The sequence below is a fragment of the Schistocerca piceifrons genome, chromosome 6 (assembly GCF_021461385.2).
Source record: "Schistocerca piceifrons isolate TAMUIC-IGC-003096 chromosome 6, iqSchPice1.1, whole genome shotgun sequence".
In the NCBI taxonomy this organism is placed as follows: domain Eukaryota; kingdom Metazoa; phylum Arthropoda; class Insecta; order Orthoptera; family Acrididae; genus Schistocerca; species Schistocerca piceifrons.
In genome coordinates this window covers 85,973,356-87,126,788 of record NC_060143.1, presented here as the reverse complement: position 1 = coordinate 87,126,788, position 1,153,433 = coordinate 85,973,356, and the positions used below count along the sequence as shown (strand labels likewise).

The window sequence follows — 1,153,433 nt, the reverse complement described above, 5'->3', positions numbered from 1 at the left end:
ACAAATAGATTATTACACTGTCTCTGAATCGGTGCAGTGGAGGCGGAAGACACAAAATCAGCGCGTTTAGCGCGTGTTCGCTGCTTACGACAACTCGTGGGTTGGGCGGGTGGAACGACAACTCCCGCTTCACTTGCAGTCTGTACATTACTGTTTACAGCGTTTGACTTACGCTTGGGGCGCATAGCAGAGGGCTGGGTGGGTGGCTTATTGCGAACAAGTTTATTACCCACACGAACCGTGGAAGAGTCTTTAAACGCGACCTTCTGGGCGGGCTGGCTTTGAAGAACATGAATATCCATGGGCTGGGCAGCACTAGAATTGTTCTTGCGTTTACGCAAACAAACAGTCTGGATGTGTCCTTTCCTTTGACAAAAGTGACAAACCGCGTTTCTTAACGGGCAACGTTCACGAGGATGAGCCAGAACACACTTAGGGCAAGACTTAACTCTATCATTTTGCACACGCGGCTGACGAATGTGTTTAACATGACGCGGCCGGATAGTGTTTACAGTCTGACTCTGCCGGTGGGGCCGCGGGCGTGACGTAACTTGCTTAGCACAGGCAATTTGAGAAATACATGGCTGATCTAACTCACACTCAGCATAGTCAAAAGTATCTTGGGCTTCAATGATGTTCATCACAGTCTCTAATGACGGGTCAGGCAACTTTAAGATAACAGCACGAATACGAGAATCTGCAATGTTTTGGGTAATAGCGTCTCGTAACATGGCATCACTGTAGGAAGCTCCACACACACAATTAAATCGGCACTGACGGGTGAGGCCCCGTAAATCTGTTAACCACTGTTTATTAGATTGATGTGGCAGTTTCTTTAATCTGAAGAACCTGAATCTGGCTGCTGCCACATGAACTCGCGACTCGAGATACTCAGCAAGCTTGTTAACAACAACGTCATAGTCTAAAGCTTCTGGCTGGGATTCCGGGAACAACTTACAAAGTAGTCGATAGATTTCCACGCCTGCAGTGGAAATTAAATAAAGCTGCCGCTCAGTACCTGTGATTTTGTAGACTGTCATGTGCGCCTGCAACTGCGCGAAATATTCTCGCCATTCTTCTCTGGATTCATCAAAAGCCCGGAACGGTGGTGCTGCCTGTGCTTGTTCCTTTTGTGTTGGAGGATTAGCCGCTTGTTTGGCGATTGCTTCCACCAGATTTTGTATTTGCTGACTCTGTAACAAGATCAACTGTTGTAATTCGGCAGACATAGTGAACACAAATTAAACCAGCCCCCAAAAGTTTATCGCTATAATTAGTATAACAAGAACAAGTTGAACCAGCCCTGCACACGAGTTCGGAAGACCTCGTCGCCAGTTTTGTGGCGGTGTTCGTAGCGACAAACACTTGGCTGTAGAAATGGCTTACGAAGTCACCGCCACACTTTTAATAGCGGGCCGATCGGTCCGCTGGAACAGTAAACAGAAAGATGAAACCCCAAACACTCTGATTAAATAAAAGTCGGTACTTATCTTTATTGATGAAGATACAGAAACACAATAGTGAACTCGGTGTCTACAGAAATCTGTCTAGTTCGAGTCGGAGCGGCTAGGTCAGCGTCGGCTGACGACAAACAACAACTCTGCCGCGATGAACACACAACTGACTAGCAAAAGGTCTCTTTAATTCTCCTGTAGGCAGTATCTATCTTACTCTTAGTGATATGTGCCTATACATCCTTACATTTGTCCTCTAGCCATCCCTGCTTAGCCATTTTGCACTTCCTGTCGATCTCATTTTTGAGACGTTTGTATTCCTTTTTGCCTGCTTCATTTACTGCATTTTTGTATTTTGTCCTTTCATCAATTAAATTCAATATTTCTTCTGTTACCCAAGGAATTCTACTAGCCCTCGTCTTTTTACCTACTTGATCCTCTGCTGCATTCACTATTTCATACCTTAAAGCTACCCATTCTTCTTCTACTGTATTTCTTTCCCCCATTCTTGTCAATCGTTCCTTAATGCTCTCCCTGAGGCTCTCTACAACCTCTGGTTCTTTCAGTTTATCAACGTCCCATCTCCTCAATTTCCCACCTTTTTGCAATTTCTTCAGTTTTAATCTACAGATTGTAACCAATAGATTGTGGTCAGAGTCCACATCGGCCCCTGGAAATGTCTCACAATTTAAAACCTGGTTCCTAAATCTCTGTCGTACCATTATATAATCTATCTGATACCTTCCAGTATCTCCAGGCTTCTTCCATGTATACAACTTTCTTTTATGATTCTTGAACCAGGTGTTAGCTATGATTAAGTTACGTTCTGTGCAAAATTCTACCCGGTGGCTTCCTCTTTCATTCCTTACTCCCATTCCATTTTCACCTACTACGTTTCCTTCCCTTCCTTTTCCTACTGTCGAGTTCAAGTCACCCATGACTATTAAATTTTCGTCTCCCTTCACTATCTGAATACTTTCTTTTATCTCATTATACATTTCATCAATCTCTTCGTCATCTGCGGAGCTAGTTGGCATATGAACTTGTACTATAGTGGTAGATGTGGGCTTTGCATCTATCTTGGCTAGAATAATGCGTTCACTGTGCTGTTTGTAGTAGCTTACCCGTATTCTTATTTTCCTATTCATTATTAAATGTTCTCCTGCATTAACCCTATTTGATTTTGTATTTATAACCCTGTATTCACCTGACCAGAAGTCGTGTTCCTCCTGCCACCGAACTTCACTAATTCCAACTGTATCTAACTTTAACCTATCCATTTCCCTTTTTAAATTTTCTAATCTACCTGCCCGATTAAGGGATCTGACATCCCACACTCCAATCCGTAGAACGCCAGTTTTCTTTCTCCCGATAACAGCGTCCTCTTGAGTAGTCCCCGCCCGGAGATCCGAATGGGGGACTATTTCACCTCCGGAATATTTCACCCAAGGGGACGCCATCATCATTTATCCATACAGTAATGCTGCATGCCCTCGGGAAAAAGTTAACCCCGTAGTTTCCCCTTGCTTTCAGCCGTATTTATTCATTTATCTGACATGATAGTTGCAATAGTGCCCAAAATTTGATGTAACATTAATCATTTATCTAACATGTTACACCAATATTTTGGGCGCTATTGCAACTGATTAACAACCAGGAAAGTGCGTCCAATCTCTTCTTCGTCTATGAACTGTTCGAAAGGCAGCTGAATGAAAAATAAAGTAGCATAATATTTTCCAAAAACCTCTTTCCAACTTGAACATGCATCTAACATCGCACAGAGGCTACACAGGGTGGTTCGTTGATCGTGACCAGGCCAAATAGCTCACGAAATAAGCGTCAAACGAAAAAACTACAAGGAACGAAACTCGTCTACCTTGAAGGGGGAAACCAGATGGCGCAATGGTTGGCCCGCTAGAAGACGCTGCCATAGGTCAAACGGATATCAACTGCGTTTTTTTTCAAATAGGAACCCCCGTTATTATTACATATTCGTGTAGTACGTAAAGAAATATGAATGTTTTAGTTCGACCACTTTCTTTGCTTTGTGATGGATGGCGCTGTAATAGTCACAAACATATGGCTCAGAATTTTAGACGAACAGTTGGTAAGAGGTAGGTTTTTCTAAATTAAAATACAGAAGGTAGGTACGTTTGAATATTTTGTTTCGCTTTTTCCAATGTAGTACATGTACCTTTGTGAAATTATCATTTCTGAGAACGCATGCTGATACTGTGGGATTAGCTGTAAATACCACATTAATTCAATAAATGCTCAAAATGATGTCCGTCAACCTCAATGCATTTGGCAATAAGTGTAACGACATTCCTATCAACAGCGAGTGGTTCGCCTTCCGTAATGTTCGCACATGCATTGACAATGCGCTGACGCATGTTGTCAGGCGTTGTCGGTGCATCACGATAGCAAATATCCTTCAACTTTCCCCACAGAAAGATATCCGGGGGCGTCAGACACAGTGAACGTGCGGGCCATGGTATAGTGCTTAGACGACCAATCCACCTCTCATGAAATATGCTATCCAATACGGCTTCAACCGCACGCGAGCTATGTGCCGGACATCCATCATGTTGGAAGTACGTAGCCATTCTGTCATGCAGTGAAACATCTTGTAGTAACATTGGTAGAACATTACGTAGGGAATCAACATACATTGCACAATTTAGATTGCCATCGATAAAATGGAGGCCAATTATCCTTCCTCCCATAATGCCGCACCGTACATTAACCAGCCAAGGTCGCTATGTTCCACTTGTCGCAGCCATCGTCGGTTTTCCGTTGCCCAATAGTGCATATTATGCCGGTTTACTTTAACGTTGTTGGTGAATGACGCTTCGTCGCTAAATAGAACGCGTGCAATAAATTTGTCATTGTCCCGTTATTTCTCTTGTGCCCAGTGGCAGAACTGTACACGACGTTCAGAGTCGTTGCCACGCAAATTCCTGGTGCATAGAAATATGGTACGGGTGCAATCGATGATGATGTAGCATTCTCAACAGCGACGTTTTTGAGACTCCCGATTCTCGCGCAGTTTGTCTGCTACTGATGTGCGGATTAGCCGCGACAGCAGCTAAAAGACCTACTTGGGCATCAACATTTGTTGCAAGTCGTGGTTGACGTTTCACATGTGGCTGAACACTTCCTGTTTCCTTAAATAACGTAACTATCCGGCGAACGGTCATGACACTTGGGTGATGTCGTCCAGGACACCGAGCAGCATAAATAGCACACGCCCGTTGGGCATTTTGATCACAATAGCCATAGATCAACACGATATCGACCTTTTCCTAAATTAGTAAACGGTCCATTTTAACACGGGTAATGTATCACGAAGCAAATACCGTCCGCACTGGCGGAATGTTACGTGATACCACGTCCTTATACACTTGTCACTATTACAGCGTCATCTAAGACAAAGCGAAAAAAAGTAGTCCAACTAAAACATTCATATTTCTTTACGTACTACACGAATGTGTAATAAAAATGGGAGTTCCTCTCTAAAAAAAAACGCGGTTGATATCCGTTTGACGTATGGCAGCGCCATCTAGCAGGCCAACTTTGTGGCGGCGTTCGTAGCGACAAACAATTCGCTGTAGAAACGGCTTACCCAAACACTCTGATTAAATAAAAGTCGGTACTTATCTTTATTAATGAAGATACAGAAACACAGTAGTGAACTCCGTGTCTACAGGATTCTGTCTAGTTCGAGTCGGAGCGGCTAGGTCAGCGTCGGCTGACGACAAACAACAACTCTGCTGCGATGAACACACAACTGACTAGCAAGTACACAATTCGGTGGCGAGTATACAACTGAGCGGCGAATACAGAACTGTCCTAGCGCTCGCGACTCCAGCGCTTAAGAAGCCAGAAGCCAGCGGTGGCGCGCGCAGACTTGCGGCGATTTCCTGTCTCGCTGGCGCTGCTTATGCGGACGGCGTCCGGACTTTCATGCTGTCAACCTTTTGGCAGCGGGCTCGGGTGGCATTACTGGCTAGGATATAACACCAACCATAGCGCCATCTGGTTTCCCCCATCAAGCTGGATGAGTTTCGTTCTTTGTAGTTTTTTCGTTTGACGCTTATTTAATGAGGTATTTGGCCCGGTCACGATCAATGTACCACCCTGTTTAAGGTCTTTAATATAACAGCTCATGTTTCTAGTTACCTTTTTTAAATTATTTTATGTCAGTTTTAGGATAACGCTGCACCCTTGCCGAATCTTATTTTTTTATACAGAAAACTGGTAGAGTGCAGTTTTGATCTACTAAGCATCAGTGTGATGATTAAGGTCAGCTGTCATTGAGTTACTGCAGGAGGATTCTAACTGACTTGGATTGAATTTCTCTTCGGTATGATGAATAGCAACTTCCTCTATAAGTCGAAAAACGGAAGTTAATGCAGATGAGTAGAAAAAGTGTAGTGTAATATTCTAAAACGGTGCAAGTGGTGTGCTGTTTGACACAGTCATGTCGATTAAGCGCGTAGGCACAACGCTGCAAAGTGAAATGACATCGATCGAAGACGTAAGGTTGGTAGTAGGAAAGGCAAATATTCGGATTCAGTTTACTGTGAGAATTTTACGAAAGGAGACCGTTATAGAACACTGGTGCGACTCAATCTTGAGTACTGCTCGCGTGTTTTGGATCCCGAACAGGTCGGATCACAGGAAAACATCGAAGCGATTCAGAGGCGGGCTTCCAGAGTTGTTACAGGTAGGTTCGATCGACACGCGACTACGGAGGTGCTCCATTACTGAAATGGAAGACCCTGGAGGGACGATGTTCTTTTTGAGAAACACTATTGAGAAAATTTAGAGAACTGTCATTTTCAGCTGACTACAGTACGATTCTACTGCCGCTACCATACATTTCGCCTAAGGATCGCGAGGACAAGATAAGAGAATATAGGATTCATACGGAGACATACAGACATTCGTTCTCACTCGCTCCCTTTGGGACAAGAAAGGGAATAAATGTTAGTGGTACAAAGTGCCCTCCGCTGTGCACCGCATAATGGTTTGCGGAGTATGCATCTTGACGTAGACGTAGTTGTAGATGTAGGAGGTTTAAAGTTATTCAAGCAACAATGATCCCGCAAAGAACCTCCGCTGATCCCCACAGGCGATGAACTCAGTATGGGTAGGGACTCAATGGACGTCACCCACAAGCTCTCCCAGAATGAAATAGTCGGAGAGCATTAGCACAAAGACATGAGTAATACATTTACATCTACATTTATACTCCGCAAGCCACCCAACGGTGTGTGCGGCGTAGGGCACTTTACGTGCCACTGTCATTACCTCCCTTTCCCGTTCCAGTCGCGTGTGGTTCGCGGGAAGAACGACTCCCGGAAAGCGTCCGTGCGCGCTCGAATCTCTCTAATTTTACATTCGTGATCTCCTCGGGAGCTATAAGTAGGGGGAAGCAATATATTCGATACTTCATCCAGAAACGCACCCTCTCGAAACCTGGACAGCAAGCTACACCACGATGCAGAGCGCCTCTCTTGCAGAGTCTACCACTTGAGGTTGCTAAACATCTCCGTAACGCTATCACGCTTACCAAATAACCCTGTGACGAAACGCGCCGCTCTTCTTTGGATCTTCTCTATCTCCCCCGTCAACCCGACGTGGTACGGATCTCACAATGATGAGCAATACTCAAGTATAGGTCGAACGAGTGTTTTGTAAGCCACCTCCTTTGTTGATGGACTACATTTTCTAAGGACTCTCCCAATGAATCTCAACCTGGTAACCGCCTTGCCAACAATTAATTTTATGTGATCATTCCACTTCAAATCGCTCCGCACGCATACTCCCAGATATTTTACAGAGTAACTGCTACCAGTGTTAGTTCCGCTATCATATAATCATACAATAAAGGATCCTTCTTTCTATGTATTCGCAATACATTACATTTGTCTATGTTAAAGGTCAGTTGCCACTCCCTGCACCAAGTGCTTATCTGCTGCAGATCTTCCTGCATTTCGCTGCAATTTTCTAATGCTGCAACTTCTCTGTATACTACAGCATCATCCGCGAAAAGCCGCGTGGCAGTTCCAACACTATCTTCTAGGTTATTTATATATATCGTGAAAAGCAGTGGTCCCATAACACTCCCCTGTGGCACGCCAGAGGTTACTTTAACGTCTGTAGACGTCTCTCCATTGAGAACAACATGCTGTGTTGTGTTTGTTAAAAACTCTTCAATCCAGCCACACAGCTGGTCTGATATTCCGTAGGCTCTTACTTTGTTCATCAGGCGACAGTGCGGAACTGTATCGAACGCCTTCCGGAAGTCAAGGAAAATAGCAGCCACCTGGAAGCCTGTATCTAATATTTTCTGGGTCTCATGAACAAATAAAGTGAGTTAGGTTTCACACGATCGCTGTTTCCTCTGCTCTGCTGGCTTCAGATGGAAACGGGCATTTTGTATTGCAACCACTGTTCAGCTCTAGAAAGATATTTTTTCTTGTTTTGTACATAACAGACTTTGATTCACATTCCCTTAACTGGTTTTACGTAATTAGTATCATATAATGCGTGTGATAAATGCTACACAGAGTGTTCCGAAATTCCCATTAAAAACTTATAGGACTTCTAGAGGGAGTGAGTACGTAACATTCTGAACAGGATCCCATGTCCAAAAACGTACTGTTTACTTTCTGTGACGGTTTCAATTCATATGTTTAATTCCTACACTTCTGCTTGAGCAGTTGACTTAGTCATGATACAATACAGTTATTAGTTAACAATTTGAGAAGATACACACCAATTTAACACTTACAAACATTTCTGTGGGTTAACACTTAAATGCCGCGCAGGATTATCCGAGCGGTCTTAGGCGTTGCAGTCATGGAGTGTGCGGCTGGTCCCGGCGGAGGTTCGAGTCCTCCCTCGGGCATGGGTGTGTGTGTTTGTCCTTAGGATAATTTAGGTTAAGTAGTGTGTAAGGTTAGGGAATCATGACCTTAGCAGCTAACTCCCATAAGATTTCACACACACAACACTTAAATATCACTTGTTTACATTATTCCAAGCTAAAAAGATCCCAACGTAGTGTACGTACAGAACAGTACTGATGGACTGCAACACTGGTTCGATGTGGCGGACATCAGCGTTGTTACAAACATTGTACGTAAGAAGTATGTCCTGGTTCACGCTTTTCATCCCACCTGGGAGCTCTTCAATTCCTAGTGCGGCGGCCAGAACTCCCGCCAGCAAATTTTCCTTTGTCTGTACAGGAGTCTAGTAAATTAAACTTTACATACGAAGTTAAGTGACATCATCTTACCGTCTGACGTAGTACACGTCCTCCTGCCTATCCTACTGCATACAAGGGGAAGCAACTCTGAGACTTTTCTATTTCCCTCAGCAGACTTGGACGCGTTACTCATCTGAACTGAAAACAAGGGTTCCTATTCAAAACACAAGGTGTATGAAAAAGAATCACCCGATCTGGCACGTCTAAGCCAGTAATGTGGTCCGGTGCGACCGATCCATCGTTCATTAATCCTTTGATATAAAAGTTCCCGCACTTCCAGCAGATGCCAGTGTGGCGGTGTCCCATCTTGTTCGTAAATGAAGTCGTTCGAATCAGTCTCCAACTGTGGGAAAAGAAAGTTCTCAGGCATATCGAGATATGTGCTTCCTGTTACAGCGTTTTCGGGAAAGAAAAATGGACCATATATTTTATCCCGTGAAACTGGACAACACACATTAAATTTTGGAGGCCCCCACTCATGTTGTACCACTCCATATGGTTGTTCTGTACCCCATATTCTCAAATTATGACGGTTCAGCTTTCCATTTAAGTAGGATGTTGCCTCGTCACTCAACACTAAGCGCGGCAGAAAACTGACATCCTCCATCTTACCAAGAACGAAATTACAGAACACACAATTAATAAAATATTCCCGGCTATTATACCGTGGTCGGAGTGATTTCATTATAAAACCCGACGTTTCGTCACAATCTGCGGAAGATATTTTCAAGGGGGATCGTAGGTTTTTTTTAATGTTCGATTCACACTCTGGCTTGCTACTGACTACAGCAAAATTCCGCTTCCGCGAGCTTGCGCGCAGTGGCGTGTCGTCACATGTTTTGAACACACGAGTGCAACTGGCCGTTGTCGACTGCCATCATCCGCTGTTACTATCATAACACGGTGGAAGACTGGTAAGCATCTTCATCAGCACTGCAATCCAAATTTCATTCAATTTCACGCCCTCCTCCTTCCTATTAAAATTCCTGCGGTGTTTCACACTCTCTATCGCCTCTCTGTAGAGCCTTTCGTGGTATCAGTTTGCGGTCAAAATGATGTGGTGGTCTCCTGGCTGTCCAGCATGTTCCGCAACAGCTGATCTGTCGATCTCCTGCCATTGCGCTTGTGCTCCTCGAGTCGTTTCCCGACAGTTTTCTTTGGAGCACCTACCTGCCCCTCCCCATAACTGCACGTAATCATTCTAGCTTTTTCCAGCGGTTGACGAGCATCCTTGGCCGATCTTAGGTGATCTTGTATCTCCCGTGTTGGTGCGCAAATTACCGCGATTTTCCGCTTCCTCAAGATTTTTCGTATGCGGCCATTCACGTTCTTAATGAATGGCAAAAAAACTTTTGATTTCACCGGCGCTTGAGCATCACTATGATTTCTATGAGGTGGTCCTTACGCTCTTTTCACCTTAGCGCACGAATAACCACTCTTGAACAACGTGTCGAGATGTGTGTGAACGGGTTCAGCCCGAAAATTCAGTTTACCACGGAGGAGGATGCAGGCAGAAGAATAAATTTTATTGATGTACTAGTTTTCAAGGAAGAAGATGGCAGCTTGACTCACACAGTTTACCGGAAACCCACGCACACAGACCGTTACCTACACCGGGATTCGAACCACCAACCAGAGCAAAAGCGAGGCGTCATAAGAACGTCGGCGGATAGACCGGCTGTGAACCAGAGCTACTTGACGCAGAATTAAAACATCTCCTCCGCAGAAGGGGGTGGAACGGCGGGTTTTAAAGAGAAATCCCTTCGAACGCGGCATAATAGCCTGAAATATTTTATTAATTGTGACAATTCCGGCCGTGAAAGTTTACATTTTACACTTACAGAACTCCACACATTTTTGTTCGTCACCTTCACGAAGAGCTTGCACTAGCTGAATTTTGTACGGTTTCGTGTGTAAACGTCAACGCAACACACACCAGACGGAAATCGGGTGCCTGTTGAGCTGTCGTGTTGCACTGCGAACGATCCACATCATGCCTAGCACGAAAGTCATTCTGAACAGTTACCACTGACCCTCACTGCACGTAACGTAGAGCACAAAATGTTTTCTGTTGTCCCGATTCTATATTACTAGAGATGAGATGGATGCACACTACTGCTACTTAGCGGGGACCGTGTAAAACTCTTTGTTTGCTCTTTCCAACAGTATGTTGTCCACACACATATCTCAAATAACGTAATATTTATGATTTTTTTTAAAAATCCCATGATTCTTTTTGATACACTCAGTATTATGCGCTCACTCTCCTATACAAATCCTAGAAGTTTGTAATGGGAATTACCAAACACCCTGTCACACTGCATGTATGAGTAGCATAACTGATAGTAATTAATGTTAATGCCAGAGTAACTCTTTTCTTACATTAAATCGTTCGTTTATATTTTTTTACAGCTTCTATGTTTAATAAATATGGATCACATTTGTTGCAAATGTTTTTCAATTATTTTCAAACAAGCTATTGAGGCGTCTTTGTGTAGGATAATAAATCCAGTTCAAATCATATAACATAGGGAAACTGTTGTATTATAACAGATATTATTTTCATAAACATAAAAATATTAAACATAATTTCTAGCAGAATAATAGGGCCAAGCGATACAAGTTCGATTTCGTGTCCCGTTTATAAAGTGTTGTACGTCTTTGCCTCTGCTTGGACATCCACTTCTGCTACACCAGGGTGTTCACAATTTGACAACAGCTTTCCCAAAGTTCTCGCCTCGCAGCATACCGATGAAGGCTTTGGGAGTGTTGACGAAGCCGTCGGTCACCGTCTCCCTGTACTTGAGTTTCCCCTCCCTCACCCACTGCGTCAGTGGGCTGATCCCCTCATCCCAGCGGTCGTGCCACCGGCTATAGGAGCAGCCCTCAATGCGGAGTTGATTGGCAAGAAACGTGAAGGGCAGAGTCACCAACTTTTGGGACTCAAGCTCGTTGTACTGGGAGATGCCGCCGATAACGGTGATGCGACCGCGGTAGCGCATGTGACTCATGACCTTGGTGCTCATGTCGCCCGCCACGTTGTCGAAGTACACGTCGACGCCATCTGGGGCAGCCTGCTTCAGGGCGGTGGACACGTCAGTCGTTTTGTAGTTAAACACGTGATGGAAGCCCAGGTCGTCTTTCAACCATTTCACCTGGGAATAAGAGATTTATATCATAGCAGTACAAGATGCTAGTTGAAACTGTTTTCTAAGTTACTTACTTATCCCAGACTTATATTAGCTGTGAAAAACAGTGAATTCTGTTTTATAAGTTACAGAGCGCAGCAACCAATCGTCCTTTTTTTTCAAGGTTTTATTTGACAATTCCGGATTTCGGCTAGTGCCTAGCCATTATCAATGCTAAAACGTACAAGAAGTATGTGGTCAGGCGATACTAAAAAATGTTACAACTCACGGCATAACCTATATGCCTTTTACATTAGGTTACATACGACTATTTTCTAATCTCGATGCATGTCAATTCTCTGTTGTTCGGTCGCAGGTCACAGTTCTTTTAATGCTACTGTATAAAGAAGATAGGCTGTGTGGAGAACACATCGATACATAATATATAACATTTAGAGGAAACCCCACAACAGACTACACGACCTGAAACTCCTGTCCTGCCAGACGTGGGGCCTGCATCCTTCCACCACCATTCACACCTACAAATCCTTGATCAGCCCCATCCTTTGTAGTGCCAGCATTTCTTGGATTTCGGCCCCTTCCAGATTCCGTAACGCCCTCCAAATCCCCGAGCGCCATGCACTCCACCTCGCCTTCCGTATTCACCTTCCATCCCTCATGCGCATCATCTACGACCTCATCCCCTTCCCCCACCTTCTCCTTTTCCTTGAACATAGCCACACCTTGTATATTGCCCACCGACCCGATGTCCCCACCCCCTGGTGTCATCCTTCCTCTCCACCCGCAACCCGTTGCTGCACTTTTACTGTTGTGTCCACCCTCTTTCCATCTCCACACCCTCCCCCTCCTTCCCCAACGCAACTTCTAGCACATATCCGTCCTGGATGATGAACTTCGCCCTGACATCTATCCCTCCTACCAACTCTATCCGCACCTTCCTTCTGCCTCCTCCTCAGGGCTCCCTCTCCCTCCCTTCACTTGAGCGGCTGTCCCCTTCCTACACCCCCTCCCTCTCCCTCTCCCATGCTCCCCTTCAGGATCTCTGCACTCCCTCCTGCCTTGTCTTCCGTCTTCATCACCTGCCTCACCTCTCTTGTCTCTTGGGACAGCCAGCACTGGAACGTCTCTTCCGCCACCGTCCTAAGGCAATCCGAGCAAAGGAGAGTCTCGAGTCACCTGGAGGGCATTAAGGTCCTCAACCAGGGATGGAGTAGGGGATCTTCCCGGCTACTACAACGGCCGAGATTACTACTTGATCTGGCTGCTTACAAGTAGTATTGTACCCTGGACCACCTTTCTAAAATTAAATTTACTGAGATTTTAGACCGCCATTCAGATTTTATTACTGTTTACACGGATGGGTCAAAACAGGGGGATTTTATGGGCTTCTCTGCTGTGTTTCTGGCCGAGTGGTTCGAGGAGCTACAGTCTGGGACCGCGCGATCGCTACGGTCCCAATTTCGAATCCTGCCTCGGGCATGGATGTGTGTGATGTCCTTAGGTTAGTTAGGTTTAAGTACTTCTAAGTTCTAGGGGACTGATGACCGTAGAAGTTAAGTCCCATAGTGCTCAGAGCCATTTGAACCATTTTTGCTGTGTTTCCCGATACTTTCCGTAGGATAGGGCTCCCAGAGCAGTTCTCAGTTTACTATGCAGAACTGTTTGCCATTCTGAAAGCATTAGAGCATATGCGACGACATCATGGCAAGAAATTCATCATCTGCTCAGATTCCCAAAGTGCTCTACATGCTCTTGAACACATGTACTCAGTAGATCGGATGGTGCAAGAAGTGCAGGACGCACACCTGCTCTTGCAAAAGCAGGGTAAGGATGTAATTTTCTGCTGGGTTCCAGGGCACATAGGGATTCCTGGAAACGAACTTGCAGACGCGGCTGCCAAGGATGCTTGCTCCGTCCCACCTCCTGCTCGTTGTTCGGCCCCCCTGCAGGCAATAACATCATTCGTGTCTTGGAAGGTCATGCGTTGGTGGGAGGCTCAGTGGCTGGAAGTGAGGGATAATAAGTTGCGAGCAGTGAAGGATTCTGTCCGACCGTGGCTTACCTCATTCTGACAACGGCGAGCTGAGGAAGTAGCCCTTACACAGCTTCGAATAGGACATTGTCCATTGACCCATGGTTTTCTGTTACCTCGTGAGGAGTCACCAACGTGTCAGACATGTGGGACACAGCTGTCGATACGACATATTTTAACTGAGTGTGTTTTATATGAGGATTTTAGGGAGGATTTAAGTTTCCCACCAGACCTGCCCTCTCTTTTAACTAATAATGAGGCGAGTGTGGCTAGAGTTTTACGTTTTTGTGTGATGTCTGGACTTCTTCCCAAAATATTGGGATTGAGATCTTAATGTGGTGTAAAGTGGTTTGGTCACCCATTATTTGTAAGTGGTCACCCAGCCACAGTTAATTATTTTTACCTGTTTTGTACTGGTATTTTATTTTTAGTTTTATCTACCTGTTTTGATGTGCTGTGTCCAATCTTGAAATTGATACTTGTTTAACAGATCTTGGCTGCACTCGTCAACATTTGCTTTGGGAATGGGCGCTCATAACCTCGTTGTTGTGCGCCCTAAATCACTAATCATCATCATCATCATCATACACCTCCTGCCCCCTATTTCTTTCATTCTAACCCCTCCCCTGCTGCACCTTGCTCTCCCCTCTTTTTCCATCACCTCAGGCCTCTGCCTTGTCAGGTCCCCCCTGGCAGGTTTTATTCTTTGTTGTATGTGCTTCATCTCTTAAAATGGATTTGAGGTGTCTTAGTTCTGGAGTGTTTTAATGCTGTGGCCAACTTTTAACCTGTGTGTGGGTGACTTCAGTGTCTTTTACATGCTCTACGAATCGCCAACTGTGTTTTTTAACTTTTTGTAGACTTTTTTTAACTGTCCCCACATCACTGTATCCGTATCAGTGTATATTTTCCCTCCATTGTCTCCCCTTAGTCTCTTTTTATGTACCACTTTTTACCGCCTTTATATGTATAATTTTCTCCTTTTATTAGCTGTCATGTCATTCAGCTGAAGAGCGGCGGATTGTGCCGCTGCCAGCCCTCCCCTGCCCATGTGGGGCAGGGGAATTGAATGAAAATAAATGAAAAAAGGAACTACTTCGTTACCCCTGGGACAAGCCACCCCTGGATCCAATCTTATACTGTTTCCTAGCACCAAGTTTTTAAACAATTCCCAGAACAGTGCATTTTTCATAACAGCTTGATCATTAATGAGGTTGCCACTGACATTCTTGGATGACAAAAGATCTCCAGCTCTTCTAGGAGGTCGAGGGACCTGACCTTCTGGCATTTATGCAGCAACCTCACATTAGATGTCGAACTCAGCACATTATGAGTCGTCATAAGTAAACGAGCAGCCATTCAACATTTCTGTGTGACATCTTTTCTGCCCAATGTGATGTGGTCCCCAAACCTAATTTCCAGTCTCCTTCCTGATTGGCCAACATAACAGACCCTGCAGTCGCTAGGAAACAGTATAAGGTTTGACCCAGGGGGAATGAAGTAGCTCCTTTTTTTTCTTCCTTTATTGAATTTAGATTCCCCATCTGGGGGCAGGCTGACAGAAACTTAATGCGCCGCTCTACAGTCGATAGAAGAGTAAAAAAACATAATGAGAAGATGACAAACAATATGTAAGGCCAATAAAACAGTGACTTTGTTAAAAACAGTAAAATGGCGAAAAGTTGCGGAAGTTGAAATAGAAAAAAGATGGGGTTGACGATTATAATGAAGATACACAGCAAGTACACAGTCACTATAAAAAAAACATAGCGACAGTATGGTTTCAGTTCGTAACACTTTAAAAAGGGGGTACACAACACTAAACAGTCAAACACTGCACCATAGATTAGAGATGTACACACCACAGCCTAAAGCAGATGGAGGGGGGGGGGGGAAAGAGAGAGAGAGAGAGAACCCGGACAGAAGAGGAGAAAAAGGGTGGGGAAAGCAAAAAGGTGGGGAGCCGTCGGAGAGGACACAGAAAAAGGGGGGTAACAGAGTGGACGTGAGAAAAGGAGTGGGGAAGATAGTGTAGGGTAAACAAAAAGGATTCAGGGGGGGGGGAGAGAATGGAGTGGGAAGGTGGAGAGAAAACGGGATGGAGGAGGGGGATGGAGCCTGAGAAAAGAACAGAGGGAGGGAGGAGAAGGTGAATATCAGGGTTGATAGGAGGGATAAATGGAGGGAGGGAGGGTATCATCCGGGAGGGGGAGTTGATGGAAGCCACCTCAGGAATGGAGATGAAGGGTGTAAAGGTGGAGGGTAGGAGTGAAGGCACCTCGGTGGGCAACGTTGGAGACAAGAGGAGCAACCAAGGGATGAGGAGGACCAAGTCGATGGGAGGTCTAGAGGATGTGGATATGTTGTAGGGAAAAGGAGCAGGTGGGGGAAAGGAATAGGGTCATAGAGGATCTGCATGGGGGACAGACAGTGAGGCAGGGTGCATGGCAATCGAGGATCTGGAGGGACTTAAAGAATGTGGGAGAGGGGGGCAGATATCCAGGCAGGACTAGCATAACAGAGGATGGGATGGATTACGGATTTGTAGGTGTGGAATATGGTAGAGGAGTTCAACCCCTATGTCCAGCCAGGGAGGAGTTTAAGAAGACAGAGGCAGTTGTTGGCTTTGGATTGGATAGGGTGGAGATGAGGGATCCAGTTTGGGTGACTGTCAATGGTGAGTCCGAGGTAGCTGAAGGTGTGGGAAAGGCAGACAGGACGGGTGCAGATGGCAAGGGAAACATCAAGGAGCCAGAAGGAACGAGTGGTACGACCTATGATGATTGATTTTGAGGAGTCACTGGTTACACCATGTGGCAAAGTAGCTCCTGCTGTCTTGCCAATATGTAGCAGCCATTAGCATAATGTTGTAAGAGTATGACGGTTGTAACAATGAACCTACAGAGATCTCTCCATGGTACGTCAGTTTAGATGCATGTACATTGTCATAACAGCAATTCAGTGTATTGGTTTTATTGTACTTATAATCTGTTTGAAATGACACAGAGACTAGTACTCTCTACATCTTTAACGGAATGCCAAGTCACGCCAACCATCCGTCTTGCTGACACTTAGTGCCATCTACGAACTATTCAGTAAATAAGAGTAACAACATACCTGTCATGATGTTAAAATAAAGAGAAAAATAATACAAAGATAAAATCATTTAAATCAGATCAATTGTAGCATGTGCCTCCTTGTGTCTTGTAAATAAATTTAAAAAAAAGGTTTTACCCCTCTTGCGTTACATATGTGTTTAAAGAAGAAAACGACTGACTCCTAAGGACTGAACTTGGAAATTTTCATATATTTTCTATGTTTAATGCCAAATGTGGAACAAAGTCGGACTGCAATGTAAAGAATTTTACTTATTTTTTTAAATGTAATTGCCATGCAAATTTGAAGCTTTTTTACTTTCCTTTAAATGTTATATATTACGTAGTTGATATAGAGGGTGCCATGCAATCAATCGATGTGTTCTCCACACAGTCTACCTTCTTTATACAGTAGTATTCAAAGAACTGTGACCTGCGCCCGAAGAACAGAGAACTGACGTGCATCGAGACTAGAAAATAGTGGTATGTAATCTAATGTAAAAGCCATGTAGGTTATGCCACGAGTTGTAACATTTTCTAGTATCGCCTGGACATGCACTTCTTGTACTTTTTAGCATTATAATGACTAGGAACGAGCCGAAATCTGGATTTGCCAAATAAAACCTGAAAAAAAGAAAGAAAAAAGACGACTGATTGCTGTGGTCTATAATTTGTATATCGTATCACAGTCGCTGAGTGTGCCCACTTTCCTAATGGAAGGTAACCTAATGAATTCTGTTCTTCGCGCAAAAAACACTTCCTTATAGAACGATAGTTACAGCATATAAATTACCTGCAGCAAAATGCTATTGTTGGATCTCAAAAAACGCAAATATTGCCCTCTGAGGGTAAAGTGGGGAACCTAGAACCTCAATCCTCATTCAATCTTCCTCATAAAAAATTTTGGCATGCCGAAATATTCACACCCTTTTAACAAAGAACATTATAATTCCTTGTTTCCAGTCTCGCTTTGTAGATATCTTTATACTCAGCATCTCCATCTCACGGCCATTGTCTGTATATTTCGCTTTCCCATTGACTCCGTTTTCTCCTACTGATTTACAATATATCCCCCTACCGTTGTCTCCACTTACACTGTCTCCTTTTGTCTTTCTTTCTCACTGTCATCGTCTCCACCATTCCTCAGCAACTCTGGGGACCCAATCTAGTTTTTTGCCTATAAACACTAGTTAAATATTTCGGTCTAAAATATACCCTCCGCTATACCTACTTGTAAAAAGTTCCCCGATCTGGGAGAGTGCAGACATTGCAACCCACCAAGTCTATGTAAGGTCTCCACTCATTCATATTATTAATTCCCACGGCTTCTGTCTCCTACCATGTCTCTTTCTCTTTTATTGTCACTGTTTTTCTTCTGCCCATCAATATCTCCTCTCTCTCCTTTCCTCTCCTACTCCTACTGTCTTCGTCCATCTCTCTTCCTCTTTCAATGCTACTTTCTCTCTCCCACCATCAGTGTCTCCTCTCTCTTTCTCTCTTCCTGTCACTGTCACCTCTCTCTTCTCCTGCCACCATCTTTATGCTATTCTCTTTCAGCACAAAGAAAGTGAGAACATGTTCCCATGTGAAAATTTGCGATGAGGAAAGCAGAATGAGGACTGACTCAGATGGTTCCCCACTTTTCTTTGAGAGCCTTTAACAGAGGAACATACTCACCTTTTTTGTTCTCCGAGAGCAGTAGTTTTCCTCTGTTTCCCTACTTTTGCTTGCTAAGGTAGTGTGTGCTACTTACAAAAAACAAATTATACAGAGCAGTACAGTTTTGACAGTTTATTTACACCTTTGGACATATTTATCCACATTGACACACATATCAACAACAAATAAGTAACTTTAAAATAAGGTTAACACACAATCGTTTGCTTTTCATTTTTTCTGGATGTTTTGGTCATCGATAGCAAGTTAGCGAAAACGCTTGACTTATGATTTGTATCTTAAAAGAGTAAAAAATTTATTAGAAATATATTGCTAAATTTGCAGCCATTTCCGTTTTACATAATTTTTGGCAATAATTTTAAGTTCTTTTCGAGTATTTTAAGACCCTTCTTACGCAACTTTTTGACTCTACACTCCCAATTTGGGCATACAGTTTTATTCGTGAAAAAATGCTAACTAAAAACATAGTTTGGCTACCTCAGAACCGTTGCGATGACTCTAGAACCCTTGCCATGTGTTCACTATGTCACTTAAAACTACACTCACGCTCAGACCGTGTATTAAGTGGATGTTTAAAGTGTACAGGTGTGGTAAATTTGAATATCTGAAGTTCGGTAAAGGATAATATACCGAAAAATTTCGAGTTTCCATGTTGCCTGAGAATATCATCTTAAGATAACATGGTAAGAATTTCGACTAAATTATAGAAGTGTCCACCTGCACAATTGGTAATCTTACACCCAAAATTCATAGTTTTTCAGGGGTTTTTCAAGAACTGTACATGAACAAATGGTGCTTTTATAAGCCACACCTAGACGACGCCAGCCTGGACTGGAGGAAGTATATGAATGATACTTAAATTTTGACCATTTATTTAGGTTCTTTACATTATACCCCATCTTCCTATATGTGTGCAAACACTCGCTAGGCCAAGGGCTATCAAAAACTCTTGATTCCTTATCTCTGTGATCAATAGAAACCGAGAAATGACCCCTAAGAAATCTGATTTTCGCTTCTAGTTTTTGGTACACACTGTTACCATGCACTGTCGTGCACGGAGCGATAAAGTGAAACCTTATTTTTGTATTGCTCTGTAAGAGTTTGGTAGAAAAATTTCAAACTTAAGGTTGAAAAACAAAACGTGATATTTGTTGAAATATGCCCGTAAAAATATGCATTTTGTTCGTTTTTCAATCTTAAAACAGAAATTTATTTTAAAATTTGTAATATTGATTTGAAATGTGATTATTTGGCATATTTTTGGTTTTCCCCACTCTACACCCAGCTCTATGTCTAGGAATGGTAGATGTGTCACATGTGAGCCAAGTTTGGTTGAAATTAGTTCTAGCGTTCGAGAGTTGTGTTTTACATGCCATCTCTATCTGTCACAAACCCTAACGGTGGGGGTTAAAGGTAGTCAGATATGACAACAATTAGCATAGCCAAGCCCCACCTAGAAAGCTGTGGATTCGATGGTAATATAGTTTGTTTACGACTCAGGAGTCACCTGTCATTTCAAAGATTCTTACTGAAACGATTCACACCATTAGAATAACCTCTGAGAATTTGAATTACGTATTGACTGGGAAGGTTCTCCAGTCCTATAAAATAAAATCTTCAACACCATCGGTGTGTCAGTATGATGCAATCAGACGTTGGTTGTCATGTAGGTTTGTTCATTGTCTTCTCTGAACAGTGACGTTCGCCACTTACCACATACTTCTGTCCCTGCCTACAGATAAGGCTCATAAGTCTGTAAGACGTCGACCAAGTGCCCAAACGCACCTAGTTTTTATTTTTTGCACCCCATTGCTCACACATTTGAGATTAGCATTCCTTCTTGTTTCGTATTTCTGCAGCTCGTTGTAGTCAGTAACAAGAAGTTGAGCAGCGAAATCTGCACAAAGAAGTAATGGTGGCGGTTTCCGATTATTTTAATTTCAAGATTTTAAACATGGCTGAAACAGCAACTGTTGAAATTCTTCACGATAAAGGGTGACAGCCAAAACAGTTGCAGGATAAAAATTTTTATTAAAATTCTTGACCAAGGTTACGGTATATATAAATATACCTTCATCAGAAGAAAAAAAAATCTAAAATTGCATCATGCAATGGAGATTAATAAAACAATTGTGCCAAAGGCGTCGTCAAAATTTAAGACACCAGACTGGTGCTAAACTGTTCGTATTGACCCTGTGCCTATAGTCATGTTGTACAAATGGAGATGATGTCTTAATTTTTGACGACGCCTTTGGCACAATTGTTTTATTAATCTGCATTGCATGATGTAAATTTAGATTTTTTTCTTCTGATGAAGGTATATTTACATATACCGAAACCTTGGTCAAGAATTTTAATAAAAAATTTTATCCTGCAACTGTTTTGGCTGTCTTCCTTTATCGTGAAGATTATTTTAATATTTGTCACTTTCGATTTTAAATTCGTCTGGCTGCAGTTTTCACATATGTTGGAAAGGAAAGCGCAACCCACACACATTGTACTGTCAACAACGCCCACACTAACTATCACCAAATGTTGCACTGCCCAACTACTCCCTGACTCTTGTCCGCTTATACACTGTATGTTCCTCAACTGTCCAATCCCCCAGAGACATCCTTGCCGGCTCTCGACTTCCTGGGGGTGGGGAGTGTGATGGATGCTTACAGTAGGAAGTTTTACCCACCCTAATGAACACATCTGTTTGTAGGCAGGTTGAACAAAATATAACTACATACCTTAGATTCAGATCCGGCGAAGCCGATGACAGTACACCCCTTGATGAGCGCTATCTGCCCCACTATGCTGCCCACAGCTCCTGCAGCGCCGCTGACCACGACCACCTCTCCAGCCTTGAGCTGGCAGACCTCCAGCAGTGGGAAGTAGGCACTGATTCCAGGCATACCCAGCACTCCCAGGGACAGGGATAACGGCAAGTCCCCCAGGTCTGGCACCAGCATGGGGGGCGACATGACATCAGGGGGCGGAACGTCAGGCCCAACATCAGCCACTGTGCGGTCGCGCCACCCCCAGTAGGCCACCACATGCCGCCCCACTGGGAAACCTGCAGCCCGGCTCTCCACGATCCGTGCCACCTGTGGGCAGACAGTGTTACGCCACCACAGTCTTACTCTAACACAAAGCAAAAACACAAACGGCGCCACAAAAGTGCAGTACATCAGGACCCACTTCAGCCACTGTGTGACACTGCCATGCTAATTTCTCACTCTTGGCAAGGGAACTTATAACAAAAGGAGCTATATTTACAATTCCTACGACTTTTGATCGCAAACTTAAGAAACAACTTGCTTGAAGGTTCTCCCAAATTGTAATTCCTTCCATCCTGTAATGCCTTCAATGGGAAACATGCCATGTACTACCACAAATTCATGGTCAAGTGTTTCCCAAAGGATCCTGGTCTCACTGTCCCTGTTTCCCTAACCCATATACCAAAACTCGCAACAGTAATTATTATCACAGTCCTACAGGTGATGACATAATAAAATTCACTGTTATAGCCATTCATGCAGCCACTGAAAGTCCCCACACATTCCTTAGTCATCGATCAGGACATCCATACCTTCTATTTGAAAGAAAACCTAGCTTAACTGTATGTATTTTACCGCGATATAAGAGCCACGTATTCACTGTTTATTAACTTAAGTTTAAGCTTAAGTTTAAGCTCCATCTTTGCTAATATCAACTGGTGCAACAATTATGCAATATACTTTCCTCTAACTTGTACTCCCAGGCACCAAGTAAATCCAACTCACTACCAGATAATCCATCCTCTTATCCCATTGCCGGCTGGAGTGGCCGTGCGGTTCTAGGCGCTACAGTCTTGAACCGAGTGACCGCTACATTCGCAGGTTCGAATCCCGCCTCGGGCATGGATGTGTGTGATGTCCTTAAGTTAGTTAGGTTTAATTAGTTGTAAGTTCTAGGCGACTGATGACCTCAGAAGTTAAGTTGCATAATGCTGAGAGCCATTTGAACCATTTTTTCTTATCCTTTTACAACTATAAACACACTGGAAATGAACACCCTGCAGTATGAGATGGAATTGGCGATGGTTATCCCAAGAAACCACTTCATTTGGCCACAACAATTGTTTCACCAACATGCCCAGTAAGTTACCCTAATTTTGTATTATCACGCCTTCACTGGAATTTAAGCCACAAAATATATCCATTTTTAAGCTTGAGGAGACAGGTGCAATCTTCCTCGCTAATACAGTTTATTATGAAACAGTTAATGGCTTATTAGACCATCATATGATAACAACCGCTTTTCTGCCCTAAATAAGAAACTATTCTACCATGAGGTGAGAAAATAATTGGTTAATAAAGTATAATATTCATACATACAACTGCCTATCCTAAGTAGACCAGTCCTACTTCAAAAAGAATCATTGATACTGACCTCAATATCCTTAGCTTCTCGTAAATAGCCCCAGTTTATTACTTTCCTCACAGGTGACCTCATTTTTCTCTGCCATACCTACAAGAAAAGTAACTCCACCTCTGATATGATAAAAGCATCCCAAAAACTCCTTGGATGTATACATGCACTTGCCTCGTATCCAGCTGGAACTGATTGTGACCCACCCTCTCTATCAATCCGCACACAAACTACGCACCAAAATACCCAATGCCCCAACGCCTCCCAACCTAATCCAATAATTATAGCTGTCACAACTGCAATGGCTACTGGAAGCATAACCACACCTAGGTCGCCCAAAGGGAAGACATTGTGTCAATTTCTGAGATCCTGAAGACATAATCAGCGTTAAGAAAGGAAAAGCACACAGCAACCAGTCGCAGTCTCTTTAGTTTTTATTACTCTTGCATATCTAGATTTCGGATATAAATAACTATCTTCGGTGCATTTGAGTTACAATCCCAGAAACTCGTGGCAGTACCTGTCGCCATATGATCTTCTTGGTGCGTAGGCTGAACGAAACTGAAGCTTCAGTTTTCTCTACGATTGTTCAGTGTTAGCATCATTCGATAGACGCGTTCTTCCCAAGCCTTGATCAGTGCGCCTGGAGTAATTGTCGCAATAACTGCTTCAGTCCTATTTCTTATGTTAGGCATGTCAGCTGGTAGCGAAGGCACGTACACGTGATCCTTTATCAACCATCAAAGGTAAAAATGCCATGGAGTCAGATCGGGTAAACATGGAGACCATGCGAAACAAGATATGTCATCTGGCCCCTTGCGACCAGTTCAGCAGCCAGGTACAACATAGTTTAACCAATCACATACTGTGGTATGCCTGTGGGACAGTATACCACCTTACTGCCAAATAAAGTTCTGGGGTTTATCTTCGTCCCATTGAGGAAAGAGCCGTAGTTCTAGCACGTCAAGATAAAGAAACAGCAAATACGCATGATTGACCCAAAAAAATCCCATAAAGTTTCTGTCAGGACATGGCACAAAAGACATTCAATTTATGGGAGTTGCAACTGTACCATCTCGTGCAGATTTGCTGTTCCCCGGTTGTGCACATCATGTGTGTTCGCACGTCCACTTAGGTGAAAAGTCGATTCGGCAATGAAGATATCAAGATCCAGAAAATTTTCATAGTCATGGAGCAATACATATTTTACTAGATTGACTGGTAAACCGTAGACTGCATCCTTGAGAGACTGCAGCAACTGGAAACAATAGCGACGTGGCTAAGTGTTTCCTTAAAAGTCTCCACACAGACGTGAACTACCAGTTTACGAAGAGGCTTCCGGACTAATTTCTGGGAGATAGGCGTGAAAGTCGGTCATTTGTTCAACACGTTTTTCAGTCACTTTTAGTCCCCCATACTTTTTCCTTTGGAAAGACAACCGGTGTCTTCAAAATGAACACATGGATGTTATCATCGCTTGGAGGATTACAATGGAACTCAACACGGAATGCATGTTGCGCTGTAATAACAGATACACTCCGTGGAAACTAAAACACGAAAAGCCGTCTACTAGTCATCATCTTTGCTACTAGCGCTTTCTAACGGAAGACACGGGAAATAGTGTTTGGGCATATGTGGATATACAAATAAATCTATCTGAGTTGCTCTTACATTTGATGCATTACTTATAATTGTAAGTTGAATGAAATAAATGCTTTAGAGCATTAAACCTACGACGATCATTTTGAAATACGGTACTCCGTATTTTTGTTACTTCTCCTATCGTAAAGTAAAGGATACCGTGAGGCATCCTGGCAGCTGTCAGACATTGCCTTACAGGAGAAACGTAAATGACGGAAAAGTAACGTAAAAAAGACATGAATATTACAGGCTATTTGTTCCCTAAGCATTACAATATAATGTTTTTTCGGAAATTCTGTATACGCTATTCAAGGAATTAATTAGAAATTTATAAGTACAGTCGTAGCGAACATACCAGGTGCTACCTACTCGACAGTCAATAGCGATCGACCAAATGAACGATCAGTTCGTGTCTTGGAGAAATGTAAGAATATGCAGTGTAATGCTGACAATATAATTCGTCTTGCAATAGAAACTGGAGAGTAGAAGCCTGCTTTTTTGCGTTTGTAGGTTTAGAAGAAGCGTATAACAATGTTGATTTGAACGCTGTCACTGGAAGCTTGAAGTTTGAAGGGGTGAAATACAGTGACTGAAGGGTCACTTACAACTTGTATCGAAATCAGCTGCAATTATAACATTCGAAGAATGTAAACGAGACACAGTAATTCAGCAAGAGAGAGACACAGCATCATAGTCTATCCCTCGTCACATTTAATCAGTACATTGATCAAGAAATAAATGATATTAAGGATAAGTTTGAAAAGCGAATTAAAGTTCCAGAAGCCAATGTAATAACACTAAGGTTTGCTAACGACATTGTAATTCTCTCAGAAACTCAAAGGACTTGTAGGTCACTTGAATTGAATGGATATTATCTTCAAAATGGGTTGCAATTGAATATCAAGACAAATAAAACAAGGGTGATGGAGTATCGTGGAATTATATCAGATGATACTGAGGGAATTATATCATGAAATGAGATGCTAAAGGTAATGCTCACGCTGTTATGCATTAGTGTGACTACAGCAACGATAAATTGAATGTTCATACAGATCACACATATTATCTTACTTGTATTTCTATAATTGGTTAAGAAACATAGCAGAAAGAGTGGGACATGATCATTTCTAATAGTATAATAGTCTCTGCGTATAACTGCACAATGCAGACCGCTTAAACAGGGGACCCATGGTGTGCTGAGCAAATGATTCTCACACAGGTCTCTTGTGGCACCCAGTGCTAACAAACTGGTAGCGTTTCGAAAGGCAACAAACAGACAAGTGCTGAACGGCGATCATCTATTGGTGTGGAAGCCTAGAGGCGTCAATAAGTTAAAACGCAATGCGGTAGCAGTACCTGGCGTCACTTTCCGTATCTTCCAGTTTCCGCATGAAACTTTGGTAACGTCAGTGAGGTGACGTCACTGTGGTTGCATATGGATGCCAATACTGAGACAAAGGTTACCCGTCTGCGTCAGATTAGGAAAGGAAGCAAAGCAGAGATACTTTACCTGGGCCCCGATCATGGTGTCTCCCACTTTCTGTCCGTATTTCTCCCCGCTTCCTAGAATCCTCTGGAAGGGATCGACGCTGAAGTAGACAGCCTCGGTCAGGATCTGTCCATCCTTGAGGGGTGGCAGGTCCTCCTCCTCGATGCGAAAGTCCTCAGGTCGAGGCTCTCCCTTGAAATATCGAACGAGTACGATTTTGCGTGCCTTCACCATGGTCGCTGACGTTGATCTGGCGACTCGTACGTGCCCGCTTTTGTAATATTAGCGCCGAGGGCTTATCGAGTTGGTACCGCCATCTCTCTTATCTCTCACCGACAAGGATAGTGCCGTGTGTAAGCGATATTGAGCGTTACTTGGATTTTTTTCATCATAAAATCTCCGGACACTAACAGTTGTTGTTATCAGTGTCTCTGCGGATAACTTCACTTTTACTGCCGTTTCATTCCGATAACGCAAAACTCATTATGCCCAGTGTATTTTTGAACGTCAGGTAAGACAACTTAGTATTAAGAGCTAAGATTGTACTCTTAAGCTGTTATTTTGATTGTTTCGTGCCTATAGAAAATGAAAATGGGATTTGTCTTTCAGATGTGCAGTTGATCTACCTGGGTTTTGATTCTAATGGTGTGCCCGTTCACGTATCTCCTTCCGTTTAATAAACAGCCAGCACCAATCCTACAAGCACCGACACTCAAATGGGAACGTAGAAAGAACAGCTTCACAAGTAGAAGTTGGAGGATTTTAGCATGTTTAAGCAACAAAAGATTAGTAATCTGCTCGTGCATCGATATATATGTGGTCCTAACCAAAAGAATAAGCCACCGAAAGTTGGAATCAAGGTATTGAATTTTTAGCAGCGACGATTCCGAATTAGTACCTCCATTAACTCACTCAGACGACTATCGTAATGTGAAAGGATGCTACCCGAAAAATTTGCAAGGAAAATGAGTCGAGGAATTTAATAGCCAACAATTGATAGACATAGAAGAAGTTCAAAGAAGGGCAGCTCATTTTGTATTATCGAGAAATAGTGAAGGGACTGCCACGTATATAATACGCGAATTAGGGTGTGACTCATGCAAACAAAGGCGTTTTTCATTGAGCCAGGATGATCTTACGAAATTTCAATCATCAACTTCGTCGTCAGAGTGTCAAAATTTGTTCCCGCGCTTGCTATTCGGGATTAGAACGGTAGAGAAATGACTTGAAGTTGGTTCTACGAACCCTCTGCCAGACACTTAATTGTGAACTGCACAATAATCGTGTGTATGTAAATGCGGAATAGTTAAGATGCTCTTCCTGCTTGAGTTGTGCTTCGACTATTGCTGAGGGAAAGTTATTCGTTGTTCTTGTATCAATAAATGACTTTGATTCAAGTTTCTTTAATTCAAGTTTGTTCGAAATAAATATCCGTCTTTTTTATTGTCTCTAAGTTTCAGCATACAAGAACACAAACTGCAATAGCACTGTTGCAATATTGAATGCACGCCCATCTGTTACGACTGAATCCCAACTTCTGGTCACCCCTTGGTAACGCGTACAGTACAGGAGTTAAGGGGACAATACGTTAGTTAAAAGAGCACCTGTTAGTCCAAGATGGAAACTGACAGCAAATCTTTGGTTCGGTAGTGCGACACATGCCAGAGGAATGAAACTCACATGGATATTGTTGGACAACTTCACCATAGGACTGTTGTAAACACTGCCACTCTGGCCAAAAGTTCTCCCAATGCATGTGCTACACTTAAGAGTGTAGCCAAAACATTCTTTCATGATGGATCGCGCAATGTGCCGTACGACCTCGTGTAATCACATATCAAGGCCGAAATTTCGAAGTGCTCGGAACCCCCCCCCCCCCCCCCCCCCCCGCCCCCGAGAATACTCGAAATTGTGACGTGTGCTAACTATCCTCCAGCAAATATGCTCTTACAGCGAATACATCCTAAGCTGAAGGTGTCTTTCAGATTGAATGCCTCAGAGCACTGGACGGAGACTCACGGATCTTCATGTCTGAATTGTAAAACGTCCACAGAGACGACCAGAATGCTAGAACCATAGAGATGGTCTATACACAATATTTATGTCTGCCAGGAGGATTCTTTTAATACTGCTCCCAGTAACGACTGTAAAGTGTCTTTGTACAACAGCTAAGTGCTCAAATTTGCAGGTTTCGACCGACAGTACCCAAAGAAGATGACAGGTGTTGAAACACGTATGTTGTGTGGCGGCAATGGCGAGGCATTGCAGAGTCTCTGACCAGAGAGCTATTTGTCGTTCCTAGTCTGCGCTTGACCGCGCGAGAGTGCAGTTCTGTTGCAGTCGAGTTAGAGACAGTTCAGTTCCGAGTTAGCAGTTGGAGAGTAGTACCGCGTGCGAGATGACGTAGTGGCGGTCGAGTTGTGAGAGAGTTCAGTTGCGGGTTAGCAGTTGTGTGTGAGCAGTCGGCGGGCGTCGACATGGCATTCTGGTCAAGATTCAGGACGAGGTATATTATTTTTAAATAAGGTAATGAAGCAGCATTGCGCTTAGCTAATGATGTAAATTAACTGTAACTAATTTGTCCAAGAATCGCCCCAATAATAATTTTGTTTTCAAAGCAATTTTTTAACAAAGAATCCTTTAATGAAAGAAATATTTCCCTTGCAATTCCTTAAAGAAAAGTTTCCCTTAAATTCAAAATTTTTGCAATGAATTTCCTCCAAGCTATGGCGAAAAATAAGAGCAGATGCAGTTTTACTAAGGTAAGAATTACAGTTTAATTAGTGAACAGGGCCTAAGATCGACATTTCGGTCTATTTGTGTTTTCATTGTCACTGAGATTTTATTATCACTGAATTGACTTTCATTTTTTGGGGAACTGACTTTGCAACATTTTGTATGTCTTTCATTATTTTTGTGGGGAGCTCACATTTGGGTCAGATTGCGATTCTTACATTTAATTGTCATTATCAATAGATTTCATTGCGGGAAGGTTACACTTGGCTCTCATTTATTATTTTTTTATTTAAATATTTCTGTGGGGACGATATTGCTTCGTGGCTCCATTTATATTTAACTTTGTCATACAGAATTTTCGGTGGGGAGGTTACAGTGTTCATATATATTTAAGAGCTGAGACCAAGTGAGCATATCAGAGTGATTCCTGATGTAAACAAGAAGTCATTGCACCCAACATACGACGGCACTTTGAAGTCGTCCCATGCTGTGAAAGCACATCTGACATTGACATGCACGAGTTCCCTACTATGATCCCTGTCTATAGGCCAAAATGATGCTTAACTGCAGGGGAACCGCATAACTACGAGACTGACAACAACTAACTGGACAGGCCGCCTGCTCCTGACATCTTCAACAGCAGCGTCCAGGAGGGTTACAGCGGTCCACTGGAAACACGATGTGGACATCACGTTCGTATTAACCCTTGAATAAAACTGAGACTTCAAGGGCAATCGTGTTATTAGGTTGACAGACTTTCTTATATCTCAAGGCTCTCGGATTGTCGAATTTCACGTCACAATGATTTTCCCAGTAGTGTTACTCATGGTGAAAAAATTCTCTTCGCTGATGACAGCAATATTATAGTCACTGAGAAAACAAGAGAACTCCTTGCCGAGAAAGCAAATGAAACTCTCAACGAAGCAATAAAGTGACATTGAACATAAGGGAAACTAATGCCATGAAGTTCAGTTAGAAGAGGAAAAATGACAATGTTAAATTAAATGTAGATGGCTTCTTTATAGACTGTGTAACAAATGCAAAATTTTTAGGAATGAATGTTGATTCTCAGTTGAAGTGGTGTGAACACTCAAAGGTACTTTCAAACAGAATGTCATCAACATGTTATACCCTTTGAATCCTATCATCAGTGTGCAAACATGCAGTGTCTTTTAGTTACATATTATTCATATGTACACTCAATTCTTAACTGTGGCATTCTTTTTTGGGGAATAAACGCACAAAATATGAACTCGGTTTTCAAACTGCAGAAAAGAGCCATAAGAATAATAACCAAAAATACTACTCGAGCTCATTGTAAAGATCTGTTCAAAACACTGGGGATTTTAACGCCCCATGTCAATAAATTTACCAGTCGTGTGTACACATGAAAAATAACATTGGTAATTACTGCACAAACAGCTCTGTGCATGACCATGCAACAAGAGATAGACGCAACTGATATTTACCAAGAAAAAGTAAACATAAAACAGAAAACAGCATTGTCTACCAAGGAATAAAACTGTACAATCAGTTACCAAAAGAGATTAAAGAAATTGCAAAAATACACTTTTTTAAAAAGGCAGCTAAAATTACCTGTTATGCAATACATTTTATACATTGAAGGATTACTTAGATAAAACAGAGTAAAGGATATGATAAAAAATACTATACACATAAATAATAATAATAATGATTATAAAAATCCAACATTCCACATAACACCTTCGCTTTATGTCTTTTTTCGTTCTTTTTCCCTTTCTAGCCATACTTACCCCCAAGCTCATTATAGAGGGAAGCTGACTCAGTTTTTCAGGATAGCAAATGGGAAGTTGCGGTACAGAAAATGGCCCAGAGATCACCAGCGTGTGTGTGCGCGTGTGCGTGTGCGTGCTTGTGTGTGCATGTGCGTGTGCGTAGTGAGTGAAGTGCTATGAAACAATGTGTGTAGGTGAATTATAGTGAGGTATGAGTGAACAGTGTGGCATTAAGTTATTTAATAAGTTATTTGTAAAAAAAGTTTTGTATACCAGGAGTAGATCTAATGATTGTCTAACTAGAAGTCTGTAAATCTGTGTGTATAAGAATTAACTTACTTTAAATTGATCTAAACTTGTAAATATTTAGACATGTCTTATATCCTGGTAAATAGACATCTACAGATGAATATAGCTACTACTGCAACTAAATGAAATGTATTAGCACTAGTGTTGTAAGCTTAAAAATATTTATATACTTGCATATCTGTGGACAGTACAATTGAAATTAATCACTAGCTACCAGTTATGCTAAGTCAAGGCGTTCTTTTGTATCTTACTACAATTCCCTCTTTTCGTCAAAGTACATTACATTGCTTTCAAACATTTTAGAATTATTTTCAATGAAATTTTTAAATCATATGTGTGCTGGACTGTAAATCCAATTCAAATTACATAACAAGGATAGATCTTAACTTCAAAATTGGTGTGAGTGATGAAGTGGAATTGACTGTAATAGACCTTCCTTATTTCGCTGTGTGCCTCTGTTGCGATTAGGGTAGTTGGAATCAGGAACAGTTTCTAAAATTTTCTATATTCATTAGCTTCAATCTCACCTGACCAATTACACCCACGACAGAGTCGGAATGCAGTTGATTCCATAAAACTAAAGTACGGAAGTTATCCATACATATTATAAAAATGGGTGTATGTACATACCTGTGAATGTACGTGTGTATATGTGATTCACATCTTCTCTAGGTCACTTGGTAACTTCAACAATGTTCTTAGTAGCTTTGGGTATGGGAGTTGGTTGATTTTGGAGGAGAAGACCAAACAAAGCCGGGGAGGGGGGGCATACGAGGAGCGAATTCAAAGATTTTATTCATCCATTTATTCAGAACAATATCATTTAGTGGCTTGCACCAAACTTTCACGTAACTTCAAACTTCAACTCGGTCGGCCACTACGGGGTCTATCGTCTAAACAACCTGTGGCTTCGAACTTCGAAATCATTCTCACCACAGCTGCATTTGTCAACGCACCTTTACCCACTCGAATCCCCTTCCTATGGTGATAGGATCGTAACGCTGAACAAGCACATTCCCCATTCTGATAATACCTTTTTAGGTAACGTCAACATGCTGTGACTGCTGGCGCATCTGATCCTCTCTCTCTTTTTTTTTTTTTTCTTTATTGTTATTTTCATACCTGTACAATCAGGTAGGCTGTCAGCGGCATGCTATGCCGCTCTTCACGCATAGAGTGGACAATGATATAACACAGCATGGAGAGCCATAATAAACATAGTGACGGGCAAAAACTAGTGGTCACAGAAATACAAAAAACACGGAGCCGTTCACACTCGACGATAACGACACTGAAAACATGTTGACTCGGCGCACATAACACTGATGAATCCGACGGCACAAGTGAACGTAGGAGCGTGACGGCGGACACTAGAAACACAAAACGACGGCACACACACGCGAAACTGATGGCTATGATCTCTGGCGCGCGAATGTCCACAGATCGTGTACAAAGCCGGGAACCTGCCAAGAGGGGAAGAAGGGAGAGTGGGAGGGAGGGGGGTGAGCAAGGATGCCAATGGCGGAGAAGACGAAAGTAAAAGATGGAGGAAGGGCTGGAGGGGAAGCCCGGGGGAGGAGTGGGGAGAAAGGGAGGAGGGAGGGAAGGAGGGAGAGAAGGGAGGGAGGGCGCCCAAAGGAACAAACACAGGAAGAGGGAAGGAGGATCAAAGTTGGTAGGAGAGGTAGATGGAGGGGAGGAGGACATCATCAGGGAGGGGGAGATCCTCTCTCTCATTACAGCCCCTTTTATACACGATTGTCATGTGCTGTCACTGACGTTTCGCTGTCCAGCGCCATCTGTCGGATATTTTGTGGACTTTGTTTCGTTTCTAATTAAACCCCAAGTCATTCCAAGCATGTGTGTCAATTTTTTCCTCTCTATCGGCATTATTCCGTGGTTTATTAAATTTTCAAATTTATGCTGACTTTTTGATGACCCAGTACATAAATTATTCAGATTTGTAGTTCTGTACAGTAAATAAATATATAAGTGCACACTTTATGCTTTCCATCGTTTTTGTGACGTCATTGTGTACATTACGTGGGTCTGTCCACGCAATGCTTCAAACTGTCATTTGTACTCACGTGATTGATGTGAAAAGGTTTCTGACCTGGTTATAGCTTCACGATGAGAATTAACTTACTTCGCATGCGGTATGGTAGATGGAGCTAGACGCATGGAACTTTGCATTTCGGAATTCGTTTGGGAATTCAATATTCCGAGATCCAAAGTGTCGTGACTATACCCAGACTGCGAATTTTCAAGCATTACTCTCACCACGTACAACTTAGTGGTCGACAGCCTTTACTTAACGACCGAGAGCCGCAGCGTTTGTATCAAGTTGTTATTGCTAACAGACAAGCAACACTGCGTGAAACTGGTAAGAGGTGATGGCAGTGTTAGAGCGTCGCGCAGACCACCAAAGCGATGGACCCAAGTTGTCAACAACACATTGTGGTAGCTGGTGGTGGCTCCTTAATGGTGTGGGCTGTCTATGAGGAATCAACGTAGTCCTCTGATCGAACTGAATCCCTCATTGACTCGAAATGGCTATGTTCGGTTGCGCGGAGACCATTTGCAGCTATTCATGGACTTCATAGGCAAACAACGATGGATTTTTTTCTGGTTGACAATGCGACAAGTGGCTGGGCCGCAATCGTCCGCTATTGGTTTGCAGAATATTCTGTACAATTCGAATGAATGCTTTGGCCACCCAGATAACGCGACGTGGATTTCATCGAAAATTTATGGGACGTAATCGTGAGATCAGTTCGCGCACAAAAAATCCTGCATCGGCAACCCTTTCGCAATTATCGATGGCTATAGACACAGCGTGGCTCAATATTGCTGCAGCGGATTTCGAAAGCTTGTTCAGTCCATTCCACGTCAAGTAGCTGCTGTCTGCTGGGCAAATGGAGCCCCGATACGATATTAAGAGGTATCCCATGACTTTAGTCACCTCAGTGTATATGTTTGAATATGTGTGAAGTACGTTACATATATGTGACATGTCGATATGTGAGCAAAGCAATGGGTAAAATGCTACTTGTAAATCCCTGAATCGACTTCAACCAAACTTGATATACGTACTATTTACCAAGTGGAAAACCTAACAAGAAGTGTGGGCGACCCAGGATGTACATTGTTTTTCTCAACACACCTCCAAAGCCAAGACAAGTCAACATAACGCACATATGAAGAATGTTGTGAGGTACAGTAAATTTCACTGCAATTGACTTTTTGCTTCAGGTATAATTAAGGACAAAGTATATAGTGCTGTAAAGAACTACACAAGGTTCTACAGTTGACAGTATATCATGGGAAGGAATTGGACTTTTATACCATTTAAAACATTTGTGTTACACACAGGCTGAATAAGTTTGATAATATATGTATATAGTCATACAATAAGTCTTGACAACTACAGAGATTTTTAAGATAAAAGTACTTCCAGTCTCCAGTCTCCCAGACATTCAGGCTTGAAACAATAGGGTAATCGTAAAACATAATAACAAAGAGGCTAATCGTTATAGATATAATAACAAATAAATGATACGAAATCAAGCATGACGTATTTTGCAAAAATTGCACTGTAGCAGCCACATTACAATTAAAACTCCAGAGAGTGCTATAAAATAAATGTAAACGGCTGAATTAGACCAGAGTTATACTTACAGAGGATACAGTCGGAAAAACAGTCTTGACACAGTGCTCGTAGATAGATTTTCTGCAGTACATAGCCTCATGGTGTCAAAGTGTGTTTCACTTTTGGCAGACGAAAGTCAGAGAAATATTCAAATTTTGGAAGAAAATGGCATGCATGAAAAAAGAATTGCCTAGAGAAAGAAACGCCACAAATCCGATGACACAAAATGTTTAATGGCATTACACATCAGGATACAATCACATTTTCTATTGTACTGAATGACCACCTTTCAAATACTAATGCCATCGCGTAAAAATGAACTTGGGATGTGATCAGGCCTTGGTGGTTGTTGATCATCATCATAGTCTCAACGCTCATTGACCACAAAAATACGGTACTAACCTCCACGTAAAATGTGGTAATAGATATTTGATTCAGACTTTGTAGAATTGGATCTGCAGGTTCGATCTATATAGAACACGATGCTTAAAATACGTCACTCTGCCCTCAAACAATGTGTGCACAACTTTGATACATCTACCTGAAAGTGTAACTCATTAAATAAAATCAATATGGTAATGACAAAGGTTCCTACAATCACTATAGATACCATTAATTATGGATAATATTATTATTATTCGATAAATCAGGTACGTCACAGAGCTAACAACATGTAGAACCTAATACGTCGAGATCTGAAATATATGACAGTAGCGAGAAAAGGAAGACTGAGCTTCCCAGTACATGGTTTTTCTCAAAAAGAATTAATGCAGTAGGGAGGTTACAGTACATAACACTTTATACTGAATGTAGCTGCTCATCCAAACATCATCATATATGAACAAACAAGTCGCGTCTTTACCTGTGATTACTCACACTTTAGGTACTTGGGCTATGCTCGGCTGTGTTCAGGAAGAATTGCTCTATGTAGTCACAGGGTTGAGCCACACATATCTGCTTCTATGCCTCATAGCCAGTTCGCTGCAATTAATAACCTGTAGCTAAGATTATGCACTAAATTAGTCTATGCATGGCTGGATTTGCGAGTCGACGAATTATACAGAAGTACCCCAATAAAAGATAAATAAATAATTTAATGACAAGGGCTCTACTCTAACTTCTATAACTGATCTAGACAACAGAGAACTATGTTGAATAATATTTATTCAAGAAAGGACGTCTCAAGCAAACAGAGAGTGGTCCTACCATATCAAGTGCAATACAGACAGAAATGCTCTTCTAAAATGCAGTAAAGTTACGCTGAGAGAGTTACAAGAAGGGTAGCAAAACTTCAGACTAAATAGTCTTTAAATGTACATGAAAACTATGTCCATTTCGTAATAACGATACACGAAATAATCACTAGTTCAAAAGAGTTCAGTGTTCAACATGATGATTCACAAATTAAGCCACATTATTCAAAGAACAGTAATCGTCTGTGGAGCACACTCACATGTCTCAAAACATAAAGTCCCTTCAGAAGTTTAAATATGGTTGTGGCCATTCACCGTGCAAACTGAATGACCAATTCCATAAGAAACCACATTAAATCACAGGCAGGTCTTCCAAAACGAATAATCAAGTGCCATGACTCGCTCCCTTGAGCTCCTGACTCTAGAAGTCCCAGACTCCATTTGACATCCGTACTGTCCCACTTTTGTCTGTTTTCCGATTGGCTGAAGGCCTCTCCCACTAAAAATATGTCGGCCTTAAGCTTTATGCACATGATTTGATTCAACTTGACCATTTCCTAGACGAAAGTAATATATTATAACAATGAAATGTTATAAATATTTAGTCACACTCAGATCATGCACACTATTTACAAATAAAGGTTTGATCATAAATGAAGGAGCTACTATTTATGTGCAAGTGCCTCCCATAAAATATGGCTGAATTGTCATTAAATTTTATTTAAAGAATTATTTATGTCTTCTTGAAACAAGTGTCTTCTGGTTCTCTTTTCAATTGTGGTGTCCATTAACACATGTGACTGACCACGTTTAAATTAGAACTGTTTTTGTTAGTGTATGATAATAGACAGATGGCTTTTTAGGGATGATAACTATAGTGCAATGGTATTATCTGAGATATCGTTTGTTAAAATATCATGAAGTGGTTAAAAGTTATCAGTTCAGAGTTTCATTGTGAAGATGTTTAATCAGTGTGAATATTAACCTGTGTAGTTTTAAAGGCAATGGAATATTGTTGCGTCATTGGATGCATCTGATTTTTCTTAGATGGCAGTTGTATTTAGATTTGCAATAATATTTGACTGTACGTTATTGTCGAAGTTGGGAGCGCTGCAACTTAGCTGTATTTAAGATTTTCTGATGTTCCGCCATTTCTTGGAGCACTGCCTGTCCTAAGCGACCGACCTTCGCCAAAGCACCTGTAGTGGGATTAACCAACCACAACCAGCCCTCAGTGACACATCTGGCTCGCCTGCAGCGGCTGCGGCGGCCCTCCCCCACAACTGTGATGCACTCTCGGCCCTGGGGCCGCGCAGCTTTGCAAATAGATTCACCTTCAGTTCTAGGTGGCCCACTAGCTCGCATACATAGGCGTAACCTTGCATACATCCACTTAATTTGGCGCAGTAGCTTGCTAACTTGGCACATTAAGCCACACCAGATTCGACATGCAACATAAGAAATACATACATAATATCGCAAATCTAATGTCCTACATAAATTTCAGAACAGCAGAATAGGTATCTTTGTGGTAGTGTATGGAACAACTTGTACCTCCTAGGATATGTCATATTATCAGCTTTAATTTTCTAAATGTAAGGCAAATTATAAAATAGTGGCATATTAATTAAATCACAAAATAAACACACAAATTTACGTAAATATTAGGGTCAGCTCGTTCTTTACAATTTTTTTCACTTTTGCGCTAATTTGATAGCACCTTTTGCTCTGAGCGTTACATCATAGCATTTGCTTTCCAGAGACACAGCACACAATCGATATTCTGGCGCCGAAGTTCAGAGCGTTTGCAGTCCAGCCACCTATTCAGAAATTTATGTCCCCTTTGGCCACAGCTCCCTGCGGGTCTGCGGGTTATAACAGGCGCGAGGTATTACTGCCTGTTGTGAGAGGCGCCTAAAGGGAGTCCCACACCTTTCGGCCATTATGTGATGGTCCCCTGTAGAGTCTGACCTCTATTTTTCACCAAACAGGCGAGCCAAATGATGGTAACTTAATAATACAATAATAAAATGAAATACAAGAGGCAGTGACAGACGGGGCTCCAGAAATCTAACTCTGAGGAGGTCACACCAAAGCACTTTCACGAGCAAACAGTAAGGCAGCCAAGAGTTGCATTCAGGTCACAAGATGGTAACTCGGACTAGTGTCAGTCTAACGAGCGGGTAATGATAATGTTGGTGCGGCTATCTGACGTCCAACAAAACAAATGCAAGATGTAAAATTACGCCAAAGCCGGAACCGGTAGTCTGGGCTCCATCCGCTGAATACTGTGCTTAAAGCACCCGGAACAAATAGGAATGACTCCCACTAAGGTAGAAGAACGCCACCCAACCTACAACCAATAAGCTGTCAAACTTACACATCTCACTGGACAGCAGTGGCAAGGTGTGGAAATGCACACTACCGTTACATACAATAACCCCCAGGGTAGGTAACTGAGGCGTTAGCGACCACTGGTTGAACTCAACACTGTAAGAAGCTGAAAACAGTAAATAGTAATTAGAAGCTCAGGAAGGCTAGTCAGATCTGCCTTCCCCACGCACTCCACTTTCTGCTTTTCGCCTCGGCAACACTACAAGCAGCAACATGAATCCAAGTCACTGTAGAATCGCGAGATTTCACAATGGTGGAGGTTTCTCTACGCGAATTGGAATGCACTCGACTTAAACAGGCAGGATCCAGTTTCGACGAGGTCGTGCACCCTCGTGACCACTGGCTTTCGATCCAGCATCCCCGTACACCGCCAGCGGTCCTGGCGTGTTGTCGCTCTTCGTGGACCTCGCTGCTCCTGCGTCCCCAACTGAACTCCACACTCACACCACATGGAAGAAGGATGAGGTCGCCCCGAAGATAGGGCAGCAGAACTACATATCGATAAGCGCCGCTGCTGCCACTAGCGGACAGGCAATGCTTACGAAACCGAGTGGCGCCAGTGAACACGAGAAGAAGACAAGCAATTCAATCATGCCAACTAAACGATACGGTCTGGCAGAAACCTACACGCAGCACCAGCGTGAGCTGGCGCATGGCTGAGCCTTCCCCTCTCAAGGAGAAACCTCAGGGGGGTGGGTGTTGGGAGACCCAACTAGCGGCCTAACCAAATTTAATTTGGTTAGTATGGACCCTGTATTGCTTACTAGTACAGTTATGCTTAACCAGAAGATTAATTGGGCTTAAAATTCGCATAATCGTACACGGACCCAGATAATGGGGTGTAAATTTACCAAGGTTGCCAACACGCACCTCCCTCGCAGGAAAATTACGGATATACACCTAATCTCCCCGCTTACTCCTGAAGGCTCGCTGATTATGGCTATAACGATCAGCTTGTTTGTTGTGTGGCCTGAGAATATTGCGCCTGGCACGATTCCAGTTTTCCTTGACGACCTGAGGGGTGATCTCCGCAGGAATTAGGTCTTGAGTCCCCCATAAGTCCGAAAGGGGGGAATTAACAGGATAAGCCAACACCAAGGTAACCAGAGTAGCCTTCAAAGCCCCATGGCTGGTGGGTATTGAAGGCAAAACTAAGCCAACGGAGACTAGAATTTCACTTACTGAGGGACTTCTGATCAAAGATAATCAGTCCCGATTTAAGGTTATAATTGACCCTTTCCGCAAAGGAACCCTGCGGATAATGTGGAGTGGTAGTTACATGGTTAACACTGCTTTGAAAACAGAAGGCCTTGAAGCGAGCCGAAAGAAAGGCCGCTGCATTATCACTAACGATTTACTTTGGAGGTCCAAACACACTAAATACGTTAAATGCGCGTGGTGGTGGCAGCAGTCACATTACGACTGGGAAGGAGCCAGGTAAACCTCTAAAACGCGGCAATAATAACTAATACATACCGATGGCCTCTTTTGGTGCGAGGTAAGGGCCCCACACACTCGATATAGAGTTTGTCCATAGGGTAAGATTCACGATCAGAACTGAGAAACCCCTGTTGAAGAGAGTTTCTCAGTTTGGCCACACGAAACAACTGACACCAAGAAACCATTTCTCTGATGTCTCGGTTAATAGACGGCCAAGTCACATTGCTCCTTAATCTTCTGCAAGGTCCTATAGGTTCCTAAATGCCCCCCAGTCAACGAGTTATGAAAATAATGGAAAACTGGGCATATTAGGGTGCTTGGTAGATAGATCTTAAGCTCCTTGGTACTTCCCACCCTTTTACATAAAATGCCCTTGCTGATAATGTATACATTCAAATGTTCACCCGCTGAAACCTGTTTCTTAAACGGCCCCCAAATGGGGTTCTGATCTTGGTGATCGGCAATGTCACTAAACGAATGTGGAATATCACCTAAGACGACACAACTAACATTGCGTTTCGCAGCTTCTGGGGCGCCCTCACTAGATGGTCGTTCAGGAAATATACGCCTAACGACGTCCGCCAACGCATTCTCGGTGCCTTTAATGTGCTTAACCTCGAACTGAAACGCTGAAATGCGTACTGCCCACCTGGCGATACGGCCAGTTTTACGCGGCCTGGCTAGCACCCAGCTTAAGGCTTGATTGTCGGTCTCCAGCTGAAATACCCTATGTTCGAGGTAAAACTGGTACTTATAGAACACGAATAAGACGATCAATGTCTCACATAATATTTAAGCTCAGTGCTGGTTAACCAACAAGACGCGTATGGTAATGGCTCCCTTTGACCTTCGAACTCCTGGAGGAGGACTGAAGAATTTCCCACATTCGATGCGTCAGTTTGGACAGTAAATTTCTTATTGAAATCAGACACTCCAAGAACGGGAGGGTTGGCTATGGCCACCTTAATATGCTCAAACGCGGCCTCTTGAGCAGGTCTCCACTCAAAACGCATCCCTTTTCGGCGCAGTTCATTTAGAGGAGCCGCCAACTGAACAAAATTAGGAACCAAACGCCTAAAATAATTTGCCATCCCTATGAACTTGTCAATCCCTTGCTTACCACTGGGCGGCGGAAGGTCTCTCAAAGGCCTTAGTCCACTCCTGATCGATGCGAATACTCTCGCTTGATACTAGGTGACCTAAGAAGGAAAGCTGCTGCCTGACTAATATCATCTTATGGGGTTTAACAGTTAAACCGGTCCCTTGAAACCTAGCAATACTTTTCTGGATATGCTCCAAATGCTATTGAAACGAACGACTGTAGATTACCAGATCATCTGGGTAATTGTAAACGCAGACTAATTTTAAGTCTCCAAGAATATTACCCAGAAAACGAGTAAGGACGGCTGCGCCAGTAGCCAAACCAAAGGGGTCCCTATTAAATTCAAACAGACTCCGATCAGTACAAAATGCTGTAACGTATTTAAATTCTTCGGCTAAGGGAATCTGATAATAGGCTTGATTCAGGTTGAACACAGTAAAGCAATTAGCTCTGGCAAACCAAGTAAAGGAGCTATGAAGATCAGGTAAAGGAACCGATTCAAGGACGACCTTCTTATTTAAGTGATGGCAGTCTACAACAGGTCGAAAGTCCCGCCTCTGATTCTTAGGAATGAGGAATATAGAGGAGGCATAAGCGGATTTAGAAGGCCTAATAAATCCCTGCTCAAGCGTTTTGGAGATCATTTCCTTTAGTATCTTGATCTTAGGCGGTGAGAGGGGATTTGAGGGCTGCCTGGTGGGAATATGGTCAGACAGACGACTATGGTAGTCAAGAACATTAGTAACCCCCAGTCTATCACAGACAAGCTCTGGGAACCTCTCGAACAAACAGCCTAGTTCAGAGGCCTGCTGGGAAGAAAGAAGGGTGAGATCAAACCCACTAACCTTAGCATCAACAGCCAACATTCCCACACCACGATGCACCTTTCGTTTAGCACACTCAGAGAACCCAAATTTCTGACCAGAAGCAAACTTAAAGAAAAAGGTGTACCCTGACTAATCCAAGACAAGACCAGTTTTAACGATGAAATCACTTCCCAAAGTAAAATCGACCAGCAGCTCCTTAACCAAGGACAAAGACAAGGGCCACGAGAAATCACTAACTGAGATACTGCCTTGGACCCAACCATGCAGAGGCAACACCTGCTCATTGGCAACCTGACATCTCTGCACCGAAGAAGGGACCAGCTTAAGCCGCGCGGGATTAGCCGAGCGGTCTAACGCGCTGCAGTCATGGACTGTGCGGCTGGTCCCGACGGAGGTTCGAGTCATCCCTCGGGCATGGGTGTGTGTGTGTTTGTCCTTAATATAATTTAGGTTAAGTAGTGTGTAAGCTTAGGGACTGATGACCTTAGCAGTTAAGTCTCATAAGATTTCACACACCTTTAAACATTTTAAACCAGTTTAAGTCTCACAAGATGGCAAAATTCAAGAAACCATTCCAAGCTGAATAATGAAAGGAGCTACCAGAATCCACAAGGGCACTAACAGGTTTACCACCTACACGAGAACAAATATAAGGCAGTGAGGATGGTGACTGAGCAGCGACGCGGGCACACCAGGGTTTAAAACCTCGATCCTGGTGCCGCTGCACAGCCGGGCGTCATTTATTGATTCTGAGTGCCCGCAGCTGAGCGCAAGTCCAAACTAAATGGCCTATTCGACAGCACCTAAAACAACGCCTCGATTCCGCTTTAGCAGACTCAGCGGATGTAATCCGGAGTTCCCCTCAATAACGCCCACGGGCTGAACCTTAGCTTCACGATATCCAACGTCCAAGAGCGCCAACGCGGATATCGCTACAATGGCGGCACGAAGTTCTTCCCTAGTAGAGGGACGACCACAAAAAAGAAAGTGTGACGTATCTGCCGCTCGCATTCCCCTCAGGACAATTGAAACTAAATCCCGCTATGGCAAATGAACTAAGAAAGCCTAGCAGGCTGTCTTAACTCTTTCCACGTATTGATGTAACTCCTCTTTATCTTGCTGCATCTGCCAAATATAGCGACATTCGGGTTGTTTGCGAACTCCCGTGGTCAGTCTTTCGCTAATCACAAGTTCCATCAACTACTGCAAGGACAACCCTACTGCCATGGCCCTGGATACCAGGGTTCTCAATTCGCCTCTAGTTAAAGGATACAATAGAGACAAAACTACTTGATGGGAAACACGAAATGCATCAGCGTGTTGCTCAAAGAAAACTAGCAACCATAACAACCTTCCAATTTGCTTGAGTCGGTCTATAAGTAACTCTGTGATGTCTCGAAACAGATGCAACAGGGAATTAGGTAACTTAGCAAATGTCCGGTCTAGCCCCTCGGACGACAAAAGGGCGTTATTCTCAGACTCGCAAATGCACCGCCCGGAAGGTAACAAATCCTGCTCCCTGGTTCTCTTCCCATCAAGCACTAAACATGTGACCTTAAACTGCAGTTCATTAACCAAGGACCCCAATTCGGTAGTTGATTCCTTGTCACAATCCTCTAATTTTAATGCCCTTAAGTCAGATACGCGGTTGGTTAAATGTACCAGCTGCGCCCGCACCCTGTCTGACTGCCACTACGTTTAGTCCCTTATAAATAGCCAATATTGTCCGCAAGACTCCTAACAGCTTTAAACAAAGCTCAATCGCTGTCTTTGTTTCACCCACAACATCCGGCGTGGTATCAACTGGCTGAAGAATGGTAGCATGCAAGTGGGCTACTAAGTCCAGAACACTGCCCTCAACAGGCTGGCGTATTATCGCCAGCTCATACATGAGATGTTCCTTCCTGAATAGGCCGATCCTGGGGCACTGCCTGACCGCCATTACAGAGTTCTTCCCCTAAAACAGAACCAAACAACAAAGACAGAACCGTACAACAGTAACAAGGCTTAAGCAATGAAACCAATAGTAACTGAAATGGTGACATTACAATCGTAACCACGCTCATCTGCCAGTGAAAGCTGGTAGTTAAGGATGGCAGGATTGAGTTACGATTGTGGACGGGGCACGAATCAACTACTATTGCTTTGTTTTGCCATTTAACTCATTTATTTTAGCAAATAATTTTTGAAAACAAACCAATGAGGTCGCAATCAGACTTTTAAGGCACGTAACCACAATCACGGCTGAAGGCCTTTAACTCCCAAAATGGCAGTTATTAAAAATTAAACATACATAAAATACAGCAAATAATTTTAGAAAACAAGCCAATGTGGTCGCAATCAGAATTTTATAGCAAGTAACCAGTATCACAGCTGACGCCTTTTTAACGCAGAACGCCAAACAGGTGAGACAAATGATGGTTACTTAATAATATAATAATGAAATATGAACTCCGCCATTGCCGGTCCCAAGCCCGGATCCTCATCTTACAAGTGATGAGGGAGGAGGAGGGGGAGGAGTAACAACTTCGTAAAAAAAACCTGGGTCCATCTGGATGGTAGCACCCTGTGAGGGCCCCTGCCTAGGGTTACAGGTGAAAACCGGTCAATGGTCTCATAGGCGGATGAGGAATTTTTAACTCCCAACGGCTGAGAGAGCGGAGGAACCAAAAATCTATAACTGCAAGCGTCTGTACCCAGATTGGGCGGCTTGTGGGCAGCGTCTGTTCCTCATGTTAGAGACGGCTGTTTCAAGAAACCTAACGCTAACAACGTTAGTTGTATTCCTGGTAGGTTACGCAAGTAATCTCCCCAACTTTGAAGAATTTCAACAGTTACAATATTAACGCATGATGGAAATGTCTTTCAATAACGAAACTACCCCAGGTGGCCAATCCACTGTCGGCAACGACGCAAGCAGACCCAAAGATTCTGGGGAGTCTGCAACACCATGCAAATCCAACAAGATTAAACCCAGAAAAATCTTCAACATAGCAACTCTCAACATAAACTCCCTTCTCAAAGTGGGAAAACTTAAGCACCTTACAGACCAGTTACACACGGAAGACATACAAATTGTGGCGCTACAAGAAACACATTGGAATCAAACAAATTCAGAATATTTAAAGGAAAACCTGGAAAAATTGTAATGAAGAAATGCCCTCAGCTTGGCACAGCTTTTGCTGTAAACACAAAAATTCTGAACTCTCTCGAACATTTTTGGTCAACATCATCGAGAATATCTTTCCTCACTTTTGGATGTGCAAATAAAAAATACACATTAATCAATGTTCACGCTCCCACAAATGACAAAAATAATGCTAAAAATAGGGAAGAAACAGATGAATTCTGGGAAAACCTTAAGGATCATATATCAGAAATCCCAGAAAACAATGCAAAAATACTTCTAGGAGATTTTAACGCTCAGATTGGAAAAGAAAAGAAATTCCGCGATATTGTCGGCAACTTTCCCGCACACAAACGAACCAACAAAAATGGATAAAGGTTAATTATGCTCTGTAAGCAGTTTAAACTCAAGCTAATGTCAACACGTTTTAAACATCTTCCCAGAAAACAAAAAACCTGGGTATCTCCGATAAAGAGTATCGGAGAATTTCAAATAGATCACGTTGCCATCTCCTTCAAACGTGAAAAAGAAATATTGAACACACGTATACGAAAATCTCTAAACCTCGATTCCGATCACTATCTCACGAAAATAAAAACTAAACTGATCCCACAAAACAAACAGAAAAGCAGAAACGGTGAATATAAAAACAGAAATAAAATAAATTTTGATCTTACAACCCTGAGAAATTACAACCTTAAGTCCAACTCTAACCTCAAGGATTTTCAGAAAAAACTAAAGACATTCTCCCCTTCACAAAACCTCCAAGAATTTCAGAACAACTTGATTGAGGCAACAGAAACAACCTTTCCAAAAAAGAGCAAACCGAGACACCCGTGGTGGGACAGCAACTGTAATGAAGTTCTGCATGAAAGATTTAAAGCCTGGAAAAAGTGGAACTCACATAAAACTGAAAACAACTTTTATGAATTTAAGCAAGCCAGAAAGAATGCCTCGAAAACTATTCGCAACACCAAGAGACAATATGAAAAACAACAACTGGACTCAATCGAAGAGAATTTCAAGAAATGCAACACGGCAGCTTGGTACAAAACATTCAACCAGAAACTCCGAGGATACCAGTCCCCTTGCCTAAACCTTATGAGAAATAATAAGACTCTCGCCACCAACAATACTGAAAACTGTGAAATCCTGGCTGAATATTTTGAGACACTCCTAAACTGCCAAACACCCATCCAGACTCTCACTTTTACGCAACCAGAAACATTACCAACACATTCAACACTTCCGACACGAGAGGAAATCACAAACATAATCAAAAATCTCAAAAACAGGAAAGCATGTGGAGAAGACAATTACAGCAGAAATGCTCAAGCTTGGAGGAGAAACATCAGTAGAAGCACTACACAAAGAACTTGAACAAGTATGGGAAACCAAGAAAATTCCAAGTCACTGGAAAACTGCCCTAATTCACCCTTTGTTTAAAAAAGGTGACAAAAGGGATGTTAACAACTATCGTGGAATATCGCTTCTCCCAGTCCCATACAAAATTCTATCAAAAGCGCTGCTCATTCGTGTATCACCAATTATAGAGGGAAAACTTGGAGAATATCAAGCTGGCTTCAGACCAGGAAGATCCTGCGCCGAACAAATTTTTAACCTCAAAACAACAATGAACTATTTATCTACAAGGAGCAAGAAATATTTCATAACATTCATTGATTTCAAAAAAGCTTATGACTCAATCGATAGGGACACACTCATCAAAACGCTTCGAGAATATGAAATAGATGAAACAACAATCACCATAATCAAAGAAACATTAACAAATACAACATCAAAAGTAAAATTCCAAGGAGAAATTTCACGGCATTTCGAGGTCAAAACCGGCGTCAGACAAGGAGATGAGCTGTCCCCGGTACTTTTCAACTGTGTTCTGGATAAAGTCATAGCAGAATGGAGAAAACTCACGCAAAAACATGGAGTTGAGAAAGTCCAAATTGGAGGGAAGTGCTACAAAGCCATTGAAACCAACTGTTTTGCCTTCGCTGACGATCTCGCCTGTTTAGCTTACACACAAAAATACACAATAAAACAAATAGAATTGCTTAAAGAAACTGCTGAAAAAGCAGGCTTGCAAATTTCATTTGAAAAGACAGAAATCATTACAAATATCAAAAATCCACCAAAGAAAATAACTACGAAATACGGGAAAATACAGGTATCTAAACATTTTAAATATCTTGGTGAACTAATTCAGCCTGTGGCAAAAGGTCATCCAGCCTGCAGGGCTAGAATACAAAAACTAGAGACAGCAACTCACTGCTGCAGACAAATGTATTCAAAAAAATGTATATCCAAAAACATTAAACTCAGACACTACCAGACTGTCATACCACAGATACTATATGCATCAGAAACACTGGCAAATTTTACATACGCAGAACAGATAGAAAATCGTGAAAGAAGAATTGTGAGGACAATTCTTGGACACAGGAAAATAACAGATGATCAAGGCAAGCCTGTATACGGACTAAAAAGCAACAAAGAAGTGTATACGAAGTGCAGCAAAATTACAGGCGAAATTAGAAAAAGAAGATGCTCCTTTTATGCTCACATCATGAGGATGAACCCGAATAGGCTTACAAAACAAATATTTTTGTACATCGCAAATCTAAAAAATAAAAATTTATGGTTTATCAACACAGAAAGAGATCTAAAAGAAATGGACATAGATCAGGAAACAATATTTAACAGAAACCTTTTTAGAAAAAAACTGAATTCATTCACGGGTTTCGGTGTGAAAATTAAGAAGACTTGTGGAACTAAATGGTCTGAAGAGAGAAAAGCCGCCTTCAGCGCAAGAATGAAAGAAGTGTGGACTGAGAGAAAGAAGACTTCCCAGAAGCGCAAGAAATAACTGTTTTCACGGTCTTTAACGGCCAAATTTGTATAATAATAATAATAATAATAATAATAATAATAATAATAATGAAATAAAATACAAGGGGCAGTGACAGACGGGGCTTCAGGAAACGAACTCTGAGTAGGCCACACCAAAGCGGTTTCACGAGCAAAGAGTAAGGCAGCCAAGAGTCACATTCAGATCACAGGGTGGTAACTCGGACTAGCGTCAGTCTAACGAGCGACTAATGATAATCTTGGTGAAGCTACCTGACATCCAACAAAACAAATGCAAGATGTAAAATTACCCTAAAGCTGGAAACGGCAGTGTCGGCTTCGCCTACAGAATACTGTGTTCAGGGCGCCCGGAACAAAAAGGAATGACTCCCACTAAGGTAGAAGAACGCAACCCAACCTACAATCAAGAAGATGTCAAACTCACACGCCTCACTGGACAGCAGAGGCAAGGCGAGGAAATGAACACTGCCGTTCCATACAATAACCCCCAGGGTAGGTAACTGGGCCGTTAGCGGCCACAATAGAGACAAATACCGCTGGTTGAACTTAACAATGTAAGAATCTGAAAACAGTAAATAGTAATTAGATCAGGAAGACTAATCAGTTCTGCCTTCCCCAAGCACTCCACTTGCTGCTATTCCCCTCGGCAACATTACGAGCAACAACACGAACCCAAGTCACTGGAGAACCGCGAGATTTCACAATGGTGGAGGTTTCTCTACGCGAATTGGAATTCACTCAACTTAAACATGCAGGATCCGGTTTGGACGAGATCGTGCATCCTCGTGACCACAGCCCTTCGACGCAGCAGTCGATACACACCGCCAGCGCACGAGGCATGTGATCGCTCTTCGTGGACCTCGCTGCTCCTGCATCCCCAACTGAACTCCACAGTCACAACGCACGGAAGAAGGACGAGGTTGCCCCAAAGATAATGCAGCAGAACTACTTATCGATAAGTGCCGCTGCTGCTACTATCAGACAGGCAACGCTTACGGAACTGAGTGGCGCCAGTGAACACGAGAAGAAGACAAACAACGCAACCATGCGAACTAAGGGATACGGTCTGGTAGAAACCTACACACGGCACCAACGTGAGCCAGAGCACAGCTCAGTAAGCTTAGGGACTGATGACCTCAGCAATTTGGTTCCATAATTCCTTACCACAAATATCCGAATATCCCGTCTCTATGCCCATTGACGCATAGCCAGATAGGTTTTTAACAGGACAGATTGGGTACCTTCACCTCTGCTGTCACTGTCTCCCTCACATGGTGCCATCGATGTTGTGACTGAGCAGGTCACTACAACGATAATTTCTACGGCGGAAAACGCGATGCCTCGTTCTCTAGCGTGCCCACTGAGAAAGCCGCCAGGCGTCACTGAAACAATTAAAGAGCATTGGCGAGCTCTACAGCAACGTAAGTGGCACCCTTCCCTAGAGCACCTAATAGCCTTTAGAGCTCTCCATGCCTTCGTTCACCTGCTTATGAAATGGCGGAAAGAGGAGTGTTGGGAGAGGTACATGTCGACCATTAGGTGCCATACGTCACCTTCCAAAGTCTGGATGAAGATTAGACGTCATTTTGGGCACCAGACCCCAACAGGTGTCCCTGGCGTTAACATCAGTGACGTGCTCTCTACCGAAGTAAATGCGATTTCCGAGCACTTTGCTGAGCATTATGCTCGAGCCTCTGCGTCGGTGAGCTACCTCCCCCCCGCCCCCCTCCAGCCTTTCGCGCTCTCAAACGGCGGATAGAAGGGAAAGTTCTCTCGCTAACTACCCGCCACAGTGAACCCAATAACGCCCCATTTACAGTGTAGGAGATCCTCAGCACCCTCGCACATTGCCCCAAGACAGCTCCTGGCCGGATCGGATCCACCGTCAGATGATTAAACATCTCTCGTCTGACTATAAGTGATATCTCCTCGTCATCTTCAACCGGATCTGGTGTTATGAGGTCTTTCCATCGCAATGGCGGGAGGGCATCATCAAATGTTCAAATGTGTGTGAAATCTTATGGGGCTTAACTGCTAAGGTCATCAGTCCCTAAGCTTACACACTACTTAAACTAAATTATCCCAAGGACAAACACACACACCCATGCCCGAGGGAGGACTCGAACCTCCGCCAGGACCAGCCACACAGTCCATGACTGCAGCGACTCAGACTGCTCGGCTAATCGCGGTTGGCAGGGCAACATCATTCTGGTTCTAAGACCCGGTAAAAATCCGTTTGATGTGGTTAGCTATCGGCCCATCATCCTCACCAACGTTCTCTGTAAGCTTCTGGAATCTATGGTGTGTTGCCAGTTGGGCTGGGCCCTGGGGTCATATGGCCTACTGGCTCAATGTCTGGGTAGGTTCCACCAGGGTCGCTCTTCCACTGATAATCTTTTGCCCCTCGAGTCTGCCACCTGAGCAGCCTTTTCCAGACACCATCACCTGGTTGCCATCTTTTTTGACTTACGCAAAGCTTACAACACGACATGGCGACATGACATCCTTGCTACATAATGAGTGACGTGCCCGAGGCCTTCTCCCGATTTTTATCCAAAACTTACAGTCGCTCCCTACTTTCCATGTCCAAGTTGGTGCCTGCCATAGTTCCCCCATATTCAAGAAAATGGTGTTCCGCAGGGCTCCACATGGATCTCACGATCTCTGTATGTGGATGACTTCTGCATATCATATTGCTCCTCCAGTATTGGTGTTGCTGAGCAGCGCCTATAAGGAGCCATTCACAAGGCGCAGTCATTGGCTCTAGCCCACATCTTCCAGTTTTCAGCCGCGAAGTCGTGTGTCATGCACTTCTGTCGGCATTGTACCGTTCATCCGGAACCTGAACTTTATCCTATTGATGATCCACTCACTATAGTGGAGATGTATCGATTTAAGAATCGATTCTGATTTCGACCCCCAATTGACTTGGGTACCACGCCTTCGTCAGCTTAAGTGGGAGTGCTGGCAGCACCTCAATGCCCTCCGCTGCCTGAGCAACACCAACGTGGGTGCAGATCGCTCTATGCTGCTGCAGCTCTACAGAGCCCTTGTTCAATCCCGGCTTGACTATGGGAGTCTGGTTTACGGTTTGGCGGCACCCTCAGCGTTACATTTTCTCTACCCATTGGGCCACTGTGGCGTTCGCCTAGCTACAGGAGCTTTTAGAACGAGTCCGGTGACCAGCGTCCTGCTGGAGGCCAGAGTCCTTCCATTGCAGATCTGACGTGCACAACTGCTCACCAGTTATGTTGCACACATTTGTAGTTTTCCTGTTCATCCGAATTACAGTCTCCTTTTCCTACTCGCGGCAGTCATCTCCCGTATCGGCAACTGAGGTCAGGGCTCACGATTGCGGTTCACATGCGATCCATTCTCTCCGAACTGGAGTCCTTCCCTTTACCACCTCTACTTGAGATCCGTTCATGTACACCTCCATGGTGTACACCTCAGCCAAAGCTTCATCTGGACCTTTTGCATGGCCCTAAGGACTCTATTAAACTCACCACTCTCTGCTGCCACTTCCTCTCGATTCTTGACGTGTTCTGGTGCTCTGAAGTTGTTTACACCAACAGTTCGGTGACTGATGGTAATGTTGGCTTCGCCTATGCCCATAAAGGCGATATTGAACAGCATTCCTTGCTTGCTGGCTGCAGTGTATTCATTGCAGAGCTTGTGGCCATATTTCGTGCACTTCAGCACATCTGTTCCTGTTCTGATTAGTCGTTTCTTCTCTGTACTTACACCATGAGCAGCTTAGAGGCTATCGAACAGTGCGAACAGTGCTACCCTCGCCATCCTTTGGCAGTGAACATCCAGGAGTCCTTCTATGACCCGGAACAGTCCAGTCATTCAGTGGCTTTTTGTGGACTGCAGGACACATCGGAATCCTGGGCAACGAACTTGCGGACGGGCTAGCCAAACAGGCTATGAGGAAACCACTCCTGGAGATGGGCATCTCTGAAACTGACCTGCATTCTGTCTTACCTCACAAGGTTTTTCAGATTTGGGGATGGAGTGGCTTAACAGTACTCACAATAAACTGTGTGTCATTAAGGAGACTTTGAATGTGTGGAAGTCTTCACTGTGGGCTTCTCACAGGGAATCAGATGTCCATGTGAGCTCCGCATTGGCCATATGTGGCTCGCAATTGGTTACCTCCTCCATCGCGAGGACCCACCCCAGTATCTCTGTGGCTCCCAAATGACAGCTGTCCACATCTAGCTGGACTGCCCACTTTTAGCCACTCTGCGGCGGACATTTAACTTTCCCAACACCCTACCTTCGGTGTTGGGCGACAATGCCTCGACAGCAGCTTTAGTTTTACCTTTTATTCGTGAGGGTGGATTTTATCATTTGATCTGAGATTTAGCACATACCCTTTACCCCATTTACTCCTCTGTGTCCCCCACCCTAGGGCTTTTAGGGTGGAGTTTTTAATGTGCTGCAGAGTGGCTGGTTTCTCCTTTTTTATTCTCATGGTCAGCCAGCCATGATAATCTGCTTTCTGGTTTTTGATCTCTTCTCCCTGTTTCTCGTGTCTCTCTGTGGTTTTCTTTTCCAGTTTTGTCCTTTATAGTTTTTATTGTCCTTCTGTCGTTCTTCTTGTTCTTCCTTCCTCCTGTTATTGTGCCATACATCTTCTTTGTTTTCTTCTTTCCCTTGGATAATTGTTCTACTGGGAACAAGGGACCGATGACTTCACAGTTTGGTCCCTCCCCCCACCCCCTTTAAACCAACCAGTCCTTTGGCCACATATTGCTCCGAACATGCACCAATCCACAGTCACCATCACTGCTGAACGACCACAGTTGTAGTAATACGACTGTGGTGTTGTTATTAGTAATCATGTGACTTCCAAAAATTCCCATACATCAAGCACTGAATCCACTCCCCAATGGAATCGATACATTAACCAACGGGATAAAAAGCAAAAACTAATTTATATCATATTCCAAACACTTGATTCAGCTCGATATATCTCGTACTTTGCCCATATTCCCACTAGAAAGCATGTCTTTCGTTCTGTCAAATTTGTTCAATAGCATAAATCAACTAACATATTATCATTTCTCTAAAATTTTACCACATCTCATTAGGAACCTTAGAACTAATTCTACCCCGCACAGAAAACGTCAATTCAATTTTCCTTTTAATTCAGCAGCTGACTGCATTCTAAATCCATCAATATCCCACATGCATAATAAAACCCTTAATTCTAAAATTATTTCTCTTAACATATTACAATGCCGGCCCTGAAATTTAACATGGTATTTGACGACCCCATGCACCACATTTTGTGCGAATAACAATTGAAAAAAAACATGCATATATCATACGAGGAACCCAAAAAGTACAACAAAAAACACGTTTAAATAACCCTTGAAATTCCAGTGCCTCCCAAAGCCTGTGTACAATATAAATCATATATCTGTCTCGTCCAACTAATTACCGTCTGCCGACCTCTGTGCAACAAGAGTTGTGTGGCAAATGTTTATTCCCTTCTTAATCTCAATTACACGTCCATATCTTATTACATACATCTTAAATTCGCCATGTTTACCCCTTACACAAGTAATGCCACTCCCAAAATTCTTTCATACTGCACTTGAAATTACGCTTACATACATACTTATATTTATATACACCAAGTTCACAAGGTGCAACTCTTCTCATCGTTGCCTCTGACAACATCTGCCTCACCAGTATGAGCCTCTTCTCAATCTCACTTGGTTTGCGTTTTCCATCTTCTTAGATATGAGCCTTCTTTCCTTGCTCACCTGCTATGTTTACCGATTAAATTTGAGACTTCTATTGGCACACAACTGTTGGATAGAGAAAACACACTTCATTTATTCATCAACATCGATCGGTTCACTTATAGACTGCGCATTTTTAATGTCACCCCTCTCTAAACACTGTTCTTGCAGAAAGAAGATCTTTTCCAATGTCCTTTCCTTTTTCTGGCATATGTATGGTACACATTATAATTTCAGAACAACCATCCATCTCACTATCCATTGTTAAATCCTCCTAATATGCCTCCATTTTGTCATTAGGATTGGAATTGCTCTCAAAATCCGTAGTTTCATCATCCTCGTAAGCATCAAATATACCGTTCCCTTCCTCCAAATTAACGACATCAGCAGCTGCAACATTCTCGCATCTAATGACACAACTTAAAACTTTCTCTCTCTTAAACATATTCTCCTTTGTTTCTGCTAAATCAATGCAAACTTTATCACAGTTAAATCCTTTAATATCCACCAATAACACATAAGATTCTTTACTTAGAACATTTATTGCATTCGTCGCTGTGGAAATCACCACCAATAATTTCGTCAACCTCCACCGATACACCATATAAATTGCCTATACTAGTTCGTTCCACATTAGATCTTTCATTACACATGGTTCCTGGCAAACTCGGATCTTCCCTCTCTCCTTTACGGTTTCCCTACTCTCAGACTTCTGCGACTCTTTGGATTCTGATCTACCATCTAGCAAATTACTTTCAAATTCATCCTTCCACATCCAGTCATAATTAATGCTTTCATCAAGAGCTGCCGGTTCATTTCCATCAATAGAACAAAATGCAAAAATTCCTTCCTCCGAGATATCTAAATCAGTATCTCCAACCTTCGCTACTTCAACCCCTGAAACATCACCTTTACATCCTTTAACAATAGATCACACCCTTCCGCCGATACATAAAAAATTCATCAGCAGCTGACGAGGCTATTGCTGTGCCACCTTCACAAATACCGTCATATATTTCCGTCGATATAGCACGAAATTCATCTCCAGCTGACATGACTACAGCTTCACTGTCTTCACAGATAGCTTCACGTACTTACCCGATACAAAATCATCTATGTTACTTTCACCTACATTGCTATAAGTGATGCTCCTGACTAGTGCCTTATTAGAATTCGTCATACATTCTTCGTCCACCAAATTCAGATACACCTATGCATCTCTTCTGATAACAAACTTTTCCAGCCAACAACCATTACTTCTATGATTCATTTCTCTTTCACAAAATAATTTTTTCAGCCCATACCCTCATTATCGAATCTCTCAACACCTTTTTCCATATTTTTTGAGCCCTCTTTATTGTTTACTGCTGAAAATTATTCCCCATTTTATTTTTATTTATTATAACCGATATCTGCAACATCTGTGGCTTATTTGCCGAATTTTCGACATTCCAGAAGTTTTAAAATACCATGTCCTATTCAATGCTGGTTCATTTTGCCACCTCCTGACCTGAGATGTGGCGGTCTCTAATTTCCAGACCTCGTGTTCTGGCAATGTATTTCGTGAGGCTCGTGAACCTGTAATCTTCGTTTCTGGGTTTGATTCCCATTTTGAGAATTCCGATTTCCATTTATTTTTTGAAAATTATTATTACAGTTCCAGTGATAATTTTTTGGTTATTTTTATGATTATTATAGATATTAATATTGTTCCCATTCTGGTACCTATTTCCCAGTCTACTGTTTCAATTACGTGACCTGCCCAAGTTTCTCAATCAAACATGTTGTTGTTGTTGTGGTCTTCAGTCTTGAGACTGGTTTGATGCAGCTCTCCATTCTACTCTATCATGTGCAAGCTTCTTCATCTCCCAGTACCTACTGTAACCTACATCCTTCTGAATCTGTTTAGTGCATTCATCTCTTGGTCTCCCTCTACGATTTTGCTGGCCGGTATGACCGAGCGGTTCTAAGCGCTTCAGTCTGGAACCGCGCGACCGCTACGGTTGCAGGTGCAAATCCTACCTGGGGCTTGAATGTGTGTGATGTCCTTAGGTTAGTTAGGTTTAAGTAGTTCTAAGTTCTAGGGGACTGATGACCTCAGATGTTAAGTCCCATAGTGTTCAGAACCATTTGAACCATTTTCTACGACTTTTACCCTCCATGCTGCCCTCCAATACTAAATTCGTGGTCCCTTGATGCCTCAGAATATGCCCCACCAACCGATCCCTTCTCCTGTAAATAGAGTTTGTCGGATTGTGGACAAGTAGTCGTTTCCTGAGGGTCATAATCCTCATAACATGCCAATCGGATGATTTGTATGCATCAACTTAGCCAGTTCAAACAAAAGTTCCATATTAATCCATTTCCGTTTTTGAAATTTAGAACGTTTAGAAACTCATTCTGAAATCTCATTTATTTGACTCTGCACCGGAAGTTTTTCAAAGAACAACTCTCATCACTTCATAGACAGTAAATGAATCACTCATACATTTTCTCATGATTGTGCATTGCCCTCAAGATGTCTTTTAGCGAACTTAATTTCTCCCTCTGCCAACATTCCTCTCACAAATCCGTGTGTACATGCAGCAAGATAATCTATTGGATGGTATTTTACATCACTTTGTCATTCATGAATTAATACATGGAACATATATCACAGCAGTAACTTGATTTACTGCAAAAGAGTTTATTTCTTCCCTTGTGTCTTTAAACTGCTGTTCATGCTGCACAGCTAATTTAACTAACACAGACTCAAAATGTTCTCCATTCTTCAGCAACTCTTTCTCACACTCTACCACTCTACCTGACAAAATGTTAACAAATCACGTTCTCAAGTGCATTTAGCCTCAGCGCAAAATTCTTAACTTAGCACCAAGCTCGTCCTGTATGTTTTCAACCCTCTCCCTGAAATCGTTTACTACTGTATGGTTCTGGACTTAATCACGCCAGTCTCCTCTGAAATCTTGGCCACGTCTGCCCTTATACCTTCTAATTTTAAATCAGTCATCCCTTATCAAATCTAATTTTTTCCTACCTTATATTTTACACTTTTGCTGCACTTGTCTCTCTATTTTCAACTTTCGAAACTAGCTCTTTTTTCATACAACGTAGCTCTGAGCTCTAAGCGCTCATACTAGAATGCATTACTCCTATAGTAGCAAATATTTATGAATTGTGATATATTGTCCGAAAGCCTGGTTCCCCTTCCTGATTCAGGACTGCGTGCCCCATCAGTAAGTTTCATTTTGGCACTCACACATTCAGACTTACGACTAATTGGTCCACTAATACTATGTGAACTACTCAGACTGGGGGTTTACTCATTTATTGTAGCTTCCATGACTGACAATGACCATATGGGTTCACACATTTTTACGGATATCTTTTAATTTCAATTCGTTCTACATAAGGTTCATCAAGTAAGTCCTATTCTATAGCTTAATGAGTCCAATCTGCTATCATTCCCTCTACTAACCCTTTACTCTTGTCCAGAGGTTTTTTCTCCTCCCCTGTGAATAATGTTCTTGGGGTATTCGTTTGTTCTTACCTATTTCTTTTAATTCATCCACCTTAATTTTTATTATCTTACCTGAGGTTTCTTCCTCCTACCTTCATCGAATTCCTCTGCAGTTCCTTCTTTCTCCTCGTCACTTGAAAATACTACTTGTATGCCTTCCTCCTCCTCCTGCTCTTCTTCTTCTTCATCATCTGTTTCGCCCTGAACATTTTCTACACTTTGGGTGTTTTTCTTTACTAAAAATGTTTGTATTTCACCTAGTGTATGTTCTATTAACTCTTCTTCCTCATGTGTTTCTAAGAGAACTTCAACCTTTTTGTGTTCCTGATTTATTATTTGGAATATTTCACTATTTATGATGTTCGAGTTTGCCTCTGTAACACTTTCCTTTACTTCTTCTACCTCTTTTCCCCATAATATTTCATGCAGTTGTTCTTTCCTGTGTACTGCCTCATCTAACTTTTCGTTAATTTCCTGTTCTCTATTGACTTCTATTATTTCTTCTTCATTACTCACAATAGTACTACCGCTGTTGCTATTATCACTGTCACTAGTTATTTGCTCATCTTCTTCGCTATTTAATTTATAAGTACTTTCTTCAATAACTTGAATGTTTACTTGACACCTATCTCTCATTTTCTCCTCTCTGTTTCTTATATCCTCACCATTTTGTACTGCATATTCTATGACTTCCCCTCCTAACCTACATAGCTCCTTTGACCAGTGATCATAATTTTCATTTTCGTCAAAACTGCTCGTTCTTTCTCTACCTGCCTCTCCATTCACTTTATAACTTTTTTTATTGGAAATAACTACCTCCTCTTATGGTGCACTTGATTTTTCAATCACCTTAACATTTTATTCCGGGCATTGTTCATCATCTACATCAACCTGATACCTGATTCTCCACTTCTTGTACCGGCTCAACTCTTTTTCCCTGATTTCTATTGGTAATATTTGTACTCATTTTAACTTAGAATCCCATTCCTTTTTACCCCACTGCTTGATGTATTTTTCACACCATGCATAATTCATGGTATCTCTGTCCTTCATGCCTTCTTTATTATTTTGTTTTTGCTGGTTTACATTGCATCTAGATTAAGGCCGCTCCCTGTCACACACTTCAGCTTGGCCCTTCACTGTTGCGGCCCTTCATTTTCTGATTCACTATTTTGGTAATGAGGTCTGGCATGGTTACTACCTCTGTTGCCTTGACCTCTTCCCTCCTCTTCCTCTCATCACTCTAACATTAGAATTTCCTTCATTATTATTATTATTATTGTTATAATTTTGGTTGCAATAAATTCTGTTATTATTTCTGTTTTGGTTTTGGAATCGGCTTTCATTCGCCCTATTCCAAATATTCATTTCTCCTAATTGTCTCAAAAATGTAGTTCGGTTACAGTCGCCTAACCTCACATACCCTTTAACACTCCATGGTAACTTACAGTGCAACACATGTAACAGATGTTCTTCAGTCACAAAACCTTTAACATGTTCCACCTTCCTACATGGATCCTCACATTAGGTCTGCATACTTCGATTTTGATTACATCGATAAGATGGTGCATTTAAAAAATCTTGGTATACTTTACTTTGTTTGCTCTATGACCAAAACTCTTCCTCAAATTTCGTCAAAAACTGGTCCAACGTCATACAATTTTTACTTGCTTTGACGGCCCAATTCCTAATGTCGCCTACTAATTTGGTTTTCACTATTAAAATTCTATTTTTTTCAAGCATTTCTTTGGGGATCAATCTCTCACAGGCGTTAATAAACGTCATGGGTGGATGCTGCCTTTTGGTTCAAATTTGTCCAACTTGGCTCCTATTTGATTTCCGCATCCTCCTCCTAGTGATAAACGGTTTGTAACCCTTTCACACTCTACAGAACTTCAGTACATTCAACAATACTGACTGTGGACATCTATAACTCCTCTATTTCTCTCACATTAAACTCTGTGGCTCTACATTTCACCTGCTCTTCTATCGCTTCAGTATTGTCTTTTCAAATTTGATCTACTTTTTTTTACTAATGGTTTCATGGCCTTGAGCAAGCTTCTCTACCTTCTTGCCAATTTCTATAATTTCACCTTCGTAAGTAGTTATTGTGTCTTTCACAGTTGATACTTTACTTTCTACTTTGTGAGTTTTGTTCAGAATACATCTACAGATGTTTTATTTTCTTCATTAATTCTCTTCACCAGTGCTTGGTGTAATGTAAAGTTCTGTTTATTTACTTGTTCTTCAATTTCTTTGATTCATTTATCCAACTTCCTACGTTTGGTTTACTAACTACGGGCCCTGCATCACCTGTCTCTGTGGCCTTCTCCGAAAATTCGAACCACCCTGAGTATAGCGCACCTTCTTTCTGCTTGTCGACCATCTGAATTTACTGTATTAGTTAATATGCGATTATTTCTACTTCCGATCTACTGAAGTTTGTGGACACTAATTTCCTCAAATTAACATCCTGTCCGCATGGTCGCCATGTGTAGCGGTCGTTGCATTCCCCAGTTTTAATATAAGCTTTTCATCGTAGCACAATATATTTACACTTCATTGCAGCTTAACATGAGTTCTTTTGTTGGTCTTTGTTACAAGGTGCGGTTTCACACTTTTCGATCGCAACACGTTGCTGGTAGTGTCTTATTTGAATGAGCTTGGCCAAAATAGTGCACTTAATACACTTCTTCTTAGTAGTTGTGGCGCCATACCAAAGGGTGGATTCCAATTGTGGTCATACACAGTTGCACTAGTCATTTCATTATTGTGCAACAACACACTTTGCCCATAAATGCTCTTCCTCTCATTCTGCAACTTTGTAATATGTATCTTCCACGTAACCTCTCCATAAGACGTCGATTTTGGGGCTGTAATTTTAAACCATTAAAAACTTTTAGTGCACTTCTTAATTAGTCTTGGCCTGCTCCTGTACGATACGTCCACTGCCTTGCTACCTCACAGTTCGACTGGGCATTGTCCTTTCTCCCCATGGCCAGCTTGGCTGTTCTGTTTTGTTTAGCTGGGTGACTTCCCACCTCTTCTAAAATTAAATGGTACTTTTACTTATATCCTATTTACATTCATACATGCTTTTTCCATTAGTACATCTTTTTTTACTCATTGAATTATTATCTATATTCCTTAAACACTATTGAATATTTACTAGGGGAGTACGGATAGTATAGTGAGGCTTGCAATACCATTCATCTTTTGGCCACTAGGTGGCTCTCCTTGCCTGTTTCTAGTCATTTCTGCCATCTTGTGCAGCTCCTTTACTCTAATACTACTGCTCTCAGCACTTGGAGAATCTTGTAGCGTCACATACAGAAACAAGAAGACGAAATAGAACTAAAAATATCTTTTGAAAAACACGTTTCATGACAAACAACAGTGATGCCCCTTCAAATCTTAGAATTCATAACAACACAATATTAAAACAAATTGTTTCAAATGCCTTGGAGAATGGATAACAAACAACACAAAAGAAAGGAAGCTATAGAAAATAGAGTACATGAAATGGAAACGAAATTTGAAATGACAAAACACATAAAACAAAGAGAGACGTTGTCACAGAACACCAACGTAAGACACTGTGAAACAGTGGTGAAGCCTGAAACACTGTATTCAACAGAAACACTTGTACTAACAAAATCTGATGCTATTAATAACCTGGAAGAAGTTGGAAGAAGAATTCCAAGGAATCTACTGGGATCTAGAGGTAGCAGTAGTACTGAATACAACTAAGATAAAAAAGGTTGCTCTGTTAAAAAAAAAAAGGGGAAACTGATTTGATGAGGAAAAGAAAACAACATTTTCATGGTGACATACAACAGTTGGTACTAACAGAGGAGCCAAGCAGACCTTCGACTTACTAAACAGCTACAAATCCAAACCCTGATGGATCACCGAAATTGACAAAGATAAGAAAAACACTGGAATTAGTGTGTACATGATAGCTAACAGAAGAGAAACAACACAAAGGCAGGATTTCAGGGAAGAAAGAAGTCTGGAAAAAGGGGAAAGGAACGACACTTTCCACGGATGAAGGAAGTCTGGGACCAGCGAAAATTAAACACAAAGAAGCAAATCCAAAGTTTACTTATCGTACACTACAGAAGGGTTATTCGAATAAATAAACAAATATTAAATTGCAAAAATAGTATAGTCTTCATAACAAACGATAAAAGTACCAGGTAAAGACGTATTTACTTTACGTTTTATTATCAGGTGTTGCGAATCATGAGGTTACACAACGGACATATATTTCACCTCAAATTTTCAATGTTCAATTTTAAGAATTTTAATTATGCTAATTATTGAGTACTCAGAGGCTGTGACATTAAAATCGCTGCTACTACATTCCACGTAGTTATAATATTGGAACGAACTTGATTTGTCATGAACTGTCGCATGTTACAGCTCCAATGCTCGGGAAGAATTTTATGTTTGTTAACTGCATTACTTACACACTCGCACACCCACGTGAAGTGAATAACATCAGTTTCCAAAATTGTTGGCTGTGTTTTCACGAAAATTGGCAAAGAGGAATCAACGAAGGTGACAATTAGTGAATTGATAGCAAAGCAACACTCACTAGTTGATGAGTTACAGGAAAGGGTTTCGGTATTTGAGGCGAGGCTACAGACTAAGCCACAGGACAAACGGGTTGAAATTAAAACTGTATGTTAATAGAGGCTGAAAAAGCCGCCAGATAAGCCGGATTTAGGATCAAAGCCGGATGGTTTTTTTCTGGAATGACCTGGATATAGACGAGGATTTATTGTGGGAAAATAAAGAAATAGTCGAGGACAAGTGTAGAGAGGTAGTAGTGTCTCAGACACACTTTTCTATCACGCTTTTGTGCAAAGCCATTTCCTTTTTCTGCTACGAGTTAGATGACTCTCTCATCAGCACATCATCTACTACTACTGTCTGTCATCGCTTATAACTGAGTGGGTATATCGCGGAACGTCTGATATGGACTCGAGACAGAATGCGTTGCAAAAATTAATGAATTATGTAGTTGGCTGTTGTGTGATGGAGTAGTAAATAGCGCTTGCATACGACGTTGCCTAGCCGAACGACTTTCAAAGTTCATTGTGTTTATCGCGAGGATACATCGTTGGCTGTTAATACGCACATTTCTACGATCACAGTCATGGTATTTGTACAGAAAGTAAAACCTAATTCAGAGGTAATGTCGTACCTCGATTCGTAAAGTGGTTATAGTTTTTAACATGGATACTTCGGTGAGCCTGTAGAACGAAGAGCGCTTGTGAGAGTAACATGCATTAGTTGTTGGGGTCGGGATTTTTTCCTTAACATGTGCTCCATTACGTCTATGATACGGTGCTATAACTCGCAGGAAGAACGTTAGAGACATACAGATCTATAGTTGATTTTCGGTCAGTGTTATTATTTGATGTATGCATCCAGTCGTGTGACGAGGGCCTCCCGTCAGGTAGACCGTTCGCCTGTTGCAAGTCTTTCGATTTGGTGTCACTTCGGCGACTTGCGTGTCGAAGGGGAAGAAATCATGATGATTAGGACAACACAAGACCCAGTCCCAGTGTGGCGAAAATCTTCGACCCATCTACACATCTACATCTACATCTACATGACTACTCTGCAATTCACTTTTAAGTGCTTGGCAGAGGGTTCATCGAACCACAATCATACTATCTCTCTACCATGCCACTCCCGAGCAGCGCGCGGGAAAAACGAACACCTAAACCTTTCTGTTCGAGCTCTGATTTCTCTTATTTTATTTTGATGATCATTCCTACCTATGTAGGTTGGGCTCAACAAAATATGTTCGCATTCGGAAGAGAAAGTTGGTGACTGAAATTTCGTAAATAGATCTCGCCGCGACGAAAAATGTCTTTGCTTTAATGACTCCCATCCCAACTCGAGTATCATATCTGACACACTCTCTCCCCTATTACGTGGTAATACAAAACGAGCTGCCATTTTTTGCACCCTTTCGATGTCCTCCGTCAGTCCCACCTGGTAAGGATCCCACACAGCGCAGCAATATTCTAACAGAGGACGAACGAGTGTAGCGTAAGCTGTCTCTTTAGTGGACTTGTTGCATCTTCTAAGTGTCCTGCCAATGAAACGCAACCTTTGACTCGCCTTCCCCACAATATTATCTATGTGGTCTTTCCAACTGAAGTTGTTCGTAATTTTAACACCCAGGTACTTAGTTGAATTGACAGCCTTGAGAATTGTACTATTTATCGAGTAATCGAATTCCAACGGATTTCTTTTGGAACTCATGTGGATCACCTCACACTTTTCGTTATTTAGCGTCAACTGCCACCTGCCACACCATACAGCAATCTTTTCTAAATCGCTTTGCAACTGATACTGGTCTTCAGATGACCTTACTAGACGGTAAATTACAGCATCATCTGCGAACAACCTAAGAGAAGTGCTCAGTTTGTCACCCAGGTCATTTATATAGATCAGGAACAGCGGAGATCCCAGGACGCTTCCCTGGGGAACACCTTATATCACTTCAGTTTTACTCGTTGATTTGCCGTCTATTACTACGAACTGCGACCTTCCTGACAGGAAATCACGAATCCAGTCGCACAACTGAGACGATACCCCATAGGCCCGCATCTTGATTAGAAGTCGCTTGTGAGGAACGGTGTCAAAAGCTTTCCGGAAATCTAGAAATACGGAATCAACTTGAGATCCCCTGTCGATAGCAGCCATTACTTCGTGCGAATAAAGAGCTAGCTGCGTTGCACAAAAACGATGTTTTCTGAAACCATGCTGATTACGTATCAATACATCGTTCCCTTCGAGGTGATTCATAATGTTTGAATACAATATATGCTCCAAAACCTTACTGCAAACCAACGTCAATGATATGGGTCTGTAGGTCGATGGATTACTCCTAATACCCTTCTTAAACACTGGTGCGACCTGCGCAATTTTCCAATCTGTAGGTACAGATCTATCGGTGAGCGAGCGGTTGTATATGATTGCTATGTAGTGAGCTATTGTATCAGCGTAATCTCAAAGGAACCTAATCCGTATACAATCTGGACCTGAAGACTTGCCCGTATCAAGCGATTTGAGTTGTTTCGCAACCCCTAAGGTATCTACTTCTAAGAAACTCATGCTAGCAGCTGTTCGTGTTTCAAATTCTGGAATATTCCATTCGTCTTCCCTGGTGAAGGAATTTCGGAAAACTGCGTTCAATAACTCCGCTTTAGCGGCACAGTCGTCGGCACTGCGCAGCGAAGGGATTGACTGCGTTTTGCCGCTTGTGCACTTTACATACAACCAGAATTTCTTCGGATTTTCTACCAAATTTCGAGACAATGTTTCGTTGTGGAAACTATTAAAGGCATCTCGCATTGAGGTCCGTGCCAAATTTCGCGTGTCTGTAAATTTTAGCCAATCTTCGGGATTTCGCGTTCGTCTGAACTTCGCATGCTTTTTCCGTTGCCTCTGCAACAGCGTTCGGACCTGTTTTGTGTACCACGGGGGATCAGATCCATCTCTTACCAATTTATGAGGTATGAATCTTTCAATTGCTGTTGCTACCATATCTTTGAATTTGAGCCACATAGTCAGTTCGGAAGGAATGGAGATTGTCTCTTAGGAAGGCTTCTAGTGACACTTTATCACCTTTTTTAAATAAAATTATTTTGCGTTTGTTTCTGGTGAATTTGGAAGAAACGGTATTGAGCCTAGCTACAACGACCTTGTGATCACTAATCATACCCGGGCCCTTAGGATTGACATTCCATCACGCTGACCACTCAGCTACTGGGGGCGGACATGCATCCAGTTATTGACGAGGTAATATTATAATTAGTATTAGTGCTGGGTGTGTGATATGTTCGCATTTGAGCATCAGCTTTATTAAGTATATGTGTTTGTGTGAAGGAAATGTCTATGTGCTGTTGTAGGGAGGGTGTGGATTTTACTTGGAGTAATGTGATAGCGAAGGGAAGAGTACGTCTATTCGTAAGGAAGCTACAGGTATTTCCAGAGCCACAGCAGTCAACAGAGTGTATTAACAATACTCGGTCATTGCCGAATACCGTTCAGTTGAGAGCACTATCGTAATGTTTAATTGTAAGTAAAATATATATGAGAGTGGTTTCCCGAAATAATTCCATGTATGCAAAGTCAGTGGTGGTAATGATTCACGTTTCCTGTTAACAGCACCATCCATGCGAATGCAGAGAACTGTTGGATTGTAGGAATGTATATGAATTAACTTTGCCCTTGTCTAGACAACCAGATAGTGAACTAAGGCTTTGTATGTGATGGGCAGCTGTTGCGATCAAGTGGAACTTGGAGAAGATAGTATGATTGAGGTGGAGTGTTATTTACTCGCATGTAAATGGTTCGGTTAACTGTTTGTGCACATTTCGGATCTTTATTTAGTTGAGGAAAGTTCGAATATTGTGTATGGAAGATACGTTTGCCTGTTCTCTAGACATGGGACAGACTTAGTTGGCTTGTAAAATATATATATGATTTGGAGAATGATAGATCAGCGAGATCGACATTCGCGGTTGGAAATATGACTTTTCAAATGTTTGTTTCTAGTTACTCAGTGGTCTAGAGGACGCTCCACATAGATAAAGTTTCGTTTTTGTAGAGGAATTATTTTTAGTCTACTGGGTGTTACAAAAAGGTACGGCCAAACTTTCAGGAAACATTCCTCACACACAAATAAAGAAAAGATGTTGGAGTGCGGACCCAGTGGAGAACACATGTGCTTAAAATTGCTTAAATAGTAAAGGTAGGTCCTTTTTTCCCATCATTTTCTTTGCTTAGTAGATAATCATGTTGGAATTTGAACTTTCCGCCATTTTTCTGGGGGAATTGGATGTGGCACTTTCCCACCAAAATTGAGACTTGTGCCAAAATCTGCCATCTTTGGATTGACGTCATCGCCGCCATCTTTCATGAGGTTATCGACGCCATCTTGGATATTGCTACTTTGTGGTGGTACTTGCTTAGCCCCAATACTAAAGACTACAGAGGCAAAACATGCAGCAAATGGCAATATGGTGGAGCTGAACGTCGAAATTACGGCAGAAGTGAAAGTACTCTGCCTCTAAACGATACTGCTCAGCAAACGTCTGCAGTTGGAGGTTCGTTTGTGACGTTACATTAGAAACTGGAGACTATGACAGAAACTAATTACCACCATTTAGCGCAAGGTTTGGACACATGGATGAAAGTGAATTTTGATAAAGTTGCCAAAAAATTAAGAACAACATTACATGAACTATATAAAGAACAATCAATTGGCTTATAAACAACACTTGATCAAGTCGCAAAGGAACATCTGAACAGATCAACACAAATTTCCTGGGAATACGTTCCGAAACAACAGCATTACAAGACATGTATTGAGGTATATGAACGTTAAACGATTTCCCTGGATTTCCTTGTTACACGCGTATATTAAAAATTCAGTGTAGATCGTTTTGTTTTCATCTCGTAATTTGTTTCCGGCATCTTTCGTTAATGAAAGTGGTCGTGATTTATAAGTACCCTTGATTTATAAGGTCTTGATTTCTCACACTGTTCGTTATGGATGAGTCAGTTGTTTTTACAGGTTGTTCCAGTTGCTTTCCCTTTGACCAGTATACATTCATTACTATTCCGTAATTGCCATGGACAATGGTCAATATTTGTTTGCAATCAGTATCACTTCAATGCTCGATAATCTTACAGCCTCACAAATTACTAATATGCACTTTACATTTTTTATAGAAATAACGAATCTACTAAAGCACGGGATACAACCCATTGACTTTGGCCAATGATGTCATAGATTGCTCATAGATATCAATGTCTTTACTTTCCAGCATCCGAACCTTCGACCGTAGCAGTCCCGCAGTTCCAGACTACAGTGCCTAGAACCGCACGGCCACCGCGGCCAGCTGACTTCTTCGTTTTCGTTAGCATTAGTATCATATTCTTCACTTGAACTGTATAAGTCAACTGAAGTACGGGATACAAATTTTACAGGTGTTGTTTTTTCACTTACCTGATGGAAATCCACTTTTTCTCTGATGATGCTGCTGAGTCTCTAGTTGAATGTAAGCTCACATGGGGCATATCCTGTCCATTCGTTCCACAAGTTGTTGATGATGTTTTCAAACTGTCGAATATGACCTGCCCAAGCAGAGTGTTTCATACACATTAAGTCTTGCACAGTCTATTAATCTCCTTCATAACCGTTTCACTTGTGTTACCTTTTGGACAATAAGTAGAAATATTTGTGTTTTATCTTGTGAATTGCCATAAAGTGTTCAAACCTCTTTGAAACAAATTGTGGACCATTGTCAGACAGAAATGATTTTGGTACCCTTACATTGCAAAAGTAATCAGATGTCAGCTTCTCAATTATAGTGCTAGTATTTATCGTCTTAATTGGATAAAGTCTTACATATTTTGAGAAGGTGTCCAAAACAATGAAAATACATTTACCACCTCCTGTAGATGTGGACAATGCTCCTAGAAGGTCCACTGCTAGAAGATCTTTAGGTTTGCTAGGAAGGACAGAATGCATTAAGCCTTTTGATGATACACCAGTTGTCTTTACTCCCTGGCATTTATCACACCCTTCTGATCTCTTTAACCTTTCTCCACAAGTTGTTAAATATTACTGGCTTCTGTATCTTAGCTACTATTTTACTGGTCCAATAATGTCGATAACTCTCATGCAAGTAGTCAATAAATTTATCAACATGTTGGTCAGGAAAGCATAACTTTCAGTCCTGATCATTCAAATTTTTCCCCTTAAACAACAACCCTTTATGTATCGTATAGTACTGTTTTACCTTTGGCGTGTTGACTGAATCTTAATACAGCTTAAACAACCTTAAATTAGGATCCTCATTCTGTTCCCTTCTCATCTGCTTGCAAATTTTCCTAATAAGCTTCTCATACTTCATTCCCTGTAAATAAAACAGCCTTACTTGTTCTTCACAGTTCTCACTACTGTCAGAATCCTTCTTCCCTTCTGACATCCTAGATAATGCATCAGCCACAGTGTTATCTTTTCCTTTTATATACCTTACCTCCAAATCAAATTGTTCCAAATACAAAGCCCACCTAGTTAACGTGGTGTGTTTCAGTCTGCACTTCTGGAGGTAACTCAAAGCCTTACGATTTGTATACACTATGGTCTTGTATCCAAGCAAATAGTACTCAAAGTTTTGAAATCCAAAACTAATTGCCAAATCCTCTAATTCTGAAATGTAATAGTTAGTTTTATGTGGCTTTAATGTTGTACTAGCAAAATCAATAGTTTTGTGTTCAACCCCCATCTCAGTAGGTACCAATTGCAAAATTTCTACCTCCAAACCACAGAAACTCGCATCAGTACTCACACAGAAAGGCAGTGAAGAATTTGGATGTCCTAACGTCTTATTATTTACTAATTCTTTTTTAAAACTCTGAAGTGACTTTAGATTGACCTGTCCAATTCCACACAACATTCTTTTTGAACAAAGTACCAAGGCAAGGACAGATAAATGATTGGTCTGATACGAACTTCTGGTAGAAGACAAACAAACCCAACTTAGCTTAAAGATCCTTCTTGTTCCTTGGGGGTGGGAAATCTGCAATAGCAGCAAGCTTTTCTGTATCAGGCTGCATACAATCCTCGCAAACCCTGTGACCCAAAAATGAAATTTCCTTCTTTACAAATTCAGATTTACTTAATTTTAGTTTAATGTTTCCTCTATACATAGCTCTCAGTACTTCATTCAGAACCTTACAGTGCTTGAATCATTCTGCACTTATTACAAGGATATCATCTACATACACTGTGATTACCTTGGTTAATAATAGCACCTTATCAATAGCTCTGATAAACACACACACAGACAAGTTCAGACCCAACGGCACAACACAGTATTGGTAACACTTAGCTTCATGTCAAAATGCTGTACATGGCCTAGATTCTTTGGCGAAACTAATGTTCCAATCGCCACAAGTCACATCAAAATACATCAGAAATTTTGCAAAATTTCATCTATGTTGCTGGGTCTGTCACTCTCCCCTATTAAAATTTCATTCAACTTCCTGGCATCCAGAACCAACCTGACACCACTGTGCTTCTTCTTTACAACCACAAGTGGGTTATTAAACCTGCTGGTTGACATTTCAGTAATCCCACATGAGACCATCTTCTGAATTTCTTTCCTCACTCTGTCGTTTTTTGAAAATGTAATCATATAAGGTTTCTTAAAAAATGATTCATGATCCTTAATCTTCAATTCGCACTCAAAATCTTTTACCAAACCTGGCCTGTCTGAAAATGCCTTACACTTGTTCAGGAGAATACCTTTTAATTCCTCCCCTTGATTATGTGTAATACCTGCAACATACTCAATTATCTTTATTACTTTCAACCTTACACTCTCCTCCCCTTCTTCCTCAGTACCTGCTCAGTGGTCAAAACCCTTAATGGCAAATCTATTTCAGTTTGCACACATTCGAGCATACCTCCCAAAAATGATACTTTGTACCTACTTCTGTTGCACTTAAAACCAAACTTACCACTAGTAAATCAAAATGTACACAACATTTCCACAAGAAATTAGTCCCAAATATTACATCAATGCTGAGACTTTCAATTACCAAGAAATTGCACTCCAACAGCTGTCCTGCCAATTCCACAGTTAATAGTACCTCTTGTTTCACAGTCTTTGATAGCTTGCCAGTAGCACCAATAATTTTTATTCTGGAAACATGCATCACTACTACACCCCCTGTGTTCTTAATAGATTCAAAAAAAGTCTGTTAAATGTCATTCAAATCACTACCACTATGCAGTAAACACTTGACATGTGTACCTTGTGCACTTGCTGTTATTACAGGGTGCTACGCTTCCTTTTTACTTACCATGTGATTTTCTTCATATAACAAATCCTCATTAATACTTTCCCTGGAAAAACTATCATCTTGTTTACCAAATTGATTATCAGACACAATCAAATGACAGATAGGACGGTCTTCTTTCTCATTACCACTCTCATAATCCAATTCTTCACTAGGCCTGATATTATCCTCATTTACTCTTTCTTTACTTACGACATGGCCTTCATTATAAATTGTAAATTCAGATACCTCATCCTCATCACTACTCAATTTGACACTGCTATCATCATTACCACTACTATCAGAATCAGACCCATTGTCACTATCACTGTCCTCAAATATTTTGTTAGTTAGTTGATCCTTGTTTCCAGTATTAGACCACAAAGCAAAACATCTGAATTCCTTATGTTCTCTTAAAACTTTAATATCCATTTTGACACTTTGGACATCCTGAGCAACAGCAGCACACTCTGTTTCATGACATAATTTTACTATAGTAACTTCCTCCTCTCTTTTTACAGGATAACCACTGCTACACACACCATTATCCTACATCTCACTACATTTGGAAATTACACCTGTCATACTACTATTACTTACATCCCCCTTACCTGTTACTACAGCACATTTATATACACATAGCTCTTCACAATGTACGAGCTGTAGTACGAGCCAAAACTGGAGCATTACCTAGTTTAAATGGTTTGATCCAGAATTAAAGTCATCTCTTCCATTTCTTTTACTTCAATTTCTCCTACCATTTCTGTGCCCATTCTGGCTATCCTCTATCCAACCATTCCTTGAATTTTGAATTTATATTGTTATTAGTTCTGTTCATCGTATTTACCTGAAATTGTCTCCCTGATTGATTATTGTCATCAAAATTCCTCTGACGATCTTCCAATGTGGGCTTCACTTTACCAACATAATTAAAGAAATTACTAATATTACCCCTATGGCCAAATACAAGCAATTCTCTAACTTTCTGGTCCAACTTAGTTTCTAAACCTATAATTATTGATTCACTACCTAGCTCTTTGTCCAAATATTACAGTTTGTTTATTCAAAACTGACAGAAACCTTTCACAGTTCCCTTCCTAGAGTCAAATCTCTCTCCACGCCAAAATTCATTCAAAATTCTCTGTTGCTTCTCTTTGGACCAATATTTATCTAAAAATGCTTTCTCAAAACTTTGACAGGAAGTACAAGTATCAGTTACCTGAGCTGCCCATCCATAAGCCTCTACTTTCAAAAGAACCTCCTACAAATTACATTTTCTCTTTTCATTCCATGTTTCTGGCAAATCATTAAACTCTCTAATGAAATCCAATGGATGCACCTCCCTATATGGTTCAAAATTATTAAATTCCTTACAACTAACAAATGAAGGACTGTTTGGGACACTACATACTGTATGCTTTAGATTTTGTGCCTCTTTCATCCTTTATTTCAACAACTTTTGAATCTACATTTTTATTTACTTTTTCCAGTTTTTCCCTATCACAACCGTACACTTGGTTTCTACTTCCATTTAAAAATCAATTTTAATCTGATCGATTTGGTTCTCAAGTTCAACCCTGTTTTCAGCACAAAATTTCCTGATAGCTTTGACTTCATTCTTAGACTGTTTTTGGAAGCCTCCACCTAAATACTATAGTCATCACAAAGCTTCTTTCTCTCTTGTACACATTTACTACTCATTAATGTTAATTTCTCATTAGTATTCTTATCTATTTTCTGTATCTTTTCATCACAATTTTTCCCTACTGCCTCAACCTTCTTATTTAATTCTGAAGGCTAGAGTTAACTATCTTGATTTCCTTTCTAATTTCTATCTTCAGTTCAACTTTTAGGGTAGTCATGTCAGTTTTAATACTACCGATTTCCGCTTTCATACTACTGACGTTTTCTTTCATACTATTTTCCACTCTACTAACGTCTTCTTTCATACACCTACTACTCACAATTTGCCTTAACATCGCCTCTAGTCTTCCATCTGCCATAAACTGTTGGCCTTGCTGATTTTTGGTACTAGATTCCTCCTCCTTAACCTTAATGATTTCATCCATTTGAGAACTGTTTTCGCCCATTTCGGTCACATAATCACACAATGTAGAAGACACTTTTATCATTTCATCTACAATAGGAATTTCGTCCCCATAATTCAAAGTTACATTCATGACAGATTGATAAGCACTATCGTCTACTGAACTGGGCCCCTGTTGCTCCTTGTCTCTCATCACATTGTCTTGAGTAAAAATTTCTCGGTGTACATGCCGCGTCAAATCAGGATAAATCTCCGAGCTTTCGACCACTACCTCCATGGTCGTCGTCAGGGCTAAAACTGACTGTCGTGAACTAGCGAGGTTCCCACTTTTATATGCAAAGGACGGCTTCTTATTGGCTGGAATACGTCAGCGATATGGCGCGTAGCGAAGTGGTGCCCTCTACTTCCATAGATGTAGTTGCTATCTCGCGTTGCTTGCAGCGCCATCCCTTAAATCAGGAGGTAAAGTGCGAGAAGTTTTTCTCAGCGATTTTTCTTTATCCAGTGCACTCTTCCAAGTGTTGCTAAGTGCATAGCCGTTGTCTCTATTAAAGTTATTATCGCTAAGCCTAATTTCGACTGCTTCCCGGATCACAGAGTCCCAGTAATTCGATGTGTGGGCTATTACTCTGGTTTCTTCAAATAAAATCTTATGCTTGTTAAGCAGGCTATGTTCAGCCACCGCTGATTTTTCCAAATACCTGTATTTCAGGTGACGTTGGTGCTCGATGCAGCGGTCGGCAACGGTTCTTACAGACTGGCCCACGTAATTCTTGCCGCATTCGCAAGGAATAGTATAAATTCCCGGCACTCTTAAGCCGAGACTATCTTTGACTGGTCTCAACATTTCCTTAATTTTCCTAGGTGGTCGGAAAACTGGTTTTATTCCTTGCCTCTTCAGGACTCTGGCTATCTTGCTCGTTGTAGCACCGCAAAAAGGAAGCCGCGCTAAGTGTTGGTCCTCTTCTTGTATGTGGCCGGCATCGTGTCTTACTTTCTTGGACAATACTGATTTAATTTCACCGGCAGAATAACCATTTCTCTTGAAAACAGTCGTCAAATGGTTGATCTCGGGATCGAGGTGGTCCTTGTCGGAAATAGTCCTGGCTCTGTGTACTAAAGTATTCAGCATAGCTCTCTTCTGAGACGGATGATGGAAGCTATGGCTATGCAGATATAAGTCTGTATGGGTTGGCTTCCTGTACACAGAATGGCCCAGTCGTCCATCCGGCTTTCGCTCTACCAACACATCTAAAAAAGGTAACTTCCCTTCCTTCTCTACCTCCAATGTAAATTTTATGTTTGGATGTACACCATTCAGATGTTCGACGAACTGCTGCAGCGTGTCGCTGCCGTGTGGCCAGATTAAAAAAGTATCGTCGACGTATCTGTAGAAGCATGATGGGCGGAGGTGTGCACTGCTCAGGGCTCGTTCTTCAAAGTCCTCCATGAAAAAATTCGCTATTGCTGGTGACAGTGGCGAACCCATGGCTGTTCCATCCGTCATTTCATAATAATTTCCACTGTATAAAAAATAAGTGGTCGTCAAGGTCTGCCGGAACAACTTCAAAATTTCTGAGGAGAAATGAGCAGACAATAATTGTAATGTGTCATCCACAGGTACTTTGGTGAACAGAGAAACCACGTCGAGGCTGACCATGATATCACTTGGGCCTATCTTCATCTGTTTTATGATATCAACAAACATTTTTGAATTTTTAATATGATGTGGGCAGTGACCAACTATAGGCGCCAACAGTTTAGTTAAGTGCTTTGCAAGCTTGTGCGTAGGAGAGCCAATAGCGCTAACAATCGGTCTCAACGGGACGTTCTCCTTATGAACCTTTGGCAAACCGTACAGTCTTGGTGGCCTAGGTGCTCTCGGCCGTAAGTTCTTCACCAGTTCATCGGAGAGGCCAGAGTTTTTTAGTAGCTCCCGTGTCTTCCTGCTGAGCGCCGATGTGGGATCCCGTCTGAGAACCCGGTATGTGCTGTCCTCCAGTAATAATCCAACTTTCTTATGGTAATCTGTAGCATTGAGGATTACCGTGGCGTTCCCCTTGTCCGCAGGTAAAACAACTAGATCTTCATCCTTCTGCAACAATTTCAGTCCTTGTCTCTCCTCTCTGCTGATGTTTGACTTAGGCGGCTTGGATGTCGCTAAATATTCAAAAATGTTTGTTGATATCATAAAACAGATGAAGATAGGCCCCAAGTGATATCATGGTCAGCCTCGACGTGGTTTCTCTGTTCACCAAAGTACCTGTGGATGACACATTACAATTGTTGTCTGCTCATTTCTCCTCAGAAATTTTGAAGTTGTTCCGGCAGACCTTGACGACCACTTATTTTTTATACAGTGGAAATTATTATGAAATGACGGATGGAACAGCCATGGGTTCGCCACTGTCACCAGCAATAGCGAATTTTTTCATGGAGGACTTTGAAGAACGAGCCCTGAGCAGTGCACACCTCCGCCCATCATGCTTCTACAGATACGTCGACGATACTTTTTTAATCTGGCCACACGGCAGCGACACGCTGCAGCAGTTCGTCGAACATCTGAATGGTGTACATCCAAACATAAAATTTACATTGGAGGTAGAGAAGGAAGGGAAGTTACCTTTTTTAGATGTGTTGGTAGAGCGAAAGCCGGATGGACGACTGGGCCATTCTGTGTACAGGAAGCCAACCCATACAGACTTATATCTGCATAGCCATAGCTTCCATCATCCGTCTCAGAAGAGAGCTATGCTGAATACTTTAGTACACAGAGCCAGGACTATTTCCGACAAGGACCACCTCGATCCCGAGATCAACCATTTGACGACTGTTTTCAAGAGGAATGGTTATTCTGCCGGTGAAATTAAATCAGTATTGTCCAAGAAAGTAAGACACGATGTCGGCCACATACAAGAAGAGGACCAACACTTAGCGCGGCTTCCTTTTTGCGGTGCTACAACGAGCAAGATAGCCAGAGTCCTGAAGAGGCAAGGAATAAAACCAGTTTTCCGACCACCTAGGAAAATTAAGGAAATGTTGAGACCAGTCAAAGATAGTCTCGGCTTAAGAGTGCCGGGAATTTATACTATTCCTTGCGAATGCGGCAAGAATTACGTGGGCCAGTCTGTAAGAACCGTTGCCGACCGCTGCATCGAGCACCAACGTCACCTGAAATACAGGTATTTGGAAAAATCAGCGGTGGCTGAACATAGCCTGCTTAACAAGCATAAGATTTTATTTGAAGAAACCAGAGTAATAGACCACACATCGAATTACTGGGACTCTGTGATCCGGGAAGCAGTCGAAATTAGGCTTAGCGATAATAACTTTAATAGAGACAACGGCTATGCACTTAGCAACACTTGGAAGAGTGCACTGGATAAAGAAAAATCGCTGAGAAAAACTTCTCGCACTTTACCTCCTGATTTAAGGGATGGCGCTGCAAGCAACGCGGGATAGCAACTACATCTATGGAAGTAGAGGGCACCACTTCGCTACGCGCCATATCGCTGACGTATTCCAGCCAATAAGAAGCCGTCCTTTGCATATAAAAGTGGGAACCTCGATAGTTCACGACAGTCAGTTTTAGCCCTGACGACGACCATGGAGGTAGTGGTCGAAAGCTCGGAGATTTATCCTGATTTGACGCGGCATGTACACCGAGAAATTTTTACTCAGGAAATACGTCGCGAAAGACTTCGTAGCCATCACATTGTCTTGATCATTAAGGCAATTCTTTGTGTATCACCTAATACAAAACAGCTTTCACTACGAATTTACCTTAATTTTTAATCACTCATCTGCTGTGGTTGTCATCTCAACTCGTCATCTGTTGCAAGTTGTAATTCTCTCGGCGATGCGTCTTATTTATCTTCGTCAGCTGTGTCCACCTGCGTGCTGCTTGGCTAGCCCTGTTCTCAATATCTGCTTCCATAGAAGCCACTCACTGATTGGCTGCTGTTCTACTGTGGCCATGAAATCCCAGTGCTGATTTTCTGTAACATGTCTTCCATTTAAAACTGTACTGTAAACAACACGAGTTCACACTTCACAGTCAAAGTCCGTGAGTTATAGTTTATTGTGCCCACACACGGTAGTCCTCACGTTGGGGCAACAAATGTGATGGTCTTGCCTTCTTTATATCTTTGTTTGTTGTACTCGGTGTCGACGTACTGCGTTGTGATACTGGTTGAAAAATGGGGTGTAGAAGTACAATACTGACTACTTTAAATAAAGTGGCCGATAGGTACACAGTTGTGTTTCACAGTAGTTTACTTTCACTGTTCACAATCCCGCAATAATACACAGTTACATATGACCAGTAGAGTTTTCTTGTAACTTTCCATAAGCCTCATTAATAGTTTGTAGGCAAAACTTCCACATACTGTTACAATAGTTTACTATTGAACATCTACAAGCAGTAAAAACGTAACCAAAAAGTTGAAAGTTTTTGAAGAATAGAAAGTTATGTATGCAGTCATTGTCATTGCTTTAACACAAAGCCTAGTTGTGTAACTCTTATTACACAGTAAAGTTGAAGCATTGTTGTTGTTCTAATGAACACAGGTTCCTTGTCTGAAACTCGTCTGTAGACTGACTGTCTTGGGACCAAAAATTTGGTCCTTATATATCCTCACAATTCTAGGTGCTGAAACTACTCACAGTTCAAAGTTTAATTTACAGAAATTTCCATTAAAACGTAACTCATTAAATTAAGTGAGTACATCAAGAAATTGGTTCTTTTTAACAGTTTCGTCCACTACAAGAGTTAAACCGAATTATTTGTTTAAATCATGAAATTAACATATATACTTACACAAACAATACTTTTGACAAAACTGTCAATTACTTTGGAATTAATTAAGGGCTGTCTTTGTTAACATGTTTTTAAATAGTCAAATAGATCGTTTAGGACTACTGTTAGTCATTCCTCCAAATGTTTAAATTAATACAGAATTTATATTTGTTTATCCATCAACAATCGACTTAAAGTTACGAAACAATTACTGATTTCACCCTATAACAAAAGATACTAACTAGGAATAGTCGAAATAAATTAGAAAATCAATTATATACATAAAACTAAGCACAAAATTAGATTTGTTGTTATAATATTTAAAACTGGGGCCAACCTTTCTCTTATATGGAAATGCAGATTATAATCATGTATGTGTAATTAGTCAAATATGAGAAAATGAAGGTTAAAGAGGCAGATTGCAGAACAGGAGAGGAAGTTAAAATATCCAATCTTTCTTCGTCATGTACTCCCATCTGAAGAAGACGGTGTGCGCACACTATGGCAGCTACTACGTAGTAATCGCATCCTGGTGTGCAGTACAATTAACGACGATATCCTGCGGAAAATGCAGCTGTCTTGCTAGTCTGCGGATTCACGGAAAATGCTCAAATTTCGCGCCGGTGACCTTGAGGCAGTTGCTCAGAATGCTGACCGAAAAGTCGAAATGAGCATGTAACTATTTCCACCAAGACAGAGAGAGAGTCGCCTGAAAGCATTGTGAACTGACTGAACTATATAAGCTCTTTGCGCAACTACAAACACGGCGCTTCGCCACTGCGTCGTAACGGCGACGCTGTTCCAGCAGAAATAAGCATTCGCATGTCAGGAAGAGTATGTGATTACATCACAGAAAATTTGCAACTGAAACCTGGCAGTGTCGACCACCCCGTAGCATGGAAAACGACGCTGGAAATCATTAGCTACAGTTGCTGATTTGAAATGAAAATCCGTCGACTGTTCATAACAGATCGTTCTGCCTAGTTGCAATTGCTATTTTATATAGGTGCTCAGATCGTTGTTTACCCTTCTTCTCGTCTTCCAAAGTGGATACCGACAGCACCGATGCTGCTAATGTATCTTCCGTCGAGACCAACGATTACGTCACCTAGCACCTCAACTTCAATCTTAGGTGCCAACTTTTATGGGGTTCATTGTGCCCGACGTGCTATAGTGGATTGTTGGCGCAGATTTCTTATCATTTTACGGCCTCCTAGAGGCCTGCTTGCTTCTACAACACCGTTTTCTATTCATGAACATCAACGCCATTCCAACCACGTTGGCATCAAAGTGACTGCCGATGATTCGCCATCGTGTTTTACTGATATACATATCCATTGCACCAAAGACGCTATTTGCACTACATTCAAACTGTACGAATCTCTGTGAATGCCATTCAGACTGTGTAGTGCCACCAAAACTTTCCAAAACTTCAATTATGAAATAACTAGAGCCCTTGAGTCCTATCACGTACACATTGATGGCTGCTTGTAATGCCGTCCAGCGAGATTGATCATGTAGCCCACCTACAGCATCTATTTACTAGAGTCTGGTGAGTAGACTACTTGAGCACAGCTTAGTGATTAAGGGGCTCTGGAAAGGTTCAAAATCATGAAGTGTTCAATTTTTACTGTTTGAATTTTAAAAATCTACACACTTTCCCCTTTCAATTGATATACAGTTTATTCAGTTGAGAAGACTGCAACTACTTTTAAAATATTTTTGAAATATTTTCTGCATAGGCGTGACCCACTGCGGTGCTGTTAAACTGCTGTCAAATGTTGTACTCATGAAACTACATGCTCATCATGAACATTTTAGTGATGTGAGAAAAAATAAGTGTCCCAAAATAAGTGTTATGGCTAATCTGTGATAGATGTATATCGCTCGCTCGATTATCGTGTGTTTCACGTTTATTTATTATTTTGTAATGCTGAAAATATTCGTAGTCTTTGTTTTATTGAAGGACAATCATGTGTAAACGTAAAGTGACTCGTCGTCCTCTGGAGGCTTTAAAGAAAAGGAGAAATGTTGGGAAGCCAAAGGTAGGTGTTATTACCGTAAACAATAAAGACGATACTCATGTGTGAGAACCTAATCTTGCTAATGCACCTGCCCATTGCAATGAAAGTGAGAAAGAAAGTACTTCGCAGAGAAAGCTTTGTTCAATTAGTGAAGAGTATAAATGTTTTTTGTGCGAATCGAATGTGAATGAAATATTTGAAATGTCAATTCTCAACCGAATTTTTACAAACTGTGTATGATGTATTCAGTGTAGTGAAGTCGATCAGGAATTCTCTCTAAAAGAATCACGTCGGAGTTGCCATTGAAATGGAACTGAAGTGTGATAAGTGTTCATACAACGCCCCCTTTTGGAACAGTGTTGCAGTAATTCCACATGAAGAAATTGGTAGCAGAATCTATGAACGCAACATTAGATTTGTTTATGCCTTGCGTACAATAGGTAAGGGTGCTACTGCACGTGCAGTTTCTGTGGCACGATGAATCTTCAAAATCCCCCAACCATGTTTACGAACTATAATGGGATTCATAGGATCTAAAGTAGAAGATGTCTGTATAGAATCTATGAAGAAAGCTATAGGAGAGGCAGTAATAGAAAACAGTGGTAATAGAGGCTTGATTGCAGCATTCGATGGTACCTGGCATAAATCGGGACACTCATCTCTTCATGGCGTAGTATCTACCACCAGTATGTATACAGGGAACGTATTAGATGTAGCAGTAATATCTAAATATTGTAGGTGTCCACGAAAAAATAAAGGTACAGGTGACAATAGCTGCACAGCTAACTATAGTGACAGTAGTGGAGGAATTGAAGTGGTTGGCGTTCCTAGTTTATGTTGACGCTCTGTTGCGTGTGATAAAATGCGAGATGTGAATTACCTTGGTGGGGTGATTCTTAAGATTTGAAACATATTCAAGAACTGGCGCCCTATGGTGACGTTGTAGTGCAGAAATATGGGTGTACTGAACATTTACTGAAACTTATGGGGTCCAGACTTCGGCAGCTGAGAGCTTGGTACAAAAAACAAAAATTGAGTAATGGTAAAGCGTTGGATGGGAAGAGAAGGTTACCTGACAGTGTAATTGACAAAATGCAGAACTATATGGAGTGACTATTAGGCAAAACACACACAGTATCTATGAAATGAAGAAAGCTTTTTGGGCTCGCTTTTCATACTTTTTCAACCGATGAAAGTCTCCATCATTACCTGTGCCCCAACAGTTGGTGTAAGTAGAACAACGGATTGCCACCTGGTAAAGTGTACATTCGTATACATAGTCTGCCTGATGCAGTAATGGAAATAATGAAACCTATTTCCAGAGACTTAGCAGCACCTGAACTGTAGGAAAAGTGTGTTCATTTCCAGAGACATAGCAGCACCTGAACTGTTGAAAAAGAGTGTACATGGAAAAGCTCAAAACCCTTATGAAAGTGCAAATAGTGTTATATGGTCAAGAATCCCCAAAACTGTGTTTGTTGGAATAGAAACACATCACTTTGGTGTGTATGATGCCATTGCTACTTTCAATGATGGCAACGTTGTAAAGTGCAAAGTATTTCGGAATATGTGAATGATAGGTTTCAACATGGTATGAACAATGCTTCGTTAGACAAGGAACGTCTTCGGACTGCTGACAGGGCTGTAAATAGCCTAGAACTACAAGCCGGAGTAAACAGGAAGAGGACAAAGAGGAAGTTGGAGGAAGAGTTTGCAGAAGATGAAGATAATCCATCCTGTGGATCGAAATGCAATAAAAAGGTAATCCACGCATTGTCGCTTGATTCCCAAAGGCTTTAATTTTTCATACAAATTACATGTTCTCTCAGGATCTACCAAACCAATTGGCTTCAAATTTTCAGGAAATGTGACATAGTCCCTTCTGCGTAACTTAACACAACCTTTGTCCGAAGACCTGTATATTGTTGAATTTGTAAACAAAAATGGCACAAAAAAGTAGTGAATTTTCATTACAATAGAAAAAATTAATATCAAACAACTGAATTCAAATTCTTAAAAATCCCTGCGTTAAGTTGTAGTCAATAACCGCTAGAAATTTAAACTTCCTAACTCAAATACTTTATGAGAAAACATGTAATTTACAAGCTCAATTTTAATATTGGCAAGATAGGATTTCTCGGAGCCTGTTGATCCGTCAAAATACATCTTTTAAGCACTGAACGTAAATATTTTTTGGATACTTCATCAATGCACAATAATCCTTCCACTCAACACCGAATGGACGATCGTTCCATAGCTCACATCAACACGTAAATGAAGCTGTTTTCTGGGTTTGATGCATTGTTATCGACATTTTGTGCAGAATCATGGATTATTGGCAATGTCTGTGAACAAAATCCTAAAAGTTAGGCCAAACCAGAGGACACAATGCAATGGACTGATGGAAAGGAATCGTTAACTCATCCTCTGTGCCTCTTGCAGTTGTGGTGGATCCATCATCAACTGACATTGGAACTATCTTACAAAAAAGTCCAGAACATAACTAGCAGCCTCTAGCTTTCTTGAGTAAAACATTATCAACGTCTCAAGAAAATTGACCAATGTATGGTCGTGAGCTGAGCATAGCCTATGGTTGAATCAAAAATTTTGGAACGGGCTTGTAGGAAGAAATTTCACCATTTTCACAGACAACGAGCTACTCGTATTCGCCTTCTGTCAAAAACCAGACAATCGATAACCACTCCATCTGTGGCATTTGGACTTCTTAGGTAATTTTATTACGGATGTGCGACATCTTGACGGCGAGCAGAACAGACCAGAATATGCACTGTTTGACGCAAACGGCATTGCGAAGGAACGTGGATTCACAGCCCTCTCCAAAGCCCAGGAAGCAGACAAGAAACTCGAGACGTTCCTCTAAACATCGACGGACTATTTAGATGCCATATTGGAAAGGAGCAGTATACTGGAACGTATTAGCATCACATTCGCAACGTTACAGGTCCGCTCGATATTTTCGCCTCTATCGAGCTAAAGCTTTTTCGCTCAGATGCCGTACCAAAGAGCATGACACAATATTCGATGTTGACAACAAAGGCTCTTCTGTCACGATATCCGCCATAGACTTAAACCAGCCTTTGGCTCAACTGAGACTCAAGGCGGTTCAGATAAGCAGCGAACATTGAGATGCAACCTTAGTGTGACTCTGCGACACCGGATGCACCTACTCTTCCACCATCACAGCCTGGGTCCTCGAGTGAATGTTCAGTTACCACACGTATTGTGCGTAGCATATGATTCAGCCCGCCAAATGTGTTTGTGAGCGTGGTGGAGGAGGGGGGGGGTAGCGAGAGGAATGTGGAATTTTTGATGTTTTATCTGGACTTCGCACAAACGAAGGCGTTCTTGGCAGTCTACAGAAGGCGATGTAGTTAGCTACGCTGCGCTTACATCCTTGGTTTGGTGTGACACAGTTAAACACTTTCTACATACTATTCCATTTTACATACGCAGTGGTCCGAGAAGTATGTGTCACGTGGCCCGTAGGCTTAAGTACTTAGGCCATGTGCGATTTTATTTTTGCATTTACGAAGCGCCCATTTTCTTCCTCCACTTTTTGTTATGATGTAACGCAGCATACACAATTAGTCACAGCACATACTCTAAATTCCGAAATTTGGAAGATTTTCCTCATTGTTAAAATGGATGCACATTTTCCGAGCAAGCGTACTCGTAAGTAACACTCCTCGCGATCTAACTCGTATTCCCTAGTGGACTCTGAGTGCCATCATATCGCTACGTTCGGTAGCTCTAGGTAAGTCTGGTGGATTTAATACGCAGAGAAAATACTTGTGGGGTACATACGATGTGACAGAAGAAATAAGTAGGATACAGAGGTTCTAGTAACGCGCCAGAGTTGTTAAAGACTTGCAGTCGTAAATTCCAGGAGAGATAGCATTCCTTCGCAGTTTCTGAAGTTATTGGAGGTAAGTGGAAACCAAAGAGGGTGGGATGTTCGAAACGCTATACATTACATCCACGCAGTCTCGACGATGAAAGGAGAGATAAATGCTATGACTTTTAATGGAATTAGTGTCATAGTGCTATATATAAAATTTTAATTATGAGTTAGTATTTTGTATTAAATGTAAACATTCATTGTGAAGATGTTAACAAGGAACACCAAAAAAATTAATTTGTTGTATCTAATACCTGAGATGAATTCGGAACTGAGAAAGAGACAGTTGAAGCTAGACAGGTAACTAGATAGACGGAAGATGTGTTAAATAGAAACTGCAGCGATGTTGTCGTCTTTTAAAGACTAGGTTGTTTTGGAAATCAGCCTTATTCAAACAGATTAGTTTATTTTTTTATTTACCCAGACATGTTTCGACACCAAAGTGTCATCTTTCGTGGGTCAAATTTTTATTTCTTTAAAGTACAAAATCACATTTGTAATAATTTAACTGCTCTAGGTCTAAGAAATACAATACTTGCAATTTGCTTCATTTGGTTTAGACATCTACCTTAAAATTACATCGCCAACTGAACTGTATTATTACATCTTAAAATTACATCGCTAACTGAACTGGTGAGTGTCTAAACCAAACGAAGCATATTGCAAACATTGTATTTCTTAGGCCTACAGCAGTTAAATTATTACAAATATGATATTGTACTTTACAGAAATAAAAATTTGGCCCTCAGGAGATGACACATTGGTGTCGAAACAAGTCTGGGTAAATATAAAAATAAACTAATTGTGTTTGAATAAGGCTGATTTCCAAAACAAACCAATTTTTAAATGGCAAACACGGAAGAACGAAAAGAGGAGCTTGAAACGTAGTAAAATGAGTACGGCTATACGATAAACAAAGCATCGTATCCTTACATGTGGAACGTGGGAGGCTTTTAGTGTGACTGCATTTGATTGTGATCTATTAACTGACCATGATAATCATAAATTTTTTACTGGAGTTTGTAATTGTAGAACAGTTGAAACTTTTTCAATATGGAATACATGAAAGAGGCACGGCGCAGTGTGTTTTTGCAGTGGAGTTCAGTGCTGAGTTACGAAGGCAAGCTTTATGTAAATCCGTATAAGACGAATGAAAGATAATTACTCTTGACTACGAGGAAGAAGTAGTGAGACTGCCAGTTTTTGTAAAAATGTTTTAATGGCGTGGTTGCGTAATCGACAAGTTTTTTGTGAAATAAATGCGCAGATACCGATTACAATGTTTCAATGTCTGCAAACGAACAGAAACTTCAATATCTGAGTAATTCCATACTCAGAGTAAATTTACGTCCACGTCCCAGAATGTGTTTCTGTCAAGTTGTTCCTTTTTTTCCAGTTCCCAGAACAGCGAATTTCATTGTCTGTAGGAATTATGGACACAGGATATAAACTGAAATAATAATAGTATTGTTCACCTGTTAGAATTGAAGGTGTCGAATAACGGTGTTGGAAAGAGCACCGACGGTCACACATAATCATTACCACAACCCAGTAAGGAAGGCGTTTGCCAGAGAAGGCAATTCTACCATTATCTAAACAAAACTGTCGCACGAATGGTATACAAAAATAATGAACAGAGGCTTAGGTGACCAAACAGAATTGCTATCAATGTTACAAGAGTTTGGGGAAGGCTTGCAACAAACAATAACGTAAATTAGAATAACAATTTGATGCATAAAACCATTCAATGATAGACTGAACACTGAAACATATTCAAGCACTGTTCCGATCAATATAACACTGTTTCTCACATCTGCGGTTACATGACTGATTTATTTAATGGTAACGACAGAGAAAATAAACTGGCATTGCCTGAAAAATTGAAATACAGGCATAACGTATACAATTTGCGAGATAGAATTTTTGAGGTGCTTCGTATTTACTGAACTCAACGGATATGTCAAGCAGGGCCTTATTAAGAACCTGTAGACATCTAGACTGAACCAATAATGCTGGCTCCAGCAAGCTTAATTTTGCGACGAATAATTCGCAATGAAGAGTTTCGGTGCAAATTTGTATTTGAAAGCTAATAATGCAGCATTTAAGATTTATTTTTGAATGTAAGAAATTTTAATGTAAAATTGTATGCTTTAATGGATCGATGTGTTTAAAATGTAAAATAAGTGAGATATTTAAATCGATTTGTTAAGATTTCTATGAGAAACCATTTTTTAGCGGAACAAACAACCGAGATTAATGTCCATACAAAAAACAATATTTGAGGTTTAATAACTGAAACATTAAGCATCTTCTAGTAGACGAAAACATATTTTTATTTCAAATGAAACAATATGGATCCAGAGACCTTTCGAAGTATCAAACTTGTATGAAGTACATATGCAGACTGTGACGTTCATATTTAACAAGTATTTGTTTATGTAACTTTTTAACCACCTACTTTAGTTCACAATGGTCGCGTGATCTCATGAGACAGTAAGCTGTCTGTCAGGAGCTATCGATCCTAAGACATGTTGTACGTTTCCCATGATGTCTCGTTAACGAAACATATCATCTGAAAATCGTTCTCCCCAGCTGCAAGAGTTCAAAAATACACCACTGGCGATAGTAAGTACAAATTCAAACGGTCCCCATTTGCATGAAACGAGGTATGCAGGAAACAAGCTTTTTCGAAATTGAACTAATTTCAGATTCAAAATACCATCAACCATTCTTTGAAAAGTCACAGCGCTTTTTCTGATTCGGCACGTTTTTGATCTGGCACTAATGGTATTCTTTTACAACGGAACGCTGGGTTTGACAGGTAACTGTGATTTAATTCATATCGCCTGACATCTGAAAAACACTGCCGAATCCTCCGCTACGAGTGAACCTACAAAACAATATTAAAACTTTTTTTTTAAATTTCATATTGTTGTGGCGGGTTCTACAGCCCTGATAACCTGTCCGCAAATGTAACTTTAGTCTCAAAAACGATTATTCCATATTATAGCAAAAATGATGTCGAATACAACTATATGTGCAGTCTGTAAATCGTTTTTCTGAACTCCTTGAACTCGAGATAACGCATGTAAGGCATGTTGTCAGTGCGGGCACAGTTGCGTCCTATATAAAAAAACACAGTACACATCAACACTGGACAGAATACAAGAGATATTAGGCCTACACTATCCCGAGAAATTAGCTGTAGCGGAACATTATTTAGAAAATAAGCACAGGAAACTATTCGATGTAGCTTGTAACAAGACGGATAAAAGTTTGGGATAGAGAAATAAAATAAGCAGTTTTGATTAGAAAGCAAGAAAACAATCTCAATATACGACATCAGAAAGTTCTGTGCAGTTTAATGAGTCCTGGTCACTGCAGGACTGCAAAGGGTGTAGCGGAGGTGGTATAAAGCACTGCCGTGCACTGCGGCCTTACTCCATCAGTAGCCCCCCACCCCCCCACCCCCTATATATAGGGCACTGCCTGTATTAGAATTTTATACTTAACATCTACGTCACACATCTGTATCCACAGAGCTTTTCTGTCATTACTCAAAGTACTGAGTGGAACTGTCAGCACTTAGTATTATAGATCTAGTACCATAACTAGTGTAGTCTCTGCGAGATTACCACTCTTAATGCGATGGTTATCGTTTTAACAATCGGCCAGTTGAAAGTGTTGCAAACAAACATTCAACACTATATTTATCGTTCATATGCATATACTTTTTACAAGCGTGGGAATTACATATTTTTATTGAAAGTCCCCTTTTAGCTACGCTGTGCGTCTTTTAGTTCACCACTTTTACGGAAGTGGAAGACGAAAATATCAGTTTGTCAGTAAGCATTTAGTTTCAGACTGTTCCTCAAAAATACGTTCGGTATGTTTCTTTAAGTTGTTGTGGGAAATGGCATCTGATGTTATCAATCATATAACAATAAGCGTTTGAGTTTTATAACGTATGCTAAGGCCGTCGGATTTAATCCAGTACAGTTACTGATTCTGAAACAGTATCAAGATATTAAGCAGAATGTATTAGGAAACGCTAAAAATACTTGAGTATACTGTTATAGTGAATCAAATAACATTAGGAATGAACTATGTAATCTGTGTTATATAATACAGCGAGTGTTTCTATCCGCTGAAGTGTCGCTGTGTGAGCGCCATGCATCTCATGCAGTTTCCAAGACGCTTGAAGACTTACATCGTCAACACCATACGGCTATACGATAAACAAAGCATCGTCTCCTTACATGTGGAACGTGGGAGGCTTTTAGTGCGACTGCATTTGATTGTGATTTGTTGACTGACCATGATAATCATAAATTAGTCATCATAGGGGGATGGATCAAACATGTAGGTACCATTACGCGTTAAAATGGAAGGTAGATACGGTTAGTATATGTTTCTCTGGTGGAAAAATCTCACATCCAGTGCTAGGGGAGCCGGAAAAACCCACGAAAATGTTACTTCTGCAAGAAAGTAATGAATCGAGGCATTTTTAAATATAATGAAAAAATAATGCATGCATTTAGATTCGACATGCAGCAAAGTAATAGAAACACATTGTGTACCTACATACCAACACTACATATTAGTAGTTTTGGTAGTTTTGCAATGAGTGAAAGTGAGGAAGTATGCTAGTTCAAAACTGTCTTTTTCCACGCCTCGGATATTATTCCTACAGCCTGTTATACTGATGATGACTATGTGGTGTAACTGAAGCCAATTCTGTGCTAAATTTTACCTTGAATCGTAAAAGTAAATAAAAAATCTGGCATTTTTACTTTTGCATTCACACCAAATGAAGTCGTCTGAAACCAGGTGTTATATTTTATATTATATTCAAAAACGCCTCAGTTCATTGCATTCATACAGAAGTAGAGTCTATAAGGATACATGAGAGACTTGCGGGAAAGAGAGTACAGCATTTTGGGACTGGGAGTCCCTCATTCAGGGAAGTTCGACTGCCGAGGGCAAGTATGTACTATATTCGACACCACATTGGCTGACTTGCGCGTTGGAGATGAGGATGAGATGATGAGGACAACACAACACCCAGTCCCTGAGCGGAGAAAATCTGCTGTCCAAGCCGGGAATCAAACCCGGCCCCTTGGCTTGGCATTCTGCTGTGCTGACCACTCAGCTAACGGGGATGGACAGTGAAATTTTGTCTCCAGAGCACAACTACTTCTTCCTTCCACTTCAACTCATAACAATGCCTACTTTTTGAGTCAATCTCCCTAAGATAACTAACCGATGATTAACATAGTCAGCTTATGGAACAAAGTGAAATGCAGCCTCACTAGAAGTCTTGTCGCAATAACTGATCCCGTCATTCTGAATTTTAAAGCTTCTTCGACTCTATAATGCAAGAGATGTGACGCTCAGTGTCAAATATGCAATGGGATTTTACTGTTATACAATCTCTGTAGCTCTCTGTCTCTCTAAGATCTGGCAGATCTGAGACTGCTCCAAGGTGTGTTTTGTCTGAGTAACTAAAGCAGCTCAAGTTCTCTTTGACCTATTAAGGCATCTGGATTTTGATGGACCTTACAGGAACATTATCCATACCGACAGTATGATGCAGTATGAGATTCTCAGAAAATAATAATTATATTATAGCAAGAAAAGGCAATTGCAGTTAATCTCATGTACCCGAAAACTAACAAAACAATGTCTACAAGTATACAGACAGTGGCATGAAACAAACAAGTTAAAGCAAAACGCATTTTGCAGACGAACGGAGCAGGTGGCTAATGATATCATAAAACTCCCATTAACAAGAGAACGGCGAGCATCAGCGCAGTAAGGGATAAGGCCAGAACAATACATTTTTTTTTTTTTTTTTTTTTTTGCGTAAATAAGGCCGGGACCGAGGGTAAGTGGCTGCACGTCATTAACAGGGCTGAGCCGCCACCCAGAAAGAAAAATAAAAACGTTTATTCCCCTGTAGCGAGACAATGATTGGCTGAAGCGTTATTTGGCGACACAGAAGCACCACAGTGGGGAGATCCCCATTACGTGAAAGCATTTTCAGACCTAACGTTTAGACTCTCTCTCTCTCTCTCTCTCTCTCTCTCTCTCTCTCTCTCTCTCTGTCGCGGTGGACTGCACAAGTGTGTGGAAATAAGGAATGCATTGAGAGTTTTGCTGTCTGTGAAGTGAGGACGATACACTTGACATAGCATAGTTAAATATTCCTGCAAGAATTTTTTAGGGCAAAGAAATCATGCAATTTGCGCAACCCATATAGAGTGTGCAATAGCCAGTATTTCGACTAGGGAAACATTAACTTTCTGCAGAATGCAGGAAAGTTGCGAGGGAGTGAATTCAGTCAAGGCCGGATTAGGGAATAAGCGTTTCATATCCAGCACGGAAAGAAGGCTGTTGCAGATACCACTTGGTAAAGTATTATTTCGCATGAGGCCACAGTTAATGTTGAGTCTAGATTTTGCTCACGCCAACTTGCATATGCTTTGACCATAGAATATCAAAAGCTAGGATACTAAACTATCCTCACATTGAGTACTTGAGAGTTTTTTCATTGTTTCAAAAAGTAAATTTATTTTCCATCAACTCAGTGCATTGACCAACTACGATTACATTTAAATACGTTGGTGAGTATTTTTAATATTCATTCTTTCCTGTGATAAAAAATTTCCACGTGTAGAGATAACGATTTTAATAATCGTCATTTCAATATGTCCAAGAATTAAATATTGTGACTGATTATCAAAAGTAATTGAACATGATTGTTGTTCATCACTTGACCCCTGAAAGCAACAGTTGATAAATAATATATAGAATAAAAAAGGGAATAGCTGTTTTGTCTTTCTAGAATAGAGCCCAAACTTTTACTTTTATTAATTCATTCACTCTAGGTACATGAGAGCAGCATTTCTAATGATTTTGGTTACGATCTGCACTTGATATTAGCTGCCTTATAAGGCCACGGTCATACTTATTTAGAATGTCTGTTTGACACCCTGGGCTTGAGAAGACAGTTCGGAGGTTTTGCCCATTTGCGCACTAAGTGATAAGTTAAATTTGCATACTTTAGTACACTCACTGTGTTGATACAAAGGTTGGATGTACGACAAACTGATACCATTGCTGTGAATTTTCAAGTATCTTGGAAACTATAATGCAAGACACGTGACACTCAGCATCAAATATGCGATGGGCTTTAACTGTTATACAATCTCTGTAGCTCTCTATCTCTCTAAGGTCTGGCGGATCTGAAACTGCTCTGAGGTTTGTTGTGTCTCAGTAACAAACACAGCTCGAGTTCTCTTTGATCTATGCACTAAATCACACTTACATTTTCGAGGCATATCATAATAATTTTAATTATGACTCTCAGGCCTCCCATCGGATTCTGTATTTGTAGCTCCACAAAAACTCTCCAGCTGCGCCACGTGGTGCAGCAACTCTTGTATTGCAAACTGCCCGCACTGTCATGGAATAATGTGTTAATACTGGAGTCATCAACCATCGTGCCAGCGACATCTGTATCTCACTCACGTTTACCACAGTTAAAAATACTTATAATACTCAAAAAGATAACACAATTTCGAAAATAGCCTGTGCCTTTACTCGGGGTTCAAGCTATCTCCATACCAAATTTCATACAGAGCAGTTCAGTGGGTTAATACTGAAAGTGTAACAAACAGAGTTACTTTTGTACGTAGGATATTAGTATGGATAGCTCATAAAATTACCGATTTACTTACTCACCATCACTCATAATAATAAAACTACTGATATTCGAGGAAAACAGCAGGTAACAGCTAGTCTGTAATATTTGCTACAGGATTCGCACTAACTATTTCACCATTAAAGTGCATTCTTTTGAAAGTGCAATGGCAAGAATAGGTGCATGTTCTGTGGGATCTGGATATTTCATTTAGAGCAAATTTCTTTCTCATTCGCCATGGGTTCTTCAAAAGCGGCTGCAGAAACCAAGCAACAGACTAAGCGTATAAATAACATTTGCCACAGAAATTTCTTTTGTCGCACCTCATAAGGTCACATTATCTGTAGGACTGATGACGCTTTAGATGTTTCAGTTGCACTGAACTTCGAAGATGAAAAGGTGTGACAAAAAAGAATAGAGTTTACACCACAGCGCTGTTCTACAAATTTTTATACCGTAAGTAAGTACTTTTCCAACCAGTTGATTCACTTTGTATCGATTTTGTCTCAGCAGTGGAAGCTTGATGCAGTTCGTCACTGACAATGCAACTCTGTTTACACGAAGTTTTTTTTATTTTAGCAATTTTTTATAGCAGCAATAAATTTTTGCCACTTAGTGCATCAAATTACGCCTCAGCCACGATATTCAAGGCGCATGCAACGTTTATTCTGCTACTTTAACTGTCGGGTCTAGGCCTGACACTCTCTCTAGTCCACCTTTCAGCTAGCAATGATGTGATTCTCTTCCTGTTCCTTTTTTCCTCGAAATTCACTTCTGATTATGACCCCTGTGAATGGCTAGGACTTCACAAACCAACCTGAACGCGTTCATTTGTTTTTTGGACAACATGATTGTGGAGATGACGCAGCGATTAGTATGATTAATCAATTATTCAAAAACAGTCTCAATCGCATTTATTATTATTATACCGCCAACCTGTTCAACCCAACGTAGGGGTCATCTTCTGGGCGTTTACACTATGAAATTATAGATATTAATCAGAAAGACTCCATTATAGAACAGCTAAAATTACGCAAATTTAAAATATGTTACCCATTGGTTGATGCTTGTGGTGTCACTCCTGTCTACATAATGTCAGGAACTATGCAAGACTAACCCTTCGTATGGGCTTAAATAGCGTGCTGAGATCACGTGAATGGACAGCAGTACCCCCAGCGCGATCAACGGCAATTATTACTGTTTATTATATGTAATTACTAGTCACCATGATTTAATATAAATTTAAGTGACAGTAAATAACAGAAAACGGAACCATTCCATTTAAAAAGAGTTACAATTATAGTGTTAATTATAAAATAATAACAAATGTTCTGTAGTCAACTCGTAAAATTCGTAAAAATATATTACATTATGTGCCATAATACAAAGTAAAACAATTTGTGACACACAAAAACAGATGTCATCTTGTATTATAATATACCTATTCGTACATTTACGTAGAAAACATTTGAGTCAATTTACTAAAACGGCTAATATGGAAGGACTACAAAGCCCTCTTCTCCTTGTGGTGAGGACGCCGTTGCCATGGATTATAAAGCGTGTACCAGGCGTCCTCTAGTCTGCGTAGCGAGGACGCCGATGTCATGGTAGCAGCTGGTGTGTTCATATGGTGTTATCTTTGCCCTGGCGACGGCGTTCATTGCCCTGGCCACGGCGTTCGTTGCCGTGGTAGCGGTATGTCATGGCTCTTCATCCACAGAGAAGGTGTCACTTATTTGAGGTTATGGAAATATTAGCAATCAAGGATAACCCAAAAAATCTAAAGATAGGATAAAAGTTTACAACACGTTTGTAGTACCCATTAAAGGAATTAAAGTATTAAAATAATAAAAGAATAAGTAGCATCATTGTGTACAAATAATATTTTCGAATAGTTTGAAAATTTTTTTATCATGACTCTCTATTTGTTCATTCAGCATCGCTGCCTGATTCTGTTTATTATGTATAAAAATTTCCAGGCTCTCTAGAATATCCATCATAGGTTCTTTTTGGGTTACATGCAGTCCCTTCAGAGTTTCCCTTATATTGATTTCTGCATGTTTTTCCGTATCTAAATGCTGTCCGTAGAGTGATTTATTACATGCTGTTCCAGTAGTATGTTCTTTAAATTTGGTATTAAAATTTCTCCCTGTTTGCCCAATGTAAATTTTGCTACAATCTTACAAGTCAATTTATAAATTCATGATTTAGCAAGCATCTTGCTTTTAACATCTCCTACGCTATGCCTAAGACTATTAGCTATGGTATTTGTAGAGAAAGCAATCATAACATCCGATTTCTTGAACAGTTTGTTTATCTTATCTGATATAGTCCCCATAGACAGTATCTTCGTAAAAGTTCTCTTTTCAGGTAGTTTTCGCCTGTCTGGTGTGTATTTTCTGTTGTATCGTCTCTATTATATTTGTTATATCCATTAGATATCGCAATTTGCTTTAATATGTTACTCTCCTTCCATCTCTGTTCCGGTATTAGTGCTATTCTATTCAATAATTGAGTTCAATGAAAAATTGAGTTCATTTGTATTCCAAACGTGGAAAAATCATCTGGATTGCTCTTCAAATTTTATTCTAATTTGTCTTTAGCTAATTCATCAAGGATGTCTCTAAAACTCACCAACTTTTACCATTGTTCCTCCTTCTCCATACCATCTTCTTCCAAATTATATGTCATATCAAGCAAATACTTGTAGCCGTACATTCCTGAAAGTTCCAACTCTAGGTCTCTTGTTATTGACTAGTTATTGGGCCTCCTTGATGACTGCTACGTCCACTGAGTCTAGGGCATATATGAAACGTATGATTTTATCAAAGTTTTCACACAAGAAACCTGCGCATCCATACCTTGAAATGACAGGAAACTATGAATGGTAATCCTGCCATTTCCTGATACAACACTTTACCAGACTCTTATTCAGGGCACCAATGAAACCATTTACCTTGCAGTAATCCTTCCTGATACTTTTGCAAACACAGCGAATATCACGTGCAATATGTGTAATACGATTGAGGTTGGGTACATGCCTTTCAGTTGCTGGAAAGCTAAAAGCATGCAATGTTCTTGATCATTCACCACAAGCATGACTTTTTCGTACTGTATTCCCCTATCCGCAGGTTCATGCATGAGTTGTTGACCAATAGCCTTATCGTGGGAGCATTTGTCTTTTCGAGTTGGTACATTTTAAGAAGCATAGGTTTTATCTGTTCGCCAGATAATGGAATAACCGACACATTCAAAAAGTATTTTTGTAACTCATCAGTAGTTTTATCTGAAACGAATCCAACTTCCTGTTTGCTGGCCACCTCTTTTATTTCCTCTAAAGCGTTCTCATGAATTAACTGCATGTAACTTTTTCTCAGAGTGCTCTCATCCAGTTGTAAGGTTGCTACAATTTTGCACTCTACAAGCACTCATCTACATACTTTGCCATGATTTACAACCGGAGTTAGGTATCATTTGATAGGTTGTACATCGTATATATGAATATTTAAAGAAGACTGACATTGTCACGTCCACCTTGTAAATAGTTGTTAATGCTTATTGCATGAAATGTGGTGAGGTGTCTTTATTATCAAATTGGTGTAATGAATGATTGCCTGTACCAGCAGAGGTTGGAACGCCAGAGGAAATGAAGTGGCAGGCACAACTCAAGCCCTGGGTGGAAAGCCACACAGATGTGATGGTCCTGCTTGACACAGAAAGTTGCCAAGACAGATGGTCAGGGCACCTGAGCACTGAAGCACAATACAGCAGCGGCCGGCCGGTGTTGTAGCGGCGCCGGAAGGATAACTCGATAATACATCAGGAACTCTGAAATTCTTGGAGGAACGAGCAGGGAGGAAAGAGGAAGCGTTACCTTGGAAATCATGCAGGCTCGGCTATTTTCAAGGATATTTACTCTGAGGAGCGTACCATTGCATGTATTAATTAATGGGGATAAGTATTTCCTCACAGACTTTCCACGCTGGACGACAAAATACTAAAATATGGTTGGTTGGCATTCGGAAGAATCTGTAGAGAGGGAGAATAATCCGTGGTTTCGAGAATATGTTTCGCTTCCTGCAGTTATGAGGGATGGGAGCCGAGCTTTGCTCGGAAGCCAGCAGTGGAGAGAAAGTAGGCTTCCATCTTGAGCACTTGAGCACTCGGTATCTGCTTTTGTTGGTACAGACGGATTGCTGTCTTTGCTCTCAGGAAAAGTTTATAGTTGGAACAGTTAGGCGATCTTACCAGATTTTGGACTTCACCTCCAGGTAGCGAGTTGTTGTTGAGTATGCAGTGTTCAGTGATTGAGAGCACTTCTTCTGCCTATACTGATGTTAAAACGTTATCTGAACTTTGTCCTTGTGGCTGAGAATTTGCGTTTCTTGTCTGTAGAACACAGAGAGGAGAAAACAATATTAGATTATAGTAGTCAGAGGACCGTCTACTGCCATCATAGTGTTTGAATGAGGGCTTTTTTTTATAGTTTGTGGCTGGAGATCTTCCATCGTCACAGAGATGTACGAGAACCATCACTCTGACACACCGGACGCAGTACATACGGTGACATCGCTAATTGCTTCCGCTTATCAGTGCTATAAAGCTAAATAGCTGTGATCACGTAAATTTTATTTTCACTGAGGTTGCACACCACTGTAGATCATCTTTGAAAGTAGTGTCTTCTAGTGTTGGGTATGTAGGTGATGTCAGTCATCTCTCATTATTTATATCAGATAGCGTAGCCATAAAAAGGGGCAGATTTAGGCAATTGATCAATCATATTAGTTAGGAAATCCATTTGCTTCTCTTTATGTCCGTTGGAAATTGATATACAAACATTTGTAATATATAAAGGGGTTTTAATACACAATAAATCTATAAGCAGGTACAGCGTTTATCTTTTGTAGTTACTAGTTCCCTTAATTACTCATTTATGTTGATGTTGTAATTTATATGGTAAAGAGCAAGAAGGAGGAGATAACATCACCATTAAGAGATCCTAAGATCTACTTCAGGGTGTAGTGAGACAGGGTCAAATCTTCATTTTCGTGTTCAGTATTTCCGTTGCGCACATTCATTTTACACCTCCCTGGAGTAGCATCTCAGACAGTTTTGAACTTAGCATGTACTTCTCAAGAAATTATTTGAATGTAGGATTGTAATCGTCATCGCCTGGAATTCGTGATTGGATTAATGTAAGTGGTGGCGCGTGAGTATACATTCTGGGTATTGACAAATTTTTAGATTCAGATAGATTTGAGAGTGCTGACTTAATAGCATCTGATGTATAACAGTTATGCTTATCAACAACATTATAGAACTACAACGACTGCCAATAATAATAACAGTAATAAAAATAATATGCAAAACATATATGACAAAAGAAAGAATTGTTTTTGTGAAACTTTGTTGTTTTTTACATAACTAAGTACAGTTTAGGGCAATAATGAAATAATGTGTAAGCTTTTGCAACTCCCCATTTCGCATATCTACGTTAAGTGGGAGTTATGTGATTTTTCATTTTCTCTGGCAAATGTACAAACTCCCTAACAGGTATATTAGTTCGCGAATTTACTTCCAGGCTGGAAATAAGTTATTCTTGCGCTGCACCCACACAACAACTTGGGCAAACTGCACGTGTCCTTGTTAAATATTCGCTTGTAGTCATGCTTATTTGATTTCGTCACTCTCTCAATTAAAGTATTTGTTCTCGGAGGCTCTAGTTCCTTTGCGGCTAGCTTCTGCTGGTAATATACTATTCTGTTCCCCGAGTTAGAGTTTCACTCAGCAGTGGGGTGTACACTGATATGAAATTTCTTGGCAGACTAAAACTGTTTGCCAGACCAAAACTCGAACTGGGGACCTTTGCCTTCCGTGGGCAAGGGATCTACTGCCTGAGCTACCCATCTGCAACTCACGCCCTGTCCTCTAAGCTTTGCTTTTCTGTTAGCATTTAAAAAGACACAAGCTGTTTCCCACACTGTGAACAAATGACTCCAAACACAAAGTGTCATTTTTGGATAGGATTGAATTTAAGTAGTAATGGTTATCGACATGGAATCGACATGGTAACTATAATACGAATAGGCACTGAGATCCATAAGGGCCTAAAGGACGCAACTGCCTATCCTACATTGAAGTGAATATCGGAGAAACCAGTGATAAAGATTTTCGTGAATTGTAATATATACAACATAGGCCTACAGCAGAGATAAATCTATTCACCATTAGATCAACATATTTCAGAAGCATGAATAAATGCTACTATCTCACAGTGATGTGCTTTAGACCTGTATGATTCTCAGCTCCTCAAATGGGTTGCAGTTTGATAAATTTCAAAACTTAATATACTATAACCGATTCACAAAACCCACAAAATAGTTTTACTGTCAGTACAACTTTAACATATTCGGACATCAGATCAAATTTTACAACGATATGTAGTGAGTGAATTAGAGTATCTGTGGAGTGTGCTATCATCTAGCAGGATTTATGCTGAGCGAATGAGAATAAACGTCATTTATGGCCACTCTATCCACCTCACTCCTACCCTCAAATTCCTTGGCCTCACCCTCGACTGCCACCTCTACTGGGCTCCCCATATCCTTACAATCCGACACAAAGCCCACAACTGACTCCGCCTCCTGAAACTCTTTTACAGTTGGACATAAGGACTGCATCCTTCCACAATCTTTCACACCTACAAATCCTTGATCTACTCCATCCTTTATTATGCCAGCATCACTTGGATTTCAGCCACTCCCATGTTCTATAAAGCCTTCCAAATCCTAGAACGCCATACACTCTGCCTCACCTTCCATTTCCGCCTTCCATCCCCCACATGCACCCTCTACAACTTCTTGCCCTTCCCTACCTTCTCGTTTTCCTTGAACACATCTGCATCCTGTATACTGTCCACTGACTCTATTTCCCCCCACCCCCTGGTGTCCCCGTTCCTCTCCACCCCCAGCCCATTGCTGTGCCTTTACCACTGTGTCCTGTCCTGCCTCCATCTCCGAACCCTCCACCTCCTTTCCCAATGCAACTTCCCACACCTACTCCTCCTGGATGATGAACATCGCCCAGACATCTACCCCTCCTACCAACTCTAACCTCACCTTCCTCCTCCCTCCTCCTCAGGGCTTCCTCTCCTTCCTTCCCTTGAGTGGCTTTACCCCTCCTAGACCCCCTCCCTCTCCCATGCTCGACATCAGTGTCTCTGCACTTCCTCCTGCCTTGTCTGGCCTCTTCATGTCCCGCCCTGCCCATCTCCTGGCTGTTGGTGTGCCCCTTGTCCCCCCATTTTCTCTTCCTCCCACCCCAATTCTTCCCCCCTCTTTTTCCTCCTCTCCAACCTCCAGTCCCTTGGCAGGTCTCTACCAGTGGTTTTTATTCTTTGTGAGTGTTCCATCATTTCCAGTGGTTTTGTTTTTTAAGTATCTTGCTCTGTGTGATTTTTGTACTGTGACCGACTTTTAACTTGTGTTTAACTCCTGTGCTTTTAGGTGCACAACGAATTGCCAGCTGTGTTCTTTTAACTTCATGTCGACATTTTAACTATTCCCTCTTTGCATATCCCTGTACTAGTGTATATCTTAAATCCCATCGTCTCCATATGCTGTTCTTTTTATGTCATCCTTTTGTCACCCCTTCTCTGTAAGCATTCCCCTTTCATGTATGTTCTAAAACCGTTTGGCTAAAGAGCGGTGGACTGTGCCACTGCCACCAGCCCTCGCCATTACAGTAAAGAAAAGAAGAATAAACAACTGCTGCAGTGTGCTATCGTCTGGTGACACTAAAGTAAATTTCTAGTTGAGTGGCAAGGGCTAGCTGTGCACATAATTAAACATACACATTGTTTATCAAATCCGTATGTTTTTGCCCCCCCCCCCCCCAAAGGCAATTACATTGCTTGAGTCACGCATATGCAAGAGCTCCTTAAAATGTGCACAACTGAGGATGCGTTCACGACCCTGATGTCAAGTTTCACGGCGTCTAGAGGAGCAGTAGCGCAGTAGATCCGAGTGCCTTATTTTTTCAGATTGTAGTATCTATGTTATGTTTAACAGCATTCAAAGAAAAATAACCACTAAAGTCGCAAGGTGCCGAAAGTTGGGTGTTCACATGCTGTTGTGCTCTAGCACAGCAGCCGCCACTGAATGACATGACAAGATCCGCACTAAACTCATTCAATGGCCGTTACTTTTCAGATCCTGAAGCAAAGCCGCGTATCAGAGTAGTTTGATTGGGTTAAGACTGCGAAGTTCAGTGTTCTTTAAATGTTGGTTGTTTCGGATCTGCCGATTTATTCTGTTTCTTTGATGCTTCTTAGTGATTGCAATATTTACTTCGCGAACAGTACATAGCAGAATGATAGCATCAATTTCGATAAACAGAGTATTGAATTCTTCTGAAAGTGCATACAACTTCTCCTTGTTAATCTTCAGCATTATTCTGTTGTGAAAAATCCGTTCTAGTAAAACGCTAACAAGGCCAAGAAGTCAGTATACAATCAATAGATAGGCAACCTTAAATTCATGCCAGCAAGAACTGAATTTAAGTTTGAATTGCTGCAGCATCATTGTTTAATGTTTGTTTGATTTGACAGCTGCCTGTTGACTATTCTTACTGAGGTTCGTTATTATTTCTGTGGATGGCCATTGTTGCTGGCATTATGAATAATTGCTGGTGCATTTTATAAATAATATTTAAATATTTATTGATCTTTGTTGATTTCTGACGAAACATAATCTTAAAATCATGTCCAAGAACAGAAAAAAAATCTATCTTGTTCATTAAAAATCTAGAAGAAAATGGGGAGGAACGGCGCTTAAACATGTTGGAGAAGGGAAAAGATTCAATATATGGTAATCACACAAAAAGATGCAATAAACTTTGCTTCTTTTGCTTCATTTCATGTCCCCGAAGTCATGTATTGCCTGTCTGTGTAAAAACGGCTGCACTTTTTAAAAGGTGCTGCACCTTAAAATCCTTTCTTTGCTCATGATATAGATTTAAAAACAAGTAAAATATTATTATACGCACATAATAGTCTGTAATTGTAAGTAATCAGTTTACTGAGACAGCCAGCAATCTTTTAAAACATTAAAATATTAAAATTCCAAGTAACAGTATATATTACAATTAATTAATAAAAACTATACTGAAGTAATTGTTCTTTAGTGGTGTCAGCGTACAGAATGAATCCCCGCAGCAGTGGCACAGAAGCAGTGGAACGGAAGCGGTGCACCTAAGAAAAGGTCGTGTGGATTTGTCTGTCATTTAAGCAATTGGGCTGTGTATAATGTCATAGACATAGCTTTCTTCACCTGATTTACAGCAGTTGCCCGCATAAGGTAACTTCCAATAGTTCATACAGATTAAAGTACCGTACATTGTAATAAGACATGGCGGAGCAGTGAAGTAAAATTCTGAGTAGTGTCAGTATAATTATTTCAAGCGGATGAACACTAGAAATAAATACATAGACAGTCTTTCGTTTCTTCCAAAGTATAGCATTCCTGACAGGCAGCACTGCCTAGCTCATAGCCGAATTAGCTCTGGGTAGCTGCGCCTGATATGTCTCAAGCTCAAGGACATTGCCTTCTGGGTGCCAGAGTTTAGCGACAGCGTGATCTCCGCTGGAAAGAACTGCACTCTGGGCCAGGTTTTGGTGTAGTACAGACACTTATTTGCCATTTCATCACGCTTTATTACTTACTTCACTGATGTGATTACAAGCTGTTGGCTTTAAACCGTGTCATCGTGAGTGTTTCGCCAACGTTACTTGCAGAATTATTTTAGAATCATATTTCTCACAGCGTAATTTATCATGTAACATTTTGTTTAAGTACTAATGGACAATGGTATTCCTTTGTGTTAGATTTGGAAGCAATGGCTCATGGAGGTAAAGATATCCAGTTGTGCCTCTCATATTCGTGAGCCCTGATGGAAATCAGACCTTCTCTCTGATAAACGTTCACAGGTAGTGTTGACCATGAAACATTTTTGCTTCTGTGCTACAGTTATGAATTTGTCGTTTTTGTGTATCGTTTGTCGGCTGCCTGTCACGTTTCCCAACTACTTTAACATTTAATTGACTTTACAAGAAGTTTCAGAATTTGTCTTTTCACTATATTAAAATTGCATTTTTGTGAACATCAAACAATGTTGCTTCACTTATTCACGACCAGTACTGGTTTCTTCGTGCCTCTTTGTCTCATTGAACGGATCTTTTGCTACAAGTAACGCACTGGCTTTATACTGACACGCACCAGGTTTTATCCTTGCAATATTTTCAAATCTCTTATATGTAATGCTGTTGCACTTCGTCACTGAATACAGTTCCACTGGAAGCCAGAGCTCACATCAGTCGTCTACGTAATTTTTTCGGTAATTGTTAGAGTCTAAAAATTTATTTTCTTGTATATTTAGGTTCAGTTCGTACAAACTGCAAAGACATTGCAACTGAAAGAGTCTTCATCTATAAAATGAGAGTCACTACATGAAACATTCATTTTCTATGCAGAAATCCACGCTAAGTTAAATGTGTCAGTTTCCTTCAAAAGCACACATATAAAAGCCACATTGCGCTTGTGAAAGTTCAATGATCTGTCGATAAAGCATTCCAAGTAAGATGGAATTGTCACAGGGTTACATCTAAAAATGGCCAAAAATCAGTTTCAAAGTTGTTCCCAAATTTCTATTGAGGACTATCGTAATGTTTAAAAGACAGAAGTTAGCTTTCAAATTGCTACCACTGAAGCAGATATATCTGAGTCTTGTGTTCTCCGTCAAGACCAACACGGCTTCCGAATCATTTCTGAAGAAGAACATGAGATTCACTTTCTGCTATTTCAGTTCCTGTCGCCAAAACATATTCCGGTATCCACATGAATGAAAGCCAGGCATGGGTCAGTGCCTTCGCTAACTGAATGTGGCGATAAAGAGCATGAAAGATGCCACCTGTTAAATAGAGGAAGACGAGGGGGTGACTGGCAGTGACCCCACGTTGAGGAGTACGCACATCATGGCTACTAGGCGGCCCCAAATCGAGCATTATATAGCAGCAACTTGGCGTCTGTGATGTTCCAGCAATTTGTACGCCATCTCCACCCCCGCAGTGGACGAACATTTGAGTACAGCCCCAGAGGAAAGTTGCTAGCAGAACAGCTTCTCGGGCTGTAGGTACGACGTTGTTGCCATCACAATGAGGACTGCGCCACACTGCCACTCTACGCCACATCACATCTCGCCAACCATTATGTTAAGTATTTATTCTTGCAGTTGCTTAACATATCTTTAAGAAAACAGCTGGCAGCGGCATGTAAAACAAACTAATGAGAATAGCGTTCTGCAGTTGAAGTGTGAGAAAACTAACTCTCAGACTAACGAAAAAGAAACGCAGAAAGTGTAGGTGTTGAATCATTTGGTCATACTACAGAATAGACTATTATTGTTGGCGAGGAAAAGAAACGAAAAATTAATAAGCGTTGTGTAGTACAGCTGTCAACTATATAGCATAGAATTGAAGCAGCCATCGCTAGTTGACCCTTCACTTGCCTAAAAAATCGGAGATGGTTGAGGTGGAAAACTGAAAAAGTCAAGTTGGCGGTGACAGATATTTTAAAAGTGCAAGATTGGGATAGCAGGAAATTTAAAAATCTACGATGACAGTGGCAGGAAATTTAAAAATCCAGCCGGCCGCGGTGGCCGTGCGGTTCTAGGCGCTGCAGTCCGGAACCGCGGGACTGCTACGGTCGCAGATTCGAATCCTGCCTCGGGCATGGATGTGTGTGATGTCCTTAGGTTAGTTAGGTTTAAGTAGGTCTAAGTTCTAGGGGACTGATGACCTAAGATGTTAAGTCCCATAGTGCTCATAGCCATCTGAACCATTTTTTTTAAAATCCAACATGGCAGTGGCAGGAAATTTAAACCGTGGAAGACGGTGTTGGCAGGAAATTAAAAAAAAGTCCAAGTTAGGGTAACTAGCGAAGCTGTGCTAGTGGCAATTATGGTACCATATTCAAAAGTATTAGAATTATCCGTATTAATCAAAATATTTCGTGTCAAATACTGTATTTATTAACTCACATATGCAAGAAACAAAGCTTAAAAAAAGTATTCCCAGTATTTACAATATTTTAAAAATTCACTAAAAATTGATTGTGGCAAATACTATACTGTTGAACGAGTAAATTTCATTTCATACTGCCTCATCAGTAAACTTCATCTCTCTCTCTCTCTGTTTTATACTCTACATCAATAAATTTCATCTCTCTCTCTGTCTATCTCCTCTCTCTCTGCCACTCACCCCCGCCCCCCCTTTCCCTCTCTGTCTATCTGTATATCTCTCTTTGTATTATACTTCAATAAAAATGTTTACGTAACATTTTATTTCTGTCCTTGTCGCTGGTTACTTGAATGAGGCTCATTAATATTATACGCTACGGAGGGGAATGGGGGAAAAACAAAACGAAAAATTCTACGTACAAATTTTATTATATAAGTCCAAACAAAGTTAGATTTTACATTTTCATACATACACTAAAATCGATGACAAGCCACACTTACTGTTTTTACATTTTCAGATGGTAGTGACTCCAAGGTAAGGGAATCACATCAATTACATTTTTCACACATACATTAAAGTCACAAATCACACCACATTTTACAGGTAGTAAGGACCTCACGCTAAAGTATTCACACAATGCCTGTTGGGTTGGGGGTTGTTTAGGGAGGAGACCAAACAGCGAGGTCATCGGTCTCATCGGATTAGGGAAGGACGGTGAAGGAAGTCGGCCGTGCCCTTTCAAAGGAACCATCCCGGCATACGCCTGGAGCGATTTAGGGAAATCACGGAAAACCTAAATCAGGATGGCCAGACGCGGGATTGAACCGTCGTCCTCCCGAATGCGAGTCCAGTGTGCGAACCACTGCGCCACCTCGCTCGGTGTATTCACACATTTCGCGTCATTTACATTGTGCGCATATCAACATCAGTTGCAAAACGCACTATGCACGTCAGCAGGTGCTACAACTCGTGAGCAGGACTTTCAGCCACTGATTTCATAGTAAATAGGCTTACATATTAGGGCGAATAAATCAGATCAAATCAATGACGTACGTGGAATAAAATAACCTTCTCCAGCAAAATTAGCAACGATCACAGAAACTTCAGTTATGAGAAACTCAGTTCGAACTCTTGCCACATAACATTATCAGCGCCACGTACAGAGGGAAACAAGTTGGTTCAGCATCACTAAACCTCTAAAAATACGCTTTTGTGTGACATCACCAAACCTCTAAAAATATGCTTTTGTGTGGGGTATCTAATGAGGTTTAGAAAATTGAATAGAAATCTGCCTGACAAAACTTAGCAAGCTGCACTGGATTAAAGTCATCTACGGAAGGTATATCACGTGTGGCCTAAGGGAGAGCAACACGGCCGTGACCGTTGTGTTTTACATTAATAACTAACAGGAAACTATTGATTGCAATATGAGGACTTTAACAGACGAAACAGTTAACTTGCTATTTCTGCAGTCAGATCTACTTTGATTTTGCGGTATAGAGCTGGGACATCAAGCAAAATATAATTATATCAGTGAACATAAACATTTACTTGTGAGAAGGGACTTTTCTTTTAATAGAGTTCCCAGTTTATGCTCTGATGGATTCTGGAAATTCTTTGAACCACACTGAGCAGATAATATGCGGACTATGGTGTGCTAATTTTCATAAGGGCTCTTTGCCTGAAATTACAATGGTTCTTTCGTGTGCTATAGTTGTGTTTCATAGCATTCTGGTATGTCATCCTGATGTGTGTATATATTCTTCATTCATATTAACTCCGCTTGTATGAAGAGAGAATGTTTGGGCTCAACACTCAGCGTTACTGTTAAGTCGAAAATTACGAGCCCTGCCCACTATGAGATGGAATGCCTCCCAATGGGTTTGCGGACACGTTACACGGCGTGGAAAGTATGTTAGCGGATTAGGGAAGAATGTGGAATTATTGTAGCAACAAATGGGGAAATCCACGGACATAAGTGATTTTAATAAATGCCGGATTGTTATGGACCGGCGAGTGATGGAACGGTCATCTCGTAAACGATAAGGTTGGTCAGCTGTTCGCCTACTACTGTCGTGAGCGTCTCTGGAAAGTGATTGAAGGGCGGTCGAAGCAACCACTTGTTACAGAATACGGAGTTCATAGGCTTGCTCACAGTGTAAAGCAGGAATGCCGCGATTTGTGGCAGATCTCGCGACAGAGTACAGTGCTGCCGCAGACTCAGAGGTTTCTGAGCACACTCTTCAATGCACATTCTTGAACTTGAGACTCAGCAGAAAACCACTCATACGAGTTCTTAGTTGAACCAACAATACTGTCGGTTACGATTGTGCTGGGCACGGAATTATCGAGATTGAAATATGGATCAATGGAAAATTGTCGCCCTGATGGATGAATCACGTTTCTTGATGCAAGAGGTCGATAGTCTTTTCTGTATACGCCGTCATCCAAGTGATCAGCTTCTCGAAATGTGCACTGTGCTATGTACTCAGGCCGGTGGGGGCAGGCAGTATTAAGTTATGGGGGACATTCACTTAGGCTTTAGTGGAACTGTGGTAGAAGTCAGAGACACCATGACAACTCTGGACTACTTTAACATTACTGCATGCCACCTACACCCCTTCATGATGATATCTTCCCCAACGTCGTGGCATCTTTCAGCAGGATAACTGTCTGTGATAGAAGACCCGCTACACTTGCTTGAGAAACACGATAGCCACCAATTTTTCCTGATATGAGCATGGTGGAACACATCTGCGGCGCCAAAGGGCGCCAGCTCCACATCCACAGTCAATCGGTTCGTAATTGATGGAAATTTTGTGACCTGTTCGTAACCATCCGGTACGATATATCTCCAAAAACTCTCTATGGGCTTGTCAAATCCGTGCCAGGCAGAATCGCTGAAATGTTGCGGTCTAAAGGTGGACCAGCGCAATTAAGTTGATGGTCTCCGTGTTTTGCCTATCTATTCTAACACTGATGTTCTGATCCAGTGTACATGGGCAGCACAAACCCACAGTCCACTCCATAACATGAGCCATTTGAAAATTTTTTGGTGCTTCACATTTGATGTTTGTTCTTTGGGCCGGTGAAGTATCGAAGTGTTCTGGCAGATGGCAGAGCCGTAGTACAGCGTTAAAATAGTGTCTACATACGACTCACGTTACAAACAGCGCGCTGTTTTGAATTCTTCTGTGCAGAAAAAGAAACCGTGGTGAACATCCACAAACGTTTGTGTGCCGTGTATGGCGATGCTGCTGTTGACAGGAGTACAGTTGGGCGACGGGTAAAGAAAGTTACAGCCTCAGGAAATGCAGAAACAGAGCTCCATGCATGATCAGCCACGCTCGGGACGTCCTGTCACAGCCACTGCTCCGGACATGCTGAATCGTGCGAATACCATTATTCGTGCCGACCGCCGTATCACAATTCGACAATTGGCTCTACAGTTTTCGGTCAGCGTTGGAAGTGCGTCTGAAATGATCGAGACTCTCAGATATTCACAGAGGTGCTCACGATGGTTTCCACGAATGCCCGCAGCGGACCACAAGATTCAAAGAAAGGTCATTTCGTCTGAATTGTTAGAGTGTTTTGAGACAGACGGAGAGGCTTTTCTGTCACGGATCGTTGCGGGGGACGAAAGCTGGGTGCATCGCTTTGGGCTGGAAACAAAAAGGCAGTCCATGCAGTGGCATCATCCTCATTCACCACAAAATAATAAATTCAAGACAACTCCCTCTGCCGGAAAAGTCGCGGTGGCGGCCTACTGGTACTGTAATGGCGTCATTCTCGTGGATGTGATGCCAAGAGGCTCAACCATCAGTTCAAAGGCATACGTGAAGACTCTGAGTAAACTCAAGAGCCCGTTCCGACGTGTTCGATGGGACAAGAATCTAGCAGAAATCTTGCTTGAACACAATAATGCAATCCCAAACACAAGTCTGAGAACCTAGGAACACATCGACAAATTGAGTTGGGCATCACTGCCTCATCCACTCTACAGCCCAGACCTGGCACTCTCGGACTTCCATCTCTTGGGACCGCTTAAAGATTCTCTACGAGGAACACGCTTTTAAGACGACAAGAGTGCCAGTCATGCGGTGAAAACATGGCTACGCCTGCAGGACAAGAGCTTTTACCAGCACGGAATACATTTTCTTCCACAATATCGGCGTACAGCCATAGAACGTAGAAAAAGAGGACATGGACAATACATGTTGATGTATATTGTCGCCAAACTCTGACTATTAACAATAAATATGTTCTGAGAAAAAAATGTGGGGCACTACTTATTGAACGACCCTCGTATTTCATCTTGTTTCCAAAATATCCTTTAATTCACAATTCCGTAAATACTTTGACATAAATAGACATGTCGTACATTGTTTGTAATGACTGGTAATGGCAAGGTACTTGTTCTGATGTATTAGATTTATCGTTTGTATTATATTACTGGTTTCGTATTTAGTCAAAACGTATGACATACCTTTCAAATTTTTTCACATGTTTTCAGTTAAATTAATGAGGCATTTACACGTTGACAAATAAACTTTATTCAAATCACATACGATAGGAAACTGATAGTACAATTATTACTATTTCTCTAAAACTGCAAATGATGATGTTTCGAAATTAAAGTATTAGAGACGTAACTTCTAGCGGAATAGTTGAGCTAAATCGTGCACTTTACATTTTATGTTTTCTTTATTTAAAGTTCAAGGAAACTGTCTCTGTATTTGCTCTGGTATCCTCATCTACTGCAAGAGCATTTTCACAATTTGACAACAGCTTTCCCAAAATTTTCACCTCGCAGCATACCGATGAAGGCTTTTGGAGCGTTGTGGAAGCCGTCGGTCACCGTCTCCCTGTACTTGAGTTTCCCCTCTCTGACCCACTGCGTCAGCTGGCTGATGCCCTCGTCCCACCGGTCGTGCCATCGCGAATAACCGCAACCCTCAAGCCGCAGCTGATTGGCTAAAAATGAAAACGGCAGAGTGACCAGGTTTTGGATCTCTGATTCGTTGTACTGGGAGATGCCGCCAATAAGAGCGATGCGACCACGGTAGCGCATGTTGCTGATGATCTTAGTGCTCATGTCTCCTCCCACGTTGTCGAAGTACACGTCGACGCCGTCTGGGACAGCCTGCTTGAGGGCGGTGGACACGTCTGTCGTCTTGTAGTTAAAAGCGTGTTGAAAGCCCAGGTCGTCTTTCAGCCATTTCACCTGAGAACAAGAGACTTAAGTCACATCAAAACCAGATACTGGATCGACTTATTTGCTCGGTTATTTAGTGTAAAGAATGAATTCTGTCTATAGTGTAAAAAAGGTCTGGATATTTCAATAAACGCATTAATCCGTTTCACTTCCAAGGAAACGCTAGTCGCAAAACTAGAAGAACATTCGATAGTTTCCGTGTTTTTTTTTTTTTTTTTTTTTTTTTTTTTTTTTTTTTTGTGGCTGACCAACATATTTGATTGTTGTTTCATTCGAGTTGTGAAGTAGTAAAAGCTTTTATTGTCCACAGTAATAAATAGGTAGACATAGCACCTGGATTCTTTCTGACACAAACAAAGGTAAGACAAAAATACGTTCTAGAGTTTTGTTTCGGTAAGTATTCAACAGATATGGCACCGCCCGATCAAAAAGCTTTCTCATCGTTTTCAAGTGAACCATGTCATGCTCTTTCCCTGATGTGTCTATGGCATCTGCAGTATCGTACGAATTTAATCACAGATTATCCGGTGATACGTTTTGCACTTTCGCGATTTTTTCTCCTGTTGTTACACTTTCAGGATGTTCTTCACTTAATCTGAAGTGTGTTAATATTTGGATTCAGCTGCACTTATTTTAGCAGTTAACAGTGTAGCCCTTCATTTGTGTGACGCACCGTTTGAAGTAGCTGACTGAATTGAGTGACTGGAGACAGTAACTTGCCTCCAGAGCATGACTCCATTTTCCACCAGGGGTGAGAGTGCAGATTTTAGGACACCCCAGTGGATCAGCCCATAATTCCTCATCATTCGATAGGGTGGGCAGAGTTTTGTGATGGCAGAATATACCCGAATACGTAAGAGACGCTCTCATAAGGCACCTAACTTACCGCCGATATGTCGAAGAGCTGAGGAAGAAAAGCAACGCAAAGACAACACCAGCTCTATAAAAAATCAGAGGAAAGACAGTCTAGATGGCAATGGTTATTTTATTAAAATGACCGGTTTTGGCATAATCTTAGGCCATCTTCAGACAGCACCATCAGCTGAAGTTGATGATGTCTAGAACAGCCAGTAGACCTCAATTGGTGAGCAGTTTCAGCGACTAAGGTCTACTGGCTGTTCTAGACATCATCAACTTCAGCTGATGGTGCTGTCTGAAGATGGCCTAAGATTAAGCCGAAACCGGTAATTTTAATAAAATATCCATCGCGATCTAGACTTTTTTTACTGATTTTATACAATTAATAAGCTCTTTTGTTTCCCAAAAATGTTACCAAAAATTTTGAACACCAGCTCTGCCGGCTACTAAGACTCATATCAACACTACGATAGTACCTTTGATTTGTTCTGTACAAAATGCTGGTGCATCTAGTTTTGTTAATACGATCGGAGAAATGCTGCCGATACGTGCACTGATCGCAATAGTCGCAGCAAAATCGATCTCTCAGTTGCGCACTGCACATATCCCAGGATTCCTGACGGCTAAACTGCGTTAGTGTATTGAATCATATTATTATTTTTTTCTTTTCTTTTACTATACATGAGCTAAATGTAAACTAAATGAGCGATAAACCTAAGACACCGCCAAAAATAAATTAACGAGTTGTTTTGTGGCAAGGATAATGTTTGATACATCGTTAAATATCTGTATGAAACAAAGAAGAAGCTCTAATTTATTAATTTATGTATATTCACCCTTTTGATTCGGGGAGTGGTAGCGTACGCACGTACGCTTGGATCTGTTGTACCAGCATTGTTAATTATGTGTTTTTTTAACCGTTCATGAAAAGTATTATGAAAAGTTATTAGAAAAGGAATATTTATTCGCACGGTTGTAAGTTCAACTCCTATCTATTCATCATTTCACTTGCCGCCGAAATCCTGCATAAAGAAGTTCTTTGGAGACCAGAATAAATGGCGCCGTATCCGAAGGAGCTTTCCTGCATCGACATTATCACACTCAAGACTAAACACGCTAGAACTAATGTGAAGGTAATGACTCAGACTTGATAGACACCTATTGAACTTGGTTTACTTTTACTAAAAATATTGTTCTTCGTGTGTTTAAGAACTTATAGACAGATCGACAGTTTCAATGGTTGTAGTGATTATTCGGGATCGCACACTACTGGAAGCAGCAGTACGTAATACAAATTATGTTTATTGACCTTGAATGTAATGATATTCAAGGTCTTTTGATATTGGTATCAGTTAAAGTTCACCCAATATTGTGCACAGATTCATAAATTACCTTCAAAATGTTCTCAACTATTCTTTCTAACCTATTTTTCCAATTATTCAAGCAATTATTAATGCATTTCTAGAGACCTATTCATTACGTAACCTAGATACCTAACCCACAGGTATATACGAGTATCCGCAACCCAGACATTAAGGTGCTGCTCCAAAGTACCTTGCCCACAAGTATATATCCGCAACTCAGGCATTAAAGTGCTATTCCAAAATGCCCAAAAATGACTACACTGTAATACTGCTCGTTACAGAATACTAATGTAACTTTGTAGTATGTGTCAAATCAATGCTAGAGAATACAGAAAAACAGCCGTTCGTACGAGAACGTCTACACAGATAACTAAGAGAACTAACCTTTCATAGAAGAGCGGGAATCGAGCATGCGTGGCAAGAGAACTGCATGTATCAGACCTTCCTAATTCAGCAGTCAAATGTAGATGGTAGCTTGTTTCGCTCTCGAAAATTAGTGTGAAAACATCACTTCAACCAGAAAGAACACCAGACACAAATTTCAATTACACTTTTACCAGAAAGAATATGATGGTCAACTGTGGTCCTGAAAAGGACCAAGATGATGTTTCTGGTGTGAAAGGACCAGCCGCCAGAGAAACCTGACGCACAGGGTACTCCCGATTGCAAGTCTTATCTTGGTCGGAAATCATTGCAATCTTCGTGGAGGCTCCTTTCATGTACCCCTTTCATGTACCCCAACATCTCTTCAACATCTATACCAACGACCAGCCATTGACCCCAGGCACAAGGAGATTCTTATATGCAGATGACCTAGCCCTTGCTACGCAGAGCTCATGCTTTGAAAGAGTGGAAAGAAACCTGTCAAGCTACTACAATCGGAACCAAGTCAGACCAAACGCTTCGAAGACACAAGTGTGTGCCTTTCATTTAAGGAACAGGGAATCTAATCGTGAGCTACATATTGCATGGTCAGGTATCCAACTCCAGCATCATCACGCACCTAATTACTTGGGAGTCACTCTCGATAGAATTCTGACATTCAAAACTCACTGCAAGAACATCAAAATGAAAATCTCCGCTCGAAACAACCTAATTCGCAAACTAGCGGGGACACAGTGGGGATAACATCCAAAAACTATTCGCTGTTCCGCAATGACACTGTGCTTTTCTGCTGCTGAATATGCTTATCCAGTTTGGTACAGGTCATTTCATGCCAGACGAGTAGACATTGCTCTCAACGAAACCTGCAGGTTGATCACAGGTTGCTTAAGACCTACCCCAACTGATAAGCTCTAGTGCCTGGCTGGAATAGCACCACCATGGATACGCAGAACAGTGGCTGCCAACAAGGAGAGACCACCTGGACACAACGAGAGCTGGCTGGTGTGGAAATCTTTAAACAGATTACGATCAGGGGTTGGACGATCCAGAGACAACCTGAAGAGATGGGGCTTCATAACAGAAGATACGTCCTGTGCTTGTGGATAAGAACAAACCACAAGCCACATGCTCCGGTGCCTTTTGTGCCCTACATCCTGCACGAAGATTAATCTCCTGCAAGCCACTCCAAGCGCCTTGGAGGTTGCAAAGTACTGGGCACATGTAATATAAATACAATGTGTGTATATGTATGTACATATTTATTGATGTGTATGGATAGTGTAAATTTGTATGTTTCTAATTCGAGAATAAAACCAGAAAGAATCTTTGTTAATCTATTGAAAAGACAATTGCAGGACTATCTGTGTGTCGCAATGAGAAGTGTTACCTTCTCTATTGAACACGCACATTTTAAGTTGAAAGAAAGTTGCTGCATACCTTGGCGTCAGATCCGGCGAAGCCGATGACAGTGCATCCCTTGATGAGCGCTATCTGCCCCACTATGCTGCCCACAGCGCCCGCAGCGCCACTGACCACGACCACCTCTCCCGCCTTGGGCTTGAGGACATCCAGCAGCGGGAAGTAGCCGCTGATTCCAGGCATACCGAGCACTCCCAAGGACAGGGATACTGGCAGATCCCCCAGCTCTGGAGCCAGCATGGGCGGCGACATGTGGATGGGGAACTCTGCGTTGGGCCCCACGTCAGCCACGGTGCGGTCGCGCCATCCCCAGTAGCCCACCACGTGGCGACCCACCGGGAAACCAGCAGCCCGGCTCTCCACAATGCGCGCCACCTGTGGATGGGCTTGTGTGTTACACTACCACATTGCTACACTGATTCGAAACAGTTGTATCAGTAACAATTTATTTGACTACTCTTGGAAATATACACTACTGGCCATTAAAATTGGTACACCACGAAGATGACGTGCTACTGACGCAAAATTTAACAGACAGGAAGAAGATGCTGTGATATGCAGGTGATTAGCTTTTCAGAGCATTCACACAAGGTTGGTGCCGGTGGCGACACCTACAACGTGCTGACATGAGGAAAGTTGCCAACCGATTTCTCATACACAAACAGCAGTTGACCGGCGTTGTCTGGTGAAACGTTGTTGTCATTACTCGTGCAAGGAGGAGAATTGCGTACCATCACGTTTCCGACTTTGATGAAGGTCGGATTGTAGCCTATCGCGATTGCGGTTTATCGCATCGCGACATTGCTGCTCGCGTTGGTTGAGATCCAATGACTGTTAGCAGAACATGGAATCAGTGGGTTCAGGAGGGTAATACGGAACGCCAGGCTGGCTTCCAACGGCCTCGTATCACTAGCAGTCGAGATGACATGCATCTTATCCGCATGGCTGTAACGTATCGTGCAGCCACGTCTCGATCCCTGAGTCAACACATGGGGAAGTTTGCAAGACAACAACCATCTGCACGAACAGCTCGACGACGTTTGCAGCAGCATGGACTATCAGCTCGGAGACCATGTCTGCGGTTACCCTTGACGCTGCATCACAGGCAGGAGCGCCTGCAATCGTGTACTCAACGACGAACCTGGGTGCAGGAATGGCAAAACGTCATTTTGTCGGATGAATCCAGTTTCTGTTTACAGCATCATGATGGTCGCATCCGTGTTTGGCGACATCGCGGTGAAAGCACATCGTCATCGCCATACTGGCGTATCACCTGGCGTGATGGTATGGGGTGCCAATGGTTAGACGTCTCGGTCACCTCTTGTTCGCATTGACGGCCCTTTGAACAGTGGACGTTACATTTCAGATGTCTTACGACCCGTGGCTCTACCCTTCATTCGATCCCTGCGAAAGCCTACATTTCAGCAGGATAATGCACGACCGCATGTTGCAGGTCCCGTATGGGCATTTCTGGATACAGAAAATGTTCGACTGCTACCCTGGCCAGCACATTCTCCAGATCTCTCACCAATTGATAACATCTGGTCAATAGTGGCCGAGCAACTGGCTCGTCACAATACGCCAGCCACTACTCTTGATGAACTGTGGTATCTTGTTGAAGCTGCATGGGCAGCTATACCTGTACACGCCATCCGAGCTCTGTTTGACTCAATGCCCAGGCGTATCAAGGCCATTATTACGGCCAGACGTGGTTGTTATGGGTACTGATTGTTCAGGATGTATGCACCCAAATTGCGTGAAAATGTAATCACATGTCAGTTCTAGTATAATATATTTGTCCAATGAATACCCGTTTATCATCTGCATCTTTGCTTGGTGTAGCAATTTTAATGGCCAGTAGTGTACAAGGAAATTACTCCACTCAGCACCTCTACTGTAACACCTGCCACTTGAATTGTGTGAGCATATCCATGACATTCCTTTTCTTGATATGTGACTCTTTCGCGAAATGTGCTCTAGCTACAATTTCAAAGACTTTTAATCATAAACATAAGAGACCATATCCACAAATATTGGTCGAACCTTAAATCTCCTCCAACTTGTATCATGAGGCACATTTTAATTTTTTTCTGCAAATTTACAAACAAATCACCATAAAAAATCCAACATTCTCTGTCTTCTCTATGCCCAGTTCTGACACCAGATGACATAATCAGATTCATTACCAAACTCTACATACAGTTTTTTATTTTTCCTCAGGCTTTATACCCTTATCCAGGGAAACATAAATCGTTCTATATCAAATAATACTAGATAATCAGGCCAGATTTTATCTCAACTCTGGAGTCACATACTCACATATCAGAAACACTTTGTAACTGTCTCGGTCCGGCACACGGTTATAATCTGCCACGCAGTCTCATATCAGCGAACAGTCCGCTGCAGAGTGAAAATCTCATTCTGCAAACACTTTGTAGCTCTTTATCAACTTTAGTTTAGGTTACCCACTTCCCTACCCAACTTCCCATAGCGCAAATGAGGCGAAAAAAGTCCAGTGTACTTTACTGCATCTTATGCTACCCTGAAATAACTAATTCCTGATCACCGCTGTCTGCATTCATAAAATCACCCATGGATTGATTTCAAACAGAATCCTCCTTGAAACTTGCTGTAGCAGTCAGCTGGTTCCCCTGTAATCTTCAACATAGTGACAACGGTCAACCAGCGGCCAGAAATCGCTTTGGTGATGGACATCTGGTAAAATTTTTTGATTGGTTTGAGTGAGTTAAATTCACATGTTATATCATAAGAATACCATATATTCGCAGCGTTTATTTGTGCTTAGGTTAGTACACACAGCACTTAGGAAGCATTACTTTCTGTACACAGGTTTATATGTTACGAAAACATGGGTAGTCATAAAAATTCTCAGTGATGAACCATCAGTGTTATGTTAAATGTATAACGGTCTCAACTGTCACATTGTTCAACTTTGGTTGTTCTGACCAGTTTAAAAAATTTTCTTATCAGTGCATAGTGTAGGTCCAAATATTAGACAATGCCATACTTTGATTTCTTAGACGGAATTATCTGACGCTCACTCAGCGGATGGAAACCAACGTAAATCTGAGGCAGAATAAGTTTTGATGATATGCTGTTCAATATGAAACACCTGTCTCGTTCACCGCGATTTGCTGCTAATTTATTTCCTGGATCATCAATCCTTATTGTTAAGAGGAGACAGTCTTGAACGACGAACCTCTTATATACAATACAGTGGTAAAAAACTGAAAAAGAAATTTAGGACGTTCTCCTTCTATGTGATTATGATCGAGTGAATTTGGTTTTAAAAGCTACAGTAAGGATAGCAGTGTTTCTTGTAACAAAATGATGTGGACTGTTTTTCAGACAGACCAGAGGTTGTACGATCGATCTGAGGTGCTGGGGGAAAATTTTTACTTGTGGATGCTCCACTTCCTAGGTTAAGAAAGCCACTCTCTACGCAAACTTTCAAAAAGAACGGAAGGAGTTATGTTGTGTGCAAAAACTGGTGGTGAAGAATTTTCCTGAACCTTGCAGAACTAATTCTGGGCAGGTAACAATTTTAAGGACTAACGTGTAAATGCTCGTGTGCAAGATTAAATGGATATCTCGAAAATTACGGCCCTAGGCTTAGTTCTTAAAGTGGGGAATTTGCAAAAGAAATATCGCACTCTGGCTAACGCTCTCTGACTGGAGTAATATGGTGGAGATGATTTTGAGCTGATTGCATCTTCCACGATATAAATTAGAAGTCTACAACGTAATGTGTAGGGGTCGAACAGAAACAGTGATGAAAATCAGTATTCAGATTTCTTCATAGACAAATTTATGAGATCAGCATAGTAATGAATAATCAAACCCTGTGAAAATTGCCTCTATCCAAATTTATACACTGAAGAGCCAAAGAAACTATTACACCTACCTGCTTCCGTGTAGGGCCCCGGCAAGCACGCCGAAGTGCTACGACACGACGTAGCATGGACTCGAAAAATGTGTGAAGTAGTACTAGAGATAACTGATTCTATGAATCCTACAGGGCGTCTATAAATACATAAGACTACGAGAGGATAGAAACTCTTCTGAACAACACGTTGCAAGGCATCCCAGATACGCTGAAAAATGTTCATTTCTGGGGAGTTTGGTGGCCAGCGGAAGTGTTTAAACTCAGAAGAGTGTTCCTGGAGCCACTCTGTAGTCATTATGGACGTGTGGGATATCACATTATCCTGAAGGAATTGCCCAAGTCCGTCGGAATGCACAATGGACATGAATGGATGCAGGTGATCAGACAGGATGCTTACGATAGTGTCATCTGTCAGAGAAGTATGCAGATGTATCAGGAGTCCCATATCACTTCAATTGCACACGCCCCACACCATTACAGAGCCTCCACCAGCTTGAATAGTCCCCTGCTGACATGCAGGGTCCATGTATTCATGAGGTTTTCTCCATATCCTTACACGTCCATCCGCTCGATACAATTTGAAGCGAGACACATCCGACCAGACAACAGGTTTCCAGTCATCAACAGTCCAGCTTCGGTGTTGACGGGCCCATGTGAGACGTAAAGCTTGGTGTCCTATAGTTATCAAGGGTTCACGAGTGGGAGCTTGGCTCCGAAAGCCCATATCGATGATGTTTCGTTGAATGGTTCGCACGCTGACACTTGTTGATGGTCCAGCACTGAAATCTGCAGCAGTTTGGGGAAGGGTTGCACATCTGTAACGAAGAACGATTATCTTCAGTCGTCGTTGGTCCCGCTGTTGCAGGATGTTTTTCCGGCCACAGCGACGTCGGAAATTTCATGTTTCACCGGATTCCTGCTATTCAATGTGCACTCGTGAAATGGTCGTGCGGGAAAAAAATCACTTCATCGTTACTTCGGAGATTCTGTGTCCCATCGCTCGTGCGCCGACTATAGCACCACGTTCAAACTCATTTAAATCTTGATAACCTGCCATTGCAGTAGCAGTAACTGATCTGACAACTGCACCAGACACTTGTTGCTTATGTAGGCGTTGCCGAAAGCGGCATCTTATTCTGCCTGTTAACATATCTCTGTATTTGAATACGGATGCCTGTACCGGTTTCTTTGGGGCTTCAATGTATAATGATTAAATGGAAGGCAGCGACACACCCCTATCAGTTAATACTTCGTGCCATCGTAAGAATTTACTCCCTCCCAACGTTCATTGATAAGTGGCAACTATTAGATCACAAAATGTTTGATGAGAACTGTTATTGGAAGTTGGTGATTAAAAATCCAGAAGACCGCACATTTTTTAAGCTCACATATTCATTACCACTGCAAAGAAGATGAGACAGGCGAGGGACCTGGATCTCTTGTTGGAGCTGCCAATTACACTAACTCTACATAAGGCTGCAATGTGCCGAGCTGAGCAATGGAGACGTGCAGACGTCTTTTGGGGTGCTGTCACCAACGGAAAAATTACGAAGCTCGGCGATCCAGCTAATAGGATCCGCTCCAACACAGAATCCCTAGAAAACTAGCGCTTTTCCCAGCCTCCAATGAAATATAAAATCCTTCCCTACTACCAAAAAGTATTCATTTCAACGCTGCGATCAGACGACACTCTTCCTTACACCAACTGCAAGTTCTCCCGCCAATGTCCATAGCCTCATAAGCAGTTTGGAGAAATTCAGAAACGACCGGTATGAGGCTAGAGCTGGTATCCAGTGTCCTGCGCTCTCTGAAAGCGGCAGATACTATTCTTTTATCCTTCAAAATAAGTCAGAAAAAAGATAAAATGTTCTTGGTTGTTTGGCCGCGTCATATTTCGTTCTAAAGTAATTGACGTTTCGACCCCTCTGCTGGGATCATCTTCAGGATGTCCGATAATCGACGTTTCGACTTCTCTGCTGGGATCTAGAGTAGTGTTCTAGCAGTAGTGGACATCAGAACATCCTGAAGAAGATTCCAGCGGAGGGGTCGAAACGTCGATTATTTTAGAAGGAAATATGACGCGGCCTAACAACCCAGAAGGTTTTATCTTTAGTGACATAACTCAGAAAAACATGGAAAAGTCGCCCCTGACTACTACAAGAGGTGCCGCATCTCCCAGCAATCATTGTGCGAGGGCAATGCTTGCCACTTCCTGTTGGTTCGTGCTGATCTCACTTCCAAGAATCTTACGCCACCCAGACTGCGGCCTCGTACACCTGCCACCGATCTGCTCCTCCTAAGCATTTCCTGTCGCTCCGTCTCGTAGCCTCAGCACTTTTGCACATACCCCAGGCACTCATAAATCATTAAAATAGTCTCTGAGATAAAAGGAAAGAGCTATAATTGCACACGGTACCTACTGCCAGACACCACGTTTTATGATATCAATAACATTTTTCATACCGCATTTCCCCGTTGTCAGGCTCGTAAAGATAAATACACTGACGGAAAAACATCGCAACACCTAGAAAGACTTGTCACATAAACCAATGTTGATAGACGTTTTTCTACATCTGAAAGATTATATGTATCCAAATTTCGCACCAGTCGCATAAGAGCGGCTCTAGTAGAGCCACTATGACGATACAAATTAAATGCATACTGTAAGACAGAGATTTAGGAACCAGATTTTAAATTGTAAGACATTTCCAGGAGCAGATGTGGACTCTGACCACAGTCTATTGGTTATGAACTGTAGATTAAAACTGAAGTAAAGGCAAAAAGGTGGGAATTTAAGGAGATGGGACTTGGATAAACTGAAAGAACCAGAGGTTGTACAGAGTTACAGTGAGAGCATAAGGGAACAATTGACAGGAATGGGGAAAGAAATACAGTAGAAGAAGAATGAGTAGCTTTGAGGAATGAAATAGTGAAGGCAGCGGAGGATCAAGTAGGTAAAAAGATGAGGGCTAGTAGAAATCCTTGGGTAACAGAAGAGATACTGAATTTAATTGATGAAAGGAGAAAATACAAAAATGCAGTAAGTGAAGCAGGTAAAAAGGAATACAAACGTCTCAAAAATGAGAGCGACAGGAAGTGAAAAATGGCTATGCAGGGATGGCTAGAGGGCAAATGTAAGGATGTAGAGGCTTATCTCACGAGGGGTAAGATAGATACCGCCTACAGGAAAATTAAAGAGACCTTTGGAGAAAAGAGAAGTACTTGCATGAATATCAAGAGCTCAGATGGAAACCCAGTTCTAAGCAAAGAAGGGAGAGCAGAAAGGTGGAAGGAGTATATAAAGGGTCTATACAAGGGCGAGGTTCTTGAGGACAATATCATGGGCATGGAATGGGATGAAGATGATGTTGAAATGGGAGATACGATACTGTGTGAAGAGTTTGACAGTCGAAACAAGGCCCCGGGAAAAGACAACATTCCATTAGAACTACTGACAGCCTTGGGAGAGCCATCCTGACAAAACTCTACCATCTGGTGAGCAAGATGTATGAGACAGGCGAAATTCCCTCAGACTTCAAGAACAACATAATAATTCCAATCCCAAATAAATCAAGTGTTGACAGACGTGTAAATTACCGAACTATCAGTTTAATAAGTCACAGCTGCAAAATACTAACGCGAATTCTTTACAAACGAATGGAAGAACTGGTAGAAGCCGACCTCGGGGAAGATCAGTTTGGATTCCGTAGAAATGTTGTAACACGTGAGGCAATACTGACCCCACCACTTATCTTAGAAGAAAGATTAAGGAAAGGCAAACCTACTTTTCTAGCATTTGTAGACTTAGAGAAAGCTTTTGACAATGTTGACTTGAATATTCTCTTTCAAATTCTGAAGGTGGCAGGGGTAAAATACAGGGAGCGAAAGGCTATTTACAGTTTGTACAGAAACCAGATGGCAGTTATAAGAGTCGAGGGACATGAAAGGGAAGCAGTGGTTGGGAATGGATTGAGACAGGGTTGTAGCCTATCCCCGATGCTATTCAATCTGTATATTGAGCAAGCAATAAAGGAAACAAAAGAAAAGTTCAGAGTAGGTATTAAAATCCATGGAGAAGAACTAAAAACTTTGACGTTCGCCGATGACATTGTAATTCTGTCAGAGACAGCAAAAGACTTGGAAGAGCAGTTGAACGGAATGGACAGTGTCTTGAAAGGAGGGTATAAGATGAACATCAACAAAAGCAAAACGAGGTTAATGGAATGTAGTCGAATTAAGTCGGGTGATGCTGAGGGAATTAGATTAGGAAATGAGACACTTAAAGTAGTAAAGGAGTTTTGCTATTTGGGGAGCAAAATAACTGATGATGGTCGAAGGAGAGAGGATATAAAATGTAGACTGGCAATGGCAAAGAAAGCGTTTCTGAAGAAGAGAAATTTGTTAACATCGAGTATAGATTTAAGTGTCAGGAAGTCGTTTCTGAAAGTATTTGTATGGAGTGTAGCCATGTATGGAAGTGAAACATGGACAACAAATAGTTTAGACAAGAAGAGAATAAAAGCTTTCGAAATGTGGTGCTACAGAAGAATGCTGAAGATTAGATGGGTAGATCACATAACTAATGAGGAGGTATTGAATAGAATTGGGGAGAAGAGGAGTTTGTGGCACAACTTGACCAGAAGAAGGGATCGTTTGGTAGGACATGTTCTGAGGCATCAAGGGATCACCAATTTAGTACTGGAGGGTAGCCTGGAGGGTAAAAATCGTAGAGGGAGACCGACAGATGAATACACTAAGGAAAGGATGGAGGCTGCAGTAGGTACTGGGAGATGAAGAAGCTTCCACAGGATAGAGTAGCATGGAGAGCTGCATCAAACCAGTCTCAGGACTGAAGACCACAACAACAACAATTGTAATGGGCGTGAGCGTTGTTACCTCTTACACTGATGTTACTCAAGAATGCGTTTAAGGTGACAAAGACCACTTTATCAACACCTCACTGACTTTTAACGAGCTCGTGTAACAGGTTATGGTAAGCAGGATGTCCCTTCTGTGATATTGCAGAAAGACTTGACAGCAATGCAGTCACTGTACATGATTGCTGGAAGCTGTGGTCACGAGTAGGTGCGGTCGCAAGAAGACCGGGCTCTGGATGGACACGAAGCCCTACCGAGAGGGACGAACATCGTGTTCGGCATACGGCAACTTACTGTATCTGCAGCAGCAGTCTGAGCAGCAGTTGGCACCACAGTGACACAACGAACCGTTACAAATCGGTTACTTCAAGGCAACTTCGAGCCAGACGCCCAGTTGTGTGGGTCTCAATTACCTCAAACCACAACCACTTGCGACTTCAGTGGTGTCGACCTCACTGGAGGACAGGGCGGAGGTGTGTTGCGTTTCCTGATGAAAGCTGGTTTTCCCTCGGTGCCAGTGATGGCAGTGTGGTGGTTATAAGTAGCCCAGTTGAGGGTGTGCAACCAATCTGTCTGCGAGCTAGACATACTGGATATACACCTAGAGTTGTGGTCTGGTGTGCGATTTCGTATGATAGGCGGAACACCGTCATTGCTATCCCACGCACCTTGACTGCAAATTTGTACGTCAGTCTGGTGATTCGACCCGTTGCGCTGCCATTCATGAACAGTGCTCCAGTAGGTGTTTTCCAACGGGATAACGGTCGCCCATATACTGCTGTCGTAATCCAACATATTCTGCAGAGTGTCGATATATTTTCTTTGTTCGAGCACCAGATCCGTCGCCAAGAGGGCATATATGGGACATCATCGGATGAGAACTCCAGCGTCATCCAAACCACCTCTGTATTGATAGACAGAGTGCAACAGGTGTGGAACTCCATCCCAAAAACTGACATCTGTTATCTGTACAACACAACGCATGCACGTTTGCATGCCTGCATTCAACTTACTGACGGTCACACCGGTTTTCAATGCACCAGCATTTCGCGTTTGCCATGGCTTATTTCGCGCTTTTAACCTGCAATTTTGCAATGTTCATCACTTAATTAAGTATACTACCTAGACAAATCTACTTCTGGAGTTTCATTACTCTACATTAATTATATTCTGGTGTTGCTATGAGTTTTCTGCCAGTACGTATTGTAATTGTTAATGCATCCGGCGCGCAAAATACTTGCCGCGTTTCATTCTGACCAAACAAACAGCTAAGTCAAATGCGAAACTAGACATCATTAGATTTCACAGACTTCTCAGAGATGATGGATCAGATTTCCTTATACAGCAAGGACGAAGAGTAGTTCATCTGAGAAGATTAATGAACACCTTGTGACAAAAAAATGAAACTAGAATGAAACATCTGAAACACAAATTTATCCAACTTAGCCAGTTACAAATGCAACACATACGTCAAGACAGAGTGCTTCTGAGCTAGATTCGTCATCAACATTGCAACGTTGCAGACGTTTTGTGTTTGAGTAAAGTTACGAAATTTTTTGACGCTGAGGCCATCTTTGAACTGGAACTCGTAGAAGATTCCAACTTGGTAATTAAGTTTCAAGAACTCAAACTTGTAGTATGATGTTAATTTCATAGTGGAGTCATTACTGCTGAATACAGTGTGAATTGTCCTAATATTCTTGTACTGTGATGGTAGACTAAATATCGATGCGTTTTCGTTTTGGAGAAGGAACTGAATTACTCTTTGGTGTCTTATAACAGCGATATCACAAGGATATCCTTCTGAGAACCCACTAAATAAACATTCAAGGCTGTCGGGTCAGCACTACTGTATTTCATGTCTCTCGCCACATGGACGTCAAGTTAGGGTCAGAAAGTGCCACTGCATATATTAACAAAAGTTCTCTGGCTTAAATGTACTTTTCAAGGACTGTTAGTACTGTTTAAAGCAGCAGGAAGAATGACGGGCGTATGATCAAAGCATATTATTGGTTTTATAGCCGCCCTTTTAATAGCAGAAAATTGGTTTCTATAATACGAATTGTTCATAAAATAGTAGTGTGTTGAATTCACACAGTGGACGTTGCATATGGAAACGAAAAGTGCCTGCAAGGAAGAGAGACCCCTACAAATAATAGTAAACGATAAGTTTACGATTGAAACAACCACATTACAAAGAAGGCAAAGGGAGCAACGAGACCTTTATTAATGCCTTAATAATATATTAAATTTATTTTTGTTTTTAACGAGTATAGCCAGCGCGGTACCGGTAAAAACACAGATCCCAGCTGTTAATGTCAGAAATGAGTATCATTTACGGACAATTATACACAGATGGATGGTGCAATCACCAGTGTAATCACCAGGCAGCAGTAGGAAGACGTTCATCGATGGTTGAGGAAAGCTAGTGCCTTCACAGAGTCAAACGACTGTGGATAATTTGTATATTAGGAAAAGATGGAGCCACTACAAAAATGCCACCAGAATTTGCGTATCTCCTCATGAAAAGTTAGGCAACGGCCTTGCCGCAGGGGTTACGCCGGTTCCCGTGAGATCACCAAAGTTAAGCGCTGTCGGGCGTGGTCGGCACTTGGATGGGTGACCATCCAGGCCGCGATGCGCTGTTGCCATTTTTCGGGGTGCACTCAGCCTCGTGATGCCAATTGAGGAACTACTCGACCGAATGGTAGCGGCTCCGGTCAAATAAAACCGGGAGAGCGGTGTGCTGACCACACGCCCCACGTATCCGCATTCTCAACTGAGTATGAGACGGCGGTCGGATGGTCCCGATGCACCACTTGTGGCCTGAAGACGGAACTCTCTCTCTCTCTCTCTCTCTCTCTCTCTCTCTCTCTCTCTCTCTCTCTCTGCTCTCATGAAAAGTTAGTGACGTCATTAAGTGGCGTCACCGTGGTTGCATGTGGATGCAGTTCACCTCACTGGGTCAGCTTAGGTTCGAAAGCAAATCAGAAATACTTCACCTGGGCTGCTACCATGGTGTCTCCCACTTTGTGCGTTGCCCTGTGCCCCCTCTGGAAGGGGTCGACGCTGAAGTAAACAGCCTCGGCCAGGATCTGTCCATCCTTGACAGGCGGCAGGTCCTCCTCCTCGATTCGGAAGTCCTCAGGTCGAGGCTCTCCCTGGAAGTGTCTGGCGAGTACGATTTTGCGTGCCTTCACCATGGTCGCCGATGTTGATCTGGTGGCTCAAACGCAGCCGCTCTTATAGCACTACCGCCGAGGGCTTATCGAGTTGTTATCGGTATCTGTGTGGCGTATGTCTCTCTGATAAACAGAGTCTCATGTGCCTCATGACTAAGCAATACGGGGCATTACTGGCAAATCTACATCATAAAATCGTTGCACCGTAGTAGAGTTGTTATCAGTGTCTATGTAGTTAACTTCACTTTTACTGTCCTGTACATTCTGATAAACTAACACTTATTGTGTCCAGTCGATAGTTGAACGTCAAGTAAGACAACTTCAGATTATGAGAAATACTACTGAACTGTTAAGCTCTTATTTTGATGAGTTCTTGTCTGTAGAAAAAGAAAATGGGATTAGTTCAACAACTGTTCAATTGATTTACCTGAGTTTTGATGACAAATGAGTGTCCTTTCTCTTGTCTCCTTTCGTTTTCTAAACTTCTTTCATCACCGTCAAAGGACTTAAAAGGCCAGCACCAATCCTGTCCGGATTCCCGGGTTCGATTCCCGGCGGGGTCAGGGGCTTTCTCTGCCTCGTGATGACTGGGTGTTGTGTGCTGTCCTTAGGTTAGTTAGGTTTAAGTAGTTCTAAGTTCTAGGGGACTGATGACCATAGATGTTAAGTCCCATAGTGCTCAAAGCCATTTGAACCAACCAATCCTGCAAGCACCGACTCTCAAGCGGAAGAGTAGATAGAGAGAGAGCGATATGGAACACCTCCACAAGTAGAAGTTGGAGTCTGCTCGTACATCAACTGACAGTGCTAATCAAAACAAGAAACTACCAAATATCAAGGTGTTAAGTTCCTCAAACAGCGACTGTTCCGAAGAAGTACCTTCATCATTGAAGTAACTACCTTAATATAAATGGACGCTACCTAACAGATTTGTCAAGATAACTGCTTGAGCGGTTGATGGGAAATGTTGATTATGATGATCTTCTTGCTTCACTTGTACACTCTAAGACAAAAAACGACACACCATGAAGGAATTGTCCGAACGTGACGGAAATCCGTAGGTGTGATGTATGTGCACAGACAAACAAAAGATTACAGTTTCAGAAAAATGACCGGTATCTCTGTGGCTTATGTTACTCAGACAAGGAGAGTGTCGTGTGCCACATGACTAAAAAATATACAGAACATTACTAGCATATTTTGCACCTTAGAATAGTTGGACCGTAGTAGATTTGTTACCAATGTCTCTGAGATTAACGTCACTTTTACTGTAATGTACATTCCGATAAAGTAGCACTGTAACACTATATTATTTAACGTCAAGTAACACAATTTCGCATTAACAGATAAAATTGTACTCTTCAGCTCTTATTTTGATTATTTTGATTGATTCATGTGTGTAGAACAAGAAAACTGGATTTGTCCGTCAGAATCTCAGAAGATTTGACTGGGGTTTGATTATAATGGTGAGCCGTTTCTCCTGTCTTCTTCCGTTTCCTAAATTGCTTTCATTTTCATCCAAGGACTTAAAATCAGTACCAAACCTGCAAGCACCAACTCTCAATTGAGAAGGTAGAAAAAGAGCAACATGGAATAGCTTCACAAATAGAATTTGGAAGATTTTAGTGTTTGTAAGAGACAAAAAATTAATACTTTTCTTGTGAAGTGACAAATAATGCTACTTAAAAAAATAAATCACCAAAAGTTGGAATCGAGTTATTTAGTTCCTGAAGCATCGATGATTTCAAGTAAGTACCTGAATTGCTGTTCTTTTTATGTCATCCTTTTGTCACCCCTTCTCTGTAAGCATTCCCCTTTCATGTATGTTCTAAAACCGTTTGGCTGAAGAGCGGTGGACTGTGCCACTGCCACCAGCCCTCGCCATTACAGTAAAGAAAAGAAGAATAAACAACTGCTGCAGTGTGCTATCGTCTGGTGACACTGAAGTAAATTTCTAGTTGAGTGGCAAGGGCTAGCTGTGCACATAATTAAACATGCACATTGTTTATCAAATCCGTATGTTTTTGCCCCCCCCCCCCCCCCCAAAGGCAATTACATTGCTTGAGTCACGCATATGCAAGAGCTCCTTAAAATGTGCAAAACTGAGGATGCGTTCACGACCCTGATGTCAAGTTTCATGGAGTCTAGAGGAGCAGTAGCGCAGTAGATCCGAGTGCCTTATTTTTTGAGAATGTAGTATCTATGTTATGTTGAACAGCATTCAAAGAAAAATAACCACTAAAGTCGCAAGGTGCCGAAAGTTGGGTGTTCACATGCTCTTGTGCTCTAGCACAGCAGCCGCCACTGAATGACATGACAAGATCCGCACTAAACTCATTCAATGGCCGTTACTTTTCAGATCCTGAAGCAAAGCCGCGTATCAGAGTAGTTTGATTGGGTTAAGACTGCGAAGTTCAGTGTTCTTTAAATGTTTGTTGTTACGAATCTGCCAATTTATTCTGTTTCTTTGATGCTTCTTATTGATTGCAATATTTACTTCGCGAACAGTACATAGTAGAATGATAGCCTCAATTTCGATAAACAGAGTATTGAATTCTTCTGAAAGTGCATTCAACTTCTCCTTGTTAATCTTCAGCATTATTCTGTTGTGAAAAATCCGTTCTAGTAAAACGCTAACAGGGCCAACAAGTCAGTATACAATCAATAGATAGGCAACCTTAAATTCATGCCAGCACGAACTGAATTTAAGTTTGAATTGCTGCAGCATCATTGTTTAATGTTTGTTTGATTTGACAGCTGCCTGTTGACTATTCTTACTGAGGTTCGTTATTGTTTCTGTGGATGGCCATTGTTGCTGGCATTATGAATAATTGCTGGTGCATTTTATAAATAATATTTAAATATTTATTGATCTTTGTTGATTTCTGACGAAACATAACCTTAAAATCATGTCCAAGAACAGAAAAAAAATCTATCTTCTTCATTAAAAATCTAGAAGAAAATGGGGAGGAACGGCGCTTAAACATGTTGCAGAAGGGAAAAGATTCAATATATGGTAATCACACGAAAAGATGCAATAAACTTTGCTTCTTTTGCTTCATTTCATGTCCCCAAAGTCATGTATTGCCTGTCTGTGTAAAAATGGCTACACTTTTTAAAAGGTGCTGCACCTTAAAATCCTTTCTTTGCTCATGATATAGATTTAAAAACAAGTAAAATATTATTATACGCACATAATTGTAAGTAATCAGTTTACTGAGACAGCCAGCAATCTTTTAAAACATTAAAATATTAAAATTCCAAGTAACAGTATGTATTACAATTAATTAATAAAAACTATACTGAAGTAATTGTTCTTTAGTGGTGTCAGCGTACAGAATGAATCCCCGCAGCAGTGACACAGAAGCAGTGGAACGGAAGCGGTGCACCTAAGAAAAGGTCGTGTGGATTTGTCTGTCATTTAAGCAATTGGACTGCGTATAATGTCATAGATATAGCTTTCTTCACCTGATTTACAGCAGTTGCCCGCATAAGGTAACTTCCAATAGTTCATACAGATTAAAGTACCGTACATTGTAATAAGACATGGCGGAGCAGTGAAGTAAAATTCTGAGTAGTGCCAGTATAATTATTTCAAGCAGATGAACACTAGAAATAAATACATAGACAGTCTTTCGTTTCTTCCAAAGTATAGCATTCCTGACAGGCAGCACTGCCTAGCTCATAGCCGAATTAGCTCTGGGTAGCTGCGCCTGATATGTCTCAAGCTCAAGGACATTGCCTTCTGGGTGCCAGAGTTTAGCGCGAATTTCAGTTAGCGACAGCGTGATCTCTGCTGGAAAGAACTGCACTCTGGGCCAGGTTTTGGTGTGGTACAGACACTGATTTGCCATTTCATCACGCTTTATTACTTACTTCACTGATGTGATTACAAGCTGTTGGCTTTAAACCGTGTCATCGTGAGTGTTTCGCCAATGTTACTTGCAGAATTATTTTAGAATCATATTTCTCACAGCGTAATTTATCATGTAACATTTTGTTTAAGTACTAATGGACAATGGTATTCCTTTGTGTTAGATTTGGAAGCAATGGCTCATGGAGGTAAAGATATCCAGTTGTGCCTCTCATATTCGTGAGCCCTGATGGAAATCAGACCTTCTCTCTGATAAACGTTCACAGGTAGTGTTGACCATGAAACATTTTTGCTACTGTGCTACAATTATGAATTTGTCGTTTTTGTGTATCGTTTGTCGGCTGCCTGTCACGTTTCCCAACTACTTTAACATTTAATTGACTTTACAAGAAGTTTCAGAATTTGTCTTTTCACTATAATAAAATTGCATTTTTGTGAACATCAAACAATGTTGCTTCACTTATTCACGACCAGTACTGGTTTCTTCGTGCCTCTTTGTCTCATTGAACGGATCTTTTGCTACAAGTAACGCACTGGTTTTACACTGACACGCACTAGGTTTTATCCTTGCAATATTTTCAAATCTCTTGTATGTATTGATGTTGCACTTCGTCACTGAATGCAGTTCCACTTGAAGCCACAGCTCACATCAGTCGTCTACGTAATTTTTTCGGTAATTGTTAGAGTCTAAAAATTTATTTTCTTGTATATTTAGGTTCAGATCGTACAAACTGCAAAGACATTGCAACTGCAAGAGTCTTCATCTATAAAATGAGAGTCACTACATGAAACATTCATTTTCTATGCAGAAATCCACGCTAAGTTAAATGTGTCAGTTTCCTTCAAAAGCACACATATAAAAGCCACATTGCGCTTGTGAAAGTTCAATGATCTGTCGATAAAGCATTCCAAGTAAGATAGAATTATCACAGGGTTACACCTAAAAATGGCATAAAATCAGTTTCAAAGTTGTTCCCAAATTTCTATTGAGGACTATCGTAATGTTTAAAAGACAGAAGTTAGCTTTCTAATTGCTACCACTGAAGCAAATATATCTGTGACTTGTGTTCTCTGTCAAGACCAACACGGCTTCCGAATCATTTCTGAAGAAGAACATGAGATTCACTTTCTGCTGTTGCAGTTCCTGTCGCCGAAACATATCATTCCGATATCCACATGAATGAAAGCCAGGCATGGGTCAGTGCCTTCGCTAACTGAATATGGCGATAAAGAGCGTGAAAGATGCCTCCTGTTAAATAGAGGAAGACGAGGGGGTGACCGGCAGTGACCCCACGTTGAGGAGTACGCACATCATGGCTACGTTTCCTGGCAGGCTACTAGGCGGCCACAAATTGAGCATCATGTAACAGCAACTTGGCGTCTGTGATGTTCCAGCAATTTGTACGCCGTCTCCACCCCTGCAGTGGACGAACATTTGAGTACAGCCCCAGAGGAAATTTGCTAGCAGAACAACTTCTCGGGCTGTAGGTACGACTTTGTTGCCATCACAATGAGGACTGCGCCACACTGCCACTCTACGCCACATCACATCACGCCAACCATTATGTTAAGTATTTATTCTTGCAGTTGCTTAATATATCTTTAAGAATACAGCCGGCAGCGGCATGTAAAACAAACTAATGAGAATAGCGTTCTGCGGTTGAAGTGTAAGAAAACTAACTCACAGACTAACGAAAAAGAAACGCAGAAAGTGTAGGTATTGAATCATTTGGTCATACTACAGAATAGACTATTATTTTTGGCGAGGGAAAGAAACTAAAAATTAATAAGCATTGTGTAGTACATCTGTCAACTATATAGCATACAATTGAAGCAGCCATCGCTAGTTGACCCTTCACTTGCCTAAAAAAATCCGAGATGGCTGAGGTGGAAAACTGAAAAAGTCAAGATGGCGGTGACAGATATTTTAAAAGTGCAAGATTGGGGTAGCAGGAAATTTAAAAATCTACGATGACAGTGGCAGGAAATTTAAAAATCCAGCCGGCCGCGGTGGCCGGCGGGTCCAGGCGCTGCAGTCCGGAACCGCGGGACTGCTACGATCGCAGGTTCGAATCCTGCCTCGGGCATGAATGTGTGTGATGTCCTTAGGTTAGTTAGGTTTAAATAGGTCTAAGTTCTAGGGTACCGATGACCTAAGATGTTAAGTCCCATAGAGCTCATAGCCATCTGAACCATTTTTTTTTTAAAAAAATCCAACATGGCAGTGGCAGGAAATTTAAACCGTGGAAGACGGTGTTGGCAGGAAATTAAAAAAAAAAGTCCAAATTAGGGTAACTAGCCAAGCTGTGCTAGTGGCTATTATGGTACCATACTCAAAAGTATTAGAATTATCTGGATTAATCAAAATTTTTCGTGTCAAATACTGTATTTATTAACTCACATATGCAAGAAACAAAGCTTAAAAAAGTACTCCCAGTATTACAATATTTTTCAAAATTCACTAAAAATTGATTGTGGCAAATACTATACCGTTGAACGAGTAAATTTCATTTCGTACTCCCTCATCAGTAAACTTCATCTCTCCCTCTCTCTGTTTTATACTCTACATCAATAAATTTCATTTCTCTCTTTGTCTCTCTCTTCTCTCTCTGCCACTCACCCCCCCCCCTTCCCGCTCTATCTATCTGTATATCTCTCCCTGTATTACATTTCAATAAAAACGCTTACGTAACATTTTATTTCTGTCCTTGTCGCTGGTTACTTGAATGAGGCTCATTAATATTATGCGCTACGGAGGGGAATGGGGGAAAAACAAAACGAAAAATTCTACGTACAAATTTTATTATATAAGTCCAAACAAAGTTAGATTTTACATTTTCATACATACACTAAAATCGATGACAAGCCACACTTACTGTTTTTACATTTTCAGATGGTAGTGACTCCAAGGTAAGGGAATCACATCAATTACATTTTTCACACATACATTAAAGTCACAAATCACACCACATTTTACAGGTAGTAAGGACCTCACGCTAAAGTATTCACACAATGCCTGTTGGGTTGGGGGTTGTTTAGGGAGGAGACCAAACAGCGAGGTCATCGGTCTCATCGGATTAGGGAAGGACGGTGAAGGAAGTCGGCCGTGCCCTTTCAAAGGAACCATCCCGGCATACGCCTGGAGCGATTTAGGGAAATCACGGAAAACCTAAATCAGGATGGCCAGACGCGGGATTGAACCGTCGTCCTCCCGAATGCGAGTCCAGTGTGCGAACCACTGCGCCACCTCGCTCGGTGTATTCACACATTTCGCGTCATTTACATTGTGCGCATATTAACATCAGTTGCAAAACGCACTATGCACGTCAGCAGGTGCTACAACTCGTGAGCAGGACTTTCAGCCACTGATTTCATAGTAAATAGGCTTACATATTAGGGCGAATAAATCAGATCAAATCAATGACGTACGTGGAATAAAATAACCTTCTCCAGCAAAATTAGCAACGATCACAGAAACTTCAGTTATGAGAAACTCAGTTCGAACTCTTGCCACATAACACTATCAGCGCCACGTACAGAGGGAAACAAGTTGGTTCAGCATCACTAAACCTCTAAAAATACGCTTTTGTGTGACATCACCAAACCTCTAAAAATATGCTTTTGTGTGGGGTATCTAATGAGGTTTAGAAAATTGAATAGAAATCTGCCTGACAAAACTTAGCAAGCTGCACTGGATTAAAGTCATCTACGGAAGGTATATCATGTGTGGCCTAAGGGAGAGCAACACGGCCGTGACCGTTGTGTTTTACATTAATAACTAACAGGAAACTATTGATTGCAATATGAGGACTTTAACAGACGAAACAGTTAACTTGCTATTTCTGCAGTCAGATCTACTTTGATTTTGCGGTATAGAGCTGGGACATCAAGCAAAATATAATTATATCAGTGAACATAAACATTTACTTGTGAGAAGGGACTTTTCTTTTAATAGAGTGCCCAGTTTATGCTCTGATGGATTCTGGAAATTCTTTGAACCACACTGAGCAGATAATATGCGGACTATGGTGTGCTAATTTTCATAAGGGCTCTTTGCCTGAAATTACAATGGTTCTTTCGTGTGCTATAGTTGTGTTTCATAGCATTCTGGTATGTCATCCTGATGTGTGTATATATTCTTCATTCATATTAACTCCGCTTGTATGAAGAGAGAATGTTTGGGCTCAACACTCAGCGTTACTGTTAAGTCGAAAATTACGAGCCCTGCCCACTATGAGATGGAATGCCTCCCAATGGGTTTGCGGACACGTTACACGGCGTGGAAAGTATGTTAGCGGATTAGGGAAGAATGTGGAATTATTGTAGCAACAAATGGGGAAATCCACGGACATAAGTGATTTTAATAAATGCCGGATTGTTATGGACCGGCGAGTGATGGAACGGTCATCTCGTAAACGATAAGGTTGGTCAGCTGTTCGCCTACTACTGTCGTGAGCGTCTCTGGAAAGTGATTGAAGGGCGGTCGAAGCAACCACTTGTTACAGAATACGGAGTTCATAGGCTTGCTCACAGTGTAAAGCAGGAATGCCGCGATTTGTGGCAGATCTCGCGACAGAGTACAGTGCTGCCGCAGACTCAGAGGTTTCTGAGCACACTCTTCAATGCACATTCTTGAACTTGAGACTCAGCAGAAAACCACTCATACGAGTTCTTAGTTGAACCAACAATACTGTCGGTTACGATTGTGCTGGGCACGGAATTATCGAGATTGAAATATGGATCAATGGAAAATTGTCGCCCTGATGGATGAATCACGTTTCTTGATGCAAGAGGTCGATAGTCTTTTCTGTATACGCCGTCATCCAAGTGATCAGCTTCTCGAAATGTGCACTGTGCTATGTACTCAGGCCGGTGGGGGCAGGCAGTATTAAGTTATGGGGGACATTCACTTAGGCTTTAGTGGAACTGTGGTAGAAGTCAGAGACACCATGACAACTCTGGACTACTTTAACATTACTGCATGCCACCTACACCCCTTCATGATGATATCTTCCCCAACGTCGTGGCATCTTTCAGCAGGATAACTGTCTGTGATAGAAGACCCGCTACACTTGCTTGAGAAACACGATAGCCACCAATTTTTCCTGATATGAGCATGGTGGAACACATCTGCGGCGCCAAAGGGCGCCAGCTCCACATCCACAGTCAATCGGTTCGTAATTGATGGAAATTTTGTGACCTGTTCGTATCCATCCGGTACGATATATCTCCAAAAACTCTCTATGGGCTTGTCAAATCCGTGCCAGGCAGAATCGCTGAAATGTTGCGGTCTAAAGGTGGACCAGCGCTATTAAGTTGATGGTCTCCGTGTTTTGCCTATCTATTCTAACACTGATGTTCTGATCCAGTGTACATGGGCAGCACAAACCCACAGTCCACTCCATAACATGAGCCATTTGAAAATTTTTTGGTGCTTCACATTTGATGTTTGTTCTTTGGGCCGGTGAAGTATCGAAGTGTTCTGGCAGATGGCAGAGCCGTAGTACAGCGTTAAAATAGTGTCTACATACGACTCACGTTACAAACAGCGCGCTGTTTTGAATTCTTCTGTGCAGAAAAAGAAACCGTGGTGAACATCCACAAACGTTTGTGTGCCGTGTATGGCGATGCTGCTGTTGACAGGAGTACAGTTGGGCGACGGGTAAAGAAAGTTACAGCCTCAGGAAATGCAGAAACAGAGCTCCATGCATGATCAGCCACGCTCGGGACGTCCTGTCACAGCCACTGCTCCGGACATGCTGAATCGTGCGAATACCATTATTCGTGCCGACCGCCGTATCACAATTCGACAATTGGCTCTACAGTTTTCGGTCAGCGTTGGAAGTGCGTCTGAAATGATCGAGACTCTCAGATATTCACAGAGGTGCTCACGATGGTTTCCACGAATGCCCGCAGCGGACCACAAGATTCAAAGAAAGGTCATTTCGTCTGAATTGTTAGAGTGTTTTGAGACAGACGGAGAGGCTTTTCTGTCACGGATCGTTGCGGGGGACGAAAGCTGGGTGCATCGCTTTGGGCTGGAAACAAAAAGGCAGTCCATGCAGTGGCATCATCCTCATTCACCACAAAATAATAAATTCAAGACAACTCCCTCTGCCGGAAAAGTCGCGGTGGCGGCCTACTGGTACTGTAATGGCGTCATTCTCGTGGATGTGATGCCAAGAGGCTCAACCATCAGTTCAAAGGCATACGTGAAGACTCTGAGTAAACTCAAGAGCCCGTTCCGACGTGTTCGATGGGACAAGAATCTAGCAGAAATCTTGCTTGAACACAATAATGCAATCCCAAACACAAGTCTGAGAACCTAGGAACACATCGACAAATTGAGTTGGGCATCACTGCCTCATCCACTCTACAGCCCAGACCTGGCACTCTCGGACTTCCATCTCTTGGGACCGCTTAAAGATTCTCTACGAGGAACACGCTTTTAAGACGACAAGAGTGCCAGTCATGCGGTGAAAACATGGCTACGCCTGCAGGACAAGAGCTTTTACCAGCACGGAATACATTTTCTTCCACAATATCGGCGTACAGCCATAGAACGTAGAAAAAGAGGACATGGACAATACATGTTGATGTATATTGTCGCCAAACTCTGACTATTAACAATAAATATGTTCTGAGAAAAAAATGTGGGGCACTACTTATTGAACGACCCTCGTATTTCATCTTGTTTCCAAAATAGCCTTTAATTCACAATTCCGTAAATACTTTGACATAAATAGACATGTCGTACATTGTTTGTAATGACTGGTAACGGCAAGGTACTTGTTCTGATGTATTAGATTTATCGTTTGTATTATATTACTGGTTTCGTATTTAGTCAAAACGTATGACATACCTTTCAAATTTTTTCACATGTTTTCAGTTAAATTAATGAGGCATTTACACGTTGACAAATAAACTTTATTCAAATCACATACGATAGGAAACTGATAGTACAATTATTACTATTTCTCTAAAACTGCAAATGATGATGTTTCGAAATTAAAGTATTAGAGACGTAACTTCTAGCGGAATAGTTGAGCTAAATCGTGCACTTTACATTTTATGTTTTCTTTATTTAAAGTTCAAGGAAACTGTCTCTGTATTTGCTCTGGTATCCTCATCTACTACAAGAGCATTTTCACAATTTGACAACAGCTTTCCCAAAATTTTCACCTCGCAGCATACCGATGAAGGCTTTTGGAGCGTTGTGGAAGCCGTCGGTCACCGTCTCCCTGTACTTGAGTTTCCCCTCTCTGACCCACTGCGTCAGCTGGCTGATGCCCTCGTCCCACCGGTCGTGCCATCGCGAATAACCGCAACCCTCAAGCCGCAGCTGATTGGCTAAAAATGAAAACGGCAGAGTGACCAGGTTTTGGATCTCTGATTCGTTGTACTGGGAGATGCCGCCAATAAGAGCGATGCGACCACGGTAGCGCATGTTGCTGATGATCTTAGTGCTCATGTCTCCTCCCACGTTGTCGAAGTACACGTCGACGCCGTCTGGGGCAGCCTGCTTGAGGGCGGTGGACACGTCTGTCGTCTTGTAGTTAAAAGCGTGTTGAAAGCCCAGGTCGTCTTTCAGCCATTTCACCTGAGAACAAGAGACTTAAGTCACATCAAAACCAGATACTGGATCGACTTATTTGCTCGGTTATTTAGTGTAAAGAATGAATTCTGTCTATAGTGTAAAAAAGGTCTGGATATTTCAATAAACGCATTAATCCGTTTCACTTCCAAGGAAACGCTAGTCGCAAAACTAGAAGAACATTCGATAGTTTCCGTGTTTTTTTTTTTTTTTTTTTTTTTTTTTTTTTTTTTTTTTTTTTGTGGCTGACCAACATATTTGATTGTTGTTTCATTCGAGTTGTGAAGTAGTAAAAGCTTTTATTGTCCACAGTAATAAATAGGTAGACATAGCACCTGGATTCTTTCTGACACAAACAAAGGTAAGACAAAAATACGTTCTAGAGTTTTGTTTCGGTAAGTATTCAACAGATATGGCACCGCCCGATCAAAAAGCTTTCTCATCGTTTTCAAGTGAACCATGTCATGCTCTTTCCCTGATGTGTCTATGGCATCTGCAGTATCGTACGAATTTAATCACAGATTATCCGGTGATACGTTTTGCACTTTCGCGATTTTTTCTCCTGTTGTTACACTTTCAGGATGTTCTTCACTTAATCTGAAGTGTGTTAATATTTGGATTCAGCTGCACTTATTTTAGCAGTTAACAGTGTAGCCCTTCATTTGTGTGACGCACCGTTTGAAGTAGCTGACTGAATTGAGTGACTGGAGACAGTAACTTGCCTCCAGAGCATGACTCCATTTTCCACCAGGGGTGAGAGTGCAGATTTTAGGACACCTCAGTGGATCAGCCCATAATTCCTCATCATTCGATAGGGTGGGCAGAGTTTTGTGATGGCAGAATATACCCGAATACGTAAGAGACGCTCTCATAAGGCACCTAACTTACCGCCGATATGTCGAAGAGCTGAGGAAGAAAAGCAATGCAAAGACAACACCAGCTCTATAAAAAATCAGAGGAAAGACAGTCTAGATGGCAATGGTTATTTTATTAAAATGACCGGTTTTGGCATAATCTTAGGCCATCTTCAGACAGCACCATCAGCTGAAGTTGATGATGTCTAGAACAGCCAGTAGACCTCAATTGGTGAGCAGTTTCAGCGACTAAGGTCTACTGGCTGTTCTAGACATCATCAACTTCAGCTGATGGTGCTGTCTGAAGATGGCCTAAGATTAAGCCGAAACCGGTAATTTTAATAAAATATCCATCGCGATCTAGACTTTTTTTACTGATTTTATACAATTAATAAGCTCTTTTGTTTCCCAAAAATGGTACCAAAAATTTTGAACACCAGCTCTGCCGGCTACTAAGACTCATATCAACACTACGATAGTACCTTTGATTTGTTCTGTACAAAATGCTGGTGCATCTAGTTTTGTTAATACGATCGGAGAAATGCTGCCGATACGTGCACTGATCGCAATAGTCGCAGCAAAATCGATCTCTCAGTTGCGCACTGCACATATCCCAGGATTCCTGACGGCTAAACTGCGTTAGTGTATTGAATCATATTATTATTTTTTTCTTTTCTTTTACTATACATGAGCTAAATGTAAACTAAATGAGCGATAAACCTAAGACACCGCCAAAAATAAATTAACGAGTTGTTTTGTGGCAAGGATAATGTTTGATACATCGTTAAATATCTGTATGAAACAAAGAAGAAGCTCTAATTTATTAATTTATGGATATTCACCCTTTTGATTCGGGGAGTGGTAGCGTACGCACGTACGCTTGGATCTGTCGTACCAGCATTGTTAATTATGTGTTTTTTTAACCGTTCATTAAAAGTATTATGAACTGTTATTAGAAAAGGAATATTTATTCGCACGGTTGTAAGTTCAACTCCTATCTATTCATCATTTCACTTGCCGCCGAAATCCTGCATAAAGAAGTTCTTTGGAGACCAGAATAAATGGCGCCGTATCCGAAGGAGCTTTCCTGCATCGACATTATCACACTCAAGACTAAACACGCTAGAACTAATGTGAAGGTAATGACTCAGACTTGATAGACACCTATTGAACTTGGTTTACTTTTACTAAAAATATTGTTCTTCGTGTGTTTAAGAACTTATAGACAGATCGACAGTTTCAATGGTTGTAGTGATTATTCGGGATCGCACACTACTGGAAGCAGCAGTACGTAATACAAATTATGTTTATTGACCTTGAATGTAATGATATTCAAGGTCTTTTGATATTGGTATCAGTTAAAGTTCACCCAATATTGTGCACAGATTCATAAATTACCTTCAAAATGTTCTCAACTATTCTTTCTAACCTATTTTTCCAATTATTCAAGCAATTATTAATGCATTTCTACAGACCTATTCATTACGTAACCTAGATACCTAACCCACAGGTATATACGAGTATCCGCAACCCAGACATTAAGGTGCTGCTCCAAAGTACCTTGCCCACAAGTATATATCCGCAACTCAGGCATTAAAGTGCTATTCCAAAATGCCCAAAAATGACTACACTGTAATACTGCTCGTTACAGAATACTAATGTAACTTTGTAGTATGTGTCAAATCAATGCTAGAGAATACAGAAAAACAGCCGTTCGTACGAGAACGTCTACACAGATAACTAAGAGAACTAACCTTTCATAGAAGAGCGGGAATCGAGCATGCGTGGCAAGAGAACTGCGTGTATCAGACCTTCCTAATTCAGCAGTCAAATGTAGATGGTAGCTCGTTTCGCTCTCGAAAATTAGTGTGAAAACATCACTTCAACCAGAAAGAACACCAGACACAAATTTCAATTACACTTTTACCAGAAAGAATATGATGGTCAACTGTGGTCCTGAAAAGGACCAAGATGATGTTTCTGGTGTGAAAGGACCAGCCGCCAGAGAAACCTGACGCACAGGGTACTCCCGATTGCAAGTCTTATCTTGGTCGGAAATCATTGCAATCTTCGTGGAGGCTCCTTTCATGTACCCTTTTCATGTACCCCAACATCTCTTCAACATCTATACCAACGACCAGCCATTGACCCCAGGCACAAGGAGATTCTTATATGCAGATGACCTAGCCCTTGCTACGCAGAGCTCATGCTTTGAAAGAGTGGAAAGAAACCTGTCAAGCTACTACAATCGGAACCAAGTCAGACCAAACGCTTCGAAGACACAAGTGTGTGCCTTTCATTTAAGGAACAGGGAATCTAATCGTGAGCTACATATTGCATGGTCAGGTATCCAACTCCAGCATCATCACGCACCTAATTACTTGGGAGTCACTCTCGATAGAATTCTGACATTCAAAACTCACTGCAAGAACATCAAAATGAAAATCTCCGCTCGAAACAACCTAATTCGCAAACTAGCGGGGACACAGTGGGGATAACATCCAAAAACTATTCGCTGTTCCGCAATGACACTGTGCTTTTCTGCTGCTGAATATGCTTATCCAGTTTGGTACAGGTCATTTCATGCCAGACGAGTAGACATTGCTCTCAACGAAACCTGCAGGTTGATCACAGGTTGCTTAAGACCTACCCCAACTGATAAGCTCTAGTGCCTGGCTGGAATAGCGCCACCATGGATACGCAGAACAGTGGCTGCCAACAAGGAGAGACCACCTGGACACAACGAGAGCTGGCTGGTGTGGAAATCTTTAAACAGATTACGATCAGGGGTTGGACGATCCAGAGACAACCTGAAGAGATGGGGCTTCATAACAGAAGATACGTCCTGTGCTTGTGGATAAGAACAAACCACAAGCCACATGCTCCGGTGCCTTTTGTGCCCTACATCCTGCACGAAGATTAATCTCCTGCAAGCCACTCCAAGCGCCTTGGAGGATGCAAAGTACTGGGCACATGTAATATAAATACAATGTGTGTATATGTATGTACATATTTATTGATGTGTATGGATAGTGTAAATTTGTATGTTTCTAATTCGAGAATAAAACCAGAAAGAATCTTTGTTAATCTATTGAAAAGACAATTGCAGGACTATCTGTGTGTCGCAATGAGAAGTGTTACCTTCTCTATTGAACACGCACATTTTAAGTTGAAAGAAAGTTGCTGCATACCTTGGCGTCAGATCCGGCGAAGCCGATGACAGTGCATCCCTTGATGAGCGCTATCTGCCCCACTATGCTGCCCACAGCGCCCGCAGCGCCACTGACCACGACCACCTCTCCCGCCTTGGGCTTGAGGACATCCAGCAGCGGGAAGTAGCCGCTGATTCCAGGCATACCGAGCACTCCCAAGGACAGGGATACTGGCAGATCCCCCAGCTCTGGAGCCAGCATGGGCGGCGACATGTGGATGGGGAACTCTGCGTTGGGCCCCACGTCAGCCACGGTGCGGTCGCGCCATCCCCAGTAGCCCACCACGTGGCGACCCACCGGGAAACCAGCAGCCCGGCTCTCCACAATGCGCGCCACCTGTGGATGGGCTTGTGTGTTACACTACCACATTGCTACACTGACTCGAAACAGTTGTATCAGTAACAATTTATTTGACTACTCTTGGAAATATACACTACTGGCCATTAAAATTGGTACACCACGAAGATGACGTGCTACTGACGCAAAATTTAACAGACAGGAAGAAGATGCTGTGATATGCAGGTGATTAGCTTTTCAGAGCATTCACACATGGTTGGTGCCGGTGGCGACACCTACAACGTGCTGACATGAGGAAAGTTGCCAACCGATTTCTCATACACAAACAGCAGTTGACCGGCGTTGTCTGGTGAAACGTTGTTGTCATTACTCGTGTAAGGAGGAGAATTGCGTACCATCACGTTTCCGACTTTGATGAATGTCGGATTGTAGCCTATCGCGATTGCGGTTTATCGTATCGCGACATTGCTGCTCGCGTTGGTCGAGATCCAATGACTGTTAGCAGAACATGGAATCAGTGGGTTCAGGAGGGTAATACGGAACGCCAGGCTGGCTTCCAACGGCCTCGTATCACTAGCAGTCGAGATGACATGCATCTTATCCGCATGGCTGTAACGTATCGTGCAGCCACGTCTCGATCCCTGAGTCAACACATGGGGAAGTTTGCAAGACAACAACCATCTGCACGAACAGCTCGACGACGTTTGCAGCAGCATGGACTATCAGCTCGGAGACCATGTCTGCGGTTACCCTTGACGCTGCATCACAGGCAGGAGCGCCTGCAATTGTGTACTCAACGACGAACCTGGGTGCAGGAATGGCAAAACGTCATTTTGTCGGATGAATCCAGTTTCTGTTTACAGCATCATGATGGTCGCATCCGTGTTTGGCGACATCGCGGTGAAAGCACATCGTCACCGCCATACTGGCGTATCACCTGGCGTGATGGTATGGGGTGCCAATGGTTAGACGTCTCGGTCACCACTTGTTCGCATTGACGGCCCTTTGAACAGTGGACGTTACATTTCAGATGTCTTACGACCCGTGGCTCTACCCTTCATTCGATCCCTGCGAAAGCCTACATTTCAGCAGGATAATGCACGACCGCATGTTGCAGGTCCCGTATGGGCATTTCTGGATACAGAAAATGTTCGACTGCTACCCTGGCCAGCACATTCTCCAGATCTCTCACCAATTGATAACATCTGGTCAATAGTGGCCGAGCAACTGGCTCGTCACAATACGCCAGCCACTACTCTTGATGAACTGTGGTATCTTGTTGAAGCTGCATGGGCAGCTATACCTGTACACGCCATCCGAGCTCTGTTTGACTCAATGCCCAGGCGTATCAAGGCCATTATTACGGCCAGACGTGGTTGTTATGGGTACTGATTGTTCAGGATGTATGCACCCAAATTGCGTGAAAATGTAATCACATGTCAGTTCTAGTATAATATATTTGTCCAATGAATACCCGTTTATCATCTGCATCTTTGCTTGGTGTAGCAATTTTAATGGCCAGTAGTGTACAAGGAAATTACTCCACTCAGCACCTCTACTGTAACACCTGCCACTTGAATTGTGTGAGCATATCCATGACATTCCTTTTCTTGATATGTGACTCTTTCGCGAAATGTGCTCTAGCTACAATTTCAAAGACTTTTAATCATAAACATAAGAGACCATATCCACAAATATTGGTCGAACCTTAAATCTCCTCCAACTTGTATCATGAGGCACATTTTAATTTTTTTCTGCAAATTTACAAACAAATCACCATAAAAAATCCAACATTCTCTGTCTTCTCTATCCCCAGTTCTGACACCAGATGACATAATCAGATTCATTACCAAACTCTACATACAGTTTTTTATTTTTCCTCAGGCTTTATACCCTTATCCAGGGAAACATAAATCGTTCTATATCAAATAATACTAGATAATCAGGCCAGATTTTATCTCAACTCTGGAGTCACATACTCACACATCAGAAACACTTTGTAACTGTCTCGGTCCGGCACACGGTTATAATCTGCCACGCAGTCTCATATCAGCGAACAGTCCGCTGCAGAGTGAAAATCTCATTCTGCAAACACTTTGTAGCTCTTTATCAACTTTAGTTTAGGTTACCCACTTCCCTACCCAACTTCCCATAGCGCAAATGAGGCGAAAAAAGTCCAGTGTACTTTACTGCATCTTATGCTACCTAGAAATAACTAATTCCTGATCACCGCTGTCTGCATTCATAAAATCACCCATGGATTGATTTCAAACAGAATCCTCCTTGAAACTTGCTGTAGCAGTCAGCTGGTTCCCCTGTAATCTTCAACATAGTGACAACGGTCAACCAGCGACCAGAAATCGCTTTGGTGATGGACATCTGGTAAAATTTTTTGATTGGTTTGAGTGAGTTAAATTCACATGTTATATCATAAGAATACCATATATTCGCAGCGTTTATTTGTGCTTAGGTTAGTACACACAGCACTTAGGAAGCATTACTTTCTGTACACAGGTTTATATGTTACGAAAACATGGGTAGTCATAAAAATTCTCAGTGATGAACCATCAGTGTTATGTTAAATGTATAACGGTCTCAACTGTCACATTGTTCAACTTTGGTTGTTCTGACCAGTTTAAAAAATTTTCTTATCAGTGCATAGTGTAGGTCTAAATATTAGACAATGCCATACTTTGATTTCTTAGACGGAATTATCTGACGCTCACTCAGCGGATGGAAACCAACGTAAATCTGAGGCAGAATAAGTTTTGATGATATGCTGTTCAATATGAAACACCTGTCTCGTTCACCGCGATTTGCTGCTAATTTATTTCCTGGATCATCAATCCTTATTGTTAAGAGGAGACAGTCTTGAACGACGAACCTCTTATATATAATACAGTGGTAAAAAACTGAAAAAGAAATTTAGGACGTTCTCCTTCTATGTGATTATGATCGAGTGAATTTGGTTTTAAAAGCTACAGTAAGGATAGCAGTGTTTCTTGTAACAAAATGATGTGGACTGTTTTTCAGACAGACCAGAGGTTGTACGATCGATCTGAGGTGCTGGGGGAAAATTTTTACTTGTGGATGCTCCACTTCCTAGGTTAAGAAAGCCACTCTCTACGCAAACTTTCAAAAAGAACGGAAGGAGTTATGTTGTGTGCAAAAACTGGTGGTGAAGAATTTTCCTGAACCTTCCAGAACTAATTCTGGGCAGGTAACAATTTTAAGGACTAACGTGTAAATGCTCGTGTGCAAGATTAAATGGATATCTCGAAAATTACGGCCCTAGGCTTAGTTCTTAAAGTGGGGAATTTGCAAAAGAAATATCGCACTCTGGCTAACGCTCTCTGACTGGAGTAATATGGTGGAGATGATTTTGAGCTGATTGCATCTTCCACGATATAAATTAGAAGTCTACAACGTAATGTGTAGGGGTCGAACAGAAACAGTGATGAAAATCAGTATTCAGATTTCTTCATAGACAAATTTATGAGATCAGCATAGTAATGAATAATCAAACCCTGTGAAAATTGCCTCTATCCAAATTTATACACTGAAGAGCCAAAGAAACTATTACACCTACCTGCTTCCGTGTAGGGCCCCGGCAAGCACGCCGAAGTGCTACGACACGACGTAGCATGGACTCGAAAAATGTGTGAAGTAGTACTAGAGATAACTGATTCTATGAATCCTACAGGGCGTCTATAAATACATAAGACTACGAGAGGATAGAAACTCTTCTGAACAACACGTTGCAAGGCATCCCAGATACGCTGAAAAATGTTCATTTCTGGGGAGTTTGGTGGCCAGCGGAAGTGTTTAAACTCAGAAGAGTGTTCCTGGAGCCACTCTGTAGTCATTATGGACGTGTGGGATATCACATTATCCTGAAGGAATTGCCCAAGTCCGTCGGAATGCACAATGGACATGAATGGATGCAGGTGATCAGACAGGATGCTTACGATAGTGTCATCTGTCAGAGAAGTATGCAGATGTATCAGGAGTCCCATATCACTTCAATTGCACACGCCCCACACCATTACAGAGCCTCCACCAGCTTGAATAGTCCCCTGCTGACATGCAGGGTCCATGTATTCATGAGGTTTTCTCCATATCCTTACACGTCCATCCGCTCGATACAATTTGAAGCGAGACACATCCGACCAGACAACAGGTTTCCAGTCATCAACAGTCCAGCTTCGGTGTTGACGGGCCCATGTGAGACGTAAAGCTTGGTGTCCTATAGTTATCAAGGGTTCACGAGTGGGAACTTGGCTCCGAAAGCCCATATCGATGATGTTTCGTTGAATGGTTCGCACGCTGACACTTGTTGATGGTCCAGCACTGAAATCTGCAGCAGTTTGGGGAAGGGTTGCACATCTGTAACGAAGAACGATTATCTTCAGTCGTCGTTGGTCCCGCTGTTGCAGGATGTTTTTCCGGCCACAGCGACGTCGGAAATTTCATGTTTCACCGGATTCCTGCTATTCAATGTGCACTCGTGAAATGGTCGTGCGGGAAAAAAATCACTTCATCGTTACTTCGGAGATTCTGTGTCCCATCGCTCGTGCGCCGACTATAGCACCACGTTCAAACTCATTTAAATCTTGATAACCTGCCATTGCAGTAGCAGTAACTGATCTGACAACTGCACCAGACACTTGTTGCTTATGTAGGCGTTGCCGAAAGCGGCATCTTATTCTGCCTGTTTACATATCTCTGTATTTGAATATGGATGCCTATACCGGTTTCTTTGGGGCTTCAATGTATAATGATTAAATGGAAGGCAGCGACACACCCCTATCAGTTAATACTTCGTGCCATCGTAAGAATTTACTCCCTCCCAACGTTCATTGATAAGTGGCAACTATTAGATCACAAAATGTTTGATGAGAACTGTTATTGGAAGTTGGTGATTAAAAATCCAGAAGACCGCACATTTTTTAAGCTCACATATTCATTACCACTGCAAAGAAGATGAGACAGGCGAGGGACCTGGATCTCTTGTTGGAGCTGCCAATTACACTAACTCTACATAAGGCTGCAATGTGCCGAGCTGAGCAATGGAGACGTGCAGACGTCTTTTGGGGTGCTGTCACCAACGGAAAAATTACGAAGCTCGGCGATCCAGCTAATAGGATCCGCTCCAACACAGAATCCCTAGAAAACTAGCGCTTTTCCCAGCCTCCAATGAAATATAAAATCCTTCCCTACTACCAAAAAGTATTCATTTCAACGCTGCGATCAGACGACACTCTTCCTTACACCAACTGCAAGTTCTCCCGCCAATGTCCATAGCCTCATAAGCAGTTTGGAGAAATTCAGAAACGACCGGTATGAGGCTAGAGCTGGTATCCAGTGTCCTGCGCTCTCTGAAAGCGGCAGATACTATTCTTTTATCCTTCAAAATAAGTCAGAAAAAAGATAAAATGTTCTTGGTTGTTTGGCCGCGTCATATTTCGTTCTAAAGTAATTGACGTTTCGACCCCTCTGCTGGGATCATCTTCAGGATGTCCGATAATCGACGTTTCGACTCCTCTGCTGGGATCTAGAGTAGTGTTCTAGCAGTAGTGGACGTCAGAACATCCTGAAGAAGATTCCAGCGGAGGGGTCGAAACGTCGATTATTTTAGAAGGAAATATGACGCGGCCTAACAACCCAGAAGGTTTTATCTTTAGTGACATAACTCAGAAAAACATGGAAAAGTCGCCCCTGACTACTACAAGAGGTGCCGCATCTCCCAGCAATCATTGTGCGAGGGCATTGCTTGCCACTTCCTGTTGGTTCGTGCTGATCTCACTTCCAAGAATCTTACGCCACCCAGACTGCGGCCTCGTACACCTGCCACCGATCTGCTCCTCCTAAGCATTTCCTGTCGCTCCGTCTCGTAGCCTCAGCACTTTTGCACATACCCCAGACACTCATAAATCATTAAAATAGTCTCTGAGATAAAAGGAAAGAGCTATAATTGCACACGGTACCTACTGCCAGACACCACGTTTTATGATATCAATAACATTTTTCATACCGCATTTCCCCGTTGTCAGGCTCATAAAGATAAATACACTGACGGAAAAACATCGCAACACCTAGAAAGACTTGTCACATAAACCAATGTTGATAGACGTTTTTCTACATCTGAAAGATTATATGTATCCAAATTTCGCACCAGTCGCATAAGAGCGGCTCTAGTAGAGCCACTATGACGATACAAATAAAATGCATACTGTAAGACAGAGATTTAGGAACCAGATTTTAAATTGTAAGACATTTCCAGGAGCAGATGTGGACTCTGACCACAGTCTATTGGTTATGAACTGTAGATTAAAACTGAAGTAAAGGCAAAAAGGTGGGAATTTAAGGAGATGGGACTTGGATAAACTGAAAGAACCAGAGGTTGTACAGAGTTACAGTGAGAGCATAAGGGAACAATTGACAGGAATGGGGGAAAGAAATACAGTAGAAGAAGAATGAGTAGCTTTGAGGAATGAAATAGTGAAGGCAGCGGAGGATCAAGTAGGTAAAAAGATGAGGGCTAGTAGAAATCCTTGGGTAACAGAAGAGATACTGAATTTAATTGATGAAAGGAGAAAATACAAAAATGCAGTAAGTGAAGCAGGTAAAAAGGAATACAAACGTCTCAAAAATGAGAGCGACAGGAAGTGCAAAATGGCTAAGCAGGGATGGCTAGAGGACAAATGTAAGGATGTAGAGGCTTATCTCACGAGGGGTAAGATAGATACCGCCTACAGGAAAATTAAAGAGACCTTTGGAGAAAAGAGAAGTACTTGCATGAATATCAAGAGCTCAGATGGAAACCCAGTTCTAAGCAAAGAAGGGAGAGCAGAAAGGTGGAAGGAGTATATAGAGGGTCTATACAAGGGCGAGGTTCTTGAGGACAATATCATGGGCATGGAATGGGATGAAGATGATGTTGAAATGGGAGATACGATACTGTGTGAAGAGTTTGACAGTCGAAACAAGGCCCCGGGAAAAGACAACATTCCATTAGAACTACTGACAGCCTTGGGAGAGCCATCCTGACAAAACTCTACCATCTGGTGAGCAAGATGTATGAGACAGGCGAAATTCCCTCAGACTTCAAGAACAACATAATAATTCCAATCCCAAATAAAGCAAGTGTTGACAGACGTGTAAATTACCGAACTATCAGTTTAATAAGTCACAGCTGCAAAATACTAACGCGAATTCTTTACAAACGAATGGAAGAACTGGTAGAAGCCGACCTCGGGGAAGATCAGTTTGGATTCCGTAGAAATGTTGTAACACGTGAGGCAATACTGACCCCACCACTTATCTTAGAAGAAAGATTAAGGAAAGGCAAACCTACTTTTCTAGCATTTGTAGACTTAGAGAAAGCTTTTGACAATGTTGACTTGAATATTCTCTTTCAAATTCTGAAGGTGGCAGGGGTAAAATACAGGGAGCGAAAGGCTATTTACAGTTTGTACAGAAACCAGATGGCAGTTATAAGAGTCGAGGGACATGAAAGGGAAGCAGTGGTTGGGAATGGATTGAGACAGGGTTGTAGCCTATCCCCGATGCTATTCAATCTGTATATTGAGCAAGCAATAAAGGAAACAAAAGAAAAGTTCAGAGTAGGTATTAAAATCCATGGAGAAGAACTAAAAACTTTGACGTTCGCCGATGACATTGTAATTCTGTCAGAGACAGCAAAAGACTTGGAAGAGCAGTTGAACGGAATGGACAGTGTCTTGAAAGGAGGGTATAAGATGAACATCAACAAAAGCAAAACGAGGTTAATGGAATGTAGTCGAATTAAGTCGGGTGATGCTGAGGGAATTAGATTAGGAAATGAGACACTTAAAGTAGTAAAGGAGTTTTGCTATTTGGGGAGCAAAATAACTGATGATGGTCGAAGGAGAGAGGATATAAAATGTAGACTGGCAATGGCAAGGAAAGCGTTTCTGAAGAAGGGAAATTTGTTAACATCGAGTATAGATTTAAGTGTCAGGAAGTCGTTTCTGAAAGTATTTGTATGGAGTGTAGCCATGTATGGAAGTGAAACATGGACGACAAATAGTTTAGACAAGAAGAGAATAGAAGCTTTCGAAATGTGGTGCTACAGAAGAATGCTGAAGATTAGATGGGTAGATCACATAACTAATGAGGAGGTATTGAATAGAATTGGGGAGAAGAGGAGTTTGTGGCACAACTTGACCAGAAGAAGGGATCGTTTGGTAGGACATGTTCTGAGGCATCAAGGGATCACCAATTTAGTACTGGAGGGTAGCCTGGAGGGTAAAAATCGTAGAGGGAGACCGACAGATGAATACACTAAGGAAAGGATGGAGGCTGCAGTAGGTACTGGGAGATGAAGAAGCTTCCACAGGATAGAGTAGCATGGAGAGCTGCATCAAACCAGTCTCAGGACTGAAGACCACAACAACAACAATTGTAATGGGCGTGAGCGTTGTTACCTCTTACACTGATGTTACTCAAGAATGCGTTTAAGGTGACAAAGACCACTTTATCAACACCTCACTGACTTTTAACGAGCTCGTGTAACAGGTTATGGTAAGCAGGATGTCCCTTCTGTGATATTGCAGAAAGACTTGACAGCAATGCAGTCACTGTACATGATTGCTGGAAGCTGTGGTCACGAGTAGGTGCGGTCGCAAGAAGACCGGGCTCTGGATGGACACGAAGCCCTACCGAGAGGGACGAACATCGTGTTCGGCATACGGCAACTTACTGTATCTGCAGCAGCAGTCTGAGCAGCAGTTGGCACCACAGTGACACAACGAACCGTTACAAATCGGTTACTTCAAGGCAACTTCGAGCCACACGCCCTGTTGTGTGGGTCTCAATTACCTCAAACCACAACCACTTGCGACTTCAGTGGTGTCGACCTCACTGGAGGACAGGGCGGAGGTGTGTTGCGTTTCCTGATGAAAGCTGGTTTTCCCTCGGTGCCAGTGATGGCAGTGTGGTGGTTATAAGTAGCCCAGTTGAGGGTGTGCAACCAATCTGTCTGCGAGCTAGACATACTGGATATACACCTAGAGTTGTGGTCTGGTGTGCGATTTCGTATGATAGGCGGAACACCGTCATTGCTATCCCACGCACCTTGATTGCAAATTTGTACGTCAGTCTGGTGATTCGACCCGTTGCGCTGCCATTCATGAACAGTGCTCCAGTAGGTGTTTTCCAACGGGATAACGGTCGCCCATATACTGCTGTCGTAATCCAACATATTCTGCAGAGTGTCGATATATTTTCTTTGTTCGAGCACCAGATCCGTCGCCAAGAGGGCATATATGGGACATCATCGGATGAGAACTCCAGCGTCATCCAAACCACCTCTGTATTGATAGACAGAGTGCAACAGGTGTGGAACTCCATCCCAAAAACTGACATCTGTTATCTGTACAACACAACGCATGCACGTTTGCATGCCTGCATTCAACTTACTGACGGTCACACCGGTTTTCAATGCACCAGCATTTCGCGTTTGCCATGGCTTATTTCGCGCTTTTAACCTGCAATTTTGCAATGTTCATCACTTAATTAAGTATACTACCTAGACAAATCTACTTCTGGAGTTTCATTACTCTACATTAATTATATTCTGATGTTGCTATGAGTTTTCTGCCAGTACGTATTGTAATTGTTAATGCATCCGGCGCGCAAAATACTTGCCGCGTTTCATTCTGACCAAACAAACAGCTAAGTCAAATGCGAAACTAGACATCATTAGATTTCACAGACTTCTCAGAGATGATGGATCAGATTTCCTTATACAGCAAGGACGAAGAGTAGTTCATCTGAGAAGATTAATGAACACCTTGTGACAAAAAAATGAAACTAGAATGAAACATCTGAAACACAAATTTATCCAACTTAGCCAGTTACAAATGCAACACATACGTCAAGACAGAGTGCTTCTGAGCTAGATTCGTCATCAACATTGCAACGTTGCAGACGTTTTGTGTTTGAGTAAAGTTACGAAATTTTTTGACGCTGAGGCCATCTTTGAACTGGAACTCGTAGAAGATTCCAACTTGGTAATTAAGTTTCAAGAACTCAAACTTGTAGTATGATGTTAATTTCATAGTGGAGTCATTACTGCTGAATACAGTGTGAATTGTCCTAATATTCTTGTACTGTGATGGTAGACTAAATATCGATGCGTTTTCGTTTTGGAGAAGGAACTGAATTACTCTTTGGTGTCTTATAACAGCGATATCACAAGGATATCCTTCTGAGAACCCACTAAATAAACATTCAAGGCTGTCGGGTCAGCACTACTGTATTTCATGTCTCTCGCCACATGGACGTCAAGTTAGGGTCAGAAAGTGCCACTGCATATATTAACAAAAGTTCTCTGGCTTAAATGTACTTTTCAAGGACTGTTAGTACTGTTTAAAGCAGCAGGAAGAATGACGGGCGTATGATCAAAGCATATTATTGGTTTTATAGCCGCCCTTTTAATAGCAGAAAATTGGTTTCTATAATACGAATTGTTCATAAAATAGTAGTGTGTTGAATTCACACAGTGGACGTTGCATATGGAAACGAAAAGTGCCTGCAAGGAAGAGAGACCCCTACAAATACTAGTAAACGATAAGTTTACGATTGAAACAACCACATTACAAAGAAGGCAAAGGGAGCAACGAGACCTTTATTAATGCCTTAATAATATATTAAATTTATTTTTGTTTTTAACGAGTATAGCCAGCGCGGTACCGGTAAAAACACAGATCCCAGCTGTTAATGTCAGAAATGAGTATCATTTACGGACAATTATACACAGATGGATGGTGCAATCACCAGTGTAATCACCAGGCAGCAGTAGGAAGTCGTTCATCGATGGTTGAGGAAAGCTAGTGCCTTCACAGAGTCAAACGACTGTGGATAATTTGTATATTAGGAAAAGATGGAGCCACTACAAAAATGCCACCAGAATTTGCGTATCTCCTCATGAAAAGTTAGGCAACGGCCTTGCCGCAGGGGTTACGCCGGTTCCCGTGAGATCACCGAAGTTAAGCGCTGTCGGGCGTGGTCGGCACTTGGATGGGTGACCATCCAGGCCGCGATGCGCTGTTGCCATTTTTCGGGGTGCACTCAGCCTCGTGATGCCAATTGAGGAACTACTCGACCGAATGGTAGCGGCTCCGGTCAAATAAAACCGGGAGAGCGGTGTGCTGACCACACGCCCCACGTATCCGCATTCTCAACTGAGTATGAGACGGCGGTCGGATGGTCCCGATGCACCACTTGTGGCCTGAAGACGGAACTCTCTCTCTCTCTCTCTCTCTCTCTCTCTCTCTCTCTCTCTCTCTCTGCTCTCATGAAAAGTTGGTGACGTCATTAAGTGGCGTCACCGTGGTTGCATGTGGATGCAGTTCACCTCACTGGGTCAGCTTAGGTTCGAAAGCAAATCAGAAATACTTCACCTGGGCTGCTACCATGGTGTCTCCCACTTTGTGCGTTGCCCTGTGCCCCCTCTGGAAGGGGTCGACGCTGAAGTAAACAGCCTCGGCCAGGATCTGTCCATCCTTGACAGGCGGCAGGTCCTCCTCCTCGATTCGGAAGTCCTCAGGTCGAGGCTCTCCCTGGAAGTGTCTGGCGAGTACGATTTTGCGTGCCTTCACCATGGTCGCCGATGTTGATCTGGTGGCTCAAACGCAGCCGCTCTTATAGCACTACCGCCGAGGGCTTATCGAGTTGTTATCGGTATCTGTGTGGCGTATGTCTCTTTGATAAACAGAGTCTCATGTGCCTCATGACTAAGCAATACGGGGCATTACTGGCAAATCTACATCATAAAATCGTTGCACCGTAGTAGAGTTGTTATCAGTGTCTATGTAGTTAACTTCACTTTTACTGTCCTGTACATTCTGATAAACTAACACTTATTGTGTCCAGTCGATAGTTGAACGTCAAGTAAGACAACTTCAGATTATGAGAAATACTACTGAACTGTTAAGCTCTTATTTTGATGAGTTCTTGTCTGTAGAAAAAGAAAATGGGATTAGTTCAACAACTGTTCAATTGATTTACCTGAGTTTTGATGATAAATGAGTGTCCTTTCTCTTGTCTCCTTTCGTTTTCTAAACTTCTTTCATCACCGTCAAAGGACTTAAAAGGCCAGCACCAATCCTGTCCGGATTCCCGGGTTCGATTCCCGGCGGGGTCAGGGGCTTTCTCTGCCTCGTGATGACTGGGTGTTGTGTGCTGTCCTTAGGTTAGTTAGGTTTAAGTAGTTCTAAGTTCTAGGGGACTGATGACCATAGATGTTAAGTCCCATAGTGCTCAAAGCCATTTGAACCAACCAATCCTGCAAGCACCGACTCTCAAGCGGAAGAGTAGATAGAGAGAGAGCGATATGGAACACCTCCACAAGTAGAAGTTGGAGTCTGCTCGTACATCAACTGACAGTGCTAATCAAAACAAGAAACTACCAAATATCAAGGTGTTAAGTTCCTCAAACAGCGACTGTTCTGAAGAAGTACCTTCATCATTGAAGTAACTACCTTAATATAAATGGACGCTACCTAACAGATTTGTCAAGATAACTGCTTGAGCGGTTGATGGGAAATGTTGATTATGATGATCTTCTTGCTTCACTTGTACACTCTAAGACAAAAAACGACACACCATGAAGGAATTGTCCGAACGTGACGGAAATCCGTAGGTGTGATGTATGTGCACAGACAAACAAAAGATTACAGTTTCAGAAAAATGACCGGTATCTCTGTGGCTTATGTTACTCAGACAAGGAGAGTGTCGTGTGCCACATGACTAAAAAATATACAGAACATTACTAGCATATTTTGCACCTTAGAATAGTTGGACCGTAGTAGATTTGTTACCAATGTCTCTGAGATTAACGTCACTTTTACTGTAATGTACATTCCGATAAAGTAGCACTGTAACACTATATTATTTAACGTCAAGTAACACAATTTCGCATTAACAGATAAAATTGTACTCTTCAGCTCTTATTTTGATTATTTTGATTGATTCATGTGTGTAGAACAAGAAAACTGGATTTGTCCGTCAGAATCTCAGAAGATTTGACTGGGGTTTGATTATAATGGTGAGCCGTTTCTCCTGTCTTCTTCCGTTTCCTAAATTGCTTTCATTTTCATCCAAGGACTTAAAATCAGTACCAAACCTGCAAGCACCAACTCTCAATTGGGAAGGTAGAAAAAGAGCAACATGGAATAGCTTCACAAATAGAATTTGGAAGATTTTAGTGTTTGTAAGAGACAAAAAATTAATACTTTTCTTGTGAAGTGACAAATAATGCTACTTAAAAAAATAAATCACCAAAAGTTGGAATCGAGTTATTTAGTTCCTGAAGCATCGATGATTTCAAGTAAGTACCTGAATTGCTGTTCTTTTTACGTCATCCTTTTGTCACCCCTTCTCTGTAAGCATTCCCCTTTCATGTATGTTCTAAAACCGTTTGGCTGAAGAGCGGTGGACTGTGCCACTGCCACCAGCCCTCGCCATTACAGTAAAGAAAAGAAGAATAAACAACTGCTGCAGTGTGCTATCGTCTGGTGACACTGAAGTAAATTTCTAGTTGAGTGGCAAGGGCTAGCTGTGCACATAATTAAACATGCACATTGTTTATCAAATCCGTATGTTTTTGCCCCCCCCCCCCCCCCCAAAGGCAATTACATTGCTTGAGTCACGCATATGCAAGAGCTCCTTAAAATGTGCAAAACTGAGGATGCGTTCACGACCCTGATGTCAAGTTTCATGGAGTCTAGAGGAGCAGTAGCGCAGTAGATCCGAGTGCCTTATTTTTTGAGAATGTAGTATCTATGTTATGTTGAACAGCATTCAAAGAAAAATAACCACTAGAGTCGCAAGGTGCCGAAAGTTGGGTGTTCACATGCTCTTGTGCTCTAGCACAGCAGCCGCCACTGAATGACATGACAAGATCCGCACTAAACTCATTCAACGGCCGTTACTTTTCAGATCCTGAAGCAAAGCCGCGTATCAGAGTAGTTTGATTGGGTTAAGACTGCGAAGTTCAGTGTTCCTTAAATGTTTGTTGTTTCGAATCTGCCGATTTATTCTGTTTCTTTGATGCTTCTTATTGATTGCAATATTTACTTCGTGAACAGTACATAGTAGAATGATAGCCTCAATTTCGATAAACAGAGTATTGAATTCTTCTGAAAGTGCATTCAACTTCTCCTTGATAATCTTCAGCATTATTCTGTTGTGAAAAATCCGTTCTAGTAAAACGCTAACAGGGCCAACAAGTCAGTATACAATCAATAGATAGGCAACCTTAAATTCATGCCAGCACGAACTGAATTTAAGTTTGAATTGCTGCAGCATCATTGTTTAATGTTTGTTTGATTTGACAGCTGCCTGTTGACTATTCTTACTGAGGTTCGTTATTGTTTCTGTGGATGGCCATTGTTGCTGGCATTATGAATAATTGCTGGTGCATTTTATAAATAATATTTAAATATTTATTGATCTTTGTTGATTTCTGACGAAACATAACCTTAAAATCATGTCCAAGAACAGAAAAAAAATCTATCTTCTTCATTAAAAATCTAGAAGAAAATGGGGAGGAACGGCGCTTAAACATGTTGCAGAAGGGAAAAGATTCAATATATGGTAATCACACGAAAAGATGCAATAAACTTTGCTTCTTTTGCTTCATTTCATGTCCCCAAAGTCATGTATTGCCTGTCTGTGTAAAAATGGCTACACTTTTTAAAAGGTGCTGCACCTTAAAATCCTTTCTTTGCTCATGATATAGATTTAAAAACAAGTAAAATATTATTATACGCACATAATCGACGATATAGTGTCTGTAATTGTAAGTAATCAGTTTACTGAGACAGCCAGCAATCTTTTAAAACATTAAAATATTAAAATTCCAAGTAACAGTATGTATTACAATTAATTAATAAAAACTATACTGAAGTAATTGTTCTTTAGTGGTGTCAGCGTACAGAATGAATCCCCGCAGCAGTGACACAGAAGCAGTGGAACGGAAGCGGTGCACCTAAGAAAAGGTCGTGTGGATTTGTCTGTCATTTAAGCAATTGGACTGCGTATAATGTCATAGATATAGCTTTCTTCACCTGATTTACAGCAGTTGCCCGCATAAGGTAACTTCCAATAGTTCATACAGATTAAAGTACCGTACATTGTAATAAGACATGGCGGAGCAGTGAAGTAAAATTCTGAGTAGTGCCAGTATAATTATTTCAAGCAGATGAACACTAGAAATAAATACATAGACAGTCTTTCGTTTCTTCCAAAGTATAGCATTCCTGACAGGCAGCACTGCCTAGCTCATAGCCGAATTAGCTCTGGGTAGCTGCGCCTGATATGTCTCAAGCTCAAGGACATTGCCTTCTGGGTGCCAGAGTTTAGCGCGAATTTCAGTTAGCGACAGCGTGATCTCTGCTGGAAAGAACTGCACTCTGGGCCAGGTTTTGGTGTGGTACAGACACTGATTTGCCATTTCATCACGCTTTATTACTTACTTCACTGATGTGATTACAAGCTGTTGGCTTTAAACCGTGTCATCGTGAGTGTTTCGCCAATGTTACTTGCAGAATTATTTTAGAATCATATTTCTCACAGCGTAATTTATCATGTAACATTTTGTTTAAGTACTAATGGACAATGGTATTCCTTTGTGTTAGATTTGGAAGCAATGGCTCATGGAGGTAAAGATATCCAGTTGTGCCTCTCATATTCGTGAGCCCTGATGGAAATCAGACCTTCTCTCTGATAAACGTTCACAGGTAGTGTTGACCATGAAACATTTTTGCTACTGTGCTACAATTATGAATTTGTCGTTTTTGTGTATCGTTTGTCGGCTGCCTGTCACGTTTCCCAACTACTTTAACATTTAATTGACTTTACAAGAAGTTTCAGAATTTGTCTTTTCACTATATTAAAATTGCATTTTTGTGAACATCAAACAATGTTGCTTCACTTATTCACGACCAGTACTGGTTTCTTCGTGCCTCTTTGTCTCATTGAACGGATCTTTTGCTACAAGTAACGCACTGGTTTTACACTGACACGCACTAGGTTTTATCCTTGCAATATTTTCAAATCTCTTGTATGTATTGATGTTGCACTTCGTCACTGAATGCAGTTCCACTTGAAGCCACAGCTCACATCAGTCGTCTACGTAATTTTTTCGGTAATTGTTAGAGTCTAAAAATTTATTTTCTTGTATATTTAGGTTCAGATCGTACAAACTGCAAAGACATTGCAACTGCAAGAGTCTTCATCTATAAAATGAGAGTCACTACATGAAACATTCATTTTCTATGCAGAAATCCACGCTAAGTTAAATGTGTCAGTTTCCTTCAAAAGCACACATATAAAAGCCACATTGCGCTTGTGAAAGTTCAATGATCTGTCGATAAAGCATTCCAAGTAAGATAGAATTATCACAGGGTTACACCTAAAAATGGCATAAAATCAGTTTCAAAGTTGTTCCCAAATTTCTATTGAGGACTATCGTAATGTTTAAAAGACAGAAGTTAGCTTTCTAATTGCTACCACTGAAGCAAATATATCTGTGACTTGTGTTCTCTGTCAAGACCAACACGGCTTCCGAATCATTTCTGAAGAAGAACATGAGATTCACTTTCTGCTGTTGCAGTTCCTGTCGCCGAAACATATCATTCCGATATCCACATGAATGAAAGCCAGGCATGGGTCAGTGCCTTCGCTAACTGAATATGGCGATAAAGAGCGTGAAAGATGCCACCTGTTAAATAGAGGAAGACGAGGGGGTGACCGGCAGTGACCCCACGTTGAGGAGTACGCACATCATGGCTACGTTTCCTGGCAGGCTACTAGGCGGCCACAAATTGAGCATCATGTAACAGCAACTTGGCGTCTGTGATGTTCCAGCAATTTGTACGCCGTCTCCACCCCTGCAGTGGACGAACATTTGAGTACAGCCCCAGAGGAAATTTGCTAGCAGAACAACTTCTCGGGCTGTAGGTACGACTTTGTTGCCATCACAATGAGGACTGCGCCACACTGCCACTCTACGCCACATCACATCACGCCAACCATTATGTTAAGTATTTATTCTTGCAGTTGCTTAATATATCTTTAAGAAAACAGCTGGCAGCGGCATGTAAAACAAACTAATGAGAATAGCGTTCTGCGGTTGAAGTGTAAGAAAACTAACTCTCAGACTAACGAAAAAGAAACGCAGAAAGTGTAGGTATTGAATCATTTGGTCATACTACAGAATAGACTATTATTTTTGGCGAGGGAAAGAAACTAAAAATTAATAAGCATTGTGTAGTACATCTGTCAACTATATAGCATACAATTGAAGCAGCCATCGCTAGTTGACCCTTCACTTGCCTAAAAAAATCCGAGATGGTTGAGGTGGAAAACTGAAAAAGTCAAGATGGCGGTGACAGATATTTTAAAAGTGCAAGATTGGGGTAGCAGGAAATTTAAAAATCTACGATGACAGTGGCAGGAAATTTAAAAATCCAGCCGGCCGCGGTGGCCGGCGGGTCCAGGCGCTGCAGTCCGGAACCGCGGGACTGCTACGATCGCAGGTTCGAATCCTGCCTCGGGCATGAATGTGTGTGATGTCCTTAGGTTAGTTAGGTTTAAGTAGGTCTAAGTTCTAGGGTACCGATGACCTAAGATGTTAAGTCCCATAGAGCTCATAGCCATCTGAACCATTTTTTTTAAAAAAAATCCAACATGGCAGTGGCAGGAAATTTAAACCGTGGATGACGGTGTTGGCAGGAAATTAAAAAAAAAAGTCCAAGTTAGGGTAACTAGCCAAGCTGTGCTAGTGGCTATTATGGTACCATACTCAAAAGTATTAGAATTATCTGGATTAATCAAAATTTTTTGTGTCAAATACTGTATTTATTAACTCACATATGCAAGAAACAAAGCTTAAAAAAGTACTCCCAGTAATACAATATTTTTCAAAATTCACTAAAAATTGATTGTGGCAAATACTATACCGTTGAACGAGTAAATTTCATTTCGTACTCCCTCATCAGTAAACTTCATCTCTCCCTCTCTCTGTTTTATACTCTACATCAATAAATTTCATTTCTCTCTTTGTCTCTCTCTTCTCTCTCTGCCACTCACCCCCCCCCCCCTTCCCGCTCTATCTATCTGTATATCTCTCCCTGTATTACATTTCAATAAAAACGCTTACGTAACATTTTATTTCTGTCCTTGTCGCTGGTTACTTGAATGAGGCTCATTAATATTATACGCTACGGAGGGGAATGGGGGAAAAACAAAACGAAAAATTCTACGTGCAAATTTTATTATAAAAGTCCAAAAAAAGTTAGATTTTACATTTTCATACATACACTAAAATCGATGACAAGCCACACTTACTGTTTTTACATTTTCAGATGGTAGTGACTCCAAGGTAAGGGAATCACATCAATTACATTTTTCACACATACATTAAAGTCAAAAATCACACCACATTTTACAGGTAGTAAGGACCTCACGCTAAAGTATTCACACAATGCCTGTTGGGTTGGGGGTTGTTTAGGGAGGAGACCAAACAGCGAGGTCATCGGTCTCATCGGATTAGGGAAGGACGGTGAAGGAAGTCGGCCGTGCCCTTTCAAAGGAACCATCCCGGCATACGCCTGGAGCGATTTAGGGAAATCACGGAAAACCTAAATCAGGATGGCCAGACGCGGGATTGAACCGTCGTCCTCCCGAATGCGAGTCCAGTGTGCTAACCACTGCGCCACCTCGCTCGGTGTATTCACACATTTCGCGTCATTTACATTGTGCGCATATCAACATCAGTTGCAAAACGCACTATGCACGTCAGCAGGTGCTACAACTCGTGAGCAGGACTTTCAGCCACTGATTTCATAGTAAATAGGCTTACATATTAGGGCGAATAAATCAGATCAAATCAATGACGTACGTGGAATAAAATAACCTTCTCCAGCAAAATTAGCAACGATCACAGAAACTTCAGTTATGAGAAACTCAGTTCGAACTCTTGCCACATAACATTATCAGCGCCACGTACAGAGGGAAACAAGTTGGTTCAGCATCACTAAACCTTTAAAATACGCTTTTGTGTGACATCACCAAACCTCTAAAAATATGCTTTTGTGTGTGGTATCTAATGAGGTTTAGAAAATTGAATAGAAATCTGCCTGACAAAACTTAGCAAGCTGCACTGGATTAAAGTCATCTACGGAAGGTATATCATGTGTGGCCTAAGGGAGAGCAACACGGCCGTGACCGTTGTGTTTTACATTAATAACTAACAGGAAACTGTTGATTGCAATATGAGGACTTTAACAGACGAAACAGTTAACTTGCTATTTCTGCAGTCAGATCTACTTTGATTTTGCGGTATAGAGCTGGGACATCAAGCAAAATATAATTATATCAGTGAACATAAACATTTACTTGTGAGAAGGGACTTTTCTTTTAATAGAGTTCCCAGTTTATGCTCTGATGGATTCTGGAAATTCTTTGAACCACACTGAGCAGATAATATGCGGACTATGGTGTGCTAATTTTCATAAGGGCTCTTTGCCTGAAATTACAATGGTTCTTTCGTGTGCTATAGTTGTGTTTCATAGCATTCTGGTATGTCATCCTGATGTGTGTATATATTCTTCATTCATATTAACTCCGCTTGTATGAAGAGAGAATGTTTGGGCTCAACACTCAGCGTTACTGTTAAGTCGAAAATTACGAGCCCTGCCCACTATGAGATGGAATGCCTCCCAATGGGTTTGCGGACACGTTACACGGCGTGGAAAGTATGTTAGCGGATTAGGGAAGAATGTGGAATTATTGTAGCAACAAATGGGGAAATCCACGGACATAAGTGATTTTAATAAATGCCGGATTGTTATGGACCGGCGAGTGATGGAACGGTCATCTCGTAAACGATAAGGTTGGTCAGCTGTTCGCCTACTACTGTCGTGAGCGTCTCTGGAAAGTGATTGAAGGGCGGTCGAAGCAACCACTTGTTACAGAATACGGAGTTCATAGGCTTGCTCACAGTGTAAAGCAGGAATGCCGCGATTTGTGGCAGATCTCGCGACAGAGTACAGTGCTGCCGCAGACTCAGAGGTTCCTGAGCACACTCTTCAATGCACATTCTTGAACTTGAGACTCAGCAGAAAACCACTCATACGAGTTCTTAGTTGAACCAACAATACTGTCGGTTACGATTGTGCTGGGCACGGAATTATCGAGATTGAAATATGGATCAATGGAAAATTGTCGCCCTGATGGATGAATCACGTTTCTTGATACAAGAGGTCGATAGTCTTTTCTGTATACGCCGTCATCCAAGTGATCAGCTTCTCGAAATGTGCACTGTGCTATGTACTCAGGCCGGTGGGGGCAGGCAGTATTAAGTTATGGGGGACATTCACTTAGGCTTTAGTGGAACTGTGGTAGAAGTCAGAGACACCATGACAACTCTGGACTACTTTAACATTACTGCATGCCACCTACACCCCTTCATGATGATATCTTCCCCAACGTCGTGGCATCTTTCAGCAGGATAACTGTCTGTGATAGAAGACCCGCTACACTTGCTTGAGAAACACGATAGCCACCAATTTTTCCTGATATGAGCATGGTGGAACACATCTGCGGCGCCAAAGGGCGCCAGCTCCACATCCACAGTCAATCGGTTCGTAATTGATGGAAATTTTGTGACCTGTTCGTATCCATCCGGTACGATATATCTCCAAAAACTCTCTATGGGCTTGTCAAATCCGTGCCACGCAGAATCGCTGAAATGTTGCGGTCTAAAGGTGGACCAGCGCTATTAAGTTGATGGTCTCCGTGTTTTGCCTATCTATTCTAACACTGATGTTCTGATCCAGTGTACATGGGCAGCACAAACCCACAGTCCACTCCATAACATGAGCCATTTGAAAATTTTTTGGTGCTTCACATTTGATGTTTGTTCTTTGGGCCGGTGAAGTATCGAAGTGTTCTGGCAGATGGCAGAGCCGTAGTACAGCGTTAAAATAGTGTCTACATACGACTCACGTTACAAACAGCGTGCTGTTTTGAATTCTTCTGTGCAGAAAAAGAAACCGTGGTGAACATCCACAAACGTTTGTGTGCCGTGTATGGCGATGCTGCTGTTGACAGGAGTACAGTTGGGCGACGGGTAAAGAAAGTTACAGCCTCAGGAAATGCAGAAACAGAGCTCCATGCATGATCAGCCACGCTCGGGACGTCCTGTCACAGCCACTGCTCCGGACATGCTGAATCGTGCGAATACCATTATTCGTGCCGACCGCCGTATCACAATTCGACAATTGGCTCTACAGTTTTCGGTCAGCGTTGGAAGTGCGTCTGAAATGATCGAGACTCTCAGATATTCACAGAGGTGCTCACGATGGTTTCCACGAATGCCCGCAGCGGACCACAAGATTCAAAGAAAGGTCATTTCGTCTGAATTGTTAGAGTGTTTTGAGACAGACGGAGAGGCTTTTCTGTCACGGATCGTTGCGGGGGACGAAAGCTGGGTGCATCGCTTTGGGCTGGAAACAAAAAGGCAGTCCATGCAGTGGCATCATCCTCATTCACCACAAAATAATAAATTCAAGACAACTCCCTCTGCCGGAAAAGTCGCGGTGGCGGCCTACTGGTACTGTAATGGCGTCATTCTCGTGGATGTGATGCCAAGAGGCTCAACCATCAGTTCAAAGGCATACGTGAAGACTCTGAGTAAACTCAAGAGCCCGTTCCGACGTGTTCGATGGGACAAGAATCTAGCAGAAATCTTGCTTGAACACAATAATGCAATCCCAAACACAAGTCTGAGAACCTAGGAACACATCGACAAATTGAGTTGGGCATCACTGCCTCATCCACTCTACAGCCCAGACCTGGCACTCTCGGACTTCCATCTCTTGGGACCGCTTAAAGATTCTCTACGAGGAACACGCTTTTAAGACGACAAGAGTGCCAGTCATGCGGTGAAAACATGGCTACGCCTGCAGGACAAGAGCTTTTACCAGCACGGAATACATTTTCTTCCACAATATCGGCGTACAGCCATAGAACGTAGAAAAAGAGGACATGGACAATACATGTTGATGTATATTGTCGCCAAACTCTGACTATTAACAATAAATATGTTCTGAGAAAAAAATGTGGGGCACTACTTATTGAACGACCCTCGTATTTCATCTTGTTTCCAAAATAGCCTTTAATTCACAATTCCGTAAACACTTTGACATAAATAGACATGTCGTACATTGTTTGTAATGACTGGTAATGGCAAGGTACTTGTTCTGATGTATTAGATTTATCGTTTGTATTATATTACTGGTTTCGTATTTAGTCAAAACGTATGACATACCTTTCAAATTTTTTCACATGTTTTCAGTTAAATTAATGAGGCATTTACACGTTGACAAATAAACTTTATTCAAATCACATACGATAGGAAACTGATAGTACAATTATTACTATTTCTCTAAAACTGCAAATGATGATGTTTCGAAATTAAAGTATTAGAGACGTAACTTCTAGCGGAATAGTTGAGCTAAATCGTGCACTTTACATTTTATGTTTTCTTTATTTAAAGTTCAAGGAAACTGTCTCTGTATTTGCTCTGGTATCCTCATCTACTACAAGAGCATTTTCACAATTTGACAACAGCTTTCCCAAAATTTTCACCTCGCAGCATACCGATGAAGGCTTTTGGAGCGTTGTGGAAGCCGTCGGTCACCGTCTCCCTGTACTTGAGTTTCCCCTCTCTGACCCACTGCGTCAGCTGGCTGATGCCCTCGTCCCACCGGTCGTGCCATCGCGAATAAGCGCAACCCTCAAGCCGCAGCTGATTGGCTAAAAATGAAAACGGCAGAGTGACCAGGTTTTGGATCTCTGATTCGTTGTACTGGGAGATGCCGCCAATAAGAGCGATGCGACCACGGTAGCGCATGTTGCTGATGATCTTAGTGCTCATGTCTCCTCCCACGTTGTCGAAGTACACGTCGACGCCGTCTGGGGCAGCCTGCTTGAGGGCGGTGGACACGTCTGTCGTCTTGTAGTTAAAAGCGTGTTGAAAGCCCAGGTCGTCTTTCAGCCATTTCACCTGAGAACAAGAGACTTAAGTCACATCAAAACCAGATACTGGATCGACTTATTTGCTCGGTTATTTAGTGTAAAGAATGAATTCTGTCTATAGTGTAAAAAAGGTCTGGATATTTCAATAAACGCATTAATCCGTTTCACTTCCAAGGAAACGCTAGTCGCAAAACTAGAAGAACATTCGATAGTTTCCGTGTTTTTTTTTTTTGTTTTTTTTTTTTTTTTTTTGTGGCTGACCAACATATTTGATTGTTGTTTCATTCGAGTTGTGAAGTAGTAAATGCTTTTATTGTCCACAGTAATAAATAGGTAGACATAGCACCTGGATTCTTTCTGACACAAACAAAGGTAAGACAAAAATACGTTCTAGAGTTTTGTTTCGGTAAGTATTCAACAGATATGGCACCGCCCGATCAAAAAGCTTTCTCATCGTTTTCAAGTGAACCATGTCATGCTCTTTCCCTGATGTGTCTATGGCATCTGCAGTATCGTACGAATTTAATCACAGATTATCCGGTGATACGTTTTGCACTTTCGCGATTTTTTCTCCTGTTGTTACACTTTCAGGATGTTCTTCACTTAATCTGAAGTGTGTTAATATTTGGATTCAGCTGCACTTATTTTAGCAGTTAACAGTGTAGCCCTTCATTTGTGTGACGCACCGTTTGAAGTAGCTGACTGAATTGAGTGACTGGAGACAGTAACTTGCCTCCAGAGCATGACTCCATTTTCCACCAGGGGTGAGAGTGCAGATTTTAGGACACCCCAGTGGATCAGCCCATAATTCCTCATCATTCGATAGGGTGGGCAGAGTTTTGTGATGGCAGAATATACCCGAATACGTAAGAGACGCTCTCATAAGGCACCTAACTTACCGCCGATATGTCGAAGAGCTGAGGAAGAAAAGCAATGCAAAGACAACACCAGCTCTATAAAAAATCAGAGGAAAGACAGTCTAGATGGCAATGGTTATTTTATTAAAATGACCGGTTTTGGCATAATCTTAGGCCATCTTCAGACAGCACCATCAGCTGAAGTTGATGATGTCTAGAACAGCCAGTAGACCTCAATTGGTGAGCAGTTTCAGCGACTAAGGTCTACTGGCTGTTCTAGACATCATCAACTTCAGCTGATGGTGCTGTCTGAAGATGGCCTAAGATTAAGCCGAAACCGGTAATTTTAATAAAATATCCATCGCGATCTAGACTTTTTTTACTGATTTTATACAATTAATAAGCTCTTTTGTTTCCCAAAAATGGTACCAAAAATTTTGAACACCAGCTCTGCCGGCTACTAAGACTCATATCAACACTACGATAGTACCTTTGATTTGTTCTGTACAAAATGCTGGTGCATCTAGTTTTGTTAATACGATCGGAGAAATGCTGCCGATACGTGCACTGATCGCAATAGTCGCAGCAAAATCGATCTCTCAGTTGCGCACTGCACAGATCCCAGGATTCCTGACGGCTAAACTGCGTTAGTGTATTGAATCATATTATTATTTTTTTCTTTTCTTTTACTATACATGAGCTAAATGTAAACTAAATGAGCGATAAACCTAAGACACCGCCAAAAATAAATTAACGAGTTGTTTTGTGGCAAGGATAATGTTTGATACATCGTTAAATATCTGTATGAAACAAAGAAGAAGCTCTAATTTATTAATTTATGGATATTCACCCTTTTGATTCGGGGAGTGGTAGCGTACGCACGTACGCTTGGATCTGTCGTACCAGCATTGTTAATTATGTGTTTTTTTAACCGTTCATTAAAAGTATTATGAAAAGTTATTAGAAAAGGAATATTTATTCGCACGGTTGTAAGTTCAACTCCTATCTATTCATCATTTCACTTGCCGCCGAAATCCTGCATAAAGAAGTTCTTTGGAGACCAGAATAAATGACGCCGTATCCGAAGGAGCTTTCCTGCATCGACATTATCACACTCAAGACTAAACACGCTAGAACTAATGTGAAGGTAATGACTCAGACTTGATAGACACCTATTGAACTTGGTTTACTTTTACTAAAAATATTGTTCTTCGTGTGTTTAAGAACTTATAGACAGATCGACAGTTTCAATGGTTGTAGTGATTATTCGGGATCGCACACTACTGGAAGCAGCAGTACGTAATACAAATTATGTTTATTGACCTTGAATGTAATGATATTCAAGGTCTTTTGATATTGGTATCAGTTAAAGTTCACCCAATATTGTGCACAGATTCATAAATTACCTTCAAAATGTTCTCAACTATTCTTTCTAACCTATTTTTCCAATTATTCAAGCAATTATTAATGCATTTCTACAGACCTATTCATTACGTAACCTAGATACCTAACCCACAGGTATATACGAGTATCCGCAACCCAGACATTAAGGTGCTGCTCCAAAGTACTTTGCCCACAAGTATATATCCGCAACTCAGGCATTAAAGTGCTATTCCAAAATGCCCAAAAATGACTACACTGTAATACTGCTCGTTACAGAATACTAATGTAACTTTGTAGTATGTGTCAAATCAATGCTAGAGAATACAGAAAAACAGCCGTTCGTACGAGAACGTCTACACAGATAACTAAGAGAACTAACCTTTCATAGAAGAGCGGGAATCGAGCATGCGTGGCAAGAGAACTGCATGTATCAGACCTTCCTAATTCAGCAGTCAAATGTAGATGGTAGCTTGTTTCGCTCTCGAAAATTAGTGTGAAAACATCACTTCAACCAGAAAGAACACCAGACACAAATTTCAATTACACTTTTACCAGAAAGAATATGATGGTCAACTGTGGTCCTGAAAAGGACCAAGATGATGTTTCTGGTGTGAAAGGACCAGCCGCCAGAGAAACCTGACGCACAGGGTACTCCCGATTGCAAGTCTTATCTTGGTCGGAAATCATTGCAATCTTCGTGGAGGCTCCTTTCATGTACCCTTTTCATGTACCCCAACATCTCTTCAACATCTATACCAACGACCAGCCATTGACCCCAGGCACAAGGAGATTCTTATATGCAGATGACCTAGCCCTTGCTACGCAGAGCTCATGCTTTGAAAGAGTGGAAAGAAACCTGTCAAGCTACTACAATCGGAACCAAGTCAGACCAAACGCTTCGAAGACACAAGTGTGTGCCTTTCATTTAAGGAACAGGGAATCTAATCGTGAGCTACATATTGCATGGTCAGGTATCCAACTCCAGCATCATCACGCACCTAATTACTTGGGAGTCACTCTCGATAGAATTCTGACATTCAAAACTCACTGCAAGAACATCAAAATGAAAATCTCCGCTCGAAACAACTTAATTCGCAAACTAGCGGGGACACAGTGGGGATAACATCCAAAAACTATTCGCTGTTCTGCAATGACACTGTGCTTTTCTGCTGCTGAATATGCTTATCCAGTTTGGTACAGGTCATTTCATGCCAGACGACTAGACATTGCTCTCAACGAAACCTGCAGGTTGATCACAGGTTGCTTAAGACCTACCCCAACTGATAAGCTCTAGTGCCTGGCTGGAATAGCGCCACCATGGATACGCAGAACAGTGGCTGCCAACAAGGAGAGACCACCTGGACACAACGAGATCTGGCTGGTGTGGAAATGTTTAAACAGATTACGATCAGGGGTTGGACGATCCAGAGACAACCTGAAGAGATGGGGCTTCATAACAGAAGATACGTCCTGTGCTTGTGGACAAGAACAAACCACAAGCCACATGCTCCGGTGCCTTTTGTGCCCTACATCCTGCACGAAGATTGATCTCCTGCAAGCCACTCCAAGCGCCTTGGAGGTTGCAAAGTACTGGGCACATGTGATATAAATACAATGTGTGTATATGTATGTACATATTTATTGATGTGTATGGATAGTGGAAATTTTTATGTTTCTAATTCGAGAATGAAACCAGAAAGAATCTTTGTTAATCTATTGAAAAGACAATTGGAGGACTATCTGTGTGTTGTAATGAGAAATGTTATCTTCTCTATATAACACGCACATTTTGGTTAAAATGGTTCAAATGGCTCTGAGCACTATGGGACTCAACATCTTAGGTCATAAGTCCCCTAGAACTTACAACTACTTAAACCTAACTAACCTAAGGGCATCACACACACCCATGCCCGAGGCAGGATTCGAACCTGCGACCGTAGCAGTCCCGCGGTTCCGGACTGCAGCGCCAGAACCGCTAGACCACCGCGGCCGGCTCACACACATTTTAAGTTGAAAGAATGTTGATGCATACCTTGGCGTCAGATCCGGCGAAGCCGATGACAGTGCAGCCCTTGATGAGCGCTATCTGCCCCACTATGCTGCCCACAGCGCCCGCAGCGCCACTGACCACGACCACCTCTCCCGCCTTGGGCTTGAGGACATCCAGCAGCGGGAAGTAGCCGCTGATTCCAGGCATACCGAGCACTCCCAAGGACAGGGATACTGGCAGATCCCCCAGCTCTGGAGCCAGCATGGGCGGCGACATGTGGATGGGGAACTCTGCGTTAGGCCCCACGTCGGCCACGGTGCGGTCGCGCCATCCCCAGTAGCCCACCACGTGGCGACCCACCGGGAAACCAGCAGCCCGGCTCTCCACAATGCGCGCCACCTGTGGATAGGCTTGTGTGTTACACTACCACATTGCTACACTGACTCGAGACAGTTGTATCAGTAACAATTTATTTGGCTACTCTTGGAAATATACACTACTTGCCATTAAAATTGGTACACCACGAAGATGACATGCTACAGACGCGAAATTTAACCGACAGGAAGGAAATGCTGTGATATGCAGGTGATTAGCTTTTCAGAGCATTCATACAAGGTTGGCGCCGGTGGCGACACCTACAACTTGCTGCCATGAGGAAAGTTGCCAACCGATTTCTCATACACAAACAGCAATTGACTGGCGTTATCTGGTGAATCGTTGTTGTTATTACTCGTGTAGGGAGGAGAATTGCGTACCAACACGTTTCCGACTTTAATAAAGGTCGGATTGTAGCCTATCGCGATTGCAGTTTATCGTATCGCGACATTGCTGCTCGCGTTGGTCGAGATCCAATGGAATCAGTGGGTTCAGGAGGGTAATACGGAACGCCAGGCTGGCTTCCAACGGCCTCGTATCACTAGCAGTCGAGATGACATGCATCTTATCCGCATGGCTGGAACGTATCGTGCAGCCACGTCTCGATCCCTGAGTCAACACATGGGGACGTTTGCAAGACAACAACCATCTACACGAACAGTTCGACGACGTTTGCAGCAGCATGGACTATCAGCTCGGAGACCATGGCTGCGGTTACCCTACACGCTGCATAACAGGCAGGAGCGCCTGCAATCGTGTACTCAACGACGAACCTGGGTGCAGGAATGGCAAAACGTCATTTTGTAGGATGAATCCAGTTTCTGTTTACAGCATCATGATGGTCGCATCCGTGTTTGGCGACATCGCGGTGAAAGCACATCGTCACCGCCATACTGGCGTATCACCTGGCGTGATGGTATGGGGTGCCAATGGTTAGACGTCTCGGTCCTAATATTCTTGTACTGTGATGGTAGACTAAATATCGATGCGTTTTCGTTTTGGAGAAGGAACTGAATTACTCTTTGGTGTCTTATAACAGCGATATCACAAGGATATCCTTCTGAGAACCCACTAAATAAACATTCAAGGCTGTCGGGTCAGCACTACTGTATTTCATGTCTCTCGCCACATGGACGTCAAGTTAGGGTCAGAAAGTGCCACTGCGTATATTAACAAAAGTTCTCTGGCTTAAATGTACTTTTCAAGGACTGTTAGTACTGTTTAAAGCAGCAGGAAGAATGACGGGCGTATGATCAAAGCAAATTATTGGTTTGTAGCCGCCCTTTTAATAGCAGAAAATTGGTTTCTATAATACGAATTGTTCATAAAATAGTAGTGTGTTGAATTCACACAGTGGACGTTGCATATGGAAACGAAAAGTGCCTGCAAGGAAGAGAGACCCGTACAAATACTAGTAAACGATAAGTTTACGATTGAAACAACCACATTACAAAGAAGGCAGAGGGAGCAACGAGACCTTTATTAATGCCTTAATAATATATTAAATTTATTTTTGTTTTTAACGAGTATAGCCAGCGCGGTACCGGTAAAAACACAGTCCCAGCTGTTAATGTCAGAAATGAGTATCATTTACGGACAATTATACACAGATGGATGGTGCAATCACCAGTGTAATCACAAGGCAGCAGTAGGAAGGCGTTCATCGATGGTTGAGGAAAGCTAGTGCCTTCACAGAGTCAAACGACTGTGGATAATTTGTATATTAGGAAAAGATGGAGCCACTACAAAAATGCCACCAGAATTTGCGTATCTCCTCATGAAAAGTTAGGCAACGGCCTTGCCGCAGGGGTTACACCGGTTCCCGCGAGATCACCGAAGTTAAGCGCTGTCGGGCGTGGCCGGCACTTAGATGGGTGAGCATCCAGGCCGCCATGCGCTGTTGCCATTTTTCGGGGTGCACTCAGCCTAGTGATGTCAATTGAGGAGCTAATCGACCGAATGGTAGCGGCTCCGGTCAAATAAAACCGGGAGAGCGGTGTGCTGACCACACGCCCCAAGTATCCGCATTCTCAACTGAGGATGAGACGGCGGTCGGATGGTACCGATGGACCACTTGTGGCCTGAAGACGGAACTCTCTCTCTCTCTCTCTCTCTCTCTCTCTTATGAAAAGTTGGTGACGTCATTAAGTGGCGTCACCGTGGTTGCATGTGGATGCAGTTCACCTCACTGGGTCAGCTTAGGTTCGAAAGCAAATCAGAAATACTTCACCTGGGCTGCTACCATGGTGTCTCCCACTTTGTGCGTTGCCCTGTGCGCCCTCTGGAAGGGGTCGATGCTGAAGTAAACAGCCTCGGCCAGGATCTGTCCATCCTTGACAGGCGGCAGGTCCTCCTCCTCGACTCGGAAGTCCTCAGGTCGAGGCTCTCCCTGGAAGTGTCTGGCGAGTACGATTTTGCGTGCCTTCACCATGGTCGCCGATGTTGATCTGGTGGCTCGTACACAGCCGCTCTTATAGCACTACCGCCGAGGGCTCATCGAGTTGTTATCGGTATCTCTGTGGCGTAGGTCTCTCTGATAAACAGAGTCTCATTTGCCTCATGACTAAGCAATACGGGGCATTACTGGCAAATCTACATCATAAAATAGTTGCACCGTAGTAGAGTTGTTATCAGTGTCTATGTAGTTAACTTCACTTTTACTGTCCTGTACATTCTGATAAACTAACACTTATTGTGTCTAGTCGATAGTTGAACGTCAAGAAAATGGGATTAGTCCAACAACTGTTCAATTGATTTACCTGAGTTTTGATGATAAACGAGTGTCCTTTCTCGTGTCTCCTTTCGTTTTCTAAACTTCTTTCATCACCGTCAAAGGACTTAAAAGGTCAGCACCAGTCCTGCAAGCACTGACACTCAAGCGGAAGAGTAGATAGAGAGAGAGCAATATGGAACACCTCCACAAGTAGAAGTTGGAAGATTTTAGTGACTGTAAGAGACAAAAAGTCATCAGTCTGCTCGTACATCAACTGACAGTGCTAATCAAAACAAGAAACTACCAAATGTCAAGGTGTTAAGTTCCTCAAACAGCGACTATTCCGAAGAAGTACCTTCATCACTGAAGTAACTACCTTAATATAAAAGGACGCTACCTAACAGATTTGTCAAGATAACTGCTTGAGCGGTTGATGGGAAATGTTGATTGTGATGATCTTCTTGCTTCACTTGTACACTCTAAGACAAAAAACGACACACCACGAAGGAATTGTCCGAACATGACGGAAATCCGTAAGTGTGATGTATGTGCACAGACAAACAAAAGATTACAGTTTCAGAAAAATGACCGGTATCTCTAGGGCTTATGTCATTCAGACAAGGAGAGTGTCGTGTGCCACATGACTAAAAAATATACAGAACAATACTAGCATATTTTGCACCATAGAATAGCTGGACCGTAGTAGATTTGTTACCAATGTCTCTTGAGATTAACGTCACTTTTACTGTAATGTACATCTCTTCTTTTTGTATCAATAAATGACTTTGGTTCGCGTTTCTGCAATTACTTCGTTTGATATAAATATTTGACATTTGTACTGTCGCTAACTTCTAGCATAAAAAATCACAAATTGCAACTTTGATTCCCCAGCATTGAATGTATGCCCATTTGTTACGATCCAGTCCCACCATAAGGCCATCTCTTCATAATCTGGCCTATTCATGAGTCAAAGGGACAACATGTACAGTCAAAAGAGCACTGTTTGTCCAAGCGGAAAATGCGACGCATGCCAAAGGCATAAAGTTAGACCTGCACATGGGTATTGTTGGACCATAGGAAGGTTGTACAGACTGTTTCAAGGTAGTCAGGCGCTGTTTAGTCTGGCCAAAACCACTCCTGGTGAAGGTATGTGACTTACGTCCGTTACCAATATATTCTTTCCTGGATTGATTGTAGATATAAACATACATCAACGTCGACAATTTGAAGTGCTCTGAATCCTGCTGAGAATACCCAAATTTAGGATACCTGCTTACCAACTTTCAGCAAATGTACTTATACACTTCCATCCTTTTCTCAGTTTGGATGTCTCAGAGAACTGGATGGAGACACCGATTTTCCTCTTTGGAATGCAAAACACCATCATAGATGACAAGAATGCAACAACCACAGAGACGACCTGTGCACAAAATGTACCCCTACGAGGAGAATTTTTTTAATACCACTCTCAATAACGATTCTGAAGTATCTGTCTTTGTACGACAGGTCCGTCCACAAATCTGCTGGTTTAGACCTACAGAACCCAAAAACATGAAACCGACCATATTTCTTTCAAGAGCTGCGATCAAGTAAGCACATCTATGTGTCTCATAGTGGAAACATGAAGTCATTGAAACCAATGCACGACAGCCATTCGAAGTCATCACACACAGAAGAAATTTGATATTGACATGCACAAGTTGCCCACCACTATCTCAAACCATACGTTAAATCGATTCTTTAGTCTAGTGAAACCGCATAACTAGGAGCAGTGTCGGGTCGGCTGACAGTGATCCAGTGGTAACACGATGCGGACATCTTTTCCATTTTAACCTTGAATAAAACTGAAATTTTTGGGGTGGTAGTGTCGCTTAGTTTACAGGCTTTTGCTTGCATAAAGCCTCTGTGATTATCGAACTTCTTCAGTAATAAATGAAATATGTTAGTGCTAGTTAATAGTATTTGTATACTGGAATATCTGTGAACATTATAAGTGTAGTTAACGTCTACGTGCCTGTTAAGTTACATCAAAGCGTTTGTTTGTAACTCACTACAGTTCCTTCCTCAAAGTGCATTATGTTGCTTTCAAATGTTATGCAGTCTTTTTCAATGAAATTTTTAAATCATCTTGGTGTTGGTGTTTAAATCGAATCCACATCACGTTATAAGGGAACATGTTGATTTCAAATCTGGTGTGTGTGCCGAAATGTCAGTGAATCTGACAGACCCTTCCAATTTCGCCTTGAGGCTATTTTCGGATTAGAATAAGCGGAATCAGGATCTGATTCAATACATTTTTATATTCAGTGTTTAATCACACATGTGATTAATTAAACCACTACAGTAATGGAAGAAATTTGATTGCATGAGGCCGGCCGCGGTGGTCTAGCGGTTCTAGGCGCGCAGCCCGGAACCGCGCGGCTGCTACGGTCGCAGGTTCGAATCCTGGATGTGTGTGATGTCCTTAGGTTAGTTAGGTTTAAGTAGTTCTAAGTTCTAGGGGACTGATGACCACAGATGTTAAGTCCCATAGTGCTCACAGCCATTTGAACCATTTTTTTTATTGCATAAGACTAAAACACGATATTTTATAATATTTGTGGTGTTCTATTCTTATCCGCTGCCAGTGGAGGGAGGTACATAAATATGGTTCAAATGGCTCTGAGCACTATGGGACTTAACATCTGGGGTCATCAGTCCCCAAGAACTTAGAACTACTTAAACCTAACCAATCTAAGGACATCACACACATCCATGCCCGAGGCAGGATTCGAACCTGCGACCGTAGCGGTCGCGCGGTTCCTGACTGAAGCGCCTAGAACCGATTGGCCACCGCGGCCAGCGGAGGTACATAAAAATCGGTTACTCCATAATTGTAGTTATCGTAGTTGCAGAGTTATTTAGAATCTATTGTCTTTTATAATACCAGTCGTTTAGGAATGGAAACTGACAATCGCATGTGACATATACATTGCAAACTACAGGCAAAGTCATAAGTAGTTCTAAAAAGTTATCAGTATTAAATGAAAAAAAACCTGTAAAACATTTCACGAGTTTGGAATCATGTACATAAGGAAGTTTTAAAGAACCTTCACATCCCTGTTTCAGCTGAATGGGCGATTATACCACCCAGAGACTATAGAGCCAGTGAATTTAAACGAATTAAACTATTGAGCAAACGAATGTGAGGTAGCGTTAGAACTTAAGATGTGCGCAGCTGTCTCCATAGCGAATGGAGGAACTCGGCTTCTTAAGCGTTTACGTACTGTACACTTTTTCGTACTGATACCAAATTTAATTTAGTGGGTTAGTCATGACTGGAGTAGCTGTTAATATCTGAGGAAAAACTATTTAAATACGTGAAATAATCTAGATGTTACCGCTAGCTTTTATAAAGAAACTAGCGGAGTACCCAGTGTTGCCCAGGTGTATATTTATTTCAATCTACTATTAGTCCGGCTCTTCCTCCCCTTCTCGCTCTCCATCTCCTACTCTCTCCTCTCTATCCATCTTCTCCTCTCCCCCTCTCTCTGTCCACCTCCTCCTCTTTTCTTTCTCTCTTCACCTCCTCCTCTTCTCTCTATCTGTTCATCTCCTTCTCTTCCCTTTCTCTGTCCATTTTCTCCTCTCTCTCACTGTCCTTCTTCTCCTCTTTCCTTTCTCTGTCTATCTCGTCCTCTTCCCTTTCTCTGTTCCTTTCCTTCTCTTGTTTTGCTGACCATTTACTTCTCCAGCTCTCTCTACTTCCCCTCCCCCCCCCCATCTGTGTTCATTTCCTCCTTTCCGTTTCTGTCTGTCCATCTCGTCCTACCCTCCTCTCTCTTCACGTTGTCATCCCTACCCCAAAAGGAAGTTGCTGTTTATTACCCCCACAGTAATTCATTCGAGACAGTAAGAAATATATGTACCAAGTTTGGTTGAAAACGATCTAGCAATTAGGAAGGGCATTTTACACATGTTTTGCGCACTCCATGCATATGTCTAGTGTTGTAGAAAACAGTGTAAAAAGTGACATTATAAAATATAAACAAACAGGATGAGAGGTGTCGCTTACCGTCATTGTAAGTACTACAGATACTCTGTAGATACAGGGACTAACCTGGGCAAGTGCCATCCCACAAAAAAAGCACAAACACAGATTCAAGCGTAGCAGCCTCCACCGAAGAAGATCCCATGACCGACGAGCTGTCCTCTGCGCTGGGAACACAACTTTAGAAGATCTCTACACATCTCTCCAGCTGCCAGATCTGACTTCCAACACGACAACGTATAATTTTATTCATGGCAGCCCTTGTGAGGAACGTGTATTTAAAGAAGAGGCTACTATCCATCAACGAGAACTGTGAACCAGGTGAGATGTGAAAATCATAGTGAGAACAATGAACTGCAATGATTATCATAAAACGCCTGAATCAATAGTGTATGAACTGTGAACAAGATAAAAAGCGATACAGTGTGACCTGTGAAATTATATCCCGTTTGAACGTTTATAAGTTTCTTTGAACTGTTAGGCAACAAAATCGATAAATGCCATAATTGATCCGTGTCGCGTAGTTGAAAGTGAAAACTCGAAAACATAAATCAAAGTGTCAAGTTATAAGTGTGTGTCCGGTCCAAATGGATTACGCTTTATTTCACCGCTATGAGAAACAACGTTTCAGAGAGCAGTTGGCAGAGCATCGTACAGCAAGCGAGGCGGACTTGGAAGCAACACCTGTCACCTCCACCAGCTGCAGTCCAGAGTCACCAGAGTCAGAGAGCGGCGAACGACAGGGATAGCCTCTTTGGTCGACTACTGCAGCCGAAGACACCCAACACAACAAAGACAATGCGGTGAGCAGCAACATTGCACCGGTGAAGAAGATAGCGTGTACGCAAATAACTTTACAACTAGCGAGAGGAAGCTGGTATAAACAACTATAGGAATTTTTAAGAACATTCTTCAACTGTTTTTTAATCATTTTCTTACTAACAAAATGTCGGGACAAAGTGAAATGTGGTACAATCTTAGAAGTAGAGAGACAGTGCAGCCTCAGGGTAATGAAATTGAAGAGGCAAGCCAATTACTGGGGATGCCAGATGAAATAGTAACATAAGTAAAGAGGAGAGTGTACAAAATCGAATGGATGATAGCTATTTACCAGCATCATCTCATGTAGAAACTGAAGTATTTCAAGAAAACACAATTTCAGATATTAGCAATAGTTAAATTATGGAGGTGGATTCTGATGTAGATAACATGAATGTTGATAATAAGTTAAATAAGGTGAATGGTGATGTCAGAGGTAATGACTCTGATACTACCATTGCTAAGGAATTAACAAATAGAACAAGTAGGTTAAGATATAGGAACAGCATCAGCTGATACATTGCCTGCACAATATAATAATGAAAGTGTGGTTGAAATGTTAATGGAGTTAGTATCTGGGCAAAATGAAAGAATAAAGGATTGAAATGAATTAAAGAAAGGGCAAAAATTACTTGCTGATAAAATAGAAGCAACAAATGAGGAGACAGCAAAAATTAATGGTAAGCTTAAACATTTTGAGACCTGTGATTCCAATGAAACTAGAATAGAGGATCGTGAAAAAAGAATTGAGCTTAAGAGTAAAGGGATCAAAAATTAGATAAGTGTAAGCAAGAGATTAATCATAAGATTGATGATGAAGTAGCGAAAATAAATGATCTCATGCGAGCTCAAAATACTTTTATATCGTCAGTTAGGTATGAAGTCATTAAATTAAGTAATGATGAGTGTAAAATAAACAAAACTTGCAAAGGTACCCTTGAAAGGCAAAACGAACAGCTTGTAGACTTAAAGGACGAAAATACAGTCTTTAGCTGTAAAGTATCACGAATAGAATCTGTTTGTAATGGTAATACAAATACGATTCAGAGTCGTTTGAGAGAAACTGAACAGAAGATAAAGGCATACCCAACTAAATGAGATGAATAAAAACATACGTAATGTGGAAGTTGCGTTAAAACAGAAACTCGAAACGTGGATTGAAAGGAAAAAACGTGGATTTAAAGGGAAAAACGTGGATTAGTGAAGTAGTCAGTAATACCAATGCTTACAAATTTCATTACTTTTCTAGCAAAGGTAGTATACATCCTGTTGCTTTCATTCGTCAGTTTGAGGACATCATATCTGACAACATGACAGATTTGCAGAAAATCGAATTTCTAGCCAGTAGTTTTGAAGGGGATGCAATATCATGGGGAACAGGAGCCAGTGATACATGTAAAACAAACCAAGAATTTATTAAAGCATTCTTAAATCAGTACTGGTCCAAAAGTACACAAAACAGTATAAAAACAGAAATATTTTGAAGCTAGGAGCTTTGAAAACAGTGGCTGCGACAATTATAAGTTCTTTCAGGCCTTCTGGGAAAAGAACTGGTATTTAACTGATTCTTTACGTGAATCTGACTTAATAGAAATGATAGTTCGTTAATTTTCCAGTGTGTGTGCAGGAGAAACTAACTCATATCAACACGAGTGAGGTTAACAACCTCCTGTGTATATTAGAACAGCTGGACATGCTTTCAGGCAGCAAGAAAGTGCCTGGCGTAAAAACAGGTGGTGTACTGTCCGCCGCATCCACCGTGACTCATACAGGAATAGCATATCGAGATACCTCAGGGGGCAATAACACTCTTTGCATTGCCAGGTAGCTGATGGCTACCAGGTACCCGAGTTAACTAACAGTTTACTTCCTTTTTCTTCACGCTGTTAGTTCTTCCCTCTTCAGCATTCTGAACTAAAATCTAACCATCCTTCTTCTCTATTTAAAAAAAGACAAAAAGTGATCAATTTAAATAAAAGACGTAACTGAATAGTTAAGCAGCCGATCATAGACTACACTTATGTATCACAAAAGATGACAATCAGCATAAAATTTGCGAAACAAGTACAGAACCTAGGCTACAAGACTTAAAATCATCATCCATACAGGCAGCAGAACACCCTACAAACTGCAAACAGAAATTTTTTATACTTGTTACGAAACACACAGAAATTACATATGCATGTATACAGAGGAAACAATCTTTTATCTTTCTTTATTTAGCTAGCTTGCAGCTGATGCAGAGGAAGAGAACAGCGCCAAACCAAGTAAGTGGACACAATTAGAAAAAAACATTGTTCAATGGTCCTGAGACGATTAGATTAAACTTTATTAGCAATAACTGACATATGGTCTGCGAGTGATTACAAGCAGAGATGAGATTTCCGCTGCAATACATATATTTTTAGGCTAGGATGAGTCCAGCCACAGTTAAAACGATGATGAAAGAGTTTTGGATCGGCCATAGAACCCGACCACTCGTACATAAATGATAATGAAAGAGTTTTGGAAGGACCACTACTCGTATATGGTGATAGGGAATAGGAAAGTAACAGGCGACGTGAGAGTCGGCCACACATTTACGGATTAGTAGGCGAGGTATTTCCGCCGAAGCATTATTATTAATTTATCACGACGTAGAAATGTTACCCACACACGTAATGAACACAAAGCAAGAATCTCACATAGGACTAAGACAATAATAAATACTGAGATACAAATGCGTAAAGCACATGGCAGATGTTTGTTATGTTCATAGTGTTTACATGTTTGAGCAGCAAAGTCAATAATAAGCTATAAATGAACTAAATCAACAGGATTTGTTTCGCTATTTTTCTCTGTTATCACGATCTAGGGAACCTTCTGTTCTCTCAAAAGACCTGTGAATCTTGTTTGAATGCCTAGTTAAGTTATTGAATGAAATGAAAATAAAACCAGAAGTACAAAATTAGAGCTATGCTCTCATCATTACCATTTTTCAGTATGTAGACGTAAGATAGCGATTCATCGAGCGTCTTTATTAACTTGAATCAAAGTAAGTACTGACTGGGATGAGTCACACCTGATGCGTAACAGCAAAATATTAACAGGTGGTGCGAGAGTGCACTGACCGATGAGTCAAGGATAGGAACACCAGCCACACGAGGAGAAAATTCAAATGAAAGCCCTGTAGTAACCATAGCAGTAACAAATTCTTTCTAAATTATTATTGTACGAGGGTTGTTTGGAAAGTAACGAAGGATCGGTAGCGAAATGGAAACCACAGTGAAAATCTTTTTTTTTTTTTTTTTTTTTTTTTTTTTTTTTTTTTTTTTTTTTTTTTTTTTTTTTTTGGCACAGTTAGCTACACCTTTCAGGTACTTCTCTACATAGTTGCCGCTCCGACTTAGATATTCGTCAGAGCGTTATACCAATTTCCAACACCATCGTCATAGCACGTAGCCTGCACCCATGTGTTGTCTTCGTATACAACGTTTCTTGTGAACGGAGATGATACTCAGGACCAGCCAATTAGGGTTGTGTTGTGGGTGATCGAATACTTCCCATCGAAAAGGCCGCAGGAGCGTCTTCACTGTCCCTGCAAAGTGTGGCTGAGAATTGCCACGTAGAAGGCAATGCAACATTGTGTAAATTGTACAACTATGTAACATCTGTGTATGAATTTTATGTAGGGACACTTATAAGCTGATATAATTTAGAGTATTTATGAATTATGTGGTAGTAAACAATATATATGAAAGGCCTAGTGCTGGTATAAGTAAGAAAAAAAAAGAAGTGAGTCTGATTAGGTAAAAGTGGACGGCATTGCGCCGTTTTTTGTGGAAAAAAGAGCAAAACGTGAGTGTTATGAGGTACAAGTGCATGGTACTGCATTGAGATTAGATGGAAAACGTGTGTTGTTTAAAAACGGATGGCATTGCATCGACAATATATATTGTTTAGTTCCAATCGTATATAAACATCAATAAGTGTAGTGTGTGTTTATGAGGAGATTTAATGGCTCAGGTGCCAATGTTTGCTGTTGAATAACAAGACTGCAGAAAACTTAAAGGACAGCTATGTGCTGAAAATCATAAATGATATTTTGTAGTAAGAAGATCATGATGTAATTTGTGCTTAGTTTAGGTTTTTTGATAGAATTAAGATGAGAAAGTATATGTTTAGCATCAATTAGTCTATGGTTTTGGTTAACTGGGATGATATTTTAGGACCATCAATTTTCTAGTTTTTTTTTATAGAATTTCCATGAATGCGAGAGTAAGGGAACTACTGAGAGATTGGAAACTTCAATTTTTGTTTAAATATGGGGCAAAATTTCCTCATTCCCAAACTTGTTAGTTGTCTTCGAGAACACGCCAATTTTGGAAATAAAAGCAGGCAGGGGATCAGTGATATTTCTGGCTGTGGTCGCCAGTATTTTATCTTTCTAGAAGCTCACCTTGATGCAGCTTGGTACACGTGAAGTAGCATATGGTGCAAAAGTGGAGTGAGGTACAAGCAGCAGATGGTACAGTATGTACCATTCCCGTGAGAGATTCCACCAATTGTACTGAACTTGCTTCTGATTGGTCGGCACAATCGGGTGATAGGCGCCAAAACGCCTAACTTTTCTTATTAATTATTTATATACTTTTTATTGCATTTAACCCAGTTTTGAGTATGACAATCTGTCATGCTTACCCTACGAGTCTACCGTTTCAGTTTATTAAATTTCACTAGTTTTGAGAAGTATAAGAGTAATAATATTACAGCCGAAGTGCTTCGGACACCTTTGGGTCGTTTTGGCGAGTCTGGGAGACGAAGTTCTTCGGCTGCGCTAGTCACTAGGTTTTTAGGTGTTCTTGAGAGCCGTACGTGTATCTCTGTTTCGGATGGACATGTCGTATTCTATATCGGAAGTTGTCAGAAAAGTTACCGTTCTATTAAGAAAGTTATGTCGAGTGTTGTAGAAGACAGAGTAATAAGTGATATTTTAAAATATAAAGCAACAGGATACATTAATGAGAGGTGTCGCCTACCAACATTGTCAGTACTACAGATCTTGCCCACTGTAGATACAGAGACTAACCTGGGCAAGTGGCATCCAACAGAAAAAGCACAAACTCAGATTCAAGTTCGAGATGACAGTATACCAGCCTCCATCGAAGAAGATCCCACGACAGAGGAGCCATCTTCTGCACTGGGGACACAATTTTAGTAGGCGACAGGTTGGTGGAAAGAATGGTTAGGGACTCTTATTCAGTCTCTACAGATCTCTCCAGCTTCCAGATCTGGCTTCCAACAGGTCAACGTATAATTTTGTAACGTATTTAATATCACAGCTTCTATTATTCAATGGTACTGACTGTCTCAGTAACAAGTTCACACCCAAAAGCAGCCAGAAGATATATTTAGCTCGACTGGATATTTTAAGTGTCCTAAACAGTCACTGACCCAGGACTACTTGCGAGTTAACACATTTAGTCGTTCAGTAGGCTTCTTGCAAAGAAGTGCTGGCCATAATGTGTCGTAAAGTGTAAGAGGCACGCCACTCAGAATTTATATACGATATGAAAGGTTCAGACGGATCTGCATGTCTTTTAACTTGTTCACCAAGTTAACTGAATTAAGGGTACCATGACTAGGTTTTAACTTGGTTTTGATCTTTATCAGGTCATTTACCTCTCTGGATAGTTTGTAACATGGGAATGAGAGTGAAGACACCGTAGTAGGGATTGGGATACTGGGATATCGTCTTTACAGAGTTTAGGCGGGCCACAAAATCTGGGAGTTATAGGATCCGTGTTAGTGAGGAAGTAGGTAAAATATTGTGGTATTATACTTTTACACAGTTTCCTAACAGTTATAATTTTATCATTATACGATTGTATTGGTCTTTCTGTATCTGTTAGCAGTTGGTGGCATTGAGGAAGTCTCCCACTTTGTTAACATAGTCACATACGTTCATTAAGACAATAGCATTTCGTTTACCTGATCGGATGCTATAACATCAGTGTCAATCATTTTCATCTTGAAATTGTTTAATACTTATTATTCTTTAGCTGGTGGGGCACTAGAAACAGGTTAAATGTTTCCATTTCGTCGGCTACCTAGAACGTGCATTACGTGAGGATATCTCCACGAAATATCTAGTGGTCCATCTCATTTTTCTTCTCTGGAGATGGAGATACTCTGTACGTGCACAAGATTAATATCTTTGATGCAACGAAATTTCACTGCGCCACGTACTTATCTTCCCACCCGACAATGGCTAACAGCCGAAAACCGGTTGTGTATTAAGTAATAAATGTTGTAGAACATTACACCAGTGTTGTGTGTGTTTCATTTATAACGCGCAGTTTACGTGCTTTTCAACGTCAAATATGAAATGGAACGACGAAACCGTTAATCTTCTTACACCTCACTAACTGTTCTTCATGTAAATCATTTTGTGTAGAATAACTGGAATTTAGTGAAGTAGGGACAGTGAAACGACGGAAATGGTGACGTCAGCTTTTTGTTTGTTTAGCAGCGTAATCTGACCTGTAGCAGTATCTACAGGACACCTGTGGGAGTGTGAATGGTACCCTTATCTGTGCTGCGTCACAGTGACTGTCATGCGTGGCCGACAAGGAACGTACGGTCAGCTCGTGTGCAACCACCCATATTTGGGAATCATTTTTCTCTTACACAATGACCTGCAACAAGGTTTCCGTACAACAGTTCACATCTGACGTACAGCACGGCAAGAAAGTCATTTCATACTATCAAAATCAGAAAGCAGAGCATTACACAATTTTGAAATATATTTTGTCCTTATATATCGTCATTGTTTTATTTACTTTTACGCAGAAAGTACTTTCCTTGCTCGGTAATACGCCAGCTATTTTCCTGATGTACATTAATGCTTTGCATTCAGCTGCCTAAAACTATTTCGTTTGTTGTTTGACGAGCGTAAAAATTGGTTTTGCGCAAGATTTTACAATATGGACAACCATCAGCTGTATAATAGAATCACGACAACCTAATCAACCGCGACAGTGGCTACCATCTCAGCACAGCCTGGGAGCCTGCAATCAGGAAAATCAGAGAAGAACGTTCCGTTCCACCAAGGGCCGCGGACGGTGCAGACAGAGACGGACGCCGGGACTCGAACCCCGCGCACGCGTCCTCCCCACCACCGGGCGATCCAGGCGCATCGGGAGATTCCGCGGGCGTGTGATTGGCCGGCCGCGGGAAGCGGAGAGAGGTCCAGCAGAGATATAAGCCCCCGAGGACGTGGCAAGAGTAATCAGGTCCCTCCCTACAAAAAAGGCGCCAGGGCACGACTGTGTCACAAACCAGTTAGTCAAAAAACTCCCACCCACAGCGATCACACACCTCGCGAACGTCCTCAACGAGATTACTCGTTCCCGTGTTTTCCCAGCTTGCTGGAAACATGCGGAAGTGGTCGCGATACACAAACCAGGGAAAGACCCTCTATTCCCGCACCACTACAGGCCGATTAGCCTCTTGCCAACACTCAGCAAGATCTATGAGCGCCTCCTGCTAAGACCCATACAAGAACATATTACCAGAGAGCAAATTCTGCCAGATTTCCAATTTGGGTTCCGGCACACAACAGGTCATGAGAATGGTTGAAGCAGCCACAGAGGGCTTCAACCACAGAGGCTACTGCGGGATAGTGCTACTAGACGTAGCCAAAGCCTTTGATTCAGTATAGCATAGAGGGCTACTCTACAAGTTGTACACACAAGGGTTTCCCGGGAGCATAGTTCAGCTCATTAAGAGCTATCTCACGAATAGGACTTTCTCCGTCAAAGTAGAAACTGCCACCTCCACCAGAAGGTGTATTCGTGCCGGGGTGCCACAGGGATCGGTCCTGGGGCCCGTATTGTACAGTTTGTACACTGCGGACACTCCAATGGCCCCCCTGGTGCGCACTGCACAGTACGCCGACGATACAGCCTTCTACACGAGAAATGCGAACAAGGACCTGGTCATCCGTAGGCTACAAAAGGTTTTAGATGACACAGAAACTTGGGCACGTCGCTGGCGCATCACGATCAACTCCGAGAAGACGCAGGCAATGCTGATTACCCGCAGGCTCGGAAGGCGCGACCCTCCTCAACGTCCCCCCCTCCACCTCCACCTAAATGGAATCCAACTCCCCTGGCGCAGAACCGCCAAGTACCTTGGCGTAACCTTGGACTCTCGTCTTACGTGGAAACCCCACATAGACGAGGTCCACAGGAAGGCCTGCGCCAGAATGTCCATCCTATACCCTATCCTGAACACAAACAGCTCCCTTCCCTGCCCAGTAGCAGTAAATGTTTACCAGGCCCTGATCCGGCCAGTAATGGAGTATGCGTGCCCTGTCTGGGGATACGCAGCAAAGCAGCACCTGGACAAACTCCAGAGGCTGCAGAACCGCGCCCTCAGAAGGGCACTGCACCTACCTCTTGGATTCCCCACAGACGACTTGCACGCCGCAGCCGAAATCCCACTCCTGAGAGAGCGTTTCCAGGATCTGGCAAGGGCCTTCTATGAGGGTTCTTCCAGATCCGGAAACGCGCTCATCCACTCCCTAGGTCGGTATGACATGTCCCGCGATAAGCATAAGCGCCCTATGACGATCTTCGACGATTAAGTCGAAGAGAAAATCCCAAAACCCAACCCCTAATCCAGTTCCTTCCCATATAACACCAATCTTTTCGCCTACCTCAGGCAAGTACTAGACTCACTCACAACAAACATCACAAGTCACAGACACCAAAAAACTATAGAAGAATCACACACACACGTTCACAGGGGAGTAAAAGCCGAAAGGCTACAAACTCCCCCACACACACTTCCCCAAAGAGGGGAAAGTAACAGATGTGGGCAGCAGCGATATCCCGACTGACTCAGTATGGCATAGAGGGCAACGCTACAAGTTGTACACGCAAGGGTTCCCCGGGAGTATAGTTATGCTGATCAAAAGCTATCTCACGATTAGAACTTTCTCCGTCAAAGTAGAAACTGCCACCTCCACCAAAAGGCGTATTCGTGCTGGGGTGCCACAGGGATTGGTCCTGGGGACCGTTTTGTACAGTCTGCACACTGCGGACACTCCAACGGCCCCCTTGGTACACACTACGCAGTACGCAGACGACACAGCCTTCTACACGAGAAATGCGAACAAGGACCTGGTCATCCATAGGCTACAAAGGGTTAGATGACACAGAAACTTGGGCCCGTCGCTGGTGTATCACCATCAACTCTGAAAAGACACAGGCTATGCTGATTACCCTCCGGCTCGGAAGGCGCGAACCTCCTCAACGTCACCTCCTCCATCTTCACCTAAATGGAACCCAACTCCCCTGGCGCAGAACCGCCAAGTACCTTGGCGCAACCTTGGACTCTCATCTTATGTGGAAACCCCACATAGACGAGGTTCACAAGCAGGTCTGCGCCAGAATGTCAATCCTATACCCAATCCTGAACTCAACCAGCTCCCATCCCTGCCCAGTAGCAGTAAACGTGTACCAGGCCCTGATCCGGCAAGTCATGGAATATGCGTGCCCTGTCTGGCAATACGCGGCAAAGCAGCACCTGGACAAACTCCAGAGGCTGCAGAACCGCGCCCTCAGGAGGGCATTGCATTTACCTCTTGGATTCCCCACAGATGATCTGCACGCCGCAGCCGAAATCCCACTCCTGAGAGAGCGTTTCCAAGATCTGGCAAGGGCCTTCTATGAAGGTTCTTCCAGATCAGGAAACGCCCTCATTCACTGCCTAGGTCTGTATGACATGTGCGCGACAAGTACAAGCGTCCCATGACGATCTTCGACGATTAAGTCGAAGAGAATATCCCAATACCCAATCCCTTAATCCTGTTCCTTCCTATATAACACTAATCATCTCGCCAGCCTCAGGCAAGTACCAGACACAAACAGAAGAATCATCACATTTCACAGACTCCAAAAAACTACAGAAATAATCACACACACACCTACACAGGGGAGTAAAAGCCGAAAGGCTACAAACTCCCCCTCACACTTCCCCAACGAGGGGAAAGTAAAAGATGAGAGCAGCAGCGATATCCCGACACTTCACCTGAAGATGATGGAGACGCATTCCATCGAAACGTTGCTACGAGACGACGATGCTACTCGGCTGACAATCTGTGAAAACTTCATATATGAAACTCGCCGAGAAAGCCTGCACTCGCATATGACAATGATAGTTTGTGCTGGACAGGGATTTGAACTCGAATTTTCCGCTTGTCGTGATATATCGCAATATTCCGGTCCGCCACAAATTTTCATACTTGTCATTCCATTGTATAGTTGATGGTTGTACATATTCACATCTGCGTATACATTTCTCGTATTTCATAACGGCTGTAGTTGTGCTCGCGACCGCTACGGGCATGAATGTGTGTGATGTCCTTAGGTTAGTTAGGTTTAAGTAGTTCTAAGTTCTAGGGGACTGATGACCTCAGCGGTTAAGTCCCATAGTGCTCAGAGCCATTTGAACCATTTGTAGTTGCGCAGCGCCTGTACCTTCGGACATGCATGGGTGTCCTAAGGAACATTCAATAATATTTCTGAGTAACACAGGCTCTGAAATATCGTATTCACAATGAAAGTTCGATAAACTGTACAAATCTTTAAGTTGCAACGTGACACTCAGCTATGGTTTAGGTAAGTGTGTGGCACTCTACAACACATTTTTTTCTGTACATTTACACAAGAGTAGAAGGCTGTTAGTGACAAACTACGGCTCTAAACATGACGGTCAGTTAATCCGGACTTTAACTTCTACGCTTACAGGGGTTGGAGAAAATTATGGAAACATTGTAAGAAATCCATGCTGAACATAAAAGCAGATTCCAGCCAAACTTTCAGGTTGCGCTGTTGTATTTGACCACGACCGGCATATACCAAGTGTACCGGTATGAAATGAGCGTTTTTTTGTGAAAATGAAACACTAATTTTGAATTGAAAAGTAAAAACATTTTATTCGAAGTACTGACCATTGCTTTCTATACATTTTGACACCTTTCTGGCAATTTGTGGACACCACGCCAATAGAAATGTTAGTCTTTTGAAGCAAACCAATCAGACACGCAATTTTCGACTTCTTTGTAGGAATCGAAGTGTTCCTCATCCAATGCGTGTCCAATTGATGAAAACAAATGGTAGTCGGAAGGGGCCAAGTCTGATGAATACGGCGGGTGGTGTAGCAGCTCCCTGCCAAGCGTTTTGATTGTATCCTGAATCAGTTTTGCTTTGTGTGTAGGTGCATTGTGGTGTAAAAAAATTACTTTGCCATGTCTTCTGGCCAATTCTGGTCTTTTTTCGATCAATGCATAGTTAAAATTGATCATTTGTTGTCTGCAGCGATTAGTATTCACAGTTTCACCGGGTTTTAGAAGCTCATGATACACCACACCTTTCTGATCCCCCCACCAAACACAGAACATTGTTTTCTTGCCGAATCGATCTGGTTTTGCAGTCGATGTTGATGGTTGTCCCGGATTAACCCATGATTTTTCCCGTTTAGGATTCTTAAAATAAATCCATTTTTCATCGCCAGTAACAATTCGATGCAAAATTGATTTTCTTTCATGTCTTTGAAGCAAAATTTGACAAATGGTTTTTCGGTTTTCCACCTGTCTTAGTACCGTGTTAGTGCCGAGGTTTATATGACCATTTGAACTTATCAGGTGCATTCCATGGTACATTGCTTGTTCCCCGAAAGAGACGCTCTGTTCCAAGACGAAGGGCTTTTGTTGACAGAGCTCGCATCGTCCAGGACTTGTTTTGTGAGCACCGGGATGAACTGTCCCCTCTCCCCTTCTTACCACAGTTACCCGATCGCAGTATTACGAGGCCTGTTTTTTAAGTAAGTACCGTTTTGAAATTTTAAAAAGACTTGGTAAGATATCTCAATAATTTTATTTTCACATGAAAGCCTGTACCTTAATCTACTTTTCTACATAATTTCCGTCAATATTAAGCCACTTGTCATAACATTGTACCAGTTTTTGAATACCCTCCTCGTAGAAGTCTGCCGCCTGACTTGTAAACCACTGCATCACCACTGTTTTTACTTCGTCATCGTCTTGAAGACGCTGACCGCCTAGGTGTTTCTTCAAGTGCAGGAACAGATGGTAGTCACTGGGCCCAAGATCGGGGCTGTACAGAGGATGATCTAGAGTTTCCCATCGAAAAGATGTGATGAGATCTTTCGTCCGATTCGCCACATGCGGACGGGCATTGTCGTGCAGCAAAACGATGCCCTTGCTCAACTTGCACGTCTTTTGTTCTGAATTGAACGACGCAGATTGTGCAATGTCTTACAGTAAGCTGCTGCATTGATTGTCTCATTACGAGGCAGAAATTCCACAAGCAATACTCCTTTACTGTCCCAAAAATTGTGCATATGATTTTCTGGGCAGAAATTGTTTGCTTAAACTTCACCTTTCTGGGTGAATCTGAATGACGCCATTCCATGGACTGTTTCCTTGATTCTCGTGTGATGTAGGCCACCCATATTTCATCGCCCATAACAATTTGGTTTAAGAAATCATCACCGTCGTTGTGGTACTGCTCAAGGAAAGTCAATGCACTGTCTAAACGTTTGGTTTTGTGCACATCCGTCAACATTTTCGGTACCCAACGTGTGCACAATTTTCGGTAATTCAAGTTCTCGGTCACAATGCCATACAAAACACTATGAGAGACATTAGAAAATTTATCCCGCAAGGAGGATATCGAAAAAGCGTCTGTTTTCTCTCACCTTATTGTCCACTTCCTGCACCAAACTTTCGTTAACTATCAAAGGACGTCCACTCCGTTGGGCATGATGTACATTTCTGCGGCCATCTTTAAATGCCCTCACCCACTTTCGTACCATTCCATCACTCATAATGTTTACTCCTTAAACTGCACAGATGTCAAGATGAATATCGATCGCTTTTAGGCCTTTAGCACTAAGAAATCTTATAACAGGCCGTACTTCACAGTCGGCAGGACTCACGATTATCGGAGGCATCTTAAACACTCAGTACCCAACGTAAACAAGGAAGAATCAGACTGTAATGGCGTCAGTGCGCAGACAACAGATGTAGGTACCCAGTGCGCATGCGCAGAACGCCGACCGCAGCACTGCGGCCGCGGTGTGGCAAAACGGCACTTACTTAAAAAACACGCCTCGTATTTAGCATTAGTGGTCTAATTTGGGGCGAAGGCCGCTTGATCCCTATCCACCTCTATCTTCGCTCCCTTGCCATTGCCATTATTTAGCATGCAGAATGATACACAACTTCCATGGAAACCATAGAGGACCTACATGTATGAATTCCGAGACGAATGGAAGCTGTTTTGAATTCCACCGGTTTTCACATACCGTTTTAGGCTTGGTAATGTGTATGTGATGTTTCATATTTTTCACCGTCCACTTAACCAATGTATTGGGGTACTACAAAATTTGGTGTAGCGTGAAAATAAGTGGAAACAGAGTCATCCATTTCTGTCTCGTTACTTGTGCGTATTTTAACACTGAACTGTGTAGGTAAAGTTTAGTTAGCCTAAATATGATGTCTACAAATTCATGTTCTTGAAAAATTCGGCATAATCTTGCGCCGTAATTGTTCAGCTCATGCTTCTCAAAAGTGGATTTGTGAGAGTAATAAATATTCGTCACAATTTTATGAATGCTATACAGATATCCTTTGACAAAGTGAAGATGTATGCGGCTGGAGTATGGAGAACGAGTAAACTGCTATTCTAAATTTGGGAGGCAACTAACCTCATCAGGATAAAACCAGTCTCTACTTTTCCGAATATCCTGAAAGTTATTCACGTCAACGATAATCATATGTAAGAAGCTTTAATATAACTCGCAACATGAGTGTGCCAAATGTCCAACATACACGAGATCAAAACATTGTTCAAGCTTTTCACACACGCGAACCTAGGTTTGAGAATATGTGTCACCCGGCAGTTCCTAGAAGAAAACCAAATCCTCTGTTGAGAGGATATTGAATTAAGCGTACAGTTGGTATAAGGGTAATTAATTAGTAGCGCAGATAAATCTGTAAACAGAGCTATAGTAGAACAGTGACTGTCGCAGTCTCGAACGCGATTGTTGCGTATGCAAAACGAACAGTTCACTCGTGACATTTGCACTTAGCGGTACGCGGCTTTAAACCGCCGCATTTTTGACTGACATGCTAGAACGAGTAATGTAAGTTAATATAAAAACAACAGTTTATTTAAGAGAAGAAATGATAAATTAAATTCAGTTTCGACGACATTGGGGAGGAAAGGCAATTTATTATTTCCTATTGAATAAAATTGACCTGCTCTTACATTGAAATAGTCTCTCATTTGTGTGTTTCTATGTTTTTCTATAAAATCATAGATGCGTAGTAGGAAAAAAGAAAAACAGGTCTAAACAGAACAGGTTTTGTTACCTGCTTAGTCTGAAATACTATAAGAACAATAAATGAAAAGCACCCATTTGCTTTTGTTCTACAATATCACTTTTATTTTTGTTAACCGATTTTCGGCTTACAAGGCCATCTTCAGACATTTACTGAGTATTGTTACCAAAGAAGTTAAAATATTTGCAAACAACATTGGAAGAGAAGTAACACATCTAGACTGATGCAGAAACATACAGTAAGTAACATCTTTGACAGAGTGGTGGTAATGCAATGAGAAAGTAAAAAATTGAACAGTAAATAAATAAAAATGGAGTAGACAGGAAAAACTTTAACACAAAATAAGAACAGCATGCCTACATAACAGGTTTTATTAATAAACGAAACTAATAAAATAAAATAAAATTAGTATTTGACAAGGTTACATCAGGAGGTATAAAACATGGAAAGTGATACAAAAACCAATTAAAAGAGGAAACAGTTATCGTTCTAGCTACAGGATACATAACGAACTTACGCAATATCAATAAGAAAAACACAAATAAATAAATGCAGGAAAATAGAGGTGTTTGAGGTAACATACAGTGAATGCAATCTTTGCGAGTGTGGTGGTACTTCATTTTAACACTAACACTATATTCAAAACAGTGGCTATGTAACAGATTGCATTATAAATGAACAAAATAAAATATGAACAACATTTGATAAGACAACTACAGTAATACAAGTACCAGTTAAAAGAAAGCCTTAACTATTGAAACTATAGTCTATATGGAATACATAGACAACTTCGATAAAATAAAAGGACGTAATGAATACAGGAAAATGGGAATACGTAGGAACAGATAGTGCAGGAAGTAACTAATAACAGAGATGATTATATAAAGTTTAGGAGAGGGGAAGTGCTGAGCTGTGTCTGATCATTTAGGATTAGACCTGGAATGTGAGCAAGATGTTTGTTGATTTCCAGGGCTTCCAGCAGGTTGAGTTTATAGCCTTTGTTTGCTAAGTGAAGTACTGACTGGTAGTTGTGACCCTCACTCAGTACATGCTCAGCAAATGCAGAGTCAGAATTCTGCAATCTCTAGCTGCATTCATGTTCAGCCAGCCTAGTTACTATGTCTCTGCCTGACTGACCGATGTAAAATTTGTCACAATCACAACATGTGATTTTGTATACACCACTCTTGGCTAATAACCGGATCTTATCTTCGCTATTAAAAGCACACTGGGCTGTGGTGTTCTTAACATATTAGGAAAGCCTATATTTGCAGGCTTTCAGTGCTTGGGCAACAATCTGTGATACCTCACCTAGAAATAGTAGTGGATACCATTTCTTGCAGACAGTGGATGGGGAAGCAGGTGGGCATAGAGGAGGGGTATAATTTTCCGTTTTTGCTTCCTGTGCAGCATGTGGTGAATAAGAACTGGGCTGTAGCCATTGGCTGTGGCAATAAATTTTTTGTATCTAACTCTGCTTTAAAATCATCTCTGGACCTGGGAACAGGTATGAAACTCTGTGCCACTGAGTGGAAAGCTGCATGTTTAATGGGTTATTGGGTGTTATGAGCAAGAAGGTATTACTGTGACTTTAGTTATAGTTTTTCTATAAATTTTGAAATAAGATGTGTGTGAGCTGATGTCAGTGATGAGATCTAAGAAGTTTATGGGTTTGTGGCTAATCTCCATTGTGAACTGAATATTTTTATGTTGACTGTTTAGATTTTTAAAAAATGTGTTGAGCTGTTTTGTAGTACCAGTCCACATACACAGGACATCATCTACATATCTAAATCAGTATTTGATATTTGCGCTCAAAGGTTATGTTTTTAGAAAATTTTGTTCAATATGGTCCATAAATATTTCAGCAAGCAGTGGATTAAGAGGGGAACCCACAGCAAAGCCATCTAATTGTTTATAAAGAGTCCCTTGGAACTGGAAATAGTTCTGTGCCAAGCATGTCTGTGTGGCCAGTCTCAAGTCATTCAGTTCCACAGGATTGACATTAGACTTTTGCATCAGCTCTGTCAGAATATCAATGAATTCGAGTACTGGTATGTTGGAAAACAAACTGCAGACTTCAAAGGATACTAATTTATCACTGTGTGAGAGATATATACCCTTTAACTTATTTACTAGGTCCACGGAGTTTGAAATACCATGTTTCAGTTTGAATGTAGTCTTTCTCTTAATTAGGACATCCAGTTTACTAGCTAATTTGTAAGATGGAGCAGTGAATGATGATACAACTGACGAATAGGAACATCTTGTTTATGCAGTTTAGGAAGCCCATACATTCTAGGAGGCACTGGGTTCATATTAGTTAACAGTTTTACTTCAAACTCAGAGAATACGCTTTTTGCAGGAATTGATTGCATATTTAACATCCTCTTTGAACAATTTTGTAGGGTGTTTAGGAAGGACTTGGAAGCATGTGGTATTCAGGGAATCATTGACTTTATCCACATAATCACATTTGTTCAAAAGTACAATACTGTTGGCTTTATCAGATTTTGTGGCAATGACATCTTGGTGCTGTAATTTCTGTTTTAAGGACTTGAGGGTGCGAAAGTCAATAGACCGTGGAATGTTACACACGAATTTGGTTTCATTCTTTAGTGCATTTTGAAGTGGTGTCTTTCGTTAGAGCATATTCAATATCTACTTTCATAACATGCCGTTGTTTTTCTGATGGTTGGGTGGGGAGGAGCATATTTAAAACCTTTCTCAAGCACTTTCTGTTCATTTGCAGACAGAACCAAGATCGACAGGTTAATTACGAGTTGAGAAAACTTTTGTTTACAATTTGAGGTTAGAGGTGCACTCACTTTCCCAATTGTAGATAATTTCCTGTTCTGCCGCAAAAATATGTCGTCAACAAGATCACTTACACTTTGACGAACATCTCGATCGAACTCGCGACGGTGTAACTTCGATGTGATTGCCATATGTACCACTTTTAGACATGTACATACATTGCCACGAACGTGATACCAGTTCTTCATTTCCTCCTTTATCCAAGTGTATCTTGCGACGTCAGTGGCTTTATTTGCAGCGGCAAATGTTCCTCTTGACTTCATGGAGACGTATTTTGGCGTAATTTTGGGTTGCAAACACTGTTTGTTAAACCAAATTTGTTGTGTAAATGTCTGAAGATGGCCTTGTAAGCCGAAAACCGGTTAACAAAAATAAAAGTAAAGCAAACTAGTACTGTTTACTTATTGTAATGTTGTTCTACCAAGAACCGACGGAAGATTCTGTTAACTACAAGAACATATTGTACACACCTCCTAAATAATTTTTTTCTCTATCGAATATATAATTCCATTCGCTGATATGTTTCACATTTAGAGCATAACGTCTAACATTGCCATAGCTGCAGTCCAAACAAATACAGTAATTCTAGCCAACAAGTAGGGCGTCGAGTTAGTACTTGTTTGGGGGTGCACAATAAATTGGACTGAATGCGGAGACTTGCATTATACCGAAGAAATAATAGGTAACGAGACGTATTTGCCAAAGGGAATCATTAAATGTAAATAAAAACGACACGAAGAAGTCCGTTCCCAAAACGTACGCCAAAACATCGGCGACAGAGGCATTAAAACTGATAAAATCTATTAATAAATGTTCTCAATGTCCACTTGCTCAGAAGGATAAAGGCATCTTTTTACGGTAATGCTTATCTTGAAGTGCTATGTCGTTCTTTATGTGACTTTGTCATATCTTTTGCAAATAAGTCACAATTTTGAATTTTATCTGTTTGTTGATACTGTAGCAGCTATTTATTTCCACACGACAGTTAACGTCAGTTTGCCTATATACCAAAATTCTTTTCATTTTACATATACATTTAGTCGATAATGGCATGATAGTAAGGTACAGCACTAATTAAAAGAAAGAAGAAAACACTAAACTTCCAAATACTTGCTGCATTTCTGAGATTCCCAGCTGGTTGAAATTTTATTATGTCTTACGATAAGTTTGACTTGTATATGTACTATAAATACTATAGGATCCAGAAACTGCAACACACGTTCTTGTTAACACAGGCTCCTAAGTCTATCCTAGGCTCAGACATGGAAGCGTTTGAATAGATTTTACGCTTACTGCACCCGATGTCAGAGCATAGGTAGATAAGCAAGAAAGGGGTTACATAAGGCTCTACAGTAACACACAATCTATATGACTATACTTATTGTGATACAGTGAAAAGATTTTATCCCCAACATACGTCGTGTGTCTCCTAAAACTCCTGAGGTGCATTTTATCTGGTGTTTCAACAGGTATTTGCAATTTTGTTTTTGCATTTTGTAACTGGAGTCAGTCCATTCAAATTGTGCTCATCACGTCTTTCAAGCAACGTCCAGTGTCGCCGTGAAGCGTCAGTTTGTTTCCCATCATAAACAAAATGATTTTTAAGCCCCAATTTCATGGGCCCATCCTATAGAACAGTCCAAGATTAGGCTATTGCAGTATTTATTTTATCGATATGTTTTAACAGGGACAGTAAAACCCGACGCATACCGTACTGACTGGCACCGCCTAGCATGCACAGCACTACAGAGCTACTGCTGGATTGCCGTTTATTGTTGGTGTTTTGCTGTTAGTGTTAATAATGGCTCTGAGCACTATGGGACTTAACAGCTGCGGTCATCAGTCCCCTAGAACTGAGAACTACTTAAACCTAACTAACCTAAGGACATGACACACATCCATGCCCGAGGCAGGATTCGAACCTGCGACCGTAGCAGTCGCGCGGTTCCGGACTGCGCGCCTAGAACCGCTTAGTGTTAATACATATGGATAAAACGAATATGAGACTAGACTGATTTGGGAGCGCTCTACCAAATGCGAACGAAAAATTTAGGTACAAAGGTAATTTTGATTGTAATGGGAAACCAACGGACGCTTTCTGCAGCCACCGGACGTCGCATGAAAGTCGTGACGAGCAGTAATTGCTTGGGTTGACTCCAGCCACAGGATGTAACAACGAAATTGCAGACAGCTGCTGAAACACGAGAGAAAATTACTCTTAGAAGAGCTACTAGTTGATGACTCATTACATTAAAATATTTCATGGTTCTTCAAAAGGCGAATCATGACAGTTGAATTTTGGTTTTCGAAACTAATTTACGGAGAACAAATACGACGTTTTACTAAAGATTTCGAGGAACGACCTTGAACTATTCTCATTCCCATGATTTCCTATTCGCAGTCAGATTAGTACAACAACAATGCAAACGAATGTTACAGCCCACATGACATGACAAAATTTTTCTTCGTTGTAAGACATTACAGGCCTACCAAATTGTACGCTTGGTATTCTCTAGAGTCAGACTTTCGTTTCAGACTCATCGTAGTGGCGCATTCCACAAGAGTATAAGTCTGTATTTACTCTAAATGTTTTAGAGCGTCATGAATTCGTGGTGTCAGGAGCATGTTTACATTTTCGAGAATCTCATGAAGCAGACTTTACGAGAAATACATCGAGAAGGTCTGACACACGACACACTGCCCAGACCGATCGTTTATCTTTTTTTTTAATGAACTTATACCATCGTCTTTCGAACTAACCTAGTGAAATCTACATTGTAAACTAGAAACGGCTTTACACTTGATATGGTTTCATGTGTCTTGACGTTTAATACGGAGGGCAAGACCAATTACATGGACACCTCACTACCGTTATCTCATGCATCTTGATTTTACTTATTTATTTATTTTTCGTTTTTGCATATCAAAATCCTGACGTCCCCGCCGAAGGTACACTTCCCACCAGGATGACTGGCAGCGTTTGATAAGGTTCGTGGGATAAACGTTTTATTGGTACGGTGCGACAGAATTTTCTATGAAGGTATTATGCCTGTGCTGAGTCTGGTACTCCCCATTTTGGACTCTCTCTGTATGGACAAAAATGTTGAGTAGATAGTATATTATCTTTGCTGAACTTAGGATGTGAGTGCATTGAGTGTTCTTGTTGTTCCTGATATTCCAAAGTTTTTAATGGCCCAGGATTACTTCCAAAACCATAAGATCCCATAGTAAAGTTTTTGTGTTTCGATACCTCTATCATATCCTCCAATTTGTGTACAGCTTTTGAACCACGCTGCATATCAGTATGTCGCATTATTCGTTATTTCATCACCGAAAACCAAGTCTCTGATTCCGACCCAACTTATTATGCACGCTGAGACAAGTGTTGACTGACCTTCGTATTTTATGGTTCGAATTCACATACATATTTGAGCTAGAACCCAGGATGTGATTGTTGCCAAGTTAAAATTTTAAGGAAAATCAGCGAACTGAATTATATCTTCCACATAGAAAACAAATATTATTTCCATTAAGACCTGTATAAGCTATGTTCTTATAGTATTTCTTAATTACTGCATAACAAAACCTAATGTTCCTCGGTTTCTGTTCGTCGCCTTAGAGTCTATGATTTTAAATACAAGTATTATGTCGTTGTTGTTGTCTTCAGTCCGAAGACTGCTTTGATGCAGCTCTCCATACTACTCTACGCTGTGCTAGCCTCTTCATCTCCGAACAACTACAGCGACCTATCTCCTTCTGAACCTGCTTACTCTATTCATCTCTTAGTCTCCCTCTACAACCAGTACCCTATACACTTCCCTCCAATACTAAATGGTGAACTCCTGATGTCTCGGAATCTTTCCTATCACCCGATCCCTTCTTTTAGTCAAGACACAAATTAGTTAGACACAAATTTCCTGTCTCCCAAATTCTATACGTGACTCTTCATTAGTAACGTTGTGTACCCATCTAATCTTCAGCATTCTTCTGTAGCACCAAATTTCAAAAGCTTCTATTTTCTTCTTGCCTAAACTGTTTATCATCCATATATCACTTCCATACATAGCTACACTCCAGACAAATACCTTCAGAACTTACGTCTATATTCGATGTTATCCAGAGAAATCCTTCAGAACGAGAAATCATGCATGGGGTTCTTCAAGCTTCAATTTTAAGTCATTTAATGTTCCTCATATATATAAACGAAATCCCATCTAGTATACAACAAGCATAATTACTTCTTTTTGCAGATGAAACTAACACTGTGATCAATCCAAGCATGCATACAGAAACAGACGAAATTGTAAACAAAGTTCTTAAAAGTATCATTCACTGGTTTTCTGCGAATGACTCACCCTCAACTTAAAATATACCTGACATATTCAGTTCTGCACATGTAAAGGCACTATGTCAACGATAAGTGTAACACGTGATGAGGAAACAATAAACAGGGTGGGCATTTAAAAATTCTTGGGGGTCATATTGATGAGAAATTAAACTGTAAAACAACTCATTTTGGAACGCCTAAAACTTCTTATTTCAGCCACATTTGCGCTTAGAATCATTGAAAATCTTGGGAAGAGGTAAATCAGTAAGCCGACACATTTTGCATTTTTTTTTTCAAAACTGTCATGTGGAATAACGTTCTGGGTAACTCATTTTTAAGAACGGAAGTTTTCATTGTGCAAAAAATACTGTGAGAATAATATGTTGTGCTCACCCATGATCATAATGTAGACATCTATTTAAGGAGTTGGGCATTATGACTATTGCTTCACAGTACGTTTATTCCCTCAATATGAAGTTTGTTGTAAATAATCCACTACAGTTCAAGAGGAACAATGAGGTATTTAATTACAATGCCAGAAGGAAAAATGACGTTCATTACTCCACTTTAAGGTTGTCTTCAGCAGAAAAAAGGATGCACAATGCTGCAACACATATCTTTAATCAACCACTGATATGAAATCTCTGACAAACAGCAAAGTAAATTTTGATAACGAACTGGGAAAGATTTCTACTTGACGAGTCCTTCTATGCTGTAGAAGACTTTCTATTATTGTGATGTGTAAAAGGTGGTGGGTAGAAATTACTAACTCACATTTCCTTTTTGTAAAAAAATTAGAAATGATCAGAATGTAACCGTCTCTACAAATTAATTTGCGATGTGAATTGCACTCGTTCCACATCATTACGATCTGTCGTGCCAAATGATCCATGGAACATGTTGCTAATTAACTAACTCTTTTTTTGTATGGCATGTGCATAGATTTACATGCGGCAAGTGGGTTTCTGCATAGCATTCAAAGACTCTGATAAATATTTCTTACCATCACAAATTAAGTTTTGATGAGCATAAACTGGACAATTACACAACAAGATTATTCTGGGTTTTTCGACAGGTCTCCACGACATGTAATTGGTTGGCTCTGGATTGTAAACCTATAGACAACATATTCAAGATAACTAAATCTTACTTGTACAGCATGTGCTGAAATGCGCACAGCCAGCAATGTGAAAAGAGATTATGTTTTTTCCAGTTATTTTCAAGTAACACCAAATCTTTTACTTGCCTCTGTACATCGAGCTGCATTGATAACTGTATTGGGAGAAGAAGTTAAAGCCCAAATTAAGTGATAGAAACTGAAACCAACGTGTAATAAGGAAGTTAAAAAAAAGAGGCAGTTTTACAGCAGGAAAGCCTTCGACTGTCACGTTTAAAGCCGTAGTTTGCCGCTAATAGTCTTCAGATCTTGAGTAAGCATATCAAGAAATACGTTGCAGAGTGCCACCCACTTATTTGAACTTTAGTTGAATTTTGCAGCTTAGAAATACGTGAAGCACAAAATCGATTTTTACAGTTACAGGCAACTGAGCTCGATCTATTAATCTATGTTAGGAAAAGAGTTGGCTTACTACCAAAGAAGAGAAGGGAGACATTTGTGAAGTGTGTAAGTTCTGTTTCTTGACTTTCTCACTGTTAAGTGACTTTCCTACCATGTTATACATCAGTTGAGTTTTATTGACACGGTGTTGTGGATCACTGTGTAACGGGAAAGTAGTTTCCTAATATGGATGGCTGCACACGCGTCGGCGGCGCGTCCCACGTCGTTCACGCGTGATAATCACAGTTTCACAGTGACGGGGCACCAGATAACGGCACCATTAAGGTTCCCACAGATATTCTCCACATACCGCAAGAGGCCAGATTACGCTGCAGAAACAAACAAACCGATGACGTCAACCTTCCCATCGCTTTTCTGTCCGTGCTTCACTGAACTAAAGTTCTTTTACGCAGAATAATTTACATGCAGAACAAATAATCAGATGCAAGAAAATTAATTGGTCGCATGTTACATTTATTAGGAGAAGATTTTGCTATTTAAGGTTGAAAATCAAATATAGTGCATGTTGTTCCACTACCTTTGTTTTTATAGTGAACAAGTTTTCGGCTCGTTAGCCATCAGCAAATGACAACAAAGTTATGTCAAAAATGGTTCAAATGGCTCTGAGCACTATGGGACTTAACATCTATGGTCATCAGTCCCCTAGAACTTAGAACTACTTAAACCTAACTAACCTAAGGACAGCACACAACACCCAGTCATCACGAGGCAGAGAAAATCCCTGACCCCGCCGGGAATCGAACCCGGGAACCCGGGCGCGGGAAGCGAGAACGCTACCGCACGACAACGAGCTGCGGACTACGTATCACAAATGTTGCAACAGTTAGCAGCTTACAAGAGGAGGGTATACATTGATTTTCATCAAGTTTTGCAAGGACGTTCTATATTGAAAATAAAAAGAAACGTGCTTCGGCTTTTAGCTGGAGACTCACTAGTGTAAAAAAAATCAAAAACATCTGAAAGTAGTCTAAAAAAATTCTAAAAGCAAACATTTTTATGCAGTGTGATGTGGGGTCGAAAGTTAACAATGTTCGACGTACTAACGTTTTTGTTTTTTCATACTGTAGCTTGGGTACCTGTCTTTCAGTGTGGCCAACGTAGCGAGGTCGGCAGACGAACTGTGTCCGCTTCCGGAACGTAGTGCTTATTGTCATTTAGAGGGCATGGGTTCGAGTCTCGGCTGGGTCGGAAATTTTCTCCTATCGGGATCGGGGCGTTTTGTTTGTCCTCATCATCATGTAGCCTACACGTTAGCTCAGCGCTTTCTGTAAATGGGCAGGCTGCCCCCTGTAAAGAAAAACTAAGTGAAGTGTTCAACTATCATCTTGAAGGGGTGTCATGTGAATACCACCCAGAGCAAACGCCGACGACAATGACGAACAAAGTGAAGAAAAGAAAAGAAGAAAAGTAGTCAAACAGACTAACAAAATGCTCGTCCATGTTCGACTGTCTGTCGTGGCTTTTTTTTTCTTTCAAATTGTTTTCGGCGTATTTCATAAAATTCTGAAATGGGAATACCTTTACTTCGTTTTCTTGAAGTAAAGCATTGAGAGGTGTCATCAAAAATCTAATAAGTATGTATAATGTATGGGCAGTTATTTTCATCATGCCACATGATGCGCTAGATAGGACTTTCGTAGCTGATGATGTTCAACCAACCTGCACCGTGAAAGTCATACTACCGAAATGTACCTCTCTTTGTCAACCATGTCATGTTTACTTTTTCTGGCAGGTAAAGAATTTCATCGCATGACTTCCAGTACGTGCGACATCACAACAGTCTTTCAAGCTTTGCTTTTATACTTGTACGTCTGGTATTCGTCCAGACTGATACCTGATGGCTCTGTTTTTAACAACATGAACTAGATACGTTTTCCAAGAACAAGAGAACGGATCAATGTGGCGAGATTTATTTCATGTGTTGCGCACGATGCGAAAATATTTATGTTTCGCGTATTTCTCTAATAAGTTTCACCCTACTGATTGAGAGAACGCTAACGAATAGAATATCACTTAGGATTACACAATAATGGTCTTTAGGCGTGTTTTTTTGCCATGAATCACGATGAAAATAAAAATTCAATACATGATAATACATACTTATTTCAGCATTAATTACACCTCCCGACGTTTTCGTTGAAAAAAGGCAAAAAGTATTCCGACTACCAGAATATTATCAGATAGACTGAAAAAAATCGAATGAAACAATGCCACGGCTAAGATTCGAACACAGACCAGCGGTGTGTAGTCTGATGATTTGACTGTGTGAGTGCCGACCTCGCTCTGCTAAACATAATGAATGACGGGTGGCCAAGACAACTCGAACGTTATTAACTTCGGATCCCATATCATATTAATATAAAATGTTCGTTCTTAGACGATCTTTCGACATATAGCTTCGTAAATGGAATTTTCCTTCGTCAACTTTGACGTCGATTTTCTTCAAAAACTAGGGAGTGTCTAGTAAAAAGCTGGAACACGTGTCTCTTTATTTTCAATATGGAACATCTTTGAAAAACTTGATCAAAATCGGTTACGCACATGTGAGTCCCTCACCTTCCTTATCGTGGTACAACTGTATGGGAAAGAGGATGAGATTGCATAAAACAGTAAAATAAATAGTTGTCATTGTATGAAATACACAATTAAATACACATTGCACAAGAGCTCTAAATGCTAGTAGATAATGACACTGAATTATTATTGTGTTTTTGAACTAGGAAGATGTAGATTTTATACGCTATGTAGAATGATGGTAACCTAATGACAATCTAAGTATATAAGACTTCTAAATTACTGTTTACAGAACGAATGCTACGAAAACAGTGGAGAATGGACACACATAGCATGAAAATTTACACGCTATATGGATCTAGGATAAGTAGTGCAGAAATTACAGCAGAGGAAAAAGGGCAGGGGGCAAAGATCGTGTGTTGGAATTGAGATACCAAAAACAAATTTTGTAGCTTTATTCAACTAAGAGAAGACAAAACTTTAACAGGTCACCCCTAGAACGGTTGAGTCTCAACCTCGAGTGAACAAACAGGTCAAAAGACTTCCAGTAATTACAAAAATGTCTTGTAACAGAAACAAATGAAAACGCCAAGAACTGTACATTCAAGCGCCACAACAGTTGTGTAATACCACGTATAAACAAATAGTTTATGAAAATTACAAATAAATGGCACATTTTTGGAAATAAATAACAATAACTCCCGTTTAGGGAGAACATGTCTTCTTCCAGGTTTAAATCGCTTGCTCATTGTTGGCTGTTATTTTTAGCATACTTATTGCCACTTTTCGCTGTTTTATCACTATTTTCAAAGAGAGTTATCGGAAACCTAGTGTTTACTAACACCTTTTTTCTACCTTGGTCCTACAATTCCGGTTTTCAAGACTGGAGTTTATAACGTTGATGATTTTGTTTTTATGTTCGTTTGTCAGTGTTATAAGGAACGTTTCTGTGTCCATAGCTTCGTCCCTACTGTTAGAGAAGTAGTCAGAATTTAAAGCTATAGATTTATTTAGCTGTCGAGCGTAAACTTGTTTAACTAACCGAATCTAGTAACGAGTGAAGTGCGTGTGGTCACAGCTCGGACGTTGCGCTGTTACCAATGAACAGCTGCCTGTTAGTTGACAACAATATGTATTATTGCATCTGGGAGTGAGGGGGCTTCGGTCTGTTTATCGTCAGCTTTTAATGTGATATTTCACGAGGACACACTGAAAAACTTGATAGTATATGGACGACTGTCTTGAAATCATTCAGATGCGATGCGTTTTCTCTAATCACAACTGTACTTATTTTCTGGAAAGTCATCGTGCGTTTCTGTCGACGGCGATGTGAGAAAAAGTGCAACAATATCATGGTTACGTAGTTAACACGTTTACGTGGAAAGTAAAGAGATTCTGTCTTTATTGTCTCTAAGGATGACTTCCGCAGTAGCGGATGAAATGTTAAGTGCTTAATTTCTATAAAACCTGTGTTCATGCGGATGTATTCGCACTGGCGGTATCATTGCATCGATTTACATCTCAAATCGTCTTTTCTAGGAGCACAACAATAATTTTCTTTTTTAAGACCACAAAATAATTTTCTCTTTGGTATAATTTTTTGTCGATATCGTCTTCGTTGCATCTTACGCAGAACAACATCTTTCACCCTTGGCTTACGTACACGCATTTAGAGTGACACAAGCTTTATATTTCTCATGTATTATACTATCAGCTACACACGTTATACATAAGCGACAATCGACTTTGGACATTTCGCAGAACTTGTAATTTGAAATAGTTGGTTCTGTGCGGTTTCATTATCGCCTTTACGTGGAATCCGATTTCTTTGCTTTCGCAATTTTTGCTACAATAAAGACCGGAGTACACAATTAGTCACAATACACACTCGGAATTCAGCAGTTTGAAAGCTTTCCCAGATCTCATTTAATTTTATTCTGTGGTGTAGCGTATACGTTATGAGCACTCGGCGCCATTTTAAACGTACATATCCCCATGAACTTAGAATGCCACCTTGACCGTCATTCAGTAGCTCTACATACGTCTGGTAGATTTAATAGGCAAAAAGAATACCTGTGGGCCTACTGGAGGTGACAAAAGAAATTTCTATGACTTTGGAGGGATTAGTGGTTCAAATATTACATCCAGTATGGCACGGCTTTTATAGACTTGGATTCAAATAAGCCGGAAGAATTAGATAATATTTCTCCATAATTTCTAAAATTTTTACAGTAAGGGGCAATCGAATGTGCAGAATGTTTGATACGGGGGATATGTTATCCACACAATATCGAAGACGGCAGAAGTAGATCTTGCTAGGTCTCTTACAAGTAAATTTTCTGTGTGTGAATACTTATTTAAATTATTGTACTTGTGAGCATGTGCTTTGTAGGAAATCTAAAACTTGCTTCTTAAAACCATAATGAGGCACACACGAAAGCTCTTAAATCCGATATCTGAGGTGAATGAGGAAGTGAGTGAGAGAGAGAGAGAGAGAGAGAGAGAGAGAGACGAAGTCAGAGAGAGAGAGAGAGAGAGAGAGAGAGAGAGAGAGAGAGAGGAGACGGAGAGGGAGAGAGAGAGAGAGAGACTGGATTTAGTTCTTCACAAGGAGCTGTCATGACGTCGAAAACCTGAAGCCGACCTCCGCTATCTTAGTTGCCCCAAAACATTACCCTCAGATGTTTCGATTCTTTTGAGACATGAAACTTCGTTTATCATAAATGCTAGCTTGTGTCGTTTATGGGTATACTACTTGTTCTGATCATAGTCTAAAATGTAAAGCAATTACATATCACTCAGTATATTTAACTAGGTCCTTTGTTTGAAAGTGTTTCGTCGTATGTATGAAGTACAGATTTTCCAGAACAAAGAAAATCAATATTGAATGAGGTCCTGGCAGAAAATATTCTGGGAAAAGGATATGAATCAAATAGCCTGCTGTTAAAAAGATACAATAACGTAGTGTGAAAACCAGTTGTGAAACTACATGGTCTTAATTAAATCTTTATTAAAATGTCTGTAAAACATTTGTTTAAGAAACATGTACATTTTACATAGCTACGGACAACATTACTAAAAATGAGTTTCATGTTTGTTCAAGCAAAATATCCACTTTACAGGTAGGTATTTAGACCTTTCCTTTATTCACAGTGCGGTCTTTTTCACTAACTGATACATGAGCTGTTAGTTTTAGTGCTCATTAACACCATCAGAACAGCCCACTGGTGACATTTATTGAATCGTACATTACTGAAATCATCATCATCATAATTTGCGGCGCTCAGTGCTGAGCGTCGAGACCCTATTAACCAAGCGTCTCCATCCCAGACGGTTGCCAGCTTCTCTTAGTGCCTACTGAAGAGGTGGAAAGGAGATCTTCTTTATTTGATCAATCCATCTGCTCGCTGTTCTTCCTCTTGGTCTCGTGCCCTTGATCTTTCCTTGCAAGATTATTTTCTCACAATATGGCCAAAGAACTGCAGAATTTTTTCGGTGATTCGAAAAGAAAGGCGTCTGGAGATATAGAGTTGTTCAATAATGGACACATTTGTTCTTCTTTCCGTCCATTTTATGAGTAGCATCCTACGCGTGCAACAAAGCTCAAACGCATCAATGTGCTGTTTGTCTCTGGCCTTGAGTGTCCATGTTTCACAACCATAAAAGAAGACAGAAAACACGAGTGTTTCAACTAGCCGGATCTCCGTGCTATCTGTTATTGCTCTGCTCTACCAGATCTTGGTGAGTTTCTCCATAACCACTCGCCCTAACGTGCTTCGTCTTCTTATCTCATCTTCACAACTTCCCGTGCTGGAGATGGTTGAGACATGACAGATGAAGGAATGCACGACTTTCAGTTTCTTTAATCGACCTGTGAGCTGTATCTGTTCTTCTCGATCAATTATCATGAGTTTGGACTTGCTGAGGTTTTGTCTAATTCATATGCTAGACTAATGTCCTTTATTCTTGCTACTAGCTCAGCAAGTTTATCCTCGCTGTTGGCTAAAAGCACAGTGTCATCAGCAAAACGGGGGTTCTTGATAGTTCTCCCACCAATTGAGATACCTTTAGTCCAACAATCAAGAGCTTTCCTAATGATATGTTCTGCATAGATGTTATACAGTTGTGGGGATAGGACACAACCCTGTCTCATACTTTTTGATACTCTGAAGGAATCAGACGTGCCAGAACTTGTTTTTACAACTGCGAAGTGGTTATTGTACAGACTTTTGATCAATGTTGTCAAGTGGGGTGGGACACTGAACTCTGCAAGCACCTGGCACAACTTTTCCCAGATAATACTGTCAAAGGCTTTCCTATAGTCAAGGAAGCAGATGAAAACAGGAAAACTGAACTCTCAGGATTATTCTATTCTTTGTCTTATGTTGAGGATCGCGAGTTCTTTTTCCTTCAACAAAACCTGCTTGTTCTGTGGATATATGAGGCTGAATGTACGGATTCAGACGTTGGTTCAAGATTTAGAGTAAAATTTTACTTGCGTGAGATATGAGAGCAATAGTTCGATAGCTAGAGCAGTTCCTGATAAAGTCTTTCTTGTGTAAGGGGATGAAGAGACACTTTGACCGTCATCCGGCCGCTCCCCAGTTTCCAAAATTCTCTTACACAATGAATGCAGCACATCAGTACCTTCCTATCCCATTTCTTTGATCATTTCTCCAGATATGCCGTCTACACCAGGGGCCTTATAATTCTTCAAATGTTGAATCGCATTCTCTATTTCACTGCGTAAAATTATGGGTTCCAAAGTAAGTTGTTCAGCTGCTTGATTGTCCGTACTGTTGTTAATGCTAGAGTACAGCTTTTCACAGTACTGTTTCCACCTCGCAACAACGTCTTCCTTGTCTCCGATAGGGTTACCCTTCTCGTCATCTACCACTCACGTACGAGGATTAAATTCACCGGTGCTACTGCTGATTTTCTTGAAGAGATCACGTACCTGGTTGCGCTTATGATACTGTTGTATTTCATTACAGATACCATTAATGAAATGTGCTTTGTCCTTTCTACAATTCCATTATATTGCTCTGTACAGGTTCTTGTATCTGTCTTGATCCTGAGTAATGTGGATAGCAATTTTCTTCAGGTGACTTCTCTCTTGAATTAATTGTAGTGTGCACTGCGATATCCAGGAATGTTTTGCACTCTGCAATTGTTCTGATGTCAGAAGTGACGAGGAAACAACATTCTTCATTCGGCCTCACATTTGTGATACTTGTGCTTCCTTATCAAAACTGATCTTGTGAAATTTTAGTCTTAAAAGTTCAACAAATTTGCGAATATATTCCTTGTTTGTAAGTCTTAGCTGTCTTTCTTCGCTCTTCTTGGTAGATCTAAGCTTAGTGTACATTTTCATGGATAGCAGAATGTGTTCACTACCGCAGTCAGCTCCAGGAAAGATTTTACAATCTAAGACTGAAGTCTTCCAACGTCTTCCCACTAGGATGAAGTCAATTTGGTTTCTAAATCTGTCACCAGGTGACATCCAAGTGTGCAGTCATCTTGGGTGACGTAGGAACGTTGTATTTCTGCTGTACATGTCGTTACTAACACAGACGTCCAGTAAGTTCCTGACTCGTTCATTTCTCTCACCAAGACCATAAAGTCCAACGACGGATCGCAAGTGCGAGTCTTGGGTAGTATCTCCAACTTTAGCATTAAAGTCCCCTTCAATTATTGTTTGCACGGGGAAGCATTCAATTTGATAGAGATGATCTTGTCATTAGTGGGTTCGTAGCCTACAACACAGTTGGTTAAATTTCTAGGAACAACTATCGCAACACCGTTCTTACTGTGATCATTACTGCCTGAAAAGTACACAATGCTCCTTCCTCTCCAGTGAGTCTCACTAAGCCCAAGGATATCCGGGCCATGCAGGTCCATTTCTCTTTCTACTATGGCAAGTTTTCCTGTCTGAATTAGCCCACGCATATTCCATGTTGCAATTTTTCTTACAGTGTGCAGGGTTAATTTGCACTGTGATGTTGGTCTAGTGACTTCTCTCAATCCTGTCCCACCTCCCTCCCCCCCCCCCCCCCACCCCCCGGAGATCCGACTGGAGGAATTGAAACTCCTGATAATTTAGAACTGAGCAAAGCCATGGGGTTCTCATGGAAAAAGCATCAGTGGTAGTTTCCCTTTGGTTTCCACTGACCTCCAATTCCTGTCTGCTCACCGACTCAGTTTCGCGCTGGAGTTGTTTACCCAACCTTCCTCTTGAGTTGCTCGGCTTAAAAGGAGCACCACGTATAAGTAGGAAGGTGGAGAATTGAGTTGACAGAGGCTAACAGAACTCTCTTGCTGAGTTTTTGTAATCTTGAATCACCCCCATTGATTTTCCAGAGTCTCGAGATGTTCGCAGAGACTCCCCCAGGTCATCTCCTGGGCCCATTGCTGAAATGTGCTTTGAAAAACGTATTTGTTGTTTTTCACTATTATTGGACACTTGCTGAATTTCAGTTTGTAGGCAAGATTTTAAAGTGAGAAGATTTGTAAACCACAATGACACAGACGCGCTGAAAGTTTAATAAAACAAGGACTGAAACCTGCATGGAAGTATATCTCCACGCTGTTCTGTTGCTTTCAGAATTCAAGAATCTTTCACCTTTTTCAGATCCACAAGTAGTCACAGCATGTCTTGCTTATTTCTCTCCTCATCGCACACAATTATTTACTATTTAAAACAACTGTCGCGTGCAAACTACAGAAATGACGGCCAAAACCCAGTCGTAAACAATAGTCTGTTAGTGTGTTGGGGCATCCAAAACGCCAGCGCCGGCTTCCAAACAACGTATGGCATAGGTTTGCAACGCCATCTCTCCTTCTATTTACCTCCATGGTCCTTCATTTCGTCTTCTTTAGAAAGAAAAAAAACAGCTATTTCTATTTTAACTGTGAACACATATTCTGGCATACAAACTGAAAAGCAGCAATTGAATGCTGTGTATCGACAGGTAAAAATGCCGCCACGGATTGTTGTTTTGCACTCGTAAGAATCGTGTTTTCTGCTACAACTTCTCTCTGCACTGTTTAATTAGAGCTCTGTACACGGCGATGGACATACTGTACAATTAACAGCTATGCTGCAGAGTGTCGCAAACGCATTTGAACAGTAGCTGAAGTGTAGCTTGCAACTTACAGATGTGTGCCGTGCGTGTTTGAAATCATTATCGAGCACCAAACAAATTATATGTGCACCTTAAATAATTAACTAAACAGTTTTTGAAAATTAAGTACAAACCATTGATGTATATCAGGAGAGGTAGTGGTGTATTCCCGAAGAAGAGAACGAATTCGTATGTTAAAGTGAGTGAAGTAGCGTGAAATTTTGTAAGATAGATAGATTGAATTTCTAAAATATGTAACCTTGTGTTTCCTGATAATGGCCCAGTCAAATAGCTGAAGTGTTTTTCTCAGTGGTTCCATGTGTATTTTGGGGTGCTGATTCCGAATTTCATGATTTCTATCCTGTAGGAGGTCGGCAGCACAACGAAAAACGCAAAAAACTCAAAATTATAGCATTTTTTCGCTTATATCGCGAAAGCTTGTGTTTTTTGAAGATGACAATTCCACACAAAATTGAAGTAGACAAAATTTTCTACAAAAATCATTATAAATGTTTTGTTTCCTGACTAGCGGTATCGACGCTGAAATGCGCTGAATAGCAGCGAATTTTTGGCCCTTCGGCGGTACCGGCGCTAGAATACGCTGAATAGCAGCGAATTTTTGTCCCTTCTGCGGAAACGTCAAAAACACCCGCTCCCACCCTCTACAACTCGAGAAATACAACTGTTGGCAACTAGTCCCCTACACCACGTGAAAGGAAATATCCTATAACAGACGTCTGTAACACTCACTTTTCTCCTAAGGGGGAAGGGTGCAAAGCGAAAATTACTAAAAAGGACTTCTATGGCGTGCAGCGAAATGATATGTCCATATCTCGTCGGAGATATACTTTCGGTGTATTATGCTTAAAAACTTTTGTTTTGAATGATTTGATGGGAAAGCATGCTTGATGAAACCGATAACAAGTTATGCTAACAACATATTAGATAGATGACACTGAAGAGAAAGGTCAGTATAAAATCTATGTGTATCATGAAATGAGTAAATGTCGAGCCCAAGGTTGGTTCATTACTTCCAATACACTCACCTTCTAGAAAATAAATAAGGCACTTAGTGAAACAATATGGATACAAAAGGCATGTAAGTTGTATAATGAACCATCGATTTATCAGGAATTCATGTAACGTACGCATTATTTTTACTCGCTTCCTTTTGATGTGGCCCAGGACACCAGAAGGTCCAGTTGAAGGGTCTTGGACAACGGAAGGTCCAGGCAAAGTGTTAATAGCTGTGGAAGATCCAGGCCGAACAGTTAGTTATTGCTGTTCTTCAGCTTAAAAAATTGTAACCGAATGATTGATGTTACGATAGAGAAATATGATTAGTAAAGATGTCTTAATGGTGCAAAATATTACATGAGTACATTACGCGGATATAGACTCGCAACCGCACATAGCGTATTCGATGTGCGTGTATTTGACAACACACTTCTACACAGAACCTCCTGGATGGTTATGGAACTGAGTAGCGGTACCTGTCTCTGAATTGAGGAAATGTATATTGGGGGAAGAAGTTTGGAGGTGCGTCATTAGGATCAGGTCAACATCTTCATCCACAATTGCGAGATACACTACTGGCCATTAAAATTGCTACACCAAGAAGAAATGCAGATGATAAACGGGTATTCATTGGACAAATATATTATACTAGAACTGACATGTAATTACATTTTCACGCAATTTGGGTGCATAGATCTTGAGAAATCATTACCCAGAACAACCACCTCTGGCCGTTATAACGGCCTTGATACGCCTGGGCATTGAGTTAACCAGAGATAGGATGGCGTGTACAGGTACTGTTGCCCATGCAGCTTCAACACGATACCACAGTCCATCAAGAGTAATGACTGGCGAATTGTGACAAGCCAGTTAGTCGGCCACCATTTACCAGACGTTTTCTACTGGTGAGAGTTCTGGAGAATGTACTGGCCATGGCAGCAGTCGAACATTTTCTGTATCCAGAAAGGCCCGTACAGGACCTGCAACATGCGGTCGTGCATTATCCTGCTGAAATGTAGGCCTTCGCAGGGATCGAATGAAGGATAGAGCCACGGGTCGTAACACATCTGAAACGTAACGTCCACTGTTCAAAGTGCTGTCAATACGAACAAGAGGTGACTGAGACGTGTAACCAATGGTACGCCATACCATCACGCCGTGTGATACGCCAGTATCGCGATGACGAATACACGCTTCCAGTGTGCGTTCACCGCGATGTCGCCAATCAAGGATGCGACCATGATGATGCTGTAAACAGAACCTGGATTCATCCGACAAAATGACGTTTTGCTATTCGTGCACCCATGTTCGTCGTTGAGTACACCATCGCAGGCGTTCCTGTCTGTGATGCAGAGTCAAGGGCAACCGCAGCCATGGTCTCCGAGTTGATAGTCCATACTGCTGCAAACGTCGTCGAACTGTTCGTGCAGATGGTTGTTGTCTTGCAAACGTCTCCATTTGTTGACTCAGGCATCGAGACGTGGCTGCACGATCTGCTACACCCACGCGGCTATGATGCCTGTCATCTCGACTGCTAGTGAGACGAGGCCGTTGGGATCCAGCACGGCGTTCCCTATTGCCCTCATGAACCCACCGATTCCATATTCTGCTATCCGTCATTGGATCTCGACCAACGCGAGCAGCACTGTCGCGATACGATAAACCGCAATCGCGATAGGCTACAATCCGACCTGTATCAAAGTCGAAAACGTGATGGTACGCGTTTATCCTCCTTACACGATGCATCACATCAACGTTTCACCAGGCAACGCGAGACAACTGCTGTTTGTGTATGAGAAATCGGTTGGCAACTTTCCTCATGTCAGCACGCTGTAGGTGTCGCCACCGGCGCCAACCTTATGTGAATGCTCTGAAAAGCTAATCATTTGCATATCACAGCATCTTCTTCCTGTCGGTTAAATTTCGCGTCTGTAGCACGTCATCTTCGTGGTGTAGCAATTTTAATGGCCAGTAGTGTACTTGGGTGCCGAAGAAAGAGATTCTGCCGTCCGCACTATCAGTGTGCCTGCATCATCAGCTGCCTGCTTGGAGCCGCTTTTACTTTCACTGCATTTCCTTGATTTCGTATTCGATAGAAAACTTGCTTTTGAAACTGTTGGTGAGTGACGGTGCTGCCGTTTGTCCGAGCTCTTCAAGCACTCCATGGACTTGGCAGTCTTCTGTCCGTTCCGAGTACCCGTCGAATTCAGTTTTTCGCATTTTGATTGTATTTACTTCGTATATAATGATTATATGAGTGGCAAATTTGTACGAGGTTATGACCATTCGACTATACGAAGCAGCCCAACAAAAAAGCATCGTCAATCGAATATACTGTCCTACTTGTATCCAGGGCAGCGGAGGTGGAAATTGACAAAAAATTGGTTGGCTTCCAAAATCACATGGGAACTCCTGTCTCCCAAGAGGCATCTTCAGCTTATATCTTACAAATACAGAACCGAAGTCGGTGTAGGCAAGCACGAATGCTCTGCACTTAGCTTGTGCCAGCAGTGGGAAGTGTTGTGCTCCAACATCGACGAGAGTTTTAATACAGAACACAAAGATGACATGGCCATTGCAGTATCACTTGTCAAGCAGCTGAAGTGACAGAAGGTATTATCACGTAGTATTTAGCAGCACTAAGGATGTTTACTAATCAGTTTCCTCTATCGTAGCATTAATTATTCAGTTAGCTGGCCGAAGTGGCCGTGCGGTTAAAGGCGTTGCAGTCTGGAACCGCAAGACCGCTACGGTTGCAGGTTCGAATCCTGCCTCGGGCATGGATGTTTGTGATGTCCTTAGGTTAGTTAGGTTTAACTAGTTCTAAGTTCTAGGGGACTAATGACCTCAGCAGTTGAGTCCCATAGTGCTCAGAGCCAATTATTCAGTTACAGGTTTTTCAGCTGAAGAAGAGCAGTAACTCATTGTTCAGCCCGTACCTTACACAGATGGTGACGCTTTGCCTGGACCTTCCATTGCCCAAGACCCTTCAACTGAACCTTCTACTGAGGCCACTGAACCTTCTACTGCCCAATAAACATCATGTGGCCCACCAACATTAAACGGGAAAGAGTAAAAATAATGCGCACATGATATCACTTCTTTATACATCGGTGGTTCATTATATAGCGTATATGTCTTTTGTAACCGTATTCTGTCATGAAATGCCTTCTTTCTTTTCCAAATATACAGTCTACTCGAAGTGATGACTCAATCTTGGGAACGCCATTTATTCATTTCATGATACATATACATAACTACAAAGAGATTTCATACTGCTCTTGCTGTTAAGTGTCATGTACCTAATACGATATAAACGTAACTTGTTATCGGCTTCATTATACAGGTTTTCCCATCAGATCGCTCAAAACAACCTTTATTAAGTATAATGCACTGAAAGCATATCGACAATTAGATATGTACGGTTCAAGTGGGAGGGGTCATTTTTCCGCATGGTACAGCAGACCTTTTTAGTAAATTTCGCCTTGCTCCCTTCCCCAAAGTAGAAAACTGAATGTTACCGATGTCTGGAAATTTCCTTTCACAACAAGGCTATTTCTTGAGTTGTAGTGGATAGGGTTGGACGTTTTTCACGTTTCCGCAGGACCAAAAATTCGCTGCTATTCAGAGCACTCTAGCGCCAATAGTGCTCGTCAGGAAACGAAAGAATACTAATAATTTTTGTAGGAAATTTTGACTGCTTTAAGTTGTGTGGAATTGTCATCTTCAGAAAACGCACAGCTTTTGAGATATAATCGGAGAACCGAAAAAAAGTGCGATAATGTTGGGGTTTTTGCGTTTTTCGTTGAGCTGCCGACCTCCTACAAGGCAGAAATCACGAAATTCGGTATCAGCACCCTCAAAAAACGTATAGAACCATGAAGAAAAAATATTTCTGCAATTTGTTTCGCAAATGGCTGTTTTGAGCACCAGTTGGCTGTGCTATAAAACCAGGTGAGAATTGGATTACGGAAAACGTGCTGTAGGCTACCGTGCAATCGAAAAGTGCTTTCCAAATGTGGATCGCTGCACACAGGTCGCCTACGTGTCCACGGGTGAGAATCACAGTGACGGGGCAACAGATAACTTCATCACTTAGATGTTCTGTAGATACCGCGAGAGGCCAGATTACGCTGCAGAAAGAAACAAACCGGTGATGTCAGCATTACCGACGGTTTTGTTATCTGTGGTTCACTGATTTCGTGGTCTTCTGTAGAACAACATTTACACAAAGCACAATTCATGCGTTTTAACGTAAGACGAGAAATGGATTCGTTCCTCACCACATGGAAAAAGGGTTTTTATTTAAGGCTCAAAAAAAAAAAAAACAACTCCATTTTGATCCTCACACAGTCGTTTTTATTTTGAATTGGTTTTTCGCGTATTAGGTTATCATCAGGTGACAACTGTCTAGCATTCACAAGAGATACGTACTAGTGCAAAGATGTATGTAATCAACATAGAAAGGCTGACCATATGTACAGCGAAAGAGAGAAAAAACTATAGAGAGACGACACAGGCGACGACAGGGGAACAAATTGAACATTTCTGCGCCATGTTTTGTGTTGTCAGGACAGACGGGCGTGGTGCAGGATAGTAGATTAGATTAGATTAGTACTTGTTCCATAGGTCATGAGTATGACACTTCGTAATGATGTGGAACGTGTCAGGTTAATAAAAGGTGTCTTACAAGATATTACATTACACAAAATATTACATGACAGTTAATATTTTTAAATTTTTTTTTTGGCGGGGGTGGGTGGGAGTGGGGGGGGGGGGCTTGGGGAAATTACCCACTTACTATATCCAAAAATTCATCTAATGAGTAGAAGGAGTTGCCATTCAGAAATTCTTTTAATTTCCTTTTAAATGCTATATGGCTATCTGTCAGACTTTTAATGCTATTAGGTAAGTGACAAAAGACTTTTGTGGTAGCATTATTTACCCCCTTCTGAGCCAAAGTTAGATTTAAGCCTGAGTATTGAAGATCATCCTTTCTCCTACTGTTGCAGCCATGTACACTGCTATTACTTTTGAGTTCGTTTCATTATTTACCCCCTTCTGAGCCAAAGTTAGAGTTAACCCTGAGTAGTGAAGATCATCCTTTCTCCTACTGTTGTAGCCATGTACACTGCTATTACTTTTGAATTCGTTTCGATTGTTAATAACAAATTTCATAAGTGAATCTATATATTTTGAGGCTACAGTGAAGATCTCTAGCTCTTTAAATAAGTGTCTGCAGGGTGATCTTGGATGAGCTCTACCAATTTTGTGCAATGAACACTCTTTTACTCAATGATGGGTTACCCCAGAATATGATGCCATACGAAAGCAGAGAATGAAAATAGGCGTGGTAAGCTAATTTACTGAGATGTATATCGCCAAAATTTGCAATGACCCTAATAGCATAAGTAGCTGAACTCAAACGTTTCAGCAGATCCTCAGTGTGTTTTTCCAGTTCAACCCCCGATCATTGCATACGCCTAGAAATTTTGAATATTCTACCTTAGCTACCGATTTCTGATCGAAGTCTATATTTATTAATGGTGTCATTCCATTTACTGTGTGGAACTGTATATAGTGTGTTTTGTCAAAGTTTATTGAGAGCCCATTTTCAGAGAACCACTTAATGATTTTCTGAAAAACATCGTTTACAATTTCACCATTTAATTCTTGTCTGTTGGATGTGATAGCTATACTTGTATCATCGGCAAAAAGTAACAGCTTTGCATCTTCGTGAATAAAGAATGACAAGTCATTAATATATATTAAGAACAGCAGAGGATCCAAGACCGAACCTTGCAGCATCCCACTCTTGATTGTTCCCCAGATTGAGAAATCACCAGTTTTTTGCATATTATGTGAAATGCTTATTTCAACTTTCTGCACTCTTCCAGTTAGGTATGATTTAAACCATTTGAGCACTGTCCCATTCATACCACAGTACTTGAGCTTATCTAGAAGTATTCCATGATTTACACATAGTAGATATGATGTCAGATAACTGTTAGATTTGGCCATTTAGCAATGACTCTGATACTCTAGTTCTAGACGCTGTTGCTTGATATTCAGAACAGAAGGCACGGTTTCGAAAATTCAGTTCACGATCAAACATCGAGCTGATTAGTGTACCGTTTAGTATAATTGAGACACTTGCAGTACAGAATTTGCGGATGTGTGACCTTTAATTTCCGGAGAACAATCTGAAGAGATAAACATTCTAGATAAAGTTTACGCTAATAGAAATTGTATGCAACATATTGAAACGGATCTGTAATAATTCACTTCATGTTATTCATACTGTCCATTTTTCGTTTCGTTTGGCAAGTCTGGCTGACGATCTTTTCTTGTCATTTGGTTAAGAAGAGGTTAAGTACTTGAGAAAAGGATGCGGTTTAGCGTCTTTCTTCACTTTATATAAAGACGGCAACCTCTTTCCTCCTGTCCCAGCCGCTGAGTAATTTTTGCGAAGTACAGTTGAGTAAATGGAAGTTTTTAATGGATCGGTGGAGGTCAGAAATAATTATCCGCACAAGAAGTAGTACTAACTTGTCTTGGCCCTTGCATGCGTCCTTTCAGGGTGGTCCCACTATTTCTGTGTCTGCGTTTGCCCAGATTCAGGAAAGGTAAGTTTTCCCTACCATTCGAAAATAATGTTGGACTCGCCAGCGGGCAATAGTTTATCAGCATTTCGGACACTGGCTCTTGGTGCCGACGTGTAAGTACTGCTGTTCTACGGGACATACAATGATTTAATTGTGGATGTAACATTTTATACGCAGTTGCTAAATTTGATTAGGGAACAAGTTCATTCATTTCAGTTATGCGGGAGGAAACATTTCCCGAATCATTTTACTAAAGTCTAAGCATAATGTGTGAACCTGTAACTGTGCTTTGTTTCTGGTCAAGATATGACCATGTGTTCAATCCTTGGTTATCTTTAATTATTTCGCTTGGTTTGATACGTAAAGTATCTCGTTATGCAAATCGCAAAACCTGTGAAATAACTGATTTCTTTGTGCTTTCTGAATCTCAGTGAGATTCAAGATCAGCGAATGATTGGTTTCTGCGTGATTTTCAAAGGATTTAAAATTGTGAAAGATCGTGAATATTTAGTAGCTCGATCAGCCTAGGCAATTTTCACCTAGCATTTCTGCGCTATTTGTGTGGACCTTGAATTAGATTTGTAGTGAGTTGCCTTATGTACCTCACTTTTCATCCTTGTGAACGTGCATCCAAATGTACTCTGATGAGTAGCTTTCCAGCAGAGTTTAGCTCCGTTCAACAGAACTGAGTACAGCGTACAAACCTAATCCTTATATATACATGCAGTGAATTTTCACCCATTAATTTTTTTACAGGTTTTTAACCATTTTCGTGCAGTCTCATTCCTTTGGGTAAGTAGGTACCATAGCCAAGTGTAGTCAAACCAATAGTGTGCCACATGGAGACCAGCTGCTTTCAGTAGTACGGATAATTTCGAGCAAAACAAACACCTTTACGAACCAAGAAATTTTCATGAATAAGGATTGACCAGTTTTAACTTAATTTTTTTCCGGTTGGGTTTGAACTGTGACTGCACACTGAACCAACAGTTTTCTTGTAATGCTGTAATGAAGCAGAAACACCCGTAGCTTCCGTTGTATGAGTGATCAGATAAGTTGTGAAGCAAAGTTACTACTTTCTTGGAGGCTTTTAAAGTCTGTAGTCCAACTCTCTCACGAAGTGATCATGCTGATGAAATAATTAATTTTAATTACATCCTACACCAATGTGTGTCAAGGGACCTATATTGATTAAATTATTTGTAAAATATTTGGACTGTTTTTTGGAGTAGCCACTATGTGACGATGATAATAAACTGTTACTTTATTTGAGTATAATAACATGGATGCTTCCGTCCTACATACACGCCGCCTTCCTCAAATTCAGCATTAGATCACCTCTCCAAATAACAGATTTATTTCCCTCGCAGGTGTATGAAAATGCGTACAACTGAATGTGTTCAGTCATGACGTCGAGTTAGTTATCAATGCATGGTCGTAGGGGAAAGTGTTATCGAGGGTGTAATTCAAAAGATGTTATCAGTTTTACTGGGATCAATAAGAAAAGATACGTAAAGTTCTTCTCAGTATTGCAATTTTAGTGATCGACAGTAAAATGAAAAAAGTACAGTCCACCCCGCTGAAATGAAAAGTGGTCGAAATATTCAGATGGCCAAGTGAGTCTCCATGAGCCAAAGACTTGACAATCAAAAACAAAACACACAGCTTTTATCTAGTAACATCTGCCTAGGGTTCTTGATATTATTCTAATCCCCTGATTAGTAGTAGGATTAGGGAATGAGTAATGCAAAATTTATGTCTCTGTTGAGATCATGCAGTTCTGATTGTATGTAGATTATGCCGTTGATCACAACGTTATCCTCGTAGTGTGCAAAAGATATCTTGGTTCGTGTTTTTTGAGGGAAAATTTTTGGATACCTGTGTGTTTCTAATTTTTGTGTAGACATGTGAGAAGGTTACTTGAGGGAACGTTGAGAAACTCTTTTTGGGGCTCGCCACAGGAAATTAATTGCCAGAACTGTAGCTGCCTGTGATAGGATTCGAAACGCGCCAGCGACATTTTTCAGGGTGCGTCAGAATCGTGTTCGCCGATGTCATGCTAAAATGGAGATTGATGGCCGTCAGTTTAAGCACATTTTGTAAGACATAGTACAAACGGTGCCTTCATTGTGTCAGTGATGGTATTTTCAGTTAACTTTAACTAATGTACATAACTTTAGCCAATGTACAGAAATCGGGTAAATCGGGTGAAGCTGAGGGAATTAGATTAGAAAATGAGACATTTAAAGTAATAAAGGAGTTTTGCTATTTGGGAAGCAAAATAACTGATGACGGTCGAAGTAGAGGGGATATAAAATGTAGACTGGCAATGGCAAGGAAAGCGTTTCTGAAGAAGAGAAATTTGTTAATGTCGAGTGTAGATTTAAGTGTCAGGAAGACGTTTCTGTATGGAGTGTAGCGATGTATGGAAGTGAAACATGGACGGTAAATAGTTTGGACAAGAAGAGAATAGAAGCTTTCGAAATGTGGTGCCACAGAAGAATGCTGAAGATTAGATGGGTAGATCACATAAGTAATGAGGAGGTATTGAATAGAATTGGGGAGAAGAGGAGTTTGTGGCACAGCTTGACCAGAAGAAAGGATCGGTTGGTAGGACATGTTCTGAGGCATCAAGGGATCACCAATTTAGTACTGGAGGGCAGCGTGGAGGGTAAAAATCGTAGAGGGAGACCTAGAGATGAATACACTAAGCAGATTTTGGAGGATGCAGTAGGTACTGGGAGATGAAAAAGCTTGCACAGGATAGAGTAGCATGGGAAGATGTATCAAACCAGCCTCAGGACTGTAGATCACAACAACAAGAACAACATAAAGAAGTACACAGTACTGCGATTTCATTCCTATTATTTCCTTAAACTGGCTTCTCCGACCCCAGGTTTCCTGGCTCAAATTGTTGAGTGGAGCATCCTCTATGTCGTGTTAAACTTTTGCACGTTCTTACGGAAACACCCTGTGTAGCCGCGCCGCCGCCAGTGACGTCACTGGTGCCCAGTGCCGCACCAATATGGCAATGTATTGCTGGCACGAATGCCGCTCCAATTTCAACTCCCTAATCACAGGATCCCAGGTCGTACTCAACTGCAATTCACCATTCTTTATTGAGTTGGCTGGTCTGATATTTCGATCTTTATTGCTTCATTTATTGCGCTATCCCAGAAGCCGTTGGTCCATTTAATAATAGAAGTATCGTCGAATGCAATTCCCAGTGCCTGCTCCACTACTGATGATTTTTCGGGAAAGCGTAATTGAAAAGACCGTAGAGAGTAGGTTGTCTGTGTGACTGAGGGAGGAGGTTTTAATAAATCTTTCTTCCGGCGACCATCGTTTGAGAAGCTCCGAAGTCTTCCTCACTGTTGTGGATGTCGGAACCCGAGGCAGTTTTCTCTATGTATCTTCCTCCAGCATGCGTCGGATTTTCGCATCATAGTTTGCTCGTTCCATTAGAACAGCACCATTACCCTTGTCACCTGGCAGCACGACAGAGAGAAGATCGTTGCGCAGAGGAAGGAGGTTCAACTCTGGTCATGTTTGGTGCTGGTGGCTTGGATTTAAAGAGAATGCGGCTTGTTTCTCTGTAATTTCTTCTGTAGTTTCACTGTGAAACCTACGAACTGTTCCTTCAATACCACTTAAGATGTCAGCGAAAGGTGGTGAACGAACAAAATCTAGTCCCTTCTTAAGTGCCGAGATGGCACCTACATCGAAGTTTCTTGCTGTCACGTTTATCAAAGTATGTTCCGTAGTGTTTCGTTCTGCCCCGTAGTGAAAGCCGACTGAATCTGACTTCCTGCTTCTCCGTGGCTCTCTTCCTTGATGACGCTAGTTGTGCAACCATTGCTGCGTCGATCCAGTTCCGGTCTAAAGCCGAAAGTAACCGCATCACTTCTAAACCTTTGGCTGACATATTAAGTGGTATCACTGATCCTGCTGTGGAACTGTTTCATGATCCCTGCCTTTTGCGGAAAATTTGACGACTACCTGAATGACATCCTGGTTGACTCGTGGACTGTATGAACAAGAAACTCGTCTCCTGGATCCCATACACCTAGTTGGAACTGTACGGTAAACCATTGTCGCCTTGGGGATATGATTCACATTTTACAAATCAGTGATAAGACAGACTGCGTCAATTGTTCTCATGTACTTGAGCAGTGGACTGTTAGAAGAAATGGCGAAATCACAGTTTACAGAATACATTTTCTTATATATACTATCGCACTTAGCGTCAGTGAAATAACTGTATTTGTTAATTGATATATGTAACGTAATGTAACATTTATTATGTGGATTTAAAGATAAAAGCAGTTAAAGAGAGATTATTCGCGACGAACTGTGAATACAATGGAACAGTGATGTGTTAAAAAGCGACTTGCTGAATAGTGTTATCAAGTTAGTGGTGAAAAACTGTGCCAACGCCTCTCAAGGGGGCTGTGTAGTTTAACATTTTACTTTATCCCCACAGATGCCCAACTTCAAGATATAGTAAATTGCATAGGAGTTCAATCTCTGACTCTAAGAGATGCTGTATATAACATAGAGAGGCTGCGGTACGTTGTTCACTGCTTCCTGCGATCCCACACTGCACTATTATCGGCAATACGTTCGGAAGTCATTATTTACAAGCGACTAAAATGAGGAAGTGCTGCCGCGTCCAACTGGAGTCCGGAAATCGGTCACGTGGCGTCAGTTGCTTGCGGTGTGGTGCGATCTTTGTCTAGAGCGCAATATTTACGAAAGGGTTCTTAAGGATTCGATTGCAGCCAAATGTTTGTGTCAAACGAGGCTTTAAATATGATTGCTGCTCGTTTCATTCGCAGCATTTCAAGCTGTGCTCTTAGGTTGCTTACTATCTATACTCTCGGAAATCGTAACAAATTCGGACATAAACAGCCAAGTGTTTGTGACATGCAAGAATATGAATGTCATTGCTGCTCACTTCAGCCACAGCAGTTAGATTCCTGCCGCGCTATCCCCTCTGAAATCGCGAAATATTCTTAAAAAAAGAAACAATCAACTATCTGCAACAAGAGAGAATATAAAAGCCACTGCTTGTTGTTTCACTTGCATCAGCGTCATCTTTCGTTTTTTAATCCGAATGAAGTTACGAAATCGAACCTTCGACTCTCCTATTGTATGTCTTTAGCCGCATAACCACAACGATCGGTTACAGTTTCGAAAAATATTATAGTTTGTCTTAGAGTATCCTGAGGACTTTTGTAGTCGATGTACCCTTAACTGACAAGTAATTATAAGAAATCGTACCTAAAGTGACTTGTTCGTGATAAATCTTCAATGCGCCGTTACTCTGAAACAGCGTATGGTCATAACACGCAAATTGTAATAGGGAACAATGAAATACGATGAACCCTCTCCAAATTAACGAGCATGGGGCGTCATTTGACCGATTTCCGATTTCGAATAAACGCCAGTCGAAAGCGGTTGTGGCTTGCTCAATTTAATCTGTGGTTGTTTTAAAAGCGAGAAAGTAGGTGTGCGAACTTGTCAGATATGCAATTCCCGAATTTCTTTTCGAAATGATGCCTAAAGTTTGCGGAGTGCAGAACTGCCCGCACAAAACAATAAAACTACGAATAAATCTCATTTCATGTGCACCAAAGGTATATTATCTTTGGTGGTTTTATTCATTTGTATTATACACCAGTACAGGAAGATCTTTCGCGCGGTTAACGTTACGTGAATTTATTATTTTAGGCTGTTTCGTAATTTTCTTACGCACTGTCATGTACCATGCACCAATGTTCGGATTTCCAAAAACATGGCGGTGACTTGTACAATTTGCTTCAATGTGATCGCGAAGTTGCCTCTCTATGGTATCTGTCTCTTTGCTCTGACTGTATTTCAATTATTTAGTTCTTGGTTTGTTGTAAAGAGAGCAAATGCTGATGTCCCAATGCCTTTCTTTACTCTTTTGTTACCTATCCTTCCTCCTCAACGGCTGGATTAAAAAGTGTTCTTGTGTATTGAAATAATGATTGAGTTAAACTATATTGTAATGAATATATATTTTAATTAGTTATTATTATTTAATTTACGATCCTCCTCTGATTTTTTAATGTTTTCCAGCACATATTCTTTGTTGGTCTCTTAGTACGATGATTCAATGGATCGGCCGCCATTTCTGGAACCTTAATTGCTTATTGTACTTTCCAATACGAATCTGTCTTCATTCAGTAGCCAGGTTACGAAGTCCGATGTCATTTTTCGAATGTCATTTTACTACAAGATCAATTCTGATGCAAAAGCTTTTAGTTATCTTTCCACGGTCACGTGGAATAAGTACAGCCTTCACCGAACGTAATTTCTCCTCCCATCAGTATAATCGCACTTCCTCTTGCTCATCTTATGCCTTACAATCGAAATTTAAAACGCTAACATTCAGAGAAACGGTGACTATAAAGTTATCTGTAAGGAAACGGCATATAATTTTCGTTTGTTATTTATAATTTATAGGTAATATTTACAGGGCAAACATTAGTAAAAACAACAAACTGCAGGAGCCAATTGCTGACTGGAAACGGAGAACAGAAGGACTTATGAACATGTGTCCGTAAGTGGACGGTATGCGTGGAATGACAATAAATCTTCTGGAATGTATTACAGAGCTGCATCACACCTACGTCACAACAGATGTTCTAAGTGGCCTCCATGAGACTTCAGGTGATAGGCATATTAGCGGTTGTCACACGGGATACACATAGTTAAAGGTCTTGAAACGTTGCGTGATGTAGTTGGTCTCTGTGAGGGTGTTTTCTTTGGTATTGCCATGCTGCCTCTCGACCGTTTCCATCTGCTTGACCGTAGGCAAACACCATCACCACTTGTTCCCGTTATGAACATTGGACCATTCTGTTGCTTACAGTACACTGCGCCAATCACACAGCCTGTAACACACAAGGAACACGCGGCACGAGGTCAGAAAAACTCTCATTCGTGAAAGCCATTACCATGGCAACGATGCATTCCGGACATTTGTTCATTGGACCTTTTTCCCTCCGTTTACAGTAAGCAATCCGCTCCTGCAGTTTGTCGATTTTATTAAAGTTCACTCTGTGTATTTAGTTTCGTGACAACTATCGCAAGGACATCGAAACCATGAGGCCTATGCAAAAATGTGTAATAATGAAATTCACTTAATAAGCATCTGTAACTTTACAAATAATGTAGCAAAATCAAGGACCATTTCCTTACAAATAACCTGATGACGGCAATTAAGCAGAAACAGGCCTCTTGTATAGTAAAAGCTATCAAACTTAGCAGCGTACTTTAGTTAGAAATTACAATTATACAATATCATTAAAAGACATATATCACGCACGGGGTCGAGAAGAATATAAAAAATAAAATCAGTCAATTGACTCCATTCTTTAATCCTATTTACCTAACTGCACATATCAACTGGAACGCACCCGCACACACACACACACACACACACACACACACACAGACACACACACACACACACACACTCACAAACCCACACATACATAGCGTATGTATTAATCATGTTATGGGCACAGTGGGAGAAAATCCGGGTACAGATGTGGGACTTGCGTGAATTACTGTCATCATCCCTGAGATTATATTTGCGACGCTGCATCTGTGTCGCATTTGATACATTAGACCTAGACATCATGCTTTTATACTTTCTAAACAAGATAGTTTTAGAGTTATCTACTGCCTCTGAATACACGCCATTAACGCGTAGCACGAAAAATAAATAGTGCGTTACCGAACAAGGAAATCACTTGAACATAAAAAGTGAGTGTCGTAGTGTAATTACGATTTACCTGATCTTAAAAAGAATGAAGTGACTTTGGTGTCATCATGTAAAAGCCAATTGAGAATTTTTATAATAGGGCTGCTTTGTATGTATTGTGCAACCGAAGAGTGTTTACAAAATGTCGAAGGCTGCACACGGCCTTCGTGTCTTAGAGGTTGTAGACATGCGGTCAGTCATGGTGACGGGGTAGTGTTATGTCAGATAACGGCGCCATTAAAGATTCCTGAGATATATTGAGATGCCAGATTAAGCTGCTCAGACAAACCTGTGATATCACGTTTTGAGACAGTGATAAGCGTAGATCCGGGTTGAATCTTTCGCTTTGTAACTGGTGTTATGAAACACGCAGTGATCCGTTGCAAGCTTTACCGAATCATGGCCGTGGAGGCATTTTTTCTACATAACTAATAACCTATGTGAATCGATATATCGTGCGGTTTTGTGCAGCAGAAAACAAGAGATGTTTTGAAGCTAGCAGAGCTTAATATCCTGGGGATTAGTTTCTCGAATGTGGACATTCAACATGTCAGTAATGCCTCTTGAAAACTGTCGTCTTTATTTTCAGTTTACAACTTCAACAGATCTGTTTCCGTCATATTGTAGTAATTCCTGTCTCTTGATGACATTTTTTCATATTATTAAAATACTTTTTAATTTATCGTCTTTCTGTTTCTAAAAACATGATTCAAATCCAACCAATTGTTGAGTGACTAACGCGAGCTGAAGTGCTCCTCGCTGTTAGTAGTAACGTATCATGCGTAAAATTCCATTTTCTCACAGCACGATTTGAATTACTACAATTTTCTGAGAATTCTAATAACTTAGAGCTGTTGAATTTTCTCAGTGTTGTACCTGTGCATTCGGCAAGTTTTGCCAACTTACAGATGGTCTGTCGTGTAGTTGACAGGCTTTCGTGCATATAGACTTACTGGAGATCGTTGTGTCACTTTGAGCATGGAACACATAAGGCAAATTGTTTAGTACCACAGCAGCCGTCACAGCTGTCATCTTTCGACGGCCAGGCCCCGATCTTCACTGAGCTGCATGCCATCGTTTTTACCAAGTGCTCTTTCAAATATCGTCACTCCAAATGCTTTTGTTACGATACTGCATCAAACATTCGTCTTTGTGATGGCAACTGGGCGAAGAACACACTTTTCTGTTCAACCTCTTGGTAATTTATTACAACATCTGTTTCACAGCATTATTTATTGATTTAATAGTGGCTTCTAAAGTGCATACTTTTTAGCCGTCATAAATTAAAAGCTTTTGCAAATATAAAAAAAGTAACATTGTGCCATGCAGATATATACATACATCTCAGGGCAAAAATTTTTAAATTATTCCATAAATACAATTATTGTAGTACTATAAATAACCAAACATTTATTTGTATTGTAGTATCTAATGAAATCCTTTTATTAAATTCAATGTGCATTTTTCTTTCAGATTTTTGTGACTTCATGTGGTATAAATGCGGCTGTGGCATCATGTGCTATCCTAGTTGTATCTCCAAGAATTGGGATAGTGCAGAGCGACAAGTAGCGACCAAGGCTCCAGAATTCTATTAATAATTTGAGCCCGCTTTTCTCATTGAGTTTGCAGTGAAGACGAAGTGATTTACATCTCTTGTTGTCAAATAATCACTTTCACAGTAGGCTGTGACGAATACGCAAATTTTATGCAAGTTCTCAGGAAAGGATCCGTGATTGAGGATGCGTTCTCACAACGGACGTTATTAGTTTCCTTGACGTTTGAATTCTGCAAACATTGGGTGCCTTGGTATGAATGGCTTGAACTTGTATATCTTTTAGCTTTTGTTCTTTAATTTTCGCTCCACTTTCTGACTCAACAGAAAAAAAATCTCCCGTATTCTATCCCGTGTTCTTGTTTAGCACTAGTATGGACTGAAAAGTAATGCCTCCAAATTTTTTTGTAAAAATTGTTAAAGATTTTTAAATAAAACAGAAGATATTAATGTATTACATCCATATTATTCAAGAGGATGATGATGATTTTAGGTGAGAGGTGCTCAACATGATGATCATCAGCGCTTTATTCTTCATGTCCACATATTTACAGTCCTTTCCCGCTAGAGGGCACCGTATTGTAACACGTAGCATGGCAGTGAATAACGTAACTACTCTGACGGAAAAGAAATCGCAACAATTTAGAGTAATAATATTTCGGGAATGCGTTTGGCTAGGTATCATATTTAAGTGATAAACATTTTAAACTCACAATTAATGTAAGTGCGAGATAAGTCATTGCAAATGTGGAATGCTGGTACATTAATAACCGGTATAAGAGCCAGAATCTTGAATGCAAGCATGCAAACGTGCGTGTATTGCATTCTACAGGTGCCGAATGTCAGTTTGTGGGATGGATTTACATGGTTGTTCGACTGGGTCGATTAATACACGGACGGTTAATGCTGTTTGGGGATGAAACTGGAGTTGTCGTCCATCCATGTCCCATATTTGCTCGATTGGAGGCAGATCTGGTGATCTATAAGGCCAAGGCAACATGTCGACACTCTACAGAGCATGTTGGGCTACAACAGCCGTATGTTATCGAGCGTTATCCTGTTAGAAAACACTCCCTGGAATGCCGTTCATTAATGGCAGCACAATGTAACGTTCCAGTCTTATGGTTACCACCCCTGCATTATCAATTACTAGATCAATACTCTTATATCTCCAGCTATAATTAAATTCAATTCCTTTTCAATAATAGGATAAAGGCTTTTAGAAGAACAATAGCAATACCAAACAATAGTAGTTACAATACCCTTTGTACCATAAACAATCAAAATCAGATTCGGGAAATTAATACATGGAAATATTTAGATAAAAGAATAATATATTTCGTTCTCATCATCTGTGAATGGTAGGAATTAATAATTGATCATTTAGCATAGTTAGAATGCTTATTTCTGTAATTTCATTATTAATGTGAGTTTTATGTGTTTACAAAATGTCTTAAACTTGTTCTAGCAAAGTAAGGAATATTATAGAGTGTTTGATAATATTATTAAACTATTTCATAATATAAATTATATTTTCCATTATTATAACCAGTAGTACATTGTAGGAAGAATGTAAATACTCTGCCTCGAGTATTGTTAGAGGAGATGAGTGTTGGACCCAATAGAGGACAGATCTGTGCGTACAGTTGGGATAAATAAATGTAAATGTCGTGTGACTAGGGCCTCCCGTCGGGTAGACCGTTCGCCGAGTGCAAGTCTTTTGATTTGACGCCACTTCGGCGACTTGCGCTTCGATGGGGATGAAATGATGATGATTAGGACACCACAACTCCCAGTCCCTGAGCGGAGAAAATCTCCGACCCACCCGGGAATGGAACCCGGGCCCTTAGGATTGACACTGTCTCGCTGACAACTCAGCTCCCGAGGCGGACACACTTGAGATAAGTGCATGATTTAGTTTTGGATTTACAGTAGAGCAATTCGTATGTTAGACATGGCCTAAACCGGCATATTAGTACAGCGCAGTGACAGATTATTTTGGAGTGTTAAACAGTTTGATTTAATATCGCAAAAGGCAGAATGATATGTGACTTTATATGCGTACTTTGTTGAGTATTTGTGTTTATAAATGCTATTGACCACACACACACATTTCTATCAAATTACTGCATCTGGACTGTTTAATAACGCCAATGTAGTACGTACTACCATCGGTTAGCTGTAGTAGTAACAACGAGGCTTATTACATAAGATACAGGTTTTGAAGCAAATGAATCTATGTACTTACTTTACTTCAGTTGTGGCCTACATCACTGTAGTGAAATCCATTATGGTATACTGTATTTGTTGGACAAGCATATTTTAGCTCATGTATGCAGTCGTCGAGGGACACCAAAGGCGAGATATTCTCAGGCATTTAGACCATTTTTAACTACTCTCTAACCGGTGGGACGTTACAACAACAGTGGCAACACAGTTGACTCACCGGACTGACATACATATTTGCTACCAGAGCTTATGGGATAGCCGCGAGAGCGCTTCTACTGGTATATGAAATCGTGCCCCAGACCATAATTCCAGCTGTAAGTTCAATGTGTCTAACGCGCAGACAGCCTGGTTGCAGGCCGTCAACTGATCTTATAACCAATACACGCCCATCACTGGCACCGAGTCAGAACCAGCTTTGCTCAGAAAAAACAAAAGAACTCCACCTTTCCCTGCAATGAGCTCTCGCTTGACACTGCTGTCGTGAGTGGTGGTGGTTTGGGGTCGGTGGAATGCACGCTACAGCGCGTCTGTCTCGGAGCTGTGCTTGAAGTGACCGATTTGTGACAGTTCTTTGTGTCACAGTGGTGCCAACTGCTGCTGAAATAATTGCTGCTGCAGATTCAATGCGATGCTCCAGAGCCGTGTTACAAACACGATGGTCTTCCCTCTCAGTACTACCACGTAGCCGTCCAGAGTCCCGGTTTCTACCGACCGTACATTCTACTCGCACCGCTGAAGGCAATCATGTACACCTACTTAGGCATGATCATTTGTTGCAGGTCTTGTTGACGTTTCACATGTGGCTGAGCACTTCCTGTTTCCTTAAATAACGTAACTATGCGGCGAACGGTCCGCACACTTGGATGATGTCGTCCAGGATATCGAGAAGCATACATAGCACACGCCCGTTGTGCGTTTTGATCACAATAGCCATACATCAACACGATATCGACCTTTTCCGCAATTGGTAAACGGTCTATTTTAACACGGGTAACGTATCACGAAGCAAATATCGTCCGCACTGACGGAATGTTACGTGATACCAGGTACTTATACGTTTGTGACTATTACAGCGCCACCTATAACAAAGCGAAAAAACAGTGGTCCAACTAAAACATTCGTATTTCTTTACCCTCTACACGAATATGTAATAAAAAATGGGGGTTCCTATTTAAAAGAAAGCAGTTGATATCCGTTTGACCTATGGCAGCGCCATCTAGCAGGTCAACCATAGCGCCATCTTGTTTCCCCCTTCAAGCTAGACGAGTTTCGTTCTTTGTAGTGTTTTCGTTTGATGCTTATTTCCTGAGATATTTGGCCTGGCCACTATCAATGGACCACCCTATATATATAAACGGGATGTAAGTAAGTTTGTATCTATGTATGTGTGTATGTTTAGCATATTCTCGTAAACACCAGATCGATTTCAACCAAGCTGCTTGCTATATGAGAATCAGCACTGTTAACCTCCTAGCTGCCAAAGAAGCGGAGATACGGGCAAGAAAATTTTTTCAACACCCTCCATGACAGGCGTTTTGTGTACACTGTATTGACATGCCATGCAGGGTCTACATGTGCGGTTGTGAATGTCTGAGCAGGGAGAGAAGAGAGATGTAATATGAGAGGGGGTAGGATGAGGTGGACCGGAAAATGGAGGAGTCAGGTAGACAAACGGAGGTGGTGATGGACGGAGAGAGGGTGAGGAGGGTATAAGAGGGACAGAGAGAGCAGAAAGAAGTAAATGTGAAAGGGGGACGAGAAGAATAGAGACAGAGAGAGAAGATCGTCAGTGAGAGAGGTGGAGGAGAAGGACAGAAAGAGGAGGTAGGAAGGGGAGAAGCAGAAGGTAGTTGGAAGGTCTAGGGGAGGATAGTGGGCAGGTGGTAAAGAAAGATGGCGGAAAGTATGAATGGAGGGAGGTTGAGGAGGGTATGGACAGAGAAAGGGGGGGGGGAGGAAGATATGGTCAGGAAAGGGGACAGAAGAAATGGATAGAGAGAGTGGGGAGGAGGAGATGGAAATTCGTAGAGAGTGGGGAAGAGTAGATGGACAGATAGAGGTGGGAGGATATGGTGGACTGAGAGATGTGGGTAGGAAGAAGTGGACAGAGATGGGGAAGGAGGAGATGTGTGCAATATATGTGTGGAACGCGGGAGCGAGTCAGGCTGTGGGGAAATTACTAGTTTTATATATATATATATATATATATATATATATATAACCGCGTGTCCGCTGCGGTCGCAGTTTCGAATCCTCCCTCGGGCATGGATGTGTCTGATGTCCTTAGGTTAGTTAGGTTTAAGTAGTTCTAAGTCTAGGGGACTGATAGCTCATATGTTAAGTCCCATAGTGCAAAGAGCTATTTGAACCAGTTGAACGCTTGATTGTTATTAAAGGACGCCTCAGGGTCCCAGTAATCTATAAAGATGCTTCCATGGAAATATACGTTTCGGTAATACTGTGCACAGACTCTCATTACACTGTTGCAGTAGATGCCTTTAATTGTGGGCAAGCATATTTACCTTGTTTTTCCAGTAGCACTATGCCAAACAGTGGAGAATGTAATGCATGGAGATTCTGGATTGTTTGCCTTAGTTTAAGATTATCGAAAATTACATGGCTCATTCTATGACACCAGAGTTGAATAATCTACTGTTTACTTAGGTTGCTCCTATGTTTCACACCTTATGAGAGCGTGAACTAGGCTGGCTGTTCCATCACATCCAATGTAGCCAGGGCCAATATCGATGTGGTCAGAGATAATCGCAATTTTCGCTGCTGTGATCACCGCCTTCGCCGCTGCTGCCTGCCTTAACTCCAAATTTTGGGGTAACCAACGTCGCTCCCCAAACTACTGTGATCTTAAGAAAGGGACGCGACAGGCCGCAGAGTCAGTCTGCTTACTGCAGCGAAATACTCTTCTGGTGCTACCTGCTAGTCATTTTTACTACGACTATTGCTAATGAACCTTTTACGAACTGGACATTGCTTGTGGCTGGGCGCGTACATCATGAATACTGAATGCAAATATGGATAGCTACCTTTTATAGGAAGCGTCATTAGTAGAGATATTAAGCACTGTGAAATTTTTGTCATAATCGGAGCAAAATAATTCACATTCTCTCAGTTCCTTTGATCTCTTCTTGTGAGATCGTTTCCTAGAGAAAAGTATTTCAGCTTTTTTCTTGTGTCAGGTATTCAGTGATGTCAGTTTACTTATTTCACAAACCAATCTTTTCATTCCTTCTTGGTAGGCTTTATGTTGTACACTGCTTCTAAGCTTTTCATTTTGACGTTGTCCAAAATAGCTCTGAGCACGATGGGACTTAACTTCTGAGCTCGTCAGTCCCCTAGAACTTAGAACTACTTAAACCTAACTAACCTAAGGACATCACACACATCCATGCCCGAGGCAGGATTCGAACCTGCGACCGTAGCGGTCACGCAGTTCCAGACTGTAGCGCCTAGAACCGCTCGGTCACCCGGCCAGCCTTTGACGTTGTGTTCATCGCATACACCCGCCCTTGCGTATAGCAAAGCGACGCTGAAGTCCCTACAAAATATGCCCCATTAGGTCTCGTAGCTCACATTTATAAAAGAATATTTTTCATAGAACATTTTTATAATATTCAGTTCTTCTGAGAGATACAGTTTTGAAGAACCAAGCAAGTTGTAGTGGCTTGGAATATCTTTAAAGGAATTTATATGCTACCATAGACAACTTATAGCCTCAGCATTAAGTTGGTGGTGGTGATTGCCATGTTTTCCACACATGTCAACCGGTGCACAGCCTGTTCTTTGTGGGCTCTTTTACGAGGTACTCAGTTCTGTTCGCGTTCATGCCATGAATAGTCAAAAAGCGCTGCGACAAACCTGAAATTCTTATACAGATTACGTCCCGCCTTTGTTTTCAACTGGCACGCGAATGTTTTAGAAACAGGACGCACCAAAATTCTGAGAAACTATTTCTTTTGTCAGTCTGTTTAGTGGCAACACAGAAATGAAACTGCGGCAATACAGAAATGAAACCGCATGTCTAAATAGTCTGGTCGTCCTTTGATTGAAGGCAATGGAACTGCTATAAATTTTGCATCTTATTCTTTTCGTACTGATTCAAAGCACTACCTCGTACATAAACAGTCATCTCCCATTTCATGCAACTGTATATTCCGTTGTCATATTCGCTGCAGACAACCTCTGAACGATTTACGTTCTTTTTTCCGGCTCCATGCTGTATTTCATTTACACAAACTTTAAGATAATGAAGTTTCACTGACTGCTGGAGAAGCACTGAATAGAAAAAAAACAGACAATATTATATACTGCTATCGAACAGAAAACAACAATGCGCTGTTACCGCACCACGTGTTGTTATTATTAGAAATAAGAATGAAATAAGCCCGTTTTTCCCACGAACAAATGTCGATGGGCTCCTTCTTTCCTGTATTGGTTTTTTTCCTTATGTCATGTTCTCCTCAAAGAATCCCTTTCACAATAAGAGCAGTAAATATTGAGATACAGATTGACAGCAACACTTAGTACTTAGTTGGGCAACTCGGAAAAAAATTTCGATGAAACCCTGTTTGTTCAAGATTGTGTTCCTAGTGTCGTCCTCAAATTTTAGTGCAGTTCTGTACTCGTCTCTGTAGTGAGTCACGAATTCCTTCACGCAGTTTCGATTCGTCTCATAAGTGTTGGTGGGACTGTACAGTTCTCTCTTTCAGTTTTTCAACCATATCAATGAAAATACCGAACACTCCGCTGCTGAGATAACTTTAGGGAGAAAAATCTAGAGGTCTGAGGTCAAGTGACGAAGCCAAGGTAAAAACCCCACTCTATGTATACACTTTGGACATTGTTGGAGGTGTTAGATGTATCCTATGGATGAGCTTCTTTTTAAAAATAACTATGTATGTTGTATCGGTATTTCTTGGAAACAGCTATATTTTCTATACAAAAATATCGACATTTCGAAATGTAGGTCGATATTTTCAATTTTTACAGGAATTTAAAAAAATTATTGAAGTCATAGAAATTATCAACAAACATTTAAAAATTGATAAATATTTTATTAAATCCAAGATTAATCAATGAAAGATACACAGTGTGCTTTAAAATCAAACTAATTAATGAAACAGATAATCATCACCAATATACATTAACAGAACTCTTTGTTTAACATATTCCCCCTCTCAGTCGCTTCTGTTATCTGGCACAACCAAGTTCTCTAAGGAAACACTCTTTGATTGAAACAAAAGAAGCTTTGCATATTAAGTATTTTTGAGCAATTTCTGACAAAACTAGTATGACATAAAGACTAAACGTTTCAGACTAAACTGTCCATTTTCCATTAAATACCAGTGCAATAATGTGTGTGATTTTTGTACCGAGCATACGGTACTTTTACATTACACGTATATTTTCTTGATCCAGTTAATCAGGGGGTAAGAGGAGCGAACATTCTGCCTCATAGGGTGAGCAGGGGGTAATAACTACCACAATTTTCATACTGTGCTATCACCAAGTGTGTACATTTTTCACCTGGTACGTATCATTTGCAATGGTATAAATGACACATTTTGGACATGCAGTGTAGATGCACTCATGTTCAAATCAAGTGCTTATTTGTAGGTACTGAATGTGAAATTAAATTAAGTCTGTTGTTAGATAGCAAAGATTGGTAGTAGTTGGAATGGGCAAGAAATCAGCTGATGAGAACTATAGTGTCTATGAATGAAGAAAAGACAGATATTAAAAATATCGCTTTCGATATTCAACATTAAATATCGATTAACCGATGGATAAGAATTTAAATATCGACGACGTGCATCGCTTTTGCTTGGTCCTAATGTCTTCTTAAATCGCTCTATCTTGCATGTGTCATATTTCCCAACCACGGGCCATGAGTGAAATTTTATGCCATGTAGATGAGCAAATTAACAGAAAAATTTACTTTTCAAACGCTGTTGTACAAACTAGGGTAATATTTCGTACTGAAATCAGTATCGCCTCGTAATCACATATTTGCAGCAATCTCGCAAACAATTCGTTTGCAGTCTTCTGTATCAAATTTTAGATTTTGACTATCTACATCTCCATCTACATTTATACTCCGCTAGCCACCCAACGGTGTGTGGCGGAGGGCACTTTACGTGCCACTGTCATTACGTCCCTTTCCTGTTCCAGTCGCGTATGGTTCGCGGGAAGAACGACTGTCTTAAAGCCTCCGTGCGCGTTCTAATCTCTCTAATTTTACATTCGTGATCTCCTCGGGAGGTATAAGTAGGGGGAGGCAATACATTCGATACCTCATCCAGAAACGCACCCTCTCGAAACCTAGCGAGCAAGCTACACCGCGATGCAGAGCGCCTCTCTTGCAGAGTCTGCCACTTGAGTTTGCTAAACATCTCCGTAACGCTATCACGGTTACCAAATAACCCTGTGACGAAACGCGCCGCTCTTCTTTGGATCTTCTCTGTCTCCTCCGTCAACCCGATCTGGTACGGATCCCACACTGATGAGCAATACTCAAGTATAGGTCGAACGAGTGTTTTGTAAGCCACCTCCTTTGTTGATGGACTACATTTTCTAAGCACTCTCCCAATGAATCTCAACCTGGTACCCGCCTTACCAACAACTAATTTTGTATGATCATTCCACTTCAAATCGTTCCGCACGCATACTCCCAGATATTTTACAGAAGTAACTGCTACCAGTGTTTTTTCCGCTATCATATAATCATACAATAAAGGACCCTCTTTCTATGTATTCGCAATACATTACATTTGTCTATGTTAAGGGACAGTTGCCACTCCCTGCACCAAGTGCCTATCCGCTGCAGATCTTCCTGCATTTCGCTACAATTTTCTAATGCTGCATCTTCTCTGTATACTACAGCATCATCCGCGAAAAGCCGCATGGAACTTCCGACACTATCTACTAGGTCATTTATATATATTGTGATAAGCAATGGTCCCATAACACTCCCCTGTGGCACGCCAGAGGTTGCTTTAACGTCTGTAGACGTCTCTCCATTGATAACAAAATGCTGTGTTCTGTTTGCTAAAAACTCTTCGATCCAGCCACACAGCTGGTCTGATATTCCGTAGGCTCTTACTTTGTTTATCAGGCGACAGTGCGGAACTGTATCGAACGCCTTCCGGAAGTCAAGAAAAATAGCATCTACTTGGGAGCCTGTACCTAATATTTTCTGGGTCTCATGAACAAATAAAGCGAGTTGGGTCTCACACGATCGCTGTTTCCGGAATCCATGTTGATCCCTACATAGTAGATTCTGGGTTTCCAAAAATGACATGATACTCGAGCAAAAAACATGTTCTAAAATTCTACAACAGATCGACGTCAGAGATATAGGTCTATAGTTTTGCGCATCTGCTCGACGACTATGGAACATACTACACACAATTTCGGACGGATAGCGATTTTTGCCGAAAGCTGACACAGGTGAAAGTATGCGATAATGGAAGCAAATTAGTTTCGGTAATCTACAGAGGGCGAACAGTAATAAAACTGACAAACACCGGGGACGAATTCCTGACTGGAAATGGAGAAAAAAGGGTCCTATGAACATGTGTCCGGAAATGCATCGTTGCCACGATAGATGGCGCTGACGAATAAAACTTCCTCCGATCACGTGCTGTGTGTTCCATCTGTGCTGCAGGCTGTGTGATTGACGCAGAGCACTGTAAGCTGCAGGATGGTACATTATTCATGTTGAGAACAAGCGGAGATGGTGTTTGTGTACCGTCAAGCTCATGGAAACGGTCTAGTGGCAGCTCGGCTATACCTAAACAAGCACCTTCACGAGCACCTACCACATTTAAAACCCTTCTCGGACGTTTGTTGTGATCACAGTCCTTTCAGTCAGACGAACGTGCAGGGAGACGGCGGACTGTGCGTGCACCAGATTTGGAGGACACGTTTCTGCCTCTCGAACGTTTCCATCTGCTTGGCTGTAGACAAACACCATCTCGGCTTGTTGTCAACATAAATCCTGCCCCATTCTGCTGCTTACAGTACGCTGCGTCAATCACACAGCGTGCAGCGTACAAGGAACACATAGCATGTCATCAGAGGAGCTTTCATTCGTCAGCGGATTCTACCGTGGCAACGACGTATTTCCTCAATTTCCAGTCAGCAAACAACCTCTGCAATTTTCCCGTTTTGTTAATGATCATCCTGTATAAAAGGTAATACCTTGTCTCACTGACTCATCATCGCCCAGCCCAAGCCGCTAAGGATAGAAACTTGAAATTTGGATATGGTATTCATATTATGTTGTAGACGTCGTTCCAGAAGGTATATTTCAAATTTTCATCACTAAGAGGGTGAGACAGGGTAGGAAAAGGTTTTTCAAAATTATGTCGTTATTGAGGCAATTTTGAAGTTATACGTACGAAAATTAGTATCTGGTTTTTCGATCTGAAGTAAAGAAATACGTGGTTCAGCATTTTTGTAAATTCGGGAGATGAAATTTGGTACGAAAATTTTACATTACATTAAAAAATTATGAAGCTAAGTCTTTGAAAACCGGGATTTCACTTCTCAGTGGATATAAAGAAATACGTATGTGTTAGAGGATGAAAGCTTCTATGCAAGTACCACCACAAGAATTCAAAAGGCGTGATTAAGGAAAAACTTGGACTCCAGCTACCAGAACAGCTTTTTGGTTAGAAGTACATTCAGAAAAGATCACGCTTCTGTGGCCCTTATTAGCGTGAAAAGTGCAGAACCCGCTGCAATTTGTGAACCACACAAAGATTCGATTAAAGGAAAAAAAAAAAATGTGCAGACTATACTTTCTACGCGAGCGAATCAGCGGTCGCTAAGCATGCACAGAAGAGGAACAGAAGTGTGGCTGGCGTGAATTACTCTGGCTGCCTCGGCGTTAGTATTACGTGTATGAGTGTGTGGATGTGTGGTGTATGATAGGTTGAATCCAGAAGCAACACTCATAAGACCTGAGTTTGTAACTGCATGCTTTTAGCATCCGCAAGCGAAACGGGTTTTGTATTTTTGTTCTGTCGTTGCAACTTCAAAAATGTGTGACTTGTTCACCAAACGCGTTTCGCTTTATTGAGATAAAGCATCATCAGTGGTCTGGTTGATTTGCTTTTGGATCGGAAAACATTTTGTTAAGAATTGGTTGATTTGTACTTACGGTGATTTTTCGACTGATTTCTCGCTTACATCGAGAAATGCCGTCTGCTACCACATCCTTGTTTTTCTGTGATAGACACTGATCTGATTTTTACATGTTCTGCAGCACTGTGCATTTCTTATGTTTTTTACAACACACTTTTATGCACACCACTGTATTCTGTTTGTTTTTGTACTTCAAGTATGTGCTGTTGCTTGTGTTTTGTAGTGTTGCCAAGATAACCTTTCCACTACTTTGTCTTTGACAAAAAACTTTTTTTTTAATTTAAATTATAGCATGCGTGTAATTCTATTTAATTATGTCTATGTATATTTATCTACTGTTAACAGTAGAGAAGGAATGGCGACGGAGGTTTTTTTTAAAGGATAAGGGGACATAAGTATATAGCAGTGTGGTGGAGTGTGAGTTAGAGGAGAACGTGAGGTGGGAGAAGTGAAATGAAACTGTGAGTGGGGTGGGGATTGTGGGATAGTGAGAGGGGGTGAAGGATGGAAAAGGCTCTACTCTTTTTTCATGTAATTTCGTCATTCAAAATACAAGACATAAACATTGCTTGTAAAACAAACAATTTCACACAAAAGCACATCCCAAAACTAAAATCAAAACCAGACAGATACCAACAATGTGATATCTATCAGCTCAGTTGCAGAGATTGTGAGAAGATATACATTGGAATGACTGGCAGGACATTCGACACGAGATATAAAGAACACATCAGATCATTTAAACACGGTACAAATCAATCAACTTTTACCGAGCGAGGTGGCGCAGTGGTTAGACACTGGACTCGCATTCGGAAGGACGACGGTTCAATCCCGCGTCCGGCCATCCTGATTTAGGTTTTCCGTGATTTCCCTAAATCACTCCAGGCAAATGCCGGGATGGTTCCTCTGAAAGGGCACGGCCGACTTCCTTCCCCATCCTTCCCTATTCCGATGAGACCGATGACCACGCTGTCTGGTCTCCTTCCCCAAACCAATCAACCTACCAACCAATCAACTTTTGCGGATCAGTTAAAAGATGAAAACCATAGACCAAGCAAGATTGAAAACGATAGGAGTATCATAAAAATCAGTAAAGACAGACACCTCCTCTCTTTCCAAGCAAATTTCCACATACAAAAAGCATTAACACAAAGTAAACAGTCGCTCAATGACAAGATAAATAATGGAAACCAGACTCTAAATAGAATAACTGACGAAATTACATGAAAAAGAAAAGAGCCTCTTCCATCCTTCATCCCCTCCCACTCTCCCACAATCCCCTTCCCCCCCCCCCCCCCCCCCCACTCACAGTTTCATTTCAGTTATCGCTCCTCACCTTCTCCTCTAACTCCTTCTTACTGCTATATACTTATGTCCATTCATCCTGGTTTCCCCTCCCGTAAAAACATATGAAAAAAACAACTACATCGCTATTCCTCCTCTGCTTTTACACAGTACGTACGTAAATATACAGAAACATAATTAAATAGAATTACACACATACACAATAACTAAAATTTTAAAAAAAATGTTGTAGGTCAAAGACAAAGAAGAGGAAAGTTTATGTTGGCAACACTACGAAACACATACAACAACACATACTTGAAGTACAAAGACAAACGGAATACAGTGCATAAAAGTGCGTTATGAAAAAAATAATAAATGCATAGTGCTGCAGAATATCTAAAAATTAGGTCAGTGTTTAACACAGAAAAACAACGATATACTAGCAGACTGCGTTTTCCGATGTAAGCGAGAAATTAGCCGAAAAATCACCGTAAGTACAAATCAACCTATTCTTAACGAACTGTTTTTCGATCCAAAAGAAAATCAAAATGTAAATAACTTAATTACAGAAAACTGGTGATGCTTTTCCTCATACAAACTAGTTGTATGAGGAGTTCGAATGGAGAGTGTTGGATGTCGTTTCAGAAATCCTGAAAACCAGTCAGGTCCCGCTATTCGAAACTCAGTCCTAGATCGCGGTATTTTGCGTTGAAAGGCAACATCATAGGTATAGACAAACCATCGAACTTCGTTTCGTGAAAGGCCAAAGTACGTGCCACTAGCTTTAGTAAGATACTCTTCAAGCAAGATTACCTGGTTAGGTTCAGCTATCTGAAACATCCATTTCTCTTAGGAATATAGGGCCTATTTCAAAAATCCTTGCACAAAAGCCTTTCAGAAAGTTATTAGTAAACTTTGTTTTATACATTACTTCTGATATATTTGATTTTATTATATTAAGTACATCACTACAAAAGTAAGAAATCTTTTTGTAAGTCCAAATCTTTCCCAGAAGTTCGTTTGCGTTTCAGAAGATCGTAAATCTTTGAATTTGCTACTGTATCTCTCTAACGTTTTTCTAGGTATGTTGAACTCTCTTCTCACTTCCCTAGTTAATCTTTCATTTCCTGTTACGTGTTGTTTTCTCTTTACAATTTCGAACCATCCTAAAAGCAATAGTACAGAACTACGATGAGTAAAAACACGACTGTCTTCGAAGGTGCAAGTGTATTTGATACTGCAAAATATATGTTCCGCAATATCACATAAGTAATAATTTCAAATTAATATGACTTTAAATCATTTTAGTTGATGACAAGTTATTGGGTTTGGTAGGAACAACAAGAAAAATCAAATATCGAATAAAGTTACCAGTTTAAAATCAATTCAGGACACAATTTGCTTGCTTTCACTGCTTTGGATTTTTAAGGTTATTAAGAGCAATCAGTCAGAGAAAGACAACGGGGTAGGTTGGCCATGTGAGCTGATGTGCCTCTATTTAAGTGGGCCATTGTGCCCCATCGCCATATTGGAATTATATTCGTTCGTGTACGAAAACGTTTTAAACATTTACCACCGGATACGACGTCAAAATAATCCTTATCTATGCACTACCGTTCTACTTACTTGTTTCGTGAGAGCGGTACCTTGAACTACAAAACAAAATATATTGAGCAAGCAAAATTTACTGTCACTAACAAGACAACAGTAGCACGTATGTACGAAGACGATGGTATTGTTGCCGCCAACCATCTCGGTTGGTGAGGTAATCTAAGAGAGGTTTAAGGAAATAATATCAATTGGCCCCTATGGGCAACGTACCCGGGCCTCTGCTATGTTTGAAAATAGGCTAGATGGTGATAGTCCGGATTTATGAAAAATGCCGGAACCACGTTGCTGCTACGGTCGCAGATTAGAATCCTGCCTCGGGCATGGATGTGTGTGATGTCCTTAGGTTAGTTAGGTTTATGTAGTTCTACGTCTAGGGACTGATGACCTCAGATGTTAAGTCCCATAGTCCTTAGAGCCATTTGAACCATTTTTACGAAAAATGTTCACACAAATGCAACAGAGCAATTGAAATCACCGTAACTCCAAGAAGAATGTTGTCGCAGGTTTTACCGAATTATAGCTGCGGGTGCATTTTTCAACGAAACTAAAAGGGTGTCCCGCTCGCCAAATTGTGCGATTATGTGTGACTGTAAACCCGAGACTTTCAACTACTGCAACGGCTTAATATCCTAGGATCTGGTTTGACTAATATAGACAGAATCATCAACTCGACGCCCATGTCGCAAGAACGTGTTTTTCCAAAATTGTAACTTCACCAGATCTGATTCTGGCATATTGCAGCAGTTCGTGTCTCTTGATGACATCGATTTTATTCATATACTTGTTATCTTATCAGGGTTCTGGTTTTAGGAGCATGTCTTAAACCCCAGTAGCGGTAGCGCATTTGTAGAAAATCAGTTCTAATTTGGAAATAAAGCGCTTGCGCAGCGACGCCTGCATATATATATATATATATATATATATATATATATATATATATATATTACTTTCTTGGAAGTGATGTGCAGAATATGTACTGGAAGTCTGGCTGTACCTTTCTCTTATACCTTGAATGTTATAATTCTAAAATTAGATGCCAGCATAAAAAGCTTCGATAACTGGGTACATAACTGTATTTGACATCTTTATCAACACATGAAATAAATGTTTTTGGATATCATTTCAGAAGGAAGGATTACAATCAGAAAATTGCCAACCACCTTCAATATCGGCCACTGTGCATCGTGCTACCGCGGACTCGGGACGAAGGAATGCCTTATATGGTGACGGGATGAGCACCACTTACAGGGGAAATGATAACGCGGATGCGTGAGAAAGGGGACTATCAGTTTATCAGCTCTTAGCACTTGAAATGGGTTTGAAGACTTTGTGTAAGCTCTATAAAATGGCTAACGATTACTCACTTGAAAGCTCGTGGATATTTAATCTTTTGATGAGCTGGAAAAAGTGTGTTTGTGTGAATTCCTAAGGGCCCAAACTGCTGAGTCATCGGTACCTAGACTTACGCACTACTTAACCCAACAACACACACACATCCATGCCCGAGGGAGGACTCGAACCTCCGGCGGAAGGGGCTGCGCAGTCCATGGCATGGCGCCTCAAACCACGCGGCCACGCCGCACGTCGATGAGCTGCAAGCGAGGTGTAATGTGCCCTTTTTCGTTTCATGTAAGAATCAATCTTGTAGTTATGACTCTGAATTACATATTCTTCCAGCAAATGACACTGCTATTTGCCGAACACGCTTAACGTTTCATAGATGACGAATATTATGTACAAAATTTTATAATCTGCGCAATAGTTCCAAAGTTCAGACTCATTGTCTTCTTTGTCAAGTGATGAAACAGAGGGTCTGGATTTTATATGTCGTGGTAAAGAAGCTTTGTCACTATAACGCTTTACTGTGTTTTATTTCACATTTACAGCATATAGTGATTTTATACTGAAGAGAGTTTCTGCATAAGTACGACTTTTTCGTGATAACCATGTTTCACAGATAACGCATTTAAAAACCAAAAGATATTTGCAAATAAAAGCTAATTGAAACAAAGAAGGCCCGCTTGCCGCACGAGTAAGATGCCCGATGGCGTCTCAATAACCACTGTACTATGACTGACTGAATTGGCGCGGATTTATTGTAGTTCTGCACTGGTGTCCAAAATTAAAGCAACAAACAGAAATTTTGCATGGGTGCATTTTATTTTGCCACAAAACAATATAAACACATTAATAGTAAAGTAGAAAGAATATAATGCATGTAGAACGTAAATAACTGCAATATGAAACTTCCTGGCAGATTAAAACTGTGTGCCGCACCGAGACTCGAACTCGGGACCTTTGCCTTTCGCGGGAAACTGCTCTACCAACTGAGCAACCCAAGCACGACTCACGCCCCGTCCTAACAGCTTTAATTCCACCAGTACCTCGAGTCCTACCTTCCAAACTTCACAGAAGCTCCTCACAGAAATTCTACAAGGTTCGCAGGAGAGCTTCTGTCAAGTTTGGAAGGTAGGAGACGAGGTACTGGCGGAATTAAAGCTGTGAGGAGGGGGAGTGAGTCATGCCTGGGTAGCTCAGTTGGTAGAGCAGTTTCCCGCGAAAGGTAAAGGTCCCGAGTTCGAGTCTCGGTCCGGCACACAGTTTTAATCTTCAGTAAGTTTCATATCAGCGTACACTCCGCTGTAGAGTGAAAATCTCATTCTAGTAACTGCAATATGCATAACGACAGACAAAAATGTTCTTCATTTTTTCGAAATTAATGGATTTGCACATAAATTCCGACAACTGGTTAATCTGCTCGGTATGTGGTGTGACCACCTCTGGCAGCAATACAGACCTTACACCGACGGGGTGAGCTGTGAATGAAGTCGTCAGCCTCATATTTAGGCAACAACGCCCATTCTTCCTGCAGAGCTGCTGGCAAGTCTTGGAGAGTAGCTGGTGGATGCTGACGCGGATGCAAATCGTCTCCCTAGCGCATCCCAGACCTGCTCCATGGGCTTGAAATAGGGGGAGCGAGCAGGCTATGCCATCCGTGCAATATTTTCCGTTTCCAAGAAAACGTAAATTACCCATACTCAATCAGATCGCACATTGTCCATCAGTTCAAATGGCTCTGAGCACTATGGGACTTAACTTCTGAGGTCATCAGTCCCCTAGAACTTAGAACTACTTAAACCTAACTAACCTAAAGACATCACACACATCCATGCCCGAGGCTGGATTCGAACCTGCGACCGTAGCGGTCGCGCGATTACATACTGTAGGGCCTAGAGCCGCTCGACCACCCCGGCCGGCCCATTGTCCATCAGTATGAAGTCTGGACCCACAGCACCTGACAACGACCGCGTACAAGGTCCCAAGATCACTTTACGATACCTGACAGCAGTTGAACCTTGCCGATTCACCAGACAAATTTCATTTAGAAGTGTTCGACTGGTCAACATAATCATTTACAAGACGTGCACGACGGGGGCGCTAATTGTCGTCCGTGAAGACGAATGCCTCGCCATTATGCTCCCGATATGGTTGCACTATCGGTCGAAGGATGGTATTCACTTATCGTACAGCCGTTACAAAAATATTTAAATTCTCAAGTACTTGCACTGATGTGTGCGAAAGTTGATCTGTTTTGATCTATTTGAGGGGCTAATGCCATTTCTGCATCAGCCTACTCATTTGACTTTACTTGCTTCTTTGGTCTAACCATGTCTGACACTAATATGTATATATATATTTCCCACAAAATACCTTATAGCTAACATCTATATACAAATAAAAATAGCAAAAGTGGGTGAAATGTGTGCACAAAATATCTACAAGACAAATATACTTGAAAATATTACACTCGTAGGCCGTATACTCAAGCACTGCTACTTAACGCTGCTGTCACTGTATATTAAATTGTTGCAAATGTTTAAAAGCTTACACGTAACTAATGCCAATTACTTGTGGGTGGGAATGTTATCCTCGATCTTCTGTTCCCAAGCAACGAATGCCAATTGTATGCATGATGGAGCAATACCATGAACCAATGCCAATTGCATGTGTGATAGAACCTTACCATGAACTTCTATTCATACTCTTTTCAGCTGTCTATGGACACCACAGCTTAATTGCTCATAGATGTGATGGAACATTACCATGAACATCTATTCTTACTCTTTTCAGCCGTCCATGGACAGCACAGCTTAATTGCTCATACATGTTTCTCGCAACATTTCAGATGACATACACATACGTACGGTAGTAAACAATGCCAATTGCATGCGTGTTGGAACATTACCTCGAACATCTGTTCCCAAGCAACCAATGCCAATTGCATGCGTGATGGAACATTAGCATGAGCATTTGTTCCTACCTTTTGTCTGTCGTCGATGGACAGCACAGCCTAATTGTTCTTAGACGTTTCTCGCAACATTACAGATGGCATACACAATTGTACAGTAAGTTCTCCTGTGTTGGATTATCAATGATACATGAAAAGAAAATAACATAAATATAAATATTTTGTTATGGTACGCTACACCTGTAAAGAATTACAATGTTATAATAAATGTTCTGTATTGTGGCCCCACGCTGGGTACCAATGTGGCGTGCGGAGTATTGTGGTTTGATTGCGTGTTGTACAATTTCAGCAAGATTACAACAAAACTAGTTACTTATTATCAATGTAACACTAGGTTTTATTTAAACACTGCTTTTCCCGGCTAATGATAGTTATCCAGTTAAAGAAATCTCCACCTGGGAACGTGTACCAATGTTGTCTGTCAATCAGTGTAAATGGCACTAAATTTTTTACAAGAGTGATCTCACACAATTTAGCGAACTATTATTCCTGGTGGCAACATTTTTCCTTAAACAAAATGAAGTATTTTCACACACAATATCACACGTGCACAACACTAATGTATTCTTTCCTGTAAAAAATTATTTCCTAAAAGTTCTTACGAAATAATCGGGTTTCATACATTAGCAGAGAAGGATTTCACCGCGTAATAAAACTGAACACTTGCAGGAATTGCGCCATGGATCACCAGTAAAGCACTTCTTCTCAGTACGTAAGTATTGTACATTGAGGTGCAAAAGTGATGGGATACGTCCAATTTCGTGTCGGATCTCTTTTTGCCGGGGATAGTGCAGCAACTCGAAACTGATGGACTCACAAGTCTTCGGAAGTCCTCTGCAGACATACTGAGTCCTACCTGTACAGTCGTCCATAATTGCTCAGGTGTTGCCTGTGCAGTATTTTGTGCACGAACTGACCTTTCAATTATGGTCCACAAATGTTTAGTTGAATTCGTGTAGGGCGAACAGGGTGGCTAAACCATTCGCTCGAGTTGTCCAAAAAGTTCTTCAAACCAACTGGGACAATAATGACGCGGTTACATGGCACATTGTCATCCATAAAAATTCCATCGTTGTTTAGGGTCTTGATGTCCGTGAATTGATGCAAAAGGTCTCCAAGTAGTCGAACATCCAGAGTAGCCAGTCCTTTTCATATAAATACTGCCGACACAATTTTGGAGTCACCACCATCTTGCAAATTGCCTTTCTCATTGACAACTTGCGTCCATGGTTTCGTGTGGCCACACTCGACTTTACCATCGGTTCTTACCAAATGAAATCGAGACTCAGCTGACGCGGCCACTGTTTTCCAGTCGCCTAAGGTCCAGCCGACATGGTCACGAGCCCAGGAGAGGCGCTGCAGGCAGTGGCTTGCGGTCGTCTACAGCCATAGCCCATGAACGCCAAATCTCGCCTCACTGTTCTAGTGAAAAGTTCATCGTACGTCCCACACTGATTTCTTTGTTTATTTCGAGAAGTGTTGCCTGTCTGCTAGCACTGACAACTCTACACAAACGCCGCTGCTCTCGGTCTTTACGTGAAGGCCATCAGCCACTGCGCTGTCCATGGTGAGAGATAATGCCTGAAATGTAATATTCTTGGCACACTCTTGACACTGTGAATCACAGAGTACTTGATTCCCTAACTATTTCCGTAATGGAATCTCTCATGTGTCTCTCTCCAACTACCATTCTGCATTCAAAGTCTTTTAATTCCCGTCGTGTGGCCATAAACCTTTTCACTTGAATCACCTGACTACAAATGACTGCTCCACCAATGCACTTCCCTTTTAAACCTTGCGTACGCTATACTACCGCCATCGGTATGTGTGCACATCGCTATTCCACGTCTTTTGTCACGTCCGTGTGTAGTGCTGCGTTTTTTTTATTTTTTACAAGCTCGAATACGGTTTCCATTTATATAACAACATCACATACTTGGGACGGAACTGCTGCCTCAGACCAAACGAAAATCGTCAAGTGACATTGAAACTGCTCACACTGAATATTTCGCTCCGAAATACGTATCGGAAACACAAACTAAATTCATGAAATACGTGACAGTCGAGTTAAATCATAAAATATATATCTTTCACCATCCCTGTGTTCCATATGATACCATTATGATTTCTGTAGAATTTGCCAAGAGTGATTTCAGAACCTTTAATTTTTTAAACAGACTCACACTTGCGCCTATGATGAGAATGGCTCACTTGAATGCATGATTTTCATCTGCAATACCCTAGGACATATAAGACCGATGTTAGGAGAAAAGACGTAGGACACTTAATACGCAGACAGGATGACTGGAACTCTATAAACGACATCGAATACAAAGTATTGCGAGTGATATATGTGGCATACAAACAGGAGAGACCACACGCTAGAATAAGATAGGCTCCACATCTGACAGATCAGTAGTAGATAGTAAACAACACAAATACAAACGCAGACACTGATTCAGATACTATACCACACACAGGAAATGAAGACGAGATGCACACACAAACATAGTAAAACTAAGCTAAGGTTTACTACACTAAATCGAATTAGTCAGAAAGTATCACACACTATGTAGTTGCTCGTTATAACTTTTCATAACATTTAGTACTTTCTTGTATTTTTTAATTACTTATTTCTTTATTTCATACTTCTTTAAATTTCAGTTAATAATTGTGTGCTGGCACTGGGTTTCACCCTCTCCCTTCTGCCATCATCATCGTCATTACTACATACAAATAGTATTAAAAATTATACTAGTAAAAACATTGTATTTGAGAATGTTGTAAATATGTAAGCAAAAAATAGTCATCCTGTAAACAGTAAACCTTCACTCTTCTCAGCTTACATTATCTTTAGGTTTGCCATCAGTCAACATAATATATAAGAATCAGTGCCCTCCAAGCGCCAAAACAACAATAATAATTTCTTTAATAATGTATATTTAATAATTCCACATTTGTATTGAAAACTGTCTCATGTACAGTGAAAACTATTGGCATTGCACTTTTACCCACTGAAATTTTCTCCCTACTGCTGCACCACACTAAGCAACTAACTGTTGTATCATTTAGATACATATATCGAGAGTGACTAGCGATATTTGACATTTCTTACCAGTCTCCAGTTAAATGTTTGATTTCTAACACAATGGTATCTGTGAAGACCAGTCAGTTGTCATCCGATAATGGTCTAATAAGCCAAAAACCAACTCGTAACAAAAACAAACACGGTTTATTGGCTTTTAAATCGTAAACATAAAATTGTTTCTTTAAGAGGTGACACACGAATCCATTAATCTTCTCCCTGAATCTCGTTGTCTGGGCTGTATGTAAATGTTGTTGTACAGAAGACCTGGAATTCAGGGAAGTGCAGACTAAAGAAACGTCTGTAATGGTCGCCTCACCTGGTCATTCAATTGTTTCCGCTGCGTAATCTGCTCTCTCGCCGTATCTTGAGAACATCTGTATGGTGCGGTTATCTATTGCCCAGTCACTGTGGATATCACGTGATCACGTGTGGTCGAGATGTCACCCAAGGACGACCGGTGTGCAGGCATCCATATTGGGAAACAACTATTCCATTACGCAATAGCCTACAACACTGTTTCAGTAATGCAAGAAATAACTAGCTTTCTCAGGAAACACAGGATTACACATTTTAGGGACGTACGCTATAAATCTCACACAGTCTGACGCTTTTTCACTTGCTTTTACATCCGAAGTGTTTCTCTTGTTCAGAAATATACCGCTTGTTTTCCATATCTAGGTCAACGGTTTGTACTTAACTTTCAAATACTGTTTTGTTAATTACTTAAAATACAGATAAGATTTGTTTTGGGTTGGAGTTTGATATCAAAGATACGCTGCACACATCTTTACGTTGCAAGCTCATCCTCAACTACTGCTCGTTTAAGTTTGTGACACTCTGCTACATGTTGTTTCTAAAGGTTTACACAAGAGCAGAGCGATGTAATAGTATGCTATGGCTATCACTTTATAAAGAGCTATACGTAACCCAAGCGTCGCGGAGACATCGCTTTCCTGGTCAGACAACACGGTTCCTGCAGGTGCAAACTGACAATCAAGGACAAAAGTAACATCTGTCGTTACAGAGCTTTAAGAGACTACATTTTTGATTTACCTGCCGGAAAATATGTATTAAATTGAAATGGAAATAACAGTTTTTTAGAAGAATAAGAAGAAATCGAGAAATGAATCTAGTATCGAAGGTATTCAGAAACAAAAGGAGTTTATTGTTTTCTGTTCAATAAAGTTGATCTTACTCTTACACTGAATTAGTCTACGATGTGTCTACGTTCTAAACTTTATACTGATAATCATAAAAACTGGAAATAAGAGATGTTCAGATCGGGTTTTGTTGTTCATTCGGTAAGAAATACCATAAAGACTTAATTTATTCAGCCGTCAACTAAAGCTTTTTTTTCCCTACATAGTTCGCTGAATTTCTGTATATTTTTAACACTACACCTAACACATCCAAAGCTGCAGCCCACAAATAACGTACAATAATTCCTGCCATAAGATACAGAGGTGACTCAATGCTTCATTGGAGGTGAATACGAAGTTAAACTGGAAAAGGAAAACTGCATTTCAATGAAGGAGTAACGGGCAAATTGTAACACTGATATACTGAAGCAAAAATTCTCGAATGCGAAAAATCAACGTTTTTACTGGAAACAGTTGAAACACGGCAGCCAGTTCTGCATGCCGTTTTCATCAATATTAAAGATTGATTTTGTTTTGGTTTTTGAGACTGACAAAAGACTAAATCCGTATTATAATATCTGTTGATGAGAATGAAATCACAGTGACTGCAAATACAGTGACCTAATAGTCATTTCGTTCCTTTATTAACACGGCGATCAGTTCACTCGGTTGTGAACATTTCTGGTGCACCTGAATATAAACAGCGGGTTGGTTTTGAAACGGTAATCAGGGAACGCAACGGACATACGGAACCAGCTGGGGACAAGGCTCGGCCACCTGGGTATTGAACGCGCAGAGCGGAGGCTGCAACGCCCGTTGTGAGGGGTGTTCAGCTACCCAGCTACCTACTCGACTGCACAGACTAACGTCCGATAGGTGAGTAGTGCGAAACCGAGTGCAGGGGGTGGGGCGTCTTCCCGTGCTTTGTAGACTGCCTTTGAAGATAGCAATCTACCAGTGGTAGAAAGTGTGTGCTACAAGAAACAAACTCTAGCCTCATAGCGGCTTCTGCTTTATTTCTCGAGCCATGAGGTGGGCGGCTAACGACATATGCAGGAGAAAGCGCTGTTGGGGTAGTCGTGTGTCGTGTCAAGAACGCAGGTTTGAAACAAACGTTTTTTAGTGGAAGAGAAGATGTTTTTGTATCGACTGGCAACAGAAGGAGATGCGTTATCTTGGCGGAATTCTCTATCTGGAGAGAATCTTGCGATTGGGCAGAACCCCTTCTTAATTTTGCAATTGGAAACTAGCTCTGTTTTGGCGAGAAGGAGTTAGAAGTTCATAAGAGAACGTCATGGGGACGTCACAAGTCATCTGGAAGTGGGGGTGTCCACATCGACTTACGGTTTCAGTGCAGAGGTGTCTGCATCACACTGTGCTTCGGTCGGATCGAATGTTTGGATGGTTGCTGTAGAGGACATATCGACTTGATGTTGCATCGCAATTGGGCCTGCAGCATCCTAGTGTTGCGACAGAATGCTGACGACCTCGCCCTCACAAAAGGCCAGCACTACTGCAGCTTACAGTTGGTGCAATAGCCGTACTCATGTTGAGCATAATTCGCTGCATCGGCAGAGTCGAGGGTTTTCCACGCGTCTTGCCACATGGATTTCTTGGATTAAATTTGCAACTCGATGGCTAACGTCACGACCAACCTACGTAACTTAATTCGCTATCAGTATGAAGAAGTATACAATATGTAAACAGCTAAGAAGACTAATGGGATAGTGATAAACTCTTCTACTTGCGTCTCATCTCCAACACTGCGGCTGTCTAAATTCGTTTCCTCATTTGGTATCTGCATAGGCACGACATACCGCTAAATAACACTGTTAGCACAAGGTATTGTTCAAGCTGTGATTCGACAAGAAAACAGGGTGCAGAACCCTGCAAGAGAAACCGAAGACTCGCAGTGCAATTCAATCTGCAGGGAAGCAGAAAGTACAAAATCGCATAGAGAAGAATATGGGGTAAACACAACACGTGGCTGGCATGGATGGGTGACAGTTGAGCATACACAAACAACGCCTGATCCGAAGTGCAAGGCGATATCTAATGGTTTTGAACTCAGTGTTAGAACTGCCCAACCCACCTTACTGTCACCTCTATGTAAACACTTTCATCAACTGGTGTGCCCATACAACGATTCACATGTGCAGCCCATTGCAGCTCTCCATGCTAGTCTTCTCAGCTATCCGTGTCAGCTCATCTCCCTCGATCACAATGTCTATTGCTGATCACACTAAATCCTTCCCCAAGAGAAGACTTTGTAGAACTTGAAATGGCCAAGCTTGAGCCGCGTCCTCCAGTGCAGACCTAGATTCGGTGCCAGAGACCTCGGCAGTGGACCAACTACCAAAAGAGACAACGCCAACATTGCTGGCTCTGCTGGATGGGTGGAAAGGACTGTAGGCTGAGGGACAGGTTGGTCCACCAGCAATGGCAGATACGATGCCATATCCACTGGCGAGGGAAGAGGAGGCAGAAGACATGTCAAAATCCTTGGGTTCCACATCACTAGGTGTGGGAGCGAACCTTGCTGGTGCCTGAGGCAGTAAGTGAAAGGAGGGCAGCAGATGATGTTAATGATCTGGAAGGAGAAACACACCGCTGCATGTGGGAGCCTGGCCAACAGGAAGACAGTGCCAGAGGCGACCCGATGTGCTGCAGGTGCCACTGATTTGCACAGTTGGTTAGCTGCTACCAACTGACACCCACCACAAACAACTGCTGATCTTTATGGCTGAGCACAACACCTGGCAGCAATCCCTGCTGGCACCTAAAACCTGGCACCCAAATGGCAGCAGCAAGATGCTGTGGTCCAAGGCACAACAATGCAGGTGACCCCACTGTTAGCACCTATGCAAACGTTCCGCCATTCTACACCTGTTAACAGGGATCAACATGGTATGCATCCAGGAAACCCATCACGGCATCGTTGAGGGATGAGGCAACACAGATTTCTTCATTTGGGTCTTGAATGTCCGCATGAAGCACTCCACTTCCAAAATAGGTTGTAGGTTAGGTATTACCAGCAAAGGGGAGAACTGGCGAATTGACACAGCCTGATTCTGTGCAAGCCAACACCAGATGTTCAGTATCGTGATAAGTCACTGACCAGTACGTGTGATGTCATGCCAACACCTGCATACAAGTCATACCACAGTGAGTGCGATACAGTATGGGAGGGGGGAGGTGGCGGACGACCCCTTGGTAGGTTAACTCCCCTGTGGTAACCAAGAAGACTTCCTGGACTTCGTTGAGATGATAGTGGAAGAGAAGAAACATATACCGCCCTGCTGAACAAAACGAGAACGAATCTGGCCAACACATGTGGGGAACCGACGACATTTTCCGGAAAAGCGGGACTGCGGTCATGTCGGTCATGCTGTCAACGTCCAACGTGAACACAAGACCTTTCTGCCAATTAAACTGCAGATCGAGCCCGCCAGCGGCCCCAACAGTGCATCAGCATTTGCATGATGAGTATTGGAGTGTTAATTACTGTAACAGCAATAGTTACTAAGAAAGCAGGTTTGGCTCTGCAATCGGTGTGCAGTCCTATCTGGTAGCTGCAAAATAGGGTAAAATGAGGAAACCAACGGCTTGTGGTCAGTGATGAGAAGTAATTTTGCACCATGCAAGAAAACGTGAAACATTTTAACACTGAAAACAATAGTCAACGCCTCTTGCTCCACAGGCCAGAGTTATAACAGGATACTCACCTCCTAGATTAGTGAGCCTGCATATAGGGTAGCATGTATGGGACAGTCAAAGCGACACTTGCGTAAGAGACTCTTTAAAATTGGCAATCCAGGCCGCATACGACTGCCTGGGGCACTAGTAGTGCAGGTTAAGCTGATACAGTGCCAACACCACATGGGGCTTAAAGTCCGAAATACTAAATAAAAAAGTGCTGAAGTTCGTCAAAGAGGAGTTCCTCCTGCTCACTGCAAGGTTTCAACTTTTGCACAAGTTCACAAAACCCCACACTGCTGGACAGTAACATGGCGGGTTTATAGATTGGATAGATCGTACGCCTTGCCTGGCAGTGCAGCAAAACCTGGCGCAGGTAATTCTCCCACCTTTCCGTAGCCTCGCAACCGGTAAATGGAGTCCGGGGAAGAAAACTGGACAGCGGGCGCCTGGTCAACCACGTGTGTGGTAAGGGCGCGATGTGTTTCTGCATTCTGGTTTATCAACGCCTGCATCTGATTCTGTGGCTCCTTCTGCAGTTGCGACTGATCCTGCAAGAACTGCTGGAATGCTAGGTTCATGGTGACCCAATATTATCACCGTGGAAAAGAAAGAAAAAGACAAGGGCGACACACTCATAAGAACACGTTTCTTCGCCGCTTCAGTATCTGCACAGGCATGACAACGCCGCTAAGTAACACTGTCGGCACAAGGTATTGCACGGGCAGACAATGGCTCGACAAGCCCCGTGAGAGGAAACGAAAACACTCTACGCGAGTCAGTCTATGGGGAAACATGAAGTCCGAAACGGTGTGGAAATGAGTACGGAATAAACACAAAAAGCGTCAGATGTGGGCGGCTGACAACTTAGCAGATGAAAATCATGCATGGTGTGAACCGCAACGTGAGATCAGCGGTGGCTTAACACAGCGTTAGAAGCGCTCCGCGTGGTTAATTGTCGCCCGTAGGTCGTAGTCTGCAGGAAAAGTTCAGTTATGTGTGTCACACACTATTACAACTTGCCATGGAATGGCTTTGGAAAAGCGACTGATTGTATCAGAGACAATACATTCTAAATAACTCTACAACTGCGATTATTGGGATTATATCATACCCTACATTTTTATGTTCCTTCCTACAGTGAAAGTAGATAAGGCTAGAAACTTCATAAATATTATACATAACTATCGCACTTTAGCTTTATGGAATCAACTCTTTTGCAGCATTGTCGGAGGTGTAAGATTGAAAACACTGAATGTGTAAAATTTTTGAAAACTGTTCCTGATTCCACCTACCCTAATCCCAACACACCCACTGGGCGAACTTGGGAGGCCCTGTTATAGTAATTGTCATTTCGGCACACGTGCTACTTTTTAAGTAAATGTCTTCCCTTACAACATGATGTGGACTGGATTTAAAAATCAAAACATAGATGATTTTGAAATTTTACTGGAAACAATTGAAAAATGCTTGAAAGCAATGTAATATTCTCTGACGAAAAGAAGAAACTCTAATAAAATGCAAACGATAGACCTGACGTAACATAAAAGGTATCTAAACATCGATTTCAGTACATGGTCTGAGAGTTGTTTGAGTGAACTAGTGGAGACAATTCTTCGGAATCGTCGCTGCTTAATACCTTGATTTCAATCTTTGATGGTAGGTTTTTTGCTTATCATTTGCATTAGTTGTCGATGCATCAGCAGATCACTACTTTCTTTGTGGCTTACAGTCACTAAACCCTTCCAACTTCTAACTGTCGAGCTGTTCCATAGTGCTGTGTCTCCACCTTTCGGCTTCTTGCATGTTTGGTACTGGCCTTACGTCCTTGGATGAAAGCAGTTTAGGAAACGGAAGGAGACACAAGGAAAGGCAAAACATTATCTATGAAAAATCAATTGAATATCCGATGGATAAATTTCATTTTCTTCTTCTGCAGATTCAAATACTGGGTGATTATAATTAACCTTTCGAAAGCCTGCCGCGGTAGCCGAGCGGTTCTACGCGCTTCAGTCCCGGAACCGCGCGACTGCTAAGGTTGCAGGTTCGAATCCTACCTCGGGCATGGATGTGTGTGATGTCGTTAGGTTAGTTAGGTTTAAGTAGTTCTAAGTTCTACGGGACTGATGACCTCAGATGTTAACTCCCATAGTGCTCATAGTCACGTGAAACTTTCAATACGTTGCAGAAATAACACCAGTGATCAGAATGACGTCAAACTGCAACGGAATATTATCGGAGAAGGGGGGAAATGTATGGCACAAGAAAAAAAATAGTGTGAAAATTGATCAATGGATGGCGCTGTACGTGCCAGAATCCGTAAATGAAAACCCCTGTCATGGCGACGACCCACTGAAGTTGGAATAAACACGCCGGGTACACGGCTTTTCCTCCTTTCGCGTCTGCAACGTTCGCCATAACTGCCTCAATGCAGGATCGCGCTCTGCTTGCAAAGCTCTATTACAAGAATGATGACTGTGCACACGTCGCTCTGTTGAAGTTCCGGACACTGAAGCGTTTGAAAAAAGGCGTTGGTCCGATGACTGCCGTGGATCTGGAGAAAATGATTCGGAAATTCGCAAAGACGGGTTCTTTTGGTGTGCAGCCTGGTAGAGGGATGAAACGAACTGATTCGACGTTAGTGAAAGCAGTGGCCACAGCAATGCAGGAGGAGATGAGTGGTGGTGTGCAAACGTGTAGTACACGGAGAATTGCCCGGACATTGGACATACCCGTGAGCATGGTGCATAAAATCATACGAAACATCCTTCTTTGCTGTCCATTCAAAATTACCTGTGTGCACGAGTCGCTTCCTGTTAACCTGCCAGCAAGAGAGACCTTTGCTTTAGAAATCTTGCTCACATGGAAGTGGACAATGATTGCTCGTGGAAGATTTTGTGGACAGACGAAGCCCACTTCCATCTGACAGGATATGTCAATACATAGGATTGTCGAATGTAGGCAACGGAAAATCCACACGAAAATCAATCAGTACCACTTCATCCTGAAAAGGCCACTGTATGGTGCGAGTTTACGGCATCATTTATCATAGTGCCATATTTATTCGAAGAGACAGGTGCTTCGGGTCCTGTTACCTGTGCTGTCACTGGTAAGCGCTACGAGTGTCTTTTGCGCAATCACGTCATTCCAGCTCTCCAACAGCGTGGATGTATGGATGGGATCATTTTTATGCAAGATGGAGCACCTCCGCACTTTGCAAATCCAGTTAAGCAGCTGATGAAGCGCCATTTCGGAAATGCTAGAATTATCAGCCGCCATTTCCCTACAGTCTGTCCGTCCCGATCACCTGATCTTAATCACTGTGACTTCTGGCTGTGGGCTCTCTGAAAGATGTTCTGTTCAGTGTTCCGAATGCAAACTTAGCTGCACTGAAGGTACGCATTGCGCAACACATTCTGAACGTGACCCCGGAAACACTTCGCTCAGTTGTGGGACATGCTGTTTCTCGATGTGATTGATGCTTTTTTGCGGTTTTTGGCCTCAGGACAGTTAAAAACCAATTTGAGTGAGGATTTTTATGCGGTTTTTGGCCTCAGGACAGTTAAAAACCGATTTTTCCCATCCACTGTGATATGATCTAGCCGTGGCGGATGGGATTATTGCGTAACTAACAGCATCGCACCTGTACACCCATGCGCACTGAGTAGTACAGTTTGTTTAACGTCAGACGTACACCTTAGGCTTTGTTGTACGATTCATTTGTCATTTGTAGTCGACCACTATTAAATTATGATGCTTACAGCGACATCTATTGCTACATTTTGTAACTGTTTATTTTTCTTCTGCCATGCGTTTTGCCCCTTCTCCGATAATATTCCTTTGCAATTTGACGTCATTCAGACCAGTGGTGTTATTTCTACAACGGTTTGAAAGTTTAACTTTAATTATAATCACCCTGCATATCAAAATTAGAATTTAAGAGTGCAATCATAGCTCTTAATACCAAGTTGTCTTACGTTCCGCAGTACTCTGGGCATTATCAGCACTATTTTATCACATCGGAGGCACGTTAAGCACAGAGACACCCATCAGCGCATTTAATAGGCCCGAGCGATTGCATATCCCGAAATATGCCAGTAATGCCCAGTACTGCTTAGTCATGGACACACAGCAAGCTCTTCCTGTGAGTTACGCAAGCCACAGAGATACCGCCAACAATTCGATAAGGCCTTGACGGTCGTTTTATTTAAGCTGCCTCGTTCGAGTCGCCAGAGCAGCACCAGCGACCATGGTGAAGGCACGCAAAATCGTCCTCGCCAGAAGATTCCAGGGAGAGCCTCGACCGGAGGATTTTCGGGTCGAGGACGAGGAGCTGCCACCCCTCAAGGATGGACAAATCCTAGCTGAGGCAGTCTATTTTAGCGTTGACCCCTTCCAGAGGGGTATGGGAGGCACGGAGAAATACGGACAGAAAGTGGGAGACACCATGATCGGGGCCCAGGTAAAGGATCTCTGATCTGCTTTCTTTCCTTATCTGACCCAGACTAGTAACCAGTATCTCAGTATGGCCAGCCATATGCAACGATAGTGACGTCATAAAAGTTTTATGTGGAAACAGGAAGATACTGCAAGTGACGCCCTTACTGCTACTGTACTGCGTTTTAATTTTGTGATGCGTCTAGACTCCCACGGCCATCGATGGCCACTGTTTAGAAGTTGCCTGGGCGTTGCATTTCAAAACACTATCAGTCTGTCCATGTTTACGGTGAGTGCCACAATAAACGCGTGTGAGAATGATTTACTCAGGACTGCATAAGATCAGTGTTTAAGCGATCTGCTTTGTACTGTTACACGCAGAACTTCCATCACAAGTGGTTGTATCACCCTTTTTCTTCTACGCCTGAAAATACAAGTGAGATAATTGGTGTGATTTCTATAAATATTTGATTCATTGTTACTTCAGGCACCACCAATACATAATAATGTGAGCATTACATTTAGTTTCTCATTTCATCATCTAATTTCATCAGCATCACCTAATTTAATACAACTATACCCAGCCTAATTGCAGTTGTGCTGATATTCAGCTTACAATCCAGTTTGGAGAAATTATGCATTTCATTCAAATTACATCCCAAGTCATTTCACGTTTTGACAGAATTTCAACGCCACTGGCAAACATTAGTTCCATTATTTCTCCTTCTGGAACTTTAATTCCAACCGAAATATCTCCTTAGCTTCTTTTTCTGCTTGCTTAATGGACAGTTTGAATATCATGAGGAATAGCCTACAACCATGTGTCCCTCCCATTTCAGTTACGGCCTCCCATTCATGTTCTTCGACTCTTACAACTGCAGCTGATTTCTATACAAGTTGTAGGTGACCTTTCACTATCTATACGATATGTCACTGCCTGTGTTGTTCCGAAGTACGATGCACCTGCATGCATGTCCGAACGAATATTGCATCGTACTTCGGAACGACACAGATTTGTATTAACGTATTTATCTGCCGAAACCGGACAAGCAACTTTCAATTAAAATGTCTCCCCTGTACGGGACTGTAATGAATGTACGACTACAGGTTGTAGATACATGGTTGATGACTTCTGGAAGTTTCGGTCCCGCCGTCAATTGTGCAAGGATGAATTCTTGACAGGATGTTGGGATGGATGAGAATCTAGTTGCGTGGGAGATGGTCGTGATTTGATTACAAATTTCACCGAAACAGTTTCAAATAATTTTCTCATTCACTTTTTTTTTAATTCATTCACCAGACGTAGAATTAGTTGATGAATACGGACAATGTCAATTGAATGTACATGAGAAAACATTCGTGTAGTAAACTTCTATGAACACGGGTAGAGAAATGAAAACAAAACTAAAAATATTAATCAGGTTTCGAACACAGGGCCCAGAAAGTGTGAATTCTCGACGCTAGCCACTGCGCCACTTCTTTGGTTGAACTTATTGCTCGCTAAAAGGCAGATAAAGTACCTTGACCGTCGTTTTTTTATGAAACGGTCGAATATCTAGGTTTAAACTGAGACTCATGTTCATTTATTTTGACCCCTCTTCCAGTGAGCGAACTTTCTGGAATATCTGGTTATGCCACTTCTCGTTTTATCCTCATTAATGTAGACACAGTTTAGTTTTCGTTCTAGTGTTAGGTCAAGATATTTTCATTGAATTGGTTAGGTGGATTGGACGGTTGTGATTAGTGAGGTAGAAGCCTTCGGGAGTGTATGCTTTGGTGCTTTTCCCTATAGTGCTGATGAGTTTCTCACTGGGTTGAGGGATAAGTAGGTACTGTTCAATCATGAGTTGAAGATGTTGAGTTGGATGAATGGAGGGTTGGATGTATGGCAAGAGAGGCGGTGTCGTTTGGATAATATAGCAGCTGCCAATGTAGTGGGATAGGTAGAGATGTTGGATATCAGCTGTGTGTACAAAACAAATCAGTGGTGACAGGACGGCTCCATGGAGCACACATGCAGTTTGATGGAAAATTTGAGAGAAGGTGGTGTTGTTTGTTAAACTTGATGGTTGGCTTTTCATAAGGAACATATTTATACAAATAAAATTGCTTGAAAGATTATTGAAAAGCAGCTTGAGTAAGTGACCAGAATGCCACACATGGATAGGAATAGGAGCTGTGAGATATGAAATTTGTTCTGGTGTTCGTACAGGAAATGACTAGGTGAATGAACTTGAACATATAAAGATAAATTTGGATGTAAGGCATTTTACATTTAGGAAGTGGCTTCAGTATAGCTTGCTGTATTGACACATCTAAATTGGTTCATGTTATGGTGTTTATGAATTTTAACTTGGTAACTAGGCAGGGAATGGATGTTTCTATGCTATCATGGACATTTGAGGGCAAGATGAGATTAAATTTGGATTTTCATGGCTAATTACGGTTCTTGAAGGTAGAAGGCAAAAATATAGGCTTTAATAAGATTGTTAAGGTGAAAATGGTGACTTGGAAGCGATAGATAGCTTGGTGCAGGTTGTGAATGGTAAGCTTTGCAATATTTACTTGAGTACTTACTTGAGATTATAGTGAGTGAAGGTTGGGTATACCTGCATGACTGATGACAGTTCCAGATTCGTTTAGCATTAAGTAAATTACCCATCTGTCTCTAAAGTGCAAGTGACGTGTACCGTGTCCCACTTGTGGTTCGAACTGACTGAGCGGTAGAGACAACGAGATTCTCTGAGAATTACAAGATTTCATGGAGTGAAAGGAGCTTGGTGAGAAGTAGTTTTAGTCAAGATTTCTTGAAAGAGAGAAGCAGCATTGATTATGTCATCGGGATATTAAAAATTGGTAGGGTCAGATCGGTTGATCAGGGTGTGGATACACTTCTGGTAACCATTCTTAGGTGGCGATAGTTATATTACATTAGTTTGGAAAGTGTTAGGGTACTGGGTATTTTGGTGCGAACTTTGTGTGCGGGTTGGGTCACAGTTCCAGTTGTATATAAGGCATCTGCATTTATACATCAAGGAAGTTTTCAAATGCTTGCATCAGATAAGAGTGGAGTGCCTTCTCTGGTAGCTGTTGCAGGGAACAGAAATTAGGCGACGTGTGACGAAGGTAATAAACTGGCGCCATCTGTTACTCTCGACTTTAGAGAAGCTAAGGATACTGAGGTCAGTATCAATCATACTGGTGGAGTAGGACTGACCTGCTTAGGGTAGGAACTTGTATGGGATCGATATTACGTATTCTTACGGTTCTTATGTCTTGAGAGTTGCACATTTAGTCATAGGTTCACTTGTCAAGATTGAGAAATTGGCATGGTACTGCCACTGGTGGGTGAAGTGGGACCCGATATGCCATGCCACCAGCAGATGTCGCCACTTGTGCTGGTGCTTTGTGTTATGGTGGTGTAACGGTGAGGTCTGCCCACAGGTAGCACGGATTGTGGAGAGCCGGGCTGCAGGTTTCCCAGTCGGGCAACACATCGTGGCCTACTGGGGGTGGCGGGACCGCACAGTGGCTGATGTGGGGCCCGACGTGCCGCCCCCCGTCGTCCTGTCGCCGCCCATGCTGGTGCCAGACCTGGGGGATTTGCCGTTATCCCTGTCCCTGGGGGTGCTGGGCATGCCTGGGATCAGCGGCTACTTCCCACTGCTGGAGGTCTGCCAGCCCAAGGCGGGAGAGGTGGTCGTGGTCACTGGCGCTGCAGGAGCTGTGGGCAGCATAGTGGGGCAGATAGCGCTCATCAAGGGCTGCACTGTCATCGGCTTTGCCGGATCTGACGCTAAGGTACGTATTTACATTTTGTTCAACCTGACTGTAACTTGTGTGTCCATTAGAGAGGGCAACATTTGGCAGGAATGCCATCAGGAGATGGAATATATAATCTCGAAAGTTCCATGCGGCTTTTCGCGGATGATGCTGTAGTATACAGAGAAGTTGCAGGATTAGAAAATTGCAGCGAAATGCAGAAAGATCTACAGTGGATAGGCACTTGGTGCAGGGAGTGGCAACTGACCCTGAACATAGACAAATGTAATGTACTGCGATTACATAGAAAGAAGGATACTTTATTGTATGATTATATGACAGCGGAACAAATACTGGTAGCAGTTACTTCTGTAAAATATCTGGGAGTATGCGTGTGGAACGATTTGAAGTGGAATGATCATATAAATTTAATTGTTGGTAAGGCGGGTACCAGGTTGAGATTCATTGGGAGAGCCCTTAGAAAATGTAGTCCATCAACAAAGGAGGTGGATTACAAAACACTCGTTCGACCTATACTTGAGTATTGTTCATCAGTGTGGAATGCATACCAGGTCTGGTTGACGGAGGAGATAGAGAAGATCCAAAGAAGAGCGACGCGTTTCGTCACAGGGTTATTTGGTAAGCGTGATAGCGTTACGGAGATGTTTAGCAAACTCAAGTGGCAGACTCTGCAAGAGAGGCCCTCTGCATCGCAGTGTAGCTTACTGCCCAGGTTTCGAAAGGGTGCGTTTCTGGATGGGTATCGAATATATTGCTTCCCCCTACTTATACCTCCCGAGGAGATCACGAATGTAAAATCAGAGAGATTCGAGCGCGCACGGAGGCTTTCCGGCAGTCGCTCTTCCCGCGAACCATACGCGACTGGAAAAGGGAACGGAGGAAATGGCAGTGGCACGTAAAGTGCCCTTCGCCACACATCGTTGGGTGGCTTGTGGAGTATAAATGTAGATGTAGAAGTAGTGGAGGGTCTTGCAGTGCATAGGTGGGCAAGGGAGTCAGCGAGTAGCTGCATAGGTGGGCAAGGGAGTCAGCGAGTAGCTGGAAACGAAGCAGGAAGTAAAATGGGTGTGGATGTTGTTGACAACACGATGCACGTGCATTGTGTTTTATATTTTTCTATAAGTCCGAACAATTCAGCCAGATGACCTTAGTATCAATACTGAAAGATATTAAAGTCGTCTTAAACTGTCAACTTTTTGTCTTTGCATAAAGTCCGGCCCTTCACTGTGTGTAACTGACAGCGCTGAGTGGGGCGAATGCGTGACATCAGCTAACACTAATCTGAAATTTCTGAATGACATGGCACAAAAAACTACAAGTTAGTGCATTTGGGCACTGGTTGAACATTTTACAGAGAACTTACCTGTGGGTTGGGACAAAAGTAAATGTGGTGAGTGGTGGCCAGATCTAATAACGTAGACATTGGAAAGAGGAGACATGTGGTTACATCATACTAGTACTCAGATGGTGTTTAACGTCTTTTGTTAGTTCATTCGATATTATTCCTGACAAATACATACTCAGATAACTATCAGCATTCTGTTGGGTTGTATTGAGTCCGTGGGACGCTTTAGAAGTGAGGCATGCTTTCATCTTCAGGCGAAAACCGAGGGATGATGGACTGATTTGTGAGATGTACTTTTCAAGAATTCTTGGCTCTCGTTTGTCTATGGAGGGAGGAGATAGTGCAAAACAGGCAAATACAGACAGTAGTAGTGAGATGGACGTGAAGTATGAAGGTATGTACAAAGAGAACCTGATTAAAGAGACATATAATTTTCTGTATTAAAATGGCATGAATATACCAGCATTCCAAAATTTTTGGCGAGGAATATGTAATGAGGAATTATGCAGCTGATTCTCCACTTTATTGCAAGAATCTTTTAAAGAGGCACATATTTTTGAGCTCCGAAAAGAGCATTTCTTCGCAGGTAATTTACCGTATCTGTTAACCTACCGTAACTATCGTTTTATAAGAACATATTTTTGTGTACACCAAGACAGAAATTCATTGTTTTTCGCAGCTAATATAAGTCTGAGATAAGTAAGCAACTTAGCAAACAGGTTCAAGCAACATCTTGTACTGCTATGATACATGTCTCTTGTTCTCAGGTGAAATGGTTAAAAGAGGAGCTGGGCTTCCATCACGCGTTTAACTACAAGACTACAGACGTGTCCACCGCTCTGAAGCAGGCTGCCCCAGATGGTGTCGACGTGTACTTCGACAACGTGGGGGGCGACATGAGCACTAAGGTCATCAGCCATATGCGCTACCGTGGTCGCATCGCTGTTATCGGCGCCATCTCTCAGTACAATGAGTCTCAGTCCCAAAAGTTGGTCACCCTGCCGTTCACGTTTCTTGTCAATCAACTTCGCATTGAGGGCTGCTCCTATACGCGGTGGCACGACCGCTGGGACGAGGGAATCACCCAACTGCAGCAGTGGGTAAAAGAGGGTAAACTCAAGTACAGGGAAACTGTGAGCCACGGCTTTGCCAATACTCCCAAAGCCTTCATCGGTATGCTGAGAGGCGAGAACTTTGGGAAAGCTGTTGTCAAATTGTGAACACTCCTCATCTATCAAAAGTGGAAAAAGTTTTGTTCGATTTAATTCAAATGTTCACATCTTTAATATATGTGTTAGTATAAAAGTTGTTAGTAAGAAGTTCGAAGAGTTCTTGACTGATCTACTTCAAATTTTTACGCTAATCTCTAATAAATGTTTGGACAGATATGGGTTATATGTTTTTTTATATATATGTTGAATAAACATTTACGAGTATACAACACGTGAACAGAAACATTGTTCGCAAATACCTCGAAAAGTTCTTGACAGTTTTATTTCTAATTTTTACGCAAAGTTCTGGTAGCATTGGGTCACACATAGGATATATATTTTTGTAAACAACAATGTACATTTGTCTTCTTAAAACTGATGCGGGAAAGGAAAAGCTGTGCTGTGAAAATGTGCTGTTTCGTTCTTTTTCTCAGTGTCAATTTTAAATTAGATACCAGGGCACTTTAACCATTAGACAAATTCACATCAGACAAATTGTCTCTTCCACACATTTTCTTGCACCTTCTATATAAATTTAAACAAAATTTGTGTACGTAGTATTGTGCAGTCTTGTTTTCTTCGTCACATTCAGTTTCAAGAGGAAACAGGAATGTTGTTTTTATAGCTTATCGACTTATGATTTGAGTACTAGTATGGAATCTGTGTCATCTGAAGGTTTGCAACACTACCTGGTTATGGACTAAAACTATGCGAAACACTGTCAGTGAAGCTACCGTCCTCTCTGATCCAGCAGTTTTACACATCTCTCGTGTACCCCTTACTTTAATAATCCCAACCGATTTATCGATTCATTTTAAGTGTCTTCATTTCTCTATTGGGGTTCCGTTTCTGTTAACAATAAACAAAACTTAAGATCAGAGAGAGAGGGAAAGTGAAGATGGACACAGAGGAGGAATGCGGAACTAGTTAACTAAAAAGCAAAGATTGTGTTAATTGTAGCTACTTGTCTTTAGATTAATTCCTAACAGTCACCTTGTCCCAAGCAGACATGCCGCATGTACTAAATGTTAGATAACATTTAACCCCATCACCACCTTTGTAGCCACTGATAAGATAATCGATGCTAACACACCATGTAATGACACTCAGAAGCTCAAAGTTGCCCTGAGAAGATGAGTGGCTGATACGAAGCTCAGCGTCTACATTGAGAACAGCCACTTTACTAATTATATCATTGGCGAATAACAAAGTATCACAACTAGAGATAACAAGTTCACAAAAAATCACGAAAACTCGTTAAACATCGTAGTTCTCTCGCTGTGTCACACTCGGGTTAATATGCCGCTGAGGTGTGAATTTTATGTGGTGTTATAGGCACAAGTTTCTTGCACGTGTTGCTGGTTGGTGATGACCACATAAAGAGGGATTCTCAAAATGAATTCAGTGCTATTGTCAGTATACAGTACCTCCCAAGATGATTCATGTTATAAAACTGCGAGGGGATTCCAAAAAATAAGTTCCAAATGTCTTCCCACACTAAGACCATATATCAAATATTCAAATGTGTGTGAAATCTTATGGGACTTAACTGCTAAGGTCATCAGTCCCTAAGTTTACACATTAGTTAACCTAAATTATCCTAAGGACAAACACACATACCCATGTCCGAGGAAAGACTCGAACCTCCAACGGAACCAGCCACATAGACCATATATCAACGGGAGTGGCGCATTTCCAGGAGAGAGTACATGTTCTGGGTTTCCTGTTTACACACCTTTGCTTCAGCACCGATAACATGAGTGTCACAGTGTGCGAGTGAAGTGCCGTAGCAAATGGAAGTGTATTCCAAACTTGAAGTACATGCGGCTGAACGATTCCTGTGGTTAATTCAGCCAAATGGCACACAGATTCACCGTGAAAATCTGGTTGTATGTGGACTAAATGCTATGCTGCATGCACCCTTTTTGAAATGATGTCAACAATTTGACCAAGATCGCACAGCCTTGGGTGATGCTGACCAGGAAGGAGGGCAATCAACATCGACCACGGATGACAGTATCCAGGAACTGAGGAACTGATGCAAGGCAATGGCAGATATTCTGATGATGAGTACCTACCTCCACAGGGCCACGTCGCGACAGATAGACCCAAGGCTATCCTGGTGTCTTCACGGCATTGATGCCATCGCTCTGTCTTTACCAGGCAAGGCCGGCCGGAGTGGCCGAGCGGTTCTAGGCGCTACAGTCTGGAACCGCGCGACCGCTGCGGTCGCACGTTCGAATCCTACCTCGGGCATGCATGTGTGTGATGTCCTTAGGTTAGTTAGGTTTAAGTAGTTCTAAGTTCTAGGGGACTTATGACCTGAGGCGTTAAGTCCCATAGTGCTCAGAGCCATTTAAACCATTTTTTTTTACCAGGAAAACTAATTCCTAATGAGATAAGGGCCAGGCGTTGACCGTCGTAGTGGTTCACCACTCTCTAACGAACCACTAGGATCTTCAGTACCTCATTGCAACCAATTCCTCCCTTGTGTGGAGCTTCACTGAGATGTGACCTTTGCATCAGGCACATGTGTGGAATTTAGTATTAGCTATCATAGCGCTACGTGTCAGTAACTTTTTCATTCCAAAGAGGGCTCCAGAATTAACTTTGATGTTTCCTGGGGCCAACAGCCCATCAAACAGTTCAAGTGCAACTTTAACCGTGTACTGTCAATGTAGAAGAGATTTGAGGTCAATGGCTGTGTGACCAAGGAGTGGGATTCTAACACCGAAGATTTAAACAATTCGTAGAATGTTCCAGTCACTGTATATTTCGACTTGGTGACTTGTCGGAAAATAATGTAACGTGTCTCGGTCGATTTTAAGAGTCATGCACCATTCAATACATGTTACTTGGCCTGCCATAATAATGTGTGACATACTTTGTAATAACCTCATATGTTAATTGAAGGAATTTGAAGGAAATTAACAAATGACAAAAAATATTTCTCAGAAAAGTTACTTATGATAAGCGCCACTATATGCTTAAGAAACTAGTAATCAAGTCATCAAACAATTAAAAACTATTGTATCTTGTATGCTTTCTATTCAGGTCACCTCAGAATTTACCGAAGGAAAATTATTAGTGGCAGTAAGAGTGAGACAAAGATTCAATAAATTTAAACAAATGATTCTTTAGGGTATTTCTGTTCTGTAGTTGCAAAAAAAAAAAATGCGTGTCTTTTCGCCAGAAGCGTTTCGTTAGTTGAGATAAAGCGTCATCAGTGTTCTGTAATTAATTTATTTACATTTTGATTTGCTTTGAGATTGAAAAACACTTCGTTAACGATATATTGGTTTTTACTTGCGAAGATTTCCGCTTGATTTAACACCTACATCGGAAAATGCCATCTGTTAGCACGTCGTTGATATTCTCCTTCTTTACACACTGATAGTTGTAGTTTAATTTTATGTTGTACGGCAGAACTATGCATTTTTATGTTTTACACAGCATGCTTTTTAGCACATTCACACCACTGTTTTCCTTTAGGTTTTATGCTTCTAGGCAGGTATTGTGGTATGTGTTTTGTAGTGTTGCCAACATAACATTGCATGTAGTTTGTCTTTGATTTACACTCTTTTTTCAGTTTATTGTATGTTCGTAATTCTATATAATTATGTTGCTTTGTATTTTTGTACTGTGTAAAAGTAGTGAAGTAATAGTGCCGCGTTTTCTTCCTTTAGGTGGGGGGAGCGTGAAGTTATCATTAGTGGATATGAGTATATAGTAGTGTGATGGACTGTGAGTTGGAGGAGAAGGCGTAGAGCAAGAAGTGAAATGAAATTGAGCGGGGTTGGGTGGGTGAATGGGAGAGGGTGAAGGATGGAAAGGCCTTTTTCCTTTTTCGTGTAATGTCATCAATTATTTCATGTGCAGTCTGGTTTCAAACATTTATTTGGTCATTGAGCAACTGTTTATTTTGTGTTAATGCTTTGTTTATGGAGAAATTTTCTTGGAAATGGAGGAGGTGTCTGTCTGTACTGATTCTTACGATGTTCATATCTTTTTTAATAATGCATGGTCTATGATGTTCTTGTTGTAGATGATTTGCAAATATGGGATTGTTTTGTCCCCTATTGAAATGCTCTGATGTGTTCTTCATATATTGTGTCGAATGTCCTGCCAGTCATTCCAAAGTATATCATTTTACAAGGTCTACAACTGTGCTGATAGATGTCTGGTTGTTGGTATCCGTCTGGTTTTGATTTCAGTTTTGAGATGTGCTGCTTTTGTATTGAGTTGTTTGATTTGTAAGCAACATTTATTCCCTTTTTTTCTTGAATATGTTACGTATTTTATGTGTGAATATTTTGTGGTAGGTCACTGTATGCCCTGTTTTTCTAGTAGTGCCGTTTGTATGTGTTGGTGTGGTTTGGTAAGATTTTTTCATTATTTGTGTCTATTTTCCCTTTAGTTTGTCTACCATTGTTTATTTGCGTCCATTTTTAATGCCTTTTGTTTTATAATGGCTAGCTCTTTCTTGTAATCAGAAGTGTTTAATGGGATCGTGTTCAGTCTATTCAACATGTACCTGACTATAGCCTATTTGTGATCCTGAGGGTAGTTTGAGGTTGCACTTAAATTAGTGTCACTTGTTCTGGGTTTTCTGTATATCTCAAATGTGTGTTTTGTGTGTGTGTGTGTGTGGTTTGAGGTTTTCGGGCGCTAAACAGCGTGGTCATCAGCGCCCAAACGCATAGAAACAGGAACACATGCGGAGAAGGGACGAAGACGGACAACGAACAAGGAGAACGGTTAAAAGGTACTGGCCTGACGCAGTTACAAATCCTCACATACAGAGGCAAGACAAGAGGAGAAGAAACGCACTAAAAAAGGAAAGGAAACACAAGGAAAAGAGAACTGAAATCGAAGTGAAACAAGTAGGTAATCGTGACTGGCGGACCTCTTACCTAAAGCCTGGGTGAACCAGTCACCCAGCAGCACATTAAAATCCTCTCCCTAAAATCCGAGGCAACAAATTGGACAGGACACAAAACCGTAAAACCTTAACCACAGTCGTTGCGTCGTCTTGCAAAATAGAGGGCAAATCCGGTGGCAAGGAAACCACCGCCCTCTGGTCAGAGAATAAAGGACAGTCAAGTAAAATGTGGCGGACAGTTATCTGGACGCCACAAGCACTACAGATTGGGGGGTCCTCCCGCCGGAGTAAAAAACCGTGCGTTAAGGGACTGTGCCCGATGCGGAGGCGGGTGAGAAGAACCTCATCCCGCCTGCATGACTGGTAGGATGTACGCCATGGCCGCGTGGTGGCCTTGACCAGACGCAGCTTATTTTCACCGACTGCCAGCCACTCCTCTTCCCACTGACGCATAACACGAAAACGCAAAAGGGAGGTAACAGCATGGAGGGGGACGGCACATTCAACAACGTGAGGGAGGGAACATGCATCTTTGGCAGCCACATCCGCCAGTTCGTTTCCCCTAATACCCACGTGCCCCGGCACCCAGCAGAAAGAAACCTCCTTCCCCTGCCGTTGCAGGTGGAGTAGGGCATCATGGATGTTCTGGACTACCGTATCAGCTGGGTACAAGTGTTGCATGGTCTGAAGGGCACTCAGGGAGTCAGAACAGATGAGAAACTTAAGACTGGGAACACATCTCATCTGCTCCAATGCCCGCAAGATCGCAAACAATTCAGCATCAAAGATGGTAAAAGCCTCAGGAAGCCGTAATTTGATGACTCGATCAGGGAAAACCACAGCACAACCTACAGAGTCCCCCTGTTTAGAGCCATCCGTATATACTGGTACATGGTCAGGATGCTGGTTTAAAATATCGTAAAATAAGAAGGTAAAAACAAACGCAGGAGTGCACCTCCTCCGGTACTCTGACAAGTCTAAAAGGACGCTGGGCCTCTGGAGCAACCAGGGAGGCAGGCGGGTAAAACCCTGGAGTTGGGGTGCCACACACTCCACACCAAGGGACTCAAGCAAATGCTTGGCACGAATCCCAAATGGTCTCGTTGCCCTTGGACGACTGGAAAAGAGACGTTCCATAGGCGGTCGGGCAACAGTAGGGTATGCAGGGGAGGTAGGACAGGCAAGGAATTGACACACTCGTCGCACCATGAGGAGTTTCCGCCGGATGGCGAGCGGCGGTTCCCCTGCCTCAGTACACAGGCTGGGGATGGGACTGGTACGGAAGGCACCAGTAGCCAGCCTGATACCCTCATGGTGTACTGCGTCAAGAATCTTCAGATACGAAGGCCTCGCTGACCCATACACGGTGCATCCATAGCCAAGACGCGATCGGACGAAAGCCCTATAAAACTGCAGCAGACGCGCCCGATCTGTTCCCCAGGACCGATGGCTCAGACACTTCAGTGCCTTCAGGGCCCGCACATTGAGGTCTTTATGGTGCGGCAACCACGACAACTTGGAATCAAAAGTGAGGCCCAGGAACCTCACAGTGTCTCTAAAAGGAAGAATGGTGTCCCTCGGACGCAATTCAGGGAAGGTAAAAGCACGTCGAGAACGATTAAAATGAACACACACACATTTGTCTGCAGAAAAGGTAAAACCCGTCTTCGAATTCCATGCCTCTAATCGCTTTATAGTAAGCTGCAGCTGCCGACTAGCAGTGACAAGACTGGAGGAAGAACAGAAAACAGTAAAATCGTCCACAAACAAGGAGCATTGAGCAGGACTCCAGATAGTGGACGTGATACTGTTAATGGCGACGGCAAAGAGGGTGACACTTAAAACGCTTCCCTGAGGAACACCATTCTCCTGAACGTACAAATCAGATAGCACATTAACAACCCGATATCGAAAGAGCCGGCGTGAAAGAAAGGACCGAATGAAGATGGGAAGATGGCCACGAAAGCCCCACTGATGGAGTTGGTTGAGGATAAGGCGGCGCCAAGTAGTGTCATACGCCTTATTAATGAGAACAATATATTTAACTCACCCACGATAGTCCTGTGGACGCGTTTAGTTAGGCATTTAAACTACTGCTTCATAGCATATTTATTCCCCCAGGAAGTTTATTGTAAATAAGATAATGCAGTTCAAAAGGAAAGATGATGTACTTACAATTCTTTCTTCTCCTTCTTTCTAGGCGCTACAGTCCGGAACCGCGGGACTGCTACGGTCGCAGGTTCGAATCCTGCCTCGGGCATGGTGTGTGTGATGTCCTTAGGTTAGTTAGGTTTAAGTAGTTCTAAGTTCTAGGGGACTGATGACCTAAGATGTTAGGTCCCATAGTGCTCAGAGCCATTTGAACCATTTCTCCTTCTTTCCCATTTCTCTACGGTGACTGCAGTGTTATATATTAATTACTTTGGTGGTGTCAATGGCATTTGGTGGACGGTTATATTGAGGTGATGAAAGTCGTGGTATGCCTCCTAATATGGTGTCGGACTTCCTCCTGTCCAGCACAGTACAGCAACTCGACGTGGCGTGTACTCAATAAGCCGTTGGTACTCCCCTGCAGAAATTGAGCCTTGCTGCCTCTATAGCCGTCCATAATTGCGAAAGTATTGCTGGTGCAGGATCGTGTGCACGAACTGACCTCTCGATTATGTCCCATAAATGCTCGATGGGATTCATGTCGGGCGATATGGGCGGCCAAATCATTAGATCGAATTGTCCAGAATGTTCCTCAAACCCATCGTGAAGAATTATGGCCCGGTGACATGCCGCACTGTCCTCAAAAATTCCATCGTTGTTTGGGAACATGAGTTCTATGAATGGCCGAATATAATCTCCAAGTATCCGAACATAACCATTTCCTGTCAATGATCGGTACAGTGGGACCAGAGAACACAGTCCATTGCGTGTACTCAATAAGTTCAGTCTATTCAACATGTACCTGACTGCAGCCTATTTGTGATCCTGAGGGTAGTTTGAGGTTGCACATAAGATAGTGTCACTTGTTTTTGTTCTGGGTTTTCTGTATATCTCAATTGTGTGTTTTCTTACTGTCTTTTCTTATGGTTATGACTAGAAAGCTGTGAGTTTTCTTGTTCTTCTTGTATTGTGAACTTTATGTTTTGTGGACAGCATTTGTCTTTGTGTAGTTGCTGTATTCTATTTTTATATCCATCTACCATGAATATTATGTCATCCATGTATCTGTATCAGTAGCTTATGTTGTAGCTTTTCTTTGTTCTTACGTCTTCAAATATTAATTTTTTCTATATGGTTAATGAAAATGTTGGCTAATGTTCCTGAAATAGGTGAACCCATGGGTAAACCTTCTTCTTGACAATAACACACATAATAATAAAGACGCCGTAAGATATCTCTTTCCCAAGAGCTTAACCACTGCACAAGCACATGACAAGAAAACGTACTCTGCGAGTCTCGACAAACGAACCAGATAAGCATCATAATTGTAGTACCATAAAATGTGTTATTACATACCTGTTTCACTACGCTGTATACATTTTGAATAAAAATAATATTATTCTGTAACGTTTATCTCCTCATTCTGGTTTCCATAATTTTTGCAACACATATATACAAAAGATTTTTGATTTTTGCCTTACTGAATGTAGCTTATCTATAGTAAACGGTGCATTAAACCAAATGAAGATTGATCCCCTAAACTGAATTTTCCAAAACGTGCCTTCTGTTCTAAACATCATGTACTAGATTACATGGTACTAGATGATTTGTGTGTGTCTGTTACAGTCATATGTATCAAATCTTTGTTCGTCATACTGAGGTGTAAATTCGCTTCTGAGAGTAACTTCGGAACAATAACAACTGGACGATATGCCGTAGTTACTTGATACCATAACTAGCACTGTCCTATACCACGCTCATTTGTTTTGTCAGTATAATACATGGCGCAGAATTGTTCACTGTTCACTGTTGTCGCGGTATTTTCTCTGTTGAATATGCTGTCTCTTCGGCTGTACGCACAGACAGACTCTTCTGTGTTGATTACAAACCTCTTTGCACTAATATTTCTTGTGAACTTTAGTCACTTGTCACCTGAAGGTACCCTGTGACTCCACAGATCACCAATATATTGGCTGACCGACGAACCAAATTCCTGGCAGCCTACTCACGTCTCGACCGACTGCGCCCAGAGATTGCACCGCCTCCGTGTTGTGGTTTGTTTATCTTAAGTTCATTGCGTCCATGTTCTACTAGATATCGATTGGTTCTACACAGAAAGAAAAACGAGGGTTTGTCTTCGCTGTTTTAGAGATAACAAGACCAAAAATAGCCGAGAGAAAGCTGTGCGCAAAGAAGTGACTAATGCAAGGAGAGTTCAAAATGGTTCAAATGGCTCTCAGCACTATGGGACTTAACATCTGAGGTCATCATTACCCTAGACTTAGAGCTACTTAAACCTAACTAACATAAGGACATCACACACATCCATGCCCGAGGCAGGATTCGAACCTGCGACCGTAGCAGCAGAGCGGTTTCGGACTGAAGCGCCTAGAACCGCACGGCCACATCGGCCGGCTGCAAGGAGAGTAATTCACCCATGTTCCGTTACTTAAGTGTCTGGGATCTGATGAATTTCGTAACTACCTAAAAGTGGATGAATCATGCAGTTCTGGACTGCTGATCATCATCAAACGATTCTTAACGAAAAAGGAAACAATAATGAACGAGGCTGTCAGCTGCAAAGAGTGACTGTTAGCTGCATTAAGGTTTCTAGCGACTGGCAGAAGTGAAGAGGACCTCAATTTCATTCCTTTTGTATCCCAAAATTATTAACTATAACGATTTCTGAAACCTGCAGCGTGACGTATAATTGACTGAGGAAGTAGATCATGGTAAAGCAATACAAATAAAACAAAGGACATTTATGTAACATTATTAATTTATTTACATATGTAGCATAAAAATTGACCTATAAGTTTTAAAAAATCATATCAAATGCGAAGAAGAAAGATTACTTGTGGTGGTGGAACACATCATCTGCTAAATACAACAGGTACATAAGAAATGAAGCATTTAGCAGCTGTAGACCTGTAAAAGAATCACACACTTCGTTCTTCGTAGGAGAGGGCTTGGATATAGGTTCAACGTTTTAAACACTTAAAATACTGAAGAAGAGGTATTTTAGGTTTTATCGTTCATTAAACGTCTGTATTTCGGTGGTCAGGTTTCATTTTCGATAAGTATTGGAACTAGAACCTGACAGAAATGTAGAATGTCAAGGGACTCTTATTCTCTTTATGTGTGACACAGAACTATTATGTTTTCTTAAAAAAATGAAACGGTGCTTCATTCCTTGCATTTATTTTGATATATTTCTCGCACGAGATGACCCACAAACATCTGCAGTCTTTAAATTTCTCCAGACACTTTCTCCTTAACGTTTCGTCTTCCTTGCACCCTGTCATGTACGCTCTATTAGAACAGCATTTTAACTCGGCGCCATAACAAGAGATGAACTTTTTTCGGCAGACTGGCACGACAGCAGCACAAGTTGTTGGGTGGGTGAGGGTCAGGAGGGGGGGGGAGCATCGGAGGTCGGCCGCAGGGTGGATCTACCCTCCCGACATCGCGACGGGGGAAGTTCATCGATCGGTCGGTCGAAACACATACACCCATCCAATTTGTCACTCGTTCGTTTGGTTGGTGTGTGCCTAGGACCCTTACTAATCCGAAACCATTTGGAAATAAAAACAAGTGTTACAGACTTACAGACATTACAGGTTTGTTTATTTTTGAAGCATTATATGGCTTGTCGCAGTATGTGGAGAGCACTTGAATGGTGCCATTATCTTGTGCCTCGTCACTGCGGTTGTCACTTGCGGACGACACGTCACACACGGTCGATTCGTGTGCAGCAATCCATATTTGGACAGCATTTTTCCATTAGTCAGTAATGTACTTCTCATATGGCTTTATTAGGAAACACAAGGTTACATATTTTAGGAACGCAGTTCATGTATCTTACGCTGTTTGACGGAATTTCACCGTTTCTCTTTTTCTGGATGCAGAGCTTCTCTTCCTTTCCAAAACCTGTTTTGTTAACTATTTGAGGTGCACGTAAGATTTGTTTTGTGGTGGAATTTGATTTCAAATACGCGCTGCACTAATGTTTATTTTGCAAAATGAACCTCAACCACTGCTCTAGTGAGTTGGCAACACTTTGCTACATATTCTACATATAGTTTCTGGAAAACTTGTAAGGATGTTGCAGACGAGGTTGTGCTGAGAAATAATAGTTCTGAAAAAAATTCGGTAAGTTGCACCGTTTCGGGGTTATTTAGCACCAAATTAACCTATCAGGTCGTCGCACGCCAAAATTCAAGTACTTGAACCCGCTAAAATGCGACGATGGACAGTCATCTGTAGCTCCTTCAGTTACCACTTGCTCAAATGCTCATCACAGTTCAAGTGTGCCTGTTTTGTTGAATTCTACCTACTCGTCAAACACGGGATGCAACAATTCAAGCAAATCGTATTAAAGAGTTTTATTACGAATGAATCAATGACAATGCTTAACTTTGGCGATAACACAGAAGTGACGCAATCAAAGGGCGAAATGCAAATAAGAAATCTCTTCAGTATGTACAGTTCCTGAGTCGCTAGTCTTGACATGCTTAATATTGATGTTGCTGTAGAAGCTGCCTGTGACCAGTCTGCGAGGCACCCACACCCTCATCGCCTAGAGGCCGCTGCCGTCGCGTTGTCATCCTGGAGAGGGGTCGGTCAGCGTGCAATAGGCTGACGTCTTCCTCACAGCCCTCTCTGCTCTCTCGTTTCGGACTGACATCATGGCGCTTGGCTTTACGCCCTAACGTTTTTGGAAGTGATAAATTTAAGTTAGGTGAGCAAAAGCTACATTTCGAGGCATTATCCCTGGCAGGCTGCTTGAATTTGCACATGCTATGACTTGACTGGCTAACTTGGGCTGAATAACTAAGAAATAGCGCAAGGTATCGAACTGTTTTCTTGGCAAAAATTTCTCAGTTCAGCCTCCCCTGCAACACCCTTACCAGTTTTTCAGACTAATTTTGACCATCTCGTATATAAAAATTTCGTTGTTGTGCTTGCATCACTAACATTTTTACAAAGGAGTTTTACATTTTATACTAAATACAAACTCACAAATATATTAATGTAATTAACTATTCGTACATAAGCCGACATTTGTGGCCGAGCGGTTCTAGGCGCTTCTGTCCAGAACCGCGCTGCTGCTCCGGTCGCAGGTTCGAATCCTGCCTCGGGCATAATAGTGTGTGCTGTTCTTAGGTTGGTTAGGTTTCAGTAGTTCTAAGTCTAGGGGACTGATGACCTCAGATGTTGAGTCCCATAGTGCTCAGAGCCATTTGAACCATTCTTATTCGTACATAGCAAAATTAAGTAAACCCTATTAAAAGTCCTAGCATTTATATATCCTTGCCATTATCGAGATTATTTGGATAATACAGAATATATCTCACGTCTCAAACATTCTACTCACTTTGGTTGTCACTTAAGTCAAAAATTTAAGAAATTGCGGACAAATGTTATCTACCCTTCCTGGATTTTTCGATTGCAAGTCCTTAAAAGCCCTGTCAAACACGACCGTAACCTATATTCCCTCCAAAGCGAAACCAGTTTGTTCTGTCACCTCGTATTACGTCAGATCTATGAAGAGATACTAAATGTACCTTTAGGATTCAAAAGGAAATCTACGTTTCAGACGGCGCTGAATATGGTTGCCAAAACGCTGTACCAGAGAATAAACTTAAATGAGATAAGGGAAAGTATGGTGTCACCGCCAGACACCACACTTGCTAGGTGGTAGCCTTTAAATCGGCCGCGGTCCGTTAGTATACGTCGGACCCGCATGTCGCCACTATCAGTGACTGCAGACCGAGCGCTGCCACGCGGCAGGTCTAGAGAGACTTCCTAGCACTCGACCCAGTTGTACAACCAAGTTTGCTAGCGATGGTTCACTGACAACATACGCTCTCATTTGCCGAGACGATAGTTTAGCATAGCCTTCAGCTACGTCATTTGCTACAACCTAGCAAGGCGCCATTATCAGTTACTATTGATATTGACTCATGTACCGTCAAGACCGACGTTCACCATTAACGGATTAAAGTTAAGTATTCCACCAGCTACGTCCGTTTTTCTAAATTCTAATTTCCTTGTCCTGTTCCAGACCGCACGCCAGCCTGCGTGAGCTTAAAAGCGTGCCTTTCCGCTTCCTCTGGTAACACGGTGTTGGCTCTCCTGCCAACCAAAACAGAAAGCTCTCAGACGGCGGAATTTCAAATAATTCTGTGTTCAGAGCTACGTCAAAGCAAAAAATATATCTAGCACCTCGTATTGCAATAATTAGATTTGCAGGTGGAGCAAATACTTCACAAGTCGTGCGAAATGACGAACTTGGATCGATGCTTATGTAAAATGTGTGTGGCTGAGGGTATAACCCATGCACAATGTAATGCAGTGTATCACACTAAAAGAGTAGCGTGAAAGATGTGGTTCTGCAAAGATACGATGAAGACGGTATAGGCGAAAAATTAAACCAAATATGGCACAAAGAAGAAATTATTGCTGTGCTGTTAGAAGAGATAGGTGATTTAAGATGTAAACTAATACAACAAAAATCGCTCTGAGCACTGTGGGACTTAACTTCTGACGTCATCAGTCCCCTAGAGCTTAGAACTACTTAAAACTAACTACCCTAAGGACATCACACACGTCCATGCCCGAGGCAGAATTCGAACCTGCGACTGTAGCGGTCGCGCGTTTCCAGACTGTAGCTCCTAGAAGCGCTCGGCCACCCCGGCCGGCTAATACAACAAGAGCGACAATACGAATACATTCCATCTCCTACTGCGGAAGTCATCCTTAGAGAATGAAAATACGTAGTTAGTTTATTTTCCATGTAAACGTGTTTAGCTGTACGATGTTGTCGAGCTTCCTATTGGTAACAGCGCAAGTTCCAAGTTCTGACACTACTCGCTCGTTGCCAACTTCGGTTAGGTAACCAAGTTCACGTTAGACAGTCTTAATAGCTCCATTGTATAGCCTCTGAGTGTTTCTCTACCAGTGGGGACGAAACTTTGTACACAGAAAAAATCCTAATAATGCTGTCAAACGACCATAAAAGCAATGTCGCCAACGTTGTAATCACCGGTCATGAAAACCCGAATTTCACTACCAAGACATTACTAGAGCTAAATACTCGATGAGTTGTTACTAAATATTAGATTTTTCAAAACTCTCTGTGAATAAGGTGATAAAACAGCCAAAAGTGCACTAAGAGCGCAAAATGCGACACGAAGTTACATGTTCCATGTGGAAAAATAGTCCCATCACTGAAATGATACGAAAAATCTGTGAACGGTTGTAAATGTGATAGATGCATGAAGATAATAAACACAAATTGTCTTTCAGTAAACATACATTAAGTGCTTAATGAGAGTAGTGTCACTTCTTGTCAAAATTAAGACACCTAAATGTTGGGTGTTGCCGTGGCAGCTTTCGGATAAGGTAGTGCTATGAACATCATGATCAGTGTAAAGCAAACAGTGCAAAACGCTCAAAACTGAAAGTGTTTCCAGCTTCATTGCACAATAATAAAAGAATGATAATAATAATAATAATCGAATTTCCGCGAGACATGAGAAGAAAAGCGTTACATTTCAAGTTTGTATGAAACCTGTTAAGCTCTGAGGCCGACGAAACTTATACTGTGCAACATATAATGAAGGCAGGTGCACCACTCTCTGAAATGATAAATAACATGTCCAAGCTGGCTATAGATTTCAGCCTAAAAGTATTACACCAACAGTTGTAATTCAAACAATATGTGTTATAAACAAAGCAATTGGAATCCTTTCTGTCTATAATCAAGTCAAAGACGTCATTCTTAGCTCAGTATCCAACAGGAATATTACGAAATGGTTTCGCATTTTGCGACTACACACTCACGTCAGCTGTTTGCGACACATGAAAAGTTGTGCCGCATCAAGACTCAAATCAGAATCTCCCGGGTATTTCGAGCAGTTACTTTAGCCACTTTGGATATTCCCAGTTACTTGAAAATCCCATAAAGAAAAACATTTAGCTGTAGTAGATTCAACCTAGAAGATAAGGATAGACGCAGCAAAATTCACCAGTCCCTGTAGTAGAAAGGTTTTATCGTAAAAACAATTTTTTTTACAGTTCAACAAAGTCACAGAGTTTTTGTATGTTCGTTGTGCGGTCTGACACTCCTTGATATCTTTGCCAGAATATATTGAAATTCTCCTAATTTTCCTTAAATAATTAATTAATGTCACTAAAGAATCAATCTTGTTCTCATTTAACGAAATATTCCACTTTAAAACCGATCTTTTTGACCACAATCGCCGATGAAGTTTTAAAACAGAATCTTAACACACTTCACAGTATCGATTACTTTCAAAATGTCAAGACGTGTCGACATCTCATTAATAAAACTTTAAACTACCTAATTATTGAAGATCGTCCGCACTCCTCATAAAATTCTGCCAGAATCTCTTCAAGACGTTTGAATTTTAATAAGACTTGCAAATTTCACACATATGAAATATTTACAATGTATGTGGTAACAACAGAGTCAACTGACTGTTTTAACTTCCAACTCGAAGTTTATTTAACAGTTGATAACCAATTGACATCCAATTACAAAATTTGTCATTCCACCTTCAACATTGAACTCCCTTTCCTTTTATATAAACATATTTTAATAATGGTCAGCATGATGTTTCAACGGTTCTTCCAGCCGCCGGCCGTCGACAACGATGCGATAGTGGTTAGCTCTCGTCGTCCGCCGCGTCTGGAGTCCACCCACTGGATCATCTTGCTGCCACGCTCGACATGAAAGAAAAGAAACAAAATCTTTTTAAATAAGCCTCCACTTAACATATAACATTTCTTACCTATCGTCGCAGGTGATGCGCCAAAGACTAACAGTAATACTGTGCACTGACGGTCTGCCGTGGAGGAACATAATATATTAGGATAACAGCATCACAATCGTACACGAGAATCCCCATAACTTTAGATCGCTCCATTCGCACCATCAACAGAACAGGCTCTGCTAACAGTATACTACGCCTTCCACGTCGCTGGCAACGGGTTTTACACAACGCTGGTCACTACTCTGAAGGACAGTTAACAGGTGCAAACATGTAACTCTTTTGTATCGGTTGTGAATAAATGGTTGCCACCATTTAAGTTCCATCTCTCGTAATAGGCCGCCTTATTATGTCGTACATCACTAACAAGGCATTTTTACGGAGAGATTGAAATAAACCCATCTTTAAGGATGGTGGTAAGAGTGATGTCAATAATTACACAAAGCTAGTCAGAAAGGACACTAAACAGACAGGTAAAAAACCATGGATCACCAGAGGGCTTGAAGCATCTCTCTTTCAGCAAGAACAAGTAGGGATCCTGAAGCTGACATCGTTCTCCAAAATTTTTAAGGAGGTGATGTATTCTAGAACAGTATCTCACCTTAACTCAATACTATTATTAGTAAATCACAGTTTGAGTTTCAGAAGGGTTGCTCCGCTGAGGATGCCATTTAAATGCCCATTCACCAGATTTTACAAGCACTAAATACTAAAAAAGCACCGGTTAGTATATTCTGCTACCTCTCTAATGCATTTGACTGTCGGAATCACTGTATTCAGCTAGATATATTAACATTTTACGGGACTGATGGTATAGGCAACCAAAGAATAATGTCTTATCTAACCAAAGGAATGAAAGAAGCGGTACATCTATATCTACATGCATACTCTGCAGTCCACCATAAGGATGCGTGGCGGAGGGTACCTCGTACCACAACTAGCATCTTCTCTCCCTGTTCCACTCCCAAACAGAACGAGGGACAAATGACTGCCTATATGTCTCTGTACGAGCCCTAATCTCTCTTATCTTATCTTTGTGGTCTTTCCGCGAAATATAAGTTGGCAGCAGTAAAATTGTACTGCAGTCAGCCTCAAATGCTGGTTCTCTAAATTTCCTCAGAAGCGATTCACGAAAAGAAAGCCTCCTTTCCTCCAGAGACGCCCACCCGAGCTCCTGAAGCATTTCCGTAAAACTCGCGTGATGATCAAACCTACCAGTAACAAATCTAGCAGCCCGCCTCTGAACTGCTTCTATGTCCTCCCTGAATCCGACCTGATAGGGATCCCAAATACTCGAGCAGTACTCATGAATAGGTCTCCTTTACAGATGAACTACATCTTCCCAATATTCTGTCAATGAACCGAAGACGACTATCCACCTTCCCCACAACTGCCATTACATGCTTGTCCCACTTCATATCGCTCTCCAATATTACGCCCAAATATTTAATCGACGTGACTGTGTCAAGCGATACACTACTAATGGAGTATTCAAACATTCCGGGATTCTTTTTCATATTCATCTGCATTAATTTACATTTATCTATATTTAGAGTTAGCTGCCATTCTTTACACCAATCACAAATCCTGTCCAAGTCATCTTGTACCCTCCTACAGTCACTCAACGACGACACCTCCCCGTACACCACAGCATCATCAGAAAACAGCCGCACATTGCTATCCACCCTATCCAAAAGATCATTTTTTCTTTGTCATCAGTCTACTGACTGGTTTTATGCGGCCCGCCGCGAATTCCTTTCCTGTGCTAATCTCTTCATCACAGAGTAGCACTTGCAACCTACGTCCTCAATTATTTGCTCGACGTATTCCAATCTCTGTCTTCCTCTACAGTTTTTGCCCCCTACAGCTCCCTCTAGTACCATGGAAGCCATTCCCTCATGTCTTAGCAGATGTCCTATCATCCTGTCCCTTCTCCTCATCAGTGTTTTCCACATATTCCTTTCCTCTCCGATTCTGCGTAGAACCTCCTCATTCCTTACCTTACCAGTCCACCTAATTTTCAACATTCGTCTATAGCACCACATCTCAAATGCTTCGATTCTCTTCTGTTCCGGTTTTCCCACAGTCCATGTTTCACTACCATACAATGCTGAACTCCAGACGTACATCCTCAGAAATTTCTTCCTCAAATGAAGGCCGGTATTTGATATTAGTAGACTTCTCTTGGTCAGAAATGCCTTTTTTTGCCATAGCGAGTCTGCTTTTGATGTCCTCCTTGCTCCGTCCGTCATTGGTTATTTTACTGCCTAGGTAGCAGAATTCCTTAACTTCATTGACTTCGTGACCATCAGTCCTGATGTTAAGTTTCTCGCTGTTCTCATTTCTACTACTTCTCATTACCTTCGTCTTTCTCCGATTTACTCTCAAACCATACTGTGTACTCATTAGACTGTTCATTCCGTTCAGCAGATCATTTAATTCTTCTTCACTTTCACTCAGGATAGCAATGTCATCAGCGAATCGTATCATTGATATCCTTTCACCTTGCATTTTAATTCCACTCCTGAACCTTTCTTTTATTTCCATCATTGCTTCCTCGATGTACAGATTGAAGAGTAGGGGCGAAAGGCTACAGCCTCGTCTTACACCCTTCTTAATACGAGCACTTCGTTCTTGATCGTCCACTCTTATTATTCCCTCTTGGTTGTTGTACATATTGTATATGACCCGTCTCTCCCTATAGCTTACCCCTACTTTTTTCAGAATCTCGAACAGCTTGCACCATTTTATATTGTCTAACTCTTTTTCCAGGTCGACAAATCCTATGAAAGTGTCATGATTTTTCTTTAGGCTTGCTTCCATTATTAGCCGTAACGTCAGAATTGCCTCTCTCGCCCCGTTACTTTTCCTAAAGCCAAACTGTTCGTCACCTAGCGCATTCTCAATTTTCTTTTCCATTCTTCTGTACATTATTCTTGTAAGCAGCTTCGATGCATGAGCTGTTAAGGTGATTGTGCGATAATTCTCGCACTTGTCAGCTCTTGCCGTCTTCGGAATTGTGTGGATGATGCTTTTCCGAAAGTCAGATGGTATGTTGCCAGACTCATATATTCTACACACCAACGTGGATAGTCGTTTTGTTGCCACTTCCCCCAATGATTTTAGAAATTCTGATGGAATATTATCTATCCCTTCTGCCTTATTTGACCGTAAGTCCTCCAAAGCTCTTTTAAATTCCGATTCTAATACTGGATCCGCTATCTCTTCTAAATCGACTCCTGTTTCTTCTTCTATCACATCAGACAAATCTTCAGCCTCATAGAGGCTTTCAATGTATTTTTTCCACCTATCTGCTCTCTCCTATGCATTTATCAGTGGAATTCCCGTTGCACTCTTAATGTTACCACCGTTGCTTTTAATGTCACCAAAGGTTGTTTTGACTTTCCTGTATGCTGAGTCTGTCCTTCCGACAATCATATCTTTTTCGATGTCTTCACATTTTTCCTGTAGCCAATTTCGTCTTAGCGTCCCTGCACTTCCTATTTATTTCATTCCTCAGCGACTTGCATTTCTGTATTCCTGATTTCCCGGAACATGTTTGTACTTCCTCCATTCATCAATCAACTGAAATATTTCTTTTGTTACCCATGGTTTCTTCGCAGCTACCTTCTTTGTACCTATGTTTTCCTTTCCAACTTCTGTGATGGCCCTTTTTAGAGATGTCCATTCCTCTTCAACTGTACTGCCTACTACGCTATTCGTTATTGCTGTATCTATAGCGTTAGAGAACTTCAAACGTATCTCGTCATTCCTTAGTACTTCCGTATCCCACTTCTTTGCGTATTGATTCTCCCTGACTAATGTCTTGAACTTCAGCCTACTCTTCATCTCTACTATATTGTGATCTGAAGCTATATCTGCTCCTACCCCTACAACTGCATTCCAGTCGTCCATGACTATTAGATTTTCGTCCCCCTTTACATACTGCATTACCCTTTCAGTATCCTCATACACTTTCTCTATCTGTTCATCTTCAGCTTGCGACGTCGGCATGTATACCTGAACTATCGTTGTCGGTGTTGGTCTGCTGTCGATCATTGCTGATTCTTCCGCCTTTAGGGGCAATTTCCCACCCCTAGGACAAGAGAGTGCCCTGAACCTCTATCCGCTCCTCCGCCCTCTTTGACAAGGCCATTGGCAGAATGAGGCTGACTTCTTAGGCCGGAAGTCTTCGGCCGCCAATGCTGATTATTTATCAAAATTTAGGCAGTGGCTGGGATCGAACCAAAGACGTTTTGATTATGAATCAAAGACGCTACCCCGAGACCACGGGTCGAAATGCAAAATCATTTATGTAGATAGAAAACAACAGCGGACCTACCGCACTTCCCTGGGGCACTCCAGATGATACCCTCACCTCCGATGAACACTCACGATTGAGGACAACGTACTGGGTTCTATTACTTAAGAAGTCTTCGAGCCACTCACACATTTGGGAACTAATCCCATATGCTCGTAGCTTAGTTAGGAGTCTGCAGTGGGGCACCGAGTCAAACGCTTTCCGGAAGTCAAGGAATATGGCATCCGTCTCATACCCTTCACCCACGGTTCGCAAAGTATCATGTGAAAAAAGGACGAGTTGCGTTTCGCAGAAGCGTTTCTTTCTAAAGCCGTGATGATGTATGGACAGCAACTTTTCTGTCTCAAGGAAATTCATTATATTCGCAATGAGAATATGTTCGAGAATCCTGCAACAAACCGATGTTGAGGATATTGGTGTGCAATTTTGAGGCTCCGTCCTTCTACCCTTCTTATATAAAGGCGTCACCTGCGCTTTTTTCCAGTCGCTCGGAACTTTACGTTGGGCAAGAGATTCGCGATAAATGCAAGCTAAGTAAGGAGTCAATGCAGTAGAGTACTCTCTGTAAAACCGAATTGGAATCTCACCAGGACCTGGAGATTAATTTATTTTCAACCCATTCAGCTGCTTTACAACCCCAGGGATGTCTATGACTATGTCCTCCATACGAGAATCTGTACGAGTCTCAAACGGTGGTATGTTTGTGCGATCCTGCGATTCTGCGAATGTTCTCACCATCAATTCTAAAAAGATCTGACATATTCAGTTCTGCACATCTAAAGGCACTATGTCACCGATAAGTGTAACACGTGGTGAGGAAACAATAAACAGGGTGGAAACTTAAAAAAATCTTAGGGGGTCATATTGATGAGAATTTAAACTGGAAAAAACTCATTTTGGAACTGCTAAAACAACTTAGTTGAGGCACATTTGCGCTTAGAATCATTGCAAATCTTGGTAAGTGGCAAATCGGTAAGCTGAAATATTTTGCATATTTTTTTTTCAATAATGTCATATGGAATCACGTTCTAGGTAACTTTAAGAACGGAAGATTTCATCGTGCAAAAAAATAGTGGGAGAATAATACGTTGTGCTCACCCATGATCATCATGTACATATCTGTTTAAGGAGTTGGGCATTCTGACTATTGCTTCACAGTACGTTTATTCCCTCAAAATGAAGTTTGTTGTAAATAATCCACAACAGTTCAAAAGGAACAATGAGGTATTTAATTACAATACCAGAAGGAAAAATGACATTCATTATTCATTAAGGTAGTCTTCAGCAGAAAAAAGGCTGCACAATGCTGCAAGAGATAGCTATGATCAATCACGGATATAAAATCTCTGACAAACAGCAAAGTAAAGTTTGATAACGAAGTGGGAAAGTTTTCTACTTTACAAGTCCTTCTATGCTGTTGAAGAATTTCTATTATAGCGATGTGTAAAAGGTGGTGGGTAAAAATTACTAACTCACATCTGTATATCTTTTTCTTTCTTTTTGTAAAAAAATTAGAAATGTTCAGAATGTAATTTCTCTAGTAATTAATTTGCGATGTGGATATATAATGACTCGTTCCACATCCTTACGAGCTGGCGTGCCAAATGATCCATGGAACATGTTACTAATTAACTAACTCTTTTTTTGTATGACATGTGCATAGATTTACATGCAGATAGTAGGTTTCTGCATAGCATTCATAAGACTCTGATAAATATTTCTTGCCATCACAAATCCAGTTTTGATTAGCATAAACTGGACAATTACACTACAAGGTTATTCTGGCTTTTTCGGCAGGCCTGCACGACATGTAATCAGTTGGCTTCGGATTGCAAAACTATAAACATCATATTCAAGATAAGTAAATCTTACTTGTACAGCATCTGCTGAAATGCTCACAGCTGGCAAGACGAAAAGAGATTATGTTTTTTCCAGTTATTTTCAAGTAGCACCAAATCTTTTACCTGCCCCTGTACATCGAGCTGCATTGATAACTGTACTGGGAGAAGACGTTAAAGCCCGGATTAAGTGATAGTAACTGAAACCAACGTATAAGAAGTAAGTTAAAAAGAAGAGGCGGTTTTACAACAGAAAAGCCTTCGACTGTCACGTTTGAAACCGTAGTTTTCTGCTGACAGTCTTCAGCTCTTGTGTAAACATACCCAAGAAATACGTTGCAGAGTGCCAAGCAAATATCTGAACTTTGGTTGAATTTTTCGGCTTAGAAATGTGTGCACAAAATCTATTTTTGCTGCTCCTTAAATAATAAACACAACAGATATAGGCAACTGAGTTCGATCCACATACCACAAAGAGGTCAGATTACGCTGCAGAAAGAAACAAACCGATGACTTCAACCTTCCCATCGCTTTTCAGTCCGTGTTTCACTAAAGTTCTTTTACGCAGAATAATTTACATGCAGAACAAATAATCAGATGCAAGAAAATTAATTGGTTCGTCTGTTACATTTATTAGAAGAAGATTTTGCTATTTAAGGTTGAAAAGCAAATACACTGCATGGTGTTCCACTACTTTTGTTTTTATAGTGAACATGTTTTCGGCTCGTTAGGCCACTATCAAATGAAAACAAAGTTATGTCGTCAAGAAACACTGGGGCATCAGAAACCAAAGCTTTAGATGTGGATATTACCGTACGACGTAATCTTCGGTTTTGAAGTCGGCAGAGAGTGTCAAATCGAGTGCTCATCACTCGCGTTACGTATCACAAATGTTGCAACAAAAATGGTTCAAATGGCTCTGAGTACTATGGGACTTAACTTATAATGTCATCAGTCACCTAGAACTTAGAACTACTTAAACCTAACTAACCTAAGGACAACACGCACATCCATGCCCGAGGCAGCATTCGAACCTGCGACCGTAGCGGTCGTGCGGTTCCAGACTGTAGCGACTAGAACCGCTCCGCCATCCCGGCCGGCAATGTTGCAACAGTTAGCAGCTTACAAGAGGAGGGTATACATCAATTTTGATCAAGTTTTGCAAGCACGTTCTATATTGAAAATAAAAAGACACGTGCTTCGGCTTTTAGCTGGACACTTCCTAGTTTTAAAAAAAATATGTATAAAAAATCTGAAAGAAATCCAAAAAAAGTCTAAAAGCAAACATTTTTGATCAGTGTGATGTGGGGTCGAAAGTTAATTATGTTGAAGTGCCACAGTTTTTGTGTTTTCATGCTGTAGCTTAGGTAACTGTCTTTGAGTGTGACCAACGTAGCGAGGTCGGCATACGAACTGCGTCCGCTTCCGGAACGTAGTGCTCAGCAAGGCTTATTGCGATTTAGAGGGCATGGGTTCGAGTCTCAACTGGGTCGGGAATTTTCTCCCATCGTGATCTGGGCGTTTAGCTTCTCCTCGTCATCATGTAGCCTACACTGTAGCTCAGCGCGTTCTGTCAAGGGGCAGGCTGCCCCCTGTAAGAGAAAAACTAAGTGCAGTGTTCAACGATCATCTTGAAGGGGTGTCATGTGACGTCCGCCCAGACCGAACACCAACAATGGCGAACAAAGTGAAGAAAAGAAAAGAAAAAATGGGTCAAACAGTTAGAGGAACAAAATGCTGGTTCATGTTCGAGTGTTTGTCGTGGCTTTTTTTCTTCTTTCAAATTGTTTTCGATGTTTCTCATAATATTCTGAAATGGGAATGCCTTTCTTTCGCTTTCTTGAAGTAAAGCATCAAAAATCAAATAAGTATTTATAATATATGGACAGTTATTTTCATCATTCCACATGAGGCGCTAGACAGGCCTTTCGAAGATGATGATGTTCAACCAACCTGCACCGAGAAAGTAATACCACCGAAGTGTACCTCTCTTTGTTAACCGTGTGACAGGTAAACAATTTAATCGCACGACTTCCAACACATGCGACATCACATCTGAGCAAAGAATTACGAACATGACAGGCGGATGCTATCAAAATCCATGCGTTGGTCCATAACCAGTTGACCCCAACTGCCTTTCAAGCTGTACTTTTATACTTGAACGTTTGGTATTCCTCCAGACTGGTATCTGATAGATCTGTTTTTAACATCATGTATCACATACGTTATCCACGAACGATGTACCAGTAAACGGGTCAATGTGGCGAGATTTATTTCGTGTGTTTCGCACAATGCGAGAAATATTTGTTTCGCGTGTTTCTGTAATAAGTTTCACCCTACTGGTTGAGAGAACGCTAACGAATAGACTATCACTTAGGATTACACAGTAATGGCATTTAGGTGTGTTTTTGTGCTATGAATCACGATGAAAATAACAGTATATATATATATATATATATATATATATATATATATATATATATATATATATATTATAATCACACCTCCCGACGTTTTACTTTAAAAAAAGGTAAAAAGTATTCCGATTACCAGAATATTACCAGATACACCAAAAAACAAATCGAATGAAAAATGCCACGACTAAGTTTCGAACACGGACCAGCGGTGTTTAGCCTAATGATTTGACTGTGCGAGTGCCGATTTCGCTCTGCTAAACACAATGAATGACGGGTGGCCAAAAAAACTCGAACGTTATTAACTTCGGATCCCACATCACATTGTAAGTGGGCTGCCTCTGTGTTGGCTGCGCTTTCTTTGCAAGAGACTCTGTGGCTGGTTGGACTCGTTGTTGGAAGTTAATCGCCAATAGTGTTGGGAAGTTGTAAGTTAGTCGCCAGCAGTAATGGAAGTACTTTTGTGCAGTTGGAAGTTAGTCGCCAGCAGCGATGGATGTTAGATGTGAGAAGTTAGCATTGATGGAGGGTAGAGGAGGCTAACGATCTGTACATGTTCCACTTGGAGATTGAATATTGTTCATGATTATATACCTTTGTGGTATTTGTCAATGATGACTTATATTCGTGTTTGAACTGGATGTCTTATTATTAAGGCAAAAAAAAAATACATTATTTGGTTTGCTACAAAATTTTTCCTTTGCTAACTACATGCCTATTAGTTGTTAGTGGCTTTAGAAGTTAGAATCTTTTATTTAGCTGGCAGTATTGACGCTCTCTGTATTGTAGTAGTTCGCGTAAAAGAAATTTTTGTGAGGTAAGTGCTTAATGAAATGTGTAGATTATTGTTAGGATTTCTTTTTTAGTCAGGGCCATTCTTTTGAATTAATTATTGTAAGTTCAATTTTTATTATTATTATTGCGTTGCGCTAGAATATTGTGGGTCTCAGTCATTCTGCAATTTAAGGGCAGCCACACTCATTTCAATAAAGAAGTTTCAATATGAATATAAAATGTTTGTTCTTATACGATCTTTCGAGGTATAGCTTTGAAAATGCAATTTCCCGTCGCAAACTTTGACCTCGATTTTCTTCAAAACCTAGGGAGTGTCTAGTAAAAAGCTGATACATGTGTCTCTTTATTCTTTAATATGGAACATCCTTGCAAACCTTGATCAAATTCAGTTACACGTGTGAGAACCTCACCTTTCTTATTGTGGTACAACTGTATGGGAAGGAGGATGAGATTGGGTAAAACAGTAAAATAAATAGGTGTCATTTTATGAGATACACATTTAAATATAAATTGCACAAGAGCTCTCAATGCCAATAGATTTTATACGCTATGTAGAATGACGGTAACGCAATGACAATCCAAGTACCTTATATAAGACCTCTAAATTACTGTTTACAGAATGAATGCTACGAAAACAGAGGAGAATGGACACACGCAGAATGAAAATTAACAGGCTGTATGGATGCAGGATAAGGGTAGTGCAGAAATTACAGCAGGGGCAAGAGAGCAGGAGGCATAGATCATGTGTTGGAATTGAGTTACCAATAACAAGTTTTGTATCTTTATGCAACTGAGAGAACACAAAACTTCAACAGGTCACCCCTAGAGCGGTTGAGCCTCAAACTCGAGTAAACAAACAGGTCAAAAGACTACCACTAATTACAAAAATGTCTTGTAACAGAAACAAATGAAAACGCCAAGAACTCTACATTCAAGCGCACACGACAGTTGTGTAATACCACGTATAAACAAATAGTTTATGAAAATTACAAATAAATGACACATTTTTGGAAATTGAGAACAATACCTCCCGTTTAGGAAGAACATGTCTTCTTCTAGGTTTGAACCCCTTGCTCATTGTTGGCTGTTATTTTTAGCATACTTATTGCCACTTTTCGCAGTTTTATCACCATTTTCAAAGAGAGTTTTCAGAAACCTAGTGTTTAGTAACACCTTTTTTACTACCTTGGTCCGACAATTCCGGCTTTCAAGACTGGAGTTTATAACATTGCTGACATCGTTTTTATGTTCGTTTGCCAGTGTTATAAGGAACGTTTCTGTGTCCAAAGTTTCGTCCCTACTGTTAGAGAAGTAGTCAGTATTTAAAGCTATGAATTCATTTAACTGTCGAACGTAAACTTGTTGAATTAACTGAAGCTAGCAACTAGTGAAGTGTGTGTGTTCACAACTCGGACGTTGCGGTGTTACCAATGAACAGTTGGTCAGCATCGTCTGGCTGTTAGTTGACAACAATATGTATTATTACACCTGGGAGTGAGGTGCTTCGGTCAGTTTATCGTCAGCTTTTATTGTGATATTTCAAGAGGACACGCTGGAACACTTGATAGTATTTGGACTACTGTCTTGAAATCATTCATAGTGCGATGCGTTTTCTTTAACACAACTGTACTTATTTTCTGGAAAGTCACTGTGCGTTTCTGTCGACGGCCATGTGAGAAAATGTGCATCACTGTGATGGTTAGGTAGTTAACACGTTTACGTGGAAAGTAAAAAAAACTCTCTTTATTGTCTCTATGAATGACTTCCGCAGTAGCGGATGAAACGTTAAGTGCGGAAACATGTCTTAGACCACGGCTTAATGTCCATAAAACCTGTGTTCATGCGGATGTATTAGCACTGGCGGTATCGCTGCATCAATTTACATCTCATATCGTCTTTTCTAAGAGCACAGTAATAATATTCTTTTTTAAAAGCACAGCAATAATTTTCTCTTTCGTATAATTTTTAGTGAATATCGTCTTCGTTGCATCTTGCGCAGAACAACACCCTTCACCCTTGGCTTACGTATACGCATTTATAGTGACACAGACTTTATATTTCGCATATATTATGCTATCAGCTACACACGTTCAACATAAGTAACAACATTTCGCACAACTTGTTCAAAAATAGTTCAAATGACTCTAAGCACTATGAGACTTAACATCTGAGGGCATCAGTCTCCTAGACTTAGAACTACTTAAACCAAACTAACCTAATGACATCACACATATCCATGCCCGAGGCAGGATTCGAGCCTGCAACCGTAGCAGCTGCGCGGTTGGGGACTGAAGCGCCTAGAACCGCTCGGCCACAAGGCCGGCACACAACTTGTAATTTGAAGCAGTTGGTACTGTGCGGTTTCATCATCTCCTTTACGTGGAATCCGATTTCCTTTTCTCGCAATTTTTGCTGCAGTAAAGACCGGAATACACAATTGGTCGCAATATACAATTAGTCGCAATACACACTCGGAATTCAGCAGTTTGAAAGCTTTCCCGGATCTCATTTAATTTTATTCTGTGGTGTAGCTTATACGTTATCAGCACTCGGCGCCATTTGAAACGCACATATCCCCATGAACTTAGAATGCCACCTTAACGGTACATCCAGTAGCTCTACATAAGTCTGGTAGATTCAAAGGGCAAAATTTCTAAAATTTTTACAATAGGGGCAATTGAAATTTGTAGACTGTTTGATACGGGGGATATGTTGTCCACGAAATGTCGAAAACGGCAGGAGTAGATCTTGCTAGGCCTCTTTAAAGTAAATCACTCTGAGTGAATACTTATGTAAGTTATTGTATTTGTGAGTATGTGCATTGTAGGAAATCTAAAACTTCCTTCTAAAGACGATAATGAGACACACACGAAAGCTGTTAAATCTAATATCTGAGATGAATGCGGAAGTGAGAGAGAGAGAGACAAAGTCAGAGAGAGAGAGAGACTGGATTTAGTTCTTCACAAGGCCATAAAAATAAGAGGAATTGTCATAACGTCGAAAACCTGAAGCCGACCTCCGCCATCTTAGTTGCCACAAAACATTAGCCTCAGATGTTTCGATTCTTTTGAGACTTGAAACTTCTTTAATCAAAAATGCTAGCTTGTGTCGTTTAAGGGTATACTATTTGTTCTGATTCTAGTCTAAAATGTAAAGCAATTATATATCATTGAGTACATTTAACCAAGTCCTTTGCTGGAAAGTGTTTCGTCATATGTATAATGTACAGATTTTCCAGAACAAAGGAAATGAATATTGAATGAATAAAATGACAGACGCCTGCGGTAATATACTTCAATGGTTGAGATAGGAAGCCAAATATTCTGCTGCTAATTTTTCTTAATCACAGATTTTCCAGACTTAAAACGTTTGGAACGTTTAATCTCTTAAAACTTGTCTGCTTTCTTCTTATGTATTTTGTTGGCGACTACCTGCATAGGGAGACAAATGGTAATCATTATTAAATCAGGAAAATCAATGCTCACACGGAAAGATGTAAGTGTTCATTTCTCCTGTCTGTTGTTCGTGAGTGGAACGGAAGACGAACAGCTTGAACGAAGTTCAAATGAATCCTCTGCCAAACACTTAATTGTGAATTTCTGAGTAATCATGCAGAAGTAGGTGTAGTTGATTTTAATTCGTTACTTGGTGTTTCTGCTTATTCAAAGTATGTATCTAAGTTACTTGAGTTACTTCTTTCTCGTTGTTTATCTGTAAACCAAGTTTAGAATAGTCGGCTCTAAATTTGTCACACACTGAACATGTTTTAGTTTTGGGATACTCAAAACTTAGGCTTTAGTTAGCCACAAAAAGCAGTCAATACCGTCCTTTTGACACCGGATTTGGACGATTATTCAGTGATTATAACTGGTGCAGCTTTCTAAATTAAGTTTTTTTGGTAAAGACGAGTACAACCGTTTGCTACCATGAATGCTGTAGCGTGATTAGTGGCGTCTCAGGGGCGGTTTATCTCGAATCACTTTCGGTAAGTTTTCTCGTTTTTCTTAGCCTAGTGTTATGTTTTCTTGTGGGCTCCACATGATCTTTCCCTGTAGCATTCGATGCCTTTTAAACGTAATAAGACATACGTTGGCGATGTCATGCAATGCCAAGAATGCTGGTTACCATACCTGACCAACCTGTATGTTTCGATCTCTGTTAATAAGAAACTTACAGACATAGGAAAAGTCATGGCATCCACCTTCATCTGGGCGTCCTTCTTTGCATTACAAGATTTTCACTGACCATTCAACATTTCGACTTCGTTTACATTTTGTTTGTGACTAATGTATTAATGGAAATCAAGTAACGTGAAGCTACAGCATCATAAAATGAAACGTAAGAGGAGAAGATTAAAGCTCTAAGAAGAAAATAGATTTTAATCGTACTTCCTCAACACCGAATGGACATTTTTAAGTACATAAAACTCTTTAGCTCTTTAGCTCCAATTTTTGAGCGCCTAGTTCGTTTTACAAGAAACAAACCTTGCTACGTTATAGTAATTCCACTCCTTTATAAGATGACTTGTGAACTAAATAATAATATGAACTAACTAAGCATCCGACATGTATACATATTATTCGTATTATGCTCACTTATGTTCGAGATTGTATCTAACAAGTACGTTGCACTGAATTTGATCTCTTACGTAATGCATGAATAAATAATTGAAACCAGTCGTTGTATGGCTGCCTAGTATTATCACTGGCCTATCACAAATCTTCACTTAGGTTTACAGACTTTGAAAACTTCCAAATGAACTTCAAAAGTAAAATGAAGAAGGTTATTCCTAAGAAACTGATGCAGTGAGGTCCTGGCAAAAAAATATTCCAGGAAAAGAATATGAAGCAAATAGCCTGCTGTTAAAAAGAAACAATAATGTAGTATGAAAACCAGTTGTGAAACTACATGCTCTTAATTAAATCTTTATTAAAATGTTTATAAAACATGTGTTTAAGAAACCTGTATATTTTACATAGGTACGGATAACATTACTAAAAATGAGTTTCATGCTTGTTCAAGCAAAATATCCATTTTATATGGTCCAAGCTATGAAGATCTAACATTATTCAAAGTGCGGTCTTTTTCACTAACTAATACATGAACTATTAGTTTCAGTGCTCATTAATACCATCAGAACAGCTCGCCGGTGACATTTGTTGAATTGTACATTGCTCAAACCATCGTCATCATCATCATCATAAGTCGTTGTACTCATTACTGATCGTTGTGACTCCATGAACCAAGCGTCTCCATCGAAGATGGTTGCCAGCTTCTCTTAGTGCCTGCTGAAGAGGTGGAACGGAGATCTTCTTCATTTGATCTCTCCATCTTCTCGCTGCTATTGCTCTTGGTCTCGTGCCCTCGATCTTTCCTTGCAAGATTATTTTCTCTAGATTTTCTCCATCTCTTCTCACAATCTGGCAAAAGAACTGGAGAATTTTTTCAATGACTCGAAAAGAAAGGCATCTGGAGACAATTGTTCAAAAATGGGCACATTTGTTCTTCTTTCGGTCCATTTTATGCGTAGCATCCTACGCCAGCACCAAAGCTGAAACGCATCAATGTGCTGTCTGTCTCTGGTCATGTTTCACAACCATAAAAGAAGACAGAAAACACGAGTGTTTCAACTAGCCGGAACTTTGTGCTATTTGTTATTGCTCTGCTCTTCCAGATCTTGGTGAGCTTTTTCATAGCCACTCGCCCTACCGTGATCCGTCTCCCTTATCTTCGCAGCTTCCCGTGTTGCGGATGGTTGACCCAAGATAGGTGAAGGAGTGCACGACTTTCAGTTCTTTTAATCGAACAGTGAGCTGTATCTGTTCTTCTCGATCAATTATCATGAGTTTGGACTTGCTGAGGTTGATGTCTAACCCATATGCTAGACTAATGTCCTTTATTCTTGTTAGTAGCTCAGCAAGTTCATCTTCGCTGTTGGCTAAAAGCACACTGTCCTCAGCTAAACGGAGGTTGTTGATAGTTCTCCCACCAATCGAGATGCCTTTGATCCAACCAGCAAGAGCTTTCCTAACGAAATGTTCTGCATAGATATTGTACAGTTGTGGGGATAAGACACAACCCTGTCCTACACCTTTTGATACTCTGAAGGAAGCAGAGTTGGTAGCTCGTGTCTTTACAACTGCGAACTGATTATTGTGTAGACTTTTGATCAATGCTATCAAGTGGGGTGGGATCTCTGTAAGCACCTGCCACAACTTTTCCCAGCTAATACGGTCAAAGGTTTCCTATAGTCAAGGAAGTGGGTGAAATCAGGAAAACACAAATCTCGCGATTTTTCTATTATTTGTCTTATGTTGAGGATCTGTTCGCGAGTTCCTTTCCCTTCAACGAAACCTACTTGTTCTGTGGATATGTGAGGCTAAATGTAAGACTTCAAACGTTGGTTCAGGATGTAGAGTAAAATGTTACTGGCTTGAGATATGAGGGCAATAATTCGATAGTTGGAGCAGTTCCTGATAGACCCTTTCCTGTGTAAGGGGATGAAGAGAGACCTTGACCAGTCATTCGGCCACTCCCCAGTTTCCCATATTCTTTTACACAATGAATGCAGCACACCAGTACCTTCCTGTCCCATTTCTTTCATCATTTCTCCACAGATGCCATCTACACCAGGGGTTTCATAATTCTTAAGATGTTGAATCGCATTCTCTCTTTCACTGCGTAAAATTGTAGACTCCAAAGTAAGTTGCTCAACTGCTTGATTGTCCGTACTGTTGTTAATTCCAGAGTACAGCTTTTCACAGTACTGTTTCACCTCGCAACAACGTCTTCCTTGTTTCCGATAGGGCTACCCTTCTCGTCATCTACCACCCACGTACGAGGATTAAATTCACCGGTGATGCTGCGGATTTTCTTGAAGAGATTACGTACCTGGTTGCGATTGTGATGCTGTTCTATTTCATTACATATACCATTAATGAAATGTGCTTTGTCCTTTCTACAATTCCATTGTATTGCACAGGTTCTTGTATCTGTCTTCATCTTGGGTAGTGTGTATACCAGTTTTCTTCAGGTGGTTTCTCTCTTCAACTAACTGTAGTGTGGACTGCGATATCCAGGAATGTTTTGCACTCTGCCATTGTTCGGATGTCGGAAGTGACGAGGAAGCCACATTCTTCATTTGGCCCCATATTTGTAATGCTGGTGTTTCCTTATCAAAACTGATCTTGTGAAGTTTTGGTCTTAGAAGTTCACCAAATTTGCGAATAGATTCATTTTTTTGTAAGTCTTAGCTGTCTTTCTTTAGTCTTCTTGATAGATTTAAGCTTAATGCACATTTTCATGGATAGCAGAATGTGATCATTACCACAGTCAGCACCAGGAAAGGTTTTACAATCTAAGGCTGAAGTCGTCCAACGTCTTCGTACTAGGATGAAGTCAGTTGGGTTTCTAAATCTATCACCAGGTCTTATCCAAGTGTACAGTCGTCTTGGGTGATGTAGGAACATTGTGTTACAGATGTAAATGTCGTTACACAGAAATCCAGTAAGTTCCTGACTCGTTCATTTCTCTCACCAAGACCATAAAGTCCAACGACGGATCGCAAGTGCGAATCTTGGGTAGTATCCCCAACTTTAGCATTGAAGTCGCCTTGGATTATTGTCTGCACGGGGAAGCATTCAGTTTGATAGAGATGATACTGTCATTAATGGGTTCGTAACCTACAACACAGTTGGTTAGGTTTCTAGGAACAACTATCGCAACACCATTCTTACTTTGATCATTGATTCCTGAAAAGTACATAACTTTCCTTCCTCTCCAATGAGTCTCACCAAGCCCAAGAGTATCCAGGCCATGCAGGGCCATTTCTCAGTCTACTGTGGCACGTTTTCCTGTCTGAATTAGCCCACGCACATTCCATGTCGCAATTTTTCTTACAGTGCGCAGAGATAATTTGCACTGTGATGTCGGTTTAGTGACGTCTCTCAATACTGTCCACCCTGCCACCCCCCCCCCCCTTCCTCACGGAGATCCGACTGAGGAACTTGAAGCTCCGGATGGTATCGGTATCAGTGGTGGTTTCCCGTTGGCTTGCACGGACCTCCAATTGCTGTCTGCTCACCGACTCAGTTTCCCGCTGTGGTTGGTTAGCCAACCTTCCTCTGAGTTGCTCGGCTTAACTGGAGCACCACGTGTAGGTAGGAAGTTGGAGAATTGGGGTGACAGTGGCAAAGACAACTCTCTTGCTGAGTTCTTGTAAGCGCATACCACCCCCATTGTTTTGCCAGAGTCTCAAAGTCCAGAATGAGATTTTCACTCTGCAGCGGAGTGTGCGCTGATATGAAACTTCCTGGCAGATTAAAACTGTGTGCCCGACCAAGACTCGAACTCGGGACCTTTGCCTTTCGCGGGCAAGTGCTCTACCACTTGCCCGCGAAAGACAAAGGTCCCGAGTTCGAGTCTTGGTCGGGCACACAGTTTTAATCTGCCAGGAAGTTTCATATCATCGCACACTCCGCTGCAGAGTGAAAATCTCATTCTGGAAACATCCCCCAGGCTGTGGCTAAGCTATGTCTCCGCAATATCCTTTCTTTCAGGAGTGCTAGTTCTGCAAGGTTCGCAGGAGAGCTTCTGTAAAGTTTGGAAGGTAGGAGACGAGGTACTGGGAGAAGTAAAGCTGTGAGTACCGGGCATGAGTCGTGCTTCGGTAGCTCTGTTGGTAGAGCACTTGCCCGCGAAAGGCAAAGGTCCCGAGTTCGAGTCTTGGTCGGGCACACAGTTTTAATCTGCCTGGAAGTTTCAGAGTCTCAAAGTGTTCGCAGAGACTCCCCCAGGTCATCTTCTGGGCCCATTCCTGAAATATGCTTTGAAAAACGTATTTATTGATTTTCGCTATTATTGGACTCACGGTGAATTTCATTTTATAGGCAAGATTTTAAAGTGAGAAGATGTGTAAACCACAATGACACAGACTCGCTGAAAGTGTAATAAAACTAGAAATGAAACCTGCCATGCTGATCTGTTCCGTTTTAGAATTCTAGAATCTTTCACTTTTTGACATCCACAAGTAGTCACAGCATGTGTAGCTTATTTCTCTCCTCATCGCGCGCAATTATTTGCTAAAAAAGAAAACGTAGGCAAAATTTTGAAAACGTGAACATTAAACACGTTGTGCATATGGATCGAAAGTTGAAAACCTAATAAGTAAGAATCAATACGAGTAAGCAAACAAGTATTTGTTTCGGAGCTGTAGCTTCAGCAGCTGTCAAAGCAAATGCAATAGAAGCGGATTTGAATGGATTAAATAAAGATCCTTTCACATCACATACTTCTCTTCTTGGTTATTTGAAATGTATGAACGAAAAGAAGGTTACATATATGAAGGCAAATACGTAGTATTACCAGATCAAGTGCCGGTCGGAGTGGCCGAGCGGTTCTAGGCGCTTCAGTCTGGAACCGCGTGACCGATGCGGTCGCAGGTTCGAATCCTTCCTCGGGCATGGATGTGTGTGTGTCCTTAGGTCAGTTAGGTTTAAGTAGTTCTAAGTTCTAGGGGACTGATGACCTCAGGTGTTAAGTCCCATAGTGCTCAGAGCCATTTGAACCAGATCAAGCATTGAAGACCAGAAAAAGCGTTTGAAAATGCCTTCCTGACACTATATTATCAGCATAACCACTGTAACGTTTACTATTTAAAACAAATGTCGCGTGCACACGACGGAAATTATGGCCAAAACCTAGCTGTAAACAATAGTCTGTTAGTGTGTTAGGGCATCCAAAATGGCAGTGCCGGTTTCCAAACAACGTATGGCATAGGTCTTCAACTCCATCTCCCCTTATATTTACCTCCATGGTCCTTCATTTCGTCTTCTTTAAAAAGAAAAAACTGCTATTTCCATTTTAACTTTGAACACATATTCCGGCATACAAACTAAAAAGCAGCAATTGAATTCTGTGTATCGACAGGTAAAAATGCCGCCACTGATTGTTGTTTTGTACTCGTAAGAATCGTATTTTCTGCTAGATCTTCTCTTTGCACTGTTTAATGAGAGCTCTGTACACGGCGATGGACATAATTGACAATTAACAGCTATGTTTCAGAGTGTCGCAAACGCATTTGAACAGTAGCTGAAGTGTAGCTTGCAACATACAGATGTGTGCCGTGCGTGTTTGAAATCAATATCGAGCACAAAACAAATTATATGTGCACCTTAAATAATTAATTAAACAGTTTTTAAAATTAAGTTCAAACGTTTGATGTATATCAGGAGAGGTAGTGATGTATTCCTGAAGAAGATAAAGAATTCGTATGTTAAAGTGAGTGAAGTAGCGTAAAATTTTGTAAGACAGATAAATTAAATTTCAAAAAATATGTAACCTTGTGATTCCTGATAATAGCCCAGTCAGACAAATTGCTGAAGCGTTTTTCTCAATGGTTCCATATGTACTTTGGGGTGCTGATTTCGAATTTCACGCGTTCTACCCTGTAGGAGGTCAGCAATACAACGAAAAACGCAAAAAACTCAAAATTATAGCATTTTTTCGATTATATCTCGAAAGCTTTGCGTTTCTTGAAGATGATCATTCCACAAAAAATTAGACAAAATTTACTAGAAAAATCATTATAAATGTTTTGTTTCCTGACGAGTGGTATCGGCGCTAGAATGTGCTGAATAGCAGCGAAGGGGACTGATGACCATAGATGTTAAGTCCCATAGTGCTCAGAGCCATTTGAACCACTTGAATAGCAGCGAATTTTTGGCCCTTCTGCGGAAACGTCAAAAACACCCACTCCCACCCGCTACAACTCAAGTAATACACATGTTGGCAACTGTTCCCCTACACCACGTGAAAGGAAGTTTCATGTAACAGACGTCTGTAATACGCACTTTTCTCCTAAGGGGGAAGGGAGCAAAGCGAAAATTGCTAAAAAGGTCTTCTGCGCCCTGCAGCAAAAAGATCTGGCCATATCTCGTCGGAGATGTACTTTCGGTGTATTATGCTTTAAAAAGTTTGTTTTGATTGATTTGATGGGAAAGCATGTTTGATGAAACCGATAACAAGTTATGTTTCCACCATATTAGGTAGATGACACTGAACAGAAAGGTCAGTATAAAATCTATGTGTAGTAATGCGCATGTATGATGAAATGAGTAAATGTCGAGCCCAATACATTATCCTTCTGCAAAAGAAAGAAGGTATTTAGTGATGCAATATGGATACAGGAGATATATGAGTTGTGTAATGAATCATCGATGTATCAGGAAATCATGTCATGTACGCATTATTTTCACTCGCTTCCGTGTGATGTTGGTGGCCCAAGTAATGTTACTTGTACACTAGAAGGTGCAGTTGAAGGGTCCTGGACAACGAAAGGCCCGAGCAATGTGTTAAAAGCTGTGGAGGGTCCAGGCTGAACAGTTAGTTATTGCTGTTCTTCAGCTGAAAAATTGTAACCGAATGATTAATGTTACGACAGAGGAATATGTTTAGTAAAGATGCTTAATGCTGCAAAATATTACATGAATAAAGTACAGCCTTCCTTTCTCTTCAGCTGCTTGAGATGTTGTACTGCAACGGGCTTTTCCAGGTCGTCTTTGTCTACTGTATCAAAATTATCGTTGATATTGGAGCATCACACTTGCCACTGATGGAAAAGTTTCGTGCAGAACAGTCCTGCTGACTTCACCCACACCGATCTTGGTAATCTGTCTTACATTTGCATGACATAAGTTGCTCTGAATCCACTGCTCCGATCCACTGCTGCATTTGATGGAAAATTCTGAAGGTGTGTTGCTTAACCGCAGTTCTAGTGGGAGATATGGAAGCCGTGTTTGCTGATATTACGGACCTCAGTTTGGGATTGTGTGGTTACCAGCGTAAATGTAAATCAGTAATTTCTCACCAGCAGCTGTCATTTCCTCTTGATGCGCTGAAAGATCAGTGAATTTAGTAATGTATGAATCCAGATCTGTATTTTTGGAAAGTAGCTTGAGAAATTTGACCTTGCATTGGTTGAATAACGCGGATATAGACCAGCAACCGCACATTGCGTATTCGAAGTGCGTGTATCTGGCAACACACTTCTAAAATGGTTATGGTGGTACCTCTCTCTGAAATGAGGAAATGTATACTGGGGGAAGAAGTTTGGAGCTGCGTCATTAGGATCAGGTCAACATCTTCATCCACAATTGCGAGATACACTACTGGCCATTAAAATTGCTACACCAAGAAGAAATGCAGATGATAAACGGGTATTCATTGGACAAATATATTATACTAGAACTGACATGTAATTACATTTTCACGCAATTTGGGTGCATAGATCTTGAGAAATCATTACCCAGAACAACCACCTCTGGCCGTTATAACGGCCTTGATACGCCTGGGCATTGAGTTAACCAGAGATAGGATGGCGTGTACAGGTACTGTTGCCCATGCAGCTTCAACACGATACCACAGTCCATCAAGAGTAATGACTGGCGAATTGTGACAAGCCAGTTAGTCGGCCACCATTGACCAGACGTTTTCTACTGGTGAGAGTTCTGGAGAATGTACTGGCCATGGCAGCAGTCGAACATTTTCTGTATCCAGAAAGGCCCGTACAGGACCTGCAACATGCGGTCGTGCATTATCCTGCTGAAATGTAGGCCTTCGCAGGGATCGAATGAAGGATAGAGCCACGGGTCGTAACACATCTGAAACGTAACGTCCACTGTTCAAAGTGCTGTCAATACGAACAAGAGGTGACTGAGACGTGTAACCAATGGTACGCCATACCATCACGCCGTGTGATACGCCAGTATCGCGATGACGAATACACGCTTCCAGTGTGCGTTCACCGCGATGTCGCCAATCACGGATGCGACCATGATGATGCTGTAAACAGAACCTGGATTCATCCGACAAAATGACGTTTTGCCATTCGTGCACCCATGTTCGTCGTTGAGTACACCATCGCAGGCGTTCCTGTCTGTGATGCAGAGTCAAGGGCAACCGCAGCCATGGTCTCCGAGTTGATAGTCCATACTGCTGCAAACGTCGTCGAACTGTTCGTGCAGATGGTTGTTGTCTTGCAAACGTCTCCATTTGTTGACTCAGGCATCGAGACGTGGCTGCAGGATCTGTTACACCCACGCGGATATGATGCCTGTCATCTCGACTGCTAGTGAGACGAGGCCGTTGGGATCCAGCACGGCGTTCCCTATTGCCCTCATGAACCCACCGATTCCATATTCTGCTATCCGTCATTGGATCTCGACCAACGCGAGCAGCACTGTCGCGATACGATAAACCGCAATCGCGATAGGCTACAATCCGACCTGTATCAAAATCGAAAACGTGATGGTACGCGTTTCTCCTGCTTACACGATGCATCACATCAACGTTTCACCAGGCAACGCGAGACAACTGCTGTTTGTGTTTGAGAAATCGGTTGGCAACTTTCCTCATGTCAGCACGCTGTAGGTGTCGCCACTGGCGCCAACCTTATGTGAATGCTCTGAAAAGCTAATCATTTGCATATCACAGCATCTTCTTCCTGTCGATTAAATTTCGCGTCTGTAGCACGTCATGTTCGTGGTGTAGCAATTTTAATGGCCAGTAGTGTACTTGGGTGCCGAAGCAAGAGATTCTGCCGTCCGCACTATCAGTGTGCCTGCATCATCAGCTGTCTGCTTGGAGCCGATTTTACTTTCACTGCATTTCCTTGATTTCGTATTCGATAGAAAATTTGCTTTTGAAACTGTTGGTGAGTGACGGTGCTGCCGTTTGTCCGAGCTCTTCAAGCACTCCATGGACTTGGCAGTCTTCTGTCCGTTCCGAGTACCCGTCGAATTCAGTTTTTCGCATTTTGATTGTATTTACTTCGTATATAATGGTTACATGAGTGGCAAATTTGTTCGAGATTATGACCATTCGACTATTCGAAGCAGCCCAACTAAAAAGCCTCGTCAATCGAATATACTGTCCTACTTGTATCCAGAGCAGCGGAGGTGGAAATTGACAAAAAATTGGTTAGCTTCCAAAATCAGATGGGAATTCCTGGCTCCCAAGAGGCATCTTCAGCTTATATCTTACAAATACAGAACAGAGTGCTAGCTCGAAGTCGGTGCAGGGAAGCACGAGTGCTCTGCACTTAACTTGTGCCAGCAGTGGGAAGTGTTGTGCTCCAACATCGACGACAGTATCACTTCTCAGGCAGCTGAAGTGACAGAAGGTATTATCACGTAGTATTTTGCAGCATTAAGCATGTTTACTAATAATTTTTCTCTATCATAGGATTAATTATTCAGTTACAGGTTTTTCAGCTGAAGAACAGCAGTAACTCATCGTTCAGCCCGTACCTTGCACAGCTGGTGACGCTTTGCCTGGACCTTCCATTGCCCAAGACCCTTCAACTGAACCTTCTACTGAGGCCACTGAACCTTCTACTGCCCAATAAACATCATGTGGCCCACCAACATTAAACGGGAAAGAGTAAAAATAATGCGCACATGATATCACTTCTTTATACATCGGTGGTTCATCATATAACGTATATGTCTTTTGTAACCGTATTCTGTCATGAAATGCCTTCTTTCTTTTCCAAATATACAGTCTACTCGAAGTGATGACTCAATCTTGGGAACGCCATTTATTCATTTCATGATACATATACATAACTACAAAGGGATTTCATACTGCTCTTGCTGTTCAGTGTCATGTACCTAATACGATGTAAACGTAACTTGTTATCGGCTTCATTATACAGGTTTTCCTATCAGATCGCTCAAAACAACCTTTATTAAGTATAATGCACTGAAAGCATATCTACAATTAGATATGTACGGTTCAAGTGGGAGGGGTCATTTTTCCGCATGGTACAGCAGACCTTTTCAGTGAATTTCGCCTTGTTCCCTTCCGTAAAGGAGAATACTGAATGTTACCGATGTCTCTTGTAGGAAATTTCCTTTCACTTGGTGCAGGGGTATAGTCGACAACAAGGCTATTTCTTGAGTTGTAGTGGATAGGGTTGGACGTTTTTCACGTTTCCGCAGAAGGACCAAAAATTCGCTGCTATTCGGAGCACTCTAGCGCCAATAGTGCTCGTCAGGAAACGAAAGAATACTAATAATTTTTGTAGGAAATTTTGACTGCTTTAAGTTGTGTGGAATTGTCATCTTCAGAAAATGCACAGCTTTTGAGATATAATCGGAAAACCGAAAAAAAGTACGATAATGTTGAGGTTTTTGCGTTTTTCGTTGAGCTGCCGACCTCCTACAAGGCAGAAATCACGAAATTCGGTATCAGTACCCCCAAGAAACGTATAGAACCATGGAGAAAAAATATTTCTGCAATTTGTTTCGCAAATGGCTGTTTTGAGCACCAGTTGGCTGTGCTATAAAACCAGGTGGGAATTGGATTACGGAAAATGTGTTGTAAGCTACTGTGTAATCGAAAAGTGCTTTCCAAATGTGGATCGCTGCACACGGGTCGCCTTTATGTGACGTGTCGTCCACGTGTGAGAATCACAGTGACGGGGCAACAGATAACGTCATCACTCAGATGTTTCCTAGATACCGCGAGAGGCCAGATTACGCTGCAGAAAGAAACAAACCGGTGATGTCAGCATTACCGACGGTTTTGTTATCTGTGGTTCACTGATTTCGTGGTCTTCTGTAGAACAACATTTACACAAAGCACAATTCATGAGTTTTAACGTAAGATGAGAAATGGATTCGTTCCTCACCACATGGAAAAAGGGTTTTTATTTAAGGCTGAAAAAAACTCCATTTTGATCCTCACACAGTCGTTTTTATTTTGAATTGGTTTTTCGCATATTAAGTTATCATCAGGTGACAACTGTCTAGAATTCACAAGAGATACGTACTAGTGCAAAGATGTATGTAATCAACATAGAAAGGCTGTCCATATGTACAGCGAAAGAGAGAAGAAACTATAGAGGTACAACGCAGTCGATGACAGGGGAACAAATTGAACATTTCTGCGCCATATTTTGTGTTGTCAGGATAGTAGATTAGATTAGATTAGATTAGATTAGATTAGTACTTGTTCCATAGATCATGAGTACGACACTTCGTAATGATGTGGAACGTGTCAGATATTACATTACACAAGATATTACATTACACAAAATATTACATGACTCTTAATATTTTTAATTTTTTTTGGGGGGGGGGGCGCTTGGGGAAATTACCCACTTACTATATCCAAAAATTCATCTAATGAGTAGAAGGAGTTGCCATTAAGAAATTCTTTTAATTTCCTTTTAAATGCTGTATGGCTATCTGTCAGACTATTGATGCTATTAGGTAAGTGACCAAAGACTTTTGTGGTAGCGTTATTTACCCCCTATTGAGCCAAACCCTGAGTAGTGAAGATCATCCTTTCTCCTACTGTTGTAGCCATGTACACTGCTATTACTTTTGAATTCGTTTCGATTGTTAATAACAAATTTCATAAGTGAATCTATATATTTTGAGGCTACAGTGAAGATCTCTTGCTCTTTAAATAAGTGTCTGCAGGATGATCTTGGATGAGCTCTACCAGTTATTCTGATTACACGCTTTTGTGCAATGAACACTCTTTTACTCAATGATGAGTTACCCCAGAATATGATGCCATACGAAAGCAGAGAATGAAAATAGGCGTGGTAAGCTAATTTACTGAGATGTATATCGCCAAAATTTGCAATGACCCTAATAGCATAAGTAGCTGAACTCAAACGTTTCAGCAGATCCTCAGTGTGTTTTTCCAGTTCAACCACTCATCAATGCATACGCCTAGAAATTTTGAATATTCTACCTTAGCTACCGATTTCTGATCGAAGTCTGTATTTATTAACGGTGTCATTCCATTTACTGTGTGGAACTGTATACAGTGTGTTTTGTCAAAGTTTATTGAGAGCCCATTTTCAGAGAACCACTTAATGGTTTTCTGAAAAACATGGTTTACAATTTCACCATTTAAGTCTTGTCTGTTGGGTGTGATAGCTATACCTGTATCATCGGCAAAAAGTAACAGCTATGCAACTTCGTGAATAAAGAATGACAAGTCATTAATATATATTAAGAACAGCAGAGGATCCAAGACCGAACCTTGCGGCATCCCACTCTTGATTGTTCCCCAGATTGAGAAATCACCAGTTTTTTACATATTATGTGAAATGCTTATTTCAACTTTCTGCACTCTTCCAGTTAGGTATGATTTAAACCATTTGAGCACTGTCCCATTCATACCACAGTACTTGAGCTTATCTAGAAGTATTCCATGATTTACACATAGTAGATATGATGTCAGGTAACTGTTAGATTTGGCCATTTAGCAATGACTCTAATACTCTAGTTCTAGACGCTGTTGCTTGATATTCAGAACAGAAGGCACGGTTTGGAAAATTCAGTTCACGATCAAACATCGTGCTGATTAGTGTACCGTTTAGTATAATTAAGACACTTGCAGTACAGAATTTGCGGATGTGTGACCTTTAATTTCCGGAGAACAATCTGAAGAGATAAACATTGTAGATAAAGTTTACGCTAATAGAAATTGTATGCAACATATTGAAACGGATCTGTAATAATTCACTTCATGTTATTCATACTGTCCCTTTCTCGTTTCGTTTGGCAAGTCTGGCTGACGATCTTTTCTTGTCATTTGGTTAAGAAGAGGTTAAGTACTTGAGAAAAGGATGCGGTGGAGCGTCTTTCTTCACTTTATATAAAGACGGCAACCTCTTTCCTCCTGTCCCAGCCGCTGAGTAATTTTTGCGAAGTACAGTTGAGTAAATGGAAGTTTTTAATGGATCGGTGGAGGTCAGAAATAATTATCCGCACAAGAAGTAGTACTAACTTGTCTTGGCCCTTGCATGCGTCCTTGCAGGGTGGTCCCACTATTTCTGTGTCTGCGTTTGCCCATATTCAAGAAAGGTAAGTTTTCCCACCATTCGAAAATAATGTTGGACTCGCCAGCGGGCAATAGTTTATCAGCATTTCGGACACTGTCTCAGGGTGCCGACGTGTATGTACTGTTGTTCTACGGGACATACGATGATTTAATTGTGGATGTAATATTTTATACACAGTTGCTAAATTTGATTAGGGAACAAGTTCATTCATTTCAGTTATGCGGAAGGAAACATTTCCCGAATCATTTTACTAAAATCTAAGCATAATGTGTGAACCTGTAACTGTGCTTTGTTTCTGGTCAAGATATGACCATGTATTCAATCCTTGGTTATCTTTAATTATTTCGCTTGGTTTGATACGTAAAGTATCTCGTTATGCAAATTGCAAAACCTGTGAAATAACTTATTTCTTTGTACTTTCTGAATCTCAGTGAGATTCAAGATCAGCGAATAATTGGTTTCTGCGTGATTTTCAAAGGATTTAAAATTGTGAAAGATCGTGAATATTTAGTAGCTCGATCAGTCTCGGCAATTTCCACCTAGCATTTCTGCGCTATTTGTGTGGACCTTGAATTAGATTTGTAGTGAGTTGCTTTATGTACCTCACTTTTCATCCTTATGAACGTGCATCCAAATGTACTCTGATGAGTAGCTTTCCAGCAGAGGTTAGCTCCGTCCAACAGAACTGAGTACTGCGTACAAACCTAATCCTTATACATGCAGTGAATTTTCACCCATTAATTTTTTTACAGGTTTTTAACCATTTTCGTGCAGTCTCATTCCTTTGGGTAAGTAGGTACCATAGCCAAGTGTAGTCAAACCAATAGTGTGCCACATGGAGACCAGCTGCTTTCAGTAGTACGGATAATTTCGAGCAAAACAAACACCTTTACGAACCAAGAAATTTTCATGAATAAGGATTGACCAGTTTTAACTTAATTTTTTTCCGGTTGGGTTTGAACTGTGACTGCACACTGAACCAACAGTTTTCTTGTAATGCTGTAATGAAGCAGAAACACCCGTAGCTTCCCTTGTATGAGTGATCAGATAAGTTGTGAAGCAAAGTTACTACTTTCTTGGAGGCTTTTAAAGTCTGTAGTCCAACCCTCTCATGAAGTGATCATGCTGATGAAATAATTAATTTTAATTACATCCTACACCAATGTGTGTCAAGGGACCTATATTGATTAATTTATTTGTAAAATATTTGGACTGTTTTTTGTAGTAGCCACTATGTGACGATGATAATAAACTGTTACTTTATTTGAGTATAATAACATGGATGCTTCCGTCCTACATACACGCCGCCTTCCTTAAATTCAGCATTAGATCACCTCTCCAAATAACAGATTTATTTCCCTCGCAGGTGTATGAAAATGCGTACAACTGAATGTGTTCAGTCATGACGTCGTGTTAGTTATCAATGCATGGTCGTAGGGGAAAGTGTTATCGAGTGTGTAATTCAAAAGATGTTATCAGTTTTACTGGGATCAATAAGAAAAGATACGTAAAGTTCTTCTCAGTATTGCAATTTTAGTGATCGACAGTAAAATGAAAAAAGTGCAGTCCACCCCGCTGAAATGAAAAGTGGTCGAAATATTCAGATGGCCAAGTGAGTCTCCATGAGCCAAAGACTTGACAATCAAAAACAAAACACACAGCTTTTATCCGGTAACAGCTGCCTAGGGTTCTTGATATTATTCTAATCCCCTGATTAGTAGTAGGATTAGGGAATGAGTAATGCAAAATTTATCTCTCTGTTGAGATCATGCAGTTCTGATTGTATGTAGATTATGCCGTTGACCACAACGTTATCCTCGTAGTGTGCAAAAGATATCTTGGTTCGTGTTTTTTGAGGGAAAATTTTTGGATACCTGTGTGTTTCTAATTTTTGTGTAGACATGTGAGAAGGTTACTTGAGGGAACGTTGAGAAACTCTTTTTGGGGCTCGCCACAGGAAATTAATTGCCAGAACTGTAGCTGCCTGTGATAGGATTCGAAACGCACCAGCGACATTTTTCAGGGTGCGTCAGAATCGTGTTCGCCGATGTCATGCTAAAATGGAGATTGATGGCCGTCAGTTTAAGCACATTTTGTAAGATATAGTACAAACGGTGCCTTCATTGTGTCAGTGATGGTATTTTCAGTTAACTTTAACTAATGTACATAACTTTAACTAATGTATAGAAATCGGGTAAATCGGGTGAAACTGAGGGAATTAGATTAGGAAATGAGACATTTAAAGTAATAAAGGAGTTTTGCTATTTGGGAAGCAAAATAACTGATGACGGTCGAAGTAGAGAGGATATAAAATGTCGACTGGCAATGGCAAGGAAAGCGTTTCTGAAGAAGAGAAATTTGTTAACGTCGAGTGTAGATTTAAGTGTCAGGAAGTCGTTTCTGTATAGAGTGTAGCGATGTATGGAAGTGAAACATGGACGGTAAATAGTTTGGACAAGAATAGAATAGAAGCTTTCGAAATGTGGTGCCACAGAAGAATGCTGAAGATTAGATGGGTAGATCACATAAGTAATGAGGAGGTATTGAATAGAATTGGGGAGAAGAGGAGTTTGTGGCACAGCTTGACCAGAAGAAAGGATCGGTTGGCAGGACATGTTCTGAAGCATCAAGGGATCACCAATTTAGTACTGGAGGGCAGCGTGGAGGGTAAAAATCGTAGAGGGAGAACTAGAGATGAATACACTAAGCAGATTCTGGAGGATGCAGTAGGTACTGGGAGATGAAGAAGCTTGCACAGGATAGAGTAGCATGGGAAGATGCATCAAACCAGTCTCAGGACTGAAGATCACTACAACAAGAACAACATAAAAAAGTACACAGTACTACGATTTTATTCCTATTATTTCCTTAAACTGGCTTCTCCGACCCCAGGTTTCCTGGCTCAAATTGTTCAGTGGAGCATCCTCTATGTCGTGTTAAACTTTTGCACGTTCTTACGGAAACACCCTGTGTAGCCGCGCCGCCGCCAGTGACGTCACTGGTGAACAGTCCCGCACCATATATGGCAATGTATTGCTGGCACGAATGCCGCTCCACTTTCAACTCCCTAATCACAGGATCCCAGGTCGTACTCAACTGCAATTCACCATTCTTTATTGAGGGCGCTGGTCTGATATTTCGATCTTTATTGCTTCATTTATTGCACTATCCCAGAAGCCGCTGGTCCATTTAATAATAGAAGTATCGTCGAATGCAATTCCCAGTGCGTGCTCCGCTACTGATGATTTTTCGGGAAAGCGTAGTTGAAAAGACCGTAGAAAGTAGGTTGTCTGTGTGTATGAGGGAGGAGGTTTTTAATAAAACTTTCTTCCGGCGACGATCGTTTGAGAAGCTCCGAAGTCTTCCTCACTATTGTGGATGTCGGAACCCGAGGCAGTTTTCTGTATGTATCTTCCTCCAGCATGCGTCGGATTTTCGCATCATAGTTTGCTCGTTCCATTAGAACAGCACCATTACCCTTGTCACCTGGCAGCACGACAGAGAGAGGATCGTTGCGCAGAGGAAGGAGGTTCAACTCTGGTCATGTTTGGTGCTGGTGGCTTGGATTTAAAGAGAATGCTGCTTATTTCTCTGTAATTTCTTCTGTAGTTTCACTGTGAAACCTACGAACTGTTCCTTCAATACCACTTAAGACGTCAGCGAAAGGTGGTGAACGAACAAAGTCTAGTCCCTTCCTAAGTGCCGAGATGGCACCTGCATCGAAGTTTCTTGCTGTCACGTTTGTCAAAGTATGTTCCGTAGTGTTTCGTTCTGCCCCACAGTGTTGTAGTGAAAGCCGACTGAATCTGACTTTCTGCTTCTCCGTGGCTCTCTTCCTTGATGACGCTAGTTGTGAAACCATTGCTGCGTCGATCCAGTTCTTTATCCCCACAGATGCCCAACTTCAAGATATAGTAAACTGCTTAGGAGTTCAATCTCTGACTCTAAGAGATGCTGTATATAACATAGAGAGGCTGCGGTATGTTGTTCACTGCTTCCTGCGATGCCACACTGCACTATTATCGGCAATACTTTCGGAAGTCATTGTGTACAAGCGACTAAAATGAGGAAGTGTTGCCGCGTCCAACTGGAGTTCGGAGATCGGTCACGTGGCGTCAGTTGCTTGCGGGGTGGTGCGATCTTTGTCTAGAGCGCAATATTTACGAAAGGGTTCTTAAGGATTCGATTGCAGCCAAATGTTTGTGTCAAACGAGGCTTTAAATATGATTGCTGCTCGTTTCATTCGCAGCATTTCAAGCTGTGCTCTTAGGTTCCTTACCATCTACACTCTCGGAAATCGTAACAAATTCGGACATAAACAGCCAAGTGTTTGTGACATGCAAGAATATGAATGTCATTGCTGCTCACTTCAGCCACAGCAGGTAGATACATGCCTCGCTATCCCCTCTGAAATCGCGAAATATTCTTAAAAAAAGAAACCATCAACTATCTGCAACAAGAGAGAATATAAAAGCCACTGCTTTGTTGTTTCACTTGCATCAGCGTCATCTTTCGTTTTTTAATCCGAATGAAGTTACGAAATCCAACCTTCGACTCTTCTATTGTATGTCTTTAACCGCATGACCACAGCGATCGGTTACAGTTTCGAAAAATATTATAGTTTGTCTTAGAGTATCCTGAGGACTTTTATAGTCGATGTACCCTTAACTGACAAGTAATTATAAGAAATCGTACCTAAAGTGACTTGTTCGTGATAAATCTTCAATGCGCCGTTACTCTGAAACAGCGTATGGTCATAACACGCAAATTGTAATAGGGAACAATGACATACGATGAACCTTCTCCAAGTTAACGAGCATGGGGCGTCATTTGACCGATTTCCGATTTCGAATGAACGCCAGTCGAAAGCGGTTGTAGCTTGCTCATTTTAATCTGTGGTTGTTTTAAAAGCGAGAGAGTAGGTGTGCGAACTTGCCAGATATGCAATTCCCGAATTTCTTTTCGAAATGATGCCTAAAGTTTGCGGAGTGCAGAACTGCCCGCACAAAACAATAAAACTACGAATAAATCTCATTTCATGTGCACCAAAGGTATATTATTTTTGGTGGTTTTAATCATTTGTATTATACACCAGTTCAGGAAGATCTTTCGCGCGGTTAACGTTACGTGAATTTATTATTTTAGGTTGTTTCGTAATTTTCTTAGCACTGTCATGTACCATGCACCAATGTTCGGATTTCCAAAAACATGGCGGTGACTTGTACAATTTGCTTCAAAGTGATCGCGAAGTTGCCTCTCTATCGTATCTGTCTCTTTGCTCTGACTGTATTTCGTTTATTTAGTTCTTGGATTGTTGTAAAAAGAGCGAATGCTGATGTCTCAATGCCTTTCTTTACTCTTTTGTTTCCTATCCTTCCTCCTCAACGGCTGGATTAAAAAGTGTTCTTGTGTATTGAAATAATGATTGAGTTAAATTATATTGTTATGAATATAACTTTTAATTACTTATTATTATTTAATTTACTATCCTCCTCTGATTTCATTGTCTTCCAGCAAATATTCTTTGTTGGTGTCTTAGTACGATGATTCAATGCATCAGCCGCCATTGCTAGAACCTTAATTGCTTATTGTACTTTCCAAAACGAATCTGTCTTCATTCAGTAGCCAGATTACGAAGCCCGATGTCATTTTTCGAATGTCATTTTACTACAAGATCCATTCTGATGCAAAAGCTTTTAGTTATCTTTCCACGGTCACGTGGAATAAGTACAGCCTTCACCGAACGTAATTCCTCCTCCCATCAGTATAATCACACTTCCTCTTGCTCGCCTTATGCCTTACAATCAAAATTTAAAACGCTAACATTCAGAGAAACGGTGATTATAACGTTATCTGTAAGGAAACGGCACATAATTTTCGTTTGTTATTTATAATTTTATAGGTAATATATACAGGGCGAACATTAGTAAAAACAACAAACTGCAGGAGCCAATTGCTGACTGGAAACGGAGAATAGAAGGACCTATGAACATGTGTCCGTAAGTGGTCGGTATGCGTGGAATGACAATAAATCTTCTGGAATGTATTACAGAGCTGCATCACACCTACGTTACAACAGATGTTCTAAGTGGCCTCCATGAGACTTCAGGTGACAGGCATATTAGCGGTTGTCACACAGGATACACATAGTTAAAGGTCTTGAAACGTTGCGTGATGTGGTTGGTCTCTGTGAGGGTGTTTTCTTTGGTATAGCCATCCTGCCTCTCGACCGTTTCCATCTGCTTGGCCATAGGCAAACACCATCACCACTTGTTCCCGTTATGAACATTGGACCATTCTGTTGCTTACAGTACACTGCGCCAATCACACAGCCTGTAACATACAAGAAACACGCGGCACAGGTCAGAAAAACTCTCATTCGTGAAAGCCATTACCATGGCAACGATGCATTCCGGACATTTGTTCATTGGATCTTTTTCCCTCCGTTAACAGTAAGCAATCCGCTACTGCAGTTGTCAATTTTATTAATGTTCACTCTGTGTATTTAGTTTAGTGACAACTATCGCAAGGACATCAAAACCATGAGACCTATGCAAAAATGTGTAATAATGAAATTCACTTAATAAGCATCTGTAACTTTACAGATAATGTAGCAAAATCAAGTACCATTTCCTTACAAATAACCTGATGACGGCAATTAAGCGGAAACAGGCCTCTCGTATAATAAAAGCTAAAACGTAGCAGCGCACTTTAATTATAAATTATAATTATACAGTATCATTAGAAGACATGTTTCACGCACGGGGTCGAGAAGGATATAAAAAATAAAATCAGTCAGTTGACTCCATTCTTTAATCCGATTTACCTAACTGCACATATCAACTGGAACGCACCCGCACACACACACACACACACACACACACACACACACACACACACACACAAACCCACACATACATAGTGTATGTATTAATCATATTATGGGCACAGTGGGAGAAAATCCGGGTACAGATGTGGGACTTGCGTGATTTACTCTGTCATCATCCCTGGTATTATATTTGCGATGCTGCATCTGTGTCGCATTTGATACATTAGACCTAGACATCATGCTTTTATACTTTGTAAACAAGATAGTTTTAGAGTTATCTACTGCCTCTGACTACACGCCATTAACGCGTGAAATGACTTTGGTGTCATCATGTAAAAGCCAATTGAGAATTTTCATATTAGGGCTGCTTGGTATGTACTGTGCAACGGAAGAGTGTTTACAAAATGTCGAAGGCTGCACATGGTCAGTCATGGTGACGGGGCAGTGTTATGTCAGATAATGGTGCCATTAAAGATTCCTCAGATATATTGAGATGCCAGATTAAGCTGCTCAGACAAACCTGTGATATCACGTTTTGGGGCAGTGATAAGCGTAGATCCGGTTTGAATCTTTCGCTTTGTAACTGCTGTTATGAAACTCCCCTAGAGATCAAAACCGTGTGACTCGACAGCGATAAAAACCTGTCTCTTACCTTTTGTTGTCACAGACCTTCTACCTTTATATTTTTGTGTTCCAGTTCTTCTGTACAAAAATGTTTAAATATGATACAGACAATGCTATTCAAGCATTCTGAAACATACTTTTGTCAAATGTAGTAGCCAACACGAAATTCACTGAATTCCACGCAGCGATCCGTCGCAAGCTTTACCGAACCGTGGCTGTGGAGGCATTTTTCAACATAACTAATAACCTATGTGAATCGACGTATTGTGAGATTATGAACAGCAGTAAACAAGAGATGTTTTGCAGCTAGCAGAGCTTAATATCCTGGTGATTAGTTTCTCGAATGTGGACAATCAACTCGTCAGTAACGCCTCTTGAAAACTGTCGTCCTTATTTTCAGTTTACAACTTCAACAGATCTGTTTCCGTCATATTGTAGTAATTCCTGTTTCTTGACGTCATTTTTTCACATTATTATTTTACTTTTTAGCTTGATTCAAATACAACCAATTATTCATTGACTAACGCGAGCTGAAATGCTCCTCCCTGTTAGTTGTAACGTATCATGCGTAAAATTCCATTTTCCCACAGCACGATTTGAATAACTACAATTTTCTGAGAATTCTAATAACTTGGAGCTGTTGAATTTTCTCAGTGTTGTACCTGTGCATTCGGCAAGTATTGCCAACTTACAGATGGCTGTCGTGTCGTTGACAGGCTTTCATGCATATAGACTTACTGGAGATCGTTGTGTCACTTTGAGCATGGAACGTGGACACGTAAGGCAAAGTGTTTAGTACCACGGCAGCCGGCACAGCTGCCATCTTTCGACGGCCAGACGCGAAGCTTCACTGAGCTGCATGCCATCGTTTTTACCAAGTGCTCTTTCAAATATCGTCACTCCAAATGGTTTTGTTACGATAGTTCATCAAACATTCGTCTTTGTGATGGCAACGTGGCGAAGAACACACTTTTCTGTTCAACCTCTTGGTAATTTATTACAACATCTGTTTCATAGAATTACTTATTGATTTACTAGTGGCTTCTAAAGTGCACACTTTTTAGCCGTCACAAATTAAACGCTTTTGCAAATATAAAAAAGTAACATTTCGCCATACTGATATATACATACGTCTCAGGGCAAACGTTTTTAAATTATTCCATAAATACAATTATTGTAGTACTATAAATAACCAAAGATTTATTTGTATTGTAATATCTAATTAAATCCTTTTATTCAATTCAATGTGCATTTTTCTTTCAGATTTTCGTGACTTCATGTGGTATAAATGCTGCTATGGCATCATGTGCTATCCTAGTTGTATCTCCAAGAATTGGGATAGTGAGCCGGCCGCGGTGGTCTAGCGGTTCTAGGCGCTCAGTCCGGAACCGCGCGACTGCTACGGTCGCAGGTTCGAATCCTGACTCGGGCATGGATGTGTGTGATGTCCTTAGGTTAGGTTAGGATTAAGTAGTTCTGAGTTCTAGGGGACTCATGACCACAGATGTTAAGTCCCATAGTGCTCAGAGCCATTTGAACCATTTTTTTTTTTTTTTAAATTGGGATAGTGCACAGCGACAAGTAGCGAATAAGGCTCCATAACGCTATTAAAAATTTGAGCTTGCTTTTCTCATTCAGTTTGCAGTGAAAGACGAAGTGATTTACATCTCTTGTTGTCAAATAATCACTTTCACAGTAGGCTGTGCGGAATACGCAGATTTTGTGCAAGTTGTCAGGGAAAGATCAGTGATTGGGTATGCATTCTCACAATGAACGTTATTAGTTCCCTTGACGTTTGAATTCTGCAAACATTGGGAGCCTTGGTATAAATGGCTTGAACTTGTATGTCTTTTAGCTCTTGTTCTTTAATTTTCGCTCCACTTTCTGACTCAACAGCAAAAAATCTCTCTTATTCTATCCCGTGTTCTTGTTTAGTACTAGTACGGGCTGAATAGTAATGCCTCCAAACTTTTTGTGAAAATTGTTAAAGATTTTTAAATAAAACAGAAGATATTAATTTATTACATTCTTCTTATTCAAGAAGATGATGATGGTTTTAGGTGAGAGGCGCTCAACATTATGATCATCAGCACTTTATTCTTCATGTCCACATATTTACAGTCCTTTCTCGCTAGAGGACCCCGGATTGTAACACATAGCATGGCAGAGAGTAACGTAACTACTCTGACGGAAAAGATATCGCAACAATTTAGAGTAATAATATTTCGGGAATACATTTGCCTAGGCAACATATGTAACTGATTAACATTTTAAACTCACCATTAATGTAAGTGCGAGATAAGCCATTGCAAATGTGGAATGCTGGTACATTAATAACCGGTATAAGAGCCAGAATCTTGAATGTAAGCATGCAAACGTTCGTGTATTGCATTCTACAGGTGCCGAGTGTCAGTTTGAGGGATGGATTTACATGGTTGTTCCACTGGGTCGATTAATACAGGGACGGTTAATGCTGTTTGGGTATGAAACTGGAGTTGACGTCCATGGATGTCCCATATTGGCTCGATTGGAGGCAGATCTAGTGATTTAGAAGGTCAACGCAACATGTGGACTTTCTATAGAGCATGTTGGGTTACAACAGCGGTATGTTATCGAGCGTTATCCTGTTAGAAAACACTCCCCAGAAAGGCGTTCATTAATGGCGGCACAACAATGGCAACATAGTTGACTCACCAGACTGACATACATATTTGCAGTCAGGGCTCGTAGGATATCCACGAGAGTGCTAGCATTATCGTATGAAATCGTGCCACAGGCCATAATTCCAGCTGTTGGTCCAATGTGTCTACCACGCAGGCAGCCTGGTTGCAGGTCCTCAACTGATCTTCTTATAACCAATACACGTCCATCACTGGCACCGAGTCAGAACCAGCTTTGATCAGAAAAAACAAAAGAACTCCACCTTGCCCTCCAATGAGCTCTCGCTTGACACCGCTGCCGTGAGTGGTGGTGGTTTGGGGTCAGTGAACTGTATGCTACATCACGTCTCTCTCGGAGCTGTCATTGAAGTAACCGATTTGTGACAGTTCGTTGTGTCACAGTGGTGGCAACTGCTGCTGAAATAATTGCTGCTTCAGATGCAATGCGATGCACCAGAGCCGTATTCCAAACACGATGGTCTTCCCTCTGAGTCGTACCACGTTGCCGTCCAGAGTCCCGTCTTCTAGAGACCGTACATTCTATTCAGCACCGCTGAAAGCAGTAATGTACAATGGCTATCTTCCTATCAACTCTCTCTGCAATATCGCAAAGGAAAGTTACTCTTCTCTAGGCTCATTACACGACCTCGTTCAAGCTCAGTGAGGTGCTGAAAATGGTGTCTTTGCCGCCTTAAGCGCGATGTTGACTAACATCAACTCACCACGTCCAATCTCTAAGGTAACCAGCGGTAACCAACGTTATATATATATAAGCAGGATGTATGTAATTTTGTATGTATGTATGTGAGTATGTTCAGAATATTCTCGTAAATCACCAGATCTATTTCAACCAAGCTGCTTTCTATATGAGAATCAGCACTGTTGTAGTTAGAACTTCCTAGCTGCCGAAGTAGCAGAGATACGGGCAAGAAAATATTTTTCAACACCTGACATGCAAACTACCCTCCATGACAGACATTCTGTGCACATGGTATTGACATGTCGTGCAGCGGCTACACGTGCAGATGTGAATGGCTGAGCAGGGAGATGCTGAAGTTAAGACGAAGGTGTAGGGGAGGATAGTGGGCAGGTGAAAAAGGAAAGGGGGGAGGGTATGAATGGAGAGAGGTAGAGCAGGATATGGAAAGAGGGGCGGGGAGGAAGATATGATCAGAAGAGGGGACAGAAGAAATGGATAGAGTGAGTGGGGAGTAGGAGGTGGAAATTCGTAGAGATTGAGAAAGAGGAGATGAGTAGATAGAGGTGGGAGGATATGCTGGACTGAGAGACGTTGGTAGGAAGAAGTGGACACAGAGATGGGGAAGGAGGAGATGTGTGTAATGAATGTGTGGAACGGGTGTGCGAGTCAGTCTGCGGAGGAAGAACCAGTTTTTGTATAAAGAACGCTTGACTGTTATTAAAGGCCGCCTCAGGGTCCCAGTAATCTATAAATATATTTCCATGGAGATATACTTTTCGGTAATATTGTGTCCAGACGCTCAATACACTGTGGCAGTGGATACCTTTAATTGTGCCCAAGCAGATTTACCTTGTTTCTCCAGTAGCATTATGCCAAGCAGCAGAGAACTTAATGCATGGAGTTTCTGGATTGTTTGCCTTAGTTTAAGATTATCCAGAATTACATGGCTCATTCTATGACACCAGAAACGAACAATCTACTGTTTGCTTAGGTTGCTCCTATGACTCAAACCGTTTGAGAGGATGATCTAGGCTGACTGTTCCATCACATCCAATGTAGCCAGGCCCCATATCGGTGTGGTCAGAGATAATCACCATTATCGCTCTTTCACAAACAAATCTTTTCACTTTTTCTTGGGTAGGCTTTATGTTGTTCTCTGCTTCTAAGCGTTTCATTTTGACATTGTGCTCATCGCAAACTACACGCCCTGGCGTATATCAAAGCGACGCTGAAGGCCCTACAAAATATGCCCCATTATGTCTCGTAGCTCACTTTCATATCAGAATATTTTTCATGGAACGTTTTTGTAATATTCAGTTCTTCTGAGAGATACAGTTTTGAAGAACCAAGCATGCTGTAGTGGCTTTGAATATCTTTAAAAGAATTTATATGCTATCATACATTACTTATAGCCTCAGCATTAAGTTCGTGGTGGTGATTTCCATGTTTTCAACACAGTGATCCACGAAATCTTTCACCCACTTCCGATTCATCTCCTAAGGTTTGGTGGGCCTATACAGTTCTCTCTTCCAGTTTTTCAACCATATCAATGAAAGTACCGAACACTCAGCTGCTGAGACTACTTTAGACCGAAAAATCGAGAGGTTTGAAGTCCGGTGACTTTGAAGCCATGGTACAAACCCCACTCCATGTATACACTTTGGACATTGTTGGAACGTTAGATGTCTCCTATGGATGAGCACATTTTTAAAAATATCGATACATCTTGTATCGACTTTATGGAAGACACCTATATTTTCTATACAAAAATATCGATATTTTGAAATGTCTGTCGATATTTTCAATATTTACAGGAATTTTTAAAAAATTATCGAAGTCACAGAAATTATTAATAAACATTTAAAAATTGACAAATACTTTATTATACCCAAGATTAATCAATGAAAGGCATACAATGAAATCAATTGTTTACAGAAAGATAATCAATGAAACAAATAATCATCACAAATATACCGTACGTTAACACAACTCTTTGTTGAATATATTCCCCTGTCAGTCGCTTCTGTTACCTGGCACAACCAAGTTCTCTAAGGAAACCACTCTTTCGGTCGAAACAGAAGAAGCTTGGCATATTAAGTATTTTTGAGCAATTTCTGATAAAACAAGCATGAAATAATGACTAAACGTTTCAGACAACAAGGTCCATTTTCCATTAAATATCACTGCAGTAATGTATGTGGTTATGAGCAGGTGCTAATAATAACCACACAATTTTCATACAATTCTATCACCAAGTGTGTGCATTTTACACCTGGTACCTATCATTTGCAGTGGTAGAAATGACACACAGAATCTATCGTGGATATACAGTGTAGATGCATTCATTTTCAAATCTAGTGGTCATTAGTAGATACTGAATTTGAAATTAAATTCAGCCTATTGTTAGATTGCAAAGATTGGTAGTAGTTGGAATAGGCAAGAAATCAGCTCAGAACTATAGTGCCTATGAATGAAGGAAAGACAATTAAAAATATTCAACATTAAATATCGATTAACCGATAGATAAGACTTTAAATATCGACGACGTGTATCGCTTTTGCTTGGCCATACTGTCTTCTTACATGGCCCCATAGTGCATGTATCATATTTCCCAACCACGGGCCATGAGTGAAATTTGATGCCATGTAGATGAGCAAATTAATAGAAAAATTTACTTTTCAAACGCTATTGTACAAGCTAATGTAATACTTCATACTGTATCGCCTCGTAACCACATATCTGCAGCAATCTCGCAAACAGTCCGTTTGCATGCTTATGTTCACTGAATCAAATTTTCGATTCTAACTATGGAACATGCTACACACAATTTCGGATGTATCGCGATTTTTACCGAAAACTCACACAGGTGAAAGTATGCGATAATGGAAGCAAAGTAGTATCGGTAATCTACAGAGGGCTAACATTAAGAAAACTGACAAACAGCAGGGACGAATTCCTGATTGGAAATGGAGAAGGAAGGGTTCTGTGAACATGTGTCTGGAAATGCATCGTTGCCGCGCGGGATTACCCGAGCGGTCTCAGGCGCTGCAGCCATGGGCTGTGCGGTTAGTCCCGCCGGAGGTTCGAGTCCTCCCTCGGGCATGGGTGTGTGTATTTGTCCTTAGGATAATTTAGGTTAAGTAGTGTGTAAGCTTAGGGACTGATGAACTTAGCACTTAAGTCCCATAAGATTTTACACACATTTAAACAGTTTTTGAAATACATCGTTGCCACGGTAGATGGCGCTGACGAATGAAATTCCCTCTCATCACGTGCTGTGTGATTGACGCAGAGTACTGTAAGCAGCAGGATGGTACATTATTCTTGTTGGGAACAAGCGTAGATGGTGTTTGTGTACCGTTAAGTTAAAGGAAACGGTTGAGAGGCAGCTCGGCTATACCAAAACAAGCACCTTCACAAGCATCTACCACGTTACGCAACATTTAAAACCATTTTCGGACGTTTGTGTGGTCACAGTCCTTTCAGTCAGACGAACATGCAGAGAGGCGGCGGACTGTGCGTGCACCAGATTTGGAGGACACGATTCTGCCTATCGAATTACTCTGGCCAGCGAAGCAGCGGTCTCTAAGCTAGTGTATGCACAGATGAGGAACAGACGTGTGACTGCCGTGAATTACTCTGGCTGCCTCAGCGTTGGTATTATGGGTATGAGTGTGTGGCTATGTGGTGTATGATAGGCTGAATTCAGAGGCAATTCTCGTAAGAGCTGGGTCTGTAACTGCATGCTTTTTAGCATCCACAAGCGAAACAGGTTTGATATTTTTGTTCTATCGTTGCAACTACAAAAATGCGTGATTTTTTCACCAAACGCTTTTCGTTTTGTTGAGATAAAGCATTATCAGTGGTCTGTAATTAAGTTATCTACATTTTTATTTGTTTTTGGAACGGAAAACAGTTCGTAAAGGATAGGTTAATTTGTACTTACGATGATTTTTTCGGCTGATTTCTCGCTTACATCGGGAAATGCCGTATGCTACCACATCGTTGTTTTTCTGTGTTAGACACTGATCTAATTTTTACATGTTCTGCAGCACTATACGTTTCTTATATTTTTTGCAACAGACTTTTATGCACGCCCTTGTATTCTGTTTGTTTTTGTACTTCAAGTATGTGGTGTTGCTTGTGTTTTGTAGTGTTGCCAACATAACCTTTCCACTACTTTCTCTTTGACATACAACATTTTTTTTTTAATTTAGATTATTGTATGTGTGTAATTCTATTTAATTATGTCTCGTCTGTTTATTTATGTACTGTATAAGAGTAGAGAAGGAATGGCGATGGAGGTTTTTTTTTTTTTTTTTGAGCAGTGGACATAACTGTATAGGAGTGTGGTGGAGTGTGAGTTAGAGGATTAGGGATTAGGTGCGGTGCGAGAAGTGAAGTGAAACTGTGAGGGGGGGAGGGGGTGAGAGTGGGAGGGTGAAGGATGGAAAACGCTCTATTCTTTTTCATGTAATTTGGTCATTCAGCATACGAGGCATAAACCTTGCTTACAAAACAAACAATTCCACGCAAAAGCACATCCCAAAACTAAAATCAAAACCAGACAGATACTAACAATGTGATATCTATCAGCTCAGTTGCAGAGATTGTGAGAAGATATACATTGGAACGACTGTCAGGACATTCGACACGAGATATGAAGAACACATCAGAATATTTAAATACGGTACAAATCATTCAACATTTGCGCATCATGTAAAAGAAGAACACCATAGACCAAGCAATATTTAAAACGATATGAATATCATAAAAATCACTAAAAACAGGCATCTGCTCCCTTTCCAAGGAAATCTCCACATAAAAAAGCATTAACACAAAATAAAAATTTGCTCAATGACCAGATAAATATTGGAAACCAGACTCTATACGGAATAACTGACAAAAATACATGAAAAAGAAAAGAGCCTGTACCATCCTTCACCCTCCTCCCACTCTCCCACAATCCCCTGCCCCACTCACAGTTTCATTTCAGTTCTCGCTCCTCACCTTCTCCTCTAACTCACACTCCATCACACTGCTATATACTTATGTCCACTCATCATGGTTGCCCCCTCTACAAAAAAAAATATAAAAAAAAACTCTCCATCCCTATTCCTCCTCTGCTCTTACGCAGTACTTACATACAAAGAAACATAATTAAGTGGAATTACACACATTCAATAATCTAAATTTTTTTAAAAAAGTAGTAGGTCAGAGACAAAGTAGTGGAAAGATTATGTTAGCAACACTACAAAACCCAAACAACAGCACATATTTGAAATTAAAAATATAAGAAAAAAGAAAAAAACAGAATACAGTGGTGTACATAAAAGAGTGTTGTGAAAAACATAAGAAATGCATAGTGCTGCAGAACATGTAAAAATTAGATCAGTGTCTAACACAGAAAAACAACGATGTTGTAGCAGACGGCATTTCCCGATGTAAGCGAGAGGTCAGCCGAAAAATCACCGTAAGTACAAATCAACCTACTCTTAACAATCTATTTTTTGTTCCAAAGAATCAAAACTCAAAATGTAAATAATGTAATTGCAGACCACTGATGATGCTTTATCTCAATAAAGCAAACGCATTTTTGTAGTTGGCAACGACGGAACAAAAATATCCTCAAGAGTTATAAAGCAACTACGGACACTATGGCCACACAAATGAAGAAAGAAACTTCCTGGTACGTTAAAACTGTTTGTTGGATCGGGACCCGAACCCAGGATCTTTGCCATTCTCGGGGAAGTGCTCTGCCAGCTGTGCTACCCAACCTCGACTGATGACCTTTCCTCGCAGCTTTATTTTCCAAGTTCCTCATCTTCATTATGGAGCTTTACAATTATTTGCTGCAGTTTAATAAAAGCGCTAAATATATATCAGGGAAATAATCGGTGTATTGTCCAAGCAGACGGGCACTTTTTACTCAAAAGCTAGTGAAATAGTGTGGAAACGTGCTACAGAAGTAAATTGCTGTTCTAAACTGTACGAGTGTAATTATGTGTTTCAGTGTTTCCTTATTTGCTGTATATGGAGTGGCTGTTGTATATTCGTACTGAAAGAAATAAGATTTATTTTATTGGGACTGTGTTGCAAACATCGCGTAATGGAAAAATACTTACGGAGTATGGACAACTACACACGGAACTCCAGTGTGTCCCGGGTTGTGCACACGACACAGAGTGACTGTGTAGTATTGCTTCAGATAAAGATGCCATTCAAGGTTCCGCAGATACTTTGATAAGTTAGATCATGCTTATCTCACAGAACGCGATGCTATCCTCAGGCTCAGTGATAGGCACGCATCCGGAATTAACCTTTGACTCTGCATTTGGAGTGTTATCACAGTGCCTTACAGCCTGTTTGTTTTATTTGGTCTCCAGAGTTTGTACTGTATTTATTCGCGAGAACACATGTTTGCACAGAACGTATAATTGTACATATAACATACGTAAATATGTATTTACAGAACTGAAAACTCAAGTCATCAACTTCTTTTCCCACTGCAAATGTTTAACAAACAGAAAGATGAGTAAATTAGACATTTATGTTATTAGTTCACACTACTTTTTGAATTTAATAATAAGTGATACAGATTTTTCCTTGTACTCTTAAGAAATTTGACAATCACTTTATACAGGCAAATATCTTCAGAAACCAAATGAGAAGACGCAGATTGTCCGAATGCATCTCCACAGTTCAAAGAGTCGTAAAATAGTACTTTCACGTCATTTGTTACACACAGTTCAAAGATTCATAAAAATGGCCTGTCACGTTATTTGTTACACATAACAGATGTGTCCACCGCTTGCAGCTTTTGCGTTGAAGACAAAATTGAAGCACGATTTTCCTTAAGAAAAATCTAAAGCTTCAGCTGATAAATGGGAATTCTGATTGTTAATTAGTACCAAGCAATGATGGTCTATGAAACATCGAATCTGTGATAAAAAACGTTGCATGTGTTTCAAGAAACTGGTTTCTGCACGTTATCCTCAGTTGCACTAACTGCTGAAGCCTTAGTGATAAGTGACTCTTTCAGCAGGCGTTATCCTTCCTACTTGATGTGGTCTCCTTCGAGCTGTTATTCAGTGAGGCCTATGAACTGTAGTGATTCCAGTGTCATCTTCCTTCTAGATGTCACCAGTCGTTAATTTCAGTCTCGTCAAAACATTGTTCAGGTTGTCGAAAAACAAGACTGTGTTGTGCTTGTTGAAACTACTACATCGTGCCAAACTAGTTGTATGAGGAGTTCGAGTGGAGAGTGTTGGATGTCGTTTCAGAAATCCTGAAAACCAGTCAGGTCCCACTGTTCCAAATTCAGTCCTAGATCGCTGTATTTTGCGTTGAAAGACAACAGCATAGGTATAGACAAACCATGGAACTTAGTTTCGTGAAAGGCCAAAGTACATGACACTAGCTATAGTAAGATACTCTTCAAACAAGATTACTTGATTAGGTTCAGATATCTGAATCATGGATTTGTCTTAGGAATATAGGCCCTATTTCAATAATCCTTGAAGAAAAACCTTTCAGAAAGTTATTAGCAAACTTTGTTTCATACATTATTTGTATTATATTTGATTTTATTATTAAAGTAAGTAAAATATTAAGTACATCACTACAAAAATAAGAATTCTATTTGTAAATGCAAATCCCTCCCAGAAGTTCGTTTGCGTTTCAGAAGGTTCTAAATCTTTGAATTTGTTACAATATCTCTCTAACATTTTTCTAAGTATGTTGAACTCTCTGCTCATTTCCCTATTTGATCTTTCGTTTCCTTTTACTTGTTGTTTCTTTTTTAAAATTTTGAACCATCCTAAAAGCAAAACCCAAGAACTGCGATGAGTAAAAACACGACTATCTTCGAAGTTAGACGTGAATGTGGTACTTCAAAATATATGTCCTGCAATATCACATAATTATTTCAAATTAATATATTTCATATCATTTTAGTTGACGACAAGTTATTGGTTTTGGTAGGAACCAAAAGATAAATCAAATATCGTATAATGTTATCAATTTAAAATCAATTCAGGACACCATTTCCTTACTTTCACTGCGTTGGATTTTTAAAGTTAATAAGGGTAATCAGTTAGAGAAAGACAACGGGGTAGGTGGCCATGTGGGATGATGTGCCTCTATTTAAGTATGCCATTGTACCCCATAGCCATATCGGAATTATATTAGTTCGTTTACGAAAACGTTTTAAACATTTATCATCGAATACAACGTCAAAATAATCATTTATCTATGGAATACCGTTGAACTTACTTGTTTCGTGAGAGCGGTACCTTGGAGTACACAACAAAATATATTGAGCAAGCAAAATTTACTTTCATTAACAAGAAAACACTAGCGAGTTTGTGAAGATGATGTTATTGTTATCATCAAACACCTTGGTTGGTGAGGTAATCTAACGGAAGTTTAAGGAAATAATATCAATTTGCCATAGTGCCCCTATGGGCAACGTGCCTGGGTCTCTGCTATGTTTGAAAACAGGCTAGGTAATGATATTCCGCAATCATGTTCTCACAAATGCAACAGAGCAATTGAAATCACCGTAACTCCAAGAAGAAGGTTGTCGCAGGTTTTACCGAATCATAGCTGCGGGTGCATTTTTCAACGTAAGTAATTAACTGTCTCGTTCGCCACATTCTGCGATTATATGTGACTGTAAACCCGAGAGTTTGCACTACTGCAACGGCTTAATATCCTAGGATTTGGTTTGACAAATATAGACAGCAACATCAACTTGACGCCCATGTCGCAAGAACGTGTTTTTCCAAAACTGTAACTTCACCAGATCTGATTCTGTCATATTGTAGTAGTTCGTGTCTCCTGATATCGATTTTATTCATATACTTGTTATCTTATCAGGGTTCTGGTTCTAGGAGCATGTCTTAATCCCTAGTAGCGGCACAGCATTTGTAGAAAATGAGTTCTAATTTAGAAACAAAGCGCCTGCACAGTGACGCCTGTATATATTATTTTCTTGTACTAGATGTGCATAATGTGTACTGGAAGTATGGGTGTAGCTTTTTCTTATTCCTTCAACGTTATAATTCTAAAATTAGATGCCAGCACAAAAAGCTTCGCTAATTGGTTACAGAACGGTATTTGACATCTTCATCAACACATGGACTAAATGTTTCTGGATATCATTGTAAAAAGGATTACAGTCAGAAAATGGCCAAACACCGTCAATATCGGCCATTGAGCGTCGTGCTGCAGTGGACTCGGGACGAAAGAATACCTTATATGGTGATGGGATGAGCGCCACTTACAGGAGAAAAGATAACGCGGATGCGTCAAAAAGGTGACTATCAGTTTATCGGCTCTTAGCACGTGAAATCGGTTTGAAGACTCCGTGTAAGCTCTAGAAAATGGATAAAGATTACTTACCTGAGAGCTCGTGGATATTTAATCTTTTGATGCGCTCAAAAAAAAAAAAAGTTTTTGAATTCCTAAGGGTCCAAACTGCCTAGGTCATCGGTACATAGACTTACACACTGCGTAAACTAACTTACGCTAAGAACAACACACACCCCCGAGGGAGAAATCGAACTTCCGACGGGAGGGGCTGCGCAGTCCGTGATATTGATATGGTTGATATGGCGCCTCAAACCACGTGGCCACTCCGTGCAGCTATGCGCTGCAAGCGAGACGTAATGTCCCCTTTTTTTGTTTTATGTAAGAATCACTCTTGCAGTTATGATTCTGAATTACTCGTACATATTCTCCAGCAAAGGACACTGCTATTTTCTGAACACGCTTAAAATTAAAGGAAAAGAACGACGTAGACTAAATTTCATAGAAGACGAATATTATGAGCAAAATTTTATAATGTGCGTGATAGTTCCAAAGTTCAGACTCATTGTCTTCTTTGTGAAGTGATGAAACAGAGGGCCTGGATGTTATGTCGTGGTACAGAACCTTTGTCACTATGACGCTTTGCTGTGTTTTATTTCACATTTCTGTTTGTTGCCATCAGATCAAAAATTCACAAGAAACAGTCATTTTATACAAAAGAGAGTTTCTGCACAAGCGCGTCTTTTCCGTGATAACCATATTTCACAGAGAACGCATTCAAAGACAAAAATATTTGCACATAAAAACTGCCGACTACTAACTGATACAAAGAACGTCGGCTTGCCGCACGAGTTAGATGCCAGAAGGCGTCTCAGTAACCACTATACTATCACTGGCTGAATTGGCGCGGATTTACTGTATATCTATGTGCAATTGTGTTCAAAATTAAAGCAACAAACGGAACAGGTAATTGTAAAATAGAAACAATATAAAGCATGGAGAACGTAAATAACTGGAATATGCATAACGATAGACAAAAATGTTCTTCATTTTTTCGAAATTAATGGATTTGCACACACATTCTGACAACTGGTTAATCTGCTCGATATGGGGTGCGGCCACCTCTGGCAGAAAATACAGACCTGACAATGACAGGGTGAGCTGTGAATGAAGTCGTCAGACTCATACTTAGGCAAAAATGCCCATTATTCCTGCAGAGCTGCTGGCAAGTCTTGGAGAGTAGCTGGTGGATGCTGACGCTGATGCAAATCGTCTCCCTAGCGCACCCCAGACATGCTCCATGGGATTGATATCGGGAGAGCGAGCAGGCTACGCCATCCGTGCAATATTTTCCGTTTCCAAGAAAACATCAATCACCCATGCTCAATGAGGTCGAACATTGCCCATCAGTACGAAGTGTGGACCGACAGACCTCGCAACGACCGCGCACAGGGCCCCAAGATCACGTCATGATACCTGACGGCAGTCCAACCTTGCCGATTCATCAGTACAATTTCGTGAAGAGGTGTTTGAGTGGTCAACATAATCATTCACAAGACGTGCACGATGGGGGCGCTAATTGTCGTCCATGAAGACGAACGCCTCGCCATTATGCTGCCGGTATGGTTGTACTATCGGTCGGAGGATGGCAGTCACGTATCGTACAGCCGTTACATCAATATTTACATTCTCAAGTACTTGCACTGAAGTGTGCGAAGGTTGATCTATTTGAGGGTCTAATGCCATTTCTGCATCAGCCTGCTCATTCGACTTTGACAATAACAATATTTCCCACAAAATACCTTACAGCTAACACATATATACAAATAACAATAGCAAAAATGGGTGCGCAGACGGAATACTGAAGCACTGCTACTTAAGGCTGTTGTCACTCTCAAACGAAGTGTTGCAAATTTCAAAAGCACACACACAACCAATGCCAATTGCATGCTTGTGGGAACATTAACCACGAACATTTGTTCCCTAATAACCAATGGTAATTGCATACGTCTTGGAACATTACCATGAACATCTGTTCCTAAATTTGATCAGCCGTCGATAGACAGCACAGCTTAATTGCTCTTAGATGTTTCTGGCAACATTTCAGATGACAAACACATACATACGGTAGCAACCAAAGCCATTTTCATGCGTGATGGAACATTATCATGAACATCTGTTCCTTCCTTTTGTCAGTCGTCGATGGACAGCTCGGCTTAATTGTTCTTGGATGTTCCTCGCAACATTTCAGATGACATACCCATATGTACAGTAAGTTCTCCTGTGTCGGACTATCAACGATACATGAAAAGAAAATAACATAAATATTAATATTTTGCTATGGTACACTGCAACTGTAAGTAAATGTTGTGTACTGTGGCCCCACGTTGGGCGCCAATGTGGAGTGCACAATTTTGTGGTTTGATTGCGTGTTGTACAGTTTCAGCAAGATTACAGTAAAACTAGTTACTTATCAATGTAACATGAGGTTTAATTTAAACGTTGATTTTCCCAGATGATGATAGTTATCCAGTTAAAGAAATCTCCCTCTGGGAACGTGTACCAATGATGTCTGACAAGCACTGTAAGTGGCACAATTTTTTTTTATTTTACTTTATTTTTTACAAGAGTGATCTCACACCATTTGGCGAACTATTATTCCGGGTTACAACATTTTTCCTTAAACAAAATGAACTATTTTCACACACAATACCACACGTGCACAACACTAATGAATTCTTTCCTTTCTCTTACGAAATAATTAGGTTTTATACATTAGCAGAGAACAATTTCATCACGTAAGATGCTGTTTGCACCATATTTAAAGATTATTGATAATCTAAGTCGAATTTATGATTTCTGTGTGGGTTCTGGGCCACAAATACACATTTATTATCGCGAAAATTGATCATCAAAATTCATGTGTCTTTAGTACTCGTACTTTGATTTAAAACTACCGCTGCAATATTTCACTAAGATAGCGGCGAACATAAGACAATCACTCATTAAATCTGGTTCAGGCGTTGTTCACTCTGAACAAATAACATACATTAAATCCTTTCTGTACCTTAACTACATATATGGATTAACTTTTGAAAGTATTTCTCCATGTTAATCACTCATTATTCAGCATTTTATCAATAATCCGCGCTGTAGATCAATAGCGCTAATGGCTGCGCTCCATTGTAGCTGAACTGAAAACATTTATAGAGGGCGAGATTCATATTAAAATAAAATTTCGAACAGACGTATTGATTACAATTACACGGGAACTCTATTTTACAAATATTACTTAACAACATAACGCAGTTTTTTACCGACCTCAGTGCTACAAGACATTAATCGCGTCCGATCATTACAACAGTTCGAAAAAGGATTATTCTGGAAGAATCACAGATAATGAAAGATGAAGATTTCCATTATCTTTTTCCATGAGTATTGTCTGAGATGTGATTTTCGCAGAAAATTAAATTATGTCACTGACAATAATTATTTATTATTATTTTAGTATCGATGAAATCCTTTTTCATTAATATCACGAGAATGTTCGCTCAAATTCCACACACAATGCTGTCGTGAATATTGTTCTGAATAAAATATAGTCGTGGATATTACAACTGCGATAACAGCAGTGGCCGTCAGCTACGTTATGTCGACATGTAGGGCGCAATAACACATGCACAAATGAGATCCATACCGAGGGTAGCGGAGCAGAGCGGTAACTTGCCCCGCACAGCAAGGAACAATGTAGGAAGCAGGTAGCTGGCACAACACTCGAGTGAGTCTCGTTGTTACGGGCGACGTGACTGGACACCAGGTTTTAGAGAAACAAATGCGCAGCAACAGTAATGAGGCTCTATTAAGGACAGGATTTCATTCGATTATGGGACTTGGTCATCTCTGAGCAGCTTCATCACAACGCCGAAGCACCGCCAGACTGAGAGACAACTGGCCAGCGCCAACAGTAGCCTCTTGTTCTAGACCAGGATGCGTCTGCCACCACACTGGGTTCTCCATGTGACTCGGTGCCACAAACTTTACATATTCACATACTCCTTTACCTTTAACCCAAGTGAATACAGACTCATTTACAGATATTTTTCTCTTATTACGAGTATACAAAGACAATGCAGAAGACGACATATAAGCAGGTTTACCAAAGTCTTTGTTACCCAGTTCTGCCATATGGTACGTACGATAGGCAATAACGTCTCTGCCGGCCGGAGTGGCCTTGCGGTTCTGGGGGCTACAGTCTGGAACCGAGCGACCGCTACGGTCGCAGGTTCGAATGCTGCCTCGGGCATGGATGTGTGTGATGTCCTTAGGTTAGTTAGGTTTAATTAGTTCTAAGTTCTAGGCGACTGATGACCTTAGAAGTTAAGTCGCATAGTGCTCAGAGCCATTTGAACCAATAATGTCTCTATCAACAAAACTTTCAAGTCCAGGTACGTTAGGAACTCGAGTACCTCCACGTACAATGGCTACAGTGAGCCAACCATTACCATGATCAAATGTACCATTAATGTCAATACTAAAATTAAGTCTATAAGCACAGAAAACACAAGGTCCTTCGACAAGTGCAGTAGCAACAACACTCTTAACTGGTATGCGGTTCTTCTTGTCTCCAGCTGTCGCCGACACTGAGGGAGAGAGGGACTCCATCAGGACGCCAACCTCCGTCCACCGGCCGTCTGAGGGCGCATGTCGAGACCCGCGCATAACAGCCTCCATCATCACGGAGCAAAGAGCGGCACGGCCGCCGCCTGGCTTCTTGGGACTGGTGAGCGCCGTCGTAGCAAATGACCGTGGCCTTGCCTTCGTCGCTGAGCTGAAGCCCTGACGCAGCATCCCCCAGCACCGACGAGAGCTCATGAGAAGAGGCCTGCCTGTCTCATGTAGAATTGATGACATTATAAACTAATACTGTAAAATTGTCCACAGCGGTGCCACTGGTTCCCTACCACCTACGTCTCGAGTGAGGTCTCAACACAATTATAAGTCCCACAGGGTTCCAAACCTGATTCATTACCCTTCGTATCACGCACAGATCACATACCTGGTATGTTAGTACTTGTGGTAACTGTGTTACTTTCACAGACGATACAATTCTGCTACAGTTCTACAATTTAAGGAAAACAATAAAGAAACCCTGGAAATCAAAAAAATGTCGACTGCTGTTGTGGTCTTCAGTTCATAAGCTGCACTGCTCTATCCTGTGCAAGCCTCTTCATCTCGACATAACCACTGCAAAAGATATCCATTTAACCCTGCACGCTGTTTTCGAGCCTTGATCTCCCTCTATAACCCCCACTCTGTTAACAAAGGGATGATTCGTTGATACCTCAGAATTCGCAAAATCAACTGATTTCTCCTGCTAGTGAGGTAGTGCTATAAATTTCTTCCTTTCCCAATTCCATTCAGTGCCACATTAATTATTTAACAAGCTCACTAATCTGCAGTAGTCTTATGTAGCACTACTTTCTATTATAATACACATTCACTTCCATTTAGATTTCCGTCCTGTGGTAACAATTTTCGCTTCTAATGAAATGCGTTTCTTGTTACTGCCAGTCAGCTTTTTGTACCCTCTCTTTTTATACCCTTTTGGCCATTACGAGTTCATTTCCTGACCAAATAGCGAAATTCATACACTGATTTTAGTGTCTCATTTCCTAATCTATTTCTAACTGCATCAGCTGATTTTGTTCGACAACAGTACACTATCCATCTTTTGCTTTCGTTCATATCAGTTACATAACTCCTATCGATTTCATTCAGTTCCCACTCCCAGTCTCTTTCATTCTCAAATAGCTTTACTTTGTCATCAGACAAACTTACTGATTGCTCAAAGTACATAGTGAATAATATCAGGGATAGGCTACATCCCTGTCTCACTCCATTTACTACTACCGCATTCCTTTCATGTCTTCGATTCTTGTAACTGCAGTCTGGTTCCTGTATAGTTTCTAAATAATCTTTCACTTTTTGTACTGTATCCCTGCTACCTTCACAATTTCAGAGTGTATTTATTCCAGCCAATCGTGTCAAAAGTAATCTCTAAATATACAAATACTATAATCGTAGGTTTGCACTTCTTCAGTGAATAGAAATGAACTTGGATTTACTGTATGTATGAAGACAATGTTCGTTATATCTAAAGATAATCCTGTAATCAGGAAGTTTATAGTCTATTTGCGTTCAGTTTGCTTCCTCCATTCGCAAATTCTTTCTGTTTACAAATACATAATAAGCACAATGTTCAAATTACAGCTACCTGCAGCAGAACTGGAGAAGAGAAACTAATAACAAGAAACATACTGCAGGATGGAATGGATATAACTTAAAATAAGTTCCCTTCATAAAAAGTTATAAACGACAATGACACAGTGCTTACATCGCAGATCACTGACTGTAACAAGAAGAGTTTGGAATTTGCTGGGGCGTCTTGTATAAAGCGACAAAAATTTTCAAACAATTCAGTAAAAATGTTGGTTTCTAAGCAAAAAATAAACTATCACACTAGATATCAAAGATATTCCAAAACAACGACCATTTATTTACACGTAAGTATTTTAGAATGAGATTAAATGAACATCTTGATAGCCATACAACCTATAACATTTAGAAATTCTCAAGGACAATATTGAGCAACTCATTCGCATACTTCACATAGGGACAGACAGACTTACTTGCTCGATACTTTCCAGAAAGTTAAGTTTAATGGACAGCACACGTTGTAAGCTGTTATTGCATGATGTCTTCTCCTATCCCATCAAAAATCAGTTCTCCAGAAAAAGTTTGCAAAAACATTCTGCACCTCTTGCCATTATGATATCTCGTAGCAGGCAGAACATTATAGTCTTTGACAGCAATTTTGTTTCTCCTGTCTGCAGGTTCGACTCCCGGCGGGGTCAGGGATTTTCACCTGCCTCGAGATGACTAGGTGTTTGTGTTGTCCTCATCATTTCATCATCATTCACGAATGTGGTGAGTTTGGACTGAGTAAAGGTTGAGAACTTGTACGGGCGATGTTAACCGCAGAGTTGAGCGCCCCACAAACCAAACATCATCATCATCATCATCATCATCATCTCCTACCTGTCATACGCAAGGAGTAGAAGTATTTTCAGCAAAACTGTTTAGTCATATAGGATTTACATCTTCAGCGCTTTCAGTTTCTTGGCGATATAGGCGTAATGAAAACTGAACACTTACGGGAATTGCGTCATGGATCACCAGTAAAACAATTTCTCTCTGTACCTAAGTATTTTACATTGAGGTGCAAAAGTGATGGGATACGTCCAATATTGTGTCGGATCTCTTTTTGCCGGGGATAGTGCAGCAACTCGAAACTGATGGACTCACAAGTCTTCGGAAGTCCTCTGCAGACATACTTAGTCCTACCTCTACAGTCGTCCATAATTGCTCAAGTGTTGCCTGTGCAGTATTTTGTGCGCGAACTGACCTTTCAATTATGGTCCATAAATGTTTAGTTGAATTCGTGTAGGGCGAACTGGGTGGCTAAACCATTCGCTCGAGTTGTCCAAAAAGTTCTTCAAACCAACTGGGACAATAATGACGCGGTTACATGGCACATTGTCATCCATAAAAATTCCATCGTTGTTTAGGGTCTTGATGTCCGTGAATTGATGCAAAAGGTCTCCAAGTAGTCGAACATCCAGAGTAGCCAGTCCTTTTCATAGAAATACTGCCGACACAATTTTGGAGTCACCACCATCTTGCAAATTGCCTTTCTCATTGACAACTTGCGTCCATGGTTTCGTATGGCCACACTCGGCTTTACCATCGGCTATTACCAACTGAAATCGATACTCAGCGGACCCGGCCACTGTTTTCCAGTCGCCCAAGGTCCAGCCAACATGGTCACGAACCCAGGAGAGGCGCTGCAGGCAGTGTCTTGCGGTCGTCTACAGCCATGGCCCATTAACGCCAAATTTCGCCTCACTGTTCTAGAGCACAGTTCATCGTACGTCCCACACTGATTTCTTTGGTTATTTCGCGAAGGGTTGCCTGTCTGCTAGCACTGACAACTCTACACAAACGCCGCTGCTCTCGGTCGTTAAGTGAAGGCCATCAGCCACTGCGCTGTCCATGGTGAGAGATAATGCCTGAAATGTGATATTCTTGGCACACTCTTGACACTGTGAATCACAGAGTACTGGATTCCCTAACTATTTCCGTAATGGAATCTCTCATGTGTCTCTCTCCAACTACCATTCTGCATTCAAAGTCTTTTAATTCCCGTCGTGTGGCCATAAACCTTTTCACTTGAATCACCTGACTACAAATGACTGCTCCACCAATGCACTTCCCTTTTAAACCTTGTGTACGCTATACTACCGCCATCGGTATGTGTGCACATCGCTATTCCACGTCTTTTGTCACGTCCGTGTGTAGTGCTGCGTTTTCTTTATTTTTTACAAGCTCGAATACGGTTTCCATTTATATGACAACATCACATACTTGGGACGGAACTGCTGCCTCAGACCAAACGAAAATCGTCAAGTGACATTGAAACTGCTCACATTGAATATTTCGCTCTGAAATACGTATCGGAAACACAAACTAAATTCATGAAATACGTGACAGTCGAGTTAAATCATAAAATATATATCTTTCACCATCCCTGTGTTCCATATGATACCATTATGATTTCTGTAGAATTTGCCAAGAGTGATTTCCGAACCTTTAATTTTTTAAACAGACTCACACTTGCGCCTATGATGAGAATGGCTCACTTGAATGCATGATTTTCATCTGCAATACCCTAGGACATATAAGACCGATGTTAGGAGAAAAGACATAGGACACTTAATACGCAGACAGGATGACTGGAACTCTATAAACGACATCGAATACAAAGTATTGCGAGTGATATATGTGGCATACAAACAGGAGAGACCACACGCTAGAATAAGATAGGCTCCACATCTGACAGATCAGTAGTAGATAGTAAACAACACAAATACAAACGCAGACACCGATTCAGATACTATACCACACACAGGAAATGAAGACGAGATGCACACACAAACATAGTAAAACTAAGCTAAGGTTTACTACACTAAATCGAATTAGTCAGAAAGTGTCACACACTATGTAGTTGCTCGTTATAACTTTTCATAACATTTAGTACTTTCTTGTATTTTTTAATTACTTATTTCTTTATTTCATACTTCTTTAAATTTCAGTTAATAATTGTGTGCTGGCACTGGGTTTCACCCTCTTCCTTCTGCCATCATCATCGTCATTACTACATACAAATAGTATTAAAAATTATACTAGTAAAAACATTGTATTTGTGAATGTTGTAAATATATAAGCAAAAAATAGTCATCCTGTAAACAGTAAACCTTCACTCTTCTCAGCTTACATTATCTATAGGTTTGCCATCAGTCAACATAATATATAACAATCAGTGCCCTCCAAACGCCAAAACAACAATAATAATTTTTTTAATAATGTATATTTAATAATGCCACGTTTGTATTGAACACTGTCTCATGTACAGTGAAAACTATTGGCATTGCACTTTTACCCACTGAAATTTTCTCCCTACTGCTGCACCACACTAAGCAACTAACTGTTGTATCATTTAGATACATATATCGAGAGTGACTAGCACGCTATTTGACATTTCTTACCAGTCTCCAGTTAAATGTTTGATTTCTAACACAGTCAGTTGTCATCCGATAATGGTCTAATATGCCAAAAACCAACTCGTAACAAAAACAAACACGGTTTATTGGCTTTTAAATCGTAAACATAAAATTGTTTCTTTAAGAGGTGACACACGAATCCATTAATCTTCTCCCTGAATCTCGTTGTCTGGGCTGTATGTAAATGTTGTTGTACAGAAGACCTGGAATTCAGAGAAGTGCAGACTAAAGAAACGTCTGTAATGGTCGCCTCACCTGGTCATTCAATTGTTTCCGCTGCGTAATCTGCACTCTCGCCGTATCTTGAGAACATCTGTATGGTGCGGTTATCTATTGCCCAGTCACTGTGGATATCACGTGATCACGTGTGGTCGAGATGTCACCCAAGGACGACCGGTGTGCAGGCATCCATATTGGGAAACAACTATTCCATTACGCAATAGCCTACAACACTGTTTCAGTAATGCAAGAAATAACTAGCTTTCTCAGGAAACACAGGATTACACATTTTAGGGACGTAGGCTATAAATCTCACACAGTCTGACGCTTTTTCACTTGCTTTTACATCCGAAGTGTTTCTCTTGTTCAGAAATATACCGCTTGTTTTCCTTATATAGGTCAACGGTTTGTACTTAACTTTCAAATACTGTTTTGTTAATTACTTAAAATACAGATAAGATTTGTTTTGGGTTGGAGTTTGATTTCAAAGATACGCTGCACACATCTTTACGTTGCAAGCTCATCCTCTACTACTGCTCGTTTAAGTTTGTGACACTCTGCTACATGTTGTTTCTAAAGGTTTACACAAGAGCAGAGCGATGTAATAGTATGCTATGGCTATCACTTTATAAAGAGCTATACGTAACCCATGCGTCGCAGAGACATCGCTTTCCTGGTCAGACAACACGGTTCCTGCAGGTGCAAACTGACAATCAAGGACGAAAGTAACATCTGTCGTTACAGAGCTTTAAGAGACTACATTTTTGATTTACCTGCCGGAAAATATGTACTAAATTGAAATGGAAATAACAGCTTTTTAGAAGAATAAGAAGAAATCGAGAAATGAATCTAGTATCGAAGGTATTCAGAAACAAAAGGAGTTTATTGTTTTCTGTTCAATAAAGTTGATCTTACTCTTACACTGAATTAGTCTACGATGTGTCTATGTTCTAAACTTTATACTGATAATCATAAAAATTCGAAATAAGGGATGTTCAGATCGGGTTTTGTTGTTTATTCGGTAAGAAATACCATACAGACTTAATTTATTCAGCCGTCAACTAAAGCTTTTTTTTTTCCTACATAGTTCGCTGAATTTCTGTATATTTTTAACACTACACCTAGCACATCCAAAGCTGCAGAACACAAATAACGTACAATAATTCCTGCCATAAGATACAGAGGTGACTCAATGCTTCATTGGAGGTGAATACGAAGTTAAACTGGAAAAGGAAAACTGCATTTCAATGAAGGAGTAATGGGCAAATTGTAACACTGATATACTGAAGCAAAAATTCTCGAATGCGAAAAATCAACGTTTGTACTGGAAACAGTTGAAACACGGCAGCCAGTTCTGCATGTCGTTTTCATCAATATTAAAGATTGATTTTGTTTTGATTTTTGAGACTGACAAAAGATTAAATCCGTATTATAATATCTGTTGATGAGAATGAAATCACAGTGACTGCAAATACAGTGACCTAATAGTCATTTCGTTCCTTTATTAACACGGCGATCCGTTCACTCGGTTGTGAACATTTCTGGTGCACCTGAATATAAACAGCGCGTTGGTTTTGAAACGGTAATCAGGGAACGCAACGGACATACGGAACCAGCTGGGGACAAGGCTCGGCCACCTGGGTACTGAACGCGCAGAGCGGAGGCTGCAACGCCCGTTGTGAGGGGTGTTCAGCTACCCAGCTACCTACTCGACTGCACAGACTAACGTCCGATAGGTGAGTAGTGCGAAACCGAGTGCAGGGGGTGGGGCGTCTTCCCGTGCTTTGTAGACTGCCTTTGAAGATAGCAATCTACCAGTTGTAGAAAGTGTGTGCTACAAGAAACAAACTCTAGCCTCATAGCGGCTTCTGCTTTATTTCTCGAGCCATGAGGTGGGCGGCTAACGAAATATGCAGGAGAAAGCGCTGTTGGGGTAGTCGTGTGTCGTGTCAAGAACGCAGGTTTGAAACAAACGTTTTTTAGTGGAAGAGAAGATGTTCTTGTTGCGACTGGCAACAGAAGGAGATGCGTTATCTTGGCGGAATTCTCTATCTGGAGAGAATCTTGCGATTGGGCAGAACCCCTTTTGCAATTGGAAACTAGCTCTGTTTTGGCGAGAAGGAGTTAGAAGTTCATAAGAGAACGTCATGGGGACGTCGTAAGTCATCTGGAAGTGGGGGTGTCCACATCGACTTACGGTTTCAGTGCAGAGGTGTCTGCATCACACTGTGCTTCGGTCGGATCGAATGTTTGGATGGTTGCTATAGAGGACATGTCGACTTGATGTTGCATCACAATTGGGCCTGCAGCATCCTAGTGTTGCGACAGAATGCTGACGACCTCGCCCTCACAAAAGGCCAGCACTACTGCAGCTTACAGTTGGTGCAATAGCCGTACTCATGTTGAGCATAATTCGCTGCATCGGCAGCGGGTTTTCCACGCGTCTTGCCAGATGGATTTCTTGGATTAAATTTGCAACTCGATGGCTAACGTCAGGACTAACCTACGTAACTTAATTCGCTATCAGTATGAAGAAATATACAATATGTAAACAGCTAAGAAGACTCATGGGATAGTGATAAACTCTTCCACTTGCGTCTCATCTCTAACACTGCGGCTGTCTAAATTCGTTTCCTCATTTGGTATCTGCATAGGAATGACATACCGCTAAACAACACTGTTAGCACAAGGTATTGTTCAAGCTGACAGTGATTCGACAAGAAAACAGGGAGCAGAACCCTGCAAGAGAAACCGAAGACTCGCAGTGCAATTCAATCTCCAGGGAAGCAGAAAGTACAAAACCGCATAGAGATGAGTATGGAAAAAACACAACACGTGGCTGGCATGGATGGGTGACAGTTGAGCATACACAAACAACGCCTGATCCGAAGTGTAACGCGATATCTAAAGGTTCTGAACTCAGTGTTAGAACTGGCCAACCCACCTTACTGTCACCTCTACGTAAACACTTTCATCAGCAGGTGTGCCCATACAACGATTCACATGTGCAGCCCATTGCAGCTGTCCATGCTAGTCTACTGAGCTATCCGTGTCAGCTCATCTCCCTCGATCACAATGTCTATTGCTGAACACACTAAATCCTTCCCCAAGAGAAGGCTTTGTAGAACTTGAAATGGCCAAGCTTGAGCCGTGTCCTTCAGTGCAGACCTAGATTCGGTGCCAGAGACCTCGACAGTGGAACAACTACCAAAAGAGACAACGCCAACATTGCTGGCTCTGCTGGATGGGTGGAAAGGACTGTAGGCTGAGGGACTGGTTGGTCCACCAGCAATGGCAGATGCGATGCCACATCCTCTGGCGAGGGAAGAGGAGGCAGAGGACATGTCAAAATCCATGGGTTCCACATCTCTAGGTGTGGGAGCGAACCTTGCTGGTGCCTGAGGCAGTAAGAGAATGGAGGGCAGCAGATGTTGTTAATGATCTGGAAGGAGAAACACACCGCTGCATGTGGGAGCCTGGCCAACAGGAAGACAGTGCCAGAGGCGACCCGATGTGCTGCAGGTGCCACTGATTTGCACAGTTAGTTAGCTGCTACCAACTGACACCCACCGCAAACAAGTGCTGATCTTTATGGCTGAGCACAACACCTGGCAACCATCCCTGCTGGCACCTAAAACCTGGCACCCAAATGGCAGCAGCAAGATGCTGTGGTCCAAGGCACAACACATGCAGGTGACCCCACTGTTAGCACCTATGCAAACGTTCCGCCATTCTGCACCTGTTAACAGGAATCAACATGGTATGCATCCAGGAAACCCATCACGGCATCGTTGAGGGATGAGGCAACACAGACTTCTTCATTTGGGTCTTGAATGTCCGCATGAAGCACTCCACTTCCAAAATAGGTTGTAGGTTAGGTATTACCAGCAAAGGGGAGAACTGACGAGTTGACACAGCCTGGTTCTGTGCAAGCCAACACCAGATGTTCAGTATCGTGATAAGTCACTGACCAGTACGTGTGATGTCATGCCAACACCTGCATACAAGTCATACCACAGTGAGTGCGATACAGTATGGGAGGGGGGAGGGGGCGGACGACCCCTTTTTAGGTTAACTCCCCTGTGGTAACCAAGAAGACTTCCTTGACTTCGTTGAGATGATAGTGGAGGAGAAGAAACATATACCGCCCTGCTGAACAAAACGAGATCCAATCTGGCCAACACATCTGGGGAACCGACGACATTTTCCGGAAAATCGGGACTGCGGTCATGTCGGTCATGCTGTCAACGTCCAACGTGAACACAAGACCTTTCTGCCAGCGGCCCCAACAGTGCATCAGCATTTGCATGATGAGTATTGGAGTGTTAATTACTGTAACAGCAATAGTTACTAAGAAAGCAGGTTTAGCTCTGCAATTGGTGTGCAGTCCTATCTGGTAGCTGCAAAACAGGGTAAAATGAGGAAACCAACGGCTTGTGGTCAGCGATGAGAAGTAATTTTGCACCATGCAAGAAAACGTGAAACATTTTAACACTGAAAACAATAGTCAACGCCTCTTGCTCCACAGGCCAGAGTTATAACCGGATACTCACCTCCTAGATTAGTGAGTCTGCATATAGGGTAGCATGTATGGGACAGTCAAAGCGACACTTGCGTAAGAGACTCTTTAAAATTGGCAATCCACGCCGCATACGACTGCCTGGGCACTAGTAGTGCAGGTTAAGCTGATACAGTGGCAACACCACATGGGGCTTAAAGTCCGAAATACTAAATAAGAAAGTGCTGAAGTTCGTCAAAGAGGAGTTCCTCCTGCTCACTGCAAGGTTTCAACTTTTACACAAGTTCACAAAACCCCACACTGCTGGACAGTAACATGGCAGGTTAATAGATTGGATGGATCGTACGCCTTGCCTGGCAGTGCAGCAAAACCCGGCGCAGGTAATTCTCCCATCTTTCCGTAGCCTCGCAACCGGTAAATGGAGTCCGGGGAAGAAAACTGGACAGCGGGCGCCTGGTCCACCACGTGTGTGGTAAGGGCGCGATGTGTTTCTGCATTCTGGTTTATCAACGCCTGCATCTGATTCTGTGGCTCCTTCTGCAGGTGCAAATGATCCTGCAAGAACTGCTGGAATGCTAGGTTCATGGTGACCCAAAATTATCACCGTGGAAAAGAAAGAAAAAGATAAGGGCGACACACTCATAAGAACACGTTTCTTCGCCGCTTCAGTATCTGCACAGGCATGACAACGCCGCTAAGTAACACTGTCGGCAGAAGGTATTGTACGGGCAGACAATGGCTCGACAAGCCCCGTGAGAGGAAACGAAAACACTCTACGCGAGTCAGTCTATGGGGAAACATGAAGTCCGAAACGGTGTGGAAATGAGTACGGAATAAACACAAAAAGCGTCAGATGTGGGCGGCTGACAACTTAGCAGATGAAAATCATGCATGGTGTGAACCGCAACGTGAGATCAGCGGTGGCTTAACACAGCGTTAGAAGCGCTCCGCGTGGTTAATTGTCGCCCGTAGGTCGTAGTCTGCAGGAAAAGTTCAGTTATGTGTGTCACACACTATTACAACTTGCCATGGAATGGCTTTGGAAAAGCGACTGATTGTATCAGAGACAATACATTCTAAATAACTCTACAACTGCGATTATTGGGATTATATCATACGCTACATTTTTATGTTCCTTCCTACATTGAAAGTAGATAAGGCTAGAAACTTCATAAATATTATACATAACTATCGCACTTTAGCTTTATGGAATCAACTCTTTTGCAGCTTTGTCGGAGGTGTAAGATTGAAAACACTGAATGTGTAAAATTTTTGAAAACTGTTCCTGATTCCACCTACCCTAATCCCAACACACCCACTGGGCGAACTTGGGAGGCCCTGTTATAGTAATTGTCATTTCGGCACACGTGCTACTTTTTAAGTAAATGTCTTCCCTTACAACATGATGTGGACTGGATTTAAAAATCAAAACATAGATGATTTTGAAATTTTACTGGAAACAATTGAAAAATGCTTGAAAGCAATGTAATATTCTCTGACGAAAAGAAGAAACTCTAATAAAATGCAAACGATAGACCTGACGTAACATAAAAGGTATCTAAACATCGATTTCAGTACATGGTCTGAGAGTTGTTTGAGTGAACTAGTGGAGACAATTCTTCGGAATCGTCGCTGCTTAATACCTTGATTTCAATCTTTGATGGTAGGTTTTTTGCTTATCATTTGCATTAGTTGTCGATGCATCAGCAGATCACTACTTTCTTTGTGGCTTACAGTCACTAAACCCTTCCAACTTCTAACTGTCGAGCTGTTCCATAGTGCTGTGTCTCCACCTTTCGGCTTCTTGCATGTTTGGTACTGGCCTTACGTCCTTGGATGAAAGCAGTTTAGGAAACGGAAGGAGACACAAGGAAAGGCAAAACATTATCTATGAAAAATCAATTGAATATCCGATGGATAAATTTCATTTTCTTCTTCTGCAGATTCAAATACTGGGTGATTATAATTAACCTTTCGAAAGCCTGCCGCGGTAGCCGAGCGGTTCTACGCGCTTCAGTCCCGGAACCGCGCGACTGCTAAGGTTGCAGGTTCGAATCCTACCTCGGGCATGGATGTGTGTGATGTCGTTAGGTTAGTTAGGTTTAAGTAGTTCTAAGTTCTACGGGACTGATGACCTCAGATGTTAACTCCCATAGCGCTCATAGTCACGTGAAACTTTCAATACGTTGCAGAAATAACACCAGTGATCAGAATGACGTCAAACTGCAACGGAATATTATCGGAGAAGGGGGGAAATGTATGGCACAAGAAAAAAAATAGTGTGAAAATTGATCAATGGATGGCGCTGTACGTGCCAGAATCCGTAAATGAAAACCCCTGTCATGGCGACGACCCACTGAAGTTGGAATAAACACGCCGGGTACACGGCTTTTCCTCCTTTCGCGTCTGCAACGTTCGCCATAACTGCCTCAATGCAGGATCGCGCTCTGCTTGCAAAGCTCTATTACAAGAATGATGACTGTGCACACGTCGCTCTGTTGAAGTTCCGGACACGGAAGCGTTTGAAAAAAGGCGTTGGTCCGATGACTGCCGTGGATCTGGAGAAAATGATTCGGAAATTCGCAAAGACGGGTTCTTTTGGTGTGCAGCCTGGTAGAGGGATGAAACGAACTGATTCGACGTTAGTGAAAGCAGTGGCCACAGCAATGCAGGAGGAGATGAGTGGTGGTGTGCAAACGTGTAGTACACGGAGAATTGCCCGGACATTGGACATACCCGTGAGCATGGTGCATAAAATCATACGAAACATCCTTCTTTGCTGTCCATTCAAAATTACCTGTGTGCACGAGTCGCTTCCTGTTAACCTGCCAGCAAGAGAGACCTTTGCTTTAGAAATCTTGCTCACATGGAAGTGGACAATGATTGCTCGTGGAAGATTTTGTGGACAGACGAAGCCCACTTCCATCTGACAGGATATGTCAATACATAGGATTGTCGAATGTAGGCAACGGAAAATCCACACGAAAATCAATCAGTACCACTTCATCCTGAAAAGGCCACTGTATGGTGCGAGTTTACGGCATCATTTATCATAGTGCCATATTTATTCGAAGAGACAGGTGCTTCGGGTCCTGTTACCTGTGCTGTCACTGGTAAGCGCTACGAGTGTCTTTTGCGCAATCACGTCATTCCAGCTCTCCAACAGCGTGGATGTATGGATGGGATCATTTTTATGCAAGATGGAGCACCTCCGCACTTTGCAAATCCAGTTAAGCAGCTGATGAAGCGCCATTTCGGAAATGCTAGAATTATCAGCCGCCATTTCCCTACAGTCTGTCCGTCCCGATCACCTGATCTTAATCACTGTGACTTCTGGCTGTGGGCTCTCTGAAAGATGTTCTGTTCAGTGTTCCGAATGCAAACTTAGCTGAACTGAAGGCACGCATTGCGCAACACATTCTGAACGTGACCCCGGAAACACTTCGCTCAGTTGTGGGACATGCTGTTTCTCGATGTGATTGATGCTTTTTTGCGGTTTTTGGCCTCAGGACAGTTAAAAACCAATTTGAGTGAGGATTTTTATGCGGTTTTTGGCCTCAGGACAGTTAAAAACCGATTTTTCCCATCCACTGTGATATGATCTAGCCGTGGCGGATGGGATTATTGCGTAACTAACAGCATCGCACCTGTACACCCATGCGCACTGAGTAGTACAGTTTGTTTAACGTCAGACGTACACCTTAGGCTTTGTTGTACGATTCATTTGTTATTTGTAGTCGACCACTATTAAATTATGATGCTTACAGCGACATCTATTGCTACATTTTGTAACTGTTTATTTTTCTTCTGCCATGCGTTTTGCCCCTTCTCCGATAATATTCCTTTGCAATTTGACGTCATTCAGACCAGTGGTGTTATTTCTACAACGGTTTGAAAGTTTAACTTTAATTATAATCACCCTGCATATCAAAATTAGAATTTAAGAGTGCAATCATAGCTCTTAATACCAAGTTGTCTTACGTTCCGCAGTACTCTGGGCATTATCAGCACTATTTTATCACATCGGAGGCACGTTAAGCACAGAGACACCCATCAGCGCATTTAATAGGCCCGAGCGGTTGCATATCCCGAAATATGCCAGTAATGCCCAGTACTGCTTAGTCATGGACACACAGCAAGCTCTTCCTGTGAGTTACGCAAGCCACAGAGATACCGCCAACAATTCGATAAGGCCTTGACGGTCGTTTTATTTAAGCTGCCTCGTTCGAGTCGCCAGAGCAGCACCAGCGACCATGGTGAAGGCACGCAAAATCGTCCTCGCCAGAAGATTCCAGGGAGAGCCTCGACCGGAGGATTTTCGGGTCGAGGACGAGGAGCTGCCACCCCTCAAGGATGGACAAATCCTAGCTGAGGCAGTCTATTTTAGCGTTGACCCCTTCCAGAGGGGTATGGGAGGCACGGAGAAATACGGACAGAAAGTGGGAGACACCATGATCGGGGCCCAGGTAAAGGATCTCTGATCTGCTTTCTTTCCTTATCTGACCCAGACTAGTAACCAGTATCTCAGTATGGCCAGCCATATGCAACGATAGTGACGTCATAAAAGTTTTATGTGGAAACAGGAAGATACTGCAAGTGACGCCCTTACTGCTACTGTACTGCGTTTTAATCTTGTGATGCGTCTAGACTCCCACGGCCATCGATGGCCACCGTTTAGAAGTTGCCTGGGCGTTGCATTTCAAAACACTATCAGTCTGTCCATGTTTACGGTGAGTGCCACAATAAACGCGTGTGAGAATGATTTACTCAGGACTGCATAAGATCAGTGTTTAAGCGATCTGCTTTGTACTGTTACACGCAGAACTTCTATCACAAGTGGTTGTATCACCCTTTTTCTTCTACGCCTGAAAATACAAGTGAGATAATTGGTGTGATTTCTATAAATATTTGATTCATTGTTACTTCAGGCACCACCAATACATAATAATGTGAGCATTACATTTAGTTTCTCATTTCATCATCTAATTTCATCAGCATCACCTAATTTAATACAACTATACCCAGCCTAATTGCAGTTGTGCTGATATTCAGCTTACAATCCAGTTTGGAGAAATTATGCATTTCATTCAAATTACATCCCAAGTCATTTCACGTTTTGACAGAATTTCAACGCCACTGGCAAACATTAGTTCCATTATTTCTCCTTCTGGAACTTTAATTCCAACCGAAATATCTCCTTAGCTTCTTTTTCTGCTTGCTTAATGGACAGTTTGAATATCATGTAGCGTGCCAGCCACATTCCGTGGCAATACAAAAACAGTTTCATTCACAGTGCTCCGCGCTACAGACAGTGTAAACATTTTCGGATTAGACTGTTTTGACTTGTTTGGCCTGTCTATCCAAGGCAATGTGTTGCAAATTAATTCTGTTGTTGTTCCTCAAGACAGCATAACCGATTTGTGTAAACAATACAGTGACATATTTAAAGACGAACTAGGTTGTGCTGCGAACTTTGCCGCTCATATTACGTTAAAAGATAATGCTCAGCCTCGATTTTGTCGTGCTCGTCCAGTGCCTCACGCCCTCTGGGCACCTGTAGAAGATGAACTTCGTCGTTGGCAAAACAACGGTGTTATTCAACCCGTTTCAGCGAGCCGGTGGGCTTCTCCCTTAGTTATTATAAAGAAACCGTCTGGCAAGTTACGTTTGTGTGCTGATTTTAAGTCGACAGTTAATCCTCAGACTGTCATTGATTCTTTTCCTTTGCCTAGACCGGACGAGCTGATGGATAAGTTAGGGGCAGCTCGTTTCTTTTCCAAAATTGATCTCCGTGAAGCATATTTGCAATTGCCCCTCGACGAGCAATCACAACAATATTTTGTCATGAACACATCGTTGGGGTTGTTCCATTTTCTGCGTTTGCCTTTTGGTTGTGTGTCAGCTCCAGCTGTTTTTCAGCGTTTTTTGTCACAACTTCTGGCTAATGTGCCATCGTGTTGCAACTATTTAGACGATATTGTTGTGTCCGGTCGGACGCCTGCTGAACATTTCCGTAATTTGGAGTGTTTGTTTAAAGTGTTGTCTCAGGCAGGCCTACGTTGCAACATCGATAAATGTTCATTTTTCCTTACGGAGCTGGAGTATCTGGGACATGTTATTAATGCTCAAGGCATTCATCCCTCCCAGTCACATTTAGCAGCTATTCGTGATTTGCCCGCCCCTCGCAATCTGCATGAATTGCAAGCAGTTCTTGGCAAATTGACGTATTATATTAGGTTTATACCTAATGCATCACAGATTGCTGCACCGTTGCATCGTCTCCGCCGTAAGAATGTTCCGTTTGTGTGGTCAGCTGATTGCCAATCAGCCTTTCAGCAGCTTAAAGAGGCTTTATAGAATGATCGTTGTCTGGTCCATTACGACCCTAACAAGCCTCTGGTGTTAGCTTGTGATGCCTCTTCTTTCGGCCTCGGTGCTGTGTTGTCTCACCGAGTCGGTAACACCGAACGTCCTATTGCGTTCGCATCTAAATTGCTAAACAAAGCTCAGTGTAATTATAGCCAATTGGACAAGGAAGCGTTGGCTATTGTGTTCGGTGTCACAAAATTCCATCACTACCTCTATGGTAGACCATTCTATTTAGTCACAGATCACAAGCCCCTGACATCACTGTTTCATCCGTCTAAACCAGTTCCTCAGCGGACAGCTCAGAGACTACAACGTTGGGCTCTTTTGTTATCACAATACCAGTATGAGATACTGTATCGCCCTACAGCTCAGCATGCAAACGCTGACGTGCTTTCCAGATTGCCGATTGCTGCGGATGATGTCTTCGATTCCTCTGACGACTCTTGCCATCAGATTGACGCCGATGAGCACCAATCCCTCCGGGATTTTCCGATTGATTATCGTCAGGTGGCACGTGAGACAGCTACAGATCCTCCTCTGAGTTTACTATTACGTTTTGTTCAACGTGGTTGGCCGTCCAAGGCAAAGGACATATCGGATCCTGTGGTTCGTCGCTATTATCCGCAACGTCATCTGTTGTCTGTTTCGCACGGAGTTTTGCTGTTACGCACCGAGAATGACCAGCTTCGTGTCGTGGTTCCCCAAGTGCTCCAATCCAAGGTCCTCGACTTGTTGCATCAAGGTCATTGGGGAGTGGTCCGCACCAAGCAGCTTGCCCGCCGTCATTGTGCATGGATCGGCATTGATAAGCAGATTACGCAGATGTCTACAGATTGTTCGACGTGTGCCGAACACCAAGCTGCTCCGCCTCAACGCTATTTTGAGTGGGCACGCCCTGCCGGTCCCTGGCAGCGAGTACATATTGATTTCGCTGGTCCATATTGGAATTCTCGTTGGCTCATCGTGATAGATGCATTTAGTAATTTTCCGTTTGTTGTGCCCATGCAGTCTACAACGTCTGCACAAACTATACAGGCGTTGACTTCAATTATTTGTATTGAGGGTCTTCCAGAAGTTTTAGTGTCTGACAATGGTCCACAATTTACCTCTGCTGAATTTGAAAGTTTTTGTTGTGCCAATGGCATTCGCCATGTTCTTACTCCGCCGTTCCACCCTCAATCGAATGGTGCAGCGGAACGTTTTGTACGCACATTCAAGGATCATATGGACCGCCTTCGTGCTACGCACTCTCGTCAGCAGGCCCTCATCACGTTCCCGTCGTCGTACCGGACCACGCCACGCGACGGCCCTTCGCCTGCGGAGCTTCTCCACGGCCGTCGTCATCGCACCCTACTACGGTTGTTGCACCCCCCGGATCGACCCGCCACTTCTGAGCATCGCACGCGTTTTCAGCGCAACGACGCCGTTTTTTTCAGAGTTTATCACGGTCGCCGTCGTTGGGAACGTGGTACCATGATAAGTGTCCAGGGTCGCGGTTTTTATACTGTTAAAGGTGCTACTGGGGTGCACAGGAGGCATCAGAACCAGTTGCGCCGCGCTGGCCGCCCGGATTCTGCCGCTCGTTCTTTGTCCACAGATTTGGTCCGCGGCGGGTTCCAGCCGCGCCTTCCGACTTCGCTGCCGCCCCCAGGGCAGCAGCGGCAGCCGTCGCCGCTACCACGCCGACAGCCCATCCCGTTGTTGCCTCCCACGCAGCTTCATCCGGGAGCGCCCCAGGTGGTCGCTCCGGCGCCTGCGGTCCCTCTTCAGTCGCCACCGACTTCGGAGCTGATGGACGTCGACCCCTCAGCCAGGCTGCCTTCCCAAGCGGTGGCTGTGCAGCCTGTCCTGCAGCCGCTTTCCTTGGGCACCCCCAAGGAGTCTGACACCGCAGCACCTTGTCCGGCGTCCACTCAGCAGCCGTCGACGCATCGTCAGGAGACGCTGCCTCTCTTCGTGGGTCCCGACGCCCCGTCGCGTCCAGTACCAGAAGCTGCGCCCGTGGTCACAGGCGTGCACCCTGACCTCGGTTTTCAGTCGGTGTTTCCCGAGGCCCCGCGCAGCCAATGCTGGGGTGCGGACCGGGGACTGCCACCGACAACAGTCTCCACCCCGGTCTCTTCTGCTACGCCTGCGGCCAGACCCCTCACCCGCCGTCGACGCTCGCTACGTCATTATTCAACGACGGTGCGGCGATTTGGGGGGGAGGAGTGTTATATCCTAACCAGTAATGCCACCCGAGCCCGCTGCCAAAAGGTTGGCAGCATCAAAGTCCGGACGCCGTCCGCATAAGCAGCGCCAGCGAGACAGGAAATGGCCGCAAGTCAGCGCGCGCCACCGCTGGCTTCTGGCTTCTTAAGCGCTGGAGTCGCGAGTGCTAGGACAGTTCTGTATTCGCTGCTCAGTTGTATACTCGCCACCGAATTGTGTACTTGCTAGTCAGTTGTGTGTTCATCGCAGCAGAGTTGTTGTTTGTCATCAGCCGACGCTGACCTAGACGCTCCGACTCGAACTAGACAGATCTCTGTAGACACGGAGTTCACTATTGTGTTTCTGTATCTTCATCAGTAAAGATAAGTACCGACTTTTATTTAATCAGAGTGTTTGGGTTTTCATCTTTCTGTTCACTGTTCCAGCAGACCAGTCGACCCGCTATTAAAAGTGTGGCAGTGACTTCGTAAGCCATTTCTACAGCGAATTGTTTGTCGCTACGAACGCCGCCACAAAACAAACAAATAAAAGAATAATCCATCAGGCAATAAAATACATGAAAAATAATAAATTAGAAATAACACAAAACGAAGGAACTGCAGGTACTCTAACTCAGATAGGTGATGGACTAGACGAGGATAAAATATTATTATATTCACCACAGAGTATTACAATATAATGGCCAGATCACGCAGAAGGGAGAGTATAAATGGAGATTCTGTATTTACCCATTACAAGATAATCACAAACTAACTGTATACTTAGTCTCAAGTTCTGCAAAAACTGTAATGTTGAAAATATAGTAGAAGTAGTACATCTGTAAAGTATTTTAGTAGTGTTCACTGTACATCTACAGACCACCAAATCTATGCATTAGCACTTTAACTGAAAACACCCAAAGAAAGGTAATATCATAGTTAACATCTTCAACTAAAAACTATATTAGATTTCATATTTACAAACCTATCTCTCAATAAAAAAGTGAAGTTAAGGAGACATCTCTGTCACATCATGAAATGTCTGCAGCTAGTGGTCCAGTGGAACCGGCATGGTAGCTCAGAGTGTTCAGTCAGAGAGACGATGGCCCTCTGTACTAAAAAAACTGAACATAGGAATCAACGATCAGCTAGAACGGATGTCATGTGACGTCCGCCCAGACCAAACTGAACGAACAATACCGAAAAAAAAGTGGCAAACTTTTATCTCTGGATCCCGGGATACCGGGTTCGATTCCCGACTGGGTTGGAGATATTCTCTGTCTGGGGACTGGGTGCTTGTAATGACGTCATCATTTTATCATCATTCACGAAAATATCGGGATTGGACTGTCAAAAGTTAGGGACTTTGTGAAGTCTCTAATAGCCACATCACTGAGCGCACCACAAACCAAACATCTTCATCATCATCAACACCGCAAAGTAATAAAATTAAGCTTATATAATTTCAACAGACAATAATGTAGAAAAATAGAAAGCGTCTAAACTCCATAAACAACCTTAGGCCTAAACTAAGGGAAATGAAATGGCAAAAATGTTTTGAAAGTAACATATTTTGCCTATTTCTTTTCTGTCTATATAGACATAACATGTGCTGTCACAAACACTAGACGAAAAGATTAATTAAACACTAGAATAAGGTATTTTAGCATCTACAAACAACATAAAAACCTTGCACAATGTATGTAAAAGTAGAAATGATAAGAACTTTAAAGCCTGTCACATAAAATATAAAAAGTACACAAAAATGTACAACTAGAAGTCGAACAACTAAATTAAGTAGTGACAAAAATAAAGACAGTGCTTACTGGTGTATTATTAATTCAAATTTTGTGGTATCTACCTCAAGAAACAGAGCAAAAGTTAACTATTGATCTGCATTAAAACTAGTAGACGCTAACGTAATATCGTTATACTCTACAATGACAATTTTGCCGCTGTTTGTGGGACACTAAGGGAAAAAAAGAAATAGCTGAATATATTAACACTTGAAAACCGTTTGTTTATCCTCATGAAAAGACTGACACAAATTGAAATACCAGAGCAAGAAAAGCTACAGATAACAAAAAACGTAAAATAAACAAGGAACTGGGTGGAACTGGCTTACTAAGACATCGTTAAATGAAGGAGTGTTTTCAAATTTGCTTGAAAACAGGACAAAACGTTGCATCTTGCGGCTACTATTGAACTGTTTCAGGTAAATCTTTGAGTGGTTAATTTCGATGTACACTATACAGGGTGATTCAGGAGGAATATCACATAATTTTTGAGCTTATTCTAGATACGAAAATTAACCGAAAAAGATCTGTGACCATGTGTCCGATTTTCAATCTTTATATAACTGGAATGGGTTGAGAGTACACATATCATGATTATGAAGACAAGCGCGAATATTACTCGTCGATGTGTAACAGCTGTGGCAGACAGAAGAATGGTGGGACATATGACTAATCCATTATAAGGGGTGTTCAAAATGTTCCCCACCCATCTCAATGCACTTGCGTTTTGGAGGGCTTGTTGTGTTGAACTCCGAACATCGGGCGACAGCACCGGTGGTGTGAGTGACGAATTCTTCACGTGTGCCTGCCTTCGTACTGTACATATCCCCCTTTAACAAGCCCCACAAACAGAAGTCTTAGGGATTTAGTCAGGTGATCTGGCAGGGCAGTTAATGGGCCCACCAGGGCCAAACGACCGTCTTCCAAAAGTGCAGGATCAGGAGATGTGTGTATGCAGTGGCTGTCATGTGATATGGCAAGAACACAGGCACTTTCAGCAGGTCATCAATCATACCATACCAGTCGTTGACAGAGAACGTGACTTGAAATCTTGTTTCCTCAGTGTCGTGTGGATTTTCCCTGGCCCATGTATGAGAACTGCATGCGTAGGTGATCCCAATGCATGGAAATGTAACCTCATATGTAAATAAAGTGTATTGCACGATGTGTCTGTGTACAGCCAACCATTCACATAATTGTTGTCTGCTTACTGAGTGACATGGATGCAGATGTTGCAAGGGCTGCACATGGAATGAGTACAAGCCCTCGGAATGTTATATACACAACCCTCGTGTTGGTGGAATATCGACCTGAAGGCTGATGCGCCATGTACTGGTTGTGGGACTCCATTGTACCACGGCAATAATGTCTTCCATGTCCTCAACTGATTTGGCACCCTCATGTTTTGATGTTACGTATACACAGGGTTGAGTTCCAGATTCACAGAATGTTCGAAAACCCCTGTTAAATACCCTGGCACATGGGGTTCGTCAATGAGAGAAATATCTCTGGTATTCTGTGACAGCTGCATGGGCATTGCCACCATGGTACATATCTGAATTCTGCGTGGATGGTTGTATGCGGTATGTTGGTATTCAGGGGCACAGTGGACTTGCTCAATTAAACAACAATCAAGCACGACAGATCACTGATCCAACCCGCGATTGCACACTGTGTATGCTTACAGCCATTGCCTCTGTACGACGTCACAGTGCTGCTATCTGTTGGGGAACCCCCAAACCTCTTGTAGGATAGATCAGTCATCTGTTCCACCACAGTCTAATACAGGGTGATTCAAAAAGAACACCACAACTTCAGGAATTTAAAACTCTGCAACGACAAAAGGCAGAGCTAAGCACTATCTGTCGACGAATTAAAGGAGCTATATAGTTTGATTTAGTTGTACATTTGTTCGTCATTTCAGCCAATAAAGTTTTTGGTTCCTTTTTCTTCGAAGGTCCTACTGTAACTGGACTACAGTATCTGGAGATGTTAGAGAATTGGCTGTTCCCTCAGCTCGAACAAGAAGCACAACAATTCATATTTCAGCAGGATGGAGTGCCACCACATTGGCACTTATCTGTCCGTAACTACCTGAACGTCAACTACCCAAGGCGATGGATCGGCCGCCAGGCAACCCATGACAGAGCACTTCATCACTGGCCTCCAAGAAGCCCTGATCTTACCCCCTGCGATTTTTTCTTATGGGGATATGTTAAGGATATGGTGTTTCGGCCACCACTCCCAGCCACCATTGATGATTTGAAACGAGAAATAACAGCAGCTATCCAAACTGTTACGCCTGGTATGCTACAGAGAGTGCGGAACGAGTTGGAGTATCGGGTTGATATTGCTCGTGTGTCTGGAGGGGGCCATATTGAACATCTCTGAACTTTTTTTTGAGTGAAAAAAACCTTTTTAAATACTCTTTGTAATGATGTATAACAGAAGGTTATATTATGTTTCTTTCATTAAATACACATTTTTAAAGTTGTGGTATTCTTTTTGAATCACCCTATATATAGAGTCGTGACAGTCTCACTGATTTTTGTTATATACCGCGACAACAGCGCCCCAAGCGGTGGAGAAGCTACGCTGCTGAATACAATATTCAGTAAATGTAAACAGTATCGTTTATATTCATTTTTAACATGGTTTTTTACGGAAGGCAACGAATGTAGCGCAATCAATTGCAGTAATAATAGGAAGAAGACACCACATTTGTCATTATTCAGATTTCCTAAGGACCCTGAGAGGTATGAAACATCACATTAGAGCGCCCTTTATTTACGATTTTTTTCTAAACTGTATTAAATTACTGAATTTGTTTTTCTTTTTTAGGAGCAAGAAATGGTTAATAAATAGCAGAAGACAGGACCTGCTACAAAAATATGCACTTTATTTGCACAATAACGTGTAGTTTTGTGCGTTACATGTCGAGTCAAACCAGTTCCTGAGTGCGGAAAAGAAGAGATTGGTATGGAATGCACTTCCTACGTTATTTGACGTGCCGAATGAGCCACAACTAGTGACAATGAAGAGAAAATTGCCATACAAACGTGAAAGTGTTACTGCAAAAACAATAAAACTGTCTCCTGACGCAGAAGAAACAGCTACCACAAGTGTTCCTACACGACAGATTTATATAAAATCACTAACAACGGAATCTGAACCCAGACATATTCTGAACATGAAATCCTTAGATTACGTGAAATTATTCGCGTGCTGGAAAATCGTGTGAAATGTAAAAACGTGCAAATCATTAGACTTTGTACAAAATTACTACGTGACAAGGAAAGTGCCCATCGCAAGAATAAACTGCAACCACAACGTCACAGGACACAAGTACAAAAGGACAAGCTCATTTTAAAAAGTACTGGTTCCAAGTACTTGAAAAAAGATGCTCTCGATTTATTGATAAGCCAAATCAGTATACCACTGAATGGAAAACGTGGTACGAGATGGAAAAATGAAACTAAATTATTTGCACTTAATTTGTTGTATTGTAGTACTTAGGCATACAGTTTTTTATCACACTGTTTTAACCTTCCATCAGTACGTATCTTACAAAGGTATGTGGAAGATATACAATAAAACTGTGGGATAAATAATAACATATTTCACCTTTTAAAGCAGAAAGTGCAGCAGTTACCAGGAACTGATATAATTGTTAATTTGTCTATGGATGAGATGTCAATAATGGAAAATTTGATATATGACAGCTCTAGGGATCGTGTTATTTGATTTGAAGACGTGGGTTTCATATGTACATCTGTGGTTGCCAACACTGAATTTGTTATAATGATTAACGGCATCTTCTCAAATTTTAAACAGCCATTCGTATATTATTTCTCCAAAGGACCAGTAGGAGCCGCCCACCTGACGCGCATATTTTTTGAAGTTGTTAAAAAACTCACAGAGATTGTTTTGGTTGTAAAAACATGTGTGACTGACCAAGGCATGAATTTTGTGGAGTGGAGGCACAGACTGGGTGTCACACCAGTTAATCCATGCTTAGTACACGAAGGGAGTAAGACCAACGTTTTTTATGACACCCCACACTTGATAAAAAGCATATGTAGTAATTTATTCAGGTATAACATTCCTATCCACACAACGGATGAAGGATGGATTGGCACTGCTTTATGGAAGGACATTTGTCAGTTGTACTCAAGTGATGGTGAAAGGAAGCACAAGTTGGCCCCCAAGCTCACTAAAAGAGCTGTCCAACTGCCAGCATTTTCAAAAATGAAGGTAAGCACTGCAGTTCGTGTATTGAGTCATACAGTAGCAGCAGGCATTGAGACACTTGTGGCACCATATCATCATCTGCTACTGCAGATTTTTGCCAAAAAGTAAACGATATTTTTGACGTATTGAATTAATCAAGATCCACTGGAAAATGTTTTCTCAGTGATAAGGTATAAAGGTGCTTTTTGTAGCAACCCATCACCACGACAGTTTTGTGCTGCATTTAATAATTGTGCTTTAAGCAAGTTAATGAACACACACAGTGTAGCTACCTCCAATTGTGAGGAGATCATCTGACAATAGTGGATATGAAAGCAGCGCCCAAATTACTTGTTTCACCACTGTTGGACATCAGTGACATGAGTTCAGTGATCAGAGTACCAAATGTGGAAGTCCAAACAGACCTCGGAGAGGCAAACAGCATGAGATACGTGTTTGGTTACCAGTATGTATTAAAGAAACTGCTTACAATTCATGACTGTTATAAATGTAGGACAGTACTTGTAGATGGCAGCCAAGACTTAGATGCAAATGACAAAGTTTACTGTCATTTTAAAAGTTATGAAGGCAACTTTGGAAGCCTGTTTATTTGTACAGAAGATGTCAAAGAATTTTTAACTCATTGTGAGACTAAGATGACGTCTACTTTTGATGAATATGCTCACATAAGTAATTGTGGTGCTTTCTTTGTGCCACCTGGGTGCTGTGCTGAAACCAAGCTGCTGTTAAATAAGACTGTTTGTGAAAGTGAGGGTCTTTTACATTATTAAATTCAGGAATCAAGATTTAGTCTGTAGGAGTAAGAGAAGAAATAAAAAAGTGATGAATCTGGCTCATTTGGGTTGCTAAAGTGTTAGAACTGACCCATTCGTTTAAATTTATTTTCGGTAAATAAATCAATGGGATATAATAAAGTTTTAAAATAGTCATGCTTTTTATTGAGATAATCTGATAGCACAAATAAAAAGATTGAAATTGTATTTTTGGAAGCAGACTTCCTGCAAAGCAGAACGTAATGAAAAGTGATGTGTTGCTTCATTTTTACACAAGGAAGAGCATTATATACTTCATATGTGGGATATACAATGTGTATTCTCATACTTACAGTGGAATAAGTGCGATTGTATGCTACTTCTTAAGTATTTCTTCAAGAATATGTTGCAACTTATGTCACTTCATTCAATAGTTTGTGCTCTGTTTACTTATATTTCACGATCATTTATGTCTCCCACTGTTCTCGTAACACTTGTGACGCAAAAATATACTAACTATTTTGTAAATTATGTACAAAACGAATTAAAAACAAACATTATTTTTAAGTCGCATCTGCCGTCAGAGGAAGGCTAGCTTTCTGGCCGGTAGGGGCGCTAGTGTCACTTGAACTATCAAATGGTAACAACTTTCACAGCAGTGAGTGTCGCGACTGTATATATTAGACTGTGGTTCCACCATCATAATTCCTTTTGACTTCCTTTCCCACATTGACCATACCTTCTCCTCCTACACGATCGCTGCCGACCTCAACATCCATAGTCATTCCACTGCCCAGTTATGGCGGTGGCATCGGTTCCTCTCCTCCCTCCAAGGCGACCTTGTTCCCATTTCCCAGCACACCTGCCCTGAATCCAATACCACTCCAGATGTCGTCCTCTCATCCCCTAACCTCCTTGGCTGCATAGTGGTGGATGTCCTGGACCCCATTGGTAGTGACCATCTCCCTGTCCTCCTCAGTGTTTCAGACGGTCATCGCCCCCGCCCCGATCCTCGCATTGACCCATCCCCGAAATACGTCCATGATTATTCCCGTGTTGACTGGAATGCCTACCAGGTTCCCTCTCTACCCAGGTCGATAGCCACCCTCTCACCTATCACCACCCTGATGATGTTACCCATGCCGCTTGCTTTCTCCAGCAGACCTTGTCTGAGGCCGTGGAGGCCCACGTCCCTTCCGTCACCATCCACCCGCAGTGTCCCACTTTACCCCCAAAGGCCGTCCTCCTCCTCCGTGAATCCCGCCGTCTCTACTGTGCCTTCCTTCACATGCATGACCCGGACACACTACGATGCCACTGGCAACTACAATGCCACATCAGAAACTTGCTCGCGGCTAAGAAATGCCGGGACTGGCGACAGACATGCACCCTTCTTAATGCTACACTTCCTATCAACTCATCCAAGTACTGATCAGCCTTTCGCCGCCTTACCGGATCTAACCCCCCCCCCCCCCCTTCCCTACTAGCCTCTCCTTCATGATGACCAACCCTTCCCTGACAACCTTAGTAAGGCCAATCACTTTGCCTCATACCTCTCCGATATCTTTACCCTCTCTGACGATCCCCAGTTTGATTACTCCCTCTTCCCGGATGTCCGCGATCGAACTGTTACCTCTGTCCCTCCCCTCGTCCCTGGCTTCCAGTACTTGGACAACGTTACACACAACAAACTCAATGGCCCCATCACTACTCAGGATATCATCACTACACTTCGCACGAAACGTAACGCTACTCCCGGTCATGATCGTGTTACCTACTGCCACCTCCATGAAGCCCCCACCTCCTTCCTCTTCATCCTGGCCAGGCTATATAATGTGGTCTTGTCCAATGGCTCCTACCCTGACCTGATGTTCCTTAAACCCGACAAACCACCATCCACTGTCTCCTCCTACCATCCCATCAGCCTTACCTTGGTCTTCAACAAGGTCCTCGAATCCATCCTCACCTGATGCATCCACCTGCATCTCTGCCAGCACTGCCTCCTTCCCACTACCCAGTGTGGCTTTCGACCATCCTTCTCTGCTGATGACCTTCTCCTTCACCTCATTCATCTCCTCTCCGAACAGCTCAACTCCCGTCAATCCGCCATCTTCCTCTCCCTCGACCTTGAGTGTGCTTACAACCATGTATGACATTCCGCGGTCTCCTCTTCAAGCTCCAAACCTTCGCCCTTCCTATCAACTATGTCCGTCTGATTTGGTCCTTTCTTTCCCAATGTCCTTCCTATGCCACCATCCATAACACGGATTCCTAAACCTTCTACCCCTCAGCCGGTGCGCCCCAAGGTTCTGTCCTCTCCCCTCTTCTTTATCTTCTGTATACGTCAACGTCAGTCATGCCGCCGCCTTCCCCCCCCCCCCCCGTCCACCTTCTCCAGTACGCCGATGACATCACCTTCCTTGTCCTTGCCCCCACCCTGCAATGCTCCCAAAACCTTCCCCAATCTCATCTTGACCTGTTCACCACTTGGTGCAACCAGTGGTTGCTCAAGGTCAATCCTTCTAAGACCCAGGTGATCATTGTAGGCCAAACCACCCCTTCCTTCCGTCTCCTCGATTTCTCTATCACCATTTATGGCCATCCTATCGCCCTCACACCCACCCTCAAGTACCTTGGTGTCACCCTTGACCGTCGCCTCTTCTGGACCCCCCATCTCCAGACAATCCAAGCCAAGGCACACTCCTGTCTCCTCAAGCTCCTTTCTGGCTACACATGGTGTCTGGACCCCTCCACCATCCTCGACACATATAAATCCCTCATCCATCCTATCCTCTGTTGTGTCCACCCTGCCTGGATCTCTGCCCTTCTACCTTTTACAAATCCCTTGAAATCCTAGAATGCCATGCTCTCCGCCTCTCCTATCGCATCCATCTCCCCTCCCCCACTTGGATCCTGTATGACCTTATTCCGTTCCCGCACCTCCTCCTTTTCCTTGAACAGATACAGATCCTCTACACCTCCGGTAAACCTGATCCCCCTCACCCATTTGTCTTTCCCATCCTCTCCCACCCCCGTTTGCTGCCGTGCCTGTATTCCCACGTCCCACCTGATCTCCATCTCTCCACTCTCCATACCCTTTCCCAAGGTGGCTTCCACCAACTCCCTCTCCCTGATGATGGCTTCATCTACCCCTCCTATCAACTTTGATCCTCCCTATCCCCACCCTGTGTTTCCTTAGGGCACCCTCTCTCCCTCCTCCCTTCCTCCCACCCTCCTCCTCCCGGGCTTCCCCTACCCCCGTACCTTCTTTCCTCCCCCTCCCATCTCCACTTCCACTGGCATCAATACACTCACCTCTCCCTTCTCCCCCACCTTTTCCCCTTTTGGCAGGTTCCCGGACTTGCACACGTCAAGTGAACATTTGTGCGCCGGAGATCATCACCATCGGTTCTGCGTGTGTGTGCTGTCGTGTTAGTGCTTTAGTGTTTTCACCGCCCACACTCCATAATTCACGTGTATTGTTTCAGTCATCAGTGTCCATGTACAAGTGCTGAACGTTATTTTTTATTATGCTCCGCCTGTGAACGGCTCCGGCTCCATGCTTTTTATTCAAGTGTCTACTGTTTTTTGTCCACCATTATGTTTTGTTTTACTGTGTCTTTCTTGTCTCTATTTGTTCTATCTACGGCCGAAGAGCGGCATAATATTGCCGCTGCCGGCCCACCTTTTGTGTAAGATATTGAAATAACAATAAAGGAAAAAAAATGCACCATCATTCTGTCCACCACAACGACTGCACAGCATTTTGGGAAGTAATATTCACACATGTCTTCATATTCATTCATCGATGTGTATAGTCTTCAAACCACTAAAGTTCTGTAAGGATTAAAAATTGGCCGCATGTTCATGGAATGTTTTCGGTTTATTTTCACATGCTGAATGATCTCACAAATTATGTAATATTACTCCTGAATCACCCTGTACATACTGAAAATGGATTGTTATGCAACCAGCCTGCATGTGTCATAGAGCCAGGTAGATGTTTATTAGCAGCCAGGCTGTACCAGTCGATTCAACCGTGGAACTACCGGTACTGATGTTCTTCCCAGAATGGAATCTATTGTTATTAATTTCTAAAACAGTGTCAGTTGTTCGTAATTTTTCTGGAGCTGTATTTTAATACTTACCATTGAAAAATTGTTTTTGGGAGCTTAGTTTTACAGTTGTTGATGTGTTTACATGTTTCTGTTGCAAGACATTTTTAAAATTACTAGAAGTCTTTTAAGCTTTTTGGTTATTCGAACTCGATGCTCAGCTGCTCTGAGGAGTATAATATTTGTGTCTTTCAATGCAAAGGTTATGGTCATAAAAAGTAACTCTCCTATGGGTTTCACTTTATATGGGGTATAACGAGGGCTGTATGGATCAGTTGCAGCAGTTACTTGGAGATGAAGAGGCTTGCACAAGATAAAGTAGCATGGAGAGCTGCATCAAACCAGAATGAAGACCACAACAATGATAACATGTAATTTATGTAATATTTCTGATAAATTTGATGTTTACTATACAGAAAATTGTCACTGTTTTTGAAAGACTCAGTTAACATTTTCGTAAATAATTCAGTATTTTGTAAAAGCTAAATATATACTGTGCTTTAAATGTGGCATATTTTAGAATCCAAAACTTTCTATTTTGCAACTTTATAAAGTTACTTTTACCATTATATTATTCCTTTGATTTTTGCAAGAGAGAAGAGAAAATGTTTACAAGAAATTGTTAATAATACATAAACCGGAAATTATGTCAGTCTCCATTTTGATGCACAGAAGCTGTGTGTGATTTTTTCCCTTTAATACTAAAACTGTGTGTGTTTTGCTATGTGATCTATGCTCCTTTTTAACAATATTATGATGATAAAATATCGAAATGAAAGCTGTTAAAATTAGAAGTCTGCTAAGTGCTTCAGTCTTATACAACCAAAAACCAGGATGAGACATATTTTAATTAACTCCAACAGTTGCACTGTGGGCTCGGTACGGCAGCTATGCCAGCCTACCTTAGCTAATAGTGTATCTCCTTTATACAGACTGATTCTATACTCATGATAAATATAATCTTCTGGAACACTAAATGGACAATGCAATAATAGTGGTGTTCACCAGAAATGTGTGCACGAAATAGTAGCTTATCTAAGGCTTTGTTATATCTTGCAAAGGCAGAAGAAGGAAATAATTTTCCACTAAGTTCCAGGGCAAACAGGACTCGGGTATGCTGATGTGCTGATAAGGGTGCCAACAAAGCTTGTTCCCTTCAGCCTCCTGCTCACTGTCCAGTCTCCCTGCAGGCAGTAACCACATATATGGCCCTGGATGCCATGGAATGGTGCGAGGCTTGATGGCTAGAAGGGAAGAGCAATGGTCCATATCCAGTGGAACCTAGAGTGCAGCTGTGGCATACCACCTTCCAATCATGGCAAGATGAGAAGTAGCCTTTACAAAGCTAAGAGTGAGACATTGCCCCATAACATGTGGCTTCTTCTTATGGTGGAAGGACCCACCAGATGTAGAAGATATGGATGACAGATGTTGATACATCATAATTGTGTTCTATTTGATGCCCTGAACCTGCCCTCTATTTTAAATGACAGTGAGATGAGTGCAGTATGCCTTTGAAGGTTTTGTATATTCACAGGGCTCCTTCCTAAAATAATGGCTGTAGCATCTAAGGGTGTTGTAAAGTGGCTGGACCACCCATCATTTTTAAGTTGTCACCCAGCCACAGTAAAGCAATCCCTTTACCCCGCAGTAGATGCACATGGATTGACAGTGCGCATGAATGTATTGTTTCCTTTCCTTTTCATTTTTTCAAAACTAGGAATCACATGACCTGAGTACCTTCTTTTTATCAACAGTACTTCATTACTCCTTTGTTTCATTTGGATTAGATCAGCAGTGGAGAAGTGATCAAGAATTGTGGACTGACAGTCTCGCATGAGGAGTGATGTACAATATAATTTGAATTGTTGTCCTTTTATTGGATGCCATTTCCTGTAATTGAGTTGGCATAAATTGCTCTCTGACAGTTGCAATGTGGGCTTGGTACGGCAGCTTTGGGGGCCTACCTTAGCTAATAGTGTATCTCTGTTATACACATTGATTCTGTATTCGTGATAAATATAATCCTCTCCTGGAACACTAAATGGACAATGCAATAATAGTGGTGTTCACCAGAAATGTGTGCACGAAATAGTAGCTTATCTAATGGGGTTGTTATATCTTGCAAAGGCAGGAGAAGGAAATAATTTTGTACTAAGTTCCAGTTTGTAGGAAGTTGAACAGCATAGAATTTATTATACTTGATTATCAAGGGGTTTCTCATTATTGTGGTTTTACTTTCTGTTTGTTGCACTGCTTTGTTAGGATAGGTCAGTTAATGGTTCCAGTTATATTACTATATTTTTGCTGACTGCAATTGCCCTGTGAACTCATAAAGCCAAGTATGCATCCAGAGGGTTCAAAACCACCACCATCTATCCCTAATACAGACAAAAATGTTGCATCCAGTATCCACCATGATGACAGCATTGATGGAAAGAGTGCAAAGCAGAAATGATAGGTATGTACAGCAAGACGAGGTGTAGACATGTGTAACAAGTTGTGTGCAATCTAGAATTGACTATGGCCATATTTAATCTCCTGCTGAAAATTGGAGGTATCAATTCTTTATTAATTCATGCTGCTGACAACACAGACAACTGCCCTAGAGAGAAAGAGTTCCTGCATCTGTTGCCTTATCAGCTTGATTTAACACACATGTGAGTCCAAGTTGCCATTAAAATTTAAACATAGTAAATTATATATTATAATTAAGTTTGTTGATTTTAACTTATAAATCTACATTTATCTCCATGCAGACTGATAGCCTGCAATGACTACTAATGGCATGACTACTGCAGGGACCAAAATTTGTCTGATATTTTATAACTGATTTTGTCTATGGTTATCCTGCTGTGTTTTTATCTGCACTGTCTTTTATGTCTCCCTATACATCAATGTTGCATTTAAATTTTTTGCTTATTGCACTGTCTGTTTATAGAACTTGATTTTAGAATTTATTATTGTTTTGATAGATTTTAACCACTCACATCTATTTATTTTATGCAAGGGTGCTGGTGACTCACAGTTAATAGCCTAAAACACTAAACACCAACTGAATGAGCACTCCATACACAGTCAGCTCTCTGAGCTGTAGCCTCTGATGTGAAGTCCACCAGTGATCCATTTATGGGGACTTTATTGTTTTTAATGCTTTGACATAAGTTAAGGAAGTCACAGCATATCTTGCCACACAACCTTTGAAGTCTCTGGTTCAAATTTTCCACTACACTCTCAGCAAGGGAGCCTCAGTTGATTCTGGGGACAATGTTTCACATTATGAATTTTACTGAAACTCTGTGAGCAAGACCGAGCTTCACACGTTTCTGAGCCCATCAGTGTAATGAATCTAGTATGACTTTGGAGCCCAGATGAAAGGCCTCACTTGTTTCAATATGCACCACAATCTGAAGTTAGTTATACCCTGTTCCCCAATGCTTGCTGGAACAGCCTCTTCAACATCATGCTGAATGAGGCCACCAGGCAAAAACAGTGCACAGCTGATCGTCCCCATCTCTTCCTGCTATTTCTTGAAGGAGTGTTGTCATTCACTGTAGTTTCAGCCTGCTGATGGCTAACTGAATCTTATTCCTTTCCACTTGCTGTCTTTCCTGACACAGGACACAGCAGGCTTCCAAATGGTGAAATGTGTCTCGCCTTATTTTCGGTTCCAGTGAAAGACAGCACCACAAACTTGTTGGTTTAGTGTGTGGGTGTAGTACCCTACATTCTCTTTGGCCCCTTTCTCCTCTGTACAGAGCCCTTAGAAACACAACTGACATGCTACTCACAGTCGTGTGTGCTAACTGTGACAGATCCCATTCTTCCAGTAGATGAGGCAGTATTCAGGGAAGAGGATGGTAACATAGGTACCTTTGGTATTTCTGGTGCATGACTCTTGCAGTGTTTATCACAACTTTAAATGACCCGCACTGTCTGTGTTTTAATGCCAGCATTTATGCTACAAGGATTGCCAGTTCATTTACGATTTGAGGCTACAATTCCCAAGAAAGTGTTTTGTGTCAAAACAAGGGAAATACTTGGGACAAAATTTACAAATTCCATTTAGATATCTCTGTGTCTTCAACTTCAGTTGTGGGTATGCTCACAAACAGACTCAAATAACAATATCAAAAACAGAGCTAGTGCAGGACAAATGTTGACAATATATGGGAAGTGGTACCAATATGGAATACCATTTTGTTTTCCGTTCATAAATTTCTCAGTTTTTCACATTAAGCAAACAAAATATCTGTGGCACATACTTTGAAATATATTTTAATGTCTCCTATATTTTCGAATACATACTACATTAGGAACATTACTAAATTAGGCTTAACTCAATGCTTGACATTTTTGGTCCTTCAGATTGTGGGATACAAATATTAAATAGTCCATTAATTTCGATTTTGTTGAAGTTAAAACCAAAAATGGAAAATCTAATAAATTCATCGTCAAAGAAAACACTATAAATCATAATAATGTGATAGGAAAACACATGGAATACACAATTTTAAGTTATTAAATTCCTTACTCTAAGTAATTTCTCTTGCAGAGTCACACACATATAGTCCTCTAGCATAACATGTACATTCAGTGAGCACCCACATTTTGTACATTAGACACATTACCCATTCATCCCCGGCCTTGCTCTGCAAAAATTTGCCTGATCAAAAGAGACAATTTCTATCTTCATTAGTGGGCACACTGTTGTCAGATTGGTACTAAGAGTGGACAAATCATCTCTCATGCTAAAAACTTCATCCTCAGAATAAGGTAATTCTTCATTCCTAGGCTTTTGTGGTGTCTGCTTCTTTTTCTCCAGTTTATTTGTTGCTATCATTGATACTTCAAGAGATCTCTTGTATGGTGATGAGGTTAGGCCTACTGAAGGACCTGTTTTGCTTCCCTTCATTCCTGGCCTCTTCTTTCTTTGTGCAGCAGGTGAGATTTGTCAAGGTGTAATTTCAGATGTGGCAGCAGATGTTCTTCCCTCGAGTTCAATGTTAGCCCTTTTATTTTTAGAAGCCACAGATGGTTCTTTGACTGGAATCATGAGGTAAACCCTTAATTTTTCCTTCATTGCTGGCAATGAAATCTGCATCTGCAAAAATATGAAGGTTTAATGGGTATATTGCTGTCACCATAAACTGATTGACTGCTACATCTTTCCTGTCTGGCACTTGAGGTAGACCTTCCCATTCAGTTCAGCGATGTCCACGTTTGCTACTGGGCCTGTTGTTTCTCTCATCCATATGCAGACCAGCTCAAAATAATTGGCTCTCAAAGTACTCATGAAAGGTCTATCTAGTGGTTGCATCTTGTGGGAGGCATAAGGAGGCAGACACAAGGTTTTTGACATGGTTTCGCATGCAAGATTTATAACTTCCATATTTCTAGAGTTTCCCATTTTCTTTTCTCTAAAATTTTTAATTGCTTTTTGCATAGCAGACTCAGCGCACTGCTTTTGAGCTCATGAGCTCATTCCTGAAGCAGTTCCTATAAGTAAAACAGGTTGTGAAAGTATGATGTTGTTGTTGTTGTTGTGGTCTTCAGTCCTGAGACTGGTTTGATGCAGCTCTCCATGCTACTCTATCCTGTGCAAGCTTTTTCATCACCCAGTACCTACTGCAACCTACATCCTTCTGAATCTGCTTAGTGTATTCATCTCTTGGTATGATACAAATATGGAATTTTAGGATACAAGTAAGGCAGTAGTAATCCATATGAATAACACAGCCAACTTGAAAATAAACTTAAATAGGCAATAAAAATCCCCCCATGAACCATGGACCTTGCCGTTGGTGGGGAGGCTTGCTTGCCTCAATGATACAGACAGCCGTACCGTAGGTGCAACCACAACGGAGGGGTATCTGTTGAGAGGCCAGACAAACGTGTGGTTCCTGAAGAGGGGCAGCAGCCTTTTCAGTAGTTGCAGGGGCAACAGTCTGGATGATTAACTGATCTGGCCTTGTAACATTAACCAAAACAGCCTTGCAGTTCTAGTACTGTGAACGGCTGAAAGCAAGGGGAAACTACAGCCGTAATTTTTCTCGAGGGCGTGCAGCTTTACTGTATGGTTAAATGATGGTGGCATCCTCTTGGGTAAAATATTCCAGAGGTAAAATAGTCCCCCATTCAGATCTCTGGGCGGGGACTACTCAAGAGGACATTGTTATCAGGAGAAAGAAGACTGGCATTCTACGGATCGAAGCGTGGAATGTCAGATCACTTAATCGGGCAGGTAGGTTAGAAAATTTAAAACGGGAAATGGATAGGTTAAAGTTAGATATAGTGGGAATTAGTGACGTTCGGTGGCAGGAGGAACAAGACTTCTGGTCAGGTGAATACAGGGTTATAAATACAAAATCAAATAGGGGTAATGCAGGAGTAGGCTTAATAATGAATGAAAACATTGGAATGCAGGGTAAGCTACTACAAACAGCATAGTGAACGTATCATAGTGGCCAAGATAGACATGAAGCCCATGCCTACTACAGTAGTACAAGTACTACAAACAGCATAGTGAACATATTATAGTGGCCAAGATAGACATGAAGCCCATGCCTACTACAGTAGTACAAGTTTATAAGCCAACTAGCTCTGCAGATGATGAAGAAATTGAAGAAATGTATGATGAGATAAAAGAAATTATTCAGGTAGTGAAGGGAGACAAAAATTTAATAGTCATGGGTGACTGGAATTTGAGAGTAGGAAAAGGGAGAGAAGGAAACATAGTAGGTGAATATGGATTGGGGCTAAGAAATGAAAGAGGAAGCCGTCTGGTAGTATTTTGCACAGAGCATAACTTAATCATAGCTAAAACTTGGTTCAAGAATCATAAAAGAAGGTTGTATACATGGAAGAATCCTGGAGATACTAAAAGGTATCAGACAGATTGTATAATGGTAAGACAGAGGTTTAGGAACCAGGTTTTAAATTGTAGGACATTTCCAGGAGCAGATGTGGACTCTGACCACAATCTATTGGTTATGAACTGTAGATTAAAACTGAAGAAACTGCAAACAGGTGGGAATTTAAGGAGATGGGACCTGGATAAACTGACTAAACCAGAGGTTGTACAGAGTTTCAGGGACAGCATAAGGGAACAATTGACAGGAATGAGGGAAAGAAATACAGTAGAAGAAGAATGGGTAGCTCTGAGGGATGAAGTAGTGAAGGCAGCAGAGGATCAAGTAGGTAAAAAGACGAGGGCTAGTAGAAATCCTTGGGTAATAGAAGAAATATTGAATTTAATTGATGAAAGGAGAAAATATAAAAATGCAGTAAATGAATCAGGTAAAAAGGAACACAAACGTCTCAAAAATGAGATCGACAGGAAGTGCAAAATGGCTAAGCAGGCATGGCTAGAGGACAAATGTAAGGATGTAGAAGCTTACCTCACTAGGGGTAAGACAGATACAGCCTACAGGAAAATTAAGGAGACCTTTGCAGAAAAGAGAGCCACTTGTATGAATATCAAGAGCTCAGATGGAAACCCAGTTCTAAGCAAAGAATGGAAAGCAGAAAGGTGGAAGGAGTATATAGAGGGCCTATACAAGGGCGATGTACTTGAGGACAATATTATGGAAATGGAAGAGGATGTAGATGAAGATCAAATGGGAGATACGATATTGTGTGAAGAGTTTGACAGAGCACTGAAAGGCCTGAGTCGAAACAAGGCCCCGGGAGAAGACAACATTCCATTAGAACTACTGACGGCCTTGGGAGAGCCAGTCCTGACAAAACTCTACCATCTGGTGAGCAAGATGTACGAGACAGGTGAAATACCCTCAGACTTCAAGAAGAATATAATAATTCCAATCCCAAAGAAAGCAGGTGTTGACAGATGTGAAAATTACCGAACTATCAGTTTAATAAGTCACAGCTGCAAAACACTAACGCAAATTCTTTACAGACGAATGGAAAAACTGCCGACCTCGGGAAAGATCAGTTTGGATTCCGTAGAATTGTTGGAACACGTGGGGCAATACTGACCTTACGACTTATCTCAGAAGAAAGATTAAGGAAACATAAACCTACATTTCTAGCATTTGTAGACTTAGAGAAAGCTTTTGACAATGTTGACTGGAATACTCTCTTTCGAATTCTGAAGGGGGCAGGGGTAAAATACAGGGAGCGAAAGGCTATTTACAATTTGTACAGAAACCAGATGGCAGTTATAAGAGTCGAGGGGTATGAAAGGGAAGCAGTGGTTGGGAAGGGAGTGAGACAAGGTTGTAGCCTCTCCCCGATGTTATTCAATCTGTATATTGAGCAAGCAGTAAAGGAAACAAAAGAAAAATTCGGAATAAGTATTAAAATCCATGGAGAAGAAATAAAAACTTTGAGGTTCGCCGATGACATTGTAATTCTGTCAGAGACAGCAAAGGACTTGGAAGAGCAGTTGAACGGAATGGATAGTGTCTTGAAAGGAGGATATAAGATGAACATCAACAAAAGCAAAATGAGGATAATGGAATGTAGTCGAATTAAGTCGGGTGATGCTGAGGGAATTAGATTAGGAAATGAGACACTTAAAGTAGTAAAGGAGTTTTGCTATTTGGGGAGCAAAATAACTGATGATGGTCAAAGTAGAGAAGTTATAAAATGTAGACTGGCAATGGCAAGGAAAGCGTTTCTGAAGAAGAGATATTTGTTAACATCGAGTATAGATTTAAGTGTCAGGAAGTCGTTTCTGAAAGTATTTGTATCGAGTGTAGCCATGTATGGAAGTGAAACATGGATGATAAATAGTTTAGACAAGAATAGAATAGAAGCTTTCAAAATGTGGTGCTACAGAAGAATGTTGAAGATTAGGTGGGTAGATCACGTAACTAATGAGGAGGTATTGAATAGGATTGGGGAGAATAGAAGTTTGTGGCATAACTTGACTAGAAGAAGGGATCGGTTGGTAAGGCATGTCCTGAGGCATCAAGGGATCACAAATTTAGCATTGTAGGTCAGCATGGAGAGTAAAAATCGTAGAGGGAGACCAAGAGATGAATACACTAAGCAGATTCAGGAGGATGTAGGCTGCAGTAGGTACTGGGAGATGAAGGAGCTTGCACAGGATAGATTAGCATGGAGAGCTGCATCAAACCAGTCTCAGGACTGAAGACCACAACAACAACAACAGGCAATAAACATGCCATTTTACGGCTTAATGTCTTAGCTAAATGTCTGTTTACAAAATATATTAATAATTTTCTGTTATGACAAGAATGAAACTGAAAACCAGCAACCTACAACAATTATACCTCCTAGTGAATTTGTTAAAATAAGTTCACTTACTCGCAATAGCTGCCAACTGTAACATGAATGCATCTACAGTTGCTGAATGTAGGTTTCAAGGAGGTAACCAAAGTACAACTCTTATTAGGCAAGAAATCATAGTATTCATTATTACTACCCCTATTCCATATTTCTACCTCTTCCTCTGCAACTGCTAAAGAAATAAACTAAATGGAACATGATATAATATTTATAACAAGTACAAAAACACAATATTGTACTGTATCAGTTGATACTGTAAGAGTTTGTGTCATGATCATAAAGTTTCATTCTTTACCTTCAGTTTTGTAAATTTAAGTTACTGTTATAGCTTACATAGCTGTAGACAGCCAAGTTAAGGAAAATATTGTGGCAGTGTATGGTAACAATTTGGCAACAGGCCTGAGGTAGCCATAGGCAAACACAGTGGCTCCGTATTTTCCCGCTGAACCCTTGTCCGGTAAGCAGTCAGTCAGTTGTACAGGATCTGGCAAAAAGACCTCCCATATTTCAAAAGATAGTTACAGACACAGAAAGAAAGATACAGAGATAATACGTTGACCTGTGAAGAACAAATACTATGCCATTTTACATTAGCTGGTTTTAAAAATTGTGTCTGGTAAATGGCGTCCTCCATTGTTGACGTATTTACAGAGCCTTTCGGAAAGATATCCATAGTTCTTGTATCACTTCCTTTGCAATTTTGTGTGAGAACATATGAGGAATTCTGTGCAGGACTCTTCTTACACTCAGACAATCCCAGGGCAGCTGCCCGTTTAAGAGCTGAATGCTTAGGAGATTGCTGCACAGACCTTGTAACATGTGCCACATTTTCTGGCAATTTTATGGCCTGAGGTTGGCCAATAGATATTTTTTTTTTTAGCACAGAGCCTGAACTTGAACAGAATTATGTCAGTTAATTTCGAAACAAATACAAAATTCTTGCTGAGTAGTAATCACAGGACCACCATTATGAAGATACGTCTCCGCAATACGTGCACGATAGTCACCTAGCCACACCATTGCAGCTATTGAAAACAGTATGTAAGCCACTATCGATCAACTTTCTCCCCACCTCTGTATTCTCACCACTGCTCACACAGTGACCTCTCCCAATATGTGAGGTGTTTTTTCTAGATCTAGTATAATAGCTCTAATATATATGTCATGAGTTGGCACATTGCAAGTGGAACAGTTTGGGGAATGGTATAAAAGTATGTCTGGGATTCGTTTCCATGTATCTTTAGGAGTGATCAGTCTGATTTGGATGTAAAGGTGCTCCTTTACTGTATTAGACAGAAGGTCAAATTATATTTTACTGTCCTCAAACTCACTCAGATATAAAAATTCTTGCAATTTTCGTTGATTCCCCAACCCAAGCAGATTTATAGCTATGTGTATTGTATTCATAGTGTTTTACCATATAAGCACTTTACTATTTTTAATTTAACTTGCACTAGTTAGCAGCAGCACCATTTCTGTAAGAAATATAATTTAGAAGACCAACCTTGAAATATAATAAAATTGATTTTTTAGGCATTATTAGAAATTTTAGATGATTGTGATGGAGAAATGATACATAGACTTTTGCATTATACCACCATCATACGTAACAATTACAATACTGTTTTAAAACTTTCTGTACAATGAAAATAAAAATGCTGCAGCCTATCAGATATGGACAGTAAAGGCCTTTACAAATGTCTGCTTGTGTCTGTGTATGTGCAGATGGATATGTGTGTGTGTGCGAGTGTATACCTGTCCTTTTTTCCTCCTAAGGTAAGTCTTTCTGCTCCCGGGATTGGAATGTCTCCCTACCCTCTCCCTTAAAACCCACATCCTTTCGTCTTTCCCTCTCCTTCCCTCTTTCCTGACAAAGTAACTGTTGGTTGTGAAAGATTGAATTTTGTGTGTATGTTTGTGTGTCTATTGTTTGGTAAGTCACATCATCTTTGTTTTTAGATATATGTTTCCCTCTGTTATATATATATATATATATAATTAATAGAGGGAAACATTTCACGTGGGAAAAATATATCTAAAAACAAAGATGATGTGACTTACCGAACAAAAGCGCTGGCAGGTCGATAGACACACAAACAAACACACACACAAAATTCAAGCTTTCGCACATTGAATGTTTCCCTCTATTTTATTCAAATAATAATGGTCCTATCGCATTTCCCTGGATCACTCCTGTTGTTACACTTGTCTCTGACAAACCCTTGATGTTCAGGACAGTGTACTAGGTTCTGTTTCTTGAGAAGTCTTCAAGCCACTCACACATTTGGGAATCTATTCCACATGCTCATACCTTTGTCAACAGTCTGTAGTGTGGCACCATGTCAAATGCTCTGTGGAAATCTAAAATATGGAATCTGCCTGTTGCCCTTTGTCCATAGATCACAGTATATCATTTGAGAAAAGAGCAAGCTGAATTTTGCATGAGTGACGCTTTTTAAAAATGTGCTATTTGTGGACATAAGACTCTCAGTCTCAAGAAAAAATTATAATATTCAAACTTAGAATATGATCAAGAACTCTGCAGTAAAGTAATGCTAAAGTTATTGGTCGATGTACATGAGCTGCAAGGCTGCATGAAATCAAATCAACCACAATACATTTTTACTTATGTGCATCTTTTTTCATGGATCAGGAAGGTGCTCATGTAAACACAGGGAAAATTTAATATTCCTCACTGGAATGAAGGAAATTAAAAGTCATTTTGTGTATTACAATCAAGGTTTATTTTTTGTACATATGTAACATAAAGATACAGCTCTAAAAGATTATTTCTAACTAATTTTGATGGAGTACACATATATAATTCCAATTTTTTTTGACTGGAACATACATTCAGTATGAATGAAGACTGGAGACTTGTTAGCAAGGGGTTCAATTAATTAACTACTAGCTTTCATGTTTTATTAATCTTAAAAAGTAAAAAGCATTGCTTCTTATTGTTTTCCACAAGTAAGCAGTCAATATCATATAGAATATCTCACAAACTCCAAACATACTTTATAACATATACTGCATTTCATACAAAATATCATTTATTATAATAATTAACATTGATAAACATTCTTATACAACAATCAAGGTTCCAAGTAAACCCAGCCGATACAACATAAAAAATTATTTTTTTTCTTAATTTCATTGCTAAACAGCATGATTCCACTAACACCTTAATGTGGACACTTTAAAAATCACTAACAAAATTCTGTTTGGCACAGCATTCCTTATCAGTTATATTTGTATATATCTATCAAGTCATTATTAAAATTTGTGCAAAATGCTTGTGCACATTTGGACAGTAACTTTTAAAACACTTATGCAATGGATCTGTGTGTTAAATTAAAATTGGTGTTTAAAGCCACTTGTCAGGAATGTCTTTACTATTGTACCAGCAGCTACTAGTTGTACATTTTTTTTTCTAAATTAATGAAGTCTTGTTCTCAATTGCTTTCAGCTTCTGTTACTTACACTATTATCTGATTAACTCTATTTAAAGTTAGATCTGTTATGATTCATGGAATTAATCTTTTCTTATCAGTACACATTAAATTTAGTTGTTTTATATTCTTGTATTAGTGTGTGGCTGACTAACATGATCTGATAGTCATAATATAGTTAGCATTTTTATAAACACTACAAAAATTGAGCATAGCAGAAAACACATCTATTGTAAGTGAAGCCAATACATAGTTCTTAAATTGCTTATTCCTTTGTGTTTAAGACACAGTTACAAATATCTAAAAACCATTATTATACAGTAAATTGTGATGTTTAGAGGCTGCACCAAATGTGTATAGTACTGCCATACAAAAGTTTCACAGTTTAAGGGAACAAATCTAGTGTTTTGTTCACAATATGCATCAGTAGTAAGATTTTCAGAAAGTAGCAAACTGACATGAATGGGAATGACACACTGTTACTTATGAGACAGCAGTAAGTCTTTAAAAAAATGTTGCACCTGTAACTGAGCACTAGACTCAATATAACTCTTTCAGTACCTAAGAGATAATAAATTGCAGTAAATATTTTATTTACTCTATACTTCAATGAATGTAATTCAACATAGGCTATATCTGATGGTGAATGTGGCTCTATGAATCTTATTGTAAACTTAACTGTTATTTTTATTTTTCAAATGTAACTCATGAAATTTCGTATATTGGTGTGTGATGGTGTGTTAGAAATCCGACCAGTGAAATCAAGCACATTAATGTCACTTGTTTCCATTCCTCAAGAAAAAGACACACTTTGGTTTTAGTTTATGGGTATTTTATATAACCTTGCATTAAGATGAACACTACAATACATTGCTTATTTGCCCAAACAACATTGTTTTCACCCTGAGCACTCGGGATTTTAATCCATAAATTGTTTTAATCGGCATTAAAATCTATACAAAACATTCTTTCATGAAGTATTCAACCATGTATTTGTCTCTGTAAGGTTATTTTAAAAAATTTACTTATATATGGGCTAGTTTTATTTGCTTCACCAAAGTCTTGCTTGACACATGGTACTATGTTCATGTTAGCTTAATGAGTCATTGCCTTATGTTCATCAAAACTGTCATTTAATAAACTTTCTAACACTCTATATTACTTATCATTGATGTTTACAGCTTGCTGGTTTTACTTGGAACATTTATGTGGAACAAATACAAAGTCAGCTCTTTCATTAGTGAACTTCATTCAGTATCTGTATCACCATTCATTTCAAAAAGAATTTTTTAACAGAATTTAAGCAGCATCTTCCTCCTGGTTATGTTTTGCAAGAGCCAATAGTATCATTGTGAGTTCTTTCTTATTGATCTTTCCATCCTGGTTGTAATCAACACCACGAAGAATAGTTTCCTCGAAGTCTTGCAGATCTTGAGCATCATAATCCTATAATCATAAGAAAAACATTGAAAATCAAATGTAAGGAATGTAGTAGTTCCAAGATGTTCAGTCAGTTAGCTGAAAATATAAATAATGAAGCTATATTTCCACTTTGCTGGTAAGAGGAAGGAGAAGACTATACATAAAGGGTGAATATCTATATACATGGTATTTTATTTCATTTTGAGACAGCAAAATATCTTAAATACTTTGCACTGGACTAAAAGACAGAAAGTATATGTTCACACACATAAAAGAAGGTCATAATTAGGCAAGCTTTTGGAGCCAGTGGCTCCTTCTTCTGGCAGAAGGGTTGAAGAAGGGAGAAGGGTGAAGGAAAAGGACTGGGGAGGTATACGAGTATTTCAGGAAAGTCACCCAGAACCACAGGTCAGGGGAAATTTACTGGACAGGATGAGAAGGAAAGACTGCTTGTACAGGACTGCACTGCACCAGATTTGAAAACCAGAAAGCTTAATGGTGGAAGACAGGGTAATATGCAAGACTGAGATTACTGCTAAAACATCAGGTACAAATTAACAACAATGAAAAACTAAGTGCACTGTATGAAACAGAGGTGGGAGGGAGACAGCAAAAAAATAGGTAAGATAATGAAAGCTGTAGAAAACTAAAAGGGAATGAAGAAAGGAGTAGTTACTGTGAAGAAATGTGGAGATGGAAGAGTCCATATGCTAAAGACATCCTCAATGTATCCAAACCAAACCAGGGGCTGGAGACTTATGGAACCCAGGAAAGCCCCCTCCAAGTGACCCATGAGAAGGTCAGCATATGTAAGAAACAGATTAGGGGTGCAGCAATGGGAAGCAGGATGGCTCCTTCCTATGCCAACCTTTTCTTGAGTCACTTGTAGAGGCTTTGCTGGGATACATAAGTCTTTAGCCTCTGGTTTGGTTTAGATGCATTGATGACATCTTCATCATATGGATTCATGGGACTAATGATGAGGCTGACCTCTTAAAATTTCTGGAATCTCTGAATACGTTCTCACAAATAAATTTCACATGGTCCTGTTCTGAATCCCTTGCCACTTTCCTCGATGTTGATCTCATCCTCACTGTAGGGCAGCTACACACTTCTATATACATTAAACCTGCTACCAAACAACAGTTCTTAGATTTTGACAGTTGCCATTCTCTCTATGTCAAACATACCATTCCATACAGCCTTAGCATTTGAGACAAACACATTAGTTTGGATACAGCCTCTTTACAGCAGTACACCAACATTCTCACCTCAGCCTTCACTGGACATAATTACCCCACCAGCCTACTTCAAAAGTACTTCCAATCCTGGTACTACTGATCCTTCCAAGAAGCAACTTCATAGCACACAACTGTTCACTCAGTATTATCGTGGTCTGGAATGTATTAATCAGCTACCTCAACAAGACCATGACTTCCTAAAATCACACCCTGAAATGAGATCCATTCTGCCTGACATTTTTCCCATCACATCTAGAACAGCTTTTTGTCACCCTCCCAATCTCCACCATATACTCATCAGACCCTATGCTCCTTCTGCACTCATCTCCCTACCCTATGGCATCTGCCCCTGTGACCATCCCTACTCCAATACTTGCCCTATGCACCCTCCTGCCGCCACCTATACAACCCCTTAACTGGTAAAACATACTCTATCAAAGGGAGAGCCACCTGTGAAATGACATGTCATACACCAGCTGTTTTGTAAACACAGTTTGACCTTTTACAGCAGCATGACTACCACCAAATTATCAGTTAGGATGAGTGGGCATAGGCAGAGGGTGTATATTGACAACACAAAATATCCTGTTGCAGAATATGCTCTACAACATGACTGTTGTGACCTTGGTGCCCATTTCACCACATGTGCTGCCTGGATTCTTCCCCCAGACACATTTCTCAGAGCTCTGCTGGTGGGAACTGGCGCTACAACATGTCCTTGGTTCTCGCCACCCCCCTGGTCTTAGTTTATGTTAATTTCTTGTGTCTCAGCTTTTCTTCACAATAACTACACTTTTCTTCACTGTGTTTTAGTTTTCTACATTTTTCATTTTATGACCTATTTTTCGCCATCCCCTCCCACCTCTGTCATGTACAATACACTTAGCTTTTCACTCCTATTAACTTGTACATGATGTTTTAAAAGTAACCTCTGTCTTGCATATTACCCTGTCTTCCACCTTTAAGCTCTCAGGTTTTCAAATCTCGTGTGGTGCAGTCCCCAACAATCAGTCTTTCCTTCCCATCACATCCAGTAAGTCTCCCCTGAACCATGATTCTGAGTGACTTTTCCGAAATATTCTCCTTTTCCTGGACCTCTCTAGTCCTTTTCTTTCACCCCTCTTCCTTCTTCAAGCCTTGTGCCAGAAGAAGGAGCCACTGGCTCCGAAAGCTTGTCTAATTATAACCTTTTTTTATGTGTGTGAACATATACTTTCTGTCTTTTAGGTCAATGCAATGTTTTTGAGATATGTTCATCAGTGAGTCTTATCATGGACAGCCTTTTATTTTGAATTTTAATCTCACTCCTGAAACCTGCATCCTTGTCTTACACCCTTTGTAATCTAAAAACTTCTTTCTTGGTCTGATAGTGTTATTGTTTCCTTTTTGTTCTTATTTGTATTGTATATTACTCATTTATTGCTAAAACGTACCCCTGTTTTCTTTGGAATTTTGAACATTTTGCATCATTTTACATTGTCAGAATCTTTTTCCATTTCTGCAAATCCAATGAACATGTCTTGATTTTTCGTTGGTCTTGTTTACATTATCAACCACAATGTCAGAACAGCCTCTCTAGTGCCATTACCTGTCCAAAAACTAAACTGATAGTCATCTAAGCCATCATGAATTTTCTTTTCCATCTTCTGTGTTTTACTCCTGCCAGCAAATTGTACACATGAACTGTTAAGGTGATTGTGTGAAAATTCTCAGACTTGCTGACTCTTCCAATCTTCAGAAATGTGTGGATAATGTGTTTCAAAAGCCTGATGGTATATCACCAGTCTCATGCATTCTACACACCAACATGAATCATAATTTTGTCCATTTCCCCCATAAATTTTAGAAATTCCAATGGAATGTTATCTATCCCTTCTGTCTCATTTGCTCTTAAATCTTCCAAAGCTCTTTTAAATTCTAATTCTAATACTGGATATTGCATCTCTCCCCTATCAACTTCTGTTTCTTCTTCGATCACATCATCAGACAAGTCTTGTCCCTTATAGAGGCCTTAATTGTACTCTTCCCGCCTATCTGCTTTCTCCTCTGGAATTAACTGTGGAATTCCCATTGAAATCTTAATGGTACCACCTAGCTTTTAGTTTCACTGAAGGTTGGTTTGACTTTTCTGTATGCTGAGTCAGGCACTCTGACGACCATTTCTTTTTCAATTTCTTCAAATTTTTCATGTAGCCATCTTAGCTTAATTTTCATGCACTTCTTATTTATTTCATTTCCAAGCGACTTGTAATTTAGTACTCCTGAATTTCCCTGAATATTTTTGTACTTTCTTCTTTCGTTGACCGACTGAAATATTTCTTCTGTTAGCCATGGTTTCATTGCAGTTACCTTCCTGTACCTATTTTTTCTTTCCAGGTTCTGTGATTGCTCATTTTAGAAATCTACATTCCTCTTCAAGTGAACTGCCTACTGAGCTATTTCTGTATCCCAGTTCTTTGCACTCTTATTCTTCCTGACTAGTCTCTTAAACTTCAGCCTACCCTTCATCATTAGTAAATTGTAATCTAAGTCTACATATGCTCCTGAGTAAGCCTTGCAATCCAATATCTGATACCAGAACCTCTGCATGGCCATGGTGTAATCTAATTGATATCTTCCCTTATATCCCACACTTTGCCATGTATACATCCTCTTCATCCTGTGATTTTGCAACAGAGTATTCGCTGTTACTAACTAAAATTTATTGCAGAACTCAATTAGTCTATCTTCTCTCTCATTTGTACACCTACTACCAAATGCATATTCTCCAGTAACACTTTCTTCTACACCTTCCCTTACAGTCACATTACAGTCCTCCATGACTATTAGATTTTCATCACCCATTACATATTGTATTACTCATTCAATATCTTCATATACTTTTTCTTCTTCTTCACCTTTTGCTTGTGATGTAGGCATATATACTTGAACTGCTGTTGTCAGCATTGGTTTGCTGTCAATTGTGATTCACAGTAAGTATTCAAATATGTTACTGCCCACTTCAATGCACTTATTTATCCATGCACAGAATGATTCATCACAACTGAAAAGTCTTTCCAATGCAATCTGCTGACATGCATTGTTCATATGCTGAATCAGGCTATCACATGTTGTTGGCACTTCATTATCGACTTCACTTTTCAAGTAACCTAAGCAAAATTCAGATGAAGTAAGATCTGGAAATCTTGCAGGCAGTCTTACTCGACCACCTCATCTGATCCACCAATTACAGTCTGCTGTACACACAATTTAATACTTCCTGTCCTCCTACAGTATAATGTGCTGGACAACCAATGTGTTGTAATCACAGTGTTTGTTGGAAGTCCAAGGGAAGGTCTGCAAGCAATACTAGGAGATTACCCCCCACAAGAATGTTTGATGTTTTTCACTATTTAAGGTGCCATCAACGAAGAAATGGCCAATGAGTTTGTCACCAATTATTTCACACCAGACATTCACAGTCCATGGACAGTGAAATTCATCTTGACATAACCATGTAGCTTTTCCACAGTCCAATAATACATATTGTGTTGATTAATTGTACCATAGTTCATGCTAGAGCATTATTGACATTCCTGCCACTTTCTACAGAAATGTAAGCTTTTTCATTTTCGTTTTCTGTCACAACAGCCTGCATTCTGTCTTATAACAAAGTCAGTTTACAGAGGAACATATTTGAGAAATGGGAGTGATGTGCCTGGAATGAGATCAATTCAGATAATGAATGAACTAATGTTTCCAAACAGATACACAGAGGAAATGTGAAATACCTTGTCATTTGCACCACACATCTGTTTTTATGTTTTTGATCCCATGAATTTTCTTTGAGACAATACTTTTTGGAACTTGATTATGTTATTTGCCAATTACAGTGCCATCCATCATGCAATGACAAAAGTGTTACACACGAAAGTTATTTATATTTCCCATAGAATCTGATTATATAATAGAAATGGAACATTTCTACTAAGATTTCAAAACTGCCCCCATGCTGCCCTCTGGGGGTGGGGAAGGGGGGCATCAGTATTTTCAAAAATGTTGAATATGTATTTTACCATTTGTTAATCTGATGCATAATTTGAGATATTTTGTTGTCTCAAGATAAAAAAAAAGCTATATGAGTGAATCAAAATGTGTGTATGTATGTCCTGGATCTCCTCGTAAACCTCTGGATTGATTTCAACCAAATTTGGCACACAAATAGAAAACTTTATGAGTGCCAGCACTAGAACCTCCTAGATTCCATATGAATGGAGACACAGGCAATAACATGTTTTTTTTTCAGCCCCTGCCGTGTAGGCTGGCCTGCATGACAGGCATGTTGTGTGGGAATACTGTTTGCATGTTTCTCCGACTTTCTTTGCAAGGCCACCTACATATCACAGGTGGGAAACAGTGCTCCAGCCCCTGCATGACAGGCAGCAGTATTGGCCTGCTTTATCAACCTTTATTGCAAGAGCTACAACTGTGGACAGACATGGCTAGGGAAAGATTGAAATGGATAGAGGTGGGTATGACTGGAGAGAGGTGGCAGGAGAGGTTTGATAGGCAGAGAAGGTAGCAAAATGAGAAAGAGAGAGAAGGGGGCAGGAGGGAGGTGGGGAGGGACAGTGAATGAGTGCTGGATTGGGAGGATGGGGCATGAGGACGTGAACACAGAGAGAATGAGGGAGGAGGAGATGGCCAGAGAGTGAGAGGGGGAGAGGGGGAGATTGACAGAGAGACAGGGGAGGAGGAGATGGACAGAGAGAAGGGGAGGAAGAGATAGGCAAAAGGGGGTGAGGAGGAGTTGGGCAGAGAGGGGGGGAAGAGCAGGTGAACAGAATGAGTGTTGAGAAGAATATGGACAGAGAAAGGGGGATGGAGGAGATGAGAGGGAAAGAGATGGAAGAGGAAATGAACAGAAAGAGGGGGAGGGGTATATGAAAAGCAGGAGGGCAGTGGGAGATATGGTCAAAGAGATGGTGGGGGAAGTTGGAGAATATGAAGAGACAAAGAGAGTTTGGAGAAATAGACTGACTGATAGAGATGGGAGGATGAAGTGTTCAGAGAGATTTTTAAGGAGGAGATGTGTGCCACAAGTGTTTGTTTAAATTACATGTGAGTGAAGCTGCTGGAAGAGGGTAAGTATTTGTGTAAAATGCATAACATGAGTAGTTAGTTGAACAGCTCATTCTACACTTTAATGCGTAGCAGATAGGTAAATGCAAGCTACTGGACCTTTAGTAATTAAGTTTGATTAAGTAACCAATTAATATATTGTTTAGGATAAGCAAAAATAGGTGAAGAGACATTTTTTTCTTCAGGCTTTGATGTTGATTTTATGTCACAGTTAATATCTGAAAACACCTCAAGTTGGTAATGTGCTGCTTTTTTCTTTCTTTCTTTTTTATTAATGTGCACATTAAAATTATCAACAGGAGTTAAAAGGAGTAGTGCCAAAGCCATTGACAACTTGACTACATACCAATAAAAAAAATCACATTTCAACATAATCATAATCCACTGAATAAAAATATATTATTCAAGGAACAGGTGGATGCAGTATACAGAACTGACACTGTACTCATGAAATGAGAAATTTATTTATTTGTTAAATATATTCCTACAGTGTTTCATTTCGATATTCACGAATGACAAATGGTCATAAAATGAGGATAAAGGAGAAATTACGTGTAACACATGGTATTATAGAACCTGGTACCAGGAAGAGTGAGCTTCATAAAAGTTAGAGATCAGACTGTAATGAGGAACTGAGCTTGTATGATACCATTTCTCAATGCTCTTATGAAATAACCCCAAAAGAATGCACTGCACAAGAAAAGTGAAATACTAAAAAACAATTAAATGAAATTCTACTCTCAGGTAAAATAATGAGACTGATATCATTCATCCTCAACTTAAAAATAATTTTTCTTTGCAGTAGAAGCAATTGTATGAACCAATAACTTTAAATCACTAAAATTTTCTAAAATTAATTGATTTATGTATGTTTTAATTCCAGTTTTGCTTTTTGTAAACCAAAGAATTTCACTCACTGTGTTTAATTTGATGTATAGTCTAAGATTCCATTTCATTTATTTTCAATTACACAATGTAATTTTTTTTAGATTTACAAACTTCAGACACATTAAAATTGTGTTGGGGACTAGATCTTATCCTGGATACTTACTTGTGGGGAGGCACATATCATCTACTTTTCAAATCTAGTCAATTTCACTTAGTAACTTTGCACAATTAAGACTTTCAGAAGAAAACATATTGTAAATAATGGCTTATGTGTAACATAGGTCTTGTTTCCAGAAATAAAGTTTCAATCTTTAATCTAGTGTACACTAGTGCAAAAGATTGTGATCCATTAATACTTTGTGCCAGATGGAGAAAGCCAAAGATCCGGGTCTGAGCCATGGCTTACTTGGAGAGGGGGAGGCTTGGAGAAGGAGAGGAGAAGATTCTTACATGTTTATAATATCATACATGCCCCCAGGATTGTTCTACATGGTGAGTATGTCAGGGATGTGACTTGTGGTGGCAGTATACACATTTACATGTTAGGTGTTCCTGAGCTGAAGTGGATTGTCAAGGCCACCAACATGCTGTTACCATGAAATCCATGTGTACACACCAAGCACCATTGAGTTCTTCCTAGCTGTTAAGGATCAGTGAAACCGAAATCTCTGTCCACTGTGGCCTGGCTGCAGCAGTCAGAGACAGCGGCCATGTGTTTGGGAGTTGTGCTTGTGTCAATGTGTGAGTGTTTTCTATTTTCAAAGGAGGTCTTTAGGCCTAAAGATTAAACTTGTAGCAGTCTTTTCATTGTTCCTGTCTGTGACTCAGTGTCTCCTCCAGTTAGTGAGTAGCAATCTATCCTTTTCATAACACAATGAGGTGACAAAAGCCATGGGATACTGCCTAATATCATGTGGGACCAGCTTTTTCCTGGTGTAGTGCAACAGCTTCATGTCACATGTACTCAAAATGTCATGGGATGCCCCTGTAGAAATATTTAGCCATGGTGCCTCTATAGCTGTCCATAATTGTAAAAATGTTGCCGATGCACGAGTTTTTGCACAAAATGACCTCTCAATTATGTCCCACAAATGTTCAATGGGATTCATGTCAGCTGATCTAGGTGGCCAATTAATTTGCATCAAATTGTCTGGGACATGCTTCAAACCAGTTGTGAACAATTGTAGCCCAGTGATATAGCGCACTGTCATCCATAAAAATTCTATGATTGTTCAGGAACGTGAAGTCCATGAACAGCTGCAAATCAGCATTTCCAGTCAGTGATCAGTTCAATCGGACCAAAGGACCCAATTCGTTCCTTGTAAACATAGCTTACACCATTATTGAGCCACCACCAGCTTGCTCAGTTCCTTGTTGACAATTTGGGTCCATTTTTCATGGGATCTGAGCCACACTTAAAACCCATCACCAGCTCTTACTAACTGAAATTGCGACTGATCTGATCAGACCATGGTTTTTCAACTGTCTAAGGCCCAACCAATATCATCACGAGCCCAGGAGACATGTGGAGGTGATGTCATGCTGTTGGCAAAGGCAATCACATTGGTTGCCTGCTGCCATAGCCCATTAATGACAAATTTTGCTTCACTGTTGTAATGGATATGTTCATTGTGTGTCCCACATTTATTTCTGTAGTTATTTCATGCAGTGGTGCTTGTCTGTTACCAGTGATGACACTATGCAAAAGCCACAGCTCTTGGTCTTTAAGTGAAGGCTATCAGCCACTGTGTTGCCAATGCTTAGAGTAATTCTTGAAATTTGGTATTCTTAGTATACTCTTGACATTGCGGATCTCAGAATATTGAATTACCTAATGATTTCCAAAATTGAATGTCCCCTGAATCTAGCTCCAACTATCACTCGACATGCAAAATCTATTACTTCCCATTGTGCAGCAGTAATCACATCAGAAACCTTTTCACATGAATGACCTGAGTACAAATGGCAACCTCCACCAATGCCCTGCCCTTTTATAACTTGTGTACATGATGCTATTGCCACCTATATATGTGCATATCACTATCCCATGACCCGTGCCACCTAAGTGTATCATTGACATTTAATAAATCATTTAAGGAGAGACAGGATTATAAGGGCTGTGAAATGGCTATTGAAACCAAATGTGTTTGGCTCAGTAGCAATTTCTGCCACAGGGTGGTCAGTTCTACACCATTAAAAAATTTGCTCTACTTGGAAAAATATCAGATAAATAGAAATTCATAACAAATTCATATTAAACTTTGTTGCAGTTCCATTGTAATGATATATTTCTGTACAGAATTCATGCAGTTACATTCAAATGAAAATTGTCTTACCTTTTTGACTAGCTCCAACAGGTCTTTCAAGAATCCCCTTAGTTCTTCGTTCTCTATTGTACCATTGTTATCCTACAAATAGGGAATTTCCAGATATTAGTTTAGTAATTATGTTGTTTGTCTAAGGAACACTGAGATGACCTTAATGTGATAATACTTAATGCAGCTAAAAAGCAAGTCAGACCAGTTTCAAGGTTTCAGATATGTGCTAGTGACTCTATATGAACACAAATTCATTATGTATAAGTTAAGATATGCACTTCTCATGAAAAGTGTACATCGTATTCAAACCAGAGATTATCATCTGACATGATTACAGAGATAGGAACAATCCACTTTTTTAATTACAATGAAGTGAACATATAAGATGAATAATTACATGACAGGTATGAACAGCATTGAACTATTATGTAGAGACCTGTATTTACTTCTTTGTATTAAGAAGGAGGGTTAATGTGGTGATGCTACTGAGATAAAAGAGCCTTGTTATACCAGTGGGACTAGTAGAGGACAGAGATTTGGAAACTGTGTAAATACGTAAACAGATGTAGATATAGATACAAACTGAGTTTCCACAAAAGTCCACTCACAGACCTAGAGGAACAATGCTTTGATTCAATTTATTTAAGTATTTGGAAGAATATGTATGTATATGAGATGCTGCCAGCCACTGTGGCCAAGCAGTTGTAGGTGCTTCAGTCCGGAACTGCGCTGCTACTGCTACTGTCACAGGTTCGAATTCTGCCTCGGGCATGGATGTGTGTGATGTCCATAGGTTAGTTACATTTAAGCAGGTCTAAGTCTAGGGGACTGATGACTTCAGATGTTAAGTCCCATAGTGCTTAGAGCCATTTGAACCATTTTGAATAAGATGCTACAGCTCTCATGAAACTTTGTGTGTAGTGAGAGATTCTGAACTAAAGGAAGAGTCAGGCAAAGTCAAGTACATTCTATATCAAAAACCTATGCTCAACAAGCCTAGAGGAATGCATGTTCCACTGTGCAGTGGAGTGTGGCTGATACAAAACTTCCTGGCAGATTAAAACTATATGCCAGACAAACTCGAACCCAAGACCTTTGCCTTTCATGGACAAGTACCATACCACCTGAGCCACTCAAGCACAATTCATGATCCATTCTCATAACTTTACTTCCACCAGTACCTCATCTCCTTCCTACTCAACCTCAAGTTGGGAAGGTAGGAAACGAGATATTGGCTGAAATAAAGCTGTGAGGAGGGGCCATGAGTCATGCTACGGTAGCTCAGCCAGCACTGCAGTTGTCAACTAAAGGTAAGAGTACTGGGTTTTAGTCTCAGTTTGGCATACAGTTTTAATCTGCCAGGAGGTTTCAGTCCTAGAGGAATTTTTCAGGGCCTTGATTTTGGAAAGATGAAGATTCAATGAATGGTAATGGGACAGAAATGATGAAATCATACTGATTACCTCTAGCACAAATAAATTTCAACAACAAAATTGAAAACTGGCTTGAAAATGAACTGCAAGAAAACTAAAATAATTTATAATAGACATTACAGAAAGAAAAAATAAAAATCACCAGTGAGGTCATAGAACAAGTATATAAATTTGCTGCCAGTGTAAAGCTCTCAGCTCCAGCTGAGTGAGTTCATCAAATTGATGAGCATCACTCCCATCTTCTTCTGATGAAATATCAGAGATGGGATCTTGCTTATTCTTGTATAGATTCTGAAATGTGTAGGGCTGCCCACTTCCCTTGCTAAAGATAAGGTGGTGATGGGGGGACTGACCACACTTGAGCCCTGAAATGTTCAGCCAGCTTCCACCTTGTGTGTCATAGGAATGTGCCTCAGCTGGGAATACTTAGAGCCTATTGTGTTCATTAGTGGGTCCAAAGAAAAACTTAGTTGGTATTCACCATCTCAGTTTTTGAAGCCACCACTGGTCCTTAATTTTATGGCTTCCTTTGTTATGTTGCCCCAGAATCCACTGGCCCTGTACAGAACTCTCATCTGTTCTAAATAAAACATATGGGTTTCTTCCAAGATGTGCTCAGCTACCACCAACTTATCTTTCTCCTCAGCTGAAAGTGCAAGGGGTATTTGGAAAGTAAGTTCCAATCAGCCCCAAAATGGAAACCACTGTGAAAATTGTTTTATTTGCAACAGTTAGCTACAACTTCAAGCTACTTATCTACATAGTCAATCATCTGAATTAGACATTTGTCATACCATTGTATCAACTTTCTAATACCCTCATCATAGAAGGCAGCCACCAGTGCTTTCTGCCAATTCTCTTCAATGGTCTACAGTTCATTGTCTTTAACAAAATGCTGTCTTCATAGATATCAGTTCATTTGAGCAGATGGTGGTGGTGGTGATGATGATGATGATGATGATGATGATGATGATGATGATGTTTGGTTTGGGGGATGCTCAACTGCTTGGTCATCAGCACCAGTACAAAGTCCCAATTTTTGAGCAGTCCAATTTTTACACAATCCAATCTAGCCACTGTCATGAATGATGATGATGAAATGATGAGGACAATGCAAACAACCAATCCCCGGGCCAAGAAAATCCTCAACCTGGTCAGAAATCAAACCCGGGGCCCCATGATCCAGTGGCAGCAATGCTAGCTACTAGACCAAGATGAGCTGCAGACCATGTGAGCAGAGATGAAGCTCAGAGTGAGCCATATATGGGCTGTATTTTGAGTAATCAAACACCTCCCACTGAAAATACTGCAGGAGCATCTTCATTGTCCCTGCAGAATGAGACCAAGAATTGTCTTGAAGAAGGATACGCATGATAGCTGTGTTATGTGGGCTGCATAGCTTCAGGCAAAATTTCTCATCAGGCCGTTGTAATTTGCAGGAGATACTATCCTTATGGGCTCATTGTGTGCTCAGAACTGAAAATAGTGACATTATCCGATCTATGACATCCTAGAGACACTGTCCAACACATCTGTGCAAAGCTTCATTGGATTTTCACAATGTTTTACATTGCACAATTGATCAGAACTTACTGTCCAAATAGCCCAAGCATTTGTTCCACCTTGAGTAGCACTGCTGGATGCAGCATTGTGTCTAACTTATGTAACTTAAATACCTAAACATTTTAATAGGACCTAATGAGGGGCACTTAATGAACTGTTTGAGACTGCTCAAGATAGGTTTAAGTATACCACCTGATCCACACTGAGTACCGCAGAGGCTAAGCATGTGTAGTCACACTTGATCGTTGCGCAAGTCAACTATATTTCTAATCTTCTATGGAAGTTGGAAGATTTTTTTAGCACCATATGGCATAAGTATCATCACGATCTATGCTGCTGGTTGTCCTACATGTGGAAGAAATACCAATAGGTTGTCATCTTTCCTGTGTTATTTCATAGTTGCATGTTGTATGCATAGCTTTTAATTTGTGTGTCACTATGACCACTCCTCTGGAAGATTTCCCTCAGGTGTTTGACTTCAGTAGACAGTTTCTCATGGCTGCTTATGGCATGTGCCCTGTGAATGAGAGTCCCCAGAACATTGTTGGTTTGAGCTGGGTGGAGACAGTGAGATGCATACTTTATTTACAATGTGTCCCAGTGTGCCCTCTTGCTTCTTCCATACCCAAACACCCAGGAAGGGGAGACATGTTTCTCTGTCTTTACAGTGAGCTCTATGGGCTCTTGTTGAAGGTAATTTCTGTGTCCAAGAAATTCATAGAGGGCCTCCCTACAATAAGGTCACCAAATGGTGGTGTCATCCAAATATCTTTAGAAGTGTTTGGATTTCAAGTGTGGCGTCTCTACAGCCATTTCCTCAAAATTTATGATATATTGATTGACTGTTCCTGATCCCAGGGGAGACTCTATAGCCACACAGTCCTCAAGCTCATAAAAATGCCTGCTGCACTGAAAGGAATTCATAGTGTAGTGAGAGTGACTGTAAAGTCTCACAGTTTGTGGCTCAAAACATTGTGCCGTCAATGCCAACATATGCTTCATGTGCACATGGGTCAATAGCGATGTTACATCAGAAGTCACCAGCAGCTTATCTTTTCTTAGTTGAATATCTCCCAGTAATTTCACAAACTCATACAAATTCTTCATTTGGAGGGCACAGTACCCTAGTAAGGGCTTTATTAGATTTTCCAGGTGTTTGGCAGTCCGTACATTGATGAGCTGATAGTGTTTCCTATTGGATATAGGGGTATTCCTTCCTTATGTTCTTTCAGAAGCACATACAAGTGAGGAGGTGCTGACGTCTAAGGTTGTACTCTTTTACCTTTCTGGCGGCAAGTCAGAGATCTACAGAAATGCAATGTAATTTTTGTCAAAGCTGCCATAACCTTCATGAGTTTGTTGCCTTGTATGCTGGGCTCTACAGTGGCATGGCGATTTTATTTTATTATTCAGCGGTAAAAATAACCAGGATACCACTGTGACACTTTGCTGAAAGATGATCAGAGTAAAACTCATGGAAATGTTGTGTCATTACAACAAACTCACTCTGCTAGAGACCTGAGACGTTTACATTTCTTCAGTTCACTGAGAAAGATAACTAGGGCCAATAAGTTTTTATATTTACGTCAACCGAATTCAGTGACTGTTTGGATAGGAATGAAAAGATACAATTCAGTAAAGGCACTCTAGTATGATTTTGGTAAAGTAAACAAAGTTTTAAAAACTTATGAGATGTTTGAAAGGGCAGGTTCACAATCTATGTGTGTGTTACTAATACTGACTTGTAATTGTGATAAATAGAGTTCAATGGAAAACCATTAAAAAAATAAAGTTCATCAACAAATACTAGAGGGAAGTTGGGGATTTCTGAGAGACATATGGAAACAAACAAACAGATAAGGGAACTGACAAGAGTGGATCCTTCTCTTTTTCATTGCAGTATAAAGTACTGGACGAACAGCTTCTTTAACAGACACATTTTCCTGTTGTCTTAAAATTCAGAAAGTAATTCATGTTCATAACATAGGAGACAAGGTAAACTTACAGAAGTATAACCAATCTGTTTATTAAATACACTTTGCTAAATTCAAAAGAAAAAAAAAAAGAAAAAAAAAGCCTGACAGGTTAACAAAATTTTTCAAAAAAAGCACAGTCTTCATTGAAGAGCAGCACAACTTCAGTAGAAATATATCTATGACTTGTGCCAGCTATGACTTTCTAGCAAATACTCTAGTAAAACTGAATAAGACACAAAATAAAATTAGAATTTGTTAGACTTAAGTAATGAGTTTGAAACTTCAGGCTACAAAATTCTGTCAGAGAAGCTTTAAGACATGACATTAAAGGCAATGGAAAGCCCAGGGTCGAATAACACCAATATTAAGAAAAGGGTAGATTGGTACCATATGGAAAGAATGCACTCAGTAGCCACAGTGACCAGAGACAGTGGCATGTACTAAAATGATTCAGCTCATACTTAAATTAGAAACAAGAAGTAGAATAAAAACATGATACAGATGATATCACTATTAACTCTCAAACTCAGAAAATGTACATAAAAGAGAGTCCCTCAAGAACCCAGTCTTGGACCCCTCATTTTCCTCCTATACATTAAGTACCTAAACATTTTAATAGGACCTAATGAGGGGCACTTTATGAACTGTTTGAGACTGCCCAAGATAGGTTTAAGTATACCACCCAATCCATATTACACTCAACACAACATGTGATAAAACACCATTTGCTTCAGAATTTATGATTAGATGAAAAAGTGTACATTATGCACATGATGCAGTATAACTAATTAGCTTGCAAGCCTGTAAGGTGAAAGTAATTAGCCAGAAGTTGTATTTCTGAATCAGCAATTTGATAATGCAGTGAACACACAGTGCATAGTGGGGTGACCACTCTGTTGTAGAAATAATTCAAAAGCCAAGATGGCTTACATACCATTTACTGGATAACACACTAAAGGTGCCATTATTGGATCTGTGAAGATATAACATGACAGGTTTGAGGGAGGGCTTACATGAGTTACACTATATACATTACTATTAGTACAGTACCACATACCTGAATGTAGCTTAACGTTTATATACCATTTGGATATAACGATGCAAGAAGCAGACCAGCTGATGTAAAATCATTGTCACAAAAAATAAAAAACAACTGCTCTCATGGTCATTCTTTTCCATCAGATATGTAAAACCGAAGTCACAAGATAAAACTATTTGGTACATGATCGCTGCTCAACTAACAACGGTCGGCATGAATGTGATGCCGACCTTTGTTTTGTAGGTGACATTCAGTAAGGCAATTTCTCTGTAGCTATCATGAACAAGTGGATCATTCTTCTTAAATGTGGGGCACACAATTGCAGTTTTCCATTCTGCAGGAATGGTTTCTGTCTTCCAATTTTTCTATTAATGTCTGTATTTCTAATTCCAGTTGTGGGCCTCCATTCTTTAATAACTCAGCTTATATCTGGTAGTAGTATGACATGTAGTAAAACATAATATGAACTGAAGTTTCTTTGTCAAATATCAGAAGCTGATGTGTCAAGATTATATACTTCCAACTATTAACACCTATGATAACTCTAAAATGTAGCCCACCCAGCTAGCCACGCAGTCTAATGCACTGCTTCCCGAGGTGGTCCCTGGCACAAATCTGCCCGGTGGACTGGTGTTGAAGTCCAGTGTGCTGGCCAGCCTGTGGATGGTTTTTAAGGTTGGTTTTCGTCTACCTCGGCAAATGCAGGCTGTTTCCCCTTATTCTGCCTCAGATACACATGAGACATTCCCAGGAGGTACACTGGGGGTGAAACAACACAATAACCCTGGGTTCGATGTTGGGCGATGGTGGGGTGGGTGGATTGCTGTGGCCTGTTGTGGGATTGTGGACCACTGAGGGCTATGGTGGGATGAAGCATCTCTGTCATTTCTACATCCCCGGTTTAATATATTCATAGATACAAACATATATACATACTCTAAAATGTGCCTCCACATCTTCTCATGAGAGTGCAAATATGGTTGCTGCCAAAACAAATCAAATCCAAATGACTCCAAATTCCATCTCTATATTTTACCTTCAAGTTATCAGGAACACTGTACTCAGATGTGACTGCTGTATTCACAATAGCTTCTTTAATTTAATAATTTGCATAATGATGATAGATTCAGTTGGGTAGATAGCACAGTATGTGCCACCACTTTCCTAAACTAAATTAAGGCTGATTATGAGAAGTTACTTGAGACTGGTAGGCAGTTCACAATGATTTATAGATGCATCTTCGTGCAAGGTACATCATCGACTGGTTATGTGTCTACTGCTTTGGCATGACAAATGTTTTAAGATTAGGCATTATATACAGCAAATGAAAAGAAAGGATGAAAGCCATAAATTGAAGGGTTCAGGTATTTGTTCTCATTACTTTGCCCAAAACATTTGTTAGAGAAACCACTAAAATTTTAGGTCACTCTTCCAGCTATGGTGGTGTTTTAAGCAAAGTGCTAAAATGACATAACTATGTAGGCTTCCACAAGGTGTCAAGATGACTGAAATACTTCTGGATGCTGTACCACTTCACTGCATAAAACGTAAACTAATTTAAAATATATAAACTATAATGACATTCTGGTCATGTTACTATGGCTTACCCAGGTCAAGACTGGTTTTACTAGAGGACAGGTGACCAAATTTATTGCAACCAATCAGCATCGATACATCGTACACACATACAAAAAAGTTTTGCATCATCTCAGTTCCAAGAGCTGTGGAACCAGTACAGAAAATTGGAAAAGTGATCAACATTAACATCATTTCCACTCTTTTTATTGCTCATGAAAACGACACATTGCATGTTGTACCACTATGTAGCAAGACCTTCAGAGGTGGTGGTCCAGATTGTTGTACATACCGGTACCTCTAATACCCAGTAGCACTTTCTCTTGCATTGATGCATGCCTTTATCCATCATGGCATACTATCCACAAGTCCATCAAGGCACTGTTGGTCCAGTTTGTCCCACTCCTCAATGGTGATTCGGTCCAGGTCCCTCAGTGTGGTTGGTGGTCCATAAACAGCCCTTTCCTATCTATCCCAGGTACGTCCAATAGGGTTCATGTCTGGAGAACATGCTGACCATGCTAGTCGAGTGATGTCATTACCCTGAGGGAAGTCATTCACAAGATGTGCACGATGGGGGCATGAATTGTTGTCCATGAAGACAAATGCCTTGCCAATATGCTGCAGATATGGTTGCACTATCGGTCGGAGGGTGGTATTCACATGTCATACAGCTGTTATGGTGCCTTCCATGACCACCAACAGCATACGTCAGCCCCACTTAATGCCACCCCAAAGCAGCAGGAAACCTCCACCTTGCTGCACTCACTGGACATTGTGTCAAAGGCGTTGAGCCTGACCAGGTTGCTTCCAAACACATCTCCGACAATTGTCTGGTTGAAGGCACATGCAACACTCATCGCTGAAGAGAACATGATGTCAATCCTGAGCGGTCCATTTGTCATGTTGTTGGGCCCATTTGCACTGCACTGCACGGTGTCGTGGTTTGCAAAGATAGACCTCACCATGGACGTTGGGAGAGAAGTTGCACATCATGCAGCCTATTGTACACAGTTTAAGTCATAACATGATGTCCTGTGGCTGCATGAAAAGCATTGTTCAATATGGTGGCGCTGCTGTCAGGGTTCCTCAGGGTTCCTCTGAGCCATAATCCGTAGGTAGATCATCCACTGCAATAGTAGCCCTTGGGTGGCCTGAGGGAGGCATGTCATCGACAGTTCCTGACTCTCTGTATCTTCTCCGTGACCAAACAACATCGCTTTGGTTCACTCCGAGATGTCTGGACACTTCCTTAATGAGAGCCCTTCCTGGCACGGAGCAACACTGCGAACACGATCAAACTGCAGTATTGACCGTCTAGACATGGTTGACCTACAGACAACACGAGTATGTACCTCCATCCTGGTGGAATGACTGCAACTGATTGGCTGTCGGACCCCCTCTGTCTAATAGGCGCTGCTCATGCATTGTTGTTTACATTTCTGGGCGGGTTTTGTGACATCTCTGAACAGTTAAAGGGACTGTGTCTGTGATACAATATCCACAGTCAGTGTTTATCTTCAGGAGTTCTGGAAACCAGGGTGATGCAATTTTTCTTTATGTATGTATTTCTGGAATCTCATTGGCCCTGGAATACAACATACTAAACATGATAAAATGGAGAGGGTAGGAAGAAGACTATTCATCAAGTATCTGAGTTGTTAATGATTGGTGCTTGTCTGGAAATCAGCACATGACTTCTAGTGGGCATGTTTTCTTCATGGTGTGTGCAGAAATACATTGACAGTTTTACTACAGCTGTTTGTTCAGAGTGTTGCATACATGGCTAGTGAGTCAGGACCCTCACGACCGCTCACAGCCCTTCGGACTGGGATGCCTAGCTGCCAGGACACTGGAAGCTTGCAGCAACTATTGTCAGACTGTTTAAAAATTTCAATAGCCTCTTGTATTTTGCATTGGCACATCCACAACACTTTTGCCACAACAGGAGCTCCCTGTAATGTTACAGAGTCTCCACAAACATGGTGGTGTTCTGCTATTGCTGATTAACTGTGCTGTTCTAATAACATGTAGAATTCATATTCTGCCATACGTATGCTAACTCGCATCCCTGTCTCCACTATGAAAGCAGCTCCGCATTCACGGTGTAGCTCATATACTCCTGCAGTATTAAGGTTTTTTACTGCAGCCTCAGAAGGGCACTGTGATACAGCCAAAATGTCATTTTTATAGTTTATACATATATTCAAGTGTTTTGTATTTTATACAATAGAGTGGTACAACAGCCTGCACAATTGTAATCATTGTAACAATGAATTAAAATCTTGAAATGGTCTGGTAGAACCCCTTTCTGTTAGCTTTGTAACCAGTCAATGAGTCACATTGTATCTCCTGAAAAACTGGTAGTAACACCTCCTCTCTGAATTATTGAACATTTTTCACAGGGTAATATCCATCAGAATACTAATTTGATCATAATTCTAACTATGGCCTTTTAACAGCAGCTAAGTCCACATTGTGTAAAAGTTTCTCTTCAGGGAATGCAATATGAACTCAGTTCTGGTGAAATTAAAAAACGCCATTGATTGTGTAGATCATAAAATTATTTTAGAGAAACTAAAGTCATATGGTTTTAAAGGCATTCTATTGCATGCATGGAGTTATCTTAACAACAATAAAGAAAGGGTTGCATAACAGATGATATCAACAGAAAGAGATTAAATTGAGATCAAGGACAGATTAAATATAGTGCTCCACAGTGTTTGGAACTGTGTTTACTTCTCTTCTTCATCTATAAAAGAGATTAACTGGGACATTGGAGTGTTCAAACTGTAATGGTTGCTGATCAAAAATTAATAAAATATCGGGTCCAAACCAGGCACAACTAAAGCAATAATTAGCAGAACAGACATACAAATGGTTCACAGATAACAGTTTAATCCCTAATCCAGCAAAAATTCATATTTTGCAATTACAGAGAGATAAAAGTGACTTACATGTACCAGGAATAGGAACACTCTGGTTCGAACACTATGTGTGGAGGTTTTAGGTGTCCAGACATATAACTGACAGAGATGACACCAGCATGTGGAAAGCAAAAGAGCTAAGTTATTAGTTCTTTTTTGCACTTAGAAATCCATAGACTGCATTATTACTACACATCTGTATTGTCAGCACCCACCCTCCTTCCCCCTCCCAATCAGTAGAGACAGGTTTTGCTGGTGCACCACAATATTTGGTATTTTGACTTAAATAAATTGCATTTTTTATCTCTGGCCCACTAGTGTAGCAAGTGTCACTAATTCATCTAAGTAAAAACCCCATGCATTTCACACATTTATTGAGGTATATGAGTTGAGTCTGACTGTGTGTGTTATTTAGTCTAATTTGAAATGCTAGAGCATAATAAGTCATGGTAATGTTCATGTTGCAAAATCTTTCATTAACTGTGTCAAGGCTATACAATGAAATACCATGTATTTTTCAACATTTGCAAATGTCACACAAAATTTATTCATAACTGTGATTTATAAACTATATTTGTGTTTTCCGTAATCTTTTGGCTTCAAAGACAATCATCCTGAATTTCATTGTTCCTTTATGTGAGAATTTTTGGACACTTATGAGTGTTGTGCATAATGTATTCTGTACTAAACTATGAATGACAATTGTGTGTTCAGTAAATTTTACTTTTTTATATATATATATATATATATATATATATATATATATATATATATATATATATATATATATATATGAAACTATTATTTTCCATGTTAGAGCTCATTTTAGTTTCGTCAGTATGTACTGTACTTCCTTGATTCACTGCCAGTTGGCCCAATTGAAGAAAGGTAATGTTGACTTCGGTGATTGTGTTGACATGCGACTCATTGCTCTACAGTACTAGCATCAAGCACATCAGTAAGTAGCATCAACAGGTAAGTGTTCATCACGAACGTGGTTTTGCAGTCAGTGCAGTGTTTACAAATGCGGAGTTGGCAGATGCCCATTTGATGTATGGATTAGCACGGGGCGATAGCCGTGGCGCGGTACGTTTGTATCGAGACAGATTTCCAGAACGAAGGTGTCCTGACAGGAAGACGTTCGAAGCAATTGATCAGCATCTTAGGGAGCATGGAACATTCCAGCCTATGACTCGCAACTGGGGAAGACCTAGAACGATGAGGACACCTGCAATGGATGAGGCAATTCTTCGTGCAGTTGATGATAACCCTAATGTCAGTGTCAGAGAAGTTGCTGCTGTACAAGGTAACGTTGACCACGTCACTGTATGGAGAGTGCTACGGGAGAACAAGTTGTTTCTGTACCATGTACAGCATGTGCAGGCACTGTCAGCAGCTGATTGACCTCCACGGGTACACTCCTGTGAATGGTTCATCCAACAATGTGTTAATCCTCATTTCAGTGCAAATGTTCTCCTTACGGATGAGGCTTCATTCCAACGTTATCAAATTGTAAATTTTCACAATCAACATGTGTGGGCTGATGAGAATCCGCACTCAATTGTGCAATCATGTCATCAACACAGATTTTCTATGAACGTTTGGGCACGCATTGCTGGTGATGTCTTGATTGGGCCCCATGTTCTTCCACCTACACTCAATGGGGCACGTTATCACGATTTCATATGGGATACTCTACCTGTGCTGCTAGAACATGTGACTTTACAAGTACGACATAACATGTGGTTCATGCACGATGGAGCTCCTGCACATTTCAGTCGAAGTGTTCGTATGCTTCTCAACAACAGATTCGGTAGCCGATGGATTGGTAGAGGCAGACCAATTCCATGGCCACACTCTCCTGACCTCAACCCTCTTGAATTTCATTTATGGGGGCATTTGAAAGCTCTTGCCTATGCAGCCCCAGTACCAAATGTAGAGACTCTTCATGCTCATATTGTGGATGGCTGTGATACAATACGCCATTCTCCAGGGCTGCATCGGCGCATCAGGGATTCCATGCGACGGAGGGTGGATGCATGTATCCTTGTTAACGGAGGACATTTTGAACATTTCCTGTAACAAAGTGTTTGAAGTCTCCCTGGTACATTCTGTTGCTGTGTGTTTCCATTCCATACTTAATGTGATTTGAAGAGAAGTAATAAAATGAGCTCTAACATGGAAAGTAAGCATTTCTGGACACATGTCCACATAACATATTTTCTTTCTTTGTGTGTGAGGAATGTTTCCTGAAAGTTTGGCCATACCTTTTGTAACACCCTGTATAAATGGTTTCCCCATTATTGCAGTACCCCCCCACTCTGTAATCTGAAAGAACGTATTACAGAGTAGTTATTTGCTGTGATGATTCGAGGTGACTGATGATGAATACAAGATTACTTATTCCATTATGGCATTTTTACCATTCAGATAACTCATTATGGTGAAAGCATTATTTCTAAAATGTTGAGACTTGGCTTCTCTTTCCTTTTTCCACTTGGCCATGCCCATCCAGTTCTGTTTCACTGGTTAGTTTTTAAATATGATTTCACTAAATAAATAAAATTATGTACATCTGCTGTTGACTGCTATTATCAGATCATGTCATGCAGCAGTGAGACAAGAAAGTTTGTAAACACTGCCAATTAGAAAAGCAATCCATTATTCAATCTCAGAGCATGTATTTAATGCGATGTGAGTGAAACTTATTGTTGGATCCATTATATTTTCATCATACGAAGATAGTGTCTCTAAAATGCCTTCGTTGGTTTCTTACACACTGTTGGAGATGCAGAGAGAAGTAGTTCATGTAACTGTGCCACATTTGCAATGGATTTATCCTGGCATCATGTCAAATTTACTCCTTTAAATCCATATATTCAAGGTAGCTCTAGAAGGAGAAGATTAGGGATGACATTTCTTCATACCCTCCTGCAGTGGTACCACAGATTAGTACCAACTGTTATTCTTGCCACATTCAGGTCCATTACATTTTGTTAGGGGCTTATGATATCAGTAGGACTGGAAATGTGCTTTGCAAATAATGTCCAAACATGGTTACTATTTGTAAGTGTTATCACCATGGTCCCATTAATTATGCCTTTCAACACTGAGTCTGGTAACCACATTCTGTTTAGTATGTATCTCAATACATTATTATTATTATTATTATTATTGTTGTTGTTGTTGTTGTTGTTCTTATTGTTATTCTATTCTATTGATGGGATTATGGAAACACCATGTCTATTACCATTAGGGAAACAGTGTAATTTGAAACCAAACATTTCACAATTAGTGGTGTTGGAATGAATCATGCAGAACAATATCTGTCAGAGGGTAACACACATTAGATGGAACAGCACGCAGGACTAACAGCGTGTTTATACTGTATGCACTGTCCACCAGACAGGGACTACCTGCATGTGTAACACCGCCCCCTTGATGGACTCTAATGTTCATGCATATACACTCCTGGAAATTGAAATAAGAACACCGTGAATTCATTGTCCCAGGAAGGGGAAACTTTATTGACACATTCCTGGGGTCAGATACATCACATGATCACACTGACAGAACCACAGGCACATAGACACAGGCAACATAGCATGCACAATGTCGGCACTAATACAGTGTATATCCACCTTTCAAAGCAATGCAGGCTGCTATTCTCCCATGGAGACGATCGTAGAGATGCTGGATGTAGTCCTGTGGAACGGCTTGCCATGCCATTTCCACCTGGCACCTCAGTTGGACCAGCGTTCGTGCTGGACGTGCAGACCGCGTGAGACGACGCTTCATCCAGTCCCAAACATGCTCAATGGGGGACAGATCCGGAGATCTTGCTGGCCAGGGTAGTTGACTTACACCTTCTAGAGCACGTTGGGTGGCACGGGATACATGCGGACGTGCATTGTCCTGTTGGAGCAGCAAGTTCCCTTGCCGGTCTAGGAATGGTAGAACGATGGGTTCGATGACGGTTTGGATGTACCGTGCACTATTCAGTGTCCCCTCGACGATCACCAGTGGTGTACGGCCAGCGTAGGAGATCGCTCCCCACACCATGATGCCGGGTGTTGGCCCTGTGTGCCTCGGTCGTATGCAGTCCTGATTGTGGCGCTAACCTGCACGGCGCCAAACACGCATATGACCATCATTGGCACCAAGGCAGAAGCGACTCTCATCGCTGAAGACGACACGTCTCCATTCGTCCCTCCATTCACGCCTGTCGCGACACCACTGGAGGCGGGCTGCACGATGTTGGGGAGTGAGTGGAAGACGGCCTAACGGTGTGCGGGACCATAGCCCAGCTTCATGGAGACGGTTGCGAATGGTCCTCGCCGATACCCCAGGAGCAACAGTGTCCCTAATTTGCTGGGAAGTGGCGGTGCGGTCCCCTACGGCACTGTGTAGGGTCCTACGGTCTTGGCGTGCATCCGTGCGTCGCTGCGGTCAGGTCCCAGGTCGACGGGCATGTGCACCTTCCGCCGACCACTGGCGACAACATCGATGTAATGTGGAGACCTCGCGCCCCACGTGTTGAGCAATTCGGCGGTACGTCCACCCGGCCTCCCGCATGCCCACTATACGCCCTCGCTCAAAGTCCGTCAACTGCATATACGGTTCACGTCCACGCTGTCGCGGCATGCTACCAGTGTCAAAGACTGCGATGGAGCTCCGTATGCCATGGCAAACTGGCTGACACTGACGGCGGCGGTGCACAAATGCTGCGCAGCTAGCGCCATTCGACGGCCAACACCGCGGTTCCTGGTGTGTCCGCTGTGCCGTGCGTGTGATCATTGCTTGTACAGCCCTCTCGCAGTGTCCGGAGCAAGTATGGTGGGTCTGACACACCGGTGTCAATGTGTTCTTTTTTCCATTTCCAGGAGTGTATATATTGAATTTATTCATAGTAAACCTCTAAACCAGTGTGGAAGACATATGGCATACACAAATGATGATTATATGGATATGCTTCTGGTCTTGGGTGCATCTGATAACCGCTCATGAATACACTGCTATATGTCCTTGTTGAAGACATCCAGATAAAAATGTGTTTTGTCATCTGGAGCTGTGCCTTTGGGAGTCAGGTTCTCTCCTTCCACCATCGCATGACAGAGGTCATCCACGCACTCGCCATACTCCAGCTACTGAAGAAGCTATTCTGGAGGTGATACACCAAAAACCTCAGCAAAGTACACATAGTGTAGCAAAGCAGCTGGATGTCTCACAACACACGGCCTTTAATGTGCTGCATGACCATTGGCTGCACCCCTACAATTATACTTTCATGCAACACCTGCATCCTGCAGATCGCCATCAGCAGATGCAATTCTGTGAATGGTTCTAACAACAGGAAACCAACAATGACTTCATGAAAGCCATAATATGGTCAGTTAAAGCAGCATTCACTTGTGAGGGTGTCTTCAATATGCACAATGTGCACCATTGGTGTGAGGTTAACCAGCACATCACCCATCACAGTGGATATCAAGTTTGCTTTGGTATCAATGTTTGGCCAGAATATTGGGCGACAGGTGTTTGGCCCCTTACATGTTGACTGCATTCCTCTCACACTATCTGCCTGATGAGCTGGAAGATATCCCACTACATGTTCGCCAGAGGATATGGTTCCTACGTGATGGTGCACCCTCACACTCTGGAATTGATGTGCGACAGTATTTGGACAGAACATTTCCATGGAAATGGCTCAGATGTGGAGGTCCAGTTGTAAGGCCACCACATTCACCTTATCTAAATCCCCTGGATTTCTTCCTGTGGGGACACCTGAAGGAACATGTGTATTCTACCCTGTCGGCGAATGTGGAAGGACTGGTAGCATGTGTTCATGCTGCAGCATTGCTGTGAAGGGTCCAGAGCTGTGTCATCTGACAGGATACACAATGTTTGAACATGCAGGGTGGTCACTTTGACCATCTGTTGTTCTGAGAGCAATGTACGAGAGTTAGTCAAAAGAAAACCTTAAATTTGTAATACCAAATCAAAATTTCACACTGTTATCCTGTAAGTTGGTAAGCGTGCTACAAACAGTGTGCAGAATGGCCTGTCAGTGGCAGCATAGTGCAGATGCACACATAAGGTCGCAGTATCAGTATAAAGATGGCCGCCCCACTTGCGACTTGCACCAGGACAGAACAGCATTCTGTTATTAGGCTTTTGCATAGTGAAGGTGTGAAACTTATTGAAATTCATCAACGAATGAAGGTTCAGTGCAGTGATGCATGTTTGCCACAGCAGCAAGTCTATGAATGGAGTAGGAAGTTCGCAAATGGTGTGACTTCAGTGGAAGATGCTCCTCGTCCAGGTCAGGCTCAACTGTGTTGTGAGTCCACAGAACATTGCAGCAGGTGAAGCCATAGTGAAGGAAAACTGCCGAGTGACACAGAATGACATTGCAGCATGTTTACAGATTAGTCGTGGGTCAGCACACCACACTGTGCATGATGTGTTCCAGTTTCACAAAGTGTTTGCAAGATGGGTGCCACAGCAGCTGTCTCCTGAAATGAGAGAATGATGTGTTCATACTTGTGAAGAACTTCTTCAGCACTTTGAATGAGAAGGCGATGGCTTCCTAGCAAGAATCGTTACTGGGCATGAAACCTGGGTTTACTTCCACCAACCGGAAATGAAGAGAGCGAGCAAGGAATGGCGCTATTCCTCATCGCCAAAACCAAAGAAGTTTCAAACAGAACCATCAGCAGGGAAGGTTATGCTGACTCTTTGTTGGGATGAAAAAGGAGTCATTTTGGAGCATTACATGCCTAGAGGGACCACTGTCATCAGTGCATCATACACAGATCTCCTAAAAAATCATCTGTGGCCTGCAATCAAATCAAAGCGACGTGGATTGCTGCCAGCAGGTGTCCTTTTGTAACATGACAATGCAAGGCCCCACACTGCCCATACAACAGTTGCAGCAATCACAGACCTGCATTTTGAGTGTCTTCCTCATCCACCATACTCACCAGACCTTGCCCCAAGTGATTTCCATGTGTTTGGACCACTCAAAGACGCAATGGGAGGAAAGAAGTTCTGTTCTGATGAAGAGGTACACCACGCGGTGCATGAGTGGTTGTGTGGACTACCAAAAGAATTTTTTTGTAAAGGAATTTACGCACTTTGTAAGTGCTGGAGGACTCGCATTGAGTGTGGGGTAGATTATGTTGAAAAGAGATACAGCTTTGTACCACTTCTGCACAATAAATAATATTTTAAAAAATATTTAAGGTTTTCATTTGACTCACCCTCATATTCTGTTCTGACAGTCATATGGTCTTTAATAGGAAATTGTCTGTGTGAGAGACAGGTTAAGGGAAGAAACTGATCATTAACCTTCTCATCTCAATCAGACTAGCTATGAGCATTTCACACAGATTGCTAATGTGCAACATCTGAGTGTTCATATTACATGTGGTATAAATGACAAGTAGATGTTGTGTTATTGTACTGTACTATCATCTTTAGCATATCGGAACTGATATTGTTTTTGTAGTTATTCTGTCCTATGACAGATCAGTTATTTGAACTGTATATTTCTTATTTTTCTAACCACATATTTGTTATGTTCAGTGTTACAAAATGTTGTAAATTTAGGATACGTGTAATATAAGAAACAGTGTATATTACAGTATGAAATGTCAGGGAAAAAAAAAGAAAAAAAAAAATTGCAGCCTAGCCCAAGATCAAACCCTCAACTCCCTGCATACTAATCCCAATACTCTGTCCACCGCACCAGTTTTTTTATTTGTTCTTATTAAAAAAACATTCATTTTAGGAACAATGTTACACATTCCAAATACATGCTAAGTAGATGTACTAACCATGCACACGTGCTATACATGAAATGATTTAAATAAAAACAGTAGCGAAATTGTTCATAAAGGTGTCAGACTTTGTTCTGTGAGACAAATTTGGTGTCATACGAAATGTATTGCAGAAGTAAATTTGGAAAACTCGGACTGTAATTGCGGCGTAGTGACTTGTAACGGACGCCGAGCCGCAACAGAAATGGTATATTCTGGTGTTGAAGATTGTGTAGCGAGTGCATTGCAGCGTGATCTTGAACTTAGCAAAAAATACGCATCAGTGCTTCTCAACATGCTTAAGTATATCTCAAGCAGTTCTCATTGTAACGGCATACTAACAGAAACTAGCCGTGACTTTGAAATACCTAAAAAGTTCCGCTCCAAATCTGGTGAAACAGTGTACAAAGTACCATTGCAGAATCGTTTTGATGCCTTGTATCCAGGCACAAACACGATAGGCCGCGAAACGTGTGAACTAAACAAACATTCACAAGAAAAGTGCATAAACACAATTTCTGAGTGCAATGAAACACAAGACTGTTACACAACTGTACAGACTGATGTAAACACAGTAGGCCTAGCGGAAGAAACGTGTGAAGTGAACAAATTCAAAATTGATAAATGCATTATCGGAAGAACGAAGACGAAAAAGTGTTATAAACGTACAAAAGTAACAGTTTACTCTGATAACCATGGACGAAATCTTGCAGAAATATTGCGTGCTGAACACAATGTGATAGCGTGTGGATATGTTAAACCAGGGGCTCCTATACAGGAAGTAGCTAAAAACATTGAGCAAGACAGATTACAAAACAAAAATCGGCGCATTGTACTGATTGCGGGCGCAAACGATGTGTATAGGAATGAACTGGCAACTGCAGTCCGCAACCTAAAGAAAACTCTTCATGCTACCGAAAAGGACACAGTGATAGTAACAGGAATACCTCATAGGCATGATCTCATACCTAATTCTTGCGTAAATTTAGAAATTAAAAAAGCAAACAGGCAATTCCAGAAAATCTGTAAAGCCTACTCAAATGCCTATTTTCTCAGTGTGAATTTTCTTCAGAGATGCAGCTACACAAATCATGGAATGCACCTAAACAGAAGAGGCAAAAGACTGCTCAGTGAAAAAATCAGTGAAACTTTAGACAAACTCAACATGCAAGACGACTTTTTAACTGAAACTGTTATGCCACTGGACTTTCATGCAGAAAGCAATGATGACCAAAACACACATTCAAAGGAGGTTACAGCAGAATTAGCCGCCATCCCAGGCTATCCCAATAGCAAAAACGATGAAAACTCAACACTAGTAGAAGTAAGAGTAACATCAACAAAAATAGAGGCAGAAACACCAGCACAACTGCCACCAGTGTCACTAAAAGCAGCAGTACCAGAAACAGCAGACACAGCACCGTCAGCAGCAGCACAATCAACAGAAGCAGTACAGACAACAGGAGCAGCAGCAGTTCCAACATCAGCAGTGGCAGAAAAGTACACAACCTCACATGGAGCAACAAGCAGATGGAAGAGAGTGCCTCCCTCCCATCTGCAAGATTTTTTAGTCACAAGCATGATGAAAAAGAAACCTCCAAGATAAGTAACATTAAATCTCTAACAGTGCTTCACCAAAACATTCAGAGTATAAAAAGCAAAGTGCAACAGCTAGAAGTTGAGTTACAATCCTTAGACAGTCCAGTTATCTGCATCACAGAGCACTGGTGCAAAGTCAATGAAATTCAATACATAAATTTGCCCTCATATGTACTAGCTTGTTCTTATTGCAGAAACTCAATGAAAGGTGGAGGATCATGTATTTTTGTTAAGAGTGGTATTTCATTTAAAGTCAGGAATGATATTATTCTACTAAGTGTAGACAAGCATTTTGAAGTGTCAGCAGTAGAGATACCAGCTGTAGATATGCCCAAAAAACTAATTGTACTATGTGTATACCGTTCTCCCAGTGGTGATTTAGAAACATTCTTTTCAAAACTTATGCAAAGCCTAGAACAAGTGTCATCCCTGAAAAGTAATATACTCTTGTGTGGTGACTTAAACATTAACACAGCTAAGGCAGATGAAACCAGTAACACTTTTCTGAATATTCTGAATAGTTTTGGCATGTCCTCTTTAGTTAATTGTGCAACAAGAATAACCAAACACTCAACATCTACCATTGACCATGTAGCTACAGATATAGGTGGGGAAAACTGTGTCATAACTGTCAAAAATCTTGGACTGTCAGATCATTTATGCCAAATCATAAAAGTAAAAGTATCTGTAGAAAAACCAGTAAACCTCCACATGTTTAAAAGAGTCTACTCAGACGCAGCAATACAAAAATTTTGCTTACAATTAAGACATGAAAAATCGGAAGAAGTATATTCAGAAAATAATGTGAATCAGAAATTCTCCAAATTCATGTCGGAGTTTAAGATAATATTCGAAGAAGCCTTCCCCAAAGCACTAAGTTCTACTGGAACATCCACCAAAAATAAGTGGATTACCACAGGAATTAGAAAATCTGCCCAAACTTTTAAATACCTAAACTCTATAAAAAACAACAACAGTGATCCAGATTTTCTTCATTACTACAGAAACTACAAAAAAATCTATAGGAAGGTGCTCAATGTTGCAAAAAAAAAAAAAAGGCCAATGATAGACTAATAAATCTAGCTAAAAATAAAAGTAAAGCTACATGGACTATAGTGAAACAAGAGACAGGAACAGCAACACAAAGGCAAATAAACACCCAAATCAGGAACAAAGAAAACCTAACAAGTACCCCAAAAGAACTAGCAAACTTTGTTAATTCTTACTTTAGTAGTATAGCTACAAAGTTACAGGAAAATTTTTCAAAATCTCATAATCCACGAACACGGGAATATACATCAAATTCAATGGTATTGCTACCCACTACTGAGGAAGAAGTATGTAATGTGGTAAGGAAATTAAAGAGCAAAAATTCAGCAGGTTTAGATGAAATTCCAATGTCTGTGCTGAAAAAATGCATAAATAGTATCAAAGCCCCCCTAACCAATATCATAAATGAATCTTTCAAAGCCGGTTGTTTCCCTGATTATCTGAAACATGCAAAAATTTTACCTCTACACAAAAAAGATGATGTAGAAAACATTGAGAACTACAGGCCAATTGCCCTACTGTCATCATTTTCCAAAATAATAGAGTCCATAATGAAGAACAGACTTATGAGCTATCTAAACAAATACAACCTTCTTTCAAATGACCAATTTGGTTTCAGACCAGGCAGAGATACAGAAATGGCAATAGCACATTTCACTAAAGTGGTTCTAGAAGCACTGGATGAAGGCAACTATGTATCTGGCATATTCCTTGACCTGTCAAAGGCCTTTGATACAGTTGACCACCAGAATCTATTACTTAAGTTAGAAGCACTAGGAGTAAGAGGGGTAATCAACAAATGGTTCCATTCATACCTTAAAAATAGAGTACAGTGGGTAGAGATCTCGCATGTCTCCAGTAGATCAAAGTTCATAGAAAAACACCTGTCAGATCCACAGCATATTAATATTGGGGTCCCTCAGGGAAGTGTGCTGGGTCCGGTGTTGTTCTTGATTTATATAAATGACTTTCCACAATATATCCGACATGGAGAGAAGATATTGTTTGCCGATGACAGCAATATTATAATCACCAGTGAGACATCAGCACAAATGTTGGAAAATTGTAATGAATCACTGAAAGATGTCTACAAATGGTCTACAGAGAATAAAGTGACCTTAAATATTAAGAAAACAAATAGCATACGCTTTAGAATAAACAGAAAAAACAGTCCCCTAAAGTTAAAGCTACATAACACCTCTGTAGACGAAGTTCCCACCACAAAATTCCTAGGGTTGCATATTGACAGCCAGCTTAGGTGGAGTGAACATGTTAAAAAACTCACGAAAAAGATATCTACAACGTGTTACGCACTTAGAGTTCTCTCCTCAGTATGCAGCGATGAATGACTAAGAACTGTATATTTTAGCTATGTACATTCAGTCATAAGCTATGGGATAATTTTCTGGGGAAATAATGTACTCAACTTACAAACAGTTTTCAAAGTGCAGAAGAGAGCAGTGAGAATTATAACTAAAAGCAGTAAGTGGGCTCACTGCAGAGAACTATTCAAAATACTTGGTATTCTAACTGTTCCCTGTTTATTTATGTTCCACACTATAGTATATATAAAGAAAAATATAGTGAATTATAGTACAAACAGCATTTTACACAGCTATAGCACAAGAACAAGCCACTGCCTTCATCTAGATAGGAGAAACAAGCATAAGACCCAAAAAAGTTTCTTGTATCAGGGTGTAAAATTGTATAACAAGCTGCCACAGGAAATCAAAGAAACTAACAGCATGTATTGTTTCAGAAAAACTCTTAAACTGTATTTTCAGGAACACTGTTTTTACACAGTAAGTGAATATTTAAATGTTTGAATGTAATTTAAGTGACATAATGACATTGTATTGTATATTCTGTAAATGTATAACAAGCTGCACAGGACATCAAAGAAATTAACAACGTGTACTGTTACAGAAAACCCTTAAACTATATTTTCAGGAACACTGTTTCTAAACAATAAGTGAATATTTAATTGTTTGAATGTAATTTAAGTGATAAATGTCATTGTATTTGTATACTCTGTAAATGCATATAAAAGTGTCAATGTATCTGTAAAAATCACTGTATCCAAACTGACAACATCCATACATTGCAAAATGTCTACGGATGGCTAATCAAATAAATAAAAATAAATAAATAAAAAAAAGATCATTGCAATTATGCTGATGTTAAAGAAATACAACAGAAGATTGTGTTACTGACTAAATTATCAGAAAGAATTCATTTGAACATCAAGAAAAGTTTTTAAAGATATTCAAACTTCTTCAATCATGAATAAATAAAAAAACTGCACTTTGAATTACATGTGTTACAATCTTTACAGATGTGTAAAGGATATCAGCAAGTTTATGGGATAATTTTTAGTATATTAATGTACACAAGGAAATTGTCTCTGTGAGAGAGAGGTTAAGGGAAGAAACTGATCTTTAACCTTCTCATCTCAGTCAGACTAGCTATGAGCATTTCACACAGGTGTAAGGAAGTCACCAAAACTTATACAGAATATGGAAGATTTATGCCCATCACACATAAAAGCTATTTAATAATCATATTAGACAATCTCTTAAATACTTAAAAATGGCAGAAAAGAGATGTTTTAAAGTTAACTAGCCTTCCAACTACCCTTTCTGGACATTAACGAAATGTTAATTATCTGAAGTGATCCCACCTACATAATAAGTCTTTCACTGGAAAACTGACTTACACATCACAGTGCAAAAATGAACAGGGAAATTCGCTACCCATTGAATATTACATTATATCAGAGACAATCTTATGGTTTTAACCATTTGATGAAGACATTTCCAAAAAAATGTCAATTTTCATATTCATACTATAATCCAATAACACAGCTTTAATGTTTTGTGTTTTAACACAATTTGACACACAATCTAACTGTACATTAGCTTATAAAATTTCAAAAACTACTTTCTGAAGTAGAAAAAGCACCCACCAAAATTTTATAGTAAAATTTTAAAGAATATCCTTAAGGTAACTACAATACATCAACGTCAACACAGTCTTCTTTTTCATATTAACAATTGCCCATTCTTTCAAATATAATTTTTAACATATTACCGAAATTTTTCTTGTGATTCAAATACCTTATAATTTTGTGGTATTCACACAGCATATGAACCTTGAACTCTATGGTGCTGTCAGATCTTAATTTGTTAAGGATGTAATTAACAAAATTTCCCTGCAACCAGTACATAGTGTTATTTTTTGCTGCTGGGAAATAGTGTGCTTCAGGCCTGTGTATCAAGGACAGTGATACACTCTCAGAGGATGTCCTGGTAATCAGAGCTATTTGCTCTCGGATCCACCTCCAACTATTCCTGTGACTGCTGCAAGTGTATCTATGAATTATTGTGTCAACTAGATGGCATTGTTGACATAAATTTGTTTCACAGAGTCTGATTGCGTACAGTCTTTCATTGGTACTAACTATGTTGTTAACTATATTGCACCATGACATTTTTATATTAGACGTGAGCACATTAGAACAAATGTTTTTCCAAATCTCAGTCCAATCAATGTTTTGAAACTGTCATTCTATTTTTTTCCTTCTTTCACTTTTATTTTGTTCCCACATTATGGCTCTTGATGGTAAGTGTCGTGACTGTCTGATTTTGGCACTTACATAACTGAACTCAACGTAGAAAACACTAACATTCTGTAAACGACTTGACATTCTGCACGTCCAACAGGGGAAGCAGGCTTCAATGTTTAATGATCTCAAAAAGTTGGCTGGTTATGCTTTCTCATGAGTCTCTTATTAAATTAACTTGCCTTTTGATAAAAAGTAGGGGGCTTTATCCATTATATCAGTTAATCCTAGTCCACCATTTTTAGGATCTAAAGTATCTACTTTAGCAGGTACTCTCCACAAAAAGTATGTGATTTTGGACATTATTCTTCACATTATCATTCTTGGTATTGGAAGCAGCTGGGCAGTATAATAAGCTTTAGCAAGGATGCACAAGTTGATATACTTTCTTCTTTGAACTTGGTTCATATATTGAGTTAAATTCTCTATAATGGCTCCTTGCACATTATCTGCTGCAACTTTCCAATTTAAAGTCATCATTTTCATGGGGCATGCTGTCAGAGTGATCCCAAGTGTTTTATGTTGTCGGACTAATTTTGCCCACTCGACTTTGATATTATCAAAACCTCTGAGATTTGTCATCTTACTTTTTTTTCATTTGCATTGGCTACAGATGTCCTATAGTATGTATTAATCGCTATTGCTAGTGTGGTTACCGCTTCATTATTCCTTATAATGACCCCTATATGTCCAACATAGGCTCTTATACCTGTTCTATTTCTTGATCATGTTAAGCCTTTTAATCTAGCATGGACATGTCAGAGAGAAGGTTCCAATAAAATAGCAAAGAGCAACATGGACAGAGGACTTCCTTGAGGAACACCCCATTTTATTTGTATCGGCGTAGATTGTTGACAATTTGCCACTATTTTTGCATTTATTCCAGTTTCTGTGTTCTTGATCAACTGTATGACTCTATCGTTGAAACCTGTTTTCTTCAACACTTGTAGAAGATATTCATGATTTACTACATCGAAGGCTTTATAAAAAATCTAAAAAAAAAAGCACACTTTATGTTTGTTACAGAAGTTATTGCAATGATATCCCTGAATTTTGCTAGATTTTGAAAAATGGTTCTGCCTTGCCGCAGTTCTGATGTTGACTAATAATTTTATCTGTAAGGCATGAAATACTATTGTTTACTATTCTAGCTATTAATTTATAATCAGAATTTAGTAGTGAAACTGGATGAAAATTATTTAAATCTTTGTTTCCATTATTTTTTGGCACAAGAACAGTTTTACTCTCCCTAAACTCAGCCGGAAAATTTTACCATGAATAACCTCATTTACAATGTCGATGATTTTCGCACCCACTATTGGCCAGTAACGGATGTAAAACTCTGCTGGCACACCATCCGGTCGTCGGAAATTTATTAGTGGTGAGGTGCACATACACGTCCTCTTCACTCACTACCTTGAGAAAACTTTCATTGTCACCTTCTGTCAACTGTGGGGCTAGGATGTCAAGGAATTCTTCCAAGGAAGCATCACTACTTTGATTTACAGAATATAGCTTGCAACAATAGCGATATATCTCGTGCATGACATCCTGCTGGTTTCTGAGAATCGTACCATTTTTTGTATGCTTCACCTAGTGATACAGGGAAGTAGTTTCATCTTCTGACATCAAATTTGCCTTCAAATTTATTTCCAACCCTTCCATTTGATTTCTCTTGATATTAATTAACTTGGTTGACTTTTTTGATGTCTACTATCCAAAGTGAGTAACCTGCTGAGACCTGATCTTATAGATTCCTCAAAACAGAATAGTAATATTCTCTAGTGCATTTCATTTCTCTTGTGCTCTGGACACTGTATTGAACAAGAACCTTCCTCAACTTTCGCTTTGCCATTTTAACCCACCAGTCAATAGCAGTTGCATATCTACTATAAGCATGCAGGAATATTGCCCATGATTCTTTAATCAGGTCTTCTAAATCATGATTTACTAACAAGGAAATGTTCAAATTCCACTGATTCTTGAATCAGCGAACTGAGTGTCTTGTTAGACGTATGCAAGCTAAGACACTTGAATGGTCTGAAAAGTACATAGGAATGGTTTCTACTTTTGTCATGGAAGTTTCAAGATTTTTCGAAATATATAATCTATCAATCCTGCTATGAGATTTTGCCATGATATAAGTGAACCCAACAATGGAGGGGTATATGATTTCCCATATATCCTTTGATTCTCAACCTGTAACTAGTTGTTTTAGTTCACTTGAGAAATTAAAATTAGGTAACTGATCTTTTCAATTTAAAACACAATTCAAATCACCTCCAAGTAATAACTGTCTTGGACTTTCCCTTAACAAGTATATCAGTTCATTTTTGAAGAAACGTGCCCTGTCAGCTTGGTGAGAACTTCCTGAAGGTGCATACTAGTTGATAGTCACATCATAGATATTTAGGCATATTCCCCTTCCAGATTCCAGTCATTCCACCTCACTTACTGGAAACCCTTCCCTCAGCAAAACAGCTGTTCCAACACTTGTTTCATGAGACACATTTATGTGACTGACATAACCTGGAATAACTAAATCTGACATTAGAACTTCCAGTAACAGGGCAATATCAGATGCAGATTTGTAGAAAATTCCTTAAGTGCTAATAATTTCAAACTGGATGTAATTTTATTTATGTTTATAGTGGTGACAGAGTAAGATTGTGTCTTTGCACTGTCACTATGTAGCTGTTTTGATGAACTAATTTAGTTTCCTGTGGTTCAGGGTTCAGTTAAACTATTAACATTTTTCTCGGAAGGCTGAACATGGAATAACATTTCATCAGTTTATTAGTTACTATCCCACTTTTTCTACATCTGACCTTTTCTCTTGTATTGCTAGCAAACTGATTTCCTTGTAAACTTTCTGATATTTCCACCAGTGTTTCATGTAGTACCATTTTGTACCGAACATTCTTTGGGCTTGGGTCACCCTTTCTGGATTTTCCCTTCCCTTGGTTACGAGCACATTCACATTTGGTTGCATTTTTATTTTACTTCATAGCTCATATGGAGCAGCAGCAGATGCTTTTGCATTTTCTGTTGCTAGTGCCTGCCCTGCAGTGTTGACCGCAATTTCATTTTGGCCACCACTTCCTTGTTCCTTATTAATATCACTTACTTCCTGATCAAGGGAAACAAATAGAGACTGCAGTTTTGCAACCTGTCCATGAATTTGTTTACTATCGGATAGCTGCTGATCTCTGCCATCAGCTACTTCAACTGTTGTTTCTTGCAAATTAATACTGGCTAGACCCCATTAATTTTCTGGTTCTGTGTCTTTATTATCTTTCTGATCATCAGTTTCCATTTGCATTTTGCCTTCCAGTTCCTCTGTCTCCTCATTGCACTGGTTTTGATTGTGAACTGAGGGAGTTGTACAGGACAGCTTGTCCTTTGAGCAACTATCAGTTGTCTCCAAAGGTCATTTTTTCAGCTGCATTTCAGTTTCACAAATAGTGGTTACAGAGTTTCCCTTTGTTGTTGACGGGGGAAATAGTTGTTATTGTGAAAGAAGACATCATCTTGGTCCGCTGTGTGGACACCCTCAACCAGTTGATCCAGGCTATTCAGTGGTAACACATCACTTAAGGTAAGTTTCTGATGCTGTATCAAATTACTTTTAAGAACAACGGTTCACCACAGACATTCCTGTCTGAAGCGGCTGGTTTCATTACATATAGCTACCTGACCTGCATAAACAGATTGTGCATTATATCCACAAACAGTGATGTGAGAAAAGATATTTGTCTTAAGTAATGTCAGCTCTATAGATGGAAACCTTACTTTTATAACCATTTTATGCACAAAATCTACTTCATAGCCCCACCTTCCTAACACTTTATAAACAGTTGCAGCACTGAATAACTTGACAAAAACACAGTATTTTTTCCTGATCCAGTTGCCAGGTTTGGATGGTTTCAGAATTGAGGCCAATTACTGATTTAATCCAGTCATCTATTTCCAGGGATGTTGGCTGATCTGGACAGGATTTATTGTCAAAAGCAAATACCAGAGTATTCTTCCTGAGGTTTGTAGCAATAGTTAATCCAATTAACAGCAGCACAACCAGAAGGACTGATCACATCACAAGGAATATGAATGAACACGGAGATTAACGGACGGAGAGCACTCAGAGAAGAACAAGTACAGCGATGTAAACACGGAAGTGGAGTGCAGCGCAGTAGTAAACAACATCCACTCCCTAGGGCGACTGAAATGGATCTATCTTAACAGAACAACTAAATATGTGCTGTTAGAGGTAGCTACCATACATTTGGTTACAGTGTTGCCATATTGCCACTCCTTAATGTCCTTTTCCTGCCGGGTGTAATCACCGGACAAAATTTTGTGAGAGACATTTTTTTTTATCACTGGTATGTGAGGAGTTGCAATGCAAAGTCCAAGTATACAAATTTTGCTTCACCCTACATATGTGGTCTCCTTTATAGATGAGTTACACTTTCCTAGAATTCATCCAAAAAACTGAAGTTGACCAATTGTCTTTCCTACTTCACACCTTATGTGCTCATCCCATTTCATTTTTTGTAAATTTTAATTTCGTCATCAAAATTGTACAAAATTAATAATGCCTTATTTTGTCTTTCCTACTTCAAACCTTATGTGCTCATCCCATTTCATTTTTTGTAAATTTTAATTTCATCATCAAAATTGTACAAAATTAATAATGCTTTATTTTGGAAGTTATTGTTAAAATTCTATAAAAAGTGATGCAGTGAGGCTGCGAGTTAGTTGCTGAGTTGTTGTTTTGTCAGTCAGATTTGAAGTTACTTTTGGAAGTCAAAGAGATCAGTGACGTCTTTCTGTGTTTTGTTTACATGATGAGTGTGCAGTTTGGACATCAATTAATGTGAATAAAAATTTGTGAAGCCTGAAAATTTCCCATTCATTAATCAATGGACCAGGCAGAAAAAACTTAAGTAACATTCAACATGAATAGTTACATTTGGTGGAGTTGAGCTGGGATTGATGTTTGAAATGTGGAAATATGTTTAACAAGTGACTGTTTCAGGTGAACATGAGACGAATGCCAAACATAAATTGTCTGGAAAAACTTTGTGTTTTGGACACACAGAATGAATGGAAAGAGTTGGTGTGGATAAAAAGGACCAAATTCTCCGACAGCACTGTCTACCATCAGATGAATAACAGTTTATGTTTTTAATTAAATAGTTTTGTGACAGTAACAAATGTTTGTGTGGGAAGTTTGTGTATTTTGTAAGTTACCATAGCCAATAACAACAAGGTAAACACTTCGGATCTAGGAGCAAGTATCAGTGAACTATCGCCCAATAGTTATCAAAGTGTAGATCGAAGCTTTGGTGGAGAGGGTTCCAGTGAAAAAGTCGCCACGAGTACTCCAATTGCACAGGAAAGTGTAGGAGGAGATGATTTGTTAATGACATTAATGCAGCATATGAAGGAAGTGAAGGAACAGATTGGACAGATTAGGCAAGACGCGAAGAAATAGATGGGACAGATTAAGGATATTGCTCAACAGGTTCTACAGTTAAGTCAGCAATTCAGTGAACAAATTGCAGAATTAAAGAATACTGTTACTGAAAATACTAATCATATTAGGGAAATCCAGGAGGGTTTGGCAGCACTAAGAATTACTGTTGAGACAGGACGGGGTGAACTCAATACTTGTTTAGGAGCAGTAGAAGGAAGATTAGAGATATTAGAAACTAATTTCACACAAGAGTTGTCCAAAAATGAGGAGAGATTCAAAAAACTAGATAAACCTGTAGAAGTAGAAAATTCTAAACTTAAAGTAGAGGTTGTTCAGACTAGGAGACTGTTGGAAGAGAAAGTAGAAGCTTACAAAAGGAACTCTGAGCTAAAACGTACAGACATTTCCAATCAAATAAGTAATGTAGAACTAAAGTATGACGAAAAAATAGATTTGTGTAAAAGCAATGTTGTAGATTTAAGTAAGAATGTTGTAGAACTACAAGACGATGTAGCTCAAAGGAATTTTGTTAGCAATATTAATTGTTTATGGTGTGGCATACCTTTAAAATGCTTTCCAGGAGATGGTAAATTGCATCCTGTTGATTTTTTACAGCATTGTCGAGATAATTTTAGTAATGACATGACAGACAATGTTGAAATTAAATTCGTTAAGAGATTTTTGGATAAGAGAAGCAATCTCATGGGCCAATCAGAATGTTAATTGTACTATGTCATATGATTAATTCAAAAGAAAGTTCTTAAATAAGTTTTGGTCAGAACCTTAGCAAGCTAGTATTAAGAGTGAGTTTTTGAATGGTCAAATGTATAGGGAAGGTAATGGTGGCTTGAAGTGTTTCTGTGAAAATCAATTGAGGAAGTTAGTGCACTTAGACAAACCTTTTGATGAACTAACACAAATAGATGCCTTAAAAAGGAGATTACCAAAAACAGTACAGTGGGAGTTTATTTATGGACCAGACGACTCCATAGATTAGTTCTTGAGATATGTAGATAAGTTGGATTGAGCCTTTGAAAGAAATGAGAGGTTAAGTAATGGCAGATTTGGCAATCAACCATCTGGGGGGGGGGGGGGGGGGGGGGGAATCAGAGCAGGAATCGAGGTAGGAGTGATAATAGATGGCTCAACCATAGAAATGGGAATGGAAACAGAGGATATGACAACAGGGAGAGACCTTGGGAGAATAATAACAGACAATTGGACAATCACCACTCAAGACGATGCAATTTAAACTGACGGATGCTTCATTGGGAGCCTGTCAGTTTGGGACGAGAAATAAGTACCGAAATCAGGCTAAACACCACCGGCCTAGGGACATCAAAAATAATTACTGAAGATAGAGTAATCAAAGATATTGGAGTAGAAATGACAGAACTAGTGTGAGAAAAGCACATAAGATTAGCAAATTACAGTTTGACAGTAAATTCTGCAAAAGTATGAATGAAAGTGTTGAAGATAGAAGAAATAGCATCTGTAAGAATGTTGAAGAGGTTCTGTTAGAGGAGGAAACTATCTCAAGTCTATATAATCAGTATGGCAAAGAAGTTTGTGAAGAAAATGTTGGTTCTGATGATAATCCTGATGAGTTTGTATGAGGTAAATTACTGGAGGAAGAATCTATCACTGTTAAGCACTTAAGTGATGATACTTGTACTGGTGTACTTGTCAACAATTCCGATGATCATTGTAAAGATGTTGTAGAAGTGTCTAGTATTGGAGATGATAGCTTGTGTGATAATGTTGATAGTGAAAGTGTTAGTAGTTATGATGAATGGGAGGAAGAATTAGATGGCATGGTGTATATGAAGGTTAAAGAAGATTTAATTAATGATGAAGAAGATAATGTTAGTAGTATTTGTGAAGAATATGAGAACCAGATTGTACAAGTGGAAACTGGGAAGGTATCATCAGATAAGGGACATGAGGATAGACATTACGATTTAGATGTGATGCTAGAAATGTTATGGGATACTTACAAGGGTTATAGTGACAGTGACAGAGTAAAAAGGGTCATCAAGATTATTTGTGAAGAACTGTATTCCAACTGGGAAGGTAGAAACAATCAGCAGGCTTAGAGTGAGATCAGTTCTGGGAAAAGTAGACAGTGTGCAAAAGAGGAACATGACATCAAGCAATCATCTGATGTACCTCTAAGTAAAATTCAGACAGGTAAGAGAAACTGTGCAGGCAAAAATGGTATAAACTACTTGGACTTTAGAGAATGATTTGTTGCATGAAGATGAGGAAAGCAGGAAAGAAAAGGTTTTGGGTTGCCCGTATATATGTATAAAAGTTGCAAATTATGAATGAGTTTGCCTATTAGACATGGGTAATCCTGTCTGTGCCATTTCTGAAAAATTTAGAGACCAGATAAGATGTAGTGCTGACTTTAAGGAATATCCTGTTTTGGAATCAGAATTAAGGGAGTAACTGGTAGGCACAGCAAAGTTGTCAACAGGCAAGCCTTAATATCTTTCACCATTAAAGATGTGTAGTATAACCAAGGATGTTTTGTAGTATCTGACCTCAATGAAAATATTTTGTTTGGAATGAAGTAGATGCAAGGAGTAAATGCAGATTTTGACTGGAATAACAAAAAGTTAACGCTTACCAACCCAAAGACAGATGTAACACATGTGACTGAACTAATCATCCAAAATTGCCTAGAGAACAATTTCCAAATAAGAAGAGTGATTTGTGCAAATGAGAAGATTGATGTTAATGAGGAAGACAATGAAGAACAATGCAATGAAGACAAGCATGCTGAATTAGTGGCCACCAAACTAAAAGAATCTGGAAGTCTAGATAAAGAACAGACAGATCAATTAGGTAGTTTGTTGTAGGAATACAAAGATGTGTTTAGTGAGAAACCTGAAAAAGTGAAAAACTATGAATGTAGACTTAATCTAAGACCACATGAACCATTTTTTATCAAACCATATGGAGTAAGTGTCAAACACCAAGAAAAAATAAGATGATGTAAAAGCCCTCAGGAGCAAACAACTTTGTGTCAAATATGTGGTCTCTGAGCTATGTAGCATTCTATTTTCTTCTTTTTAGTTTTGGATGCTACATCTTTTACTCATCTATAAACCTGTAATGAAGTTATCTCTTACTGAAAATGCAATGCATTCTCTGTAATATAAGTTTTCTGTATGTAATATGACTATTGAGTGACATTATTTGAGGAATAATTTTAAAATGTAAACTGCACACTAAATTTGACTTTCCTGCAATAGTGACTGACCAGTTATTGTAGTTATACTCTGTAGAGCATGTATTTGATTTGTGGGTGTTTCTTTGAGAGTTACAGGCATGGTCATGATTTCATGAATTTTCTAATGAGATGAACTAATGAACAATGGTAAAAATGTACGTGTGTTACTAAATGGACAAATTGCACTGTGACAAAAGATATTTTGTGAAAAGTTTGTTATTACATGATTGTGTAATGATGAGCAGTCTGTGAGTTTGTTTGATATGATAAAGAGTTAAATGAGATCTGGAGGGGGGGGGGGGTGAGGGGGGGGAGGGATCAAATATACTGTATAGTGGAATATACTGAAATATTAATCAAAAAGAAAGGATAACTATATAATTAATTTTTGGTTCATTGACTTTAATCTGTATATAGCTAAATCTTTACAGTTTAGAGATGATTAATTTGTATGATTTTGTTTGTAAATATGCTAATAGTGTAGGGTAACATGTGAATGCTTTTGATATATTCATACCTGATGTGACCTTAATTGTAACCTACACAAGTACCTTGAGTAATGAGTTTATCCCTGTTCCTACCTAGAGAACTGTATCCAAGATCCTTACCTGACCTGGAAGTGAAAATTAAAAAACTGTGAAACTAATAGTGGACTGTGCTATTGCACCACAGAGATTGCCAGAAAAAGAGGGGTTGCAAACACGAGATAGACAGTGCAAAAGGACTGATGATTGTGAGCTGCTAATTCCTTAAGATGTGCAATATGAACCAGTGACTGGGGTGACAGCTAAGAAAAGAAAACTTTTTTGATCTTTTGGATTGCTTGTATGTATTTAGTAGCCATTCATATTCATACAAGTAATACTCGTAAGAGTGGTGGGGGGGGGGGGGGGAGGTTCTCTTTTTATATGCATCTGGATAGTTCTCAGACAATTCAGTGCTCCCTAAGGCCTTGTATGTGTGTCTATATATATATATCATTCTGCCCTTTTTGATATTCATTGCAAAGGCATGTGGAATGTTCTGGAAGGTCATGCATTGTCATAATTATTGGTGGATTGTTGTCATTGATAAAATTATGTACATATACTAAATTAAGTAACTAATCAAGAAGTTGAAGTAATAAGTCCTTAGAAATTAACTAGAGACTGCAGAGATGTTAGCATGAAAATCAGTGCTTCTAATTAACAAAATTGCAATCTAAAAATCCAGTAACATTAGACCTCACTATCTTGAGAAAATGCTTAAAAGTTATTGGCAAGCAATGTATTTTCATTTGTTATTTATTTTTATGTCTTCCTCTGTAATTAATATTCCTTGTAATTACATTTCTAATTAACTGTCCAATTGTTTACATCTCACTGTTTTCCAAATTCCAGAATTTGAGCTCTTATTTGTATGTTCTGTGTATCTAATCAGATAAAGCACAAGCCCTGTACTATCATTACATGTTAGTAACCAAATCCAAACTGTAATTATTTATGTAACTAAAATAATATGAGAGACTTTATTTTAATTAAACTTCAGAATGATTATCTTATGGAAAACTAAAGATACCACTACAAAAGATTGTCATTGAATATTGTATTTTATACCTTATTTGGCTGTAACATCAGTTTCTTTACATTTAGTAAATTTTAATTATAACATCAAAATTGTACAAAATTAAGTGAACTCTGTCTGTGTTTTGTTTACATGACGAGTGTGGAGTTCGGACATCAATTAATGTGAATAAAAATTTGTGAAGCATGAAAATTTCCCATTCATTTATCAATGGACCAGGCATAACAAACTTAAGTTAAATAACATTCAACATGAATTGTTACAAGAGGAAGCTGCCTCTCGTCATACCAAACAGGTATTCCTTCTAAGTCATCCTATAACCTACAATGATTCAATGATGAGACTCTCCCATATACCACAGTGTTATCAGGAAACAGTCGCAGATAGCTGCTCACTCTCTCTGTCAGATCATCCATTCTCTGTCTCAGGTCTGACAGTACCTGCTGATCATTTTCCATCCAGGGCAACATACTGTGTTATATTACATAAAAAGTTTTTGAGACCTTCACATATTTGAGAACCTATTCCATATGTTCAGGCCTTCATTAACAGTCTGCAGTGGGGGCACTGTGTCAAATGCTTCCCAGATATCTAGAAACATGGAATCTGCCAGTAGCCCTTGATTCATGGTACACAGGATAATGTGCAAGAAAAGGACAAGCTAGGTTACACAAGAGTGATACTTTCTAAATTTGTGCTGATTTGTTGACAGAAACTTTTGCATCTGAAGGAAGTATATTGTATTGGAATTTAGAATATGCTAAATAATTCTACAGCAAACTGATGTTAAGGAGATTGGTCTGCAATTTTACAGGTTGGTTCTTTCATCCTTCTTATAAAAAGGAGTCATGTGTGATTTTTTCCATTGCTTCAAACTTTGTGCTCAGTGAGAGATTCATGACAAATGCAAGGTAAGTAAAGGACCAATGCTGAAGAAACCTTCTTGTATTTCAGTTTCTATGATTGTGTTCTAGTATGTGTGGTGTAACTGATTTTTCATGCTTCTTTCTTAGGGATCTTTCAGTTTACCAACATTCTCCTGGTTCTAAGCTGGTTTGGCACTATTACCCCATTGCTTTGTTATTCCTGGAGTGGTTTCGATATTTTGCACCCATGGGCTGATAGTTGACGTTCCATTCATACTACATCATTTCATACCTTGCAGATGATCAAACAGCTGAATAAACTATTGATTCTGTTGATTGTAGGATCAGCACTCTTTGCAGAGCTTTTGATTCCAATGTCACACGTAATATAAGCAGTACTTTCATTTTTCCACATCATCTACTCATTTATGGTACAAATATTACTTTCATATCTACTCTAAATGTGTGAAAACACAACAAATAAGAGTATTAAGTAAGATGGTTTCATACATATATCAATAATGTGGTTACATACCCTGTCATAAAGTGAGAACACTCGCTCTATGTCATCTTTTGTAAGTTTGGTGGCTCCCTGAAAGTAAACAATATGAAATAATATTATAGTTTTACACTTGTTACATGACTGTATTCACTGATATTTCATTAATAGTAGAAAATGTAACTAATATTGAAAGTGGACTATTAAACAAGACTCTGAAAAGATTCTGTGAATAACGAGTAATGAGAATTTTTATGAGGATAACACAGGAAAGGAAAATCAGAACTTATGGCTAAATTCTATGGCAGTGTTTTAATTACAGAGATGTATTATGTTCATTCCCACATTCTAACTTCAAAATTCATATGCTATGATTTGAGTTCCATCCCAGATGAATTCCACAAGAATTATACAATACAGAAACATGAACACCCTAAGATAGAGCTGCCTCATGTTATGAGGAGACAGTAAAGCATGGTTTATTCTTTTAAGTGAAATTTGCTTGGAATATACAACATAGTATGCATTTTTTTTTAAAGTAGTGGACAACTTTACTGTGGTAGAGATCATTCGGGTACAGTTAGGTGTGTAGGGACAGTGAAATGAAAAAGGATGGCATTAAAATGTTATGTGAAGATACTAACAAAAAGATTATTTATTTAACTGTAAAGACATGTTTAGTTTGCTGGAAAATTATTTAATTATCAACTTATATCAATCTTGGATTACTGATAGTTACATCACACACTGACATACATATCCTCATCTATTACAAAATAATGTTCTTCATTATCTTTCTTCACACCTCCAAAAATATGAAAGAAATACAACAAATATCTGTGTTACAAGGATGATGAAGTAAAAATGCCTTGGAGTAGAGTAAAGAAACATTATTTTGTTACATAATGACACTTTTCTTCACATTTTGTAAGTGTGATGTGATCTGCTTCAGAGTAAAGGCAAACAACATGATAGTTTACGTATGGTTGCATAAATTAGTGAGAACAAAAAGTCAAGTGTGTGTGTGTGTGAGAGAGAGAGACAGATAGAGAGAGAGAGAGAGAGAGAGAGAGAGAGAGAGAGAGAGAGCCCCTGTACTCCTGAATTACTTACATTCTGTCAGAACATTCCCTACTATTGTAACTGAATTAAATATTCTTGCTTGGACCTGCTATTGTTACTGTCTAATTTATTTATTTAACCATTTTCCATAATATGTAGTAGTGTTTAAAAGGTGCTATTGCAATAGACTTAACATCTAGTATTTACAACAGTAAAAGTCATGTTTATATGTACATATTATAAAATTTATAAATTACACATACTGAGTTACATGCAGTCACTTACTTAATATAGGCAACAGTACTATAGATATTCTCTAATAGATGTTTTAAAACATTTATATTTAATATATACATTAAATCATCAGGCAACTTGTTGAACATAGCCTGTACTTCCTGACACCAACACGTATTTGTTGGGACTACATGTAAGACTCCTTTTAATCTTGTATTGTGACCATGTATGTTTCTCTTATTCTCACTACTACCATTGCCAATTATATTTTTTTAAACTTATGTAGGTGAGTTGATAATATACAAGTCCATATTATGCATGTGTGGCGTAGAGCGCCATAAATATCGATATTTGTTCTGTGCGTAAGTGTGCTATCTTTGAGGAGAGGGCTTTGGAGAGGATGTTGGATGCTAATGGCTGTTAGCCTCTGGACTTGTATCTGTGTAGAAGCTAAGTGTGAATAAATCTGTATCTGAGAGAATACTAGTTGTTTACCTACAACTATTCCATATTCCCTCACTGGTGACCCCGTTTTTTGTGTAATATGCGTCTGAGTTACCGCCCGAAGGTTATTTACGTGCCTACCGCATCGGGTTTCTCCGCGATCGCGAGGGCCTTTGTTCAGGTCCAGACAATGGCCTTTCAGCACTCACCGCCACCCGGATTTCAGCAACATCTCTCCAGCACTCCTGCCGTCATAGTGGACATGCCACAAGAATCTTCGGAATCCTTCAGCCAGAACATGCAGTGGAATTCATCGAGTGCCGCCAGTTTCTTCCAACCGCCAACGGTCGTGGACTCTGGCTTTGTTAACCTAGACCTTCCCACGTGTTCTCCACAGAGCGTTGATCGGAACGGTTAATTATTACCAAAAACATTTGCCAGCCACTTCTGCAGTGCAGGCTCCTCTCACAGATGCTCTCGCTGGCCCACAAACTTCTGGCACCTGCCAGGTACCATGGACACCAGACATGGACAAGGCATTTAACGAACTCAAACAGCTGTTGGCCTCCGCTGTCACTATTGCTCACCTACATGTGGACGCCACAATGTTTATCACTACTGACGCTAGTAACAATGCTATCAGCGCAGTACTGAGTCAGACATACAACGATATTACGACCCCCCTGCAGTTTTTTTCAAAAAAGCTAAACAACGCGCAGAAGAAATACCCAGCATTCGACAAAGAATTACTTGCAGTTTACGAGGCCATAAGACACTTCAGAACTGATGTTGAGGGATGAGATTTCTATGTGCTCACTGATCACAAGCCGTTGGTTCCTGCCATAAAAAATCCTGCGGCTGATCCGCCCCCACGACGCTTTCGTCACATCGATTGCATCTTGCAATTTACAAATAACATTCGCTACATCTGAGGAGCGGACAATGTGGTCGCTGATTTTCTCTCGCGTGTTGGTGCTGTCACAACCTTAATTGACTTAACGGACCTACGTCAGTTGCAATCAGCAGACCCCAATACCATGCAATTAATTTCGGACCACAGCTCCTCCCTCCAACCGGTACGCTCTACTTTCCCTGGCATATCTGACTTAGTGTGGTGTGACGAATCGACTGGTACGTTGCGGCCATTCATTCCTAAGCTCCTTCAACGCCAGGTCTTTGACAAACTACACACATTAGCACACCCCGGTGTCAAAGCTTCCACCCGTCTGGTAGCTGAATGGTTTGTCTGGAGAGACATGCGCCACGACTGTCAGTCTTGGGCAAGGGCATGCATGTTGTGTCAACAGAACAAAGTTTCCAGGCACACTTCTCCACCCCTTGGCTGTTTTGCCCAACCGCCAGGCCGGTTTCACCATGTTCATGTCGACCTCGTAGGCCCTTTGCCCCCCTCTGAGGGTTTCCGTTACTTGTTTACAGCTGTTTACAGGATGACTCGGTGGGCTGAGGCTGTGCCTATTCCGAACATTACCTCTGAGACAGTAAGTCGAGCATTCTTAGATTTGTGGATTTCTAGATTTGGCTCACCTGTTTACCTCACCACTGACCAGGGGTGACAATTTGAGTCTTCAGTTTTCTCTGACTTATGTAAAATGTGTGGTATTGTCAAAATTCATACTTCTGCATACCACCCCCAAAGTAATGGGCTTGTCGAGCGATGGCATCGCACCTTAAAGTCTGCCCTGCATTGCCATGACTCACTATGGACAGAGGCACTGCCCCTCGTGCTTCTTGGCCTTCATGCGACTTTCAAGGAAGACCTCAAGGGTTCCGTAGCCGAGTTTGTGTATGGCCAACCTCTGGTTTTGCCTGGAGAATTAGTCACTCCCACCCCACTTCCATGGCCCTCTGAACTCCCTTCACTTCTCGAGCGGGTGCGCTTGCACTGCAGCAAAATTCATCCGCCACCTCTGGCTGCTCATACACCTCCACGCGTGTACGTACCACGCACGCTAGACTCTTGTGAGTATGTGTTTCTCAGAGACGACTCAGTCAAAGCCCTGCTTCAGTCGCCCTACACAGGTCCTTACAAGGTTGTCAAAGAGGTTGTCTGAGAATAACATGGATCTCCTCATAAAAGACTCTGTAACCATGGTCTCACTCAACCGAGTGAAACCAGCTTTCATTGAGCCTCAGGTGAACCTCCCAGATTCTACCCCTATTTCTCCCACTCATGCTTCGAGCGGCCATCCATCTTCCCATGCCATGCATTCGGGTATTGATTCTCCACAGCGTGCTTCTCTGCCGAGCACTGCTCCTTCTCCGCGTTCATCTAATTCGAGTGGCCAATCTTTTCGGGGCTTCACTCCTCACAGCCCTCGCAGTCGAACTGCCTACCACTCGGATTCTACCATTGTGTTACCATCTTCGTGTGACAGCTCTTTGTCACGCCGTTCAATGCATGCTGGTTCCTCGTTGCCTTCGGTCACGCTCCCTCGTCTGTCAGCTGATCGCCCAAGGCTGTCTCCTGCGCAGTCCAGTGCACCTGCCACCCCCCTCTTAGCAGATGCTTCCCCCTGCCATGGCTTTCCCACACCTCCCTGCCTCCCTACCATTGCTCCTACAGGTGCCACCCAAGAATTCACAACACGTGTGCACCCTGATGACATACATAAATTATCTGTTGTCGTAGATGGCGATACGGTGTGTGTGGTACTCGCGTGTGACAATGTTGAGGGAGGAAGTGCAGAATCTCGGGTGGTGTGCTGCTTTAAATTAAGCAGAAGTGCTGCGTGTGGAAATTTGTGTGCCTTTGTTAGGCCTTCTGGCAAGGTGATTCTCCACCTGCCGACTGACGAAGTGCTACACCTCCACTCCAGGACGGGATGTCGTCTTCGTCTTCAGCCGCCGGCGTCGCTTGCTGACTTCACCGTCAACGTACCGGGTTTCACCCCCCAGTCTCCTACCAGTCGACCGCTTCTGTCTGACGCAGAAGAACTGTACGTTAACTTCCTAACTTCCCACCCCCCTCTCCCCCATTCACAGGGACGTACTCCATACTGTGCGGGGGGGGGGGGGGGGCGGAGGGGCGGCTATGTGGCTAGAGCGCCATAAATATCGATATTTGTTCTGTGCGTAAGTGTGCTATCTTTGAGGAGAGGGCTTTGGAGAGGATGTTGGACGCTAACGGCAGTTAACCTCCGGACTTGTATCTGTGTAGAAGCTAAGTGCGAATAAATCTGTATCTGAGAGAATACTAGTTGTTACCTACAACTATTCCATATTCCCTCACATGCATATTAATGGTAACACTTTCAGTGTTTGAAACAATGGTTTACACAACTGTCCAAGTCTGCTCCCCTTAATAACTTCCCACTCCTCTTTTTTTTCCTCCTGAAGATCCCCCAAGCTGCTTGAGAATGTGCTCAAGCCATACTTCAGATCTGCATTGATATATGCACAGTCAAATACTCATTAGTGAGGCTCATGCGTATGGCCTTATAGGTCCCATAAAATGTAACAGCATTTGCTACCCAGCATGGAATTGATGTATTCAACATTTGTCCCATTTTATGTTACTCTGTATCCAAATACCAAGAAACTTTGTTAGCTTTTTGTTTTCAATGGATTAATTTTTGATGGTAATACCAAGGTAAGGCAAGGTGTTATGCTGGCAGCTATGAAAATTTATTGATGCTGTTTTCCTGTTGCTTATTATGAATTGATTTATTATAAACCATTTACTGAATTGGCTTTTAGTTTGCTACATGTTGGATATTTTCATTTTTTGCTGCAATTACTGATAATGCTGTATCATTAGCAAACAGAGTTGTTCTATGTGAATCAATATCCACATCCAGATAAGAGACATAAATCAAAGAAAGAAGTTGACTCCATACTAACTCTTGAGGTACCCCAACATGACTGAGTGTTGTTCTGATAAGTATTCTGAGACTATTTGTCATTTTACTTCTGCTTGTCTGTTGCTTACATTTTGCTTGTGGTTGTTAAGAAATGAATGAAGTCATTTATTTCATAGGTCCACAGTGCCACAGTATTTAAGCTTGTTTTGTTGAGCTCTGTGGTTTACCATGAACAAAATGATTGTGTGGTGTTACTGCCCTCTGGCACCCCACATGTATAAATTCAGCAGATTATGTATCTCTGTGATGAAGATGAGATGAAATGATTAGAAAAATACTAACACCCAGCCCCAGGGTGAAGAAAATCTCTGACCTGACTAGGATTTGAACTCAGGACTCTGTAATGTAGAAGCCTTGATGCTTGTCACTAGACAGCAAGATCATGAAAAAAGCTTTTGTTTTCATCATTTACTTTCAAAACATTGGTTATGCACTGATGGACAGTCATCTGGGTTGATTTACGGTTTCAGAAAACAGATTGGTAATTCATTACTATTCCATTTTTGTTGATACACCTTACTAACTTATTGAACACTAATTTTTCAGTAGTCTAGAAAAGCAGGAGATAATTGTAATGTGGCAATATTTTGTCACTTTATCTTCCTTAACAACTTTGAAAAATAGAAATTACTTCTAACATTTTTAACACTTCTGGAAATATGAAACACAATTTCTGACAGGCAGTGTCATTGACGGAAGTAGAGGTAATTTGAAGCATGAATCAGGAAAGAGTCTCAACACCCTTGTTGTACATGCTGTATATTAATGACCTGGAAGAGAATATTACCAGCAATCTTAGACTTTTCACAGATAATGCAGTCATCAGCAATGAAGCACTGTCTAGGGAAACAAAAAAAAAAAAAAAAAAAAAAAAAACAGAGAGAGAGACCTGCAGAAATATTAATCAGATCTAGATAGGATTTCAGAGTAGTGCAAGGATAGTTAATCTGCCTTAAAGGCACAGTAAAGTGGAGAAAACTATTATCTTTTTACTACAATATCCAAGAAACACAGTTAAGCTTAGCCAACTCATACAGATACTTCAGTGGAGCAATTTGTGGGCACATAACATTGAATTATCATATAGGCCCAGTCATAGATAAGGAAATGCGTAGACTTTGGTTCATTGGCAAGATACTGGAAAAATACAATCAGAGTGCTTACAGGTCATCTTAGCATACCGCCAGTTGTGTGGGACCTAGAAGACTTGAAGATATATTCAGTTTTTTCCACAAAAGCACAACAAAAAAACTAAAGAACCATTATCAAGTGAAGAATCTAGAGACGTTTTTCAGCACTTACGCATCAGTCCCATAGGGAATATGAAAACAAGAGTAGACTAATTATTTCAGTCACAAAGGTATCAAGTCATCATTCTTATTGAACTCAGTTTGAGATTGGAACAGTAAGAAATCCTGAGATGATGTACCAAATTAAGCACACTTTGCCACACACTGGAAATCTGTTTTCAAAGTACTTATGTAGATGAAGATATGTAGATACCTTATTGCAGTGAGCAATTACATAGGTGAGTGATGGGCTCAACTATATTTTGGAAGGAGAACTGTAAGTTTTACTTGGTGCTGATATGCCATCTGTCCTGATGAGTATGTGGTTTTTTGTTCTTCGACAGCATGACCATTTTCTCCCTGCTGTCGTGAGCAACAGACTTTGATAATTTACAGATGCTGATCTTGATTTGTAAATAATACTGGAGAATGAGTATAATAGCATGAGAACAAAGATACAGTGTAATTCTACTAAATTATATAACTAGGCTCTGCCTATAATTGATTAGCTGTCAGATATCTGGTTGAATAATATACACTATTGTGTGTTTTTATTATATTTTTTCTCTGTGTTTGCTACACATATTAAAACTGAAAATTTCCAACTACCTCCCAAGAATGAGGAAACTGAGACTAATTCTATTTGTAGTTACAACATACTGAAGTTTGGTTTCATATGTTTTAATGTGGTAAAGATTTCAGAACACTTAAATGATAATACACAATAAAAATGATGAGTCAGGCTAGAGACTGTGCCAGCCATTTCTTATATAAATTTTCACATCTCCTCAGTGAGAAGTTAGCTGCTGGGACAAAACTGCTCTATTGACTGTAATTTATGACATAAACCTGTATTTGCCAACTGTTGTTGCAAATCACACTGAAGTTCAGGATGAAAGTAAACTATTATTGAAATATATAACTTATTTCTGACACCAGCACAGTTGTGTGTCATTTACTGGATTGAATGTTAATCTTGACTTTTTTGTGAGTTCAAAGTTTCTGTTTGTAAATTACAAGTAGTAAAGACTGCTAATTTTTGTAATTAGAGCCTACTTAATGCTGGGAAGACAGTACAATTAAACATTGAATAATTTTTGTGGGGAGTTACACCAGAAGTGTTTACTGCCTTCAGAGTCCAGAATATTGTGATAATTATAGCAGAAAGCATGGATAGGGATTTATAAAGCATTCTTTGAAACATTAAACTGAAAAACAACCTTGCACCACTTCCTAAAACATTAATGTTTGTTAAACAAAATGTGACAAATAATGGTGGTATAACAAAAATTCATTATTTATCATGAGAATCAAGAAGTCAGTCATCATTTCAAGCATTTGTTCTGAGAATGTTAAGCAATTTCCTTAATCATTAGTTTTTTTATTGTTGAACCACAACCACTGAATAAGTGTAGAAGTTAAAATTATAATGAAGTATTTGTCTTACTCTGTGATAGAAGCATAACAAGCATTTGTATCAACTGGCTGCTATAAACAAGACTCCGTTTTACTTTTTCAGTGTTTTCTGGCATTCTAAACAATGCCATTATGGAGCAATAAGAATGTGTAATACATGCATTATTATTACAAAAGGCAGAAATGTTTGCCACATCCTATACAATATTTTGCTGTTTTTAACATGTAGGTTGAGTTTTAAATGTGTTCTATAGAAACAAAATAAGCTGCCTACTGCCTACCTTTAATGATAGTTCATCATCAATGAGTCTATAAAATTATTTTATAATAGCTGTGTCTTTGTACAAAGTTTTAAATTCACTCATTACACATTCCTGCATGATCTTCCACTGTGTGACATTTAGAGAGCAGCTCACATAAAGGAATGAATAACCTTAGAAAGACAGGCAGTACAAACTGAATATGATGTTAGTCCATCAGCCAAATGCCTGTGTAGTATGCTAAACAGTAGTGCACCGAACCCCAGATGTCTCAGTCTGAAGGACAAAATTTTGCAGTGTAACTATGCTACCCATAGTCTTTGAAATAACACAAGTGTTTTTGTGCTTATAAGATTCTCTCTGCATTGCCTTTAATACATGGTCATGTGGTGTTAAGAAATTGCTTACTACACCAATTTTCACAGTTGTCACTCTTTCCAGCAGTTTGCTGCTGACTTCCATTTTCTCATTTCCTGCAATTATTTCTTCATTTTTACATACCTACCACAACTGTAGTCCTTAACAGTCTATGTATCACTTATTACAACTCATCATTTCCTGCAATATAACCTACTAGAGTTTCCTCTATTGCAAAATGTTTTCTTAAAAGACTTGTTAAAACAGGATTTTCACTCAACATGGTTATTATTTATATCAACACTTTTTTCCACATAAGAAATAACAAAGAAGATTTCATTTTTGAGTGCATGGACACTCATTTTCTGTTACTAAGCTTTACTATTGCCACATTACGTTAAAATTATTTCATACTTATGCTACTTGCTCATCAAATGTGACATGTACCTATACACAGAAAGTACTCTGCAAAATGAATGCAGCATTATTCTTACCTCAAAGTGATAAATGGATTACTGAGGAAGGGTATTCATATCAACAGAAAGCAATACTGCTTAATGTTTTCAGAAGTATTACTTCTGCCCATCAATGAGTATCTCATACTATGCTTAGTAGCTTTTTTGATGAGTCTACTGGACCTAGAGTAGGGGACAAAGAGGAGTAGTGGGAAAAGGAAGAGAGGAAGGGGAGGAAGCAGAATTCAGGCCGAGATGTCCCATGAATCCACTTGAAATCTAGCACCTTAATTCTGATCTTAAATACAATAAAAATTAAATGACAATGAATAAAGTTTTATGTATTTTCTTTCATTCTCACATTATTGCATGCACTGTAAATGATCATACTTCATCTGTCTTAACAGTAAAAATTCACAAGCATAGCACACATTAACTGATATGCTGCAATATGGCTACACTGCTGAAGCTGAAGAAAATGAGAGTAGGCTTTTAAGACATTTTTATGGTTAACAGCAATTAAAGTTGTCATCTTACTAAGCAGTTCCTTGAAGAACTTATCATTTGACATAAATAAGCGCACAGAAATATAAAAAATGATAAGCCTGTTATGCGTCCAGCGTACATATGAGTAACTTGTGTAAGTGACAAAATAATGATTCAAAAGTATTTTAAGTAGTTGAAGTGGCAAAAGAAGATTTTACGTAATTCCCTGTACAGTGTAGTGTAAATTCAAAATAATGGAAGAAGTAAAGTTGATGTAGTTCTGTTTTTACATAGCTCAAAGATGTGATCTCAGAAACTACTGTATCCTGTGAAGTAATCTCAACTGGAAAAAGAAAAAAAAATTATATGAATTGCAGAATAGTGCAAAAGTAAACAGCACAGTTCCTGTGATTTTATATAACTGAATTTTAATTGTCAAATTTACTGCAAATAAAGCAGATGTTAGACTTAGTTTAAAGCGCTGTACTTGTTATGGAATATAGTAGGTTCTCAGGTGGATTATTTACAACTAAAATTTAAGAATACATGTTAATGAAAACATTTTTAAGCAAATATTCCCACCACAAAAGATCTAAATTACAGCTGAATTTTGATGCAACACTGAAAAACCAGCCATGCAAGCCACCTAATGCAGAAATTTTGTTCTAAAATTCTCTGCTCTTCTTCATTCCTGAGAAAGAAAACATGCAGATAGCTTTTTGAAAGAGTAGCTTCCACTACTTACTCCAATGCCTTCCTGATGAGTGAAAAATTTGAGAGAGTGTACAAGAATAAATGCAGGGTTTATTTAATATGTAGTTTAGATATATTTTAATTTTAAACAGTTATGAAATTTCATGAATTTGTGTCTCTGTGTATCAAAAGTAGACAAAGAATAGGGAATTTGCTGTCATTGTGACTGGGTACTGTTTAAAATATATCAGAATGAGTATTTAAAGCACTATGTTGATACAGCACTGCAGTATTCTCGGATGTGGATGATATCATTGTTCTGAATAGTTCACTACAAAGGTTTTCCAGACTGTATGAAAGAGGCAGTAAGGGATATAGCCATTATGAATGTTAGATTATAAATGAATAAAGGTTGTGTTGATAACTGAAACGAAAGAAGTGACTTTCCTACTTGATACTATGTATTACATTTCAAACACTAATTAATGAAATACTATACAACAATAATTAAACCTTGACATCCATTTTTGATATTTGTCCTTACGTTTCTGCAGAATAAGCTAATGTATGTCATCCACATTATAGAGAATTTCTTCTGTTCTGTTTGCTGGATAGTCTCTCTAGACAATTTCTATTACATAAATAAAATCTAAAGGAATATCTTTTTGAAACAAAAGTGCACCTGAATGGAAATCCAGTCTATACCCCCGCCTTTCTTGTGTTACACACTTCATCTTTGCAGACATGACTGAGAATGCAGATTCACAATTTAGATTCCGTAAATACTTCTCCAAGTTTTTAAACTTTACTGAAACTTTCCTGAGTAGCTTACTATAACTGTCCCTCTCTTTGCTTGATGAAGATGACAGAGCTCTATATTAGTTTTATGTTAACGATATCCTCTATCTTGCTGTCCTTTTTTCCTGTTGTGGTCTCACCAGTAAAATAAATAAAAGTATTGGTTTTATTGCATTTTGTTTTAAAGCAACTAGTACCAGTGAGTGATCCTTACATGTAGGATAGCCCAAAATGCGTGTGATCTGAGAGACTTATGAGTACCACCTAACAGTGGAGTTGCAAGCTATCTCTCTCTACTTATAAACTGTCTTTGACAATTGTTCAACACTGTGTCTTTTTATATAGTAATGCAAGTCTCCTACATATTGCTAACCACACAGTAACAGTTTGGATTGGTGCAAGCTGCCAGAGATAACAGTCTTGTGCATGTGAGGTGTGCTTGCTTGTGTGAATGTGTGTGTGATTTCTTTTCTGAAGAAGGCTTTGGCCAAAAACTAAATGGGTGACAGTCATTTCATTGTGCCTGTCTGCAACTCACTGTCATCTTTATGGTGAGTAGCAGTCTACTGTTTTCCTAACATTGTTGGTATTCCAATTTTGCATTTCCATTGTTTGTTTTAAGAATAGCTTTTGCCTACCACGCAGATAATCTGTTGCATTTAGGTATTTATTGTTTATTCATGTGTCTGCCCTTCTCCACTTACATTTCCAAAATAAAACTTTCTGGAATGGTTTTCCAAAGCCAATGAAGTAATTACAATGTTTATGCAATAATTTTCCTTTACTTTAAATCACACATGAGTGCATATCACACTAAATACATCTATGATATGTATCACTTGTATTTAGATAAAAATTCCACAGATAATTACTGATGAAGGGTAATACTACTTTCCATAAATTAAATCTTGATACAAAATACTACTGTGTTGTTAGCAGTATGTCACAATGTTAAAGCATAAAAACAATATCTGGCATGTGAGCCTCATCTACTGTCTGGTTAGGTTGTCACTCTGCCTATGTAATTCACCAGCATTCCCTCACACATTTCTCAGTTGATTTACATGATCACATAAAAGTCTCAGACTTAATCGTAAGTGAAGTTTAAGGTTCATCTCAAGTCCATACTCCCATTATCAACTTAACAGAAACTCCGTGATGGAAACAACAAACACAGAATGAAAAAGGATAGACAGACAAACACCTGCAAATGTAAGCCTGAGCATTAGCAATAAAATTCATTGCAGTCCAACAATTGTGTAAGGCATTAGCATAACTGAACCACTTTAAATTGATAAGTAATTTTCAATAACGCATGCAGTTATATTTGGCCTGAGGCTGAATCAAATTACATAGACAGTCATCAATTGTGAATGACTTTCTATGAGTCTACTGCTAGGAGACACATACATATAATGATTAGTAAGAGAATTTTATATAGCCTCTGGGGAAGAATAATCCCACGGGCTGTTGAAAACATCTGATAAGTGAAAACTGGTTCAAACTTTTAAATATCTTATGCAACTTTCTTGCTGTAATAAACTTTTGTTAAAATAAATTAGCTCATTGGTAATGTTCATCAATAATGAGGTTAACATGGACAAAGGGACCAAGGATGAGAGAGAGAGAGAGAGAGAGAGAGAGAGAGAGAGAGAGAGAGATATGGGAGAGGATGTCAAACGTGGGGGAGGGCAGTGATTGATGGTTTCTGTTTAAAGCAGTTGCTATTTGGAAGGAGAATGAAAATGACTTGGGTACTAAATCAGTTGTTAAAGTGGTGTTCTACTACATAGCATGTTCATAAACCACAAAGATGGGTTTGGGCTGTAATTAACAACAGTTTAGTGGCACTCATTCAGCCAAGTTGACAACTGATTAGTTCTTATATTCACAGAGACAGGTGCCCAGTGGTGCCTACAGAGCTGCTAAATAATATGGAAGGTTCCACACTTACCCCTATCATTTTTCACATGGGAAATGCTTGTGGCAGGGCTGTGTCATGTTTGGGACATACATTAGGATAAAATATAGTGCGTACAGGGCTTCACAATATTATCATTGGCAAAGACAAAGGGGAGGGAATTTTTAATGTGGAACAGCTGTTGATGTTGAAATGTGGAGCATGGAAACTATCAGAGAAAAGGAGATTAATATCCAGGAAGGTACACTATGTGACCAAATTTATCCGGACACCCCCAAAAAGATACATTTCTCATATTAGGTGCATTGTGCTGCCACCTATTGCCAAGTTCTCCATATCAGCAGCCTCAGTAGTAATTAGACATCGGGAGAGAGCAGAACTGGGCACTCCGTGGAACTTACGGACTTCAAATGTGGTGAGGTGATTGTTATTTGTGTCATACATCTGTATGTGAGATTTTGACACTCTTAAACATACCTAGGTCCACTGTTTCTGATGTGATAGTGAAATAGAAATGTGAAGGGACACATACAGCACAAAAGCGTACAGGCAAACCTTGTCTATTGGCTGACAGAGACTGCCGACAGTTGAAGAATGTCGTAATATGTAAGAGGCAGGCATCTATTCAGACCATCATACAGGAATTCCAGACTTCATCAGGAGCCACTGCAAGTAATATGACATGAGGTGAAAAAACGTGGATTTCAAGGTCAAGCGGCTGCTCATAAGCCACACATCTCGCCGGTAAATGCCAAACAACACATCACTCGGTGTAAGGAGCATAAACATTGGATGATTGAACAGTGGAAAAATGTCATGTGGAGTGACAAATCACTGTACTGTGTGGTGATCTGATGGCAGGGTGTGGTTATGGTGAATGCCCGATGAACATCATCTGCCAGCATATATAGTGCCAACAGTAAAATTCAGAGGCAGTGGTGTTATGGTGTGGTCATGATTTTCATGGACCTACATTGATGTTTGAAGCACTTTCTTGCTTCCCACTATTGAAGAGCAATTTGGGGATGGCAATTGCAACTTTCAACAGGATGAGCACCTGGTCATAATACACAGCCTGTGGTGGAGTCATTGCATAACAATAACATCCCTGTAATGGACTGGCCTGCACAGAGTCCTGACCTGAATCTTACAGAACACCTTTGAGATGTTTTGGAATGTTGACTTCATGCCAGGCTTCACCGACCAACATTGATACCTCTCCTCAGTGCAGCACACTGTGAAGAATGGGCTGCCATTCCCCAAGAAACCTACCAGCATCTGATTGAACGTATGCCTGCAAGAGTGGAAGCTGTCATCAAGGCTAAAGGTGGGCCTACACCATACTGAATTACAGCATTACCGATCGAGGGTGCCACGAATTTGTAAGTCATTTTCAGCTAGGTATCTGAATACTTTTGATCACATAGTGTAGCTCATTAATATGAAAAGGAACTATTGAAACAGATTTGGATGTTAGGCTGGAGTTCTTCAGGGAGATTTGCCTTAGAAGAAGTGCAGTTGGTGCAGATATCATAAATGAATCTGTAGCACATAAGTAGTTTAATGTATTCGGTGTATAGGTATTATTTCTCTAGATGTCTGTAAATATGTTGACATGGGAAAGGGCCATGTAAGCTCACAAACAATTTTACAGAGGTATTTCTTGACTTAGCTTCCAAAGGGGGAATAATTCAAGATCGTAATTTTGTTGATGAAGCAAATTATGGAGGAGTTAATGTGTTTGTCATCAGGATGAAGTTGGAAAAATAAGTCTTTAACTGCAGCAAGACTTCAAACATGATGAATGTTGGAACAGGGTGATTTAGTAACAATGGTGATAAGCAATTATTCTATTAATAATTATACATGAACTACTGAAAGAAAGTGGAGAAAGTGATTAGCATTTTAGGTGTAGGAATGCAGACTGTGATTAGTACATTGGAGATACTGATCAGTAGAGACAAGGAATCTTTCTTTGTGATAATTTGAAACTAGTTTTACTGGAATGATCAGTAGGAAAATCACTGAAGCTGCACTTATGTGGCTGTCGGAGCAAATAAGTGGTTAATTTATGGGGACAGAGGTCTTATTCATGTGTATGTGATCATGAATAAGTGAGTAGCTCTTACAACATTATGTGTCATTAAATTTTGGAGCTATTCCTCCTTTTAGACATATAGAAATGACACTTTGGAAAAATCTAAGAATGGTTATCATATGTGATGCAAAGTTACTGAATATACTAGAATTAGATGTGAACTCATTTATAAGAGCTTTAAAACTGGAGAACTGTAGTGTATATTTGTTGGCATGAAGACTCAAGACAAAATGTGAACTCTTGAGTAGTGATACATTGATTAGTTAGAAGTTCTTTGACATGGAGAGCAATTAACTTGTGAACCTGAATTTTCAATTGGATTGTGGTCTGTCAACTTTTACAAGAAAATTTCTTTCCTTCAGTTATATTACAAGAAATTGACTTTAATGTTAATGTTTTTACCAGATACAAGTGCATGGTTTTGTCAATATTTGAAAATTGTTGCAGTCAACATTCCAGATCGGTAAATCATGCTATTTATATTATGAAATGAAAACCATATTTGATCACCTGCCAACCTTACAACAAAATTTTTGTCATTACACTAAATGAATAAAAACCAGTACACATATTCTACAAAATTTCTGATTGAATGTCTTGTTTTACTTAGTTGTAACAGTTTACTGCCTTCAGTACCAGCTCCGTCACAACTGCATGAAGCTACATCAACCCGTAAGTACCTTCCATTAATGATGCAGCCTGTTATGTCTGCCTAGTCATAGGCCTCAAGCATGGGAGAGGAGTTATCAAATAAGAAACTATGTTTACCAAAGGAAAAAAAAATCACTGAAAGCACAGTAATCTGCACCACTGAAAGCAGCATTATGTTATGACGTAGCTGACAGTGAAGGCAGTGGGCTGTTATAACAAGGATAAAGACATTTGGTCTGATATTTTTTGTACTATGTGGACCAGTTTTATTCACCTTATGTAATCTGGTAAGATTTTTATGTAAGTTACGGGTCTTCAGATGGAGATGAGATAATACAAAATAGGCTGTCTGTTTCACAGTGTGAGCAGCAGTGTTAAATATTGTGGCTGAATTTGATTGAAATAACTTCTCCAGTATCACACAAAATATTGTCAGTAACTGTGCATTGCATAGTTATTTAATGACAGATGTTTTCAAAGGAATAGAAAATGTATGAAAATTATGCAGTATGACAAACTTCATGATATTCGTCACATACCATTGTGTATCTCCTGATAATTCGAAGAATGGCAATGGTTGTAATGCTTTTTTACAACAAGGAATTCAGTATTACTAAAATGAAATGATAATGGAATTTGTTATTGTAATAAACAGTAGAACATGTAAAGAATAATGGTCTTTGGTGTGTGGTAAAATAGCTGTAACACAGGAACACCAAGAATTGCACATATATTTCATATGGATGGCTTCATGTTGTAGTATTGATAGGTCATGTCGACCTTAGACAACATCAATCATTTTATTCAGTGTACTGCTATTCGTATCCTGATCTCATAATATAAAAGAAATCAAGAGTGACATTTGTCATTAAAGGGTGTACATGTTACTTAAATTATGCATATAACAGTAACAGAAAAATGTTAACAAAGTTATAATAAGTTGCTTCAGTTTTATAGACCATCTTGCCTCTTTTTGTATGTCTCTGATGTTTTATGCTAATTTATCAAATTATAGTTTTCAAATGAAATTAAATTCATTAGAAGTAAGTTTCCTATCCTTATGTATTTGCTGCTTGCAAACGTGCACTGTCATTGAAATCTCTCTAAAGATTTCTCAACAGTAGGAGAGAAAGAAACAAAGTTTAAAAGTGAAGCAGTTCACAGTGAAAACTGTTTCCAGTTGCTGTTTATTTGTATAGCTACTATTGAGGCAGATTTAGCTTAAAATCAGCACATAGCACTTGAAAGTATTACCACAAGATCAATGTCTCTAATAATGCCACAGAATAAGTCACCTGTGACTGGAGATATTTTCTTGCAACTAAAAACTTTAATTTAAACATATGCAACACAATATTCACATTTGACCTAGTACAAGTATTGACAGCATATCCAAAAGTGTTGAATTCTTGCACCAATCACTAATGCTTGAATGGTATTACTGACACAAAAACTCTGTGTGGAATTGTAGGGAAAGAGTGACAGATGGTGAAGTCAAACAGTGATTTTAATAGATCTAATAGAAAGTAAATGATAAACCTCACACATTCGAGATAGCTAACATCTTAATAGTGCCATGGAATCATTATTTGAGATGATATTGAAATAATATGAAATATGTAACAAAGAATAGAGAACAGTGATAAAGATCAACATTGGAAAGTTAGAGTGTCTAGTGCATTTGTGAAAAAGTGAAATTCCTTAACAACAAATCCAAAATGAACTATGGAGATACTATAGACCAATTCTTTATCATCAGAGATAAATGGTGCACTGCAGCAAATGAAAGTACTTGTAGCATGCTGGGAGAAGCCCAGTAAGATTGTACCAAGGCCCTGAAGACATCATTGGTATAATATTGAATTGTGTATGGGTTTGGTCCTTTAATGTTTGGGTATGGACAGTTATGAGAAACTTCAAGAAATGACCAAATGAAAATATCATAAAATGATGTGTTGTCAGGGTTCTTTACTTTTAATGCACATATATCTCTTTCTGAACTATTGTGTTCCTAATTTGTATAGCATACAAAATGTTTGATTTATGTTGATGTACTGTTTCTTTCTCGCCAGTCTGATTTGACATAATAGATTAGAAACTGCCTGTGACCAAGGCAGTTAAGACCACCTTTTAAATCATGTTGTCATAAAGAATTCTAAATTATATTATGTCCTCAAATTCTTATGGATTTACAGTCAACTTTGACCAAATATTATAGTTTTACCTCATAACTATGTAATTGTATGGAATAACTTTTTTCTAAGTATAAGCAAGTCTTAAAAATTCAGATTTAAAAGGTTTGTTTCATATTTTCACTTAATGTTGAAGATTAGAGAGGTGACACTGAGAATATTTTCACCAAGTTTGTGAAACAGAGAGCTTACATGCATAAAGTAAATGCTTAATAACAAATGGGGGTTTCTAAGGGGAATCAAGCAATCAATTAATAATCATGTACTTCAGCAAACTGGAAAGATTTAAAGCAGTACTTTAGATAGAGTTAGCACAGTGAGAGAACAGAAAAGCTTTAGTGATAATACACAGTCAAACTGCTAGCAGAGAAGGGTAACACAAGCATAGGACATTGTTTTCAGTAGTGCATGACAGTGAACAACACTGAACCAAAATAACCAGACTGTTTAAAACTAACAGAGAATGTAAAACTTACTAAAGTATTTTGCAACTCTTACTTTTATGATAAATCTTATTTATAGTCTTTGTATCATACTAGATGATGTGAGATATTACATATTTATTAATTATCATGTTTAGCAATGGCTTTTAAGTAAAGATTTTGCACTATCTATTCTGTAAAGAAAAATAAGTGTGACAAAATTCATTTTTTTATTTATTTACTTTTTTTTCCCACACAAATGACTGAAAGGCATTCCTATGTATAGTACTAGAACTTCACTACCACTTACCAGTACTTTTAATTCAAATTATGCATCCATCCTACCTACACAATTTATGAATGGCACATAGTATCTGATTCAGCTAGAATAATATAAACTATGAATGCATATCACACATACATCCTAACTGGCTCTTGAAAATAATTGGATTCTAGAAGGAAATGACTTTCCCTCCTTGTTTAAGTTTATTGTTAAATAATTCAGAGTTGTCTTTTGTGTCACATTAATTCACAACATTTAAATACTTATATTTGTACATGTGCAAATATTTGTATGTCATACCTTGAATATCTGCCGACACAAAAAGTTCTCCTTAACAGGCAGTAATCTGCAACATAATTAATTGTTTACTAGTGTGACACACGGATTTAAATTTGATCCTCACAAAAAAGACTGATACTTTCACAATATTCTTAAGGTGTAGAAATACTTTTACTTCTCTTTAGAACATTTCCTAGACCTTAATTTTCTGCTTGAATGAAGAAGTACATGAAATTAGTACAAATATGAGAGTATCACATTTTTTATTCTACTTTGTGATTATTTCAATCTTACGCACAATGAAATCTATATGTGAATTGTACAAAATATTCCACTCTTATAAGGAACTCATTGAGTTGCTGCAATGGCTAAGAGTATTATCAGTTATCACTGTCAGTAATAATTTTATGTTTCAGATTTATGTGAACATTTACCACCATATGTTGAGTATTATATGGGAATACAATAAAGTGTAGATTATGACATCAAAAACGAACTCTTGCATTTCACATGGAGTAGTAATTTGGTAGTAAGCATGAGTTTTCACAAGGTGAAAATTGTGCCTCCATTTCTTCTTCCTAATATGAATTACCTGACTACCAAAAAATCACTTTCTGTTTCTTTGACTTTTTCACTATTCCTTTTACTTTAACTGCTAAACAAGTAGTGTTCCAAACATTAATGTATAGAGATTTTCATTGGACTCATTTCAGCTGACTGTTTAACTCTTTCTTACATTGTCTTTTTAACTTTTATATAATTAGGAATATGTCTGCCTGTTGATGACTAGATCAGAAAATGTGTATACCATGAAATTAATATCTGTGAACCTTCATATTGCCAATGAATCTGAGACAGAATTATTGGTCAGTACTTATCTCCATGAGGTGAAATATGTATTTTTGCTGATATGTATATAAAAGCAGAAGTGACACATTATCTAGATTTTTAAGTAATAGGTTGGGGAAGGTTAGAAAAGGAAGGAAGATTACTGAGATCCAAGGAGAGATGGGAATCACCTGAAGTGAGATTGGAGATAGATAAAGGTGATGGAGATCTTTCATTTGATATTTAAATTCATACTGCAGTTGTTCAAAAAATGTAATTGTTTTTAACAGAAGGGTTGAAAGGGAAGGAAGGGAGTGAAGGAAAAGGATTCATGAGTTTTAGGAAAAAGGGGCAGTGTTCAGTAAAGTCACCCAGAATCCATGGTCAGAGGAGACTTACTGAACTCAATCCATTTCTTAAACCTTGCCAGTCATTTTCCTTCACCCTTCCTCCTTCCCCTACAATCCTTCTGCCAGGGAAAGGAGCCACTGGAACTGGAACCTTGTAAACTACAATAGCATTTGCAAGTGTATTGTCCTACCACTGCTTGGGAGTGTATTTTTTCTGTGTCCAATTACTAATATTTTCAGAAATTGGTTGATGTATTTGCTTTATTTATTTGCTTGTCTTGAACATTGTAAAATTTCCATGCCTAACATTTGAGAAAGGTGAATTTGTAAATTTGAAACCTTGTGGTGTTGGACAGTTCAATGTAAGGGACTCATCACTTTCTCAGACAAGTACAAGTTTTTTTCTGGTTGAGTATTAACAAAAGATTAGAGTGGTGCTCAGTTTGTCCTACTAATCTCTCGCATAATAGCAGTTTTATCAACTAATTTTGTGCATAGCAAATGTCCTTCTGCAGTACTATTTTAAATCTCACGAAAGCTAGTAATTGTATGGTAGTATTTCGAGAATGGACAAAAGAAGCATTCTTTTTTATTGTAAAATTAAAAGGCAATAATTGCATAAATTTCTGAAATATTTGTTATCAGCTTTGCCACTGATTTTCATGATGAAAGGACTAAAAATTGGTTGCATCACACATTTTCATTCATTCATGTCATGTGCATGATGTAAATGGTAAATGTTTACAGTGTACCTGTGATGTGGTATAAATTGAGACATACAGATTGATATAAGACAGTTGTGGTTTACCAAGGTGGAAAAAAGTCTGGCCTTCTTACTATGAGGCAACTACTATTGTAAGGTTTAAGTCTAGATCACAATGGAAATATAATTAGTTTTTACATAACTAGTTCCATTGACTCTTCGCTTCATTGTGCTCACAGAGAAGGTTGACTTGGATTTTAACAAAAATAAGTGGTATAAAAGGGTGAGCAGATATTAAAATCTCATATAGTGCACATGCACTGTAGCTCAGCTGCCTTTTGTTGGCCAATTTCAGATTGTTTCCTTGCTTGATCGATCACAAGTGTCTTATATCAAACAGCTCATCTTGGCTTTCCCTACACGACTTTGATACACATTCTCAGACACAAATCATCCATTGGAACAAAGTATGCTGCAAGGACATTATCTGGTGTCTACAAGTATTCTTAAAGCACTTGTATGCAACACGTTTTTTAAACAATAGGTTTACTAGTAGCAGCTTTACAACAATTAGTTCTTATGAAGTTTGATGTAAAGGACCAGTAAAAGTATGGCAAAATAGTAGCACAAGAGTACCAGTAGGAACAAAAATTGCTTCCACTGTCCTCAATCTTACTCTTCCACAGAGAGAAGAAAGTTGCAAATTAAAGGTGCTGGTAGGCAATAAAAATAAACTGGGATCATTTTTGATTGACAACTCCTTCTATTAGATTAAGAGGTAATGTCAAAATCCATTTACGTAATTTGTCAGCATGTAGCCATATCTCGAGTGAGAAAATGTATCCTACTTGTAAAGCTATTGACATTGTCCACAGTAAGGACAGTCATCACAAAAATAACATGATGAACAAAACATGAAAATAACTAAACTATTTAATTTACTTGTAGCACTAATTTCCAATTCTTACTTTGCCATCTCTGACAACTGAAGCCGTCCATCTTTATTAGCATCAAACACCTGGAGCTGAAACAAAATGAAACAGTTATTGCAAAGGTCAAAAATTGCTACATTGCAATGCATGATTACATCTACCAATGTGAATAAAATGTATGGCAGAGAGGAGATGTTTTGTCAAATGTAGGTCAAAGATATGTCTCCTTAACAACTTATTCTACAGAGGAATCCTTGAACAGGAAGCAATTACCCACTTTTACTTAAAAAATTGTAAACAGTCAGCATGTGTATAACCAGCTGACTAACCAAGATATTAACCTGTCTCATAAATGGCTTTTTACAACATTGGCTTTTTAGAACATTGCTAATTGAAGAGCTTGTTCATTTTGCATGATAGAACTTCTTGATGTAATGGTTGAAAGAAATAGCTACACCATAATCAAAAAGAAGTGCAGAGCTACACTATCTGCACTCATTGTCATAAAAATAGTTGCACTCAGAAGGACCCTCCCAATCCACTGCCAACTGGGTGAGGATGTTATGCATCATCAACTATAGAAATGATTACTTTCTCATGGTCAGAAACACACTCAGGGAGCAAAGGTGGGGCCTTGAGGATGTGTGTATTGGTTGACATAAGAGGGGCCAAAATGGCCATGTCAGATGGTACAACAGTGATTAGCATCACGGGGCATCACCTGAACATGTGCTATGCCTTGGCAACATCTTTGACACTAGGTTGTACAAGTGGTTGAGTTCAAGAGAGGCCACATCATTGGGTTGCAGGAGGTTGGGTGGTCCTATTGTCATACTGGGCACCAAATCAGTTGTATGGAGACCACCATTGCTCATGTTGGCAACAGAAGATGCAGAAAGGCATGCATGCATGAATGACATGCAGGATCTGGAAGTCCATCACACACAACAAGGAGGATTGTCCACCATGTGCAAGTAGATCTGGTGACAATGATAGGGGCCATTCAGCAGGTTCTCTGGTCTTCCATACAACATACTGTAAATGCTAGTACTGTTGGCAGGTGGCTGCATGACACAGGAATAACTGAAAACCAAGTTATGGCTCCTGCCACTGGTATCCTCACAACATCACATTCAACCCACCAGATGTTGGAGCAATGGGCAGGGGGCCCTGCAGTAGATCCTCTTGGTGATGAGTCCTGCTTGTATCTCAGTGGCAACAACCACTGGGTCTGTGTTGAGAGACTCAGTGGAGAGTGCCACAAAGAGCAGTTTGTGGTCTCCCATCACACACCATGTCAGCTTGGTGCAACAGTGTGGAGAGCATTATCCCATGGTGCCCATTCACTGAAGTGTTCCTTTATGATAGCAACATGGTACATGGATGTCCTGCAAGTGGTAGCTCTGCTGTTCATGAATACTGAATGCCCGTGTCATATTTCAACAGGATAGCTCTTGTTCTCACACCACAGCGACTTCACAAGGATGCCTTGTCGTTGAGAATGCTCTGCCATAGCCAGTCGTATCGCCCAATCTCTCACCAGTTGAGTGTGTGGTTTGCCAAGGACCATATTTTCAGGACTCCACCTCCATGCACTGATCTGTATATCTCTAAACTCAGTTGCAAGCAACATGGGATGTATACAGGAAAACATCTGAGACCTGTCCAGCTTCATACCACACATATTGACACTTGTATTCAGAACCATGGGGGTCCTACATCATGTTAATATGTACGTACATTTCTAGGCCATGTGGTGCAATGTATGCTGTAGTCTTTTGAAGTTCAAAATGCAGTTGTTTTGTATGTACAGTAGTATCATCTATCTGCCTGCCTACAATGATCGCAATCTGTCTTGTCCTTCTGGGTGCAACTCTTTATGATGATGAATTTATTATGATAATCTAAAAAAAAGAGTGATACAGATATTAACTTCACAATAACTGCAAAAGAATATATATATAACTTTTTAATCCTTTGTAATTTGTTACTCTCAAATACTTACATGTAGTGAGTTTTAATACAAATGAGAGGTGGTAATACATGATCATATTGGTAAAGCAGAACACTGAAATAATACTAACAGAGAGCCACTCATGTTAATGTTACAAAAGAATTAGTGTGATATTTGTAAATAACAATACATGAAACTATAGAGTATTGTATACTATCTGTACATTTGCTTAATCTTTATTGGCTGCAATTATTTTATTCTAGGGTTAAAAATAAAACCATTTTTTTATGTAAAACGTTAATGTATGTGATACCAACAAAATCTGGTTCAAATGGCTCTGAGCACTATGGGACTTCACTTCTAAGGTCATCAGTCTCCTAGAACTTAGAACTACTTAAACCTAACTAACCTAAGGACATCACACACATCCATGCCCAAGGCAGGATTCGAACCTGCAACCGTAGCGGTCGCGCGGTTCCAGACTGTAACGCCTAGAACCGCTCGGCCACTCCGGCCGGCGAACAAAATCTGGTATAAGGCTTAGTTTACTAATGTTGTTTGAGATTTAGCTGAAATTTTACTCATGACGATGTTGAAAGCAGCTTGTGCTTAAATGTTGTATTTTGGGAAGTAATCGAAATTTAAGATTTAAAAAAATCAAATGCACTTGAAAATTCAACCACAATATTTAGTATTTATTTCAAGATAGACATACTTCATTAGAAAGCCCTTATTCTCTTCTATGATAAGAACTTCTTGTATTTTTCTTCTTAATTTAGTAATTTAGGAAAATCAATGCAACAAAGAAGCACAATAAATTTGTTGTTTATTTACGTAAATTTTACACAAAAAAGCACTATGATGCTACATTGTAGCCCTACTTTTCCTACTTTTTCTGTCACATTGACATCAAATTTCAGCACAATTCTGCCCAACGACACCATGGACGTATCACACGATGAGAAGATTGTCGCAGCCCCTCTTCAACACAATTTATTCTTTCTTTCGATGTCTGTGCGATGGAGGTCAGGATCACGACACCCAACATTGAAATAACTCGGTTTGCTTATGGGCGGGCGAGATGAACATTTCAGACAAACTGTCGCTTATAATCGACACGAAAAGGCCTCAGGGGATGGCATAAAGAGCGCAAATAGAATCTCAACGTTTCCATGGGCGTTGATTCTCACACTTTTCGTGGTTAAAAATGACAGTTTGCAGTGTGATGAGCAACGGGAGATGTTGTTGACAACCCTTGACACTGCTAATACTCCCGGACGCTTCAACCTTTTCTGAGGACGTTATGGGGCTGAACCATCTTTGAACGTGATCGCGCATGTCACATGTGACCGCAGTCTTTGCTCTCATGTACACGTTGAAACCAGTAGAGACCATTCAAAACCATTCGACGAAATTTGAACGTGATCCGAAGCAGGAAACAGTACTTACAGTCCTTCAACCCTTCTGTTTTCTGGCCATTAACATGTGCGTGAATAAAGCGTCAAAGAGTATAACAACAAACCCCCCCACACACAAACTCCCTCCTCCCCAGTTCTGCAACGCCCACGGAGCCATATAAGCATCTTTCTTGAGCACGTTAGAAACATACCTTCAGAAATTTCGACACTAAATCACACTGAAATGATAATTAAATCAAGACCTTAGGCTGCTGACAGGCGTTGATATACATCAATGGGGACAGTTGAAAATGTGTGCCCCGACCGGGACTCGAACCCGGGATCCCCTGCTTGCATGGTAGACGCTCTATCCTTTTGAGCCACCGAGGGCACAGAGGATTGTGCAACTGCAGGGGTTTATCCCACGCACGCTCCCCATGAGACCCACATTCCCAACTTAATGTCCACACACTACATTCGTTCTGCCAGTAACTGATTGCCTGCCGTGAATAATGAGTGTAATACGCATTATTCACGGCAGACAATCTTACCGATTTCTGTAAGAGTTCGGGCAATGGGTGTACATCTGCACAGAAGGTCAATGGCCGGTTAGCCTCAACTATATGGAGATGATATCTGTTCTGTCGGACATGTCCGAAAGAACAGCCCGCATCTCGTGGTCGTGCGGTAGCGTTCTCGCTTCCCACGCCCGGGTTCCCGGCTTCGATTCCCGGCGGGGTCAGGGATTTTCTCTGCCTCGTGATGGCTGGGTGTTGTGTGCTGTCCTTAGGTTAGTTAGGTTTAGTAGTTCTAAGTTCTAGGGGACTGATGACCATCGATGTTAAGTCCCATAGTGCTCAGAGCCATTTGAACCATTTTTTGAAAGAACAGATACCATCTTCATATATCTAAATCAGACTGGCGGCTGCTCCAGCACCTGATTGTTAGGCAACCCCTTCATCACTCCGTGGTTGCTGTTTGCGTACTTTCAGGCGCTAGAGCAACCAATGGGCTGAAGTGTGTGTCTTCGAGGGAGTTGCAGGACTGAGGGTGTGTGAGTGTGTGTGTGTGTGTGTGTGTGTGTGTGTGTGTGTGTGTGTGTTAATGTATAACTCCCGCGTGATCACGGCGCAGGAAGGCGGAAAATAGGAGTGTTGAGGAAGCAGAAATACCCTTTCCGTGTCCGAATCACGTTCAAATTTCGTCGAATGGTTTTAAACCGTCCACACATGTTTCAAACTGTAAATGGGAGCAAAAATTGCAATCCTCATTAGTTATGTGATCTACCCATCTAATCTTCAACATTCTTCTGTAGCACCACATTTCGATAGGTTCTATTCTCTTCTTGTCTAAACTATTTATCGTCCATGTTTCACTTTCACACATGGCTACACTCCATACAAATACTTTCAGAAACGATTTCCTGACACTTAAATCTGTACTCGATGTTAACAAATTTCTCTTCTTCAGAAACGCTTTCCTTGCCATTGCCAGTCTACATTTTATATCTTCTCTACTTCGACCATCATCAGTTATTTTGCTCATACATCTTGCTCACCAGATGGTAGACTTTTGTCAGGACTGGCTCTCCCAAGACTGTCAGAAGTTCTAATGGAATGTTGTCTACTCCCGGGGTCTTGTTTCGACCCAGGTCTTTCAGTGCTCTGTCAAACTCTTCACGCAGTATCGTATCTCGCATTTCATCTTCATCTACATCCTCTTCCATTTCCATAATACTGTCCTCAAGTACATCGCCCTTGTATAGACCTTCTATATACTTCTATATACCTTTCTGCTTTCTCTTCTTTGCTTAGAACTGGTATTCCATCTGAGCTCTTGATATTAATACAAGTGGTTCTCTTTTCTCCAAAGGTCTCTTTAATTTTCCTGTGGTCAGTATCTATCTTACCCCTAGTGATATATGTCTCTACATCCTTACATTTGTCCTCTAGCCATCCCTGCTTAGCCATTTTGCACTTCCTGTCGACCTCATTTTTGAGACGTTTGTATTCCTTTTTGCCTGCTTCATTTACTGCATTTTTATATTTTCTCCTTTCATCAATTAAATTCAATATTTCTTCTGTTACCCAAGGATTTCTACCAGCCCTCGTCTTTTTACCTATTTGATCCTTTGCTGCCTTCACTACGTCATCCCTGAGAGCTACCCATTCTTCTTCTACAGTATTTCTTTCCCCCATTCCTGTCAATTGTTCCCTTATGCTCTCCCTGAAACTCTGTACGACCTCTGGTTTAGTCAGTTTATCCAGTTTCCATCTCCTTAAATTCCCACCTTTTTGCAGTTTCTTCAGTTTTAATCTACAGTTCATAACCAATAGATTGTGGTTGGAGTCCACATCTGCCACTGGAAATGTCTTACAATTTAAAACCTGGCCCTAAATCTCTGTTCTACCATTATATAATCTATCTGATACCTTCTAGTATCTCCAGGATTCTTCCATGTATACAACCTTTTTTCATGATTGTTGAACCAAGTGTTAGCTATGTTTAAGCTATGCTCTGTGCAAAATTCTACCAGACGGCTTCCTCTTTCATTTCTTAGCCCCAATCCATATTCACCTACTATGTTTCCTTCTCTCCCTTTTCCTACTCTCGAATTCCAGTCACCCATGACTATTAAATTTTCGTCTCCCTTCACTATCTGAATAATTTATTTTATCTCATCATACATTTAATCAATTTCTTCATCACCTGCATAGCCAGTTGGCATATAAACTTGTACTACTGTCGTAGGCGTGGGTTTCGTGTCTATCTTGGCCACAATAATGCGTTCACTATGCTGTTTGTAGTAGCTTACCCGCACTCCTATTTTTTGTATTCATTATTAAACCTACTCCTGCATTACCCCTATTTGATTTTGTAATTATAACCCTGTATTCACCTGACCAGAAGTCTTGTTCCTCCTGCCACCGAACTTTACTAATTCCCACTATATCTAACTTTAACCTATCCATTTCCCTTTTCAAATTTTCTAACCTACCTGCCCGATTGAGGGATATGACATTCCACGCTCCGATCCGTAGAACGCCAGTTTTCTTTCTCCTGATAACGACGTCCTCTTGAGTAGTCCCCGCCCGGAGATCCTAATGGGGGACTATTTTAACTCCGGAGTAGTTTACCCAAGAGGACGCCATCATCATTTAACCATACAGTAAAGCTGCATGCCCTTGGGAAAAATTACGGTATAGTTTCCCCTTGCTTTCAGCCGTTCGCAGTACCAGCACAGCAAGGCCGGTTTGGTTAGTGTTACAAGGCCAGATCAGTCAATCATCCAGACTGTTGCCCTTGCAACTACTGAAAAGGCTGCTGCCCCTCTTCAGGAACCACACGTTTGTCTGGCCTCTCAACAGATACCCCTCCGTTTTGGTTGCACCTACGGTACGGCCATCTGTATCGCTGAGGCACGCAAGCCTCCCCACCAACGGCAAGGTCCATGGATCATAGGGGGTACAAGTCAATATATATATGTAATCTACGTCCTTAAAGTAGTATGTTGCATAGTTTTTGTTGCACAACACATTATGATTACATTGCTACTATGTTATACATAAAAATATGTAACAACTGGAGCACAGTGAGATAGAAGTTGGGGTCATGCTTGAGACAGTGTCTCATGCTGGTAGTCTTGCTATGTAGTTTTATTGAAGAATAAAATTTGTGTTATTAATATGAATTTTACACTTTTGCTGATTCAGAATGACTAGAAATCATAAAATCAAAAACAGATATTGGCACTTAGTCTGATTTTGCCATTATAGAAGTTATTTCTAATGAGTGCAGTGGTTCGGTCTACATCTACATCTGCATGACTACACGGTAATTCACATATATATGCCTGAGAGAGGGTTCATACTACCACTCCAATTTCGGAATGCACTTGGGAAACATGAACACATCAATGATTCAGCGCAAGTCCTGATTACTCTGGTTTTTTCATAATGGTCGTTCCTCCCTATGTAGATGAGAACCAATAAAATGTTTCTGTTCGAACGACTGCCATCCTGACTTTCTTGTCATATCCGTCACACTCTCTCCTCTATTTCGCGATAATACAAAACGAGATGCCCTTCTTTGAATTTTTTCAAAATTCTCTGTCAATCCCATCTGGAGAGGATCCTTTACCGCTCGACAGCATTCCGTAAGAGGGCGGACAGGCGGGAGTACGAAAGATTTCTTGCATCTTCTAGGTCAGGGGCGCCCAAGATTTTGGTTCGCGGGTCGTGCCCAGGCTCGATTGCCAAAGCGCTGAGCCTTACTTCACATTTCCCCCACAGCCATACCACGCTGTCTGAGAGCGAGGAGAGGAAAACTGCGAACGCGCTGCATTTAAGCGGCAGTGCAGTCGCACTGCATACGACGTCATTATTTATTTCTAATTTCTCAGAAACTTATGTGAAACTTTCAGTAATATTTATTTATCTATGGTGCACTGAAGACATAATATAATTTTTATCTGGTGCTAACTGGCGGCGTACGGACAGGTGCTGACAATTTCTCAGAGTTTTGAACTCAATTTATCATGTATTCGTGGCATATTTATTTCCATAATCGAAAAAAGGCCTTTTACAGAAACATGTCGATCGAAATAATGGAGCACTTTTGCAACGTCGTAATGGAGACTTGGAAACTCTACCTGAGGAAAGCAGTGTGGATGTACTGGACAGTTTTAACGTAAAAAGATTTGTCTTAAAACTGGAGTTACCTGGCATGTTAATCGGTTACATCGGTACATGCACAGTGGCACATTGAACTGAAACTGCAAACGGTCTCAAAAACAGCGCGGAAACAGATGTAAGACTGACACTACCCCCAAACTACACTCCTGGAAATGGAAAAAAGAACACATTGACACCGGTGTGTCAGACCCACCATACTTGCTCCGGACACTGCGAGAGGGCTGTACAAGCAATGCTCACACGCACGGCACAGCGGACACACCAGGAACCGCGGTGTTGGCCGTCGAATGGCGCTAGCTGCGCAGCATTTGTGCACCGCCGCCGTCAGTGTCAGCCAGTTTGCCGTGGCATACGGAGCTCCATCGCAGTCTTTAACACTGGTAGCATGCCGCGACAGCGTGGACGTGAACCGTATGTGCAGTTGACGGACTTCGAGCGAGGGCGTATAGTGGGCATGCGGGAGGCCGGGTGGACGTACCGCCGAATTGCTCAACACGTGGGGCGTGAGGTCTCCACAGTACATCGATGTTGTCGCCAGTGGTCGGCGGAAGGTGCACGTGCTCGTCGACCTGGGACCGGACCGCAGCGACGCACGGATGCACGCCAAGACCGTAGGATCCTACGCAGTGCCGTAGGGGACCGCACCGCCACTTCCCAGCAAATTAGGGACACTGTTGCTCCTGGGGTATCGGCGAGGACCACTCGCAACCGTCTCCATGAAGCTGGGCTACGGTCCCGCACACCGTTAGGCCGTCTTCCGCTCACGCCCCAACATCGTGCAGCCCGCCTCCAGTGGTGTCGCGACAGGCGTGAATGGAGGGACGAATGGAGACGTGTCGTCTTCAGCGATGAGAGTCGCTTCTGCCTTGGTGCCAATGATGGTCGTACGCGTGTTTGGCGCCGTGTAGGTGAGCGCCACAATCAGGACTGCATACGACCGAGGCACACAGGGCCAACACCCGGCATCATGGTGTGGGGAGCGATCTCCTACACTGGCCGTACACCACTGGTGATCGTCGAGGGGACACTGAATAGTGCACGGTACATCCAAACCGTCATCGAATCCATCGTTCTACCATTCCTAGACCGGCAAGGGAACTTGCTGTTCCAACAGGACAATGCACGTCCGCATGTATCCCGTGCCACCCAACGTGCTCTAGAAGGCGTAAGTCAACTACCCTGGCCAGCAAGATCTCCGGATCTGTCCCCCATTGAGCATGTTTGGGACTGGATGAAGCGCCGTCTCACGCGGTCTGCACGTCCAGCACGAACGCTGGTCCAACTGGGCGCCAGGTGGAAATGGCATGGCAAGCCGTTCCACAGGACTACATCCAGCATCTCTACCATCGTCTCCATGGGAGAATAGCAGCCTGCATTGCTGCGAAAGGTGGATATACACTGTACTAGTGCCGACATTGTGCATGCTCTGTTGCCTGTGTCTATGTGCCTGTGGTTCTGTCAGTGTGATCATGTGATGTATCTGACCCCAGGAATGTGTCAATAAAGTTTCCCCTTCCTGGGACAATGAATTCACGGTGTTCTTATTTCAATTTCCAGGAGTGTATTTATGAATCTTTCCTCACAATTCTGCCAAGCCCGCAATGAAGTCTTTAACGGAAATGAGCTCAGGGAAGTGGGCTGTCTTTGTCAGAGTGTCTCTCTTCTACTCCATGATTTTCTTTTTAAATGCATCGCCTCCAAATCAGAAACAAGTTACCTTTGCAATGTCTTACTATGCGCAGTGCACAGTCAAGCCCACTTAAAATTCAGTGCCTGTAATCCATTCCGGATGTTACAATTTTTGTTCCTGCACTCCCTTTTCCTTCATAATTTCAACAAAAGCGAGTTTTAAATCAAAAAATCGTTCCAGGCATGCACCTAGACTTAACGAACGTACTTTTCTGTAAAATATGAAGTCTCCATATTACTCATTCAGTTCCACTGAAAACGGTTGCAACTGACAATGGAATAATGCGTACTACTGCAGTAACGTTACTGGTCATACGACCAATTTCTTCACGTGCTCCAGGCCTGAAATTTTAATACTCAGTGTTTTCTTACAGGGTAAGAACTATTGAACTGTATGAAATTAAATCTTCGTAACTCCTGAAAGTATTGCGTTAGGACGTTCAAACTGCACCCTTGGCCCCGGAGTATGATGGGAATTAGTGTGTGCATTATAGGTTGATATAGCAACGGAGACCACTTTCTCTTGGATGGGTTCATAAACAAGCAAAATTGGCCCATTTAAGGGACTGAGAATCCGCATTTCGAGGAGTCCTCTCTTCCTCAATGGGTAACTGTGTGGTGTGCAACGTCCAGTCACGGAATAATTGGTGCGATGTTTCTTGGTGGCACGGTGAAGGGTTTGGAAGATGATATCATGCCAGTTATCCAAAGCGTCCCTGATTTCGACAACATGTGGTTCACGCAAGACCGAGATCAACACCATCGAAGTAAGAAAATGCTTTATGTTCTGCAGGAGCTTATTGGGGACCGCATTCTGTCTCTGGGATACCCAGTGGCCACTGGCGTGGGCCTCGATTACTCAACATATCCTCCGGATCTGAACGTATGCGACTCCTTTTTATGGTGGTATGTTAAAGACGAGGTGTACAGCAGTAGCCCCAAAACCATCGCTGGGCTGAAAACGGCGATTCAGGAGGTCATCGACAGAATCGATATTCCGACACTTCAGTTGGTCATGCAGAATTTCGCTACTCGTCTGCCCCACATCATCGCCAATGATGACAGACATATCGAAGATGCCACAGCCGAAATCAGAATATCTGTAGTGACGTTCACATGTTGAATAAAGTGTGTGCACGCCGTAGTTTGTAACTGATTCACGTTTCTTTCATATAGCTCATTAATTGTCACCCTATAAGTACAGAATAATGAATCCAGTCTGTTGTTCGTTGTCATTTTTTGGTCTTCCATGGTCAACTAAATTTTTAAATTCCTTCTGCATGGTACTGTACACTACTGGCCATTAAAATTGCTACACCAAGAAGAAATGCAGATGATAAATGGGTATTCATTGGACAAATATATTATACTAGAACTGACATGTGATTACATTTTCACGCAATTTGGGTGCATAGATCCTGAGAAATCAGTACCCAGAACAACCACCTCTGGTTGTAATAACGGCCTTAATACGCCTGGGCATTGATTCAAACAGAGCTTGGATGGCGTGTACAGTTACAGCTGCGCATGCACGATACCACAGTTCATCAAGAGTAGTGGTTGGCGAATTGTGACGAGCCAGTGCTCCGCCACCATTGACCAGACGTTTTCAATTGGTGAGAGATCTGGAGAATTTGCTGACCAGGGCAGCTTTCGAACATTTTCTGTATCCAAAAAGTCTCGTACAGGAACTGCAACACGCAGTCGTGCATTATCCTGCTGAAATGTAGGGTTTCGCAGGGATCGAAGAAGGGTAGAGCCACGGGTCGTAACACATCTGAAATGTAACGTCCACTGTTCAAAGCGCCGTCAATGCGAACAAGAGGTGACCGAGACGTGTAACCAATGGCACCAAATATCATCACGCCGGGTGATACGCCAGTATAGCGATGACGAATACACGCTTCCAATGTGCGTTCACCGCGATGTGACAAAACACGGATGCGACCATCATGATGCTTTAAACAGAACCTGGATTCATCCGAAAAAATGACCTTTTGCCAATCGTGCACCCAGGTTCGTCGTTGAGTACACCATCGCAGGCGCTCCTGTCTGTGATGCAGCGTCAAGGGTAACCGCAGCCATGGTCTCCGAGCTGATAGTCCATGCTGCTGCGAACGTCGTCGAACTGTCCGTGCAGATGTCTTGCAAACGTCCCCATCTGTTGACTCAGGGATCGAGTCATGGCTGCACGATCCGTTACAGCCATGCGGATAAGATGCCTGTCATCTCGGCTGCTAGTGATACGAGGCCGTTGGGATCCAGCACGGCGTTCCGTATTACCGTCATGTACCCACCGATTCCATATTCTGCTAACAGTCATTGGATCTCGACCAACGCGAGCAGCAATGTCGCGATACGATATACCGCAATCGCGATAGGCTACAATCCGACCTTTATCAAAGTCGGAAACATGATGGTACGAATTTCTCCTCCTTACACGTGGCATCACAACAACGTTTCACCAGGTAACGCTGGTCAACTGCTGTTTGTGTGTGAGAAATAGGTTGGAAACTTTCCTCATGTCAGCACGTTGTAGATGTCGCCACGGACGCCATCCTTGTGTGAATGCTGTGAAAAGCTAATCATTTGCATATGACAGCACCTTCTTCCTGTCGGTTAAATTTCGCGTCTGTAGCGCGTCATATTCGTGGTGTAGCAATTTTAATGGTCAGTAGTGTAACATCGTTTCATAGGAAATATGCAGTTCTGTCGTTACGCGAACTGAGAAGTCTCATCCTTGTCTTCTGTCATTCTCATTCATTTTAGAGGATTGCAACGAAAGATTCCTAGATAACCTCTTTTTGGGCAAACGTCCCTCATATTACGAACAAATAGCGAAAGTTTCACATAACTGACAGCACGATTCTGACTTACTCAGAGAGTTGTGCCGCCCGAAAAATGCCGCACCGCGAAACTCAATGAAGTGTCCGCCATTCCTGGTACTTCCGAGAAGGACCGAGTGAAGCAGAGTTCGAAGCCGGGCCTTGACCGCCCGTGGCTCCCATACACTGCATGCGTGACGTTTGGCACGTCGTGGACGGCCCTGTTCTGAAGTGTTCTGCCAAGAAAAGACAGTCTCTGGACCGCCTTCTTCCACAATATTTTCTATGTCGATGGTTCCAATTTAAGTTGTGCGTAAGTGTAATTCCTAGGTATACAGATGCATCGACAGCCATTAAATTTATATGATTTATCGTATAACAGAATTTCAACGGAATTCTTTAAGTGCTCATGTGGAGGATTTGACTCATTTTTTTTCCCTGCTCTGGGTCAACTGCCACTTTTTGCACCATCTTGTGTGAACCTTTGTAATTGATGTTTATCGTATGAAGAGTTTACTATATAGTAAAGAATACCATCATAGCCGGCCGGAGTGGCTGAGCAGTTCTAGGCGCTACAGTCTGGAACCGCGTGACTGCTCCGGTCGCAGGTTCGAAACCTGCCTCTGGCATGGATGTGTGTGATGTCCGTAGGTTAGTTAGGTTTAAGTAGTTCTAAGTTCTAGGGGACTGATGACCACAGCAGTTAAGTCCCATAGTGCTCAGAGCCATTTAAACCGTCATACATCAGCTACAGATCGCTGTTCACATCGTTTTTTGAGTCGTTTATGCAGAGGGGCTGTAACACTTCGCTGTCGATCCCCAGTTATCACTCCTGTTTTGATCGGCGGCTTTCCATCGGTTACTGTGGAGAAATAAAAACTTCCAAGTTCGCCGATGACATTGTAATTCTGTCAGAGACAGCAAAGGACTTAGAAGAGTAGTTGAACGGAATGGACACTGTATTGAAAGGAGGATATAAGATGAACATCAACAAAAGCAAAACAAGGATAATGGAATGTAGTCGAATTAAGTCAGGTGATGTTGAGGGAATTATACTGGGAAATGAGACACTTAAAGTAGTAAAGGAGTTTTGCTATTTGGGGAACAAAATAACTGATGATGGTCGAAGTAGAGAGGATATAAAATGTACCCTGGCAATAGCAAGGAAAGCGTTTCTGAAAAAGAGAAATTTGTTAACATCGAGTATAGATTTAAGTGTCAGGAAATCGTTTCTGAAAGTATTTGTATGGTGTGTAGCCATGTATGAAAGTGAAACATGGACGATAGATAGTTTGGAAAAGAAGAGAATAGAAGCTTTCGAAATGTGGTGCTACAGAAGAAAGCTGAAGATTAGATGGGTAGATCACATAACTAACGAGGAGGTATTGAATAGAATTGGGGAGAAGAGGAGTTTGTGGCACAACCTCACAAGAAGAAGGGACCGGTTGGTAGGACATGTTCTGAGGCATCAAGGGATCACAAATTTAGCATTGGAGGGCAGCCTGGAGGGTAAAAATTGTAGAGGGACACCAAGAGATGAATACACTAAGCAGATTCAGAAGGATGTAAGTTGCAGTAAGTACTGGGAGATGAAGAAGATTGCACAGGATAGAGTAGCATGGAGAGCTGCATCAAACCTGTCTCAGGACTGAAGAGCACAACAACAACAACAACAACAACTGTTAACTATGGCCTTTCTAACAGGAATCACGAACCCGGTCGCACGATTGAGACTATACTCCAAAGGAACGCTGTTTCATCAGAAGACGCATTTGAGGAACAGTGTGAAAAGCAATCTGGTGATCAAGAAAAATGCTATCAACTTGAGATCCCCTGGCGATAGCACTCGTTCGTTAGTGAGAATGAAGAGACATCTGTGTATCACAAGAACGAATTTTTTTGAATCTGTGGTGGCTACTTGTCAATAGAGAGTTGTTTTGTTCGAGGTGTTTCATAACATCACACAGAAATACGAAATCAACAAGTCGGTAGGACACCGAAAAACACATCGTTAATTTAAAATCTGATATATATATAGTGCTTCCATCAATGTCAGTTTTTCCAGTCGGTTAAAACTAGCGAATGAAGCTAGTCAGTGTGTCCACGTCAGGTAAATGAATGTTTTCATTCACTCTCTGGGTTTGAATGATTTCACTTACGTACATTATCAACCTTTTCGTTTGTGCAAGAACCATTACTAGGGACCCCAAATTCAATAAATACGAATAACTCATTTTATAGGAAGGAGAAGTGAATAAGAACCATATTTCTAAAAATGAAATCTTTTCAAAATTTACATATTTATTTCGTACTTTTCACATTATATATAGATTCTTGGTTTTAAAAGGTTGGTAACTACGCAGAATCGGAGAGAAAAGGAATATGTGGAAAACACTGATAAGAAGAAGGGACAGGATGATAGGACATCTGCTAAGACATGAGGGAATGACTTTCATGGTACTAGAGGGAGCTGTAGAGATTGGAATACGTCATAATTGAGGACGTAAGTTGCAAGTGCTACTCTGAGTTGAAGAGGTTAGCACAGGAAAGGAATTCGTGGCGGACCGCATAAAAAAAAACGGTGCAACTTTATTAATTAAATTAAATAAAAAATTAAAGAACGCCGTGTGGCATTACAGCCTGGTGCAAGTCTTTCAACTGGACGCCACTTTTGCGACGTGCGCGTCGTAAAAACCAGCGCTGCCCAGTTTTTCTTAGACAAGTCACCCAGCCAAGTACTAGCCAACCACAACGTTGCTTAACTTCGGTGGTCGGGAGGGAACCAGTGTTACTAACATAGGAACGTGGCAACAATTACTTTTTCATTTAAATTTATTGATGCCCTGCATCTCTCTTTCCACTGGTTTGCACCTAATACCAGTAATTCTCTTTCGGTAAATGCTGAGCTCACGCGAACAGAAAGCATATTAGACACTGTTTTTACTTGTTTGGTGACTTAATCACTTGATATTTAAGTATATACTGCCACTTGTCAGAAATTTTTCCGCGAAAAATATTTTTCATCACTCATTAACTTTCTTCGAATTGCTTTAATTAATACAGTTTCAAAATATAAGTCATCTTTGCAGATGCTGTGTATCGCAGTGAATTTACGTTGAGGCTCACTTTTTATCCAGTCAAATGCTTTGTTCCATTCCACACCACTGAATGTCTCGGCATTTTTAGTAAGAAAAAGTTCACTGTTAACAAACGCCAATTTATAAACATAGGCAAAAAAACTGAACTAAGAGCTGCTTTCTGGCAGTCAATAAAAAGCAAATATCGGAACGACAATAAAAGCTACGACAGGCGATAACAGAGTGCAGTAAACAGTAACGATTTAATATTACAAAAAAGATGGAATATGTTCATTCGCGTGCTCCCACGTACTGGTTTCACTTGAAAGAAATCATGAATAATATTTTTTTCAGATATGCATGCATGTCTGAAGGAAAAGGCGTTGCTGAAGATCCGCAACTGTACTAAATATTATGAAATTTATTAGCTGGTTGCTAACTTTTTGACATCAGCAGTATTAGATATGGCTGTACTATTAGTGGCACATGAAAATTTGTGTCATAGCGGGACTCGCAACCGCGCTTCACGCTTATTGCGAGCGGTCGCTTTAAGAACTTCGGCTGTCCTTAGACGCTCCCCGAAATGATCGAAACTTCCACATGCTACGCTATCTACATCCCAAAATGCATGCAACATTACTTGAACCGCTTACTGGAAGTAGGCAACATGTCCACATTCCTACAAAAACTAAATACTAGGTGCATTCAAGTTCTAAGGCCTCCGATTTTTTTTCTCCGGACTGGAAAGAGATAGAAACATGCGCACTGTTTCAAAATGAGGCCGCGTTCATTGTCAATGCGGCCCAGAGATGGCAGCACCGTACGGCACATGGAATTTTACCGCCAGCGGCGAGAATGAGAACTGTTTTAAATACTTAAAATGGTGACGTTTCCCTTACTTGAACAGCGTGCAACCGTTCGTTTTCTGAATTTGCGTGGTGTGAAACCAATTGAAATTCGTCGACAGTTGAAGGAGACATGTGGTGATGGAGTTATGGATGTGTCGAAAGGGTGTTCGTGGGTACGACAGTTAAATGAAGGCAGAACGTCGTGTGACAACAAACCGAAACAACCTCAGGCTCACACAAGCCGGTCTGACGACATGATCGAGAAAGTGGAGAGAATTGTTTTGGAGGATCGCCGAATGACTGTTGAACAGATCGCCTCCAGAGTTGGCATTTCTGTGGGTTCTGTGCACACAATGCTGCATGACGACCTGAAAATGCGAAAAGTGTCATTCAGGTGGGTGCCACTAATGCTGACGGACGACCACACGGCTGCCCGTGTGGCATGTTGTCAAGCAATGTTGATGCGCAACGACAGCATGAATGGGACTTTCTTTTCGTCGGTTGTGACAATGGATGAGACGTGGATGCCATTTCTCAATCCAGAAACAAAGCGCCAGTCAGCTCAATGGAAGCACACAGATTCACCGCCACCAAAAAAATTTCGGGTAACCGCCAGTGCTGAAAAAATGATGGTGTCCATGTTCTGGGACAGCGAGGGCGTAATCCTTACCCATTGCGTTCCAAAGGGCACTACGGTAACAGGTGCATCCTACGAAAATGTTTTGAAGAACAAACTCCTTCCTGCACTGCAACAAAAACGTCTGGGAAGGGCTGCGCGTGTGCTGTTTCACCAAGACAACGCACCTGCACACCGAGCTAACGTTACGCAACAGTTTCTTCGTTATAACAACTTTGAAGTGCTTCCTCATGCTCCCTGCTCACCTGGCCTGGCTCCTAGTGACTTTTGGCTTTTTCCAACAATGAAAGACACTCTCCGTGGCCGCACATTCACCAGCCGTGCTGCTATTGCCTCAGCGATTTTCCAGTGGTCAAAACAGACACCTAAAGAAGCCTTCGCCGCTGCCATGGAATCATGGCGTCAGCGTTGTGAAAAATGTGTACGTCTGCAGGGCGATTACGTCGAGAAGTAACGCCAGTTTCATCGATTTCGGGTGAGTAGTTAATTAGAAAAAAAATCAGAGGCCTTAGAACTTGAATGCACATCGTAAAACCGGTTTAGTGCACTTTATCTCCTGACTCTGAAGTTGGGTTGTCATTCATCAAAATCATTTGCTGGAAGATTTCTTGGGGAATGGTAGCCCATTCTTCACGGAGTGCTGCACTGAGGGGACGTATCGATGTCGGTCGGTGAGGCCTGGCATGAAGTCGGCGTTCCAAAACATCTCAAAGGTGTTCTATAGGATTCAGGTCAGGACTCTGTGCAGGCCATTCCATTACAGGGATGTTATTGTCATGTACCCTACTCCGTCACTGGCCCTGCATTATGAACACAGGTGCTCGATCGTGTTGAAAGATGCAATCGCCATTCCCGAATTGGTCTTCAACAGTGGGAAGCAAGAAGGTGCTTAAGACATCAAAGTAGCCCTGTGCTGAGGTAGTGCCACGCAAAACAACAAGGGGTGCAAGCCCCCTGCAGGAAAAACCGACCACACCATAACACCACCGCCCCCGAATTTTACTGTTGGCATTACACACACTGGTAGATGACGTTCACCGGGCATTCGCCATACCCCCACCCTGCCATCGGATCGCCACATTGTGTACCGTGATTCGTCATTCCACACAACGTTTTCCCACTGTTAAATCGTCCAATGTTTACGCTCCTTACGCCAAGCGAGGCGTCGTTTGGCATTTACCGGGTGGTAGTGTGACTTATGAGCAACCGCTCGACCATGAAATCCAAGTTTTCGCACCTCCTACCTAACAGTCATAGTACTTGCAGTGGATCCTGATGCAGATTGCAATTCTTGTGTGACGGTCTGAATAGATGTCTGCCTATTACACATTACCACTCTCTTCAACTGTCGGCGGTCTCTGTCAGTCAACAGACGAGGTTGGCTGTACGCTTTTGTGCTGTACGTGCCCTTTACGTTTCCACTTCACTATAAAATCGGAAACAGTGGACCTAAGGATGTTCAGCAGTGTGGAAATCTCGTGTACAGACATATGAAGCAAGTGACACCCAATCACCAGACTATATTCGAAGGCCGTGAGTTCCGCGGAGCGCTCCATTCTGGTCTCTCACAACGTCTAATGACTACTGAGGTCACTGATATGGAGTACCTGGCAGTAGGTGGCAACACAATGCACCTAATATGAAAAATGTTGATATCGGGGATGTCCGGATACTTTTGATCACATAGTGTACGTACGTTTTCTTTGAAGGGTGTTTCAAAGGCTGTACAGCTGTTCTCTGCTTAAAAGTGTCCATCGTCAAGCCACCACTGTTCATGTTACACGTAACACAATGCGGATTTTCAGCTGAAAATGTCATCTTGTTGTGTTTTGAAGTAGCGAGTACCATTATCAGGTGTCCAAGAACGACTTTACCACACGAATTATTACTGAGGCTGATTCTTTTACAGAACGCAGGGCCGGCCGGAGTGGCCGAGCGGTTCTAGGCGCTACAGTCTGGAACCGCGCGACCGCTACGGTCACAGGTTTGATTCCTGCCTAGGGCATGGATGTTTGTGATGTCCTTAGGTTAGTTAGGTTTAAGTAGTTCAAAGTTCTAGGGGACTGATGACCTCAGAAGTTAAGTCCCATAGTGCTCAGAGCCATTTGAACCATTTTTGAACAGAACGCAGGCCACCAGGAACTGTAGTCAACAAAAGCATCCTCCTTCATCGGGACGGTGGAAAACTTGTGGACGACCTGGTGATTTGTCATGTCGCAGTGAACAATTCGTCTCAACCAAGTTCTTGTGCCAAGAGAAAGCTGTAGACCTTCTTGGAGGTTAGCGTATTCAATGCGAAATTTACTCCGAACAGTCGTTGCAGAGTTCGTCATGAAAGCAAAACACACAGTACTCACGCTCCGCATCAATGAAAGTAGCCATTTTAACAATGCACTGTCGCTCCTGGTGGTGGAATGGGGTACTGATGCACTACATGAATCACACTTGAGGTGGATTTATACAAAATGACCCCTCTACCAATTCTGTAAGTTATGTCTGAGCCGTGGTAAAATTTGCTGTTTTAAAGAGCGCGCCGCAGTGCGTAGTGTAAAGCAGTCGCCTTCCGTTTCTGACGGTGGCGCTGCTGTGGCAATTACAGCTTTGGTGTCTCCCTCTCGTGGGAAAGGGGAAAAGTTGCCTGTTCACGTGCATTTAAGGGGCGCTATGAGCTCGGCAAGGGGTCAATCCGTCAGTCTCGGGGAGTCTGGTCAGTTGGTCAGCCGGGTCAGTGTGGGGCAGTCAGTGTCTGTCTGTCATCCGGAGTGCTAATATGTGTTAGGCCGCCAGTCAGGTCGAGTTTGTTCAGGCAGTAGTCATTGGCGGTTGGATCGATCGGTTGGTCGGTTGCGCACTGAGACACAAGATGACTTGTCCGTCTTCAGCGTCGGCGCATGTGAGGTCGCCACGTCAGTCCAGTGGCCCGCGCCGTTTAGCGAGGGGTAGTGGCTTCGCGGCCGACACGAGAGTAACAGGAGTCAACCCACGACATCGGTCTGGCCAGAGCGAGCTGCGACGCCGTGAGACGGGAGATCGGCGCGCCTTCCTGCGTCCGTTGAAGTGGCTGGCAGCGGACGTTTCGGGAGAGCGTTTTGGGCGTGCTGCGCCAGGTCTTCGCCAGGCATCACGGTTTACTAAAGGTTAAGTGATTCGTGATATGTTGTTTCATTTACTTGTTAAATTCTACTTGTGTTCTCGGTCAGTCTCTCGTCCCCAGCTTGCTCGTCTGTCTCTCGTCCGCATTTGTTAGGCAGTTAGTGTCTGTCTGTCTGCCGTACGCCGTACGTTAATAGCCGCCTCTGTCATGTTTGTCGGATTTGGTGTTAACGAATTTATTGCTTATGGTGTAAAGGCCGAATTCCTGAAATATGTTTTTTATCTTCCCTATCATGTTGAGAGGCGGTATATGTGTAATGTAGAGCATGTTTGTACATTTTATGTAAAACTGCATTTCATGAATTTCATTTAAATGGTCATTTTAGTATATAAAGTTGCCACCTTTTTTATGTGAGTGTTTGGTACCATTTCCATCCCTCTTACGGGTGCATAGTATGTGTGTCCGTGTGAGTTGTTAGAATTTTTAGTTTAAAGTAATCTGGTGTGTTGCAGACTTGCACCAGTGTAGTCTTTCAGAAGTTGTTGTAAGCGGTTGTGACTACGGCCGTGTTAAAAGGGAGCGGCAAGGATCGCAGCCCGAAAGCTCAGTCAAAAATTTGTTCATTCTGCCTCTGAATAAATTGTAACTTGATATTTACAGGGTGCTTTCTGACTATAATCTTAAATCTGTTTTTTTTTTCTTTTAAAGAAAAGGGCTTTTAGGAATAAAATTTCTATTTATTGAAAAAAAAAATTTATTTGTTTCATCAGTTAACCGTTGGCAACTACTTCCACGCTCACATAGTGTGATTAAATGTGTTAATGTTCTTGAGGAATCGCTAGTAAATAAACTAAATTCTTAAGAAAAGGGTTTGAAAGTAAATTCACGGTACAATCTCAATAAATTTTTGTATCATTTCAAAGTTGTGAAGTCCTTTCTGACCAACCTGTAGAATGAATAATAAACAAGCGATGCGTAAAACTACAGGCGACTGAAAGGACCAATTTCATTCGGTTGTTCGCGTCCCTAACCAACAGCACTCACACTGGGACACGTGAGCGCGCTGGTCACGCCCACGGCCTCTGGGAGAGGCACGCCGGCCGCGGCGCGCCACCGAGTACCACACGCGCTAATGGCGCGTGGCTGGCGAGCTTCGCGCGCTGAACTACGCCGCTCGGCGGTTCACGTCACCGGTTCAGGCAAAAGCACAGTCTCTCCGCTAACCGCAGTAAAGACAACGTCCGAAAGAGTTGGTAGAGATGATCAACACTCAACAGTGAACTACAAATACTGCACAGGGTTTACAGTAGAAGGGATGTCTTTCACTTCAGAGAAGATGATGAACTTCTCCCAGCTCTTAAGTACACTACTGGCCATTAAAATTGCTACAACACGAATATGACGCGCTACAGACGCGAAATTTAACCGACAGGAAGAAGATGCTGTGATATGCAAATGATTGGCTTTACACAGCATTCACACAAGGTTGGCACCGGTGACGACACCTACAACGTGCTGACATGAGGAAAGATGCCAACCGATTTCTCATACACAAACAGCAGTTGACCGGCGTTGCCTGGTGAAATGTTGTTGTGATGCCTCGTGTAAGGAGGAGAAATGCGTACCATCACGTTTCTGACTTTGATAAAGGTCGGATCGAAGCCTACCGCGATTGCGTTTTATCGTATCAGGACGTTGGCAGTCGCGTTGATCGAGATCCAATGACAGTTAGCAGAATATGGAGTCGGTGGGTAGATGAGGGTAATACGGAATGCCGTGCTGGATCCCAATGGCCTCGTACCACTAGCAATCGAGATGACAGGCGTCTTATCCGCGTGGCTGTAACGGATCGTGCAGCCACGTCTCGATCCCTGAGTCAACAGATGGGGACGTTTGCAAGACGACAACCATCTGCACGAACAGTTCGACGACGTTTGCAGCAGCATGGACTATCAGCTCGGAGGCAATGGCTGCGGTTACCCTTGATGCTGCATCACAGACAGGATCGCCTGCGATGGTGTACTGAACGACGAACTTGGGTGCACGAATGGCAAAACGTCACTTTTTCGTGTGAATCCAGGTTCTGTTTACAGCATCATGATGGTCGCATCCGTGTTTGGCGACATCGCGGTGAACGCACATTGGAAGCATGTGATACTGGCGTATCACCCGGCGTGATGGTACCGGGTGCCATTGGTTACGCGTCTCGGTCACCTCTTGTTCGCATTGACGGCACTTTGAACAGTCGACGTTACATTTCAGATGTGTTACGACCCGTGGCTCTACTCTTCATTCGATCCCTGCGAAACCTTACATTTCAGCAGGATAACGCACGACCGCATGTTGCAGGTCCAGTACGGGCCTTTCTGGATACAAAATGTTCGACTGCTGACTTGGCCAGCACATTCTCCAGATCTCTCACCGATTGTAAACGTCTGGTCAATGGTGGCCGGGCAACTGTCTCGTCACAATACGGTAGTCACTACTCTTGATGAACTGTGCTATCGTGTTGAAGCTGCATGGGCAGCTGTACCTGTACACGCCATCCAAGCTCTCTTTGACACAATGCCCAGGCGTATCAAGGCCGTTATTACGGCCAGAGGTAGTTGTTCTGGGTACTGATTTCTCAGGATCTATGCATCCAAACTGCGTGAAAGTGTAATCACATGTCAGTTCTAGTATAATATATCTGTCCAATGAATACCCGTTTATCATCTGCATTTCTTCTTGTTGTAGCAATTTTAATGGCCAGTAGTGTATGAATTTTAGAGATCAAGTTTACTGGATACTTTTGTCTAATTTTGGTCCATACTACCTCCTCTCACTATATGGAATGCTTTTTTTAACTCCCTGTGTATGGAAACACCAGACCTCTTCAGTGCACTGATACTTCCATAATAATGTCGAGCAAATTGTCCATTTGTGTATACATGGCGTCAGCAGTTGCTATATCAATAATTTGTGAATACAGGTTTTGTATGTGAACTACTGCAACGAGTTTTTTCCATCACAATACACGTTTCGTTTTATTCAGTTTAAACATCGCCAATGGTTGAGGTTTCTTGTTCGTTTCTTGCTTGCAGTGCGGAGGTACTGTCTACATACACATTTCACTCCCTCTTTCTCACTGGTGGTGTTAATAGAAAGTATACTATCTGATCGAAACTATCAGGAAATCCTGAGGTAATGCGGAATTGACCACTAGATGCCACGAGTGGCCCACCCACCAACATAACATGAGGTGGAGAGTATTGTGTTGTCAGTAGAGTAGCTGTAAGAGCAAAATTGGGTTGGTCAGTAGAGCTCAGTGACCAGTCATTCTATGTCACTAAGTAACAAACCCATCAGGGACATTTCAACCCTTCTGTCCAAGTCGACTGTTGGTAATATGGCGTAGAAACGCAGAGGGTCCACAGCTAAACCAAGAACAAACGAAGATCACGTACTGACTGACCGTTGAGTGCCTGTGGCCGAGCGGTTCTTGGCGCTTCAGTCCGCTGCTGCTACGGTCGCAGGTTCGAATCCTGCCTCGGGCATGGATGTGTGTGATGTCTTTAGGTTAGTTAGGTTTAAGTAGTTCTAAGTCTAGGGGACTGATGACCTCAGATGTTAAGTCCCATTGCGCTTACAGCCATTCGAACGTTGAGTATTGAAGGGGGTATGAAACTTCCCGGCAAATTAAAACTGTGTGCCGGACCGAGACTCGGAATCTTTGCCTTTTGAGGGCAAGTGCTCTGTCATCTGATGCGAGCTGCCGCGCGGGATTAGGCGAGCGGTCTCAGGCGCTGCAGTCGTGGACTGTGCGGCTAATCCCGGCGGAGGTACGAGTCCTCCCTCGGGCATGGGTGTCTGTGTTTGTCCTTAGGATAATTTAGGGTAAGCAGTGTGTAAGCTTAGGGACTGATGACCTTAGCATATAAGTCCCATAGGATTTCTCACACATTTGAACATTTTTGATGCGAGCTACCCAAGCACGACTCTCGAGCAGTCATCACTGTTCCAGTTCTGCCAGTACCTCGTCTCCCACCTTTCAAACTTCACAGAAAATTTTCTTCGGTGGTAGACGAGGTACTGGCAGAATGGGAGGTGTGAGGAGGGGTCGTGACTCATGCTTGGGTAGCTCAGATGGTAGAACACTTGCCCGCAAAAGGCTAAGGTCCCGAGTTCGAGTCTCGGTCCGACACACAGTTGAAATCTGCCAGGGAGTTTCATATCAGCGCAAACTCTGCTGCAGAGTGAAAATCTCATTATATTGCAGAGGGTGTTTGTGAAAAATCGCATGAAACCAGCGGAAGCAATAACTCGTGAGTTTCAAAGTACTACAAGCAGTCCATCTAGCACAATGAATGTGCTTAGGGAGTCAAAAAGCCCAGCAGCTCTTGTAAGCATTACATTTCTGTAGCCATGTTAAAAGACGCTTGAGGTGGTGTAAAGAGCGACGGCACTGGCCAGTAGACGCATGGCGACGAGCGGTTTGGAGCGATGCATCACACTATATACCCTGTGGAAATCCAGTGGTAGGGTTAGGGTTTGGGGAATGGTTCAAAATGGTTCAAATGGCTCTGAGCACTATGGGACTTAACATCTGAGGTCATCAGTCCCCTAGAACTTAGAACTACATAAACCTAACTAACCTAAAGACATCACACACATCCATGCAAGAGGCAGGATTCGAACCTGCGACCGTAGCGGTCACACGGTTTCAGACTGAAGTGCCTAGAACCGCTCGGCCACACCAGCCGGCTTTGGGGAATGACTCGCGAACATTCTCTGCCATCATGTGTAATGTCAACACTATAGTACAGAGGGAGTGGTGCTTCTGCATGGGTGTGTATTTCGTAGTTAGCGTATAGTCTCCTTATTGCTCCTAAGTAAACACTAAATGTGGAAGGATATGAACACATTTTAAAGAATTGTGTAGTGAGTACAGTAGAGACGATGGCTGTATCAGCATGACAGTGCACTCCATCATAAAGCACCATCTGTGAGGCAACGGTTTCGGGTCAACAACATTTCCGAAATGGACTAGCCAGCCCACTGTTCCGACTCGAACCCAATGGAACACCTTTGGGATGAGCTAGAGCGTATACTTCCCTCCAGACCACAATATGACTACCTTCCTCAGTTTCGACACCTGAGGAAGAATGATCTGCCAATCCTCCACATACATTCAGATGTGTAATTGAAAGTGTCCCCAGCAGAGTTAAAGCTGTCAAAAAGGTGTAGGGTGGACCCATCCTATATTAGTGTCCACTAATAGGCGTCCGGGTACTTTTGAATAGGTAGTATAAAACAAAAAATCTCACCTCTTCAGCGCACTGATACTTCCGAAATAACGTCTGTCAAATTCTTCATTTGTGAGTACTTGGCATCGATGGCTGCTATATCAATAAATTATACTGCATTACATTTTTGCATCACGGTAAACGTTTCATTTTATTCAGTTAAAACATCGCCAGTAGCAGGGTTTTCTCATTAGTTTGTTTTGGTTGTTTTTTTTGGGGGGGGGGGGGAAGAGACAAAACAGCGTGGTCATCGGTCTCATCGGATTAGGGAAGGATAGGGAAGGAAGTCGGCCGTGCCCTTTGAAAGGAACCATCCCAGCATTTGCCTGGAGCGGTTTAGGGAAATCACGGAAAACCTAAATCAGGATGGCCGGACGCGGGATTGATCCGTCGTCCTTCCGAATACGAGTTTTCTCATTAGTTACTTGCTCAGAATGTGCCAAGCACGTTCCACTACAACAGTGGTTCCCAACCTTTCTTAGATCATTACCCCTGATAGGCACATACGTCTCTAGCACATGGTGGACAATAGCTTTAAATTCCGACCAAAGATGCTCAATAACTTTGTGTCTCGCGGTGAATGCTTGGAGCTGACTATGAAGATATTCATTAATGACACTTTTATTTGCTTTCCAAAACAAGAAAACTCTATGCTGTTTATTTTCTTTATTTTATTTTATTTATTTATTTATTTTAATTTTATTTTTTATTTATTTTTTTTTTTCAGTTTCCACTGACATAGAAGCCACAATGACTTTATGGTCACTAATACCTTCTTCTAGATTAACTTCCTCAAAAAGATCAGCTCTGTTTGTCGCCAAGATATCTAATATGTTCCCACCTCGAGCTGTTATTCTAACCAATTGCTCAAGGTTGTATGTTGAGAGCGCTCCTAGAATAACTTCACACGAATCTTTGCTCTGTCCCCTGTGATAAACGTGTAATTTTCCCAGTCTATGGAGCAATAGAAGAATGTCGTTTGGTCTGATGAGTCTTGTTTCGTTCTGTTTACAACTTATGGCCGAGATTACGCCCGAAAAATTAAACATGGCAGGGGTTGGGTGGTGATTCGGGCTGCCATATTGCGGTATGCCATTACTGTCAAGCAATGCGTGACCAGTTTGGGTGATCAGATGCATCCCATGGTACAATGTTTGTTATCGTGTGGTGATGCTGTGTTGGAAGAGGACAGTGCCCTGTTCAACAAAAAATAGTTCAAATGGCTCTGAGCAATATGGGACTTAACATCTGAAGTCATCAGTCCCCTAGAACTCAGAACTACTTAAACCTAACTAACCTAAGGCCATCACACACATCCATGCCCGAGGCAGGATTCGAACCTGCGGCCGTAGCAGTCGCGCGTTTCCGGACTGAAGCGCCGAGAACCGCTAGGCCACCGCCCTGTTCAAAATGTTCAAATGTGTGTGAAATCTTATGGGACTTAACAGCTAAGGTCATCAGTCCCTAAGTTTACACGCTACTTAAGCTAAGTTATCCTAAGGACAAACACACACATACATGCCCGAGGGAGAACTCGAACCTCCGCCGAGACCAGCCGCACAGTCCATGACTGCAGCGCCTCAGACCGCTCGGCTAATCCCGCGCGGCCCACCGCCCTGTTCAACAGCTCCCATTGTCCAGGACGGATGGACTGTTCCATCTCCCCCGGCCACAGGAGCCACCAAATCTCAACGCTTTTCGCCTTAGTGATCTACTTTGGAGAGAAGGATGTTTGACCGCTATCCACCTCCGTCATCGTTACCTGAACTTGGCACTTTTTTGTAGGAAGTGTGGTATAAGATTCCCCTGAAAACATACGGACCCTGTACTTATCCATTCATTCGCGGATGGATGCTATTTAGAACGTGAATTGTTTTCTTGCACCGTATTGGGTAGGGTAATGTGTCGTGTACGTGGTATTTTCATGTTTCTGTCCACCCTCTGAAGTTATTCGTTCTGTATATATTGTTGGTAGCCTGTCTTACAGGCGAGTGACAGTCCCTTCACCTCTTCCTCTTATCTTAAGTCGATACAATATAGCTGAGAGCAGCCACACTTTTATAATTATTACTGTCAGATCCAGCGGCCGAGAAGAATCGCTGTACAATTATACTATGTTATTGCTACAACGAAAAACCAATTCAAAGTTGCAAATTTTACTCTTTTATTCACTCGATGACCATTTTTCAAATCATCGTAACACAGACAAAAATGATATTTCCGAAGATGTGAAAGCCATGTCAAAAATGTGCAACGAACACTTACAGCGCATGCAGAAAGAGCTGTAACTGTTCGTCGCACGTTGTTGACATGGTTTTCACATCTTCGGAAATACCATTTTTGATAACGGTATGATGATTTGAAAATGTGCAAAGAAAAGTTACAGCGCATACAGATAGCTGCACGTTTCTGACATGGGTTTCACATCTTCCGAAGTACCGGTTTTGACTATGTTACGATCATTTGAAAATAGATCTCCGCCAGAAACTAGTCATCGAGTGAATAAAAAAGTAAAATTTACAACTATGGACCCTCCTCCCCCCTGTTTTCCCCTCATCTGTCCGAGTCCTCTCCCCCCCCCCCACCTCCCCTTCCCCCCCACCCATCAGCCTGCCTTAGGCTGTGGTGTGTCGTGTCTACTCTACAGTGCAGTGTTGCAGTGTTTGAGTGAGTGTTGAGTATTGTGCGTGCCCCTTTTTACGTGTTGCGAACAAAAACCATCCTGTCGCTAGGTGTGATTTTTTATCTCTTGCGAACAGAAACCAGACTATCGCCGTGTTTTTTAACTGTCTGTCTACTATTGTACCTGTATACTCACTGTGTGTCTTAATTAGCATCATCAACCCCTTTTTTGTATATACTTTAACTTCCACAACTTTCCGCCATTTTACAGTTAAGTCACCGTTTTTATCGCCTGTTTTTAATGTTTATTATCTTCTTATTGCGTTTTTAACTATTCTGTAGGCTGAAGAGCGGCGTACTAAGCTGCTGCCAGCCCGCCCCCTGTGCGCGGGGGTGGGGGGAATCGAAACTCAATAAAAGAAAAAAAAAACGATGGACTGGTTTTTCGTTGCACTGATTAACGGAAGTTCCTGAGCGATAGCTATTCGGCTATGTTGGAGATTCATATATGTATTATTGCTATTATTATTATTGTCACTCGCATAACTAAAGTATACTTTTTGTAATAATTACAAAATTTCAGTGGCTCTGTTCAGGTGAGTGCATTGTCATTACTTTTACTTATATTCAGTTTAAGAGTGTTTCATTTGTGAGATGATACTCTTAGACATGGACTCAGCCCTGTAACGTACCATAGTGTCGGTGTACTCTATGAGCTTGTCCTCGGAGACGTCATTCATCTTCTTAGCCTCCTTCAGAAGGTCGCGCAAGAAGTTCTGAAACAAAGTATTTTAGACACATACATGTTAAAACTGTTGCTGAGGGGAAAATAACTGCATTATCCATTGACGATCTCACTTTCGACACTGCTACACTAAATGCGAAGTAAATGAGGCATCTGAACATGTTGAAATATACATTAAGTAACTCGCTACTTTAACTTACACTTCCTTTGATTAGCTGGGCGAGCATCACTTGCAATGTGAAAAATACTGCACACAGCAAGTGAAATATACAATAAGACATTTGTGGCAATATTTTGCTTCACAGAAAAATAAACGTTTGGATTCGATCCACAAACTCACCTTTAATATAGCCTATTTTTACATCAAGAGCTAAATTATGCAGTGGTTCAAAGTTTGGAAGACTTATGAAAGAACTTGTCTTAAGCCTAAGATAATTCAAACCCTATCAAGACGCTTCATTGAACTGTGCTTCATACCTTTAATGATACCGAACCTTAAACTGAGTGTTTTGAGATTAGAAACCAACGGTCGGAAGTGAACATTTAGATTTTTATTGGCGTGAACATGTATAACCGTACAGTAACACCTTAAGCTCATACAAACTATCCAAAATACCTACCGCCAGTCTAACAGCATACATCACAACAGAATCAATCGTCATAACTGAACTGTGGGTTTAGAATCATTCCGCCCCCTGGCTTTGTACTTCACGCTATATTCTCCAACATATGCATTTCACGTGCATGTTTACAAGTGGATATTAATAAAACTCTTCGCTCACATAATCCCAACACCACTCACCCTAAGTTTGTACTACGAACAGTCCTTTCATGCTGTGATTCGTGGGAATCTCTTTTTGGTTTAAAAGTCATGGTTAATTATAAATTTCTGCCTACGGTTATAAATTTCTTCAAATTATAATGATGCCTGTTGCAAACATATTTTCTCTTCATTCGTTCTGCTTTCAGGGCACTTAGTATATCCGCATGTCTGTAGATACTTGTAACGCCTTGTGCTCTTTCATGGACAACCAACATGGACTTTTTTTTTTTACAAAAAGTTATTTAACAAATTAAACGAAACTCATTTTTCAAATAATTGTGTAGCTTGTAGCATATTCATACTTCCGTATGGAAGTTGCTGGAGTGCAACTTCTACTTCTTATGCAGTTTGGTTGTCACGAAACCCGCATTTATGTGTTTTGACGAAACACTGCCACTCTTTTTCCCTACCTACAAACAACGTTCAGATAGTTTCTGAATTTGATTTTGTACTTTCATCACCATCTTAATCTTTTGAGTTAGCCTTTAATTAATGTCGGGAAGTCTACAACGACAATTTCTTGGCATTTCCTAATTGTCAGATACACCACAACTGCTTTTAACCAATTTATTGCATTATTTGGAGTCCTACGATAAACTTTTCTGGTTTAACACCATATTTATCTGAATAAGGGAGGAATTTATTCTTTGCACTAACGCTAACTTACTTCGAGTTCATAAGCAGTTCTAGTTATGTCGACATACAAAATTCATTTTCTCGTAATTTATTCACTTTAAATGCAGGCTTGCTCTTTTGCGAATACTTTTGCATAGTTTAGTTTGTAGACAATATGATTTAACACTGCTGGTGCTGAGATAATTTTTGCTGTACATGACTACAGAAATTTGTTTAATAGGTTATTTCGTAAGTCTTTTTTTCAATTTCTTTTTTGTATGTAATAATAGTGAATTTGCTTTACTTCTTACATCCATTATGCCTAGTGCTCCTCTTTCTATGGTTAGTATTGTTTGCACTTTGACTCTCATTTCTGTCACGTTGGTTGATGACGTTGGTTTTGTTACAGGAAATATCCCAATATTACACCACACGTTCTACAGGATGTAAGAGTTTTATTTTTTCAGTAGTATTTATTCCTTATGACTGAGATTGTGTGTTGTTGGGAATTTGGGCACAACTTACCGGCAGGTGCTTGATGTTATTTGGAGGGGATAGCGTTTTCTTTCAATCACCAGTTTGTTATGTCCTCTGTTTGGACCAATCTGGGAAGTCTGTTACTGGATGCAATGACCTTGTATAGTTTTCGTACATTTTTACTACGGACACCTTACACTACGTTGCGACCACTCCACTACGTTGTTGATCACTTGTTACAATGACTCCTATATCTTCTGCATGTTTAGATTGGTAAACTCACATGTAGCCACTGTGCTACGTTTTTGTTTTTTTGGTTTGAAACAATTCACGACCACTGGATCCTTATCTCGAAAGACTGACGAGGAGAAAACGGAAAGTGCCATTACCCGATTTTTCAGAAACTTCGCTCAGTGGAAGAGGGGCAGAATAAGCGAACACGCATGTCGGCTTATTCGTAGATGCTCGACCGTTTACGAGAAAACGACGGTCAGAATTTTCGGGGTAATTTGAGTGCCTCTTAACGAGTAGGCAGTTCAGCTGAAACGGTGGCCCCTAGTGTCGCTGTTTCGCAGTTTGGCGTCCTGTGATCGAAAGCCGATTATTATCTTAATTTTTATTTTTCATTTATCTACCCATGTCCATAAAAGATTACTACTTGAATGTTAGCAATGTACTCGTATACCGAGATAACGTAGTCCTTATTCGTCTAATGAATTTTGTATGTATGGTGAACGTATTAAAAAATTATTCGAAGTTCTTTTCGCTGAAATTCGTGTGGTGTATGTCTAATCATAATCAACTGCAGCGCCAATTTCGGATAAAGTGATCCGTAATGTGTGGTTTACGGCAAAATTATTGCCAACGCCTTAAATCGTCAGTAATGTTAACAAAGTTTCCTTCGCGAATGAAATTCATACGAAGAAATGCCACTGTCGCAAACCTGCCTTCGCGAAGTACTGGTGACGTTCGGAATTTCTATTTTTCGGATGTTTCTACGATCGTAAGCATCCAAGGGAAGAATAAACATAAGAATAAAACACGAGAATTAATATACGAACTGATATGAGAATGAAGGATAATTATATGAGAATTTATAAAACATTGTGGCCCCTGACAATACCATAGACACATATATTATGTAATAAATGTATGACACTTATTGTGAAACCTAGTTGTTATTTTACAGTCAATACAACTTTGTTGTATCCCCTAATTTGATGAGAAACGTTCGTCTAGTAACCTTCTGCGGACATGGGTAGATAAATGGAAAGAAAATAAATAAAAACATTAATCGGTTTTCTTACACGGGGTGCAAAACTGAGAGGGTGTGATTCTAGCCACTGTGCCAGCATTTTGGCTCAGGTTATATTACGCTGAAAGGCACATACAGTAGCTAGGAAAATTTAACCGTCGTTTTCTCAGAAACTGTAGAGTGCCTACGGATTAGCTGAGACGACTGTTCACTTATTTTGACTCCTCTTCCACTGAGCAAAGGGTAATTTTCAGTATCACCTGGAAGTGATATACATCGAACGCGCGACTGTCATGGCGCCACATACCGATTTTGTTTGCGCAGTTGACAACAAAGACAAAAGGTAACAGTAATTTAACTTACTTTACTCGTCATCTAAATCTTAATCGTTGACAGTTTAGCGTGTTGCGTAAGAAGCCTAAAGTAGCTCTATTTTGCTGTAGGAAGTAAGGGTACTGAAATATGTACAGTGTTGCACAGCCACGTAACGCATGTCACGAAAAAAAAAGAAACATAGTAATCGCAAACAGTATTTGCAGATAATCCAGTTTCTGAAGAAGTGACTTCTTGTGTATATTCTTTAACGCTGCAAGAGACTGAAATAGTAGTCTGCTGTATCGTCAGTTTACACCTATCGAACCACTGGACTCGCTGAGACGTCAATCACAAGGTAATTTTACTCGGAATGTAGTGCACTGTTTAAACAAAAGCAATAGCTAATCGATACCTGGCGCCAAGACAGTCACGCGCTCGATATACGTAGCTTAACAGTGATCTTGAGAATTACCGTGAAGTTTCTGGGAAATCGGATTATAGCACTTGTGTTTTCCTCGTGAGTGTAGGATACTCTACCGCCTGGATTGTCACCGAGAGCTCGCCGCCGCTCCCGTATCACTTGCACAACCTGCCACGCGGCTTCGTACTCACCTTCAGCTCGTCGGCCTCGATGTATCCGCTGCCATCTGTGTCGTACTCCCGCCAGATCTGAAACAGTACAAATGCCAGCTCGCGTTACTGTTGGTAACTGGCAACCTACAGGAAAAGATTTGTCACTTGTCAGTTCAGAGACTCGCACGTTTCTTTGTAGAAGTATTATAGGCTTCTCTGTCCACCCTTGCACGCAAGTAAATCACACACACACACACACACACACACACACACAGACACACACACACAGAGTCAGGAATGAGAAGTACCGTTGTCCGTAAGTAATTTAGCATGGGTAGCTTTTTGGTCAGACGAGCACTAGATACGGCAGGGTGCTGCACCTTCAGACACAGACTTTGGTCAGTAGCCGCAGCCGTGTAATAGAACTTCAAAATATTTTTTAATTCTATTTTTAAATAGAGGATTTCATTTTTTATGCACTGCAGTCTTTTTCAGTAATTGCAAAGATTAATCCATAAAATTAAGGTTTTTCAAAGTGCAAAGACATGTTCCAAGGTACATGATCATGTGGTCATGTACTAGGCGAAAATATTCTATGCAAATCTAAAAGCGTTGCAATCGAGGAAATCTTGTCAATATTGTCTTTAGTCTTCTATCTGTTACATTATTACTCTACTACACTCAAATGAGCAGTAAGTGAAGTCAAATTAAACAAAAGTGTAATTTTGTCAATAACTAGTTACAAGATACGTAATACACTTTAAAGTTGAGGATATTGGAAACTAACATAAAGCTATACTTTCAACACAGATAAAATTGTTAAGACGCCAGAGAAACTCAATTTACAAAGATTTCATGTCCCATGGTAAAAGAACTTCTGTTTCAAGGTACAAGATGGTAGAAGACTGATACATACATACAGGGTGACTTTTTCCACCGTGTATGAAGGATCTAGCAGAATAGAAACGGAAAACACAAGTGCGAAAACAATTTATTGGACAAAACAATAATACCATCTCCAAAAGAACAACCGACTTGATCCCAACTGCGGATCGACACAAATACAAAATAACAAATAATAATAATAAAGACCCAACTCTTCACGGGGAGCGAACACAAACAATTCTACACTGCCAAGAGGTTTCGTCGACTACACCAAGATATCGGCGAGATAGAAAAGATGTCTGCCTGTGACTAGCGGGGTAACAGCTCTGTATCCTTTTGCAGGCAGGACGCCGCCCTATAAAGCCAGTAGGCGGATGTATCTGCCGGAAATATTTGCGATCACGTGCCTGGCGTGTCAAAGTTGTTCCTGGGCTAGTTGCGACCTCTGGTGAAGCTGTTCTGCAGGCTCCGCGAACGGGTAGCGGTCCCTGGCGGCCGTTGGTGGAGACCTGGTGTTGTGTTGTATTGTGGCCGCCAGTATGTATTTGATTTGACAACACAGATGACGTAGGTTTTCGTGGTGAACGTACACCTTGTGAAGCAGGCATCCCGTGATAGCTAAACGTAAAGTGGGATGCCGATTCAGTAGGCGCTACGATGTCCGAAGTGGGCGGCCACTGCAGTGTGAAAGCTCTAGAGACTGATCGATGAGAAGATATGGATCAAAAAAGGTGTAATGAACTTATGTCCGGAAATGGATTGTTTCCATTCTAGGCACCATTTATTCACTCATACTTTGTTACAGAGACTGCGGACTAATACACGCTATTCAATACAGCCACAGTTACCGCATGCGTGGTTTCTTCCTAAAGGTTCGTACCGGGCCTCATACTCCATGCCCTAGCTCCCTCTCCTGCCATGGTAATTGGTAATGCTGTGTCCGATTCATTTCTCTTCCTGACTCACCTTGTAGTGGATGTGATATAGCCATGTACGCAATGGTTCCGTATTCGAATCGAGAGCTTGCCGACGTAGTGTTTACTTACAAAACGGCAAATGGCAACGGACGGCGGGTAGTTAGGTTGTAACAGAAGTCCTACCCCCCCACCCCCCCCCCACCCCACCCTCCACCACTAACAACAACAACCTAGCGTTCAATGTTTGCAACAGTGTTTCGCCGTTTGTCTCAGACAGGGTCGTTTCAGGAAGCAGAAAGTCATGAATGACGTACTCAAAATGTTCAAACACCAGACTTGGAAAAAAATAACACTGTGCAAGGCTACCGCCGTATGAGTACCAGGCAGTCGGCCCTCCAGTACAAGGTAAGCCAGGCGACCGTGTGGACAGTTGTTACTACCCTTATCACGTACAACGTGTGCAGGCCTTACTAGCGACAGACTTTCCGCATCGGGAGCAGTTTTGTCACTGGTCTCTTCATCAGGCTACCATGATTCCGGGATTTGTGTGGTCCATTCTATTCACAGATGAGGCCACACTTACGTGGAGCGGTATTCTCAACTTTAATACCGTTCATCCGTGGGATAGTATGCAGAACCCAAATGGTATGGTGACAGCGAATCATCAGGTTCGGTGCTGCCGGAATGTGAGGGCCGGGATAATTGGCGACAGTATTTTTGGGCAAGTCTTCCTTCCACGACGCACAATAGGCCGGATCTATCGGCATTTCTTGCTGGTGACTTTGCCTCCCTGCTGGAAGAAGTTCCATTGATGATTCGAAGGGTTATGTGGCTGCTACAAGATGGTGCTCCAGCCTACTTCGCCGTAAAATCCGGTCGCAAGTTAATCGTGTCTTCCCTAGTCGATGGATCGGACGAGTGGGTCAAGTTGCATGGCCTGCTCGTTCACCGAATCTCAATTTCTGGTCATTGGGCTATCTCAAAAGTATCGTGTATGCAGAGCTCATTCCAGATGTGGAGACACTGGAGCAGCGTATTCATGCTGCCTTTGCCACTGTTCGGATGCAGCGTGGCCGATGAGGTCGTGTGAGATAGAACATTCTACGGCGCGTACATGCAGGCGTTGAGACACATGGAAACCATTTTCAATACATACTGTTACACTACACTACACTACACTACACTACACACACACACACACACACACACACACACACACACACACACACACACACACACAGACACACATACACAGGGTGGTCCATAGATAGTGACTGGGCCAAATATCTCACGACATTAGCATCAAACGAAAAAGTAAGAAGAACAAATATCTGTTCGAGCGCGATGGAGAAAACAGATGGCGCTGTGGATGGCCCACTAGATGGCGCTGCCATATGTCAAATTGATATAACCGCATTTTTTAAAATAGGTACCCCCATTTTTATTACGTATTCGCATAGTACGTAAATAAATAGGAATGTTTGATTTGGAGCATTTGTTTTGCTTTGTGATGGATGGTGCTGTAATATGCTCACAAATGTAACAACGCACCCGATAGCACTGTGTTCAGTTCATTATATAAACTAGGTATGATAATACGCTTGTTCAAGATTGAATGTGCCAGAGGTCGTACAGCACGAAAGTGCCATCAGGGTCTTCAAGAGGCGTGCAGGGAATCGGCATTTCCGTGCAGAACAGTGGCACATTGGGTAAAAGCCTTCAACGTAGGTCAGCATACTGTGGCAGACATGCATCGAGCAGGTCGTCCTAGCGTCTCTGAAGAGAAAGTGCATGCTGTTGCCGCGTTAGTGTACAGTGATCGACGCCGTACTATTCGTGAGCTCGCCCACAAACCGGATTAGCGCATACGACTGTGCTTCGCATCCTGAAGGTACGCCTGGGCATGCGAAAAATTACGTCACGATGGGTTCCACATGACCTGACGGAAATGTAAAAATGGATGCGTTACGACGCTGCTCAGACACACTTGGAGCGCTATGAGCGCGAAGGAGAGGCTCTCTTACGCCGTATTCTAAAACTGGATGAGACATGGGCCACATCGTACGAGCCAAAACTGAAACACCAATCCAAGGAATGACGTCATTATGGGTCGCCGCGAAAGTCGAAAGTGCGTCAGAGCCCCAGTATGGTGAAAGTTATGGTGATTCTCGTGTACGATTGTGATGGTGTTATCGTAAAGCAGTACATTCTCTACGGCCGACTGTTCGTTTTTGGAGCATCACATGGGACCAGCTTTGCGAAAGAAGTGGCGACAGTTTCTGCGCAACCCACCCATCATTTTACACGACAATGCACGTTCGCGTACAGCGCAAACTGTGGGTGCTCTGTTCGGTCGTTTGGACTGAGAAGTACTGTACCATCCTCCATACTCCCCGGACTTAAGTCCTTGTGACTTTGATTTGATTACGAAGATGAAGGAACCGCTTCGTGGCATTCGCTTCAGAACTGCTCCAGAGATTCGACAGGCAGTAGACCGCTCCATTCGCACCATCAACAGAACAGGCTCTGCTAACGGTATACTACGCCTTCCACATCGCTGGCAACGGGTTCTCCACAACGCTGGTGACTACTTTGAAGTACAGTAACAGGTGCAAAAATGTAACTCTTTTGTACCGGTCGTCAATAAATAGTTGCCACTATTTAAGTTCTAACACCCATACACACACACACACACACACACATATATATATATATATATATATATATATATATATATATATATATATATATAAGTATTTTGTGGATAATTTGAGAATTTGCGTCTGATAGGGGGCGAGGGGGCGTGCTAGGATAGTCTCTACAGCTGCGCTGGCTACTGTGTCCGAATGGCTCAGTGATCAGAACATTTGTTTGGTAAGCGGAAGAGCTGCGTTCGCATCCCAGTCGGCTACAAATTTTCAACTTTCCCTATTGATTTCAATCAGTGCCAACTCGCAGACAGCCTGTAATTTCTTTCTGTCTTAAGTATAACTTTCGTCCACACGTTATACGACTAGTTTTAAAAACACATAGAATTTTACTTGCGAAAAAGTTCTGTAACGGAAGCATTAATAATATATTCTATATAGATCTGATATACTGTACATACTTAAACGCCCAGAGGCTGAAATTTTTACAAATGCTGCACAAAACACTACCTCATGCACAGCAAAAAAAAAAAAAAAAAAAAAAAAAAAAAAAAAAAAAAAAAAAAAAAAAAAAAAAAAAAAAAACACAAGAAAATGGTGGAAAATGCTTATAGTGCGCATTCCTTCATGCGATTCTAAAATCAGTCACTACCAAAAAACTCCAGTGTGTGTTCCTAAGTACACTGTCCTCAAGGTACAACATCCTCCGCTGGTAAACTGAACGTTTTAATAAGGACACTAGACAAGAAGATAGTCACTAACAGGAGAGATGGGACTGTAAACGTTAACACCGAATTAACCTGGTAATCTCACTTCGACTTGTGTTACGGTTCTGTTGCACTTGACCATGTATTTGTCGAACAAGATTGCAATGTTTTATTCTAGACAAAGAAAATAACTACTAAATTATTTTACTGTTCTGAACCATGGAAGGGTCTAAATTAAAAGGAGTATTTTTTTTTCCAAGGCTCGATCGTTTGCGAAATTAAAAACAGAGTGAGAATCCGATGCAGCTTTGCGCAGATGTGTTGCGCAGTGTCGCTGGTATATTCGGCGAACGCGTCACGACGAGGTTTTAGTTCTGAGCGCACAGTGAGCACGCAAAGATGCCCAGAACAGTAGAGTTTCTCGCCAGGTGTTAAGCAGCTGCTTTCATTCGATTTCTTCATGGCGAGGAGTTTCACCTAATTTGACGCATCCCTCATGACGTAACTGTCATGTGTGACAGCAGAATACGGCAATGGTGAGGGAATTTTGAAGTAAATGCAAGGACGTTCGTGGTGCGGACCGTCAGGAAAGGAAGCGACTTTCGACAGACGATCCCGTTCAGCGAGTGGATCAGGCGACTCGGGGAAATCTTCTACGAAGTACAATTCATAACAAGCGAAGAGGAACGCTGCCATCAGCCATTGCCATTCTTTATGACTGTGCTGAACTACACACTGCGGCTGCAACAAAGATACTCCTGCAGCGTTTTCAATGGTATGTGTTTGATGACCCGCCATACATTCTAGACTTGGCTCCACCTGATTTTCATCTCTTCACTCATATGAAAGACTGGCTACGAGGACAAAATGGTTCAAATGGCTCTGAGCACTATGGGACTTAACATCTGAGGCCATCAGTCCCCTAGAACTTAGAACTAGTTAAAACTAACTAACCTAAGGACATCACACACATCCACGCCCGAGGCAGGATTCGAACCTGCGACCGTAGCGGTCGCGCGGTTCCAGACTGAAGCGCCTAGAACCGCTTGGTCACCACGGTCAGCTCTACGAGGACAGTGTTTTGGCAGAGACAGCGAGGTGGAGAACAGTGTACAGAAATGGCGGAAAGCACAGGCGGCTCCTCCTACGACGAGGATATTGGAACGTTGGTACCACACTACTACAATTTCTTATGTCGTAGTAGCAACTATGTAGTGAAGTAGCTGGAAGGTGTTGCTAAATTTGTCAATAAAATATTTTTGATTTTCACTGTGGTTTCCAGTTCGTGACCGATCGACCTTGAAAAAAGAAAGCAGCCCGAATATTAATGTAACAAAGTAGGGCGAAGGCAGATTGTGGTGTGCAAACTGTAAGACCGTTGGTACACACACCATCAGATTATTTGACTTGTCGCTCTAACGAAGTAGGCGAATGTCAGCAATATGTCTCGTGGACTTAACGTGGCGTGTTTATCTTCTGCCGTTAGGTCAGACGATAGAAATGCCACTTGCACGCTTAGAGTAGCAGATTGATGGTGACCAACTTTAAACAGAACTTGATTAATTTTCACACACATTTATTAAAATAATAACAAGCATAAAATTACTTAACTTGGTTCTGGATGCTATTTACAATTGACAATTTGAAGTTCCCTTGGTACTGGTACGTTAATCTTATTCTCACATATCTCTGATACTTGACAAAAGTGTCTATACATTTATCTTCATGGCTAAGTACAGGAATATGATAATCTTATTAGGCGCAGACTGAAACTTGACTATAGACTGGTACAGACTAATGTAGACTGGTACAGACAGGTGCAGACAAATGCAGACAGACTAATCGGAGGTCTGTACACTCGTTATAATTCCTCACGCGTTCAGGTATCACTGCGAGGGTGTGATCCATGAGGAGAAAAGGTTCTACATTAGCAGCAATCTCATTGGCTGCGTTACATATTAATATGCGGATCGTCGGAAGCAGAATTTGGTCCGTCTCTAAGGCAGTGCCATCTCGTAGTGCGAAGACGGACGAGCGCTGCGCCTGCGCTGTTGTGCTTAGCGGGGCGCGCTCTAGTGGGAAAGTTGTGTATGCGCTGACTTCACGGAACTATGTACACAACACAGATGATCTTGTTCAGTGACTGGGTCAGGCGATTCTAGAAAATCGTTTATGAAGTCACAACAAGCGAAGAGGAATGCTTTCATCGGGCTATGCTAAGCCACAGGCTGCAGCTGTAATAAAGATGTTCCTGCAGCGTTTTCGATGGGATGTGTTTGATAATCCAGCACACAGCCCGAACTTGGTTCTACCTGATTTTCATCTCTTCGCTCACATAAACTGCTGGCCATGGGGACAGCATTTTGGCACAGACAACAGCTGCAGACCAGCATAGAGAATTAGCGGGATGCACAGGCGCACCGGCAGCTTCCTTCTACGACCAGGGTATTGGAAAGTTGGTACCACCCATCGACAAATGCGTATGTTTCATTCGACAAATGCATATGTTTCAGCGGCGACCATGTAATGAAGTAGCTGGAAGGTATAGCTAAACTTGCAAATAAAACGTTTTTGATTTTCACTGTGGTTTCCAATTTGTGGCTGATCGGGCCAAAAAATAGCCTGCAGGTTAAAGTAAAACAGTAGGGAGAAAGACGATCAATGAGGGCGTTTTTTAACGGGAGTAGCAAAGAGGTGCAAGAGAGTCGGTTCTTTGTGACAAAAGTAGGCAGAAGGTTGTCAGAGGTGGAGGATCGCTGTTGTGACACGTGACGTTAGTGGCTGCTGGCAGTGGTCTACGGTGTGGTCCGACGAAGATGGCGGCGGCACCCAGTCCCACTTGACACAGCTATTCCAGACAACGCATCCGCTACCGTCCTAAGCACTTCAACTCGTAACTCCTACGCTGCTAGGATTAGATTGGTGTTCGTCTCGAAAGTGAAGATGGCTGCCATTTGCTATGCCATATGACGGAAGGAAAGACCACCATCTTGTGAAACGATCCCTGCAGCTTCAAAGACGTGCCGGAAGGACATTTTACTAACTGAACTAAATGCTGTAGTGAGCGTTATGATTTTCATTTACTTAAGATACCATAAGTAATATTAGCAACACAGCAATCAGTCGCAATTGCATTGGATTTTTATTATACTGGTATATCCAGACTTCTGCTGAGTTAGTTACAGTTCAACAAATTCGCAGTAGTGCATGCTGCCACATGATTTTACTGGTGTATAGGCAGCCAATATACTGGTAAATTCATCCGGTAACATGTACTGCATGTACAGCACATATGACCGGTAACGCTTAATTGTTGAAAATTATGTTAAAAGCTTGAGCATCCGTATTTCAGTATTCGCCTTCTGTAATTTACCACAACAGGATTCGCACTAACGGACACACACTATGGTTACAGGACAAGGTGATTTCAATGTGGTCACTAAGGGCGAGATGTTGAAATGGTCCTGTCCGATGTGACACTGCTTTATAGGACTACGTAACAGCTTTTTTACAAAATTTTGTTGGCTAAACAAACAATGAGTATCGTTTTTAAATGCTTTTGGTATGTAAACTTTGTATATATGTAAATTTGAGAAGACAATCATACGTTTGAAACAAAATTTGTAATGGAGCAACAAATGTCATTTTATTTAATTTTTGTTGTATATTATGCTGATTGTGACCAGATAATAAAGTCAATGAAATACCTCTTATTAATTCGATGTACCCGTTGGCCATGTACGCGCAGCTGAACATGAAACGTTTGTCTTATGTTCAAATATGTAAACGTATACACACGACACTATTATTTGTATTTGTGTAATAGTTGTATATTTGTCATTGTGATTTACCACATTGATGAAAATATCAATAAAGGTGCTTCGACTCATCCATATTTAAAACGCGACACGCCAACTTTTTTCGGATGTGCACCTTGAAGATGAAGTGTGACACTGGTGCCATCGAAAGTTTCCCGCTACTGTTAGCAGTGCTAGCCTACAGTTCGTTTCTGACTTGCTAAGTAGGCCCATGTTGATTGTAACCGTTGGCTCCTATCACTCTGTCATTTTGATGTTTGTCACTAACGTAAGGCACTTTCAGTTGAGGAATGTCTGAATTCAGATAATTTATTACATGTGAATTGTTTGTTTTGAAATTCCACATTTGTATTCACTGTTCACTGACAACAATGTACTATGTTCTGCTGCCTCAGGAGGTTAGGCTTGAGAATGAGTCCGTTGGTTCAAAGCTAGTCACCAAACGTATGTTGTGGGACAGTGACAGATTTGTTAATAAGCGCTTCATGATTTGTTAAATGAAAGTTGCTGGTCCTTCATCAGCAATATGTTGAAACTGAAAAATTCAGTTTGTATCAAGATAACAGTACAATCTGTTTCCTTCCAGTGTAGGACAATGCCACTTACTTGTTCTCAGTTCGACAGCAGATAGAGAAAAGGTGAAGAAATGCGAAAGGAAAAATCGAAAATTGCTATTTTCAAACGTCTTCAGGGGCCCTGGAAAGGTTCAAAATCATGAAATATTCAGTTTTTCCTTTTTTGCGTTTTAAAAATCTAAACACTTTACTCTTTCAATTGATATATAATTTATTCAGTTCAGAAGACTACAAATATTTTTGAAATCTGTTCTGCGTGGGCGTGACTCACTGTTTCGCTGTTAAACTGCTGTAAATGTTGTACTCATGAATCTACATGCCCATCATGTGATGTGAGAGAAAATAAGTGTTACAAAATACGTCTTGTAGCTAAACTGTGATAGTTCGATATATGCCGCTCGCTCGATTATAATGTGTTTCATGCATATTTACTCTTCTGTAATCTTGAAAATATTAGTAGTGGAACAGAGCGAGGTGGCGCAGTGGTAGCACACTGCACTCGCATTCGGGAGGACGACGGTTCAATCCCGCGACCAGGCCATCCTGAATTAGGTTTTCCGTGATTTCCCTAAATCGCTCCAGGCCAATGCCGGGATGGTTCCTTTGAATGGACACGGCCGACTTCCTTCCCCATCCTTCCCTAATCCGATGAGACCGATGACCTCACTGTTTGGTCTCTTCCCACAAACAACCAACCAACCATTAGTAGTGAACTCTATTAATTGAAGTCCCGGTTTTATTGTATGATAATCATGGGTAAACGTAAAGTGACTAGAAATCCTCTGAAGGCTTTTAAGAAGAGAAGAAATATTGGAAAGCCATAGGTAGGTGTTGTTACCGTAAACAATAAAGTCGATAAGCAAGTGTGTGAACCTCACCTTGCTGGTACACCTGCCCATTGCAATGAAAGTGAGAAAGATAATACTTCACAAAGGAATCTTGGTTCACTTAATGAAAAGTATGAATCTCTTACAGGCGACTCGGATATGAATGAAATATTTGATATGTCAGTTCTCAGCGGAATTTTTGCAAATTGTGTAAGATGTATCCAGTGTAGTGAAGTCGGTCTTTAAAAAATCTCCAATGGATTTGCCAGTAAATGGAACTGAAGTGTGGTAAGTTCCTATGGGACCAAACTGCTGAGGTCACCTGTCACTAGGCTTACACACTACTTAAACTAACTTAAACTAACTTATGCTAAGGACAACACACACTCCCATGACCGAGGGAGGACTCGAACCTCCGACGGGCGGAGCCGCGCGAACCGTTCAAGGCGCCCAGACCGCGCGGCTACAGCTAGCGGCCGTATGGTAAGTATTAATACACGACCACCTTTTGGAAGAGTGACACCAAATGAAGGAAATGGTAGCAAAATCAATGAACGCAACATTACATTTGTTTATGCCTTGCGTACAATTGGTAAAGGTGCTACAGCAGGTGTAGTTTTCTGTGGAATGATGAATCTTCTAAATCACCCAAACAAGTTTACGAGCTATAATAGATTTCTAGGGTCTAAAATAGAAGATGTATGTAGAGAATCTATGAAGAAAACTGTGAAAGAGACAGTAATAGAAAACAATGGGACCGCAGCATTCGATGATATCTGGCATAAACGGAGACACACATCTCTTCATGGTTTAGTATCTGCCACCAGTATGTATACAGGGAAAGTTTTAGATGTAGCAGTAATATCTAAATATTGTAGGTGTCCACAAAAAAAAAATAAAGTAAAGGTACACATGAAAGTAGTTGCACAGCCAACTACAGTGGCAGAAGTGGAGGAATGGAAGCGGCTGGTGTTGCTAGTATGTTTAAACGTTCTCTCGCGTGTGGTAAAATGCGATATGTGAATTACTTTGGTGACGGTGATTCTAAAAGTTTCAAATATATTCAAGAACTGAAGCCCTATGGTGATGATGTTGTAGTGCAGAAATCTCGGTGTATTGGACACGTACAGAAACGAATGCGATCAGTACTTCGGCGACTGAAAGATTAGTACAAGAAAGCAAGAACTCAGTGATGGTAAAGGGTTGGATGGGAAGGGAAGGTTAACTGCGAGTGTAGTTGACAAAAGACAGATCTATTCGTCAAAACACACACACCGTCGATGAAACGAAGGAAGTTGTATGGGCTCTTTTTTTTTATACTTTTTCAACCGATGAAAGTCCCCATCATTACCCGTGTCCCAAAGGAGAAGACAATTGGTGAATGTACAACAAGGGATTGGCAACTGCTGAAGTGTTCACTCATAAACATAGTCTGTCTGACGCAGTAATTGAGGTGGAAAAACCTATTTTCAGAGACTTAGTAGCGGCTGAATTGTTAAAAAAAGCGTGTTTATGGAAAAAATCAAAAACCCTATGAAAGTGTAAATATTATATATGGTCCAGAGTCCCGAAGACTATGTTCATTGGAATAGAAACACTTCACTCTGGTGTGTATGATGCTGTTACTACTTTCAGTGATGACAACGTTGTAAAGTGCAAAGTATTTCGAAATATGGGAATGAAGATAGGTTTCAACACAGTACGAACGATGCTTCGTTAGACAAGGAACGTCTTCGGACTGCTGGCAGGGCTGTAAATAGCCAAGAGATACAAGCAAGAGTAAACAGGAGGAAGACAAAGAGGAAGCTGGAGGAGGAGTTTGCAGAAGATGAAGATTATCCATCTTATGCACCTGGAATGCACTAAAAGTGTAATCCAAAGTTCTCGATTCCCAAAGGTTTTATTTTTTTCAAACAAATTACATGTTTTCTCATCATCTACCAAACCAATTTGCTTCAAGTTTTCAGGAAATGTTACACAGTCCATTCTGTGTAACGTAACACAGACTTTTCCAAAAACCTGTATATTGTTGAAGTTCTAAACAGAAATGGCAAAAAGTAGTGATTTTTCATCAAAATAGAAAAAGTTTGTCTTTAACAACTGAATTCAAATTTTTAAAATTCCCTGTGTTAAGTTGTAGCAAATACTTCAGTAAATAATATGTAAAAATTTCAACTTCCTAGCTCAAATGGCTCTGAGCACTATGGGACTTAACATCTCTGGTCATCAGTCCCCTAGAACTTAGAACTACTTAAAACTAACTAACCTAAGGACATCACACACATCCATGCCCGAGGCAGGATTCGAACCTGCGACCGTAGCAGTCGCGCGGTTCCGGACTGAGCGCCTAGAACCGCTAGACCACCGCGGCAGGCTTCCTAGTTTAAATACTTTCTGAGAAAACATGTAATTTATAAGCACTATTTTAACATTGGAAAGATAGGGCTTTCCGCAGCCCCTTAAATTCGGTACAAGTAGTACGAATTCTCGATGCTCGTAATGGTGTGGCTCGTTAATTACAGTCTCTGGCCACTATATTATACAGTTACTACTCCGACGATTTATAATATTTCACAATTAAACAGGCAAAATACCGAAATAAATTTACTGCCATATACACATATTCAAGAGTTTGATTCATATAGAGGATGAACATTAATAAAATCGACAAACTGCAGTGACGGATTACTGACTCGAAATGGAGGAAAAAAGGCCTATGGAAGTTTCTCTCACTATGTGCCGTGTGTTCCATGTGTGTTGCAGGCTGTGTGATTGATGCAGCGTACTGTTAGCAGCAGAATTGTCCCGTGTTCGAAACTGAGATAATGTTTGTCTACGGCCAAGCAGATGGAAACGGTCAGAAGCAGGACGGCTGTGCCAAAACAATTACCTTCATAGACACCAACCACATCACGCAGCATTTCAAATCCTTTTCGGTCGTTTGTGTGATAATAGGTCCTTTGGGAATACGACGGGTTATATGGTTTCTGCATGCCAGAGCGCCACTCCACTTCCGCTTTACAGTCCATCGACACCTGAACAGCATCTTCCCCGGACGTTGGATATTACGCGGGAGCCCTGTAGCATGGCCTGCTAGGCCACCATACTTAAGCCTCCTGGATTTTTAACTCTGGGTGCATCTAAAAACAGTGTTTATGCTAAACCAGTTTCTGGCTTGCAGAACGTTCAACAGGGTATTTACTACACCTCTGTCGCTATTTGTAGAGAGGCCGTAACGTGACAGACAATGCAGCAATCAATCATGCCACGTGTGAACGCGTGCATTGCACCCCAAACAGGCCACTTTGAACGTCTCGTGTGACGTGGATGCGATGCAGCTCCGTACTGTGTTCCGGGACGATTTGTTGCCGTTGCACGCACGCCATCCATTTCCGGACAAATGTTCATAGGACCATTTTTCCTCCATTTCCAGTCAGCAGTCCGACAGTGCAATTTGTCCGCCATACACACACACACACACACACACACACACACACACACACACACACACACACACACACAGTATCTCGGTCCACGCCCCTGCCTATTGAATCACGCCGGTCGCCCATTGTGACGCTGACTGGCACCGGTGCTGCGACAAATTGTTGTTATTTTTCGATTAAATGCACTTGGTACTCAAAAACTGGCTCTGAGCACTATGGGACTTGACAGCTGAGGTCATCAGTCCCCTAGAACTTAGAACTACTTAAACCTCACTAACCCAAGGACATCACACACATCCATTCCCGAGGCAGGATTCGAACCTGCGACCGTAGCGGTCGTACTATGTCAAATCTCCGGTGCCGAATTTTTCCTGTGAGTTCAAAATAATAATAATAATAATAATAATAGCAATAATAAAAAGAAGAAGTAGAACAAGAAGAAAACTTACAGGTATACCAAGCGCCTAGGTTGTTCTTCAAAGAACCCGATGGCTCTTTGGAAACTAACACGAAAAATAACGGCAAAATCTTAGCCCAATATTTCAGTTCCCCCCTCAATTGCGAACCCCTCAACTAAAACTTGTCTTCTCTTCTCCAGTATTCACACATCCAGACTCACATGCCCCGGATCTCGAAGAAATTATGGACACAGTCAAACAGTTGAAAAATAACAAAGCACCAGGAGAAGATGAGATCATTGCCGGATTCTGGAAACTAGAGGATCCTGTACTTATGCTGAAATAACATCATCAGACATATGGATGACATATCAGACATATGGATGACGGAGCAAGTACCAGAGGACTGGAAATGAGCTCTAATTCACCCGCTGCACAAAAAGGGCGACAAGACAGACATCAACAATTGCAGAGGAATTTCCCTGCTCCCAGTCGCTTACAAAATCCTTTCCAAGGCACTTTTAAACAGGATAGAATCCTAATTGGTGAATACCAGGCCGGATTCAGAAAAGGGCTATCATGTGCGGAACAGAGCTGGTGCTTAAAGACGATATTACAAATGAGGGAATGCAGAAACACAGTAATTACATTCATCGACTTCAGGAAATCATACGATTCAGTGGACCGTGAAATCCTGTTTCAAATCATGGAAGAATTTGGGATCGACCGAAAGACAGGAAAAATCACAGAACAGAAACTTACAGGAACAACATCCAAAGTGAAATTCATGGGTGAAATATCGGAGCCCTTCGAAATCAAAACTGGAGTTTGACAGGGGGTCGGACTATTCCCAATGCTTTTCAATATTGTTCTAGAAAATATCATAAGGTAATGGGAATCTCATATAATCGCTCTCCTAAAGGGGAACAATCGTTATAATAATAATAATAATAATAATAATAATAATAATAATAATAATCCCTAGGAGGTCCTGGAACACCGTTCCTGCCGTAATTAAGCCCTGGTTCCATGTGCTTTAAAAGATTATAAACGTGAAGTGGCACACCAGGTTTGTGATCTCATGTGCGACTTTCCAGTTGTTCACAGTTTTTGATTAAATTGGAAAGTACCTAATCTGCTGCCAGTATCTACATAAAATACCTTTATCTTCTTGCAGCCCCTGCAAACAGACAACTTAAGACAAAAAAATACAGTCTCTAATCTCAGTTTTCCAATCTTTAGCATTTACTACATGTAACGCCCAAATGGTATGGTTCTCGATCACAACATGATCTTTGAGCAGAATTTCAAAGTATTAGAATCAGTAGGAGAATGCTGATGAATTCTTGGAATATTAAACCACTCCCACTTTCCCGCAAAAAATCCGAGAGTGGACAGACTAAGGTTTCGCTTTATTGATGTTTTGATTCTGTGTATCTTGAAGCACATAATGCAAAAGTATGAGGAATCAAAATTTTATGTTTATTCGAGCCCTGCATTTACTAGTGAAAATCATACGAATAAAAAACCGAAAAATCAGTTATTTCAGAAACCGGTTGTTTTGAGCAGTTTTAAGAGTCTGATGAAACTGAAGATGAAAAGACAGGTATAACTGAGAACCGGCTGTATTAAGCGATGATCGCCATCCCTGTTTCCGACGCCACAGTTTCTACAGTGGAGCTCCAGTGGCACAGAGAAGAAGCTTCCCACGTTGCTTACAGCGCTGCGCAAGACGACCACAAGTCTTTGACGAATTGATGGCATGCCACTTTGGCAGTAACATACTGGGCGGTTGGCTTGTTTGAAGTCAGACTGTTCGATGAAAAATGCATCGCCTGGATTTTAACAGCAGACGACCGACTAATATCCCTTTGCATTCGAACGACTTTTTGGTTATTTACTTGCTTTCGGTAGTATATTTTGTTATTTTATAATAACATTTGATAAACAAATGGATACATATTATAAATATTAATGCATGTTTTTATGTGTAACACAGCTCCTCCTAAACCAATGGACTGATTTAAACCAAACTTGGTACACATATGAATTACTGTCCGGAAAGATTCGCTGTGGGGGTAAGAACTACTTACCTATTAAAGTGGTGCAGGTGAAAAAGAAGTGTAGCTCACGACTCGCGAATACCCAGACCCCATTCATCCAGTTATTTCAAGGATGAGAGCACTTAGTGAATTGCTACAAACTTTACACATAACTTCAAACCTTTACGAAACTTTTTCTCGCTGACAAACTCCACAAAATTACGAAAGGAAAAACATTTGTCGCTTATTACATTTTCGCTGTTTCTTCAGCAAAACTGCCGCCTCAGACACGACGTTCTAGTTTATTACTTCTTTACTACTTACTGAATTCACAACAAAATTTACTGGCAGTATTCACATATTCTACTTAATATCCCTCAAATTGTATCATTATATGCCACGTAGTTAGGCGACATGACGTCATAAACACTGAGATGCCTTAAAAACTGCCACATCATACGTGACTTACAAATTTACGACTTCTCTGATACTGACTCTATTTGCAACAAATTTCGCAGACAATATCCAAATATTCCACTGAATGTACCTACTACATTATATCATTGGACGATACATACGGTATCAGATCAAAAGTATCCGGACACCCCCATAAACATACGTCTTTCTTATTAGGTGCATTGTGCTGCCACCTACGTCCAGGTACTCCATGTCAGCGACCTCAGTAGTCATTAGACATCGTGAGAGAGCAGAATGGGGCGCTCCACGGAACACACGGACTTCGCACGTGGTCAGGTGATTGGGTGTCACTTCTGTCATACGCCTGTACGCGAGATTTCCACACTCCTAATCATCCCTAGGTCCACTGTTTCTCATGTGATACTGAAGTGGAAACATGAAGGGACACGTACAGCACAAAAGCGTACAGACCGACATCGTCTGTTGACTGACAGAGACCGCCGACAGTTGAAGAGGGTCGTAATGTGTAATAGGCAGACCAGACTATAGCACAGGAATTCCAAACTGCGTCTGGATCCACTGCAACTACTATGACAGTTAGGCGGGAGGTGAGAAAACTTAGACTTCACGGTCGAGCGGCTGCTCATAAGCCACACATCACGCCGGTGAATGCCAAACGACGCCTCGCTTGGTGTAAGGAGCGTAAACACTGGACGATTGAACAGTGGAAAAACGTTGTGTGGAGTGAAGAATCACGGTACAAAATGTCGCGATCCGATGGCAGGGTGTGGGTATGGCGAATGTCCGGTGAACGTCATCTGCCACCTTGCGTAGTGCCGACAGTAAAATTCGGAGGTGGTGGTGTTATGGTTTGGTCGTGTTTCTCATGGAGGAGCCTTGCACCCCTTGTTATTTTGCGTGGTACTATCTCAGCACAGGCCTACATTGGTGTTTTAAGCTCATTCTTGCTTCCCACTGTTGAAGAGCAATTCGGGGACGGCGTTTGCATCTTGCAAACACGCTCGAGCACCTGTTCAAAATGCACGGTCTGTGGCGGAGTGGTTACGCGACAGTAACATCCCTGTAATGGACTGGCGTGCTCAGAGTCCTGACCTGAATTCTATAGAACACCTTTGGGATGTTTTGGAACGCCGACTTCGTTCCTGGCCTCACCGACCGACATCGATACCTCTCCTCAGTGCAGCACTCCGTGAAGAGAGGGCTGCAATTCCCCAAGAAACCTTCCTGCTCCTGATTGAACGTATGCCTGCGAGAGTAGAAGGGGTAGCCGCATTGTCTAAGGCGTTCAGTCACGGTTCGTGTGGCTCACCCCATCGGAGGTTCGAGTCCTCCTTCCGGCATGGGTGTGTGTGTTGTCGTTAGTGTAAGTTAGGTTAAGTTGGATTAAGTAGTGTGTAAGCTTAGGGACCGGTGACCTCAGCAGTTTGGTGCCGTAAGATCTTACCACAAATTTCCAAATTTCCAGAGTGGAAGGTGTTATTAAGGCTAAGGGTGGGTCAAAAGTATGTTGAATTCCAGAATTACCGATGGATGGCGCCACGAACGTTTAAGACATAATCAGCCAGGTGTCCGGGTGCTTTTGGTCACAAATGGTTCAAATGGCTCTGAGCACTATGGGACTTAACATCTATGGTCATCAGTCCCCTAGAACTTAGAACTACTTAAACCTAACTAACCTAAGGACATCATACAACATCCAGTCATCACGAGGCAGAGAAAATCCCTGACCCCGCCGGGAATCGAACCCGGGAACCCGGGCGTGGGAAGCGAGAACGCTACCGCACGACCACGAGCTGCGGACTTTTGGTCACATAGTGTAGTTCAGGAGATAAGTCGTCATAAACACTAACATGTACGAAAATCTGCCGCGTCGTACATGATATTTTAATTTCTTACGACTTTCCTACTAACTAAATTTGCAATGCATTTCTCAAAAAGAATCTAAATATAACATTAAATGTTCCTGCAAAATTGTATTATTGTACGCAATATTGTTCTAGAGGTGCCTCATCATAAAGATAGAGCTGCGCGAAAATTCGCTACAGGTGCAGGTGAAATATGTTAAATATTCGAGTCTCGGTCTGCAACACAGTTTTAATCTACCAGGAAGTTTCATATCAGCGCACACTCCGCTGCAAAGTGAAAATCTCATTCTGGAAACATCCCCCAGGTTGTGGTTAAGCCATATCTCCTCAATATCCTTTCTTCCAGGAGTGCTAGTTCTGCAAGATTCTCAGAAGAGCTTCTGTGAAGTTTGGAAGGTGAGGTACTGGCAGAATTGAAGCTTTGAGGACGGATCGTGAGTCGTGGTTGGGTAGCTTAGATGGTAGAGCACTTGCCCGCGAAAGGCAAAGGCCCCGATTTTGAGTCTCGGTCCGGTACACAGTTTTAATCTGCCAGGAAGTTTCATGTTAAATATGTCTTAAATGTATGTGACAAGTGGTTATGAGGACAAATCCAGAGGTAAAAGGCCCATCCTGAACCCCTGGATCGATTTCAACCAAACTTAGTACATATATTACTTACTATCTGGAAGGAAATTCTGTAGGGGTAAGAACTATTACCCTGGTACTGGAGTGGGGGCGATAATTTGGTGATGGTGAGAGAATGTGGCAAGGAGGAGATGGAAAGAGAGGGAGAAGGAGAAGGTGGACAGAAAGAGGAGGAGGAGGAAACGATCAGAGAAAGGGAAGAGGATGAAATGGACACAGAGAAGGAGATGGACCAGAGGAGATGCAGGAGGAGATAGGCAGAGAGAAAGGGAGGAGCAGAAGGGTAGCGAGAGGGGACAGGAGCAGATTGAGAGGGTGAAGAGCAGGAGATGGACAGAGAGTGAGGGAGACAAGGAGATGGACATATACAGAAGGAGGAGGTGGATTGACAAAAAATTGGAAGAAACACACACCTCAGAAACGATAGGTACTCAGCTAGTTCGTAAATAAAATTTCGTGAGGGCTGTTTCTGCAACGTCCTTAACTGCTGAGTCTATAAATCATTATTTTCTAATGAAACAGCATACGGAATTACTTGCCACATAGAGTGTTTACAACACGGATTTAGTTTGCGCCTGTTTGGACCTGGGCGCATTTCAGGGCGCTTTGACATGCAGATGGGCTGTTGCAGACACATACGCACTCAACGTCGTACTGAGTGAACTCCGGTAACTCATTTACCTGGTAACGCAGAATTCCAACGTAGATCAAAAGGAAACATTCAACAAAACATCATTAGGTTGGTTGCTTTTGTAATTTATTGGAGCTTAGGGATTATCTAATCAGAAAACGAATTATTTTCAGATGCTATTGGTCGCCTTTAAGATGCTGAGTGGTGGTATAAATAGTTTGATAGCAATATCGCGAGCCTGGTAGCACGGTCAGTAAGACCTTTGCCAGAGAAGAATATGTTTCTCGGCTCGAATCACGGTCGGGCACACAGTTTGAAATATCCAGAAAGTTTCAAAACTGCACACAGTCCTCTCCAGAGTGAAAGATTGGTTTTGGAAACATCTCCTGTGATTCTTGCATCCGCGTCTCAGTAATGCCTACTCATTAATGCAAAACGGAAATGAGTACCCATTTTTACACTAATGTTGGCAAAAATTGTAACAGAAGAGAGCATGGCTCGGATTAATCTGAACTCGGAGGCTGTTTGGAACGGTATACCAGCAGTTACCGATTAAGGATGCAAGACTATGGCGCACCCTTATTTGCCCTCTCACGCGTGTTGGCAAAGGTCTGTGTTGCTCAAGGCTCTGTTACTGAGTAGATGTCCAACCACAGTTGGAGTGACGAACAATGGCATCCACCTCCATAGCGCAGCAGAGCTTTACCGCCTACCACGCAAGAGGGCACGGGTTCGATCCCGGAAGGGGACTGGCTGTTGTGTGTCCATTATCATTTTCATCATCATTGGCACGCAAGTCGCCGAAGTGGTGTCAACTAAAAAGACTTGCAATACGGCGGCCGAACCCCACAGGGGACATCCCTGCCAATAAATGCCTTAGGATCATTTCATTACGAACGATGGCGGTTGAGTTTAGGCTAGTCCTGCGCGCATACGTCACGCTTTCTCCGACAGCTAACGAGCATTCAGTAGTGTTCCGAGCGCTCTGCTCTGAATGCCGTATCTAATGTGAGCATTAAACGTGATCGTAGCGAGGTTTTTAGTGAATTTTATTCCACTTGTCGCGAGTTGTCATCGCTGATGGTGGCGGTAAGTCATATATTCCGCATAAGCATCGGAGAGACATAATTTTCAGGATATATTCTATCCTCAAGCGGTAAGTACGGGCATGTATTTGCAGGATGTACGCTACTTTCAAGCGGAAAGCTCGCGCATGCGTGTACCGTAACTGTCGCTTGGAATCGTCAACAATGCAATCGTCGTCGGTGCCTCGACATGCGCCAACCGCCATCGTTCGTGGATCGGACTATAACTACACAAAATGCATCAGATTTTGCTGTTCTTTCTCAGGATTGTACTACATTCATAACATATACCGGGTGGTTTGATTAAAGAGCAGCTACTCACGAATGTCGTATACCAGAGAAACTTCGTTAATCCGGAACCGATTTACTCGTAAAGTGGAATAAATAGTACCAATTTTGGCCACGAGTAACCAATCTGGCACTGCACACCGTTTGTAGGACGATATGATATCCATGCTGTCATTTGACAAGCCTTAACATGAGAGAACAGTATGGCTATCGAAAAGAGAGACCGTGCAGTGTTAGGGAAACTTTTTTGTGTTAACGGCACGTTTGCAGTGCTGCATTGAGAGAGTATCGCTGCCTGAAACGTCTGAGGAGAGGCCCGATGTCATTAAATGGATTACAGATGATGATAATGAAATTCACCTATCCCAGTGGAAGTCTTTGACGAGGTTGCTGTTACTGAACTGACAATACAGCACGTGGCCAGGGTATTGCTACCGGCCGGCCAGAGTGGCCGAGCGGTTCTAGGCGCTTCCGTCTGGAACCGCGCGACCACTACGGTCGCACGTTCGAATCCTGCCTCGGGCATGGATGTGTGTGATGTCCTTAGGATGGTTAGGTTTAAGTAGTTCTAAGTTCTAGGGGACTGATGACCTCAGATGTTAAGTCCCATAGTGCTCAGAGCCATTTAAACCATTTTTATTGCTAGCGCCCATGCAGTGTCACTAGAATCGTCCATCCCATGGTCAACAGTGTAGAAAGTTTTTCGGCCTCTTTTACACTGGTAACCGTAAAAGATACAGACGGTGCAGTAACTGACACTTCTTCGATTTATGGCGTCGATCGAAGTTGATGACACTTGGCCGGGTCATATTTCAAGGAGTGCCGAGCTACATTTTAAACTAAAGGGTGCAGTACGGTGCTGTCGAACCGCCTGTTGTTCGACGACGTTTTCAGCAGCATGCACTATCAGCTCGGAGACCATGGCTGCGGTTACCCTTGACGCTGCATCACAGACAGGAGCGCCTACGATGGTGTACTCAACGACGAACCTGGGTGCACGAATGGCAAACCGTCATTTTTTCGGATGAATCCAGGTTCTGTTTACAGCGTCATGATGGTCGCATCCGTGTTTGGTGACATCGCGGTGGATACACATTGGAAGCGAGTATTCGTCATCGCCATACTGGCGTGTCACCCGGCGTGATGGTTGTTGGGTGCCATTGGTTACACGTCTAGGTCACCTCTTGTTCGCATTGACGGAACTTTGAACAGTGGACGTTACACTTCAGATGTGTTACGACGCGTGGCTCTACCCTTCATTCGACCCCTGCGAAACCCTACATTTCAGCAGGATAATGCACGACCGCATGTTGCAGGTCCTGTACGGGCCTTTCTGGATACAGAAAATGTTCGACTGCTGCCCTGGCCAGCACATTCTCCAGATCTCTCACCAATTGAAAACGTCTGGTCAATGGTGGCCGAGCAACTGGCTCGTCACAATACACCAGTCACTACTCTTGATGAACTGTGGTATCGTGTTGATGCTGCATGGGCAGCTGACCCTGTACGCGCCATCCAAGCTCTGTTTGACTCAATGCCCAGGCGTATCAAGGCCGTTATTATGGTCAGAGGTGTTTCATCTGGGTACTGATTTCTCGGGATCTATGCACCCAAATTGCGTGAAAATGTAATCACATGTCAGTTCTAGTATAATATATTTGTCCACTGAATACCCGTTTATCATCTGAATTTCTTCTTGGTCTAGCAATTTTAATGGCCAGTAGTGTATTTCCAGAGGTTTCCCAGGTTCATTACCTGCAAGATCACTTAAAATGAATCCATGCAACTTGTGGTTCTGCGGATATGTAAAGAAAACAAAGTGTGTACCAGGGACACGGTCGGTCACTACCTGTTATGATGTTTAATATACAGGAACAAGTCGCTCAGATTCTGTTGGGGCTGCTGCGAGTATCTGTTGATCCCGTCGTTTTACGGATGTGACATCTCGTTGACGTTTCCGCTGCCCACTTGTTTGACCTTCTCTGCTCATGTCCTGTTCCAATTCCATTACATATGGAAACATTTCTATACGTCTTTCTTGCATTCACGGCGCCAGATTTTCACCTGGTGACCAAAATTAGAATTATTTCTTTTCCACCGTAAATCGGTTCCCGATTAATGCATTAGAACGCACTACAATATCTACCAAGTCTCGCTGCCATTCCATAATTACCCTGTAAGTATCTGCACTTTAACTACAACAACCCAGTTTGTAACAAATTCTGTTTTTCGGACGTTTTCGAGAAGTCGAGGTTCGAAGTTTTACGAGCCTCTTGAATACCGCATGGGACCAGAATCGCTCGAGCAGCAGCGTTATCGCAGTACGACTGATTAGAAATCTGACAGTACTGAGTTGGAGTTTCGTAATTTTTTCGCAAATAATCACAAAAAAATTTAACGCTACAAGGAACAGTGTTTATTCGGAAAGGACAAATAATAATGACAATGGTAATAATAGTGGTACATTCGTGGTGAAGTATAACTGAGGTGTAATCGTGATGAAACGAACAGCTACATATTGGTAAATTCCTGCATGTACTAAAAAGTTATAGCGCTAATGTCGGTACACGTACAATTCTTCGTCTTCATTTGTAGGCCGACTGCATTGGGGTGGAACGTAGAATAAAACCATGGAAAATGTAGACACTTTTGGACCAAGCCAATTATATGCCAGTCGCTTTTTGACTCGCACATTTGACAATTAATAACCAAATCTCATGAACGTTTAAGAAGAAATGGAAATCAGAGGTAATAAATTGTTGATGTAACACACTTATATTTCAATATAGATATGAATACCGGAACTGCTAAATGGTCTAGAACCAGAAAGTGAAGAGTGAGCAATTTAGTCTTCAGAAGGTGATATTTCTCTCTGGCTCTGCAACAGTACACGGAGTCATTCCATGGTGATGTTACGAACTTTCGGGGATGATGAAGAAGAGTAAATGTATCAATTTGGCGTGAGTGACCCTGGTCGGAAAACGATCGAATGGAAAAATGTAAGCAAGAATCATTCTCATTCGTCTGACAGTGGAATGCATGTACCAGTAATTACTGTTGTTCCTAATATTGTGGGGTAGGCAGTCCCGACGAGAACTTGCTATTCGTCAACGGATGTTGTTCCAGTTTGATGAAACCCCACCTCACATTGAACTGAGGGTTCGTGAACACCTGGATCAGACATTACCTGCAAGGTGGATAGCCAGAGGAGGTCCTGTTTCGTGGCCAGCACGTTCACCTGACCTCACCTCACTCGTTTTCTTCTGGTGGGTCTATATGAAACGTTTTGTGTACGAGACACCTGTCGATAGCAGGATGAACTCTTGGCAAGAAAGCTCGCTGCCTGCGACTCTGTTCAAACGACACCGGGGATATTAGAACAGAAACGTCAGATGCCGTGCCTGCATTGATTCTGGCTCACGCCATTTTGATCGGCTGTTGCAAATGCAGCAGCTTGTGAAACTTAAGCAGGTAAATGGAATTAATGATTACTGTACCGTAGCCTTAGGAGTTTTGCTCTGTCTGACGTCAAGTTACGTGCGCCGTTATTAGTCTATCAACAGGGGAAATTATCAAAGGGTATTGAAGAATGTTAAGTGGAAATTCTGTCCGTCATGAACAGGATTCGGAAGTTGGGACCCTTAGTATGACCGCTGCACGATGCTAAGGAGGAACTTCAGTAGATTTTTGCTTGTGTCTTTCGACGCGATGGTTACCGGACTAGGGTCCCTTACCTCAACTGATACATTTATATCCCTCCACCTTCCCTGAAAGTTTATAACATCATCACGGAATCGCCCTGTACAAGCATTTTGCAATCGCTTCCGGAAATTTTTGACCTACTAATAAAAATATACACTTAGATGACTGAAGTCATGAGATACCTCCTAAAAGCGTGTCGCACCTCCTTTTCCACAGTGTAGTGCAGCAACTCGTTGTTGCATGGATTCAACAAGTCGTCGGAAGTCCCCTGCATAATTACTGAGCCATGATGCCCTATAGACGTCCATAATCTAATGGTTCAAATGGCTCTGAGCACTACGCGACTTAACGTCTGAGGTCATCAGTCGCCTAGAACTTAGAACTAATTAAATCTAACTAACCTAAGGACATCACACACATACATGCCCGAGGCAGGATTCGAACCTGCGACCGTAGCGGTCGCTCGGTTCCAGACTGTAGCGCCTAGAACCGCTCGGCCACTCCGGCCGGCGTCCATAATCGCAAAGGTGTTGCCAGTGTAGTTTTTTTTTCTGGAACTAACCTTTCAATTGTGTAACATAAATATTCAACGTGATTTATGTCGGGCGATCTGCGTACCAAATCATTCGGTCGAATTGTCTAGAATGTTCTTCAAAAATGGTTCAAATGGCTCTGAGCACTATGGGAGTTAACTTCTGAGGTCATCAGTCCCATAGAACTTAGAACTACTTAAACCTAACTAACTTAAGGACATCACACAGATACATTCCCGAGGCAGGATTCGAACCTGCGACCGTAGTGGTCGAGCGGTTCCAGACTATAGCCCCTAGAACCGTTCGGCCACCCCGGCCGACAGAATGTTCTTCAAACGAATCGCATGGCGCATTGTCATCCATAAATATTCCATAGTTGCTTCGGAAAACGAAGTACATGAATGGCTGCAGATTGTCTCCATGTAGTCGAACATAACCATTTCCAAGCAATGATCGGTTCAGTTGCATCAGAGGAGCCAGTCAGATCCATTTAAATACAGTCCACACCATTATGGAGCCACTAAAACCTTGCACAGTGCGTTGTTGACAAATTGGGTCCATGGCCCCATATGTTTGAGACTCATACGAACCTTGCTGTCAGCTCTCATCAACTAGAATCGGGACACATCTGACCAGATCACGGATTTCCAGTCTTTTAGGGTCCTACCGATACGGTCAGCGCCTAGGAGAGGCGCTGCAGATGATGTTGTGCTGCTGCCATAGTCCTCTAACGCCAGATTTCGCCACACTGTCTTAACAGATACGTACGGCCCACACTGCTTGTCTGTTAGCACCGACAACTCCACGCAAACGCCGCACTTCACGCTCGTTAAGTGAAGGCCGTCGGCCACTGCGTTGTCCATGGTGAGAGGTAATGCCTAAATTTTGGTTCCATCGGCACACTGTTAACATTGTGGATCGCAGAATTTTGAATTCCCTAACGATTTTCGAAATGGAATGTCCCATGTGCCTGGCTCTAACTGCCATATCGTGTTCAAAGTGTGTTAATTCCCGTCGTGGGGCAGTAATCAGGTCAGAAACCTTTTCACATTGTAATGTCCCCACAGAAAATACCCTCTACCACGCACCAATTAATCATTTTCAATCAAACCATCCACATTCATTCACTTTGGAAAAGTTATGTGATCTGATTTTCTCGCAATATATGCGGCGACAGCTCGACGACGCCAAAGTATTTTCTAGTGCGTTTATTCTTTGAAGTAACAGAGATGCATATATGCACTCTCCATGGTTGTTAGAGTGGTAACTAGGACAGCTTCTGGAGTATCTGTTGAGTGATTGACGTGTTTCTGTGAGATACATATTCTGCTTTTCTTCTCGCTAAAGCGAGCCAATTAACATTAGTGCCGGTAGCGGTTTGTTTGAAGAGAAAAAGACTGTAAACGGAAAATAATTAAGACGTGGAATCACCGGAGATCTGGACATGTAATGGATATGGATTTAATACACAATTTCCTGCATAAATAAGGTTTGTGGCTTTTTTGTTCTGGAGTGAATGAACGAATGAGTTTTTTCTGAATCATTTGATGATCACGTTGGCCCTGTAATTAGTGGGGAAGTTTCAGCTGCGTCGAAGAGAGCCTGCAATCACTGAGTCTGTGTTAAATCGTCCAAAAAGGCTTCGTACACATCTGGAATTCGCAATCTTTCGTAAAAGGAACAAACTGTCCACACGATTGATTCTCCCGACTGACTGCAGTGTTTAACAGTAATAATAAAGTTAAATATCTCTTACTGCAAGCCAGCCGCTGATTACCAAGAAGAAGGACTCCACCAAAGATTCTATTTGGCTGATTTCACGTAATGAAAAATTATATTAAAAACTGTACATAGATAAAGGAGAGAAAGAGAGAGAGAGAGCGAATGAAAATAGAGATAATACTAATAATCCTCCATTAGTCTAATTTTTCGCCTGTCTTATCACGGATCAGCCAAGAACTGGGAGGGCCTTACTTTACTGTGTAGATTTATGTGTGAAGGTGAAGGGATCTTAAAGGCAACAGATACACGTCTACACAGACATTACACAGAGTTAGCGGCTAGCTGCATTCATCATCTATTCTTAGATGAAGAGACAGCAACTTATTATCCGAACATTTAAAAATGTTAAAACATGACTCACCCGAGTACAAATGAGAGCTCCGTGAACGCACTGCCCTTTTATACCTTGCGTACGAGATACTACCGGTATTTGCATATCGGTATTCCATGACATTAGTCACCTGAATGTACATCCAAGTACACATCCAGTGTCATGAATCCTTCTCATTTCTCAGTTATGACGGATGAGCCAATATGATTGTCGCCATTATTATTATTATTATTATTATACTGTTCATTTCCGAAGAAACATATAGCGATAAAAGTTTTTGGTGGACGATTAGAAAAAACGATGAAACTGGAACACGGTACGAAGAGTCACAATTGCGCTAAGGCCGGTTTTCTGTGTCTAGCATGCTTGTATTGTATTCAAGAGCCTCGTACACATTTGATCCTCGATTTTTCGAAAACATCCCAGAAGCACAGCACACTAGAGCGGCATCTGTTACATCTCAGTATGTATTACAACCATGCGAAACGTGAGCAAAATCAGTGACTAGTTGTATGTATGCTTCCCTTGCAAGCGGAAACGTGAAAGCACTTTTCAGTACGCCGCGCCTATGTCAAAGGGCGCAGTATTGGCTTCAGAGCGAATTCAAACGGACAGGGAATAATATCATCCGGGAAATGATTCTGTCATATTGTGAAATTTTCTCAGCAGAGCAAACGCTGCCACGGCAGTGATGTGTGTATGGAATCAGAGTGCTTCAGTTCCTGCTAGTGGACACTCATAATACCATCTGCTCGTAAATAAATCTAGATATACAGCGTGTTTCAGGAATACTGTTCCAAACTTTGGAGACAGGTTCACTACGTAAAAACAAGTTCATGCAAATATGTGTCCGAAAATCCTTCGCTTTCAAGCTATTGACAAAAGCTGACGTTCGGCGGCTTTCCAGATACAACGCAACAACTTCACTTATCTACGCACCAGTTTGACTCATTGTATCCTAGATGGCACCCTGTTGCCAAAGAGACCTGTTTATATTTGTCATTCTTCTCGCTTCATCGTGTCCATCGTGTATGTGTATTGTGAGTAGTGAGTTATCTGATGGTGCTCCGTTCAAACATGAGAGGATTTTAAACTTCCTGGCAGATAAAAACCGTGTGCACAAAGTGCAAGTGATTTTTATGTAAGACCGCGTGATAGGCTATAGACTCGATACTGTATGGCTGTATCAGACGGTGTTTCCAGACGAAAGACAGCTGAGTCTTCCACCGTTGGTGCTGTGTATCTTCGCGTTGCCGAGACATGATTTGCAGCACCACAAACTATTGACCGAGGAAGATCACGTACTGTGAGCGTTTTGTGCGGCAACATTTTATAGTTATCTATCATCTTCTTGATAGACTTGGCAAGGTATTAGTTAATTTTCTTCGACAAATCTTGAAACTTCACTGAAAACTCCTTAACCGCCTCGGCATCAGCAGATAGTTTTCACCAGAAATTAGAATCAACCGAACACCATGACGGATTTTCCAGTGATGAATCCAGTCTTCACTAGCTGCGAGCTCACTTCCTGGCTATAGCTTTTTGTGCAAAGATATTGCCTTTTCATTCATAATGGGCCCACATATCGGAGTTTCTCTACTTCTTTCTTGATGGAACAACGTCCACAATGCGTTGTCAAACAATTCATCAAGTTTAGGTTTTTTCAATGTTTTGCGATTATTAAGAGCGTTTACACTATTTATCGTCACTGTACTTGATTAAATGTCTTTCCGGTTTCTCCTCCAGTCTTCTACTGTCGTAACGCGTACATTGAGTTCCTTGGCAACTTTTTGCAGTGATTTTCCTTCGGCAAGTTCGGCTCGAACACGGTCGGATCATCCGGAGCGGCGGACCATCCCACGACGGACGAGGGATTCTACTGTATTATGGAAGTGCAGGAACACTTGTGGCTGTACAGCATATGGGACGAAGAGCACATAAAGAGAGATGAAAAGAGAGAACTATGGCGAGCAGTTACTGCGGCCATTCTGGGAGAAACGTGGATGGAATGGACGATAAGCAGATATTGAATGTAGGTGAGTACTAACAGTATATATTTCATCAATATTTGTAGTGTACACTAAAATGTATTCAGAAATAAAATGTCAAGTAGCCAGTTTTTAGGCCAAGATTTTAGCGTAACTATCTCTCCACAGTAGAGATCCTTGAGAAGAACAGAAATAATCCGCAAAATAAAAACTTTTGCCACTATTAGTCCCTTTTGTCCCATATGCAGGAATACTTTAGATTGTGAACGTCATCAGAATTGTAGCTGTCACGTTGTCTCACAGAACCGTAAAGTGCACAACTAGTTTCAGTAAAGGAAACGCCGGCCGCAGTGGCCGTGCGGTTCTAGGCCCTACAGCCTGGAACCGAGCGACCGCTACGGTCGCAGGTTCGAATCCTGCCTCGGGAATGGACGTGTGTGATGTCCTTAGGTTAGTTAGGTTTAATTAGTTCTAAGTTCTAGGCGACTGATGACCTCAGAAGTTAAGTCGCATAGTGTTCAGAGCCATTTAGTAAAGGAAACCGTCACACCAAAACTAACATCGATCGGAAGATGGAAAGTTCTCCGTTTGTTAGATAAAGTGAAAAAAGCACATTGTGCATAATGCCGTGCTCATGATAGTCTGTAGTTAAAGACTTTTTGTTTACCGGTTTGGCGATTTGTACGGTACGGCCTAATCAAGTTGTCTCTGATTGAAAAAGCCAAATCAGCCACAAACGCGTAAGGGATCTTCAGTCCACAAGAAGCATTTGGAATTGAGGCTACAGCTGCCAAATTCAAAATTCGATTGAAACACCCCTCTGAAGATGTCCAGCGCAGCTCTGGACGAAACGTTAGGAGCTGAAGAGTTTCATTGACCACGGCCTTATATCCCGGAAGGTTTGCCAGAAGACTTAAGTATTATTTTCGTTTTTTCTCCCTTCTCGTTCATGTTTTGTTGCTGCAGTATTATTCCGCAGAAGCGGGATAGAGTAATATCCTTTGTTGGAGCATTGATTCTTACCAGTCAAAATCACAAAAATTTAACTGAAAAATAAAACAATAATAGACTACCAGAATTCTAATAAATTCCCAGGTTTTTCCCGGTTTTCTCCCGGATGAAAAAATTCCCGGGTTTTTCCCGGATCTCCCTGTTGTCCCGGGTCGTAGACACCCTGTCAGTCCATAGATACCTGCTACATTGGATTTTTCCATTAATAATGGTTGGGGAAAGCCTTACGGATTTTCTTTTTATTTATGTTTTGCACTACACTTTTCGATAAATTCTTCCCATTTTCCATGTGTTATGCCATTTACTAATGACATTTTCTGTTTGTGTAGTGCTGCATACTCCTATCGCCTTTACTGTAATGATGAAAAACACACGCATATTTTAATTAATTATAGGTGTTTGTACAGAGTTAGTGGGGGAAACTATACAAAGATAGATCATTAATTAAAAATTGCACGTTGTTTTATAAAATTATCAGACCCGTGTGGACAAATATCACAGAAGATAACGCAAGGACGGCATTCTTATTCAATGAAATTCCGTTAATAGTTGATACTAACTGCGCACAGTAAATGTTGCCACAGCTTACACCGACGCACTACTGGTCGGATTTTCATGCGTGAATTCCGGCACAAACGCGCGTGAAAAATACCCTCGTGTGGCCGTAGCCGAATAGCGCGGCACGGTAGAGCTGCCATTCCACCCTCGACCTGACACACAACTAACAAAAAGTTACTGCCCGGTATGTTCGGCAATGGAGCGGAAGTTTGAAACACCTGTCAGGCAACTATTTGTAATTATGTCAGAACGTTGAAACAAACGAAATTCCTAGCAGAAAGTCCTCCGCTAAAAAAAAAAAATAAAAATAAAAATAAAAAAATAAAAAAATTACTGATCCTCATCCCAGGCACGCTGCTTCTCCCACAGACAGACTGCTTCCTTAGTATCGACAACTGGAAGAACTTCTAAAGAGGTTCCTCGAATCTGACAACATACGGAAAGCCTCCAGTTTTTTATACAGTGGCTTACACCTTTCTCGTCAAAAAGAATGTAGTAATTCCAGTTCACTACAAGGTTGTGATGGACGGGGGGCAAAATTATTGTATATGATTTGTTCTTTACTTAGTTTAATTGAAATGTTTGGTAGTCTTGTCCGATTTTTGGATACCACAGCCTTTTACAAGGGCACGAAAATTATTTGTGCGAACAGCCAGCCGGCCGGTGTGGCCGAGTGGTTCTAGGCGCTTCAGTCTGGAACCGCGCGATCGCTACGGTCGCAGGTTCGAATCCTGCCTCGGGCATGGGTGTGTGTAATGTCCTTAGGTTAGTTAGGTTTAAGTAGTCCTAAGTTCTAGGGAACTGATGACCTCAGATGTTAAGTTCCGTAGTGCTCAGACCCATTTGAACCATTTTTTGCCAACAGCCGCAAAGCGATGGAGAACGTGCTGTTCAATAATCTTTGCTCTCCGCAGGTCCACAATTTAGTTCACAGAAACAGAAATAAAATGTACGAATTCTCTTAGAATAAGGCAGAGGAACCAGTAAACACGACGATAAATAAAAGTCTACCGTCGTTTAATTGTACAGTATATTCTGCCGAAACTTCACACTGATAAGAATTAGTTTGAAAAATCATTAAAGCGTGATCTGTCGCACTCAGGATTTGACACATTTCAGAGATGATTTCTACTCTTTATTCCTAACTACGCAAAATTAATAACTTGCCTTTAAAGTTGAGAAAGTGAGATACTTCCCATGCGGTTTTCTATAATACAGTGGACAGCACAGAAACAGAAAATCTAAAACGAAATACGGGATTTCCAGTTAAATTATGAATCCAAGCAACTTTTACACGGTTTCACAAGATATACGCGATATTACAGGGAACACTCACTCCCAAATTGCTTCCAGCGTTGGTTGAAAACGTACAAGGATCTCAGTTTTTCTCTAAGTAAACCTATAAATTTTTTATGTAATTTTAAGTACTCAGACCGATAACTTCTAAACTCGAGCCCCCAGAATTTTGCAAATGGAACCGAGGCTAGGTAGCGGTCTCTTAAGTATATCTTTCTAATTTTCGTTAGCTTCATTAAATTATAATATCATAGCCAAAGCTGGTAAAGTTTCTTTAGTACTTATCTCAGTCGCAGTGCTATCATGTTAGCCTTGTATCTTATATACTAAGCTAATTCAATGTAATTCATTTTTACGGTTTTTGGCACGAAAACTGTTTTTTACTTTATAATTCAAAAAGTGAATCAGGTAGCTTCATGGAAACTTCTATCATATATTTTCATAATAATCTCGTTGCAGCAGAGTAAGTTTCTGAGTTTAATGTTATTAATATAAATTTTTTTAAAAACTTGATTTTTTGAAGAAACTAATTATCGGATCATGCTGAGATTCCAAACCGTTGACATTGGCTTAGTTTTACGTAATCTGGCCAAGTTTTGCAACAATATTTAAACATTTATTTCACATAACGTTATTATGTAATCTCTTCGTTTGCGGTTTTCACGGCATGCGTTGCGCACCGCCATTTGACTTTCGCCGAACGACTGAGAAAAATCAATAACTCACTCACCACTAGATATATTGATATGTGTTCGCTTCCGCACAGTTTGTGCAACAGGTGTTAATACCAGCCGGCCGTTGTGGCCGAGCGGTTCTAGACGCCCCAGTCTGGAACCGCGTAGGTTCGAATGCTGCCTTGGGCATGGATGTGTGTCATGTCCTTAGGTTTAAGTAGTTCTAAGTTGTAGGGGACTGATTACCTCAGATGTTAAGTCCCATACTGCTCAGAGCCATTTGAACCATTTTTTTTTTTTTGGTTGATACCAAACCGTCTGTTTAGTAAGTCACGATAGCAGAATACTGAAAATAATTATTTACAGATGTATGGAGAACGTACACTGAGGTGACAAGGAAACTGGTAAAGGCATGCATATTCAAATACAGAGATTATGTAAACAGGCAGAATATGGCGCTGCTGTCGGAAACGCCTGTATAAGACAACAAGTGTCTGGCGCAAGTGTTAGATCGCTTATTGCTGCTATATTGGCAGGTTATCAAGATTTAAGTGAGTCTGAACGTGGTGTTGCAGTCGGCGCACTAGCGATGGGACACAGCATCTCCGAGGTAGCGGTGAAATGGGGATTTTCCCGCACGATCATTTCACGAGTGTAGCGTGAACATAAGGAACCTCGTAAATCATCACTCTCCAACATCGCTGCGGCCGAAAAAAGATCCTGCAAGAACGGAACCAACGCCAACTTAAGAGATTCGCTCAAGTGACGGAAATGCAACCGTTGTGGAAATTGCTGGGCTATCGACAAGTGCCAGCGGGGAACCATTCAACGAAACATCGTCGATATGGGCTTTCGGAGACTAATGCCCACTCTTGTACCCTTGAAGACAGCACGACACAAAGGTTTACGCCTCACCTGGGCCCGTCAACACCGGAATTGGACTCTTGATGACTGGAAACATGTTGCCTGGTCGGACGAGTTTCGTTTCAAATTGTATCGAGCAGATGGACGTGAATGGGTATGGAGACAACCTAATGAATCCATGGACCCTGCATGTCACATGTTCAAGCTGGTGGCGGCTCTGTAATGGTGTGGGGCGTCGGAGTGATATGAGACCCTTGATACGTCTAGATACGACTCTGCCAGGTGACACGTATGCAAGCATTTGATCACCTACATCCACTCATGTACACTGTGCATTCCGACGGATTTGAGTAATTCCAGCAGGACAATGCGACACTACACACGTCCAGAATTGCTATAGAGTGGCTCCAGGATCACTCGCCCTAGTTTAAATACTTTCACTGGCCACCAAACTCTCCAGACATGAACATTATTGAGCAAATGTGGGAAGGCCTTGCAACGTGCTGTTCAGGAGAGATCTCCACCCCGTCATAGTCTTACGGATTTATGGACAGCCCTGCAGGATTCACGGTGTTAGTACCCTCCAGCACTACTTCAGACATTAGTCGAGTCCATGCCACGTCGTGTTGCGGCACTTTTGCGTGCTCGGTGGGCCGTAGACGATGTTAGGCAGGTGTACCTGCTTCTTTGGCTCTTCAGTGTATATTGTCCAGTCATATTAATGTGACCACCTATTATTCAATCTGTATATTGAGCAAGCAGTAAAGGAAACAAAAGAAAAATTCGGAGTAGGTATTAAAATCCATGGGGAAGAAATAAAAACGTCGAGGTTCGGCGATGACATTGTAATTCTGTCAGAGACAGCAAAGGACTTGGAAGAGCAGTTGAACGGAATGGACAGTGCCTTGAAAGGAGGATATAAGATGAACATCAACGAAAGCAAAACGAGGATAATGGAATGTAGTCGAATTAAGTCGGATGACGCTGAGGGAATTAGATTAGGAAATGAGACACTTTAAGTAGTAAAGAAGTTTTGCTATTGGGGGAGCAAAATAACTGATGATGGTCGAAGTAGAGAGGATATAAATTGTAGACTGGCAATGGCAAGGAAAGCATTTCTGAAGAAGAGAAATTTTTTAACACCGAGTATAGATTTAAGTGTCAGGAAGTCGTTTCTGAAAGTATTTGTATGGAGTGTAGCCATGTATGGAAGTGAAACATGGACGACAAACAGTTTGGACAAGAAGAGAATAGAAGCTTTCGAAATGAAGTGCTACAGGAGAATGCGAAGATTAGATGGGTAGATCACATAACTAATGAGGAGGTATTGAATAGAATTGGGGAGAAGAGGAGTCTGTGGCACAACTTGATAAGAAGAAGGGACCGGTTGGTAGGACATGTTCTGAGGCATCAAGGAATCACAAATTTAGCAGTAGAGGGCAGCGTGGACGGTAAAAATCGTAGAGGGACACCAAGAGATGAATACACTAAACAGATCCAGAAGGATGTAGGTTGCAGTAGGTAGTGGGAGATGAAGAAGCTTGCACAGGACAGAGTAGCATGGAGAGCTGCATCAAACCAGTCTCAGGACTGAAGACCACAACAACAACATATTGTTAACGTGGCACGAGTAACGAGCACACAATGGAAATTGACTCAAAACCAAAAACGGTTATGAACGCAATCTTGGCTATAAAAAATGTTTTTGAAGTACATACGGACCGTCACTTCTCACTTGACATTATGAGAAACTTCATTCAAAAGGATGCCTAGAAAACCACAGAAATTTCGTCGATGGAGTTCGGGTTCTCCCTGAAGGAAGAAATTCAATTTGCTCGACAATGCGTTAGTAATTTCTGAGAAAAGGAGGAAGTAAGGACTTATAGTCATGCACTGAAACAGACGTGAGAATCTGTGAAAACTGATGAGAGCTAAAGCACAGAAAGTGTAGGTCTCGGCTCCGCGTCTCCCGTTTGACTGACAAATACGACGGAGCAACGCCGGCGGCGGCTGTGTCTCGGTCGATGCGTTTCTCCCTCTAGCGACGAGAGAGCCGTCCTGTCCCGCAGCCATTTTATACCCAGGAGGAAGGGCTCCACTTCTCACGGTCCACTGGCGCTTTTACAAGGGATTTCCTCAGACCCGTCTGGGAAATCGAAGCAATTTGCTTGCAGAGTGGGCCTTAGCTCCGACTCTGTGGCATGGACGTGGCCGCTCAACAGAGGCAATACCGCGCCAGACAGTGCCTGTGTCCTGTATAAGCTACCTTCCTCCACACTCTCGTGCCATCCAACCTCATCGGCCCATTGCAAAAAGTAGCTCCTACCCCATCAAGTCATGAAGACAGTTGAAATTGTACACTACTGGCCATTAAAATTGCTGCACCACGAAGATGACGTGCTACAGAAGTGAAAGTTAACCGACAGGAAGAGGATGCCGTGATGTGCAAATGATTAGCTTTTCAGAGCTTTCACACAAGGTTGGCGCCGGTGGCGACACCTACAACGTGCTGACATGACCAACGTTCACAACCGATTTCTCATACACAAACAGCAGTTGACCGGCGTTGCCTGGTGAAACGTTGTTGTGATGCCTCGTGTAAGGAGGAGAAATGCGTACCACCACGTTTACGACTTTGATAAAGCTCGGATTGTAGCCTATCGCGATTGCGGTTTATCGTACCGCGAAATTGCTGCTCGCGTAGGTCGAGATTCAATGACTGTTAGCAGAATGTGGATCGGTGGGTTCAGGAGGGTAATACGGAACGCCGTGCTGGATCCCAACGGCCTCGTATCACTAGCAGTCGAGATGACAGGCATCTTATCCGTATGGTTGTAACGGATCGTGCAGCCACGTCTAGATCCCTGAGTCAACAGATGGGAACGTTTGCAAGACAACAACCATCTGCACGAACAGTTCGACGACGTTTGCAGCAGCATGGACTATCAGCTCGGAGACCATGCCTGCGGTTACACTTGACGCTGCATCACAGACAGCAGCGCCTGTGATGGTGTACTCAACGCCGAACCCGGGTGCACGAATGGCAAAACGTCTATTTTTCGGATGAATGCAGGTTCTGTTTACAGCATCATGATGATCTCATCCGTGTTTGGCGGCATTGCGGTGAACGCACAAAGGAAGCGTGTATTCGTCATCGTCATACTGGCGTATCACATGGCGTGATGGTATGGGATGCCATTGGCTACACGTCTCGGTCAAGTCTTGTTCGCACTGACGGCACTTTGAACAGTGGACGCTACATTTCAGATGTGTTACGACCTGTGGCTCTACCCTTCAGCCGGCCGGTGTGGCCATGCGGTTCTAGGCGCTACAGTCGGGAACCGTGTGACCGCTACAGTCGCAGGTTCGAATCCTGCCTCGGGCATGGATGTGTGTGAAGTCCTTAGGTTAGTTAGGTTTAACTAGTTCTAAGTTCTAGGGGACTGATGACCAGAGATGTTAAGTCCCATAGTGCTCAGAGCTATTTGAACCATTTTGATCTACCCTTCATTCGATCCCTGCGAAACCCTACATTTCAGCAGGATAATGCACGACCACATGTTGCAGGTCCTGTCGTGTTGAAGCTGCATAGGCAGCTGTACCTGTACACGCCATCCAAGCTCTGTTTGATTCAATGCCCAGGCGTATCAAGGTCGTTATTACGGCTAAAAATGGTTCAAATGGCTCTGAGCACTATGGGACTTAACATCTGTGTTCATCAGTCCCCTACAACGTAGAACTACTTAAACCTAACTATCCTAAGGACATCACACACATCCATGCCCGAGGCTGGATTCGAACCTGCGACCGTAGCGGTCACACGGTTCCAGACTGTAGCGCCTAGAACCGACGGCCTCACCGGCCGGCTCGTCATTATGGCCAGAGGTGGTTGTTCTGGGTACTGATTTCTCAGGATCTATGCACCCAAATTGCGTGAAAATGTAATCACATGTCAGTTCTAGTAAAATATATTGGTCCAATGAATACCCGTTTATCATCTGCATTTCTTCTTGGTGTAGCAATTTTAATGGCCAGTAGTGTAGTAGGTAAAGAAATTAGCGCGCTCTTGTTCAACTTATTAATGGCCCATATCACTGATGCCGTTAGAGAGAAATCAGGACATAAAATCGGAAATAAAATGGTAAATATTATATATTGTGTTAATGGTGCTGTTCTGATGATAGGTAATGAGGGTAATTTTCAGAGGTTGCTTTACCGAGAAAATAAAACAACTAAGCAATATAACCTGGAAAAGTCATCTCAATAAATCAAGGAACGGTAATACCAAAAACACTTGAAAGATGTAAATTAGAAGTAGATGGTGTGTCAGTTGAAAGAGTGATGAGCTTTAATAACTGTAGTGGCAGTATTACTTTATGGGCCGCTATCTGTCGGAGTAATGCAGCAGTCAGTGGTAGATGCTGAGTGCAGGGTGTTCTCATTTCTGTTACAGCAACCAAGCTGTGCGACGGGTCAGGATTACTGATGAAAATTGCTAGCACAGTGGTAACGCACAGCACAGGCAAGGGAATTTCTTCTTCAAACGGTTTCAGTGATGGGGCCGAGAAGTGACTATAAACAGTGCACTTGCGTAACAAGTATGTTACTATCAGCTATTTAAACAGCTGGGAACGAAGTTTTTCGCGACGGCACTTATGTATAAAACATTCTCGGTATTCTCGCCGCGTCATTTCTAGATAAAATCTCGAGCTTCCGACGATTACCTCCATCGTCATCGTCAGGAGCTGACTGTCTCCACTGCTGCTGTGGTAGCCTCTATATAGCCCGAAGACGGCTTCTGATTGGTCGGCGATTACGTACTGCTGTCTCATGCGGTGTCACTGTGTGTCTCCTATAGTCGGCCGGTGTGAACATCACATCAAAAACTCCCAGATGTTCATTGGGAAAATCAAAGAGATTAGAGTTGGCCCAAATGACATTTTAGTCAGCCTGGATATGGTATCGCTGTTCACAAAAGTTCCTGTGGAGGACACTTTGAAAATGTTGGCGGATCTTTTTCCTCCTGAAACCATAAAGTTGTTCCGGCACGTGATGATGACCACCTACTTCTTGTATGGTAATAAATTTTATGAAATGACAGACGGTATGGCGATGTGCTCTCCGTTGTCTCCATCACTGGCTAACTTTTTTATGGAGAATTTTGAAGAACGTGCATTAAATTCGGCTCCCCTCCGTCCATCCTTATTTTATCGTTACGTTGACGATACATTCATGATCTGGCCACACGGCGCAGAAACTCTCGAACAATTCATGGAACACATGAACAGCATGCATTCGAACATCTGGTTCACTGTGGTGATGGAGAAGGAAGGGAGACTGCCTTTCTTAGACGTGTTAGTACAACGACAGGCGGAAGGGCGTCTTGGCCACTCTGTATACCGTAAGCCGACACATACCGATTTATACCTGAATGAACAGAGGAATAGTCCTGCGTAGAAGTGGTATAAGACCGATTATTCGACCTCCTAAGAAAATTAAGGAGATGATGTGCCCTGTTAAGGACAATCTCGGCCTCAGGGTCCTTGCAGTTTATAACACACCCTGTGAGTGTGGAAGCAATTATATACGTCAGACGATTCGTACCGTTTCCGACCGCTGAGCAGAACACCAACGCCATATTAAAAATAAAGAACTGGAGAAATCGGCAATTGCGGAGCACAGCCACACGAACAAACATAAAATACTGTTCGATGAAACTAAAATTATGTCCCATGCCTCCACGTACTGGAATTCTGTTATTAAAGAGGCTGTTGAAATAAGAATGAGCCAAAAGAACTTTAACCGCGGTGGCGTATACCATCTGAGCTGTGCGTGGAAACGAGCGCTTGATGCAGAGAAGCAACAGAGACGTTCCTTCCAAGGTTTACGTTCCAACTGATCGATGGCGCCACCGGCGCACACAGTGACACCGTCTTAGACAGCAGTACGTAATCGCCGACCAATCATAAGCCGACCAATCAGAAGCCGTCTTCAGGCTATATAGAGCCTACCATAGCAGCAGTGGAGACATTCCCACCACCCCTCCTATGTTAAAATCCATAATGCCAATTCCCACACCTTCTACCCCTCTGCGGGTGTGCCCCAGGGCTCTGTCCTCTCCCCTCTCCTCTACCTCCTGTACACAGCAGATATGCCCCAACCCCCCCTTCAGTACACCTCTTGCAATATGCTGATGACACCGCATTCCTCACCCTCGCTCCTACCCTCCGACGGTCTCAACGCCTTCTACAGAATCACCTTGACCTTTTTGCTGCATGGTGTAACCAGTGGCGCCTGAAAATCAATCCTTCCAAGACCCAGGCAATCATCGTAGGTCGTACCACTCGCTCCTTCCGGCTCCTGGATTTCTCCCTTACTGTCTGCGCCCGTCCTGTCCGCCTCACCCCCACCCTCACCTACCTTGGCCTCACCATTGACCGTCACCTCACCTGGATCCCTCATCTCCGCTCTATCCAATCCAAAGCCCACAACCACCTCCGACTCCTCAAACTCCTCTCTGGCCGGACATGGGCATTGCACCCCTCTACCATCCTCCACACCTACAAATCCTTAATCCGTCCCATCCTCTGTTATGCCAGTCCTGCCTGGATATCTGCCCCCCCCCCCCCCCGCCAAATTCTATAAGTCCCTCCAGATCCTTGAGCATCATGCACTCCGCCTCGCCTTCCGTATATGCCTCCCGTCCCCCACGCGGATCCTCTATGATCTCATTCCTTTCCCCCATCTGCTCCTCTTCCTCGAACATATTTGCATCCTCTACACCTCCCGCCGCCTTGAACCCCCTCACCCCCTGGTTGCTCCTATCCTCTCCCATCCCCGCCCCCTGCCACGTCTTCACTGTTGTATCCCCCCTACCCTCCATCTCTACACCCTACATCTCCTTTCCCAAGGTGGCTTCCATCAACTCCCCCTCCCGGATGGTGCCCTCTCTCCCTCCATTTATCACTCCTATCAAATCTGATCCTCACCCCCCTCCTTTCCTCCGTCCTTTCCCTGGGCTCCCTCTTCCTCCCCCCTTCCATGCTGTGTTTTCTCCCCACCTACCCTCTCCCTATTTCCTTTCCCCCATCTGCTCCTCTTCCTCGAACATATCCACATCCTCTACACCTCCCGCCGCCTTGAACCCCCTCACCCCCTGGTTGCTCCTATCCTCTCCTATCCCCGCCCCCTGCCACGTCTTCACTGTTGTATCCCCCCTACCCTGCATCTCTACACCCTACATCTCCTTTCCCAAGGTGGCTTCCATCAACTCCCCCTCCCGGATGGTGCCCTCTCTCCCTCCATTTATCCCTCCTATCAAATCTGATCCTCACCCCCCTCCTTTCCTCCATCCTTTCCCTGGGCTCCCTCTTCCTCCCCCCTTCCATGCAGTGTTTTCTCCCCACCTACCCTCTCCCTATTTCCTTTCTCCCCCCCCCCCCGCCGAGTCCTTTTTGTACTCCCCTCCTCTGCCTTCCCCACTCCCTGGCACGTCTGTTCAGCACCCTCCACCCCTCTTATGGATCCTCATCTTCCATTGGCTCCTCTCCCCCCTCCCCCTTCCCTTTTCCTCTCCTTCCCCTCCCCCTTTTCTCCCGTCATCTGTTCAGTTTCCCCCCACCTGCTCTCGGGTATGGTATGTCATATTTGTGCCAACTTTTTAGTGCAGTGTTTAAGTGAGTGTTCAGTGTTGTGCGTCTTTCCGCAGTGTTGCGAACAGAAATCATGCTGTCGCTGGATGTGCATTTTATATCTCTTGCGAACAGAACCCAGACTGTCGTCGTGTTTTTCAAATTGTCTGTCTATTCTTTTTCTGCTTCCTGTGTATTTTATTAGCATCATCAACCCTGTGTTTTATGTTTTAAGCTCCAGAATTTTCTGCCATCTTACCTTTAAGTCACCGATTTTATCGCCAACTGTTATTTTTTATTATCTTCATCTTTTTAAAACAAATTCTGTAGGCTGAAGAGCTGCGTAATAAGCTGCTGCCAGCCCGCCCCCCTTCAGGGGGAATCGAAACTCAATAAAGGAAAAAAAGGAGAAAGTCAGCTCCTGACGATGACGATGGAGATTTTATCTAGAACTGACGCGGCAAGAATACCGAGAATGTTTTTTATATATTTAAATAGCTGTTGTTTTTGCAGGTGTTACAATCGCAATGCATTAGTCTACCAAGACCTGGAGGTCACGGCAGGAGCCTTAACCCTTTCCTGATCGACGAGACTTACAAGTCCCACCCATTCCCTAGGGTCATAAAGCGGCATAAATTCATGCACTGGCATCCTGTCGGGACGTTCGCATATCTGTGCCGTAGCACACAACTCTTTGGCTGTGATAGGTCACTATTTCAGCTCCCACAGGACAGAATAAAACGACAGATTGTCGTACTGCTGTGTTGTTCATTTCGTGATAAGAGTTTACAGGTCCTGTCAACGTGAGAAGACATTATTGTGAGTGTTTTGAGGTCTATAATCTGGTCTCGTATTGTTTTAGTTAACATTACAGATGCGATTAATGCAATAAATAAACAGCTGATCGTATATGGTGAATATAGCTAGCAGGGGTTCAGTAAGTCCCACTTGTGTATTACGCAAGTTAAAACAAATATATTTTTACAGCCCACTTCTCTGTTTTTAGTTGCTTTTTGTATTATTCTCCCCAAATTTAAATCATGTGATACAAATTTTCGCAGTTTGCACACGAAAGGGTTGAGATCGAAACAGATATTTTTTCAGACACGCATTATCCCCATAATAACACACGGCCTACAAACCTGCACGAGAACCAAACATGTCGACAGTAATGCGCAAGACACTTAAATGAAGTTCTTAAGCAATCTAGCCCAGGTAACTAGGAGGGATAGAGTAAGAAATGGAAAAATAAAGGATGAAGTTGGAGTGTACACACCCATGAAAGAGAAAGAGACAGAGGACAGTCTGATACAGTCTGACCATGTCAGATGAATGGACGAGTGATGGTTGCCAAATACTGGTTACATACAAACATGATTGGTGAAAGACCGGTAGGAAGACAACAGATGGCTAGATCAAGTGAAGGAAGATATAGTAACAGGAGAAGTAAGCTAGGATACAATCGTTGGAAAAGAAGGGTACAACGACGGTAGAAAGCTCAAGTAGATCGCACTTGGACAACAAAATGCAAAACAGACGATGAAATGAAATCCCAACTGTACCAACATATCCTTGGTTAACAATACCATCAATTTCAGATAATTACACCTCCATCATTAGCAGTCTAGCAAACTGGATAACATTTTTTAAACATTACAACCATAAGCTAAATAACAGTAATTAAATTGAATATTAATGTCATGAGAGCAAATCCTTGTCCAAAATTGTAATCGACTCAACATGGGTAATTTTAGCCCTTCACAAAACATTAGCTGTCATCCTCTAAGTTAACTTGTTAACCTTGTCTGTTGACTGACAGAGACCACCGACAGTTAAAGAAGGTCGTCATGTGTAATAGGCAGACTTCTATCCAGACCATCACACACGAATTCCAAACTGCATCAGGATCCACTGCAAGTACTATGACAGTTAGGCGGAAAGTTTCATGGTAGAGTGGCTGCTCATAAACCACCCATCACGTCGGTAAATGCCGAACGACGCCTTGCTTGGTGTAAGGAGCGTAAAAATTGGACCATTAAACAGTGGAAAAACGTTGTGTGAGTTGATGAGTCACGGTACACAATGTGGCGATCCGATGGCAGGGTGCGAGTATGGTGAATGCCCGGTGAACGTCATCTGCCACCGTGTGTAGTGTTCAAAATGTTCAAATTAGCGTGAATTCCTAAGGGACGAAACTGCTGAGGTCATCCGTCCCTAGACTTACACACTACTTAAACTAGCTGACGCTAAGGACAACACACACACCAACGCCAGAAGGAGGTCTCATACCTCCTACTGGAGGAGCCGCGGGAACCGTGACAAGTCACCCAAGACGAAGCGCCACCCAACGCGGCTACTGGAAATGGCCTCCAAGTAGTTGAACTATTTTTAGTCAATAATTGGTGCAGTTGGACCATATTATCCAGTCAGTTGCATGTAAACACAGCCCACACCATTATGAGGTGACCACCAGGTTGCACAGTGCCTTGTTGACAATTTGGGTCCACGACTTGGTGTTGTCAGTGCCACAATCGAACCCCGCCATCAGGTCTTACCAACTGGGATCATGACTCATCTGGCCAGACTAGGGCCCGATCGAAGTGGTGACGAGCCCAGCAGCGGCGCTGCAGCCGATCTCATGCCATTAGCAAAATTACTCACGTTATTTGTCTGCTGCCAAAGGCCATTAACGCCTAATTTTGCCACACTGTCCTAATGGATACATTAGTCGTACGTCCCACGTTGATTTCTCCGGTTACTTCACAAAGTGTTGCGTGTCTGTTAGCACTGACAACTCTGCGCAAACGCCGCTGCTCTCGGTCGATAAGTGAAGGCTGTCGGACACTGTGTTGTCCGTGGTGAGAGACAATGCTCTAAATCTAGTATTGTTGGTTTTCTCTTGACACTATGGGTCTTGGCATATTGAATTCCCTAATGATTTCCGAAATGAATGTCCCATGCGTTTAGCTCCAACAACCAATCCGCATCCAAACTCCCGTTGTGCGGCCATAATCACGGAGGAAAGCTTTTCACATGTATCACCAGCGTAGAAACGACAGCTGCGCCAATGCACTGCTCTTTTATAGTTTGTGTACGCAACACTACCACCATCTGTATATGTGCGTATCGCTATGCCATGACTTTGTCACCCCAGTGCATATCATTGTACGATACACAGCTCAGGAGATATGATGTCATGAACGCTGAGATGTTGGAAAACGCGATTTTCTTAAAACAGAGTGCAAGTTACCCAGACAGTATTCATACACCGTCTGATAACGAGAGAAATTAGCAACATCCAATCAACTTCAAACATAATTTCAAAGCATGTATCCCTATACTTAACGTCAAATACTTAACACTTTAACTCATTTGAAAAGTAATCATAAGTGTGTAACTGTTTCATACAGGGCAGTTTGAATCTTTAAGGAATCGGGGTTACAGGTTTCCTAATATCTGGAAAGTAGCACTTTCGGATTAAGACCCCTGTAGGGGTAGGAATGAAAACGGGATGACAGCGAAACGTAACCCATGAACAGCTGGAACAATTTCAACCAAATTTGGCAGTTACATGACTCATTATTTGTCTAAAAACACCGATGAGGTAAGACTCCCCAGTAACAGTAGAGCTGGAGGCATGAATGAGAAGGGATGTTGTCGAAATGCTGAAAACGCTTTGTTTTAATTGACCTGAAATCCGTTAAGAAGTGTGAAGGACAATTTTTCACTTACCTGTGCTGTTCACTGTGCCAATCAAATCGTGAGACTGAGTTCTGCGGCGAGTCAATAATATTGTCAACGTGTTACGGGACCGAAGAAAAAGTCACACGGCTGAATACCAAAGATAAATTTAAGACCCTCTCTGGAGTCGTATGATGTAAAGCAGCGGAGAATCAGATATACATGTGTGCAATATAAGTCACATACGCTTACGTTCAACATCTCCTAAGTCCCTGCATCGATTGTAGCATAACTAGGCACAGACTAAGCGCCTGCAACACTCGCTTCCCGCGAAGCAGACCGGTACAGCGGGTTCCGGGCCGAGTAGGGGTCAGCCTGGCCGGTCGTCCCGGAAACACAGACGCTTCCCAGAGACCACCAGGAGGCGTCCACGCTGCCGCAAGAGGTCGCTACAGCCGCGGACCTCTTTCCTTCCGCACGAACATGACTGCAAATAGAGCCAGCCATATCCATGCGCCAAGCAGTATTTGGACTGGCGCAGGAGCCTGGAGAGGATCTAATCCAAAGCCCACAACCGCCTCCGACTCCTCAAACACCTCTCTGGCCAGACATGGGGGTTGCACCCCTCTACCATCCTCCACACGTACAAATCCTTAATCCGTCCCATCCTCTGTTATGCCAGTCCTGCCTGGATATCTGATCCCCCCCCCCCCCCAAATTCTGTAAGTCCCTCCAGATCCTTGAGCGTCATGCACTCCGCCTCGCCTTCCGTATACGTCTCCCGTCCCCCACGCGGATCCTCTATGATCTCATTCCTTTCCCCCATCTGCTCCTCTTCCTCGAACATATCCGCATCCTCTACACCTCCCGCCGCCTTGAAACCCCTCACCCCCTGGTTGCTCCTATCCTCTCCCATCCCCGCCCCCTGCCACGTCTTCACTGTTGTATCCCCCCTACCCTCCATCTCTACACCCTACATATCCTTTCCCAAGGTGGCTTCCATCAACTCCCCCTCCCGGATGATGCCTCCTCTCCCTCCATTTATCCCTCCTATCAACTCTGATCCTCACCCCCCTCCTTTCCTCCTTCCTTTCCCTGGGCTCCCTCTTACTCCCTCCTTCCATCCTGTGTTTTCTCCCCGCCTACCCTCTCCCTATCTCCTTTCTCTCTCCCTCCCCCCCGAGTCCTTTTGTACCCCCCTCCTCTGCCTTCCCCACTCCCTGGCACGTCTGCTCAGCACCCTACACCCCTCTTATGGATCCTCATCTTCCATTGGCTCCTTTCCCCCCTCCCCCTTAACTGGTCATCTGACCAGTTTCCCCCCACCTGCTCTCGGGTGTGGTATGTCATATTTGTGCCAACTTTTTAGTGCTGTGTTTAAGTGAGTGTTCAGTGTTGTGCGTCTTTCCACAGTGTTGCGAACAGAAATCATGCTGGCGCTGGTTGTGCATTTTATATCTCTTGCGAACAGAACCCAGACTGTCGCCGTGTTTTTTAATTGTCTATTATTTTTCTGCTTCCTGTATATTTTATTAGCATCATCAACCCTGTGTTTTATGTTTTAAGCTCCAGAATTTTCTGCCATTTTACCTTTAAGTCACCGATTTTATCGCCGACTGTTATTATTTTTTATTATCTTCATCATTTTGAAACAAATTCTGCAGGCTGAAGAGCGGCGTAATAAGCTGCTGCTAGCCCGCCCCCTGTAGGGGGAATCGAAAGTCAATAAACGAAAAAAAAACCTGGAGAGGCAGTTCACGCCGAGCGAGCCGACTGGTGTCATCGTAGCCGCCGCGTCATCGTCCACCGCCGCCAGCGTACCGGAGCCATCCTCGCAGGGCCTCTACTCGTCCTCGGACTCAGGTGACGGCAACATGGACTCTGCGCCTCTCCACGAGACGCCCGGGGCTTGGTTAGGTGAAGTTGTATGGTTACTACAGACAGTCTATGTTTGGAAGAATCTCTGATTTAGTTATTGGTAGGCTTGGAGGATCAGTCCTACCTCACGAATGTTGTTTTGTAAATTTTGAAGAAAGACTTTAGTTAAAAAAAAAAAAGCTATAACTCACACTCTGAGATTTTCCTATCGGCGGACGGCGGATATATTACATTGCCTACTACCTGGAAAGAAAGACTGTGAGTGTAAAAACCACCAACTTTCCACTTTACTGGGGGTCTTAACAGGGTGATAGAGAGAGGGAGCTGGAGGAGGAGATGGACAGGGAGAGACGATGGGTGGAAGGAGATGGTCAGAGGAGAGAGGAGGAGATGTACAGATAGATCAGGGAATAGGAGATGGACAGAGAGATGGAAGGAGGAGGAGAAGGAAGAGAGTGGGGAAAGGAGATGAAGAGGGAGAGGAAGAGGAGGAGATGGACTAGAGAGAGGAGAGCAAGAAATGGACAGAGAGAAGGAGGAAGAAATAGGAGAGAAGCAGGAAATGGACAGACAGGGGCAATGGCCAGAGAGAGGGGAGAGGAGGAGGTGGACAGAGAGGAGGCGGACACAGAGAGTGGAGAGAAGACTGTTGGAGAGAGGGGGATGGAGGATGGAGTAGGAGGTGGACAGAGGAAGAAATAAGGAGGAGATGCACTAATAGAAGATTGTAATAAACACGCAGATAACGCTACATTTTTCAGTTAGTTTTAAATATTTACAATAACATCTGTGGTCTAGGGGTAGCACCTTGGATTGGTAACCAAAACGGCCAGAGTCCTGTGTTAGAAAGCCGCCTCCACATAAATTTTGAATAAAAAATAATCAGCATTGAAGGCCGAAGGCTTCCAGCATAACAAGTCATTCTCATTCAGGCAACGGCTTTGTCGAAGAGGGCGAAGGAGCGGATGGAGGTTCAGGGCACTCTCTTGCCCTTTGGGTGGGAAACTGCCCCTAAAGGCGGAAGAATCATCAATGATCAACGACACTACGATGCAGAAGGCAATGGAAACCACTGCATTAAAGACTCACAATATGTGCCCACAGACCATGTGGCCTGTAATTGGCAAAATATTCTGAAATAGTCCCCCTTTCGTATCTAGAGAAGGGGACTGCGAATGGGGAGGTGATCATGAGAAAAAGATTGAATAATCAACGAAAGTATAACTTTCTACGAGTCGGGGAGTTGAATGTCGGCAGTTTGAACATGGTAGGGAAGTATAAAACCTTCAAAGAATAATGTTAAAGCTCAAGTTAGATATAGTGGGGGGTCAGTGAAGTGAAATGGAAAGAAGACATGGATGTCTGGTTAGATGAGTATAGTCTAATATCAACAGCAGCAAAAATGGAAAAACGGGAGTAGGATTCGCTATGAATACGAACGTAGGGCAGAGAGTGACCTACTGTGAACAGTTTAGTGATAGTTTTGTCCTCATCATAATCGGCAGCAAACAATTGTCGACTTCGATATTTCAGGTATACATGATAGCGTCTCAAGCTGAAGAGAGAGTGAGAAAGAATATGAGGATATCGAAACCGTCATTCAGTACGTAAAAGGAGATGAAAATCTAATAATCATGCGGAACTGGAAAACTGTTGTAGGGAAAGGAGTAGAAGAAAGGGTTACGGGAGAATATAGGCTTGGTACTAGGAATGAGAGAGGAGAAAGACTGAGTTCTATAACAAATTTCAGCTGGCTATAGCGAATACTCGGTCCAAGAATCACAAGAGGAGGAGATATACGTGGAAAGGCCCGGGAGATACGGGGAGATTTCATTTAGATTACTTCATGGTCAGCAGAGGTACCGAAATAAGATACTGGACTGTAAGATGCAGATCTAGACGCAGATCACAATGTAGTAATGATGAATAGAAGGGCGGAGCTTAAGAGACCAGTCAGAAAGAATCATTGTGCAAATAAGTGAGATACGGAAGTACTAAAGAATGAAGAGATACGCTTGAAGATCTTCGAGGCTATAGATATTGCGATAAAGAATAGCTCAGTAGGCAGCTCAGCCGAAGAAGAATGGGCACCTCTAAAAAGCGCGATCACGGAAGTTGCAATGTAAGACACAGGTACAAAAAAGGTAAGTGTGAAGAAACCGTGGGAAACAGAAGTACTTCAGCTGATCGATAATAGAAGGAGGTACAAAACTCTTCGGAAAAATTCAGGAATACATCAAAAATATATAGAAATCAAAAAAGAAATGATTGTCCGAAAGACTGACACAGCGCACAGAAGAGTCTAAACAACCTTCAGTGAAATTAAAAGTAAGGGTTGTACATTAATAGTGCAATGGGAATTCCACTGTTAAATGGAGAGGAGAAAATGGATAAATGTAAAGAGAACACTGAAGGCTTCCATGAGGGGGAAGACTTGTCTGATGCCGTGATAGAAGAAGAAACAGGAATCGATATAGAAGAGGTAGGGGATCCAGTATTAGAATCAGAAGACTTAAGATCAAATAAGGCAGAAGAGAAAGATAACACTCAATCAGAATTTCTAAAATTATTGGGGTATATCGCAACAAAGGACTGTTTACATTAGTGTGTGGAATGTGAGTCTGGCGATATACCTTCTGACTTTCGAAAAAACATCATCACGAATTCCGAGGACTACACGGGTTGACAAGCGCGACAATTATATCACAATCAGCATAACAGCTCATGCACTCAAATTATTGACAACAACTGCATACAGAAGAATGGAAAAGAAAATCGAGGACATATTAGATGAAGATCATGTTGACGCTAGGAAACGTAAAAGCACCAGAGAAGCAATTCTGGCAATTCTGAGTCAAATGTTCGAAATTCTGAGAAAAGTAGGGATAAGCTACAGGGAAAGAGGAGTATTATACAGTGTGTACTAGAGCCAATAGCTTACAATAATAGTGAAAGACCAAGAACGAATTTCTTGGATTAAAAAGGGTAAGTCAGCAATTGGTCTTTCGCTCCTGCAGTTCAATATATACATCGAAGAAGCAATGACGGAAATAAAGGAAAGATTGAAGAGAAGAATTAAAATGCAAACTGAAAGGATATCAATGATAAGATTCGCTGATGAAATTGCTATACTGAGTGAAAGTGGAAAAATAGCTGCAGGATGTGCTGAATGGAATGAACCGTCTAATGAGTACAGAATTGAGAGTAAGTCGAAGAAGAATGAAAATAACTAGAAGCAGGAGAAATGAGAAAATATGAGGATCCTAATATCAGGACTGGTAAACACGAAGTAGATGAAGTTAAGGAATTCCAATACCTAGACAGAAAGGTGCAAGGTGGCAGGCGTTCCTGGCCAAGAGAAGTCTAGTAGTATCAAACAAAGACCTTAATATGCAGAAGAAATTTCTGAGAATGTGCGTCTGGAGCACAGCATTGTGTGAAAGTGAAATGCGGATTGTGGGAAAATCAGAACGGACGAATGTTGAAAATCGGGTGGTCTGATAAGGTAAGGAATGATGAGAATCTAAGCAGAATCGGCAAGGAAAGGAATATACGGAGAACACTGACAAGAAGATGGGGCAAGATAATAGGAACATTTGTTAGGGCATCAAAGAATCACTTCCATAGTGAATGATAGGACAACTTCCATTCCCTAAGAAACCTTCCATGCTACTACAGGGAGCTGTATAGAACAAAAACTGTAGAGGAAGGCAGAGATTGGAATATACCCAGAAAATAATTGAGGATGTAGATTTGCTAATGCTACTTTGAGATGAAGAGGTTGACTCAGAAGAGGAATACGTGGTGGGCCCCATCAAACTTATCAGAACACTGGCGGGAAAAAAATACAAAATAAAAATGAAAATAAAAAAGGTGACCTGCGATTGAGGACCTAAAATTGAAACGCTAAGCACAATAATAATGATACACCTATTTCTATAGTAAAGACAGCTAAATTTACTTACATCAGCTTTGGTGTGTAGAATGTGAATCTACCTTTCAAAATGTTCTAGCACGTAAAATTTTTGTGTTCCTAAGATGCTTTACTCTTCAGTTTCCGTATTTTTGTGTTTACTGTTCAGTTGTTTAGATTCTTGTTATTTAATTTTTATTTACTTTTGGTACAGTAATCCTAAACGACCTTATCTTCCCTTGATGGCAGGTGTGATAAAGAAACTGCAAGCAAATACAGAGTATATGCGATTTCAGAGTATCATTCTCATATTTTTCGTATATCAAAGAAAATTAAAGTTTAAAGTATGTTGTGAACAAATTAAGACGTTGTATTGGCGTCATATCCATATATACATATTAAACAGTATTGAGTTCCAAGGTTCTGAATAAGTATTTCTTGTTTGTTTTCATCCTTCAGTGTTCGCCAGTCCTCTTCCTCATTCTACTGTGTATCCTGAAAATCCGGCGTGATAGAGAAAAGCTGATTTTTACCAAAGAAGGCAGCATCACAAAATTAGGTAAATCGATCTATTTACAAACAAGATGCAAATAAGTTGAAATTTATCGACTAGTGTTATTAGTCCGAAGCGAAAGAACGTTGCAACAGTAGGTGCAGCGGAGGTGCTCCCCTCAGAAAAAGTACGAATTATCACAGCTATTGTATTTCTGTTACAATTTCACTTCGCTGCGAGCGGGTATTTCAAAGCAAGGTGAACAGAATAGAACGCTGGCAATGTTTATTACGTTCCTTTGTTGTTTTCTGTAATGTAGTTTGTGGAGACAAACCGAAATGCACTTTCCACCGAGTTCTGGTCTAGACTGAAAGCTGAAAATTTGGCTGTTGGTTGGCGAAGCTAAAGAATGTGATGCCTTGAGGTTTACGTCTCTTATTATGGCACGACTTCTTCGAGCTTTGCCGGCCGGAATGGCCGAGCGGTTCTAGGCGCTACAGTCTGGAACCGCGCGACCGCTACGGTCGCAGGTTCGAATCCTGCCTCGGGCATGGATGTGTGTGACGTCCTTAGATTCGTTAGGTTTAAGTAGTTCTAAGTTCTAGGGGACTGATAACCTCAGATGTTAAGTCCCATAGTGCTCAGAGTCATTTGAACCATTTTCTTCGAACTTTACCTTTACAACTTTCGTTTAGATTTGTATCATGCTGACAATGGGACAATGATGTACATCGGAAGAAATTATTTCTGTCGCTCTGACATTTTAGTAATCAGGCACGTTACGGCGTTGCGTATTGCTAACCCATAATCGCATATTTATATATCATCTATACGCTTAACTAAAGTAATGTCCCCTGTCGCGTTTTACTCTGTGCGTGGTGTTTACATAGACAAGGATAAAAAATTGCCGGATTTCCTGGTTGAAAATACACTTTCTCCCGGATGAAAAAACACTTTTTCCATGTTAAGTGACAGTATACTTTTGCTCGGCACTGTAAAACTTATCAATCCTTTGATGGTTTATGGTTTTACACATTGATGTAGATTTTCCCAGCACTTTAGAAAATGAAACTCAGGGGAAAAAACATGTTTTGGAAAGATCTTTGATGTGCAGCAACATGTACGCTGCATATTTTGGTGTTACGAAGGTGTAAATTCGAATTCCACCAAACATCGCATGTTACTTTCCGAAGCATTGAAATCGAGATTGCGACGCGCTTTTGGAGGCCAGTCATAGCTCATGTCACGTGGTCTCACCAGCTGATGACAGCATAGAACACGTGAGGTAGTCAGCCATTAGCAAGATCACTCTTAAGTAGCGCGAACACACAAATAAGAAAAGTTAATGGCTTAAATTAATATACATATTGTTGCTACAAGTAAAGCAAGGCTTTCACATACATTATTGGTCTCTAAAATTAATAAGCTGCAAGAGAAGCTAAGCTTCCACATATCATGTTGATCTTTTTTTTTTTGCACGTTTTACACTTTCAACTACATAACACAAATAAGCCAGTAAAATTTTTAATTATGACGTAAATGTCTGATCTTCTGGGATCGAAATTCTTCTAGATGGTCGTCCCCCAAAGAGTCGAGTTGTAAATGAGTCAAACGCTCTGTGATTTAAGAAATTCGTCGTACATTCTCACATATAGTTCATCTTGGATAAAAGGAAACTTCACTTTGAAAGAAACGCTTTTCAAACCATCATTCGCAGTATTTTCCCGTCACCTGTTAGAAATAGGTTCGTTTCAGCAGTTGCCAGAGAGCGTCAGACAACAGGCGTTACTGCGCTTGCGCAGCTACCATGACGCAGAAAGCCCCTGTGTACGTATAAAACATTAAAAAATCTTGCATTAAAACGAATCTAGTGTAAACAGCTGTCACGTCACGCTCATCGGAGGCAATTTGTTGTAACGAAGCATTGTATAGTCTTCCTAAAGCCTGTGACACACTTTGCTGTTGGAAGACGCTTGTATGAGCACTGTGTTTTGTTGTTGTATATGGCGCATTTCCTTTCCGACTTAAGTTTTATTTTCTTTTTTTTTTCTCTCGTTCATGTTTTGTTAGTGCAGTATTATTCTGCAGAAGCGGGATACAGTAATATTCTTTGGTAGATGACTGGTTCTTACCAGTTAAAATCACAAAAATTTAACTGAAAACTAAAACGATGAAAAATTCCCGGAATTCTAAAAAATTCCCGGCTTTTTCCCGGTTTTCTCGCGGATGAAAAAATTTCCGGGTTTTTCCCATTTTCCCAGATCTCCCGGCTGTTCCGGGTCGTATACACCCTGTCTGTGCATATGTAGGGCAATCTCACAAACTACTGCAAAGGTTTCTATATGGTATTCACAAATAGATGTACTGATTGAAGAGGATGGAATATATATGTAATTTATAATTGTAATAGCGTTTAGCTTTTGCCGACGACATTTTTCTCTTAGCCAACAACCGAGAAGACACACGAAAGATGCTTGAGGGTCTTCATGAAACCACAGAAAGAACGGTTCTTCAAATCTCCTATGTAAAGACGGAATATATGGAGTACAGACACCGAAGTGACAGATGCAAGGAAGTAAACTATGGGAAGATGAAGAGGCCAGGGTAGTTTAAGTACCTGGGGGAACTGATCCAACCAAACGGACTGGATGAAGAGACAAACAAAGAAAGAACACAGAATTAGACATGGCCCACAAGCTAAAACAGGCGTTATCCTGCAAAGCCAAAATCAGATATTATAACTCGGTAGTACAACTTAAAGGATTGTACCCTTCGTCGTGTCATATTTTAAGTAAAAAAGGGGAGCTTCAAGACCTCGAAAAGAAAGATAGGAAGATTCTGAGTAAAATACTCGGACCACAGAAGATTACTGATGGGACTTGTAGGGATAAAAAAAACGAAGTAGTCTACAAGTACACTGAGACGATCACGGACACAATGAGGAAGCGGAAGTTAAAGTTCTGCGGACACGTAGCAGGACTGGATGAATGCAGACTGACCAAAATGATCTTAAACTACATCGTGGGGTTAAAGGCCACATCTAAATGGGCAAAGAGGTGAAGAAGAATGCAGCGGAAGTTGGAATTAAGGAACAGATGGTCCAGAATAGAAGAGAGTGAAGAAGCAGAGTTAACAAATGAAGCCAGTTCAAGAAAAACCACCAAAAAAAGGTTCAAACGGATCATTTCCGAGGAGGAGAGGAAAAAAAGAAGCGAAAGAATGAAGAGGTTCTGGGAGGAGAAGAGAAGAAAAGTCAAGGATTTTTATGTTACTTGCGGTCGATACTTGACCACATTCAGAAAAAAGATGACCAGTGTGTAAAATATGTATTGATTCTGTTCCACATTGAACTGGCGTTTGGAGTGATATCTCTGGTCAGTTAAGAGGAGGCGGTATCTGCTGGGAAAAGCAGCAAAGTAAACAGCCGCCGTAACTCCAGGGAACAGCGAAGCTTGACCAGAATATATAGATACGTGTGCGTATTACAAATTAAAGTCATAAGCTGCGTTTTTGTGTCTGTGCTGAATGCTAATCTCAAGAATTGCTGTAGATGTTTTGATACTCTTTTCACTGGGACTCTGAGTCATGAGGAGAGTTTGTGTGAATAATTTGTAATTATTTCGGTAAATTGGCTGACTTATAACGACGTACATCGATTGAGCTAGGCCTCCTGAGAATTTTCCTGATGTACGCTGCATAAATCATTTTAGTTGTACTAGAATATGGAGTTAATACTAAGTTACGTAACGTTGTTCTCTAAATTTTTATCATTAGTCTATCCAGTTACCCACAAAAAAATTACGAGTATGCCGCACAAATCGCCGTTTGTAGATAGTGCTACTTGTGCAAAGCCGGGGTTAGTCACTAGCACATATCTATGTATTTGTATCCTTTGACACTGTTATCGACAAATGTAGTCCTCAGACTATCGAACAATATTTGATGTTAGACATATACTATTAATCAGTATCATTTTTCGCCTCCTATTCCTATCAAAGACGGTGAACGAAAAGAAAGCCCACTCGTAGTAAGCCTGATGTCCTACATACTGTTCCGCCGTGACAATCCAGAGACAGGAATGAGAGAGAAAAAAGAATGTTTCTTGCTGGGAATACAGTAATTAGTCTTGATAGTAGGAAACAAAAATTATTTTACCTTCAAGTCCATCTCGGTTTCTTTTTTAGTTTACAGTAGCTAGTAGTTTGAGCCGTCGTAAGTAACACGTTGTACGCCTCTGTAGCTGAGTGATCAGTGGAATTCCCATTGCACTTTTAATGTCGCCAGCCTTGATTTAATTTCACTGAAAGTTGTTTTAACTTTTCTTTGTGCTGAGTCAGTCCTCCAGACGATTACTTCTTTTTTCGATTTCGTCACCTGTTTCCTGTTGCCATTTCGCCTTGGTTTCCATGCACTTCGTATTCCTTTCATCTCTAAGGGATTTATATTGTTGTATTCCTGTCATTCTCTTAAGATTTTTGTGCTTCCTTCCTTCATCGATCATTAAAGTATTTGTTCTGTTGCCCAAGTTTCTTCACTTTTACCTTTCTTGTAACTACGTTTGTCTGTCCAACGTCTCTGATTGCCTTTATAGAGATGTCCACTCAAACTGAACTGCCTACCCTGGAGTTGCTTATCACAGTGTCCACATCCCACCTTCAAGAACAGTAAACATGGGAGATAACCACTGCTGTCTCCTAGGTCTTAGGCCCTCCCGCAGTACAGTTATATCTGCCGGGTTGCCTACTCAACAGACGTTGACAGCATAAGAACAACAAGTTTACGGTCAGGCTTGCGCAACATGCCTCTTGGTCAGGCAGTACCAACATAGCTACATTATTTCTTTATGCTGGACACTTGTACTAAAATATAGCAGGCCCAGTAACCTCTGCTTGGCTGATATTTAGGCCACATGGCTCCATGATAGCCTGTTCCACTTACGGTTATAGTCTGATTGCGATTCTAGTGAAGTGAAGTAATATGCAAATGCCTATGATTTCTCCAAGCAGTGATCCAAGAGTTGCCTAGCACTGGTCATCTAGTAACCTTTGAGCGTTCATTCAGATTTCTGCTCCAGTTTGTGAAAATTTACAGAATGAAGTGCACCCACTCTGGAACTGACTTTGAATCACGAACGTATAACTTATCCAGTTTGCTTCTAAATGATCTTAGTGCATTTTTATATAAAAAAATCCCGAGTCATACGATACGACTCGAGTATATTTGGTGAATTTGATTAATACTGTCATTGGTAGTTACGAAGACACCTCGGAGAAGCTGACATCTATTTGGTGTAAAACCCAGCACTCGGCGACCGCTGTCACAACAGTGACAAACTATGAAAGCACTGCGAACTGTGTCAGCTAGAAAGGCAGCCACGGTGACATTGGCATAGCTACTGTAACATCCTTCCTATAGTAATATATTTCTTAACAGTAAGATGAAATTCGTTGCAGGACAGCGCTCTCTACATTCTTTCGGCTTTCTGGGCCCCATGTTCTGTTGCATTACGTACTGGATGAATGTCCACTAGTTCCTGTAACGAATAGTATTCAGACTCCGACAAAACTTGGTCATCCCCTGGAGATACCGCGCTATTTACCACCGCCTCTGGCCTTAATATCTGACTCATTTCAGCGAGGATGGGAGTCCACAAATTATTTCAGGTTTGCCATCCAGCTGGAGCCAGTCATTGACGATTAGATCCTCGGAGAGCTACCGTATTTCGGGCAGGTTGATTGCTACGTTTTAACCTGCTACTCGTAATAGTCCTAGTCTTTTTGTGTGGAATTAAGATCGGGTGATTTAGGAGACCAATCTAAGGGTGATTGGGACCATGATTGTTGGTCAGGCTATGAACATAGACATGCAGTGCGGTGAACATGGATTTTGCCGTCTTGATAGATGGCACTGTGCACAGCGCACTTATCATAAAGGTGTGGAAAAAATGGTTACACCTACTCACAGAGAACGTTGAAATAAATCTTTTGGTTCGTGTTCACGGTTGCTCCAGTGAATGAGTCAGTCACAGTACAAAAAACACCCCCAAAACATAACAATGTGTCTTGAAGTACACCTTCCACACACTTTGGGTGGAGAGCCTCATTGCTCTGTCGCTGCACTCGACTCCTTGCACCATTTGAAAAGAGGCGAAATCGCGCCTTGTCATACTACACAATACCCATCCACTCAGTTACTATCCAGTCTGTATTACTTGGTCGAGGGAAGATGTTAGCAAAACTTCTAATCACACAGACAAATTCACAATGAAATAACGGCGGTACATGGAGCGAATGGCGTGTCGCTTCCTTTTGTAGTGAAACAGTGCCAACAGTTTGAACACGGCTGCACTGACGTAGGTGGTGCTGATACCGAAGAAAGGCCGTCGACGTCGACCAGAAACGACGATGTCCAAGCAGTCGAGGAACTGATTGGTAGGCCTACCAATTGCAGATTTTCCAACGTTGAGGACATTCTCACAGCTACTCTCGGAAAGCTCCGCGACCGAAAAGCGGATTTCTATCATCGATGAACTGAACGATTGGTACAACGTTGTGACCGATGTTTACAGACGATTGGTGACTATGTTGAAAAACAGTGTCATACACAGGGCTTGGTAGGTAAGTCAGGCCAGTCTAAATACACTGAAGAACCAAAGAAACTGGTACACCTGCCTCATATCGTGTAGGGCCCCCGCGAGCATGCTTAATTGCCGCATGCCGACGTGGCATGGACTCGACTAATGTCTAAAGTAGTGCTGGAGGGAACTGAGACCATGAATCATGCAGGGTTGTCGATAAATCCGTAAGAGTATGAGAGGTGGAGATCTCTTCAGAACAGCACGTTGCGAGGCATTCCAGATACGCTCAATAATGTTCATGTCTGTAGAGTTTGGTGGCTAGCGGAAGTGTTTAAACTCATTGTTCCTGAAGCCACTTTGTAGCAATTCTCGACATATGGACTGTCGCATTGTCCTGCTGGATTTGCCAAATTCCGTCGGAATGCACAGTGGATATGAATAGACCCAGGTGATCAGACAGGATGCTTAGGTTCGTGTCACCTGTCAGTCGTATCTACACGTATCAGGTGTCCCATATCACTCCATCTGCACACACCCCACACCATTACAGAGCCTCCACCAGCTGAAACAATCCCCAGCTGACATGCAGGGTTCATGGATTCATGAGGTTGTCTCCATACCGTACACGTCTATCCGCTCGATAGAATTTGAAACGAGACTCGTCAGAGCAGCAAACATGTTTCCAGTCATTAACAGTCCACTGTCAATGTTGACGGGTACAGGTGAGGCGTAAAGCTTCGTATCGTGCAGTCATCAAGAGAACACGAGTGGGCCTTATGCTTCGAGAGCCCATATCGATAATGTTTCGTTGAATGGTTCGCATACTGACACTTGTTGCTGGCCCAGCGTTGAAATCTGCAACAATTTACGGAAGGGTCGCACTTGTGTCACGTTAACGATTCTCTTCGGTCGTCGTTGGTCCTGGTCTTGTAGGATATTTTTCCGGCCGCAGCGATATCGATTTGATGTTTTATCGGATTCCTGATCTTCGCAATACACTCGTGAAATGGTCGTACAGGAAAATCCCCACTTCATCTCTATCTCGGAGATGCTGTGTCCTATCGCCCCTGCGCCGACTATATCACCACGTTCAAATTCACTTAAATATTGATAACCTGACATTGTAGTAGCAGTAACCGATCTGACAACTGCACCAGACACTTCTTGTCGTATACAGGCGTTGCCGACCGCAGCGCCGTATTCTGCTTGCTTACATATCTCCGTATTTGAATACGTATGCCTGTACCAGTTTCTTTGGCGCTTCAGTGTATATGCAGAATGAAAATATACATCAAGGTGCTGTTTTTGCCGTGTTATAGCGGATAATATGGAGAATTTCGTAACGTTCGCAAGTAATTTTTATCTTACCTATTTGCGGATTTACGACAGCAACTTTTATTTCAAATGGCACTATATACTTTCTTCTGTGGCGTTTGAAAGAAGCTTCTGAGAGAATTTGAGCGACATAACATGTGTAGGACTTGACCTAACAGTATTAAGATAACAGCACCGCAAACCATTGTCCGTCCATCAGCAGAAGAGGTTCTACAAAAGTCTGCCCTATTGTACCAAATTTAAGCAAACACGTAGCTCAGGAACGGTTATTGCATTTACCTGCGTTCTTAAAGCCCATCAGTCTGTGTTCTGCTATTGCTAGTATAGCTATTGAGACATTCATAACGTTGATTCAGTGGTTGTTTCGCGGAAGAGACCAAAGAGCGAGGTTATCGATCTCATAGGATTAGGGAAGGATGGGGAAAGACGTCGGCGGTGCTCTTTCAAAGGAACCATCCCGGCATTTGCCTGAAGCGATTTAGGGAAATCACGGAAAACCTAAATCAGGACGGCCGGACGCGGGATTGAACCGTCGTCCTTCCGAATGCGAGTCCAGTGTGCTAACCACTGCGCCACCTCGCTCGGTCATTCACAACGTATACGACAGACGAGAAAGTAAATATTGTTTATGGCGAATGTCGCTAAACTATTGGAGCAGCGCTAGGGTTGTATGCTGAAGGGTATCCAGATAGTGTCAAGCCCTCATGATCCTACTTTGCAAACACTATAAAAAAGGTTCTATAATCTGGAAGTGTGGAGAATGTAATACTCTAAAGAAAAAGATGAGAATTTGATGGAAGAAATGAAACTAACATTTTATCGGCAGTAGCACAGAGTGAAAATGACACTAAGAGTCGTCTCATAATTACGAGAGGGATTAACGAAACGAGTGTTTTGCGAACACCACATTCCATCGCATTTCATCCTCTTCACATTTCTCTGCAGCTACTGCTTCAGGGAGAAGGGTCTCAAAATCGGTTACATCTCTCGAAATGTTATCTATGAAATGGAAATGAGCGTTTGGAGTCATTGGCCGGGAGGCCCCTTACGGGGCAGGCCTGGCTGCCTTTGTGCAGGTCTTATCACATTGGACGCCACATTGAGCGACCTGCGCACCGGATGGGGATGAAATAATGATGAAGACAACAAAACACCCAGTCCCTGAGTGGAGAAAAATCCCCGAGCCAGCCAGGAATAGAACCCGAGCCCGTAGGACGGCAATCCGTCACGCTGAGGCGTAGCGCCGTATTCCGATCCTCCCTTAGAGGCGGTTAAGTGGGAGATGTGTCTCAGAGCTGGATAGTGACAGATGGTAACGCGAGACTGGACGCGCACGTAGTTTATGTATCAGCCGATAGAGGACAATATTGGATAGGGGACTAGTTTAGTTTCGATTGTGTCCACTAGAGTGCACTAAAGTAATAGAATGTTTTTCATAAACTGTTCTAGTATTTTCATAAAGTGTTATTATGTCTTTTTGTGTAGGTAAAATGTTATAAATGTGTTTTAACAGTACGAATGATGCGTGAGTGTGGTTTAAGGTTAATATGAAGAGTTATGTCGTGGGATTTAGTGTGGGGAATTTCGAAGATGGTTCAAATGGCTCAGAGCACTATGGGACTCAACTGCTGAGGTCATTAGTCCCCTAGAACTTAGAACTAGTTAAACCTAACTAACCTAATGACATCACACACATCCATGCCCGAGGCAGGATTCGAACCTGCGACCGTAGCGGTCTCGCGGCTCCAGACTGCAGCGCCAGAACCGCGTGGCCACTTCGGCCGGCACATTTCGAAGAACTATGGATGTGGACAACGGGGATTTTTGTAGAACAGATTTGTAAAGTAAGTTTATGGTAAAGGAAAAGTTAATTCAAGTGTAAATAACAATAGTAAATAACTTTACGCATAAACAAAACTTCAGCATAGTAGATAACTATGTCGGTAAAAAATGCAGTCGTTAGGTTTACCATTTTGCGGTTAGTTATTGATGAAAAGCGCGGATTGACGCGGGAGAATGTTGTTTTGTTATTGGCTTTTGAGTAAACTGACCAATGGGAAAGCAATATTCTTCGCGCTCAATTCTCTGCTGGTAGAGAAGACTTAGAGTAATCTAGAGAGGAGTCGGAGCCTAGCCATGAAACAGTTCGGACGTCTGTAGTAGTAGTTTCGATGGAAATGAAAAGTTGCCGGATCTAGCAGTGTTACATACATCAAAGGCGTGGCAAAGTGACGGCATAATTATTTCGATGGCTGTGCAGAAATTTCGGAATTTTTAAGTGAATTTTGTGATGAGGAAAGACTTATATTCCGCGTGGCGTATTGAGCAGGTCGGTGGCTAAAAACTGTGACTGCATTTGCTACCGACAGACTTAACATTTGGCGAGCATTATCAAACAAACACAATCAGTATTTTTGTAGCTATTACGTTTTCGGAAAATGATACACCATAAACTTGCTAATATGAGTGAAAGGGATTGTGGGTGACAGTGTTAAGACTAGCACGGGCTTGTCAGTGATACTTCTTCACCTAAGTTTCAGAATATATTAATTGAGGAAAAAAATTCCAACCTTTCATTTCGTGTGAAAACTTTCTCCCGAAACGTAGATTAGAGACTTTAATTGCAGCCTGGTTCACGTCGAAGTACAGGTTTCACTCGGCTTCGCTACTGATGATATGCTGAGACAATGTTCACAGGTAGGTGCAGGTTCGTCGTAAAGGGACGGAAGGAACCGCGCCGCCGCAACGCTGACCACTCAGCTATCGAGGCGGACAATGAAAAGTGCAAAGTGATGCGATATATCTACGCAAAATTTTATTTAAGGAAGAACCGTCATTTGTAAACAATGAGAAAGTCAATCTTCGCAATAAGCGCTAATCGTCAGTTGCAAACCGACGCTGATTCAAAGAAGAGATTAAAAACAACGCTCTTGTTATGTCATCGTTTGGTGGGCGTTTATCAAGACTCCTGTTTTATTGGTGGGAATCTATGCCTAGTCTAGTACCTCGAATTCCTAAGATATGATACAGTTACTGAAAGACATTCCACTGGACGTAAGACAATCAGTGTGATACCAACATGACGGATGTGCTCCCCATCCCACATGTGTTATGACTGACCTTCTTGGAGACCATTGGAACAGTCGTTCAGGAAACTCAAATTGGTCTGCACGCTCACCAAATTTAAGGCCCCTACACTTTTATCTGCGATGAAAATTAAAAGAAAATTGTATTTGGAAACATCGTCGATACCCGAAGGAAAAGAATGCCTTATAACCCAGGACCTTGCTGCCGTTAACTCCATATGAAATTCAACGTATGGTATCGCTTCTCGAGAATCACTTATAGCCTGAAGCAGTGCTCAAGCTCAACGCTTTGAGCACTTGGTATGACAGCCGTTATAATAGACACTCAAACCGTACTTGAGCAACGTGTTTGATTACATTTGGTGTAACAGAGCACACGTTTGTGGAACCTCTTCTCCTGACGGGCGGACAGTGGTTTGCGGCCGTGTAATCTTGATACTATTTGATCAAGTCCCATGAAACACTCTTAGAAACTTCTTCCAAACGCCAAACAAAAATCTATATATTTCCATTAGATGAAAACGTTGACGGTTTCGCAATTCGGAAAGTATAAGTTATAAGAATTACTTGATAACGTCAGGGAATTCGCAATATTGTTCGTTATAACTTGGCGAAATCGCACGTCGATATCGTCTACTATACAGTTGTCTGAATATATTTGGAGTGGTCTGTCTTACGTGCTTAACCGTGTGTATGTTTCACTTTGAAGTGTAGGGCAGCATTCAATGAAAGTTTCTCGCTATTCCATAGTAATGAAGATCCATGACTTACATTCTGAAGATCCCTTGGTAAAAAGAAGCGGCAAGACAATAGGAGGTGTATCAGTACTTCAGAGTACTAGAGGGATTTTTATAGGTTGTAATAAATGGTTCAAATGGCTCTGAGCACTATGGGACTTAACATCTGAAGTCATCAGTTCCCTAGACTTAGAACTACTTAACCCTAACTAACCTAAGGACATCGGACACGTCCATGCTCGAGGCCGGATTCGAACCTGCGACCGTAGCTGTCGTGCGGTTCCACACTGAAGCGCCTAGAACCGCTCGGCCACTCCGGCCGGCACTATAGGTTGTAAACTGTAGGGGAAGACAGTGGTTGGAATACACCCAACAAATAAACGAGGATGCTTCTCTGAGATGAATCTTGTGGATGATGTGCAAAATCGGCGACCCCTATTGAGTGTTCGATTCCCTTGTCAGTTCATGAATAATACGCCAGGGGAGCTGCTGTTGACTCAATTGGCACGAATAGACGATTGAGACAAGGAAGTCGCTCATGTAAATGGGGCTGGGAGTGTGGTCGCTCGTTACGCGGCCTACGTGCGGACCGGCAGGGAGCACAGAGCAGATGTCTCCCGCAGGCGAAGCGGGGTAGGCGGCAGGGGCCATCGACCGCGCGTCGCTCATGAATAACGCGCGGTGCGTACCCACTGGAGGCTGCGGCGGCCGTCGACCTCTACTGCCCTAATCCTGAAGCTTAGAGACGACACGGCTGGGTCTCTTCCAGATCTGTGCAGCAGAAAGGTACCGACCACGTAGGAAATGGCTGGGGACCTGCTCAGACACGAGGGACAGAGACCCACACAGCAGAGATTGACACCACCTGTCGTACTGGGATAGGTAGCCGTTGCGATATCAGTGCCATGTTTCTGGCTGCCTGCCTCATAAGCTGTATAAACAACAAATGTTGAGTTCTCTAATGTCAGGGTAACTTTCTACATGCGCACACCAACAACAGGTCTCAAAATTACTCTACTGGCCATTAAAATTGCTACACCACGAAGATGACGTGCTGCAGACGCGGAATTTAGCCGACAGGAAGAAGAAGCTGTCATACGCAAATGATTAGCTTTTCAGAGCATTCACACAAGGTGGGCGCCGGTGGCGACACCTACAAAGTGCTGACATGAGGAAAGTTTCCAAACGATTTCTCATACACAAACACCAGTTGACCGGCGTTGCCTGGTGAAACGTTGTTGTGACGCCTCGTGTAAGGAGGAGAAAAGCGTACCATCACGTTTCCGACTTTGGTAAAGGTCGGATTGTAGCCTATAGCGACTGCGGTTTATCATATCGCAACATTGCTGCTCGCATTGGTCAGGATCCAATGACTGCTAGCAGAATATGGAATCGGTGGGTTCAGGAGGGTAATACGGAACGCCGTGCTGGATCCCAACGGCCTCGTCTCACTAGCAGTCGAGATGACAGGCATCTTATCCGTACGGCTGTAACGGATCGTGCAGCCACGTCTAGATCCCTGAGTCAGCACATGGGGAGTTTGCAAGACAACAACCATCTGCACGAACAGTTCGACGACGTTTGCAGCATCATGGACTATCAGCTCGGAGACCGTGGCTGCGGTTACCCTTGACGATGCGTCACAGACAGAAGCGCCTGCGATGGTGTACTCAACAACGAACCTGGGTGCACGAATGGCAAAACGTCATTTTTTTCGGATGAATCCAGGTTTTGTTTGCAGCATCATGATGGTCGCATCCGGTTTTGGCGACATCGCGGTGAACGCACATTGGAAGCGTGTATTCGTCATCGCCATACTGGCGTATCACCCGGCGTGATGGTAATGGGTGCCATTGGTTAGACGTCTCGGTCACCTCTTCTTCGCATTGACGGAACTTTGAACAGTGGACGTTACATTTCAGATGTGTTACGACCCGTGGCTCTACCCTTAATTCGATCCTTGCGAATCCCTACATTTCAGCAGGATAATGGACGACCGCATGTTGCAGGTCCTGTACGGGCCTTTCTGGATACAGGAAATGTTCGACTGCTGCCCTAGCCAGCACATTCTCCAGATCTATCACCAATTGAAAATGTCTGGTCAATGGTGGCCGAGCAACTGGCTCGTCACAATACGCTAGTCACTACTCTTGATAATCTGTGGTATCGTGTTGAAGCTGCATGGGCAGCTGTACCTGTACACGCCATCGAAGCTCTATTTGACTCAATGCGCAGGCGTATCTAGACCGTTATTACGGCCAGAGGTGGTTGTTCTGCGTACTGATTTCTCAGGATCTATGCACCCAAATTGCGTGAAAATGTAATCACATGTCATTTCTAGTATAATATTTTTGTCCAATGAATACCCGTTTATCATATGCATTTCTTCTTGGTGTAGCAATTTTAATAGCCAGCAGTGTATTAGAATTTCAATTCTCTGTGACAGGTAGAATGACAACCAGAGGGAATTAGTTGTTCATGTTAATTGTTGTTGCCAGGCCTGGTAGCGTATATAAGAGGCGTGAACGATGTTAGATGTTCAATAATCACCGTGAAGGACACGAGATGCCGCGTTGTCATTTGTAATAGTCTTATCAGTTCCTGACAGTTTGAAAGTTTCTTTGATGTTGGTCAACACTTGGGAAGCTGGTGGAATCGAGCAACATCTACATGGCATGGGGCATTCATCTGTAACAGTGGCTCGTTGTTAGACTGCATGGGAACGTTAGGGATGCCCATTACAGCCTTGGCGCATCTGCATCTGCCATTTCGAGATCAATTAATGGACTCCCTGTAACAATGTGTCATCCCGCGCCACTAATCGGTGACTAGTGCAGCCAGGCTAGAGCATTACCGTCGCATGCGTGGGCTGTCGTTAACATTGTAACTCCAGCGACTGCGTTTGAGATGGTGTCGTGACCAGAAAGCATGAACTGCTGATGATTAGCATCACATTGTGTTCAGCGATAGATGACCATCGCCGCCGAATACTACAGCGATCTCCCATTAAGAGTTTTGGAGAAGCACGGCAGTGTTACTCTTGGTGTCATGGTGCGAGAAGCCATCGGGTATGACATCAAGGCTGATAGTGAGTGGGGCAGCTCTCAAGGCACAACGGTACGTCACGAACTTCCTACGTCCTCGTGTGTTGCAGTGTGCTGTCATTTTCCAACAGGACAAGGCTCGACCATATATGGAACATGTCTCTGTCTGCGTAATACTGAGGTACTCCTATGGCATGTAAGATCCCGAGATCTATTCCCAATGGAACATATGTGGCGTCAGCTCGGACGTCATTATATATATATATATATATATATATATATATATATATATATATATATATGTGTGTGTGTGTGTGTGTGTGTGTGTGTGTGTGTGTGTGTGTGATCTGTGCTTGCAGTAGATAGTCAAGTCCAAAAATGGCGAAAACGAGATAAGTTCACAAATACTTCCGAGGCACGTCCTTCTTGTCTGGGAACTGTGTCAAGGCCTGTTGGCATCTCTGGATGAGTGTGCCCCGGTGTATAGTGAGTTATATTCGTGATCTCGCTCAGTGACTAGCGTGTCTGGTCCGACCATCTTGACATGACACATTATTCCTTGAGGTCATTGCTGTTGGGAGTGTGTATAATGGGTCAAGGCCGCCGACCCGTGCTACGTTCCGTGCCATCGACAGTCAAGTCTTCAGTGCTTTCAAGAACGAATGCTGCCAAGTGTAATATGTATTGTTAACTTGTAATTCCGAACACAGTTGATCAGTGATGAATATCAAGACGAGGAATTCGTTAAGAAACACGCTGAAAATGCAGAACCAGTTAAGTATTCTTCATTTTTTTTGTTAGTTTGGCGCTTGCGGTCTTTTTAATACATAACTACATACCTACATACATACCTTGGCTTATCTACCGCAGCAGAGGTTGACTAAAAACGAGGACCATCAATGAGTGGTACCATACAGTAAGTTTCAAGTGCGAAGATAATTCATTATCCGTTTTCGAAACTAACAATATGAATAACAGTCTTTGCAATAATGTTTTCTGAAAATTAACAAACAATTCGTATTTCCTCGTATGTAGAGAATTTCAAGTCTCTTTTTTTACCTCCTAGCATATGCAACTACACACCAAACGCAAACCAGATGCTGATACGACCTTTTCATTCTGCATGCGTCAAACCGATAATTTCAAACGAGACGACTACATCATCCTATGATCAGCGAATCTGGTAATGATGTGAGTGATGATTTGCCATCGAACTATCTTACGAGAAAGAGGACCATCGGGAATGGAGGATTGAAGGGGGAAGCAAGGGAGAAGAGTGATTCTTGTACAGTGCTTCGAAATTTGGAGTTGCTATTTGAGATGAAGGTAAAAACGAAACTTACCTCCAGAGGGAATCGAATCCTTTACTCTCGTATTCGGACAAGTGTTCCGGAAAATTAACAGGTGAAAGACGTGAATAGTTTCTAAGTAATAATGGGGAATGGGGATTGCAGCAGGTGATTATAGTAGACGTCGAGCCACGTGGAACTGAGAGACCCAGAAAGAAAGAGATTCAGTAGGAGAATCCAGCTGCAAGGCAGTTACAGGCTCTTATTAAGTACTGTTTAATGAAGAAAGAATACTGCTCTGCGAATCATGTTTCTTGGGTGTATTTGGTGAAACCAGGATATTTATGGAAGCAGTTATAAAAAAAAGGCATTTCCATCTGGAGTAATTCAGACATTTGAGGTACTTATCGGTTCGAGAGTGAAAAAAGCGAAGCTGTTTGAGACGGTGTCGTAGAATTTCTTACGAAAATCCCGACCTACGAGAGTCACCTGTTCAAGAAGAGACTATAGTAAACTTTTTAGCCCCACACATTACGATTACGTCACTACATGAAGAGTATTCTATGGAAATAAGGGCTAATAGCGATGTGTCGTACACGGGTTTTGTCAGGAGTTCCGCAAGATGAAACAGTACAAAAAGGAGAAAGTGAATACATGACCGACCTTTGACAAAATGAAGACGCAACTGAAACTTGCTCGAGAAAGTGGAAAACCTGAGTTAAAGAAAGCTTTGAAAGAACATCATGAGCCAGCTGATGCAGTTTACAAAAGTAAGGCTGCTGATAAAGAAACTGCAAAGAAGAGCAACAAAATGCAGACATTACATTTGATATGCAGCGATGTCTCCAATCGAGCAGATGTGGGATACGATGGGACGATAAGTGACTCGTGCGACTCGTCAACCAACTACTATAACAGAACTACGTGAGCAGATGTCGAGGAGCCGTGACATAACGTATCCCAGAAAGGTATTCGACATGTGTGTGATCAAATGGATGCCAGAGTCATCATCTGCATTGCCACCGGTGGAGGTTACACCACGTACTAATACGGGTGTTTCAGCATGGATTTATACCTGGTACCTCAGAGCCGTATGTCCTATTGATCTGTAAATGTTATCATTTCATGTACTCCATATGCACTGTTGCAACACTAAATCTTGAGGAATTGGAAACCTCTAGAAGGGTCTACTAATTTCTTTTTTCTGACAGTGTATTTAGATGTTCTACCCCCGGCCCTCTCACAAATCGTAGATTGACCAATCATTTGGACGTAAAAAGGAAGTCTAGAACAACTGGTATAGCAGGAAAGCAAGTTGTAACTGTTACATCTATTACTTTAATAAGAAGCAATGAGACAAAATTATTAGGGCAGAAAAGAGGTAAATTGAAAAGCAACACCTTGAAACAGTAGAATAACACTTTACAAACTATAATACTTTACAAGAGATTATTACGAAACATGGATAGCTTTGTTTGGGGATATTCCGCATTCACTATGCTTCAGGAAAGAAAATGTAAAAATCCCACTTCATGATGAAGAGAACTGTAAGCGACTTTTGAAGAGCTATTGAACTATGAAAATCGAACAAACAATTGTACTTCCTTGATAACATTACAAATGATCATTCGAAACTAGGAACCATCCATATGGCTAAAACTTACATCATTCAACTGAAACATAAAACGCCCTAACCTAAATACAAATGGTCTCAGAGAGAAATTCTTAAAGTATTCATCTTGAGGTGTTTGTTTGCAAGTACACTTTTTTTTGGAGAGGGTCTGCCTTGAGCAAAATACAATTTTTTGTTTTTCTTTTTTCCCCAAGAGTTGGTTCACTGAAGTTTCAGTATCATTGAGCGGTGACGCCACTAAGTCAGTAGACTATTCTCTTTGGCGCCACTGACTCAGTTGTAGCATCAACTATCACTCTTGCAGCCCCATTTCCAATATCAATGAGGAAGAGTTGGTATTTGGGAGTTCTGTCCTTAGAAGGTCTTTGCTAGCCGATAGACACTATGTGATCAAAAGTATACAGACACCTAGCTGAAAATCACTTACAAGTTCGTCGCACCCACCATCGGTAATGCTGGAATTCAATAGGGTGTTGGCCCACCCTAGTCTTGATGACAGCTTCCACTCTCTCAGGCATACGTTCAATCAGGTGCTGGAAGGTTACTTGGGGAATGGCAGCCCAGTCTTCACGGAGTGCTGCACTGAGGAGAGATATCGGTGTCGGTCGGTGAGGCCTGGCACGAAGTCGGCGTTCCAAACCATTCCAAAGGTGTTCTATAGGATTCACGTCAGGTTCAAATGGTTCAAATGGCTCTGCGCACTATGGGACTTAACATCTGAGGTCATCAGTCCCCTAGAACTTAGAACTACTCAAACCTAACTAACCGAAGGAAATCACACACATCCATCCCCGAGGCAGGATTCGAACCCGCAACCGTAGCGGTCGCGCCGTTCCAGATTGAAGTTCCTAGAACCGCTCGGTCACACCGGCCGGCTTCACGTCAGGACTGTGTGCACGCCTGTCCACTGTAGGGCTGTTATTGTCGTGTAACCACTCCGCCACATGCCCTGCATTATGAACACAGGCGCTCGATCGTGTTGAAATATGCAATGACCATCCCCGAATCGCTCTTCAGCAGTGGGAAGCACGAAGGTGCTTATAAAACGTCATCGTAGGCCTGTGCTGTGATAGTGCCAAGGGGTGCAAGCCCCCTCCATCAAAATCACGATCACATCATAGCACCACCGCCTCCGAATTTTACTGTTGGCACTACACACGTTGGTAGAAGTCGTTCACCGGGTATTCGCCATACCCACACCCTACCATCGGATCGCCACATTGTGTACCATGATTCGTCTCTCCACACAACGTTTTTCCACTGTCCAATCGTCCAATTTTTACGCTCCTTACACCAAGCGAGGGGTCGTTTGGCATTTACTGGAGCGATGTTTGGCTTATGAACAGCCGTTCGAAAATGAAATCCAAGTTTTCTCACCTCCCGCCTAACTGCCATAGTACTTACAGTGGATCCTGATGCAGTTTGGAATTCCTGTGTGATGGTCCGGATAGATGTCTGCGAATTACGCATTACGACCCTGTTCAATTGTCGGCGGTCTCTGTCAGTCTACAGGCGAGGTCGGCCTGTATGCTTTTGTGCTGTACGTGTCCTTCAAGTTTCCACTTCACTATCACATTGGAAATAGTGGATCTAAGGATGTTTAGGAGTGTGGAAATCTCGCGTACAGACGCGTGACACAAGTGACACCCAATCACCTGACCACGTTCGAAGTCCGTGAGTTCCGCTGGGCGCCCCATTCTGCTCTCTCATGATGTCTAATGACTAGTGAGGTCGCTGATATGGAGTACCTGGCAGTAGGTGGCAGGACAGTTAACCTAATATGGAAAAAGTATGTTCTTGGAGGTGTCCGGATACGTTTCATCACACAGTGTATATACGAGGTTCGATGGCCCGAGAGGAAAGCATGAAGTTGGGGGATTGGCGGTAGCGTCGCGAAAAATGGTGGTCACGAGTTTCGAGCGGCCGAAGCTACGAGCTGTGCAATGAGGGGCTGCGCAGAGCGAAGATACTGCAGTACTTCACCGGGGTCAGCGTCCACTACAAGCAGCAGGCCGACGTCCAGTCGGTTGGTTGGCAACATCCGTGTCGGACGACCGCTTGTGGCCTGGCTGCACTCTTCTACCTGGCTTTCACCGGCACCACTCAGTAACGGCTGCGATGCACCGTGATTCCATGGAACTGCTTGCTGATAAAGGGGAGTAGCTTTCTGTAATCGTCGTGGTGATTTGTTTCATTGTCTACCTGTCTTCCTTATTATTTTCTGGTTTGGCCCCGACCCTCAGAGTTTTTACTCGGTCGCCTCTTTGGTCGTAAATATAGGCAGTACTATTGCACCAAGACAATAGTTGTCGTCTGAAAATTTGTCCCGATATTATGTTGTCTTTCCTTTCTGGTTGGTACTCGATCATTAATGTTCTAATTAATCAGATCTTGGTCATAAATACAGGCGGAACAATTGTAGTAAGACAAAGGTTGCCGTTAAACAAAAGAGGGACTTTGTGGTTAGATTTAGCTGTTAGCCGGTTCAATTCTATGATTTCTCAGTCATTAGGTATAATCTGAACAACCAGTTGTATTAAGCTGTTCGTTTCTGTGTGTGAAAGACCGAGTCATTAATGGTGTATTTTAGCTGGATCTTGTGGCTCATCTGAGTGAGTTCTCTTGTAGTAAGCGATTATAGGTAATGTTTTAAGACGTTCCTTCAGAGCGGTCTTAATATCTGACAGTCAGATTAACTTTGAAAATATTAACAACCAACTGTTACGAGAGCTTTAGTCAAATAAAATTGTCTGAAGGGACGGGTCGGGATCCAGTCGCACCTTGGTTGCTGATTGAAATTAAGAGGTTGCTTGCTTTGAAGTAAGCCTTATCATTGTCATATTGTTTGCTAATCTGTTTAACCTTTAAGCACATCTCTGTTTCGCATACTTGATTAGTAATCTCAAATTGAGTGACCGCTATGTTTGTGCACTAATCTCCTCACTTGGTAGCTACAGATTTTTATATATATACTGATTTTCTTTTAAATTCATTACAGATTCCAACACCATGTCCAAGATACAGCAAAACCAAGTAGAACAAAAACTCGAGCAAAACTCGCAGGTAGTTACGGATGGGGCTTTTCAGCTAGTATGTGTGTGTGTGAGATGGCGCGAGAAGGGGGGGGGGGGGAGGGGAGGAGACACAAGTGCTTATGGGCTGACGGATACCCCGAGTTGCTACACTGAAGTTTCAGTTCTGCTTAATCTGCTCTCCTATTAGCCATCAAAACTGACAACGATATTTCACTTTAATGTTATACGTTTAATTATAAATGACTGGGTATGTTATTTTTTTACTTTCTTGTGGTTCGTGGATGACTTACCTTCATAAATTCGACGCTGGATTCCAGCGGATTATCGAATCGGAAGAGCAGCAGGAAGTTTTCCTCCATTGGCAGCAGCTGAGCGAGCTGCAACAAGAGAAATGCAAAGTGCTTCAATGAGATTTAGAAAAGAATAAATACTAAAATTATTGACAGAGGAACTGAACACTAGAGTGGAGAGGATAATTGATTTCTCACCTTTACTAGTAATCGGTCATAATGGAACCACGCACAGTCTGAAGCTTTTATCACTTACGGCGCACCATGGATCTCATTCAAGCAGCTCAGTGCTAATGGCAATATGGGTAGATGATTTGTCATCTTCAAAAGGATAGTAAACGGGGCGATAAGTCGTATTTCTCATGTTCCATTTAGGAGCTGAAATAACTAAATCGCGAATGACACTGTTTACATAAAATTCAATGCATTAGCTGAATTACCGTATTAGAGGTTGAATCGTTTAGTTGACAACACAACCAGCAAAGATATTATTACCACTTGCTTGATAATTTTTATGTGAAGTTATACTTTCTCGAGGCAGTCATTCGAGGTGAGAAAAATATGATCGCGTCTGGGCAAGTTCTGGTGGACAACTAACCAACGACACCTACAGATTTTCCAGACAGGACTGATCAGAGGAATTTTAGATAAAAATAAAGCAGGATCGAGAACATTCTCTTTTCACTACTGGAAAGAATGAAACACCTTGACCGAGCAGTTGATATACGTTCTAGTTTATTTCTATAAAGACTGATCCATACGTCCGACGCATACGAAAAAAAATTAATGTTTTGTCCTCTCATAGAAACGAACTATTAGCTACAAAGCGTGACAGTAACTTACCACTTCAATAATTAACGTCTGTCACAATTCCTAAAATAGTACCCTGAGGATAAAACTTTATCGCGCTGTCAAATTTATTGTAAACCATATAATCTTTTAAAAAAGAAAACTACAATTCAAAATATAGATTATGATGCCAGTTTAATCTATACATAATTAGATATCACCTGTCACAAAAAGACCTGCGTCAAACAGGAATGCCTTGAATGAAAATAATTAATTGATATAATGGTAATTAGTGTTATTTATTTGCGCTTTACTGTAGCTAGTTACTAAGACATGTGAATTTTGTGTTTTATTTTACCAGATTGCAAACATTCCTAGCTTGGTTTGTTAATTCCCAGGTGCTACATACACACATGAAATGCAAGTTACTTATCGACATATACAACGACTTAGTAGAAATACAAGTAACTATAAAATACAAACCGTAAGGTAGCCGCCGTGACAGCATGGACGAACAGAGTGTCATGTCAGATGTCAGAAGGGGGGGGGGGGGGGGGGGGGGCGGCACGGTACAGACTTTCATTGAAAAAGTTGTGCTCGCAAAACTCTTCAGGTAGTCGGCTGATTGCTTTGAAAGTTTGACACAACGTTGCATTTGAATGCGCGCGAGTCTTTATACACCCACTTCTAAAATATATGAATACATAAATAAATGTTTAATATTCAAAAGGGAACCGTTGTTACCAAAAGTCTCGAAAAGTTCTTGACCGATTTACTTCACATTTTAATCAATACTCTATTAAACACTCAGATGGGCATAGACTATATATTTTTTAAAACAACAATGTATAGGTTTTCTCTTAAAGCCAATTACGGGCAAGATAGTGCTCTGATGTGATCTGCTGTAAAAATATGCGGTTTTCTTTCTTTCGTAGCAGGCAGTTTTAACTACAATACTGGTGCACTATTAGACAATTTATTTGTGTCATATATATATCCGTTCTTATTACACATATTTTTAAACTGTGTACACAACAATATGCTGATTTGTTTTGTTCGTCAGAGAAGGTTTCAACAGAAAACAGGAAGGTTGTATTTCTGACATATTGGCTTGTGATTAGAATATTGCCACAGAATCTGGATTTGCAATAATAATAATCAAGGCTAAAGGTGAGACAAGGGCCAATGGAAAAAGAGATGGACAGAGGGATGGCAGGAAACGAATGTAGAGAGCGGAAAGGAGGAGACAGGTAGGTAGGTAGGTAGGTAGGTAGAGAGAGAGAGAGGCGGGGGGGGGGGGGGGAGGGGTCGGGGCAGGCAGGAGGTTATGGATAGAGAGAGGAGGAAGGAGGTGATGGATAGAGAGAGGATGAAGGAGCAGGTGGACAAAGAGAGTGGGAAGAGGAGATGGACAAAGACAGGGGGAAGAAGGGGTAAGTGGTCGATTCGCTATGGAAACAAGAGATACCATCGAAGTGATTCACCAAATGTCTCTTCTTCTTCGCATATCTGCAGTTCAAATAAGGGAAATAATTAGAATTTAATCAAAGTACGTTCTTCTTTAGCATCTTCCTCTGTTCCTATCAGCAAAGTTAGTTCTAAGCGCAAAAGGAAATTGCGGAAATATCAAGTTTATTATTTGTCATTAGGCTTTATCAGCATCATTTTGAATATTGAGGAACGACCATAATGTGTCCTTTGTTTGGAGACTTTAACAAACGATAGCCTGAAGCCCATAAAACTAAAGAGACATCTACAGGCAAAACATCCAGACGATGTGGTAAGCCCATTCAGTTAATAGAGCATCATGACCACCAACTGAAAGGAAATGTCAGATTCCTCAAAAAAAACGTATCAGTTCCTAAGAAAGCACTAAGAGCATACATAGTGGTAGGTATCCCACTTAATTGCAAAATCCAGACCAGTACACATTATTGGTGACAAATAAATTCTTCCTGCAGCCGTCAAAAAGTGCGAAATCATAAATGCAGAAAGGTTTAGCAAGATTCTGAAGTCTATACCGGTCTCAGTTAATCCAATGGCTTGTCGTATTGATGCAGTTGCCACTGATATGAAAAAGAAGTTGCTGTCATATCTCTATGATAGCGCAAAATTCGCTCTGCAGTTTTTTGACAGGATTGATAACGGAAATCTTTTGCAGCTTCTTGTTTTTGTATGCTGCTATTATAAAGAAGTGCTCTTTCTATTTCGTAAATTTTTGAAAGGGAGATCTACAGGAAAAGATATTTTCTTTCTCGGGGAGTCCTTTTTAGTTGACAGCAATCTGTCATGTACAAATTGTGTTGGTACACTACCGTTGGGGCGGCAGCATTTGCCGGAACTAAAAAGAGGTTCATTGCAAGAGTGTGCGCCGTTTCTCCTTCTGTAATATCCACACATTGCCTGGTATACAGGGAGGCAATGGCGCATAAAGTAGTACAACGGAAAGTTAATAGAGCTGAAGGATGCAGTCAATGTTGAAATTCTTGTGAAAGCATGAGCTATAAACAATAGGCCATTTTTCATTCTTTGCGAGGAGAATGAGTCTACTCATGACTCGCTCCTACAGCACACGGAGGTACTTCCGTTGTTCTTGCTAAAATTCGTCGCGTCATGGAGCATCGTCTTTCAGTACTGAATAGCAATCATACACTCGCGGCTCAGTTTCTGGATGAAAAAGGCTTCTAATTTTGTGCTACCTGGCCAACGTTTCTGAGAAACTGAATGATCTTAGGGATCACTTCAAGGCCTAAACAGCAATATCACTTTTCTAAGCGATAAAGTTCTTGCGTTTAAGAGAAAACTTGGACTGTTTTTTATTGTTTATTTCCTTTTCGGATGATCAGTTTTAATATGAAAGTTTTTAAATTGGCATTTAAATGTTGTCTATTGTTCGATCGTCATTTTAACACTGCGAACTCTCACACACTATGTGATCAAAAGTATCCGGACACCCCCAGAAACATACGTTTTTCATATTGGGTCTATTGTGCTGCCACCTAATGCCAGGTACTCCATATCATGGACATCGGTACTCATTAGACATCATGAAAGAGCAGTATAGGGCGCTCCGCGGAACTCACGGACTTCGAACGTGGTCAGGTGATTGAGTGTCACTTGCCATACGTCTGTGCGCGAGATTTCCACACTCCTAAACATTCGTAGGTCCACTGTTTCCGATGTGAAAGTGAAGTGGAAACGTGAAGGGACACGTACAGCACAAAAGCGTACAGGCCGACCTCGCCTGCTGACTGACAGTGACCGCCGACAGTTGAAGAGAGTCGTAATGTGTAATAGGCAGACATGTATTCAGACCATCACACAGGAATTCCAGACTGCATCACTATCCATTGCAAGTACTATGACAGGTATGCGGGATGTGAGAAAACTTGGATTTCATGATTGGGCGGCTGCTCATAATCCACACATCACGGCGGTAAACGCTAAACGACGCTTGGCTTGGTGTAAGGAGCGTAAACACTGGACGATTGAACAGTGGAAAAACGTTGTGTGGGGTGACGAATCACGGTACACAATGTGGCGATCCGATGGCAGGGCGTGGGTATGGCGAATGCCTGTTTAACGTCATCTGCCAACGTATGTAGTACCAACAGTAAAATCGGAGCCGGTGGTGTTATGGTGTGGTAGGGTTTTTCATGGAGGTGGCTTGTACCCCTCGTTGTTTTGCGTGGCACTATCACAGTACAGGCCTACATTGGTGTTTTAAGCACCTTCTTGCTTCCCACTGTTGAAAAGCAATTAGGGGATGGCGATTGCAACTTTCAACACGATCGAGCACCTGTTCACAATGCACGGCCTGTGGCGGAGAGGTTACACGACAGTAACATGCCTATAATGGACTGGCCTGCGCAGAGACCTAAACTGAATCCTGTAATACACCTTTGGGATGTTTTGGAATGCCGACTACATGCCAGACCTCACCGGCCGACATCAATACCTCTCCACAGTGCAGCACTCCGTGAAGAATGAGTTGCCATTCCCCAAGAAACCTTCGATCACCTGATTGAACGTATGCTTGCGACAGTGGAAGTTATCATGAAGGCTAAGGGAAGGCCAACACCATATTGAATTCCAGTATTACAGATGGAGGGCGTCATGAACTATCACATAGTGTACATTAAACCTGTAAATGAATTAATTTTAACTTAGTGACTAATTTCTAAAGAGATACGTAGTAAAATACTTAAATTTTCTCCGTTATAGTAACTAGCATTTATCAATAGTTCATGCTTCTAGGTCACGACACGCCTCCAAACGCAGCCGTTCACGTTGTGATGTTGAGGACAGCCACACATGGAAGCCGATTCACTAGTCCGGCTGCTTCTAGTCTCCAATCAGTGGTGCATGATGACACAGAATGTGTTGGGAGTCCATTACTTTTGTCATATGGCAGGTGCCGATGTGATGAGGTTATGATGTGTTGGGTGCACCCTCCCATAACCGTGGTCAGACGTGATCGACAGAAAGGAACTTTCACCACAGCCAATAACTGTACGTTCCTGTACAGTTCAGCATCGTACCATTGCCATATCCGAGTGCCCCACGAATGTACGTACCGCACGATTCGCCCAGCTAGACAAATTAAAAACAACAAAGAATCCCCCTCCATTCTCTGCCAGGTGCTGACAATGCTGTCTCACACGATTACGTGGCGTCTTCGTGTCCTTTATTGGGAACACTCAGCATCGGCTGCTGTTCACGCCCTTTGTATACCCTACAAGGCCTGGTAACAACATTGAATACGAACAACTGTAATTCACTCTAGTGACCCCTCTACACGGTCCAGACACAGTAATGTGACCACCAATCATGTTCGAAGTCAATATGAAATAACCATTCACAGACGGCAGGTGGCAGCAGTAGCAGCTCCCTTGGTAGCTCAGAGAATGTCGAGGCGGTATTCCACTTCCCGCCAGGTGTTTCGTAACATGTGTTCTGTCACAGTACCCACAGCAGCTTGTATCCTAGCCTTCAGTTCGTCGACGTCAGCAACTGGTGTGACGAAGACTCTGTCCTTCTTGATATAGCCCCATAAAAAAGTCAAGGGGCGTAATGTCTAGAGAGCGGGGTGGCCAGGGTGTTAGACCGTTCCATCGAGTCCGCCGATCCGGAAATGTTTCATCCAGGAAATCACGCACTATCTCGCTGGAAAAGTATCCATGGTTGATATTCTTCTAACTGTGGGGCAATAAACTGTTGCAAAACGTCTAAATAAATGTTAGCGGTAATGGATTTTTCAGCGAAGAAAAACGGTCCAAAAACCATGTTATGCTTGAGGCCGCACCAAACATTCACTTTTTCGCTGTCTCGCTGTAACTGTACAGTAGAATGTGGGGACTCTGAACCCCATATACGGACATTATGCCTGTTTACCGTTCCACTGACATGAAAGGTGAATTCATCGGTAAAGCATATGCGATTTAAGTAATCGTTAGCGCCATCAATCCTGTTGAGGATCTCAGTTGCAAATTCAGCACGTGTCAGCAAATCATACGGTTTCAAGGCCTGCACGATTTGCACTTTGTAGGCATGCAACCTAAGCCTTTCATGAAGAATCTTCAGCACACTTGCGTGCTGTATTTGAAGTTCACATGATGCTTGACGAATTGATTTAGACGGACTCCGTTGAAACGATTTTCGAAAACGATCAACAGTAGTATCACTCACACGAGGCCTGCTACTTCGAGGACGATCTTCAACGCTGCCTGTTTCGTTAAACTTTGCATATCATGACTTTACTGATTTAACGTCAGGAGGACTGCGTCCATAAGAAGCCCGAAATTTACGCTGAACACTGATGGGAGACTTCGTTTCGTGAAACCAAAGCACACATTGCGCTTTCTCCTGCTTCAATGCCATTTCGCCAGCAACTAACGTGGCGTAACGGACCGCGTCGGTGTTGTGGAGTACTAGCGCCATCTGTTTCTCACAACAACTATTAACACTAACCTATGTAATGGCATCAAATGTAACTTATTATGTCAAACGGTTATGCTGTTATAAATTTGTATAATCAGGGCAAGACTTTGTGTTTACCCTGTATATTGCGACTGTACGGACGATGGCGGCCACTGTCTCTTAGAAGAAGCCGGTAGTGGAGTTATCGCGAGAAGATGCCTGAATACTGAAACGCCAGGGTAGTGGAAAATGCCGTAAAAACTCGACGGGGAGGAGGCTTAAATATTTGAAAAGTCGTCCGACAGAAAGCGTGGGAGCCACTCGGGGGTGGGAAGAATTCAGAGCCTTCACCTCCGCATCGCTTACGTTTCACCGAGGCAGCGCACACCGCGCTGCGCTGTTCCATCCCGCAGCGTCAGGCAAGACTGGCCTCACAGATGTCTCAGGTGGATGTAACTATCGATTCAAAAATGGTTCAAATGGCCCTGAGCACCATGGGACTTAACAGCGGAGGTCATCAGTCTCCTAGAAGTTAGAACTACTTAAACCTAACTAACCTAAAGACATCACACATTTCCATGTCCGAGGCAGGATTCGAACCTGCGACCGTAGCGGTCGCGCGATTCCAGACTGAAGCGCCTAGAACCGCTCGGTCACTACGGCCGGCGTAACTATCGATTATCGGGTAGGACGTACTCAGTGCCCAACTAACGGACACTGTTTCTCTGATGAAAGAATGGCAGTTTTCACGACGTTCTTGTTGGACTGCCCAAGAAGTAAATCGCACCTAATTCCGAGGTTTGGAAATTTGGTAGTACCAGCATCCAATGTGCCAATGATACAAAATACAAGAATGACAAAACAGCTGAAGCATCCAGAATAAATGATCGGATGTCAGTTTAACTTTGTTCACGTACGCACTTTCGGCGGATATGCAAAAGATTAGAACTGCAATTCTTTGTGACTGATAGAACGGCTACCAAACTGCGTTAGTGTTGATCGTATTTAGTTACCAAGACTGGTATGGTACATAAGCGGAATGAACAGCGTCACATGTTGAGAGATCACCGCGAGGGACACGGAGATGTTGTGTACTCGTGTTGGACAGCGTTATCAGCACCTGACAGAGTTTCAAAGGAGTGACATTGCGTGTCTCCACTTCGCAGGCTGGTCGAATAGTGCAACGTCCACATTAGCAGAACATTCGTTTGTGACACTGGCCCAGTGTTGGACTGCGAGCGAAAGTGAAGACAGGCATACTCGTCGTCAAGGCTTCAGCTGACCACGTCTGACTGTCACCAAGGAAGATCGCCGCATTGTGCACCGGGCACATCATAACTCCCTAACTTCTATGCCTGCCGTCTGAGAACAAGTAATGAACTCCAACAACATTCTGTACTATCCAGCACCGTGGGTGGAAGATTTTTAGCATCCGGAATAGGTAATTACTGACCCATGCGCAGGCTTTCATTAAGACCGAAATACAAAAGACTGCTTTTAGAGTGGTGTCGTAACCGGGAAGCATAGACTGCTAATGAATTTGTCGCAACGTGTTCAGCGATGAATATACACTGGTCAACCAGAGCATTGTGACCACCGACCTGCTATCTATATGAACTTGTCCAGACGATAGCAGCTTCACCTGGTGAGAAGTGACTGCTAGACAGACACACTCACGGAGCATAAAGTATCCGTGTGTAGAACGGCGGGTACGAGCACGAGCATTTCGGGAACGGGACGACTTGTCGGGTGTTCGAGGAGTGCTGTGGGGAATGTCAACAACACTTGCGAAACCAAGACAAAATCACATCGTGACGTCGTGCGGTTGGACAGCCAACCCTCATTACAAACGTCGGACACCGTAGGCTGGACAGACTGGTGAAACAGGACTGGTGGCTAACTGCGGTGAAACTAACATCAGACTTTAATTATGGGCAGTGGATGAGCACTCCTAACGATGGGCCTACGCAATCGACGACCCATGCATGTCCCAATGTTAACACCACGACATCGGCAACTACGACTGAAATGGGCGCGTGACCATCGGTACTGGAAACTGGCGCAGTGGCAGAACGTTGCATGGTCTGATGAATCCCAATACTTTCTTCATCATGCCGATGAGTAGATGCGAATCCCTCGTCTTTCAGTGGAACAGCTTCTTGACACCTGTAGTGTGGGACAGAGACAAGCTGGCGGCGGCTTCGTCTGGGGAAGATCCACGTGGGTATGCATAGGTCCATTGGAGCTCGTATAATGCACCGTAACGGCTAAGGAGTATCGTACGCTGATTGCAGACCACGCACACCCCTTCATGACGATCATGTTTCCCGACCAGAAGTGTGACAGAGTGGATCGAGGAATACAGTGATGAATTTCAATTGATGTGCTGCCCCCCCCCCCTCCCCGCTAGATCTGAACCCAATCGAACACATATGGGGTGTGATTGATCGTGGCGTCAGAGTCAGAGCTCAATGCCCCTCTCCCGGGAACCTACGGGAGTTAGGCAACTTTTGTGCGCAAACGTGGTGCCAACTCCCTCCATCGACGTAGCAAGGTCTCATTGCTTCCGTGCCACTACACATTGTCCCTGTTATCTGTGCCAAAGCTGGACGTGCGGGTTATTAGGTAGGTGCTCATAATGTACTGGCTGATCAGCGTGCAGTCTCTGATCAAAAATATTCGGACATATATTAGTGGCAATTAATGTGGTGTGTGTCGACCATTCGCCTTTATGACAGCTCGAGCTATTCTCGGAACACTTTCAATAAATTATCTATGGAGGACCCGAAACAAAAGAAGATAGTAATGTTGGACGTTGGGATCTGGAGCGAAGTAGACGTTCTAACTCTACCCAAAGGCGATCCACTGGGTTAAGATCGGGTCTCTGAGAAGTCCAGTCCACTTCAGGAACGTTATTTGCCTCAAACTATTTACTCAGAGATACCGCTTTATAACGTGATGTGCATTGTCCAGCTGATACAATCATCGTTTCCGAACTGTTCCTCTACAGCACGCAGATTACTACGCTATAAAATGCGTTCATAACTTCTGCAAACATCGTTTTCTTAAGCACAATAAAGAGACCGGACCCTAACCGTGAGGAACACCTCCACATCGTAACACCACCTATTCCGTACTTCACTGTTGGCATCGCGCATGATGCCAGCCGCGCTGTCTGAGGAGCCTTGTCACCATCAGCGCGGCTCCCCCCGTCGGAGGGTCGAGTCCTCCCTCGGGCAGGGGTGTGTGTTATCCTTAGTGTAAGTTAGTTTAAGTTAGATTCAGTAGTATGTAAGCTTAAGGACCGATGGCCTCAGCAGTTTGGCCCAATAGGGTCTTACCACGAATTTCCAGAATTTTCCATGATGGCAGGTAACGTTCTCCAGTCATTCGCAAAACTCAGTCTTTTCCATAAGACCGCCACAGTGTATAGCGTCATTCATCACTCCAACTCATTTGGTTCCAGTCATCCACTGGCTAGTCACGTCGCTAATTACACCACCTCAACTGTCGCATAGCGTTGACTACAGCAACTTGTGGTTTATGAGGTGCTGCTAGACCCTGAGGAGTATTTATAACTCAGTGAGCACAGTCGTTTTGTTACTTGGGCTTCTGGTAGCACTTTGGAACTCACAAGTGACGCCTTTAGCTTATTTTTTAGCCACCCCCCACAGTGCTTAACGGTCCATGTCAGTCAGTACATGGGGTATTTCGGGCGTTGGTTCAGCTGTGGTTGTTGTGCGCGTTACCTCTTCACTATATCACAAAAAGTCGGCTTAGACTGCTTTATAAATGGTTATAATGGCTCTGAGCACTATGGGACTTAACATCTTAGGTCATCAGTCCCCTAGAACTTACAACTACTTAAACCTAACTAACCTAAGGACATCACATACATCCATGCCCGAGGCAGGATTCGAACCTGCGACCGTAGCAGTCCCGCGGTTCCGGGCTGCAGCGGCTAGAACCGCACGGCCACCACGGCCGGCCTGTCAACATGATCGAGCACCTGTTCATAATGCACGGCCTGTGGCGGAGTGATTACACGACAATAACATGCGTATAATGGACTGTGCTGCACAGAGTCCTGATCTGAACCCTACAGAACACCTTTAGGAATTTCGGAATGCCGATTTCGTTCCACGCCTCGCCGACCGACACCGATATCTCTCCTCAGTGCAGCACTCCGTGAAGAATGGGCTGCCATTTCCCAAGAAATCTTCCAGAATCTGACTGAACGTATGCCTGTGAGAGGGGAAGTTGTCATCAAGGCTAAGGGTGGGCCAACACCATATTGAATTCTAGCATTAGCGATGGAGGGCGCCACGAAATTGTAAGCCATTTTCAGCCAGGTGTCCAGATACTTTTGATCACGTAGTGTAGATACACGTATTGACGTTTGCCCCATCAGAAACAGTGCCCATATTGAGCACGCGTAACGTGAGTTAAAAACTTCGAGAGATGCTCTATTCATTGATGTGTGTCTGATTTCTTACGCCATGTAGTTTATGTGCAATCAGCTTCTGAAATCCTGGTTATCTTTGAATTCCCAGTCCCCTCCGTGTTGGAAAATGTAACAGTGGGAAAGATTTTTTTTTTCATTTTGTTACTTCTAACTACGACATTAATTAAAATAACCACATATTAATGCCTTTAGCCTGCCAATAGAACGTTTGTAGTGTAAGGTTAAAGGAAGAGGGCGATGAAGAATAGGAGAGAGGAGAATAGCGAACAGTTTAAGATCAAAATGGGGAGATACGAAACAGTCGAAGAAGTGAAAGAATTCTCGTATCTACAAAAGAAGACTGCACACGATGGCCAAAGCAAGAAAGATATCAGAATTACATTGATACAAAAGAAGACTAGAACACTAGTTGATATGGAAATAGGATAGAAGAAGCTCTGAACATGCTTATCAGGAGCGCAGCGCTATATGGAATTGAAACTTGTAACAACGGAAATCTGGAGAAAAAGGTAGGTGTTATTTTCGACAAATGCTAAAAGTTAAACGAACATGTGAAGTACAAAATGAAGAAGTGCGAGAAAGAATAAGCAAGGAGTCTACAGAAGACACTTTCTTGACGAAGGGACAGGTTAGTGAGACGTGCTACGGATTAGAGAAGTAGTTGGTTACCTGGTAGAAACTGTCCAGGGCGAATATAATAGGGACAGGCAAGAGATGATCCTGAGAGGATATGAAGTTCACATCCACCTATTGCCGGAAATTATATCCAAGGGACGTACACCAATTTGTAGATGGAGGTGTTGAACACTGTAGAATAAAACAGAATATGAGCCTGGTATCAGCATAAGGTATGTGGACCGTTAGCATGTGGTATTCCAGACGACCGTATGCAAAATTCGTCATGACAGCTGCGACTGTTCGTATCACTAACAACGCGTGGATGCCATATTACCTACTGAGTTGGCTCGGTGGTGACGGTTTTGCGCTGGTTCGTCGCACAGGCCACCACGGTACTGGGATTTTTGTCAAACATCCTAGTCACAAAGGAGGCTTCCTTTACGGGAGGCGGTATGGTCAACCTTCACAACACCCACTTGTGGATTACGGGGAATCCCACTGACGAGGTAGCAGCGAACCGTCAGCACTGGTTGAGACTCAATGAATGGATGGAGGTTATTCGAAACTATCTCTTGCGAGTGGAGATAAAGCACTAGTACAAACGGAACGCATTCCCATTTGCCTTGGTGTGTTCTCAGGTATGCTTTCAATCATTCAAACCTAAACTGTTTAAGATCTTTTATCTGTACCTTCAACTTGATGCACCTCCCTTGGAACGCATTTCCGGCCATAGGTCCGTATGTTCCCTCAGGGAAGTTTCCCTGCAGTTTGTCACCGTTACCAGAATCATCCTGTATAGAGATGAAGGACAGCATGAATTCAACTGAAACTCTCATGACAAAATATAAAGTAGCTACTGGCGCGAAATCTGAATAGACGTCATCGTTCAGATTTATGAACACGCATATCAGCTTTCTTTTATCTCACAAAACTCATTCCTGGTGTTGCGTTTCTTTTTCCGTCAGTGTACAATGCATCGTGTCAAGTGAAGTTCAAATGGTCCAAATGGCTCTGAGCACTATGCGACTTAACTTCTGAGGTCATCAGTCGCCTAGAACTTAGAACTAATTAAACCTAACTAATCTAAGGACATCACATACATCCATGCCCGAGGCAGGATTCGAACCTGCGACCGTAGCGGTCGCTCGGTTCCAGGCTGTAGCGCCTAGAACCGCACGGCCACTCCGGCCGGCCTCAAGTGAAGTAACATGATACATGTCGTGTTGCATAAAATGACACGTGCCATCACGTCATCCAACATGGGAATTTGTCATGTGGTGCAATATGACATCTCGCGTCATTAAATGTTATGATGCATGCACCCCTACTCTGAAATAACTCATATTATAGATGTATCCCCACTGTCGGATACTTCAAACTGCAGATACATCGCACTCTCTAGAAACACACAAGTTTGCGTCTATTTGTTCTTACACCCTCACCATACATGTAACCAGAGGTGAATCTTAGAGAGCTCATGCGCTGGTAAAGCAAGATTAAATCGTAAAAAACGCGAATAGGTCAAGATGTTTTGATTTAAATGTTTATGAAGCTGTCAGAAAAGTCGAAAAGCTAGTACACTCTTTTACATGCCTAGCTCTGCCGAGGATCTAGTCGCCTACTTTTATGTTGCAGTAGGAGCAATTTTCATTCTCGTTCCCAACTTTTATTCTGCCATAATTGTGACATTAGACCACCATACCATGTCGAAAGAAATAGACTATTGTTGACTCGGGCACCGATTGATACGGTATAGGCTTTTTTGATTGTCTCTCGAACAATGATGCTTTGATCGTGGCAAAGGATAACGCTTTAACAAAACAACCTGACGACGATTAATTTGACTTATTTGTGTACCATCCTACAGAATTTGAATTTCACCTGCTACATTTAGCTTGACTTTAAACCACTGTATCTCGACAACGGATAGAGATTACTGATTAAAAAATCTGTTTCGACTTCACCGTTCATCTATTTTCGTGTAAAGTTTGAACCGAATGGTACAGAATTTAAAGTGTAGAAGTGGCACGCTACAAAAACCTCGAAGAAAAACGTGTTTTTGCACGTAAAATCCAATCGAAGAAAGATGTTGTCAGTTGGTTAACTTTTATCGTAGACCAAGACCCGATGTACCTCTGTATCAAATCTGAACCATCAGTCCCTCTCTAGTCCGCTTTTATTTTAGGGTGTCTGTTTTTGTAAGTAAAAATCGAACGGTGCACATAAAAATGGTGCCATTTACTGAGCGTTTATTTCAGTCCAGTTCAAATCCTTTGCAAAAGGAATTAAGCAATTCGCCCAATTCGTGTGAGCGCCAGCTTCGGTTCGTTGTTCAAACCTTGGTTTAGATATTGTAACATGTTCGAATGGCTATAAAAACGGCCGCTGGTCCCGGCTAAACCGTGTACCTCGCTCCAGTAGAAGCTGAGCACCAAAATTCCCCAAACTGCGATTCTGAGTGCTATCTTTTTAGACATTTATTACAGCGTTTCCGCTTTGTAACGATTTTTCCTTTGGTCCATACGTGAGGGCAATAGTACAGGGATAAATTAATACTTAATATTGGCAGTCGTACGAAAGACCTCCGTCACGCTCTGAGCAGTGAGTCATGCAGTTATACACTAAAGAGCCAAAGAAACCGGTACACCTGCATAATATCGTGTAGGGCCACCGAGAGCAGGCAGAAGTGCCGCAACATGACGTGGCAAAGACTCGACTAATATCTGAAGTTGTGCTGGAGGGAAGTGACACCTGAATCCTGCAGAGCTGTCCATAAATCAGTAAGAGTACAAGGGAGTGGAGATCTCTTGTGAACACCGCGTTAGAAGGCATCCCAGATATGGTCAATAATGCTCATGTCTATGGAGTTTGATGGCCAGCAGAAGTGTTTAAACTCAGAAGAGAATTCCTAGAGCCGCTCTGTAGCAATTATGGACGTGTAGGATGTCGCATTGTCCTGCTGGAATTACTCAAGTCCGTTGGGATGCAAAATGGACATGAATGGATGTAGGTGATGAGACAGGATGCTTACGTATGTGTCATCTGTCAGAGTCGTATCTAGACGTATCAGGGGCCCCATATCGCTCATACTACACACACACACGCCCCACACCATTACGAAGTCTCCACCATCTTGAACAGCCCCTGCTGCCATACAGGGTGCATGGATTCATGAGGTTGTCTCCTTACTCATACACGTCCATTCGCTCGATAGAATTTGAAACGAGACTCGTTCGACCAGGCAACATGTTTCCAGTCATCAACAGTCCGCTGTCGGTGTTGATGGGCCCAGGCGAAGCGTAAAGCTTTGCGTCGTGTAGTCATTAAGGATACACAAGTGGGCCTTCGGCTCTGAAAGCCCAGATCGATGATGTTTCGTTGAATGGTTCGCACGCTGATACTTGTTGATGGCCCAGCATTAAAATCTGAAGCAATTAGCGGAAGGGTTGCACTTCTGTCACGCTGAACGATTCTCTTCAGTCATCGTCGGCCCTGTTCTTGTAGGAGATTTTTACCGCCTCAGCGATGTCGGAGATTTGATGTTTTACCGGATGTCTGATATTTACGGTACACTTCATCGCTGCCTCGGTGTATCTCATTGCTCGTGAGCCCACTATAACGCCACGTTGAAGCTCACTGAAATCTTGATAACCTGCCGCTGTAGGAGCAGTAACCGAGGCCGGCTGGTGTGGCGGTACGGTTCTAGGCGCTTCAGGCTGGAACCGCGTGACCGCTACGGTCGCAGGTTCGAATCCTGCCTCGGGAATGGATGTGTGTGATGTCCTTAGGTTAGTTTGGTTTAAGTAGTTCTAATTTCTAGGGGAATGATGACCACAGATGTTAAGTCCCATAGTGCGCAGAGCCATTTGAACCATTTAGCAGTAACCGATCTAACAACTGCGCCAGACACTTGTCTTATATAGGCGTTGCCGACCGCAACACCGTAGTCTAACTGTTTACATGTCTCTGTATTTGAATACGCTAGCCTATATTAGTTTGTTTGGCGCTTTAGTGTAGAAGTTATTGTTGGTCTCGAAACACGGTTCCTAACGAAATGTGGACGCAGGACTGTTTAAAACTTCGCACATTTTGCAATGCGATATCTGTTTTTTTTCTTTTTTTTATCACTTTGTTTTTATAATCGGACGATAGAAGTGGAAGACACTACCGCTCGAATGCTCTGCAAAATACATCACTTAACGTTTCCATATAAACCGCCACATCAATACCAGGATCATTATAGGACAATTACAATACTGACTTATAACCTAGGTTGCCCGAACTGTATCTAAGTTACGCCAACGGAGTCCCCGAATGAAGAACTTTTAATGGAAAATGTCTTTCAGTAGGTAAGGGAGAAAATTTCCAGGGAGGGTGCTAGATCTCTACCGGTGACTGGGCTAAGTCCCCCGCCACCGCCATCCACCGGCCTGCAGGTATCTTTCTCAATATCCGAGTTTTATGCCTGAGGCCGGCGCAGCGAAAGGAATTAATGGCGTGAGGAAAAGGGTTACGCCGGTGAAGACCTAAATCTTCCAGGAGGCTACTTCTGTTGCTTCTTGATGGTTATTTGTAACGTCGTAAATGTTTATAAACCCAGAATATTGCTATGTATTTACGTGTAAACTATATTGATTTAACTACGATTAGATTGCGTAGTGGTTAGTACAGTTTAAGTGACCACTTGCGTATTCAATATCTTCTCCTATTCTTTCTCGTTTTGACCATTGAGCAAGGAATTAATTCGTATCACAAGGCAGGTGGACAGTTTGGAATTTTAGGCGACGATTCCCATACGGATATATTAGACGATGTACGAACATTCTTAGGCACAAGTTATTATGAGCACGAAGTATAAAACAATTTCTCTGAATTTACCGAATTTTGCTACTGTGAAACGTATGTATCTCTTTGCCTGATTTGTAGGTTTTTCTGGTCATGAAAAGTTTCGGTGACTATATGAGAGAATTTCGTATGTGTTGTCAAGTAGTAACATACATAGCTGCGAAATCGGTGATCGGAGTTTCAGTGTTGCTACCCTGATGAGACTTCAGTGAAACACACTGCTAATAGACTCCAGACTTCATAAATCCCACTGAATATTCACAGCTAAATAATACCGAGGAACGTTGAAGATTATTAATAGCTTTTTAAAGAGAAACAAGTTCTGGTGTTTGTGACTCACAACATAATCGGTGCTACAAAAATACATTTTTAAGTGACTTTGAGAAATGTTAAGGCAGACGTTTACTGCACTCTACTTCTAAAAGACGGCGCTTGTGTATCATTAATCGACTGAAGTGGCACGATGCCCGTAAATGAAAACTAATTTACGTTTTGACGGAACATACTAACAGAGAGTAATCGATTAAAAACAACTTACATTGCTTTTCAAAAAATTCGGAACTATAATTCACAAGTTTTAACACTACTTTTACGTCCAGGACTGTCTATTACTGCTTTTGGTTCGAAAAATGGACTGCAGTCCACTAATATAGGTAGGGTTAGATTACACAGAGTGCTGTAGGACTCCCTGTTTTGACTGAAAGCACAGCTTCCGGTGCTGTACGATCACTTGCGGCTTGCGACAACACCGTCTTAGCAATGCCAAATTAAGGCATCATTAAAATTTCTTGTGCATTAGGCAAATTTGTCGCAAGTAGGAACGAACCGGAGACTGTATCTTGATGGGTGAATACAGCAGAAGTCACCTTGTTATAAATACTACATCTGATGAAAAATATCATGACATACATTAGCGCACATTAATACGGGGTGTGTCCAACCTTCGTATTTATTATTGCTTGAACTCTATTGGGGACACTTTCAGTGACGTGTCTGCATGTCTGTGGAGGGATGACAACCGATTCTTCCTCAAGAGCTGAAACCAGAGAAGATAATGTTGTTGGACGCTCGGACTGGAGCGAAGTGGAACTTCTGATTCTTCCCAAAGGTGTTCAGTTGGGTTCAAATCGGGACACTGGGCAGGCCAGTCAATTTCAGGAATGCTACTGTCCACAAATCATCGTCTCACAGGTGCAGGGTTTTAAAAAAAAGTGTTACAACTTCCTACAGGATGCAGTACTGATCAAACCGAAAAAAAAGTAATGTTCCTATCATGATATGTCTGGAAGGCAATACCTGTTGAGAATTGGGCCGTTTATTTAGAAATGAAGTAAGTTTCACAAGATATGGCATAGTAAATTGCGACAATACGCATCCGTGAGCAGACGCAACCCCTCGAGCAAACATGTACGTGATGCATCAGGATCATTTCAGTAGCAGTGAATGGGCAGAAACTGTCGTGACAGACTCATAAGGCCATAGATTTTACTGAACAGGTTCAAATGTGCTGTGTATCACCTATTTCTGCCCCATGAATTACGAGTGCCATTGTAGAAAGTTATCTCTGTGGAATGGGAACCACTGTGGCTTATACATGACGGCACACCACTCCAGTTTCTACGGATCGTTCGAACTACCCCAACGCAACGATTCGTGTGCGAGAAATTAATCAAGGAGATCCGGTAACATGGCCTCCCCATTCACCGGACCTGAATGCGTTCGATTTCTGTGTATTGGGACTTTTAAAGTTATTGGCGTATACTCAACGTTACATCAGCCTGTGACCAACGCATGTAACGCAATCCGAATCGAAACACGTATATTTGAAAGAAGTTGTGATTCGCCGCGCAGAAGGTTTGAAGGATGTATCAAGATGCGTGGTAACGACATGCAACACTACTTATAGTGTGTTCTTCTACGTAACAGATACCTGAGAATGAGAAGACAGATTGGCTCATATCTCAGCAGGTACCAATGCTGCCTCGAGTAGGAATATGTGTCACTTTTTTAAGCTGGTCATCGGGGCTCATTTTGAAGCGGGATTCACCCCCGGGGAAAATTCTACTCCAGTCAACGAGATTCCAGGCTGTAGACGTGTCTGGAGACACCCCAGATAGCGGTGTATACCAACCTGATTGTTGTCAAGACATATGGTGCGACAACCAGGACTGAAAGTCTCGGGTGTCATTTTCTTTCATAACTGAACCTCTTTTGTTGTCATCCGCCCACTCCTTACAGCACAGCGGTACGTCGACGATATTCTACGTCCCGTGTTGTTGATCTTCATGGCAAATCATCCTGGACTTGCATTTCAGCAACGTAAAGCCCGCTCGCAAACGGCGAGTGCTTCTAGTGCTTGTCTTCGTGCTTGCCAAACCCTACCTTGGCGTCTTGTCCAGCGAGGTCACCAGGCCACTCCCCAACTGAGAATGTTTCGAGCATTATGGGCACCGTCCTCAAACCAGCTCGTGCTAATTGGGTAGAAAGAATTTGGCACGATATCCCTTACGAGGACATGCAACAACTCTGCCCATCAAAGATAAACGGAATAGGGCCAGAGGTAGAGCAATGTGTTATTGACTCTCTCAACTTGTGAAGCTCTTTCTCTTCAATAAACCATCCAGTTTTACTGAAACTGTAATCATCTGTTTGGCTGCAAATGTACAAAACATCTACCGATTTCCGTTCCATTCGGATAATTCCTTCATTCTTTTCTTTTCTTTTCTTTTATTTATTTATTTATTTTTTGGACTGTAATGACGTGAACTAGTCATTCATCAATTACGTATTGCATGCACCCTATGTTATTGGTTATAAATCTTACAAGTATTTTCATAGCTAGTGAAAATTCAGAGCGACAAATTTTTAGGACTATCTGTATGGTGCTTGGAGACATTATTTTTATACTTTTTAGTCCGAACGAAAAAAGAGGTTCAATTAAAAGTTTATTTTTATTTACATAATTATATTTTGTATTTTTTTGTGTGTGAAATGTTTCAGTCGACTCCAAACATTTTGATGAGATTGGAACTGAGGCATATGTTAAATTTCTGGTTTATTTCGGTTTCTCTTCACCTGGGTCAACCAACGTATTACATACTCTTACGTATATCTCGCAGAAAGACCATGAAGACAAAAATTAGAGAGATTCGAGGTCACACGATGGACCACCAGCAATAATTCGTCATGCGAGCCGGCCGGTGTGGCCGTGCGGTTCTAGGCGCTTCAGTCTGGAACCGCGTGACCGCTACGGTCGCAGGTTCGAATCCTGCCTCGGGCATGGATGTGTGTGATGTCCTTAGGTTAGTTAGGTTCAAGTAGTTCTAAGTTCTAGGGGACTGATGACCTCTGATGTTAAGTCCCATAGTGCTCAGAGCCATTTGAACCACTCGCGACTGTAACAGGGGGGAATGGCAGTGGAACACAAAGTATCCTCCTCTACAGACCACACAGGAAGGAGATTTAATATTGCACTGTGATTCATTTCTGAGCAATTTTGAAAATTTCAAGTCTCTATCTTATCAGGTTCAAATGGCTCTGAGCACTATGGGACTTAACTGCTGAGGTCATCAGTCCCCTAGAACTTAGAACTACTTAAACCGAACTAACCTAAGGAAATCACGCACATCCATTCCCGAGGCAGGATTCGAACCTACGGCCGTAGCGGTCACGCGGTGCCAGACTGTAGCGCCTAGAACCGCTGTGGCACTCCGGCCGGCTATCTCATCACGAAGATAGTCTAAACTTAGTTGCTAAATCTGTACCGTACATACAATCAGATAGATAACAGCCCTCGTTAATAAAATCTTAGTAAAACGAGTCATTTATGTACCAAATTTGTTTGAAACTGCTCCAGGTGTCCTCGAATTACGCTTTCATATCATCTTTTTCAGTCACACCCTCAGCAGTAGGGCTGCTATGGTGGATCTTAGCGCCACAGTAATTTTTTTTCCAGGGTGCAAGTGATACGTGTGCTCAGTTTGGCACAAATAGCTTCAGGCATTGCAGAGGCACAACTACGATGGTTGGAACTTTAATAGTGGCAACTATTTATTTACATCTGGTACAAAATAGATAGGCATTTCAGAGTTTTACTGACCTTCAAAGTAGTCACCAGCATTGGGTATAACCCGTTGCCAGGGATGTGGAAGTCGGAGGGTATTATTAGCAGTGCCAATTGTGTTGACAGTTGGAGCGGCTCGGTCTATTGCGCAACGAATTTGTAGCAGTCCTGAAGCGAATGCCGTGAAGTGTTTCCTTCAGTTTAGAAATCGAGTTGAACTTACAAGGGCTTAAGTCAGGGGAGTGCAGTAGGTGGTGTAGTATTTAGCAGCCTCATCAGTCAAACAAATCAGTAACAGCTTGCACTGTACGTGCTTGAGCATTGTCCTGCAAATTGATGGTCAGGTCCTGCAGAAAGTGTCATCACTTCTGTCTCTAAGCTGGTGATAGGTTGTGTTCCAAAAATGAACAGCATAGAGACAGAAGTGAGAAAATTTCTGCAGGACCTGACCACCATTTTGCAGGACAATGCTCAAGCACGTGCAGTGCAAGCTGTTACTGATTTGTTTGATTGATGGGGCTTCTAAGTGCTACACCACCTACTGCACTCCCCTACTTAAGCCCTCGTGAGTTCAACTCGATTTATATACTAAAGGAAACACTTCACGGTATTCGCTTCAGAACTGCTACAAATTCATAGTATGAAGGCTTTCACGACCGGATGGCATATCTTCTGGTAAAACTTCCGGGATGTAAGGTCGTGGTCCATGAAAGATGTCCAGCGCAGCTCTGGACGAAACGTTAGGAGCTGAAGAGTCTCATGGACCACGACCTTACATCCCGGAAGGTTTACCAGAAGATATGCTACAAATTCGTTGGGCAATAGACAGCGCATGCCGGCCGGGATGGCCGAGCGGTTCTAGGCGCTACACTCTGAAAGCACGCGACCGCAACGGTCGCAGTTTCGAATCCTGCCTTGGGCATGGATGTGAGTGATGTCCTTAGGTTAGTTAGGTTTAATTAGTTCTAAGTTCTAGGGGACTGATGACCTCAGAAGTTAAGTCCCATAGTGCTCAGAGCCATATAGAGCGCGCCGCTCGAACTGTCAACACAACTGGCACTGCGAAGAGTATCCTACGACTTCCACATCGTTGGCAACAGGTTATACATAATGCTGGTGATTACTTTGAAGGTCAGTAAAACTTTGAAACACGTATCTATTTTGTACGAGTTGTAAATAAATAGTTGCCGCTACTAAAGTTCCAACCCTCGTATAAATCGAACGAGCTGTCCCTGATTCTTTCTGCAGCATGCATTTATGCACATTGCGCCTATGGGGGTGTGATGAAACCTGGTAAGCGCAGCCATCGTGAGGAATTCCAACTGTGGTGCTCTGCGTTATGTTCCTTTGTCTTCCCGTTTTCACCCCTCCCGTATGGTAAGTGATTCTTACCCCCACACTGTTGCATTGTGATCCATTTTAGGTCTATCTGATGAAGAAGTTAGTTTAAAGCCAACTGAAAAATTTGTACTGAACGGAGAGTCGCGAAAGCGACCTAATAAAAGCCTGTTAAAATATGGACATAGTCCAATGTCCGTATTGCAGATGTGTTACCCTGTTGTGAGCTGCAGCAGTGGGCCATTGGTGCCATCGCTTTCCTTAATTCCTGGCTTTTTTATACTGGGCATCAGTTGATAGTTTTCTACATATACATCTTTAAGCTGTCCGTTATTATACGCTCTAGTGTTTTATAGATAATATTTAGGAAAGATATTGGTCTATGTTATTGCTTGTTTGTTTCGGGTTTGTCTGGAAACAATTTCGGAAGACTGAATTCATTATTTCAGTGCTCTTTCTATCATGCTTAGTTTCGTTGCCGGTATGATCACCAACCGAATAAATAGATGACTTTTGCGCGTTTATGCCTTCAGAGTATACCGCTATGGGTCTACACACAGCTGCAGTCGTCTACTCTTTTGCTAAAAAATCCTGCACATCGTTTTCCGTGAGACTGTCCAGGCGCTTCGTGATTTATGCTTTTCAGCGCAGAGACAGCACCTATCTCCAGTAAATTTCTTCCATAACTGAGCAGTTCGATTTCAATGAAATTCTTCATTACGTCGAAAATATTCTTCTATTAGGCCTTCAACAAATAGTTGATAGGTGATGCGCCAGCCATCTCTCCTGTCATCTATATCAATGTATGACTCTGCACACTCCTAATATGTTTAGAATCTTCACTATTCGGTAGTATGTCAAAAATCGGCCTCAGCTGCTAAATGTTACTGGCCTTTACCCAGGTTTCAGCTAGAGTAATCTAGCCTTCTTCAGAAGCATAAAATAAACTAATACATGCCACAATAGGGCACGGTCAAACATAAAAAGCTAAAGTACAGTGGTACCAAGAGTTCCAACGTAGCTTCCGCGGCTAACCGACCGCTTTCCACAAAGTGGGGCCGGTGCTGTTCCACAGCTAAGTAATGTAGCTTGACATGGTACCGCGGTACTTTAGCTTTTTATGTTTGACCATGCCTTATTCTGGCATGTATTAGCTTATTTTATGTTTCTGAAGAAGGGTAGACTACTCTAGCTGAAACCTGGGTAAAGACCAGTAACATTTCGCAACTGAGGTGGATTTTTGACATATTAATTTATAACACTTGCTGACAGGGCTGCAACATGTTAAAACTTATTCCGTAAATCAGTCCAAATGAAAGTTGGAACCTTTTCTTTATAAAGATCACAGGGACTCGTACAATTGACTATAGTTAATACTGGTGTGTGATAATATTACTATTGATTAGCAATACTATGGCCACAGACACTTGAAGTAAAGCCTCTTTGTACCAACAAAGAGTCTGCTAAAATGACTCTATGCGACCTTACAACTATTTGACTTAATTTCTTTAAATGGATGGCAACTGAAAATCTACTAAATTAATGTAAAGGATCGTCTCTCCTTTGTGTACTGTGTCATGGAATGGAGCAGGAAGGAAGTCTGGAAACTGATAGCGAAAGGCTAACTTGGAGAAGAGAGCGATAGGAAGAGATGCTCCTTACCTCTCTAATGTCGATCTTCCCATCCTGGTTGTCGTCGTAGGCCTCCATGAAGCACTGCTTCAGCTCCACCAGCATAGCGTCAGAAACGGCCTGAAACGAGAACGATGAAATAATTACATTGTGTTAACTTGTCATCCTGAGGGGCTTTCCATGTGACATTCCTGGTACTTACGAACCAGCAAACCCCCCACCCCCCCTCCCAGACCCTATTGTTTTAGGAATCGAGGTCTCATTTATAAAACAACTTCAAACATTTGCTTACTTTACAAAGGAGTTAATGTGTTACATATTTAATATTAACCGTAGAGGCGAGAATAAGTTTAGAAAAGGTTTCATATCATGTTCAAACTTTGTTGGAAGTCGCTAAGTGCTCTCATTCTCAAATACAGATGAATACAGTCTGGATAGTATGCGCGCTGTGAGTTACACTGTCTCGAGACATATACACAGTTTCCAACCGTAATCCCTTGCCTTACTAGATTAAATCCGTAACATAAGGTCATACCTCTTAATGAGTAGATTATGACACCTTTTTAAATTTTTAAATTCGGTCAATAATCATTTTAAATTCTGAAAACCAAATTTTCTGGCCACTGGAAACCGTTTGATAGGCAATCTGCAATAGCAATTGAGCACTACGAACCATGAAGTGGGTTAGCCATTTAGTTACGGACCTGGGCTCAGGTAAAAATTTTTACCACGGTTCAGCAGCTGAGTTATTTCTCCACTTAGTCTCCCAGGTCGACATTCCACTGCTTGTGCAGCGTAATGCACCGCGCGCCAGCTTGCGGGACAAGAAGGCAGGCCAGACACGGATCGTTTCTGCACAGTAGATAAGCAGCAACCGTTGGTCTGGTACACCTCCCTAGCTGCGTGTGGTCTCTAGGCCGTATTTCTACATCTACATCTACATGGTTTCTCTGGAATTCACACTTAAGTGCCTGGAGGAGGGCTCATCGAACCATTTTCATACTACTTCTCTACCATTCCACTCTCGAATGGCGCGTAGGAAAAAGGAACACCTAAATCTTTCCGTTCGAGCTCTTATTTCTCTTATTTTATTATGCTGATCATTTCTCCCTACGTAGGTGGGTGTCAACAAAATATTATCACATCCAGAAGAGGAAGTTGGTGATTTAAATTTCGTAAATAGATCTCGCCGTAAAGATAACCGCCTTTGTTTCAGTGACTGCCACCCCAACTCGTCGTTTAAGTCTCCAGTCTCCTCCTCAGAAAATACGATACACAAATACCTAAAAGAACGATAACGTACAGAACAAAGTATCCACGAATCACAAATATGGCACAAACATCTTTCTCCTTTTCGTTAACTGAGGAATGTGGCGGCAGGAAGGGCAGATAAAAGAAATGTAATTTACCAAATCATGAGAACAGCGGACTCTGTACGAAAGGTTGGCGGCTGAAAGAGAGAGAGAGAAAGAGAGAGAGAGAGAGAGAGAGAGAGAGAGAGAGAGAGAGAGAGAGAGAGATGGGGGAGGCGTGGGGTGGGGGAGTCACTATGGCAACACTAACTTTCCACAACATGCCTAGAAATCACATCTCCCAATCGATCAGATTATTAAAAAAAATACGTGTCAGGAACAAATTTCTGCATATGAGAGTAATCTCCGTCCGATACTTAAGAAAGATGCTCTTGTGAGCGCAATATCTTTGCCTCTCACCTGTCAACGTGAGCCTGCGGTATGAGAACTGTGCTGGTATCGACAAGTACTCACCATCGCAGTAGGATTAAACATGACCTGACAGTGTTAGAAGTTTTAAATTCTTACGAAGATATTTATGATTCTGTACTTTAACGAAACATCGTGTTCACTGGATTGTTTAAGGTACGTATTTCATGGCTCTCCTCGTAGCTACTAGCATGGATTTAAAAAAGGTATTCCATATTTTGTGACGTGGTCGTATAGAACAGAACAAGAAAAGATGTCGAATACACAGTGGTACTAAAATGCATATTTTACGAGCTATGAGCACTTCTTCAGCAGAAGATATGTGTTCCACAATACCGAAAATGAACAAGTGCTGATAGCACTTGAGCTACGCATTCTGGAATCATGTTTACTGACCATTTTTTCTTGTTTTGGTCCATACTACCGTGTCTCAATACACCGAAAGCGCACAGCAGTATGACGTCCGAGACGCACAGCAAGTATGATGATTATCGTTTTTCCTTCTTTACATTTTCAAAATACACGGTCCACTGATTTGCTTCCGTACATGCTTTCCGCCTTGTTTTCATTCTTTGACATTCTTTCCTCTCCGTTGCTTCTCTAGCACTCACTCTTGTCCTTTTCCTTATCCTGGGAAACACTGATTGCTTTCTAAATATTTCATGCTGTCACAGTGAAACTGTGACCACAGTGGAATTTGTTATAGAAGAATATTCGGTTTTACCCACAACAATTTTATTTTGTTGAAGGAAAAGAATCTGTAACATGTAACTGCAAAACTACTTTGTTTTGCAGTTATGTTTCAAATATTTATAGCTTCATTTTCAATGTGACTTGAAAAGTGGGGAAAAATGATAACGTGATCTCGCTTGCTCCTTCACCGTGACTGATTAATCGTATGCTTTTGAGTGTTTAGACCAGTTACTCATTCTGCTTTCCTGCACAACTTTTCGACGCCCGATCCAGTCGTCTGACTGAAGTATTGCGAAGCGTATTACTAGATATAATGGCGCGGCCGTCGAAGTGTTGTGCAGGAAAATGGAATCGGCAATTCAGTTTAACATCCAATAGAATACGATTAAAGGATGGTTCTATTTTCATGAACAAAATAATAAACAGCGATGGCTACTTTCAAAATTCTGGGGTTTGAAGTGAGAGACTTATCAAATCAATACACATTAACAACTGACATCTACTTGATTTTGACAAAAATGTGTAATCAACGGGAGGAATGCATTTTTCAACATAAATGTAGAGGCTAGCCAACCCTGCAGGCTGCGTTGTTGAATTTGATGACGAACTGCGACTGCGCTTTGTCCTCAGTACGTTTCAAATGTCAATCGTGGACAGAACACTCTTCCGCGTAGCTGCGAGTGCATCATGTCGAAGCTCAGCTCATTCGAATATGGAAAAAGTGCCGACGTTCGTATGGTGGGTGCTTCTGTAACCAAAGTAACCGAATGTTTGTTGTTTCAAGAAGCACCGTATCGAACACTTACACCGAATACAGGAAAAGCGGTAGAACATCATCCGGTAAGTCACAACGCGGACGAAAGTGTGTGTTCAGTGTTCGCGGCCGACGGTCATTTAGAGACTTGTGACGAAAAATAAGAGGACGGCAGCAGAAAAAGTCACCGTACAAGTGAATGTTGTGCTCGCGAACTCTGCCAGCACCAAAACAACACCGGCCACGGTGGCCGAGCGGTTCTAGGCGCTTCAGTCCGGAACCGCGCGACTGCTGCGGTAGCAGGTTCGAATCCTACCTCGGGCATGGATGTGTGTGGTGCCCCTAGGTTAGTTAGGTTTAAGTAGTTTTAACTTCTAGGGGACTAATGACCCCAGATGTTAAGTCCCATAGTGCTCAGAGCCATCTGAAAGATTTGAACCAAAACAACAGGACGGCAGCTTCGTAAACGGGTCGACCTGCAATTCGAAAATCACGCATGAGTGATGCAACTGCCCGCAACAGGAAAACGTGGTTCCATAACCAGGGCTATGGAGGAATGGATGAAAGTAATTTCGTCGGATGAGTCATGTTTCAGATTGTTTCCAGCTTCTGGGCGAGATTACTTCCCGCGAGTGAAACATAACGGGGGATCGCTGATGATTTTGGTAGCCATATAGTGGTATTCCATGGGCTGCATGGGCACTCGGAAAATCGCATTACTGCCAAGAATTATGTGACCATTTTGGCTCTTCAATGGTGTACTGTTTGTTCCCTAATTGTGATACTGTGTTCCAAGACGAGGCTCGTTTCGTTCCGGACTGGTTTTGTGGGCACGAGGATAAACTGTCACATCTCTTCTGGCCACAACACTCACCGGTTCTCACTGTTTTTGAGCCTTTGTGGTCTCCTTTAGAGAAAAGGGTGTCTGATCGCTATTCACGTTCATCATCGCAATTTGAACTTGCCACAATTTTGTAGGAAGAACGGTATAAGGTTCCCTTTAAAACTATACAGTCTTTATACTTATCCATTCAGATAGGACCGGATGCTGTTTTTAATACAAACGGGTGTCCTACAACATATTAGGGATGATGTTGCGTTGGGTTTTTGTGTTTCGACACTACTGGTCATTAAAATTACTACACCACGAGGTTGACGTTCTACAGACGCGAAATTTAACCGACAGGAAGAAGATCCTGTGGTATGCAAATGATTAGCTTTTCAGAGCATTCACATAAGGTTGGCGCCGGTGGCGACACCTACAACGTGCTGACATGAGGAAAGTTTCCAACCGGTTTCTCATACACAAACAGCAGTTGACCGGCGTTGCCTGGTGGAACGTTGTTGTGTTGCCTCGTGTAAGGAGGAGAAATGCGTACCATCACGTTTCCGACTTTGATAAAGGTCGGATTGTAGCGTATCGCGATTGCGGCTTCTCTTATCGCCACATTGCTGCTCCCGTTGGTCGAGATCCAATGACTGTTAGCAGAATATGGAATCGGTGGTTTCAGGAGGGTAATATGGAACGCCGTGCTGGATCCCCACAGCCTCGTATCACTAGCAGTCGAGAGGACAGGCATCTTATCCGCATGGCTGTAACGGATCGTGCAGCCACGTCTCGATCCCTCAATCAACAGATGGGGACGTATGCAAGACAACAACCATCTGCACGAACAGTTCGACGACGTTTGCAGCAGCATGGACTATCAGCTGGGAGACCACGGCTGCGGTTACACTTGACGCTGCATCACAGACAGGAGCGCCTGCGATGGTGTACTCAACGACGAACCTGGGTGCACGAATGGCAAAAGGTCATTTTTTCGGATGAATCCAGGTTCTTTTTACAGCATCATGATGGTCGCATCCGTGTTTGGTGACATCGCGGTGAACGCACATTGGAGGCGTATGTTAGTAATCCCTACACTGGCTATCACCCAGCGTGATGGTATAGGATGCCATTGGTTACACGTTTCGGTCACCTCTTGTTCGTATGGACGGCACTTTGAACAGTGGAAGTTACATTTCAAATGTGTTACGACCCGTGGCTCTACCCTTCATTCGATCCCTGCGGAACCCTACATTTCAGCAGGATAGTGCACGACCGCTTGTTTCAGGTCCTGTACGGGCCTTTCTGGATACAGAAAATGCTCGACTGCTGCCCTGGCCAGCACATTCTCCAGATCTCTCACCAATTGAAAACGTCTGGTCAATGGTGGCCGAGCAACTGGCTCGTCACAATACACCAGTCACTTCTCTTGATGAAATGTGGTATCGTGTTGAAGCTGCATGGGCAGCTGTACCTGTACACGCCATCCAAGCTCTGTTTGACTATGGCCAGGCGAATCAAGAATATTGTTACGGCCAGAGGCGGTTGTTCTGGGTACTGATTTCTCAGGATGTATGCACCCAAATTGCGTGAAAATGTAATCACATGTCAGTTCTAGTATATTTGTCCATTGAATAGCCGTTTATCATATGCATTTCTTCTTGGTGTAGCAATTTTAATGGCCAGTAGTGTAAGTAAGAAGACGTCAGTAGTACGCTGCTCGTCCACTGGTTGTCAACTAACGGAATTTAAATGAATATGATATAGTATTAGAACACTGGTAAATGCTGAAAGGCAGTCGTTCACTGGTGCCCCGGAAGTTTCTTTTCCGCGAAGTCCACGTAGTACAGTAACGGTCAATGCAGGCATAACAGTTTATTGGGAATTGATCACAGACGTACCCAGCGAAGGGCAGGCTTTCACAGCTCCGCTTGCCAGTCCTGACCCCCGCTCCTCTCGTCTGCCCCAGAAAAAAAAAAAAAAAAAAAAAAAAAATACAACACGCAACGCATATTTACTAACAGCGTCACGAAACCTAAGCGGCATTCCCCATTACTGACACAAAACTCCTTTTCCCGATTCCGACGCTTTGATCTGATGGTATCAGTACCCAAAATGTCACAAGGAATGAAGATGCATTAAGTCATCTAGACGACATTTTTCTCGTAAATATGACAGAAGAGTTGTTTATGGAATTTGTGTCTGTTGACAACCATGCGTTCTAGCTTGCAACCTGTGCTGTCGATATAAGGTGTGTGTGTGACAGTACAACTACGGATAATTGTCACTCATGTTGATACAGCGATCCCAGTGCGTAGGATAGGAGTGGATTGCTTCAGTGTAGAAACTCCTGGGTTGCTGACGGGTCCAGTTTTCCTGGGTATCTGCACTTCAATGTCGCAGGTGAACTTCTGACTTTTCATAGGTTGTTCTAAGGCTCCTAAGCCGTGCGAGTCACGTTGGTAGATATCGAGGCTGTAAGCAGGATATTTCAAGACCTCCCATCGAAATCCACGAGGCTCGAGGGTCTTCTTTGTCACACATCACGCCTCATAACGCTGAGACCACCAGAATGATTGTACGCAGTGCGTGACACTGCTCTCCGTTCACACCTTCCATCATGCTATTAACTGGTGAGGCGTGTTCCCTTTCTACGCGAAGAAATTGGACAAGCGCTCTTTGTGCTGATCGGGAGGACTCCGTCATGCAAAGTCCTGTGGGAACAACTTTCCACAAATGAGTAAATTGCTGCCAACTTTGCTTGCGCAACAGGGTATTTTCCACCACAATATCTCTTGATAAAAACATTCACCCTCTGAGATTACAAACAACGCCGCTACAGCGGAGGTTTCCTTTTGAATTGGGCACGCCTTATAGAAATGGCGGGTATTTCCCTTCCTAGGCGGATTGTAGGTCGTTGTTCTTGCCAGAGCTCAGAGCCCCGTGGTGTCGGTACCCCGCGAGGGCAGTGTACCTACACCGCTGATCCACTCTGGGCTGGGGCGACCCCGTAGCCACGTAGGAGGTCCGCATCGAGCCAGTCAGGCAATTCCGCCGCACGACGGTCCCTCAGGAGCTGCGGTGCTCGCCACCCTCCCATCCCTCCGACCCTCCTCCCCTCCCGGCATCACCATCCTCGGTCCCGCAGGACGGGCCAATCGGCTGCGCGCGCCCACGGAAACACCGATTCCATTTCCATCCGTCTTCCACCAAGACGGCGCGCCCGCCGCGACGCGACCCGATAAAAAAAAAAAAAGCGATGGGTTCGCAGGCACCTCGCAGCGCCGATATTGGCCAAAATAATGCGGTCGGTGCGGCTACTGCCAATACTAGCGGAAAATAGGGAGCGAAGCTGATATCTGCAGTCCCCATCACTCTAAACGTATCGGAGTAACGTGCCATGTTTCTTGCAGCGAAAACAGATAGGGGTAATACGGTAGTGCCTGTGGAGAGAAAACCAGTGACATACGACAAGTGGCTACAAAATAACACGACTGTTGTTGAAAACCATTTTATTTCAAGAACGTCCATATTTAGCTTTCGTCATCGTCAATATGCTCCCCTTCTCTCTGCGTGCAACTCTCCATGCCAATTTTCCACTGACGGGAACAGTGCTGGAAATCTTCCTACGTGAGCTCCTTGATAACGTATGTCGCTTTTTTGTGTTTCACTTCCCACCGACTGAAATCTTGTTCTTTTTAATGCAGTCTTGAACTTGAGGAATTGATAAGAGTGACATGGTGCTAGATGAGGCGACTTAGGTGGATGGTGTAACACTGGGATGCTGTAACTGACAACGCTGTATGAGTTGGTGTGTTGCCTTCATCCAGAACCAATGACCTCTTCTTCCACAGTTTGTAAGCGTATTGTCATATCGCTGGCTTGGTTGTGGAGTATCTTTGCGGGCAGCCGCGTCAGTCGAGTCGAGCGCGGGACACGGAACTGTTATGTTGTGTAGTGTGTAGCTCTGCATGTGAGAGGCATTGTTAGCATGGAAGCTGAAGTGTTGCTACAAGTGTTATTACAGTAAAGTGATGGTTCAAATGGCTCTGAGCACTATGGGACTTAACATCTATGGTCATCAGTCCCCTAGAACTTAGAACCACTTAAACCTAACTAACCTAAGGACAGCACACAACACCCAGTCATCACGAGGCAGAGAAAATCCCTGACCCCGCCGGGAATCGAACCCGGGAACCCGGGCGTGGGAAGCGAGAACGCTACCGTACAACCACGAGCTGCGGACAGTAAAGTGATAAAATAAGTAAATGATTCAGAGGAAAGTGCGTCAAGAAGTAATTTAAAAATGAGCAGTGCTGCTGATAACGTATTTGTGCATCCTCTCGATGCTTGTCGTACCGTACTGTATCAATCATCCGCGCCGTGTTCGGTCTCCCAGAATGAACTAATATGAATCAGTAATACTATTTTTTTTTACAGAAGAAAGCATTTAAGTGCCAGTGTCTTGTAGCGAGCGTGAAAACGTGCGTTGGATCATCGCGTTCCGCATCATTATCAATCAGCCGCGCCGCAACGGTCACGCACACGCTCGTGCAACTGAAGAACTGTGAACTATAAACTTAACCTTGTGAACATTGATAAAATTTATTACTAGTGTCTAGGAGGACTAGTGCCAAATATCTGTGTTTGCGTGAAGAGCGTAAGAACTTTCGTGCGACCATTCGGCTTCCGCATCATCAACAATCATCCGTGCCGTGTTCGGTACTCGTACGCTCGTCCAAGTGGACAGATAATCATCACGACTGTCAGTTGGGATAAACATTTACGAATTATAGTGTAAACTGTGCAACCTGTGATTTCCATATCGTCTCAGAATATAGATGTTCATACCAGACGTAGAACAGTGTTGTGCTTAACGTTGAGTGGCTTCCCTTATTCGCTTGCATATTTCGATAGATAATTTCAGGCAAGCCAGCAGCAGCGTGGAGCAGAACAGTACGACCGCCGCGGGATTACCAGGTACGTGGTGTGGACATGGCGCACGGTCAAGAAATGGTCACGAATCGACAAACAGTTTAAAGGTACCACCCCATCCTTTTGTACTCACGGGTGTGTTACAAGTTCAGGTCTTTTTTTCTTATTTTAAAACGGGATAGAGTAAGAACCTCAAGATACTAATGTCGATTAACAGTCTGAACTTCAGGAACACAGTGAAGATAATTCCAGGAGTAACGGAAAAAATAATCATCGTCACTTTGTATCTTGATTTGCTCATTCGAGCTTTTTTCTCTCTCGGTGATGTTGGCCCCTTACATTGCATCGATTGGCGCGTAGTTTCAGGATGACAGCAGAAAAATCAAGATTCTTCACATGTTAGCACTCTTTCCAAGAAATTAGGATCATTTTCAATGGCATTTAAAGTGCCAGTACAAACATTTTCACAAGTTTCTTTATGTTCGATCCTCAGATTTTCGGCACTTGTTTCGTACTCAGTTTTGTCGTTTTAAATTGGTTATTTAAAATTTGCTTTACGCATTTTTCTCAATTCCTATAGTTTCAGTAATCGATCGAATACTCAACAGACGGTCAGATTACCTACTTTTCCGATATTTTCATCCATTTTTGATACTGAAGGACGTCCCGGGCGTGAGTTATTATCAACGTCCTCTCGGCCCTCTTGTAAAGCTTAAACCACTCAAAAACTCGCGTACGTGCTAAGAAACCTTCACCATACACTTCTTTTATAAAAGCTAGGTTTCAGTAGCATTTTTTACAATTTTCATGTGAATATTCTTCCTTGTTTTATTATTAGACTTATCAATTTTCTGGAAAAACGAAATAACAGCTCCTACACAAACGAAGGCCACGGCCGCACTGATTTGTATACATTCACCAAAGAAGCCGAATTCGACTGAGAATGCCTCACGCATCACAGCTATTGGTCGTTCATCTCTCGCGAACGCATACTTAGTCTGTGACAGCTCGTTATTTTATACCCACACCTCCCACAGGGTGATCCAATAGACATTTGAAAATTCCATACTTCTCTGAACGATGTAGATAGAAAGGTTAAAAGTGGCACACATGCGTTGCGGCCGAGCGGTTCTAGGCGCTTCAGTCTGGAACAGCGCGACCGCTACGGTTACAGGTTCGAATCCTGCCTCGGGCATGGATGTGTGTGATGTCCTTAGGTTAGTTAAGTTTCAGTATTTCTAAGTTCTAGGGGACTGATGATCTCAGATGTTAAGTCCCATAGTGCTCAGAGCCATTTGAACCATTTGGCACACACGCTTGAAATGAAATTAATTCTTACTGAATCCACAAAAACACAAAATGCCCGACAGATGGTACTTCGTATGATACAAAAGAAATAATTAACATAAAAATTGATTTTTATCAAACGCTATGTTCTTTGCAACAAATGGTCAATATGTCGTCCATCATTCGTCAACAATACTTGCAGTCGAGGGAGAATGTTGTGAACAGCACTGTACAGTAAATCAATAGGTATGATGAGAAACTGCTGTTGGATTTTGTCTTTTAGCATCCCTAATGAGGCCGGGCGATCGTGGTAGACTTGCGACTTCAGGTAACCCCAAAACCAATAATCACACAGGTTGAGGTCTGGGGACCTGGGAGGCCAAGCGTGACGGAAGTGGCGGCTCAGTACGAGATCCTCACCAAACGATGTGCTCAAGAGATCTTTCAGACGTGTAGTGACGTAGGATAGAGCGCCATCCTGCATAAAATTCATACCCAACAGCAGGTGGTTATGAGCCACGCTAGGGATAATGCTGTTCTGTTTTAAAAGCAGCACCCCGCATTTCCTCGAAGAAAAAGAGTTCCATCACGATTAGTGCGGTAAATCCATAGCACACCGCGACTTTCTCGTCGCGTAGTGGGGTTTCTACAACCCTTCTAGGATTTTCGAGAGCCCAAATTCTGCAGTTGTCGGTCCAAAACACGTTACACAACGAATTTTCACTTCCCCAATTTTTTGAAGTGGTCACATCAAAAACGCTCTACGCGCCAAAATATCGGGAGCTAACAATTAGTGACTGTACGGATAACATTGGAGAGTACGCCTGAGCTGACGCATTGCCGTCCAGTGCCATCTGTTGACCTGTTTTTGCACTAGTTTTCGGTTTCAATGAAACCCGATGTCATTTCGGGCACGTGTGTCAAGTTTACATGATTCAGTAAATTAGTACATTTTCAAATAACAGACTGAGAGTCACCTTGTATCTATACTTCATGAGTTGGTTTCACAAAACAAAATGACTGAAACAACATTTTCCTTTCAATTTTTATTTATTTCCACTAATGGCTCATTACGTAACGTTCTCTGAGCTACTGCTTTCCACCTTTGTAACTACTGTTTTCGTGTTGAGACTGAAGGACATCTATTAGAACCCTCATATTATGTGTTGATACTTAAGTTCCGAGTCCTTCGCGTAGTTCAAAGACTATCTATTCGCGCTCTCGTCTGTTAAGGAAGTCGAATCTTTCGTTGTATAGTGAGAAGCATATCTGCAAGTTGTACTTTGAATGCGGGACTTTGTCAGCCAATCACATTGCTTGGCTCAGAGTTCCAAATTCTCATAGGGCTCTGTGGAGACCCCCTTCCTTTTCGGTTGGTTGTGAGAGAGGCCACTCCTCTGTTCAGTTCGCGTCTTTGTCTGATTTAACCAGGATCAGTATATACTTCCACCCGAGCCATCTGCGCACACCCGTCGCTTTCCACTTTATTTTCTCGCTCATTAAATTCTATTACGAGGACTTGGAGGCATGTGGATATTTTTTTTTTGTTTTCATTTTTGAGTATGTTGCTACTGTATAACCATGTGGCTCCTTGAAGGACATTTGTAACAACTCTTCGCGCATTTTTATGCCTATTTGCAGAATAATAAGTGAATTTCTCAAGTCTCTCACGAATTATTTTGTTCTTCAATCAGCTCTCAACTTTAGAATAGTGCTCGTTTAGCATCTCGTTTGTAGTCGGTGGGAGCACGGTTCATGACAAATAATATGCCCACAGCACAATTAGCAGTGCTATAAACCGTCTTCATAAGACCAAATATTATCTTATTTGCTCTCAATTTTCTGCCCAAACAAGGTGAGTTTGATTGCAAAGAACTTTGAGAAACGTGCTGCAGTCCTGAATAAATCGAGGTTTGCGTTTTTGAGATTCATACTTCTTGTTGTTGGGTATTAGGCAATCCAATGACCAGTCACATCTGCATTGCACGTGTCTTTTCTACAAGAAGAGACGCAGATACTCTTATACGTTGTATTAGAAGGGTTGAGTATCCTCATTGTAACTTCGTTTCACTTTAACTCTTGTTAAATTCCGGTTTATATGTTTTTTGTGATAAGAAAGTATGCTTACTATCTAATGTTTCATTGCATGTAAAGCACAAACTATTTTTAAAAAATGCACCAAATCCACAATTCTAAAGATGCGGCAACGAAATTTTGAATCATGCTTTACTTGAAATTTACACATTTGCTGTTAAGTTGCTTGAATTATATACATTTAACTTTTTTAAGGAATTAAGCAAAATTATTTTCGAAAAATAGCATGTGTACCTATTTCTCAGAAACTGTCAAAGAAATTTCTACAACACTTTCTCTGTTTCAACTCTTTGGATACAGTAAGCTTTCTGAAGATATCGAATAGGAGAATTGCAATAATTTTTAGTTATAATTCTGTGAGTACAATATAAAATTCATGCAAAATTCAAAGGACTTTGCCCCATAACTCAACTTACACTCAGAATTTCAAAATTTACGCTTGAAACAACATTTATTCGGTTCACAGCAGTAAGCGTACAAAAATTTCTTAATTCTAGCCTTCATACATTCTCAAAAAAAGGAAACTTTAAAAAAACATAATTCTCAGGATAAGCAATTTAAATTTCAATCTAACGTCGTTTGTTATGTCCCCTCTTCGGAAGGCCCCAGATTTGTACTCAGGGTCCTCTTTCCCTTCAAGGCATCTCTTTAGGTTTCTTGTTTTCTGCCTTCTTTGCTTTATCAACTCTTCTACTGACTTTTCAGCTGCAGAGAGACGCTGTAAATCTATTTTTCTCAAGATGTATTGAGTGAAATTTCCTATTTTATAGCTCCTTATCTCTAATACCTTCATCCTCCCTGAACTGCATCGTATGTTGCAACTCTGACGACTGTAGAGGATGAAACAGTGGTAAAACAAGAATCGCTTGGTCATAAAAAATATAGCTGTTTTTTATTGTTTCTAAGATACGAAACCGAGTCACAGATCTGTAAAACCAAAGAGTATGTATCACAGCCCTGTAGACGTATCCCGTGCAACTTTGCTTGAAAGTAGTCCACGGAATCATTGTATTGAAGTGTTGTTTCAAGAGGTGGGTGCGGCAGGAAGACCGCGTCATATATTTAATTATTTTTCTGGCACTTCGAATGCAATTTCATTATTGACACTTTGGGAGCTTAATACCCATGACTTCTACTAGTAAATAGAAAGTAAATTCAAAGTTAACATTTTCGATCAGTTTCATGAACATCCCCCTTAAAATTAGTCAGAGCGCATTGCTGTTCAATCAGGGATCACATTTTATACATAAAGGAGACATTTTCAGGTCATTAATACCGAGGTAGTGACTGCTATGCACAAAGGCTAAACTGTTGCTTGTTACAGGTGACTTTCAACACGAATGAGAACAACGCAACAACGTTCGCTCACTGGTAGATGTTAGTCGATTGCCGGTGCTGTGACAGTTTATTACAATTAATTCATACTGGATAACGTTCTCGTTTCAGCTAATACTGTTAAAGCATTTTTATTCCAGTTGTACACAGGTTTAATTAAAAAATGACTACTTGTAAGTTTTACGTTTGCCAGCCACTTGCTGGTGGCTAGACAGCTTCGTGGCTTGTGCTTATGGACACCAGTCATCGCTTGAAAATGGTATGACAACCAGAATTGGCCAATAGCGGTAGTAAACAGCAATTAGAGACGATAGGCAACTATGCTATATGACTCAACGAACCGCACAATGCCGACAGCTCGCCTTATCGTTCTCTACCATGCGGCGTCATTCGGAGGCGTTATGCAGAGGAGTGAGGTTCACCACACAGCTCTACCGGCTGGCTCTCGAAACCTTGGAGTCGCTACTTCTCGTTCAAGTAGCTCCTCAGTTAGTATCACGACGTTGAGTCGAAGCCGTGTAGTCCGCAGCTCGTGGTCTCGCAGTCGCGTTCTCGCTTCCCGAGCACGGGGTCCCGGGTTCGATTCCCGGCGGGGTCAGGGATTTTCACCTGCCTCGAGATGACTGGGTGTTTGTGTTGTCTTCATCATCATTCATGAAAGTGGCGAGATTGGGTTGAGACACGGGCACTGATAACCGCGCAGTCGAGCACCCCACAAACCAAACATCATCATCATCATCGAACCCGTGTAACGTTACAAGCATCTGGTTCGACTGCCACAAGATGAACTGAATCTGACAGGTCGACGGTGGGCCGGCAGGAATGTTTGTTTGGGCAGCCAGCCGTCAGACGGATTGTGACAGGCGAGCTGAGCGCATGTAAAGGCGGCTAGCAAGCCACGAGGCCCAACTGTCATCGAGATTTTCCCAGGCAGAAACAGCGGTGTGTTCCGGCGACATGGTCGCGGGGAAGGGCAAAGATGGAGGGGCCTGTGATTTGCAATATAGTCAGTAACATAATTTTAACGAAAGTACATAAAATTCATTACAACCATGCTAGACAAAAACCGATGATAGTTTCTGAATCGTAGCAATGGGACGAGCTCATTGAACATAAATACAGGTCTGAAGCTTCAACAGTTAAATGTTACTAACATTATCCCATTATTTTTTATCATAAACTGTAACAACTTAACCCATCACAAAAGACACACATGTGATATACCAAATGTCAGAGGATAATTGCTGCAATGTAACGAACAGACTTTTTTTTCTAATTAAACAAATGTAAAAAATGTTATTTACGTAAATAGGGCCTTAACTACGAAATTCTTGATAGAGAGACAAATGATCTTTTGAGCATGAGTTTCCTCCTTTAATTTTCCAGTAAGTTTTAACGTATACTTGATTATAGTTGTGAATTATGAGTGCCAGACGTTGCGAATTATGTGTTTGAGATTTGTTTAAAATTCTCGAAACTAATATATATAAGTGAGTTTATTCAGACGTATTAAAATGACTGCAAAGATATCTGTGTGTTTTATCATAAGTATTTTTATGAAATTATTGTGAAAATTGCGAATGGTGATCAGGATGAAAGTATGTGCACTAACTCGAGCAGTGATCATGTGATATGTGTGTTCGTGATCTTCCGTCTGTCGTCTTGTGTCTGGAGTTTTGGTGAGGTATTTTTCGTCTTGGTTTCGTTTGGATTCGGTTAAGTTACGGTTGGTGTGTGCGCTACATATGTTACTTTCGTGTAGCAGGACTTGTAAGTTATTGGAATGAGATTTTCACTCATTCTGGAAACATCCCACAGGCTGTGGCTAAGCCATGTCTCCGCAATATCCTTTCTTTCAGGAGTGCTAGTTCTGCAGGTTCGCAGGAGAGCTTCTGTAAAGTTTGGAAGGTAGGAGACGAGGTACTGGCAGAAGTAAAGCTGCGAGTACCGGGCGTGAGTCGTGCTTCGATAGCTCAGTTGGTAGAGCACTTGCCCGCGAAAGGCAAAGGTCCCGAGTTCGAGTCTCGGTCGGGCACACAGTTTTAATCTGCCAGGAAGTTTGTTGTAAGTTATTATTTAGCGCATGTTGCTGGCTGTAAATGTTATGTCTGCATAAAGTTATTCCAGATTTTTTTCACTGCTCATAGATACTGAACAATTATTAAAGGAGTTGATTTGTTTATTTCCACCATTCATATATTTTGTGCTTTTCTGAAAGATAAAAGGGATTTATATAATAGTTAAAATCAATTTCTTTTGAGCAATATTATTATCCTCTGAGATTTCAACCAGCAGAGCCAACCTCAGTACACCTTTTATTCGCTAATGTCTCACGGCTAGTGTAAGGTTTTGCTATAAAAATTCGTATGTTGTGTTGTTGGACTATAGGGCGATGGTGTACAGCCACCAACTACTGATGATAGCAAGCCTCGCTCAAACGAAATGGCTGTACAGTTTGGTGGAATTTACTACTGCGTCGTCGATGTTTCTATCAAAAGCGATACATGACGCGAGGGATGGAGCATGAACCCTGAGAGAAACGTTGTACCTGTTCCAGGAGTTGAACTAGGGTCTTCAGCTTGATAGTCAACCAGGCTGACTGCTCAGCTGCAGAGGTGGACAGTAATTACAATCCGAGTCGAGAAATGTAGTCACCTGAGAAATTAAGGACTGTGATAGCTACTCGAAGAAAAGTAAAATACCGTTAGAAGATGCACAAATACGAAAAAAATACGGTTGACACAATAAACGTCAGTGCAGTTCTCTCAAACCTACTTGTGCCTACCTCATAGATCCCTCATTTATAAAGCATGGTATAGGTACAAAACAAGGTGAACTGAGCAGAATAATTTTAAACAAAATTCGTGTGCCTTAGGTTATTAGACGAAGTAGTCTGGCCTGTCAACTGACAAATGGACGAAGAAAAGAAGACGTATTTGTAGCATGAGAATATATATATAATCCTCATTATCCATCGTAGTGGATGGTGGGAACAATACACAAAATAGCCTGAGGTAGCGGTTGTGGCGTTACACGTTTTATTATATGATCAATTTCGAGACTTAACGTCTCATCCTCAGACGCACCTTGTACGCATGTAATCGATGATTAAGTGTTAATTTCTGGGCTCGCACGGGATGTGAACCGAAATATCGGTACCCACCACTATACATCTGCTGCACACCGCAAGCAACACTAGTGTAGTCTCGCTTCCATTATGAAGTGCAAAGTCAAAAGTTGCATTAGAGAAGTGTCTTTACCTTTCTAAAAAGCAGTGTTCGCATTCTAACAGTTTCTCAATTTAGTTTCCTTTCTTCTGTATACTATTTTTGCCTGCGTCTTGGACCCAGGCCAGTTTAAGCCGATTGTGCGATAGTACTTACATGCTCTTGCTCTCTTCGGAATTGTGTGAATGATACTCTTTTCTGAAAGTCTGGTAGTATGACTCCAGGCCCATAGATTCTACAAACTATCATGAATAGTCATTTGGTTGCCTTATTTCACCTGTTTGGATACATCTGTACGGTACGTTGAATCAGGCCGTCCCGTGACCATTCCTTTTGTTAACTAATTTAGCCTTGGTGACCTTCCTGTGATCCGCCTCTCCCTTCTGTACACTCACGAATGTTATCGGATTGTTTTCGGAAGCAGGTAGCGCCAGCCTGTGAATGTGGGCCCTTTAATTTATGTAAGTAGTTAAAATATAAATTGTTTTGCTAAAACGTCCTTCTTGGAGGGGGGAGGGGGGGGGGGGCGTGAGTGGATATAATAAACGCAAGGTACAGGTCTAGACGCATAGTCTGGTCATGAAGAGATGAACGAGGGCTTTCTAGTTCGGCATGTGTCGATAGACGGTCGTCTTCGGTCTGCTCATGTTTTGTGTCTCGCCGCTGCCAACGCCAGAGATCTATACAGAACATTGCGTACTTAGCCATTGCGAAGTGACTTGTGTCGTGTTCTTTTTCTTACGACAATGTAAGTTTTACGGCTGCCTCTTTTTACTATCAAATTATCTATGAGATACATCGAATAAGATGCAACAAGCACTATCATTCAGCATGAAACTATCAATTTAGAATTTACAAATTCATTAAGCAATTGTAACACTATGTGATCAAATGTATCATGACACATGGCAGAAAATGACTTACAAGTTCGTGTCGCCTTCCATCCGTAATGCTGGAATTCAATATGGTGTTGGCCCACCCTTAGCCTTGATGAAAGCTTCTACTCTAGCAGACATACGTTCAATCAGGTGCTGGGAGGTTTCTTGGTGAATGGCAGCCCATTATTCACAGAGTGCTGCACTGAGGAGAGGTATCGATGTCGGTGGGTGAGGCCTGGCAAGAAGTCGGCGTTGCAAAACATCTCAAAGGTGTTCTATAGGATTCAGATCAGGACTCTGTGCAGGCCAGTCCATTAGAGGGATATTATTGTCGTGTAACCACTCCTTCACAGACCGTGCATTATGAATAGGTGCAATCGCCATCCCCGAATTTCTCTTCAACAGTGGGAAGCTAGAAGGTGCTTAAAACATCAGTGTAGGCCTATGTTGTGATGCTGCCACGCAAAACAACAAGGGGTGCAAGCCCCCTCCATGAAAAACACGACCACACTATAAAACCACCGCCTCCGAATTTTACTGTTGGGACTACACACGCTGGCAGATGACGTTCACCGGGTATTCGTCATACCTGCACCCTGCCATCGGATCACCACATTGTGCACCGTGATTCGTCACTCCACACAGTGTTTTTCCACTGTTCAATAGTCCAAATTTTACGCGCCTTAGACCACGCTAGGCGTCGTTTGGCATTTACTGGCGTGATGTGTGGCTTATGGGCAGCCACTCGACCATGAAATCCAAGTTTTCTCACCTCCTGCCTAACTGTCACAGTACTTGCAATGGATCCTGATGCAGTTTGGAACCCTTTCGAACTGTCGGCGGTCTCTGACAGTCAACAGACGAGTTCAGCCTGTAATCTTTTGTGCTGTACGTGTCATTTCACGTTTCCACTCCACTCTCACATCGGAAACAGTGGACCTAGGGATGTTTTGGAGTTCTGAAATTTCTCGTACAGACGTATGCCACAAGTGACACCTAATCACCTGACCACGTCGAAGCTCGTGATTTTCGCGGCGCGCTCTGCTTTGCTCTCTCACAATGTCTAATGAGTACTAAGGTCGCTGATTTGGCAGTAGGTGACAGCACAATCAACCTAATATGAAAAAAGTATGTTTTTGGGGTGTCTGGATACTTTTGATCACATAGTGTGTGCCCCTATCTATTGAATTTCGTAGACGCACAATACATAGCTTTTGACAGCAGGTACGGCAGTCAATAACTGGCCCTAGCAACACCGTTTGTTGTACAAATTGACATGTGAGCGCAATCGTAGTGCGAGCACTTCATTACGCAAGTGCAATTTGTCTCCCCCCCCCCCCCCCCCCAATAATATCCTCGGCAGCAAGTGTGTTGGGAGGTGGTCAGTGGAGCTTGCTTCCTACACTCCCTGAAACAACATCAGGATTCCCTCATTTTCTTGTGAATAAATACCCACACTCTAACATACTCACAAAAAAGGCTACGCACTACGAAGGAATTATCTGAATGGGACGGAAATCGGCAGATATATTGTACATGTACAGGTAAACAAATGATTACAATTACAGAAATCATTACAGAGAAAGAGGGTCATGGATTGAGCAAGTCAATAACGCGTTGGTCCACGTGGGTCTCCTATGCAAAAAGCTATTAAGTTTGGCATTGATTGACACAGTTACTGGATGTCGTCCTGAGGGATAACGTGCCAAATTCTGTCCAGCTGGTGAATCAGATGGTGAAAATCATGAGCTGACCAGGGAAAACTTGATACAGAAATGGCACATCACCAAAGGGAACCAAGCCAAAGGGCAAGAAAACGCAAACTATGTACAGATTTAGCCCCACGCGAACCAAAGAAGAAAACACGTAACTTCCGAGCAGTCAGTATATATATATATATCTATATATATATATATATATATATATATATATATATATATATATGCTGAAAAAATTGTCTCACATGCTTCATGACTGCTTCACAAGCCGAAGTTTCGACTTTGGCTACCGCATTTGCGGTAGCGTGGTTACAACTGAGGTGGTTAGCCCCAGAGGATGTAATCAGGCCGCTCCACTGGGATCAGACACCTTCTGTGTTCACTCCACTGGAGTACAGACGCCACTGTGTTGTTAGAAGGTTCACCCGCCTCGATGACAGTTGCGATCGCAAAATCTTCTTTTGAAATGACTGTCCATCTTCTTCCGTCCCTTAAGCCGTTGACTTTTCACGCTGCACTTTTGATTCAGAGAGGTAATAATTTTCCAAACGATCTCGACTGGGGACAGGTCCAGCAATCTTGTTGGCCAAGGTAGAGTTGGTCAAGGAAGAAGACAAGCTGAAATGTAAGCCCTGGATGGCTTTCCATGAAGGGCGTGTCGAATACCGTCGTCGTACCTCTGTGCTGTAAGGGTGCCACAGGTAACAACCAAAGGGGTCCTGCTATGAAAAGAGATGACACCCAAGGCCGTCACTCCTGATTGTCAGAACGCATGGCGGCCAACAATCAAGTTGGTATCGCACCGCTGTCTGGGTCTCTCCAGACGCGTCGGCCTGGAATTTCACTGACTAAAGTAGAATTGTCTTCAGTGATGAGTCAGACGCTTTGCACAGCGCTGGGATACGAATCTGACTGTCGCCCATCGTATGGCCCGACACCCGTGAATAATGGTACAGGGTCCTTTTATGTCAAGATTCCTTTCTGTTGTCATCCACAGCATCCTAATAGCCGTTGAGCCGTGCGGGGCTCGTGTTCATGCCATTTGTTTGTCACCTTCTTTTACAGTACTGCTGCATCGGTTTCTTATTCCATTTACTGACGTCACTAACTTCTGCCTTACTTGCCCGTGAGTGGCAGCAGCAGCGCTTATTGATAAGTGCACTGTCGTACCATCTCTGGAGCGACCGATAGTATTTCCGGGTCGTCGTGTGTCTGGAAGTCAGTTGGAGACGGACCAGGAGGGCGGTCGTGACGCAGCAGCGGTGCAGACGGAGACGGAGCAGGAGTGCAGTCGGGGACGGAGCTCCAGTGAGGTCCGCACAACCAGTAGCAGCGGGGACGACCGTTGGTTGGCCGTTCGGTCTGTCGTCTCATCCATGAGGTGTATTTGGGTCGTTCCTTCTGCATGGTTGGGTCCGAGCCAGTGTCTCCAGGACGTCGTCCATCCGAAGGAAGTCAGTTCAGTTGGAGACAGACCAGGAGTGCAGTCGGGGACGGAGCTCCAGTGAGGTCCGCACAACCAGTACCAGCGGGGACGAGCGTTGGGTGGTCGTTCAGTCGGTCGTCTCATCCATGAGGTGTATTTGGGTCATTCCTTCTGCATGGTTGGGTCCGAGCCAGTGTCTCCAGGACGTCGTCCATCCGAAGGAAGTCAGTTCAGTTGGAGACAGACCAGGAGTGCAGGCGGGCAGGGAGCAGTGAGTCGGCAGAGTATGCACCGGGACCGTGGTCGACGCAGACGGAAGGCCGTTGGTCGGTCGACCGGCTGGTCGTCGCATGCCGTCATGTTGTCTGCTGAGTACAGGCACCAGTGTCATTCGGGAAAGAGTTGGCAGCCAGCAACAGTCGGGTCCGTATGGTGTTGGTATTCGCCGGGACCCCTGTCGGCGAAGGTGGGCTGCTGTTGGTCGTTTGCTCGGCCGTCGTCTCAGTCGACGACGTCTTGAATCCTCAGGACGAACACCATTTTCCGAGTTGGGATGTGGTTGGACCTTGTTGGTTCGTTGGAACTGAGCAGCGACGCAGTCTCCACAGCGCGAAGCCAGGCTGGGGCTTTTGGCAGCGGCCACGCGCTGTTGCATTTGGAGGCGCTAGCTGTGCGAGGGACTTTCCGTCTTCTTGCGAAGCAGGATCCTCAAGTTGAGTATTTAGTTACCTGTTATTAAAACTCGACTGTTACGATTTGTTTGTTATTTGTGGGTTGTTTTTTTTTCAGCCCGTGACGAGTGTGATAACAAGTCGTGTGTTTTCTTGCCTAGGATCTGCAGCCTCCGGTAGCGACGTGACAGTTGTGACTTTTGTTTTCGGATTCTCTTAAACTCGTCTTGAGTGATGTTTAATGCCTTGATCTTGGTGAGGCCCAGTTGAAAGTTATTGGTAACTCGGTTTACTCTTCATCGGCCGATATTTTCCATTATCTGTGCAGTTGGATCTGACCGTTGGAAATCGGTCACATTGTCGGTCGGTCGTGAATCGACCCATGGTTGTGTTGCCTTCCGATTAAGAGGTTGTCTGTCTGGCTGCCTGTTTCACCTAAGCGTGCGTTAGTGTTACTTCCTAGGCCGACTCTTGGAACCTTCTGAGAGCCGCTACTTCTGTTTTACATGGTGATTTCCGTCTTACTTTTAAGTATTGTGTGTGCCCTTCAGCCGAGTTTTACCTTATTTAAATTGCAAGGCAGTTCTATTAGGCCTTAAGCCGTAAAACTGTTTTCTGCATGGTTTGTGTGGCCTTCAGCCGAGTTTTAAATGAAATATTTTAAGCTAAGGCCTTTAGCCCTTTTAAATTCAAAGTTCTTCATCCTAGGCTTCAAGCCGTTAAATTGTTTTCTTGATATGCGGCCTTCAGCCGAGTTTTCAGCCTGTTTACAATTAACATTGAAAATCAAAAATGGCTCTGAGCACTATGCGACTTAACGTCTGAGGTCATCAGTCGCCTAGAACTTAGAACTAATTGAACCTAACTAACTAAGGACATCACACACATCCATGCCCGAGGCAGGATTCGAACCTGCGACAGTAGCGGTCACTCGGTTCCAGACTGTAGCGCTCAGAACCGCACGGCCACTCCGGCTGGCCATTGAAAATCTTGTTTTGGCCTTAAGCCGTAACACTGTTCGTGCTTAATGTATGGCCTTCAGCCGAGTTCTATGGGAGAGATTTAAGCTAAGATCTTCAGTCTATTTTTATTGAAGAAAAAAAAAATTTAAAAGAAGTGAAACTTCCAGACAAACTCCTGTACCTCAATTCCTTGCTTAGGCCTTGGGCCTTCGATTTTCATATGTGGCCTTCAGCCGATTTAAATTAAATCAACGGAGCTCTTTCGTTAAAACTTGGGAGTTTTTTATTCTAGCTTATGTTATTGTGTGTTTTAACAAATAAAGATTATATGTTCAGTGCAACTGACTGTAACTTATTTTGGCCCCTTTCCACAATATAACCTCATCCGCTCTGTCCTGCTAGTCCAGGGATTTCTGCCGTACGTCGACAATATACTTTTGTTATCCGTCATGACAAGCCATCCTGGGCTTACATTTCAACAAGATAACGCCCGCCTGCGCACACGGCTAGAGTTTCTACAGCTTGTCTTCGTGCTTGCCAAACCTTACCTTCGCCAACAAGGTCGCCACGTCTCTCCTCAATTGAGAACGTCTGGAGCATTATGGGCAGAGCCCTCCGAAAAGCTCGGGATTTAAACCACCTAACGCGCCAGTTGGACGGAGTCTTGCACGATATTCCTCAGGAAAGCATCCAATAAATCTATCATTCAGTGCCGATGGGAATAACTGGTTGCATACGGGCCAGAGGTGAACCAACGCGCTATTCACTTGCTCAATTTGTGAAGCTCTTTCTCTTGAATAAATGATTCAATTTTTATGAAATTGCAGTCATTTGTTTGTCTGCACATTGTCATCTACCCATTTCCGACACATTAGGATGATTTCTTCGTGGTAAGTCGCCATTTTTTTCTTTTTCTTTCTTTTTTTAAGTGTACATGAAGTGAATGCATCGTCTTTGCACATCAGATACCGTTAAATAATCTATGCCAACGAATCACATCATTACCAGTAGAAGAAAAAACTTTTTAAAGTATTCTGAATAACTGTATTGTTGTGGCATGAATTCTTTTGAGAAAACTAGCGTTTCATCCCCATATGCAGAGGGTTTGGATATCTGATTCACACCCTGGCTCGCTACTGACAGAGCGTTCCCACACAGAGGTGTGACGTCACATGCTATTAACTCAGGCCACTGTCGGTTGAAGTCGCTCATTATTGCTGTCTCTCCACGGTTAAGCGTGGAACACACACTTTTTAAGCACCGATATTTCTTTATCGTTCAGCTTCCAATTTTCACAGATGTAAATTAGTTATATGTATATATTCTTCTTTGGCTTCGTTAGGACCCTTCAGGATCACATGTGACTTGTTTTGCACGTTTTCTTTCTTCCCAATACATATTCATTATTTCGCTTCTTCTGTTTCTGTCTTCTTTGATTTTGGTGTCAGGCCACCTGTGACCATCTACCAACCCTTCATACTTCTCCCTATCCTGTAATATTGCCTGCAGACTCCTTTCTTTTATTCCCACAGCCTCCCAGTCATCTCTGACTTCCTTTACCCAGTTGTTTCCCTTGTGACATATTGTATTCCATGTGTTCTTAGTCAACCTTTCCTCATCCATCCTCATGATGTGCCGAACAAATCGTAACCTCCTCTTCCTAAGCCTATCCCTTTTCTTTACCTTTCTGAATCAAAAGTGCAGCGTGAAAAGTCAACGGCTTAAGGGACGGAAGAAGATGGCCAGTCATTTCAAAAGAAGATTTGGCGATCGCAACTGTCATCAAGGCGGATGAACCTTCTCACAACACAGTCGCGTCTGTACTCCAGTGGAGTGAACACAAAAGGTGACTGATCCCAGTGGGGCGGCCTGATTACATCCTCTGGGGCTAATTACCTCAGTTGTAACCACGCTACTGCAAATGCGGTAGCCAAAGTCGAAACTTCGTCTTGTGAAGCAGTCATGAAGCATGTGATATAAATTTTTTAGCATATATACTGACTGCTCGTAAGTTACGTGTTTTCTTCATTGGTTCGCGTGGGGCTAAATCTTTACAGAGTTTGCGTTTTCTTGCCCTTTGGCTTGGTTCCCTTTGGTGATGTGCCCTTTCTGTATCAAATTTTCCCTGGTCAGCCGGGCCATTTGCTGGCCCCTCTATTTACTTAAATTTGTCAGCTCTCAGCTTGGACTGTGTTAAATATTGGTTTGTAATTTAAAAGCTTTTCGTTACCTCGGGACATTTAAATTTGTTTAAACATTTTAGTATGTTTGTGTTAGTCCTTGTTACCTCCAACTTTTAAAAAGCTTGCTTTAAATTTGTCAGGTGTCTTGCAGGACCGTGTTAAAACTGGGATCCATAATTTGAAACCAATGCGTTAGCGTGCACCATTAAAGGTATCATATTTGATGAAACATTTTGCTGTCGTTGTTAAATTGGATAAGCCACTGTGCTACTTTGAATTGAAAGCATTCCACTCACTGTTTTAAGAACTTTAGATTTCTGGAAAATTACTTAATTGTGTTTGACTATTGCTGCTTTTTTTTCTCAAAAATTGTAATAAGTGTGAATCATTTGGCTAATAATGAATGATGCCATAACCTCGAAACAAGGCCTTCCGCGAATTCCCGTTTACATGGCTTTCTGGATCTCACATTTCTTACACAGGTGAAGATCACATTCACACTAATTTGTCCAGAGACATTATATTTGCTACATTCCACTGAGAAGGCTTCACGCTTCACAGCTGTTGGTTGTTCATCTTTGGACCATCGTACTAACTCTGTGACAGCATCAGTTCCGTTATTTTATAGCCACACTTCGTATGTCACGTAAAAACTGAGTTTATTGGCTGTCTACACGCGTTGTCAGCAAAAAGAACTATTAATGATATCGTTTTAATTTGTGCATTTCCGTTGGGCTAATTAAAGATCATTCAGAGAAGTTAGTCAGCTTTCTTCATCATCATCATCATCATCATGACCATCATCTTCTTCTTTCTCTCTCTCTCTCTCTCTCTCTCCTCCTTCTCCTCCTCCTCGCCAAATCTCAAGTAAAGTTCTTTATCTTCTCTTCGTCTGTCGTTTTCCTGAATAGCAACTCCTGTGACATCATTTAGGTTGTCGGCAAGGCATCATTAGTCTTTCGAGTTCTGTTCATTTTCTCTAAAAGTTTCTTGGTCGATCGTAAAACGTAATTTCATGGCGTATGTTATTGAAATTTCAGACGTCTCTTACGTGAAATGTAACTAAATCATTCAGTCAGAGATAACAATTGTTTTGAGCGTTTGCACCTTCAGATGCAATGTGACACAGGCAGTCCGAAGATGTTACTCAAAATCAGTCGTTCCATCTTTCAGTGTCAATGACATTCATTGTGAATGTTATTTGCTGCAAGAAGGACTGTCTGGTGGCAGTGAAGCTTCGCGTTGGTGGAGAGGGATTTCTTGTTTCGCATATTCCAGGTAGGCTTTACACAATTTCTACGAAAAGATTTATAGGTTACTCTGTCACTGCCCGTGTTCTCGAAAACTTCACTTACGTATATACATTTTAATTGCGTGCGAGGACTTCTAATTTTAATTTTAATATCTTTTTAATATCTAAATTAATTTATTCTGAACAGCAATAACACAGCTGCTGTCAGCCGGCTCCCTCGTGCGACACGAATGGTATTACCGATAGAGAAACAAAACAGTACGGGTTTTGACGATTGCTGTCCACGACAAACGAAGCACAGTATGCGACTCAAAAAAAAAAAAAAATCTGTTTCAGGCCCAAGAGAAGCAGTACTTACCATATGGGAAAGTTTGTGAAACATTCGATTGTTTCAGTTGTACAAGAAGCGAACTTCAGCTGCGGCAATGCATGAAAGCTAACTAATGGCAACAGGAAATTGATGAATTGGTATAACACAGGAATTACCTTTCGTCGCATGTCATAACGTGGCTTTCGAAGTAATAATGAAGACACAGATATGGCGTTACAGACGTATGTTGAAAATTAGAGTAGTTGCGGTTGCTGATGTAAGAAATGAAGATGTTCTCCATCGAATTGTTGAATATGTGGGAAAAAGGAAGGAACATGATGGTAGGACATGTGTTAAGAGATCATGAAATTAAGGGTAAAAACAGAGAAATACAGAAACTAGAAACTTTCAAGAAATGACTGAGGATGTTTGGGTGCGTTCTGCTATAAGATAAAGTGGTTGGCAGAGAGGACGAAGTCGTGGCAGGGCGCTTCAAACCATGTGGAAGATTGAAGATCCCTCTCCGTACCCTCCACCCCCGCACCCCAAGAATATAGGTTTTGGTTGGCAGAGAGGATAGGTTTCTACTGTAAGTCGATGGTATGAGAGCGCAGGACAATTGAGATTTGCATCTCGAAACATTGTAAAAGCTATTGGGGCGATTTATCAACACTATTCACACTTACCATATTTTTTCCTGGATCAGTTTTCATCGTTACTCTTTCGTTGCGGAGTCGATTCCAAATATTGCAGGGTTTTGTGCGGTTGGTTGCACTGAAAAGTATGCCTACTGATTTAAATCCCTCAGAAAACCTTGTAGAAAGGCAACAACATCTGTGACTAATCATATTGGGGATTACAAGACAGCTGCAAGCTGCATCTGTGTTTAGTCTTTTTATTATCAAATCACAGCCTGTTTCGTGCCACTGAAAAAGCGTATCGTCAGGTGACGTGTAACTAAGACATAAGAGATAACACAGGCAAACGAAAAATTTCTTTTGAAATACTTTTTTTACTTTGATAGCTGATCTTTATAGATTTTTATGAGCTGAATCCAAGTCTAGAATTAGTTTTTTTTGTATCACCCACAGTTCTCCTCAAATACGCTTTTCATAACGTAGCATAAAAATCCTACGCTTTACGGTAAACGGGGAAATTAATGAAACGCTTTGTTACAACATAAGCATGGTTTGTATTTACAGTAAGCTACTTAAAACAATGATATGTGTTAATAGAGGTTTCACTTGTCAGATGGAATTGGTTTGTATTTTCTTTCTCTTTTTTCTTTTAAGCTTCTCGTGTAGTTTTTTCTACGATGAGTGGCTAGCTGAACTTCTCGGTGAAGTGACCAACAGTAGTCCCCCATCATGTTGGTGTTCCAGCGGCCTCGGTACCGTTTTCCAGCACTTTAATGCCATGGTGAAAACACTCTCCTTTCCCCTCGCTAACATCTCCCATACTGTCCGGGAAGTAATCAAAGTGATTGTTCAAAAAGTGAACTTTCAGGCTTATTAAACATCCTAAAGTTTTAAACTTCTTTAACATTGTTACTATAATAGAAACATATTCTGGGTGTTTTTCATGTCCTAAGAACTTTGTAACGACTTGCTTGAATGATACCCATGCTTCTTTCTCATTTAAGGTCATTGTGGATTCAAAGGTAACATCAAACATCAATTTTCTAATGTCAGGTCCGATAAAGACGCCTTCTTTTAGTTTAGCTTCTGAAAGGTGTGGAAACTTTTGACAGAGGTACTTAAAACATTGTCCTTCTTTTGGCAAAGCCTTTACAAACTGTTTCATTAGGCCTAACTTCGTATTTAGAGGTGGTAGGAGTACGTTTTTTGAATCTACAAGGTTTTTGCATAGAATATTCTCCTCACCAGGATTTAAAGACTCTCTCACAGGCCAGTTCTCTCTGCACCAGTGTTGATCCCTAGCCCTAATGTCCCATTCACACAAGAAACATGGAAATTTGGTAAAGCCACCTAGCTGACCAAGAAGCATGAATGTTACTTTTAGATCGCCACATATCATCCAACCATTAGCAGAATAGCCTATTTTATTTAGCACTATTTAGAGGTTTTCATAGATTTCTTTCATATGTACAGAAGTCCTAGAGGTATAGATGCATACATGTTACCATGGTGCAATAAAACAGCCTTCAGATTAGTTTTGGATCAATCAATCAAAAAATGTGTGTGAAATCGTATGGGACTTAACTGCTAAGGTCATCAGTCCCTAAGCTTACACACTACTTTACCTAAATTATCCTAAGGACAAACACACACACCCATGCCCGAGGGAGGACTCGAACCTCCACCAGGACCAGCTGCATTTTGTATTCAGTACCAAACTGATTCATCATCCTGGGAATGTCTCAGCAGAACACTAAATCAACTTCTTCTTGAAAAAAGTTGTAAAATTGCTGCTCTCTCTTTCTATACATGTATATGCTGGTTCCAACTGCCAATAAGTTCTTTTCTTTTAATCTAGAGCCTAGCAATTCAGCTTTTTCTTTCGTTAAGCCCAGATCCCTAACCAAATCGTTAAGCTCGGTCTGAGTAAACAATTTGGGCTCTAGACTTTCTGTATTACAATGGAATTCATCATCATCTGGTTCATCGAAATCAGATGTACATCACAAAATGCTTCTGTTGGAATAGAATTTAAATCATCTGGTGGTTCCTGAAATTTACACCATGCCCTACTGGTCGGATGGCGGACGGAAGGTTAGGGTAGCTTATTCTCTCCTTGTTTTTCGACTTATGACCAGTAATATCAACACTGCAAAAGTAGCAGTGGCTTCCTCCATATCGTAGGAACAGCATATCTAAAGGCTTTTTCCTCCTTTTTGGATCATTTTCTCATATCCTCAACACACGCATAACATACCTTATGCGGCGCCCAAGATTTATCTTGATCACCAAGTTTCGATGCAAAGTATGATAGATAAACCTTTTTCACAAAGTAATGTTTCCTTAGTGTTTTTTAATCACAAATTCACCACAAATATAACAAAAACCGCCAGCATATTTTATACAACCACGATTAGGCATTGTACCGAACACATGTACTGGAAACTGGGAAAGTGATGTTACGTTGATAGTAAACAAAACACCATCTGTTAATACAAAAATAGAATCGACCTTTTTTGCCAGCAAATGCTTTTAAGCAATGCTACCAACGTCATCTACATTCATTACACCCTATTTTTAGGTTATTTTAACTATATAAAAGCTGTTAAATTCTTTGAAAAATCGCTTCATTTAACAAATTTAACTGCAAAATGTGAAGAAACGGTGGGTGAGACAGTTTTTAAGTATCATATTTGGATTTTCCACCCTAAAAAACGTAAGAATAAGGTATTTTCAGGAAAAAAGTTTTTCCATTCTTGGCCTGGGTAATTAATCCAGAACATCGTGCGCAAGATTCGTTTTCAGTCCAAACTAATAAACTGGTAAATGGCGGTATGTCAACGAATCAAAAGCAGCTGGTCATGTCCCATTGTGCATATACTGGATTTGCAGTTCGACCGGCCATTTTGGAGTCGGATGTGTCTCGACGTAACGACAAGCGCCGGCACGAAGATGAAGAACGATACAGCAGAGGGGGCTGTGAGACGACGTCAGCCAATGACACCTGGACCAGAAGAGAGGCACTAGAAGAGCCGTGACTTGTGATCCATATGAACTTGTGTGATTAACTTGCGTGGACATTCTATATAACGAAGGACATCGATTATTTGCATGGAGCAATTGCTTGCCACAACTCGTTGTAAATACAAAGTTAAGTATTGTCAATTCAATTACTGTAATAAACTCTATTAATATGATTTGCTTGTATGTTTTCTAGCTACCCGAGAAACCAGCATCCTATGTACCCAGTAAAAATGGTTCAAATGGCTCTGAGCACTACGGGACTTAACATCTGAGGTCATCAGTCCCCTAGAACTTAGAATATTTAAACCTAACTAACCTAAGGACATCACACACATACATGCCCGAGGCAGAATGCAAACCTGTGACCGTAGCGGTAGCGCGGTTCCAGACTGAAGCGCCTAGAACCGCTCGGCCACACAGGCCGGCCAACCCAGTAAGACACGAGTAGGCAGAATTCCACAGGATACAGAAGTCTGGTTGATTGAATAATTTTTTCATAATGTGGGGCCACAGTCATAATATAATATTTTAAAGTCAGTTCCGGCATTAGACTGTTTCTTATTTGCACTGTTACATTTACACGATCATGATTTCAGCTTCAAAGTGCCATTATCAAGTGTTTTAATGTTATACAGTGCCTAAGATGGTATACTGTCGTAATTAAAATACATGTCTAATAGTGTATTTTAAATACGACAGTTTGCCATCTTAGGCACTGTGTAACATTAAAACAGTTGACAATGGCACTTTGAAGCCAAAATCATGATCGTGTAATTGTAACACTGCAAATAATAAACCGTCTAATGGCGGTACTGACTTCAAAGTAAAGGTCTGGTTGATTCACTGGACTAACAACGAATTTTGGGTACCATGTTCTGGGCTAAACTGCTCATATGACTCATCTACAAGTCACCTGAGGTTGTGATTTTCAGTTTCGTAAAAGTGGTTGGTATCTGATAAGAAATAGATTTGATGCGGCTAAAGCGGGTTCTTAATCCCAGAGATAAAAATTTTGTCGTTTAGAAGCTGTGTCACTTCGTATAAAACACTCGAGCTTTCCATGGTTCTCTTCGCCACCGTCATCAGGAGGTACGGTCTTCTTCTTGCACAGGAGCGATAACAGCGTCTGGGGCCTAGTTGACGCATGTGGGAGAGGTTGTGTGAGGCAGCTCACGGCAGCTGCGACCCTCCACGGTATCACTGACGGCGGGTGGTGCGGGACGTCTTACAGTTGGCGTTTAGTGGGGCTGCGGTGTCCGCCGAGCCACCTGTTGGCGGCGACACCTGCCGGGATCGCTGAGGACCGCGGCCGCCGCCAGGTGGCACGGGAGGGCCGGACCTGGCCTCCTGCTGAAGGCTGCCTGTTTGCCCAGAGCCCTCGGTCTGCCTGCGGCGAGGGGTCCGCTGCCGCCGCTGCCTGCCCGCTATCGACCGCAGCTCTGCGGAGCGGAGCAGATGCGTCCGGAAGGAAGCGGGACAGTCCCGCCAGGCTCCGCGAGGGAGGGGACCTGCTCATGATACTTTCGCCACCAAAGGCATAGCTGACGCGGATACCTCGATGACCTTTGACATTACATGTCCTTTCCTGTGTACTAAAGAGGTTTACTAGGAGCAAACAACGATCTTAGTTTCAGGAAAATATTCTCTGAATATACATTTGGATCACAACAGTGTATGTAAGTGAATTATGGACTGTGGAAAATCAGGAAAAAAAGGAATCGAAGTGTTCGAGAGGTGAAAGATTTTGAAAATTATGCGAATAGTAATATAAGGAATGGAGACGTTCTTCGCAGAATCGGCGAAAGGCAGAGAATACACACTGACGGAAAAGTCATATCACCAAGAAGCAGTTGTGCGACATAAACAGAAGTTGGTAGGTGCATTTCTACAACTGGAAGATGTCTATTCAGTTCCGTGTCAGTCGCATAAGATTGACACTAGTAGTACCACTGCGACGATGCGAATCAGATTTGATTTAATACACATTGTAACGCTCGTGAGCGTTAGATACCTTTGATATTGGCCGTGATGAACTGATGTTAGTCAAAAATGTCCTTACGCTGACGAAGTCGCCGTTGTCAACACCTCACTGACTTTGAGCTAAGCCGTGTAATAGGGCTACAAGAAGCTGGACGTTCCTTCTGCGATGCTGCACAAAGACTCGACAGTAATGTAGCCACCGTAAATGATTGCTGGCAGCGGTAGTCACGAGAATGTACTATCGCAACAAGTCTGGGCTCCAACGGTCACCTGACAATACCGACAGGAATCACCATCGTGTCCTGCGTACGGCTCTGGCCCATCGTACTGCATCTGCAGCAGCAGTCTGAGCAGCAGTCGGTACCACAGTGACGCAACGAACTGTCACAAATCGGTTACTTTGAGGACAGCCCCAAGCCAGGCGCCCTGTAGCGTGCGTTCCACTGACCCCTGCCCACCACCATTTGCGACTTCAGTGGTGTCAAGAGAACTCATTGGAGGGCAGGGTGGATTCTGTTGTTTTTTTTTTTTATCAAAGCTTGATCTGCCTCGGTGCTAGTCATGAACAGTTGAGGGTCTGCAACCAACCTGCCTTCGTGGTAGATACGTGGGACCTGCAGCTGGAGTTACGGTACAGGGCACCATTTCGGGCGACAGTATGAGCGCTCCCGTGGATATCCCACGTACCCTGACTGCAAATTTGTATGTGAATCTGGTGATTCGACTGTGTTGCCATTGTTGTTCTACCATTCATGAACAGCATTACGGAGAGTATTTTCTAGCAAGATAACGCTCGCTCACATACCGCTGTTGTAGCCCAACATGCTCTATAGTGTGTCGACACGTTGCCTTGGCCTCCTCGATCAGCAGACCTGTCTACAATAGAGCAAATACGGGACATCAACGGACGAAAACTCCAGCGTCGTCCACAACCATCGTTAACCGTCCCTTTATTGACCAACAAACTGTAACAGGTGTGGAACTTCGTTTCACAAACTGACCTCCGGCACCTGTACAACGCAATTGATACATATTTGCATGCTTGCATTCCACATTCTGGCGATTACACCAGTTGTTAATGTACCAGAATTTGTGATTTGCAATCGCTTATCTTGCACTTACATTAATCTGTGATCTTGCAAAGATAATCACTTGAATATGTCACCTACAAAAATGTATTCCCGAAATTTCATTACTCCTATTAATTTTTTGGTGTTGCTACCTTTTTTTCCGTCAGAGTATTTATCTCAGTCAATGTGAACTGTCAAGCGTTTTTATTGTATCAAAATATTCGAGGACTAAGAACTAAAATTAATAAACTACTTACATACATTAATGAATCGAATCAAAGCGAGTTGACATAATATACCTCTCTGAACATCACATGACTCCTGGAATATGTGTGTTAAGTCTCACAGGATTTAGGTTAGCTTCTCACGTTTGTAGAGTAGAAATGGAGAAAGTTGGAGAAGTCACATTTGTCAATGAATTTCTTAGTAGAACCAAGTGACGTGCATATGTTACTAATATTATCAAATAATGCGTATATTAGTACAATCTGACATTTGTACAGATTCTGTGCAGTAATGCAATCATTGTAAACAGGTGCTTTTACACTGAAGAGCCAAAGAAATTGGTGCACCTGACTAATATTGTATAGGGCCCTTGCGAGCACGCAGAAGTGCCGCAACATGACATGGCATGGACTCGACTAATACCTGACGTAGTGTCGGAAGGAAACGACATCATGAACCCTGCAAGGCTGTCCATAAATCCGAAAAATATGAGGGGGTTGAGATCTCTCCTGAAAAGCACGATGCAAGGCATCTCAGATACGCTCAGTAATGTTCATGTCTGGGGAATTTGGTGGCAGGAAGTGTTTAAAGTGAGAAGAGAGGTTCATGGCGCCACTCTGTAGCAATTCTGGACGTGTGGGCTGTCGCATTTTCCCGATTCAATTTCCCAAATCCGTCGTAACGCACAATGGACGTGAATGTGTGCAGGTGATCAGACAGTATGCTTACGCACGTGATACTTGTCAGAATCGTATCTAGACGTATCAGGGGTCTCGTATCACTCCAGCTGCACACGCCCCACACCATTACAGAGCCTCCACCAGCTTCAGCAGTCCCCTGCTGACATGCAGGGTCCATTGATTCATGAGGGTGCCTCCATACCCGTATACGTCCATCCGTTCGATACAATTTGAAACGAAACTCGTCCGACTAGTCATCAACAGGTCAATGTCGGTGCTGAAGGGCCCAGGCAACGTGTAAAGCTTTGCGTCGTGCAGTCATCAAGGGTAGACGAGTGGATCTTCCGCTCCGAAAGCCCATATCGATGATGTTACGTTGAATGGTTCGCACGCTGACTCTTGTTGATGGTCCAGTATTGAAATCTGCAGCAGTTTGCGCAAGGGTTGAACTTCTGTCACGTTGAACGATTCTCTTCAGTCGTCGTTGGTTTCATTCTAACAGGATCTTTTTCCGGCTGCAGCGATGTCGGAGATTTGGTGTTTTGCCGGATTCCTGACATTCACGGCACACTCGTGAAATGGTCGTACGGGAAAATCACCACTTCACCGCTACTTCGGAGATGCTGTGTACCATTGCTCGTGAGCCGACTATCACACCACGTTCAAACTGTCTTAAGTCTTGATAACCTGCCATTCACGCACCAGTAACGGATCTAACAAATGCGTCAGACACGCGTTCTCTTATATAGGCGTTAACGACCGCAGCGCTGTATTCTGCCTGTTTACATACCTCTGTATTTGAATACGCATGCCTGTTCCAGTTTCTTTGGTGCTTCAGTGTAAAATGATTTTTACTTTTGCTGACGCACGGCCACAGGAGTCTAATTATCATCTGCGTCTCAGTGAACTGAACATTTACATATTTTGGGATAAGTTACTTATTATCGTTTTAATTAAAATATGTTTAGGATTTTATTTACATCAGTCAAGAGGACTATTTCATATGGGATGTACCTTTGAAACATCAGCATATTTATTTTTCTTTGTGAATATTTATTGCGTATTCTTGTTTCCTGAAATGTTCAATATCATGATGGATATCATCACTATGGATCTACTGGATCTGTTGCAATGAAATCTAATCTAAGCCATCACTGACAAAAAGAGGGGATAGGATTACAGAACATGTGTTAGGCGGTCAAAAAATAACCTCCGAGTATTAGAGGGAGTTGCAAATGGTAGAAACTCGATGGAAAGAAAGGGATTGGAATATATCCACCATGTAGGGTGCAAGTGCTGTTATGAGATAAAGGTGTTGACGCAGGAGAGTTAGTCGTGGTGTGCGCAAACAAACCAGTCATAAGACTGGCGGGAGGGGATAAAATGTCCACCGGGTAAACGACGTACATTAGACGTATTTTAGAGAGGAGGAGGTAGCTCTGGAAAGCTCATATCAAGAAATAAAGATAATAATAAACAAGGATATAGAGATTACTGGAACCATAACAGTTAATAAGGTGTGAAACATGGGAGTAGCTGACCTCTCACAATTTTAATATATATATTGACGCCACTGCTAGACGGTAGAAAACGGATTGATACACGAAATAGCCGGCCGTGTTGGCCGAGCGGTTCTAGGCGCTTCAGTCTGGAACTGCGCGACGCCTACGGTCGCAGGTTCGAATCCTGCCTCGGGCATGGATGTGTGTGATGTCCTTAGGTTAGTTAGGTTTAAGTAGTTCTAAGTTCTAGGGGACTGATGACCTGAGATGTTAAGTCCCATAGTGCTCAGAGCCATTTGAACCATTTGATACACGAAATACAGAATAGCCAAAGAAGAGCTGCGCGTTACCTCACAGGTCCGTTTAGTAAGTGGGAAAGCGTCACTGTGATGCTCATCCAACGCTAGTGTGCATCACAGTTCGGTTTGCTATTAAAATTCCGAGAAAGAACATTCCCGGAAGAGCTCTGCTACACACACCTCACGAAAAGGCATGGTAAAATTAGATACGAGCTGACACAAATATTTACTAAGCACACTGAAGTCATTTCTTCAGTTTCCTGAGTGTAGCACAATACACTGCCGAGTTTATCGTTGCATCACAATGGGGGACATCAGACAGGATAACTCCTTCAAGATCTCAGAAGGCCGTTGCTACGACTTTACTGGCTGACGGTGCAAATTCGAATTTTTCTGAAGAGGAGAGATGGCGTGGCACCACTGTACGGATTGTCGTTTTGTTGCTGGTTCAAAATGACGAATCAGTGCTCCACCACTTGTGATGATGTTCCACAAAAAATTGTCACGGTCAGCGTCGTAACGCCCAAGAAATTCCACAGGCATGGTCATTCGTTGCTCTTCATGGTCTTCTATTCGTTGGCAACTCGCCAGCCGTCACACACCTTTATATACTCTAGCTGATGGACGACTCTGTCACAACTGCCAACAGAGACGTCCAGTTGAGCGGCGTGGTGCTTGTTTGTGATCCGCCGATCACCTCGAATGAGAGTGTCTGCACGTTCAAACAATGCAGGAATCACAGCCATGTGCGTCCGGCCGGCACACGGGAGATCGGACAGGCTTGCGCGACCTTGTTGCAGTGATGAGAGACGCCTCGCCCAACGCCTCACCGTGATTTTGTTTACTTCCAGCTCTCCATAGACATTCTGCAAACGCTCATGAATATCTGCAACGCTCTGGTTTTCCGCCAAAAGAAAGTCAATAATAGCTCTCCGTTAGAGACGTCATTCCGAAGGCTGCATCCAGCGACGCCATCTATCGGAACTTCGTGAAAGTATAAGGGCTGAAGTGGGAATATTTCACGATGTTCCACAACAAATTCCGTATTGTCTCAAGCAAAATCAGCAGAGAAAAAAGTGTGTTGCATTACTTGTTAAACGTCCACCGTAGGCGTAGATGCATATATAGCAGATGTAGCACAAACTGATAATTAGACTACTGCATGGATGATGGAGCGTAAGTCATTACACCAAGACTGTGTACTCATCCAGTACTTCCTCTTCTTACTAAAAGTGGCGCTTGCCTTACAGTTTCCTCACGTGACGGTGACTCAGGATTGTTTTCCCTGTCGTCCTTGAAGGCGTAATTAACCTTCGCTTTTCGATCAATCACTGTGATTATTATAAAGCTACTGACATAGCTTAAGGACAGGTGAGGAAATTAGGAAGCTACCTAATATGTCGAATAAGGTCCTCAGTTACATATACAAGAAATATACATAGTTACTGTGATAGCACAGCGTTAAGCTACAACAAATAATGCTTAGACTGTTCAACATTTAGGGGTTGTTGTACAGGAAATCACCGGCCTGTAAACAGGAGAAAATCGCACATACTCGGAGTAACTGAAGACCTGAAATCGAAAACACTGCAAGAATCAAAATAGAATATTTTCTTTTTTTTTCCTGGTAACTGCTAAATGTGCCGTGGGTAATAATTTGAGATAAGCTGGAAATACCAGAGAAGTCGCCTTGGACTTCAAGAAATCTGCACTAGATTTAATAGTGTTTTGGTTCCTTTGTTCGTGACACGAGGAGCTCTGACTGTGCCGGCGTGTCTGACGGCGATGATAGAAATGGTGTAACCTGTCTCTCGCTCGCTTTCTTGCAAGCAACAAGCAGTAGCACATTTTACTATATTTCATTTATTTTCGGTGTGAATCTTTTCTGCCCAGTGCTTTACGATGGAAAGGAAAGGAAGCGTTAGGACGTTAAATGGTACTGAACTAAGGAATCGAGCAAAGCTGAATTTAACAAACAAACGGACTGCTTTCACTGAGTCGAACCACCGCAACGTGATGTAAGTTGAAATTATTGGAATTTAACTTCATGTCGTACAGCGTAATGAAACACAATAATGTATCGTGTAATTTTGGGGTCAAACTGCATAATCTTCCCATCTTAGGAAATATTCCTCACATTCCAATGACCAACAAATTAAGAGTAGAAAAAAAAGAAAGGCCGATTAGCAATGATCCATTTTCCTACGGTGAAATACAGGAAGTTTTATTTTTCGTTGTGTCAGTGGTATTAGTACTTCATTCCTGTTACTAATCAGAAGTAAGTGTGCACATTCCATGATTCCTTGGAAGTGTGGGAAGTGAGGAATGAGACTTACATCATCGCCTAATTCTCATTTATATATTTTATTTAGTTCTAAAGTTATTACACTTTTGCAACAATTTTTCTCTCAGATGGTACACACTCACACACACACACACACACACACACACACACACACACACACACACACACACACACACACACAGAGTGTCTGTGAAACAATGATCCGGCGGCAACATAAATGACTACATGGTCTTGTTGTGGTCGTACTTTCGAGCTACTACAATAATATTTATTGTTCCAGTCGTCGCGATTAGTGAGCGACAAGATACTTAATCAGTTTTCTCGTCAGAAACGGACGGTCTTCCCCAAAATTCTAATATTTCAGCACTCGGGGGCACAACACGGCACCTAGGCAGTTGGTCTATGTGGCCTATAGACTGTTGTGGTTGTTGGGGAAGCTTGCGTCGACCTCACCTTGGGGATTAGAAAAGTGAGAGCCATTCGTTGCCTTGGGGGCTGTTTAAAGCCTCTGCTCCCAAATACGTCGATAAAGTGGCACTTATTTTTATAGCCATCCTGTGTGTTTTGTAGCAGTTCTGGAAGTATCGCTTTGGAATGTTAAATTATCAGGCACTAGTCTTGTAACTGCCGACTTCACTTTGCAGGTGTATCGCTGCAACTTCATACAATGACGTGGTTATGACGGAAATCGACATTTTGCCGATACTAAGTAACTTGTGAATGAAACTAGTTATTCATTTGCAAAAGATAAGAACAAATAACTCTATTCCTATGCATCATCATATCTGCTTACCATCACTCGACCGCCCTCAAATCACACAGCAAATTTATACACTGATTACTTCTGGAGTTTCTGAGGCTTCACGTTCTTTGTTTCCTTTAATCTAAGTAACTATAAAAGGTGTGGCATCATGGCCAGTCGGACAAGTGAGAGATACAATAAGGATTTGTTTCACGAATAAGTAGATTTTATCAAGGCAACAGGGAAATTTGTCATAAAATATCGCCAAACATTATAGCGTTTATCAAAGAGATATCTCAATTCACACGCGGCGGGATTTTCGGTCAACGATGCCATGATAAACAATCGCTACGAACGACTCACAACACAGAGCGAACTCGAAATGGTGTTATTTCGCTCTGATTGAACAAGAGGTACTACTGCGCATGAGCGGAACTGCGATCGTAGCACGGAGAAAAATCGAGACTGAACTTGTTTTCTGAACTACCCTCGTATTTCTTTTGCCGCATTGTCTGTGTTCTAACCACATTCGTTTCTCATTTATGGTACTTTCAGTACTTTAGTTTCTGTTTGGCTTAATTGTAATCTACATCCTATACACAGTACACTGTTCATTTGACTCGAAAGGTCCAGTTCTTCCTCACTTTCGCAGATAATAGCATTTTCGTCAGCGAATCTTATCATTAATACTACTTCCCCAGAATTTTGATCCTGTTTCTAATTCTCTCTTTTGTTTCTTTCATTGATCTCTCTATATATATGTTCATCAGTAGAGGAGAAAGTCTGTATCCCTGCCGTACGATGTTTTTAGTCAGATAACATCACTATTGGTCTTCCTTTGGGATACTTGTATGTTCTTTATGTTACCCTTCTTTCTCTGTATGGTATATCTATTTTTCTTATGATTTTCAAACATCTTGTTTCACTTCACATTTTTATACGGGGACAAATCCAAGGGAGTTCCTTGACTTTTCGTAAGTTTTCCTTCCATTATAAAGTGCAACGTCACAACTGCCCTTCCTAAAACCAACCTTTCCTTTAGCTAACAGATCCTCTCTTCTACATTCTTCTGTATTTTATTCTGTTCAGCATCCCAAGTACACGAGCTGTTAAGATAACTGTTTTACAGTCATCATATTGACCTGTTCTTAGCTATGTTTAGGATTGTGCGGATAATATTCTTCCGAAATTGCGATGGTGTGCCTCCAATCTCATGAATTACACACAGTTATTTGCTTAATCCATTTGTCACTTCTTTCAATGATTTTGGAACGATCTGCAACGGACGTATTTGGCTTATGTTATTCTATTGTAGATCTACTACAATGAATCATTTAGAGTTGTGTATAAACATCTATGCACAGCGTGCCTACTTACTCTCTATTTGTTTCGGTAATCTCATTGTGGCTAGTCTCAATATACTAATCAGTTTAATAGCAACTCTACAGACCATCACGAAAAAGAATCCAAAATGACATTTCAAACAGACGTCAGTGATGAATTTTCCATATGTTTTTTTTATAATATACTCAAGTATATATATATATATATATATATATATATATATATATATATATATATATATATATATATATATATATAAACTGTCCTTCCGACCGTCTGGAGAAGATTTTCACAGGTTTAAGCGTTACTTTACATAACCTGTCATTCAAATTTCCATATACTCGCGATTTGTGGAAAAATATGACAGACGGAATTTTTAACGTCACTCTCTGAATACGTATAAAAAAACCATTTCAGTATAAGTTTTCGTGTCGAAACAACACCTTAGATACTAGTATAATATCTCATTACGGAACTACGCTGTGCAACGATGTGCATAGATGTGGCACTTAAGATTTAAGAGGATCTAGTATTGAATATGCCTACATGGTACCACATTCGATTTCTTCTATTAACAATATAATTAAATATATGCGAAAGCTTCCCCAATCAGACTCTCTGTATGGATCCCAGGCTCTGTATGTCACAAGTAGGAGTGCTGGAGGAGTAAAATTTCCGGAAAAAATTTAAGCACTACTCAACGCGAAAACAAGCGCTGCTCCTTAACCACTACGCCATTTCACTAGACGTTGTGGGGAAGAAACCCTTCCTTACCTTTTGTACTAAAAGATGTAGACTATCATGCAGGTTCCATTGTCAAAGGGGATTCCATTAGATAATTGGCAAACGGCAATGATAAGCAGTTCGTTTTCTAATTTCCATATATATTGGAAGGATTCTTGTGGACCTTATTCATTACACTAGTACATTCTTTATTCGTACTGTGGTACTAGTTTTCCTTTCTCTTTAAATCGTAGTCCTGTGAGCTATTTTTGTAGTAGCTCTCTCCATGGCAGAGTAGCATTCATTCAGATGGTTAGATGAAACCGGTAAAATAAATCAGACAGTGTAATCAGACATTCTAAGCCAGTAGCAACAGTAAATAAGGCTACTGATTCGTGAGCCGAGGTTGTTTCAGTGCCAATCCGGCCACTAATGGTTTTGCTGGAGCTCTGCTAACAACAGTGACGCCTGCAGTTTAAGTGAAGCCCCTGTCACGCGGACGTCAGCCGCAGCTCTACAGATGCAGGGGAAAATCCAGCGTTACGTCATGTGGCCTGCAGTGAGATGACGGACATGGCCTGACGCTGCTATCGGATTCTCTCCACATACGCTTCTGAAGCCTTGAATCACTATAAAATGTTACTGCATTGCAGGTTGGCTTTATTTTTATTACAAGTCTAGTGCTTATTTCGAAATGGCACTGAGTACTACGGGACTTAACATCTGAGGTCATCAGTCCCCTAGAACGTAGAACTACTTAAACCTAACTAATCTAAGGACATCACACACATCCATGCCCGAGGCAGGATTCGAACCTGCGACCGTAACGGTCGCACGGTTCCACACTGTAGTGCCTAGAACCGCTCGGCCACTACGGCCGGCCCATCGAAGAACACCCTACAGTGGCAGGTAATATGTGGTTGTGATGAATTACTACAGAATATGGAAGGATAATTTTTATCGGATTCCGGTTATCGGTTAGAGCCGTTTTGGGAGCGAAGGAAATGAAAGTCACGGTGGTCAGTCTGCGATATGAACTCCACCTCTGCTGAATTCGAACTGTTATGCATGGCGAAGTATAGCAGATAGCGTGTGATGGGGATGCATCGGCTTTACTCATAAAAGGAACTACTTACAGTGCTTATTGGCGATCTGTGTCAATTCTTCCTCGAAACAGAGCGACGGACAATGCGTACGTGCAAAGCAGAGCAACGTGTACCACTAGAGAGACCTCACTGGGATATGACTGGCAGAGGGAATACGCCGCCAGCCGGAATTCTGCACAAGAAAAACACAATACTCGTACTTCGCTAAACCCAAACCTCCGTGAGAAACATAACGGTGGAAGGTAACTTTCTTTCCGCTGTGCACTGCCCTGAAGTCATGTACGCTTGTTTGCGACATTCCACGAGCCGTCATTTTGCTGGGGCACTGATAAGACAGAGCTTGCAGGACGCTTGTACGTGAAGGCCCTACACAGCAATAGGCCACAAATGAATATGTTAGGGACATCGTTCAAGGGTTTCATTGACGTTAGCCGCATTTGGAGATTGAAATTATCAACCGTATCAGGTGAAAATTCGTGCCGTACTGGGATTCGAAACCGGATTTCCCATATTACGAAAGATGTCGCCTTAACATCCTCGGCCATCCGCATACACTTCCCCTCCAAGCCAAATTCCCAGCCTGTTACTCACTACTGACGTAGCGTCACCTATCCAGTGTCGTGAACCACTTACACGCATATCTTTATTGCCGTAAGAGATCGAGCATGGTGTGCAATCACACTCTGAACATTCTATATATGCTGAAGCGCTAAAGAAACTGGTATAGGCATGTGTATTCATATACAGAAATATGTAAACAAGACAACAAGAGTCTGGCGCACTTACTAAATCGGTTACTGCTGCTACAATGGCAGGTTATCACGATTTAAGTGAGTTTGAACGTGGCGTTATAGTCGGAGCACGAGCGATGGGACACAACATCTCCGAGGTAGCGATGAACAGGGGACTTTCCCTTATGGCCATTTCACGAGTGTATCGTGAATATCAGGAACCCGGTAAAACATCAAATCTCCAACATCGCTCCGGCCAGAAAATGATCCTGCAAGAACGAGACCAACGACGACTGAAGAGAATCGTTCGACGTGACAGAAGTGCAATCCTTCCGCAAATTGCTGCAGATTTCAGTGCTGGGCCACAATAAGTGTCAGCGTGCGAACCATTCAACGAAACATCACCGATATTGGCTTTCGGAACCGAAGGCCCACACATGTACCCTTGATTACTGCACAATATGAAGCCTTATCCCTCACCTGGGCCCGTCAGGGCCGCCATTGGACTGTAGATGACTGGAAACATGTTGCCTGGTCGAAAGAGCCTCGTCTCAAATTGCATCGAGCGGATGAATGTGTACGGATATGGAGGCAAACACATGCATCCATGGACCTTGCATGTCAGCATGGCACTGTTCAAGCTGGTGGAGGCTCTGTAATAGTGTGGGCGTGTGTAGTTGGAGTGACATGGAACCCCTGATATATCTAAATACGACTCTGACAGGTGACATGTACGTACGCATCCTGTCTGATGACCTGCATGCATTCATGACCATTGTGCATTCCGACGGACTTGGGCGATTCCAACGGGACAATGCGACATTTCACACGTACAGAATTGCAAATTAGTGGCTCCAGGAACATTCTTCTGAGTTTAAACACTTCCGCTGGCCACCAAACTGAACAGATTTAAACGTTATTGAACATATCGGGGATGTCTTGCAACGTGCTGTTCAGACGACACCTCCACCCCCTCGTACTCTTACGGATTTATGGACAGCCCTGCAGGATTCATGGTGTCAGTTCCCTCGAGAACTTTTGCAAACTTTAGTCGAGTCCATGCCACGTCGTGTTGAGGCTCTTCAGTGTATGTATTTGTGTGATGTGTGTGTGTGTGTGTGTGTGTGTGTGTGTGTGTGTGTGTGTGTGTATTGCGTCTGTTCTTTCGGAGATGCGATGCTGAGGCGTGCAGGGGCTGTGGTGGCTGCCCGCGTGGCACCGTTGTCCGAAGGTATGCCGAAGTAACAGAGGAGAGCCTCCAACGTAGTAGGATGTTCGTGCTGTGAGACAGTAGTGCGTGGGACGTGCAGACAGCGCGAATTTTTTCTCGTAAATTGCAGCAAGTGGGGGGCTACATTGAATAACTCGTAAAGAAAAGGTACAGAAAAGTTCACCATTAAGAGGTTGGCTTATCTTGTGTTTTATAACGTTTGTCAATGTCCCAATTAGTCTTCTCGAAAGGTCGCCAATGCAACCATGCATACAGTCATTATGATTAAAATTCATCTCGCGGTGTTCCCTCCTCATTGTATAAAATACTTTAATTATAAACTGTAGACTCAACCTTTCGACATTATTACAACGGCCTTCCTCAGGGCAGACTGGTTTTGATGGAGGAAAGGTGCCTCTATTTATTGCAGACGATCTGTGTTGATACATCATAATTGTGAAACTTTATTTGCCCTAGTCATGATGAAAGGGAGAGGGTAGGGAAGAAACTGTTCGTAGGCTGGCCGGCTTATCAGTGATTGGCGGCAGTCTGATGGGCACGTTTGTCATGGTGTGTGTGGAGATGGGCTGACAGTTCTTTAATAGCTTTTGTTTTTGCTGTCGCATCTGTGTCCGGTGAGGCTTCTGCCTCGTGACCGCTCTCGACTTGGATGGGGATAGCCGTCATCCAGGGCGTCGAAAGTTTGTAGCTGTCCTCTCTATTGATGTTGTCAGACTGCTTAATGATTTCAATCGCCTCTCCGAATTTTTCGTTGGTGCATCCACGACTCTTTCGTCAACACACGGGTTTCGTGGAACAAGACAAGTAGTCCACAGTCGTGCCGTGAAAACTGTGGCTGCTGCGGAAAATAGGTTAGGCACTTCGTCGACGAAGGTCTTTGCTAGCCTTTCAGTGACACCCTTCACGCATGGTAACTGCACTAACGAAGATTTCTCTTTCATGGCTTCAACTCTTGTCTATTTTGGGTGGCCTCCGTCGTCTTTTTCATACTGTTGTTGCCGTAAGAGTGGGTGCGAGACGTGTGGTGTAGCTCCCGCAGTTCTTCTTTCTACCATATGTGAAGGCCGTCAAGCTTCCGGCATTCTGGCTGCCAGCTATCCCAGACCGACGGGCCGAAGGCGGTCTCGGGGCAGAAGCCTCACGGGCACAGTCACGACACTTAAACATGCAGCTATAGAGGGACTGCCAGTACATTTCGCAGCACACGTTCGAAGAAAGACGCCCACCAGAACTCAAGCGCTGTCGCCAATCACTGACAAGCCGGCTAGCGCACGAATAGATTCTGTCCTACGCCCTCTCTTTCGTCATGGATGGCCTATTATACAAATATGACGTATTGACACCGATGGTCTGGAATAAATAGGGGTTCCTATCCCGGTCCCCACACATAACACACCTCTTCATCCTCTGTCCTGCCCACTGTCTGTATCATCATTATCCGCCTCACCTCCTGCCTATTATCTTCGTGATTTCCCTACCTAACAGACCATTATCTGTTTACCCACTCCTCAACCCTATGAACATATTCTCTCCTCCGAGAATGCTTCTGACCCAGTGCAGATTCTTAAAATTTTAAGTAAAAGTGCTGCTCTCCAGTGCTTTTCCATAGGAGAGTATCACCATACTAGTGTTTCTTCAACTGCGTTAGTATTTTTTTCGTCCTTTTCGCTGTACATCACTAACCTTTTTAATTTAAAACGACAACAATCCACGTATTCTCTTTCTCTCATCTTTGTTACATTTTTAGAACTGCTCTTGACTAAAGGGCGGAGTATTGTACCGCTGACAACCCCTCTCCCGCCCATATTGTGCAGGAAGGATGAAATGACAATGAAAAAACTTCACTAAAACAAGTCTTGCCCTGAGGAAGGCCGTTTCGATACAGTCAAAACGTTGGTTTTATTAATGTACCTAGAAGAATTTTTGCCATCACAAAACCAGTAGGGAAGCTTAGATAGTTATGTATAAAATCAACTGTGAATGATGGAATGGCATGTAGGAAAGTCTTAACACAATTTCCATGAAAGTCTCGAAATAAAGCGATGCAAATTTGTATCTTTTGATCCAATCTAACAGCAGTGCTTTAACTTAAGTTCATGAAGTCTAACCTTCATTTATTGGGCACCATTGCAAAATCATCAAATTATTTCCACACCACTTTAATGGCCATTCGAAGTCGCACACTCGCGATGTCAACGTGGAAATATACTCCGTCCATCACACATGCCTCTCCGAAAACTAGTCGAAGACTGTATAGTGAGGTAGCTTCGATGTTTCGCACTTGCCTGCACGTGGCGTGTTTCTGATTGGTCGGCTTATTCAGCCAATGATTGTTAGTATAAAAAAAATTCTAATTATAATGAGAGCATTATGTTGGGATTACTGAAGTCAAGGTTAGGAAGTTATCGGTGTGGATAATGTCGACTGCCCAGTTTGAGTCGTGCTAACAAAAATAAACAAAGCTACGCGTTTTCTTCCACGCTTCGCAGTGTGAATCACCGTGTTATCTATCTGCTGCAGAACGACAGTCTCCTACTACGAGGGTTCTCCAGAAAGTAATGCACAGCATTTTTTTCTCAGCCAAAGACAATGCCACGTGTACGAAACGTTACGTGTGTATTATTTGAAGTCTCCCGAGTGAATGCGCAAAGTTTCCGTCACTTCCGACGGATAGCGTAGCTGCAGGACAGTTTCAAAATGGCGTCTGTAGGTAATGTATGTTGCAAGCAACGTGCCGTCATTCAATTTCTGTCCGCCTCGATAGATGAGTGGTCAGCGTGACGGATTGCTGTCATACGGGCCCGGGTTCGGTTCCCGGCTGGTTCGCGGATTTTCTCCGCTCAGAGACTGAGTGTTGTCTTGTCTTCATTATCATTTCATCCCCATGCGGCGGGCAGGTCGCCCAATGTGGCGTCAAATGTAATAAGACCTGCACCAAGGCGGCCAGACTTGCCCCGCAAGGGGCCTCCCAGCCAATGAGGTCAAACGCTCAATTCCATTTTCATTGAATTTCTCACTGCACAGAAAGAAACTGTGTGGAATATTCACAAACGCTTGTGCAAAGTCAGTGGAACATCTACTGTCGACAAAAGTACAGTTAATCGCTGGGCACGGAGAGTGAACGCGGTTCAGCGGAGATCCACGATTTTCACATAACATGCGAGCTGGCGTCATTCGTGAGGATAGACGCGTTACAAACCGGCAGTTGGCACTGCATCTGTCAATCAGCAAAGGAAGTGTGGGTGCAATTATCCGCAGTGTTTGCAAGATGGGTCCCGCGGTGTCTAATGGTGGATCACAAATCGCACAGAAAAAACATTTGTCTTGATTAGCTGTAACGTTTTGAATCTGAGGGTCAGCACTTTGAGCCCGAAACAAAACGACAGTCGACGGAATGACGCCACTTCCAACCACCCACAGAAGAAAAAAATTCAAAGGAACTACTTTCGCCGGTAAGCTCATGATCACAGTGTTCTGGGACTGTGAAGGTGTGATTCTCTTTGATGTGGTGACAAGAAGCGGTACCATTAATTCAGAATCATGTGTCAACACATTAACAAAATCAAGGCGCACTTCTGGCGACTTCGGCGCCACAACAACGCAGAAGACGTTCACCTGAAACACATCTACACCTACATGGATACTCTGCAAATCACGTTTAAGTGCCTGGCACGAGGTTCATCGAACCACCTTCACAATTCTCTATTACTCCAATCTCGTATAGAACGCGGAAAGAACGAACACCTATATCTTCCGTACGAGCTCAGACTTCCCTTATTTTATCGTGGTGATCGTTTCTCCCTATGTAAGTCGCTGTCAACAAAATATTTTCGCATTCGGAGGAGAAAGTCAGTGATTGGGTTTCTTGAGAAGTTTCCGTCGCAACGAAAAAGTCTTTCTTTTAATGATGTCCATCCCAAATCCTGTGTCATTTCCGTGACACTCTCACCCATATTTCGCGCTAATACAAAACGTGCCGCCCTTCTTTGAACATTTTCGTTGTACTCCGTCAGTCCTATCTGGTAAGGATCCCACACCGCCAAGCAGTATTCTAAAAGAGGACGGCCAAACGTAGTGTAGGCAGTCTCCTTAGTAGATCTGTTAAATTTTCTAAGTGTCCTGCCAATAAAACGCAGTCTTTGGGTAATTTTTCCCACAACATTTTCTTTGTGTTCCTTCCAATTCCAGTTATTCGTAATTGTAATAGCTAGGTATTTAGTTGAATTTACGGCTTTTAGATTAGACTGATTCATCGTGTAACCGAAGTTTAATGAATTCCTTTTAGCGCTCATGTGGATGACGTCACACTTTTCGTTATTTAGGGTCAACTGCCTATTTTCGCACCATTCAGATATATTTTCTAAATCGTTTTGTGATAACTCTCGGCCCCACACAAGTCTGAGAATTGCTGAACATATCGCAAAACAGGGTTAGGCAGTGTTACCCCATCCACCCTACAGCCCTGACCTAGCCCCTCGGAGTTTTACCTGTTTGGGCCATTAAAGGATGCCATTCGTGGAAGACATTTTGACGACGATGAGGAGGTGATTCACACAGTGAAGCACTGGCTGCGCTATCAGGACAAGGATTGGACTGACAGAGCATACACGCACTTGTGTCGGGTTGCAGGAAGGCCATAGAAAGGGATGGAGATGACGTGGAAAAATAAGGTGTGTAGATAAAACATCATTCTCTTATATGCGTAGTTGTCATTACGTTCAATAAATAATTGTTGAAGAGAAAAACAATGCGGTGCATTACTTTCTGGGAAACCCTCGTAGCATCTCCATCTCACGCTCCGTAATCATTTGTCGTTTTATGAGATGGGGATTTCTGTAGATCGTAGCTGCTTGCTGACGTACAGCAGCGTATGCCTTTTTAACGTATGATGAAATATAATAATATAAGGGTCGCCACAGAGCATAAATGCCACATGGTGACCCGACATTAGTCAGATTCATAATCGATCGTCTTTGATAAAATTAAAGAACATCTGTGTATTACACGACGTGATATTACAAGTGTCTACGTCTACATCTACATCCATACTCCGCAAGCCACCTGACCGTGTCTGGCGGAGGGTACTTTGAGTACCTCTATCGGTTCTCCGTTCTATTCCAGTCTCGTACTGTTCGTGGAAAGAACGATTGTCGGTATATCTCTGTGTGGGCTCTAATCTCTCTGATTTTATCCTCGTGGTCTCTTCGCGAGATATACGTAGGAGGGTGCAATATACTGCTTGACTACCTCGGCGAAGGTATGTTCTCGAAACTTCAACAAAAGCCCGTACCGAGCTACTGAGCGTCTCTCCTGCAGAGTCTTCCACTGGAGTTTATCTATCATCTCCGTAACGCTTTCGCGATTACTAAATGATCCTGTAACGAAGCGCGCTGATCTCCGTTGGATCTTCTCTATCTCTTCTATCAACCCTATCTGGTACGGATCCCACAACGGTGAGCAATATTCAAGCAGTGGGCGAACAAGTGTTCTGAACCTACTTCCTTTGTTTTCGGATTGCATTTCCTTAGGGTTCTTCCAATGAATCTCAGTCTGCCATCTGCTTTACCGACGATCATTCCATTTTAAATCACTCCTAATGCCTACACCCAGACAATTTATGGAATGAACTGCTTCCAGTTGCTGACCTGCTATATTGTAGCTAAATGATAAAGGATCTTTCTTTCTATGTATTCGCAGCACATTACACTTGTCTATATTGAGATTCAATTGCCATTCCCTGCACCATGAGTCAATTCGTTGCAGATCCTCCTGTATTTCAGTACAATTTTCCATTGTTACAACCTCTCGATACACTAAGGCATCATCAGCAAAAAGCCTCAGTAAACTTCCGATGTTATCCCCAAGGTCATTTATGTACATTGTGAATACCAACAGTCCTACGACACTCCCCTGCGGCACACCTGAAATCACTCTTACTTCGGAAGTCTTCTCTCCACTGAGAATGACATGCTGCGTTCTGTTATCTAGGAACTCTTGAATCTAATCACACAATTGGTCTGATAGTCAATATCCTCTTACTCTGTTCATTAAACGACTGAGGGGAACTGCATCGAACGCCTTGCGGAAGTCAAGAAACACGGTATCAACCTGTTTTATTTGGTGTCATAATAAGAACGTTGCCATAAAGGCTGTTGCAAACACATTTATAGTGCGCGAATATGATCAACTCATTTAAACTGGGAGTTCATAATGATTTGGAAGCACCTCTGGACTGTTCTGAAATACGACGTTTTCAAACTCTACATTTACACCTACATCTACATGATTACTCTGCAATTCACATTTAAGTGCTTGGCAGAGAGTTCATCGAACCACAATCATACTATCTCCCTACCACTCCACCCCCGAACAGCGCACGGGAAAAACGAACACGTAAACCTTTCTGTTCGAGCTCTGATTTCTCTTATTTTATTTTGTTGATCATTCCTACCTATGTAGGCTGGGCTCAACAAAATATTTTCGCATTCGGATGAGAAAGTTGGTGACTGAAATTTTTTTAAGTAGATCTCGCCGCGACGAAAAACGTCTTTGCTTTAATGACTTCCATCCCAACTCGCGTATCATATCTGCCACACTCTCTCCCCTATTACGTGATAATACGAAACGAGCTGCCCTTTTTGGCACCCTGTCGATGTCCTCCGTCAATCCCACCTGGTAAGGATACCACACCGCGCAGCAATATTCTAACAGAGGACGAACGAGTGAAGTGTAAGCTGTCTCTTTAGTGGACTTGTTGCACCTTCTAAGTGTCCTGCCAATGAAACGCAACCTTCGGCTCGCCTTCCCCACAATATTATCTATGTGGTCTTTCCAACTGAAGTTGTTCGTAATTTTTACACCCAGGTACTTAGTTGAATTGAGAGCCTTGAGAATTGTATTATTTATCGAGTAATCAAATTTCAACGGATTTCTTTTGGAACACATGTGGATCACCTCACACTTTTCGTTATTTAGCGTCAACTGCCACCTGCCACACCGTACAGAAATCTTTTCTAAACCGCTTTGCAACTGATACTTGTCTTCGGATGACCTTACTAGACGGTGAATTACAGCATCATCTGCGAACAACCTAAGAGAACTTCTCAGATTGTCACCCAGGTCATTTATATAGATCAGGAACAGCAGAGGTCCCAGGACGTTTCCCTGGGGAACACCTGATATCAGTTCAGTTTTTCTCGATGATTTGCCGTCTATTACTACGAACTGCGACCTTCCTGACAGGAAATCACGAATCCAGTCGCACAGCTGAGACGATACCCCATAGGTCCTGCAGCTTGATTAGAAGTCGCTTGTGAGGAACGGTGTCAAAAGCTTTCCGGAAATCTAGAAATACGTAATCAACTTGAGATCCCCTGTCGATAGCGGCCGTTACTTCGTACGAATAAAGAGCTAGCTGCGTTGCACAAGAACGATGTTTTCTGAAACCATGCTGATTACGTATCAATAGATCGTTCCCTTCGAGGTGATTCATAATGTTTGAATGCAGTATATGCTCCAAAACCCTACTGCAAACCGACGTCAATGATATAGGTCTGTAGTTCGATGGATAACTCCTACTACCCTTCTTAAACACTGGTGCGACCTGCGCAATTTACCAATCTGCAGGTACAGGTCTATCGGTGAGCGAGCGGTTGTATATGATTGCCATGTAGGGAGCTATTGTATCAGCGTAATCTGAAAGGAACCTAATCGGTATACAATCTGGACCTGAAGACTTGCCCGTATCAAGCGATTTGAGTTGCTTCGCAACCCCTAATGTATCTACTTCTAAGAAACTCATGATAGCAGCTGTCCGTGTTTCAAATTCTGGAATATTCCATTCGTCTTCCCTGGTGAAGGAATTTCGGAAAACTGCGTTCAATAACTCCGCTTTAGCGGCACAGTCGTCGGTAACAGTACCATCGGCACTGCGCAGCGAAGGTATTGACTGCGTCTTGCCGCTTGTGTACTTTACATACGACCAGAATTTCTTCGGATTTTCTACCAAATTTCGAGACAATGTTTCGTTGTGGAACCTATTAAAGGCATCTCGCATTGAAGTCCGTGCCAAATTTCGCGCGTCTGTAAATTTTAGCCAATCTTCGGGATTTTGCGTTCTTCTGAACTTCGCAACTCCTGCAGAGTCATCACGATATTGCTGCGATATTTTTCTCGTGCGCGCAGGTAATGGCCGAGTAGGACCCACTTAGTGCCTCGTCTAATTTTGTTACGGTCACGGACTCCGGCCGCAGCGCGCGGCCCGTTCTGCGCCCCTATCGCTGGCCGGTAGGTAAATGTTTGGTCGCCAGGGCGCTGTCCCGTTTCCGGCGCGGCGAGGTCGCCGGCTAATGGCACACACTGGCCGCTCGGTTCGCTCTGTCTGGCGCTTCCGCCCGCGTCAGCACACAATTCATCAGCCACCCGCTCGCCATCCATCACTGGCACGACCCCACAAGTGTTTTCAAATCACGCCATCGCGGGTCGGCGCGGCGCGAGGAACGCCAGAATGTGTTATCGCTTGTTTTTGGGCGCCGGAGTGGCAAAGCGGCGAAGCAATTCATCTTGCTCCCGATATCGCGATTCCGGCTCTTTCTTTCCCTTCTCCGACGTCTTAGCTGCTGATATTTCCACTCGACAGCTCCCACGGCGCGGAGAAGATGGCAACGTCGTTAACTGTCGCCGGTCGACAAACGCATTAGGCGACCATTATGGAGGAAATTTTGCAAGAGCAAATATTTCCCGCCTTCCTTTCGTTCGTCGATTTGTGCTGAATAGACTTCCCCGCTTTCCGGCTGGTGGATTCGAACTGCGTTGTACTGCTCGAGATGAAGCAAATTGTGTATCTAATCTCATCTGCTATGTTTGTCGGGCTCCCAAGATTTTCTAATTTTTTTTTCTTAACTATGACAATAACAGTGTGATACTGTACTCGGTACCAAGTCAGTGAATAGTAACTTCAGGTTCATAAATTAGCTTAGTCCTACTCACTTTCATTGCTCATTAGACACAACCTGCTAATAAACTTGCAGTTATCTAATTACTTATCTTAGGAAATTTGTTAATTATAAAATATCGTTAATTGAAAAGGTTAATACGGTACAGCCTTACATATATAGTGAGTGATAGGAAAATATTTCGTCGTATTAGCCCCTATCATTTGAAAGTACATATCTCCAACTCTTCCGTAAGTCATCGAAAATCCTTTTAACTAATTATCTTCGGAATTAATTAACATGAAAACTTTAGACCATTGTTAACCTCTCCTACTAATTATGTCAAAATTGTGAGCTGTGTGCCGTAGTCCGATAACTAACATTCTGAAATTTTCGTATATATTGCGTACAGTTTGTTTTCTTCACTTGTGGGTCTGATTCATGACTTCACTGACAGTAATTACTAATTAACTCAAAGTGAGAACTTATTCGAGGAAGACGGTGAGCTTTGACTCCTATGAACAATGACTGGTTGGCAGGGCAGTGTTGATGGACTTACTGATTACTTTTGTGCATTGTCTTAGTTGTTTCGAGTTCTTTAATGTGCATAAGAACAATGATACAATGAAACTTCCTGGCAGATGAAAACTGTGTGCCGGAACGAGACTCGAACTCGGGACCTTTGCGTTTCGCCAGTCCTGCAAGTTTCGCAGGAGAACTTCTGTGAAGTTTGGAAGGTGGAGACGAGGTACTGGCGGAAGTAAAATTGTGAAGACGGATCGTGAGTCGTGCTTGGGTAGCTCAGTTGGTAGAGCACTTGCCCGCGAAAGGCAAAGGTCCCGAATTCGAGTCTCGGTCCGGCACACAGTTTTAATCTACCAGGAAGTTTCAAAATGAGCGTACACTCCGCTGCAGAGTGGAAATATCAATCTAGTGATACGGTGATCTGATGCGTTAAAGTTTTGTCACATGTGAACAGTTTTGAACCACTGAACTTTGTTAGGTGATTACTACATTAGGACGATTTAACAATCTATGCACTAGTGTAGTACGTAACCATCTGCTTTCCTTTAATTCGTACTATATGTGAGACCCGAAACTGGCCGTATCAGTCTACTGTCACTTTTTGGTATAGTCACCATCCTTTTCCACAGTGTTTTCTACTTTGAAACAAAAGCATATACAAGTATGCGGTCATGTAATGGGCACGGGTAATTAGTGTTTTAAATCTACTTCTGGAGTCGACCACAGTATCGCTACGGACTATTGGTATAACCAGAATCTTTCAATCAGGTTTGGGGCCTGCTCAGCTACCTAGAAGAACAGAAGTTCCAAGCTCTGGTAGGGCAAAATTCAGATTAAATTTTGCATCAACGGATTTTGTGATCTTCTTTATTTGTGTAACTGCTTCGCAACGAACATACGAGGGTCAGTAAGAAAGTCATCCCCCTATTTTGTTTAGTTTTATTTTGCAAGGAAATAAATGCCACATACGTAGGATTACCGCTGCAACATAAGCAATTAATTTCTCACTTTTTAGTATAGTCACTATCTTTGTCCTCAGTGTTTTCTATTTTGAAACAATGCAATGGGCACTGGTTCCATTCTCGGTCGGATCAGTTGTTTTCTCCTCTCCGGGACTGAGTGTTGTGTTGTTGTCATCAGTACTTCATCATCATTGACATGTAAGTCGTACAATGTGGAGTCGACTGAAAAGACTTGGTGGCAGCACTTCCCCAGGTGGGGACTCCATACCATCAATGCCATACGATCATTTCATTCGATTTCGCAGTCTAACGCAGTCATGAGATTCATGCCCATTTTTGTTACACGCTGCGACAGCAGTGCTCTACGCTAACAAAAAGAAACACTTCTAAAAACAGTATATGATGTGTTCGAATGGTATCGTTTATATTGAAACGTAACATAGTTTTTACAATAGGGAGCACATGTAATGCCATACAAATCGACACTAACCAAAAAGAAACCGGAAAAGTACGTGTAGCGCTCGTGATCTGCTTGTTCTGTGCACCCTTAATTATTTGCATAGATTGTTCAGTATAGGTTTTCTTTAATGAGATTGCGAGAATTAAAATATGTGCTGTTAAATAGCCGTATCTTTTGACTGCCTTGACTTAGAAAATTTTTTTTACAACATCAACGAGTCGTAGGACTTAGTATTTGACATAAATTTCAACCGTTCCTGAGAAAAAGGGGTCTTAACAGATGGACGGATGGAGTAACAACAAAGTGATCCCATAAGGGATTCGTTTTTACCGCTTGAGTTACGGAGGAACCACAGTGACGCCGCATTCATATTTATTTAGTTTCCTAAGGACCCTCGGAGGAATAAAACGGTACATTACAGGACAGTTTACTTACGATTCTCTTGTAACTTACGGATATTTACTGAAGAATGTCGTTTACTGCCGGCCGTGGTTGCCGAGTGGTTCTAGGCGCTTCAGTCCGGAACCGCGCGACTGCTACGTTCGCAGGTTCGAATCCTGCCTCGGGCATGGATGTGTGTGATGTCCTTAGGTTAGTTAGGTTTAAGTAGTTCTAAGTTCTAGGGGACTGATAACCTCAGATGTTAAGTCCCATAGTGCTCAGAGCCATTTGAACCATTTGTCGTTTACTTTAGGGAACTACAAAAATGGTTTCTAAACAACAGAATACCTCATACCTGACCTTTTGCAGAAAGATGCCGTATAAGCACTCAAAATCGCAAAGTTTTCTTCACTACACTTCCAGTCGAATAACTCTGTGACGTCAGTGTGACGTCAGCAATGTAGTGTTAACAGCCGGGTGACACAAACGCTTGCTTTGCCAAAGCTTTCATGCAAGTTCTTTCACCAAAATACTGGAGCTATTACACGAGTTATTACACTGGAGCTATTGCACGATCGTAAAATTTTTCGTCATAGTTATTGGGAAACGCGTGCCAGATAGTTGACAACAGCATATGTTAGTGGCTAGTGCATTACTGGGAAAGAGAGAAATGAAAACGTTCTTGGATGAAACCTTGGATAGCGATTGGAGAAGCTCGAAGTGATCATCAGAATTTGATTCGTGAGCTACAGTGCGAGAACATAAAGAACAACGAAATTTGAGAATGAGCAAACAAATATTCAATTTACCGACATGAAAGTGGCCCATTATATTTGCATACACGGTACACATTTAAGAAATGCCGTTTCCTAATTTCATTCATCATTATCGTTGTTTTTGGAAAGCCTGCAATTGTGTAATTCATGATTTAAATAATGAAACACTGCACTTGTTATTATTTCATTATCAAAAGGAAATATTCACATAGATATTTTATAGTTGTAAGTATGTTGTTCTGCCTCTCTTGTCCTTTAGTTACGTTACATATTGTCAACTGCAGTGGGACATATTTCTTTTGAGTGATTTTCCGAAATATCACATAAAATTCCTACGTAAATATTTGTATTGCATTACGAGGATAAATTATCGCCAAGCATTGAGCAAATCGTGAAAAATAGGTAACTGGTGCAGTGTTTCACTCTTTAACTCATGAATGCTATTTCCACTAAAAATGGTCTCATAGCTAATTTAACGTTTTTAGCAACAGGAAAAAGCTGTTTCGGTTTTCCGTATACTACACGATCCCACAATGTACGTATTATTCACCCCAATAAGCAATTTATGAAGATTATGTTAGATTATTTGGAGTACAAATAAACACATTTATTTCACTTATGTATACTTCGAAAAAACTCGTCTTTTCACACCTCCCTCTCCTTCTATATCCTTCTTTTTTATATGTAAACTCGAAGTCAACCACAGAGGAGAAAATTGGAATGCAGCTGATTGCTGCAGCTATTTCTTTGGAAGATTGCAACTGCTTATTACGATTTTTGTAGTCGGCGCGCTTTCTGTTATGAAGAATTTGGCATTTTCCATACTTTGCAACGATCACTGTGGCAGTAGGCTCGCACCAAATATACTTCGTCATTTTATAGCTTAACTCCACTAAAGAAAGCGAAGCGACAGGTAAAGAATGGCCTGACTCTACTTTTATCAAAGATCTTTGCTAAAACCTTCCTAATAGTCTGTCAAAGATTTGGTCAAAGGGCTTTGACAGACCCACACATATATGTCAGTGGGCTTTGATAAGTATTTATCGTTGGCCACGAGCACAACATTGCTGACGTCATACAGCCGTGCCATTCGACCAGTTTTTATCGTAGGCCACTGCTGCATGTTGTGTGACGTCACAGCAGTCTCCGACCTGCCACTCCGCGTTCCGTAAGGGAACTGTTTTCGCCCTTTATCTTCTCTATAGCTCAGAACCCAATGTTTAACGGTGCTGACATCCCACATAGCATCTCTATACAACTTCTTCACACTCTCATGAACGCTGTTGGGGGTTTCACCTTCTGGAGTAAGGAATTCAGTCTCAGAATCTATCTCACACACTATGTGGTAAATATCCGGACACGCCCAAAAACGTACGTTTTTCGTATTAGGTACATTGTGCTGCCACCTACTGCCAGGTAATCAATATCAGCGACCTCAGTAGTCATTAGACATCGTGAGAGAGCAGAATGGGGTGCTCCGCGGAACTCATGGACTTCAAACGTGGTCAGCTGATTGGGTGTCTCTTGTGTCATACGACTGTACGCGAGATTTCCACACTCCTGAACATCTCTAGGTCCACTGTTTCCGATATGATAGTGAAATGGAAACGTGAAGGGACACGAACAGCACAAAAACGCACAGGCAGACCTCGTCTGTTGACTGACAGAGACCGCCGACGGTTGAAGAGGGTCGTAATGTGTAATAGGCAAACATCTATCCACACCATCACACAGGACTCCCAAACTGCCTCAGGATCCACTGCAATACTATGACAGGCGGGAGGTGAGAAAACTTGGATTTCATGGTCGAGCGGCTGCTCATAAGCCACACATCACGCCGGTAAATGCCAAACGACGCCTCGCTTGGTCTAAGGCGCGCAAACTTTGGACAACTGAACAGTGGTAAAACGTTGTGAGAAATGACGAATCACGGTGCATAATGTGGCGATCCGATGGCAGGGTGTGGGTATGGCGAATGCCCGGTGACAGTCATCTGCCAGCGCGTGTAGTGCCAACAGTAAAATTCGGAGGCGGTGGTGTTACTGTGTGGTCGTGTTTTTCAAGGAGGAGGCTTGCATCCCTTGTTGTTTTGCGTGGCACTATCACAACACAGGCCTACACTGATGTTTTAAGCAACTTCTTGCTTCCTACTGTTGAAGAGCAATTCAGGGATGTCGATTGCACCTGTCCATAATGCACGGCCTGTGGCGGAGTGGTTACACGACAATAACGTTCCTGTAATGGGCTGGCCTCCACAGAGTCCTGACCTGAATCCTTTAGAGCACCTCTGGGATGTTTTGGAACGCCGACTTGGTGTCAGGCCTCACCAACCGACATCGATAGCTCTCCTCAGAGCAGCACTCCGTGAAGAATTGGCTACCATTTCCCAAGAAACCTTCCAGCACCTGATTGAACGTATGCCTGCGAGAGTGAAAGCTTTCATCAAGGCTAAGGGTGGACCAACACCATATTGAATTCCAGCATTACCGATGGAGAGCGCCACGAACTTGTACGTCATTTTCAGTCTGGTGTCCGGATACTTTTGATCACATAGTGTACGTCTGCCAACTTTGGCTATTTTCTAATCCTGTATAGTGCGTCATCTGTTTATATAAGACACTATTACTGGAGTGAGTCGTAATAGGATATCTGCAGAAGCAACGCAAACTCATGATTACTACGTCATTAACGTAATGAGGGGGGAAAATTGGATGCATTATTGTCATCTGACACTGCTAGATATTTTCAAACTTGTCTCTGCTACTACAATGTTTATTTTGCCATGCAAGTTTAGGTTAATTGGTCTATAACACCGTCAGTGATATTTTTTTCTGATTGCCGCTTGCATTACATGTATCGATTGCTTGCGCATTTTCCGGGTTTGTCTTATTCGGGTCCGCAGCTCGTGGTCGTGAGGTAGCGTTCTCGCTTACCGCGCCCGGGTTCCCGGGTTCGATTCCCGGCGGGGTCAGAGATATTCTCTGCCTCGTGTTGACTGGATGTTGTGTGAGGTCCTTAGGTTAGTTTCGTTTAAGTAGTTCTAAGTTCTAGGGGACTGATGACCATAGATGTTAAGTCCCATAGTGCTCAGAGCCATTTGAACCATTTTTTTGTCTTATTTGGCGCTGATGCTTTTCACCTAATTTCATGATGTAATGCAGCACTACACGTTTATTGGCGTTCATCTGGCCAAACATTTAGCCAGGAGAGCGTACAATAGCACTACACTTTTCTTGGCGATAACTTGCCAAACAGTTAGCCACGAGATCATAAATTAACACTAGTGGCGGAACATTTTGTCGTATTTTTTAGGTGCATCGTAATTAAGAATAAAAGGAGATAAGGGTGAAGTCTACGATAACAGAGGCAGAAACGTTCTAGCAAATATCGGTCCACAAACGAGCCGTTTGGAAGATGGTTGTGAATGTACGGATACGGGCAGCAGCTGGCGCAAATATTGTCCAACTTAGTACAAATGTCCCACTTATTAAAAATGTATTTTAATTTCAGAGTTTAGTCTATGTCTCCATCTAATTGGGATCATATTTGATCTGTGTCCTGCACCAAGAATAAATACAATTTTGTTAATATTTATAGCCTTTTCATCAGTTGCTACTGAAAACTTCAGTTACGTTTTATTAGAAAGAAGAAAGTACTTCTACCTTATGCAACTGAGATTCATTCTTGAGTACCAGTATAAAAATACATAAACTAAAAAATTTACAAAAAAATGCTCCAACTTTCCTCCATACCCATCCCAACGCCGCATTCCACGCTCCCATGCTTCGTCAGCTCCCATGATCCCTCAATCAGGTCTAAAGCAAGTGACCAAGAGAAGTGCAAGTGAGTGCACTTTTCTACAGTTTAGGTTGTGTGCAAAGAAATATTTACTGGGCGAAACGTATGCTGTATGCATTTAGCACGTACAGGACAAAAACGGCTTTATGAACAGGGCAGCCGGCCGTTGTGGCCGAGCGGTTCTAGGCGCTTCAGTCTGGAACCGCGCGACTGCTACGGTCGCAGGTTCGAATCCTGCCTCGGGCATGGATGTGTGTGATGTCCTTAGGTTAGTTAGGTTTAAGTAGTTCTAAGTTCTAGGGGACTGATGACCTTAGAAGTTAAGTCCCATAGTGCTCAGAGCCATTTTTTTTTTTTGAACAGGGCACGAAAATGAATTAACATAAAAGACACAAACACATAATTGTAAGCTGAAATAGCTAGATCTAAACACACTGCCAAACAATCAGTACAAATCGCAAATCAAAATAAATACAGGGTGAACATTATCAAAACCGACAAACTGCTTGGACGGATTTCTGATGAAAATGGAGAAAACAAGGTCTTATAAGCATGTACCCAGAAACGGACGGTGACCGACAACAAATAGTCCCGGAACGCAGTACAGAGACGCATCTCATCCACGTCATAACAGATGTTCAAAGTTTTTGTATGTCCGTCCCTCTGACTGGAGTTTTGAGGGTCTCCATGGCATGCAATGTAGCGTACACAGGTTCCGTCATTGATTGCCCCACTCTTTCGCAAGTTACGGTCTCTCTCTGAATATCGTCACAGGTGTCGTGGGCTCGCTGTTGAAGGGTCTCCACGTCAGCACACGCAACGCTTTTCAGATGCCCCCAGACGTAAAAATCCAGGGGCTTTAAGTCCGCGGAAAACGTTGTTGAGATATCGGCGAACTGTAATGCGAAAGTGGAGTGGTGCTCAGTCATGCAGAAACCACATAACCTGTCGTTATGCCAAAGACACATTCTCAAGCAGCCGAGGCAGAGTAGTCCGCAGGATGTCCAGGTGCGTTCGTCCTTCGAGGCGTCGTGGAATAATAATGGGTCCAAGTAAGTGGTCTCCAAGAATCTCTGCCTACATACTGACGCTGATCCGATACTGATGAGACGCCTCAACAATTCCCCGGAAATTGTCTGTAGCCTACAGACAACGATTCTGCAGTTCTGGTAAAGGTTGGTTCGTCGGCAAAAAAGACTGGTGACAGAAATCCAATAATTGTGATGGTCCAGTGCAAAAACCATCGACAGAATCCTTCGCATAGAGGGAAATCCGTTGCTAATAGGGATAGCAGTGGTTACCATGCGGGTTACACATAATAGTACTTTGGCTTATACCGTACTGACGGGCCATTTTCCTGGAGGTTGTACTAGGGTTCGTCTCAATATACTGTAGAACCCGGTCCTCCAAATCTGTTGCACGCACAGTCTGCCACCTCCGTGCATGTTCGTATGTATGAAAGGATCCATGATCACACAAACGCCCAAAAAGGACTTGAAACAGTGTGGAATGTGGTTGGCGTCTGTGAGGATACTTGTTTTGATATAGCTGTGCTGCTTCTCGACTGTTTCCATCTACTTGCCCTACACAAGCGCCATCTTTCCCGACATGAATACTGGACCCTTCTGTTGCTTACAGCACGCTGTGTGTGTCACACAGCTTGCAGCACACAAGGAACACGCGGCACGTGGTCAGAGGAACTTTCAATTGTCAGTGCCATCTACTGTGGCAACGATGCATTTCCGGACACATGTTCATATGACACTTTTTTCTCCATTTACAATGAGGAATTCGTCCCTGCTGTTTCCTCCATTTCCGGTCAGGGATCCGTCCCTGCAGTTTGTCGGTTTTATTAATTCTCACCCTACATAGCACTGCTTCAGCACGCTACATTTTACAATCTACTGTGAACTCGCACCTGTTAATGGAGGTGCTGCGTGTGCCGTCTTTTCATCGGGATGCATTTCCATCTACATCTGCATCTATATCTACGTGACTACTCAGCAGTTCACACTTCTGTCACAGTGTTCATCAGAAGACTAGCGAGCGTGGTGGCTCAGTCGTTAGCACAGTAGACTTGCATTAGAGATGAAATCGTTTCAAATCAGCGCCTGGCCATCAAGTTTTAGATTTTCTGTTATTTGCTTAAATCGCTCCAGGGAAACGCCCGGACGGTTCCTTTAAAAATGGTACGGCCAGTTTCCTTTATTTTGCTTCAAACATTCCGTAATTGTGCTCTGTTTCTAATGACGTCGATGTCGACTGGATGTTAAACCATGTTCTTCCTTCCTTCTGTCAAACATTTTTCACGCTATTTCTCTACCGTTCCACTCTCCAGGAGCGCGAGGATAGAACGAAGGCTTATATCTTTGGGCGAGACCTCTGATTCATCTTATTTTATTACGAAGATCATTTCTCCCCATCTAGGTTGGGATCAACAAGATGTTTTCGCATTCGGAAGAACACGTTGCTGACTGAAATGTCACGAAAAGATCTCGTAGCAACGAAGAATGCCTGTGTTTTAATCATAACACGTGTATCATATCCGTAACACGCTCTCCCCTGTTTCGGGAAAGTACAAAACGAGCTGCCCTTCTTTGAACTTTAGAGACGTTCTCCGCCAACCCTTTCTCTTAAGGATACCATAACGCGCAGCAATACTCCAGCAGAGGACGTACAAGCGTAGTGCTGGCAATCTCTCTAGCGGATTTGTTCCATCTCCTAAGCGTGCTGCCAATAAAATGCAATCTATGGTTCACCTTCCCCACAACATTATCTACGTAATTGTTTCGATTTAAGGTGCTCGCAGTTGTTATTTAGTTGAGGTCACAGCCTTTAGATTTGTGTGATTTATTGTGTAACAGAAATTTAACGGATTCCATTTAGTATCTAAGTGGATGACATCACACTTTTTATTACTGAAGGTCAGTTCCCATATTCGCACTATACCGGTATTTTGTCTAAATAACTTTGCAAATAGGTTTGATCATCAGATGACTTTACAAGACAGCATCATCTGCAAACCATCTAAAGGGGCTGTTCATATTGACTCCCAAATCGTTTCTACAGATTAAGATCAGCAGAAGGTCTGTAATACTGCCTTGGAGGAAAGCAAGAAGTCACTCATGTTTTACTCGATGACTTTCCGCCAATTAATACGAACTGTAACGTTAAAATTTCTGTTTAAGATGGACTAAAAACCAAGCGAAATCAAGCTTGAAGAGGAGTAATGTGTCCCGGAATATGTAAAGAGGTACAGCATCTTGGTAGCAGAACTACAAAACACGTTAAAGGAGATGAATAATCGGAAGACACGAGGAATTGATAACTTTCCGGCAGAAGTGTTGAAGAGTTTGGAAAACAGAGAAAAGAAGGAACAGAGTACCTCTGTAATGAGGTGTGGGACAATGGGGAATGACCTGATGACTTTCGTGCAAGCTAATGATACCACTTAAGAAAAAGAGAAAAACCGAACAATGTGAAGGGTATAGGACTATCAGCCTAATTTCTCATGCAGATAAAGTACTGCTTGGAGTGCTGAATAGAAGGCTATATGGCAAATTGGGTAGATAGGTTAGGAAGGAACAATTCGGATTTAGAAGAATAAACGGAGCAAGAGACGCTACTGGCCTGTTAAAAATCATTGAGGAAAGATGTACTGAGAAAGGTAAAGAAATTTGTGCTGTTTATTGATTTGGAAAAATATTTCGAAAGAGTACAATAGAACAAGCTGACGGATATTTTGAACAGGAAATTACTAGATTAGAGGGAGACACCAATATTTACAACAAAAAGTAAGAATAAAGATTGGAAATGAAAAGTCTGAAGAAAGCAGCATCGAAAGGGGCATTAGACAAGGTTGTGTCCTCTTCCATTATTGTTCAATACGACCTGGAAGAGATTATTACGAAAGGGTTAGGCGGGAAAAGAAGGGTATGTATTGGTGGAAAAAGAATAGAATGTACACGATTAGCTGATGACAAGTTATTAGAGGCAGAAAGCGAATGATCTGTAAATAAGATGCTAACAGATCTGAATAACGCTTGTGTAAAATATGGGATGAGAATTAACGCAGCAAAATCAAAGAGTATTGCGATCGACAAAGGCAGGAGATCGGCACATATTAAGGTAGGACAAGTTGTTATTAGCCATGTGTAGAGCATTTAAATACCTTGGAAGTATGAACACTGAAGACCGGAGATGTCATTAAGAGGAGAAAACTCGCATTGCTATCGCGAAAGAGGCATTCGATAGAAAGACGAGATTATTATGTGGCAAGCTAAATACAGGTCTGAGGGAAAGACTTGGCAAGAGTTTTGTCTGGATTATGACACTCATGGGGCAGAAACATGGTCACTGAGATGAGAGGATGAGAAAAGGCTAGAAGCATATGAGATGTAGATGTGGAGGAGAATGGAAGAAGATAAGCTGTACGGAAAGAAGAATTAACGGAAGTGTTGAAAAGAGTTGGTGAGAGGAGAAGACTGCTGCAATTTATAAGAGAAAGAAAGAAGAACTGGATAGGACATTCGACGAGTCGAGGGTGCCTGCTTACACGCGCTTTGGAAGGTACATTTGGTGGGAGGAGATTGAGAGGAAGTAGGAAATGCAAAGTGATAGACGGCATAAAGGGATGTGGAAATTACGCGGACCTGGACGCCACAAGACAAGAGAGCATGGAGAGTTACCAGGTGAAAACCAGCCTTTAGGCAGAACACTGACAATGATGATGACAGGGAATCACGAACCCAGTCGCACAACTGAGTCGATGCCCCATAGGCACACAATCTGATTAGAAGTTGCTTGTGAAGTACGGCGTGAAAAGTCTCCCGGAAATAACGCGGTACTCGTCTCTGCAGTGTTACGACTTCTTTCGAATATCCTTATATCTTCTTTTAGAGCTTGAAAGGACAGTAGAATTCGACCCTCCAATTCTTCAACCGCATCAACGTGAGTTCTGTACTCCTTACATTTAAGATGACACCAGAGTACTGAAGGTAGGTTATCTTGGAGGCCAACGTATTGGCTCTGCTCGTCTCATCCATCTTTGTCCACAATTAGATGTTATCTCGCAACAGCAGCAAAATCTGCCGGTGTCCTATCACGCAACCATCATGGTCCATGGGTGAAAATTAAGCCCAGTTAAGTGGCGCTTAATCGAAGAGTTTGCATTTCAGTTACTTTAGACTAACTGGGATATTTCGGACTGAAGTCAGTGTCGGATTGTAACCTCATATTCATAATTATCTCGCAATCGGCTCCATGGCGAATCCATATTCACTGGAAACTTTTTGCTTCTTTCATCTTATACTTCACCAGTTTCAATTTTCGCTCTTAATTATTATACACCCCGTATAATATGACCCTCTTATGTCCAGCATGTCATCAAGATACGTCCATATTCTCCCTGTAACAAATATTTGTGTGTTATAATGAGAAATGAAAACAGAAAAGTAGTGCAAACTGAAGGTCCCAAACGCTCTGTTGTGTATCGAGTTCTGTACACCAGACACATTACTGAACAGGTGAAACGGTGCAGGGTTACTAACTGCAGACGGCCTATCTAACGCATCCCAAGGCCATTAAAAATATTACTGACCTAATTTAAATTTTTAAATGCTGTCTCAGTATTCTCATTAAGAGGTACATTCTTACGTTAAATAAAGCACTGAGGTGACGAATGTAAAGGAATAGCGATACGCACACATACAGATGGCGATAGTATCGCGTGCACATCGTATAAAACGGCAGTGCATTGGCGGAGTTGTCATTTGTATTCAGGTAACCAATGTGAAAAGGTGTCCGATGTGACTGTGGCCACACGATGAGAATTAACAGGCTCAAAACGAAGGTTGGAGCTAGACGCATGGGACTTTCCATTTCGGAAATCGTTAGAGAATTCAATACTCTGAGATCTACAGTGTCAAGAGTGTGCCCAGAATACAAAATTTCAGCCACTACCTTTCACCACGGACAACGCAGTGCCGACGGCCTTCATTTAACGAACGAGAGTAGCGGCGTTTGCATAGAGTGGTCAGTACTAACACTCTATGAAATAATTGTGGAAATCAATGTGGGACATATGACGAACGTATACGTTAGGCGACTGTTACGAAATTTGGCGTTAATGGGCTATGGCAGCAGACTACCGATGCGAGTGCCTTTGCTAACAGCACGACATTGCCTGCAGCGCCTCTCTTGGGCTCACGAACACATCGGTCGGATCTTAAACGACTGTGAAAAACGGTACGTGGTCAGATGAGTCTCGATTTCAGTAGATAAGAGCTGATCGTATGGTTCGAATGTGGCGCAGACCCCACGAAACCATGGGGCCAACATGTCAACAAGACATTGTGCAGGCTAGTGTTGGCTCCATAACGGTGGGGGGTAATTTACATGGAAGGATTGGGTCTTATGGTCCAACCGAGCCTCTTAGAGAACATTTGCAGCCCTTCATAGACTTCATGATTCCAAACAACGATGGAATTTGTATGGATCACAATGCGCGATATCACCAGCCACAATTGTTTGCGGTTGGTTTGAAGAAGAAGGTTCTGGACAACCAGAGTGAATGATTTGGCCACCCAGATCGCCCGACATGAATCCCGTCGAAGATTCATGGGACTTAATCGAGAGGTCACTTCGTACACAAAATGCACCGGCAACATTTTCCAATTATGTAAACTATGGAGGCAGCCCAGCTCAATATTTTTGCAAGGGACTTGCAGCGACTTGTTGAGTCCATGCTATGTGAGTTGCTCCACCGCTCCTGACAAAAGGAGACCCGACACGATATTAGGAAGTATTCCACGACTTTAATTACCTGTTTACTACAACAAGCAAAGCTTAAAGTTAGAAACGGTGTTTGCGTCTTGTGGCTGCGTAGCTCACTGAGCGAAAATTAACTACACTAAATTCATCTACTATTCGAGAAAGACAGCATTTAGAGACTTCCAACGACTTTACACATAATATGAACCCTTTTAGAAACATCGCCCGCAAAATAATGAAAGGAAAAAAAAGGATTATCGCTTACTACCATTTCGCTTTTCATGCAGTGAAACTTTAGCATAAAGCATGACGTTTTAATTTATTACTTCTTTACCAACTGTCTTCGCAACACATTTAGGGGAAAGTAACAACATATAGCACACATTACACATGGATAATTAGTACGACACAAAGATCAGGAGACATGACTTCATAAAGTTGCGATACGTAAAAAGCTATTCCTAAAACTAAGCGCACATTACTCAGACCGTATTCATCCGGTGTTTGATAGTGCGAGCAGTTTTTGACTTTCAAGAATCTCGTGTGTAAAATAATCAGACGTTTGAAGGTGTTTTATGCACAAAAGTTCGATTCTTTAAAGACTCGAGGTCTGCGAGTTACTGGTGAACAGTAATGCTGCTTCGGACCATGACGCCGTAAGAACAATGAAGAACTTATCAGCATTCTTCGAGTTGTAGTAAGGTTTTAGTAAGGAGGCTTAACACGTACTATTAGATGTACAGATGAAGCAGGTGGCTTTTTTTTTCTTTTGTTAGTAAGTGTAAGGATAGCTCACACTTACTTTAAGAGTTCGGAGACACTGGAAAGTCGTTCCTGAAAGAATTTAAGATTTTTTCAACAACTTTTGGGGTTTTTCGTTGGTACTGGATTAGATTTTAAATCAGCTCGACTATGACCCACATTAGTATTTTGCATCCATTATTTACGGGGGTTGAATGAAAATTAATGCCTCCATCTTCGTTAATTGGGTTTGGATGGGAATATTTTAATAAATCGAATGCAGAAATAATCCTTTAAATGTGATCGTTAATTACCAATATTGACTTTTTCACATAGTCACCAGCCAATTGGATGCATTTCTGCAAACAATGAACATGTTTTTTGAAGCCGTCACGGAAGAAGTCGACACTCTGTTTCCGCAACCACAGTCTCACAGTTCTATCAATGTCTTCATCAGAAGTATAATGATGTCCCCGCACATCGTCTTTCATTATCGGGAACAGATGGAAGGCAGACGGTGCTAAATCTGGACTGAATGGAGGATGCCGTACGGTGGTGAGATTCAGTCTCTAAAGTTCTGCTGTGGTGACACGTGAAGTGTGTGGTTTGGGTTTGTCATGCTGCAGGAAAACCCTTTTTAGCCGTCGTTTCAGAGTTCTCAGCGTTGTGATGTAACCCTCTGAATTAATTGTTGTTCCACGATGAAGGAAATCAACATGGATAACACCATCTGCGTCCCAGAACACTGTGGCCATGATTTTTCGAACTGAGGGCTGCGTCTTGAATCTCTTTTTCTGGGCGAGTCCTTGTGTCGATATTCCATAGACTGACGTTTCGTCTCCGGGTCATAATGGTGTACCCACGTTTCGTCTCCTGTCACAATTGAATGGAGAATGGCGTCACCTTCATTCTCGTAACGCGAGAGGAGTTCCTGGAAAATTTCAAGTCTGTACACTTTCATTTCAGGGGTCAGCATCTGGGGAACCCATCGTGTACAGATCTTCCGATGGCCAAACAAAGCAATAATGTGACCCACACGTTCTTGTGAAATGCCCATTGTGCTTACAGTTTATCTCTGAGTGATACGACGACCGTCCTGAATCAATCTGTCAACATTTTGCTTGTGAAACTCGGTGGTTGTTGTCGCAGGTCGTCCAGCTCTTTGTTTGTCACGCAAGTAAAATATTCCCGCCTCACCATCTTTAAACTTACTTGCCCAACGACGCACAGTACTCACATCAACACAATCACCATAAACTGCTTTCATTCTCTGATGAATCTCCTTTGGAGTGTCATCTTCTGCTGTCACGAATTCAGTGACTGCACATTGCTTAAATCGCATTCACCGACCGTCTGAGCAGGGTTCCATAATTTACACTGTAACAACACAACCGTTCAATGTTAAAGCTTCCCGACAACTGGAGCTGTGGAGAAGAGGCTACGGAACAAACCAGTACCTGCCACATACCAATGCTGCCAACTGTTGAAGAGTTACGACGGCGGAGACATTACTTTTCAGTCAACCCTCGTATTTATGATAATGCTCTCGTCTGCCAGCAAGTCTTCTCTTTGGAACTGGAATTAAAAAGAAGATTGGGGTTTAACGTACCGTCGACAACGGGATCATTAGAGGCGAAACAGAAGCACGGATGGGGGAAGAATGGCGAGGGACATTAGCCGTGTCCCTTCGAAGGAAACAACACGGCATTCGCCTTAAGCGATTAGCAATGTCGCGGTAAACAAAATCTGCATGTATAGGCGGGATTTGAACCACCGTCCACACGTCCATTTCCCTACCACTGCCCCACTTTCTGCGGATTATGGGTGCTTGTAGGCTGTAAATACTTCTCCTGTATCATATACGCTACATACCAGATCGAAAAGTTTCATCGTCGTTGGGAAGGTGCTTGAGAGGGAATTTCGTCTACTGCAGGTGTCTTGTTCTGACTTGGCCCTTCTTGCTGTATCGCAGCCCTCATTGCATCTCAATCAACCTCCTCTTTCTTTTCCATAATTCTGTATTGGTGTTATTTTCCTTTACATGTCCCTTGTATAATCTAACTTCATTTCGTTTCTTAGTACTGGCCACCATATGAGTTCTTGATGTTCATACATCTGTTTCTCTTCCCTCAATTTCTTTAATTTTCCTACATGCAGCATTTATCTTTCCTACAGCCATGCAAGCTTCTACATTTAATATTATGTGTGATATCCAAGCATTCTTATTCACCTTGCCTTTTTGCCTATTTGTTCCTCTGCTGGTTTCATTATTTCATCTCTCAAAGCAACCAATTCACCCATTCTATCCCTATTGCCTATTCCATTCAGTTGTTGTGTAATGATAATGTAACTTCCTACCTTTCTGTGTTTCTTCAGCTGTACGCTGCAATTAATAACTATTAAATTATCATTTGAGCCCATGTCTGCTTCTGAAAATGTTTTGTAGTTAAGAATCTGTTATCTAAATGTTGTCTCACTGTTATATAATGTATCTCTAGGTCTCGTCCAGGTATATAGCTTTCTTTCAGAATTCTTAAGCCAAGTTTTAGCTATCATTAAATCGTGCTCCGTGCCAAAATCTAGCAGGTGGTTTCCCATTTCATTCAACGTTGTCTACTCATCAACTTTTTTCCTTCTTTCCCTTTTTCTACTATAGAATTCCATTCCCTCGTCTCAATTAATGTTTCGTTTCTTAACGTATTAATTAATTTTTGTTACGTCATCAACAATTGTTTTCAGTCTCTTCTGCGTAAATACTACATTTTCACACTTGAACTGCTATGGTGGTACGTGAATTCGTTTCTGTCTTGAATATGATGACGTGTTCAGTTGTTAGTTACACTATTTTGCCACTGTTCTTTTCTTATTATCAGATCAATGTCTGCGTTGTCGGTATCTGATTTTGTCTGTGAAATGATTGATGGGTATAGAACTGGGGAAAGATTAGTTTGTGTTCCAAATCAAAGTAGCGACACGCGAAGCAGTACCGGCCCAACGACTTATTCCTGAATGCGGATTGAAGAAAGGCAAACTTATATTTATAGCATTTGTAGATTTAGAAAAGGTTTCTACTATGTTAACTGGAAAACACTGCTTGGAATTCCGAAGGTAGGAAGGATAAAGTAATGAAAGTGAAACCTTAACAACAACTTGCACAGGAAGCAGACTGCAGTCGAAGGAGGTAATATTTCAAATGGAAGCAAGAGCGTTGTAGTCTGTTCTCAAAGATATTTAACCTGTGATGAACTCTTCTCAAGTGATCAGCCGAGTGGTGGCGTCGTCTTGTCGAAGAGTTTCGTACCCGTCATCTTCGCTTGAGGATGATGGATACGAAACTCATCAAAACGTTGCGACAAGATGAGGCCGCCGTTTGGCTGATCACCTGAGAAGAGTTCATTACTGGAAAACGCCGAGAAAGCATGAAATCGCATATTTCGTCGGTTCATACAGCAAACCGTAAAGGAAACCAAGGAGAAACCTGTAAGACGTATTAAACTTCAGATAGAAGAAAAAAAGCTTTAAGAATAACCGATGACGTAATTCTGGGAGAGACGGTAAAGCTCTCGAACCAACAGTTTGAATGAAATGGATAGTGGTTTGAGAAGTGCTTACAAAACGAACGTCTATCAAAATAAGTGCAAAGGAATGTAATGCAGTTAAATCTGACGACGCTGAGGCACATTAGAAAATGAGACAATAACGGTATCGGACGAGATGCACTGTTTGGACAGCAAAATAGTTGAGATACACCAAGTAACGCGGATACAGTGAGCAGACGGGCCATAGCAAGAAAGCAGTTTTCGATAAGAGAAATTTAATAACAATACAAGTGTTAGAAAGCCTTTTCCGATATATTTACCTGGAGTATAGCATGATTCGGAAGTAAAACGTAGACAGTAAATAGTACAGACGAGGAAACGAAAGAAGCTTTCGAAATGTGGTGGAACAGAATATTATTGAAGATTAGATATGTAGATGAGGTAACTAATGAGGAGGTTCCGAATAGATTAGAGGAAATTAAAACGCTTAAAGTACAATCTGATGAAATAAGGGATTAGTTGGCAGGTCACAATCTCAGGCACTAATCAACAGTTAATATGAAGTGTGAAGGGGTGGCGGGGGATCTGATTTCATAGGGAAAACAATGCTTGGCTCCTTGACCAGAGTTAGCTGGTTCAAGTGGATGTCGGCTGCAGTGGTTATACAGAAATGAAGAGAATTTCAAACGACAGAATGGCGAAGTGACTAGCGTCAAACTAGTTGTAGGACTGTAGACAACGACACCAATAACAACAACGAGTAGGCCCTAGTACTATTTTCTTAGCGTATAAGGTCCGTCTCTGTGGCGAAATAAAGGACGTTTGTTTCATGTTCGGAAGATAAATAAAGTGATGATTTTAGTTGGTATACAGCAAATACCTATATCATAAGAGTTACTTAAGCTTATTTTTCTTATCATAATTTTTGAAATATGAATATTTGCTACATGTTCATAAATTCTTTACAGAATCCAACAAATTAATCACTTCGTCGTTGTTTTGCTGTAGAAAAACTCATCGGTTATTTTGCCTGACACATGTTGCTCTCCTACAGCAATATACTGTCTTCATTCATTGTGTGGTCCCCATTTCATCATTTTATTATATGACGTTCACGACTGAGTTTTTATATAAACACTATTGTTTCTGAATTAATGTAATGTAGTAACATAGTGAAAGAAACACGTGATATTCCACAACAATAATTTTGTTGTTTTCCTGTGTTTCCTGTAGTAATTGACACTGTCCGTCAACTGGTTTCGTCGTCTAGTATCGGCCAATGTTTTCATGGGTGCCAAAGATAATCACAATTTATTATTTTTCAGATGTTAAAATAATAACCGTCGCATACAAAAGATGTGTTCTGTACCACATCGTTGGATACGTGCGAATAGCCCAGATTATAAAGAAAAAAATCATGGCAATGTACCAATGATTCGTATATTATCTTCTCACTCTTGATTTATACAGTCCGCTCTTGTAAAAAAAAATTGCATTTCGGGCTACTATTTCAAGTAAATGAAATCACAAGAAGAAGGCGGAAGAGATTACCTTTATGGCCTTTATATACTATAACAAGTGGAATACAGTACACCTAACTGAAGAAACAGTTCAGCGAGAAGGGTAAAAAAAAAAAAAAAAAAAAAAACATTGGAAAGAGATGGCTCTCTTCCTCACTGCGGAAAAAATCTGCATTATTCGCCTACTCATAAACGGGATGTTAAACACAAATATTTTTTCCTAAGTCTGTTCAGATCGGAAGCTTACGTTACGTGCTTTAGCATATGAGAGAAACCTGCTGAATGTAGGGACGAAAGTGTGTTAGAATGTAGTCTAAAAGACACAACAGAAGAGGCAAACGATATTACCACTTATTCATAGACACAACGAGGTGTATGAAGAGTCGTAGAAACATATGCATTTGGAGATATGGAGTGGAAAAGGAAGATTGGAAATACAGTGAACAGTCTTTCCACATCTGCTGTTGATAGTACCCTACCGGCACATCACAGCTGATAATGGAATTGCAAGTTCCCATTCGGGGCCGATAGTCGTCGTGCAGTGTGTGTCAGGCGCAGTGGAGCAAACCCACTGAGCCACGCTTCCAGTGCTCTGCAATTGCAGCACCCGCAGCCATCACGATATACACTGAAGCGCCAAATAAACTGGTATAGGCACGTATATTCAAATAGAGAGATATGTAAAGGGGCAGAATACGGAACAGCGGTCGACAACGCCCATGTAGGACAAGAAGTGCTCCCGCAGTTGTTGGATCCGTTACTGCTGCTACAATAACGGGTTGTCAAGATTTTAAGTATGTTTGAACGTGCTGTTATAGTCGGCGCACGAGCGTTGGGACACAGAATTTTAGAGGTAGCGACGAAGTAGGGATTTTCCCGTACCACCATTTCACGAGTGTACCGCGAATATTTGGAATCCGATAAAACAGCAATTCTCCGACGTGTGAGCGTGTGAACCATTCAACGAAACATCATCGGTATGGGCTTTCGGAGCCGAAGGCCCACTCGAGTGTGCTTGATGACTGCACAACGCAAAGCTTTACACCTCACCTGGGCCCGTCAGCACCGACATTGGACTGTTGACGACTGGAAACATGTTGCCTGGTCGGATGAGTCTCGCTTCAAATTGTATCGAGCAGGGCACTGTTAAGGCTAGCGGATACTCTGTAATGGTGTGGGACGTGAGCAATTGGAGTTATATGGGACCCCTGATACGTCTAGATGTGATTCTGACAAGTGACACGTGTGTAAGCGTCCTGTCTGATGACCTGTCTCATGTCCATTGTGCGTTCCGACGGACTTGGGAAATTCCTACAGGACAATGCGACACCTTACACGTCCAGAATTTCTACAGAGTGGGTCCAGGAGTTCTTCTTCCCCAGACTTGAACATTATTGAGGATATCTAGGATGCCTTCCGGCGCGCTGTTCAGAAGAGCTCTCCACCCCTTTCTACTCTTACGGATTTATGGACAGCCCTGCAGGATTCATGGTGTCAGTTCCCTCCAGCACTACTTAAGACATTATTTGAATCTATGCCACGTCGTGCTGCGGCACTTTTGCTTGCCCGCGGCGGCCCTACACGATATTAGGCAGGTGTACCGGTTTCTTTGGCTCTTCAGTGTAGCGACTCACCCCACTTGTGCTCGGAGCCGCGTCTTCACTTGACGCTACACAGACGCCATCTAGTCATGGTTCCAGTACCATAGGTCATGCTTTAGCGCAGAGAGACTCTTCCTTGTGGACGTTGATAACTGATGTCTACTTCTTGCTGTATTATTTGTAATGAGTCTTCATGAGCTTGGAAGAATATAAGTTACGCAAATTTTCTGTTTGTGGTGTTATGTAGCACACTGATCATTTCTACCCCTGTATAGGTTCACTACAACGACAGTTGCTGCACACGCTATCGCCCATATGTCCTTACCACTGTGTATGAAGCTGGCCGCTGTGGCCGTGCGGTTCTAGGCGCTGCAGTCCGGAACCGCGGGACTGCTACGGTCGCAGGTTCGAATTCTGCCTCTGGCATCGATGTGTGTGATGTCCTTAGGTTAGTTAGGTTTAAATAGTTCTAAGTTCTAAGGGACTGATGACCTAAGATGTTAAGTCCCATAGTGCTCAGAGCCATTTGAACCATTTGAACTGTGTATGAAATCGTACACAACAAAATCACTATTTCGATACTGGCTATGTGAATAAATAAATGAAAATGTTGTAACAGCGAAAGGATATTCACTCTCTTCATGAACTACTTCAGCTGTGAATCCTCATAAACATTGACAAGATGAACAAATTTGTACAACAGAAAGCTATATTTGTTCATAGGTGTGTAAAGCGGGAGAGGATATATATATATATATATATATATATATATATATATATATATATATATATATGTGTGTGTGTGTGTGTGTGTGTGTGTGAGAGAGAGAGAGAGAGAGAGAGAGAGAGAGAGAGTGAGAGGGAAAGAAAGTGAGGAACAGAGGGGGGAAGACAGAGAAGCGGTTTTTTTTTGTTATAATATGCACCATGCTCTTTTCAGCAGTGTAACAGAAGTCAAACCAGCGCAGAAACATCTCTGCTACGTACAATGACATAGCCTGAGAGAGTTAGTGTTCGGTTCCTTTATACTTTGTTTTCGCTGAGGATGACGTTAAGTCCCACACAAAGGAAATATCCTAGTGTCACTGAAAGAGACAGTGAAACTTGATATAAATTTCCCTGAGGTTCTCCACATACACGTAACATGCGTGTGGAATGTACAAAGGAATGAAAATCTGAGCACGACAAGAGTATAAAAATTGCTTCTACTTCACCCCCCTCGCTCTCACACTGCCCTGTCCCTGTTTTCCTCTCTCAGTCTCTTTCCTACCCTGCACCTCGCCCCTCATTCCGCGCGCTCTAGAAGTCGGCCAATTTCGTGTGAATTACGAGCACCGGCCTCTAATTTCCCAGAGCAGTAATTTGGGCCCGCGTCACCACAGCGTGGCGACCACCGCCCATGTCTGCGAAAGAAACGACCCCTCTGGGGTAGGGGTGGGGGTGGGGGTGGCAACTGGCAGCGCGCCCGAGCCGGCGGCGAGGTCACAGCAACAGGGTGGGTCAGCAGCAGGCAGTCAACCTGCCGGGGCGAAAATGTCCCACCCAGTTGTGCTGAGTGACGGTTCTGCCACCCATCTCTGTCTTTATCCACCTGAGATAGATGCAGCCCAGTCGAACGGTGAATCATTGGGGTTGTATGCCACTGCAAAGTGGTGCAACATACACTCTGAGACAAAAAAAAGGACGCACAAAGAAGGGATTATCCGAATGGGGCATAATTCGGTAGTTGTGATGTACATGTACAGACAAACAAATCATTAAAATTTCCTGAAAGTTGGATGATTTATTCGAAAGAAGGAACTTCACAAACTGAGCAAGTCAATGACATTTTGGTCCAATTCTAGCCTTTAAGCAAGCAGATATTCGGTTTGACACTGATAGATTTTTTTTTGATGTCGTCCTGAGGAATACTGTGCTAAATTCCGTCCAGCTGGCAAGTAAAATCGTCAAATTCTCGAGCTGGTTGGACGGCAGTGTTCATAATGTTAGCAACGATCTCAATTGGGAAAGATCCGATGACCTTGACGGGAAAGGCTAGGGTTTGACAAGCCCGAAGACAAGAAGTAGAAACACTCGCCGTCTGCAGATGGGCACTATCTTGCTGAAATATAAGCCGAAATCAGGTTGCCATGAATGGCAACAAAACAAGGTGTAGAACATCGTCGACGTACTGCTGGGCTGAAAGGGTGCCACAGATGACAACCAAATGGCACCCCAGATCATCACTCCTGGTTGTCGGGATGTATGGCGGGTGACAGTCAGTTTGTTTATATGTAAATTGAAGGTGGGGAGTGGGAGAAAGGAAAGGAATGGGAGGGAATCACTGCTGTCAGCTTCATAGGGACATTACGCGCAATCAGCGGCGACGAGTGAAAATACACTACTGGCCATTAAAATTGCTGCACCAAGAAGAAATGCATATCATAAACGGGTATTCATTGGACAAATATATTATACTAGAACTGACATGTGATTACATTTTCAAGCAATTTGGGTGCATAGATCCTGAGGAATCAGTACCCAGAACAACCACCTCTGGCCGTAATAACGGCCTTGATACGCCTGGGCATTGAGTCGAACAGAGCTCGGATGGCGTGTACAGGTACAGCTGCCCATGCAGCTTCAACATGATACCACAGTTCATCAAGAGTAGTGACTGGCGTATTGTGACGAGCAAGTTGCTCGGCCACAATTGACCAGACGTTCTCAATTGGTGAGAGATCTGGAAAATGTGCTGACGAGGGCAGCAGTCGAACATTTTCTGTATCCAGAAAGGCCCGTACAGGACCTGCAACATGCGGTCGTGCATTATCCTGCTGAAATGTAGGGTTTCGCAGGGATCGAATGAAAGGCAGAGCCACGGGTCGTAACACATCTGAAATGTAACGTCCACTGTTCAAAGTGCCGTCAACGCGAACAGGAGGTGACCGAGACATGTAACCAGTGGCACCCCATACAATCACGCCGGGTGATACGCCAGTATGGCGAAGACGAATACACGCTTCCAATATGCGTTCACCGCGATGTCGCCAAACACGGATGCGACCATCATGATGCTGTAAACAGAACCTGGATTCATCCGAAAAAATGACGTTTTACCATTCGTCGTTGAGCACACCATTGCAGGCGCTCCTGTCTGTGATGCAGCGTCAAGGGTAACCGCAGCCATGGTCTCCGAGCTGATAGTCCCTGCTGCTGCAAACGTCGTCGAACTGTTCGTGCAGATGATTGTTGTCTTGCAAACGTTCCCATCTGTTGACTCAGTGATCGAGACGTGGCTGCACGATCCGTTACAGCCATGTGGATAAGATGCCTGTCATCTCGACTGCTAGTGATACGAGACCGTTGGGATCCAGCACGGCGTTCCGTATTACCCTCCTGAACCCACTGATCCATATTCTGCTAACAGTCATTGAATCTCGACCTACGCGAACAGCAATGTCGCGGTACGATAAACCGCAATCGCGATAGACTACAATCCGACCTTTATCAAAGTCGGAAACGTGATGACACGCATTTTTCCTTCTTACACGAGGTATCATAACAACTTTTCACCAGGCAACGCCGGTCAGCTGTTGTTTGTGTATGAGAAATCGATTGTAAACTTTCGTCATGCCAGCACGTTGTAAGTGTCGCCACCGGCACCAACCTTGTGTGAATCTTCTGAAAAGCTAATCATTTGCATATCACAGCATCCTCTTCCTGTCAGTGAAATTTCGCGTCTGTAGTACGTAATCTTCGTGGTGTAGCAATTTTAATGGCCAGTAGCGCATGTACCGAACCATGATTCCAATCAGGGATCTCCTGCTGACTAGGCAGGTGCGTTAAGCACTGCCCAATACGGGACACACCGTTACCGCATCTGCGCAGACTACGTCAGCACGCCTCACGGCCGACGCACATTCCCATCGGGCGCCGCTTATCCACCGTCGCTGTTCATTTCCTTCATGTTCGCTAGACATTCGCAGAGAAGGTTATTTGTGCATCCACGCTGAAGAAGGTGGATCTGTTGTCCAGCCTGGCTAATCAATTATATGAATGCATGGTATCTGTTCTTTCGGACATGCCCACACATATATATTCTGTTTGGTACCCCATCGCTGATCAGGACGTCTCCAGACACTTCACCGCAGATGACTGGGACTCAGTTCGAAGCAGGACTCATCACTGAAGACAGTTCTACCCCAGTCAATGAGATTCCACGGTGAAGAAATGCCTGGAGACCCCCTGGACAGCAATGGCATACCAATCTGACTGTCGCCCGCCGTGCAGCCTGACAATCTGGAGTCTGGTGTGTCATTTCCTTGCTTGGCAGGACCCCTTTGGTTGTCATCCGCGGGAGTCTTACAGCATATCGGTATGGCAACTACATTCTACACCCCGTTTTGTTCGCCATCGTGGCAAGCCAACCTGGGCTTACATTTCAGCAAAGAATGCCCTTCCGCACATGGACCGCTTGTATTCGTGCCTGCGAAACCCTATCCTGGCGAGCTAGGTCGTGAAATCTTTCCGCAATTGAAAACGCCTGGAGCAATATGGGAAGAGCTCTCCAACAAACTCGGGATTTTGAGGATCAAAGCGCTAGCTGGACAGTATTTAATGTGATATTATTCAGGAGGATATCCAAGAACTCTACCAGTGCGAATCCGAATAACTGTTGGCATAAGGGAAAGAGATGGACCAACGTTTTATTGACTTCCTCAGTCTGTAAAGCTCTTCCTCCTTAATAAATCATTCATATTTTCTTAAATTGTAATCGTTTGTTTGTCTGTGTATGTACATCACATCTGTCGTATTCCGTCCCATTCGTGTTATTCCTACGAAGTGCGTCGTTTTTTTTCTCTTTTGTCTCTGCAAAACTTAAGAACGAGATATATAAAGTAACGTAACATATTAACAACTCGACAGAAAGTAATGAAGGTGCGGGAACATGTTACCAGAAGTCTCCCAGTCGTGCACAGAAAGCTGGACGCTCCATGGTTTGGGGCCAGTATGTCTATTGCGCCAACACGATGAAGTTTAAGCGACGGGAAAAGCAGAGTGTGTAAATTAGCGAGCACTTACGGTGCAGTGTGATGGTATTCTTAATTACAAAATGGTCTGGAGAGAACATTCAGATGGATTCATACGGGAAAATCGTCGGGATACTGGAAGAAGGTCGAAGTGTGGCGAGTGTAGCATTAGATGATGATGATGATGATGATTTTGGTTTGTTGGGCGCTCAAAGCCGTGGTTATAAGCGCTTGTACAAATTCCCAGTCTTTTCACTGTCCAGTCTCGCCATTTTCCCGAGCGGAGAAGGTTCCCGACCGGACCGGGAATCGAACCCAGAACCTCGTGATCCAGAGAATGCAATGCTAACCATTAGACCACCAACTGCCGACTGTAGTCCAAGAGTTTTGTTTCAAGGGCACGGGGAGTGATCCAAACCACATGTACTGCTGCCCGAAGGGGTCGACTACGATCAATTACAGTAGCAGATTACCGCTACATTGCGCAAAAAAAAAAAAAAAAAAAAAAAAAAAAAAAAAAAAAAAAAAAAAAAAAACACATGTCAAGGAGGGGGTGCTATTCAAACCCAATTTAACGGACCAAAAACTTTTCAGGCACTTTTCTTACATTTTCGAGTCAGCAATGGTGCATGCTTTCCATCTTAAACAGCGTATTTTTCCAGTGTGAAGATGGTCCACAAACCGGTAGTGAATAAATGTTGTACGACAGCACAGTGTATATCATACTTTTCTGCAAGGACATTTAACAGCAAGACATGCAGTCTCACGCTCCACAAAGGCGCGGTGACTGAGGTGGTCTCCCTACCCGACGACCGGTACTTTGCGTTCCGTTGACACCCGCACTTCGGCGACACCGTTCTCGATGATACCAAAAGCAGAGGGACTGGACCAACGAGGAATGAGCCGCGTGCACGTACGGGAGACAGCCAATTTAGTGTGAGCAGTGATTCTGGACGTACTCTCATGTGGCGAGAGAGGTGAGTGCTCAATACACCCAGGAACACTGTCGAACATTATCGTTTAAATATGCAGGTGTTCTACATCTACATCTACGAATATATACTCCGCTACCCACCAAGCGGTGTGTGGTGGAGGGCACAATTCGCACCAAAGTCATATCCCCGCCCCCACCCTCTGTTCCACTCACGGATCAAGCGAGGTAAATACGTCTGAACGCCTCAGTACGGGCTCTAACTCCCCTTATCTTTGAATGGTCATAATTGTGCGATTTGAAAGTTGGTGGAAATAATATATGCTCGGATTTCGGAATTTAATGAGCAGCCCCTTCCGTTTAGCGCGTCGTCTATCTGAAAGTGTGTCCCACTTCGACCTTTCAATGAGATTTGTAACGCTCTCGCGATGGCTAAATGTACGTCACTAGCCTTGCCGTTCTCCTTTGGACCTTCTCAATCTCTTGAATCAGACCCAACTGGTAAGGGTCTCGTACATACGAACAATACTCTAAGACTGGACGAACTAACGTATTGCAGGCAATTTCCTTTGTTGAAGGACTGCATCGCTTCAGGATTCTACTAATAAACCGCAATCTAGAGTTCGCCTTGCCCGTTACTTGTGTAATTTGATCATTCCATTTGAGATCATTTCGAATAGTCACACCCAGATACTTGACGGATGTTACCGTTTCCATAGACTGGGCATTTATTTAGTACTCGTACATTAATGGGGATTTTCGCCTTGTTATACGCATTAGGTTACACTTACTATTATTGAGAGATAACTGCCAGCCATTACACCACGCATTTATTTTTCTGCAAATCCTCATTGATTTGTGCACAACTTTCGTGTCATACTACTTTCCTGTAGACTACAGCTTCATCGGCAAACAGTCTAAGGCCGCTGTCAATACCATCAACCAGATCGTTTATGTAAATCGTAAAAAGCAGCAGACCTATTACGATGCCCTGGGGCACGCTTAAAGTTACTCTTGTTTCTGTTGAAGTCACCCCATTCAGGACGACATACTGCTCTCTGTCTGTTAGAAGACTATCCAACCGCATATGCCGTCGGACAGACCGTAAGCGCGCACTTTTTGGAGCAAGCGACAGTGCGGAACTGTTTGAGGAGGCATAATGTTGCACGGGCGTTACTGACCTCCAAATCTCTGAACACGGTACACTCATCCGTCAACTTTAATATGAAACTGTACTCCAACGCCATGTGCGTCTTTTCAGAAGTGCATTCGGCCGTGACTTCATTGTTATGGGTGATAAATGCACGACAGTATCAGACTGCTCTGGTAGAGGAGCTCTTGGAACTAGAGGATATTCAACGAATGAACTGGTCTGCCCGGCCCCCCGCTTAAATCCCTCTGACCACGTATGGGATGCGTTGGAGAGATGTGCTGCAGTCAGCAGTTGCCAGCCGAGCTGGTGGAGGAATGTGACGCCCCATAACTCCCTATTAACCTTTTAGCCAGCGAGGGAACAAGTTGCAGAGCACGCGTACCGTTCGTGGTTATAACACATCCTATTAAGAACCATGTCCCGCCATTTGAAATGTCCAGGAGACCATCATAAATCGCGTAGACTTCAAAATAATTATCGCCTTTGAATTTAAGTGTCATTTTTGTCCTTCTCATCGCCTATTTCTCCTGTACTGTACTGTAGCAGTTCTTCCTATGTTTGGTCCAAATTGAACTATGTTACTTGGCAGTGATACATAATGAGAAAGCTACTTTCGTCCCTAAGTTTTACACTCCAGTGTATTTGAAATAACATATGTCAGTTTTCTTTCCGAGGCAGTTCTGTTTGTATGCTCAAGCTTTAAATGACGTCCTGTGCCGTCTACGTCTGCAGTTACCTGGCGTTCTAATAGGCCCTGAGGTACTTCTGAACTTCGTGAGTCGAAAAAATTTAGAGGCTGGATTAATAAAAAAATAGAGATAGGCTAACACGGTGGGTTTTAAAGCTTGAGGTGTTCTACATAAGTCACCCCTCAGTTGAGTAAAACGTACTGAACGTTCATGCAACCATGTGAAACTATCAGGTAAGTCCTCTTTTGGGATGTCCAAGTAGTGCGCCGCGTTGGCTTGAATGTCGCTTAAGTCGCCAAAGCGTCGATCGATCATGTAAATTCCTGCATGTTTTCATGTTGTGGTGCCTTCGTATTCATTCAAGTTTCATCAGCCTTGATTATTGTTTGCAGAAACGAATTGTCTTCCCTTTGCATTTCAGTCAAGTTGCGGCAGGTGTCCACACGGCACATTTTTTTTGTTCGGGAATGAAAGTGCGCGGGCAAACTTCGCACACACTTTTCTCTCCTTCGAAACATTCTAGAGAATGTCTTGAACACTTCACTTAGACATGTAAAGTTCTTTGCTGCGTTGCTCTTTGTCACACAACGACGTTGACACATTACGTCCACACGTGCCTCCTCAGAACTGACTGATCGAACGCACGTCTATTGTTTACACTTGTTGATTCAAGCTGCCGCGTAGTTAATGTGTTGACACTGATTATACGCCAGAAACAAAATCAATCTCGCAACGTTTCGGAAGGAAGGTGTATTTTTCGACGCTGCTCCTGTTGATCATGACAAAAGCAATTCTATTTACGTATCGCTTGAACTTGTCGGATAACAAATTACAAAAATTTCTTGCGATTAGAAACACAAATGAGGCTTGTTCACAATGCAATTTAAAACAAGCGATGACTGTTTGTGAAGTAAGAAATTAGCAGTGTGATATATCTTTTATTTCTGAAAGTTCACAATTTTGCATTAAATCAAAAAGTCGACATATCAATAGCAATTTATCATAATTCTTTCCACTCCATTGCACACTTTAATCTCCTCCTCTGGGAAAGCATGATTTCGCTAAACAAGAGCTGAAAATGTACCATAAACTTTTTATTTTGCCATAAAACTACATATACCATTTTGTGATAGCTCTAATGCATTTACAACCATTGTCCTTTATTTATGAACTATTTTACCCTTCCATAAAGTCTCTAAAGCAACAAAACCTAACAGACAATTACAGGAATAATCTTATACGCACTATCTTCGCAAAGCACTTTCATAGATTTCATAGTACAAGAAGAAAGTGAAACACGCTAGGGTATTACAGAAACTCAAGACGAAATAGATGAACTGATTTGTTTATACAGGGACGTTCATGTTACTATCTCTGACCGATAAATACTTCACGAACGTGTATTATGGCACTTTTAAAATGGAGTGGAATCGTGTTTTGAGCCGAGAAAACCAGTTTGAATAGTTTATCAAAAGACTTCACTAAGAATAGTGAGCAGAGGTGGTGGGCTGATTACCAGGTTACATGCCATGCAAACTAAGTGTGGGAAAATTAAGTTTGACTCTTTTTATGCGTTAATGGGGAGTAGTAGACTATGTGCCAACACAATATTTCACCCTTTTTCCGCCCTCCCACTATAGATTCGCACTAAAAAAAGAAAAAAGGGCAACAGCACACAGCAACGCAACCCATACCAAGCACTCGCCGACACCGCCCGGCGTCGCACTTGATGCTTCATCAACAGGTTGGCTGTTTGCAGCCACCAGCCACATCAACTTTGACCTTAAGGTCGCGCGGAGAAGATGGGTACCTGAACTACGACGCTCTGTAACAATAATGCACGTCATTGTTCTGGTTTAAATTCCGAGGATATTACTGGATTGCAACATTTTCAAGCTCCCGTTTCATTAAAGCATCGCTTCGCCAATGTTCTCAGCGTGCGCGCACACTGTCCCCGCGGATGCTACAGTTATTTCTTTTACCCGCCTCTGCGTCAGCTCCTCATGTTGTCAACGCAGAATCACAGATATTTCTTGTATAATTATGTAAGAAATGAATTTTTTTTTATATATAGGATGAATCACCTAAAACTTGTACCGCAAATATTGCGGTAATGGAAAATGCTGATGGTGCGCGGTTTTCACAGAATGTATTGGCAGTGAGGGGCTCTTATTGTTAGCAATCAACAGATTGAAATAATACTTAGAAAGTGTACTTTTTGTGCAAACACACTCTTTTTGAAATGTAACAGTGCCTATTGAGATTAACAGACTAAACGTAGTGTACATCAGAATGTCAGTGGTGTTTATTGTAGGATTCTAGTGCGAGTCATTTACGAGATGTATTTTGAAGAGTTCCCACACCTATACTTTCATAATACCTGTGATAGCACAAACGAAAGGACAACAAAAGTTGTACAAATGCGCTAGTTATGTATATTCTGACCAGTAGAGGCAACCGACCGTCACAGATTGTGTTCAAAATGACCATCGGCAGCGGCAGTACATGCTTCCGGGCTGGTATGGAACGATCTCTGCACACGTGCTAGCATTTCAGTGGCGATATCCGAGCAGGCTGCAGTGATAGTTCGCTGATTATCATTGAATGCAGTTTGTGTGTTCTTACAGACAACACGACAAATCAGTTTAATTGGATTTATATTAGCGTCAAAGAGGGGTTATCGTTTAAGAGAAAAACTGTTTACTTTTAAAATACTGTCCATTGTGGAAACCATCTTAGGTTTGTTTGTTAACTCTTTATTTTCATTATACGTGAATTCAAGATACATCTGAACGTTAACTGATATCGGCCTACAGCAGCTAGCATTAGAACTATAGCAAAAGCAGTAGAGAATAGTGTACCTAGGAACAAATGATGTTTTTTGGTCGACACTTCAGTCTAGTGATCGGTTTTAGAACCACATGAAGGAATACGCACTGAAGACCTCGATAAGCAGTTCCCCCCCCCCCCCCCCCATATTGTTAAGTTTAGATATAATGTTGTGCTATCTGTAGCATTTGTAAAATACTTCGAGCTCTACAACTTTAAATGCTGCATAAAATATTAACAGTATTTGAAACATATTGTTAATTCTTCAGTTACAGAATTTTATGACAAGTAAAATCCTATATAGTTTTAAAACTAATTATATAACACTTGAACGGTAAAGTCATAGTTCGCCAATCGCACACCATTTTGTACCTTGAGACAGAACAATGTCTTTTACCATGGAACGTGGGTTATAGCAAATTAAATGAGTTTCGTTAATGAGTTAATTATTTTATGTGTCTTCAGAATGAAAATTTGGGTTGGTTTCCAACAGATTCAGTTTCAAAATGTATTGAACTCTTAACTGGTTTCTTATAATACTTCTGATTCATTTGATTTCACTTACTGATTATTTGTCTGAAGTAGGCCATTAATGTAACAGATAGACGACTGAATATAGTATTATTAATATTTTCCTGATTGCAACTCTTCTGAATTTCAACAACATTTGTTCCTAGGCGCCTGAGTAAGTTGTCCCTAGGAACTTATTTTCACTTTTAGAAAGAATCTTAATTTTCCAGAGCAATTTTGTGATTCCAGATAATACCTTAGTACACGAAAAGTGAATGCCATCATTCAAAAAAATCTAATAAGAAAATATATTAAGCTTCTATTACAGGGATAGATAGAAGCGGAAGTCTACTATGTGTTCCAAGGTACTACACACTCTCCTAAATATTGATCACAACAGCCAATAAAGCTTTGCCTCAGCGGCTTGTAGCTCTTCTTTCTCGGGCACGTCTTCTGTCACTGAAATGTTGTTTTCCTACAATTTGCCACAGTATGTACTTTCCAGAATAAACGATTGAGTGCTTTTCCTCGAACTGTATGTTATAGAGGCTTGTCATAAAACGAAGAATCTCAATCCGAGGAAATTTGGATGTCTCAGCCGTGATGGCTCTAATATTGACGGTATGCCATTCCACTGACGCCACTAACTACTTAGGTTGCCAGTATCGATTCGATCGAGTGTCGCGAGATAGTCTTCATCTACATCTACGTCATTACTCTGCTATTCAGAATAAAGTGCCTGGCAGAGGGTTCAATAAACCACCTTCAAGCTGTCTCTCTACCATTCCACTCTCGAAAGGTGCGCGGGGAAAACGAACACTTACATTTTTTTTGTGCGAGCCCTGATTTCTCTTATTTTATCGTGATGATCATTTCTCTCTATGTAGGTGGGTGCCAACAGAATGTTTTCGCAATCGGAAGAGAAAACTGGTGATTGAAATTTCATGAGAAGATCCCGTCACAACGAAAAACGCCTTCTAAGTGCTCTGCCAATGAATCGCATTCTTTGGTTTGCTCTACCCACAACATTATCTATACGATCGTTCCAATTTAGGTTATTTGTAATTGTAATCCCTAAGTAATGAGTTGAATTTACAGCCTTCAGATTTGTGCGACTTATCGCGTAATCGAAATATAGCGGATTTCTTTTAGTACTCACGTGAAAAACTTCATTCTTTTCTTTATTCGGGGTCAATTACCACTTTTCGCACCATACAGATACCTTATCTAAATTATTTTGCAATTAATTTTGGCCATCTGATGCCCTTACAAGACGACAGATGACAGCATTATCTGCAAATAATCTAATAGGTCTACCCAGGTTGTCTCCTATGTCGTTAATATAGATCAGGAAAAATAGAGGGCCTATAACACGCCGCATATTACTTCTGTGTTACTCGATGACTTTCCGTTAATTACTACAAACTGTGACCTTTCTGACAGGAAATCACGAATCCAGTCGCACAACTGAGGCGATATTCGATAGGCACGCAGTTGGGTTAGAAGATGCTTGTGAGGAACGGTGTCTTACGCCTTCTAGAAATCTAAAAATATGGAATCAATTTTACATCCCCTGTCAATAGCACTCATTACTTCATGAGCGTAAAGAGCTAATCGTGTTTCACAAGAACGATATTTTCTTAATCCGTGCTGACTATGTGTCAATAAATCGTTTTCTTCGAGGTAATTCATAATGTTCGAACACAGCATATGTTCCAAAACTCTACTGCACATCGACGTTAGTGATATCGGCTTGTAATTCAGCGGATTACTCCTGTTTCCCTGTTTGGGTATTGGTGTGACTTGAATGATTTTCCAGTACTTAGGAACGGATCTTTCTATGAACGAGTGGTTATATAAAGGCTGAGTCACTAACTATTGCCACAAAGAATAACTCCGAAAGCATGATAGGAGCTGAAAAGTTTGTGGGACAAATGTTGCATGAGACAACGGGGCCCATAATATGACGTTGGTTTCTTGTTGCTAGGTCGGCTCGCGTCACAGATATGAAGGTCAATTTTGTTTTTTTAAATGGGATGCTATAGCTTGGTACTTATTTTCTGATAGCGGCTACCTAGACGAATCCAATGATGTGTACCAGTAAGGTCTTTGAACGTCAAAGAAGGTCAAAAATATGGTATCAACGTCCATTTACAGAAGGTATTCGAAGCGATGACCATTGGTAACAATGCAGTGCTGCAATCTTCTTATCGTTTATTGAATGGTATTCCTTATCACTTCGGCACTTGTCGAAGCACATGCTCTTACATCGTGCAAATAGTAAATATTCGCCGAATACGGTGTATCCATCTAACGTGCCATTGACATGGAACCACCATGCGACGATTTCGCAATGCGACACTAATAGGAATAGTAAAACTAGTATCGTCGAATCAAGCGAATGTGAATGATGTACTCCTTCAACGAACAAGTCGATAAGCTTCTCATTTACGGTGAATGCCAACGAAATTCAGTGACAGCTAGAAACTTATACGCTGAAAGATATCCTCAATGTACTCGCCTTACACGTCGTACATTTAAATATGTGTATGATAAATTAGAACAACTGGATCTATAACGCATCGGAAACATATCCGGCAAAGGAAATTTACTAACGAGGAAACGGAAATTGATACTCTTGCTACTGTGGTTCGGGATCCTTGTGTTAGTTTGCGTCAAATCGCAAGGGAATCTGGCATGACCCATAGTAGTGTTGTTCGTGTTCTGCATCGCTATATCATCCTTACCATATCAATCTCCACCAAGAATTAACTGGTACGGATTGTACGCGTCAAATTGAATTCTGCCCATGGGCTCAACTTCAGATTCAGAGCGATAACACGTTTATTAATTTGATTTTATTTACTGACGAGGCTACATTCACGAACCATGGAAATGTTAATTTGAATAACATGCTTTATTGGGCAACTGAATACCCATGTTGGCTGCGGCAAGTTGCACACCAAAAATCGTGGTCGGTGATTGTATGATGTGGTATTCTGAAGGGCAGAATTATAGGTCCCTATTTCATCGAAGGAAATCTTAATGGTAGAAAGTACACCACATTCCTGTAAGAAAAATTAGGTTTGTTATTGGAAGAAATACCTCTAGGAACAAGGAACAGAATGTGGTATCAACACGATGGGTGTCCGACACATCTTTTGCTGACGGGTAGAAATGAGTTCCAGAGACAATTCCCAAATCGTTGGATTGGACGCGGAGGAGATGTGTCGTGGCCGGCTCGTTCGCCAGACTTGACTTGACGTCTCTGAATTTTTTTTGTAAAAGACACTGTTTATAAAGACGTTCCAACTACACCTGAAGATATGCGAGAGAGAATTGCCGGAGCATATGCTTCGATAAGTGCCGATTTGATAAGGAATACCACTCAGTTCATGATAAGAAGATGGCAGCACTACATTGATACAAATAGTCATGACTTCGAACACCTTATGTAAATGGACGTTCATGCCACCTTTTTGACCTTCGTTGACCTTCAATGACCTTATTGTTACACATCATTGGATTCGTCTCGATAGCCGCTAACATAAAATAAGTACCAAACTATAGCATCCCATTTAAAAAAAAAGAAAATTGACCATATCTGTGAAGTGACCCCACCTAGCAGCAAAAATCCAACTTCATATTATGGCTCCCGTTGTCCCATGCTATTTTTGTCCCACAAACGTTTCAGCTCCCATCATACTTTCGGAGTTATTATTGGTGGAAACAGTTGGTGACTCACCCTGTATAATTGATAAATATGGAGCTATTGTATCAGTATTGAAAGGAACATGACTGGCATGCAATATAGACCAGAGGCCTTGCCGTTATTAAGTGATTTAAGATGCTTTGCTACACCGAGAATATCTACTTCTATGTTTCTCATGTTGGCAGTTGTTCTTGATTGGAATTCAGGTATATTTACTTTGTCTTCTTTGGTGAAGGAGTTTCGGAAAACCGTGTGTAATAACTCTGCTTTAGTGGCACTGTCATCAGTGACTTCACCGTTATTATCGCGCAGTGAAGGTATTGATTGCGTCTTGCCACTGGTGTGCTTTATGTATGACCAAAATCTCTTTGGGTTTTTTGCCAGATTTCGAGACAGAATTCGTTGTGGAAATTATTAAAAGCATCTCGCATTGAAGCACGCGAACTTCTGTAAAACTGTGCCAATCTTGGGTATTTTGCCTTTTAAAATTGGCATGTTTTTTTTTTCGTTGATTTTGCAACAGCAATCCGACACTTTTTGTGTACCATGGGGGATCAGTACCATCACTTATTAATTTATGTGGTACATATCTCTCAATTGCCGTCGATACTATTTCTTTGAAATAATTTGACATCCATTCTACGCTTACATCATCAAATCGGAATGAGTGTAGATTGTCTCTTAAAAAGGCCCTAAGAGCATTTTTATCAGCTTTTTTAAATAGATGTACTTTCTGTTTCTTTTTGATGTTTGTGGGTGTTACGGTATTCAGCCTAGCAGCAGGTGGCTTGTGGTCACTAGTACCTGTATCGGTCATGATACTCCCTATTTGTCCAGGATTATCTGTTGCTAAGAGGTGAAGTATGATTTCGCAACCATTGACGCTTCGAGTGGGATCATGAACTAATTGTTCAAAATAATTTTCTGAGAAAGTATTCACTACAATATCGGATGACGTTTTATGCCTGCCGCTGGCTTTAAAAAAATGGTCAAATGTGTGTGAAATCTTATGGGACTTAACTGCTAAGGTCATCAGTCCCTGCCGGCGGCGGTGGCCGTGCGGTTCTGGCGCTGCAGTCCGGAACCGCGGGACCGCTACGGTCGCAGGTTCGAATCCTGCCATGGGCATGGGTGTGTGTGATGTCCTTAGGTTAGTTAGGTTTAAGTAATTCTAAGTTCTAGGGGACTTATGACCTAAGATGTTTAGTCCCATAGTGCTCAGAGCCATTTGAACCATTTTTTCATCAGTACCTAAGCTTACACACTACTTAACCTAAATTATCCTAAGGACAAACACACACACACACACACCCATGCCGAGGGAGGACTCGAACATTCGCCGGGACCAGCCGCACAGTCCATGACTGCAGCGCCTAAGACCGCTCGGATAATCCCGCGCGGCGCTGGCCTTAAAAATATATTTTTTCCAGGATATCGAGGGTAGATTGAAGTCACCACCGACTATAATTGTATGAATGGGGTACCTATTTGAAATGAGACTCAAGTTTTCTTTGAACTGTTCAGCAACTATATCTTCTGAGTCGGGGTGTCGGTAAAACGATCCGATTAACAGTTCAGTCCGATTGTCAAGTATAACCTCTATCCATACTATTTCGCACGAACTACCAACTTCAATTTCACTACAAGGTGAACTACTTCTGACAACAATAAATACTCCACCACCAACTGTATTTAATCTACCCTTTCTGAACACGGTTATCGTTTGAAAAAATTTCAGTTGAACTGGCTTTAGCGAGATTTCCGTACCTATAACTATTTGAGATTCAGTGCTTTCTTTTAGGGCTTGGAGCTCTGATTCTTTCTCAAGACAGCTACGACAATTTACAACAACAATACCGATAGTTGCTACAACTACCTTACTGTGTTTTACCTGTCCCCTTTCAGATGGACGCCTTTTCTTTGGTTTCCTGAGACCCTCTAACCTAAAAAACCTCACAGTCCGTGCCATATTGCCGTAGGCACTTCCTGTGTGAAATGGACTCCTGACCTATTAAGTGGAACCCGGAAACCCACCACCCGATGGCGCAAGTCGAGGAATCTGCAGCCTACATGGTCACAGAACCACCTGAACCTCTGATTCAGGCACTCCACTCAGCTCTGCACCAAAGGATCACAGTCGGTTCTATCGACAATGCTGCAGATGGTGAGCTCCGCCTTAATCTCGGAAGCAAGACTGGCAGACTTTACCATTTCCGCCAGCCGCCCGAAACCAGAGAGAATCTCCTCTGATTCAAATCGACACACGTCAGTTGTACCGACACGAGCCACCACCTGCAGTTGGCTGCACCTTGTACTCCACGTGGCATCCGGAAGCACCGTTTCCACATCCGGAATGACTGCTTCCGGTATGCGCACGGAGTGCAGACTGGCTTCGTCCCCCTCCTTGGCAGCAATGTTTCTAAGGAGCCGCATTACGCGCGTAACGTTGGAGCTCCCAACTACCAGCAAACCCACCCTCTGTGAATGCCCAGACCTTGCAGGCCGAGAAACTTCCTCTCGAACAGGGTGTACGACCGCACCCGGCTTAGAGACTTCGTCACCCACAGCTAACGCCCGAAACCTGTTCGTCAAACGAACCGTTGAGTCCCTACGATCGGCCCCTCGGAAAGTCGTTCTCTGCCTGCCAGACCTTGGAATGATCTCCAACTCGACTACAGGTGAGGGGTCAACATCAGTTCAGGCAGCACCAGTGGTGGACCGATCGGAGGAAACGTGGGATGTGCTCGATGTCCGTCGCAACCCGCGTCCGACCCCCCACGGGGATGCCTCTCAGCAGCAGCCTCAAGCTCTGTGACGGAAGCCAACACCGCCTGCAGCTGTGAGCGAAAGGTCACCAACTCAGCTCGCGTCTGCACACACCAATCACAGTTCCTATCTATTATTGAAATCGCTCCTGTTTGGAGCTCCTAGAAATATGTAACAAACAAAAGGTGTACTCATTGTCTTCAGTCGAAGTGAGTGAGTGAGTGTGTGTGTGTGTGTGTGTGTGTGTGTGTGTGTGTGTGCGATGTCGCGCGCGCGTGGTGTTGGTTTGGCGGAGCCTGAAGAGGAGGTTGGCTGATGGACACACGTCTTGCAGATTGTGGTTTTTGGGGGACTCCAGCTTTCCAGTGCGGGCCTCTAGGAACGGCGTAAAGTTAAATCAAATTACAATTAAATCTATACCATTAGCCGCTGACAGGCGTTGATATACATCAACTGGAACAGTTGAAAATGTGTGCCCCGATTGGGACTCGAACCCGGGATCTCCTACTTACATGAGAGACGCTCTATCCATCTGAGCCACCGAGGGCACAGAGGATTGTGCGACTGCAGGGACTTATCGCCGACACGCTCCCCGTGAGACCCACATTGTCAGCTTAGTCCACATACTACGTTCGTAGTGCTCCTGCCATTATACCCTTAACTCGCGGCAAACAATCCGCCGAGTCCCGTAAGAGTTCAGGCAATTCGTGTGCATCCACACTGAAGGAGGTCACCATCCGGTTAGCCATAACGATATGATGATTGCATCTGTTTTTCGGACATGTCCGAAAGAACAGATGCCATCTTCATAAGATTAAATCGGTCGGCGGAAAGCCTGGATGGCTCGCTTAAGACCTGGTAGCGGCGTGCGATAAGTTCCCTGTTTGCTCTGCAAACTTGTGGTTTACAGTGCACTTCGATAGTCGGCTGCATAGGTTGCAAGTAATAACGCCCTGGCTGGAACCCTGCTAATCGCGGTTCCATCACACCTGTGTAGAGTTAAGGTTTTCTTATTTTGAGTACTTGATATTGTAAAGCCACACCTGTCTTACATGGAATTGGAGCTGTTGTATTAAAGCGCGTACCAGTGTTTGAGCCCATGACCACGGGTCAGTGTCACATACTGCGGTTTGTGTACTACATCATATGTCGTGCAAGTATAAGAGTATCCCCTGTGACAGGTTCCTTGAAGAGAATAAACTATAACGTGATCTGTGTAGAAGGTTAGGTGGTATATACGTATATACAGGGTGTTTCAAAAATGAGCGGTATATTTGAAACGGCAATAAAAACTAAACGAGCAGCGATAGAAATACACCGTTTGTTGCAATATGCTTGGGACAACAGTACATTTTCAGGCAGACAAACTTTCGAAATTACAGTAGTTACAATTTTCAACAACAGATGGCGCTGCGGTCTGGGAAACTCTATAGTACGATATTTTCCACATATCCACCATGCGTAGCAATAATATGGCGTAGTCTCTGAATGAAATTACCCGAAACCTTTGACAACGTGTCTGGCGGAATGGCTTCACATGCAGATGAGATGTACTGCTTCAGCTGTTCAATTGTTTCTGGATTCTGGCGGTACACCTGGTCTTTCAAGTGTCCCCACAGAAAGAAGTCACAGGGGTTCATGTCTGGCGAATAGGGAGGCCAATCCATGCCGCCTCCTGTATGTTTCGGATAGCCCAAAGCAATCACTCGATCATCGAAATATTCATTCAGGAAATTAAAGACGTCGGCCGTGCGATGTGGCCGGGCACCATCTTGCATAAACCACGAGGTGTTCGCAGTGTCGTCTAAGGCAGTTTGTACCGCCACAAATTCACGAAGAATGTCCAGATAGCGTGATGCAGTAATCGTTTCGGATCTGAAAAATGGGCCAATGATTCCTTTGGAAGAAATGTCGGCCCAGACCAGTACTTTTTGAGGACGCAGGGACGATGGGACTGCAACATGGGGCTTTTCGGTTCCCCATATGCGCCAGTTCTGTTTATTGACGAAGCTGTCCAGGTAAAAATAAGCTTCGTCAGTAAACCAGATGCTGCCCCCACATGCATATCGCCGTCATCAATCCTGTGCACTATATCGTTAGCGAATGTCTCTCGTGCAGCAATGGTAGCGGCGCTGAGGGGTTGCTGCGTATGAATTTTGTATGGATAGAGGTGTAAACTCTGGCGCATGAGACGATACGTGGACATTGGCGTCATTTGGACCGCAGCTGCAACACGGCGAACGGAAACCCGAGGCCGCTGTTGGATCACCTGCTGCACTAGCTGCACGTTGCCCTCTGTGGTTGCCGTACGCGGTCGCCCTACCTTTCCAGCGCGTTCATCCGTCACGTTCCCAATCCGTTGAAATTTTTCAAACAGATCCTTTATTGTATCGCTTTTCGGTCCTTTGGTTACATTAAACCTCCGTTGAAAACTTTGTCTTGTTGCAACAACACTGTGTTCTAGGCGGTGGAATTCCAACACCAGAAAAATCCTCTGCTCTAAGGAATAAACCATGTTGTCTACAGCACACTTGCACGTTGTGAACAGCACACGCTTACAGCAGAAAGACGACGTACAGAATGGCGCACCCACAGACTGCGTTGTCTTCTATATCTTTCACATCACTTGCAGCGCCATCTGTTGTTGAAAATTGTATCTACTGTAATTTCGAAAGTTTGTCCGCCTGAAAATGTACTGTTGTCCCAAGCACATTGCAACAAACGGTGTATTTCTATCGCTGCTCGTTTAGTTTTTATTGCCGTTTCAAATATACCGGTCATTTTTGAAACACCATATATATATATATATATATATATATATATATATATATATATATATATATATACTCCCTGGGCATTCTTGTGTGTAGCTTTATTTGCGCAGATTGCTGTTCCCTTTTCATATGTGTTAGCAGGGCAGCTTTGGCGGCAAACGACGCGTCGCTGTTCTCTGGGCCGGAGCAGATGCCTGTTTGTTTACCGTCGCTGCGACACTCCCGTCGTCGAGCGGCGTGTGGGTTGATCGGCAGTCTGCTGCCCATACCAGTCGCGTTGTGCTGGCTCAAGTTATGTACAGCTGATCGTTTCAAACGTGCCGCCGTTTATGCGGGAACCAGTAGTTAGATCTGTTTGGTGAATTTCAAGAGTTCACGAGGTTAAGACGTGTTGGCCAAGCCTCAGGTCCTTCCTCATTATACCGCTGTGATTATTCTTTTAAACCTGGTACCCTTATTACTACATCTCAGTGCGTTAAGCTTAAAAAATGTTACTTAGCAATACAAACTACCGAGCCTTACCTTGACCCACGGTCATTAGCTACTACACTTGCTATGAAATTTGGCTGCTCATTCTTTGTTGGCTGTGGCGGCCGTCTGCTGTAGCTCTCAGCTTACTTAGAATTTTGGGCAATTGTATAGTTATTGAAGGTTGTGTCAAAGTTTGTGCTGGTGTGTACCAGTTGAAGTCTATTTCAATTGCATGTACTTCAATTTATCGTGAATTTTTGGCAGTTGTTTGCTTATTAAGGGTTGTTAATGTTCGGTTGCAATGTACGGATGGGTACTTATGTTTAAATTTTGAAGCTTCCCAGTTGGTCTGTTTTGGGGACTGTGTATTTTATTGCTAAGGGATTTTCGTATTAAAGATTATGCATTGCTAAGCGGCCTTCCCACAGCAACAATCAGTGGCGTGTCTTGTGGCCATTTCCGTAATGGGATGCATATTGTGTAACGGTCACTTAACCTTGCTGTTTGTTAGTACATTTAACAGCTGCTATTGTAATTCATTTAGTTGATAAATTTGTTTGTTGAACCTGCTTGCAGCCACTCCCAGTTGATGTGACTTTCGTGTTTTGAGAACTCTGTACTTCCGATTTTGATGACCTGTGCTGACTGGTATGATTATTAAATTTTTAAACGATTTGAGCCTGTTCAGATTTCGGTCAGAATTCTCTTTCCTTTAATAACTTTTTAAATTTTAATGTTAACGTTATCATTACGGAATAAACTGTGTTACACGAAACAACAAATGACAAAATGTGGTTCTACCTCCCATGTTCTTTCCTAAAAGCTATCCCAAGCATAAATTTTAGGTATCATTTGGTATACGAAGAGCGTAGTTCAGTTCTGTTTGGCGGGGTGTTTAGAGTTGTCTACCCTTTCACATCATTGGTTCAAAAATGGTTCAAATGGCTCTAAGCACTATGGGACTTAACATCTGAGGTCATCAGTCTCGTAGACTTAGAAACCACTGAAAGCTAACTAAAAATGGCTCTGAGCACTATGGGACTTAACATCTATGAACATCAGTCCCCTAGAACTTAGAACTACTTAAACCTAACTAAGGACATCACACACATCCACGCCCGAGGCAGGATTCGAACCTGCGACCGTAGCAGCAGCACGGTTCCGGTCTGAGGCGCTCGACCACAGTGGCCAGCGTCGTCATTTGTTGTTTCTTGTTTATTGGTGTAATATATTTCACATTTTCAAGGTATTCATACATTTTCCAGTTTTCAGGACGCCGTTACTAATGGATTCCAGAGAGTATCCCGGAATTTCGTATCTGAAAAAGAGTTCCTTGAGTACGAACTCCGAATCCGTCAACTTCCAGCCGAAGGTAGTGACCCGGAAATGGCGACCAGGTTGCGTGCGGCGCTGGACAGGCCGCGTAGTCTTTTGGCGGATATCATCGAGGAGGTACTGTAGGTGCCTCTCTTCATAGCATTTCAGCTGCGTTAGATGAAGTACAGCCAAATCTCTCCTTTCAGGAGGATAGCCAACCCATAAGTAGGGAGATCAGTAGGATTCAAGCGCATCTGGAGCCTTTAGGGAATCGCTTGTTGGATAAATCATGTTGAGCTAAACTATCACGAGAAACTGAAGGTTCTTGGTTTGTCCCTGTTAGTTAAGCAGTCGAGTGACTGGGCAGGGGGTTTGCAGGTTAGGACGGGATCCCCCAATTAAGACAATTAAATGAGGCAACGGCCTTGCCGCAGTGGATAACCGGTTCCCGACAGATCACCGAAGTTAAGCTCAGTTGGGTGTGGCCGGCAGTTGGATGGGCGACCATCTGGGCCGCCATGCGCTGTTGCTATTTTTCGGGGTGCACTCAGCGTCGTGATGCCAATTCATGAGCTACTCGACCGAATAGTAGCGGCTCCGGTCAAAGAAAACCATCATAACGACCGAGGGAGCGGTGTGCTGGCCATACGCCCCTTCTATCGGTATCCTCAACTGAGGATGACACGGCGGTCGGATGGTCCCGATGGGCAGATTGTGGCCTGAAGATGGAGTGCTTGTGCTCAATTATAGAGCACACCCGCCCAGAGGCCCAGTCTAGACAGTTCGCCATCTGCTAACTTTGCTCAGTTACCCAATCCGATTATGTGCTTCCTGTCCGGTATTTCTGAATTGTCTGATAATTTAAATTAGGTGGAGCAAATCTTGTGGCTGCTTGTGCTGTTTGACTTTCATGCTGATGCCTTACGCAAACCTCACCACGTGATTCCATCCTTGCTTTATCGTTTAGCAAAAGGGACATTGGGTACCTTAGTCTCGGAAATCTTAAGAAGTCAGGGCTCTATAGGGCAGCTCACGGCTCCTATTAGAGGCAGAAGTTGTCGACGCGTATGCACAATGAGCTTGACTGAAAGTAATATTGGCAGGTACAGTAGTCCTTGGAGACGTTGAGCCATTATCTTGAGCGAGTGGACACGGCCATGCTAGTCCTTGGTATGTCCGTTTCGGAGTCAGATAGTGTTTCTAATATCTTAGAGAGCATGAGCCCTGAGGATCGATCACGTTTGGTCCTGGTTCCCACCAGCGTTGATGAACTACAAGAACTAGCAGATTCTATTGAGGCCCTCACTTTTGCTGATGAGCGGCGTAGGGTAGGTGCCTTATTTCCACGAGTGACAAAGGCTTTCTCAAATTTGATCACCTTTATAGACACCGAAGTATATCGGTACGTTATACTTTCTTCTTGCCAGTGTTTTCCGCATATTCTTTGCCTCACCACTTCTTCGTAGAGCCCCTTATTTTACCAGATTTTCAACATTCTTCTAAAGTATCAAACGGCGCTCAATCGCTTCGCTTCTCTTCTTTTTCGGACATTCCACAGTGCACGATTCTCTCCCATACAGTACTGTGTTCCATACCCACATTCTCAGAAATTCGTTCCCCAAATTAGGACCCATGTTTGACAACTCTGTATGATTCCTGGTCATATCGACGAAGACATTGTATCGCTGTTGTCAGGACATGTCCCAACGCTTGTTTTAGAAGTGATTCTATCTTATGACATTCCTCTTCTCGGTTGTAGTGCGCTAGTAAGCGGTACGAATTCTGGGTGCTCCAGGGATTGCTGTTGTTGCAAGCAAGAACTATTGGATTGTCGACTCAGGACTTGACCTTTCAATATACGTTTACTGATGTAAAATCACGACGCCAAGTCATTATGAATAAAACAAAAAGATCATTTCTTATAATTTCTAGTTTACTGATGAGATTCATTGACGATCTAATACATATTATTCAACGTATTTATGTAGAACCTGAATAATAATCTAAGGACCCTCGATGATACTGCTGCTGCGAGAGATATTGCAGTGGAAAGTGCTGTACCTGGAGGATACGGTGTATTCTTTAGCGAAGATTGAGTTAATAAGATAGCAACACACGTTTACTGATCGGTGTTTCCACCTAGTGACCAATCTTAGAATCATGTGAAGCAAGGCATTCTAGAGACCACTGTACCAGTTTGGGGCATTTTCTTCTGTTGTTGTTGTTGTTGTGAGACATGAAAATGTGGTTCAAATGGCTCTGAGCACTATGGGACTCAACTGCTGTGGTCATAAGTCCCCTAGAACTTAGAACTACTTAAACCTAACTAACCTAAGGACATCACACACATCCATGCCCGAGGCAGGATTCGAACCTGCGACCGTAGCGGTCGTGCGGTTCCAGACTGTAGCGCCTTTAACCGCTCTGCCACTCCGGCCGGCACATGAAAATGTTTTGTGTGGCGGTTTTAAATATTATGACTTCTACGCATTTACGTGCGATATAATATACTAAACCTAACTGGATGATATTCTTAATTCTTTAGTTACAGAGTTTTATGGTATGTAAAACTCCGTATATTTTCAAAAATTGTTACAGTCCAGGCAGATAAACCATATTTCATCGCTCAAGCACTATTTTATAACTGGAAATAGATGCTCTTCTACCACGAAACACGTGATACTAGCAAATGAACTGGATTTCTGTAATGTATTAACAATTTTCCTTGTTAATAAAGGGAGCGAATTTCCCGTGTGAATCTGCCAACATCATATATACAAGATCGTCGACATCGCTAAACGAAATGTGTTTATTAATATATTTCGGCATCTGCAAATAAGACAAAACGAACATAAAGAATGACACGCGTTTGTTACACTACATAGGGACCAAAGTATTTAAAAACTTACAATTTATTTCAAAAGATGCATAAACTTTGAAACTGCGAAGCAAGGTTTAGTGTCAGTATTACAATCTATACCTGATCAGGCAGTCAACTATCTCGTTTGAAAGATGTATTGCCGGCCGCGGTGGTCTCGCGGTTCTAGGCGCGCAGTCCGGAACCGTGCGACTGCTGCGGTCGCAGGTTCGAATCCTGCCTCGGGCATGGATGTGTGTGCTGTCCTTAGGATAGTTAGGTTTAAGTAGTTCTAAGTTCTAGGGGACTGATGACCATAGCAGTTGAGTCCCATAGTGCTCAGAGCCATTTGAACCATTTGAAAGATGTATTAAGACGTGGGGGTGGGGGTGGCGGGGGGGTGGGGGGGGGGTTGGGGGGGGTTGGGGGGGGTGTAGGAGGGGTGGGTAGTTGCCTTCAAATTTTATATTTACTTTATTGTTAATCTCTTTTCCCCTTCCATTTATAACTACAAAAATATGGAAATGCTTCAAATTACAAATATACACAGTCAAATTATAAAACACCATTAAAATAAGTATAACTCAATACGAATCAGATCAACTTTTTAGTCCATGTGCACTTAATCTACACTTGACAAGTGTTCGTAAATATGTCCGCCCCGATAGCTGAATGTTCAGCGTGACGGACTGCCGTCCTAAGGGGTCCGGGTTCGATTCCCGGCTGGGTCGGGGATTTTCTCCGTTCAGGGGCTGGATGTTGTGCTGTCTTCATCATAATCTCAGCCTCATCGGGAACGCAGGTCGCCCAATGTGGTATCGAATGTAATGAAACCTGCACCGAGGCGGTCGGACCTGCCCTGTAAGGGGCCTCCCGGCCAGTAACACCAAACGCTCATTTCCATTTCATTTCCATAAACCTATTAACATCTATACAACAGCTACATGAACATTTAGTGCTAATAACTTTTCTCATTAACAGAAAGTTGCGATTATAAACGTAGTATTTGCCGTTATACGTACGCGTGGCAAATGGCCTACCTCAGGAACCAAACTGGTTACTCTTCCGCACCATGGAGTGGCCTTTCAAAACATTGGAATGCAACAACAAATATGTTTTATTTTCTAAAATAAATTTTACAGGTCTACAACTTTTATGTATTCTTTAGCGAAGATTGAGTTAATAAGATACAGTTCCTTACGCATTAAACATTCATAATTATAACAGAAATTTGCGCAATTTTCTGTTAACAAGAAAGGTATTTAATACTGAAGTTACATGTGACTGTTGTATAGATGTTAACAGATTTAATAAACATTTGTTGTCAGTTTTGGCTCAACTCCATATGGACTAGCAACTCCCTTCTGAAAACTGGAGACAAATCCGTACGCAATTACACTCATTTTAATTGTGTTCTGCAATCTTACTGCGTATATTCGTAATCTAAAGTGTTTCCATCAATTTATAATTTTAAATGAAAGGGGGAAAATGGAATAATACTAAAATAAATCTAAAATTTGAAGGCAACGTTCCCCACTCTTGCACCACCTGACAGCATTAAACTTGTATCTTTCTACAGCTTTTAAACCAGTTGTTAGTTGACGACTCGATTTCGTATAGATTTTAATATTGTCACTGAATATTGTTTTGCAAGTTGTGTCTCTTGCTGAGGGAACGTCTTAGAATATTTTGTAACTTTTTAAATTTTTGGATCTTGATGTATAACAAACGCCTGCGACAAAAAATATGTTCGCTTCGACCGAATCTCGGGTATCTGACGATGGCAGATTTAGAAATCCAGACGACTTTATTCATAAAATTTGCCTGACTTGAAAATGGAAATTTGTTATCGTCAGTTGCTTGTATTTCAAAATGTATTTAACTTATAAGTGGTTTTTGATAATACTACTTCTTAATTTGATCTCAGTTACTGTTCATTGGTGTATATCAGAATAATACTGTAACACATACACTATTAAACGCATTACTAACAACGGTTCTAAATTTGAACAGAATATTTCTTCCTGGGTACATGGCCACGTTGTACCTTGGAAGAGTCTTCCATAAATGGTAAAAAATTACTGTTCGTGAGTAATTGTTTGAATTTCGGTAAAGACTGCAGCACACATAGCGCGAATGCTATGATTTAAAAATGGAGCAAGTAATATATTATCTTCTTCAAAAGGGCTGGCTAGATGGCAAAGTCTGAGAAGTGTTCAAAGATCCTCGTAATTATCACCTCATGTCTTCAGAATTACGTTAAACGGACCTGTTGAATAATATTTGGAGATGAATCTACGACGATACTGTTGACTGCCTGTCGTCCTGCAAGATGAAGAAGTAGTTTTTTCTAAATATCTCTCAAGTAATGTCCAGTTAGGTATTGGTAAGTGGAAAAATGTCCAGGAGATGGTCAATTTTGATTTTACGTTAATCGCTAGTCTTATTTCCTCTACTTATCATTACTTCCGCCTTTGTTTGGTTTACTCTCAAACCATATTTGTAACCCATAAGCTATTTATTTCATTCAGCAGGTCCTATAGTTCTCAGTTTCACTAAGCATAGCCGTGTCGCCAGCTGGATAGTATGAGTGCCATTGGCTTCACAACACATTCACCTCCAGTTCGCAAAGCCAGTAATTTCGACAGATGCTGTTATATTTCTGGAGTACTTAGAACGATGGATCTGCCCTATTTTCGAGGTCTCCGTGACGTTACCTTTCTTAGGGCAGCTCAAGACTATATAGCTCCATTGCCTGTGAACTGCAGATAGAAATTAGAGCATTTAAGCGCTTGATAGTGGCCGTGTGTCGAAATTAGCTGATAGCGCACACGTGAAGGACGAAACAAGAAAACATTTTTCTGAACATCATGAACAATCTAAATTATGAAATTACCGTTTACACATTTTAAATTATTATTTACTGAAATTTGGTGTACATCTATGAAGACAGTACGAAACTGAAGAAAAATGTGAATCAAGCAAGGATGCAACTTGTAACACCATAGCTCTAATGCTCTACTGATTAATTTTGCCTTTTTGTTTTGGCTTAATGTTACAACATTGAGTATCTGTAAATGTTGTTGGATTGAATCGATATCATGAGAGTGTTTATTCCTTTCTGTGTAAAAAACTTTGATGTCATGGTTTGATTCTATGCAGTGTAGTATATCTGTCATTTAAATTCTTTATACCAATTGGAGGGAGACAAAACTTACTGTATATATTTGGAATTTGTTTAAATAATTTGTTTATAGAAATGTCAATATGTGCAAAGGTTCTGTTTTATTTAAAATGTTTGGCTGTTGTTATGTAATTGCTGATCCTCACTTAGGGTAGTTAGTTATGTTATATGTAAAAGGTGTTGTCGTTCCCCTCGCGAACGGAACTGTGTAGCGCGCGCCAATTGTGGTTGGCCTAGGTAGAAAAGGTTGAACCAAGAGTCAGTCGGGGACGAGCTGCAAAAACGTCAGCTGCTCATGTAAAATTTGTGTATTGTGTTGGTTCTGAGAGAGGCTTTTCCTGGAGCTTTCCAATGCCTCGGATGGATGGATAAAGAGTTGGAGCTATTCTGAAACTGATGTCTATCACCGCCACCAAGAAATGACAGAGTCCGGCAATTCTACCTGCAAATCCACCCACCAACATGCAATCGCCACCACATTGCGCAATCACTGTAACGGAACACTATAATAATGTACAGTGAAGGATCAGCTTATTGGATGTGTTAGTGTGCTCAAATATAAGATAATTTATAACTGAATTTATGTACCTACCTTGATTTTTTCCTTATCATAACCCTTCTCAGGTTCCTCCCCGTTTGACCTAAACTGATTACCGAGTGTCCTTACTGAAAGAACATTAAAGCCCAGTGTTCTGCTAATTAATGCCTCTTGAACATAGTAAAAAGAAAGTTAATGTGGCAAGAGAATGAGTTAAGGTAAATGATGCTTGCTGAAAATAATTTTCCTATTAAAACTGCTCATTAATATGTTGTTGCCAACTTCAAAATTAAAAGTTGTTAAGACTGAGGCTTATAAAGTTTTGCTTAGGTGAGTCAGTATCTTACAAATATGTTAATTTTGTGTCTCACTGTAGTAAAAGTGGAAAACTGCAATAGTGGAAAGTTATATACCCATGCTTGCTAAGCACTTGTTTCTTTTTGGTGTCGAAAGTGCATATTAATAGTGTAATAGGATCCACAGGTCATCCTTTATGCTCATGATAAATAACAATTATTAGAAAGACCACTATTTATGAAAACAATAATTTCTTTATACAAAAGACAGTGAGAAGTAACCTGTTAGTGAATTCCATTTAACTTTCCTTCTAAATAGAATAGTATTTAGTTGAGAGAGACTTAACCTGTGATCAGTTCATAATTTTGCAGTGAACTACATTTACAATTTTATGTCAGCTAGCAAAATGTGTGAAAAGTAATACTGAACCTATGTCCAACTTATGTTTCTGCAGTGAATATTAATAGTATTAAGTTTGAATAAGCCCTAAAAGTAATAGTGTGTGTTGTTATCTGTTATATTTATGCAAATAGTCTGTTCTGCTCTGTCAGCTTCCAATCTTACCGTGAACATATGCGGGTGTCAGAGTTCATTGCACTCGCATGTGGCAAAATATAGGTTGTGTTTGTCCGTTAAAGTTACTCATAGCTATTTTCTTGAACAGGAATGTCAATAGTTCTCTTGCCTAATTAGGCTGGCGACCGTTTTCCTTACTCTTTGAACAGTGTAGATAGGTAAAATATTGTTTCTTACTGTTCAAATATTTACGTAATTCTGACTTTCGCTTCCGATAAGCCATCTCCGTTAGGTACAACACGGTCAACATAACAAAATTCCTCTCAGAGGGTAACACTGCTCTATTGCTTTATGCCATAATTACCTTAACAAGATAGTTTTATTTCACGAGCTGCCTCCAACTTTAAGGTTATGGTATAGCAGTAGCAGACGGTAGTGTTATAAACTGAACTAAAAACTGGAACTTCTGCTACGTGTGAAGCCCTTTACCTTCCATCTATTCCCACGCCTAAGGAATTTGTGAGAGGAAATCATTTGAGTTGAATTAAGAGCTTATGACTGCTATAGAAAGATATTTTGGAGACCTTCTGGAATCTAAGGTGAAGTTTAGAACACACTCATTGAAAATAACGTTAGAGAATGTGAACTGTCTTCACGAGAGGTTACGTAAAAATGAGGGCATTTTTTTACCTAAAATTCCATTTTGGTTACTGCCAGGTCGACAAATTGTCACCTATCCGTCATACGCAAATACACTCCATATCATGAACATTGTGAAGGAGGACAGCTTTCAGTTGTTCTTGACATGATAATCGTTTTAATTATCATTTTATCAACCCGTCAGCGAACATACAAAAGAGGAATTCAAAAAATAACTTCCATTTTTCCTATTTCATTAGATGAATTACTCATTTTTTCTGTGTACTCCTAAAACATAGATTATTTATATGTTTCCATTGATTGCAATTTAGAAATGACTGCAGAACAACTTTAAGGGGACCAAATAGTGTGACACAGGATTTCGTGCAGCGAAAAGCGTCCTGGTTTCTGTGAAATCGTTGGTTCCTGGTTCACTGCAACGATAATTCCCGACGTCTCTCGTGTGCAACTGTAGTATGAGCACACGAGAGGGTAATTAAGAGTAGATCTAAGCCGGTGAACGTAACCGTTTATCTGCAACGACAGGTAAGGCACGCAAATGCCTGCAGTGGAAAGTACCGCTGGAGGAATGGCTGACCGCATTCTCAGTACGCGAGTGTGAAGGAAGGAATTTACGTACATATACGCAGTGAAAATTTATATGAGTAGGAAATAAATTTTAGGGTACTTCTTGTTACAGATGACAAGCATGTTATTTACTTTATTTCATCGCAAATCTCTCACTTCAAAACTCTGGAAGTAGCTTCTTCTTCTTAGTCTCATCCTACTGTAAAGTTCTCTACGTTTTTATATTGGCTATAAATTTCAGTCAAATGCCTCTGGTCATAAGAATATGTATTCTACTATGTATTGCACAACTGCAGTTCCTGAAATGTTCCATTTCGGTATTATACATGTTATGACAAACCTACACAATAAAACCTACTTTTAGATGTTGGTAACTTTAAATAATTTTTTTTTCTAATAAGTAAGTCTGACGACTCCATACAGAATAATTATATGCGAAAGAGAGAGCGAGAGAGAGAGAGAGAGAGAGAGAGAGAGAGAGAGAGAGAGAGAGAGAGAGAGAGAAGGTAATCCACAACTTTCCAGTGCGGATGTTCATTTACATCCGACCTCCGGTGGAAATCTGAAATTAGCGAGCGTGGAAGACATGGACGAGGACTGCAGGTATATAGCACCAGGTGAGGCCATATACCTGCAGGACCGCAGGTATATGGCCGCGGAGCATGCCCAGATATCCCGCGCTTGTGCGCTATTCACTGTGGACGGATGTCACGCGATGATAATGCAGATCTGGAATCTGTTTTCGCAGAGGAAGAAATCAAACTAGCGGTTAACAGGGCAGAGAAACGGAAATCGTCAGGACCCGCCGGCCTCAGCGCTTTTTGACCAATGCTACTGGAACCTTTTTGTATCATCCTGTCCTTCCCGAAAAAGTAATAACAGGGAGTTGTAAAACATGCGGCCTGTCACACTACTGAATGACGACTTCAGAATTATTACTATATAGATTAAGCTACAGATGCAAACAATATTGCACTACGTTTTAGCCAATTATCAACTTAATGCAGTGAAAGGCCGATGTGCAGACTCAGCTGCCTACGACTTGAGGAACATCATCTATTCATAAGCTGAAAATAAATGCCCTGATCTTTCTAGATTTTGACAAGGCGTTTTATTACGTATGTCGTGACTTCTTCTTTAAAACCATGGCGAAACTAGCTTTTGGCACACACGTCATTGAGTTAATAAGCAAACTCACTACAAATGACTCTTCTCGGATTCTACGCTACTGGCCATTAAAATTGCTACACCGCGAAGATGACGTGCTACAGACGCGAAATTTAACCGACAGGAAGAAGATGCTGTGTTATCAAATGATTAGTTTTTCAGGGCATTCACACAAGGTTGGCGCCGGTGGTGACACCTACAACGTGCTGACATAAGGAAAGTTTCCGACCGATTTCTCATAAACAAATAGCAGTTGACTGCCGTTGCCTCGTGAAATGTTGTTATGATGCCTCATGTAAGGAGGAGAAATGCGTACCATCACGTTTCCGACTTTGATAATGGTCGGATTGTAGCCTATCGTGATTTCGGTTTATCGTATCGTGACATTGCTGCTCGCGTTGGTCGAGATCCAATGACTGTTAGCAGAATATGGAGTCGGTGGGTTCAGGAGGGTAGTACGGAACGCCGTGCTGGATCTCAACGGCCTCGTATCACTAGCAGTCGAGATGACAGGCATCTTATCCGCATGGCTGTAACGGGTCTTGCAGCCACGTCTCGGTCCCTGAGCCAACAGATCGGGACGTTTGCAAGACAACAACCATCTGCACGAACAATTCGACGACGTTTGCAGCAGCATGGACTATCAGCTCGGAGACCATGACTGCTATTACCCTTGACGCCGCATCACAGATAGGAGCGCCTGGGATGCTGTACTCAACGACGAACCTGGGTGCACGAATGGCAAAACGTCATTTCTTCGGATGAATCCAGGTTCTGTTTACAGCATCATGATGGTCGCATCCGTGTTTGGCGACGTCGCGGTGAACGCACATTGGAAGCGTGTATTCGTTATCGCCATACTGGCGAATCACCCGGAGTGATGGTATGGGGTGCCATTGGTTACACGTTTCGGTCACCTCTTGTTCGCATTGGCGGCACTTTGAACAGTGGACATTACATTTCAGATGTGTTACGACCCGTGGCTCTACCCTTCATTCGATCCCTGCGAAACCCTACATTTCAGCAGGATAATTCACTACCGCACGTTGCAGGTCCTGTACGGGCCTTTCTGGATACAGAAAATGTTCGACTGCTGCCCTGGCCAGCACATTCTCCAGATCTCTCACCAATTGAAAACGTCTGGTCAATGGTGGCCGAGCAACTGGCTCGTCACAATAAGCCAGTCACTGCTCTTGATGAACTGTGGTATCGTGTTGAAGCTGCATGGGCAGCTGTACCTGTACACGCCATCCAAGCTCTGTTTGACTCAATGCCCAGGCGTATCAAGGCCGTTATTACGGCCAGAGGTGGTTGTTCTGGGTACTGATTACTCAGGATCTATGCACCCAAATTGCGTGAAAATGTAATAACATGTCAATTCTAGTATAATATATTTGTCCAATGGATATACGCGTATCATCTGCATTTCTTCTTGGTGTAGCAATTTTAATGGCCAGTAGTGTAATTAATGGCTGTTTTATAAAAGAAGCTGGCATTGGGCAGTCCAAGGGTGTCCGCTGTCAGTGGTGTTATATACCATTGCAGTGGAGTCATTACTGAATAATTTAGTACAAAGTAAGATCGGGCTTCGCATCGTTACTGTTACTATCCCACGCATTGTATATGCTGACGATATATGCGTAGCTGTGTCATCATTACAACAACTTATGTCAGCAGAAACTTCTTTAACGGCTTTCACACTTCTTTCAGGAACAAAATTAAATAGAACTAAAACCATAGTCTTGCAAACTGGACGTGGTATCGCATACATCTCACAAGCTACCTGGTGCAGAGAAAAGGATTGTCATAAATCTCTCGGTGTTACCTTCGAGACCATTCCAGATAGATTACTAACGAAGAAGAGGTCAAAAATGTTTAATAAATTACATGTTGCTTTGATACTCCACTGTGACCGTGATTTAATACAGAAAGTTAAGACTATAGTGATCGCCATTACAAGCAAGATGAAATATTTGGCGCAAATTCTCCCTATATCCGATCACCTAGCGAAGAGCATATAGCAAGATCAATGCTTGTTTCTTTTTAGAGGACTCATTGTCAAACTTTAGTTTGATACATTGACTTTGCCAAAGTCCAAAGGTGGTCGTCATCTCATTAAGGTATAAAAAAAAAATCATCACCCTTCTTGTAAATCGTATCAGGAAGTAAGTTCATACCCGAAGGTCCAGTGTCATCACAAACCCCATCAAGCGGTAGAATCCGCATACCCTTGACCGACCAATTGATGTCACCGGCATTCCGTTTAATTACCTACATGTGCGAATGTACTAGATGAAAATGAGCTACATTCGGAACAACGTCATCGATATCGGAAACATGACTAACAGGAAACTTTATGAACTTCTAACGACAGCAAACCACGGAAATCGTATCGAAGAGAATCATTCACATATGAAACGAAATATAGTTGGGCGAAATGTGCACAACGACATGTCACCGTCATACATCATAGCCGACTTGTACCTAACAGTAAACGATAAAGGAGCAATGAATGGGAAGTTACATAAGACTTCATCCGATGCCCAACTGCGACACATACGGGAGAGTGGACATGCCAATTCATACGTTCACGAGTAGACATGCTGAAGTAATTGCAACATTTCTTCGTCACAGGTTCTCGGTGATAGACCGTACGATGGCCAATAGTGCAGACCTTATTTGAGAGCCTTCAACCACAAAAGCTGAGATATCCACGAGCAAAGAACAACGCTGCAACGTGAATCATAGGCCACACAGCTTCATTTATCAAGCGCAAACAGCATACTACTTATATAGACGATTATTCATACATCGAAAAATGAACTCCTTAAAATCTGCCATGTTGACTGCAGGTGGTCATTTGGAAACATGCTGGACATCATGATCAACGGATAACTGATTAAACGCCATTAGGAAAGTAGATGATGACACTGCTCCTACTGCATGACCTCTAGTTGATTCACGGGCTTCAGTTCTATTCGAATCATTAAAGAATTATTGCAGACGTTCAGCAATGCAGAAGAAAATTTTATTTTCTATTTTTGAGTTTCTTGCATTTCTTTATTCTCTCAAGGAATAGGAGAGACAACTGTCTGTCAACAATGAAGTGATAATTCTTTATGTACCATTTCGTTTTACTGTTACTTTGAAGAGAACAAATAACACGAAGAATTTTCCTTTCTTAATTTGTTAAAGAGAAGAGTGCAGAAAATGCAACCTACTTCTATCACAAACAGGGATAAAATGTTTATTTTTCTTCTTCATAAGTGAACCTCCGCCCTTTTTCTGAACTCCAATGTAATGAAAAAAACTAGAAAAATGTAAGTAGAAGATGCCGGGTTCGAGTCTCCCTCTGACACATTTTGTCTCGTCGCCGCTGATTCGCATAAAATCCGCATGCAGCTGATATCTCCCTCCCCTTCACTTTCATCTTACATACAACGACGGTCAATTTGTAATTACACATTTTATATAATGACCAAGAGATAAAAGAAATGGATAGAACAGTAAAGGCGATGAAAATAAAATACCTTTAATTTCTCAACAGAGAGAAGTTTTAGTAATCCGATTTCAAATATTTAAGAATATCTCGTCTCACTTTTTTAGTAGAACAAAGGTTTAGTTTTCAATTATTAAAACCTTTAAATAGGGAAGGGAACTATTCTTTTAAAAGTACTGTTTTCATGGTAGAATAAGTTGAAGTCAGTGAAAGTGATTAAAGAAAGGTAGTGCAATGGGTACGTTTTGGGCCAGTGGAAGATTAGATCCACAGCGGTTTAGGCAATTTTCTCTTCGCTTACCACATTTGTCACCTGTGACAATGTTTTGTACTTGCGAAAAGTGGGAAGTTGCACTGTGGTTTCAAACGTTTCAAATGTCTCTGAGTACTATGGGACTTAACTACTTAAACCTAACTAATCTAAGCACATCACTCACATCCATGCCCGAGGCAGGATTTGAACCTGCGACCCAAGCAGTTGTGCGGTTCCGGACTGAAGCGCCTAGAACCGGTTCGGCCACAGCGATCGGCCCGCTGTGGTTTGTAGTCTTCGTTAATGTCATATGATGGAAAATATGCACCAACTGCAATAGGAGGATGCCTAGTAACGAACTGTTTTTTCTAAACCAGCCTTACAACTGACGGGACTTTATTTATGTGGTGTTAACTCATTATGCATGAATTTTCATTCCAATCTTCTTTTTCTGAACTGTTCTCGACATTGCTTAACTAGAACGGTTCATGTACTAAGAATTTCAATTCATTTTGTCCTTTTCTTAAATTTGCGATTTCCGAGCTTTAACTCTCCCTTTCTCTATTATTTTAAATTTCAGCCAAGTGTTGCTACGTTATGAATCTACTGCATGGCTAGCAGTGCTTTGCGGTGCAGTATCTGGCCCTTGAATCTGCGCACAACTACTGCAATGGTACCTCGCTGTTTCTGCTGCTGGTTTCTAGCACCAAATGCTTCCCTTTAAGAAATTAATTACTTTAAACATTGTAAACCTCTCGCAAAACCCTAAAAAATTTCCCATCAACTGTTCCTTCCTCTTAGCTCATATTCTCTGACGTTTCTGGCCACTTATTAATGTCATATTGTAGTTGTACTCGAAAACTTCTCACCTTCTGTTAGATGTCGTATAGCAAATAATAATAAGCCTCTTAAACCTGAATTGTGTTGGTGATATCTAATTATATTAAATCATTCATTAGCATTACCGGACACTAGAGTCCGGAATTTCATGTTACGAGTGTTTAGAACGATATTTTTGGAAAATGTCGGGAAAACGGAGCTACAAGAAAACAGCTAAAAGAAAACAGCTTTGTCCAATTCCGTTCATGAGACACATGCCATTCGTCTGTTCACGTTATACTGGCACACAGATAGTAGCGTGTGCGAACCGCAGCTGTCACTCGGAAGAGTAAGGACCTCGACGAAGCACTCGCTTTGATTGGTGAAGAATAAGAAGGAAAGTAGGCCGTGTTGATTTCAGAGGAATCGTCCAGGTTTCCGCCTCAGGCGATCAGACTTATATAACCGATACCAGTTCAGCTGTCGTAAACGTCATAGCACTAAAGCAGAAGACATTCGCTAATAACGTGTAACTTTTTATAACCAATTATAACCTAACGGAAAAAATAGCAGCATCAAAAAATAATAATAATAGTTATTATTATTATTTTCGAATATTCCCAATTAAGACAGCGTTTGAACTTGAATTCCTTTATGATGATTGTTTGTGTTTTTTCTGAGCCCAAATTTTCTTCATGTGTTCACTGTGGTGTTTCTTTCGCTCCGCCGTCCATTTGCATCCTGGTCTCTTCTGTGTTGTGGTGTCAAATTTATGTTTTTTTTGTGATGTTGCTGAATTCAGTTCTATTTTCTGCATCGTTTACTGTTATGTGTGCTTGTCTGAGGTCCTCTTCAACTTCTTTTATCCGTTTTGTTTTTCCCCTGCCTGAGTTGATGACTTTAAGAACTCGCTTTGAAATTCTGTTTTCATTCATCCTGTGGATATGTCCGTAGAACTGCATTCTTCTTTTCTTTATTGTATCCGTAATCTTGTCTGTGTATTTATATAATTCTGATGTTGGTCTCTTCTTCCAGATTCCTTGCTCTTGTATCGGGACAAAAATTTTCCTGAGAATTTTCCTTTCTTGTTTCTCTATTTCTTTGATTTTAGTTCGCCCACCTATTTGTGTTGTTTCAGATGCAGGCAGAGCCTCCGGAAGTACGACAGTGTTGTAGTGCCTCAATTTTGCGTTAATGGATATGGACTTTTTGTTATAATAGTTCCACATGAGTTTATATGCTTTCTGTAGTTTTTTTATTCTTTCCTCATTGGCCTTTAGGTTGATCCCTGATGGCTGGATGATTTCTCCCGGATACTTAAAATGTGGTACTTGTACGATTTTCCCATGGGTTGTCACAATAGGCAATTTGTCTTGCGGCACTCTTTCTATGTACTGGGTTTTCTCATATGAGATTTGCAGGCCAGTTCTTTGTGCAATTTCGTGTAACTTCTCTATGGCGTTAGTGGCTTCTTTTCTATTATTTGTGAGGATTGCAAGGTCATCCGCAAAAGCTAAACACTTCACATTGAATCTATTATCTTTTCTAATGCCAATTTGGATTCCATTGACTTCTTTTTCCCATGTCCTGATAATTTTTTCAAGAATGATATTAAAGAGTAATGGTGCAAGTCCGTCACCCTGTCGCAAAAAATAATTAATATAGAGTAATGCAATTTTTTGAATCCAATTGTCTAACTAACACATTTAAGTGATTAACATTGAAATATCACAGATAAACGCCAGATAAGCCATTGAAAATGTGAAAGCTGGTACATTAATGACCGGTATAACTGCCAGAAGGTTGAATGCAAGCCTCGTGTTGTACAGGTGCTGGATGTCAGTTTGTGTGATGGAGATCCATACGTGTTGCACTTTGTCGGTCAGTATAGGGACACTTAATACTGTTTGTGGACGACAACGGGGTTATCGTCCGATGATGTCTCACATGTGCTCGATTGGAGACAGATCTGGTGATCGATCAGGCCAAGGCAACAAGTCGACAATCTGTAGAGCACGTTGGATTACAAAAGCAGTAGGTGGGCGAGCACTAAAGTGTTGGAAAACTCCACCAGGAATGCTGTTCGTGAATGACAGAACAACAGGTCGAACCACCAGGCTGACGTACAAATTTGCAGTCAGGGTGCGCGGGGTAACCACAAGAGTGCTCCTGCTGTCATACGTAATCGAGCTATAGGGCATAACTCCAGGTGTAGGTCCAGTATGTCGAAGAAGCAGATAGATAGGTTGCAGGGCACTCAACTTGCCTCCTTCTAACCAACACACAGTCATCGCAGATGCGAGGCAGGTCCAGCGTTCATCAGAAAACACAACAGAACTCCACTTTGCCGTCCAATGAGCTCTCGCTTGACACCATTGACGTCGCAAATGGCGTTGGTTTTGGGTCAGTAGAACGTACGGCACAGGTGTCTGGCACGGAGGTGACCCTGAAGTAACCGATTTGTACCAGTACGTTCTGTCACTGTGGTGCCAATTGCTGCTGCACATGCAGTGCGATACGTGAGAAGCATACGCCGAACACAATGGTCCCCCCTCCATAGTACCACGTTGCCGTCCACAGCCCGGTCTTCTTGCATCCGCACATTCCCGTGACTACCGCTGTCAGCAAACATGTGCAGTCCCACCATGTCTTTCTGTAATATTGCAGAAGGAACATCCAGCTTCTCATAGCCCTATTATACGACCTCGTTCAAACTGAGTGAGGTGTTGAGAATGGTGTCTTTGTGGCCTTAAAGGTATTTTTGGCTAACATCCACTCATCACGTCCAATTAGAAAGGTAACTTAAGCTCACGACCGTTACAGAGTGTTTTTAAAGCAAAAGTGATGTACATCCTCGCAATGGCGTTACTGGCGCCACTCTAACGCGACTGGCTTGAAATTGGAGTAGAAAAATCCTTCAGATGTTGAAACATTCCTATCAACTTTCATTTGTGCCGCACACATCGTTCTCGGTGTTGTGATTATTTTGCCGTTGGTGTATGTCACCACAATGTAAATGTATTGTAACTGCAGTGCTACGTAGTGGCACGTAGTTTTCCTATAAACTCTAGCACATCAATGTTCTGCTTGGTCTGACACGGTCATGTTTGCTGTCGACTTGTGCTACGTGAGAGAGATAAATTTGTCCGCTGGTTTGCAATAAGCACTTTTTACACGTCGATAACATTTTGTACACTTCTACCAGACTTTGCAGTGGAATAATGACACAAAGCTTCTTTTTTTATGCGTATTCTGTATTTTTAAGTGATACTTACCCCCACTCCGTCGTCTAGCCATTTTTTCTAAGTTCGTCTCAGTAGTAGAATCCCAACTATCGAATACCTTCCAGCATTATGCTACAGTGCTGATTAATATCTCCAGCTTCAGGAGACAGTTGAAGACATATCTACTAAAGCAGCAATTCTGATTGCCATTGTCCCTGTACGCACTCGTCGCTCTTATACAGCTTTCTTTCCACCCAGATCTTCCTCACTTCCCAGTATTCTCAGAAGGTGCAGTCTCGTTAAAGTTCTTTCCCCGAGAACTCACTATATCAGAAAACATTTATTTTGTATACCTATAAATTATTTTTGTATTTGCCCTATCATTACTATTACTGTCATCACTATTGTCATTATTATCATTATTATTACTAGTGTCACTATTAGTGGCAGCGGCAGCAGTATTACAAGTACTACCACTACTAACTTTAGTAGTTCTTAGTATTATTCACTCTCATCGTCAATATAAACTGCCAAAACATTTAAATCTATTTGTCACATTAAAGTTGTTATTTAATATGTAACTAAGATATAAAAGACGTATTGTATATGTGAAATCCTGCCCCAATGTAAGATCACGTTAAATAAATAAATAAAATAAAATAAACACAAATGTTCATCGAGACGTACACATACGAAACGGTTGGGCTATGAATGCCGTTATGCACTAGTCTGTAGTTTATTGATGACGATGTCCCTCCTGTCGGCCAGTTATTCGACACAGAAATGTTTGTCTTCATGGTATGCATTTCCTGTAGTCGGATGCAAATATGAGACACCGACATTGTGACGTTTCCAGCGCGGGAAAATTCTAGAATCTGTTTGAATAATATCAGCCAATCAGAAACTTCAACGGCATATCTACAGCAGCGTAAATTTCTGAACCAATGAATGGCGACACAGAATGTACAATGTACCAGCCTCTGGCCAGCTAATGGGCATACTACAAGCGATAGCGGAGAAGATTTGGCAGGCTTCCCGGACGTTTCAGTGTGTTGAGAAGAATTCTTGATCGTTACTATGGCGAAAGTTGTAAACCGTCCGCTCCATGCAGTAGTTTCCTGAGAGCGTAGGGGAACCTTAGTTTCTCAAGGAGGGGTACGAGAACGCGTGGCCGAGAGGTCACATCGAAAGTGTGAGGCACATAGTTGCTGCCTAGCAGTTTACGCTGAATCGAAGTCTCGTCTTTTTAGCGCTATCGTGGCTTTTACTCTGAGCATCTCACAATTTACGAAGTAAATTCCGAAAGTTGTGTTTCTTTTCCAGTGTCTTCACTTTTTTAGATCTCGGACCCATTTTAACTTGCAGTTGTAAGTTGCACAGAGTTCTGAAATAAATCTCTGTCCCATTGCAATATTCTTTTCAAGTAGAGGTATCCACTACTTGTTAGCAGAACAGTCTGTCCCATGTAAACTTTGCTCTGTCGATTATTTATTGCAATTTTGGGCATATAATCATGCATTCCATTGCGGAAATTGATTTTGTTAGATTTTTGCAGAGAAAAGATGCTTCTTTCCTGTGTATTAAATAAGAAACTATTCACAGATGCATTTTCAAGAAAATATTGACTTTAATTGTCAACCAGTTTAGGGAAAATAAATCTAGTGTTTGAAAGAACTGATTTGTTTTGTCCTTTTCCTACAACAAATTACGTCAGACGGTCCACAATAAAGAAATATGACCGATATATTCTTCATAAAGGAATGATATTCTTCCTGTAATGGTTGCCCGCCCGGTTAGCCGTGCGGTCTAACACACACCTTTCCGGATTGGGAAGGAGCTCCTGGTCCCCGGCACGAGTCCGCCTGGCGGACTTGTGTCGAGGCCCGGTGAGCCGGCCAACCTTTGGATGGTTTTTAGGCGGTTTTCCGTCTGCTTCGGCGAATGCGGGCTGGTTCCCCTTATTCCGCATCAGCTACACTATGTCGGCGATTGGTGCGCAAACAAGTTCTCCACATACGCGTACACCACCATTACTCTAGTACGCAAACATAAGGGTTACACTCATCTGGTGTGAGACGTTCCCTGGGGGTTCCACCGCTGGGCCGAACCGCACAATAAGCCTGAAAGAGTGGTTCGGTGTGGGACGGCATAGGGTTGAAGTTTACTGCGTTAGTCGTCGTGGGGTTTTGGACCACTGCGTCTGCGGCGCTGACGGAGCCTCTCCGTTGTTCATAGGCCCAAGGTTAACATACAATACAATACAATACAGTACTGTAAAGGTTTCCGTTGAAAAGCAGGTGTCTCTATATGGAAGATAGCAGTTTGCAGGGTTAATGCAATATAACGCTTACACCGGCTTGCATATCGTTTGTGTGATGAACACGTGAGTCTGGCAGGCACGCAGACAGCACTTTCCACTGCTGAACCCCGTCACGTCACGCTAACACGCTAACGACCCTACGAGCTGCACGTTTCAACCGAAGTCCAACTGTCCACTGAATGGAGTTCCATTCGCAATATTCACTCTGAAACTGGTTGAGATGGGCTTGCATTTAATGAGAGCACCAATTCCTGCGACGTTTGAGACCGACTGTGATTCACAAGGCGTCTTCAGTCCCAGTTGGGCCTTTTACGGCCTCTGTTATTATTGTGTTACAAGGTGCGAGTGGTATACAATTCCTTGTAGATACGCTGCACAGTCGGCACTGATACACCAACAAGTCACGCAACTTCGTTCACGGTGTGGTCATGGGAACATCCAAGAGCGATTGCTGTTTTCTGAAATTTTGTTACTTCCCATCTTACTGCACTGATTGCACACAAATCAATGGCACATTTGCACAACTTCATTGCCAAGACTCGAGTCAACGGTGGAAGACCACATCGACTGTTACCAGTTCTATGGAGCTCCAAAGCGAGCAGTGTGCTCTTTTAAGGGCTGAGTAACATACGAGGGAAGATCGGAAAGTAGCGCACAATAATTTTATTACGAAGATCGAAAAGTAGCGCACAATAATTTTATTACTGAAATCTTTGTTAGGTAACAAAACAAAAAAACAATAGCAAATGAACTTACATCTCTTTCCTAGTTTTCCACATAGTCACCAACGTTCTCAACACATTTATCCCTTCAAGCACCAGTTTCAATATGCCCTGTTCCTAGAAATTAGTTAGAGTATAGTCACCGGAGGACTGCTGATATCACTTCTGTGTCTGTCTCAAAGCGTTGGCCGGCCAGGAATTTCTTCACGGGACCAAACAGGTGAAAGTCCAGCTGCGCAGGGTCAGGGCTGTATGGTGGATGCTGGAGCACCTCCCACCCAAATTTAGCGATTTTCTCGCAAACAGGAGCAGTAACATGGTGGAGCATTGTCATTAAGATGTTTGACAACGTCAACATTAATGTTGTATCGTTTGTTACAAAGGGCAAGACGCAATCTAACGAGAGTTTTAATGTAGGCTGCACCATTCACAGTGGTCCCGTGCTCAACAAAGTCCATCAATAACACACCGTGCATATCCCAGAACACGTTGTAAGCTCTTTCCAAGCAGACTGAGTTACTGAATTGTTTTCGCACTAGGGAACCAGCATGTTTCCACTCCATGGAGGCCTGCTTGGTTTCGGGTGTGTAGTGATACGCCCATGACTCATCACCGGTGATGCGTATCGCGTTAGGTGATCCAAGCTAGTCATCATTCGCTGCCTTTGTGATTGTCTATTATGGTGTCAGGCACCCAGCTAACACAAACTTTGTGAAATTTCAACGTGTCATGACCAATATCGTATACTGCACTATAGGAAATGTTGAACTGCTGCGACAATTCCGCAGTTGCACACTCCAGTCGTTCAAAATTGCTGCTTCAATGGCTCCGACATTCTGCCGGGTTTCAGATGTTACCTTCCGTCCGGAGCGTGGCGAATCACTAAGGTTCACACGGCCCTCTCGGAAGAATTCACACCACCTGGAGGTATTGCTACAGTCCAGACAGTTGTCCCCAAAGACGCCGCGCATGTCCTTGCGCATTTCACTCGATTTATGCCCTTTGATCCACAAATATCGGACTACACTTTGCTGCTGTTCACAAGTTGACGACAGTAACATGCACGCCATGTTTGTTTCGTAGTTTCAGTCTTTTCTCTCTAAACCAGCGCGTGAAAGCAAAACAACCGCGGCAGCGCAAACTTCAAACTATATTGTCGTGAAATTTCAATATTCCAGCGGCAGTACTAGGAGAAAAAAATTATTTTGCGTTATTTTCCGATCCTCCCTCGTACAAGGATACTATACATGATACATCCGTTTTCAAAGCTGTATATTATCCAAAGTATTCCATTCACATACATGATTGATCTATCAATAGAGCCGTAAGCTCATCAAGATTACATTTTGAACTCTGCATATGTTCTATGAGTGCCCCTCTGGTGACACGACACACGTCCAAGCAATAGTCAAGTTCGTTCCATGCTTCATGTGACGACATGCTGTCAGTAGTCACCACAGCGGAATCGATGCTTTCTCTGGTCTATTCCAGTGTTCTTGGCAGAGAGGGTACGTAAACAAGGTTCTTAATGTACCCCCAAAGGAAAAAGTCACAAGGCGTTGGGAAATAGTGGCCTGGGGTACCAAGGGGACGGAGAGATATCATCTTCACTACTACGCCCAATCAAACGATGCGGATATTCGTCGATTAGGTGGCGACGAAAGCCGATGCTCCAGTGAGGCCATGCCCGGTCATTAATTGACTCGTGAACAATGCAGACCATTCGTATCCCGTATCTTTACTAGCGATAAGAAATAGTGTATTTATGCTAACATAAATAAAAGAAAGGAATTGTTGAGCCCGAACAAAGGAGCAAACCACCGTACAAAGACCTATACGCATCCACAGAAGACAATGTTATGCATTTGTGCATTTGTTGCTTCCCCGGGGTGTAACGATCACTGCTGACATTTATTGTAATTATCTGAGACGTCTTACAAACGCAGTTCAAGAACAACGACCAAGATGACTGGGTAATGTGATGTTACTCCGCGATAATGCCAGCCCGCGTTCTGCTAGACTGACAAGAAAACACTATATAGGAGTTGGGTTGGGAAGTCATTCCGCGCCCAAATCATTCACCTGATCTTGTGCCCTCATATTTTCATATTTTTCGCTCTATATCGAACAACCAGCAAGGAAATTTCTTTCCGGGTAAGTATCCGCTCGTAACATGGCTCGACGAGTTCTTTGTCTCAAAATCACACATCTCGTATAAGATGCGGAGTTATAAATTTATCCCAGTGATGGAAGACTGTTGTAAACAGTACAGGAGAATATATTATTGTTGACTAAAGTCACTGTTCCGTATATCTATTGTGTTTATTAAACTTTTGTAGAAACACTACGAACTTATGTACCAACTTAATATACAAATTAGTACATTTACAGAGATAGCAGTGAGGGAAAGGAATAAAATTACTGCAGAAAGTGAGGAAGGGAGAGAGGAAGAAACCGATGAATGAAGTCGAAGCAACACACTCTTCAACCCTTCCCTTTCCTCTCCTCTACTCTTACTGCCCACACTGCAGTATGAAGATTTTGAAGCAAAAATGTTTTTGCAAGTATTCCAGCATTTCTCTCACTGATCTGAATTATGCTAACAGGCAAGATGTCGATAGTTTCATCTTGGATCGAATTGATATATTTCCTCCCCCACAAAGTACAATTCAATTAGCACGTTCGAAACGCATGGCATAATACATTTTTCTATATGATACGAGAAATTTTACTGTTGCTAGTTCCTTCATCTGCCTCGATTTGTTTAAAAGGACAGTTCTTTTTAGTGCGTAGATTTATTTGTGAATGAATGTACTAAAACGGATTTAGCAATTTGACTGGACAGTTTATACCGGATGCCACTAAGGCTGAAAAAATGGTTAATTGTTGATTGTGTTCCATGTAGTAATGTATTCAAAGTCTCCGAATATGTCTAAATAGAAGGTGGAAGAGTTGAAGCCTAGATGTTTTACGTGGGAGTCTCATCGTTCATGTTTATGAAAAGAAAGCTACGCCCATCACCAGTCTGCTGATTAAGTAAGCCTCAAATTCGTGGGATAATCTGTATTAAGGCTAAGCTAAAAATGTCAACGCCCATTATATCTAGTAAAACGAATGTCTCGTAAATTGCGCCAAGCTACTGTAGGAGTTAGCTCGAAACAACGGATTGCGCAGCTTAATTTATGTTCTCGGGTATATCGTCTGTTTACGAAGCTACCAATCGAGTTAGGTGCCCGAGCGTTAAAGGCAGAGCATTACCCAGGAGCTGTCGGCTGTTTACGGCTGCGTAGACCTTTCAGCTTAATGGGTGCGACGCGACCCTTTGTTCTTAATATTCCTCTAACAACTTTCTGCAGCTCTGGGTGTTAAGGCAGCAATTATGTCGCAGTTTAATTATCTGTTGAATTTTTCAGCAGCCTGCTCCAGGAAGGTCTGGCAAGTCATCTGACTACCAAATCCTTGAGGACGAAACATAGCAGGTACGTAAATATTATTTGGTGAAGAAAATTAATTGGAACTGGCATTGGAAAAACTGTATGTCATACAATTATTGAGGGAAATATTTTTATATATCCGTTTTACAGTTTATAATTAAAATATTTTACACAGTGGCGCAATACAACATCCAATAGAATGTGAATCATCACGACGCCGGCCGCGGAAGTGTAACAGTTATATTTTTATGCAGTTTGTCATTTTTCTCAGATCATTTGCGTTCTATTTTGTTATGGCATGGGACGTGGTTACTAGTACGTACTACAGTATAATATGTTTTTATTTGTGACAGCATGCTCTGTATTTACAAACCGAGTATGTGAAACACTGAAGAGGCATACTTAGTTACAGAAGTAATTAGTTTATTCTCTCTCACTACACATTCATAAAATGAGTTTTCAAACAGAGGTTAATGTCCCCTTGTGTTAAGCTTTTCGTATCGTTGGACAAGTCATAGAATTAGTACAATCCAGTCCTACCAATGCCAGATCTCGTTTAACTGAGAATAGGTAGAGTAGTACTTCGGTACTAGGCTTATGGATAATATTATTAATTTTTATCTTGCTAGATTACTTCCAATTCACAGAATTTGTAAAATACGTAGCGTAAAAATGCCTAATTCCTCAATAAGCTTACTGCAAGGTCATCTTGTGGTGGGCATCCATCAGTTTTTCTTTTTCTTTCTTATTCGCTCTATTTATTGCCAATAATAGACGAATAGTATAGGTTATCAATCCATTAAGTTTTAAGAAACAAACAACAATTTGTTAACTGATTAACTGTGATAATAAGATATTTTGTGTATTTATTTTTTCTAAAACGAGTATCTAATCTCAAATGGCATAGCTATGCATGTTCTTAACTCTGACATAGTCCTATGTTTTGAATATTACACAAATCACTACTAAAATGAGGTTACAGGCGTTTTATATAATGCAAATCGATGTGTAAGTAATCAAATATACCTGAGTGTATTAAAACTGTTAGATTCAATAGAAAAAACTCTAATGTAAATACATCAGTGCTGCAGTGCAATAGTTCCCGACTGTTGGCTGTACTATAGTGACAGCCAGCGTGAATTACAACTGAAGAAGTTTGATATGGACGTTGCGCCACAGTTCCATCTGGCGAAGAGTATGACACTCGTGACCGACTCAACAAAGAGGCGTCTCAAGGAGGGTGTCGCAAGACAGCTAATTAACTAGGTGCACTGACGCAAGGACCTGTGTTCAGAACCCTGACTTCGCAGCAGTCGCTGGCCAGTGCTTCTGCAAGGAAAAGTTGCGACACCTTTGTAGTACCACCAGGACTGAGGAGTTACTGACACGACGGAAGAGATGGAGCAATAATATCGCTGCTCCATAGTAGACCTCGCGCCTTGACTTGCAGGGCAAACTGCTGCCGTTTCTGACCATGCAAGCATAGGTAGTGCCAAATTTAGACACTCAGACTCTGATAGCTGCTAAACACTAGGGAAAGTCTTCGAGCTGAGATGAGTCAGTAAACTGCCAACACCAGATACTGCCCATGCTGTCTGATTGTTGCCGACTAGGCCCCTTCCCAGCACCAGACATCCTACTGCCTGACTATCATCTGCTACTGCCCACCTTCCCGGTTCGAGTCTCGGCTGTCTAACTGGTCAGCCAACACCGCTAAACTGGAGAACACTGCCCATGTGGGCATACACTTCACTATTCACCATTACCTCATGCAGGCACATGCTATCCCATCATCCATTCTAAGGGCTGTGGCTGAGTACAGTTCATGCTGAGTGCTGAGTGCAGGCCAATCACCATGCGCGCCATGTACTGTCTGATGGACCACAATCCACTCTGTTCCTGACCCAGAGCTACTGCTGCCGTGCTGACATCATCAGCTGACACCATCGAAAGAGGAAAGACACCATGTGATATCCATTTGCCAGGCTGCTGCTAACATGAAAACACTTCTCTGTCCTAGGACAGTCTATATCATGGAGGCCACTGGCTACCTTCTCAGTACCATCTTCGCTGCTGTAGCTTATTATGAGATACAGGGATTTTCTTCGGACCAGCATCATCTGATGGGCCGAGGGTCTAAATGAGGCCCTCCTAGCCACTGAGCCACTGGAATGGTCAACAATGCCAGTCGCTGTCAGACAGCCACCGGTTCAGGATTCAGTCTCTGGACGTCTGTGCCTGCCATATGCCTCTGTCAGACTGGACTCGCATCCACACACAGCATCTGTGTCAGCTGATCGCATCGCCATTGATGTTACTTGACCACGGTTCAGACCATTGACAATGCAACGTCGTGCTGCTTCTCAGCGAAACTAAGCAATAGGAGTCTGGTCCCAGACCCCTACAGTGGACAGGAGACAGCCAGGTTGGATATGGTGGTGAGGCCCCAGTTACGCTCGAGAGCGCCATGAAAACAGCAATCATAATAACGCATTTATTAGACAGTAATACAGGATTGTCTTCCAAAACATCAAGCCACAGCTGACTCAGCATAATAGAGGCCTCGTCAGTGGCGGAAGGCCGATATGCAGTCGACTTGCAGTTTTGCTACTGCAGCGACCTGTCAAGTGACAGCTGTTACATCACGGGGCAGATTTCGACCTCTAAATGCCAGCGGTCTCCAGCTCTACATATTGATCTCAAATGTGTTGACCACGAAGATTTGCACTCAAAAATCACTCCCCCTGGTCCACGTGATTTACTCGCCTCACTGGCTTGCGAAAGTCGGTTTTTGGCCCCTAGTTGGAAGACAGAAGCTGGCTGCATTGGTGTCTGCCACAAGAATGGGATGAGCAACAGCAGTGCCCTCCCTCTCGAAGGTGGACGACGGACAGTGTCCAGGTCACGCAGGTGAAGCCTCCAGCAGAACTGCAGGGTGATGGTAGCCTCCGTGCCTCACCAGCGTCGTCTCGGAAGTTGCTGTGCAGCTGACAGCAGCAGCATCCTTCCAGTTCCATAGACGTTCGAAGACAGCTAGGTGGGCTGAGGGTTGACCTCCATAGCCTCCCCTCTCACTGGTTACACAGAAGGGCACAGACTACCCATTGATTAGTCACCAAACCGTTGTGCTCTGCGGCGGTGGGGAAGGCTTTCCTTCGCTGTCCACTCTCCTAATCACTTCAGACTTTTCTGCTGGTTCAAAACCTGAATACTTATTATTGCATTGTGCCTAGTCTTCCTTACGACATTCTGCTTTACCACCAATATAACAGTAACTCTCGGCTTCCATAATGTCATTACCCTTCGCTTGAGGACTTGGGCGCTCAGTAGTTCCCTCGTGGTGTGATAGCTTCTACGTTTCCCACAATTTGCTCAGAATTTCCTCCTAGATGGCAGTCTACTGGTCACTGACACAGATGGTTTGGTTTCTGGGAGCTACTAGGCTGATGGACAAATATTTAGTGTCTGTTGGGAATACTATCATGGGGCCTAACAAAGCATGGCAGCGATTGAATCCTGCTACGATTTTCTTCTGGGCTCAATGGGTTCGAGGACCAGCATCCAGCATTACCGATATGGAGCCGAGTTGAACTATAAACTGACAAGTGTAGCAAAGGGTTCACACAGCTTCCGAGTAGCTTCTGATTTGCCCTGACCCACCACCCTCCAGTGGAGCATACCATTCATTATTATTTGTTTATTACCTTAGAAAGGTTTACCTTATGTTGTTGTTGTACCTATCAGAAGTTTGATAAAAATTATTGCTGCAACAAATCAATCTTTTGGCACTGTGCTCCATTTTGTATTTGCTGCTTGTATTTGTATTCGTGCTGGAAAGTAATCTTTGAGAGAATGCTGTTGCTTATTAAAGAATATTTCTAGCAGCAGCTGATGGTGTTAGGTGATAATATTTTTCAAACATATGGAACACAACAACAGAAAATGTCTCACAGTTTCTTAGTACATTGTCACCACGAATGTGCACTGAAAATTTGCTGCAAAGAGATTATCCAGATCACAGTCTGATATAGTTATGGGATTGTACTGGCTATGGGAGTGAATTTGTTTATTAAGGAAATGCGGAAAAATATGATCGTGTTACGGAGGGATGCTGAAAAGTAAGTGAAGTGTTAAAAGGCTAAATGTGGAAGTCTTCTGCAGAAGAGCGACCTTTCATCACAGAGTAGTACTTGCAACCTACGTCCTCAATACCTTGTTAGACAAGTTCCAATCACTGTCTTTCACTACAATTTTTACCCTCCACAAGTCCCTCTAGTACCATGGTAGTTATACTCTGATGGGTTAGTAGATGTCCTGTGACCCTGTCCATTCTTCATGTCAATGTTTCCCATATATTCCTTTACCCACCGATTCAGCAGAAAGCACCCGCATTTCTTGACTTACCAGTCCATGATTCACTACGATATAATGCTGTGCTCAAAACGTACATTCTCATAAATTTCTTCCTCACGTTATGATCCTTGTTTGATACTGGTAAGCTTCTCTTGCCCATCAATGCCCTTTTTGCCAGTGACAGTCTACTTTTGATGTTATTTTGTTGACTAGATAGCAGAATTTCTTACCTTCACCTACTTAGTGATGATCAATCCTGATGTTATGTTTCTCGCTAGTATCGTTTCAGCTACTGGTCATTAATTTCTTCTTTCTTCACTTTGCTCTCAGTCCATATCCTGTACTCATTAGACTGTTCAGTCCATCCAACAGATCCTATAATTCTCCCTTTCTTCTATCGTACGACTTTCTGCGGGAGAAGACGCCAGTTTTCTACGGTCTTCGGGGTTCAGGAACTAACAAGTAGAAAGAGAGTGGACGACGGAACTTCGTTGCCGACACTGGCCCGATTCAATAGGCGGAATGTAGCCCTCTTCGTCGCTGTGCGGCTGAGTGGCTGAAAATAGCGCCCGCACTCGGCGAGTCCGGAAATTGGCGCCCTCGTCGCCATTTGGGGGCTTTCCGTCGTGCTTCGTCCCTCTTCCTGTTTAAACACTCCCTACAGGCACCTCTCACGCACGGAGGGCGCCAACGAGGTGGACACGTTTTAGGTGTCCTTCTGCAACTGCGGCGTAGGCATGAAAAGGCATTTTTCTACACCAACTCTGTACTCGACAATAAAGCTAACTGTAGGAAAAGTAAATGCTAGACTGAATTTGATTGGAATGATTTTAAGGAAATGTTATTCACTACGAAAGAAACTGCTTATCAAACACTTGTGAGGCCAATTTTTGAGTAGTGGTTTCACCAGTCTAGGACCATTACCCGGTTGGAATAAATGATGAAATAGAAACTATCCCTCGAAGGTCGGCGAACTTTGTTACGTGATCATTTAGTTGGAAAGAGAACATTACGACAGGCTCAGAAAACGCCAGTGCCAGATGGTAAAAGAAATGTATTGGGTATCAGGGAGAGGTCAATCCGAAATCTTACCATCGAAGAAGGGTAGGGCAACATATTACTTCCTCCACATGTGACACGCAAACTGACCAAGACGGAAAGCGAGAAAAAAATGGAATTCATATGGAGATTTATCGACGGTTGTTCCCCTACGCAACATTCGCACTAATTGAACGTGGTTTCGCTCATACCTCTTCCATAAACCATAAGGTTGCTTCTAGAGAATTGGTGTAGATGTAGATGCAATTATTTCTATCATAAATGGATTTGTGATTTCCTGTCAGAGAGGGAATTGACGGAAAGTCATCGAGTAAAACAGAAGTGATTTCTGGCGTCCCCCCAAGGTGGTGTTATAGGCTCTTTGGTGTTCCTCATCTATATAAACGATTTGGGAAACAATCTGAGCAGCCGCCTTCGATTTTTTGCAGATGACGCTGTATTTTATCGACTAATAAAGTCACCAAAATATCAAAACATACTGCAAAACGATTTAGAAAAGATATCTGAATGGTGCGAAAAGTGGCAGTTGACTCTAAATAACGAAAAGTGTGAGGTCATCCACATGAGCGCTAAAAGGAACTCGTTAAACTTCGGGTACACGATAAATTAGTCTAATCTAAAAGCCGTAAATTCAACTAAATACCTAGGTATTACAATTACGAGCAACTTAAATTGGAAGGAACACATAGAAAATGTTATGGGGAAGGCTAACCAAAGACTGCGTTTTATTGGTAGGACACTTAGGAAGTCTAACAGACCTACTAAGGAGACTGCCTACACTACGCTTGTCCGTCCTCTTTCAGAATACTGCTGCGCGGTGTGGGATCCTTACCAGATAGGACTGACGGAGTACATCGAAAAAGTTCAAAGAAAGGCAGCACGTTTTGTATAATCGCGAAATATAGGAGAGAGTGTCACAGAAATGATACAGGATTTGGGATGGACATCATTAAAAGAAAGGCTTTTTTCGTTGCGACGGAACCTTCTCACGAAATTCCAATCTCCAACTTTCTCGTCCGAATACGAAAATATTTTGTTGTCACTGATCTGCAATGGGAAGAACGATCACCACGATAAAATAAGGGAAATCAGAGCTCGTACAAAACGATGTAGGTGTTCGTTGTTTCCGCGCGCTATACGAGATTGGAATAATAGAGAATTGTGAAGGTGGTTCGATGAACCCTCTGCCAGGCACTTAAATGTGATTTGCAGAGTATCTATGTAGATGTAGAAACGCTTTTTTCCGATTTTACTATTCGGGCTACATCGTTTCATATAAAAGCGTAAATGATAGATGATCCCCAACCAAGCATTTTGATATAAGAGACTGTTCTACTGGTGTGTAGAATTTATATCGTAGAGCAACAACTAAATCACATAGGAACTATACAAAGTCACAACCGATAATTTCAGTGTATGAAATGCTACATAATGCATTGACGAAACTTAGTTCAAACTTATCTGGCCCCACTGTTTGTAAATATTGTTTGTAACAGGAGTGTGAAGATCTACTGTCAACATGGTACCCTCAGATTTGCATAGTTCCTGACAATTTGGCAGGTGGTTGTTCTTGTGCCTTTTCTCATGTGTCACAACACTTTGTAACAGAAACACTTTATATCAAAAATGAATTCCAGGCGTTGTATGTGTGCAAGCATTGATTAACATCAATGGGGAAAGTTGAAAATTGGTGCTAGACCGGGATTCGAACCCAGGTCTCTTGCTTACTAGGCAGATGCTCTGACCACTAACCCATCAGGACACAGTTATTATTGCACCTGCATGTTCTATCCTAGCATGCCTCCTGTCAGACCCATTATTAAGATATCCACACAATACTAATGTGCTAATGCAGTAAATAAGCTCAAATCCTGATCCAGCACAAATTTTCAATTTTTCCCATTGATTTCAATCAGCGCCATATGCAGCCAATTCCTTTGCTTCTTAATCATAATGGCTGCTGGCTCGAAATGAGACACCACATATAATTTATATATCACTGAAGTTATAACTTTAACACTTTTATGCCATCTAAGAAAAAAAATGATATATTATTACTATTGTATATTCCAAAACATATGTGTTCCTCTTATTGCTGTTTTATTAAGAAGTATATTTTCTTCATTAATCAAATGTAAAACATCTTTATGTAAATAAAGCATAATGTATGTATGTATATATGTATGTAAGTATGGGATTTGTTCCCAAACTTCAACCAAATTTGTCACACAAGCAGAAAACTTCAATGATTATCTGCTCTGTGAGGGTTACTGCTTCCTAGCTAAAACTAGAGTGGAGATTTGAGCAAAAACTGTTTCTCATTCCCTGCTATGTACACTGCACTGCACAACAGGTTTGTTGTATTGAATTTACCAGCCTGTCTTATCGACCTGTTTTTCATTGCAGCCTACACATGAGGGGGAAAAAACGCTTTGCAAGCATCAAAATGTATGCTGCCCTGCACAGCAGGTGTGATGTGTTGGGAGTAGTACTGGTCAGCCTAACTTGCTTCGTATTGCAGCCTGCATGTCAGAGGCGCATAAACGCATTCAACTCCTCACAGGTAGGCTGCCCTGCAGAACAGCTCTAGTGTCAGGCTGTTTTGTCGACCTGTTTTGCGTGTGCTACATGTGCAGGTAGGCAGGACTGAGGGAAGGTACAGATGGCTAGAGGAGGGTATGGACCGACAGAGATGGTGGAGGAGATAAACACTGAAAGGAGAGGAGGAGATGGACAGAGACCACAAGAGATGAGGAGATGGACAGACAGATGGGGGAAAAAAGAAATGGAAAGAGGGAGGAATAGAAAAAGAGAGGGGGAGGAAGAGATGTTTGCAACATATGTGCTGCACGTGCATGTGGGTGAAGCCATGGGTAACAGGCTGCGTTTTTCTTAAACATAATTTCGCTGATTCATGCATAGGGAATAACTAGTTAGTATTATAATGGTTAAGAAAGGTGTTAGAACGCGAGAGGAAAAGGCGTGAGGGCACTAAGATAGCGTGACGAGAGTACTAGTTAGTTAGTACCTAGGCGGTGAGATGTAAACCTCCTGGAGTAGATAACGAGTCGAAATTGCTTTCATACTACACACATCAAAAAAAGTTTTGCATCACCTCAGATCCCACAACTCCTGAAGATAGACATTGACTGTGGATATTGTATCACTGACAAAGTCCCTTTGACTGTTCAGAGATGTCACTAAACGAGCTCATAGATGCAAACAATCATGCATGAAAAGCGCCTATTAGACGGGGGAGGTCCGATAGTCGATCAGTTCCAGTCATTCCACCAGGAAGGAAGTAGATGACTCGTGTTGTCTGTAGTTCAACCATGCCTAGACGGTCAATACCTCGGTTCGATTGCGACCGCATTGTTACTTTCTGCCAGGAAGGGCTCTCAACATTGGAAGTGTCCAGGTGTCTCGGAGTGAACCAAAACGATGTCGTTGGGACATGGAAGAGCTACAGAGAGACAGGAACTGTCGATGACATGCCACACTCAAGCCGCCCAAGGGCTACTAATGCTACCTACGGTTTGGGTCTGAGGACCCCTGACAGCAACACCACCATGTTGAATAACGCTTTTCGTGCAGCCACAGGAAGTCGTGTTACGACTCAAACTGCGCGCAGTAGGCTGCATGATGCGCAGCCTCACTCCCAAAGTCCATGGCGAGGTCCATCTTTGCAACCACGACACCATGCACCGCGGTACAGGTGGGCCCAACAATATGCGGAATGGATCGCTCAGGATTGGAATCACGTTCTCTTCACCGATGAGTGTAGCGTATGCCTTCAACCAGACAATCGTCGGTGCCGTGTTTGGAAGCAACCCAGTCAGGCTGAACACCTTAGACACACTGTCCAGCTAGTGCAGCAAGGTGGAGTTTCCCTGCTGTTTCGGGGTGGCTTATGTGGGGCCGACGTACGGCGCCGATGGTCATGGAAGGCGTCGTAACGGTTGTACGATACGCAAATGCCATCTTCCGACCGATAGTGAGACCTTTTCGGCAGCATATTGCTGCGTCTTCATGGACGAGAATTCGCACCCCCATCGTGCGCATCATGTGAATGACTTCCTTCAGGATAATAACATCGCTCGAATTTAGTGGCCAGCATGTTACAAACATGAACCCTATTGAGCATGCCTGGGATAGATTGCAAAGGGCTGTTTATGGACGACGTGACCGACCATCCACTCTGAGGGATCTACGCCGAATCGCAGTAGTGGGACAATCTGGACCAACAGTGCCTTGATGAACTTGTAGATTGGATGCCACGACAAATGCAGACATGCATCAATTCAAGAGGGCGTGTTACTGGGTATTGGAGGTACCGGTGTATGCAGCAACCTGGACCACCACCTCTGAAGGTCTCGCTGTATGGTGGTAGAACATGCGATGTGTGATTTCCATGAGCAATGAAAAGGGCGGAAATGATGTTTATGTTGACCTCTGTTCCAATTTTCTGTAAAGGTTCCGCAACTCTCAGAACCGAGGTGATGCAAAACTTTTTTTAATGTGTGTTGTAATGAAGGCGAACCTCATACATTTTCCAAGGTTTTACCACCTCTGGAAAATCGCGTGCTACGATGACACAGTATCTGCTTGCTCAAGACGTCCTGTGCATTCGCTGGACATGGTTACGTGGAATGCTGACAGTCGCTAAGTAGTACACATCCAAAAACTTTTCGCCTTCAAAGTATCGCACTTCAAGGGAGAAACAGTCAGTTCCATTACAACTAAAATACCGCGAGCGATCACGAGGTTCGTATTGTGTACATTCTGAATTTATGTGATCCCACAGCCATATATATATAAAATGAAATAAATTCTGACATCGGCGCCAACTGAGCACCGAAAATAATTCAATTGCGACAAGTGAAAACTGCGGTTATCGGAGCAAACTTTCCGTCTGACCCAAACACGCAACTTGTTTCATGCTACTTACATAGCGCTCCCTGCACACCTTACTCAACGCTCGCCGCATCAAGTTGGATTCTCGTATCAGTTCAAGAGAGAGAGAGGGCATCCGCTACGTAAGGAGTGTGTAACAATTTGGGTATTTTGGGTTAAAACGGATAGCATATTCGGGTAAGCGAGGCCGGCAAGTGGGAAATCCGGCTTGTGTCCCAGTCCGGCACAAATTTTCACTTGTCGCCGTTAGTTTCATTTTCAGTGCCCAATTGTGGCATATATTATTTCATTTCAGCATATTCTGAATTTACCTCGCTCGCCTATTTGAGCTTTGCGTTGAAGTGCCAGCCATGTTCTGGTAGTGTGGTAAACATATTTTCTATGTGTCACCTCGGCAGTGAAGTTACTTCACGCACATAATAGTGTTCGTGAACGCAATATAACTAACTAATACTCTGACGTTGGTGAACGCACGAAATGCCACAAGAGTGAGCGTGCATCCTCTACGTAAACACGTGCACGCAATGGACTGGTCTGGAGCAGCAGGCGCCACCCATGGCGTGCGTTTCGGTGTCGCTGGTGCTAACACGCACTGTGTTGTGTCAGCCCGTGCCAGTCATGGCGCTGGACCGCGGGGGTTCCCCGCACACGATATGTAGCGTGACATCTCTCAGACAGGCCCACGTTCTACGTTTGACGTTGTATAGCTATAGGAAGCTGTCGCTGCAGGGTGTAGATATGAGGGACATTTCATAAATACGATGGTCACTCCAAAAGAAATGCACACTATTTTTGTAAAAATACAGTTTTCGTTCTGCATGTGTGAAAGTTGTACAGTGTGTAGATACATCCTTCCCTCTTGTTTTCAAACGTAGTTCAACCTGTTCCCGTGAGAGGCGCCGTCACAGCATGTCTTCAAGATGGCTGCTACACTTGACGTTCGTCAGAAGCAACGTGCTGTCATAGAATTCCTGTGCTGTGAAAACGAGACAGTGGGAAACATCCAAAAGAGGTTGAGAAAGGTGTATGGAGATGTTGCTGTCGATCGCAGTCGGTGGGCAAGCAGGTTACGTGATGAAAGTGGGCACGGCAATATCGAGGATTGTCCTCGCAGCGGCACACACTCCAGACAATATGCAGAGAGTTAACGAATTGGTGACTGCTGACAGACGCATCACAGTGAACGAATTGTCACGCTAAGTTGGGATAGGGAAGGATGTGTTTGCAGAATACTGAAAGTGTTGGCGTTAAAAAAGGTTTTTGCCAGGTGGGTTCCCATGATGTTGACAGTGGCTCACAAAGAAACAAGAAAAACAGTATGCAGCACACTTTTGAAACAGTACGCGAATGGTAGAGATGAATTTCTTGGAAAAATTGTGACAAGTGATGAAACATGGCTCCATCATTTTTCACCAGACACGAAGAGGCAATCAGTGGAGTGGCATCATGCAAATTCACCCAAGAAAAAAAAAATAAAAACCCCACCTTTCGCTGGAAAAGTTAAGGCTACGGTGTTTTTAGATTCTGAAGGACTCTTGCTTGTGGGCATCATTCCAAGTGGAACCACCATACATTCTGATGCATATGTGATGACACTGAAGAAACTTCAAGCTCGGCTGAGCCGTGTTCGACCACATTGACAAAAGCAGATTGTTTTGCTGTTGCACGACAATGCACGGCCACATGTCAGTCAAAAAACCATGGAAGCGATCACAAAACTAGGATGGACAACACTGAAACACCCGCCTTACAGTCCTGACCTGGCTCCATGTGACTATCATCTCTTTGGGAAACTGAAATACTCTCTTCGTGGTACAAGGTTTGAAGATGATGACTCCCTTGGGCACGCTGCCAAACAGTGGCTCCAACAGGTTGGTCCAGAAGTTTACCGTGCGGCTATATAGGCGCTGGTTCCAAGATGGCGTAAGGCAGTTGAGAGGGATGGAAATTATGTGGAGAAATGAAAATATTGTTCCTAAAAGATGTATCTACACACTGTAAAACTTTCAAACATGTTGAATAAGAGATGGATTAAAAAAAATGTGCATTTCTTTTGGGGTGACCGTCGTAATTCACAGGTTAATACTGCTGTGGGTTGTTTGACGAAGCAACCATGAAAATTACCTCAGATGTATTAGAGAGCTTGAGTAAGACGCACTTCCTCTTTTTCCGCTGTGTACTCTAACATAAAACTAGCGAGAGGGAGAAATTTGGTCCTGGAGGACTCTCGGGTACTGTGATTACTGAAGGCAAGAGGTTGTACATCAAAATCGAAACTTTATGGGGCAAAAACCCGACAGAAATTCACAGTGCGTCAGGTGAAGTTTGTGGTCAGTTTGCGGTTCACTGTGCTACAGTTTCACGTTGAGTTAATCGTTTTCGTGATGGTCGTTCGAGCATAATAATCCAAGACCTAGAAGGCCAAACACGTCAACAGGTGAACGAAGTGCGAAACTTGTGCCAGATGCTCTTTAAGAAGATCCCAGTGCGACTTTTAAGGAACTCTCTGAAGCCATGGGAATTTCCCCAAAATCAGTATTCCGTATTCTGACAAATGATGTGAAGAAAAGAAAACTTTCTGCGAGATGGGTCCCACACTATTTGACTGCTGAAGAGAAGCAGAAACGCCTGGACATTGCAACCTTGCTCAAACAACGATTCGACCGCGAAGGTCACGGATTCTTGTGTCGAATTGTCGCTATTGATGAAACGTGGATTAGAGACTTCGAACCGGAGTTGAAATCACAGTTCAATGAGTGGGGAGTTTCAGTGTCTCCGCGTCCAAATAAATTTCGACGCGCTCACTCAGATATGAAAATTATGATTTTTGGTTATTATCACCACGAATCATCATGGAACAAATGTCACAGCAGTGTATTGTAACTTCGTTCAAACCTTCGCAGAGAAATGCACAAAACCCAACCACAGTTGCTTGAGGCTGGGGTACTCATTCTTCAGAACAGTGTTCGCCTTCATATCGAAAACGTTGTAGCCCAAAAACTGCGCGAATACGGGTGGGAAATGTTGCGGCATCCTCCATACAGCCCTGACATGAGACTATTAGAAGAATTTTGTACCACCGTTAACGGACGCGTTCGGCAAATGAACAGAAGTGGTGTCCTGGATTGAGTAATAAAGATACTGAGACGATGGGTTTTAGTCATAGAGAAACTGAGAGATTTCACTGAAGGAATGTAAAAAATATATTGAAAAAAGTGTAAGTAAAAAAAATACTGGGTATTTTTTATGAAATGTTCAAATGGCTCTAAGCACTTTGGGACTTAACACATGAGGTCATCAGTCCCCTAGACTTAGAACGACGTAAGCGTAACTAACCTAAGGACATCAAACACATCCATGCCCGAGTTAGGATTCGAACCTGCAACCGTAGGAACCGCGTGGTTCCGGACTGAAGCGACAAGAACCGCTCGGCCACAATGGTCGGCGTTATGAAATGTCTGTCGTACTTCTCATGTAATGTTTCGGAGCCTTTGAAAAACTGCTGTCTTCGCTGGCCTTCTTCGGCACATCTGTTGATATCCGAGGGTATTTTGCGTATCTTACATATCTTGCATAGAAGATAAATTTTTTTGCCATTACTGGTTTTCAGAAGGACCTCCATAATTCTGACGAAATGTTGTCTACTCCATATGCATTGTTTAGAGAAAATTTGGAAAATTTTGGCAAGATATTACGGGACAAAACTGCTGAAGTCATCGGTCCCTAACCTTTCACACTACATAATCTAACTTAAACTAACTTACGCTCTGGACAACACACACACCCATTCCCGAGGGAGGACTCGAACCTCCGACGGAGGGAACCGCGCAGACGGTGAAAAGGCGACTGAGACCGCGTGCTTTCCCACGCGGCCATTGTTTGGACTTACGTCTTTCAATGCTCTGTCAAATTCGTCAGTCAGTATCCAATTGCCCATCTTCCCTTCATGAGTTCATCTTGGCTCTTGAGAATGTTGTCTTCATGTTCGTCCCTAGTATAGAGCTGATATAAATACCTAGCGCTCTCTTTATTAAAATTGGCTCTTAATATTCATATCTCTGCTACTTTTTTCTCCAAAGACTACTTCAATTTTTCCATCTTTGCAATAGCTACGCTTTCTTACGTCGTCTTATACACTGAAGCGTCAAAGAAACTGATATAGGCATGCATCTTCAAATGCAGAGATATATAAACAGCCAGAATACGGCACTGCGGTCGGCAGCGTCCATATGATACGTGTCTGGCGCAGTTGTTAGATCGGTTACTACTGCTACAATGGAATGTTATCAAGATTTAAGTGAATCTGAACGTGGTGTTATAGTCGGCGCACGAGCGATTGGACACAGCATCTCCGAGGTAGCGACGAAGTGGGGATTTTCTCATATGACAATTTCACAAGTCTACCGTGAATATCAGGAATCCGGTAAAACATCAAATCTCCGACATCGCTGCTGCTGGAAAAAGATCCGGCAATAACGGGACCAACGGCGACTGAAGAGAATCGTTCAACGTGACACAAGTGCAACCCTTCAGCAAGTTGCTGCAGATTTCAAGGCTGTACCATAAATAGGTGTCAGCGTGCGAACCATTCAACGAAACATCACCGATATTTACTTTCGGAGCCGAAGACCTACTTGTGTACCCTTGATGATTGCACGAAACAAAACTTTACAACTCGTCTTGGCCCGTCAGCATGCACATTGGACTGTTCAGACTCGAAACATGTTGCCTGGTCGGACGAGTCTGGTTTCGCATTGTACCGAGCGAATGGACGTGTACGGGTGTGGAGACAACCTCATGAATCCACGGTCGCTGCGTGTCAGCAGGGGGCTGTTCAAGCTGGTGGAGGCTCTGTAATGGTGTGGGGCGTGTGCAGTTGGAGTGATACGGGACCCCTGATACGTCTAGATACGACTCTGATCCAAGTAAGCATCCTGTCTGATCACCTGGATCCATTCATGTCAATTGTGCATTCCGACGGGCTTGGACAATTCCAGCAGAACAATGTGACACCCCATAGTCCAGAATTGCTACATAGTGGCTCCAGGGACATTCTTCTCAGTTTAAACACTTCCTCCGGCCACCAAACTTCTCATATAAGAACATTATTGAACATATCTGGTATGCCTTGCAACGTGCTGCTCACAAGGGAACCTCCCCATCGCACCCCCCTCAGATTTACTTATAAGTTGGCACAGTGGATAGGCCTTGATAAACTGAACACAGATCAATTGACAAAACAGGAAGAAGTTGTGTGGAACTGTGAAAAAATAAGCAAAATATACAAACTGGGTAGTCCATGGGGCATATAGACAACATTATGAGCCTGGGAGCTCAGAAGCGCCGTGGTCCCGTGGTCCCGCGGTAGCGTGAGCAGCTGCGGAACGAGAGGTCCTTGGTTCAAGTCTTCCCTCGACTGAAAATTTTACTTTCTTTATTTTTGCATAGTTATTATCCGTCCGTTCGTTCATTGACGTGTCTGTTCACTGAAATAAGTTTAGTGTCTGTGTTTTGCGACTGCATTGCAAAACCGTGCGATTAGTAGACGAAAGGACGTGCCTCTCCAATGCGAACCGAAAACATTTGATCGCAAGGTCATAGGTCAACCGATTCCTCCACAGGAAAACACATCTGATATATTCTATACGACACTGGTGACGGCATGTGCGTCACATGACAGGAATATGTTGTCGACCCACCTAACTTGTACACTTGGCGAATGGGTAAAAGGATTCTTCTATCTTGTCCGATTTAGTTTCGCTTGTGCATGTGATAATCATTCCCAAAAAAGTGATGAAAACATAAGAGTTTGTCACATAAACTGAAAATTAAACTTTTCACTCGATGGAGGATTTGAACCAAGGACCTTTCGTTCCGCAGCTGCTCACGTTACCACGAGACCACCGCGCTCGTGCGTTTCTAGTGTCCTTGATGTTGCCTATCTTCCCATGAACTACTCAGTTTGAATATTTTGCTTATTTTTTCACGGTTCCACACAACTTCTTCCTGTTTTCTCAATTGATCTGTGTTCAGTTTTTCAAGGCCTATCCACTGTGACAACTTATAACTAAATCTGAGGGGGGTGCGATGGGGAGGTTCCGTTGTCAGTAGAGAGATCCACCCCTCGTACTCTCACGGATTCATGGACACCCCTGCACGATTCCTGGTATCAGTTCCCTCCAGCACTCCAGCACTACTTTGAGACATCAGTCGAGTCCGCGCCACACCATCATGCGGCACTTCTGGGGGCTCGCGGGGTCCGTACATAATATTACGAAGGTGTACCAGTTTCTTTAGCTCTTCAGCCTATTTCTCCTCTAGGTCTTCCTGCTTTTCCATTTAGCACTTTCCTTTCAACCTTATTTTTAGGCGTATGCATTCCCTTTTACCCGCTTCGCTTGCTGTGTTTGTATACATCCTCGTTTCGTTAGGAGCACTGAGTATCTCCTGTGTTATCCACGAATAACACAGGATTTGTCTCATCTCCATAATTTCTTACTTTTCAACATTTCTTTAGTTTTAATCTGCAGCCCATACCCCACATTTTATAATCAGATAGCTGCTAATGAACAACACAACATTAGGCAGATTGTTGGGTGGAAAGTGAAGGACTTATTCTGGGAGGAGAAACGCATTTGATACTACAATGGGAACCCTTTCCGTTCCACACAAGCCAAAAAGTGTAGAAGTAACTGAATTGTGTCAGCACATGTCCCACAATTGATATCAGAGGGGCTTGTCGCACGTGCGCCGTGGCTCTGGTAATCTCTGGCCGATGTGGAAAGGAAGGAGCGGGTGATGGTGCTCGCTCTGGGTCACTAGTCTGCCGACGAACGAGGCAGGAAACACTCGGTCTGCAGGAGTGCCTTGGGTGGCAGCCAATCGCAGCTGTGGTCGCGACTGCTTACCACGGAGTGCAGGCATGAGCTCTGTGTATCGAGTGTCAGCTGTTTGGATGTCTGCCACTTTGCGGTGTCGTGCACGGAGGACGGCTTCCGCATGGATGTTGCTTATTAAGCTACTGTGGGGCAAGGTGTCGGCCTGTCATTACCTATCGTTTTTTTTTTTTTTGTCATCAGTCTACTGACTGGTTTGATGCGGCCCGCCACGAATTCCTTTCCTGTGCTAACCTCTTCATCTCAGAGTAGCACTTGCAACCTACGTCCTCAATTATTTGCTTGACGTATTCCAATCTCTGTCTTCCTCTACAGTTTTTGCCCTCTACAGCTCCCTCTAGTACCATGGAAGTCATTCCCTCATGTCTTAGCAGGTGTCCTATCATCCTGTCCCTTATCCTTATCAGTGTTTTCCACATATTCCTTTCCTCTCCGATTCTGCGTAGAACTTCCTCATTTTTTACCTTATCAGTCCACCTAATTTTCAACATTCTTCTATAGCACCACATCTCAAATGCTTCGATTCTCTTCTGTTCCGGTTTTCCCACAGTCCATGTTTCACTACCATACAATGCTGTACTCCAGACGTACATCCTCAGAAATTTCTTCCTCAAATTAAGGCCGGTACTTGATATTAGTAGACTTCTCTTGGCCAGAAATGCCTTTTTTGCCATAGCGAGTCTGCTTTTGATGTCCTCCTTGCTCCGTCCGTCATTGGTTATTTTACTGCCTAGGTAGCAGAGTTCCTTAACTTCATTACTTCGTGACCATCAATCCTGATGTTAAGTTTCTCGCTGTTCTCATTCCTACTACTTCTCATTACATTCGTCTTTCTCCGATTTACTCTCAAACCATACTGTGTACTCATTAGACTGTTCATTCCGTTCAGCAGATCATTTAATTCTTCTTCACTTTCACTCAGGATAGCAATGTCATCAGCGAATCGTATCATTGATATCCTTTCACCTTGTATTTTAATTACACTCCTGAACCTTTCTTTTATTTCCATCATTGCTTCCTCGATGTACAGATTGAAGAATAGGGGCGAAAGGCTACAGCCTTGTCTTACACCCTTCTTAATACGAGCACTTCGTTCTTGATCGTCCACTCTTATTATTCCCTCTTGGTTGTTGTACATATTGTATACGACCCGTCTCTCCCTATAGCTTACCCCTACTTTTTTCAGAATCTCGAACAGCTTGCACCATTTTATATTGTCGAACGCTTTTTCCAGGTCGACAAATCCTATGAAAGTGTCTTGATTTTTCTTTAGCCTTGCTTCCATTATTAGCCGTAACGTCAGAATTGCCTCTCTCGTCCCTTTACTTTTCCTAAAGCCAAACTGATCGTCACCCAACGCAATCTCAATTTTCTTTTCCATTCTTCTGTATATTATTCTTGTAAGCAGCTTCGATGCATGAGCTGTTAAGCTGTTTGTGCGATAATTCTCGCACTAGTCAGCTCTTGCCGTCTTGTGTGGATGATGCATTTCCGAAAGTCAGATGGTATGTCGCCAGTCTCATATATTCTACACACCAACGTGAATAGTCGTTTTGTTGCCACTTCCCCCAATGATTTTAGAAATTCTGATGGAAAGTTATGTATCCCTTCTGCCTTATTTGACCGTAAGTCCTCCAAAGCTCTTTTAAATTCCGATTCTAATACTGGATCCTCTATCTCTTCTAAATCGACTACTGTTTCTTCTTCTATCACATCAGACAGATCTTCACCCTCATAGAGGCTTTCAATGTATTCTTTCCACCTATCTGCTCTCTCCTCTGCATTTAACAGTGGAATTCCCGTTGCACTCTTAATGTTACCACCGTTGCTTTTAATGTCACCAAAGGTTGTTTTGACTTTCCTGTATGCTGAGTCTGTCCTTCCGACAATCATATCTTTTTCGATGTCCTCACATTTTTCCTGCAGCCATTTCGTCTTAGCTTCCCTGCACTTCCTATTTATTTCATTCCTCAGCGACTTGTATTTCTGTATTCCTGATTTTCCCGGAACATGTTTGTACTTCCTCCTTTCATCAATCAACTGAAGTATTTCTTCTATTACCCATGGTTTCTTCGCAGCTACTTTCTTTGTACCTATGTTTTCCTTCTCTACTTCTGTGATGGCCCTTTATAGAGATGTCCATTCCTCTTCAACTGTACTGCCTACTGCGCTATCCCTTATTGCTGTATCTATAGCGTTAGAGAACTTCAAACGTATCTCGGCATTCCTTAGTACTTCCGTATCCCACTTGTTTGCGTATTGATTCTTCCTGACTAATGTCTTGAACTTCAGCCTACTCTTCATCACTACTATATTGTGATCTGAGTCTATATCTGCTGCTGGGTACGCCTTACAATCCAGTATCTGATTTCGGAATCTCTGTCTGACCATGATGTAATCTAATTGAAATCTTCCCGTATCTCCCGGCCTTTTCCAAGTATACCTCCTCCTCTTGTGATTTTTTAGGTTAGATGGCCTTGGGCAAGTACAGAAAGGGCAACAGCCTCAACGGGTGCGGGGCAAAGTCAGGACATGCGGGGACCAAGCAGCAATCGGTATTGTAATTGTCAACTGTCGAAGCTGCGTTGGTAAAGTACCGGAACTTCAAGTGCTGATAGAAAGCACCGAAGATGAAATCGTTATACGTACAGAAAGCTGGCTTAAGCCAGAGATAAATTCTGCCGAAATTTTTACAAAGGTACAGACGGTGTTTAGAAAGGATAGATTGCATGCAACCGGTGGTGGAGTGTTCGTCGCTGTTAGTAGTAGTTTATCCTGTAGTGAAGTAGAAGTGGATAGTTCCTGTGAATTATTATGGGTGGAGGTTACACTAAACAACCGAACTAGGTTAATAATTGGCTCCTTTTACCGACCTCCCGACTCAGCAGCATTAGTGGCAGAACAACTGAGAGAAGATTTGGAATACATTTCACATAAATTTTCTCAGCATGTTATAGTCGTAGGTGATTTCAATTTACCAGATATAGACTGGGACACTCAGATGTTTAGGACGGGTGGTAGGGACAGAGCATCGAGTGACATTATACTGAGTGCACTATCCGAAAATTACCTCGAGCAATTAAACAGAGAACCGACTCGTGGAGATAACATCTTGGACCTACTGATAACAAACAGACCCGAACTTTTCGACTCTGTATTCACAGAACAGGGAATCAGTGATCATAAGGCCGTTGCAGCATCCCTGAATATGGAAGTTAATAGGAATATAAAAAAAGGGAGGAAGGTTTATCTGTTTAGCAAGAGTAATAGAAGGCAGATTTCAGACTACCTAACAGATCAAAACGAAAATTTCTGTTCCGACACTGACAATGTTGAGTGTTTATGGAAAAAGTTCAAGGCAATCGTAAAATGCGTTTTAGACAGGTACGTGCCGAGTAAAACTGTGAGGGACGGGAAAAACCCACCGTGGTACAACAACAAAGTTAGGAAACTACTGCGAAAGCAAAGAGAGCTCCACTCCAAGTTTAAACGCAGCCAGAACCTCTCAGACAAACAGAAGCTAAACGATGTCAAAGTTAGCGTAAGGAGGGCTATGCGTGAAGCGTTCATTGAATTCGAAAGTGAAATTCTATGTACCGACTTGACAGAAAATCGTAGGAAGTTCTGGTCTTACGTTAAATCAGTAAGTGGCTCGAAACAGCATATCCAGACACTACGGGATGATGATGGCATTGAAACAGAGGATGACACGCGTAAAGCTAAAATACTAAACACCTTTTTCCAAAGCTGTTTCTCAGAGGAAGACCGCACTGCAGTTCCTTCTCTAAATCCTCTCACAAGCGAAAAAATGGCTGACATCGAAATAAGTGTCCAAGGAATAGAAAAGCAACTGGAATCACTCAATAGAGGAAAGTCCACTGGACCTGACGGGATACCAATTCGATTCTACTCAGAGTACGCGAAAGAACTTGCCCTCCTTCTAACATCCGTGTACCGCAAGTCTCTAGAGGAACGGAGGGTTCCAAATGATTGGAAAAGAGCACAGATAGTCCCGGTCTTCAAGAAGGGTCGTCGAGCAGATGCGCAAAACTATAGACCTATATCTCTTACGTCGATCTCTTGTAGAATTTTAGAACATGTTTTTTGCTCGCGTATCATGTCATTTCTGGAAACCCAGAATCTACTATGTAGGAATCAACATGGATTCCAGAAACAGCGATCGTGTGAGACCCAACTCGCCTTATTTGTTCATGAGACCCAGAAAATATTAGATACAGGCTCCCAGGTAGATGCTATTTTTCTTGACTTCCGGAAGGCGTTCGATACAGTTCCGCACTGTCGCCTGATAAACAAAGTAGGAGCCTACGGAATATCAGACCAGCTGTGTAGCTGGATTGAGGAGTTTTTAGCAAACTGAACACAGCATGTTGTTATCAATGGAGAGACGTCTACAGACGTTAAAGTAACCTCTGGCGTGCCACAGGGGAGTGTTATGGGACCATTGCTTTTCACAATATATATAAATGACTTAGTAGATAGTGTCGGAAGTTCCATGCGGCTTTTCGCGGATGATGCTGTAGTATACAGAGAAGTTGCAGCATTAGAAAATTGTAGCGAAATGCAGGAAGATCTGCAGCGGATAGGCACTTGGTGCAGGGAGTGGCAACTGACCCTTAACATAGACAAATGTAATGTATTGCGAATACATAGAAAGAAGGATCCTTTATTGTATGATTATATGATAGCGGAACAAACACTGGTAGCAGTTACTTCTGTAAAATATCTGGGAGTATGCGTGCGGAACGATTTGAAGTGGAATGATCATATAAAATTAATTGTTGGTAAGGCGGGTACCAGGTTGAGATTCATTGGGAGAGAGCTTAGAAAATGTACTCCATCAACAAAGGAGGTGGCTTACAAAACACTCGTTCGACCTATACTTGAGTATTGCTCATCAGTGTGGGATCCGTACCAGATCGGTCTGACGGAGGAGATAGAGAAGATCCAAAGAAGAGCGGCGCGTTTCGTCACAGGGTTATTTGGTAACCGTGATAGCGTTACGGAGATGTTTAATAAACTCAAGTGGCAGACTCTGCAAGAGAGGCGCTCTGCATCGCAGTGTAGCTTGCTCGCCAGGTTTCGAGAGGGTGCGTTTCTGGATGAGGTATCGAATATATTGCTTCCCCCTACTTATACCTCCCGAGGAGATCACGAATGTAAAATTAGAGAGATTAGAGGGCGCACGGAGGCCTTCAGACAGTCGTTCTTCCCGCGAACCATACGCGACTGGAACAGGAAAGGGAGGTAATGACAGTGGCACGTAAAGTGCCCTCCGCCACACACCGTTGGGTGGCTTGCGGAGTATCAATGTAGATGTAGATGTAGATGTAGATTCTTGAACAGCGTATTCGCTATTACTAGCTGAAACTTGTCACACAAAACTCAATTAGTCTTTCTCCTCTTTCATTCCTTGTCCCAAGCCCATATTCTCCTGTAACCTTTTCTTCTACTCCTTCCCCTACAACTGCATTCCAGTCGCCGATGACTATTAGATTTTCGTCCCCCTTTACATACTGCATTACCCTTTCAATATCCTCATACACTTTCTCTATCTGTTCATCTTCAGCTTGCGACGTCGGCATGTATACCTGAACTATCGTTGTCGGTGTTGGTCTGCTGTCGATTCTAATTAGAACAACCCGGTCACTGAACTGTTCACAGTAACACACCCTCTGCCCTACCTTCCTATTCATAACGAATCCTACACCTGTTATACCATTTTCTGCTGCTGTTGATATTCCCCGATACTCATCTGACCAGAAATCCTTGTCTTCCTTCCATTTCACTTCACTGACCCCTACTATATCTAGATTGAGCCTTTGCATTTCCTTTTCAGATTTTCTAGTTTCCCTACCACGTTCAAGCTTCTGACACTCCACGCCCCGACTCGTAGAACGTTATCCTTTCGTTGATCATTCAATCTTTTTCTCATGGTAACCTGCCCCTTGGCAGTCCCCTCCCGGAGATCCGAATGGGGGACTATTCCGGAATCTTTTGCCAATGGAGAGATCATCATGACACTTCTTCAATTACAGGCCACATGTCCTGTGGATACACGTTACGTGTCTTTAATGCAGTGGTTTCCATTGCCTTCTGCATCCTCATGTCGTTGATCATTGCTGATTCTTCCGCCTTTAGGGGCAATTTCCCACCCCTAGGACAAGAGAGTGCCCTGAACCTCTATCCGCTCCTCCGCCCTCTTTGACAAGGCCGTTGGCAGAATGAGGCTGACTTCTTATGCCGGAAGTCTTCGGCCGCCAATGCTGATTATTTATCAAAATTTAGGCAGTGGCGGGGATCGAACCCGGGACCGAAGACGTTTTTGATTATGAATCAAAGACGCTACCCCTTTTTTTTATTTTTTTTTATTGTTTTTATATCCAATGTCAGGCTTACCACCTTTGCTGACATACATGTAGTTGTACTATCGCATAAATAGTGTCTACAAAGTCCATATGTTGAATTGTGGCTAATTAGAAAATTAATTAATGAAGGAATTGAATAAAACTGAAAATGCTGAAATGAAAGACATGAAGACATTGCGGATAGTACAAATACCAAAAAAAACATGCTCCTGTAGCAATGAAATGAAATTCGTGTCGGGGGCGACACCTGCTCACGACCCGACGTTCGATAGAGCAAGAGAGCCATCTATCGACTCGTTCTCCAGACGTTGGTGTAAGACTGGGTCGTCTTCTCGAAATTAACTAAGGGTCCGTAAGTGTGATAGATGTCTATCTCGGCTTCTTCGTCTATCTCATCTCTCACCCGTCACACCCCATCTGGCCGGCGGGTCGGTAAATGTAAGTCGCAAGTAATTAGTTTAAAATGGTTCAAATGGCTCTGAGCACTATGGGACTTAACATCTATGGTCATCAGTCTCCTAGAACTTAGAACTACTTAAACCTAACTATCCTAAGGACAGCACACAACACCCAGCCATCACGAGGCAGAGAAAATCCCTGACCCCGCCGGGAATCGAACCCGGGAACCCGTGCGTGGGAAGCGAGAACGCTACCGCACGACCACGAGATGCGGGCGTTTTAAAATGATTCAAATGGCTCTGAGCACTATGAGACTTAACATCTATGGTCATCAGTCCCCTAGAACTTAGAACTACTTAAACCTAACTAACCTAAGGACAGCACACAACACCCAGCCATCACGAGGCAGAGAAAATCCCTGACCCTGCCGGGAATCGAACCCGGGAAGACCACGGGTCTAGTATGCCAAATACGGAGTGTGCCAAATACGGAGCCCAGGCGGACACTGTGAGGTCGTTAGCAGGGGGTATAAGCTGTCAGTTGGCATTTTCTCGCTGCTGTGTGACTAGAGTATAGCGCCTGAGGACATTAACATCGTCCTCAGCTCGGGTTCTGTCTGTCATTTTTGTTCCTGCAGCGTTCTGTGTCTTTTTTTGGGGTGTGGGTGGGTGGGGGTGGGTAGGTAGGGTGGTTCTGCTATTTCTTACGTCATGTTTGTGTCGGTCACTGTGTTATGTTAGTGTTGTCCGCCGCTCGGGAGCTTGTGTCCATGTTAAACTGTGTAGTATTTGGTCTCCCGTAGAAGTGAGAGCTCCCGTTTGTTGAAATTAATGCTCATTTGGATTGCTGCTTGTTTATCTATATCTGCAACCATGTGCTGCAAAGGAATGTCATGCTTTAGCTATGAAGCTTACCACTATTACTGTAATGTTAAATATTTGTTGAACTGGCACCGCTGAAGTTTCCTGTCAGATGTGTCGGTATATGCTGGTAATCTCAGAGTGCCACTGTTTGCGTGTATAAAGTTTACTGCGCCAGTTGCGTCAACATATGTAAAGATTTCGATGTGTCTCAAGTTAGCCGATGTAAATGCCATGTATGTTCTTTTGCGCAAAGTTTTTGCGTGTATATTTATTTTTAAAAAATTGCTGACTTCTTATAAAGGTTTATCACGGGTTGGCAGGATAGCTAACACCAGGTTACAAGAGGAAGCCAAAAGGCACGCGTTTTAGCTCACGCAGGCTGGCGTGAGGTCTGGAACAGGTCAAGGAAGTTAGAATTTAGAAAAAACGAACGTAGATGGTGGAATGCTTAACTTTAATCCATAAATGGTGAACGTCGGTCTTGCCGTTAATGATTCACAATATTAATAGCAACTGATAATGGCGCCTTGCTAGGTCGTAGCAAATGACGTAGCTGAAGGCTATGCTAACTATCGTCTCGGCAAATGAGAGCGTATTTTGTCAATGAACCATCGCTAGCAAAGTCGGTTGTACAACTGGGGTCGAGTGCTAGGAAGTCTCTCTAGACCAGCCGTGTGGCGGCGCTCGGTCTGCAATCACTGATAGTGGCGACACGCGGGTCCGGCGTATACTAACGGACCGCGGCCGATTTAAAGGCTACCACCTAGCAAGTGTGGTGTCTGGCGGTGACACCACATGTACCACTGGTTTCAAAGTTGATATTACTGTAAATTTAGACATTCGCAATAATATTTCGTCGATATGTTTGCCACAGTTTATTTTTTTAACATAATTTGCGTGAGAGATTACAGCCATATATTTTTGTAACATTTCTAAGATGAAAGAATTATTATATTAGAGCTAAATGCGATGAAATATACACCGAGCTGACAAGTCATCGCATGCTTTCCAGTACCGTGTCAGACCACCTACTGTCCGTCGTAGTGGAACACGTCGACGTGGCATCGGCCCAACAAGTAGTTAGTCCCCTGGAGAAATATTCAACCATGCTACCAGCCCATAATTGCGAAAGTGTTTCCGCTGCAGAATTCTGTGCACGAACTGCCTTCTCAGTTATGTCCCATAAATGTTCGATTAGATTCACGTCGGGCGACCTGGGTGGTCAAACCATTCGTTGGAACTGTCCAAAATGTTCTTCAAACAGGTAACATCGTTGTTGTTTGGGAACCTGAAGTCCATGAATGGCAGCAGATCGTCTCCAAGTAGCCGAACGTAACCATTTCCAGTCAATGTTCAGTTCGGGTGGACCAGACCCATTCATTTCCAAACAAACAAGACACTAACAGCTTGCACAGTGCCTTATTGGGAACTTGGGTCCATGCATACATACGCCCCACATTGATTTCTGCGGTTATTTCACGCAGTGTTGCTTCTCTGTTAGCACTGACAGCTCTAGACGAACGCCGCTGCTCTCGGTCGGTAAGTGAAGGCCGTCAGCCACTGGGTTGTCACTGGTGACTGGGTGAAATTTGGTGTTCTCCGTACAGTCTTGACGTTGGGAGCTCGGAACATTGAATTCACTAACGGTTTCCGAAATGGAATGTCCCATGCTTCTAGCTCCAACTACCATTCTGCGTTCCAAATATGTTACGGCCCGTCGTGCGTCGGTAATCATATCGGAAACCTTTTCATGTGCTGCCCGCGGTGGCCGAGCGGTTCTAGATGCTTCAGTCCGGAAGAACGCGACTGCTACGGTCGCAGGTTCGAATTCTGCCTCGGGCATGGATGTGTGTGATGTCCTTAGGTTAGTTAGGTTTTAGTAGTTGTAAGTTCTAGGGGACTGCTGACGACAGATGTTAAGTCCCATAGTGCAGAGAGTCATTTTTCTTTTCATATGAACCATCTGAGTACAAATGACAGCTCCTCCAACGCACTGCCCCTTTATGCCTTGTGTACGTGATACTCCTGACATCTGTATATATGCGTATCCGCTATACCGTGGCTTTTGTCATCTCACTTGTGTTTGTAGATCAAACTATAGTGATCAGCCAGGTTTAAATCGTTCTTGCAATGCTGTGTGAAGTTCAGATCAGGTCTCCGTTAATAAATTCGTCTAATGAAGGCACAAGCACATTCCACTGCCCCCCCTCCTCCCCCGCCCCCCGTGCTCCCTGCCGTTTCAGTAGGCTTATGCCACATTTTCCGTAAGATTACTTAGCGGGGCTCGTGTAAATTAAGCGAGGGAAAAAATATTTACAGGAGAAACTGTAATGCCTTATATGCACCTGTGAGGGAAGTGGTAGTGCAACCCGCTGATGTAGCCCGAGATTGGGCCAGATAACGGCCGCGGCACGCTTCGCCAGAAGACGGAAGTAGCGGACGTGCCCGGTGAAGGAGCGCGGAGCTTAGTTGGGTTGTTTGCGGAGCGCCGACCACGTCCGTCGTGACTGGTGGCCACCGGGGGGCTGGGCTGCCGGAACACACGTCTGCTGAAATTCTGTGCCGTAAATCAGGAGAGGTGAGGGTGGAGGCGTAGGGGTATGCGGTAAGACTGGGAACGGAGTAGAGGCTGGCCAGAACACAGGAACTCATGTGTGCTGCGTGTGAACAATATAGCTCGTGCAGGATACGGTGGCGGATGCACTGTGACCAGTTTTCGTCCAAAGCGCCGAGCGTGTTCATTCGTTCGTTTGGAAGGGGACGCCGATAAGGGTTTTCCACCTTCCAGCCGGTCAGTGAATGACAGAATCGAGGCGCGCACCCTGCAATCTTTCTCAAACGATTTTACAGAAACTATTTGGTAAAAAAAATTCATTTTTGCCTTACTTACAGCTTTGTATGTCAGGTTCATGATGATGCGCCTATCATTACGATAATGGTCACAGTTCTTGTGATATTTACGTGAAATTAAGACACTACGCGAAATTCGGTGAAGTATGCAATGAAAAATAGACTTAGCTGTTTTTTTTGCGTTAGGTGCATATTACATAATATGTTGTTGCATATGAAATGTAGCTAACATATTGAATTTTTCTTTAGACATGGGTAGAGCTGCCTATCTGTTACCGCTCTCGAGAAAACTGATCTGATGTAGCACACTCATTTGCCACCGCGCCGCGTCAGCAATAAAGCCAGAGTGAAATATCTACAACATTCCTCATACTTCATAAACGGTTTCAGATCCTGAAATGAGATTTCGGCAAATGATAGCACGCAAAGAGGAGAGTATTTTACCATATCGCTATTATGTAAAACTTCATTATCTACCGTGTTATTCCAATAACTACTGACTTCTTCTTTGAAAGAATGTAATTTTTAAGGGGTGTCGATAGCTGGTGAAACGAGAAATGCTATGGGTTTTGGAACAACATATGTGAAGATATTACACGTTTTTTGTACCGAATATATGATTTTTCATAACTGCTGACTTCACTTTTCCTCAGTTCCTCACTTAATAAACTTAATAAACAACTGTTACAGTATTCTCTCACAACTATGTCTGCACAACACATTAGTGACGCGAGAGTGTAAACTCCGCTGTGATTTGGCAAAAGAAGCAACTTTCGGCATGGCAACCAGACAAATGCGTTGGTTTCACTCAAAGTTCGCCACTCATGATAAATGGTTAACATGCCAGGTGAAAATAAATCACTGCATTTTCGGCGGAATTTTTATTAGATACTAACGAAAACAGAGGTGACAGATCTTTTTGAATGGTCACCATGCAAGTGTGGACGTGAATGGGCTCCACTTAATAGTCATAAAAATGTGAGCGTAGGCTTCGGTTTAGGACGACACTTATTATTCAGGATTTACCCTACAGCGCTTTGTGCGGCCCCCCATCACTGCTGCTCTCCCCATGCTTCCCACGTGGGCTGCACATTTAGCAGCCAAGGCATTTTGTGCGCACTACACCTCGCTCCTTACTCATTGTTGCAGGAGCGTCGGACAGCGTTGCTAGGGATAGACGAGGCTGTGATGGAGGACCAACAAACAGCTGATGGTGGTAGCTCTACTTCAGTGAGTGCCAAATACCTCGTATAAAGTTTTCATGGACCACGGGATTCGAAACTTACGTAATTTGCTACAAAGGAGGATTGTTTGTTTCCTTTTCTTATAATTTTTTGTGTCCAGGCAACTTTGTTTATTATTTTTCACCAACTGCAATCGATTACTAATCGATTTCATAGACAAGACTACATCTTCAGGCACATAGCGCACTAATCAATGAATTACACATATGCACATTACTAAACGGCTAAATTGGTTCATTGTGCACTATCCGAATTGCAGGCTGTCTATCTAATGAGTTGCAGCGGAAACAAAGTTTGATGTTATGTAATTAATATTATTATTGATCAAATTTAAAATTTTAAAATGCTGTCAGGAATAATTATACTTTAAGTATCAAATATTAAAGTTAGAGATGTCTCGAGGCGGCTTACTCACGGCGTGCAAATAACTCATCTCTTATCTGAAAATGAGAATACTCTGCGACTGCCAACAAACTTTACACAAAATTTCAAACCTTTCGAAACTTCTTCTCGCTGACACCCGCCCCTCTCCAGACATAATGCAAGGAGAAAAAGGTTACCAGGTACTAAATTTTCGCTGTTCATGCAGTGAAACTTCAAAATCGGGCGTGACATTTTAATTCTTTACTTCTTTGCTTCTAACTCTATTCGCAGTATATTTCGCAGCAGTATTACATACAAATGAACATAGCTAAAAAATTATATCATTGTACCACCGACGCATACTTCACGAGATACGACTTCTCAAATATTTGTTGAGCTGCATGGTGGTCTGAGGCGCCTTGCCACGATTCGCGCGACTCCCCCTGTCCGAGGTTCGAGTCCTCCCTCTGGCATGTGTGTGTGTGTGTGTGTGTGTGTGTGTGTGTGTGTGTGTGTGTGTGTGTTGCCCTTAGCGTAAGTTAATTTGCTAGAGCAAGTAATGTGTAAGCCTAAGGACCGATGACCTCACGAGTTTGGTCCCTTAGGGACTTAGCTCAAATTTCCAAATTTCCAAAAATTGCGCTGCATGATACGAGGTGCATTCAAGTTCTAAGGCCTCCGATTTTTTTTCTCCGGACTGCAAAGAGATAGAAACATGCGCATTGTTTTAAAATGAGGCCGCGTTCATTGTCAATACGGCCCAGAGATGGCAGCACCGTACGGCAGATGGAATGAGAACTGTTTTAAATACTTAAAATGGCGACGTTTTCCTTACTTGAACAGCGTGCAATCATTCGTTTTCTGAATTTGCGTGGTGTGAAACCAATTGAAATTCATCGACTGTTGAAGGAGACATGTGGTGATGGAGTTATGGATGTGTCGAAAGTGCGTTCGTGGGTGCGACAGTTTAATGAAGGCAGAACATCGTGTGACAACAAACCGAAACAACCTCGGGCTCGCACAAGCCGGTCTGACGACATGATCGAGAAAGTGGAGAGAATTGTTTTGGGGGATCGCCGAACGACTGTTGAACAGATCGCCTCCAGAGTTGGCATTTCTGTGGGTCCTGTGCACACAATCCTGCATGACGACCTGAAAATGCGAAAAGTGTCATCCAGGTGGATGCCACGAATGCTGACGGACGTCCACATGGCTGCCCGTGTGGCATGTTGCCAAGCAATGTTGACGTGCAACGACAGCATGAATGGGACTTTCTTTTCGTCGGTTGTGACAGTGGATGAGACGTGGACGCCATTTTTCAATCCAGAAACAAAGCGCCAGTCAGCTCAATGGAGGCACACAGATTCACCGCCACCAAAAAAATTTCGGGTAACCGCCAGTGCTGAAAAACTGATGGTGTCCATGTTCTGGGACAGCGAGGGCGTAATCCTTAGCCATTGCGTTCCAAAGGGCACTACGGTAACAGGTGCATCCTACGAAAATGTTTTGAAGAACAAATTCCTTCCTGCACTGCAACAAAAACATCCGGGAAGGGCTGCGCGTGTGTTGTTTCACCAAGACAACGCACCTGCACATCGAGCTAACGTTACGCAACAGTTTCTTCGTGATAACTGAAGTGATTCCTCATGCTCCCTACTCACCTGACCTGGCTCCTAGTGACTTTTGGCTTTTTCGAACAATGAAAGACACTCTCCGTGGCCGCACATTCACCAGCCGTGCTGCTATTGCCTCAGCGATTTTCCAGTGGTCAAAACAGACTCCTAAAGAAACCTTCGCCGCTGCCATGGAATCATGGCGTCAGCGTTGTGAAAAATGTGTACGTCTGGTTGGTTGTTGGTATGTTTAAGGGGGGACTAAACAGCGAAGGTCATCAGTCCCCCATTCCAAAATCAGGCGAGCCGAAAAGCTAAGGAGCAGATAAAAACCAAAGGGGGAGGAGACGTCCCCCCAGGCGCTAAAAGAACACAAATGCAGCAACAAACACTACAGACAAGAACAGGACAGAGGAACACCAGACAGAAAGAAACAGAAGAAAGGAAGATGGCCGGAGACTGGTTGACTGACCATGAGAACAAAAATGGGAAAGAGCCAACCATCTCACGGCACACCAGAACAGCAACAGACACAAGGACAAAAGACACAAAAAGGGAAAGGCGCAGGACCTCCCTAAATCGAACCATAAAACGGACTACCACGGATAAAATTTAAAACGTCATCAGCCATGGAGGCATCGTCAGATAAAACCAAAGCCAAAGTGCCCGGGAGATTAAAAGAGTGCCGGAGTGTGCGCAGTCGAGGACACTCCAGCAAAATGTGGCCGACCGTCAGCCGGGACCCACACCGACACAAGGGGGGATCCTCCTGACGCAACAGATGGCCGTGCGTCAGGTAGGTATGGCCGATGCGCAGCCGACACAGGACTACCGAGTCCCTGCGAGAAGCCCGCAGGGAGGAACGCCACACATCGGTCGTCTCCTTGACAGCCCGCAGTTTATTCGGGGCTGTCATGCCACGCCACTCAGCAGCCCACATCCCACTCAGCTTACGGCGCAACACCAGCTGCTGGTCGCGAGCCGTAAGGCCGATCTCCAAAGCCGGGGCGTCGATCGCCCCTTTGGCCAGCCTGTCTACACGTTCGTTCCCTGGGATGCCAACATGACCGGGCGTCCAAACCAGGACCACCGAACGACCAGATCGGGCAATGGCGGAAACAGTCTCCTGAATGGAGGACACCAGAGGAGAGAAGGGATAGCAGCGGTCGATGGCCTGAAGGCTGCTCAGGGAGTCACTGCAGATGACGACGGACCTACCTGAGCAGAAACGCATATGCTCAAGAGCGCGCAATATGGCCACCAGCTCTGCAGTAAAAATACTGCAGCCAGCCGGCAAGGAGCGCTGCTCAACATGGGTACCATGAGCAAAAGAGTAGGCAGTGCGACCATCAACCAGGGAACCATCAGTGTAGACAGTCTCACAGTCCGAAAATGAGGCGAGGAGAGCAAGAAAACGGCGACGGAGGGCCACAGGCGGAACCGAGTCCTTGGGTCCCTGTGCCAAGTCCAGACGGACGGACGGCCGGGACAAACACCAGGGAGGCGTAGGTGTACGGACCCGGAAGGGAGGCGGAAGAGGGAATGACCCCAGTTCTGACAGCAGGGACTGGACACGGACAGCTATGGAAAGCCCAGACCAAGGGCGCCATTCGGGCAGATGGAGGACCATAGCAGGCAAAAGCAGGCGACGATTGGGATGATCTGGCGAGCAATGAACGTGGACAGCATAGTCGACAAGCAGACGATGGCGGCGAATCCGCAGTGGGGGAACCCCGGCCTCCACCAGTAGACTATCCACGGGGCTGGTGCGAAAAGCGCCAGTGGCAAGCCTAACCCCACAGTGGTGTATGGGGTCTAACAACTTTAACACTGAGGGGGACGCAGACCCATAGGCCAGGCTCCCATAATCAAGCCGGGACTGCACAAGGGCTCTGTACAACCGCAGCAGCGTGCAGCGATCTGCACCCCAAGACGTGTGGCTAAGGCAGCGGAGGGCGTTGAGGTGCCGCCAGCATTTTTGCTTCAGCTGAGTAACATGAGGAACCCATGTGAGCCGGGCATCAAACACGAGTCCCAAGAAGCGGCAAGTGTCCACCACTTCAAGCAGGTGGCCGTCGAGGTAAAGTGCAGGATGAGGGTGGACCGTCCGACGCCTGCAGAAGTGCATTACTCGAGTCTTGGCAGCAGAGAACTGAAAGCCATGAGTCAGTGCCCATGATGCTGCCTTGCGAACGGCGACTTGCAGCCTGCGTTCGGCGACTCCCGTAGTCGTGGAGCTAAATGAGATGCAGAAGTCGTCGGCATACAAAGAAGGAGACACCGACGACCCCACTGCTGCTGCCAGACCATTAATGCCCACTAAAAATAAGGAGACGCTCAACACCGAGCCCTGCGGGACCCCATTTTCCTGTATATAAGAGGAACTAGAGGTGGCACCGACTTGCACCCGGAAAGAGCGGCGCAATAAAAAGTTTTGAAGAAAAGCCGGGAGCCGACCACGAAGACCCCACCCATGCAACGTGGCAAGGATGTGATGCCTCCATGTGGTGTCATACGCCTTCCGCAGATCGAAAAATACAGCAACAAGATGCTGACGTCGGGCAAAAGCCGTACGGACAGCAGATTCCAGCCGCACCAAATTGTCCACTGCAGACCGGCCCCGACGGAAGCCACCCTGGGATGGAGCGAGGAGACCGCGCGACTCAAGGACCCAACACAAACGCCGCCCCACCATACGTTCGAGCAATTTGCACAAAACGTTGGTGAGGGTAATGGGACGATAGCTGTCCACCGCCAGTGGGTCCGCACCGGGTTTCAAGATGGGGACAATAACGCCCTCCCGCCATTGCGACGGGAACACGCCTTCGCTCCAAATGCGATTAAATATCGCGAGAATGTGTCTCTGGCAGTCCCTGGAGAGATGCTTCAGCATCTGCGCGTGGATGCAGTCTGGGCCTGGTGCTGTATCAGGGCAATCGGCGAGGGCGGCGAGGAATTCCCTCTCGCTGAAAGGAGCATTGTATGTTTCAGAACGACGCGTGTGGAATGAGAACGGCGTCCGCTCGGCTCGCTCCTTTAGAGAGCGAAAGGCGGGGGGATAGGATGCAGTCGCAGAGCTCTGAGCAAAGTGCGCGGCTAGCCGTTCAGCAATGGCGGCAGCGTCCGTGCAGACAGCGCCGTCCAAGGAGAGCCCAGGGACACCCACAGGGGTCTGGGAGCCATAAATCCGCCGGATCCGGGACCACACGTGCGAGGACGAGACACGGGAGCCCAGGGAGGAGACATACCTCTCCCAGCACTCCTGCTTACGCCGTGCAATAAGACGACGGGCGAAGGCACGGAGCCTCTTAAAGGCGATGAGGGTCTCGAGAGACGGGTGCCGCCTATGACGCTGAAGAGCCCGCCTACGGTCGCGAATAGCCTCAGCAATCTCCGGCGACCACCAGGGGACAGCCTTCCGCCGAGGGAGGCCAGAGGAACGGGGGATGGCAGCCTCGGCCGCCGAAATGATGGACGTGGTGAAAACACGGACGACCTCGTCAATGTCACCCTGTGGGGGAGACGCAATGGTTACAGCGGAAGTAAAAGCTGGCCAGTCAGCCCTGTGGAGAGCCCAGCGGGGCAAGCGCGCAGAAGAATGACACTGTGGCAGTGACAAATAGATGGGAAAATGGTCACTGCCACACAGGTCAGGATGCACCCTCCAGTGGAGGGATGGGACAAGTCCAGGGCTGCAAATAGAGAGATCGATGGCCGAGAACGAGCCATGGGCCACACTGAAATGCGTGGGAGCACCGGTGTTCAAGAAGCTAAGGTCGAGCTGAGCCAACACATGCTCCATGGCCCGACCGCGATCATCGGAGACAGTCCCACCCCATAGAGGATTGTGGGCATTGAAATCGCCCAGAAGCAGCAATGGTGGCGGGAGTTGAGCCAGCAGCGGAGCCAAGACATGGCGGGGGAGCTCCCCATCCGGAGGAATGTAAACAGAGCAAACAGTAATAGCCGGCGAGAGCTCAACCCTGGCAGCAACTGCCTCTAAAGGCGTCTGAAGGGGTACTGGCGAGCTACAGACAGAGTGGTGAACAAAGAGGCAAACCCCACCTGACGCTCGTTGACAGGCAGCACGGTTCTTATAGTATCCCCGATAACCGTGAAGGGCGGGGGTCCGCAGTGCAGGAAACCAAGTTTCCTGCAGAGCAATGCAGAGAACAGGGGAATCACTCAGAAGCATCCGGAGCTCTGGCAGGTGGCGGAAATAACCGCCGCAGTTCCATTGGAGAATGGAAGCAGGAAGGGACTGGGAGGGCGTGAATGCGACTAAGAGGCAGACAGCGCTTCAGAGCCAACCGCCGCCACTGGGGGAGAGTCAGCTGAGTCCATAGGAGAGGCCCCCAAGGGTTCCGTGAGGGCGAGATCCGCGGCAGAGGCGAGGATCTCCACCTCATCCCCGGAGCCAGGACGATGTACAGCAGGCGGTGCTGAAACCGCCGGAACGTCCTTCTTCTTGGACACATTCCGTTCCTTCTTCTCGCGTCTGCCCTTAGGGTGAGAGGGCTGGGAGAGCTTCTCTGAAGGAGCGTCGGAGGCTGACGACGACGCAGAAGCCCTACGACCAGCAGGTGGTGGAACCTTCAGCCACTGGCTGACATCTGGCTGGGAAGGAGAAGAAACGGAGGAAGGGAGAGCCCCGAGGGACCTCTTCCGCGAGAGAGGAACCGGCGGAGGCAACGCCGCCGGAGAAGGAGGGGGAGGAATCGAGCCTCCCGGTTGTGGAGCAGATGTCACTCCCGAAGTAAGCTTGGGGGGAGCGACAGAAGAGGGTTTGCCCCCAACTGCTAAGGGGGCAAGAGAGGAAGGCTTGCCCCCAGGCACGAGGGGGGCAGACAGAGATACATGGCCCCGAGGGCCCACTGAAGGCAGCACAGATGAAGCGACAACCGTCGCTCGTGCGGGCGACGATAACGTGGCTGCAGCATAAGATGTTCAAAGGGAAGCAGGATACAACCTTTCATATTTCTGTTTAGCCTCTCGATAAGTAAGCCGGTCCAGGGTCTTAAATTCCATGATCTTCCGCTCCTTATGAAGAACGGGGCAATCCGGCGAGCATGGAGAGTGGTGCTCCCCACAGTTGACACATACAGGCGGAGGCGCACATGGAGAATCGGGATGAGAGGGGCGTCCGCAATCTCGACATGTAGCGCTGGATGGACAACGGGAGGACATATGCCCAAACTTCCAGCACTGGAAGCACCGCATCGGGGGAGGGACGTATGGCTTCACGTCGCAACGGTAAACCATTACCTTGACCTTCTCGGGCAAGACATCACCCTCAAAGGCCAAGATAAAGGCACCGGTGGCCACCCTGTTTGTCTTGGGTCCTCGATGGACACGACGGACAAAATGCACACCGCGTCGTTCCAAGTCGGCTCTCAGCTCGTCATCGGATTGCAACAAGAGGTCACGATGGTAAATAATCCCCTGGACCATATTTAAGCTACTGTGGGGAGTGACGGTAACAGGGACGTCACCCAGCTTATCACACGAGAGCAACGCTCGTGACTGGGCTGGGGAGGACGTCTTGAGGTGGATGGACCCATTCCTCATTTTTGACAACCCCGCCACTTCCCCAAACTTATCCTCCAGGTGTTCCACAAAAAACATAGGCTTCGTCGGAAGAAAGGAGTCACCATCAGTCCTGCTGCAGACAAGGTATTGCGGTACATAAGGCTCCCGCTTCGCACTAGATCGGCGTCCCTCCCATGGCGCAGCCAACGAGGGGAACGTCTGAGGGTCATACTGCGCAGCATCGAAGTCGACTCTACCTCGCTTAGAGACGCTGGTGGCCGTGCGACCACCAGCTTGATGTGATTTATTGCGCTTCATTGCGCCACATCCGCCCAGATGCCACCTACTCCGAACGAGGGCTCTCCCCAAGGGCGCCACCCAGCCAAAGCAACGGGTACCTGGCCGATATCCCGTTGCCCGGAGTCCCCGTGCCCCAGACAAGATGGGCACATACTCCTTGGCATGCATGGGGAGGAAACAGCTCAGGCATCTGTAGTGCGATCCCTGCGTGGTCAGGGGGCTACCACCAAGAGGGTACATGACGACCCCACCACAACGGACTGGCTACCGTGCTGGATTTTAGGTGTTTAAAGGGTCCACAGTTGTCGTAGGCGCTAAGAAGAAGAGTGTGCACAAGGCGAGGAGGAGACCACCCAGAAGATGTTGGGCGTAGTCCCCCCCACACGACAATAGGTAACATGCAAGATGGTGGAGCATGATGGACCGATACAAAAACACCACGTAAGGTGTCCTTCCCCAAATAGCACGCACTGACGACGGAAATTTGGAAGAAAAAAGGAGGTCAAACCCAAGAGGGGACCATCACAGAAGGCCGAAACGTTTGAGACTCCTTTTAGTCGCCTCTTACGACAGGCAGGAATACCGCGGGCCTATTCTTACCCCCGAACCCGCAGGGGGAGTGTACGTCTGCAGGACGATTACGTCGAGAAGTAACGCCAGTTTCATCGATTTCGGGTGAGTAGTTAATTAGAAAAAAATCGGAAGCCTTAGAACTTGAATGCACCTCGTACATCCTCATTTGTCAAGAACGTAATTCAGCCATATCATAGGAACGTGGATGAGAAGAGAATCAACTGTGAAGTCGCACGGTTTTGAGACTTCATCTGTAAGGATTTCACATATTTAAAGGCAAGTATTTAATACATTAACGAATTTTCAAAGTAATCAGACGTTTAAAGTTTTTATACGTGGGAGTTTGGTTCTTTCAAGAAACCGTGTGTGTTTGTAGGGTGGGAGGGGACGTGGAAGGGGTTAGGTGTTTATTGGTGTAACGACAATGCATCAGGTATCCATCACCAGGAAATGTTACACCAGAGATCACGTGTCCACCACTTCCATTGCTACGGAGGCAACAAGCACCATGCTACGTGGTCTAACAGCAAATAAATCAGTTACAAATTTTGTGATTATTTGTTGCGTAACTACTGTATATGCGCTGATGCATAGATGCTGCCTTATGGTTACAGTGTACACCACCGGAAGTGTACCTCGTGGAGTACCATGTTATGTGCTAGAGAATAATGCCTTCTGTCTTTGAAATCGATTGCAATTAGTAGGAAACAATATCCATGGATTATTGGTCTTAAAAGTGATAAAAGAGGCTCCTTTGATACAGACACTACACGATACACGTTCAGAAACTTTCACTCATCTAACTTGCAGTTTGAGGGAGGAAAAAAAAATCTCCATTAGAAAAATGGTTCAAATGGCTCTAATCACTATGGGACTTAACATCTGAGGTCATCAGTCCCGTAGATTTAGAACTACTTAATCGAAACTAACTTTAGGACATCACACACATCCATACCCGAGACAGGATTCGAACCTGCACAGTATCAGCATTGCGGTTTCGGACTGAAGCGCCAGAACCGCTTGGCCACAGAGGCCGGCCTTCCACTAGACACAACATACTGCGAGTGATACGAAAATGTCACATCAAGCATACTGTAGTCGTATATATAATATTTACCCTTTGCAATACGGTGCCAGCGATCTCTCGACAGCGTGAGAAATTTATATTCTGGCTAGCATGTGTGTCGTCTCTCAGCTTTGCCGTAACCTTCGTGAACCCGGCACAGTAACTAGTTTCATGGCATCACTGTACGCATGGAAAGCTCCATATCAGAGATGATAGGGACCGGGTTGCTCCAGAGTAGTTGGCGCCACACATGGCGTGCCTTGCATTGTCACTATAATTGTTATTGTCTTCGCGAGGAACTTAACAGTTGAAGTCCCCGTCTCAGCCAAAGCCACAGAAGCAACAAAATCAACATGGGACAGATATCGCCTCTCATGTTGTGCTAACCCTAACCATTAGGAAGTCAAAATTCATCGCGCCCTTATTTGCAAGGAACACTGTGTGAGTAGAAAACTGACAGTATGCTCCCGGAACAACGTAGAACGAAAGTTGACAAGCAGCGGATTGGCAGCACAACCCACAGTGCTTCGTCAAGTCGGCTTTGTCTTTATGTACAAGAGTATGCGGTCCAATTGTGGTGTCACCGCCAGACACCACACTTGCTAGATGGTAGCCTTTAAATCGGCCGCGGTCCGTTAGTATACGTCGGACTCGCGTGTCGCCACTATCAGTGATTGCAGACCGAGCGCCGCTACACGGCAGGTCTGCAGAGACTTCCTAGCACTCGCCCCAGTTGTACAGCCGACTTTGCTAGCGATAGTTCACTGACAAAATACGCTCTCATTTGCCGAGACAATAGTTAGCACAGCCTTCAGCTACGTCATTTGCTACGACATAGCAAGGCGCAATTATCAGTTGCTATTGATATTGTAAATAATGTACAGACATGAGCTACGTTCAACATTAATGGATTAAAGTTAAGTATTCCACCATCTGCGTCCGTTTTTCTAAGTTCTAATTTCCTTGTCCTGTTCCAGACCTCACGCAAGCCTGCGTGAGCTAAAACGCGTGCCTTTCGGCTTCCTCTATTCATACGGGTTGGCTCTCCTGCCAATCCACAACAACAAGTATGGCGAAATTTTACCCAGAAGAAACAAGTAGATGTAGTCCTGAACGAGAGACGACATATTGTTAGAAGATGTGCTTGCCTTGCTCCTGTAAATCAAATACTTTGGATTGTGGATACAGCTCCGCCAGAAGTAGGGAAAAAACGGTTGCAGAGGTTGAAAAACAAAAGCAAGAGACATTATACAACTCTATATTCTGACATATGCCTCACCCGATGGGACTGAAACCAAGAAAGAGCTTTTTGCACTCAAATAAAGCAATCCAACTATCATCTAGAAAATGCCGAGTGCAACTGAGGCTCCAATACGTCCATGGAACAACTAGGAGGAGGAAATTTTCTGGTGGTACCAGACCCCTTAATACAACACGGAAAGTTCTCAATCACCTAAGAATGGGTGCAGCCAGGCGTAAAGAAAATTTGAAGAAATGGGGCTACTTTAGTACTGATGAGCTACAGAATCCACTCCCACTTGCTAATCTCCAAAAAGCCAGATGAACCCAGCGCCTGAGACCACTTAACTACAGCAAATAACAAGGCTAATCAGGGTGCGATTTTCTGGACCGATATTGGAATCTGAACTCCTGAAAACCTTGGTGGACACCAGTTTCACTACTACGTGGTATATTTTAATATTATTTAATATGTTTTTAATGTGTTGAGTCGTTTTTGTTAAGTAGGCTTGCTTTTGTATTGTAAATTATCATTTTACTTACTAACTTTATTATTCCCTTTGTCTTGGGCAAGAATAAATAAATTACGAAATCGAACTCCAGCCAGCAATCTTCATAAAGTGGAAGAGCATGTATTTCGGATGTGACAAGAAATTCATCAAGATAATCTTTGGATGCTATTGGCTTCTACGCCATAACGAATGAAAAAGTACATTCGTGTCCGCGGAGATCATATACTGACGTATATGTACCGAATCATTTAATGTCCGTTATGAGATGAACATCTCCACAAGGTCTAATAAACGTCTGAACCCTGTTTCATGATGTAAGACTTTTTCCGTCAGACTTTACTACTGTAAATTTTATCGTTTCACATTCAGCGTATCTTCCACAGCCCCCACATTGAAGCAGTACTATAATTTGGGCAATATTAAGTACGACTCGGATGATCGAAAGAAATGCGGTTGCAATACGTTGACGACGTTCACTTTTTCTTAAGTATTTTTCTTCTGACAGGTTCGCAATAACCAACATAACTCTGAGTCTTGAAAGACTTTTACTTAAAACTTGATGCAAGTCATCAAGGGCAATCATTATGAAACAATGGATGAATACAGACTGGGTACTGTTTTAAGAAAAGACAAGTTTTTCACGCATGTCAGTGTTTATGACGCCGTAATTCCTGAATTATAGGTCGTACAATGACATAATTTTATAGCTTTGTTAAGTGGTATATTTGGATACAGTCTGGAAAGTGTATTGCGAACAGAGTTATTAGTAAGGAAGTAATAAATTAAAACGACATGCCTGATGCTGAAGTTTCACTGCACGCCATTTTAAGAAGAAGGTAGTTTTTCAGACATCTAAACGTCTACCACGCCGTATCTTCTGAACTACGTTTAGAAGAATGATATACTTTTGTAGCTACATTCAATGGTATATGTGGATAGTTCCTCCAAACTATGTTACGAATCGAGTAGGTAGCAAAGAACTAATCAATTAAAACGTCATGTCTGGCGCTGAAGCTATATTGTATGACAGCGAGCACGTAGTAAGCGCTAAAGTTTTTTCTTCTCGACATTTTGTGGAGGGTTTCAGCGAGAAGTAGTTTCGTAAAGGTTTGAAATTATGGGTAAAGTTTGCTGGAAGTCTCTAACTGGTCCCGTACTCAAATACTGGATGAAGAAACTCCGTGTATTTGACTGCCGCCAGTTACGCTGCCTTTACATCGACATCAGTACTCCGTATGCCAACTGATGGTGTGTTGCGGAGGATGCTTCTGGTACTATTACCTGATCTCCGCTTCCATGTTCCGCTCGCGAAAGGCGTGTGGGAAGAATTATTGTTGATAAGCCTGTGTATTAGCTCTAATTCACCGAATTTTCTCGTCGTGGTCATTACGCGGGACGTTTATCGGATGAAGTAACATGTTATCCGACTCTTCTCCGAAGGTACTCCCTTGAAATTTCAGTAGTAAGCTCTCCTTGCTGCACACTGCCTCTCTTGCAGCGTCTGCCACAAGAGTTTATTGAGCATGACTGTAGCGCTCTCGCACCAACTACACGATCCCGTGGCGAAACGCGCCGTTATTCGTTGGATCTTCTCTACCTCTCGTTTGCGCCACCTGGTAAGGAACCTAGATGAATCAGTAATACTCACGAATCGGTCGAACAAGCGTCTTGTAAGCCACTTCTTTCGTGGAGGAGTCTCAATACAGTCACACAGTTTCTAAGTTTATTATTTGTCTTATTGTGTTAAACTTTTAACATGAGATTATACATCTCAATGAGCTGATTACTGCTAGCATTTTAAGTTTTTAAATTCGGTCAACTATTATGCGAACTGCTGAACGTACGAGGGTCATTCAATAATTAAAGAGACAAATTGATCTGGGGGAAAAAAACTGTTAGTAGGGCATGCTTGTTACTTTTACGGCTTTCAGTTGGCATCACTGGGATGAGCCCTGATCATTTATGTCTCTGTTTATAACCGCTAAAATACATTTCAAGATAGCGAGTCCGCTTCAGACGTCCACATTAGTTTAACAACGTTCTGTTACTCGTTTTTTACTTGCTGAAGGCGAGAAACAAGTGAATATATAGAGTAGAATGTCTTAAGTTTATGGTGAAGGTTGTTTGAATAGTGCAAATTTTTACAAGTCGGTAGGGCAGTTCAAAAATGGTCGCGACTCAGTGACTGACGAACAACGTTCTGACCGACCAGTTGTAGTTCAACTCCCTCACTTGAAAGTCGAATTGATGACATTATTCTTGCCGAACACCGTGTGACTGTGGCCATGATAGTTGATAAGGTTCAAGTTAGTACCGGTACAGTTCATAACATTATCTGTAACAAGCTGAAGTTCGGCAAAACATGTGCAAGAGTGGTCGCAAAGGAGTTTACGCGGCTACACAAGGTTGTGTGTGTGTGTGTGTGTGTGTGTGTGTGTGTGTGTGTGTGTGTGTGTGTGTGTTTGTGTGTGTATACAGAGCTAAAGGAACGTTATGAAAGAGAAGTTGAGCACTTCCTCAACAAAATTTTAACTTGTGATGAAACTTGGTTTCCCTATTATGAGCCAGAATCAAAAAGACAGAGCATGGAGTAGAAGCACACAACTCACCTGTCAAGAAAAAATTCAAAACCCAAGCAACAGCAGGAAAAATTTTGACGGTGTTTTGGGATGCTGAAGGTCTAGTTTTTTGTGATCATGTCGAAGAGCAGCGAAAATTAACAGCCAATGCGACTCGGATTTGCTTTTAAACTAGGTGAAGTCAGCCAAGAGATAGAGACGTTGTGGATCTGAGAGGAGAGGTGTGATTCTCCCGCAAGACAACGCACGTCCTAATATTGCTCAACTAACATGTGAGACCATCGACAAAATTGGCTGGGAAGTATTGCCTCATGCCCCTCACAGTCCTGATTTAGCACCTAGTGATTTCCGTTTGTTTGGTGCACTGAAGGAGGCATTACGTGGGAAGACTTTCCAGGACAACGAGGGCGTGAAAAATTTTGTGGAAAATTGGTTCAAACATCAAGATAAAGAGTTCTTTGTTGCCGGAATAACTGTTGGAATAATTGCATAAATGTTCAAGGGGATTATGTCGAAAAGTAGAAAAAGTATTGGTTTTTAAAAGCAAACGCTTTTTTTCTGTAGGCCACTTGGTCTCTTTAATTATTGAATGACCTTCGTAGAATTTTTGTAGCCCCTGGAAGCCGTTAGATAGGCAACCTGTAACTGGTATTCGGTTCCGAATTCCGGGATAGTCGCATAATAATATTCACGACGCAACTCAGTCAAAGGATCACTTTTTCGAAGGCCGGCCGCGGTGGCCGTGCGGTTCTGGCGCTGCAGTCCGGAACCGCAAGGCTACTACGGTCGCAGGTTCGAATCCTGCCTCGGGCATGGGTGTGTGTGATGTCCTTAGGTTAGTTAGGTTTAAGTAGTTCTAAGTTCTAGGGGACTTACGACCTAAGATGTTGAGTCCCATAGTCCTCAGAGCCATTTGATCCATTTTTGAACTTATTCGAAACCACGTAATTGTCTCCCACTGCAAAGTGTAAGTTTGAAATTTGGCTCAAAGGTGCCTATAACCTTCCTCTGTGATAGAGAAAGAGCGTAGTGCCCTGCGACGACTTCCTCTGGATTGACGACGTTTCAAACCGTAAGCTGTTGATACATGCGGAAAGAAGAACAAAGCTCAGAAGTTCATGTGACGTGTAAGGTGGGTCAGTTATACCAAATTGTCACCAAATTTCACCATAATTCTGCCCAATGTCGCTTGTGGGCGTGTCACATGATGAGAAGGTCGTCATACCCCTCTTACACACAATTCTCCCCTCTTTTAACACCTCTGTGATGGAGGTCAGATTGGCGACACCCAGAGCTGGAATCACGCAGTTTTTCTTATGGGTGGCATATTGAAAGATTTCACACATATCGCGGCTCAGAATAGGCACGAAAAGACCTCAGAGGGTGGCATGAAGGTCGCCAATGAAACCAATTTTTGGCCGTTGATTCCCGCTCATTTCGTGGTCGAAAACGACAGTTCTCAGTGCGATGAGCAACATCAGGACGTCCTTCACAAACTTTGATGCCACTCATGACCTCGAACGTTCCAATCCTTCTCTAAGGAGATTGTGAGTCTGCATCGATTAGAGCGCAGTGAGGGCACAATTTTTGGTCTTCTATGCAGGCTGGAACCTTTTTATGGACGATATTTCAACCTGATCCAATGCAACAAAGAGTGCTTACGGTTTTTCAGTCCTCTTGTTGCTAGCCCAGCTGTGACGTGGTTACGGAGGTGTGCGACATTGACACATACGTGAATAAATCGGCAAAGGGTGCCTCAAAGGGTTCGGCAACACCATCAGTGGTAGCCTACATTACTGGAAATTTTAAAGAAATGGTAAGTACCCCTCGACACCTGCAGGTAGGAATAGGCTTCAGAGGGGTGTCAAGTAGTCGCACGCGTGCAGGCGGCTAAGGCTACTTTGCAGGATTTATCCGTAAAGTCATCATCATCATCTTGGACAGTTTCCAGCCACTGGCTGGGTCTGTCGGGAACACAAGCCTCTCCACCGTGTTCTGTCTTTCCACCATTCCCCCTCTTCCACCTTCGTCCAGTTCTCTCCTCTTCTCATCACACATTCCTTCACTCCCTTCACCCATCTATCTCTTGGTCTTCCTCTGGGCCTCTTCCCCTCCAGTTGCAGATCAAACATCCTCTTTGGAATTCTTCCCTCATCCATTCTCTTCATGTGTCCATACCACTGCAGTCTTGATTTTTCTATCCTGTCCTGTACTGGTTCCTCCTTTAGTCTTTCCCTCACATACAAATTTCGCAATCTGTCTCGTCTTGTTACACCCAACCTGCTCCTCTGGAACTTCATTTCACTAGCCTGTATTCTACTTTTGTCGCTTTTGTGCATTACCCATGTCTCACTTCCGTATGTCAATATGGGGACAAAGTAGGTTCGGTATATAATTCCCTTGGATTTCTGTGGCACCTCCTTGCTCCAAATAAGCCCCCTAATGCATTTGTAGAACTGCCCTGCTTTTCTGCATCTTTCATTTATTTCCATTGCGTTTCCCCCCTTACTTTCAATCACGCTTCCCAGGTACTTGAAGTTCTCTACCACTCGTAGTTTTTCCCCTCCACAAGTTATATCCACATTTGGCCTATTCTTCTTCCTTGTTGTGACGATTATTTCACTTTTCTTTGCAGAGAAATGCATTCCATATTGTGCTGCCGTTGCATCCCATGCATCTAACTGCTCTTGCACCTCCTTCACGCAATTTCCCCATAACATCAGGTCATCGGCAAAAAGCACTGCTTTCATTTTATGATCTCCAATTGCATCTGATACTTGCTGTAGGATTTCATCCATAACAATAATAAACAATAAAGGCGAAAGTGCACTTCCCTGTCGCAGCCCATTTTCCAGCTTGAACCATGCAGTAAGTTCCCTCCCCACTTTCACACTACTCTCACTTCCCTCATACATTTTTCTGACTTTTCGTGTAATCTCTTCATCTATCCCTTTTGCGTTCAGCACATCCCAGAGCTTGTCCCTACAGATACTATCCGTAAAGTCACATTTCTAAAATTCTCAATAAATGTGGGCAGATGCCACTGAGGGTATTGCCAAATTGGGGGCCTTAGAGGAACCCATTGTCGTCGTATTCGTGCGTATGTCACACCTCTCCATGATCACGCCACAGGACGACCTGCAACAAGAATACTGAAAAAGCATGAGCATACTTTGCTGCTTTTGATCATGTTAAAATAACGTCGAATAGTTCTAAACGGTCCATAGCGGCTTCAAACTGTACACAAGGGCAGAAATCGCAGTCGTGGTGCCCTCCAGAGGGATGCAGTCATACTGAATAGGGATGCAACTGTACAGTGTCCTTACAGAGGAGTTTAAACTCACAGGTCTGTCAGCACCGTCAACCATTGTCAGTTCCGAGGTCCTGTCGTTCATCGCACTGAGAAAGGTCGTTTTCGACCGCAAAACGTGCGGGAATCAACACCACTAGGAAAGGGGTAGTTTCATTTGCGCCCTTTTATGACACCCCCTGAAGCCTTTTCCTGTCGGTTCTGAGTGGCAATCTAAAATGCTTTCCTCAGCCACCTACAAGAAAACCACGTGATTCCATAACTGGGTGTCGCAATTCTGATCTCCATTACAGCGCCTCGAAAGATGGGATGAAATGTGTGTAGCCTCCTCAGTTCTGATGTTGAAATCTTTTCCCCGAGCTCTATCATGTTGGCAACACTGAATGGTGTTTTTGGAGGAATTTCAGAGCTGGCAGCACCTGATGCAAGAGCAGTTCCTCATCGTTGTGTTGAACTACATTGCTGCCAGGCAGAATAGAAATGGCTGACAGAAGGAAGCGTGTTTTCAGAGGAGACGCTCTTTGTAAGTATTTTGTTACTACTTTATTCTATTTTAATCAATATAATTTATAGGAATAATGTAAATGAATGGTCAGAGAATGATTATAAAAATTATAATTTTAATAATTTGACAACTGCAGGACTTAGTATTATGTATACTGTGATTTGTCAACAAAATATATTTCATCTCTTTTTTCCAAAAATAATATTTCAATTGTTCATTTTGTATTCTGTGGTGAATATTAGATTAATATTAATTATGTTTCAGGAAATTGTAATCTATAGGTGAACAATTTTACAATTTTTAGGCCTAATATCGAATTTTTTTCGGATTCAAAGGCATTTGAAAATTTTGTAAATGAATTATTTGATGGAGATGTTAGTGAATTGGAGCTGTCTGATGATGCTCATGATGATGATGCCGATGCTGCTGCTGCTGCTGATGATGATGGTGATATGTGTACAGATCCAGATTACTATGTTAGTAATGAACACGAATTAGATATAGCTAGTGAAGATGAAGACAAAGCTGAAGACAATAACGATAGCAGATTTGAAAGAATGTGCTCTAGTCAATCTACCATCGACAGGATATTTTGGAAGAAGACTTTGGATTTTTCCGCTTACCACCTGCACCTGAACATGAAGAACAAGTGGTAGTCATGGTGAACTTGCCACCTCATGACTATGGGAGTAAATGTCTGCAAGAAAATATTTTTAGCACTCTTACCGAATATACAAACGGAAGGTATCTTAAAAATATTGGGAGGGAGCTGAAATGTACTGTAGATGAAATGAAAAGGTTTATCTCTGCAACAGTGGTGATGTCATACTTGTGCTATTCTAGGACTAGCGAAGAAGGTACTGCTAAAAATATTTGCCATGACACATATTTTACAATTACAGAAATGTGAAAGTTGTTGATGATGATGATGAAATGTCCCTCGAAGTAAAACAAAAAAACAAATTTTGGAAAATACATCCTATTCTTGAAAGTGTACAGAATGGTTGCAGATTGAATCCCAGGCCCACTAACGTTTCTGTTGATGAACAGATGATAGTCCAGCAGGACAAGTCATAAAAGCGAAACCTAAGCCTTGTGGACTAAAGAATTTTGTACTGGCTGCAACTGATAGCCTACCTTTAGATTTCTTCTTTTACCAATGGAAAGGTGATCCTATAGTGATTGATACTCCATATGAAAATATGGTTGTAGGTGGAAAAGCTGTTATAAAATTGACCGCAATTCTTCCTCCTGGAGTGACCGTTATTTCACATCTGAGTCGCTTTTAGATAAATTGCACGGTGAGTATCAAGCTACTGGAACATTATAGAACTCCAGAATTCCAAAAGCTTCCGAACTATCGTTGGACAAGGATATGCAGAAAAATGGTAGGGGGATCCATTGATCAGTCAGTGGGAAGTGATGGCTAAGTTTGTGTAGTGAAGTGGTTCGACAATCGCCCCGTTATTTTCATGTCCAGCAGAGAAAGACTAAATCCACATGATAAATGTCACCGCTGGTGCAGGAAAGAAGAAAAGTACATTCAAGTGGACCGTCCCGCAGTTGTAAGCACCTATAATTCAAATATGGGATATGATGCATTAAAAATGGTTTTTGAAAGCCTGCGACTGTGATGACAATATGTTTGTTTATAAATAAATCTTCTGCTACCAGTAACAATTTTTCTTTATTTACTACTACATTTATAAAGAAAAATCGTGACTGGTGGCAGAAGATTCATTTATAAACGAACCTATTCTTATTAAATATGGGGTCAGCTATAATAGAAGAAGTTCCTGAACTAAGAAGTGGACTGTAAGGGTGATTATGTACCTCATTGACTTCGCTATTTGTGCTTCATGGCTAGAATACCGACGTGATCAAGCTGTCGTGGTTACGTTGAAAAATGACGTTGTAGACTGCCTCTAGTTCAGAGAAAAAGATGAGGAATTTCTATGGCATTCACGTGAACCTGAAGTGACATCTGATGATGATCCTGACTTCGAAAATCCAGCACCAAAGTATTCAAAATCTAGAGCTGATCACCCTCCTGATGCCCTTCTAACCAAAAGTATTCTACATCTACAAGAATTTTCTCAATCGTTTACCAAAAATCGCTGTCGATTTCCAGGATGTTCAGCTAATAAGGCACGCATAAGATGTCCCACCTGCAAAGTTTTCCTCTGCCTGCAAGATGCACGCAACTGCTTCAAGCTTTATCATGAGCTGTGAAGACTAAATGTATTAAATTTGTCATCAGAAATAAATGATTATGATAGACCTACTGTATTTCGAATTTTTTTCTAATCTACTTTCCTTTAATTCAGTAGATATACCTAGGTACAACAATAAAATGTATTTTCTAGTGATTTAAATAAATAATGCATCGATGAAACTTAAAATAATGTTCTTAACGAAATATAATTAGTGGAACATCATTACACCTTGAGACCAAACGTCCACTGTGGGGGACATCCCTTTGTGGGACTAGGAGCAATGAATGATTTTTTAAACATTTTTCTTGCGTTTCTAGTTTTGATAATAAGCAAATTATGGAAGAAAATATAAAAAATTTAAATAAAAATTTGCTCAGGACTGAGGAGGGTAAGCGGGGATGTGACACGCCCACGGTGGCATTGAGTGGAAATGTGACGAAACTTGGTGCCAATGCGACATCATTAATCCACTACACACGTCACTTGGAGCTCTGGTCTTTGTTTCGTTGCTGTTTGAGGAGTTGTCGAGCCCGAGATGGCGTCTCAGGGCGCAAATCTTTCGCAACATTACAGAGGAACATTGTAGGAATCTTTGAGGCAAATTTCAAAGTTGCACGTCGCAACTGGAGAAAATTACGGGTTTCGAAAAAGTGGTCCTTGTGTTGTGCAGCGTAGCTAACGTGCAGAGCTTTTTCAACAGTAGCACGTGTTCCAGAATGAGATTTTCACTCTGCAGCGGAGTGTGCGCTGATATGAAACTTCCTGGCAGATTAAAACTGTGTGCCCGACCGAGACTCGAACTCGGGACCTTTGCCTTTCGCGGGCAAGTGCTCTACCATCTGAGCTACCGAAGCACGACTCACGCCCGGTACTCACAGCTTTACTTCTGCCAGTATCTCGTCTCCTACCTTCCAAACTTTACAGAAGCCATGTCTCCGCTATATCCTTTCTTTCAGGAGTGCTAGTTCTGCATGGTTCGCAGAAGAGCTTCTGTAAAGTTTGGAAGGTAGGAGACGAGATACTGGCAGAAGTAAAGCTGTGAGTACCGGGCGTGAGTCGTGCTTCGGTAGCTCAGATGGTAGAGCACTTGCCCGCGAAAGGCAAAGGTCCCGAGTTCGAGTCTCGGTCGGGCACACAGTTTTAATCTGCCAGGAAGTTTCATAGTAGCACGTGTTAAATAGTGTACAGTTCACACGCTTTTAAGTACCGCATTCAGTTACATTAAATGGGTTACTACGCAAGACGGTTACACCTACCGCTCTGTTTTTTCCCGTCTCTTTACGCTAGACACTAACTTGGGTCGATACATTTTGATATCAAAGTCAGCAAACTACGCAGCAGAAACGCAACGCACCTTCCATAAAATTTTCTTCTTCTTGTGAGTTTCCGGCAAATTATCTCTGTATTGTCGCTCCATCTAATGTCTGTCGTATTCCCACTAGTCATTTATATACAGTGATTACGGTAACAAGCAAAATCAAGCGTCTATTCACATTTCTTCCGCTACGTCCCGGAAGGTTTCGACAAGCGACTTCAAACGAGGCTGATTCAGTTGCGTTCTCACTCAGAGTTCTTTTGCATTCTTGTACGTAGCTCTAGGCTCGTTAGCGAGGCAGATGTGATTATATCACAGCACTTGAGGTTCTCATGAGACAGGATTTTCTTCGTTTCTCTTCATTCTTCGTTAACTAGTTCAATTAACACTCTAATCTTATTTAAAGCAGTGGTTCTCCAGTTTGTCATGTAATCGAGTACATGACGAACAACATTAGTTATAGTGAAAGATGCCTTTGATTTTCCTGCAGCTGTGTTTGACACGCAATTAGTACGGAGGCGAGATAGGCTCGTCTTACTGTGCCTTGGTGGGACATCTGAATCAATCGATATTCGTAAACGTGTACTGTATCATACACATATGATTATAGATTCCAGAACTACAATACTATAGTTGTATACTTTCTCGCGTATAATTTATACGTGGAGTGGAGTGTATACCAGTTATTTGGACGTAGAAAAATGTATTATGGTAAATTTACGACATCTGCCACAAATCTGTCTTGTATATTGAAATCATTTGTCTGTAATTTCACATAGCCCCTTTCATTTCTTCCTTGAGCTTAGACACATATTGTTGATCTGGAACCAAAACTATACTACGATAAAGTTCCACTTTGAAAAATTCAATAATAGTTGTACTATGGACAATGTTTTCATATTACACCGATTGTAACATTCAACCTATGTGATGTTAGGAGTATAAGTGCAGATATTGTGATCATTGGCAGCTTAATATGCACTCACTTCAATGTCTTACTTGTTTTTATTCTGCATGTAACGTTCAAAATGGTTCGGATGGCTCTGAGCACTATGGGACTTATCAGCTGAGGTCATCAGTCCCCTAGGACTTAGAACTACTTAAACCCAACCAACCAACGGACATCACACACATCCATGGCCGAGGCAGGATTTGAACCCTCGGTTCCGGACTGAAGCGCCTAGAACCGCTCGGCCACCGCGTCCGGCTGCATGTAATGGTCTTCCCCACTAGCATAGATACCTTTTCTTAATTTGAAATCTGCTGGACATTACAGCAAAACGGACAATTAACTGTGAATGTGGAACATTATTTGATTTTCATGCAATTGATAATAAAGAAACTAAAGACCTGCGTTTTTAAAAGCTCAAAACAGATGAAAGGTATTACTATATCTTTAATTTAAACATTAATTAGTGTCCGTGAAATCTGTATGTAGTATTGCTTCATCCAAATCACCTGTGTATTGTAGTCAGGTTGTTACTATTGCACTGAATAGAAGAAGTTCGCTATTCATCTTCTCACTTCAGTAGTTGGCACATTGCATATTGCAATTCTGAAGCGTATGACTTCTGATTCATCGCAGTTTCTGTATCTACCTTAATTACTGTGAAACTGGGACACTATGCTAATGTCAGCTATGCTACAACAGCGTTTCCAGTAACGCTCTCATTCGTAGTTACGTTTTCGGTGTTGTGTATATGTACTGTGACGAGCCTGGAAAGCGCACCAGCACAACTTTAATTTGGTTTGTTTTGTTTTTTAATGCGAGCTAATTACAAATTTTTATGAGATATTAAAGCGTGTTTTGAAATCTTAGTTCAATGCAAATAATTTTTCTTTCATAAACATGGATTTTCTTGTTTTTGCACAGCCCAGAGAAAGAAAGCCAAATGATTGTGGAGAAAACCACACTTCCGGACCCAACTCTTTTGCTAGCTAAATAGTATTAAAAAGAAGCCAGAATTATGCCTAAAAAGATGATTTGTCAACACTGTTGCTAATTCGCATCCCTGCTTCTCGGGTGTAACAACCACGGTGCTGCCACCACGAGCAAATATTCATTTCTCTTTGGTTCAAATGGCTCTGAGCACTATGGGACTTAACAGCTGTGGTCATCAGTCCCCTAGAACTTAGAACTACTTAAACCTAACTAACCTAAGGACATCACACACATCCATGCCCGAGGCAGGATTCGAACCTGCGACCGTAGCAGTCGCGCGGTTCCGGACTGCGCGCCTAGAACCGCGAGACCACTGCGGCCGGCATTTCTCTTTGCCTGGCAATGCTTATATTACTGGTGCTACGGACCAATGTTTAGCCTATGACAAATGTACTGTTATAGGCTGATTGTGGCTCATTTGCAGTGCTGTTGCAATAAACAACCCTATGTTAATACCGACACAAAAGTGATAGTATTGTAACACAATATATGTACGCATTCGCACAGACTTGCACATGACCTAACAGCCAGGAAGGTGCGCGCGGCAGCCACCGCTAAACGAAAAGGATGAGCGTGGGCGAACGCTGTTTAATTTATGCGTCGATCCACGCCGAGCCACGCAACAGCTAAATAACCTGCGACGCCTCGCGGCTACGGTCAACGACACATTATTGACGGCGAGCGCATCGAAATTCACTGAACCCGCAGGCCTCTGCACGCTGCACACCTATCCGCCCTTCGCTAATCCGCTTGCTGCTTCTGACAGCATTTTTTTTCACGCCAAGTACATACTAAGTAGGATAGGGAAAATATTTGATATTTTGTGCCAATGAATATTAATCAAACGAGAAGTTTATGTCCAGTTGCTAGAAATTTGCGAACATTCAGAGCAATCGCCTGACGATGTCACGACGATATGCTGTGTACACTATCTGATCAAATCTACCTGCACTTTTATCGGTGGACGTTAACAAGGCATGTGTCCATCTTTCGCTTTTATAACGGCTTCAGGAAGGGAAATCTATTCTTTTTCGTGAGACAAAACCAAAGAAGGTAGTGATCAACATCTACATCTACATCTACATGATTACTCTGCAATTCACATTTAAGTGCTTGGCAGAGGGTTCATCGAACCACAATCATACAATCTCTCTACCATTCCACTCCCGAACAGCGCGCGGGAAAAACGAACACCTAACCCTTTCTGTTCGAGCTCTGATTTCTCTTATTTTATTTTGATGATCATTCCTACCTATATAGGTTGGGCTCAACAAAATATTTTCGCATTCGGAAGAAAAAGTTAGTGACTGAAATTTCGTAAATATATCTCGCCGCGACGAGAAAGTCTTTGCTTTAATGACTGTCCGCAGCTCGTGGTCGTGCGGTAGCGTTCTCGCTTCCCACGCCCGGGTTCCCGGGTTCGATTCCCGGCGGGGTCAGGGATTTTCACTGCCTCGTGATGACTGGGTGTAGTGTGATGTCCTTAGGTTAGTTAGGTTTAAGTAGTTCTAAGTTCTAGGGGACTGATGACCATAGTTGTTAAGTGCCATAGTGCTCAGAGCCATTTGAACCATTTTAATGACTTTAATCCCAACTCGCGTATCATATCTGCCACACTCTCTCCCCTATTACGTGATAATACAAAACGAGCTGCTCTTTTTTGCACCCTTTCGATGTCCTCCGTCAATCCCACCTGGTAAGGATCCCACACCGCGCAGCAATATTCTAACAGAGGTCGGACGAGTGTAGTGTAAGCTGTCTCTTTAGTGGACTTGTTGCATCTTCTAAGTGTCCTGCCAATGAAACGCAACCTTTGACTCGCCTTCCCCACAATATTATCTATGTGGTCTTTCCAACTGAAGTTGTTCGTAATTTTAACACCCAGGTACTTAGTTGAATTGACGGCCTTAGGAATTGTACTATTTATCGAGTAATCGAATTTCAACGGATTTCTTTTGGAACTCATGTGGATCACCTCACACTTTTCGTTATTTAGCGTCAACTGCCACCTGCCGCACCATACAGCAATCTTTTCTAAATCGCTTTGCAACTGATACTGGTCTTCGGATGACCTTACTAGACGGTAAATTACAGCATCATCTGCGAACAACCTAAGAGAACTGCTCAGATTGTCACCCAGGTCATTTATATAGATCAGGTACAGCAGAGATCCCAAGACGCTTCCCTGGGATATTTGACGCTGGGATCCGGAGAGAACTCAACGTTCTAACTCATCCCTAAAAGTGTTCCATTTGGTTCAGCTCTGGACTTTGGACAGTCCAGTCCATTTCAGGAACGTTACTGTATGCAATCCAGGCTTCACAGGTGCTCCTTTCTGACAGGGTGCATCATGATGGCGATACAAACAATCGGCAGCTCTTATACTGCTCACGGTACACAATCCTGTAAAAATGTGTTCATATCCTTCCGCTTTTTACATTTCGGTAAATATCACGATGACCTGTACATTAGCAAAAGATTCCTAACTAGCCCCCCATTCGGATCTCTGGGAGGGGACTACCAAGAGGAGGTGACCACGAGAAAAAGACAGAATAATCAACGAAAAGGTAACTTTCTAGACTCAGAGCGTAGAATGTCAGAGGTTTGAAAGTGCTAGGTAAACTAGAATATCTGAAAACGGCAATGCTAATGGTCAATCTAGATATAGTAGGAGTCAGTGTAGTGAAATGGAAAGGAGACAAAGATTTCTGGTCAGATAGGGTAATATCAACAGAAGCACAAAATGGTATAACGGGAGTAGGATTCGTGATGAATAGGAAGGCAGCGAAAGAGTGAGTTACAGTGAACAATTCAGTGATCTCATTTTCATCAGAATCGACGGCAAACCAACACCGATCACTATAGTTCAGGTATACATGCCGACGTCGCAAGCAGAAGATGAAGAGAGAGAGAGAGAGAAAGTATATGAAAATATTGAAAGGGTAATTCACTACGTAAAGGGAGATGAAGAACTAATAGTCATGGGGCAGTGGAATGCAGTTGTGGCGGAAAGAATAGAAGAGCGCGTTACGGGAAAATAAGAGCTTGGGACAAGGAGTGGAGAGGAGAGAGACTGATTGAGTCCTGCAATGAATGACAAATATTCTGTTCAAGAATCACGAGAGGAGGCGGAAAATGCCGGGAAACTCGGGAAGATTTCACTTACATTACCTTACGGTCAGGCAGAGATTCCGAAATCAGAAACTGGGTTGTTAAGCGTACCCTGGAGCGGATACGGACTCGGGTCATAGTAGGCTGGTTTAAGAAACTAGTCAGGAAGAACCAATGCGCAAAGAAGTGCGATGCAGAAGTTCTAAGGAACGAAGAGTCATGCTTGAAGTTCTCCGAGGCTACAAATACTACGATAATGAATAGCTCAGTAGACAGTTCTGTTAAAGAGAAGTGGAAGGACAGTCACAGAAGTTGGAAAAAAATGGGTACAAAGAAGGTAACTGCGAAGAAGCAATGGGTAACAGCATAAATACTTCAGTTGATCAATGAAAGAAGGAAGTACAAAAATGTTCAGGAATACAGAGATGTATTTATTGAACTGGGGACCTAGAAACGACGGAGAGGCTTCGTCCCCGCCGTAGCCCTCAGTGGTTCACAACTCCACAACAGGCTACAGCAGTCCAGCCACCCCACCGTCGCCCCACACCGAACCCACGGTTACTGTGCTGTTCGGCCCCCAGTGGACCCCCCCCCCTCTCCCTAAGGCCTCCATCCTCCTCCTCTTCCCATACCACACCTCTCTTTCCCTTCTCTCTCACCCCCCTAGCTTTTCCTTTCAAATCTTTAGATCTCAATACTAGTTATCTCTCTCCCCCTGTCAACCAGAGTCACGCTTGTCTCATCACCACATCTTACCGGTCCTCATTCCTCATCGCCACCACTCTCCATTCTCCTCTGTACCCACCCCTCTTTTCCAAACAACCTACCATCTCAGGTTCTTTCCCAGTTTTCGTGAAAGTGTATAGTGCTTCACTTTTAATCGTCAGTGTATCTCAGGTCCTATTCAGTGTTTATTTTTATTCAGTGTTTTATTTTTTTCAAGTGTTTAGTGTTCTTCAAATGTTCTCAAGTGATTTTTAACTGTGCTATCTGTTCACATTTTTATCAGCAGTTTCGAACAATTCTTAAACACAGTATTATATTACCTATATTATGCCATTAACTTCGCCCTTTTAGAATGATTTTAATTCATAGTACAAATGTCTCCTTGTTTTGTTTTTGTTTTACCATCTGCATTACACACAAGTTCAATCGTCCGAAGAGAGGGGCTGCTTGTACTGCTGCCAGCCCACCCACCCATATGGGATGAGGGGGGAGGAGGGTGAAAGAAGAATGAAGAAAAAATATATAACAGCTTCAAACTACTTTCTCCCAATTTTTCTTTGGTTTTTCCCCATTTATTCTTCTGACTATTTTGTATCTACTTAATGCCTTATTGTAGTCTTCTTTCACTCATACGTACTAGATGGTCTTTCCATTTTTTATGTGCATGTATTTTATCATTTAGGTTACGTATTTGCAACTCTTCTCCAACCTCTTTATTTATAAATTGGTCTCGTTTAGATCATCCTTTAACAGACCTAAGAACGCTTCCACCAATTCTTTAGTTCCAACTCTTGCACAGTGTGGCTCAGCTGCCGCTACCAAAATGGTTCAAATGGCTCTGAGCACAATGGGACTGAACATCTGAGGACATAAGTCCCCTAGAACTTAGAACTACTTAAACCTAACCAACCTAAGGTCATCATACACATCCATGCCCGAGGCAGGATGCGAACCTGCGACCATAGCGGTCGCGCGGTTCCAGAAGCGCCTAGAACCGATCGGCCACACCGGCCGGCTGCTGCCGCTACCGCTGGGTTTTATGCAGCCTGCAACGCCTACAGATACAATTCACAGGATTTTCATATTCTCTCGCCTGCTACGTGCAAACGATTAGTCCTAAAGAAAAAATGAATAGGACCCTTTTTGGGGAAAATTTAATGTAGTTAAATTTTGTGCCGGGATACGTTTTCACTGTAGCCCACGTTTTTAGTTATTCAAGAAAGACCGATCTGAAGCTCACTTTTGTACGTTTTATTGGATAATTATAAAACAACAGCGAACTACATTAACTTTAGATATCATCACTTGCTGGCTGTCAGACTGTTACCAGTGACAGAATGCTGGCTCCTATTATGACTGGACTAGGGCTGGGAATCACCCTACACGTCAGTCAGGGGGCCTGAAGATGGCGTAATGTAGCGCCGAGACTGGTTGCTCAAATGAAATAACAATTGGAAATTTAAATTGCTGAAAGGTGTTTTGAGCCGGCTGCGGTGACCGAGCGGTTCTAGGCGCTTCAGTCCGGAACCGCGCGACCGCTACGTTCGCAGGTTCGAATCCTGCCTCGGCCATGGATACGTGTGATGTCCTTAGGTTAGTTGGCCGGCCGGAGTGGCCGTGCGGTTCTGGGCGCTAAAGTCTGGAGCCGAGCGACCGCTACGGTCGCAGGTTCGAATCCTGCCTCGGGCATGGATGTGTGTGATGTCCTTAGGTTAGTTAGGTTTAAGTAGTTCTAAATTCTAGGCGACTAATGACCTCAGCAGTTAAGTCGCATAGTCCTCTGAGCCATTTTGAACCTTAGGTTAGTTAAGTTTAAGTAGTTCTAAGTTCTAGGGTACTGATGACCTCAGATGTTAAGTCCCATAGTGCTCACAGCCATTTGAACCAGTTTTTTGAAAGGTGTTTTGAGTCGAGATTCCGGAAAAAGAAGCAGCCCGACACAAGAAGTTGGAGGCAATGTCAAACTTATCCAGAGACCATGGTGGTTGACACTCTCGTTTCCCAAGAAGGTAATCCCTTAAGTGAATTACTTTTTCTCCTACAGTTTAGCCTATAATTTTCATCGAAGATTTTGTGTTTACAGGAGTCACCTCTGCAAATCACCTATGAGTGAAACTGGCTGTCAGTTGCAGACGTCCCTACAGCGGGCTGCATAAGGGACTTCCTGTTCCATATTAACCAGTATAGGCCACATATAAAAGCAAGCACGCTGTTTTTGCCAAATAGGTTACAGGGCAAGCGCAAAGGGAAGTACAGCGTTTTCCAAGCTACGATTCACTTTCGCTTGGGTCTATATTTGTAGTATCCTGCTGCAGGTGATGCGAGCACAAGCAGAGGAAGGCGCCCAGGTAGCTACAGAACAACAGAACTTAATTACCAATACAGAAAATGCACATTAATGTTAGTATCTGAAAGAGCTTCCAAGTAAGGCAACGTCAAGATCTTCCTAATCTGATGAACGTTTCTTACAAACGTGATAACAGTTCTTGAATGTACAAGCTGAGTACGCTGTCAATCACTGTCGAGAAACACTGTCGCAGGCAGTGTCTCTATACGCGAGACAAGCAACGTCTCTGGTTTCACTGGCTAGCGCTGCGCTCTTACGAGTAGAGTGGCTATATTTCTGCTGTCAAGTCGGGACATGGAGGTCGAGACTGAAATCACACTCACTGGCGCGATGGCGGGAGGTGTCATATAAAGGCTGCTCACAAGTACTCCGACGGCTGTCGCAGGAGTGACGGGGCTGCCGTTGAATTTCAGGCGCTTTGACGCCGGCATCCCGCAGACCTCTGCTGTGTGGCATGTGGTTGGACCGTAAGAAGCCATCCATGTGCTACAGTCCTCTTCCCTTCAAAGGAGATGCAGAGTTATATCACTGAGTAGACGGCAGCCAAGAATATTGCAATATGTATTTGTTTACATTTGGTATAGCAGTGTACATCTATGTGGCAGTTCTTCTCCTGACAGCAAGATAATGATTTGCATCATCGTTATCTCGGTACCATTTGATCACATTCCACACATATGATATAACTGCAGACCTCTTTGAAGGCTGTTTACGATTCCACTACAAAAAACAAAGGTCATGTTACAATTCAGCACCTATACAAGTAAAAATTTCGCTATTATGGTGATTTTGTCAGCTATAATCGGAAAATTAGAACTTGCCCAAAAAATACTTCCACCGAGACAGGCTGACTGACAATTATTACATAACGTCACAGAATATGCTAGAGATAGCCACAATTGACGTTGATGTACAGCTGGTCTCGATTAACCAGACTGCGAGATATGCGCAGCAAGTCAGTCTGAGATTAGTAGCAATACCGTTTTCATTATTCCGCTATAGCTTTTCCAATGTGTCAGGATTATTTGAGCACATCTGGCCCTTCAATCTGCTCTACAGTTAGCCGATAGAGCTGGCCAGGAAAGTACACTGCCTCTGTTGACTGTCTCTTCTCTCCTAACAGCTCATGAACTCGTGGAAGAGGTTGTTAAGGCGCTTTGTGCTGTTACCCTGTCTAGCAGAAAATATCCTCACGAACTTACATCTTCTGTGGGTTGATCCACACACATGTTGAACTGATACTGGATAGAATGTTTAGCACTAACAGTTTGGTGGAAGAACTGTGTTACGATGCAGAAATCAGACGTAGTGCACCAAACACCAATCTTGAGATTATGCACCAGCTCTTTGAAGTACTGCTCTGGATTTTCTGATGCACAATGTCGCATATTCTGTGATTTCACATGAGCTGACAAGCTGAATCAGGTCTCAAATGCAGAACTGGAAAACTGAAGATCCAAAGTGCTGATTCCACTTCGCTCAGAATCCAGCGGCAGAACTCAATATGCTAAAGTTCGTCTGGATGCCTTAATCCATGGACAACAGTAAATTTTTAAGGATACAGACGCAGGTACTTTTTGATAATGCTTCGACACGTCAATCTCATAATTCCACAGTCTTAATTTTTATGCAATAAGCAGTTTTTCATTAGGGACATAATATCATATTAAACAGCCAAAGGCTGATAATTTCCTTAACATAAACACTGGTGACAACACACCAGGGTAACGTTACAAGCGTCCCCTACGAGCTACACAGTCATTACGTCTGTTGTCGCCGAGTCAAGTTTGAGTGGTTCATACAACTGTCACAAATATTTTCTGAAAAAATACATTAAATACACTGTATACACGAAAATGCAATTAATCTCGCAATACGAGCAATTGTATTTTCTGTTACGGAATTATCTAGGTTTCAAGTTTAAAGGATCATTCTAAAAGATCGTGCCTCAAGGCATGCTTGATCTTGTAATATATGCAATCAGTTTTGGTGTTGTCATTGAATTATTAACTCGAGGTATTGAGTTTGAAATACCGTTCTGAAATGTCACTCATTCACCCAGGTACGCTCCATTTCGTCATAAATTCCATGAATTTTAAATGCAGAGCATCCATCTCGTTTCCCACACAGTTGTAGCGCAGTGATAAAAATCCAATTTTCGCAGCAAAGTGCTACTCCACAATCCCCTGAACACTGATAACCCCCACCCCCCGCGTTTCAGTTACTGAAATGCGTTGCGAAGAGAATGGAATACTGTAGTCGCTGCTAAGTATATATTGTGGCATCATCTGACGACTATGCTGTGAATTAGAATTGGAATTATTAGTGGAATAGTAAATATCTTAATAAAAATAGCGTAAAATCATAAATATAATTTTCATTTTACTGTAAACATATCCTTACACATCCGAAACGACGAAGAGCTTTCAGTCTAATCTAAAAATAGCTGCGAAGTATGATTACCTATAACTTTCTTTCACTCCCTGGCAATTCTACTGAAGTATGCAGAAATTCTTCTCCTATTGATGCTTGGAAAAATGTAACCATTTAAATTATTCCTGGTTGTTCTAATTGAGGAGATTCACTTCAAATATCAGTCAGTTTCCTATGTTCTCCTTCGAAAGGTGTAACCACAGTCTTTACACTAAATTTCTAACAAGTGAATCACCGTACCAGAAAGTTAAAAAAATTATTTATGTTAACGTTTAAATTAATGCAGCTGCATGAATAGTTATTAGAACTTGAATGAAACGTTGAAAAAGTATGTCATCAGTGGTTTAACTCAGTTTCGATTTATACGGACGTTAAAAGATATCTACGCCACTTCACACAATATATGCTCCTTCGTATCTTGAGACAAGACCAAACATTACGAACAGCTTCTTGATAATATGTTGGTCACCTTTGGAATGCAATACAACAGCGACCCTGCATGGTATATATTTCAGTGTCGTCAGTGTTCAACATTTTGGCTTCTCAGGAATTTCGGTTTATTAGATTCCATGCGAAGAGTATGCTTCATTACTCATCGACCGGCTTAAAAGATTACATTTGCATGATGAAAGTTTTATTACAGGACCTTGTGTTGACAGTCGTACAATCACTCATCACTGCTACGTTTCTAGAGAAACAGCTTTAAAAATGTGAACTTTCAGCAGCCAGATCTGACACATTTATTAAAATACTAGCCTCTTCCCAGCACCTTCCCTCCCATACGAGTTCAACACATATATTATACAGAGCTCCTCATCCTCCCTCATCTCTCTGGCCATATCCTCCTCTCCCCTCTCCATCCACCTCAACCTCTCTACTCTCTCTTTGCCTCCCCCTCTGTGTGACGGCCTCTTCCTTACCCTGCCCCCCCGCCCATATCTATTCCTCCATCTTTCCCTATATGTCCACTTCTTCCCCTTTCTTTGTCCTTAACCTCCACCTTAACCTCTTTGTACGTCTCATCCACCTTCACTCTGCCCATCTGCCGGCCACTGTCACCGAGCGGTTCTAGACGCTTCAGTCCGGAACCGCGCGACTGCTACGGTCGCAGGTTCGAATCCTGCCTCAGGAATGGATGTGTGTGATGTTAGGTTTAAGTAGTTCAATGTCTAGGGGACTGATGACCTCAGATGTTAAGTCCCATAGTGCTTAGAGCCATTTGAACCATTTTTCTGCCCATCCCCTCTTCCCCTCTCTCCATGTCCATCTCGTCCTCCTCACTCTCTCGATCCATCTTCCCCCTCCACCGCCCAGCATGCGTGTTGTGCAGGGCAGCCTACATGTCAGGAGTAGAAAAAGCCTTTCCCTGCTAATATGTCTGTATTCTATGGACACTATCAGATACTAACACCAGAAAACCAATGTCAGTTCTCATCTACAGACTACATCTGCCAAAGTGACTCTGGATTCTGTGAAGGTGAGAGCTGCTGTGTAAATAGGACCATCACAGAAGGAACAACCACCTTCTCTCCAACTCTCCTCCACTTGAGGATGTCGAAAGATGGGATGTAAACTATCGTTTCCTCCAAGATTTTAATTCATTCACGGCATAAGAGTCAGGAACATTATGTGTATCCTAGTCTTCTCCTCCCTCCTCTTGCTGTCCACACCCTCCTCCTCCTACTCATCTCTTTATCTATCTCCTCCTTCTTACCCTCCCCCCCTTTTCTCTACCAATCATCTTCTCCAACCTCTACCTGTCCATCACTTCTGCCTCCCCCCTCTCCATGTGTAATTCCTCCCCACCCCACTGTGTATGTCCATATGCTCTTCCCCCCTCCCCTCTCCCCCCGTCTCTCTGATTCCGAGCCTTGTTTATTGCTACTTCTAACGAAACCTTGATTGGGAGCTGAAGTCGCTGAAAAATGAATGGGTTAGTCATTTGGTTCAAAAAATGGTTCAAATGGCTCTGAGCACTGTGGGACTCAACTGCTGAGGTTATTAGTCCCCTAGAACTTAGAACTAGTTAAACCTAACTAACCTAAGGACATCACAAACATCCATGCCCGAGGCAGGATTCGAACCTGCGACCGTAGCGGTCTTGCGGTTCCAGACTGCAGCGCCTTTAACCGCACGGCCACTTCGGCCGGCTTTAGTCATTTGGAATCATTGATGTATGCGGTTTTGAGAGACTTTCGCTGCTGCTGGATTTGTGATGATAATAGCTTCAATAATAGTATTACAGATATTTTTAATCTGCAGATGGGTATAATTACAAACTTTCGGACCACTCAGGTTGTGTATTATTATTATTCTTACCTAGCCAACAAGACATAATTACAAGTTTCCTGTTTTCCGTTAAAACTGACTGCAAGGAAGAAAATAAAACAACACAGTGTTCGATTTACAAACTTTGTTTAAAATTATATACAGGCTGTAATGTTTATAAGTGCAGATGTACACACACCAATGTGTTGGTTCTTTTGTCTCTTCATCCACCAGTCTTCCTATGAACACGTCACAAACTTTACGAGCTGATATTTTCTGCACAGTCGTAACTGCACCATTAAGAAGAGTAACCTTGTCTGTGTAGACTAACCATTTCGTGTGTACGTGTCCACACTTCAACACCCAACCCCTTGCTCCGGGGAAAATGAGCAGTAAAGGTTTTCTCTTGCCACATGTACTTAGAGGTACTACCTAACAAATATATATATATATATATATATATATATATATATATATATATATATATATATATATATATATATATATATGACTTTTAACAACCATAATTCGTAAACACTATTGAGCCATGTCGATTCATTCTATGTTTTTACATCTTTGCCTACTGGCGTGATCCGTCCCTGTCCAGTCGGGGAGTGGCGCTTCAGTTACCTGTTAGTTGAGTTTTTGTTGTCGTTCCATGGAGCGGGTTGTTGACCACATAGGCAGTCAGTCGGTCACAGAGAGAGAGAGAGAGAGAGAGAGAGAGAGAGAGAGAGAGAGAGGGAGAGATAGAGAGACAAGAGGCACGTGTGACACACGGCGGGCTGTTCACGGAACTTATAGACACATGACTGTGTCAGCGGCTAGTGGTCGGTAGAGTTGTCTTTGTCGATAATACTTGGGCCTAATGCTGACGCAGCCGGTTTACCCTTGACTCAAGGGGCATAGTTGCTGAGTGCTGTTCATTTCCTAGTCGTGACTGTTCTGCCCTTTAGGGGTAAGGTATTCATTACTTGAATAACATATGTTTTTGGGTGGGGTCCGCCTTTAGCAAAACAAGTTTTGTTTGTTGTGCCAGACATGTTTCAGTACAGTTGCAGCATCATCAGTGTATTTTTTATTATTACGACAGACCCCACCCAAAAACATATGTTATTGTTAAAGCAAACACAGACAAAAGAGCTTCACCCTCAGGACGATTATTCATTACTTGACTAGCATATCTGCTCCTGTGTTGAAGTTGCTGCCACCTCGCTGGATTATCTGTGGTTCTCCATCACTCTCTCTTAAGTGTTAGTTACCTTTGGCGCCTCTGTTTGAAATTATCTGAGTGCCATATTTGATATGTTTTAAAATTTCTCTTAACTGTAACTTTTTCAGTGTCTGCATATCTTGTCATTTGGGCCTGAAGTTAATTGTGTCATATGTTCTAGGCCGCCACATGTATTAGTAACTAGTGAGGTCGAAATTGAGTCTTATTTGTATTGGAAGTTTTTGCTTCATTGGCCGATGCAACGACTATAAAATTGCCTATGACCGTGGTAAGCAAGCACCAGCGGCCCATCGAATCCTGGCTCATTTTGGTAATTAAGTTCCATTACTCTGATGAAATTTTGCCTTCTTCAAGAGTATTTGTATTTATTGTTCTAAATATAATTACTATTGTAGTTGTTTGAGTGTTATACCTCAAGATTTGGCTGTTACCTTTTAAGTCACTTAAGTTAATGCATTGAAGACTCTGTGATTTCTTGGTTATTACATCGACTGTTGTTATATTTTATTGTAATGTTAACGGGTTAATCCTTTTAGTAATTCTTATTGTAATATTGTTGTTGTAATACATGAGGTTTGGTGAGTGCTTGTGGTCACGCTCACATTGAGTTTTTTCTCATGGTGTAAGCATTTTCGTATGTGTATGATTATTGCACATGAACTGTATGTTTGTTTGTCTGCTTTCGTCTTTCCGAGCTGTTCGTAGTGTGTAGAGGCGCCGCCCTGAGCTGTTACCTGTTACCCACCGATTCAATGGGCGCAGCCTGTTCGCGTCAGCTGTGTAAGTGAGCGTAGGCGTCGCGCCGCAACCCGCCTCACAGTAGCATCTGAGACGTAGCGGTATCCTAACTTGCAACGGAATATATCATAACTTGTGTTTCTATCTCGTAGCAGTCGGGCGTTAATTTAACAAGAAGTGCCCGTTATTTTGAACCATCTTACTCAGACCTGGGCGGCCGTACCCGTCCGTTCCGTGTTATCCCGCTTTGAAGTTTGGCTTTAACGTAATAGTTTTAATATTTCTTAATTTTTTAAATCGTGTTTCATTATTTTTCCACGTTAGCTTCTTGATTATAGCCAAGGGGCTTCTCTGAATGATTAAGTAGTGAACATTTGTATTAAGAACTGTTCCCATGCTTATTGCACAAAATATTAGTACTTAACGGACCTCAGCTCGTCACATACCAGGCTTGTCTAACTTTATGTTGTTACACTTCTTGTAAGTTATTCTTATTATGTCAAGCACCGTCTCTGACCAATCAAATGTTGGAATTATAATCTTTAACATCACTGCTCTCTTTGCTTGCCCAGCGCTAAGCGCGTGTTTGAGTTATATTTAATTGTATTGCATGCCTGTCAGTCCTTCCTAAATTGGTGCATTTTATTCGTTCAAATGAACTAATTCATCATCAATTGGTTTAATTGAAGAAAATTTGTAGTAATTGCCTGAATAATTTGTATTCTGTTAGAGTTTTCGTATCTGTGCAATAAAATATTGTTGGACTCTTGTGAAGTAAAAAATGCCTTATGGTAGATGGCCTGAACCTTTCCCACACCCGTTTAGTTGTTACCTTATCCTGGAGCGTCCACCAACATTTCAATGGTAGCAGAGCATGGTTGTAATCCGCGGATAATTGGGGTATGACCCGGCGTGCTGTTCAGTACACCATCCTCTGCCACCAATAGAAATATATACACTTGCACCTGTTACGCACTGTATAAGAAGAAAGAATACGTATTGTAGAAACAATTTGTCATACGGTTTAAATGCACCACTACCAAAGCTAAAACTGACTTCCAAAAAGAAAATTAAACCAAACATTTTCCAAGTACACCATAGCCACCATTTTCTTTCTTGTAGTCGGTTTTAATAGAAAACCTGTACATTGTCGATTAAAAAAAATATACAACCTAAGTTGGTCTGTATGCTTATTGTCACGTCAATTTAAAATCTGAGGTAAATTGGACAAGAATTTTCGAGACTTCTGCTACCAACTCCAAAAGCATAGCCTGCCAAACCTAGGCTGTAGTTAATTTATGAGCAGAGGTACAATAGCCATTATGCACACAGCCAAACCAATTTCATAGTTTTTACCACAACGGTGCTCATTTCATCATAAAAGCTAATATATCTACAAGTTGCTGTGTTACACATGACGTTTGCTGCAAATAGAAGTTAGATATACAGGGTGTTTGAGGGTTCATGTAACACAGTTCTAGAGGTTGTACAGGGGTCTTGTATATCAAGTTTTACATAAGTATCCATATCTGGAGATGTCATACAACGCTGCTACAGAGCATCAGAGTTGTAGGCGCAGGGGCCTGTACAAGTATGTATGCAACGGATTGATCCGTGATGAAGTTATGAGCTTTCAAGGACGATGAAAACGGATGAATGCATCTGTTTGAGGTAAAGGCCCCTGGTTCGGAAACGAACGAGTCGAAAGATGCAAGCGAAAATCAATCTGATACCTCTGACAGTAGAATACATGAACAGGCACTGTTGTTGCTAAGAACGTAGGGTATGTAACTTCCATAGGTGGTGGTATGGACCAAGAAAAGGAAAAAGACCCTGTAAACATGGCCTCTAAAATACGAGGGCAGTTCAATAAGTAATGCAACACATTTTTTTTCTAAAACAGAGGTTGTTTTATTCAGCATTGAAATACACCAGGTTATTCCCCAATCTTTTAGCTACACAACACTATTTTTCAATGTAATCTCCATTCAATGCTACGGTCTTACGCCACCTTGAAATGAGGGCCTGTATGCCTGCACGGTACCATTCCACTGGTCGATGTCAGAGCCAACGTCGTACTGCATCAATAACTTCTTCATCATCCGCGTAGTGCCTCCCACGGATTGCGTCCTTCATTGGGCCAAACATATGGAAATCCGACGGTGCGAGATCGGGGCTGTAGGGTGCATGAGGAAGAACAGTCCACTGAAGTTTTGTGAGCTCCTCTCGGATGCGAAGACTTGTGTGAGGTCTTGCGTTGTCATGAAGAAGGAGAAGTTCGTTCAGATTTTTGTGCCTACGAACACGCTGAAGTCGTTTTTTCAATTTCTGAAGAGTAGCACAATACACTTCAGAGTTGATCGTTTGACCATGGGGAAGGACATCGAACAGAATAACCCCTTCAGCGTCCCAGAAGACTGTAACCATGACTTTACCGGCTGAGGGTATGGCCTTAAACTTTTTCTTGGTAGGGGAGTGGGTGTGGCGCCACTCCATTGATTGCCGTTTTGTTTCAGGTTCGAAGTGATGAACCCATGTTTCATCGCCTGTAACAATCTTTGACAAGAAATTGTCACCCTCAGCCACATGACGAGCAAGCAATTCCGCACACATGGTTCTCCTTTGCTCTTTATGGTGTTCGGTTAGACAACGAGGGACCCAGCGGGAACAAACCTTTGAATATCCCAACTGGTGAACAATTGTGACAGCAATACCAACAGAGATGTCAAGTTGAGCACTGAGTTGTTTGATGGTGATCCGTCGATCATCTCGAACGAGTGTGTTCGCACGCTCCGCCATTGCAGGAGTCACAGCTGTGCACGGCCGGCACGCACGCGGGAGATCAGACAGTCTTGCTTGACCTTGCGGCGATGATGACACACGCTTTACCCAACGACTCACCGTGCTTTTGTCCACTGCCAGATCACCGTAGACATTCTGCAAGCGCCTATGAATATCTGAGATGCCCTGGTTTTCCGCCAAAAGAAACTCGATCACTGCCTGTTGTTTGCAACGCACAGCCGTTACAGACGCCATTTTAACAGCTCCGTACAGCGCTGCCACCTGTCGGAAGTCAATGAAACTATACGAGACGAAGCGGGAATGTTTGAAAATATTCCACAAGAAATTTCCGGTTTTTTTCAAACAAAATTGGCCGAGAAAAAAAATGTGTTGCATTACTTATTGAACTGCCCTCGTACATACCCGAGGAGCTGCTAGTATGAAGCATCTCCTCTATTGAATAAGTGCTCATAGTATTAGGGTATGTGTTTAGAGACCATTTTCACTGGACTTTTTTTTGTTTTGGTCCATATTACCAACCCTGAATGTTATCTATTCTACAATTTTAGCAACAACAGTACATGTACGTGTATTCCAATGACAGAGGTGTTAGAAGGGCTTTCGCTTATAGCTTTCGACTCGGCCGTTTCCTGTACAGGGACACGCACCTCAGATTAATACATTTATCCTTCTCCATCATACCTGGAAATTTTGTAACAACACCACGGTGTCACCCTGTATGTACATAATCAGCCAGACTATTACTAAGCCCGACCTACTATCGATATAAACCCGTCCAGGCGATAGCAGTGTCACCTGGCGAGGAATGACTGATAGTCAGACACGCGCACGGTGTATTTAGCGTCAGTGAGCGTGCTCTCCGTGTGTAGAATGGCGAATTCGCGAGATCTGAGTTTGACCGAGCGCAGATTCTGATGGCCCGGAGGCTCGGCAAGAGCATTTCGGAAATTTCACAACTTGTCGGGTGTTCGAGGTGTCCTGTAGCGAATGTCTTTAACACGTGGCCAAACCGAGTCCAGACATCGTGAGATTGGGCGGCCACGCCTCATTACAGATATCGGACGTCGTAGACTGGGCAGACTGCTAAGACAGAACATAGCTTCGCGTTGCTGGAAAACTCAGTATTACCTTGCCCGCCCGGCTAGCCGCGCCGTATAACGAACTGCTTCCCGAGCGAGGAAGAGTGCCTGTCCCCGGCACGAATCCGCCCGGTGGATTGGTGTCGAGGTCCGGTGTTCCGGGCAATCTGTGGATGGTTTTTAAGGCGGTTTTCCATCTACCTCAGCGAATGCGGGCTGGTTCCCCTTATTCCGCCTCAGTTACACTGTACCGGCGATTGCTCCGCAAACACCGTTTCCACGTACACGTACACCATAATTGGCTCAAATGGCTCTGAGCACTATGCGACTTAACTTCTGAGGTCATCAGTCACCTAGAACTTAGAACTAATTAAACCTAACTAACATCACACACATCCATGTCCGAGGCAGGATTCGAACCTGCGACCGTAGCGGTCGCTCTGTTCCAGACTGTAGCGCCTAGAACCGCACGACCACGCCGGCCGGCACACCATAATTATTCTACCACACAAACATTTGGGGTTACAATCGTCTGGTATGAGACGTTCCTGGGGGGTCCACTAGGGGCCGAAAGCACAATAACCCTGAGTTCGGTGTGGGGCGGCGGTGGGTTGGGTGACTGCTGTGGCCTGTTGTAGGGTTGCGAACTAATGAGGACTGCGGCGATATGAAACCTCTCAGTCGTTTCTAGGTCCCTGATTTAGTACATACATACATACATACGCAAGCACATACATACACTCCTGGAAATGGAAAAAAGAACACATTGACACCGGTGTGTCAGACCCACCATACTTGCTCCAGACACTGCGAGAGGGCTGTACAAGCACTGATCACACGCACGGCACAGCGGACACACCAGGAACCGCGGTGTTGGCCGTCGAATGGAGCTAGCTGCGCAGCATTTGTGCACCGCCGCCGTCAGTGTCAGCCAGTTTGCCGTGGCATACGGAGCTCCATCGCAGTCTTTAACACTGGTAGCATGCCGCGACAGCGTGGACGTGAACCGTATGTGCAGTTGACGGACTTTGAGCGAGGGCGTATAGTGGGCATGCGGGAGGCCGGGTGGACGTACCGCCGAATTGATCAACACATGGGGCGTGATGTCTCCACAGTACATCGATGTTGTCGCCAGTGGTCGGCGGAAGGTGCACGTGCCCGTCGACCTGGGACCGGACCGCAGCGACGCACGGATGCACGCCAAGACCGTAGGATCCTACGCAGTGCCGTAGGGGACCGCACCGCCACTTCCCAGCAAATTAGGGACACTGTTGCTCCTGGGGTATCGGCGAGGACCATTCGCAACCGTCTCCATGAAGCTGGGCTACGGTCCCGCACACCGTTAGGCCGTCTTCCGCTCACGCCCCAACATCGCGCAGCCCGCCTCCAGTGGTGTCGCGACAGGCGTGAATGGAGGGACGAATGGAGACGTGTCGTCTTCAGCGATGAGAGTCGCTTCTGCCTTGGTGCCAATGATGGTCGTATGCGTGTTTGGCGCCGTGCTGGTGAGCGCCACAATCAGGACTGCATACGACCGAGGCACACAGGGCCAACACCCGGCATCATGGTGTGAGGAGCGATCTCCTACACTGGCCGTACACCACTGGTGATCGTCGAGGGGACACTGAATAGTGCACGGTACATCCAAACCGTCATCAAGCATGCTGTTCCAACAGAACAATGCACGTCCGCATGTATCCCGTGCCACCCAACGTGCTCTAGAAGGTGTAAGTCAACTATCCTGGCCAGCAAGATCTCCGGATCTGTCCCCCATTGAGCATGTTTGGGACTGGATGAAGCGTCGTCTCACGCGGTCTGCACGTCCAGCACGAACGCTGGTCCAGCTGAGGCGCCAGGTGGAAATGGCATGGCAAGCCGTTCCACAGGACTACATCCAGCATCTCTACGATCGTCTCCATGGGAGAATAGCAGCCTGCATTTCTGCGAAAGGTGGATATACACTGTACTGGTGCCGACATTGTGCATGCTCTGTTGCCTGTGTCTATGTGCCTGTGGTTCTGTCAGTGTGATCATGTGATGTATCTGACCCCAGGAATGTGTCAATAAAGTTTCCCCTTCCTGGGACAATGAATTCACGGTGTTCTTATTTCAATTTCCAGGAGTGTACATACGAGGGTTGAAACTCAAATAATGCCAACTATTTATTCACAACAGATACAGAAGTGTTACGTGTTTGAACCTGTTACTGTCCTTCAAAGTAGTCACCAGCGTTGTGTAGAACCCGTTGCCAACGATGTGGATGCTGTTGTATACCGTTAGCAGAGCCTGTTCTGTTGATGGTGCGAATGGAGCGGTGTAAAGTTATGGTGATTCTCGTGTACGACTGTGATGGTGTTATCCTAACGCATTACGCTCCTCCACGGCAGACCGTCAGTGCGTCAATGCACAGTATTACTGCTCTGTTTGGTTTTTTTTCCAGCCTCACCTGCTACCAGCTTTGCGAAAGAAGCGGCCACACTTTCTGCGCAACCCACCCATCATTTTGCACGACAATGCGAGGGCGCTTACAGCGCAAGCTGTGGCTGCACTGTTCGGTCGATGGGACTGGGAAGTACTGTACCATCCACCATACTCCCCGGACTTAAGTCCTTGAAACTTTGATTTGATTCCGAAGATGAAGGAACCACTTCGTGGCATTCGCTTCAGAACTCTTCCAGAGATTTGACAGGCAGTGAACCGCTCCATTCGCGCCATCAACAGAACAGGCTCTGGTAACGGTATACTACGCCTTCCACGTCGCTGGCAACGGGTTCTACACAACGCTGGTGACTACGTTGAAGGGGTAGATCCCCGTGCGGAAAATCCACTTACAGCTAAGCGGACTGACACAGTTGACATCCGTGCTTCACTGAATATCCAATTACAATGAATTTTGCCCATTTTGGTGTTGAGATTTCTTTGCTGCCATTTTGTCAATATATCAAAGTAGTGTGTCTTGAAAACACATCTGTCCAACGGCTGTAGCACATGCTTAGTGAATGAAGGTAAACAGAACATTACGATCTCATTCTTTAGGCAGAATTCCAGTGCCGATAGTGAAGAATGTAACATATCCCCGTCCAAAATAAGAAGTAATTTTCCTGGCACTCTATTTTCTTGAGAAAGTTTGAGCCATTTCAGAAATATTTGCTGATTTATCCAACCACTTTCACTCATGCATGAAATGGACAACGTCAGCTGCGACTTGTGTCTTTGGCCCTTCAAGATAACAAGTGGCGGTAAATATATACCAGCTGCGTTGCAACAAGCAATATCCGTAACGTTCTCATCTCTTTCAGCACTGTTTAAAGAAAGCAGCTCTTTTGCCCCTTTCTCTGGAATGACATTCGGGAGATCTATTGTTGAGTGGCAACACTGTTTCTGGGAGACAAATCTGTAAGAAGCTAATTTAAAAGTTCGATGTGCTCTTTCACAGTCTCTCGGATTAGTGCTGCTGCTCTTGCTTTCGAGAGACCCTCTGGGTTTGTCAACGGAAGGGTCTTTGTTTTACAGAATGTAACACACCAGTCCTTTCCAGATATGTATTTCCAGGGGTGTTTGACGTTGTTCTTGACAGCTTGTTTGAAGGTTGCGGTATGCATATTTTTCTGTGTCAGTTCGAATCCTCTTTCTCCCAAATACACTATACTGTTACCAGTTCAGCAGAGTCACCACATGCATATATTTTTGGTGAAAGATTGCTGATACCCATAATGCCATATTTTTCTTTTCTATATGTTGGCAAAACCTCGTAAATGGCATTTACATATTCAGCAGGGTCACCACATGCATATATTTTTGGTGAAAGATTACTGATACCCATATTGCCATATTTTTCTTTTCCATATGTCGGCAAAACCTCGTAAATGGCACGCCATAAGTTTCACTGGCTTCTAATAGTAACGTCTCATCGCTGCCTCAACTGTCTCCTTCATCTACCACTGGTCCTTTCCTTTTATGGATCATCACCATCTGAAGAAAATGAACGAATAATTTCAGTAATATTACAAAACAGAAGATATTTTTTAAATACATTGTAACTAGCATCCAATCAGTTTCCACTATCTATTCTTAAAGTCCCGATCTTAGTTATTCATATAGCTCCAAAATGCATTTAAACACTAACGTGAAGTAGTTCCCCAGTTCTCTAACAGATGACAGCACCAGTCGCCAGTGTGGCGAAGGAAGGACTCAGTATCATTGCTCAACTTCTTTCACTGCTTCTATTTCTTAATAACTGCAGGAAATCCCTAGCGAATACCATGTCAGATTTACAAATCGTCGATGACCAATTGTGAATTACTTACCTTCTATATCTTAAATAAATCTTCAGTTACTTTCTGTAGTCAGTATACTAAATAGACGTATTCACCGGACACTCAAGACTTCCGACAAGAACAATCTCTTACATATTGGCGTTTCCCCTTCGTTGTTGTCACGGCGCATGCGCTAAGGCTTACATTTATTCAATAGCCCCTTATGTAATTAGCCCCGTTCTACCCTATATGATTGTTAAGTATGGACCTAATGCATAGGCATACTCTGAAAGCATCCTAATTGGTATACAATCTGCTTTTATTAAGTGATGTAAGTTGCTTCGCTACTCCGAGGATATCTGCTTCTAAGTCACTCATGTTGGGAACAGTTCTTGATTTGAATTCTGGAATATTCACTTCATCTTCTTTGGTGAAGAAATTTCGGAAGACTGTGTCTAGTAACTTCGCTTTAGCAGCACTGCCCTTGACGATATTTCCATTACTATCGCATTGTTGTATCTTGCCACTAGCATATTTTGCGTACGTCCAGAGGCTCTTTGGATTTTCTGCCAGGTTTCGAGACTACATTTCGCTGTGGAAACTACACTGAAGAGCCAAAGAAACTGGTACATCTGTATAATATCAACGCGACGTGGCATGGACTCGACTAATGTCTAAAGTAGTGCCGGAGGGAACTGACACCATGAATCCCCCAGGGTTGTTCGTAAATCCGTAAGAGTACGAGAAAGTGGAGGTCTCTTCTGAACATCACGTTGCAAGGTATCCCAGGTATGCTCAATAAATTTCGCATTTGGGGAGTTTGGTGGCCAGGGAAAGTATTTAATGTCAGAATGGTGTTCCTGGAGTCACTCAGCAGCAATTCTGGACGTGTGGAGTGTCACATTGTCCTGCTGGAATTGCCCAAGTCCGTCGGAATGCACAATGGACATGAATGGATGCAGGTGATGAGTCAGGATGCTTACGCGCGTGTCACCCGTAAGAGTTGTATCTAGACGTATCAGGGGTCCCATATCACTCGAACTGCACACGCCCCGCCGGCCGCGGTGGTCTAGCGGTTCTAGGCGCGCAGTCCGGAACCGCGCGACTGCTACGGTCGCAGGTTCGAATCCTGCCTCGGGCATGGATGTGTGTGATGTCCTTAGGTTAGTTAGGTTTAAGTAGTTCTAAGTTCTAGGGGACTGATGACCACAGTAGTTAAGTCCCATAGCGCTCAGAGCCATTTTTTTGCACACGCCCCACACCATTACAGAGCCTCCACCAGCTTGAACAATCCCCTGCTGACATGCAGGGTCAATGGGTCCGTAAGGTTGTCTCCATACCCATTAACGCCCATCAGCTCTATACAATTTGAAACGAGACTCGTCCGACCAGGCAACATGTCACCAGTCATATCAAGGGTCCAATTTCGATGTTGAAGGACCCTGGCGAGGCGTAAAGCTTTGCGTCGTGCCGTCATGAAGGGTACACAAGTGGGCATTCGGCTCCGAAAGCCCATACAGATGATGTTTCGTTGAATGGTTCGCACGCTGACGCTTGTTGGTGTCCGACCATTGAAAACTGCTGTAACTCGCGGAAGGGTTGGACTTCTGTCAGTCCGAACCATTCACTTCAGTCGTCGTTGGTCCCGTTCTTGCAGGATCCTTTTCCGGCCGCAGCGGTGTCGAAGATTTGATGTTTTACCCGATTCCTGATATTCATGGCACACACGTGAAATGGTCGTAGGAAAATCCCCGCTTCATTGCTATCTAGGAGGTGCTGTGTCCAATCACTCGTGCGCCGACTATATCACCACATTCCAACTCACTTAAATCTTGATAACCTTCCATTGCAGCGGCAGTAACCTATTTAACAATCGCGACACTTGTGGTCTTATATAGGCGTTGCCGACTGCAGCGCCGTATACTGCCTGTTGCCATGTCTCTGTAAATTCGTGGTAAGGTCTAATGGGGCCAAACTGCTGAGGTCATCGGTCCCTAAGCTTACACACTACTTAATCTAACTTACGGTAAGGACGACACACACCCATGCCCGAGGGATGACTCGAACCTCCGACTAGGCTAGCCGTGACAAGACGCCTCAGACCGCACGGCTACAACGCGCGGCATGTCTCTTTATTTGAATTCACATGCCCAAACCAGTTTCTTTGGCGCTTCGATTTATTACAAGCGTCTCGCATTGAAGTCTGCGCTAAATTTCGATCTTCTCTAAAAGGTTACTAACCTTTGGGGTTTGTGTTCGTTTAAATTTAATATGGTTTTTTCTTTGCTTCCGTAACAGTTTTCTGGCCTGTTTTGTGTATCGTGGGTATCAGCTCCGTCGTTTGCAATTTTTCTGGTATCAATTTCTCAATTGCTGTCAATTCTGCTGCGTCTTTGAACTGAAGCTACATCCCATCTACACTTACATTGTTAATTTGGAAGGAATGGAGATTGTCTCTCAGGAAGGCGACAACCGAATTTTACCTGCTTTTTCTAATAGGTAAATTTTTCGTTTATTTTTGGTAGATTTGGGAGTTACTCGCGGTGACGACCCTTTGTTCACTAATACCCGTATCCATTTTGATGCTCGCTACTTCCTACCTCAGGATTATTTTTTGTAAAGAGGTCAAGTGTGTTTTCACAACATTTCACTATTCGAGTAGACTCATGAACTAATCGCTCGAAATAATATTCAGAGAATGCCTTTAGCACAATTTAGAATGATGTTTTATGCGTACCTCTGCATTTAAGCACGTGTTTTCGCAAACATATTGAGGATAAATTGAAATCGCCACCAACTATAATTTTGTGAGTCGGCTACGTGTTTGAAATTAGACTCGAGATTTCCTTCTTTCAGAAATTGTATCATCTGAATTGAGAGTTCGGTAAAAGAATCCCATAATTAATTTATTCCGGTTGCCAAGAATGATCTGTACCTGTAGTAACTCACAGAAACTACCTACATACTCGGGAAATTCTGGGTACTCAGATAGTAAATGTACACTACTGGACATTAAAATTGCTACACCAAGTAGAAATGCAGATGAATGCAATTGAACGTGGGGAGTTGGAGAAAGGAAAGGAATGGGAGGGAATCACTGCTGTCAGCTTCATAGGAACATTACGCGCAATCAGCGGCGACGAGTTAAAATACACTACTTACCATTAAAATTGCTACACCAAGAAGAAATGCATATCATAAACGCGTATTCATTGGACAAATATATTATACTAGAACTGACATGTGATTAAATTTTCACGCAATTTGGGTGGATAGATCCTGAGAAATCATTACCCAGAACAACCACCTCTGGCAGTAATAACGGCCTTGATACGCCTGGGCATTGAGTCAAACACAGCTTGGATGGCGTGTACAGGTACAGCTGACCATGCACTTTCAACACGATACCACAGTTCATAAAGAGTAGTGACTGGCGTATTGTGACGAGCCAATTTCTCGGCCACCATTGAACAGACGTTTTCAGTTGGTGAGAGATCTGGAGAATGTGCTGGCCAGGGCAGCAGTCGAACAATTTCTCTATCCAGGAAGGCCCGTACAGGACCTGTAACACGCGGTCGTGAATTATCCTGCTGAAATAAACGGGTTTCCGCAGGGATCGAATGAAGGTAAAGCCACGGGTCGTAACACATCTGAAATGTAAAGTCCATTCTTCAAAGTGCCGTCAATGCGAACAAGAGGTGACCGAGACGTGTAACCGATGGCACCCCATACCATCACGCCGGGTGATACGTCAGTATGGCGATGACGAATACACGATTCAAATGTGCGTTCACTGCGATGTCGCCAAACCCGGATGCGACCATCATGATGCTGTAAACAGAACCTGGATTCATCCGAAAAATGATGTTTTGCCATTCGTGCACCCAGGTTCGTCGTCGAGTAGACCATCGCAGGCGCTCCTGTCTGTGATGCAGCGTCAAGGGTAACCACAGTCATGGTCTCCGAGCTGATAGACCGTGCTGCTGCAAACGCCGTTGAACTATTCGTGCAGATGGTTGTTGTCTTTCAAACGTCCCCACCTGTTGACTCAGGGATCGAGACGTGGCTGCACGATCCGTTACAGCCGTGTGGATAAGATGGCTGTCATCTCGACTGCTGGTGATACGAGGCCGCTGGGATCCAGCACGGCGTTCCGTATTACCATGCTGAACCCACCGATTCCACATTCTGCTAACAGTACTTGGTTCTCGACCAACGCGAGCAGTAATGTCGCGATACGATAAACGGCAATCGCGTTAGGCTACAATCCGACGTTTATCAAAGTCGGAAACGTGATGGTACGCATTTTTCCTCCTTACACGAGGCATCACAAAAACGTTTCACCAGGCAACGCCGGTCAGCTGCTGTTTGTGTATGAGAAATCGGTTGCAAACTTTCCTCATGTCAGCACGTTGTAGGTGTCGCCACCGGCGCCAACCTTGTGTGAATGATCTGGAAAGCTAATCATTTGCATATCACAGCATCTTCTTCCTGTCTGTTAAATTTCGCGTCTGTAGCAAATCATCTTCGTGGTGTAGCAATTTTAATGGACAGTAGTGAATAAACGATGGTGCAGGTCGTGAAGTAGAAAATGTGTGGTATAAAATGCTTTCGAGGTGTACGTTTTTGAAACATGCACGTATTGTTTCGAGAAGAAAGGAGCGGACAATTCGAGTATCGGCGGCAGAGAAAGCAAAAGCGCCGGCGCTGTGTTATCGGTTATTTGTCACAGGGGCTGCCCGCTGAGGCGGCACGCTGACAGCTGTCGCGCGCACTCCGCCCGCCACACACACACACACACACACACACACACACACACACCACGCACAACGCACACAAAAACAGAGCGGAACACTGCGGCCGCCGCCTAACAAATGCCTCTCTCTCACCGTCGTCCGAGTGTTTACACCACTCCGGTCCTCATCTCAGTGCTTCAAGACACCCACAGGTAGTTCACAGGCTCCCGCACCCGTTCATTCGTTTCAAAACAACCATTCACTTGCAGCACTTAAATACCTTCGGTAAAGCCCTAATTGCACAATCAATTTTTTTAACCATCAACAGAAGATCTGTGCCCTTCAGGTGCAGTTGAAAAACGCACAGGAGGAGCTAGATAGGATGAGGAGGGAGAAGGGGGTTGGGGAATGGGAGCTGGCTGTTGGCAAGAGATCTGCTAGGAGAAGGAGATTTTCAGATAGTTTTACTGTTGGTGTTTGTAATAGATATGACCAACTGTCAGAGTCTAGTGGAGAGGAATCTCTAGTAGCTGTAGATGTAGGAAGTATGCAGCAGACCTCAGCAGTTACGGTGGCTAGGACAGTTGCAAAGTCTAAGAGAAAGAAGAAGGTTCTGCTGTTAGGTAGTTCTCATGGTAGAGGTGTAGGCCAGCAGTTGCAGGAAGTTTTGGGGAGTGAGTACCAGGTCACCAGCGTTGTGAAGCCTAATGCAGGATTGGCTCAGGTGACTTTTAACATAGGGGGGTTATGTAGGGATTTTACTAAAGAGGATCAGGTAGTGATTGTGGGTGGGGCTGGTAATAGTATTGATAGGGATGGGAAGTATGACATAGATGGTGACCTGGAAAAGATAGCCACTCAGACTGGCAACACGAATGTGCATTTCGTGGAACTGTTTCAGCGTCACGATCGGCCTCATCTTAATATAGCCGTCAGGCGTAATAACATGAGACTTGGGGGTGCGCTGATGACAGAAGGCATGAGTCACATTTCAGTGGTGTCGGTGGAGTCTATCAGTAGGACGGGTTTCACTAGACATGGCCTGCACCTCAACAGGTATGGGAAGGGGAGGTTGGCAAAACTTATAGGTGACAGCATAGGTGGGGGTGGTGGGATCACTCATGGGAAAATTCCGGTAGTTGTGGGTGTTAGAGCTGTACCTTTTTTAGATTGAAGTCAGCTGATAGGTATTCCTGCTTAAGGGAAGTCTCTCTAACAAAGAAACCACTTTCTACAAAGCTTGGGTATCCGATTAATGAGGGAATTAGTATATTTCATCAAAATATACAAGGTATTCGAGATAAAGTTAGTGAACTGCTTATAGATGTTGACTCTGAAATTATTGGTATATCTGAACACTTCTTAAATAAGGAGATAATTCAGAGGCTTCCTTTACCAGGATACAGGTTGGCTGGCAGCTTTTCTAGGAGCTCTTTGCGGTGTGGGGGAGTAGCCATGTATGTGAGAAACGGTATCCCATTTGAGTCAATTGATGTTTCAAAGTACTGCACTGAAAAGGTGTTTGAATGTTGTGCAGGTGTGGTTAAATTTAGTGGAGCTAAACTTCTTACTGTTGTTATTTATAGATCCCCAGACTCCGATTTCACAACATTTTTGCTAAAGCTAGAGGAGGTTCTTGGTTCACTTTATAGGAAATACAAAAAGTTAGTTATATGTGGTGACTTCAATATTAATTGTATAAGTGATTGTGCAAGGAAAAGGATGCTGGTAGACCTCCTTAATTCATATAATCTTATGCAAACCGTATTCTTTCCAACGAGAGTGCAAGGGAACAGTAGAACAACCATAGACAATATTTTTGTTCATTCGTCATTATTAGAAGGGCATTCTGTTAGCAAAAAGGTGAATGGCCTTTCAGATCATGATGCACAAATTTTAAGTCTAAAAGATTTTTGTGCTTCAACACATGTTAAATATAGTTACCAACTTTTTAGGAAAGCTGATCCAGTTGCTGTACAGACTTTTGTAAACCTTATCAAGGAACAAGATTGGCAAGATGTTTATAGTGCTGATACAGTAGACGATAAATATAATGCTTTCCTCAAGACTTTTCTCGTGCTCTTTGAAAGTTGCTTTCCGTTAGAACGTTTAAAACAGGGTACTAGCACAAACAGGCAGCCTGGGTGGCTGACTAAAGGGATAAGAATATCTTGTAGAACAAAGTGGCAATTATATCAAAACGTTAGAAACAGTCAAAATCTAAATGCAGCAGCCCATTACAAACAGTATTGTAAGGTGCTTAAAAAAGTTATTAGGAAGGCAAAAAGTATGTGGTATGCAGATAGAATAGCTAAGTCTCAGGATAAAATTAAAACCATATGGTCAGTCGTAAAGGAAGTGGCTGGTCTGCAGAGACAGGTCGAGGATATAGAATCAGTGCGTAGTGGGGATGTCCGTGTTGCTGATAAGTCGCATATATGTACAGTACTTAATAATCACTTTCTGAATATAGCAGGTGAACTAAATAGAAACCTAGTCCCAACAGGGAATCATATAGCGCTCTTAGAAAAAAGTGTTCCGAGACTGTTACCTGAAATGCTCCTCCATGATACTGACAAGAGGGAGATTGAGTTAATAATTAAATCACTAAAGACCAAGAACTCTCATGGATATGACGGGGTATCTAGCAGAATACTGAAGTATTGTTCCACGTATATTAGCTCAGTACTTAGCCATATCTGTAACTTTTCCTTTAGCAGTGGTCGGTTTCCTGACCGATTAAAGTACTCGGTAGTGAAGCCACTTTATAAAAAGGGAGACAGGGATAATGTTGACAATTATAGACCTATTTCTATGCCATCGGTGTTTGCTAAAGTTATCGAGAGGCTTGTATATACAAGGTTACTGCAGCATTTAAATTCACATAATTTGCTGTCAAATGTACAGTTTGGTTTTAGAAATGGCTTAACAACTGAAAATGCTATATTCTCTTTTCTCTGTGAGGTTTTGGACGGATTAAATAAAAGGTTGAGAACGTTAGGTGTTTTCTTTGATTTAACGAAGGCTTTTGACTGTGTTGACCACAAAATATTACTGCAGAAGTTGGAACATTATGGAGTAAGGGGAGTAGCTTACAATTGGTTCGCCTCCTACTTTAAGAACAGAAAGCAGAAGGTAATCCTCCGCAATATTGAGAGTGGTAATGATGTTCAGTCCCAATGGGGCACTGTTAAATGGGGCGTTCCCCAAGGGTCGGTGCTGGGGCCACTGCTGTTCCTTATTTATGTAAATGATATGCCTTCTAGTATTACAGGTGATTCAAAAATATTTCTGTTTGCTGATGACACCACCTTGGTAGTGAAGGATCTTGTGTGTAATATTGAAACATTATCAAATAATGTAGTTCATGAAGTAAGTTCGTGGCTTGTGGAAAATAATTTGATGCTAAATCACAGTAAGACTCAGTTTTTACAGTTTCTAACCCACAATTCAACAAGAACTGACATTTTAATCAGACAGAATGGGCATGTTATAAGCGAGACGGAACAGTTCAAGTTCCTAGGCGTACGGATAGATAGTAAGCTGTTGTGGAAAGCCCATGTTCAGGATCTTGTTCAGAAACTAAATGCCGCTTTATTTACCATTAGAACAGTATCTGAAATAAGTGACATTTCAACACGGAAAGTAGTATACTTCGCATATTTTCATACGCTTATGTCATATGGTATTATTTTTTGGGGTAATTCTTCTGATTCAAAAAGGGTATTTTTGGCTCAAAAACGGGCTGTTCGAGCTATGTATGGTGTAAGTTCGAAAACCTCTTGTCGACCCCTATTCAATAGTCTGGGAATTTTGACATAGCCCTCACAGTATGTATTTTCTTTAATGTCGTTTGTTGTTAGCAATATTAGCTTATTCCCAAGAGTTAGCAGCTTTCACTCAGTTAATACTAGGCAGAAATCAAATCTGCATGTGGAATGCACTTCCTTGACTCTTGTGCAGAAAGGAGTGCAGTATTCTGCTGCATCCATTTTCAATAAGCTACCACAAGAACTCAAAAATCTTAGCAGTAGCCCAAACACTTTTAAGTCTAAACTGAAGAGTTTCCTCATGGCTCACTCCTTCTATTCTGTCGAGGAGCTCCTGGAAGAGATAAAAAATTAAGCAAATTCCAGTGTTACATTCTTGATTTTCTTTATTTAAACTAACGACTTGTTTCATTTTATGTGTTTCTACAATCGTGTTATAATTTCATGTATTGACTCGTTCCATGACCATGGAGACTTCTCCTAAATGTGGTCCCACGGAACAATAAATAAATAAATAAAAAAAAATAAATAAATAAATAAATGTGAGCTTCAAGTAAATGAAAGTTATTTAATGGATGATGAAATTTATCACAGTTTCGCCTGAGCTGTGGCGTCGTGTTTTTGTAAGGTTTTCATCCCAACCTGAAGCTGAAGAGTAGGAAACTCGTCGAAACTTTGGAACAATATAGCACCATTGACCTCCTGATAAACCAAGAAGGTATCATAAATGATTTGAAAAATATGTAAAAATCTGCCAGCCGGTTGCATAGGTTTTCTATATACCTTGACCAAGTTTCGTCACCTCTAAGGGTGACTTCATCGGAAGGTAAGGTAATTACCTAAAATGAATATTCAGGTAAATATCTTATCTAATAAAAGTTTACATTAATGTAAACGAGTGTAAAACAAATAGTACTTACATGAAGAACAAATCGTCAAAGATGTACAGTTTTTTAAGAGCTGAGTTGCTCAAGTCATACACTAAAACATAAGACATAATGCTCTTCAAAATGTCAAACATTAAAACATAAGTAACACCTGTGTGGTGTGTGGATACTGACTACGTGGCAACTACTCACGCTACCAAGTAAACGTAATGTAGGGCGTGCCACAAGCGGGCCACTATTAACGTGAGCAAAACAATTTTGTATATTACACATTTTCTGAAGTAAATCATACGCATAGCCAATATGACTTTTAACAAAAATTAATTTTACAAATTATTGAGTAACATTTATAAATGAGCTTCAAACGGGATAAAATAGTACGAAGTTCGCTACGTTTTACGTAGCACAGGTAGATCCAGAGTTAAATACGACGGGAATTACATACGTAATGAAGAACATCAGTTCATTGTATGACACAAAATTTGAAAAGAAAGTCTGCATAACTAGGGCACAGAGATCATCTGGTGTGTTAGTTACGCTCATATTCATTTTAGGTAATTACCTTACCGTCTGATGAAGTCACCCTTAGAGGTGACGAAACCTGGTAAAGGTATATAGAAAACCTATGCAACCGGTTGGCAGATTTTTACATATATTTTAAATTTGTGTGTACGGTTGCTGCAAACGTCAGCGATGTTCAAAGTTGTACGCTTCTTACCCACCCATGTATCACAAATGAATTTCGCGAAGAAAGAGTGCGTTCCGTGTATATTCTTAATCGTTATTTATTTAGTAGTTAATTTATTTAGAATGTGGCATAAGTAACTACAGAAAGGTGTGACACAGTGTAATACTAAATTTACGCGTGCACACTTCGCGCTGTAGATGCATCCCTTCTTCGAGCGTACGAATCCAAAGTAACTATACACGTTGACTCTTGCAGAGAAGATAACAGCAACAAGACACTTTTTATAATGCTATTTGTTTATATAAATGACGCCGTTAACGGTTTCGAACCGACAGGTTCTTCATCAGATGGCTTGTTCGCCTTAATATACATTTTTGTTACTTTACGCTAATTTCCACTTTTTATTCCCCCATATGATGAAATTTCCTATCGTTGGCGGTGCCCTACAACCGAAACATGGTGCGATAAAACGTCTATATGGCTGTAATTGTGCCTCACAACGATTTTAATCGATGTAAACAAATTGTTCTAATAATTCCTTAGACATCCTTATCCCACTTGTTTACACATTGATTCCTCTTGACTAGTCTCTTGAATTTCAACTTAATCTTCATCATTACTAATCTGTGATCTTGGTCTATATCTGCTCCTGTATACACCTTACAATCCAATATCTGATTTCGGAATCTCATGTAATCTAACTGACATCTTTCCGTATCTCGCAACCTCATCGTAGACTATTGCTAAAGTGAACGGGATCTATGCCATACGAAACTAACGTATACAGAGAAAAGCAAGACTAATGGACACAGGTTTGTTCGACCCGTGGGAGAGTGTCACGGAGATGCAAAAGGAACTGAACTGGCAGACGTTTTAAGATGATGTGAACTATACCGAAAGGGCTTACACACTTCCAAGAACCGGCATTATGTAATGACTACAGAAATACATCAGCCTACTACGTATCGCTCCCACAGAGATCGTGAAGAAAAGATTACATTAATTACAACAGAGGCATTTAACCAGTCATCCTTCTCACGCTCCATACCTGAATGGAACGGAAAGTTGCCGTAATAACTGGTACAGTGGGAGGTATTCTCTGCCGTGCACTTCGCAGTGGTTCGCAGAGATGTAATCTATATGTAACCTGCATCAAACAATGAGAGGATGCAGAGATGCTCTGTTAGCTGTTTTTCCTATGCATTCAACAATTCTGCAGTAGCTGAGCGTGGAGAAATTGGTGATAACCAAAATATTCACTACAATGAGGAGCATGTTTAGGTGAAACTATCAGTTACCGCATTTGTATTTAACCGCTTTTGTATGCATGGAGAATTTGTTTCAATCGAGTAATGAATTAAATTTGTCGAACTAAAAGCTTCATAAGAATTCTACGTACAGCGCTGATGTAGCTCGTTGATGAGTCTCCGCTAGTGGCAGCGGTTGTGATTAACAGGAGAACCTCGAAGGCCGAGAAGAATGGGATCTAAGACTATGTTAAAGCTGGGAGTTCCTCTTGGGATAATACAGAAATAAGGAATGCAGGAATCGAAGATTAGGATGCAACTTTTGTCAACGACGAAGTCATTAGTCGTCTATTTTGCGAATGATGAGAAAGTAAATCATCCCGCTTTAACATTTGTATCTAATTGTCCCATTCAGAAAATTTAACATAGTGCGATATGGCATAAACCCAAATGTGCAATACATATTGCGTCGTGATGCGTCGTGATCATGCCCTGGATGCGTTGGTGGCATGAGATGACGGACAAGGTTTGTGGCTGACACCACAGAAACATATGTTACAGAGAAATATGTTCTCTCTTCTCCCACTGATTGTTCACTGCTCGCTTTTAAAAGTAAGCGTTGCCGCTCCTGGCCGCTGATTGTCTCAAAGTGGAGAACAGATACACCAAAATAGCTGGACACAAGGTTCGTGGAGTGATTTCACTGTTGACAGTAGAGTTCGTCGGTTCATTCCTGGCAGGTTAAGTTTGGAATACCATGTTTGTAAACTAAGATTGGAAATTTCTTTTGGGAAGGAGGGCTAGGACAAGGACGATCTGCATGTACACAGTGCGACATGTGTTTTCAACCAATGCGTAGTCTTTGCATTCTGAGTGTGAAGCAGTTTACTGGGTCAAATCGTATCAAGGCAATAAATTATTCTGGTGTCCTAAAAAGTTACCAAATCGCTCACGTTACTTAAAGAATTCTTGATCCTCGTTGCAATGACGACGGGTGTAATCTGCGGACTGTAATCAGTGGACCTACAATCATGCGGGATCGTCTGCGAGACGGACACGACTATTACAGAATGCAGGATAAGTGGGCTGAACTTGAGCGACTTGTGCTTGAAGGCTATACGTTCAACCGCAACTGCCACGTGAACTGTTAGGCTGTAGCAACCAGCCCACTTCGACACGTTTTTCAAAGCAATTTGGAGTGGACATGTTGCATCGCCATTCACCTTAAGTGATTTGTGGTAATCATAGAACTCCTGGATATGAACCTCCATCTAGCATTTTAACCACAGCGAAATCTCGCTTGGTACAGAAAGAAGAGAGGGGAAAGTACGTATTAATCAACAGCCGATGGTGTCAGCGGAAGTGGTAGCAATACTGGAAAGTTTAAAGTAAATTACGAGAAATGAAGGCTCTGTAATACTTACCCAGCCAGAATCAAAAATGGCTCTGAGCACTAAGGGACTCAACTGCTGTGGTTATCAGTCCCCTAGAACTTAGAACTATTTAAACCTAACTAACCTAAGGACATCACACACATCCATGCCCGAGGCAGGATTCGAACCTGCGGCCGAAGCAGCCGCGTGGTTCCGGACTGAAGCGCCTAGAACCGCTCGACAACAACGACAGGCCAAAGCTGATAATATGTAGGACTAGCTGAATACTTGGCGTTGCCCAGGTATGTATTTATTCCAATATTCTACTTGTCCATCTGCTCCTCTCCTCTCTCTGTCCATCTCCACTACCCCCTCTTTCTGCCCATATCCTAAAACGTCCATCTCCAGTTGGCCCTCTGTCCATCTCCTGCTATTCCCTTTCTCTGTCCATATCCTCCTTCACCTCCTTCCGTTCATCTCCTCACCCCCTCACCATCCATCTCCATCTCTCTTCCACCCCTTGTCTCCATATCCACCCCTTGTCTCCATATCTCTTCTTTCCTTTCTCTGTCCATCTCCTCCTCTCCCATCTCTCTGCCCATTTCCTCCTCCTCTATCTCTGTCCATCTGCTACTCCTCCCATCTGTGCCTATATCCTCCTCCTACCTTTCTGTCTGTGCATCTCCTCGTCCTCACATCGCTCTCCACGTTGTCACACTCGGCCCAGTAGGAGGTTGTTGGTTCTTCCCCCTACAATTTTTCTTTCCATATTGCAAGTAATATGTGTACCACATTTGATTGAAATCGTTCCAGGGGTTTACGAAAGTTCTTAAACGTGACTTTGCCCACATACACACATGTTAAATATTTGGAAAAAAGTTTGTGGTAAGGTTTTATGGGACCAAACTGCGAAGGTCATCGGTCTTTTAACTTACACACTACTTAATCTAACTTAAACTGACTTACGCTAAGTACAACACACACAGCCATGCCCGAGGGAGGGCTCGAACCTCCAACGGGAGGAGCCGCGCTCGCGAACCGTGACAAGGCTCACTACACTGCGCGACTACCCCGCGCGGCATGTTAAATATCTTTCACAAACATCTGACATATTTCTGAACCGTATCATCTTCATCTTTGCCTAGGTGTGGTGTGTCGTCTTCCGGAGCCTTGGCTTTGCTCTGCCGCGATTGGTCCGTTTGCTTTTAAATTTCGGAGGGCGCTGCGTTCTAGGGAGAGACCTACTGACGACGAGACGATCGAGTGCTGCTGCCGGAGTGAGACGGGGAGTTTAGTTTCCGTTTGTGTGGCAGCGAAATATTGCGGGAAAGGTGGTGTAACTTACTGTGAACGCACGTGATTGCTACGAGCGTGTGCACTCGGGACGGCGGCTGTCGTTCTGGACGGGCTGTGTGATAAGGAAGCTCGGCGTGGCAACTGTTGACGCGGCGTGTCCGCGTTGCTATGGCGGAACTGGGGTGATTGACGCAACTCCAGTTGGTGCTGGTTGCAACCTGTCGCCGAATGCTTGTCTGCCTTCTGGACTAACGGTGACAATTTCTTGATTTGATGTGTCTTACTAAATTTCTGCCCGCGTCGTATGGTGTGTTTTGCTCTAAGGTCGTGTGCCATGGTGTTTCGCAATTTTAGTAGGCTCAGGCTTTATATTGTCAAGTGTAACTGTCACTAAAAAAGAGTGTTAACTCTTTGTACCTTAATAACTGAACCTAAAATATTATCTGTGGTTGAAATTTCATTCTGACCCAAGTGCGATAACGATCTTGTATTTTACAATTTGTTGAGTGGTATTATTATTTAGTACTGGCCGTCACATTTACTAAGTCGGAGATTTACGAAGGTCAGTGGGCGTCATTAAAAGTTCCTGCCTAGATAGGCGTTACATTTTGAACCATGTGTTTCAATGTTTAAGAATTTTTATTTTATGTTTTATAGAGAGATGCTGTCATGCCCTATGTGGACGATTCGCCACGTTGAAGTTTCTAGTTCTGCTGGTCTGTGCCATATTGCTAAAGCAGGCAGTCCTAGCACAGCTGATTGTAAATTTTTCCTAGTGGTGAGGAGTACGGGCTGGTTTTAATTGCTAACTCACTAACTTCAACCATTCTCAAATATTTAATTACTACTGATATTCAGGCCCTGCGGGACGAGTGGCGACGTCACTACCCTTTTTTGGTTATTAATTTTATCTTGGTAGCTTGTTTCAGTAAAAAAACCTTTGGTATATGAATTTCTCTTTTGGTCTTTACTGCTCCTTTGGACGAAGTAACAAAACTGTTGATTTTCCATTCTTGTAGCATTATCAAAACAGCATTTGTGGTTATATTTGATTAGCCCTTCTGGCCGAATGATTAAAGTCATTCCTTAGACTAACTTATTACATTGGCCAATAATTAATCAAAGGTGTTGGATCCTTCAGACCGTGATTATCTCCTTACGTTGAATCTTATGGTTGTCATTCTGACATTACAGTTGTGAATGTTCAGCGGCCCTTCAGGCCTGGAGTTTACAAAATTGTATTGTAACCTCATTTGGGTCTACGCTTTCACTCCCTGCAGCCTTTGAACTCTGCTTACCCTACGTTTTGGTTAAGTTTTCCCATACCACTACGTATCAATATCAGACGTAGTTGTACACATATTTCACCTGTATGTCTAGAGAACTTCGCCCTGCATTTTCATTTTCACGCAGATCAGTGTTTATCATGTCGTATCCCCTGAATTGCGTGCTGTACAATGATAAATTTTTCAGGTAAATTCAGTGGCGTATGTGGATACTGTCTTTCGAAACGTGTTGGAATAAAGTTAGTAGCAAGGAAGTAATAAAATAAAACGCCATACATGGTGCCAGAGATTTTCACGAATCTCAGTATTTGACGTCATATCTCCAAAACTATTCTTCCAGGTACATTCAGAGTTATATGTGAATACTATATGCAAAACTTGCCACGGTACATTTAGTAGTAAATACGCAGTTTTACCGCATGAACAGCGAAATTGTAGTAAGCGGAAACTCTTTTCCTTTCATTGTTTCGTTGGGATCGTCACAGAGAATTTCGTAAAGGTTCGAAATTATGTATAAAGCTCGTTGCAAGTCTGTATGTGCTCTCATTCCCAAATACTGGCCGCCTAAAGTGTGTGTATTCTTGCATCTTGGGCTACATTGGTGTTTCAGAACCCCGACCCTTTTGGTAGGTGGGTGGTTCTTACCCGCAAAGTGATAATTTCCAGACAGAATATGATATGTGTACCAAGTTTTGTGGATCCAGTGGTTTGAGAGGAGATGTGGAAAATACACTAGTACATGTATACGTACATATCTGCATACAAATACGTGCATACTTTAGTATAATTCGTATGAACTGTGTAGAAGTAGTACACCACGCCGAATTCGGTAACCGAATAGACATTGAATGAGATTCTAAGTTTTATAAAACCAGATGGTATTCATGAGCCGAGTTTTGAACGCCTCAGCTACGGGATACTTTGAATAATAACAACACTTGCTTCTTCGTGGAATGAATTGCAGATCAGACACTTCATCAGACTACTTTCTTTTAAAGGTATTAAATTATTCATTTAGTACGCTAGAGAAATTAATTCCGGCGTCTGCGCTTAAGAGAGAAGGCTTACGGTCGAGCTGAGATTGAATCTGTGCGCCCAGTCTGAGGAAATCAGAGCGAACTCGTTATGACACCTGCTGCAAGCTCTTTTCCTGCAAACTCAATTCATCAGCATTTCTCTTAATGATGATTTAATCTTACTGTTCGCTGCCTGCGCTCTACGAATTGAGTAATAATTGTTTCTATAAAGTGACAACTTCCACCTAAGCGTTCAGAATATTTTGCTTTGGCTTGGAAGTATTCAGAAGACGGGGACTTTATTTATCGATTGAGTGCCGTTTGCACAGTGAACTGTAAATAACAGAAAAAGTTTACTGTAATGGTCCTTTTTAACACAGCTGTATCCTTTTGGTGAAATACAGGGGTTTTCAGCAACGCGGTATTTGAAATATCTACAACAGTAATCAGTTTTTATTTACGTAACGTGTTCCGCATATCCGCTGGATTTGCTTCCAGGAATTTCAGGTTTCTGCACCTAGGTATATGGTCCCCTTTCTTTTTGCTGCTTTGTTTTCCGAGTACTGTGCTTTCCTTTCGGTTAACGAAAGATAACTCTCAAAGCTGTATCAGCCAAAAAGACACATGTATCTTCGTAGGTAGTCTAAGTAAGCTGACAATCAGAACACATCTGAATAAAATGTTTCACAAATACACGAAAACATTTCTCATTACCAAGCACAATTTTGGGGATCGTCAGCGTTAGTTCAAGAAATGGAAAAGACTAAATATCGGATGTTAAGCCGGTTTGTTAAATACTATATCATTACGCGACACTTACATTTATTGCACCAGATATTATAGTTGAGGAAATAGTCAAGGTCGTTATTCTGCGTCGTTGATTCATACAGCCACGGTTTGTACTGAGTGCTCAGTTAACGTTTCATACAGAGAAAGGACAGTTCTCTGCAAAATAAAAGTCAAGAACTATGCTTGATCATGTTAGTAAGAAATACGTGCTGTCCTGCAATATTAAGTATGCGAAATAATCGTGTGACACACCTTCGTAAGTGAATTACAGTAATTTTTATGTCTCATAAATAATGAATACACACAAGCAGAAAGTCCTGCGTAGTATTTAATTTCAAAGCTTACTCAGACTATTTTATTGAAACATTGTGCTATGAAAATATTTATGCCGTGATTCGACTCACCTCAGGACCGACATCGGTAGCATTCGCACTGGAGACGAATTCTTTGAGGAAGCCATCCAGCTCTGTGCCTTCAATGTAGCCGTTTCCTGGAACATACAAACATACGATGTAGCTTTCTCTGACAGTACCATGTTTGCTGATGACAAAAATTATATGTTATAATGTAATTGTTCTTCGTATAAGACATGCAAGTATATAGGGGAGTATAACTCTGTCAGTAAATGTATAAGCGATTTCATACGTAATGTATACCTATAAATTTATTGCATTGTAGAGGAAATTTTTCTTTGTTGCTTTTATGTAAAATGCTGTTACATAAGTCAAGCAAGGCGTAGTTCTTACGCGCACGTATTTAGCGCCCTCTGCATCCCAATTTTTCCTTACAGCTTCAGCCTCTACCTTTGATCAGCTGGCCTTTGTCTCTGGCGTGGCGGGTACTTATGTGATGCAGATATTTTATGCTTTGGACTCTTGTTATAATTTTATGTTGACAAGAGCCTTAATCATTGGGCGAATACATTTGTGCATTTATTCTGACGTTCGCTAAGTGTGATCTGGCTGCTGTCTTAAGCCTTGTCATCTGATGTTTCTGGTTTTTATACCAGTTTTATTTATTACAAGAGCCGCTCAGCTTCAGCTATTATTATTTACCATATGTGGTGTAACAAGTGAGTACGCTCACCTCACAAACATTTTTCTGTTACTTTGTTATGTATGTTAATTTGATTTGTAACTGTTTATTTACATTTTCAAGGTGCACTCCTTCTGAAGAAGACGTTTTTAGAAATATCGAAATCTAGATTGAAATCGGGCAATTGGCTCTGAGCACTACGGGACTTAACTTCTGAGGTCATCAGTCCCCTAATCTTAGAACTACTTAAACCTAACTAACCTAAGGACATCACACACATCCATGTCCGAGGCAGGTTTCGAACCTGCGACCGTGGCAGTCGCGCTGTTCCAGCTTCTCTCCACACTTACATAGTTCAAAGGGCGCAAGCACTGAAGCGAAACGAATTGCAGCATCGTCTCGAATTTTCTGTTGAGGTGTTGGACATAGTCGGACAAAACCGCCCATCTATCTCGAAAATGTCGTTTTCTCTGACGGAGCAACCATCAGCACGTTTCAGAAGGTTAGTCGACACAACATTCGCATCTGGGTTTCGCAAAACCCACACAGCTGAAAACCTTCACAATTTTCGGGAACGTGTCAGAGACAGTGAAAACGATTTTGTGTGGGGTGCGCCGATGAAAGACTGCAAAAATGGACCACTTCTCTTCATTGAGCAAACAGGAACAGGAACTGTTTATCTGGACATGTCTGAACAATTCTCTGTTCCTTAGCTTTCTCTGCAGTGGGTCGATGCACCTACGCACTGGAGTTTGCATGTTCGTGACTTGCTAGACAGAATATTTCAATAGCGATGGATGGAACGCGATGGACCAAGCAAGTGGCCACCACATATCCGCTCAGGACTTCTTCCTGTGGGTTTATGTGAAGGTTGTTGTGTACGTCTAGCCTGTACTTCACCTTGGCGATCTCTACAAGGTCAATGTGGATGCAGTAGCCTGCACCACCCCAAACACGACTGTCCGGACGTGGCTTGACAGCTGTCGTCTGCACATTTTACGGGTTGAGAAAGGAGCTCGTGCAGAGCTGTATTAATTTTCTCTACGGAGCTTTTTGAATATCTTTGCACGACGCCTCAGACCCAAGTATCTATGCCTCATAGGCCTTTTATAATTGCGCTTGCAAATCATGTACGTTTTACGTTGACATCTTGTACTTTATAATAATTGTGTATTTGTGATGGACAACGTGTATCTAGAAAACAAAGAGAGAAGAGTAAATTTCGTACTCGTTATTAAAAAAAAAACAATGAAAAGCTTAATGTGAGACAAGCGTTTTTCGATGTTTCCTTCTTGATTTCGCTTTTGTTGGAATAAGCCCGTGTTCTAAGGAAAGTTTCTGTCGCAAATATTTTCGTCTCCTTAGTCGGAAGCGTACTCAGACGTTAGAAATAAGTGGCTGGTTACTTTTCACAGTTAAACACGCCCATCTAGCTGACACTCCCGAACTGTTTGTACTTCCTTCTTTCCAAACTTCAAAGAAGCTCCTCTGCTTTTCTTCTTGTACTAGCGATGCTGGATATGAGGATACAGAGGAGAAATGGCTTAGGTAGACAGTTTTCAGACTGCAACAGATTAAAACTACACTCCTGGAAATGGAAAAAAGAACACATTGACACCGGTGTGTCAGACCCACCATACTTGCTCCGGACACTGCGAGAGGGCTGTACAAGCAATGATCACACGCACAGCACAGCGGACACACCAGGAACCGCGGTGTTGGCCGTCGAATGGCGCTAGCTGCGCAGCATTTGTGCACCGCCGCCGTCAGTGTCAGCCAGTTTGCCGTGGCATACGGAGCTCCATCGCAGTCTTTAACACTGGTAGCATGCCGCGACAGCGTGGACGTGAACCGTATGTGCAGTTGACGGACTTCGAGCGAGGGCGTATAGTGGGCATGCGGGAGGCCGGGTGGACGTACCGCCGAATTGCTCAACACGTGGGGCGTGAGGTCTCCACAGTACATCGATGTTGTCGCCAGTGGTCGGCGGAAGGTGCACGTGCCCGTCGACCTGGGACCGGACCGCAGCGACGCACGGATGCACGCCAAGACCGTAGGATCCTACGCAGTGCCGTAGGGGACCGCACCGCCACTTCCCAGCAAATTAGGGACACTGTTGCTCCTGGGGTATCGGCGAGGACCATTCGCAACCGTCTCCATGAAGCTGGGCTACGGTCCCGCACACCGTTAGGCCGTCTTCCGCTCACGCCCCAACATCGTGCAGCCCGCCTCCAGTGGTGTCGCGACAGGCGTGAATGGAGGGACGAATGGAGACGTGTCGTATTCAGCGATGAGAGTCGCTTCTGCCTTGGTGCCAATGATGGTCGTATGCGTGTTTGGCGCCGTGCAGGTGAGCGCCACAATCAGGACTGCATACGACCGAGGCACACAGGGCCAACACCCGGCATCATGGTGTGGGGAGCGATCTCCTACACTGGCCGTACACCACTGGTGATCGTCGAGGGGACACTGAATAGTGCACGGTACATCCAAACCGTCATCGAACCCATCGTTCTACCATTCCTAGACCGGCAAGGGAACTTGCTGTTCCAACAGGACAATGCACGTCCGCATGTATCCCGTGCCACCCAACGTGCTCTACAAGGTGTAAGTCAACTACCCTGGCCAGCAAGATCTCCGGATCTGTCCCCCATTGAGCATGTTTGGGACTGGATGAAGCGTCGTCTCACGCGGTCTGCACGTCCAGCACGAACGCTGGTCCAACTGAGGCGCCAGGTGGAAATGGCATGGCAAGCCGTTCCACTGGACTACATCCAGCATCTCTACGATCGTCTCCATGGGAGAATAGCAGTCTGCATTGCTGCGAAAGGTGGATATACACTGTACTAGTGCCGACATTGTGCATGCTCTGTTGCATGTGTCTATGTGCCTGTGGTTCTGTCAGTGTGATCATGTGATGTATCTGACCCCAGGAATGTGTCAATAAAGTTTCCCCTTCCTGGGACAATGAATTCACGGTGTTCTTATTTCAATTTCCAGGAGTGTATTTGTCGGACAGTGATATCCTTTTTTCCGGGAGTGAAAAGGTATACAAGAGAACTGTGAGGCTTTGAACGCAGGAGCTAAATAACGGAAGAACTGCAGCTGCGAGAGCAGGTCAAGAATCGTGCACGGAAAGCTCAACAGGTAAAAGCATCGCCTGCGAACAGGAAGAGTGTCGGTTTCGAGTCCCGGGCTGGCACAACATTTACATCTGATTGGAAGTTACAAGACTGTGAACACTTCGCTACACATGGGAAGTTTCATTCAGGGCGCTTCTTCTAATTTTATAAGCAATTTCTTACGGGATGTAACATGACTTCTTGGCGCATTAGCAGTAAAAGTTTTCCAACATTTCTGTTACATTGCATGGCAGTGAAAAAGCATTTTAACAGTGTAGGGCTTTCGGATGTTGAGCCGACTTGTTGACTGTATTTTTCTGTACAATATTTCAACGACAGATCCAGTCCTCTTCTTCAAAGGCCCCGAGCTCGTTTTATTTTGGAATCAACTAGTCATCTGAGCACCCTAAAGCGCACCGTTATTCAGTCACACCGGGAAAATGTTTTTGTATGCTAGATATTCCATTTTAGTCCGACTTGAAATAAAGCCTATAAACTTGAGCAGCGCTCAAGATTGGGCCGCGCAAACGGTTTGCATATAATTTCTTCTGTAGACAAATAACGTTGGATGTACTCGCCCCGTTCAGGAGAGCTATTGTGTGTCTCGTCAGTTTTTGAGCAAAGAGGAGACACGAATTGATCCTGAATTCACCAGGAAATATTCAGAAATCAAAAGATAAAAAGAGAGGTTAATCGAAATAGTCCTTCACTAATTGATATATCAACGGTCTTGAAAAGATTTGACTTCTCAACGAAAAGATAAATCATCATAAACTCGTTACCCAACGATAATTTTACAGCCAAACATCAGCGATAATTTTACAGCCAAGTATGAGCCAATATTCGTTAATTCATTTCGGTTTACTAGTTGCATTATAGAGTGTTGTCTTTCACTTGAGAATTCCAAGAAATCTGTAAACCTTCCTTTTGTGTCATTCAAAATGTTCAATCGTCACTCACGACGGTACTGAATCCACACGCTATTCGACGACGCCGACTTCGTGCTTCCCATCGTCGCTTTCTGTAGCAATGTAAATCATATGAACCACATTGTGTAATCTTCTTTCAGTAAAGTTTCAGTGATATGTGCATATAGACTTATATACTTCAATATAGGTTCATTTGTTTTTTGACTCCACTTCTACTGTATGCGGAAGGTTCTTGGTCCAAGTCCCAGAATTACTTTAACATCATAATTATAAAGAGACTGTCAGAAATTCACTTTATTTCGAAACCTATTTTACCGATTTTGTCTAGTTAAGTTCTGTAGTCAGTTATTTGTACCGTCGTAATATAATTTGAATTTCAAGAAAACTCAATTATCAATTACTTCATATTGACACTATTATTCAACAAACATTCAACATAAATTTAGCATTTCATGGTTTGGAAAGTGTGCAAGTGTATCTCCATTTGTGAATACATCTGTTTATGGAACGTGTATTTCAAGTAATGCTGATTAATTTCCGTCGTTTGATTTAGATGTTGCTTATCTCAGAACCGCATATAATATTTTCGTTATGTTAATGTAAGTGTTGGCTTGATTAATTAGTGTCTCACAGTAAAATACATAAACAACATGACACGTAAAAGTTGGTTCAATAGCTTTCTCGTTAAATAACTAATTCGAACAATCCATTTGTAATTAAAACTTTGGGTTCAATTGTTTTAATTTCAATATTCATTAAAAAGTGTATCCAAAGTGAGCTGGCGACCGTAATTTCACATTGCTGCAAAACGTAATTACAGATTTGTGTGACGGAACAAAAATAATTTGCAATCTGAATTGCTTATATGCTGATTTTTGTACTTTTTTACAAAAACAATTAACTTTGAATGCGGTAGTCTAAATTAATCATTAGCAACATGGTCTCGGTCAGACGTTTTGTAAACTAACAGCTCGCGCTACTTCTATAATATCGTGTATAAAGGAGAGTTTATAAAGCTGTGTATTTAAATATCGTGCGCAGCACAGCGTATGGATATGGAAAGACAAAAATATCCAGGGAACGGAAGAACTGACAGTGTATAGTTCTAGTATCATGCACTCAAACTTCGAGACACTTTCAAGGGCGATTAACTCCGCAGGTCATATATCTCGGAATAAACAATTTTTTTACTGAGCACAACGCCACTTCCGCTCTACCGTAGCAGCCACAAAATAACGCTTGTCTTAGCGCTCGCACAATCAATTTACACGATGCAGAATTTTTGAGACAGTTCCAGCGTGATATTTCAGCCGATGGCAACGTCAAGCGTGACCTGAGCAGCTTAATATCGTTACAGTGTATAGCTCTGTGGTTATATCGTTACGGCGGAAGAAAAAGAACTGCCGGGCGCGGGATAAACATAAAATTTTCATCACGGGTCGAGTAACGGTATTTGGACCTCGGTGGTACATCTGACGAGAGATACGGTCTGCCCCGAGCTGTGTATGAAATCAGAAGACAGCGGGATGCCATGTTTACTGTCACTTCGCGTGCGCCAACAGCTGCCACATGCTATTCCAGAAGTCTCCGTCCTCACACAAACGCGAATAAATCACTGCGTTTACAGCAGAGGCTTCCTTACACCTGGGACGGCGATCTCCCTATGACTACCTCTCCGTCTTTGGTAATGCTTCTTGTCGAAAACCGATTGCGTTGCTCATAGAGGGTGCGACAAAGAAATTTGATCTGAAAGATGTTAAAACAGAACCTAAAATCATTTTTTTTAATTTTATATATAAAAGTGAGTGTAAATTTCATCATCTTGAAAATGATATTTGGCAAATGACTGTCTGTAATATCAGTACACTGATTTGAACTAATTGTGAAGTTCCGGTCGATTCTTTGGAACTGTTGAAAATGGGCGTACATTCCGGTGGAGGAAAGTGGGTCGGAATGAGTCACACGTCGCTCAGAGGCCGCACAGTCCTTCTATTACACCCAGCAATCTTCTCCTTCTTCTTCGTCGTCTTCGTCTTCTCCTCTTCAGGTATTGGGCAAATTTGCTTGCTGCGGAACCCATCTCTGCCGGGGTCTTCAAATACGTCTTCTTCCTCGGTACTTCTAATTTCTAGCCTATAAGGGGAGTCTGTCACTCTGCATTATTTTTACGTGTTAGTTCCATTTCCTTCTGTAGTCTAGAATTGTATCATTTAGACTGAACATATTTAGCTCTTATTTAATATCGTGATTCTTTAGTCTGGCTTCTGTTGGGAAACCTTTAATTCTTCTCAGGGAATTCATTTCTTGTACCTGAATTCGGGGTTTTTACTTTCTGCTGATCACCCAGGTCCCACTTCCATAGAGCGGTGGAGACTGCAAGAGTTTTCTAGAATTTAATTTGAGTATATTCCCTACTTTTGTCATTAAACTTTCTGTTAATTGTTCCACATAGCTCCTTGAATTTACAAGCTTCACATCTATACATTCCCTGGAACACATCATAAGTACCTGAAGTGGTTTACTTGCTCTAAAATTTTCTAATATATCATTATTTTGGATCTACTGTGTTCTTCTCCCTTGAAGGACATTCTGTTACTTTGCTCTAATGCAACGCCCGTGTCAAAGTTCAGACTTCTTTGCTTTTAGTAAATAAAATCCTCTCTGAAGATCCTTTTCTTCATCTGGTACGATAGCTACATCGTCTGCAGATTGAAAGTTATTTAAGAGTTCTCAGCTCTACAGACACGTTTTTGAAATCCTACATTCCATGTATACATTATTTCATGTATGTAAACGTTGAACTACCCGTGCTCTAGGGGCACCGCATGTTCGGTCGGAGGCAGCCTGCCCTCTATAATAAAAAATAAAAAATAAATAAAAAAATAAAAAATAAATAAAAAAATAAAAAAATATTCCACGATGAACTTGAATAGGTCTCGGCCCAGACCAAATCCCGAGAACAATGACGAACAAGATGAAGAACAGAAAATGGTGGTAACGCTACGGTCGCAGGTTCGATCCTGCCTCAGGCATGGATGTGTGTGATGTCCTTAGGTTAGTTTGGTCTAAGTAGTTCTAAGTTCTAGGGGACTAATGACCTTAGAAGTTAAGTCCCATAATGCTCAGAGCCATTTGAACTCCTCAAATTTTGAAGAAAAATCATCAGCAATGGCTGTCTAAGAATTCCTGCATAAGAAATCATCCTCATTCTGTCAATGGCCCTGTAGAAGCGGAAGGAGCAGTAGTCGGAGATTTAGGGCTCTCTCTTGCCTTGGGATGTGAAACTGCCGCTAAAAGGCCGAGAAATAGTAATGCTAAATGCCATGTGGATGCGGAAGGCAATGGAAACCACGACATTAGACACACAACGTGCATCCACCGGAAATGTGGCCTGTAATTGAAAATGTATCATGAAGACACCTGCTTTGGCAAAAGGTTCCTGACTAAGCCCGTTTCGGATATTCAGACTGCAAAGGGGACATGACCACGAGAAAAAGGTGGAATAACCATAACCAACGACGATATAGCATTGTAGAAGTCGGAGGGTGGAACTTCAGACGCGGTAGGGAAGCTACAAAACCAGAAAAGTGAAATGCAAATGCCCAATCTACACTATGTGATCAAAAGTATCCGGACACCCCCAAAAAGATATGTTTTTCATATTAGGTGCATTGTGGTGCCACCTACTGCAATGTACTCAATATCAGCGACCTCAATAGTCGTTAGACATCATGAGAGAGCAGAGCGGCAATCACGGACTTCGAATGTGGTTAGGTGACTGGGTGTCACTTGTGTCATACGTCTAAACGCGAGATTTCCACACTCCTAAACATCCCTAGGTCCACTGCTTCCGATGTGATAGTGAAGTGGAAACATGAAAGGACACGTACAGCACAAAAGCGTACAGGCCGACCTCGTCTGTTGACTGACAGAGACCGCCGACATTTGAAGAGGATCCCAATGTGCAATAGGCAGACGTCTATCCACACCATCACACAGGAATTCTAAACTGCACCAGGATCCACTGCAAGTACTGTGGCAGTTAGGCGGGAGGTGAGGAAACTTGGATTTCATGGTCAAGCGTCTGCTCATAAGCCACACATCACACCGGTAAATGCCATACGACGCCTCGCTTGGTGTAAGGAGCGTAACCGTTGGACGACTGAACAGCAGAAAAACGATGACCTTAGAAGTTAAGTCCCATAATGCTCAGAGCCATTTGAACTCCTCAAATTTTGAAGAAAAATCATCAGCAATGGCTGTCTAAGAATTCCTACATAAGAAATCATCCTCATTCTGTCAATGGCCACGGTACACAATGTGGCGACCCGATGGCGGGGTGTCGGTATGGCGAATGCCCAGACAACGTAATCTGCCAGGGTGTGTAGTGCCAACAGTAAAATTCGATGGCGTTGGTTTTATGGTGTGGTCGTGTTTTTCATGGAGGTGGCTTGCACCCCTTGTTGTTTTGCGTGGTACTATCACAGCACAGGCCTACATTGATGTTTTAATCACCTTCTTGCTTCCCACTCTTGAAGAGTAAAGCAGGGATGGTGAGTGCATATTTCAACACGATCGAGCACCTGTTTATAACGCACGGCCTGTGGCGTAGTAGTTACACGACAATAGCATCCGTGTAATAGACTGGCCTGCAAAGAGTCCTGACCTGAATCCTATAGAACACCTATGGGATGTTTTGGAACGCCGACTTCGTGTCAGGCCTCACCGTCCGACATCGATACCTCTCCGCAGTGCAGCACTCCGTGCAGAATGGGGTGCCATTCCCCAAGAAATCTTGCAGCACCTGATTGAACGTATGCCTGCAAGAGTGGAAGTTATCATCAAGGCTAAGGGTGGGCCAACACCATATTGAATTCCAGCATTACCGATGGAGGGTGCTACGAACTTTTAAGTCTTTTCAGCCAGGTGTCCGGATACTTTTGATCACATAGTGTACATATAGCAGGGGTACGTGAAGTGAAATAGAAAGAAGATACAATAGGCAATGCTCCTGCAACTTTGTTTCTCCTTGCTCCTTTTATTCTGATGCCGTAAGTAGGTCCCGTTTGTGTTTGGCCGATCTGAGGTACAGCTTTTTTGGTGGTCTGTGTACTATCTGTATATGTACTGTTTGAATTATATGGTGGATTCTGTACGTTCCAATGGCTGGGGATGTATAGCTCTTACCTATTGTTACCAGAGAAAACTACACACAGAAGTGCCCGAAGAATTTCTCCTCCCGTATGTCTTGAAGGATTCCGCGGTTACTCGTTTCAGGTAAGAAGTAGAAGAAAGAGACATGCAGAGTGTTTTGCATAGGAAAGCCACAGGAGAGAGTCAGTGGGGCGCTCTGCGGATGCACAAACTGTAAAGAAGGGCGCCGTAAAGAGCTTTTATGAGTTCCGCAGCGGCGGCACGGCTTGTGGTGGCGCTAGCGCTGCTCCCTGAAGTGGCCGCCTAAGGAAACAATGCGGAGGTGTACGGTTACGAGCCCGTGGGAAGGGGGAGGTGGAAGGCCTCTCTGTGGATAAGGCACTACACAGGCGTAGCCGACTCCCCGAGGGGCCAGGCTTTCTGAAGCCCTCTTGCGATAAGGTGGGGGCAGCGGAAGTGGACCGATGTGTCGGAATTTAAAATTGTGTCCTGGGAGCTTATCAATATGAACGAGCAGTGGAGACTTCGCAATGGCTAGCGGATCACATAAAAAACGTATGTGGGTGTGTTGTCTTCGGAAAACATTGGTAAAATGTTCCTGTGTCATAGTCAGAGCTCTGGGGCGGGAGAAACAGGTACGTAAGAAAGTGAGGCAGGCCACAGTAGCACAATAATTTATGTTCCTACAATATATAAAGAATGTGGCCGATTGTATTGGGAAGATACGCGGAAGCAAAGCTTTAGAGGACTGTTTTCAGTAACCGTAAAATAAAACGCATTCGAAGACAACGAATAAGCAACGAGAACCACTACAGAGGACTGGAGCATTAAACTGTAATGCAGTGTACGTAGGGTGGCTCCTAAAGCTTAAGACGCTTGAAAGAGACTAACTAGATGTATGCATTGAAAAACCCATCGAATCAGCCGCTGCTGGCTGGCAAAAATTGTGGCCAGACCACAGAATTTTTTAATGTTGATATCAATTTATTAATTTGCGATGACATTGCTACCCTCATTGGAAGTTAGGAAGACTTACAGATCTCGTTCAGTGAAATGATGTCCAAAATGCACAGAATATGGAAGCTTGCTGCGCTTGATAAACTTACGACTTGTGAAATTATATCAGTCATACGATCGTTGTCTCCCAGCAAGACACGTTGCAAGAATCCTTGGCAATTTTTACCCCGGTGTAGTTTTTACCTATTCTACACTAGGACATGGAATGAATGGTTGGACAAGTGTGGGCATAACTTGTGATGAGTTGGTTGTGCCACCATTGCCTCGATTGCCTGGTCTCATTATTTCTTGTAATTGTTGTCAGATGTATGGTCATAATTCCCATTATATATTCTCCAGCTGATGTTTTACATTTGATAATGACGGTAGTTCGTTGAAACCGGTAAAGTAACCCCGTTTTATAAAGAACAAATTTATGTACTGTGACTATGGCTTCACTATTGCAGTGCCAAATAAACATTTACGGACGAAAGTAAAGAGTAGTAACATAAATGAGATTAGCCCTAAACTTAACATAAAAATTGGAGGACCCTGTAGTGGACGAAGTGAAGGAGTTAATATATGACAGACGAAGCAACGTAGATGTAAGAGGCAGACTAGCACAGCAAAAGAGTGCATTACTCGTTAAAATAAAGCTTCTAGTATCGAAAAGAGGCATTAATTTGAGGACGGAAATTTCTGGTAACTTACATTTGAAGCGCAACATAGTATGGTAGTTACTTGTGGTCAGCGGAAAAACCAGAACGGAAAGCGTTTGAGTTAGGTGCTACAGAGAGCTGCGGAATATTAAATGGATTGGTGTAAGGAGCGTAAACATTGGACTATTGAACAGTGGAAAAACGTTGTGTGGAGTGACGAATCACGGTACACAACGTAGCGATCCGATGGCAGAATGTGGGTACGGCGAATTCCCGGCAAACGTCATCTGCTAGGGTGTGTAGTGCCAACAGTAAAATTCGAAGGCGGTGGTGTTATGGTGTGGTCGTGTTTTTCATGGAGGGGGCTTGCACCCCTTGTTGTTTTGCGTGGCACTATCACAGTACGGGCCTACATTGATGTTTTAAGCACCTTCTTGCTTCCCACTGTTGAAGAGCAACTCGGGGATGGCAACTGCATCATTCAACACTATCGAGCTCCTGTTCATAGTGCACGACCTGTGGCGGAGTGGTTACACGACAATAACATCCCTGTAGTGAACATGCCTGCTCAGAGTCCTGACCTGAATCCTATTGAACACCTTAGGAATGTTTTGGAACTCCGACTACGGGACTTCGTGTCAGGCCTCACTGACCGACATCGATACCTCCTCTCATTGCAGCACTCCGTGAAGAATGGGGTGCCATTCCCCAAGAAACCTTCCAGCAACTGATTGACTGTATGCCTGCGAGAGTGGAAGCTGTCATCAAGGTGGACGGCGCCACTAACTTTTAAGTCTTTTCAGCCAGGTGTCTGGATACTTTTGATCGCATAGTGTAGCTGTAGAAGACAATTCATGTGCAACACGGCAAGGATGTGTCTTTGGTTGGCAGCACTGCGGTAAACAGATAAAGCGGCACAACGTGGTTTGTAATTTGTAAAGTGAATTTCAGTTACCATTTATAGTTTCTGTGGCACAACTGTTCACAGTAACTACTCGCTCGACTTTTCCATTTATTTTACATCCAAAATAGTGAACGGTTGCCTTTTCGGTATCACAAAGTGTTCACAACGGAGATGAAACTGGATTTTCTTTGTGATTTCTTCGTAAATGCTTGCTAGTAGCATCTGCATTTGTTCAGGTCCAGCGATTCAGAGTAATATGGAATCCACTTCATACTTCATCTCTGCAAGATTGAACACATTAACTGGATTCCACATACTGTGAATACTACGTCGTAGTATTCAGTTGAAACCAACTGCTTCTCCTGAAGTTATTTATTAGTTAATTTCTTGGAAATTTATTCGAATAATGTTGACATTCCGTTAGAAATTTTGGAAACGTTACGAGAAACAGGAAATACCTCAGACAGTTTCTTGAATTTTACTTCTAGCGATTGTGCAAATTTAGGTCCAGAACATGGAGTGCCTTCAAAATCCAAAGAAAACATTTGCAGTAATAGCTTTCAGTTACAAAAAATAACCTGTCAATTTTTTGGTTAAACGAAGAAGGGAGAAAACGCTTGGACTTAATCACCCTGCAAAGTCGCTCTCATTCACAAAATCGGAACATGAATTGTAGAAATGAAAGAAAGATTTACACGAAGTAGGAAGTATGCACCAAAATGAAACTAGCAAAAGTGTCAAAGAAAAATTATTCTAAATATTTAGAAATGCTCGTGAGGCTCAATGCACCGTTATCGAGGAAGGTCTACGAGACTGGGCCGTATGAAATGCAAGTGAGATAATTATTACTGATTTCCAGGCATCTTCGTGCTGCTTAAAAAGATTCAAAAAATTATACAGAACAGAATGTCACAAAATTACGAATTTTACCTCAGATAAACATACAGAGAAGATGCCATTAATAGACACTACAATAGAGAAATTCTGAGCTGGTGTAAATACGAAGCTTCCTGTTATTCCCTAAAATGCTGTGCTTCATACCGATCGGCCGGGTTTCGAGCAAGACCTGCGTAAAAAACAAACGTTATTATCTCGAACGAAGAAAGAAAAAGTAGGTCACTTGTGCAGTCGATGCACGCTATGATGAATTCGCGTACAACAATGCTAGTGGTAAGTATCAATGGATTACTGTTTCCACCTCTTTATATTAATTTTATTCTTGACGCCAAATATTACAATAAGTTCTTATGAACATGAGTGCTATATTCATTCTTTGGGGAGTTATCAAAGGAATTCCCTGAAGGAGTAACTTACCTCAAATGTGTCCTTTTGGTTACTTCCTTGTTTACAGTTGGTCATGGCATTTGTCTCGTTTTGTCTGTTTCTAATTCACTTCGTTTTAGTGTAACTTCCATCACAGCACACCACAACGGTGTAGTCAGTGACTGAAATGACAGATAGGCACTACATGTACGACCTGTCAGATGGGAATGCGGACACAGCATGTTAGCTTCATGCTGAACGTTGTCCTGGAAGGCATGCAGATAAAGTGTTTATTACGCCACCAACGCTTGCGAGAGCCAGGCCCATTTGAGAAGACAGTTGCAGATGGTGGGACACCATGCGATGTACAAACGCCTGAGCTACAAGAACGGGTCCTTACTGCGGATGAAACTCCATCAACTAGCACGAGGATAATTGCGAGAATAAAAGGCTCTAATCACTCTACAATTTGTTAACGTTCTGCATAAAAATATTACGTAATCGTATCGCTATCAATGTGTGCAAGGATTAAACGAGTTAGAACTCCAGCCAAAAGTAACATTCTGTCAACGAATGTTAGGTTAGTGGGCTGTATTTTCGCTGTTCACTGATCAGGCACACTTTTCACTTGATCATAACAAACACATTTGGGGTACTAAAACACCCAGGAAGTGAGACAAGACAGACGTCATCAGAGGTTGTAGCTCAACGTTCTATTTGGAATCATTCACGACCAGTTCACTTGTTCTTACTTCTTTCCACAACTTCTTACTGGACAAAGCTTCCTTAGAATTGAGTCGCATCATTTACCTGATGATTTACCACTAGACGTCAAACAGCGACTGTTGTTGCAACACCTCCCTTTACACGGATAGTTCACAAATATGTCGATAGCCAGTTCTTTGAGACGGTATATTGGTGGAGGGGTGGGGGAGTCAACTTCACAGCGTACCCTATCGCCATATTTGAATCTACTGAAGCTTTTTTCCTTTGGGAACATTTAAAATACTAGATGTATTCAACTCCCATATCCAGTGTAAGTATTCTGAGGGAGTTATCCAAAATGGATTCGACCAAATATGGAACACTCTAGTGTGTGGCAAAGTTTGGAAAGTAGGCTCCGGAAACGCAAGGAAGCAGGAGACGATCACTAAAAGCAAGTATTCTGAGGGAGTTATCCAAAATGGATTCGACCAAATATGGAACACTCTAGTGTATGGCAAAGTTTGGAAAGCAGGCTCAGGAAACGCAAGGAAGCAGGAGACGATCACTAAAAGCAATTTCTTTAAATGTAAATGTGTTATTTTTGTGCATAACTAATAGAGCCTTTCATACATCTCTGTCCGCAGCTCGTGGTCTCGCGGTAGCGTTCTCGCTTCCCGAGCACGGGGTCCCGGGTTCGATTCCCGGCGGGGTCAGGGATTTTCACCTGCCTCAAGATGACTGGGTGTTGTTGTGTCGTCTTCATCATCATTATTCATCCCCATTACGGTCGGAGGAAGGCAATGGCAAACCACCTCCACTAGGACCTTGCCTAGCACGGCGTTGCGGGTCTCCGGCATCGTTCCCCTGCGCTCTGTAAAGCAGTATGGGACTTCATCATCATTATACATCTCCAACGAAGGATTTTTGTACCTAAGTTCACACGAATTTTTGTAATTTCTTCATGTCAATAAAAAATTCCTAAAATTTCTAACATACGTTTTCATACAACCTCTAGGCCTGTAATTATGTGCATCTGTCCACCGAGCCTTTCTGAAAACGGGAATGACATGCGGTTTTTTCCGGACGCTATTTACACATCGTAGCTCCAGGGATCTACGACAAACTGTTACTCGAAGTTAGATTTTTATGTAATTTTACATTCTTACTTATAAGGAACGAACAAGAATTTTCCGTTCGAAGGCCGCACAGTCCAGAATCGGCATGCGAATGAAGCGAAATCGCTGTAAGAATTGAGGTCATCATTCCACCGACGCACCAGGTTTAAGATACCTGTTTAGTGAAACGAAGTATCCTGGTGCTCGAAGAAGTTCGTAACTGCCTGCTGCACACCCTTGTACGACAGGATTTGTCGACCCATCAAGGCCTTTTTTAAGGAACCGAAGGCGTGCTAATCGTAGGGGAGAGATGAGGACTATAGGGTGGGTGCTTCACTGACTCCCACTTGTGTTAAGGTAACTTCTGCGTTTGAGCATTTGCGATAGGGGGACATGCATTATCACGAACCAGAATCACCCAGCACGGAACCAGGCGTACCATTCCACAACGTTGGTTTCCGACAGATATTGTGCCCCATACATATTCTTCATTCTCTGATGGATGAATACCGGAGTTTGTCCTTCGACAGCCAAAGAGAATAACAACACGTTGGTCTTGTTTGAGGCGTTTGGTAGTAACGTCACCATTGGGTTACATACCTGCATCGGGGTCGCGCTACGATGCGTATACATTGCAGCAATGCCCTCGAACTTGGTTTTTTTTGATCGCCCTTACACTTAACCAGCGATCTGGGACGTAACAGACCATGTGCCGACCTTACAAACTGCCTCCGACAACCCTGTCCTGCGCAGCTTCCATCCAGTTTTCTGTAAACCCTAGTTGTTGCTGGTCTTGCCGTAGTCCATCCTCCCATCTTATTCGTGGTCTCCCCTGGTGGCGCTTTCCCTCTGGCCTTCCGACCAATACTGCTTTTAGAATAGTGTCATCTGTCATTCTCGCAACACACCCGGCTCACTGTAGTCGCTGAACCTTATTTTGTACGATATTGGGCTAGTTTATCACACCGTACATTTATTTATTTTTAAGTCTCCTCTAACCCGTTTCATCCTTCACTGGCCCAGAACTCTTTCTCAGGATCTTTCTCTCAAACACAAGCAGTTTTTCTCTACTGCTCTTGGTGGTACTCAGCATTTCTATGCTATATAACTTCACTGGGGCAGTTATTGTATTACATGCCTTCATTCTAAATTATCTTTGATTTCATGATTGGTTTTAGGTTGTTATATGATCTGCACGCATTAACTGCTTGCTGGTTTGCTTCTAGCTGGACATTATTACTTCCGTTGAAGTATAATCCCAAGTATTTAAAGTTCTCAGTTATCATCAACTTCTTCTCTCCCACCTGTAAATCCCGAGGCAACTTGTGGTTCATCCTTTCACTTAGTTCTATCACTTCCGTCTTTTCTGGGTTTATCCTGAAACCCACGTTCCCTACTCAAGTCTCCCGCAATTTTACTGTTGTTGTCTTGACTGTGATATAGCTGTCATGTCACAGGCTTATGCCAGTATCTGCAGATCTCTGCTCATACTGATGCCTCTCACTATTCTTCTCATCTCGCCTACAACTTTTTTGAAGGACAAAGTTTAACTACATCGGTGACAATACGTCACACAGATCGTACCTGTACTTCCTGTGACATTCCACCTTGTTATCTCACAAGGTTTCACAAATGACTCAAGCGATTTCATAAATTCACTGTAGCTACATTGATATATTTTCACAAAACTGAACACTCGTATAGAAAAATTCAAAGAGTTTTGTTTTGCTACAGCTGCACTTCAGGTTTCTGCCTCGAGAGCGCAGCAGTGAGCGGTTAGATAAGATGGTGACAGGCGCCGGGAAAGCGTATGTTGTGCTTGGCAAGCATTGACATCTGTCTGCGGTAAGAGAGCAATGACACCTCAGAACAATTTTTTGGTGTGAGGTTATATGAAAGGTTCAATGTTTACTCCTTCTCTACCAACAAACCTACGAGACTAAGAGCTAACACCAACAGTGCCTTCTAACAGACTGATAGGCATATGTTGCGCCGAACGTGGGAAGAACTTGATTATCGGCCTAGTTTCTGCAGGATCAGTAATGGGGCACATTTTGAGCACTTGTAATACGAAAAAATGCTTTTTGAGTTTTCGTTTGTGTGTTACAGAAAGCCCCCACTTGTACTAAAGCTCTAAAAATGTCTCAGTTAAGCCAGTGAGCCATTACAGGACTGGTCGTTCTTTTCCCCATCCGAGTTTTGCAGAGATTAAGGCAAACCATCCTTGGACTATCTCAATGAGTCGTCGTGTAGGATTCTTTCTACCTGTTTTGCCGAGAATCTCTCAAATTTATGTCTTGCAGAAGCAGTACCACCGCCGTCGAGTTCTCTATAAAGTTCAGTTTTACTTCTTGTGATTCTAGGTGATGAAGTGGGAATCTATGTTATTCGGAATAACGTTTAAAAGGAATACCATTATGCTGTGTTTATTTATTAAGCACCATAAACTGATAATACCTAAACAGTTAACGACGATTTACTGAAAACTAACAATTTCCTGAGAGGATAATCTTACGATAGAACTAGAACGGAAGGCATTCTATCGCCGACTAAATACTATCGCACGTAGACTGTATCCCATCCCTGTGATATTTCGTAGCCATTCGTACATTTTCGTTAGCTTGGACGTTATTCATCTATTTATTAAGATGATCAGTTTCCGGCATTGTAATGCTCTGGTAAGAAAGGACTTAAGGCCTACAGGCATCTCCTGATATCTGACTGGAAAAAGCAACTTTTATTAGAAAATATTTATTAAGCTGAATTAGTCCTATCTGCTTCGCGCCCGCTGACGTAACGTCTTGTTACAGAACTTCACACCATCGTCCACTGGCAACGCTATATGGTCCACTGGCTCCTTCAGTCAGCGAGGGAACTGAAATCTTGCCCTCGACTATGTGGGTTCTGCAGTTCCGGCTTGGTCACTGAATGCTACATGATATCTGCAGATGTGGCGCAAAATTTTAAAACTATAAAATAGTAAAATGAAATGTGACTTTAACAGAAGGGGTATCTTACAGTATGCAAAGCTGTGCGACAGCTGCAGGAAGTCTGTGAAATCGTTTCAGTCATTTATAATAACCATTTACAGGTTTAGTCTCCGTTGTACATGCTTTTCTCAGGCATTGGCACACTCAGGTACACTCACTGTATGATAATACCGTACGCCTTTGAGAAATTTGCGATTGTAGGGAAAACTGGTTTGTTAAATTCTCAATACTTTTTCCATGCCTGTCTCATACTAGATAACGGTCAGTTAAAGATTTTCCTGACCTGAAACCTGCTTGGTTATTCCCTACTATTTCCTCAGTGTACGGACTCAGATTTTTCCGGTATTATTGTTATGTTCAGTAGTGAGATCCCTCTATAGTTACTGTAGTCTCTTTTCCTTTCCTTCTTATTGCTTGGTACAATGACAGCTAGCCTCCAATCTTGTGGCGTCTGTTCTTTCTTACATATCATTTTCATTAATATGGTCAACTCTTTAACGAGGCCTTCACATCCATCCTATATCATCCCCGATGTTATTTCATTTTCTCCGCGCCTTTCACTTCCTCTACGTTTGCTATGCGCTAAACAAATAAATGAAACAATATAAGTTGTTCTTGTTTCCTAACAGGACAACATGCAGACTTGGCCGCTGCTCTAGTGTGAGAGCCAGCCAAGCGTTGTGAAGCCTACGTCCAGTGGACGCCTGGAGGCAGGCTGACCCGCGGAACAGGGACTCGGAACTGTGCATCTCGCAGTCCGCCCTTACATCCTGTGTCGGCGCCGTGCAGGCAGAAGTCTTCCGCCGGCGTCGCTTGCTGCCGCCGCGCCGCTCCGCACTTAATCGGTTTACCGCCGGCGCTGCCTCCGCGCCTCTCGTAACGCAATAATCTGCTCACAACATTGCCTCGCTCTCCGACCTACCGCAAGAAAAGGTCCACCGCCTGCATCAAAATCAGTCTTTACCTTTCGAAACGCGCACTGGTTCATGTCTGAATATCGTAAGTGGTGAAAACAACACGAGTTTTGCGAATAAAGCCTTTTAAGTCGTCACTTAGATCTCGTGAAGCGGCAGTTGTCGCCACGCTAAGACACAGCGTGAGGCGTAGTGCCTTGTATCGCACCTGTCGGATGGTAACGAGCAGGTATATATAGACGATGATGAGTCATGCTTCTAGAACGACAGAAGTGCTCTTACGAGTGGCCGAAAGGAGTCAGTATCTTAAGGGCTACGACAGTGGTCAATACAGTATATCTTGAAACCAATACTTTAGTTTCGTGAATATTATGCCTTCTATAATTATTGATGATTTAGTATGTTTAATTATTAGTGTGAATGAAGGTTTGAATGCGAAGTGATAAAATAAACGAATGTTGTTATATATATTACCTGAGTATACATTAGCGTGAGATCTGTGGCGGTTCGGAACGTGAATCATACTCTCAGAGGAAATTAGTAAAGTGTTATTCGCCAGTTGATGCTACTGCGAAACAAGAAACACCTTACGATAACTGATTTCCTTAAAGAAGGAGGTAGTTTGACGTTTGCAGATTCTATAAATTAGTTCATTTAATAAATTGTTCATCAAAGTCTATTTAGTTGTGATTGGTTCAGTATAAAAGAGGGGAGACTGAGCGGGTTTCTTAGCCAATCAGACGACAGTACATTCACACACGTACCTTGTGAGTCAAAGAATTGCTTTCTGAAGTCTAGAGGCAGTTTGGAGCTCAGTCCTTATTACGTTATGGCGCGTGTATTATGAGCTCTGGTGGAGATGATAATTTTGTGAAATAATGAGTTAAAATAGACGGTGGATTGCCGCAAAAGGCACGCGAACATATGTGAAGGACAACCACGCGCAATTTCGGTTTTTATGTGTAAACTGCAAGTCGGGACCGAGAGCTGAACTTTCAAAGAGGTCGAGTTATAGAACATTTGAGAGAGCATTCTGTCAGAGACAATCCGTTTTGTAATCTTTTTGGTAACAGGTTCGGTTGGATACCAGATGTTGGCTATTATGAGTGAGCGTGATATCGAAAGTGTAATTTAGGCCTATCATGGACTTCGGGTGTTTTGCTTAAAAGAAGTGACAATACATCAAAGTTGTCAGTAACAGCCTACCTTCCAATTAATAGCTCACTAATACTTATACTACAAAACACTTATTGCATCCTCTGAGCACGGATTCCGCGACTGGTTCCACTACAGCTTTGCTAATCGAGATTTATTGTCCGTTTTGTATCAGGGAAGGCATATGTTTGATGTGCAAATGAAAAGATCTCCTCAATGAGGTTGTCTGTAGGAAGACCATTCAACAGCGCCGTTGCAAGGAATAGAAAGTCAACTAAAACCGCTCGGTAATGGAAAGACATCCGAACCGAATGAGGTATCTAAGAGATTCTACAGAGATTGTGCGAAAGGACTTCGCTCCCGTTCTAGAAGTATTTTATCCTAGGTCGGTAGACCAAGAAACGGTACTTAGCGACCAGAAAAAAGACGGTTCTCATTTCTATTTTCAAGAACGGTCGTGGGAAAGATGTACATAATTATGTGCCTCTATCGCCGATCTCTGCGATGGATTTGTGGAACATACACTGTTGGAAAAAATTACTGCGCCTGGAAAAAAGACGTCGATTTTTATCCGATGACGGCTTATGCCACTGGGATATAGTAGATGCATTGATAATGGTTTCAACGTCGTCCGCCAACATATAGCGTAGTAAAATAGCTACTAGAGCGCCATCTGTGACTACCCTCCAATGGGGAATGCTCACAGCGAGATGGTACAGTGTGGTGCAAACGCGTGAAGCAAGAAGGAAACCATGCCACGGAGACGCACTTCTGCTTATTACAGCCAAATGAGCGAGTTTTAAAGGAGTCAAATTGTGCACTTAAGAGTGGCCAGATGGTCCTTTCGGAGAACTGCAACAAGTAGGATGAGCAACGATGCTGCTACCGGTGGTCGGGTGAACATTCTCACACCCGTACACAAGGTTCTGGACTTCACGCACCACAGACGCTAGGATCGTTGCACTGTAAGGGCAACAATGGCAGATCGTAAAGTTGCCACAGCATAGGTAAGAGGGTTTCTGAGCCCAGACGTGCCACCACGAACTGTTCTGCACTGCTTATTAGCAATGGGAGTACAGGCACGCACACCTGTAGTCCGCCTCCACTCACGCCACAGCAACGATGTGTACGGACCGACTGGTCCCAACAGAGGCTCACTTGGAAGATGGAATGGCGAGTAGTGGTCTTCAGCGATGAAAGCAGATTCTGCCTGTAAGCAAACAGTGTTCGTTTGTGAGTGTAACGTAGAGCTGGTGAATGCTGTCTCGTTGAGTGCATTCGTCCAAGACACACTGGCCTCACACGCGACCTTACGGTTTGGGGTGCGATAATCTACAACTGTTGTTCATCTGTAGAGTTTCTGGAGGCGACTTATCAAGCGGTCGGTATGTGCAGAATGTTGTTATATTCGTTCTTTCTTGCAACAAGAATGTGACGCGTTGCTCCAACAGCATAAGGCTTGCCCACAAAATCAGCGTGCTCTGCAGGACGTGGAGCAATTTCCCTGGCCAACAAGAACAGCAGACGTGTCTCCAATCGAGCTCGTGCGGGATATGATGGGACGAGAAGTGACTCGTGCGACTCGTCAACCAACTACTGTAACAGAACTACGTGAGCAGGTGTAGACGACGGATGGCATAATGTATCCCAGGACAGTATTCGTCATCTGTACGATCGACTGGATGCTAGAGTCAGCGCCTGCAGTGAGGCCCGTGGATGCTACGCCACATACCTACGTGGATATTTCAGCACGGGTCAACATCTGGTACCTCAGAACCGCTTGCTTTATTGAGATGTAAATGTAATCATATTGTGTACTCCATATCCACTGTTGCAGTAAAAAATCTAGAGTGAAAATAAATGGCTCTGAGCACTATGGGACTTAACATTTGAGGTCATCAGTCCCCTAGAACTTAAACTACTTAAACATAACCAACCTAAGGACATCACACACATCCATTCCCGAGGCAGGATTCGAACCTGCGACCGTAGCAGTCGCAAGGTTCCGGACTCAAGCGCCAAGAACCGTTCGGCCACTGAGGCTGGCCTCGAGTGAAATGGAAACCTCTAAAAGCGTGTACTGATTTTTTTTCCCGGTGTTGTATGTTACTCTCTCGTACTTAGTGGTTATTGGAGAACAAAAACTTCCTCTACCAAAATGAGCATCGATTCTCTAATCACAGATCTTGCGAAACTCATCTCACTCTGTTCTTTCTTGAGACCCAGTACGCCGTAGACTGAAAGCGTGTTCCTTGACTTGAGGAAGACGTTCGACATAGTTACTAACTGATGTGTACCTAGTATAGGTCACCAAACCTTTCTGAACAATTAGTTGCTGTAGCTCTCTGATACTTTTTTCATGACGTTTTAAATGCATTAGATTTTGCACGATATGCGACGTATGATGGGGCAGTGCCATTATGCTCTCCGCCATTTGAAGTCGCTGATAACACATGTTCATAAACAGACACTGTAATGTGATGTCGATCACTTCTTGGTCCGCGTTGTTGCTGGCTGATGTATAAAGGGCATTCTGCATTCTTTGATATACACAACATGTAGTGTGTTTATATATCCTTGCAAACGTACGTCTTCAAATGTTTAGCCGCGCGGTATTAGCCGAGCGGTCTCAGGCGCTGCAGTCATGGACTATGCGGCTGGTCCCGGTGGAGGTTCGAGTCCTCCCTCGGGCACGGGTGTGTGTGTTTGTCCTTAGGTTAATTTAGATTAAGTAGTGTGTAAGCTTATGAACTGATGACCTTAGCTGTTAAGTCCCATAAGATTTCACACATTTTCTTTTTTCAGATGTTTAAAACGCAGCAACATCTTTTTATGTCCGAGTAGGGGTCGCTGGACTTTCTTTGTTAAAGCAATAGCGAGGATTTCTCATCTTAGTTTGTCAGACGAAACTTTTCGCTCAGAACGAAGAGGTACATCACCCCTAGCCTCATCGTCGACAGGTATTACACATGAGACCACAAGGCGTCTTATTTCCGAATCGTCCTTAACTCTGATGAATGTAACATTGAATTCGAATCTTTTCTACAAAAAAAAAAAAAAAAAAAGAAAAGAAAAGCAAAAGACCAGAGCAACCACGTAAAACGAACCGGCCATAAGGCGAATGCCATCCATAAGAGCATCCTTTCAATCAGGATAAAGCAAGCTTCACTTCTGACCTACACGGAGAATGTATAGTCTTGCAGTAGTTTCTACTATTTGAATTTCCGTCGTGGGTTCAGTTTCTTGCAAAGGAAATGATTAGCTTTTTCTACTACACTATGGAAAAGGGGCCCGCTTTTCTCGTATAACTGTAAAAGTAAGATTTAACTTGCAGTAAGTGTAACTAATGAGAAACAGTCTTCCGCCCGTAACGTATTCATCGGAAACGCGGATGACCTTCAGTAGTGGAAGCCTTAGAACAAGTGATTACCGTCGACGGTCGAATTGAATCGGATAGCCTAATAGTACAATATGAAATTTCATTGAGATACCAAACGGAAAACTTCGATGTATTAAAAAAAAGTGGCTTCGGCATAATCAGTTGAAGTTTCAGTGTTTACGTTAATCTTAATTGGTCAATCAATGTTCGTGTATGCACTAATGGCTCTCGATATCAAAAGACTTCAGTAGTGGGATGTGCATTTCTTTTCCCCTAAACAGAAAAATTCCAAGTAATTTCGTCCGTTCCGTATCGTTCAGTTCATCCTATGGAAACAACAGCGATTCGAGGGGCTCTCAAGTTTCGTCGTCATCCAGAACCGCCGTGGAGAGCTACATTAACATCCAAATACTGGAAACTATGCGAGAATAATCGCAAGAATCTTTTAATGGGCTCCAGCAATGTTATCATTGATTTTCAATTAAAACTTAGACCATCTGGCGAAAGATTCCAACGTTTCTGGTCAGTCGCCTATCCTCCAATTTCAAGATTTTGGCATTTCAAGATTTTGGCACGGAAACACGCTGAGGATATGTGGACAGAGGATTGATGTCTTTCACTCTTCCATTAAGGTCAACACTACACTGCAGTCCAACCAATAATCAGATAATCCCACTGGTTTCGATAATTTCGGGCGAGGGAGAGGCTGATAACTAAAAGTATAATCGTACTTGTTCGACGCGCAAGTCGCCGAAGTGGCGTCAAATCGAAAGACCTGCACCGGGCGAGCGGTCTACCCGACGGAAGGCCCTAGTCACACGACATTTATTTTATCGTACTTGTACCAAAGCGTACCAGCCATGGTCAGACTAGGTACCCCACTTCCATTGGAAAGGCGTCAAGGATAACCCTTTCTGCGACAGTAGAAGATATAAGAAGACGTAGAAAGTTGTGTTGGCTGAAGAGCCAACACCGTGTTACTAGAGGAGGCCAAAATGCACGCGTTTAGCTCACGCAGGCTGGCGTGAAGAGGGAAGAACTATACTGACGTGAGGTCTGGAGCATGACAAGGAATGAGAATTCAGAAAGTGGACGTAATTACTTTCATACTTAACTTTAATCCATTAATGATGAACGTCGCTCTTGACGGTACATGATTCACAATATTACCTGTTCAGAGTTATAGTAACTAAATATGGCGCCTTGTTAGGTCGTAGCAAATGACGTAGTTGAAGGCTATGCTAAACTGTCGTCTCGGCAAATGAGAGCGTATGTAGCCAGTGAACCATCGCTAGCAAAGTCGGCTGTAGAACTGGGGCGAGTGCTAGGAAGTCACTCTAGACTAGACCTGCCGTGTGGCAGCGCTCGGTTTGCAATCACTGATAGTGGCGACACGCGGGTCCGACGTATACTAACGGACCGCGGCCGATTTAAAGGCTACCACCTAGCAAGTGTGGTGTCTGGCGGTGACACCACATAGAGCACTTGTCATTTTGCTCCAGTTGTTTCGAGACACAGCAAAGCCGTTTACTGCAGTAAACGGCAAACCCATGAGAAAATGAAGATGACCGTTCCAAAAACGGTTGCTGTTTTGTAGCATCATTAAGATACTAAAATATACAAAGCTCCCTTAGACTTTATACGAGATAGTAACGTGTGTTTATGAAATCTGGTATAGTATCTGTGGTGAAATTAATACTCCAATCTCCATATAAATGCTTCGTAATTTCTGTTGAGTTTCTTTTATGTTCTATTTTGCCTACAACTAGCGCTATATTAAGTGACTGTTCAAATTGTTTACCGTCTGATTTCTCTGTATGACTCGACATCATGTGGTAAGTGTCCAAACTGACCATGCCTACTCAAGCACTACGTTGTTCGAACTAACCTTCGGAGTGATAACAACTTAACTTTTCTCAGTAGACGGTATGGTTCAAGAAACCCAACAGCCAGTCAACGAAGGGCTAAAATGTTGACTGAGGGGAAAAATTCCTGTTGCCGCAAACTTTTATACTTTTGGACACTAGTGCTGTGCGGTGTCATGAACAACATACCAAAAATCCTCACCGTCGGGGTATGAGCGGTGGTGAGGGGAAGTGGGGGGAGTGGAGAGGCGCCTGTGTTAAGATCACGTTTTTAGAATTTTCTCTCTAAAATTGCGGTATTTGGCAAAGACGTTTCGCAGTTTCAGTTGTTGGGAGAGCTGAGGCTAGGGTGATGCATTTGACACTCGAAAGCTGCGAAAAGTATTCCAGCCATTGATAGTGGAGACAATGTTATCTATATTTTCAAACACCTATTGACAGCATGTTACACTTTGGACACGCCATTCAGTGTGGTGGTCAGCTGACAGCTCCAGCTATTAAGGTTAGCTCAATTAAGAACTGCAAGTAAATATTCGTTTAATAAATCGAAAAAAACGACATTTTATAACCGCAAGCTCAGTGAAGATATTTTATCTACTCACGTGGGAGGACTGGACAGGAAATTCCGGGGAGTTGTACTCTGTCTGTAAAATGAAAAGCAAACAGCACTCACTGTGGGGAAGTTGCATGTCTTGTAAGGACGCTACAGCTGACGTACAGGATGATTAAGAATCAAATTCTCAGTAGCTGTGTACAACAGTGTGGACAGATTTACGTAAATTCTGTCCACATGCGTTTCTTGCGTTAGTAGTATTAGCAATTCATGTCTGTATTCCAGTTAGTGTTACCGCACTTTGTTGAATATGAACACTCCCGGGCAAGTCCGCACACGACGCTGCCAATGATTAATAAAGCAGACTTCCAGAGGGTAGGTATAACTTTGTGAAACACCCTGTAGTTGCTTTTTGTGAGGTAGTGTGGTAGAGAGAGTGTGGAATTGCTTGTTCGTTCTCCGCTATGCAGAACTATGAAGTAGGAAAATGCATGAGCATAGTCTGACTATTCCACGCTTCTAAACTCCACCCTAGATTTTCCACACTGTTGCATCCCACAGAACACAATGTATCCCTTAATATGGTCCTACTGATCTTAGGTGTGGTACAAATATTTAATATTCCTTTTTAGCCGACGTTATATACTACTATTCATTAATTTTATACCTTAATTTTATACACTATTTTTAATAATATTCAATTTTTGTACGCTACGCAGAAACTGTTGGGCCTCGTGAAAAAATAAATAGGACCTTTTTAGTCGGAAATTTAATATAGTTCCGCTAGAAACTGCAGTTTTTGAGGTAATCAAATTCAAATGGTTCAAATGTCTCTGAGCACTATGGGACCTAACATCTGAGGTCATCAGTCTCCTAGAACTTAGAACTAACCTAACGAGCCTTAGAATATCACACACATCCGTGCCCGAGGCAGGATTCGAACCTGCGACCGTAGCGGTTGCGCAGTTCTAGACTGAAGCACCTAGAACCGCTCGGCCACAGCGGTCGGCTTCAACGTAATCAAGAAAAACATAAATAAATGACCTTTAAACACCCCCCCCCCTCCCTCTCTGCTTCCATCTCAGAGTTCAGACACCACTAGTCAGGATTTTTAGTACGAATGACTGCTGAAAAATAAGGCCTCCGAATCTTTTACGTGAAACTTTCAGAGCTTTTTAAATAAAACAAACTTGGCTAACAGTCTACGTCTTAATTCTTCATACCAACAAATCTGCAACCTTCTGCCACAAGAGGGCTCCGGGTTGTAATGTGTAACATGAAGGTGTGCAACGTAACTTTGTTGGTGAGTGAGAAACAGCGTGCTGTAATCGAGTTGAGAATACGAAATTCGAAGAGTTTATCCACACATGAAGCACTCTCTCCTTCCCCATGACAATACCAGGCCACACACAAGCGCTGTGACATTTGCAACTATCCGACGCCTTGGGTTCACTGTCATCGGCCATCATCCATACTTGGCCCCATCCGATTTTCGTCCGTTTCCACAACTTACAGAACACGTTAGAAGACTTCACTTTGATAGTCACGAAGCGCCGCAAGCACAGATGAGATTGTGGCTCTGTCAACAGTCAAACATTCTACAGTGACGGTATCAACAAACTGGTCTCTCGTTGTGAGACGCGTATTCGCCGCCAGGCTGACTAGGTTGAGAAATAAATATGTAGACATAAAGAATAAATAGGTAGACAGTTAATAAAGTGTTTTCCATTTAAAAAGCTTAAAGACTATTCACATAAAAATTCGGAGCCATTACTTTCCAATCAGCGTTCCAACGTCAATCATTACATTGTCCCCTACCGCTGTGGATTAGCCGAGTGGTCTAAGGCGCTGCAGTCATGGACTCTGCGGCTGGTCCCGGCGGAAGTTCGGGTTCGAGTCCTCCTTCGGGCATGGATGTGTGTGTTTGTCCTTAGAATAATTTAGGCTAAGTAGTGTGTAAGCTTAGGGACTGATGACCTTAGCAGTTAAGTCCCATAAGATTTCACACACATTTGAACATTTGAACCCTACCGCTGTACAAGTATTTGCGACTACTTGAATTTTTTCCTCTAATTTTCCTTCGTTGACCGGACTAAATGTCGAATAAAGCTAATGAATTTAACAGTTTCCTTTACAGCAGGCTTGCACTATGCATGAGTTCGAAGAACATGTTTTTTTTTAGCATAAGTTTTTTGCTGCACTTATTTAATCTTAGTGACACAAGCTACACAAAGATATAGTTTCGGTGATTTGCCGTTATCAGCTGTACCTGTGAATATAGTATAACAGGTATAATATTATTCCTTACGTCTACATTAGTCTATGTCTACATATGGCACTGCCAGATGTTAAGTCCCATAGTGCTCAGAGCCATTTGAACCATATGGCACTGCATGATTACGACTTAGCTTGTCTGACGTTGTCCGTATGGCACCTTGGAGCATAAATGTCGGTTGTCTTTTTGTTATGATATCATGACGTTATTTAAATGATTACTTTTCAATTGCATGATATTGTAAAGTTATTTTTTGACAGATTTTCTTACAGCTTCTGCTCCAACGATGCTATATGTTTACAGCGGAATTTCTATTTTGTGGAAAGTCGATGACTACATTTACTTTTGAGAGATAATATTATTGTGGTTTTCAAGTTAATGATAAGTTTCCTATTGTTTTGTATTTATCGCGATAGTATACGTTTTTAGCCGGCCGCTGTGGCCGAACGGTTCTAGGCGCATCAGTCCGGAACCGCGCTGCTGCGACGGTCACAGGTTCGAATCCTCCCTCGGGCATGGATGTGTGTGATATCCTTAGGTTAGTTAGGTTTAAGTAATTGTAAGTCTAGGGGACTGAAGACCGCAGACGTTAAGTCCCATAGTGCTTAGAACCATTTTTATACGTTTTTCCTTAATAACGTGAATAAAATTTTGGAGGTATTTTTTATGTTCAAAATCTGTTTGTTCGTTGAGAGTGCAAATTCCCATTTCGTCGAAAATGTACACTGTGTGTCCTTTAGGTACTCTGTGTAAATGTTTTAGGTCATTTTTCAATTTTTCAGCTTTCTTGGCTTCTTAAATGCTAGTAAAATACAGATTGGTTGCTTTCGCAAATTCGTGTGCGTTCTTTAAATCTGACTCCGAAATTCCTGCCTGTCTGTGTTGTACAAAATTTATTGGCATCGTCACAAGAAAGTTTATTAGACGCCTGGATTTGAAAAAGCGGGGACACTATTTTTTGTTACTCGAGCGAAATTTTAATTTTACTTTTATTTCCTTAAACAATTTGTTAATCTTTTCTCGCCATTTGGCCTATGTATGGTGCTGCAACATAGGTAGGTCTACTTGTGATTTTTCATTTAAAAAGCCAACAACATAACGCAGAAAATACTGAAAATGCCCTAAAAATTTTACACAAAGTACATAAAGGAGACACAATGAACATTTTGAGAGAAATGGAAATTTGCACCCGTACAGAGAAATACCCACAAGAATCCTCAACGTAAAAGCAGATTGTAAACATAAAAAATTCCTTGAAAATTTTATTGACATTGTTAAAGAAAAGGGGGCAAATAATCTCGATAAACATAAAACAATACGTAGAAACCCACGGAAGTATAAAAAGAAGGGAGTTTTCATTACGTCACAAACCAGAAGCTGACGTCCGCCACCTTATGTAGCCCAAAAACATTAGGTTCACCCAATTTATTTCTCCACGGTTCAGTGCAGCGATACTTTCTGTGACGCCACTCTGAGGTGCCCATGAGCAGTTGCGACCGTTAAGAATAACCATAGACTTTAGTGATCATATCCCAAGTAACATCTGGAGCTTTGATTGTGTGGAGACGTAATTGATTGTCAAAAATCTCTATCCTGCATTCAGTTCAGTTTCTTTGACACTTCTATAATCGTTCATTTTGTTGACATGCACAAAATAAGATAGCATGCCTTGCTTCTTTCTTCACTGCACATGTTTTTGTGGTAAGAAAGAACCAGTAGGTACGTTTCTTGCAAATGTGAACATTAAAAATTTTGTGGATACGAGCTGAAAGTGTAACGAACGTGAAGCTGCACCAGTAAGCAAACAAGCATTGGTTTCGGAGTTGTAGATTCGTTTGCTACCGATACAAATACAGTAAAAGTGGAATCACACCAGTTACGAAAGCATCCTTTTCAAATCACAACCTTCTCTTCCTGGTTATCCGGAACATATCAAGGAAACGGAAGTTACATTAAGGAGGCCTAGGCATTCAAGAACAGAAAAACGCTCGAAATTGCCTTCCTGACTCCATGTTGTTCTTGTAAGCATTTTAATTTTTAGTATTTAAAAAAGATGTTGCGTGCACGCGACAGAAATAATGAACCCAGAAGCAGTTGTTAACAGTAGTCTGTTAATATTCTGGGCTATTTAAGATGGCGATTGGCCCCACCCACTTTGGCTTCAAAGTACAGCGTAAGTCTATAGTGAAATCTCCCTTTTTTATGTCCATGTAGAAACCATAAAATTACCATCTCTGAAAAATTAAACATAGTCACTGACTTTCCCCGAGCTAAAAATTCCTTTGTAGACATCGCTGGAGCAGGACGTAACAGAAAATCGGTAAAAAAATAACTTTACAAGATCATGCAAATAAAAAATAAATATATAAATGTCATGGTATCATAAAGACAAACGGTATTTACGCTCCAAGATGCCATATGGGCCACGTCATACTAGCTAAGACACAAGCATAACGTGTCATACGTAGAGACAGACCAACATAGATGAGGGAACAATATGATACCTGTTACATCAACCTCACAGATATATTTGATGATGGCAAATCGCCGAAACGTGCTCGAAGTGTAATATGTATCAGTACGAGTAAATAAATAGTGCAGCAAAACACTTGAATTTAAATTAATTTAACTCGTCGACGTTTTATTCCGCGTAATGTGAAGCCACCCAGTGCTGTTACCGCCTGCGTTAAAGGATTCAAGACCCCTGCTTGTAGTTTTTTCGTGGCCCACTTTTAAGTCGAGAGCACGTCATACTGAGTGCTGTTAGTGGCAGAGGCAGGGGGCGCTGGCGCGCGCGGCCACGTGGCTAATCCCGCACCGCGGCCACAGGTTACTGGCTCTGACGTGTGCGCTGGGCTGCACGGGTGCTAACCGCCCGCTGCCGACTTTCATTGGAGTTCGCCGTCGCGGAAAATCGACCGGCCGGCTGCCAGTCGGCGTGGAAAGAAAAAAACCGCTGCGTCGGATGTCGCGGGCGCCCGACCGAAAGTGGTGATTTTGGCTCCCTCTGACGGCGCCTGGGATCCCTTCAGCGGCATAGGTGTATACACGCGGCTCTTACCGAGTCCATCACGCGCCGGAAAGCAGTGTAGAGCTACCTCTGCGGTGAAGTGGGGCAGTCTGCGGATGCCGTCTGTTGGAACTGCCAGCAGTCGAATGCGCTCCCAAACATCCCTACTACCTGTCTCCCGCAGACGGTTCGACTGGGAGCAGGGGATTTCTGTCCGCTTCGACGATTTTTGCGATGCAGTGAGGCAACTTGGCAGTGCACCGCAGCCCAGATTTTCTCAGGCTTCCTTTTATCCTTGCTGTTTGCCAGACGACCTAGCCTTCTGTCAAAATACTGCAGTGTACTGAACAAGATTCGTTACGTAGGACATCCCCAGCTGAGAGACATGATAATTAATTTAGAGAGATCCGGTTCAGTTGTACTAATAGTCATTCAAACCATGACCGGTTTAGAGATATTTAAAATCCCATCTTCATGTGTATGAAATCATTGTATTTGGTAACACATAACATGCGCTCGGGCCAGTTAGGGGCAAGAGCGCCGGTCATTGCATGCTAGTGGAAACTGCCCATCGCACAGTAGGAACGCCAACCACTACGGTTTAGTAGTTGGAGTCCCTTCCATTACGTATTACGAAGTACAATAATTTCATTGCCCGAAGATGGGATTTTAAAATCTCGAAACCGCAGGTGATCTGAATAAATATTAGTACAGCTGAGGCTCTAAATCAATTATTATTGCAGTATACGTCGATATATATATATATATATATATATATATATATATATATATATATATATATATATATATATAATTTGATTTACACGAATTGACCGACTAAGGACCGCATAACAAATTATATTTCATGTTCTCTTTTTTTTCTCTTCTCGCGGGCTGCCATTTTTACCAGATGTTCAGCTGTTAGTTTCCAGTTGCTCTTCGGTTCTCGAGCCCCCTGGAAACCTCGAATTCAGTTATTGCCTTTCTGTACTTGACCCTATACAGGGTGTTACAAAAAGATACGGCCAAACTTTCAGGAAACATTCCTCACACACAAATAAAGAAAAGATGTTATGTGGACATGTGTCCGGAAACGCTTAATTTCCATGTTAGTGCTCACTTTAGTTTCGTCAGTATGTACTGTACTTCCTCGATTCACCGTCAGTTGGCCCAATTGAAGGAAGGTAATGTTGACTTCGGTGCTTGTGCTGACATGCGACTCATTGCTCTAGAGTACTAGCATCAAGCACATCAGTACGTAGCATCAACAGGTTAGTGTTCATCACGAACGTGGTTTTGCAGTCAGTACAATGTTCGCAAATGCGGAGCTGTCTGATGCCCATTTGATGTATGGATTAGCACGGGGCAATAGCCGTGGCGCGGTACGTTTGTATCGAGACAGATTTCCAGAACGAAGGTGTCCCGACAGGAAGACGTTCGAAGCAATTGATCGGCGTCTTAGGGAGCACGGAACATTCCAGCCTAGGACTCGCGACTGGGGAAGACCTAGAACGACGAGGGCACCTGCAGTGGACGAGGCAATTCTTCGTGCAGTTGACGATAACCCTAATGTCAGCGTCAGAGAGGTTGCTGCTGTACAAGGTAACGCTGACCACGTCACTGTATGGAGAGTGCTACGGGAGAACCAGTTGTTTCCGTACCATGTACAGCGTGTGCAGGCACTATCAGCAGCTGATTGGCCTCCACGGGAACACTTCTGCGAATGGTTCATCGAACAATGTGTCAATCCTCATTTCAGTGCAAATGTCCTCTTTACGGATGAGGCTTCATTCCAACGTGATCAAATTGTAAAATTTCACATTCAACATGTGTGGGCTGGCAAGAAACCGCACGCAATTGTGCAATCACGTCATCAACACAGATTTTCTGTGAACGTTTGGGCCCCGCAGCTCGTGGTCGTGCGGTAGCGTTCTCGCTTCCCACGCCCGGGTTCCCGGGTTCGATTCCCGGCGGGGTCAGGGATTTTCTCTGCCTCGTGATGGCTGGGTGTTGTGTGATGTCCTTAGGTTAGTTAGCTTTAAGTAGTTCTAAGTTCTAGGGGACTGATGACCATAGATGTTAAGTCCCATAGTGCTCAGAGCCATTTTCAACGTTTGGGCAGGCATTGTTGGTGATGTCTTGATTGGGCCCCATGTTCTTCCACATATGCTCAATGGAGCACGTTATCATGATTTCATACGGGATACTCTACCTGTGCTGCTAGAACATGTGCCTTTACAAGTACGACACAACATGTGGTTCACGCACGATGGAGCTCCTGCACATTTCAGTCGAAGTGTTCGTACGCTTCTCAACAACAGATTCGGTGACCGATGGATTGGTAGAGGCGGACCAATTCCATGGCCTCCACGCTCTCCTGACCTCAACCCTCTTTTTATGGGGGCATTTGAAAGCTCTTGTCTACGCAACCCCGGTACCAAATGTAGAGACTCTTCGTGCTCGTATTGTGGACGGCTGTGATACAATACGCCATTCTCCAGGGCTGCATCAGCGCATCAGGAATTCCATGCGACGGAGGATGGATGCATGTATCCTCGCTAACGGAGGACATTTTGAACATTTCCTGTAACAAAGTGTTTGAAGTCACGCTGGCACGTTCTGTTGCTGTGTGTTTCCATTCCATGATCGATGTGATTTGAAGAGAAGTAATAAAATGAGCTCTAACATGGAAAGTAATCGTTTCCGGACACATGTCCACATAACATATTTTCTTTCTTCGTGTGTGGGGAATGTTTCCTGAAACTTTGGCCGTACCTTTTTGTAACACCCTGTATATTGCGTCCATTGCTGTAAGCCCAAGTTAACCGAGGTCTTTCTTTATTCCTTGCAACCAAGAGTTGGGTGTTTTCCCCTGTTGAATTATATTGACGATTTTCTTCGTTAATCTGCCATCATCTATTCTGACCAGATGACCAAAGAACGTCAGTGCTCTCTTCCTCATTTCCGTTGTGACTGGTTTATTAAATTGGTAGATCTCATTGTTCAGCTTTACCCTTTTTCACCATTTTTTTTTGTATCCACCAGGAACCCTCCTCAGAATTACTCTTTTCTTCTTCTCGAGCCCATCTGTTAGTCCTTTGTTCTTGAGGGAGAGTGTTTCTGCTGCATACTGAACTTCTGTTCTCGTCACTGTATTGTAGTGTAAGAACTTTGCTTTTCGAGATAGGCATTTTTTGTTGTACAGCTTCTGTGTTAAAATGTGTGACCTCCTAAGTTTAGCTACTCGTAGTTTGACAGCTTCTTTTTCTATGCCAGTATCCGTTATTGTTTCTCCCAAATATTTAAAGTGTTTTACCCTTTAAACACATCAAATAATTGTATGAAATTCTTTGATTTCCTTATATTTGTTAGACATGAATCTAATCTTGTGATATCTGTAAACCAAATTTAGCTGCATGCTTTGCTAAGATTTCTATTTTATTGCATGTGCTATATTTCTGGATAAGAGAGCAATATCATCTGCAAAAGCTAGTGCATGTATCGTAAGGCCTTTAACTGATCCTCCAAAAGAAATTCCCTTTTTGTTTTGTGTATTCCTCCAATGTCTCCCTCATAATCTTTTCCGAAGTGATGTTGAATAGAACTGGGGTGAGTCCATCCCCCTGTCTTAAACCATTTGGATTTTAAAAGGTTCAGATATTTTGCCTCGAAACTTGACTTTGGACTTTATATATATATATATATATATATATATATATATATATATATAATTTGTGTTAGTCCATGCTTCTTGTCGGCTTCGTGTCTTCGGCTTCATCTTGGTTGCCTTTTCGGTTGCCCATATTTCTTTCATGTGATCTTGTTTACGTTCCGTTGAGTTGGTTCAGGTCGTTCTTTACCTCTGCCACCCATTTGGTGTTTGTAGTGGTTACACAGTCGAAGATCTGTTTGGTCAGTCTGTGTGATGACATTCTGTAGTCTGCGTTTTCTAATCTTTTCTGTGATTGTCTCCGTATGTTTGTGTAGTTCCTCTGTAGGTTTCTTGATCCATATTTTTATTGTTAGTTGCGCCAAATATTTTCCATAAGTATTTTCCGTTTTATATATATATATATATATATATATATAAGATAAAAATGTTTGAAAATCACCGAAATTAAAATTCCCGTTACTTTCTATACTTTCTGATAACTTTATACATAGTTATCGGAAAGTATATATATATATAAAAACTTATCAGAAAATTTTTCAAACATTTTTTATCTTGTTGGTACACGTGTTCCTCATGTACTGTACGCTTGCATTTTCAGCTGTTTTGAATATTTAGTTTAGTTGTTGACAGTGAAAAAGGCTGCACGTGTTTTCGAGTGTTGATCAAAAAATTTACATTAAATTTTCCTTGAAAGCTGGAATAAAGTTCAGCTCTGCATTCTAAATATTGCCTGTGGCTTTTGGTGAATCTGATATAAGTAAGAATGGTATAAACGTTTTAAAGGAGGTCTTAAAGGCGACGACCGCCCTGAACGCCCTAGCACATAAATTAGGGACGACAACGTGGAAGAAGCTGAAAAAATTATTCTGGAGAATTGCTGAATCAGCATCAGGGAGGTCCCTGATGATTTCGGCATACCCCCCAGCTCATGCCAAGCATTTTTTAGGATTTTTGAGCATAAAACGTTTAGTAGCAAAGTTTGTTCCGAACCTGTTGAATTTTGACCAAGAATGGCATCGCCTAAATATCGCTCAGGAATTGCTGAATGAAGTCGACGACTATCCAGAACTTCTAAAGGAGGACATAATAAGTGTAAACACGGGTGTACTGTTATGAAGTCGAAACCAAGGCCCAATCGTCTCAATGGAAACTGCCTGAAGAGCCAAAAACAAAAAAACTGCGGGAGTTCTATCACGTGTGAAGGTTTTCCTCACTGTTTTCTTCACGGCACAGTGCATCATGAGTTCCTGCCTTGTGGTTGAACAGTCAATAAGAAGTATTATCTGCAAGTTACGTGAAGCAATCTAAAGACTACGAACAGAATTGTGGAAAAACCGTTCGTAGAAACTGCATCACAACAACGCTCCCGGTCATACCTCAATGCTTGTTCCTGATTTTTTGGCAAGAAAGAAAACCGTTATGTTGCTTAAGTCAGCGTATTCGCCAGACATGGCCCGCTGCGACTTCCTTCTATTCCCGAGGCTGAAGAGAACCACGAAAAGATGACGTTTTTCCACTAATGATGAGGTAAAAACAGAATCGCTGAAAGATCTGAACACAATAACGGAAAGTTCGTTCCAGATTTGCTTCTAAGAGTGGAAAAAGCGCCGGCACAAGTGTATTATATTTGAGGGGGATTATTTTGAAGTGGAAAGGTTGAAATTGATGAATAATTGAAGATTATTTAAGAAAAACAAAAATTCTCGTTAGTTTTTTGTCACACCTCGTGTGTCGAATTGGGTTTATTCTTTAACATTTTTGATATTTTATGCGTACCCCGACAAAAAGTTCGCATTATTAACTTATACTGTATCATCTCAAAAATAAGATATGGTTCACTCTCCATTCCAGACGACGACTTTCGGATGCGGGGCAACAGTCCACTCCATTCTCAGCTTCATTCAATTACATATCTACACATACGTTATGCTCTACAGTTCGCACGTAAATTTATCGTAGATTTCTCATAGAGCCACTCCGAGTTTATCTGTCTACCGATCTACTCTCTAAAGGCACTTGGTGAAGAGGAGCACTTTAAGCTTTCCGTGTGAGCTCCGATTTCTCATGTATTACTATTACGATGATAATTTTCTCGGGGTATCAGATCTAGAAAGTCTGAGGGGATTTCATTTTTATTCTCTTTCGTTGTACCAAGACATATTCCACCGTTTGCGAGAGGAAATTTTGCCGATGGATAGCTAGTGTAGTAGTTGTCAGTGGTCACATTTCTATGAAAACCCAAGATGGGCTTAAGTAGTCGCTTGGCTGTGTCGGACGGTTTGTTCGATGTAAAGTGCCGCAGTGTATCCCAAAGCTGTGCACATAAAATATTCTGCTGTCGTACATGGCATACAATTTCACGCCTAACTTTGCCGGCTTGGCAGGCTTGTATAGGATGAAACTACACTGACCTGGAAAGGGAAGCAGCATTTCAGCAATGGTCACAATTTATGATATGGAATAATTGTATTTACAATTACATTGAAAGTCCCTGTATACCTCCATAATGGCTGATAATTTATATAACATTTCTCTCTGTGTCGCCTCTCGTCAAACCTGACGCTTCTGAAATGGCTCAAATGGCTCTGAGCACTATGGGACTTAACATCGGAGGTCATCAGTCCCCTAGAACTTAGAACTACTTAAACCTAACTAACCTAAGGACATCACACACATCCATGCCCGAGGCAGGATTTGAACCTGCGACCGTAGTGGTGGCACGTTTCCAGACTGAAGCGCCTAGAACCGCTCGGCCACACCGGCCGGCAACGCTTCTCAGTAGAAACACAAACCTGATCAGCAAAACGCAGCTCGGCAAGCCATTATCCCTGTACCATTACGTTTCTAAGATATTCGGGCATTGTCACGGCTACTTTTTGTGAGATCGAACAAGTATAGAGCTCCACAAAGAGCTTTCATTGCCGAAAAAGTAAACCTAGAATCTCTATCGTTCGTATATTGAACTGTACATCTCCGTTCTGAAATATATAGGTTTGTGTAGCCAACAATTTTTTCAACCATATTGGTAAGAACGAACCTCAAAACGCGTCCAATTCCGAGGAAATATTTCTGCCAGCGTTGTCGGACCTGGCAATACTTTCAAAATGTGTTTTGCTATGGCGTCCGAACAAGACGCAGCAAGGGAAAAAGCACCACAGGCGCAAAGGTGCGAGCTGGTGCCGGTGCCAAAGACTCACCACTTCCGGGAGTTCCACAGCGCCACGGGCGGCGCTGAGGATGAAGATATCGACTTCGCCTCGGCTAATTGCCAACCGAGTACAGTCCGGCAATGACCGGACGACAAAGGACAGAAGCCTAGTCGGAAGATAGAAGAGCAGCTCTCGTCCACTTGGCAACAGATCATCGTCCAGGGCGGACTTAGACAGGGAACGTCGTTTTGTGAACTCATAAAAGTGAACGGACAGTTGTTGTAAATTGGATTTGCAATGTACTGTGAAGTTTACCTACGACTGGCTGCACTCCCCCATTGAGGGCTTTTGTCGTGTTATATTACAAGCAGCGTTACAGAATTCGTTATTCAGCTAGTCACATTGATATGTTGTTGTTGTTGTTGTTGCTGTTGTGGTCTTCAGTCCTGAGACTGGTTTGATGCAGCTCTCCATGCTACTCTATCCTGTGCAAGCTTCTTCATCTCCCAGTACTTACTGCAACCTACATCCTTCTGAATCTGCTTAGTGTAGTCATCTATTGGTCTCCCTCTACGATTTTTACCCTCCACGCTGCCCTCCAATGCTAAATTTGTCATCCTTTGATGCCTCAGAACATGTCCTACCAACCGGTCCCTTCTTTTTGTCAAGTTGTGCCACAAACTCCTCTTCTCCCCAATTCTATTCAATACCTCCTCATTAGTTATGTGATCTACCCATCTAATCTTCAGCATTCTTCTGTAGCACCACATTTCGGAAGCTTCTATTCTCTTCTTGTCTAAAGTATTTATCGCCCATGTTTCACTTCCATACATGGCTACACTCCATACAAATACTTTCAGAAACGAATTCCTGACACGTAAATCTATACTCGCTGTTTGTCCGCAGCTCGTGGTCGTGCGGTAGCGTTCTCGCTTTCCACGCCTGGGTTCCCGGGTGCGATTCCCGGCGGGTTCAGGGATTTTCTCTGCCTCGTGATGACTGGGTGTTGTGTGATGTCCTTAGGTTAGTTAGGTTTAAGTAGTTCTAGGGGACTGATGACCATAGATGTTAAGTTCCATAGTGCTCAGAGCCATTTCATACTCGATGTTAGCAAATTTCTCTTCTTCAGCAACGCTTTCCTTGCCATTGCCAGTCTACATTTTATATCCTCTCTACTTCGACCACCAGCAGTTATTTTGCTCCCCAAAGAGCAAAACTCCTTTACTACTTTAAGTGTCTCATTTCCTAATCTAATTCCCTCAGCATCACCCGGCTTAATTCGACTACATTCCATTATCCTCGTTTTGCTTTTGTTGATGAGGGAACCTTTTAACTCATTTGTGTGATTTCGTTACTAATTTGTTGGAGTGCTGTACAGCCTTCGTTCTCCTATCCTGTTACCTGTCCCTGGGGCAAAGCTGTGTAGTAGTGGCAGGGAGAAATTGTGTTAGCGGTGTACTGCACCAGAAACCGTTTCACGAACTCACAAACTCGGCCTTCACAGCACTTACAACGAGGCCATTACAGAACTGGCGATGAGGGCATACAAATTTTTTTGATTTCGTTTTACTTGACAGACATAAGGAATTGCTTATCCAATGCGTTTCCCCATCTCTTCGGACGATGAAACGGAAATCACTGCATTGAGTATCACCTAAGGGATCGGAATGTTCGTCGCCATATTGTCCTGAGTCACTACTGTGGCAGTCCTTGTTCACATTTTCGTCCTCCTCTTCATTTTCATCGGTTAAATCGCTTGGACGCTCTACCCTTTTCATCTACGTTCTCACACAGCCCACCAAGTATTTCAAGTTTAACTTCACCTTGTATATTGTCCCTACGACTAGAAAAGGAAAAGGGAGCAAAGACGTAATATGTGCATTTCAATTCTCGCAATATGCAGCGACTGTTAGCGCAAACAACAGTAAAAGCAAAGGGAAATACGACAGAGTAAATGCGTGCATGATTGACCGCATGCGGTATGAAGTGCCGCCTGTGTGATATTTTCAGTTAAACGGATATTTTCTCACTGACTGAACAGGAGACAGACCCATGCTGTATTCGAGGAAAACGCGAACCTAGGAATTCCTTTAATTAGAAAATGACAGGACTGAGGAATAACACGTACATCGAAGAACACTGGGGTAGCGGCAGTCTCTGCCGTCGCGCGCTATTTGGAGGGTTAAAATTAAATACATTCAGTGGAGTAAGGTATTTTTTTCCGATTTCTCATTTGTTCTACAAGTGTTACAGTACACGCCGGAAAACCTAGCTGACAAATAACAAAGCCCTAAACGCTTCCACTGTTTTACAGTTATTAGGTATCAGATAGCTCCACACATTAATTTAATAGAGGGTGTGCGACTAAACGAGAAATCAGAAATTAATTCGGAGCGTATTGGATTCCATTATTCAGTCGGTCCGGCGGGTTTCGGCTTAATTGGCGTTATTGTTCTGCCGTGCTGTTAGCCGTGGTTTGGGTTTGCACTGTACCCGCGTCACGGGCTGTTGGTTTTCGCCGCACACACACACACACACACACACACACACACACACACACAGCGCGCGGCTCCGCGCTAATTGCAACGTAGGAATGCGTGCGCAAAGCCACACAGCCCATTCTGGTACAAGAATTGTGATCGCCGAAGCCTGACGTATATAAATACAGTTGGGCGGTTACCTTTGAAGTATCGGATTCCTCTGCGTTCGTTTGTAATGAATATTTGATCATTAATGCTCGCATTATATTCCTCTCAAAGCACAATAACGCAGATATTTACTGCTAACAGAGACGAAAATGGAATTTACTTGAGTCCGGGGTTTAGCCTCGCACCTAAAAATGTACAATGCTGTGTTGGAATGAAATGTTGTTCCAATACCGGACCCTGTTTGACCCAAATATTATCCTGCTGCAAAGACTAGCAACCTGTTCTTAATAAAAATGGTTTAAATGGCTCTGAGTACTATGGGACTTAACATCTGAGGTCATCAGTCTCTTAGAACTTAGAACTACTTAAACCTAACTAACTTAAGGACATCACACACATCCATGCCCGAGGCAGGATTCGAGCCTGCGACCGTAGCGGTCGCGCGGTTCCAGACTGAAGCGCCTAGAACCGCTCGGCAACAACGGCCGGCTGCTCTTAATACAGAGATAAAGAAAGCTGAATATGAAGATTTAATAGAAAACTGGGGAGTTGATCCGTTGCTATAAATCACTCGTACTAATGATGAACATGACATTTTCTAATGGAAAATCCACATTACGTGGCAACATATTATAGATAACAGGTATAACCACTTCACTCCTGAGAGTAAAAAAATTCACACGAATTTTTTTTTTCAAATTTCCCACCAAAAAAATTCACAAACATGACGCAATTGCAGAAGGAATACTTTTTGATAATTCACTACGGTATAAATGGAAGTCCACGGTTGTGGACCCCCAGAAACTCTTACCATGAAAAAGTACTAGCCTTTGCTTCGTATTTTCTCTTCCTGTTACAGTAAAATATTTATTTTATTTGAAACAACTGCCTATGTTAATGTGCACAGATAATAGGTTTCTTAACGTCAACTTTTTCGAAATATTTGATTTCCGATACAAGTTTTTGTTGATGCGCTGAAATATCTTCATAAATGCAAAGAAGCAAGAAACATGAAATAATTTGTGGCAAGAAATAATTTACCACTGCCAGGGAAAAAAATCTTTATTTTTTCGTATAAGCTTCAAACCAGTTGTTTCGCACAATACATAAATAAGCTTCACATTTGATGTACGCGACTCTTGTCTTGGAATTGCAGTTAGGTTTCCTGCATTTTGAAAAATTCTTGCCTCAAGAAATTTTAGGAGCTACTCAACATTGTCAAGCTAAACTTCTGCAGTTGATTGCAAAACAGCTCTTCTTCGCTGTTTATTCACATTTTCAAAGTCATCGTCATCTTACTGTCAGCGAAATTCACTGTACAAGAATGTTGGATGCATCGAAGGTAGTTAGCGCATCGAAAAGGATGGTTTGGTGTGGGAAATTGGGTTCTGGCATTTTTGACCTTCTTCATTCAGGGTACATTCTTCGCTGTTGTTACACAAAGGTGTGCTGCTGTTGATGCTGTCTGAAGAGGGGACATTTCCAACCTTCTTTCAGCACGTTGATTCTTCACGGGGTAACCGTGCGGGTATAGCCGGATATCCAGACTCTCTAGAGATGGATAGTAGTGATGGGAACAACCGGAAGAAAACAATCACTTCAATCGGTTGTTGAAAGAAAACAACTCATTCGGTTGAAGTTTGAGGTATCGGTGAAATTACTAATTCATTCTTTTGAAAGAAACCAGTCATTGGCAGCAACTGGATGAAAACTATCACATTCAGTCGGTTGTAGCTGTAAGTATCCATTGAAATATTCGTTAATTCTTTTGAGTGAAACCAGTCTGTGGGAGCGAATCAGTCGGGTTTTGTTTTACGTATCTATAGGATTATTATTCCATTCATTTCCTTCGAAGGAAAGCAGTCATTGGGAGTAACCGAATGAAAACAGTCGACACATGCCGGGGCTCTAAGTTCTGAGCAGAAAGAACGATTGTTTTCCATTGTTACATCATTGTTGTTGACTGCACCTTGTTAATGCGAGTCGTCACTGTTACGCCGTTCTAACATTTGTTTTCGACTGAGTGCCAATAAGTAGCTCTTAGTTTGTATTTTCGTCTATATTTATTAAAAGGTGTGTCGATCAGAATGTGGAAGCACTCAGCGGCCTGAAATCTAAGAAATATTGGTACTAGATAAAGAGAGACCCTCAAGACAAATTCAATGTGATACACAGTGTTTATGATAATGATTCATATTATGAAACTTTTAATTAAAGAAATCCAGAGAAAATTAATGAATGCTGACAAACACAATTACCACCGAACAAATGACAAAAATTGTTGGTTATACTTCTCTGTTAACGTCGTCTCACCACGTACCGAAATAAAACTATCGGTGGTGGGTGCAAACGAGCGGGAACAGCGATGGTGATGATAATGTTGGTTTGTGGGAAGCTCAACATCGTGGTCATCAACGCTCGTGCAAGTTCTAATCTTTCCATTTCCAGTCTCGCCACTAACCGAATGATGATGGGATGATGATGACAATGCCGGCCGCTGTGGCCGAGCGGTTCTAGTCGCTTCAGGCCGGAACCGCCCTGCTGCTACGGTCGCAGGTTCGAATCCTGCCTCGGGCATGGCTGTGTGTGATGTACTTAGGTTAGTTAGGTTTAAGTAGTTCTAAGTCGAGGGGACTGATGACCTCAGAGGTTAAGTCCCATAGTGATTAGAGCCATCTGAACCATTTTTGATGATTACAACACAAATATCTAGTCCACGGGCGGAGAAAATCGGCGATTCCTCCGGGAATCGAACCCGGGAAGAGGGAGCCAGCGCTTCAATAAATTTAAATAAGAAAGGAACTTTTGGCATATTTTAACACAAGTTTATAATATAACACGAGTTATTAACCTTTTGAAACCAGTCAAATATTCATATTTAACGCCAGAAGTAAGAAAAATTTCTATTCAAGTAAATAAATATATAAAAACTGAAAATGCATCATTTTTAGAAATATGCTTTTTAGTCACCTCTCCATGAAATAAGATACAGTGTGTCTAAAAATTTGTCAACCCTAGTCATGGGTTATGTGTAGAGGAAACGGCTGAAAAAAGTCTTTAACTGAAACAACTCTAACCCTGGAGACTGCGAAAACATTCATATCTCGACCATAAATGTCAGAGATTTGTGTCTGTCGGTTGTCCCAGATTAAGTGAAACCACTCAAACTCAGAGAGTGAGTCGAAACACTCATATGGCTGACATGGCCGTAGAGACTAGTTTTATTCGGTGGTTTCATTGAACTGAAAGAAAAAAGGACAAAAACAAGAAAATAAAGAAACAACTGATGGACTGGCCGTAGAGATCCAGTGGAGTGGCAGCCACGTTCCGCAGATTGAAGTACTTTGTATTTATATCTGCGAAAACAAGTGAGGGCTATTGTGCACACAGTGAGGAGCTGACACACATCAGGGAGCTGACTGTTGCTGCCAGTTCTCGCATTTCGGTACATGTACTGATTTAAATCCACGAAAAATGGGTAAATCGGATAGCAAAAACCTTACAACGTGCTGGACAGCATGTCGAACACACGATAGCCTTTATCGCTTGTCCTGGACAGAACATGACGTGACTCGATAGTGAATAAAAGAATGCACGAACGAAAGACACCGCGGCTTTTTATTATTATTATTATTATTTCCTGTGGACCGCCCTCTGTGTCGCTGACCGACAACAACAGGCTACAGAGAAGCACTGTTAGTTGATCTCTCTCGCATTACGTCATTATGATCTGTGGATAGAGTGAAACTCAGATTGCAAAATGAAGTCCATCATTGTCGAGAAGCACACAATCGGTCCAGACTTTCAATGTGAAACTTTTTAGAGGTACGTCGTTGCGCGCAATGTATTGGTTTCATTATGAAACTTGGTTGGGTCCCCTATAGTGAACTAATTAAATACCTTTCATAATCCTAGGTGTCACTATTCTCGTATAGAAACCGTCATTATCGTATTGACTATGAACCAGGTGTTGGGGTGTAGGTGTACATATTTTTACTAGTGACTGAGGTCAGTGCTCTGAACAAAATTTACTTAATTTATAGATTAATAATTATATCTGTTAGGAGTAGTATGCTATTACGTAGATTATTACCTCCAAGTGCTGTGGCAAGAGCAAGTTATTATTCTTATTTTCCCCTGGGCAGTAGGTCAGTGCTGAAGTGTGTAAATGTGGACACGAAATACTATAGCCTATACCGACAGGCTAGTCCACTTACTGGCGTAATTACGACGGTGCTGGATACATCAGGTAGTAAATTACGTGAGGTATTTGTGGGAAGACATTTTGATGCAAAGAAAAAACAAGTAACACACTGAAGTGGATACATATTAAGGTCACATAATAACAATACCTGTATCTATACCCCTATCAGCCCATATATCTGAAGAAGCAGGAGGTAGTATTGCGTCAGAAGTATCGTCATACATGACGAAACCGAGATAAGGAAGCAACCTCCAGCAGTCTTCGTAGTAGCAGTCTGAACACCACAGAAAAATTATGGTAAGTATATTTTAAAATGTTCAGTGACGCTTTCAAAGAATGAAATCTAAATTCCATGGCATGCCAGAAAGTTTTGTAATGATTCATCGAGTGGATCACGATGTATCACAGAATATTACGTCGGTAATGTGACCTCTGCTATAAATGTGGACAGAAATGACGCTAGGACATCAGGCAATGCTTACAGAAATGACGCGAGAAAATCAAGCAGTTGGGAAAGATATTGTGCAAAAAAGGAGACAATTAATCAAAATGTTTTTGTTAATTTGCGATTAAGGAACGACGATGTGAGATTAAAAAATCTACATGTGAAATCAGAGTACAGCGTCAGCAGGTACAAACGAATGTAACTGGAGTGTGTAACAGCATCCCAATTTAGATGCAAATATTCAGGAATTGGATAATATTATCAAAGATACAAAAGAGAGCAACTCGACTATTGATGCAGATTCAATATACAAAGAGGTGACTGCAGTAATACCAGACAATTACAACTAGAATTGTTCTACAAACATGGTTACTGACAATTGTATGAGTAGAGGTCAATTTGCAGAGCTCGTACCTGCAGAAATAGTTACACACACGCTCACGAAGTAGTTCAGAATTCCCTTTCCATTTGTTCCGAATGAAGATGATTTTTTCTTTTTGGGATGCGTGAACGACAATCAGTATACGACATTTGATGAATTTTAGAATGCAGATTTACTACTTTTATATATCATGTGGTTGTTCAACATTATACATTGCTTTCAACTGCCCTAATGTTTTACGTGGATTGCTATAGCTTATGCTTCTTTTGAATGGGTGTTATAAATAAAAAATGCAAAGGTATAGTTTGAATCAATTTACAGATACATATGTTTCGAGTTCGTTCTCTCAGTTCATTTCTTTGTGGTACAACCTTTTATTTCACGTATACATGAAGGAGTAACACATTGATAATCGTTTTATGTCATTGATAAGTGACTATCACATGATCATTGTCGTAATTAGGTACTGTTCTTTATAGCGTCACTTTCACTTAATTCTGGATACATCTATGCCAACTATCACTTGGGAAACCCAGGAATTCACACATTCCGAGAGTATCAGGGTTTGATTTTCTGTGTTGTTGCTAGTCAGGAGAGTAGTAGTAATCGAGGCCAAATCACACTTGTATATTCATATAGTAAACTATCTCAAGCCCTTTTCAACTTGTGTTCTAAAACGTGACAGGTATGATAAATTGAAAGAATATATTTGAAAGAATATCAAGTATCACCAACGAGGTTCGGATGGAAGACAGAGTGGACTGAAACAAACTGTCTGACATTTTCAGACGACTTTGCTGTACTGCTTCAACATATGGCAGATACAGAAATGCAAGTCAGTGTCTTGGAGCTTCCAGCCACTGTAGCAGGTTTGAGAGTCTCTGAAGATAAAACCAAATTATAACTGTTACAGAAAACGAATCAAAGTTTTTACGAACAATGGTGAAAGAGAGAGAATTCAAGAAAATGGGTCCGAGAAACCTGCCATAAATGAAAGGGTTCAAGCAATGGGGAAGAAAACGCAAAAACAAAACAAAAAAAATTAATACCTCTACGAAAATGAAAGACAAGAACAGAATTATAAATTAGATGAATTGCAAATACATCATCTGATAAAAAAATTACATGAATTCCAATTGTTATTGTTGTGGTCTTCAGTCCTGAGACTGGTTTGATGCAGCTCTCCATGCTACTCTATCTTGTGCAAGCTTCTTCATCTTCCAGTACTTACTGCAACCTACATCCTTCTGAATCTGCTTAGTGTAGTCATCTATTGGTCTCCCTCTACGATTTTTACCCTCCACGCTACCCTCCAATGCTAAATTTGTGGTCCCTTGATGCCTCAGAACATGTCCTACCAACCGGTCCCTTCTTCTTGTCAAGTTGTGCCACAAACTCCTCTTCTCCCCATTTCTATTCAATACCTCCTCATTAGTTATGTGATCTACTCATCTAATCTTCTGCATTTTTCTGTAGCACCACATTTCGAAAGCTTCTCTTCTTGCCCAAACTATTTATCGTCCACGTTTCACTTCCATACAAGGCTACACTCCATACAAATACTTTCAGAAACGACTTCCTGACATTTAAATCTATACTCGATGTTAACAAATTTCTCTTCTTCAGAAACGCCAGTCTACATTTTATATCCTCTCTACTTCGACCATCATCAGTTATTTTGCTCCCCAAATAGCAAAATTCCTTTACTACATTAAGTGTCTCATTTCCTAATCTAATTGCCTCAGCATCACCTGACTTAATTCGACTACATTCCATTATCCTCGTTTTGCTTTTGTTGATGTTCATCACTCCAATTAGTGGGCCTTAATGTAGGGTGCGTCCACTCTTCGCCTTTGTGGCGTGGAGTGTCTGCGGAGGAATGGATGCACATTTTTCCTCAAGAGTCGAAACCAGAGAAGGCAGTGATGATGGACGATGTGGTCTGGAGCGAATTCGACGTTCTACCTGACCCCAAATGTGTTCGATTCGGTTCAGATCGGGTTTCTTGGCCGGGCAGTCCATTTCATGAATGTTATTGTCGACAAACCATTGCTTCACAGCTGCTACGTTTTGGAACGGTGCAGTGTCATGCTGATACAAACAACCATTGTCGCCGAACTATTCCTCTCCTGTACATAGTACACAGTGCTGTAAGATGTGCTCTCATCCTTCCGCAGATAGCGTTTTCTTAAGTGCATTGAAAGGAAACCACACAAGATCCACGAAGAACACCCTTATACCGTAACGCGACCTCTTCCGTGCTTCACTGTTGAGACTACGCTGATAGCAGGTAATGTTCTCCAAGCATTCGCCAAACCCAGACGCTTCCGTCGAACTGCCACAGATTATAGCACGATTTACGACTCCAAATCGCTCGTATGCAGTCTCCATTGTCCAGTGGTGTCCTTGTTTACACCACCCCAGGCGGCGCTCGCATGGACTACAGAAAGGTGCACTCCTGATTTCATGCTATTTTGTACAATAATTCTCCGCAGTACTCGATGGTCCCTGTCCGTCAGTGTAAGAGGTCTGGCTTGTCTTAGTTTATCTGGTTGTTCCTTCGCGTTTCCACTTCACAGTTTCATCGTTAACAGACGACTTGGATATGTGTGGAAAGGTGTAAATAGTCCTGATGGATATGTCCTTCAGCGAGCGCCCGAACACTACTCCACGTTAGAAATCACTCAGCTACCCTGATCGACCCATCCTGCTGTTACTGCTTCATTACTGACGACAAAATATTCCCCTCTCCCTTTACACTGGCAAGTCCCTCTCTCATGACATGTAGTGATAAATTCCACATTCCGTAGGGGTGTCCGGATACCTTTCATGAGACAGCTTATTAGTGACAAAAATTACGAGGAAAGTTTTCGGATCGACAAGAAGCAAAGAGTGAAATGATAATTAAATCTACACCCTAGCTGCACACAGGCGTTGATATATGTCATTGGGGACATGTTGAAAATGTGTGTCCCGACCGGGACCCGAACCCGGGATCTATTGCTTACATGGCAAACACTCTATCCGTCTGAGCCACCGAGGGCACAGTACGCCTGCAGGGACTTATGCCTTGCACGCTCCCCGTGACACGAACATTCCCAACATCTGCACACCAATACATTCATAATGCGCCTAATAGATGTTTGCCCGTCACACTCATTACTCGTGGCAGATTAATCTACCAAGTCCCTTACGAATTGGGGCATAGCGTGTGCGTTCGCACAAGAAGGTCGATGGCCGGGTAGCCATATTTTAACTATATATGAAGGTAGTATATGTGCCCGAAAGAACAAATACCTCTGATGACCGTGCAACTTCTCTAAAATGAAATGATAGTTAAACGTCGATTTAATTATAATTTCATTCTAGAAAAGCTGCTCGGTCATCAGTGGTATCTGCTCTTTTGGGCACAGATACTACCTTCATAGAAACAAGCAAAGAAGCCTATAAATTAAGAATCAATGACCAAATATTTCAAAATACAGAATAACAGAAACGATAAGGAAAAGAATACAGATTATTTCTGGACATTTATGCAGAGTGCATGGGAACGGGCTCAAAAATTAAAAATTAATTTGTCTCAGGAAAGGAAATTAACAAGAAGCTGCATATGAGAAGTTACATATTTAGAAATACACAGTATAAAAGGAGAAGAAGCAGCAGGAGGTATATTTTCCGAGAGAGATTCTTAAATTTAAAAGGATTCCAAGGCAGAAGCAGCATTAGAACAGCTGCGAAGAGGTCTGAACGAAGAAAGAGAAACGTTCAAAAGATGATGGATATTGGAGGGAAAGTAAACGTCAAATGAGAAGAAACTATAACCTCCACGTGATCCCTAGCTGGCAATAACGGCAAGAGTAAGAAGCCATACCTATTTATCGCTGTAAGTCGTTATAATCACTTAGTAAACGATACTGGTTTTGAAGCCACTTTCAGTAAAACTAACACCTGAAAGCTCATAATATGTTCAGAAAATTGGGAAATGAACAACGTCGATAACTTACAGGGCACCAGCAAGCAACCTAGTTGCTCGATGAGACGCCGTTCGCTTTCGAGGGAAGTACGCCGCAGAAGCTGCCGCAAGTCCCGAGAGAGAACTTCGGAGGCAGTGAGTTAGTTAGTAATTAATACTAATCTGTGAATCTGACGGGGATTTTGGGTCACGCATCAACGGATTTGGCGGCTAGAAACTTAAGCCGGCTTTGCTACCGTCTCGAAGAGCCCCAGCACCAAGTTAATAGCTCGTTGACATCCTCTTTGAGGACCTCGGATGCCGGGGTGATAGTGCCTCTTGATGCAATCGCAGTACCAGAATTTCAGGTGCGAAGTTGGAGAGAGGTGTAAGATGTGTAGGAGAGAGATCAGAGACGTGGAGGTGCATGCTGGGAGGAGTCTCGTGAAACGTAGTTTATGCAAAGGTACTCAGAGAGAGTCAGACCTTGGGCGTGGACTTGATACTGCTATTGCCAGAAATTTAAACCTATGGCAAAATCGGGTAAAAGTGTGTATGTATCAACTACAGGCTTCATCTGTGGGTGGATTCCTAAGATGTGTTATCGCAACACGTGTATTTACTCGTGTACACTGTCGATCAAATAACTTCTCGCGGCAGCAGACTGACATATAGTAGCGTGCGATAAATAGTATCGAGAGCAAGGGCTACTTTATGGCCAAGAATAACAGTGAAGAAAGATTTCACACGGTGAGGTATCTTCAAATTTTTGTAAAATCGAAGTTAGGTACAGCTTTCAAACTGCTCTCCTCTATCCGTCTCATTTCGTAGATGATGTCATAAAAATCCTCAGTATTATTCGTTTCTACTACGATGTTGGTTGTTTTTATGTAGCTTTGAACTTTATGCAAATAATTATCCTCCTAAATGTACTTCCAGGTCCTGAGTACCACTGAACACCATGTGAGAGAAAGCGATGTGCGTACTTTACGAAGGCTTGAAACCACATGGTGTCCACATGTATTGTAAGTAGCCTTAAGGCTTTCAGAAATTCTCCTGGTATTATCCCCGTACGTTTCCGGAACAATGTCAGTATTATGTCGTAGTATTACTCACATTATCTGTTTCTTCTCAGTTAAGAGTCATTGTCATGTTATTCATTCAGATGTCTAAAATGCAGTTAATTAAATGTACGAGTTCACAAGAGGTGGATATTGTCGGAAAGAGACTGGGGAGCGGCTGTAGGTGGCTGTAAGGACAATTGGGGTTTAATACGGAGACGACGATATGGCTAGAGAACCGGCTTGGATTGGTGAAGTGTGAGGAAAGGAAACCGCTCATCTTCTTTCATTGGAACATTAAGAAATTTGTCTTCAGATATTTGGGGAAACCACCGAAAATTTATGTGCGTGGAAGTGGATTTGAGCCTTCATCTTCGAGAACACGAATCCAGAATCTTACCACGAACGCACTTCGCAAGACTTTAGAATTTCGTAGGAGAGATTAAATGCTTCAGAGCGATTAGATACTTTTCTGCACATACAACATACTTATTTCTTATTTTCATATAGTGGCAGACCTAAACGGTCTTATTTTTGAAAAATAGCACGAAATTAGGTGTTAGGCTGTGGGTGTGATAGCGTACGACGACAGAGAACAACTCTGAGAACTCAGGTGTGAAATGTTTGTGTGGTTTGCGTCAAGTTTTTGAGATGTGTAACACATCTGTAGGTGGTCAGGTGGGAGAGGAATAAGGTTGAAGGGGAGGAGGAGTTAGAAAATTGATGCAACATTGATTTGGTGGGAAAGTAGGCCTATGCGACAAGCGAGTGTTTCTGTGGGGAGTTAGGAGAACTCAAGTACACAGGACCAAAAATTTGTCACTGTCCAAGAGACAACACGCAAATACCGTGTAACATAGGCTTTAGCCGTGATGGTTCAGTTCGACGAGGAAGGAAGTAAATAAGTTTCTTCAGGTATGGTACATCATATTGAAACCACTCATTTATGATTAAATTCTGCAAAGCCAGCCACTGTGGCCGAGCGGATCTAGGCGCTTCAGTCCGGAACCGCGCTGCTGCGTCGGTCGCAGGTTCGAATCCTGCCTCGGGCATGGATATGTGTGATGTTCTTAGTTTAGTTAGGTTTAAGTTGTTCTAAGTCTTGGGGACTGATGACCTGAGATGTTAAGTCCCATAGTGCTTAGAGCCATTTGAACCATTTTTTGAAATTCTGCAAAGCGTGAAAGTTACCTATTATATTGTCACCTTCCGGTTTCTCCTGTTTTCCGCATCTGACAACTCGCGAGCAGTTTTTCTGATAATCGTTATCTGTGGTGATGTTTTGTCTTAACGACGCTCTTTGGTGAGCAGTAAGTCCGGCCAACAGGAATGCAATGCAGCTAGTGAGGTAGCAGTATGGTCTGTGTATGAATTGGGAATAAAAGGTTCTGCTTTATTATGTTCTGCGGTGTGTTCGATGCAAGGTGGGAATGTGGCGCCTCAGAGGTAAGTTGAGAGAGAAAGACAATGGTGGGTAGTTAGAACTTGTGTTTTTATGCGAAGTCTTGTAATGAACATTATGATCTGTATTTTCTGGTCACGAGCGATGAGTAAACACGTGCATCAATGTGGTGCCTGGACTGTCACACAGATGAAAGGTATTCACGACTGCGCCGATGCATTATGAGTGAAACTGTGGGACGTCTAGTTTCGATTAGTGTGGATCAGGACCAGTTTTCTCCCAGCTATGCATCTGATTCACAGGATGTTCATTTGCCAAACGATTCCAAGTAGCTTTGTCTGTTTCATGAGTACTGTATAAGTAAAGTCTTTGGTATAGATATCACGTGGTTCATCTGACTCTGTGTTCCTTATGTAAAATGACGATATTTTTGGGTGGTGTTAATTAATACTTAATTCAAAATCTTTATATATTCATTCATCCACCTTCGCATCATGAAACTGAAAATTTAGGTAACGTTTCTTTTCAAAAGTCGATGCGGTCATGGACTTAAAAATCATTCAGTAACAGGAATCATTCTGTGATTATTTGTTTTTAGCAAATTTTCTTTTTCCTAGTGTTATAGGCATTTAGGAAGCATAGAACTGCTAGCAGGATTTTTCGTACGTTTCTTACATGTTCCAGAAGGTAAGTTTTCGTAGAGTTCATGAGAGTAGCAAATGATACGTGGTGTTCCATACAATGTTATTCTATTAATAAATACACTACTGGACATTGAAATTGCTACACCACGAAGATGACGTGCTACAGACGCGAAATTTAAGCGACAGGAAGAAGAAGCTGTGATATGCAAATGATTAGCTTTCCAGAGCATTCACACAAGGTTGGCGCCGGTGGCGACACCTACAACGTGCTGACATGAGGAAAGTTACCAACCGATTTCTCATACACAAAGAGCAGTTGACCGGCGTTGCCTGGTGAAACGTTGTTGTGATGCTCCGCGTGAGGAGGAGAAATGCGTACCATCACGTTTCCGACTTTGATAAAGGTCGGGTTGTAGCCTATCGCGATTGAGGTTTATCGTATCGCGACATTGCTGCTAGCGTTGGTCGAGATCCAATGACTGTTAGCAGAATATGAAATCGGTGTGTTCAGGAGAGTAATACGGAACGCCGTGCTGCATCCCAACGGCCTCGTATCACTAGCAGTCGACATGACAGGCATCTTATCCTCATGGCTGTAACGTATCGTGCATTTACGTCTCGATCTCCGAGTCAACAGATCGGGACGATTGCAAGACAATAACCATCTACACAAACAGTTCGATGACGTTTGCAGCAGCATGGACTATCAGCTCGGAGACCATGGATGTGGTTACCCTTGACGCTGCATCACGGACAGGAGTGCCTGCGATGGTGTACTCAACGACGAACCTGGGTGCACGAATGGAAAAACGTCATTTTTTTTCGGATGAATCCAGGTTCTGTTTACAGCATCATGATGGTCGCATCCGTGTTTGGCGACATAGCGGTGAACGCACATTGGAAGCGTGTATTCGTCATCGTCATACTGGCATATCACCCGACGTGATGATATGGGGTGCCATTGGTTACACGTCTCGGTCACCTCTTGTTCGCATTGACGGCACTTTGAACAGTGGACGTTACATTTCAGATGTGTTACGACCCGTGGCTCTACCCTTCATTCGATCCCTGCGAAACCCTTTATTTCAGCAGGATAATGCACGACCGCATGTTGCAGGTCCTGTACGGGCCTTTCTGGATAGAGAAAATGTTCGACTGCTGCCCTGGCCAGCACATTCTCCAGGTCTCTCACCAACTGAAAACGTCTGGTCAATGGTGGCCGAGCAACTGGCTCGTCACAATACGCCAGTCATTACTCTTGATGAACTGTGGTATCGTGTTGAAGGTGACCGAGACGTGTAACCAATTGCACCCCATACCATCACGCCGGGTGATACGCCAGTATGGCGATGACGAATACATGCTTCGAATGTGCATTCACCGCGATGTCGCCAGACACGGCTGCGACCATCATGATGCTGTAAACAGAACCTGGATTCATCCGAAAAAATGACGTTTTGCCATTCGTCGTTGAGCACACCACCGCAGGCGCTCCTGTCTGTGATGCAGCGTCAAGGGTAACCGCAGCCATGGTCTCCGAGCTGATAGTCCATGCTGCTCCAATCGTCATCGAACTGTTCGTGCAGATGGTTGTTGTCTTTCAAACGTCCCAATCTGTTGACTCAGGGATCGAGACGTGGTTACACGATCCGTTACAGCCATGCGGATAAGATGCCTGTCATCTCGAGTGCTAGTGATATGAGGCCGTTGGGATCCAGCATGGCGTTCCGTATTACCCTCCTGAACACACCGATTCCATATTCTGCTAACAGTCATTGGATCTCGACCAACGTCGCGATACGATAAACCGCAATCGCGATAAGCTACAATCCAACCGTTATCAAAGTCGGAAACTTGATGGTACGCTTTACTCCTCCTTACACGAGGCATCACAACAACGTTTCACCAGGCAACGCCGGTCAACTGCTGTTTGTGTATGAGAAATGGGTTGGAAACTTTCCTCATGTCAGCGCGTTGTAGGTGTCGCCACCGGCGCCAACCTTGTGTGAATGCTCTGAAAAGCTAATCATTTGCATATCACAGCATCTTCTTCCTGTCGGTTAAATTTCGCGTCTGTAGCACGTCATCTTCGTGGTTTAGCAATTTTAATGGGCAGTAGTGTAATATCAGGTGAGCTACTTTTAGTGTATCGGTAAACAAAGTAACGCTGGTGTAGAGGAGGAGAGGTGTAATAAAGAGTTTTAAAGTGTGGAGGGCATTGTGGGTATTCTCTTGTATAGTTAGTAGGAGCTCCACTGACTACAAGCTAAGCGGGTTAAACACAGCGCTATCCCACTAGGTGAAAATGACTACGATGATGATAAAGCTGAGGACAGAGTGGCTCTGGTTGATGAGAGGCAAGCCGTTGTTCTACATTTCAGAGCGGCCACAGAAGCTCATAAAACAGTGAGGGAGATGAAGGGCCTGCGGAACTTGCGGCGAGTTCGTCAGCGGGCGTGCGTGGGCCTCTCTCGGTTATTAAGCAGAGCCGCTAAGCGGGCCGGGATTAGAGAGCCGCGCGCGGAATGCTGGGATACTGCTGGCCTGGGATTACGGACCGCCACACGTGAGCCGCTCGCCGCGCGGATCGACCCGACACGAAACAGCGGCGCCGAGCCGGCCAAATATTTTGGCAGCTCGGGGGAAGCGGTGTGTCTGCGTCCGGCCAGATAAAGGCAGGGCCAGGGAGAGGCGGACCAATCTCGGAGCGGCGCGCTGCGGCGGGTACCTCAGCTTCACGACAGTAGCTCGGATCAAATGCGGCTACGGCAGGAAGACAAAACAGAATAAAAGAAGTGAAGAGTTGTTCCATGTGCGATCATCTCGTTCGCCAAGAGAATCAAATTAACAACAAAAACCTCTCCGCCGGCAGAGCGGTTCTAGGCGCTACTGTCTGGAACCGCACGACCGCTACGATCGCAGGTTCGAATCCTGCCTCGGGCTTGGATGTGTGTGATGTCCTTAGGTTAGTTAGGTTTAAGTAGTTCTAGGTTCTAGTGGACTGATGACCTTAGAAGTTAAGTCCAATAGTGCTCAGAGACATTTGAACCATTTGAAACCTCTCACTATCTAATCGGCCTACTGTATTGCGATACAACTGACAGTGATCGCGTGTGCCTAATGAAATTTTACAGTGAGTAGGCCATCCTTACCGAAGGAAATTAATACCGGTTGGTAGGAAAAAAGTATATAACAGCCCCTTCTGAAGGAAGAATCAATTCTGAACATAATCTAAATACTGGTCGCACGGGGTAGCCGTGCGGTCTAGGGCGTCTTGCCATGGTTCACGCTCCCCCCCCCCCCCTGTCCTCCCTTGGGAATGGGTGTTTGTTGTCCTTAGCGTGTTAGTTACATTAAGTAGTATGTGAGCCTAGGGATCGATGACCTCAGCAGCTTGGTCCCATAGAACTTACCACAAATTTCCAATTTCTAAATACTGACAATAATGTTGGAATAGGTGGAAATTTAGTGCAATCGCTCACGAACCACACAGCTGGAAAAGGGTACCACGTAATATTTTAATACAAAAATACTGACAATACAAAAAAATAATGATTAGCTACAAAGAGATGATTAACGTGCTCTCCAATGAGGCAATGAGTCTCCAAAATCTTAAGAAAGGTTATGGCAAAGAAATTTAAGCAAATAATCATTTGCATGGCAACGGAAGGTTGTCACATTTTTCCACAACACAAGAGTTCCAGAGAAAATAAATGAATCAGAAAGCGCTGAGTTTGCAGTTATTTATTCTGAAATGCTGAATTTTGAATGTGAAGATAAATGAAGTTACTGGTTAAATAAATGACTAGCGCTAACTAAAACTTCGTTATGTAAAAATGAATTTCAGTAATCTCACTGTAACGTAATGCAAAATTTAAAGAAAGGCAAGCAATTTACTTTTGATTACTGAAAGACTTGTATGTATTGTATTGTATTGTATGTTAACCGGGGACCTAGAAACGACCGAGAGGCTCCGTCCCCGCCGCAGCCGTAGTGGTCCACACCCCCACGACGACTACCGCAGTTCACTTCACCCCTCCGCCGCCCCACACCGAACCCAGTGTTATTGTGCGGTTCGGCCCCCGATGGACCCCCCAGATGGACCACAACAGACGAGTGTAGCCCCTGTGTTTGCGTGGTAGAGTAAAATGGTGGTGTACGCGTACGTCGAGAACTTGTTTGCGGAGCAATCGCCGACATAGTGTCACTGAGGCGGAATAAGGGGAACCAGCCCGGATTCGCCGAGGCAGATGGAAAACCGCCTAAAAAGCATTCACAGACTGGCCGGCTCACCGGACCCCGATACAAGTCCGCCAGGCGGATTCGTGCCGGGGACCAGGCGCTCCTTCCCACTCTGGAATGCCGTGCGTTAGACTGCTCAGCTAACCGGGCGGGCTGCTGAAAGACTTAATTGAATTTATTTTAAGCAAATTAGCAATTGATTTTTCTTTTAATATAAAAACAATCAAATACATACAAACCAAAAGAAGTCACTCGCTAAGCTAAATACAGAATAAATTTAATTGTACATTCTTAATTTCTTTTGTATCTTTAGTTATTAATTTTGCCATTGAAATTTTACGTTACTTTAAGTGAATGAAGTTAATACCCAAAATTGCAAATTAGTTAACCCTCTGTTTGCAATACAAGACTGAACATTTACTGAGGCAGGAAATTTAGACTGAAACTGGCCATTAGCAAGCACACAAAACTGGCAGTAACTAGTTAATCAATTTTCGTATTTTTACGACCCTCGGTGATTGCGTGGAAAGGAAAAGGAGCCTGTTTGGTAATAATGTCTGAGGACAATGACAACACACGTGCGCAAAATTTTATATATTGGAGATTATTATTCAAGTCAGTCATACTTTGTGAAACAAATGTCGATGGGTGTTATAGCTGCACGAACGGCAAAGAATGTAGCCGACGACAATGCTGAGCTGTCGCTGTTGCTGCTGCTGTTTGAGAACCACGAGTTGTCTCCAGAGCCACGGATAATTATGAAACAGGCAACAGTTAGAATTGCAGCTTCCTCCGCCTGTCCACTACTATCGTGCTCAAAGCAGTGGAGGGTAAACGAATCAGGTGCGCCTAGACTAGAGCGATCATAGTTGCAAACCGCGTCTGCAAGAGCGCCCTAGAAACACTTCCGCACTCTTTCATGACAGAACTTGTTCTGCTTGCGCCCGCCTGCTGACAAACAACGGAACAGCTACTGCCATTTTGTCATTGTTATTGATACAGTAAAATAAATTTCCCTTTGCTATTCCCGCAATTTACAATTATTAAATTACGACGGTTGTCCACGAGTGTTGTAGTGTTGTATCAGCGTTCCAATATCTCGTCATAGAAAGCAGCCGCCTGTGCTTTTGGCCAGTTATCTGCACTGGTCTGCAGCTCATTGTCTGTGGAAAAAATTTGTCTTCATAACCAGCGGTTCTTGTGAGCAGAGATGAGACTCAGGGGGAAGCCAATTACGGATTGTATTGTGGGTGATCAAGCACTTCTCATCAGAGACGCTGCAGGAGCGTCTTCATTGCCCCTGCAGTCTGCGGCCGAGAATTGCTATGACGGAGGAACTGCTCGACAGTTGCGTTATGTGGGCTGCATGACAACAGGCGAAATCTCTAACCAGACCCTCACACTTGGCGGGAGACGCTATTCCCTACACATCTTTACGTGCTCACTGTTCACTCAAAACTGAAAAGAGCGACGCGACACGATTGATGGGCATACTAGAGACACTGCCCAACACATCTGTGCAAAGTGTTGCCGGATGTTCCCAGTGGTTTCCATTTCGCGACCGATCGGACCTTACTTTCTGGACATCCCTGTTATAATTACAATCAGTTATGTGCAGTCATAAATAAATACACTATTACATCCTTTACATATTAAATATAGTTTCTTTAATAAAGGGTACAGATTCAGAATTTGAAGTACGATTATTAAACGCCGAAAACATTTTGGACAATGCAGAAGGTATTTTTCTGGATTTCCGATGTTACAGTAATGTTTCTTACACGTGAGTCATTTGCATCCAAAGAGTTCAGAAGATACTCAGTTATCACAGAATTATGCTTCCCATCTCATAACTGTAAAAAGTGAGACGGATTAGAAAATAAGTAATTTATGAATAAAGTTGTAGTAAGTGTCATAAGATGAAACTAACTGCTTCTAAGAGCCAACAGGAAAGTTTTTAAGGATTATAAAATGTCTAGCCTCTTTACTGTGACCACCGTATATATTTGACGTCAATGTGCAACAACCACTCATAGACGTCAGGTGGCAGCACTAGCAGTGGAGGGTATTTAAAACGTGTCTTCAGGGACACGGAAAACACTACAGTAATTATCGTTATGCGGAAATGGAGCAGTTCATCTGAGGTCCAAAAGGACATGAACATTGGTTTTGGAGCAAGGGGTGGAAACATTTCCTAAACTGCTAAGTTTGTAAATTGTTCGTGTGCCGCCACTGTTAATATGGAAAAATGGCACTATCCAAAGCATGCGCCGATGCAATTGTGATGCACCACACATGCAGATGACAGGGTTGAACGACAACTGCGGATTGGAACTGTTGACCAAATGAACGCCTACGTGAACCAACGGATACTAACAGTGGCTCCTCAACAAATTCAGCAAAAGTTTCTGCGTAACGGCATTCCACAGCAGGCGTCTGGTTCATGCACCCATGCTGACGGCAGTTCATCGGCGACGAAGGCTGGAACATTAATTCTAATACCTCAACTGGACGTCCATTGAGTGACGATAGGTACCCTTTTCAGATGACTCATGTTTTATGCTTCATCACACAGATGGCCGTTGGCGTGTATGCCGTGCAACGTCTGAAAGCCAACACCCTACATTATGGTCTGGGGAATGTTTTCGTGGCACTCTCAGTGTGAGCTCGTCGTTCTGGAAGGCACAATGGATCAACATAAGTATGCATCTATCCTTGAGGAACATGTACCCTCCTAGACACTTTGGCATCTACCAGTACGACAATGCAATATGTCACACAGCTCGTATTGTACCGTTGTCCCCTGGCCACCAAACTCCCCGGATTACAATACAATCGAGATTCTGAGGGTCTACGTCGATCGTCTATTCGCATCAAGAAACATCAACCGAGAAACCTAGTGCAGTTTGCCACGGCACTGGAGACGGCATGGCTCCACATTCCTGTCAGTGCCATTCAGCACTTTCTTCCTGAACGTTTCGCAGTGGTCCGTAATACAATGAAGGGCAAAAGAAACTGTTATAGGCATGAGTATTCAAATGCAGATGTGTAAACAGGCAGAATACGGCGCTGCGTCCGCAACGCTTGTATAAGACAACAAGTGTTTGGCCCAGTTGCTAGGGCAGTTACTGCCGCCACAATGGCAGGTTATCAAAGCGTAATTGAGTTTCAGCGTGGTGTTATAGTTGGCGCTCGAGCAATGGGACATAGCATCTCCGAGGTAGCGATGAAGTAGGGATCTTCGCGTACGACCATTTCACGAGTGTACCTTGAATATCTGGAATCCGGTAAAACATCAAATCTCCGACATCGCTACGGCCGGGAAAAGATCCTGCAACAATGGGACCAACGACAACTGAAAATAACTGTTCAACGTGAGAAAAGTGCAACCCTTCCGAAAATTGCTGCAGATTTCAATGCTGGGTCATCAGCAAGTGTCACCGTGAGAACCATTCAATGAAACATCATGGATATGGGCTATCGGAGCCGAAGGCCCACTCGTGTACCCTTGATGACTGCACGACACAAAGCTTTACGCCTCGCCTAGGCTGTCGATGACTGGAATCATGCACCCTAGTCAGAGGAGTCTTCTTTCAAATTTTATCGGGCGTATGAATGTGTACGGGTATGGTGACAACCTCATGAATCCATTGCCATTGCGTGTCAGCAGGGGACTGTTCAAGCATGGAGGCTATGTAATTGTGTGAAGTGTGTGCAGTTGGAGTGATACGGGAACCCTCATATGTCCAGATACGACTATGACAGGTGACACGTACGTAAGCATCCTCTCTGATCACCGGCACCCATTTATGCCCATTGTAATTCCAATGGTCGTGGGAAATTTCACCAGGACAATGCGACGCCACACATGTCCAGAATAGCTATAGAGTGGCTCCACGAACACTCTTCTCAGTTAAACGCTCCCCTGGCCCCAGACATGAATCTTATTAAGCATATCTGTGATTCCTTGCCGCAACGGCCTTGCCGCAGTGGATACACCGGTTCCCGTCGGATCACCGAAGTTAAGCGCTGTCGGGCGTGGGTTACCATCCGGGATGCCATGCGCCGTTGCCATTTTTCGGGGTGCCGATTGAGGAGCTACCCGACCGAATTGTAGCGGCTCCGGTCAAAGAAAACCATCGTAACGACCAGGAGACCGGTGTGCTGACCACACGCCCCTCCTATCCACATCCTCCCCTGAGGATGACACGGCGGTTGGATGGTCCCGATGAGCCACTTGTGGCCTGATGACGGAGTGCTTTGTGATTCCTTGCAACTTGCTGTTCGGAAGAGATCTCCACCCCCTTCGTATTCTTGCGGATTTATGGGCAGCCCTGCAGGATTCATGGTGTCAGTTCCCTCCAGCACTACTTCAGACATCAGTCGAGTCCACGCCTAGTCGTGTTGCGGAACTTCTGCGTGCTCGCGGGGGCCCTACATGATATTGGGCAGATGTACCAGTTTCTTTGGCTCTTCAGTGTACAAAAGCTGGTTATTCGTCCTTTTTGGCAGGTGGTCACGTTAATGGGGCTGGACAGTGCAATTTAAACAGCAACCGGCAGCAACTATGGTTTAAAGAATTATACAGCACGTAAGTTTTCACCTCATTTCACTTCTCGCTACCCGTAAAAAAATTTCATGAATCTTTTGACAGAGTTCAAAATAACTAAATCTCTTGTAAATTTTGTCGAATTCTGAAAACAAATCTCTTTATGCTAATACAGCAAACAAAGAGCGAATACACAAAGACGTTTCAGCAAGAGACAAGAAAACGAGTAACATCCATCTGAAGATAGATTTGCAAGAAATCTGGAACCGGTCGTGGTTTGATTCAAATGAACCTTTATTAACCAATAATTGTGGCTAGTTTGATTTCATATTTTTAGATTTACAGAAGGCTTTTAGACCCCCTTCCTCACAACCAACTTCTAATCAAACTGCTTGCTTGTCAGTTGGTCAGTTGTGCAATGGATTCTTGATTTCCTCTCAAGAACGTCACAGTTCGTAGTAACTAAAGGAAAGTAATAAAGGAAGACAGGAGGAATATCTGGCGCTCTCCAAGGAAGCGTTATACGCTCCCTGCAGTTCCTGATTTACATATAAGATTTGGGAGACAATTTGAGCAGCTATCTTAGATTGTTTGCAGCTGATGCTGTCATTTACCGCCTTGTAAAGTCAGAAGATGATGAAGCCAAATGAAAAATGATTTACACAAGATATATGAATGATGCGAAAAGTGGAAGTTAACTCTAAATAATGAAAGATGTGAAGTCGTCCACATGAGCTCTAACAGAAATCCGCTAAATTTCGGATACATGGTAAACTACATAAATCTAAAGGCTGTAAATTTAAATAAATACTTAGAGATTATAATTAGGAATAACTGGAACGATGGCATAGATATGAATCAAACAAAGACTTAGATTTATTGACAGAACACTTAGAAAGTGCAACAGGCCTCCTGAAGAGACTTGTTAAATTATGGTTCGCCGCCCTCTTCTGGAGTATTGCTGTGCGGTGTTGAATCCGCATCGATTAAAAGAGGACATTGAAAAAGTTCAGAAAAGAGCATCACATTTTGTATTATCGTGAAATAAGGGAGATAGTGCCACAGATGTGATAAGCGAGTTGGGGAGGCGGTCATTAAAACAATGGCGTTTTTCGTTGCGGTAGCATCTTATGAAATTTCAGTTACCAACTTCCTCCCTTAGTGTGTGAAAATATTTAGCTGGAGGCATTCTAAGCAAGAAATAATTATTATCTTAATAAAATAAGAGAAATGAGAGCTCGCACGGTAATATTTAAATGCTCGTTTTTCCCGCGCCCTTTGTGAGACTGGAGCGGTGGGAAATAGCTTGAAATCCTCTGCCAGGCACATTCTTGTGAATTGCAGAGTTATCATGTAGATGTATATGTAAATCAATGCTGCTTAAATTATAAACCTTATAATATGAGGGTTATTCGGAAAGTAAAGAACTATGGGTCGCGAAATGGAAAATACAGTGAAAATCTGATGAGTCTTTGCATAGATGCGTTGAGCACTGTGTCTAGAACGCCCGTCGATCGCATCATCTCCCTCTTTTGAGTTCTGAGCTCACAGTGAGAACGTAAAGATGGCTAGAAATTAGCATCTCCCGCCAAGTATGAGTGTCTGGCGAAGGATTACGCCTGACGCTATGCAATCCACGTAACATAACTGTCAAGCGGTTCGTTCTACACGAAATTCTGGGCCTCATTCTGCAGGGGCAATGAAGATGCTCCTGCAGCGTTTTCGATAGGAAGTGTTTGATAACACACAATACAGCCCGTAATTGGCTACCCCTGAGGTTCATCTCTGCTCAAATGAACCACTGGCTATGAAGACAATATTTTGACACAAACAACGAGCTGCAGTCCAGAGTAGAAAATTCTCGAAAAGCACTGGCGGCTGTCTTCTACGACGAGGGAATTGAAAAGTTGGTACAACGCTACGACAGATGTCTAAGTCTGAGCGGCAACTGTGTAGAGAAGTAGCTGGAAGGTGTAGCTAACCGTTGCAAATAAAACAGTTTTGATTTTCACTGTGGTTTCCATTTCGTGACCTATCGTTCATTACTTCCCGAATAGCCCGCGTATTACGACGACGAGTCTCGAAGTGTCAACTTTAGACAAGGTAGAGAGAAGATTTGATCAAATTGTCAGTAGTAGCGACGCACTGCGTTTTATTTGTGATTAAACAAGTACAGAAACACAGCAATAACTTTGACTAATAGCGCAGTAGTCAGTAAGAAACATTTCTCATATTTGTTAAATTTTTTACAAGTGAGTAATAGAATAAAACTCATGAAAAAATGTCAATATTGACTTGTTTTCCTTGTACCCCATTCTTGGGATCAGCTATTGTAAAGTTTACCGTAGACTCCATGTGATTTTGAGGAAAAAATGGGAACATCGTCCACAGGTTTTTATGTTTTGTAGCTGATAAACGTGACTATATCGACTTCTTTTCCATTCTTTTGCTTCAGAGTAGGAATTTTCATTAGCTATTTAAGATGGATGAGTATGAAACTCTTTGACCATATTGCATTAGGAGATCTGACACGTCTGTATTAACAACAATGTTTCAGCAACATCTTTATAATCAAAGAAGTCAGTTGTATGTATTGGTATTACGTGGAATGGGTTCATAGCTTCAGATAAGTAATTTTGAGTAAATCTTGCGGTACAATGGCCTTGCCTATATTTCTCGTCTTTCTACAATTGCAAAATCTCTGTATCCTCGCATGTACTGAACCGGGAGAGATCACTTGATGATGACCTGTTAATACGTTGTAATACGTTGATTCCTCTCGTTGCCAATGTTGGTGATTAAACGACCCAGCACACTGTAGGCTTAACGTTGTAGTCATCAGTGTTTGGTGGTGTGTATCATAAAATATGATAAATGTGATTAATAATTTATAGCAGTAAGTGGCATTGGTGTATGATCGCCTACGTCATTCCAACTAACAGCGTAGTTCCATAAACGACGAGTTCATTGAGGCCTCACACACGAACGATATATCGCTGGTAATTGCGGCAGTACAAGTAATGTCGTCTGCAGTTCAGCACACGAGTGATTTATCGTGTGATTTCGGTCGTTATTTCTAAGGTCATTATGTCAGGAAGCTCTTTGTGTAAAATTATCTGATATGTATAGCAAAACTGCATAATGAAACTCATAATTAACAGTAGTGTATCTTTATGGAACTTGCTTTGGAACATTATTTCTTTTTCAAACGGAAATTATCTGCTACTTATGTTAAAAAAATTTTTGGAAGTGTCCACAATTGTATGACTTCTTTGCTGAGTTCATTGCTAGCCTGTAAAGAAATCCCTTCTGTTTCCTTGTAGCTTTACCTGCGCCGTTTTATATTATCCTGCAAATAGTTCTTACAGTTTAGTGTATGATTGTTTCCTTGAGAATACATGCATTGATAGGGCAATGAACTTTTATTAGGGAGGATACTTATTCTGTATGATATTATGAATGTGTTTATAGCTTGGGTTTTAGGAGCAATTAATCTGCTTACACAGGTCAGTCCTTCAGGATAACTCTTTTCAAAATAGGTACCCTGTATCTATCTTTTAGATTATGTAACATTTTTCATTCACACGAAGGCGTTACGTTCATGACCCAGGGCTGTATTTTACAAATTCGTCTTGAACTGATGAACTCCTGATACCCTTGGGCGCAATATTTGCTGACGACTGCCTACTTGCAGTCTACGGACCTAATTTACTGATGTTCGAGTTTTAATGTAAAGTAGCGAATGGTTCGCATAATTTACCTCTGAAGGATTTCCAAACGCAACTGTGATTGTTTTAACGTAACGAAATACCTCTTCATTCGTCGCTTTTACCGTTTCTCACATTTCCTTCCATTTTAATTTTTTCTTTGGTTTTCTAATCGTCGGCGCTCACGGGGCACTTCCTGGTTGCCCCAGCATAGTTACGCCAATGCGTCGTAGTCCTATGCGTAAGTTCAAAGCTTAAATCCTCATTCACGTCGTGGACACAATTTTTTGAAAAAATTCTATAAATTAACTTTTAGTATTCCTGTTTGTTATACGACTTTTCACATATCGTGTCCGAAAATGCCTGTATTGTGCAGTAACATTGTCTCTAAAGAAAGTAAATCGATTTGTAGCCAATTTGAGGCACCAACTCTGAATCTTTTACTTTTACCATAAAATATTTCTGTGTTGGAGATACCTCAGTACTTATGAAATCATGTATCAACATTTCAGCTAATACTGCATATTTCCTTCATCGGTGTGTGTAGTACTGTTGTGGCAATGTTACTTTACTGTGCTGTCATCAGTCCTCCAACTTCAGTTCCTCAGATGGGAATGTAAAGTCGTCGCCTGATGAGATTTTATGAGTAGAGAGGAAAGACTCCAAGGCTGCTTATCGACTGTAGATTGCGATAAAACAGGAACTACTGACTTTCATTCATACGACAAATTTTATTTACCACGCTCATTTCAAGGTAGCATATCAGCAAGAGTAAAATCATTAGGTATTAGAGCTAAAGCTGCCTCGTGGCAGTAATATTACAAGCCTTTATTAAGAATATTTGCAAAATGACCAATGTTCAGGCCTCTTTTGCAGCACAACGTCAGCTACAATCCAGGAGTATATGAAAATTGGCCCAGTCGCAAAATTCTTTTTATTGTTTAAAAAACATACTTTTTAATTTACGTTTCAAGAATGAAAGTAATGCATGAAATGCATTTTAAACGTATAGAACCAAAGAAAAAGAAAATGTGATTCAGTTCGCCAATGCGAAACTGATGCAATTTCCCTGAGCCGTGTAGTGTAAATGTGACCGATCGCTCTGAAACAAGTGATTAAGACATCTATCTCTCACAAGGGAAGTGTGCAAGAAACGTGATACACTTCAGGTAAGACAGCCCCCCCCCCCTCCCCCAGGTCGCTATGGAAACGTCTCCATCTGCGCTATAGCAGTTGTGGGCTCCTATGTCTGACGAAGTAGCGAGTCATATGCTGATTGTTGAAGTATGATGAAAAGATTCTGTCACATTTGGAGGTAGTTGAACTTGTCCTTAAGGATACACGATTTTCTTATGAAGCAGCTGGTCATGTGGTTGGAACTGTCAAGGAATACCACGTCCCATTGCGCAGGATGAATTCGACAATGTTTTCGGAACTTAATTGTTTTCAGTAATGTGAACATTCAACTTTCAACTGAACAAGAATAGACATTATGCCTATGTTGACAATTTTTTGTTGCACAGGTCCTAAGTTTCGTGTTGCATGCCCATTTTGTAGCGCTATCCTTTCAAAGACGTTTTCACGTTTTCTAGTGTACAATGACCAGAGAAATCACGTATAATGCATCCGAGATGCATCAAGATCTTACAGTATACCACAAAATACTTAAATTATATGATACGTGTTTCTCACTAAATAAAATTAACAGAGGATTAAACAGACTACAGGTTATTATACAACAATGACTACTATTCAGTAGAGGGCCAAGTTGTTTCAGTGATTTCCACAGTATTTCAGGTTGTTGGTTTTACTACAAATTATATACCAGCACAGTGTGTGTAGGCGAGGGGCAGAGAGGGAACAAGTTTTACTTTCATCTGTGAGGTCGTAGAGCCCGTGGTTGCTTTACAGTTGTTAAAGGTAATTCCGTCGGACAATTCCCAGAAATTAATTTCGTATATCAAACATTTTGAGCAGTTTGTCTGGTTACATTCTTAACGGCTAACTGTATTTACACTGATTGTACACTTGTCATTGGAAACAATAGCTATCGTTTAAGACACTGGAATAACCGTCCGAAGCGACGTAAAGTGGTATGCCCACATGAAACAAATACAAGAAAAAACGAAAGATATGCTAAGATGCATAGGAATGACGTCACGGAGATGTAATTCGTACACGAAAGAAGTGGCTTACAAAACACTAGTTGGATCGATTCATGAATATCGCTTATCAGTTTGGGGTCCTTTCCGTGTAGGATAACTAGAAAAGAGATAGAGAGAGAAAGAGGATGTGTTTGTGTGTGTGTGTGTGTGTGTGTGTGTGTGTGAGAGAGAGAGAGAGAGAGAGAGAGAGAGAGAGAGAGAGAGAAAATCCAACAAATAGCGGTGCGACTCGTCACGGAGTCGTTTACTCAACTCTAGAGCATTGCGGACATTTTTCACAAACTGAAATGGCAGGGGCCACAAGAGAAGTGATAAGCATCAAAGAGAGATTTACTAATGAAATTTCGTGACAGTACGTTATGAGGAGAGTAGGGAAACATATTACTTCCTTCCACTTACTTTACGCGAAGAGACCGCAACGAGAAAATCCGAGAAATTAGAGCTGATACAGAGGTTCACCTATAATCAATCTTCCTTTGCGCCATTCGTGGATAGAACAAGGAAGGATCAGATAGCGGTACCAGGAACACCCTCCGCCGCTGACCACAAGGTCACTTATCGGTTATACACTCCTGGAAATTGAAATAAGAACACCGTGAATTCATTGTCCCAGGAAGGGGAAACTTTATTGACACATTCCTGGGGTCAGATACATCACATGATCACACTGACAGAACCACAGGCACATAGACACAGGCAACAGAGCATGCACAATGTCGGCACTAGTACAGTGTATATCCACCTTTCGCAGCAATGTAGGCTGCTATTCTCCCATGGAGACGATCGTAGAGATGCTGGATGTAGTCCTGTGGAACGGCTTGCCATGCCATTTCCACCTGGCGCCTCAGTTGGACCAGCGTTCGTGCTGGACGTGCAGACCGCGTGAGACGACGCTTCATCCAGTCCCAAACATGCTCAATGGGGGACAGATCCGGAGATCTTGCTGGCCAGGGTAGTTGACTTACACCTTCTAGAGCACGTTGGGTGGCACGGGATACATGCGGACGTGCATTGTCCTGTTGGAACAGCAAGTTCCCTTGCCGGTCTAGGAATGGTAGAACGATGGGTTTGATGACGGTTTGGATGTACCGTGCACTATTCAGTGTCCCCTCGACGATCACCAGTGGTGTACGGCCAGTGTAGGAGATCGCTCCCCACACCATGATGCCGGGTATTGGCCCTGTGTGCCTCGGTCGTATGCAGTCCTGATTGTGGCGCTCACCTGCACGACGCCAAACACACATACGACCATCATTGGCACCAAGGCAGAAGCGACTCTCATCGCTGAAGACGACACGTCTCCATTCGTCCCTCCATTCACGCCTGTCGCAACACCATTGGAGGCGGGCTGCACGATGTTGGGGCGTGAGCGGAAGACGGCCTAACGGTGTGCGGGACCGTAGTCCAGCTTCATGGAGACGGTTGCGAATGGCCCTCGCCGATACCCCAGGAGCAACAGTGTCCCTAATTTGCTGGGAAGTGGCGGTGCGGTCCCCTACGGCACTGCGTAGGATCCTACGGTTTTGGCGTGCATCCGTGTGTCGCTGCGGTCCGGTCCCAGGTCGACGGGCACGTGCACCTTCCGCCGACCACTGGCGACAACATCGATGTACTGTGGAGACCTCACGCCCCGCGCGTTGAGCAATTCGGCGGTACGTCCACCCGGCCTCCCGCATGCCCACTATACGCCCTCGCTCAAAGTCCGTCAACTGCACATACGGTTCACGTCCACGCTGTCGCGGCATGCTACCAGTGTTAAAGACTGTGATGAAGCTCCGTATGCCACGGCAAACTGGCTGACACTGACGGCGGCGGTGCACAAATGCTGCGCAGCTAGCGCCATTCGACGGCCAACACCGCGGTTCCTGGTGTGTCCGCTGTGCCGTGCGTGTGATCATTGCTTGTACAGCCCTCTCGCAGTGTCCGGAGCAAGTATGGTGGGTCTGACACACCGGTGTCAATGTGTTCTTTTTTCCATTTCCAGGAGTGTAGATGTATATGCACTTCAGTAGAAAATCATTACGTTTACAGTGGTTGATCAATCTTCTGGTTTGGTTGGTAGGTGGTCAGATGGAATTTAATCATCTTTGACAAGTTTTACTTTAATTATTTCGGCAGCACTCAGGAAGCGATGAAAAAGCAGAAATGATTTGGTCGCTCCATAGCATTTCTGCGTCGGTCTTTGAATATTTTTAAAATTTATTTCTAATTTTTCAAGCCCTAAAAGTATCTCTCTCTCCACTACTCAGTACAGTATTTCGTCATATAAGGAACTTCTATGATGGGTTTCTAAACATTAATTTGAAATAGTGAAGTGTGTTTTCAGCATCTGTGAAGTTCCATCAGTCTTCTGCACACAGAAGTCCTTTCTTCCATTTTAGTAGAAAGCACACCATTGATTGGTGGTCATACCACTTTCCACTTGCAACCCTGAGAGACTGTATGTGTTTGTAGTTAAACAGAATTTCCGCTACTGACTCCGTGACGTTATAGCCCCTTCGACGTGTTTAATCGAGTGAGATCACATGGTGATTGTGACGCCAGACTCGTACTTTGCATTACAGTGGCTCAGACACCGTACAGGCATCCTGATTGAGGCCCACGTGAGTTACCTAATTCGCTTAAAGTAAGTGCCATAATGATTTCCCCATCCTTGCGCGATTAGATTTTGTCGTTCATCTCTATTGACTTTGTCGTCGACGGGAGGTTAAACCCTAATATTTCTTCCTCCCTCGTTTTTCTCCCTTCTTTAGTTTTTCCGCAAGTGAAGCGGCAAGACATAGAGAGGCAGTTTGTTCAAATAGCTCTGAGCGCTATGGGACTTAATGTCTGAGGTCATCAGTGCCCTAGAACTTAGAACTACTTCAACCTAACTAACCTTAAGACATCACATACATCCATACCTGCGGCAGGATTCGATTCTGCTACCCTAGCGGTCGCGTGGTTCCAGATTGAAACGCCTAGAAACACTTGGCCACACTGGCCGGTGCAGTTTGTAGGGTGGCAGAATAAATGAAGGTCAGATTCCCACCTTACATGAGAGCGTTATACCTCGCAACAAGAAGTTGAACGTGACACGTAACGTAATTCGGCGATTATGAGAAAATTTGCCTATCAGTACGTAATGCAAAAAGGGACGACAGTCAGTTGACAGTAATTAACACAACGTTCCTATATAATACATGTCTTTGAGTGGAAGGAAGAACAAGCAGTGCCAATCGTTTTTGTTTCAAAGCCAGAAGGACAAGGGCAGAAGCGAAGGCGTGCCAGAGGGGTTACCACAGAAACCACTTTAAGGGGTGACACTAGGAAAGTCGGCGACCCCGGCCAGGTGACAGGCGGGAAATGCGTGTAGCACACATCAGCAGAGAGACAGAGAAAAAGCTTTAGGGAGCTGCGTTTTGAAACTCCAAAGTGATACGAACAAAAACAGTGACATATTTCGATCAAGTGTCCAGTGAGTGTAGCACACGTGAAGGTCAATGTACGCATTTAGACGTCGAGAATGGGCACAAAACGTGCGATTGGGGGAAACGTACTGGGAAGGAGAAAAATACTGAAGTTTTGAAGCAGTTTGATAGAAGGGACATTGCCATTGGTAGAGAGAGTTTCCACAAAACAAGAGGAACGCTCCTATTGGTCGAAAAAGGCCATGACGTGAACAGTGAATTGAGCCAGGGCGGGAAGACAGTTCGGCTATGAGTAAGAAACGAGAGAAATTTTCGTGGACTGTTCTCTGACCTGGCATCTAGTGCAGAACGGAGCGCTTAACGCTCTATATGGCGCAGAGAAGAAATTTGTGTGAACACTGCGTTTCACAGCGGCTGAAATCCAGCTAGAAATTAGCTGTAGCAATGTTTAGCTCCAACTGTGGAGAAACGAACCAGCCAATTAGTTAAATGTTCTTGCGAGAACTGAGAGAGCACTATAATATGTACCCTGCTCCAACCATGCGCATGTATATCGCCTCATCCTAAGACTAGGGCTGAGTACATGTTTTCTCGCATAACGATAAACACAGGGAGAGTTTCTGCTGGAAAATTCAGCACAGGTTTAATTAGTTTTATAGGGATTTCAGCGGAAGAGATCGGCCTAGCAGACGGCAGCTCGTCGCAGCTGAAGGTAAATACCGTGTGCAGAGGCGTAAACTTAATGGTTCACCAGTTTGCGTCCACTGTAAACTCGAGCTGTTGCAGTGTTACGTGGCTTTATGCTTAATTACAGACTTACTACTTTATCAGTAACGCCCGCTGTTTACGTCCTTCTTCGTCGCTGAGCGATGTATCACTTTTCGTTCTGACGCCGCAACTCTTCCTTTCCTATATCTTTACCACTTTTTATCTATATTAATGATGAACTATTGGTTTTGCCGTTTAACAACTTTTTAATAACTGCGGAAGTATTACAGGCATTGAGTCCAACCAAATGTGTCACCCGCCTATACGTTTTACATGAACCTTTCAAGACTCGATCGATCTATTTACAAAGAGAAAGCAGAATATCTCTTCCTTTGACGTTGTCCAACAACGACCCAGGAAGCTCGACATCGTGGCGGCCCAGGCTCTTCCATGGCTCGCGGTAGTTTGCAGCATTCGTTTTATTCCTTGCCCACTTGCCGCTACGCGGAACTTTCGTGGTGATCGTTGGGCAACGTCTTCCACGTTATTTGCAACATAAATAAACTTTCTTCCCACAGTATTTCTGAAAACCTAAAAACAAACTTAAAGAATAATAATAACTAGTCTTACAATTCTTCATATAAGTCTTGGTCGATTTAATGAGGGGTGGGACAGACCTAAGCCTTGTGAGACCACACTGTCTTGGGTAATCTTTCGCTCAATTTATCTCATAACTAACCATCCACCGTAGACTTGATTGTCATCCTAAATAGTATCGATCTTTGAACCGGAATCGGACGATTTTCGTAGTACTGACCAACATCATAATGTGTGTGTGTAGGAAAAATTTTGTAAAGAAACTTCTAATTAAAATCTAATATTGTTGTGTTTAGGATTAATATTCTTTCTGCGAGTTAATATTTAATACTGTTGTGTATAGGATTTTTTCACTTTTTGATGTTGGCGAGATGTGTTATCCTGACAACTGTTATTATGTTGTCAAATTGAAAACCGTATAAAAGCGTGTATTATTGTGCTAAAAATTGCGACATTAAACATGTCATTTCACCTTACACAGTTGTTCTCAATCATAGAATAAAGTAACCACGTTACAAGTTTACTTTGTGGGCTTATTATGACAGGCCTCCTGTGTACTCAGAGAGATGGTTGTGAAACCCTGTTCACGCCACCGTCTTCTACCGAGGACATGAGCGCATTAGTCTTCTGCTTTCCGTCTCCGACGTGAAGCCTACAGTGAAAAAGTGGCTGCTTCTGGCTACGTATAATCCCCCTCAGGTATTTCGAGAAACGCACAGCTCCGCCGGAGAGACTTTGTGGGGCAGCACTTGCCCCTTCCCACGAGGACTAACGCAGAGGCGCACCACAAGAAGGACTCGCGCGAGGGGTTCGGGCGGGCCGTTCTTCCGGCGGCTGCCCGCCCGTGTTACCGCCACGGCAGCCGCGCACGAGCCGGCTTAGCGCCTGTCGGGAGATCCGCCGCACAGCGAGAAGCAGAGACCGGCAGAACACACAGTGGCGCGGCGGGGACCGGCATCTCAGCTGCCCCACGACACGGGATTACGGACTCACTGGCGTCGCTCTCTTATACAGGAACAATGTGCCGCTTATGTAAACAGGCAGAATACGGCGCTGCGCTCGGCAACGCCTATGTACGACAACAAGTGTCTGACACTGTTGTTAAGTCGTCGGCACTAGAGATGGGCAGTTCGCGGACGAACTGGTGCGAAGGAACGGTTCACCAAGATGAACGAAAGGACCGAGGAACGAATTCCAAAGAACGATCGGTTCATACTTCACTTCGGTCGCGGCGGTCTACTTATAGTTCTCGGGAACGAAGAACGATCCGTTCATAGTTCACTAGTTCACTTCGGTCGCGGCGGTCAATTCGGTAGTTCTCGTTCCAGCCTCGGTCGCGTGCTCGTCTCAGTCTCGGTCTCCCTCGGCCGCACTCGTGGTTCGTTGCGTGACCACTGCCGACTGCTCCTAGTTAGTCCAGTATCCAGTTGTTCGTTTCGTTCACAGCGCTCTTCCATTTTACATGTGTGCCAAACTGTTCTTGCACTTGGTTCTGGCTATTGAGCGTCCACGACCGGTAATCAAAAAGTATTTTATAGTTACGTAAATTACATAAAAATTACGTTGTATCTAATAGGTACGTCTTTTCAAATAACAAAAGGGCATATCAGCTCATTTCATTATATCGATGAACAGCAAAAGACATACTAATAACAAGGCAAGATTTTTTTTGTTATTCATATATTTTTTGGTTTCATCGACTCCATTTGAAAAGACATAGATTGCCATAAAATCGTATTTACTTGTTATCTCAGAAACATTTGTTCAGAAGGAGCTTTCAAACCAAAAACTTTATTACTGCGAACTTTATTATTATTATTATTGCTGCACTAACTTTAATAATGCAACATAAAAACCTAATTTTTACTAAGCGTGTGACGCAAGTATGAGAAAACGACATTTTATTTTATGCTTCCATAAAGTCTCTACTTCGCCTACGAACTCAGAGACAACGTGAAGCATATATAGGGTGTAAACTATTATTGTTTACAACGTAGCATAGCTATGTAGTGGAAGTCGAAACGAAGAATTTTACACAAGACACTTGTGGTCCATTAAGTTGGGAAACAGTCACCAACAGGTTTACAAGACTACATGAGCTATAGCCCATGCGCGTCGCGTGAGATTTTCATGTTCTCTTCTCCAGCTCTCTACACATCGTCATCGATTGTTTCGCAATTGTTGCTTGCATTAGCTTGTTATTTCTTCACTGCCTAATTGTTACACGTTTGTTTGTTTGTTGTATCTGCTCGTAACGGGCAACACATCGTCCGTAATTGGCGAGCAATCTGTACTCGGGGCCAGTTTTCCGTGCGCCACCTTATATTATTCCCCTGCGATCAGCCACACAACGCTACAGTTGGCTAAACGAGAGGTTCTGCAGAATCACAGAAATTACTTCTACAAGTGTGTAAGAATTCTGTAATGAATAAAAACTCTATACTCCAGGGGGGGCGGCAAGTGCCCCCCCTTGGTGCCCTCCATCCTTCAGTCACCTACACTACTAGTTTTCAGTTTTTCGTAAGAACCATATACCAAGCACAAATGAACGGTGAACGGTGAACGAGTAAACATGAACGGTTCCCAAAAAAGAACGATCAGCAGTGAACTAGTTCCCAAGAATGAACGAGTTTGCCCATCTCTAGTTGGCACACGGACCGTGCATCCTGACGTTGAGGGGTGAGCATGCCGAGTTTCTGACGTCATAAAGTGGAATGTCACGTTCGGGAGTCTTTCCGAACGTGCAGAGCATGCTATTTTGTCTAAAACTGACATGGCGAGACCGTGGCTGTGTACAATTAATGCAGGTTAATTCCTACAAAGAAGAAAACAGCAACCAGCCACTATTAATACTGTTATTTATTTAGGTAAATAGCGCCGTTACCGGTTTCGAACTGGCAAGTTCATCGTCGGACGGCTGTTCACATGATTTTCAAGATACACTTTACATTATCGTCCGTTTTAGATTTTTTATTATTTATTATTATTCCACTGTGGTGAAGTATTTTGGGTGTGTTGTTGCCCGACGGTAGAAAAATAGTGTTAGAAGCACCCTATGTGAAAATAACTAACCTCCAAACGATGAAATACAGCGTAAATAAATATGTGAGGTTAAGTGGTTATGGTACTTACGTCGAAAATTCCTCGTGATTTTGTTGCGAAGTTGCAGGATTTTCGACGTAAGTACCATACCCACTTAACCTCACATATTTATTTACGCTGTATTTCATCGTTTGGAGGTTAGTTATTGTCACATAGGGCGCTTCTAACACTGTTTCTCTACCGTAGGGCAACAACATACCAAAAATACTTCGCCACAGTGGAATAATAAAAAATCGAAAATGGACGGTAGTGTAAGGTGTATCTTCAAAATCATGTGAACAGCCGTCTGACGATGAACTTGCCAGTTCGAAACCGGTAACGGCGCTATTTACCTAAATAGATAGCAGTATTAATAGTGGCTGGTTGCTCTTTTCTTCTTTGTAAGAACTGACCTACATTATTTCTAGTACCATGTCAGATATTCTGAGCGTGCGTCTGAGCGATGACCAATGAGATGGCACAACGCCACCTACGTCACGTGCACGCCATCGCCCTTCAGTGCGGAGTAGTGAGGCGCCACATTGGCATTCATTTCAAGCCTATACGTATATATGCCGTTTCTGAGCACCAGCAAATTGATAATCACTCGAAAACCCGTTGTTAACTGTGTGATTGGTCGCAATAAAATAATGAGAACCGTCACATTCGTTGCAAAAGAATTATTGTAACTTGCGTATTATGAGAGTATGCCATTTGAAGGCAACGACACACTGAGGATCCACCAAAAACGCATTGTTCTTGCTGCAATTTGTTATAATTAAATTTCAATTAGTAACATAGTTACGATTAATCCTTTCAGGTAGAGGCAGGATGTTAGAAGTGGCTGATATATAATTGTCGCTAAACTGCCGGCACGGTACCCCAGCGTGTTCAGTCAGAGGGATAGCCGGCACGGTAGCTCAGCGTGTTCGATCAGAGGGCTTAGCAGCCCTCTGTAACAAAAAACTGAGTTAATGGATCAACAACGAACTTAAACGAATGTCTTACGACGTCCGCCCCAAGCAGATGGAACGAACAAAAGTGAACAAAATGAGATTTATGCCGACACGGTAGCTCAGCGTGTTCGGTCAGAGGGCTACGTGCTCTCTGTAATAAACAAACTGAGTCAAGGAACCAACGATCAATTTGAACGGATGCCTTGTGACGTCCGCCCCGACCAAACGCAACGAACAATATCGAACAAAACGAGTAAAAAAAAAGGGTTAGCTGCCCTCTGTAATAAAAAAAAAAACTGAATCAACGGCTCAACACTGAACTTGACGGGTGTCCTGGGACATCCGCACCGAACAAATGCAACGAACAACATCGAACAAAATGAGAAAAAAAATAGCGTAGTGCGTAGCATTATTGCTTCTGTGTATTATGGCGGTGGTTCACGTCTCCCCACATCCAAATTCTTTTTTCCCCCTAGCATTCGTGTTTTAATAGGTTCAGATTCTTTATTATTAGTTTAATATAAGTATGTACTACAATATTTGATGTTATGTAAATATAAGTTCACCTTTCTTCGAGGAGTGAGTTTGTTCGATTGGCTTAATCTACAGGACAGCTTACGCTACTTGTAAAAAAAATATATAAAAAAAAGGAGCGAGGTATCTTTATACCTTTGTAATTCATGTGTTGCAAAGATTTTGCTACTGTATAGGAACAGTGATCAAATAACAATGACCTTGGGGTTTTATCAAAATGTGGGAATGATGAAATAATGTTTATCTTACGTGGAGAACTATCGCAAAATTTGTATCGCACTTTTTGTAATGGAACTTTTATAAGCATATGTCCTTACTGATTGGACATTATACTTCCCTTTTCGTCTTAAAACGTGTACATGGATGTTGAAGTTTTTATTTGTGTATATTACATATAGAACAACGTGACTAGCATATGGGCAATGGAGGAAATGTGCGGGACCACTGAAGAGAATCGTTCAACGTAACAGAAGTGCAACCATTCCGCAAAGTGCTACAGATGTCAATGCTGGGCCATTAACAAGTGTTAGCGTGCAACCATTCAATAAAACATCGCGGATATTGGCTTTCGAAGTCAAAGGTCCAGTCGTGTACCCTTCATGACTAGGCCCATCAACACCGACATTACACAATTGATGACTGGAAACATGTTGCCTGGTCGGACTTGTCTCGTTTCAAATTGTATCGGTTAGATGGACGAGTACGGATATGGAGAATCCGTGGAGCCTCCATGTCAGCAGATGACCGTTCAGGCTTGTAGAGGCTCTGTAATGGTGTGGAACGTGTGTAGTCGAAGTGATATGGGGCCCCTGACACGTCTAGATACGAATGTGACAAGTGACACGTACGTAAGCATCCTGTCTGATCACCTGCATCCATTCTGTGCATTCCGACGGACTTGGGCAATTCAAGCAGGACAATGAGACACCCCAAACGTCCAAAATTGCGACAGAATGGCTCCAGGAACATTCTTCTGAGTTTTAACACTTCATCTGGCCACCAAACACACCAGACATGGACAGTATTGAGCATATCTGGGATGCCATGCAACGTGCTGTCCAGAAGAGATCTCCAGCCCTTCGTACCCTTACGGATTTATGGACTACACTGCAGGATTCATGGTGTCAATTCTCTCTAACACTACTTCAGACATTAGTGGAGTCCATGCCACGTCGTGTTGCGGTACTTCTGCGTGCCGCTGGGAGCCCTATATGACATTAGACAGGTGTACCAGTTTCTTTGGCTCTTTAGTGTAGACGCATGACGTTATTTTAGTTGGAGGAGATGGACTCCTGTTTCGTTTGGCCAACCACGGCTGTGGTAGGTAAGAGTTAATAGCGCCAGTTCGGAGGATACAGGTATGCAAGTATAGAGAAAGTGAAAGGGACATGGGTTGGCACTTATGCGAAAACCGCCAAAGAGGTCTAGGCGTGAGTTACGGGCGGTCACTGGCCACGGGGAGGGGAGAGGCTGACGCAGGATCACAGCGTATTGTCCCTGAACCCAGAAGAAAAACTGTTGTTACAACTTTTTTCACCGAGTGTCGATGTCTGCAATTGTTTCCAGTGGGGGTGAAGCAAATTCCGCTGTTTCATATTATTTCCTTCCTGTGAGGTCTTTTTTTTAGTCACATAGAAAAACAGAACCGCGCAGTTTCCTGAACTCGCAAAATGTGTTGATCGGAACGTGGTCCGTGACATCAGATATCTTCACATTAACGCCTGTTCGATGCCTCGAGATGTGCGGCGACATGGGCAAACAGATTGTTCCCACCTTACGGAGGGAGGCTGTACAGTAGACGACGTGATAAAGACACTGGCGCGGGACTCCTTTCTGAGTTCTCAATTGCTGGTGTTAGCTTTGTTGGTACAAGCTCCACGTGAATACTGATCGAGTGTTTGGGATCCGTACCAGATCAGACTGAAGGAGGACATCGAAACAATTCATAAGTGGGCTGCTAGATTCGTTACCAGTAAGTTCGAACAACAAGTAAGAGTTACAGAGATTATTCGGGGACTGAAATGGGAATCCCTGGAGGGAAGGTGGCGTTCTTTTAGAGAAACAGTACTGAGGAAATTTAGGGGACCGGCATTTGAAGCTGACTGCCGAACGATTCTGTTGCCGCAAACATACATTGCGAGTAAGGATCACAAAGATACGAGAAATTAGGGTTCATTCGGATATAGTCAGTCGTTTTTCCTCGCTTTATTTGCGAATGGAGTAAGAAAGGAAATGACTTGCAGTGATACAGGGTACCCTCCGTCACGCACCGTACGGTGGCTTGTGATCTATGTAGATGCGGAGGTAAATGAAGAGCTTTCCGCGGACTTGCGATATACTGTGAGGAGCAGACGTTCGGTCCCGAACTGCGGAGGAGTGCAGTTTAATATCGGTCGTCATCCGAGGAGGAGATTTGGCTTTGAGCCTGGGCACGAAGGCAGATCCAAACGTGAACAGGAGACGGTCCGCTATGTAACCCGATGCCGAGGCGCCTTGGCACGGCATTCGAGTCGTCTACATTCGTATAACGAGCATTTCACAGCTCCGTCATTAGAAACCTTTAGAGTGAATTTGTCTTACCTTACTGCGTGCCCACGGCAACAGCTATTACTGTCCGACTTACGTGAATTGTGACAGTTTGTTTCAGGGTAGAGTTCAAAATCACTACCATTCACATATAAAAAAATGGTTCAAATGGCTCTAAGCACTATGAGACTTAAGATCTGAGGACATCAGTGCCCTAGACTTAGAACTACTTAAACCTAACTAACGAAAGGACATCACACACATCCACGCCCGAGGCAGAATTCGAATCTGCAACCGTAGCAGCCGCGTGGTTCCGGACTGAAGCGCCTAGAACCGGCCGGCCGGCATTCATTCACATTAATCACAGTCAGATCGCGTTATCCTTTTTATATTGACCTACATTCCATTTAACTCATGTTTTTAAGAATAAATCTGTCACGATATTCAGATCTATTATTCAAGTAGAGAAGATCCATGATCACCTCTATTAATCTTACTTACTTATTTCAGACATAATAGTAGTCTTGGAGTAAAAAAAATACATTGTCTCACCTTCAGTTTCACATTACATGGCCATATTTTATAGTCATTCGCGTTTAAATCCATTGAAAATAAAATTTGGTTGGCAGGACATCCGCAACTGAGCGTAGTGGAAGGAAATAATAAACCGCTCCAGTTGTAAAAAATTTTATTGGTTCAATCACGACTGGTTTCACCTTCACGTGTGGCTGTCACCTGGCCGCAGTCTGGTGTCCATTATGCGTCGAACACGTGCATCTTCGTTCTTGTTCACCTGAAGATGGGCTTGTAAATGCCCGATAGCGGTAGTGGTGTAACCAATAAAACTCGTTACGAATGAAGATGTTTATTATCTGATTCCACATTGCGTACAGTTTTCACAATAGTGTCACTGAAGTAGTGGTTCTGTGTCTTAGAAACACTGAGAGGCAAAATTTCATTAGCGGTACCCACATTAACGTCATTTCACGCTGGATGTTAACGGAGCGGAACGGAAAGATGGATGACGTCACCGTCAAAGGTTGCTGTGTTCACGGTAGAAAGAGCGTCAACAAAATGTCACATCGCTTAGCCCAGTAAAGGCGAGACAATGAGATACCACTCGTGACACAAAAGTCTTAAAACGCGTGTAGAATGGGAATTACGGAGCTAGCATTGTCTGACAGTTTATCAATGGCCAAAGCGAACTTCATAACCGATGTTCTTGACATAATTTGCGTGGAAAACTGCTGAAAAGGGAAACAATAGTAAAAGTGTCGCGTAAACGTTTCAAAACATCGAGATTTATATGCTACAGAAAATGCTCTGCTTGAAAAAAAAAAAAAAAAAAATCACAACCAAGAAAGGGAGGAGGAAACGAAATGAAACATACTGGAGAGAGAGGGTATGTATTGTTATTTCAGTGACTGCAAAATTGAGTCAAATTTACAAAGAACTTGGCAGCCTCGAACCATTTATAAGTACGATGTTGAACTCCTTCTGGCTTTCTTGCATGCAACGATTAGTTTGGGAAGAGTGTATAACGTGGTTTTAGCCTCTCCTGAGGCAAGGTGTCTCAAAACTGTTGTAATTGCTCCTTGATACCTGTATCGAGACTCTGGGACGGAACTAAAGCCGGAACTGGATTGTATTGGGAAGAGAACTGAAGATTTTTCTGGCTACGGGACTACCTCAGTACCACGCGGATAGTTGATAGGGGTGTGTGCAACGTCTGGACGAGTACGGACTTGTTGAAAAATGGCACCACTATACTGTTACATGAGAGGTAACAAATGAGGATGCAGGATGAGGCGTAACGCTGTGCCTTCACAGTTCCCTCAGTCACTACCAACCGTGGCCTGAAGTCATACCCGACGGCTGCCCACACCATGACGGCAGGAGCCTCTGTGCCTCTGTAAAACGTTGGAAGAATAGGACCTCTGCCCAGCTGACTGCCATACTCGCCGACAATGGTCATAAGGGGTACTGTCGAATCGCAATTCATCACTGAACACAATGAGACTTCGTTCATTAGTAGTCAATGCTTCCCCGCCACAGCACCCGTCTAAACGCAGACGTTAGTGCTGTGATTTCAACGCCAGCCTAGGTATGGAACGGTAATTACCTGGCCTGCTTCGGCTAGTGCTTGCCTCTGACCGATAGTAGGGCATGATATAGAATGTTTTCCTGACATTTTGCGAAGAGTTTATGAGGACTAGCCTATTTTTCTGTAGGCTGTTCTTTCACAAAGTAGGCCAAACATCTGAAAGCGAGAATTATGTTTCTCAGTATCTGGACAAATCCTAGACTGTGCATAAATAAGAACAAAAAATTGATGAAACAGTTTTATTAAATAACAGTTTCTAACTGTGATAAAGTCAGCTCTATTGAAGGTATTTACAAAAATCACAGTGGATAAGGTAAGAAAGCTCTGTCTACTGCGTTCTAAATATTGTATAATATGTATGTACGTGTATACACTGCATGACGAGAAGGTGAAGCACGCAGAAGACATGGTCTGATGTGTGTTATTTCGCACGCCTACTCACCATTGGCTGGTATGTTAATGATTAGATCTGCAATTTACAGTGATAGGTAGTGCGCTAGTGTTGTTTGTATTTAGGTTGTTACTAGGCTTGGTACAGCTATAAACAGAGCTATCAGCACCCAATGCACCCGGGTTTACATTTGCCTGGCTGGTCGAATAGTGCTATACGAGGTATTTTCAGAAAATTCGGGATCATTCGGAATTTCGGGCCAATTGTGTGCTGGAGCGAAATGCGGTTGGCATCGTTGCACACGCCTCTGTTTAATGTGTAACTATGTCTGTTAGTTATTGTTCTGTGCTGTATTGAGTAGAACGTTGTTTCTCGCAGTTTGCGAATTTCGAGATGGCAGAGTTAGAGGAACAACGCGTCTGCAATAAATTTTGCGTGAAACTCAAGAAAACTTTTACAGAGACACACCAAATGATGCAGGAAGCCTAAGGTGATGAGGGCTTAAGCCGTACTCGGTGTTATGAATGGTTCACACGGTTTAGAAAAGGCCGGACGGAAGGTAATGATGACCCTCGTTCAGGACGATTTTCGACGTCTACCAACGACGCTCATGTCAGGAACATCAAAGAAATTATGCGAGCCAGTAGAAGACTGAATGTCAGAGAGGTTGGAAAAGAATGTAACATTTCAGCTGGATCGTGTCATGAAATCCTGACACAGCATCTTGGAATGCATCGTGTTGCCGTCAAGTTCGTCACACAGCTCATGAGTCAAGACGAAAAAACCCTCCGCTTCGCAATCTGTGAAGAGATTTAGGATTGTGCAAATGAGAGTGGGATGTTCCGTATGAACGGTTACGATGTCGAGACCGTGATTCAGTCTTCAGAATGGGTTGGGAAATATTCTCAAAGACCAAAAAACGCTCTCGTCAGGTCAGGTCAAATGTCAGAGCCATGCTGATAGTTTTATTTGACTTTGAAGGATAAGTTCATCATAATTCAGTGCCACAAGGTCAAACCGTTAATCGATGGTACTATCGGGACATGTTGCAACGCCTGCGAGGAAATTTGAGAAGAAAATCGTCAGAAATATGGCGAGACAAATCATGGCTCTCGCTTCACGATAACGCACCCGCACATTCACCCCCGTCAGGGCGCGAGTCTTGTACAAAAGACGAAATAACTGTGCTGCCTCATCCTCCGTACTCTCCAGACCTGTGGACGATTTTTTTAAATTTCCACAGTTGAAAACCCTATTGAAAGGACGAAGATTTGTAACGATAGACGAGATAAAAGAAAATTTGCAGACGGTGCTTCGCGTGATCCAGCACGAGGACTGCTTCCGGAGGTGGAAACGGCGTTGGGAGTGGTGTATCAGTTGCGAAGGAGAGTATTTCGAAGAAGACCTTGCACAATAAGTAAAAGGTAAAGTAGAAAATTGTGGACAAAGTTCCGGAATTTTTTGAACAGAGCTTGTAGGACATTTGGTTGTACAGTTGCCTCATGTTGGACTGCATGGGAGGGTGAGGACAGGCATACTCGTCCTGAAGGTTCCAGTCGAATACATCTGACTATCACGAGGATAGATCACTGTACTGAGCGCCAAGCACGTCGCAACCCCTCCAGATCTTTGAAGGCCATCCGGGAACAAGTAAAGCACACATTCTGTATCATCCATACCACTAATCGGAGGCAAGCAGCAACTGCACCAGCGCAGGCTGCCCTCAACACAAGTGCTTTTGTCTGAAATGGTGCCGTGATCGGGAGTCATTGACTAACGATGACTGAAGTCTCATTGTGTTCAGCGACGGTTCTGCACTACTCTCGATGACTATCGTCGTCGAGGACGGTGGTCACCTGGGGAGAGGTCCCACTCATCCAATGTTTTAGAGAGGCGCAGGCGTTATGTGTTGGGGGGGGGGGGCATCAGATTTTACATAATATCACGATTGGTAACTCTAATGCAACAGTATGATGGTGCCATTTCTCGACAGTTAAATGCTCCTCCACACATGACAGGTGTTTCTATGAACTGTCTTCGTGATGTTTGGTACTGCCATGGTTAGCAGGATTCCCAGATCTGTCCCCGATCTGTGTGGGACCAGCTCGAAAGTAAACTCTTTCGCAGTAGCAAGATTCAGAATATCGAGGACCGAAGAGATTGAAAAAACGGTCAGTCAGCTGCGAATAAAGGTTTATTGGCCCTTGACCTGTTGTTGTTGTTGTTGTTGTTGCGGTCTTCAGTCCAGAAACTGGTTTGATGCAGCTCTCCGTGCTACTCTATCTTGTGCAAACTTCTTCATCTCCCAGTACCTACTGCAAACTACATCCTTCTGAATCTCTTTAATGTATTCATCTCTTGGTCTCTTTCTACGATTTTCACCCTCCACGCTGCCCTCCAGTACTAAGTTGGTGATCCCTTGATGCCTCAGAATATGTGCTGCCAAGTGATCCCTTCTTCTAGTCAAGTTGGGCCACAAATTTCTCTTCTCCCCCATTCTGTTCAATACCTCCTCATTAGTTATGTGATCTATCCATCTAACCTTCAGCATTTCGAAAGCTTCTATTCTCTTCTTGTGTAAACTATTTATCGTCCACTTTTCACTTCCATACATGGCTTCACTCCATACAAATACTTTCAGAAATGACGTCCTGACACTTAAATCTATACCCGATGTTAACAAATTTCTCTTCTTCAGAAACGCTTTCCATGCCATTGCCAGTCTACATTTTATATCCTCTCTACTTCGACCATCATGAGTTATTTTGCTGCCAAAATAGCAAAACTCATCTACTACTTTAAGCGTCTCGTTTCCTAATCTAAATTCCTCAGCATCACCAGATTTAATTCGACTGCATTCCACTATCTACGTTTTGCCTTTGCCTTGACCTAGGTTTCAATATTTGTAAAAATATCTTCTTCAGAAGGAGTGGGCTATTATTCCAAAGACTAAGGCCAACGCCTTTGGCCTTAGTTTCTGACATAAGGGCCCACTACTCTAATTGGCGGAGTACGCTTACTGTATATAGCAATGCAGGTATATACCGACGAGCCATTAAATGTTGGTGTCAATAATCAGGGTAACTTTACCATGAAAATAAGGGCATCATTCGGTACCATACAACCGGGAAATGGGATGCCTCATCGACAGTCAGTATAATTAAAAACAATGTAGTTAAGCTCTTCAAGCGAAAGTTTAGTTCCAGACAACGAATAAAATATCAAATTCACAGATTATGGAAAGAAACGGTTGTATTGCCCCTCACTCTTTAAGAAAGTAGCTACTTGCATTGTGAAAGTGCATTCTGTTGAAGCGTAGCTAATATGAACTCCATGCGCCTATTTTGAATTCCGTACCCCATAAAAATACATACATTTTATCTTAATTTAAAATAAACAGATGACTTTCTCTGTAGACGAAATGTAATATTTTTCTAAGTTGAAAAATGTAATTAGGTTGGTGATAAGTCGACAAGTTGCCTGTACATTAATTAAAGGCAATATGCCAGACGCCATAATGCAGAGGGCCGCGCGGTAAACCACATACCTTTCCCCCTTAGTAGTGAACAGCACTCATAATCATGTCAAGGGTGACGTCATATGCGCGACATTGGCGTACGAGCAGAAACATCAAGTCAGACTGTCATGGGAGAGTACCCACGAGGAGATGCTGCACTGGACGTTGAGAACGTTTTAGAGCGTAGGCGTGGGTATAAAATTTAACACGGGATACAAATGTGAGGCATCCATCGGCCGATAGATTAGACCCGTCTATCGGAGTTGAATAAGATGGAAGAGAAACAATGTGGTACAACACAAGCGCTTTGTAAAGTAAGAATAAATTGTGAGCTAACTTTGCGTTTAAACTTAACGCCTAATAGAGTTGTTGTTGATGCATAAATTTGAGATACAGGACCTTTCAGATAGCTTTCAGAAGCTTCTGCATTTAGAGACTGAGTGGATCCCCAGAGCCAGAAGGTACACCAGCACTTTGTGCTCTGCATACATCGTTTCCCTCTCAGTACTAGTGCGTTTATTGCTGACGACCATATGGTTGGGGCACAGCGCGTTCTGTGACTGGGTAACGTTGTTGTAACATTGTGAAGTATGGCATCTGCAGTATTCGGTATCTTGAACAGTTTTGCTTTTAAAAAAAGCGTCGCAGGAAAAGTTTTTACAGGGTTGTATTTCTTAAGTGAGTACTGACGGTCGTCGCTCTAAAGATTATATGGTCCATAGGTTCCGTGACGTCCACTTAATCTCGTAGGATAGGAGTGTTCTAAGTTTATGTTCGTCCGCAATGGCTCTTTGCGATATGCAGCCAAGCAGAGACTATGTCGAAACAGTCACCCAAGTGAGGCGAGAGTTCAAGTGGTCATTGCGCCTCAAAAGTAATTTCCTTTAAACCATATTTGATTTTCGGAAAAGAAAAGACTAGGGTTGTGGAATGAAGAAACTGAGAAAATAATGTAGGAGAAATGAAACAGCCTTTAATAAATACCTACAATACCTACACCAGAAAATCATGAAGGGTATACAAGGAAGAGGAATCAAGGACAAGTTTTTACTTGAATAGTTCAATAGCAAGCTTGGAAGAGCTATGTAGGCGATACTGAACACGATGTTCATGGCCGGCAATTAAATGCATATAAAATACTGAAAGATCTTAATACAACAGAAAAAGACGCAACAAGATTAAATGTGACAGTGAAACGTGGAAAAACTGCTACGAAAGTTTACGGTCTAGTGAAACCAAAAAGTAGAAGATAACATTGATGCAGAATTAAATAAAGTAAGCCCAATAACACTGTCAGAATTAAGACACGCATTAAAAGAATCAAAAAGCAGAAAACCTCGTTATTTAGTCGGAATAAGCCATAACCTGCTAAAAAAAGAGTCGAAATAAGATTTTCTAAATAGGTTAAGGGATGTTTAAGTTTAGACAGAAAATGTAAGGAAGACATAAGAACACACCTTAATGATTACAGTATAATGTTGGGGAAGCAGCAAACGATACAGGAAAAAAATGTAAAAAACATTTTAACAGAAATAAAGAGGGTAGAATGGTAGATTGCCAAAATAAGCAACGTGTTACGAGCCACAAGGAAGAAGATATTTTGGGAGACCTAGGAAAAGATGGTAACAACCTTGCATGTGAAGTTGGAACAAGCATTTCGTCTTCACCATGAAGTGCAGAAGAAGAAGAAGAAGAAGAAGAAGAAGAAGGGGAAATATTTGGTTCTGTACTTACTATTTGGCATAATAACGCTAAGAAGGTAGGATTCGCAGGATTGTAGACTTTTCAGATATGTGGAAAGCACTGTATGAACACCGAAACTTCATTAGTTTATGGGGAATACGAATGTCTTATACTCGTATCAGCTGTTAATTACCACTTGGGAAAATTACACATAAAGCATTCAACAATAAACATAAACCATTCGTACGCTGCAGAGAACAATGTCAAAGTAATTTCATGGCAGTCGTAAAATTATGGCAGACACATCTTTCGGTTCTTTCAAACGCACGAGAGATTTCTGCCTTATTTCCCCTCATTGTCGCCTGCAAAGCACTTTCGGTGTTAACTGAATGTGAAGTATCTGTAATTTCAAAAATGGCGATATCGACTGACTTCCCTGAGAGACTCTTTGGAGGTTCCTTGTCTCACTCAGCCTACCGCCATACTATTGGAGGGATTTTGTCTTTTCGTTCCACAACGTTATACAAAGGTTGGTCCATGATGAAAAATACTTGCAAAACTTTCTGGCCCCTATGTCTAAATGGATATCAGGCTACAAATCCAGAGACAGTGCGTCGGACTACGATTTCTCGCCATTCTCATGTATGTCAATGATTTTGTTTTTGTTAAAAATGTCAAGCAGCAAGTGGCATACCATCTTCAGTATGCTCATTAATTAGTCCCATGTTCTACACATAATTTATACGATTTTTTAGAGAAATGATGTGGAACGCCTTATTTTGCATGATTAGTTTCAATGGATGGCTACACACTAGCCATTTGTATGTTCTTAAATGGAATACTAATGTAAATTTAACATTAATAAATACATTTAATGGCTTTACTTACAACTGGTTTGAATCACGCTTAACAAGCTAAGTGGAAACTTTTGTGCTGAATAATTCAAATAATCTTGGAAATTTTAGTAAATGGGGAGAAATGATGAAGGTAGTCCCACAGGGCTCAATTCTGTGTCCACTATTATTCTTTATATGGGATGGCTCTCCTAAGAGCAGTCATGCTCATTTTCCCTGGTGTTTTGGTAGATATTTGCAACTCCCTTCCTGCAATGTACAGGTGGAGCGAGGCCAGACAAATACTGTTGATAACGTCTTTCTTGCGACGCCTGGTGTCGATGAAAACCGACCATTTGTTTCGCATTACTAACTAAATTATTTTTAAAGTGGAGTTTTACGTACTCATTCGACAGAGCGGTCCCAATCGGTTTCTTTTCTTTTCTTTTTTTTGAAGTTACCAGTGTTCTGTCTCATTTGATGCACCCCACCACGAATTCCTCTCCTCTGCCAACTTCATCTCACAGTAGACTTGCTCTACGTCCTCAGTTATTGGCTGCGTGTATCCCATGTCTTCCTCTACAGTTTTTACCTTCTACATCTCCCTCTGCCACCAGTAAGTTATTCCCTGACGTCTTAATAGATGTCCTTTCATCCTGTTCCTCCTTCTTGTCAGTGTTTTCCATATATTCGTTCCCTCTCCAATTCTACGCAGAACGTCTTCATTCATTACCTTATCAGTCTACCTAATTCCCAATATTTGTCTCTGGCACCACATCTGAAATTCTTTGATTCTCTGCTGTTCCAATTTTTCCACAGTCCATGTATCACTACCATACGACGCAGTGCACCATTCTCAGATATTGCTTCTTCAAATTGAGGTCTTTGTGTGACACTCTTAGACTTTTAAAAATGTATATTAACAGGGCCAGTAAAACACTAGGAATAAACAGCAATTGAACAGCGACAGCACAGCCCTGGTCCACTCTGATTCCTACCGCCGTGTAGGAACATTGCTGACTCACTGCTGTTTTACTGGTTATTCTTCGTGTCTCACCGTCCCCCTTAATGCGTATCGATAAAATTGATAACGCGTTAATGTGAAACAGCTCTATCAAATGGGCACGTAAGATTTCGATTTAAAAATCATTTGGCTTCCAAGTGAAAACAAATCGACGCTTTCCGTCGATGCTGGGCATCACATGAAAGATATGACCAGCAGTAATCGTTTGGGCTGACTGCAGCCACACGTTGCAAAAACTAAATCACAAATATCTGACGAAACACCAGACAAAATGCAGAGGAGAGACACCCGCTATATGTAAATTACTTTCCACCAGCATACATCAAGCAGAATTCGTGCTTTTTGTACGGGATACTAGTGTTATAAACGGACTCTCCTCTAATTTTGAGAAAACACACCATATTGACTTCAGTAAAACAGACAGAAAGAATCACACCAATAATTGCTGCAGAAAAGGAAAAGATATCCCAAATTAAAATTGGTTAAACAATTAAGATCAAATTTTTATTTGCTCTTTCTTTAATTGCTACAGTTACCAGTCTAGGAAAAACAGAAACAAATCTCCTAAGGCGTTTTGCATATTTACAAGCAAAAATGTACATTCACCAGGAAAAGTTTTGCATCTCGGTTCCAAGAGTTCCGGAATAGAGATCGACATAAAGATAATTTCCGCCCTTTTTATTGCTCATGAAAACCACACATTGCATGTTGTACCACCACACAGCGAGACCTCCAGAGGTGGTGGTCCAGATTGCTGAACACATCGGTACCTCTAATACCCAGTAGTAAGTCCTCTTGGAGTGATACACGCCTGCATTCGTCGTGGCATACTACCCACAACTTAATCAAGGCACTGTTGGTCCAGATTGTCCCATTCCTCAACAGCGATTCAGCGTATATCCCTCACAGTGGTTGGTGGGTCACATAGTCCATAAACAGTCCTTTTCAATCCATCCCAGGCATGTTCGATGGGGTTCATGTCTGGAGAACATGCTGGTCACTCTAGTCGAGCGATGTCGTTATCCATAAGCAAGTCATTCACAAGATGTGCACGATGGGGGCGCGAATTGTCGTCCATGAAGACGAATGCCTCGCCAATATGCTGCCCATATGGTTGCACTATCGGTTGGAGGATGGCATTCATGTATCATACAGCCGTTGCGCGCCTTCCATGACCACCAGCGGCGTACGTCGGCCCACATAATGCCACCCCTAAACTGCAGGGAACCTCCTCCTTGCTGCACTCACTGGACAGTGTGTCTAAGGCGTGCAACCTGACCGGATTGCCTCCAAACACATCTCAGATTGTCTGGTTGAAGACATATGCCAAACTCATCGGTGAAGAGAACGTGATGCCAATCCTGAGCGGTCCATTTGGCATGTTGTTGGGCCCATCTGTACCGCGCTGCATGGTGTCGAGGTTGCAAAGATGGACATCGCCATGGACGTCGGGAGTGAAGTTGCCCATCATGCAGCCTATTGCGGACAGCGTGAGTCGTAACACGACGTCCTGTGTCTACACAAAGTATTCAACATTGTTGCATTGCTGGCAGTGCTCCTCGAAACCATAACCCGTAGGAAAAGGTCGTCCACTGCAGTAGTTGCTCTTGGGCGACCTGAGCGAGGCATGTCATCGACAGTTGCTATCTCTCAGTATCTCCTGGAAGTCAGAACAACTTCACTTTGGCTCATTCCGAGATACCTGGACACTTCCCTTGTTGAGAACCCTTCCTAGTACGAAGTAACAATGCGGATGGGATGGAACTGCGGTATTGACCGTCTAGACGTGGTTGAACTACAGAAAACACGAGCCGTGTACCTTCTTCCTGGTGGAATGACTGGAACTGATCGGCTGCCGGACCCCCTCCGCCTCAAAGGCGCTGCTCATGCATAGTTGTTTACATCTTTGGGCGGGTTTAGTGACATCTCTGAACAGTCAAAGGGACTGTGTCTGTGATACAATATCCACAGCCAACGTCTGTCTTCAAGAGTTCTGGAAACCGAGCTGATGCAAAACTTGTTTTTGATATGTGTATAATGGAGCAATTTTCTGGGATCATCCTTTAGAAAGGAAGCGATTATCCCACAAAAACGAACAGTAAGAATAATTTCTTCTGTTCATCCGGAGTCATCTTGTAGTTAATGTGGTTAAATGCAACTTAACAATACATACAGTCATTAATGGAACTCGACAAAAATAATACTTCACAATGCACGAAAAATAATATTGTCCATACCAACAACAGTAGAGGGAAAAACTATTTTTATTACTCAAGCTGCTAGTATTGCAAAATTAACTTCGGCTTGTTGTTAGTGGCATGAAAAACTGCTTTAAAACGACAAAGAACGTTGTAGAGACACACATAGGACTATTATGTCAATACTATTTTACATTAATGCTTATGTGTTTTAATATTTTGTGTGTTTGTCTTGTTTCTGTATTGTGTACGGAAACAGACAGAAAAAGGCCACTGTACATCTGTGCAGCCAATCGATTTTGAGGATAGAGACCGTGACTAAAGGGTTTCCAGCCGCAGAGGGTTCCTGGAAGCGTCTCGTTTCGTTGAATCGTGTTAGCGCTTGCGTGGGCAGGACGTCCACAGCGCTCACGCTATTGCGTTTCTAAAGTAATTAGTGTTTAATTTTGGTAGCACCTCCCAAGAGTCCTCATACCTGGGGAAAATTTTCATTCAGTTTAAAAAAAAAGCGACGCAGCACGAAGGAGTTATTATGTAAATTGGTCACAAACTGATATTTATAAAGGTATCGACGAAAAATGCGAAACAGAACTTTGGCGGCCATGGATGAATGTGTGACGTTGCACAGCAATTTAACCTCGCACGTTGACACCAGGGCGTAGATTCATTTCAAATTTCATTCTGTGAACTCAGTTGGACAGTAACAATGCCTCGCACGCATCCGCATGGTGTAAGCAGATGTCAGCATATGAGAGAAGACGTAATGTTGGGCTCAAAGAAGCCGGCTGGAGTAAATGACAAATCGCTCGACGGTGCCGCTATTCGATAATATTGGCAGGGATTGGTGAACCATCAACAAGCTCTTTGCAGCAGTGTCGGGTACCTTCAGCCTGAATCTCATTGAATGGAGCAGAACTGTCTTCAGTAACGAATCCCGCTTCGAACTGAGTGGGATACCAACTTGACTGTCTCCCGACAACCAGGAGTGATGGTCTGGGCTGTCATTTCAGAGCAGGACCTCTTTGGTTGTCACCGGCAGACCCTTAGAACACAATGGGACGTCGACGATATTATACGCCCCGTTCTGTTGCCATTTGTTGCAAGCCATCCTGATCCGACATTTGAGAAAGATAATGTCCTTTCACCCACGATAGAAGTTTCTACTATTTGTCCTCGTGCTTGACAAACCCTGTGTTGGCCAGCAAAGTCGCCGGACCTCTCCCAGATTAGAACTTTAGAGAACTACGGAGAGGGGTCTCCAACCAGCTCGGCACTATAACGATACAACGCGCCAGTTGGACAGAATTTGGAACGATATCCCTCAAGAGGCCGTTTAACAACTCTAGCGATCAACACCAAACCGAATAATTGCTGCTTTGTGAGAGAGGTGGACCAACACGTTATCTACTTGCTCAATTTGTGAATCTCTTTCTCCTGAATAAATCACCCAATTTTTCTGAAATTATAATAATTTTGCACGTAGATGTATATCATAGCTACCGATTTTCGTCCCATTCCAGTAATTCCTTCCGGATAAGACATCGTTTTAACCTTAAAATGTATGTACTGTTAAATCACTTCCACAATTAGTTACGGGTCCAGTGCGATACCTTAGGCAAAAGAGGGTACTTGTGTATTACGACTCTGCTGAAGGATGGCGTGTTTGGAGTCTTACTTTGGTTATTCCTTGTTGTTGTTGTTGTGGTCTTCAGTCCTGAGACTGGTTTGATGCAGGTCTCCATGCTACTCTATCCTGTGCAAGCTTCTTCATCTCCCAGTACATATTGCAGCCTACATCCTTCTGAATCTGCTTAGTGTATTCATCTCTTGGTTTCCCTCTACGATTTTTATCCTTCACGCTGCCCTCCAGTACTAAACTGGTGATCCCTTGATGCCTCAGAACACGTCTTACCAAGTGATCCCTTCTTCTAGTCAAGTTGTGCTACAAACTCCTGTTCCCCTCAATTCTATTCAATACCTCCTCATTAGTTATGTGATCTATACATCTAATCTTCAGCATTCTTCTGTAGTACCACATTTCGAAAGCTTCTATTCTCTTCTTGTCTAAACTATTTATCGTCCATGTTTCAGTTCTATACATGGCTACACTCCATACAAATACTTTCAGAACCGACTTCCTGACACTTAAATCAATCCTCGATGTTATCAAATTTCTCTTCTTCAGAAACGCTTTCCTTGCCATCGCCAGTCTGTATTTTATATCCTCTCTACTTCGACCATCATCAGTTACTTTGCTCCCTAAATAGCAAAACTCCTTTACTACTTTAAGTGTCTTATTTCCTAATCTAACTCCCTCAGAATCACCCGACTTAATTCGACTTCATTCCATTATCCTCATTTTGCTTTTGTTGATGTTCATCTTATACCCTCCTTTCTATACACTATCCATTCCGTTCAACTGCTCTTCCAAGTCCTTTGCTGTCTAGAATTACAATGTCATCGGCGAACCTCAAAGTTTTTATTTATTCTCCATGGATTTTAATACCTACACCGAATTATTCTTTTGTTTCCTTTACTGCTCACTCAATATACAGATTGAATAACATCTGGGACGGGCTACAACCCGGTCTTACTCCCTTCCCAACCACTGCTTCCCTTTCATGTCCCTCGACTCTTATAACTGCCATCTGGTTTCAGTACAAATTGTAAATAGCCTTTCGATCCTTGTATTTTACCCCTGCCATCTTTATAATTTGAAAGAGAGTGTCCAGTCAACATTGTCAAAAGCTTTCTCTAAGTGTACAAATGCGAGAAACGTAGGTTTGCCTTTCCTTAATCTTTCTTCTAAGATAAGTCGTAGGTTCCGTATTGCCTCATGTGTTCCAACATCTCTATCTCTATCTTCCCCGAGGTCGGCTTCTACCAGTTTTTCCATTCGTCTGTAAAGAATTCGCGTTAGTATTTTGCAGCTGTGACTTATTAAACTGATAGTTCTGTAATTTTCACATCTGTCAACACCTGCTTTCTTTGGGATTGGAATTATTATATTCTTCTTGAAGTCTGAGGGAATTTTACCTGTCTCATACATCTTGCTCACCAGATGGTAGAGTTTTGTCACGACTGGCTCTCCCAAGGCTGTCAGTAGTTCTAATGGAATGTTGTCTACTCCCGGGGACTTGTTTCGACTTAGGTCTTTCAGTGCTATGTCAAACTCTTCACGCAGTATCATATCTCCCATTTCATATTCATCTACATCCTCTTCCATTTCCATAATATTGCCCTCAAGTACATCGCCCTTTTATAGACCCTCTATATACTCCTTCCACCTTTCTGCTTTCCCCTCTTTATAGTATGAAGGCTTTCACGACCGGATGACATATCTTCTGGTAAACCTTGCGGGATGTAAGGTCGTGGTCCATGAAACTCTTCAGCTCCTAACGTTTCGTCCAGTGCTTCGCTGGACGTCTTCAGAGGGGTGTTTCTCCTCCGGTGAGTCTTGCCTCTGTTGAGTCGGCAAGACTCACCGGAGGAGAAACACCCCTCTGAAGATGTCCAGCGAAGCACTGGACGAAACGTTAGGAGCTGAAGAGTTTCATGGACCACGACCTTACATCCCGCAAGGTTTACCAGAAGATTTCCCCTCTTTGATTAGAACTGGGTTTCCATCTGCGCTCTTGATATTCATGCAAGTGGTTCTCTTTTCTCCAAAGGTCTCTTTAATTTTCCTGTAGGCAGTATCTATCTTACCCCTCGTGAGTTATTCAATAGGCCTTACAAAAAGTCTGACGATAGCAGTGGAGACTGAATTCGATCATTGTTGAAAAATACTTTTCCCATTCGTTTTTCTTAGTGTGAGAAAGATATCATTGCGTTGATTTTAACCATGTAACCGTGTCCTAGAAATAATTTCAAATTGCCTTATGCAGAGACACCGAAGCACTTCCCACAATAATTAGCATGGGGGTGAGTGGTACCTTTCGTTGGTATGGCGTCTTACTGTTGATAATCATGGTACTTGACGGCATTCATATATTTCTCGGGACTGCGTGTATCGATTGTTCGACGTTTCGCCCTTTCGACATTTCATGTATTTGATTCTTTTGCTTGCGATCATTTTAAATAGTTAACTTGTATAGATGTTTCTAGAACTGTTACTTATTATTTCGTATGTCTAAGAATGACTGTTGTTCACTGACATCCAGAAATTGGCATCTGTAAAACCTGAACCATTCAAGGTTACAATGAGAATGAAGTAATTAGATCATATATCAGTTCAACCATTTCAAGTTCCTTACGATGTCACATGTGGATCAAAGAAAGAAATGGAGAATAGTAAGAATTATTTTAAATAGTTCTAACAAGCTCTAAGTCTGTCTCCAGGAAGAATAGCTTACAGAAAGTCAATAAATTAATCGTATTAATAGCTCTATTATTAGACGGTAATAACTGGATATTAAGGGAAAGACACAAAAAGATTGTACGCCTCTGACACCTATATACACATCAGACGACTCCATATGTGCAGCTCAGTGTATACGATATTTCATGAGTGGTTGTCATGAAACGCGTAATGTTAAAGTCATTCATTCACCAACTGATGACATTTATTAAGTGACCTATTGAGCATTTGTGCGGCACTGTTCCAATCCATGCAGTGTTTTTTCCCGACTGTTTGATGCTGCATCCCACGACTTCCTCTCCTGTGACAGCTTCTTCGTCTTAGACTAGCCCTTATACCGAATGTCCTTTATTATTTGTTGAATATGTACCAACCTCTGTCTTGTCCTAAGGTTTTTACCTCTCTCTCTAGAATCACTGAAGTTACTTCCAGCTGTCTGATCAGCCTATACCTTCTTCTAGTTATAGTGCCTTTGGCCACCTGAACAAGCTGATCATTTATTACTTTATACCTAATTTCTACTTTCTTTCCATCCTCACATAATATTGAAACAATAAAGCAATATCACACACAGTGGAAAGAACATACGGAACAAATTCGGTCCAAAAATTCGTGTTGCGTAAAACACATCACCGTAGTCAAATTTTACAGCTTCATGTTTCCTGATAAATGCAGGAGTACTCTATCAGCAAAAAGAGCATGTCATGATTAATGTCTCCATTAGGCACAGACTCCAGTAAGCTGTTACAGTACAGACGACGAGCATCAATATATAAATTCGTCAGTCGATGCTCAACCACTAGTTTCTAAGATTTCGGTATGAGTCTGTGCACAACTCTGTGGGCAGATACTACTGACATAACAGTTTGATGTTTGCTGAGAGGTGGTAGTAGAGACGAGATAAAGGAAAAAAATGTCCGTTAACATGGACTCTAAAATGAATACCATCAGAGCTATCTTCGCTACTGCGGTTCAGATCTCTTCTACTTAAGTAGTGCTCATAGATCTTAAGGTATGCATCTTAAAGCCCCATTTACTGACTTCTATTCCCTGTTTTGGTCCATACTGCCCCCTTCAAAATATGGAAAGAGCTTGCAGTAGAAGAGATGTGTTTCACGATATAGGAGCTGAACAAGTGCTCAAAGGGCTATAAATGTTACGTGCTTGGAACGATCTATTGATTTGATGAAAAGAAGCTTCTTCAGAAGAATAATGATTTTATTTCACGATGACCTGTTTCGACAGAAGCTTGCTGTCATCGTATGATCTTCGGAAATTTTAAGTCAATACATATTAGCCACATAACGGGAACAGACAGCCCTGCAATATTCATGGTGTCAATTCCTTCCAGTACCACTTCAGACATTAGTCGAGTCCATACCACGTAGGGTTGCGGCAATTCTTCGTGCTAACGGGGACCTACACGATATTAGGCAGGTGCTTCTTGGGCTCTTCAGTGTAGAAATTGAAACTGTCTTTAAATACTTTTGCCATTTAAACACTGACCTACAGAATTTTCCCTGACAAAGGCAACTCAGATTTAACCTATTCATTTATTACCCACAATATACAAGCCCAACGCAATCTGCTATACAGTGACCTCATGACTTCCAATAATTGACATAAGAGAATGACCCTGAATTGCAAGAAATCCAAACAATAACAAAAATCAAAAAAATATTAAATTAAAGAAATATGAAACTGCCTCCAACTCTGTTAATTCCCTAAACTCATTTCAATGTCGAACCCCATTTTTTATGTCACTTACCTCACAGAAAATCTTCATAACACGAACCACAGCAATTACAGCTAGCAGCAACTACAGCCAGCTAAATAAAATGATTCTGACTCTTATAGACTCTAACTACTAGGAGGCATATTGTTAGGTAAGGAAGGATTTTGTTGAAGAGCAAACAACTTATTTAAAAAATTTTGCCTTATTTATGTGACGTCCAGTTCCAATAATTATATAGCTGTCAATAATTCTACAGCCCAAACATTACCAATCAAACATATGTCATCATACATTTCCTTGCGTTTCACTTTACAATTCATATCGTACCAATACAGACTCTCCATTAAGAAAAAACATGTCCACATACTTCTCTATCCACTCGCTAACTCCTTCAACCGCAGAATCTCTTGCCGAGGGCGCAGAACGCTGTCAGCGATATTAATACAGTCTATAGCGCTGCCAACATACAAACAGGCTATTTACAAATGAGTGAGTACGTGTTTGTACTACAAGTGACGATGCCTAAACAATAACAAACTATAATAGGAAAAACTTGTAGTAAGCTTACAGGCGTTGTCGCACAAGCTGTAATAGCGCCACAAAGGTTTTACCCAGTAGAATATCCAACGCTTCTATGCAGCTTAAAATCTACCAGTCTGTACGATACACACTCGCACGCAACCCATGCCCACGTGTGAGGCACACTTTTGACGCCATAAACTGTAATCAGCCATAATAGATCTCCGGGGAATTCTTAAATACAGCAACCTGTATTTCATACAAACATTTATTAGTCACGCATCCGTCAGAGTTGAGGTTATTAAGACGCGATTTCTGCTCCGCTTTTAGGTCGAAAAGACCACCCATCGCGCTTCCGTTTTTATCACAGGGCGATCTGAATGTTTAGAGACCACGCACCTGCCAGCCACCAATACAAGACTCTGCAGTCTCTCTGCAATGCAGAAATGGGAAAGTAAGCGGACGGCACGACGAGAGCACTGGAACACTTGTGGCTTATACTAAGAGTACTCTAACGACGTCGTAGATGTTGCGGTTGCAGGTTAGTAGCACTCGTCTACTACACTGCTCAACGAGGAAAATAATTACTCCGTCACACAATTCTAGTTGCGAGTTTCCTATGTATCGCGTTCCCGGTGCAACAATAATTCCATTTTGAAGATTTCATATAGTTATACATCTTATTTGAAAATTTAAATTCTCTAACAATCTACTCATTAAAAGGTATAGTACACTATTTACCATTAAAATTGCTGCACCACGAATATGACGTGCTACAGACGCGAAATTTAACCGACAGGAAGAAGATGCTGTGATATGCAAATGATTAGCTTTTCAGAGCATTCACACAATGTTGGCGCCGGTGGCCACAACTACAACGTGCTGACATGAGGAAAGTTTCTAACCGATTTGTCATACACAAACAGCAGCTGACTGGCGTTGCCTGGAGAAACGTTGTTGTGAAGCCTCGTGTAAGGAGGAGAAATGTGTACCATCACGATTCCGACTTTGATAAAGGTCGGATTGTAGCCTATAACGATTGCGGTTTATCGTATCGCGACATTGCTGCTCGCGTTGGTCCAGATCCAATGACTGTTAGCAGAATGTGGAATCGGTGGGTTCAGGAGGGTAATACGGAACGCCGCCCTGGATCCCAACGGCCTCGTATCACTAGCAGTCTAGATGACAGGCATCTTATCCGCATGGCCGTAACGGGTCGTGCAACCACGTCTCGATCCCTGAGTCAACAGATGGGGACGTTTGCAAGACAACAACCATCTGTACGAACAGTTCGACGACGTTTGCAGCAGCGTGGACTATCAGCTCGGAGACCATGGCTGCGGTTACTCTTGACGCTGCATCACAGACAGGAGCGCCTGCAGTGGTGTACTCAACGACGAACCTGGCTGCACCAATCGCAAAACGTCATTTTTTCGGATGAATCCAGGTTCTGTTTACAGCATCATGATGGTCGCATCCGTGTTTGGCGACATCGCAAGGAACGCACAATGGAAGCGTGTATTCGTCATCGCCATACTGGCGTATCACCCAACGTGGTGGTATGGGGTGCCATTGGTTACACGTCTCGGTCACTTCTTGTTCGCATTGACGGCATTTTGAACAGTGGACGTTACATTTCAATTGTGTTACGACCCGTGGCTCTACCCTTCATTCGATCCCTGCGAATCCCTACATTTCAGCAGGATAATGCACGACCGCATGTTGCAGGTCCTGTCTCACCAATTGAAAACGTCTGGTCAGTGGTGGCCGAGCAACTGGCTCGTCACAAAACGCCGGTCACTATTCTTGATGAACTGTGACATCGTGTTGAAGCTGTATGGGCAGTCGTACCTGACACGCCATCCAAGCTCTGTTTCACTCAATGCCCAGGTGTATGAAGGCCGTTATTACGGCCAGAGGTGGTTGTTCCGGGTACTGATTTCTCAGGATGTATGCAACAAAATTGGGTGAAAATGAAATCACATGTCAGTTCTAGTATAATATATTTGTCCAATGAATACCCGTTTATCATCTGCATTTCTTCTTGGTGAATCAATTTTAATGGCCAGTAGTGTATTACGTTAAAAGTTTCACACAAATATTAAAGTTACAAACTGTGTAGATGTCTTGAGGCAGCGTTAGTTACGATGCGATAATTACCCAGGACATATTGTCTCAGTATTTGATAATGAGGGCACTTAGGGACTTGCAATGAACTGTACACATCATTTCAAACTTTTATAAACTACTTCTCGCTGAAAACTCCCAAAACGTAATGAAAGGAAACAAGTTTATCGATTACTACATTTGCGCTGTTAATACGATAAAACTTCAGCATAAAGTATGACTTCTTAATTTATTAATTGTTTGCTATTACCTCTATTCCCAATGTATTAGGCATACTGCATCCGTAGATACCACTGAACGTAGCCGCAAAATTATATGATTGTGCAACAAAAAGACCAAGAATATGACGTCATAAACACTGAGATACGTGAGAACTAGCTTTACTTAAAATGGAGCTTTATTATACATGGGATTTCAGGAATATGGGAGTCTGGTATTGGTGTTGGTGGGGTGCGGTGGGATGGAGGGGCAGGGGAGGTTCGGTGAGGGATTAGAGATAACTAGATTTGTTGGAAGTGATCGCTCATGCCATCACGTAGAAAGAGGTGACATATTACATATATGGAGTAAGATCACCACTGCGGAGAGGACCTGTGACTTTCCGAGACAGACGTATTGTCGAAGAGAACCGAAGAAGTACATACCCTCCAAACCCGTAGAGCTTTTTGGGCACTACAGCATATGTGACCAATTTTTTGCCGCGAGGAATTAGCCGAGCGGTCTTAGGCGCTGCAGTCATGGACTGTGCGGCTGGTCCCGGCGGAGGTTCGAGTCCTCCCTCAGGCATGGGTGTGTGTGTTTGTCCTTAGGATAATTTAGGTTAAGTAGTGTGTAAGTTTAGGGACTGATGACCTTAGCAGTTAAGTCCCATAAGACTTCACACACATTTGAACACATTTTTGAACCAATTTTTTAAGTAAAACATCTGTAGATCCATAAATTATGTATATATTTACACGTATTTCTAAAATTACGAGTAATTGTCAAACTATTGGTAATATTATAAATATTAGGCTATTTTCTGCAAAGGAGTGTTTTTCCAAACTAGCAATTAGATATAGGTCCAGAGGATCCAGTCGATTTTAGACTGACAACAGGTGCGGCTAGTTCAATAGAATTACGTACAAATTCTTTCAAAAACCATTGACAAACACACTATTGTTTTCCATATCGATTAGGAGAGTGTCTGTTCATGTGGATCTCAAAAGCAGACATCTAACATCTGTAGACATTGGAAGAAAACCAGATGGTAGTTGAATTTAGTGAAACTAAACTTATAGCTGTTGTTGTTTATAGGTCCCTTAACTCTGACTTCAAAGCATTTATTCTCAAGCTGGAGAGGGTTTTTGGTCCACTTCACAGAAAGTACCAGAAATTAGTTATATGTGGTGACTTTAATTTTGTACCTGATGGTGCAAGAAAAAGGATACTGGTAGATCTCCTAAATTCATATGATCTGATGCAGACTGTGTTTTCTCCAGCTACGGTGCAAAGGAACAGTAGCACAGCCATAGACAATATTTTATTCCTTCTTTTTTACTAGACGGGCATTCTGCTAGTAAAAGGGTGAATGACGTTCCAGACCATGATGCACAAATTTTAGCACTAATAGGCTTTTATACTCAAACAAATGTCACATATAATTAGAAACTATGTAGGAAAGTTAATCCAACAGCAATAGAGAGTGTTTTAAACTTCGTCAATGAACAAGAGTGACACGATGTTTATAGTACTGGTAACATAAATCACAAATATAATGCTTCACTTAACACATTTCTCATGCTCTTTGAAAGTTGTTTTCAATTAGAACGTTCTAAACGGGGTACTAGCAGTAAAAGGCAGCCTGGGTGGCTGACTAGTGGGTAAAGGATATTATGAAGAACAAAGTGGGCATTATATCAAAATTTTAGTAGTAGTCACAATCTAGCTATAGTAGCCCATAACAAAAAGTACTGTAAGATGTTTAAAAGTGTTATTAGGAAGGCAAAGAGTATGTGGAATAGCTAATTCACAGGATAAAATTAAAACCATATGGTCAGTTGTGAAGGAAGTGTCTGGTCAGCAGCATATGGTCGACGATATAAAGTCAGTTCGTAGTGAAAATATTTTTATTACAGATAAATCAGATGTATGTACAGTATTTAACAATCATTTTCTGAGAATTGCTGGTGAATTAAACAAAAATTTTGTTTCTACAGGAAATCATATAACGCTCTTGGCAATTGCCTTTCCGAGATTGATGTGCCGCTTTACAAAAAGGGAGAAAGGGATAACGTAGACAATTTTAGACCTATTTCTATGTCATCAGTGTTTGCTAAAGTTATCGAAAAGGGTTTTGTATGTAAGAATAATTGATCATTTTATATCACACGATTTGCTATCAAGTGTACAGTTCGGCTTTAGAAGTCACTTAACAACTGATAATGCTATATTCTCTTTTCTCTGTGAGGTAATGGATGGGTTAAACAAAAGGTTTCGAACGCTAGGTATCTTTTTTGTTTTAACAAAGGGGTTTGATTGTGTTTATCATAAAATACTGAGCCAGAAGTTGGACCATACGGAATATGGGGAGTAGCTCACAATTGGTTCACCTCTTACTTTAGCAACAGATGGCAAAAGGTCATTATTCGCAATGTTGAGAATGGCCGTGATGTGGGGTCAGAGTGGGGTACGGTGAAGTGGAGGGGGGGAGGGGGGATGCCCCAGGGACCAGTGTGTGCAGTATACTGTTGCATCCATTTTCAATAAGCTACCACAAGAATTAAAAAATCTTAGCAGTAATTCACGCGGTTTCAAATCGAAACTGATGAGTTTTCTCATGGTCACTCTTATTCTGTCGTTGAAAAATTAAGCTGATTCTTGTTTTATTGTTGATTGCTTTTGCTTAAACTTTTGGCTTGACTTTTTTCGGGTTCATGAACATTTTATTTTTATCTGTTATTACTTTTATGTTGTAATTTCATGTATCGACACGTTCCATGACCATGGAGATTTCCTCCTCAATTTGGTCGTATGGAAAATGGAGATTACTTTGTATACTGGCTGTTAGAAGAATATAATGTCTCGATGTATCGGGATATTTATCGATTTCCTTAACAGTTATGTAACTACTGTTTTACTGAATACAACGCAGGATTGTGAATTTATGGGAATGTGATTTATTTTCTTTCTCGTAGGAAATCAGACGTAACGGCGAACACTGCAAGTACATGTGAGCCATCGCCTAGCTACTAAGTGAGCCCCCGGCTTACAGGCAACCCGGTGGACATACAGTGTTTGCCAGCAGCAAATCGCGTTTTTCCGGTTAACTGCCGCTTCCACTTTTAACGGTAAGAGACGTAAATGGGAAGCTCTCAACAAGTCGTGTGGGTGGATGTGTACTATAAAGCGGGGAATGCTTCCACCTGAAATGTGGTGAGCTGTTACTATACACGAGACATTTTTATATACGATTTACGCTAGATGTGACACTGCAGGTGGAAGCATCCCCTTTATATTACACATCCACCCACACAACTTGTTGAGAGCTTCCCATTTACGTCTGTTACCGTTAAAAATGAAAGCGTCACTTAACCGGAAAACCGCGGATTGCTGCTGGCAAAAATAGTAAGTGCACCGGGATTCCTGTAAGCCAGGGGCTCGCTTAGTAGCTAGGCGATGGCTTACGTGTGCCTGCTATGTTCGCCGTTACGTCAGATTTCCTACGAGAAAGAAAGTAGACCACATTCCCATCAATTCACTATCCTGCGATGTATTAAGTAAAACAGCAGTTACGTAACTGTTAAGGAAAACGACAAATATCGCAATATATCGAGACATTACATTCTTCTGACATCCAGTTTACAAAGTAAGCTCCATTTTTCCTACGGAAGCACACAGAGCAGCAAGGTGGAAGAGATCACTTTGCTGGAGTTCATAGATCCTGCTGAGGTTTTTCTCTGTTTGCGAATTAAATTTTGCTTTCTGCAAAACACAATGTGTCACCCTACATCGCATTTCCTGGAAACATATCCAAACTATTTCTTAGGAAGGCTACGTTTCTTTACATCTGATTCTCCACAGATATTTTTTTATTTTCACCAAATTATAATATGTATGAGATAAAGGGAGCTCTCAACAATGCCTGTAGCAAAACGTTAAGAAAGAAACAGAATAACATACGCCAGTTTAGGATAATATATTTGATGAATCATTTTATTGCTACAGAGTATGATACGACGGATGAACGTCTTTAGTATAGGAGACTATGGATTTTGACCTGTACTCCTAGTACAGAATGAAATTCAGTTTCAGTTTGACATTCGATAATGTGTGCTAATAGTAAGGAACATCCGATGCAATTTTCCGACAGTTTATTAAAATGATGGGTATTTGTAACTTTTATCAACTTTTTACGACATTTGCAGCTGTATAGCAGTCCAAATTACACTGAAACTGGAAGTCTGACACCAGTGCTTTAAGAGATGGGAAATGCACAGGGAATTCCTCTGTCTCGAAACGCTAGCCTAAGTACCTACCGAGAATGCAGATTCTGCAGCTGTGACTTTCCGCTGGCGCTATTCTCCTTTAAACGCCGCTACACAGGAACTCCAAATACGGTGTAGAGAGCGTTGTTTGAGCAGGACACCACTCTGCTTGGGCGAGTATAACTGAACATCGAATTTTCCCATGACATAATATTACCAGCACTTCATTCCAACGTGCATAACTTTGTTGATATAATGGTTATTAACCGCCGAAATTCATATATTCCGCCGGCCGGTGTGGCCATGCGGTTCTAGGCGCTTCAGTCTGGAACCGCGTGACCGCTACGGTCGGCAGGGTCGAATCCTGCCTCGGGCATGGATGTGTGTGATGTCCTTAGGTTGGTTAGGTTTAAGTAGTTCTAAGTTCTAGTGGACTGATGACCACAGATGTTAAGTCCCATAGTGCTCAGAGCCATTTGAACCATTTTTTCATATGTTCCAGCGCTCTTGACCTACTACTTCTCACCTAATCAAAGTAGCAACTATAGTTGCTGGTGATGCTTGCTTCTTACAGCACGATCCAGAATCTCGGCCTTCTGCCTCTGCAGTTATCATTCACGTTACAGCAGGAACTGCATTCTAGCGAGATGGAGGCAACCGCACCGAGGTACACTTAGCACCTCTGGGTCTTCTGGCTTAGGCCACCTTCCAAAATGGTAAAATAAGTACCGATACAGGCGATGTAGTTTGTGATTAAAAACAGCTCTCATTATAACTGTAATGATTCTCGTGCTAAACATATAGCAGTTCCTTTACTCTGATACACATGCATGAGCCAAAACACGTCGACCTAATGCTCAGTAGTGAATTGATCCGCATGTATATCGCACTCCCCAACGACCTTGCCACAGTGGATACACCGGTTCCCGTCAGATCACCGAAGTTAAGCGCTGTCGGGCGTGGCCGGCACTTGGATGAGTGACCATCCGGGCCGCCACACGTTGTTGCCACTTTTTGGGGTGCACTCAGCCTCGTGATGCCAATTGAGGAACTACTCGACCGAATAGTACCGGTTCCGGTCAAAGAATACCATCATAACGACTGGGAGAGCGGTGTGCTGACCACATATCGCTCCTATCCGCATCCTCATCTGAAGATGACAAGGCGGTCGGATGGTCACGATGGGATTATCTCATCAAGTATACGAACAATCCAAATCTGTCACTTTTAAGATGAGACAGCTGGATTTTTATGCTTACACCAGAATGCTGACCTGTATGGAGAACAAAATAGTTCTGAAGTTTTGCTCTTACAATGAAATTTGGAAATAACTTTCAGTTGAAACTGAATGACGTCTTCTGCATAGCCTAGAGATACCAAATAATTAAGTAAGAGAAATTTAAATCCCAAATTAAAGTTGGGCATCATTGTTTTAAAGAAAATCCAACAATCATTTGCCGGTCGAAGTGGCCGTGCGGCTCTAGGCGCTGCAGTCTGGAACCGCGAGACCGCTACGGTCGCAGGTTCGAATCCTGCCTCGGGCATGGATGTGTGTGATGTCGTTAGGTTAGTTAGGTTTAACTAGTTGTAAGTTCTAGGGGACTAATGACCTCAGAAGTTGAGTCCCATAGTGCTCAGAGCCATTTGAACCATTTGAACCAACAATCATTTCTTATAAATCGGAAGAAAGGAATTAAGGAAAAATTTCATCGTGACAGTATTCTGAAGGAAGATGCGAGTAAGTAGAATAAGCAGCAAAGAGAATCCATTCACTCTTCTCATTTTGGCATAATGATGCAAAAAATGTACAGCAATATACTAAAACTCATTAGATCAGTAACAAGCATATAGGGAAACTAACGAACAGTAAGAACCAAAAAGTTTGTAATACAACAGAGATATCGCATTTAAAAATGGAGATTGTTGCGGCACTAGGAGTGATACAGACTGTAATTTTTGTTGTAGTTACATCTAGCCTGCAAGCTCTGTACTATTGTAGACTACGATAAAGAAAAGAAACAGTGAAATGGTATTGTATACATGTATCCCAATAATCGAACGAAACTCAGTGTGTGACTGCTCGTCTATGGCCGATCGGGAAAGTATATCACTGGCCTGTATATTGTGGCCATAAGAAGTAAGTGCACGTCGGTTTGTATGACCGCATAAAAGGCCTCGCAACGACGCAGGTTTTGTGACTCATCCAGTGCAAGATGTGATTGACTTTTTATGACTGTATTCGAGGCTGATCGTGAATTATCGACAAATAAAGATAACATTACTGGGAAATAGCTGTAAACTGGATGAAGCTGTGTTGTTATGGCCCAAATGCCTGCTCGCTTTACGACACGAAATGACCACCTGCATATATTGAGCTATTTTTCGGACATAGGCACTTCTTTTACATTCTAAACAAGAAAGTGGATAATTTAGTTCAGATTGGAATTGTAGTTTCACGCTAACTCAGTCAGCTTTAATATTTAGTTCCCAACCAACCTGAGAGTTTCGAAACATAATTTCTCTGTAATATTTGCTTTTAACTGCGAATTTGATATGTTCGGAGATCTGGTTTTTCTGAACAAGTGATGAATACAGCAAATGAAGTGTTCAGAACGGAACCAGGACTCATTTGAAAAGAATATGATCGATTTCGTTCGCAGGAAGAATAATATACCAGAGAAAAAGAGCTTCGAACTTAAGAAATTCATTGTATTACGATTTCAAAAATGAAATAGATAAAATAATTACGGTATAAAAACATACTAGAAAGTGCAAACGAGGAATCAGATCTGCAGAAGATTTTTATAATAGAAGAAAAGCGGATAGCGGTGCGTTAAAAAGCGTTTAACGTTGTTCTCCAGTAAGTAAAGGAGAAAAAGAGGTAAAAATTTCATGAAGGTAAAACATTATGTAGGATAAATGGACTAGTATACGTGCAGAGATCGAAAATTAGCATCACATAGGAGGATATCAAAATGATATCAAACAGGTCTTAAAACTGAAGACCTGAAAACAAATCTCACATTTGTTGAAGTAGTTGACATAGAAAAAAGCTTTTGTGTTTTATTAAAGCTGCAGTAATTTTTTCGCTGTTTGAAAGAGGCATTGAAGGAAATATGAGGAAGTAATGAAAGCAGCAATGAAAGAACTGCGTCACTTTACAGTGTAAGAAGCAATAGATCTCAGCTTAAACAAAAATCGCACACTCAGCGAAGTTCACAGGATCAATAAATATACGTTTATCGGCGGCCATTTTGACCTTTAGGTCTACAAACCAAAGTGTTGAACGTCACAAGGTTAACTGGTTACAGGGAAAACAGCTGAGCTCTTCTTCGACATAAACTGAGGATGTAACACAACATCTTCTAACTCCGAAATATCATTTTGAAACAGTCGTTTGGATGTAGACAAAGTTCCGCTTTTGCGTACAGGGTCGGCACACCGTTTTTATCTGCCTGGAATTTTATGCAGTTGTATGAATTGTCATTTTAAATGAAATATAATGAATACGGGGCTGCGTTGAAAACAAACAGCGAAGATTTTCAGTCCAGGTAATTACAATTCTTCATAGTTGTAATCATGATGTAAGATGGAGTTACCTCCTATTTCGTGAGAGCGACGCTTGGTTCTCTCGGCATCCGATAAAAGAAGTTCTATCGTTGTTCCTGGTTTGTCAAATAGTAATATATGTAAATGAAACAAAAGGATACAGCTCTAAAACATTTTCACACTGAAAGTGTACGTGACTATAACACACTTGGGAAGTTTCGTAGTATACTTCTAGAATAACGGTGGTCTTGCGTATTAACGTTTGTCATATGAGTGAAAGAATGGCTCAGTCAGGTTTCTGTACTTTGGTAGTCTAATCTTCGAAATATTTTCAAGGGGCGAAGGGAAATAGCTTTGAAGTAGTGGAAGAAATTAATTTTGAACTCTCTACTGTATGAACTGTCTTTATTATTCACGGTAACAGTGATGATTCAACTCAGGGCTTATGTTACTTGCATGTCATTGTGTTGTAAAAGGAAAAGGTTAAGTTCAGTGCTTCCGTGAAATTTAAATGTTGCTCGTAATTTCTGGGTAAGGTATTCCTTTTCGAGTTACTGTTCGAATCAGCTGGTTTCTGTTGCATTCTTCCTTCCTTCCTCGAGGATTTATCGAAATACACATAAAATCGAATGCCTCTCCACTTATTGACTGATTTTATCAAAGAACAAAGGAACCACTTTGTGAGTTGAAACTTTCGGGCTGTTTAAAACTGTGTGCCGGATTGAATTCAGACCCAGACCCTCGCCTTTCATGGGTACACAGCTTTAATCTGCCAGGAAGTTTCATATCAGGGTACACTCCGCTGCAGAATGAAAATTTCATTTCGGAAACAGCCTCCCTGCTTGTGGCAAGCCATGTCTCCGCAGTATCCTTGATTCCAGAAGCGCTGGTCCTGGATGGTAGGCAGTTTGGAAGGTAGGAGATTATTAGTTAAATTACAGCTGTGATGAGCTAGTTTAGTTGAGCACTTCAGCACGAAAGAAAACATACCGTGTTCAGGTCCCGGTCCGGCACACAGTTTTAATCTGCCAGGAAGTTTCATATAACGCGCACACCGCTGCAGAGTGAAGATTACATGGAACTAATTTCTGTAATTGTTTTGGTGCCTGAGAGTTTCAGAGTTTCTTGGGGGCTCTGAGCACTATGGCGCTTAACTTCTGAGGTCATCAGTCCCATAGAACTTAGAACTACTTAAACCTAACTAACCTAAGGACAGCACACAACACCCAGTCATCACGAGGCAGAGAAAATCCCCGACCCCGCCGGAAACCGAACCCGGGAACCCGGGCGTGGGAAGCGATAACGCTACCGCACGACCACGAGCTGCGGACAGCATGTGTTGCCGCTTTGATGTTCATTATTAAGACCAGGCACTGTCATTGATGCCTCAGTACACCAGGCGTGAAAATGAACCTGTAAGGCTCGAAACTAGTAGCCTAGTACGACCCCTGCAACTGCTGACAGAATCGTTAATCCAGCGTTGCTGCCTCAGGATCACAGGGTCCCCGGTTCGATTCTCGGCCTGGTTGGGAATTTTCTATGCCCGGGAACCGGGTGTTTGTGTTGTCCTCATCATTTCATCACCTTCATCATCATTTTTTTAGGGTGACTAGATTGGATTGTGAAAAGAAAATGGACTGTGTAAAAATTGGGGCTTTGTACGGGCGCTGATGACTGCGGAGTTGAGCGCCGCACAAACCAAACATCATCAGAATCGTTAATAAAGGCTCTAAGGAATAAGCTTTTATTGAAGAAGCCTAGACCTCCCTTTTCAATAACAAGAATATTGCATCCTTGGCAGTTTTAAGAGGTCACTTCCAAAATCTACCATTTGCAATTCAGTACCTACAGTCCGCATCTCTACAACTGAAAGATGCTGTGGACGTGATCTCCGAGGCGCAGACATGCCTGAAACAAATACCTAATTCAATGGGTACAGCATGAACCACTGAATTAAGGTATGTTCTTCTGAGGACTACCGGATATGAAGATATGAAGAATGTGTCCGCTTTCATTCAAGGGGGAAGTTCGAAAGTGGATTTATTGGAAACCGCGAGCAATTGCGTCAGTGAAATATGCACTATTGACATCTTGTGCTTCAGAGAGCGCTCTCTCAGTCTACAGAAATGTACTGAAAGACAATAAAAAATTTTCACTTTATAAAACTCAGATATCTGGTAAGGAGTGTACTGCATGCAAACATAAGAAATAAAATTTCTTCGTATTTGTAGTTGATCACAAACTGTGGTTATACATTGGTATACATCTCAAGCGTCTGATTTTATGTGAGTGACACAGGAAAGAGATTTCTTTAAAATGTTATAAAAAGAGAAAATAATTGTAGTACGGGAAATATCTAAATTTTTTGCGCAGTTTTACGACAGCAGATACAAGAATTATTAAATTAGAGTAACTTGGTCACAATTATAACAATTTTTTCTTTGTTAATGTTAGTGTTCGTTATATCTTTCATTAACAGACTCCAAAAAGGGTAAAATAGTTCACTAAAGCAGAAAAGGCCTAATGTAAGAGAAAAAGCGCTGAAATCCATTTTATAGGAATCTCAAAATCGAGCCCTAGTTATAAATAATTCAAGATTGAAAATGTCACACTTCCTAAGTGCCAAATCTCATATTTGTCAGGAGAACCAAAAAACGGTGTATCTCTTTCACTATACAACTTATACGCATCGGAAACAGGAGAACGTGTACGGATACCACAAAAATATGCTGCTCACCTCATCACTACAAAAAATAATCAAACAAATTAATAAATAAATAATCTATTATTAGAGTTCTAGGTACCTTACCAGGAATCTAACTGGTTCTAAGTGCTAATTATACATTTTTTGTTTCAAGTACCGTTAATAATGAGGTACTATGCTGTATTTGTGCTAAAAGAAGTGCAGAAATAAAGCAGTAATATTTCAACTATTAAAACTGCAGTCAACAAAAACTACTTCGCATATGTTTTAAATTTTTTACGAGATAATAACAGAAATAATTCAAGAGTAAACGGTATCAATATTGGCTTCTGTTTCTTACTCAACTCCTTTCTTGGGGTAGGAAGCTACGAAATTTATTCTAGAACTCCCTAAGCTGTGGAGGAAAAAGTGTTAACAAAACAGGTCCTTCTGTTTTGCATCATAAACATGGCTGGTCTTTTAAACGAAGTACGACGTGGCATACGTCAGCCATGGTCTTTCATCTCTTTAGTACATCGACATTTTTCCAGTTTTCTCCTTCAGACTACGAATTTTTAATAAATGTTTGAGATCTGTGGGTACGCGAGCCTTTGATCATGCTACGTTTGGAGATTTTACACACCTCCATTGAAAACAATCTTTCGGCAGCATCTTTAAAATCAGAGAAGTTCAATTGTATGCATCGAAATTACATGGAGTGATTCCATAGCTTTAACTAAGTCCCCAACCATGTGTAAATCTTGCTATACAAAGTCTTTTATACAGGGCACTTGGAACTCCAAACAAACATTTATTGGCACAAAGACCTTGCGGCATCTGGTAATGGATGTTTGAAACACGGCCTCCATGATTTATCTTTTGGTGCAAGTCTATGGATTTCCAACAGAGTATCGAGAGCACAGTAGCACAGAAAACGCGTTTCTTGAAAATATGGCACTTAGAACGTTTGTTATATCCGCTCTTCATTTAACTGTATCACGCTTGTTTGCGAGGAAGGATGGTACTTGTGTAGCACTGGAATATATTGAATCTTAGCTGACTGCAGTTGCTTGTGTTTACCTTCTAAAAGGGCAGTTTTGCATATTACACGAAAAATCTTTCTTATGCTTGAAAATATACATACAAATTGCTCTCAAACTGTCAATACCGTTTGACTGAAATGGCTATTATGCGGATTATATTAATCTATAACCACTTCATCAGTGCACACACAGCTCTGAAAGGAATGTGAAAAATGAGAATGCGTTGGTTTTCCAATTTAGTAATGAATGGTACGGTATGTTCACTAGGTTTGCAGTCGAATCCTCTTATCAATTTGATGTAATATTACGGCGTTCCAACTGGCTGGCATCTTCCGCTGAAACACTGAACTGCAGAGAAAGCTTTCATTTTAATAATTTTCATTCCCTGCGTCTAAGAGCAGTAAAATCGTTTTATAGGTGCAGAAAGCACAATGTGCGTGATCCAGAAGGCGTCAGTGCTGTCCCTTAGCAGAGAGCGCAAGCAGTACCACAGGTGGTAAATACTAGGGCGAGCGATATATTGCAAATTGCCAATACAATCATTGGCACAGTAATGAGGAACTTTGCGCACGCTACGATTCTGTAGCCCTGAATCAGCCAAGGAAAGCTCTCGTCTTGACTGGTGAGAGGTGCAAAGTCTCGATATAAAATCATTTTAAAGTTCTACAAATATTGGAGGACACGATCTCAAAATAAGAAATGGTTAATATTGATCTGATTCTGCTTCCGACGATGGACTAAACTCGAGCGCCCAGAAAACCTGCTTGTCACAGTAAGCTATGTGCTTCTCAAGTTATCAATGAGACTTCATTAATAGCTTGAGAAGCACATTGCTTACTGTGGTTTTTTTTTTATGGAATGAAAGAGACTGATAGAAATAAACTCTACGTTCGACAGCTAATTATGTGAAGTGAAAAGACTAATTACCCTTATATACAAGGTGATTCAACTGCCTCTACCGATAGCTTTTATGCAGCCCACAACGCCTTCCAAAGTCGCACGCAAGATTTTCATGATCCATCTCCTGCTATGTGCAAACTATTAGCCCCGCAGAAAAAAAGAAAGACACGTTTTTATAGACAATTAAATGCTGTAAAAATTTGTACTGGGATAGGTTTCCTCTGGCGGGCAAAAGGTTTCGAGTAGTTCGAGAAAACCTCATTCGAAGATCACTTTCCCTTCTCTTGAGCAATTCGAAAACTAAATCATCAAGTGCACTGTCTCCCCAAAACAATATTTAACTACATTAAATTTTCTACGAAAGGTAGTGTTCATCTTTCTGTGGGACTTACGGTTTGCACGCAACGAGAGAAAGAATAAGAAAATCTTGTGCGTAGTATTTAAAGGTGTTGCGGGTTGCATAAAGCCCACAGGTAGGGGCAGCTGAATCACACTCTATATGGACTTCAACAACTTTTGCAAACACCAGCGGCATAGAGAGGCATAAAACTGTCTACATTATCCATTTCCCCAATTTCATAAAGCGGTTTCATCTCCATGAAGATATTCTGTATGTGGCACAGTGTCGAATGTCTTTCGTAAATCAAGCAAGACTGACCCTACCTGCACACCGTTATCTCTGGTACGCAAGGATAAAGCAAGCTGTGTTTCACACGCGGCTATTTCCGACTCTAGCGTCAACACGGCAACGAGCGGAGCTGCGGGGAGGCTGGCAGCGACGTAGCGAAGAGCCAGAGAGCCATTAAGTGTGGTTCGGAGCGCACTCTGCCCACCCCCGGCTCGCTCATTTGAGCGTGACGTGTTCTGTCTGTCGGAGCGAATGGGTCGGGCACACTCTCTCTGGCGCGGCGTACGGTCTCTGTTTGGCTGGCGGCGCCAACTGGCGACCATTAAACGCCGGGAAACAAACAGCGGACCGATGGGCGAGAGCCGAGCCGCCCAGGGGCGTCACCTGGCGCGCTAAAAGCGGGCCAAATATTTGTGGGCAGTCGTCGCCAAAGGCGGCCGCCGCTACAGCTGCTGCCGATCGCTCGGCGCGCCCACACACCGCCCTATCACACGGCGCGCCCTCGCATTCATCTTCCCTCCGCGATTCCCTTGTTCTGGCGTTCACGACAAATATACGGCACACGAGTCACCGACAATCAGTTTGCTGTTGCCCTAGTTTCAAAAGTCCTCTTTCAGTCCCAAATACTCAAGCGACATCAAATGTGCCTAATACACTACCGACCATTAAAATTGCTACACCAAAAAGGAATGCAGATGATAAACGGATATTCATTGGACAAATATATTATACTACAACTGACATGTGATTACATTTTCACGCAGTTTGGGTACATAGATCCTGAGAAATCAGTACCCAGAACAACCACCTCTGGCCGTAATAACGCCCTTGATACTCCTGGGCTTTGAGTCAAACTGAGCTTGCATGGCGTGTACTGGTACAGCTGCCCATGCAGCTTCAACACGATACCACAGTTCATCAAGAGTAGTAACTGGCGTATTGTAACGAGCCAGTTGCTCGACCACCATTGACCGGACGTTTTCAATTGGTGAGAGATCCGGAAAATGTGCTGGCCAGGGCAGCAGTCGAACATTTCCTGTATCCAGAAATGCCCGTACAGGACCTGCAACACGCGGTCGTGCATTATCCTGCTGAAATGTAGAATTTCGCAGGGATCGAATGAAGGGTTGAGCCACGGGTCGTAACACATCTGAAATGTAACGTCCACTGTTTAATGTGCCGTCAGTGCGAACAAGAGGTGACCAACACGTGTAACCAATGGCACCCCATACCATCACGCCGGGTGATACGCCAGTATGGCGATGACGAATACTAGTTTCCAACGTGCGTTCACCGCGATGTCGCCAAACACGGATGCGACCATCATGATGCTGTAAACAGAAACTGGATTCAATCGTAAAAATGACGTTTTGCCATTCGTGCACCCAAGTTCGTCTTTGAGCACACCATCGCAGGGGCTCCTGTCTGTGATGCAGCGTCAAGGGTAACCGCAGCCATGGTCTCCGAGCTGATATTACATGCTGCTGCAAACGTCGTCGATCTATTCCTGCATATGTTTGTTGTCTTGCAAACGTCCCCATCTGTTGACTCAGGGATCGAGACGTGACTGCACGATCCGTTACAGCCATGCGGATAAGATGCCTGTTATCTCGACGGCTACTGATACCAGGCCGTTGGGATCCAGCACGGCGTTCCGTATTACCCTCCTGAACCCACCGATTTCATATTCTGCTAACAGTCATTGGATCTCGACCAACGCGAGCAGCAATGTCGCGATACGATAAACCGCAAGCGCTATAGGCTACAATCCGACCTTTATCAAAATCGGAAACGTGATTGTACGCATTTCTCCTAGTTACACGAGGCATCACAACAGCATTTCACCAGGCGACGCCGGTCAACTGCTGTTTGCGTATGAGAAATCGGTTCGAAACTTTCCTCATGTCAGTACGTTGTAGGTGTCGCCACCGGCGCCAACCTTGTGTGAATGCTCTGAAAAGCTAATCATTTGCATATCACAGCATCTTCTTCCTGTCGGTTAAATTTCGCGTCTGTAGCACGTCATCTTCGTCGTGCAGCAATTTTAGTGGCCAGTAGTGTATTATCACCATCTCTGACAGACGACACCCTTTAAGTAAGGCAAGCGAGCGTTTCAATCTTAGAAATGCGTGAACATTACGCAAAAGACAATGCATCTCAAAAGTCAGAGAAATCGGTTCGGTACTCCATTGAGGCCTGTCATATACAGGGTGCCTAGTGAAGGAGTCCCTGATTTCAAAATTAAGTATCTCAACAACTAATATAGATAGACGAGTGCAATGAACGGTACCTTTATTGTGAAAGCTGTAAGAATTTTATACGGGAGCTACACACAAGTTCCGAAATAGTTTGAAAAGCTGCTAACAGAGGCGCTGTAACCCCAAATATAAATAGAACGCCACAATGTCTATAATTCAGAGGTTTATTCCTATTTCCTTTCATGTGTATTGGTGTAACCAATGAAACTTTCCAGTCTTTAGGTGCGGATCTTTCGTCAACCGAGCGGTTGTCTTTGATTTCAAAATTAAGTAGTGCAACAAACGATATGTTTATTGTGAAAGCTGCAAGCATTTTGCAAAAAAATGCTCTGAGCACTATGGGACTTAACATCTGAGGTCATCAGTCCCCTAGAACGTATAACTACTTAAACATAACTAACCTAGGGACATCACACGCGTCCATGCCCGAGGCAGGATTCGAACCTGCGACCGTAGCGGTCGCGCGGTGCCAGACTGAAGAGCCTAGAACCGCTCGGCCACACCGGCCGGCAAGCATTTTGCACAGAGGTTGTACAGATGTTACGAAATACAGCATAATCTCGTTAGCTCGAACTCGCATAAGATGAACTCGCATAAGATGAACTCGCGGTTAACGAGAAAAAAATATTGGTCCCACCAGGAATACATTACTTCTTACGGTATGTTTTATCGGTTACCACGAATTTCCGTCAAGGCGAATTACGAACTCTGTTTCAGTTCCTACCGTAATTAAATTTCATTGTGACACAAGTATTCTAAAGCGTAATTTTTTCCCGAAATGAATGTAGGAAATGAAGCTACAAAGCTAAGTATTGTTGACTCGTTTTTAACGTATTATACTTCGGTAGCCGCGATTATCACGTCAACAATGAGCGTATGCTGTACATTGTAAGACATTCAATAATGTGTGCAGCAGCATTTAGGAACGTACTCAGTGCCAGATTTGACAGCTGTTCTGTTAGTCGTAGCCGTATCAAGTTGGAATACTGAATAAAAACTACAGTTATAACTGATACCGTAGGACGCGAAAATGGCAAAGAGGAAACAGACAGTTCTAAATGTATAGTCAAGGCTAAAGATTCTACACGAAGTGGACCGTGGTACCAAGAAAACATCAATTGCAGAGCAGTTTGGAATACCTAAATCTACTGTATCTACGATTATTAAGAACCGGGAAAAAATTATTAATACTGCGGAATAAGGCTTTGGAAACAAATCTAAACGAATTTGTACCGCCAAGTGTGAAGACATCGAGACGTTACTGCTAGAATGGTTCAATCATATGCTTGAATCTAACAGTCTTTTAACTGGCCCTGTGATTCAGTCAAAAGCAAATGATATTGCTAAAGATATGGGCAACGAAGACTTCCGTTATTTTGCTGGTTGGTTGTGTTGGTTCCAAGAAGAAATATTCAATTTCATCTTTACAAATTTGTGGTGAAGCAAGTAAAGTTGATGAAGAAAGTGTGAACAGCTGGTTGCATGAATTCACCCGAGTGAGGGAAAAGTATGCCATGTGTGATGTGTTTAATTTGAGTGAAACTGGATTTTTCTACAATCTTTTTCCAAATCACACCCTGCGGATAAAAGGTGATAAGTGTCACGGTGGAACATGAAGCAAACAACGTGTGACTGTTCTACTGTGCTGTAATGCTGACGTTAGTGAGAAGTTTCGTCTCTGGGTTATCGGTAAATCCGAGAAACCACGTTGTTTTAAAAACATAAATATGGACACTTTACCTTGCATCTACTTTCACCACAAGAAAGCCTGGATCGATGGCACTTCATTTCGCAAGTGGCTTCTTCGTTTCAACAGTCGAATGGTTGCTCAAAATAGACATGTTCTTCTTACATTGGACAGATGTATTGTCCATAACGGTCATGATCTGAACCTATCCAACACAAACGTTCAGTTTTTTCCACCCAACGCCACAAGCCGCCTTCAGCTTTTGGACCAATGCATAATCTCTCTCATAAAGAGACCTTATCGTAATCGACTTGCAAGAGCTTCAATTCGTGCTGCTGAAAACATTAGTGCAACCCCAAACTGGAATCTGCTTGACGCAATAAAAGCCATCGCAGCAACCTGGGACTCAGTGTCGCCACATCATATAGGGAAGTGCTTTAAAAGAGCTTGGAGACATAACAACACTGAAGATGTCCACTTGTTAGAAGATGTCACTTCACCTGATGAATGGACGGTTCTGAAGGACGTTGCGAACCCTGGGATTAGTTTCGAAGAATTTATTAGTGTAGACGACGATGTTGCCGTATGTGCTTCCGCGTGATCAGATGTGCCAAAAGCTGTGAACGAGGTGCAAGAAGAGCCATCAGAAGAAAGTGAAGAGGAAGAGAATACAGATACCATTCCACCTACACGTCAGGAGATATTTACAGCCTTGGATTGTTTAGACCGGTTCGCCACAACATCCGACGTCACTGCTGGGTTTACAGACGCTATCACTACAATTTATTGTGAAATTACAAAATATTATCGTTCCCATGAACGTCAGCAAACCATGACCGAACTTTTTCCAAGAAAGTAACGTACATAATTTGTGAGTACTTGTAATTTTACCATCACTTTATAGTGTTATAAGTCTACAATAACGTGATTGATAGTGTAGTGAATTACACACTAGTGTAATGCTGTAGATGTATACTTAGTAAAATCTGTGTTTTTCACTTAACACCAATTTTTTTAACACTAACTCCTGATTTTTCAGTCCTTTCGGATTCCTGTTAACGAACTTTTACTGTACTTCAGAGAACCGCTAACACATGGCGCTGTACGCTGTGCAGCTCGTACAATATCAGTGTGTATAGCTAAACTCGTCCTCTGCAAGGAGTCCTTGCAGTCACATCTCAATCACTGTCCAACACTCGCAATAGAAAGGTGGGGCAAATGAAGAACGAACTTTACCCTCACATCCTGTAGTGTCTCAAACGAAATGGATTGCGCTGCCACAGGACTCTCCGATTCAAAACTCTTCCAGCGTGGTGGGGTGATCCCGGTAGTCGCTTTCTTTCAATGTGGCTCACAGAAAGTAGTCATAAGCAGTCAGGTCGAGCGAATATTGAGTCCAATCCATCCCTGTACCAGTAAATTTGCAACAATCCAACGCAATTACTCGTTTTCTGGTGTATTCATCAAGAGAGCGAAACACCTGTTCGGTGCGGTGTGGTCTGATCCCGTCTTGCATGAAACACTCGATGCCTGATCGATCCTTCAAACGTTGGCGACAAACTCTTCCAAGATTGCAATGTAACATTCACTTGTGATAGTTTCTCGCATGAAAAAAGGGCCAGTACTGCTCCTACAACATACCTCAGCCCAGACAGTAACTTTAGGAAAACAGAGTAGTTTCGCTTCGCACAACTGAGGATTTTCGGTACCCTAAAATTGTCGGTTTTATTTAGTCGCGACCCCGTTCGGGTGGAAGTGTGCTTCATTTGTGAAGCAGATGTAGCCAACACAAAATCCTTCATTATCAGTCACTGAGAGAATCTGTTTTGCGATGTCAGCCCACTGTTGCACAGCTGGTACAGGTATGGCCTGGCGGCTCAGGATTTTGAGCCTCAGTATTTTCTGTGTGCTGGCACGCTTCAAACAAGTCTGCTGCAATTCTTCGGGCGGATTTCAAAAAATGTTCAAATGTGTGTGAAATCTTATGGGACTTAACTGCTAAGGTTATCAGTCCCTAAGCTTACACACTACTTAACCTAAATGATCCTAAAGGACAAACACACACACCCATGACCGAGTGAGGACTCGAACCTCCTCCGGGCGGATTTCCTTGGCTTTTGCTGAGTACTTCAGTGAACCGTGGTGACATTTTTAGAAATAATGACAGTTTGCCTGGGGCCAACATTGCCCTCTAGATCATCAGCTATGCCGCCTATCTGTTGAAAATTGGCTGAGAGTCTGCGAATGGAAATTTGGAAATTTGTGGAAAGGTCTTATGGGAACAAACTACTCACTACTTAAGCTAACTTAAACTAACTTACGCTATGGACAACACACACACACATGCCCGAGGGAGGACTCGAACTTCCGACGGGGGGAAACCGCACAGATCGTTACAAGGCGCCTCAGACCGCGCGGGCTTGCCAATGGTTTTAGTGCCATTGTGTCCTTTTGGAACATTAAATCCTATTTGAAAGCTACGCCTTGTTGCCGCAGGTCTGTGCTCTAAACTGTGGGATTCCAGTACCGGAACAACACGTTTTTCAGTGGAAAACATAATTTCAACCTCTTCCTTCGCTACGCTAACCTCCTTTCACGTTTCAACGGTGGAGCTGAGGATTTTGGAACATATGTTCGAGATTATGAAATATCTCGATGAAAACGATCTATTGACAAGTAACCACTGAGAAAATATAGCCTTTAGCACAGTTCCTCATATTCGGCTTCTCATCAAATTTCCTGTCTATGCAGTATCGTCTCAGTTGTGCGACTGGACACCTGGTTTACAGTAAGAAATTACACTATACGTAGAAATTTGTGGGCGGTCAAGTAGTGAAATAGAAGTGACATTTGGGGTCCCCAAAGACATTTTATAGGTCCTCTGCTGTTTTTAATCAAAGGATTTAGAAGACAACGTGACCAGCCCTCTTACATTGTCTACTGATGATTCCGTCGTTATACTGCACTTAAGTCTTCAGAAGACTAAACCAATTGCAAAATGATTTGGACAAAACATGCTTATGGTGCGAAAACTGGCAGCTGACCCTAAACAATGAAAAGTGTGAGATCATCCATACCAGTACTAAAAAAAATATCCGTTAAATTTCCGTTACACTATAATTCACACAACGGGTGACGATTCAACTAAATTCGTAGGGATTGCAATTAAAAACAACTCAAACTGAAACCGACGCACGGATATTTGATATTGTTGTAGGGTTTCAGAAACAAAGGCGGCGTTTTATAGGCAGTACACTTACAGGATGCAATAGATCTACTGAAGAAATTGTCAAAATTACGATTGTCCGTTCTCTGCTAGAATACTGCTGTTCTGTATGGGACCCTCACCAGATAGGACTGACGGAGGATATCCAAAAAGTCCAAAGAAAAACAAGCTCGTATTGTATTATCGCGACATAGGGGAGAGAGTGCCACGGATTTGATACATGAGATGGGGCGGCAACAGGGCCGTCTAAGGGGGAAGGACAGCGTGACGGACGAAAATATTGCTCAAATTCAGGATTCCCCCCCCCCCCCCCCCCCGCACTGAAATGTAGTAGACAAAGGGGGTTTCCTGCGATAAATAAAGCATACATTGAACTTTTTATTGGTACTCCTTTGTTGAAAAAATTAACATTTTCACTGTGCAATGGGGATTTTCCGAGGCAGCTCTGAAAGGAGACAGAGTGACGGTTGTCGTTGGAACTCCGGTTGTGGTTATCTGAAACATTAACTAATATACCACCCCGATCGTTACAAATGAAATTTTAGCTCATCGTAGGGATTTGCCATAAAAGTTAATCAAATTATAGGTACTTGAAAAACGTGGCCATTTTTGGATCCTTCTTTTTTGCCCGAAAAAATTAATAAATATCAACATTAAAAAATCGGCTACTGTGAACTGAAGAGAATTGAATTTGCTTCAAGGGAGATGAAGATTCATTAAAATAGGATGAAAATTATAGCGTGTGGGACAACAACCATGCCGAGAAACTTGGTTTTGAGAAAAACGCGTTTAAAGTTTGGCGAGTATTTAGCATAAAAAAGGGACAAAGCTTGAAAATTAGGGGATATCATCGATGCCAAGTTCGTAAAAACTGTCGCCCCAACTAGTGGATGGCAGCTTTCAAGGCCCTTTTCGTCGCTGAAGCGCATCGACGCTGATGTCTCTGTCTTCACAGAATCGGCGTACTTCATGGCCGATTTTGATTTGAAGGGCGTTGGCCACGTGCATAAATGAAGTATGGTCTACATTGAATAGATATGCGGCAAATTTGAAGTAATGTTGACAGTTTCACTTTGGATGGATGTTATCTAAGGAGTGTATCTCCAAATGAGACTGATGAAACATTCGTTCACACTTTGAGTAAAACCGCGGTAACAACGCCCCAGCAGATCATATTTACTCAAATAGCTTTAAATCGTGAGCGTGAGAGCAGAACCGTTTCTCTAACGCCGAGGCGTGCCGTGTACGCTCGGCTTTGAACGCTAACAGAGTCATTACTTTGTGGAGTTCGTGCATATTATTTTGGCAGATAATTCTTCAATGTATACACATTATAATTCCGTAATAAAAAAAATTCGAGTTTTATCGAGCGTCACCCTGTTGTTTCCCCTTAAGGCCCAAGAGGTAAGCAGGCGCTTGGGGCGTCAAGCCTCCAGAAGCGCCACATCTGTAATATTTCCAGACAGGACGTATGACAAGTGTAGCGGCCGCATGGGAGCATCAAGCTGAAAAGGGCACAGTAAGTGTCACTAATGGCAGCAAGAACTGCATTGGGTGAAAGCATACGAAGGAACAGGATGTGAGGGAAGAGGGCGCCAAATGATAAGTCTTTGTGTAGAGAAATGTTCCTGAACCAACCCTGGCAGGCAGTAACTAAAACTATGGCATTTTTCGTTGTTCCAAGGTCTTTCCACGAAATTTAAATCACCAACTTTCTTCTCTAAATGTGAAAATATTTTACTGTCGCCAACCTACATGGAGAGAAATGACCATCGTTATAAAACAGGAGCTCGTGAAAAAAAAAATATTCATTTTTCCCATGCGCTTTTACTGAGTGGAGCTGTAGAGAAACATTCTATAGGCAGTTGAATGTGAATAGCAGAGCAGTCGTGTAGCTGTAGATATCCCTATGATGTATTATCGCGAAATAGGAGAGAGAGCGTCACGAATATTACACACAAACTTGGGTGGCTATCATTAAAACAAAGGTATTTTTCGTTACGCCAAATTCAATAAATTTCAACCCCCAACTTTAGCCTCCTACTGCGAAATAATTTGTTCACTCGGAAAGATATCGATTTTTCCTACGTGCTGTTCGACAATGGAACGGTCGAGAAATAGTCCGGAAGTTGTTGTGTGATCCCCCTCTCAAAGCTTAAGTGTTAACTGCAGAGTAGTGAGGCAGATGTAGGTGTTCAAGTTAAGGAAACCACTAATGGTGTCATTATTTCTCTCACTTAAAAATAGACCTTACCGAAAAGTTAACAGCAACGCCGCGAAGATAGGAAACCAAGAACTGAATGCTGAAAATAATTTTGGATGTGCTTCAGAAGTGGACGAAAAATGAGAATTCGTTACTACTTTACGCACATGGTGTCCATTTAAGCTGCCCAGCTCTCACCTTCGTACCTGTGGGATCTCTTTTGTTTTTCTCCTAGTGACTGTTTTTATCCGACCCACCACAACTTTCCCTCCTCTGCCAACTTATTCGTGACAGAGTAGCTCTTACTTCCAACGCCCTCAATTATTTGTTGGACATATTCCAATGTCTAGTACCATATACTCTCAAGTTTCATAACACTTGACCTCTCATCCTGTCCCTACTTCTTGCCAACGTTTCCCACATATTCCTACCATCCGCGATTATACGGCGAACCTTCTCGTTCCTCATTTTATCTCTCACCTCATTTTCAGCATTCTTGTGTAGCACCACATTTCAAAACCTTCAATTCTCTTGTGTTTCGATTTTTCAACTGTCAACGACTTACTTCCATACAATGCAGGGTGGCAGATTTTCCTTTTGCAAATTAAAGCCTACGTTCGATACTAGCAGAATTATTTTATCGATGAATAAAAAATGGTTCAAAAATGGTTCAAATCGCTGTGAGCACTATGGGACTTAACATCTGTGGCCATCAGTCCCCTAGAACTTAGAACTACTTAAACCTAACCAACCTAAGGATATCACACATATCCATGCCCGAGGCAGGATTCGAACCTGCGACCGTAGCGGTCACGCGGTTCCAGACTGAAACGCCTAGAACCGTACGGCCACACCGGCCGGCTTTCCAGTGGTAGTCTGATTCTTACACTCTTCTTTCTTCCTCCAACGTGCGATATATTGCTTACATTTCCTCTGTTACGCATGCAGAAGTTACATTTATCGCTAACCTCATTTATGCAACTTCTCATAATTTTCGCTCTCATTTGATTTACTCTGAATCCATATCCTGTACTCAGGAGATATTTCACACTGTTCAAGATGTTCTGTGATGCTCCTACACGATAGCAATGTCTTTAGCGAATTGTATCATTGATATACTTTCAGGGTGAAGTTTAATCCTACTCCAGAAGTTCTTCCGGAACAACTCGCAGCTCAGAAAGAAAGTACTGACCAACAAGTGCGAGCAGCAAAAATAATGCGTTATCGTCCGCGGTCGTCAAGAAGGTAACTCTTCAAGAAGTTAAGCATTTTAATTGCATAATCAGAAACAGTCGCTAATGAAATTGGTCATAAATAATGCATCAAAATTTGGGAACAACGATAATATCCTTACGTACAACACTAGAGGAGAAAATGACTCTTATTACCCATTATTAAAGCTGTCGTTGACTGATAAAGGAGTTCAATATGCAAAATCAAAAGTTTTTGAGCATTTGCAACATAACATGAACGTTTTAGATATAAACATTTCCTATAAATTCATTCGCTGCACATCATTCCGGGAAAAGAATCGTTCAAATGATCAATGGAAAATGTAACTAACTTTTATTTCCAGCATTGCTTCTTCGACGTACAGACTTACGCCCTTTTAAATCCAAGCCTTTTTGTTTCAGATTGTTATTGCTCCCTGTTGATTCTTGTACATATTATATACCGCCCTTTTGTCCCTAATAGCTTATATCTATTTCTTGACAGTTGTCGTAAGATTTTGAGAATTTTTCTAGGTCGACAGATTCTGTATGAAGTCCTGATGTTCCTTGAGCGTGCCCTGCATCAGTAAATGCAACGGCAGAACCGTCTCTCCTGTGCCTTTACTGCTATTAAAGCCAGATTTATCGTCGTGCAACTTATCGTCCATTTTGGTTTCCATCCATCTGGATTCTATTCTTGTCAGCAACTTGGATGCGTGAGCTTTTAAGCTTGTTGTGCGATAGTTATCAAACGTATGAGCGCTTGCTGTCTTCGGAATAGGGTGGTAGACATTCTTCCTAATGTCCGATGATTTGCCGCTTGCAGATCTGTTCACGCTCGTCTTGGAAATCGCCGGTTTGAATGCTGATTGTGTCAGTAATTACCATCAACGGAATTCGGTCGGTAACGACGGTAAAGTCCGTGACGTGAAGTGCCTGATCAATAAACTTTACGAGTCCTCAATCAAAAAACTTTCTACAGGTGACTGCATGTGACGCTGTTGCTCGTTTCGTTGTGTGGTAACGGTAAGCTCATTGCTTTCTGGTTTTTTGATTAAAGAAGCCAGTACCGGGTAACACCCACTATCTTCTCTCACCACCATCGGGCATCATTTATCTCATTACGCACTCATTAGAGCCATAGATACTGTCACATTTATAACACGTTGTTAACCAAACTCGCAGCAATTACTTTACAGTAGACGAGTGTGTATTACACAATTCGCTATACGCAAAGCAACGTTACCAGAGAGGTATCCATATTGTTGTGTGCATGTGTATTTGTTGCACATTTATACGCCAAATGTCGTACGCAGCTAGAAACTATGCTCGACTGTCCACTCCATCATTTGCTATCAATTTCGGATTGGAAAGTCGTGCCAGCTGTCGAAACCCTATAGCTAAATAAATTTAACAATATTACTCAGCAAAGAGACTGTCTGTAGTCCTTCTGGAAGAATCCCCATGTTAGTATGGGTAGCCAGAACGCAATTAGAATTTCGCAGTTCCTCACTGCGGGCGCAGTATTTCTCCATTAAGCATTGTTATACTTGGGCAAGGGAATACCTCCTTACTGACACTAAACACTGGGTTCAAGAGATATGGCGCCTGAGACGTAACGCCGTATAACGATCCTGCCTTGGAGGCGGTTAAGTGGGAGACGTGTCTCAGAGCTGGATAGTGACAGATGGTGACGCGAGACTGGACGCGCACGTAGTTTATGTATCAGCCGATAGAGGACAGTATTGGGTAGGGGGACTGTGGTTTTAGTTTCGATTGTGCCCACTAGAGGACACTAAAGTAATAGAATGTTTTTCATAAACTGTTCTAGTATTTTCATAAAGTGTTATTATGTCTTTCTGTGTATGTAAAATGTTATAAATGTATTTTAGCAGTATGAATGATGCGTGAGTGTGGTTGAAGGTTAATATGAAGATAATTGTTTAACGAGTTATGTAGTAGGATTTAGTGTGGGAACATTTCGAAGAAGTATGGATATGGACAAAGGGGATTTTTGTAGAATAGATTTGTAAAGTAAGTTTATGGTAAAGGGGAAGTTAATTCAGGTATAAATAACAATAGTAAATAACTTTACGCATAAGCAAAACTTCAGCATATTAGATAATTACGCCGGTAAAAAGTGCAGTCGTTAGGTTTACTATTTTGCCATTGGTATTGATGAAAAGGGCGGACTGACGCGGGAGAATGTTGTTTTGCTATTGGCTGTTGAGTTAACTGACCAATGATAAAGCAATATTCTTCGCGCGCCTTTCTCTGCTGGTAGAGAAGACTTAGAGTAATCTAGAGAGGAGTCGGAGCCTAGCCATGAAACAGTTCGGACGGGTGCAGTAGTAGTTCCGAAGGAAACGATAAGTTGGCCGATGTAGCAGTGTTTCATACATCAAAAGTGTGGTAAAGTGACTGCATAATTATTCCGATGGGCGTGTAGAAATTTCGGAATTTTTAAGCGAATTTTGTGACGAGAAAAGACATATATTCCTCGTGGCGTATTGAGCAGGTAGGTGGCAAAAGACAGTGACTGCATTTGGTACCGACAGACTTAATATCTGGCGAGCATTCTCAATCAAAAACAATCCGTATTTTTGTAGCTATTAAGTTTTCGGGAAATGCAACACCATAAACTTGCTAACGTGAGTGAAAGGGATTGTGAGTGACTGTGTTAAGACTAGCACGGGCTTGGCAGTGATACTTGTTCACCTAAGTTTCAGAATATATTAATTGAGGATAAAATTTCCAAACTTTCATTTAGTTTGAAAACTTTCTCCCGAAACGTAGATTAGTGACTTTAATTGCAGCCTGGTTCACGTCGAAGTACAGTAGGTTTCGCTCGGCTTCCCTACTGACGATATGCTGAGACAATGTTCACAGGTAGGTGCAGGTCCGTCATATAACTAACATAAATAATAGCTAATTAAATGTAAGCTCAATAATTATTGACAACAAATGTAATGAACTGTGTGTGTGCTACCGGTACAGTTCTCATAACAATTCAAGTTATTCTGTGAGGGCAAAAGTTCATTCATACAACTTACTTACGCTCTCGAAATTGACTGTCACGAAAATATCTTGGAAACATAGAAATACAATAGTATTTTTTATTTATTTTCTTGTTTAAGTGAAATTATTTTCTCTTATCTTTAAGAGCGGTCTCCACATGAAATATTTCATTTGCAATGACAAATACGAAAAAATAGCTTACATACGTGAAAACCCAAAAGACCTACAATTGGAGTGTTAGAATTTCGGAAGGATGTGTAGAACGACAGGACTATCTCTGTAAATTGATACTCTTATTTTGTCTGATGTCCTTCTTTACCTTTCCTCCTGCTGCCTTTACTGTTAAGAAGCTCATTTAATGTAATAATAAGCAGAAAACTGATTTTACACTTTGTGTAATACTTTCTTATTTCATTAATAAGACCCTTTGTATGTTATTAATAGGGTTTTTAGGGCAAAGGAGAGTGATCTTGTGCTGTATAAACGGAAATAAATGCCTTGGGCGAACTTTGGCCGCCATTTCGGCCGTCTCATTGAGACAGCTACAGAGTGTAGCAATTATTCAGAACCTGCTTGGTATTCAATTTGTTATTTAATTTGCGAACAATATTGAAGCACTTGATATATTGAAATGTTTTAACGGTCATACAGTACAAATACTGAAGCAAACCGAAGATTAGAATTTTCTATTATTCGTCAATTTACCTGTTGAAAAGCTAAAAACATCACATCCAATCTCTTGTTTCCTGTTCTAAACATGGGCGCAACTGTTGGTGTATTGCTAATATTTGCATGAACAAATGTCAGCTACAATTAAGAAGTCGAGGTTTAAAACTTTATCTCATGTGTCTTCCTGAAACAACGTCAACATTAAAAGAATGACTCGTTTCTGAGTCACCACATACATGCACATTTTTTATCTATAAGTACCCTTCATTGTGTGAATGTGGGAGCAGTCAAAATCTACATTCTGCTACAATGAATACTCAGATCAGATATTCGATGAAAAGAATTGCTAATGGCAGAAGACAAACGCTAGATGATAGCCTAGCATCAGCGATATAACATGTACAATATTAGCTTTCTATAGCATACTAGTAATTAATGAGAAAAATTTGCATACAGTCACGTTAAAAAATAAATAAAATAATGAACACTACTAACAAATATTACGCTCTCCGCTGCGCATTTAGCGCTTCTTTTCCGTTCGACATAGAACAATGGATGGGTAATTAATGTGATGTAACAGCTTATTGATACTAGTTGTTTTATATATTTGTGCAAGGATATGTAAATAAAGTCGTAAATTCACTTAAACAGCGTGAAGCCGATATCTGATCGCATTACATTTTAGTGTCTCATAATTGGCCAGTCCTTTGTAAGTAGACGTAAGGAAGATGGCCTTGTAAGCCGAAAACCGGTTTACAATAAAAGTAATATTGTAGAACAAAAGCAAACTGGTGTTTTTCATTTATTAGACGTAAGGACAATGAAAAGCAGCACGACAAGCTACGTAAATAATATTTCATCAAGAGTCACTACATCATATAATAAACCTTCTGCGAGAAGTATGGAATACATAAATTATCAATACAATAAGACAACTGACTCAGTAACATTACTCGAGGTGCAACGACTTTTAAAAAGCATAAAGAAACGTAAATCATCTGGCCCACATGGATAAAAATCGAATATACGAGTGTTTGATGAAGATGAAATGGGAGATATGATACTGCGTGAAGAGTTTGACAGAGCACTGAAAGACCTGAGTCGAAACAAGGTCCCGTGAGTAGTCAACATTCCATTAGAACTACTGACAGCCTTGGGAGAGCCAGTCCTGACAAAACTCTACCGTCTGGTGAGCAAGGTGTATGACACAGGCGAAATGCACTCAGATTTCAAGAAGAATATAATAATTTCAATCCCAAAGAAAGCAGGTGTTGACAGATGTGAAAATTAACGAACAATCAGTTTAATAAGTCACAGCTGGAAAATACTAACGCGAATTCTTTACAGACGAATGGAATAACTAGTAGAAGCCGAACGCGAATTCTTTACAGATGAATGGAAAAACTATTAGAAGCCAACCACGGGAAGATCAGTTTGGATTCCGTAGAAATGTTGGAACACGTGACGCAATACTGACCCGACGACTTGTCTTAGAAGCTAGATTAAGGAAAGGCAAACCTACGTTTCTAGCATTTGTAGATTTAGAGAAAGCTTTTGACAATGTTGTCTGGAATACTCTCTTTCAAATTCTGAAGGTGGCAGGGGTAAAATACGGGGAGCGAAAGACTATTTACAATTTGTACAGTGGATGGGAAGGGAGTGAGACAGGGTTGTAGCCTTTCCCTGATGTTATTCAATTTGTATATTGAGCAAGCAGTGAAGGAAACAAAAGAAAAAATCGGATTAGGTATTAAAATCCATGGAGAAGAAATAAAAACTTTTAGGTTTGCCGATGACATTGTAATTCTGTCAGAGACAGCAAAGGACTTGGAAGAGCAGTTGAACAGAATGGACAGTGTCTTGAAAGGAGGGTATAAGATGAACATCAGCAAAGGCGAAACGAGGATAATGGAATGTAGTCGAATTAAGTCGGGTGATGCTGAGGGAAATAGATTAGGAAATGAGACACCTATAGTAGTAAAGGAGTTTTGCTATTTGGGGAGCAAAATAACTGATGATGGTCGAAGTAGAGAGGATATAAAAAGGAGACTGACAACGGCAAGGTAAGCGTTTCTGAAGAGAGAAATTTGTTAACATCGAGTAGGAAGTCATTTCTGAAAGTATTTGTATGGAGTGTAGCCATGTATGGAAGTGAAACATGGGTGATAAATAGTTGCGACAAGAAGAGAATAGAAGCTTTCGAAATGTGGTGCTACAGAAGAGTGCTGAAGATTAGATGGGTACATCACACAACTAATGAGGAGGTATTGAATAGGATTGGGAAGAAGAGAAGTTCGTGGCATAACTTGACTAGATGAAGGGATCGGTTGGTAGGACATGTTCTGAGGCATCAAAGGATTACCAGTTTAGTATTGGAGGGCAGCGTGGAGGGTAAAACTCGTAGAGGGACACCAAGGGATGAATACATTAAGCAGATTCAGAAGGATGTAGGTTGCAGTAGGACTGGGAGATGAAGAGGCTTGCACAGGATAGTGTAGCATGGTGAGCTGCATCAAACCAGTCTCCGGACTGAAGACCACAACAACAACACGAGTGTTAATAATAGTGGGACGCTATTCGACTTAAGACTTTTGCATTTATTCAATAAATCGCATTTTTTTAAATTTGCTCAAAATATTAGACAGATGCTTGAGAGCAATAGCAGGTGCATTCCTGAGAAAAGAACAACGTGGCTTCAGTAGGGGATGCTCCCTAATCGATATTATTTTCAGCATTTAGATACTTCTGGAAAAATGACACGAAGTCAGTCTAGAAACACAAATTGCTTTTCTTGACTTCGACAAAACTTTTGACTCGTTCTTTAGGAACACAATATGGCCAATAATGGGAGGAAGAGGATATCCCATGCATCGACACACACCATCAAAATCTAATACGAAGATTAGAAAGTAAACAGAAAAGATAATAATAAATCGAGGAGTCAAATAATGATGTAGCTTGTCATCGACACACTTTAACATGTATATTGATGGTCTCGCAATAAAGTGGAAGATTGAAGTACACGAAGGTATACAACAGAAAAGAAGCTACCATCCGAACGCTATGCCCTATGCAGATGATGTAGTTTTTCTACAGAATAAGGAAGCAGACTTGAAACATTCAGTGTATAGATCATAATGAACCAGGAAGACAATGCTACATTCTGAAAGTGAGCACCACTAGAACTAAATTTATGATTCACTATGGAAAACACACAGTCTTCTTAAAAATTGTTATTGAAGACTAGTCACTGAAAGAAGTTCCTTGTTTTAGACATTTAGCTTGCGTTATCTACTTCAATAACTATTATGTAAAGAATGAAATCAATAAGTCTTAACACATATGAGGAACTATAAATGAAACGTTGAAGAACAAGACGAGGAAACACACAAAATTAAAATTTTACAAAACAGTGTCTGTGTCTGTACCATTTTATGGCAATGAATCTGGTATTGCAGGAAAGAAAGAGAAAAGCAGGAAACAGTCGGCCGAAATGAGATTTTTGAGATCTCTCCAAACTTACTCAATAAGGAATCTTATGAGGAATGAGAATATATGAGAAGAGTGAGGAATATTTAACTTAAACGAGAAAGTGAAACAATGCAGAGAGAAACTAATACAACATCTTAGAAGTGTGAAAGAAGACAGAATTCCAGCCTCTATAAACAAGAACAAACACTAAGAAAATAGAGACGTGGCATCGTGAAAAAGATGTTCTTAAAAATTTGGAGTCGATGCAGGAGTATTTCCTATATCTTAAAGTGAAGAAGTAGAAGAAGAAGGAAAGACAAGGAGGAATAATCACAGAAAGAGACGTTTTGTTTCCTAGTTGATTTTATGTATTTCTTTTTCACTCAATTTTTTGACGACTAATGTAGACAGCTTCGTCACACTGTGTTCTCAACAAGCACACGTTAATCTACATCTACATTTATGCAGATACTCCGCAAGCCACCGTACGGGGCGTGGTGGAGAGTACCCAGTTCCACTACGTAATTTCCCTTCATGGTCCACTTGAAAATATAGCAAGGGGAAAAAGACTGTCTGTAGGCCTCCATATGAGCCTCATCTTCGTGGTACTTAAGCGCAACGTATGTTGGCGGCACTACAATCGTTTGGCTGTTAGTTTCAGAGTAGATCCTATAAAGTTTATCGATAGCATTTCTCAAAAACAACGTCACCTTCTCTCCAGGGATTCACATTTGAGTTTCCGAAGCATCTCCATAACACTTAACGGGTCGTTCGAACCTACCAGTAATGAATTTAGCGGTCCGTCTCTGAATTTCTTCCATGTCTTCCTTCAATCCGACCTGGTAACGAATCCCAAACACTCAAGCATTACTCAAGACTAGGTCGCACCAGCGTCCTACACGTGGTCTCTTTTACTCCTTTAAACGTTTTGACTACGTCAAACGGGACACTAGTAATGCTGTGTCCGAACATTACAGATCTGATCTTCCTACTCTTTTTTTTCCACATTTTGAGCTAGCTGCCACTCATCAGACCAACTGGAAATATTATCTAATTCGTCTTATATCTTCTTACACAGTAAAATTCGACAGCTTACCGCACACTATGGCATCATCAGCAAACAACCGCAGAATGCTGCCCATCTTGTCCTCTAAATCATTTATGTGTACAGAGAACAACAGCCCTTCTATCACACTTACCTGGGGCACTCCTGATGATACTCTTGTCTCTGATGAACTCTCGATGTCGACGACAGCATACGGAGTTCTATTACTTACGAAGTCTTCGAGCCGTTATATATTTGTAAACTTATTCCATATGTTCGTGCCTTCGTTAACAGCAAGAAATGGGGAACCGTGTCAAAAGCTTTCTGGAAATGTAGAAAAATGGAATGTGCCTGTTGCCATTCATCCATTCTTCGCTGTATATCGCCTGAGAAAAGGACAAGCGAATTTCGCACGAGCGATATATTCTAAAGCCATGCTGATTCCTGGACATAAGCTTCTCAGTCTCAAGAAAGTTTATTGTATTCGAACTGAGAATATGTTCTAGAATCTGCAGCAAACCGGAGTTACGGACATTAGTCTGTAATTTTGCGGGTCCGTTCTTTTACTCATATTCTGGAGTCACTCACATCTGCTCATGAAAACGGGAAAATGGATCAACCGCCTAAATATCATCAGTGATCATAAGGCCGTTGCAGCATCCCTGAATATGGAAGTTAGTAGGAATATAAAAAAAGGGAGGAAGGTTTATCTGTTTAGCAAGAGTGATAGAAGGCAGATTTCAGACTACCTAACAGATCAAAACGAAAATTTTTGTTCCGACACTGACAATGTTGAGTGTTTCTGGAAAAAGTTCAAGGCAATCGTAAAATGCGTTTTAGATAGGTATGTGCCGAGTAAAACTGTGAGGGACGGGAAAAACCCACCGTGGTACAACAACAAAGTTAGGAAACCACTGCGAAAGCAAAGAGAGCTTCACTGCATGTTTAAACGCAGCCAAAACCTCTCAGACAAACAGAAGCTAAACGATGTCAAAATTAGCGTAAGGAGGGCTATGCGTTAAGCGTTCAGTGAATTCGAAAGTAAAATTCTATGTACCGACTTGACAGAAAATCCTAGGAAGTTCTGGTCTTACGTTAAATCAGTAAGTGGCTCGAAACAGCATATCCAGACACTCCGGGATGATGATGGCATTGAAACAGAGGATGACACGCGTAAAGCTGAAATACTAAACACCTATTTCCAAAGCTGTTTCACAGAGGAAGACCGCACTGCAGTTCCTTCTCTAAATCCTCGCACAAACGAAAAAATGGCTGACATCGAAATAAGTGTCCAAGGAATAGAAAAGCAACTGGAATCGCTCAACAGAGGAAAGTCCACTGGACCTGACGGGATACCAATTCGATTCTACACAGAGTACGCGAAAGAACTTGCCCCCCTTCTAACAGCCGTGTACCGCAAGTCTCTAGTGGAACGGAAGGTTCCAAATGATTGGAAAAGAGCACAGGTAGTCCCAGTCTTCAAGAAGGGTCGTCGAGCAGATGCGCAAAACTATAGACCTATATCTCTGACGTCGATCTGTTGTAGAATTTTAGAACATGTTTTTTGCTCGAGTATCAGGTCGGTTTTGGAAACCCAGAATCTACTATGTAGGAATCAACATGGATTCCGGAAACAGCGATCGTGTGAGACCCAACTCGCTTTATTTGTTCATGAAACCCAGAAAATATTAGATACAGGCTCCCAGGTAGATGCTATTTTTCTTGACTTCCGGAAGGCGTTCGATACAGTTCCGCACTGTCGCCTGATAAACAAAGTAAGAGCCTACGGAATATCAGACCAGCTGTGTGGCTGGATTGAAGAGTTTTTAGCAAACGGAACACAGCATGTTGTTATCAATGGAGAGACGTCTACAGACGTTAAAGTAACCTCTGGCGTGCCACAGGGGAGTGTTATGGGACCGTTGCTTTTCACAATATATATAAATGACCTAGTAGATAGTGTCAGAAGTTCCATGCGGCTTTTCGCGGATGATGCTGTAGTATACAGAGAAGTTGCAGCATTAGAAAATTGCAGCGAAATGCAGGAAGATCTGCAGCGGATAGGCACTTGGTGCAGGGAGTGGCAACTGACCCTTAACATAGACAAATGTAATGTATTGCGAATACATAGAAACAAGGATCCTTTATTGTATGATTATATGATAGCGGAACAAACACTGGTAGCAGTTACTTCTGTAAAATATCTGGGAGTATGCGTGCGGAACGATTTGAATTGGAATGATCATATAAAATTAATTGTTGGTAAGGCGGGTACCACGTTGAGATTCATTGGGGGAGAGTCCTTAGAAAATGTAGTCCACCAACAATGGAGGTGGCTTACAAAACACTCGTTCGACCTATACTTGAGTATTGCTCATCAGTGTGGGATCCGTACCAGATCGGGTTGACGGAGGAGATAGAGAAGATCCAAAGAAGAGCGGCGCGTTTCGTCACGGGGTTATTTGGTAACAGTGATAGCGTTACGGAGATGTTTAACGAACTCAAATGGCAGACTCTGCAAGAGAGGCGCTCTGCATCGCGGTGTAGCTTGCTCGCCAGGTTTCGAGAGGGTGCGTTTCTGGATGAGGTATCGAATATATTGCTTCCCCCTACTTACACCTCCCGAGGAGATCACGAATGTAAAATTAGAGAGATTAGAGCCCGCACGGAGGCTTTCAGACAGTCGTTCTTCCCGCGAACCATACGCGACTGGAACAGGAAAGGGAGGTAATGACAGTGGCACGTAAAGTGCCCTCCGCCACACATTGTTGGGTGGCTTGCGGAGTATAAATGTAGATGTAGATGTAGAATATTATGCGCAAAAATAGATAATTTCAGCTCAGTTTGACGCCAGGAAATGTGTCATAATTAATTAAGCCGAGAACATTTCTTAAGTTACCTGTCAAGAAGTGAAATTCGTACGCTTGTTCGGCTTTAAGAATTAGTAGTCTCACACTGTCATCATATTTCAGTCTAGGTAGCTTTTTTTCAGTAATCAAAAAAAAAAAAGTTCAAATGTCTGTGAAATACTGTATTATGGGACTTAACTGCTAAGGTCATCAGTCCCTAAGCTTACACACTACTTAACCTAAATTATCCTAAGGACAAACAGACACACCCATGCCCGAGGGAGGACTCGAACCTCCGCCGGGACCAGCCGCACAGTCCAGGACTGCAGCGCCTTAGACCGCTCGGCCAAGCATGCGCGGCTCCAGTAATCAGTACGTGCATTTAACTCTGATTTATAGAGATATTTATCGGTATTATTACAGCCTAATTGAGAAACCTAATTTGAAGAAAGTTATACAATAATTTATAACAAAGAAACTATCGCATAAAGGACAATATCCGGTTTCATCATATCACGAAGCCCTATAAATAACTCCTCGGGTTTTCGTATCAATACTTGTGATATAGAAAGTCTTATTTTAATCCATAGGTTCCTAGTTGTTAGCGGACGATTTTCATCAACGGAAATCTACGTTTGACTGTTTCAACGGTTACGTGTGCTGTGAATTTCTCAAAAATATTAAAAGAACTGATTAAAATATCTAGCGGCTCATGTACCTGACATATTTAAACAGGAGTCTGGATAACTGTTCAAAAGCTACATGTTCTATCTGCCAGATTACCTGTGGGAAATATAACGGACGGCGAACTTCTGTCTCGTGTAATGAAGTCGTCAGATAGCCAACACCGCATTCTGTCACTCTGTACGAATTTCCGCCTGTCAGTCTGTCGCGATTAACACAAAACTCGATCATAGCTCCGTAACGATTCATTCTGACGCTTAAGAATGTGGAGCAAATTATAGGGCTGTGCCAAATCTGCATGTAGCCAAATGATCTTCCACACATAATTTGTCTGCGCTAGAAGCCGTTTGATATTACATGTGGCGAGTTACGAACATAGCCATCGTCAGAATAATACATTAAACTTGAAGTATAGACACAGTGTTGCAGATCAACAACGGTACTCTACTTTGTCTTATCAATAACATCCGGATACCCCTATGTAATGCAGAATTGACCACTACGTATCACTTTGAAAGAAGGAGGAGAGTATTCTATTGTTAGTATTGAATCAATAGTAGCAGAACGGGTCGGTCAAGAGAGCTCAAAGATTTCCAACGTTGATTAGTCATTGGATATCACCTGTGTAGAATATTCATTAGGGGCATTTCAATTCTTCTAATACTGTCCACGTCGATTGTTGGTGACGTGACTGTGACGTGAAGCGCGAAGAAACTACGACAGGTTAATGAATATCTGGCAGACCTCAAGTACAGTCGAACAGGGACCGTCGTTTACTGCGGAGGGTGACTGTTGTAGCTTTTGTGCAACCAATATTTAACGTAGCTACAACCAATATGCCTATGTTCGTCTGTGAAAATAGACTCGATAAGAAACCTGAGCCGTCAGTAAACGGAATCTAACCTGCATAACACTGCGCGCGTGTTGTATGAGTATCAGTTTCACTGTCTACACCTACATGTACATTAATACTCCGCAAGCCACCCAACGGTGTGTGGCGGAGGGTACTTTACGTGCCACTGTCATTACCTCCCTTTCCTGTTCCAGTCGCGTATGGTTCGCGGGAAGAACGACTGCCGGAAAGCCTCCGAGCGCGCTCGAATCTCTCTGATTTTAAATTCGTGATCTCCTCGGGAGGTATAAGTAGGGGGAAGCAATATATTCGATACCTCATCCAGAAGCGCACCCTCTCGAAACCTGGCGAGCAAGCTACACCGCGATGCAGAGCGCCTCTCTTGCAGAGTCTGCCACTTGAGTTTGATAAACATCCCCGTAACGCTATCACGCTTACCAAATATCCCTGTGACGAAATGCGCCGCTCTTCTTTATCTCCTCCGTCAACCCGACCTGTTGCGGATCCCACACTGATGAGCAATACTCAAGTATAGGTCGAGCGAGTGTTTTGTAAGCCACTTCCTTTGTTGATGGACTACATTTTCTAAGGACTCTCCCCCAATGAATCTCAACCTGGTACCCGCCTTACGAACAATTAATTTTATATGATCATTCCACTTCAAATCGTTCCGTACACATACCCCCAGATATTTTACCGAAGTAAATGCTACCAGTGTTTGTTCCGCTATCATATAATCATACAATAAAGGATCCTTGTTTCTATGTATTCGCAATACATTACATTTGTCTATGTTAAGGGTCAGTTGCCACTCCCTGCACCAAGCGCCTATCCGCTGCAGATCTTCCTGCATTTCGCTTCAATTATCTAATGCTGCTACTTCTCTGTATACTACAGCATCATCCGCGAAAAGCCCTCAACAGATCGTTACAGGAAAAACTTGAAACTAACATTTGGATAAGCTATCTGACTGCGTATTTGAATATAAAAAAACTACAGGAACAAATGAACCTGTAACAATGAATACCTAAGCTATGTGACTGCCTTTTTGAACAAGAATTTACAAGTGATACAGAATCTGACTTGTACAGCGGAATTTTCTGGATTAGAGTATATGACATGTTGTGGTGCGTCAGTGTCTCTGTTTTGGCGCTAAGTTTTGCACTCACCTCTTTAGATGACTGCATTTTTCCATGTGGTTTACAGCAATTCGCAGCAGCATGCAGCAGCAGCGGCTAAAGTTTATTGTTACTAAGAATGAAGTCAATAAAAATGGGTTTGTTTGGGTCCTGTCAACTAATAAATAACTTGTGAGAAGGGATTTCATAAATTAAGTCTGTTTAAAACTTCGGAATCATCAAAACCCGTAACCACTAATAGACAATGACAATTACAGTGATCTAGATGTCAATAATGGCTGAGTGCCAGATTAACAAATTATTTCAGTTTCAAAGTTACATTAACATTTAATAGCCACAGCATATTATTTAGATGTGTAGAATAATTATTACTATTTGGAGGATAAGGAGGCTTCTTTAACTGACAAGCAAAACATGGAATTATTGGAAACACGGACTGACAATCACGATCCTAACCCTGCAATTGCTTTTGCGCTTTGCTTGCGAATTTTACCTTGAGTTCCATCTTCAAGCGTAGTTAAGCCATCTAAATCTCCCCTGGCTATATAAATGAAATCAGGCCTTGACTGTGATAAGATCTGCCACCAGCGATGTGAGGGCAGAATGACACGCCTTCTGCCTCCGAGCTCTTGGCCGACACTGCTGCTTCCACTCTCGCAGACAGACCTCGTCTCACAACAGTGCTTAGAATCGCGCTCCCATGTTTCGCCCTTACATTGTTACTATCGATATCTGAGTGCTTACACAATGCAAAGAATAGCGTTAAGTTGGATATATTGTTTTCAGTGTAATGGAGAGCTCTGACACACTCCTCTACACTGTAGGAAAACGCATAAAATCAGCGGAAGGAATTACTCGCAAAATTCCGAAGTGCCTGTCCAGCTAGTACAATGACTGTGCTTAGAGAATTATAAAGAATAGCATCGTCCAGCAGCTCCTCATAATAAAGAAATTGCTCTAGCCAGTGGTAACTGACGCTTCAGGTGATGTAAAGAGCGACACCGCTGGATAATGGGCGACTCGAAACGATTGATTTGGAATGATTAATAACGCTATACGCGGTGGCATATCGATGGAAGGACTTGGGTTTTGCAGATACCTGGACAACGCTACTTGCCACCATGTGCAGTGCCAACAGTGAAGCATGGAACAGGTGGTTTTTCGGTACGGTGCGGTTTTTCGTGGTTGCGGTACAGCCTCCTTACTGCGCTTAAAACAAAGCTAGATGCTCAAGTACATCAACACATTTCACAGCATAGTGTACTGCGTACAGTGGAGGAGCAGTACAGAGAGGATGATTGAATCAGCTTGACAAGGCACCCTGTGATAAATCACTATTCTGAGGCAATGGTTTGTGGTCAATAACATTCCCAAAATGGACTGGGCGGCGCAGAGTCCATACGTAGAGCCAATGGAATACTTTAGGGATGAGTTAGAACGTCGACTCGGCTCCAAACCCTAGTGTCCAACATCAAAACAGAGTTTGCAATAATCCCATGTTTTCCTAGTAAGTTAAAGAAGCCTCTTATCCTCCAAATAATAATAATTATCTCAACATCTAATTCATAAAAATGATTTCATTATTAAATGTTAATGTAACTTTCAAACTGAAGTAATTTTTTTAATATGGCACTCAGATATTATTGATAATTATGTCATTGTCAGTCATTTCACCATCATTAATACTTCTCAAACTATTATTCGTCATGATGATATCTGAAGTTTTTATATAGACTTAATTTATGAAATCCCTTCTCACAAATTGTTTACTAGTAAACAGCACCCAAACAAACCGCTTTTTATTAAAGTCATTCTTAGTAACAATACGCTTTAGTGCTGCTGCTGCATGCTGCTGAGAATTGCTGTAAACCACATGGAAAAAGGCAGTCGTCTAAAGAGGTGAGTGCAAAACTTACGGCCAAAACAGAGACACTGACACGTCACAACACGTCATGTACTCTAATCCATTAAATTCCGTTGCACAAGCAGATTTTGTATCACTTGTAAGTTCTTGTTCAAAAACGCTTAGGTATTTATAGTTACAGGTTCATTTGTTTCTGTAGTTTTTCATATTCAGATTCACAGTCAAATAGCTTATCCAAATGTTGGTTTCAAATTTTTCATGTTGAGCGGTACTTGTGTCCGGCTCTTCGAAAAGCGCGCCAGACGGAGTGCTTTCAGTTCACGTCTAATATTTGCGGTGGCGCTTTCGGTTTGGCGCGCTGTTTGGATCCCTAACGCCCTCTGGTGGGAGGTGCAGCAAATGTACGGTCGCGTGACGATCGAGGAGTGCGTACTGGGTGGTGTCCGAAAGAGGTGCCGGCCGCGGTGGCCGTGCGGTTCTGGCGCTGCAGTCCGGAACCGCGGGGCTGCTACGGTCGCAGGTTCGAATCCTGCCTCGGGCATGGGTGTGTGTGATGTTCTTAGGTTAGTTAGGTTTAAGTAGTTCTAAGTTCTAGGGGACTTATGACCTAAGATGATGAGTCCCATAGTGCTCACAAGGGAACCTCCCCATCGCACCCCCCTCAGATTTAGTTATAAGTTGGCACAGTGGATAGGCCTTGAAGAACTGAACACAGATCAATCGAGAAAACAGGAAGAAGTTGTGTGGAAGTACGAAAAAAATAAGCAAAATATTCAAACTGAATAGTCTATGCATATGATATGCAACATCAAGGACAATCTAGGCTCACGAGCGCCGTGGTCCCGTGGTTCGCGTGAGCAGTTGCAGTATGAGAGATCCTGGGTTCAAATCTACCTTGGAGTGAAAATTTTTATTTTTTATTTTCAGACAATTATTATCTGTCCGTCCGATGCGATCACTTTTTTGGGAGTGAATATCACATCCCCAAGAAAACCAAAATCGGGCAAGGTAGAAGAATCTTTTTACCCATTCGCCAAGTGTACAAGTTAGGTTGGTCGACAACATATTCCTGTCATGTGACGCACATGCCGTTATCAGTGTCGTATAGAATATATCAGACGTGTTTTCCTGTGGAGGAATCGGTTGACGTGTGACCTTGCGATCAAACTTTTTCGGTTCCCATTGGATAGGCACGTCCTTTAGTCTACTAATCACACGGTTTAGCGGTGCGGTCGCAAAACACAGACACTAAACTTGTTACAGTGAACAGAGACGTCAATGAACGAACGGACAGATAATAATTGTCTGAAAATAAAAAATTAAAATTTTCACTCGAGGGAAGACTTGATCCAAGGACCTCTTCTACTGCAGTTGCTCACGCTAACCACGGGACCACGGCGCTCGTGAGCGCATATTCTCCGAGATGTTGCCTATCTTGCAATGGACTACTCAGTTTGTATATTTTGCTTATTTTTTTTCATACTTCCACATAACTTCTTCCTGTTTTCTCGATTGATCTGTGTTCAGTTTTTCAAGGCCTATCCACTGTGCCAACTTATAACTAAATCTGAGGGGGGTGCGATGGGGAGGTTCCCTTGTCAGAGCCATTTGAACCAACCGAAAGAGCTGTTGACGCGAGCGGGCCTTGTTGTTGGGGGTCGTCAACTGCTCTCCTCGTGCGTTTCCCGACCTCTTGGCTGTCAGGGGCTAAGTCTGCCTTACCGGCATGTACGTGGCTTATGAAGCGTAGAAGCCGTGGTGTAGAAGGGGCCCCCTATGTGAAGAGGACATAAGAGCCGCGACCGACTGGTTACGGCCCTGTTCAAAAGCAGCTTCAAGACTAGCAACTTGGACATCAGCCTCAACACTAGATAACTTCGCCTGTGCTCTCTATTTAGCACAGGCTTGGGATCGTTTGTACTGAAGAATATTTATTATTTAGTATGTCGCCCTTTGCTTGCGACACATCTGTGCAATTGCAAAAGTTAGGTAATGTAATTTTCTTTTCGTAATAAAACTCATTAATACGACTTGTCTGATTCTTTGTCTGGCGAATCGAGTATGCATGCTTCTTAGACGCTACACTAGCACCTTACCTGCTCCCAACCCAACCAACGTCCTACTGCGTCAGTTACTACCACCTACGCCAAACGTCACTTGAGAGTGAGTCGATGTTGTGATAGGTCACGCTGATCAGAAATACTTATAAACCATGTTCGATGTCAGTTGTGAGCATCTATTCCCATTGTGAGTTGCTTACGAAATGACGATTGAGCTATGGAGACGTGTTCTAATTGATCAGTATTTACGTTGCACATAGCTGCATAAAACTGACAGCACAAGTGCATTTCGAGATCAGAGACATGGACTCGTCTATCGCCATTAAATTCATCCCTGAAATCCACAAATTAGATTTGTGGCATGTCATATTCCATGAGACAACAGATGTTATTTTTATCGATACCCAGAATAGGTATTGCATCAGAGTGAAAACAGGAATAAAACTGAAATGGAAGATGGAGCCACTATGTGAAAGAGTAAACAGGAGACAGAGATACGACAGGGCAGATAAATGCGAAGACGAATTTAATGACCTTGAAAGGTGTGTAAGTGTAGAGTCAGTGCGTTATTTTGACACTGGGTGGTCGAGTCTGTGTGGATGTATAGGACACACAAATATCTTCGTTGCCGATGAGGAGGGACGAAATTTGATGAGTTGGTAAAGAATTACGTAGAGTAGTGGAGGGTAAGCAGACGCACGAAGCAGGACAGAAAGACGGTTTCTACATCTACATATATACTCCGCTAGCCACCAAGCAGTGTGTGGCGGAAGGCACAACTCGCGCCAAAGTCATATTTCTCCCCCTCTTTTCCACTCGCGGATCGCGCGAGGGAAAAACGACTGTCTGATCGCCTCTGTACGAGCTCTGAATGGTGATCACTGCGTGATTTAAAAGTTGGTGGTGAAAATATATACTCTACGTCCTCGGTAAAGATCGGATTTCGGAATTTAGTGAGCAGCACCTTCTGTTTAGCGCGCAGTCTATCTGCAAGTGTGTCTCACTTCAAACTTTCTATGAGATTTGTAACGCTCTCGCGATGGGTAAATGTACCAGTCACGAATCTTGCCGCTCTTCTTTGGACCTTCTCAATCTCTTGAATCAGACCCAACTGGTAAGGGTCCCATACAGACGAACAATACTCTAAGACTGGACGAACTGAAGTATTGTAAGCAATTTCCTTTGTTGAAGGACTTCATAGCTTCAGGGTTCTACCAATAAACCGCAATCTAGAGTTCGCCTTACCCGTTACGTGTGTAATCTGATCATTCCATTTGAGATCATTTCGAACAGTCACACCCAGATACTTGACGGACGTTACCGCTTCGGAAGACTGGGCATTTATTTTGTACTCGTACATTAATGGGGATTTTCGCCTTGTTATACGCAGTGGGTTACACTTACTAATATTGAGAGATAACTGCCTGTCGTTACACCACGCATTTATATTCTGCAAATCCTCATTGATTTGTTCACAACTTTCGTGTGATACCACTTTCCTGTAGATTACAGCATCATCGGCAAACAGTCTAATGCCGCTGTCAATACCATCAACCAGATCGTTCATGTAAATCGTAAAAAGCAGCGGACCTATGGCATCAACCTGACAGCTGGTATCTAGAGCCTGTTGTATATCATGCACAAAGCGGGCCAGCTGTGTCTCGCACGACCGCTGTTTCCTAAAACCGTGCTGGTTTCTGCAGATGAGCTTCTCAGATTCTAGAAACATCATTATGTCTGAACACAAAATATGTTCCATGGTTCTACAACAAATCGATGTCAGTGAAATTGGCCGGTAGTTATGTGCATTCGAATTTCTACGCTTTTTATAGGTTGTTATGACCTGGGCTTTCTTCCAGTCCCGTGTAACTTTCCGCTGTTCCAATGATCTCTGATAGATGACGGATAAGAATGATGCTATATTTGTAGCATAGTCAACATAAATCATTTGGAGCAGATAATAAATAACTGGTTACAAAGGATACTCTAGACGTATAGAATCTTCTACAAATCCCACACAGTGTTCAGCCACCAGGGGACAGTAGAAGACACCTGAAAAAGCTCCCAGCACAGACGTTAAACGTCGATCGAGTATTACGAAAGCTTGAAGAGGAATATGACCTAGCGTAATAGCTCATATTTTAGTATCAGTTACCATGGATTGAAGATTCATGAAGTCTGTTTTGTTTGCTGCAGTTTTCACAAGTCCAGTGGTCAGCACACTGGACTCGCATTCGGGAAGACAATGGTTCAAACCCCGCGTCCGGCCATCGAGATTTAGGTTTTCCATAATTTCCCTAAATCGCTTCAGGCAAATGCTGGGATGGTTTATTTGAAAGCAGTTTTCCGTAATTCCCATAAATCGCTTGAGGCGAATGCCGGGATGATTCTTTTGAAAGGACATGGGGAATTTCCTTCCCAATCTTTCCCTAATTTGAGCTTCTGCTCCGTCTCTAATGACCTCGTTGTCGACGGGACGTTAAACTCTAACCACCTCTACCTCCTACTTCTCCTCCTCCGATAGTGTCCGTATAGTAACACCTTTGTCTTGGTCGCAGTTTTTATCAACTTTGTTGCACCTTACGCATTTCGGCATTTCGCATTACGAAAAAGGTGTAACAAAGTTAATAAAAACGGTGGTCAATACAAAAATGCTGCCATAGTGCAACTAAATGACCGTGACATCTCACAAAGCATTTATGCATCGTCTCTAAGCAACAGTGTATTTTCAGTACCTTTTTGAACTAAAAATTTCATTAGCCGGCCCACAGGGGAGACCGGCGTCCGGAAGCACTGATTAGAAGAAGAGCTCTGCTTTCAGGGGACGGCAGAAGCCAGGCAGGGCTCTCGTTAAGGCGCCGTGTTGCGGGATCGCGTGTCGTCGCCGCTAAGGGGCGACGCCGGACACCGGACGCCGGACACTGCCGCCGCCCACGTGCCGCCTCATTAAGTCGGCGAGGCGGCGAGGCGGCGTGCCTGCGAGCTCTCGATCACCAGGCTTCACTGACGCGAAAAATAGGCGCAGAGACGTCAACCATCACCACTGTGACGTCTCCAGCCTCGCAATAACGCCACGTCCAAAAACACCTGCCTTCCTCAGATGCAAGATCTGCCACTCAAACTATAAACGCATCCGGACACCACCACGTAAATCGGAATGGACCACTTTGAAACTTCCCCTTTTTGCAATTATACAAGACTGTGCTTAAACTGACACACAATATTTTGTTAGCGCAACGCAATCTGACTTTCAAAATTCCCTACAAAAGAATGGCCCTGACTAACATTAAACTATACCTTTCACAAATCACTTACCTCACAAAAATCTTCGCTGCTCAAGCTACTGCAATACAGCGAGCGCCACTACTGCCAGCTAAATAAAAGATTCAAACTATGGAAGGCACTAACTACTGATAGGGATAGTTAGCAAATGAAAGATATTAGTAGAGAACAAATAATGTATTTACCTTGATATCATCATATATAAATATAGCAGTTCATGCCAAATTACAAAACTCCGCCATCTCTCTCCCCACATCCACCACTGCTGGCGGCTCACCTCCAACTGCGCAACGCTACGCGCTGTTCACAGCCAGCTGCCTAACACTACAATGGCGAGTATTACAACAATGCAAAGCAGCCACAGACTGCACACAGCACAGCCAGTGATTTTCATACAGAGGTGGCGTTACCAATAAGAAATCCTAAACAGCCTACTTACATAAGAACCTCAACAGCCTACTTACATAAAGATAACATAAACAGCCTACTTACATAGCCCCCATGCTCCCCACAAAAATTTTACAAATTTTTTTTTGGGCAGTGGCCAATAATGATTTGATAAAATTTTTCATAATTACAATAACAAAGATATCAAATGCACACACTTATTGATACAATGTTGGTCAAAAGCTAAACTTTCTCACAGTCCATAAAGACAGTCCTGATTCATCACAGTAAAATAGCAGTGTTTTTCTCAAAGTCTGAGCAGTAACAGAAAATGCACACAGAAGTAGTGGATTTCCATGGAGTCTTGAAGAAGCAGTGTTGTCCTTCCAACGGAAAGACAGTGCTGACTCTTGACATGCTGACAGGTAATGGGCCACAACATAGCAAACCCACAGCAGGGTCATTCGACGTTTTGAAGAACATTGGTAGGTCATCACAGAGCAGACCCACTGTAGTCCTGGTAGAGATTACGGTATTGGTGGGCCACCAGAGGTGCAGACCCACTGCAGTCCCTGTAGAAATAATGGTATTGATGGATCATCAAAGATGTAGACCCACTGTAGTCCTTGTAGAGATAATGGTATTGGTGGGCCACCAGAGGTGCAGACCCACTGTAGTCCTTGTAGAGATGGCCAGCAGCCATCTGTTGCGATTGTGCAGGTGCACATTCACCATTGAAGAGTCTTGCGGAGAATATAGCAAGTCCATAAACCACCACTTGTGCACTCACAAAGTTTTTGGAATTGTCCTTAGAACAAGCAATGCTGTTATCCAGTCCCTTGCTGAATTAGTAACACACGTGCAAACACTAACAGTCCCAACTTCTCACATATTGTCCATATACTATGACCAACAGAAACGTGTGCAGTGAAATGGAACTTACAAGTTAATAATATCATGAATTGGTGACAATTACAATTTTATAACAGAAGAATACAATAACAAAGGTACAAAATACATCATTAAAAACATAGCAATATAGATAACAATTGCAGTAACACAGGCTTTACAAAAGAATAGAAATAGACATATACGTCAGTGTTACAAAAATAGTGACATAAGTACATACATAAAATAATGAGAATAGTTTTCGAAACATTAATTTCACACATGAACATTGAAACAGAACAGAATTGTAAACAACTTTACAAAGAAAATAACATATTATTAATGCAACTTATATTTGAGGATAACAGTATTCCTCCTCATAGTGAATATAGCTTAGTATTAGAAGAGAAAAAAAATTCTATGAAACAGTACACAGAGACAGGAAGAAAACAAATACTCAAGGGTACACAAACACATAGTGGGATAACACCAATAGGAAAGGACAGGGTTCGTTTTTAGTGTAACATTTGGTACTGCAGTCCAACCCAAAACTTCATATATCTTTCCTCTTATTTCATCCTCTGTTTCCACCAAAAAAATTCTATCTAAGCATGCTTTCTGTATTTATATGTTCACACATTTCTTACCTCAACATTTATTTCCAAGAAAATCCTACCTAAACCTGTTTTCTCAATGCATTTCTTCCAATTCATCGCAACTCATTCTCTTAGAGGCTACCCCCTCTTAAGCTAACTTAAATCTACTGAGCTCAGATGCTAAACTAAGGGACGAGGCAATGCAGCATCACATAACAAATCAACACAAACAGCAATGCAAAAAATGCAAATTGGCAAAGCTAGCAGCATAAATGAGCAAAAGTCTAATTCAATAACACTATGCCTGGCAAACAGCAGCAACTTATACCTAAACATGACATAGCGCAAGCAGAAAAAATATTACACTAAACAACAATGCAGATAAGGGAAATGTATCATCTTAATGTCTATGTAATTAAAGTGGTGCACCACAAGAAGTTATTCTACCAAAAAGTTACCAATTACTTGAAAAGAAAATTATGAATGCAGTTACTAGTTCCTTCTTATTGTTCTTTCCTTTCCAAGTGCTCCTTTTTTAAAGAATGTGGATCATAAAATAATTATTTAATAGATCTGTTGACAGAAAGTGTTTACATTAGCAAATGCATTTCATTTTATAAAAGCAATGCTGCAACACAGCTGAAAAACAGGTATCAAGTGAAATAAGCAACTACGAAAAGCAAAGCATAAAAACATCATTCAATAGTCATGTGACATTTCGTAAGTCAGTAGCTCTCAACTCTCATAGAAAGACACTTGTCATAATCAGGTGTGCAGATGTACGAATATTTCCAAGGATAATGGCCTCCCCTTTCTTTTTTTTTTTTTTTTCTTCCTGTGCTCTGAAAGGCACGCGCTAATGACTTTTTCTCCAGGCGTCTGACACAGCTGGGTGCCCGCGACGCATTACGTGCAGGTGGTCACTTAACTTTCGTACGGAAATATTTACGACAGCAATTTTCGCTAAAGTGACAGTCTCACATAAAAATACTTCACAGGTCAAGAATTAGCGTTGCAAATCTGTAGAAACAAAACCCTATAAATATAACAGTGTCCAAAAAAATTTTCAGTGGCATTGTGATACATTCATGCATATACACACACATTTCATAACTCTTAAAGTACGATTCTTGGTTTCCAACAACCTTTTCATAAATCAGAGTCCCTAACCCCTACTCCTTATTCCTTACCTTATTACGCATATACATATTCATATTCATCTACACGGCTTCAATATTTCATCATAATAGCTACATAGCATAATCAGATTCCTCATATAGCATCAGCTTATTTATCATAAACATACCTCAACAGCATAGTACACATTGTCGTCGTAATAATAACATCATAACACTTCAGTCAAATCTTAAAATCGTCGTAACTTCCTCCAATAATTTCAAAACGTAAAAAAAATTCTCTGCTCATTTCAATAGTGTCATCTACCTCAAACGTACTTTAAAATCATGATCCCATACCAAATATCTCAAAGCTCTCATAGTATCACAATGAATCCGAAAAAATATGAACATTTCACAAAGTACAGACAAAATACAGTTTCATAAGTGTGAAGTTATCCAACTGTAATTGCGTAAACATCTGTCACTGACGTAGTAAAAAGAATGTTTGTTTCTCTGTCAAATAATCAGATAGCTGTGTAATTCTGTGTTAGAGAAATATGGTACCGACGTGTAAAGTTGTATAAGCAAATACCATATTAGCTAGGGTTCCTTGTGGTTGCCACACACATGGTACACAAAGTAAGCGTGTACCCCCCTGAGGATTAATGTAATTATACCCTCAGGTGTTACAGATTACAGCAATGGAATGAAATGTATCACGCAAAACTTTCTTTGTAATTCAAAAAATATTTAAAAATAAGTGTTTTAAGTATAAGATTAATCACTCAAATGCGTGTACTGTAGCGCGAAACTGTGCGTCTTGTAACATAATCTCTGTGGAAGTGTCGTAGTTATCGTCCTCCGAAAGCTAAGTTCTGCAGAAGTCAATGTACTTACCTCATGATAAACAAAAGTGAAATGCTTTGCGTATAGATATCATAGTTATTATGGTTATTGGCGTGATGATGAAAGTACTGTGCTGTAACGTATTGTTGTGCTATGGAAAAGGCTGTCTCCTTGTAGCTATACCACAAAAGTTACTAATAAAACATATTTTGATTTCCAGAAGAATTCAGAAAACTGTGCAGATATAAAACAGATACACCGCAAAAGCAACATTGTAAATTGTCACTCATTAGTACCGTCGTGATAAAACCGTGTAGTTGTCACTTAAACTAACCACTGTGCCGTCTGGTATCTCACAGAAAGTACATTAAACCCAGAATGTATTTTCAAGTAAACCAAAATGTTGCATTAAAATCTCATTAGCAGTACTGGTATAGGTTCTTAGTATGTAAGCCTGATAGTCGTTACGTAATCGTGCAACTAACAAGCAAGAATGTACAAATACAATAACACTGTGACGTCTGTTCACTATAACAATGCAATCGTAATTCCTGTTTAAAAATGTTCCCTAGGTTCTAGACTGGATATTTAACTTCAAACATTGTTGCATGTTAACAGTTTCTTAAGTCTGACAAAGCATACTAGTAATGTGAAGTGAAAAGTTTTATGGCAAAAACAAAGTTAAAAAGCAGATTATTTTTCAATAAACGGTTTTACATGTGAAATGTGGTGTAAACCTTTACTCTTCCTAGTACGCAGAGTTTCAACTTCAACGCAATTATCATGTGGTATACGTCGGATTCTGTAAGGTCCATTGTAAACTAGAAAGAATTTGTGACTCAAGTGTTTCTTCTTATGTGACAATGAATGAGCTTTAATGAGAACTTTCTGACCAATATACAATTTCTTTGTATTTGCTTTACCGTGTAGTTTTCTCCTTTTGTCTGCTGCAGATTTTATATTTTTAAGAGCCAAATCAATTATGTCTTTGTGTCGAAGTTTACGTGTATTTGGGAAAGGTACAAGCTCTCTGATTCTGTTCGGTGGTTCTTCATTCTTTAGTACAAGAGTAGGTGGTAAAGCAGTGGAATCATGAGGCATTTCATTCAGCACATTTTGAAATAAGTGTAAATATCTGTCCCAATGCTGATGCTTTCTGTGACAATAAAGTCTGCAAAGCTTATTGATTTCTTTCATAATCCGTTCAGACGGGTTACAATGTGGTGAGTACAATGAAATAAAAACAGGTTTGATTTTATGGTTGCGAAGCATGCGTGACCAAACAGCAGATCTGAATTGCGGTCCGTTATCTGAAATGACTTTACTAACGTGTCCAACTTCACGTAAGAAATTTTTAACAAAGGCGTTGGATACAGACCGTCCAGTGGCTTTACGTAACGGTGTGAAAGAAACAAATTTTGAAGTAAGTTCAACAGCGACTAGAACGTACGAAAATCCATTAGATGTTCTGACAAGCGGTCCCAAGAGATCAACAGCAGCAAATTCTTTTAATTTAGAAGGAATGATAGGAAACAACGGAGCACGATGTGAGACAGTAGATGGTTTCGCCTTTTGACAAAGTTTACAAATAGACAAGACTCTTCGAATTCGCTTTTCCATATTGTTAAAATAACAAGTCGTTCGAAGAATATGATAACATTTTCGTGGACCAAAATGTGCGTAGCTGAAATGAATGTACCAAATGAGCTTATTAACAAATTCGTCAGGAATGCAAAGTACCCATAGCTTGTCATCAACAGTGCAGCGTTTGAACAGTATGTTGTTTCTAACCAGATAATAATGCCGAATCTGTGTGTGTGTCCTTTCATGCCATTTGCTCTTGATGTCTTTCCAAATCGGATCTTTATCTTGTTCATGAGCAATGTCCTTTAAAGATGTGGTGATGAAGTTTTCAAAGGCGACTTTCTGAATGTAAAGAATACTGAAATTTTTCTCGAGGTTGCCTTCTGTGGTACTTTTCTCAAGCCCAGCCGGTGCGCGTGACAGTGCGTCCGCAACAATGTTCTCCTTGCCGGGAATGTAGACTATTGTGAAGCGGAATTCTTGCAGAAACAATGCCCAACGTTTTAACCTGTCATGATTTAATTTTGAAGACATAAGAAATTGTAATGCACGATGATCACTGTATACTTTTACGTGCTTACCAGAAAGAAAGAAACGGAATTTGTTAAATGCCCAAACGATAGCTAAAGCTTCTAATTCAGTAACGGAATAATTTTTTTCAGATTTGGTTAGCACTCGGCTAGCAAAAGCAATGGTTTTCTGAATGGTAGTGTCATTTTCTATGGCTTCTTGAAATAAATGGGCACCAAGACCGACTTTAGAAGAATCCGTGCTAAGGCAGAAATCTTGTGACAGATCTGGATGAGCTAAGATTGGCGCGTGAAGTAACGCTTCTTTCAAAGAATTGAATTCCAATTGTGCTTGTTCGTCCCAGTTCCAAATAGTATTTTTTCCAGTGAGAGAACAAAGTTTTGGTGTAACAAGAATTTGCATATTCAGAAAACGACGGTAAAAATTTACGAGACCTAGAAAACTGCGGACTTGTCTTTTTGTGGATGGAACTGGAATAGCTCTGATTGCTTCTAACTTTTCAGGATCCGGCTGAATCCCTTCAGAAGAAATAATATGTCCCAAAAACTTCACCTTTGTCCTACCAAATTCAGACTTTTCCAAGTTAACTGTAATTCCAGATTCTGCAAAAATACGTAACAAACTGTTGAGGATGCGATTATGTTGTTCCCATGAAGCTTCTGCTATCAGAATATCGTCCACATACAAGGTGATGTGACGTTTTAAGAACTCAGGTAATATGGAATTTAACCCACGAATGAATGCTGCCGAAGAAATGTTCAAACCAAAAGGAAGTTTCCGAAACTGATAACAAACGCCGAAACAAAGGAAAGCTGTGTATTTTCTACATTCTGGATGAAGTTCGATCTGATAAAAGCTGGATCTGAGATCAATGGAAGACAACACTTTTACACCATTAAAATTTTGAAGAAGTTCTTCTAACGTTTGCGGCCTGTCTGTTTCAGGAATAATGATCGTATTGATTTGTCTCGAATCTAAGACAAGCCTGATCGATCCATTTTTCTTCTCAACAACATGTAATGGATTGTTGTATGAGCTTACTGCAGGCTCAATAATGCCCTCATCGAGCATAGATTGTATTTCTGTTCTAACACGGTCCCTATAATGTGCTGGAATTACATATGGTCTAACACAAAATTTAGTATGCTCACGAACACGAAATTGGTATTGAAATCCCTTGATTGTTCCCGCTTTATGAGTAAAAACTGTGGAATGTGCTTGTAAAATCTCAAAAAGGTCCTGCCTATCAGTGTCATTACAATTCTCAATTGTTTGAATTTTATTCTGAATTAACTTATTAGTGTCAAATGCGCCGTCGATATCATCCCTGTCAGTACTTGCAGAGTGATTGTTAGTGTCTAGTTCCGTAGAAAATTCCGAACTGTTGTCTAACAGAACGTAAAGCCGATTAATTTCCTCATCATGGTTTGAGAGCCAATCTTCAAATTTCAAAGCTATTGACTTACCTTCTTTTTCTAAAGTTATTTCAGCATCGTGAAAGTTTAAGATTGCTTTGTATTCATTCAAAAAGTCTACTCCCAGTATAATTTCCGTCGACAACAATGGAACAATAAGGAAGTTCGTAGAGAAGCTGTGGCTTTGACAAAAGAATTCTAGGTTGGTTTGTTGGCGTACATCTACACCTTTTCCAAAGATTGCACCTTGTAATTTAATCTTACGTAACGGAAGTGTGGGGCAATCGTTCGATTTGTTGCATTTGCTAAAGGCTGTTTCACTGATTACTGAAATGGGACTGCCAGAGTCAAGTACTGCCGTAAATTTTACGTCATTTACTGTAATGCAAATCACAGGATATGCAACGTTGTTATGTTTTACGTTGTGTTCTTGGAGTAAGATATCCCTAATATCTTCCATTTTTACGTAATTACTAGCTACGGCAGCTGCGTCGTTAGTGTCATAAGAACGTTTTGTGGCTGCCAGCGGTGTGAGTCATTGCCTATTGTCTCTTTGTTGGCGCGCGTCGTTATTGGGGTTTGGAGACCTAACTTCTACAAATTCACCGTGACGAGAGGGCCCTGCTCTGTTTGAATCCCGCCAGTTCTGATGCAATTCAGGTCTGTCGTTACGATCATATCGTCTGTCGTCATGTCGGTAGATTCCATAGTTTCTTTCTTGTCGGTCACATGGTGGAGAATTTCTCCCTGAATCGTAACTGCGCGCTGGTCCGTTGCGTCTAAAGTTATTCTGTCTCCCTTGATAGTATTTATTTTGGTTCCCATATTGTCTGTTTCTCTTATTGTCTCTGTGATAGTCATTACCACGGAGAGGTGATCTTTCCCTGTAGTTATTACTACTCTGCCAACGGTTGTCATACGGGTGGTGTCTGTTTTGGTCACGATTTGTGTTGTGAGAATAGCCTTGTCGTGTCAAGTTATTACTTCTTTCATCGCGGAATTGCGACGGATGTGACCTGTAATTGTTGTGTTCCTGGTTTCGCGTTCCGCGATTGTCAGTGTCAATTTCTAATTCTTGTAACAGTCCCTGAAATGCTTCAATGTCGTCTTTGCAACGTCCTGCCAAAATAATATGTCGTAAATGTTCAGGCAGTTTGATTAAGCAAATGCGGATGAGTTCTGAGGGGCTGTATGGGTTTGAAAGATACTGATTCTTATGCAACATGTCTTCAAAATATTTCATAAGACTGGAAAATTCAGATTGTTCGAAACGTTTCATCATTATGATGCTATGTTTTACACGGTCTTGTGTGGCTTGAGACCAATATGCTGAGAGGAAGGCATGGTAAAACTCTCCTTCACTGTGGCAATCGTGAATTACCGATCGCATTCTTACAGCTGGTTCATTCTCCAAGTAGCCACACATAAATTCTAATCTGTGTTCCAACGACCAGTTGGGAGGAAAACAATGAGAGAATTGATGGAGCCATGCTTGTGGATGAATGTCGTTGCCAGAATTCTTAAATGTTTTGAATTTACGTGTAGTAATGAACAGCTTATAGTCAAAATCATCATGTCGGCGAGTAGCATATCGGTCATTGTTACGTCGTGTCGGCGGTTCCATCTCAAAATTCGGTGTACCTTGCCAATTTCTTTCATAATTACCGAAATGCCCTGTGTTATTATTTTGCGGCTGTTCCGTATTTCTATGTCCCTCTTCCCTTATTGGGGCGCGAGTGTCCTCTGAAATACGTAATTCTTGTATTACCTGTGTCAGCTGATCTTGTACTTCCCGGATTTCTCTTTGGTGTTGTGTATTAATTTGATTCTGATTTTGTTTGAATTTTCTTATTTGTTCATACTCTTCTGTGTCAGTGAAGGCTACGGGTCTTGTGTCATTCAGATCATCATCTACCTTTGTAGATAAGTTAGTGACCTGATCCGAAAGTTCGGCTACTTTCTCCGATAGTGTACTTATTTCTTCAGTGTGTTTTTCTGAACCAAGTTTCAGAGTATCTACTGTGTCCTTAAAGTTTTCCTGAGTTTTTGCAAGTTGCGTAACCGAATCGGTAGATGCAACTGAGTCAAATTTAGCTTGCAAGGTCTCATGATTTTCATGAACAATAATTTGCAGTTCTTTTATGGCTGCTTCGTGATTCTGTAATGCATTTTCATGCCGCGAAAAAATAGGTTGAAAATGCTCACAAATTTGTGTTTTTACGTCATTACAGACTTTTTGACATTTCGATTCAATGTTATGTAACTCAGTAGTTAAATCTTCACGTGTTTGTTCAAGTGTTTGTTCCAATGAGTCTAACTTTTTAAGATTTTGTTCCACTGTGTCTAACTTTTTGAGATTTTGTTCCACTGTGTCTAACTTTTGCAGCTTTTGCTGTGTTTGTCTCTGATTTTGTTCCATTTGTTGCATTAGTTGTAATAACAATGCATTAGTGTCTGGAATCTGTTCCTCTACTCTTTTCGGCAGTGCATTTGCACCGGCAACATTCACATTTTGACAAGCTGAAAATGTGTCTTGACTTATTTGAGAAAACGGTGAGGACGCAAAACCTGAATCTACAGTATTTGCAATATTGTGTTCTGTCATTCCCGATTCCTGAGGCGAGCTGTTGCCGACCAATTGATCGATAACGCTTCCCTGTTCACTACCTGTTTCACTGTCTACACCATTGTTTGCCACCCGCTCCATTTCCCTATGCGCAATTACCAAATTACTACTTTGAACATCAGTTAATTCATTACTCGGTGGCGCTAACACACTGCTTTCATTTTCACTGTCATTTCTCAGTTTACTTTGGAGCCTAGTATTACGTTTTTCACACGCCATTATTGTCACAGTATTTCACACGACAACACAGAAAAACACAATTTGAAGATCAAAAATAAGAGAACACATTAACATAGCACTGAAAATAATATCTAGTTAACTGCAAGCGCAGCTGCGAAATACTTGGTGCAAATCTACATGCATGCCACAACTGTTTTACTGTACAACAATGAGAGACTGCAACTACAAAGGAGATTTTCTCTACAATTACGCGCTAGCAATAAACAAAATCTACACTAATTACACAAACTACAACAAAAAATCAGAAGATTCCAGTGAGGTATCCTGGCAGGGTCGCCATATGAAACTTCCCCTTTTTGCAATTATACAAGACTGTGCTTAAACTGACACACAATATTTTGTTAGCGCAACGCAATCTGACTTTCAAAATTCCCTACAAAAGAATGGCCCTGACTAACATTAAACTATACCTTTCACAAATCACTTACCTCACAAAAATCTTCGCTGCTCAAGCTACTGCAATACAGCGAGCGCCACTACTGCCAGCTAAATAAAAGATTCAAACTATGGAAGGCACTAACTACTGATAGGGATAGTTAGCAAATGAAAGATATTAGTAGAGAACAAATAATGTATTTACCTTGATATCATCATATATAAATATAGCAGTTCATGCCAAATTACAAAACTCCGCCATCTCTCTCCCCACATCCACCACTGCTGGCGGCTCACCTCCAACTGCGCAACGCTACGCGCTGTTCACAGCCAGCTGCCTAACACTACAATGGCGAGTATTACAACAATGCAAAGCAGCCACAGACTGCACACAGCACAGCCAGTGATTTTCATACAGAGGTGGCGTTACCAATAAGAAATCCTAAACAGCCTACTTACATAAGAACCTCAACAGCCTACTTACATAAAGATAACATAAACAGCCTACTTACAACTTGTTCTCACGGTAGACGGACCCCACCAGTATAAAAAGAGGCGGCGAGTATTGTGTCGTCAGTAGAGCAGGAGAAACAGCAGAATGGGATGGGGTGGAGAGCTCAGAGATTCGAATGTGGATTAGTCATTGGATGTCACCTAAATAACTAATGCATCAGGGACATTTTAACGCTTATAAAGCTTCCAAAATGGTTCAAATGGCTCTGAGCACTATGGGACTTAACTTCTGAGGTCATCGGTCCCTCAGAACTTAGACCTACGTAAACCTAACTAACCTAAGGACATCACACACATCCATGCCCGAGGCAGGATTCGAACCTGCGACCGTAGCAGTCGTGCGGTTCCGCACTGAAGCGCCTAGAACCGCTCGGTCACCACGGCCGGCTATAAAGCTTCCAAATCAAACATTTGGCAACCATGCTATACCAATGTAAAAGCACGAATGAACCACCACAGGTAAATCAACACCAGGTAGACTCCATGCACTGAGGGATAGGAGCCATCGAGCATTGTAGAGGATGGTTGTAAAAAATCTCATGGAATAGCGGAAGGAATTTCCTGGTCCTACCAAAATGCTAATAGCAGTCCAGCTGTCCCATTGTCGCAGCGTAGGTAGTTCAAAAGAATGGGACATAACGGTCGATCTACTCCTCACAAGCCAGACAGTTCTATAGTCATACAATGTGATGCTTGAGGTGATGTAAAGAGTGACTCCACAGGACAGTGGATGGCTAGAAACGAGTGATTGGAGTTATAACCACGCTACACCCGATAACAATCCGATGGAATGGTTCGAGTTTCGTGAATGCCTGGAGAAGGTTGGCTGTCATCATGTGGAGTGCTAACACTGAAGTACAGAGCAGGTAATGTTTATGTGGATGTTTTTCGTGTTATAAGGTTGTGGTCCCATGATCGCGCTTAAGAAAACGCTTAATGTGGAAGCATACGTACACATTTCATAGCATTATTTGCTGCATAAAGTAGAGGAACAGTTCGGTTAGATAGCTGTATCAGATTGACGATGCTCCTTGTCATAAAGCAGCATATGTGAGCCAATGACTCTTGGTCAAAAGTCACTCCTGTCCAGAATCCCGACCACAATTCAATGCAAGATCTTTGGGATGAGTTAGAACGTCGACTACGCTCCAGACCCCAGGGTCCAACATCACCACGTTTTCTGGTTTCAGGTCTTGAGGAAGAATGGGCTGCCATTCCTCCTCAGATATTCAGACACAACATTGAAAGTATCCACAGCAGATTTCAAGTCGTCATAAAGCAGAAACGTGGACACACCTCACGTTTATATCCACTATAAGGTCTCCGGATATTTTTGATCAGATCGTGTATTTAAGTTTAAAGCTCCTCCTTCACACTGCTACCGTCTTCTTTACCATCCTCCTACATGTTACCCCCGTTCATCTTAACGATTCCTCCAGTTTCATAATAACTTCTTCTACAGCTGATGTAGACACTGATGTCTGACCTTTGTCGCTGAAAAATCCTTGGTATAAAGCCCTGAATCTTATCATCCATCATCGTCCAAGCCATATTATTATTATTATTAGTATTAGTAGTAGTAGTCTGTAGTAGTATTCGATATGTATTAGGTTTTGCCTGTAACAGCTATTTACAGAGACTACTCGAAGTTCTTTCACCTCGTTTTAGATCTCCCTATGTTTCTTGTGTTTATAAAGTATTTTAGTAATCTTGTCTTTCTTCATTGTACTGATGTCCTCTGTTCATTATTGTTTCGACGTTTAATGACCTAATATTCCATGAGAACATATTACCTTTTATGAGCCACAAAAGTTTTGCCTTTTCATTTGCCGTTGGTCGCCACCAAAACACCAGCCGGTTATCTTATTCGTCCTATTAGAAGTGGTATGGGGGACAAACCACTAGCATGGAAGACTGGCGATGTGGCAGCCACCTCTCAGCTTCCTGTCTAGCCCCTTCGTCTTGAGGACTGGTATAGTGTTTCCTCTGCAACAGACGTTATGGCTAAACCCCAAATACTCGGCTACCAGAGCCCTGTCGACTAGACAGGGTATGCCACTAGCAAGTCGGGTTGACATTTAAATGGGAATATATATATAGACTACCGAACCAAGACACTACAATATCACTAACACTCGGAGGATGTAATCTCTACCTACGAGCTATCCCAGAGAAATCCCAAAATAGACTGGACCTAGTAAAACTACATACTAGCTAAACCATCACGCATGCAAGACACCCATCAAAGCCATCCCAAACTCAGAAGTGGTTGCATGGACTTTTGCTTCTTCTAGCTTTACCTGTTTCTTCCAAATCCTAGAACGAAATGCACTCCACGTTTTCATTTTCGACGTCTTTCAGCCGCCAATGATCTGAACCAACCCTTAGTTTCAAACCTCACCAAACAAGTACAAGTTAAAAAAAATGGTTCAATTGGCTCTGAGCACTATGGCACTTAACGTCTGAGGTCATCAGTCCCCTAGAATTTAGAACTACTTAAACCTAACTAACCTAAGGACATCACACACATCCATGCCCGAGGCAGGATTCGAACCTGAGACCGGAGCGGTCGCGCGGTTTCAGACTGCAGCGCCTAGAACCGCTCGGCCATCCCGGCCGGCCCATTCACCTCCACTTGCAGTCGTTTTGAAAGAGGCGAAGTGGATTGCCGAAACATTTGCTATTAAGATCCCGAGAACTTATCGTCCAAAGGCATTAAACGTCATACAATGTCCTCCATTCCACATCTCTTGAAATAACATAGACACTCGACCTCATTCAGAGGCATTACCGGCGTCGGTTCATCCTCGCGCGATGTGGGAATAGTATAGGGATCGGTGCCGAAGCACCCTCAACCGTAAAACCTAAGGTACCTTTCGTAATTTGCAATGATTACGGAACTTCCCAATTTCTGCAGTAAGCCACGCAGAACGACATAAGAAACATCAACTACCATCAAAACGTGCTACTAACGCACTGCACGTACCAGGTGGTTATAACTGAAGTTCATCTAATCATGGAGGTCCAGTGTAGGCTGTAAATATCGTATGAGTGTGAAATTGGGTTGATTTGCTAACGCGTTAATGTGGAACCGGTTTACGCTTGAAAAAATTAGTACCAATTTTGACCACAAGGCGTAAATCTGGCGCTGTGCGCCATCTCATCGACATCTCTGGCGCTCATAATTATTGAACAAATTGTGTAAGTGTCGATTAATAATGAAACAAACATTATACCTTTCACACTCGTCTGACTGTTCCTGTCCACATCCCGTTCCTATTCCATTACATACGACAATATTCGTAAATATCTTTCCTGCATTCAAAACGCCAGATTTGCACCTAGTGGCCAAAATTAGGACTATTTTTTTCCAGTGTAAATTATAAATGAGTTCTGCATAACGCATTAGAACAGCTACCAAGTTTCGCTGCCGTACGATCCTAGCATACCACATTGCATCTTTGTGAGCAGCTGCACCTTGATTACAACCACCTGGTACTAAACTGGCCTACCCTTTAGTCTTGTTTTAAGTGTAGTGTCGTACGAAGGCCTAATCTGTGTTTTACCGTTCAAAATGAGTAAATAAAGTGTATAGAATGTCCTGACGCCAAACGAATGATGCGATTGATCATACACAGGAAAGAGTGTGTTTGTGTGTGTGTGTGTTTAGAGGGAAAGTGGGATGGGAGATGTTCCGCTAGTTATTGTTTTTAAGATTTCACTTTCTTTGTTTCCATTCCACCTACAGTGGCTTTCTTAAGTTATGAAGTGTACCACTGTATGAGGAGTATTGTTGTATTTTTGATGTTGATTACACATAACTGATCTCTGGTTCTGTAAATCTGACGACCTCAATTCCTTAAGTTCTCCTTTTTATTCACTGGTCGAGACTAGTAATCTCTTTTTTTTTATATAGAATACTGCAACCTGATGACTAGGCCCATTTGGTTCCACTCTTCTGAGTGTCTCTTGTCTTGGATTCTTCGCATAGGCACTTGCTCGGCCACCATTGACCAGACGTTTTCAATTGGTGAGAGACCTGGAGAATATGCTGGCCAGGCCAGCAGTCGAACATTTTCTGTATCCAGAAAGGCCCGTACAGGACCTGCAACATGCGTTCGTGTATTATCCTGCTGAAATGTAGGGTTTCGCAGGTATCGAATGAAGGATAGAGCCATGGGTCGTAACACATCTCAAATGTAACGTCCACTGTTCAAAGTGCCGTCAATGCGAACAAGAGGTGACCGAGACGTGTAACCAATGGCACCCCATACCATCACGCCGGGTGATACGCCAGTATGGCGATGATGAATACACGTTTCCAACGTGCGTTCACCACGAAGTCGCCAAAAACGGATGCGACCATCATAATGCTGTAAAGAGAACCTGAATTCATCCGAAAATATGACGTTTTGCCATTCGTGCACCCAGGTACGTCGTTGAGTACACCATCACAGGCACTTCTGTCTGTGATGCAGCGTCGAGGGTAACCGCAGCCATGGTCTCCGAGCTGATAGTCCATGCTGCTGCAAACGTTGTTAACTGTTCGTGCAAATGGTTGTTGTCTTGCAAACGTCTCCATCCGTTGACTCAGGGATCGAGACGTGGCTGCACGATCCGTCACAGCCAGGCTGATAAGATCCCTGTCATCTCGACTGCTAGTGATACGAAGCCGTTGGGATCCAGCACGGCGTTCCGTATTACCCTCCTGAAACCACCGATTCCATATTCTGCTAACAGTCGTTGGATCTCGACTAACGCGAGCAGCAATGTCGCGATACGATAAACCGCAATCGCGACAGGCTGCAATCCGACCTTTATCAAAGTCGGAAACGTGATGGTACGCATTTCTCCTCCTTACACGAGGCATCACAAGAGCGTTTCATCAGCCAACGCCGGTCAACTGCTGTTTGTGTATGAGAAATCGGTTTGAAACTTTCCCCATGTCAGCACGTTTTAGGTGCCGCCAACGGTGCCAACCTTGTGTGAATTCTCTGAAAAGCTAATCATTTGCATATCACAGCATCTTGTTCCTGTCGGTTAAATTTTCCCGTCTGTAGCACGTCGTCTTCGTGGTGTAGTAATTTTAATGGGCAGTAGTGTATATATTTGTTAAATGAAAGACCATTTCGTTTTTCTGACAAATTGGTTGTATGACCTACTTTTTGTTACAATCATCAATCTGATAGATGCTGAAAAAATGAATTAAAATTTGTGTTACAGTTTGGATTCGAACTCAGGTCCGCTGCTTCTTAGGCGTACACCATCATAGCAGTTTGACTAACACACCTGCACGGACTAAGCCTAGTCCGTCTTCCTCCATACACAAATTCACGCCTTCAGCCCATATTTTTCTATAAAAGGCGAAACGAAAAAACCGAGGTCGAAAGGTGAGAAATAAATAATACGCTTGGAATCAACTCCGAAGCTGCAAATTTCGTCTGCATGCTGATACGATAGCGACAACAATGCTAGCAATCTATCACTGTCAAAGGACCAACGCGTTCGGTTCTAATAGTTTACCGAACGTGGCTGCAAGCCTGTGCTAAGATGCCGAGGCGCGCCATAGCACCGTCAGTGCGGTGCGTCACAGGGAAATCCTGCGGAACAAAGCGCGGTGCGCTGAATAACGCAGCCCGGCTGCGGGTGTCGGGCCATTACGGCGATATGGCGGGTCAGACGCGCTCCACGGCCGGAGTTTACCAGCTTCTGTGCGCGCTAATGTGCACGAGTGGCGGCGGGAGGGAAGCACGGGAGGGTAGGAAAAAAAAGGACAGAAAACACGCGTTCATTGTGGCCGGGCCATTACAGGTATTGTGTGCTGATCAGGCCACAATGGCTGCCGCCGTGACAAAGGCAACAATGGACGCGAGCCTCAGGCCGCCGGCGCACGCCGCCGTGTCAGCGGCGACTACACAGGCGGCGGCGTCTTTTGACAGCCGCTACACCGCGCGGGTACAGCACACAACAACGCCAGGAGAGTACGCTGACAGATACCGTCGCAGCAACAGGAGTAACACAGCAGTCTCCATCTTCAACGGCTACATATACATTCCGTTCGTGGCACATAGTGTTAGCAACCTATTGCATTACAAGGTAAATAAATTGCACTGATAAAGTTCTTGTCCTCCCAACATTTCTCGAGAAGGACTACCAGGATAAGAAGAATGTTGTTGTGGTCTTCAGTCCTGAGACTGGTTTGATGCAACTCTCCATGCTACCCTATCCTGTGCAAGCTTCTTCATCTCCCAGTACTTACTGCAACTTACATCCTTCTGAATCTGCTTGGTGTATTCACCTCTTGGTCCCCCTCTACGATTTTTACCCTCCACTCTCCCCTCCAACACCAGATTCGTGATCCCTTGATGCCTCAGAACACGTCCTACCGACCGATCCCTTCTTCTAGTCAAGTTGTGTCACAAATTTCTCTTCTCCCCAATTCTATTCAGTACCTCCTCATTAGTTATGTGGTCTACCCATCTAATCTTCAGTATTCTTCTGTAGCACCACGTTTCGAAAGCTTCTATTCTCTTCTTGTCCAAACTAGTTATCGTCCATGTTTCACATCCATACATGGCTACACTCCATACAAATTCTTTCAGAAACGACTTCCTGACACTTAAATCTATACTCAGTGTTAACAAATTTCTCTTCTTCAGAAACGCTTTCCTTTCCGTTGCCAGTCTACATTTTATATCTTCTCTACTTCGACCATCATCAATTATTTTGCTCCCCAAATAGCAAAACTCATTTTCTACTATAAGTGTCTCATTTCCTAATCTAATTCCCACAGCATCACCAGATTTATTTATTAAGCTAAATATTTCGAAAAAAAGAGAGCAGATTCTGGACAAAGATTTAAACCCGCTGCACTTACAGGGGGTTCGGAAATTCCGTTCCACGACAGTTTCCATTCAGCTGTGTAACTTATCCACTTCTGCTTGAGGAATTGAATTATACATGACGCAGTACAGTTATTAGATAACAATTCGAAAAGAAACATAAAACATCCACTGATCACTTAAGCAGATTTGTTTGTATTAACACTCAAACATTACGTGTTTACATAATTCCAAAACAAGAAAAAGAACATACTGTACCTACAGGACAGTACTGATGCATTACAACAGCAGCACGATGTGGGGACCGCCAACGTTGTTACAGACAATGTACCTACGAAGCATGTTCTGGTACACGCTCTCCATCCCACCTGGTGTCTCTTCAGGCTGAAATGCAGCTGATTGTAAACAGGAGAGATGCAGCTCTCCACGTTACCCAATCCTGTGCAAGCCTCTTCATCTCCGAATGACTACTGCACTTCACATGTATTTGAATCTGTTTACTGATCTCTTTATCTCCCTCTGAAATTTTTAATCCCCACGTTTTCCCTCTAATACTAAACTGACGGTTCGTTGATGTCTGAGAAGGTATCCTATCAACCGATCTCTTTCTTTAGTCGTTATGCCACAAATTCCTTTTTCTCCGATTCTCTTCAGTAATTCCTTGTTAGTTACGTGATCTACCCAATTAATCTTCAGAACCATATTTCAAAACCTTCTGTCTCGTCTGAATTGTTTATCCTCCATGTTTCACTACCATACAGAGCTACAGTCCTACCAGATGCCTTCAGAACATACTTCTTTATACTTCAGTTTATATTCGATTTGATACTCTACTTCAGTCATCATCAGTTATTTGAATGCCCAAATAAGAAAACTCATCTAGTACTTCTAATGTCTCATTTACTTATCTGATCCCCCAAACATCGCCAGATTTAATTTTACTACATTCCATTAGCTGTGGTTTACTTCTGTTAATGTTCATCTTTCCTCTTTTTCAAGACACTGTTCATGCCGTTCAACTGCTCTTCCAAGTCCTTCGCTGTCTCTGAAAGAGTTGCAATGTCATCGACAATCCGCAAGTTTTTATTTCATCTCCCTGCTCTTGAATTCCTGCTCCAAATTTCCTATGGCATCCTTTACTGTTATTGTACAGATTGAATAACATCGAGGGTGGGTTACAACCTTACAACCTTCTGCCACTCCCTTCTCAAACCCTGCTTCCCTTTCACTCTTAAAACCGCCGTCTTCTTTCTGTGCAAGTTGTCAATATGCAGGGTGAGGACAAAGTCTTGCCCTGATTATAAACATTTATAACAGAATAACTGTTTGACATATTAAGTTACGTTTCATGCCGTTACACAGATTAGTGTTACGAGTTTTTTTAAGACCGCTTACGTTAGTAAACCTCAACGTGTGTTCCCTTGTTAGCTCGGAGAATGTTGAGGCGATATTCCAGTTCCCGCCAGATGTTTCGTAACATGTGTTCTGTCACAGTACCCACAGCAGTTTGTATCCTAGCCTTCAGTTCGCCGACGTCTGCAACTGGTGTGACGAAGATTCTGTCCTTGATATAGCCCCAGAAAAAAAAGTCAAGGGGCGTAATGTCTGGGGAGCTGGATGGCCAGGGTGTTGGACCGTTCCTTCCAATCCACCGATCCGGACATTACTCCCCTCTCCAGACATTACGACCCCTGACTTTTTCGTCTGGGGCTATATCAAGGACAGAGTCTTCGTCACACAAGATGCTGGCGTCGACGAACTGAAATCTAGGATACAAGCTGCCGTGGGTACTGTGACAGAGCGCATGTTACGAAACACCTGGAGGGAACTGGAATACCGCCTCGACATTCTCCGAGCTACCAAAGGAGCACGATTTGACGTTTACTAACGTAAGTGGTCTTAAAAAAAACTATTAATACTAACCTATTTAACGGCATCAAATGTAAATTGTTACTTAAAACGGTTATTCTACATCTACATCTACATCTATACTCCGCGAGCCACCTTACGGTGTGTGGCGGAGGGTACTTATTGTACCACTATCTGATCCCCCCTTCCCTGTTCCATTCACGAATTGTGCGTGGGAAGAACGACTGCTTGTAAGTCTCCGTATTTGCTCTAATTTCTCGGATCTTTTCGTTGTGATCATTACGCGAGATATATGTGGGCGGTAGTAATATGTTGCCCATCTCTTCCCGGAATGTGCTCTCTCGTAATTTCGATAATAAACCTCTCCGTATTGCGTAACGCCTTTCTTGAAGTGTCCGCCACTGGAGCTTGTTCAGCATCTCCGTAACGCTCTCGCGCTGACTAAATGTCCCCATGACGAATCGCGCTGCTTTTCGCTGGATCATGTCTATCTCTTCTATTAATCCAACCTGGTAAGGGTCCCATACTGATGAGCAATACTCAAGAATCGGACGAACAAGCGTTTTGTAAGCTACTTCTTTCGTCGATGAGTCACATTTTCTTAGAATTCTTCCTATGAATCTCAACCTGGCGCCTGCTTTTCCCACTATTTGTTTTATGTGATCATTCCACTTCAGATCGCTCCGGATAGTAACTCCTAAGTATTTTACGGTCGTTACCGCTTCCAATGATTTACCGCCTATGGCATAATCGTACTGGAATGGATTTCTGCCCCTATGTATGCGCATTATATTACATTTATCTACGTTTAGGGAAAGCTGCCAGCTGTCGCACCATGCATTAATCCTCTGCAGGTCCTCCTGGAGTACGTACGAGTCTTCTGATGTTGCTACTTTCTTGTAGACAACCGTGTCATCTGCAAATAGCCTCACGGAGCTACCGATGTTGTCAACTAAGTCATTTATGTATATTGTAAACAATAAAGGTCCTATCACGCTTCCCTGCGGTACTCCCGAAATTACCTCTACATCTGCAGATTTTGAACCGTTAAGAATGACATGTTGTGTTCTTTCTTCTAGGAAATCCTGAATCCAATCACAAACCTGGTCCGATATTTCGTAAGCTCCTATTTTTTTCACTAAACGTAAGTGCGGAACCGTATCAAATGCCTTCCTGAAGTCCAGGAATACGGCATCAATCTGCTCGCCAGTGTCTACGGCACTGTGAATTTCTTGGGCAAATAGGGCGAGCTGAGTTTCACATGATCTCTGTTTGCGGAATCCATGTTGGTTATGATGAAGGAGATTTGTATTATCTAAGAACGTCATAATACGAGAACACAAAACATGTTCCATTATTCTACAACAGATTGACGTAAGCGAAATAGGCCTATAATTATTCGCATCTGATTTATGACCCTTCTTGAAAATGGGAACGACCTGCGCTTTCTTCCAGTCGCTAGGTACTTTACGTTCTTCCAGCGATCTACGATAAATTGCTGATAGAAAGGGGGCAAGTTCTTTAGCATAATCACTGTAGAATCTTAAGGGTATCTCGTCTGGTCCGGATGCTTTTCCGCTACTAAGTGATAGCAGTTATTTTTCAATTCCGATATCGTTTATTTCAATATTTTCCATTTTGGCGTCCGTGCGACGGCTGAAGTCAGGGACCGTGTTACGATTTTCCGCAGTGAAACAGTTTCGGAACACTGAATTCAGTATTTCTGCCTTTCTTCGGTCGTCCTCTGTTTCGGTGCCATCGTGGTCAACGAGTGACTGAATAGGGGATTTAGATCCGCTTACCGATTTTACATATGACCAAAACTTTTTAGGGTTCTTGTTTAGATTGTTTGCCAATGTTTTATGTTCGAATTCGTTGAATGCTTCTCTCATTGCTCTCTTTACGCTCTTTTTCGCTTCGTTCAGCTTTTCCTTATCAGCTATGATTCGACTACTCTTAAACCTATGATGAAGCTTTCTTTGTTTCCGTAGTACCTTTCGTACATGATTGTTATACCATGGTGGATCTTTCCCCTCGCTTTGGACCTTAGTCGGTACGAACTTATCTAAGGCGTACTGGACGATGTTTCTGAATTTTTCCCATTTTTGTTCCACATCCTCTTCCTCAGAAATGAACGTTTGATGGTGGTCACTCAGATATTCTGCGATTTGTGCCCTATCACTCTTGTTAAGCAGATATATTTTCCTTCCTTTCTTGGCATTTCTTATTACACTTGTAGTCATTGATGCAACCACTGACTTATGATCACTGATACCCTCTTCTACATTCACGGAGTCGAAAAGTTCCGGTCTATTTGTTGCTATGAGGTCTAAAACGTTAGCTTCACGAGTTGGTTCTCTAACTATCTGCTCGAAGTAATTCTCGGACAAGGCAGTCAGGATAATGTCACAAGAGTCTCTGTCCCTGGCTCCAGTTCTGATTGTGTGACTATCCCATTCTATACCTGGTAGATTGAAGTCTCCCCCTATTACAATAGTATGATCACGAAACTTCTTCACGACGTTCTGCAGGTTCTCTCTGAGGCGCTCAACTACTACGGTTGCTGATGCAGGTGGTCTATAGAAGCATCCGACTATCATATCTGACCCACCTTTGATACTTAACTTAACCCAGATTATTTCACATTCGCATTCGCTAATAACTTCACTGGATATTATTGAATTCTTTACTGCTATAAATACTCCCCCACCATTGGCGTTTATCCTATCCTTGCGGTATATATTCCATTCTGTGTCTAGGATTTCGTTACTGTTCACTTCCGGTTTTAACCAACTTTCCGTTCCTAATACTATATGCGCACTATTTCCTTCAATAAGAGATACTAATTCAGGAACCTTGCCCTGGATACTCCTGCAGTTTACCAATATTACGTTAACTTTTCCTGTTTTTGGTCTCTGAGGACGGACGCTCTTTATCAACGATGATAATGTCCTCTCTGGTAAGCCGTCAGGTATTTTATCGTTTCGCCCAAGGGGGGGTCCCTCTAACCTAAAAAACCCCCGTGTGCACGCCACACGTACTCTGCTACCCTAGTAGCTGCTTTCGGTGTGTAGTGCACGCCTGACCTGTCTAGGGGGGCCCTACAGTTCTCCACCCAATAACGGAGGTCGATGAATTTGCAACCATTATAGTCGCAGAGTCGTCTGAGCCTCTGGTTTAGACCCTCCACACGGCTCCAAACCAGAGGACCGCGATCGACTCTGGGCACTATGCTGCAGATATTAAGCTCAGCTTGCACTCCGCGTGCGATGCTGGTTGTCTTCACCAAATCAGCCAGCCGCCGGAAGGAACCAAGGATGGCCTCAGAACCCAAGCGGCAGGCGTCATTCGTTCCGACATGTGCTACTATCTGCAGCCGGTCACACCCAGTGCGTTCAATAGCTGCCGGAAGGGCCTCCTCCACATTACGGACGAGACCCCCCGGCAAGCACACCGAGTGCACACTGGCATTCTTCCCCGACCTACCCGCTATTTTCCTGAGGGGCTCCATAACCCGCCTAACGTTGGAGCTCCCTATAACTAATAGGCCCGCCCTCTGTGACTGTCGGGACCTTGCCGGAGAATCGGCCACTGGCCCAACAGGCGAGGCATCCTGTGGTGGCTCGGAAACGATGTCATCACCACTAGGAAGCACCCCGTACCTGTTGGAAAGGGGTAAGGCAGCTGCCACGCGGCCAGATCCCACCTTCGCCTTTCGGCCAGGCACGCGCGAGCCCACCACTGTCCGCCATTCACCCTGGAGTGATGGCTGACCGGTAAGATGCTCACTGCCGGAAGACGCAGCGACATCAGGGGTTCCATGTGATTCCAAGGCCACCGAAGTAGGCATAGGTCTCACCACAGTTGCCCCAACGCCACTACGAGCCGACGCCTGCGCCTCGAGCTCGATGAGCCTAACAGACAAAGCCTCCACCTGCCCCCGAAGAGTGGCCAATTCTCCTGTAATAAATTGTTATAATCAGGACAAGACTTTGTGCTCACCCTACAGTTTCTCTCACTGTATTTTACCACTGCTAACTTCAAATTTTCAATGGGTGAAATCCAGTCAACGTTATGAAAAGCTTTCTCCAAGTCTGGAAATGTTGCAACTTAAGTTTGCGTTTCCTTAACCTTCCCTGAAAGTAGGTCCTAGTGTCAGTACTGCCTTACGTGATCCAACATTTCTCCGTAACACAAACTGATCTTCGCTGAGGTCCACCAGGCTGAGTACGTTTGGATAAAAAGCGAAGAGTCTACCTCCTATTGATTTGGAACTGTGTGCAAATGCTATAAACTCGGAATAAGATTATGAAATCGGTAACAGAATAGTCGCCAGCGTAACACGGGATGGCACTTTTCACGATACTTGGATTTGCGTATTTCCACGCGGACGAGTCGCAGCGCGGGGTTCCCACATTGTGTGTGTTGTGTGTGGCTCTGGTTCTCTCGCAGCCAGCCACCCGCCTATTGTGGCGACCTGTCAGCGGGCCCGCCGGCTGCATTGTGCTGCCGACGCATGCAGAACGCGTCGCCGGCAATTAAACTCCGGCCCTGCCGCAGTGACACAGAAAACGCGAAAAAAGGAGAAGAGCTACCCTCCCCCGCTCCACAACAGAAACCTGATAAACGTCGCGCCGCGCCGCCCAGTGCCGAATGATATGTTGTCTCGCTGAATGCAGTGGATTTACTGCCGCCGGATGTGGACGTCTATAGCGCACGAAATATTGTCTGCCGGCGCTCGTGCAAAAATATTTCAGAATTCGAAGCCGTTTCTCTGTGCGTGAATGTGCTGCATTAAACGCTCTGAATCTGAATATAGAGAAGGCCACAAGAGAATAACCAATTGAGAAAATCAAAAAAATATAGTTATGTCATAATAATAGAAATATAAAGTGACCCAAAAACTAGTTCTGTAATAACAATGCATATGCTGTTACTTTACAACTTCTTTCCGCAATTTTTAGGTTAACACACACTATTAATTTATCTCTTACATCCAACCAGACCTCATTAGGAAGTTAACATTGTAAATAAGCTGCATGTAATAAGCTGCACGCAATAACAATAACAATCTGTTTATATTTGGAATGTATGTATGTATGTCTGGCATCTCCTCCTAAACCACTGGATCGATTTCAACCTAACTTGGCATATAAACAGCAGGCCTCACAGTTACCAGCACTGTCAGTTATATTGACTCCTAGGTCCAATAGCAACGGAGATACGGACAACAACGAGTTTATTTCAGCCCTTTATGTATAGGCTGCTCTGTATTACAGACATTCTGTGTGGGAATATTCTCAGTCTGCCTAGTGAACTTTCTTTGCAGAGCAGGTCACATGTCAGGGACAAGAAACAGTTTTCCAAAGCCCTGCATGTAGGCTGCCATGCACAACAGGCGTTTTGTGTTGGAGTAGTATCAGCCCAATTTTCCACCTGCTTTGCGTGGCGGCCTGATGTGGAGCTTGCCCTGTATGAAACGCATGTTGTGGGAGTAGTGTCCTCCCCTGGTAGCTGAGTGGTCAGTGTGACGGAATGTCATGCCTAACGGCCTGGGTTCGATTCCCAGATGGGTTGAAGATTTTCTCCTCTCAGGGACTGGGTTTTGTGTTGTCCTTATTGTCATCGTTTCATCCCCATCAATACGCAAGTCACCGAAGTGGCGTCAACTCGAAAGACTTGCACCAGGAGAATGGTCTACCCATTGGGAGGCCCTAGCCACATGGCATTTCCATTATGGGAGTAGTTGTCCTTTATTGAACTGTATTGTGGAGCTACATATGATGATGAGTATGACTGGGGAGAGGTTGAGAAGGATAGATAAGTGCTTGGACAGAGGTAGGATAAGAAGAAAATACGCAGAGAGAGGGTAGGAAGGCGAGATGCATGTTGCAGGTTTAAGGTGTAGAGGGGTAGTTTGCAAGTGGGAAAGGGAGAGAGGGGAGGCGAAGATGGAGATAGAAAGAGAGAAGGGAGGACAATATAGTCAATGGGTGAAGGGAACACACATGTTCAGAGAGATGGAGTGATGGAAATGAACAAAGGGAGAGGTGAGGAGGAGTTGAAGAGACAGCGAGAGGGGTAAGAGGGGATTCACAGATTAGAGGTGAGAGTATGAGGTCAACAGACAGAGTGAGGAAGATGTGGACACACGGAGGGAGAAGTGTGTTCACTGTATATGTCGAATGCATAAGGGGGTGAAGCTGTGGGGAAAAGACTAATACTAATAATAGTAATAATAACAATCTTCAGGGACCAATGCTGTGACCATAACTGTTTTTTATGTATTTGAATGATATGCTTTTAATTAGACAGGTTGTTATAACATAATTCTGTTTGCTAATTGGTATTGAAGGATGTTGGGTGCAACATAGATAATGTATCAAATGGTAGGAAACAAATTGACTTTAAATCATCGCAAGAGTCAGTTTTTACAGTTTGTAACACACAATTCCGATAAAACTGGCATTCTGATTACTCGGAATAGGCATATGATCAGTGAATTTCAACAATCAGAATTCCTGTATGTCCAGATAGCTAGTAAACTTAATGGAAAGCCCATGTACAGGATCTCGTTAAAAAACTGAATGCTGCTATATTTCCATTAGAACATTATCTGCAGCAAGTGACAGTTCAACATTCAAATTAGTCTGCTGTGCTTGTTTTCATTCATTTATGACATACGGAATTGTATTCTGTGTTAACTTTTCCCATTCGCACGTGGTATTATTTGCTCAGAAACGGGCAGTCTGAGCAGTATGTGGCTTAAGTTAATGAACCTCTTGACAGCCCCTGTTTAAGAGTTTGGGAATTCTGACACCGGCGTCTCCATATATACATTTTCCTTAATGTCGTTTGTCCTTAACTATATGATCTCATTCCAAAGAATTATCAACTCTCACTCATTTAATACTAGTCAGCATTTGAATTTGTATTTAGATGCCATCTCCTTGACTCTTGTGCAGAAAAGAGTACGGTACCATAAGAACAGAAAAATCTTAGCGAAAATCCACGCAATTTCTAGTCTAAAGTGAAGAACTTCGTTATGACTCACTACTCCTACACTGTTTGGGAGTTCTTGTGAGAAAGTTAAGCAAATTTCTTTGTTGTATTGCTCATTACGCTAATATACAGCGTGAATCACCTAAAGCTTGGACCGCAAATATTGCGGAAAAGGGAATCGCTATTTATATGCGGTTTTCACAGAATGGATTGGTAGTCATGGGCTCGTGTTTTTGGCGGCCGATACACAGAATGTAATAATATTTAGAAAGTGTATTTTCGTGCAACCATACACTTTTTTGAATTAACTATGTCTATTGACATTAACAAAGTAAAAGTAGCGTAATGAGAATGTCAGTGGTACTTGTTGCAGGATTCTAGTGCGAGTCTTTTACGAGATATCTTATTCTGAAACGTTTCCACACAGAAACTTGTACTGTACCTGTGGTAGCACCCACTAAAGAATAACACGAGTGCATACGCTAGTCATGTGGATTTCGATCAGTAGCGAGACAGTTGACCATCATAGGTTGTGTTCAAAAGGACCACCGGAAGCGGCACTACGCGCTTACAGTCTCGTATGGAACGACTGCTGCACACGTGCTAGCATTTCAGTGGATATGTCCGAGCAGGATGTAGTAATATGAGTTTCATGTCAAAGGGTGTAGATAGCGTGTTTTAGTTTTCCTCACAGAAAAAAGCGTCTGCAAATGTCAAATCTGGGGAACGGGTCGGCCATGACACAGGTCTTGTGCGTCCATCCAACGATTTGAAAACAATTCGTGAAGACATGCTGTAGTACTTCAACCATCATGTTGGTACCACAGGTTCCTCCTAGAAGAGGAACGTGGAAGATGATCTGTTAGGAGTCTGCTGTTATTACGCGCGTTCAATATTCCATCTAGGAAAACGGGCCTATGAGCTGTTAGCTTACTATCCCACGCCACACGTTTACACTCCATGAGCGCTGACGTTCCACCTGACGAAGCCAACGGAGATTTTAGATAGTTTACCTGGTCATAATGGGTAAATGTGGCTTCTTCATTAAACAAGATACTTACGGAGTATCCTGTCGTAATGCCGACGTACAGAAATTAACACGATTCTCATGATCGTTTTGATACAGATCTTGATGGAGAGAGAAGTAATAGGCATGGAACCTATTTCGATAGAGTATACATAAGACACTTGCCTAACTCATGCCACTTGCTCGTGCGAGTGTGCAGGAGCTAAGTTGCTGAGCACCCGCAACAGCAGCAAGAACATTTATTTTACCGTCTTCCGTCGTACTTGTCTCCTTGTGTTACGTTGTCTAGGTGTTACAATACCACTTTCGCCTAAGTGGTTGAAGCGGGTGATAAATAACTGCACAGATGGTTGACATCTACTAGGAACTGCATTCTTCCTACGCTCTCCATACACCATGAACATGTCGCCTTAGCTGCATTGGTAAATCCCATCGTCTACTGACAACCTACTACTTGGACTGCCTCACACTAACTGACTAGCAAGTCGCAAAGCACTCACGAAACACAAGCACATTCTAAGCAAACATAGCAACATCGTACATAGCAACTGTACAGGTTGAATGGCAAAAAAAAAAAGAGTCTATGTGGAAACTTTGCAAAATACGATATCTCATTAACGACTCGCACTAGACTCCTGCAACAAACCCCGCCGACATCCTAGTTACCCTACTTTTAGTTTGTTAATGTCAGTAGGCATTCTGTTGCTGGAGGCATTGCCGACGGACTAGTTGTAAATATGGTTCTCGCTCGAGACGGCGGATGTCGGTAGGAAAATTCCCTCATTTCGTCGGCGCTATTTTGGTCACAGCCTGAGCAGTGTGTTCGCCGCACCTAAAGATGTCGGTGAGTTACACCGCCGAATTATTGTGGAGTTTTCACATCAATAGACATTGTTCCACTTAAAAAATGTATGTCTGCACAAAATATACACTGTCTGCGTATTATTACAATCTGTGTATTGGCTAACAATACGAGCCCCTGACAGACAATTCATTCTGTGAAAACCGCACATCAGTAGTACTTTCCATTTCCGCAACATTTGCGGTGTACTTGCTATATACCGAGCAGCTTTATATCGAGCAGCTTTTCATCTACATAGGAATAATCTAAATTTTAATTTATGTATTTTTAAAAGTTTCTGATAGAATTTCATGTACTAACTGATTCCATGAACATAGAGATTGGCTTTTCAACTTAGAGCTACCGACATGTAAATAAATAATAACTGTAATAATAATTTGTGTGTTTATTGCAGTTACAGACCACAGTATTATACAGAAGGTACTTAATATCGGTCTATAGCAACCATCTTCAGGACCGTCTGAGTACAAATCCTTTTGTACCACATCCACCCAACAAACGTAACTAAGTATGCTACAGTCAGAAAATCACAAGCCTGAAAAACATCGTCGCGTCAAGTAATATGGTGAGCACCATATAGAAGCTTGTTTTGTCTTATTATTTTTTGACTCTGCCGTACCTATGTTGGCTGGACGTGGTAGAAACATTGTCGTACTTAGGTCATGAAGATAGTCATTATAGACCGACACTAATTGCTGTTGTATAAGATTGTCTTCCATCACTGGAATAAAGACATTTACGCTTTCCAGGGTGATTCTGAATTCTGCCAAGAATCGTGAATAATAATAATAATAATAATAATAATAATAATAATAATAGTAATAATAATAATAATAATCATAAAAATAATAGATATAGTACTGAATTCAGATACAGCATTGATACCAGTCTTATTATCATTTTTTTAATTAGCTTTCTCGTAACAAAACGTTCCTGCAAACAAAGAGAAATTAACAAAGGGAACTAAAACTCAGGAAGAAGAAATAAAGCTTTGTAATTTGCCAATGGCATTCTAATTCTGTCAGAAAGTGGATACATTGAAGCTCACTTGAACACAGTGGAGAGTACAACAGAGGTGTTACAATGTAGTCGAATTAAATGAGGCGATACTGAATGAATCAGTTCAATTTAGGGGGTTTGCTGATATAGGGAAGAGGGAGAAATAGTCGAAGGAATTACAAGATGTGATGGAAGAAAAATAAACAAATTGGAGGGGATGAGGGAGCTCAGTTGTGACGAAAGTACTGGATAGCTACCGGGCAGAAGTAAGATAGTTTGGGATATGCCAAGTGGAAAACAACGCCTACAGTAGCAGGAGATATCTTAATAATTTTACGATCTTGCAGCACGCTGCAGGTGCTCTACTTGTCTAATAATCGAAATAAATGGTTGTAGCATCGAGAAGTATATTTCTATGTGTTGGTAGTGAAAAGTTTCGGACACCTTTGTCCATTTTCATACCATCTCACAAAGAAGATTACGGTTGACATGACAATTTTATTCAAAAGATGCACATATTAGTAATACAATTTAGTACAGTAATATACGTATAAGCTATGCAAATGGTTCTGTTTTACAATTTATCTTACTAGTTACATATCGCGCTGTAATGTGACAAATACAGGTGACAGTCCATGTACAGAATCTGCCCCGGCAGTAATCAGAGCGGTATATGAAACGACTTAACAACAGCAATATGCACCACATAGTAGGGCCATTAGAGAAGCGGTGTGCAAAGACACCACTGGTCACCAGGCAAAACTCTAAAGGTCGCCGACAGCGGCGCGCGACGAAGATAAAATGTTTAGTGAGTAAACAATACATGCTTTTTCTTTCTATTACCTTAATATAGATTTAAAAATTCTACAATCTAAAAAATTCTTTTTCTAAGATCACTCATTGGTTTCCAGTGGGGTTTAGCAAAGATAATGTTCATTACAACAAATACTCAACATCATAGCGTGTAGGCTTTCACGGCCTGGCGTCTTCAGTAATTAAAACTTCCGGGCTAAGAGGCCGTGGTCCAATAGTAGAAATACTTCTCCCTGGCGTTTCGTTGCCAGCTGCGGGCAACATCATCTGAGGCGAGTCTACGACTGGCTGCTAGGCCGTGGATGTCCTGTTTATATAGAGCGCGTAGAGGGCGCGTGACATCATCAGTTTATGTGATCGCTGTAAGTTTGTTGACACCAGTGCCTACCAATTTAAATTATATATTACAGCACTGAAGATGGTCACTAAGTGACCGAAAATCGATTTTGCGTTTAATAAAACAAAAAAATACGACCAATGCTGTCTCTCCTTCCAAGTATAAAAATTTAGATGTTAGAAACCAAATGGCAGTGCGAAGACCCATGTGTTTCCGAGCTACGCAGGATCCTTTGACAGTAGTTTAGTATAGGTGTAAAAGTAGATTTAGGGTACTGTATGGCCAGAAATCCTCAGCATTTCCCAGGGAGCAGATTATCATTGTATCAGAACAGGGACGGAGGTTACTGTGGTGAGGATTTTTCTTTGACTTCTACTTCATTCTCTTTGCTTTATTTCACTTCTGCAATTGTCCGCCCCCGGTAGCTGAGTGGTCAGCCGGCACGGTAGCTCAGCGTGTTCGGTCAGAGGGCTAGCTGCCCTCTGTAATAAAAAAAAAACTGAGTTAATGGATCAACAACGAACTGAAACGGGTGTCTTTCGACGTCCGCCCAGACGGGTTCGATTCCCGGCTGGGTCAGAGATTTTCTCCCCTCAGGGACTGGGTGTTGTGTTGTCCTAATCATCATCATTTCATCCCCACCGACGCGCAAGTCGCCGAAGTGGCGTCAAATAGAAAGACTTGCACCAGGCGAACAGTCTGCCCGACGGGGGGCCCTGGTCACACGACATTATTATTATTAATGCAATTTATGTTAATCTGCCTGGAGAACTTAGTTGTAGACGGCTAATATTGTATTTTCATTGTCATACCAAATACATACAGAATCTACAGAATATGACCACGAGCTTTAGACTCACAAGACAGGAGAGTCAGCTGTAACAACAATAAATAAACGAATAAACAAAAATTTCTTCCTTCCATGTCTTACTCATAAGAAATAAGCAGCACCAGTTTTTATATGTTTCTCTTACAAAGCGAACGTTCTCGCACATACTGTAATATGTGCTTTATACGCTGTGTGGCAGAATAATCTTACTGGTTCCTGAAAATGTGCTAGTGGCTGAAACTTTAAGCCGCTATCAAAGCGGGAAAGGATATTTCATCTGACATAGCTCCATCATGAAAGTCATTTATCCTAGTTTGTTTGTCGAAGTGCTTTCCAGTTTTACTCTGTCGTAAAGTTCTTGATATTGAAAATTGTTATGCCTCATGACTGCATTTTCGAGATTGCTCCCTTTGTGTATCCCTATGACGAAGAAAACAAATAATGAATACCAGGATCATCTCCAAGGCGATTGTATAATACTCAAACAGAAACATGTCGAATGATCATGCATAAATTAAAACAATTCTACCCTTCGCATGAAGCTGTTATTTGAAGATGATAGAGAAAGCGAACGATGAGACGGTATCCGATTAACATTGCAGTGCAGTTAACGCACTACGTTATATTTAATTCATGATTTTTAAAGTGATACCTTTGTGCATTTTTAAACGCATCACGATGAAAAACGAATCAGTGGGTTTCACTGTGTAAAGCATTTGGCAGCGGTGAGTACACACCATAAATAACTGATAAGATTCCCTGCTCTCGATGCACTAATGTCGCACAATGTATGAGGCTGCTAAAGCGCATATTTTTAATTTATAAGCACGCAAATACATGTATTTTATCAGCAGCAGGAACGACATGAGACTGAAATATCTGCAGATAAATCCGTATCACCAGACAGAAAAAAATATTACTGTGAGCGCAGTGGTCCTGTTGAGCATGTTGGCCTATATAGTTGTATTTATATCGAGTGTTTTCGACTATGTATTGCTTGAAAATGCATTGTTCATTTCCTTACTTTTTCTATTATTAGATTTGCACCTAATATTTTAAATCTTCGCATATGACTGCGTTTTGACACTGATGTCATTATGTAAATCCTCTGGTCTCAGAAACTTTTACCTTGGAATCTTCTTTCGTTCTTTGTGCATAACGTCCAATTTTCACTGCTTCTGTTTTCCGTGTTAACTTGTTCGCTAATCATTTGTGCTCCTATCCAACTTTCCTACGTCGACAGTTGCCGCACCACTCTATAGCCCACCTCTCCCCACTATCGTGTACGAAGTCACACACAGCAGTACGCATATGTCTTGAAGCATTGCAACTCATGTCGCGCAAACCACCCAGATTATATTCATCCAATATTTGAGAATGAGAGCACCGAGCGACTCCGAACAAATTTTACTCGTAATTTCAAACCTATTCGAAACCTTTTCTCTCATGAGATCCCTCACAAAATAATGAAAGGAGAAAAACTTTATCTCTTACTACATTTTTGCTATTCATACAGTAAAACTTCAACATCACTCATGAAGTTGCAATTTATTACTTCTTTATTACTAACTCTAGTCGCAACAGTTTTGCAGGCAGTATCCACATCATATCTGAATGGTGCGAAAAGTGGCAGTTGACCCTGAATAACGAGAAGTGTGACGTTATCCACATGAGTGCTAAACTTCGGTTACACGATAAATCAATCTAATCTAAAAGCCGTACATTCGCCGGCCGCGGTGGCCGAGCGGTTCTGGGCGCTGCAGTCCGGAACCGCGGGAATGCTACGGTCGCAGGTTCGAATCCTGCCTCTGGCATGGATGTGTGTGATGTCCTTAGGTTAGTTAGGTTTAAGTAGTTCTAAATTCTAGGGGACTGATGACCTCAGAAGTTAAGTCCCATGGTGCTCAGAGCCACGTAGAAAATGAATTTATCTCAAATTTCAAGATTTTTAGACCTGATAAAAATACCTGATACGGTGAACTAAGGATGTGTTTGTAACAATATATGAATCGTAATGATGTCTGGAAGTGTATATTCTTTGTTTTGTTTATGTTTTGGCGTAATGTATTGTTGTCGTATGTATATGTGACTACATAAAATGCATTGTTGTTAAAAGCGTTATAAAGTGTCCTCTATATGTCTTCTGTGACCCTGCGTTTTCAGCAGTCTACAATAATGTGTCCAACATTGTTGCAGAACATACACAGACCTTCTTTCTTTCTTTCTCGACTTATTTCTAAATTTCTTTGTTTTTGCTGTTGTTTGTCCAATTTTGATTTTACGTAGAAAGCGCCAACTGCTTGAGTCTTTCCATGTGCGACTGCCTGATTGTCAATGGAACGAAAATTAACAGTAAGAAGCTTTGTCGTCTGCTCAGATTCAGGCACGAGATACCTGGTCGACCTATAAGACTGATACCTAATGTCTTGAAAATATGATGATGAAGTGGAAAAGAGGTAACGTTGCATTTCTGATACTTTTCCTGAGTTCACCGCATAAGCCTAAAGTCTGCACAAGTCTAAATATCTGCAAGCAGCAAGTATGTTTTCTTACAAACGTGGTGTCATCTCTTTTTGTTTCAATTAAACAGTCGAACAGCATATGTAATTGTTGTAATACATATAGCTCAAACAGTAATGAGAGGGTGTCGAGATTTATTTGCATCGGTCTCTTATCGTGTATGACTAGTAGGTTTCCCCTGTCTACTGTTTCAGTGATACGAGCTGGCCGTGCGATGTCCTGCTGCCAGCGTCGAAGTGGGTCGTACAGTTCATCTCCTTCTGTTAATGATTGACACTGACGTGCGTACCATCTACAGACGAATAAAGACAAGGTTCATTTAAAGAGAGTAACATGTGCCATTTCCATGTTTACCACTGATCTTCGCTTGACAGCTTGCGAAATGTTTGTACGACAACCGTCATAAATCTGCGGAAGTGTGATGTCGGCTGTACTTCACAAATATTCCAGTCTTCCGAATATCCTTATCCTTAGTAAACAAAAAAATACTCCAGCGAGCATTTACTGTAATTTTCTCAAACTCAACAGTTCAAATATGGGCTCATAGCCTGCTGTAGTGAAGTGAGGACATATTTGTAGCAACGAAAACAGAAGACACTCTATTACACTTTTACGAACGGCGCACTTTATGTAGCAACATCGACATACAACAACGAACTACTCCAACGCATTAGCAGAACAAATATAACAAACATCTAGATCAGAGAGGTTTTCATAGTATTCTACGAAACACGAAACTAGGTGCCACAGCAGGAGAGAACAAAAAACCAATGAAAGCTTCATGCATTTACTTCAATAATATCATGTATTTCAAAGTTCGCACTCATGACACCAAAGATGTAGAGAACATATCAACAAAAAATTTGTATCGTAAAGGAGGATTACAATAAGACAATTGAGTTTTTCTCTTTGCTACCGGGAGAAACTCTGTTCATGTGCGCAGATCTTTATAGCCGCCATCGCGCCACACTTGCGATACCTTAGTCTGCTGCTCTCAGTGGGCACTCGGTGTTATTGGGGCTGCCTTCTTTGCGTAACAGAGTAAAGCTGAACAGCCTCCTTGGCGAAAGGCAGTCAGAAAGCCTCTAAATTAATATCCTGCGGAAGCGCTGGCGATCGGCGTATCGCTGGTTTGCTTCAGAGGCGGTCCGTGCGTAAGCAAAGCCATCGGCCTGAGAAATGCCAGGAGCACATATGGGCCCGCGAAAGAATTTCGGAGAATCGACCGTTTCTGATGCAACGCGCTTACCACAGTTGCGGTCCAATGTGGCCACGCAGTCTCCTGAAAAGATAGTTATGCTCGAAAACTGTATTTCTCATTTTTATCTGATTACACTTCTATTTAATACCTGAGCGCTCCTACAGATATTTTGATGTTGCAGGCAGCTACCCACGCAGCTGTCAGTGAATGCGGCTAGGAAGTTCTGGCGCAACTTCACACAATAACAGTAAGAACAGTAATAATAATAATAATAATAATAATAATAATAATAATAATAATAACAATGGGAAAAACAAAATGGATAAAAGAGGTTGAAGGGGACCTCAGACAAGCACACATAACAGTAAACGATGCAGAAAATAGAATTGAATTCAGGAACATCATCAAAAAACATAAATTTGACACCACAACACAGAAGAGACCAGGATGCAAATGGGCAGCGGAGCGAAAGAAACAACACAGTGAACACATGAAGAAAATTTGGGCTCAGAAGAAACATAAACAATCATCATAAAGGAATTCAAGTTCGAACGCTCTCTTAAATGGGAATAATCGAAAATAATAATAATAATAATAATAACAATAGTAACATTAAAAACTTTGTACACTGATTTATGGTTTCTGCCATCTTATTCTCCGAAATGTGTCCATGAATTCACTGTGTTGTTTCCTCCGTTTTTCTGACCGCTTTTGCCGAACTTCTTTTTCATATTCTCTGTGAATTGATGCTTCGTCACTATAAAATTTATTGTGTTCTATTCTATGATATTCATGGTTTATAGAACCTACCGAGTTTCTTGTGACCAGTAGTTTTTGACCTTGGTTCATCTGATGATGTTGATAAGTCCCTTTATGATTCTATAGTTGCCCATTCTTCAACTTAAATGTGGTCACAGAAATTCAAACGTCTCTACACCCAGATTCCATTTTCTTGTGTTGGTCCAAATATAAGAATTTTCTCCCGTTGTTTCTCAATTTCCAAAAATGCAGAGTTCCCTCAAAGAGCGAAAATATTTGATGCATATGGTCTTACAGATAGCAATTTCTCACTGCCTGGTGTAACATTTTTTTTTTTTTCTTTCCGTGCGATTCTGAATGTCGTATGAAGATTCATAGCTCTTCCTACATTTGATGTACTTCCCATTCTTGATGTCTGTATGATCTCTGCAAAGTATTTGAAACAGGAAATATATAACATAGTCCTAAATTAGATGTTTAGTTGCCCTTTTACGATGATTTCTGGAGGCCTGCCTTTGTCGATGTCTTGTGTAGCTTTCCTATGGCGGAAATCTACAGTTACATATTGTACGTAATCCGCAAGCTACCGTATGGCGCATGGCGGAGGGTGCCTTGTACCACTACTAGTTACGACGTTTCCTGTAGCAGCCGCAAATAAAGCGAAAGAAAGGACGACTATCTATATGCCTCCGTACGAATCCTAATTTCTCTTATCTTGCTGTCGCAGTCCTTAAGCGAAATGTGCGTTGGTGGCTGTAGAATCGTTATGTAGTGCGCCGTTAACAGTCAGCCGTAAACATCAGTGCTCTGAACTTAATAAGTAGAGTTTCACGTAAATAATGCCGTCTTACGTCCAAGGATTCCCATTTGAGTTTCCGAAGTATTCCCGTAATACTCGAGTGTTCATCGAGCCTGTCGGTAAGAAATCTAGCAGTGCAGCCCTGAATTGCTTAGATGCTTTCTTTTAATCTGACCTGGTGCGGATCCAAACACTAGAGCAGTATTCAAGAACGGGTCGCTCTAGTGTACTATACGTCGTCTCCGTTACTGACGAACTACACTTTTCCAGATTATTTATAATACTCCGAAGCCGACAAATCGCCTTCCCTGCTACCGACCTTACCACCAATTACAAATTCTGTCTAAACGAAACTTTCCGTACACTAAAGCGTGAGCAAATGGTCGCAGACTGCTGCCAACAGCATCCGTCACATATATGTAGAAAACGAGTGCTCCTGTCATACATATACTATTATTATTATTGTTATTGTTTTTATTACTTCAATTACGAAGAATCATCGTCATCATCATCATCATTATCATCGTTACTTATTCCTATCTGATCAGATAGCAATGAGAAGCAAACACCTGGACAGTCATTTCTCGGTGTCTACAAAATAACCATTGACATTCATTTAGTACCAGCAGTAGATATTCGGGTCAAACACTTAGTTTATATCACAAACAACTGTATGTGAAAGGACGGTGTTGCGTTTATGCTTGTACTCCGAGTACCACACAAAGACATAACTAGCGAAAATGACATAACCTCAATTTTTAACACGCAGCAAATAGTCCACATCACACTTCTATAGGAAGTCGCGTAAGACCTTACTACCACCACTTACAAGTTAATATACCTATAACTGTAATGCACCTGACGATGGCAGAAAGCTGCCGAAACGGGGGTCGTGTGAAGAAATATTGGTTAATAAAAAGTGAGTGAAGCTAAAAATCTATTTTATAAGCAATAACACAACCTACTGGGAACCCCCCCCCCCTTTCCAATGTGGCTCCACATTGACTAAAACAATAGAGTCTGCTGTCAGTTCGGGTTCCTCTTTTCGAGTAGTCCAGTGAGTAAAATAATTCTCGACGTCGTAATAAGTGATTCATTTGATTTCTGTTATTTTCCTATTTGTTTCGCACTCATTTAAATACATGGTTCCCTTTTACAGATTTTACAAAATAAATAAATTAACAAGAAACATTTTAGTACTAAACATTCTATTGTTTCTCAAAATATTTGTCTTTAAAATGTATATATTTTAAGATTCATTCGAAATAATTCGGAGAACTTTTTTTATATACGCTGTTTGTACCTCAAACGTTATGGGTTCCCTGAAGTAATGAAAGTTGCTGTCAACGTGTATTCTATTAGATATAAAATAACAAACAGTAAATCTGTTGAATACGAACATTGAGGCTGTAATTTGATTATTATGTATGTCAGGTAATCAGTTTCTTCCATGCTTCATGACAGCTGGCACTATCATGATGAACAGATGTAACATTTTCTGTTGTTTTTCTGATGTCATCGAGGGCTTGATGAAAACAAACTTTTATGTACCATTCAGCGTTATTCCGATCTGTAAGGAATATACGCCCTCGTCTGTCGACATGCGGGGGTATATAAAATTTCGTCTGCGCGTGGCAAAGTCTACGTCGGAACTACCAAGAAAAGCGTGACACGGCTGAACGAACAGAAAAGGAAAGAAAAAAATCATGTTCGTTAGTCAGGAAATGACGAAGTAAAGCTATCTACGATACTGAATAATTTTCCGCGGCTTTATAGAGAAGCTATGGAACCATACATGAACATGTCGATAATTTTAACAGAAAAGAAGTCATTAAACTTAGTGACATACGGATAGTGGCTCTACAAATTTGATGGACAAATTTTATCTTTCACAGACGACAACACATCGTTGAGTTTTATCCATGGAGGAGTAAAAATGGGGGACGGCGATACAGGTTTTATCCCGTACGTTGCGTTGAAGCCGGCGGCGCCATATTAGATGCCCCAAAAGATTAGCCGACTACTGTTTACGATCGCTTCATGTTCTTAATTTTTGTCGTGAGCACGCAACAGTCGTTTTAAATAGAAATGTTACAGCGCTTCCGTGATTAACACAGCGTCATGACGGCTTTTTCAGACGTTTACTTGGTCTTAAATGCATATTTCATCCAGTAATACGACACATTTCATCTCGTTAATGTAACTTTTTTTCGCTATACCCTTTGACTAACCAAGAAGAGAAGCATGTGATGTAAAAAGTTGTTTTCGTAATCAGCATGTTCCTTAATCGGACTGACAAAGCTGATGTGCAGTCCTTGTCCGAAAATGCTGAGAACATATTGTAATGCCGGAAATGCATATCCTCCTATTTCCATCTATTGTACTATAATTTTTTTTCCTTGTTTTGTTACCTCAAGATATGACATTTCTGTCTCTTTATATATTGTAATTGTTTTCTGTTTGTACATATATATTTCTACATTTATGTTGGTTTGTTTTGTGAATATTATTTGTATTTTTACGCTGGGTCTGGCCTAGGGAAAACTATGCTATCGAACGAATACATCGATAGGTCGTGTGGAGAACCAAAGTGTTTCGGATCTTTGGTAGTGTTAACTCTGTCACGCGGAGCGCGAGCAGAGCAGAGTCTGGCTGGAGTAGTGCAGTGGAGCAGGTGTGTTGTGTGACGCTCCCGCGAGTTGCCGCGCTTTCGGCGTTTGGCAGCATGTAATTGCGCTCGACTTGCTATGTGAGACTCTGACACGGTGTCGCGGACGGGAAGCGTTAGCTGGCACACATCAAGAGCCCGTTTCGGCTGGAGACCGTGTCGAGAAGAAGGCGCGCCAACACCCAGCTTCTGCAACAGCGACGGCCGACAATGAGTGACTGTCGCCACCTCCTCGATCGACAGCTTCAAACCTTCAATCAACCAACAAGAAAGACTGGAAGCACGTAAAGTTTTAGAACTGTATGGCAGACCTCAGCTTTTCAAACTGTTCCATTTTCGTAACTATAATTACAGCAACTTAGCATGAACATTTCTTGCTCATTGTCCCAATTGCATTACCAAGCAGGGTCCCTTCCTTTTCCGGAATGAACTCGAGTGTCGTTGAAATTCAAACGCCAGCATTAAAGTAAAAGCATTCGATTTCACTGCTTTAATTTCAAAGTTCAGTTAAGGTATTCATAGCTGGCTACAATATTTAGATTACACAAGCACAAATTAAGAGTGCGAGTTTTGTTTGCATATTTTAGCTTACCTGTGACTCCAGCTCAGCTTGGTACGTACTAAATATTACTATTGTTAATTGTTCAGAATCGTTTAATTCAAGTTCAAAGTTAAATCTCTTATTTCTAAATTGCGTAGATTCATGTAGCTTTTGAAATGATTGTTGAGGTAGTCCAAGACTAACCGTATTTTACTGAATTTCGATGTGCTTCAGAAAGAAAGCTCACTATTAACTTCAGTCACTAAATTAACTTTCAGTTTTCCGGTTTTATTAATTCTTTTGCTAAATTAAGTCAGAGTGTAGCGAAATTTATTACTTCTGACAAACTTTCAGTTTTCACACTACACGTGTCAACCTTCAGTTGCCACGCTTCTAGTGCTAATTATATGTGTAATAACCTTTCTTTTTCAGTGACTATAGTAATTGTCCTTAGGACTAGCGACCGTAATTTCCCCCAAATCTCAAATATCTAATTACCGCTAGTTAATTGTTAACGTAACGGCCGCACATTTACTTTCTTTATTAACTTTACCCCTTTTCAAAATTAATTTCCACCAGTTCCATTTGCATTTTTCCTTTCATTTAGATGTAACCCTTTCTTCCCTCTTTACCGACAGATTAACTTCGGTGACGATTGCTTTTCCCAAATTTCCATTAGGTACACGCGGTTTAATTTTTCACTGTCATTAAGGTCGATAGGAGAGGGGGAGGTTACAATATTTTGCTATGTTTGGTCTGTTTCCAATCAGTGTGCCTCACAGTCTTCACCCAGAGAGCTTTTCGAGTTGGACTGATGGAAAATGACAGAAATAAGACCACTGCAATGCAAGTAAACAGCGCAACCAAAATTCGTGTATATAAAAGAAAAGATCGATTAAGCGAGTCCACTTGTGAATGAAATATGATTCCTTTGGACTACGATCATAATGATTAGCGCACCCGTAAAGATTCTACAACAAATGGCTATCAATTATATTGGACAGTAGTTTTGTGAATCATTTCTGCTAACCCTTTTCTGGACGGGCGTGACCTGTGCTTTTTCCAACTACTGGACACGGTTCTTTGTTTGAGGGATCTATGGTAGATTATAGTTACAAGAGAGGCTAACACGGCCGCAAATTCTGTATACAATCTGATAGTGATGCAATCGCGTTCTGGAGCTTTGTTCAGTTTTAGCGATATCAGCTCTTTCTCAACACCACTGACACGAATGTCCACATGATTCATCTTTACAGGTGTGCGAGAATTAAATCGAGACAATACCCCTATATTTTCATTTACAAAGGGACATGCGAGGATTGGATTGAGGCAATACCCATAGATTTTCATTTACAAAGGAACATTTGAAAACTACTTCGCCACCCGAGCAACCAGCGACAAATCAGATGCGGACAACGATTGTGGTCTGAAATTTAATCGTTGTGATTCGTTCTTGCAGTCTGTGTGTGTGTGTGTGTGTGTGTGTGTGTGTGTGTGTGTGTGTGTGTGTGTGTGTGTGTCTTTTTTTCCTTTTGCGAATGTCTGAAGGTAGTTACGAAATTGCTCAGGAAAGGAACAAGAATATTATGGTTCTGTGGAGTGAACTATACGCCGCACTTTAAAGGGGAGCAGATGAACGTATTCAGTACGAACCACACAGCTGCCGCTGTAGGAGTCATATCGCACTTGAAATTAGCGGCAAATTGAGACCAACCCTTCTTCCGCGTTGGCTTGTTATTGTGGTCCAGATAAGGCATTGCCCCCGATAATCTTATCTGGTAAGAGTTGAACACACTAGAGTAATAGTGTAGGATGGGTCATACAAGTGTTTTGTAGATAGGCAGCATTTTCCCAGCATTCTACAAATGAGTCGAATTGTGGTTCCTGTTTCACGTACAGCTGATGCAATGTGATTATTTTGTTTCGTGTCCAACAAATAGTTGCACTACGGTATATGTATGGTTTGGCAGATGTCAGTTGTGACTCATTGATATTGTGGTTATAAGACATCGCACTAAGTTTTGCTCTGTGAGGTGCACTGTTTTGAAAATCTAAAGCGAGTTACCAGTTTTTGAAACACTTTGAAATCTCATCCAAATATGACAATACATGGTGAACGTTGATAAAACCGCAGGGGAGGAGTCCTGACCGGAAATGGTGAAAAAAAGGTCCTGTGGATATATGTCCGGAAATGGACGTGTGCGTCAAACGGCAACAAATCGTCCTGGAAAACAGTAAAGAGCTGCATCGTATCCACGTTACAACAAATGTTAAACGTGGCCTCCATGGGATTGCAGGTGATAAAGAAGGTAGCGGTTGTCATGCTGGATAAATATAACAAGGTACACATAATCAGACTTTGGTTTACATCATGTTGGCAGGCCACTTACCTGGAGATTGTGTTCGGGTTCGCCTCAATATCAGATCAAGTTTCTCCAAATCTGTTATACACACAATCCGCCACCGCCTCCCTGCACGTCTGGAAGGACCTTTGATCACACAAACGCCCAAAAATGGCTTGAAATGTTGTGTGACGGGGTCTCCAACACACAAGGAACACACTGCACTTGGTCACAGGAACTGTCATTCGACAGCGCCATCTGCTGTGGCAACGATCACTTCCGGACACATGGTGATACGACCTTCTTTCCTCTATTTACAGTCAGGAATCCGTCCCTGCGGTTTTTCAGTTTTATCAACGATCACCATGTATATTTGTGAAGTTTCTTCTGCGTGGCACTGCATTACACATATAACTGAATCATCTTTAAAGTGTTTGAGTTGATTATTGATATTATCTGCTCGATTAATAATATAAAAAATGAACAACAGTGCTTCCGAACACACTTCCCTAGGGCAGCACGTATGTGGACTTTTTAACTGTTCCACGTGAGAGTCTCCGTGTACGTGAATATTTTGACCCCAAATGTCTCCCCTTACTGTGTTCTCATGTCCCGCTTTATCGCCCTTCATTTTTCTCTTTTTATTAAATGTATCACTCGGCTGAAGAGAGGCAAATTGTGCCGCTGCCAGCCCTCCCTTGCCCATATGGGGCAGGGGAATGAAATCACAATAAAGAAAAAAAAAATCCCTAGGGTACACCTGACATTACTTCCACTGCTCTAGAGGACTCTCCATCCAACACGCTACGCTGCCTTCTTCGTACCAATAAATCCGCAGTCCAGTAGTTTGACAGCCCATATAGTCTATTAATAAGCGTCAGTGTGCTAGTGAGTTAAATACCTTTTGAAGGTCAAGGCTTGGTGTATCTATCCAACTCATTTAATCCAAGGATTTTAGGATATCGTGAGAAAAGCTCGAGTTGGGTTACTCATGAGTAATACTCACGGACATTACAATGGCTGGCATGGAGGAGGACTTGCTCTTTGAGATACCACGTTAGTTGTTACGTTTGAGCTCAGAATATTATTTGTAGAGTGAAGTACACTTTACATGCATGAGTCACAACGAGAAAACCGTCTTGGAGTTGCATTTGTTGAATACTTAATAAAAGCAGATTCTAAAAGGAATTTTTCAGTATAATAAGGACTGGAATCAATCTTTGGAGCAGAGAGAGTGCTGATTCTTAAACTTCGTGTCGGGTGAAAACTGTGTTTTGACCTGGCTTCGATTCCCAGATCTTGCTTGGGGAAGGAACAGTGCCCGGGCAAGGCAACATTTCGGATTCGATTTCCAATCTGTTACATAGTTTTAATCTCCAAATAACTTACAAAACAGCTCACACTCCGCTACAGGGCGAGTGACATATTCAGGAAACAGTTCTCTAGGCTGAGGCTAAGCCGTTTCTTCCTAAAAACCTTTCTTTCAGGACGATAAGAGCAACTAGGTTTGCGTGAGAGGTTCTGCGAAGTCTGGAAAGTAGCAAAGAGAATCTGGTCAGTGAAGCTGCGAGAGAAGGTGTTAACTCGTGTGCGGACCTGGAATTATACCCGCAAGAATCTCGCTTTCATTACTACGCCATTGCCACAAGTGATCTCGCTGAAACGGAAATCATCCCCCTCTTACACATTCAGTTGTCAATTATTTCTGTTATTCTGGTGCAGGTACAAGCTGTAAATGTTGAGTGTCCCCGTCCCTCTTTGTCACCCCCACAACTGATAAAACGAATTGCATAACGGTGGCTTCGCGCGGGATTAGCCGAGCGGTCTGAGGCACTGCAGTCATGGACCGTGCGGCTGGTCCCGGCGGAGGTTCGAGTCCTCCCTCGGGCATGGGTGTGTGTGCTCGTCCTTAGGATAATTTAAGTTTAGTAGTGTGTAAGCTTAGGGACTGATGACCTCAGCAGTTAAGTCCCATAAGATTTCACACACATAACGGTGGCTTCGACTAGATTTCTCCTCGCTCGGGAGGATTCATGCTTCAGCCCATTGTAAACCTGTTGGTGTCTCGATAGTTTTGTACAATTCCAACATTATTTCCTACTTAGTCTTGTTTCTTACCGTTCTACTTACTGTAAAACATATTCTGCCAAATTTTTCAATTTTCTTGACAGATGCTAGAGTGTATGCAGATAAGGAGAGTAAATCAGCTAATCAGTTTTATGACAGTTTGATTCATATGTCGAAGTAAGAGGGGTCTTCAAAAAGTACGTTACACATTATTATGGCCGACCAAGTAACTTTTATTCATTACCACACAACCCTCCAAAGTGGCAGCGAAATGTTATTAACTGACGTTTAATTATAACAAATCCTAAAAAGAACGACGCGTTTTCATGAATCTTCAACGAATCGTTGCCTTAAAACGGCTTACTCTCATAATGCTCGAGTTGTAATGCGAAAATAACAGGACACGAAAATTCTGTATTCAGCAATATGACCTTTTCCGTCATTTTATTACAACAAACGCTACCGATAACGATTCGTTCTCAAGACATTCGATGTGCTGGTGCTATTTGGAAACAATATAATATATTCATGGGGTGTAGCTTTTAACATAAAACCCAGGAAATGTGGGCTTCTACAACACGACAAATACAGTTTGGCGCGTTCGTCTCTGTGATATAGGGAGGATTCTTGCTTCCCATTGATTCTACTTTACGAGCCGTGTTGCCGAAATATTGCAGAATTTGTTTAGAGTTTCACGAGACGAAATGGCTTCTGAACGTGAAATACCTGGAAGAGACGTCACAAAACTCGTAGAACACCACATCAACGTTAGACAACTCGTCCGGCTTAGAATGGGGTGGAATATGTAACTGGAGTCCGTACGCAGTACATCATTGCAGTACTATGTGAAAGTCGGCAAACCAGAGCTGCATTTATGTCACTGTCAAAACCGAACTGCAGAACTTCCCATTCTCGAATGGCATTAAAAAAAATTAAATTAAATTTGCGGCAAAGCTCAGCCTTCTCGTATGTATCTCGCGCTAAGAAATCATGCGACACGAGATCCTGTTCAGATATAAGGAGACCTTTATAGCCTATGAGCTTCCGCGAGTTTAGGCTGGCTTATTTTCAAATGTATTCATATTTTTCCAGGAATTGGTTGCAGAGTTTCGGGCGCGTCAGCTGTGGACCGACCTGCCACCTGGCAGTGGAAATGTGTTTGTTTGTTCGTTCTGTGGTTGGCTAACAAACGAGAGCTGCCGCCAAGACAGGTAGCGGCGCCCCGGGATCCTGCGGGCGATTAGCGCGACGACAAGCCCTCCACAGGCCGGGCACCGCCAACACGCCACCACCCACCATCACCGCTGAGGTAAGCCCACAGGCGCAAGAGTACGCTGGCGTACTGGAACAATGGCTCGGAACATCGAAAATCAAACCGAACGCCGCTAAAACCCATATATAGTACTGAGCAACCACAGTAAAGCAACAAGAATAAAGAGACAAAAACATGCGACAGTTACACCATGAGGACAGACAATCAAAGCTAAGAAACAGGGCAAAATATCTAACCTTAGGCAAAAGACTGAGGGAAGACATCATTCCACAGGTCTGTATTATAAAATATTAGGGGAGAGTGGTGTTATTAGAAACTAGTTTAATATACACACGTCAAAAAAAGTTTTGTATCACCTCGGTTCCGAGAGTTCCGGAACTTGTACAGAAAGCTGCAATGGAGATCAACATAAACATAATTTCCGGCCTTTTATTCCTCATGAAAAACACACATTGCATGTTGTGCAACCATACAGCGAGACCTACAGTGTTGGTGGTACAGATTTCTGTACACACCGGTACCTCTAATACCCAGTAGCACGTTCTCTTGCATTGATGCATGCCTGTATACATCGTGGCATATTATCCACAAGCTCATCAAGGCACTGTTGGTCCAGATTGTCCCACTCCTCAACGGCGATTAGGCGTAGATCCCTCAGAGTGGTTGGTGGGTCACGTCGTCCATAAACAGCCAGTTTCAATCTATCCCATGCATGTTCGATAGAGTTCATGTCTGGAGAACATGCTGGCCACTCTAGTTGAGCGATGTCGTTATCCTGAAGGAAGTCATTTATAAGATGTGCACGATGGGTGTGCGAATTGTGTCCATGAAGACGAATGCCTCGCCACTATGCTGCCGATATGGTTGCTCTGTCGGTCGGAGGATGGCATTCACGTATCGTATAGCCGTTACGGCGCCTTCCATGACCACCAGCGGCTTACGTTGGCCCCACATAATGCCACTCCAAAACAGCAGGGAACCTCCACCTTGCTGCACTCGCCGGACAGTCTGTCTAAGGCGTTCAGCCTGACCTGGTTGCCTCCCAACACGTCTCCGACGATTGTCTGGTTGAAGGCATATGCGACACTAACAGGTGAAGAGAACGTGACATAAATCCTGATCTGTCCATTCGGCATGTTGTTGGGGCTATCTGTATCGCGTTGCATGTTGTCGTGGCTACAAAGATGGACCTCGCCATGGACGTCGGGAGTGAAGTTGCGCATCATGCGGCCTATTGCGCACAGTTTGAGTCGTTACACGACGTCCTGTGGCTGCACGAAAAGCATTATTCAAAATGGTGGCGTTGCTGTCAGGGTTCCTCGGAACCATAATCCGTAGGCAGCGGTCATCCACTGCAGTAGTAACCCTTGGCCGGCCTGAGCGAGGCATGTCATCGACAGTTCTTCTCTCTCTGTATCTTCTCCACGGCCGAACAACATCGTTTTGGTTCACTCCGAGACGCCTGGACACATTCCTTGCTGAGAGTCCTTCATGGCACAAAGTTACAATGCGGATGCGATCGAACTGCGGTATTGACCGTCTAGGCATGGTTGAACTATAGACAACACGAGCAGTATACCTCCTTCATGGTCGAATGACTGGAAGTCATCGGCTTTCTGACCCCTTCCGTCTAATAGGCGCTGGTCATGCATGGTTGTTTAGATCTTTGTGCGGGTTTAGTGACATCTCTGAAGAGTCAAAGGGACTGTGTCTATGATACAATATCCACAGTCAACGTCTATCAGTTCTGGGAACCAGAGCGATGTAAACCATTTTTTTTATGTGCGTATTTCCGTACATCTACATCGATACCCTGCAAATCACATTTCAGTGCCTGGCACAGAGTTCATCGAACCACCCTCTCAATAAATCTCTATTACTCCAATCTCGTATTGCGAGCGCAAAAAACGAACTCATATATCATTCGGTGCGAGCTCTGATTTCCCTTGGTTTAGTATGGTGATCGTTTTCCTCTATGTATGTCGGCGTCAACAATATGTTTTCGCATTCGGAGGAGAAAGTTGGTGACTGAAATTTCCCGATTAGATCTTTGTTTTGAAGAAAACTGGATGTAGTGTGAGAGATGGACGTATAAACGTGCTGTGGATTTTGATGATTCATCTTATTATAATGATAACTTCTTTTTTTAGCTTTCAAAATTAGACAAACGTTGTTTGGCTAACTTTTATTGCGTGCAAGAGCCAAAATTAACGTTTCTGTTGTTCGTTGTAGGTTTTGATATTTATCATTGTATTCTATTTCTGATAGGTAAAGCAGCTTAGGTTTGTTTGTGAAGCGCAAGATTTATTTCCTTTATTTAAAACAAATCTATGTTTTATTGTACTGACCTTTACTAATCGATACCATCACAACTGTAAGTCTCAGGAAATCTCTTCTTGATCTGCGACCTTTTAGTTAGAAATCTTTGTTTCACCAGAACACATGTTTAGATAAATGTTCTGTGCTGTTACAACTCAGTTCAAAACAACTACAACTTTTTTACACTAATTTTGGCTTAAGTGGTTCATACTTGTGACTGGTCCCTTACTTCACAATCATCACAAAATAATCCTGAAAAAGCTCAGTCGCTAACTGATATAATCATGGGATGATGTCTTCCTTTCTGGTCAGTTACTAAAACCACGACATAAATACTAAATAGCAGCAGGAGTACGTTACAGCTTTGTCTGATTCCATGTTTCGTATATGTTTGAAGTAACAGCTTCTGTCAAGTATCTACAAAAATTATTATGTGAGTATAAATACTCGGAATAAGATTAAAAAGACATCAAGTATATCGCCTTTTCCACCTTACTTCTCACAGCAAATATCTGTCTATATGGTTGAATGCATTCACAAAAAGCATTGTTGCTTGGTATACTTCACATTGTTTATTATAATGATGCTTAAATCGACATCTGAAACCAGCCAATAATGCGAAATACGATCTGAAATTTACGTTGGAATTTGGAGGAGTGATTGAGTCATCTGTTAGCTCTGTCGTTGTGTTTCATAGGCTTGACATAATAACTAGTAGGATGGGAACTACGCTGTGGAATACTGGTCCACATATCATTATTTTAAAGTCGTAACATTTTTTCATTGCTCACGACTAAGAAGCTATAAACTGGTTACAGTTCGAACCGAATACACTACATACCGTAACTGAGTGTTTACGTCTGCAGCGGTGTGGCGCTGCTGTAAAACCTTCTCACAGATAGTGTGTGCCGAATGAGGACTGTAACCGGGATCCTAGCTTTGTTCCAGTAATTAACTTAAAGAGAAGGGATACTGGCAGCGCAAGAAAGAGCATTAAATCGTATCTGAGTAGCTGAGAGGACAAGCCCATTAACAGCTAAAACGTTTTAAAAGCAAGAGCGTGAAATGTTACTAACGCAAGCGCTACATTGTGCGCGTTTCTGGCGCAAACGTTTGTGTTCCAGTAGCTAACGTTGTGAAGTGACAAATTTTCCGGCTAGTAACGCAGAAGTCTTAACAGATTTGTTTCATTCACAGGAACTCCTCACGAAAATGATGATAAACCTGAACGGGCAGATCGTCGAAGTATGCCATCAAAAACCCGTCGAAAACAGCACTGTCTGACAAAGAAGGTGAAGCACGCAGTATAGGAGGAGGAAACGAAATAAACTTCATGGGCTGGGAGGATACGTGATGTTATTTCAGAGTCAACAAATTCTAATAAAATTTTCCAATTATTAATATGACGTTGCACCCTCCCTGTCCTGTATACATGCTATTATTCAATGTTATCAATGTTATCAGCCCCTCCTAACCTCTCTTGTAGCTAACTGGCTCACAGCTAGCGCAAGAGGTCCTCGTAATTCTGTATACTGGCACAAGGAAAGACTTGACGACCGAGCTGGTTCCATGCATTTTCTGTCGAGAACAGATCTGGCAACGTTTCTCGTCACAGGAGTGCCTCAAAGTCAAGCAGACTATTCATGGAGGCACGTGCCATGCGTAGATTATTGTCCAGTTGAAAATTGGCAGCCAAGTACTGTTGCATTAGAGATATGGGGAAACAGGATGTCCGTGACGTGTCGTTGCGCCATCAAAGTCCCGTCAGTTACTACCATCTGTAAGCTAAGGTCATGTCCAGTGGCTTCCCACACCATCACTCCAAGAGGAACACGGCTGTGCCTCTCCAAAACTTTGTATACTCTCCAACGATGGTGACTCACCAGCCGCGCGTGGCAGCCACGTGGTCTAGGGCACCTTGACACGGTTCGCTCGCACCTCGCGTCGGAGGTTCGATTCCTCCCTCGGGCATAGTTGTGTGTGTTGTCCTTAGTGTAAGTTTAAGTTAGATTAAGTAGTGTGTAAGCCTAGGCATCGATGACCTCAGCAGTTTGGTCCCGTAGGAACTTACCACCTATCAGTGACTCACGATAGTATCATTGCAGAACCCAATGCGACGGAATTCATCAGCTTCCCAGTCATAGCAACACTCCAAACGCAGCCATTTGTGTTGTTGCGTCATCTGCAGCCTACGCATGAGACGGTAATTCCTTAGTTCGACTCCTGTTAGTCTCCGACCAGTGGTGCGGGACGACACATGTTGTAGGGAGTCAGTTTCCTGTTTTCGGGGTGGTAGTCGAGGATGTGAAAGGGTTACGATGTGCTTGGTACACAATAAGGCCATTTTCCATCATGATGGTCAGCGGAAATTTGACGACGAATGTGACTGCCCTCTAGTTTTCCATGCAATCCCAATATCGTGCCACGGTCACATTGAAACTGCAGTTTTAGCCAATCTAAGCTGCATCCCTTATCCTCCCTATCATAAATCTTCTAACAGCTTCATTCCTGTGTGTTATACGTCATTTTCTGGAAGGGAGTGCTGAACTATGGTAAATCGCCGCTCCCAACAATTGCTAGCCCTGACTAACCAAAAGCCGTCACACCAAACTTTCTGTAAATTTCCTTTAGCAATGCATGATACAAATACTTGCCTACGGAGGCATCCTGTGTCTGCCTCACTACAGCGAGATGATATCTTTCCTAGACAAACAGCACTATGCGGGTGTCGAAAAGATTTACGGAGAAACTCTGTAATCACATTCGCCACTGCGACAAGATGGGAGTGGTCACTCAACTCACAGAGAGCATGGCCGTCCCCCGCCAGCATCGCTAGTCCGGTGAAAGGCCCACGTCGATGCCGAGGGCCTGGGCCACAGCTTCACTCCCAGCTAACTACCGAGGAAATGAACTTAATAATCTCACAAGGGGAGGCCGCCAATTGTGAAATTCAGATTCAATTCATACTGCGCATAATAAAAGCTCATGGCCAGAGGTGTAACGTGGCAAAGCACCAAGACGCACTTCTCAGCCGTTGTCGAGAAAATCGACAGTTAAAATGAACCGTTGCTGTGAAATACTCTCTACGATTATTGATTTTCTACGGCGTCGTGGCGCAGCGGTAAGCGCTCGGGTTCGTAATCCGAAGGTCGGCGGATCGAATCTCGCACCATGCAACTTTTTTTTTTTGAGTATTCGTTTTTTGTTATTCAAATGTGTGTACACACACACACACACACACACACACACACACACACACACACATATATATATATATATATATATATATATATATATATATATACACTCCTGGAAATGGAAAAAAGAACACATTGACACCGGTGTGTCAGACCCACCATACTTGCTCCGGACACTGCGAGAGGGCTGTACAAGCAATGATTACACGCACGGCACAGCGGACACACCAGGAACCGCGGTGTTGGCCGTCGAATGGCGCTAGCTGCGCAGCATTTGTGCACCGCCGCCGTCAGTGTCAGCCAGTTTGCCGTGGCATACGGAGCTCCATCGCAGTCTTTAACACTGGTAGCATGCCACGACAGCGTGGACGTGAACCGTATGTGCAGCTGACGGACTTTGAGCGAGGGCGTATAGTGGGCATGCGGGAGGCCGGGTGGACGTACCGCCGAATTGCTCAACACGTGGGGCGTGAGGTCTCCACAGTACATCGATGTTGTCGCCAGTGGTCGGCGGAAGGTGCACGTGCCCGTCGACCTGGGACCGGACCGCAGCGACGCACGGATGCACGCCAAGACCGTAGGATCCTACGCAATGCCGTAGGGGACCGCACCGCCACTTCCCAGCAAATTAGGGACACTGTTGCTCCTGGGGTATCGGCGAGGACCATTCGCAACCGTCTCCATGAAGCTGGGCTACGGTCCCGCACACCGTTAGGCCGTCTTCCGCTCATGCCCCAACATCGTGCAGCCCGCCTCCAGTGGTGTCGCGACAGGCGTGAATGGAGGGACGAATGGAGACGTGTCGTCTTCAGCGATGAGAGTCGCTTCTGCCTTGGTGCCAATGATGGTCGTATGCGTGTTTGGCGCCGTGCAGGTGAGCGCCACAATCAGGACTGCAAACGACCGAGGCACACAGGGCCAACACCCGGCATCATGGTGTGGGGAGCGATCTCCTACACTGGCCGTACACCACTGGTGATCGTCGAGGGGACACTGAATAGTGCACGGTACATCCAAACCGTCATCGAACCCATCGTTCTACCATTCCTAGACCGGCAAGGGAACTTGCTGTTCCAACAGGACAATGCACGTCCGCATGTATCCCGTGCCACCCAACGTGCTCTAGAAGGTGTAAGTCAACTACCCTGGCCAGCAAGATCTCCGGATCTGTCCCCCATTGAGCATGTTTGGGACTGGATGAAGCGTCGTCTCACGCGGTCTGCACGTCCAGCACGAACGCTGGTCCAACTGAGGCGCCAGGTGGAAATGGCATGGCAAGCTGTTCCACAGGACTACATCCAGCATCTCTACGATCGTCTCCATGGGAGAATAGCAGCCTGCATTGCTGCGAAAGGTGGATATACACTGTACTAGTGCCGACATTGTGCATGCTCTGTTGCCTGTGTCTATGTGCCTGTGGTTCTGTCAGTGTGATCATGTGATGTATCTGACCCCAGGAATGTGTCAATAAAATTTCCCCTTCCTGGGACAATGAGTTCACGGTGTTCTTATTTCAATTTCCAGGAGTGTATATATATATATATATAATTCCCGGCAATCAGTTGCAACAATTATGCGTATAATAAGTTGTTGAAAGTCGTTTGTCGTGGAAAAACTGGCGACTTCGAACATCATTATGTTTTCCGCAAACAAAGTTGTATTTCACAAATTTTATTAATTGTCTTCATATTGTTAACCACGTATAGTTAACGGAAGACATAGAAACGATATTCCGAAACGAATACGTATAGCGTAAGTCAAACGTTCCAATTAGAATAGAAACCCCACGAACACAAATTTTCTGTGGCAGGTATGAAATATAAACTCCGTTGCTCGCTCGTTACACTTGAAGGACAGATGTTGAATGGGCCGAAACGAGCCGCCGCATAACAGCGTACTTGCCTGCTAACTTCGAAAGAAGGTAGATGCGGTCCCTAGCGCAACTTATAACATCGTCGAAAATCAATGCGGACGTGAGAGCTTTGGTACACCCTGTTAAACAAACGGAAAAATGGAGGCGGTACAATTGGAGAGCGATCCGCCTTCACCAACATGCATAAGCAATTCATTAATAGTTTATATATATACTGATTTTCGACGATGTTATAAGTTGCGCTAGGGACCGCATCTACCTTCTTTCGAAGTTAGCAGGCAACTACGCTGTTATGCGGCAGCTCGTTTCGGCCCATTCAACATCTGTCCTTCAAGTGTAAAGAGCATGTAACGGAGTTTATATTTCATACCTGCCACAGAAAATTTGTGTTCGTGGGGTTTCTATCCTAATTCGAACGTCCGCTATACGTATTCGTTTCGGAATATCGTTTCTACGTCTTCCGTTAACTATACGTGATTAACATTATGAAGACAATATATATATATATATATATATATATATATATATATATATATATTTGAATTACAATAAACTAATAATAAAAAAAATGTTGTATGGCGCGAGATGCGATCAGGCGACCTTCGGATTACGAACCCGAGCGCTTACCGCTGCGCCGCGACGCTGTAGAAAGTTATTAATCGTAGAGTATTTCATGGCAACGGTTTCTTTTAACTGTCGATTTTCTCGACAACGGCTGAGAAGTGCATCTTGGTGCTTTGCCACATTACACCTCTGGCCATGAGCTTTTATTATGCGCAGTATGAATCGAATCTGAATTTCACAATTGGCGGCCTCCCCTTGTCAGAATTAAAAGACAAAAATGAAATCCTCAACAATCATCACGCCCTGTCTCCGATAATACCGCTCTATGTAGCATAGACATGGAAGAGCCAAAATATTATTGCCATCTGCTTACTTGCTTGTTTCTCCGTCTTTAGAACGAAATACATCACTGATTCTGCTTATCAGGGATATTACAGTTTGTCGGTAGGTTTGTCGAGGTATGTGGAATTAGCTGTCTACACTACGATCATGTAATTGGCTTAAATAACGGGCCGTTGATTTACCTGCGCGATGACGGCGACGACATCGACCCAGATGGGTTCCGTAGGATTTATATAGTACGAATTTTGTCGCCGAGACGTCAACTTGAGTTCACTAAAATGTTTCTCAAACCATTGTAACTCGGTTCCGGCTCCGAGACTCGGAGAATTACGAAAGATGACATCGCCGTCAGGGAAGACATCAAGCATTAAGATAGGCGGTTCGAAGCTGTCAGCGTGTTTTCGATTACTATCACAGGTCCCATGAAAGCGCAGGAGAATGTCTCCCATAGTATAATACTGCTCCCACCATCCTGCGTCCGTGACATGCTGCACGTGTCGAGCCGCCGTTCACCTCCATGACGGCATTTGTGGAGACGACCAGCGACTTAGTGTAGCAAAAGTGTGAATCACCGGAAGAGCCGACCGTTTCCATTGATCGACGGTCGAATCACGGTGGTCTCGTCCCCACTGCAGTCGTAACTGACGATGTCGTCGGGTCAACATGTGGACACGTAGAGGTGGTCTGCTGAGGAACTCCATGTTCAGCAACGTAAGGCGAAAGGTGTTCTCCGAAAGACGTGTGGGTGCACCACCATCGTGCTTTTTCAGCAGAGATGTCACAGATCGCCATCTGTCTTGCTTTACAGAGCAGAGAGGTCTGCGAAACCCACATTTTGGCCGGCCGCTGTGACCGAGCGCTTCCAGCCGCTTCAGTCCAGAGCCGCGCTGCTGCTACGGTCGCAGGATCGAATCCTGCCTCGGGCATGGATGTGTGTGATGTCCTTAGGTTAATTAGGTTTAAGTAGTTCTAAGTCCAGGGGATTGATGACCTCAAATGTTAAGTCCCATAGTGCTTAGAGTCATTTTTGAACCCACATTTTGTGAAGAGTCGTGGACCATTTAGCACCTAGTGGTAGTTTCACTGTCCTTCTACCTCTTTGCGCAGATGCTCACGACAGTAGCACGTGAACATTCTATCACTTTATCATTTTCGAAATACGCATTGACAGGCTCTGCGTAATAAAAATTACTCTTTGTCAAAGTCACTTATCTCAATGGATTTCCTCATTTACAGTCCATACCTTCGCTGGGGTGATCCTCCGTCAGTTTCTGTTCCGCCTAGATATTTTTGTTTGTCACGTGCCCGCAACGCCACGTGGACGTATCAAACGTCGCGATGGGCACTGGTCATGATGTTTTTGCTTATCAGTGACCACCTGATACCGCGCGAGAAATTGCCCTGTCATATCAAGGAATTAAACTTGCTGGGTGAAACTGAATGAAACACGAGTCTGACAAGTCTGACACGTTTCAGTGCCCTTCTACATTTTCCTTTTGCCCGTTTTCAGCGCCCAAGCAGAGACGAATGTACCTTCATCTTCTGCCACCTGTCACAACTCTACATGTCCCTATGCATGAGCCAACGAGGTCATTTAAAATGTTCCCCACATTTAACGTACCAAAGGAAATAAATACCGTAATAACGCTCAGTAAAATAGAGATACAAAAATATAAACACAAAAACATTCACAATTAACTGATATTTAAATAAATAGTGCAAAATATAAGCGTGGAAACATCTGTGGTATAAAGCATTGGGTTACAAATCGAATTGTATGACGAATGCTAAACATCTTTTGTTGTTTTACTGTAGCCATATCGATTTGACACTCGTTGAGCAATGAACTAGAGATGAGTAGCTGCACCACGTGGACTCTACTTGCGATCACATGAACCACATGAATTGGCACCAAGATAAACTTTTAATTTCGAAGCATAAGTTAGAATTCCTCATAATGTACTATCTCCATTCGTCTGTAAAATATGATCTTGTGAAGTAGCATTAATCTGTTTGAAACACTCTGTGCTATTGGTAAATAACTTCAAAGCGGTAGAAAATCATTGTTATATTTTAACTGGATGGTGCTTTGGTGTCATTGCAATACAGGTCGGCTCAAAAGACCGGGATATTTTGGAATGGAGATAAGCACAATTACTTTACACATATGTCCTTATGTCAACATATGGCCCAGAGTGTGCCATTACTGAATTTCACAAGCACTTTTATTTCTTGAAAATCACATCCAATACACGAGGTCCCCCTCGGCGTACACATTCTTGCAGCCTGATAAGAAAGTTAAGCTAATATTTCAGAGCTGAAATGCTGGATATTTCCGCTCGTATCCTCGCTTTAAGTTCTTCGGCGGTAGCAGCTCGAGTACGGTAAACTGCACTATAGTGTGGTCCCATAAGAGAAAATCATACGCTGTCAGGTCAGGCGATCTTTGGGGCCATGCAGTGTCATCATGCCTTGAAATGATACGGTTACCATCGATTTCAGTACCGTATTTGTCATTACTGCGTGAGGCTGAAACGAACTGCGGCTTATCCCGGCGGAGGTTCGAATCCTCCCTCGGGCATGGGTGTGTGTGTTTGTCCTTAGGATAATTTAGGTTAATTAGTGTGTAAGTTTAGGGACTGATGACCTTAGCAGTTAAGTCCCATAATATTTCACACACATTTGAATTTTTTTTTTTTTTAACGAGCTGTTGGCAGGAAAATGGGGCAGTTTATGTGCAACAAAACTTCCCATCATGGCAAGATAGCGAACAGACGTTAGAGCGGATGCGTACCCACAATCATCTTCGGAAAAGTAGTGGCCTGTAACTCCCACCATACAGCAACGTGGCTGCTGTGGAATGGACGCTAGTGTAGCTGACATGGATTTTGCTGGGACCAATAGCGAAAATTCTGTCACTAACAAAGCCACTAAGGTGGAACTGAGCTTCGTCCGACCCCACAGGCTGTTAACGAAATTATCGTCGTGCACTTTTGCTAACATTCGTTCAGCTTATTGTCTACGCATTAGTAGATCATTAGGTTGAAAGCTGCTGAACGATCTGCAGCTTGTACAGATGGAACTCTAAATCCACTTCCTGTATTCGTTGAACACTCGAATGATGCTGGTTCAAATGGCTCTGAACACTATGGGACTTAACTGCTGAGGTCATCAGTCCCCTAGAACTTAGAACTACTGAAACCTAACTAACCTAAGGACATCATACACATCCTTGCCCGAGGCAGGATTCGAACCTGCGACCGTAGCGGTCGCGCGGCTCCAGACTGTAGCGTCTAGAACCGCTCGGCCACTCTGGTCGGCTCGAACAGAGAGCTGGGGTCTTCTTACGAAATCAGTTGGCACAGTCTCGATATTGTCTCCCTGCAGGTTCCTTGTCCAACGCGTTGCTTCACAATTGCTGACCCAGGTGTCAATTGCATGCACTGATGGACAACACCGTGCCGTCTGATATTGAAGTGACGCCGAAACGCTCAACGTGCAGCCTACACACTTTCATTATTGTAATAGGCTTGTACCGCAAAGGCACGTCGCAGACCATTCCATTGCTCCATGTTTAGTAAATGGCAAGACAATGCAGGCCGCTTTCTATATGTCATTTAGCGCCATCTACCTGGCAGCGTTGCCACAACACGTTCCAAAATTCCTCACTCTTTTGAGTGTCACCCAGTAGATTTGCTGATACAGGAAATTACTAGAAATCTTATTTTTATGCTGTCTAACGATGAGCTGATGAACAGTAATTTGCGTCCCTGTAAACGCCGCTTCGAGTTCAGTTGTTGACAGTGAAGGAAAAGCGAGTTCTCCGAAATGCAGCCGATCTTGAGACTCCCTAAACCGGAATTGATTTGTTGTCCGTTTACAATCGAGACCAGCTGTTTAATTAAACAACGGGTATAAGGAGATAACAAGCAATTAGCACCGGCGACGGCGACACGGAAACAGGGCCGCATTTTCAGTCTTTACTGCATTAGGAGGCGAAGCAAGGCGCAGACGATGCCGGCGGGGCTACACAGCTGGCCCGCTAACGAGCGTTATTCCGACGAGAATAATGAGAGCGCAGAAATGAGAACGTAATTACACGGAGGGAGACGGTCTGCTCACTGCTCGCGCGTCTACTGTAGCCTGCAAGTCAGTCCCTAACTGGCCATATGTAGTCTGCTAGACACTGCAGCCAAGCAGCGTGGAACACTTTGAATGTTCAGTAACAACAGGAACCGGGCGCAGTTCGGCGCGTTTAACACAGCGTGTTTCCGAATGATTCATACGACTTCACAAGACTGGAAGGTCCTGATACAAAAACGTTAATCAACCCTTTAAAAGAGCACCCAGATCGTTTTTGACCACTGTAGATTCTGTAGAATTGGTACTAGGCAGATTTGTGTCCACCCATGACTGAAGTCATAGAAGTGGAATGGTGTTTGTGCTAATGATCAAAAGTTCCCAGAAATCTCTACGTGCTGCCGTGAAACGTCTCTGTGTAGTCGTTTCATAAGACGCTTTCTCACTGGATTCTGTGCATCCTATTCTGTCCACCGTCTGATGGCGGTTTAATTTATTAACTCTCCCAGAAAGACTGAGCAATCAAACTAAGGCTTATTAAATGATATTATGTTTGATTTTTTTGTGTTCCATAGGAAATCATGTCCTGTATTTATTACATTTTTCCCTTCACCCTACCCTAAGTGTGCGTGAATGTGACTGAATGAGTGTTTTTACGAGTGGATTCGGGTTTCTTTTGTGGGGGACGCTGAGTTGGTTGTCGTCTGCTAGGAGCAGGTGATGTTTGCTTGTCGTTTGGAGGGTAGCACAGGATGACCAACTTAGGATCCCAGTACCTGGACAGAGAGGTTTACCCCTTTTAGTCTGACAAATGGTTCAAATGGCTCTGAGCACTATGGGACTTAATATCTATGATCATCAGTCCCCTACAACTTAGAACTACTTAAACCTACCTAACCTAAGGACATCACACAACACCCTTTTAGTCTGAGGCTGGTTTGTCTGTCAGGTTGGTAGCGGAAGCCTACCCCTCTGGTAGCTCCCGTTGCACCGGTAGCTAGGCGAAGCTCGGTGGAGAAAGGACACTCTGCAGCTAGCGATTGGTGAGTACAGTTCGTAGCTCCTAGACAGGGTTACTGCCTTGCCGAGCTAATTTTATTTCGTGACGCTAAAATAATTCTGCGGATGCACCATTAAAATGACTTACATTTGTGCCTGGTTTAATGTCTAATTTCTGAACAGTTATAGTTTAATTCTTTTATCTTGGCGGCTCGCGCATGCCCGCCCAGACGCGGGAGATTGCTGCGTTGCCGGTTGCACGCACCTAGAGAAGCAGCGCCATAGTATAGTATAGTTCGCAAGCTTACGTTTAGGGGGGAGCGCGCAGTTTATGAAGTAAAGCCGCCACGGCCGCGTTAACCCTTTCGCTGCTACAGAGACGTGCTCCCCGCATTCCGCGCTGTGTGCAATTTTGTCATCACTGCACTGCTCGCCTGTGCAGACACATGGTGTTCCGACTGCTTTGACACACTTATCATTCGATTTTACAAAAGCTATTTGGCCCAAAAAATTGATTTTCACACATCTTCTTGACTGATACCTTCCCCCCATAAATGACTTAATTTTGTTTCGATGTTCAACGCAGTTATTGTGCAGCGTTAAATGTAGTAAACCATTGCACGAAATTTTGAAGAGCTTGCAGAGGTAAAAGTCCACAGCGTATACTTTCTGTATGGTCGATTTTAGTTGCCACTTGAAATTTCAAAAAATTACATTCAAACGAGTAAAATTCATTAAGTGAGACACTTCGATATTGTTTTTAAATAAGGAAAGTATTGAGTACCGAACAAGGTTTGAACTCATAACCATTTGCTTAGCATCCAAACACTTAACCATTACGCTACCGCAGCTCATCATTTAATTGAATTCCTTAAGGAGTTTAAACAGTCAAGCAAAATACCGACGAACACTGTTCGTATGACTATGAATTACTCACGTTTCGTCGAAGTACAATATGAAATAAACAATTACCACTGTTCTTTATTGCGAAAAGGCGGTTAGTGAGAATGAATTTCCTTGCTATCACCTGAATTAGGAGGCTTATTGCTTGTTTGGTTTAATTAATTAATAGAATATGAGGCAGTTGGTATAAAGAATGCTTTTTCCAAACTTTCTTTTATAGAAATCTGCTATCAAGACATTGCTTTTGTTCAATTACTTTATTTATGACTGAACGTTTCTATAACTGAAAACACTCGTCCGTGCTCTGCACTGCAGCCGAGTTCTGGCAACGTCGTTTTCTGTTCATTGGCTGACTGTACTTTGTGACGTCAGATGAGCAGAACGAACCTAAAATCGGCCGCCGTCGTAAATGACGGGCACTTTAACTCGTAATCAAGTTTACCAATTGCTGAATTTCGGCCGTTCGTAATCGGCAGGTGCGGATACCATGTCGTATATCTACTATACAAACCTTGCGAATCGGATAAACCTCTTTCCAAGTAGCGCATAAACATAATGGTGATAGGTATCCCTCTGAACTACTTCTGTCGTGGGTATTTAGATGGAATGATTGAATTATTGTGTTCCACTTCCATTTTGTGTGTTTTTCCTTTTTTAATTGAGCTATTCTACCACTTTTTGGCGAATTATGTAGTTAAATTTTTCATTTAGGCACCAGTCGTGTGTATTCTTAGAATGTGCATCAAATTCGGTAATGAAATAAATGTGGCATGTATACGACATACAATCCTGCTCATCTTGTTAGTGTCTTTAAAAAAATTACATTCTAATAATTAAATTCCTAATTTAATTGAAGTGATAATTTACAGTTTTGTCTTTCCTTAATTGTTAGGAAGGGCTTGAGCTGGTGGCGACCCCGCAGTTTTCAAATTTGTAATTGTTCTTGTGAGGTGGATTAACCAGAAATTGCACACAAGAGTTAAATCTCCATTATTCTTGGTACGTTACGTATGTTGAGCCGTTTACAGTTCTATATACATACTTTACAGCGGAACTGACCACTAGACGTCACAGGAGGCGGACCCGTCATAATAAATGGAGATGGGGAGTATTGTATTGTCAGTAGAGAAGCAGAAACAGCAGAATGGATCGTTAAGAGAGCACAGCGACTTCGTACGTGATGCAGTCATTGGATGTCACCAGAGCATCAAATCAATCAGGAACTTTTCGGCCGCTGTAAATCTGCCTGAGTCGACTGCTGATGGTGTGATTGTGAAGTGGAAATGAGAACCAACAGCCACTGGTAAACCAAGTCTAACCAGACCGCACCTGCTGACGCATAGGGACCGTCGAGAATTTCAGAGGATGGCTGTAAGGAAATCGCATCAAGTCAGCGGAAGGAATCAGTCATTAGTTCCAAACTTCTGCCAGCAGTACAGCTAGCACAACGACTAAACGTAAGGAGCTAAAAAGAAAGGGGTGCAGAGGTCGATCATCTCCTCATAAGCCACACATTCTGTAGCCGATGCCAGGCGACACTTCAGGTTGTCTAAAAAGTGATGCCAGCGGACAGGTGATGACTGGAAATTAGAACAATTGATTCGGGGTCTGCATTTGGCGAATGCCCAGAGAACGCTGCCTGCCATCACGTGTAGTGCGAAAATGAAGTACAGTGCGGCAGTGTTTTCCTACTACGCTTAAGAAAACACTAAATGCAGAAGCATATCAACACATTTTACTGCGTTGTCTATTGCTTACTGCTGAGAAACACTTCGGAGATGAGGACTGATTGTGTCAGCACAACAATGTTGAAACCTGGTAGCCAAGGAAGGCAGGATTCGGTTACGATTGTGGATGGAGCTGTAATCGTTTACTATTGGTTTGCAATTACACACATTTGTTTTATAACGGTAATTCAAGACTCAGCAATAAATCAAGATATCACACGTTATTAATGAAGGAATAAACAACTGTGTAATTAATAGTGCTTTCAGTGCGTTACAATTAACCAAATGAGCATAAAATACAGACAGCAAATAATGTTTTAAAAACAAGCCAGTGTGATCTGAGTTAGAATTTTAAGGCAAGTAACCACAGTCACGGCTGAAGGTCTTTAACGCCAAGAACGGCTATTATTACAAATTTAACAAACATACTGTAAAAGAACAATGCAATAGCAAAGGTTAATTTAAAAAAGACAGGCAACTGATAACCAAATGGGTGAGACAAAATGATGATAAACTTGGTAGCACGAGCATTTAAACCTGCTGTAACACCAAGAATGGCAAAGTTATTAAAAATTTAAAGAACATGCAGTAAAATAGCAAGTACGACAGCAAAGGCTAATTTAAAAGGACAAGCAACTGATCACCAAACAGGTGAGACAAATGATTGTAAACTCGGTAGCACTATAATTCAAACCTGCTGTAACGCCAAGAACGGCAATTACATAAAAAATTTAGAAACATACAATAAAACAGAAAATACAATAATAAAACACAAGGGCCAATCACAGACGGTGCACCAGGAATCGACCTCTGAGTAGGTCTGGCAAAAAACACTTTCGCGAGCGATGTGATAGGCAGCCAAGAGTTGCATTCACTTAACAAGATGGTAACTCAGACTAGTGGCAATCTAACAAATGACTGATAATCTCGCTGGGGATACCTGACGTCCAATAAACCAAATGCAAAGACGTAAAAATATGCCAAATCCGGAACCGGCAGTCTGGTCTTCGCCCGCAGAATACTGTGCTTAGAGCACCCGGAATGAGAAAGGAATCACTGCCACCAGAGTAGAAGAATCGCCAACCAACCTACTATCAAGAAAGCTGTCGAAACTACACGCCTCACCGGACAGCAACGGCAGGGCGAGGGAACATACACAGCCGTTACATACACTAGACCCCAGGGCAGGTAACTAGGGCGTTGGCGGCCACGAGGCAGGAAAAATACTGCTGGTTGAACTCAACAAATAGTAACAAATGGTTCAAATGGCTCTGAGCACTATGGGACTTAACTTCTGAAGTCATCAGTCCCCTAGAACTTAGAACTACTTAAGCCTAACTAACCTAAGAACATCACACACATCCATGTCCGAAGCAGGATTCGAACCTGCGACCGTAGCGGTCGCGCGATTCCAGAATGTAGCGCCTAGAACCGCTGGGCCACCCCGGCCGGCAAAATAGTAACAACTGAACGCAATACGAGGTGCGGCTAGAAAAAAACCGGACTGATGCTGGAAAAAACATTTATTTACAATTATTTACAATTTCATGTTATCTCCTTCAATGTACTCTCCTCCTCGGTCTCTACACCGCTCCATACGAATTTTCCACTGTTCATAGAAATGCTGCAGATCATTTTCGGTAAGTCCATACATTAGTTCCGTCGCTTTTTCTTTTACTGCTTCAACAGTCTCAAATCTAGTTCCTTTCAAAGCTGACTTGACTTTAGGGAAAAGAAAAAAGTCACAGGGGGCCAAATCAGGTGAGTAGGGTGGATGATCTAAGATGGGAAAGTTGTGTTTTGCCAAAAACGTCTTCACTGACAACGCACTGTGAGCTGGGGCATTGTCTTGGTGAAGGATCCATGACTTCTTTCTCCACAAATCGTTCCGTTTTCTCCGTACTCGCTCACGTAGGGTAGCCAGGACGCTAATGTAGTAATGCTGATTCACTGTTTGTCCCTCTGGTACCCAATCAATGTGCACAATCCCTTTGATGTCAAAAAAAAAACAATCATCATTGCCTTGAATTTCGATTTTGACATTCGTGCTTTTTTTGTCGTGGAGAACCAGGAGTTTTCCAATGCATCGATTGGCGTTTAGTTTCGGGATCATAAGTAAAATACCACGATTCATCGCAAGTAATAACATTTTTTAAGAAGGTGGGATCACTTTCAATGTTTTCCAGGATGTCAGAACAAATCATTCTTCGGCGTTCCTTCTGTTCAATTGTGAGACACTTTGGAACCATTTTTGAACACACTTTGTTCATGTTGAAACTTTCATGAAGAATCTGCCTAACACTTTCCTTGTCAACTCCTGTTAACTCAGACACTGCTCTGATTGTTAAACGGCGATCTTGTCGAACAAGTTTTCCGATTTTTTCAATGTTTGCATCAGTTTTTGCTGACAATGGTCTGCCAGTGCGAGTGTCATCACTGGTGTCTTCGCGGCCATCTTTAGATCGTTTAAACCACTCAAACACTTGTGTTCGCCATAAACAATCATCGCCGTACACTTGTTGTAACGTTACAAACGTTTCACTTGCAGATTTTCCTGGTTTGAAACAAAATTTGATGTTAACACGCTGTTCTTTCTGTACACTCAACATTTTCCGACGCACGGACAAAACGTCAACTACTTAAAACAGACGCCACGGGCAGACTGAGTGCAGGAGGCAGATGAAACTCGAGCAGTAGGCGGAGCGAGAGTCACGTGACAGGCCACGCGACTTTTAGCCTTATTGCATTCGTTTTATTGTTTCACCAGTACTAGTCCGGTTTTTTTCTAGCCACACCTCGTACATAGTAATTAGCAGTCCAGGAAAGCTAATGAGATCCGCCTTCCCCAAGCACTCCACTCACTGCTCTTGGTCTCAGTAACACTGCGAGCAGCAACACGAACCCAAGTCACTGGGGAATCGCAGGATCTCGCAGTGGTGGAGGTTTCTCTACTTGAATCCAAATGCACTCAAAGCTTGCAGGATCCGATTTACGACGAGGTCGTGCACCCTCGTGACCACAGGCCTTCGATCCGGCAAACCATGCAGGACACCAGCGGTCCTGACTTCTTGTCGCACTGCGCAGACCTGGCTCCTCCTGAGTCCCCAACTGAATTGCCCACTGACACGACCCGAAAGAACAATGACATCGCCCCAAAGATAGGGCCACAGTTACTACATATCGATAATGCCGCTGCTGTCACTAGCTGACAGGTAACGCCTGCGAAACTAAGTGGCGGCAGCAAACACGCGAAGAAGACACACAACCTCAACCGTGTCAGCTAAACGATACTGTCTGGCCTCCAACAGAGGACGGAAACAGCACACACGCGAGCCGCAGCACGGCTCAAATGTACCCTGTCTTGACGTGGTACATGTGAGGCAATGGTTTGTAGACAATAGCATCCCTCAAATGGACTGGCCTGCCCGCAGTCACGATTTGAACTAATGGAACACCTTTGGAATGAGTTACTCGTAGGACGTCGGTTTCCCTCCAGACTTCAGCGTCCAACATAGTACTTTCTCTGGTTTCGCCTCTTCAAAAAGAATTGGCTCGCATTCCCCTACGACAAGCAGAAACTTCATCGAAATTGACCCTAGCACAGTTCAACACATCATAAAGGCGAAGGTTGGATGAACCTTATGTCAATGTCCACTACTAGGTGCCTAGATGCTTTGACCAGATCCGTTGTTTGACAAACACTTGCGCATCCTGTCGCACCACGACTGGCACACGAAATCATTCGACCTTAATCCCGAAGAAACAGTTTTGATCTGAGTTTAAACGCAACGAACTGGAAAGCTCTACAGCATGTGCTCGATGATGAGTTACTTCAGCTGGCTACAGAATACGTGAATGAATTTTTGCTGCTTCCTTGCTCCACGAACGCTAGCGTCTCCTGATGGTAACTAATTTTTGTCCGGTTATATTATCTTCTACATGAATGACAATAGAAACTTGGGATGAATTTTAGCTTCCATATCGAAACTGATACGTGCCTTCGAAATTACGGGTTACATCTGTCGAAGTACCGGCGGCTGTTGAAGACCATACCCAGCTGCATTCCCGTAGCTTATTTGAACATTAGATACTTCGAAAGAAACTCAGGTTCCATCTTCTTAGATAATCACTTGCCTGCCTACGCTGCTGTCTGATAACATCAGGGCGACACAGTAGTGAGAATCGAAAATCAACGCATAATTATTACTCACACACCATTATTACTCACTCTCGCCCTGATGAAGGGACGACTTGTCGTGCCATTTCTTCTACGAGCGTAGGGCGACCATCCTGGTCCATGATCGCTCAATCGTCGTCAATAATTTACTCTGTTATGCAAGGAATGTGTCCTAGGAGTCGCTGTCTGATATCTATACTGAGGCAATAGGAAGTACATGTACTTACAGAAAGTACATTTCTCTTGCTGAGTGTGTAGACAAAATCGAATTATGATATAGGGCGTTAGATTTCTCCATTATTCACTATTGAAAGGCGATTTCAGGCGTAACAGGGCCCTCATGACGTCCTGCTGGAAGATCCATTAGGCGATAATGCCTCAGATGCGCGTTCCTTTTGATTTGTATGGTACTGGCCAGGAGTTTAAGCAGATTATCTGACCACCAGGTGCGGTAGTTCACTTGTTAGCGTCATCCAGAATACATGAGACACTCTGTGGGCACAATGTTTAACATGCAAGTTCCGGAATGTTATTCCCTGTCCTGAGACACGAAGACTGCTAAAAATATGCTTGCCAATAGAAAATTACAAGTGACATTTCCTTTGTTTAAAAGGCTATTTGCTTAATTTTGTACCAAATTAACTACATTTTTCAGTTCGGCAAAGCTTCGACTTTAACCTGTGGGCACTGTAATTCTCATCTACTGTCATTAAGATGAAAATTAATGTTGTTCTATGGCGTGCGAAATGCAGCGTAGGCATGAAGATTCGAAGAAGGACCAGATCATAAAAACAAGTGACTTCCGTAGCTTCATAGTTGCCAATAGGGGTGCATCGTACTTCTGTATTTAGATATGCTCGTACCTCGCCATAGTGACTACACCCACGTTTAACACACCTCATTAGTGCAGGCTGCCTTTTTACATTTGCCGTTGTTGTGTTATTTGCTCCACTGTAAAAACCGTGAAATGTGATGCACGTAACGCACCTACTTCGTCTACTCATGAACGTAAATTTTATTTTGAAATATATTTGCTAAATTAATACTAAGTACAAAATACCTTTTTAAATCACTTCTCCCAAAATTGAGCAATGGAAGCGCTATGGATGTACAGATTACAGACGTCATTATATTTCTCGGAATGAAATGGTTCACACAATTCCTCCTCTACTACAGGAAAAGCAGAAGAAGTACGACAGGCCTTCGACAAGTAATGCCATACATCTTTTTTCTGAAACCAGATTGGTTTTGTTCTGGATTCCAATACACCATACTATTCCCCACTCTTTTGGACTCAAAACCCTGTTTTCCAACGTAATATCCATTCACTGCGACGGCTTTACGCCGCCTTGGAGGCCATGTATGCCGGCACGGTACCACTCTACTGGTAGAAGTCGAAGCCAACATCTTTCTGCGCCAATAGCCTCCCCATAATCCACATACTGTTTGCCGCAGAGTGCATCCTTCATTGGGCCAAAGAGACGGAAGGTGCGAGATCTGGGATGTAGGATAGATAAGGAAGAACAGTGCAATGAAGTTTTGTGAGCTCCTCTAGGGTACGCAGACTTGTCTAAGGACTTGCGTTGTCACGGAGAGGGAGAAATTCGTTTACGTTTTTGCAGCGACGAACACGCTAAAGTCGTTTATTCAGTTCCTTGGGGGTAGTACAGATATTTGAAAGTCGATCGTTGCACGTTAAGTTAGAAAATCAGACAGGAAAGCCCTTAGTACTCCCAGACTTTACTGACCGAGTGTTTGGCTGTGAACGTTTTGGTCCGAGATTAAAGGTGATGTGGCGTCACTGCATGGATTTCTGTTTTGTTTCTACATCTACATCTACATTTATAGTCCGCAAGCCACCCAACGGTGTGTGGCGGAGGGCACTTTACGTGCCACTGTCATTACCTCCATTTCCTGTTCCAGTCGCGTATGGTTCACGGGAAGAACAACTGTCTGAAAGCCTCCGTGCGCGCTCGAATCTCTCTAATTTTACATTCGTGATCTCCTCCGGAGGTATAAGTAGGGGGAAGCAATATATTCGATACCTCATCCAGAAACGCACCCTCTCGAAACCTGGCGAGCAAGCTACACCGCGATGCAGAGCGCCTCTCTTGCAGAGTCTGCCACTTGAGTTTGTTAAACATCTCCGTAACGCTATCACGGTTACCAAATAACCCTGTGACGAAACGCGCCGCTCTTCTCTGGATCTTCTCTATCTCCTCCGTCAACCCGATCTGGTACGGATCCCACACTGATGAGCAATACTCAAGTATAGGTCGAACGAGTGTTTTGTAAGCCACCTCCTTTGTTGATGGACTACATTTTCTAAGGACTCTCCCAATGAATCTCAACCCGGTACCCGCCTTACCAACAATTAATTTTATATGATCATTCCACTTCAAATTGTTCCGCACGCATACTCCCAGATATTTTACAGAAGTAACTGCTACCAGTGTTTGTTCCGCTATCATATAATCATACAATAAAGGATCCTTCTTTCTATGTATTCGCAATAAGGTTTCCAGGTCGAACTGGTGAACTCATGTTTCATCACCTGTGATGATGCTCGACAAAAGAATGTCACGATCAGACGCGTAGCGCGCAAGCAATTCCGCACAGATGGTCCTTCGTTGCTCTTCATGATCTTCTGTTAGATGGCGAGGAACCCAGTGGGCACACCGAGTACCCCCACTGGTGGACTGGTGTATCAGAACTACCAACAGGGACGTCCAGTTGGGCAGCAAGGTGTTTTATTGTGGTGCATCGATCACCTCCAATGAGAGTGTCCGCATGTTCCAACATTGGAGGAGTCACAGCTGTTTGCTGTCGGCCGGCACGCGGGACATCGGACAGGTTTGCGCTATCTTGGTGCGATAATGAGAGAGGCCTCACCCAACGAGTCACCGTGCTTTTGTTCACTGTCAGGTCTCCGTAAACATTCTCTAAGTGCCTATGAATATCCGCGAGGCTCTGGTAACCTCCAAAATAAACTCAGTGACAGCTCTCTGCTTGAAACGCACTCCCGTTACAGAATCCTTTATTGAAGACTGCGTATAGGGCAGCCACCTATAGGAACTTCATGAAATTATAGGAGCTGAAACGGGTATTTTCCATGATGTCCCAAAAAAATTGTGCAATTTTTTAAGCGAAATTGGCCGAGAAAAAATTAGTTATATTATTTATTGACCGCCCTTTTTATGTGCAACATAGAGCAACAGTAAAACAAGCTTCTATTGCTACTTCAAGGTCTTGAGTCAGTCCCCAGTTATCGGTGGTCTGTGATTCATCCACTATTATTCGAGCTTGTTATTCTAGGTAATGGTGACGTCTTATACTATTATCGTGAGAAATAAGATAGTGTTTTGTCTCTGAGAAACGTGGCCTCAATAGGAACATACAACCTAGAAGGGGAAAATACGATGTAACGTACGCCGTGTAATATCAAGAATTTTGTTATTCAATCCATTAGTTGGCCGTTGCAGAATGATGACCAGTGAAATACCATGTAACTTACGTTGATGAGACTCGAAGTATACCCTTATTAGACCTCAATATCGTCGGTAGATAATTGATGTTTTATTATAGTGATTTGTTTGGTTAATCTTTGTTTTGCCTTTAAATCTGTTACACCTCCGGGCAGCGAACAATTGCCAGATGTTTCCAAGAACATTACTGCGGCTACGCCAAACTAAACTGCGTTACAGAAGTTAACGTTAAAGCATTCACTCGTGAAGAACTGTTGATCTAGTGCCAAGGTTGGCACTGGATTTAAATTGTTAGTAAACGACAAATGAAAATTAAATTTGTAACTGTGATGAGTGTACCCAAATTGTCAACCAAAAATACTGTATGTGGTCGGAAACTTCACACCTACACAGACTGAAAGTGTTTTTTAGCATATATGTATAGGAATACCTTTTTTTGCTGCCACTGAAGGAACGTATCATGACCCTTTCCATTCCCTTTTACAGAAAAAGCCGCTGACAATTAGGGTCTCGTGTGGTTCATCGCAAGCGTTCCCACTCTGATGATCACTTTGTTCACGATGATTTGCTAGATATCTTCACACGTCCGCTTGTACTTACTTTTTCCTCAGTAACTGTACTGTAAAATTTGCCACTCTGGTTTTGATAGTTCTTGTAGTTCCCACACTAGTCAACCTAATATACCATCCTGTTCGGTCTACATAATATCTAATGCACCAAACGTCATTTATAGGCAATGGAGAGCGAGGAGTGAGTATAAAATGACCGCCGACATTCTTAGAATGTCCTTTACGAGGACGTCGCGTGGATGCCTGTGTGCTGTTCATATGGAAATTTGCCGCGCGGGATTAGCCGAGCTGTTTGAGGCACTGTGCGGCTGTCCCGGCGGAGGTTCGAGTCATCCCTTGGGCATGGGTATGTGTGTTCGTCCTTAGCATACTTTAGATTCAGTAGTGTGTAAGCTTAGGGACTGATGACCTTCGAAGTTAAGTCCAATAAGATTTCACACACATATATGGAAATTTAAATCGTAGACTAATAGAAATCTTTAATACCGATTTGTTTAACGATGGTAGATTCATGGTTAAGAGAAAGGGGAAACGCATACAGAAATTTTATTGTAATTGCTATACTCTCTCTCTCTGTCTGTGTGTGTGTGTGTGTGTGTGTGTGTGTGTGGATCGTGCTCGGAGTTCGCGCTTCCATCCGGTTGAGAAATATTCCGCCGCTATTGACTCTGCCTGTCTCCGTGCAGTCAGCTGTTCTCTTTCTGCAGAATGAGCCATCTCCAGTCGTTCGCAATGACGCGACTTAACGATACATCGCCGAATTTAGCGCGCACTGTTTACGACTGTTGCTCCTGGGCGGTAAATTTAGGTAGCCGGATCCACTTGCCTGAAACCTATACTAGCTCGGCGGAAAGGCGGTCGGCCATCGCCGGTTCTCATGCTAGGGAATTCGTAGGCGAAGCACATACTTAATAAACAAGTAAATTCTCGGCTCGCATCTTATGCTGAAGAAGGGCGTACTCGCATACTATCTTGTGGTATCAGTAAGAGGAAAATGGAAATAACATATGTAACAGCTGTCACCGTTCCCATGTGGTAACCTAGATATACACTTAAACAGAAGAAAGCTGTTTTAAATATATTAATACAGGGTGGGGCAGATAAAAGTGCACTGGAGAACAGAGTTCCAGGGTACGAAGAAACATAGCTCAGGAAAGGAAATAGGGTACTAACCTGATTATAGCAGAGGTTGAAAATAACCACATGACGCTTCTGGGCCCTGGTCAGCAAGTTGCTGAAGGCTGATCGAAGCTGGAGTGCTGGAATTGCTGCTGTTTTTTCAGACTATGAGGGTTGTTGCGATACACCTTAGATTTGAGGGCTCCTCACACAGAGTAATCACACACTGACAGATGTGGTGTCCTGAGAGGCCAGCTAGGACCGCGACCAGACTGACTCTGCTAACAGGTCTGTCAGGAGTGAAGATTGCGTAAATGTCCTCCAAGGTTCGGCCGGTTATATGGGCTCTATCCGGTTGGAAGTAACAGTGAGTCTTTTCCTCCTCCATTAATGCTGCCTCAAATTCACATCCTATCGTACCCACTCGTCCGGATACCTTTTATTTCACCCACCCTGTATATAGAGCCACCACTCGTTGTTACATAGTCCACATGCATTAAGAGACTAATCGTTTGAAACACTTGTTCCAAATGAGTGGCTGTGGGGTACGTTAGCGCTCTCCAAGGAATGAAAACACGATAACGTTGAACAGTCGCAGGACGATCTACCTGTTGTATTTCTTCTTTTTTGCGATGTTATGTCTAACAGAGTAGATAAAGTCCTTGAAAGAAGAGGCATAAGACAGACTTTGCGATTGCACAGGAAGATAAAGGAGGCGCTGCACCCGGTTTGTGTCAGTCTCGGTAACAGGGTCTTGGATTTTACAGGATTCCTTCAGAGTTCAGAAGCAACTTCACACATCAAAAAAAGTTTTGCATCACTTCGGTTCCGAGAGTTCCGGAACCTGTACAGAAAACTGGAATAGAGATCAACATGAACATCATTTCCGCCATTTTCATTCCTCATGAAAACCACACACTGCATGTTGTATCACCATACAGCGATATCTTCAGAGGTGGTGGTCCAGATTGCTGTACACACCGGTTCCCCTAATACCCAGTAGCAAGTCCTCTTGCATTGATGCATTAATGTATTTGTCGTGGCACACTATACACAATTTCATCACGACACTGTTGCTCCAGATGGTCCAACTCGTCAACGGCGATTCGGCAGTGGATCCCTCACAGTGGTGGCGGGTCACGTTGTCCATAAACAACCCATTTCAATCTATCACAGGCACATTCGAGAGGGTTCATGTCTGGAGAACTTACTGGCCACTCTGGTCGAGCGATGATCTTATCTTGAAAGTGATTCACAAGACGTGCACGATGGGTGCGCGAATTGTCGCCCATGAAGACGAATGCCTCGCCAATATGCTGCCAATATGGTTCCACTATCGGTCGGAACATGGCATTCTCGTATCGTACAGCAGTTACGGCGCCTTCCATGACCACTAGCGGCGTACGGCGGCCCCACATAACGCCACCCCAAAATAACTGGGAACCTCTACCGTGCTGCACTTGCTGGACGGTGTGTCTAAGGCTTTCATCCTGACTGGGCTGCCTCCAAACACGTCTCCGACTATTGTCTGGTTGAAGGAATATCGACTCTCATCGGTGAAGAGAGCATGATGCCAGTTCTGAGCGGCCCATTCGGCATGTTGTTGGGCCCATCTGTACCGCGCTGCATGTTGTCGTGGCTACAAAGATGGACATCGCCATGGACGTCGGGAGTGAAGTTGCGCATCATGCAGCATATTGTGCACAGTTTGAGTCGTAACACGACGCCCTGTGACTGCACGAAAAGCATTATTCTACTTGGTGGCGTTGCTGTCAGGGTTCCTCCGAACCATAATCCGTAGGTAGTGGTCATCCACTGCAATAGGCGCGGGGGGGGGGGGGGGGGGGGAGGAGGGGGGCATGACATCGACATTTAATGTCTCTCTGTATCTCCTCCATGTCCGAACAACATCGCTTTGGCTCACTCCGAAACTCCTGGATACTTCCCTTGTGGAGAGCCCTTCCTGGCACGAAGTAACAATGCCGACGCGATCAAACCGCGGTATTGACCGTCTAGCCATGTACCTCCTTCCTGGTGGAATGATTAGAACTGATCGGCTGTCGTAACCCCCTCCCCCCCCCCCCCCCTCACACTTCTTATGCATGGTTGTTTACATCTTTGAACAGTCAAAGGGACTGTGTCTGTGATACAATATCCACAGTCAACGTCTTTCTTCAGGAATTCTGGGAACTGGGTGGATGCAAATCTTTTTTTGGATATGTGTACATCAGTTAGTCTATCTGTACCGCTGGCGACCGCTGTGTACCACATCGAAGACAACGTAAAAATCGACAACTTCAGAAACGAGCAATTGCTGAATACGGTCACAAATAAACCCAGAATATTGTTCGATGAAACTAGAATCTTGTCCCCACACTTGTACATTTTCGTATTCTGTTATGAAACAAGCAGTAGAAATTGGAATGGGCAAAACTACAACTGTAACTGGGACAGTGATTATAACCTCACTATTGCGTGGAACCGATCTATCGACTCTGAGGAGAGACACAGAAATGCGACGACTGTTTACGTTAGTATGAAAGCGATGACGTCAATAATGCTAACACGGATAGAATCTCTGGCTCCATGATGTGATGAAGACGTACGTCGATCAAAAAAATGGTTAAAATGGCCCTGAGCACTATGGGACTTAACTTCTGAGGTCATCAATCCCCTAGAACTTAGAACTACTTAAACCTAACTAACCTAAGGACATCGCACATATCCATGCCCGAGGCAGGATTCGAACCTGTGACCGTAGCACGTCGATCAATCCTAACCATTTAGATGTTTCAAATGGCTGCCACAACAGCAACCACGACAATCAGTTTTTCGTGACGAAGATCAAGTTAAAAGTTCAAAAGTGTGCCCAGATTTGGCGCGTCAAGTAAAACGAGAATTTTTATACAAGGATGTCGTCGCGAGATACTTAGATCTCATCTCATTTCATTTTGAGGTTGGATGTGTTGAGGAAAGAGAACTGAAAATAATGATATCCATAGTGCGTAAACGAAGGACATACGTACGTGCAAATGATATGTGTAAGAGTTGCAGGAAGATCTGCAGCGGAGAGGCACTTGGTGCAGGGAGTGGCAACTGACCCTTAACATAGACAAATGTAATGTATTGCGAATACATAGAAAAAAGGATCCTTTATTGTATGATTATATGATAGCGGAACAAATACTGGTAGCAGTTACTTCTGTAAAATATCTGGGACGATTTGAATTGGAATGATCATATAAAATTAATTGTTGGTAATGCGGGTGCCAGGTTGAGATTCATTGGGAGAGTCCTTAGAAAATGTAGTCCATCAGCAAAGGAGGTGGCTTACAAAACACTCGTTCGGCCTATACTTGAGTATTGTTCATCAGTGTGGGATCCGTACCAGGTCGGGTTGACAGAGGAGACGGAGAAGATCCAAAGAAGAACGGCGTGTTTCTTCACACGGTTGTTTGGTAAGCGTGACAGCGTTACGGAGATGTTTAGCAAACTCAAGTGGCAGACTCTGCAAGAGAGGCGCTCCGCATCGCGGTGTAGCTTGCTGTCCAGGTTCCGAGAGGGTGCGTTTCTGGATGAGGTATCGAATATATTGATTGCCCCTACTTATACCTTCCGAGGAGGTCACGAAGGTAAAATTAGAGAGATTCGAGTGCGAACGGAGGCTTTCCGGCAGTCGTTCTTCCCGCAAAACCATACGCGAGTGGAACAGGAAAGGGAGGTAATGACAGTACCACGTAAAGTGCCCTCCGCCACACACCGTTGGGTGGCTTGCGGAGCATAAACGTAGATGTAGTTAAATATTATTCTACATAAAATGTACACGTGACAACTAAATGTAGTTGAATTTCTGCTACAAACTAAATGTTTAAGGTAGTACATATCTTCTTCCTAATCGAACATATAAATGTTTGAAGTAACCATTGAGGCTTGACAGAATGACAAGTGGATGCATTATTCATAGACGGTATCTCGCAAAAAATAGTTGCTGGTGAAGAGGTCTCCGTAGCTCACCGAGAGGCGTTGCATGCAGTAGCATATAGCCGACTACTAACCAAGGCACAATCATAACGAGTACCTTCGCTTATAAGTGATTGGCTCTATGAATATTAGAACCTAGTGCATTATACCCGACGGTGAATGTCCTACAGACGTGAAAGTAACATTTGGTGCACTCCATAGAACTATAAAAGGGTCTTTAAAGTTTTCGATATACATTACCTGAAGAAGAGCACCCAGTCACCTACACTATGAGATCAAAAGTATCCGGACACTCCCAAAAACATACGTGTTTCATATTTGGTGCATTCTGTTGCCACCGACTGCGAGGTACTCCTTATCAGCGACCTCACTAATCATTAGACATCGTGAGAAAGCAGAATCGAGAGCTCCGCGGAGCAGAGAGATTTCGAACGTGATCAGGTGATTGGATGTCACTTGTGTCATACGTCTGTACGCGAGATGTCCATACTCGTTAACATCCTTAGGTCCACTGTTTCCGACGTGATAGTGAAGTGGAAACGTGGAGGGACACGTACAGCACAAAAGCGTACAGGCCGACTTCGTCTGTTGACTGCCAGAGACCGCCGACAGTTAACGAGGGTCTCAATGTGTAATAAGCAGACATCTATCCAGACCATCACACAGGAATTCCAAACTGCATTAGGATCCACTGCAAGTACTACGACAATTAGGCGGGAGGTGAGTAAACTTCGATTTCATGGTCGAGCGGCTGCTCAAAAGCCATGCATCACGCCGGTAATTGCCGAACCACGCTTTGTGTAAGGAGCGTAAACATTGGACGACTGAACAGTGGAAAAACGTTGTGTGGAGTGACAAATCACGGTACACAATGTGGCGATCCGATGGCATGGTTTGGATATGGCGAATGCCCAGTGAACGTCATCTGACAATGTGTGTAGTGATAAAAGTAAAATTCTGAGGCGGTGGTGTTATGCTGTGGTCGTGTTTTTCATGGAGGGGGCTTGCACCTCTTGTTGTTTTGTATGTCACTATCACAGCACAGGCCTTTATTGATGTTTTAAACACTTTCTTGCTTCCGACTGTTGAAGGGCAACTTGGGGATGGCAAGTGCATCTTTCAACACGATCGAGCACCTGTTCATAATGCACGGCCTGTGGCGAAATGGCTACACGACAATAACGTCCCTGTAATGAACTGGCCTGCACAGATTCCTGACCTGAATCCTATAGAATACCTTTGAGATGTTTTGGGACGCCGACTTCGTTCTAGGCTTCATCGACCCACGTCCATACGTCTCTCCAGTGCAGCACTCATTGAAGAACGGGCTTCCATTGCATCTGATTAAACGTAGGCCTGCGAGAGTGGAAGCTGTCACCAAGGCTAAGGTTGGGCCAACACCATATTGAATTCCAGCACTACCGATGGAGGGCGCCACGAACTTGTAAGTCATTTTCAGCCAGGTGTCAGAATATTTTTGATCACATAGAGTATTAGTGGATATTAATACGGGCTGCGCTCACCCTTTGCCTTTATAAGAGCTTGTACTCTGTTGGGAGCACTTTTAATGCGGTGTCCGAATGTCCTGAGAAGGAGTATCACCTCATTCTTCCTCAATAGCCGAAACTGGAGAAGGTAATGAAGTTGAGCGCTGAGTTCTGCGCAAAGTGACATTCTAACGTGATTGATAATAGACGATTGACTCCGCTTATTTTATTTGTCCGTACATTTGCGTTATCAGAGAATCTTTTTAGAGCTATAATTCTCTTGATTTATAATTACAAAATATTTCAGGTGAAGGTGAATTTTATAATTTAGAGGAGGCGGTTATGGTGGGTTCACGTCGGACCTCTGGGCAGGTGAAGTTCTTCAGCAATCTTATTGGCCATAAAACAATGCCTCACACATGGTGTTTTATGTTACGAAGCACTCTCATGCTGATATAATCATCATGTGGAGACTGTTCCTCTATTATACGCTATGTACAAAGTTGTGAAACATGTTCTTTTAAGCGCAGTAGAGGACTTCACTCTAATCACGAAAAACGCTCCCCTACCGTAATCCCATGTCCTCTGTACTTCGATGCTGGCTGTGCACGTGTGGTAAGTAACGTTCTACGGGTAAGCCCGGTTAGCCGTGCGGTCTAACGCACGGCTTTCCGGGTTGGGAAGGAGCGGCTGGTCCCCGGCACGAATCCGCCCAGCGGACTTGGGTCGAGGTTCGGTGAGCCGGCCAGTCTGTGGATGGTTTTTATGCGGTTTTCCATCTGCACGGCGAATGCGGGTTGGTTCTCCTGTTCCTCTTATTCCGCCTCAGCTGCACTATGTCGCCGATTGCTGGGCAAACACGTTCTACACGTACGCGTGAAAAGTGGACTGCGGTAGTCGTCGTGTGGTTGTGGACCACTCCGGCTGAGGCGGGGACGGAGCCTCTCCGTCGTCGTTTCTTGGACCCCGGTTAACATACAATACAATGCAACGTTCAACGGATGTTCTCCACCCGAAAACCTATCATCGGATCGCCACAGGGTATTCCAAAAAGCATCATTCCGAGTCACTCGTTTATCGTCATCCACTGACCAGTGGCACCGCTTTTTTACATTATCTCAAGTGTCGCTTAACATTAAGTACGGAAATGAGTGGCAGCTCGATCTTTGTACTCTTGGGCTACAGTCATTATGTTAGCTGGACTGCTGGGAGCTCTCTAGTGATTCCTTCTCTATAGTTCATGTAATCTTTATTACAACTCCCCGCCCTACTCCCCCTCCCCCCCCCCCTTCATCGCTATGCTCGACGGTCCCTGTACGTCATTATATGAGATCTGTCTGTTTCTCGTTTACCTGATTTTTTGCTTTTGCGTTTACGCATCACAATGAACAGTTGCCCTGGGCTACTTTAGAAGACTTGAAATGTCCTCATGGACTTCTTATGCAGGTGACATCCAGCGACAAGTCCACATTGTCACCGAGCTCTCCTGACGAACCCATTGTGCTGTTACTGCTTCTCTACTGTCACTGCTCCCCACCTCTTTTTATCCTGGCGGGTATGACTCCTGTGACATCTAGTGGCTTGGCTCTGAGCATTACGGGACTTAACTTCGGAGGTCATCAGTCCCCTATAACTTAGAACTACTTAAACCTGACTAGCCTAAGGACATCACACACATCCACGCTCGAGGCAGGATTCGAACCTCCGACCGTAGCGGTATCTTGGTTCCAGACTGTAGCGCCTAGAACCGCTCGGCCATTCCGGCCGGCATCTAGTGGTCAATTCCGCATTACACGATGGGATCCGGATACTTCTGACCCACAGTAGTTTCATAGCCGTATTAGAAAACTGCTCCGTAAACAACGAGTGCTTCGTCTCAGACTCAAGATAAGTCAAAACCAAGCTGAAAATAAAAGCTGAAAGAAGCGAAAATGAGAGTGAGGAGAGCAATGAGAAAAGCGTTCAAAGACTTTGAAAGTAAAATTTTTTCAGCCGCTCTGGGTACAATCCATAAGAGGTTTTGGTTGTATGCAAAATCGGTAAGCGGTTCGAAACCATTTATTCATTTACACAGAGACCATATTGACACTGAAACGGATGATAAGAGAGCTTGCCGAAATACTGAATTTGATCTTCCGAAATTGTTTCACTGCGTAAGATCGTGATAGAGTACCCCCTTTCAACCGTTGTACGAATGCCAAAATAACGATTGAAGAATAGAAAAGCAACTACAGTCACCGGATGAGATACCTGTAAGATTCTACAGAGATTGTACGAAAGAATTCGCTCGCACTCTATAAGAACTTTATCTTATCTTTATCGTAGATTGCTCGAGCAACGAAGGGTATGTAGAAAGTGGAACAAAGAGCAGGTCATTCCTGTTTTTAAGATGGGCCGCAGGATAGATGTAGACAATTATAGACCAGTATCGTTGACGTCAACCTGTTGAAGAATTATGGAACACGTTTTACGCTCAGGAATTACGACGTTTCTGCAGAACGAAAACCTCCTCTATAAAAATCAACGTGGATTTCCTAAACAGAAATTTTGCCAAAGTCAGCTCGCTCTGTTCCTGCATGAGGTCCATACGCTATAAATAGCGGTGCTCAGGCTGGTGCCGTGTTCCTTGGCTTCAGGAAGTCATTTGACGCCGTCGCGCACTGCCGTTAAGTGAAAAAATATCGGACGAGATTTGCGGCTGCATTCAAGACTTTTCTGCAGAAATAACTCAATACGGCGCTGTTAACGGAACAAATTCGACGGATGTTAAGGTAATTTCCCAAGCACGCCAAGGAAGTGTGATAGGATGTATAAAAATGATCTAATAGACCGAATGCTCTTTAAAACAATTGGAAAGTGATGTAGTTGCCTATAAAAAGTGGGAACGCCAGAAGATACCATCGATTTGGAAAATGACCTGTATAGGATTGGTGAATGGTGCAGGCTCTGACAGTTGACACTAAACGTAAATAAACGTAACATATTGCGCACACATAGGAAAATAAATTCTCTACTGTATAACTACACTATTGACGGGAAACTGATGGAAGTAGTATCTATCATAAATACCTCGGAAGAATTATCCAGAGCGACCTTAAATCGAATGACCGTGTAAACCAAATAGTAGAAGAAGCACATGCCAGACAGAGAATCAAAGAAATAATCTTAGGGAAATGTTACTCAGTCAGGAATGAAGTGGATTATAAGGTGCTTGAGTACTGTTCATCGATATGGGATCGTTACCAGGTAGGACTGCTAGAGGAGAGCCGGCCGAAGTGGCCGAGCTGTTCTAGGCGCTCCAGTCTGGAACCGCGCGACCGCTACGGTCGCAGGTTCAAATCTTGCCTCGGGCATGAATGTGTCTGATCTCCTTAGGTTAGTTAGGTTTAAGTAGTTCTAAGTTCTAGGGGACTGATGACCTCATTAGTTGAGTCCCATAGTGGTTCAAAAATGGTTCAAATGGCTCTGAGCACTATGGGACTCAACCGCTGAGGTCATTAGTCCCCTAGAACTTAGAACTAGTTAAACCTAACTAACCTAAGGACATCACAAATATCCATGCCCGAGGCAGGATTCGAACCTGCGACCGTAGCGGTCTTGCGGTTCCAGACTGCAGCGCCTTTAACCGCACGGCCACTTCGGCCGGCTGAGTCCCATAGTGCTCAGAGCCATTTGAACCATTTTGCTAGAGGAGATACCGAAGATCCAACGACGAGCGTCGCGTTTTGTTACGGGATTGTTCAGCCGGCGTGAGAGCGTTACAGATGTGCTCAAAAAACCTTCACTGCCACGCGATACAAGACAGGCGTTTGCATCGCGGAGAGATTTCGAGACAACACTCTCCGAGAAGAGTCAGACATCGTATTAACTGAATCTTCCTGGCAGATTAAAACTGTGTGCCGGACCGAGACTCGAACTCGGAACCTTTACCTTTCGCGGGAAAATGCTCTACCATCAGTTGGTAGCACTTACCTGCGAAAGGCAAAGGTCCCGAGTTCGAGTCTCGGTCCGGCACACAGTTTTAATCTGCAAGGAAGTTTCATATCAGCGCACACTCCGCTGCAGGGTGAAAATCTCAATCTGGGATCGTATTACTTCTTCCTACATATGTCTCTTGTAATGACCGCTACGAGAAAATTCGAGAAATTAGAGCGAGCCAATACGGAGGCTTACCGCCAGTCATTCTTCGCACCCGCCATTCGCGAGTGGAGCAGGGTACGGGAGGATCGGTTAGTGGCACAAGTCCAAAGAGGACTTAAAAATGGACTGTAACGGACAAACAGTATTTTTTTAAATTAAATTTTATTAGCTTTCTTCTGGAAACAATTCAGCCATTGCAAATGCTTTTTAGTTTTAGTGAAGATATTTAAATCCGAAATATATAGTTATTTTGTGGGTACATAAATTTAAGAACTCCAATGTCTGACACGTCTGCAGGGAAATTAACTTTGAAGTGTTCATTTCGAGGTAGTTCTGGCTGCATCTTGGTTTAATACTTGTTGGCAAAACAATCCGGATTTCTTCACATTTTTTTCACGGTTTGTTTTGGAGTATATGTAGAGCATGCCAATATGGTGAGGATAAGATCTCCGAAGGTCTACATCGTGGTCTGGATTTTCCCTGCATATGGGATAGTCTGTTACTACGATCTACATAAATTTACAACCGCATATATCCTCACCAAGTCACTGTGCAGTGCATGACGGAGTACCTTGAATCACTACTAGTCAGTCCCTATCCTATTTCACTCGCAAACAGAGCGAGTAAAAAACAAGTATTTATATGTCTCCTAACTTCTCTTATCGTGTTCTCGCGTTCCTTGCGAAATGTACTTTGACAGCAGTAGAATCGCTCTGCAGTCAGCTGCAAATGCCTATTCTCTAAATTTTCTCGGTAGTGTTTCGCGAAAAGAACTTTACCTGTCCTTTGTTTCACGAAGCATCTCTGCAATGCTATTTTAAAGGACTGCTGGAAAACAGGCGGGTCCCAGTCTCACTATAATAACTTATGGGCCGGCCGGGGTGGCCGAGCGGTTCTAGGCGCTACAGTCTGGAACCGCGCGACCGCTACGGTCGCAGGTTCGAATCCTGCCTCGGGCATGGATGTGTGTGGCGTCCTTAGGTTAGTTATGTTTAAGTAGTTCTAAGTTCTAGGGGCTGATGATCTTAGAAGCTAAGTCCCATAGTGCTCAGAGCCATTTGAAGCAATAACTTATGTTACATATCTCCCCGAAAGATTCTACTCGCTGTGCCACTGGTTTCTTGGAGGTGTACGAACAGCGCTTCATCGAAGTGATATTTAGCACTGATGTTACCTTTGCTGGTAAGCCTTTTTTCTTGAAACATGGGAAAAGTTGGAATATAGAAGAGGTATAAGTAGCGGATTGATTAGCTTGATGCTATTTTTTGCTAAGCGATTCACAATTTCATTGTGCCGATTGCCTGAGTGCTCCATCAAACATATTCAACAAACTGCATTAATTTCTTTCCTACCTCTCACGATTAATTCCACCACACGTTATATACAGCTATCATCTTATGAGAGCATGTTGAAAACTAGTGCTTCCGAATTTTTTATGTGAAGACACTTAAAGATTTTCAGATAAAACGAACATTATCAACGATCTTCATCTTTATTATTCATTTATGCATATTTGCAACCCTCTGCTGCTAGAGGGCTCTGATTTTTAGTGTGTAACATGGTGGTGTGTAACGTAACAATGTCGGTAGGTGAGAGTCTCTATGAAAACCAAATTTCAGTCATTACTTCTCACAACGGACAACGCAGTGACAGGCGGCTTTCATTTAACAACCGGAAGCAGCGGTGTTTGCGTAGAGTCGTCAGTACTAACGCACAAGCAGCACTGCGTGAAATAACCGCAGAATTCAATGTGGGACGTTCGACGAACATATTCATTAGGACTGTGCTGCCGAATCTTTGGTTAATGGTCTATGGTTGCAGATGACCGACGCGAGAGCCTTTTCTAACAGCACGAGATCGCATGCAGCGCCTCTCCTTGGCTCGTGACTATATCGGATGGACCCTCGATGACAGGAAAACCATGGCTTGTCAGATGAGTCCAGATCTCAGTTGGTAATAGCTGATGGTAGGTTCGAATGTGGTGCAGACCCCTCGAAACCATGGACATAACTTGTGAACAACGAACTGTGCAAGTTGGTGGTGGTTTCATAATTGTGTGGACTGCTTTCACGTGACATGTACCGGGTCATAGATTGGAAATGGTTATATTCGGTTACCTGGAGACCATATGTAGCCATTCATGGACTTAATATTTCCTTGACAATGGGCTATGTCACCGTGCGACTGGTTTGAAGAACATTCTGTGAAATTCGAGCGAATAACGTGGCCACCCATATCTTCCTACATTAATCCCATCCATCGTTTATGGAACATAATCGAGAAGTTAGTTCGTGCACAAAATTCTCGACTGGCAGGACTTTCTGGACAGCTATACTGCCAGCACGCCTCAATATTTCTGCAGAGAATTTCCAGCTACTTGTTGAGTCCCTACGACGTCGAGTTGCTGCACTAAACCGGTAAAAGGAGTCCGAAAACGATATTAGAAGGTATCCTAGGTAGGTCACCTCAGTGCATACTCTACTGTTGCTCCGTGCCACCGTGGGAAATATTTCCAAAATGATAAATGGTGTAGCGGCGATGACGGAATATGGGCAACCAAACAACCGTCGTTGGGATTTCGCTGACCAGTAAATTCAGCAGGGGCTCCTACGATTTTCTCCGAGTGACGTGCTTGAGTTCATTCCGCAGCGACTCTGGAGTAGCAGTTTAGTGCCGGCGAGCAGTGAGCTCGTTTAGCGGGGACACGTCCGCAGGAAGGCGTTTGTTTATTTTCGGGAGCGGTCGCGTTTCGCAGGCGTGCGCCGCGTCCAGCCCACGGCGGTCTAAATACGAGAGTCCGGGAAGCGCTGTGTCAGCCAGTGACTGCTGTCTTCATCAGCGTGGGCCTTGTCTTCAGCTTCAGCTTCAGTTTCAGCTGCAGGTGCACCCAGCTTATTGCACACGCGGTCTGTCGGCTATCTCTCCATCCAGCTTGCCTCTGGCGCCCGGCTCCATTCGACTTAACGCGTCGGTAGAGGATTATTCTTATCAACGTAGCGACAGCGCGCCGGCGCAGCACACTCCGCTCCGTAGCCGAGGTTAATTATGGAGGGGCGCCAGAATAGGAGGTAGTCGCTTCGAATCTCGACGTTGGCAGAATTGTAGCAACGTGCAAATATTTTAAATGTTCCACGTCGACCTTGAGAGTGTCGGGGAATCATAAGAGGATGTCTGTTTCGCTGACCATCGGACCAGTGACTTCAATGTTGCGGCATACCACTATTTCCCGTTTCGATTCAGTCTCTACAGTGTCCTGAGTTAGTTGTCCAGGGTGCGCCAGAAACACCTGAAGGTTCTTAAATTTTCTTTCGCAGGAGGTCCACCACGCGGCGCTGTAGTACTACGAGCCATGTTGGGCACTGTTCTGAAGGGTTTAGTTAAGATGGAGCGCGGGTCTGTAGAACACCGCAATGCGGCGGTAGAGGAGTTTACAAAGACAGGGCTTATCACACCTTGCACGACCCAACTTTCTAAGCAGGTTTAGTCGACATGATGCACCTAGTGGCAACATCCTGTTGGTGCAGGTATCGATAAGGTGACGAGATGGATCTGTGAAGGACAGTAGACCAGTAAGACGTCCTCGTTCGATATGTACAACGGAAAGCACTAACGGGGTCAGCTTGGCGGAACGCTGTCGCAGTTGGTTATGCGGGTTCCAGCGTTCGCCATATTCTGGGCAAAGGTCTTCATTACCATGCGTACAAGATCCAAGTTGTCCATAAGCTTACTGAAAGGGACAGAACGAAGAGACTTCACCTTTCAATGTACTTCTGGAGCTTCTGCAAGTTGAAGAGGACATTGTGAACGACATTGTGAACACTTTACTGATGTCATATGGGGCCCATGTCCACTCGTCTGGGCATGTAAACACAGAGAACTATCGGTTCTGGGATGCACATACCCCGTGCGGATTGCTGCAGTGTCCTATTGAGAGTGAAAAAGTAACAATATGGTACGCCATTTGTTCCCAGAAAATATATCGGTCCGTATTTTTTTGTTTTTTTTGAAAATGATGGTAATCTGTAACTGTAATTTTAGAACGCTACGCAGCCATGTTGCTTCCACCAAGATGGAACGAAAACCCACACTGCATGTTTCCATAGGCGCCCTGAATGAAGAATTTCGAGGGAGAGTCATTTCTCGATTTGGCAACATCGTTTGGGGTGCTAGTTCACGCGACGTGACAGCATTTTATTACTTTTGATGGAGCTATCATAATCTTCAAGTTTATGAGCAACACCCATCCAGTATCGACGAGCTGAAATATTGTTCGGAAGATTCCAGCGGGAACCAAACACATGTCTGAGAACGTAGCAACCTGTAGCAGCTGATCTAATTCCATATCGACCCTCCTAACAGAGCTGTTCAGTTTGGGATGATCAAACTGCATGAAAGCAGGAACCAAATCAACGTTTGTACCATTCGTTGCAGATGCTGTTTTTACCAGGTAACACCCAGTATTGCAGCCCTGATCCCTATCAAATTCCTCCCCCACCCACTATTACAACCTGATCCTACTCAGTAAAACGTTTGCACAATGATCCTGCATCCTCTGTTATGTGGCTAAGACACCCACTGGGCTGTCACCAACTTATATCCTGGCAGGTCTGGCCCACACCTCTTCTATGGCTACTACCTAACAACAAAACTTTTCTGCCACTTTCTAAGTTTTTATTTTGGCAGTTGGCTTTCTGATGAAAGTCTGTTGAGTATTAACTACATCAAAGCCTCTTCCTTAGTGAAATGATGTAGCAAGGCATATCTGTTGTTTGTGCCAATGATAAAACTATCAAATTGTATTCTATTTATGAGGCCCCTGTTCTTTGCTGTCACTTTCCACATGTCTTCACCCTTCTCCTTCCCCCCCCCCCCCCCCCCCTTAATCGCATCAGTTCCTCCCTAGCACTACCTAGTTCAGCCTTAAGAAGATTCCGTCGGTAGGGCTTTGTATGTCATTTCCGGGAGGCTGAATGAACTCTATGGAGCGGCGCCCATCGGATCACGCGCTTGTTAAATCGGGAAATATTCCGAATTAATCCCGGCGATCACTTCTAGCTACTCCCACTAATTTGGAAGACAAAGGTTTGGTGACCGGTACGGTGTTAACTCGAAATCACGTCAGCGTAGCGTAAGTGATCAGCGCTACGAAAGGCTACTGAGAGAAGGAGCGAAATGAGCGAACTGAACTTAGTGAGACTAATGAAAGGGAATAAAATTAGACTCGTCCTTTAATTACGTCAGTCTTGGATCAGTAATGTAAGAAGTTATCCCCTCCAGCGCGTCTCAGTGCCAACTGAACTGTTGGGTCGCAAAAGATGGCACCCTTGTTTCTTTATGTATAGACAGCGGTACTGTGTCTGCTTTCCGAGTTTGGTACACACGCACACCCACAAATACGTTAGCGCCTGAGAATCATTCCTAAAACAATGAAGAGGTATGAGAACCTTCTTTCTGCGCACCCCAGCTCATGTAGAATTGGTTTACAATGACAAAGTCGATCAGTTGGTGAAGGAAGCCAGTGTTTCTGGTTGTATAATGAACGTCTACTAGTCTGCTATTAGAAGATATGGGCACGGAAACTGGCCGAGATAGGATGGGTAGAGGACTCAGTCTTCCGTAAGAGAAAATACTACGCTCCGATTTGGCCAGTAATTAGAAGCACCCCTCGCTTTGAAAATTTCAGACGAACAGAAATCTGATAACTGCCTTACCACTTACATCGTACGGACATCAAGGATAATCCTTTCTGCAACAGTAAGAAGGAAGAAAAAGGTGAAAACCACTTTGTTTTTCCTGCAGTTTCTTCGAAGCCCAGGGAAACCGTTTACTGCGAAACCTGGTGAAATTGAAGGTGTCTCTTACAGCATGAGCACCTGTTTTATTGTATCATACAAATTCTCAAAATGCCAAAAGCCATATTTTTTTTGTACGAATAGTAACGTGTATGTACGAAATTTGGTGTTGCATCAGTGGTTGCATAATCACTCTAATCTTCAGGTATATGTTGCCTAGTCTTTGTTCCGTTTCATTTTCTATATTCTATTTTGCCTGTATTTGTTTTGCCTATATTTGGTATGCCAGGATACCTTAACAAATATTGAGCCCCTGTGACAGTTGTGAAGTAATTAAAAAATCATTGTTCAAACTGTCTATATTGTGATTTCTCTGGATATACGATTTCACACTTGTACCAATCTGTAGGCAATATGTTTCAATAAATCCTAGCCAAATAATAAAAATAAATTAAAACAGCGAAAACGCCCAAAGATGCCGTAACTTAACAATCTTTTTGGGGTGTCCTAGCGTCTACAAGGAGAATTTATTTTTTTTTTTTGAAATTCATTTTCCACCGTCTTACATAATTCATTACATAACTGAAAGTGTAGTGATAGGTGTCCAGAAAGCGGTAAGAGTTACAGTTCCTTGGGATCATAATGATATGAATAGTCGGATTATTAACCTTTCAGTTTATTGCGAATATGCCTGGCGGTTAGTATGAATGATCATCAACTAATTACTCAAAATTTTAGTGTAAAAAATTTGTTCCAAATCTGTTCCTCTGTCACTTTTTAGTCTTTTTTCCTCATTCCTGCTCGGCTCTCCATATTTCTCAAATAAATGCCGTTGCACAACTGTATTTATGAAGTGATACAGTTTATGAAATGCTAGTATATCTCTGTGTTGAAATAAATCTTCAGTGGACTAGCGGCGCCATTGTAAGAGTGAGTACTGCGCTGATGTCCATGGTGGACTACTATTGCGACGGCTCTGTAGCTGGACAGCACACAGTGATTGCTAACAAATGCCAATACAGATTTACCTGATACATACGGTTATTCGAGGTAGTAAGCCAGACTATGACAAGAAAGAACGAATGATGGACATGGATATGGAAATGATATTTTCGAAGCTGATGGGGAGAATCAATAGGTTGTGACAGTGGTGGAGAACGATGGGTGCGAAGATTTGTCAACGACTGACAACAATCACTGAAGCTTTTCTTATGTCGTACATCTCCCTTTTTTCTGTACGCATTAATCACATTGTCTGTTCCATTTTTAGGCCATCTCCTACTCGGTCTCCCCTGTCCAGTTCACTGCTTCCTCTATCTCTGCGACGTCTGTATTTTTAAATCCCATTTCTACTGGATAAATTCTCCGTATGTCCTTCTTGCTAGGTATCCACACTACCACGCAATAGTAATACCATAGAACGTGAGGAGAGTAATCTATCGCACCTCAACTTAAATTTTGTTATTATACTCTCACTCTCCCATGGAAATCTTGGATTTTCTAGAAAATTTCCCTGTCCTCTACACAGGGTGTTTCACAGTTTCTATTAAAGCAGTGGTTTGCAACATGGGGATAATTACCCCCAAAGGGTAAAATGAAATTTTATGTGGCGTAAAAATTAAACGATTCCATTCTGTTTCAGTCACGAAACTAAATTATTCTCGAAAGATCTTTAGTATTATCACAAGTTTGCAAGACTCTAATACTGATTACAAAAGTGACCAATAATTACCTGCCGGCTGGAGTGGCCGAGCGGTTCTAGGCACTACAGTCTGGAACCGCGCGACCGCGGCGGTCGCAGGTTCGATTCCTGCCTCGGGCATGGATGTGTGTGATGTCCTTCGGTTAGTTAGGTTTAATTAGTTCTAAGTCCTAGGCGACTGATGACCTGGGAAGTTAAGTCCCATAGTGCTCAGAGCCATTTGAACCAATAATTACATTTTTCAATTAATAGCACTAATGCAGTGGAAGTCTCAGGTTTCTCACGTAGCCCATGCATTACACACACATGTTATGCTTTGCCCCGTGCTTCGCTGATGATAAATGTGAGACATGTACGTAACAAATGCTAAATATCTAAAGAAAGTGCCTTCTCCAAGTTGTAGATAGTAACTGCTATAGCGCATTAATTGCTTTATTACTCGTTTCGAGATGGATAAATGAATTAACATACAGTACGACGCAGCAGTAACTACAGAATGGCTACTGTAGTGCTGTACACAATATTATTATTATTGTTAAAGTGGTTATACACAAACCATTAACAGCCTGAAGTCTCTGATTTCTGCCAGTTCAGAAGTAAGGAGTGCAACAATCAAGTGGTTTACAAACAGTAACTATAGCGCACACGTCTGAACGTGTTTCCTTTTAAATGGGGTTACAGCGTGGAGGTCAAGCACGTGCCACAATGGAGAGGAGTAATACAGGGGAAGAATGTTTTGTAACAAGTGTCTACCCTCACTGTAGGCAGTTAGCTTTCTTAGCTGAGAAGGAGTTGTTGGTTAGCACTTGCGATGCACCACGAATTCCTTTGTCTTTCATTCTAACACACACACACATACACACACGCAAACAAAAATGGCTCTGAGCACTATGGGACTTAACATCTATGGTCATCAGTCCCCTAGAACTTAGAACTACTTAAACCTAACTAACCTAAGGACAGCACACAACACCCAGCCATCACGAGGCAGAGAAAATCCCTGACCCCGCCGGGAATCGAACCCGGGAACCCGGGCGTGGGAAGCGAGAACGCTACCGCACGACCACGAGATGCGGGCACACACACGCAAACAAACAAACAAACTATCATTCGCCCTTCATCATTCTTAAAACAGAAGTTGGTTGGTTGTTTGAGGTTTAAGGGACCAAACAGCAAGGTCATCAGTCCCTTGTTTCAAATATGCTCCATTCCGCTAATGGGACATCTCAGTAAAGTCAGAACAATAAAGCGGAAAAAGGGAAAAACGTAAAAGGGCAGTCACGTTGTCATTGGTAAAAAAACAAAATGAGGGAAGTCGGCAAGAGAACGAACCCTACACTATGCTGAAGCAGCATAGGCAAGACCACCTGTGACTTAAAAGGTACAACTGCTACAATGTAGAAAGCACGTATGGGAATAGAAAGACTAACCAAGCCTTAAAAAAAGGGTAAAAACAGAGTAAAAGGGGAAGAAAAGAGGATTTCGGTCAGGGAGGTGAATCGGGAATCTCCGAACACTGCCTACGGTGGGAGACACCCAAACACTCACCGCCCTGTCCCAACACCAGAGAGAGATTAAAAACCTTAAAACTGAGAATAAAAACCACTTTCCCGGAGGAAACCGAGAACCAGAGAGACCATCCGGGAATCGTCAGCCAACATCAAAGGTAAAGTGTGGGGGAGTCTGTACTTAGCACGCAGAGCCAAAAGAAGGGGGCATTCAACCAAAATGTGGGCCACTAACTGGAAGGCTCCACAACCACATAGCGGGGGTGGCTCATCACGCAAAAGAAATCCATGGGTCAGCCGAGTATGGCCAATGTGGAGACGACACAGTGTGGTCGAGTCCTTTCGGGAGAGGCGAAAGGAAGAACGCCATGGGCCTGGTGTCACCTTAATTGCACGAAGTTTATTAGACAGGGGAGTAGCCTCCCAAGAATTGGCCCATGACTGTGCGAAGTGGGATTTGATGTGAAGCCGTAAATCCGCTGCAGGAGGGGTTACAGAAAACGGGGGGGTAAGTAACTGCTCCCCTTAAATCAAAAGTGTTCCAAGAAAAGTTTTTCATTCTACAATTTAGTTTCGTGCTTATGTTGGTGGTATTGCGGGGGAGGGTGCGGGAGGGGGGCAACAGGTGGCATAAGGGAGGCGCCGGGGGTGCCAGTTAATGTCTGACTGCGTTCAGGAGTAACGGTCTAAGAAAGGCTGAGAACAACTGCATAAAAGGCTTCTAGGGGCTTGGATAAATTTTTGACAAGGAACTGATGTCCAGGAATGAGAAATGTACCCTTCTGATATAAAATGAGTTTCAAGATCGCTTCACTTTCAAATATCTAGCTTACACAATGAGCTCTGGCCTGTGTGCTCTACACGAGCCCGCAACATGTGCAGTGTTTGGTGTACTCGTCTTCGGGTTCTCTTCTGCTTGGCGAAAGACGTCTTCTCCAAAGTCGATTGTGCAGCGCACCCGTGGACACCATAAACAACAGTTCTACAAGCGAACGCATCAGTTTCTAACAGCCTTGTTGCAGTCACACGAAAGTGGTATGTGACGTCACATTTAGAACGTAACTGATGACGGCACCCTCTTCTCAGTTTTTGAGCCTACCGTGAAGTGGAATACTTAAAAGCGATGTGATCTTGAAACTTACTTTATATCCGTACGGTACAGAACTGGACCTGGGTTCCATATAAAAACTTTAGCTACGAAGTCCCCGTCTACAATCCCTACAACGCTTCAATAGGAATTGTGAAACATGCTGTATATGTTACTTCACATTACAAATACTAACGTTCTTTGGCTGACATTTAATTTTGCAGTAGTATCTTCCCTTTTTTATATTCCTTACCTCAAACCGCGCTCAAGACCCCTTCTATCGTGAAATGTTTAAATTATTGTTTTAAAAAACGCCTGAAGTCTATAATTAGGTCTTTGCATGTGCTGGTTTGTCAAAAACTGACATTTTATGCCCATGGCTGTGTACAGATATAGATATCCTCTTACACAGAAGATTACAGCAACCAGCCACTTTTTACAATACTATTTACAGGTCCATCTTCGGAAGGCTAGTTCACATTTTACATTAGATTTCGCCTTTTGTTTCCCTACCTGCAGAAATTTCCTTCGGGTGGTGGTGCTGATGAAGAATCAGCGCCATTATGTTCTAGTGCAGGTTGCTCATCATCATGCAGCAGCGAAAACTGAAAACTGTATAAAAAAAAAAAAAAAAAAAAAAAAAAAAAAAGTGGAGCCGGTGTCCGTTGTGCAAAGTTAAGTGACAATAAAGTCGTGAAAACGGGTTGGTCAGCTGTGTGCTGTTGCTTTGTGTTAAAGTGCTGTGCAACGCTTAGTCCGAAAATGGCGTCAGACAGGATCTGTTCTGGACAAGTCAAAAAACATTCCTAAAAGTGACCACACACCAGAAAATATGACTGTAGTTCAGCAGAAAACGCTTCAGAGTTCTACCAAATCAGCCTGACGTCTGTCTAAAGGACCGAAATATCACGTCGATCATGCGGGACGAATAGTTCACCTGGATGTGCAGTCCTGTCGCGGCCCTAGCTGGCCACATAGGTCACCTGCCTGTCAGTGTGCATTAATATGTGTGGGGAGCCCTCAAGTCTAAGGTGTATCGCAACAACCCTCACAGTCTTCAAGAACTGCAGCAGAACATTTCGGATGAGATAGCAGAAATTCCAGCAACGCAGTTTCGAACCGCCTGCAGCAACTTGTTGACCAGGGCCCAACAGTGCCAAGAGATGAATGATGATCACTTTTGACATCTGCTGTAGTCGAGTTAGTACTGTATTTCCTTTCCTCAGCTCTGATATTTTGTGCCCTGTAACTCTGCTCACCGGGTCACAATTACTTGTCTCATCGTGTACCTTTTCTCCGCTGACATACACTATGTGATCAAAAGTATCCGGCCACCTGGCTGAAAATGACTTCCAAGTTCGTGGCGCCCTCCATCGGTAATGCTGGAATTCAGAATGGTGTTGGCCCACGCTTAGCAATGATGACAGCTTCCACTATCGCAGGCATACGTTCAATCAGTTGCTGGAAGGTTTCTTGGGAATAGCAGCCCATTCTTCAATGGGTGCTGCACTGAGCGGAGGTATCAATGTCGCTCGGTGAGGCCTGGCACGAAGTCGGCTTTCCAAAACATTTCAAAGGTGTTCTATAGGATTCAGGTGAGGACTCTGTGCAAGCCAGTCCATTACCGGGACATTATTGTCGTGTAACCACTCCGCCACAGACCGTGCATTATGAACAGGTGCTCGATCGTGTTGAAGGATGCAATCGCCATCCCCGAATTGGTCTTCAACGGTGGGAGTCAAGAAGATGCTTAAAACATCAATGTAGGTCTGTGCTATGATAGAGCCACGTAAAACAATAAGGGCTGCAAGCCTCCACCCCCCTCATGGAAAGCACGACGGCATCATAAAGCACCGCATCCGTATTTTTACTGTTTGCACTACACACGCTGGCAGATGACCTTCACCGAGCGTTCGCCATGCCCACATCGTGCCTTCGGCTCGCCACATTGTGTACCGTGATTCGTCAGTCCACACAACGTTTTTCCATTGTTCAATCGTCCAATGTTTACGCTCCTTACACCAAGCGAGGCGTCGTTTGGCATTTACCGACGTGATGTGTGGCGTATGAACAGCCGCTCGACCGTGAAATCCAAGTTTTCTCACCTCCCGCCTATTAGTCCTAATAGTCATCGTACTTGCAGTGGATCCTGATGAAGTTTCGAATTACTGTGTGATGGTCTGGATAGACGTCTGCGTATTACGCATTACGAGCCTCTTCAACTGTCGGCCGTCTCTATCAGTCCACAGACGAGGCCGGGCTGTACGCTTTTGTGCTGTACGTGTCCTTTCGCGTATCCACTTCACTATCACATCGTAAACAGTGGAGCTATGGATGTTTATGAGTGTAGATATCTTGCGCACAGACGTAAGACACAAGTGACACCCAGTCGTCTGACCACGTTCGAAGTCCGTGGGTTCTTCAGAGCACTCGATTCTACTCTCTCACGATGTCTATTAACTATTGAGGTCGCTGATATAGAGTACCTGCCAGTAGGTGGCAGCATAATGCACCTAATATGAAAAACGTATGTTTTTTGGGGAAGTCCAGATACTTTTGATCACATAGTGCATGTTCTCCATATCAGCCGGCCGAAGTGGCCGTGCGGTTCTAGGCGCTACAGTCTGGAGCCGAGCGACCGCTACGGTCGCGGGTTCGAATCCTGCCTCGGGCATGGATGTGTGTGATGTCCTTAGGTTAGTTAGGTTTAATTAGTTCTAAGTTCTAGGCGACTGATGACCTCAGAAGTTAAGTCGCATAGTGCTCAGAGCCATTTGTTCTCCATATCGTAGCTTACGTAGAACATCATCCATATATATAAGATTAGCAAATGGGGCTTCTGCTCTTCTGGTTCTCGTAACGTCGTTGTTGCTGCTGTCGTAGTAGGAGTAATAACAGAAAATGCACTTATCTTAACGACACTGAGAATTCTCTGACAAATTACTACAGCAATGAATTCACAAGTTTTCCGTGTCTGACCTGTTCGTAAGTAGAGCACACAAAACTGGAGTGGATTAGAGGAGTATTTGGAGAAAGCTGGTGGCGGCAGCGCAATAATGGGCACCGGAATATTCATGAGTATGATTCGCGCCGGCCCGGACGTAATGTTCGCTGGAATATTCAGAAGCGCCGAACGGACGCCTAGCGAATGTGAAGAAGGGCTCTAGACGCCGCGCACCAGATGCGACAAGACGTTCGCCTGCACTTCGCAGCCGCCACGGCTGGTGGACAGCCTTTGTGCATACTCAGAACTCCAGTGTCGCGCCGCCTGTTGATCACATCTACCGCCGTCAGCACACTTATCTGCTAACGTTGTGCGTTCCGCAGAAGATCTCCCACCACCGTACCGACACTAACGTCTGCTGTGTGTCTACGCTCTAGTTTATTCCCAGCGGCCTCGAAACGATGTCGATAACTTCACTGTGACCTCAGCACTACTTGCCTATGATGTTTGTCGTAACACATGAATTTATTACATAGCATGTTAACGGCTCTGGAGCAATAGACAGTGCATCACTGAATTCATGACAACCAAACTTTTGAGGTCATTCAGTTTTTTCTAGATACCGCTGTTGCGACTGTTTGATGCTCTTCCTAATCTCACATGACCAAATATTGATAGTAAAATCAAGACCCTACGCTGTGGACAGGCGTTGATACACATCAAAGGGGACAGTTGAAAATGTGTGCCTCGACCGGGACTCGAATCCGGGTTCTCCTACTTACATGGTAGAGGCTTTGTCCATCTGAGCCACCCAGAGCGCAGAGGATAGTGCGACTGCAGGGATTTATCCCTTGCACGCTCCCCGTGAGACCCACATTCCCAACTTAACGTCAACACACTACACTCGTAGTGCCCCTGCCCACTATACTCATTACTCGCGGCAGACAATGTGACCGAGTCCCGTGACAGTTCGGGCGATGCGTGTGCATCCGCACAGAAGGAGGTGGTCATGGCCGGTTAGACTGAACTATATATGGAGATGGTATCAGTTCTTTCCGACATGTCTGAAAGAACAGGTACCATCTCCATATATGACCAAATATTAGCTTTCCCCTGTGGTATCGATAGTTCCGTTTCCACAGCGTAGGTGCACGCTCGTAGTTTGGCACTACGAGAGCGGACGAACTACGCCGACCACAGCACCCTCTGGCCGACGCTGTGGAGCTCAAACAGCGCCGCTCTGCTTTCTGCCCACTTCATCAAGAGCAGATGGCCTGGAAACATCGCTTAGACATCACTGTGTGTTAGCTTGCTATCGAGACTTCGTGCTATTTACGACGGGAATACGGCTTCGCACCTACGTGCTCATCACAGCGAAGTTATGTTGCCATTTATTAACTTGTTTTAGCTTGTGGTAAACAACTTTAAATTTACAAGCAGTACCGAAGTGCTTTACCTCTCCTGCTCCTACTCGCTTCCTGCATTCGGCCTATTTTGCAGATCACAGGAGCAGACCCACGCGCTGCCTTCCAGGCGGGATACAAAATCCCCTTTCTTAAAAATATCACATGGTCGCTTTGGAGCGCTGTAAATAGAGCACAACTGGTAACAAGCAATCTATGCGATTTCCACCGTATCTCACGATACTGAAGCGGTGTGTGTGTGTGTTTGTGCCGTTAGTTTCATGGAAACAGTGAATTAATATTGGTCAATATGGAGACGAAGCAGCCAGGAGCTATGTATCTGGAGGTGCCTGCGAAGATACCGCGAACGATGTTGCCCAATTAGTTGATACATCATCGCGGACTGTCCAACATGTCCAAAGGAACTGGTATAACACTCACAGCCAAGCAACACGTTCTAAGAACAGTTTTCGCGAAAGGGACTGGAGACGACAGCAGATTTCAAATCCAACAATTTCTGCCACATTTGAGTGCATCGCATAAAACCACTGCTCACACTTGCGCACAAGGCTGCAGGAGTTCAGTTCGCCAAACATACACCGCCCAGTAGATGACTGGAGGCGTTTAGTGTTGTCCGACCAGTCACAACTTTTCCTCCTTTCAGACAACGTAGGGCATCAAGCCACCAAAGAACCAATGAGCCCTTTAACTGTCAGAGTGTTGAGGGTGCATTTCAGACTGGAGATCGTTCTGTGATGTTTAGGGAGTGCATTTTGTACCGTGACTTGGCCCCACTTATTCTCATTACCGTGATTATGAACCAGGATGTTTACGTCAGTATTCTCGGTGGCCAGGTCTTGCCATTCCTCCTACATCTTCATTCTGAGTGAGCGTTGTAGAATCAAGACTTTCTAGACGACAAGATCCGTGTTCGTAGAACTGCAAATACACGTTACTGGTTTGACGAAAACTTAGACAACCTACCTCACCTCGAATGGCCCGCTAATTCGTTGGTTCTTAAAGGCATAAAAAATGTCTGGCACTGTTTTGAAAAGCGGGTGAAACTTCACAATAAAATATATCCTCTATGTCGTAGTTGGCACAGTATCTAGTCATGAATAAGCGGGTTTAGCTGAATGTGGCATACCTGAAGTACCTGCGGACTCTCTTACTTGTTGAACTATTAATGCTAGAGACAGGTTTTCGCGATATTAACGTGATGTTTCTGTGGGAAGGTTTCACTAACTTTTTGTCTAGCAGTCTATCTTCCAATAAGCATCACTCCTTAACTGCTCCTCCTAAAATCATCTATAATATCTTTGGTATATTCAAATCTTTGGATCCTACTATTCTTCCCTCTATTGCTCCCTCCATGATCAAATTAATTACTCCGTGACGGAAGTCCCAACAAACCTACCGAATAATACAACAGTCATCGGGACCATTTTTCGCTTGATGTTGTGCAAGATCTTAAGAATAGACTCCTTGGAAGATGGTCGCACACTCGTCTCATTTGACACTAGTAGATCTCTTTCTGTGGGGGTATCTAAAGAATCACGTTTATGTCATGGAAACCGTAACACTAGATGACTTTAAACAGCGCATCGAGAAATCTTTTCGCCCCATGACACTAACAAATTTACACACCTTTCCCCGGTCGTTCAGAAGACTCATTGCATTGTGCGTTAATGAAATTGTTCACTCATTTGGACATATTATTTTCATGACCATTCCACCAACAGAACATCCTTATGAACACAACCAATTATGTACAGCATGTTGCATTCACCCATAAAACATTGAACGTTCCCAGCTCCCTAACTAAAATTGAGAGAAAGCTAATTTAAGCTGATTTGTTATAGGGAAACCCTTATCGATATCGTTGCCAGTGAACCACCTACCAGCAGGTGATAGCTGTTGGGCCTTAGCTTCTGGAACACTCTGCAGTCCCTCGCCATTTTTTTCCGGCGGACCGGACGATGCAGAGTTACGAGGGCTATGCGGGATAGTAACGAGCACGTGAGATCAGTATCGAGGCAGACGCGGTCGAGTGAACATATACTGAAAGAGCTGCCAATCACAAATATGCCAGGTTTCATTATAAAATGTTCAGCACTGCATTGAGGGAAATATTTCGTTTGAACAGAGATGCTGAATTGACTGCGGCTTCTTTGGAGTGCCTGAACTTTAAAATTGGTCACCATCATGAGAATTAATGAGTGTGACATAGATATGTTTTCCATTGTTCGAAAATGAAAATATTAATCCAGAGGAACCACACCACCTTTCACGGTTACCTTAGTAGGAAACCATTACGAGGGACATTCAATAAATAATGCAACATACTATTTTATCGGCCAATTTCGGCTATAAAAATGAGAAATTTGTTGTAGAGCATTGTGGAATATTCTCGCTTCAGCACCTATAATTTCACGACCTTCAGATAGGAGGCAGTGCTATACGTAACCTTCAAAATGACGTCTGTACAGATGTGCTTTCGAAGCAGAAAGCTATCATTGAGCTTCATTTGGCGGAAAACCAAAGAATCACAGATATTCAGAAGCGCTTGAAGAGTGTGTACGGAGACGTGGCAGTGAACAAAAGTACGGTGAGTAGGGGTGCAAAGCATCTCTCATCATCGCAGCAAGGCCGTCCATACGTGTCCCTCCCCCCGTGTGCGGGCGGCCGCACAGAGCTGTGATTCCTAAAGTGTTGGAATGTGCGGACACTCTTACTCAAGGTGATCGATAGACCACAATCAATAACATCCTGCTGGACAACTGGACGTCTCTGTTGGTAATGCTGATACACTCGTCCATCAACTGGGATACTCAAAGGCGTGTGCCCACTGGGTTACTCGCCTCTAAACAGAAGGCCATAATCAGAAACTAAGGACCATATATACAGTATTGCTTGCGCGTTTCGAGGCTGATCGTAACAATTTTTTGTCGAAGTTCATCACAGGCTAGAAAAAATTGGTTCATCACTTCGATCCCGAAACGAAATGGCAATCCATGTAGTGGGGCTACACCCCCTCTCCTCCCAAGAAAAAGTTCAAAGCCACACCCTCAGTTGGCAAAGTCATGGCGACGGTCTTCTGGGACGCTGAAGGAATTACAGTGTTTAATGTCATCCCTTATGGTGGAACTATCAACTATGAAGTCTATTGTGCTACCATAAGGAAATTGAAGAAACGGCTTCAGCGTATTCGTCCCCACAAAAATGTAAACGAACTGATTTTGGTTTTAAATTAACAACAGCCTCAGAAACTTCCTGACAGATTAAAACTGCGTGCCGGACCGAGACTCGAACTTGGGACCATTGCCTTTCGCGGGCGAGTGCTCTACCAACTGAGCTACCCAAGCACGATTCACGCCCCCTCCTCACAGCTTTACTTCTGCCATTACCTCATCTCCTACCTTCCAAACTTTACAGAAGCTCTCCTGCGATCCTTGCAGAACTAGCACTCATGAAAGAAAGGATATTGGGGAGACACGGCTTAGCCACAGCCTGGGGAATGTTTCCAGAAAGAGATTTTCACTCTGCAGTGGAGTGTGCGCTGATATGAAACTTTCTGACAGATTAAAACTGTATGCCGGACCGAGACTCGAACTCGAGACCTTCGCCTTTCGCGGGCGAGTGCAAGCTGTGTGGAGGGGGCGCGAGTCGTGCTTGGGTAGCTCAGACGGTAGAGCACTTGCCCGCGAAAGGCAAAGGTCCCGAGTTCGAGTCCCAGTCCGGCACACAGTTTTAATCTGTCAGGAAGTTTCATATCAACGCACACTTCGCTCCAGAGTGAAAATCTGATTCTGGGAACAACAGCCTTAGTTGCAATGTTTACCTAGATTTGCCTAGGTTTCAGCTGGGATAACCCAACCTCCTTCAGAATAAAAGGAAGTAAGATTTGTCCATAATGGACAACGCCAAAAACTAAAAACTATAATATAGTAATACATCGTCATATTGGAATAATTTATCGGAGAAACAGCCTCGACCCCACTTCGCGACCGCAGTACAGCAGCAACTGATGTACTGGAACTGGCTATAGCCTCGAGAGCGCATGCGCGATCTGTGTCATGTGTACTTCTTTACACTGGTACCAACATGTACTCCTAAACTTAAATTTTTATGAATAACCAGGTGCGGCTAACGAAATTGACTTATACGTTGTACTGTAAGGAACAAAGATATGTCTACTGCCTTAACATTTGTAATAATTTGTTAGACGTCAAAAGTGAAGGGAGCAATGCGTTTACTATTTTAAGCCACCCTAGCATATTAGGACTAATCATTGATCTTGACCGCATGAGGATACCTACGGGTTTGAAATAAGAGATAATCCCAGATATTCAGCAAAGGGGAGTGCTAAAAACATGTTGGCAAGGGTATAATGATTACACCCTAAAATTATGGTGGATGGAATAACGGTTGAAAACGTTCAAAAAAGTTTTTGTTTCGCAGCTGCCGCTTGTCGTTAAGAAAGTTATTTTTGTCATATAGTAAGTGTTTAAAAATTTGCATTTCTTCCAAAATATCCAACCTCGCACCCTTCACTTCGCAATACAAGAGCTGAGTATTATCCGTAGGGTTGGGTGCGTGAGCCGTTTACACTACAGCGAATGTCGAACCACGCGTACCATCTCCAAGTTTAGTAGGGATATGTTCTTTCTATCTTGTTAGTAAGGCTCTTCCTGTTTGGCCGATGTAAAATTTTTGGGCAGTTGCCACAAGTAATCTTGAAAACTCCGGATAATGACAATTAATCTGTAGGCTTATTTAAAGTGTGAAACAGGTTCTTCTGCAGGCTATTATTAGTGGAAGAAATTGTCTTGAACCCCTGGTTCTTCAGAAGACGCCCTATTTTATACGAAACTTTACCTATGAATGGATTAGGTATTATGGCAGATGGACTAACTTCTGGCCTGGTACCTAACGTGGAACTTGTCGTAGTTCTAATATTATTTACTTTCTTGTTATTCAACCGTCTCATTGTTCCAGGCTAGTAACCGTTATTTCGGGCTATTTATTTAAAATTAATATTTATACAGTTGCTGACAGGGCTGCGAAATCTTGAAAATAGTAAACAAACTGCTACTTACCCATGACAACGCAACACCTCACATAAGTCTGCGCACCCGAGAGGCGCTCACGAAACATCATTGGATTGTTCTTCCTCATCCATCCCACAGCTCGGTTCTCGCACCTTCCGACTTCCAACTGTTTGGCCAATGAAGGATGCACTACGTGGTAAGCAGTACGCTGATGATCGGGAGCTTATAAATGCAGCAAGATGTTGGCACCAACGTCGGCCAGTGTAGTGGTACGAAGCCGAGTACAGTCAGCCAGCAGTTTAGTTTTTATACGATCATGACTCAAGTAAGTCTGTCTCCCCAAAGAGCGGAAAGGTTAAAATTGCTGTGGGAGAGCTTATGTTTTACACAGCTCCTTTAAATACATCAGTTACGTTAACGTTTTATTTAAGAAACAACAACTCGTTTCTGTAACTCTCTGGAAAATAACGAAATGAGGGGTGTTTCATTGCTTCGCAGAAAGAGTAAAGTTTCTTACGTTAACATAAATAAATAAATAATGCTTCTACTTAGTTGGGCAAACGGAACGCCTTCATATCCCCGTCGCTTGTGCTGGGACTGGTCGGATAACGCTCCAACCACTAGCAGCCGCCATTTCAGGGAGTTACAAAAAGTCGTCGTTAGCACATGCCTGACACTTTTGTTTCCAGACTTTTAATGTTTTCGGTGAGGTTTCCACAGATATTGGCGCTTCTTGGAGCAGTATCTTGAAGAGATTCATTATCTGATTAAAAATAATTGAGGGATTAACTCGATTACGAACGTTCTTCAGTGTGATTAAAATTCTTCTGGGTATTATGCAGCGTCATTGCTAAAAACTAACAACAATAATAAACAAAAACCAACGTTTCGGCCGAATTGCAACGGCCTTCCTCAGGGCACGACTGGTTTTGTATGGGAATAGGTGCTTCAATTTATTAAAGACTATCGATGTCTGACGTCATTGTTATAAAACTTTTAATTAGCCCTCCAATATGATTGGCTAGTCATGACGTAAAGGAAGATGGAAGGAAAGAGGCTATTCGTGGATGTAATCGCCTCCCGTATTTTGCGTTTTCGCATCCACGATTCTTTCGCCAGTACTCGGGCTTCCTGGAACCTGATAGGTTGTCCACAGTCACGGTGGTGTTCCGCTATCGCCGATTTATTATGTTGTAATCGTACATAGCGTTCGCGTTCTGCTACTCGTAAGCTGACAGGTCTCCATGTTTCTCCTATGTAGGCACCTCCGCACTCACACCGTAGTTGGTAAACACCTGCAGTGGTAAGATTGTTGACTACATCCTTGGTGGAAGCTACCATTTCGTGGATCCTGTGACTGCTTCGAAAAATCGGTTTGAAACCTCGTCGGCGGAGGACGTTGCCTAGCCGTTCACTGACGCCTTTTACATATGGTAAATGTACCAGTGGAAGCTTCTTTGCCTTCTTCTCGTGTTCTGCTCCCTTTGGTTTTAGCTACCTTTCTAAGTGTATTTCATTATTTTTGTGATGAATTCAATGTGAATACTAACCATGCAAGGCCATGTTTTGCGCCGTTTTGCACTGTGGAGCGAAACTGGGCAGACAGACAGACAGCGTACCACAAGGCAAAACATCACCAGAGTAAATATGAGTAGCTGAGAGAGTTCAAGATATCTTTCAAGCCAATGAGTTCCAAGACAAAGTTTCACAATGTTCTACAAACGAAAAGCCTCTAGATGTCCCCGAGACTTCGGAAATGGCGTCGGATGCACTAGTTGCGGTTGCTGCAACTTCTGGTACGCCATCGTCGATCTCTGTGTCACCAAAACTTCTAAAGCCTTCTCCAAAACTGACTTTGCAGAAAGAGCAAAGAAAATCACCATTAGGAAAGAGGACAGGATACTATAATACAGACCACCTTTCCTTAAAAAGAAATATTTTGAAGTTGAATAAAATCGAAGAAAGACAAATAAGAAAAGAAAAACTCAAAACGAAAACTTTTTATGGTGGAGAAAGGTAGTAGGAGTAAGCCACTAAATTACAGGAACATATCATTAACTCTGATATGCAGCAGGATTTTGGAACATTTATTGTGTTTGAACATTGTGAATTACCTCGAAGAGAATGGTGTATTGACACACAGTCAACACGGATTTAGAAAACATCGTTCTTGTGAAATACAACTAGCTCTTTACTCACACTAAGTGCTGAGTCCTCTTGACAAGGGATTTCTAATTGATTCCTTATTTCTAGATTTCCGGACGGATTTTCACACTGTAACACAAAAGCGGCTGCTAGTGAAATTGCAAGCTTAAGCAATTTGATCTCAGTTATGTGACTTGATTGGTGATTTCCTGTCAGAGAGGTCACAGTTCATGGTAATTGACGGAAAGTCATCGAGTAAAACAGATGTGATTTCTGACGTTCCCCAAGGTAGTGTTATAGGCTCTGCTGTTCCTTATGTACATAAAAAAATTAGGAGACAATAAGAGCAGTCGTCTTAGGTTTTTTGCATATGATACTGTCGTTTATCTTTTAGTAAAGTCATCAGAAGATCAGAACAAATTGCAAAACTTATATATGTTTGCAGATGGGGATATTCAGCCGCCAAGTATAACTTTCCTGTTGTTTATGGTAGCTAAGCTTGATTAATGGTCATTGGCCGAAATTAGTACCGAATTGTGCAAAATAAATGAAAACTGAAGATTTCACCTTGAATGTTAAAAACTGCAAAACTATTTAGAAAAATTAGCAATTTATACTAAATAATGAAAAGTGTAGGGTCATCCTCATGAATACTGGAAGTAATCCGTTAAACTTCAGTTACGCAATAAATTAGTCAATTCTGAAGGCCGTAAATTCAACTAAATATCTTGGAATTAAAATTACGAACAATTTAAGTTCGAAAGAACACGCAGAAAATGTTGTGGTGAAGGCAAACCAAAGACTGCGTTTTATTGGAACTTCCTCTTTAGGAGTAGCGCTGCGCTGGCTGGACCACTCACCAGATGGGATTAATTGAGTACATCGAGGGAGTTTAAAGAAGAACAGAACCTTTTGTATTATCGCGAAATAAGGGAGAGAGTGGCACTGACATGATATAGGATGTGGCGAGGATATAATTAAAACAAAGGCGTTTTTCGATGCAGCGGAATCTTCTCACGAAATTTCAATCACCAACTTTCCCCTCCGAATGCGAAAATATTTTGTTGACGCTGGTCTACATAGGGAGAAACGATCGTCATAAGAAAATAAGGAGAGGCAGAGCTCGCACCGGAAGACATAAGTGCTCGTTTCTTCTGCGCGCTATTCGAGATTGGAATAATAGAGGATCATTGTGAAGGTGGTTTGATGAACCCTCTCCCACGCACTTAAGTATGATTTGCGGAGTATCCATATCGAAGTATATGTAGAATCAATCCACAAACGCCTTTTATGGCTTGACCCTTTTGATTCCACAACAATTGTTGGAAAAATTATGACATGTAAAAAAAATTAAGAAAAAATAAGTTTATTCGTCTTAATCAGGCGAAGGCGATCCAGGTGAAGCACTCATCTTTCGTAACAAGGTATATTGAGACCCATTACCGAAAGATAAATGCAGTGATTATCTATTTTGTTGTGGCTGGTTTTACAAACACCATTCCTCCACTGACAAAGAAGGCAGTTACTTCACGCACGGTTTCCTTTCTTAGTTGGATGTGTTCTTCATTTTTTTTGTATCAAGATCTGTAAGTGAGAACTTTCGTTAATTTACTGTAATATTTTGAAAATTTGAAGTTCTATACGTCTTCGTATATGTTTTGCAGTGGTGTATGCAATATCTCCCTACTGCCCTTAGATCAGTTACTTATACATATAATTCCAAGTGAAATATTGTGAAAAGTCTACATACTTAATTCCTTCGAACTTAAAACTGATTCAGAAAATTAAAATTGGTAATTGATTTTAATACCGTCCCTTCAAAAGACATTAATTCCAGTTTCAGAAGAAACTGTACATAATGTTTGCTTAACTTATTGTTGAAGTTTTCTGTCGAAATCTCGGCGTTTTTGCTCCTTCGTTCACAGACTAAGTCATCTCTTCCTACATTCTTCATAAAACAATTATTTTCACCTTCATAGCCCGTACGGAGTCCGCACGTATGCTAATAATTCACTCCCCACGCAGAGTGGATGGTAGTTGTTGAACTGTCGTAAGTTAAAAAAATCGTAGGAAAAAATTCCCAAAAGGAATATGACAGAGTTCGCAGGTTCTAACTACCCACTCATCCTTCACTAATCCGCAAAATGCATGAATTGCCGAAATATCTAGGACACAAAAGTATCGATCTACACAATTAGATCTCCTACGTACCTTTAAGAATAATTCATCATCATCAGTTTCTCTTTCAAGGATTAGGCTGTTACCTGTTCCGAACTCACAGACAAATTCATTCCAGTCATTTTCGAGGTCTTCCAATACCTTCTTTTCCTGTTGGACTTGCAAATCATGATCGTCTGAGGATTTCTGTTACCTGGCAATATTCACGATATTTTTTATTTTTTTCATTGAAGTTGATAATTTTTAATTACATTCTAGTATCTTTGCTTCTAATCCCGTCTTTTCTTGTACAGCCCTTCATCTTTCTTAGGAATCCTGCTGTTTGAACTTTATTCTTTTTTTTGTGTGTAGTAACCCAACGTTCGCTTCCTTAGGATAACGCAGGAACCACCACTGATTTATAGAATTTCATGATGATCTTTTCTACACTTTATGGCTCAATGTTCTGCTAATGGTACCACAGACAGCTTGGAATATGTGCATTTGATTTGCGGTATCAGAGTCAAAATCAAAGCTTATAGTACAGCGTAATTAAGAGATTTCAGACATTTGTTCCAAAACTGCGTTACCCAAAACAATTTTTGATCTGACTGGATATTTTTTAGTATGTCGCTATTTTTGTCTTTTTGCTAGAAATTTAACAATTGTGCTTTCTATAAATTTCGTTCAGTTAATATACTGATCTTTGCAGCTCATCTTAATTCCTTTGAATAATAACGATTTCGTCATCAAACCAACGAATGGTCAGGTATTCCTCATTAGTTATCGTAATTCCTTTGTTTACTTTTCATTTCCATTTGCGAAAAATGAAGTCAATATAGATATTGAAAAAGATAGGTGAGTCCGCATCCTTGCATAACACCTTGGTTAATAATTATTTCTTCTAATAGATTTCTACCTGTGTTGATTACAACGTGTGTCAAGACTTTTCACTTCCTCGATTAGGTGATAAGGATATTCACATTCAGGCTATCACGGCTCATACGGTCAAAAGTCTTCTCGAGGTCAACAAAGACCATATAGGTTGCTACATGAAGTGCTTTGTGTTCTTCCATAACGCTTTTAATTGCCAGGACGTTGTCTAGTGTAAATTCATTTTGTTCTTGAGAAATAATAGCTTCTATGGTATTCTTTATGCGGCTATTGGTTTTCTTTGAGTATAGTTCGTAGCCAGTGTTTAGAAAACTGATGTCATGACAGTTTTTACAGTCAGTACGTTCCCGTTATTTGAAAAAAGAGATTACTTCTGCTGCATACAATGGGTCTGGCACCTTGCAGTTCGTCCTACATCATTTTATTAATTGTAAAAGTCTCTCCTATATAGTGGCAAAGTTATTTTATTCCATCTATTCCTGTAGATTTTCTGTTCTTCATGCCTTTCAAAGCCTTCTCTAGTTTCTCCATAGTAGTTGGATTTACTGTTTCATTGTACATACTTTCTGTAGTGTCATCTTCGGCCTTCTTTGAATTCCACAAGTCTGTATAATAATTAATCCATTGTTCATTGGGTATAATGTTCAGTGAGGCAGTGTCTGTTTCTTTCTTGTTGAGGGTTTTCATGACCTTGTATGCACATTGCTGGCTTCAGTGTACGTCGTTTTATAAGACGCTTGTGAATGAGACCGACGACTTTCGGTGCGCTTTAGGAATAATTAGCAAAATATATTTTTGAAGAAGCAGGACACGTTTGCCCTACACAATCGATGCCATTTTTTTGTTTTACAATCAGCTCACAGTAATTAGAAACTTAAAGTGAACATGAATAAAAAATTAGGTTAGGGGACTGTTCACTGCGCCCGGGCTAAATGAAAGAATCTATACACCGACCATCTAGCTACAAGGTCTCGAATGTGTCAAGTATGTCTGAGTTCCTTTCTGGTGAATTACAAGTTCATAGAGTAAATGCCACAAAGCAAAGAGCGATAATCTATCTCGAAGGCGAAACGGCAGTAGTCGTCACATATTTCTGACGATTAACGCCCGTTGATTACGTTATCCATGCAGCATTCAGAATACCAAGACGATTTCATTTGGAGAGATACAGACGCAATAGTGCACAGCAAACACTGATTGGTCGTTACAGCGCCATTGTATTGTTCACGTAATCCATCAAGCATTCGCAATGCAAAGGCGATCAGTCCCTCTCGGTTGGAGGGATACAGACGCGGCAGTGCGTAGCGATCACTGATTTGTCATTACACCGTGATAGCATTGGCTTGGCTTCTTGAACCCATTCATCTTCGTAACACCATTGCACTGAAAACATCTGCACATCTCTCCTAATGCGCAGTGTCCTGTTTACAAACAAATGTGATCCATTCATTCACCGTACTTGCTCTTGCCAACAGTAACGTATACTATAGTTTGCCCTCAAGTTTGCATTCGCTACCGCTCCGTTCTCTATCGGATTCGTTTTATCTTTGGCAGCGTTAGTTGTACGTCAACAGTATGGACAGCGTAACTGACGAATGTGTGGTGGATATGCACCTCGTGTATGGAACGACGCTATGCAGTGCTAATCCTGCAGCGACGTAAATATATCACAGGAGTACTGCATCTCAGAGTTCTGTTTTGCGTTGTATTTTTGGTGATAAAACACAGCAAGATTTTTCACTGTCATGAAGGTATTTTTCCTGAAAGAAAGATAACTGCGGTAAAGAACTGAATATACCACAATTATGTCGATAGTTCAGAAGAATGTCACTGAGAAATCTTTGCTATCGGTGATCATAGATGTAAATGGTGCAAGGCTGTTTGTTGTCTTATGTCTAGAACGCAGCAGTTTCACGCACCTTTGTTTTCCGAAGGCTATATGTCACTGTGTATTTTTTCTATGTAACAGTTTTAGGACGTGCTTCACGGGGATAATTTTCAAGAGTAGCCCCGCTATTGACTCCCAGTTGTCCATTTCGTAACTATTGAAAAATGTAGCCATATTCTCCTTATAAACTTTCACTCAGATAGGACGCATTTCTGCTAGCCATAAAGCAATCAAAGTACAGAATGTCATAACACGATAATCCAGTTTATTATTTTGAGCGAAAGGCACTCAATATGGCTATTGTCAAACTCCACATACTGCGTACACTTAACTTCCGTTACTGCGCAAAGTGTAGTCGGGCAACATAAAAAAAAAATATCGTTAAATGTCGACAATCTTCTACAACGCCCATATTCTGAGTAAGCGGCGGCTTAAGCACCTGCAGTATCTGAAATATTGTCTATAAACGCCCTGTAGAAAAAGGCAGAACTTTCTAGCAAGACATTATGGCAAAGCTTTAGACGCGAAGAAATTGGTCCAAAGTTGTAATACGCGAGACGGCGGTCGTAACTCCCTCGATTGTCTCATATCGCGGCTATAGTTCAGTTTCCGATCGGTATCGTTTTGACGCGACTAGCAGACGATACCAGAGGGTGTAATTCAGCAGCAGCGAACGGGGCCGCGGAATTATTGAAACTCCATATCGAGGCCGTGCCAGGCGGGGCTTATTGGATCGCCAGAAGACGTCATCGACCTGCCGAGGGTGTGTGCCGAGCGAAGCAATATGGGTGCCGCTGCCACTGCCGGGCCGTTGATTCAGCGTCTCTCACCCCACCCCGAAAACCTGCCCCTCCCCCAAGCCTTTCACTGACAGGACCACTGCAGAGAAAGCTACAGAGGTCTCTTGCAGACAGGCCGCAAGGGGGTATCGACTCATCTCTGTCATCTGCTTTGACTCATAAGGGAACCGTCACGTCCGTTAATCAAGGATCTTGATAGGTCTCAGATACGTTAGAGGCACCTGTACTGAGTACGTGGCTAACGCCTTTCAATGCGACGGGCCTTAGTTTCCGAGAAAATCGATGTTGAAGTTTTATGCGAGGGGAGTCAAATGAAAACCTTAAATATATTTTTAAATATTTTTTGTGCAGAAGTGGTAGAAAGCTGTATCACTTTTCAACGTAAATCTCCCCCACACTCAACGCAAGTCCTCCAGCTTTTACGAAATGCATAAATTCTTTAGAAAAAAATTCTTTTGGTAGACCGCGCAACCACTCATGCAACACGTGGCGTACCTCTTCAGAGAACGGAACTTCTTTCCTTCCATTGTGTCTTTGAGTGATCCAAACACATAGAAATCACTTGGGGCAAGATCTGGTGAGTATGGTGGATGAGGAAGATGAAGTGTTGGCAGAAGACCCAACACCGTGTTGCTAGAGGAGGCCGAAATGCACGCTTTTAAGCTCACGCAGATTTGCGTGAGGTCTGGAACAAGGTAAAGTAATTATCCTATAAAGAAAAGAACGTAGTTCTTGGAATACTTAACTTTAATCCATAATTGGAGAACATCGCTCTTGACGGTACACGTTATAACCTCAATATAACTGGTAATGGGGCCTTGCTAGATCGTAGCAAATGACGTACCTGAAGGCTATGCTAACTATCGTCTCGGCAAATGAGAGCGTATTTGTCAGTGAACCTTTCCTATCAAAGTCGGCTGTACAACTGGGGCGAGTGCTAGGAAGTCTCTCCAGACCTGCCGTGTGGTGGCGCTCGGTCTGCAATCACTGACAGTGGCGACACGCGGGTCCGACGTATACTACCGGACCGCGGCCGATTTAAAGGCTACCACATAGCAAGTGTGGTGTCTGGCGGTGACACCACAGAAGACACTCAAAATGCAGGTATGTGATTGTTGCAACTCTTGTACGGGCAGTGTGGGGCCTTGCATTGTCATGTTGCAAAAGGACACTTGCTGACAGCAATCCACGTCACTTAGATTTGATTGCAGGTCGAAGATGACTTTTTAGGAGATTTGTGTATGATGCACTGGTGACAGTGGTCCCTCTAGGCATGTAATGCTCCAAAATGACGCCTTTTTCGTCCCGAAAGAGAGTGAGCATAGCCTTCCCTGCTGATGGTTCTGTTCGAAACTTCTTTTGATTTGGTGATGAGGAATGGCGCCATTCCTTGCTCGCTCTCTTCGTTTCCGGTTGGTGGAAGTGAATCCAGGTTTCGTCCCCATTAACGATTCTTGCAAGGAAGCCATCACCTTCTAGTTCAAAGCGCCGAAGAAGTTCTTCACAAGCATCAACACGTCGTTTTCTCATTCAGGAGTCAGCTGCCGTGACAACCATCTTGCAGACACTTTGTGAAACTGGAGCACATCATGCACTATGTGGTGTGCTCACCCATGACTAATCTGTAAACATGCTGCAATGTCATTGAGTGTCACTCGGCTGTTTTCCTTCACTATGGCTTCAACTGCTGCAATGTTCTGTGGAGTCACAACTCGTTGTGCCTGACCTGGACGAGAAGCATCTTCCTCTGAAGCCACACCATTTGCGAACTTCCTACTCCACTCGTAGACTTGCTGCTGTGACAAACATGCATCACCGTACTGAACCTTCATGCGTCGTCGAATTTCAATAGGTTTCACACCTTCACTGCGCAAAACCCGAATAACAGAACGCTGTTCTTCCCTGGTGCAAGTCACAACTAGGGTGGCCATCTTTATACTGATACTACGACGGTATGTGTGCATCTGCACCATGCTGCCACCTAAAAGCCATTCTGCACGCTGTTTGTAGCACGCGTACCAACTTACAGGATAACGGCGCGAAATTTCGATTTGTTATTACAAATTTAAGGTTTTCATTTCACTCACCCTCGTACATACTCCCTATACCGGTAACATTAGCCATGATTCATACAGGCATAAGTAGCGCAGCAGCTAAAGTTCACAGCTATCACGCTGATTGTACAAGCTTGAATCCATTAATAAAACAATCATTGCAGCAAACTATCTTCAGATGTGCATTCCGTTTGTTACAGAGAAGATTACAGAATCGTCTTGCTCACTATCTCTCGCACTGTGGTGGGTCGGAATTCCGGATGTTATTTGTCGAAGAGGCAGCCAAAACAGAAGTTCGGAGAGAACGACGAACACTTAATGAAAGTCGCTGCATTGCAGGCGTTACTCGAAAACACAGATCATTTAAATATAAAAAGATTGTTCCTACTTCGATCAATTTCGATGTGAAAAACGCGCATTTAATCATTTCTATGAAAGCAGGTGCACTAAATCGATGCATAATTAAGAATATGCTCGTATTTTATGGAATATTTTCTCGAACCGATTTCTCTGTTAGCCTTTAGCAGATTGGTAGCTTCCTGAACTCTTCTGGTGAAAAGTTCAACCTGCCTGTAAAAATAAACATCGGTAGGTTGATAAAGTGGAGTACACTTGGATGAGATAATTTTTCCGATGCTTTCTTTTAACCTTAGATTACCAGACCTTCGTAAAATTTGCGATTGCAGGAGGCCATAAAGCAGGATAATTTGTATGTAATTTGGTATGTAAGATACCACTGGAGATCTGATAACGTAATTAAATAAAGCGTAACTTATATATTGTGACTTCCTTTGAATAAAATGAGGAGTAGTAAACTTCACGATGATATAATAGCAATATAACATTTCCCCACTTTAGTGTTTTAGGCTTAATCTACAAGAATATCATGGTAAATGGTCTGAGCAGTTTGGCGTCCCCTCGAATCAGGCAAACGTTGCCCGAATATCTGGAATTGGATGAAAGTTTGTTGTAATCATCTATTTCTTAATGAAATTGCATTAATTATACCATTTAATGACATTCTGTACGATCAAACTGAAAAAAATATACACAGGCAGTATTTGAACCTGTACTATCCGGATGATAGCCACGAACTTTAACCGTTGCGTTTGTTTCACTTGATCAAAACATGACTAGCGCTACAGATATACAAGGTAAGCATAGAAATACAACATCGATTTTATCGAAAACTAGGGGCCGTCGGTCGCAAAGCCGATAACGAGATAGTCAGGACAGGTTGCTCCATAACATACCCAAGACTCATTAAAATCCGTGAATAACAGCCCTGATGGTCTCTTTGGCAAGTAATACGTCCGTCTGTACAAATTAATGTATCAGATAAAAGGCTGGAAATGAGTTTATTTTTTTGTTATTAGAGCCACATACAAACTCGATAAGCCACTGTACATAGAGCGGCGAAGAGTTTTCTGTGCCAAAATCATCGATTTTCTTTTCTAATTGATGCTCGTACTGAACGGGGGGAGACAATCTATATGCCTCTGCGAGTATCAGAGCCTTTCCTATCTCACTCCAATGACCCCTATGTGAGAAATACGATGGTGGCAGTACAATGGTCACACAGTCCAATCCAATAGGATTTCGCCGTAACTACGTCTTTCTTCCAAGGATTCCCTGTTCCCGTTCGAAGTCCGCACAGTCCAGAATCATGTGCCAATCTAGCAGACACCCCGCGAGTATTGAGACAATCATCCCAACGAAGCATCAGGTTGAAGACAGCCGTTTGGTAAAGCACCGTGTCCTGTTGCACATCCTTGTCCGGCTGAAGGTGGGATAATCGCAGCCGGTCGAGTGTCTACCACTTGAGATAGCGTAAATTTGTGATAAGGGGAAGTGCGTTATGATAAAACAGGTGTACGGAATTTAGCGCACCATTCCATAACGGTGGTTTTCTACAAACATTCTGCCCCATACACACTCTTCATCCTCCGATGGATATCTACAGGTGTTCGTTCTTCGGCCGCCAAGAAAAGGATAACAACACGTTAGACCCGTTTGGAAGCATTTGGTAATAACTTCGCCAATAGTTCACACTTCTGCATTTAGTGCAGGCACGTCGGTAAGACGAGGACAACGGCCTTGCCGCAGTGGTAACACCGGTTTCTGTAAGATCACCGAAGTTAAGAGCTGTCGGGCTGGGCTAGCACTTGGATGGGTGACCATCCGGTCTGCCGAGTGCTGTTGGCAAGCGGAGCGCACTCAGCTCTTGTGAGGCAAACTGAGAAGCTACTTGATTGAGAAGTAGCGGCTCCGGTCTCGTAAACTTATATACGGCCAGGAGAACGGTGTGCTGACCACATGATCCTCCATATTCGCATCCAGTGACGCTTGAGGGCTGAGGATGACATGGCGGCCGGTCGGCACCGTCGGTACCGTTGGGCCTTATGGCCTCTTAGGGAGGAGTTTAGTTAGTTCACGTGGAGAAGACAGAATTGGCATACTAATCGCCTGCCTACAAATAAGTGCTTACACCCTGAGGTGACAAAACTCATATCTCCTAATATCGTGTCGGAGTCCATTTGCCCGGAGTAGAGCCGGAACTAAGCGTGGCATGGACTCAATAAGTCGTTGGAACGCCGCAGCAGAAGTATTGAGCCATACTGCCTCTATAGCCGTCCACAATTCTGAATATGTAGCGATTCAGAATTTTGTGCACGAAATGACCTCTATATTGTATCGCAAAAATATCCCGTCGGATTCATGTCGGAAGATATGGATGGCCGAACACTTCGCTCCAATTGACCAGTGTGTCTACTGACACACAGTTAACAAGGATTTAGAAAACATCGTTCTTGTGAGACACAACTAGCTCTTTACTCGCACGAAGTGTTGATTGCCATTGACAAGAGACTTCAAATGGATTCCGTATTTCTGGATTTCCGGAAGGGTTTTCACACTGTACCACACAAGCGGCTTCTAGTGAAATTGCGTGCTTATGGGATATCGTCTCAGTTACGTAACTGGATTCGTGATTTCCTGTCAGCGAGGTCACAGTTCGTAGCAATTGACGGAAAGTCATCGAGTAAAACAGAAGTGATCTCTGGCGTTCCCCAAGGTACTGTTATAGGACCCTTGCCGTTCTTCATCTATATAAACGATTTGGGAGACAATCTGAGCAGCCGCCTTAGGTTGTTTGCAGATGACGCTGTCGTTTATCGACTAGAAAAGTCATCAGAAGATCAAGACAAATTGCAAAACGATTTAGAAAATATATCTGTATGGTAAGAAAATTGGCAATTGGCCCTAAATAATGAAAATTGTGAGGTTATCCACATGAGTGCTAAAAGGAATCCGTTAAACTTCGGATACACGATAAATTAGTCAAATAAAAAGTCGTAAAATTCAATTACATACCTGGGTATTACAATTACAGACAACTTAAATTGGAATGAACACATAGAAAATTTTGTGGGGAAGGCTAACCAGAGACTGTGTTTTATTGGTAGGACACTTAGAAAATGTAACAGATCTACTAAGGAGACTGCTTACACTGCGCTTGTCCGTCCTCTTTTAGAATACTGCTGCGCGGTGTGGAATCCTTACCAGATAGGACTGACGGAGTACATCGAGAAAGTTCGAAGAAGGGCAGCACGTTTTGTACTATCGCAAAATAGGGGAGAGAGTGTCACTGAAATGATACAGGATTTGGGATTGATATCATTGAGATATCATTGAAACAAAGGCGTTTTTCGTTGCGGAGGAGACTTCTCACGAAGTTCCAATCACGAACTTTCTCCTCCGAATGCGAAAATATTTTGTTGACTCCGACCTACACAGGGAGAAGCTATCACCATCATAAAATAAGGAAAATCAGAGCTCGTACGGAAAGATATAGGTCCTATACGAGATTGAAATAATAGAGAATGGTGAAGTTGATTCGATGAACCTTCTGCCAGGCACTTAAATCTGATTTGCAGAGTATCCATGTAGATGTAGATGTAGAATGTTCCTGAAAGGAATCGCGAACAGTTATAGCTCTGTGACATGACGCATTGTCATCAATAAAAGTTTCGTCGTTTTCGGTCTTCAAGTAGGCGAACATAACCACTTCCACTCAATGATCGGTTCAGCTTGACCAGAGGATCTAGTCCATTACATGTGGAAGCAACCCACGCCCTTTTGGAGGCACTACCAGCTTGCACAGTGTCTTGTTGACAACTTGGGTCCAGAGCTCCGTGGGATCTGCATCACACTCGAACCCTACAATCAGCTCTTAACAACTGAAGTCGGGACTCAATTGACCAAGTCGCGGTTTTCCAGTAGTCTAGGGTCCAACCGGTGCAGTCACAAATCTAGGAGGGGCTCTGCAGTCTATGTCATACTGTTATCAAAGGCAGACGCGTCGGTCTTCTGCTGCCATAGCCCATTAAGCCAAATTTCGCCGCACCGTCCTAAAAGATACGTTCGTCGTACGTTCCGCATTAATTTCTGCCGTTATCTCATGTAGTGTTGCTTGTCTGGTAACACTGGCATCTCTATGAAAACACCGCTTCTCGCGGTCGTTAAGTGAAGGTCGTCAGCCACTGCTTTGTCCATTGTTGTTGTTGTGGTCTTCAGTCCTGAGACTGGTTTGATGCAGCTCTCCATGCTACTCTATCCTGTGCAAGCTTCTTCATCTCCCAGTACCTACTGCAACCTACATCCTTCTGAATCTGCTTAGTGTATTCATCTCTTGGTCTCCCTCTACGATTTTTACCCTCCACGCTGCCCTCCAATACTAAATTGGTGATCCCTTGATGCCTCAGAACATGTCCTACCAACCGATCCCTTCTTCTGGTCACGTTGTGCCACAAACTTCTCTTCTCCCCGATCCTATTCAATACTTCCTCATTAGTTATGTGATCTACCCATCTAATGTTCAGCATTCTCCTGTAGACCCACATTTCGAAAGCTTCTATTCTCTTCTTGTCCAAATTATCTATCGTCCATGTTTCACTTCCATACAAATACTTTCAGAAATGACTTCCTGACACTTAAATCTATACTCGATGTTAACAAATTTCTCTTCTTCAGAAACGCTTTCCTTGCCATTGCCAGTCTACATTTTATATCCTCTCTACTTCGACCATTATCAGTTATTTTACTCCCCAAATAGCAAAACTCCTTTACTACTTTAAGTGTCTCATTTCCTAATCTAATTCCCTCAGCATCACCCGACTTAATTAGACTACATTCCATTATCCTTGTTTTGCTTTTGTTGATGTTCATCTTATATCCTCCTTTCTAGACACTGTCCATTCCATTCAACAGCTCTTCCAAGTCCTTTGCTGTCTCTGACAGAATTACAATGTCATCGGCGAACCTCAAAGTTTTTATTTCTTCTGCTTGCTCAATATACAGATTGAACAACATCGGGGAGAGGCTACAACCCTGTCTTACTACCTTCCCAACCACTGCTTCCCTTTCATGTCCCTCGACTCTTATAACTGCCATCTTGTTTCTGTACAAATTGTAAACAGCCTTTCGCTCCCTGTATTTTACCCCTGCCACCTTTAGAATTTGAAAGAGAGTATTCTAGTCAACATTGTCAAAAGCTTTCTCTAAGTCTACGAACGCTAGAAGCGTAGGTTTGCCTTTCCTTAATCTTTCTTCTAAGATAAGTCGTAAGGTCAGTATTGCCTCACGTATTCCATTGTTTCTACGGTATCCAAACTGATCTTCCCCGAGGTTGTCTTCTACTAGTTTTTCCATTCGTCTGTAAAGAATTCGTGTTAGTATTTTGCAGCTGTGACTTATTAAACTGATAGTTCGGTAATTTTCACATCTGTCAACACCTGCTTTCTTTGGGATTGGAATTATTATATTCTTCTTGAAGTCTGAGGGTATTTCGCCTGTCTCATACATCTTGCTCACCATATGGTAGAGTTTTGTCAGGACTGGCTCTCCCAAGGCCGTCAGTAGTCCCAATGGAATGTTGTCTACTCCGGGGGCCTTGTTTCGACTGAGGTCTTTCAGTGCTCTGTCAAACTCTTCACGCAGTATCATATCTCCCATTTCATCTTCATCTACATCCTCTTCCATTTCCATAACATTGTCCTCAAGTACATCGCGCTTGTATAGACCCTCTATATACTCCTTCCACCTTTCTGCTTTCCCTTCTTTGCTTAGAACTGGGTTTCCATCTGAGCTCTTGATATTCATACAAGTCGTTCTCTTATCTCCAGAGGTCTCTCTAATTTTCCTGTAGGCAGTATCTATCTTACCCCTAGTGAGATAGGCCTCTACATCCTTACATTTGTCCTCTAGCCATCCCTGCTTAGCCATTTTGCACTTCCTGTCGATCTCATTTTTGAGACGTTTGTATTCCTTTTTGCCTGCTACATTTACTGCATTTTTATATTTTCTCCTTTCATCAATTAAATTCAGTATTTCTTCTGTTACCCAAGGATTTCTACTAGCCCTCATCTTTTTACCTACTTGATCCTCTGCTGCCTTCGCTACTTCATCCCTCAAAGCTACCCATTCTTCTTCTACTGTATTTCTTTCCCCCATTCCCGTCAATTGTTCCCTTATGCTCTCACTGAAACTCTGTACAACCTCTGGTTCTTTCAGTTTATCCAGGTCCCATCTCCTTAAATTTCCACCTTTTTGGAGGCCGGCCGCGGTGGTCTCGCGGTTCTAGGCGCGCACTCCGGAACCGTGCGACTGCTACGGTCGCAGGTTCGAATCCTGCCTCGGGCATGGCTGTGTGTGATGTCCTTAGGTTAGTTAGGTTTAAGTAGTTCTAAGTTCTACGGGACTGATGACCACAGCAGTTGAGTCCCATAGTGCTCAGAGCCATTTGAAGCCACCTTTTTGGAGTTTCTTCAGTTTTAATCTACAGGTCATAACCAATAGATTGTGGTCAGAGTCCACATCTGCCCCTGGAAATGTCTTACAATTTAAAACCTGGTTCCTAAATCTCTGTCTTACCATTATATAATCTATCTGATACCTTTTAGTATCTCCAGGGTTCTTCCATGTATGCTTTGTCCATGGCGAGAGGTAATGCTTGAAATTTGTATTCTCAGCACACTATCGACACTGTGAATCGTGTAATATTGAATTCCCTAACGATTTCCCAAATGGAATATCCCATGCTTGTACCTCCAACTAACATTTTACGTTCAAAGTTTGTTCCTTCCCATCGTGCGGCCATAATCGTATTGACACCAATTTACATCAGTTATCTGAGTACAAATGCACAGCCCTCTTATACCTTGTTTACGAGATACTACCGCCATCTGTATAGGTGCATATCGTTATCACACGACTTTCGTCACCTTAGGGCACACTCGCATCGGAGTCACGCTACGTTGCATACATGTTGCATCAACGTCCTCAAACGGAAACTTCTTCCGCACATTATAAGTTCTTCGAACATTTCTTGCTACACTTTCGTATGGATTATACCGTCCTGTTACGATGCGTCCCTGAATTCATTCGATCTCTATAGTCAGATCTACCTGAGAAGAACTTCAAGCGCTGGTGTTACTCCAACTGTACTGACCGTCGATATGCTTTTCTTATATTCGCTGCCTCGTAATTAAACTATGGTGACGTGAGGAAAAATATTTCTGAGTGATAGAATAAAGCTACAATTGGGGCACTAAATTTCGTACCAATATTTCTGATAAATGTTATAGTAAAAGTAACACGCCTGCACACAGAAATTTGTAGCGCTGGAGAACACAGTTCCTGCCCGTAAAAGCGTACATGGAGACGTCAGTAATACATTGGGCTACCGATGTGGAACGTCCGGAGTCCAAGATACGGAGTGTAAGACAGCTTGATGACGAACTGAAAGACATTCTGTACACACCAGTCTTATCCGTAAGTAAGAAGCAGACCGACGTAAATATATAAGTTGCGCCAGGCCAGATTATTTTAGGAAAATGAATGTTAGTTTGACTACATTGTTTCAAGAATAGATATGAAATTACGTGGCGCATATTTACATGTTGTTTCAGCAATACGGTCAAAGTTTTGTTGTCCCTATGTTTCATCATTCTCATCGGTAGTTTGAAAAGATAAGAGTGGATTTTAATCTTCATTACACGCAGTGCAGGATTTTTATTTTTCCGAAGAATCTCACGTAAAATCATAGCACAATATTCATTCTTTGGAATTTACAGAAACTCTCTGAACCTCAGATTTTTAAGGGTGATCTCCATACTACATAGCCGCAGATTTTGATGGAGGGAAGAACTCTTTGTTAGGACGCAGTCAACCGCATATTTTAGGCCGCAAACAGATTATTTCACCATTATCCGCATATTCGAGGATTTAGTGTAGTAGGACCCTAATGATGGACCTTTCACCTAGGCCGGAGTTTAATTATTCTTTTACCGCCCAGGAACGAACAGATAGCAGTTATACACAGAGTGTTAACCAGCATGTGGAAAACCTCTAATGCTGAGAGGACCTATAAACAAACGAAAAAGTTCGTATTTATATGTGATCGAATTGTTCTTCTTTTCCCCACTCTCTCTTAGTCCGACGCTTTTGTATTGTTATTGTCGCGGCGTAAATTCAAGGGCTGGCACGCCAGTAGGAAACGTCAGAGCAGAGTGATCTTTGACAAGACGTCAGCCAATTGCACGCTGACCGACTCCTCTCTAGTACGACAAAGCGACGGCAGCGGTCTCTAAGCGGACATAAGCACCCCATAAATGACGAGTACGCAGGACACAACAGTTATTTTTGCTTCTTTACTGTCTTCTTGTTTTCAAATTTCCACCTTGGTTCTTTCTTTTAAATGTTGTCTTCTAGTGGACAAATGAAATGTTCAAAATGTCTACAGTTAGCTCTGAAACAAGCTTCCAAACACCGAATCATGAACTGTCTTACTCGAACCCATATTCCTGGTGTCTGCAGTATCTCCTGAAATCCTCCTTAAACACGCTGGCGTAGCATATCAGCACCTTCATTACGTCTTGAATGCACTGTGTTCTTTAAATACCTCCAGAAATAAAAATCCCGTGGGCTGAGGTGAAGAGGTAGAGCAGGGCAAGTTGCTGCACGTTTATACCGGAAATGCAGATATAAAATGGTACATGAAATACATGTTATGACGTTAGCGTAGTGAAACGTTCTCCAGCAAAACATGTAAATACTCTATTAAAAAGTCACTGTATGACGCTCCAGCCAATATTCCACTAAAGAGCGAAAGGAACTGGTACACCTGCCTAATATCGTGTAGGGCCCCCGCGAGCACACAGAAGTGCCGCAACACGACTTGGCATGCAGGGCTGTCCATAAGTCCGTAAGAATACGAGGGGGTGGAGATTTCTTCTGAACAGCCAGTTGAAACCGATCCCATATATGCTCAATAATGTTCATGAGTGGGAGAGTTTGGTGTCCAGCGAAAGTGCTCAAAATGAGGAGAGTGTTCCTCGAGCACTCTGTAGCTATTTTGGACGTATGGGGTGTCGCAATGTCGTGCTGGAATTGCCCGTCAGAATGCTCTATGGACATGAATGGATGAGGTGACCAGACAGGATGCCTACGTACGTGTCACTCGTCAGAGTCGTATCTAGACTTATCAGGGGTCCCATATCAGTCCAACTGCACACGCACCGTACCACTACGTAGCCTCAACCAGTTTGAACAGTCCGCTACAGACATGCAGAGTCCGTGGATTCATGAGGTTGTCTCCATACCCGTACACGTCCATCTGCTCGATATGATTTTAGACGAGACTCGTCCGACCAGGCAACATGTTTCCAGTCATCAACACTTCAGTGTCGGTGTTGGCGGGCCCAGGCGAGGCGACTATAAGACCACGTTCAAACTTACTTAAATCTTTATGACCTGCCATTGTAACAGCAGTAACTGGAATGAGATTTTCACTCTGCAGTGGAGTGTGTGTTGATATGAAATTTCCTGGCAGATTAAAACCGCGTGCCGGCCCGAGACTTCAGCTGGGGACGTTTGCCTTTCACGGGCAAGTGTTCTATCATCCAAGCTACCCAAGCACGACTCACGTCCCATCCTCACAGCTTCAATTCCGCCAGTACCTCGTCTCCTACCTTCAGTTGGTAGAGCACTTGCCGGCGAAAGGCAAAGGTCCCAACTTCGAGTCTCCGTCCTGCACACAGCTTTAATCTGCCAGGAAGCTTAAGCAGTAACCGATCTAACAACTGCGCCAGACACTTGTCTTATATAGGCGTTGCCGATCGCAGCGCAGTATTCTACCTGTTTATATCACTTGTATTTGAGTATGCATGCTTATCCCAGATTCTTTGGCGCTTCAGTGTACAAGGAAAGCGAAAGATCTAATTTATCTGTCTCCAATTATCCCTGAGCGTATATTAATGCTAAACTACTGATGACTTGTTTCTAAAATTGATCGGTAAATGTCTTTTAGGAAACATTTCAGCATACAAAGTCTGCCTTCAAACGCATTGCAATTTGCGAGTCCATACATGATGTGCATGTCTGCCATGTTCTGACTGGAATACATTTTAGCCAGAAACGTGGAATGCACACTAGTCCAATAAGAACACAGCCGAGCAGTCGTCTGGCCCGTGGCTTGTAGTTAGACACAAGACGTCGTTCCCTAACTGAGATCGTTAAAGTATGCTTGTTAGATGGCGCACCTCTCGGATCTACCCTATTCCAATCCTAGTGGCGCAAGGATTTCCAGTACACACTAAACACTAGCCCAACAACTATAGAGTAAGCTTCCACTACTGATTGTGTTCCCAATACCAACAGGATTTGTTTGGTTACTAATGCAAACAACATGTATAAAGAAAAATACCTGTAGAACCAAGCGGGAAATTTGTAAACAAAAACTACAGAAACGAAGCAACACACCTTCCCGTTACCCAGTGTGGCTTTCGGCCATCCTTCTCTTCCGACGACCTTCTCCTTCACCTTACTCATCTCCTTTCCGAACAGCTTAATTCCCGTCGCTCCGCAATCTTCCTCTCCCTGGACCTCGAACGTGCTTATGACCGCGTGCGGCATTCCGGTCTCCTCTTCAAGCTCCAAACCTTCGCCCTTCCCATTAACTACGTCCGTCTGATCGGTTCCTTTCTCTCCCACCGTCCTTCCTACGTCACCATCCATAACAAGGATTCCTACACCTTTTTCCCCTCCGCCGGTGTGCCCCAAGGCTCTGTCCTCTCCCCCCTTCTGTACCTTTTGTACACGGCGGACATGCCGCCGCCGTCACCCCCCGTCTACCTCCTCCAGTTTGCCGATGACACCGCCTTCCTTGCCCTTGCCCCCACCCTGCAGCGCTCCCAACACCTTCTCCAATCCTATCTTGACCGGTTCACCGCTTGGTGCAACCAGTGGTTGCTCAAGGTCAATCCCTCCAAACCCCAGGCGATCATTGTAGGCAAAACCACCCCTTCCTTCCACCTCCTTGATTTCTATCTCACCATCTATGGCCGTCCTATCGCCCTCACCCCCACCCTTAAGTACCTTGACGTCACCCTCGACCGTCGCCTCTCCTGGACTCCCCACCTCCGGACAATCCAAGCCAAGGCACGCTCCCGACTCAGTCTCCTCAAGCTCCTCTCCAGCTATACGTGGGGTCTGGACCCCTCCACCATCCTCCACACCTATAAATCCCTCATCCGCCCTATCCTTTGTTATGCCCATCCAGCTTGGATCTCCGCCCCCCCTCCCTTTTATAAATCCCTCCAAATCCTTGAACGCCATGCTCTCCTCCTCGCCTATCGCATCCTTCTCCCCTCCCCCACGCGGATCCTGTACGATCTCATCCCCTTCCCCCACCTCCTCCTTTTCCTTGAAAGGATACGGATCCTGTACACCTCCCATAAACTCGATCCTCCTTACCCGCTGGTCTCCCCGATTCTCTCCCTTCCCCGTGCGCTGCCGCGCCTGTATTCCCACATCCCACCCATTCTCCATCTCTCCACCCTCCTTAGCCTCTCCCAAGGTGGCTTCCGCCAGCTCCCTCTCCCTGATGATGCCCTCCTCCCCTCCATCTACCTCTCCTACCAACTTTGATCCTCCCACCCTCCTCCTGTGTTTGCTCCTCTGGGCACCCTCCCTCCCTTCTCTCCCTCTTCCCTCCCTCCCTCCTCCCCACATCTCCTCAGCCATTGGCATCCTTGTTCTCCCCTCTCCCCCACCTCGCCCTTATTCCCTTCTTGGCAGGTCCCCGGACTCGCACATGCTAAGTGGACATTCGCGCGCAGGGGATCATCGCCATCGTGTTTAGTGTTCAGTGTTCGCCGTCACACTCCATCGTTCACCAGTGCCATCGTCATCTTCAGTGTTTGTGCTTCGTGTCAACGGTTTGTCGTGTGGATTGTCATCGAGTGTGAACGGCTTCATGTTTTTTATGTTCATGTGCCTACTGTTTTTTCCAGCCGTTTTTCCAAGTCATGTATCTTCTTTGTTTATATCAGTGTGCTATCTTTGGCTGAAGAGCGGCGTATTGTGCTGCTGCCAGCCTACCTGTTCTTCAGGTTTTAAAATCACAATAAAGAAAAAAAAAAGCAACATACAACAACGCAAAATTGTAGCTAATAAAATGAAATAATGTCATATGTGTACACGAATTTTCTGCTTCTTTTTAAGTCCGTTCCCCAGAGGTCTCCCACACTCAAATAGAGAAACGCCACACGTCAGTACTCTATAATTGGTCGCAGTACCGTCTTGTATGACATTTCCTATATTGCATTTTCACAGAATTCATCCGAAAAATCCAAGTATTTCATTTTCCATCTCTAATAATGATTTTCCGCGATCGCCCGATTTTATCTCATTCCTTACAATTAACCCTCACAGTTATTTTGCGTACTCGAGATGTTCACCACTACTCTTGTCATCAGATAACGTATGGTACATTTTCCTTGCTGTATTGCATTTATGCACGTTAAAATAAAGTTATCAGTCGTTAAACCAAGCATCTAAATGTATTCAGTTCTTTCTGCATTTCCTTACGATCGACTAACCACCCTATTTTCCTGTACACAACATCACTGTCAGCAACAATCTTACTTATAACTGATAAATCGTTTCTGTATATGGGACACATTCCACTGAGATGACAAAAGTCATGGGGAACCTCCTAGTATCCTGTCGGAACTATTTTGCCCCACGTCGTGCAGCATGGACACAACAAATCGTTGTAAGTCCCCTGCAGAAATATTGAGCCATGCTGCCTCTATAGCCGTCCATAATTGCGAAAGTGCTGCCGGTGCAGGGATTTGTGCAAGAACTGACTACTCGATGATGTCCCATAAATGTTGGACGGGATTTATGTCTTGCGATCTGGTAAGTCAACAAATCATTCGCTCGAACTGACCAGAGTGTTCTTCAAACCAGTCGCAAACAACTATGGCCCGGTGACGTGAAAAACCTTCATCCATAAAAAATCCATCGTTGTTTCGGAACATGACGTCCAAGAACGGCTGCAAATGGTCTACAAGTAGCCGAACATCCAGAGGACGCAGTCCGTTCCATGTAAACACAGCCCACACCGTTATGGATCCACCACCAGCTTGCACAGTGCCTACGTGGGATCTGGACCACACTCGAAGACTGCCATCAGCTCTTGCCAAGTGAAATCGGGATTCATTTGAACATGCCATGGTGTCCTGCTTGTCTAGGGTACAACCGATATGATCATGAGCGCAGAAGGGGTGTTACTGTTGGCAAGGGCACTCGTTTCGGTCGTCTGATGCCATAATCCATTAACGACAGTTTTCACTACACAGTCCTATCGGATACGTCTGTTAGCACCGATAATGCTTCGCAAACGCTGCTGCTCTCGGTCGTTAAGTGAAGGCCGTGTTGCGTGAGAGGTAATACTCGTAATTTGGCATTCTCGGCACAGTCCTCACACTCTGGATCGCGAAATTTTGAATTCTATAAAGATATCCGTAATGGAATGTCCCATGCATGTAGCTCTAATTACCATTCCGCGTTAAAGTTTGGTAATTCCCGTCGTGCGACCATAATCACTTGGGGAAGATTTTCTGATGTATCCCTTGAATAGAAATGACAGCTCCGCCAATGTAGTGCCCTTTTATAACTTTTTACGCGAGTTGAAAAAAAAAATGGTTCAAATGGCTCTAAGCACTATGGGACTTAACATCTGAGGTCATCAGTCCCCTAGACGTAGAACTACTTGAACCTAACTAGCCTAAGGACATCACACACATCCATGCCCGAGGCAGTATTCGAACGTGCGACCGTAGCAGCAGCGCGGTTCCGGAGTGAAGCGCCTAGAACCGCTCGGTCACAGCGGCCGGCTTTTACGCGAGTCTTCTGCTTTCTGTGTAATTGCATATTACAATTCCATGACTTTTTGTCTGCTCAGTGTAGATACCCTATCATACATCCTCGCCGCGCTGAGTGGCCGCGTGGTTTAGGGCGCCATGCCACGGATTGCGCGGCTCCTCCCGCTGGAGGTTCGAGTCCTTCCTCGGGTATGGGTGTGTGTGTCGTTCTTGGCATAAGTTAGTTTAATTAGAGTGTAAGTGTACGGACCGATGGCCTCAGCAGTTTGGTCCCTTCGGAATTCACACACCACTTCCTCGAACCACACCCGGCGTTAGTTTCGTTTCTGTAGAATACTTGCCGACTAGTACAGCGTATTGACTTGTATTAGTCAAATATTCCTCAAGTCAATCACATTTTTGCGAAGACAGTCCGTATGATTGCGTCCTGATCAAGAGTGGATGATGGTGCAATATCGAACGCCTTTCGTGAATCTCGCTCGGGCTCGAAACATAGTGCTGACCTCAATGCGAAATGCTTTTAATAGTTTCCACAACGAAACACTCTCTTAAAATCTTGCAGAAAACTCTAGGAGATTCTGATTGTATGTGAAGTGTAGTAGCGGCAAGACACAATCAATGTCTTCTCTGCACGATAGCAGTGGAAATACTATCGATGAAAGTGTTGCTAAAGCAGAGTTACTACATACGGTTTTCTAAAAGTTTTTCAGCAAAGATGACGAAGTAGGTGTCTCAGAATTCGATCATGATCTGCTGCCATCATGAGTAACTTAGTAATAGACATCCTCGGCTAGCGAAACAGTTTAAAGGGCTCAGTAAATGCACTCCTGCAGTTCAGATTGTATACCAGTTATTCAGAGTATGCTGTGTACTTATCAATGATGGTTCAAATGGCGACTTAACTTCTGTGGTCATCAGTCGCCTAGAACTTAGAACTAATTAAACCGAACTAACCGAAGGACATCAGAAACATCCATGCCCGAGGCAGGATTCGAACATACGACCGTAGCGGTTGCTCGGGTCCAGACTGTAGCGCCTAGAACCGCACGGCCACTCCGGCCGGCACTTATCAATGATGTACAACGGCTCGCTCGTCGAAGGCCTAAAGACTAGAAAGTAGGATTAATCCGATGAATTATAGATTTATATCACTGACAACTGTTTGCAGTAGGATTTTGGATCATATACTGCGTTAGAACATAATGAATTATCTAGATAAAAACGGTCTGTTGGCACACAGTCAGCACGAACAGAGAAAATATCGTTCTTGTAAAACAACTAGCTTTTTATTCTGACAAAGTAATGACGCTGTCGACAAGGCATGTCAAACTGATTCCATGTTTTAATATTTGCAAAAGTCTTTTAATACTGTTCCTCGCAACCGCATTATAAGTAAATTGCGTGCCTGTGGAGTATCATATCAGTTGTGTGACTGGATTGGTGATTTTCTGCCGAAAAGTTTACCGTTCGTACTAACTGAGGAAAAGTCATCGAGTAAAGCGAAATGATATCTGGCCTTCCTCAAGGAAATGGTACAGGTCGCCTGCTGTTCGTAATCTATGTTAAGGATTTAGGAGACTATATGAGTAGCCCCTCTTAGATTGATGAAAGTGATGCGTCATTTACTGTCTAGTTAAGTCATCAGAAGATCTAGACCAATTGCAAAAGGATTTAGACAAATATCCGTACAGCGAAAAGTGGCAATAGAGTCAAAATATGGAAAGACGTGAAGTCATCCACATGAGTATTAAAAAGAAAAAGTTAAATTTCGGTTCAACGATAAATCATACAAGTTTAAAAGCTGTCAATTCAGCTAAATACCTGGGATTTACAATTGGAGCGATCATGTAGATAACGTTGTGGAGAAGCAAACCAAAGACTGCGTTTTATTGACAGAGCACTTAGACAACGCAACAGACATTGGAAACGTAGAGAAATATTGTGAAAATCGTTCGATGAACCTTCTGCCAGGCGCCTAGAGTGTGGATTGCAAGAGGAGCCATGTAGATACGGAAAGTGGTCTATGTAGGTCGGTGTGCTTAGGGCTGCGGTAGCGTGAAAGTCACAGTGTTTCTCGTCCGTCTAGAGCAGCCGTTGGAAACGAACGTATCAATGAAAATCTTGCCAAATGTGAATCAAATGTATTCAGTACTACAGTTTCTAGTGGCAACAAATCTCGAAGTTATTGAAATTAATCGAGGAATTCATGCTGAATACGGACAGAAATTGGTGAACCAACGGCGTCCTTCTTTTTTTATAGTAGAAGGACGAATTTTCAGGATGGCGAGGGAAATGACCACCAGTCCGTAATCAACAAGGAAGTGGTGCGAAAATAATTATGAAAACAGGTGATTCGCCCCATGCCACAGATTTACATATTTAAAGAGGAGGACAATCATTGCAACGACTGGGTTGGAAAAAGATATTCTAGATAACTGAGGGGATGTTTAGTAATGGCACATCAGAAAACTGTGACTCGCGGAACACACTGCGGCGGCTAACATCAATGCGATATTTTTACAAAATAATGACCCATTTCAAAATTTTCCAAAGTGCGTTATCTGTTTGGTGTGTTAAATAGCTGAAACGATTGCCAGTACGTATCACTTGAACAAATTAACGATTGTGTACTGCTGTTGCGAGTAATTGGTTCAGTGCACCATTAGTGGCTAATTACAGATTGTAGAATGCGTATGCCATAATCCTCCAATATTGCAGTGGGCGGAAAATTTTTGTTCTGCATTGTATGAACTGCTGTTAATAAAGCACCAGCACTAGACGCCTGCACAATAAAATGCATAAACGTTATCGACGTCTGGTCGCAAAAAAGAGTTAAAAGCATTTTCTTTTTTTTCGGTAAATTTCGCAGTTATAATGATGTGTATTGCTCACTAATATGACTATGAAAATTTAAAAGGTTATTTTAAAAAACAGTGTAATGAAACGTACACTTCGGAGTGTATTCTAGTACCGTTTCACTGCGCCTGCAGTTGAAGTTTGTACTTGAATTTCGTTACCGGGCTCGCCCAACATGCATGGAAAAACGAGGTTTTGTAATCGTGGACACTATCGACAACTGCATAGCCATTCGTCATTCTAGTGGTTTTATAAAATTTGCAGCTGTTGGAATTTTCCTGGATTTAAAAACGTGAGTTGTCGCTGACACTCATTTATTTATTGCAAATTGCCAAGTAATTCTGATGGACAGTGCCCTTATTAATTACATCTGCTGAATGTGCCCCATAGCAGTCGAGATGACAGGCATATTATCCGCATGGCTGTAACGGATCGTGCAGCCACGTCTCGATCCCTGAGTCAACAGATGGGAACGTTTGCAAGACAATAACCATCTGCACGAACAAGTGGACGACGTTTGCAGCAGCATGGACTATCAGCTCGGAGACCATGGCTGCGGTTACCCTTGACGCTGCATCACAGACAGAAGCGCCTGTGATGGTGTACTCAACGACGAACCTGGTTGCACGAATGGCAAAAGGTCATTTTTTCGGATGAATCCAGGTTCTGTTTACAGCATCATGATGGTCGCATCCGTGTTTGGCGACATCGCGGTGAACGCACATTGGAAGCGTGTATTCGTCATCGCCATTCTGGCTTATCACTCGGCGTGATGTTATGGGGTGCCATTGGTTACACGTCTCGGTCGCCTCTTGTTCGCACTGACGGCACTTTGAACAGTGGACGTTACATTTCAGATGTGTTATGACCCGTGACTCTACCCTTAATTCGATCCCTGGGAAATCCTATATTTCAGCAGGATAATGCACAACCGCATGTTGCAGGTCCTGTACGGGCCTTTCTGGATACAGAAAACGTACCGCTGTCTGTCCAGCACATTCTCCAGATCTCTCACCAATTGAAAACGTCTGCTGAATAGTGGCCGAGCAACTGGCTCGTCACAATACGCCAGTCGCTACTCTTGATGAACTATGGCATCGTGTTGAAGTTGCGTGGGTAGCTGTACTTGTACACGCCATCCAAGCTCTGTTTGACTGAATGCCCACGCGTATCAAGGCCGTTATTACGGCCAGAGGTGGTTGTTCTGGGTACTGATTTCCCAGGATCTATGAACCCAAATTGCGTGAAAATGTAATAACATGTGAGTTCTAGTATATTTGCCCAATGAATACCCGTTTATCATCTGCATTTCTTCTTGGTGTAGCAATTTTAATGACCAGTAGTGCAGAAAAAGTCAGAAAACTGTTAAATTCGAGAGGCGTTTAATAAGTAAAGCACCACATCTTTTTTCTCGGACAGTTTCCATTGAAAGAATGGAAAATTTGTTGTGATACATAGCGGACTATTCCCGCTTCAGCCACTATTGTTTCATGAAGTTCCAATAGATGCCGGCGCTATACGCAGCCTTCAAAATGGCGTCTGTAACGGAGGTGCTTTCCTATTAGAGAACCGTCACTGAGTTTGTTTTGGCGGAAAACTATACCGTGTCATAGATGCTCGCAGAATGTCTGTGGAGATCTAGAAGTGACAAAAGTAGGGTTAGTCGTTGGGCGAGGCGTCTGTTTTTGCCACAAGAAGGTCGCGCAAACCAGTCTGGCACACCTGCAGAGTTGGAACGTGCGGACACTCTCATTCTACGTGATGGACGGATTAGTCAAACACCTCGCTACTGAACGGGACACTTCTGTTCCGCGGTACTAGGTTGATCGAGACAATTTTTGTGTAACGTCGTCACAGGCTATGAAATATGGAGTCATCATTTCGAACCAGGAACGAAACGGCAACCTACGCTGTGGCGGCACACTACTTCTCCTCAGAAAAAGAAGTTCAAAAGCGCACCCTCAGTCGATAGAGCCATGGTGACAATCTCCTGGGACTCTGAAGAGGTTTTTTTCTGTTTGATGTGCTCTCTCAGGCTGTAACGCGCAACTCTAAATTGTACTGTGCTACCCTCAGGAAATTGAAGAAATTATCTCAGCGTAAATGTAAACGAACTTCTCTTTCTCCATGAGAAGCAAGGCCTCACACATGGCTGCGCATACAAGAGGAGCTCATAAAACTTCGTTGGACTGTTCTTCCTCATCCGCCCTACAACCCGAGTCTCACACCTTCCGACTTTCATGTGGTGGCCCCAACGAAATATTCGCTTCAAGGGTTGCTTTACGTGGGTGATCAGGAGATTAGTTACACAGCACGACGTTGGCTTGGACGTCGACCAGTAGAGTGGTACATGTGGGCATAGAGTCCTCCCCGGCAAAATGTCGTAATGCTGCCTCGGGCATGGATGTATGTGATCTACATCTACATACATACTCCGCAATCCACCATACGGTGCGTGTGGGAGGGTACCTCGTACCACAACTAGCATCTTCTCTCACTGTTCCACTCCCAAACAGAACGAGGGGAAAATGACTGCCTGTATGCCTCTGTACGAGCCCTAGTCTCTCTTATCTATGTAAGTTGGAGGGAGTAAAATTGTACTGCAGTCAGCCTCAAATGCTGGTTCTCTAAATTTCCTCAATACCGATTCACGAAAAGAACGCCTCCTTTCCTCTAGAGATTCCCACTCGAGTTCCTGAAGCATTTCCGTAACACTCGTGTGACGATCAAACCTACCAGTAAACAATCAAGCAGCCCGCCTCTGAATTGCTTCTATGTCCTCCCTCAATCCGACCTGATAGGGATCCCAAACGCTTGAGCTGTACTTAAGAATAGGTCGTACTAGTGTTTTGTAAGCGGTCTCCTTTACAGATGAACTACATCTTCCCAAAATTCTACCAATGAACAGAGGACGACTATCCGCCTTCCCCACAACTGCCATTACACGCTTGTCCCACTTCATATCGCTCTGCAATGTTACGCCCAATTATTTAATCGACGTGACTGTGTCAAGCGCTACACTACTAATGGAGTATTCAAACATTACAGGATTCTTTTTCCTATTCATCTGCATTAATTTACATTATCTATATTTAGAGCTAGCTGCCATTCTTTACACCAATCACAAATCCTGTCCAAGTCATCTTGTATCCTCCAGTCACTCAACAACGACATCTTCCCGTACAGCACAGCATCATCAGCAAACAGCCGCACATTGCTATCCATCCTATCCAAAAGATCATTTATGTAGATAGAAAACAACAGCGGACCAACCACACTTCCCTGGGGCACTGAAGATGATACCCTCACCACCGATGAACACTCACCATCGAGGACAACGTACTGCGTTCTATTACTTAAGAAGTCTTCGAGCCACTCATATACTTGGGAACCAATCCCATATGCTCGTACCTTAGTCCTTAGATTGGTTAGGTTTAAGTAGTTCTAAGTTCTAGGGGACTGATGACTTCAGAATTTAAGTCCCATAGTGTTCAGAGGGATTTGAACCATTTTGAACCAAAACGTCGTAACGCCGACGCAATGAACGGACATTGTGTTGAAAAATAGGGCTTTGTAGCCATAAGAGTAGGGAATAACATGGTGTATAGGAATCCTGACAACCTACTTTCAGAAAAAAATTGTTGCAGTGCCTATTGAACGCCCCTAAAAACTGGGACAATTCCTACACAAGGATTCTGCAATAAAGTTCATTGAAGACATCGATGTCACGCGCTCAAGACATTGGAACTGTCGAAACATCTGACTGTTGAAGGCATCATTGCAGTTCCTTTGCTCCCAGCCGAAGACTTCGCGGGTCGGTGCAGGCAGACTGAGAGGAAAATTGCCGCCCCGCCCCGGTCCGTTATGCCTCCTCCTCAGCCATTGGCCGCGTCGTCGTTTGCCGTGGCTGGCGGGCAGCCACTGGCAGAGGAGGCGTCGGCTCGTTAACCGCCGGGCGCTACGCCAAGACACGCCGAGCAAGAAGGACCAGCCGGCGCCACTGAGATATGGCCTAATGGCCTCGGCGTAGTGCTCAAGTCTCTGCCGTCAAAGTCATAGGCCTAGTCCGTCTCGTGTCCCCAAGATGCGAAATTCGCCGCACTGCGTCATGCTCACACTGTTGTTACGACAGATACATCTACAAGCGGCGTTCAGAATATAATGTGGCTAATTTTTTTTTCTGACTGTACGTTGCTTTATTTCAGGATTTCAATACATCATACCTTTCGCTACAAAAGCCTATTTATCAACGTAATTTCACAGCAATGCGACGTTCTTACGCCATCTTGAATAAAATGCTCTCGGGTTTCCAACCGCGTCAATTACTTAAAACTACACGCGCCAAGCACTCTTTGGTCATTGTCAAGTGATATGACTACCAGTGGGCTGTTGGTGCGCCCTTATATACGCTAGCTGCCGGCTGTGACGTCACTGGGGCCCGTGACGTTGCCACATATGGGCATGTTTTGAGTCGGCGTTCGATGTGCCCTCTTCAACCGCGCGATCTCTGGATTCCACGCAGCGCTGAGCTGCAAGCCACCGTCTCTATTCAGGGTCTTTGTGGTAATTTTTATTTCAATAGCTTCCTTTATTAAACTGTCCCAGAAGCCGCTAGAGCGAGCCACGACAGAGGTATGGTCAAATTTTATGTGGTGATCGTTTCCTAACGCAGATTTCTCTGGATAACGTAGGCGATAACACCTCTCATGTTCTTTCCTGCGTTGTTCCACAGTGCGCACTGTTTGTCCGATGTACTTCTGGCCACAGTCACAAGGTATTTCGTACACTCCAGGTGTTCTGAGACCTACTGCGTCTTTAACTGGTCTCAATAATTGACGGATTTTCGTTGGAGGCCTGAAGATTAATTTGATATTGTGTTCTTCCAACAAGAGGCTTATCTTGCCCGACACAGAACCACAGAATGTCAGCAAGTTTCTTTTCCTGCTCTTCGTCGGTGGTCTTATTCTGATATTTTCCAGGAATCACTTCTTTCACTTGATGGGCGCTGTAGCCGTTATTCCTGAAAACCTTGCGTAGGTGTCTCAGTTCATGGGGCAGGTTATCACCGTCTGATATTACTCTTGCACGATGGACCAATGTTTGTAATAATGTGCGCTTCTGTGCTGGATGACGGTGGCTGGTTTTCAGGAACTGTTTATGTTCAACTGGTACTTCTCACAGTACGCATATATCTCGTGAAAAAGGTTTCGCAGTTTCTTCTGATCTTCTCCTGTCTTTACCATACGGTAAACGACAGTATCATCTGCAAACACTATATGAGGTGCCTGATGTTTTCTAGGGCCTGATGTATCCTAGAAGTGCTAAAAGTTTTGTCTGGTGCATTACCAATACACTGAAGAGCCAAATAAACTGGTACACCCACTTAATATCGCGAAGGGTCCTGGCGAGCATGCAGAAGTGCCGCAACACGACGTGGCATGGACTCGACTACTGTCTGAAGTAGTGCTGGAGGGAAATGACGCCGTGAATCCTGCAGGACTGTCCATAGATCCGTAAGAGTATGAGGGGGTGGAAATCTCTTCTGAACAGAGCGTTGCAAGGCATCCCAGATGCGCTCAATAATGTTCATGTTTGGGGAATTTGGTGGCCAGCGGAAGTGTTTAAACTCAGAAGAGTATTCCTGGAGTCACTCTGTAGCAATTACGGACGTGTGGGGTGTCGCATTGTCCTGCTGGAATTGCCCAAGTCCGACGGAATGCACAATGGACATGAATGGATGCAGGTGATCACACAGGATGCTTTCGTATGTGTCACCTGTCAGAGTCGTATCTAGACGTGTCAGAGGTCCCATATCACTCCAACTGCACACGCCCAACACCATTTCAGAGCCTCCACCAGCTCGAACAGTCCCCTGCTGACATGCAAGGTCCATGGATAGATGAGGTTATCTTCATACCAGTACACGTCCATCCGCTCGATATAATTTGAAACGAGACTCGTCCGACCAGAAAAAATGTTTCCAGGCATCAACAGTCCAATGTCGGTGTTGACGGGGCCATGCGAGTCGTAAACCTTTGTATGGTGGAGTGATCAAGGATATACAAGCTGTCCTTCGGCTCCAAAAGCCCATATTGATGACTTTTCGTTCAATGGTTCCCATGTTGGCACTTGTTGACGGTCCAGCACTGAAGTCTGCAGCAATCTGCGGAAGCGTTTCACTACTGTCAAGTTGAACTATGCTCCTCATTCGTCGTTGATCCCGTTCTTGCAGGATCTTTTCCCGACCGCAACGATGTCGGAAATTTGATGTTTAACCAGATTCCTGATATTCACGCTACTGTTGTGAAATGGCCGTACGGGAAAATACCCATTTCATCATTTCCTCAGATATACTGTGTCCCATCGCTCGCTCCCCGACTGTGACACGACGTTGAAACTCACTTAAATCTGTCATTGTAGCAGCAGTGACTGATCTGTCAACTACGCCAGACACTTGTTGTCTTATATAGGTCGTCTTCTGTCTGTTTCTATCTGTATTTGAATACGAATGCCTATACCAGTTTCTTCGGCGCTTCAGTGTAGATCCATAGAGACTTTATTTTATAAAACTAGTTTCGGCTTAATGGGGGACTAGGACTGTTGCGTACATAGTTCCGCGTAGTCAGCGCGTACACAACTTTTCCACTAGAGCGCGCCCCGCTAAGCACAACAGCGCAGGCGCAGCGCTCGTCCGTCTCCGCAGTACGAGATGGCGCTGTCTTAGAGACGGACCAAATTCTGCTTCCGCCGATCCGCGTATTAATATGTCTCGCAGGCAATGAGATTGCTGCTAACGTAGAACCTTTTCTCCTCACGGCTGATACTCGCGCAGTGATACCTGAACGCGCTAGGTATTATAACGAGTGTACAGACCTCCGATTAGTCAGTATGCATCAGTCTGTATTAGTCTGCATTTGTCTGTACCAGTCTATAGTCAAGTTTCAGTCTGCACCTAATAAGATTATCATATTCCTGGACTTAGCCATGAAGAAAAATATATAGACACTTTTGTCAAGTATCAGAGATATGTGAGAATAAGATTAACGTACCAACACCAGAGGAACTTCAGATTGTCAATCGTGAATAGCATCCAGAACCAAGTTAAGGGCTCCGGAAAGGCTCAAAATCATGAAAAGTTCAATTTTTACCTTTTTGCGTTTTCTGAATCTGCAGACTATTACCTTTTAATAGATATATAATTTATTCAATTCCGAAGACTACAACTATTTTTAAATTTTTTTTGAAATGTGTTCTACATGGGTGTGACCCACTGTGGCGCTGTTAAACTGCTGTCAAATGGTGTTATTATTAACGTCCGTGTTCATCAGGTACATTTTAGTGATGTGAGATAAAGTATGTGTTGTGGCTAACCTGTGATGGTTCAATATATATCGCTGGTGTGATTGTCGATTGTTTCATGTTTATTTACTCTGTCGTTATCTCAAAAATATTCGTAATTAATTCTGTTTCTTGAGTCTCTGTTTTGTTGAAGTATAATAATGAGTAAAAGTAAAGTTATTAGAAATCCTCTGAAGGCTTTTAAGAAAAGGAGAAATGTTGGAAAGCCAAAGGTATGTGTTATTACTGTAAACAATAAAGACGATAACCAAGTGAGTGAACCTAACCTCTCAAGTACACCTGCCCATAGCAGTCAAAGTGGGAAAGAAAATACTTCACAGAAGAAACTTGGTTCAATGAGTGAAAACTATGAATGTTTTATGGGCGAATCGGATGTGAATGAAATATTTGATATGTCGGTTCTCAAAGGAATTTTTTCAAACTGTGTAAGATGTATTCATTGTAGTGAAGTTGGTCTGGAACTCTCCATAATAAAGCACGTAGGACTTGCTAGTGAAATACAACTGAAATGTGATATGTGATAAGTGTTCATACATGACCACCTTTTGGAACAGTGTTGCAGTAACTGCAACTGAAGAAAATGGTAGCAAAATCTACGAACACAACAACGAGCGATGCTTGCTTTAGACAAGGAACGCCTTCGGGCTGCAGACAGGGCTGTAAAGAGTTAGAAATACAAGCAAGAGTAAACAGGAGGAGGAACAAGAGGAAGCTGGCGGAGGAGTTTGCAGAGGATGAAGATAATCCATCCTATGGACCTGGAATGCACTAAAAAGTTAATCCAATCTTTGTCGCTCGATTCCCAAAACTTTTATTTTCTCATACTAATTACATGTTTTCTAAGGATCTTCCAAACATATTTGTTTCAAACTTTCAGTAAATGTTACACAGTACCTTCTGCATAATTTAACACAGCCTTTTTCCAAAAAACTATATATTTTTCAATATATAAATAAAAAATTGCAAAAAAATGTTGTGAATTTTCATTACAATTGAAAAAAAATCATCTTTAATAACTGAACTAAAATTTTGTAAAATCCCTGTGTTATGTTGTAGCCCATATTCCAATAAATAATCTGTAAAAAGTTCAACTTCCTACCTCAAATACTTTGTGAGGAAAGATGTAATTTATAAGCGTTATTTTAACATTGCAAGTATAGGGCGTTCCGGAGCCCCTTAAGTAATTTTTATGCTTGTTATTATTTTAATAAATGTGTGTGAAAATGAATAAAGTTCTGTTTAAAGTTGGTCACCACCAATCTGCTACTCTAAGCGTGCAAGTGGCATTTCTATCGCCTGACCTAACGGCAGAAGATAAACACGCCACATAAGATCACGAGACATATTGCTGACACTCGCCTACTTCGCTAGAGCGACAAGTCAAATAATCTGATGGTGTGTGTGCCGAAGGTCTTCCAGTACGCACACCACAGGGACAAACACTTGAGCGGTGTACATTGCACCATATTTTCCAAAACTGTGCGGCCCAGTTGTCCGCGTGTTTGGGAAAACAGTTGTATGACGTGCTACGCATTGGCAGTTCGCACCGGATACCGACCTGTCATGGTGGATCACAGCGTGTAACCGCCAATTACAAGCTCGGTGCGATAAAATGAATGGCGGAAAATAAACGAAATTTCAGACTGGGCAACGCTCGTTAACGCTTTCAGCGGCTCCCTCAGTCCAGCTATAATGAAAAAAAGAAATAAAAAGCAGTAAAATGTACCACAGCGCGCTGTCGCCGGCCTGTGGGGTGACGGGCGGTGACCGGTGGCAAGCCACTGTTTATGGGCCGGGAGTTGCGATGCGCGGCTGGGGAGCGCCGAATGCCTGTGACGTTCGTCGCGGACAGCCATGGCACGTGTCGTCCTAATTCTCTCGTGAGATAAACGGGGCGCGCGGTCGATCCCAGCACTGATAATGCTGCTGCCACGCTACAGTTGGCTCGCACACTCCAGACCACACCCCGTGCTGAGTCCTGCAGATACATGTAGGAGACGGTGAAAGTGAGTCCTGAAGCGTTGAGAAAGTGAATGTTATTGGACAATTTCTTTCCACAGTTAACACAATGTATCTGAAATAAATGTAGAGAATGAAAGGGCTGGTAGAATAGCTCATAACGAGCATATTTTCCATAACAACCTTAGCGTACGGCGCTAGGTGTTGTTGAAAAGAGTCGCGCACGCCAGGGGGTTAAGCTAAAAGCATGCCATCCGATCCGTCTAGGTAGCACGTTTGCGGGGCTACGTATTCAATGTACGAGGGTGGGTCAAATGAAAACCTTAAATATTTTTTAAATATTATTTATTGTGGAGAAACGGTACAAAGCTGTACCACTTTTCAACATAATCTCCTCCACGCTCAATGCAGGTCCTCCAGCGCTTACAAAGTGTATAAATTCCTTTAGAAAAAAATTATTTTGGGAGTCCGCGCAACCAGTCATGCACCGCGTGGCGTACTTCAGCAGAACTGAACTTCTTTCTTCCCTTTGCGTCTTTGAGTGGTCCAAACATACGGAAATCACTTGGGGCAAGGTCTGGTGAGTATGGTGGATGAGGAAGACAGGTATATGATTGTTGCAACTCTTGTACGGGCAGTGTGGGGCCTTGAATTGTCGTGTTATAAAAGGACACCTGCTGACAGCAATCCACGTCGCTTTGATTTTATTTGATTTTTAGGAGATCTGTGTATGATGCGCTGGTGACAGTGGTCCCTCTGGGCATGTAAGGCTCCAAAATGACTCTTACCGTCCCAAAGGAGAGTCAGCATAACCTTCCCTGCTGATGGTTCTGTTCGAAACTTCTTTGGTTTCGGTGATGAGGAATGGCGCCATTCCTTGCTCGCTCTCCTCGTTTCCGGTTGGTGGAAGTGAACCCAGGTTTCGTCCCCAGTAACTATTCTTGCAAGGAAGCCATGACGTTCTCATGCAAAGCGCCGAAGAAGTTCTTCACCACCATCAACACGTCGTTCCCTCATTTCAGGAGTCAGCTGCCTTGGCACCCATGTTGCAGACACTTTGTGAAACTGGAGCACGTCATGCACAATGTGGTGTGCTGACCCATGGCTAATCTATAAACATGCTGCAATGTCATTGAGTGTCACTCGGCGGATTTCCTTGACTATGGCGTCAACTGCTGCAGTGTTCTGTGGAGTCACAACTCGTTGTGCCTGACCTGAACGAGGAGCATCTTCCGCTGAAGTCACACCATTTGCAAATTTCCTATTCCATTCGTAGAATTGATGCTGTGACAAACATGCATCACCGTACTGAACCTTCATTCGTCGATGAATTTCAATAGGTTTCACACCTTCACTACGCAAAAACCGAATAACAGAACGCTGTTCTTTCCTGGTGCAAGTCGCAAGTGGGGCGGCCAACTTTATACTGATACTGCGAAGGTATGTGTGCATCTGAAGTGCGTTGCCACCTACAGGCAATTTTGCGCGCTGTTTGTAGCACGCTTACCAAATTACAGGATAACGGCCCGAAATTTCGATTTATTATTACAAATTTAAGGTTTTCATTTGACTCACCGTCGTATTTGTGACATCAAGGTAAATGAGAAGTCAGGGTGAAATTTTAAAATCTTTATTTGAAAGCAGTCACAAGAAGTGCTCCGTATGACGGGCATCCTGCTTGACTGCACACCGCAAAACGGCGCTGGAGTGACTATCGCACTCTTTCAATCACTCCTGGTAAATTGCATCGGAGGCTGCCATAATGCGCGCTGTCAGCTCTTCATCAGTCTCAATGGTTGTTTCAGAGACAAAAGATTTCAGAAGTAAAAAATCAGTGATCGTCAAGTCGGAGGAACGTATAGGCCATGCCACTGGTCCACCGCGCCCGATCTAGTTCTCATCAAAGGTATCATCCAAATGCATGTGCGAAGTGCGCAGGTGTACCATCTTGTTGGTACCAAATTCGCTGTCGCATGCTGAGTGACATGTTCCAACAACTCTAGCAGAGTTCCTCATATGAAGATTAAGTATTCGTTTGCGTTCATTTGCCAGTGGAACGTGTATGGTCCGATCACATTATCGCCTATCAAGCCGACCCAAACTGTTAAGAGCGAAGCGATCTTGGTGATCACGAACCAAGGTGGCTTGAGGATTCTCCCTTGCCCACATGTGTTGATTGTGGCTGTTGAACATATCCTCTCGTGTCAAACATGCCTCATCCGTAAAAAGTACATGGTTCGTAGAATCTGGCTGAATGGCAAACCTTGCAAAAACCACTGGCAGACTTCAATTCGACGTCGAAAATCGTATGGGTTAACGGCGCGAAACTTCTAAATATGGTAGGGATGCAAATGATTTTCACGCCACAGACGCCAACTTGTGGAATGGCTTACACCCATTTCCCGCGCAGAAAGTCGTGAGTTTGTTGACGATGTGTCTTCCAGCAGTGCTAACGCCTTCTGTTTAAGCCCTAGTGTACGCCCTGTACCTTGACGACAGGCATTCGCACCGGCAAACACCAGATTTCTAACCAGGTCTTAAATGCACATGTGCTATTACGAGAATGTGCTTTGGCCATGTGGACGGTAGAAAATGTGGGTGAACCTGGCGCTCGACGATTCGGAAACAGCCGAACGTACATATGTCGCGCAGAGAGTGCATTTCCGTCTGCCGCCCCGTAAAAACTGTGCATATAACCCCTTTCCTTCCAAAAATAGCGCTCTATTCCCCGTCCGGTCCACACAGTAACAAACACAAGATCGTCCCCGTTTGATGACGCACTGACGCAGGGTGGATCAGACTCCACAGTGTGCACTGGTGCTGCCCTTCATGTAACACCTATCAAAAAGGCATTTGCACAGCCAAACAACGCGTTGACGTCTCAGTAAGAGGCGAAAAACCAGTAGTGTTGTCCAGTCTAGAATATCCACAACTGTGTCGACTGCAGCGTTTGGAAATAAAGGCCACCAAACTTTAACCCGACGTCTCTTTACCTTTTTGTCACAAAATATTTAAATCTTTGCCCTACAGATCTGCTACCATGACGGCTCGGATGGAATGTTTTGGTGGCGTGCGACGCTTTTCAACGACGCCTAGCACACTACACTGGGGAATGCGGAAATGGGTTGCTACGTGAAATATGTTTGTTACGACCATCTCCCAGCCCTCTCAATTTCTACGTTCGTTTTACAAATTATACAGGGTTATTACAAATGATTGAAGCGATTTCACAGCTCTACAATTACTTTATTATTTGAGATATTTTCACAATGCTTTGCACACACATACAAAAACTCAAAAAGTTTTTTTAGGCATTCACAAATATTCGATATGTGCCCAGATACACGTGTCCTGTAACGTTTTTTTCGCAGAAGAAAACTTTAAACTTTAAACTTTAAACCGTGAGATTGCAGAAAACACGTTAGCTTTTGGTGAATTGCGAATTTGCTGCACGAATGCGTGAGGATTCTCTACCGCCCAGATTCGCACATTGTGTCTGTTCACTTCACCATTAAGAAAAAATGTTGCTTCATCACTGAAAACAAGTTTTGCACTGAACGCATCCTCTTCCACGAGCTGTTGCAACCGCGCCGAAAATTCAAAGCGTTTGACTTTGTCATCGGGTGTCAGGTCTTGTAGCAACTGTAAACGGTAAGGCTTCTGCTTTAGCCTTTTCCGTAAGATTTTCCAAACCGTCGGCTGTGGTACGTTCAGCTCCCTGCTTGCTTTATACGTCGACTTCCGCGGGCTACGCGTGAAACTTGCCCGCACGCGTTCAACCGTTTCTTCGCTCACTGTAGGCCGACCCGTTGATTTCCCCTTACAGAGGCATCCAGAAGCTTTAAACTGCGCATACCATCGCCGAATGGAGTTAGCAGTTGGTGGATCTTTGTTGAACTTCGTCCTGAAGTGTCGTTGCACTGTTATGACTGACTGATGTGAGTGCGTTTCAAGCACGACATACGCTTTCTCGGCTCCTGTCGCCATTTTGTCTCACTGCGCTCTCGAGCGCTTTGGCGGCAGAAACCTGAAGTGCGGCTTCAGCCGAACAAAACTTTATGAGTTTTTCTACGTATCTGTAGTGTGTCGTGACCATATGTCAATGAATGGAGCTACAGTGAATTAATGAAATCGCTTCAATCATTTGTAATAGCCCTGTATATAAATGAACCGATGTGATAATGCGGCGAACCCTTGAGATACGTCCAAGAGAGGGAGAATGTTAGCTCTGGAGCGTTGAGGAAGGGAGATTTACCGGACCATCAATATATATAAATGGCTATATATAAATGACCTGGTGTAATGGTAGGCTGAGTCATCGAGATGCGTCCAGGAGAGGGCGAAAGTGAGGCCTAGAGCGCTGAGAAAGGGGGTGTTACTGGACCTGACTTTTTACTACGTGTATAAATGACCTGTTGTGATGATTTGGTGGTTTATGGACCGTATCATCTGTGATTTCCGCTACTCGACAGGGGTTAATAAATTACGTAATATAAGGAATGGTCAAAAAGTTTCCGTTCGAAGGCCATACATTCCAGAAACGGTATGCGAATCAGACTGAATAGCCGTGAGCATTGAGGCAATCATCCCACCAGCGCTCCAAGTTGAAGATCCCAGTTTGGTAAAACACCGTCTCTTGCTGCGTGAAGAGGTCCGTAACTGCCTACTGCACATCCTTCTTCTAGGCTCCTGTTTAAAGGTCCGAAGGCGCGATACTGTCATGGAAAGTGATCAAGGATAGAGGTCGGGTTCTCGAGTGCCTACCACTTGAATTGGCATAACTTCTGCATTACGACATTTGCGAGATGCCGACGTGCGTTATCATGAAGCAGCAGCACCTCTTGACTCACAATTCCACAACTTTGGTTTTCGACAGATTTACTGCCCATAGACACTATTTATTCGTCGATGATGACTAACGATGTTTGTCCTTCGGCGGCAAAGAAAAGGGTAACATCACCTTGGTCCTGTATGGACAAATTTGGTAATAACGTCACCACAGTTCACGTTTCCATAAGTAAAGCAGAGACACGAATGATACACTAACATTTGCCTACGTGTCGGTACTTATATACCAACATCGGAATCGCACTACGTTGCATATATGCTGCAGCAATGCCTATAAACTGAAACTTTCTGATCGCCCCTTATATTAATAGAATTTGTTTGTTTCAGTATGAATATGCGATGCTGTTATACCGTATTTTATTTATTATGTCTGATGTTCCTCATGTGAGGCTTGGCGGAGGCGGAAGGTCCAGTTTCCATGTCCAGGCAGTCGTCAGACCTCTGTGGTCGCGATTACTATAACAACGGACCAACAAGACCATAATAACGCAATAAAAATACTGAAATTATTTATTGCTACCAGTAAAAAGAAAGCTTAAGCCCTCGGCGATATGCGAAACTAGTGAAAAACATCTTCGAAACAATAGTGCTATGCATCTGGCGTTCAAGTTACACTATGTGATCAAAAGTATCCGAACACCTGGCTGAAACTGACGTACAAGTTCGTGTCGCCCTCCATCGGTAATGCTGAAATTCAATATGGTGTTGACCCACCCATAGCCTTTATGACAGCTTCCACTCTCGCAGTCATACGTTCAATCAGGTGCTGGAAGCTTTCTTGTGGAATGGAAGCCCATTCTTCACGGAGTGCTGTACTGTCGAGAGGCATCGATGTTGGTCGGTGAGACCTGGCACGAAATCGGCGTTCCAAAACAAAAAGCTCTTCTGTAGGATTCAGTTCAGGACTCTGTGCAGGCCAGTCCATTACAGGGATGTTATTGCCGTGTAACCACTCCGCCACAGCCGCGCATTATGAACAGGTGTTCGATAGTATTGAAAGATGCAATCGCCATCCCCGAATTGATCTTTAACAGTGGGAAGCAAGAAGGTGTTTGAAACATCAATGTAGGTCTGTGCTCTGATACTGCCACGCAAAATAACAAGGGGTGCAAGCCCCCTCCATGAAAAACACGACCACCCCATAACCCCACCGCCGCAAAATTTTACTTTTGGCAATACATGCGCTGGCAGATAACGTTCACCGTTTTATTGGCAGGACACTTTGAAAATGTAACGGACCTACTAAGGAGACTGCCTACACTACGCTTGTCCGTCCTCTTTTAGAATACTGCTGCACGGTGTGGGATCTTTACTAGATAGGACTCACGGAGCACACCGAAAAAGTTCAAAGAAAGGCAGCACGTTTTGTATTATCGCGAAATATGGGAGAGAGTGTTACATAAATGATACAGGATTTGGGCTGGAAATCATTAAAGGAAAGGCATATTTCGTTGCGACGGAATCTTCTCACGAAATTCCAATCACCAACTTTCTCCTCTGAATGAGAAAATATTTTGTTGACACCGACATACATATCGAGGAACGATCACCACAATAAAATAAGGGAAATCAGAGCTCGTACGGAAAGACATAGGTGTTCATTCTCTCCACGCACTATACGAGATTGTAATAATAGAGCCGGCCGGAGTGGCCGAGCGGTTAAAGGCGCTACAGTCTGGAACCGCACGACCGCTATGGTCGCAGTTTCGAATCCTGCCTCGGGCATGGATGTGTGTGATGTCCTTAGGTTAGTTAGGTTTAAGTAGTTCTAAGTTCTAGGGGACTTATGACCACAGCAGTTGAGTCCCATAGTGCTCAGAGCCATTTGAACCATTTGTAATAATAGAGAATTGTGAAGGTGGTTCGATGAACCCTCCGCCAGGCACTTAAATGTGATTTGCAGAGTATCCATGTAGATGTAGATGTATATTCGCCATACCCACACCCTGCCATCGGATCGCCACACTGCATACCGTGATTCGTCACTCCACACAACATTTTTCCACTGTTCAATCGTCCAATGTTTACGCTCCTTACACCACGCGAGGCGTCGTTTGGCATTTACCGGCATGATGTGTGGCTTATGAGCAGTCGCTTGACCATGAAATCCAAGTTTTCACACCTCGCTCGCAACTGTTATAGTACTTGCAGTGGATCATGATGCAGTTTGGAATTCCTGTGCGATGGTCTGGATAGATGTCCGCCTATCATAAATTACGACCCTCTTGAATTGTCGGCGGTCTCTGTCAGTCAACAGACAAGTTCAGCCTGTACGCTTTTGTGCTGTACGTGTCCCTTCACGTTCTCACTTCACTATCAAATCGGAAACAGTGGACCTCGTGATGTTTAGGACTGTGGAAATCTCCCGTACAGACATATGACATAAGTGACACCCAATCACCTGACCACGTTCGAAGTGTAGTGAGTTCCGCTGAGAGCCACATTCTGATCTCTGGTGATGTCTAATGGCTAATGAGGTCGCTGGTATAGAGCACCTGGCAGCAGATGGCAGCACAATGCAAATAATATGGAAAACTTATGTTTCTGGGAGTTTCCGGGTACTTTTTACCACATAGTGTACTTATTACAAATGTAAAAGCTCGTAATCATCAGTGTAACGTATTTTGGAGTGGTGTACTAAGACGCCCATGCCACTGTACTGCTACAAGTCAAATCCTAAGAATATAGAAATTGGAACCAAAAAGGACTTATACTTACTACCTAATAACATACAAGATCGTAGAAAACGTATAAGAAACCTGTAAAATGTAGCGCAAAAAAGGAGTCTAGATAAAATTCAATATGTCTGAGATGACGGTAACAGATGAGCTAGTCATAAATCTCGTAACAGAAGAAAAGAGACCAGTGAAACACTTCAGGTTCCAGGGAGAAATTATAATATAAAACTTGAATTAAAAACCTGCTTGGGAAGAAAGTTCTGATAAAACGATAAAGGCTCAAAAGTGTTACACGCAAAACAGAATTAAAACACTGCAAGACGGTCGTTCAGTCACAGACAACACACCAAAGTGAAATTCTTTACAGTCCCTCACAGAAACGGAATCGACAAAATCCTGAAAGCAGAGAGAAGAATAGCTAGAAAGTGTATATTTCAAATCGATGAAGAAGGAGAACTATGGAAGACAGTGCAAAATGAAGTGTTGTACAGGGAAATGGAGCCTACTACAAATGCAGCCCCTAAGAATACGATTTTTTTGTATTCCCACATCATAAGGACACCAGGAACCAGATTAATAAGAAGAGTTATAAACTGGAATCTGAAATAAGAAGAATGGATCAAGAAATTTAGTGAAGATATGAAACAACATGAAATAAGTTAGGATGATTTAGAAGACAGAACAGAAAATCTCAACGAGCTGAAAATCAAGAAAATAAGATTTGAATCGAAAATAGAAAAACGAGACACAGTGAAAAAAGTATTTACAGTTTAGGAGAGACGGAAAAGGTCAATTATACCCTTTGGTGTTAATGTCACAAACTTCCCAGGTATCGAATTGCATTATAAAATGTAGCAAGTCAGAAACACATATTTCGAGTTCGTAGATGGAGAAAAGAAAGGTAAGAAACAAGAAAACAAGAAGGAAGAAATGATTAGCTGTGTCCACGGAAAACTTTAAAACAAATGTTGTAAAAATTTCAAAGTAATTAGCGTTTGAATGGATAACAGAGCATCAACAGGGGGTTTCGGAAACATAGTTCTTTTGCCGAGCTGTCAGAAAATGCACACTTCAAAACGTCGTAAAATTAGCAAGACGATAAAATATTAGAAATATTTGAGACAAAATAAAACTATTTTTTTTTCTTTTGCAATCATGGACAACCTTAACTTAAACTGTTGAAAGTGTATAATAACTGACATTTCAGTATAAACATTCGAAGGCATAATACCTGTCCTCGAAAAGTACTTCTATGTTTCTATAAACAACACGTCAGACTCTAAGAAAAAAATGAAATTCGAATGTATATCAATAAGGGCCTATTTCAAATAGGCTCACAAATATTGGTAATCACGCACAGAAGAGTTACAAAGTACCATATACATGTTTTATATTTATTTTTCAGCAATACGATAAATATAGCAAATAAACAGCCGGTATCAAAGAAGCAGCAAATATTTTTATACTGTGAACGTTAATAAAGACCTGTGTAATCTGTATGAAAGTAACCTTAGGGAGCTGCATGTACCGTTAATATTTTTGTTAATTTTGATAATATTTACATTCTCTGACGAAAACAATCGTAATTCAGTTCCAGCGTTGGTGGAATTTGGGCGTTTGGAGCGTAAATATTTTCAAATTCGTAACTTCAGAGTAAGGCACGTTTGTCAACCGTATTATTGTCCTTCCTCGCCTCGCAGCTATAAAAAAAGCAAATCGGGAAATGCAGAAAACTGCACTACGAGTAAAGGTGAGAATTTACCGTATATCTTCTTCTGCTTTTTATGTCTGATCTTTTCTCGTGGCAAAGACTTTTCGTTGGTTTTACACTTGGACATTTACGCATGTTTTGTGAGTGAGGTGGGACATTCGTAGAACAATGGACTCACGTTCGGGAATAGAGAACATTTATTCCATTCCTCGTTTTCAGAAGTCTTCTCCAGAAATTCGAATGCAATGTACGTCCCCATGTTTGATCTATCTGATACACTGATAAACAATCAACGTGTATATAGTTTTTGATGTTGACTACTATGTGGTGTTTTACATGCTGATTTCCAATATGAAAACCGTTCGGCACTGCCACATCGTGTTTTAACGACACAGAAAAAAAGAACCATGAAATCTGACAAGAAGCAAGGTTTCACAGTACAACTGAAGGAAATGTATCTGAAACCTGTCAATTTGTAGTTATATCACATGAAAAAAATATTTTTTGTCATTTGTTGTCCGATTGTCTGTGTGGCCGTCCGTTCGTTAAGTGTCCTGTTTCTGAGCAGTGGGTAAACGCATTAAACAAATCAAGTTGACATCTATGTCATATCTACGGTCTACAGTCCCTTGGTGATGTAAAAAATTGAGGCTTCAAAAGATATTTATGTTACGTATTTTGCCACTCGTAGACTCACTTATCAATAAGCGATTTTCCGTTGACATAGAATCAAGAAATTTGGCGGAAGGCAAGGTTTCACAGTACAGGTAAAATAAAAATTCCGATAATTTTTAGTTTTTAACTATACCAGTACCATAGGAAGAAATATTTCTTTTGTCGTTTATTACCCGATTTTAAAGTTGAAACTTTGATACTAATGTCGACAACAGGGCAAAAATTCTCGATTCCTACTCACACCTGGCAAATTTTTCTTTTCTTTTTTTTCATCCTAGATCATTACTTGTCCTAGTTTTGGAGTTGATCTCAGAGGGAACTCGCTTACTTCTTCATTCTTTACGAGTGACTGGTGGAATATGATGTAGCGCTTATGATGGCGTGACGTGTTGGGGGGGGGGAGGGGGGGAGGAAGGAGCTGTATTTTGTATTTACTGAGGTGTTAATAGTTGAATGCACCAGGTTCGTACTGAGGCAGAGACTTCGTGTGTCCATCGTACTTTAATCTGTCGATTCCATATCTAGCGCACTGCTCTTTGAGTCTGTCCTATATTTCCTTCCTGTTGAGAGTTTCATAAAACGAGGAAGTATAGAAGTCATATAGTAGGGCCGGCCGTGTTGGCCGAGCGGTTCTAAGCGCTACAGTCTGGAACCGCGCGACCGCTGCCGTCGCAGGTTCGAATCCTGCCTTGGGCATGGGTGTTTGTGATGTCCTTAGGTTAGTTAGGTTTAAGTAGTTCTAAGTTCTAGGGGACTGATGACCACAGCAGTTAAGTCCCATAGTACTCACAGCCATTTGAACCATTAGCAATATAGTACGTCTCCTCCCATTCGTAGCGTCATCTCATCAGTAGACGTCACATTCTTCGTTTGACTGGGTGACATTACCCATGCTTGCATTCCATATTCAAGTATAGGGCGAACGCGTATGTTATACATTAACACTGACATCGCTTCTTGCTATGACACTGGCTAGCAACCGAAGCGGTTTCTTAGTTAGCGCCGAAGCGAAACTAGACAAAGTAAGTGGCCATCGTTGTTCGGTATTTAGTTTCGGAAACAGGAGGAATTCAGCATCGGGCGCAATGAATGCAGGCACGAGACACCTGTGAGCAACCTTCTAATTACCACAGCTGGAAGATTTCGGAGTTCGATGGGCAGCTGTGCTGATTTTAGAGGCGACCCTAACTACTTTGTAGTAAGCGTTGTTCTGAGAGGTGTCTTATACGTTTGACTAGGTTTTGTTCACTCCGATATGTGAATTTTTGTGAGATAAATTTCAGTAACCTGAGTACGTTTCCGATTCTGGCGCGCGGGGTAGCCGCGCGATCTTGGGCGCCTTATCACGGTCCGCGGGTATCCCCCCCCCCCGTCGGAGTTTCGAGTCCTCCCCCGGGTATGGGTGTGTGTGTGTTGTCCTTAGCGTAAGTTAGTTTAAGCTAGATTAAGTAGTGCTTAAGCTTGGGGACCCATGACCTCAGCAGTTTGGTCCCGTAAGACCTTACCACAAATTGCCAAAGTTTCTGAATCTTAGTTCACAAATGGATTGCGGACTAGCTCCTAGTATTCCGATGCTATTATCCCATAAGCTGCTCATAAAAATGCCTTATGGGTAGTTTTGACTTCATGTCTAGTTAACCGTCTCTTAGGTATAATACGATGATATGTGCCATTGCTTCTAATGTTATATGATTATATGCGTTGTGACCCTCAGCTACTGGAGAGGAATGCGTCTCATTTCTTTTGCCTCTCCCGCTTTCCCCGCGTTCCCCGCACGCGAGAACTGTACACACAGTAGCGATATTGTGTTGTGTGTAGGTCAGTGCTCGTTAAACTTAACCAACTTTGTTTCCACGAGGAAGTCTTGTGCACAGTGCAATAAGTTGCTATTGTGGGTCTCAGTTAGTACAGCGTTGTGCGTAGTTGTGAGTGCAGGACGCAGGAGCTCAGTGATATCGAACTTGGGCAAATTTTTGGTGCTAGTGTGGTTGGTTTTTCCGCATCCAAGATATCCGAACTGTTTTGATACTCGTCATCCTAAGAACAAAATTAAATTAGTACACTGATGGAAAAAATCGCGACACAAAAAAGTAATTAATGTAGACTACTGAAATTTCCGGAAAAAGTGCTGCTGCATTAATAATCCGTGTAGCCGCTAGAACGCTCAATGCTAGCAAGCAAACGCGCATGCATTGTCATACAAGTGCCGAATGTCAGCTTGTTCCATGGAGCTCCATGGCTGTAGCATTTCGTGAGTCAATACAGGGACGATTAACGTTTTTCGTGGATGATGCTGAAGCCACCGTCCGATGATGCCCCACATGAGCTCGATTGGAGACAGAACTAGTGATCGAGCAGGCCAAGGCAACTTCGGTAGAATATACTGGGTTACAATAGCGGTGTGTGGGCGAGCGTTATCCAGTTGGAAAACACCCTCTTGGAATCCTGTTCATGAAAGGCAGTACAACTGGTGGAATCACAAGACTGACGTACAAATTTGCAGTCAGAGTACGTGGTACAACCACGAAAGTACTCCTGCTGTCATACGGAATCGCGTATCAGGTGTAGGCCCAGTATGTTTAACATGGTGGCAGGTCGGTAGCATGCCCTCAGCTGGTACCCTTACAACCTATACGCGGCCGTCACTGACACCAAGGCAGAGCCAACTTTCATTAAAGAATACAACAGACATCAACCCCGTCCTCCAATGTGCTCTCGCTTGGCAACACTGAAGTCGCAAGTGGCCTTGGCCGTATCCGTGGTTTGGGGTTAGTGAATGCACAGGGCGTGTGGCTCGGAGTTGACCTAGAAGTAACCGCTTTGTAACAGTTCGTTGTATTGCGAAATGCTGCTCAAATTGCTGCTGCAGATGCAGTACGATACGCCAGAGCCTAACGCCGAACACGATGGTCTTCTCCCTACCCCCCTCCCCCGGTACTACCATGTGGCCGTCCGCATCCCGGTCTCCTTGCGACCATCGATTCTCGCGACCGCCGCTGCCAGCAATCATGTACAGTGGATACATTCCTACCAAGCCTTTCTTCAGCATCGGTGAAGGGATATCCCGATTCTTACAGCCCTATTACACGAACTCGTTCAAGCTCAGTGAGGTGCTGATAATGGCGTCTTTGTTGCCTTAAAGACATACCTGACTAACACCAACTCGCTAAGTCCAGCCTCAAAGATAACTAACGCTCACGTCGTTACAGTTTGTATTTAAAGAAAATCTGATTTGTATCCTCATATTTGGGCTACTACCGAGACTCTTATGTGACTGGCGTGAAATAGACGTCATTTTTCAGATGTAGAAACACGCCTACCAACTTTCATTTATGTCGCACAACTCATTCTTGGTGCAGCGATTTTTGTTCCGTCAGTGTAGATCTAATGTGGATTAAGAGTGATATTTCTGTAATTACTACATTTCGCTCTCTAATCAATCAATCAAACATAGATGCCAACACTTGCAAATGCAGCAATCCCTCTCCTCTTCTCATTTGGATTGTTTGGGGGAGGAAACCAGGCAGCGAGGTCATCGGTCTCATCGGATTAGGGAGGGACAGGGAAGGAAGTCGGCCGTGCCCTTTCAAAGGAACCATCCCGGCATTTGCCTGGAGCAATTTAGGGAAATCACGGAAAACCTAAATCAGAATGGCCGGACGCGGGATTGAACTGCCGTCCTTCCGAATACGAATCTCGCTCGGTAATATATATATACAGGGTGTTTCAAAAATGACCGGTATATTTGAAACGGTAATAAAAACTAAACGAGCAGCGATAGAAATACACCGTTTGTTGCAATATGCTTGGGACAACAGTACATTTTCAGGCAGACAAACTTTCGAAATTACAGTAGTTACAATTGTCAACAACAGATGGCGCTGCGGTCTGGGAAACTCTACAGTACGATATTTTCCACACATCCACCATGCGTAGCAATAATATGGCGTAGTCTCTGAATGAAATTACCCGAAACCTTTGACAACGTGTCTGGCGGAATGGCTTCACATGCAGATGAGATGTACTGCTTCAGCTGTTCAATTCTTTCTGGATTCTGGCGGTACACCTGGTCTTTCAAGTGTCCCCACAGAAAGAAGTCACAGGGGTTCATGTCTGGCGAATAGGGAAGCCAATCCACGCCGCCTCCTGTATGTTTCGGATAGCCCAAAGCAATCACACGATCATCGAAATATTCATTCAGGAAATTAAAGACGTCGGCCGTGCGATGTGGCCGGGCACCATCTTGCATAAACCACGAGGTGTTCGCAGTGTCGTCTAAGGCAGTTTGTACCGCCACAAATTCACGAAGAATGTCCAGATAGCGTGATACTGTAATCGTTTCGGATCTGAAAAATGGGCCAATGATTCCTTTGGAAGAAATGGCGGCCCAGACCAGTACTTTTTGAGGATGCAGGGACGATGGGACTGCAACATGGGGCTTTTCGGTTCCCCATATGCGCCAGTTCTGTATATTGACGAAGCCGTCCAGGTAAAAATAAGCTTCGTCAGTAAACCAAATGCTGCCCACATGCATATCGCCGTCATCAGTCCTGTGCACTATATCGTTAGCGAATGTCTCTCGTGCAGCAATGGTAGCAGCGCTGAGGGGTTGCCGCGTTTGAATTTTGTATGGATAGAGGTGTAACCTCTGGCGCATGAGACGATACGTGGACGTTGGCGTCATTTGGACCGCAGCTGCAACACGGAGAACGGAAACCCGAGGCCGCTGTTGGATCACCTGCTGCACTAGCTGCGCGTTGCCCTCTGTGGTTGCCGTACGCGGTCGCCCTACCTTTCCAGCACGTTCATCCCTCACGTTCCCAGTCTGTTGAAATTTTTCAAACAGATCCTTTATTGTATCGCTTTTCGGTCCTTTGGTTACATTAAACCTCCGTTGAAAACTTCGTCTTGTTGCAACAACACTGTGTTCTAGGCGGTGGAATTCCAACACCAGAAAAATCCTCTGTTCTAAGGAATAAACCATGTTGTCCACAGCACACTTGCACGTTGTGAACAGCACACGCTTACAGCAGAAAGACGACGTACAGAATGGCGCACCCACAGACTGCGTTGTCTTCTATATCTTTCACATCACTTGCAGCGCCATCTGTTGTTGAAAATTGTAACTACTGTAATTTCGAAAGTTTGTCCGCCTGAAAATGTACTGTTGTCCGAAGCATATTGCAACAAACAGTGTATTTCTATCGCTGCTCGTTTAGTTTTTATTGCCGTTTCAAATATACCAGTCATTTTTGAAATACCCTGTATATATATATATATATATATATATATATATATATAAATTAGTAGATGATGTTCATCATTTACAGTTGTTGACCGTGTGTCACTGCAATGGGAAAGATCTTCTACTGCTTTTTCCTCACGATAGCAGTCGCAGTAATATAATCCAATTCGGTAGCGACTTCCTGTTCTGACAACTCTTTTAGCCCTAAACTGACAGGGGTACTTCGAGGAATACTGTCAGACTGGGCATTGTACACACTCAGTGGTTCACGACTGGAGACACAGCACGTTCTATGGAATGCCAATGAGGATACAGGTTTAGTTTGACCTGCAACAGAGATGTGGCTGCACGTAGCGATTCCATATGATCAACGGAGTATCGACAAAGAGCTTTTTTTGATATACAGGGGTTCGACAAAAATATGCTAACACCGCGAGAAAAGCATGCTTGTATATAAATTCAGATGGTTGCCAAGCCAGCAGGTTGCTTTGTTGTTTTTGAACAGGAACGGCACCTGAGCAGTGTGTTTGATAGGTTGCAAGGGTCTGTCGTTGTTAGTACGGTGTTGTGGACAGTTGTGAGTGTATTATGTGGGAGCTCAGTGAATTCGAACCAGGGAAAATTGTTGGTGCCCGTATGGTAGCTGAATTGTTTCATGTTCCAACAGGCACTTTATCGAAGATTTATACTTTATACGAAGAACGCGGGAAAGCATCATCCGCTAAGACACAACACGGGTGCAAGTGAGGCGATCATTGAGTATGACTGTGACGAAACATAAGACAGGAGAGCTGAGAAAGTCACTACAGAAATGAACGTTGCAACCGCGATCTCTGTGAGCACAAAAACAACACGAAGGTCGAAACAGCCGGACGAACAGGAATTCCAAAACCACTCATCACTGACAGAAATGCCCTAAGAAGAAAACTTGATGCTGAAGCCACAAAATCTAGACTGTGGAAGAATGTCGTTTGGTTGGATGAGTTTAGTTTCACACGATTCCCAATATCTGACTGAGTCAAAGAATGACACACAGCGGTGATTCGGTGACGGTTTGGGACATGTTGTGGTATTTAATGGGCCCCACGGTTACTGTCATTATTGTCAAGGATTACTTCACCATTTTGACTGATCGGGTCCACCACATAATACTGTGTTTGTTTCCCACAGGTGATGCTGTGTTCCAGGATACACAGCTTGCATCGACCAAGTCTGGCTTCTTGATCACAAAGTTGCATCGTCACGTCTCCTCTGGCCTGGTTTCCAGTCACCAGATCTCAATAGTACTGAGACTCTGTGGTCTACTTCGGAGAGAAGGGTGCATGATCACTAGGCACCTCCATGATCGTTACCTGGACTTGCCTCCATCTTGCAGAACGAATCGTGTAACAAACCCTTGACAACCACAAAGGACCTATATTTATCCATTCCGTGACAAGTGGAACTGTTTTGATTGCGAACGGTCTTCTACACTGTAGTAGGGATGGTAATGTTCTGTGTTTTGGTGTTTACATATTTCTGTCCACCGCAATGTTTTTCCAAATTTGGTCAACCGAAAGCACATATGTTGTTGTTGTTGTGGTTGTTGTGGTCTTGACTGGTTTGATGCAGCTCTCCACGCTGCTCTATCCTGTGCAAGCCTCTTCTTTTCCGAGTAACTAGCGCAACCTACAACCTTCTGAATCTCATTACTGCATCCATCTCTTTGTTTCCCTCTACAATTTTTACCCCCTACACTTTCCTCCATCACTGAACTAGTGAACCATTGATGCCTCAGAATGTCTCCTACAACCGATCCCTTCTTTTAGTCATGTCGCACCACAAATGTCTCTTCTTGTCAGTTCTGTTCAGTACCTCATTATTAGTTAGGCGATTTGCCCATTTAATATTCAGCATTCTTCTGTAATACCACGTTTCAAAAGCTTCTATTCTTTTCTTGTCTAAACCGTTTACCGTCGATGTTTCACTTCCATACATGGCTAGACTCCACACAAATATTTTCAGAGTCAATGATGGGATTTGCACTAAAACTGTAAGTATGCTGTTTACGTTTTTATATTGGTAACGTCACGTAGTGCTCTGTATGAAAATCACTGACTTTGCTGTGTGCAGTTTGTCGCTGGTTTGCGTTGTTGGAATATTTGCCATTGTAGTGTTGGGCAGTTGGATACGAACAGCGTGTAGCGCTGCTCAGTTGGAGGTGAGCCGCCAGCAGTGGTGGATGTGGGGAGAGAGATGGCAGAATTTTAAGAGCGGACGATCTGGACGTGTGGCCACAGAAAGAGTAAATTTGTAATACCGGATACCATGAACTGATATATATATATTACTTACTTTTGAACACTATTAAGGTAAATACATTGTTTGTTCTCTATCAAAACCTTTCATTTGCTAACTATGCCTATCAGTAGTTAGTGCCTTCAGTAGTTAGAATCTTTTGTTTAACTGGCAGTATTGGCGCTCGCTGTATTGCAGTAGGTCGAGTAACGATGATTTTTGTGAGGTAAGCGATTCATGAAAGGTATAGGTTATTGTCAGTCAGGGCCATTCTTTTGTAGGGATTATTAAAAGTCAGAATGCGTTGCGCTAAAAATGTTGTGTGTCAGTTTAGTGTTGATCAGAATAAGCAAAGAGAGAAATGTCTGAGTACGTTCAGTTCTGCTCAGCTGTTTGAAAATCAAATAACGTAAGAGGTTTATCAGCACAGTAATTCATTAATTTTTCTGAGGGGACGTTTCAAAACATACACAAACAAACAACTACAAATAAACAAAATATAAATACGGTATCTTTCAATGGTTTTGTTGGAAATTGAATGATGGTATTCATATTCTGAGAGATTGATGCTGTGTAGAAAATCAGCGTGGGGCGCTTCATTTCTGACGGAAATCTATCAGCAACAAACAGCGTACGCGGAAATAGTGTCAATAAAGAGAGACGGCGCTGAGAATCCCTCGCAGCTATTGGAAACGGAGCGAGCGAGCGTAGGCCGGCCCCACACACACACACACACACACACACACACTCACACACACACACACACACACACACACACATACACTCCTTCAGCAGGGCGGGTATAGGCACCGGCTGTGTGTAGCCAGCCGCTCCGGCTCCCCCAGCGTCAACACGAGGCGACGAACGCCGTAGCGCGGCGTGCCAAATAAGCAACGGCGCCCCGCCTCCACCTCCACCCTATCGCCGCCCCCACCGCTGTGTGGGTAGCGTCTGACACTCACCTCCCACGCGCAACAGTTTGCAATCCTGGCATAGAACCGCCTCACCACCTCAATTCACAGCCCGCCGGTTTATTTTACCAACAGTGATTACTTCGTCTCAGGGGAAGTGTGGATCGCCACTGCTTGCACTCGTATGGACACACGCTACAGGAGATGGCAGAAAGAGATGGGAAGACGAGTAGATAAAATGGTTTATCCCAAAGAGTGTTTGTTGTTTTATCTTTTTATGAAGTCGTACATGCAAACCACAATTGGATAGGAATATCATTTTCATGATTCAAAGATAAATAAGTAGGATAATCTTATCCGTTATGTGATACTGTATGTAGGACACGTGAATAGACATCAATAAAGTTTAATTATAAATAACTGCGACCAATCATGTATCAATTATTTCTTCACCTCCAGTATGTACTTTTCGATCCTTTTCAAGCTCATCTTCGGAAGGGCCATGCAGAAACCGCATATTTATTTTCGGAGCGTGATGATGGGTACAGGCTCTATGACAAGGAGACATGAAACATTTAAATGTTCTGTAATGGAGATAGCTACGTGGGGAGTTGTGCGAAACAAAAAATTTGTTTACTTACTGCAGGATTATGCGCAGTATTGTCGTTAATATCCAGCTGGAAGTGTCAAATTCATCGACTATTAGCCGTACAGTTCTTCACTATTCACAGTAAACACTGAGTGTCACTATAAATCCGCCAGAGTCGAGACTTCATTGGAGAAAACTTCTCAGTTTTAAGGTTTTCTTATTGAAAATCACTCTATCAATTTACTGGGGTTGGTAGTATGCCGATGCTACTTCAGCGTAATCACGCATTACCAGCACCGGCGAATCGAATGTAAAAACAATTACCGTCGATGGGAAGTATCAACAAACATTTTGTCTCTAACAAAATTTGTTCCTTAAGGCGTTATCACCACCCCTAGGTGTTAGACGCAAGGACTTCCAAACACCTGTATACATACAAGGTGTTGGTTTTCACGTGAAACAACTAAATATCTGGAAAACGAAGCATCGCACGAAAACAAAACAAAAAATGCTCTAGGTGCAAAGTTAATATTAGTAAAGCGGAAATCTGTCTGTGCTACAACTGGCCATCTCTTAACTAACCCCCCTGCGTGGGAGGGATCAACTGCGCATTTTCAAATGGAAACCCCCTCAATTTTTATTGTATATTCGGATTCTACGCCGCAGATACGTATTGTTTACCCGTACCATTCCTTTCCATTCGTGGTAGATGGATCTGTAATCGACAATTATCAAGTGTTACTGCTTTTTCAATTAAGAGCCGATCTATTTGATACTACATTTCATTTACGATGTAAATTTAGCACTTCGTATTCTAGCGGTTGATATGTATGTTCGGAATTTACTTCTCTCTGACCAAGGAGCGGTTCTATATCGTTGAGGAATTGAACAGGTGTAAAACTTCCGAGGATTTCTCACAGAAACAGCTACTGTTGTGATTTAGTTGTGTGCGTAGCAGTGAAAGCTTCTTTATCAAATGGCTCTGAACACTATGGGACTTAACATCGGAGGTCATCAGTCCCCTAGAACTTAGAACTACTTAAACCTAACCAACCCAAGGACATCACACATGTACATGCCCGAAGCATGATTCGAACCTGCGACCGTAGCAGTCGAGCGGTTCCAGACTGAAGCGCCTAGAACCGCTCGGCCACAGCGGCCGACTTCTGTATCCACAGTGATAAAATGTAACAGTAGGTGAGAAACTGGATATAGCACGGATATTTGTTTTAGTTCTTCCTGAGACTTCATATACATGATAATCATTTTTTACTTATAAGGCTTCTTTGTGTACAACGTTTCAAGTAGTATGATTGGGGATATGAGCGAAGGGCTTGTTTGCTTCAGTAACACGGGAGAAAATCACGGAGAGTTGACCGTACGAAAACCAACTGACACGCCGGCAACACGCAGCGTCTGACCTTGCGCTTTCCTTACATAAGCTCACCCGGAAGTACACGTTTAAAGCGTAATGGTAAACTGTTACGAATAAACGGGATTCGGGGTATAAAAAACCACTCACTTGTGCCATTTCCCTTTAGAATTAACGCCCGTATGATGTTACGTTGGAGAGAAGTAACTTAAAGCCTCTGTGAATGAAGTGCACTGAGGAGTGAGACAAAGCATGACGCTCTCGATAGCTCGATAAGAGCTACATCGCGCCTGTCATCAGAGAGAATTCCAAAGAATATGTCGAAGCTTCATGTTCTCGGGACGCAGCAAGACTCCCCTTACGGTCTTCGTTAGAGGCCTAGTTTCATGTAGTCCTCAGTTCTGGTGTATTCAGAAAGACTAGACCATGTTGTAGGCATTTTATTTGTAAACAAAACGAAATAAAAATCCAATGAGTGGGCACCCAATTATAAAGCAAAAAATCCGTTTTTCCTAGTAATGAGTATAAATAAAAACTTTCAAGAGAAGCAAAGCAATGTCTCTAAGTTTTTAATGCACAAAGTGAAATCAGTAAATCTATATGTCCTAGCCAAGTAAATTCGCTGTCACTTTCTGTACGTAAAGATACACTGCTGAGCCAGAATATGATGACCACCTAACAGCCGGTATGTCCACTTTGGGCACGGATAACACCGGTGACGCGTCTTGGGATGGAAGGAATGAGGCCTTGGTACCTCACTGGAGGCTGTTGGCACCATATCTGCACACACAAGTGTACCTAATTCCCGTAAATTCCGGAGAGCGAGGCGATGAGTCCTGATGCCACGTTCAGTCACATCCCGTCCTTGTAATATGAAAATATTTTCTTGGCATCCACCTACATAGATACGATGACTGTAATTACATTACAGAAATCGGAGCTCGCTTGGAAAGATCCAAGTGTTATTTTTCCCCAAGCACTGTTCGAGAGTGGAAAGGTAGAGAAATAGTCTGAAGGCGGTTCGATGAGCCTTCTGTTAGTCACTTAAACACGAATTGGTGAGTAGACGTGTAGGTGTAGATGTAGATCTCCAACCGGTTAAGGAAATGTTGTTATGCTAACAAGATGAAGCACTCCAAAATTATGGAGAAACTGTGACAAACTTCCAAAATGCAAACATTGATGAATGGGTTGGCAGACGGGGTACTATTGAAAGGCCTGCGGGACCCCCGTATATCACACCCACGGATTTTTCAGTGTGTCGTATATTAAAAATTAAATTTATTCCGTCAAGATTTGTGATTTTGACCATTTGAAGGAACGAACGGAATCAGAATTTGAAAACCTACACCCCCGGAAGATTTGTGACGCATTTTATAAGATATTGTTGAAAAGAAGCAATGTTTGGTTAGGACTGCGTGGAAACCACTTTGAGCAACGTTTGGAGGTGCATTGAACTCTACATGTACTTCTGTGTCAATAATAAATTTGTATTTCTCTTTTTTTGGCAACTGACATATGGCCCAACCTGTACAGTCGTACAGTCATAGTAAGAAATTTTAGAAGATACAAGCAGTGCCTAAATTCTCGGCGGAAGCGATTCGCTTTCGAGCCATCTGAGGTTTAGGTTTCGGTCGACTGCTTTTCACACTGAATTAATTGTAATCAGAATGTTCATGTTGGCCGAGCATATTACAACAGATGAATTACACGTAAGATACGTGTAAGAAGATTCACAAGTTGTGCTGGCGTGTAGTGAGGCAGACAACTGAATTATATCATTCCACAATGTCACCTGCTTTGTGAAACCAGAGTAGTTAATGTGCTGAAGTCGCAGTATTAACCCTAGCAATACTAACACATGTTCAATAGCGCGCATTACCAGGGAAGGGTAGGGTAGGGAGGCGCGGGAAGATAAGAGGGTAATCCAAAAAGTAAGGTCTCCAATTTTTTAATAAGTAAAAAGGCCTGTTTATTTCTACAATGGTTTACATCAGTTTACAGCTTCAACATTTAGCTATTTTTCGACATAACTGCCATTTCTGTCTATGCATTTTTGTAGACGCTGTGGCAGTTTTTGTACGCCCATGTCACACCAGCTCGCCGCCATGCTGTTCAGAAAGTTATGAACCTCTTCTTTCGCCTCGTCGTCGGAGCTGAATCACTTTCCGGCCAAATGTTCTTCTAACCTAGGGAACAGGTGAAAGTCACTGGGCGCCAAGTCAGGACTATAGGGTGGAAGGGTGATTATGTTCCACTGAAACTGTTGCAGGAGACCAGAGCGATGTGTAGGCGAGCGTTGTAATGGAGAATGTGTACGCCCTTGCTCAACATTCTTCTTCTTCAGTTCTGAATTGTCCGTTTGAGTTTTTTCACAGTCTCACAGTACCTGTCAGCGTTAATTGTGGTCCCAGCAATTCAGCTCCGACGACGAGTTGAAAGAAGAGGTTCATAACTTCTCGAACAGCATGGCGGCGAGCTAGTATGACATGGGCATACAAAAACTGCCACAGTTACTATAAAAATGCATCGACAGAAATGGTGATCATGTCGAAAAATAGCTAAATATTCAAGCTGTAAACTGATGTAAATCATTGCAGAAATAAACAGGTCTATGTACTTATAAAAAAATGGGAGACCTTACTTTTGGGATTACCCTCGTACTTTACGCCTACTATTGAACAGTTTCAAAAAATTCATTAAGTGTTATTGATTTATATCAGCTACATGTTTTTTTTAAAGAGGTACTGATCTCTAAGTAATGACCTGAACCTCAAAACAGTGTATGACGTTCACTGTGAAAGTGACATCTAGTACTAAGACATAAATTTTTGGGTAAAGTCTCAGTGAAAAATTGAAAAGATTTATGGAATCTGGAAGAAGAATTCATTAAAAACAATATTATTTTCAGAATTTTACAATTTCAATTAACGTCTTAGATTACAATATTTCCAAATGGTGAGCATAAAGTACCGCCCCCCCCCCCCCTTTATCATTGGTAGGGTTAAGGGGTTGCTATCGTTAGTAATCTCTAACTCCACTCAGTTTTCTGGAATCATAATTGAGAAGGAAAACGTAGGTACAAAGAAGGTAGCTGCGAAGAAACCACGGGTAACAGAAGAAATACTTCAGTTGATTGATGAAAGGAGGAAGTACAAAAATGTTCCGGGAAAATCAGGAATACAGAAATACAAGTCGCTGGGGAATGAAATAAATAGGAAGTGCAGGGAAGCTAAGACGAAATGGCTGCAGGAAAAATGTGAAGACATCGAAAAAGATATGATTGTCGGAAGGACAGGCTCAGCATACAGGAAAGTCAAAACAACCTTTGGTGACATTAAAAGCAACGGTGGTAACATTAAGAGTGCAACGGGAATTCCACTGTTAAATGCAGAGGAGAGAGCAGATAGGCGGAAAGAATACATTGAAAGCCTCTATGAGGGTGAAGATTTGTCTGATGTGATAGAAAAAGAAACAGGAGTCGATTTAGAAGAGATAGGGGGTCCAGTATTAGAATCGGAGTTTAAAAGAACTTTGGAGGACTTACGGTCAAATAAGGCAGAAGGGATAGATAATATTCCATCAGAATTTCTAAAATCATTGGGGGAAGTGGCATCAAAACGACTATTCACGTTGGTGTGTAGAATATACGAGTCTGGCGATATACCATCTGACTTTCGGAGAAGCATCATCCACACAATTCCGAAGACGGCAAGAGCTGACAAGTACGAGAATTATCGCACAATCAGCTTAACAGCGCATGCATCGAAGCTGCTTACAAGAATAATATACAGAAGAATGGAAAAGAAAATTGAGAATGCGCTAGGTGACGATCAGTTTAGCTTTAGGAAAAGTAAACGGACGAGAGAGGCAATTCTGACGTTACGGCTAAGAATGGAAGCAAGGCTAAAGAAAAATCAAGACACTTTCATAGGATTTGTCGACCTGGAAAAAGCGTTCGGCAATATAAAATGATGCAAGCTGTTCGAGATTCTGAAAGAAGTAGGGGTAAGCTATAGCGAGAGACGGGTCATATACAATATGTACAACAACCAAGAGGGAATAATAAGAGTGGACGATCAAGAACGAAGTGCTCGTATTAAGAAGGGTGTAAGACAAGGCTGTAGCCTTTCGCCCCTACTCTTCAATCTGTACATCGAGGAAGCAATGATGGAAATAAAAGAAAGGTTCAGGAGTGGAATTAAAATACAAAGTGAAAGGATATCAAAGATACGATTCGCTGATGACATCGCTATCCTGAGTGAAAGTGAAGAAGAATTAAATGATCTGCTGAACGGAATGAACAGTCTAATGAGTACACAGTATGGTTTGAGAGTAAATCGGAGAAAGACGAAGGTAATGAGAAGTAGTAGAAATGAGAACAGCGAGAAACTTAACATCAGGATTGATGGTCACGAAGTCAATGAAGTTAAGGAACTCTGCTACCTAGGCAGTAAAATAACCAATGACGGACGGAGCAAGGACATCAAAAGCAGACTCGCTATGGCAAAAAAGGCATTTCTGGCCAAGAGAAGTCTACTAATATCAAATACCGGCCTTAATTTGAGGAAGAAATTTCTGAGGATGTACGTCTGGAGTACAGCATTGTATGGTAGTGAAACATGGACTGTGGGAAAACCGGAACAGAAGAGAATCGAAGCATTTGAGATGTGGTGCTATAGACGAATGTTGAAAATTAGGTGGACTGATAAGGTAAGGAATGAGGAGGTTCTATGCAGAATCGGAGAGGAAAGGAATATGTGGGAATCACTGATAGGGAGAAGGGGCAGGATGATAGGACATCTGCTAAGACATGAGGGAATTACTTCCATGGTACTAGATGGAGCTATAGAGGGCAAAAACTGTAGAGGAAGACAGAGATTGGAATACGTCAAGCAAATAATTGAGGACGTAGGTTGCAAGTGCTACTCTGAGATGAAGAGGTTAGCACAGGAAAGGAATTCGTGGCGGGTCGCATCAATCCAGTCAGTAGACTGATGGGAAAAAAAAAAAAAAAAAAAAAAAAACTGAGAAAGGAGTTATGTATTAGAACTCTGATCCAAAATGCGAATCTTGCAGGGCAGGCTATAAAGACGATTGCTTGAGTTAAAAGCGCGAGTTATGCAATTCTGTAACGAAGTAATTCACAGTTGTTTGACTGATTACTGCACGAGATTAATAAATGATCGTCATCCTTTACGATGAGATAACTCAAAATTCTCGTCTCAATTGATATTTCACATTGATTCTAATTCATGTTATGCCTATATTTATGTCATCTGTTGATGATTGTTGGCTTGCAGTAAAAAGCAACAGAGCCTGCAGAAACTTCGGTGACGATTTTTAATTCATTCATTCATAACTGCCAACTAACGGGACGAAAATTCCTACATTCGCTAGCTGATCAGTAAGAGTCCATTGCACTACGCTGAACTCTGTACCAGCCAATGAAAGTAACTAGCTTTTCTACCTTGAAACAAAAAGTAAATGTCTCGGAATCGCTTAACTTCTAAGGTTTTCTCAGATTTCTGAAGTAATAAGTGAAGAATTATTATAGTGCGATGAGAACGAGGTGCCGGCGACTTACCGTCTTTGTCGTAGTGGCTCCAGACTTCCATGAACTGGTTGGCGGACAGCTTCTTGAGCTCCCGGCTGTCAGGGTCGCGGAACTGCCTCATGAAGTTGGTGGCGCGCTCCAGGTTGAGCTTCTTGGCTTTGGCAGCGGCGGCGGCTGCGGCGGCGTCTGACCCGCTCATGGCGGAGGGCGCTGTCGTCTGCGGAACACGGAGAGACACAGCGCGGGTCAGCGCGGAACGTGAGCGCTAAGTGCAAGTGATAAAGTTGGTGAAATAAATTAATTTAAAAGCTCTCGGGTTTTCGGCCCGTAACGCCTCAGCATAGTGTCAGTCAGCAATCTTTTTGTTTCTCAAGCAGAAAATGGTTCAAATGGTTCTGAGCACTATGGGACTTAACATCTGTGGTCATCAGTCCCCTAGAACGTAGAATTACTTAAACCTAACTAACCTAAGGACATCACACACATCAATGCCCGAGGCAGGATTCGAACCTGTGACCGTAGCAGTCGTGTGGTTCCGGACTGCGCGCCTATTTCTCAAGCAGAATTTGACACAGCTACGTAATTTCCAGGGAATTTTCGATGAAGTGCACTTTAATATAAATGTTCGATGCCTGTGACCTCATAACGTAACTACTGTACTCAATGGGATACGATACGATGATGATGTGGATGATATGTGGGTTGGGCGCAACGTAGATGTAACCACAAGCAAATATAAATGGCATCCTAAGAACACACACACGCAAACACACAAAAAGCTACGAAGAGCACAAAGAGGACATTGTTACACCTTGGTACACTTTTAGAACACTTCGCTTATACCCAGCCCTGTAAAAGAAGATTAACATACACTACTGGCCATTAAAATTACTACAACAAGAAGAAATGCAGATTATAAACGGGTATTCACTGGACAAATATACACTCCTGGAAATTGAAATAAGAACACCGTGAATTCATTGTCCCAGGAAGGGGAAACTTTATTGACACATTCCTGGGGTCAGATACATCACATGATCACACTGACAGAACCACAGGCACATAGACACAGGCAACAGAGCATGCACAATGTCGGCACTAGTACAGTGTATATCCACCTTTCGCAGCAATGCAGGCTGCTATTCTCCCATGGAGACGATCGTAGAGATGCTGGATGTAGTCCTGTGGAACGGCTTGCCATGCCATTTCCACCTGGCGCCTCAGTTGGACCAGCGTTCGTGCTGGACGTGCAGACCGCGTGAGACGACGCTTCATCCAGTCCCAAACATGCTCCATGGGGGACGGATCCGGAGATCTTGCTGGCCAGGGTAGTTGACTTACACCTTCTAGAGCACGTTGGGTGGCACGGGATACATGCGGACGTGCATTGTCCTGTTGGAACAGCAAGTTCCCTTGCCGGTCTAGGAATGGTAGAACGATGGGTTCGATGACGGTTTGGATGTACCGTGCACTATTCAGTGTCCCCTCGACAATCACCAGTGGTGTACGGCCAGTGTAGGAGATCGCTCCCCACACCATGATGCCGGGTGTTGGCCCTGTGTGCCTCGGTCGTATGCAGTCCTGATTGTGGCGCTCACCTGCACGGCGCCAAACACGCATACGACCATCATTGGCACCAATGCAGAAGCGACTCTCATCGCTGAAGACGACACGTCTCCATTCGTCCCTCCATTCACGCCTGTCGCGACACCACCGGAGGCGGGCTGCACGATGTTGGGGCGTGAGCGGAAGACGGCCTATCGGTGTGCGGGACCGTAGCCCAGCTTCATGGAGACGGTTGCGAATGGTCCTCGCCGATACCCCAGGAGCAACAGTGTCCCTAATTTGCTGGGAAGTGGCGGTGCGGTCCCCTACGGCACTGCGTAGGATCCTACGGTCTTGGCGTGCATCCGTGCGTCGCTGCGGTCCGGTCCCAGGTCTACGGGCACGTGCACCTTCCGCCGACCACTGGCGACAACATCGATGTACTGTGGAGACCTCACGCCCCACGTGTTGAGCAATTCGGCGGTACGTCCACCCGGCCTCCCGCATGCCCACTATACGCCCTCGCTCAAAGTCCGTCAACTGCACATACGGTTCACGTCCACGCTGTCGCGGCATGCTACCAGTGTTAAAGACTGCGATGGAGCTCCGTATGCCACGGCAAACTGGCTGACACTGACGGCGGCGGTGCACAAATGCTGCGCAGCTAGCGCCATTCGACGGCCAACACTGCGGTTCCTGGTGTGTCCGCTGTGCCGTGTGAGTGATCATTGCTTGTACAGCCCTCTCGCAGTGTCCGGAGCAAGTATGGTGGGTCTGACACACCGGTGTCAATGTGTTCTTTTTTCCAATTCCAGGAGTGTATTATATTAGAACTGACATGCGATAACATTTGCACGCAATTTGGGTGCATAGATCCTGAGAAATCAGTACCCAGAACAACCACCTCTGGCCGTAATAACGGCATTGATACGCCTGGGCATTGAGTCAAACAGAGCTTGGATGGCGTGTACAGGTACAGCTGCCCATGCACCTTCAACACGATACCACAGTTCATCGAGAGTAGTGACTGGCGTATTGTGACGAGCCAGTTGCTCGACCACCATTGACCACACGTTTTCAGTTGGTGAGAGATCTGGAGAATGTGCTGGCTAGGGCAGCAGTCGTACATTTTCTGTATCCAGAAAGGCCCGTATAGGACCTGCAGCATCCGGTCGTGCATTATCCTGCTGGAATGTAGGGTTTCGCAGGGATCGAATGAAGGGTAGAGCCACAGGTCGTAACACATTTCCAATGTAACGTCGTCTGTTCTAATTGCCGTCAATGGGAACAGGACGTGTGGCCATTGGCACCCCTTATCATGGCGCCGGGTGATACGTCAGTATGGCGATGACGAATACACGCATCCAATGTGCGTTCACCGCGATGTTGCCAAACACGGATACGACCATCATGATGCTGTAAACAGAACCTGGATTCATCCGAAAAAATGACGTTTTGCCATTCGTGCACCCAGGTTCGTCGTTCAGTACACCATCCCAGGCGCTCCTGTCTGTGATGCAGCGTCAAGGGTAACCGCAGCCATGGTCTCCGAGCTGATAGTCCATGCTGCCGCAATCGTCGACGAACTGTTCGTGCAAATGGTTGTTGTCTTGCAAACGTCCTAATCTGTTGACTCAGGAATCGAGACATGGCAGCACGATCCGTTACAGCCATGCGGATGAGATGCTTGTCATCTCGACTGCTAGTGATACGAGGCCGTTTGGATCCAGCACGGCGTTCCATATTACCCTCATGAACCCACCGATTCCATATTCTGCTAACAGTCATTGGATCTCGACCAACGCGAACAGCAATGTCGCGATACGACAAACCGCAATCGCGATAGGTTACAATCCGACCTTTATCAATGTAGGAAACGTGACGGTACGCATTTCTCCTCCTTACACGAGGCATCACAATAACGTTTCACCAGGCAACGCTGGTCAACTGCTGTTTGTGTATGAGAAATCGGTTGGAAACTTTCCTCATGTCAGCACGTTGTAGGTGTCGCCAACGGCGCCAACCTTGTGTGAATGCTCTGAAAAGCGAATCATTTGCATATCACAGCATTTTCTTCCTGTCGGCTAAATTTCGCGTTTGTAGCACGTCATATTCGTGGTATAACAATTTTAATGTCCAGTAGTGTACATTCTTAAGAGAAAAAGGAAAGAAAGAGAAAGACGACACACCACGAAGGAATTATCCGAATCGGACGGAAATCCGTAGATGCGATGTAAATGTACAGACAAATAAATGATTACAAATTGGGATAAACTGGATGACTTATTCAAGAGAAAGAGGTCAAAAAACTGAAAAAGTCAATAATGTGTTGCTCCACCTCTGGACTTTCCGCAAGCAGTTCTTCGGCTTGGCACCGATTGATAAATTTGTTCGATGTCCTCCTGAGGACATCGTGCGAACTCTGCCCATTAGATCGTCAAAATTCCGTGTTGGTTGGAGGGTCCTGTCGATAAGGCTCCATAACGTCTCAGTTTGAAGAGATCCGGCGACCTTGCTGGCCAACGTAGGGTTCGGCAAGCATGGGCTCCTCTTCAGTGGTAATCGTGGCTTAGTTCGATGCAGGACTCATTACTAAAGACAGATCTACTCCAATCAATGAGACTCCAGGCCTAAGACGTATCTGGAGACAGCATGGAAAGCGGTGCGGTACCAACTTGTCATCGCCCGTGGCCTCAAAACCAGGAGTTATGATCTGGGGAGACATTTCGTTTGGTTGTCATCTGTGGCACCCTTACAGCACAAAGTTATGTAGAGCATACTGCACGCATCGTTTTGTTTCCATTCATGCCAAGCCATCTTGGGCTTACATTTCAGCGAGATAAGAAAAACGAGAGTTTCTCCTCCTTCTCTTTGTGCTTGCCAAACCCTACGTTGGCCAGCAAGATTTCTCCTCAGTTGAGAACGTTTCGAGTGTTATGGGCAGGACGCTCCAACCAGTTCAGGATTTCGACGATCTACAGGGCTAACTGGACAGAATTTTGGGCGATATACCTCAGAAGGACAACCTACAACTCTGTCAATCGGTGTCAAGAGTAATAAATGCTTGCGTAGGAATCGGAGGTGAACCAAAACGTTATTGACTTACTCAATTTATGAAGCTTTACTCAATTTATGAAGCTTTGAATAAAAGATCAAATTTTCTGATATAGTAAGCATCTGTTTGTCTTACATGCACGTCACATCTAACGTGTTTCGTGGTGTATCGTTTTGTAAGTGTAATACAAACCGGATACAGGGCAGTGACAAGTGACTAAATTTCAGGCACACATCAATGACCGAGCTGTTGCGAGACAGGTATATATCTAGAGGCGTGTACTCCTTGATGCGTCGTTCTTTTTTCCTTAGTCCACATAATAAAACACCAGTTACAAGTTAAATGTATTTTGAAACAGAAGCTATTGGAAAGTAACGTATATTCCCATATTGAAGACAGATCGGATTGTTAAGGCATTAAAGGAACTTAGCACATTTGCAAGTACGATACGTTCCGTGGTATAAATCCTACCTCCGTTTCTTCCGTGCACGAACGATGAAGCATGGCGCAACCATCCACACGTTATGTAGCTTTCAAATACGCTCATTTCTACGCCACAAAATTTCTGTCAATGAAGAATTAACAATACTTTTTAAACAGCTTTAAAATATTATACAACACTTACACATGTACAACGCGACATATTTACAAATGCTCTGCAAAACACAACCTTGTATCTAAGAAAAACAGAAAATGCAGGAAATGTCGGAAACTGCTTAAGGCCGTCTATAGTGGGCATTCCTTTACGTCATTCTACACTCCTGGAAATGGAAAAAAGAACACATTGACACCGGTGTGTCAGACCCACCATACTTGCTCCGGACACTGCGAGAGGGCTGTACAAGCAATGATCACACGCACGGCACAGCGGACACACCAGGAACCGCGGTGTTGGCCGTCGAATGGCGCTAGCTGCGCAGCATTTGTGCACCGCCGCCGTCAGTGTCAGCCAGTTTGCCGTGGCATACGGAGCTCCATCGCAGTCCTTAACACTGGTAGCATGCCGCGACAGCGTGGACGTGAACCGATTGTGCAGTTGACGGACTTTAAGCGAGGGCGTATAGTGGGCATGCGGGAGGCCGGGTGGACGTACTGCCGAATTGCTCAACACGTGGGGCGTGAGGTCTCCACAGTACATCGATGTTGTCGCCAGTGGTCGGCGGAAGGTGCACGTGCCCGTCGACCTGGGACCGGACCGCAGCGACGCACGGATGCACGCCAAGACCGTAGGATCCTACGCAGTGCCGTAGGGGACCGCACCGCCACTTCCCAGCAAATTAGGGACACTGTTGTTCCTGGGGTATCGGCGAGGACCATTCGCAACCGTCTCCATGAAGCTGGGCTACGGTCCCGCACACCGTTAGGCCGTCTTCCGCTCACGCCCCAACATCGTGCAGCCCGCCTCCGGTGGTGTCGCGACAGGCGTGAATGGAGGGACGAATGGAGACGTGTCGTCTTCAGCGATGAGAGTCGCTTCTGCCTTGGTGCCAATGATGGTCGTATGCGTGTTTGGCGCCGTGCAGGTGAGCGCCACAATCAGGACTGCATACGACCGAGGCACACAGGGCCAACACCCGGCATCACGGTGTGGGGAGCGATCTCCTACACTGGCCGTACACCACTGGTGATCGTCGAGGGGACACTGAATAGTGCACGGTACATCCAAACCGTCATCGAACCCATCGTTCTACCATTCCTAGACCGGCAAGGGAACTTGCTGTTCCAACAGGACAATGCACGTCCGCATGTATCCCGTGCCACCCAACGTGCTCTAGAAGGTGTAAGTCAACTACCCTGGCCAGCAAGATCTCCGGATCTGTCCCCCATTGAGCATGTTTGGGACTGGGTGAAGCGTCGTCTCACGCGGTCTGCACGTCCAGCACGAACGCTGGTCCAACTGAGGCGCCAGGTGGAAATGGCATGGCAAGCCGTTCCACAGGACTACATCCAGCATCTCTACGATCGTCTCCATGGGAGAATAGCAGCCTGCATTGCTGCGAAAGGTGGATATACACCGTACTAGTGCCGACATTGTGCATGCTCTGTTGCCTGTGTCTATGTGCCTGTGGTTCTGTCAGTGTGATCATGTGATGTATCTGACCCCAGGAATGTCTCAGTAATGTTTCCCCTTCCTGGGACAATGAATTCACGGTGTTCTTATTTCAATTTCCAGGAGTGTAAAATCAGGTATAAGTGTCAAGTACTCATTTTGATAAAGCAGGTTTCACACATGATATCACTGATTTTGTAATGTCACATCCAGTTGTCTGTCATTATTTAGTAACCTGCCTACCCATTTTACTGCATTGTTAAATCATATTTTGTCAAGGAAAACCTCTTTGCTAACAAAAAAGTCTTCTTTCAATCGGAGCATTTCCATGGAACACGAGTAATAACTTCTGTATGAGTTTGATGAAATCATGGTTCACACTTTGCACTAAATTTATCGGAAAGGCCTCAAGCGTCCTTAGGAATTGAATTGTTTCAGTTATTTTTCGTAATATTAACGTTGTAACATTGCTCGTACCACGCTCAATTGCATGTGTTCAGCTTTTGTTTGTCAACAAGGTTTTTAGATAAATAGTTCTCAGTTTACATGCCATGTCCAATTCCTATAAAACCACAAGCTTTCATTTCTGCCTGCATCGTCAACATAAGGGACAAAGTCACTCAGAATCTATCGAAGGACTCTGTGGCGAAATGCTTCATAGCCAGCAAGGCTTTTACTTTGCTTAAATCTATGTTGTATCTCTCTTTGCTTTCGTAGCAATTATCTAATAGCACTAATGTACCGCAGCGAAGTTCGCTAATTAGCTGTCCATGTCGCAATTCCTGATAGCCCCTGAGCTCTAGGCCGGTGTGGCCGTGCGGTTAAAGGTGCTTCAGTCTGGGACCGCGTGACCGCTACGGTCGCAGGTTCGAATCCTGCCTCGGGCATGGATGTGTGTGATGTCCTTGGCTTAGTTAGGTTTAATTAGTTATAAGTTCTAGGCGACTGATGAGCTCAGAAGTTGAGTCGCATAGTGCTCAGAGCTATTTGAACCATTTGAACCATCCCATGAAACTTTGCTCGACGTGAACAGGTCTAAGACGTAACCCACAATGCTTTCGAATTTTATACATTGCGCTCCTAATGTTCCTCCCCAGAGATACGGGTATCAGTATTCATTACTGAGGCAAAGCTCGTTTTCCAGAACAAAACCCCATTGCCGGCTATAGGGTGACAACGTCATCTGTCGACGACGTCCTGAGCTGAACTTCTGCGCCGCCCCTTTCCGCTTGGCTGCTTCATAGGCACCCGATGTCCAGCGCCTGGGGAGAACATTGGCAATTTCGGCGTCCTCCAAACTTCTGAGTACCAAGTTGTCATCTCGACGGCTTCCATCAGCGGTTGCCACCGGCTGCGGAAACTCTGCGACAGAGCGATGCCAGAAGGGTCGTTGTCAACCGTCAAATCCACAGCTACGGTTCAGTTAGCAGCGACAAGTTCGCTAATTAGCTGTCCATGTCGCAATTCCTGATAGCCCCTGAGCTCTAGCAGTCGGATTCCCGAATTCGGGGCATGTCAATAACAGGAGGTAACTTCCGAGTTCTGAGGGAACTAAGTTGTAAACTGGTACCTGGATTAGACGCTATCACTTCACAATTATTGAGAGATATGGGAGAATCAGCTATCACGAAACTGTTTCACAGAGTTATGCGAGATATATGTGCCCTAAGACTTCAAGTAGAATGTAGTAATTCTAATTCCTAGGAAGGAAGCATGTGAATATACCAGACCATCAGCCGAATAAGTCATGCCTTTAAAATATTAAAATAAGTCGAGGAATATCGCTTGGATGTCTAAGAAATGCAGGAACACGCGAAGCAACATTGACCCTGCGACTTATCTGAGAATGTAGACTGGAAAAAATTAGAACCCAAATTTGTACAATTTTTAGATTTAGGTTGAGATTTTGACATTCTGCACCCTTTGATATCTTCAACCTGTACGTAAACCAAATTGTAAGTAGAAGGACATGAAATGGAGTCAGTAATGCAGGAGCAGGACAACTTGCTAGCTCAGTACACTGAGCCAGCATTAAAGCAAGCCAAGAAAAAAATTTGGATGGTCATAATCAAGAGGAAGAAATAAACACTGTGAGGTTTTATGTAAATTGAGGGTGAGGGGGTATAAAGGAAATGAAAGGCGAAGGAATTACTGATGTCAGCTGCATCGGGGCACTAAGCGGAATCAGTGGTGACGAGCGAAAGTATGTAGAGAATCAGGATTCGAACCTGATATCTCCTGCTTGCGAGGCAGATGCGTTAACCATTGGGCCTTCCGGCCATCCTGACTGACTGCACTGACTATCTTGACACGCCTCTAGACCCACACAATTTCCCAACGAGCGCCACTTATTTGCAATCTCTATCCATTTCCTCCACGCTCGCTACGCTAAAGTTCCCACAAGAGGCCGGACGCATTTGTGCATCCGCAATGAAGAAGGTGGATCCATTGGCCATCCACGCAAATCATTTATATGAATGCACGATATCTTTTGTTTAGTTTTCCTACATACTGAGCCAGCCGCTGTGGCCGAGCGGCTCCAGGCGCTTCAGTCCGGAACCGCGCTGCCGCCACGGTCGCAGGTCCTAATCCTGCCTCGGGTATGAATGTGTGTGATGTCCTTAGGTTAGTTAGGTTTAAGAAGTTCTAAATCTAGGGGACTGATGACCTCAGATGTCAAACCCCATAGAGCTTAGAGCCATTTGAGCCTACATACCGTTAGCCATGGTAACTTTTGTGAAACCCGTGTAGGCTACAATAGTTATACACAGATGAACAATCTTGCTCTTGATGTATTAGCGTGGAGAGCCGCTTCAAACCCGTCTTCGGACTAAAGACCATAACCACCTCACGTTCGTTTAGCGTTCATTACGCTGGCGTCCCACGTAATTCTGTTATCTGCAAGAACTAGGTTAATTTTGATGTGACAAGAAAATAGTCGACAGTTTGGAAGGCCGAATCTGCTCATGCTACTGAAAATGACGCAGTTTTTGATGGGAATAACAAATCTCTGTAACATAACTAGTTCACTTCACTGTCCATCATCAAGAGGCGCTTACCACGGTGACGCTATTTTCCTTTGAGAGTGGCATAGCAAACATCAATGCGGCGCACCATTCAGATGGTCGTGACACCAGCAGAAAAGTACCCATTATATTCAATATATTTTAACAATATTATTTCTTTGATGAGATTTTCACTCTGCAGCGGAGTGTGCACTGATATGAAACTTCCTGACAGATTAAAACTGTGTGCCGGACCGAGATTCGAACTCGGGATCTTTGCCTTTCGCGGGCAAGTGCTCTGCCAACTGAGCTACCCAAGCGCGACTCACGACCCACTCTCACAGCTTCAATTCTGCCAGTACCTCGTCTCCTACCTTCAAAACTTAACAGAAGCTCGTCTGCGAACCTTGGTAAAGCACTTGCCCGCGAAAAGCAAAGGTCCCGAGTTCGAGTCTCGGTCCGGCACACAGTTTTAATCTGTCAGGAAGTTTCATATAATTTCTTGTCAGAACTATAATTATTTCATCGAAATATCTCTCTTACAGATCTGCTATTCTGGACCAAAACTACAACAGCCGATTAAAAGAATGTGATAGACGGTGTATTAGTTTCCTCGCTTAAACGTTTAAGTGATTTTCAGTTCCATAAGCAAAAAGGGTTTTCGAAACCAAGTAAATTTAGCGGGACGTATTTTCTTTTCACATGATTAGTCCTTGGAGTAGCCACGTTAGCTGGAAAACCCAATGCATGTTACTTCCACGTCACGAAGGAGCACGCTAGTTACATCCCAATTCGCCTGGAATGTGTGCTTTACACTAGTATCTGTAAATTACAGGAAAAGAACACGGAAAATAACAAGTAATTCAAATGCTCATACAGTATCTACTTAACACATAAATTGTGTACTAAACAGCTGGCAGCAAGTAAAGGTTTATGGACTGCTTACTTAGTCTGCACAAGGCAGGAAGAAGAGCATTTGTGAGGAGACAGACAATTGGTTCATTGGGAGGTGGAGGAGAACGGCTCTGCTAGCTATGAAATGCAGCGTGTTGTCATTCGCGGATCGAATGGATATCTAAGGTCCTTCCAACTGGAGAAAGGTAATCGTGAAATGGATCCGGCACGCTCGCGAATTATCGTCTTGAATCCCTCGGCGAAATATTGACTGTCACGACCTTGCACTTAATACCGATGAGAATAGTCGGTCATCTATCTGTACATGACAGCTGCCCGAACGCGAATAACCGATGCTCCTGCTGGCACTTGTAATCTCGCTTCCTCTACACATTTTGCACATGCTTAACTTCAACAGTTTAGTTAGTGGCGATGGGATACAGGTAAGGGAAGGTCAACAGGGACAACATACTTCGTCGCGAGATCTGACGGTGTTGCCTAAAACTGAAAGGTGTCTCCTTTCTCAAATTAGGGTGTTAAAATAATACATTGAAAGGTTAACAGTACACAAAGTTTTACTTCGTCTATTGATATTGTAAGTAACATACCTCATAGCAATGTCTAAACTCAACCATGCTCGTACTAGCATTGAATTTTTAATTCCACATTCACAGCGAACTTTGTCATGCTGTTTTGCTTTTCCAGCTTCATATTCGACATTGTTACAGTCTAACTGACAATATTTCATATTTGATATTTTTATTTTTGTGATTTAGGACCGAAAACAATGGTGGTAGGTATACTTCTTATTGCCACTCTGTGCGAAGAACATTTGTTAGATGCATCCAGATGAACCAAAACATTATGAACACTGCCCAGCGTCACGTGAATGCCTCCTGATGGTGTTACGATCTGATGACTCAGTAAGGAAAGAATGTAAGCGGCAGAGAGACGAATGACCAATCATTATAGCAAAGATAAGGGCCGCAAATCCGGAAATTCATTGATGTAAGCAGGTTTGAGTAAGGGCACATTGTAGTGACACTGTGCCGGAAACGAGAATCTCTGAAGCAGCGAAGCTGGTCACCTGTTGGTGTGCTACTGTCGTGAGCACCTATGGAAAGTGGTTGAAGGATGATGAAACAACGACTGCACGAAACATGCACCACATGACAGATGCAGGTGTCGGCCGGTGTGGCCGAGCGGTTCTAGGCGCCATAGTCTGGAATCGCGAGACCGCTATGGTCGCAGGTTTGAATCCTGCCTCGGGCATGGATGTATGTGATGTACTTAGGTTAGTTAGGTTTAAGTAGTTCTAAGTTCTAGGGGACTGATGACCTCAGAAGTTAAGTCCCATAGTGCTCAGAACCATTTTTAGATGCAGGTGACAGACGCTGGCCAGTGAGGACTTCCATGGACTCTGTGGTACCAATTGAAGAAATCATGACTGCAGTCAATTACGTGAACATTATTGCGCACCACCTGCAGCGCTTCATGCTTGAAGTCTCCCTCTACGGCGACGATATCTTCCAGCACGACAGTTGTCCGTGTTGCAACGTCAGAATCCTAATGCGATGGTTTCAGAGGAATTATGATGAACTCACACTGACGTCTTGGCCAGCAACTGCGCCTGATCTCTGCCCATTGGAACACGTAACGGGCGCCAGCTTCGTGCCCATAAACCGCAAGTCGTAATTTGCTGGAACTGCTTGACTTGTGCGTAGTCAACTGGTGCCACATACTCCTGGCATCCTGTCAAGGACTTGTGGAATCCATGCCAAGCAGAATCTCTGTTGTACTGTGTTTGAAAAGTCGAATAACTCTCTATTAAACAGGTGGTCATAACGTTATGGCTCATCGGTGCATAATACTCGTAATAATTATAAACTAGTGCATGTTCTTAGCACAACGCTACCAAGTCTCACGGCCATTGGCTACCAATGACGCCATACTAGAGACAATGGGCGGGGCTTCCGCTATTTAACCACTGGCAGCAGAGCGGTTTGTAGGAATGTTCTCCAAGCCTGCACAGATGGACCTGCTCCACGCCAACGGTTCCTACGGTCAAGAAGGGTATTTCACTGCGGTTTTTTTATTGCGTTACTTTATTTTAGTGTCCGTTTCAATTGCAACTGAGCATTATGTTTTATTCCTCTTCACTGAACGTAAGATCCGATGATCTCTCAGAAGATCGTAACCGGTCATCCAAAAATATAAATAGGCAACTTAAATGCGATCACAGCTGCGTGTACTGAAATAAGTTATACAACGCAGAGTAGGTAAGACATATTCCTATGAGGGTAGTAAAAAAATCAAGTTTGGTGTAAGTATACTTCTCACTGCTTGCAAGAGAGATACTGAATATTAAAGGATGAATTGCAGTGACTAAATAAACCTTGCGAAATAAAAATAATTTATTAACGGATCATCGCCTTAGTACAGAAATAAGAAGTTCATCAGGAACTTTGTTTGAAGCAATTTAAGGTATGGTTGTGAAGGATGGACTCTGGGGAAGATAGAAAACAAAAAAATTAAAAGTGGTAGGGGTGTAGATACGGAGAAGAGACACAAAAAAGCATTCTGGAGTGATAGAAAATCTAATAAACGAGTATTAAAAGTAAGTAAAGAGATCAAAACAATACAGAGCAGAGAAACTAAATTAACTGGAGAGCTAATTCGATCTAACAAATGGTTCAAATGGCTCTGAGCACTATGGGACTTAACATCTGTGGTCATCAGTCCCCCAGAACTTAGAACTACTTAAACGTAACTAACCTAAGGACATCACACACATCCATGCCCGAGGAAGGATTCGAACCTGCTACCGTAGCGGTCGCGCAGTTCCAAACTGAAGCGCCTAGATCCGCTCGGCCACTCGATCTAACATATTAGGAGGACAAATCTTGGAAAAAAATTATTAGACAGTCCCAGAATATTCGTATTACGAAATGCTATAGGTAGAATGAGCTGCAGCAACTGCTGCTTAATGGTAAAGATTATGAGCGACAGAGAAGGATATCGATGTCAACAAAGCGTTGCCATCAGCGTCTCATGATGATGACCACATGTTTAATTCAGCCCGTCTCCCTCACCTACATCCACCCTATTACTCAAAGGTTTAGGGCTTCCCGTATGTTAGGTGTCACTCAATTTTGTTGAGTAAGAAAATGAGAACTGGGAAAAGAAATAAGAAAAGAAATACGAAGATGTATGCATTCTCAAGAGTGCGTAAGACGAAGAACCTGCAACAACAAATCGAGTTCCATATTTCCGAGTCGCGGCTGCTTCTGTTTCCCCTCAGCTTCTTTCGCTTCCGCCCAGGAGCTAGGGATGGTCCCAACCCCTGCATCCTGGCCGTCGGCCAAATGCGAATGCTGCAGGATACCGCCATACGTCTCTGCCACAGACTCTTAAAACGACCAGATAAGCGGGAATTTAAAATGGCCATCTGAAACCGCCCACCGACGACGAGACGGCAATTTACTGCAGGCCCATCACACGCTCCACTTAGCCTGAAAAATTTCGGGACGCATTAGGGTGCATTTCTGAATAAAAGAGAAGGAAAAGCAGCACTAAATTCCATTTCTGGAGGTCTATTAGTAAAAAAAGTGAAGCTGCTGTTATTATCGACACATTATGTAAGAGCAACATCCATACAACTAATTACATGCTAAATAATTAGATCTAAAACAATCATCCGATCACACAGTTGCTAAAACAATCACCCCATCACACAGTGCGAGTTGCATGTTGTCTATGTAGCGGAGGAGGAGGAGATTAGTGTTTAACGTCCCATCGACAACGATGTCATTAGAGACGGAGCGCAAGCTCGGGTGAGGGAAGGACGGGGGAAGGAAATCGGCCGTGCCCTTTCAAAGGAACCATCCCGGCATTTGCTTGAAGCGATTTAGGGAAATCACGGAAAACCTAAATCAGGATGGCTGGAGACGGGATTGAACCGTCGTCCCCCGAATGCGAGTCCAGTGTGCTAACTACTGCGCCACCTCGCTCGGTCTGTCTATGTAGCGGCATACGGGGGCAACCAATACTGTTCTGCAGCATTTCATGTAATTACTGACAAAGCTTAAAAGTTTTAAATGGTGTCATAATCTATTCATGAAGCAGCTGAACTCAGGGCCTACAAATTACCCAGACTGTATTAGTCCCGCATCTGAAAATGAGAACACTTAGAGACTTCCAACAAACTTCAAACATCATTTCAAAACGTTTCGAAATTTTTTCTCGCTGAATCCGCCCCCTCTCTCCCGCCCGCCCACACACACACACACACATACGCACACAAAGTAATGAAAGGAATAAAAGTTCTTTTGTTATTGCATCTCGCTGCTGATACAGGAAATCTTCAGCATCATGCATTATATTTTAATTCATTACTTCTTTACTGCTAACTCTATTCGCTACGTTTTTTGCAGGCTATGTGCACATAGACAGCAGAATTACATCATTGTACCCCAGCATTTTAGTAGATAAGACGTGATAAGCATTGGAATGCGTGAAAAACTAACTTTTCTTAAAACAGAGCGCAAATTACCCGCACAATATTCATTCAGGTAATAAAATGAAACACCTACACTCATCCTTACGACGTTATTTATTATTTGTCTACCAGTTTCAGTGCTTCAGTACACCATCTTCAGGCCTTAACTGACGCTGACAGGGTTGACTCCAGTCGTATACACGATTCCATCAGTGGCCAACACCTATGAACTGGTTTTCGTAGACTCCCTGTAACAACGATGCTGTTTCTCCAACTACCAACTCAAGTTTATGGTTGGAGACACAACATCGTTGTTTCAGTTAGACTGCGAAAACCAGTACATATATGTTGACAACTGATGGAATAGCTCCACGACTGCAGTTAGCTCCGTCAGCGAGAGTTAAGGTGTACTGAAGCACCGAAACTGGTAGACATACATTAAATAACGTCGTAAGAACGACTGTAGGTGTTTCATTTTATTACACAAGTGAACGGTCTAAATCCCTCAAACCTTCAATGAAAATGATGGACATACAAATATGTTATTTCAGTGTTTGATAATGGAAGCGTTTATCGACTTCTAACAAATTCTAAAATTAATTTCAATCTATTTTTAAACTTCACCTCGCTTGACCTTTTCATCACTCTATAGGTCAGTAATTCGAAAGTAATTAAACCAATAATCAGGGTTTTGCGTCTTCAGGCATAAAGATTTTCCAATCTTAAAGTGAAATAATTAACACATTATTTCATTATAAAGACTTAAGACGTTTGAAGTTATTTTATATATCACAGTTAGATTATTTACAAAAAAAAAATGTTTCAAATGGCTCTGAGCACTGTGGGACTCAACTGCTGAGGTCATAAGTCCCCTAGACTTAGAACTACTTAAACCTAACTAACCTAAGGACAACACACACATCCATGCCCGAGGCAGGATTCAAACCTGCGAACGTAGCGGTCGCGCGGTTCCAGACTGTAGCGCCAGAACCGCTCGGCCACCAGCGGCCGGAGATTATTTACAGAATAGGTGATGGGGAAAGTGGGGGCGAGTAGTGCTGGAGAAAGGGAGTAGAGAGGTTACTGACATAAACCCAAAAGGCTTGCAATTATTTTTAAAGGGTTATTTCAATTAATGGACTGTTTATGTAGCTTGAGGTATCATTAGCTTGAGGTATCAGATTTGAAAATAAACTACAATAGACAGAAAATATTATGTAACCTAACGAAAAAAAGACACTGTACCATAATTTCGAAATCAACGTATGTTTCGTAACTTCGTAAAATAGTGAGCGGTGTGCATCTTTGCAGCGACTTATTTTTCTTATGTCTTTCTGTTTATGTACAACCCAAAGGAAATACTATTCAATTATATCTCCTAGATACCGTCAGAGACATGGCAAGCCACAAGGCTTCATCCAGAACAGAAAGAGCGATATGCACTATATTGAAACTAGTTGAATTAAACAGAGTATGAATTTTAATACGTTCTTTGATTTTTCAAAAAATCCATAACTTTACAAGTCCTGCAATTTTTTTCTAATTACAGTTTCTTTCTGAATATCCGAGAGGGATTACACATGAATCACACAATAACCATTACAGGTATGGGGTTCATATTATGACAGAGAACAGCCCATACCACTCGTTCAGAATAGGAAAGCGATCACTAACATTATGTGACTGCGTTTGTTTAGGATAAAATCCTGGAAAAAATTATCACACTGTTTCAATTTGCAGCCGTATTTGGCAATGCATACTTGCAGTCCTCGAAGAGGTTGCATGCTGTTACTGTCCTTCGAAAACCTGAAATTCGGCCTGTTGACGAGAATGTCCTTAAACCTAAGCATTTGGTGTAATATTTTGAAAGTTAGTATTATGATAAAGAGTTGTGAACCAATTTAAATTCACATTATAATTTATTTTTTTCTCAAAGTGACAGTTGAACATTAAATACCCCGTTCTGCCAGATTTTTCTCTACAAATTTTATGCTGGCAAGAAACTTGGCAAATCGCACTCTAGACGGCCAGTTATCTATATTACAAAACGGCTATTTCATTTCTTGGTTCATTGTTCATCGTTCATAGCTCAAGGCTCAATTTTGCCTGTCTTAACAGCCTCCAGAGGGACCAAGAAATTGATTTTTAGTTTTTTGCATGGTTATTGACGAATTTTTTAAAAAAATTAATTTTGTCATTAGAGGTATAATCTTATGTTAAAGGTTTAATACAGTGAGACCAGTCTTACACTTAGAAGGTGTCTATATGTGTTGAGGCGTAGTAACTACCACGTGCAACTATACAGGTAGAGCTCACCAAATATTTGTGAATGAGAGAACTTAGTGAGTTGCAAAAAACTGTACACATAATTTCAAACATTTACGAAACTTTTTCTCGCTGATAATCCCCGACAAAATGAATCTTCTCTATCTCTTACTAAATTTTCATTGTTCATGCAGTAAAATCAGCGCATCTGTCATGATATTTTAAGTTATTACTTCTTGCGTATTAACTCTATTCGTAACACTTCTGCAGACAATGTCCGCATATACTAATGAATGTATCTGCCAAATTATAATATTGTACGACACATAATTCAGGGGATATGACATCATAAACATTCAGATGCGTGAGAAATTAGCTTTTGCTTAAAACAGAGCGCAAATTATCCGGGATATATGTTGTGACTTGGCAAGAAAGCCAAGCCATTAGGAGATAGCCGAAAGGCACGCGTTTAAGCTCGCGCAGGCTGGCGCGAGGTCTGGAACAGTTAAAGGAATAGAGACTAGAAAAAAAGGTACGTAGCTTCTGGAATACTTAACTTTAATCCATAATTGGTGAACATCGGTCTGACGGTACATGCATCACAAGATAAATAGCAAATGATAATGGCGCCTTGCTAGGTCGTAGCAATTGCAGCTGAAGGCTATGCTAACTATCGTCTCGGCAAATGAGAGCGTAATTTGTCAGTGAACCATCGCTAGCAAAGTCGGCTGTACAACTGGGGCGAGTGCTAGGACGTCTCTCTAGACCTGCCGTGTGGCGGCGCTCGGTCTGCAATCACTGACAGTGGCGACACGCGGGTCCGACGTATACTAACGGACCGCGGCCGATTTAAAGGCTACCACCTAGCAAGTGTGGTGTCTGGCGGTGACACCACAATATACTAATCCAGCGTTTGACAATAAGAGCACTTAACGACTTCCAACAAACGTTAAACATAATTTCAGTCTCTTCCTCAATTTCTTCTCGCTCACATGCTTAACGCCAAATATTTAACGCATTTGTAAAGTAACGCGAAGAATGAAACTGTTTTATACATGGCTGTTACAGAATCGGGGGTTTACTGTTTCATACTAGAAGAGCCGTATAGAGATAATATAAGCAGAAAATCTGCATGTGGCTGCAAATAAAGATTTTTTTCTTTTACTCAGTACAAGCAAAACTCGATAAATTCTGAAATATTCACAAAGAGGAGGTCATCAAAAGAAATATGCATAACTAACAACCTTAAAAACTTTGATTTTATTTTTGTTTTATTGGCTATTGTCCCTCTTAATTGAGTAGTAATTTTTGTAATTTAAAATATCTTCCACTTCATTAGGCCGTCTGGTGTATCAACCATATGTGGAATGCTTTAATTAAAATCAGTCTTGGCTGCAATTTATTCTTTTATTAACATCGCGTTTTGCCTTCGTGGAACATCTTCAGATTATCTAGAGGGGTAGCAAAGTACGCAAAAATTAGTTTATGGTCTTAGCTTGCACGATTCTAAATGAGAGCAAGGAATTACTAAGCTTAAAATTTTCCTTTTACATCTTTAAAAAAAGAAACATGAAAGAGCCCTTTGCTAGATTGAAGCAATCGTCGAATCAGATGAACCCATAAAGACCTCGGCAAAATCAAATAATATAATATCTTCAGGTTTAAATGTGTACACTTCTCTGTGAGTGTTGTCCTACCATCGTACCATTCTTGCCTCCTGGTACGACTTTGTTAACGTATGTCTCGTTTAGCTTGATTATTTATTTACCATTCTACCCCGCGGTAACACGATATTATATAAGTTGTTTTTGACTAGGTCACTGCACGTTCATCTGAATCGACACTTGCTTTAATCTAGCACAGAACCGTTTTAGGCTCTTTTTAAAGTGTTGATTACTTATTCACATTTAGAATCGTGCTTGCTTATTTTTCCATCTCTATAGGTAATCTGAAGATGCCCCAAGAAGGCGATATGCGCTGTTAATAAAAGAATAAATTGCAACCAAGACTGTTTTTAATTCATATAGTAATTTTTACGTACTTCTTGTTAATTTACTTTGCATAAACTACTTCATATGGCATTATTAGAGCAAAGAATTAGAGAAAATGCTGTTATGTATTGAGTGTATTATAAGACCTTAGACACAGAAGAAAGTAGGTTGTCAGAAAACAATAAATACATCTGTTGTACTGTTAATATGTGTATCGGTGTCGCATGCGCGCATGCATGTGCTGTTGCGCTAGACTCGAAGGCGAACCATTCCGAGTGCTGGTGGTGGGAAACTTACACTGCAAGTGTTTGACCGGGAACGAAAAGAAAGATGGTAGCGTAAGGATCCTAATCAGTAGTTTTGCACCAGTGTCCTGGATTATATTCCAAACCACACTGTTTCATGAAGTGATGGCATGTGACATTTCTGGTCGTGATTCGTCCGTCGGATGGGAAGGTTAAGCTCGGCCACCCCCCCTGGTGCTATAGGAGAGGAGTAGGTCATGTGGACGGCACCGGGTTTCGCCCTCTCTCTTCCCTTCACCCGTAACAACGCGAACCCATCACCACACTGTAGAAGCACTCACCACATTCATCCACGCGACACATATATACAACCGACACTTCATAACAAGTCTGAAGGAAGGCCACGGCAAAGTTATTACGGACTATGGAGAACGCAGAGTTCATTGGAACGGGTAATTGATTTACAGCCGGGTTCTGTGACAAAACTCCTGAGCCTGTCTGATTAACAGACAGAGAATGGTTGGACTCCCGGTGCTGCCAAAGATTTTACTTCAATAGAGGATCTGGTACGGGACGCAATTACAGTATTATTCTCACAAGAACTACTGAAGAGCTGCATGAAAGATAACTAGCAGTTCTGCTCTGACAACTGACATTAGTGGCTGGGAAACTGGAGCGTTACATTCAATAAACCCCCTCTTCGCCGGCCATATATTAACAACCATGCATACCGTAGGTAGAGACTGACATAGTTGTCGTTACGTTGGTCCTGATTCGAAAATTATATAAATTGTAATCAAAATATCCACGGGTATGCTGCCGGTCTATAGTGTCCAACGGGCACAATATTTCGGCGATCATACATGTCGCCATCATCAGGTGAACTGACGGACTGAGCTCCTGTGAACGTGCCGGCACGGAGATCCGTACGCTATGGCTGCTCAGAGGGAACTGGGTTCGGTCGCGGCGGCGGCCGATTTAAATACCCTCCGCCCGCGGCGCGCTCCCTCCGCCGTCCGCGCCCCGCGCCCCGCGCCACGGTCGCGTGGTGGAACAGATTATATAAATTGTGATATATGTGGACCAATCGATGGAGTGTATCACAATTAAGAGTATTGCAAGTCTTTTGAACAGAGACGCAAATTAACTATCTGCCTTTGTTTTGTGTTGTTTTATTTTATTTCTTTTTTTTTTTTCAAAAATTTAAAATCTAAAGAAAACCGTCCAGATTATTATAAGTGTCGGAATGATGTGCCTGTCAGACATCACACACTGTTCCTATACAAGGAATGTAAGAATCATTAACTAAAAGTTACAATCCACGCTATTCTTAAATTAATCATTTCATTTTCAACCATTTTAAGCAGATTAGTGAAAACAAAAACTTTTAGCACTCGACTGGAGATATGTGACATCAATTCTGAAAGTAGTCGTACTTCTCCCGACTAATTCACCTAAAGCAGTTTCAATGAAAATGATCAAGACATTCTCGAAATTTCGATATCGTTGGCAACCCGTACGCAAGGATTCTGAGCTGAGCACTAGAACTGGCAACTGATGATAGAGCGAAGCCTCCGAAACTTATTAAAATAAATGATTAAATTTTAGTGTCTGGGCAAGTTACGTTTATTTATGTATTACATATAAATATCTTTTATTTCCATCAATACTTTTACGAACCTCTTCAGGATCATTTCCAGGTGAGCCATGGAGAACTTACACATTTACACTACTGGCCATTAAAATTGCTACACCACGAAGATGACGTGATACAATCGCGAAATTTAACCGACAGGAAGAAGATGCTGTGGTATGCAAATGATTACCTTTTCAGAGCATTACTCAGGTTGACGCCCCTGGCGACACCTACAAAGTGCTGACATGAGGAAAGTTTCCAACCGATTTCTCATACACAAACAGCAGTTGACCGGCGTTGCCTGGTGAAACGTTGCTGTGATGCCTCGTGTAAGGAGGATAAATGCATACCATCACGTTTCCGACTTTGATAAAGGTTGGATTGTAGCCTATCGCGACTGCGGTTTACCGTATCGCGGCATTGCTGCTCGTGCTGGTCGAGATCCAATGACTGTTAGCGGAATATGGAATCGGTGGGTTCAGGAGAGTAATACGGAACGCCGTACTGGATCCCAACGGCCTCGTATCACTAGCAGTCGAGATGACGGGCATCTTATCCGCATGGCTGTAACGGATCGTGCAGCCGCATCTCGATCCCTGAGTCAACAGATGGGGACGTTTGCAAGACGCCGGCCGCGGTGGTCTAGCGGTTCTAGGCGCGCAGTCCGGAACCGCGCGACTGCTACGGTCGCAGGTTCGAATCCTGCCTCGGGCATGGATGTGTGTGATGTCTTTAGGTTAGTTAGGTTTAAGTAGTTCTAAGTTCTAGGGGACTGATGACCAAAGTAGTTAAGTCCCATAGTGCTCAGAGCCATTTGAACCATTTTTTGAACGTTTGCAAGACAACAACCATCTGCACGAACAGTTCGACGACGTTTGCACCAGCATGGACTATCAGCTCAGAGACCGTGGCTGCGGTTACCCTTGACGCTGCATCACAGACGTTCCTGCGATGGTGTACTCTACGACGAATCTCGGTGCACGAATGGCAAAACGCCTTTTTTTCGGATGAATCCAGGTTCTCTTTACAGCATCACGATGGTCGCATCCGTGTTTGGCGACATCGCGGTGAGCGCACATTGGAAGCGTGTATTCGTCGTCGCCATACTGGCGTCTCACCCGGCGTGATGGTATGGGGTGCCATTGGTTATACGTCTCGGGGACTTTCTGTTCGCATTGACGGCACTTTGAACAGTGGACGTTACATTTGAGATGTGTTACTACCCTTCATTCGATCCCTGCGAAACCCTACATTTCAGCAGGATAATGCACGACCGCATATTGCAGGTCCAGTACGGGCCTTTCTGGATACAGAAAATGTTCGACTGCTGCCCTGGCCAGCAAATTTTCCAGATCTCTCACCAATTGAGAATGTCTGGTCAATTGTGACCGAGCAACAGCCTCGTCACAATACGCCAGTCACTACTGTTGATGAACTGTGGTATCGTGTAGAAACTGCATGGGCAGCTGTACCTGTGGACTCAATGCCCAGGCGTATCAAGGCCGTTATGACGGCCAGAGGTGGTTGTTATGGGTACTAATTTCTCAGTATCTATGCACCCAAATTGCGTGAAAATGTAATCACATGTCAGTTCTAGTATAATATATTTGTCCAATGAATACCCGTTAATCATCTGCATTTCTTCTTGGTGTAGAAATTTTAATGGCCCATAGTGTATATTCCTAGCGTGATGCTGTGTACTTACTCTATGATTAGAAGCCAGGAAACATTTTAACGACACGCCATGAGTGAAAACTATATACGAAATTGAGTCAAAAAATGAATTTCTTTACTTAATACAGCAGTGTGGGTGGCATTATTGTTAATGTCGATTTTCGTTGCCTACTGGACCCATAATTGTTTTTGACTATAAACGCAGAGTGTTTCCAGACTTCTCGTCAAAAAGCCAGTACCCAATATCGGTTTGCGAAGATAAATATCCAACTTCCGCATGTCTGTCCCGAAGATGGGCCTCGAAAGGGAAGAAACCTAGAAAATGAATGAACGCTGAGATAAAAATGTCTCAGGATACTTTCTAATATCGTGTCGAATCTCCTCTTGACCGGTGTAGTGCAGCAGCCCGACGTGGCATAGACTCAAGAAGTCGTTGGAAGTCCCCTGCAAAAAGAATGAGCCACGCTGCCTCCATAGCCGTCCACAATTGCCCAAGTTTTGTAAGTGCAAGAGTTTGTGCGCGAAGTGACCTCTGAATTACGTCACATAAATGTTCGATGGGATTTATATCGGTCGATCTGGGTGGTGAAACCATTCGCTCGAAATGTCCGTTCTTCAAACCAGTCACGATCATTTGTGGCACGGTGACATGGCGCATTGTCAAGGTTATGTAAATGGATGCAAATGGTCTCGAAGTAGCCGAATATCCAGAGAACACAGTGCATTCCATGTAAACACAGCCCACACCATAACCGAGCCACCAGCAGCTTGTACAGTTTCTTGTTGGTAACTTGTGTTCAGAGCTTCGTGGGGTCTGCGCCTCACTCGAAGCTCTCACCAAGTGAAATCGGGAGTCATCTGAGCAGGGCACGGTTTTCCTGTCGTCTAGGATCAAACCGGTATGGTCACGAGCCCATGAGAGGTGCTGCTGGCGTTGTGCTGTTGGTGGAGGCACTCGCGTCTGTCTTCTGTTTCCACAGCTCCTTAACGCCAAATTTCCCCGCAGTGTCCTAACGTATACGTTCGTCGTACGCCACACATTGATTTCTACGGTTTTGTCATGCAGTGTTGCTTGTCTGTCAGCTGTGGAAACTCTACACAAGCGCCGCTGCTCTCGATCGTCCATAGTAAGAGGCCATTCCTCAAATGTGGTATCCTTGGCTCACTGCTGACACTGTGGATCTCGGGATGTTGAATTCCCTGACGGCTTCCTACACGGAATTACCCATGCGTCTAGCTCCAATCAACATTCCTCGTTAAAAGTCTTTTAATTACCCCCGTGCTGCCACAATCACGTCGGAAACTTTTTGATATTAATCACATGAGTACAAATGACAGCTCCATCGCTGCACTGCCCTTTTATACCTTGTGTACACGGTGTAAGACGTGTATATTCCTATCTAGGTGCTCAGTACGGAACCGCGGGACTGCTACGGTCCCGGGTTCGAATCCTGCCTCGGGCATGGATGTGTGTGATGTCCTTAGGTTAGTTAGGTTTAATTAGTTCTAAGTTCTAGGCGACTGATGAACTCAGAAGTTAAGTCGCATAGTGCTCAGAGCCATTTGAACGTGTATATTTCTATTGTTTATTGTCAAATCACAATTTATTGAAAGATGTTTGTACTTTATTAATAGGATTAAGTAGGAATAATCAATATTTGTCATGTTGGAAATAATTGTGGTAGCAGGGAATGTCTGTACCAGAGTATTGTTAACAAGAGAGACCGCAAATTGATATAATTTTTAGCAGGTACTGTCTGCACCAGAAAGCATTGTTGGCAGGAGAGACCGCACTTTAGCGTTTGTAGGATGTGTCAGTAGTAAGCGAGAAGTGAAGTGAGTCGGTAGCAGGTTGAAGCGAGAGGTTGAGAGGAGCGGTGTGCCTGCCAGCCACTAGCTACAGGGTGTTTCAAAAATGACCGGTATATTTGAAACGGCAATAAAAACTAAACGAGCAGCGATAGAAATACACCGTTTGTTGCAATATGCTTGGGACAACAGTACATTTTCAGGCAGACAAACTTTCGAAATTACAGTAGTTACAATTTTCAACAACAGATGGCGCTGCAAGTGATGTGAAAGATATAGAAGACAACGCAGTCTGTGGGTGCGCCATTCTGTACGTCGTCTTTCTGCTGTAAGCGTGTGCTGTTCACAACGTGCAAGTGTGCTGTAGACAACATGGTTTATTCCTTAGAACAGAGGATTTTTCTGGTGTTGGAATTCCACCGCCTAGAACACAGTGTTGTTGCAACAAGACGAAGTTTTCAACGGAGGTTTAATGTAACCAAAGGACCGAAAAGCGATACAATAAAGGATCTGTTTGAAAAATTTCAACGGACTGGGAACGTGACGGATGAACGTGCTGGAAAGGTAGGGCGACCGCGTACGGCAACCACAGAGGGCAACGCGCAGCTAGTGCAGCAGGTGATCCAACAGCGGCCTCGGGTTTCCGTTCGCCGTGTTGCAGCTGCGGTCCAAATGACGCCAACGTCCACGTATCGTCTCATGCGCCAGAGTTTACACCTCTATCCATACAAAATTCAAATGCGGCAACCCCTCAGCGCCGCAACCATTGCTGCACGAGAGACATTCGCTAACGATATAGTGCACAGGATTGATGACGGCGATATGCATGTGGGCAGCATTTGGTTTACTGACGAAGCTTATTTTTACCTGGACGGCTTCGTCAATAAACAGAACTGGCGCGTATGGGGAACCGAAAAGCCCCTTGTTGCAGTCCCATCGTCCCTGGATCCTCAAAAAGTACTAGTCTGGGTCGCCATTTCTTCCAAAGGAATCATTGGCCCATTTTTCAGATCCGAAACGATTACTGCATCACGCTATCTGGACATTCTTCGTGAATTTGTGGCGGTACAAACTGCCTTAGACGACACTGCGAACACCTCGTTGTTTATGCAAGATGGTGCCCGGCCACATCGCACGGCCGACGTCTTTAATTTCCTGAATGAATATTTCGATGATCGTGTGATTGCTTTGGGCTACCCGAAACATACAGGAGGCGGCGTGGATTGGCCTCCCTATTCGCCAGACATGAACCCCTGTGACTTCTTTCTGTGGGGACACTTGAAAGACCAGGTGTACCGCCAGAATCCAGAAACAATTGAACAGCTGAAGCAGTACATCTCATCTGCATGTGAAGGCATTCCGCCAGACACGTTGTCAAAGGTTTCGGGTAATTTCATTCAGAGACTGCGCCATATTATTGCTACGCATGGTGGATATGTGGAAAATATCGTACTACAGAGTTTCCCAGACCGCAGCGCCATCTGTTGTTGAAAATTATAACTACTGTAATTTCGAACGTTTGTCTGCCTGAAAATGTACTGTTGTCCCAAGCATATTGCAACAAACGGTGTATTTCTATCGCTGCTCGTTTAGTTTTTATTGCCGTTTCAAATATACCGGTCATTTTTGAAACACCCTGTATGATTTACAAGAGATTATAAACGGATGTACAGAGACATCAGCTAACTATTAAAATAAGAGGAACTAATATTATTGAATTAATTTTTTGAGAAACTCAAGTCTACTCAAGGTATGTTTGCGCATTGCTGGTTGTAAGATGATTGTAAAAAGTAAGTCCCATTTGAACGTTTATAAAATCATTTCATTCAGAATATAATTAACTTTTGCCAGCAATATTGCATTTGTTATGATAATCCATCCCAAAAACCATCAACGTAAAACTTTTCAAAATTTTATTGTTTTCAAGAAAAAGTTTAACTATGAATTACGTAACTTCGGTCAAATTAATTAAAGAATAACGTCAGCTTTGGTAATAAATACAGCCACTTATTATGAAAGCCCACCAGCAGCTAGTAGAGAATAGTAAAACAGAGTAAGTATATTCATGTCGCAGTTCGATGTAGCAGTCAGATGGCGATCCAGTAACAGTAAAAAAAGGTAAGGAACAGTTTTGGGTTATTGCAGATAACGACTGAGGGCCACGACGACGACACATTCTATGTTTCATCAAAATAATCAGAAAATCACTTTTAATAAGCAGCAATTAAATTTGTATGCGAAGATAGAGAAAGAGAATAATTTTCAAAGGGAAGATTTCATTTGTTATTATTACGCAAGAGACAGAAATCTTAAGGAAAGGTTTCACAGTTTATTGTAAAAGGGAAGGTAATCAATAACAAAAGAGGTATAGAGGAGACGAGAAGGTTTCAACGGTAGTTCCGCCACTTGTACAAGTGCATGTCGCTATCCCATGACTTGCGTCACCTCAATGTAGAGAAATCATTCCTAAGTCACTGGTCGCAGTAATTTGTATTTACTTTCAATTAACGCCCAGTCACGTGTTCTGCAGTATGATACAAGCTTAGTCTAATTGATGGTTAATCATAACCCGTGTCCTATCCAGCGCTTCTCCTATAAGAGTGTCGGTTACTTGTACGACTTAGTAAAAAGATGAAAGAAGAAACAACTTTTGGAGAAAAAACGATTTCATCTACTCACCTTCGCATCTCTTTTGGCCGTCTTGTCTAGCATGTATACATACGAGATCAAGCGGTAGCGATCTGCACTTTCCCTGAGACAGAGTAATCACAGACGGTAAAATAAACTTGCAGGCTGTGAATTCACGTGTGGAGTCGTACTTCTGCCGGGATAGCAAACTGTTGCACGAGGAGAGGTGAGCGCCAGACGCGGTCCCACAGCGTTGGAGGCGGCGCGATTCTGCTTATTTGTCATGCCGCTCTATGGTGCTCGTCGCCCCGTGTTGACGCTAAGAGGAGAGGGGAGGGGGAGGGGGGGAGCCTGCTACACAGAGGCGTGTGTGTGTGTGTGTGTGTGTGTGTGTGTGTGTGTGTGCACGCGTGGGAGGACGGCGCGCTATCGCTCTTTCCAATAGCTGCGAGACATTTTCACAGGCTTCTCCTACATCTATACTCTGCAAACCATCATGAAGTGCGTGGCAGAGACTACGACCCATTGCACCACTGTACACTGGTTTCTTCCCGGTCCATTCACGTATAGACGCGGAAATAATGACTGTTTGGATGCCTGTGTGGGTGCAGTAATTATTCTAATCATATCCTTATGATACGTAGGAGACTATAATACACTACTGGCCATTAAAATTGCTACACCACGAAGATGACGTGCTACAGACGCGAAATGTAACCGACAGGAAGAAGTTGCTGTGATATCCAATTGATTAGCTTTTCAGAGCATTCACACAAGGCTGGCGCCGGTGGCGACACCTACAACGTGCTGACATGAGGAAAGCTTCCAACCGATTTTCATACACAAACAGAAGTTATCCGGCGTTGCCTGGTGAAACGTTGGTGTGATGCCTCGTGTAAGGAGGAGAAATGCGTACCATCACGTTTCCGACTTTGATAAAGGTCGGATTGTAGCCTATCGTGCTTGCGGTTTATCGTTTCGTGACATTTCTGTTCGCGTTGGTCGAGATCCAATGACTGTTAGCAGAATATGGAATAGGTGGGTTCAGGAGGGTAATGCGGAACGCCGTGCTGGATCCCAACGGCCTCGTATCACTAGCAGTCGAGATGACAGGCATCTTATCCGCATGGCTGTAACGGATCGTGCAGCCACGTCTCGATCCCTGAGTCAACAGATGGATACGTTTGCAAGACAACAACCATCTGCACGAGCAGCTCGACGACCTTTGCAGCAGCATGGACTATCAGCTCGGAGACCATGGCTGCGGTTACCCTTGACGCTGCATCACAGACAGGAGCGCCTGCGATGGTGTACTCAACGACGAACCTGGGTGCACGAATGGCAAAACATTTTTTCGGATGAATCCAGGTTCTGTTTACAGCATCATGATGGTCGCATCGCGGTGAACGCACATTGGAAACGTGTATTCGTCATCGCCATACTGGCGTCTCACCCGGCGTGATGATATGGGGTGCCATTGGTTACACGTCTCGGTCACCTCTTGTTCGCATTGACGGCACTTTGAACAGTGGACGTTACATTTGAGGTGTGTTACGACCCGTGGCTCTGCCCTTCATTCGGTCCCTGCAAAACCCTACACATCAGCAGGATAATGCACGACCGCATGTTGCAGGTCCTGTACGGGCCTTTCTGGATACATAAAATGTTCGACTGCTGCCCTGGCCAGCACATTCTGCAGATCTCTCACCAACTGAAAACGTCTCGTCGATGGTGGCCGAGCAACTGGCTCGTCACAATTCGCCAGTCACTACAGTCACTACTCTTGATGAACTGTGGTATTGTGTTGAAGCTGCATGGGCAGCTGTACCTGTACACGCCATCCAAGCTGTGTTTGACTCAATGCTCAGGCGTATCAAGGCCGTTATTACGGCCAGAGGTGGTTGTTCTGGGTACTGATTTCTCAGGATCTATGCACGCAAACTGCGTGAATATGTAATCACATGTCAGTTTTAGTATACTATATTCGTCCAATGATTACCCGTTTATCATTTCTCCTTGGTGTAGCAATTATAATGGCCAGTAGTGTATTTATAGAGTCATCATTTACAGCGGGCTCTTGAAACTTTGCTAATAGAGATTCTATTAATAGCTTACGTATGTTTTCAATAATCTGTCACTTCCGTTCCTTTAGTATCTCTGTGACACTCTCCCACAGGTCAAACAAACCTCAGACCATTCGTGCTCTCCTTCTCTGTACACGTTCAATATCCCGTATTCTACTTGGTATGGGTCCCGCACACTTGAGCGATATTCTAGAACCTGTCGCACTAGTGATCTGTAAGCAGTCTTGTTTGTACGCTTAACTGCTCTTCCCCAGTATTCTACCAATAAATCGAAGTCTGATACATGCTTTATCCATGACCGAGTCTGTGTCATCATTCAGTTTCATATCCCTGCAAAGTGTTACACCCAGGTATTTCTATCAGTTGGCCGATTCCAACAGTGACTCATTGATATTATAGTCATAGGACACTAGATTTTTTTCGTTTTATGTAGTGTACAATTTTACATTTCTGAATAATTTAAGAAATTTACAAATCTTTGCACCAGTTTGAAATGTTGTTAAGATCTGACTGAATATTTATGCAGACGCAGCTTCTTTCGCAGAGTACTTCATTACAGATAACCGCATCATCTGCAAAAATTCTGAGGGTAGAGTTATCATTGTCTGCAAGTCCATTAATATATAACATGAACAGCAGGGGTTCAACACGCTTCCCTGGGACACATCTGAAGTCACTGGTACATCTGACGCTGACTCTCCATCCAAAATAACATGCTGCGTCCCCGCTACCGCAAAGCCTTCAATCCAATCATAAATTTCACTTGATACCCCATGTAATCGAACTTCTGACAATAAGCGTAGGTGTGGTAATGAGTCAAATGCTTTTCGGAAATCAAGAAATATTGCATCTACCTAACTGTTTGATCCAAAGCTTTCAGTGTGTCTAGTAAGAAAAGTGCTAGTAGGGTATGCATGATCGATGTTTTCGAAATCCATGCTGGTTGTAGTTTTGTAGATCACTTCTACTGCCCTTCTTGTATATGGATGTCACTTGTCCTTTTTTTCCAAGAACTGAAGAGGGACTAACTCAGCCGCAAATTCAGGTTAAAATCTGACAGGAATTCATCAGGCTTTGTTCAGTTTTAAGAATTGCGGTTTTTCCTCAACACCACTGACACTAATAATAATTTCACTCTTCTTTTCAGTTGTACGAGGATTAAACTGCGGATAATTACTGGCGCTGTTCCCTCATACACTTATCGCATGTTTATTGCGTCAGACGTCCGAGAAATCTGATGCGACCAGCACTGATTTTCTAGACTGCACCAAAATTTTTATTTTTGTTAATTGTATTTGTTTGTGTTGGTATGAATCGCATTGTTTCTCAAAACAGCCGCTTTAAATTATATATACAGGGTGCTCCATTGATAGTGACTGGGCCAAATTTCTCACGAAATAAGCATCAAACGAAAAAACAACAAAGAACGAAACGCGTCTAGCTTGAAGGGGAAAACCAGATGGCGGTATGGTTGGCCCGCTAGATGGCGCAGCCATAGGTCAAATGGATATCAACCGCGTTTTTTAAAATAGGAACACCCATATTTTATTAAATATTCGTGTAGTACGTAAAGAAATCTGAATGTTCTAGTTGGACCACTTTTTTCGCTTTGTGACAGATGGCGCTGTAAGGAAGGCGAACTACTTGCTGTTGTGAGGAATGTCATTACACCTATTGCGAAATGCATTGAGGTGGACGGACATAATTTTGAGCATTTATTGCATTAATGTGGTATTTACAGGTAATCACGCTGTAACAGAATGTGTTCTCAGAAATGATAAGTTCACAAGGGTACATGTATCACATTGGAACAACCGAAATAAAATGCTCAAACGAACCGACGTTCTGAATTTTAATTTAAAAAACCCACCTGTTACCAACTGTTCGTCTAAAATTTTTTGTGAGCTATATGTTTGTGACTATTACAGCGCCATCTGTCACAAAGTGAAAAAAGTGGTCCAACTAAAACATTCAAATTTCTTTACGTACTACACGAATATGTAATAAAAAATGGGGGTTCCTATTTAAAAAAACGCAGTTGATATCTGTTTGACTTACGGCAGCGCCATGTAACGGGCCAAGGATAGCGCTATTTGGTTTCCCCCTTCAAGGTAGACAAGTTTCGTACTTCGTGGTTTTTCGTTTGACGCTTATTTCGTGAGATATTTGGCCCGGTCACGATCAATGGACCACCCTGTGTACCATAGCTTTCTGTGAAACCAATAGTGTAAATACAGCAGATGGACAAAACATGGAAACACGAAGAAGACAACCCTTTACAATGCCTAACACGGTGGAAGAGCTGTTGTAAAAATAGCTTCCAGTCGCCTAAGAATGGATAAATTCAGGCCCTGTATGGTTTTCAATGGAGTCTTATAACATACTTCCTGCAAGATATGGTAATTTCAGACGGAGGTGCCGGATGGTGATCGCGCACCCTCCTCTCCAAAGCACACCACAAAGGCTCAGTAGTGTTAAGATCTGGTGACTGGTTACTGAGAAAGATCCGACAATTCATCATCGCACTCACGAAACCACTTCTGGATGATGTCAGCTGTGATAACAGCGGTCCTGTCGTCTTGGAACACAGAATCACTATTGGGCAACAAACTCCGTACCATGGGATGGACTTGATCAACCAAGATGATCACATAATCCTTGGCAGTAATGCGACCTTGCACAGAAACCATGGGGCACATGGAACAGAATAACATGGCCACCCAAACACCACTGAACCTTCGCCTTGTTTCAATCTTGGGAAGTAAACTAGGTCAGAAAATGAAAGCCGGCAGTTGTGGCCGAGCGGCTCTAGGTGCTTCAGTCCGGAACCGCGCTGCTGCTGTGGTCGCAGGTTCGAATCCTGCCTCGGGCATGGATGTGTGTGATGCCCTTAGGTTAGTTAGATTTAATTAGCTCTATGTCTAGGGACTGATGACCTCAGATGTTAAGTTCAAATCAAATGCTTCCAAGCACTATGGGACTTAACATCTGAGGTCATTAGTCCCCTAGACTTAGAACTACTTCGGTACCACGTTCCCGTGTTAAGCGCATTTGCATCTCTGTTGAATGGTGTTGCAATTCCAGCTTGCAGTACAATTCCCTGCTTATCGAGCTCCTTCGTATTGTTTTGGTGCCGACAAGGTACGCCACTGCGACATTCAGTTCTGCAGTGACTTTTGCAGCTCTCGTCCTCTGAAGTTACGTCCCACTCCTCTTCAGTCAACGTCCGTTACGATCACTTGACATGCACTTTCATCCGCGTTGTTGCTTAGCGGATGATGTTTTCCCACTTTCCCTTCCTGCGGTATAAATTTTCAGTATTGTGCCTCTTGAAACAGCAGACAGTTCGGCTATCTTGGTTACAGTAGTGCCCATCATACTGGCACAAAAAATTTGCCCACGTTCGAGTTCACTTAGTTCCAGCATAAAGCATTCACAACTACACAACACACTACACGGTTGGGACCACGAGTGACTAAAACTAAAAACTAAACACCTCCCGAACACGCCATGAAGGCCCAACGGTACCGACCGGCCTCCGAGTCATCCTAAACCCACAGGCGTCACTGGATGCGGATATGGAGGGGCATGTGGTCAGGACACGCTCTCCCTTCCGTATGTCAGTTTCCGAGACCGGAGCCGTTACTTCTCAATCAAGTAGTTCCCTAGTTTGCCTCACAAGGGTTGAGTGCACCCCACTTGCCAACAGCGGTCGGCAGACCGGATGGTCGCCCATCGAAGACCTAGCCCAGCCCGACAAAGCTTAACTTTGGTGTTCAACACCTACGTCCACGGCGGCAAGGCCGTTGTTATCACGAGTGACATTCCAACATATACAGGACAGGTGTCGCTTGTTGTCAAATACAACGTCGTAACCTGCATGTACGACTAGCATCTGGATTCATGTTCAAGCAAGCATTTCCCGTAACATTTCCTTCTTTTCAACTCCTGTATTTTTTTCCTTTCTGATGGTTGTACCGTACCTTAAAAACATCTTTTCGGAAGAATTCAATAGCGCCATGAGGTAACGAAAATTGCTATTCATTAATATTCAGGACCGAAGAGAGGCGTTAGGTGAGGAATCTGGTAAATACGAGCAATGGGACATTGTTACTTGTTGATTTTTTTATTTTAGTTAAATAATAGTAGTAAGATAGTCTAACATGGACAGATAATCTTGACTTATCATCTTGGAATTGAACATCGCCGATTACCAGCATCGTACAGCCATTACTGTTACTGTAGTACAGAGAACTGCAGTATCAGTTTGTCTATAAAATTACACTATTTCTTTAATTTCAAATTCACCTACATTAATTTTGTGAGTGTGTATATCTACCAGCAGTAATAATGTATAAACGCTTTTAATTAACGTCATATTTCATCAAATTACTATTAAAAATGATTTGCTTTCGCAGATAGGTGCCAAACTGGTGCTGATAAATTGAAGTTACTATCATTAGTCTTCGTTGTTGTTACGCACTGCAGCAACAAAGATCACTTCGAAATTAAGATTTTTTTTCCTCGCTTGCTTTCCTACAATTTTGCTGGTAAAAATATTAACGTGCACACGAACTAAGATGCAGTACATATTATGAAATAATTTGAGGTTGAAATTTTCCGCGTTGTAAATACACACATCAAAAAAAGGTATTGCATCACCCCGGTTCCCTGAACTCCTGAAGACAGATGTTGACTGTGGATATTGTACCATTGACACAGTCCCTTTGATTGTTCAGAGATGTCACTAAACCCGCCCATTGATGTAAACATGAGCAGCGCCTATTAGACGGAGGGGTTCCGACAGTCGGGCAGTTCCAGTCATTCCACCATGAAGGAGCTACACGGCTTGTGTCTTATGTAGTTCAACCATGCTTATACAGTCAATACCGCAATTCGATAGCGTCCGCATTGTTACTTTGTGCCAGGAAGGGTTCTCAACAAGAGAAGTGTCCAGGCGTCTCGGAGTGAACCAAAGCGATGTTGTTCGGACATGGAGAAGATACAGAGCGACAGGAACTGTCGATGAAATGCCTCGCTCACGCCGCCCAAGGGCTACTACTGCAGTGAATGACCGCTAGCTCTGGATTATAGCTCGGAGGATCCCTGACAGCAACACCACCATATTGAATAAAACTTTTCGTGCAGCCACAGGACGTCGTGTTACAACTCAAACTGTGCGCAATAGGCTGCATGATGCGCAACTTCACTCCCGACGTCCATCGCGATGTCCATCTTTGCAACCGCGACACCATGCAGGGCGGTACAGATGCTGAATGGACCGCTCAGGATTGGCATCACGTTCTCTTCATCGATGAGTGTCACATATGCCTTCAACAGACTATCGTCGAAGACATGTTTGGAGGCACCCCGGTCAGGCTGAACGCCTTAGACACACAGTCCAACGAGTGCAGCAAGGTGGAGGTTCCCTGCTGTTTTGGGGTGGCATTATGTGGGGCTGACGTACGCCGATGTGGTCATGAAGGGCGCCGTAACGGCTGAACGATAGGTGAATGCCACACTTTGACCGATAGTGCAACCATATCGGCAGCATAAAGGCGAGGCATTCGTCTTCATGGACACAATCCGTGCCCCCATCTTGCACATCTTGTGAATGACTTCCCTCAGGATAACGACATCGCTCGAACGGAGTGGCCAGTATGTTCTCCGGACATGAACCCTGAACATCCCTGGGACAGATTGAAAAGGGCTGTTTATGGACGATGTGACTCCCCAACCACTCTGAGTGATACACGCCGAATTACCGTTGAGGGACAATCTGGACCAACAGTGCCTTGATGAACTTGTGGATAGTATGCCACAACGGCTACAGGCATGCATCAATGCAAGAGGATGTGCTACTGGGTATTAGAGATACTGGAGTGTACAGCAATCTGGACCACCACATCTGGAGGTCACGCTGTATGGCGGCACAACATGCAATGTGTGGTTTACATGAGCAATGAAAAGGGCATGATGTTCATGTTGATCTCGTTTTCAATTTTCTGTACAGGTTCCGGAACTCTCGGAACCGAGGTGACGAAAAACTTTTTTTGATGTGTGTACTTATTTCTGATTTAGAAGCCACGCGGTGTGACAGTGCGGTTAGAGGCGCCATGTCACGGACTGCGCGGCCACTCCCGCCGCAGGTTCGAGTTCTCCGTTGGGCATGTGTGTGTGTGTGTGTGTGTGTGTGTGTGTGTGTGTGTGTGTGTGTGTGTGTGTGTGTGTGTTGTTTTTACCATAAGTTAGTTTCAGTAACGTGTAAGTCTAGGGACCGATGACCTCAGCAGTTTGGCCCTTTAGTAGTTCACACACATTTGAACATTTTTCTAAATTCGAAGTGAACGAACCTGTTTACCATTAATTCAGAATAATCTGTGACTAGTTTTCACTGGTGGAGATTAGGGCAGTCACAGAATTCAAACTTGACCGTTGATACAGGTATCTTTTGCTGTGAAGTGTGGAAATTTACGATGTCAGTGTTTTCTGGTAAGCTAACGCACCTTGTGGGTCCCTGAAATCATATTATCCACGAAAACTTGTAGCATAAGCATTTGGCTACTAATGACTGTTTTCTTGGTTCCACATTTTCGTGTGCGATGAACTCTTTTGGCTGTTAGAGTAACAATAAGTGGTCCCAGGATATGAGTTGGACAATAAACCATTAATATTTTGCTTTGTTTTGTTTTGTTGCACGTAGGATGGTATCCGTCTTGACTAAAACTTTACAAGAGCAAGATTTCATGCAAAATGAGGTTAGATCCCAACTTTCATACAGGATTTGCTCTACTTTTAAAATATTTCGACCATCCCCTTTCTTTTACAAATAATTTTCTTGGGAGCGTTTCGCGAACGAATCCCTTAGTTTGGTTTCAGTCCATCTTGGTGATCCCAAACAATTGCTTGTTCCTTAGCTTCCGAATCCTACGAAATTGTAGGAGTTTCATGTTTTATATGGATTTTGCATTTCCTCGTCGAAGTGAAGTTGTGCCATAAATTTCTTTTTCCCCTTTCCCTTATTTGTTAGTTGATCTACCCATCAGCATTGTTCTTTAGGAACTCATTTCGAAAGCTTTTACCAACTCTTGTCTGAATTTCCTACCGGTTCACTACCGTACATTGCTACACTCCGTAAAAATACCTTGAGAAATGAATTCCTAACACTTAAATTCATATTAGATGTTAACAAACTCTTCTTTTCGGAAACGCTTTCTTTGTTATTGACAGTCCGCATTTTATATCCTCTCTTCTTCGGCTATCATCAGTTAGTCTGTTGCCCGAATAACAAAACTAACGTCTATGTTTAGTGTCTCACTTTCTAGCCTAGTTCACTCAGCAATGCTTGATTTTTTCGACTATATTTCACTACCCTTGTTTTTACTTTAATCGACGTTCATCTTAACACTGGGTTTCTGGCTGTCATGCCGAGTTATTGCCTCCATTTTGTGCACACTGTTTCGACGACAGGCTCAGGCGTCGCCTTAAGGTGCTACGAGTTTGATGTTATGTGTGCTCGCTGTCTTTACTCCAACCACAATGAACTAACCTTAATCTCGCACCGGTTTTTATAGCCGAGTTCGATCCCAGACGGCTCTTACGCCCTTTGATGCTATGATTTTTCAGAAGTCTCATTGCACCGTGAAACGGAGGTCAACAGAGTGAACGAACGATGCAATCAAAATCAAAAATGCCTGATAAAGAGATTGAGATTGAGACTGCGGAAGATATGATAAAAATCAAAAAAAATGGTTCAAATGGATCTGAGCACTATGAGACTTAATATCTGAGGTCATCAGTCCCCTAGAACTTAGAACTACTTAAACCTAACTAACCTAAGGACATCACACACGTCCATGCCCGAGGCAGGATTCGAACCTGCGACCGTGGCGGTCGCGCGGTTCCAGACTGAAGCGCCTAGAACCGCTCGGCCACTTAGGCCGGCTTGCTAAAAATCGCTTAGCTATCAAAAAACTTGCATGCCTATGGAGAATCGTCTGAGCTGTGCAACTGGATTCGCAATTTCCTGTCCGAAGGCTCACAGTTCGTAGTAATTGACTGAACTTCAATTAGTATAACACAAGTGATAGCTGGCGTTCCCCAAGGAAGTGATATACGCTTGCTGTTGTTTCTAATCTATGTAAGTGATATAGGAAACAGAGAAGCTATCTTCGACTTTTTGCCGACAGTGCTGTTATTTACCGTTTCATAAAGTCAAAAGAAGATCAAAACCAATTGCAAAATGATGTAGACAAGATATCTGTATGGTGCGAAAAGCGGCAACTGACTCTGTTTAATGAAAAGCGTGAAGTCATCCAAATGAGTACTAAGAGAAATCCGTTAAACATCGGTTGCACGATAAACCACACAAATCTAAAGGCCATCAACTCAACTAAATGCTTAGGGACTGTATTTACGAATAATTTCAATTTGACCGATCTCGTAGGCGATATTGTGGGGAAAGATAACCACAGCAATCGGAGTGGCCTCGCGGTTTGAGGCGCCATGTCACGAATTGCGCGGGCCCTCCCACCGGAGGTTCGAGTCCTACCTCGGGCATGGGTGTGTGTGTTGTTCTTAGCATACATTAGTTTAAGTAGTGTGTAAGTCTAGGGAGCGATGACCGCAGCAGTTTTGTCCATTAGGAATTCACACACATTTGAACATTTTTTGAAATTGTTTCATCGCCAGAACACTTAGAACGGGCAACTGGTCTACTAAAGAGACCGTCTGGAACCGCAAGACCGCTACGGTCGCAGGTTCGAATCCTGCCTCGGGCATGGATGTTTGTGATGTCCTTAGGTTAGTTAGGTTTAAGTAGTTCTAAGTTCTAGGGGACTGATGACCTCAGCAGTTGAGTCCCATAGTGCTCAGAGCAATTTGAACCATTTTTACTAAAGAGACCGCCAACATTATGCTCGTCCGAATTCTTCATGAGTATTGCTCTGCAGTATCGGGTGCCTATCAGGTGCATTTACAGAGGTCAGCGAAAAATTACAGGGAAGAGCAGCTAGACTCGTATTATAGCAAAGTAGGAGCGAGAGTGTCACGGATATGATACATAAGGTGGGGTGGCAATCATCAAAACGAAGATGTTTTTCGTTGCGGCGAGATCTTCACGAAATGGCTCTGAGCACCATGGGACTTAACATCTGAGGTCATCACTTCCCTAGAACTTAGAACTACTTAAACCTAACCAACCTAAGGACATCACACACATCCATGCCCGAGGCAGGATCCGAACCTGCGACCGTAACGGTCGCGCTGTTCCAGGCTGAAGCGCCTAGAACCGCTTGGCCACACCGGCCGCCTCTTCACGAAATTTCAGCCAGCAATTTTCACCTCTATATCCGAATATATATCGTTGACTAGGCAAATCAGCTGTTGCCGAGTTCTGACTCGAATATAATCACGGAATGCAATAGGGTGAGAACAGTAGCGTGATGCAAATGCCAAGTTTCTGGGACGGCATAATTACGGAGTTATCGAAATAAAGACGTCAGAAAACCTAATAAAACGGGGGCGGCGGTTTTTATTTCAAATAACGCTTGGCGTAGCTCGCTCCGTTTAGGGTACAGTGGACATATTCCACTCATTTCAGCTTTAAGCCCTGTATAATATGATATGAAACCTTTTAAAAAATCTGTCGGGGTGAAACAATTACGGTATGTTTATAGCGAATATATTCCGGTATGTAAAAGGCTGACATTCCCTTAGACGACCAAATTATTAGACGAACATCTGAAGAGGGTAGAAATCAAGGTGTATAAAAGTGGTGATGCTATTGTACCCAGTCAAGAGGATATTCCGCCCAGCGTATTCCAGTGCCAAAATCACAAGCATTTAACAGAACTAAACATTTTTCGTCCTTTTGCACCTACACACTCTTCGTGAAACAATATAGTACATTGCTGGCACTTTATCCGTCCAGAGGAGCTGCCTCCAACACGTGTTACTGTTTGTTTGATATCTTCCTCGGACCACGAATCACTTGGTTGTTTTCGCTTTGAACGTAGGGGCCATCTGAAAAGAGACTAAGGAAACTTGTTCTCTAGAATTTCGCAGTAAACCATCAATTAAACTAATAATTTGACTGAGAGGAAATAGCCAGACCTGTAAGGGGCGAAATAGCACCATGTGCAGACATTTCGAAAGACGCAGCAAATCAGATCTTTGTGAAAAAAATAGCAATATCTGTTGATACACACACTGTATAACCTGTGTTCTTATGCAAGTAACAATAAGAGTTAAAAATTTCACGTGATTATGCGTGGTGCACCTTAATTCGTTAGGTTGTGTTCTTTAACTGTGGCAATAATCCACCACAATTCGTTTAATTTATTCCTTTTTCAATAATGTAGCAGAAAACACCCTTCCTACAACCACATGCGGCGACAGAGAGATACTGGCACAAACTTAAGGCAAAATGGCCTTGACTTTGTGAGGAACTAGTGCACTGTTGCAACATTCTTATTTCATGCTGATTAGCTCCTTGAGTGGAATAGCCCCGTTGTACCATATTAAAATCTAGCCGGATAGCACATCAACTAGACTTGGAAGACGTTGAGAGAATTTGCGTTTCACGAAATATCAGTGCGTTCTTTGAAAACCAAGAGTATCAAAGAGCATGGTGGCCGTCTGGAACCAAACTCGGGTATAAACAGTGATATGAGAACAGCAGTAGCTCACAGTCTGGTTGGAGTCCAGGCAGCAAGTACACGCAACAGCAAAACTCGCAGCACCTGAAGAAGACCGCTTGGTGCATAAAACGGAGACAAAAATTAGACAGAACACCCTGTAGAATCCATTAATCAATAGTGCGAGATAATCTGAGATACCACGATGTTGACCTCTTTTCGAAATACTATCCGCTCCGTTCAAGCGCTCTTCCAAATCCTTTGTCGTCTGTAACAGTACTTCAGTGTCACCGGGCTCCTCAAAGTTTACTACTTGCTGTTTACTGTTATTATTATTGTTATATAATAATAATTATTATTATTATTACTACAGGAATAATTAATACAAAGATCAGTTAATAATATCATTCTGCTGTATTCGTGTTATCTTCTTCCATGCCTGTCTATTCATGGGATTCTCCTTGGGCTCATTGCGATGCTCCTTTGTTTCTCTAATGTTGTCTTTCCAGGAACGTCGAGGTGTGCCGCATTTACGTTCGCCACCAATCATCTGACATTCTCAACTAATGTTCATTCTTCTTTAACGATTTTCTCTCAATTCTATCACTTGGAACACAATTATCGATGTTACCTATAATTGTGTTATCTGATTTCTTTGTGTATTTGTATTTAAAGTGACTTTTGTATCACCAGGCTGTTCGACGTAACATCTTTGCCAATGTGTGATTCATTATGTAAGACCATTTATGCAACTGTAATTAATCTATCGATCCATTTTCGAAAGTAATATGCTATAAAAGAGTAGAGATGTTAAAAACATTTGTAATACTGGTTCATGCATATGGCACGTAAGTTTGTAAATATGCAAAACATGGAGGTAAGCCCCTCTGCAACGAAACTGGTTTAGCGGGAATAGAAAAGGTGGATGGCGGTCGAACTGCAAAGCTTCTTTGTGGCATGAGTCAGTCGGTGGTTATCAATCAATGAGTGCTTATATTGTGAACTGAACGAGGCAAGAAGAATTGGAAAATTATATAATACAGCCTCGGATGTGGACATAATTTGGCTTACTATTCATGACATATTTGACTTGCTGTGCACCACGAAAATCCGACACTAAGGAGAGAATTTTTGGAGCTGATTAAACAGCAAGAGCCACCAATACTTTTCCGTCTTTTTTTAAAACCGCAGAGACCGAGATTGCCACCACCTTCAACTCAAACTATCGGTTGTGTACAGTATAATAGTATGGATCAGTTATGCGTTTTCGTTTTTAATAATAGGTTTGTTTCCTGTAAACTTTTTGTTGAACAACCGTATTTTACCCTTAGTCGTTTATTTAGTCAGGGAGTATCCCAAGTGCTACGATATTTCCGAGTATCCTATTTTATTGAGCTGAAAAGTCATTTCAGTACATTTTCACTACAATTAATACACTTCGTGGAGTAATAAATTTCATTATTATTCAGTGAGCATAAGTTTTGAATTACTGTCTAGTAGCATAAAGACTAATTATTTTGCAGGTTTCGAAGTATCAGTGTTTGTAATTTCAGGTGTATAAAAGTAATTGTCTTTCTCATATTGTGTTGACTGAAGTGTTCAGCCTCGATCTGAGTCTAATGATAAATTAGTTTCTGGGTCCCAAAGCTAATAGCTGGACCAGATTTAAATTTCATATTTCAGTAACAGTAATCCAGAAGTACAACTTAAATTCTTATAACTTCTATCTCCTATAGTAAGCAAATAGCTACAACTATACGAGACTCAGGAATCACACGTCTCATTCGAGCTAAATACATGTGAGGAAGTGAATGTTCCTTGAGAATACAAATAATAATCGGTAAATATTATTCGAGAACTATTTCAATCGCACTGATTTCCAATATCGGAACTGACAGAAGAACCACTTCTCCAAGTTAGAAGTGACCCACTATTAATAACCACTTAGGTATAATGATTACCTTCCTACTGAAATGTACAGTTAATAAGCGTTACTGAGACCCAGTTGTTGCCTACACTCATTAATACTCCTCCTGTGTAGTTCACGTCAAACCACTGTTACATTACTTGCTAAATTGCGCTACTGCATTGTATCTCAACAGTAAAATAGAATTTAAATATCATGTAAAGTCAATCCCAATAGCTAACTTCCTTTATGCACCATGCTAGCACTTCGTATAACTTTACCTAACTAGGCTGGCGACAGTTTTGTTTTACGTAAGTTCAGTTTACTTTATTACTAATAGAACCTTGATTCGGCTCCCGTTTGTCCTGGTACTGCTTCCCTTCGATAGAAATCTCTAGAGAACCAAAAACAGTCCGATACCTTTCCACAATGCAAAATCACGGTCAAAGAAGTATCCTTTCACAGGAGCAACATTTCGGTGTATTGGCAGTTTAATAGTAGTCGGCAGTGCTATAAACTCTTTTATTTGCCTTCATTTTACCTCTTACTTCATCTTTTTATTGTTTGTTGATATTCTGGCACTCCTTCGCAATTAATCCGCTTCCAAAGCTGTTACTCTTCCTTTTTGGTCAAAATTTAAAATCCATAGATCTGATTTATAACGTAGGACAGATTCAAACATTAGCCTACCCCCCTACCCACTTATTTCCGATTATTGTTAGAAATGTTATAGTCCTGCGAACAAAACTCATACAACCGATTACTTTTGTGATTTGCTGTACTCTGTCATTCACTTCTCTATTACCCAATCTGCTTCACTCAATATGTACATATACGCCTGTCTCGTAACAGCTGAGTCATTGACATGTACCTCCAATTCAGTCACTGGTCACTGCCCGGTATGGTTTGTATTAGACTTACAAAACGACACACCACGAAACTCGGTAAATGTGATGTACATGTACAGACAAACAAATGAAAACAATTTTTAAAAAATGGATATTTATTCAAGGGAGGAGCTTCACAAATTGAGCACGTCACTAACGCGTTGGTACATCTGTGGCCCTCACACTAGCATTTATTCGACTCAGCATTGATTGACAAGAGCTGTTGGGTGTCCTACTGAAGGATTTCATGCCAAATTCTGTCCAAATGGCGAGTTGGCCAACAGATCTCGACCAGATTTTAGGGTTCTGTCCACAATGTTCGAAACGTTGCCAGTTGAGAAGTAATGCAGCGACCTTCTTGCCTTGATAGAGTCTGGCGAGCACAGAGTAGAAACTATTGCCCTGTGCGGGCTGGCACATCTTACTGAAATGTAAGGCGCAGGATGGCTTGCTATGATGGGCAACAAAACTGGCCGTAGAATATCGAGACGTACCAAATGGTTCAAAGGGCTCTGACCTCTATGGGACTTATCATCTGAGGTCATCAGTCCCCTAGAACTTAGAACTACTTAAACCTAACTAACAAGGACATCACACACACCCATGCCTGAGGCAGGACTCGAACCTGCGACCGTAGCGGTCGCGCGGTTCCGGACTGAAGCGCATAGAACCGCTCGGCCACGGGCTCGAGACGTACCGCTGTGCTGGAAGGGTGCTGCGGATGACGACCAAAGGGGTCCTGCTACGAAAGGAATTAACATCCCAGCTCATTAGTCCTAGCTGTCGACCCGTATTGCGGTCGACAGTCAGGTTGGTATACCTACGCTGACCGGGTCGCCTCTAGACATGTCTTCGGTGGTCATTACGGCTCAATTCAAAGCGAGTCTCATCATTAAATGCGTTTCCAGGCCGAAGACGTGCCTGAAGACGCTCTGAACAGTGGTGGGACACCATGCTAATTACTTGACACCATAAAGCCTTACAACGAGGACTGATGGTCTGAGGGGGGAAGGGGCTATTTCTTTTCATAGAAGGACCCCTTTGGTTGCCATCTACGGCACCCTAACATCACAATGGTGTACTGACGATACTCTACGTCCTGTTTTGTTGCACTTCATGGCAAGCCATCTGGGCCTCACATTTCAGCAAGATAACGCCCATCCCCCCCCCTTCCCCCCCACTACACACACACAGCAAGAGTTTATATTGCTTGTATTCGTGCTTTCCAAACCTGCCTTGGCAAGCGAGGCCGCTGGATCTTTTCCCAATTGAGAAAGTTTGGAGCATTACGGGGAGGGCTTTCCGACCATCTCGGTATTTTGGCGATCTAACGCATCAATTGGACAGAGTATGGCATCTTATCCCTCAGGACATCCAACAACTTCATTTATTAATGCCAAACCGAGCAACTTCTTGCTTTATGGCCAGAGGTGGACCAACGCGTTACTGACTCGATAAGTTTGTGAGGCTCTTTCTCTTGAATAAATAACACAATTTTTCTGAAATTGTAGCCTTTAGTTTGTCTGTACATGTACATTACACCTAGAAATTTTCATACCATTCGGATACTTTCTTCGTGGTCTTTTTTTCCTGCCTTAGAGTGTACATGACGAGCGCTCTCTTGCTATGTGAGAGGCGGCGGTTCACCTGGCAGGCCGTGTTTCGGCCGCGGGAGGTCGGTCCGCCTAGAAGGTCGAGTGGGCGAGCGAGAGCACGAGGGCGCCCAGGGGAGCGGCGGCAGCCCCAACAATGTGCGGAGACAAAAGACGGCGCGACACCGAGGACTGGCCGCGCTCGATACCGCGCAGCGCCGCGCCGCGCCTCGCCGTAGCCTTCACGGCCAGCCGAGCACCAGGGGCTGAAGCCGGACCAGGCAAGCGTACCGTCCCTGCAGTCTTATCTACACTGGGCACTGCTGGCCATTAAAATTGCAACGCCATGATGGCGGCGTGCCAAAGAGGCCGAACTGGCGTGAAGCGTGCTACATTGGAGCGCCAAAGAAACTGGTATAGGCACGAGTATTCAAATACAGAGATATGTAAACAGGCAGAATACGGCGATGCGATCGGCAATGCCTGTATAATGCAACAAGTGTCTGAGGCAGTTGTTAGATTGTTACTGCCGCTACACTGGCAGGTTATCGAGATTTAAGAGATTTTGAACGTGGTGTTAATAGTCGGCGCAAGGGACACTGCATCTCCCAGGTAGCGATGAAGTGGGGATTTTCCCGTACGATCATTTCACGAGTGTATCGTGAATATCAGGAATCCGGTAAAACATCTAATATCTGACATCGCTGCTGCCGGAAAAAGATCCTGCAAGAACGGGACAAACGACGGTTGACGAGAATCGTTCAACGTGACAGAAATGCAAACTGTCCGCAAATTTCTGTAGATTTCATTGCTAGGCCGTCAACAAGTGTTAGAGTGCGAACCATTAGACGGAACATCATCGTGAGGGCTTTCGGGGCCGAAGGTCCACTCGTGTACCCTTAATGACTGAACGGCACTAAGTCTTACGCATCGTCTGGGCCCGTCAATACCGACATTGGACTGTCGATGACTGGAAACATGTTGCCTGGTCGGACGAGACTCGCTTCAAATTGTATCGAGAGGATGGACGTATGGAGACAGCGTGTCAGCAGCGGAGTGTTCAAGCAGGTGGGGGCTCTGAGGTGGTGTGGGGAGTGTGCAGTTGGAGTGATATTGGACCCCTGATACGTCTAGATATGAATCTGACAAGTGACACGTACGTAAGCTTCTTGTCTGATCATTTACATCCATTCAGGTCCATTGTGCATTCGGACAAACATGGGCAATTCCAGCAGGACAATGCGAAACACGAGACGTCCAAAATTGCTACAGAGTGGCTCCAGGAACACTGTTCTGAGTTTAAACACTTCTGTCAGTCACCAAACTAAAAAAACATGAACATTTTTCAGCATATGTGGTATGCCTTGCAACGTGCTGTTCAGAAGAGATCTCTGTCCCCTTCTATTTTCACGGACTTATGGACAGCTCTGCAGGATTCATGGTGGCAGTTCCCTCCAGCACTACTTCAGACATTAATCGAGTCCATGCCACGTCGCGTCGCGGCACTTCTACGTGCTCTCGGGGGCCCTTCACGGTAATAAGCAGGAGTGCCACTTTCTTTGGCTCTTCAATGTATATGATAAGGTAACAGATGGTTAGGATTTCAAAGCAGCCACACGAATTACGTAGCAGTAACACCATGTACATCCTGTACAAGAGCGTCCACAGAAATTTTTCCAAGAAGGGGCAAGATTCAAATATGTCAGTTTTTTTTACGACTCATTCTATGAGTTTGAAAATGTGTCGCGTCCCAAATAACTAAATTTGACAAGATCTTCAGATGCCCTGCTGTACAGTGACAAAAAATCGCAACATCAAAAAACAATTAATGTACAGTAATGAAATTTCGGGAATAGATTTCTCTAGGTAACACATTTAAGTGATTAACATCGTAACATCAGAAGTAAATGTAAGCGCGAGATAAGCGGTTGCAAAAGTGAAATGCTGCTATATTAACAACCTGTGTACCCGCCAGAATATTAAATCGAACATGCAAACTCGCACGCATTGTGTTGTGCAGGTGCCACAAGTTCAGTTTGTGGGCTGGAATTTCATGCCTGTTGCACCGCAGCCACACCAACGGATCAGCGTAATATCGTGTGAGCGTAGTCACGACTAATAAAATGATTACTAAAGCTAAAGTGTTTTTTGTCTCGCAGTTTAGCGGAGTCGCAGACAATGATTGTGAGAACTTGTAGAGAATTCTACCCCTCCCCCCCCCCCCTTCCCGAACCGAGACCTAGCTCTCACCTTTCCTTCTGGGAGGCTTTGATCTGGTATACAGGGTTAATGATTACCTTTTACAACGTACCACAGTGGTGTAGTGATGGAGTCGAGAGCAACATAGTGACACAGAACACTTGCGGTCACTCAAGCCGGGGAAAAGCCACAAGTTGCCCCACAAAAGAAGATAAGCTATACCGCATGCACGCTCCGTGAGATTTTCAGTTCCCTCTGGCTCTCTTACGTCACTTCGTCATCATTAATACACTCCTGGAAATTGAAATAAGAACACCGTGAATTCATTGTCCCAGGAAGGGGAAACTTTATTGACACATTCCTGGGGTCAGATACATCACATGATCACACTGACAGAACCACAGGCACATAGACACAGGCAACAGAGCATGCACAATGTCGGCACTAGTACAGCGTATATCCACCTTTCGCAGCAATGCAGGCTGCTATTCTCCCATGAAGACGATCGTAGAGATGGTGGATGTAGTCCTGTGGAACGGCTTGCCATGCCATTTCCACCTGGCGCCTCAGTTGGACCAGCGTTCGTGCTGGACGTGCAGACCGCGTGAGACGACGCTTCATCCAGTCCCAAACATGCTCAATGGGGGACAGATCCGGAGATCTTGCTGGCCAGGGTAGTTGACTTACACCTTCTAGAGCACGTTGGGTGGCACGGGATACATGCGGACGTGCATTGTCCTGTTGGAACAGCAAGTTCCCTTGCCGGTCTAGGAATGGTAGAACGATGGGTTCGATGACGGTTTGGATGTACCGTGCACTATTCAGTGTCCCCTCGACGATCACCAGTGGTGTACGGCCAGTGTAGGAGATCGCTCCCCACACCATGATGCCGGGTGTTGGCCCTGTGTGCCTCGGTCGTATGCAGTCCTGATTGTGGCGCTCACCTGCACGGCGCCAAACACGCATACGACCATCATTGGCACCAAGGCAGAATCGACTCTCATCGCTGAAGACGACACGTCTCCATTCGTCCCTCCATTCACGCCTGTCGCGACACCACTGGAGGCGGGCTGCACGATGTTGGGGCGTGAGCGGAAGACGGCCTAACGGTGTGCGGGACCGTAGCCCAGCTTCATGGAGACGGTTGCGAATGGTCCTCGCCGATACCCCAGGAACAACAGTGTCCCTAATTTGCTGGGAAGTGGCGGTGCGGTCCCCTACGGCACTGCGTAAGATCCTACGGTCTTGCGTGCATCCGTGCGTCGCTGCCGTCCGGTCCCAGGTCGACGGGCACGTGCACCTTCCGCCGACCACTGGCGACAACATCGATGTACTGTGGAGACCTCACGCCCCACGTGTTGAGCAATTCGGCGGTACGTCCACCCGGCCTCCCGCATGCCCACTATACGCCCTCGCTCAAAGTCCGTCAACTGCACATACGGTTCACGTCCACGCTGTCGCGGCATGCTACCAGTGTTAAAGACTGCGATGGAGCTCCGTATGCCACGGCAAACTGGCTGACACTGACGGCGGCGGTGCACAAATGCTGCGCAGCTAGCGTTATTCGACGGCCAATACCGCGGTTCCTGGTGTGTCCGCTGTGCCGTGCGTGTGATCATTGCTTGTACAGCCCTCTCGCAGTGTCCGGAGCAAGTATGGTGGGTCTGACACACCGGTGTCAATGTGTTCTTTTTTCCATTTCCAGGAGTGTATAAACATTCCCCTGACGGCAATAAAAGAAAAAAGACTTCTGTAAACGTTATGCAAAAACTAATTACATTGCACAGAAGAATTAAAGGATCACTGTTTCGAAACCCTTTATTTCCCCACCCATTGCGGCCCTTGGCTCAGAGGTGTGTAAAACCTTCCTCTGAAACGGTGGAAATGCAAGGCGCCCTGCGCTTCATGACCCTTCGAATAACAAGGTGTCGACACAGGCGAAAAAAAGGCCTCAGCTCAGAACTTATGAAGTGTCCCAGGCACCTGCATGCAGAGAACGCTGTTGGTCTTTCACCGCTACACTGCTGCTCTTGCGCTTGGTGGTAGACCATCCGCCATTAGCCGGTGTCTAAGGGAGTGCAGATCCACACGCGACTAGGATTTCCGTCACGGTTTCATCTACATCTACATCTACATTTATATTCCGCAAGCCACCCAACGGTGTGTGGCGGAGGGCACTTTACGTGCCACTGTCATTACCTCCCTTTTCTGTTCCAGTCGCGTATGGTTCGCGGGAAGAACGACTGTCTGAAAGCCTCCGTGCGCGCTCGAATCTCTCTAATTTTACATTCGTGATCTGCTCGGGAGGTATAAGTAGGGGGAAGCAATATATTCGATACCTCATCCAGAAACGCACCCTCTCGAAACCTGGCGAGCAAGCTATACCGCGATGCAGAGCGCCTCTCCTGCAGAGTCTGCCACTTGAGTTTGCTAAACATCTCCGTAACGCTATCACGGTTACCAAATAACCCTGTGACGAAACGCGCCGCGCTTCTTTGGATCTTCTCTATCTCCTCCATCAACCCGATCTGGTACGGATCTCACACTGATGAGCAATACTCAAGTATAGGTCGAACGAGTGTTTTGTAAGCCACCTCCTTTGTTGATGGACTACATTTTCTAAGGACTCTCCCAATGAATCTCAACCTGGTACCCGCCTTGCCAACAATTAATTTTATATGATCATTCCACTTCAAATCGTTCCGTACGCATACTCCCAGATATTTTACGGAAGTAACTGCTACCAGTGTTTGTTCCGCTATCATATAAATATACAATAATGGGTCCTTCTTTCTATGTATTCGCAATACATTACATTTGTCTATGTTAAGGGTCAGTTCCCACTCCCTGCACCAAGTGCCTATCCACTGCAGATCTTCCTGCATTTCGCTACAATTTTCTAATGTTGCAACTTCTCTGTATACTACAGCATCATCCGCGAAAAGCCGCATGGAACTTCCGACACTATCTACTAGGTCATTTATATATATTGTGAAAGCAATGGTCCCATAACACTCCCCTGTGGCACGCCAGAAGTTACTTTAACGTCTGTAGACGTCTCTCCATTGATAACAACATGCTGTGTTCTGTTTGCTAAAAACTCTTCAATCCAGCCACACAGCTGGTCTGATATTCCGTAGGCTCTTACTTTTTTTATCAGACAACAGTGAGGAACTGTATCGAACGCCTTCCGGAAGTCAAGGAAAATAGCATCTACCTGGGAGCCTGTATCTAATATTTTCTGGGTCTCATGAACAAATAAAGCGAGTTGGGTCTCACACGATCGCTGTTTCCAGAAGCCATGTTGATTCCTACAGAGTAGATTCTGGGTTTCCAAGGCGAGCAAAAAACATGTTCTAAAATTCTACAACAGATCGACGTCAGAGATATAGGTCTATAGTTTTGCGCATCTGCTCGACGACCCTTCTTGAAGACTGGGACTACCTGTGCTCTTTTCCAATCATTTGGAACCTTCCGTTCCTCTAGAGACTTGCGGTACACGGCTGTTAGAAGGGGGCCAAGTTCTGTGTGGAATCGAACTGGTATCCCGTCAGATCCAGTGGACTTTCTTCTGTTGAGTGATTCCAGTTGCATTTCTATTCCTTGGACACTTATATCGATGTCAGCCATTTTTTCGTTTGTGCGAGGATTTAGAGAAGGAACTGCAGTGCAGTCTTCCTCTGTGAAACAGCTTTGGAAAAAGGTGTTTAGTATTTCAGCTTTACGCGTGTCATCCTCTGTTTCAATGCCATCATCATCCCGGAGTGTCTGGATCTGCTGTTTCGAGCCACTTACTGATTTAACGTAAGACCAGAACTTCCTAGGATTTTCTGTCAAGTCGGTACATAGACTTTTACTTTCGAATTCACTGAACGCTTCACGCATAGCGCTCCTTACGCTAACTTTGACATCGTTTAGCTTCTGTTTGTCTGAGAGGTTTTGGCTGCGTTTACACTTGGAGTGAAGCTCTCTTTGCTTTCGCAGTAGTTTGGCTCTGAGCACTATGGGACTTAACATCTGTGGTCATCAGTCCCCTAGAACTTAGAACTACTTAAACCTAACTAACCTAAGGACACCACACACATCCATGCCCGAGGCAGGATTCGAACCTGCGACCGTAGCAGTCCCGCGGTTCCGGACTGAGCGCCTGAATCGCTAGACCACCGCGGCCGGCTTTCGCAGTAGTTTCCTAACTTTGTTGATGAACCACGGTGGGTTTTCCCGTCCCTCACAGTTTTACTCGGCACGTACCTGTCTAAAACGCATTTTACGATCGCCTTGAACTTTTTCCATAAACACTCAACATTGTCAGTGTCAGAACAGAAATTTTCGTTTTGATCTGTTAGGTAGTCTGAAATCTGCCTTCTATTACTCTTGCTAAACAGATAAACCTTCCTCCCTTTTTATATATTTCTATTAACTTCCATATTCAGGGATGCTGCAACGGTCTTATGATCACTGATTCCTTGTTCTGCACTTACAGAGTCGAAAAGTTCGGGTCTGTTTGTTATCAGTAGGTCCAAGATGTTATCTCCACAAGTCGGTTCAAATGGTTCAAATGGCTCTGAGCACTATGGGACTTAACATCTAAGGTCATCAGTCCCCTAGACTTGGAACTACTTAAACCTAACTAACCTAAGGACATCACACACATCAATGCCCGAGGCAGGATTCGAACCTGCGACCGTAGCGGTCGCGCGGTTCCAGACTGAAGCGCCCTTAACCGCGTGGCCACACTGGCCGGCAACCACGAGTCGGTTCTCTGTTTAATTGCTCGAGGTAATTTTCGGATAGTGCACTCAGTATAATGCCACTCGATGCTCTGTCCCTACCACTCGTCCTAAACATCTGAGTGTCCCAGTTTATATATGGTAAATTGAAATCTCCACCTAAGACTATAACATGCTGAGTAAATTTATGTGAAATGTATTCCAAATTTTCTCTCAGTTGTTCTGCCACTAATGCTGCTGAGTCGGGTGGTCGGTAAAAGGAGCCAACTATTAACCTAGCTCGGTTGCTGAGTGTAACCTCCACCCATAATGATTCACAGGAACTATCCACTTCTACTTCACTACAGGATAAACTACTACTAAGAGCGACAAAAACGCCACCACCGGTTGCATGCAATCCATCCTTTCTAAACACCGTCTGTGCCTTTGTAAAAATTTCGACAGAATTTATCTCTGGCTTCAGCCAGCTTTCTGTACCTTTCTGCTTTCTATCAGCGCTTGAAGTTCCGGTACTTTACCAATGCAGCTTCGACAGTTTACAGTTACAATACCGATTGCTGCTTGGCCACCGCATGTCCTGACTTTGCCCCACACCCTTTGAGGCTGCCGCCCTTTCTGTACTTGCCCGAGGCCATCTAACCTAAAAAACCGCCCAGTCCACGCCATACAACACCTGCTACCCGTGTAGCCACTTGCTGCGTGTAGTGGACTCCTGACCTATCCAGCGGAACCCGAAACCCCACCACCCTATGGCGCAAGTCGAGGAATCTGCAGCCCACACGGTCGCAGAACCGTCTCAGCCTCTGATTCAGGCCCTCCACTCGGCTCTGTACCAAAGGTCCGCAGTCAGTCCTGTCGACGATGCTGCAGATGGTGAGCTCTGCTTTCATCCCGCTAGCGAGACTGGCAGTCTTCACCAAATCAGATAGCCGCCTGAAGCCAGAGAGGATTTCCTCCGATCCATAGCGACACACATCATTGGTGCCGACATGAGCGACTACCTCCAGATGGATGCACCCTGTACCCTTCATGGCATCCGGAAGGACCCTTTCCACATCTGGAATGACTCTCCCCGGCATGCACACGGAGTGCACACTGGTTTTCTTCCCCTCTCTTGCTGCCATATCCCTAAGGGACCCCATTACGCGCCTGACGTTGGAGCTCCCAACTACCAGTAAGCCCACCCTCTGCGACCACCCGGATCTTGCAGACTGAGGGGCAACCTCTGGAACAGGACAAGCAGCCACGTCCGGCCGAAGATCAGTATCAGCCTGAGACAGAGCCTGAAACCGGTTCGTCAGACAAATTGGATAGGCCTTCCGTTCAGCCCTCCGTAATGTCTTTCACCTCCTGCCACACCTCGAGACGACCTCCCACTCTACCACAGGTGAGGCATCAGCCTAAATGTGGGCAGTATCCCGGGCAGCCACAGTCGTAGCCCGATCGGGGGATGTGTGGGACGAGCTGGCCGTCCCCGACAAACCCCCATCCGGACCCCCACAGTGATGCCCATTGCAACAGCCTCAAGCTGTGTGACCGAAGCCAACACTGCCTGAAGCTGGGAGAGAAGGGATGCCAACTCAGCCTGCATCCGAACACAGCAGTTGCAGTCCCTATCCATGCTAAAAACTGTTGTGCAAAGAACGTCTGAACTAATCTACAGAGAGCACAAACAAATCGACACAAAATTTAAACGGTTATTAAAATACAAGATTGCCTAGTAAATGCAGTAATGCTGCTACTTGCGCACTGCTGACACACTGCTCGGCGGCGGAAGGAGACTACGCGATTTTACACTATTCAGGTACTAAAACGCGATGCTACAACTCTCAAATACTATAATGCGCCCGAAATTTATGAATTAAACAATGCAAATACCAAAAACACGCAAAGAAATTAAGAATTAACTATCTAACAACTAAATGAGCTAAGAGTATACGACTTGCTGCTGCAGCTGCTTATCCAACGGCGGCAGGGAGCACACTGTCTATACAGATACATTTCTAAAATTCTCAGTAAATGCGGACAGGAGCCGGTGAGGGTTTTGCCGAGCTGGGTTGTCTTAGACCTTTTCCGATTTTATTCACACGTGTAAGCGCCGCATAATCTCGTGATCACGCTATAGGAGAAGACGCGGAATAAGAGGGATGAAAAAGCGTAAGCACAGTTTGCTACTTTCTATCACGTACGAATTTCGTCGACTGGTTATGAGCGATCTCTGGTGGTTCCAGCCTAAACACAAGAACAAAACTTTTCAGACGTGTTCAGCTCCAAATTAGCATGAACACTTTCAATGAGGATGCAACCCCGCAACGCCCTTATAAAAGGATTGAACGCCCGAGGATGTCAGGCAGTATCGCAGGTTATGAACAATGTCTTCCCGTTGCTCATGGCATTGCTAACCGTCTACATCTACATCTACATCTATACTCCGCGAGCCACCTTACGGTGTGTGGCGGAGGGTACTTATTGTACCACTATCTGATCCCCCCGTCGTTTTCGACTGCAAAGTGTTTGGGAATCAACGCCCTATTGAAAGGGGTGGTTTCATTCACGCCATTAAAGCCAACTACTGCGGCCTTTTCGTGCCGATTTCGAGCGACGGTGTGACTGGAGTGATCCCTCAAAGAGGTGTGAAATGTAGATAAGAAGGATATGACGAACTTACGATCGTGCGACACACTCACTGTGGCATTAAGTAGAACTGTGATGAAATTTGATGCCCATGTGACATCTTACAAGTTGAGCTGTGTCCTTTTTTTCCGCATCTTAAGTTCTTCCTTAGTCCTTACTACGACCAGTTCTTCTTGTACCACTACACCCGATTTTTCTATATCATTGTGTGTACTGATAATACATTGCGGTATTTCAACAGCCAAAACATCCTGAAATCTAGTTTCAGTGTCTGTGAATGACATTTAAATATTGAACGTAGATTGAAACGTCATAATCCTGGCAGTTAGTCTGTGACGAACTTGGAAACTAGGATAATCTGCACCGTCCAGTGTTTTGCTTCATTAGTTTAATTCTGGCAAGAAAAGCTGAAATGATTGATTTAGTTTTTCTCAATTTCAGACCGTCGCCTTGTAGCTTCAAGTTAACCTCACTGAATTTGGTAAAAAAATCTGTTAAATAAGCAGTTTTGATTAAATGTTCTTTCCACAATTGATCCTTAGTATCCAAAAACTCTAAAAATTCAATCTTCCTTTCGTTATATACGGCGTTTAAGGGGTATAGGCACAGGTATGGTGACAATTGGTACGTTAATATGTCCCTACTTAAGTGTGTTATTTGTTTTTTCTCTGTGTCGAACAGTCTCACCAAAAAAACATCACAAACTTTACGACTTTATGTTTTCTGCATGATCGTAGCTGCACCACTAAGTGAACTACACTTGTCAGTGTAGACTGGCCGTTTTGCGTCCAAGTGTTCACACTTGTCAACGCCTGACCTGCTGTGCAGGGATAAATAAGCAACAATGGCTTGCTCTTGCCACACATACGTGGGGGTATACACACACACACACACACACACACACACACACACACACACACACACACAAATCTTCTCGATCTCAAAAGTCGAGTCGTACACCTGTGGTCTCAACAAGGATCACCACAAAAACCAAAATTCAACTTGAACGCATCATGGAAAAGACGACCACAGAGTCACTACCCCAGCCACTAGTCGATAGGCTGGATTCACCGGATCATCGGATTTTGGCAGATCAGGGACATCATGCAGAGAAGAATCGGAGCTTCTCAAAGACTTCTCACACTCTCAAAACGCAACGTCAAAACTTTATTCGCATAATTAATGTGAACACCCTCAGTAAAACTGGCAAATTAAAGCAACTCACCAACGCAACGGGAAATTTTGACCTGAAAATCACTGCAATGCAGGAAACAAGATACATGAATAAAGGACTCTTTCACACAGAGAATTACAGGATCTACAAGGGCAAACCTGCCATACAAGTAGGAGACAAATTACCACTTTTCGGAACTGTATTCGCCGTACGCACTTCCATATTCGACTCAGTTATTGAACTCAAGTCTCCCAACGAGAGAGTCTCCCTGTTTTAGTGAAGTCAGCTAATGAAGCATACACCACAACAGTATCGACCCTGAAACAGTGGATTCTTTCCGGGAAACACTAGAAGAAACAACAAATAAAATACCAAGGCACCATGTGAAAATCTTATTAAGGGACGTTAACATACAGTTAGGCAAGGAAAAAAAATCAGAGATACCTCTGGCCCCCATACCAAACACAAACGTACCAACAAGAATGGTGAAAAACTATTTAAGTTCTGCAGAAACTTCGGATTTAAGATCATGAGTACCCAATTTCAAAAACCTGCACATAAATTAACCACATGGAGATCACCTAGTTTTATACGGAGTGAATACCAAATTGACCATTTCGCAATTTCCAAGGAAAACATAAAAATAATTCTAAATATCAGAACCTGGAAAGGTGTCTTTGAATCAGATCATCATTTCCTCCAAATATAAATAAAATTCCAAACCAATAGAATGCTAAAAAGGCTACCCAAAAGTACCAAACCAGATCCGAAATATCTGAACCTCAACAAAGAAAAAATAATTATGCAAATCTATCAGGAAAAATCAACAGACTGGAAGAAACTAGCAGAGATAATTCAGGAAGCTACCAAATTAGGACAAGCCCCTCGCACCAGGAAACATCGCTGGTGGAACGCAACCTGCGATCAGGCAGTCGACAACAGAATAACTGCGTGGAAAGAAATTAGCAGTCACAAAACTGAAGGAAACTGGGAGCACTTTCTGAAAACCCAAAAACAGACTTCAAAAATAATTAGAAAAGAAAAACGGGGATATGTCAACAACAAACTCTGTGAAGTCCAGCAAGATTTCATCAAAAATAATAAAAGTAATTTCTATAAGACTTTCAGAGAAAACGTACAGGGATACCAAGCACCTAGCTTGTGCTTCGAGAAACCCTATGGGTCTTTGAAAACTAACAGGAAAAAAAACTGCAGAATCTTAGCCCAATATTTCAGTTCCATCCTCAACTGCTAACCACCCCAAGAAAAACTTATCTTCTCTTCTGCAGTATTCACATGCCCCGGATCTCGAAGAAATTATGGAAATAGTCGAACAGTTGAAAAATAACAAAGCACCAGGAGAAAATTGGATCTTTGCTGAATTCTGGAAGCTAAACGATCCTGTACTAATGCAGAAACCACATCACCAGACATATGGATGACAAATCTGACGTATGGATGACGGGGAAAATTCCAGAGGACCGGAAATGCGATCTAATTCACCCTCTGCACAAAAAGGGCGAGAAGGGCGAAAAGATAGACATCAACAATTACAGAGGAATTTCCCTGCTCACAGTCGCTTACAAAATCCTTTCCAAAGCACTTTTAAAGAGGATAGAATCCCAAGTAGATCCACTAATTGGTGAATACCAGGTCGGATTCAAAATAGGACGATCATGTGCGGAACAGATCTGGTGCTTAAAGACGATATTACAAATGAGGAAATGCAGAAACACAGTAATTACATTCATCGACTTCAGGAAAGCATACGATTCAGTGGACCGTGAAACCCTGTTTAAAATCATGGAAAAATTTGGGATCGGCCGAAAGACATGAAAAATCACACAACAGACACTTATAGGAACAACATCCAAAGTGAAATTCATGGGCGAAACATCAGAACCCTTCGAAATCAAAAGTGGAATCTGACAGTGGGACGGACTATCCCCAATGCTTTCCAATATTGTTCTAGAAAATATCATCAGGGAATGGGAATCTCATGCAAAGGGCATCCAAATTGGTATCAAAAAAGAGGACCGAATTAAAGTCAAGTGGCTTGCTTTCGCTGACGGTATTGCAATTACCACAATAACGTAACAGAAGGGATTCACGCAGTGAAAAAACTACATGAAATTTCACAAGAAACGGACTGCAGATATTTTATGAAAAAACCAAATATATGGAAAGACAGCCAGAAAATAAATCCCCTTTAACCACAATACATGGTAAAATTGCACAAGTCTATCATCTTAAATACCTCGGAGAAACTATACAGTCCTCAGCATTAAACCGAATCGCCAATGAACAAAGAATCACCTTGCTCCAGAAGGCCTATCATGGACGCAATACGTCAAGAAGTGCATTTCGGAAGACGCAAAATTAAGAACAGTGATTCTTCCAGAAGAAATCTAAGCAACTGAAACAACGGTGATTGATGGTCATTTAAAAATTAGGGAAATAGAAAGTCAGGAAAGAAAAATTCTCAGGAAGATTTACGGGGCAATCAACAAAAACGGCATTTGGATGAAGAGACCACAAAACGAGCTCTATATAAAGACCAACACAGTAACAGACGAAATCAGAAAAAGCCAAGCCAAATTTTATACATATATCTACAGGAGGAAAACTTCAGGACAGCAAGGAAACTTTTCAATATTATAACGAAGAGTAAATGGCTGAAAGAAGTCCAGAGGGTTCTGCAGCAGATCAGCATTAAAAATTTCGAAGAGCGCACTCAGGGCCGGAATAAAATCACAAGTGTGAATTTTGAGGAAAGAACATCGCGCCAGTCTGGTAAGAAATGGACAGCATTCTGAGAGGATGAAGATTTTGTGGGAAGCAAACAAGAAAAACGTAAGGAGATAAAATTATGAATTCAAATTCAATCGTTCTAAAGGGGAACAATCATTACAATAACAATAATATGTAGTCGCTAATGGAGTAAAACCACATTAAAATTTACTACGGTCGTTCTAATAAAAGGACAACAGTACCGATCCGAATATTCCACATTCTTCTAATGAAAGATGGTGCTGCACTTTCGGTTACAGTGTGTTTAAACAATTGAGCGAAAGCTCAGAGAAGACGGTACGACCCAGACTGCAGAGGACGGAATTACATTGCAGACTGTTGGCACATTTGTTCCGGCTACGATATGTTTTCGTTAAATGGGCAGTTGCGTGTGGTTTTGTCAGCAATGACTCATTTAACAACGGCTTAATAAGCATATGGGACGGACAACTTGTCCTGCTGAAGAGATATCACACTCATACTTTGTGCCACCACTTGTGGCCTGGGTGGCACGAATGGGAACAGAAGAAAAATGGTTCAAATGGCTCTGAGCACTATGGGACTCAACATCTGAGATCATCAGTCACCTAGAACTTCTTAAACCTAACTAACCTAAGGACATCACACACATCCATGCCCGAGGCAGGATTCGAAACTGCGACCGTAGAGGTCGCGCGGTTCATCTACATCTACATTTATACTCCGCAAGCCACCCAACGGTGTGTGGCGGAGGGCATTTTACGTGCCACTGTCATTACCTCCCTTTCCTGTTCCAGTCGCGTATGGTTCGCGGGAAGAACGACTGTCTGAAAGCCTCCGTGCGCGCTCTAATCTCTCTAATTTTACATTCGTGATCTCCTCGGGAGGTATAAGTAGGGGGAAGCAATATATTCGATACCTCATCCAGAAACGCACCCTCTCGAAACCTGGCGAGCGAGCTACACCGCGATGCAGAGCGCCTCTCTTGCAGAGTCTGCCACTTGAGTTTATTAAACATCTCCGTAACGCTATCACGGTTACCAAATAACCCTGTGACGAAACGCGCCGCTCTTCTTTGGATCTTCTCTATCTCCTCCGTCAGACCGATCTGGTACGGATCCCACACTGATGAGCAATACTCAAGTATAGGTCGAACGAGTGTTTTGTAAGCCACCTCCTTTGTTGATAGATTACATTTTCTAAGCACTCTCCCAATGAATCTCAACCTGGTACCCGCCTTACCAACAATTAATTTTATATGATCATTCCACTTCAAATCGTTCCGCACGCATACTCCCAGATATTTTTCAGAAGTAACTGCTACCAGTGTTTGTTCCGCTATCATATAATCATACAATAAAGGATCCTTCTTTCTATGTATTCGCAATTCTTTCTAGAAATTCGCAATTCCGGACTGAATTGCCTAGAACCGCTCGGCCACACCGGCAGGCGGAACAGAAGAGAGTCTGCAAATTGCTTCAGGTGTGCCGTATCCAGTTGAAAGCATTCACATGATCAGACGTCGTACAAATACCGCCGTTCCTAATAGTGGTAGACAGTTCCTTTGGGATAAGCATCAGACGATTTAGGGAACCAGTCAGGTGCGAAAGGATACCCCACTGTTCATGAAACCAGAAACATGTATAGTTGCAGTCCTGTGAACACAGCTGTCATCACCTTGGAACACGAAGTGTCCACGGCCCACTCATCAAGACGTAGAAAAAAAGCTAACACTTTGTCTCTTTGAATGTTTAAATAAACGTCCGCGTTGGTATTGACGGTAACTTGAATGAGTGCACCAGAACTCCTGTTGTGAGACATTCTCACCAAGCATCATAACACCACCTCCCAGCGGACGTACATTCTAAGCACTACGCGGATTAAGAAATCCCACAGCAAGCGTCATACTAGTGGAAAAATATATGTTACCATGGGGAATGGATCGTTCAACTCTAGGAGAGCTGACCAGGGTTCTAAACAGAAAATTAATCGCACGATATAATTTGAGAAGATATTTGATCTTGCGAAAAAACTATATCAATAAGCATTCCTCAACTTGCCCGTGAAATGCATGCTACTAATAGTGCAGTCTTGAGAGTACTGATAGCAGTAGTTACACTACTATCAAAATTTCCAGTCGATTCATATTGAGTCACAGTTTAGTTCTATCAATGGCTTGCCGAGGACTGTAGTGCACTGCTGCATCCTATATCCAATTGATTCTGAAGTCGCAGTTCAATGGTTTATCAGAGGCAGGAGAAATGGATGCAGAGGTCGCAGTTTACTTCTATGAATGGTTAATCGACGCGATACAGCACTGCTGAACGTTCTACAAGTTACGTTGTTCACAGATCAGGTGTCTTTCAAATTACGAGTAGATCACGTTTTCACCTAACATAATAGCCATGTCTGGAGCGGAGAGGAGCACGGTCTCTCAGTGGTTACCACACTGGACTCGAATGCGCGAGGATAACGCTTAAAACAAGCTTCAAATCGTCCTGGTTTCGGTTTCCGTGGTGTCCCTAAATCGTTCCCGAAAAAAGGCAGGGATGACTCCTTTAAAACAGCACAACCGATTTCGTCCCCCACCGTTTCATAATCAGATCTTATGCTCCGTCTCTAATGTTGTCGACGGGACGTTACAGCCTAATCTTCCATTCTTCCTACCGTGGAGTGGTTAAAGGTCGTAGGCAACGCTCGTTTTATATCGGAGCCCGGCAGGAAAAGTGACACCTCAAAAATGGCAATTTTTAGTTTTTGTCACTGAAAAATAGGTGTGAAGTGCTCCAACTTGCACCAGAAACGTCACATTTCTGTCCCTCAATTTGTCCACTTCACGGCATCTATGTGAGTTTTGATTGGGGCTACCTGTACTGCATGATTAGCCACGGCAAAAACAGCACCACTTCTTTAACGTTGCCACTGGCAGGTTTGGTTGGGTCAGTCAAGAAGAGCGGCACATTCTGAGTTGTGAAACTTGTAATCTGTAAAGTAAGTTGAATGTAATTTTTTATATCGTTGATTGTCGCAATGTCAATGTTTATACGGTGTCTGTTCTTCACACTATAATAATCTTCACACAAGCATGCAATTCTGAGGGAACAGACACTTTTATTTTGACGATTACAGCCGTTATAAATATTAAGAAAATTCGTGCGTTACGGTGTACAAGAAAAATATGGAAATGTCTGCCATAAAGTAAGATCATATTGAACCCCTTTTCTCGGTAAAAAATATCCCTACATTATGATTCTATATTTTCGTAAATTGTGTCCCTTAAATTGTATCCAACTGGTGTTCTGTGTCAAATTGTCTTAATTTTCATATATGGCAATTCCGCATAATGTTTTTTCTAATACAATAAATTCAACTTGTTTCTCGTTTCTTATTTTAACTTACGTACTAATTCTGTCTGATGGAAAATCGAATTTCGTATTATATTACAGGAAGAGAAAACAGAAATATGTTATTTGGTGTGGAAAATGAGCAAAAGTATTTCATGAAGGGTCCTAAGAAAACAAAAAAGAGTTTAGAGAACCAAGAAAAGTGATACAATTCAAAATATTAATTAGTAATTACCTGATAACACATCACATTCGACGAGAACGGAACTACACTCCTGGAAATTGAAATAAGAACACCGTGAATTCATTGTCCCAGGAAGGGGAAACTTTATTGACACATTCCTGGGATCAGATACATCACATGATCACACTGACAGAACCACAGGCACATAGACACAGGCAACAGAGCATGCACAATGTCGGCACTAGTACAGTGTATATCCACCTTTCGCAGCAACGCAGGCTGCTATTCTCCCGTGGAGACGATCGTAGAGATGCTGGATGTAGTCCTGTGGAATGGCTTGCCATGCCATTTCCACCTGGCGCCTCAGTTGGACCAGCGTTCGTGCTGGACGTGCAGACCGCGTGAGACGACGCTTCATCCAGTCCCAAACATGCTCAATGGGGGACAGATCCGGAGATCTTGCTGGCCAGGGTAGTTGACTTACACCTTCTAGAGCACGTTGGGTGGCACGGGATACATGCGGACGTGCATTGTCCTGTTGGAACAGCAAGTTCCCTTGCCGGTCTAGGAATGGTAGAACGATGGGTTCGATGACGGTTTGGATGTACCGTGCACTATTCAGTGTCCCCTCGACGATCACCAGTGGTGTACGGCCAGTGTAGGAGATCGCTCCCCACACCATGATGCCGGGTGTTGGCCCTGTGTGCCTCGGTCGTATGCAGTCCTGATTGTGGCGCTCACCTGCACGGCGCCAAACACGCATACGACCATCATTGGCACCAAGGCAGAAGCGACTCTCATCGCTGAAGACGACACGTCTCCATTCGTCCCTCCATTCACGCCTGTCGCGACACCACTGGAGGCGGGCTGCACGATGTTGGGGCGTGAGCGGAAGACGGCCTAACGGTGTGCGGGACCGTAGCCCAGCTTCATGGAGACGGTTGCGAATGGTCCTCGCCGATACCCCAGGAGCAACAGTGTCCCTAATTTGCTGGGAAGTGGCGGTGCGGTCCCCTACGGCACTGCGTAGGATCCTACGGTCTTGGCGTGCATCCGTGCGTCGCTGCGGTCCGGTCCCAGGTCGACGGGCACGTGCACCTTCCGCCGACCACTGGCGACAACATCGATGTACTGTGGAGACCTCACGCCCCACGTGTTGAGCAATTCGGCGGTACGTCCACCCGGCCTCCCGCATGCCCACTATACGCCCTCGCTCAAAGTCCGTCAACTGCACATACGGTTCACGTCCACGCTGTCGCGGCATGCTATCAGTGTTAAAGACTGCGATGGAGCTCCGTATGCCACGGCAAACTGGCTGACACTGACGGCGGCGGTGCACAAATGCTGCGCAGCTAGCGCCATTCGACGGCCAACACCGCGGTTCCTGGTGTGTCCGCTGTGCCGTGCGTGTGATCATTGCTTGTACAGCCCTCTCGCAGTGTCCGGAGCAAGTATGGTGGGTCTGACACACCGGTGTCAATGTGTTCTTTTTTCCATTTCCAGGAGTGTACATGTCTGTATCACTGTTCTATAGACTGTTATGGAATTTACTAGCAAAATTACTCGTCTGAAATTTAAAGGACGCTTATACTATTTCAATACACGTTTTATTGAATTCTTTAAGTTGATTTTTCCAGTACTGCATTTTCGAGTAGTGTCATTGCTCTTACTGGAGTTCGATGTCACCAGTGTATATTTGTAAAGTTTTAGCTCTGGGGCGCCTATATAACTTTTATTCATTAATTTGATAGTTAATGACATTTAAATAAATATGAACGTAAATGTTTTTATGTATGATTGCTATAAGAGGATCTGTTCAGACTACCGAAAGTGAATCGAGAAGTAGGGTCGACGACAAGAAAACGATCATGTTTGACGTGGTGGCATGATTGATAGGCTCACTTTCGCGTGAGAGGACACGAACAAAAAACTGACATTAATACATGTACCTTATCAATGGGAACTCCAGGGCCACATTGATTACTTTGACTGTGAACTGTGGTTTCACTTCTGGATGAATTAAGTCAGTTCTCGCGTGTTCAAAGGATGTACATCGCTGGCGAAACAATGTGTGTGCATGATGTTAGATTTGGAAATTACGAGGATAGTGCTTTTCTATTAATAAGCTTTGGACTATGTCGTGTCTCTCAGTGAACTGAAATTGGTTCGCAGATGCCACGGAGTAGAACATCGTATAGACAACTACACACCAGAAACAAATTAGTGCCCCACGTCGTGGAAACAATTCTGGCGACATCAGGATCCCAACGACAGCTGCGATAGATAGTACGGAAGTCTTATCACTACCTGGAACAGATGAATAACGGATCTGGAGACATTATTTGGAACGTAGAATTGGCAGGTACCTGTATCATACGTCGTCGTTGATACACCGTCTCTGAACATTGCAACGACTTGAGGTGCAGGTAAAGAGGAAATTTTTGAAACAGACTACTAAACAGGATCAGGCTCTAAGTTGAAAAAGTTATCTATTGTGTGTTATCTCTTTAAAATAAAATGTTGCTACTTGTCATATTGTCATACATTTAGATCGACGCTGTTACCATGAATTGCCGAAACTGTAGTACCATATAAACGTAGTGTTTGCTCCACATCCCTCCCAGTAAATTTTCTGTTCATTTGTAAAATAGTTGTCACGCGTCCTCCCATTCATTTACTGCATTTTCCGCGTACCACAGATTCTGATGTTGACGTAATGGAAAATTCAGATTTTTAAGTTGCCATATTTGCAAACCGCCATTATGCGACATGCGCACGAACCTGTCATAAATATGCTTTACCTGACTGATCGAGAACCGCAGCGGGCGTTGCATTCAAATCCGTCAGCTGGTGTACACGCGTTTACAATATTACGTGACTTCCATAGCTTGCGCGCGTCAGTGTATTGCGAGTAACTGGGTGCTAGAGTTGCGTTGCGTTTTACCAAAACTACGATTCGTTAGTTTTGGTACAGTACATAAATGTCGCAGTAAATGGTAGGATTACGCGTAATATTCGTAGAATTGGTAGAGAAAGAAATATAAATGAATGTTTAAAAGAAACTGGGAGCCGACCACTTCTCTTTGTTTTTTTGTTTGGTTGTTTGTTTGTTTTGCACATAATTAGAACCGCACGTCATCCAGTGTTATTCCATTGTGTATTTTACATCCTCACAGAATATAAGTGGCATTTTATAAGTAATAAAAATTAGCTGATCGCGTAACTTCTGGCCTTTATGTGACCAAAGCAATTTTTCTGATGCAAGTGAAGTTTACATACACCAACATAAAAAATATATGATTATTATTGTTATTCTGTATTCAGTAGAACGCTCTTCATCATGATCAAAGGCAAGAGTTTCCTGCTATTATTGATGAATGTGAAAGTTGTTTATGAATAACAGAAAGTCGTCTTCTATGAGTTAGACGAATTATTGAATCGATGTCTGACTTTTTTTTTCATAACTCAGTCGATGAAAACGGAACCATCATAGAATCACTTTGCTGTCTGTCCGTCTGTTTGCTGGACTTTGCAAAACCATTTTTCTCAGGAACGTGCAGAGGTACCAACTTGAAACGTATGTCAAAATATTACGGTCTACTGTCCCTTGGCGACGCAAAAAAATGAAACTACTAAAACAATGGAGTCAAAAGATGCGGCCATCGTTGTCACGTACCTGAAACTCGCAAATTCGCTCATCAACACCTACAGGGTACCTCCCTTTCACCTAGAACCATGAAATTTGCTGAGAAGCAAGGTTTCGTACTACAACTAAAGTAAGAAATCCGAAAATTGTTAATTTCCAATTATATCAAACAAAATTTTTTTAAATTAGTTTTGTTATCAGATTATCTGCCTGTCCGTCCGTCTCTTAACACACCTTGTCTTAGAAACGGTTACAATTATCAAGTTCAAATTTTTGCCACATATTAACGTTTATCGTATCTTTGCGACTGAAAAAACATTAGCTTGTAGGTGAATGCTATCAAAAGATAGG

At 42.5% G+C, this 1,153,433-nt stretch overlaps 6 protein-coding genes and 1 non-coding gene across 8 annotated transcripts; 2 read left to right on the top strand and 5 right to left on the bottom strand.

The window, feature by feature from the left end:
• Window positions 1-11,435: 11,435 nt before the first annotated feature.
• Window positions 11,436-26,448, bottom strand: LOC124802417 (prostaglandin reductase 1-like). The gene is made up of 3 exons (XM_047263182.1): window positions 26,236-26,448; window positions 21,422-21,778; window positions 11,436-11,888 (listed from the first exon to the last, which is right to left on the bottom strand). Exons 1-3 carry the CDS (start codon window positions 26,446-26,448, stop codon window positions 11,436-11,438), a joined length of 1,023 nt encoding a protein of 340 aa, XP_047119138.1.
• An 80,681-nt stretch (window positions 26,449-107,129) lies between these two features.
• LOC124803154 (prostaglandin reductase 1-like) lies at window positions 107,130-123,585 on the bottom strand. Its single transcript, XM_047264335.1, has 3 exons — window positions 123,385-123,585; window positions 111,617-111,973; window positions 107,130-107,582 (listed from the first exon to the last, which is right to left on the bottom strand). The coding sequence occupies exons 1-3, from the start codon at window positions 123,583-123,585 to the stop codon at window positions 107,130-107,132; spliced, it is 1,011 nt and encodes a 336-aa protein (XP_047120291.1).
• An 11,000-nt stretch (window positions 123,586-134,585) lies between these two features.
• On the bottom strand, window positions 134,586-151,043 carry LOC124803153 (prostaglandin reductase 1-like). The gene is made up of 3 exons (XM_047264334.1): window positions 150,843-151,043; window positions 139,078-139,434; window positions 134,586-135,038 (listed from the first exon to the last, which is right to left on the bottom strand). The coding sequence occupies exons 1-3, from the start codon at window positions 151,041-151,043 to the stop codon at window positions 134,586-134,588; spliced, it is 1,011 nt and encodes a 336-aa protein (XP_047120290.1).
• Window positions 151,044-162,027: 10,984 nt separating this feature from the next.
• Window positions 162,028-169,525, bottom strand: LOC124803152 (prostaglandin reductase 1-like). The gene is made up of 3 exons (XM_047264333.1): window positions 169,325-169,525; window positions 166,762-167,118; window positions 162,028-162,517 (listed from the first exon to the last, which is right to left on the bottom strand). The coding sequence occupies exons 1-3, from the start codon at window positions 169,523-169,525 to the stop codon at window positions 162,065-162,067; spliced, it is 1,011 nt and encodes a 336-aa protein (XP_047120289.1). The 3' UTR covers window positions 162,028-162,064.
• An 85,629-nt stretch (window positions 169,526-255,154) lies between these two features.
• On the top strand, window positions 255,155-261,819 carry LOC124802970 (prostaglandin reductase 1-like). Its single transcript, XM_047264061.1, has 3 exons — window positions 255,155-255,391; window positions 258,811-259,167; window positions 261,262-261,819. The coding sequence occupies exons 1-3, from the start codon at window positions 255,179-255,181 to the stop codon at window positions 261,712-261,714; spliced, it is 1,023 nt and encodes a 340-aa protein (XP_047120017.1). The 5' UTR covers window positions 255,155-255,178; the 3' UTR covers window positions 261,715-261,819.
• A 109,023-nt stretch (window positions 261,820-370,842) lies between these two features.
• On the bottom strand, window positions 370,843-1,088,216 carry LOC124802669 (calbindin-32). 2 transcript variants are annotated; one of them, XM_047263581.1, is made up of 12 exons: window positions 1,088,032-1,088,216; window positions 780,548-780,633; window positions 569,966-570,055; window positions 546,267-546,353; window positions 473,751-473,807; window positions 469,601-469,684; window positions 440,823-440,878; window positions 437,995-438,040; window positions 429,382-429,393; window positions 418,789-418,845; window positions 382,522-382,593; window positions 370,843-372,959 (listed from the first exon to the last, which is right to left on the bottom strand). In XM_047263581.1, exons 1-12 carry the CDS (start codon window positions 1,088,198-1,088,200, stop codon window positions 372,813-372,815), a joined length of 963 nt encoding a protein of 320 aa, XP_047119537.1. In that variant the 5' UTR covers window positions 1,088,201-1,088,216; the 3' UTR covers window positions 370,843-372,812. The 2 variants fall into 2 exon arrangements, with proteins under 2 accessions (XP_047119537.1, XP_047119538.1); XM_047263582.1 differs by lacking the exon at window positions 429,382-429,393.
• Trnas-cga lies at window positions 585,542-585,616 on the top strand. Its single transcript has one exon. It is a non-coding gene; the product is annotated as a tRNA-Ser (tRNA).
• Window positions 1,088,217-1,153,433: the final 65,217 nt, after the last annotated feature.

What these genes read in the sequence shown, in the direction of transcription:
- LOC124802417 (XM_047263182.1), bottom strand. Translation starts at nt 26,448, where the DNA reads ATGGTGAAGGCACGCAAAATCGTACTCGTTCGATATTTCAAGGGAGAG. An exon ending in ACACCATGATCGGGGCCCAG is followed by an intron (nt 21,779 to 26,235) that starts GTAAAGTATCTC and finishes GTCTGCCCACAG; the next exon opens with GTGGCACGGATCGTGGAGAG. An exon ending in TCGCCGGATCTGAATCTAAG is followed by an intron (nt 11,889 to 21,421) that starts GTATGTAGTTAT and finishes TCTTATTCCCAG; the next exon opens with GTGAAATGGTTGAAAGACGA.
- LOC124803154 (XM_047264335.1), bottom strand. Translation starts at nt 123,585, where the DNA reads ATGGTGAAGGCACGCAAAATCGTACTCGCCAGACACTTCCAGGGAGAG. An exon ending in ACACCATGGTAGCAGCCCAG is followed by an intron (nt 111,974 to 123,384) that starts GTGAAGTATTTC and finishes GCCCATCCACAG; the next exon opens with GTGGCGCGCATTGTGGAGAG. An exon ending in TCGCCGGATCTGACGCCAAG is followed by an intron (nt 107,583 to 111,616) that starts GTATGCAGCAAC and finishes TCTTGTTCTCAG; the next exon opens with GTGAAATGGCTGAAAGACGA.
- LOC124803153 (XM_047264334.1), bottom strand. Translation starts at nt 151,043, where the DNA reads ATGGTGAAGGCACGCAAAATCGTACTCGCCAGACACTTCCAGGGAGAG. An exon ending in ACACCATGGTAGCAGCCCAG is followed by an intron (nt 139,435 to 150,842) that starts GTGAAGTATTTC and finishes GCCCATCCACAG; the next exon opens with GTGGCGCGCATTGTGGAGAG. An exon ending in TCGCCGGATCTGACGCCAAG is followed by an intron (nt 135,039 to 139,077) that starts GTATGCAGCAAC and finishes TCTTGTTCTCAG; the next exon opens with GTGAAATGGCTGAAAGACGA.
- LOC124803152 (XM_047264333.1), bottom strand. Translation starts at nt 169,525, where the DNA reads ATGGTGAAGGCACGCAAAATCGTACTCGCCAGACACTTCCAGGGAGAG. An exon ending in ACACCATGGTAGCAGCCCAG is followed by an intron (nt 167,119 to 169,324) that starts GTGAAGTATTTC and finishes GCCTATCCACAG; the next exon opens with GTGGCGCGCATTGTGGAGAG. An exon ending in TCGCCGGATCTGACGCCAAG is followed by an intron (nt 162,518 to 166,761) that starts GTATGCATCAAC and finishes TCTTGTTCTCAG; the next exon opens with GTGAAATGGCTGAAAGACGA.
- LOC124802970 (XM_047264061.1), top strand. Translation starts at nt 255,179, where the DNA reads ATGGTGAAGGCACGCAAAATCGTCCTCGCCAGAAGATTCCAGGGAGAG. An exon ending in ACACCATGATCGGGGCCCAG is followed by an intron (nt 255,392 to 258,810) that starts GTAAAGGATCTC and finishes GTCTGCCCACAG; the next exon opens with GTAGCACGGATTGTGGAGAG. An exon ending in TTGCCGGATCTGACGCTAAG is followed by an intron (nt 259,168 to 261,261) that starts GTACGTATTTAC and finishes TCTTGTTCTCAG; the next exon opens with GTGAAATGGTTAAAAGAGGA.
- LOC124802669 (XM_047263581.1), bottom strand. Translation starts at nt 1,088,200, where the DNA reads ATGAGCGGGTCAGACGCCGCCGCAGCCGCCGCCGCTGCCAAAGCCAAG. An exon ending in TCGAGGCCGACGAGCTGAAG is followed by an intron (nt 469,685 to 473,750) that starts GTGAGTACGAAG and finishes ACTTTGTTTCAG; the next exon opens with AACTTCTTGCGCGACCTTCT. An exon ending in TGTTGGAGCTAGTCAAAAAG is followed by an intron (nt 372,960 to 382,521) that starts GTAAGACAATTT and finishes TTATGATTATAG; the next exon opens with GATTATGATGCTCAAGATCT.